At 46.8% G+C, this 1,148,333-nt stretch overlaps 3 protein-coding genes, 1 long non-coding RNA gene and 1 pseudogene across 10 annotated transcripts; 2 read left to right on the forward strand and 3 right to left on the reverse strand.

Annotated features, from left to right (window-relative positions):
* Positions 1 to 220: 220 nt before the first annotated feature.
* LOC147124064 (organic cation/carnitine transporter 2-like) lies at positions 221 to 123,975 on the reverse strand (annotated as a pseudogene).
* Positions 123,976 to 190,349: 66,374 nt separating this feature from the next.
* On the forward strand, positions 190,350 to 538,388 carry LOC147124065 (storkhead-box protein 2-like). Of its 6 annotated transcripts, none has more exons than XM_085980525.1 (5): positions 386,747 to 386,833; positions 395,369 to 395,520; positions 501,405 to 501,557; positions 531,767 to 534,017; positions 535,379 to 538,388. In XM_085980525.1, the coding sequence occupies exons 3-5, from the start codon at positions 501,425 to 501,427 to the stop codon at positions 535,566 to 535,568; spliced, it is 2,574 nt and encodes an 857-aa protein (XP_085836651.1). In that variant the 5' UTR covers positions 386,747 to 386,833; positions 395,369 to 395,520; positions 501,405 to 501,424; the 3' UTR covers positions 535,569 to 538,388. The 6 variants fall into 6 exon arrangements, with proteins under 6 accessions (XP_085836503.1, XP_085836519.1, XP_085836510.1 ...); XM_085980468.1 differs by lacking the exon at positions 395,369 to 395,520 and adding an exon at positions 431,304 to 431,361; XM_085980377.1 differs by lacking the exons at positions 386,747 to 386,833; positions 395,369 to 395,520 and adding an exon at positions 190,350 to 191,224.
* A 15,564-nt stretch (positions 538,389 to 553,952) lies between these two features.
* On the forward strand, positions 553,953 to 743,462 carry LOC147124066 (cadherin-related family member 2-like). Of its 2 annotated transcripts, none has more exons than XM_085980586.1 (32): positions 553,953 to 554,212; positions 554,589 to 554,738; positions 564,082 to 564,171; positions 569,905 to 570,047; positions 584,171 to 584,236; positions 589,026 to 589,115; positions 589,264 to 589,353; positions 589,485 to 589,601; positions 603,650 to 603,778; positions 603,887 to 603,962; positions 611,869 to 611,969; positions 612,637 to 612,840; positions 612,932 to 613,087; positions 635,088 to 635,252; positions 635,341 to 635,405; positions 641,817 to 642,063; positions 647,417 to 647,656; positions 660,900 to 660,969; positions 663,888 to 664,496; positions 665,377 to 665,448; positions 688,690 to 688,739; positions 690,050 to 690,210; positions 692,521 to 692,623; positions 698,907 to 698,995; positions 704,378 to 704,458; positions 708,553 to 708,618; positions 724,458 to 724,518; positions 724,636 to 724,763; positions 728,387 to 728,500; positions 739,303 to 739,383; positions 739,493 to 739,574; positions 742,779 to 743,462. In XM_085980586.1, exons 2-32 carry the CDS (start codon positions 554,675 to 554,677, stop codon positions 742,962 to 742,964), a joined length of 3,996 nt encoding a protein of 1,331 aa, XP_085836712.1. In that variant the 5' UTR covers positions 553,953 to 554,212; positions 554,589 to 554,674; the 3' UTR covers positions 742,965 to 743,462. The 2 variants fall into 2 exon arrangements, with proteins under 2 accessions (XP_085836712.1, XP_085836772.1); XM_085980646.1 differs by having other exon boundaries at positions 554,636 to 554,738.
* Positions 743,463 to 766,526: 23,064 nt separating this feature from the next.
* enpp6 (ectonucleotide pyrophosphatase/phosphodiesterase 6) lies at positions 766,527 to 860,540 on the reverse strand. The gene is made up of 8 exons (XM_085980704.1): positions 860,105 to 860,540; positions 840,434 to 840,613; positions 821,349 to 821,460; positions 805,220 to 805,361; positions 789,756 to 789,935; positions 786,496 to 786,633; positions 783,777 to 783,900; positions 766,527 to 772,059 (listed from the first exon to the last, which is right to left on the reverse strand). Exons 1-8 carry the CDS (start codon positions 860,346 to 860,348, stop codon positions 771,854 to 771,856), a joined length of 1,326 nt encoding a protein of 441 aa, XP_085836830.1. The 5' UTR covers positions 860,349 to 860,540; the 3' UTR covers positions 766,527 to 771,853.
* A 167,568-nt stretch (positions 860,541 to 1,028,108) lies between these two features.
* On the reverse strand, positions 1,028,109 to 1,030,014 carry LOC147124068 (uncharacterized). Its single transcript, XR_015079541.1, has 2 exons — positions 1,029,532 to 1,030,014; positions 1,028,109 to 1,028,258 (listed from the first exon to the last, which is right to left on the reverse strand). It is a non-coding gene; the product is annotated as an uncharacterized LOC147124068 (long non-coding RNA).
* Between the last annotated feature and the right edge of the window lie 118,319 nt (positions 1,030,015 to 1,148,333).

The raw sequence follows: 1,148,333 nt of genomic DNA on the forward strand, positions 1-1,148,333 counted from the left end.
ACTTCTCTAGTTAGCCATGGCTGTACCACTTTTCTAGTGGAGTATTTATTCCTCAAGGGAATGTATTTTCGTTGAGAATTATGAATTATTTCTTTAAATGTTTCGCTTATTGCTTATCTACCGTCATATCTTTATGTAATGGAGTGGGGTGGGGGTGGCGGTGGGGAGGAATAAAGAAAAACAAGAAAATTACCTACATTTGGTGAAGTAGATACCAATTTCATTGCATAATATCATCCGGCTGCGGAGATAGGTGAAGAAGAGGCATCACCCCGAGAGTGGTTGTCCTGCTGTGCAGTTGTCTCTGTGCAGTTGTCTCTGTGCAGTTGTCTGGAAGGATTGAGTGCCGCGGTGCAGTTTGACAGAGGTGCAGCAGCTTCAAAAAGGAAACAGTCTGAATATATTTTGCAGTTAAAATCTATTAATTCATGCCACACTGTAGGTTTGCTTTGACATTTTAAAGTTTTGTAGATCCATTAGATAATGTTACCAGACACCCACTTTTGTTTGCTTTTTTTCTTTGTCAATATATATTTTTAAAGACGACAGTTATGATGACAATCTATGTTATGTTTTAGTAATATACTTGAGCGTGGATCTTTCTCTGTTTAAATTCAGGTGTAAATGATATTCGTCTGTAATTTACCCCTCTCCATTTTATTTCTTCTTTTCCAGCTGAAGAATGTTTTGCTAAGTGTTTTATATCAGTAACTCCACCAGAAATAGTCACACGGTGACAAAGTTATCATCTAGGCAACCTTTTTACTTTTACAGTTTTGGTTTTGGTTTAATTTCATTAGCAATAAAATCATAAATTACAATTTTTAAGATCTCTTTTGGACATAATCCTTTATACTTTTAATAATGTGCTCCAAAATATGTACCATTCAGTTAGTTGTTATGGTATTGTGATTAATCCTTACAGATTGATTCATATTTTTTGTTGACGAATTGTGTGCTCATCAAGGCAAAAGCTGTTCCTACTGATGAAAGGGAACACTTTCCCATTTCAGGCACCCAGTGTGAGAACAAACACTTCCAGGTCAGCATTGCTCGGTAAAGGCCCAGCCTTGGAGGAACAGCCCCGACTGTGAGATCTCCACTTCCCACACCAGCCATCCTTGAATTCCAAGAGAGATTGTTCTTGTTTAAAAAAAAGTATCAGTTTCCATTATTGAAGCTTATTTACATAGAAATAAATTTACAATAAAAGTGATTTTGTTATGGACTAATTTCTACATTAACAAGGAACAGTAATCTATGTGTGTGTGTGTGCGTATAGGAAAATAGGAACAGGAGTAGGCCATTCAGCCCCTCGAGCCTGTATCTTTCTCTTCTTCCCCTTTCCTTTATTATTGCACTGATTTGTATATAGGCACAGAAACAGGCCATTCGGCCCATCTAGTGCTGGTATTTATACTCCACATGAGTCTCCTCCTATTCCATCTACCTCATCTCAGACTTTCAGCATATCTTTCTATTCCCTTTCTCTCATGTGCTCATCTAGTATCCTTTTGAAAGCATCTAAGCTATTTGCCTCAACCACTTCCTGTCTAAGTGAGTTCCACATTCTAACCACTCTCTCAGTAACGAAATTTCTTCTTATTTCCCTATTGGATTTATTAGTAACTATCTTGTATTTATGTCCCTAGTTTCGGATTCTCCCACAAGTGGAAACATTCTCTCCACATTTTCCCTTTCCAACCCATTCATAGTTTTAAAGACCTCTATTAGGCCTCCTCTAAGTTTTCTTTTCGAAAGAAAAAAGCCCCACTGTTCAATCTTTCCCAATAGCAGAAATCTCTCAGTTCTGGTACACAGTCTCAGGATATGGGGTAGGACATTTAGGACTGAGATGAGGAGAAATTTCTTCACTGAACCTGTGGAATTTTCTACCACAGAAGGCTGTGGAGGCCAAGTCACTGAATATATTTAAGAAGGAGATAGATAGATTTCTAGATGCAAAAGGCGTCAAGGAGTATGGGGAGAGAGCGGGAATATGGTATTGAGATAGAGGATCAGCCATGATCATATTGAATGGTGGGGCAAGCTCGAAGGGCCGAATGGCCTACTGCTCCTATTTTTCCATGTTTCTATAAGATCATAAGAAATAGGAGCAGGAGTCGGCCATTCGGCCCCTTGAGCCTGCTCTGCCATTCAATAAGATCATGGCTGATCTTCAACCTCATCTCCACTTTCCTGAACTATCCCTATATCCCTTGATTCCCTTAATATTCAAAAATCTATCGATCTCTGTCTTGAATATACTCAACGACCGAGCCTCCGCAGCCCTCTGGGGTAGAGAATTCCAAAGATTCACCTCCCAGGTTACCATCCTTGTAAATCTTTTTTGCAATTTCTCCAGTGCTTCTAAGTCCTTTTTATAGTATGGAGACCAGAACTATGCACAGTGCTCCAAGCATGGCCTGACCAGGGCCCTATACAAGCTATCTTTACTACCTTTGAATTCTATACCCCTAGAAATAAATCCCAGTGCTTTGTTAGTATTTTTAATTGCTTTGCTGACCAACAAAGCTGCTTTTAATGATTTGTTCACCTGTATTCCTAGATCCCTATGCTCTTGTGCCCCATTCAGTTTCTTATTTTCTACGGTGTAGGTGATGTTTCTATTTTTCTTACCAAAGTTCATCACCTCACATTTATCTATGTTAAAGTCCATTTGCCACTTAACTGCCCAGTCAGCAAGTTTTCTAATGTCTTCTTGTATTATGTTGTATTCTTCCTCTGTGTTAGCTATACCTCCCAGTTTGGTATCATCTGTACATTTATTCTTATTCCTAAATACAAATCATTAATGTAAATTATGAATAACAGTGGTCCTGGCACTGATCCTTGTGGAGCACTGCTTTCTATCTTCCTCCAATCTGAATAACTACCCTTTACTACTACTCTCTGCTTTCTATTTTTTAGCCAATTTACTATCCATTCAGCTATTGGTCCCCTGACTCTACATGCCCTAACCTTTGTCATAAGCCTACTGTGTGATACCTTATCAAAGGTCTTTTGAAAATCCAAGTATATGGCATCTTCTGCATTACCCTTGTCTACTCTTTCCATTATCTCTTCAAAGAATTCTATCAGGTTAGTTAAGCATGAATTAGCCTTTTGTAATCCATGCTGACTTTTTTTTAAATTATATTTTCTGTCTCTAGATGCTCTTCTATCACTTCTTTTCGTATAGATTCCAGTATCTACGCTATTCTACTCCTTTGTAAATGTTGTTCATCTGTAATTTCTTCCAGTTTTGATGAAGGGTTCATATCTGAAACATTAATTAAAAGCCTCTGACTTCATTTCAATGGAGCCGAAGTGGAATGTACAGCTGGTGAGCGAAGAGTAAACCAAGGTCGGGCCTGCGTCCCACTTGTGTACAGGGGCAACTGTCTCCAACCTGCCCAGATGTTCTGCTGGTCTTTTTCTCACTTGACTTGCCTAACCAGTTTATATTTTTTACCATTGCCTATTTTCATTATTCGCAAGGATATAGCTTCTTCTCCAGCCCATCTAAAAAGTCAGCACAATGGCTGTCAGGCCTAAACTTATCGAAACACCTATTCTTCACACCATAGACTTACCATCTCATTGGTTGCATTTGCTGAATTGTCTCTGGGAGAGGCAGGTCATGGGTTTCAGGCATAAATAAGCTAAATAATCCAGCTGTTACCATTAAAGTGCCCATTAAAATGAAGGCCAAAATATTACTGTACGCAACTAAAAACAGAAAGAGACAATATTAGAACTAAGGTGAAGCTTCAGTATGTTGTTTTCTGAATTCTGTTTTCTCAATCATAATATAACAAGTTCATGATATAATCACAGAAATTATAGCATAGAGGGAAATAAAATATTAGTCCTGATCTAACAGTGATCCATTCTGAAATAACTGTATAATAACAGGCACTTATAGATGAATGTAACCCACACAAAAATGATCTTATCATTTTTCTATTGGCTCAAGTCTGCTATCAATTGTAATGAAAATGGAAAGTGCCAACAACTGGCAATTCCTGTGCTGTTCAACAAAACTGGAAGGGCATATTTGGGACTTGGAAAGCGCACTATCCTGAGCTGCTGTCTAACCCAACAGGCTGTAGCAAGGACCCATCTGTATGAAGGTCAGAAAAACTGCTGGCGTGTACTGCACAGGTAGGAGGTTTTAATGAACAAGTTCAATGAAGAAATTGGACTCAGCACTGCATCGCCGAGTTACTCACAGGGAAGCAGGAATGGATGGTTCTGGCGCTGAATTCCTAAATGCTGCTGTAAGCGAGTAGAGGAAGAACATCAATGGTCTTGGTGAACAGTGCCAGGAACCACCATCCCATACTGGAGCTACCCTTGTGAAGGCAGCGAGTAGGATTCTCTTTGAGGTACGCATACCCTCGATGTTCCAGAGAACAATTGTGGAAGGGGGATCCTAGTGAGTGCGAAAACTATTGAGGCATCTCACTTGATATTTATAAAGTAGTTTATTGTCATGGCATATATAATCAAATGCTTTAGTAGCTGTAATGGAATCAAAAGGGATGTTATCTGAGGAAGGATGTTCTTGCCATGGAAGGAGTGCAGCGAAGATTCACCAGGCTGATACCTGGGATGGCAGGAATGACGTATGAAGAGAGATTGGGTCAATTGGGCTTATACTCGCTGGAGTTTAGAAGAATGAGAGGGGATCTCATTGAAACTTATAAAATTCTAACAGGACTAGACAGACTAGATGCAGGAAGGATGTTCCCGATGGCCGGGGAGTCCAGAACCAGGGGTCACAGTCTAAGGATAAGGGGTAAGCCATTTAGAACAGAGATGAGGAGGAATTTCTTCACCCAGAGAGTGGTGAACCTGTGGAATTCTCTACCACAGAAGGCAGTAGAGGCCAATTCATTAAATATGTTCAAGAAGGAGTTAGATATATTTCTTAAGGCTAAAGGGATCAAGGGATATGGAGAGAAGGCAGGGACAGGGTACTGAATTTGAATGATCAGCCATGATCTCATTGAATGGTGGAGCAGGCTCGAGGGGCTGAATGGCCTGCTCCTATCTTCTATGTTTCTATGAACAGACGGGATTCTCCTCTCATGAGAAATGTGAAGGATAATGTCACGTGCTGAGATTTTTACCGATTGGCCTTATGTTTTTCTTTTACGGTTAATTTTTATTATGATGTTGCTGTTAAGTTAAATTTGATTCACAAAGGGTTATTCACCAGAAACACACAAGCTATCTGGGATGGCGTTTAGAGCAGATTAACTGGAATACCAGCCATCTCAGAATGTGTCTGGTATATCTTATCGTTTGGAGATCATGGTGGAAAAGGTCATTAGCACATTCCATTGGTGTTTGCACCTTAATATCATATAGATTTGATTCATTGAACACAGCAAGAAGTCTAGCCAAAGACACAAGCCTAAAATTTGTGATTGGAGGCTTCCCGCGGGTGGATGCCTCCGACCTGTAAAAAATCTATGCATTTACCAGGTGGCCCGGGAGATATGGAGGCTTGCGATCCTGGGCCTCTCCGGATTCGTGCGGGTGGAGGTCAACGTATCCCGGGGCGCAGGCAGTTCGCAAGCGCCCCTGGGATCACGTGGGCTGGCCCAACCAATAAAAGGGAATCCCCATTCATACTTATGGGAGTTCCGTACGTACGTAAGTGTAGTAGCAAAGCACTTGGAAAACAGTGACAGGATCGGACAAAGTCAACGTGGATTTACAAAAGGTAAATCATGCTCGTCTATTCCACTGGAATTTTTTGAGGATGTAACTGGTAGAATAGATAAGGGAGAACCAGTGGATGTGGTGTATTTGGACTTTCAGAAGGCTTTCGATAAGGTCCCGCATAAGAGATTAGCGTGCAAAGTTAAAGCACATGGGATTGGGGGCAAGGTACTGACTTGGATAGAGAACTGGTTGGCAGACAGGAAGTGTAGTGTATGTAACCTGTACCACCTTAAGAGGATACCTTAAGGTGATGGACTACTTTTTGATGGCTCCTGTACATTGTAGTACCGGTGGTGACCACACCGGTATATAAACCCTGTGGAGCAAAGTGTATTCCAGTTCAGCCCTGACCCTCAGTTACTAAAGACCTGTTTAAGTATTTCTGTAGTCTGTGTCCAGTTATTCAGCATAACTACATTTGAAAGCACAGACTCAACAATGGCGACGAGTCTGATCTTACCTAGCGGCAGTTGCATCAAAGGAAGCTTCGCCTCTGAAACGGGCGTCGAACAAGGACATCCACCCTCAACATCCAGCTGGGCACTGCATAGCACGGGAGGCAATCGGGAACCCGGGTTGCGTTCTGGCCACGAAGTCTAACATCAGTGAACATCCCTTCGACGACAGCGGCGGGTAAGCCCGATCGAGCGGCACGGGGGGGAAGTTGGCCGAGTTGTCAGTAAGAGAAGGGGAGGGAAACGACGAAAAGGGCGGAGAACACGACCGCAGCCGGTGTCAGGGGCCGGACTGCAATCGGGGCAGAGACGCGCAGCAGCCAGAAAAGCGTTTATGTCCACAAGGACCGCGGGAGCGGCGGGGAACAAGAGCAGCAGCGTCGGGGAAAATAAAGGACCGCTGGGAGGCGAGAACGGCAACAGCGCAGTAATCGCCATTTTTAGTCGGCGGGGGAAGAAGACAAGCGCGGGAAAAGCCGCCAAGCGTGGGAAGCCGCCATTTTGAAAAATAAAATAAAATAATAATCATAATCCGAAGGAAAGGAAACTCAACAAGGATGCCAAAAACGGGTAACATCACTGCTTTTGATAGCGATGTGGAAGATTGGGCCACTTATGTGGAACGCGTTGAAGTTTATTGTACAGCGAATGAGGTACCGGTGGATAAGAAAGCACTAACCCTATTAAACTCGATGGGTGCGAAGACGTACGGGTTATTAAGGAACCTTGTAACACCAGATAAACTGGTAGGAAAGAGTTTCGCGGATATTGTTACTATCCTACAAGAGCATTTAAACCCCACGCCGCTGCTGATAGCGGAACGATTTAAATTCTACAAAAGAATTCAACTTAAAGAGGAAAGCAACGCTGAATTCTTAATCGAACTGCACAAGTTATCAAAGTACTGTCAGTTCGGTACAGGACTAGCAGACGCACTGAGAGATAAGTTTGTGTGTGGGCTACTAAGGGAAGGAACCCAGAAGCGACTGCTAGAGGAAAAGGATCTTACGCTGGACAAAGCTTTCAGCATTGCAGCATCGCACGAGGCAGCAGCATGAGGCACTGCAGAAATGCAGCAAAGGCCATTGGAATTCAGCACCAATGAAATGGCATTGGGCGCAGTAAAGTGCTATCGTTGCGGAAGGACAACGCATGACCAGAACCAGTGCTGGTTCAAAGATAAAGAATGCAGGCAATGTGGCAAACTTGGTCACATAGCGAGAGTATGCCAGTCAGGAAAGAAGACCAGCAGCAAAAAGTCGCCGCAGGAGAAGTACAAAAAAGTGCACAAGGTGACAGAGAACAGTTCGGATGAACAGAAGACGGATTCAGACTCCAGCAGTAAGGAACTGGGTTGTCTAAAAATACATAATGTGGGTAACACAGCAGACCACCAAACTATCTGGGTCATGCTTCGGATAGCAGGAGTCCAAGTGAAGATGGAATTGGACACTGGATCAGCATTGACGGTCATGAATAAGCAAGATTACAAAAGGTTATTCTCACACATTCCCCTGAGGGATACGGAGATTGTATTGAAAACATACACGGGGCAAAGAGTATACCCCATCATAAAGATAAAGGTAAATGTGGTCTACAATGGTAAAGAAAGTCAGGAAATGGACTTGTATGTGTTACCTGAGGGAGGTCCGCCACTACTGGGACGGGAATGGATCTGGAGAATAAATGTGGACTGGCATTCCATACAAGCACTAACTGTAGATTCCTGTAAAGAGGACGACGTCAAACCTAAACGACTGTCCAAAATATTGGACGATGCTAAGGAGGTGTTCCAACAGGGACTGGGAACACTGAAAGGAATTACGGCAAACATCAAGGTTGAAGAACATGCAAACCCAAAATTTTTCAAAGCCAGACCGGTACCTTATGCGATACGACCTGCTGTGGAAGCAGAGCTGGAAGGGCTAGAACATTCAGGAGTACTGTCAAAGGTGGACTGGAGCGAATGGGCCACACCCATTGTTCCAGTCATGAAGCGTTCGTTGAGCAACAAGCCGGGGGAACCTGGGAAGGTTCGCATCTGTGGCGATTTCAAGATCACTGTTAATCCGGTTCTTCACACGGTGCAATATCCGCTTCCGCGGATTGAAGATATCTTCGCTTCGCTGTCTGGCGGGAAACACTTCACCAAGATAGACCTGGCGCAGGCGTACCTACAGATGGAAGTTGATGAAGCATCACGCCAGTATCTCACGATCAACACACATAAGGGCTTATATCGGTATAACAGACTGGTTTTTGGAGTGGCATCAGCTCCAGCAATTTGGCAAAGGGCCATGGAGCAGGTATTGCAGGGAATTCCAGGCACACAATGCTACCTGGACGACATTCTGATTACAGGAGATGATGATAAGGAGCACCTCGCGAATTTGGAGCAGGTGCTCACCAGATTGAAAGAATATGGACTCAGAGTTAATCGCCAGAAATGTGAGTTCTTTCAAAAGCGAATCTCGTACTGCGGCCACGTCATTGACCAGGAGGGGCTCCATAAGTCACCTGACAAGATCGAAGCTGTTGTGAAAGCTCCCGCTCCGGAAAATGCATCCCAGTTGAGGTCGTTCCTTGGGTTGGTTAACTATTACCACAAGTTTCTTCCAAATTTATCCACGGTGTTACACCCGCTGAACACTCTTTTGCAAATGGGAGTACCATGGAAGTGGAGCGAGGATTGTAAGCGGGCTTTTCAAAAAAGCAAGGCACTGATCACCTCTAAGGAAGTGTTGGCTCACTTTAACCCAACGCTGCCTATTCGCTTAGCTTGTGATGCTTCTCCATATGGTATCGGGGCAGTGCTCTCACATAAGTTGCCAAATGGCTTGGAAAGGCCAGTCGCGTTCGCATCCAGATCATTGACCTCCGCAGAGCGCAACTATGCTCAGATAGATAGGGAGGCTCTCAGCCTCGTGTGGGGAGTTAAGAAATTTAACCATTACCTGCAAGGCCAAAAGTTTACGCTGCTGACAGATCACCAGCCGTTGGTTTCCATTTTTAACCCTAAGAAGGGTGTTCCGGTTATGACGGCGCAGAGGCTTCAGAGATGGTCCCTTTTCCTAGGGGCACATCAATATGATATCGAATTCAAAGGTACAAAGCAACATGGTAATGCTGATGGGCTGTCGCGCCTGCCACTACCTACAGCGGAAGAGGCACCGGCAGTTGACCCTGTCGAGATATTTCACTCGACCATCATCGAATGCTTACCAGTCACCAATGCGAGTATTGAGAGAGAGACCCGAAACGACCCGACACTGTCTCGGGTCTACGATTTGACAGTGAAGGGATGGCCAGCACATGGCAACCCACTGTTACCAGCATTCTCAGCCAGACGAGAACAGCTGTCCGTCTGTCAAGGAACATTGATGTATGGAACAAGGGTGATTATTCCTCCTAAATTAAGGGAGAGAGTTCTGAAGGAACTGCATGAAGGTCATCTGGGGGGAGTCAAGATGAAAAGCCTTGCTAGGGCTTATGTGTGGTGGCCAGGTATCAACAAACAAATAGAGGATCTGACTAAAAGCTGCTCAGGGTGCCAAAAAGTTCAAAACGCACCTCCAATTGCACCGCTGCATCCGTGGGAATGGCCTTCAACCCCATGGCAACGTGTGCATATCGACTTTGCAGGTCCATTCATGGATTCCATGTTTTTGATAGCGGTAGACGCACATTCTAAATGGCCAGAAGTGATTAAGATGTCGACCACTACCTCTGAAAAGACGATCGCAGTTCTAAGAACCATATTTGCAAGGAATGGGTTGCCGGAACAAATATGTTCAGACAACGGACCACAGTTCGTGTTAGAAGAATTCCAGAAATTCATGAAAAAGAATGGGGTGAAACACTATACATCTGCCCCATATCATCCAGCTACCAATGGGTTGGCCGAGAGATTTGTACAAACGTTCAAAAAGGCGATAAAGGCCATGAGCGAAGACCATATTCCACTACAACACAAGGTGGACAATTTCCTGATGGCATATCGAAACGCCACGCATGCAGTGACAAATCAAAGCCCTGCCATAATGTTCTATAACAGGAGGTTGCGGTCCCGGTTGGATTTGTTAAAACCCAATGTGCGTAGGGAAGTCGAAAACAAGCAATTCCAGCACGTAAATAACAAGGCCACTCGGAGTTTCGAAATAGGACAACCAGTGTTGGCCAGGGACTATAGGAATGATAAATGGCAATCCGGAACAATTCGTGCCCGACAAGGACCCTTGATGTACACGGTAGACGTTGGAGAGAACGTAATACGACATCATGCTGACCAACTTGTGGAATCGAGAACAAGGGTCGACCCCATGTCTACGGCAGAGACACCAGTTGAAGAAGTTATTGAGCCTGTAGCATCTACCTCAGACTCGAACGTACATGATGATGTTCAATCCATAGGAGATCAAATGGATGAGTCACCCCAGCAACGAGAACCAGAGACCCCTGAAAGGCGTTATCCGGCCCGGATCAGGAGGCCTCCTCAGAGACTGAATCTTTGAACAGTTTTGTGTGAAAGTTGTATATATGTTATCCATGTAATGTTTAAATTGGGGTGTACACTGTTAAGCTAAAAGGGGAGGAATTGTAGTGTATGTAACCTGTACCACCTTAAGAGGATACCTTAAGGTGATGGACTACTTTTTGATGGCTCCTGTACATTGTAGTACCAGTGGTGACCACACCGGTATATAAACCCTGTGGAGCAAAGTGTATTCCAGTTCAGCCCTAACCCTCAGTTACTAAAGACCTGTTTAAGTATTTCTGTAGTCTGTGTCCAGTTATTCAGCATAACTACATTTGAAAGCACAGACTCAACATGAAGCAAAGAGTTGGAATAAACTGGTCTTTTTCCGAGTGGCTGGCAGTGACTAGTGGGGTACCGCAGGGATCGGTGCTAGGACCCCAGCTATTCACAATATATATTAATGATCTAGACGAGTGAACTAGATGTAATATCTCCAAGTTTGCAGATGACACAAAGCTGGGTGGGCATGTGTGCTGTGAGGAGGATGCCGAGAAACTCCAGTATGATTTGGACAGGTTGGGTGATTGGGCAGATGCATGGCAGATGCAGTATAATGTGGATAAATGCGAGGTTATCCACTTTGGTGGCAAAAACTGGAAGGCAGATTATTATCTGAATGGCAATAGATTGGGAGAAGGGGAAGTGCAACAAGACCTGGGTATCCTGAAGGTAAGCATGCAGGTGCAGCAGGTAGTTAAGAAGGCAAATGGTATGTTGGCCTTCACAGCGAGAGGATTCGAGTACAGGAGCAAGGATGTCTTGCTGCAGTTGTACAGGGCCTTGGTGAGACCAAACCTTGGGTATTGTGTGCAGTTTTGTTCGTCTTATCTGAGGACGGATGTTCTTGCCATGGAGGGAGTGCAGCGAAGATTCACCAGACTGATACCTGGGATGGCAGGAATGTCATATGAGGAGAGATTGGGTCGATTGGGCTTGTATTCGCTGGAGTTTAGAAGAATGAGAGGGCATCTCATTGAAACTTATAAAATTCTAACAGGACTAGACAGACTAGATGCAGGAAGGATGTTCCCGATGGCGGGGGGAGTCCAGACCCAGGGGTCACAGACCAAAGATAAGGTGTAAGCCATTTAGGACAGAGATGAGGAGGAATTTCTTCACCCAGAGAGTGGTGAACCTGTGGAATTCTCTACCACAAAAGGCAGTTGAGGCCAATTCATTAAATATATTCAAGAAGGAGTTGGATATATTTCTTAAGGCTAAAGGGATCAAGGGATATGGGGAGAAGGCAGGGACAGGGTACTGAGTTTGGATGATCAGCCATGATCTCATTAAATGGCAGAGCAGGCTTGAGGGGCCAAATGGCCTACTCCTGCTCCTATCTTCTATGTTTCTATGAATGGGGATCACTTAAAAAATACACGAACACATGAAATATTTTTTTAAATTACATATTTAAAATTAATTAAAATGCCATTTAATTAAATATATTAAATGAAAATTTAATTTTTGGAAAAAATTTTATGGGGGAAAAATTCGGTTGCTTTGCGCCTCCTGGGGTGCAAAGCATCTAGTGCCCGGGCGCGGCGCCGCCAACGCCTTCCGCGAAATTCAGCGGGAGGTTAGCGGCTGCGGTAACCATTAGCGCCCCGCGCCACTGTGTCGCCGGCGATGATGTCATCGCCATGCGCAGCGCCCCGCTTGTGCCCTGGCTGCGATCTTTGGTAGCGCCCCCTGACTTACCGCCGGATGCTATGTCCGACGGGGTCAGGGGGGCCTACCTGCGGCCGGGGCGCGCTAATTAAAGGTGAGGTGCGGGCGGCCATTTTTGTTTCTGGCCGCCTGCCAGCACTTGCCCCCATTGCCGTCCCCGGCCTCCTGACCAGCCCCCCCACGGAGTGCTGGCTGTGCTCCGTGAGCCCAGCAACTGTGCCCCGGGTCGCGCTGCACAAGGCCCCACCCCTTTAAGAATGGGAGGAAGGCCTGCAGTACCGCGGCATGTAGCGGCGTGATATTCCCGCGCAGGGCATCAAGAGGAAAGGGGGGCACTTCCAGTAGTGTCCCGCTTCCCTCTTGTGGCGCTACCGGTGAATTTCGGCCGCGGGGGTGCTACTTTTTTTGGGGCTCTAAAAGTAGCGCCCCGGCGAAGTTAACGCCCCAAAGGGGGCACGACTCAATTTTTCCCCCTATATGTTTTAACGGGGCTAACAATAAACTTACTTTGTTGGACAGGGTTTTTAATGAGTCATAAAATTTTATTTTTCTATTTTTTTAAACTCTTATGCTGGTAAAAGCAGGCCTTACAACTGCTTTTACCAGGCGTAAGAAATTCACAGGCATTCAGCCGGCGGAAGTTGTGCAAATAGCGCAACTCTCCACCCGCAGAGGCCCATCTCCCGGGGATACACATTGTACGCACCCGTAGAGGTCGCAAAATACAGCCCACCATGTAGTTTCCAGGCCTCCCAGGGGAGTAGGTTCCATTGCCTGTTGCCCTTTGATCTCTCCCAATCCCTGGTCCCCCCCCTCCCTCCCGATTGCCGGTCGTGCTCCCACCACTTCAGCCCCATAATCTCTCCCTGCCCCCCTCCCTCGTGATTGCTGGTCTGACCCCCCCACCAACGCCTGATCTTTCCCTATCCTTCTACCGCCGGCTTTCCCGCCTTGTAGCAGGCCAGCCTGTCAATCTGGTCATCTGCCCGGCAGGATGTGGTGTAAAAAAAATTATAATGATGTCCTGCCGTTAAATTTGGCAGGGCCTCCGCATTCCCAGTATTTCCATGTTTCCCACTCGTAGCCATGCTCCCTGGCTCCCTCCCCATCTCCCTGTAAATATCGGGGCCTAAGTCTGTCTGTCTTTCTTTCTTTTATTTCTTTTCCATAATATTGAGAGGTGGTGCAAGCAGAGGCCATGTTTTCTCTTGCTGTAGTGTTCTGACAGATTGGTCAGGTTTGCAAAAGACATGTCTCTTCCTTGCCTGGGACCATCTGTTCTGCTTTTTCATTCCTCCCAGTGGCTAGGCCAATGCAGCAGGACAGGCCTCCCATTCACCTTTCTGGTTGAAGTAGGCATGTCGTCTGAGGAGGAGTAGTAAGGAGAGGAAACTGGGAGAAAAGATAGTGACGCACTATTGTAAGACTTCCATACTTCATTTTAAGTAAAAGCTTAGGGATTATCAATTTAAAAGAACATTTATGTCTTCTACATTTCTATTTTCACGAGAGAGAGGCTGATTCTATGCACTGTACATTGCGATTATCTATCATAGACTTTACTAGAAAGGTGTCAGCCTTGGTTCAGTGGTAGCTCTCTTGTCTCTGTGTCAGAAGGTTGTGAGTTTAAGTCCTACTCCAGAGACTTGAGCAGATAATCCAGGCAGACACTTCAGAGCCGTACTGAGGGAGTGCTGAACTATTGGAGGTGCCGTCTTTCAGATAAGACATTAAGCTGAGGCCCTGTCTGCCCTCTCAGTTGGATGTTAAAGATCCCATGGCAATAATCAAAGAGCAGTGAGCTTCTCCCCAATGTCTTGGCCAACATCTATCCCTCAACCAACATCACTAAAAAAATCAGATTATCTGGTCATTTATTGCTGTTTGTGGGACCTTTCTGCGCAGAATTTTTTTTTTCCATTCACGAGGATGCGCCCATCCCTAATTGTCCTCGAGAAGGTGGCGGTGAGCCACCTTCTTGACAACTGAGTAGCTTGCTAGGCCATTTCAGAGGAGCAGTTAAGAGTTAACCACATTGCTGTGGGTTTGGAGTCACATATTGGCCAGGCTGGGTAAGGATGACAGATTTCCTTCCCTAAAAGGCTTTAGTGAACCAGATGGGTTTTATGACAATCTGGTAGTTACATAGTCACCATTACTGACGCTACCATTTTATTCCAGATTTTTATTTAATTAATTGAATTCAAATTCCCTAGCTGCCGTGGTGAGATTTGAATGCATGTACGCCAGATCATTAATCCAGGTCTTTGGATTACTAGTCCAGCAACATAACCACTACGCTACCGTACCCTTGGCTGCTGTATTTCCTGTGTTGCAACAGTGACTACACTTCTAAAGTATTTCATTGGCTGTAAAACACTTTGGGGCGTCCTGAAGTTATGAAAGGCGCTGTATAAATACAAGTTCTTTTGTTCTTTCATTACTAAATTGTTTTTGATCTGTCGGAACTCTGTTTGCCAGCTTACAGTCATCTTAGACAGCTTTCCTGAACAGTCCTTTCTGATTACTTCCTGCAGTAAACTAATTTTGATATCCTGATATGCATCTGCTCTTTTGTTTGTGTTCAGATACTGTTGCATTTCGGGCAGCTCCATTGTAAAGAAAATAAGTTTATTATGGAAGGATTTAGTTGCCAAAGGCACATAATATGCAGGCAAACCAGTTCACCTAAACTGATTTAAGGAAACTCTCTACAATTAATATTATTATTTAGTTTATTCCTTCAAAAAATAGAATACATCCCACTATACTTGTCATTTTTAATGGGTGAATGTGAAAAATAAATATTTAAACATTAGTAATTCTAGAAGGATTATCTCTTCATCATTCAGTGAACCTTGTCAAATGAATAATAGGAACTAAGCCTGATTAATGACAGATGTGCTGTAGCACTCACCAAAAAGGTGGAAGTCCTTTGTTATGTATTACGCAACTAAAAGATAAGGGAAGAGATTGGGTAATTCAGGCCTCTCTTCATACTGTGCCACAATATTAAAACGATCCAATCATCAGGCCACTGGAGATAGAAGTGCAAGACTGTAGTGTCCGAGGATCAATAATACTCAGGCTGCAGGAGAACAATAAAACAGGTATTTACTGAACAGAGAGTAATTCAAGACTGAAGTACAGAAGCCTGCTATGGCTTTATAAACAGGGGTGGTCACTGCCGGTACTGCAGTATAGAATCAGTTCTTCTCTTAAAGGTACATACACAACAATTCCTCCCCTTTTAGATAAACAGTACATAACATTCATTTAACAACTAAATAATAACTAATTACAATTACAATTTTCTCTGTACTATATACATCAACTGAAATAATCATTTATAATTTCAGTCTTTGAGGAGGCTTCCTGATCCTGACTGGATAGCGCCTTTCTCGAGTATCCTGTTCTTGCGGCGGAGTTGATTCTGGCTCATTGTCATTGGTTGGTTCGTCAGCTTCCAATACCACTGCTTCTGAGGTAGACGCAATCTGTACTTCGGGTTCATTACCAGGTGCACGTGCTCGTGGTATGGGTTTGGCTTGTTCCTGTGACTCTAGAATCTGGTCAGCATGGCGTCTCACGATGCTCTCTCCAACGTCCACTGTGTACATTAGTGGTCCCTGCTGTGTGCATATCGTTCCTGGCTGCCATTTTTCTGTTCGGTAGTCGCGGGCCAAGACTGGTTGCCCTATCTTGAAGCTCCTGGTTGGCTTCTCATTTATGTGCTGGAATTGCTTATCCTCAACATCTCGTCTTATGTTTGGTTTGAGCAAATCCAGGCGACATCTTAGCCTTCGGTTGAAGAACATTATGGCTGGAGTTTGGTTGGTGACTGCATGTGTCGCATTCCGGTAAGCAAACAAGAAATTATCCACCTTGTGTTGTAGTGGTATGTCGTCATTATGCATTGTCTTTATTGCCTTTTTAAAGGTCTGAACAAACCTCTCAGCCAATCCATTTGTGGCTGGATGATATGGGGCAGATGTGTAATGTTTCACCCCATTATTCCTCAGAAACCTCCGGAAATCCTCGGACAGAAACTGTGGTCCATTTGTCAGAGCAAATCTGTCCTGGCAAGCCATTCCTGGCGAAGATGGTCCGTAGGACTGCAATAGTTTTCTCCGTGGTGGTGGAGGACATTTTGATGACCTCTGGCCATTTTGAATGGGCGTCCACAGCGATTAGGAACATTGAGTCGATAAATGGACCAGCAGAATCAATGTGTACCCGTTGCCATGGAGATGAGGGCCACTCCCATGGATGTAGCGGGGCCTGTGGTGGAGCGTTTTGGACCTTCTGGCATCCTGTGCACCTCTTGGTCGTATCCTCAATTTCTTTATCGATTCCCGGCCACCACACAAACGCCCTGGCTAGGCTGTTCATTTTTACCCTTCCCAGATGACCCTCATGAAGCTCATTGAGCATTCTATCTCTCAACTTGGGTGGAATTACCACTCGGGATCCACACATCAAGGTCCCCCGGCACACTGACAGCTGTTCTCTCCTTGGCGAGAATGCTGGCAACAGTGAGTCGCCATGTGCTGGCCATCCCTTCACCGTCAAATCATAGACCCGAGAGAGTGTCAGGTCATTTCGGGTTTCCTTCTCTATACTTGAGTTTGTAACAGGTAGACATTCGACTATGGTCGCATGGAATATCTCAACAGGGTCCACTGCAGGTGCTTCTTCTACCGTAGGCAACGGTAGGCGTGACAGCCCATCAGCGTTTCCATGCTGTTTCGTACCCTTGTACTCTATGTCGTACTGATGTGCCCCTAGAAAAAGTGACCATCTTTGCAGCCGTTGCGCCGTCATCACCGGAACGCCCTTCTTTGGGTTAAAAGTGGAGACCAGGGGCTGATGATCAGTCAGTAGGGTGAATTTCTGCCCGTGCAGATAGTGATTGAACTTCTTCACCCCCCACACCAGGCTGAGGGCCTCCCTGTCAATCTGGGCGTAGTTACGCTCGGCTAAGGTTAACGAGCGCGACGCAAAGGCTATTGGCCTCTCTGAACCGTCAAGGAATTTGTGTGACAGCACCGCTCCGATGCCGTAGGGCCGTAGGGAGACGCATCACATGCTAACCGAATCGGTAGTGTTGGATTGTAGTGGGCCAATACTTCTTTTGAAGTGATTAGGCATTTACATTTCTGAAAGGCACGCTTACACTCATCACTCCATTTCTATGTTACTCCAGTTTGCAGTAGGGCGTTCAGTGGGTGCAGAATTGTAGATAAATTCAGCAAGAACTTATGGTAGTAGTTCATCAACCCGAGGAACGACCTCAGTTGCGACACATTTTCCGGTGCTGGAGCCTTGACTACAGCCTCAATCTTGTCTGGCGACTTATGCAACCCTTCCTCATCAATCATGTGGCCACAATACGAGATTTGTCTCCTGAAGAACTCGCATTTGGGGCGGTTGGCTCGTAGCCCATATTCCTGTAATCTCGTGAGCACCTGCTCCAGGTTGGCAAGGTGTTCACTGTCATTTTCACCCGTAACCAGGATGTCGTCCAAATAACACTGGGTCCCCGGGATCCCTTGCAGGACTTGTTCCATCGCCCTCTGCCAGATAGCCCGAATACCAGTCGATTGTACTGGTAAAGGCCTTTGTGAGTGTTTATCGTGAGGTATTTCCTAGATGCTTCTTCCACCTCCATTTGTAGATACGCTTGGGCCAGATCAATCTTTGTAAAGCGTTTCCCTCCAGATAGTGAGGCGAAAATATCTTCTATCCGTGGAAGTGGATATTGTACTGTGTGCAGGACTGGGTTCACAGTTACCTTGAAGTCCCCACAGATGCAAACCTTCTTCGGTTCCCCAGGCGTGCTGCTCAATGATTTCTTCATTACAGGAACGATGGGTGTGGCCCACTTGCTCCAGTCCACCTTGGACAGCACACGAGAACACTCCAGACTCTCCAGCTCTGCTTCAACGGCTGGGCGGATCGCATAAGGTACCGGTCTGGCCTTAAAAAATTTTGGGTTTGCGTTATCTTTGATTTTTATCGTTGCCGTTACTCCTTTTAGAGTCCCAAGTCCTTGTTGGAACACCTCTTTCGCGTCAGTTAGAATTTTTGACAGTCGTCCAGGTGTGACGTCATCATCCTTTTTATCAGTCACAGTTAGCGCCTGAATGGAATGCCAATCCAATTGTATTTTTCAGATCCATTCACGTCCCAATAGTGGTGGTCCTCCATCTGGTAGTATATATAGATACAGTTTCTGTGTTCCCTTGCCGTTGTATTCAACTGACACCCTTATTTTTCCTCTGGGGTAGAGTTTTTGCCCCGTGTATGTCTTCAATACAATGGACGTGTCCTTCAAGGGTATGTGTGAGAATAACCGCTCATAGTCTCATCGATTCATGACAGTTAGGGCTGATCCTGTATCCAATTCCATCTTTACTTGGGACCCTGTTATCATGAGGGTGACCCAAATGGTTCGGTGATCCTCCTTTGCGATCATGTTGTGTAACTTTAGACAACTTAGTCTCCTGCTCCCGGAGTCATTATCACTCTCCTGACCTTCCGAACTACTGTCTGTCATTTTTTTTACTTTCTTGTACTTTTCCTTAGTAGTTCTTGTAGTGTTGGTTTTCTTTCCCGACCTGCAGACTCTTGCTATATGTCCCATTTTCCCGCATTGCCTGCATACTTTGTCCTTAAACCAGCAGTCCTTCTGATCATGGGTTGTTCTGCCGCAGCGATAGCACTTTTCTGCTCCATACGCCATTTCGTTAGCGCTGTATTCTTGTGGTTTCTGTTGTATTTCCGCAGCTCCCCATGCTGCTGCTTCATAGGATACTGCCACGCTGAAAGCCTGTTCTAGCTTCAGATCCTTTTCCGAAAGTAGTTGTTTCTGGGTTCCTTCACTCTGGAGCCCGCAGACAAACTTATCCCGCAAGGTGTCTGCCAGTCCTGCTCCGAACTGGCAGTGCTTCAATAACTTGCGTAGTCCCGTAAGATAGTCAGCATTGTTCTCATCTTTGTGCTGGTTTCTTTTATGGAACTTGAATCTTTCTGCTATCAGCAGCGGTGTAGGGTTTAGGTGTTCCTGTAAGATATTAGCATCTCTTCAAAACTTTTCTCCATTGGTTTAGCTGGGGTAATTAAATTCCGCAATAGGCCGTACGTTCTCGCGCCCATCAAATTTAATAATACCGACGCCTTCTTTCCATTGGCCACCTCATTGGCATTGCAGTACACTTCAATTCTTTCCACATACGTGGTCCAGTCTTCTACCTCGTTGTCGAAAGCAGTGATACTGCCACTCTTCGGCATCTTGGGTGATTTAAAATGGCGCCTCCCGTGCTTTTTCTTCTTCCCCAATGTAATAAAATGGCGCCTCCCGCGCTTTTCCCTCTTCCCCAATGGAATAAAATGGCGCCTCCCGCGCTTTTCCTTCTTCCCCTTGCTGCCACGCTGCTCCTAGCGTTCTACAGGGTAATGGCGGCGACCCGCGGCTTCGGCGCGTCTCACTTTTCCTTCCCCGCGTTCTATCCTCTCCACGCTGCCCTGTTCTTGAGCACCAACCGCGCCCTGTGCGCTCCATCCTCTCTCTCTCTCTCTTCCTCCCGATGACACTGCACGGCCCCTTTGCAGAGCCACTCGATCGAGCCCGAGCCCGCCGCAGTCCGGAAGAGTCAGCGCACTACCTGCTACCAGCACGACTTGCTGGAACACCTCGACTGGGGAGCCAGGCCCAGCTCTCCACAGCCTCCCCTGCAACTCTCCGATGGATCCCTGGGCGGTTGCCCGCGGTCGACGCCCGCCGTTCTGACTTCGACCTCCAAGAAGCTTCTCTTCAGGGAAAAGATCCCCGTGAGGTGATGCAGTACTGCAGGTGAGTTCAAACCTGCCCGTCACCAGTGTAGTGTCCGAGGATCAATAATACTCAGACTGCAGGAGAACAATAAAACAGGTATTTACTGAACAGAGAGTAATTCAAGACTGAAGTACAGAAGCCTGCTATGGCTTTATATACAGGGGTGGTCACTGCCGGTGCTGCAGTATAGAATCAGTTCTTCTCTTAAAGGTACATACACAACAAAGACCAGCTCCAAATTTCACAGTGCTCAGAGAGAATCCAAACAGGGGTACAGGCTACAAATTTAGAAGTATACACTTCTTCAAATGCTGACCCTCTCCACAGTGCTGACTAGTATACACATTTCCAGGGTGACCGGGGCTCCTCTGGTGCATTTAGAATTTTGACCTTAAAAATGGTGTATTCTGGTCAATTTTAAAACACTATTTAATTTCACAATTGATAGTGTAAGATTATCCTCCATCTCATCGGCAATGATCTGCCCACCGGAATTCAAATCCTTTACCGTGCTGATGGCCGACTTTTCAATCTCAACAGGCTTAAGGCCAAGAGCAAAGTTTCCATCACTACCATTATGGAGTTACAGTATGCAGATGATAACGTCATCACAGCTCTTTCCGAGCATGATCTACAAAACACCTTGAATGCTTTTTCCAGAGCCTACAAACTTCTGGGCCTCACCATGAATATAAAGAAAACCCAGGTGCTCCACCAGCCATCACCTAATCAGCTTGCAATTCCTCCCTCTATAAAGATTGATAATAACACCCTTGAAAATGTCAACACCTTTCCATATCTTGGTAGCCATTTATCCTCCAAAGCTGACATTGATTCTGAAATCCATCACCGCCTGAGTTGTGCAAGTGCAGTCTTTTCTAAACTGAGGAGGAGAGTCTTTGAAAATCATGACCTCCAAGTCCAAACTAAAATTCTTGTATACAAAGCCATCATCCTTCCCACCCTTTTATATGGAGCTGAAACTTGGACGACGTACAGTAGACATCTCAAAGCCTTAGAGCAATACCACCAATGCTCTCTACGCAAAATCTTGAGGGTCAGCTGGGAGGACAAGCGTACCAACTGGAGTATACTTGAAGAGGCCAATATCTACAGCATCACTACGCTCATCATGCAGCATCAACTCCGATGGATTGGACATGTCATTCGCATGTCAGACTCACGTCACCCAAAACAGGTTCTGTACTCCCAGTTGAAGGAAGGGCAGAGGTCTCCTGGTGGTCAAAAGAAGCGTTACAAAGATAACATCAAAGTAATCCTTAAAAAGTTCCATATCGATATTAATAACTGGGAGGAAATCGCACTGGACAGAGACAATTGGAGAAAATGCATCCACAACGGTGCCGCACTACATGAAAAGAATCTCCAGCGTGCCGCTGAGGATAAACGCCAGCGCCGTAAGGAGAGACAACTTAAGACCCCCCATACTCCAGTCACTACCAATAGTCTTACATGCCCACACTGTAGTAGAGTCTGTGGATCTCGGATTGGCCTCCACAGCCACCTGAAGACCCACAAGTAGATGACTGATGAAGGACATACCATACTCGAATTCGAGTGGTCGCCAATGATGATTCTGGATTAGTTGGTTTTGAGAATACTTGTTTTTTTATCTTATAATCATTAGTGATATAATCATCAGCGATGAATTTATAAATGTGTGTAAGAATTAAATGTAAAAGTCTGTAGTCATCAACTGTATGCAAAGGTAACCTGAATTATATTAGGCATGTAACCCTTTTGCTTATGATTAAAGTCTGTGAGTAAGCCGCAACCTAGACAGCCTGGGGGTGAGAAAGAGGACTGCTATAGTCGAATTGGGAAGCTGTTGGGTGAATTAAAGAAAGTTGGATTAGTAAGGATGAGTAAGGCCAACAGTAAGGATGAGTCATAGAGTGGAGCTAGCTGTGGGAATCAAGGTCAGCTGTGGTTGCAACCGTACAGGAATGTTATGATGTCTGGCAGTGAGCTAAAAGCATCGGCCTTTTCACAGGACCAGCAAGGGCACAATGACCTAGAAATTCGAGTGGGCCGGAAATAATAGCGCCGGCATCACCGGTATTTTGGTGCTGCCTGCTGATTAGCATTAGCGCAGCGCAAACCTGTAGTGCAACATTCTTTTTCTGGCAGCAGTTTCAGCAGGAGGCCCAATGTAGTGTGGCCGTAGCATCCCTGGAGCAAGACAGCACTCACTTAAAGCTAGCCTGTCATTTTAGAAAACGGTGTTGGTCCCTTAAAGGGGATCTGCCTTCCAAAATGAAAAAAATAAAAATTATTTTAAAATAAGCAGTTTTTAGCCCTTAGAGCTCAACTGCCTTCTGAAAAAAAAATTAAAAAGAATTCCCAAATGGCAGTCTTCAGCTCTTAAAGCTGAACTGCCTTCCGCACCTAAAAAAATGGGGAAAGCGCTTCAGCACCAACACAAATGGCTCAACAAGCCAGGGAAGGGGCACCCAGGGTCTCGCACATAGCACTCCAGCTTTGTGTAGGGGGTCAACTCTGCAAGAGAGGTCATCTACCCACAGGGGCCGGGAGGCCCTCCAAAAAGAATGATGTGAATCCAGATCACCGAGGCTGTCACTACCAGCAGTGTCACTCCCATGACCTGGGTGCAGTGCCCAAAGAAGCTTCATGTCCTCAGACCAGTGGTCATTGTCAGTGAATGCATCTTCAAAAGCCATCTCCTACCAACTGCACCACTAGCCTCACACACTGCTCATGGTACGAAACACACCCCCACCACCCCCACCCCCCCCCACCCCCACATCACTCACCTACCAAAAATCTGTACCAAACACGAGGCACACATCACATTCTTAACTTCACCTTACCCCCTTGGAGGAGAAGATGCTGGCCATTCTTAGCATGGGCATGGCTGAGGCCTTGGCCAGTGGCGTGGCTGAAAGGATACAAAATACTGGTATCCTTATACATTATCCTCCTTTTCACATCCTACTTCCCCCTCATCCCACAAGCTCTCTGATTTATAAGGTATGCATGGTGTAAGCATGCACCTCTTCCTTTCTCGCTCTCACCTCACCACAACTTTAACCTTGTGTCTTCCTGATTTCACACACCCAAAAAATTCAGCCTGCCCAACCAGTGGTTGACCTAGAAAAGGTGGAGAGAGAGAGCGAGGAGGAGGAGGGAGGAGGAGAAGAAGAAGAAACAACACCATCACTTGATTTGACACTCCCAGCCACCAGTTCATTGAAGTCGTCCTGCAAGACCATTTGCAGTGTTCCCCACTGAAAGTCAGCAGCCTTCCCCCAGCCATGCTGCAGCCAATGGGGTAGCACTGCGTGACATCACTAAGATAGGCAAAGGCAGGCGCAAGACAGTCACTAAGGGAATGCACAAGGGAGATTAGTTGATTTCTTGATGTCGCATTGGATGAATAGATATATAAAGTTGGGCTGGAAAGGTTGCTTTGTGGTGGCTTTTATTTCAGCATTGAGGACAAGAGGATGCTGTGATGGTCAGTAACAGAGGGAAGGTAAAGTGTGGGACAAATGTTGAAAGTGGAATTGGTGTCGTGGTCACTGGTACCACAGGTGGATGAGTCCATCCCAGATATCCTGGCCAGGAGGGGTCTGTCTGGGTTGCATCCTTCCTTCTGCTTCATCCTCTTCTGCTTCTTCCTCTTCTACATCTTCTTCTTCTGCGTTTTCCTCTTCTACTTTTTCCTCTTCTACTTTTTCTTCTTCCCTCTGCGAGCGGATGCTGGAAATCGGAAATAAAAGCAGAAAATGCTGGGAATAATCAGCAGGTCAGGAAGCATCTCGACCTGAAACGTTAACTCTGTTTCTCTCTCCATGGATGCTGCCTGACCTGCTGAGTATTTGCAGCATTTTCTGTCTTCTCAGCGGCCATCCTTTACCATACAAAGCCTTGCAAGCATCCAGCAGCACTCCCTGCACACTTTAAAAACTTTTAACATCTATTGCACCAAGCCACTACTTCAATAAAATATTTAAAAAAGTACAAAAGCTTAAATCCAAACTTACCTGAAAGATGTGTGTGTCCCTTTAAGAAGCGCTGAGAGCGTATCTGCAGGGCTGCTACACGCACACCTTTCTGTGCATGCTTAGGATCCAGCGTTATAGCATGCCAAAATGTCCAAGTTGTCAGCCGTGCCATCAAGTCAGGTGTGTCCCATTAAGAGGAGCAAACATCGCCACTGTAAGCCTGCTTGCAGGTTAACCTGGCGTGCTTGGGGCCCAGCGCTCAATTCAGTGCTGGGGTCGAAGTTTGTGCTTGTGACTTAAAGTTGGCGTTGCATGCCGATTTATGTCACAACATCATCATTTTTTTGGAGATGGCACTGCCAGTTACCAGCAGCACAAAGGTAGGGACCAAAACGGCGGCGGCCGCGGGATCCATGGGACCCGCCAGCAGCTGGTGAAAGAGCGGCGACCGCTGTTTTAGCACCATTTAATAGCACTACGGAGTGATGCTAAGGTCACAAATTTCTCGCCCCATAGATTTTGAATACCATCTACAAGGCACAAGTCAGGAGTGTGATGGAATACTCTCCACTTGCCTGGATGAGTGCAGCTCCAACAACACTCAAGAAGCTCGACACCATCCAGGACAAAGCTGCCCTCTTGATTGACACCCCACCCACCACCTTAAACATCCACTCCCTCCACCACCGGCGTACCGTGGCTGTAGTGTGTACCATCTACAAGATGCACTGCAGCAACTCGCCAAGGCTTCTTCGGCAGCACCTCCCAAACCTCTTCCACCTAGAAGGACAAGGGCAGCAGGCACATGGGAACCCCACCACCTCCAACTTCCCCTCCAAGTCACACACCATCCTGACTCAGAAGTATATCGGCGATCCTTCATCGCCACTGGGTCAAAATCCTGGAACTCCCTCCCTAACAGCTCTGTGGGAGTACCTTCACCACACGGACTGCAGCGGTTCAAGAAGGCGGCTCACCACCACCTTCTCAAGGGCAATTAGGGATGGGCAATAAATGCTGGCCTTGCCAGTGACGCCCACGTCCCATAAACGAATTTAATTTTTTTTTTTAAAGAATGGGAGTAAGTGTATAAGAAGAGGGTCTCGGTAGCCACAACGTGTAGAAGATTTCAGAAAGGGTAGAAGATTTCAGGAAGAATCCAGGGGACATCCGAGAGACAAATGAGAGATGAGAAACACAGGGTGCAACCTGCTCACAGTTGTGACTTTTACCCAGAGTATAACGGGGTAATATAAGTCTCAATTATATTCTGTAAACTGCTGCACGAATACTGTAATGTATTAAGTCTTGCTTATGCTGAATAAAGTTAAATTACTGTCACCAATACGGGTCAACCTCGAATCATTCGGAACCAGGGTCCCTCTGGGATCTTACAATAGGTATTTAGGGAGTGATTTTCCAAGTACATACTGGTAGCAGGAAACCTTGCCCATTGCCAGTGCACATGGGAAAATTATAGGTTTTTCCAATATGCATTGGCAGCTGCCAAGGTTCCTAGATATGACCTGGATATTGGGATACAAAGTAGAATTTCTAAATTTGCTGATGACGCCAAACTTGGGGGCGTGGCAAACAGTGAGGATGATACCAATCGACTGCAACAGGACATAGAAAGGCTAGCAGAATGGGCAGACAAGTGGCAGATGGAATTTAATACAGAGAAGTGTGAGGTGATGCATTTTGGCAGAAAGAACAGGGAGAGGTAATATACATTTAATGGCACAGTTTTAAAGAGTGTGCAGGGATAGGGGGACCTGGGAGTTAATGTGCATAGGTCCCTGAAGGTGGCAGGACATATTGCGAGAGTGGTTAGCAAAGCATATGGGGTCTTGGGTTTAATAAATAGAGGTATTGAGTACAAAAGTAGAGAAGTTATGCTGAATCTTTAGAAAAAGCTGGTTAGGCCACAACTGGAGTATTGTGTCCAGTTCTGGTCACCACACTTTAGGAAGGATGTGAAGGCTCTTGAGAGAGTGCAGAGGAGATTTAGCAGAATGGTTCCGGGGATGGGGGATCTTAGCTACAAGGACAGGTTGGAGAAGCTGGATTTGTTTTTATTAGAGCAAAGGAGGTTGAGGGGTGATTAGATAGAGGTGTACAAGATTATGATGGGTTTGGATAGGCTAAACGGGGAAAGGCTGTTCCCACTAGTTGATGGTACAAGGACTAGGGGACACAGATTTAAGGTTTTGGACAAGAGATACAGGGGGGAAATGAGGAAAAACTCTTTTACGCAGCGAGTGGTGAGGACCTGGAACTCGCTGCCGATGGAAGTGGTGGAAGCGGAGACACTCAGGCCTCGATTTTCTCCCAGCCATCGGGCGGGTTTTCAGGCGGGCGGGGGCCAAAAATCGCAGAAATAGGGGGTCGCGACCCCCCCCCCGCCCGATTCCCCGCCCTGCCCGACTTTTGCCCCCGTGTTTCAGCGGGACCCGAATCAGTCCCGCCCACCGCAGGCGGGAATGGTCGGCGGGAGCCTAATGACCAATTATTAGCATGGTTAAACCTATTTTCAGGGGCCCTTACAATTTTATGGCTTCCCCCACGTAAAACATGCCTGGTGGGAACACCGCTGATGAAACCTGGCGTGAAAAGAGTTGGCTTGCTTGCTTTCAGCTGCAGGTCAATCAGGACTGAAGAGATTTAATCAGACAGCATTTGCAGGCTGCAGGACCTTGTTCACAGAAATCACAGAAACCCCACAGTGCAGATAGAGGCCATTTCGGCCCATCGAGCCTGCACCGACACATATCCCACCCGATCCCCATAACCCCTACACCAACACATATCCCACCCGATCCCCGTAACCCCACGTATTTAATCCCCCTAACACTAAGGGTCAATTTATCATAGCCAATCAACCTAACCCGCACATCTTTGGACTGTGGGAGGAAACCGGAGCACCCGGAGAAAACCCACGCAAACACGGGGAAAATGTGCAAACTCCACACAGACAGTCGCCCGAGGCCGGATTCGAACCCGGGTCCCTGGCACTGTGAGGCAACAGTGCTAACCACTATGCCACCGTGCTGCCCTGTTGCTGAAGGCTTGGGGCAACTTTTTGAATGCTGAGGCACAGCTGTGGAAGGTTGGAGCCTCACACACTTCTCCAGTGTGAGCTCCTGGGAAGCCCCTCTCACCACCCTAACTCAGCGCCTCCTCAACGGAGGCATCTGCCAGACGCATGGGAGGCCTTTTGTTCCTTCCCTTCCTGGCATTAGAGGATCTCCAGCAACAGCATCACCAGCAACAACAGCAGGAGCGGCAGGCTGCAGCTCAGCGACCTGGGGCAGCACAGGCCAGAAGGGGCCAGTGCATGGAAGGCCGTCGGCGCAGGAGATACCCCCCAAACAGGGTCTACAGACACAGGGTCAGCTACCTCAACATGACTGAGCAGCAGTGCCAGAGGCGGCTCCGACTTTCACGAGAGGTTGTGACTGACATCTGCGCAATGCTGCAGCAAGACCTGGAGCCCAGAGCACCAGGTCCACACTACTTACCAGTGGCCATCAAAGTCACCACCGCACTCAACTTTTATGCTTCAGGCTCCTTCCAGGGATCAGCAGCAGACATCAGCGGCATCTCCCAGGCGGCCGCACACACTTGCATCATGCAGGTAACCGATGCCCTCTTTGCCCTCGTGCACAATCACATCCATTTCACCAGGGATCGCACAAGTGTGACGGCGCGAGCGCGTGGATTAGCTCAGCTGGCAGGCTTTCCAAGGGTGCAGGGCATAATTGACTGCACACATGTGGCCCTTAGGGCACCTCACCGCAATCCAGGAGTTTTTGTCAACCGCAAGGGCTTCCACTCCCTTAACGTTCAGCTGGTGTGTGACCACAAGAAGGTGATTTTGCATGTTTGTTTTTAAAAAAAATTTTTTATTCATTGATGGGATGTGAGCGTTGCTGGCTGGCTAGGCCTGCATTTAGTGCCCATCCCTAATTGCCCTTGAGAAGATGGTGGTGAGCCGCCTTCTTGAACCGCTGCAGTCCATATGGTGTAGGTACACCCACAATGCTGTTAGGAAGGGAGTTCCAGGATTTTGGCCCAGCGACAGTGAAGGAATGGCGATACAGGTCCAAGTCAGGATGGTGTGTGGCTTGGAGGGGAACTTGTAGGTGGTGATGTTCCCATGCGTCTGCTGCCCTTGTCCTTCTAAGTGGTAGAGGTCGCGGGTTTGGAAGGTGCTGTTGAAGGAGCTTTGGCGAGTTGCTGCAGTGTATCTTGTAGATGGTACACACTGCAGCCACAGTGCGCCGGTGGTGGAGGGAGTGAATGTTGAAGGTGGTGGATGGAGTGCCAATCAAGCCGGCTGCTTTATCCTGAATGGTGTCGAGCTTCATGAGTGTTGTTGGAGCTGCACTCATCCAGGCAAGTGGAGAGTATTCCATCACACTCCTGACTTGTGCCTTGCAGCTGCCATGACTCCTTTATACTGCGCCAGTCTACTGTGCCTCCGCTATTCAGTCCGCCAAACGAACTTCAAGGATGACTACTTGGAGACAAGGGATATCCCCTGCGCTCTTGGCTAATGACGCCATTGAGGAGACCAGCCAGCGAAGCTGAGGAGCGCTACAACTCCAGCCACATTACCACCAGATGCATTATCGAGCAAACCATCGGATTGCTGAAGATACGCTTCAGATGCCTCGATAGATCAGGTGGAGCCCTACAGTATTCATCAGCCAGGGTCTCCAAAATCGTCGTGGTATGCTGTGTGCTTCACAACATGGCACAGCATCGTGGCTTGCCGATTCCGCAGAACCAAGAGGCTCCTCACAGAGCCGCCTCGGATGAGGATGATGCTGAGGAGGAGGAGGAGTAGGACAGAAACGAGCATCCTGCAGAGGCCCGCCAACCAGCGGCACCAGTGCGCGAGAGCATTGCTGGGCGGAATGCAAGGAACGCACTCATCCTGGGTAGATTTGCGTAGCCTGGTACATCAAACACTGCAGCCTCACTGCTTCTTAACTGACCATGGACAGTGGCCCATGCCTACACTTTCCTACCTATTTGACCAGCTTGCTGATATCTGCAAGTTATCCTAAGGCCTCTATGTGATATCCCCATTCGCCAAATGACAGACGCCATAACTGCAGCAGCTGCCACCAGATTTTTTATGTACAGGAAAATGATGGCATTAAAACTATTTACAAGACTGGATGGTGGAATAGTTATGTGAATGTGAGCATAGAGAGATACGGAATGGGTAAGGATGCATGGATGTCACTGTGAAGTGGGATGTGGAGGAAGAGATTGCTGAAGCTGAGTGCTGTTGGGGAAAGGCAATGGGGATCAGGTTGAGGGTGATGGAAACTTCGTACTTGCTTTCCCTGTGCGGTGAAGGTCACGGAAGCGCTTCCTGCACTGCATCCAGGTGCGATGGGTGACTCCCTGAGAGTTTACCTCTGCTGCCACCTCCATCCAGGCAGCCCTGGACTCTTTGGGAGGCCTCTTCCTCCCTGAGTGAGGGTAGAGGACCTCCCAGTGGGCCCTTACCCCATCCACCAAGGTCTGCACTGACGTCTCGTTGAATTTGGCCGCAGCTCGGCCTCTGCCGCTGGCAGCAGCTGGTGCAGGCTCCTCTGCCATTGTGCAAGAGTGGTTGAGAAGCCTGCAGAGGTGGAGAAGCTTGCTGGACACTTTAAAAGCACCACGAATGATGACATCATACTGTGGGGCTTTCTGGCTGGAAATGGACACTTAGCAAGGCTGCCCACACGCTGGAACTTAATTGGCCACTTGAGGGAAAATTGCGTCCAGCTGGCTGACCCATTTTTTTTCGGGTCGGAACCCCACATTCGGGGAACCTGCACATTTCCCGCACGATCCAGAAAATTGGGCGCTCAATGTTTTCAAGGGGAGACTGGATAGGTACTTGAGGGAAATAAACTTGCAGGGCTATGGGGATAGAATGGGGGAATGGGACTGACTGGATTGCTCTGCAGAGAGCTGGCATGGACTCAATGGGCCGAATGGCCTCCTTCTGTGCCGTTATGACTCTATGACCAACCAGATCATTATTAGTTCTAATAAAGCAGCCACTCCCTCTTGTTTAGAGGTAGTCCCCTCCCTTCACAGAGGTTGTCTTCTCCGGTCACAGAGCAACTATTCTCTCGTCATGGAGGCACCCTCCCCCCCGCAACTCTCCTTCTACTTCAGAGGCATCTAAGCCCCCACAATTCAGAGGTACCCCCATCCAATTCCCTCCCAGTTCACTGAGGCTCTCCCCTTTAACCTCTTCCCATTTCACAGTGGCATTCTCCCCCTCAACCTCCTCCAAGTTCAGAAGTACACTCCCCCTCTAAGTTTCGCAGTTACCTGGGACACCCTCCTCCTATAACCTCCCCAGCTCACCATGGCAATCTACACGCACCACATCTCTGCACATAAAGCAGGCTTTCTGAACACGCTGCTGAAAGTCATCCAAATTCCAGATGCAAAAAATCCCATTGAAGTGCAGCAATCCAACCAACCACATCAAGAGCAAGAAAGTCAAACAACCCATTTGTAAGCTTGATGACGGGAAAGCTACTGGGCCTGATGACACGGTACTCTTGAGTGTTCTTTTGGGGAATTGATTGCTTTCCCAGCACACCTATTTCAGGAGAGGAGGGAGATAATTGACTGAGAAATTGGTATAAACATACGCAGCATTTCTTCTACTGGCTATTATATATAGGTAATTGAAAATAGTGAATGACAAAGTGTTACAACCTTTGAATTAACTCCAATCTGATCACTAATATCTCTTAACAGCAATATTGCTGGCCGGCCATCTTCCACCCTCCATAAAATTGAGCTCATCCAAAACTCTGCTGGACGTATTATAATTCGCACCAAGTCCCGTTCACCCATCAGCCCTGTTCTCGCTGACCCACATTGGATCCCAGTCCGGGAATGCCTTGATTTTTAAATTCACATCTTCGTGTTCAAATCACTCCATGGCCTTGCCCTTCCCTAGCTCTGTAACCTCCTCCAATCCTACAACCATCTGAGAAATCTGCGATCCTCCAACCCTGGCCTCTTATGCATCCTCCACTTCCTTCACCCCACCATTGGCGGCTGTGCCTTCAGCTGTCTAGGCCCTAAGCTCTGGAGTTCCCTCGCTAAACCTCTTGGCCCCTCCACCCCTCTCTCCTTCTTTAAGACGCTGTTTTAAATCTACGTCTTGCTAATGTCTCTTTCTTTGGCTCGGTGTCAATTTTTGTCCGATTACACTCTTGCGATGCACCTTAGAACGCCTTACTGCGTTAAATGTACATAAATGTAAGTTGTTTTTATTGTTGCATGCACTAGGTTATGATAAATCTTTGCAATGCCAATAAAATGCCTTCAGTTCTCCCATAAACGACCAGGGTTAATTTCATGAAACATCAATTGTTGTTACGATTCTCTCTGGGTGCACCCTATTAATATGGAGTTTAAAGTAATGCATAGAAAACATGAAATGATACACACTATAAAAGGGCAATAAAGAAAAGGATTTAGGTGTCATTATTGGTCATTTACTGAAAATATTTAGTCAAATGAATATTGATATGCTGGGATGTATTTTGAGGGTGTTTCATTATAAATTAAAACAAATTATTCCAGCCTGGCATAGATCATTGCTGAGGCCACATTTGGACTATTTTGTGCACTTTTTGGGTATCTTATTTTGAAAAGGACATCATTACACTGCAGAGAAGAGTAACAAAGCTGATTCCTAAATCATGAAGACTCAACAAAGTGAATTTGTTTTCATTTTGAGAGGAGGCATCATGCAGGTCTTTAAAATCCTGAGAAGTATGTAGAGGTATGCAGGGTATTTGATTCGGACTATGGAAAAATAAGTGTGCAGTTCTACTGCAGCTACTGATTTCAGATCGATAGCTACAGTATCCATTTTCAGCCAGCAGCCCCTTATAATGTCTGGCTGCAATTTGCACAGTCAGATCTAGCAGGGACCTCTGTGCACTCCTGCTTAAACATATGCATAGGGCTCCGCTCCTAGCTCTTAAATGTGTCGAGAGCACAGGTGAGAGCGCCAGCACTCTCAGTACATTTAAACAAGCCCTGGGTAGGGTGACAACGTGTTCGGCAAACCTTTTTAAACCAACTTTGATAGCACACTGCAGCTACACTCCATGCAATGACAAACCAAGTGGCGAGGCTGCCTCCTCGAAGGAGTCTCGCAGTGTTTCCGCCAAACTCAGATCAGGATCTGAATTGGGAGATACACTGCAACTTTTGTAGTAAACCAACTTCAAAATAGCACTAAATTTACAGTATAAACATACCCTGACCAGCCTCAAGCGAGACTCGTGATTGGAAGAAACTTTGGAGCAAATTCCGTGATCCCATGCTCCCAGTGGGAAGTCGGGATCACAGGAAACACAGGTCAGAGAATCGGAGCTACAATGTTCTCACCTTATTTCCAACTTACACGCCCTTTAACTGTCGCTTACCGGTTAATCAAACCTATTGGTTTATTACCTTGGAGTATTGGATAGGTGAAACAGAAGCCAAGCAAAAGCAATTCATGCCACACTGATTAATAATTGGTTAGGAATGGGATTTGGAGGCCAGGGTAGATTGTACATGGAAGCAAAGGACTTGATGGGATAAATACCACTTTCTTGTTCCAGGCTTGCTTATCTTAGAAGGTTTTCATTCCTTTCTAGGCCATATTACAGTCTACATAGAATTACATAGAATTTTACAGCACAGAAACAGGCCATTTGGCACAACAGTGCTACGCCAGTGTTTAAGATCCACACGAGCTTCATCCCACCTTACTTCATCTCATCCTATCAGCATATCCTTCTATTCCTTTCTCCCTCATATACTCACTAGCTTCCTGTTAACTAATGAATCCCTTTAAGTCTAACTAATAATTTAGCCTCAAACCTAAAATGCCTGAAGTTTCTTAATAGAAATAATTACTAAATTTTTCTGCAAAACTCTCATAAAGCTTGAATTTTTCACTTACCCAGATAAGCAAAATATAGGGAGATTATACTGCCGATATTGGATACCATAGAACATGCTCCAAGTCCCATATTCCTCACCACAGTTGGATACATTTCAGATGAGAAAATATAGATTATTGTGTAGGCTGCTGTCGCACCAGATTTACCAATCATCACCAATATAGTGATCACAATTTGAAGAGCTGTAGAAATTAAATTAATCAACAGTTAGTGTGCACTGAAAGGTAATTCAAAATTGTTTGATTGCATCAACTGTTTTGCAATTTCTTTTAGTTACAACCAAAATGAGCACCAAAAATAAACAGCTCCAATAGAGGGTAGAATTTCCTTCCTTTAAACTGGTGGGAATGAGTTCCGCCCTAAATTCCTGCCCTTCTCCACCCAGATTATAGTAATTCTGTGTCAAATTCAGCGTGCAATTTCTAGGCTTTTGAAATTACGCTGTGGAGCGCTATCATATTTTCGTGGAGACTTTATCCATTTATTTTAAACTAAATACCCCTGCACATGCTACCCCAAATTAGTCCTCCCTTCAACCCGCACACATTTGTGTAAATTACTCCTAAAATAATTTATATTGCTTATATCATGTATAAACAATGGGGAGCCAGAGAGCGGTTGCACAGGAACATTGGTAGCTGGTGAATGGGTTGCAGGGGGAGTGCAGGGGAATGGGAAATGGGCTGCACAGAAATTTAGTGGCCCAGAAATTGGATTTGGATCCGAAATGGGCAGCGTTAAGGCCCAATGGCCTAGAAATTCGTGACCGCCACAAAAGCTGCCGGTGTCACCACGGCCGAGTGTTAACGGCTGCTGAAAATGGTGGCGCTGGCAGGACCGAAAAATTGGCGTGGGGGACTAATTAACATTAGCCCAGCGTTTAACTCACTGTGCAATGCCGTCCTGGTGGCATTCACCCCAGCAGGAGGCCCCAATGTAGCGTGGATGAAGCGCCATTTCAGCTAGAACAGCCTTCTGTGAAAGCAAGGCTGTCATTTCAGAAAGTATTGGCCGTATTTTCCGATCGCAGGCCTCCCGTGGGCAGAGGCCTGCGATCTGGAAAAATCTATGCCCTTACCTGAGGGCTTCCGGGACGCACACACTTCCGATCCTGGGCCTCTCCAAACTCCAAGTGCGCAGGGCCCACGTATCCCAGAGGCGCATGTAGTTCGCAGCGTTCCTGGGATCACGTGGGCCATGGGGAGCCAATCAAAGAAGGGAATCTCCCTTCATACACTTGACAGGAAGACCTGCCAAATATATGAATGGAAATCATCCCAAAAACATAGTAAAACTTTAAATACATTTTTTTTAAAGTCAAATTTTTTAAATGACTTGAAATTCCAATAAAATAAATATTTAAAAAAAAAATTTAAATTTTTGAAAAAACAATTAAAGTTTTTTACGAGGTTAAAAATAAACTTATCTTTTTTTAAAGTATTTTTAAATGATAAATCAGTGAACATTTAAAAAAAAACTTTTTTCAACTCTTATCCTGGTAAAAGCAGGCCTTACGTCTGCTTTTACCAGGCATAAGAATTGTAAGGGTTTTCTGCGGGCGGAGGGTCTCCAAAAAGCAGAACTATCCGCCCGCAGAGGCCCTGCTTCAGGGCAGGCGGACAGCGTGAGAGTGTGTGAGACAGAGAGAGAGAGAGAGAGTGTGAGAGAGAGTGTGAGAGAGAGTGTGAGAGAAAGTGTGAGAGCGAGAGTGTGAGTGAGAGAGAGAGAGAGATTGAGTGAGCGTGAAAGAGAGTGAGAGATAGAGAGAGTGAGAGGGTGAGAGAGAGTGAGAGTGAGAGTGAGAGAGTGCGTGAGAGTGTGTGTGAGAGAGTGAGAGTGAGAGAGTGTGTGAGAGAGAGAGTGTGAGAGAGAGCGAGAGTGTGGGAGGGAGAGAGTGTGAGAGAGAGAGTGTGTGAGAGAGAGTGTGAGAGATCGGAAATGCCGGTATTCAGCGCATGCGCTGTGCATGCCTAAAACAGGCATTTCTGATGTCCCTACGGGTGGGTACACAGCGCGTACACACTCGTAGGGATTGGAATATCTGGGCCATTGTCGGCTTCTTAAAGGGGCAATGCCTTCGGAAATGAAAAAATAAAAATGATGTAAAAATTGGCAGTTTTTAGCCCTTACAGCTCAACTGCCTTCTGAAAAAAAATTAACATTAAAAAGAATTCCCAAATGGGAGTCTTCAGCTCTTAAAGCTAAATTCCCTCCTGCACCGAAACAAATGGGAAAACTACCTCAGCACTAACACATCAAACTCATCAAGCCAGGGAAGGGGCACCCAGGATCTCGCACGCAGCACTCCAGCTTTGTGCAGAGGGTCAACACTGCAAGAGAGGTCCTCTACCCACAGGAGCCAGGAGGCCCTCCAGAAAGAACGATGAGGGACCAGATCACTGAGGCTGTCACTGCCCGCAGTGTCGCCCCCCACCACCTGGCTCCAGTGCCCAAAGAAGCTTCATGTCCTCAGACCAGTGGTCAAGGTCAGTGAATGCATCTTCAAAAGCCATCTCCTACCAACTGTACCACTAGCCTCACACACCTCTCAAAGCTTGACTCCCCCCCCACCCCCTTGGAGGAGATGGTGCTGGCCATTCTTGGCAGGGGCATGGCTGAGCCCTTGGCCAGTGGCAGGGCTGAAAGTATACAAGATGCTGGTATCCTCATATGTTATCCTCCTTCGCGCATGCACCCCTTGCTTTCCCGCCCTCTGGGGAGCTGGTCCCTGAGTGTTGGGGGGGAGGGAGGAGGAAGGAGGAGGAGGAGGAGGAGGTGGAGGAGGAGAAGGATGATGATGAAGATGTTGCATGCCGATTGACGTCACCCACTCTTAATTTACATCTCCAGGACCATCGCTGCTAAGGCCCTCACCAAAATGGCGGGCGCCTAGTCCTGCGCCACAAAAGGGCACTAGAGTGGCGGCCGCCATTTTTTGCCATGATTGCAGCACGAATGGGTGGTGCTCAGGTAAAGAATTTCTAGCCCAACGATGTTAAGCTGCGCCACCTCAAAATGGACTAGGTAGCACGCAAAATTTGTGCTCAGTCCTCATTAACATGATTATAGTCTTAATTGCAGTGCTAAAACTGCTGCTCATTGGCTTAACGTTCGACAGATGGGCCAATATCGGGTCCAGTCTAATTCCCAGTCATGTTTGGCACAGGCTTTATTCAGTATGTAAAGGGGAGGTGCATTGATGCTACAGCATCTCATTGTCAAGCCATTCAGAACTGCAGCTGCAAGAAGAAGTCATGGCGGAGCATCCTCAAGGGAAAAAAACCCGCAGATATTCCGACACGGCTCTGGAGGCACTGGTCATGGCTGTGGAGAGGAGGCGGGCTGTCTTCTTCCCACAGGCTGGCAGGAAGCCGTCGCCACACACCTTGTGAAGACTGTGGCAGGAGATAGCCGCACATGTCACGGCCAGCACAGTGGTGCCAAGGTCAGCCATCCAGTGCCGAAAGAAGTTTGATGACCTCACATGGCAGGTCAAGGTGAGTGAAGGCTTCAGCAAATGCCATATCCCACCATCTTCACCACAAGCCTCACACACTACTCAATGCACCACACCCCCAGCACTCACCTACCAACAATCTCTACCTATCACCACTCACACCTCAAAATCAGAGCTTCACTTCACTCTCACGACCTTGCCACTGCTGCAACACTCACACCCACACCTCACACCTCACACACACTGACAGCTATTCAACTATGACAGGCACATCACCCAAACATTTTGCGCCAGACTCACTCACACATTCTCTTTCTCTTGCAGGCCAAAGTCGCACTTAACCTTCATCGTCGCTGGGTCAAGATCCTGGAACTCCCTACCTAACAGCACTGTGGGAGTACCTGCACCACACGGACTGCAGCGGTTCAAGAAGGCGGCTCACCACCACCTTCTCAAGGGCAATTAGGGATGGGCAATAAATGCTGGCCTTGCCAGCGACGCCCACATCCCGTGAACGAGTAAAAAATAAATAACCGGAGGGAGCAGCGGCAGACAGTCGGCGAGTAGGCTGACATCCATGACCTCAGCCAGCTGGAAGAGAGAGCGCTGGATATAATTGGGCAGCAGGTCATAAAGGCCGTGGCAACTGGTGAGATTGAACCCCTTGGGGACAACAACGAAATGCTCATTCCTAATCCTCCTTCTCACATCCCACTTCCCCCTCCTCCCACAATCTCGTCATCTCATCAAGCTGCTGATGCTGTATGCATGCGTATCTTGCTTCCCACCCTTCCCTCACCATAACCCGACTCTTGTGCCTTTCTGCTTTCAGACAATCACCAACAAGCACCAGAGCAGCCTGTCTCCGAGGCGATGCATGAGCGCGAGGGGGGAGAAGAGGAAGAAGAAGACACAGCGTCACTGCATCTGTCACTCGCAGACACCAGCTCAGAAACTGGCACTGCGCGTACTTTAGAGGCTAGTGTAGTAGTGGGATCTGCACAGGGTGAGGCACCGGGCATGAGTGGGCTGCAGCAAGGCCAGGGGGAAAGGTAGCTCGGGGTCTAGCTCCCCAGAGTGCGAGTTCGCACGCGAGTTTTGCTGCACACGACTCAGATGAAGGTCATGCACACCGAATTGCTAGGTGCAATGACAAGCCTGCCAGAGAGCCTCTTGGCAATGTCAAGGAGCATGGAGGAGTCCGCCTCCAACATTGCATGGGGCTCTGCGAAGAGCTAGGAGCCCAGGATTTCCAGGGTGGAAGTGATGGAAGACTCCCAAAGAGACAGTGTCGACCCAGACATGATGGTGTGTGTGGTGGACGATGTCGCGGCTGCCATTGCAGGACAGGCGGAAATGATCCACCGCCTTAGTGCTGCAGCGGAAGCACAGACCCCTTTTATGCAGTCTCAGCTTGATGCCGTCGAAACTCAGACCCCTCTCATGCAGTCTCAGCTTGATGCCACCCAAGCTCAGACTGCTGCCTTCGTGGCTGTGTTTACCAATGTCGACCAGGGCTTGCAGGGTGTTGCAGCAGCCCAGCAATCTGTGCTCCAACAGATTGCTAGGGATGCTGAGGTGCTGCCCCGGGGGAGTGGCAGTGGGTCAGTGGAGCAGGAACCTGCTGTCCTCTCTCAAGATGACAGCATTCCTGCTCCCACCACTGCCACTCCGCCATTGCCCTTGCTGCTGCCTGTCAGCCAGCCAGCCCAGACTACTGCCGCCCATGCCGAGGTGCTGCAGTCTGCAGCCGGGTCTTCTAGGGCCAGATCTGCTCAAGGTCATCCTGCAAGGCCATCTGAAGTCTTCCCCATGGAAACTCAGCAGCCTTCCACCAGCCATGCTGCAGCCACTGGTGGAGCACTTCGTAGGCACACTGGGACAGGAAAGGGCACCTGAATAACAGGCACTAAGGGATTGCATCAGGGTGATTAGTTCATATCGTTACTGTAAATATATGTGATTTGATTTTTGATAAATGTATTGGCCCAGAACTTGGTGTCGGGGGCTTGCCGCGCGTGCAAGCCCCCGATGTGCACTCACCCTGCGCGCCGACATCTGAAACCTGGCCCGCAGTGGATTTCCTGTCAGTGGCCCGGTTCTGATGTCGGCGCGCTGTGCTAACCTGACCCAGCGACGTAGTTAGTGCGATGTGCCGGCTGGGATCAGGTGAGCACTGTTCAGCCAATCAGGGGAGGGGAAACTTCATTCATAAGTTTGAGAGTAAGAACTGTCAAACTCATGAGAAGTACTGCACCCCAAAACACTACTTAAACTTTAAATAAAATTTTAAAAAACATCCCAATCATTTAATTAAGTATAAATAAGTTTTAAAAAATAATTTAAACAATAATTTTTTTTTTTGAAAAAAATAAATTTTTTATAAAAAGGGTCCAAAACTAAACTTACCTTATTGTAGATTCTTTAAAATAATAAACCTGTAGGAAAAAAAATTCTAAATTGCACTAAAACACCACTTACCCGTAAAAATAAATACTTACGTGTGCTTTTTACAAGCGTAAAGACTGGAGGCCTTTACACATGCGCAAATCCCCCAAAACAGAGGAAATCCAAGATGCACGCGCTGCCCCCTACAGCGCACGCGCTAGCCTCTTCAACTCTTGGGTTAGAGGAGAGGAAATGTCGGTTTTCAGCGCATGCGCTGTGCATGCTGAAAACCGGCATTTCCTCCGGCCAGATGCGTGAGTACCCCTTCCGTACTCACGCGTTTGGGGAGGAATTACTGCCCCATTAATTTCATTTGGAATCTTTTGTGGTGTCTCTCATTTCAGTTTTTTGCCCAGGAGGACCCTGTGATATTCCGTCACAGAGGGATGGTTGATGGTATGTGGTGAGCAACGGGGATCTGGGGTTTCATTCTTTTTTTTAAATTTGTTCCTGGGATGTGGGCATCACTGGCAAAGTCAGCATTTATTGCCCATCCCTAATTGCCCTTGAGAAGGTGGTGGTGAGCCACCTTCTTGAACCACTGCAGTCCGTGAGGTGAAGTTTCTCTCAGTGCGCTATTAGGGAGGGTGTTCCAGGATTTTGACCCAGCAACAATGGAGGAACGGCGATATATTTCCAAGTCAGGATGGTGTGTGACTTGGAGATTATGCTTTTCCCATGCACCTGCTGCCCTTGTCTTCTAGGTGATAGAGGTCGTAGGTTTGGGAGGTGCTGCCGAAGAAGCCTTGGCAAGTGGCTGCAGTGCATCTTGTAGATGGTACATACTGCCACGGTGCGCTGGTGGTGGAGGGAGTGAATGTTTAAGGTGGTGTATGGGGTACCAATCAAGCGGGCTGCTTTGTCCTGGAAGTTGTTGAGCTTCTTGAGTGTTGTTGGAGCTGCACTCATCCAGGCAAGTGGAGAGTATTCCATCACACTCCTTACTTGCGCCTTGTAGATGGTGGAAAGGCTTGGGGAGTCACTCGCCACAGAATACCTAGCCTCTAACCTGCTCTTGTAGCCACAATATTTATGTGGCTGGTCCAGTTAAGATTCTGGTCAATGGTAATGCCCAGGATGTTGATGGTGGGGGGTTCGGCGATGGTAATGCCGTTGAATGTCAAGGGGCGTTGGTTAGACTCTCGCTTGTTGGAAATAGTCATTGCCTGGCATTTGTGTGGCACGAATGTTACCTACTACTTATCAGCCCAAACGTTAATGTCGTCCAGATCTTGCTGCATGCGGGCATGGACTGCTTCATTATCTGAGGAGTTGTAAATAGAACTGAACACTGTGCAATCATCAGCAAACATCCCCACTTCTGACCTTATGATGGAGGGAAGGTCATTGATGAAGCAGCTGAAGATAGTTGGGCCTAGGTCACTGCCCTGAGGAACTCCTGCAGCGATGTCCTGGGGCTGAGATGATTGTCAAGGGCAGTCACTCTCACCTCACCTCTGGAATTCAGCTCTATTGTCCATGTTTGGACCAAGGCTGTAATGAGGTCTGGCGTTGAGTGGTCCTGGTGCAACCCAAACTGAGCATCGGTGAGCAGGTTAAATAGTGAGTAAGTGTCGCTTGATAACACTGTCAATGACACCTTCCATCACTTTGCTGATGATTGAGAGTAGACTGATGTGGCGGTAATTGGCCGGATTAATTTGTCCTGCTTTTTGTTGACAGGAAATACATGAGCAGTTTGGCTAGAGGCACGGCTAGTTCTGAAACACAAGTATTCAGAACGACAGCCAGGATGTTGTCGGGGCCCAAAGCCTTTGCTGTATCCAGCGCACTCAGCCATTTCTTGAAATCACATGGAGTGAATCAAATTCAAAGAATCATAGAATCATAGAAATTTACGGCACAGAAGAAGGCCATTCGACCCATCGTGTCTTTGCCGGCCAAAAAAGAGCTATCCAGCCTAATCCCACTTTCCAGCTCTCGGTCCATGGCCTTGTAGGTTACGGCACTTCAAGTGCATATCCAAGTACTTTTTAAATGCGATGAGCGTTTCTGCCTCTACCACCCTTTAAGACAGTGAGTTCCAGACCCCCACTGCCCTCTGGGGGAAAAAGTTCTCCTCAATTCCCTCCTAATCCTTCTACCAATTACTTTAAATCTATGCCTCCCAGTTATTAACCTCTCTGCTAGGGAAATAGGTCCTTCCTGTTCATTGTATCGAAGCCCCTTATAATTTTACACACCTCAATCAAGTCTCCCCTCAGCCTTCTCTGTTCCAAAGAAAACAACCCCAGCCTATCCAATCTTTCCTCGTAGCTAAAATTCTCCAGTCCTGGCAACATCCTCGTAAATCTCCTCTGCACCCTCTCTAGTGACATCACATCTTTCCTGTAATGTGGTGACCAGAACTGTACGCAGTACTCTAGCTGTGGGCTAACTAGTGTTTTATACAGTTCAAGCATAACCTCCCTGCTCTTATATTCTATGTCTCGGCTAATAAAGGCAAGTATCCCATATGCCTTCTTAACCACCTTATCTACCTGTCCTGCTACTTCAGGGATCTGTGGACATGCACTCCAAGGTCTGTCTGTTCCTCTACACTTCTCAGTATCCTACCATTTATTGTGTATTCCCTTGGCTTGTTAGCCCTCCACAAATGCATTACCTCACACTTCTCTGGATTGAATTCCATTTGCCACTTTTCTGCCCACCTGACCAGTCCATTGATATCTTCCTGGAGTCTACAGCTTTCTTCCTCACTATCAACCACACAGGCAACTTTTTTATCATCTGCAAACTTATTAATCAGGCCCCCAAACTGAAGTCTAAATCATTGATAAATACCACAAAAAGCAAGGGACCTAGTACTGAGCCCTGCGGAACCCCACTGGAAACAGCTTTCCAGTCACAAAAACATCCGTCGAACATTACCCTTTGCTTCCTGCCACTGAGCCAATTTTGCCTCCAATTGCACTTTCCCTTGGATCCCATGGGCTTTTACTTTTCTGACCAGCCTGCCATGTGGGACCTTGCCAAAAGCCTTGCTAAAATCCATGTAGACTACATCAAATGCACTACCCTCATCGACCCTCCTTGATGCCTGCTCAAATAATTCAATCAAGTTAGTCAGACACGACCTTTCCTTAACAAACCCATGCTGACTGTCCTTGATTAATACTGTCCCTCAGAATTTTTCCAACAATTTGCCCACCACGGAGGTTGTAAAATCTGTGTGTTATATTGCAAATTATTACACAGACTACCAGAGTAAACTTTAACAGGACTTTACTATTCGAAGGTCAGGGCGAATCTGCCCAATCACTCATTACACAGCACTTATATACCGGTGTGGTCACCACCGGTATTACAGTATACCGCAGCCAAGATAAAGTAGTGCAACACCTAAAATAGTTCTCTTAAAGGTGGACGGTTACATACAATAGTTCTCTTAAAGGTAGAACGGTTACATACACTACAATCCTCCCTTTTTAGCTTACAACATACTTATTCCCCATTAAACATAACATCATAACATATATCCAACTTCATGTAAAAACAGTTCACAGATGTAGTCTCTGCGGAAAACAGTTCACAGATTCAGTCTCTGCGGAAAACAGTTCACAGATTCAGTCTCTGTGGAAAACAGTTCACAGATTCAGTCTCTGTGGAGGCGCCCCCTGTGCTTCTTGACTCGGTCTGGACAACGCCTCGGTGGTGTAGCAGTTCCCTGCGGTGTAGTCGGTTCACTTTGCTGGGGTGACTCATCCAATAGTCCTTCCCTGGACTTAACAGTTTGAACTTCCATCACTTCTGAACCAGCATTGCTGACTTCTAAAAGCTTGAGTACCTTGGGAAGTTTTTCTACTTCCAAACTGATTTGGTTCCGTTCAGAGGGACCACGTGCGTGATCTGGTAGGGGTGATAATGGTTCAGATGGGTCATCTTCTTCTGTTTCGTCTTTTCCTTTCCTGCTTCTTGGAGACTCTCTGTGCTCCGCTGCCAGCCGCATGCACAGTTCCTCCTCCTCTTTCTCCTGTTGCCTTAGCAGCGCCACCATCTCCCGGTGTTTCTTAGACTTTTTGTGATTCTTCAGGGTTTTTGCACTTCGGAAGATTTCCCCACAAGCTGGGCAGAACAGGTCATCGTTATATTCGGTGTCGTTCAACAGGACGTGGTAATAATCGGTGTCATCCTGAGCTAGGCCAGCGAGAGGGTCTTTTATTTCCTCCATGCCCAGCTGGACGTTAGTCAGCTTTTGTTCCAATTCCAGACATCTCTCCTGAAGAGACTTCTTCATGTGCTCAGCTTCCTCCAGCTTTTCCAGGGCTTCCTGCAAGACTTTTACTAATGACCTCATTCGTGATTTCAATACTTCAACTTCATTCGGAGATTGATTGATCGTATTATTCAATCCCTCTACTGGAGCAGTTGTTTCAGCATTCTGTTGTTCAACATTGACGTGAGTCAGCGTACTTTTGGCATCCAAGGGTTGCTCTGCTGCCATCTTCTCAGTCTGTGTTGCAACATCAGCTATTTCAATAACTTTTGAGAGCTCCAAACCCCTCTCCTTTGAAGATTTAAGCTCATGTTCAAATTGTTCCCATTTCAGAGTCTTGTCCCTCAGCATATGAAGGAGTTGGCTGACCGTTAACTCTTCTGACATCATCCGTTTCCCAGTAGCTGCAGGGATGTTTATAACCTTGCCCTGGGGCTCCTTTGCTGTTTCTACTTCGCCATCATCTGCAGCCTCCACCATTCGAATTTCCACAAATGAATCGTCCGGTGATGCTGCACCCAACTTCAGTAGGAGCTCGGAATTCATGGCGACCAAATCAGCCTTTTCTGCCTGCAACCTGCTAACAAGCGCCTTCAGTTGCTGAACATCTTGCTCCACCAGATTAGAGCACGCACCTTCAGAAACCGAATCAGCTTTGATTCGTTTGGCCTCCTCGCGCAGACGGTTTGTGTGCTCCTGCTCCCTTTTCTCCATCAGCTGCTTCTGTTGTCTTCCCAGATTCTCCCACTCTGTGTCAAAGAACTTTTTCATTGCTTTCATCTCTTGCTCAAGACGGCAACTCAATTGTTCTAATTGCTGTTGTAATTTGAAATGGAGTTGAGTTCGAGCCCGGTGTTCCTCAGAATTGTGCATGTCTGTAAACTGGACAGACTCAGAATTCTCTGTCAAACTATGTTGTTGTTGTTCAGTGGAATTCTGTTCTGAAACTTTGTTCTCCTCTGAAGCATAAGCATTTATGCACTCCTTCGTTTTTGCAACCTTAGTCAGCAAGTCCATTTTAGACTTGTCTTTCGCACCTGGGCTGGTCTTATCGTCATCAGTTTCAGAGTCTGAGCTGATTGTCTTCACTGAGTTCTCACTCGTTATTGCTTTTAGGTAGTGCCATTCCATGTTTATTTCCCTGATCCACTCCCGTCCCAGAAGTGGTGGACCTCCCTCAGGTAGTACATATAAGTCCATTCCTTGGTGTTCTTTGCCCTTGTCTCTCACCTTGACTTTTATCTTTCCGATGGGGTATACTTTATGCCCCGTGTATGTCTGCAATACGATCTTGGTATCTCTCAAGGGTATATGTGAGAATAGCCGGTTGTAATCCCTTCGATTTATGACTGATAGGGCTGATCCTGTGTCCAATTCCATTTTTACTTGGACTCCGGCTATTTTTAGCATGACCCAGATAGTTTGTAGGTCAGCTTCCTTACTCACAGTGTGAATTCTCAGACTACCCAGTTCCTGGCCGTTTGGGTCTGAATCCGAATTCTGTTCATCCGAACTCTTCTCAGCCACCTTGTGTACCTTGCTGTACTTTTCCTGCGGTGACTTTTTTTTGTTGCTGGTCTTCTTTCCTGACCGGCATACTTTAGCTATGTGACCAAGCTTGCCACATTTTCTACATTCCTGGTTTTTAAACCAGCATTGGTTCTGGTCGTGTGTTGTCTTCCCACAACGATAACATTTCGTTGTACCCGAAGTCATTTGATCCACGCTGAGTACCGCTGCCTTCAGCTGCATTTCTGCAGTGCCTCTCGCTGCGGCTTCGTGCGATGCTGCAATAAGGATAGCCTTATCAAGTGTAAGATCGTTCTCTTCTAGCAGTCGCTTTTGTGTTCCTTCCTTCGACAACCCGCACACGAACTTGTCTCTCAATGCCTCTGTCAGATTTTCGCCAAACTGACAGTATTTCGCTAATCTACGCAGTTCAACCAAGTATTCCGCGTTGCTTTCCTCTTTCCGTTGCGTTCTCGCATAAAATTTGAATCGTTCCGCCAACATCAGCGGTGTGGGGTTCAAATGATCCTTCAGGACAGCAACAATATTAGCGAAAGTCTGATCCACCGGTTTAGCTGGTGATAGAAGATGCTTCAATAGCCCGTATGTCTTCGCCCCCATTGAGTTTAGTAAGGTTAGAGCTTTATCATCATCTGCTATTTTATTGGCCTCACAATATATCTCGATGCGTTCTACATACGTGGCCCAATCTTCCACCTCGGAATCGAAGTCGTTGATGTTACCATGCTTAGGCATCTTCACTATCTTTCTGAGAAACAACAACGAATTTGTTCGTTACTTTTTTTTTCCAAAAATGGTGGTTTCCCGCGCTTGTCTTCTTCCCCGCCCACTTTCAAAATGGCGGTTTCCCACTCCTGTCTTCTTCCCCGCCTACTGGCGGCTTCCCGCATTTCTTCCCCTGGCGGGAGGGGTAAGCTTTGCTCTCGGGCGACGACCGCTGGCTTTCGGGGTTCGCAGCCTGCGCGCCGGCTTCAGTGCGTTCTTTGTTCCCTTTTCTCGGCAGAGCAACCGGCGCTGGGGACAACCTGTTGGCGGCGAACAGTTCCAGCCACTGGGCGGAATCTCGCTCGGTCTCCCTCGCTCGGTCCCGTTCCCCCTCGCTCGGGCTCTGTCTCTCCCGCTCGCTCGGGCTCTGTCTCTCCCTCAGCGGCTTCCAATCGCGCCTCCCAGCCCTCTCGCAGTCCGGTCCTTTCCTCCCCCGGCTGCGGCTGAGTTCTCCGCGGTTTTATTTATTTATTATTTTTTTATTTCTTCCCGCGCCTTACGATCCCGGTCGCAGCGCCGCGCGGCCTCGGTAGCTGCCCGGCCTTTTTCGCCGGTCGCGGTCGAGCTGTCTCACGACGCTGTTGCGTCTCCCAGCCCGCTTGTAGCCCGGTCTCTCACACCGGCTGCGTTCCCGCTTGTAGCCCGGTCTCTCACACCGGCTGCGTTCCCGCTTGTACCGCGGCTTCCATGCCCTACGCTGCCCCAGTCTCAGCGTCTCTGGCCCCGACTTCTGTCCGGCTCCTTTCCCCCGACCGTGGTCGAGTTCACCGCCCTTATCCTCCGTTTCTTTTTATTTCCCCCCTACTCACAGTCAACGTGGCCGACTTGCTTCTCGTGGCTGATCGGCTCACTCACCACCGTGACAGAAGGGACGATCACTGCCTGTTGCTGATGGAAGGCTTCGTGTCTGAATTCTTCCTTCTTCCTTGCTCTGTAGACTTGAGCCTTCTCTCAGCAGAACGACGAGGGCGGATGCCTCTTCTCGACGCTCGTTAACTGCTTCGGATGTATCGCTGCCGCAGGGTAAGATCGAACTCGTCGCCACTGTAAAATCTGTGTGTTATATTGCAAATTATTACACAGACTACCAGAGTAAACTTTAACAGGACTTTACCATTCGAAGGTCAGGGCGAATCTGCCCAATCACTCATTACACAGCACTTATATACCTGTGTGGTCACCACCGGTATTACAGTATACCGCAGCCAAGATAAAGTAGTGCAACACCTAAAATAGTTCTCTTAAAGGTGGACGGTTACATACAATAGTTCTCTTAAAGGTAGAACGGTTACATACACTACAGAGGTTAGGCTGACTGGCCTGTAATTACTCGGTCTATGCCTTTCTCCCTTTTTAAACAATAGTACAATGTTAGCAGTCCTCCAGTCTTCCGGCACCACACCTGTAGCCAGAGAGGATTGAAAAATGATGGTCAGAGCTTTCCTCTCTTCCTTCTCTTAACGGCCTGAGATACATTTCATCTGGGCCTAGCGATTTATCTACTTTCAAAGATGCTAAACACCTTAATACTTCTTCTCTCACTATGTTTATCTCATGTAATATTTCACACTCCTCCTCCTTAACTACAATGTCTGCATCATCCCTCTCTTTTGTGAAGACAGACGCAAAGTATTCATTAAGAACCATACCCACATCTCCACCTCCACACACAGGTTACCTTTTTGGTCTATACTAGGCCCTACTCTTTATTTAGTTATCCTCTTGCTCTTTATGTATTTATTGCTCATTAGGAATGGGCAATAAATGCTGACTTTTCCAGCGACGCCCACATCCCATAAACACATTAAAAAAAAAATCTTTGGGTTTTCCTTGATTTTACTTGCCAATATTTTTCATGCCCTCTCTTTGTTTTCCTAATTTCCTTTTTAATTTCACCACTGCACTTTCTATACTCCTCTAGTCTCTCTGCAGTATTTAGCTCTCGGTATCTGACATAAACTTACCTTTTTTGCCTTATCCTACCCTGTATGCCTCTTGATATCAAGGGGGCTCTAGATTTGGGAGTCCCACCCTTTTTCTTTGTGAGAACATATTTGCTCTGAACCCTCACCATCTCCTCCTTTAATGCCTCCCTCTGCTCTGATGCTGATTTACCTTCAAGTAGCTGTTTCCAGTCCACTTTTGCTAAATCACATCTCAGCTTAGTAAAATTGGTCTTTCCCCAATCGAGAACTTTTACTCCTGATCTATCTTTGTCCTTTTCTATAACTATGCTAAATCTAACTGAAATATGATCACTACCACCAAAATTCTCCCCCACTGATACCCCTTCCACCTGCCCAGCTTCATTCCCTAAAACTGAGTCCAGAACCACCCCTCTATTGTTGGGCTTGCTACATACTGGCTAAAAAAGTTCTCCTGAATGCATTTGAAGAATTCTGCACCCTCTGTACCTTTTACACTGATTCTATCCCAGTTATTGTTCCAGAAGGCATTTGATAAAGTTCCACATAAGAGGCTGTTGACTAAGGTAGAAGCCCGTGGAATTGAAGGCAAATTATTGACCTGGTTAGGAAATTGGCTGAGTGGCAGGAGACAGAGAGTTGGGATAATGGGCAGGTCCTCTACTTGGCAGGAGGTGACTAGTGGTGTCCCATAGAGATCTGTGTTGGGGCCTCAACTATTCACAATATTTATTGACGACTTAGATGATGACATAGAGAGACATATATCCAAATTTGCCAAAGACACAAAGATAGGCGGCATTGTAGGCAGAGTAGATGAAAGCATAAAATTACAAAGTGATATCGATAGATTAAGTGAATGGGAAAAACTGTGGCAAATGGATTTTAATATAGGCAAATGTGAGGTCATCCACTTTGGACCTAAAAATGATAGAACAGGGTACTTTCTAAATGGTGAAAGGCTAAAAACAGTGGAGGTCCAAAGAGACTTGGGGGTCCAGGTACATAGATCATTAAAATGTCATGAACAGGTACAGAAAATAATCAGAAAGGCTAATGGAATGCTGGCCTTTATATCTAGAGGACTAGAATACAAGGGGGTAGAAGTTGTGCTGCAGCTGTACAAAGCCCTGGTTAGACCACACCTGGAGCACTGTGAGCAGTTCTGGGCACCACACCTGAGGAAAGATATATTGGCTTTGGAGGGAGTGCAGTGTAGGTTTACCAGAATGATACCCGGACTTCAAGGGTTAAGTTACGAGCAGAGATTACACAAATTAGGTTTGTATTCCCTGGAATTTAGAAGGTTAAGGGGTGATCTGATTGAAGTTTTCAAGTTATTAAGGGGAACAGATAGGGTAGATAAAGAGAAACTATTTTCACTGGTTGGGGATTCGAGGACTAGGGGGGCATAGGGCTAAAAATTCAGTGGCCTGCGCCACCAGTTTGCGCCCAAAGAGGGCTTTTGCGCCACTGTGCAAACCTACCGCCATATTTAGCGGGGCGCTAATGGCGGCGTTAGCCAGTAGCGCTGCGCCACCACCAATGACGTCATCGGTGTGCGCAGCGCCCCGCTATCGCCCTGCTGGCCATATTTGGTTGCTGCCGCCTCCCCCGCGCCGGCCACAAACAGCGACCGGTACACAGGGCCTACCTGTGCCGGTAGTGGGGCGAGTTAAGGTGGAGGTGCGGCCGGCCGCTTTTTCGTCGGCCGCCTGCCCGCACCTCCTTCCCCGGCCTCCTACACCCCCCGCCCCCCGCGGCATTGCCGGCTGTTTCCAGAGAGCCCGGCACTTCTCCTTGGTGCTGGGCTCATTTGCCGGCACTCGCGAGCGGGGATCGCGCTGTTGCAGGCACCTCCCCCTTAAGAATGAGAGGAAGGCCTGCAGTACCGCAGGCTGCCGTGCCGCAGCGGGTGGCGCTGCGGCACTTTACACGCCGATATTCAGTTTCAGCGCCCCAAGCGGGGCGCCGAAACCCTTGTTTAGCGGCCGGCTTCCACTTGGGGCGCTGAAACTGAATTTCCCGCTGGCGCAAGTGGCTCCGCGCGCAGCGGTAATTCTGGCGCCCAGACGAGCTGGGCGCCCCTAACTGAATTTCTAGGCCATAGTCTAAAAATTAGAGCCAGACCTTTCAGGAGTGAAATTAGGAAACACTTCTACACACAAAGGGTGGTAGAAGTTTGGAACTCTCTTCCGCAAATGGCAATTGATGCTAGATCAGTTGTTTATTTTAAATTGGAGATTGATAGCTTTTTGTTAACCAAAGGTATAAAGGGATATGGGCCAAAGGCAGGTATATGGAGTTAGATTGCAGATCAGCCATGATCTCATTGAATGGCGGAGCAGGCTCGAGGGGCTGAAAGGCCTCCTCCTGTTCCTATGTAATTACTCCTTTTTTGTTCTTCAGTTCAACCCATATGGCCTCATTTAATGATCCTCCTGACATATCATCCCTCCTCACAGCTGTAATTGTTTCTTTAACCAATATTGCGACCCCCCTCCTTTTCTATCCCTCTCTATAGAGTCATAGAGTTATAGAGTAATACAGCACGGATAGAGGCCCTTCGGCCCATCGTGTCCGCGCCGGCCATCAAGCCCTGCCTAATCTAATCCCATATTCCAGCATTTGGCCCGTAGCCTTGTATGCTATGGCATTTCAAGTGCGCATCCAAATGCTTCTTAAATGTTGTGAGGGTTTCTGCCTCCACAACCCTTTCAGGCAGTGAGTTCCAGACTCCAACCACCCTCTGGGTGAAAAAGTTCTTTCTCAGATCCCCTCTAAACCTCCCGCCCTTTACCTTGAATCTATGCCCCCTAGTTATTGACCCCTCTACTAAGGGAAAAAGCTCCTCAGCATCCATCCTATCTATGCCCCTCATAATTTTGTACACCTCAATCATGTCCCCCCTCAGCCTCCTCTGCTCCAAGGAAAACAAACCCAATCTGCCCAGTCTCTCTTCATAGCCGAAGCGCTCCAGCCCTGGTAACATCCTGGTGAACCTCCTCTGCACCCTCTCTAACGCGATCACATCCTTCCTGTAGCGTGGCGACCAGAACTGCACACAGTATTCCAGCTGTGGCCTAACTAGTGTTTTACACAGCTCCATCATAACCTCCTTGCTCTTATATTCAATGCCTCGGCTAATGAAGGCAAGTATCCCATATGCCTTTTTTACCACCTTATCCACCTGTTCCGCCGCCTTCAGGGATCTGTGTACTTGCACACCCAGATCCCTCTGACCCTCCGTCTTGCCTAGGGTCTTTCCATTCTATCTCGTCTGAGAACCCTGTAAGCAGGAATGTTGAGCTGCTGCTCATGCCCTTCTTTCAGCCATGTTTCAGTAATAGCTATATCATAGTTCCACATGTCTATCTGTGCCCTCAGCTCATGTCTTACTCACTAGTCTCCTTCATTTGAAGTATATACCGTTAAGCACTGCCAAACCCCTTTGTTGTCTGTTTTCTAGCCTTTGTTTCCTCTGCCTTCCAAACTCACTAACTAATTTACTGCCTTCCATTTCCAGCTTTGCTTCTCTCCCTTCTGAATCTACGCTCAGGTTCCTATCCCCCCTGCCAGGCTAGTTTAAACCCTCTCCGACAACACTAGCAAACCTCCCCACGAGGATTTGTGTCCCGGCCCTGTTGAAGTGCAACCCGTCTCAATGGCCTCAATGCCTGAGGAATCTGAAGCCCTCCCTCCTACACCATCTCTCCAGCCATGCATTCATCTGCTCTATCCTCCTATTCCTGTACTCACTAGCAAGTGGCACCGGGAGTAATCCGGAGATTACTACCTTTGAGGTCCTGCTTATTAATCTCTTTCCTAGCTGCCTAAAATCTGCCTGCAGGACCTCATCCCTCTTTCTACCCATGTCGTTGGTACCAATATGGACGACGACCTCTGGCTGTTCACCCTCCCCCGTCAGAATGTCCTGCAGCCGCTCAGTGACATCCTTGACCCTGGCACCAGGGAGGCAACATACCATCCTGGAGTCATGTCTGCGGCCGCAGAAATGCCTGTCTGTTCCCTTAACTATTGAATCTCCTGTCACTATTGCTTTTCTGACCTTCCTCCTCCCTCCCACCCCGTACAACTGAGCCACCTATGGTGCCATGGACTTGGCTCTGGCTGTACTCCCCAGAGGGACCATCGCCCTCACCAGAATTGGCTGAAGATTGTCTTCTGTGATGGTGGGGACCTCAGGAGGAGGCCAAGATGGATCATCCACTCATTGGAATCGCCCGGAAGGGGGATTGGCTGCTGGCCTCCTCCCTCCCTCCTTGTCCTCATCCTCTTGCTCCTCTTCCACTTCCTCCTCTTTCTCCTGGTCCCACAATCCCTGCTGGCAAGGGCTGTGCCCTCATGATGTCCAAGTTGTGAAGCATGCAGCAGACCACCACGAAATGAGACACCCGCTCCTGTGTGTATTGGAGGGCTTCTCCCGAGCGATCAAGGCAGTGGAACCATTGCTTCAGTAGCCCGATGGTTTGCTCGATGATGTTCCTGGTGCAAGCATGGCTCTCATTTTATGAGTGCTGGCCACAAGTGTTGAGGTTACAAAGGGGGGGGTCATGAGCCAGGTGCAGAACGGATAGCCCTGGTCTCCGAGCAGCCACCCTCGAGTTTGCTGTGGTGGCTGGAAGAGTGCTGGCACACCAGACTGACACAGGATGAAGGCATCATGACTGCTGCCATGATAGCAGGCATTGACCATCAGGAAGTGCTGGACGTGGTTGCACACCAACTGCAAATTAAGAGAGTGGTAGCCTTTGCGGTTACGGAAGATCTCAGGATTGTTATACAGCGCCCGCAAAGCCACATGGGTGCAGTCGATGGTGCCCTGCACCACAGAGAAGCCCGCTATCCTGGCAAGGCCACATGTGTGCTTGTCCTGCTTCCCTCTGCTCAGAGAGAAGACAACGTAGCCCCTTCTCCTGTTGTAGAGAGCCTCAGTGACCTCCCGGATGCAGCGATGGATGGTGAACTGCGAGATGTTAGCTATGTCTCCTGCTGCAGACTGGAAGGATCCGCTGGCGAAGAAACTGAAGGCCACGGTGACCTTGACTGCCACTGGGAGAGCCGTGTTTGCCCTGCTCTCAGGTTCCAGGTCTGGTTGCAGGGGGTGGCAGATTTCTGTGTTCCTTGGTGAAGTATAGCCTCCTAATACACTGCTCCTCGCTTAAATGGATATAAGAGAAGTGCTCTCAGAAGACCCTAGTTGGGTAAGGCCTCCTGTTGAGAGCCCTCCTGGCCCTCCTCCTCCTCCCTCTGTGCGCATCTTCTCCCCTTCTTTGCTGCCTCCGCTCCCTCTCCCAAAGATACTCGAGCACAAGCTGGACTGCCAGTACAGCCGCCATGATGGTGAGCAAATGTTGTGAGCAGAAACCTTTAAATAATAATGAAGGCGTTCTCCACTTGCAACAACACTCCCTGTTACCTTAGAACCTTGAAAGAAGTTTATAAAGCTGCTGAAGTTGTAGAAAGTTGCACAGAGCCAGTCAAACTGCAGAAACATGTCAGATGCAATTAGTTGCTGGTGATCCCTTTAAATACCATTGCTGGAGCTTCCTTCCTCCCAACGCTTGCTCAGCTCGTTGCACTTAAGGCACTTAAGTTGAACGGCGAACTCCAAACTCGCAGATCGGGAGGCAAGTGGCCATTGCATACTCACTGATGTCACGATCTGCACCATTTCTATGATTTTCATGATCGCTAATACCGGCAGTACTGCCGGCCATCTGAAAATGGCTGCCACCGCCGCTAGCTGGCAGAAGAGCCATCATTTTTTTGCCCGATTCTGGTGGCAATGGGTGGCGCTAAACCCCCCAATTTCTAGGCATATGGGTTGGCTGAATAGATACAGTGAGGATCTTGGGAATTGGTTGCTGGGATACAGTGAGGACCTAGGGAGTTAGTTGCAAAGATACAGTGAGGACCTAGGGAATTGGTTGCAGAGATACAGTGAAGACTTAGGGAGTTGGTTGTAGAGATAATGATAGGAGGTAGGGAGTCAGTTGCAGAGGATAAAGTGAGGAGCTAGGGAGTTTGTTGCAGCAGATACAGCGAGGATCGATGGAGTTTGTTATAGAGATACAGCAAGGACCTAATGAGTTGGTTGCACAGATACATTGGGGAGCTAGAGAGTTGGCCACAGATTGATAATGGTGCCCTAAGGACTTGGTTTCAGAGAGAGGCAGTGCAGAGCCAATGAGTAGGCTGCAAGGACTTTCAGAGCCCTCAGAGGGAAATTGAACACCTGTGTTTAAAATAAAATACATTATTTGAATTCTTACTTGAAGGAACAAAGTGGATCAGAAGCAGAACGCCACCACTAAGTAATAACATGGATGCAGTGATGATCCGTCGAGGTGAGACACGCATCAACCACCAGACTATAACATATACTATAATTTCACTAGCCGCAGAGACAGCACAGTTGATGTAGGGGTCTCCATGCATGTTGGGAGTGTTGAGGGATAATCCATAATAACCAATGGTGCAAATCAGCCTGCAAGAAAATAAATTTTATTGTTCATAATCCTTTAAATGTTCAATAAAGTAAGATCACTTATATACTGATGGCAGGTCAGTCATGGAAAACTAGTCAGGCCTGATGGGCACTAACTTTAAAGGAACTCTTTGATACATTCAGGGTGAAAAAAATTACATTAACAAACTTAGAATGGCTAATTAAAAATTAAAAGCACAAACAGATGGAAATCTCAATGATGGGGGGATTTCCCAACAAGTGTTTCCATCCTGATCTCATTGCTTTGGTAACTGGACTTATTAGGAGTGCAACATTTTATGGGCTCAAATTTCAAACAAGATCATGTATGACATACAAATAATTTTTTTTCAATACAGTTAAAGCTAGTAAGTTGTACTAATTAGCCTGGGTACTAGTGCAATCATACAAGGACAGACATATCAATCAACATTCTTCTGGTCTGCTTAGAATTACAGCTTATTTTTAATGTGCAACCTGAAAGGACTTTCTACTAAGTTACACCAATGTGGCTGTTTATATATCGCTCTCTTTGCAATTAATTTGTGTATTGAGCAAAGAACTGGATCCAAGACTAACCTCTGTATCAGGTGTTGACAACAACATATTGATATTGATTTCAGTAGTTTTATTATTTTTCATATAGTTACATTAAAGAGTATTTAATACAATGTGATTTCCAACATAATATATGGCCTAGAAATTCAGTGGGCCTTGTGCCCACTTAGCGCCTAAAGAGGTCTTTTGCGCTGGCGGGGTGGTAGCGCGGAAATTGAGTGCAGCGGTATTGGCGGCGGTAGCCGTTAGCGCTGCGCCGGGACCGATGATGTCATCGGTGTGCCCGGTGGTCCGTAACGCCCCGAAACCGCGCCGATCCCCATATTTATTTGCGCCTGCCTCCTCCGAAGCGGGCGCAAACAGCGAACAGAAAACGGGGCCGTCCTGCTGCCGTAGTGGGGCGCTTTAAAGCTGAAGGTGCGGCCGGCCGCTTTTTCGGCGGCCGCCTGCCCGCACCTCCTTCCCCGGCCTCCTCCACCCCCCCCCGCGGCATTGCCGGCTGGTTTCCGTGGAGCCCGGCACTTCTCCGTTGTGCCGGGCTCTTTTGCCGGCACTCGCGATCGGGGCTTCGGCCGTTGCAGGCACCTCCCCCTTAAGAGAAGGAGGAGGCCTGCAGTACCGCAGCCTGCCGCACCGCATCGGGTGGCGCTGCGGCAACTAGCGCGCCGATATTCAGTTGCAGCACCCCAAACGGAGGCGGGCACACCCTGGTATAGCGCCCGCTTCCGAATTGGGGCGCAGAAGACGAATATACGGCGTGCGCTAATGCCTCCCCGCCCAGCGCTAACTTTTGGGCGCGAGCGAGCTGCCCGCGCCCAAGTGAATTTCTAGGCCTATATGTTTAAACAACTCTGCTGGATTATGATTCATGATGAAGCAATAATTATATTATCCTTAAATTGCTGTTAAGCCCAATATGTGTAACACATGGGGTATGGTAGTATAGTGGTTATGTTACTGGACTAGTAATTCAGAGGCCCTGGACTAATGATCTGGAGACTAGGAGTTCAAATCCCAACCATGGCAGAGACTATTTAAATTCAGTTCATTAAATAAACCTGGAATTAAGAAGCTATTATCAGTAATAGTATCATTAAAAACCTATCTGCTTCACTAATGTGCTTTAGGGAAGGAAATCTGCTGTCTTTACCTGGTCTGGCCTATATGTGACTCCAGACCCACAGCAATGTGGTTGATTCTTAACTGCCCTCTGTGGTTCAAGAAGGTGGCTTGCCATCTTCTCAAAGGCAATAAATGCTGGCCTTGCCAGTGACGTCCACATGAACGAATGAAAAAAACATAGAACATTGTAAGTGTTCTGGAATGGATACTTTGGTAAAGTTTGCAATTGTGGAACAAATAAATTCTCTGGATATCAAACTAAGACCTGGAAGTTAAATGCCTAGAAATTCGTTACAGGCGGTGGCACAAAATAATTGGATTGGCTGCACGTTATGCACAGCGCCTGATATTCAGTTCCACTGCAGCCGATCCAATGCCACCGCCCAAAACGAATCGCTCCTCGACATACGAGCTTGTTGCTCATCCAGGCACCTCACACGGACTGATCCCACCCCGACTTAAAAACTAGGCCTATGTTTCAATTGGCAGATGCAGAGTCACCGTCTATGTCAGTGTATTAAAGAAAGCAGGATACAGAAGATAAAAGGGCACAAGAACATTCCAGAATTGAAAGAGTGGAAAGTGAACAATGTTTCAGGTTTTCAATCTGTATATGGAATGAATAAGGACAAATCTGTAACTACCACAGGAAGGAGCTTGAACGAGTTTAGGGAAGGGATAGTCTCTGGGCTGGGAAGATTTATTTCATTAAAAACCTTGGTTTGGAAACCTTTTAACATTTAAAAAAGATCATCTGCATGTGGAAGGGTTTTTTAAACCTCCCTTAAAATAGGTTCCTTTTGTCTGCATATTGTACTTGAACTGAGCGAGAGTGAAGAACTCGAGTCTTCCACTTTCATCCCGTTAAGTGACAGCAAAAAACCAAGTTGCTCTTTTATTGGAAGTATCTAAAATTGCTATTCATACAAATGTAAGGAGTGAAATACCTGAGGGAATTCTTATAACCTCTCAAGCTAGGTATGTCAGCTCTGCCCAGTTGTTAAAACCTTAATGTAGAACAACCCAGTACATTAAGTGAACTAGAGTGTGCAAGATTGAGGAATGCACTTCCAGTTAAGTGCCACTTAAATACTGGAGAAAATTTATCTTGTCCGATGACCCAAGCTTGTGATTTGTGATGTTTCCACTTGTGGGGGTGACCAAAACTAGATAGTCACTAACAAATCCAATAGGAAATTCAGGAGATACTTCTTTACCCAGAGAGTGGTGAGAATGTGGAAGTCGCTGCCAAAGGGAGTGGTTGAGGCGAATGGTATAGATGCATTTAGGGGGAGGCTAGATAAGCATATGAGAGAGAAGGCAATAGAGGGTTATGCTGATAGTGTTAGATGAGGAAGAATGGGAGGAGGCTCGAGTAGCGCATCAATGCCGGCATGGTTAGGCTGAATGGCCTGTTTCTATGTAAATCTACGTAATTCTTTACCCAGAGAGTGGTTAGAATATGGAACTCGCTGCCACAAGGAGCACTTGAGGCAAATAGCACAGATGCATTTAAGGCGAAGCTGGATAAACATATAAGGGAGAAAGGATTAGAAGGTTATGCTGATAGGTTTATATGAAGAGGGCTGGGAGGAGGCTCGTGTGGAGCATAAACACCGGCATGGACCAGTTGGGCCGAATGGCCTGTTTTCGTGCTTTACATTCTATATAATAGCTGAGAGACGGGAAGAAATAGAATTACGTAGGATTTACAGCACAGAAACAGGCCATTCAACCCAACAGGTTAATGTTGGTGTTTGTGCTCCACATGAGCCTTCTCCCACCCTACTTCATTTAACCCTATCAGCATATCCTTCTATTCCTTTCTCCCTCATGTACTTATCTGGCTTCCACTTAAAGGCATCTATGCTATTCACCTTAACTACTCCAAGTGGTAGCAAATTCAACATTCAAGTTAGTCTCTGGGTAAAGAACTTTCTCCTGAATTCCCTATTGGATTTATTAGTGACTATCTTACATTTATGGCCCCTGGTTTTGGACTCCCCCACAAGTGGAAACATCTTCTCTATGTCTAGCCTATCAAACCCCTTCATAATTTTAAATAGACAAAAAAATGATGCGAAGAAGCTATTTAGTCAAATGCCCTCATTAAATGTTGCAAGAAAACTATAAATCCTTCATGTTTACCAGCTATATTGACAATATGGATGTCAGTGTGCAGGCTGGACAGACACAGATGCACAATGATTTGGTTACTTTGAAGAATGTTAACATAGTTGGTCTGGGCACAGTTGATGAAGCAGATAATGTCCATTCATCACACTGGCATAAAATCTGTTTATTCCAATTGACCAACCTTAAATACATCAACGTAAATTTCATGGTGATTTGCATAGTGGTTAGCACTGTTGCCTCACAGCGCCAGGGACCCGGGTTCGAATCCGGCCTCGGGCGACTGTCTGTGTGGAGTTTGCACATTCTCCCCGTGTTTGCGTGGGTTTCCTCCGGGTGCTCCGGTTTCCTCCCACAGTCCAAAGATGTGCAGGTTAGGTTGATTGGCTATGATAAATTGACCCTTAGTGTTAGGGGGATTAAATACGTGGGGTTACAGGATAGGGTGGGATATGTGTTGGTGTAGGGGTTACGGGGATCGGGTGGGATATGTGTCGGTGCAGGCTCGATGGGCCGAAATGGCCTCTATCTGCACTGTGGGGTTTCTGTGATTCTGTGATTCTGTGATTACTGCTACTTGTAATTAAGGCAATTTGATACAACTTGCTTTTTTTTATTCATTTACAGGATGTGGGCATCGCTGGCAAGGCCAGCATTTATTGCCCATCCCTAATTGCACTTGAGAAGGTGGTGGTGAGCCGCCTTCTTGAACCGCTGCACTCCGTGTGGTGAAGGTACTCCCACAGTGCTGTTAGGGAGGGAGTTCCAGGAATTTGAACCAGCGATGATGAAGGAACGGCGATATATTTCTAAGTCAGGATGGTGTGTGACTTGGAGGAGAACTTAGAGGTGCTGGTGTTCCCATGTGCCTGCTGCCCTTGTCCTTCTAGATGGTTGAGATCGTGGGTTTGGGAGGTGCTGCTGAAGAAGCCTTGGCGAGTTACCGCAGTGCATCTTGTAGATGGTACAGACTGCAGCCACAGTGCGCAGGTGGTGGAGGGAGTGAATGTTTAAGGTGGTGGATGGGGTGTCAATCAAGCGGGCTGCTTTGTCCTGGATGGTGTCGAGCTTCTTGAGTGTTATTGGAGCTGCACTTATCTAGGCAAGTGGAAAATATTCCAGCACACTCCTGACTTCTGCCTTGTAGATGGTGGAAAGGCTTTGGAGTCAGAAGGTGAGTCACTCACCGCAGAATACCCAGCCTCTGACCTGCTCTTGTTGCCACAGTATTTATGTGGCTGGTCCAGTTAAGTTTCTGGTCAATGGTGGCCCCCAGGATGTTGATTGACCCTCTCCGGATGTTGATGGTGGGGGATTCGACGATGGTAATGCCATTGAATGTCATGGGGAGGTGGTTAGATTCTCTCTTGTTGGAGATAATCAATGTCTGGCACTTGTGTGGTGCTAATGTTACTTGCCACTTATCAGCCTAAGCCTGAATGTTGTCCAGGTCTTGCTGCATGCGGGCACGGACTGCTTCATTATCTGAGGAGTTGCGAATACAACTGAACACTGTGCAGTCATCAGTGAACATCCCCATTTCTGACCTTATGATGGAGGGAAGGTGATTGATGATGCGCCGAAGATGGTTGGGCATCGGTCACAGCCCTGAGGAACTCCTGCAGTGATGTCCTGGGGCTGATATGATTGGCCTCCAACAGCCACAACCATTTTCCTTTGTGCTAGGAATGACGTCAGCCAGCGGAGAGTTTTCCCCCGATTCCCATTTACTTCAATTTTACTAGAGTTCCTTGATGCCACACTCGGTCAAATGCAGTCACTCTCATCTCAGCTCTGAATTCAGCTCTTTTGTCCATGTTTGGACCAAGGCTGTAATGAGATTTGGAGCCGAGTGGTTCTGGCGGAACCCAAACTAAACATCGGCGAGCAGGTTATTGGTGAGTAAATACTGCTTGAGAGCACTGTCGATGACACCTTCCATCACTTTGCTTATGATTGAGGGTAGACTGATGTGGCAATAATTGGCTGGATTGGATTTGTCAGCTTTTTGTGGTCAGAACATACCTGGGCAGTTTTCCACATTGTCGGTAGATGCCAGTGTTGTAGCTCTACTGGAACAGTTGGCTAGAGGCGCGACTAGTTCTGGAGCACAAGTCTTCAACATAACAGCCAGGATGTTAATGATCTAGACGAGGGAACTAGATGTAATATCTCCAAGTTTGCAGATGACACAAAGCTGGGTGGGTGTGTGTGCTGTGAGGAGGATGCCGAGAAACTCCAGTATGATTTGGACAGGTTGGGTGATTGGGCAGAAGCATGGCAGATGCAATATAATGTGGATAAATGCGAGGTTATCCACTTTGGTGTCAAAAACAGGTAGGCAGATTATTATCTGAATGGCAATAGATTGGGAGAAGGGGAAGTGCAACGAGACCTGGATGTCCTTGTGCACCAGTCGCTGAAGATAAGCATGCAGGTGCAGCAGGCAGTTAAGAAGGCAAATGGTATGTTGGCCTTCGTAGCGAGAGGGATTGAGTACAGGAACAAGGGTGTCTTGCTGCAGTTGTACAGGGCCTTGGTGAGACCACTTCTTGAGTATTGTGTGCAGCTTTGGTCGCCTTATCTGAGGAAGGATGTTCTTGCCATGGGGGGAGTGCAGCGAAGATTCACCAGGCTGATACCTGGGATGGCAGGAATGACGTATAAGAAGAGATTGGGTCGATTGGGCTTATACTCGCTGGAGTTTAGAAGAATGATAGGGGATCTCATTGAAACTTATAAAATTCTAACAGGACTAGACAGACTAGATGCAGGAAGGATGTTCCCGATGGCCAGGGAGTCCAGAATCAGGGGTCACAGTCTAAGGCTAAGGGGTAAGCCATTTAGGACAGAGATGAGGAGGAATTTCTTCACCCAGAGAGTGGTGAACCTGTGGAATTTTCTACCACAGAAAGCAGCAGAGGCCAATTCATTAAATATATTCAAGAAGGATATATTTCTTAAGGCTAAAGGGATCAAGGGATATGGGGAGAAGGCAGGGACAGGGTACTGAATTTGGATGATCAGCCATGATCTCACTGAATGGCGGAGCAGGCTCGAGGGGCCGAATGGCCTACTCCTGCTCCTATCTTCTATGTTTCTATGTTGTCGGGGCCCATAGCCTTTGCTGTATCCAGTGCGCTCAGCCATTTCTTGATATCAAATGGAGTGTATCGAAATGGCTGAAGACTGGCTTCTGTAATGGTGGGGACCTCAGGAGGATGCTGAGATCCACTTGGCTCTTCTGGTTGAAGATGGTTGTGAATGCTTCAGCCTTGTCTTTTACACTCATGTACTGAGCTCCGCCATCATTGAGGATGGGGATATTCATGGAACCTCCTCCTCCTGTTAGTTGTTTAATGGTCCACCACCATTCATGACTGGATGTGGCAAGACTGGAAAGCTTTGATCTGATCCATTGGTTGTGGGATTGCTTAGCTCTATCTATAGCACGCTGCTTCTGCTTTTTAGCATGTATGTAGTCCTGTGCTGTAGCTTCACCAAGTTGGGACTTCATTTTTAGGTACAACATTAAGAGGTATTGGGGGAAAAATTAGCACCCCCCACAGCCGAAATTGAATGGTAGCGCCCAAAGAGGGAAGCGGGCCGCTACTGGAAGTGCCCTGCCTCCCTCTTTGGGTGCTGCGAGGGAATATCGCGGTGCTACGTGCCGCAGTACTGCAGGCCTTCCTCCCCTTCTTAAAGGGGATGGGCCTTGCGCAGCGCGGCCTGGGGCCCAGCTGGGCCACTGGGATTGGACTGCCGGCAAAAGAGCCCGGCACGCAAGAGAAGGGCACTAACGGGAGGCGCAAAGCAACCAAATTTTTCCCCCATTGGTTGCAAATTTCCAGGGAACTGGCGTAACTTTAACCGGCCAGGAGGAAATTCAGGCAGGCAGGCAAGTAGGGAAGGAAAATTGAACAGGGAGACATTTCATCAGCTCCCAGACACTAACAACCCTTCTGGCACTTTACGCCTGTTAGTAACATTGGCACATAGTATGCCTGCCCAAATAAGTGAGGGTGCGTTATAACCAGAGACAAATGAGGGAAATATGTTGTACAATTTTCCCTGCAACAACAACTTGCATTTATATAGCACCATTAATGTGGAAAGCATCTTGCCCTGACATTCTGCAGGGGTTCTCCTGGGCTCCTGCCATAACTTCAGTGGGTCATAAGTGAAACCCCCAGGAAAATGGTATCAATGGTCATTTTTAGTCATTTCCCCGGGGGTTCTGCTGGTTTCCCACTAAAGTTACAACAAGAAATTGGGAGATTCCCTGTGGAATTACAAGGGCCCTGCTTTTTTAGGCCTTGCAGTGCGGGAGTCAACTGTGCACTCTTGGCATCTAACATTGCAAGGGTTGGTGGAGAATTAATAGAGGTGTTTAAAATTATGAATTGATAGAGTAAATAAAAAGAAACTGTGTCCACTAGCAGCAGAGCTGGTTACCAGAGCACACATTTCTCTCCTCTCCATTCCATACCTCTCCTCTCCTTACCCCACCTCTCCATCCCTCCTCTCCTCTCACCATATCTCCTCTCCAGCCCCTACTCTCCTCTCCTGAGGAAATTGCGGAGGCATTGCCATAATCTTCCAATCCTCCTTAGATATGGAGGTGGTGCCAGAGGACTGGAGAATTGCAAATGTTACACTCTTGTTCAAAAAAGGGTGTAAGGATAAACCCAGCAACTACAGGCCAGTTAGGTTAACCTCGGTAGTGGGGAAGCTTTTAGAAATGATAACAGGGACAAAATTAACAGTCACTTGTACAAGTGTGGATTAATTAAAGAGAGCCAACACGGATTTGTTAAAGGCAAATCGTGTTTAACTAACTTGATTGAGTTTTTTGATGAGGTAACAGAGAGGGTTGATGAGCGCAATGCGGTTGATGTGGCGTACATGGACTTCCAAAAGGCATTTGATAAAGTGCCACTGAAATAAAGAATAGATTTGCCTTCCAAAGCTAGGCTTTATTAACTTTAAAATCAGCAGCATATCTTTCCACATCCAGTCCCAACTAAGCTAGAAAAGGACTGAATTTAAGGTAGCCACAACACATCATGTGATCATCAACTACCAATGAGATTACAACACATATCCCAAGGCAGTTCACAAACAATGAATCACAATGCTTTTACTAATCAAGGAATAATCACCACATTCACCCCTCCTTTTAAAATATACTCCAACCTAATAACTTTTACAATTTACAATTAATTATTTACAACTAAACTATGCACGAGAATAAAACTATTTACATAACACAATACTAAATGAACAACAACAAATAATAACATTACGCATAAGTATTAAGTATCTCTCAACTAAAACAATATACTATAATATTTCAACAATTTTTAAAACATTACTATCAATTTAAAAGTCCATTTTCAATCGGTCGACCGGATATCTTGTTCGTGTCGACCTTCTTAACCTTGGTGAAATTCCTTGCCCTCCCACGCCAGAAGGCACAGAAGTATCTTCAACAGGAAGGCTATCCATATCCCGATTCTCAACGGTTTCCGGATTAGAAATCCCATCAGAAGATGAACTAGGACGGTCATAAACATCTATCAAAGGCTGACTAATAGAAGTATGATTATCTGCAATCGGATTGGAAATATTCGTAGTATCTGTAACAGCATCCACATTATCCGAATCATGACCATTATTAATATTCTCAGAAGAGGGCTGGCCCCCACAAGGAGCCAAGTCTTTAATTGAAACAGTACTTTCTTTCCCATCTTGGAATCGAATATGAGCATATTGGGAATTTGCCTCCAACAGCTCCACCTCCTCCACCAAGGGGTCATATTTGGACAATCTAACATGACATCGAAGCAACACAGGTCCCTGCATAGTAAGCCATGAAGGTACCGAATATCCCGTAGTAGATCTCCGCGGATAGTTAAAGAGCCTTTCATGGGGGGTCACATTAGTAGCCGTTGAAAGCAATGATCTAATGGAATGCAGGGCATCAGGCAGCACCATTTCCCACTGTGTATTCTTAAGGTTCCGGGATGTCAACGCCAACATAACTGCCTTCCAGATCACCCCATTGTATCGTTCACACTGTCCATTACCCTGGGGATTATACGGGGTAGTTCTACTAGTAGAAATTCCCCGACTCTGAAGGTATTCCTTCAACTGGGAAGACATAAAAGAACTTCCCTGATCCGAATGGATATACGCAGGCATCCCAAAGATGACAAAAAGTTGAGTCAAACATTTAATAACTGTAGCAGCTGATACATCTGCACAAGGAAAAGCAAAAGGGAACCTTGAAAACTCGCCCACAACAGTAAATATATATTGGTTTTGAGTAGTTGAAGGAAGAGGTCCCTTAAAATCAACACTCAAACGTTCAAAAGGAGAAGTAGCCTTTATAAGATGAGCTCGTTGAGGCTTAAAGAAATTCGGTTTACACCGAGCACAGATAGAACATGATGAAGTCATCCGCTTGACGTCTTCAACTGAAAAAGGCAAGTTCTTACTGCGTACAAAGTGTATCATCCTCGTAACCCCAGGATGACATAAGGCATTGTGAAGATTAATAAGCGTATCTCCGTGAATCACAGAACAATAAGCCCTCGACAGTGCATCAGCAGCAACATTATCCTTCCCTGGACGATAAACTATGTCAAAATGGTAACATGCCAACTCAATCCTCCATCTCATTATTTTATCATTTTTAATCTTTCCAAAATGTTTAACATCAAACATAAAGGACACAGATTTTTGATCAGTTACCAACATGAAATGTCGCCCCGATAAATAATGTCTCCATTTACGCAATGCTTCTACTATTGCGTATGCCTCTTTTTCTATTGAGGAATGTCTTTTTTCACTATTATTCAAAGTACGTGAGAAAAAGGCCACAGGTCTTCCATTTTGGTTCAAAGTAGCCCCAATTGCAAAATCCGAAGCATCCGTCTCAATCACAAAGGGAACCTGCTCATCAATGGAATGCACAACTGCTCCTAAAATATCCTTTTTAAAATTCTCAAAACATGTCCTGGCCTCCCATGATAGAGGATATGTCGTAACCCGAATAAGAGGCCAGATCTTCTGTGAAAAATTTGCAATCCAATTAGAATAATAAGAAAACAGTCCAACAACTCGCTGCAAAGCCTTAGAATTAGTAGGACAAGGTAAATCGATCAATGGTCGCAGACGTTCTGGATCTGGTTTAGTCTTATTTCCCGAAATAATATACCCCAATAGATTTACCTCAGTAGTCGAAAAGATACATTTCTCTTTGTTAAAAGTTAAACCAACTTTTTCCGCAGCTTGAAGGAATCTTTTTAAATTAGAATCATGCTCCACCCTTGATTTGCCACACACTGTGATGTCATCTAAGTATGAAAAGGTGTCAGAGAGGGAGTTATCACTTATAAAAGCATCCATTGCCCGTTGAAAACAAGCAACACCATTAGTAACACCAAATGGTATTCGGCAAAACTGATACAGCTTTCCACCAGCCTCAAAGGCCGTATATGGTTGATCCTTCTTAACAATAGGAATCTGATGATAAGCACTCTTTAAATCAATAGTGCTAAAAACTTTATACTGAGATACTTTATTGATAAGCTCATCAATCTTAGGCAAAGGGTACGCGTCTAATTGAGTATACCTATTAATAGTTTGGGAATAGTCTATCACCATTCGTTTCTTGTGTCTCTCATTAGTCGTGACAACTACCTGTGCTCGCCAAGGCGAACAACTAGGTTCAATGATTCCTTCCAATAAGAGACGTTGAACTTCAGAATTAATAAATTCTCTATCCTGACTACTATATCTTCTTGACTTGGTAGCAATTGGCTTACAATCCGACATCAAATTGGAAAAAAGTGATAATGGAGGAATAGATAAAGAGGTTAATCCACAAATAGATAAAGGTGGCTTAGTCCCTCCAAATGAAAGTCTAAGAGACTCGTGTAACTGAAGCACATCATGTCCAATCAAAATATCCGCACAGAGATTAGGCAAAACAGATAGGCGTATATCAGTATACGTATTACCCAGAAGAACCATTTTCACAAAGCAACAACCAGCTATTTGTGAAGTAAGGGTCGTCTGAGCCATACACACCTGATACGTAACAGGCAAAATTTTCAAATGCTTCTCCTTCGCAAACTGAAGACTTATAAAACTCTCAGTACTGCCCGTATCTATAAGGGCCTTCACTTCCAACCCATTAACTTGAGCCGTAACTATAGTTTTGTTTAGGCCATGAGCAAATGCAGCAGAAATTGATGCAATAAACGCCCTATCTAAAGGCTGAATAGTCACAGAAGAGGTAGTGGAGGAAGACCCTCCCACACCAGGAGAAGGGAAGGTAATTGAACCTGATGATTTGCACACACGTGCATAATGACCTCTCTTGCCGCATTTACTACACACAGCCTCCCGAGCAGGACACTTCAGACGAGGGTGCCGGATATTCCCACAAAAATAACACTTCTGAATCCTAGAGGCAACGGCCGCCGAAGTAGAAACTGTTTCAAAATCTAGTAAACCACTCCCATTAAGTCCACATAATTCCTTTTCATCCGAAACTGCCGAAACCATAGTCGCAGGCCGATTAAAAAGAGCATAAGAATCCGAACTTCTCTGAGCCACATCCAATGTAGAAGCTTGCTCAAAAGCACTTTTAAAATCCAGAGTCTTATTTTCTAACAACCGCTGACGAATTGATCTAGACAGTAATCCATTAATAAAAGCATCCCGTACCGATTCGTCCTTATATTCTTCAGCCGTCACAGCCTTATAATTACAGTCAACACTAAGGCACCAAAGTGCTTGTAAATAAGTATCCAAAGATTCTCCCACCTGCTGCCTACGGGCAGATAGAAGATGACGTGCAAATACCTCATTCTTTGGTTTAACAAAAATCTTTTCCAATGTAGAAATAGCCTCTTCATAAGTTTTACAGTGCAAAATATATTTATATACATCCGGGTCAATGTAGTTGATCAGCATATTCAGCTTATTTAGAGCCTCTTGATCCAACACGCCCAAAAAGTTTTTAAATGTACAATACCAATGTTTCCATTTATCATCCACTCCAGCAGAATTGGGGTCAGCCTTGAATCGTTCTGGTTGAAGATATCGCTCCATTCTAACAAAAAGTTAATAAATTGAAATAAAGAATAGATTTGCCTTCCAAAGCTAGGCTTTATTAACTTTAAAATCAGCAGCATATCTTTCCACATCCAGTCCCAACTAAGCTAGAAAAGGACTGAATTTAAGGTAGCCACAACACATCATGTGATCATCAACTACCAATGAGATTACAACACATATCCCAAGGCAGTTAACAAACAACGAATCACAATACTTTTACTAATCAAGGAATAATCACCACAGCCACATAATAGGCTTGCCAGCAAAGTTGAAGCCCATGGAATAAAAGGGACAGTGGCAGCATGGATACGAAATTCACTAAGTGACAGGAAACAGAGAGTAGTGGTGAACGGTTGTTTAAATTAAAAATGTATTCATTCATGGGATGTGGGCATCGCTGACAAGGCCAGCATTTATTGCCCATGTCTTATTGCCCTTGAGAAGGTGGTGGTGAGCCACCTTTTTGAACTGCTGTTCTTATTAGCAGTTTGGTACAACTGAGTGTCTTGCTAGGCGATTTCAGGAGGCAGTTAGGAGTTACATAAGAACAGAAGAAATAGGAGCAGGAGCAGGAGTAGGCCATTCGGCCCTTTGAGCCTGCTCCGCCATTCAATGAGACCATGGCTGATCTGCTCTTGGCCTCAACTCCACTTTTCTGCCTGTTCCCCAAAACCCTCGACTCCCCTGTAGTTCAAAAATATGCCCATTTCAGCCTTGAATATATTCAATATCATACGAACATACGAATTAGGTGCAGGAGCAGGCCACTCGGCCCTTCGAGCCTGCTCCACCATTCAGTAAGATCATGGCTGTTCTGATTACTCCACATTCCCGCCTACCCCCGATAACTTTTCACCCCCATGCTTACCAAGAATCTATCTACCTCTGCCTTAAAAATATTCAAAGACTTTGCTTCCACCGCCCTCTGAGGAAGAGAGTTCCAAAGACTCACGACCCTCTGAGAAAAAATCTCGGTCTTAAATGGGCGACCCCTTGTTTTCAAACAGTGACCCCTAGTTCTAGATTCTCCCACAAGAGGAAACATCCACCCTGTCCAGACCCCTCAGGATCTTATATGTTTCAATCAAGTCACCTCTTACTCTTCTAAACTCCAGCGGATACAAGCCTAGCCTGTCCAACCTTTCCTCATAAGACAACCCACCCATTCCAGGTATTAGTCTAGTAAACCTTCTCTGAACTGCTTCCAATGCATTTACATCCTTCCTTAAACAAGGAGACCAATACTGTACACAGTACTCCAGATGTGGTCTCACCAATACCCTGTATAACTGAAGCATAACCTCCCTACTTTTGTATTCAATTCCCCTCGCAATAAATGATAACATTCTATTAGCTTTCCTAATTACTTGCTATACTTGCATAGTAACCTTTTGCGATTCATGCAGTAGGACACCCAGATCCCTCTGCATCTCAGAGCTCTGCAATCTCTCACCATTTAGATAATATGCTTCTTTTTTATTCTTCCTGCCAAAATGGACAACTTCACATTTTCCCACATTATACTCCATTTGCCAAAGCTTTCCCCACTCACTTAACCTATCTATATCCCTTTGTAGCCTCCTTATGTCCTCTTCACAATTTACTTTCCTACCTATCTTTGTGTCATCAGCAAATTTAGCAACCATACCTTCGGTCCCTTCATCCAAGTCATTTATATAAATTGTAAAAAGTTGAGGCCCCAGCACTGATCCCTGTGGCATACCACTCGTTACATCGTGCCAATCAGAAAATGACCCATTTATGCCTATTCTCTGTTTCCTGTTAGCTCGCCAATCTTCATACAGGCAGTTAATTGGCTGTAATCCCCTTCCCGCCTCAAGGAGCCGGGTCCCTGCGCGAGTCGGGGACCCACCTCCCAGGAAGATGGCATGGAGGCGGGTTGGGAGCGGGTTCGGCACACGCTCCTAGTTTCTGCCATTTTCCCAGCAGTCCTGCCACCATAACTGCCTCCCCAGGGCTGGCAAAATCCCCCCCCCCGCCCCCTTGTGTCCTCCTCACAACCTGCTTTTCCACCTATCTTTGTATCATCAGCAAATTTGGCTACAGTGCACTTGGTCCCTTCATCCAAGTTATTAATATAGATTGTAAATAGTTGAGGCCCCAGTACTGATCCCTGTGGCACCCCACTAGTTACAGTTTGCCAACCTGAAAATGACCCATTTATCCTGACTCTCTGTTTTCTGTTAGTTAACCAATCCTCTATCCATGCTAATATATTACCCGACACCATGAGCTTATATCTTGTGTAGTAACCTTTCATGTGGCACCTTATCGAATGCCTTTTGGAAATCCAAATACACTACATCTGCTGGTTCCCCTTTATCCACCCTGCTCGTTACATCCTCAAAGAACTCTAATAAATTTGTCAAACACAATTTCCCTTTCATGAAACCATGTTGACTCTGCTTGATTGTATTATGATTTTCTAAATGTCCTGCTATTACTTCCTTAATAATGGATTCCAGCATTTTCCCAATGACAGATGTTAGGCTAACTGGCCTATAGCTTCCTGCTTTCTATCTCTCTCCTTTCTTGACTAGGGACATTACATTTGTGGTTTTCCAATCTGCTGAGACCTTTCCAGAATCGAGGGAATTTTGGAAGATTACAACCAAGGTTTCCACTATCTCTGCAGCCACTTCTTTTAAGACCCTAGGATGCAGGCCATCAGGTCAGGGGATTTGTTAGCCCATTAGTTTGCCTAGTACTTTTTCTATAGTGATAGTGATTGTTTTAAGTTCCTCCCTCTCTTTTGCCCCTTGATTTTCCATTATTATTGGGGTGCTTTTAGTGTCTTCTACCGTGAAGACAGATACAAAATATTTGTTCAAAGTCTCTGCCATTTCCTTGTTTCCCATTATTAATTCCTCAGTCTCATCCTCGAAGGGGCCAACATTTACTTTAGCGACTCTCTTCCTTTTTATATACTTGTAGAAGCTCATTGCTGTGGGTCTGGAGTCACATATAGACCAGGCCTGGTAAGGACGGCAGATTTCCTTCCCTAAAGGACATTATTGAGCCAGATGGGTTTTTACGACAATCCGGTAGTTTCATGGTCACCATTACTGATATTAGCTTTTTATTCCAGATTTATTTAATTAACTGAATTTAAATTCCCTGGATGCTATGGTAGGATTTGAATTCATTTCCCTGGATTAGACCAGGCCTCTGGACTACTAAGTCCAGTAACATAGTCACTATGCTCCCCTCCCACTTGTCGGACTGGAGGAAGGCACACAGTGGTGCTCCCCCGGGGTCGGTACCAGGATCACTGATTTTCTTGATATATTTTAATGACTTAGACTTGTGTGTACAGGGCACAATTTCAAAATTTGTAGATGACACAAAACTTGGAAGTATAGTGAACAGTGAGGAGGAGAGTGATAGACTTCAAGAGGACATAGACAGGCTGGTGGAATGGGTGGACATGTGGCAGATGAAATTTAATGCAGAAAAGTGCAAAGTGATACATTTTGGTAGGAAGAACAAGGAGAGGCAATATAAAGTAAAGGGTAAAATTCTAAAGGAGGTGCAGGAACAGAGAGACCTGGGGGTATCTGTGCACAATTCATTGAAGGTGGCAGGGCAGGTTGAGAACGCGGTTAAAAATTCATATGGGATCCTGGGCTTCATAAATAGAGGCATAGAGTACAAAAGCAAGGAAGTTATGATGAACCTTTATAAAACATTGGTTCGGCCTCAACTGGAGTATTGTGTCTAATTCTGGGCACCACACTTTAGGAAGGATAGGAAGGCCATAGAGATGGTGCAGAAAAGATTTACAAGATTGGTTCCAGGTATGAAGGACTTCAGTTACGTGGCTAGACTGGAGAAGTTGGGGTTGTTCCCCTTAGAGCAGAGAAGGTTGAGAGGGGAATTGATAGAGGTGTTCAAAATCATGAGGGGTCTAGACAGAGTAGATGGAGAGAAACTGTTCCAATTGTTGGAAGGGTCGAGAACCAGAGGACACAGATTTAAGGTGATTGGCAGAAGAACCAAAGGCGACATGAGGAAAAACTTTATACAGCGAGTGGTTAGGATCTGGAATGCCATGCCTGAAAGAGTGGTGGAGGCAGAAACATAGAAACATAGAAGATAGGAGCAGGAGTAGGCCATTCGGCCCCTCGAGCCTACTCCGCCATTCAATGAGATCATGGCTGATCATCCAAATTCAGTACCCTGTCCCTGCTTTCTCCCCATATCCCTTGATCCCTTTAGCCTTAAGAAATATATCTAAGTCCTTCTTGCATATATTTCATGAATTGGCCTCAACTGCCTTCTGTGGTAGAGAATTCCACAGGTTCACCACTCTCTAGGTGAAGAAATTCCTCTTCATCTCTGTCCTAAATGGCTTACCCCTTATCCTTAGACTGTGACCCCTGGTCATAGAGTCATAGAGTCATAGAGTTTTACAGCACAGAAAGAGGCCCTTCGGCCCATCGTGTCCGCGCCGCCCATCCATCCCTGTCCTGTCTAATCCCTTTTTCCAGCATTTGGTCCATAGCCTTGTATGCAATGGCATTTCAAGTGCTCATCCAAATGCTTCTTGAATGTTGTGAGGGTTCCTGCCTCTACCACCCTTTCAGGCAGTGAGTTCCAGATTCCAACCACCCTCTGGGTGAAAAAGTTCCTCCTCAAATCCCCTCTAAATCTCCTGCCCCTTACCCTGAATCTATGCCCCCTTGTTATTGACCCCCCTACTAAGGGGAAAAGTTCCTCTTTATCTACCCTATCTATGCCCCTCATCATTTTGTACACCTCAATCAGGTCCCCCCTCAGCCTTCTTTGCTCCAAGGAAAACAACCCCAGCCTGTTTAGTCTTTCTTCATAGCTGAGGCGCTCCATCCCAGGTAACATCCTGGTGAATCTTCTCTGCACCCTCTCCAAAGCAATCACATCCTTCCTATAGTGAGGCGACCAGAACTGCACACAGTACTCCAGCTGTGGCCTCACCAGCGTTTTGTAGAGCTCCATCATAACCTCCCTGCTCTTATATTCTATGCCTCGGCTAATGAAGGCAAGTATCCCATATGCCTTTTTAACCACCTTATCTACCTGTTCCGCTGCCTTCAGAGATTTATGTACATGTACACCAAGGTCCCTCTGACCCTCTGTACTTCCTAGGGTCCTACCACTCATTGTGTATGCCCTTGCCTTATTTGTCCGTCCAAAATGCATCACCTCGCACTTTTCAAGGTTAAATTCCATTTGCCACTTTTCCGCCCATCTGACCAACCCGTTTATATCGTCCTGTAGCCTGAGGCTTTCCTCCTCACAATTTACCACCCCACCAATTTTCATGTCATCTGCGAACTTACTGATCATACCTTTTACATTCTCGTCCAAATCATTTATGTAGATCACAAACAACAAGGGACCCAGCACCGATCCCTGAGGTACCCCACTGGACACAGGCTTTCAGTCACAAAAGCATCCTTCGACCATCACCCTCTGCCTCCTGCCACTCAGCCAGTTTAGGATCCAACACGTCAAGGCACCCTGGATCCCATGGGCTCTTACCTTCTTGACCAGTCTCCTATGCGGGACTTTGTCAAAAGCTTTACTGAAGTCCATGTAAACCACATCCACAGCATTTCCCTCATCCACCCCACTAGTCACCCCCTCGAAAAATTCAATCAGATTTGTCAGACATGATTTACCCTTGACAAAGCCATGCTGACTATCCCCGATTAATCCTTGCCTCTCCAAGTGGAGACTAATTTTGTCCCTCAGAATTTTTTCCAATAATTTCCCTACCACAGATGTTAGGCTCACTGGCCTGTAATTCCCTGGTTTATCCCTGCTACCCTTCTTGTATAATGGTACTACATTAGCTGTTCTCCAGTCCTCTGGAACATCCCCTGTGGCCAGAGAGGTTCTGAAAATTTGTGTCAGAGCCCCTGCAATCTCCTCCTTTGCCTCCCACAGCAGCCTGGGATACATCTCGTCCGGGCCTGGGGATTTATCCACTTTTTGGCCTGCTAAAACCGCTAGCACCTCCTCCCTCTCGATGCTAATATGTTCAAGTATGTCACAGTCCCCTTGCCCAATTTCTATGTCTGCATCGTCTCTCTCCATAGTGAACACAGATGCAAAAAATTCATTTAAAACCCCGCCTACATCATCTGGCTCTACACACAGCTTGCCACTTTGGTCCCTAATGGGCCCTACCCTTTCCCTGGTTATCCTCTTGTCCTTAATATACTTATAAAACATCTTAGGATTTTCCTTTATTTTGCTCGCCAGTGTTATTTCATGGCCCCTCCTCGCCCTCCTAATTTCTTTTTTAAGTATGCCCCTGCACTTTTTATACTCCTCTAGGGCTTCTTCCGTCTTTAGTCTTTTGTAACTGCCAAAAGCCCCCCTTTTATTTCTAATGCATTTTTGTATATCCCTTGTCATCCAAGGTTCCCTTTGCTTGTTGGTCCCACCCTTGACCTTTACAGGAACATGTTGGCGTTGTACTCTCTCTATTTCCCTTCTGAAAGTCTCCCACTGTCTTGATGTGGATTTTCCTATAAGTAGCTGCTCCCAGTCCACTTTGGCCAGATCCTGCCTTATCATATTAAAATCGGCCTTCCCCCAATTTAGAACCCTTATTTCCGGGCCGTCTTTGTCTTTTTCCATGACCACCTTAAATCTCACCGAATTATGGTCACTGTCGCCAAAATGCTCTCCTACTGACACTTCCACCACTTGCCTGGCTACATTCCCCAGAATTAGGTCCAGTATCGCCCCCTCTCTTGTAGAACTTTCTACATGTTGGCTCAAAAAGCTCTCCTGGATGCACTTTAAGAATTCTGCACCCTCTAAGCCTTTCACACTCTGACTATCCCAATTTATATTGGGGAAGTTGAAATCCCCCACTATTATTACCCTATTATTTTTGCACTTTTCTGAGATTTGCCTACATATCTGTTCCTCTATCTCCCCCTGACTGTTTGGGGGCCTATAGTACACTCCCAGCAAAGTGCTTGCCCCCTTTTTGTTTTTAAGTTCTACCCATATGGCCTCGTTAGAGGAACCCGCTAATATATCATCCCTCCTTACAGCAGTAATTGACTCCTTAATTAATATTGCAACACCCCCTCCCCTTTTACACCCCCCTCTGTCTCGCCTGAAGATTCTATACCCCGGAATATTGAGCTGCCAGTCCTGACCCTCCCTCAACCATGTCTCCGTGATAGCAACAATATCGTACTCCCATGTGTTCAACAACAACTTCAGTTCGTCCACCTTATTTGCAAGACTCCTTGCATTAAAATAAATGCCTTCCAGCCCTGCCATATTCCCTTTTGCCTTCGCATATTTGCTCTGCCTTGTTTTTTTCTCTGTATTTGGCTGTAAATCACCCCCTGCTATAGCTCCACTCTGTACCCCATCCCCCTGCCAAGTTAGTTTAAACCCCCCCCCAGCAGTGCTAGCAAACCTCCCCGCAAGGATATTGGTTCCCCTCTGGTTCAGGTGTAAACCGTCCGACTTGTACAAGTCCCACCTTTCCCAGAAGCAGACCCAGTGATCCAGGAAACTAAAGCCCTCCCTCCTGCACCATCCCTTTAGCCACGCATTCATCTGTTCTATCTTCCCATTCCTATACTCACTAGCATGTGGCACCGGGAGTAATCCAGAGATTACAACCTTTGAGGTCCTGCTCTTTAATCCTTCACCTAGCTCCCTAAATTCTTGCTGCAGGACCTCATCCCTCTTTTTACCTATGTCGTTGGTACCAATGTGGACCACGACCTCTGGCTGTTCACCCTCCCCCTCCAGAATGCCCTGCAGCCGCTCAGTGATATCCTTGACCCTGGCACCAGGGAGGCAACAAACCATCCTGGATTCACGTCTACGGCCACAGAAACGCCTATCTGTTCCCCTTACTATAGAATCCCCTACCACTATTGCTCTCCCACTCTTTTTCCCCCCTTCCTGGGCAGCAGGAGCACCCCCAGTGCCAGGAAGTTGGCTGCTGCTGCCTTCCCCTGGTGAGTCATCCCCCTCAACAGTATCCAAAGTGGCATACCTGTTTGAGAGGGGAATGGTCATAGGGGTCCCCTGCACTACCTGCCTGCTTCTATTGCTCCTCCTGGTGGTCACCCATTTCCTATCTTCCTGTGCAGCCCTTCCCTGCGGTGTGACCAACTCACTAAACGTGTTATCCACGAACCTCTCAGCATCGTGAATGCTCAACAACCCATCCACCCGCAGCTCCAGCGCCTCAATGCGGTTTGCTAGTAGCTGCAGATGGATGCATCTCTGGCACACGTGGTCATCAGGGGCACCGGCAGTGTCCCTGAATTCCCACATAGAGCAAGAGGAGCATATCACGGGGCTGGGCTCACCTGGCATGACCTTCACTTTACTTAATTTAAATTAATTTACTATCACCAATTAAAAATATCTCTAAGGCGCTTGCATAGTCTACCAACAGTCCCTGCTACACCAGAAAAGACCCTAGTAACTATAAACTACAGAGTTTAAGTTTAAAAAAGAGAAATACTCACCAACCAATCACTTACCTGCTCCCTGGTGACGTCACACTCTGATTACTTTTTACCTCTCTCCTCTGCTGTTGATTTGGTGTGCCTCTGCTGAACCCGCCGGTTTTAAGTGCCGCCGGTCGCGCTGCTGCTCTCCCGCAGGTCCAAGCTCTCTGACCTCGCCTCTGCTGAACCCGCCGGTTTTAAGTGCCGCCGGTCACGCTGCTGCTCTCCCACAGGTCCAAGCTCTCCCACAGGTCCTGGACTCCCCCGCCATCAGGAACATCCTTCCTGCATCTAGTCTGTCTAGTCCTGTTAGAATTTTATAAATTTCAATGAGATGCCCTCTCATTCTTCTAAACTCCAGCGAGTATAAGCCCAATCGACCCAATCTCTCCTCATACGTCATTCCTGCTATCCCAGGTATCAGTCTGGTGAACCTTCGCTGCACTCCCTCCATGGCAAAAACATCCTTCCTCAGATAAGGCGACCAAAACTGCACACAATACTCAAGGTGTGGTCTCACCAAGGCCCTGTACAACTGCAGCAAGACATCCTTGTTCCTGTACTCGAACCCTCTCGCTACGAAGGCCAACATACCATTTGCCTTCTTAACCGCCTGCTGCACCTGCATGCTTACCTTCAGTGAATGGTGCACAAGGACACCCAGGTCTCATTGCACTTCCCCTTCTCCCAATCTATTGCCGTTCAGATAATAATCTGCCTTCCTGTTTTTGCCACCAAAGTGGATAACCTCGCATTTATCCACAGTATACTGCATCTGCCATGCATCTGCCCAATCACCCAACCTGTCCAAATCATACTGGAGTTTCTCGGTGATGGGCCTTCAATAACCACAAAACTAGAAGTTATAGACTTAAACAAGTTGGCTTTTAATCACTAAGATCAGAGCTAACATCTCAACACGCCGACTGGTTCACAGGAATGAGTCATACAGATCCTGGGATCTTTATGTCATAGAGTCATAGAGTCATAGAGTCATAGAGTCATAGAGTTTTACAGCACAGAAAGAGGCCCTTTGGCCCATCGTGTCTGCGCCGCCCATCCATCCCTGTCCAGTCTAATCCCATTTTCCAGCATTTGGTCCATAGCCTTGTATGCAATGGCATTTCAAGTGCTCATCCAAATGCTTCTTGAATGTTGTGAGGGTTCCTGCCTCTACCACCCTTTCAGGCATTGAATTCCACATTCCAACCACCCTCTGGGTGAAAAAGTTCCTCCTCAAATCCCCTCTAAATCTCCTGCCCCTTACCCTGAATCTATGCCCCCTTGTTATTGACCCCCCTACTAAGGGGAAAAGTTCCTCTTTGTCTACCCTATCTATGCCCCTCATCATTTTGTACACCTCAATCAGGTCCCCCCTCAGCCTTCTTTGCTCCAAGGAAAACAACCCCAGCCTGTCCAGCCTCTCTTCATAGCTGAGGCGCTCCATCCCAGGTAACATCCTGGTGAATCTTCTCTGCACCCTCTCCAAAGCAATCACATCCTTCCTATAGTGAGGCGACCAGAACTGCACACAGTACTCCAGCTGTGGCCTCACCAGCGTTTTGTAGAGCTCCATCATAACCTCCCTGCTCTTATATTCTATGTCTCGGCTAATGAAGGCAAGTATCCCATATGCCTTTTTAACCACCTTATCTACCTGTTCCGCTGCCTTCAGGGATCTATGTACATGTACACCAAGGTCCCTCTGACCCTCTGTACTTCCTAGGGTCCTACCACTCATTGTGTATTCCCTTGCCTTATTTGTCCGTCCAAAATGCATCACCTCGCACTTTTCAGGGTTAAATTCCATTTGCCACTTTTCCGCCCATCTGACCAACCCGTTTATATCGTCCTGTAGCCTGAGGCTTTCCTCCTCACAATTTACCACCCCACCAATTTTCGTGTCATCTGCGAACTTACTGATCATACCTTTTACATTCTCATCCAAATCATTTATGTAGATCACAAACAACAAGGGACCCAGCACCGATCCCTGAGGTACCCCACTGGACACAGGCTTCCAGTCACAAAAGCAACCTTCGACCATCACCCTCTGCCTCCTGCCACTCAGCCAGTTTAGGATCCAACGCGCCAAGGCACCCTGGATCCCATGGGCTCTTACCTCCTTGACCAGTCTCCTATGCGGGACTTTGTCAAAAGCTTTACTGAAGTCCATGTAAACCACATCCACAGCATTTCCCTCATCCACCCCCCTAGTCACCCCCTCGAAAAATTCAATCAGATTTGTCAGACATGATTTACCCTTGACAAAGCCATGCTGACTATCCCCGATTAATCCTTGCCTCTCCAAGTGGAGACTAATTTTGTCCCTCAGAATTTTTTCCAATAATTTCCCTACCACAGATGTTAGGCTCACTGGCCTGTAATTCCCTGGTTTATCCCTGCTACCCTTCTTGAATAATGGTACTACGTTAGCTGTTCTCCAGTCCTCTGGTACATCCCCTGTGGCCAGAGAGGTTCTGAAAATTTGTGTCAGAGCCCCTGCAATCTCCTCCTTTGCCTCCCACAGCAGCCTGGGATACATCTCGTCCGGGCCTGGGGATTTATCCACTTTTTGGCCTGCTAAAACCGCTAGCACCTCCTCCCTCTCGATGCTAATATGTTCAAGTATGTCACAGCCCCCTTGCCCGATTTCTATGTCTGCATCGTCTTTCTCCATAGTGAACACAGATGCAAAAAATTCATTTAAAACCCCGCCTACATCATCTGGCTCTACACACAGATTGCCACTTTGGTCCCTAATGGGCCCTACCCTTTCCCTGGTTATCCTCTTGCCCTTAATATACTTATAAAACATCTCAGGATTTTCCTTTATTTTGCTCACCAGTGTTATTTCATGGCCCCTCCTCGCCCTCCTAATTTCTTTTTTAAGTATGCCCCTGCATTTTTTATACTCCTCTAGGGCTTCTTCCGTCTTTAGTCTTTTGTAACTGCCAAAAGCCCCCCTTTTATTTCTAATGCATTTTTGTATATCCCTTGTCATCCAAGGTTCCCTTTGCTTGTTGGTCCCACCCTTGACCTTTACAGGAACATGTTGCCGTTGTACTCTCTCTATTTCCCTTCTGAAAGTCTCCCACTGTTTTGATGCGGATTTTCCTATAAGTAGCTGCTCCCAGTCCAATTTGGCCAGATCCTGCCTTATCATATTAAAATCGGCCTTCCCCCAATTTAGAACCCTTATTTCCGGGCCGTCTTTGTCTTTTTCCATGACCACCTTAAATCTCACCGAATTGTGGTCACTGTCGCCAAAATGCTCTCCTACTGACACTTCCACCACTTGCCCGGCTACATTCCCCAGAATTAGGTCCAGTACCGCCCCCTCTCTTGTAGGACTTTCTACATGTTGGCTCAAAAAGCTCTCCTGGATGCACTTTAAGAATTCTGCACCCTCTAAGCCTTTCACACTCTGACTATCCCAATTTATATTGGGGAAGTTGAAATCCCCCACTATTATTACCCTATTATTTTTGCACTTTTCTGAGATTTGCCTACATATCTGTTCCTCTATCTCCCCCTGACTGTTTGGGGGCCTATAGTACACTCCCAGCAAAGTGCTTGCCCCCTTTTTGTTTTTAAGTTCTACCCATATGGCCTCATTAGAGGAACCCGCTAATATATCATCCCTCCTTACAGCAGTAATTGACTCCTTAATTAATATTGCAACACCCCCTCCCCTTTTACACCCCCCTCTGTCTCGCCTGAAGATTCTATACCCCGGAATATTGAGCTGCCAGTCCTGACCCTCCCTCAACCATGTCTCCATGATAGCAACAATATCGTACTCCCATGTGTTCAACAACAACTTCAGTTCATCCACCTTATTTGCAAGACTCCTTGCATTAAAATAAATGCCTTCCAGCCCTGCCATATTCTCTTTTGCCTTCACATATTTGCTTTGCCTTCCCAGCTGACTTGTTTTTCCCTCTGTATTTGGCTGTAAATCACCCCCTACTATAGCTCCACTCTGTCCCCCATCCCCCTGCCAAGTTAGTTTAAACCCCCCCCAGCAGTGCTAGCAAACCTCCCCGCAAGGATATTGGTTCCCCTCTGGTTCAGGTGTAAACCGTCCGACTTGTACAAGTCCCACCTTTCCCAGAAGCAGACCCAGTGATCCAGGAAACTAAAGCCCTCCCGCTGCACCACCCCTTTAGCCACGCATTCATCTGTTCTATCTTCCTATTCCTATACTTACTAGCACGTGGCACCGGGAGTAATCCAGAGATTACAACCTTTGAGGTCCTGCTCTTTAATCCTTCACCTAGCTCCCTAAATTCTTGCTGTAAGAGAAGTCAGGGGCGGAGCCAAGAGCCAAGACCTGGAACCTCCCAGGTTAGTCGGGAAAGAGGAAGTGAAACTATACACAGTGGGGGAGGGTAATATACATGAGTGCAAAACGAATACAGGATCAAGACAAACAGATTTCATTACACTCGGCATCTTCCTCACAGCACACACGCCCACCCAGCTTTGTGTCGATTGCAAACTTGGAGATATTACATCTAGTTCCCTCGTCTAGATCATTAATATATATTGTGAATAGCTGGGGTACTAGCACCGATCCCTGCGGTACCCCACTAGTCACTGCCTGCCACTCGGAAAAAGACCCGTTTATTCCAACTCTTTGCCAACAGTTCTCTATCCAAGTCAGTACCTTGCCCTCAATCCCATGTGCCTTAACTTTACACGCTAATCTCTTATGCGGGACCTTATCGAAAGCCTTCTGAAAGTCCAAATACACCACATCCACTGGTTCTCCCTTATTTATTCTACCAGTTACATCCTCAAAAAATTCCAGTAGATTTACCTTTAGTAAATCCATGTTGACTTTGTCCGATCCTGTCACTGTTTTCCAAGTGCTCTGCTATTACATCTTTTATAATGGACTCTAGCATTTTCCCCACTACCGATGTCAGGCTTACTGGTCTATAATTCCCCATTTTCTCTCTACCACCTTTTTTGAATAGTGGGGTAACATTAGCTACCCTCCAATCCATGGGAACTGTTTCAGAGTCTATAGAATTTTGGAAGATGACCAGCAATGCATCTACTATTTCTAGGGCCACTTCCTTAAGTACCCTAGGATGTAGATTATCAGGCCCTGGGGATTTATCGGCCTTCAATCCCATCAATTTCCCTAACACCATTTCCCTACAAATACTGATTTCATTCAGTTCCTCCCTCTCATTAGACCCTATGTTCCCCGACATCTCTGGGAGGTTACTTGTGTCCTCTTTGTGAAGACAGAACCAAAGTATGTATTTAATTGGTCTGCCATTTCTTTGTTCCCCATTATAAATTCCCCTGATTCTGACTGCAGGGGACCTACGCTTGACTTCACCAATCTTTTTCTCTTTACATATCTATTGAAGCTTTTACAGTCAGTTTTTATGTTCCCTGCAAGCTTACTCTCATACTCTACTTTGCTGAATCCTAAAATGCTCCCAATCCTCAAGTTTACTACTTTTACAATTTATATGTCCTCTCCTTGGATCTTATGCTATCCCTAATTTCCCATGTTAGCCATGGTTGAGTCACCTTTTTTGTTTTATTTTTATGCCAAACAGGGACAAACAAATTCTATAGTTCATCCATGCGATCTTTAAATGTTTGCCATTGCCTATCCACCGTCAACCCTTTGAGTAACATTCCCCAATCAATCCTACCCAACTCGCGCCTCATACCATCATAGTTTCCTTTATTTAAATTCAGGACCCTAGTCTCTGAGTCAACTACTTCACTCTCCATCTTAATGAAGAATTCTATCATATTATGATCACTCCGCCCCAAGGGGCCTCGCACAAGATTGCTAATTATTCCTTTCTCATTACATAATACCCAGTCTAAGATGGCCCAATCTCTCGTTGGTTCCTCGACATATTGGTCCAGGAAACCATCCCGTATACATTCCAGGAATTCCTCCTGCACAGTATTGTTACTAATTTGATTCGCCCAGTCTATATGTAGATTAAAGTCACCCATGATAACTGCTGTGCTCTTATTGCACGTGTCTCTAATTTCCCGTTTAATGCCATCCCCAACCTCAGCATTACTGTTTGGGCGTCTGTATACAACTCCCACTAACGTTTTCTGCCCCTTGGTATTTCTCAGCTCTACCCATACAGATTCCACATCATCAGAGCTAATATCCTTCCTTACTATTGTGTTAATCTCCTCTTTAACCAGCAATGCTACCCCACTTCTTTTCCTTTTTGCCTGTCTTTACTGAATATTGAATACCCCTGGATGTTGAGTTCCCAGCCTTAGTCACCCTGGAGCCATGTTTCCCTAATTCTAATTATATCATATCCGTTTATATCTATTTGCGCAGCTAATTCATCCACCTTATTACGAATGCTCCTTGCATTAAGTCAAGCCTTCAGGCTTGCTTTTTTAACACTCTTAGGCCTTTTAGAATTATTATTTACTGTGGCCATGTTTGATTTAAACCCTTGATTTCTGTCACTGCCACTTTTGCTTTTCTTCTTCCTGTCTTTTGCTTCTATCCTTGTTTCCCTTTCCTCTGTCTCCTTGCACAGGTTCCCAAACCCCTGCCAATTTAGTTTAAACCCTCCCCTACAGCACTAGCAAACACTCCCCCTAGGACATCGGACCCGGTCCTGCCCAGGTGCAAACCGCCCAGTTTGTACTGGTCCCACCTCCCCCAGAACCGGTTCCAATGTCCCAGCAATTTGAATCCCTCCGCCTTGCACCATTCCTCTAGCCACGTATTCTTCTGAAATATCCTTCTATTTCTACTCTGACTAGCACGTGGCACTGGTAGCAATCCTGAGATTACTACCTTTGAGGTCCTATTTTTTAATTTACCTCCTAACTCCCTATATTCAGCTTTTAGGACCTCATCCCGGTTTCTAACCTATATCATTGGTACCTATATGCACCACGACAACTGGCTGTTCACCCTCCCCTTCCAAAATGCTCTGCAGCCGCTCTGAGACATCCTTGACCCTTGCACCAGGGAGGCAACATACCATCCTGGAGTCTCATTTGCGGCCGCAGAAATGCCCATCTCTTCCCCTTACAATAGAATCCCCTATTACTATAGCTCTCCCACTCTTTTTCCTCCCGTCCTGTGCAGCAGAACCACCCACAGTGCCAGGAAGTTGGCTGCTGCTGTCTTCCCCCGATAAGCCATCTCCCTCAACAATATCCAAAGCGGTATATCTGTTTGAGAGGGGGATGGCCACAGGGGACCCCTGCACTACCTGCCTGCGCCTACTACTCTGCCTGGCGGTCACCCATTCCCTTCCTGCCTGTGTAGCCTTTACCTGCAGTGTGACCAACTTATTAAACGTGCTATCCACAACGTCCTCAGCATCGCGAATGCTCCAGTATGTATCCATTCGCAGCTCCAGCGCTGCAATGCGGTCTGCCAGTAGCTGCAGCTGGATACACTTCCCGCACACATGGTCATCAGGGACACAGGAAGTGTCCCTGATTTCCCACATAGTGCAGGAGGAGCATACCACAGCGCCGAGCTGTACTGCCATGAATTACCCTTTAATTAATTCAAATTAAATTAAATCAAATCAATCCCACCAATTACACTACAATTAAATGATATACTCAAGGGCCCTTGTTTACCAGCAGTCCCCGCTACACAACAGAGACCTTAGCAACTATAAACCACAAAATTTAAGTTTGGAAAAAAGCGAGAAAGAGAGAAATACTCACCTACCAATCACTTACCTGCTTTCTGGTGACATCACACTTTGATTATTTTTTACTCCTCTCTCTCCTCTCGCTGACTCTGTGCCTCTCACAGGTCCGCCGCTCAGCTCCGGTCCCAGGCCTCCTTTCCGTGCTCTTTTTATCCTCCTCTCACTGACTCTGTGCCTCTCGCAGGTCCGCCGCTCAGCTCCGGTCCCAGGCCTCCTTTCCATGCTCTTTTTATCCTCCTCTCGCTGACTCTGTGCCTCTCGCAGGTCCGCCGCTCAGCTCCGGTCCCAGGCCTCCTCTCCAGATTCAATCGTGGCTTTCAAAAGGGAATTGGATAAGTATCTGAAGGAAAAATTTTTGCAGGGCTACGGAAAAAGGGCGGGGGAGTGGGACTAGCCGAAGTGATCTTGTGGAGAGCTGGCACGGGCTCGGTGGGCCGAATGGCCTCCTTCTGTGCTTAACCATTCTATGATTCTATGAAATCACAGGTTTAGAATCAGAATCTTATAGCACAGAAGGAGGCCATTTGGCCCATCGTGACTGTGGCGGCTCTTTGAAACAACTGTCCAATTTAGCTCCACACACCAGGTTTTTCCCCATAACCCTGCAAGTTAGTCCTCTTCAAGCACATGCCCAATTGCCTTTTGAAAGTTCCTATGGAATCTGATTCCACCACCCTATCAGGTCGTGCGTTCTCGATCTTAACAACTCTCTGTGTGAAAAAATGTCCCCTCATTTCTCCTCTAGTTCTTTTGCCAATTATTATAAATCTATGAACTCTGGTTGCCGACCCATTTGCCAGAGAAAACAGTTTCCCCCTACTTACTCTATCATGACCCCTCATAATTTTGAATACCTCTACTAGGTCTCCCCTTAAACTTCTCTGCTCTAAGGAGAACAATCCCAGCTTCTCCAATCTGTCCACATAACTGAAGTCCCTCATTCCTGGTATCATCCTGGTAAATCTCCACTGTACCCTCTCCAAGACCACTGAAGTGTGGTACCCAGAATTGTACACAATACAGAGCTGAGGCCTATCCAGAGATTTGAAACAGTTTAGCATGACTTCCTTGTTTTTGTATTCAATGTCCCTGTGTACAAAGCCAATTATCCCATATGCTTTCTTAACCGCTGTATCAACTTGCCCTGCCAACTTCAAAGATTTGTGAATATGCAGCCCCAGATCCCTCTGCTCTTGCATCCCCCTCAAAATAGTACCATCTAGATTATACTGCCTCTCCATATTGTTCCTCCCCAAAGTGCATCAGTTTGATCCACTGGAGCAAAAAAGTAGAAGAAGCCAACTTTAAAATCTCTTCCCTAGGGCACACCCAGAGACACTTTGGTTAACAATGGTTTGGGAACAGGCAATAGTACAATGCTTAATCTTTTCTGGGCATTCCTGCGCTGGGAAGCCCAGCAAAAGGGAAAATCAGAGAATGAGGTGTGAGGCAAGGAACACTCCCTTCTGGGGCATTTAAAAAATAGTGAAGGGCCTGTGTCAGCTGCGGGCTCAGACCAGGCTGCCTGCCCGCCTCTGTCATCTGCCCCCCGCACCGCCTCCCAGGAAAGGCTCAGAAATCCCAGAGTTATACTAAAGTGGTGGAGGTTGGCAATCCGGGTGTCCACCATGTTTTCTGGACTTTTGTGCCCGGGGGACTGAGCGTTCCCTGGGGGGCAAGGGCTAGGAAAATCAAGTCTTGTACCTTTTGCTCACAACATTACTTCAGTAAAGTTTACATAATTGCGAGAAGGGAAATTGTTTATTAGTTAATCATTTAGACTGAGAAATAGGCATCTTAGCCTGCAGCAAGGATCATTTCACAGCAGAAGTTAAACCATACAAGCCTGTTCTGAATTCAAACTATTAATCAGGATTTGTGAGCTAAAAGTCCCTCATTTAAATAAGATTAATGTAAAGTAGTCTCAACTTGACTTCTACACAGTAATAATTATATTACACGGAAATTTGAATTAAACAGTATTAGAAGTATTAGGATTGAAGAACACTTTTGGGAGCTTTGAGCTTTCACGTGAAATTCAAAAGAACTGCTAGCTGACTAAGCGCAATGGAAAAGGAACCAGTTAGCTTTAGTTTCAGTAAATTCAGGGAAAGCCTAATTACCTCCCCTTGATGGCATTACCATCGCTGAATCCTCCTCCATCAAAATCCTGAGGGTCACCATTCACCATAAACTTAACTGGATCAGCTGCATAAATACTGTGGCTACAAGAGCAGGTCAGAGGCTGGGTATTCTGCGGCGAGTGACTCACCTCCTAATTCCCCAAAGCCTTTCCGCACCTACAAGGCAAAAGTCAGGAGTGTGATGGAATACTCTCCACTTGCCTGGATGAGTGCAGCTATGACAGCACTCAAGAAGCTCGACACCATCCAGGACAAAGCAGCCCGCTTGATTGGCACCCCATCCACCACCTAAAACATTCACTCCCTCCACCACTGGTGCACTATGGCTGCAGTGTGTAACATCTACAAGATGCACTGCAGCAACTCGCCAAGGCTTCTTTGACAACCCCTCCCAAATCCGCAACCTCTACCACCTAGAAGGACAAGAGCAGCAAGTGCATGGGAACACCACCACCTCCAAGTTCCTCTCCAAGTCACACACCATCCTGATTTGGAAATATAGTGCCATTCCTTCACCGTCGCTGGGTCAAAATCCTGGAAATCCCTCCCTAACAGCACTGTGGGAGTAGCTTCACCACACGGACTGCAGTGAGTCAAGAAGGCAGCTCACCACCACCTTCTCAAGGCCAATTGGGGATGGACAATAAATGCTGGCCTTCTGCAAAAAAAATGTTATTAAAACAAATTGAAAATATTAATAAAACTATGAATGATAAATAAAGTTTTAAAAAATAGTTTTGAAGTAGTTTTAGAATTAGGCAGGATTTTCCCCTGACTTTCCAAAAGTTTACATGCAGACGAACATTTGAAAAAGGACAGGTAAAGACCAGCTGGTCCATCGAGTCTGTCCCATTCTGACACCATCACCTGCTTCCCCAACCCCCACCCCCAAAACTCCTGGAAGAGGCAAAAACCAGAGAAATTCATTTTAGGAAAAGCCTTAGGGAAATTCCTCTCTGACCCCGAAGGTGATCAAGCAAATTCCAAGAGACCATAGTAATTGAGTGACACAATCCCAATGACCTGCCTACTTTCTATAGGTTTGCCACTCTCAGGAACTTATCTAGCTTCCCTTTGAATACTTGCAGTGAATCGACACTCTGTTAATCCGCCCGTTATCGATTACCAACCTGAGCTGACAGCTATTGTCCAACTTCTCCTCCTCCCACTGCCTCTTCAATGTCTTTGCCCAGGAGTTGTATAGCTTCCTCCTCATGCTGACCTTAAGGCCCTAATGGCTGCCGTCCTTCCACTTGTGGCATTTTCTTCCTGCTGATTATGGGTGACCTTTTCCTTTGCAAAGAAAATAAAGACAGGCGCAGGATGTTCTTTGCGGGTTCTCCCAGTCGGCTGCCTTCCTCCAAATTCCCTGCACTATCCTTTTCTAGGGCTTCCTGTCTTCAGGTCCAAATAGGATTTCCCTCCTTGCCTTTAATCTCTAGTGACAAAGACTCCCTTCTATTACTCCTTCCAATGAAACTGCTGGGATGCATGGCTTTGAAATGTACAATTTCTGAGAATGCATTTTCGTTAGAGAAAAACATTCTTCATTAAAAGCGGAATTATAACAGGATAAAATTTTATTGTTCTTTCAGACTACACAAGTTTCCACTCTGCGTTCCGATGGAAGCTCTTTGCTAATGAAACCTCCACTCACCATATAAATAACGAAAGGATTGTGACGTTCCTTATGTTGGACGTGATAACCAAATCCAAATAATTGTGTGCATGTTTATTTCTATCCACAGGATCCTGGGGGGAAAAAGTATAGAAAACAAACGATTCAAAAAAGTGCGGATGTGTTTCACATACTAACAGCACAAACACAAGCTCGGTGGACCCTGATCTCCACCTCTGGATTTGTTTCATCCTCTTTTATTCTTTTTAGCTTTGGCAGCACTTGGTCTACGACCCTTGGTTTCTTAATTTAGTTATAAAATAATGTATTGTGACATAACATGTTGGAAAGACTAACGAATTTTAAACTCAGCATGAAGCAGTGACAAAGAAAATAAAGTAATGAATAAAAAAACAAAGAACACTTAGTTACCGTATTACTGCATGTGGTATCAAATATTGGCCCAAGATGTGTAATGCCATTTTTCCTAGCAGCAGCTTTCAATATTACTTCAGCTTGTTCCACTTTCCCTTGAGTGAGCAGCCACCTGGGAGATTCAGGTATATACCTACAATTTAAACCAAAACAACTTGGTGAGTTAGAAAACTGTCCTTTCACCTCTGCCAACTGGAATGAAACCTACTCATCCGGCTGTAAGGTGACATAAATGAAATAATTTTGGGGGGTTTGACCCTATTTCTTAGTAGGAAGCACCGAATTGCCTCTTGCGCATCCCTGATTTTAATCACTCCTCCATTGGCGACTGTGCCTTCAGCTGCCAAGGCCTTCTCTCCCTAAACATCTCCACCTCTTTACCACTCTTTCCTCCTTTAAGATGCTCCTTAAAACCTACCTCTTTGACTAAGTTTGTGGTCACCTCTCCTAACATATCCTTATGTGGCTCGGTGTCAAATTTTGTTTGATAACACTTCTGTGAAGCACTTTGGGAAATATTTCCTTTGTCTTGTTAACCATCCCCAAATGCATTACCTCACACTTCTCCAGATTGAATTCCATTTGCCACTTTTCTGCCCAACTGACCAGTCCATTGTTATCTTCCTGCAGCCTACAGCTTTCTTCCTCACTATCAACCGCACGGCCAATTTTTGTATCATCTGCAAACTTCTTAATCATACTCCCTACATTGAAGTCTAAATCATTGATATACACCACAAAAAGCAGGGGACCCAGTACTGAGCCCTGTGGAACCCCACTAGAAACAGCCTTCCAGTTACAAAAACACCCGGTGAACATTACCCTTTGCTTCCTGCCACTGAGCCAATTTTCACTCCAACTTGCCACTTTCCCTACTTTTTTGACCAGTCTGCCATGTGGGACATTGTCAAAAGCTTTGCTAAAATCCATGTAGGCTACATCAAATGCTTTACCTTCATCGACCCTCCTCGTTACCTCGTCAAAAAATTCAATCAAATTAGTCAGACATAACCTTCCTTTAACAAATCTAAGCTGAATGTCTTTGATTAATCTGTGACTTTCTAAATGATGATTTATACTGTCCCGCAGAATTTTTTCCAATAATTTACCCACCACCAAAGTTAGGCTGACTAGCCTGTAATTACTCGGTCTATCCCTTTCTCGCTTTTTAAACAATGGCACAACATTAGCAGTCGTCCAGTCCTCTGGCACCATGCCTGTAGCCAGAGAGGATTGGAAAATGATGCTCAGAGCCACTGCTATTTCCTCCCTTGCTTCTCTTAACAGCCTGGGTTACATTTAAGGTAGGGGGCACAGATTTAAGGTTTTGGGAAAGAGATACAAGGGGATGTGAGGAAAAACTTTTTACACAACGAGCGGTGATGACCTGGAATTCGCTGCCGATGGAAGTGGTGGAAGCGGAGACACTCAATGTTTTCAAGGGGAGACTGGATAGGCACTTGAGGGAAATAAACTTGCAGGGCTATGGGGATAGAGCAGGGGAATGGGACTGACTGGATTGCTCTACAGAGAGCCGACACGGACTCCATCGGCTGAATGGCCTCCTTCTGTGCCATTATGACTCTCTGGGGGCAATTTTGTTACTGGGGGCGCGTTGGAGGCAGGACTGCTGCTTGTCGGGTCGATGTCCCGCCTCCATCGATTTGTGGCCAACCCACGCTATTTTCCCTTGACTGACCTTGTTAAGCTCGCCCAGCAGGCTTAGCAGGCCAATCAAGGGAAAGTCGGTTGCAGAACACATCAACGTATGACATTTCATCTGTCAAAGATTTTTGGCAGATGAATTGTCATCGTTTGACAGCTCTGTGAGGTTGTCAAACAGTGACAATCTCTGCAGTTTGATGAGGTCTTGAATACAAGACCCCATCAAACTTCTTTCTTGAACAGAATTGAGATGGTTGTTGCATCTGAGAATGCAACGGCCACCTGTCAATCCCAACACGGAGGTCCGAGACTCTCCGCTTACAAGCCGACTGAAGCCTGCAGGCAGAAACAAAGGTAAGTACACTTTTAAAAACACTTAGCACTTAGCTCAGATACTCACCTCTACACTCTTGCACCCATCACTTACCTACACAGCGCACTTTTGCACCCCCCCGCCGACCCCCGCAGACCCAGTACTCGCCTCGCTGAGCTGGCGGGTTTTGGAGCCTTCGGGAAGCCTGCACTTGTGAGGGAAAAAAGGGGATAATCCTATTTTCTGCCTGTTAACTACCTGTTAATAAGCAGCTAATAGGCTTTAATCCCTTCCCGCCTCCAAGGAGACGGGTCTCGGTGCGGGACGGCTACCCGCCTCCTGGGATGATGGCATGGAGGCGGGTTGGGCACCCGCCCCCAAATTCTGCATTTTCCCGGCAGTCCCGCCTCCATACCCGCCTCCCCAGGGCTGGCAAAATCGCCCCCTATGACTCGATGACTCTATGGCATTTCATCTAGGCCTAGCAAACATTTCATCCGGGCCTGGCAATTTATCTACTTTCAAAGATGCTAAACCTCTTAAATACTTCCTCTCTCTCTACGTTTATCTGATCTAATATTTCACACTCCTCCTCCTTAACTACAATGTCTGCATCGTCCCTCTCTTCTGTGAAGATAGATGCAAAGTATTCATTAAGAACCATACCCACGTCTTCGGCTTCCACACACAGGTTACCTTTTTGGTCTCTAATAGGCCCGAATCTTTCCTTAGCTCTTTACAAAACATCTTTGGGTTTTCCTTGATTTTACTTGCCATCAAAGAAACAAGAGTGTGGGGTTTTACCCAAGGATGCAAATGACTCAGCTCACCAAGTTTGAGTGTTCTGAAGCCCGGACATTTCCCAGGCATGGGGTTGGATGAATATCGAGGTCTGCATTTAGCATATTAGCCTCAATTTTCCTCTGACTACCATCCAATCTTTGGGTAGTATTTGGGCGGGCAGAGACGGGGAATGAGGTACGGAGCCTTCATACTAGATTCCCACTCTGCTAAATTGCCCACCATCATTTCTGGAGTGCAGCAGAATCTAATTTTTGGGCAGGAGCATTCTAATGAGGTAGTTATACATGGCAATGGCCTAAGTCCCATTTCTTGTCATTCCCACCTCAATTGCGCCCAGCCGTGGACCCAATTGTATAAAATGGGCATCCAGGGTTGTTAGAAACTACAGAAAAAGCAAAAGTAGGTTTCAAGGGCTGAACAGCTACATTACAAGGCTTTGTCATAACCTTGGCCGCAATTTCCCCTACCTCAGCGGGTCTGTGGCGGGCGACATCGGTAGCGGGTCGCGGCTTCGCTGCTGTCTCGATCCTGGCCTCCAACATGACTTTCCCCTGATTGGGCTTGCTAAGCCCGCCCAGCGAGTTTCCCAGCCAATTGTAGGAAGCGGGTCTGATGATGTCATTTGAAGATGCATCATCAGCCAGTTTCCTTAAAGGGACCATGCGCAAATTTACTTTGACATTTGTGCTGTCAGTGTTCTACAGCATTGAGGTGCTGCAAACACTGACAAGCACTGCACAGGGTTGCACGGCGGCACATAGGCTTTCCCATGACTCCCTCCTGAAGCTTACGGAGGGAGTCACAGCACACAGGGAGGTTCTCTTCTCTTCCAATGGGCGGAAGAGACCTCCCCAGGAGACCAACGATGCCAGGTTGCACATTGCACAGGAGGGCACAAGCAGGGAGAGTCAAGAGGACCAGGCTGCAGTGGCACAAACCTTTCAATGATCTCAGTACATCATGAAATGCCACACTCAACCTCATCTTGCTGTGCCACTCATCACATCCCCATCACTCTGCCTTCCCTACCCTACTCCTGCACATCCTTACTCACGCCAACGTACCTTGCACCTCCATCCATCTCTCTCTATCTACATTATCACTTTCCCATCTCACTAGCCACCCCTCACACTCACCCTCATCCTAGTCCAATCATACCAACTAACAACACACAAGGGTAGGCACTTGTGTGTTTTAGCCAATGTTCATGTGAAGTTTCTGTTAATGTGGTGTCAAACATTGAAATCTTTATTTTCAACTTTGCGTTCTTAGACAGATTTGTGTGCACCTTTGGAAGTGGCTTAGTGAGCTGCAGTGAATGGTGAGACATAACAGTTCCCCCCACCCCCGCAATGCTGATGAGTGTGAAAGGAATGTCTTGGGCATTGTAGGAATGCTTTATGTTGTTGGTGTGGGGTGGCATATCATGTGGCAGCCAGGGTATGCAGTGTCAAGTGAAGTAAATGTGGCCATCGTGAGGCCATCCCTAGCGTCCTGGGCGGCAATGTGGTCGGGTGTTGATGCCCTCTGTCCTGCACAGCATCAGGTGATTGCGGAGAAGGTTGGTGTGGTTGTTGGTGCTGCTGGTGTGCCCGGTGATGCTGGTGTTGGGGCTGATCGTGCTGGGATTCTGAGGACCAAGGTGAGAGAGTATAAACCATAACCATGTTGATGGAACAGATCGCAAGTGAACTTGAGATGACAGAAGCAATCTGTCAATGGTGAGAGAACTTGTTCCAATGAGGTGACACAGGATAGAGAGTTTACTCCAAACACTTGCAACCTACATAAAGCTCAATCTGTCTTCCAAATGCAGTAAGCAACAGCTTCTGAGCTTGGAAAGTGAACAGCTGTGAGATGGGAGCTTTTATAGCATATTTCAAGCTGTCAAGTAATGAGATGATTCCATGGCCATTCAACTCCCACCCAGCTTAACAGACACGATCCCTGAGCAGCGTGGACTCCATGGGCGAGCTGGTAAATTCTAAAGGTGAGCTCCAATTTGTTGTTAACAAGGTCATAATGACTAGAATTGCCTCCCCCGCTGCTGCATGTCGGGTCTGGTCAGCGCTGACAGACCCGACATTTAGTAAAGGCGCGTGGCGGCAGGTTCACAGCGGGGTCCCGATCCGCTGGGGAAAAAAAACACTTAACCTCCCGCCCCGCCACTGATCGTACCCGCTGACCCCCTGGAAAATCCAGCCCCTTATTTCTCACAAATTTGGGTGATTAAATAAAAATCACTGCTGACAATTGCTAACCATTTAAGCACCCCATAGGCCTTTTGCTATGTGAAAAGGAAAAAATGGTAAATCAGAAAGTAGCGATTAGGCGACAGCAAGTTTGTAGGAGGACTGAAAAATAGAGGAACAGAGTTCCACAGTTTTGAGATTCTGAGATAGAATGAATTAAGTAGGGCATGCGACATATCTTGGGGCTAAATTTTCCTGGAGCCGTCAGGCGGGCTTTCAGGCATGTGGGGGGGGGGAAATCCCGAATTTGGGGGTCCCAACACCATCCCGCCCAAAACCCCGCCCCACGTAAGTTTCAGGGGCGGCGGGTACCCGCCCCGCACTGGGACCTGCCGAAACCAGGCGGGAAGGGATTAGTGCCAATTAACTGCCTGTTAACAGGTAGTTACAGGCAGTTTTTAGCCTAATCCCTATTTTGAGGGGTTTCGTGTGGGTTTCCCGACGGCTCCAAACCATGCCAGGCAGAGCAGGCGGGCCGTCGGGTTGAAGGAGTTGGAGGGGTCGCGATGTCAGTGCTCAGGTGAGTGATGGGTGCATGAGTGCAAAGGTAAGTGTGTTTGGTGTGTCTAAAGTGTGTAAAGAACTTTTACTTACCTGTACTTACCTTAACAGCCTTTCTTCCTGTAGGTGTCGGGAGCCCATCACTCAACCGGCACTTCAAGCTGAACGGCTGCGATCTGTGAAAAGTGACAGCCTTCAGCTTTGAGTGCTGCTGAGATTTCTAGCTGAGTCTGCGCAGAATGACTCATGTCAGAAATCAGACTGTCGGTGTTTCACAGCTTCAAACAGCTGTGAAACACTGATATTTCATCTGTCAAGAAATCTTGCAGTCTGTGACGTCACCTGTTGTCAGGTGGCCCTTGATTGGCCTGCTGAGCCCGCTGAGCGGGCTCAACAAGGTCAATCAAGGGAAAATTGTGCGAATTGGCCGGACGTCGATGTGGGCGGGTCAAGAACCCGAAAGTTGAAGTCCCGCCTTCTTTCCGACAGGTTCGGGAAAATTCAGCCCTTGATTTTAACACAGTGCAGATAAAAGGAGTAAGATGGTATGTTTGTAGTTCAGGTGGAACAAGAGAGGTAGGTTTAGGAGGGCACTGATCTTCGTAGCATCAATTAAATAGAGACAGAGAGACCAGAAAGATTGTTTGGGGAGAAAGGTTGGAGACTAGAAGCGATAAAGGTATTGGCTATCAGATGACAATCTTTTACTTGTATCCTGTTCAGGAATATCAGAGGTGTTAAAAGAATCTCCCCAGATTTGGAAGCAGTATTCAACTCGTGGCTGGACTTGGACTTTATAGAGTATTAAGGGAGCCGTTGAGAGGAAAATAAATGCTTGGTGTGTGTTGGAACATGTGACATGTTGGAACATAGAGAAGGAAGAGACAGAGAGGTTGATGGGAAATTAAGGCTAGCTTATGAGGCAAATAGCTTGGTGTTCAAATTAGTATTTCCTTACAGCTAAAATAGTCATAGAAACATAGAAGATAGTAGCAGGAGTAGGCCATTCGGCCCCTCGAGCCTGCTCCGCCATTCAATGCGATCATGGCTGATCATCCAAATTCAGTACCCTGTCCCTGCTTTCTCCCCATATCCCTTGATCCACTTAGCCTTAAGAAATATATCTAACTCCTTCTTGAATATACTTAATGAATTGGCCTCAACTGTCTTCTGTGGTAGAGAATTCCACAGGTTCACCACTCTCTGGGTGAAGAAATTCCTCCTCATCTCAGTCCTAAATGGCTTACCCCTTATCCTTAGACTATGGCCCCTGGTTCTGGACTCCCCTGCCATCGGGAACATCCTTCCTGCATCTAGTCTGTCTAGCCCTGTTAGAATTTTATCAGTTTCAATGAGATCCCCTCTCATTCTTCTAAACTCTAGTGAATATAAGCCTAATCGACCCAATCTCTCTTCATACGTCATTCCTGCCATCCCAGGTATCAGTCTGGTGAATCTTCGCTGCACTCCCTCCATGGCAAGAACATCATTCCTCAGATAAGGTGACCAAAACTGCACACAATACTCAAGGTGTGGTCTCACCAAGGCCCTGTACAACTGCAGCAAGACATCCTTGCTCCTGTACGCGAATCCTCTCGCTATGAAGGCCAGCATACCATTTGCCTTCTTAACCGCCTGCTGCACCTGAATGCTTACCTTCAGCGACTGGTGCACAAGGACACCCAGGTCTCGTTGCACTTCCCCTTCTCCCAATCTATTGCCATTCAGATAATAATCTGCCTTCCTGTTTCTGCCATCAAAGTGGATAACCTCGTATTTAGCCACATTAAACTGCATCTGCCATGCATCTGCCCAATCGCCCAACCTGTCCAAATCGTACTGGAGTTTCTCGGCATCCTCCTCACAGCACACACGCCCACCCAGCTTTGTGTCATCTGTAAACTTGGAGATATTACATCTAGTTCCCTCGTCTAGATCATCAATGTATATTGTGAATAACTGGGGTCCTAGCACCGATCCCTGCGGTATCCCTCTAGTCACTGCCTTCCACTCGGAAAAAGACCCGTTTATTCCAACTCTCTGCTTCCTGTCTGCCAACCAGTTTTCTATCCAAGTCAGTACCTTACCCCCAATCCCATGTGCTTCAACTTTGCATGCTAGTCTTTTATGCGGGACCTTATCGAAAGCTTTCTGAAAGTCCAAATACACAATATCCACTGTTTCTCCCTTATCTATTCTACCAGTTACATCCACAAAAAATTCTAGTAGATTAGTCAAGCATGATTTACCTTTTGTAAATCCATGTTGACTTTGTCCGATCCTGTTACTGTTTTCCAAGTGCTCTGCTATTACATCTTTTATAATGGACTCTAGCATTTTCCCCACTACCGATGTCAGGCTTACCGGTCTATAATTCCCCGTTTTTTCTCTACCGCCTTTTTTAAATAGTGGGGTTACATTAGCTACCCTCCAATCCATGGGAACTGTTCCAGAGTCTATAGAATTTTGGAAGATGACCAGCAATGCATCTACTATTTCTAGGGCCACTTCCTTAAGTACCCTAGGATGTAGATTATCAGGCCCTGGGGATTTATCGACCTTCAATCCCATCAATTTCCCTAACACCATTTCCCTACAAATACTGATTTCATTCAGTTCCTCCCTCTCATTAGACCCTATGTTCCCCGACATCTCTGGGAGTTTATTTGTGTCCTCCTTTGTGAAGACAGAACCAAAGTATGTATTTAATTGGTCTGCCATGTCTCTGTTCCCCATTATAAATTCCCCTGATTCTGACTGCAAGGGGCCTACGCTTGACTTCACCGTTCTTTTTCTCTTCACATATCTATAGAAGCTTTTCCAGTCAATTTTTATGTTCCCTGCAAGCTTACTCTCATACTCTATTTCCCCCCTCTTAATTAATCCCTTTGTCCTCCTTTGTATAATCCTAAACTGCTCCCAATCCTCAGGTTTGCTGCTTTTTCTGGCCAATTTATATGTCCTCTCCTTGGATCTTATGCTATCCCTAATTTCCCTTGTTAGCCAATGTTGAGTCACCATTTTTGTTTTATTTTTATGCCAAACAGGGATGAACAAATTCTGTAGTTCATCCATGCGATCTTTAAATGTCATTAGTTTCAAGGTCTCCATTAACTGTTGAATAAAGAAAGTTTGTAGGAAGCTAAAAACAAAGATAAGCGAAGACTCTGTCTAATTGATAGAGCTAGTCACAATAGTGTACCATCATAATAATGTGTGTGTGTGTAAGCTTGTTAGCAGAGTTAATTGAACAAAAGACATTGGGGTAAAAATTTTAGCGCCCCAGAAAAGTTAGCGCCCCCACAGCTGATTTTCCCAGGTAGCGCCCCGAGTGGGAGGAGGGGAGCTATTGGAAACGCCTCGCATCCCTCTTGGGGAGCTGCGAGGGCAAAACCACGGCGCCTGGTGCAGCGCGTCCTGGCGCCCAGCTGGGCCACCAGCGATCGGGAGTACCGGCAAATGAGCCCAGCACTCAAGAGGAGTGCCGGGCTCACGGAGAGCAGCCGGCACCCCGTGGGGGGGCTTCACCCGGGCCGGGGACAGCAACAGGGGCAGTTGCTGGCAGGCGGCCAGCAACAAAAATGGCCACCCGCCACCTCCCCTTTAACTAGCACCGCCCTGGCCGCAGGTAGGCCCCCCTGACCCTGGCAGACATAGCGTCCGGTGGTAAGTCGGGAGGCGCCACCCAATATTACAGCCGGGGTGCGAGCAGGGTACGAGCGGGGCGCTGCGCACGGTGATGACGTCATCGCCGGTGGCGCAGCGCCACACGGTGCTAATGGTTAGTGCCGTCACTAACCTCCCACTGAATTTCGCGGGAGGTGTTAGCAGCACCGCGCCCAGGCGCTAGTTGATTTGCGTCCTGTTAACACCCTCTTAGGGCGCTAACGGTAGGTGCAAATCAACCGAATTTAGCCCCCACTGTACCTGGACTTTAAAAAACTTGCCAAAGAGCTTTTTACTTACTTGCCTGGAACCAGATTGGGCATACAGCTGCAAGATGGTATAACAAGACAGATTCCCTTGTTCACAGAAAAGCAAGCCAATTAGGAGTTGGGAGCAGATGAGTTAAGGGCCATGTTACATGCCATGAAACTTAGGGCTAGAAATTCAGTATAGCCACTTTTGGGGCGGTAAAGTCGGGCGGCCGCTAAAGTTTGCGCCCGGCGCAAAGTCGAGGCCACTTCGCCGATATTCAGTAGCATCGCCCTAAGAGGTTGCTGCAGCGCTAAAACTGGCGATGCACGACTATCTTTAGGCGCTAAGCCGACGGTGCTGAGCGATACCGCCGAGGCCGGGCGCAGCGCAGGTGCGGTCATTTCTTGATTGACGGCAGACCCGCTGGCGCCGGCCATCTCTTAAAGGGGGAAGGGTCGAGTTGTTTGGCTGCCACGCCCTGGACACTGCAGCCCTCCAGCTAGGCCTGAGCACTGCTGCTGCACCTATTTAGCGACCAGGATGATGCAGAAGGCCCGGGAAAGAGTGCAGCGCTTTACTGAAGCTGACCTGAGGCTGCTGGTTCGCGCTGTGGAGCGAAGACGCCATATTTTGTTTCCAGACAGTGGCAAGAAGCCGGTGACCAGCGTCTTCCGCAAAGCCTGGAGGGATGTCTCCAACAGGGTGACATCCAACAGTGTGGTTGGCAGGACTCCTGTACAATGCAGGAAGAAGTTTAATGACCTCACTAGGATTGTCAGGGTGAGTACCCTTTCCAGTGTCCTCCTCATCCTTGCATGTGCACCTCACATTATGGGCAAAGGGACCTGAAAGGCCTAATGGCCAGCCCTGATCCAGCAGCTATGGGACTGGCATGACCATCAATTGCACATTCTGCACTTTACACACTGTCCAAGCTATTCCACCATAGGAGGCTGTGCAGACAAGATCAGGGCTACACACCGTACTTAGAGGCCATCCTTTCTCTTGCAGGCCAAGCTGGCTAACAACAAGCGTAGCCAGCTTGCGACCGGGGGAGGCGGGCCTCAGCACCAGGAGCTCACTGACCTAGACCAGCGCGTGGAGCGCATCATGAGAGTCCGTGTCATTGGCCCCGTTGCCACTGGAGATGCCGACCCTGTTCTGGGCACCAATGGTGAGGACATGACCTTTTGGACCTCTCTCGTTCCACTTGCGCATCAGATCAACATCCTTTGCCACTGTCCGACCAATGCGGTGAATGGCACCACTCATGCCTCCCTCGCTGACGCCCTGTCCTCACTCTAAAGCTACTGTTGTGCCTTCCTGCTTTTAGATGGTGAGGCGCCAGGTGAGGAGGAGGTCCCTGAAGCTGCCAGTATCAGCCCCTCGGAAGAGGAGGAGGAGGAGGAGGAAGAGGAAGGCGGCCCATCAGTGGCACCCTCAGCCGCGCCAACCCATGGCGATGTAGGGGACACGTCTTCCCTGGAGGGGAGCCTGGGGGAAGGGTCGGAGGGGAGTCCAGTTCCTGGGCCCAGCGGCCTGCAGCAACGCGGGAGGGGTGGGGAAGCTCGGCGGCCTTCTCCCCAGAAGGTGAGTGCGGCCTCCAGTCCGGCGACGGTCAGCGCAGAGGAGGTGCGCCTCCTCGAGGAAATGGCCGTCGACTCAGAGCGCAGGCACACGGAGCTCATGGGGGTAGTGGCACGGATGCCTGACGCCATAGAGTCATTGGCTAAGAGTGTCAAGGAATTCGGGGCATCACAGGCCAGAAGTCTGGAGGAAGTCGGTGCAGCTCAGGACAGGAGTCTGCAGCAATTCGGGGCAGCTCAGGACAGGAGTCTGGAGGAAGTCGGTGCAGCTCAGGCCAGGAGTCTGCAGGAAGTCGGTGCAGCTCAGGCAGCTAGTAGCCAAATGATCAGTGGTGCCACCCAGTCACTGGCTGGTCTGATGCGGTCACAGACCAGGGCAACACGGGCACTAACTGCTGCCACACTCGCTGCGTCAGCCAGGCATCGCCAGGGCACCCGCCGCGCTGCAGCAGCACAGCGGTCTGTCCTTCAGCAGATTGCTGCGCATGCTGCAGTGCTGGCCTGGGCGAGTGCCAGTGTCTCAGGCGACCAGCGAGCGCCTGCCATCCGCCAACTTGCTCCCATTCCTGCAGCCGCCACTGCCACTCCCCCAGTGGAGCTGCCACGAGCTGCTGGACAGACTGATGCTGCCCAGCCACAGCTGCAGCAGTCACCAGCCGGCCCCTCGAGGGCCAGAGCTCGTCTAGGCCGACCCCCAAGGGCATCTGCCGTCACGCCATGTGCCCCTCAGGAGCCTTCCCCCAGCCTTGCAGCATCCACTGGGCTCACTTTGAGGAGGAGCAGCAGGGCGGGCAGGGGCCACACAAAGATGCCCAAGGCATCGCCCTCGCGGGCCAAAAAGTAGAATGTGTGGGCAGTTGTGTTTGTTTTTTGAGGCCGAGAATTGGATGTTTGTTTTTTGAAGGCCGAGGATGTGATGTTTGTTTTTTACGAAGGCCGAGGATGACGGCCATTTTTGTTGCACTGTTTTGTTAATCCTCTCCAGGTTGTGGGAGCGAGTAATGTGTCTGACTGTTTTTTGGGGGTTTCTTCTGTTTTTGTTTTTCATGCGGGAAGGGCACTGAGTTTGTGGAATAAACCATTTTCTTTATTCAGATTGTCCATGTTTGAACTTTGAAGTTTTTGTTGCCTTAACCGGCTGAGGGCTTGCGGAGCGGCTGCATTCATGTTCTTTCATTGGCACAAGCCATTCCCTGACAGGGGGCCTAGAACCTACGTTCAATAAGCCGCCGACAGGTGGCCCTTGCACCTTGTGCCTCCCTCCTGGGCTGGTCCTCCTCCTCCTCCTCCTCCTGCTCCTCCTGCTCCTCCTCCTGAGGTGGTGCTCCAACCTGAAGTGGCAGTGCCTGAGTCCTGCAGATAGCCAGGTTGTGCAGTATGCAGCAAACGACCACGAAATGGGAGACTCGCTCCGGCGAATACTGCAGGGCTCCGCCAGAACGATCCAGGCAGCGGAACCGTTGCTTCAGGACGCCAATTGTTTGTTCGATGATGTTCCTGGTCGCTTGATGGCTCTCGTTGTATCGCTCTTCAGCAGGGGTCCTGGGCACGCGGAGCGGGGTCATGACCAGGTACACAAAGGATAGCCTTTGTCCCCGATAAGCCATCCTCTTGGGTGAGGCTGTGCCTGGAACATGTCAGCCACAGTTGTCTGTCGCAGGATAAAGGCATCATGGCTGCTGCCTGGAAAGCAGGCATTGACAGCTAGGATGCGCTGCCTGTGGTCACACACCAGCTGTACGTTGAGGGAATGGTAGCCCTTCCGGTGGCGGTAATCCTCGGCATTCTCCAGAGGTGCCCGCAAAGCCACATGCGTGCAGTCAATAGCGCCCTGCACCATGGGGAAGGCCGCTATTCTTGCAAATCCCATTGCACGTTGCTGCTGCTTCTCCAGGGTCATGGGGAAGGAGATGAATTGACGTCTCCTTCTGAAAAGGGCATAGGTCACCTGGCGGATGCAGCAATGCACGGTGAACTGGGAGATGTTAGCAATGTCCCCAGCAGCGGATTGGAAGGAGCCGGTGGCATAAAAGTTCAGAGCCACCGTCACCTTCACTGCCACCGACAGAGACGTCCTGCACCTTAGCTGTGGCTGCAGGTCTCTCTGAAGCAGCTGGCAGATCTCTGTGACCACCTCCCTTCTGAACCGCAGCCTCCTAACACACTGCTCGTCAGACATGTTGACATAGGAGAACTGCTGACGGTATACCCTGAGTGGGTAAGGCCTCCCTTGCCGACGCCTGTTGCCCCCTCTGCGTCTAGCCAGGGCTGCCACTCTCTCACGGTGTCTGTGAGCCCTTTGGACGTAATGCTGCAAGCCAGCGTTGACAGCCCCTATAATATGCTGGCAAATAATGAGATATCAATGAAGGCAAAGAGAATTGCAAAGCTGTGGCCTGAAGCCAGAAATACCTGTCCTAGTGTTGGGCCAAAGCAGTAAGCTCTCTACCTTGGTCTCTCTCCAAAAATCCGTCTCACAAGAGTGAGTGCTGCAAAATGGCTGCCCTTTATAGTGCAGGGGAAGTGCCCTTTAATTTGCGCTCCCCGCGGCCCGCATCGGCTGTGCACCGTTCCACTCCACAGTCGTTAGGGCCACCAGGCGCACAATGGGGCGGCGCGACTGAAGTTCCGGTTTGGGGCGCACAAAGGGCGTTGCACGAGGAAATGGCGTCATGATCTGCGCGTGCAGCTGAGCGCGCGCAAAGGCTTTGCGCCGGCGCTAAATGTCTACTGAAGTTGGGGCGAGGCGCAGATCGCGCTGCGCCCGGGCGCTAAGCGCCTAGCGCTCGAGATCTACTCCTCCTAAGGCGCTAACGGCTGGCGCAGCCAACTGAATTTCTAGGCCACAGTCTTTGGGCTAGGCTGCTGCAATGGAAATGTACTGGAGGGGCGTGGCCATGTTAAGTCAGGTGACAGAAGGAATCCAATCAAGGGAAAAGAGGCAGTTTCAAGTTCACTACAGGCACAGAATGATATAAAAACAGACATTTTGGGGGCAATATTCCCAGCCCTGAGGAGGCGGGTTTGGAAGCGGGACAGTTAGTAAAATTGCAAAAAGTGAGTGCGCGTTCGGAACCCGCCTCCAAGCAACTTTTCCAGAGGCAGGCTTCAGGATTGCGATTCAGTTGCATGCCGCTCCTAAATCACGCCAGCTAATCCTGGCGGGTTGACAAGTGGCCGGCCGCCTCACAGCTGCAGCTCCACCACACAAACGAGCTTTCAACAGGGATGAGTTGCAGGTGGCAGAACTTTTGTTGCACAAGTCTTTGAGCACTACTGAAGTCAGAGGTGGCGCAGCTGAGATCTATCTACTTTGGAACCTCCTGGGAAAACCCTCTCCCCACTTGGACTGAGCTCTTCCCCAACGGAGGTACCGACCAGCAGCATGGGAAACATTTATTTCCTTTCATAAAAAAATAAAACAAAAAGGGTGACTCAACCGTGGCTAACAAGGGAAATTAGGGATAGCGTAAGATCCAAGGAGAGGACATATAAATTGGCCAGAAAAAGCAGTAAACCTGAGGATTGGGAGCAGTTTAGGATTCAACAAAGGAGGACAAAGGGATTAATTAAGAGGAGGAAAATAGAGTATGAGAGTAAGCTTTCAGGGAACATAAAAACTGACTGTAAAAGCTTTTATAGATATGTGAAGAGAAAAAGATCGGTGAAGTCAAGAATCGCTTGCAGTCAGAATCAGGGGAATTTATAATGGGGAACAAAGAAATGGCAGACCAATTAAATACATACTTTGGTTCTGTCTTCACAAAGGAGGACACAAATAACCTCCCAGAGATGTCGGGGAACATAGGGTCTAATGAAAGGGAGGAACTGAATGAAATCAGTATTTGTAGGGAAATGGTGTTAGGGAAATTGATGGGATTGAAGGCCGATAAATCCCCAGGGCCTGATAATCTACATCCTAGGGTACTTAAGGAAGTGGCCCTAGAAATAGTAGATGCATTGCTGGTCATCTTCCAAAATTCTATAGACTCTGGAACAGTACCCATGGATTGGAGGGTAGCTAATGTTACCCCACTATTCAAAAAAGGTGGTAGAGAGAAAACAGGGAATTATAGACCAGTAAGCCTGACATCGGTAGTGGGGAAAATGCTAGAGTCCATTATAAAAGATGTAATAGCAGAGCACTTGGAAAACAGTGACAGGATCGGACAAAGTCAACATGGATTTACAAAAGGTAAATCGTGCTTGACTAATCTACTGGAATTTTTTGAGGATATAACTGGTAAAATAGATAAGGGAGAACCAGTGAATGTGGTGTATTTGGACTTTCAGAAGGCTTTCGATAAGGTCCCGTATAAGAGATTAGCGTGTAAAGTTAAGGCACATGGGACTGGGGGCAAGGTATTGACTTGGATAGAGAACTGATTGGCAGACAGAAAGCAAAGAGTTGGAATAAACGGGTCTTTTTCCGAGTGGCAGGCAGTGACTAGTGGGGTACCGCAGGGATCAGTCCTTGGACCCCAGCTATTCACAATATATATTAATGGTCTAGACGAGGAAACTAGATGTAACATCTCCAAATTTGCAGACGACACAAAGCTGGGTGGGCGTGTGTGCTGTGAGGAGGATGCCGAGAAACTCCAGTATGATTTGGACAGGTTGTGTGATTGGGCAGAAGCATGGCAGATGCAATATAACGTGGATAAATGCGAGGTTATCCAATTTGGTGTCAAAAACAGGAAGGCAGATTATTATCTGAATGGCAATAGATTGGGAGAAGGGGGAAGTGCAACAAGACCTGGGTGTCCTTGTGCACCAGTCGCTGAAGGTAAGCATGCAGGTGCAGCAGGCGGTTAAGAAGGCAAATGGTATGTTGGCCTTCGTAGCGAGAGGGTTCGAGTACAGGAACAAGGATGTCTTGCTGCAGTTGTACAGGGCCTTGGTGAGACCACATCTTGAGTATTGTGTGCAGTTTTGGTCGCCTTATCTGAGGAAGGATGTTCTTGCCATGGAGGGAGTGCAGCATAGATTCACCAGGCTGATACCTGGGATGGCAGGAATGACGTATGAGAAGAGATTGGGTCGATTGGGCTTGTACTCGCTGGAGTTTAGAAGAATGAGAGGGGATCTCATTGAAACTTATAAAATTCGAACAGGACTAGACAGACTAGATGCAGGAAGGATGTTCCCGATGGCCAGGGAGTCCAGAACCAGGGGTCACAGTCTAAGGATAAGGGGTAAGCCATTTAGGACAGAGATGAGGAGGAATTTCTTCACCCAGAGAGTGGTGAACCTGTGGAATTCTCTACCACAGAAGGCAGTAGAGGCCAATTCATTTAATATATTCAAGAAGGAGTTAGATATATTTCTTAAGGCTAAAGGGATCAAGGGATATGGAGAGAAGGCAGGGACAGGGTACTGAATTTGGATGATCAGCCATGATCTCATTGAATGGCGGAGCAGGCTCGAGGGGCTGAATGGCCTACTCCTGCTCCTATCTTCTATGTTTCTATGTTTCATCATGGACGTCAGATTCGGATGAGGAGCAGCCACAGCAGCAGCAGAACCAGGCAGAACAGCAGCAACAGTGACAACCTCCTGCTCACCCACCTGATGCTGCACAGGGCAGAAGGCGCCAGTGCATGGCAGCACATCGCCACAGGAGATACCCCCCTCTCAGGGTTTACAGACAGAGGATGAGCTTCCTCAACATGAGTGAGCAGCAGAGTCAAAGGAGGCTGAGACTTTCGCGAGAGGTTGTCGGAGATATCTGCGCAATGTTGCACCAACTCCTGGAGCCCAGAGGATCCGGTGGACACCCCTTACCAGTGGCTGCCAAAGTCACCACTGCACTCAACTTTTTGCTTCAGGCTCCTTCCAGGGATCATCAGCAGACATCAGCAGCATCTCCCAGTCAGCCACCCACAGTTGCATTCTGCAGTTTACCGATGCCCTTTTCGCAAAGGCACACAATTACATCAACTTTTCAACTGATCAAGCAAGTATAACCGCGCATGCGGTTGGATTCGCAAATATGGCAGGCTTGCCAATGGTGCAGGGTGTCATAGACTGCACACATGTGGCCCTGTGGGCATCCCATCACAACCCAGCTATTTTTGTCAACCGCAAAGGCTTCCACTCCCTCAATGTACAGCTGGTATGTAACCGCAAGACGGAGATTTTGCATGTTTGCGCCAAGTACTGTGGCAGTTGCCATGACTCGTTCATCCTGCGGCACTCTAGTGTGCGTCTTCTCTTCAAGTCCCCAAGCCACCTTAACGGATGGCTACTTGGAGACAAGGGCAATCCCCTGAAGACGTGGCTAATGGCACCGATCAGGAGGCCAGTGAACGAAGCTGAGGAGCGCTACAACTCCAGCCACATTTCAATCAGGTCCATCATCGAACAAACCATCGGCTTGCTGAAGATGCGATTCAGATGCCTTGACCGATCAGGTGGAGCCCTGCAGTACTCAGCAGCCAGGGCCTCCAGAATGGTTGTGGTCTGCTGTGAGCTGCACAACATCGCACAGCATCATGGCTTGCAAATTCCTGAGGAGCAAGTGGCTCAGTACATAGCCTCCTCAGATGAGGAGGAGGAGGAGGAGGAGGTGGAGCAGGAGAATGATGACCAAGCGGAGGCGCATCAACCAGTGGCGGCAGCAGCATGCGAGCACATTGCTGGCCGGAATGCAAGGGATGCACTTATCTTGGCCAGATTTGCTTAGGCTGCCCATTCTAGCACATGTGCTTGGCTCCTTCTTAGCACAAGATACACAATGGACATGACTCTCTGGCTCTCTCTCACTCGGACCACCAACCTGAGCAAGCAAGTCTCGCTGAGGCTGCAATGTGAAACTTCCAAAACCGAAATCACAGAGGCCATAAAGTCAACAGTTTGCCATAACCAGAGTTTAATACATTCACAAAGGGATGGCATTTAATTATTAAACACAAAAAAAATCCAAGTGACTGCCGTGTGACTATATTTGGATTTCCAAAAGGCATTCGATAAGGTACCACATAAAAGATTATTACACAAGATTAGGGCTCATGGGGTTGGGGGTAATATAGTAGCATGGATAGAGGATTGGTTAATTGACCGAAAACAGAGAGTAGGGAGTTCCAGGATTTTGACCCAGCAACAATGAAGGATCGGCGGTATACTTCTAAGTCAGGATGATGTGTGACTTGGAGAGGAACTTGGAGGTGGTGGTGTTCCCATGTGCCTGCTGCCCTTGTCCTTCTAGGTGGAAGAGGTCGCGGGTTTGGGAGGTGCTGCTGAAGAAGCCTTGGCAAGTTGCTGCAGTGCATCTTGTAGATGGTACACACTGCAGCCACGGTACGCCGGTGGTGGAGGGAGTGAATGTTTAAGGTGGTGGGTGGGGTGATAATCAAATGGACTGCTTTGTCCTGGATGGTGTCGAGCTTCTTGAGTGTTGTTGCAGCTGCACTCATCCAGGCAAGTTGAGAGTATTCCATCACACTCCTGACTTGTGCCTTGTAGATGGTGGAAAGGAGGTGAGATACTCGCCGTAGAATACCTAGCCTCTGACCTGCTCTTGTTGCCACAGTATTTATGTGGCTGGTTCAGTTAAGTTTCTGGTCAATAGTGACCCCCAGGATGTTGATGGTGGGGGATTCGGTGATAGTAATGCCGTTGAATGTCATGCGGAGGTGGTTAGACTCTCGCTTGTTGGAGATAGTCATTGCCTGGCACTTCTGTGGCGCGAATGTTACCTACCACTTCTCAGCCCAAGCCTGAACGTTGTCCAGGTCTTGTTGCACGTGGGCATGGACTGCTTCATTATCTGAGGAGTTGTGAATGGCACTGAACACTGTGCTGTCATCAGCGAACATCCCCATTGCCGACCTTATGTTAGAGAGAAGGTCATTGATGAAGCAGCTGAAGATGGTTGGGCCGAGGACACTCCCCTGAGGAACTCCTGCAGTGATGTCCTGGGGCTGTGATGATTGACCTTCAATCACTACAACCATCTTCCTTTGTGCTAGGTATGACTCCAGCCAGTAGAGTCCCATTGACTTCAATTTTACTAAGGCTCTTTGATGCCAGACTCGGTCAAATGTTGCCTTGATGTCAAAGGCAGTCACTCTCACCTCACCTCTGGAATTCAGCTCCTTTGTCCATGTTTGGACCAAGGCTGCAATGTGGTTGGAAGCTGAGTGGTCTTGGCAGAACCCAAACTGGGCATCAGTGAGCAGGTTATAGGTGAGTAAGTGCCGCTTGATAGCACTGTCGATGACACCTTCCATCACTTTGCTGATGACTGAGAGTAGACTGATAGGGCAGTAATTGGCCGGATTGGATTTGTCCTGCTTTTTGTGGACAGGACGTACCTGTTATGTTCATTAATAACTAGTCGTTTTTTATTAAGAACAGCTAGCTTTTGCTAGACACTTTATTGAGCACATGTGGACTAGGTACAGTATCTTTAGAGGCATCCATCTTGACTGCTGCCTTGTGGGTAGCCTGGTGCATCGTGGGTAGCCCACTCATATACATACAGCACCACCTAGTGTACCATTCCAGAATGACAAGTTACTGATCATCACATCCCCCTTTCTTTGAGGTTAAACAAAATCAGTATCAATCAATATCAATCAATCATAACAACATAAACATCTTCAACAGTCAATACATTTTCAATGTAGTTTTCTTTGTACTCAAAGATTAAGTCTATCAGGCTTTTTCACTTCACGTGTGGATCTTCTCAGCACAGGTAAGTCTGATGTGTTTTCATGAGAGCCTGTATGTGTATTTGTGTTAGATTGTTCTGGTGGTGATTGATAAGGTTCAGTTGCGGCATTGTTATCGATTTGCTCTTCGATAGTCTCTTGTGTTTTTAGGAGGGAATGGCGGTTCCTCCTGAGAATCTGTCCTTCTTCAGTTCTAACAGTGTATGACCTTGGTCCTACTTCCTCAAGAACTGTAGCTTTCCTGTTCCATGCATCTGGATCTTCAATCCTGACAACATCATCCCTTGTCAATGGTTTCAGAGTTTTGGATGACTTGTCATAGTATGATTTCTGTTTCAGCTTTAACAGTTGAAGTCTCTGTCTCAGTTCCTTACTCTGCTTTTCTTTTGCACAGCAGGGTAGTGTGGTACGCAACTTGCGACCCATTAGTAGTTCAGCAGGTGAAAAACCAGAGTCTAAAGGCGAGGCTCGGTAGCTCAGCAGGGCGAGATAAGGATCAGACTTGCTTTCTGTCGCTTTCTTCAGTAGCTGCTTGAGAACTTGAACACCTTTCTCTGCCTTACCATTCGACTGAGCATACAAAGGACTGGATGTGATGTGTTGAAAGTCATAATGTGCTGCAAACTGTTGCCACTCCTTACAGTTGAAGCACGGACCATTGTCGCTAACGGCAATCCTGGGCATTCCATGTCTAGCGAAGATGGATTTCACATGCATTATGACACTGTTTGCTGTGGTGCTTGAGAGCAGTGCCATCTCAGGATAGTTAGAACAGTAGTCAATCACTATTAGATAGTCTTTACCATTTAAATGAAAAAGGTCCATACCAACCTTTTGCCATGGTGCTGTTGGTATGTCAGCTACTATCATTGGTTCCTTTGCTTGTTTGTTTTGGTGTTTCTGACATGTCTCACATTTGCCTATCATGTTCTCAATGTCCTTATTTATGCCAGGCCAATAAACAGTGTCTCTTGCTCTCCTTTTGCATTTTTTAATTCCGAAGTGTCCCTCATGAATCCTTTTGAGCATGTCTTGACGTAGAGCCTGTGGAATGACTATTCTGTTCTGTTCTGTTTTAGTAATAGTCCACTTGCGACACTCAATTCTGACCTTATGTGAAAATATTTTGGACAGGTACCTTTTGGCCAGCCATGATGAATTTTCTCTATTACTGTTTGTAATACTGTATCTTTTACTGTTTCTTCTGCTATTTGCTTTGATTTTGTGTCTGACACGGGCAGCGCAGCAGTGACCATACTCACATGAACATCCACGTCTTCTTCAGTAGAGCTCACATGACTCATTGTGGGTGCTCGGGATAGTGCATCTGCTAACACTATGTATTTGCCTGGTGTGTAGATCAGTTCAAAGTCATATCTTTGCAGCTTCATCATGAGTCGTTGAATCCTTGGAGACATCTCATTCAGGTTCTTTTTTATGATGGCAACCAGTGGGCTGTGGTCTGTCTCAACTGTGAAGGTGGGAAGTCCATATATGTAGCCATGAAACTTTTCTAGTCCAACTACCAAGCCTAGACATTCCTTTTCAATCTGGGCGTATCGACACTCAGTATCAGTCATAGACCTGGAGGCATAGGCAACAGGCTTCCAATCTTCACCCTCTGCTTGTAGCAAGACCGCACCTAGGCCATCTTTTGATGCATCCGTTGACACTTTGATTCTTCTTGTTGGGTCAAAGAAGGTGAGTACAGGTGTGGTTGTCAGCACTGTTTTGAGGTTTATCCACTCTTGTTCATGTCTTTCTGTCCATGCGAACTCATTTGTTTTATGTAGCAGGTCTCGCAGACAGGCTGTCTTGGCTGACAAGTTAGGAATGAACTTTCCAATGAAGTTTATCATCTCCATGATGCGTAGCACTCCTTTTTTGTCAGTGGGTCGGGGCATGTTGAGTATGGCGTTTACTTTTTCCATATCTGGCTCTATTCCTTTACCAGATAGATCATCTCCTAGGAAAGTGACTTCCTGGACACCAAACTGACACTTGGCTTTGTTGAGCTTCAGTCCATTCCGGCGTATGCTCTGTAGCACTTTAGTCAGTCTCTCATTGTGTTCTTTCAGTGTGGAGCCCCAGATGATGATGTCATCAACATAGACCCGAACTCCTTCCAGACCTTCAATTATGTGTTCCATCGCTCTATGAAAGATTTCAGATGCAGATATTATCCCGAAAGGCATTCTGAGGAAACAATACCTGCCAAATGGTGTGTTGAAGGTGCAGTATTTGGTGCTCTCTTCATCCAGTTTTAGTTGCCAAAATCCTTGTGAGGCATCGAGCTTTGTAAAGTATCTGGCACCTGACATTTCACTGGTGATTTCTTCTCGCTTGGGAATCTGGTAGTGTTCACGTTTTATGTTTGCATTTAAGTCCTTTGGATCCATGCATATTCTTAGATCATTGTTCTTTTTCTTTACACATACCATGGAGTTAACCCAGTCTGTTGGCTCTTCAACTTTCCTGATGACTCCTAGTGTGGTCATTCTGTCCAGTTCTTTCTTGAGCTGGTCACGCAGGGGTGCTGGAACTCTTTGTGGAGCATGTACCACTGGCTGAGCATCCTCCTTTAGCTGGATCTTGTAAGTGAATGGTAGAACTCCAAATCCTTTGAACACATCCTGGAAATTACTCACTACAGAATCCACTGAGTCATCTGGTCTGCTTATGGCACAGTTTATACGGTAAACTCTCTTGACCAGTTCTAAGTCTTCACAAGCTTTGTCACCCAGTAGTGAATCAAGTCCTTCAGCCACAACAGAAAACATGAGATGATGCACTTTGTCTTTGACTGTCACTTTAAGTCTGCATACACCTAAGCTATCTATTTTCTGTCCATTATAGTCCTTCAGTAGTACTGACTTTTTCTGTATTTTGGGCTTTTCTTTCATGTTTTTAATGTCACTCATACTGATTAAGTTTGCTTTTGCCCCAGTATCTAGTTTCAATGTAACTAATGCTCCATTTACCTGCAGTGGGATCATCCATTTGTCCTCTTTTACTGCATTGATGTTATGTTCAGCATTGTTTATTCCTGAGGGCTGCACATTTTCTGTATCCTTTTCTATATTGTCACATGACACCATTCCTACAAAAAATGTCTCACTTAAATCAGTGTCCTCAATCACATTGACTTGTTGCCCTTTCTTTGTTTTTACTTTTGAAAAGCATTGTTTGGCAAAGTGATTCTTTCCATGACATTTTGTGCACATTTTTCCAAACGCTGGGCATTGTTTTAACTGGTGTTTGTAACCACAGCGTTTACAATTAAAAATTCCTTCCTCCGATTGCTTTTCATTTCTGTTCTGCCCATGTTGCTCCCCCTTGTAGAACACAGCACCGACAGCAGCACTTACTACAATCGCATCATTATTGATTTCACTGAAAGTCTTCGCGTGCTGTCGAGCTAGCTCACTGGCTTGGCATATATTCACAGCATTTTCCAATGTTAGTTCGGTTTCTCTCAACAGACGTTCCCTGACTTTTTTATCATGAATACCAAACACAATCTGGTCATGAATCATGGATGCTTTCAGCTCAGAGAAATTACATGTCTGTGCTTTCAGTTTCAGATCGGTCACAAAGCTATCAAAAGTCTCATTTTGCTGCTGTGTCCTTGAACAGAACACATATCTTTCATAGGTCTCATTCTTTTTGGGAGAACAATGTGTATCAAATTTCTTTAGCACATCGTCTAAATTTTCTCTGTTCTCCTCTGGATTAAATACAAATGTATTAAATACCTCTATCGCCTGTGGGCCTGCAACCGTGAGCAGCAACGCTATTTTCCTTGCGTCTGGCTTCGTACCGAACCCGATGGCAGCAATGTAGAGTTCGAATTGTTGTTTGAAAGTCCGCCAATTGTAGTCGACTTTTCCCGTGAGATTCAAAAACTCCGGTGGCTTCAAATTCTCCATGTCGCTTTTCACAATTTTCAGCAGATCTTTACCAATCCTGGTACCATGTTATGTTCATTAATAACTAGTCGTTTTTTTATTAAGAACAGCTAGCTTTTGCTAGACACTTTATTGAGCACATGTGGACTAGGTACAGTATCTGTAGAGGCATCCATCTTGACTGCTGCCTTGTGAGTAGCCTGGTGCATCGTGGGTAGCCCACTGTTATATACATACAGCACCACCTAGTGTACCATTCCAGAATGACAGGTTACTGATCATTACAGTACCTGGATAGATGCCAGTGTTGTAGCTGTACTGGAACAGCTTGGCTAGGGGCGCGACTAGTTCTGAAGCCTTTGCCAATTTGATTTGTCCAGTCTATATGAAGGTTAAAGTCCCCCAAGATTATTGCATTACCTTTGTTGCAAGCTCCTACTATTTTTTAATTAATATTCTGTCCAACGGTATAGCTACTGTTAGGGGGCCTATATACTACTCCTATCAGTGTTTTCTGCCCCTTGTTATTCCTTATCTCTACCCATACTGATTCTACTTCCTGATCTTCCGTGCCGAGATCCTTTCTCGCTACTGTCCTTATGTCATCCTTTATTATCAGGGCTACTCCAATTCCTTTTCCATTCTGCCTGTCTTTTTGAAACGTCAAGTACCCTGGAACATTTAGTTCCCAACCTTGGCCACCTTGCAACCACGTCTCTGTAATGGCTATTAGATCAAACCCATTTATCTCTATTTGTGCCATTAGTTCACCTATCTTGTTACGAATGCTTCATGCATTCAGATAAAGAGCCTTTAATTTAATTTTTTAACCATTATTCCCTGCTTTGACCGTATTCTCTGCTGCACTGCTCTCTCTCTTAGGCAGTCCCTCGGAACCGAGGATGACTTGCTTCCACATTAAAAATGAGTTCTCAGGTGACTGATGAGTCCAGTGCGGGACCTACAGTCTCTGTCACAGGTGAGGCAGACGGTGATTGAAGGGGGCGGGTGGGTGGGGTGCTTGGGTTGATGTACGCTCCTTCCGCTGTTTGCACTTGCCTTCCATTGGCTCCCGGCGAAGAGACTCGAGGTATTCGGCGCCTTCCTGGATGCTTCTCCTCCATTTTGTACGGTCTTGGGCCAGGGATTCCCCAGGTGTTCGTGGGGATGTTGCACTTTTTCAAGGCAGCTTTGAGGCTGTCCTTGAAGCGTTTCCCCTGTCCACATGGGGCTCTCTTGCCGTGTCAGAGCTCCAAGTAGAGCACTTGTTTTGGGAGTCTCGTATCGGGCTGATCAAGCGTGGTCAAAGCTTCGATGCTGGGAATGTTGGCCTGAGCGAGAACACTGATGTTGGTGTGCCTACCCTGCCAATGGATTTGCAGGATCTTGCGGAGGCAGCGTTGGTGGTACCTCTCCAGTGCTTTGAGGTGCCTGCTGTACATGGTCCATGTCTCTGAGGCATGCAGGAGGGCGGGTATTACTACTGCTCTGTAGACCATGAGCTTGGTGCCGGGTTTGAGGTCCTGGTCTTCAAACACTCTCTTCCTCAGGCGACCGAAGGCTGCACTGGCACACTGAAGGTGGTGTTGGACTTCGTCATCGACGTCTGCCCTTGTTGACAGTAGGCTCCCGAGGTATGGAAAGTGGTCCACGTTGTCCAAGGCCTTGTCATGGATTTTGATAATCGGGGGGCAGTACTGTGCGGCGGGGGCAGGTTGGTAGAGGACCTTTGTCTTACGAATGTTTAGTGTAAGGCCCATGCTCTCGTACGCTTCGGTGAAGGTGTTAATGATGGTTTGGAGTTCGGCCTCCGAGCGTGCACAGACGCAAGCGTCATCTGCATACTGTAATTCGACGACAGAGGAAGGGACGACCTTGGATCTGGACTGGAGGCGACGGAGGTTGAACCGTTTCCCATTTGTTTATCCAGCATCTGTTTAAACATGGAGCTGGCACCTCTCTAGTGAGCTCCTTTGCCATCCTTAGTCATCTGTTGCCATCCTTTGCTGCACTGCTATCATTAAACTCTCTGTCCCTTCCTGTCACTCTGCTTATTTATACCCATATCACTACACTGCTCTATTGCCTTGACCTTTCTCTTTAGATTTTTAAATTTCCACTCACCTGACCCCTCCCCCACTTTTTTTAGTTTATAGCCCGATCTACAGCCCTAGTTATTCGGTTCGCCAAAACGCTGGTCCCAGCCCGGTTTAAGTGGAGCCCGTCCCGACGGAACAGCTCCCTCTTTCCCCAGTACTGGTGCCAGTGCCCCATGTCTTTACTTTCACTACAAATTAACTTATAAAAATGAAGAATAAATTTACTCACCACCAGAGAGGCACATATAAAATTTCTGGGAGGATCAAAGTTAGCAGCAGCATCCTCCAATCTCGGATATAATACGCGAAAAGTGGCAGAAGAATGTAGCCTAAGCCAAAAATATGCAGACACCAAGCGTTGTGTAAGCAATCCTCTCAGATTTGCCGAGGAGTTCACTTCCTGTTCAGTGAGAAAAGCATGTAATTGAAGACAATTAAATCATGATTAACAAACAAAACATGACACCTGGCGTTTCCGTTCGATTGCACGATCTTTTGCACTAGTTTTAAAGACATTGGCCCAGAAATTCGGGTCGGAGGCTTCCCGCGGGTGCAAGCCTCCGACCTGCACTTACTTAGCGCGCCAGCCGTTGAGCTGTGGGCCCGCGTGGGATTCCGATCCTGGGCCTGCTCCAACTGCCGGCGCGCAGTGCTTGCGTATCCCAGGGGCGCAGTTAGTTTGATGCGTCCCCTGGGATCACGTGGGCCATGGGGAGCCAATCGGAGCAGGGAATGCTCCATTCATAAGATTGACAGGAAGCGCTGTCAAAACTTATAAATACTACGGCCCCAAACATCACAAAATCTTCAAATAATTTTTTTTAAAACATCACATTTTTTAAATAAACTATAAATTACATGAAATAACTATTTTAAACAATAATTTAAATTTTTGAAAAAAATAATTTTATTTTCTAACAGGGCTAAAAGTAAACTTACCTTGCTTTAAAAAGTATTTAAAAATAATAAACCTGTGGAAAAAATGTTTTAATTTTAATTAATTCACCACTTACCTTGTAAAAAGCAAGCCTTACACCTGCTTTTCAAATGTGTAACTTCTGGAGACTTACCCTCCCGGGAAAACCTGTAAAAAAAATGAAGTTCGATGCACACGCGCAGCCTCTCCTGTGCACGCATTCGACCTCTGAACCCCTTCGTTCAGGGGAACGGAAGTGCTGGTTTCCCGCGCATGCGCAGTGCATGCAGGAAACCGGCACTTCCATTGGGCTTACGGGTGAGTACCCCATGCGTACTCACCCGTGGAGACCCGAAGTTCTGGGAAAATGTGCTGGAAGCAGGCCCCTCCCACAAATTTGGCCACACCCCCCAGGGTGAATTAATCACCATCGGGAGTTTCCGCTAATTGTGCTCGTTCGCAGGCCTTCAGGGAGGCTCCAAAAATTAAGTTGGTTCTTTTGGGCACAAAAACACTAAAAGGTACATTTTAAAAGACTTTGAATGTGATTTATGTTTTAATTTACTAAGAGACTGACTAATGTTCCCTAATATAACTAGAAAATAGTTTTATATATTTTTTTTAAGTGAATTTCAGTAATTTAAAGTCAGGTTACTCAGAGGAGGTGGATTGACACTGTGATTAAAAATGCTTATTTTTTGTGATAAACCAATTTTCAGCTGTTTTAATCAAAGTTCACCAAGTTATCAATTTTAAATACAGTATATGAAGGAAAACTTTTCTAAGCAAAATTTTTTTCAACAACAACAACTTGTATTTATATAGCGCCTTAACATAGCAAAACGTCCCAAGGAGCATTATCAAACACAATTTGACACCAAGCCACATAAGGAGATATTAGGGCAGGTCAAAGAGTTAGGTTTTAAGGAGTGTCTTAAAGGGGGAATAATTGGTAGAGAGGTTTGGGAGGGAATTCCAAAGCTTAGGGCCTTGGTAGCTGAAGGCACGACTGCCAATGGTGGCGTGATTAAAATCGGGGATGCGCAAGAGGGCAGAATTAGAGGATGATATACCTATCAATCCATTCCATGAAAAGCGACGAGTTAAGATAGTAACTATAGGTTTTTATTGGCTAAATAACAGAGCCCACCCTCGTGGGTGATCGGTTCCAACAAGGAAGAATACTAGCCAAGCGGTCACCTTTATACCTGGGCAAGCAGGCGGAGCCATGGGCGGAGTCAGCTGAGGTATGCCTAGGTATAACAGCGTGCGTGGCAAGAGGTAACCTTGTGTGGTGATAACAACAGTGTAAACAGTGATAACAATAGTGAACGGTTGTGAACGATAACAGTGGTTTACCACATTGGTAGCGAGGTTCCCATAGTCGACTTCCTGGGGAAAACAAACATTCGCTCATGAGGGGTGGCGTTAATGGCGGTACAAAGCAGTGACCGGATGGAATGGAGCGCTGCCGGGAGGACCTCCTGCCAGCGAGAGGTTGGGAGGCCCTTAGACTTTAGGGCTAAGAGGACGGCCTTCCAGACTGTCGCGTTCTCTCTTTCCACCTGGCCGTTCCCCCGGGGGTTGTAGCTGGTGGTCCTGCTCGCAGCAATACCTCTCGCGAGCAGAAACTGGCGAAGTTCCTCGCTCATGAAGGATGAGCCCCGGTCGCTATGTATATAGTTCGGGAACCCGAACAAGGCGAAGAGGTCGTTCAGGCATTTGATGACCGTGGTACTGGTCATGTCTGGGCAGGGGATGGCAAAGGGGAAACGGGAGTACTCGTCAATAATGTTGACGAAGTACACATTACGGTCAGAGGACGGGAGGGGCTCCTTAAAATCGATGCTCAAGCGCTCGAAGGGGCGGGTGGCCTTGATCAGGCTTGCTCTGTCCGGCCTATAGAAATGCGGTTTGTATTCGGCACAGGCTTGGCAGTTCCTGGTCATGGTCCTGACCTCCTCGATGGAGTAGGGCAGGTTGCGGGCCTTAATGAAGTGGTAAAGTCTCGTGACCCCGGGGTGGCAGAGGTCGTTGTGGAGGGTCCGCAGTCTATCAACTTGCGCGTTGGCGCATGTACCTCGTGATAGAGCATCTGGGGGCTCGTTGAGTTTACCAGGCCGGTACAAGATATCGTAATCGTAGGTGGAGAGCTCAATTCTCCACCTCAAGACCTTGTCGTTCTTGATTTTGCCCCTCAGCTTGTTATTAAACATAAAAGCAACCGAACGCTGGTCGGTGAGGAGGGTAAATCGTTTGCCTGCCAGGTAATGCCTCCAGCGTCGTACCGCTTCCACAATCGCCTGGGCCTCCTTCTCGACAGAAGAGTGTCGGATCTCAGGGCCCTGGAGGGTCCTTGAGAAGAAGGCCACAGGTCTCCCCGCCTGGTTAAGGGTTGCAGCTAGGGCGAAGTCGGATGCATCGCTCTCCACTTGGAAAGGGATGGACTCATCCACTGCGTGCATTGTGGCCTTTGCAATGTCTCCTTTTATGAGGGAGAAGGCTGCGCATGCTTCTGCTGTCAGGGGGAAGGAGGTGGACTTCATGAGGGGTCTGGCTTTGTCCGCATAATTGGGCACCCATTGGGCATAGTAAGCGAAGAGCCCCAGGGTTCTCTTCAGTGCCTTTTGACAGTGGGGAAGGGGAAGCTCCATAAGGGGGTGCATTCTTTCGGAGTCGGGGCCGATGACTCCGTTCTCTACTACGCAGCCGAGGATGGCAAGGCGCGAGGTGTTAAACGTACATTTCTCCTTATTGTAAGTGAGATTCAGCCGTTGGGCCGTACGGAGGAATTTCTCCAGATTAACATCATGGTCCTGCTGGTCGTGGCCGCAGATGGTGACGTTATCTAGATAAGGAAATGTGGCCTGCAGCGCGTTCTGGTCAACCATCCGGTCCATCTCCCTTTGGAAGACTGAAACCCCGTTGGTGACGCCGAAGGGAACCCTAAGGAAGTGGTAGAGGCGGCCATTCGCCTCGAAGGCGGTATACTGGCGGTCCTCAGGGCGGATAGGGAGTTGGTGATAGGCCGACTTAAGGTCGATGGTGGAGAATACCCGGTACTGTGCAATCTGATTGACCATATCAGATATGCGGGGAAGGGGGTATGCGTCCAGCTGGGTGTACCGGTTTATGGTTTGGCTGTAGTCGATGACCAGGCGGTGTTTATTGCTGGTCTTAACGACTACGACCTGGGCACGCCAGGGGCTGGTGCTCCCCTCGATGATGCCCTCCTTCAGGAGTCGCTGCACCTCAGAGCTAATAAAAGCTCTGTCCCCGGCGCTGTACCGCCTGCTCTTGGTAGCGACCGGTTTACAGTCGCGGGTGAGGTTAGCGAACAAGGAGGGGGGCGGGACTTTGAGAGTGGAGAGGCCGCAGGTGGTACGCGGCGGGCGGTTTTAAAACTGCTGGTTGTAGACTGTGAGTGGGGGGAGGGGTCCACCGTATGCTAAAGTGACACTTTGAAGGTGGCATTGGAAATCCAGCCCTAGTAGGACGGCAGCGCAGAGCTGGGGCAGGACGAGAAGTTTAAAGTTTTTATATTCCGTGCCCCTAACCGACAGGGTCACCACACAGTAGCCGCTGACGTCTGTTGAATGGGACTTCGACGCCATCGAGATCCGATGGCGCGTTGGCCGGACAGTGAGGGAGTAGTAGCGCACCGTGTCTGGGTGAATAAAACTCTCCGTGCTCCCGCTGTCGATCAGGCAGGTCGTGGCGTGGCCGTTTACTTCGATGTCCATCATGGACCTGGACAGATGATGCGGGAGAGCTTGGTCAAGCGTGACGGAGGCCAGTGTATGGTTGAGTGAGCTGCTGTAGTCGGCAGGTGAGGCGGTGGTCGGGTCTGGAGACAAGATGGCGGCCGGGTGCGGCGAACAAAATGGCGGCGCCCATGATGCGGATCCCCACGAGGTCGAAGTAGAACAAAATGGCGGAGAAGATGGCCGCCCCCATGACTCACATGAGGCACTGCTGGCGTCTGTGGCCTTGATCAAAGATGGCCACCCCCACGACTCACACGAGGCACTGCTGGCGTCTGTGGCCTTGATCAAAGATGGCCGCCCCCACAACTCACATGAGGCACTGCTGGCGTCTGTGGCTTTCCCCCTGCAGGCGTTTGCGAAGTGGCCTTTTTTTCCGCACCTGGAGCAGGTCGCGTTCCTTGCAGGGCAGCGCGCCCTTTGATGTCTCGCCTGGCCACAGAAATAGCAGCTGGCGGGCCGATCGCGGGGCTCCGCTGCCGCAGCGGGTCCCGAGGGTGGCGGTCCCGATCGATTCCGGGACACCGACGCCATAGTAGGTCCCAGGGGCGGCGGTGCGAGGGGTATTGCGGCCGGAGTCGGGCCCGAGTCCCAGGGTCGCGCAGCGCTGTACCCGGAGTACGCCTCGAGGTCCCGATGGGCCACTTCCAGGGAGCGAGCGAGGGCTGCAGCTGCTTTCAAGCTGAGGTCCTTTGATTCGAGCAGTCTTTGCCGTGAGTAGTCGGACCGAAGGCCTTTCACGAAGGCATCACGGATATTTCCTTCAGCATGTTGTGCAGCCGATACAGCTTTAAAGTCACAGTCCCTGCCGAGTGTTTGTAGCGCCCGTAAAAATTCATCTACAGACTCTCCTGGCTGTTGCGAGCGGGATCTTAGGAGATGTCTGGCATACATTGAATTTACTGGGCTCCGGTACTGTTCTTTTAGCAGGTCGAGGGCCTCCTCGTATGTAGCAAGGTCCCGGATGAGTGCAAATACTTTAGGGCTCACCTGGGCGGTCAGAACTCTTAGATTGTCGGCTTCCAATGGCACGCCGGAGGCTACCAGGTAGGACTCAAAGCAGCTCAGCCAGTGATCGAAGTCAAGGGCTGAATTCGCTGCCTGTGGATTTAGATCCAGGTACGGCGGTCGGAGGGCTCGCAGCCAGGTCGGCTGCTGGGGCTGTTGTAGCTGGCCGTTTGGCTGGTCGTTTGGCTGCTCCGGTCCATACATTTCAAAATTTAGCCAATAAAATTGATATACCTATCAATTCATTCCATGAAAAGCAACGAGTTAAGATAGTAACTATAGGTTTTTATTGGCTAAATAACAGAGCCCACCCTCGTGGGTGATCGGTTCCAACAAGGAAGAATACTAGCCAAGCGGTCACCTTTATACCTGGGCAAGCAGGCGGAGCCGTGGGCGGAGTCAGCTGAGGTATGCCTAGGCATAACAGCGTGCGTGGCAAGAGGTAACCTTGTGTGGTGATAACAACAGTGTAAACAGTGATAACAACAGTGTAACAATAGTGAACGGTTGTGAACGATAACAGTGGTTTACCACATTGGTAGCGAGGTTCCCATAGTCGACTTCCTGGGGAAAACAAACATTCGCTCATGAGGGGTGGCGTTAATGGCGGTACAAAGCAGTGACCGGATGGAATGGAGCGCTGCCGGGAGGACCTCCTGCCAGCGAGAGGTTGGGAGGCCCTTAGACTTTAGGGCTAAGAGGACGGCCTTCCAGACTGTCGCGTTCTCTCTTTCCACCTGGCCGTTCCCCCGGGGGTTGTAGCTGGTGGTCCTGCTCGCAGCAATACCTCTCGCGAGCAGAAACTGGCGAAGTTCCTCGCTCATGAAGGATGAGCCCCGGTCGCTATGTATATAGTTCGGGAACCCGAACAAGGCGAAGAGGTCGTTCAGGCATTTGATGACCGTGGTACTGGTCATGTCTGGGCAGGGGATGGCAAAGGGGAAACGGGAGTACTCGTCAATAATGTTGAGGAAGTACACATTACGGTCAGAGGACGGGAGGGGCCCCTTAAAATCGATGCTCAAGCGCTCGAAGGGGCGGGTGGCCTTGATCAGGCTTGCTCTGTCCGGCCTATAGAAATGCGGTTTGTATTCGGCACAGGCTTGGCAGTTCCTGGTCATGGTCCTGACCTCCTCGATGGAGTAGGGCAGGTTGCGGGCCTTAATGAAGTGGTAAAGTCTCGTGACCCCGGGGTGGCAGAGGTCGTTGTGGAGGGTCCGCAGTCTATCAACTTGCGCGTTGGCGCATGTACCTCGTGATAGAGCATCTGGGGGCTCGTTGAGTTTACCAGGCCGGTACAAGATATCGTAATCGTAGGTGGAGAGCTCAATTCTCCACCTCAAGATCTTGTCGTTCTTGATTTTGCCCCTCAGCTTGTTATTAAACATAAAAGCAACCGAACGCTGGTCGGTGAGGAGGGTAAATCGTTTGCCTGCCAGGTAATGCCTCCAGCGTCGTACCGCTTCCACAATCGCCTGGGCCTCCTTCTCGACAGAAGAGTGTCGGATCTCAGGGCCCTGGAGGGTCCTTGAGAAGAAGGCCACAGGTCTCCCCGCCTGGTTAAGGGTTGCAGCTAGGGCGAAGTCGGATGCATCGCTCTCCACTTGGAAAGGGATGGACTCATCCACTGCGTGCATTGTGGCCTTTGCAATGTCTCCTTTTATGAGGGAGAAGGCTGCGCATGCTTCTGCTGTCAGGGGGAAGGAGGTGGACTTCATGAGGGGTCTGGCTTTGTCCGCATAATTGGGCACCCATTGGGCATAGTAAGCGAAGAGCCCCAGGGTTCTCTTCAGTGCCTTTTGACAGTGGGGAAGGGGAAGCTCCATAAGGGGGTGCATTCTTTCGGGGTCGGGGCCGATGACTCCGTTCTCTACTACGCAGCCGAGGATGGCAAGGCGCGAGGTGTTAAACGTACATTTCTCCTTATTGTAAGTGAGATTCAGCCGTTGGGCCGTACGGAGGAATTTCTCCAGATTAACATCATGGTCCTGCTGGTCGTGGCCGCAGATGGTGACGTTATCTAGATAAGGAAATGTGGCCTGCAGCGCGTTCTGGTCAACCATCCGGTCCATCTCCCTTTGGAAGACTGAAACCCCGTTGGTGACGCCGAAGGGAACCCTAAGGAAGTGGTAGAGGCGGCCATTCGCCTCGAAGGCGGTATACTGGCAGTCCTCAGGGCGGATAGGGAGTTGGTGATAGGCCGACTTAAGGTCGATGGTGGAGAATACCCGGTACTGTGCAATCTGATTGACCATATCAGATATGCGGGGAAGGGGGTATGCGTCCAGCTGGGTGTACCGGTTTATGGTTTGGCTGTAGTCGATGACCAGGCGGTGTTTATTGCTGGTCTTAACGACTACGACCTGGGCACGCCAGGGGCTGGTGCTCCCCTCGATGATGCCCTCCTTCAGGAGTCGCTGCACCTCAGAGCTAATAAAAGCTCTGTCCCCGGCGCTGTACCGCCTGCTCTTGGTAGCGACCGGTTTACAGTCGCGGGTGAGGTTAGCGAACAAGGAGGGGGGCGGGACTTTGAGAGTGGAGAGGCCGCAGGTGGTACGCGGCGGGCGGTTTTAAAACTGCTGGTTGTAGACTGTGAGTGGGGGGAGGGGTCCACCGTATGCTAAAGTGACACTTTGAAGGTGGCATTGGAAATCCAGCCCTAGTAGGACGGCAGCGCAGAGCTGGGGCAGGACGAGAAGTTTAAAGTTTTTATATTCCGTGCCCCTAACCGACAGGGTCACCACACAGTAGCCGCTGACGTCTGTTGAATGGGACTTCGACGCCATCGAGATCCGATGGCGCGTTGGCCGGACAGTGAGGGAGTAGTAGCGCACCGTGTCTGGGTGAATAAAACTCTCCGTGCTCCCGCTGTCGATCAGGCAGGTCGTGGCGTGGCCGTTTACTTCGATGTCCATCATGGACCTGGACAGATGATGCGGGAGAGCTTGGTCAAGCGTGACGGAGGCCAGTGTATGGTTGAGTGAGCTGCTGTAGTCGGCAGGTGAGGCGGTGGTCGGGTCTGGAGACAAGATGGCGGCCGGGTGCGGTGAACAAAATGGCGGCGCCCATGATGCGGATCCCCACGAGGTCGAAGTAGAACAAAATGGCGGAGAAGATGGCCGCCCCCATGACTCACATGAGGCACTGCTGGCGTCTGTGGCCTTGATCAAAGATGGCCGCCCCCACGACTCACACGAGGCACTGCTGGCGTCTGTGGCCTTGATCAAAGATGGCCGCCCCCACAACTCACATGAGGCACTGCTGGCGTCTGTGGCCTTTATCAAAGATGGCCGCCCCCACGACTCACATGATGCACTGCTGGCGTCTGTGGCTTTCCCCCTGCAGGCGTTTGCGAAGTGGCCTTTTTTTCCGCACCCGGAGCAGGTCGCGTTCCTTGCAGGGCAGCGCGCCCTTTGATGTCTCGCCTGGCCACAGAAATAGCAACTGGCGGGCCGATCGCGGGGCTCCGCTGCCGCAGCGGGTCCCGAGGGTGGCGGTCCCGATCGATTCCGGGACACCGACGCCATAGTAGGTCCCAGGGGCGGCGGTGCGAGGGGTATTGCGGCCGGAGTCGGGCCCGAGTCCCAGGGTCGCGCAGCGCTGTACCCGGAGTACGCCTCGAGGTCCCGATGGGCCACTTCCAGGGAGCGAGCGAGGGCTGCAGCTGCTTTCAAGCCGAGGTCCTTTGATTCGAGCAGTCTTTGCCGTGAGTAGTCGGACCGAAGGCCTTTCACGAAGGCATCACGGATATTTCCTTCAGCATGTTGTGCAGCCGATACAGCTTTAAAGTCACAGTCCCTGCCGAGTGTTTGTAGCGCCCGTAAAAATTCATCTACAGACTCTCCTGGCTGTTGCGAGCGGGATCTTAGGAGATGTCTGGCATACATTGAATTTACTGGGCTCCGGTACTGTTCTTTTAGCAGGTCGAGGGCCTCCTCGTATGTAGCAAGGTCCCGGATGAGTGCAAATACTTTAGGGCTCACCTGGGCGGTCAGAACTCTTAGATTGTCGGCTTCCAATGGCACGCCGGAGGCTACCAGGTAGGACTCAAAGCAGCTCAGCCAGTGATCGAAGTCAAGGGCTGAATTCGCTGCCTGTGGATTTAGATCCAGGTACGGCGGTCGGAGGGCTCGCAGCCAGGTCGGCTGCTGGGGCTGTTGTAGCTGGCCGTTTGGCTGGTCGTTTGGCTGCTCCGGTCCATACATTTCAAAATTTAGCCAATAAAATTGATATACCTATCAATTCATTCCATGAAAAGCAACGAGTTAAGATAGTAACTATAGGTTTTTATTGGCTAAATAACAGAGCCCACCCTCGTGGGTGATCGGTTCCAACAAGGAAGAATACTAGCCAAGCGGTCACCTTTATACCTGGGCAAGCAGGCGGAGCCGTGGGCGGAGTCAGCTGAGGTATGCCTAGGCATAACAGCGTGCGTGGCAAGAGGTAACCTTGTGTGGTGATAACAACAGTGTAAACAGTGATAACAACAGTGTAACAATAGTGAACGGTTGTGAACGATAACAGTGGTTTACCACAGAGGAGCGCAGAGATCTCGGAGGTTTGTAGGACTGGAGGAGATTACAGAGATAGGGAGGGGCGAAGCCATGGAGGGATTTGAAAACATGGACAAGAATATTAAAATCGAGGCGTTGTTTAACCGGGAGCCAATGTCGGTCAGCAAGCACAGGGGTGATTGGTGAACGGGGCTTGGTATAAGTTAGGACACGGGCAGCTCTAATGAAGCTGCACTGGCTTCCTTCATCCTTCTCTCTGGCCAGCTGTAATGGACTGTGCTGAGCCCATCAGGCAAGTTGAAGGCTTCAGACCGGACACGCCTGATTACATGAGGGGTGAGCACCTTATCACTTCTCTGTATCAGCTGTCTACCATCGCGTTTAATGGTAGCAGTGCAGTAGAGAATAAGGTCAAAGCAGGGAATAATACTTCATCTTGTGAAGCATTTTGCGATATTTTGATTTGATACATTTTCATAAAATTGCAAGTACCATCATCAGTGTTCTACCTGACACTTGGCTGGGAATTTCCTCGGAGTTGCTCTGCAGCAGTAACTTCGCCAGAAGTGCGGCGGAAACCTCATTTGTGCACGAAAACATAACCACACCTCAGGCAAAGTAATGGCGGCAGAGTGGAAACAGCGCCAAGGTAATTCCCAGCTATGGTAAAAAGGGCAAAGGGTTCTTTATATTTGTGCTCTGAGTGGGAAGGACTCAGGAGCTGAGCTGTAACTGACCTTACATTATTTCTTGTAAGTATTCAGAATGTTATCACACATCTTTGAAGGACCCCTCTGTCCTCGGCCTGCTACACTGTTCCAATGAAGCTCAACGCGAGCTCGAGGAACAGCACCTCATCTTTCGATTAGGCACTTCACAGCCTTCCGGCCTCAACATCGAGTTCAACAATTTCAGATCATAACCACTGCTCCCATTTTCTCAGGCAGCAGGTGCCGCTAATGGTTCTGCTGTAACCATTTACACCTCCGTTGGACCCATCTTTTGTTTCTTTATTGTCCCATTACCTTTTGCCTTGCACCATCGTCCCTTGTGTCATTCAATCACTCCTGCCCTCCACACTATCACAGTGTGTCTCTGTCTCTGTCTGTCTCTGTCTGTCTTTCTGCTATACACTCAAAAGTTATAGAGCGTACCTACACATATGTTATATCAAAAGAAAGGTTATGATCAGGGGAGTGTCATAGGTGTATTTACTTTTTGGTCAGACAAAAATTGTTCGGACAGTATACAAAAAACGTTCAAAAATCCGCTCATTAGTGGTTGACCAATCCTACCGCTCATTAGCGTTGAGTGACGTGATGGTTGACCAATCCTACAGTTCAGTGACCTGATGGTTGACCAATCGGTACGTCACGGGGGGCCTTTCATTCTGTGTGTGGACAGGCCTAATCCTGCAGCCTCCTGAAACATCGCCGCCATTTTTTTCATACCGACAGCGACAGCACCAGCACAACAAACCCCCACATTGCGGCTCCGGCACAATATCCCGCTCCCGGCCCGCCAGAGCAGGAGGTGAGTTCGCCTCACTCGGGCCGGGCCGGGCCTGACAACCGCTCGGCCCGAGACACAGAGCGGGGGAGCGGCAGCGGCCGGCCGTCAACCGCGCGGCCCTGTAAACTGCCGTTCCAAAAAAAGCCTAGGCAATGCCGGGCCCCCCCAGCTAGTTGCTTATAAACTGTTAAATCTCTAACTTCTTCCAATTCTGATGAAAGTTTATCAACCTGAAACGTTGGGCTGGATTTTACCAACCTCGGCAGGTCCCTGGTGGTGGGTCCCGGCCTTGTTGCCAGCTCCAGACCGCTGTCCAAAATGATTTTTCCCTGATTGGGCTTGTTAAGCCCGCCCAACGGATTTGCCGGCCAACTGAAGGAAGTGGGTCTGATGACATCATTTGATGACGCGTCATCAGCCAGTTTCCTTAAAGGGACCATGCGCAAATTTATGTTGACATTTGTGTTGTCAGTGTTCTACAGCATTGAGGTGCTGCAAACACTGCACACAGGTGCACGGCTGCACACAGGCTCTCCCATGACTCCCTTCATATGCTTATGGAGGCAGTCACAGCACGCAGGGAGGTTCTCTTCCCTTCCAATGGGTGGAAGAGACCTCCCCAGGACACCAACGCAGCCTGGTTGCACGTTGCACAGGAGGACACAAGCAGAGATGTCGTCAGGAGGACCAGGCTGCAGTGGTGGAATCCTTTCAATGATCTCAGTAGATCACAACATTTTGGTACAAAGCCACACTTAACCTCATCCAGCTGTGCCACTCATCACATCCGCATCACTCTGCCTTCTCTACCCTACTCCTGCACATTCTTACTCACACCAAATTACCTTGCACCTCCACCCATCCCTCTCTATCACTTCCCCATCTCACTAGGCACCCCTCACACTCACCCTCACCCTATTGCAATCATACCAACTAACAACACACAAGGGTATGCACTTGGGTGTTTTATGCAATGTTCATATAAAGTTTCTGTTAATGTGGTGTCAAACATTGAAACCTTTATTTTCAACACTTTGCGTTCTTCGACAGAGTTGTGCACACCTTAGTGAGTTGCAGTGAATGGTGATGAGTGTGAAAGGAATGACTTGAGCATTGTAATGATGCTTTATGGTGTTGGTTTGGGGTGGTGCCAACCTGCCGCATCATGTGGCAGCCAGGGTGTACAGCGTCAAGTGAAGTAAATCTGGCCATGGTGAGGCCATCCCTGGTGTCCCGGGCAGTAATGTGGTCGGGTGTTGATGCCCTGTGTCCTGTGCAGCATCAGTTGATTGCAGAGAAGGTTGGTGTTGCTGTTGGTGCTGCTGGTGTACCTGGTGATGCTGGTGTTGGGGCTGATCATGGTGGGATTCTGAGGACCAAGGTGAGACAATATAAACTGTACTCATTCTGATGTAATAGATGGCAGGTGAAATAGTGAAGTAACTGTTTGTAGTGTACATTAATGATTTAGATATGAATGTAGGAGGTATGATCACCAGGCTGATACCTGGGATGGCAGGAATGACGTACGAGGAGAGATTGTGTCGATTGGGCTTATACTCACTGGAGTTTAGAAGATTGAGAGGGGATCTCATCGAAACCTATAAAATTCTGTCAGGTCTGGACAGACTAGATGCAGGAAGGATGTTTCTGATGGCCGGGGAGTCCAAAACCAGGGGTCATAGTCTAAGGATAAGGGGTGAGCCATTTATGACTGAAATGAGGAGGAATTTCTTCACCCAGAGAGTGGTGAACCTGTGGAATTCTCTGCCACAGAGGGCGGTGGAGGCCAGTTCATTAAATATATTCAAGAAAGAGTTGGATATATTTCTTGAGGCTAAAGGGACCAAGGGATATGGGGAGAATGCAGGGACAGGGTACTGAGTTTGGATGATCAGCCATGATCTCATTGAATGGCGGAGCAGGCTCGAAGGGCCGAATGGCCTACTCCTGCTCCTATCTTCTATGTCTATGTTTCTATCTTTACCCCAGGCGGACCAAACCTTTGCTGTCGAGTCGGGCACATCGGCCCCAGCTCCGACCTTTCCTGCATTTGTTTGCCCACTTCTGAGTGCTGCCAAAACGAGTCAAAACCCGGCGCCACAGGTGGCGGTGGTGTGCATTCCTCCCTGTCTTCCCTACAGCTTGCTTGTCCCTCCCGCTGCCCAACCGAGTTGCTCCCCGGCGCCACAGGTGACGTCTGCACAGTTTCTACTTCTACTCCCAGGTCTACCCGGGCCGCACCCGGGCTTACTAGGCATACCATGCCCTTTGCCCTGGACAGAGCAAGTTTTAAACTCTCTATCTGCCTTTGACAGGGGCCGTGATTTCCCGCTTCAAAATCCCTAGTGCTTGCTACTTGATAAGCTGCCTTTATATTTCTGTACTGCTCCTCCTGTTCCCTTAACTGTCTGGTTAGGTGAGCGTTCTCCTCTTTCAGTACCAGCTCATTCCCTTTTGCCTCGGTGACTTGACACCGAAAATACTCCTGCCTGTTTCTGTGTTTCTCTACTAGCTGGCATTTCTCTTGATTTCGGGCTTGCAATTCCTGCAAGAGTTCCTCCCCTGCTAAAGCTCTTGCCTGAGACAGTTTGACTGCCTCCTGCAGCTCTGCTGTCAAAGTTTTACCCTGCTAATCTAAAAGCTGGATCTGTCATAGGGCACAGACCAACCAGATGGCCTTCTCTACCAACTTCTTATGATCCTTGCTCTCAGTCCATTTGGCTGCAGCGTCCAATGTCCAAAACCAGGGGTCACAGTCTAAGGATAAGGGGTAAGCCATTTAGGACAGAGATGAGGAGGAATTTCTTCACCCAGTGAGTGGTGAACCTGTGGAATTCTCTACCACAGAAGGCAGTAGAGGCCAATTCATTAAATATATTTAAGAAGGAGTTGGATATATTTCTTAAGGCTAAAGGGATCAAGGGGTATGGGGAGAAAGCAGGGACCGGGTACTGAAATTGAATGATCAGCCATGGTCGCATTGAATGGCAGAGCAGGCTCAAGGGGCCAAATGGCCTACTCTTGCTCCTATCTTCTATGTTTCTATGGGACGTCCAGCACACAACAGACTGGTCACCCACTTCTTTGTGATATTCACCTTCTCAAAAACGTAAGAGGAAATCCTCTCTTCCATCTTTGTTCTCTCATCAAACACAGGGTCTATTGCATTACTTCCCTTTTGCCAAAGCCCTGCCGCGGTCACCATGCTGTAAGGGGTGGTGTGTGGGTTGTTTGTCAGCTTCACCTCTGACTCATTTAAGTGGTTTGAATCGCTCCCACTCCCTTTCGTTCTAGACTTTGGACTTATTTCGGGGTTGTAATGAACTTGCAACAGACATCTGGGTTGGTCAAAAGAATTCAGATCTTTATTTTGAGACAGGAAAATACACAATACAATAAAACTTATACTCTAAAAGGGTGGGGAACACTCAGAATATGCGAGGGAGAATTACAGTAGACAAAATCCCTTACCCTCCCAACCCCACTATCCTAACTAGGTTGAAATCCAGAGGACCAGGAAATGCTCACCAAATGACTTTCTTGACAGATTGAAGAGGTTCACGATTTCGGGGTTCTCCTTATTTGTGGCGGTTGGGTCCTGCCATACCCCGGACATGGTAGAAGACTGCACCTGTGTTGGGTCTTCAGTTTTGGTTGGTCCGCTGATGCGGTTAGTCGCGCTGTTGGATGTATCGGGTAAGTACCCAATTTTCTTTGGTTAGGGCAAGTTTTAGGGTCATTTGTGTCGAAATCTTACCATGGGGTAAGTCAGACTAGCCTGTAGAGTGGAAACAAGTCTTTGTTTTTTGAGTTTTTCGGTGGTTGGTTTCTTGTTGGTCACGGTGGCCCAATATTACCTGATTGGTGGTAATATTGGTAGTTGTTGGTTTCTTCAGGCCTTCGGTTGCCGCGACTTTCATTCTCCTTCTGTTCCTTCAAATCTCCAATGATGATGATCCATTGAGCTGAACTGTGCTCTCGCTGACTGTCTGAACTTGCACTTCTTCTCTGCTGATGATGTCTCTGAACACTGAAAAAGCAGGCCTCAATTATACTAGGTTGAGGCCTGGCTTATCTGACCGCCAAATCTCGGGTTCCTTTGTTAAATTTGGCGGGCTTGTTATTTTTAATAGGTTTTAAAACTTTAATGAGCTTCGGGGATGGCCCATCTACTCTAAACGAGTTTCAGGGATGGTCCATCTAACTTTAATCGGCCTTTAACTGGTTTCAAGATTGCCTTGAAACTGGTTTAAAAATGCAAAATGTTTGTAAATCTCCTTGATTGGTTTTGGACTGCTGTTTGATTGTTGTTTCCTGTTGGGCTATGTTCTTTCCTTTGTGTTGCTGTGGGCATGTACTGTTTTATTCATGTACTTTGGCTCTGAGTTTCAGCGGGAAACAGGTTTTATTGTCTTTATGTAAAGGCTGAGGTGGCCCAGGACATTCCCAGGCTGTCCAATATCCAAACTCGGGGGCCCACCCCACCTTCCCTGTGTCACAGCTTTTCGCAAGTCTGAACATGCCTTTTAAACCAGCCAAATCTTCCTGGGGTTTTTAATTTTAAATCCCTTTGGCCCAATATTTTCCTCAAACAGACCAATATCTCTCCTTTCTTCCTTTGGGGGAAAATGTGTAATTTTGCGATCCTTACACATATTTGACCCTGAAATGAACTTCCAACCACATATTCGCAGTATAACTAAGAACGCCTATTTCCACCTCCGTAACATCACCTGCCTCCACCCTTGCGTCAGCTCATCCGCTGCTGAAACCCTCATCCATGCCTTTGTTACCTCTAGACTTGATTATTCCAACGCACTCCTGGCTGGCCTCCCACATTCTACCCTACGTAAACTTGAGGTCATCCAAAACTCGGCTGCCTGTGTTGTTCTGGACATTATGTGGACATTATGGACATTTTACATGCAGATAGCACCCTCTGGTGGTGGTTATTGTGTTAGCAGTGTGTTTGTATGAAACAGAGGTCATTTGGCCTTTGTTCCTTTCTTCCTGTGAGAGGTCATTTGACCTTCGTACCTTTCTTCCTGTGTAACCCAGGAAGTAGAATCCCAGGAAGTAGAATTCCAGGAAGAATCTGGCAGTAATGGAGGATTCTATGAGGGTTTCACAATCCAATGTAATCTGATTTCATATGTTAGGCCAAGTGCAATATCTGTGAGTATCTTTGTTTGTTAGCATAATAGCAACGTTGTCAGAGTAGTATTTTGACAATAATATGTTTATAAAAGGTTAATATTTGATAGTTACAGAAGTGAGTCCAAATGTTAGTTAGTTATACAATTAATCTATTCTACTGTTGTAAATATGTTTATATCTTATGTAATATCAAATGTATAGTACTCAGTTTATGTACAAAACATACTTTATCTTTGTTTACAGTTTCACAAAATTTGTTCAAGTAAAGCTTCAAAACAGCAAACGGCTTCACGAAGAATTATTTTGAATAAGTGTTTAACTTGCTGGATAACTAGATAGGAGCACGTCTAGCGCGGCCAGTACAGTGAAAAGATATCAGTGAAAAGATAGCAATACGGCTAGCTGTGAAGAGCGGAGCAGGAGGAACCCAGAGTAAGCCTTAACCTCGTAGAGCACATCTACCTCACATCAACATGTCAGAAGATAATAACGAAAATGCTTTGCAGTGAGGAGAAGACCTTAAACAGGCAGACGAAACTGTAGAAGGTGACAATCGGTCTATAAGCTCCGGTTACGTCAGATCGCAAGCTGGTTCACGGTCATCAGGTGGTTCTAGAATAAGCGTGACTATCGCCAGAGCACGGGCTAAGCTAGTGGCAGCTCAAGCCAGAGCTGCGCATGCGAACAGTGAAATAGAAATAAAAGTAAGACAGGCCCGTCTCCAAGCTGAACCCTAAGCTGAACAGGCCCGACTCCAAGCTGAATTCCAAGCAGAACAGGCCCGACTCCAAACTGAATTCCAAGCGGAACAGTCCCGTCACCAAGTGGAACGCCAGGCTGAACAGGCCCGTCTCCAAGCCACATTAGACGCTCTGCAGCAACAAAAAGAGATAGATGCTGCGTTAGCCGAGACACAAGTATTCGAGGCAATTTTGGAAGGAGCTGATCCCGAGACAGCTTACAAACCTTTAATTCCCGTTTCATGGCAGAGTCCACGACAGCGCACCATAGATTACGTGAGCGACCATGCCGACATACAGTTTACAGGAGAAAGGGATGAAGGCCCACACATCTCTACAGACGCAAGCACTTCGTATAACATGCCACAAGTTGCCAATCAAGGTCAAAGCAGACGGCGTGCCTCAAGCCGCAGAGTCTCCCCCAGCAAAACGGAAGACACGGTGCAGAGGAATAGGACGCCGAATAGAGAAAGTCAGCGGCAAATCCCCTCTCAGTTCCTTGAGACCCTCAACAGAGCCCCTAGCCAAGGCAACCCTGGCGCAGGTCCCAGCACCTACGACCTTGCCAAATACCTTGCACGCACCCAGCTGGTGACTTCGGGGTCAATCAAGTTTGATGACAGGCCTGAGAATTATCGGGCTTGGAAGTCCTGCTTCCACGATGCCATATCGAGCTTAGACCTGTCGGCAGGAGAAGAGCTCGGCCTCCTTATCAAATGGCTCGGCCCAGAGTCCGCCGGACAGGCCTGCAGGATAAAAGCGGCCAATGTGGGACAGCTGCCAGAGGGGTTGAAGAAGGCTTGGGCGAGGCTGGAAGAAAGCTACGGCTCGCCCGAAGCCATTGAAAGGGCTCTCTTTGACAGGTTGGAGAACTTTCCGAGGTTGACGAGTAAGGAACCCCAGAAGCTCCGCGACCTTGGAGATCTGCTGTCGGAACTCAAAGCCGCAAAGCAGGATGGCTACCTACCCGGTCTATCGTACTTAGACACTTCCAGAGGGGTAAGTCCCATCATTGAGAAGCTTCCATTTAACCTGCAGGAGAAGTGGATAACGTTTGGATCAAAGTTCCAAGCTAAAGCACAACGTGGCGTTCCCACCATTCTCTGCGTTCGTTAAATTCATCCGTAAAGAAGCCAAAGCCAGGAACGACCCCAGCTTCAACTTCTTCTCCACCCACCCAGCACTTGCCAGAAGAGACAAGTTCGACAGACATGGAAAGACACCAATATCTGTCCACAAAATGCAAGTGTCCTCAACTGAGCACACAAAGATTCAGAAGAAACCTGAGGATATGAGCAAACAATGCCCTATCCACAACAAGCCCCATCCTTTAAAGAAGGGCAGAAGCTTCAGGGAGATGTCCCTGGAAGATCGGAAACAATATCTTAAAGAGAACTCTATATGTTTCAAGTGCTGCTCTTCCACGAGCCATCTCGCCAAGAACTGCAAGGTAGATGCAAAATGCACTGAATGTGAAAGTGATCGGCACGTTTCAGCACTACACCCAGGCCCAGCTCCTTGGAAGTCGGAGACGCCTCCTCCCGCTTCAGAGCACGGTGGGGAGAGAGAGGGAGCTGCTGGTCCGGAGATTACATCCAGGTGCACCGAGGTGTGTGGAGAAGGAGTGAGCGCAAGAGCATGCTCCAAGATATGCCTCGTTAATGTGTACCCTGCAGGATGTCGTCAAGAATCTGAGAAGATGTATGCCATACGAGATGAACAAAGCAATCGTTCTCTAGCAAGATCCGAGTTCTTCAACATCTACATGGTCAAAGGAAGTCCGTCGCCTTACACGCTGAAGATATGTGCTGGACTTTGAGACAGCCGGCAGGAGGGCCTGTGGTTACGTTGTTGAGTCAGCCGACGGGAAGATTAGTCTCCCCCTTCCTACACTCATCGAATGTAATCAAGTCCCCGACAACCGTTCTGAGATTCCCACTCTGAATGCAGCTCATCATCACCGTCATCTGAGACGCATTGCAGACGAGATCCCACCTCTTGATCCAGATGCAAGCATACTTCTGTTGTTGGGAAGAGACATCCTGAGGGTACATAAGATAAGGGAACAGATCAACGGTCCACATGACGCCCCTTTCGCCCAAAGGCTAGACCTCGGCTGGGTCGTTGTTGGAGATGTGTGCCTCAAGGGCGCTCACAAGCCATCTCAGGTGAACACACTCAAGACTTCCATCTTGGAGAATGGTCGTCCAAGCTACCTTACCCCATGCAGTAGTCAGATCCGAGTGACAGAGAAGTTCAGTCATACGGCTCAGCCTCAGAAAACCCCAGCGCTGATCTCCGCAGACAGCATACAGATGATGCTCACTGGAGAGAACCCGGGTCAGTCAGTCTTCTGTCGCACCGCCAATGACCACAAACTTGCTCCATCGATCGACGACATGAGGTTCCTCCAGATTATGGACAATGAGGTCTCTCGTGACAGCTCTAACAGCTGGGTTGCACCCTTACCCTTCCGGAACCCCAGACGACGGCTGCCGAACAACAGGGGGTATGCCTATAATCGTCTTAACTCACTCCGTCGCACACTAGAGAAGAAGCCAAAGATGAAAGCACACTTCCTAGAATTTGTCAAGAAAATGCTTGTCAACGATCATGCAGAGATAGCTCCTCCACTCCAGGAAGGCCAAGAGTGTTGGTACCTCCCTTCCTTCGGAGTCTATCACCCCAAAAAGCCGGAACAGATCCGCGTGGTGTTTGACTCCAGTGCACCATTTCAGGGAGTCTCTCTCAACGACGTACTCCTCACAGGGCCCGATCTTAACAACAGCCTCTTGGGAGTGCTCATGAGATTCAGGAAAGAGCCCGTCGCCATCACTGCCGATATCCAGCACGTTTCATTGCTTCGTGGTGAGAGAAGACCACAGAGACTTCCTCTGCTTCCTGTGGTATCAGGACAATGACCCCAATAGAGACATTGTGGACTACAGAAAGCGTGTCCATGTCTTTGGGAATAGCCCATCCCCTGCTGTCGCCATATACGGACTAAGGAGGGCTGCCAAGGAAGAAGACGACGACTTTGGCAGTGATGTGAGAGGGTTCATCGAGCGAGAGTTCTATGTCGACGACGCACTGAAGTCATTCCCGGCCGAAGCAGAGGCCATCAGTACCCTCGGACGAGCCCAGGAACTACTTGCACTATCCAACCTCAGGCTGCATAAGATAGCCTCTAACAGACCAGCAGTGATGGAGGCATTCCCCCCTGAAGATCGTGCTAAGGACGTCAAAGACCTAGACCTCTTCACTGATGACCTCCCCCTACAGCGTAGCCTAGGGGTGTCGTGGAACATAGCAACAGACACGTTCACGTTCCAAATCCTAGACGCCAAGAAACCCTTCACACGTAGAGGAGTGCTCTCTACAGTCAACAGCCTATATGACCCTCTCGGCTTCTTAGCCCCTGTCACCATACAAGGCAGGCTGCTCCTCAGGGAGCTCTCCACATGTGCTGAAGAGTGGGATTCAACTCTCCCTGAAGAGATGGAAGCAGAGTGGGACAGATGGAGAGACTCACTCCAAGACTTACAGGAGCAGCACGGTGGCATAGTGGTTAGCACTGTTGCCTCACAGCGCCAGGGACCCGGGTTCGAATCCAGCCTCGGGCGACTGTCTGTGTGGAGTTTGCACATTCTCCCCGTGTTTGCGTGGGTTTACTCCGGGTGCTCCGGTTTCCTCCCACAGTCCAAAGATGTGTGGGTTAGGTTGATTGGCTATGATAAATTGACCCTTAGTGTTAGGGGGATTAAATACGTGGGGTTACGGGGATAGGGTGGGATATGTGTTGGTGTAGGGGTTACGGGGATCGGTTGGGATATGTGTCGGTGCAGGCTCGATGGGCCGAAATGGCTTCTATCTGCACTGTGTGGTTTCTGTGATTTCTGTGATTCTGAGATCCGAATACCTCACTGCTATTCGTCTTTCTCTCCCTTAAATGCCCAATTCAAAGAGCTTTGTGTCTTTGCAGACGCATCCGCTAAGCCCATTGCAAGTGTGGCTTATCTGAAGGTCACCACTCAAGATGGACAAAGCAAAATCGGCTTCGTCTTTGATAGAGGCAAGTTGGCGCCCCAGCCAGACCTCACCATACCCAGATTGGAACTGTGCGTAGCAGAACGCAACCTACCCCCTCACAGCAGTCTACGGAAGCATCCTATTGTCGACACCGACGGACTGTCTCTGAGGTGGTTCTTCTTTTGTCGCCAGAGGACTCCAGTGACAAGTAGAGTTCGGACTATGTGGAGTCGTTAATGACCCCAGACGGGGAGTGTTCTGGACATTATGTGGACATTATGGACATTTTACATGCAGATAGCACCCTCTGGTGGTGGTTATTGTGTTAGCAGTGTGTTTGTATGAAACAGAGGTCATTTGACCTTTGTTCCTTTCTTCCTGTGTGAGGTCATTTGACCTTTGTTCCTTTCTTCCTGTGAGAGGTCATTTGACCTTCGTACCTTTCTTCCTGTGTAACCCAGGAAGTAGAATCCCAGGAAGTAGAATTCCAGGAAGAACCTGGCAGTAATGAAGGATTCCATGAGGGTTTCACAATCCAATGTAATCTGATTTCATATGTTAGGCCAAGCGCAATATCTGTGAGTATCTTTGTTTGTTAGCATAATAGCAACGTTGTCAGAGTAGTATTTTGACAATAATATGTTTATAAAAGGTTAATATTTGATAGTTACAGAAGTGAGTCCAAATGTTAGTTAGTTATACAATTAATCTATTCTACTGTTGTAAATATGTTTATATCTTATGTAATATCGAATGTATAGTACTCAGTTTATGTACAAAACATACTTTATCTTTATTTACAGTTTCACAAAATTTGTTCAAGTAAAGCTTCAAAACAGCAAACGGCTTCACGAAGAATTATTTTGAATAAGTGTTTAACTTGCTGGATAACTAGATAGGAGCACGTCTAGCGCAGCCAGTACATGTGTCCTAACTCACACCAAGTCCCGTTCACCCATCACCCCTGTGCTCGCTGACCTACATTGGCTCCCGGTTAAGCAACACCTCGATTCAAAATTCTCATTCTTGATTTCAAATCCCTCGTGGCCTCGCCCCTCCCTATCTCTATAATCTCCTGCAGCCCCACAACCCCCCGAGATATGTGCGCTCGTCTAATTCTGCCCTCTTGAGCATCCCTGATTATAATCGCTCAACCATTGATGGCCATGTCTTCTGTTGCCTAGGCCCTAAGCTGTGGAATTCCCTGCTTTAACCTCTCCTTCCTCCTTTAAGACGCTCCTTAAAACCTCCCTCTTTGACCAAGCTTTTGGTCACCTGCCCTAATTTCTCCTTATGTGGCTCAGTGTCAAATTTGTTGTTTTTAAATACTCCTGTCAAACGCCGTGGGATGTTTTACTATGTTAAAGGCGCTATATAAATACAAGTTGTTGTTGTTGCTTCCAGACAAGCCTGAATTTTATATACAGGTAGACTATCCTTTATCCGAAAACCTCGGGACCAGCCGTGTTTCAGTTTTCGGAGAATTTCAGATTTCGGAAGGTGGGTCGGCGGGGGTCCGCGGGGGGGTTTGGCGAGGATCGGGGCCGGCGGGGGGGGGTCGGCGGGGGGTCGTGCGCACAACCTACGCTGACGCTCAGCGTAAGTCGGCGGGGGTCCGTGGGGGTCGGGGTCGGCGGGGGTCGGTTGTCCGCGGGGGGGTCCGCGGACCCCCCCGCGTGCGTGCGTTCAGCGTAAGTCGAGCGTGCGCACGACTTGCGCTGAATGAAAAAACCTACGGTTTTTAGAGGGTTTTGGTTTTCGGAAGTTCGGATAAAGGGTAGTCTACCTGTATATATTGGCACTAAATTTGCAGTTGGGTGCTTCCCACAGGGAAATGCCTCCGATCCGCAAATAAAATGCCCGCGTACCTGGTGGTCCGGGAGGTACGGAGACTCGAGCTCCTGGGCCATTACTTTTCACTGAGAATTAATAAGCAAGACAAAGCATAATAGCCCAGAAATTCAGGTCATGGGCTTCCCGCGGGTGCAAACCCCCAACCTGCACTTACCTAGCGCGCCGGCCGTTGAGCTGTGGGCCCGCATGGAATTCCGATCCTGGGTCTGCTCCAGCTGCCGGCGCGCAGTGCTTGCATATCCCAGGGGCGCAGTTAGTTTGATGCGTCCCCTGGGATCACGTGGGCCATGGGGAGCCAATCGGAGCAGGGAAATGCCCATTCATAAATTTGACAGGAAGAGCTGTCAAAACTTAGAAATACTACGGGCCCCAAAACATCACTAAATCTTCAAATAATTTTTTTTTAAATCACATTTTTTAAATAAACTATAAATTGCATGAAATAACTATTTTAAACAATAATTTAAATTTTTGAAAAAAAAATGTATTTTCTAACGGGGCTAAAAATAAACTTACCTTGCTTTAAAGTATTTAAAAATAATAAACCTGTGGAAAAAATGTTTTAATTTTAATTAATTCACCACTTACCTTGTAAAAAGCAGGCCTTACGCCTGCTTTTTAAATGTGTAACTTCTGCAGACTTACCCTCCCGGGAAAACCTACAAAAAAAATTCTAAGTTCGATGCGCACGCGCAGCCTCTCCTGCGCACGTGTTCGAACTCTGAACCCCTTCGTTCAGGGGAACGGAAGTGCCAGTTTCCCACGCATGCGCAGTGCATGCAGGAAACCGGCACTTCCATTGGGCCTACGGGTGAGTACCCCGTGCGTACTCACCCGTGGAGACCCGAATTTCTGGGCCAATGTGTGGCAAAAAATATGATTAATACTAAACAATGCAGATTATTCTAATGATGTTTGACACACAACAAAATGAACTTAGATTCAATTTGTACATCTAATTAAATCTTTTAGCACTTCAGGCCTAGAAATTGGCAGACTTACCGCTGGCAGTTAAGGCCCGTTTTGAAAAAAATAAATGGCGAACGCCTCACTACCACCTGCCTCACTACCGCCCGCCTCTGGAGCAGGACTCTGTAGCCGCCATTTTGGTAAGGGCCATAGCACTGCCATTAACAGTGTTTGCCCTAGAAATGTAAATCAGCAGAGCGCGACGTCAGTCGGCGTCCAACGCAGACTTGACGCCACATCTGCAAACTTCGACCTTTCCACTGACTTTAACGCTGGGTCCTAAGCATGCTTAGAATAGCGTGCCTGCAGCAGACTTACAGAGATGCTGTCCATGCTTCTTAAAGGGACACACACATCTTTCAGGTATTTTTGGATTTAAGCTTTTGGACTGGGTTTTCTTATATTTTATTGAAGTAGTGGCTTGGTGCAATAGATGTTAAAAGTTTTTAAAGTGCTCAGTGAGTGTAGGCAGTGCTGCTGGATGCTTGCAAGGCCTCAGATGGTAAAGGAAGGCCTCTGAGAAGTCAGAAAATGCTGGAGATACACAGCAGGTCTGCAGCATTCATGGAGAGAGAAACAGAGTTCACGTCTCAGGTCGAGATGCTGCCTGACCTACTGAGTATTGCCACCATTTTCTGCTTTTATTTCAGATTTCCGGCATCCGCTCACAGAGGGAAGAGAAAGGCGCAGAAGAGGAAGACTCAGAAGAGGAAGACTCAGAATAGGAAAAAGATGAAGAGGAGGATGCCAAAGGAAGGATGCAACCCAGACAGCCCCTTTCTGGCCAGGACATGCAGGATGGAATCATCTGCCCGTGGTACCAGTGACCACAACCCCAATTGCCCTTTCAACCTTACCTTCCCTCTGTTACTGACCATCATGGCGTCCTCTTGGCCACAATGCTGAAATAGCAGCCACCACAAAGCAAACTTTCCAATCCAACTTTATACATCTATCCATCCAATATGACATTAAGAAATCAACTAATCACCCTTGTGCATTCCCTTAGTGACTGTTTTGTGTGTGTCTTTGTCAATCCTACTGATGTCATGCAGAGCTAACCCAGTGGCTGCAGCATGGCTGGTGGAAGGCCGCAAATGGCCTTGCAGCACGATCTCTAGGAGCTGGTGGCTGGGAGTGTCAAATCAAGTGACGGTGTTTCTTCTTCTTCATCTTCTTCACTCTCCTCTTCCTATTCTTGGTCAACCACTGGCTGGGCAGGCTGGATTTCTTGGGTGTGTGAAATGAGGAAGGCACAAGGCTGGAGTTGTGAGGGGTGGAGGCGGGAAAGCAAGAGGTGCATGCGAGTAAGAGGATAATGCATGAGGCTACCAGCATCTTGTATCCTTTCAGCCCCGCCACTGAACAACACCTCAGCCATGCCCCTGCCAAGAATGGCCAGCACCTACCAACAATCTGTACCAATTATTCCTCCAAGGGGGTGAGGTGAAGCTAGAAATGGGAGGTGTGCAGATTGGTACAGGCTGTTGGTAGAAAGAAAAAAAAGACTTGCATTTATATAGTGCCTTTCATGACCACCGGACATCTCAAAGCACTTTACAGCCAATGAAGTACTTTTTGGAGTGTAGTCACTGTTGTAATGTTGGAAACACGGCAGCCTATTTGTGCTACCCACTGAGCCACGGTGAGTGACAGGAGCAGTCGTGCAATGTGCAGTGTGCGAGGCTAGTGGTGTAGTTGGTAGGAGATGGCTTTTGGAGATGCAATCACTGACCTTGGCCACTGGTCAGAGGTCATGAAGCTTCTTTGGGCACTGGAGCCAGGTCATGGGGGCAACACAGCTGGCAGTGATGGCCTCGGTGATCTGGTCCCACATTGTTCTTCCTGGAGGGCCTCCCAGCTCCTGTGGGTAGAGGACCTCTCTTGCAGTGTTGACGCCCTGCACAAAGCTAGAGTGCGGCGTGCGAGACCCTGGGTGCCCCTTCCCTTGCCATTTTTGTTAGTGCTGAAGCACTTTTTCCTGTTTTGTACATGTGGAAGACTGCCATTTGGGAATTATTTTTAATGGTTTTTTTTCAGAAGGTAGTTGAGTTCTAAGGGCTAAAAGCTGCCTATTTTTAAATGATTTAAATTTTTTTCATTTTAGAAGGCAGTTCCACTTTAAGGGACCGTCACTACATTCTAAAATAGAGCCTTGCTTTAAGACAACGCTGTTCTTGCTTCACAGTCCCTATGGCCACGCTACATTGGGCCTCCTGTGGAAACAGCCAGAGATCATCATCCATATCGTTTCCAATGACATAGGTAGAAAGAGGGATGAGGTCCTGCAGGCAGATTGTAGGGAGCTGGGAAAAAGATTAATAAGCAGGACCTCAAAGGTAGTAATCTCTGGATCACTCCCAGTGCCATACGCTAGTGAGTACAGAAAAAGGAGGAAAGAGCAGATGAATGCATGGCTGAAGAGATGGTGCAGGAGGGATGGCTTTAGATTCCTGTGGCATTGGGACCAGTTCTGGGGGAGGTGGGATCTGTATAAGTAGGATGGGTTGCACCTCAACAGGGCTGGGACCAATATCCTCACGGGGAGGTTTGCTAGTGCTGTTGGGGAAGGTTTAAGCTAGCCTGGCAGGGGGATGGGAACCTGAGCGTAGACTCAGAAGAGAGAGAAGCAAAGCTGGAAATGTATGGCAGTAAATTAGTAAATGAGTTTGGAAGGCAGAGGAAACAAAGGCTAGAAAATAGACAACAAAGGGGTTTGGCAGTGCTTAATACTTCAATGCAAGGAGTCTAGTAAATAAGGCAGGTGAGCTGATGGCACAGGTAGACACATGGAAATATGATATTATAGCTATTATTACTGAAACATGGCTGAAAGAAGAGCAGGAATGGCAGCTCAACATTCCTGGTTACAGGGCTTTCAGACGAGATAGAGAGGGGGATAAAAAAAAGGAGGGAATCACAATATAGGTTAGAGAAACAATTACAGCTGTGAGGAGGGATGATATGTTATAAGGATCATCAAATGAACCCATATGGGTTGAACTGAAAAACAGGAAAAGGGCAATCACACTGCTGGGAATGTACTATAGACCCCCAAATTGTCAGAGGGAGATAGAAGACCAAATATGTATGCAAATTTCAGAGAAGTGCAAAAACAATAGAGCATTAATAATATGGGATTTCAACTACCCTAATAGTAACTGGGATAAAATCAGTGTAAAAGGTATAGTGGGCACAGAATTCTTAAAATGCATTCAGGAGAACTTTTTTAGCCAGTACATAGCAAGTACATAGAGGGACGATGCAGACATTGTAGTTAAGGAGGAAGAGTGTGAAATAATAGATGAGATAAACATAGTGAGAGAGGAAATATTGAGGGGTTTAGCATCTTTGAACGTGGATAAATCGCCAGGCCCGGATGAAATGTATCCCAGGCTGTTAAGAGAAGCAAGGGAGGAAATAGCAGAGGCTTTAACCATCATTTTCCAATCCTCTCTGGCTACAGGTGTGGTGCCAGGGGACTGGAGGACTGCTAATAATGTACTGATGTTTAAAAAGGAAGAAAGAGATAAACCGAGTAATTACAGGCCAGTCAGCCTAACCGCAGTGGTGGGCAAATTATTGGAAAAAATTCTGAGGGTCAGTATTAATCGTCAATTAGAAAGGCACAGATTAATCAAAGACTGTCAGCATGGATTTGTTAAGGGAAGGGCATGTCTGCCTAACTTGATTCAATTTTTTGAGCAGGTAACAAGGAGGGTCGATGAGGGTGGCGCATTTGATGTAGTCCACATGGATTTTAGCAAGGCTCTTGACAAGGTCCTACATGACTGACTGGTCAGAAAAGTAAAATCCCATGGGATCCAAGGGAAAGTGGCAAGTTGAATCCAAAATTGGCTCAGTGGCAGGAAGCAAAGGGTAATGGTTGACGGATGTTTTTGTGATTGGAAGGCTGTTTCCAGTGGGGTTCCACAGGGCTCAGTACTAGGTCCCTTGCTTTTTGTGGTATATATCAATGATTTACACTTCAATGTAGAGGCATGATTAAGAAGTTTGCTGATGATACAAAATTGGCCATGTGGTTGATAGTGAGGAAGAAAGCTGTAGACTGCAGGAAGATATCGATGGGCTGGTCAGGTGGGCAGAAAAGCAACATCCTTGTAAATCTCCTCTGTACCCTCTCTAGTGCAATCACATCTTTCCTGTAATGTGGTGACCAGAACTGCACACAGTACTCTAGCTGAGGCCTAACTAGTGTTTTATACAGTTGAAGCATAACCCCCTTGCTCTTATATTCTATGCCACGGCTAATAAAGGCATTCCATATGCCTTCTTAGCCACCTTATCTACCTGGCCTGCTACCTTCAGGGATCTGTGGACATGCACTCCAAGGTCCCTTTGTTCCTCTACACTACTCAGTGTCCGACCATTTAATGTGTATTCCCTTTCCTCGTTAGCCCTCCCCAAATGTAACTTCCTCCAGCCCTCCAATCCCCTGAGATCTCTGCGCCCCTCCAATTCTTGGCCTCTTGAACATCCCTGATTTTAATCGCTCCACCATTGGTGGCCATGCCTTCAGCTGCCTAGGGCCTAAGCTCTGGAGTTCCCTCCCTAAACGTCTCTGCCTCTTAACCTCTCTTTCCTCCTTTAAGACGCTCCTTAAAAGCTACCTCTTTATCTGTCCTAAAATCTCCTTACGTGGCTCGGTGTCAAATTTTGTTTGATAACACTCCTGTGAAACACCTTGTGATGTTGTACTACATAAAAGGCACTATGTAAATGCAAGTTACTGTTGTTGGTGTTGCTGCTGATGAATTTTCCTGGTGCCCTCTGACCAAAGCACACCAGCAGAAACAATCGCAACATCTGGAAATCTTTCACACAAATCTTTCCCTCATACCTGACTGTACTCCTTCTCTGAGATCTGCCTGATCTTCTCTCAGACCTGACCCCTGGGGTCGGAATTCATCTGTGCACTGGTGACATGTTTCTCGGTGCACTATTTTAATAAAGTCATTAATGGGTTAAAAAATCCACTAAAAATAGCAGAGAGAAATTTCCACACCCGTGCTGCTCCCTACATGGGCGAAAGAGAATTGTGCAGCAAGTCCCATAGTAACCGGCACTGCACCTTGCTGGAAATATTCTCTAATCTTTGATCTAAGCTTTTGTGCAAATGCTCCACTGCCTGGTACATTTCCTGTTCATCCATTTAAACTTGTAATTCTGCAGACTTGCCAACTAATATCCCAAACCACGTCCTTACGCTCGTGCGATAACAGTTTGTGATTCTTGTAGTGATCAAATTTGTCGTCCTCAACTGATACTGAAGTTGAAGAGAGCAATGGGCAGGCGCGTGCAGTTTCAGTTATGGGCAGTGCAGATGTTGCTGGTGGTGGGAGATGCAGCTGTTACAGATGACACAGGTGTTGCCGAAGACATCTGACTGGTGACTGAGTGAGAAGCTCCAGATGGATCTGTGGTGGGAAAAAAATGAAGTTAAGAGTGATCATTTTAGCTTCAGAATCTTTACATCCGCACAATTATAATTGCATGTTACTCAACTAATTTTATCTCCACCGGATTCACTGCATTTGAGAAAGTAACATATATTGTAGAATATTGTTTAATATACGAAACATGATACATTTACTAATCTCTGGAGGTAATTCCTATAACAAAGTGACCAACCTTTTGCAGTTTTCATCAGAGAAAAGTTGCACAACTTCCCTGACTGCTATTGTTAGCATTTTTGGTTCTTCAACATCGCCATCAGACTCATTTGCTGAAGTTACTTTTTATATAGCTGCCCATTTAATATAATGAACTGTTTTTGAATTCCCTGCCAAGTTCTTTAGTTGCCTGGTACTTATTTCAGGTGCCTCCTTTCTAGAGTTGAGGTCCAGTGATTTTTTATACAAACCAGATTTTATTGTCCTTCTGGTCATCATTTCACCACTTGAGTTACTGCATTGTTTTGGGCATTTCCACCCAATTTTGCAATTGTATTTCTGGTGGAGAATCTGTGTGTGACAAAAGTGGAATATTTTTGTCCATAGTTTATAGGTTTCCTCTTTGTACTACATTTCTTAGCTTAAAATAGGCTCTTTAAGAAAGATAGCACCCTCAAAATGGCTTCTGCAACTGCACGCTGGCAGAATGGTATTTTCTTTTTGTACATAAAAACAGTTAATTACTCACAGACAGACATCTGGCAAAATAATCACCCAGTACACCCCAGTGCTAGAAACAATTGATGTGCATTACCAGTCTATTCATAGAGTCATAGAGTCATAGAGTTATACAGCATGGATAGAGGCCCTTCGGCCCATCGTGTCGGCGCCGGCCATCAAGCCCTGTCTAATCTAATCCCATATTCCAGCATTTGGTCCGTAGCCTTGTATGCTATGGCATTTCAAATGCTCATCCAAATGCTTCTTGAATGTTGTGAGGGTTCCAGCCTCCACAACCCTTTCAGGCAGTGAGTTCCAGACTCCAACCACCCTCTGGGTGAAAAAGTTCTTTCTCAAATCCCCTCTAAACCTCCCGCCCTTTACCTTGAATCTATGCCCCCTAGTTATTGACCCTTCTACTAAGGGAAAAAGCTCCTTAGTATCCATCCTATCTATGCCCCTCATAATTTTGTACACCTCAATCATGTCCCCCCTCAGCCTCCTCTGCTCCAAGGAAAACAAACCCAATCTGCCCAGTCTCTCTTCATAGCTGAAGCGCTCCAGCCCTGGTAACATCCTGGTGAATCTCCTCTGCACCCTCTCCAAAGCTATCACATCCTTCCTGTAGTGTGGCGACCAGAACTGCACACAGTATTCCAGCTGTGGCCTAACCAGTGTTTTATACAGCTCCATCATAACCTCCTTGCTCTTATATTCTATGCCTCGGCTAATGAAGGCAAGTATCCCATATGCCTTTTTTACCACCTTATCCACCTGTTCCGCCGCCTTCAGGGATCTGTGTACTTGCACACCCAGATCCCTCTGACCCTCCGTCTTGCCTAGGGTCTTACCATTCATTGTGTATTCCCTTGCCTTGTTAGTCCCCCCAAAGTGCATCACCTCGCACTTTTCCGGGTTAAATTCCATTTGCCACTGTTCCGCCCATCTGACCAACCCATCTATATCGTCCTGCAGACTGAGACTACCCTCCTCGCTATTTACCACCCTACCAATTTTTGTATCATCCGCGAACTTACTGATCATACCTTTTACATCAACAACATAATCTAACAAGGATGGCCCTAACATAGATAGCACTTGTCAGATGCCACAAGTAGCCATCGGCAAGCTTTTGCGCCTGTGTTACGGAGCTTGCTGTCCATTGTTCAAGTAAAATGCCTTTGTATTGGAGATTGATTTTTCAAGGGCAATATTGTATTCCAAAAGGTATTATGGGTATAGGAATGAGACACTTTAGATACACCAGTTTGTTATGAGTTTACCATATGGCTTGTTTTGGTACTTAAATATGCTTATTGCTGCAATTTTATCATTTGGGTGCTGATTATCTATCCCTTCCACCTGAAACTGCCTGTATTTCTGGGTTCAGGTGTGGGCCCAATGTTATCCTGCAGCAGAGGTGATGCCACTGGATTTGGGGCCTTCTAGCTACTGTTCAGAAACAGCAGCGAGAAGACCTCTACTTCCAGATGGCTGTCCCGCTGGCCATCTTAAAAGAATATGCACATCTTTTGGGATCCTCCATGTGCTTGCTGTCTGTCCCTCCCTTTCCTCCAAACTGAGCACCTCGACACAAGCAATACATAAGAACATAAGAAATAGGAGCAGGAGTAGGCCATTTGGCCCCTCGAGCTCTGCCATTCAGCAAGATCATGGCTGATCTTCTACCTCAACTCCACTTTCCTGCTCTATCTCCATATCTCTTGATTACCTTAATATCCAAAAATCTATCGATCTCTGTCTTGAATATACTCAATGACTGAGCCTCCACAGCCCTCTGGGGTAGAGAATTCCAAAGATTCACCACCCTCTGAGTGAAGAAATTTCTCCTCATCTCAGTCCTAATTGGCCGACCCCTTATTCTGAGACTGTGACTCCTGGTTCTAGACTCCCCAGCCAGGGGAAACATCCTCCCTGCATCTATCCTGTCAAGCCCTGTAAGAATTTTGTATGTTTCAATGAGATCACCTCTCATTCTTCTAAACTCTAGAGAATGTAGGCCTAGTCTACTTAATCTCTCCTCATAGCACAATCCCCCATCCCAGGAATCAGTCTAGTGAACCTTCATTGCACTCCCTCTATGGCAAGTATATCCTTCCTTAGGTAAGGAGACCAAGACTGTACACAATACTCCAGGTGTGGTCTCACTAGGGCTCTATATAATTGCAGTAAGATGTCTTTACTCTTATACTCAAATCTTTTGTAATAAAGGCCACCATACCATTTGCTTTCCTAATTGCTTGCTGTACCTGAATGTTAACTTTCAGTGATTCATGTACAAGGACTCCCAGGTCCCTCTGACCACCAATCTCTCACCATTTAAAAAATACTCTGCTTTTCTATTTTTCATACCAAAGTGGATAACTTCACATTTCTCCACATTATATTCCAGTTGCCATGTTCTTGCCCACTCACTTAGCCTGTCTATATCCCCTTGAAGCCTCCTTGCATCCTCCTCACAACTTACATTCCCACCCAACTCTGTATCATCAGCAAACTTGGATATATTACATTTGGTCCCCTCATCCAAATCATTGATATAGATTGTGAATAGCTGAGGCCCAAGCACTGATCCTTGTGGTACCCCACTAGTTACAGCCTGCCAACCCTAAAATGACCCGTTTATTCCAAATTTCTGTTTTCTGTCTGTTAACCAATCCTCAATCCATGTTAGTGTATTACCTCCAGTCCCATGAGCCCTAATTTTGTATAATAACCTCTTGTGTGGCACCTTATCGAATGCCTTCTGAAATTCCAAATACACCACATCCACTTGTTCCCCCTTATCTATTCTGCTAGTTACAACCTCAAAACTCTTAAAAGATTTGTTGAACACGACGTCCCTTTCATAAATCTGTGTTGACTCTGCCCAATCCTATTATTATTTTCTAAGTGCCCTGTTACCACGTCCTTAATAATAGATTCTAGCATTTTCCCTACTACTGATGTCAGGCTAACTGGTCTGTAGTTCCTCATTTTCTCTCTCCCTCCTTTCTTAAATAGTGGGGTTACATTTGCTACCTTCCAATCCACGGGAACCATTCTAGAATCTATGGAATTTTGGAAAATGACAACCAATGCAGCCACTATAGCCACCTCTTTCAAAACCCTAGGATGTAGGCCATCAGGTCCTGGGGATTTATCGGCTTTCAGTCCCATTAATTTCTCCAGTATACTTTTTTACTAATACTAATTTCTTTCAGTTCCTCATTCTCATTAGACCCTTGGTTCTCCATTATTTCCAGGACGTTTTTGTGTCTTCTTCCGCGAAGACAGACACAAAGTATTTGTTTAATTTCTCTGCCATTTCCTTATTCCTCATTATAATTTCTCCTGTCTCAGCCTGTAGAGGACCCACATTTACTTTCGCTAATCTTTTCCTTTTTACATACCTATAGAAACTTTTACAATCTGTTTTTATGTCTCTCACTAGTTTACTCTCATTCTATTTTCCCTTTCTTTATCAATTTCTTGGTCCTCCTTTACTGAATCCTAAAATCCTCCCAATCCTCAGGCTTACTATTCTTTTTGGCAACATTATAAGCCTCTTCCTTTGATCTAATACTATCTTTAACTTCTCTTGTTAGCCATGATTGGACCACTTTTCCTGTGGAGTTTTTGTGCCTTAAAGGAATGTATATTTGTTGTAAATTACGTATTAATTCTTCAAATGCTAGCCATTGCTTGTCTACCATCATACCTTTTAATGTAGTTTCCCAATCTACCTTAGCCAACTCGCCCCTCATACCTACTTAGTTTGCTTTGTTTAGGTTTAAGACCCTAGTTTTGGATTTAACTAAATCACTTTCAAACTCAGTATAAAATTCTATTAGGGTCACTCTTCCCTAAAGACCCCTTTGCTACAAAGTTATTAATTAACCCTTTCTCATTGCACAATGCTGGATCTAAAATAACCTGTTCCCTAGTTGGTTCCTCAACATACTGATCTAGAAAACTATCTTGCATACATTCCATGAATTCGCCCTCCAAACTATTACTGCAAATTTGGTTTGCTCAGTCTATATGTAGATTAAAGTCCCCCATGATTACTGTATTACCCTTGTTACATGCACCTCTAATTTCCTGATTTATACTCTGCCCTCATTACAATTATTGTTTGGGGGCTTATAAACAACTCCCACCAATGTTTTCTGCCCCTTGCTCTTTCTTAGCTCCACCCAAACTGGTTCTACTTCTTGATTTTCGGAGCCAAGATCCTTTCTCTCTACTGTCTTTATCCCATCCTTTATTAACAGGGCTACTCCTCCTCCTTTTAAATTTTGCTCATCCCTTCTAAAAGTTAAGTATCCTGGAATATTTATTTCCCAACCTTGGCCGCATTGCAACCACGTCTCCGTAATGGCTATTAATCAAACCTATTCATTTCTGTCTGCGCTATTAATTCATCTATTTTGTTGCGAATGCTTCGCGCATTCAGATATAGTGCCTTTAGCTTTGACTTATTTCTAGTTTTCCCTGATGTCACCTTAGTCACTGATGCCTTATTACCTTTGTTACTCTCTCTGTTCCTTCCTGACCCACACTGTTTATTTTTACTCAAAACACTACTCTGATCTAGAGCCTTGACATTTCTCTCGCTGCTTTTAAATTTACTCTTTCCTGAATCCTCCCATCTGCCCTTCATTAGTTTAAAGTCCTGTTGACTTGCTGCCTGACCAACTGAGTATTTGCAGCATCTTATGCTGTCATTTCACATTTACAGCATCCACTTGCAGAGGGAAGAGGAAGACACAGAAGAGCAGGACACAGAAGAGGAGGAATCAGATGGAAGGATGCATCCCAGACAGCACCTTTGTGGCCGGGATATCTAGAATGGAATCACACTGGCTGGGCAGGCTGCCTCTTCTTGTTGACCCACTGGCTGAGCAGGCTGCATTTCTTGGGTGTGTGAAATGAGGAACATAAGAACATAAGAAGTAGGAGCAGGAGTAGGCCATACGGCCATAAGACACAAGGGTGGAGTTGTGCTGACGGGAGGGCAGGAAACTGTAAGCGGTTTTGACCCTAGCCCAATTGCTAGACGGATGGTTCGAATCGCCCTCACCTTACGAAAGTTCTATACCCGGGAATTATTATTCAGAGTGTAAATGGAATAAGTCACGGACAGGAATGCTTCAGTGAAAAATCAGACTTATATTTATTTGGTCTAACATACACTGGCTAAAACATGCACTACTAAACGAAATCACTGTCTCTGTGGAGAATAAGATCCAGGTTACAATCAACATACATACAGTACACAACTGGGGACTATAACAAGCAGTAATTCCCTTGTTGCTATGGTGGACTCTAATTCCACCCCTACCAATGAATTACCCAGTCGCATAAACCCCTTCGCCTGGCTGAACCAAACGAAGCTCCCACCCTCGGAATAGCCCAAAAGCTTCACTTCTGAGGAAAACCCTGAGCCCTTACACCTCACCCAGCTTGCCTGGGATATCTGGTTACCGGCTTGGGACACTTGAGACCATGCTTACCACAGTCGGTCTCGATCGCTCCACTCAGCGGCTTCTTCCTCTGGTACTTCTTGTTAGGTTGATCTTGGTGGGGCGGGAGCAAGAGAGAGAAAGAATGGTGGAAAATAATCTATCTTTATAGGAATCTGGCTACCCCTATCTTTCCCGCCAATCTTTAAAATCCTTTTGTTTATAAGCACTCTGGTGCTTAATCAGTGATGCGTCATCATCGGACCCATGAGTATTCCGTGATTAGATTAATGGCCCTAAGTCTGGAACATATCTTTCGGTGTTTGTGTTGGGAAAAATTGGCTCCTCTTCAGCTGGCTGAGGCTAGTGGATTCATTGTTCTGCTTCTCTTCTGAGATGGAGGTGAGGAGTGCTTTTGCATATTAGAGTGGCTTTCTAAATGGTTCAAGTTCAACGGGTGCCTCAAGGTCCTCAGTCCCTTCGTCAATGGCCCCCTTCCTTTTTCCAGGACTGTCGGGTGAACCCATACATTCTGGATGACTGACAGTTCTTTTGTCACAGCCAACTGCCATGCGTTCTCTGGAGTTTTAACAAACCAGTATTTTTCACGTATCTGCACAGGGCGATCCCATCACAGGGAAAATGTCATAAAGTCTACAAAATATTCTCGAATGAGTCCATTCTTCAAACAGAGACTTTGCGATCAATTCAAAACCTAGAGGTGCATGCCAGATGGGGGATAACGTACAAGGATACCCGCATCTTGTATCCTTCCAGCCCCGCCGCTGGCCAAGGGCTCAGCCATGCCCCTGCCAAGAATGCCCTTCACCGTCTCCTCCAAGGGGGTTAGGTGATGCTGGGAATGGTAGATGTGCCTCGTCATTGGTGCAGATTTTTGGTAGGTGAGTGATTGGGTGGTCCTGCATTGAGGCTAGTGGTGCAGTTGGTAGGAGACGGCTTTTGAAAATGCATTCACTGACCTTGACTGAGGTCATGAAGCTTCTTTGGGCACTGGAGCCAGGTGGTGGGGGCAACACTGCTGGCAGTGATGGCCTTGGTAATGTACTCCCACATTGTTCATTCTGGAGGGCCTCCTGGCCCCTGTGGGTAGAGGGCCGCTCTTGCAGTGTTGACCCCTGCACAAAGCTGGAGTGCTGCGTGCGAGACCCTGGGTGCCCCTTCCCTGGCTTGCTGAGCCATTTGTGTTAGTGCTGAGGCTGTTTTCCCATTTGTTCAGTTTAGGAAGCTAATTCAGCTTTAAGAGCTAAATAATCACATTTGGAACTTCTTTTAAATATTGAATATTTGTAAAAAGACAGAAAGGGCTGAATAATGTATTGAGTCGGTGCATTTTATTTTGTCTTGCTTCAATGTGCAGGGCCTCTTTAAATTTCAGAGCACCTCACTGCCCACAATGCATTGCGAGCTTCGCAGCCTCGCACACAGACGCTTGGGGAAGCAGCATCGCCGCACCAGCTCTACAAATTGGACCCGGATCCCTCGTGCACCACCACCAGGACAGTGTTGCATCTAAGGTTAGCACTGCACCACCTACCACCATGTCCCCCACACCAATTTAGGTCGGTTAGTGCTGCGGCTATTTCGGGCGGCTGTTAACGGCAGTTGGCGGTGACACTCACTGCTTTGCTGGCGATCACCAATTTTTCCCCCTAAATGTTTAGAGGGACCAGATAGAGGTTTTCAAAACTTTGAAAGGTTTTCAGAAGGTAAATGTTGAAAAATTGTCTTCACAGTTGGTGCAATGGTAACAGGAGTGCATAGACAGAGAATTATCACTCAAAGAATGAAGAAGGAGGTTCGAAGAAATATATTTTACAAAGAGGGTTATTGGAACATGAATTTTGCAGCAAGTGATTATGGAGGAAGAGACTTAGGGGGGAAAATTCAGTTGGTTTGTGCCTCCCGTTAGCGCCTTAAGAGGGCGCTAATGGGGCGGAAAGCAACTAGCGCCCGGGCGCGGTGATACCTGTGCCACTCGCGAAATTGACCAGACATTTTGCGGTGGTGCTAAAGAATACCGCCCCGATCTCCTGCGCACGCAGATCTTGACGTCATTCGAGCGTGCAATGCCCTTGTGGCGCCCCGGACCGGATATTGAGCAACGACAGGTAGACTGGAACGTTTCCCAGTCGCTGTGGGGCTCGGGGGGGCGCTATTTAAAGGCAGCCGCTTTTTGCATCACTCGTTCTGACAGAGAGATTCTGAGAGAGAGGAGAGACTTCTGCATAGAGTCAACGCGGTGTGAAGTAGTTTTGGCTACTGAGCATCACGTTGCAGGTACTTTTGTTTTTGACCTTCATTACTTTGATTGCCAAGAGACTATGGGAGCTGTACTGACTCGGGGCGTCGTCCTACGCCTGCAGATTTGGAGGCCACAGAAACGCAGAGAGAGAGTGGCAATCATGGCCAGATGGAGGAGCGCCAACAGGCCTCTGTACAGGAGGCCTTACCCTCCCAGGGTATTTCGCCAACAATTCTCCTACATTAAAATGTCTGAGGAGCAATGTTTGCGAAGGCTGCTCTACAGCAAGGAGGTGGTCACTGAGCTCTGTCACCTGCTGCAGCCAGATCTGCAGCTTCTACTGAGGACCAGGACATCACTGATGGTGGCAATGAAGATCACAGTGGCTCTGGACTTTTATGCCACCGGCTCCTTTCAAGCAGCTACTGGGGACATCGCCAATATCTCCCAGTTCGCGGTCCATTGCTGCATCCGTCAGGTCACAAATGCCCTCTATAAAAGGAGACGACAGTACATCTCTTTCCCGATGACCCGGGCCAAACAGCATGAACGCGCATTGGGCTTTGCGAGGATCGCGGGCTTCCCCATGGTGCAGGGTGCCATTGACTGCACGCATATGGCATTGCGTGCACCGCATGAGAATGCAGAGGATTTCCGCAACCGAACGGGATTCCACTCCTTAAACGTCCAGTTGGTCTGTGACCACAGACAGCTGATACTCGCTGTCAATGCCCGCTATCCTGGCAGCAACCATGATGCATTCACCCTGCGCCAGACTGCCGTGGCAGAACTTTTCCAGGCACCGCATCAGCCAAGTGGTTGGCTCCTCGGGGACAAGGGTTATCCACTGTGCACCTGGCTGATGACACCGCTCTGTACTCCCAACACCCCTATTGAGCTGCGCTCCAACGAGAGCCATCTCGCCACCAGGAACATCAGTGAGCACACAATCGGCGTGCTTAAGCAACGGTTCCGTTGTCTGGACCACTCAGGAGGAGCCCTGCAGTACTCGCCTGAGCGAGTCTCCCTCTTCATAGTTGTGTGCTGCATGCTGCATAACCTGGCAATCCTCAGGACCCAGCCAATGCCACCAGGCCTTGGAGCACCACCGGAGGAGGAGGAGGAGGATGATCATCAGCAGCACCAAGGCGGGAGGGTGGCCCACAATGTTGAAATTGCAAGGGCCGTCCGTCAACGGCTGATAACAAGCCGCTTCTAGGCCCCTGCTGAGGAAATGGCTTCTGCCATTGAGAACAACATGAATGAAACCAACCCGCAACCCCTAAGCCAGCCAAGGCAGCAATGATTGCAAAGACCAAACATGTACATTTTGAATACAAAAACTTATTTATTTTACAAACTGTGTGTGTGTCATTCCTTCATGACAAACTAATAGAAAGAAACACAAAAAAACAGTCATTAACATAACTGGTTCTCACAATCTGGAGATAATGTCAAAAACACTAAACAAAAGTTTGAACACGAACCTCGGCCTTTAATAAAAAATTGACCAACATTTTGTCACACCTCCTACTTTTTACCCTTCGAGGGTGATCTCCTTCCCTTGCGCACTTCCCCCCCCCCTTCCCACCCTACAGCTCCTCCGTAATGGGGCCCCAGTGGCAGGCAAGTCTGGTGGAAGGCTGCTGATTGTTGTAATGATATCAGCAAATAGAGATGGTATTTGCCTGTTTGATTATGATGCCTTACCAGCATGTTTGCATGTATTGATTGCTTGTGCCTGACCAGCAGAGGGCATGTGACAGAGACAAGCAAGGCAGTTTAGTTTAGTTTCAGTTTCGTTCTAGATGCATCACTAGCATGATGTCTCCTGTAAATGCTGTATAAAGAGTTGAACAGACTTTAGATTAAAAGACATTCTCTTTCATAAATGTCTCGTCATTGAACCCACAAAGAAATCAATACATGGTGTCAGAAGTGATTGAAAGAGATGAAGAGAAAAAATCTGAAGTTAAATCAACTCCACAAATTAGCAAGCCAAAAGAGAACATCGTTGCTTACCATTGGAGAATAGCTAACAAAGTGAAAAAATGGAAGGTTTACACCCACTGGCGACGCTTCAGTTGACAGGTAATGTGGCTGAAAATTGGAGGAGGTTCAAACAATGTTTGGGGTTGTATTTATCAGCAATCGGAGCTGACGAGAAAGGTGATAAAATGAAAGCGTCACTGTTCTTACATGTCGTGGGTGATGAAGCGCTGGAGGTGTATAATAACTTCACATTCGCTGCTGATGGAGACAAACTGAAGCTAGATAAAATAATGGAACAGTTTGAGGCCTACTGCATACCTAAACATAACGTGACGTTTGAGAGGCACAGATTTTTCACATGTGTACAGAAAATGGGAGAGACTATTGATCAGTATGTGACTGAACTGAGAAACAGAAGCAAAACATGTGAATTTGGGGGACTGACAGACTCGCTGATAAAAGACAGACTGGTGTGTGGTATTCCAGATACTGGTCTAAGGGAAAGACTGCTAAGAGAGCAAGATCTAGACCTGGGAAAAGCCATAGCACTGTGTAGGGCTACAGAGACTGTGAAGTTGCAGGCAAAGGAGCTGTTCAGTGACAATAGCTGCAACGTGGATGCAGTGAGAAAGAACGAACACAAACCGTTTAACAAAACGAGCGCCAATATGAAAAAAGAGGCGTGGCCAGCGAACGAAAATGAAAGGGACAATCGAAAGTCATGTAGTCGATGCGGTACACAGCATCCACCAAGAAAGTGTTCAGCATATGGTAAAACATGCAATAGCTGCAACAAGAACAACCATTATGCCCGTTGCTGCAAGAACCAAGTGCAACAAAGCAAGGTCCATGCAGTAGATGAAAGCGACATAGAGGAGTTCTATGTAGATGTTGTGTCTGAAAACAAAAAAGAAGAAAGAGACTGGATGTTGACACTAAAAGTGAATGACATACGCATTCCATTTAAATTGGATACTGGAGCACAAGTTAATGTGATATCAGAGACTGATTTTAAGAAAATTAGACCCAGACCAAAGATACATGGATTCAAAGTGAAAGTGACAGGATACTCAGGTACTGAAATACCAGTGAAAGGAAGATGCATTGTCAAAGTGACACACAAGGACAGAGAGCACACGTTAGCATTAATCGTGGTGCCAAAGGAGGTGCAAGCCATACTAGGTTTAAAAGCCTGTGAGAGACTGAACCTGGTAAAGAGAGTCCTCGTTGTGGAAAGTGAAGGAGAGACAGTCTATGATGAACTCATGAAAGAGTACAAAGACCTATTTAAGGGTCTAGGCTGCATTCCAGGAGAACACACGATCAGAGTAGATAAAAGTATGACACCGGTCATACATCCATGCAGAAAAGTTCCGTTTGCTCTTCAAAAGCAACTGAAGGCAGAAATGGACAGGATGGAAAGCCTGAACATGATTCAGAAGATAGATGAGCCAACTGAGTGGGTGAGTTCCCTCGCCGTAGTGGACAAAAAGAATGGAAAGCTCAGAATTTGCCTGGATCCAAGAGATCTAAACAGAGCAATAAAGAGAGAGCACTTCAAGCTTCCTACACGTGAGGAAATCATGGCACAGTTTGCAAATGCAAAATATTTCAGCAAGTTAGATGCGTCCTCAGGATTTTGGCAGATGAAGCTGGATGAAGCAAGTTCAAGACTGTGCACGTTCAACAGTCCATTTGGCAGATACAGATTCCTAAGGTTACCATTTGGCATTGCCTCAGCTCCTGAAGTGTATCACAAGACTATCCATATGATCTATGAGCACCTGGAGGGAGTTGATACATCAATGGATGACATCATAGTATGGGGAACCACGAGAACTGAGCATGACGAGAGACTGAAAAGAGTGCTGGAAGCAACAAGGAAAACAAACCTGAAGCTGAATAGAGAGAAATGCCAGCTCAGGGTGACAGAACTGACATTCGTGGGAGATATCCTTAGCAGTGAGGGCATCAGACCAGATCCCAGAAAGGTGTCCGCCATTGAGAATATGCCAAAGCCACAATGCAAAAAGGACGTGCAGAGGTTTAATGGAATGATCAACTACATGGGGAAATTCATATCCAACCTCTCAGAAAAGATGGCGCCACTGAGAAGACTAACTGAAAAGAACATAGAATGGGAATGGAATCATGAGCATGAGAAGTCATGGAGCGATCTAAAGAAACTGCTCACAGAGGAACCAGTTCTGAGGTTTTATGACCCAGCGAGACCCATCAAGATATCATCAGATGCATCACAGAGTGGGCTCGGTGCCGTTCTTCTGCAAAAATATGACTACTGGCAACCTATTGCATATGCATCGCGCTCAATGACAGACGCGGAGACGCGATATGCTCAAATAGAAAAGGAGCTGCTCAGCATCACATACGCCTGTGAAAGATTTCACCAGTTTGTGGCAGGACAAGCAATCAGTGTAGAGACTGACCATAAGCCCTTGATTGCATTGTTCCAAAAGCCACTAAATAGCTGTCCGCTTAGAATACAAAAAATGATGATCAGGCTGCAACGCTATACACTGAATGTTGCGTACACACCGGGTAAGCTAATGTATACAGCAGACACGTTGTCCAGAGCTGTTGACCCAAGTGAGCCCGCAAACACCACAATGGATGAAGAAGTGAACGCCTACGTGGACATGATCACAAGTGCACTGCCCATAGCAGATGCAAAAATGGAGCTCATAAAGACTGAGACAAACAAAGATGAAACAATGAGACGACTGAGGAAAAGCATCTTGGATGGATGGCCCAACATGAAGCAAGACTGCTCACCTGACATGGCAGAGTACTGGAACTGCAGGGCGGAACTATCAGTGGTCGAAGACATCATCTACAAAGGAAGTAAAATAGTTATCCCAAAGAGTCTGAGAAAAGAGATGTTAAAAAAGATCCATGGAGGACATCTGGGAATCGAAAAGTGTAAGAAAAGAGCACGAGAGGTGATGTACTGGCCACGAATCAACCAAGATGTGACAAATGAGGTGTCAAACTGCACAATATGCCTGAAATATCGAGCAAGCAATCCGGTAGAACCACTACAGCCACACCCAGCACCAGACAGACCTTACCAGAAGGTAGGCGCTGACCTATTCGTATGTCAAGGGAAGGACTATCTTGTAGTCACAGACTATTACTCCCTGTATCCAGAGGTTTGTAGACTGCACACCACCACTGCAGATGCTGTGATAACATGTATGAAAGCCATATTCTCCAGACATGGCGTGGCAAGCGAGGTCTTCACAGACAACGGACCCCAGTTTTACAATGCAAGTTTCCGACACTTTGCCAAAGAGTGGGACTTTGTCCACACAACGTCAAGTCCTCACTATCCACAGTCCAATGGACTAGTGGAAAAATCGGTCCAGACAGTGAAAAGACTGATGTACAAGGCAAAAGACAGTGGAACTGACTTCTACCAGAGCATGCTTGTATACCGTACAACGCCGCTCGAGTGTGGTAAGTCACCAGCCCAACTCCTTATGGGACGTCGGCTAAGGTCAAACCTACCTATCCCGGAAAACCTCCTGAAAACAAAAGAGGGGGAGAAAGTGAGGAAGTTCAAAGAGCAACAGAAAGAAAAGCAAAAGTACTACTATGACAGAGGAACACAAAACCTACCTGAACTCCACACTGGTGACCAAGTAAGGTTCAAAGACAAAACAAACACATGGACTCAGAAGGGAACTGTCCTGAGTGAAGTTCAACCAAGATCATACACCATTCAGACAGATGAGGGTGCTGTTCTGAGAAGAAATCGTCAAGATCTTCTCATGGGACCAGCCACAGCAGGTCAAGAGACTGATACTGTTGAACAACCTGATCACACAGCTGAGAACACATCATCTGAGGCAACAACTCAGATTCAAGGACAATCAATCAGAAAATCCTCAAGACACTTGAAGCCTCCTGAGAGACTCATTGAGCAAATTTAAGGACTATTGTTATAGAAGGAAGTAATGTTATCTTATTCTTTCTTCAAGTTCTAGTGTATTGACATATTTCATGTGAACACACAAAGCAAGGTTAAAAAACCTTGATCATGATAATGATAACGTAAGTTCATTAAGTGTTACAGTTAAAATGCAGATTAATACAAAGAAAACATGTTGTTAGTTAAAAGTAAAATACTTTTGTTTTAAGAAAAGGAGATGTAATGATATCAGCAAATAGAGATGGTATTTGCCTGTTTGATTATGATGCCTTACCAGCATGTTTGCATGTATTGATTGCTTGTGCCTGACCAGCAGAGGGCATGTGACAGAGACAAGCAAGGCAGTTTAGTTTAGTTTCAGTTTCGTTCTAGATGCATCACTAGCATGATGTCTCCTGTAAATGCTGTATAAAGAGTTGAACAGACTTTAGATTAAAAGACATTCTCTTTCATAAATGTCTCGTCATTGAACCCACAAAGAAATCAATACAAGTTGAACAGACTTTAGATTAAAAGACATTGGGCTAGATTTTCAGTATAGACAGTTTTGGGGTGCTAACCTTAGCGCCCGCCCGAAGTTAGCGCCCGCCCCAAAGTAGCGCCCCGTTGCTGGAAATTCAGTGGCTTCGCCCTAAGAGGTTGGTGGAGCACTAAAAGAGGCGTTCCACTGCTATCTTTAGGCGCTAAGCCGGCGGTGCAGAGCGCAGCGCCCGAGCTCGGGCGCAGCGCACGGCAGACACTCTGGTGCAAGTGAGCTCTTAAAGGGGAAGGGTGCATGTGTTTTTTTCAAAGGCAGAGTCTGGGGGGGAAAGCAGCAGGAGGAGGAGGAGGAGGAGGAGGAGGAGGTTGTGGTTGTGGTGGTGGTGGTGGTGGTGGTGGTAAATACACCGTTGACAACAACACACTGGATCCTTCCACACAACACATGCAGATGGAGGAGGAGTGCCCTTTAATTTGCGCTCCCCAGGGTGTGTTGCGTTCCATTTTACAAACGTTCTGGACGCCAGCCGCACAATGGGGCGGTCCGACTGAAGTTTGGAATCGGGGCGGCCAAAGGGCGTTGCACGAGGATGTGACGTCATTTTCTGCGCGTGCATCCGGGCGGGCGCTAAACTTTGCGCCGGCGCTAACGGGCAACTTAATTTGGGGCGGGGCGCAAACTGCGCTGCGCACGGGCGCTACACGCATAGCGCCCAAAAATCACTTCTCTTAAGGCGCTAACTGCTGGCGCTATCAACTGAAAATCTAGCCCAATCTCTTTCATAAATGTCTCGTCATTGAACCCACAAAGAAATCAATACAATTGTCACAACCTGAGACTGCAGATGTAAGAAGTCACACAACACCAGGTTATAGTCCAACAGCTTTATTTGAAATCACAAGCTTTCGGAGCGCTGCTCCTTCTTCAGGTGAAGTGGAGAAATGCATAAAGACACAGCTTATATAGTCAGAGAATCATGTCAGATGTTTACAGGTAACCTTTCCAACTGCCATTTATCACACCTCGGCAGAGAGATAATCACAGCAGTCAAAGGTGTGAATGGTGTCCAAATAGGTCAGTCAGGGAAACATTACATCAAAGAACAATGAGGTGGGGTCACAAGGGGTCAAATATTGCAGATGCTGGGGTCTGTATGAAAAACAAAAAAACAGACAAAAAACATTTTTTTTGGCTGGAAATCACAGCAGGTCCGGCCGCATCTGTGTAGAGAGAACAAGCCAATGTCAACTCGAGTCTGGATGACCCTGCATCAGGTGGGGTTACATGTAGCGTGACATGAACCCAAGATCTCGGTTGAGGCCGTCCTCATGGGTGCGGAACTTGGCTATCAGTTTCTGCTCGACGATTTTGCGTTGTCGTGTGTCTCGAAGGCCACCTTGGAGAATGCTTACCCGAAGATCGGAGGCTGAATGTCCTTGACTGCTGAAGTGTTCCCCGACTGGGAGGGAACACTCCTGCCTGGTGATTGTTGCGCGGTGTCCGTTCATCCGTTGTCGCAGTGTCTGCATGGTCTCGCCGATGTACCATGCTCCGGGGCATCCTTTCCTGCAACGTATGAGGTAGACAACGTTGGCCGAGTCACATGAGTATGTACCATGTACCTGGTGGGTGGTGTCCTCACGTGTGATGATGGTATCTGTGTTGATGATCTGGCATGTCTTGCAGAGGTTGCTGTGGCAGGGTTGTGTGGTGTCGTGGTCGCTGTTCTCCTGAAAGCTGGGTAATTTGCTGCGAACGATGGTCTGTTTGAGGTTAGGTGGCTGTTTGAAAGCAAGTAGTGGAGGCGTGGGGATGGCCTTAGCGAGGTGTTCGCCGTCATCGATGACATGTTGAAGGCTGCGAAGAACATGGCGTAGTTTCTCCGCTCCGGGGAAGTACTGGACGACGAAGGGTACTCTGTTGGTTGTGTCCCGTGTTTGTCTTCTGAGGAGGTCTATGAGATTTTTCGCTGTGGCCCGTCGGAACTGTCGATCGACGAGTCGAGCGTCATATCCCGTTCTTACAAGGGCGTCTTTCAGTGTCTGTAGGTGTCCATCGCGTTCCTCCTCGTCTGAGCAGATCCTGTGTATTCGCAGGGCTTGTCCATAGGGGATGGCTTCTTTAACGTGGTTAGGGTGGAGGCTGGAGAAGTGAAGCATCGTGAGGTTGTCCATGGGCTTGCGGTAGAGTGAAGTGCTGAGGTGTCCATCTTTGATGGAGATTCGTGTGTCCAGGAATGAGACTGATTCTGAGGAGTAGTCCATGGTGAGTTTGATGGTGGGATGGAACTTGTTGATGTTATCGTGTAGTCTTTTCAGTGATTCTTCGCCGTGGGTCCATAGGAAGAAAATGTTGTCGATGTATCTGGTGTATAGCGTTGGTTGGAGATCCTGTGCAGCGAAGAAGTCTTGCTCGAACTTGTGCATGAAGATGTTTGCGTATTGGGGTGCGAATTTGGTCCCCATGGCTGTTCCGTGTGTTTGGGTAAAGAACTGGTTGTCGAAGGTGAAGACATTGTGGTCAAGGATGAAGCAGATGAGTTGTAGGATGGCGTCTGGAGATTGGCTGTTGTTGGTGTTGAGTACTGAGGCTGTCGCAGCGATGCCGTCATCGTGGGGGATACTGGTGTAGAGTGCCGAGACGTCCATCATGGCGAGGAGTGTTCCTGGTTCAACTGGTCCGTGGGTGCTGAGCTTCTGTAAGAAGTCTGTAGTGTCGCGACAGAAGCTGGGGGTTCCCTGTACGATGGGTTTCAGGATGCCCTCGACATTGTTCTTTGATGTAATGTTTCCCTGACTGACCTATTTGGACACCATTCACACCTTTGACTGCTGTGATTATCTCTCTGCCGAGGTGTGATAAATGGCAGTTGGAAAGGTTACCTGTAAACATCTGACATGATTCTCTGACTATATAAGCTGTGTCTTTATGCATTTCTCCACTTCACCTGAAGAAGGAGCAGCGCTCCGAAAGCTTGTGATTTCAAATAAAGCTGTTGGACTATAACCTGGTGTTGTGTGACTTCTTACATTTGTCCACCCCAGTCCAACTCCGGCATCTCCACACCATGAGACTGCAGATGCCCTTGAAGGACAGCCTTGACCAGCTCTGGGCCTGGAGGGCCCGGTTGCAGACTGCACCAACTCTGCATGGGCGGCAGCAGTCTGGCCTACAGGCGGTGGCAAGTGCAATGGGGAAGTGACAGTGGTGGCAGCAGGAATGCTGTCATCTTGAGAGAGGACAGCAACTCCCTGCTCGACCGACACACTGGCACTCCCACGGGGCAGCACTTCAGCATGCGGAGCAATCTGCTGGAGCACAGATTGCTGGCCTGCTGTGGCGCGGTGAGAGCCCTGGGGAAATGTGTCCGAACCAGCGACAATGGCAGCAGTCAGTGCTTGCGTAGCCTCAATCTGAGTCTGCATGAGACCAGTCTGAGATGGGGTCATGGCAGCCAGTGACTGAATTGCAGCACTAACCTTTAGCGTGGCATCTGCCTGTGCTACAGCGAAGTGATCCACACTCCTTGCCAGTGATTCAATACATTCGGGCACCCTTCCCACTGCACCCATGAGCTCAGTGTGCATGTCCACCGCCTGGGTGTTCATTTCAGCGATGAGCTGCTCCTCCTCTGCGTCCAGTGCAGCAGGACTCGCTGGCCTACCCTCCCTCCAAGGAAAAGGCCCCCAAGCTTCCCTACCCCCATCGCGTTGCTGCAGCCCGCTGGGTCCTGGAGCTTCACCCTCATCAGACCCTTCCCCTCTGCTCCCCTCTAGGGAAGGTGTGTTCCCAGTATGGGCATGGGCTTCCTCGGGAAAGGGTGGCATTGATGCTCCGGCTTCATCTTCCTCCTCGCCTGCAGCTTCACTCCCATTGGCAGCTTGAGGGCCCGTCTCCTCAGCTGGTGAATCACCATCTGCAAGCAGGGAGGTACAAGAGTGGCTTTAGCATGAGGACAGGGGGGCAGTAAGGGAGGAATGAGTGTAGCGATTTAGTAAGTTGGATTGAAAATGTCAAAGGCTGGTGTTGTGAGGGACAAGTGGAAGGAGAGAGGACAAAAAGGTCCATTGCTGTCCAGAACGGGTTCGGCCTCTCCAGGGGTGACGGGACTGATCACCTGGCTTGCCACAATCCTGTGGACGCGCGCCTTAAGACCGCTGAGGGGTTGCAGCTGAGGCCGCCCTCCACCCGTCCGTTGCTGCTGTCTCCTATTATGAGATAGCTTGGCCTGCAAGAAAAAGGAAGGTGTCTGAGTAAATATACAGCCATGGTCTTGCCTGATGTGCCTCCCATAATTGAATAGCCCTTACTGAATGCAGCCATGGTCTTGTCTGATGTGCCTCCCATAATTGAATAGCCCTTACTGTATGCAGCCATGGTCTTGCCTGACGTGCCTCCCATAGGTGAATAGCCTTTACTGTATGCAAAATGTGGAATGTGCATGTGTGTTTCATGAGAGGGCCATAGGTGTTGGATGAGTGTTGGGCATTGGGGTTTTAAGACCCTCTGGCCATAGAGTGAGGTTGAGATGGAGGGATGGAGAGGTATTGAAAAAAAGCCACTCACCCCGACGACCCGAGTGAGGTCGTTGAACTTTTTGTGATATTGAGTATGGGTCCTGGGCACCATGCTCCTGGTGGAGACGCTCTGAGCCACCTCCCTCCACGCTCTTCTGTACTCGCATGGCAAAGGTCTCCTGCCACTCTCAGGGAAGAGTACAGATATTCTGCGCTCCACCGCGCCAACCAGAGCATCCAAGGCCCGCTCGCTGAAGCGCTGAGCTCGTTCTCTCACCCTCTCCATAGTCCGTAGCTGGAAGATTTAGGCACAGGTCTCTCCAGGCCAAGATTCAAGGCTCCAATGAGCAGGGTGTGGCTGGAGAGCAAGATCGACCCTCCCCTTTAAGAGCTGTCTGGCACCAGTGTGTCTGTGTTACATGGCAAACTGACAGCACATGCGCTGCGCCCGCGCTCTGAGTTAGCGCCTCGCTCCTCGGCCTTTGCGCCTTAAAGCAGGTGTGAAGCGCCTGATTTAGCGCTCCAATCACCTCTAGGGGCGATAAAAGCCAAGTTTGCAGTCGGAGGTGATAATTAGCGCCAGGCGCCACACTTTGCGCACGGCCGATAATGGCGCCCCAAACAGGGGGATACTGAATTTTCCCCCCATAGAACATCATTTAAAAGGAGTGAAGTTGAATTTGCGCTTGCAGTTCATTCAATTTATTCTTTATACTCCGTGCGTTCTTCTTATTTATCTCTCCTGGTTTAATCACTTTACATCTGTTAGTTTTCCCTTTACCTGTAGTGCCTAAAGCACAATTTCTGATTGTTACTCTACTCTCTTCCCTTTCGTTTGTTTTTGATCTACTATGTGTACTACAATTCCCACTTGAGCCGCCACCACCCCCATTTACTAGTTTAAAGTCCTTGTGACTGCCCTATTTATCCTTTCCATTAGGACCCTGGTCCCAGACTGGTTCAGCTGGAGCCTGTCCCAACGGTACAGTTCCTTCCTGTCTCAATACTGGTGCCAATGTCCCATGAAATGGAACCCTTCTTTGCCACACCACTCCTTCAGCCACGTGTTCATCTCCCTAATCAGTTTATCTCTATGCCAATTTGCACGTGGCTCAGGTAATAATCCAGAGATTATAACCCTTGAGGTACTGTTCTTTAATTTAGCTCGTAGTTCCTGGTACTCCCCAACAGGACCTCTTGCCTACTCTTCCCTATGTTGTTAGTCCCAACATGGACCACTATGACTGGATCGTCCCCCTCCCTCTTCAGTATCCTTTCAAGCTGGTTCGAGATGCCCCTCACCCTGGCACCAGGTAGGCAACATACCATGTGGGGCTCTCGATCTTGCTTACAAAGGATGTTATCTGTCCCCCTAATTATTGAATCCCCTACAACTACCACATTATGGTTCCTCTCATCCTCCTCATCCCTTAGGACAGCCTTCTGCTCCAAAGTGCCATGCTCTGCATTCTGGCTGTCCTTCCGACAGTCTTTATCCTTATCCTCACAGGTAGTAAGTACAGTGTGCCTGTTGAATAGGATCAGTTTCTGTGGATCCTCGTTGTCTATCTCGCCTGCGCCCTCTGACGAGGACTCTCCACTGCTGTCCCTGTCTCCACCATCTGCTCTTGCTCACTTGTGATGTGTGACACACCGGGTGACAACACTACTCTCTCTCTTACAGGACCCACTGACATGCGATGGTGCTGGGTGTGCATGGGCCGTGTGATGGTTCACGCTCAGAGACTGTGGCTTCCTCCTCCGATTGGACAGTGGGGGGGGGGGGGCACTTGATGGACCTGTGAGAGAGCAAAGGCATGAATTAGAACTCTTATGGTAAGAATGTTGTAAGTTATCATTATGTACATGATTATATTTCACTGGCTGCTGATATGTCACCATCATTGAAACTTATAAAATTCTGACAGGACTGGACAGACTAGATGCAGGAAGGATGTTCCCGATGGTCGGGGAGTCCAGAACCAGGGGTCACAGTCTAAGGATAAGGGGTAAGCCATTTAGGACAGAGATGAGGAGGAATTTCTTCACCCAGAGAGTGGTGAACCTGTGGAATTCTCTACCACAGAAGGCAGTAGAGGCCAATTCATTAAGTATATTCAAGAAGGAGTTGGATATATTTCTTAAGGCTAAAGGGATCAAGGGGTATGAGGAGAAAGCAGGGACCGGGTACTGAATTTGGATGATCAGCCATGATCGCATTGAATGGCGGGGCAGGCTCGAGGGCCCAAATGGCCTACTCCTGCTCCTATCTTCTATGTTTCTATGTATGTCATGTGGCTGTATGATATTTAATTATGTCACCAGGTTGCTGGGAGGTCCCCCTCTCTCCCCCCACCTCCAGCAGCTCTGCAACTCCGCTTATGTCGAGCGCCGCCTCCTCTGATGGCGTCAATGCAGTGGTCCACCTCCGGTTCTCAGCCTCTGGTGTTCTGCGCTCTCTTCTCCTGCAAGGAGGGAAATGAGAACTTTGAGTGAGAGTGATAAATGTAAGGGATGGGATGGACTACATCTGTAACGGGTGACTATGAGGGAGTGGCGCAACATTGCCAAATGGCCTCCTTCTGTGGCGTTACTTTCCATAATTCTATGATTGCATTAGGATGAGGTGCGTGTCAGTGGTGGATAGTCAGATGGGGATGTGAGTAGGTGCATAGACAGTGAGGGATGGGTGTACCTGCAAGGTAGGTTGGTTTGAGAAATGAGTGCAGGAGTAGCTTGGGAAGGCAGAGTGATGGGGTTGGGTGACAAGCACATCAGGATGTAGTTGAATGTGGCATTTTACTCACCTTTCCTGACCTCATGGGGTCATTAAACCGCTTCCTGCACTGGATCCAGGAGTGGCCGACAACAATCCTGCTGCTCACTTCTTCGGCGACTTCCAGCCATGCCCTCTTTGTTTCAGCTGCTGGCCTCTTCCTCCCGTCACCAGGGAAGAGGACCTCCTTGCGGGCTCTCAATCCCTGGAGCAGGATTTCCAGGGAGGAATCACTAAACCTGATTGCAGCCTTTTGGCGGTGAGCCTGCATCTTTGCTTAGAAATGGTTAAACCTTCACAGTCAAACTAACTGGTCTATCACACAGCAACAGCTAACTCTCAGACCAATCGCTGGACCACCTCCAACAACTTTCAACTCTCATCTGTCCACTGCCCCTTTAAATAGGTGAGCTGAAGTCGAGTCATCCGTGATGGAGTCAGACCCACTCCAGTTAATTGGTCGGGAAACCCGCATGACTAACTCAATTGGAGTACTTAAGTTAAAAAGAAACTGCAGAGAGAGTGCTGATGGAATGATCGGGATAGCGACCCACTACACGGACCACCCCCCCCACTCCCCACCCGCCGCATCCAATCCGTTGCTAAGGTAAAAATTCAGCCCACAATGTAGCAAATTAGATTTAATTAGGGCTTAACATTAATTTTGTTCTTAGCACACATACCATTCGGGCAAAGTCGCAACTTGCCTCAACAGCATTAAAGGGGTAATTTATCAACTTTGAGTGACCACTAGAGAGCCTTGCCTACTGGCACGGTATATTTTCGGGTGCGTGTGGTGCATGATTTTCTGGCCATGACAGGCAATAAATCATGCACAACAAACACCCAAGTTTCTAATATAGGCTTCTGGCAGGCAAAGCAGTAACTGCAGAAGAAGCCAATAGAGCACAATAAAACATTCTGATGTTCATTCTGGTGCCCCGTAAACCTACACTGTTCACTGATACTGCAGCAAGATACTACAGTAAAATTCCTTCCCTGTGCAGGTGTGCTCACCTCCAAGCCTGATACTTGATCTGCACTCTTATCATCCAATACTCTGTGCCGGGAGCAGAGTCTTGCAGTTACATAAGAACATAAGAATTTTTTTTTTTTAATTTTTATTCATTGATGGGATGTGGGCGTTGCTGGCTGGCTACGCCTGCATTTCGTGCCAATCCCTAATTGCCCTTGAGAAGATGGTGGTGAGCCGCCTTCTTGAACCGCTGCAGTCCATATGGTGTAGGTACACCCACAATGCTGTTAGGAAGGGAGTTCCAGGATTTTGGCCCAGCGACAGTGAAGGAACGGCGATACAGGTCCAAGTCAGGATGGTGTGTGGCTTGGAGGGGAACTTGTAGGTGGTGATGTTCCCATTCGTCTGCTGCCCTTGTCCTTCTAAGTGGTAGAGGTCGCGGGTTTGGAAGGTGCTGTTGAAGGAGCTTTGGCGAGTTGCTGCAGTGCATCTTGTAGATTGTACACACTGCAGCCACAGTGCACCGGTGGTGGAGGGAGTGAATGTTGAATTTTGGTTGATGGAGTGCCATTCAAGCGGGCTGCTTTATCCTGAATGCTGTCGAGATTCTTGAGTGTTGGAGCTGCACTCATCCAGGCAAGTGGAGAGTATTCCATCACACTCCTGACTTGTGCCTTGTAGATGGTGGAAAGGCTTTGGGGAGTCAGGAGGTGAGACACTCGCCGCAGAATTCCCAGCCTCTGGCCTGCTCTTGTAGCCACAGTATTTATATGGCTGGTCCAGTTCAGTTTCTGATCAATGGTAACCCCCAGGGTGTTGATAGTGGGGGATTCAGCGATGGTAATGCCATTGAATGTCAAGGGGAGATGGTTAGAGTCTCGCTTGTTGGAGATGGTCATTGCCTGGCACTTGTGTGGTGCAAATGTTACTTGCCACTTGTCAGGAGCAGGAGTAGGCCATTCGGCCCCTCAAGCCTGCTCCGTCATTCAATAAGATCATGGCTGATCTGATCTTGGCCTCAACTCCACCTTCCTCCCCGCTCCCGATAACCCTTGACTCCCCTGTTTTTCAAAAATCTGTCTATTCTCCACCTTGAGTATATTCAATGACTCAGCCTCCACGGCTCTCTGGGGTAAAGAATTCCAAAGATTCATAACCCTCTGAGAGAAGAAATTCCTCCTCATCTCCGTCTTAAATGGGCGACCCCTTATTCTGAAACTATGCCCCCTAGTTCTAGATCCCCCCACGAGGGGAAACATCCTCTCAGCATCTACCTTGTCAAGCCCCTTCAGAATCTTATATGTTTCAATAAGATTCCCTCTCACTCTTCTAAACTCCAATGAGTATATGCGCAACCCTCTCAACCTTTCCTCATAAGACAACCCCTTCAACTCAGGAATCAACCTAGTGACCCTTCTCTGAACTGCCTCCAATGCAAGTATATCCCTCCTTAAATAAGGAGACCAAAACTGTACGCAGTACTCCAGGTGTGGCTCACCAACGCCCTGTACAGTTGTAGCAAGACTTCCCTACTTTTATACTCCATCCCCCTTGCAATAAAGGGCAACATTCCATTTGCCTTCCTAATTACTTGCTGTACCTGCATGCTAACTTTTTGTGTTTCATGTACGGGGACACCCAGATCCCTCTGTGCCGCAGCATTCTGTAGTCTCTCTCCATTTATATAATACTTTGCTTTTTTATTCTTCCTACCAAAGTAGATAACCTCACATTTTCCCACATTATATGCCATCTGCCAAATTTTTGCCCACTCACTTAACCTATCTATATCCCTTTGCAGACTTTTTGTGACCTCCTCACAACTTGCTTTCCCACCTATCTTTGTATCATCAGCAAATTTGGCTACATTACACTTGGTCCCTTCATCCAAGTCATTAATATAGATTGTAAATAGTTGAGGCCCCAGCACTGATCCCTGCGGCACCCCACTAGTTACAGTTTGCTGACCTGAAAATGATCCATTTATCCCGACTCTCTGTTTTCTGTTAGTTAGCCAATCCTCTATCCATGCTAATATATTACCCCCAACTCTGTGAGCTCTTATCTTGGATTGGTTGCCTTCTGGAAATCCAAATACACTACATCTACTGGTTCCCATTTATCCACCCTGCTCATCACATCCTCAAAGAACTCTAGGAAGTTTGTCAAACACGATTTCCCTTTCATAAAATCATGTTGACTCTGCTTGATTGTATTATGATTTTCTAAATGTCCTGCTACTACTTCCTTAATAATAGATTCCAGCATTTTCCCAATGACAGGTGTTAGGCTAACTGGTCTATAATTTTGTGCTTTCTGTCTCCCTCCTTTCTTGAATAGGGGCGTTACATTTGCAGTTTTCCAATCCGCTGGGACCTTTCCAGAATCCAGGGAATTTTGGTAGATTACTACCAATGCATCCACTATCTCTGCAGCCACTTCTTTTAAGACCCTAGGATGCAGGCCATCAGGTCCAGGGGACTTGTCAGCTTTTAGTCCCATTAGTTTGCGAAGTATTTTTTCTCTAGTGATAGTGATTGTTTTAAGTTCCTCCCTCCCTTTTGCACCTTGATTATCTACTATTATTGGGATGATTTTAGTGTCTTCTACCATGAAGACAGATACAAAATATTTGTTCAAAGTCTCTGCCATTTCCCTGTTTCCCATTATTAATTCCCCAGTCTCATCCTCTAAGGGACCAATGTTTACTTTAGCTACTCTCTTCCTTTTTGTATACCTGTAGAAGCTCTTACTGTCTTTTTTTTATATTTCTTGCTAGTTTACTCTCATAATTTATCTTCTCCCTCTTTATTATTTTTTAGTCATCCTTTGCTGGTTTCTAAAAATGTCCCAATCCTCTGGCCTACCACTAATCTTCATAGTGTTGTATGCCTTTTCTTTCAATTTGATACCATCCTTAACTTCCTTAGTTAGCCACGGATGGTTCATCCTTCTCATAGAGTCTTTCCTTCTCGCTGGAATATACCTTTGCTGAGAGTTATGAAATGTCTCCTTAAATGTCTGCCACTGCTTATCCAACGTCTTACCCATTAACCTATTTTCCCAGTCCACTTTAGCCAATTCTGTTTTCATACCTTTATAATTACCTTTATTTAAGTTTAAGACTCTAGTTTCAGACCCAAGTTTCTCACCCTCAAACTGAATTTGAAATTCTATCATGCTATGATCACTCTTCCCTAGAGGATCCATTACTATGAGATCATTAACTAATCCTGCCTCATTACACATTACCAGATCTAAAATAACCTGCTCCCTGGTTGGGTCCACAATGTATTGTTCTAAGAAACCATCCTGCATACATTCTATGAACTCGTCCTCAAGGCTACCTTTGCCAATTTGATTTGTCCAATCTATATGAAGATTAAAATTGTAATGTATATATAGAATGTATATACCTTTAAGGGGGGAACTACTTTTTACAGCTCATGTATACTGCAGTACCAGCAGTGACCACACCTGTATATAGCACTGAGTAGTAATCTGTACAGTTCAGTTCCAGAGTGAGCCACGTTGAGTAAACACCTGTTGTACCGTTCTCCTGCAGTCTTGTGTCTTATTACTGATGGACACAACATTGGCGACGAGAAAAATTCGATCCTACCTGCAACTCTGCATCACCTCCCAGGGATTCGTTCCTGGAGACCAGAAGATTGGAGGTCAAGGCCAGAGACACGGGCGTCGACCACAGGCAACCGCCCAGTCATCCATCAGAGCAACAGAGACCGCAAGAATATGGCACAAACGAAATGTCATACAGAACAGAGAAGTGCTATCGCTGCGGCAGAACAACACATGACCACAATGATTGCTGGTTCAAAGACAAAGTGTGCAGACAGTGTGGAAAAGTAGGACACATAGCACGAGTCTGCAGGTCAGGAAAGAAAACCAGCAATAAGAAATCTCCAAAAGAAAAGTACAAGAAGGTACATAAGGTGACGGAGAATAGTTCAGACAAACAAAAGAGTGATACCGACTCCGAAAGCAGGGAGCTGAGTTGTCTGAAACTACATAATGTGATCAAAATGGAGGATCACCGAACCATTTGGGTCACTCTCAAGATAGCAGGAGTCCAGGTAAAAATGGAATTGGACACAGGATCAGCCCTAACAGTCATAAACCGACGGGACTACGAGCAGCTATTCTCACACATACCCTTGAGAGACACAAAAATTATTTTGAAGACGTACACGGGGCAAAAAATCTACCCCAAAGGAAAAATAAGGGTGACCGTTATATATAACGGTAAGGAAACACCAAAACTAGACCTGTATGTATTGCAAGATGGAGGACCACCATTACTGGGACGTGAATGGATCCGGAAAATACAGCTAGATTGGCATTCCATACAAGCACTGACTGTGGCTGCCAAAAAGGATGACGACGTCACACCTGGGCGACTGTCAAAGATCCTAACCAACGCGCAAGAAGTGTTCCAGCAAGGACTCGGAACACTAAAAGGCATGACAGCAACAATTAAAATCGAAGAAAACGCAAGCCCAAAATTTTTTAAGGCCAGACCGGTACCTTATGCGATCCACCCAGCCGTCGAAGCAGAGCTGGAGAGTTTGGAACGTTCAGGAGTACTGTCCAAGGTAGACTGGAGCGAGTGGGCTACACCCATCGTCCCTGTGATGAAAAAGTCGTTGAGCAGCACGCCTGAGGAACCAAGGAAGGTTCACATCTGTGGGGACTTTAAGGTAACAGTGAACCCAATCCTTCACACCGTACAATATCCACTTCCGCGGATTGAAGATATTTTCGCCTCGCTATCTGGAGGGAAACGCTTCACTAAGATTGATCTGGCCCAGGCGTATCTGCAAATGGAGGTAGAAGAAGCATCATAAAAATACCTCACAATCAACACCCATAAAGGTCTCTACCAATACAACCGGCTGGTATTCGGGGTAGCATCAGCTCCGGCTATTTGTCAAAGGACAATGCAACAAGTCCTGCAAGGGATCCCAGGGACCCAGTGTTATTCGGACGACATCCTGGTCACGGGCAAAAATGACAGTGATCACCTCGCCAACCTGGAGCAGGTGCTCACTAGATTGAAGGAATATGGGCTCCGAGCTAACCGCCACAAATGCGAGTTTTTAAAAAAAACTGATCTCGTATTGTGGCCACGTTATCGATAAAGAGGGGTTACATAAGTCCCCAGAAAAGATTGAGGCAGCAGTCAAGGCTCCAGCACCGGAAAACGTGTCACAACTGAGGTCGTTCCTCGGGCTGATAAACTACTACCATAAGTTCTTGCCAAATTTGTCTACAATACTACACCCACTGAACACCCTACTGCAAACTGGGGTGCCATGGAAATGGAGTGACGAATGTAAACGAGCTTTCCAGAAGAGCAAAACACTAATCACATCGAAAGAGGTATTGGCCCATTTCAACCCAGCACTATCAATTCGGTTGGTGTGTGATGCGTCACCCTACGGCATTGGAGCGGTGCTGTCGCACAAATTCTTGGACGGCTCAGAGAGGCCAATAGCCTTTGCGTCATGATCACTAACCTCAGCCGAGCGTAACTACGCCCAGATTGACAGGGAGGCCCTCAGCCTAGTGTGGGGAGTGAAAAAGTTCAATCACTATCTGCACGGGCAGAAGTTCACCTTGCTGACTGACCACCAGCCCCTTATCTCCATTTTTAATCAGAAGAAGGGCGTTCCGGTGATGACTGCGCAACGACTACAAAGATGGTCACTCTTTCTAGGGGTGCACCACTATGAGATTGAATATAAGGGCACGAAACAGCATGGAAATGCTGATGGGCTATCACGCCTGCCACTGCCTACTGCGGAGGAAGCACCAGCAGTGGATCCTGTCGAAATATTTCATTCGACTATAGTTGAATACCTACCGGTAACTAACGCTCGTATAGAAAAGGAGACCCGAAATAACCCGACACTGTCTCGGGTATATGATTTGATGGGGAAGGGATGGCCAGCACATGGCGACTCACTGTTGCCAGCATTCTCGTCAAGAAGAGAACAGCTGTCAGTGTGCCGGGGGACCTTGATGTGTGGATCCCGAGTGGTAATTCCACCCAAGTTAAGGGATAGAGTGCTCAATGAGCTTCATGAGGGTCATCTGGGAGGGGTAAAAATGAAAAGCCTTGCCAGGGCTTATGTGTGGTGACCGGGAATTGATAAACAAATCGAGGACCTGACCAAGAGCTGCTCAGGATGCCAGAAAGTCCAAAATGCACCACCACATGCCCCTCTACACCCATGGGAGTGGCCCTCATCTCCATGGCAACGGGTGCATATTGATTTTGCTGGTCCATTCATGGACTCAATGTTTTTAATAGCCGTGGATGCACACTCAAAATGGCCTGAGGTCATCAAAATGTCTTCCACCACCACGGAGAAAACTATTGCAGTCCTACGGACCATTTTTGCCAGGAACGGCTTGCCAGAACAGATTTGCTCCGATAACGGACCACAGTTTGTGTCCGAAGAGTTCCAGAGGTTTATGAAGAAGAATGGGGTAAGGCATTACACATCTGCCCCATATCATCCAGCCACAAATGGATTGGCTGAGAGGTTCGTACAAACCTTTAAGAAGGCAATAAAGGCTATGTACAATGACAACATTCCGCTGCAGCATAAGGTGGACAATTTCCTGTTCGCCTACCGGAATGCGACACGTGCAGTCACCAACCAGGCCCCGGCCATGATGTTCTTTAACCGAAGGTTAAGATCTCGCCTGGATTTGCTCAGACCAAATGTACGAAGAGATGTTGAGAGTAAGCAATTCCAACACATCCATGAGAAGCCAACAAGGAGCTTCAGTGTAGGGCAACCAGTCTTGGCCCGCGACTACCGAACAGAAAAATGGCAGCCAGGAACGATATGCACACGGCAGGGCCCATTAATGTACACAGTGGACGTTGGGGAGAACATCGTGAGACGCCATGCTGACCAGATCCTAGAGTCACAGGAACAAGTCAACCCCATGTTTCGCCCATACGTACCTGGTGAGGAACCCGACGTACAGGTCGCATCTACCTCAGAAACAGTAGCATCGGAAGCTGATGACCCAACCGACGACAGGGTGCCAGAATCGCCTCCGCACCAAGAGTGAGACACTCGGTAAAGGCGTTATCCAGAAAGGATCAGGAAGCCTCCCCAAAGACTGAATATATAAATGGACTATTTTCAGATAACGTTGTATGTTAAAAGTGTTAATTGTAATTAGTTTGATATTTAATTGTTAAATGAGTGTTATGGTACTGTTAATCTAAAAGGGGAGGAATTGTAATGTATGTACCTTTAAGGGGGGAACTAATTTTTACAGCTCATGTATACTGCAGTACCGGCAGTGACCACACCTGTATATAGCACTGAGTAGTAATCTCTCCAGTTCAGTTCCAGAGTGAGCCACGTTGAGTAAACACGTGTTGTACCGTTCTCCTGCAGTCTTGTGTCTTATTACTGACGGACACAACAAAAATCACCCATGATTATTGCAGTACCCTTCTGACAAGCCCCCATTATTTCTTGATTTATACCCTGTCCTACTGTGTAGCTACTGTTAGGGGGCCTATAGAGTACTCCCACCAGTGACTTCTTTCCCTTCCCTTCTTATCTCCACCCAAATTGATTCTACATCTTGATCTTCCGAGCCAATATCATTTCTCACTACTGTACTGATCTCATCCTTTATTAACAGAGCTACCACACCTCCTTAATGCGAGGAGCATTTGTAATAAGGTGGATGAATTGGCTGCGCAAATAGAGGTAAACGAATATGATTTGGTTGGGATTACGGAAACGTGGCTCAAGGACGGCCAAGACTGGGAACTCAACATCCAGGGGTATTCGATATTCAGGAAAGATAGGCAAAAAGGAAAGGGAGGAGGGGTAGCATTACTGGTTAAAGAAGGGATTAACACAATTGTAATGAAGGATATTAGCTCTGATGAGGTGGAATCTGTATGGGTAGAATTGAGAAATACTAAGGGAAAAAAAACATTAGTGGGAGTGGTATATATATAGACCTCCAAACAGTAAGGCGGAGGTTGGGGATGGCATTAAAAGGGAAATTAAAGAAGCGTGCAATAAGGGCACAGCAGTCATCATGGGTGACTTTAATCTACATATAGATTGGGCCAACCAAATTAGTAACAATACTGTGGAGGAGGAATTCCTGGAGTGTTTACGGGATGGTTTCCTGGACCAATATGTTGAGGAACCAACCAGAGATCAGGCCATCTTAGACTGGGTATTATGTAACGAGAAAGGATTAATTAGCAATCTTGTTGTACGAGGCCCCTTGGGTCGGAGCGATCATAATATGATCGAATTCTTCATTAAGATGGAGAATGAAGTAGTTGACTCAGAGACAAGGGTCCTCAATTTAAATAAAGGAAACTACGATGGTCTGAGGAGCGAGTTGGGTAGGATTGATTGGGGAATGGCACTCAAAGGGTTGATGGTGGATAGGCAATGGCAAACATTCAAAGACCGAATGGATGAACTACAGAAGTTGTTCATCCCAGTTTGGCATAAAAATAAAACAAAAAAGGTGACTCAACCGTGGCTAACAAGGGAAATTAGGTATAGCATAAGATCCAAGGAGAGGACATACAAATTGGCCAGCAAAAGCAATAATCCTGAGGATTGGGAGCAGTTTAGGATTCAACAAAGGAGGACAAAGGGATTAATTAAGAAAGGGAAAATAGAATATGAGAGTAAGCTTGCAGGGAACATAAAAACTGACTGTAAAAGCTTTTATAGATATGTAAAGAGGAAAAGATTGGTGAAGTCAAGCATAGGTCCCTTGCAGTCAGAATCGGGGGAATTTATAATGGGGAGCAAAGAAATGGCAGACCAACTAAATACATATTTTGGTTCTGTCTTCACAAAGGAGGACATAAATAACCTCCTGTGGTGAAGCCACCAAGAGACACTGGGCAATCAGTAATCATTCCTTTAACTACCATGTAGTGCAGCTGTGGACTGCACCTTTAAACTGTATGTAGTTTCTTGCATTTTCGCGTGATGACGTCATGACGCCGATCACGTGACCCCCAGTTGGCACGGAGAGCGTGATGATGTCATGACGTCAGCTTCCAGTATTTAGTAGCAGTCTTAGAGAGGCTGTGAGGCTGCACAGACCTGTTTACATCTGCTCCTGTAGTTTTACCAGTTAAGTTGTTTGTTTATTAAACTTGGTTATTTTGTTTCACTGCGTCAAACTTCATTATTCGGATAGGAACTTCCGTTCCTACATTGGTGACCCCGATCTCGTCGGACAACTTTCGTCGAGATACTTATAATGAACACGAACGCCGTTGCCCTTAAATTGCCGCAGTTCGGGGAACAGCAACCAGCAGCATGGTTTTTCCAGGCAGAAGCCCAGTTTGCACTCCGGGACATTACAGCGGATTCAACCCGTTATTATTACGTGGTTTCCGCTCTCGACAGCGCCACGGCCTCGCGGGTCGTCAGCCTCCTGGGCAATCCACCGGCAGAGGGCAAGTATGAAGCTCTAAAAACTCGTTTACTACAGGTGTTTGGTTTAAATAAGTCAGAGCGTGCACGCAGGCTTATTGCTATGCCCGGTCTCGGGGACTCAAAACCATCGGAATTGATGAGCCAAATGCTCACGCTTTTGGGTTCGGAGCCCCAATGTTTTTTGTTTCGAGAACTCTTCCTCTGCCAGCTACCTGAGCCAGTTCAGGCAGCCTTGGCCAGTTCTACGATTACGGACTGTGCCGAGCTGGCTGCAGAGGCAGACAAGACTTTTACGGTCACACAGCAGAGTTGTGCAGCCACGAGGTGCCTTTCCCCTATGCGAGCAAAGTCCAGTCCTCCTCCAGCAGGCTGGTGTGTGTACCACGCCCGTTTTGGCACCAAGGCTCGACGCTGCCGTCCTCCCTGCAGTTTCGCTGAAAAAAAATCTCCAGCAGGCTCGCAAACTTCGATGAGGATGACAGGGTCTGACAAACACACCCAGTTAACCATGGCAGTCGGTTCAGCAGGAAAACTCCTCTACATTACTGATTCCAGGACAGGGCGACGATTCTTGTGTGACACTGGTTCTCAGTGCAGTATATTGCCAGTTTCAAAGCTAGATCTACAATCCGGCAGTCACGGCCCTTCCCTTGAGGCAGCCAATGGTGCGGCTATTCGCACGTTCGGTAAATGGACAGTTAATTTAACTCTTGGAGGTCAACGTTTTGTGTGGGAGTTTATAACGTCTAAAGTATCACAGGCCATCCTGGGGGCTGATTTTTTCTGTGCCTATGGTTTTCTGGTCGACGTCCAACATTGTCGACTCATTAATGCGTCTACTTTCCACGCGGTGCCTTGCCACCGCAGCACCGCTGTCTCCTGGTCGGTTGCCTGTACGGTTTCATCGCAGGAAGGGTTTAGGCGCCTACTCGGTGAGTTCCCGGGGCTCACCAGGCCTACATTCTCGGCAGCAGTCGTGAGGCACGGTGTGGTGCATCATATCACCACAACGGGATCGCCTGTTTACGCTCGGGCACGAAGATTGGAACCCGGAAAGCTTGCAGCCGCAAAGGCAGAGTTTCAGACCATGGAGCGCCTTGGGATTGTCCGACGCTCCGATAGTCCTTGGTCCTCCCCACTACACATTGTACCTAAACCAGGTGGCGGATGGAGGCCTTGCGGGGATTACAGACGCCTTAATGAAGCCACTATGCCGGATAGGTATCCAATACCGCATATACAAGGTTTTTCGGCTCATTTGGCTGGCAACTCAATATTTTCCAAAGTAGATCTCGTCCGTGGATATCACCAAGTTCCTGTGCACCCTCAAGATGTCCCCAAAACGGCGATCATCACACCGTTTGGCCTTTGAGTTCCTCCGCATGCCGTTTGGATTGAAAAATGCGGCTCAGGCCTTTCAGCGACTCATGGACTCTGTGTTACGGGACCTTCCCTTCATTTTCATTTACTTGGATGACATTCTCATCGCTAGTAAGGATAAGGAGGAGCACATGGCTCATTTACGTACACTCTTTGCCCGTCTCAGCCAACATGGCCTCATCATAAACCTAGCCAAATGCCAGTTTGGGTTAACCAGCATTGACTTTCTGGGGCATAGGATTACCTCAGAAGGCGCCGTCCCACTGGCCACCAAGGTAGAGGCAGTTACAGCATTCCCGCGGCCTCATACACTTAAATCTCTTCAGGAGTTCCTGGGGATGGTAAATTTTTATCATCGTTTTGTCCCCAAGGCAGCCCAATTGATGCAGCCGCTGTACGAAGCACTCAAAGGGAAGTCGGGTAAAGATGTTATCATTTGGACACCACAGATGGACCAGGCGTTCCTGGACACCAAGGCGGCATTGGCAGACGCAACTATGCTCGCACAGCCACTCCCGGGCACGACCATTGCCCTTACTACCGATGCCTCCAATTACGCCATCGGGGCAGTTCAGGAACAATGGGTTGACGGGACTTGGCAGCCATTGGCCTTTTTTAGCCGCCAACTGCGCAAGAATGAGCAAAAATATAGCACTTTTGACAGGGAGTTGCTGGCCCTGTTTTTGGCCATCCGGCATTTCCGTTTTCTCCTAGAAGGGCGCCCGTTCACTGTATTCGTGGACCATAAGCCGCTCACTTTCGCAATGGCAAAAATGGCGGAGTCGTGGTCAGCCTGGCAACAGCGCCACCTTACATTTATATCTGAATTTACAACGGATTTACGACATGTGTCCGGCAAAGATAATCTCGTGGCTGATTGCCTTTCGCGTGCCCCAGTCCAGGCAATTCACCTGGGAATCGATTTCGTCGGGTTGGCGGAAGAACAACTGGCAGATCCCGAAGTTCAGGCGTATCGGACCTTGCCCTCTAGCTTGCAGGTAGCCGATGTTATGTTCCAATCAGCAGGAACCACGCTCTTGTGTGACACATCCATGGGAGTGCCCCGGCCCATTGTGCCAGTCGAATGGCGTAAGAAGATTTTTCAGGTTATACATGGCTTATCACATCCGGGGATGCGAGCTTCACAACGACTTATGTCCCGCAAATTTGTTTGGAAGGGAATGCATTCAGACGTTCGGGACTGGACAAACAATTGCGTGGACTGTCAAAAATCAAAGGTCCATCGTCATGTTAAGGCTCCAGTGGCCATCTTCCCGGTGCCTGAACGCCGGTTCGATCACGTACACGTGGACTTAGTGGGTCCCCTCCCCACTTCGCGGGGTTTCATGCATCTCCTGACAATAGTGGACCGCACTACCAGGTGACCAGAGGCGATTCCCTTGGTCGCTACTACTACAGCGGACGTATCCAGGGCGTTTATTTTGTCGTGGGTGGCCCAGTTTGGGGTGCCATCTGACATCTCCTCTGACCGAGGTCCACAATTCACGTCAGAGTTGTGGAACGCAGTTGCACAGGGCTTGGGTACCAAGCTGCACCATACCACCGCTTACCATCCACAAGCGAACGGTCTATGTGAGAGGTTTCATCGGTCTCTAAAGGCGTCCCTCCGTGCCAGCTTGCGTGGTCCCAACTGGGTGGACAGACTCCCTTGGGTGATGCTAGGCCTCTGTATAGCCCCCAAGGATGACCTCCAGGCTTCATCGGCTGAGTTAGTCTACGGTCAAGCACTTCGAGTACCAGGGGATTTCCTCCCTCCACATACAGAACCGTGGTCGCCTGCTCAGCAGCTCCTTCAGCATCACGAGGTGGCAAAGAATTTCCTGCCTATTCCAACCTCACATCACAGCCTACAGAGGCCTCATGTTCTGGCAGAACTTATGAGTTCCGATTACGTTTTTATTCGGCAGGATGCTCATAGAGATACACTCAGACCACCTTATGCTGGACCGTTTCGTGTTATCTCAGCGGGAGAGAAATTTTTCACGGTCGAAGTGGGAGGTAAGTCCGATACCATCTCCATCGACTGACTTAAACCAGCCCATCTGGATCGGAGTGAACCAGTTGTTGCTGCCCAGCTACCTCGCCGTGGATGACCACCGTTGGCTGCTAGACCAGTTATGCAACAGCCTACCATTGAACTGCCTGCTTCTGCCTCATCCTTGCCTACACCTTCTGCTACTGTTTCCTCCACCCCAGATGCACCGCTTCAGACACAGCCAAGCACCGGCTTGTCTCCCAACGTTCCACCGTCTGAAGTTCGTAGTCATTCGGGCAGAATCATTAAACGTTCTGTTCGTTTGACGCTGTCTGTTAAAGAGAATTCTGGGGGGGCGCCTGTGGCGGAGCCACCAAGAGACACTGGGCAATCAGTAATCATTCCTTTAACTACCATGTAGTGCAGCTGTGGACTGCACCTTTAAACTGTATGTAGTTTCTTGCATTTTCGCGTGATGATGTCATGACGCCGATCACGTGACCCCCAGTTGGCGCGGAGAGCGTGATGATGTCATGACGTCAGCTTCCAGTATTTAGTAGCAGTCTTAGAGAGGCTGTGAGGCTGCACAGACCTGTTTACATCTGCTCCTGTAGTTTTACCAGTTGTTTGTTTATTAAACTTGGTTATTTTGTTTCACTGTGTCGAACTTCATTATTCGGATAGGAACTTCCGTTCCTACACTCCCAGAAATACCTCGGAACATAGGGTCTGATGAAAGGGTGGATCTAAAAGAAATCAGTATTTGTAGGGAAATGGTGTTAGGAAAATTGATGGGACTGAAGGCTGATAAATCCCCAGGGCCTGATAATCTACATCCCAGGGTACTTAAGGAAGTGTCTGGTCATCTTCCAGAACTCAATAGACTCTGGAACAGTACCCATGGATTGGAGGGTAGCTAATGTTACCCCACTATTCAAAAAAGGTGGCAGAGAAAAAGCAGGGAATTATAGACCGGTAAGCCTGACATCGGTAGTGGGGAAAATGCTAGATTCCATTATAAAAGATGTAATGGCAGAGCACTTGGAAAGCAGTGACAGGATCGGACAAAGTCAACATGGATTTACAAAAGGTAAATCGTGCTTGACTAATCTACTGGAATTTTTTGAGGATGTAACTGGTAAAATAGATAAGGGAGAACCAGTGGATGTGGTGTATTTGGACTTTCAGAAGGCTTTCGATAAGGTCCCGCATAAGAGGTTAGCGTGCAAAATTAAGGCACATGGGATTGGGGGCAAGGTATTGACTTGGATAGAGAACTGGTTGGCGGACAGAAAGCAAAGAGTTGGAATAAACGGGTCGTTTTCCAAGTGGCAGGCAGTGACTAGTAGGGTACCGCAAGGATCGGTCCTAGGGCCCCAGCTGTTCACAATATATATTAATGATCTGGACGAGGGAATTGGATGTAATATCTCCAAATTTGCAGACGACACAAAGCTGGGTGGGAGGGTATGCTGTGAGGAGGATGTCATGAAACTCCAGTACGATGTCATGAAACTCCAGTACGATTTGGACAGGTTGGGTGATTGGGCAGAAACATGGCAAATGCACTATAATGTGGATAAATGTGAGGTTATCCACTTTGGTGGCAAAAACAGGAAGGCAGATTATTATTTGAATGGCAATAGATTGGGAGAAGGGGAAGTGCAAAGAGACCTGGGTGTTCTTGTGCACCAGTCGCTGAAGGTAAGCATGCAGGTGCAGCAGGCGGTTAAGAAGGCAAATGGTATGTTGGCCTTTGTAGCAAGAGGGTTCGAGTACAAGAACAAGGATGTCTTGCTGCAGTTGTACAGGGCCTTGGTGAGACCGCACCTTGAGTATTGTGTGCAGTTTTTGTCACCTTACCTGAGGAAGGACGTTCTTGCCATGGAGGGAGTGCAGCGAAGATTCACCAGGCTGATACCTGGGATGGCAGGAATGACGTACGAGGAGAGATTGTGTCAATTGGGCTTATACTCACTGGAGTTTAGAAGATTGAGAGGGGATCTCATCGAAACCTATAAAATTCTGTCAGGTCTGGACAGACTAGATGCAGAAAGTATGTTTCTGATGGCCGGGGAGTCCAGAACCAGAGGTCATAGTCTAAGGATAAGGGGTAAGCCATTTAGGACTGAAATGAGGAGGAATTTTTTCACCCAGAGTGTGGTGAACCTGTGGAATTCTCTGCCACAGAGGGCGGTGGAGGCCAGTTCATTAAATATATTCAAGAAAGAGTTGGATATATTTCTTGAGGTTAAAGGGATCAAGGGATATGGGGAGAAGGCAGGGACAGGGTACTGAATTTGGATGATCAGCCATGATCTCATTGAATGGCGGAGCAGGCTCGAAGGGCCGAATGGCCTACTCCTGCTCCTATCTTCTATGTTTCTATGTTTACTTCCAAGGATGCTAAATCATTTAATACTTCCTCTCTTACTATGTTTATCCCGTCAATATTTAATTATCTTCCTCCTTAACTTCAACGTCGACATCGTCCCCCTCTTTTGTGAAGACAGCTGCAAAGTATTCATTAAGTACCTTACCCACATCCCCCGCCTCCACACAAAGATCCCCATTCTTTCTTCACTCAGCGGGTTCTGAATCTTTGGAAATCTCTACCTCAAAGGGCTGTGGATGCTGAATCGTTCAGTATATTCAAGGCTGAGATAGATAGATTTTTGGAGTCTAGATCAATCAAGGGATATAGGGATCCATCGGGAAAGTGGAGTTGAGGTGGAAGATCAGCCATGATCTTATTGAATGGCGGAGCGCCAAATGGCCTACTCCTGTTTCTAATTCTTAAGTTCTTCTATTGCACCGCATCATATTAACACCGTAATAAGGACAAGCAAATTTATGGGGAGTTCACAGGCGTTTAATCCAGCTCAAATAATCAGCATGCCGATGGCATTCATTTGGAGATATTTGGCGCGCACTCTGTGCGCCAGTCGGTGAAGTTCGCAGCTGAGCGCAGCCGCCGCTAATCGCGCTGCGCGCCAGTTCCCCCCTCACCGGGCGCGAGTGTGTGTGTGTGTGTGAGCATTGGTGGTCCAGGAGGGGAAAGTGTGTGTGAGTGTGAGCACTGGTGGCCCGAGAGGGACGAGTGTGTGAGCACTAGTGACCTGGGAGGGGCAAGTGTGTGGGCACTGGTGGCTCGGGAGGGGCGAGTGTGTGTGAGCACTGGTGACCTGGGAGAGGAGAGTGTGTGAGCACTGGTGACCTGGGAGGGGTGAGTGTGTGGGCACTAGTGTTCTGGGAGGGAAGAGTGTGTGAGCACCAGTGACCTGGGAGGGGAGAGTGTATGAGCACTGGTGATCTGGGAGGGGCAAGTGTGAGCGCACTGGTGACCTGGGAGGGGCGAGTGTGTGTGAACACTAGTGACCTGGGATGGGCGAGTATTTGTGAGCACTAGTGACCCGGGAGGGGTGAGTGTGTGCGAGCACTAGTGACCTGGGAGGGGCGAGTGTGTGTGAACAATGGTGACCCTGGAGGGGCGAGTGGGTGTGTGAGCACTGGTGACCTGGGATGGGCGAGTATTTGTGAGCACTAATGACCCGGGAGGGATGAGTGTGTGTGAGCACTAGTGACCTGGGAGGCGCGAGTATGTGTGAGCACTAGTGACCTGGGAGGGGCGAGTGTGTGAGCACTGGTGACCTGGGAGGGGAGAGTGTGTGAGCACTGGTGACCTGGGAGGGGCGAGTGTGTGAGCACTAGTGACCTGGGAGGGGTGAGTGTGTGAGCACTAGTGACCTGTGAGGGGAGAGTGTGTGAGCACTGGTGACCTGGGAGGGGTGAGTGTGTGAGCACTAGTGACCTGGGAGGGAAGAGTGTGTGAGCACTGGTGACCTGGGAGGGGAGAGTGTGTGAGCACTGGTGATCTGGGAGGGGCGAGTGTGAGCGCACTGGTGAACCGGGAGGGGCGAGTGTGTGAGCACTGGTGACCTGGGAGGGGCCAGAGTGTGTGAGCACTAGTGACCTGGGAGGGGCGAGTGTGTGTGAGCACTGGTGACCCAGGAGGGGCGAGAGGGTGTGTGAGCACTGGTGACCCAGGAGGGGCGATTGTGTGTGAGCACTAGTGACCTGGGAGGGGCGAGTGTGTGTGAGCACTGGTGACCCAGGAGGGGCGAGAGGGTGTGTGAGCACTGGTGACCCAGGAGGGGCGATTGTGTGTGAGCACTAGTGACCTGGGAGGGGCGAGTGTGTGTGAGCACTAGTGACCTGGGAGGGGCGAGTGTGTGAGCACTGGTGATCTGGGAGGGGCAAGTGTGTGAGCACTAATGACCTGGGAGGGGAGAGTGTGTGAGCACTGGTGACCTGGGAGGGGCGAGTGTGTGAGCACAGAGGAACCGGGAGCGGCGAGTGTGTGTGTGAGCATTGGTGACCCGGGAGGGGGGAGTGTGTGTGAGCGCTCGTGACCCGGGAGGGGCGAGTGTGTGTGAGCACTGGTGAACTGGGAGGGGTGAGTGTGTGTGAGCACTAGTGACCTGGGAGGGGCGAGTGTGTGTGAGCATTAGTAACCCGGGAGAGGCCAGAGTGTGTGAGCACTAGTGACGCAGGAGGGGCGAGTGTCTGTGAGCACTGGTAACCTGGGAAGGGCGAGTGTGTGTGAGCACTGGTGTCCCGGGAGGGGCGAGTGTGTGTGAGCACTAGTGACCTGGGAGGGGCGAGTGTGTGTGAGCACTGGTGGCCCGGGAGGGGCGAGAGTGTGTGTTAGCACTGGTGACCCGAGAGGGGCGAGTGCATGAGAGCACAAGTGACCCAGAAGGGGTGAGTGTGTGTGAGCACTAGTAACCCAGGAGGGGCAAGTGTGTGTGAGCACTGGTGACCTGGGAGGGGCAAGTGTGTGAGCACTAGTGACTTGGGAGGGGCGAGTGTGTGAGCACTGGTGGCCCGGGAGGGGTGAGTGTGAGAGAGCACTAGTGACCTGGGAGGGACGAGTGTGTGTGAGCACTGGTGAGCCAGGAGGTGTGAGTGTGTGTGTGAGCACTGGTGACCCGGGAGGGGTGAGTGCGTGTGAGCACTAGTGACCCGGGAGGGGCGAGTGTGTGTGAGCACTAGTGACCCGGGAGGGGCCAGTGTGTGTGAGCACTGGTGACCCGGGAGGGGCGAGTGTGTGTGAGCACTAGTGACCTGGGAGATGCCAGCGTGTGTGAGCACTGGTGACCTGGGAGGGACGAGTGTGTGAGCTCTGGTGACCTGGGAGGGGCCAGTGTGTGTGAGCAGTAGTGACCAGGGAGGGGCCAGTGTGTGAGAGCACTAGTGACCCGGGAGGGGTGAGTGTGTTTCAGCACTATTGACCCAGGAGGTGCCAGTGTGTGTGAGCACTAGTTAACTGGGAGGGGCGAGTGTGAGCGCACTGGTGAACCGGGAGGGCCGAGTGCGTGAGCACTGGTGACCTGGAAGGGTAGACTGTGTGAGCACTGGTGACCTGGGAGGGGCCAGTGTGTGTGAGCACTAGTGACCCGGGAGGGGCGAGTGTGTGTGAGCACTAGTGACCTGGGAGGGGCGAGTGTGTGTGCGCACTAGTGACCTGGGAGGGGCGAGTGTGTGTGAGCACTGGTGATCCGGGAGGGCTGAGTCTGTGTGAGCATTAGTGACCTGGGAGGGGTGAGTGTGTGTGAGCACTAGTGATCCGGGAGGGGCGAGTGTGTAGGAGCATTGGTGACCTGGGAGGGGTGAGTGTGTGTGAGCACCAGTGATCCGCGAGGGGTGAGTGTGAGAGAGCTCTGGTGACCCGGGAGGGACGAGTGTGTGAGCACTGGTGACCCAGGAGGGGCGAGTGTGTGAGCACTGGTGACACGGGAGGGGCGAGTGTGTGTGAGCACTGGTGACCCGGGAGGGGCGAGTGTGTGTGTGAGCACTGGTGACCTGGGAAGGGCGAGTGTGTGTGAGCACTGGTGACCTGGGAGAGGCCAGAGAGTGTGAGCACTAGTGACCCAGGAGGGGTGAGTGTGTGTGAGCACCAGTGACCTGGGAGGGGCCAGTGTGTGAGCACTGGTGACACGGGAGGGGCGAGTGTGTGTGAGCACTGGTGACCCGGGAGGGGCGAGTGTGTGTGTGAGCACTGGTGACCTGGGAAGGGCGAGTGTGTGTGAGCACTGGTGACCTGGGAGAGGCCAGAGAGTGTGAGCACTAGTGACCCAGGAGGGGTGAGTGTGTGTGAGCACCAGTGACCTGGGAGGGGCGAGTGTGTGTGAGCACTGGTGATCTGGGAGGGGCGAGTGTGTGAGCACCAGTGACCCGGGAGGGGCGAGTGTGTGTGAGCACTGGTGACCTGGGAGGGGCGAGTGTGTGTGAGCACTAGTGACCTGGCAGAGGCCAGAGAGTGTGAGCTCTAGTGACCCGGGAGTGGCCAGTGTGCGTGAGCACTAGTGACCCAGGAGGGGTGAGTGTGTGTGAGCACCAGTGACCTGGGAGGGGCGAGTGTGTGTGAGCACTGGTGATCTTGGAGGGGCGAGTGTGTGAGCACCAGTGACCCTGGAGGGGCGAGTGTGTGTGAGCACTGGTGACCCTGGAGGGGCGAGTGTGTGTGAGCACTGGTGACCCAGGAGGGGCGAGTGTGTGTGAGCATTGGTGACCCGGGAGGGGTGAGTGTGAGAGAGCACTAGTGACCTGGGAGGGGCGAGTGTGTGTGAGCACTGGTGGCCCAGGAGGGACGAGTGTGTGAGCACTGCTGACCTGGGAGGGGCGAGTGTGTGTGAGCACTAGTGACCTGGGAGAGGCCAGAGTGTGTGAGCACTAGTGACCCGGGAGGGGCCAGTGTGTGTGAGCACTAGTTACCTGGGAGGGGCCAGTGTGTGTGAGCACTAGTGACTCAGGAGGGGCCAGAGTGTGCGAGCACTAGTGACCCGGGAGGGGCGAGTGTGTGTGAGCACTAGTGACCGAGGAGGGGTGAGTGTGTGTGAGCACCAGTGACCTGGGAGGGGCGAGTGTGTGAGCACTGCTAGCCCGGGAGTGATGAGTGTGTGTGAGCACTAGTGACCTGGGAGGGGCGAGTGTGTGAGCACTGGTAGCCCGGGAGGGGCGAGTATGTGAGCACTAGTGACCCTGGAGGGGCGATTGTGTGTGAGCACTGGTGGCCCGGAAGGGGCGAGTGTGTGTCAGCACTAGTGACCTGGGAGGGGCGAGTGTGTGAGCGCTGGTGGCCCGGGAGCGGCGAGTGTGTGTGAGCACTAGTGACCTGGGAGGGGCGAGTGTGTGAGCACTGGTGACCTGGGAGGGGCGAGTGTGGGAGAGCACTAGTGACCCGGGAGGGGCGAGTGTGTGAGCACTGGTGACCTGGGAGGGGCGAGTGTGGGAGAGCACTAGTGACCCGGGAGGGGCGAGTGTGTGTGAGCACTGGTGACCCAGCAGGGGCGAGTGTGTGTGAGCACTGGTGACCCGGGAGGGGCGAGTGCGTGTGAGCACTGGTGACCCGGGAGGGGCGTGTGTGTGAGCACTGGTGACCTGGGAGGGGTGAGTGTGTGAGCACTGGTGACCCGGGAGAGGTGAGTGTGTGAGCGCACTGGTGACCTGGGAGGGGCGAGTGCGAGAGCTCTGGTGACCTGGGAGGGTTGAGTTTGTGAGCACTAGTGACCTGGGAGGGGCGAGTATGTGTGAGCACTAGTGACCCGGGAGGTGCGAGTGTGTGTGAGCACTAGTGACCCGGGAGGGTCGAATGAGTGAGCACTGGTGGCCCGGGAGGGGCCAGTGTGTCTGAGCACTAGTGACCCGTGATGGGCCAGTGTGTGAGAGCACTAGTGACCCGGGAGGGGCCAGTGTGTGTGAGCACTAGTGACCCGGAAGGGGCGAGTGTGTCTGAGCACTAGTGACCCGGGAGGGGCCAGTGTGAGAGAGCACTAGTGACACGGGAGGGGCGAGTGTGTGAGCACTAGTGACCCGGGAGGGGCGGCTGTGTGAGCACTGGTGACCCGGGAGGGGCGAGTGTGTGTGAGCACTGGTGACCCGGGAGGGGCGAGTGTGTGAGCACTGGTGACCCGGGAGGGGCGAGTGAGAGTGCACTGGTGACCCGGGAGGGGCGAGTGTGTGTGAGCACTAGTGACCGGGGAGGGGCGAGTGTGTGTGAGCACTGGTGACCCGGAAGGGGCGAGTGTGTGTGAGCACTGGTGACCCGGGAGGGGCGAGTGTGTGTGAGCACTGGTGACCTGGGAGGGGTGAGTGTGTGTGAGCACTGGTGACCCGGGAGGGGCGTGTGTGAGAGCACTGGTGACCCGGGAGGGGCGAGTGTGTGAGCACTGGTGACCTGGGAGGGGCGTGTTTGTGAGCACTGGTGACCCGGGAGGGGCGAGTGTGAGAGCACTGGTGACTTGGGAGGGGCGAGTGTGTGTGAGCACTGGTGACCCGGGAGGGACTAGTGTGTGAGCACTGGTGACCCGGGAGGGGCGAGTGTGTGAGGACTGGTGACTTGGGAGGGGCGAGTGTGTGAGCACTAGTGACCCGGAAGGGGCGAGTGTGTGAGCGCACTGGTGACCCGGGAGGGGCCAGTGTGTCTGAGCACTAGTGACCCGGGAGGGGCCAGTGTGAGAGAGCACTAGTGACCCGGAAGGGGCGAGTGTGTGAGCACTGGTGACCCGGAAGGGGCGAGTGTGTGAGCACTGGTGACCCGGGAGGGGCGAGTGTGTGTGAGCACTGGTGACCCGGGAGGGACTAGAGTGTGAGCACTGGTGACCTGGGAGGGGCGAGTGTGTGAGCACTGGTGACCTGGGAGGGGCTAGTGTGTGAGCACTGGTGACCCGGGAGGGGCGAGTGTGTGAGCACTGGTGACTCGGGAGGGGCGAGTGTGTGAGCACTGGTGACTCGGGAGGGGCGAGTGTGTGAGCACTGGTGACCCGGGAGGGGCGAGTGTGTGAGCACTGGTGACCCGGGAGGGGCGAGTGTGTGAGCACTGGTGACTCGGGAGGGGCGAGTGTATGAGCACTGGTGACCTGGGAGGGGTGAGTGTGTGAGCACTGGTGACCCGGGAGAGGTGAGTGTGTGAGCGAACTGGTGACCTGGGAGGGGCGAGTGTGAGAGCTCTGGTGACCTGGGAGGATTGAGTTTGTGAGCACTAGTGACCCGGGAGGTGCGAGTGTGTGTGAGCACTAGTGACCCGGAAGGGGCGAGTGTGTGTGAGCACTGGTGACCCGGGAGGGGCCAGTGTGTGTGAGCACTAGTGACCCGGGAGGGGCGAGTGTGTGTGAGCACTGGTGACCCGGGAGGGACTAGAGTGTGAGCACTGGTGACCTGGGAGGGGCTAGTGTGTGAGCACTGGTGACCCGGGAGGGGCGAGTGTGTGAGCACTGGTGACCCGGGAGGGGCGAGTGTGTGAGCACTGGTGACCTGGGAGGGGCGAGTGTGTGTGAGCACTGGTGACCCGGGAGGGACTAGAGTGTGAGCACTGGTGACCTGGGAGGGGCGAGTGTGTGAGAGCACTGGTGACCCGGGAGGGGCGAGTGTGTGTGAGCACTGGTGACCCGGGAGGGACTAGAGTGTGAGCACTGGTGACCTGGGAGGGGCTAGTGTGTGAGCACTGGTGACCCGGGAGGGGCGAGTGTGTGAGCACTGGTGACCCGGGAGGGGCGAGTGTGTGAGAGCACTGGTGACCCGGGAGGGGCGAGCGTGTGTGAGCACTGGTGACCCGGGAGGGACTAGAGTGTGAGCACTGGTGACCTGGGAGGGGCTAGTGTGTGAGCACTGGTGACCCGGGAGGGGCGAGTGTGTGAGCACTGGTGACTCGGGAGGGGCGAGTGAGAGCGCACTGGTGACCCGGGAGGGGCGAGTGTCTGTGAGCACTGGTGACCCGGGAGGGGCGAGTGTGTGTGAGCACTGGTGACCCGGGAGGGGCGAGTGTGTGAGCACTGGTGACCCGGGAGGGGCGAGTGAGAGCGCACTGGTGACCCGGGAGGGGCGAGTGTGTGTGAGCACTAGTGACCGGGGAGGGGCGAGTGTGTGTGAGCACTGGTGACCCGGAAGGGGCGAGTGTGTGTGAGCACTGGTGACCCGGGAGGGGCGAGTGTGTGAGCACTGGTGACCTGGGAGGGGCGTGTGTGTGAGCACTGGTGACCCGGGAGGGGCGAGTGTGTGTGAGCACTGGTGACCCGGGAGGGACTAGTGTGTGAGCACTGGTGACCCGGGAGGGGCGAGTGCGTGAGGACTGGTGACTTGGGAGGGGCGAGTGTGTGAGAGCACTGGTGACCCGGGAGGGGCGAGTGCGTGAGCACTAGTGACCCGGAAGGGGCGAGTGTGTGAGCGCACTGGTGACCCGGGAGGGGCCAGTGTGTCTGAGCACTAGTGACCCGGGAGGGGCCAGTGTGAGAGAGCACTAGTGACCCGGAAGGGGCGAGTGTGAGCGCACTGGTGTCCCGGGAGGGGCGAGTGTGTGAGAGCACTGGTGACCCGGGAGGGGCGAGTGTCTGTGAGCACTGGTGACCCGGGAGGGGCGAGTGTGTGAGCACTGGTGACCCGGGAGGGGCGAGTGTGTGTGAGCACTGGTGACCCGGGAGGGGCGAGTGCGTGAGAGCACTGGTGACCCGGAAGGGGCGAGTGTGTGTGAGCACTGGTGACCCGGGAGGGGCGAGTGTGTGAGCACTGGTGACCCGGAAGGGGCGAGTGCGTGAGAGCACTGGTGACCCGGAAGGGGCGAGTGTCTGTGAGCACTGGTGACCCGGGAGGGGTGAGTGTGTGAGCACTGGTGACTCGGGAGGGGTGAGTGTGTGAGCACTGGTGACTCGGGAAGGGCGAGTGAGAGCGCACTGGTGACCCGGGAGGGGCGAGTGTGTGTGAGCACTGGTGACCCGGGAGGGGCGAGTGTGTGAGCACTGGTGACCCGGGAGGGGCGAGTGTGTGTGAGCACTGGTGACCCGGGAGGGGCGAGTGTGTGAGCACTGGTGACTTGGGAGGGGCGAGTGTGTGAGCACTGGTAACTTGGGAGGGGCGAGTGTGTGTGAGCACTGGTGACCCGGGAGGGACGAGTGTGTGAGCACTGGTGACCCAAGTGGGGCGAGTGTGTGTGAGCACTGGTGACCCGGGAGGGACGAGTGTGTGAGCACTGGTGACCCAAGTGGGGCGAGTGTGTGTGAGCACTGGTGACCCGGGAGGGACTAGTGTGAGCGCACTGGTGACCCGGGAGGGGCGAGTGTGTGAGCACTGGTGACCCGGGAGGGACGAGTGTGTGAGCACTGGTGACCCAAGTGGGGCGAGTGTGTGTGAGCACTGGTGACCCAAGTGGGGCGAGTGTGGCGTTGGGTAGCTGCGGGTTGGGAGTGTGTCAGTGGGGAGCTGCGGGTTGGGAGCTGTCAGCAGGAGAGAGAGAGACTGGAGCCCTGAGCTCCGGAGACAGCAGACCAGGGGCTGGCAGTGGGAGCAGGAGGTGTTGGTGGGGCGGGGAAAGAGCGCGGTACCAGTTCGACTGGACACGGTGCTCGCAGGGAAGCGTTGCGAGGACATGCGGCCGCAGCAGGAGACTGCCTGAGACTAGAGGGTCCGCACAACGGGGCTGGGCTCCGGGGCGACTTGCCTGCTGACCGCGGGACGCATTGGAAAGAGCCAAAGCCCCCCGTTTGCCGGCAGCTCCTTCGCATATTGAGTTGTTCGGCGGTGAGAGAGATTGAGCGGCAGGGACTGGGACTGCGCCTGCTGGCCGCTGCTCCAAGTCAGGCGCTGCTCACCTGCCCGGCGGAGCCACTTGTTCTTTTCCAGCAGCTCCGGACAGCAATCGATCCGATCAGTGCAAAGAAATGCAAAGCGCAGCGATACCCGCGGGGGTTCATTGCGGAGGGTTCTCGCATTCTGCAAACACTTTCAGTCTTCGACCCGACGCGTAAATTGCACAGTATCGATCTTTTGTTTTTCTGACAATGCCACAGAAAATGGAGAAGTTTTTGCAGATCGCCCCGCACTCGCTGGCGGTGGTGCTGTCCCGGAGCGGCACGGCCTGGGCTGTGGCGGTGAGTGAGAAGATTCAGCACCACCGCGCCGGCTACGAGATCTTCGCCGATTTCAAAGCGGAGAACATGCAGCATTTCTGGAACAAGCGAGTGACCGATGCCATCTCGGAGGCGTTCTTCCTCGGCTGGATCGACGAGCACGTCCTGCTGATCCAGGGCAAGGAGTCGCATTTGGAAGTGCTGCGGGAAGCTTGGGTGAGGAGGTCGCTGAAAGCTCCCCGGGGATTCGACATCAAGTATCTGGGTGAGTCTGAGCGCTGCTCGGCCATGACTGTGGACCCTGAGTGCGGTGTGTCACAGTCTGGTTTCTCTAGGTATTTCCTGGACAGTGCGCCCTACCAACATAGGGAATCTACTTTGACAAAAGCACCATACTGCGGATGTGGGAAATCTAAAATAAAAATTAATTGCAAGCTTTTTTCAGTGACTTAAATATAACATGAGATTTCATCTCATTGAAACTTATAAAATTCTAACAGGACTAGACAGACTAGATGCAGGAAGGATTTTCCCGATGGCCAGTGAGTCCAGAACCAGGGGTCACAGCCTAAGGATAAGGGGTAAGCCATTTAGGACGGATAAGGAGGAATTTCTTCACCCAGAGAGTGGTGAACCTGTGGAATTCTCTACCTCACAAGGCAGTAGAGGCCAATTCATTAACTATATTCAAGAGGGAGTTAGATATATTTCTTGAGGCTAAAGGGATCAAGGGATATGGGGAGAAGGCAGGGACAGGGTACTGAATTTGGATGATCAACCATGATCTCATTGAATGGCGGAGCAGGCTCGAAGGGCCGAATGGCCTACTCCTGCTCCTATCTTCTATGTTTCTGTGGAACTCACCCTTTAGGTTGCTCATCCAATACTATAACCATCAGTCTAATCACCTTTGTGATCTATCTTACCTTAGTTTAGAATTGCTGGTGGCAATCAACTATTTGTTACAGTAACTATTTGTTACAATAACATTTAGGCTACTTCCAAAAGGAAAGGATAAAAAGGGAACCAAAAAAACTTGCACAGATTCAAGAAAATGTTTTAAATAGTTATGCATTTGCTTGATGCTTCTATCAGACCCATACAAATAGCATGGGAAGTTTTAAATGCCCTCACAAACGATGGACTGAACATTGCAAATACTTGTGTGATAATGACATGCCGCCCCTGGCTTGGTGAATCAAAACATGTCATTCAGGTTTCTGATGTTGAACCCTGACACAAAACTTGACAGCGCGCAATATCAGCCTGCTATTTACGCTCGATGTATTTAAATATTTGCAGCTTCGTTCATTGCAGACGCCGTATTTCTCTGGTAGAACAGCGGTCGTGCAAATTCATTCTAGCATTGCAAAACCGTCCCCGAGCCAAAGCATTAGTGTTTGCAAAGGCTATTTACCCAGTGGAGATGATCTAGCAAAGAGGTAACTAAGTGTTGTGTGAAATGCGGCCATGCAGTCAGACTATTGAATTCCCACTCTTTAGACATATAATTATGCGATGAAAGCACCCAGATATAATGAAGGATTATTTGAGAAGATTGTAGTACTTTAGACACAGTACTGGTTAGCACAGAACATCCACATATTTGTCAGGTGTTGATTAATTGAAAAGTTTTAATAAACTCTGTTAGGATTCCTTTTCTGATTTTTAGAATTGTAGACTGAACAATCAATATTTGCTGTATTAAAATCTGCAGGCACAAGATGGATTACAATTATGGTACTGTATGAAGCTACCTTAATGTAATGTCACACTTACAGCTAGCTGGCTAAATGGGTGGTACTCTGTAACTTTATATGTTTCTGAAAGCAACTCCAATGATGCATACAACCCAGCACGGTAACCCAGATTACACGCTCTTAGTCGCTGTGCCACATGCCTGTGGAGAACCCATGTTAGAAAATGAATACCTGTCAGCTATAATGAAAAGACTAAAAGAAAGGTTCAATAATCTGTATGTGGAAGTTGTACTGTATCTAGCCATGAAATTCACATTAAATTACACATTTTATTTTGTAGAAGCAGTATATATTGGAGGTAAATTGAATGGTCATAGTTTGGAATGGAACTGGAAACTTCTGTGTGAAAATGTGGCAGCGTTTTTTAAAAAAAAGCACACAATATAGTTGTAGGCCCAAATGAAAGGTGCACCTGTGGTCTGTGCTTGCTTTTAGCACTGAATATTGTACTAAGTAGCCGGTGTTCACTACAGTCACCAATTGAGAACTGTGCAAGAAGTGCTGTAAGAATCTCGATTGCACAGATATGGGGTTGAGGCCGTTGATTGACAAAGGATTCCTTAAAGAGCACATGTAGTCTTTTTTAAGCCCCCTAATAAATGTGACAAATGTAATTTCATGGTACATCTCTAGAAGGTCATTTAATTAATAGATTTTCAAACTGAGGTCACTGGACTCACGGGATGCACCAGGGGTTTCCAGGAGGTTCCCAAGATCGTCAGATTTCTGTCTGTCACCAAATTTCAATATTTATCTGTATGAGTTTACTTAATAACAATTTAGTTGTTGCTGTATTTATGAATTAAGAAAGTTTTCTGCCATAATAACACTGTTTTCCTTTCAGCAGCTGATACTAATTTCTGATTAGTGTTTTCAGGTGTCCCCACAGAGAAAAGTTGGAAAAACATTGATGTATTTAATAAGATATTTGTTAGAAATTATTATTAAAATAAAGATCTGCACTAAAGCATGCATTTTAATTACTCGTTAGGGCATACCCCTCAACCTGCAATGTAGAGAGAGTGTAATTTGGACAGGCACTTGGGTCGATCTGCAGAAGCAGCGAATCAGTTGATTTGGTAGCTGAGATCTTGTCTGCCATTGCGGTTTTTCTCTGGCACTGTTTAATGTTTGGATGATCTTGTTAAAACAAGACAATTGAGAGATATGCTTTAGGAGGCAGTTTGCATTAATGGTTTCCCAATCCACGAAGAATGCTGATAAATAACTTTTACAAGTTGCCAACAATCATTTGCAAAGATTGCATTCTTTAGCTTTTATTTAAGAACCGATGAGATATCAGTGTTGTGTCTCATGATGGTATGGCATTTCCAAAATGTTAAAAGGTTCGATCAGTTGTGAAGATTATTGCATGTTTGATTTAATGCCTTCAAGAAAAAGATAAAATCTGAACCCTTAGAACTTTTCCCAAATAATATGTGACTGCTTTGTTAATCTTAAAACCCGCATTATAGCATTCAGGCGAGGGAAATGTTGCTTTTTCTTCAGTTGTTTCTGCCTGCCTTTATACTCGGCTCAACATTACAAAATGTGGATTTAGACTATTTACCGTACTGAATGTGAGTGTGTTATACAAGTACAATACTGCTATCTCCCTGTCTTTGGGAGACCTAGTGAGTATATTTTTATTGTATGTAGCAGCTATATTTCACATCATGTGTCATTGGATAAATTTAGTTTAAAAAAAGTTCATCATGAACTAATAACTAGATACCCAGTTTTTTTTAAGCCAATGGAATTGATGCTTTTAGCTGGGGAAGGTTTATCAAAAAATGGAAGCCAGTTGTTAAAAAATGGATACAAATTGTCCCACAGTGCATTTAACCACATCGTCTTGTGTTAGAAATTATAACAGCTAAGTGCAAACCTCAAAGGCGAGGAAGCTGCAATGTTATATCTACATGTACGTGACCCCATATTTTTAAGAATTAGAAATTGTGTAGATGAAGAGTTGAGTTTTTCCAAGTCTAATGTTAGTCCACTTGAATTAATATTAGGGTAGTTTTTATGGGTTGATAAGACTTTAAAGCCTCGCTCTTTCAGCTAGCATCAACTTTGGTAACTGTCCTAATGTCCTCATAATTATGTATCAGTCAACTTAACATCAGTTGTAAAGTCTTTGAGATGATTTTCAAAGTTCCAGTGGCTGAACACTTGGCCAAGGACACTGATTCAGAAAAGGGAGGTCATGCTTAACTAACCTTTTGGGGTTTTCAAAGACATTGCTGACAAGTTGGACAGAGGAAATTAAGTTAATATTTTATCATTTGATTTTCAGAAAACTTTTTCAAAGTTCTGCATTGATGAATAATTGAATAATGGCTAGAAAAAAAATGGAAACTTGCATTTGTGTCTGAACTTTATAAGATCATAAGGCTGAAATTAAGTCTTGGGCCATAGTGCAAAATGGGCAATAAAGAATTGGCAGCCCATTTTACACCCCGCCCAATTTTGCTTTTCATTGACTTTAACTCAAAGAATTTGTATGTTTTCTGCTGGCAAGTAGGCGTTTATGAGCCTTTGTGATCATGGAATCATACAGCGCAGAAGGAGACCTTTCGGCCCATCGTGCCTGTGCCGTCTCTTTGAAAGAGCTCTCCAATTAGTCTCACTCCCCTGCTCTTTCCCTATAGCCCTGCAAAATCTCCTTTAGTAATTGCTGTACATTTTTTCCAGCCCAATTCGTGCCACCAGTGAATTTCCCAGTGGGATTGCTCCTATAGCTGAGCTTTTTAGAGGAGAAAGAGGAAGATTAGCGAATGGTTGCCAGGCAGGTCAGGATGCACCAGAAGTGTTCTGTCCCCACCCACTGGCACCGTCACACCCATATCTACAGACAAAACTGCCCATACCTCACTATGGCAGAGGTTTAGTGCAGCCGGCCTGATGGCATAGATACATTTGAAGGCCTGACTTACCATTGTACTGCATCCCAATCACAGCAGGACATGCTTTTAGTGGCTCAGAAAGAGAGCAAGCTACAGTGACCATCACTCTGGAAAGCCTGACTGGCCGCACCCGCCAAGATGTTGCCAACCATATTTGCAGTCATTGCTGCAACAAGTCCGTCTTATGGTCTGGGTCGATACTGAGCTGTGCCATTTGCTTTTCGGAGACCTGCAGCTACCATGCAGCATGCTGATTTGACTCCCAGATTACATTAACACTTTTCCATTGATATGAAACTGCTTTGCAGTAATGTGGAAACAGCTATATAATCACATCATTAGTCATCCCATGTTACATGGCTTGATGCAGACACTTTGTAATACTGTATTATGAAGTTCTGCTGTAGTCACATCATAAATGCAGGCACTGTTCCCATTTGCTCTGTTACTAGAGTAGAGTGCTATGATGTTGCACGGGGTGAATACTGTACTGTACAAAGTGTCTGCTCCTACAGAGTTTAACCAATAGTTTCAAGGCTCAAAGTATGGAACACAAACAATGCTCACATGCTCCACATCACAACCCCATAGAGGAAGGAGCAGGATAATATGAGAGGGAAGATGGGAATACACCACCAGTCAGACCACGTGTCACAAGAATCCGTAGTATGAGTAGATTTTCAGCTGCTTACCAGTCTATTGATTCACAAGGGTTATCTCTCCTGATAACCCCTCTACTGGCTGATAATTAATACCAGTCCATAGTGAGGTGTCTTCCATCGAGTGAGGCAAGCCATGAAAAAATAAAATGCTGGGATGGTTTTCAATTAGCTTCAGGAAAGAGTTTAAATCACACTCCCTTTTTAGCCCAATTCCTCTCAAAAGGGTACGTATGACTAGATGGGTGAATTTAGTCGCCAGAATGTGGATTATTTTGGGGGTTGAGAAATTATTGCCAAAATCCTAGCCTATAATGTGAACGCGTGGAGGAGATTTTCATGTTCCTATTGCCCCATTTGTGCTTAAAAACGGGGTGAGACCAAAATAACAACGGATGTTCCTGCCCGTGTCAGTCTTTGGGCGGAACCCGATCCAGGCAGCCAGAGCTCACACCAGAAATGGGCAGGATTGATATATTCTAATCGGTTTAGTTCTGATCTCTAATGCCATTTTTTTTTCTCGGCTCACAACGCTGCAGCTAGCTCCTGCTCCCACTCTCAAGCCATGGACAGTACATGTCAAGAGGCGGCCATTTCCAACGATATTTAAAAGGAATCCTCTGCTGCTCTTGAATCGGGAGACATTTTGGTTGCATTAAATAGTGAATTTTTGCTCTTTAGATGATTTCAATGTACTTTATTTGCTGTTTTGTCTGTAACTGCCTACAACCCTCCCAGATCTCTGCGTTCCTCCAATTCTGGCCTCTTGCGCAACCCTGATTTTTATCGCTCCACCGTTGGTGGCCGTGCCTTCAGCTGCCTAGGCCCTAAGCTGTAGAATTCCCTCACTAAACCTCTCTACCTCTCCTCCTTTAAGATGTTCCTTAAAATCTACCTCTTTGACCAAGCTTTTGGTGACCTGTCCCATTGGCTCCTTATGTCAAATTTTGTTTGCTAATGCTCCTGTGAAGTGCCTTGGGACGTTTTACTATGTCAGAGGCGCTTTATAAATGCAGGTTGTTGTTGAATGTTCTGAACTGTTAAGGGGCTTCTGACATTATACTTATTTCTTCATGGAGGTCCTTATAGGAATCCTATTGTGGCAAGAGGAGGAGGGGGGAGCAGGTGCAACAACTGGAGGGTGACTGAATAGGAGGAGGTGTGTTCACAGGGATACTTACCAACAGAGTTTGTAGGCCCAGGGCAACATGTGCGCAGTTCTCTGAGGAGTAGTGCATAAGGGGGTTCACTTCACTCGGGAGGCTGTGATAGAGTTGTGTTGCCTCCTGTAAGAAAACCGACAACAAACTGTCAATTGTCTGTTGCAGTCAGGGCCACTAGAGTCTGAACTTCTTTGCCTCTAGCTCCTTCCAAACTTGGGGTGGGTTCCCTCGCCACCTGCAGTCCGCCGGATTGGGGCAGGAAAGGAGTGGATAAGTCCTCCATGCCATTTTAATGGCTTCCCCACAAGGGTAGTTAAAATCGACCCCCAGATGTCTGCAACAAGAGGAAAAAACATAGACCATTATGATCCATTAGACCATTGTGTCAGCTGTGGCTCAGTTGGTACCACTCTTGCCTCTGAGTCAGAAGGTTGTGGGCTCATAGTCCCACTCCAGAGACTTGAGCACAAAAATCTAGGCTGACACTCCAGTGCAGTACTGAGGGGGTGCTGCCTTTCAGATGAGACATTAAACCGAGGCCCCGTCTGCGCTCTCGGGTGGACGTAAAAGATGCCATGGCACTATTTCGAAGAAGAGCAGGTGAGTTATCCCTGATATCCTGGCCAATATTTATCCCTTAATAAACATCACTTTAAAAAAAAATTATCTGGTCATTCACATTGCTGTTTGTGGGAGCTTGCTGTGTGCAAATTGGCACCTTTCCATTGCATTTAAGTGATTTGAAGAAGGACTTGCCGTCAAGTGGACATGTAGCTTTTTTTAACTGTTTAATTTGTTTTCGTTAAATTTTATACTCGTGTATATAAAGTTGAGGGACGACAATGATGAAGTTAAACATTTCCCCGCTTTTGATCTGCACAGTCACTGTTTGGCATGCCCAAGCAAATTGTCATAAGACCACATGCAGAACAAAGCTCCTTTACTCTGTATTAACGATGATAACTCCAATCTCAGAAAAGTACCTCATACTGCCCCAGTGTAAACTTTTCAAATTCCCACAACTGCCAGCATCAATGCCTTTGAGTGACTTTGCCAGTCTGATGTCAATTTGTGCCTGATTGTTGGCTGTTTTATCATTGTATACTTACCCACCAAGAACTTGCTGAAACTCATTTCACAAAGGACCCTTACAGATAGAAGAAAGAGGAGACATTCATCAGTCTTGGGTGGATGTTAATCTGGGTTCCATAGATGAAAGGACAGTGTTCTGATTCGCCCCAGTTTTCTTAGACAAGTACAGTTTATTATTAAAAAATAAGCTTCATTTTAATATGCCAAGTATAAAAGCCTAATCAAGTTGAGTCCTGCTAAATCAGTTAAGTGCATGGTGGGACTTGACAGAAGGGCAATAAGCAGGTGGACTATTAGTGGGGATGTTAACTCATGGTCATAAAGAAAGAAAGAACTTGCTTTACGTAGCTTCTTTCAAATCCTTTAGGACATCTGAAAGTGCTTAACAGCCAATGAACTAGCTTTAAAGTGTAGTGTTATGTAGGCAAACTCAGTTTAGGTTTTGCACACAGCAGTGTCCCACAGACAGCTATAAAATGGCCAGTTAATCTGTTTTGGATTTGGTGGTTCAGGGATAAATGTTGGCAAGGACACTAGGGGAACGCCCCTGCTCTTCAAATCGTGCCATGCAATCTTTTACATCCACCTGACCAGGCAGATGGGCCCTTAGTTTAATGTCTCGCCTGAAAGACAGCACCTCTGATGATGCATAGATTTAATTGTGGCATACGCTAGTCTTTAGAGTATTCGGAACCCTAGGATTAATTCTCAATGCTCAATGCTCAATTATTGTGATATTTCCAGTGGCGAATGTGATTTGACTCACCCTCTTTTATTAATTGATTTGGTTCCCACTTACTGCCATATACAAGGTATTGGGGAATTCAGATATTAAGGATTATACTGCATAAAGTAATCAATCCAAACTTATTGATAAAGGAAAAGTCCTTGCATCTTCATGTATATTGAAGGATCCCTGTTCCACTGTAGTAAATGGGTAAGTGCAGGTTTTGCTTATGCACATATTTGTTCAATTGATTTCTATGGAATAAAATGTCTTTTATTTCATAGTGTCCACTTGGCTCAGTTGGTAGTAATCACCTCTGAGTCGTGGGTTCAAGACCTATTCCAGCAGGGTATGGTGGTGTAGTGGTTAAATTAAAGTGTTAGCTGTGGCTCTTGCCTCTGAGTCAGAAGGTTGTGGGTTCAAGTCCCACTCTAGGGACTTGAGCATATAAATCTAGGCTGACACTCCAGTGCAGTACTGAAAGAGTGCCGTCTTTCGGATGAGATGTTAAACCGAGGCCCCGTCTGCTCTTTCAGGTGGACGTAAAAGATCCCATGGCACTATTTTGAAGAAGAGCAAGTGAGTTATTACCATGAAGCTTCGGATTGTCCGGTGAACCAGTTGGGTTTTTATATGTCCTGGTATAACTGACTACTGATGTAAAGTGACAGCTCACCTTCTTCTCACCCTTTTGTTAACCTATTAAAAGACTGAAGCCTTTGTTATGCATCAATGGGTGAATGATTAGTGGGGGAGGCTACAGGGAAAAAAGGTTGGAAGGTCACTTGGGTGTACCTGACTGACTTGAAAAATGTTGATATACAGCATATTTTTAATAGGAATTCAGTGGCATAGAAAGTAATGGGAAATTGGAAAGGGAATCCGACTTGTTAAGCACAACTTGATCTTATTCAATCTGCTGTTAAAGGAGCTTCTGCCATTTTAGCTGAATAAGCTTAAAAAAGACATTATTTAAAAAAAAAAGTACAATGGTTGCCTGCAGGCCTTTTCCCCGCCACACATGAAGGTTGCTTTTTAAATATTAACATTTTTTGGCAGTGTTCTCCAAAATAGTTAGCTCTGTCGGCCCCAAAGTTGTCTGAAGTCAAGTCCAAGGTTAGATGCAACAGAGAGCATATTCCATCTGACTGCACCAGGCGCTGCCAGGAAAATTGGGGTCAGGATGCAGGCAGGTGGGAATCTACAGCTGCAGCTTCCTGAACTATAGCAGCTTCAAGATCAAAGGCTTAGCGGCACAGGGAGAAATAACGCTTCTCATTTCACTTTTTGTTGTTGCTCATGGTAGTAGTAATAGTAAAAGGAAATTGTGAACTTTTACTCCATATACCTAGAAAGGCAAAAGCTTGGGGCAAAATTTTATGTAATATTACGAGAGTGAACTTCGACTTGGGCAGGGCAGCGCAGTCGCCTCTGAGTCAGAAGGTTGTGGGTTCAAGTCCCACTCCAGGAACTTGAGCACATAAAGCTAGGCTGACACTCCAGTGCAGTGCTGAGGGAGTGCTGCACTGTCTGAGCTGCAGTCTTTTGGATGAGACGTTAAACCGAGGCCCCGTCTGCCCTCTCAGGTGGATGTAAAAGATCCCATGGCACTATTTCGAAGAAGAGCAGGGGCGTTATCCCCGGTGTCCTGGCCAATATTTATCCCTCAACCAACATAACAAAAACAGATTATCTGGTCATTTTCACATTGCTGTTTGTGGGAGCTTGCTGTGCGCAAATTGGCTGCTGCGTTTCCCACATTACAACAGTGACTACACTTCAAAAGTACTTCATTGGCTGTAAAGCGCTTTGAGACGTCCGGTGGTCGTGAAAGGTGCTATATAAATGCAAGTCTTTTTCTTTCAGTGAGGCAAAATGGGCGATATCGCATCTGCCGTCAGTTATACCCCCCGCCCAATATTCAGTTCCATACAAGTCAATGGAACTGAATATTCAGCGGGGCGTATAACTGGCGGTAGCTGCGATATCAGCCGTTTTGCATTCCCGCCCATGTCGAATTTCACTCTTGTGATTTCACAAAAATGTATTTGTATTGTACTTTGCAAAAGAAACACCTTCTGGCACGTCATAAATCATGGTCTTATTCCTCTTTCTCCTCCCCCCCCCCCCCCCCCCCCTCCAAATCCTGCATTAATTTTTGTATCCTACGCCTGTCTCAAAGACAATGATGTGCAGTGATTTGCCTCCAACTGCAATATAAGTGGCACAAAATTTGACAGTTCCACTGCTTGGTGACTCAACAAAATGTCAAGACTTGTACAAATTAGCTTGTATCTATTTGATGGTATTTCTTCCTAAGAAGTTCCAGCCAAGGGCCAGCTGTGGCTCAGTGGGTAGCACTCTCGCCTCTGAGTCAGAAGGTTGTGGGTTCATAGTCCCACTCCAGAGACTTGAGCTCAAAAATCTAGCTTGACACTCCAGTGCTGTGTTGAGGGAGTGCTGCACTGTCGGAGGTGCCGTCTTTCGGATGAGATGTTAAACCGAGGCCCCGTCTGCTCTCTCAGGTGGATGTTAAAGATCCCATGGCACTATTTCGTAGAGCAGGGGGGCTATCCCCAGTGTCCTGGCCAATATTTATCCCTCAATCAACATCACTGAAACATTATCTGGTCATTAGCACATTGCTGTTTTTGGGAGCTTGTGCCACATTTCCTACATTACAGCAGTGACTATAGTTCAAAACTACTTAATTGGCTATAAAGTGCTTTGGGATGTCTGGTGGTCATGAAAGGCGCTATATAAATGCAAGTCTTTTTTTCTTTCAATCCATAAAAAAGTGTGTTAATGTAGGTATAGGTGTACAAATTTTAAGGACTCTTTTGTAATGAATCACAAAATACATTAAGAATCAATTGAACAGGAGGAACATTAGCCATCTTCTCTGAATTACAAAATGCAAGCCTCTCCTGATTCATATTTTTGCAGATCTGATTCACCCAATGGGAAAAATCCCACCATGGCCTTTTCATTTGATGCTGAGAAGGCACTCGGTAGAATAGAGTGGAGGAGAAATTCACCTATCTTATTGCTACAGGTTGATGGGAACTTTTGTACATGGCTGTTCTAGCTTCAGTTACATCAATTGTATTATCTCCCCTTTGTTTGAGTTGGCTAGGGGCACAAGGCACAGGTGTTCTCCCCATACTATCTGTACAGCAGCCTTGTAACTTCTAGCAGTTGCCAACAGAGCTCAATTTCCAAGGCATAGAATTAAGGAGTAAAGAATACAAGATTTGTTTATAAGCAGACAACATACTATTTCAAATAGCGTATCCATAATCCTCCTGTCTGCAACGGATCACATTAATGTATATGGCTGAATTTCAGGATACAAAGTTAATTAGAGTAAATCTGAACCCTTCCATTAAATGGCAGTGGCTTTCACAGTAAAGTTGTGAGATAATACCTCGTCTCCTAAAGTGATGGTCCACTTGTGCTTAATCATTGCCCAAGCTAATATTGATTACTAGAGGTTAACATGTCCAGGTTATTGTCTGGTATTAGGAAAGACCCTCCGAGATGGAAGGTTCTCTGTCATTATCTGGTGATCCCTTTCAAATTGAACATGTCACCAATGTTTAACTACAGGGCTGATTCCTTAATTGAGCGCTCCCAGCAAGAAGCGATGCACACAGGGGGCATGGGCTGGGAAACTGTGGGCCTGCAGCTGTGATTTTGTGTGCAATAAAATGAATGGATGAAAAATTACAGGCTATGGGCCCACAATTTACTGATCTGTACTCTCTGCAAACACCCGATTGTGGAATTATCCCATATATTTTGAATATCATTCCTTGGAGGTGCAGGCATACTAATTCAGGACAATTAGACGAATGTTCCTGACCAAAAAAAATCACTATCTGGTCATTTTTCAATTGCTGGTTGTGGGACCTTGCTGTGGACAATTTGGTTGCCACATTTCCCTACATTACAACAGTGATTACACTTCAAATAAGTACTTCACTGGCTGTAAAGTGCTTTGGGACACCGAGTGTGTGAGGTGCTCTATAAATTCAAGTTTGTTGTTCTTTCTTTTCTTTGAAATTCCTTTGGGAGTGGAAACCAGCAGGATAAGGCAAAAGGATGGGTTAGGCCCTTCCAGGCCCAAAATTCTACGATTGGGCAGTCAAATGTCTATCCATAGAAGAGTGGAATTGTCCAGAGGCAGAAGCTGTGCGCTGACTGGAGCTAGAGAAGAGTGCAATAGCTGAAGTCATATCTATTAACAATTTATTTTATGCTCCCTCCAATACCTACATCTCCATATATTGCTCTTGCACACAATGCTTGAGACCTTAAGTGTCAGCTGTGGCTCGCCTCTGCGTCAGAAGGTTGTGGGTTCAAGTCCCACTCCAAAGACGCTAAACCGAGGCCCCGTCTGCTCCCTCAGGTGGACGTAAAAGATCCCATGGCACTATTTCGAAGAAGAGCAGGGGAGTTAACCCCAGTGTCCTGGCCAATATTTATCCCTCAACCAACATAACAAAAAACAGATTATCAGGTCATTATCACATTGCTGTTTGTGGGACCTTGCTGTGCTCAAATTGACTGCTGCGTTTCCCACATTACAACAGTGACTCCACTTCAAAAAGTACTTCATTGGTTGTAAATCGCTTTGAGACGTCTGGTGGTCATGAAAGGTGCTATATAAATGCAAGTCTTTTCTTTCTTAATGAAGCTTATAAATGAGGACCTTCCCTGTAAATGGCTGTTGTAGTCCTTTACATAGCTGCAGCAGCACAGGAATTTTGTTCCCTCACTATGTGAGTCCCCAGCAGTAAGTGTATTTCTTGTTGGGCTCTTACTGAATATCTAATTAATCCGACCTAGCGGAGCTGGCTGTGCAGATCGCTAGCAGGCGTACCTTGTACCTTCTACCTTAGTGCCAGCACCAGAGAATCATCTGTATATATTACTGTGTATATGATCCAGATTACAAGATGATTAGTATCCAATCGCATTTTTCCCAGTTGAAGGTAAGCATGGGTTCATTGATGAAGTGATCCCAGATGATCCTGACCAGTAACCTCCCAATCCATGTCACTCGGGGCAATTTAAACCTAACCCATCTGGTGGGAGACTGATGGGATGGGATTGGCCACCTGTTTTACACCCCACCCTTCACTTCAATGGAAAATAAAATCGGGAAGGGTATAAAACCAGCAGCCGAACTGATTCTGTCAATTCCCATCAGATGCTTTAGGTTAAAATGATCCCTCAAGTCCAGTATAGTAATGCTGCTATTTACCATTGTTATAAGCCACTGTTAGAGAATTGACAGTCTATTTTTAACCTGTCCTATTTCATAGAAGCATCATCAACAACAACTTGTATAGTGCCTTTAATGTAGTAAAATGTCCCAAGACACTTTACAAGGGCGTTATCAAATAAAATTTGACACCGAACCACATAAGGAGATAATTAGGACAGGTGACCAAAAACCTGGTGAAAGAGGTAGGTTTTAAGGAGCATCTTAAAGCAGGGGAGAGAGGTCGAGAGGTTTGGGGAGGAAATCATCGAAATTTCAGCACAAACAAATGTCATTCAACTGAGTATTCCTGTGGTGGTACTCTGAACCCACAGCCCTGCTCTTTCCACACACCCTTCATTATTTTTCTTCAAATGTTTATCTAATTCTTTCTTAAATGTTGTGTATGACACAGCTTCAATGGCCACTTGTGGGAATGCATTCCCTATTCTAATAAGCCTTTGTCCAAAAATAATTATTTTAAACACCCCCTTTGAGTTTCTTGCCAAGCCACCTTTTAACTAGCTCAACATGTTTTTTTAATAATAGGAAGGCATCAGCCCAACCCTAAATGTTTGAGCAGATATTGTTTTCAGAGATGGACCGCAAAACAATAATTAACTGATACGATAGCAAAATACTGCAGATGCTGGAAATCCGAAATAACAACAGAAATTGCTGGAAAAACTCAGCAGGTCAGGCAACATCCGTGGAGAGAAATTTGAGTTGACGTTTCGGGTCGAACTGATGATCAATACTAGAAACATCTACTGCTTTCTGACTATAACTCACCATCTGTACCAAATGTATTTTATTTGGGGATTTTCTCCAGTTAAACATCAAATAATTTTTAGCAAGTGAATATTTGTACCACAGTGCTGTTTTAAATGTACAACCTCTGTTTTAAATACATGAAATTGGTGCAGAAAACTAATAAGGAACACATGAATACAAAAAATCATTGTCCTTTATTGACATGATGATCAGCATATTTCATTGATATTCTTTTGTTTTTAATTGTCTTTTATTACTTTAGTTTTACTACAATTGATTTTGTTCTCAAAGTTCCATTTAGTTCTTTCGAGTAAACCTGTATTTATCTTGAAAGGAAACTGGCTGGTGTGACTGTGTCAATGTGAACACTCATCTTATCCTGCGACTGTTTTAACGCTGCTTTGAACTTGCAAAACCTTTTTGTTAAAATCCATGAGCTTTTGAGTTATATAAAAACCCTGAGCCCCTAGAAGACAGCATTGCTACAGTATTTTTTTGTCTTCTATTCAGTATTCCATGCAGAGCTGAAAGATAGGTGGTGTAGCGAAATGTGGTAAAATCAGGTTACAGGTACGTATTTATTCAAGCCCCATTTTCTTTGCATCATTGTCACCCCAAATCTTTATAATTTGTTAGCCAATTATGAACGAAGATGAAGCTTTAGAGATGTGGATATTCATAAGCTTTTATTTTTCTTGACCTACAAGGATTTTCTAACAGAACTTTCCCATGCATGGATATCATGTTTCGCGATAATAAAACATCCCAAGAAGTGTGTGCCACACTCCTGTACACCTTTGTATGACCTTACTTATTACCATGGTTACTGTCTTAGCAACAAGCTATATAGTTAACCTGCACCTCTACAGCGATTCAGGGCATTACTTTTGTTCTAAAATTAAATCCGTTGTGTATGTTCACATTATTTGGCTTTAGTTGGCTGTACTTGCCTGGATTGCACTAAAATACAGGGCTTTTGATCTAAGGCTCGAGCCTCAATGGTTACTTTAAGTTCCTGCTTCCATTCCTGTAGACAAAAGGGCAAAGTCACTGTGTGCTTCTGATTAAAGTACCTGCTTCGGTGTGCACTTAGAGCTATAAGCCACACTTTCCAGAGTGAAGCCTTCAAGATAGCCATTCCAAAGTAAACGACTTCCAGGCAACAAACAATTTACTTATTTGGATTTTGCAGTACCCATAACAACTTAATACAGTGCTCCCCCCTAGCTCTACTGGGTTAATCAGTGAGTAGCTGAGCCATGCAGACGCGAAAGATCCCAGTTTTGATCCCTGGTCTATGCTGCATTTGTTGATCGCAGCTGAACTAGCAGCAGGGCGCGACAATTTGCCTCAACACCCGTAGGCTACGGAGAGAAAATCAGACCCCTGATCACAAGATCGCTGTCCCGTGACCCCTGCTGGGAACTACAGGTGAGGACAGGATCAACACACACTGCTGACGCTCACATATGAATAATGGTCATTTGAGTTAGGGTCGCTCATAGAATCATAAAAGTTTACGGCACAGAAGGAGGCCATTCGTCACTGTGCAACTATACCTCATCAAGAATCAAGAGAGTAGACTTTCAAATCATTCACATCTAACTGGCTGGTATAACCGATCAGAAAAATATGTGGCGACCATTACACCAGATTTCGTTCATTTAGTGCCTCATCACATTTTTTGGTTGGGTTTTGTACCAGTGTTAGAAGCGACCACTAGTTTGTATTTGATTATATTCATATTGGGTCCCAATGATGTTGTTTAAACTTCCACAGTTTCTTGGTGTTTACACCAGAATAGCATTAATAACGCTTATTTGTCTACCCACCCATATAAAATGGGCATCCAGTTCTGCTGGGGTGTGCTGTTTACGGAAATGCATTTAAAAGAGTTGTATTTTTAGCAGCATGTTGAGACTACTTCTGAACATTTTTCTTCCCTTTCTATTATTTTCCTGTTTCCAATTAGTTGGTCAGGTAGCCTTAAGCCCAAAAATTCTGACGCTGCCATTTATTCGTTCACCCGCAATATTAGGATAATAATGGTTTCCCAGTATCCATTAACCTTTGATTTTATTCATATGTGAGGAAGAGGAGGAGGAGCAATGGAGGGATACCAAGCAGGTCAGGATGCATCAGAGGCCGTCTGTATCCAACTGCCAGTAGCCTGACCTGCACATCACCAACAGTGGTCCACCCACCTGCCAATGGTCGTGCCCAACTGGCTGCAGAGGTCCTGGGTCTGCAGACTGTCAGATGCAGAGCTGTGCCATCTGCTGCAAGGACACCTGCAGCTCGTATCATATGGTTGGCACTCCCACTGACCGCAATGGGTCAGTTGAACTCTCAAGTCCTCAATCTGTGCCTTTTTGCAGGCATGTGCAATGTAATCTTATGGGGAGGGTGCTCTGGGGTGGCACACAGGGCCACCCTGATTGCTCTCACCTTATTCTGCACCACCACAGCCATCTGACTAGTCATCAAACAGAGGTTGTAGTGTGGCGCTGTGCCATTACTTGGCCATAGTCGATTTTCAGCCTCCACATTTATTATATGAGCCAAAATCAGGATTGGAGAGTGGCGAGAATCTAATTAGTAAACCAAAGAACAGAATGAATGCGAAATGGCTTAAGCAAGCCTTTCTACCATCAGAAATGCCGATTATTAAGCAGTAAACCAGTAACATTGCTATACTTTCTAGTTCCCTTAATTCACAGTCATTATTAATTTTGAGGTGTTTAGCATTAAATACTCCACTGTATTATTTACATTTCTTAATTCAAATTATTGAAATTTTAGAAAAAAATGCAACTTCAAATTATTCGGAGTAGACTATACGATATCAACATGAAAAACATACAGTAACGTGCAACAAAATTAACAATAACAATGCTAGCACTTCTCACCTGATGGGTTTTTCTCACTTTGTTTGCCTTTATAGATGTTGCCTCACTTTACTTCCTGTATCTAGCGTCATGTTCTGCTGCTAAAACATGGCAATGACAACAAAATATTATTAATTAAAATAGCAAAACTTGGCAGCTGTAATGGATAATGTTGGATTCTAATATCTTTCTTAACTGATTGTTCTTGTAGATTACAAACTCCTTGGGTGTGTTACATCTGTGTAATGCTTCGAGCCACTTGTTCTTTCACTATATGTGCAATTAATTAATTAATCTATCTTTAATGGAAAAAAACTATTTTGGTAGACACTGGTATTACATGAACTTTCTGGAATCTAACCTCAAAACCACATAATTCAACACAATGAATATATCAGTTCCTAGCTTAGCTACTACTGGAGCTAGTGGGCTGGATTTTGTGAATGGAGGTGAGTTGGAGGCAGGACAGCTGCTTGTGTCAATGTCCCGCCTAGCCTGACCAACCAGAGGGATTTTCCCCTGATTCAGCTTGTTCAGCCCGCCCTGTGGGCTCGGCAGGCCAATTAGGGAGGAAGTCATGGACAGATCACGTCAACGTCAGATGTGCTATCTGTCAAGACTTCTTGAAAGAAGAAATGTCAGCGTTTGACAGCTCTGTGAAGCTGTCAAACACTAACATTCTTCTTAGTTTAATGAGTCCTTGTGTTCAGGACTCATCAAACCTTTCAAATTTGTAAATTTCACATGGCTATTGGAACGGAGGTCGTGACGTCAGTTGAGCATGCAGCGCCCCGGAGCGAATATTGAGTTGTGCCCCCTGTCTTGGCACCTGCAGCTAGGAACGACGGTTAGAGGGGAACGTTTTCAAGTTGGGAAGGGGCTTGGGGAGCGCTATTTAAAAGTGGGCGCTTCCTGCCTTTTCTTGTCAGCAAAATTTTTGGTACATGTAGGTTGAGAGGGAGAGAGATGTCTGGCGAGATTTAATGCTGTCCTAAGGAGTTTTGACCCTCAGCACCACTTTTGAGGTTTCTAAGCGCTGAGCTTTTTTCCTGGGCCTATTCATTAGTGCTTCCAACACAATTGCTTTAGAGGTCTCTCCAGGCCGAGATTCAAGGCTGCAATGAGTAGGGTGCAGCTGGCCAGCAAGATGGCCCCTCCCCTTTAAGAACTGGACAGCGCCAGTCTGTCTGGCTTCCATGGTAACTGACATCGCCTGAGCTTCGGTAGCGTTCTGAGGTAGCGCCTCGCTCCCTGACATTTGCGCCTTAAGAGAGGTGTGTAGCGCTTGATTTAGCGCTCAAATCACCTCCAGGGGCGATAGAGGCGAATTTTGCAGTCGGAGGCGATCATTAGTGCCCCAAAATGGGCAATACCCAATTTTTCCTCCCTTTTCATTATTAAAGACGAAAACAGTTAGAAAATTCAGAAGCTTGTTCTCAGAGTTTGCCCAATGCTGTTGGAAGAATATACTAAGACTAGCTCTAAGCCCAGAATTCCCTGGATCTCACACACGCAGAAATTATGCAGAAATGTACGCCAATCTTGTCGACGGGAACATGCACCTCAATTTCTTGCTGAGCTCATTTGCCTACTCCGGAATGTAAAAACCGCCGTAAGACAAGCGCAAGTACAGCGCTACCAATAGGGATATTCGTGAATGGACTGCTGTCTACTGCAATGGCGCCTCACCTTCGGAGCCTGTGGCCATTGCTGCTCCTCCATTTCTTCCATTATTATGCAGGTCAGTGGTGTGCCCATTGGGAAAGTCAGTCTAGCTGTTTAGTCCCACTGAATGTATGTGGGGGGAGGCAGGGGGCAGGAGTCTGAAAAATTTGGGGAGTACTGATACTGACAGCACTTTAGTTAAGTATAGTGGACGTCTCGGTAAGCATTTCTTTTTTTTACAAAAACCCCGAGGAAAAATTGCTTTGAAACTCCAGAAATCTCAATTATGCCAATAGAGCTGTACTGCGTCTAAATTTTGGGGCGTAAATCTATGCCAGCACAGTACTGTCATAAATGCAGGAAACTCGCGTAAGCAACAAAGTTTTGGTGGACGTATCTTAGAAGCGTCACCAACAATTGGAGAAATTTACACATACCAATGTTTCAGCGTAAAACCAGTTAGTGACGCATGAATTTCCTTGGTCAGAAACGGGCACAACACCGCTCATATGCCATAGTTGCACCGAAAACTTCCAGGAAATTCCAGGCCATTGAGTTCAACAAACTTTATTTTATACATCCCTTTTTTAATGGTGAATCAGACAGTGAGATGCCGTTTTCGAGAAGCTACCGGCGGAGTGGCACAGCTCGGACAGCAACTCTTGGATATGCCTCTAACCTCACATCTGCCCTTTGCCCGAAGTTGCTGTGGCATTTGCGCATAAATAACAGCGAGTGCCATTAGCCTCACTGTCATTTTGACAGCAAATTCTGGCCCAATGTCATGAAGACCAGAAGCTTTGTGCTGAATTATCTTTGGATGTTGCAGCAAGTGTGGTACTGCAGTTTGCCTCAATGCCCCTTGGCTAGGGAAGGGCAACATCAGCCAGGGTTAACGCTCCTGATCAATATCCAGTGACCCGTGCTGAAAAGTTCATGTGTGTAGATATTGGGTAAAAACAAGCTTGTCTGTGACATCCTACAAAAACAATATACTGTACTTCATGACTCTGAAGAATGCAAACAAATATACATCAAAGGGGTTATTTACCAAGGTTGCGTTGCCCACTAGGTACTTCGCCCACCGCTGGCATATATCAGAAAATCTTGGCTAGTGCGCTCTTGATTTTCTGATATGCATGGCTGACGGGAAATGTTCCCCGCCAAAAGTGCAAACTCGGAAAATTACTTCCCAGATTTTTTTTAGAAATGTTATTACAATAGCCTACTGACACTTGCTGTTTAGATTCAAACATGATGAACAGCCATTTTGGGCAAGATACTGCCAGTATCCATGGGAGCAAGTGAGAAAAAGAGGAGAAAGTTGAGGAAATTTTATTTTACTGTATTGACTGCACAGGCTATAGTTTAAAAACAAAAACCCACTGAAAATGAATTAAAAAGATAAATTTAGAGTTTGCACTGAATTAACCAGCTTCATCTGAGGTAGAGGAAGTACAGGAACTATAGAACAACTACTGTTTTCAATGTCTTTACTTAACCTTATGAATCATCTTTGACAGTTGCTTCATCACAGTAGAAACATGTTTATGATTAGGAGTGACTGTGGTGGGAAGACACTCATTAGACAGAAATAATATTTGAACTACTGCCCATTGGCATCATTCACTTTGCTTACCTTTTTGGGAAAAGCTGAATCTTATTCTTTTTCTGATTGAACCTGGCTTTCTTTTCCATAAAATGACAATGAAGAATTATGAAGTGATTGCTTCCTTTTTGATTATATTTTTATGTAAGAACCATTGCAAAATGACTCATGCATTTATTTAGGTATTATATCTGACTAATTACATCTGAAGTGATTGATCAATATTGATGATGACTGATTGAGGCAGAGCTCCAGCATGCCACAAATAGGAACATTTCTCTTTTTTTACTTGACCGAATATTTAAGAATATAGTTACCCAGAACCAGTCTGATTTAAAGACTGTTTTTCGGTAGCTGTATTCTTAAATAAATTCTTTGTCTTTGTTTTTATTGCTTTGGGATACTTAACGTAGTAATCAAATATTATACTACTGAGTTATTGTTGTATGTTTATGCTTCAGTGTAATTGGCCTGTCTGTAAATTGTTCGATTTTTAATTTTAGCCTGAACACAATGGTCTAACAAGTTTGGTAATTCCTGCCTTTTGAAGTGGACAGGCAGCCCACATAATCTCTGGTACATCATACCATGGTAGATGGGTAACTGTAGCATGCTATCCTATTCACATCATGTCTAAGATTCCAGCTTTAAGTTCATAGGATGTGGGTCTAACACTCTGGAACATGAGTTAAGAACATTGGGAGCAAGTTTGAATTGTAACAATATTGTGACACTAAATTAATCCAATTGGGCAGAATATTGTAATGTGAATCTCCTGTAGATTTCTTGTTCAATGGCTTTATGTTTTTTGAAATAATCTGTGTATATTAAAATTATTAATCTACGCTAAAATCTCGATGCAATATCTAATCATTTAACTTCCTAGTGGTTTCTTATTACTTAGATTCAGTAGAAAATTTGTTTAACATGCTTGTTAGTAAGACTATTAGTTAATGGCTGCCTAAAGGTTTGTGTTTGACAGATCAAAGGGGTTTCTGTTTCCGCCACCGTATTGCAAGCCTAGCCATTTACAGGGCTTATGAAGACTTTGTAGGTATAGTTATCCTTACAAGACATGTTGTTAAAATGGAAGGAGTAACATTTAATGGGCATATATTGTAATTAAAAGAATACTTCAGGACAATGACGTATAAACATTGACAATTTATTCAAAAATATTCCTTATATTTTATATGTAGGGGATACTGTATATGGAATTGTCGAACATTATATTATTAGAGAAGGAGATTACACAACTGAGCAAAAAGCAGCAAGTAATTATAGTAATTGATTTCTGAAGTGAAATACACATCGATTGGAATTTTCTGGGGTCCATGCAGGCACGATCGGAAGCGGGTCGGGTGGGAAATTTGAAAAAAGCCGGAGCGGGTCGGGAACCCGCTGTCATCCTGGCCCCCCACGCGCCTTTCCCTCGGGTGTGTTTGCCAGTGCGATAGCGACCTGACCGGCAGAGGCGGGCGACCTAATTGAAATCATTATCAGCTTGTTGTCAGACACTTAAGCGTCTTTTTACCCCTACCGTTCAAATTTCCCTGGCTGCCCACAGGATTCACGCAGCTCGGGAACCACTTCTGTCAACCTGAGGTGGGAGTTGAGTGGCCATTGCTCCAGCTGATTACTTGAGAGCATGAAATGTACTATAAAAGCTCCGACCTCACAGCTGATCACTTTCCTCAGGCAGAAGCTGTTGCTGATTACATCGCCAGCACAGATTTAACTTTCTGCAGGCTGCAATTGTTCCAGCAAAGTCTCCATCCAGTGTCGGCTCATTGGAAGAGCCTCTCACATCATTGACACAATGTTTCTGTCAACTCTACTTCACCTGCCATCTATTCCATCAGCATGGGTGCACTTTATACTCTCTCACCTTGGTCCTCAGAATCTGACCACGATGATCCCCAATACCAGCAACACCACCACCTGCACAGGACAGAGGGCATCAGCATCGAGCACATTGCTGCCTGGGAGGCCAGGGATAGCCTCCTCATGGCCCGATTTACTTAACTTTATGCTGTACACCCATATGGCTGCCACATGCTGCGCCAGGTTGGCACCATCCCACAGCAGCACCATAAATCATCCCCACAATGACCAAGCTATTGCTTTCACACTGATCACCATTGATGGAGGTACCATTATGTCTCGCTATTTACTGCAACTCAGTAAGCCACTTCCAAAGGTGCACACAAATTTCTCCAAGACCGGAAAGTGGTGAAAATAAAGATTTTTATGGTTGAGATCTCATTAATGGAAACTTGACATTAACATTGAATAAAAAGGGTAGTGGCTACCCTTGTGAATGTACTTGTGTGTCATCTTTCTCTTATGCGTGCTTCTACGAGGTGCTATCCCAGTGGCTTCAGCAGAGGCAGAGGCAGCCCGCTCACTTCCCTGCTGCGACTGCTTAGATACTCTTGGTGGACGTCCTATGGGTTTTGGAGCCTCTGATGGCCCCGCCAAAGTCTGCTCCTCCTGCGACTGTGTAGGGGAGACTCGGCCATCGCGATCCGAGGAGCCATCTGGGGCTCTGACTGAGGGAGTGGCAACGGGGGAGAAATGTAAGCACTTTGAGGGGAGCCCACACTTCCATGTCCCCTCTCACCATCATCTCATGGGCCACCCGCACTTCCCTGCTAGCAAGGAGCTGGAGAGCACCTTGCTGCACATCAGTGGGGCCATGAGGACCCACGTCTACGCTGACATCCCTCCTAGATAGAAGGTCTATGAGCCTCTGCCATCTATGCTCCATAGATAGCATATGCTCATGTGAATGGCACATCAGCTGCTCCATGCAGGTGGCCATCCTGTCCATGGAAGAGCCTACAGTCGCCATCACCTGCAACATGGTGGTGCTCATGTTGGAGATGGACTCTTCCATTCTCTGAACATTTGCAGACATCGCAGCTGCAAAACCTGTTGGAGCCTCCTGCACGTCTTCCTGCACCTCCAGGATCGCCCTCTTTCTGGATGGCCCCCGAGCAGAGCTGGGAGAGTCCTGCACCCTCCGTCGAGGAGTCTCCACTGCTGTCCCTGTCTCCACCATCTGCTCATGCTCACTTGTGAGTTGTGAGACACCAGGTGACAACACTACTCTAAAACACATGGGACCCACCGAGGTTTGCGTATCTGCGCTGGTGCTGGATGTGCTTACGTCTGATGATGGTGCACCCTCTGAGGAGTCGTCTTCCTCTTCCTTCTGTAGAGTGGGTGGGGGGGTGCTCTTGATGGACCTGTGGGAGAGTAAAGAGATGAGTTAGATATGCCATCTGAATAATGGGTACAGATACCATTATGCATATGATGACCATTCAGTGGCTGATGACATCAGTGTCCATATGAGTGACTGATTTACGCCATGTAGCTGTATGATATGTAATTCTGTCAACAGGTTGCTGAGATGTCTCCGTCTCCCACCTCGAGCTGCTCGGCAAATCCTGATACTTCTAACGCAGCCTCCTCTGCTGTCGTGAGGGTGGCAAATGATGGCATTCCACCTCCCAGTTCTCTCCCTCTCCCTCTTATTGTGGGCTCTCTTTTCCTGCAAGGAGGGAAAGAAGAGAAGGTTGAGTGAGAGTGATGGAATGAATTTATGGAATGGATGGGTTACATCGTTAAGAGGGAGACTATGAGGGAGTATGGTGCCAATGCCAAATGGCCTCCTTGCGCGTTGTTAGTTGGTATGATTTCATTAGGAGGAGGGTGAGTGTGAGCGGTGGTTAGTAAGATGGGGATATGATAATATTTCGAGAGAGCGAGGGATGGGTGGACATGCAAACTAAGAAAAGAGTATATATAAACAATGCGAATGTATATTTATACACTCGGATATACCTGTTTATACACTGTATGAATAGAACTGCGTTTATATGTTCAACCATAAATGTATTTTGATGCTTTGGCAACATAAGATGTATACTATCATGCCAATAAAGCGATTTGAATTGTGAATTGTGAATTGAGTAAGGATGTGCAGGGGTAGGGTTGGGAAGGCAGAGTGATGGGGATGTGATGAGAGGCACAGCAGGATGAAGTTGAGTGTGGCTTTGTACTCATCTTTCCTGATCTAATGAGAACATTAAAATGTTTCCAGCACTGCACCCAGGTCCTCCTGACCACATCCCTGCTGTTGACCTCCTCTGCAATTTTGAGCCAGGCTCTCTTGTTTCCTGGGGAGGTCTCTTCCGCCCTTCGGAAGGGGAGAGGACCTCCCTGCGCACTCTGACTCCTTTCACAAGCATATGGAGGGCGTCATGGGAGAGCCTGGGTGCAGCCCTCTGCTTCTGTGCAGTCATGTTTCCAAGTGTTTGGAACAATCAAAAGCTCCAGTGCAGTGACTGCACTCTCCTAGATGAACCTTCAAATGCAATGTGGCCATGGCTCCTTTAAATCTACCGGCTGAATTTGCGTCTTGGATGACCTCATCAGACCTGCACCATTTAATTGGGCCGGGTAACGCACTGGGCAGGCTTAATAGGGCCCATTACCGCAAAGTCAATTTCTGGAGTGGGCTGGAAGCTGCAACAGAGGTCGCGACCCGCCAGGCTGACCTCCCGCACCTGGCCCGCCCAGGTAAAGAAAATTCCGGCCATCATATTCAATAACTTCATTAAAAAAAAATTCTATCATTCGGTGCGTGCAACATTGGTAATTTACTTAAAAATTAAAGAATAGTTTTGTGTGATTAGTGGAGCTTTGGCCCAATATGCTACGGTTTTTATTACATGGTGCAGGGGAGGTGCCTAGTAGCTCCCCAGAATGTTTAGGGGTCTTCATCACTTTGCTCATGAGGGTAGGTTTTACTTCTGCTGTGGAGCTTCAGCCTTCGGGAGCGCATATTGGGAACAAAGATATGGAGATCAGTGTGACTTGTAGGATTTTCCATCCATTAAGTGAATGGGCAGAAGAATCCTGTGTGGCCCGCTGACTTCCATGCATGAATTCTTAATATGCAACCGTCTGCGTCCGCGATGCAGATACGTAAAAATTAACCCAGTGATGTCATCACAGATCACTTGGTTGCCGAAGACGCTGCAATGAAATTGTGTGTGTGCTCACGTGCCTGAAGATGTGCAGGTTATAGCCTTGGTGGGAGGGTTTGTTTGGTAATTTTACTTAATTGATGTTGGTGTAAGTTTGATGTAGGTTATATCACTTCTGGGTGGGGGGGAGGCGGGGGCGCGCGGTTCAGCTTTAAACTTATAAGAACATAACATAAGAAATAGGAGCAGGAGTAGGCCAATCGGCCCCTCGAGCCTGCTCCGCCATTCAATAAGATCATGGCTAATCTGATCCTAACCGCCAATCCACTATCACAGAACCATCTCCTGAATCTAACAGAATTAGACACACAAAATAGGAGCAGGATCAGGCTACACGGTCCCTGGGCCCGCTCCGCTACCCACAGGGCTATGACCGATCCGAACCTAGACTCATGTCCAAATTCCTGCCCGCTCCCCATAACCCTTAATTCCCTTTACTTCTAGGAAACTGTCGATTTCTGTTTTAAATTTATTTAATGATGTAGCTTCTACAGCTTTTTGGGGCAGCATATTCCATGGACCTACCACCCTCTGAGTGAAGTAGTTCCTCCTCATCTCAGTTTTGAAAGAGCAGCCCCTTATTCTAAGACTATGCCCCCTAGTTCTAGTTTCACCCATCATCGGGAACATCCCGCATCCACCCGATCCAACCCCTTCACAATCTTATATGTTTCAATAAGATCGCCTCTCATTCTTCTGAACTCCAATGAGTAGAGTCCCAATCTACTCAACCTCTCCTCATATGTCCATCCCCTCATCCCCGGGATTAACTGAGTGAACCTTCTTTGTACTGACTCGAGAGCAAGTATGTCCTTTCTTAAGTATGGACACCAAAACTGTACGTAGTATTCCAGGTGCGGTCTCACCAATACCTTGTACAACTGAAGCAATACCTCCCTATTTTTATATTCTATCCCCCTAGCAATGAAAGCCAACATTCCATTGGCCTTCTTAATCACTTGCTGCACCTGCATACTAACCTTTTGAGTTTCGTGCCCCAGGACCCCCAGATCCCTTTGTACTTCAGTACTTTCCAGTTTCTTGCCATTAAGATAATAACTTGCTCTACGATTTTTCCTGCCAAAGTGCATAACCTCACACTTTCCAGTATTGTATTCCATCTGCCAAATCTCTGCCCACTTACTTAGCCTGTCTATGTCCCCTTGCAGGTTTTTTATGTCCTCCTCACTCACTACTTTCCCTTCCATCTTAGTATCATCTGCAAACTTTGATATGTTACACTCAGTCCCCTCCTCCAAATCATTAATATAGATTGTAAAGAGTTGGGGACCCCGCACTGACCCCTGTGGAACACCACTAGTTACTGATTGCCAGTCTGAGAATGAACCATTTATCCCAACTCTCTGCCTTCTGTTAGATAGCCAAGCCTCTATCCATGCCAGAATATTACCCCCAATCCCGTGATTTTTTATCTTAAGCAATAATCTTCTGTGTGGCACCTTGTCAAATGCCTTTTGGAAGTCTAAATACACTACGTCCACTAGTTCCCCTTTATCCACCCTGTATGTTACTTCCTCAAAGAACTCCAGCAAATTTGTCAAACATGACTTCCCCTTCATAAAACCATGCTGACTTTGTCCTATTAAATTATGATTATCCAAATGTCCTGTTACTGTCTCCTTAATAATGGACTCCAAAATTTTACCTACCACAGATGTTAGGCTAACCGGTCTATAGTTTCCAGCCTTCTGTCTACTGCCCTTTTTAAATAAGGGTGTTACATTAGCAGTTTTCCAGTCTGCCGGGACCTTTGCCGAGTCCAGGGAGTTTTGGAAAATTATTACCAATGCATCCACAATCCCTACCACCACTTCCCTCAAGACCCTAGGATGTAAGCCATCAGGTCCAGGTGATTTATCCGCCTTGAGTCCCATTATTTTACCGAGTACCACTTCCTTAGTGATTTTGATCGTGTTTAGCTCCTCCCCCCTCCCCTTTAGCCCCCTGTTTGTCCAGTGTTGGGATATTCTTAGTGTCTTCTACTGTAAAGACTGATACAAAATATTCTTTCAGTGTTTTTGCCATCTCCATATTTCCCACCATTAATTTCCCGGTCTCATCCTCTAAGGGACCAACATTTACTTTAGCCACCCTTTTTCTTTTTATATAACTATAAAAACTCTTACTATCTGTTTTTACATTTTTTGCTAATTTACTTTCATAATCTATCTTCCCTTTCTTAATCAATCTTTTTGTTATTTTTTGCTGTCTTTTAAAGTTTTCCTAATCCTCTATCCTCCCACTAGATTTGGCTACCTTATATGCCCTTGTTTTTAGTCGAATACTATCCTTAATTTCTTTACTTAGCCACGGATTGCTGTCTTGTCTTTTCTTTTACACCCTTTTCTTCTCAGTGGAATATATATTTTTTGGAAGTTGTAAAATAACTCCCTAAATGTACACCACTGATCATGTATCGTCTTACCCTTTAATCTATTTTCCCAATCCACTCTACTCAATTCCGCTCTCATACCTTCATAGTCTCCTTTATTCAAGCTTAGCACGCTTGTTTGAGATCCAACCTTCTCACCCTCTAATTGAATATGGAATTCAACCACGTTATGGTCACTCATTCCAAGGGGATCCTTTACTAGGACATTTTTAATTAATCTTGTCTCGTTACACAGGACCAGATCCAAGGTTGCCTGCCCCCTGGTCGGTTCAGTTACATACTGCTCAAGAAACCCATCCCTAATACACTCAATGAACTCATCCTCAAGGCAGCCCTGCCCAATTTGATTTGTCCAATTAATATGATAGTTAAAATCCCCCATAATTATAGATGTTCCCTTATTACAAGCCTCAACTATTTCCTGATTGATACTCCGTCCAACAGAGTTGCCACTGTTCGGAGGCCTATAGACTACGCCCACTTGTGTTTTTTTCCCCTTATTATTCCTTATCTCCACCCAAACTGTTTCATTATCCTGATCTTTTGACCCAATATCATTTCTCTGTATTACAGTGATTCCTTCCTTTATTAACATAGCCACCCCACCTCCCCTTCCTTCCTGCCTGTCCTTCCTGATCGTTAAATAACCTGGTATGTTTAATTCCCAGGCATTGTCACCCTGCAGCCATGTTTCTGTAATGGCCACCAGATCATACCCATATGTAGTTATTTGTGCCATTAACTCGTCTATTTTGTTACGAATGCTACGTGCATTCAGATAGAGAACTTTCAAAGATGTTTTGTGACACTTAGTTCCTGCTTTTGCCCTTTTTATTACTTTACCTTTTACTCCATACCTTCTGCCCCTTCCTGACACGCTCTGGTTTTCAATTTCCCCACCGCTACCTAAGTCTATGACCTTCTCTGTTGTCATTTTTATTATTTGCTCTCTAGGAACCTCCCCCCCACTAGTTAGTTTAAAGCCCTCTCTACAGCCCTAGTTATATGATCCGCCAGGACTCTAGTCCCAGCACTGGCCAAGTGAAGCCCGTCCCAACGGAACAGCTCCCTCCTGCCCCAGTACTGGTGCCAGTGTCCCAGGAAGCAAAACCCATTTCTCCCACACCAGTCTTTGAGCCACGCATTTAACTCTCTAATTTTATTTGTCCTAGCCAAATTCGGTCCTAACTTCCAATGTATTATGTTTTGAACACCTCATCCTCCAGAATGGTAATGGAGAGTCATGCTGAAAACTGCTGTCAGTACAGATAGCACTCGTCATTAGTTGGAATAAGTGCACAGATGTTCAATGTATTTTTATTCGTGTGGAATTAAATATCATATTCCATGCACATAAAATAACATGCACTGCTGGGTCACATACAATCTCTTAATTATATTTTAATTTTATAAGCAAGAAATGCAGTGTGTTAACAGCTAAAACTGCCTCAAGAGTTTGGCAACTTATTTTTGTACCTGCATTTCTTCCCCCTCTCAGTGTGGTATATTTTCCAGGTAAGAAGAAAATTCCTATAGGTGCAATTCATGTAGCGGGGCGGGGGGGACTGGGAAATCTCGAATCCTGCTACGTGTATACAGTATTTTGGATTGGGTTTAATGCCTGCCTCGATTGCTCTTTCCCTGAACCTCAAAACTGCACCGCTCCTTACCTCCCTCAGTCTTTCCTTCTTTCCACATACTACAAGCTTTTAAAACTCAAGCTTAGAATTACCTAATCAGTACTTAATTGTCCATCTCACTCATTTGAAGCTTGGTTTTGCCACGCACTATGACCTTTGACCAAGATCTAAAAAAAAGTGCTGCTTTTGTTCTAACATTTTTATAGGTTCATTGCCATTGTACGTGTATGTTAACAGGAAAACCGTCTGAACTTGACGGGAGGACAAACAAAAATGAACTTGGTCAGATTATGAAAATGTTTTTGGATAATCTTTTTAAAGGTGTGATATGAACTATCTTGCATTTTCAAACCTTGAATGGGATTAAGTTTGATTTAGGTTATATCGCTTTTGGGTGGGTGGGTGGGTTTGGGGGGGCTTTAAACTTCCAATGAATTATATCCCTGAATGTGATTTTAAAATTCTTATGAAGGCAATACTTGTGAGCTGATGACCTTAAAAGGGATTGTTTTGTATCTAAAGAAACCAGGTGTAAAGATAATTGTACTTTATTATCCCATATGTTGTTAGTGGCATCAATCACTACATAGCGCCTTTAATGTAGAAAAACATCGCAAGGGCTTCACAGAGGCATAATCAGACAAAATTATATGCCAGTCCAAAGAAGGAGATATTAGGAGGGTTGATCAAAGAGGTGGATTTTAAGGACGATCTTAAAGGAGCAGATGGAGAGGGGGAGAGTTTTAGAAAGGGAGTTCCATAGCATAGGGTGGAAGGCATGGCCACCAATGGTGGAGCAAAAGGAGGGCTGATTCACAAAAGGCCAGAGTCAGAGGAACAGGGAATTTCAAGAAGGCGGGAGGGCTGACATAGGTTATAAGGATAGGGAGGGACAAGTCCGTGAAGGAATTTAACATTGGTGCTGTTGGGGAACTGGGAGCTAATGTAAATCAGTCAGCAAGACCAGGTGTGATAGGTGGGCGCTGTTTCCAGAATAGTTTACAGGCAGAATAGTTTTGGATGAGCTGAAGTTTAAAAAAGGTGGAGGCTGAGAGGCTGGCCAGGAACAGTTGAGTCTGCAGGGGAAAGAGGGATGGATGAAAGTATCAACAGCAGGTGAGCTGAGGCAGGGGCATAGGTGGGCAATGTTACGGAGGTGGCAGTGATGGGGTCGATGGTGGGTCTGAAATAAGAAAATATTGCAGGTGGAACAGCTCAATCCAGTCGGCATTGGGTTATTCTCTGTAGGATCTTTAAAGTGGATGAGGAAAGTAAGTTGCGGGTTTCTCCGTCACCAGATAATATGAGCAAAGCAATTGTAGAGGATGTTGTCACTGGCTGAAACAGGAAATGGGATTATTGTGAAATTACAAGTGTGCACCCAATAGATAGCCATTAATACTCTTACTTTGTATTTCTGTATACGTTCTTTTTAAATCACTACTTGACACTGAAAATAATTGTTTTCATCTAATGAATGCAGTCCCATTTACACTGGATCCTGGGATAATCCACTAGTTTCTCCTAGAATGTTCGTAAACAAAACAAAAACATATTTAATATAAGTATGTACACCTGTTGAAGAACATCATTTTTTTTAAACTAAGCTTTTTTTAACATAACTGCCAGTCACTGGTCAGTTTCCAGAGTCATCCACTACCCAACCACTCTGTATAGCTCACTCACAGTCACACATTTTAATTTCAACTTATTTTATGGGTTTTTTTGTATGAAAATGGAGCGATATTATTAAGGTTTAAGACAGAATTATATACAGCAACGTTCAGCAGTAGGTCTCTGCCAACAAAACCCCCTTTTCAGTCCCTTGCTGCAAGACAGGATGACACTGCTTGCCTAATTAACACATTGCCAGATGCTGATTGTTTAATTTACATACTCAGTGTATATAATATATCAATACGAATCACTGATTTGAGTTCCCTCTCAGAAATCTTGTAGTCATGTAATAGAAAGAAAGACAAACTTTCATTTATATAGCGCCTTTCATGACCACCAGATGTCCCAAAGCGCTTTACAGCCAATGAAGTACAGTACTTTTTGAAGTGCAGTCACTGTTGTAATATGGGAAATGCGGTAGCCAATACCCACAAACAGCAATGTAATAAAGACCAGATATTCTGTTTAAGTGATGTTGGTTGAGGGATAAATATTGGCCAGGACACCACCTAGGTAATCTCCTAGGATAGGTAAATAGCCAAATGGGGGGGAAAAAAACAGGCCAATTCAGGGGGGAAAAAATCTGGGAAATTCCTCTCCTCCGACCCCTGAACTGGGTCCCAGGAGATCAAGTGGTCTTGAGCAACATACCCAACATGCCATCTACCTTTACACGAAGAGAGGTTATATAAAGAAACATGAGTCAAGGTGGAAAGTTTCGCAGGATTTACTGAAAAGTGATTCATCAGTAATATATTTTAATTAGGCCCGGATTCTCCGGTGGGTATGATGGCGTACTTTCAGAGTACACTGTCATACCACCTTCGAAATCCACCGCAAGTTCGCGAAATCCCGAGCTTGCGGTCTGTCAGCGTACGCGTTGACAGACCGTCCGCACTGCCACCAAAAACCTAATTGCTGGCGCAGAGTTGGGCTAAGTACCCAACAATTACGTACGGAAATTTTACGGCTGGTGGAAACGAGTGCAGGGCCTCTTTCCACAGCGTATGGGGATACCCGAAATGAAAAAACAAAATGTTTTTTAATTAAATGACAGCCAGGAACATTAAAAGCTTTAATGAGAAGCAACCCTAGTGTATGTTGAAGCAGGTTTTTTTTTAATAAATTTTTTTCATAACTTTCTGCACAGTGTTTGTTTAGAAGTGGGAATTATGATTAATGAATTGGATTCCCACGGTAAAAGCTAAATCTATAATGTATCTTAAAGACTGTACTGTAGTAATGAAGTAATATAGTCATTTAAATGAATGAAAGACAATCTGATTTCTGACCAGGCCCACCTGATCCCAAGTACGCTTCCACACGCTGCGTCCCTGGGATCCGTGGGCCATTACGCAGCCCTTCTACTCACAGCGTCAGAGGGCAAGTTGACGAAGGACGGCCGCTATCAGGTAGGTGTGTATTCAGTCGCGGGCTGCAATTTTTGGGCCTATATATTTTAGAAAAATAGGAGCAGGAGTAGGCCATTCGGCCCTTCGAGCCTGCTCCGCCATTCAATATGATCATGGCTGATCTTCTATCTCAATACCATATTCCCGCTCTCTCCCCATACCCCTTGATGCCTTTTGTGTCTAGAAATCTATCTATCTCCTTCTTAAATATATTCAGTGACTTGGCCTTCACAGCCTGCTGTGGTAGAGAATTCCACAGGTTCGCCACCCTCTGAGTGAAGAAATTTCTCCACATCTCAGTCCTAAATGTCCTACCCCGTATCCTGAGACTGTGACCCCCCCCTCGTTCTAGACCCCCCAGCCAGGGGAAACATCCTCCCTGCATCCAGTCTGTCTAGCCGTATCAGAATTTTATACATTTCAGTGAGATCCCCTCTCATTCTTCTAAACTATAGTGAATACAGGCCTAGTCGACCCAATCTCTCCCCATATGACAGGCCTGCCATCCCAGGAATCAAAATTTTATTAGTGGAAACAAATTAGTTCAAGATAGACTGGAATTTAATTACCCAGTCTTTTAGCAAATAATAGCAATAATTAGACAACCTAATTGGGTCTGTCAAATGGAAATAAAATGAACAATATACTGAAGTATTTCAAGTCTGATTTTCATTATGTTGCCATCTAATGAGATTCATTAATTAATTGATTGCCCCTTTCCATTCTACACCACTTATAATCCCAATGTAAGGATTTCTGAGGTTTTAAGGCTTTAAGGAATATTCTTTTTGAAATTAGTAATGCAAATAGCAGAACTGGCTGGTTAAATGTAGATTTAGATATTTTTCGCTGCAGTATTAATGTCACCTCAAATAAAGCCAAGTTCATTCAGCCAAAATCTTTGTTAATTGCCCTGCCAATAACTTATGATCAAAAATACTTGTTTCTTTTGTTGCCATGGCTGACATTATGGGGGAGAAATTAAACTCACGGCTGCTTATTTTGCGCTTGGAAAAACTGGCGGCCAGTAGTTGAAAATCGCGGGCTGCTCACCCATTTACAGGTCTGCCTGAATATTGCGTCAAATGGGCCTTGGGCATCAAAGGGAAGGCTGAGCAGCCCCCCAATTTTCAACTATTGCCCGCCCATTTTTCAGCCGCAAAATGGTGAGTTGCGAGTCGAATTTTCCCTCGCGTGTTGGCATGCCATTTGACTGAGGAGGGCATCGCAGCTGATGCTGATCTTGACCCAATGGGAGGAATTTTTCAGGGGGTCAGTGGGTGCGTTTGGTGGTGGGTCGCCTGGAAAAAAAAAAAAAAATTTGACAGTGGGTAGGGAACCCGTTGTCAACCCGCCTCAACGATAGTCTCCCACATATCGGGTCTGTCATCGCTGAACAGACCCGACACCAAGCGGCGGAGGAGGCAATTTCCTTCATGAGAGATTGTTAAGAGACAATTAAATAGTATTTTAAGCTCAACTTTAGATTTTTAGAGTTCGCCAACGGCTTCCCCGCTGCTCAGGGATCACGTCAGGTAAGGAGGTCGGGTGTTGTGTCAGCATGGGATGATTTCTTTACTTGACAGCTGCAGATGGTCTGTAAAAGCTCCCATTTCATAGCTGTTCACTTTCCAAGGTTAAAAGCTGTTGCTTACTGCATTTGGAAGACAGATTGAGCTTTATGCAGCTAGCAAGTGTTTGGAGCAAACTCTCCATCCAGTCACCTCATTGGGACAACCTCTCTCACCATTGACAGATCGCTTTTGTCATCTCAACCTCACCTGCCATCCATTCCATCAGCATCATTGCCCTTGAAAATATCTCACCTTGGTCCTCAGAATCCCACCACGATTAGCCCCAACACCAGCAGTACCAGGCACACCAGCAGCAGTAACAACAACACCAACCTTCTCCACAATCAGCTGGAATATGGGATTAGATTAGACAGGGCTTGATGGCCGGCGCGGACACGATGGGCCGAAGGGCCTCTATCCGTGCTGTATTACTCTATGACTCTATGACTCTATGACACAGGGCATCAACACCCGACCACATTGCTGCCCGGGACGTCAGGGATAGCCTCACCATGGCCATATTTACTTCAATTGACGCCGTACACCCTGGCTGCCACATGATGCGCCAGGTTAACACCACCCCACACCATCACCATAAAGCATCCCACACCATCACCATAAAGCATCCCTACAATGCCCAAGCCATTCCTTTCGCACTCATCGCCATTGCAGGGTACCATTATATATCACCATTCATTGCAACTCACTAAGCCACTTCCAAAGGTGCACACAGATCTGTCTAAGAACACAAAGTGTTGAAAATAAAGATTTCAATGTTTGACAGCACATTAACAGAAACTTCACATGAACATTGGCTAAAACTCCCAAGTGCCTACCCTTGTGTGTTGGTTGATATGATTGGACTAGGATGAGGGTGAGTGTGAGGGGTGGCTAGTGAGATAGGGAAGCGATAATGTAGATAGAGAGAGATGGGTGGAGGTGCAAGGTAAGTTGGTACAAGTAAGGATGTGCAGGAGTAGGGTAGGGAAGGCAGAGTGATGGGGATGTGATGAGTGGCACAGCCGGATGAGGTTGAGTGTGGCTTGGCAATAACGTTTCGTATCTGCTCAGATCATTGAAAGGTTGGCACAACTGTAGCCTGGTCCTCCTCACCACATCCCTGCTTGTGTCCTCCTGTGCAATCAGGCTGTGTTGATCGCCTGGGGAGGCCTCTGCCGCCCATGGGAAGGGAAGAGGACCTCCCTGCGTGGTGTGACTCCCTCCATAAGCATATGGAGGGAGTCATGGGAGAGCCTGGGTGCAGCCATGCACCATTGTGCAGTGCTTGTCATTGTTTGCAGCACCTCAATGCTGTAGAACACTGACAGCACAACTGTCAATTTGCTCATGGTCCCTTTAAGGAAACCGGCTGATGATGTGTCAAGTGACATGATCGGACCCGCTTCCTTCAATTGGCTGGGAAACGTGCTGGGTGGGGTTAACAAGCCCAATCAGCATAAAATTCTTTTCACAGAGTGGGATGGAACCAGTAGCGGGGTTGCACCCCGCCACCGACCCTGGCTGCCCCGGACCCGCCTCGGTAGGCGAAATCGCGGCCAATGTCCAAAATCGCTGCCTTTCTTTGAGGAGGTCACTGAGCAGCAATCAGAACTGTGATCCGTGGCTGATATTTTTTCATTATCTGTGATGGAATTGTATGTCAAAGTCTGGAGTCTCTTAATAAAAAATTGTTACAGCGCTCTTTTATGGTAAGCTCAGGAACTAAAAAATATGAAATGTCTTGGATGAATTCAAGTTAATGCCAGTTGCATTTTTCTTTTTCAGATAGAATCACAATTCTCCTACAGTTTAACTTTTGGAAGAGTTGTAGTTGAAGTCACAAATACTTGAGATTTGAAAGAGGCTCCATTTGTATCCACTCCCTTGTACTCCTTTCTAGCCTTCTATTCATTTTTGTACAAACATTGTATAGCTGCTGTGGTTCAGCAAAAGCAGCGTTTCAAGAATGTTATCCAGCACTAAAATACCTAAATGGGAATTTAAGCTGAAAATGTGCAATAGCCTAAATAATCTCTTTTTTTTTAGCTGAAAAGGAGCCCCATAAGCATTTACATAGGTAGCTTTACACAACTGCATGTAAACGTTCTTCATAAGAGCAAGTAACCTTTTTTTTGTTGACTCATAAGGACAATGTTCATTTTCAGTAAACCAAATTTCCACAACTTGCGTATACTTCCAAAACATTCGACTCGGCCTACTGCACTGTTTTAATCAGTATTCAAGGGAGGACAACAGTTGAAGGAGTAACAAAAATGTCTGGAATCCAACACTAACCTGTTTGTTCAGCACAGGAGAGATTTCTTTAAAACCTCATCATTCTTTGTTCTATTTTAAGAGTCTAGTTTTAGAATTCATATTTTTGAAAGGCGTTATAACTCTTGAATATCTTGTGAATTTTTTTTGCTATAAAAAGACGAATTAGTTTGTAGGCTAGATTTTGAGCTAGAGTCTATTACATTATTCTTCTTGTCCTTGAAGGCGTAACAAGTATGTCCTAATATTTAGAATTCAAGTTGTATAATAAGTAACAGTGAATGAGCTACTTCTCATTAATACATTTTATACCTGCTTTGGGCTTTATAAATAATAACATTCACTGGCAAGAACTGTGCTGATTGAGAGATCGCAGCGAACTGGCTGAGAGAAATACTTGGGAGTTGATTTTAACCCTAACCACCCGGCCAGTTTAAAAAAAAACTAGCAAGTTATTTACCTGCTCGTAACCTAACCCTATTGCACCATTTCAAACTTTAACCTGCAGGGCACTGTAGCCCACCTGAAGCAGATGGAGACCCTCGTGAATTTATGCAAATCTGGGTCCTATTAACAGGACGCTGATAGCATTTTAACTGGAGCCTCAGTAGAGAAGCTGCTGTGGCTTTCCCACCAGGCTGAAGCAAGTCTGTTAGCTGATCTGTCGACAAGAGGCCCTCCTCAACTGTGTAAAATTGTCCTTTGTGGGTCAGGAGGAGTGTGAGGGCTTCTCCTAGCTCACAAGGAAAGCCACAGCCTCCCCTGCCCCGGACTCTTCCCGGGAGAGCACGTTGGTCAGCCGCCAATTTCGGCGTCTGTGATTTTGAGGCTCCAGCCTCATTTACCCTCGCCAGATACACTGGGTCCCACTCCAGGCTAATGAGTGGGAACCCCATAGGGAGTCCTTGTCTCCTGGCTATCATTTGTTTTATAGGCGGTAGACTAAGAGATTCGATCTCTTATAAGGCAACCAGAAAACTCTTATTTATGTTCTATTCCTCCAAAATGGGAAAGATCCCACAATCTGAACTATCATTAATGATAGTTGCATGACTTGGGGGTGGGGGGGTGCGGGAATGTAAGCCAGCTTACTAGAGAAAATGCTTTCAATGATAATTGATAAGGACCAGGTGACATTTATGAAGAGCAGGTGCATATCTGAATATGAGGAAGTTGCTGACTATCCCAATAAATGAACTGAGCATTATTTCGGTAATGTTTCTTCCACCTTTTCAAAATTTGTTCAACATTCAGAGTACGAGTAGAGCTTTCTTCAGGTTACAATGAGACAATTTGGATTCGGGCCATTTGGTAGATTAAGGCACTTAATAGCAAGTCTTGTGATAGATTGCTGTCATTTCTGTTTAGAGTAGAAAGAAAAGCAGATAGCCTTAAGAGAATGTGACCTAGACCTAGGATATGTCATTTTATCAAACGCCTGGAAATATCTCCCGAGAGGGGGAAAGTGACAAAGCTGACACCAAATGTTTGGTTACAAATCATTTACTTAAAAGACATCAGGATAATCTAGTACATGTTGGATAGACTCCTATCTATAAAGCTTGGCTCAAATAGATATTAGAGCTGCATTAAATCACACTTTTACATTTAATGTGGGAGCACCTAATGAGGCAGAAGTTCTGAGATCAAATTATTAAAATAATCATCCCCTCTGAATCCAGGACTTTGCAATTCTTTAACCTTAAATGCAGTTTTGTTTTCGAGTGCACTATGAGGCAGTTCCACTCTACTTACAAAAGATAACAATCTTTGTTTCTCTAAGTTTCAGGTTACACTCATTGAACTGTTTAATGAATTGACCTGATAAACTTAATAAAAAGCACAAACTTAGGATTCTGATGGTCGTACAGTAAGCTCGAGTAAGAACTACTTTAGTTTCTCTCAGGAATTATTACTAGTTCAACAATAGTGAGGGTATGACCAGAAGTCCTCATGTTTTCACTTATCGCGCCCTCCCTCTCTTTGAAGATATGGTTCAGGAAGTTTCAGCTCTGCAGTGGTTTCCCATTTCACTGTTATTTGCTGCCAACATTTAAAGCTTATAACAAAGGTATTTCAACGCAGAGTTTGTTTTTTCTCACCAATTTACACAACCTGTTAAACCCCGCCCTTTCTCTTGTGATGGGTGTTAATTGTTTGCTGGGACACCCATTGGACATTATCCAAGTGGCCTTTATTGATGTGTGAGCTTTGACGGTGAATGTCAGTAGGGCTATTCCACCATGGGAGCATCACAGCTGAGCCGAATTGACTTCTTACCTGATGCCCATATGCACACTTCCAACAGGGTTGCTGGATAGTGATTGGGAATGGGAAAACATGGTTGGATTTTTTCCTTCCTGACACCAAGGTACCGAGGCCCCTACCCCTGCCGTGGGTGAGATCAGATAAAGAGGCTTTTACATCACGTGGGTAGATTTTCATCATTGCATTTGGGTATAAAGCATTGCCTGGATGCAACATGCAGAAGAAATCGGGTGAGGGGGATCATATTTGTCCGTGTGATCTCCTGGACTGGTTTTGATTGCCTGAGGGGGTCGGAGAGGAATTTTCCAGATTATTTTTGTTTCCCCTTATTGGCCCTGAGTTTTTTCTCTGCTTTTTTTCCACTCCCAGGAGATTCTATGGCTGTATCGGGGAGGGGTGGGGGGCGGTGGCAAGAGTGTCTAGTCATGATGCTCCAGCCATCTTGGTGTGTGGGGCAGGCTTGATGGCCCAGCTGGTCATTTCCTGCCTGTCACTGTTGTATGTTCGTATGCCCATAATGGAGCGAATCTAATTTTTTGCCAGTAATTTAAATTGATGGAAAATTGGACAGACTCCGTTACGGATTTGCAGTCTTTCCTGCTTGAGTTTCCTCTTTGCGTTATGTTTAGGTGATACTTTATGCCAAGCACAGTGAGAACATTATTTTCAACAGAGGGGAGTGTCTTTATGAAACTTTCTGTAGGGTGAAAAATAAAGATTTTTTTATCTTTAATTTATTTTTTCCCCATTATTGAATTTCATGGAGGCGTGTTGGAGGCAGGACTGCTGCTTGTGTTGGGTCGATGTCCCACCTCCATCGATTTGTTGCCAACACATGCTATTTTCCCTTGATTGACCTTGTTAAGCCCGCCAATTAAGGGAAAGCCGGTTACAGAGCAGTTAACAGGCAGTTAATAGGCTTTAATCCCTTCCCGCCTCCAAGGAGACGGGACCTAGCGTGAGACGGCTACCCACCTCCTGGGACGATGGCATGGAGGCCCGCCCCCATATTCTGCCATTTTCCCGACAGTCCTGCCTCCATACCCACCTCCCCAGGGCTAGCAAAATCGCCCCCATATGTTTGTGATCTTGATGGTGAGATTGGGAAGTGTCACTTGATCCAACGTCGGAAAACATTCATTGACTCTTGACGTGGCGCCTGAATGCACCACCCTCATTATTTTCTGCCTTAAAAAAAAATTCACAAAATCATCCAAACATATTTTTATATTAAACTTCTTTTGATACATCTGATGTGTTAAAATTCCCTGTAGTGTCCCACCGAGAAATCCAAGGTCAAATTCATTCTGACGCCGCCACCTAGGGAGACTGACGCTGCTAGGGCCAAATGCAGAAGGAGGGGTGGGGAACTGATGTTGCTCTCCCAAAACAGCAACTCAAAAAATCCATAAAGAAGTGCCTTTGCTTAGCATAAAGTATCAAACCGGAAACCTTCCTGGTCCTTATGACTTAATTTCTCACTGGATAAACTGGTTCAACTATCAGGGGAGCCAGAGCTATTGGGCTTAATTTGGACTAAGAAAATAACTACCAGATTTTCAAGGTTTGAAAGCTCTTGTCACTTCTAAAAGATAAACTTCTAAAATATGCTTTCAGTGTAGAATAGAAATGACAAGATTTTGACACAATCTTTTCTGTGCTGAGTAAACAAGTTGATGTTGGATTCCAGACATTCTCAGCTACTCCTTCAGCTGTTGCCCTCCCATGAATATATTGATTAAACCATCAGTGCACTAGGATTACTTGAATACTTTAGAAAGATTAAGCTGTGGAAATTAATTTGTTGAAGAAGAATTTGGCCCAGTTATACCTGTGAGTCAAGAGGAAGAAAGGATAATTGTTCATATAATCAAAGTTACTTCCAATTGTGAAAGTTGACCACATGTGTGCCGGCCTCCTTTCAATTCTCGAAATATTTGTGGCACTTTCACTAACTTGATGTTATCGGCAACTTTGAAGTGTTTTAGTGTTGGAAAGATATGCTCGACTTCCAGCAGGGGTCACTGGATAGCAACCAAGAGTGGAAATTGGCCAATTTTTGTCTCGCGAATCCAGGGGTGCTGAGTTTAACAAACTCGGCAAATACTGGGGATGAAATTTGGGACTTTCCTGGTTTTATATGGCTCAGCTACACACTGGAAAAACGATCTGATCTATCAGGCAGCCCACAGAAGTATTTTTTTAAATTAACCTAAAAAAAGAAAGTTATAGAACAGCTAATATTTTTAAGCAAGACCTGTTAATACTTTAAAAGGATATGAACTATTCTAGTTAATAATGTGGAACTTGCTACCTTAGATAACTCGCTAAATAGCTTAGATGCTTTCAAAAGGAAACTAGATGAGTACATGAGAGAAAAGGGAATAGAAAGATATGCTGAAAGGCTGAGATGAGGAGGAATGGGAGGAGATTTGTGGGAGTATAAACACCAGCACAGGCTAGTTGGGTCGAATTACCTGTTTCTGTGCTGTGTATTCTATGTAATTATGAATAAAATAGAATTACATCCAGCACATTTCTTTCTCGAAAGCAAAATACTGCAGATTCTTGAAATCTGAAAATACTGTAAACACTCAGGTCAATTAGCATCTGTGGAGAGATAAACAGAGTTAACGTTTCAGGTCGATGACCTTTCATCAGAACTGGAAGACGTTAGAGATGAACAGTTTTTAAGCATATACAGAGCTGTGGAAAAGAGGGCAGGAAAAGAACAAAAGGGAGAGGTCAGTGATACAGTGGAGGGCACTCTTTTATTTGGACCCAAAAAAAACCCAATTGGACTGTAAATAAACAAAAGTTCAACTAAAACTTAACAAATCAAATTAAAATTTGGTTTTCCAGGTTGATAATGCACTCCAGTCCCCGCAGCGCCCACCGGTCGCGGAAATACTCAAGCGCGCCGGCGGACACCGCGTGCTCCATCTCCAGGGCCACCCGGGCACGAACATGATACAGTGGAGGGCAGGAGTGGTTAAATGACAAAAGTGAGGGTGCAAGGCAAAAGGAGGTGATAATGAGACAAGTAAAAAAACAAAAAATGGGTCCAGAGGAAACGTAAACGGTTATAGCAGTGGGGTGGGGGAGGGAAGCATGGAAAATCTAGCAAAGAGAAGGCTCACGTGGCGCAGGAATGTGGCGGAAGAAAGGAAGGTAGGCTTCAGGGATGCAGACCACCCTACTGGCCGTGTAGGGGATCCCCACTCCCAAGCATCATTCCACATCTCCCCCACTCCCAGTGGCACGCTGGTGCAGTCGTCCAACACCTGCTAGCCAAGAGAAAATGGGAGCGGTGTTTTTCTTTTTTTGACTGTTTTGCCGACTTTGAGTGGACATCGGGTGGCGGGTAGTACAATTGCATCGCCCGCCCAATGTCCTCGTCGAGAGGCCGGAGCTATTTTGATGGCCAGGCCTCGTCTGCCAAATGCTGGCAAGCTGCGAGCGTTGAACTCCGAGTTCATTGGCAGCTCGTCAGTTGGAGTGGGCGGGAAAGCCAGCGGCCCCTCCACAGAGCCAAGCTGGAGGTTCAGTGTGAGGAACAATTGAGGAGGCAATTGCAGCAGGCCAGCAACAAGCCGGAAGATTTTTGTGGGGCCAAGAGTGAGCAAAAATAAACCTGGAGACTTCAGTGATAAAGCCTCTACTTTAGAACATAGTTTTGTAGCACAGCAGATAAATGTGATTGATTTTAGAGCAGCCACTGGCATTTCACATTGGTTCAGGGTCCTATGTTTGTCATAGGACCCCAATTTGCATATTTCAGGCCTACTAAAACAGACAGGGACCTGGGTCATCCACGAAAATGCCAGCAAGCAGATTGGGAGCAGCGACCGGATGGTAGGTTTGGCCCCATGATTATTGGAGCGCTCCCACCCAGCAGAGGTTGTAAAAAAAAAATTGGCCCGCCATTTCTTTTTTTCCCCCCTGCGTTTGCCAATACTATTAGCAGCAACATCATGAAAGCTTGCAGCTGATTTAATCTCTGCCGTGGTAGGGACTTAGCTCTGACTGCTTCACTTCAGCCATTGTTTTAAAACCTATTAATTAAAAAAGAAGTAAAACGACACTAGTTTAAAAAAAAAACAGCCCACGCACTACTCAAGTAGCTTATCTGCACGAGCAGGAGTTAAGTAAAATGGCAGGAGCATTGCATAAAGTCCATTAGGTAAATGTTTATAATTGGTGTCTTTGTGAAAATTGCAGTTTTGGCCAGTAATGGTTTTTTTTTACCATTACCATTTGGCAAGGGGGCCGTGAGGTGGTGGGGGTGAAAAATGTCTTTGTTATAAAAAGAGAAATAACACTTTTAGTAGAAAGCCACCTGGAAGCTCGAGGAGCGGACCACTTGACTTCCAGCTAGAAGTTTGCAAGTTCAAGCCCTGGGACTGTATAAACGCTCATTAAGTTGTCCCTGTTGGATATATTTGGATTACACTCCGTCAGATTTTTAGGTGAAGTACGATGTCAGTAAAATAAGAAGATCCTGAAATACCGCTACTTAAATCAAGCATTTATAAGCCAATCGTTGATGGCGGCCGTAAGGAAGTCAGTAGCCTAGACTGCTGCACACTGTTAGCTGGATGAGTGCAGGTAACCCTATCGGCAATAACTCACTGCAAATATTTTTAAACAAGTCAAGATTTTTTTGGTAGATAACTTCAATGATAAAGCCTCTACTTTAGAACATAGTTTTGTAGCACAGCAGATAAATGTGATTGATTACTAATCAGGAGGTTGTACTGTATGTAGTTGCCAAGAGGCAGTTGTGGTGTGGAAAAACTAGAATAAAAAGAGAATATTACAACTTTAGAGTCCAAATGTTTCTAAACTTCTCTTATTTTATATGTTGTGAATTTTGTGCAAATGTATCACATGATGTGAGCTATCCAGACATCAAAGATCCAGGTTCACAATCACTATTGTTATCTGTCCCTAGGGAACACCATTGGTCACATCCCACCAGTCAGAGAACAAACCCTTACGATAGCAAAATACTGCGGATGCGGGAAATCCGAAATAACAACAGAAAACGCTGGAAAAACTCAGCAGGCCAGGGCAGCATCTGTGGAGAGAGAAACAGAGTTAACGGCCCAGTAATTCCGCTCCAAACGCGTGAGTACGGTCGGGGTACTCACGCGTCTGGCCGGAGGAAATGCCGGTTTTCAGCATGCACAGCGCATGCGGAGAAAACCGGCATTTCCTGTCCTCTGAACGAAGGGGTTCAGAGGCACAGCGCGTGCGACTGCACAGGCAGCGCGTGCGCAGTGAACTTCGTCGATTTCATTCATGGATTCAGTGAGGTTAAGTCCTTACAACTTACACATGAAAAAAGCATGTGTAAAGTTGCTCCAGAGGCTGCGGAGGAAGATATATTTTATCGTGGAGCTTCTGAAAGGCAATATTTTTGTTTGGGAAAGGGAGGAAAGTTATTTTAAGAAATGCTGAGGTAAGTTTTAAAGTTTAATTTTTTTTTAAACGGGTTTTCAGTACTGTAGGTAGAAGGAGCAATTGTGGCTATGTGAATTGAATTTGCTGTGTTTATTAAATGTGAAAATGACTCCTTTTAAGAAAGAAACTTTTCATCAGTAATATATTCTTTTAAGTAATTATGTATGTATGTCTGTATATATTCCTTTGCGTATATGTATGTATATATTCCTTTACTTATGTGTATGAATGTATGTATTTAATTATGATTTTCCAATAAGTTACTTTCTCTGAAAGTCATAATTAAATACATACATTCATACACATAAGTAAAGGAATATATACATACATATACACAAAGGAATATATACAGACATACATACATAATTACTTAAAAGAATATATTACTGATGAAAAGTTTCTTTCTTAAAAATGTTGGAGTCATTTTCACATTTAATAAACACAGCAAATTCAATTCACATAGCCACAATTGCTCCTTCTACCTACAGTACTGAAAACCCGTTTAAAAAAAAATTAAACTTTAAAACTTACCTCATCATTTCTTAAAATAACTTTCCTCCCTTTCCCAAACAAAAATATTGCCTTTCAGAAGCTCCACGATAAAATATATCTTCCTCCGCAGTCTCTGGAGCAACTGTACTCATGCTTTTTTCATGTGTAAGTTGTAAGGACTTAACCTCACTGAAAGCATGAATGAAACCGGCGAATTTTACTGCGCACGCGCTGCCTGTGCAGTCGCACGCATTCTGCCTCTGAACCCCTTCGTTCAGAGGACAGGAAATGCCGGTTTTCCCCGCATGCGCTGTGCATGCTGAAAACCGGCATTTCCTCCGGCCAGACGCGTGAGTAACCCGACCGTACTCACGCGTTTGGAATGGAATTACTGGGCCAACATTTTACATGTCAATAAAATGAAAAATTTAACAATTGCATGATTTTCCCCCTCGCATCTGCGACTGAGGGTCCAAGGAGGTGCATTGTGCAAGAGGTCATCGTCGTACGTATCCTCACACTGTTCCCTTTCGGAAACTGTATGAAGTGGTGGAAGGATTTCTGGCCACGTTAACGCTCCTTCCATGACCATAACCATCTTCATACCAGCCATTAGGGTGGTTAGTCCTATGGCGTGAGGGTTTTACGGGCTCCCGCAACCCATCTGAGGGGGGGGCCACCCACACCCGCGGACGCAAGTATCCCGCTGGATGTCCACCCAGAATTTATAGTTGGAGCTCCAACTCCACTTGCCGGGACTGTCTGGAGCGGGGCTCGAAACCCTACTCCTTCTGGCCCAGCGGCGGGGATGCTTACCGCTACGCAAAAGGCCCACTCCGCGCAAAAGGTGACACCCATACGTTTCCTGCGCCTTTTCCCTCCCCGTGACTGGAGCCCTATGCTACCACTTGAAAGACCAAGCTATCATCTGTCCTTTTTGCGGCACCTTGGACTTCTCATTACCAATGATGAGCAGGCGCTGCGCCTCCACCTCGTTGAGGAGATTGCTGAGGTCATCATCAGTTCAATTGTGAGTTCTTTTAATGCCGTGAATTGTGCTCATTCCAGCCATTTCATGTTGCTAATCTGAGTGGGCCTTTGGCGTAGCGGTAGCATCCCCGCCGCTGGGCCACACGGCGTAGGGTTTCTAACCCCGCTCCAGACAGTCCCGGCAAGTGGAGTCGGAGCTCCGGCTCTAAATTCTGGGTAGACATCCAGTGGGATATTTGTGGGTGTGGGTGGCACCCCCCCCCCCCCCCCCTCGTATAGGTTGTGGGAGCCCGTAAAACCCTCCCGCCATAGGACTAACCACCCGAATGGCTGGTACAAAGATGGTTACGGTCACGGAAGGAGCGTTAATCACGGCCAGAAATCCTTCCACCACTTCATACAGTTCCCCAAAGGGAACAGTGTGAAGACACGTACGATGATGACGTTGCTAATTAAATAAATGGAATGGAAAAAAATGCTTTCAGGGCTTTTAAAAGTCTTTAAACCGCTTTAATTCTGTTTAAAACTACTTCAGATTCTTCAAAATAATGTAAACGTTTTTAAAAGTTTATAAAAGTTACCAAAAGCTTCTTAAAAATACCAAAAACCTATTTAAAATGCTGCTCTACATGTAAAAATGCTTTGCAGCTTGTGAGAAACATTGGGGGCGTGTCCTTTTAAAATGAGACCTCAAGGGGCGTGTCTCACTTGCACTGCGCGCTCCAGGCTTCGCGCTGGCTGCACTCCTGGGCGGCGTGACGTCAGATGCTGCCCGGGAGTCAACATTTTAAAACAGGAATTCCAGGCGTCCCTGAAGCTCAACGGCTGGCGCGTCGGGTAAGTGCAGATCGGGGGCTTGCACGCGCGGCAAGCCCCCGACCCGAATTTCTGCCCCGTTTCAGGTCGATGACCTTTCGTCAGAACTGGAAAAAAGCAGGAAAGGGAATAGATTTTAAAACAAGTTTAGGGGCTGGGAAATGGGGGAGGGGATGAAAGAACAAAAGGGAAGGTCTGTGATAGGATGGAAGGCAGGAGAGATAAAGAGACATTGAGAGACATGAAGAGATATTCAAGGCAAGAGGAGATGGTAATGGGACAGGTTAAGGAACAAAGGATGGCTTTCGATGGAGTGTGAATTGGGCTGGCAGAATGAAGGACAGCTGCCATGTGGGAGGGAAGAAAAAAGGCCAAACAAAAGTGTGGATAAAAAAATTAAAAATGTGTGTATATATATATATATATGTGATAGGGGCCGAGGTTATGATCTGAAATTGTTGAACTCTATGTTGAGTCCAGAGGGCTGTAGAGTGCCTAATCAAAAGATGAGGTGCTGTTCCTCGAGCTTACGCTGAGCTTCCGTGGAACAATGCAAGAGTCTGAGGACGGTGAGGTCTGAGTGGGAATGGAGCGGTGAATTAAAGTGACAGGCCTTTATCCCTAATCTCTGTCTCCGACCTCCCAACCAATTGCCAACCCCGCACTGAAATGTCAGTTTAGATTATGTGCTCGTGCCTCTGGAGTGGGGCTTGAATCCATGACCTTCTGACTCAAAAGCAAGATTGCTCCCAACTGAGCCACAGCCGACACCTACAAGAATTAATAAATAAAAGGTTGTGTTTTTTAGAACAAAACTGGGGCAAGTGATAAAGAAATTACCATATCAGGTGGGCAAGGTGGAAACATCGCTTAGAATTTTCGCAAGTTACAAAATTGAAATCAATAAATCAGGTAATTTGTGGGCCAGCATCAGAAAATGACCTTTGAAAACTGTTAAATTGTTGTAAAAACCTAATTGGTTCATTCCTGACCTTCAGAGAAAGGAGCCTACCAGCCCTACCTGGTCGAGGCTACATGTATCTCCAGTCTCAAACCCTCTGAGGTGACCCAGCAAGACATTTAGTTGTAACAGAAGCCGGCCCATCATTTTCTCAGGGGAGCTAAGGGCGGGCAATAAACGTGGCCTTGCCAGAGTACCCACATCCCAGGAACAAGTGCAAGTAATGTAGTAACATTTCAGAACACCAATTACATCACATGTTGACAAATAGAGGAAATAGAAAAGTTTCCCAACACACTTTTTTTCTTGGTGACAGTAGAATGAAAGTATGCAGAATGTAATTTAAATTTCTAGAATGCTTATAATCCAGCCTGTCAGTTATCACATCTCTGCCTTGAAGATCAGGACTAAGATCATATTTTTCTAATGCTACCGAGCTGGAGGGGATGGCAGTTTTTTTCCTGTGATCTCTGTGGGTGGGACTAAGTAGGGAGTGAATGACTTGTTTCAGAGAAAAGAGACTAAATGAATGCCATTGTGAATTATTATTACAAATCATTTGGGTTGTATTATAAGATTATTTAAGTGTGAATTTGCATTAATCTATTTCAGTATTTATTAGTAATTTCAAACTAATTGTTGGGTGTCATGTAATTTTCATAAATTCACCCATCCATTTCAAAGCAAAGGCATTCACTGGTGTAGTTTAGAGTAACGAGTACAATGTCATACTGCTGTTAATTTTCATACAGGAAGGAACAGAGCATTAATTGTCGGAAGGCTCTGTTGTCAAGGGAAAGTAAAATTCAACATTTCACATAATTTACAGGAAGGGGTGTGAAATTTGAATATAATTGAAGGAAACAACAGACATTTTCTGGCAATGTTAAACACTTCAGAAGAATTGTACTCACCAAGCAAAAATAGTGATTGGGGGTCAGTCCGTGCACTGTGTGGCCATGTGAAACTGGTAATTGAGCTATGCTAGCTCGAATTCAAACCAATGGAGGAGGTTGTACGAGTTCTTAATGTTTGCTATCCAAACAATCTTGGATATGGGTGGAGCAATATTAATCCCGCCAGAACAAATGCTATTTGTAAGTCATAAAATTATGTTTTTGAGTAAGCGTATTTATTTTTAGTAGCCTAACTTTTGCTTATGTGACGGCGTTTTGGCTCTGCATGGATGCAATCTGTGTAATATAATTCAGGTGTGAAGTTACCTCAACCATATCAAAGTGTGAGGTGTAAGTTTATGTCCAGGAGGTAGCTTCCCATCACTTAGGTTCCACACACTGGTTGCATCACAACTAAAATTTGAAGTAAAGTAAAGTTTAAAATATTTCAACTTCATTTTAGAAGTAGAAGCGGGCAGCACGGTGGCATAGTGGTTAGCACTGTTGCCTCACAGCGCCAGGGACCCGGGTTCGAATCCGGCCTCGGGTGACTGTCTGTGTGGAGTTTGCACATTCTCCCCGTGTTTGCGTGGGTTTCCTCCGGGTGCTCCGGTTTCCTCCCACAGTCCAAAGATGTGCAGGTTAGGATGATTGGCTATGATAAATTGACCCTTAGTGTTAGGGGGATTAAATACGTGGGGTTACGGGGATCGGATGGGATATGTGTCGGTGCAGGCTCGATGGGCCGAAATGGCCTCTATCTGCACTGTGGGGTTTCTGTGTTTCTGTGTAAGATCATTGGCAAATGAACCGGGGGGGGGGGGGGGGGATGAGAATTTTTATGCAGCAGGTTGTTATGATAAGAACATAAGAAATAGGAGCAGGAGTCGGCCATTCGGCCCATCGAGCCTGCTCCACCATTCACTAAGATCATGGTTGATCTTCTACCTCAACTCTACTTTCCTGCACTATCCCCATATCCCTTGATTCTCTTAATATTAAAAAATCTATCGATCTATATATCAATATACTCAATGACTGAGCCTCCACAGCCCTCTGGGGTAGAAAAATCCAAAGATTCACCACCCTCTGAGTGAAGAAATTTCTCCTCATCTCAGTCCTAAATGGCCGACCCCTTATTCTGAGACTGTGACCCCTGGTTCTAGACTCCGCAGCCAGGGGAAACATCCTCCCAGCATCTACCCTGTCAAGCCCTGTAAGAATTTTGTATGTTTCAATAATATCACCTCCAGAGAATACAGATCTGGAATGCATGACCTGAAAGGGTGGTGGAAGCAGATTCAGTAGCAACTTTCAAAAGGGAATTGGGTAGATACTTGAAAAGGAAAAATTTACAGGGCTATGGGGAAAGTGCAGGGGAATGGAACGGACAGAAGAGGAGGACCAGGCAGGTAGTGCAGGAGTCCCCTGAGTGCATTTCGCTCTCCAACCAGTATTCGGTTCTGAGTACTAGTGAGGGCGATGGTTTTTCTGGGGGGTGTAGCCAGAGCCAAGCCTGCGGCACCATGGGTGGCTCAGCTGTATAAGGGAGGAGGAAGAAGAGTGGGAGAGCAATAGTGATAGGAGATTCGATAGTTAGGGGAGCAGACAGGCGTTTCTGCAGCCGCAAACGTGACTCCAGGATGGTATGTTGCCTCCCTGGTGCCAGGGTTAAGGATGTCTCTGAATGGCTGCAGAACATTCTGAGGGGGGAGGGTGAACATCCAGAGGCCGTGGTCCATATTGGCACCAATGACGTAAGTGGAAAGAGGGAAGAGGTCCTGCAGGCAGATTTTAGGGAGCTAGGAAAGAGATGAAAAAGCAGGACCTCAAAGGTCGTAATCTCCGGATTACTCCTGGTGCCACGCGCGAGTGAGTATAGAAATAGGAGGATAGAGCAGATGAATGCGTGGCTGGAGAGATGTTGCAGGAGGGAGGGCTTCAGATTCCTGGGGCATTGGGACCGGTTCTGGGGGAGGTGGGACCTGTACAGGCCGGACGGGTTGCACCTCGACAGGGACGGAACCAATATCCTTGCGGGAAGGTTTGCTAGTGCTGTTGGGGAGGGTTTAAATTAATTTTGCTGGGGGATGGGCACCAGGATGTAACATTAGAAAGGAGAAATAAAGTGCTCAAAGGATTGGGAGAGGTAGAGAGCACTAAAGTAAGAAATAGTAACGGATTAGGTGGGGTCAAACTAAGAGAGAACACAGGATGGTCTAAGATGGGTTTACAGTGTATGTATGTGAACACACGAAGCGTAGTAAACAAGGTAAGTGAGCTGCAGGCACAATTAGCCACATGGAAAGATAGGGAAGGAAAGATAGGAGGTGGTGTGGCAGTATAGATTAAGGAGATTATTACAGTGCTGGAGAGGGAGGATGTCCTGGAGGGGTCAAGGACAGAATCTATATGGCTAGAGTTAAGAAATAATAGAGGTGCCATTACACTACTAGGTGTTTTCTATAGATCACCAAATAATGGGAAAGATATGGAGGAGCAAATTTGCAGATAAAATACAGAGAGGTGCAAGAACTATAGAGTAGTAATAATGCGGCGGGGGGGGGTGGCGGCTTCAACTATCCTAATATAGACTTGGATCATAATAGTGTAAAGGGCAGAGAAGGGGAAGAATTTCTGAAGTGTTCAGGAGAACTTTCTTGATCAGTATGTTTCCGGCCCGATGAGGGAGGAGGCATTGCTGGATCTGGTTCTGGGGAATGAGGTAGGTCAAATGGACCAAGTGTCAGTAGGTGAACATTTAGGGAACAGTGATCATGGTATCATTAGGTTTAGATTGGCTATGGAAAAGGACAGGGAGCAATCTAGAGTAAAAATGTTTAATTGGAGGAAGGCCAATATCAGTGGGATGAGAACGGATCTGGCCCAGGTAAACTGGAATCAAAGATTGGCAGGCAAAACTGTAGTGCAATAATGGGCTGCCTTTAAAGAGGAAATAGTTCATGTACAGTTGAGGTACATTCCCATTAGGGGAAAAGGCAGGGCAACCAAAGTCAGGGCTCCCTGGATGACGAAAGAGATAGAGAATATGAAGAAGCAGAAAAAGAGCGCATATGACAGATGTCAGGTTGCAAATACATCTGAGAATCAGGCGATATATAGAAAGGTCAGAGAAGAAGTGAAAAAGCAAATAAGAGGGGCAAAGAGAGAGTATGAGGATAGAATAGCAACCAACATAAAAGGTAATCCAAAAGTCTTCTATAGGCATGTAAATAGTAAAAGGGTAGTAAGTGGAGAGGTGGGGCTGATTAGGGACCAAAAAGGAGGCCTATGCATGGAGGCAGAGGGTATGGTACTAAATGAGTACTTTGCATCTGTCTTCACCAAGGAAGAGGATGCTGCCATAGACATCACAAGCTTTCGGAGCGCTGCTCCTTCTTCAGGTGAAGTGGAGAAATGCATAAAGACACAGCTTATATAGTCAGAGAATCATGTCAGATGTTTACAGGTAACCTTTCCAACTGCCATTTATCACACCTCGGCAGAGAGATAATCACAGCAGTCAAAGGTGTGAATGGTGTCCACCATTCCCACCTTTGACTGCTGTGATTATCTCTCTGCCGAGGTGTGATAAATGGCAGTTGGAAAGGTTACCTGTAAACATCTGACATGATTCTCTGACTATATAAGCTGTGTCTTTATGCATTTCTCCACTTCACCTGAAGAAGGAGCAGCGCTCCGAAAGCTTGTGATTTCAAATAAAGCTGTTGGACTATAACCTGGTGTTGTGTGGCTTCTTACATTTGTCCACCCCAGTCCAACTCCGGCATCTCCACACCATGGCCATAGACATAGTGAAGGAAGAGGTAGTGGAGACACTTGATAGGATAAAAATTGATAAGGAAGAGGTATTCGAAAGGCTGGCTGTACTTAAAGTAGATAAATCACCAGGAGTGGATGGGATGCATCCTAGGATACTGAGGGAATTGAGAGCGGAAATTGCAGAGGTACTGGCCATAATATTCCAATCCTCCATAGATACGGGGGTGGTGCTAGATGACTGGAGAATTGCAAATGTTACACCATTGTTCAAAAAAGGGTGTAAAGATAAACCCAGCAACTACAGGCCAGTCAGTTTAACCTTGGTAGTGGGGAAGCTTTTATCAGGGACAAAGTTAACAGTCACTTGGATAGGTGTAGACTAATTAAGGAAAGCCAGCATGGATTTGTTAAAGGCAAATCGTGTTTAACCAACTTGATTGAGTTTTTTGATGAGGTAACAGAGAGGGTTGATGAGGACAATACGGTTGACGCCGTGTACATGGATTTCCAAAAGGCGTTCGACAAAGTGCCACATAATAGGCTTGCCAGCAAAGTTGAAGCCCATGAAATAAAAGGGACAGTGGCAGCATGGTTACGGAATTGGCTAAGTGATAGAAAACAGAGAGTAGTGGTGAATGGTTATTTTTCAGACTGGAGGAAGGTATATTGTGTTCCCCAGGGCTCAGTTCTAGGATCACTGCTTTTCTTGATATAAATGACTTAGACTTGGATGTACAGGGCACAAGTTCAAAATTTGCAGATGACACAAAACTTGGAAGTATAGTGAACAGTGAGGAGAGTGATAGACTTCAGGAAGACATGGGCAGGCTGGTGGAATGGGCGGTCACGTGGCAGATGAAATTTAATGTAGAAAAGTGTGAGGTGATACATTTTGGTAGAAAGAATGAGGAGAGGCAATGGGCTGGATTTTCATTGAGGAGGCGGGTAGGAGGTGGGACTACAACTTTCGGGGTTGTAGTCCTGCCTCCATTGAGTTGTAGCCAACCCACGCGATTTTGACTTGATTTACTTTGTTGAGCCCGCCCAGCGGGCTCAGCAGGCCAATTAAGGGGCAACAGGTGACGTCACAGATTGATATTTCATCTGTGAAGACCTTTTGACAGATGAAATATCAGCATTTCACAGCTGTTTGAAGCTGTCAAACACTGACAATCTGTACTCCAGGTTAATTCCTTCCTCTCGGGATGATTTAGAGATCTCTCCGGAACAGAAAGCTGAATGCTGCAATTTTTGACAGATCACGGCCATTCTGCTTTCTGTGCCAATGAGATGAGGGACTCCCGAGACCTGAAGGAAGGAAGGCTGTAAAGGTAAGTAAAACTTCTTTAAACACTACACACACCAAACACACTTACCTCTTCACTCATGCACCCATCACTCACCTGAACACCGGACATCTCGACACCTCCAAGCCCTTCAGCCCGACGGCCCGCCTCGCTAACTTGGCATGGTTTGGAGCCGTCGGGAATCCCACACTTCAAGAATGAAAATAGGGATTAGGCTAGAAACTGCCCGTTAACTACCTGTTAACAGGCAGTTAATTGGCACTAATCTCCTTCCCGCCTCAGGGAGGCGGGTCCCAGAGCGGGTCGGGTACCCGCCTCCTTTGAAACTGGCATGGAGGCGGGTTGGGGGCGGGATGGGTTTGTGCACTCCGATTTTGGGATTTTAACCCCCCACATGCCTCCAATCCTGCCTCCACGGCCCAATGAAAATCCTGTCCAATATAAGCTAAAGGGTACAATCCTAAAGCGGGTGCATGAACCGAGAGACCTGGAGGTATGTGTGCACAAATCGTTGAAGGTGGCAGGGCAGGTTGACAAAGCAGTTACAGTGGCTTAGAGGATCCTGGGCTTCATAAATTGAGGTATAGAATACAAAAGTGTAGAAATTATGATCAACCTGTATAAAACACTGGTTTGGCCCCAACTGGAGTACTGTGTCCAATTCTGGGCACCACACTTTAGGAAGGATGTGAAGGCCTTCGAGAAGGTGCAGAAAAGATTTATGAGAATGATTCCAGGAATGAGAGACTTCAGTTACGTTGATAGACTGGAGAAGCTGGGGTTGTTCTCCTTGGAGCAGAGAAGATTGAGAGGAGATTTGATAGAGGTGCTCAAAATCATGAGGGGTCTGGACAGAGCAGATAGAGAGAAACTGTTCCCATTGGCAGAAGGGTCGAGAACAAGAGGACACAGATTTAAGGTGATTGGCAAAAGAACCAAAGGCGACATGAGGAAAAACTTTTTTACGCAGCGAGTGGTTAATATCTGGAATGCACTGCCTGAGAGGGTGGTGGAAGCAGACTCAATCTTATCTTTCAAAAGGGAGTTGGATAAGTATCTGAAGGAAAAACATTTGCAGGGCTATGGGGAAAGGGCGGGGGAGTGGGACTAGCTGAGAGTCGGCACAGGCTCGATGGGCTGAATGGCCGCCTTCCGTGCTGTATGATTCTATGACTTTTAATGTTAATTTAGAACCTGAAGTCCTGTTGCCCCTGACCAACAAGCAAGAGAGATGCAGAAATATACAGTGCAACTCGGTTGTGTTCGCCCCATGTTGCTTTATTGAGGTACTATGTAACAATAGACTAAATTATTCACAAGTTGCTAAAGTGAGTTGAAAATAGTCAGGGTTGAAGGAAAGGCTGTTGAAAGTACAGTATTCTGTGCGTCTACCTCTTTTATATTGCTGTTCACTTCTGATGCTGTTTGTGAATGGCGCCACCAGTTATCGTAATCATGTTTTGGAGATCAGTCATGAAGATGTAGAGGGGATATGAACAATGCCACCCTCCGTCAAAGTTATGTCAGGAGATAGGGCGAAGCCTCATGGAAATTCTGCCCCAGTGTATTTTTTACTGGAAGTGTCACTGGACCAGTCCAAAGCCTTAATGGTAGTTGGGCCAGGTGGGCAGAGGAAACGCTTCAAGGACACCCTCAAAGCCTCCTTGAAAAAGTGCAACATCCCCACTGACACCTGGGAATCCCTGGCCCAAGACCACACAAAGTGGAGGAGAAGCATCTGGGAAGGCGCCGAACACCTCGAGTCTCTTCGCCGGGAGCAAGCGGAAGCCAAGCACAGGCAGCGCAAGGAGCGTACGTCAACCCAAGCACCCTATCCATCCGCCCCTTCAACCACCGTCTGCCCCACCTGTGACAGAGACTGTAGGTCCCGCATTGGACTCATCAGTCACCTGAGAACTCATTTTTAATGTGAAAGCAAGTCATCCTCGGTTCCGAGGGACTGCCTAAGAAGAAGAAGTTGGGCATTTGTTTTGCTACCATTTTAGTGACATTGTAAAAAAAAGTCTCAGCAACATTTTGCCATGGTAGTAAGTAGTTGATGTTTTAAGGCAGAGAGCTGCTGAGCCACACCTGTTCTGAGAAACCGCTTTTTTCTACACTGCCCTCTTGGCACAACATAAGAGCATGTTAATGGAGTCCCATAGCTCCAATCAGTGCGTCACGGGCGGGACCTAATCCTGCAGCCTCCCGAAACTTCTCCGCCATTTTTTTCATCCCCACAGCCACAGCACCAGCCAAACAAACCCCCACATTGCGGCTCCGGGAGCGGGAGGTGAGTTGCAGTCACTCGGGCCGGGCCTCACAACCGCTCGGCCTGAGACACAGAGCGGGCGGGGGAGCGTCAGCGGCCGGCCGTAAACCGCGCGACCCATGGCGCTGCGCCCGGCCGCACCGGGAGCTCAGCTAGGGTCCGTCTCGGCCCCAGAGCCCGGCCGGGCCTGAACCGCTAGGCCCCGCACGGCCACCGTGGCCGGGCTCAATTTTCAAAGCCCTTCCCCGGGTGCCAAAATAGGGGGAGGGAGGGAGAGGAGAGGTGGAGAGGCAGAGAGGGGACAGACAGGGGCAGGGAGAGAGAGAGGGGGCAAGGAGAGAGGGGGCAGGGAGAGAGAGGGGGAGGGACAGAGAGAGGGGCAGGGAGGGAAAGAGTGACACAGAGCGCGGGAGCGGCACCGCCCAGCCGTAAACCGCGCGGCCCAAAAAAGCCCTGGCAACGCCGGGCCCCCCCAGCTAGTTAGGAATAAATTCAGATGGTCAAAACCCACAAGTAGTAACATTTGCAGAAAAAAAAGTTCCACAAGTAGTCCCGAGGAGTCAGAGATCCTTTGAATATTGGGAACTTTATACTTAGAGGATGTAGGCCATGTAAATTCATGAGATAGTATCAATATGTAGATCTGCATCATAAATTAAGAATGTACTGTGCAATAGATAAAGCGCTTGCTTCCTAAAATTAATTCTTGCTTCAAGTCCCAGTAGTAACTGAAAATGGTATCCACGAGCCACATGGATGATGAGTTCTGATGGTTGTCAGCTGGGATTAGGTTGAATAGCACAATAGGGATATGAACTATGCCATTTGTTCTTCAGCTCTTTGGAAGTCTTCTAATGCAGCTGTTGTGAAAACCGGTATGTTTATGGAAAAGAGCATCCAAATGGTATTATGTTAGTACGATAGCAAAATACTGCAGATGCTGGAAATCCGAAATAACAACAGAAAATGCTGGAAAAACTCAGCAGGCCAGGCAACATCCGTGGAGAGAGAAAATAGAGTCGACGTTTCGGGTCAAACCCTTTTTCAAAACTGGAAAGGAAATGGAATAGATCGAAAGGCAGGGCTGCGAGAGAACAAAAGAAATGAAGAGACATTAAGAGGTATTCAAAACGAGATGAGATGGTGATAGGACTAGTGGAGACAAAAGACGGCTCAGATTAGGTGTGAAATGTTCTGGCAGAATGAGAGACAGCTGCCATGTGGGAGAGAGAAAAAAAAGGAAAGCGGGGGGGGAAACAAAACAAAGGGGTGGATAAAAAATATAAGTAATCTGAAATTGTTGAACTCGATATTGAGTCCGGAAGGCTGTAAAGTGCCTAATCGGAAGATGAGGTGCTGTTCCTCGAGTTTACGTTGAGCTTCCGTGGAACAATGCAAGAGGCCAAGGACGGTGAGGTCCGAGTGGGAATGGAGCGGTGAATTAAAATGATAGGCGACCGGAAGCTCAGGGTCACCCTTACGGACTGAACGGAGGTGTTCCGCAAAGCGGTCACCCAATCTGCGTTTGGTCTCCCCAATGTAGAGGAGACCACATCGTGAGCAGCGAATACAGTACACTAGATTGCAAGAAGTACAAGTAAATCGCTGTTGCACCTGGAAGGGGTGTTTGAGGCCCTGGACAGTGGGAAGGGGGGAGGTATAAGGGCATGCGTTGCATCTCCTGCGCTTGCACGGGAAGGTGCCAGGGGAAGCGGTGCTGGGGGTGATAGAGGAGTGGACTAGGGTGTCTCGGAGGGAGCGGCCCCTTCGGAATGCTGAAAGGGGAGGGGAGGGGAAGATGCATTTGGTGGTGGGATCACTTTGGAGGTAGCGGAAATGGCAGAGGATGATCCGTTGAATGTGGAGGCTGGTGGGGTGAAAGGTGAGGACAAGGGGAACCCTATCGTGATTCCAGGAGGGAGGGGCAGGGGTGAGGGCAGAAGTGCGGGAGATAGAACGGACACGGTCGAGGGGAATCCTCGGTTGAGGAAAAGGGAAGACATGTCGGAAGCACTGGTGTGGAAGGTGGCATCGTCGGAGTAGATGCGGCGGAGACGGAGAAACTGGGAGAATGGAATAGAGTCCTTACAGGAGGCGGGGTGGGAGGAAGTGTAGTCCAGGTAGCTGTGGGAGTCAGTGGGCTTGTAGTGAATATTGGTCAATAACCTATCCCCAGAGATGGAGACGGCGAAGTCGAGGAAGGGAAGGGAAGAGTCAGAGATGGACCATGTGAAGATGAGGGAAGGGTGGAAATTGGAGGCAAAGTGAATGAAATTGTCTAGTTCAGGGCGAGAGCTGGGAACGGCACTGATACAGTCATCAGTGTACCGGAAAAAGAGGTGAGGGAGGGGTCCTGAGTAGGACTGGAACAAAGATTGTTCCACATATCCCACGAAAAGGCAGGCACAGCTAGGACCCATGCGGGTATTATGTTAGTGTTGATTGACTGCTTTTTAGAAACATTTAACATAAAAGTTATTTGGCAGATGCAGGAATCCCGCCCCAACCGTGGTTTTGCCATACGCGGATTTCAAGTATACACGGTTTCCCCTCTCTGACAACTTTTGCCAACCGCGGCAGTGAATTTTGCGTATACGCGGTTTTAAATTTAGGATTAAGGTAAATAACGTGATTTTATTGCTTTTACTATATATTCTTTTTTATTGTGTTATTTGAACATTTATACTGTATTTGCCAACCGCGGTTTTACTAACCACGGGGGTTTTCAGGGACGTCTCCCCCGCGGTTGGGGCGGGATTACTGTACTCTTAAACTTTCTTTCAGAATGTGTGTGTTTTTTTAAGCAGTTTTCTACCCTCCCCTTCTGAAGGTACAGAGATGCTGGGGTACAGGTCCATGGATGTTTGTGGCCCTCCAGTACTTTGCTCAACTAATCATTCTTGATGTGTGAAATGAAACAGTTAGTGCCACCAGATTATTTTTGAGAGAGGATATCATAGCCAAGCCAATCATATTTTCACTCCATGTCCACAAGTGTACACTTTCCAACCAGCTGATTCGGAGAAGAAATCCTGGTTGATTTCCGCCCCCCCACCCCCGAACTCTGCCTCAAGGATGCTGAGACCAACTCGTGAACTGCTGTCACAACTAAGATCAGACTAGAAATCAACAACCGCGTCTTGTATTTATGTAGCACACTTCTAACTCCACAAAATGTACCATTTTGAGGAGAAATCAGACCAGAGCAGGAATAAGAGGGTAATTAGGGGAAGTGGCCAAAAGCGTGATCAAAGGAGTAGCTTTTGAAGGTGGGGAACAGGGTGCAATCCCAGACAGTGGGAGCAGAGTAGCTGAAGATTCTGTCACTGATGGTAGAGCTGAGGGAAGGGGAAAGTGAAATAGAGTAGAGTTGAAAGAGCAGACGTTGTGAGCAGAGATGTCAGGCTGGAGATGCTTGCCAAGGTAAGGTGGAGGGAGGGTTTGGAGGGATCTTTTAAATGTGAATAAAGATTTTGATGTCATTGTGCTGAGAGGCGCTGAGCCAATGATGGTGTGATAGATGAGTGAGACTTTGTCCAGGATAGGTTGGGGGCAGTGGAGTTCTGAATCAGTTTTGTTTTTGTAGGGTGGACCTGGGGAGATTGTCAAAAAGTAAAACCTGGTACCTAAGAACAGAAAAACCTAAGAACTAGGAGCATGAGTAGGCCATTCGGTCCTTCGAGCCTGCTCCGCCATTCAGTAAGATCTTCTACCTCAACTCCACTTCCCGCACTATCCCCATAACCTTTGATTCCCTTAATATCCAAAAATCTATCAATCTCTGTCTTGAATATACTCAATGACTAAACATCCACAGCACTTTGGGGTAGAGAATTCCAAAGATTCACAACCCTTTGAGCGAATAAATTTCTCCTAATCTCAGTCCTGAATGGCCGACCCTTTATTCTGAAACTGTGCCCCCTAGTTCTAGACTCCCCATCCAGGGGAAACATCCTCCCAACATCAACCTACATGTAATGCGATAGCAAAATACTGCGGATGCTGTAAATCCGAAATAACAGCAGAAAATGCTGGAAAAATTCAGCAGGCTAGGCAACATCCGTGGAGAGAGAAATAGAGTCAACGTTTCAGGTCGAAACCCTTCGTCAGGACTGAAAAAACACAGGAAATGAAACAGATTAAAAGGCCAGTTTCGGGGCTGGGAAATGGGGATGAGAGAACAAAAGTGAAGTGAAGAGACATTAAGAGGTATTCAAAACGAGACGAGATGGTGATAGGATTAGTAAAGAGACAAAAGGCGGCTCTAGATTAGGTGTGAAATGCGCTGGCAGAATGGGAGACAGCTGCCATGTGGGAGAGAAAAAGGGGGAAGGGCACAAATCAAAGGTGTGGATAAAAAATAAATGTAAAAATGTAATGGGGGCCGAGGTTATGATCTGAAATTGTTGAACTCGATATTGAGTCCGGAAGGCTGTAAAGTGCCTAATCGGAAGATGAGGTGCTGTTCCTCGAGCTTACGCTGGGTTTCCGTGGAACAATGCAAGAGCCCGAGTACGGTGAGGTCTGAGTGGGAATGGGGCGGTGAATTAAAATGACAGGCGACCGGAAGCTCGGGGTCATCCTTACGGACTGAACGGAGGTGTTCCGCAAAGCGGTCACCCAATCTGCATTTGGTCTCCTCAATGTAGAGGAGACCACATCGTGAGCAGCGAATACAGTATACCAGATTGCAAGAAGTACAAGTAAATCGCTGTTTCACCTGGAAGGGGTGTTTAGGGCCCTGGACAGTGGGAAGGGGGGAGGTATAAGGGCAGGTGTTGTATCTCCTGCGCTTGCACGGGAAGGTGCCGGGCGAAGGGGAAGGGGTGCTGGGGGTGATAGAGGAGTGGACTAGGGTGTCTCGGAGGGAGCGGTCGCTACGGAATGCTGAAAGGGGAGGTGAGGGGAAGATGTGGTTGGAGGTGGCGGAAATGGCGGAGGATGATCCGTTGAATGTGGAGGCTGGTGAGGTGAAAGGTGAGGACAAGGGGAACCCTATCGTGGTTCCGGGAGGGAGGGGCTGGGGTGAGGGCAGAAGTGCGGGAGATAGAATGGACACGGTCGAGGGCTGTGTCAACCACGGTGGAGGGGAATCCTTGGTTGAGGTACATGTAATGCTTTGTAACCTACATGTAATGCTTTGGTGAATAAGTGTTGGCTTAACTCAGGGGTAGCACTCTTGCCTTTGAGTCAAGCTGTTGTGGGGTCAAGCCCCACTCTGGGACTTAAGCACATGCTCTACAGAATGCTGATTTGTCAGAGGGTCTGTTTTTCAGATGGAACCTCAAACTAAGGCTCCATCTGCTTATTCAGGTGGTTATAAAAGATCTCATGGCACTATTTGAAGATGAGCAGGGGAGCTCTTCTGGTGTCCTGATTAACATTTGTCCCTCAACCAACACCACCAAAGATAGATTAACTGGTCACAAAGCTACATTTTTATTTGCCTATCTATCAATGGTAGCTGCACTTCAAAATAATTCATTGTCTGTGAAGCACTTTGGGATTTTCTGAGGTTATGAAAGATTCTGTATAAATGCAAATTTGTTCTTTACTACAACGCGTGGTGCTTTTAACCTCTAGGTCATTAGGGGAGTCACTTTTAGTCTTCGTAATCATTATTATTTTTTGGTTTTAAAGTATAATAATACTATGTAGGTAGCAGTTTCAAAAGAAAAAAAATACAAATCCAGTAATTCATTTTGGCAACTTTTAAAACCGGACAGAGGTAAAACCTTTACCATTTGGTTCTTAGTAATGCAGTAAAATCCATTGAGCAGAATAAATTAGAAGTCTCACACACAACAGATATAACTTGAGAAAGAAATTAAAACATTTTCCATTTTTTAACGCCATTGAAGTAAACCAACAAAAAGCTCGGTAAAGCCAACTCAGTGGTGTGGTAAATTATCAGCAGGTCGCAATAATTAATGAAATCCTTTGGTAGATGAGAGCTTTATTTAACACACACAGCTGTTTTTAACATTTTTTTCACAGCTGTATATTAAAGGATCACTCCATGAATTTTTTTTTTTTAAAGCCCTCTCTCTGTTTCCAATCATTGCACACAATGGCGCAAATCAGGTTGAAACATGTTGTTGCATTGGGAAGATATAATTGTGTCATACGTCTGTAATGTCAGTGAAAGTGATGCAGGGCTGTTCCTTTGTTGTTCCCTTATAGGCATAAAGGTGTAGCCTCGTCAAAAGCAGTTTTTGAAAGATTCAAGTCATGTAAAATGACATGTTGATCTTCTGTCATTAATAGGTGCAGTGACTGACAGTTTCTTAGACCGTTTTGTGTGTATGTCAGACTTAAGGTCATACTTTTTACTACATGAAGCTGTGCTGCCTTAAAAGGGGAAAAAATGCAAAGGAATTTATCAAAGGTCTTTACTGTTAAAACAAAATAGTAAATTATTAAGATTGGTTTGTAGTTTAGTGCAGTATTTACCATCAACTTCATTCATGTGCAAATTACTAATCTATGAAAATACTTACCGATTACATTAAATATACACAATTAAAACTTCAAATGTACTACAGGAAACTCTTTTTTATCTGGCACCGGCGTGGTCCCGGTTGATCAAAAAGCCCGGATTACAAAGAGGTATACTTACTAAGGCCTCGTACATGGCCACAGATCCAGGCGTCCTTGTTGCATGGCAACAGGTGCAGGAACCCCGGTTACACGGCCACAGATCCAGGCGTCCCTGTTGCATGGCAACAGGTGCAGGAACCCCGGTTACACGGCCACAGATCCAGGAACCCTGGTTACACGGCCACTAATATGAAGTAAAACTTACCTGAACCTACTCCTGAATTTTGCCGGTTAAGAGAGATTTCCGGTTATTTAGGTGCTGGTAAAAAGAAAGTTTCCTGTATATTGGCAGTAAAGCACTTTGTGAGTCCAGTGGTTGTGAAAGGCACTTTATAGACATTAAACCGAGGCTCTGTCTGCCCTCCCAGGTGGATGTAAAAGATCCCAAGGCACCATTTTGAAGAAGAGCAGGGGAGTTCTCCCCAGTGTCTTGGCCAATATTTATCCCTCAACCAACATCACTAAAAAAACAAATTATCTGGTCATTATCACATTGCTGTTTGTGGGAGCTTGCTGTGTGCAAACTGGCTGCTGCATTTCCTCCATTACAACAGTGACCACACTTCAAAAAGTACTTCATTGGCTGTAAAGGGCTTTGGGACGTCCTGAGGTCATGAAAGGCGCTCTATAAATGCAAGTCTTTCTTTTCTTTTATAGATGCAAGTTTTCTCTTTTTTTCTCAAATTGAGGCGTTTAAAATGATGACGGGATTCGCTAGAGTAGCTACAAAGCCACTATTTCCTCTGGTGGGGACCATCCAGAACAAGGGGGCACAATCTTAAAATTAGAAATAGGCCATTTAGGAGTGAAATCAGGAAGCACCCTTTCACAGAATGGGTAGTGGAAATCTAGACCCAAAAGGCTGTGGATGCTGGGACAATTGGAGCTTTCAAGACTGAGATTGATAGATTTTTTGTTAGCCATGATCTATTTGAACGGTGGAACAGGCTTGAGGATCTAAATGGCCTACTCCTGTTTCTACGTTCCCATGTAATGCAAAGAAAGAAAAGAAACACTTGCATTTACATAGCACCTTTCACGACCACTGGACGTCTCAAAGCGCTTTACGGTCAATGAAGTACTTTTGGAGTGTCGTCACTGTTGTAATGTGGGAAAGGCCTAGTGCAATGGGCCTCCGCCCCTTTGTGCCTCTGCTTTGCACCCAGGAACTGGCATTCCTTGGGTGCAGAGTGGAGGAAAATTGATCCCAATGTGTTTTTAAGATCGCACTTTAGTTGTTAGGGAGTGAGGGCATAATTGCAGGAGTGGCCGTTTTTGATGAGCACGTGAGAAATGTCAGGCATAGCCCTAAATTCATGAAGACTACATGTTACCATTTTATTCTGTCCATGGGCAGGCTGATCTCTTAGCTCTGTAGAGGCAAGGCTTTTGAGGTGTTGCCCTGTCAGAATCTTCCCCTGATATTGGAAAAGATTGGTGGCCAGAATGTTAAAGTTGCGATGTGATTTGAAAGTTAGGGTCAATATTGTGGCTATTGAGCATTGCACATACAGGAAACTCTTTGGTATCCGGCACCGACGGGACCGGTGTGGTGCCGGTTTATCAAAAAGTCCGGATTACAGAGAGGTATCGATAAAAGGTACGAGAGCTCCGTACACAGCAACAATCCAGGCTTCCCTGTTGCTTAGCAACATGTGCAGGAACTCCGGCCGCAGACCAAGCGTCCCTGTTGCTTAGCAACAAGTGTAGGAGCCCCAGTTACACAGCCACAGATCCCGGAACTGCCAGTAATATGAAGTAAAACTTACCTGAACCTACTCCTGAATTTTGCCGGTTAACAGAGATTTCCGGTTATTTACATGCCGGTAAATTGAGAGTTTCCTGTATATGGTTTTACACATGATAGCTGCTTCAGTGTTGGCACCAGTGCTCTGAATTCCACGCTACAGTATAAACAAACAAATTTAGAGTACCAGCATCTTTAACATATTGCGCAGTATAAAAATAGCAGGGCACTTGGAAAACAGTGACGGGATCGGACAAAGTCAACATGCATTTACAAAAGGTAAATCGTGCTTGACTAATCTACTTGAATTTTTTGAGGATGCAACTGGTAGAATAGATAAGGGAGAACCAGTGGATGTGGTGTATTTGGACTTTCAGAAGGCTTTCGATAAGGTCCCGCATAAGAGATTAGCGTGTAAAGTTAAGGCACATGGGATTGGGGGTAAGGTACTGACTTGGATAGAGAACTGGTTGGCAGACAGGAAGCAAAGAGTTGGAATAAACAGGTCTTTTTCTGAGTGGCAGGCAGTGACTAGTGGGGTACCGTAGAGATCGGTGCTAGGTCCCCAGCTATTCACAATATATATTAATGATCTAGACGATGTAATATCTCCAAGTTTGCAGATGACACAAAGCTGGGTGGGCGTGTGTGCTGTGAGGAGGATGCCGAGAAACTCCAGTATGATTTGGACAGGTTGGGTGATTGGGCAGATGCATGGCAGATGCAGTATAATGTGGATAAATGCGAGGTTATCCACTTTGGTGGCAAAACAGCAAGGCAGATTATTATCTGAACGGCAATAGATTGGGAAACGGGGAAGTGCAACGAGACCTGGGCGTCCTTGTGCACCAGTCGCTGAAGGTAAGCATGCAGGTGCAGCAGGTGGTTAAGAAGGCAAATGGTATGCTGGCCGTCATAGCGAGAGGATTCGAGTACAGGAGCAAGGATGTCTTGCTGCAGTTGTACAGGGCCTTGGTGAGCCCACACCTTGAGTATTGTGTGTAGTTTTGGTCGCCTTATCTGAGGAAGGATGTTCTTGCCATGGAGGGAGTGCAGCGAAGATTCACCAGACTGATACCTGGGATGGCAGGAATGACATATGAGGAGAGATTGGGTCGATTGGGCTTATATTTGCTGGAGTTTAGAAGAATGAGAGGGGATCTAATTGAAACTTATAAAATTCTAACAGGACTAGACAGACTAGATGCAGGAAGGATGTTCCCGATGGCCGGGGAGTCCAGAACCAGGGGTCACAGTCTAAGGATAAGGGGTAAGCCATTTAGGACTGAGATGAGGAGGAATTTCTTCACCCAGAGAGTGGTGAACCTGTGGAATTCTCTACCACAAAAGGCAGTTGAGGCCAATTCATTAAATATATTCAAGAAGGAGTTAGATATATTTCTTAAGGCTAAAGGGATCAAGGGATATGGGGAGAAAGCAGGGACAGGGTACTGAATTTGGATGATCAGTCATGATCTCATTGAATGGCGGAGCAGGCTCGAGGGGCCGAATGGCCTATTCCTGCTCCTATCTTCTATGTTTCTATGTTTCTATTAGATTCCTAAGAACTGATATCATCTTTGTTGCCAGAGCATTGATATTTTTCCTTTGGTATGGTGACCAGATGGGTTGTCACTAGTACTTTGTAATAACTTCACCTCTTTTGATTTGTGTTCTGTCCTTCTGCTGATACAATCCAATATCAGCACCTTGTTTGTCTTTTTCACTACAATCATGGCTGGACTGATGGATTCAATGTTTACCTCCCAAATTAATTTTTTGCAAAGTCGCTAAAATAGAAACATAGAAACATAGAAGATAGGAGCAGGAGTAGGCCATTCGGCCCCTCAAGCCTGCTCCGCCATTCAATGTGGTCATGGCTGATCATCCAAATTCAGTACCCTGTCCCTGCTTTCTCCCCATATCCCTTGATCCCTTTAGCCTTAAGAAATATATCTAATTCTTTCTTGAATATATTTAATGAATTGGCCTCAACTGTCTTCTATGATAGAGAATTCCACAGGTTCACCACTCTCTGGGTGAAGAATTTCCTCCTCATCTCAGTCCTAAATGGCTCACCCCATATCCTTAGACTGTGACCCCTGGTTCTGGACTCCGCCGCCATTGGGAACATCCTTCCTGCATCTAGTCTGTCTAGTCCTGTTAGAATGTTCTAAGTTTCAATAAGATCCCATCTCATTCTTCTAAACTCTAGCGAATATAAGCCTAATCGACCCAATCTCTCCTCATACATCATTCCTGCCATCCCAGGTATCAGTCTGGTGAATCTTCGCTGCACTCCCTCCATGGCAAGAACATCCTTCCTCAGATAAGGCGACCAAAACTGCACACAATACTCAAGGTGTGATCTCACCACGGCACTGTACAACTGCAGCAAGACATCCTTGCTCCTGTACGCGAATCCTCTCGCTATGAAGGCCAGCATACCATTTGCCTTCTTAACCGCCTGCTGCACCTGCATGCTTACCTTCAGCGACTGGTGCACAAGGACACCCAGGTCTCGTTGCACTTCCCCTTTTCCCAATCTATTGCCGTTCAGATAATAATCTGCCTTGCTATTTTGCCACCAAAGTGGATAACCTCACATTTATCCACATTATACTGCATCTGCCATATCGCCCAACCTGTCCAAATCGTACTGGAGTTTCCCTGCATCCTCCTCACAGCACACACGCCCACCCAGCTTTGTGTCGTCTGCAAACTTGGAGATATTACATCTAGTTCCCTCGTCTGGATCATTAATATATATTGTGAATAACTGGGGTCCTAGCATCGATCACTGCCTTCCGCTTGGAAAAAGACCCATTTATTCCAACTCTTTGCTTCCTGTCTGCCAACCCGTTCTCTATCCAAGTCAGTACCTATACCCCAATCCCATGTGCTTTAACTTTACACGCTAATCTCTTATGCGGGACCTTATCGAAAGCCTTCTAAAAGTCCAAATACACCACAGCCACTGATTCTCCCTTATCTATTCTACCAGTTACATCCTGAAATTCCAGTAGATTAGTCAAGCATGATTTACCTTTTGTAAATCCATGTTGATTTTGTCCGATCCTGTCACTGTTTTCCAAGTGCTCTGCTATTACATCTTTTATAATGGACTCTAGCATCTTCCCCACTACCGATGTCAGGCTTACCGGTCTATAATTCCCCGTTTTCTCTCTACCACCTTTTTTAAATAGTGGGGTTACATTAGCTACCCTCCAATCCATGGGGACTCTTCCAGAGTCTATAGAATTTTGGAAGATGACCAGCAATGCATCTACTATTTCTTGGGCCACTTCCTTAAGTACCCTAGGATGTAGATTATCAGGACCTGGGGATTTATCGGTCTTCAATCCCGTCAATTTCCCTAACACCATTTCCCTACAAATATTGATTTCATTCAGCTCCTCCCTCTCATTAGACCTTATGTTCCCCGACATCTCTGGGAGGTTATTTGTGTCCTCCTTTGTGAAGACCGAACCAAAGTATGTATTTAATTGGTCTGCCATTTCTCTGTTCCCCATTATAAATTCCCCTGATTCTGACTGCAAGGGACCTACGCTTGACTTCACCATTCTTTTTCTCTTCACATATGTATAGAAGCTTTTACAGTCAATTTTTATGTTCCCTGCAAGCTTACTCTCATACTCTATTTCCCCCCTCTTAATTAATCCCTTTGTCCTCCTTTGCTGAATCCTAAACTGCTCCCAATCCTCAGGTTTGCTGCTTTTTCTGGCCAATTTATATGACCTCTCCTTGGATCTTATGCTATCCCTAATTTCCCTTGTTAGCCCATGTTGAGTCACCTTTTTTGTTTTATTTTTATGCCCAATGTATTATGTTTAATTAGACTGAATTTTATAAATTGGTATACATACTGCAATCAAAACTACAAAATTATTTACTGAGGGAGGGGGAAAACACCTCCTGTTACAGTACAGTATATGGAAAAAGTGCTTTTTTTCCCCAGGTACTTTGTAGACTTTTCTTTTAAGAAACAAGTGACTTTGAACAACAAAGCTCTATCAGATAAGATTGTTTTAAGTGATTAGAAAGTTGACAGTGATTGAATGGAGCAGTATTAAGTGACAAACAATTTACACAATATATTAACAATTCAAATTTCCAAGTAATATCTTTTAGCTTAGAGTAAAGTTCAGCAAATTTCTCTGTATATGTTGAGCTTGGTTTTCTTTTGGTGAATACAGGATATTAAGAAAAGCAATTGAAAGTTGCTCGCATGCCATAAACAAAATAATGGTGACAGTAAAATTGTAACAAGAACATGTAATTACCACATCAGCTGTGTTCGAAATTTCAACAAGCCTGCATTAAAATATGTTTTAAGCTTGTGCTTTGATGTGTTGATCGCATCAAGGCATGTGGCCAGGCAGAATATCGGCACCAAAATAAAAACATATAAATAGATTGGACTGCATATATTGTACTGATCTCCTCCGGCTACGGATACTTATTTGTTCTGTTTTCTAAATAGGTTCAATAAGGTGAAAGTGAATACAGAATTATTCAAGATTGACTTGTTTACCATTCTAGGCTTTGTGCGTCAGCTTAACAATCAGGATTTTGTGTTTGACATGCCTGATTGCCTGCAGGAACAAGGAAAGCCTCCAGAATGTGCAAGGTATAAAGACTGATTTGTCTGTCACTCACTATCCGTTGTCAGGACCGAGACAGCCCAGCTGTATCACCTTGGGTCAATATGAACAGCGGTATTACAGTACTGGAAATGTCTGTTACACCAAGTAAATGCTCCAGGCTAGAACCTGTAGGAATGTTTTTCTTGTCCTAGAAAGTGATATTTTGAAACATATTTTTGATGCATTGCATATATATTTATTCTTATTCTTGCAAAATGTAATTTATATTTTAAAAAGTCTGTCTTTTGTGCTCTTTGAATTAAGATATCAGGGGCGGAGGTAATGGTTCATGCAGGCAATTGTTTTGAACATAGGAACAGGAGTAGGCCATTCGGCTCCTCTAGCCTGTTTCGTCATTCTGTTAGATTATGGCTGATCTGAACTTCAACTCTATTTACCTGCCTTAGCTCCATATTCCTTGGTACTCTTAGCTAACAAAAATCTATCGATGTCCATCTTAAAAATCTCTATTGGCCCAGCATCCACAGCCATTTGGAGGCGAGAGTTCCAGATTTTCACCTACGCCATAGCATGGCATTCTCGTCAAAAGATTGGATATGGATGGAGTCCAGGTCTGAGTCATGTATGCATTTGCTTAGGTTTCTCCACTTCTTCTGCCCACACTTAACAGGATTGTACACCCTCAACGGGTTATCTCTCTCTCCATCCACCACAAGGTATCTCTCCTTCCCTTTTCTTGCCTCCTGCTCAATAGGATCTCTCTCTTCTCCTCCAGCTCTTTCCACCATTTCACTGGGTGATGCTGTCTCTCTCTCTTTTCTTGCTGGGTCACCAAAGGGGTTCTTTCACTCCTGTCACCAAAGGGGCTCTTTCACTCCTTCTCTTCCCTCAAAAATATGCCACTCCTCCCAACAAAGGCTGTATCTCCACTGCCGTCTGTTTTCGGTCCTATAAATATACATTGCATTTTTTGTTAATGTTACCCCCCCCCCCCCCCCCCCAAAAGAATCAAACCCTAGTTACTATATTTCTATGGGTACCTTGCACATTCTTTGTGTGAAGAACCTTAGCTTACTTTTTGCACTCCGAAGCTAATTGTAGCATCATCACTGAGATTAATTAACTTGGCATATACCAAGCATTGACCTGGAACTTATGGCTGAATTACATACTGGCTTTACCATCTGAGCTGTTTCGTGAACTGGTGCTGTACTATAAAAGAGCTATGACTGATCCAGAAAGGGACTTTTGGGATGAAAACGCTTCTTGCAGAGGGGATTGAATTGGGTCGAGTTGGACAATGTACAACATTACTTTATTATTGCATTCATAGCTACACAACAGTAACTGGAACCTCCCATAGTTCTGCAAAGTGTGCTTTGAAAGTGTGAACATTTCTGTGAATAGCTTTTGATGCTAACTTTCTATGACACAGCCCCAATCATAAATTCTGCCATCCTCCTGATGTACGATTGGGTAGTCTACTGCATTCACAAAACAGCAGCATTAGGATGGAAGAACATCAAAAGCCACATTATTCATATATTCCCATATTTATAGTAATGTGTTTAAAATAATATTGTTGCACTTGAGCACAAGAAGAAATCGTTATCATTAAATAGTAGTGCTAGTATGAATAGTGGAAAAAAAAATCAGTGCCCCTTGCTTTCATCCCATATTCAGGAGTGGAATGTAAAGCAAGCAGAAATTCCATGAATTGAAAACTGTAGAAATGATTGCAAATTATCAAAATTATCACTTTTTTTGTGGCATTCCTAATTTGTATATCAAAACCATCAGTCTTTTGGGGAGCGGGCAGGGAAGTGGCTTTGAGCCCAAGATCAGCCATGATCTAATTGAATGGCGGAGCAGGCTCGAGTGGCCAAGTGGCCTATTCCTGCTCCTATTTCTTATGTTCTTATGTTTTAAAATACCGTGTCCATTCTATCTCCCGCACTTCTGCCCTCACCCCTGCCCCTCCCTCCCGGAACCACGATAGGGTTCCTCTTGTCCTCACCTTTCACCCCACCAGCCTCCACATTCAACGGATCATCCTCTGCCATTTCCGCTACCTCCAAAGTGATCCCACCACCAAACGCATCTTCCCCTCCCCTCCCCTTTCAGCATTCCATAGGGACCGCTCCCTCCGAGACACCCTAGTCCACTCCTCTATCACCCCCAGCACCCCTTCCCCTTCGCCTGGCACCTTCCCGTGCAAGCGCAGGAGATGTAACCCCTGCCCCTATACCTCCCCCCTTCCCACTGTCCAGGGCCCCAAACACCCCTTCCAGGTGAAACAGCGATTTACTTGTACTTCTTGCAATCTAGTATACTGTATTCGCTGCTCACGATGCGGTCTCCTCTACATTGGGGAGACCAAACGCAGATTGGGTGACCGCTTTGCAGAACACCCCTGTTCAGTCCGTAAGGGTGACCCCGAGCTTCCGGTCGCCTGTCATTTTAATTCACTGCTCCATTCCCACTCGGACCTCCATCGTCCTTGGCCTCTTGCATTGTTCCACGGAAGCTCAACGTAAACTCGAGGAACAGCACCTCATCTTCCGATTAGGCACTTTGCAGCCTTCCGGACTCAATATCGAGTTCAACAATTTCAGATCATAACCTCGGCCCCTATTACATTTTTACTTATTTTTTATCCACCCCTTTGTTTTTGTTCTTCCCCCCGCCCCCCCCTTTCCTTTTTTTTCTCTCTCCCACATGGCAGCTGTCTCCCATTCTGCCAGCACATTTCGCACCTAATCTGAACCGTCTTTTGTCTCCACTAGTCCTATCACCATCTCGTCTCGTTTTGAATACCTCTTAATGTCTCTTCACTTCTTTTGTTCTATCGCAGCCCTGCCTTTCGATCTATTTCATTTCCTTTCCAGTTTTGAAAAAGGGTTAGACCCGAAACATCGACTCTAATTTCTCTCCACGGATGTTGCCTGGCCTGCTGAGTTTTTCCAGCATTTTCTGTTGTTTTTAAAATAGAGTACTTGTTCAGAAAAGATTTTGATTGATTGTGTGTTCCATTGATTATAAGTGTTCAGTTTTTCAACCTAGTTCAAATCCCTCACCTCCAAGAATGTTCCTACACAAGTAATCTCCTTAAATATCCTGAAGGCAACACCTGTTTATTACAATATAAAGTAGACCATTGTTATTGGTTAACTTTTATCTGAGGCTTCAGTCCCAACCAATGTCTTACTTGAAGGCTGTTCTTGGGAACCTGCTGCATTGGATGCGGATCTGTGCCTACGATTACCCTTACGGTAAACTCCTGATTTCAATCATGCTACAGTGGGCAACAGCCAAAGGGTCCCTGATACTTCTCAACAGGAAGAAAATAAAATGGTCAACAGTTCCATTAAATAGTTCTATTTTAATAATGTCCTTTCACTAGCTGTCCAAGATTTGGGAATAGATATGACTTCTAAAAGCATTCCCATACTATCTGAATCCCAACTTGATCAATGTGCGTGGAAACCCAGGAGCACATGGAGCAGCAGGTCTGCACAAGGTCACAGGTAAACGGGAGGCAAGATGCAAATGCCTCCATCCCCATCCCGTTTCTAGGCCATGTTATGATAGGGGATGTTGAGTCTGTGTGTCCCAGTTATGTTTAGGATCAATCACTGGACACAGACAACAAGAATAACTTTTAACAGGTCTTTACTATTCGGAGGTCAGGGCTGAACTGCCCAGCAAATCCTTACACAACACTTATATACCGATGTGGTCACCACCGGTATTACAGTATACAGCAGCCAAGAGAAAGTAGTACATCTCTTAAAGTAGTTCTCTTAAGGTGGAACAGGTTACATACACCACAGGGGAAAGAGCCATAAAAGTAAAATTAACTCAATCCTATCACAATATTTTTAATGATTGAGAAAATCAGTACTGACTACTGAGTACTTTGTTTTTATTCCATTTTGAAGGAAAGCAAGTTTCTTAATAGTAATTGTACTGTATCAGAAAATAGAAGCAGTAAATTGCGAGTAACAAAAGCACTTAGTGTTCAATCCAGGGGCATTCATTATGTAGCAAAGTACAGGAACAAAGCAACACTGTTGCTAATTAAATGCTTCAGTAAGATTAATCACTGGTTTAGCAGTAAAGAATGTTTTCTGATCAGCAAACCTTAACCACCTTAACGCACCTAAATTCCTTACTGACTATTTGGAGATGATACATTATGATGTGGACTGGTATGGGCAGGTTCTGGTTTATGTCTGGTATCTTCTAGAGAAAGATTTGGGATATAAATGATCGTAACTTTACAGGATTGTTACATTTTGTAGCTTAATACATAGTTAGAAATTGTATGAACTAAGTTGATATAAGGTATAATCCGAACTATTAATATATGCTGTAGAGATTAATCACAGAGAAATTAAGAGAGAGTTTACATTTATATAACACTTTATCATGCCCTCAGGGTGTCTGAGAGTGTGTTACGACCATGATTACTTTAAAAATGCAATAACTGTTGTTCTGCAGGAAAATATATCAGCCAACTGCACACAGCAAACGAGTTGAATGGGTAGCTAATCTGTGTTGAATTTTTTTAAATTCGTTTATGGGATGTGGGCATCGCTGACAAGGCCAGCATTTATTGCCCATCCCTAATTGCCCTTGAAAAGGTGGTGGTGGTGAGCTGCCGCCTTGAACCGCTGCAGTCCGTGTGGTGAAGGTACTCCCACAGTGCTGTTAGGTAGGGAGTTCCAGGATTTTGACCCAGCGACAATGAAGGATCGGCGCTATATTTCCAAGTCAGGATGGTGTGTGTGACTTGGAGGGGAACTTGGAGGTTGTGGTGTTCCCATGCGTATGCTGTCCTTGTCCTTCTAGGTGGAAGAGGTCGTGGGTTTGGGAGGTGCTGCAGTGCATCTTGTAGATGGTACACACTGCAGTCATGGTGCGCCGGTGGTGGAGGAAGTGAATGTTTAAGGTGGTGGATGGGGTGCCAATCAAGCGGTCTGCTTTGTCCTGGATGGTGTCGAGCTTCTTGAGTGTTGTTGGAGCTGCACTCATCCAGGCAAGTGGAGAGTATTCCATCACACTCCTGACTTGTGCCTTGTAGATGAGGGAGCAATGTTAGCCAGGATATCGAGGAAGCTTCCCTGTTCTTGAAATAGTATTGTGGGGTTGTTTACATTCATCTGAACAGGCAGACATAGCCTGTGCTTAGCTCTCATTCATAAAGGTGACTCGGATTCATAGACAATTATTGCTGAATTTTGATCACAAAATCTGATTAATAACCGTCTATTAATCTGATTCATCTTCATGATGCTCTTTCATAATTCAGCAGTGCTGCTACATTAAAAAAAAAACTGAGGTCGACCATAATTGATACCAAGGTCATGCATCTGGGTTTCTTTATAAAAAATCAAGCATGGATACAATCAATAATGCCCAGAATTAGATGAGTGCACCTTAGGGCAGAAATCCAAATGGACAGAAACAAATGAGTATTCTGTCCAGGAATTTCCGTGGAGCTGCTCCCGCCCCACCGCTGTAGGATTTAGGACAGAAATTAGGAGGAATTTCTTCACCCAGAGAGTGGTAAACCTGTGGAATTCTCTACCACAGAACGCAGTAGAGGCCAATACATTAAATATATTCAAGAAGGAGTTGGATATATTTCTTAAGGCTAAAGGGATCAGGGGATATGGGGAGAAAGCAGGGACCGGGTACTGAGTTTGGATGATCAGCCATGATCGCATTGAATGGCGGAGCAGGCTCGAGGGGCCGAATGGCCTACTCCTGCTCCTATTTTCTATGTAACTTAGCCGCAAGTGCGGCACATCATAAATGGGGATTCCACCGCACTTCTAATGAAGTTGCAGCGGCAGAACAGGAGTAGCTCTCAGGAAATTAAAGCCTGTCTCTAGGGATCACTCTAGTTTATCCAATGAATAAATGAGCCATATAGCTCAGAGAGGTCCAACTCCTGGCCTGTGATGAGCTAGATGACATAGGCTGGGGCAGCAGTAGTACAGCTACACTTAGCTCTAGTGCCAGGATTCCCAATCCTAATTGTTACCTAGTGGTCCCTGCTAGAATTTCACTTGTGTGGACATCTGATGAGGATCGGATTGGACTCAGATGCAATGTGATGCACTCTGAGGTTGAATAGTGTGCTGCCAATCACTGTAAAGGCTCAAACATGAAGAATGGTCACTAGGGCAAAGTACCACGGGATGCCTGATGCCCATGGAGCACAGAAGGGTAAGGAATCAACACCTTCAGGAGACAAGGGAAGCAAAAAGAACTGGCAAACAAAAAAGGCCTTTCTGACAAAAGGTCATCGACCTGAAACGTTAACTCTGTTTCTCTCTCCACAGATGCTGCCTGACCTGCTGAGTGTTTCCAGCATTTTCTGTTTTGATTTTTTCTTTAAAGGCATAGTATTGTTTCAGGTCAAGGGTCAAGTGTTGGCAGGAAATGTCTCACAGACAAGAATCAGGGTCCAGCTTGTCTTATCTTTCACAGTCACTCCCTGCAAACACTTGATACTTTTCTTCTCTTGTCAACCAATTCTCTTCACAAATACTTCAAGATAAGTGGTTACATCAATTCGCTCTTCAACCACATTCCATTTCCCAAGCCTGAACACCTACTCTTCTCTCAACTCCACCAGGAATTACCAACTGTTGAGAATGTACCAATGGCCTGTCGACTCTTCCTTCTGCCAGACTAGCTCTTCACTGTTGAATAAGTATCTGGTTAAGAATGAGATTGTTGGTTATAGTGATGAGGCAAACGTCATTGTACAATTGGGATGATGGAAACCTCCTCAGTGGCAAGCTACTGGCGAGTTTTGAATAATAGATGGTGTATTTAATCTGAGCTTTATCATAATAATGTGGCTAGCTTGCTTCTTCTGTAGCTCTACAAAAACATCTCAAAGCAACATCAAAGGTCACAGACCTGAAACGTTAAATCTGTTTCTCCCTCCGCAGATGTTGCTTCACCTACTGAGTATTTCCAACATTTTCTGTTTCCTTTTTGTGATTTCCAGCATCCGCAGTAGGTTGATTTTATGATATTTATTTCTTTTAAGAGCAGTCCCTTACATGTATCCTGCTCAATATCTAAAGCATCTCACTCACAATATCTGAGGTTAATCACAGATCCTGGTCAAGGGATATACGGTTACTGTGGCTATCAAACTTCAAAATATGTTAGTGCTTGCTGAAGGCTTACTGATAGAAGGAGCCTGAATGAAATCAATTATATCTTCAGACTTCAATCACGCTAATATATGTACAATTTTCAAGTGGTGAAGCATTCAAGCCAAAAGAGTTAGGGGGCTAAATTAGGTTGATTTGCGCCTCCCGTTACCGCCCTCAGTAGTGCTAACGGGGTGCAAATCAACTAGCGCCTGGGTGCGGCGCCGCTAACGCCTCCTGCGAAATTCAGCGAGAGGTTAGTGGCGGTGCTAACCATTAGCGCTGCGCTGCCAGCGATGACATCATTGCCGTGCGCCACGCCCTGCTCGCAACCCGGCTGTAATATTGGGTGGCGCCCCCTGACTTATTGCCGGACGCTATGTCCGACGGGGTCAGGGGGGCCTACCTGCGGCCGGGGCGGCGCTTGTTAAAGGGGAGGTGGCAGGCGGCCATTTTTGTTGCTGGCTGCCTGCCAGCACCTGCCCCCGTTGTTGTCCCCGGCCCCCGTGAAGCCCCCCCACGGGGTGCTGGCTGCTCACCATGAGCCCGGCACTCCTCTTAAGTGCCGGGCTCGTTTGCCGGCACTCCCGATCCCTGGTGGCCCAGCTGGGCGCCGGGACATGCTGCGCCAGGCCCCTCCCCTTTAATAAGCGCCCCTCCTCCCTCTCGGGACGCTACCTGGGAAAATCGGTCGCGGAGGCGCTAACTTTTTCGAGGCACTAAAATTAGGGGCGCTACCCAATTTTTACCCCTTAGTTCTTCTCAGGTTAAATGACGAAATCGGCATAACGTGGATCAATGGGACAGGAACCCCTTACACATGATCCCCACCTCTTGCGATTGTTAAAAATTCCAATTGAAATGGGAGCAAGCGCATAATATACCCTCCATGCAAATGAGTGAGTCCACCTGAGGCGAGAGCCCTATAAGCATTTGTGATGGTGCCAACACCTGTCCAAAATATTTAAATGCCCCTGACCGTGGGAAATTGGCCAGGGTGGGAGTCATGGTTAGGCAGAAGTTCAATGGTGCACCAGATCCACCCCTACAATAGTTCCCGTGGAATTTCAGTCCCAGTATCTTTATCTCTTTGTTTCTTTTACACCCACTCAGATTTACTTTCCATTGTTTTGTATCAGCAAAGTATTTTCCAGTCCGACAGATCTTGGAGATAAGAGAGGTTTCGTCCTGAATCATGTGCACAGCTATTTACACTTTTTTTTTGATGTTCTGAAGCTTTGCTGTAATTGGTCTTTTAAAGCAGTTTCACTCATTTCACCTGGTGTTGATAGTGATGAGTCTGAATCTGTTTGTTCTTGTACAGAATCCAGAGATGAGGGTGGAGCTGTCATCGGAATCTGTTTTTTATTTTGAGTAGCTTTCAGTGCGTTCTAAAATAAAAATTATTAAAAACATCCTTTTGATTTTAACTTTACTTTTCCGAAGATAAATGAAGACATCTTAACAAAATAATGCAATCAAGGAAGATTAAAGGGACAGATGTGGATTGAGCAATACATTCTTTGAATGCATTGCTCCATTCCAGTCTGCATAATCTACTCTTGAAATAACAACTGAAAAATGCTGAAAAAACTCAGCAGGCCAGGCAACATCCGTGGAGAGAGAAATAGAGTCAACGTTTCGGGTCGAAACTGTAGTGTCCGTGTGTTAATAAAGACACTGAAGACAGGAGTTGGTTCATAGGTATTTACTAAGCAAAGTCTGGGGGGGGGGGGGTGGGGTTCTAACGGATATACACAATATACAGGCTTATATAGCCCGAGTGGCAATTACCGGCATTACAGCACACCTGGGGCTCTTAAAGGCACATACACCACAATTCCTCCCCTTTTAGCCAACCAGTACATCATATTTTAAGTAATTATTAATTACATGTTATAAGCAAAATAATATACATTGCTGTAGTTAATTAATTATAAGTTAGTCTCTCAGGAGGCTTCCTGACTCGGTCCGGATAACGCCTCGGGGGTGTAGTAGTTTCTGGTGGTGTAGTAGGTTCTTCTGGCAAGGCTGATTCGGCTTGAATGCCAGTGTCGGGTTCATCGGGTTCCAGTATCACCGGATCGGAGGTAGATATGGGTATCTCTACTTCATCGTTAGACGTATAGAGTTGTGGTGTAGGTTGTCCCTTTTCGGATGACTTTATGATTTGGTCAGCATGGCGCCTTATTATGCTTTCTCCGATGTCCACGGTATACATCAGTGGTCCTAGTCGTGTGCAGCTAGTTCCAGGCTGCCATTTCTCAGTACGGTAGTCCCGGGCCAAAACTTGCTGACCTATCTGGAAGGTTCTAGTTGGCCTTTCATTCATGCCTTGAAACTGCCGGTTCTCCACGTCCCTTCTGATGTTGGGCTTGACCAAATCCAGCCGGCATCTTAGGTTTCTATTGAAGAACATCATGGCGGGAGTTTGGTTGGTAACCATATGTGTTGCATTCCTGTATGCGAATAAGAAGTTATCCACCTTGTGCTGAAGTTTTATGTCTTCATTACCCATGGCCTTTATGGCCTTCTTGAAGGTCTGGACAAACCTTTCAGCCAATCCATTGGTGGCGGGATGGTATGGGGCGGACGTGTAGTGCTTAACCCCATTGTTTTTTAAGAACTTTCTGAATTCTTCGGACACAAATTGCGGTCCATTATCAGAACAGATCTGTTCCGGCAGCCCATTCCTGGCAAATATGGTCCTTAATACTGTGATGGTTTTTTCCGTGGTGGTGGAGGACATCTTTATTACCTCCGGCTACTTGGAGTGTGCATCAACCGCGATTAAGAACATTGAGTCCATAAATGGACCAGCAAAGTCGATGTGCACCCTTTGCCAGGGAGATGAGGGCCACTCCCATGGATGTAAAGGGGCTTGTGGTGGAGCATTTTGGACCTTCTGGCATCCTAGGCAGCTCTTGGTCATTTCTTCGATGTCTCCATCGATACCTGGCCACCATACAAATGCCCTAGCTAGGTTCTTCATTTTCACTCCACCCAGATGCCCCTCGTGAAGCTCCTTTAGCACTTTATCCTGGAGTTCGGGTGGAATCACCACTCTGGATCCACACATCAAGGTTCCTCGGCACACTGACAGCTGTTCTCTTCTTTGCGAGAATGCTGGCAACAGTGGTTCGCCATGTGCTGGCCATCCCTTCACTGTTAAATCGTAGACCCGTGAGAGAGTCGGGTCATTTCTCGTCTCCCTTTCAATGGCAGAATTTGTCACTGGTAGACATTCCACTATGGTAGAGTGGAACATCTCTACTGGGTCTACTATAGGTGCCTCTTCTACCGTTGACAACGGTAGGTGCGATAAACCGTCAGCATTCCCATGCTGTTTTGACCCTTTGTTGTATTGGTGTGCCCCTAGAAAAAGGGACCACCTCTGTAGCCTTTGCGCTGTCATAATGGGAACACCTTTTTTAGGGTTGAATATGGAGATGAGGGGTTGATGGTCAGTCAACAAGGTAAATTTTTGTCCGTGTAGGTAATGGTTGAATTTCTTCACTCCCCATACCAGGCTGAGTGCTTCCCTGTCGATTTGGGCATAGTTACGCTCAGCTGAGTTTAATGAGCGTGACGCAAAAGCTATCGGCCATTCTGAGCCATCAGGGAATTTATGGGATAATACTGCTCCTATGCCATAAGGGGATGCATCGCACGCCAGTCTGATTGGCAGTGATGGGTTATACTGAGCCAAAACTTCTTTGGATGTGATTAAGTCTTTGCATTTATGGAAGGCACGTTTACAGTCTTCGTTCCATTTCCAAATCACTCCTGTTTGTAGAAGTTCATTAAGAGGGTGTAGGAGAGTTGATAAGTTCGGTAAAAATTTATGATAGTAATTTATTAATCCCAGGAACGACCTTAATTGTGAAACATTTTCAGGTGCTGGGGCTTTTATAACCGCTTCAATTTTTTCAGGTGACTTATGCAACCCTTCATTATTAATTATGTGGCCACAATATGATATCTGATTTTGGAAAAATTCGCACTTGGGGCGATTCGCTCGTAGGCCCCGTTCTTTCAGCCTAGTGAGCACCTGCTCCAAATTGGCAAGGTGCTCATTGTCGTTTTCTCCTGTTACAGGGATGTCGCCTAGGTAGCATTGAGTCCCCGGAATCCCTTGCAGGACTTGCTCCATAGCTCTTTGCCAGATAGCTGGAGCTGATGCTACTCCAAAAACCAGTCGATTGTACTGGTACAGGCCTTTGTGTGTGTTTATCGTGAGATACTTTTTAGAGGCCTCCTCAACCTCCATCTGTAGATATGCCTGTGCCAAGTCAATTTTGGTGAAACGTTTTCCTCTGGATAGTGAGGCGAAAATATTTTCTATCCCCGGAAGAGGATACTGTACTGTGTGAAGGACCGGGTTTACAGTCACCTTGAAGTCACCACAGATGCGAATTTTTCTCTGTTCTTCAGAATTATCTTTATTCAATGCTTTTTTTCAATGACTGGAACGATGGGTGTTGCCCATTCGCTCCAATCTATTTTGGATAATACGCCTGCTTTTTCCAAATTCTCCAGCTCTGCCTCGACTGCTGGACGTATTGCGTATGGCACCGGTCTTGCCTTAAAAAATTTGGGAATTGCTGCATCTTCCACTTTTATTGAGGCGGTGATGCCTTTCAAGGTTCCTAGTTTCTCTTGAAACACTTCTTTGGCGTTGGCCAAGATGTCTTTTAATCGTTCAGGTATGATGTCATCATTGTTTTTTTTCCTTACTGGTCACCGTCAGTGCCTGAATGGAGTGCCAGTCTAAACGTATCTTCCTGATCCATTCACGTCCCAACAACGGTGGACCACCATCTTGTAGAATGTATAAATACAACTTTTGTATTTCTTTGCCGTTGTATACAACAGGCACCCTTATTTTTCCTTTGGGGTATACTTTTTGCCCCGTATATGTTTTTAAGATAATGGATGTGTCTTTTAGAGGTATATGCGAAAATAGCCTCTCGTAATCCCGTCGATTTATTACGGTTAGAGCTGATCCTGTATCTAGCTCCATTTTAACTGGGGACCCTGCTATTGTGAGGGTAACCCAAATGGTTTGGTAATCATCTTTGGCAAGTACATTATGTAATTTGAGACAGCTTAGTCTCTTGTTTTCGAAGTCGCTATCGCTCTTCTGGTCTTCGGAGCTACTGTCCGTCATCACTTGTACCTTCCTGTACTTTTCTTTATTGATTTTTTTTTTCTGTCAGTGGATTTATTTTGTCCAGATCGGCATACCCGTGCAATGTGTCCAATCTTTCCGCATTGCCTGCATGCTTTGTCCTTGAACCAGCAGTCCCTCTGGTTATGGGTGGATCTGCTGCAGCGATAACATCTTTCGAAACCCTGTGTCATTTCATGGGTGCCGAAGTCCTGTGTCTTTTGTTGTATCTCTGCAGCTCCTTTTGCTGCTGCTTCGTATGATACAGCCATACTGAAAGCTTTGTCCAATGTTAAATCTTTTTCAGAAAGCAGTCTTTTTTGTGTTCCTTCACTTAAGAGACCGCAAACGAATTTGTCTCGAAGATAATCTGATAGTCCTGCCCCGAATTGGCAGTACTTTGATAGCTTTCTTAATTCGGTTAGGTAATCAGCGTTACTTTCATTCTTGTGTTGATTTCTCTTGAAGAACTTGAATCGTTCCGCTATCAGCAGCGGTGTTGGGTTTAAGTGCTCCTGCAGGGTATCAACAATTTCTTTAAAATTCTTGTCCTTTGGTTTGGCTGGAGTGATTAAATTTCGTAACAGCCCGTATGTCTTTGCGCCCATTAAGTTCAGAAGTACTGAAGCTTTTTTTTCATCTTCTATTCCATTTGCAGTGCAATATACCTCTACTCTTTCCACGTATGTGGTCCAATCCTCTATTTCGCTATCAAAAGCATCAATATTGCCAGACTTAGGCATTTCAGAAAAGATATGGCGGTTCCCGCGCTTTTTTTTTTCTTTTCTGTAGCAAAGATATGGCGCTTCCCACGCTTTCCCGCCGCTGCTGCCGATAACAACGCTGTTTACTGCGGTTTCCGTTCTCTTTTTTTAAATTTACTATTGGAGACTCATTCCCGCCGGAGGTCTGGACCTCCGGCATCGGCCGTCTCCCGAGTGCTCCCTCCCAGTCCGTTATTGATTGCCTCCGATTTCGCTGCCTGTCTCAGCTGTAGAGCCAGCCGCTGGAGCCCCAGCCTGACGCCCAGGAAGGATTAGCGCAGTACCTGCCACCAGCTTGGCCAGCTGGTGAAACCACAGCTTCTCTCACTTCCTTGAGTCTTCAGGACGCCCGAGGAATCGATGTCCTTGAGGTGCTGCCAAATTGCAGGTAAGTCCGTTTCCACTTCGTCACCACTGTAGTGTCCGTGTGTTAATAAAGACACTGAAGACAGGAGTTGGTTCATAGGTATTTACTAAGCAAAGTCTGGGGGGGGTTCTAACGGATATACACAATATACAGGCTTATATAGCCCGAGTGGCAATTACCGGCATTACAGCACAACTGGGGCTCTTAAAGGCACATACACCACAGAAACCCTTCTACAGAACTTCTTTACCTATCCTATTACTATCTCGTCTCACCTTGAATATCTCTTAATGTCTCTTCTTTCATCCCCTCCCCCAAACTGCCTTTTGCTTCATTTCCTGCCCTCTCTCTCAGTTCTGTAGAAGGGTTTCGACCCGAAACGTTAACTCTGTTTCTCTCTCCACGGATGTTGCCTGGCCTGCTGAGTTTTTCCAGCATTTTCTGTTGTTGTTTCGGATTTCCAGCATCCGCAGTATTTTGCTATCGTAATCTACTCATGAGCCTCACTAAAGCCCGATGAAGTTCACCAACAGCACATTGAGCTCAGCTGGTATTTCCTCAGGATGCTCCTCCACATTCTGGTGTTTGCACTTTCTCTGTCATTTTTGTCATTGTTATTTAATGATTAGGAATGTATTTCCTTTTAAGATATGTAATCAGGAATTCCCTGATTGCTTTGTTGTGCACTGTCCAGCGCACTGCAATATCATACAGAACAGGAGCCTCCCAGATTTGATCCCGGTCTGTGCTGACTATGCTGACAGAGGGAAAAATAGAACTGATACCATTTGGCTCGAGCTAAGGAGGGGAAAAATCAGCCAGGGTCTCGGCTCTGATTGCTGTACAGTGACACCTGATGGAAAGTGTCTGTTTGTGTGGACAGGATTGAGGTCTCCTGCTATTCCACAGATTCAGTGGTTTGCTGACAGTTACTGGGCCTACATGAAGAACGGGTACTCGGTTGAAGTACCAGGTGGTTGCCAGAATCTGTGGAACTGAACCTCAGCAGTTTAGCACCCGAGTCTGCACCTTTTAGGAGGGGAGAAATTGGAAAAACAACATTTAAAAAATGTACGATAGCAAAATACTGCGGATGCTGGAAATCTGAAATAACAACAGAAGACGCTGGAAAAACTCAGCAGGCCAGGGCAGCATCCGTGGAGAGAGAAATAGAGTCAACGTTTCAGGTCGAAAGAAGGGTTTCAACCTGAAACGTTGACTCTATTTCTCTCTCCATGGATGTTGCCTGGCCTGCTGAGTTTTTCCAGTGTCTTCTGTTGTTATTTTAAAAATGTAATTCACACTTATCACCACAACTCTAATCAGTTATGGATAATGCCGGGCAAATGGATTTCAGGTACAGATCAGCCATGATTTAATAGAATGGTAGAACATGCTCGAGGGGCTGACTGTTCTACGCCTATTCCTATGTTCCTTGCTGATATGAATATATGACTTCATCAGAGGATGTAAATGAAAGTTCATCTACATACTGCAGCACCGAGCGAGATATCCCACAGAAACATGCTTAGCTGCACTTTGATTTGCCTTCATTAACGGTCAGGTAGATCTCATCCAAAATTACATTGGAGCTTCCCCATTGGCTTAGCAAATTGAGCAACTGAGCCATAATAGAGTTCTTTAAGAATATGAAAGGGTTTGATCGGGCAGACGTAGAGAGGATGTTTCCACTTGCGATCAAGACAAGAACCAGGGCCATAAATGTAAGATAGTCACAAATAAATCCAGTAGGGGATTGAGGAGAAACTTCTTTACCCAGAGAGTTGTTAGAATGCGGAACTCGCTACAAGGAATAGTTGAGACGCATAACATAAATGTGTTTAAGGGGAAGCTAGATAAACACATGAGGGAGAAAGAAAAAGGGATATGTTGATGGGGTTAAATGAAGAAGGGTGGGAGGAGGCTCATGTGGAGCATAAATCTGTGTGGGACATATTTGCGCCATCACTGAGATGGCCTATTTCCACCACCGTAACATCGCCCGACTCCGCCCTTGCCTCAGCTCATCTGCTGCTGAAACTCATAGAAACATAGACGATAGGAGCAGGAGTAGGCCATTCGGGCCCTCGAGCCCGCTCCGCCATTTAATGAGATCATGGCTGATCATCCAAATTCAGTACCCTGTCCCTGCTTTCTCCCCATATCCCTTGATCCCTTTAGCCTCAAGAAATATATCCAACTCCTTCTTGAATATATTTAATGAATTGGCCTCAACTGCCCTGTGTGGTAGAGAATTCCACAGGTTCACCACTCTGGGTGAAGAAATTCCTCCTCATCTCAGTCCCAAATGGCTTACCCCTTATCCTTAGACTATGACCCCTGGTTCTGGACTCCCCCGCCATCGGAAACATCCTTCCTGCATCCAGTCTGTCCAGTCCTGTTAGAATTTTATAAGTTTCAATGAGATCCCCTCTCATTCTTCTAAACTCCAGCGAGTATAAGCCCAATTGACCCAATCTCTCCTCATATGTCTTTCCTGCCATCCCAGGTATCAGTCTGGTGAATCTTCTTGCCATGGAGAAAGTGCAGCGAACATCCTTCCTCTGATAAGGCGACCAAAACTGCACACAATACACAAGGTGTGGTCTCACCAAGGCCCTGTACAACTGCAGCAAGACATCCTTGCTCCTGTACTCAAATCCTCTCGCTATGAAGGCCAACATACCATTTGCCTTCTTAACCGCCTGCTGCACCAGCATGCTTACCTTCAGTGACTGGTGCACAAGGACACCCAGGTCTCGTTGCACTTTCCCTTTTCCCAATCTATTGCCATTCAGATAATAATCTACCTTCCTGTTTTTGCCACCAAAGTGGATAACCTTGCATTTATCCACATTATACTGCAACTGCCCAATCACCCAACCTGTCCAAATCATACTGGAGTTTCTCTGCATCCTCCTCTCAGCACACATGCCCACCCAGCTTTGTGTCATCTGCAAACTTGGAGATATTACATCTAGTTCCCTCGTCTAGATCATTTATATATATAATAACTCTCATCCATGCCTTTGTTAGTTCTAGACTTGACTCTTCCAATGCACTCCTGGCTGGCCTCCCATCTTCCACCCTTCGTAAACTTGAGGTCATCCAAATCTCTGCTGCCCGTGTCCTAACTTGCACCATGTCCTGTTCACCCATCACCCCTGTGCTCGCTGACCTACATTGGCGCCCGGTTAAGCAATGCCACAATTTTAAAATTTTCATCCTTGTTTTCAATTCCCTCCATGGCCTCACCCCTCCCTATCTCTGTAACCTCCTCCAACCCTATGCCCCTCTAATTCTGGCCTCTTACGCATCCCCAATTTTAACTGCTCCACCACTGGTGGCCATGCCTTCAGCTGCCTAGGCCCTGAGCTTTGGAATTCCCTCCCTAAACCTCGTTTCCTCTTTGAAGGTGCTCCTTAATACCTACCTCTTTGACCAAGCTTTTGGTCATCAGCCCTAATATCCCCTTATGTGGCTCAGTGCCAAATTTTTTTGATAACGCTCCTGTGAAGCCCTTGGAACGTTTTACTATGTTGAAGGTGCTATATAAGCACAAGTTGTTGTTGTTGTTGGCATGGACCTGTTGGGTCAAATGGCCTGTTTCTGTTCTGTAAATACTATATAACTATGTAGTACTATGTAAGGTGGAGTGGCATGCTAGACAGTAAGCCTCAATAGTCCTAAGTTGGGAAGGAGAAAATCAGCCAGAACTTCCATTCCTGATTGGTTTCCAGTGATCTCTGTGAAGTACATATCTTGTTAGCAGAGTTATTTCAGGGCGGGGTAAAGAACTAAGTGGGGTGCTCCAAGGGTTGGTGGTGGGACTAGATGTGTTTCTAATTTACATCAATGACCTGAGAGACTGAAATCCAATGAAAATTGGTCAACTGATACCAAAGTAAGAGGGACAGTAAAATTAGAGGAGGCCTTACGGCCTTCCTCGTTTGTAATTATCTCCTGATCTCATGACATCAGGCTAAGACAGTATCAGGCGGAATATGATTCCTCTGTGGTTGAATAGCTTGCTAGACATTCATTGTTCTGGCTTACATTTGAATAATGCCCACTTTGACCAGGTACTTAATGGACAATCACCATCCATGGAACAATACCCCAACAAGGAGTCAATTGGACCAGTTTTCATGGTCCCCCCCCCGCCTCAGCACTAAACAGGGAACAGCACAACTGACACTTGATTCACCTGTCCAGCCATGGGATCACCTGGATTTCCTGTCTGGAGCCATTTAATTGGCCTGGGGTTGCACTGGCATAGGCCTGTTTCCTCGAAGGGCACAGCTTTGCCAGTAGAGCCTGGAAAATGAGGCACAGCTGCAGGCTTCTCGGGGCCCAAGAATTGCTGGCACTTCAGTCGGACATCCATATTTATGACAAAAATACAAAACCTGCTGCAGCTGCATCTGTACCTTAAGCAATTCAAAAACTCTGACTGAATACCAGTGGAAGTGACGAGAAAGAAAGAAGAAGTAATTTGCATTTATATAGTGGGCCCGAAATTCGGGTTGGAGGCGTCCAACCTGCACTTACCTAGTGCGTCTGCCGTTGTGCTATGGGCCCGCGTGGGATTCCGATCCTGGGCCTCCTTCAGCTGCCTGTGCGCAGTGCTCGCGTATCCCAGGGGCGCAGTTAGTTCGAAGCGTCCCCTGGGATCACGTGGGCCATGGAGAGCCAATCGTAGCAGGAAATCTTTATTCATAGGTTTGACATCTATGAATAGAGATCGGCCCCAAAACCTAACTAAAACTTCAAATAATTTTTTTTTAAAACATCACATTTTTAAAATAACTATTAATTATATAAAATAACTATTTTAAACAATTTAAATTTTTGAAAAAATTAATTACAGTTTTTAACGGGGCTAAAAATAAACTTACCTTTCTTTAAAGTATTTAAAAATAATAAACCTGTGGAAAAAATGTTTTAATTTTACTTAATTCACCACTTACCTTGTTAAAAGCAGGCCTTGCGACTGCTTTTTAAAAGCGTAGCTGCTGGAGACTTACCCTCCTGGAGAAACCTGTAAAAAAAAAAAAAACGGACGTTCCAGGTGTACGCGCTGCCTCTCCGGTGCACGCGTTCGACCTGTGAACCCCTTCCTTCAAGAGAACGGAAGTTCCGGTTTCCAGCGCATGCACAGTGCATGCACGAAACTGGCACTTTCGTTGGCCCTACTCGTGAGTACCCAGCGCGTACTCGCCCGTGGGGACCCGAATTTCTGGCCCAGTGTCTTTTTCACAACCTCAGGATGTCTCGAGGCAATTCACAGGCAATGCATTACTTTTGAACTGTTGTAATGTAGGGAAGTGCAGCAGCCAATTTGTGCACAGCTAGTTCCCACAAAGAGTACTGAGACTAATGACCAGCAAGGTTTTATAGATTTATTTCTCTTGGCCATGAATCTCCCAACACTGTAATCATGTGGAATCTGTATGGGTAGAACTGAGAAATACCAAGGGGCAGAAAACGTTAGTGGGACTGGTATATAGACCTCCAAACAGTAATGCGGAGGTTGGGGATGGCATTAAAAGGGAAATTAGAGAAGCGTGCAATAAGGGCACAGCAGTCATCATGGGTGAATTCAATCTACATATAGATTGGGCTAACCAAATTAGTAACAATACTGTGGAGGAGGAATTCCTGGAGTGTTTACGGGATGGTTTCCTGGACCAATATGTCGAGGAACCAACCAGAGATCAGGCCATCTTAGACTGGGTCTTATGTAATGAGAAAGGGTTAATTAGCAATCTTGTTGTACGAGGCCCCTTGGGTTGGAGCGATCATAATACAGGAAACTTTGGTTTATCCGGAGGTTGTATGTCCGGAAACCTCGATCTAACGGCAGAAATCAGTAGCCGTTTTGTTAGGTTTTTTTTCTTTTTTTTTCTTCTCCTAGCATTTTTTTAAACAGTCAGTCTCTGGAAAGCCTCTCTGAAGCTGTTGCTAAGCTACAGAGACGCTTCCAAGGTACTGGCCGACTGTTTACAAGCTGTTGCTAAGCAACAGTGTTTGTTGTCAGAAACGGAGATGAAAACCTCCGTATCCTTCAACATTAGCGCTGGTCTGTCCGGAAGTTTTCATAGATTGGCATCACGCCGGTCCCGTCGGTGCCGGATATCGCGACGTTTCCTGCATGATCGAATTCTTCATTAAGATGGAGAATAAAGTAGTTGACTCAGAGACTAGGGTCCTGAATTTAAATAAAGGAAACTACGATGATATGAGGCGCGAGTTGGGTAGGATTGATTGGGGAATGTCACTCAAAGGGTTGACGGTGGATAGGCAATGGCAAACATTCAAAGACCGCATGGATGAAATACAGAATTTGTTCATCCCAGTTTGGCATAAAAATAAAACAAAAAAGGTGACTCAACCGTGGCTAACAAGGGAAATTAGCGATAGCATAAGATCCAAGGAGAGGACATATAAATTGGCCAGAAAAAGCAGTAAACCTGAGGATTGGGAGCAGTTTAGGATTCAACAAAGGAGGACAAAGGGATTAATTAAGAAGGGTAAAATAGAATATGAGAGTAAGCTTGCAGGGAACATAAAAACTGACTGTAAAAGCTTTTATAGATATGTGAAAAGAAAAAGATTGGTGAAGTCAAGCATAGGTCCCTTGCAGTCAGAATCAGGAGAATTTATAATGGGGAACAAAGAAATGGCAGACAAATTAAATACATATTTTGGTTCTGTCTTCATAAAGGAGGACACAAATAACCTCCCAGAGATGTCGGGGAACATAGGGTCTGATGAAAGGGAGGAACTGAAAGAAATCAGTATTTGTAGGGAAATGGTGTTAGGGAAATTGACGGGATTGAAGGCCGATAAATCCCCAGGGCCTGATAATCTCCATCCTAGGGTACTTAAGGAAGTGGCCCTAGAAATAGTAGATGCTTTGCTGATCATCTTCCAACATTTGATGGAATCTGGAACAGTACCCATGGATTGGAGGGTAGCTAATGCTACCCCACTATTCAAATTGGGTGGTAGAGAGAAAACGGGGAATTATAGACCGGTAAGCCTGACATCGGTAGTGGGGGAAATGCTAGAGTCCATTATAAAAGATGTAATAGCAGAGCACTTGGAAAACAGTGACAGGATCGGACAAAGTCAACATGGATTTACAAAAGGTAAATTATGCTTGACTAATCTACTGGAATTTTTTGAGGATGTAACTGGTAAGATAGATAAGGGAGAACCAGTGGATGTGGTGTATTTGGACTTTCAAAAGGCTTTCGATAAGGTCCCGATAAGAGATTAGCGTGTAAAGTTAAGGCACATGGGATTGGGGGCAAAGGTATTGAGTTGGATAGAGAACTGGTTGGCAGACAGAAAGCAAAGAGTTGGAATAAACAGGTCTTTTTCCGAGTGGCAGGCAGTGACTCGTGGGGTACCGCAGGGATCGGTCCTTGGACCCCAGCTATTCACAATATATATTAATGATCTAGACAAGGGAACTAGATGTAATATCTCCAAGTTTGCAGACGACACAAAGCTGGGTGGGCGTGTGTGCTGTGAGGAGGATGCTGAGAAACTCCAGGATGATTTGGACAGGTTGGATGGTTGGGCAGAAGCATGGCAGATGCAATATAACGTGGATAAATGCGAGGTTATCCACTTTGGTGTCAAAAACAGGAAGGCAGATTATTATCTGAATGGCAATAGATTGGGAAAAGGGGAAGTGCAACGAGACCTGGGTGTCCTTGTGCACCAGTCGCTGAAGGTAAGCATGCAGGTGCAGCAGGCGGTTAAGAAGGCAAATGGTATGTTGGCCTTCGTAGCGAGAGGGTTTGAGTACAGGAACAAGGATGTCTTGCTGCACTTGTACAGTGCCGTGGTGAGATCACACCTTGAGTATTGTGTGCAGTTTTGGTCGCCTTATCTGAGGAAGGATGTTCTTGCCATGGAAGGAGTTCAGCGAAGATTCACCAGGCTGATACCTGGGATGGCAGGAATGGCGTATGAGGAAAGATTGGGTCGATTGGGCTTATACTCACTGGAGTTTAGAAGAATGAGAGGGGATCTCATTGAAACTTATAAAATTCTGACAGGACTGGACAGACTAGATGCAGGAAGGATGTTCCCGATGGTCGGGGAGTCCAGAACGAGGGGTCACAGTCTAAGGATAAGGGGTAAGCCATTTAGGACAGAAATGAGGAGGAATTTCTTCACCCAGAGAGTGGTGAACCTGTGGAATTCTCTACCACAGAAGGCAGTTGAGGCCAATACATTAAATATATTCAAGAAGGAGTTGGATATATTTCTTAAGGCTAAAGGGATCAAGGGATATGGGGAGAAAGCAGGGACAGGGTACTGAAGTTGGATGATCTGCCATGATCGCATTGAATGGCGGAGCAGGCTCGAGGGGCCGAATGGCCTACTCCTGCTCCTATCTTCTATGTTTCTATGTATATCATTATATGTGGAAATTGCCATATTTGGTTTCCAGATAATGTGCGTCAGCCATGACTCAGTGGGTACCACTCTTGCCTCTGAGTCAGAAGGCTGTGGGTTCAGGTCCCACTCCAGAGACGTGAGCACAAAAATCTAGGCTGACAGTCCAGTGCAGTGCTGAGAGAATGCAGAACTGTCTTTCGAATGAGACGTTAAACCGAGGCCCCATCTGCCCTCTTGGGTGGAAGTAAAAGCTCCCACGGCACTATTTGAAAGAAGAGCAGGGGAGTTATCCCCGGTGTCCTGGCAATCAACATAACAAAAACAGATTATCTGGTCATTATCACATTGCTCTTTGTGGGAGCTTGCTGTGCACAAATTGGCTGCTACAATTCCTACATTACAGCGTAAAAGTACTTCATTAGCTGTAAAGCGCTTTGGAACGTCCTGAGATTGTGAAAGGCGCGATATAAATGCAAGTCTTTCTGAAAATCTTGTGGGCTGTAAATCCTGGCTTTAATTGCTGGGATCCATTCACTGGTGACCTCTGGTAAAGTCATGCAATTTAAGTAACTCTGGCGGACTTCTGCGCCATTAGGGGAACATCTCAACTGTTTGTCAGAGGCAAGCTGCTTAATGCAGCAGAAATGCCGCTCCACAGGGTTGGTGAGGGGGCAGTGCTGGGCCCTTCCTCTGTTGCTGCTCCCATCTCCCCCCCCCGCCCGCCTCCCCCCCCCAACAGCAAGATGGCAGAAGCGTGCTGAATTTTTTTAAGTCTTTGTGAGTAAAGGTCACGACCCAGGACTGGACCTACAGCTGGGTCCCACTTTCGCTGGACAACAGGTCTGCATACTTGCTCTCACATAATGTACCAGCCCACAGTGCCATGGAATAGGAAACACCCCCCTAATATGGAATTTCTTTCCTCTGGTCATGCTCTAATTTCTCTAATTCCTCTAATGCCACTGACCAACAAAAGTCTCACGGAAAAACTGGGACCCAGGCTGTAGATATTTAGCCACAGTATCTTTCAGCCGATGTCTTTCAAGATTCAGAGTTTCTTCATCCACTGTGGAGCAGATCTCTACCTTTTAGTAAGGTAGAAGGACCTATGTAGAGTAGCTTGCAACCTGCCAGTCACACTGATATTATAGATATCCATTTTCAGTGCGATTTACCAGATATTCACCAACTGCTTAATCCATGTCCTCAGATGAGAGGGGGTTTTGGCAAAAAACCTGCCCACCATGAGGCTGACTCGCCCACGAGGATACTGCTTGACAGGTTGACGTAGGCTTGAAACTACTTCCCCATTTTGCTATAAATCCAGTTCACAACTTGGGATCCTTGATTTTAAAATTCTCATCCTTGTGTTCAAATCCTTCCATGGCCTCACCCTTTTCTATCTCTGCAACCTCTTCCAGCCCTACAACACTCTGAGATCTCTGTGCTTCCCCAATTCTGGACTCTTGCGCATTATCGATTTTCATTACTCCACCATTGGTGGCTGTGCCTTCAGCTGCCTAGGCCCTAAGCTCTAGAATTCCCTCCCTAAACCCCTCTACCTCTTTTAAGACGCTCCTTAAAAACTGCCTTACCTGTCCTAATATTTCTTTGTGGCTCGCTGTCAAATTTTGTTTGATAATGCTTCTGTGAAGCGTCTTGGGACATTTTTATTACAGTAAAGGCACTACATAAATGTAAGTTGTTGTTCAATCCTGCACATGGGCCAAAAGTAGCCTTTCCATTGCATGCCTAAGAGTTCTGAGCCATAAAGGAAACCATGTCTTACATGGCATAAAGCTTCACTGGAACGTTAATGTCATTGAAGAAAAATGAGAAAGATGATAAAAGCCGAAGTGCCCTTTGCTTCTTATGAGCCCAGTCTGAAGGACTGCTTAGGCTGAAGTTATCCGCCAGGACCCCGGGTACCATTACAAGCTATCAGTCGGGGCAGGTGCCCCATATATTAAAGAAAGAACTTGCATTTATATAGTGTCCTTCACAACCTCAGGATGTCCCAAAGCACTTTACAGCTAATTAAGTACTTTTGAAGTGTAACATAGGAAACGCAGCAATCAATTTGCACACAGCAATCTCCCACAAATAGCAATGAGATAATGATCATGTAATCTGATTTAGTGGTGTTGGTTGAGAGATAAATATTGGCCAGGACACCGGAGAGAACGCCCCTGCTCTTCACCTAAGAGGGCAGACGGGGCCTCTGTTTAAAGTCCCGTGCAAAAGATGGCCCTTCCAACAGCGCAGCACTCCCTTAGTACTGCAGTGGGGTGTCGGTCATGATTTTGTGCTCGAGTCTCAAGTGGGACTTGAACCCACAACCTTCTGACACTGAGGCGAGAGTGCTACCACAGCAGAAATACAACATATATCTTCCAGTCCTCCTCCTTTAGCTGTGCAAAATTGTAATACAGGTAGACTATCCTTTATCCGAACTTCTGAAAACCGAAACCCTCTAAAAACCGAAGGTTTTTTCGTTCAGCGTAAGTCGTGCGCACGACATGACCAGAGTGGTGCACGACTTACGCTGAGCAGGGCAGAGGGTCACTGAGTTCCCTCCTGGGTAGGAGATTGCAGGCCGAGCCGGGCAGTTGTGAAGGAGGTATACCGGGAGAGTGAACCCAACAATACAGCGGCCTGTCCAATATTCTTTTCTCCCCCCCGCCGACCCCCACCCTTTCGGATAAGGGATAGTGTATCCTTTATCCGCACTTCCGAAAACCGAAATCCTCTGAAAACCGAAAGTGTTTTCGTTCAGCGTAAGTCGTGCGCACGACCCCGACCCCCCGCCGACCCCCACCCCCGACAAATTTCCCAGTCTTATAAAATACCTTCTGAAATCCGAAATTTTCCGAAAACGGCTGGTCCCGAGGTTTTCGGATAAAGGATAGTCTACCTGTACTGCACATGAGGACACCCACTACTTTATGCCACTGGTTTGCCCATTATTCGCAATGGTGACTCAGACAGCAACAAAATATCATCTGTGAAACCTGGTTGAGGGTTACTGCAGAGGTGAATGAGAAATCATTGAAACTTATAAAATTCTAACAGGACTAGACAGACTAAATGCAGGAAGGATGTTCCCGATGGCCGGGGAGTCCAGAACCAGGGGTCACAGTCTAAGGATAAGGGGTAAGCCATTTAGGACAGAGATGAGGAGGAATTTCTTCACCCAGAGAGTGGTGAAGCTGTGGAATTCTCTACCACAGAAGGCTGTTGAGGCCAATTCATTAAATATATTCAAGAAGGAGTTGGATATATTTCTTAAGGCTAAAGGGATCAAGGGATATGGGGAGAAGGCAGGGACAGGGTACTGAATTTGGATGATCAGCCATGATCTCATTGAATGGCGGAGCGGGCTCGAGGGGCCGAATGGCCTACTCCTGCTCCTATCTTCCATGTTTCTATGTATCTATCACAAGTATCTGACCCGAGGCCCAAACTGACGCAAAGGAACTTGTGGCGGTCACGATGCCTACAATTGTGTGGTACAGACTGAGGAACAAACTAGGACCTTATTGATCTGTTTGGATCAGTTCCATACTCGTAAATGTACCAGTCGAATTATTAAAAAGAAGCTTAGCTTCTTGATTTCTAACTTGCTTCCCCTGATATTTGTGGCATGAATTTCAATTATCACTTCCAACAAAGTGCCAAGTAAGTTCAATGCTTAAACGTGTTAGTGTTACTGCAAGATTACATCCTAGCTAAAATATACCATCATACTGGAATTTAGTACAAGTTTTAACACAGTTCTTGGCTTAAATGGAGTTTTTTTGTTGTGATTTATGACTTAGATTTATAACTAATAAGCACATAACAAAAAAAATTGAAGTAGACATTAAATTCAGTAATAAATTAGCCAAAGGTCAAAATCAAATGCTATAACATGTCCTGTGGTTTATTTATACAGCAGTCACAGACTCTAGAAGCAAATTACACAAAGAAGAGTGCCATATATTGTTCTTCTGGTTGTATCGAATAAACAACGTTCAGGGACTCTGTAGAGCCTATTTTGCTAAATAATTTATTTTCAAGTTCAGTTTCAGCAACATTTTGCAAGTTTATCAGGGCTTCTACAACTGCCCAAAGTATTATATGTGCAGATAATCTATGAGAAGCCAACTGTGCAGGCAGGTGGTTGTTCCAGTGTGGTGGTGCAGTGAATCATGCAAGGTAGGACTCAAATTCTCCCTCAGCATTCCCGTGTGGTGAGTTCCTGCTCTAAGCATGGAAGGTGAATGAAAGTAACCCAAGAGGAGGAAGGGAAACTAGTAAAATGTTATACAAAGATGTCAAAGTTTAGCGGCACTGCATTACCTCTAACCTAGAAATTATTGTTGGCATTAACAGCAGATGCTTGTTTAATGCTTTCTTGTGACCTCCTTTGCTGTCCATTTTGGCTGAAGGGTAACCCATGTGGGCAAAGCAAAGTGTGGGTACACACAATCCCGGCTTGGGCATATATCGTCGTTCCTTCCTGGTCGCTGGGTCAAAGTCCTGGAACTCCCTCCCCAACATACTGTGGGAGCACCTTGATCGCATACACTGCAGCGGTTCAAGAAGGCGGCTCACCACCACCTTCTCAAGGGCAACGCGGGATGGGCAATAAATGCTGGCCTTGCCAGCGACGCCCATATCGGCAGAATTAATAAATAGTCATACAAATTTATTAAAATTCATCTGCCAATATCGGCAACAATAATATCGAGGCTCACTTTCTATTGGCAGTTTTGAATCCTGCTTAATGCTTGGCTCAGTGGTAGCACTCTAGCCTCTTAGTCAGAAGTTACAGGTTCTACGTCCCAGTCCGAAGACTTGAGCGCATAATCTAGATTGATATTTCAGTGCAGTACTGAGGGAGTGTTCCATTGTTGGAGGTGCCGTCTTTCGGATGAGAAGTTAAACCAAGGCCCCATCTCCCCATTCGGGTGGACACAAAAGAAGGGCAGGGAGTTCTCCTGGTGTCCAAGCCATCATGCAAATGTAACACCCCTATTTAAGAAAGGAGGGAGACCGAAAGCAGGAAACTATAGACCAGTTAGCCTAACATCTGTTGTTGGGAAAATGCTGGAGTCCTTCGTTAAGGAAGCAGTAGCAGGGCATTTGGAAAATCATAATGCAGACAAGCAGAGTCAGCATGGTTTTATGAAATGGAAATCAAGTTTAACAAATTTGCTGGAGTTCTTTGTCCACCCTGCTCGTTACCTCCTCAAAGGTGAGCCAGTGGATGTGGTGTATTTGGATTTCCAGAAGGCATTCAATAAGGTGCCACATAAAAGGTTACTGCACAAGATAAGAGCTCACTGAGTTAGGGGTAATATATTAGCATGGATAGAGAATTGGCTAACTAACAGAAAGCAGAGTCTCGGGATAAATGGGTCATTTTCTTGTTGGCAAACGGTTACTAGTGGGGTGCCACAGGGATTGGTGCTGGGGCCTCAACTATTTACAATCTACATTAATGACTTGGATGAAGGGACCGAGTGTAATGTAGCCAAGTTTGCAGATGATACAAAGATGGGTGGGAAAGCAAGTTGTGCAGAGGACTCAAAGAACCTGCAATGGGATATAGACAGGCTAAGTGAAACTGGAAACTGTTCAACCTCCGTCGCCTCCAGTGCAGATCCAAGGTCATCCCATCCTCTGTCGTCGAATTACAGTATGCAGGCGATGCTTGCGTCTGCGCTCACTCGGAGGTCGAACTTGAAAACATCGTCAGCACCTTCACCGAAGCGTACGAGAGCATGGGCCTTACACTAAACATCCGTAAGACAAAGGTCCTCTACCAAACTGCCCCCGCCACACAGTGCTGCCCCCCGATTATCAAAATCCACGACAAGGCCTTGGACAACGTGGACCACTTTCCATACCTCGGGAGCCTACTGTCAACAAGGGCAGACGTCGACGACGAAGTCCAACACCGCCTTCAGTGTGCCAGTGCAACCTTCGGTCGCCTGAGGAAGAGAGTGTTTGAAGACCAGGACCTCAAACCCGGCACTAAGCTCGTGGTATACAGGGCAGCAGTGATACCCGCCCTGCTGTATGCCTCAGAGACATGGACCATGTACAGCAGGCACCTCAAAGCACTGGAGAGGTACCACCAACGCTGCCTCCGCAAGATCCTGCAAATCCATTGGCAGGATAGGCGCACCAATGCTCAGGCCAACATCCCCAGCATCAAAGCTTTGACCACGCTCAATCAGCTCCGATGGACGGGTCACATTGTCTGCATGCCCGATACGAGACTCCCAAAACAAACGCTCTACTCGGAGCTCCGGCACGGCAAGAGAGCCCCAGGTGGGCAGAGGAAACGCTTCAAGGACACCCTCAAAGCCTCCTTGAAAAAGTGTAACATCCCCAGCGACACCTGGGAATCCCTGGCTCAAGACCACAGAAAGTGGAGGAGAAGCATCCGGGAAGGTGCCGAACACCTCGAGTCTCTTCGTCGGGAGCAAGCAGAAGCCAAGCGCAAGGAGCGCACGTCAACCCAAGCACCTCACCCACCCGCCCCTTCAACCACCGTCTGTCCCACCTGTGACAGAGACTGTAGGTCCCGCATTGGACTCATCAGTCACCTGCGAACTCATTTTTAATGTGGAAGCAAGTCATCCTCGGTTCCGAGGGACTGCCTAAGAAGAAGGAGTGGGCAAACATTTGGCAGATGGATTATAATGTAGGAAAGTGCGAGGTTATCCACTTTGGCAGCAAGAATAAACAAATTATTATTTAAATGGAGAGAGATTACAAAATGCTACAGTTCAGAGGGACCTGGGGGTCCTTGTGCATGAAACACAAAAAGTTAGCATGCAGGTACAGCAAGTAATCAAAAAGGCAAATGGAATGTTGGCCTTTATTGCAAAGGGGTTGGAGTATAAAAGCAGGGAAGTCCTGCTACAACTGTACAGGGTATTGGTGAGACTACACCTTAAATACTGCGTACAATTTTGGTCTCCTTATTTAAGGAAGAATATACTTGCATTGGAGGCAGTTCAGAGACGATTCACTAGGTTAATTCCAGAGATGAGGGGGTTGACTTATGAGGAAAGGTTGAGCAGGCTGGGCCTATACTCATTGGAATTTAGAAGAATGAGAGGTGATCTTATTGAAACATATAAGATACTGAGGGGGCTTGACAGGGTAGATGCAGAGAGGATGTTTCCCCTCGTGGTGAAATCTAGAACTAGGGGGCATAGTTTCAGAATAAAGGGTCGCCCTTTTAGAACTGAGATGAGAAGGAATTTCTTCTCACAGAGGGTCGTAAATCTGTCCCAGAGAGCCGTGGAGGCTGAGTCATTAAATACATTTAAGGTGGAGATAAACAGATTTTTGCAAGATAAGGGAGTGAAGGGTTATGGGGAGCGGGCAGGGAAGTGGCTTTGAGCCCAAGATCAGCCATGATCTTATTGAATGGCGGAGCAGGCTCGAGGGGCCAAGTGGCCTACTCCTGCTCCTATTTCTTATGTTCTTATGTATCACTCAATCAACACCACTACAGATTATTTGATCATTGCTGCTTTTGTAACCTTGCATATTGTCAGCCGCTTTTTCCTTCATTATGACGGTGACTACATTTCAAAAGTACTTAATTTCTTGTGAAATACTTTGTGATGTCCTAAGGATGTGAAAGGCTCTATATAAATGGAAGTCCTTTTCCTCTTAAGAACTGGAGCCTCTTAAGCACCAAGGAACTGCAATTTGTCTCTTTAATGATGTCTGATATATAAAAAAAAATGTTTTATTCGTTCATGTGATGTGGGTGTTGCTGGCAATGGCAGCATTTATTGCCCATCCCTAATTGCCCTTGAGAAGGTGGTGGTTGTAATGTATGTACCTTTAAGGGGGAGAACTACTTTTTACAGCTCCTGTATCCTGTAGTACCGGCAGTGACCACACCTGTATATAAACCCTGAGTAGTGATCTGTACAGTCAGTTGCAGTTTGAACCTTCATTCAGTAAACACCTGTTGATCGTTCCCTGCAGTCTGTTGTCTGATTATTGAAGGACACAACATTAAGATACACGGATATAACAGTGGTGAGCCGCCTTCTTGAGCCGCTGCAGTCCGTGTGGTGAAGGTACTCCCATAGTGCTGTTAGGTAGGGAGTTCCAGCGACAATGAAGGAACGGCGATATACTTCCAAGTCAGGATGGTGTGTGACCTGGAGGGGAACTTAGAGGTGGTGGTGTTCCCATGCGCCTGCTGCCCTTGTCCTTCTAGGTGGAAGAGGTCGCGGGTTTGGGAGGTGCTGCCGAAGAAGCCTTGGCGAGTTGCTACAGTGCATCTTGTAGATGGTACACACTGCAGCCACGGTATGCCGGTGGTGGAGGGAGTGAATGTTTAAGGTGGTGGATGGGGTGCCAATCAAGCAGGCAGCTTTGTCCTGGATGGTGTCGAGCTTCTTGAGTGTTGTTGGAGCTGCACTCATCCAGGCAAGTGGAGAGTATTCCATCACACTCTTTACTTGTGCCTTGTAGATGGTGGAAAGGCTTTGGGGAGTCGGGGAGGTGAGACACTTGCCACAGAATACCCAGCCTCTGACCTACTCTTGCTGCCACAGTATTTATGTGGCTGGTCCAGTTAAGTTTTTGGTCAAGGGTGACCCCCAGGAGGTTGATGGTGGGGATTCGGCGATGGTAATCCCATTGAATGTCAATTCAATTGATGTTAGTAGGTAAATAATGGCCCAGAAATTCGGGTCTCCACGGGTGAGTACGCACGGGGTACTCACCCGTAAACCCAATGGAAGTGCCGGTTTCCTGCATGCGCGGGAAACCGGCCCTTCTGTTCCCCTGAACGAAGGGGTTCAGAGTTCGAACGCGTGCGCAGGAGAGGCTGCGCGTGCGCATCGAACTTAGGGTTTTTTTGCATGTTTTCCTGGGAGGGTAAGTCTCCAGAAGTTACACATTTAAAAAGCAGTCATAAGGTCTGCTTTTTACAAGGTAAGTGGTGAATTAATTAAAAGTAAAACATTTTTTCCACAGGTTTATTATTTTTAAATACTTTAAAGAAAGGTAAGTTTATTTTTAGCCCCGTTAGAAAATAACATTATTTTTTTCAAAAATTTAAGTTGTTGTTTAAAATAGTTATTTCGTGTAATTTATAGTTTATTTAAAAAATGTGTTTTTAAAAAATTTATTTGAAGATTTTGTGATGTTTTGGGGCCGTAGTATTTATAAGTTTTGACAGCTCTTCCTGTCAAACTTATGAATGGAGCATTCCCTGCTCCGATTGGCTCGCCATGGCCCACGTGATCCCAAGGGACGCATCGAACTAACTGCGCCCCTGGGATACGCGAGCACTGCGCGCCGGCAGTTGGAGCAGGCCCAGGATCGGAATTCCACGCGGGCCCACAGCTCAACGGCCGGCGCGCAAGGTAAGCGCAGGTCGGGGGCTTACACCCACGGGAAGCCCCCGACCTGAATTTCTGGGCCAGTGATGCTTTCGTTGAATAAAGGGAACCAAGAAAATCCTGTCAAGCTGTTCTTAAGCAATGATCAGAAACTGAAGCCAATTTGTATTTGCATTGTACGATGTTTGCTAAGGAACAACTCTGCCACCCTGTGTCAGCATCCAGTTACTGCATGTGCACGCTGATATTTTGTGTGTATAGATAGATAGATACATACGTTTATCGACATAACCTTATAAGATATTTTCAGAAATCAACTCAGTTGAGCAGTTTACAATAAATTAGAGAAGTGTAACTACAGTTATTTCACTGTGCTGAGTTATACCGAAGCTGCATTTCTGGGCCATTTGTAGTTTTTTTTAATCCACATCCTCAGAAAAGTAAAGTGCTGGGTAGGCTAATTGATTCTGCTAATCCTGTAACAGTATTCTGTGGCTGTCTGTCTTGCACTTCACTCATTTAATCTTAAAAGCAGTGTGCTTGGTATATATACATGCTGCACCAGATTGAGACCCTAAAGTGACCTGAACTGGCTCATTTTGGTCTTGCTGAGAAAGAAAGTTTCTGAGACAAAGGATATAGTGCTATATAAATGCAAATTAAAAAAAATGTTTTTGTTCATAAATCTGCCCTAAAACAAAACAGGCGGGCCATTCCACCTTTGTAATCCTCTCCATTTGCCTCAAAACTTAAGCAATCACTAAGCATTGAATATTTGGGCATTGACACTTTAATGCCCAAGTATTTGATGTCTCCTGACCATTTAAAAGAAAGACTTGCATTTATATAGCACCTTTTACAACCACCGGACGTCTCAAAGCACTTTACAGCCAATGAAGTACTTTTGAAGAGTAGTCACTGTTGCATTGTGGGAAACGTGGCGGCTAATTTGTGCACAGCAAGCTCCCACAAACAGCAATGTGATAATGACCAGATAATCTGTTTTTTTTTGTTATGTAGGTTGAGGGATAAATATTGGCCAGGACACCAGGGATAACTCCCCTGCTCTTCTTCGAAATAGTGCCATGGGATCTTTTACGTCCACCTGAGAGAGCAGACGGGGCCTCGGTTTAACGGCACCGCCGACAGTGCAGCACTCCCTCAGCACTGTACTGGAGTGTCAGCCTAGCTTTATGTGCTCAAGTCCCTGGAGTGGGACTTGAACCCACAACCTTCTGACTCAGAGGCGAGGGTGCTACCAACTGAGCCACAGCTGACACAAAAGGCGAGCTTGCTTGATGACTTGTTACATAGAATTTACAGCATAGAAACAGGCCATTCGGCCCAGCTAGTCTGTGCTGGTGTGTATACTCCACACCAGTCTCCTCCCATTTCTTCTACCTCATCTCAGTTTTTAAGAATATCTTTCTATTCCTTTTTCTCCCTTGTACTCGTCGAGCTTCCTTTTGAAAGCATCAAAGCTATTTGTCTCAACCACTTCCTGTGAGAGCACGTTCCACATTCTAACCACTCTCTGAATAAAGAAATGTCTCCTTATTTCCCTATTGGATTTATTAGTAACTATTGTGGTAAACCACTTTTATCGTTACACTATAGTTATCACTGTTGTATTGTTATCACCGTTATCACTGTTGTATCACGATACGAGGTCGCCTCTTGTCGCGCTGTTATACCTGGGCTGACCACCTCCGACTCCGCCCATGGCTCCACCTACCTGCCCAGGTATAAAGGTAGTCGACTGGCTGGTATTCCTCCTTGTTGGACCCGATCACCCACGAGGGTGGGCTCTGTTATTTAGTCAATAAAAACCTTTAGTTACGTTCCTAACTCGTCGCTTTTTATTGGACGAATTGATAGGTATATCAACTATCTTGTATTTATGGTTCTAGTTTTGGATTCTCCCACAAGTGAAAACATTCTCTCCACATCTACCCTGTCCAACCCATTCATAATTTTAAAGACCCCTATCAGGTCGCCTCTAAGCCTTCTCTTTTCTAAAGAAAAAAGCCCCAACCTGTTCAGTCTTTCCCGATAGCTATAAACTCTCAGTTCTGGTACCATCCTTGTAAATATTTTTTGCACTTTCTCCAGTGCTTCTATGTCCTTTTTATAGTATGGAGACCAGAACTATGCACAGTGCTCCAAGTGCGGCCTGACCAGGGTCCTATACAAGTTTAACATAACTTCACTACTTTTGAATTCTGTACCCCTTGAAATAATAAATCCCAATATTTTAATTGCTTTGCTGACCTGCGATGCTGCTTTTAATGATTTGTTCACCTGTATCCCTAGATCCCTTTGACCTTCTACCCCATTCTGTTTCTTATTTTCTAAGGTGTAGGTGATGTTTCTGTTTTTCCTACCAAAATTCATCACCTCACATCCAAGAATATGATATCTATGTTAAAGTCCTTTTGCCACTTAACTGGCCAGTCTGCAAGTTTTCTAATGTCTTCTTGTATTATGTTGTTTTCTTCCTCTGTGTTAGCTATACCTCCCAGTTTGGCATCATCTGCAAATTTTGATACTGAGTTACTGTACTTATTCCTAAGAAAGAAATCATTAATGTAAATTATGAATGGACCCGGCACTGATCCTTGTGGAACACTGCTTTCTACCTTCCTCCAATCTGAATAACTACCCTTTACCGCTACTCTCTGCTTTCTATTTTTTAGCCAATTTGCTATCCATTCAGCTATTTTTCCCCTGACTCCACACGCCCTAACCTTTGTCATGAGCCTGCCATGTGGTAGTTTATCATAGGCCTTTTGGAAATCCAAGAATATGACATCTTCTGCATTAACTTTCCGTTACCTCTTCAAGAATTCTATCAGGTTAGGCAAGCATGACTTAGCCTTTCGGAATCCATGCTGACATTTTTATTAGATTTTCTGCCTCTAGATGCTCTTCTAGCACCTTTTAAGTATTGATTCCCGTATCTTTCCTATCATTGACGTTAAGCTAACTGGTCTCTAGTTCACAGGTTTTGTTCTATCTCCCGGGATTTTGTATATACAAACAACATTAGCTGTCCGCCAGTCCTCTGGCACTACCCACTCTTATATGAAACTTTTGTGTATATATAAACTAGTAACTCTGCTATCTCCTCCCTAGTTTCCTTAAGTATGCATGGGTGTTGTTCTGATAATGCATCTGTTAAAATAGCAGGACAGAGGAATCTTAATAAGCATTTGTTAGCTAATAGGGTAGCTTTATTTCACAAGTTGCATCGGCAGAGTTAATTTAAGCTGGGAGTAGAAAATCAGGCTTCCCGCCCAATAAAATGCACAAACTAATTTGCAGACAGAAAAAATTGTGAGCCTCATTAAGGAGAACAGAATTATTTAATTGGACCGAAGCTGGGATTTCCCAGCTTTTTCACTGGGACTGTGCTGTTTGCTTTCTAGCCCTTCTGGAAGCCCATGTCAAAGGACAGTTTAACACTATGGGAAGGAGCCACAATGGCAGCGGAGTTTGTGGTGGGTGGGGCTTCTGCCCGCCCGTGCCTGTGTCCCTGACCCCGCCCGTTTATCTAGGGTCAGGGTAACTATAATAATTGTGGGCAGGTGGCAGAGCCATTTATGCTACTGCTGGATTGCCAACCTTGGGGTGGGTGAAGGGGAATTACTGTAGTACCAATGTTCCCTTTAAGCTGGCCACGCAGCACTCCAGGGAACCCGCGCAGCACTAAAGAGGCCGCGCAGGGCCAAAACAAACTTACAGGGAATATTGTGTGGCACCATGCTGCAATGCTAAAAGAGCAGGGGATGTGTTCTGGTTAACGTTTATCATTCAACCAATGCCACCAAAACAGATGAACTGGTTGTTCATCTCATTGATGTATGCAGTTTGGATGCTGTGTTTGCCTACAAATCAGCAGTGGCTACATTTCAAAAGCAATTCATTGGCGTGAAGCACTTTAGAACATCCAGAAGATGTGAAAGATGCGATATAAATACAAGTTTGTTCTTTTCCTTCTGTGGAGATGCCGGTGTTGGACTGGGGTGGACAAATGTCAGAAGTCACACAACACCAGGTTATAGTCGAACAGTTTATTTGAAATCACAAGCTTTCGGAGCACTGCTTTGGGATGTCCTGGATGTGATAATGAGATGCTATATAAATTAAATTTCTCTCTCTTTCAATTCTCCGTTGAACCACTAGATGGTGGCAACCCCTTTTATTGCATTTGATTCATTTCAGTTTTGTTTCCTGCTGGCTGTGAACTGCACTATAGTTCATCGTTCATTCTTCCAACATGGCTCTATCTGGAAGTATCCAAGATTGAACACCTCAGGGTGCACGATGATTACAAAGCCTGATACCAATAGTTATCAAGTTGCTGAGTGGTGGCAGTATTTCTGAGGCAGCAGGGACTACATATCTGCTCTTTAACAGTTGCTTGCTACAGACATCCTCCAGTAGTGTGGGAGAGGTTGCAGTCTAAGAGATAATGGCCTAGAAATTGCGGTCGGAGGCGTACCTCCGGAGTACGCCTCTGACCCGGCAAACATTTCCAAACCTACCTCCGGGCTCCCAGGCTGCGGAAAGTTCGGGTCTCTGGCCTCCAGGCGTACGACTGCGTAAAGGCTCATGGATCCCAGGGACGCAGGCGGTTCGGAAGAGTCCCTGGGATCTCACGGGCCTGGTCCTCCAATTACAAAGGAGGATTCCATTGCAGTCATTTCCGAACGGAATCCCCTAATGACATGCAGTGGAATCCCCAAATAATTAAACAATTTACACAATTCTAATAAATATAAATGTTCTGAATTTCAATTTTATTCATAAGTCCCTTCATTACACCAAATACAATAAAAATTTAATTTTTTGAAAAATAATTTTTAACATCTTAATCTGAGCCAATACTTGCATAAACTAATTTAAAGTGTTTGTGCATCATTTTTTTATTTTTAAATGTTTAACTTAAGATTTATAATAACCCTTATGCTGATGAAAGCAGGCCCTATGCCTGTTTTTACCAACCAAAATAGTTTCATGGGTAATTGCTGGGCAGTTGTTGGGCAAATAGCCCAACTCTGCGGCAGCAATACTGATTTTACTTTCAGTTGGGTGGGTAGATCTGTCAAGGCGTTCCGGGTTTCGCGCATCTGCAGTTTCAGGGCCAATATGTGTGGTCGAGCAGCTGGGACTTGTATTCAATCCGAAAAAAATCCAGACTGAGGAAGGTGGAGCAGAAAAAGGGATGGTTTCTTCAGAAGACGTAGAACAAGAGGAGGTCATTCAACCCATTAAGCCCTCTCCTTCAATACACCATGTAGAATCTATGCTAAGACTGGCTGCTGCTGGTGCAATTGAAGTTTTTATGTTCCTTTGCTGGAGCAAAACTGGCCAGCAGTACAGTGAGCTGTGCACCCCAATTCTCCAATGCCATTCATTTGATTCAGGGAGCAAGCCTAATGGATGGAACTGAAAATTTGGCCGGGAGGTCCAAATTAAAGGGATGTGTGCAAGTGACATGCCTGTTTCATGGATGGCTAAAAGGGCATGCAGCTCCATGGGGTAGGTGTGAGGCAGTATTTAACAATCAAGGGCACCCTCCCCAAAGACAGCAGTGCAGCAGGTGGTAACCAGACTCCGCACTGTGTACACTACCTGTGGAACCTCTGAACCGTTAAAGGAATCTGGCAAGGGAAGCCTACCCAACAGTATGGTGCAAAGATTGCACGCCGCAAAGTATAACTGTTCCACATGTACTCATCACCCAGGCTAAGTCCTCACACAACCTTACATTTCTTTTGCTGCATCTCATGCATACTGATTCCTCAGGAGGGCACACCTTCAAAATGCAATGTAGTACTGCCCCCTCAAGTCATTTGAAACTTAGTGACACCCAGGTTGACTGGCAGATGGCGCACATGTCTGTCACTGTGCATGTCCCCCTATAACTTCCAACCTCTCAAGACAACTGTTTCGCTGTTACAAGACGATGGCACCCCAAGGGCACAATTCCAACCTGGAGAAAAGGCCTATCTGGTTAAGTGGCTCGTTTAAGCACATTTCCACTGACCAGCTCAAGAAGCTCTGGGAGGGGTTCTGGATCCCCTTACATGGGTAAAGGTCGGTCTGTGCAACTTGCCTTGGGTAAGGGCAGACCTCCTCTGATCATTCTTCTATAACTCTCTCTTGTCCTCTAGCTCCCCAAGGGAAGGGACATTTCCACCCTAATATTGGGGATTGTTGCAAGTCAGAATGAAACCAGTAGATGGCGAAAAGAGACAGAAGTATTGAGCAGTGCTTTATCGGTGTCTTTAGTTCACTTGGCTTCTACCCCCAATTTTCAGACTACTTGTCTACTGCTTGCTTGTGCACCTGGTTCTCGGGAGCAGCTATTTCCCCTTTAAGGTCCTGAGGGAAAGCTCAACCGCACGTTGAATTTATATATTGCCTTCAGCATACAAAACATCCCAAGGCCCTTTACGGTGGGCAAAAATATATTTTTTTAAGCCAATAGCTAACTGTGATGGGACAGTTAGAAGAGATGACAGAAAATGTGATCCAAAAGATGAGTTTTGATATGTATTGTACTTGCATATTGTTAATTGAACACTAGAAAGCCTCCTTATGGGAGTAAGCATATTGTAGCAGTTACATTCCAGGGTCTCCTCTTGGATTGAATATTATATCTGGAGAAATTGTTTGAGAGAAGCTGGATGAAGGCTTTGCTACTGATGGTGAAGCAAAGGGAGGAGAGATTCATAGAAGGCCAGATCCTGGGACATAAGGTTGGAGGCAGGGTGGGGCGTGGAGACTTCAAAGATTGAATACAAAATCTAGGCTGACACTCCAGTGCAGTACTGAGGGAGTGCTGCACTGTTGGAGGGGCCGCCTTTCGGAGGAGAGGTGAAAATGAGGCCCCATCTGCCCTCTCAAGTGGATATAAAAGATCCCATGGCACTATTTGAAGAAGAGCAGGAGAGTTCTCCCCAGTGTCCTGGCCAATATTTATCCCTCAACCAACATTGCAAAAACAGATTATTTGGCCATTGTCACATTGCTGTTTGTGGGAGCTTGCTGTGTGCAAATTGGCTGCCGTGTTGTCAACATTACAACAGTGACTGCACTTCAGAAGTACTTCATTGGCTGTGAAGCGTTTTGGGATTTCCTGAGGTTGGGAACGGCGCTATATAAATGCAAATCTTTCTTTCTTCATGTTTGGTTTGATATTTCCACTGATCAGGCTGATTTTAATCCACTTGTGTCATTCTGTATAATTACAAGTCTTTTTCTTTATGGAGGGATTTAAAGATGGGATCGAGGATTTTCATTTCAATGTGTTGTGGGGCAGGGAGACTGTGTAAGGAGTGATCAGGGAGACTGTGTAAGGAGTGATCAGGGAGACTGTGTAAGGAATGATGGAAGGACAGCGTTCTTTTCTACATTTGATCCATTCTGGACATCAGAGACACTTGATAAAGATGGGCCTCAAGGGCACCACCCATACCAAGAGAAAATTGAGATTTTGATGAAGCAGCAAAGATAGGACTTGTTCTTATTGATCTCCTGGTATGGGAAGTTCCTATGTGCCTTCTTTCCATTTCTTCTAACAGCAAATATCACATGATTTAGGGAGAAATAAACAAGTCACCCACTCCTATTGGGTAAGCAAGTCTTGCTTCTTGAATCTTCTGTCTCTCCAAATTTATTGATCCTTCATGGGAACAGGAGTAGGCCATTCAGCCCCTCGAGCCTGTTCCGCCGTTCAATTATACCATGGCTGATCTGTATTTTCAGTTATCTTCAGATTCCTTACAGGCGGGATCATCAGACTCCGATGGAGTAAGAAGACTCAGTCTGGCACAGTGACTGTAGGAGCATCCAATTGATGCTTCTCAGAGAGCTAGTTTAATAAGAGTTTTCAGCAATCAGTTGTGACAACATCCTTCATGTAGAAAAACCTTCAGACTCAGAAGAAAGTTTCATTTATAGTTCATGCTAAAACCATAATTACAATCCATTGGACAGTCTTAGATCATCTTCTATAGGTATGTTCTTTATTAAAAGAAATTCAACTTCCACATACAAAGAGGCACTTTAGCCTATGTTGCCGTTTTTGTCCGTTTTCTCTGCTGTGGAAGTCGGCCGCCGCTATTTTGGTGAGGGCCTTCGCGCTGCCAATACCAACACTGACCCTTGAACTGTAAATGAAGAGAGGGTGACGCTGGTCACCATGCAACCCGAACTTCGACCTTAGTGCTGAGTTCAGCGCTGGAACCGAAGCTCGCCATGAAATCCAGCTTTCAGCAGACTGATGGAGTCGCTGTCAGAACCTCTTAAAGCTACACACATATCATTCAGGTAAGTTTCCATTTAAGCTTTTGGACTGGATTTTTTTATTTTATTGAAGTAGTGGCTTGGTGCAATACATATTAAAAGTTTTTTTTAAGTGTGCAGGGAGTGCTGCTGGATGCTTGCAAGGCCTCAGATGTTAAAGGAAGGCCAGTGAGAAGACAGAAAATGCTGGAAATACTCAGCAGGTCAGACATACCCAATTCCCCTTTGAACATTTGTCCTGCGCCTTACCGTCCCTCCGTTACTGACCATCACAGCGACCTCTTGGCCACAATGCTGAAATAAAAGCCACCACAAAGCAAACTTGCCAATGCAACTTTATGCATCTATCCACCCAATATGGCATCAAGAAATCAACTCATCACCCTTATGCATTCTCTTGCACGTGCCTTTGCCTATCCTACTGATGTCACGCGATGCTACCCCAGTGGCTGCAGCATAGCTGGTGGAAGGCTACTGACTTTCAGTGGGGGAGACTGCAAATGGCCTTGCTGGTCGACCTCGAAGAACTGGTGGCTGGGAGTGTGAAATCGAGTGAATTCTTCTTCCTCCACCACCACCGCTACCACCTGGGCAGGCTGCATTTCTTGGGTGTGAGGAAAGCACAAGGGTGGAGTTGTGGTGAGGGGAGGGCGGGAAAGCAAGAGGTGCATGAGAGAAGGAGGATAATATGAGAATACCAGCATCTTGCATCCTTTCAGCCCCACCACTGGCCAAGGGCTCAGCCACGCCCCTTCCAAGACTGGCCAACATCATCTCCTTTAAGGGGGTGAGGTGAAGCTAGGAATGGGAGGTGTGCCTCGTGTTGGTACAGATTGTTGGTATGTGAGTGATTGTGCGGGGGTGGGTGTGGTGAGAGTCATGCATTGAGAAGTATGTGAGGCTAGTGGTGCAGTTGGTAGGAGACGGCTTTTGAAGATGCATTCACTAACCTTGACCACTGGTCTGAGGTCATGAAGATTCTTTGGGCACTGGAGCCAGGTCGTGGGGCCGACACTGCTGACAGTTACGGCCTCGGTGATGTGGTCCCATATCATTCTTTCTGGAAGGCCTCTTGGTCCCTGTGGGTAGAGGGCCTATCTTGCAGTGTTGACTCCCTGCACAAAGCTGAAGTGCTGCGTGCGAGACCCTGGGTGCCCCTTCCCTGGCTTGATGAGCCATTTGTGTTAGTGCTGAAGCATTTTTCCCATTCCTTTTAGGTGTGAAAGGGAATTTCAGCTTGAAGAGCTGAAGACTCCCATTTGGGAATTCTTTTTAGTGTTAATTTTTTTTCAGAAGGCAGTTGATCTGTAAGGGCTAAAAACTGTCTATTTTTACATCATTTTTATTTTTTTCATTTCAGAAGGCTTTGCTCCTTTAACGAACCGACAATACTTTCTGAAATGACAGCCTCACTTTCAGAGAGGCTGTTGTAGCTGTAATGACATTGGGGCCTCCTACTGGGACCAACGCCACCAGGAGGGCGTTGCATGGTGAGTTAAGCGCTGGACTAATGTTAATTAGTCCCTAGCGCCAATTTTTCGGTCCTGCCAGGGCCACCATTTTGGACGGCAGTTAACACCCAACACGGTGGCACCGGCAGCTTATGTGACGGTCACAAATTTCTAGGCCAGAATACTTTGTCACAGGGAATGGTTGAGGCAAAGACCATTGCATCTTTTAAAGAAAAATTAGATACATATTTAAAGCAGGGCAGATGGATTCGTTTTAGATAGCAAAGAGCCCGGGCATACAGGATGGGTCAAGTGGCCCCCTTCTGTGCTGCAAACCTTTCTGGTTCTATGGTTCTAACTGTATCACTTTGCTGTGATGCAAAATGGCTATGCATTGGCTTATATAACAGCAGCTGGCCCCAGCTGGAGTATTGTGTCCAAGTCTGGGCACCACACTTGCTGGAGGACATGAAGGCTTTGGAAAGGGTACAGAAGAGATTTAAGAAAAAAAGAAAGACTTGCATTTATATAGCACCTTTCACGACCTCAGGACATCCCGAAGTGCTTTACAGCCAATGACTTACTTTTTGACGTGTAGTCACTGTTGTAATTTACTAGAATGGTTCCAGGGATGAGGGATTACAGTTAGGTGGATAGACTGGAGAAGCTGAGGTGGTTCTCCTTAGAGCAGAGAAGGCTAAGAGGAGATTTGATAGAGGTGTTTAAAATCATGAAGGGTTTAGATAGAGTAAATAAAGAGAAAGTGTTTCCAATGGCTGAAGGGTCAATAACCAGGGGGCACGAACAAGAAGTGACATGAATAAAAACTTTTTTACGCAGCGATTGGTTAGGATTTAGAATGCACTGCCTGATAGGGTGGTGGATACAGATTCAATAGTAGCCTTAAAAAGGGAATTGAATAAATACTTGAAGGAGAAAAAATTGCAGGGATATGAGGAAAGAGCGGGGGAGTGGGACTAACTGGAGTGCTCTTTCAAAGAGGTGGCGCAAACTTGATGGGCCGAATGGCCTCCTCCTGTGCTGTACTATTCTACGATAACAGTCGCTGTACTTCAAAGTAATTTATTGCATGTGAAGTGCTTTTAGGTGTTTTGCAGAGATGTGGAAAGAGCCTATAAAAGCAAGTTTTTCCTTTATTGTTTTACTTTCATTGTTATCCTCAAAGTCTCAATCTTGTTTTCTCCAGTCAGAGAACTAAGGATGTTTCAGAACAAGAAGTTAAATACATTGGTGCAGGGAAGGGTTTACTGTGATGGCGATGTAGCCTGAATTTCTTAAAGGACAGTGGCCCTTGATAATTTTCCCCGTGGGATGACCTCAATATCTTTTTTGTACATACAGTTGAACATCTTTCAAATAATGAAAAAAAAACATACATTTAGGAGATAGTCTAACATCATCTCCACTCCCATTATGTACAACGGCAACTGAGTTCATGGGGTTGATCATCACTGTTCCCACCGAGCAGTAGTGGGTTGGCTGCCCATTTTATACCCTGGCCGATTTTCCTTTCCATTGGATTTGGTGCCAGAGCAATGGGATATAATGGCCCAGATTTTCCGATCGCAGACCTCCACGGGCAGAGGGCCGCAATCTGGAAAAATCTGCGCCTTTACCTGAGGGCTCCCAGGAGGCAGACAGTTCCGCTGCTGGGCCTCTCCAAACTGCTGGTGCACAGGGCCCACGTATCCCAGAGGCGCAGGCTTTTACCAGGCGTAAGAATTGTAAGGGTTTTCTGCAGGCAGAGGGTCTCCAAAAAGTGGAACTCTCCGCCCACAGAGGCCCTGCTCCAGGGCAGCCACAGCATCTGTCAATGACAGATCGGAAATGCCTCTTTCCAGCGCATGCGCAGTGCATGCCTAAAACCGGCATTTCCGATGTCCCTACGGGTGGGTACACAGTGCGTACACGCCCATAGGGATCGGAATATCCGGCCCATTGTTGAGCTGAAAGCAGCAAAAAGCTGACGCGTTCAAAATATGTAAAAAAAACATTTCAGACCTCTGTTCAGAAGGGCTAAATCTTTCATCATTTAATTTTTAATTATTTCCCATTCTTATTCCCACCTAAACTGGTTGAGAATACGGCCGTAATTTTCCGGTGTGGTAGCAGGTCAGGTGGGAAAGTTGTCATTTCACTCCCACGCGCCTTTCCCCCAGGCAAGTCTGTCATTGTGGAGTCAACCCGACTGCCAGCGGCGGGTGACCCAATTGAGATGATCATCAGGTAGTTTACAGGCACTTAAGAGCCTTTTTTCACTTACTTTTTAAATTTCCCTGCATGGCCACAGGATTCACGTAGCTTGGGAACCACGCCTGTCAACCTGAGGCGGGAGTTCAGTGGCCAGTGCTCCAGCTGATTACTTGACAGCAAGAAATGTACAGTGAAAGCTCCCACCTGACAGATGATCACATTCCTCAGGCAGAAGCTGTTGCTCAGTCCATTTCCAGCACAGATTCTGCAGGCTGCAAGTGTTTCCAGCAAAGTCTCCATCCAGTGTCACCTCATTGGAAGAACTCTCTCACCATTGATAGATTGATTCTGTTATCTCTACTTCACCTGCCATCTATTCCATCAACATGGGTGCTGTTTATACTCTCTCACCTTGGTCCTCAGAATTGGACCACGATCAGCCCCAACACCAGCAGCAACAACAACAACAACACCAACCTTCTCCGCAACCACCTGATGCTGCACAGGACAGAGGGCATCAGCACCCGAGCACGTTGCTGCCCGGGAGGCCAGGAATGGCCTCATCGTGGCCAGATTTAGTTAACTTTATGCTGTACACCCATATGGCTGCCACATGATGCGCCAGGTTGGCACCACCTCACACCAACACCATAAAGCATTCCTACAATGCCCAAGCCATTCCTTTCACACTCATCACCATTGCAAGGGGTACCGTTGCATCTCACCATTCACTGCAACTCACTAAGCCAATTGCAAAGGTGCACACACATCTGTCCAAGTGAAAATGTTGAAAATAAAGATTTTTTATGTTTGACTTCACGTTAACAGAAACTTTATGTAAACATTGGCTAAACAACCCTTGTGTGTTGTTAGTTGGTATGAGTGCACTGTGATGAGGGTTTGTGTGAGGGGTGGCTAGTGAAATGGGGAAGTGAGAATGTAGATAGAGAGGGATGGGTGGAGGTGCAAGGTAAGTTGGTGTGAGTAAGGATGTGCAGGAGTAGGGTAGGGAAGGCAGTGTGATGGAGATGTGATGAGAGGCACAGCAGGATGCGGTTGAGTGTGGCTTTGTACTAATGTTTCGTGATCTAATGAGATAATTGAAACGTTTGCGGCACTGCACCTAGGTCCTCCTGACCACATCCCTGCTGGTGACCTACTCTGCAATCTGCAACCAGGCTGTCTTGGTCTCCTGGGGAGGCCTCTTCCGCCCATTGGAAGGGAAGAGGACCTTCCTACCTGCTCTGACTCCCTCCAGAAGCATATGGAGGGAGTCACTGGCGAACCTGGGTGCAGCCCTCTGCCTCTGTGCAGTCACTATCAGTGTTTGCAGCACTCCAATGCTGTAGTGCACTGACAGCACTATGTTAGATTAAACTTCAAATTTAATGTAGCCAAGGTCCCTTTAAAGATCCCGGCTGAAAAGCTTCATGAATGACGTCACCAGACATGCTCCCTCTCATTGGGCCGGGTAATGCGCTGGGCGGGCTTAATAGGCCCCATTAAGGTAAGTTCATTTCCAGCAGCGAGGTCGCGACCTGACCTGGCCACCGCCCGCACCAGGCCCCCCCTAGGTAAAGAAAATTCTGGCCTACAAGTGAGAACCAGGCTGAATATAGAAAGTTCAGAGGGGAAGTGAAAAAGGAAATAAGAGGGGCAAAGAGAGAGTATGCGAATAGATTGGCAGCTACCATAAAAGGGAATCCAAAAGTCTTCTATAGGCATATAAATAGTAAACGGGTAGTAAGAGGAGAGTTGGGGCCCATTAGGGACCAAAATGGAGATCTACGCACGGAGGCAGAGGGCATGGCTGAGGTACTAAATGAGTACTTTGCATCTGTCTTTACCAAGGAAGAGGATGCTGCCAAAGTCATAGTGAAAGCGGAGGTAGTTGAGATACTGGATGGGATAAAAATTGATAGAGGAGGTACTAGAAAAGCTGGCTGTACTTAAGGAGGAAGGAGGAGGAATTTCTTCTCTCAGGGTCGTGAATCTTTGGAATTCTCTACCCCAGAGAGCTGTGGAGGCCGAGTCAGTGAATATATTCAAGGCAGAGATAGAGAGATATTTGAGCTACAGGGGAGTCGAGGGTTATGGGGAAAAGGCAGGACAGTGGAGTTGAGGCCAAGATCAGATCAGCCATGATCTTATTGAATGGTGGAGCAGGCTCGAGGGGCTGAATGGCCTACTCCTGCTCCTATTTCTTATATAAAGTAGATAAGTCACCAGGGCCGGATGGGATGCATCCTAGGATGCTGAGGGAAGTAAAGGTGGAAATTGTGGAGGTACTGGCTGTAATCTTCCAACCTTCCTTAGATACAGGTGCACTGCCAGAGGACTGGAGAATTGCAAATGTTACACCCTTGTTCAAAAAAGGATGTAAAGATAAACTCAGCAACTACAGGCCAGTCAGTTTAACCTCGGTAGTGGGGAAGCTTTTAAAAACGATAATCCGGGACAAAATTAACAGTCACTTGGACAAGTGTGGATTAATTATAGAAAACCAGCTCAGATTTGTTAAAGGCAAATTGTGTTTAACTAACTTGATTGAGTTTTTTGATGAGGTAACAGAGAGGGTTGATGAGGGCAATGCGGTTGATGTGGTGTACATGGACTTCCAAAAGGCATTTGATAAAGTGCCACATAACAGGCTTGCCAGCAAAGTTGAAGCCCATGGAATAAAAGGGACAGTGGAAGCATAGATACGAAATTGGCTAAGTGACAGGAAACAGAGAGTAGTGGTGAACGGTTGTTTATTGGACTGGAGGAAGGTACACAGTGGTGTTCCCCAGGGGTCGGTACTAGGACCACTGCTTTTCTTAATATATATTAATGACTTGGATGTGGGTGTACAGGGCACAATGTCAAAATTTGCAGATGACACAAAACTTGGAAGTATAGTGAACAGTGAGGAGGATAGTGATAGACTTCAAGAGAATATAGACAGGCTGGTGGAATGGGCGGACACGTGGCAGATGAAATTTAACGCAGAAAAGTGCGAAGTGATACATTTTGGTAGGAAGAACAAGGAGAAGCAATATAAACTAAAGGGTATAATTCTAAAGGGGGTGCATGAACAGAGAGACCTGGGGGTATATGTGCACAAATCGTTGAAGGTGGCAGAGCAGGTTGAGAAAGCGGTTAAAAAAGCATACGGGATCCTGGGCTTCATAACGAGAGGCATAGAGTACAAAAGCAAGGAAGTTATGATGCAACTTTATAAAACACTGGTTTGCCCTCAACTGGAGTATTGTTTCCAATTCTGGGCACCGCACTTTAGGAAGGATGTGAAGGCCTTAGAGAAGGTGCAGAAAAGATTTACAAGAATGATTCCAGGGATGAGGGACTTCAGTTATGTGGATAGACTGGAGATGTTGGGGTTGTTCTCCTTAGAGTAGAGAAGATTGAGAGGAGATTTGATAGAGGTGTTCAAAATCACGAGGGGTCTAGACAGAGTAGATAGAGAGAAACTGTTCCCATTGGCAGAAGGGTCAAGAACCAGAGGACACATATTTAAGATGATTGGCAGAAGAACCATGAGGAAAAACTTTTTTACACGGCGAGTGATTAGGATCTGGAATGCACTGCCTGAAAGGGTGGTGGAGGCAGATTCAATTGTGGCTTTCAAAAGGGAGTTGGATAAGTACCTGAAGGACAAACATTTGCAGGGCTACGGGGAAAGGGCAGGGGAGTGGGGCTAGCTGATGTGCTTTTGCAGAGAGCCAGCACGGGCTTGACAGGCTGAAGGGCCTCCTTCTGTGCTCTAACCATTCTATGATCCTAAACTCGCAACATTCCCCAAATAAGAGGATGTTCCGAGCTTCCAGGCTTCCGACAGGACCTCATTTGAATCAGCCTTTAGGAAAGGGGTGAAATTATCTCACAATTGGTTTTCTATCTTTGAGGAAACATGTGGTCTCCACCTTGTTCTGGCAGCATCACAGAGATTGGGAATTTTCTGTATGGGGAATCACGATTGCAAATCCCCATCCTACTGTTACATGGTTCTGCTCTTTGGACCCACAGTGGCCTGGAGCACTGTGTTGTTTCTTCATTATTTGTTAAATGAAACACTTCTTGCTTTTACCTAAGTGACCATAAATTCCTCCACGTGTTGCATTTATTCTACAGGCAAAATCAAGTGTACATCACAAACTTGCCCGTAGGGTAAATGTAATGTGTGGAGGGATTTCTAGCCACTAGTTTTCCTTTTTGTTCAGTTAATTCTTTCATAATTGCCTAGTAGGCAAGATCAAGGCACCTAGCCATTAAATTACTGCTTTGGTCATATTTATGTAATGCAGATTTTGATACGCTTCTTGGGAACTTGCAGCTCATTACTTTTTCAACAGTTTCAAGCACCTATAGCCAGTGGCACCTTGTTTAATATGTATAATGTTATAAATCAAGTCATGTTATCTACTATTAAAGCTTAAAGAAAATAAATATTTAATGTGGGTGAAGGATCAAATACAGTCTATTGCAACGATTTACCAAAAGTAGATTTTTTAAGCCAGTAATATGTCATAAAAGTCAAGGCACACTGCTGCAATCATTTTCTTCCCATTTCTCTCCTCCTGAAGGTGGTTTCTGATGGTTCCTATGGTATCATCCGCATTATGGTACCTCACTATTGAGTAGTCAATCTTCATCAGACAGGGCGTGTCAGCGGGCTATTGACAATGATCGGCCTATCACAGACCAATTGTGTCCTCATCCTATGTCCACAGGTGTGAATTTCCAGCCGAAGTCACTAGACAGCAAACACGAATGGGGACTTTGCTGATGTTCCCCTTCTGAGTCTGTTGTACGTTGGGCCAGTTGTAGTGCCCTGATAAAGACAAGGAGGATTGAATCTGGGATCTTCCCTGCCTGTGGCTCAGTAGCACACCATCAGTGCATTTTACCATTGGAGCAGCCCCTGCAATCCATTCGTTTCATCTGAATTTAGCGGCGGGTTGCTGTCATATTAATTATTAGAATCATTTTCTTAGCCACGGGTTATAAGTAGTAATGACTTAGTGAGGTGAACAATGGAGCAATGATTGATTTTTATCTTCTTAAACAAATTTATTTTTAAAACAAAATGTGTAGCTGAATGATCCGATTTATTGAAATTCAGCTGCTGTTAATTTTTTTTTTTTTTTTAAAGTAGAACTGTCTAATAAAATCGAAAATATTTGTTAATGACATGCCATCTGGTCATTTTTATTTTTGAGAATATCTTCCTGTCTAGTTCTGCCTCCACTTTCTCCAACTCTGGTCTTCCTAGGTCACCCATCCTACAGAGGGGTGAACACTGCAAATGGACGATCCACTCCCAAGCCTCTGCCTATGCAGCTTTCGAGCCAGCTGCTAAGAGACGTGTAAAAACAGCCCATTGATGACTGTTCCCTGAGATTCTGCCTCCATCCTTGTGGCAAGTTACCAAACCGCTGAGAATTGGGTACTCCTCAGAGAGCAGGAATGAACGTGCATCGCGTTACTCTGCACATTTGGTGCTGCAACGCATTGTGCAACCGTGCAACCTCTGCTTCTCACTTGCCCATGAATAGAGATGACAAACCCAGCTTTGTCGCAATAGCCATCGCAATCTCTCTGTGACCAATTGTGATTACTGACCGTGCTCTTCACAGATTTTACATTGACTAATACAGAAGCAGCCTAGAATCAGGCACACTTTTTTGTTGAGTTTTCCTAAAAATGTGAAACCTTTCTGGAGTTAAAGAGTTAAAGAGAAAATTATTTTTTTGGAAAGAAGTTTGTGTAGAGCCAAGAAAACCAAACGATGAGTCCAGGCATGCCTAAAATTACAACAAAAAAAAGAAGCCCTTGGGTAAAATTACAATTACCAATACTTATTGTAGCGCCTAACAATAATACAGCTTTAGGTAATTTTGTACCAATGAATTCATGGACGGGTGGAGGGTGGGGGTGTTGTAATTTTAGCTATCAGGCAGCCGGCCAGCTGAGCGGGTGGGCTGGCAACCGGATACTCGCAGTAGGAAGCCCGGTGAATTTTCAGGGCCGGGCCTCATTAACCTACATCTAGTGAACTGCACGCCACAAATGAGCACCCGCTGCAGCTCGCCAACACCAGGCCAACCGCAAGATCGGGTGACCCAGCTGGCTGAAAGCTAGGTCCGGGGTTGTGGGGGTTGCGATCATAGAGAGGGGCGAGCCCGAGGCAGCAGCAGCCCACATTATTCTTGTGGAGCCCGGAGGCTAGTCGTGTTTCTCCTGGCCTCGCAAGAATGATTTCAATACTTCAGCTTAGCAGGCCGGCCAGGTTTTACTGAGGGGAGTGTTCATGGCACATGCCCTGTCCAGTAGGCCATTAAAATTGCATTGGGATCCGATGCACGTCATAGGGCCCCAATTTGCACAATTCATGAGACTCCTCCCACCTGATTCAGGTGAAGACGAGGCCACCAGCAGAAAGCTTTAGGAAAAAAGGCGGCAGAGCGAGAACCACGATTTTAACACCAATATTGTCCTGTTTCCACTGGGTGCCGGGAGTTGAAATCGTCCCATGTGTATTTTTGAACTTTATTGGGCAAAGATTTAGCTTACCAGAAATTGAGCATATTACTAAATGATACTTTAAATTGTAGAGCTTTTATCTTGATGCTAAAATGAAATCTCTTTTCAGTAAAGCAGTGCTGCGCTGACTTAGCAGTGCCACTTTCCCTGTTTAATTTCTCACCTGGTGCTGTTGTGCTTAAGAAATCAATTGCGAATTCAGAAACTCAACTTTTCTATATACAGTCATGGTAATGATGCCATTGCCAGTCTCCATTTTAATGTGAATTTTTATCAGGCAGTTGTAATGCTACTTACCGGAATGGGGGGACTTTTTTGGGGCGTCGGTTCGGTGGCAGGTCGGGTGGGAAAATTTTATTTTGGCAGCGGATCGGGACCCCGCTGTCAATCTGCCGCCACACGACTTTCCCAGATGTTGGGTCTGTCAGGGCTGAACAGACCCGTCACGCAGCGGCGGGGGAGGCAATTCAGGTCATTATGAGGATGATAGCAAAATACTGCAGATGCTGGAAATCCGAAATAACAACAGAAAATGCTGGAAAAACTCAGCAGGTCAGGCAACATCCGTGGAGAGAAATTTGAGTTGACGTTTCGGGTCAAAACCCTTCTTCAAAACTGGAAAGAAAAGAAAATAGATCGAAGGCAAGACTACGATCGAACAAAAGAAGAAAAAGAGACAATAAAAGGTATTCGAAGCCAGACGAGATGGTAATAGGCCCGTGGAGACAAAAGGCAGCTGAGATTAGGTGTGAAGTGTACTGGCAGGCAAGAGACAGCTGCCAGGTGAGAGAGAGAAACAAAAGGAAAGGAGGGGGGGGGCGGAAAGAGGACCCAAAACAAAGGAGTGGAAAAAATTATAAGTAAAAAAGTAATAGGGGCCGAGGTTATGATCTGAAATTGTTGAACTCGATATTGAGTCCGGAAGGCTGCAAAGTGCCTAATCGGAAGATGAGTTGCTGTTCCTCGAGTTTACATTGAGCTTCCGTGGAACAATACAAGAGGCCAAGGACGGTGAGGTCCGAGTGGGAATGGAGCGGTGAATTAAAATGACAGGCGACCGGAAGCTCGGGGTCACCCTTATGGACTGAACGGAGGTGTTCCGCAAAGCGGTCACCCAATCTGCGTTTGGTCTCCCCAATGTAGAGGAGACCGCATCGTGAGCAGCGAATACAGTATACTAGATTGCAAGAAGTACAAGTAAATTGCTGTTTCACCAGGAAGGGGTGTTTGGGGCCCTGGACAGTGGGAAGGGGGGAGGTATAGGGGCAGGTCTTACAACTCCTGCGCTTGCACGGGAAGGTGCCAGGCGAAGGGGAAGGGCTGTTTGGGGTGATAGAGGAGTGGACTAGGATGTCTCAGGGGGAGCGGTCCCTACGGAATGCTGAAAGGGGAGGGGAGGGGAAGATGTGTTTGGTGGTGGGATCACTTTGGAGGTAGCGGAAATGGCGGAGGATGATCCGTTGAATGTGGAGGCTGGTGGGGTGAAAGTTGAGGACTAGGGAACCCTATCGTGGTTCCGGGAGGGAGGGGCAGGGGTGAGGGCAGAAGTGCGGGAGATAGAACGGACACAGTCGAGGGCCGCGTCGACCACGGTAGAGGAGAATCCTCGGTTGTGGAAAAAGGAAGACATGTCGGAAGCACTGGTGTGGAAGGTGGCATCGTCGGAGCAGATACGGCGGAGACGGAGAAACTGGGAGAATGGAATAGAGTCCTTACAGGAGGCGAGGTGGGAGGAAGTGTAGTCCAGGTAGCTGTGGGAGTCAGTGGGCTTGTAGTGAATATTGGTCGATAACCTATCCCCAGAGATGGAGACGGAGAAGTCGAGGAAGGGAAGGGAAGAGTCAGAGATGGACCATGTGAAGGTGAGGGAAGGGTGGAAATTGGAGGCAAAGTGAATGAAATTGTCTAGTTTGGGGCGAGAGCAGGAAACGGCACCGATACAGTCATCAATGTATCGGAAAAAGAGGTGAGGGAGGGGACCTGAGTAGGACTGGAACAAAGATTGTTCCACATAGCCCACGAAAAGGCAGGCATAGCTAGGACCCATGCGGGTACCCATAGCAACAGCTTTGATTTGGAGGAAATGAGTGGAGTTAAAGGAGAAGTTGTTCAATGTGAGAACAAGTTCAGCCAGGCGGAGGAGGGTGGTGGTGGATGGGGACTGGTCGGGCCTCTGTTCAAGGAAGAAGCGGAGCGCCCTCAGGCCATCCTGCTGGGGGATGGAGGTGTAGAGGGATTGTACGTCCATGGTGAAAAGGACCTTGTTTAACAGCCCATTGAAAAGTATTTTGAGTTCACCTTTACATTTTACGAGGTCGCCCATGGGGTGCACACTGCTCGGGATCACGACAGGTAAGCAGTTCGGGAGTTGTATCACCATGGGATCATCTCATTACTTGACAGCTGCAAATGTGCTCTAAAAGCCCCCATCTCACAGATGTTCACTTTCCAAGCTCAGAAGCTGTTGCTTACTGCATTTGGAAGACAGATTGAGCTTTAGGCAGATTGCAAGTGTTTGGACCAAACTCTCTATCCAGTGTCACCTCATTGGAACAACCTCCCTCACCATTGACACATCGCTTCTGTCATCTCAACCTCACCTGCCATCTATTACATCAGCATCGGTGCCCTTGAAACTATCTCACCTAGGTCCCCAGAACCCCACCACGATCAGCCTCAACACCAGCAGCACCAACCTTCTCCGCAGTCAGCTGATGCTGCACAGGACAGAGGGCATCCGCACCCGACTGCATTGCTGCCCGGGAGGCCAGGAATGGCCTCACCATGGCCCAATTTATTTTACTTGACGCTGTACACCCTGGCTGCCACATGATGCGCCAGGTTGGCACCACCCCACACCAACACCATAAAGCATCCCTACAATGCCCAAGCCATTCCTTTCACACTCCTCACCATTGCGGGGGTACCGTTATGTCTCACCATTCACTGCAACTCACTAAGCCACTTCCAAAGGTTCACACAAATCTGTCCAAGAACGCAAAGTGTTGAAAATAAAGGTTTCCATGTTTGACATTAACAGAAACTTTACATGAACATTGCATAAAACACCCAAGTGGCTACCATTGTGTGTTGTTAGTTGGTATGACTAGGATGAGGGTGAGTGTGAGGAGTGGCTAATGAGATGGGGAAGTGATAATGTAGATAGAGAGGGATGGGTGGAGATGCAAGGTAAGTTGATGTGAGTAAGGATGTGCAGGAGTAGGGTAGGGAAGGGGATGTGATGAGTGGCACAGCAGGATGAGGTTGAGTGTGGCTTTGCAGTAACGTTTTGTGATCTACTGAAATCATTGAAAGGTTTGCGCCACTGCAGCCTGGTCCTCCTGACGACATCCCTGCTTGTGTTCTCCTGTGCAATGTGCAACCAGGCTGCGTTGGTCTCCTGAGGAGGTCTCTTCCGCCCATTGGAAGGGAAGAGAACCTCCCTGCGTGTTGTGACTCCCTCCGTAAACAAATGGAGGGAGTCATGGGTGAGCCTGGGTGCAGCCGTGCACCTCTGTGCAGTGCTTGTCAGTACATCCAGCACCTCAATGCTGTAGAACACTGACAGCACAACTGTCAAAATCAATTGACGCATGGTCCCTTTAAGGAAACCGGTTGATGAGTGACGTCATCAGACCCGCTTCCTTCATTTGGCCGGCAAACACGCTGGGCAGGCTTAACAAGCCCAATCAGCGTAAAATCATTCTGCAGAGCGGGCTGAAGCAAGCAGCGTGACGGGACCCACCACCGACGTCGCCTGCCACGGACCCCTCCCCCCCCGAGGTCGGGGAAATCACGGCTGATGACACTGTCATCAGAATCACTAAACCGTCTGTTTGATTAGCAGACTAGAAGTAGCACCAATGGATCTAGCAGCAGCTCAGAAAACATTTAAAAAAGTGGGTCTTTGCTGCTGCCCGAGTGAGGTAATTCAGGTCCTTAATATTTCTAAGTACAGCCAATGGTGGAAGAATTGCGAATTTGCCGTTGTTTCACATTTACTAACGTAATGGCACTTTTCGTGTCAGATACCGGAGGATAGCTTTAACTAGAAGATCTAATTAGGCTACTGTTAATTAGCTGTTCATTTCAATTTGTTCCGTATTTTTCCTGATCTTTTCTCCAAATGTATTGTGCTCAATACAGATCTTGATTCCCTACTCCCGCAAGGAAAATTAAAGGAGGGGTTGTAAAATTAACCACCAAAGAACCCTGAAACACCCACCTCCCAACTATACTGCTAGAGAAAACTGACATATGCTTGCCATTTCACTAATAGGGAATTGGATGCCTCCACTATTATTCAAATACTAGATTGGAAGAGAAAACAGGCAAACTTTGCATTAGACCACCAGGGATCTGACAGCCCCGGCAAACTGTCGGATTGAATATCTCCCACTCGAGTAAGTAATTCTAGCATTTTCCTTTCATAGTTTACAAAAACACAGCACCCACCAACCACATCATATAGTAGAGAATAAAACTAAATCTGGATTCTATATAATAGTGTTAAAGCATGAACCTGGGTAAAATTTTAGTACTTGAATACTAATGAAAAACAGCCCAGTTTAAGAAGGAAAAAGAAAGACTTACATTTATATCGCATCTTTCATGGCCTCAGGATGTCCCAACGCGCTTTACCACCAATTAAGTACGTTTGTAGTGTAGTCACTGTTGTGATTTAGGAAATGCAGCAGCCCATTTATGCACAGCAAGCTCCCACAAACAGCAATGTGATAATGGACAGATCTGTTTTTTTAGTGATGTTGGTTGAGGGATAAACATTGGCTACGACACCGGGGAGAACTCCCCTGCTCTTCTTCAAAATAGTACCATGCGATCTTTTACATCCACCTGAGAGGTTTAACGTCTCATCCGCAAGATATTCAGGATATGGATTGGTTTGGCTCTTACTTTTTGTGGTAAACCACTGTTATTGTTGTTGTTGTTGCACACTGTTGTACCTTTGCATGCCTCAGCATGTCTCTGCTGGCTCCGCCCCTGGCTCCACCCACAGGCCCAGGTATAAAGGTGACCGCTCTGCAGCCCCCTGCCTTCTTGGAACCCAGTCAACCACGAGAGACATGCTCTGTTCTTTGCTAATAAAAGCCTTTAGTTACTCTCCTAACTCTCCGTCTTTTATGAGTAATTGATAGCGCATCACTTTTGTCTTGTGCATACTAAATATACAGTTTATATACTGTATGGGTTTTCGGATTCTTGCAATGTGAACTCTTTTTTGGTACTTAATATGAAATTATCTTATTTTGCCTGTTATCAGATATTGTGGTGTAATTTCATGGCTAATTTCTCCAAGAGTTTGCTATGAGAACTTGCTGGAAAAAAAGTTACCATCATCTTAAAATAGGAAAAAGGCATAATTGAAAACACAAATATAAGAGCATTACAACTACCTACCACTGAATAATGTACAGTATACTTGAAGTAGCACGAGAACTTTTGAGTTAAAGCTAAATGTACGAACTTCACAGTCTAGTGCATAATGGCAGTGCAGTACGTAAGGTATTTAACTAAGCCATATGGACAAGGTCTTTGGTTTGATTTCTGATCTGTGCTGTGTTAAATGATCTCAGCTGGGGTTCCACAGTTGACTTGAGAGTCCCTTTATAGTGGGAAAAATATCAGCCAGGCGTCTTGTTTCTTATTGATACCCAGTGATCTCTATGTGCTTCTGTAGATGTCAGGTGAGGATTAAGCTCAGCTGTGATTCATGTTCAAATAGCCTGGGTTCACACAAGAAGGAAGGCGAACTTGAGTGCAACAGCGGAGGACTACCACAGCTTGAGGAACTGTACTCCAACAAAAGTCAGTCCCTTCAAGGAGAAAGAGAGAGGAAAAAGTAAATGAAAGGAGATTGCGAACAGCTGCCTCCAAAGCAAGAAGTTGTATGTATGAGTTAGGAATGAGAACGTCGGTATCAAAGCTCAAGTTTATTTTCTTTAGTGCAGATTACAGTTTTCATGAGTTATAAATATAAGCCTAAATTTTCCAAATCTGCACTAGTGTTCACTTCCCCCTCCTCCACCAATGCATATCCCTGATTTTTTTGATATGCGCTGGTGGTGGTCATAGTACCTCACCATTGGTGGGTACTTGGAAAATTTACCACCTAATCTTATCTTTCAAAGCAGTAACATAGCACAGAAGTACTTTGTCCAAGTGGCCTTCCCTCACGTGCAGTGAGAACTCAGCTGTGGGATCAGTTAACCGAACCCAAAAGGTCCCAAATGCTGTAGGAAGAGCAGGGATTCTTCCCAATGTTCTGACTGATGCTCTCCCCTCAAGTAACACTGTCAAATTGAGATTACCAGGTCATTCATCCCATTTGCTGTTTGTAGGATCTTGCAGTTACCAGGATCAATTACCAGCAGGACTTACAACCCTGTCAAATTTCTCTTTGCTACTAGCCATTCATTCATAAGAACATAAGGAAAGTCAAGATTGAGAAGAAGCTATTTGGAATTGTTTAAGAAACAGATGGATGTTGTGGGGGGGGTGGGTGAACTGTAGGTTCTTTCTGAATGGATGGTGTCAGATGAGCAAGATGAGTTTCCTTTATCCATAATAAATCTTGTTATTGAAGCATACCCCTCCAGCAACCTAACTGTCTCAATACATTATCCAGCTATATTTTAACAACTGGTTTTGTCTGAACTGCCCTGCCTACTGAATGATCCCATTTCTTATCAGTCTTAGAGTAAAATAAGTTTTCTTCCTGATATTTCAATTTATTTTTTTACTAATTTAATATTGTCTTTCCTGGCCCCTCTTCCAGTGATATCCTGGGTTTCCTTTATTTCTATATCATTTAATATTTAGTAAACTTCAATCTTACCACCTCTTAATGCAAACAGAATTACACAGATGAAATAAGAAAATTACAGGGTTTTTTTTAAAGGCCCAAAAGTAATTACTGGAACGACCCACCAGTGAGAATATATTTCTGTCGATTTGGAAGTCAAACCTAGATTAAAGTCCCAGGTCTCCGAACAAACAGACAAGAAAGAGACAAAGTTGGTATTGTTGCCAAACTCACACATTACAAAACCAAACCAAGGATGGTAGAACATTCAGAAGAGTATATTTTCTGTTGACTGTCTCCAGATGAAGGAGTATTGCTGCCTTTATATTACATTACTATCACCACTGATGGATCTCCTTTTGGCAATGGTAAAAGTAATATAAATGGCAGCATAAATTACCATCTTAGAGATTGTTTTTTTTTACTTTGCCAGAACAGTGGAATGGCTGACATTTATTTCTGGCTGCAAGTTCCCTGAACATTCAAGCAGCCTGTACAGGCCAGCAGTACAGTTTTCGCATGGCTCGTCTTTACAGACCTTCTCCCCAACACTCCCCCCCCCCCCCCCCCACCCCCAACACCACAGCCACAAAGCACTCGGTGCTTGGAAATCTTCCCTGCAGTGTAAACAGCATGAATTCTGGAGCACCAGGAACCAAAAATAAAACCGAACCCATTCCAAGTGAAGCAGTTTTGTGTAGTGTGGAAGTGCCACCAATGGAAGGAAATAAACTCTTGGGGGGGGGGGGGGGGGGGGGAAATTGGTGCGCACCCCCTTTGGGGCGATAACTTTGCCGGGGCGCTACTCTTGGCGCCTCTCAAAAGTTAGCGCCCCCGCGCCTGAAATTCAATGGTAGCGCCCCAAGCAGGAGGCGGGGCGCTACTGGAAGCGCTCCCCCTCCCTCTTGGGGTGCTCCCATTGAAAATCGGGGTGCTCCGTGCAGCAAGCGCCACGGTACTACAGGCCTCCCTCTCCTGATTAAAGGGGAGGGGCCCAGCGCAGCGCACACCAGAGCCCTGTTGGACCACCGGGGAGCGGGGTGCCAGCAAAAGAGCCCGGCACTCGAGGAGTGCCGGGCTGCCCGATCGCGGCCGGCACCCCGCAGCAGGAGGCCAGAGGAAGTGGGTGCTGGCAGGTGGCCCAAAAAAAAGGCTGCCTGGCACCTGCCCTTTAATTTGCGCCGCCCTGGCCACGAAAATGCCTCCCTGACCCTGTTGGAATTTCACGGGAGGCGTTAGCGACCCCACACCCACCCCCTCTAACAGGAGGCGCAAAGCAACCGAATTTTTCCCCCTTATGCTTTTACTTGGCAATGATGCTTTGTGCATGTTACTACATATATTTGGCTATTTTGTGTAATGATTCAACCTATGCAATTTAATACAAATTTCTTATGCATGTCAGCTATTGCAAGTGTGTCTTTGTTTTAAGAAGGCGTATTGTGACAAAGATGAAAGTGTTGGGAATTATTTTGCAGTAAAATTTTAATGAAAAGTGCTAGGAGTAAGTTCCTTTTAGAATATAATTAAAAAGCTCCAGGCTCAGATACGTGCTGACAGTTCCATTTCTAAGTGAAAGACTACAATCAACATTCAATACACTATGGCCTAGAAATTGGGTAGCCCCGCTTGAGGCGTTAGAACTGGCGCTGCGCAAAGTTTATAGCCAGACGCAACTTATCGCCACCTGGCGCGATATTGGGTTGCATCGCCCCTAAAGGTGATTGAGGCGCGAATTCAGGCATTGCATGGGACTCCTAAGGCGCTAAACTTCCGGCGCAACCCAATATCGGCGCGGACGGGCGCAGCGCAGGTGCTCTCAATTACCGATAACCGCGAGACTTCCAGGCGCCGGCCGGCTCTTAAAGGGGTGGGTCAGTCAGCCTCAGCTTCCACACTCAGCGCCTTGTAGGTCTCAGAATCGGCGCAGGCCCTTCTCTGTCGCTAAAAACTTGGACCAAATGGAGAAGGTGAGACAGAGAGCAGAGCGCTTCAGCAATGAGGCTCTGGAGCAATTGGTGGCCGCAGTGGAGCGCCGTCGAGATGTTCTGTACCCAGACAATGGCAGGAGGCCGAATCATAAGGAGTAGCGCCGAGCTTGGAGGGATGTATGCTAGAGGGTCAACTCCAGCAACATGGTGACCAGGAGCCCTGTCCAATGCAGAAAGAAATTCAACGACCTCACTCGGGTCGTCAGGGTGAGTGTTGTTTCTGCAAACTTCTGCATCCCTTCATTTGCACCTGTCTTTATGGCTACAGGGTAGGCTGTGCTCCATTGCCCATCTGCCAGCAAGCACCGATGGCCCATTCTGGGCACACACATCCACATTTGACTCAGGGCATCATGTAAGGGCTTGTGCACTATGGGGGGCATGAGATGCTCACTCAGGGCATCATGTAAGGGCTCTTGCACCATGGGGGGCATGAGATGACCACTCAGGGCATCATGTAACATAACTTCCCCTCCTTTCCCCTGCAGTCCAAGCTGGCGAAAATTCGCAAAGACCAGCTTCGAACCGGTGGAGGACCTCCACAAGTGGTCACTCTCACAGATCTCGAGGAGAGAGTGCACCAGATTCTTGGAGGACGTCTGAGTGGTCCTGTTACCACTGCAGCTGCCGACCCCATTGTTGACAGCGATGGTAAGGTTCTCACCTTTTACAACTGTCTCCTTCCACTTGTTCCCCCCGCCAGCATGCTTTCTCACTGTGGACCCATGTCATAGCCTTGCCGCAATCTGGCATCCCTTGCTGCCAAGCTGTCCTTTTGCTAAAGCCACTCTTCCACCTCCCTGCTTTCAGATGCTGCATCACCAGCTCGGGAGCCGGGCCCTGAAGCTGCCAGTGCCAGTGCCTCTGGAGGCGAGGATCAGGAGGAAGCCGGACCATCCGTTCCAGCCTCAAGGGAGCCTACACATCTGCAGACTGGGGATAGTAGTTCCCTGGAGGGGAGGGGGGGGGGGGCTCTGATGAGCCAGTTGCCGGAACAAGCGGCCTGCAGCAACGCGAGGGGGGTAGGCAAGTTCGGGGACCGGCTCCCCGGAGGGCAAGGCAGGGCACGATGACTGCTGCACAGAGTGCAGAGGAGGTGCGTAGCCTTGCCGAAATGAGCACCCAGGCCCGGCTCAGGCACACTGAGCTTATGGCTGCAGTGGGGAGGATGCCTCAGTCGATCGACACACTGGCAAAGAGTGTGCTGGACTTTGGGGCAGCAATGGAGAGGACTGTCCAGGGCTTCGGGGCAGCAATGGAGAGGACTGTCCAGGGCTTCGGGGCAGCAATGGAGAGGACTGTCCAAAGCTTTGGGGCAGCAATGGAGAGGACTGTCCAGGGCTTCGAGGCCGCTATGGAAAGGACTGTTCAGAGCTTCGGACAATCCCTGGAAAGGTCTGTCCAGGGCTTGTCCGAGGCAGTGGAACGGACTGCTCCGGCCTTGTCCGAAGCAATGGAAAGAACTGTCCAGGGCTTCTCCAAAGCACTGGCACCTGCCACACAGGTCCTCGCTGCTGCCACGCAGTCACTTGCTGGCCTCGTCCACACCCAGATTGAGGCAACGTGAACTCTCACTGCTGCCACCCTATCCGCATCAGCCAGGATCACCCCGGGCCCTTCCAGTACCACAGGAGGCCATGAATCAGTGGAGCAGTCGATTAACATAGAAACATAGAAGATAGGAGCAGGAGTAGGCCATTCGGCCATTCGAGCCTGCTCCGCCATTCAATGAGATCATGGCTGATCATTAAAATTCAGTACCCTGTCCCTGCCTTCTCCCCATATCCCTTGATCCCTTTAGCCTCAAGAAATATATCCAACTCTTTCTTGAATATATTTAATGAACTGGCCTCCACTGCCCTCTGTGGCAGAGAATTCCACAGGTTCACCACTCTCTGGGTGAAGAAATTCCTCCTCATTTCAGTCCTAAATGGCTTGCCCCTTATCCTTAGACTATGACCCCTGGTTCTGGACTCCCCAGCCATCAGAAACATCCTTTCTGCATCTAGTCTGTCCAGGCCTGACAGAATTTTATAGGTTTCGATGAGATCCCCTCTCAATCTTCTAAACTCCAGTGAGTATAAATCAACACAATCTCTCCTCATAGGTCATTCCTGCCATCCCAGGTATCAGCCTGGTGAATCTTCGCTGCACTCCTTCCATGGCAAGAACGTCCTTCCTCAGGTAAGGTGACGAAAACTGCACACAATACTCAAGGTGCGGTCTCACCAAGGCCCTGTACAACTGTAGCAAGACATCCTTGTTCCTGTACTCGAACCCTCTTGCTACGAAGGCCAACATACCAGTTGCCTTCTTAACCGCCTGCTGCACCTGCATGCTTACCTTCAGCGACTGGTGCACAAGAACACCCAGGTCTCTTTGCACTTCCCCTTCTCCCAATCTATTGCCATTCAAATAATAATCTGCCTTCCTGTTTTTGCCACCAAAGTGGATAACCTCACATTTATCCACATTATAGTGCATTTGCCATGTTTCTGCCCAATCACCCAACCTGTCCAAATCATACTGGAGTTTCATGACATCCTCCTCACAGCTTACCCTCCCACCCAGCTTTGTGTCGTCTGCAAATTTGGAGATATTGCATCCAATTCCCTCGTCTAGATCATTGATATATATTGTGAACAGCTGGGGTCCTAGGACCGATCCTTGCGGTACCCCACTAGTCACTGCCTGCCACTCGGTAAACGACCCGTTTATTCCAACTCTTTGCTTTCTGTCCGCCAACCAGTTCTCTATCCAAGTCAATACCTTGCCCCCAATCCCATGTGCCTTAATTTTGCACGCTAATCTCTTATGTGGGACCTTATCGAAAGCCTTCTGAAAGTCCAAATACACCACATGCACTGATTCTCCCTTATCTATTTTACCAGTTACATCCTCAAAAAATTCCAGTAGATTAGTCAAGCATGATTTACTTTTGTAAATCCATGTTGACTTTGTCCGATCCTGTCACTGCTTTCCAAGTGCTCTGCTATTACATCTTTTATAATAGACTCTAGCATTTTCCCCACTACCGATGTCAGGCTTACCGGTCTATAATTCCCCGCTTTTTCTCTGCCACCTTTTTTGAATAGTGGGGTAACATTAGCTACCCTCCAATCCATGGGTACTGTTCCAGAGTCTATCGAGTTCTGGAAGATGACCAGCAATGCATCTACTATCTCTAGGGCCACTTCCTTAAGTACCCTGGGATGTAGACCATCGGCCTTCAGTCCCATCAATTTCCCTAACACCATTTCCCTACAAATGCTGATTTCTTTCAGTTCCTCCCTTTCATCAGACCCTATGTTCCCCGGCATCTCTGGGAGGTTATTTGTGTCCTCCTTTGTGAAGACAGAACCAAAGTATGTATTTAGTTGGTCTGCCATTTCCTTGTTTCCCATTATAATTTCCCCTGATTCTGACTGTAAGGGACCTACGCTTGACTTCACCAATCTTTTTCTCTTCACATATCTATAAAAGCTTTTACAGTCAGTTTTTATGTTCCCTGAAAGCTTACTCTCATATTCTGTTTTCCCTTTCTTAATTAATCCCTTTGTCCTCCTTTGTTGACTCCTAAACTGCTCCCAATCCTCAGGATTATTGCTTTTTCTAGCCAATTTATATGTCCTCTCCTTGGATCTTATGCTATCCCTAATTTCCCTTGTTAGCCACGGTTGAGCCACCTTTTTTGTTTTATTTTTATGCCAAACTGGGATGAACAAATTCTGTAGCTCATCCATTCGGTCTTTGAATGTTTGCCATTGCCTATCCACTGTCAACCCTTTGAGTGCCATTCCCCAATCAATCCTACCCAACTCGCTCCTCAGACCATCGTAGTTTCCTTTATTTAAATTGAGGACCCTTGTCTCTGAGTCAACTACTTCATTCTCCATCTTAATGAAGAATTCGATCATATTATGATCGCTCCGACCCAAGGGGCCTCGTACAACAAGATTGCTAATTAATCCTTTCTCGTTACATAATACCCAGTCTAAGATGGCCTGATCTCTGGTTGGTTCCTCGACATATTGGTCAGTCATAGAGTCATAGAGTTTTACAGCACAGAAAGAGGCCCTTCGGCCCATCGTGTCTGCGCCGTCCATCAATCCCTGTCCAGTCTAATCCCATTTTCCAGCATTTGGTCCATAGCCTTGTATGCAATGGCATTTCAAGTGCTCATCCAAATGCTTCTTGAATGTTGTGAGGGTTCCTGCCTCTACCACCCTTTCAGGCAGTGAGTTCCAGATTCCAACCACCCTCTGGGTGAAAAAGTTCCTCCTCAAGTCCCCTCTAAATCTCCTGCCCCTTACCCTGAATCTATGCCCCCTTGTTATTGACCCCCCTACTAAGGGGAAAAGTTCCTCTTTATCTACCCTATCTATGCCCCTCATCATTTTGTACACCTCAATCAGGTACCCCCTCAGCCTTCTTTGCTCCAAGGAAAACAACCCCAGCCTGTTTAGCCTTTCTTCATAGCTGAGGCGCTCCATCCCAGGTAACATCCTGGTGAATCTTCTCTGCACCCTCTCCAAAGCAATCACATCCTTCCTATAGTGAGGCGACCAGAACTGCACACAGTACTCCAGCTGTGGCCTCACCAGCGTTTTGTACAGCTCCATCACAACCTCCCTGCTCTTATATTCTATGCCTCGGCTAATGAAGGCAAGTATCCCATATGCCTTTTTAACCACCTTATCTACCTGTTCCGCTGCCAGGAAACCATCCCGTAAACACTCCAGGAATTCCTCCTCCACAGTGTTGTTACTAATTTGGTTGGCCCAATCTATATGTAGATTAAAGTCACCCATGATGATTGCTGTGCCCTTATTGCACGCTTCTTTAATTTCCCTTTTAATGCCATCCCCAACCTCTGTCTTACTGTTTGGAGGTCTATATACCACTCCCACTAATGTTTTTTTCCCCTTAGTATTTCTCAATTCTACCCATACAGATTCCACATCATCAGAGCTAATATCCTTCATTACAATTGTATTAATCCCTTCTTTAACCAGTAATGCTACCCCCACCTCCCTTTCCTTTTTGCCTATCTTTCCTGAATATCGAATACCCCTGGATGTTGAGTTCCCAGTCTTGGCCATCCTTGAGCCACCTTTCCGTAATCCCAACCAAATCATATTCGTTTACTTCTATTTGTGCAGCCAATCCGTCCACCTTATTACAAATGCTCCTCGCATTAAGACACAAAGCCTTCAGGCTTGTTTTTTTAACGCTCTTAGACCTATTAGAATTATTATTTACTGTGGCCACGTTTGATTTAAACCGTTGATTTCTCTGACTGCCGCTTTTGGTTTTTCTCCTTCCTATCTTTTGCTTTTATCCCTGTTTTCCTTTCCTCTCTCTCCCTGCTCAGGTTCCCAACCCCCTGCCATTTTAGTTTAAACCCCCCCCGAACAGCACTAGCAAACACTCCCCCAGGACATCGGTCCCGGCCCTGCCCAGGTGCAAACCGTCCCGTTTGTACTGGTCCCACCTCTCCCAGAACCGGTTCCAATGTCCAAGGAATTTGAATCCCTCCTCCTTGCACCATTCCTCTAGCCACGTATTCATTTGAAATATCCTCCTATTTCTACTCTGACTAGCACGTGGCACTGGTAGCAATCCTGAGATTACTACCTTTGAGGTCCTATTTTTTAATTTACCTCCTAACTCCCTATATTCTACTTTTAGGACCTCATCCCATTTTTTACCTATATCGTTGGTGCCTATGTGCACCACGACAACTGGCTGTTCGCCCTCCCCCTCCAAAATGTTCTGCAGCCGCTCCGAGACGTCCTTGACCCTTGCACCAGGGAGGCAACACACCACCCTGGAGTTTCGATTGCGGCCGCAAAAACGCCTATCTATTCCCCTTACAATTGAGTCCCCTATCACTGTAGCTCTTCCACTCTTTTTCCTCCCATCCTGTGCAGCAGAGCCACCCATGGTGCCAGGACGTTGGCTGCTGCTGCCTTTCCCTGATGAGTCATCCCCCCCAACAGTATTCAAAGTGGTATATCTGTTGGAGAGGGGGATGGCCGCAGGGGATTCCTGCACTACCTGCCTGCGCCTCTTACTCTGCCTGCTGGTCACCCATTCCCTTCCTGCCTGTATACCCTTTACCTGCGGTGTGACCAACTCACTAAATGTGATATTCACGACGTCCTCAACATCGCGAATGCTCCAAAATGAATCCATCCGCAGCTCCAGTGCCGCAATGCGGCCTGTCAGTAGCTGCAGCTGGACACACTTCCCGCACACATGGTCGTCAGGGATGCAGGAAGCATCCCTGATTTCCCACATAGAGCAGGAGGAGCACTCTACGGGGCTGGGCTGTCCTGCCATAACTTACCCTTTAACTAATTAATTAAAATTAAATGAATCCCACCAATTTCACTACAGTTAAATGATATATTTAAGGGCCCTGGTTTACAAACTGTCCCCGCTACACCACAGAGACCTTAAAAACTATAAACCACAGACTTAAAGTTTTAAAACGAGAGAAATACTCCAACCAATCACCTACCTGTTTTGTGGTGACGTCACACCTCGAATACTTTTTACCTCTCTCCTTCCCTGAGATTGGAGATTGGTACGCCTACCTGAGCCTCTGGGGCCTTTTGTAGTCGCTCTGCCGCTCTGCTCTGCCTGCCGCCACTGCCGATGCCGCACTGAGGCCTACCTGAGCCTCTGGGGCCTTTTGTAGTCGCTCTGCTCCGCCTGCCGCCGCTGCCGATGCCGCACTGAGGCCTACCTGAGCCTCTGGGGCCTTTTGTAGTCGCTCTGCTCCGCCTGCCGCCGCTGCCGATGCCGCACTGAGGCCTACCTGAGCCTCTGGGGCCTTTTGTGGCGGATGATCCGAACCGGTCCCCTCAGAGAGCCAGTGTGTCGTCCGACCATGGTGCAGGTGTCCTCTCTCAGCAGGTGAGCATTGCTCATGCCACCGCTGGAACGTCTGCAGTGCAGCTGCCACCACCTGCAGTGCACACTGCTTTCAGCCATGCCCAGTTGAAGCAGCCAGCTTCCGCCCCCTCCAAGCCCAGAGGTCGTCCAGGCCGTCCCTCAGGGGCTTCTGCGCTTGCAGACACTCAGCAGGCGTCCCCCAGCCTTGACGCCGCCACTGGGGTTCAATTACGTAGGAGCTGCAGGGAGGGAAGGGGCCGAACGCGAAAGAGAAGTCGGTCTCCATCAAGGGGCCAGCAGTAGAGGGAGGTGCTGAGACGTATCTTTCTCCAAATTCAAGGACGCCCTCACCTGTTGTGATTGTTTGTGATGACTTGTTTAGTTTCGCGGCTTTGCCAGAGAGTTATCTGTTATTTTGTTAGTTATGGTTTCTGTTGACATGACGTTGTAATGCTGGAAGAAAGCACTTTTTTGACAAAGAATTTTTTTTATTTACAATCATGGTGGCCTTCATGGGCTTTGTGCGAACCGAAGTGCGCGGTACGAATGACACCCATCATTCCATCAGAGGGGCCTAGAACCGAGTCCTTATGAGCCTCTGACGGACGGCCCTTCCAGTTTCAGGAGCCCTCCCATCTTCCTCCTCCTCATCCGCATGCTCCTCCTCCTCCTCGTCCGCCTGCTCTTCCTCCTCCTCGTCCGCCTGCTCTGCTGGACCTTGAGGGTCGACTGGCATTGGCTGGGTTCGTCGAATGGCCAAGCTGTGGAGCATGCAGCAGACGACGACGATGCGACCCACTTGCTCCGGCGAGTACCGCAGGGCTCCCCCTGAATGGTTTAGACAGCGGAAACGCTGTTTGAGCACACCAATAGTGTGCTCCACAATGTTCCTGATGGCTGCTGTTGTAAAGCTCTTCTGCCGGGGTGGCGGGCAAATGGAGTGGGGTCATGAGCCATGGGCAGAGAGGATAGCCCTTGTCGCCAAGAAGCCAGCCTCGTGGGTGAGCCGGGCCCTCAAAAAGGTCAGAAACTGAGGTCTGCCGCAGGATGAACGCATCGTGGCTGCTCCCAGGGAATTGTGCGTTGACTGCCATGATCATCTGCCGGTGGTCACAGACCAGCTGGACATTGAGGGATTGGAACCCCTTGCGGTTGCGGAACTCCTCAGGATTCTGTAATGGCGCCCGCAAAGCCACGTGTGTGCAATCAATGGCCCCCTGCACCATGGGGAAGTCCGCAATAACAGCGAAGCCCTGCGCGCGCGCTCCCCCTGCTTCTCCAGGGTCACAGGGAAGGTGATGAATTCACGCCTCCTTCTATAGAGGGCAGCTGTCACTTGCCGGATGCAACAATGCACTGCAAATTGTGATATATTCGCGATGTCCCCAGAGGCTGACTGAAAGGATCTGCTGGCGTAAAAGTTGAGGGCAACAGTCACTTTGACGGCCACCGACAGAGAGGTCCTGCACCGTAGACGCGGCTGCAGATCTTCAGCAAGCAGGTGGCACAGCTCAGTCACAACCTCCTTACCAAATCTGAGCCTTCGCAGACACTGCTCCTCCGACATGGTAATGTATGACACCTGCTGCCTGAAAACCCTCTCAGCGTATCGTCGGATTGGGCGACCTCCATTGCCCCTCCTCCTTCTGGCCAATCCCGGCCCTCCCGCCGTCTCTGTGCCCCTGCCAAATGTCCGGCCATGAGGACGTTCCCCTCCGAAGCAGCTCCCATTGCTATGCCAGACGGGCAAGACACAGTTAAGTCTAGCGCTCCAACTGCTCCGGACAGGGCTGCAGGTCCCAAGTCTCCGAAGGCTAAATCAGAAAATTACTGTGCAACAGAAGGTCAGCAACTCTCTCCAGCAATGATCAGAATGAACAGGCCAAGTGGCTGCAGCTTTTATACTAGAGCTGTCCCCTTTAAATAGCGCCCCCCGACTCCGAGAAGGGCCTGGGAACGTTCCACCCAACTGTCACTAATAGCGCCAGGCGGAAAGGTTGCGGGCGCCACCGAATATCTGGTCCGGGGCGCCAAAAAGGCGTTGCACACTGAAATGACGTCATAATCTGCCTGCGCACGCGGGCGCGCGCAAAGAGTTAGCGCAGGCGCTAAAAGGATACTCAATATGGGAGGTGGCGCTATCTTCATTGCGCCCAGCCGAACATTGGGTAACGCCCCAATTCTCGGGCTCTTTAGGCGCTAATCGCTGGCGCAACCAACTGAATTTCTAGGCCTATGAATCTAATTTGGCCGGTACTAAATCTGAAATATGACATAAAAGAAAACTCATACGTACAGATTTATTTATGAAAAGCAGAATGCAATTTTCGCAGAGCCAAAGGACTCTGATTGCAGTAATATGTTTGAGTTGATGTTTGAAAAATCTGTATCATTTAATAATTGCAGCAAAATGTAAAATCCATTGTATTTTAGAAGTTGATTTATCTTGTAAAATAAAACTATAGGATTCTTCAGCTGTAAGATATTAAATATAAAAAGTTGTTTCAGATGTATATGAGAAAAGGGAATAAAAGCTGCTTGAGTGCCACATGTATGAGTGGGCTGCAAGGGAAAACCTGTTGGAAGGGCGGGTAAAGCCGTTATGGGAGAGAAGGAAACAGGCCATAGCTGCTGGCCAAGTTTGATCATCTTAGTTTGTGAAATAGCAGGTCTTATTGTGTCCAGATTGTAGCTCCAGGTCTCACTAGTACAATAAAATAAATAAAAGAAAGAACAGACATTTATATAGTGCCTTTCGCAACCTCAACACGTCCCAAAGCACTTCACAGCCAATGAAGTGTACTCACTGTCAGTATGGCTATTTGCGATGAATGGAACTCTGATGGAGAAATATGTTGAGGAGCGTAGGTGAAAATCTTCCAGTGGCTCAGTTAGTTAAAGTAATGTGTAATGGAGCCATACATAATAGAAGGCCTTGAGCTCAATTTCTGTGCCTTTGCTGAGTTGGCTGATCTGAGCTAAGGTGGCAGTTGGAGTGCTCCAATTGGTCTCAGTGACCCTGGGCTAGAGAAGGGGAAACCATTTAAGGTCCACGCTCCTTGACGTTATTGGAGTTGTCTGTGATGTCCAATAATACACTAACGGTTGACTCACACATGAAGAATGTCACTAGGGTAAAGTACTGTGGAACCATACCCATCATAAGTCACTGCTTTCAGAAGAGGGAGCCAAAAAAAAACATAGATAAGAGCCCGGAATTTGCGGTCAGCAGTGAAGCGAAGTCATTTGTTGCTGGCCCTGAAGTGCATTTCGCACAAGGATCTCGCAAATCCCTGTGTCGAGAACTTAGTGTTTTCCAACCATCAATTCAATTCAATGGACTCTAGTGGGGATTCCCTTGTTCGAACTGCTGTGACGTCAACAGACAATCAAAAGGCGGAATTCTCTCAGACCACGAACAAGGAAGTGAGCTCTTAAAATTCTAACATTTTTAAATAGTTAGAGAGAGCAAAAGAAAGACTGGGGAAAAGGCAAACCTGAAATAAAATGGACAAACTTAAGAAAATTTTCAACTTTTTTTTTAATTTAAATTTTTATTAAAATGGACACATTTCACACTGCACAAAATTAATTTTCCAGGCCCTTAACATTTGATTAGGAGTCATCCGAAAGACAGCACCTCCGACAGTGCCGCACTCCCTCAGCACTGCACTGGAGTGTCAGCCTAGCTTTATGTGTTCAAGCCCCTGGAGTGGGACTTGAACCCACAACCTTCTAACTCAGAGGCGAGTGTGCTACCAACTGAGTCACAGCTGACACTGTGTAGGCAGAAGATTTATTTTGTATGAGGTCTGGGGACATGTCGCCCCCTCAAACATTTTGCTTTTTGACACTTTGTCCGCGATTTTCTCGATCGATGCGGCTTGGGAGCGAGTCAGGTGGCTTCCCGGTTCCAGTCCCACCCCCAACTTCATCCGGCCCACAGACATGATTTTATGTTAATTGGCCTTGTTAAGCACGCCCTGCGGGCTTCCTGGCCAATTAAGAAGAAGCCGGTCAGATGATGTCATTTGATGACATGTCATCTGCCAGTTTTCTTAAAGGGACTACGCACAATTTTTCTTTGACAGCTCATTTCTCAGTGTTTGACAGTATTGTGGTTCTGCAAACACTGACAATAACTGTTCACAGGTGAGTTCTTGCACCCAAACTCTCCAGTGACCCCCTCCTTAGGGTAGAACAGATGGCAGCTGCAGGTGAGGTTACAGAAGCGATCTGTCACTGGTGAGAGAGGTTCTCCCAATGAGGTGGGACTAGACATACAATTCAAAACTTGTTACCTAAAAGTCTAAATGCATTAAAAATGAATTTCCCAACATTTTCTTACCTCTGAAACTCACCAGTACACCATTGGATCCTTCACACCACTTCTGCAGCTGTCATCAATGCAGAAACATTACAGCAGACTCACAACACGCCAAACTTACCTGGCATGGTGTCCGGACGTCCGGAAGCCCGAAGTAGAAGTGTCAAAATTGAAAAAGTGCCTGTTAACAACCTTTAACCGGCAGTTAAGTAGCTATAATCCTCTTCCCGCCGCTAGGTGTCGGGTCCATGCGCAAATCGGGGAAGATTGATTGGAGGCGGGTTGACAGCGGGTTTCCTGCCCGCTGTCAATCTTTGCGATTTTGCCAGAGGTCCTGCCTCCAAACCCGCCCCCTGAGCGCCTGCAAAATTCCGGCCTTTGTCCCTGATATTTGCAGGGCTCGTGCACGGTAGCGTGTGGAAAACCCAGCAAGGCGGGGGCAGGGAGGTCTTGCTCCTCCTGGCCCACTAGGCGTGCTGTAAAAGGCACCTTCTTCAGCTGGCAGCTCCCGCCTTCCGTTCACTGCCGGGTTTCCTGAGCCCTAGGAAATCCACGTGACAACTGTTAAATTTAAATCAGGCTCCCAATCGTACTGTGGGAGCTTGGTTTAAATATGTTTATGAAGCGTCGCATCTCTCTGTGGCAGGACACTCGCACACCACTAAATCCGCCACCATGAAAATGGCGGCAGGCACGTATGCGGCGAGTTGGGGACGCGTTCCTCGTTTTTTTCCATTTTTAAGCACCCCTGCCCAATTAAAGATGTGGTGAAAAATGCTCAAAACAGACCAATGGAGAATCTGTGTATTTAGCCTAATCTGAAGAATAAATTCTGCACATCACAGGCTTTAGTTATGGTAGGCAATCATAACCGAACTGACTCCTAATTAGATTGGTTTCACACACTAATCATTTGCTAAAATTACAGATTTCAATACGGCTAAATCTAAGGTGGACAATTCAGACTTCAGGATGATCAGCTGAAACTCATTAAACTGCCCTATTTACAATGGGCTGCCTAATGAAAAATGGATAGGACTTTTATTAATATCTAGGAGATCCTCCCCATTGTGTAAACATGAACAATTTTCTCTCAAATTTAGATGTATGCTAATTGACATCTCAGTGATGCGTAACAACATGAAAGTGGTTGTGTAACTTGAGAATCAGATCATGAGCTGACTCCCGAGGCCAGGTCGCATTGGTTGCGGTTCTCACTGGGTACAGTATAACTGCCATTAATCTACCTCTTCCCACATTCTAAACCCCATACAACTTCAAGTTGCATTATGCTACCCGATTTTTATAACTGTCATCAAAGCAAAAGCAATCATTCTAGCAAGTACAAAATGCATTGCTCTTTTTAAACATGAACAGAAGATGCAAGCTCAGAGAAGGGAGGTACTTTGGAGAAGGCTATACCCAGATGGAAAGCTGTGCGAGTCAAAGAATTAATTATCAAGTACTGTCTAAACATTCTGTAAGGAGGTAAAGGCTAAGTAATGAAGTGATCACAGAGTTAAGTCAAATGCTATCTCCAGATTGAGGGAATGCCTCAGTGGCTCCGACTGTTCTGCCCTGTAGCTGTATAAGTCACAGCAGTCGTTTTTTTTAATATACATTGCTACAGGATCTTCTCAGGCACCTGGGGATTAGAGTGGTATTGTTCAAAGTTACATTCAGAAGGTGACTGACATACTGCTCTGGAGGATTGACAGGTTCTCCAAAAGTGGGGAAAAGTTTGACAAACAGCAAATATTTAATGCTGTTGGAAACTTTCCCTGATTGCTGGATGTAGTAAATAGTAATCAATTACTGTTGGGGTATGGACACTGTTAGTCAAACCCTGATCCCAAAACCTGATTATTCGGGTGACTACAAGATTCTCGGCTCGATTTTGCCATTGGGGCGGGCTGGGGGCGTGTCAGGTGTTTTTCGAGTCCTGAACCTGACTCTAGTGTGATGTGGGAAAAAAGTGCGATATTCCCCTAATTGGGCAATTGATTTCCAGCGTGTGGGAACCCCTGGCCCAATTAGTCTTTCCATCCTGAAAGTCGCCTCCGATGATGTCATCAATGCTGCTGGATTTAAGGCCTGCAAGCAGCCTTGCTTCTTCTGGAGACTGCAAACTTTATGCCCATTGCTGTGATCGCTTCATTCAGCAACTATGTCCAGCAGTAGGCCAAAGTGTGCTCCACGGTTTGATGATGCCACCCTGCAAGCTCTGGTGGAGGGAGCAAGAGGAAATAAGGAGGTGCTCTTCCCTTCCTCAGGGAGGAAGAAGCCTCCCCAACAGACTAAAGCTGTGGCCCAGGAGGTCAACTCTATGTCTATGTGCCGCAGAACCTGGCTACAGTGCAGGAAGAGGTTTCATGACCTTCTGCGCACAGGAAAAGTGAGTTTGACTTTCCCATCACCCTCAATCTGATCCTCATCGCCTCTCCTCACCAGCACTCTGCCAACCTCTTCCTCCACATCCTACTTGACACTTACATCCCTGCACCCATACCCATTCCCTCTCTATGGTCACATTCACTTAACTATTCGACCATGCAGCCCTCACACTCTCTATCACTGTGATGCAATGACAACTTACAACATACAGGGAGGGCCCTTTGTCTCCTTCTAAGCATCTATGCTATGGAATCTCTACACTCACTCCTTCATTCTCACTCAAACTCCACTTGTGTCCCTCATTGCAGGAAAAGAGAGCCCACAATAAGAGGGAAATTGCAAGGACAGGAGGAGGGCCACCCTCAGTAGCCCAGATCACCACCTCGGTGGAGTCGGCCCTGGAAATTGCCGGGATCGAGGAGGATTCCCAAGTGGGGACGGACAGGCAGGCGCATCACAGCAAGCTGGTGACAGAATAGTTTGGCATCTCTCTCATTGACATTGCATGAGTCACTGATAATTAATCTGATGCTCTAACAGATTGATTTATGATCATCTGCACTATTCAATGTGCATGCAACCTTTACCTCACATCTCTAACTCTTTCCTTCCATCGACAGCCCCCGTCCCCACTGTCCAGGAGGAAGAGCCTGAGCTTCCAGACTCCTCAGAGGAAGCTGAAACCTTTGAGGGTGCTGCGTCAGCAGAATTAAGCGCACACATCACCAGCGCAGACACTCTCACCTCGGTGGGACATAGAGTAGAGTTGTCACCTGGTTGATTGGCTATGATAAATTGACCCTTAGTGTTAGGGGGATTAAATACATGGGGTTACCGGGATAGGGTGGGATATGTGCTGGTGTAGGGGTTACGGGGATCGGGTGGGATATGTGTCGGTGCAGGCTCGATGGGCCGAAATGGCCCCTATCTGCACTGTGGGGTTTCTGTGATTCTGTATTACAGCTCACAAGTGAGCATAAGAAGATGGTGGAGACAGGGACAGCAGTGGAGAGTCCAAGTCGGAGGGCGCAGGTGGCTCCCAGCTCGGCTCCGCTGCATGTCGACCCTGTGCCTCCGGGTCCATCCAGAAGGAGAGCATTGCTGGAACTCCAGGAACAGGTGCAGGAGTTCCTGGCAGGTTTTGTCTCCAGGGTCGCTGCGAGTGTGGAGCGAATGGAGGAGTCCATCGCTAACATGAGCAAAACCTTTGTGGAGGCATTGGCGCATGAACGCATCACCACGGAAAGGATGGCAACCTCCGTGAAAAGGATGGCTACCTTCATGGTAAGGCTGGCTACCGTAGAGGAAAGGATGGCTACGTCCATGGAGGAGCTTAGTCGCCAGGGTATGGAAAACATGGTAATTGTTCAGAATAGACTGACATCTCTTGAGGAGCGCTGGTCAGCTATTGAGAAAACAAACCAGACCTTCATGCAAGTCCTCGGGAGTAGGACTTCCAGTACAGAAACGGATCCTCGTGGCCCCCCTGAAGTGCAGCAAGGTGCTGTCAAGCCACTTGCTAGCTCTGAAGTGGGGCTGACCCATGAGAGGGATGTTGGTGGCAGACAACAAGTAAGTGGGGGCTCCTCTCCAAGCGCTCACATGACCATGCCACTGCAAAGCCCTCGGTCAGAGCCCCACCAGAGTCCCCACCCAACTGAGATCGGCTTCTCGACCCCTGCACAGCCGCAGGAGCAGCAGACTGTTGCCGAGCCCTCACAGGCTCGCAACCCCAGAGGACGCCCGCCAAAGGTGTCGAGACAGGAGCAGCAAGAAAGTGATTAAGGGGCCTCCACATCTGCTGAAGCCACAGGGGAAGCACCACGTAGGAGCACGCGTAAGAGGAAGATACTGCACAAGTAGTCACAAGGGTAGTCACTTGGGTGTAATGTTATGTTTAATTTTGAAAAGCCATCAGTTGGTTATTATCATTAAAAATTCTGATGGCAAACTGTTGCAGTTGTGGCATGTGTCATTTCGCTAATGGGACTTCCACATTGAGGGCTTAGGATGACTTGCAATTGTCAGTATGGTGGTCAGAGTGATAGGAATCCGCAGGTTCTTGGCCATTGTCGATGGTCTGATAAGAAGGTGCGAGGCAAAAGTGTTTGATTGTGCAGGCTAAGCAAATCTGGCCAAGATGAGTGCGTGCCCTGCATCCCAGGCAGCAATGTGCTCGCATGCTGCTGCCGCTGGTTGACGCGCCTCTGCAAGCTGTTCATTGTCACTCTCCTCCTCATCTGAGGAGGCTATGTGATGAGCCACTTGTTCCTCAGGCATCTGCAAGCCACGATGCTGTGCCATGTTGTGAAGTGCACAGCAAACCACGACCATTCTGGAGACCCTGGCTGCTGAGTACTGCAGGGCTCCACCTGATCTATCAAGGCATCTGAAGCGCATCTTCAGCAAGCCGATGGTTTGCTCGATTATGGATCTGGTGGAAATGTGGCTGGAGTTGTAGCGCTCCTCAGCTTCGGTGGATGGGCTCCTCAACGGCATCATTAGCCACATCTTCAGGGGATAGCCCTTGTCTCCAAGTAGCCATCCATTAAGTTGGTCTGGCGGACTGAAGAGCGGAGGCACACTAGACTGGCGCAGTATGAAGGAGTCATGGCAACTGCCAGGGTACTTGGCACAAACATGCAAAATTTCCTTCTTGTGGTCACACACCAGCTGTACGTTGAGGGAGTGGAAGCCCTTGTGGTTGACAAAAATACCTGGATTGTGATGGGGTGCCTTAAGGGCCACGTGTGCAGTCACCGACGCCCTGCACCCTTGGAAAGCCTGCCAGATTGTCGAACCCAACCGCACGTGCAGTTACACTGGCTTGATCCTTGGCGAAATTGATGTAATTGTGCGCGATGGCAAAGAGGGCATCGGTTACCTGCGTGATGCAAGTGTGTGCGGCCGCCTGGGAGATGCCGCTGATGTCTGCTGCTGATCCCTGGAATGAGCCTGAAGCAAAAAAGTTGAGTGCGGTGGTGACTTTGACGGCCACTGGTAAGGGGTGTCCACCAACTCCTCTGGGCTCCAGGTCTTGCTTAGGCATTGCGCAGATGTCACCCACTACCTCTCGCGAAAGTCACAGCCTCCTTTGGCACTGCTGCTCAGTCATGTTGAGGTAGCTGATCCTCTGTCTGTAGACCCTGCTTTGGGGGTATCACCTGCGCCGACGTGCTTCCATGCGCTGGCCCCTTCTGGCCTGTGCAGTTTCAGGTGGGTGAGCAGCGGCTTGGAGCTCCTGCTGTTGCTCCTGCAGTTGGTGCTGCTGTTGTTCAGCGTTCTGCTGCTGCCGCAGCTGGTCTTCGTCCGAATCTGATGTCCAGGAGGAAAGGAAATAAATAGTTCCCATTCTTCTGGTATATACCTCAGTTGAGGAAGCGCTCATTCAAGATGGGCAGAGGGGTTTCCCAGGAGGTCACACTGGAGATGGGTGTCAGGCTCCAAACTTCCACAACAATGAGTAGGCCTGCTAAAAGTTCCTCCAGACCTGAGACAACAAAGTTCTGCCACCTGCAAATGATGATTGCTGAAAACTCCTTTATAATGGTGGAGCTGCAGCTGTTAGTAAGCAATCCGCTTGTGATGCCGCCAGGATTACCTGGCGTGTTCCAGAGGAGGCATGCACCACGTGGGAAAAGTGGGAAAATCAGAAAGGCCTCTCAAAATGGGATTATAGAGGCAATTAAGTGGTTGTTAAGGGCGTTAAGGGCCTATCCTGCCTCTTGGAGGTGGGATGGAAACGGGGTCAGAAAACTTGCATGTGGGAAAATTACATGGAGGCGGGATTGGGTCCGCATGCTATTTTTTGTGATTTGACCACCTCACACGCCTCCAATCCCGCCTCCTCGGGCCTGGCAAAATCGAGCCCTCAGTGTCAACACATGATCTGTTTATCCTTGAGCCAATATTTCATGCCTGGTTTACTTCAGGAGCATAACTGACTTTAAGGGGGCTCAATTTTGTCAATGGGGAGCTTTTGGAGGCGGGACTCCCACTTGTCGGGTTTCAGTCCCGCCTCCATCGACTTGTGGCCAACCCACGCTATTTTCCCTTGATTGACCTTGTTAAGCCCGCCCAGCGGGCTTAGGCCAATTAAGGGACACCTGGTTACTGGTGACGTCAGCGATTGACATTTCATCTGTCAAGAGCTTTTGACAATCTGTCTTCTAACTTGAGTCCTTCTACTCAGACTCAGTTAGAGAGCTCTCCAGGCCAGAAAGCAGAGGCTGCAGCTTTTGACAGTTCAGCGACCATTCTGCTTTCTGTGCCGGTGAGCTGAGGGACTCCCGAGACCTGAAGGCAGGAAGCCTGCAGGAAAAAGTAAAGGGAAGTAAAACTTATTAAAACACTTTACACTTTCCTCACAACTTACCTCTGCACACATGCACCCATCACTCACCTGCACAATGGACATCTCAACCCCTCCAACCCCTGCAGACCGACGGTCCGCCTCGCTAACTTGGCGTGGTTCGGAGCCGTCGGACAGCCCACACTTCAGGGCTAAAAATAGGGATTAGGCAAAAAACTGCCTGTTAACTACCTGTTAACAGGCAGTTAATTGGCACTAATCCCCTTCCCGCCTCGAGGAGGCGGCTCCCAGCACAGGTCGGGTACCCGCCTCCTGGGACATTGGCACGGAGGCGGGATGGGTTCCTGCCCCCCGATTCTGCAATTTTCCCACCACTCCCGCCTTCAAACCTGCCTCCTCGGGGCTTGGAAAATCGAGCCCTAAGGCTAGGTTTGGAGAAGGCGTGCAGAGTTAAACTATCCAAATAATGAAAATGAATACTATGGGACTAGACAGAAATGTCTGGAGCCACATAACTGAACTAGAAGTAGGTTGAGCAGACTAGAAAGATGAATGAGCAAAAAGGCAGATGGTTTTCATCTGAAATATTCAAAGGATATCACAGTTAGAATGATAAGCATTTAGAAAATGGATTGTGCAGTCTTATAACCTTAATTAAGATTTATTATCTACAGAAGAATAAACACAAAAGTGAATGCTGTAACTTTTGTGAAGCTGAAACAACTGTAGTCGCTGCTAACAGTATCCTAAATAAAGGAATAGTTGCTAAAAGGCTCTCCCATAGCATGGTGGGTAAATGTCCTACCCAATGTGAAACTGGGTCATACAGAACAGGGCCATGCCAGGTTCATCCCCTAATCTCTGAGTTTTAACACCGCATCGCTATCCAGTGATCCTTGCTAGAAAGTGCACGTATGTGGGCACTGGGACATCAAATGAGGGCAGGATCAGGCATGGTTATGATGCCTCTCATGAAAGAATAGCCTGTTGCTAACCTCTCGAAAGAGGTACCAGAGTGTCGCCGATACCTATGAAACTGAGGGCATTAGACACCTAATGAAAGGGGGCACAGATTTAAAGTAATTGGTCGGAGGTTTAAAGGGGATTTGAGGAAAAAAAATTTCACCCAGAGGGGTGGTGGGGGATCTGGAACTCACTGCCTGAAAGGGTGGTAGAGGCAGAGACCCTCATCACATTTAAAAAGTACTTGGATATGCACTTGATGTGCCGTAACCTACAAAGATACGGACCAAGTGCCGGAAAGTGGGATTAGGGTGGATTGCTCTTTGTCGGCCGGCACGGACAAGATGGGCTGAATGGCCTCCTTCTGTGCTGTAAATTTCTATGATTCTATGAAACAATATGAGTCAGCGCCCTCACCAACATGAGCCATACAATCTGCATTCACTCAGTTAATTATCAGGCAGCTCAGCAGAAGGGTAGCTACAATTGATCTGAGCAACTCTGGGTTAAGAAGAGGAAAAATCAGACTTTGGCTAAGCCTTTTGAATTTTATTTTGTTACTTGAATTTTTGCAATGCATGTTAATTGCTGACTTTGGAAAAGCCTCATGGATCATTAGCTAATTGGGTTTAAATGAATTCAAATTCTGCATCGAATGTTGCTGAATCCTTTTGTGTAACTGAATTACATTATTAGACCACCCAATAGGTGGGTCTTGGGGCATTTATTGTTACAGACTCAACTATTTAATTTTAATTGCTCGCTAAAAGCTTTCATGAGAATAAATTCTCAGCAGAAGCATTACTTTGATGTAAGCAGAGCAGAGCATTTTAAATCTTTGAAGACCTCATCCAAAAAGTAATTGGTGGTATTCCTTCATTCAGAATTAGGCATCTTTGAGCATGAACTTTTAAACCATCATAATACATCATCCAAGCAGATGGTTTCTTTTGAGTGTAGTGACAATGTAACAAAGTAAACAGAAATCAGGTTTCACTGGTGTTTTATGGAGGAAATGTGGATGTTTCATTTTCATGCAAGATGCTTCTCTTCAGTATTATGTTAAAATGCAAAGCTCTGCTGCCCTACATCAGAATGATAAAGAACAGAATGAGTTATCTTAATGCCAACTTCAGCAGAGTATCTCAGTGCAAGGTAGTGATTATTTTTCTGCTGTCCTTTTGGTCACTATGAATGAGATGCCCAGTTTAGTGTCAATTTTGTGTTGATATATGCAGAAGGGGGTTTAGACAGTAAACCCACAAAAATCTGGCTTAAGACCTACCAATCTCATTCTTGCAATGGACCTTTACAGCGAGCCCAGAGGCGAAAGAACAGTGTGCTCACCCATTGCCTTACCCTGGAAACCGTTTCTCTTCCACTTGATGGCTACTTCTTTCTGCTCACCTGAGATCAGTAAGTTACTGTGAGGAAACACAGACACCAACTCATATTCTGGTACTGCATGCTGTAATTATAACAGTTATATCGTGATGTCATTGTTGCCATGGGCACCGCAGGTTAGGGGTAGCCAGCTCTGATCAGACGTACTGGAGGTTTCATCACGTGATCTCCCATCACCAACCATTCAAACAGTCCTTTTTCCACCATCGCTAAAATTTTTATAATTAACAAGTGTGGGGAAAAAAAAAACACACTTTTTAAAATTCCCCTGTGATTTTTCTCTGGGGTTGCTTAGAGCAGTGCATGGAGATTAACCTATAATTCTTGGAGACTCCAGGACAAACCTGGAGGAAATAAAAACAGAAAATGCTGGAAATACTCAGCAGGTCAGGCAGCATCTGTGGAGAGAGAAACGGAGTTAACGTTTCAGGTCGATGACCCTTCGTCAGAACTGGAAAAAGTTAGAGATGTAACAAGTTTTTAACAAGGTAAAAGAGAAAAACGGAAATCCCGTCGGAGAGAAGAGCAGAACTACTTATAGAAACATAGGAGCAGAAGTAAGCCATTCGTCTCTTCGAGCCTGCTCCGCCATTCAATATGATCATGGCTGATCCTCTATCTCAATACAGGAAACGCTTTGGTATCCGGCACCGACGGGACCGGGATGGTGCCGGTTGATTAAAAATTCCGGATGACGGAGAGGGTTATCTACCGAGGCTATTTTTAACAAACAAAAATTTAAAAAATCAAGAAATGTGCAGTATACAGTAATTGGGTACTCCCGGCAGCGCGGGAGAGTCAGACTCCTGTTATTGAGGTGTTCGGACTTCCGACAGCGCCAAGAAGCCGAGTAGTGGCAGTTTGGAGAACTACCCCCACTGACTAACTCGGCCACCGCGGAAGACTCAGACTCACATTCGGCAACATTTCCAGTTATTGAGGTGTTGTTTTCGGAGTATGAATTTTGCCGGTTAATAGAGAATTCCGGATATTTAGGTGGCGTTTAAGCGAGAGTTCCCTGTACCATATTTCCGCCCTTCCCCCCCATACCCCTTGATGCCTTTTGTGTCTCGAAAGATGGGCATTCCTAGAAGAGAAGTGGCAGTGAATTAAACACTAATACAATAGCAAAATACTGCAGATGCTGGAAACCTGAAATAAAAACAGAAAATGCTGGAAACACTCAGCAGGTCAGGCGGGTTGGCTATCCTATCCCAAGTAGGTATTAAACCCTATTGTTATATAAACAGGGAAAGTTTACTGGTGATTCATGTAGGTGTGGATTTGCTTGTGGATTTAATTTGATGGTTAGTGTTTTTGTTTGGCCGAATTCACCTGTCATTTGTAAATGATGCACTCCACTGGGGGCGATTTTCTGACGTCGGAGGAGGCGGGAAAGGTGGGAAAATCAGATTCAACGAGGTCGGGTTTGGAACCCGCCTCCGAGGGATTTTGCCGGTGCCAGTTTTGGAGGTCGGGAAACGGTCCCACCTCCAGCTGGCCATAGCGATACTTGTCATCATTAAATGCTCGTTAAGAGCCTCTCTAAGCCTATTTTGAGAGGCCCTCGTGATTTTTCGACGATTTCGGCATGATCCACGCACCTCCTGAACCACGACCTGGCGGGTTGACTCGTGGGTGGCCTCCTCACAGCTGCAGGTCTAACGAGACATTGTTTATTGCAGCAAGGATTACTTGCAGGTGCCAGACCTTGGCTTTAAAAGGTCTCTGAGCACTTTTCGAAGGCCTTCCGAAGTTGGAGGTACTGCAGCTTGACTCCATCAACTGCGGGACCTCCTTGGAAGACCCTCTCCCCGCTTGCAATGAGTACTTCCCCAAAGGAGGCATCTGCAAGCAGCATGGGAACCATTCGTTTTCTTTCTGCATGGACCTCAGATGAGGAGGAGGAGGATCTGGAGGAGCAGCAGCAGGAGGTCAGAGCGCCGGTGTATCGACCAGCGGCAGCACGCGAGCACATGGCTGCCCGGGATGCAAGGGACGAACTTATCCTGGCCAGATTTGCATAGGTTGCCCAAGTTGGCATATGTCCTTGGCTCCAGCCTAGGACATCATTGACAATGGACATGACTCTCTGGCCTCCTTTCACTCAGGCCACCAACCTGACAACGCAAGTGTGGCGGTGCCCACAATGTGGAGCTGCCTAAGGCGAAAGAACAGATGCCATAATGCCAATATTTTGGCTTCAAATCATTTTAATGCTTTCCAACAGGGATGGCAATTCATCAATACACAAACATTCTCCCAATCTGCACACAGATCTGGAGATTATATCCCTTGCCAGCTGTACCCACAGAGGTTTCTTTGGCAGGTCTCTTCCTCCCAGATGAGTGGAAGAGCACCTCCATGCTAGCTGTGACCCCTCAAACAACTTCTGCAGCGCCTCATCCAACAACCTCGGGGAGGCCCTTGCCTTGGAATTGGACATAGTGGTTTCTCAGAATATGTTGCAGGAGGTGTAGGATATGCAGAAATCCTGTGGAATGAGCCAAGGGAGCAAGAAGCCATAAAATCAGACTGGAAAAGTGCTGTCAACAGAGGCGAGTTTCAGTCCCAAAACACTAACTGACCAAGGGCATCCCACACCTCTGAAATCAAGTGGCCAATCAGGGGAAAATGCAAATATTTGAAAAACTATCAGTGGAGGCGGGTTTCAAACCCATCCAAACCGAAACCTGCCTCCAGTGAGAAAATCGCCCCCACTGTGGTTGCACAATGTCTGTGCAGTATATTTTATAAGAAATCACACTTTTTCACGAAAGTTAACCTGGGATTTTTGGGAACTGGGGTCTTTTTTTAATAGAAAAGCCCAGCAGGCTGATGGCTCTTCTTTTCATGTGGATAACCTAGCATTTGTGTTGGCGTGGTGTGGGTATGGGAGGTCTGACTGCCCTTAGAATGATCTATGTGTTTGGGAGAAGGAAAGGCCTCACTGCACCGGGATCTGTGTGTGCAGATACACAGAGGAAGAGGGCCTACTGTCTTGGGGACTGTTTATCAGAGGAAGTGGTCTCAATTTTTTCTATGTGTAGTTCCACCCTTCAACATTAAAGTAACCGAAAGGGTCAGCTAAATAAATAGTTTTACAAAAGTTGGTATTTCGCAGCAAGAGGGTTTTACATTCTGTCAAATGCTAATTTCCTTTCTAAAGCTACTAGCTGATACTATGAACCATTACCGGTTCGATCCCCAGTCAGTGCTGAACTAGTTTATCTCATCCAGAGCAGTGGTATGAGTGGGGCGGTGGTGGGGTTTGCGGGGGTGCTGGGATGGCGTTGAATTGGCATGAGTATCCTTGGGTTAAGGAGAGGAAAAGCTTACAGGGTTCCTAGTCCTGATATTTATCCAGTGACCCCTGATGGAGGTGTATGTGCACAGATATTAGAGTCATAGAGTTATACAGCACGGATAGAGGCCCTTCGGCCCATCGTGTCCGTGCCGGCCATCAAGCCCTGTCTAATCTAATCCCATATTCCAGCATTTGGTCCGTAGCCTTGTATGTTATGGCATTTCAAGTGCTCATCCAAATGCTTCTTAAATGTTGTGAGGGTTCCTGCCTCCACAACCCTTTCAGGCAGCGAGTTCCAGACTCCAACCACCCTCTGGGTGAAAAAGTTCTTTCTCAAATCCCCTCTAAACCTCCCGCCCTTTACCTTGAATCTATGCCCCCTAGTTATTCACCCTTCTACGAAGGGAAAAAGCTCCTCAGTATCCATCCTATCTATGCCCCTCATAATTTTGTACACCTCAATCATGTCCCCCCTCAGCCTCCTCTGCTCCAAGGAAAACAAACCCAATCTGCCCAGTCTTTCTTCATAGCTGAAGCGCTCCAGCCCTGGTAACATCCTGGTGAATCTCCTCTGCACCCTCTCCAAAGCGATCACATCCTTCCTGTAGTGTGGCGACCAGAACTGCACACAGTATTCCAGCTGTGGCCTAACCAGTGTTTTATACAGCTCCATCATAACCTCCTTGCTCTTATATTCTATGCCTCGGCTAATGAAGGCAAGTATCCTATATGCCTTTTTTACCACCTTATCCACCTGTTCTGCCGCCTTCAGGGATCTGTGTACTTGCACACCCAGATCCCTCTGCCCCTCCGTCTTGCCTAGGGTCTTACCATTCATTGTTTATTCCCTTGCCTTGTTAGTCCCCCCAAAGTGCATCACCTCGCACTTTTCCGGGTTAAATTCCATTTGCCACTGTTCCGCCCATCTGACCAACCCATCTATATCGTCCTGCAGACTGAGGCTACCCTCCTCGCTATTTACCACCCTACCAATTTTTGTATCATCCGCGAACTTACTGATCATACCTTTTACATTCATATCCAAGTCATTAATGTAGACCACAAACAGCAAGGGACCCAGCACCGATCCCTGTGGCACCCCACTGGCCACAGGCTTCCAGTCACAAAAACAACCTTCGACCATCACCCTCTGCCTTCTGCCACTAAGCCAGTTTTGTATCCAATGTGCCAAGGCACCCTGGATTCCATGGGCTCTTACCTTCTTGACCAGTCTCCTGTGCGGGACTTTATCGAAGGCCTTACTGAAATCCATGTATACCACATCCACTGCGTTACCCTCATCCACACACCTAGTCACCCCCTCAAAAAATTCAATCAAATTAGTCAGACATGATCTTCCCTTGACAAAGCCATGTTGACTATCCCTGATTAATCCTTGTCTCTCCAAGTGGAGACTAATTTTGTCCCTCAGAATTTTTTCCAATAATTTTCCTACCACTGATGTTAGGCTCACTGGCCTGTAGTTCCCCGGTTTTTCCCTACTTCCCTTCTTGAATAATGGTACTACATTAGCGATTCTCCAGTCCTCTGGCACATCCCCTGTGGCCAGAGAGGTCCTGAATATATGTGTTAGAGCCCCCGCAATCTCTTCCTTTGCCTCACACAGCAGCCTGGGATACATTTCATCCGGGCCTGGGGATTTATCCATTTTTAGGCCTGCTAAAACCGCCAATACCTCCTCCCTCTCGATGTTAATATGTTCGAGCATATCACAGTCCCCCCGCCCTATTTCTATGTCTACATCGTCCTCCTCCATAGTGAAAACAGATGCAAAAAATTCATTTAGAACCCCTCCTACATCTTCCGGCTCCACACACAGATTGCCACTTTTGTCCCTAATGGGCCCTATTTTTTCCCTAGTTATCCTCTTACCCTTAATATACTTATAAAACATCTTAGGATTTTCCTTTATTTTGCTCGCCAGTGTTATTTCATGGCCCCTCCTTGATCTCCTAATTTCTTTTTTAAGTATCCCCCTGCACTTTTTGTACTCCTCTAGGGCTTCCTCCGTCTTTAGCCTTTTGTATCTGCCAAAAGCCCTCCTTTTTTTCCTAATCCATTCTCGTATATCCCCTGACATCCAAGGTTCCCTGTGGTTTTTGGAACCACCCTTGACCTTTACGGGAACATGTTGCCATTGTATGATCTCAATCTCCCTTCTGAAAGCCTCCCATTGCTCCAATGCGGATTTTCCTACAAGTAGCTGATCCCAGTCCATTTTGGCCAGATCCTGCCTTATCCTATTAAAATCGGCCTTCCCCCAATTTAGAACCTTTATTTCCAGCCCATCCCTGTCCTTTTCCATGACCACCTTAAATCTCACCATATTATGGTCACTGTCACCAAAGTGCTCACCTACTAGCACTTTTTCCACTTGGCCGGCCACATTCCCTAGAATTAGGTCCAGTACCGCCCCCTCTCTTGTAGGACTTTCTACATGCTGGCTCAAAAAGCTCTCCTGGATGCACTTTAAGAATTCTACACCCTCTGAGCCTTTCACACTCTGACTGTCCCAGTTAATATTGGGGAAGTTGAAATCCCCCATTATTATTACCCTATTATTTGCACATTTCTCTGAGATTTGCCTACATATCTGTTCCTCTATCTCCCCCTGACTGTTTGGAGGCCTATAGTACACTCCCAGCAAAGTGCTTGCCCCCTTTTTGTTTTTAAGCTCCACCCATATGGCCTCATTAGAGGAACCTGCTAATATATCATCCCTCCTTACTGCAGTAATTGACTCCTTAATTAATATTGCGACACCCCCTCTTTTACCTCCCCCTCTGTCTCGCCTGAAGATTCTGTACCCCGGAATATTGAGCTGCCAGTCTTGCCCCTCCCTCAACCATGTCTCCATGATAGCAACAATATCATACTCCCATGTGTTTATCAACACCTTCAGTTCATCCACCTTATTTGCAAGACTCCTTGCATTAAAATAGATGCCATCCAGCCTTGCCCTTATATATTTGCCCTGTCTACCAAGCTGACTTGTTTTTTTCTCTATAATTGGCAGCACATCACCCCCTATTTCAGCTCCCCTCTGTATCCCATCCCCCTGCCAAGTTAGTTTAAACGCCCCCCAACAGTGCTAGCAAACCTCCCCGCAAGGATATTTGTCCCGCTCTGGTTCAGGTGCAACCCGTCCGACTTGTACAAGTCCCACCTTTCCCAGAAGCAGGCCCAGTGATCCAGGAAACTAAAACCCTCCCTCCTACACCAACTCTTTAGCCACGCATTCATCTGCACTATCCTCCTATTCCTATACTCACTAGCACGTGGCACTGGGAGTAATCCAGAGATTACAACCTTTGAGGTCCTGCCCTTTAATCTGTTACCTAGCTCCCTAAATTCTTGATGCAGGACCTCATCCCCCTTCCTTCCTATGTCGTTGGTCCCAATGTGGACCACGACCTCTGCCTGCTCACCCTCCCCCTTAAGAGGAGGAGACCTGCTGATGCTCACTGTCGAGGCTCACACGTGAATAATGGCCACTTGGACGAGGTATCGGACGGTGACCATGGTCCATGGAAGCATACCCCAGAAAGGAATAAACGCCTTCAGGAGACAATAGAACAAGGAGAAAATTGGCAAGGAAGAAAGAGCGAAAAATCCATCTGATGGCTATTGGCTAACCCGGTGCATTGTGCAAATACAAGGTGACCTTCAGGCATCTAAATAACAAACTTTTCTAACGGCTTCCCACATTGCACCGAGGTGGTTTTTGTGCACTGAAGCATGGCTTAATTTCACTGAGCTAGGGGTGCTTCGTTACAGAGGTGCCATGGTCTGACACGGCCTCTTGGCTTTCTCGCCAACTTGAAAGAACAGATGTTGCATTAGTAATTTATATAAAAAAACACAGGAAACCTGAATGTTTTATTCATTTGCAGCCTGTGTGGATCACAGACGTTGCACGTAAGATATTCGAAGCAGCATGCTGGTGTGACACGTGTTAGTCGCAGGCTGTGTGGAATAAAAAGCATCAACAAGACTATGAACTGTTAGTGACAGACCTTGAAAATTCAATTTCTGCATCCTAAGGTAAGTAGATGCCAAACTTGGGAACATGTTAGTGCTTGCTTTCTCTACAAGAAGTGGCTCAGCTAAACTGTAGAAATGACAGCCTAACAATATTTACTTTAATTCATCCTGCGTAAGGTTGTCTGTCCTGATGCCCTCCCAAAGAAAATCACTAATAGAAATGCACGGAGCATTCATTTGATATACATGGAAAATATAGAAAGCTTTGTTGTTTTATATGTTAAGGGAAGTGTAAAGAAGTTAAAATTCTGGAATTACTACTCTGTTCAGTCATGTATATTTCTCTATAAAATAAACCAGCTCCTTGGTTTTATATTACCTCATCTCACCAAGAGTGTTCATCAGTTCCACATCAGTGAAGATTGGAGAAGCATACATGCCAACATACAAAAATCAGAAAAGCTGATCAACAGTATCAAAAAAAGTTAACAAGTCAAAAAAAAACATACAACAAAGAAAAACAGTCTTGAATAAAAATCCATGACCATGGCCACTGCTTCAAGGTATCTGAATAAGTTAAGTTCTTTTTTTATTATGTTGGATTTCAAGAATTTTCTTTGTGTTTTGGAATCACATTTTGCATTTCAGTTTGTTTCTCCATGAAAACTGAAACCCAATGGCCTGGCATATGCCATATAGAAAATAGTTACATTGGGATTGCATTGGGACATGAAGTTGTCGTGACTTAAGCTACAGCTATACCCATGGTTCTAATTGTTGTATTCATAGTTGCCAACTGTCCACTTGTTGGTTGTCAGATTTTGACACAATTGTGAGACCTTGATCTAAGGTGTCAGCTGTGGCTCAGTGGGTGGCACTCTTACCTCTGAGCCACAAGGCTGTGGGTTCAAGTCCCACTTCAGAAACTTGGGGGGGGGCATTCAGTTGTTCGTGCCTCCCGTTAGCGCCTTAATGGGGCGCAAAGCAACTAGCGCCCGGGCGCGGCGATGTTTGCACCGCTCGCGAAATTAACTAGACATTTTGCGGCGGCGCTAAACACTACCGCCACAATCTCCTGCGCCAGCAGATTGTGACATCAGTCGAGTGCGCAACGTCCTGTTAGCGCCCTGGACCGGATATTGAGTGGCGCCCCCTGCCTTACCGCCTGTCGCTAGCAACAGCAGGTTGAGGGGAGCGTTTTGCAGTCAGAAAGGGACTGGGGGAGCGCTATTTAAAGGCGACCACTTCCTGCCTTTTTTTGTCGGTGACATTTTTGCAACACGCATTCTGAGAGAGAGAGAGAGACTTCTGGAGAGATTCAACGCTGTGTGAAGGAGTTTTGAGTACTGAGCAGCACTTTGCAGGTTTATTTTGATGTGCCCTTCCTTGCTTCGCCAGCGCTCTGAGGTAGCGCCTCGCTCCTCGGCCTTTGCGCCTTAAGACAGGTGTGAAGCGCCTGATTTAGCGCTCCAATCACCTCCAGGGGCGATAGAAGCTAAGTTTGCTGTCGGAGGTGATAATTAGCGCCAGGCGCTAAACTTTGCGCACGGCCGATAATGGCGCCCCAAATGGGGCGATACTGAATTTTTCCCCCTTGAGCACATAGTCCAGGCTGATACCCCAGTGCAGTGCTGAGGGAGTGCTGCAGTCAGGTGGGGCATTAAACCGAGGCACTATTCAAAGACGAGCAGGGGCGTTATCCCCGGTGTCCTGGCCATTATTTATCACTCAACCAACATCACTAAAAAACAAATTATCTGGTCATTATCTCATTGCTGTTTGTGGGAGCTTGCTGTGCGCAAATTGGCTGCTGCATTTTCTACATTACAACAGTGACTACACTCCAAAAGTACTTAATTGGCTGTAAAGTGCTTTGGATGTCCTGAGTTCATAAATGCTAGTCTTTCCAATTTTTTTTAATGTTTTTTTTCTAAATGACATTTGTGATTGATCTGTGTTAATTATCCCTTTGATCAAACACTGGGTGTAACTTTGGCCTTCACAGTGACTGCAGGTGATATTGCCCTGGCATCAGTGATAAAGTTATGTAAATAGCAAGCTGTTAAATGTCACATTTACAAGTACCAGCATTAAGTGCTACTATCTGAAGAAAGTGATGATCAATAATGTGCCCTATCTAGCTTTCTCTCTTGTGCTGGTCTGTGTTCACCACGGTAGCTACTTTCTGTCTCGAAGAGAGAGAGATACTTTCTGTCTCTGACTGAGCAGAGGATGTTGCATAGCATGAGGTTGGAGGGGAACCAGTTAAAAGTGGGAAGGAAATATCTTTTTTTAAATTTGGGACAAGATTTTTCACTTCTATTGCTGTTTTTTTTTAATTATCTTTACTGTCACAAAAGGTTTGGCAGTCAAATCTGTTACTCTAGAACAAGGAAAGTCTTTTGGTTTTTCAGTACATCAGAAATATTTTCCTACTGTATGTCAAAAGGTTAAAGATTGACGGGAACGTCAGGAAAACAGTGACATTTCAAATCCCTGTCAAACTATCAGTTCTCTTATTTGCAGTGATTTTCCGCTGGGGTCACAGCCCTGTATTAGTTTGTTTTGTGCAGATCCAGTGTTTGGACAGTAAATTATCTCTGGTCTCATCCAGCTCACCTGTTAATTCAAATAATACATTTATATTATCGAGCTGTCACTTAGGGAACAAATAAGCTAACCGTGCAGGGTTAGGCAAAAGGGAAGTAAAGTTCAATAACGATCAGCAGCATAAATGGCAGGTAAAAAGGAAGACTTGTGACAAAAGTAACCGATACGGATTAGAGAACAGGTAGGGCTGATGCATGGAAAAAGTAAATGCAGAGAATGAGGGGAATTTTAAACAGATGGGTTTGGGTCGGGCGGGATGTAAAAAAAAATGTAAATCTCAAACCCAAGCCCAACCCATCCACTTCCGGTTTTAATAGAGGCGGGAGGGGGGGGCAGGCAACCGACCTGTTCCCAGGAGGCGGGTGTAATGATCAGTAACATGTCATTCTAGAATGGTACACTAGGTGGAGCTGTATGTTTAGTAAGGGAGTACCCACAAGGCAGTAGTCAAGATGGATGCCTGTACACTAGTCCACATGGCTGAATAAATGACTAGCTCAAGCTAGCTGTTCATAATGAAAACGTCTATTTATTTATGAACATAACAGCGGGTTGATCATTTAAGTATCCTAATGAGGCTGCATGTCTCACAATTTAACTCCATTTAAAATTTAACCCTGGCCGGTAAGTGCCTTTCCCACACTGCTTGTGGGCCAGGAGGAGCAGGAGTGCTTCCTCCGAGCCCTCCAAGCTAACCTGCTTCCTTTCCCGCGATCGGAAACCTACCCCCGCAATCTATCCGATCACCCGCCGACTCTCCAAACCACTCTCTACCACCGCCCCCCCACAATCACGATCTCTACCCCAGCAGCAGGAAACCTACCTGCTCCTGTATGCAGCCTCAGGTACAACGTTCCCCGCCCGACAGGGAGCTAAGCTTGTCAATCAGGCTGGCTTCCAGGCGGGGACTGTAGTGTATGTAACTGTTCTACCTTTAAGAGAACTATTGTATGTAACCGTCCACCTTTAAGAGAACTATTTTAGGTGTGGCACTACTTTATCCTGGCTGCTGTATAATGTAATACCGACGGTGACCACACCGGTATATAAGTGCTGTGGCAGAATTTATTGGGCAGATTCGCCCTGACCTTCGAATAGTAAAGTCCTGTTTAAGTTACTCTTGTAGCCTGTGTATTACTTCGCTATACAACCCACAGACTTTACAGTGGCGACGAGTTCGATCTTACCCTGCGGCAACAATACTTCTGAAGAAGTAAACGAGCGTCGAGAAGAGGCACCCGCCCTCGTCGTTTTGCTGAGAGAAAACTCGAGTCTGCAGACCAAGAAAGGAGGAAGATTTCAAACACGAAGTCTTCCATCAGCAACAGGCACGGATTGTCCCTTCTGCCACGGTGGTGAGTGAGCCGATCAACACGAGAAGCAAGTCGGCCACGGTGACTGTGAGTAAAGGGAAAATAGAAACAAATAAACGGAGGATAAGGGCGGTGCACTCGACCACGGTCGAGGGGGAAAGGAGCTGGACAGAAGTCGGGCCCAGAGGCGCCGAGACTGGGGCAGCGTGGAGCAGAAGCCGCGGTACAAGCGGGCTGGGGAGCGTCGTGAGACGACTAGACCGCGACGGCGAAAAAGGCCGGACAAATACCGCGACCACGAGGCGCTGTGACCGGGATCGTAAGGCGCAGGAAGATATAAACATAAATAAGCCACGGAGAACGCAGCCACAGCCGGGGAGGAAAGCACCGGACTGCGAGAGGCTGGGAGGAGCGATTGGGTGAAAAAGGTCGGACAGTGACCGAGGCCACGAAGCGCTGCGACCGGGATCGTAAGGCGTGGGAAGAGATAAAATAAATAAATCGCGGAGAACTCAGCCGCAGCCGGGGAGGGAAGCACCGGACTGCGAGAGGGCTGGGAGGCGCGATTGAGAGCCGCACGAGCGGGAGAGACAGAGCCCGAGCGAGGGCCGCGCGAACGGGAGAGACAGAGCCCTAGAGAGAGCGAGCGAGAGAGACAGAGCCCGAGGAAGACTGAGCGAGATCCAGCCCAGCGGCTGAGACCGTTCGCCGTCAACGGGTTGTACCCAGAGCCGGTTGCCCGGCCGAGAGAAGGGAACGCGCTGAAGCCGAAGCGCAGGCTGCGAACCCCGAAAGCCAGCGACCGTCGCCCGAGGGAAAAGCTTACCCCTCCCGCCAGGGGAAGAAAAGCGGGAACCGCCATCTAGAAAGTGGGCGGGGAAAGAAGATAAGCGCGGGAAACCGCGGGAAGCCGCCAGTAGGCGGAGAAAAAGACAGAAGCGGGAACCGCCATTTTGAAAGGGGCGGGGAAAGAAGATAAGCGCGGGGAAACCGCCATCTTGGAAAAAAAAAGAGTTAAAGAAATATTTCGTTGTTGTTTATCAGGGAGGTGAAGATGCCTAAGCGTGGTAACATCAACGATTTCGATTCCGAGTTAGAAGATTGGGCCACGTATGTAGAACGCATTGAGATATATTGTGAGGCCAATAAAATAGAGGATGATGATAAAGCTATAACCTTGCTAAACTCGATGGGGGCGAAGACATACGGGCTATTGAAGCATCTTCTAGCACCAGTTAAACCGGCGGATCAAACCTTCGATAATATTGTTGCTGTTCTGAAGGATCACTTGAACCCCACACCGCTGATGTTGGCGGAACGATTCAAATTTTATGCGAGAACGCAACGGAAAGAGGAAAGCAACGCGGAATACTTGGTCGAACTGCGTAGGCTAGCGAAATACTGCCAGTTTGGAGGAAATCTGACAGAGGCATTGCGAGACAAGTTCGTGTGCGGGTTGTCGAAGGACGGAACGCAAAAGCGACTGCTCGAAGAGAACGACCTTACACTGGATAGGGCTGTCCTTATTGCAGCATCACACGAAGCCGCAGCGAAAGGAACTGCGGAAATGCAGCTGAAGGCAGCGGTCCTCAGTGTGGATCAAATTACTTCGGGTGCAACGAAATGTTATCGTTGTGGGAAGACAACACACGACCAGAACCAATGCTGGTTTAAAAACCAGGACTGTAGGAAATGTGGCAAACTGGGTCACATAGCCAAAGTATGCCGGTCAGGGAAGAAGACCAACAACCAAAAAAAAAAGCCATCACAGGAAAAGTACAACAAAGTACACAAGGTGGTTGAGAAGAGTTCAGATGAACAGAATTCGGATTCAGACCCAAGCGGCCAGGAACTGGGTAGTCTGAGAATTCATAATGTGAGTAAGGAAGCTGACCTACAAACTATCTGGGTCATGCTAAAAATAGCCGGAGTCCAAGTGAGAATGGAATTGGACACTGGATCAGCCCTATCAGTCATAAATCGAAGGGATTACAACCGGCTATTCTCACATATACCCTTGAGAGATACCAAGTTCGTATTGCAGACATACACGGGGCATAAAGTATACCCCATGGGAAAGATAAGAGTCAAGGTGAGAGACAGGGGCAAAGAACACCCCGGAATGGACTTATACGTACTGCCTGAGGGAGGACCACCACTTCTGGGACGGGAGTGGATCAAGAAAATAGACATGGAATGGCACTACCTCAAAGCAATAACGAGTGAGGACTCGGGGCAGACAATCAGCTCAGACTCTGAAACGGATGACGATAAGACCAGCCCAAGCATGAAAGACAAGTCTAAAATGAACTTGCTGACTAAGGTTGGTAGAACGAATGTGGGCATAAAGGCTTATGCTCCAGAGGAGAACAAAGCTTCAGAACAGAATTCCTCTGAACAACAACAGCATAGCTTGACAGAGAATTCTGAGTCTGTTCAAGTTACAGACATATATATTACTGAGGAACATCGAGCTCGAACGCAAACTTATTTCAGATTACGACAGCAATTAGAACAATTGAATTGCCGTCTCGAGCAAGAGATGAAAGCAATGAAAAAGTTCTATGATACCGAATGGGAGAATCTGGAAAGACAACAGAAGCAGCTGGGGAAGAAAAGGGAGCAGGAGCACACAAACCGTCTGCACGAGGAGGCCAAACGAATCAAAGCTGACTCGGCTTCTGAAGGGGCGTGCTCCAATCCGGTGGAACAAGATGTGCCACAACTGAAGCCGCTGGTTAGCAGGTTGCAGGCAGAAAAAGCTGAGTTGGTCGACATGACTTCCGAGCTCCTACTGAAGTTGGGTGCAGCATCACCGGACGATTCATTTGTGGAAATTCGAATGATGGGGGCTGCGGATGATGGCGAAGTAGAAGCAGCAAAGGAGCCCCAGGACAAGGTTCTAAACAGCCCTGCAGCTAATGGAAAAGGGATGAGGACAGAAGAGTTAACAGTCAGCCAACTCCTCCAGGGCAAGGTTATAAACAGCCCTGTAGTTAATGGAAAAGGGACGATGGCAGAAGAGTTAACAGTCAGCCAACTCATTCATATGCTGAGGGATAAAACTCTAAAATGGGAAAAACTTAAATACGAGCCTCAATCTTCAAAGGGAAGGGAGCTCTCAAAAGTCATTGGAAGAGCTGAGGTGGCAACCCAGACTGAGGAGTCTGCAGCAGAACAGCCCTTGGATGCCAAAAGTACGCTGACGCACAGCAATGTAGAACAACAGAATACTGAAACAGCTACTTCAGTAGAGGGATTGAATAGTCCGATCAATCAATCTCCGAATGAAGTTGAAGTATTGAAATCACAAATGAGGTCATTAGTAAAAGACTTGCAGGAAGCCCAGAAAAAGCGGGATGAATCTGAACGCATGATGAAGTCTCTTCAGGACAGATGTCGGGATTTGGAACAAAAGTCGGCTAACATCCAGCTGGGTAAGGAGGAAATAGAAGACCCTCTCGCTGGCCTAGCTCAGGACGACACCGAATATTACCATGATCTCTTGAGTGACACTGAATATTACGAGGACCTGGTCTGCCCAGCTTGTGCCGAGAACTCCCAAAGTGCCGAAATCAGGATGAATCACTTAAAGTCTAAGGAACATAGGGAGATGGTGACGTTACAGCTGGCAGCTGACAATGGAGCTCTGAGAGTCTCCAAGAAGCAAAAAAGGAAAAGACGAAGCAGAAGATGATAACCATCTGAACCATTATTACCTCTACCCGATCACACACGTGGTCCCCCGAACGGAGCCAAATCAGTTGGAAAGTAGGAAAATTTCCCAAGGCAATCCAACTGTTTTTTGTTTGTTTTAAAAAAGTCAGCAATGCTGGTTCAGAAGTGATGGAAGTAAAGCTGTTAAGTCTAGGGAAGGACTATGGGATGAGTCCCTCTAGCAAGGTGACCCGACTACACCACGGAGGCGTGGTCCGGACCGAGTCAAGAAGATCAGAGACTGAATCTGTGAACTGTTTCCCGCAGAGACTGAATCTGTGAACTGTTTCCGCAGAGACTACCTCTGTGAACTGTTGTAACATGAAGTTGGATATGTTATGATGTTATGTTAATGGGGAATAAGTATGTTGTAAGCTAAAAAGGGAGGATTGTAGTGTATGTGACTGTTCTACCTTTAAGAGAACTATTGTATGTAACCGTCCGCCTTTTAAGAGAACTATTTTAGGTGTGGCACTACTTTATCCTGGCTGCTGTATACTGTAATACCGACGGTGACCACACCGGTATATAAGTGCTGTGGCAGAATTTATTGGGCAGATTCGCCCTGACCTTCGAATAGTAAAGTCCTGTTTAAGTTACTCTTGTAGTCTGTGTATTACTTCGCTATACAACCCACAGACTTTACAGGGACCCTGTTTTTTTTTTAAAACATGCATGCCGTGGAGGTAAAGCTCCACAGCGTTTGGGGAAACCCGGGCTTCCAATCTTTACGATCAGAACTCCACCCCCACCCCCCTCCCCAACACCCCCGCCGGCTTGAAAATCACGCCCCAGTAAAGATTGGGGCCAAATACGTCCATAATAAACTCAAAACAGCTGAGCTGCTGCATTGCTGCAACACAAGATGGAAATGAAAAGAAGTAAAATGATTATAAATAAGCAAAACCAACAGAAAATCTACAGAAAAATCTAAAACAAATAGCAATAACAGGAAACAATAATACATTAGACATAAAAAGGGCAAACGAAAAGATTATGGTGTTGTTTAAAAAAAATAGCATAACAAAAAAGTGATGATCCTTACAATCTGTTTAAAACTGGGAAAACAGCTCATTTTAATTAGACCAGACTGCAGTTTCTTTTGATCCATTTCCATTCACCCAGCTCTGACCCCACACCACCGCTGCCCTCCCCTCCCTGAGACTCTTTTTGTTTATTGCTACAATCCCAAACAAAGCTCATCAGAATTTTAAAAGTATCAACAACTTAGCTTATTTTTGAGCCATCTATCCACCCACAAGTCTATGACTTAAAACAGTTTTGTGTACCCACTCATGTTTAATTAAAATAAAACACTCTGCTTGTCTAAACTAATCTCCTTTGCTCACACATGTGCCAGATGCCACGGCACCTGTCAGAGAATAAGGAAGAGAGGAACGATAAATGCATTTATACAAGTTGTTTTGATATCTTCAGTGGGGTCGGTCTTGGTTTTATTCGGTCCTGGGAGTCACCGGCAAGGCCAGCATTTATTGCCCATCCCTAAATTGGCCTCGAGAAGGTGGTGGTGCGCCTCCTTCTTGAACTGCTGCAGTCCGTGTGGTGAAGGTACTCCCACAGTGCTGTTAGGGAGGGAGTTCCAGGATTTTGGCCCAGGCTGATGTTTTATTTTTCATTTTCATTTTCCTCTCCCTCTCCTCAAGGCGCTACTGACTCATACTGAGGGGCGTGGTTCCATAGTCCTGGCAGCCCTCGAGTGCCTTGTCCAGATTCATGTGTGTTCCCATACAGCGAGCATGAGCAGGCTATTCAAATGGAGAGAGCTTCATAGCCAAGCCCGATCCTATTCTTTATCAAGGTCCAAATGCTTGCACTTTCAAGCAGGGGGTCATGCAACAGAGATCGGACACCATGTCTGATTTATCCAACTACATTGACCCTTACCACTGTACTAGTTAAGATTAACTAACACAGGGTTTGAACTTGACACTTTTCTTGTCTGTATAGCTAAGTACCATACCACATGTGCATTTATCCACTGAGCCACCAGGGAAGTTGAATGGTGGTCACGTATTATGGCATGAAAGGTATTTGAGAGCAATGCAACTGTCACTGTTTTTTCCTTTTCTTCACTCAACTGCTGTAAATCTGTGTTCAACCATTACAGCAGCCTGCTGTATGAAACTCAAGCCCCGTCTAGTTTTTCTGCACAGCCGCTAGTTGTAAATACAGGTTTCTTAATCTTCTTTTCTCCTTGGAATCATAGGGCGCGATCTTGCCAGCCCTGGGGAGGCGGGTATGGAGGCGGGACTGCCGGGAAAATGGCAGAATTTGGGGGCGGGTGCCCAACCCGCTTCCATGCCATCTTGCCAGGAGGCGGATAGCCGACCCGCGCCGGGTCCCGTCTCCTTGGAGGCGGGAAGGGGATTACAACCACTTAACTGCCTGTTAACAGGCAGACAAGAGGATTATCCCCATTTTACCCACACAAGTGCAGGCTTCCCGAAGGCTGCGAACCCCGCCAGGGTCAGCGAGGCGAGCAGTGGGTCTGCAGGGGTCGGAGGGGTGCAAAAGTGCACTATGAAAGTAAGTGATGGGTGCAAGTGTGGAGAGGTGAGTATGTGAGGTAAGTGGAAAGTGTTAGAAAAAGTTTACTTCCTGCAGGCTTCAAGAGTTGGGGATGCGGAGAGTCTCGCACCTCCGCGGCAGAGATGACAGATGGTTGCTGCATTCTCCAATGCAACAACCATCTAATTTCTGCTAAAGAAAGAGGTTTGTTGAGTCTTGAATTCAAGAACACATCAAACTACAGAGAATGTCGGTGTTTGACAGCTTCACAGAGCTGTCAAACAATGACAATTCATCTGTCAAAAGTTTTTGACAGATGAAACGTCATATGCTGACGTTCTCTGTAACCGGCTTTCCCTTAATTGGCCTGCTAAGCCCGCTGGGCAGGCTTAAGAAGGTCAATCAAGGGAAAATAGCGTGGGTTGGCCATAAATCGATGGAGGCGGGACATTGACCCGACAAGCAGCAGTCCCACCTCCAACGTGCCCCCTTTGGCGAAATCGCCCCCATAGAGTTAAATATTCTTATAACCTTCTCACTCCCTGGTAAAAGCAGGAGCCTTTGGGTTTGAGACACTCTGAATTTAGTACTTAAACCTTTATTATGGGATGATAAAAATAGTGACTAATCGGCTATGGAAAGTGGTAACAGATAGTTCACATGACTTAAAGAATAAAGGTAAGTTCCCATTATAGTTGTAATGGTTCATGTTAAAAAGATATAAAATATAAATAACCTTAAATTCATTGCTTGATTAACTTTACAAATCCCTATGCAATTGTGTGAACACAGAAGGAATGGTGAAATACCTCATTTATTTTGATGCTTCACATTGTTTATCCTCTACTTAAACTAGGACGGAGAAAACTGAAATACTAATAGTTATGGCTAATAATTTGTCACGGGAAATTTATCCAAAAGGACAAGAGTAGCAATATCATGACAACACTAACATCTCCATAAAGTCACATATCATCCTGAGTTGGACATATATCCTTCATTGTCATCAAAATCCTGGAATTCCCAACCTAGCACCATCCTGGTTGGCCTAAGACGTCAATATTCTTTCTTCTTCAACCCTTTCTTCGACAGCACCTCCCAAACCCGCGACCTCTACCACCTAGAAGGACAAGGGAAGCAGGTGCATGGAAACACCACCTCCAACAAGTTCCCCTCCAAGTCACACACCATCCTGACTTGGAAGTATATTGTGGATCCTTCATCGTCACTGGGTCAAAATCCTGGAACTCCCTCCCTAACAGCACTACCTTCACCACACAGACTGCAGTGGTTTAAGAAGGCGGCTCACCACCACCTTCTCAAGGGCAATTAGGGATGGGCAATAAATGCTGGCCTTGCCAGTGATGGCAACATCCAATGAATGAATAAAAGCATTTTTTTTTAATTATAGTCCTTTTGGTGATGCTGCTTCAACAATGGTGGTTCATGGGGAATTCCAGGACAATAACCCGATGACAATGAAATAATGATATGTGTCTGACGTGATGTGTGTGCCTTGGAGGGGATGGTGTTCCCCTCCAAGGCACACACATTCTGACTTGGCTTTGTCGGTGGTAGAGGTTGTGGGGGTGGAAGGTGCTGTCACAGTAACCTTGCTGAATTGCTTTGGTGCATTCTGTAGATCGTACATACTGCAGCCACGGTACACTGATTCATTGGGCCAAAGGGCCTCTTTCTTTGTTGTTATTTCCATGTAAATTTCAAAGAGTCTGTGCACAGCTTCATATCGAAGCAAACTGTAAATTTCAACCATCATCAAAGAAACTATCATGATTCACACACAGCTGTTGAAATCACGTTTGACAGTATCACCCACCTCCCAGCATACCTTCTTTGAAGACTGTTAATTCAAAAGCTGTATGGTATAACTGGCCTCTTCGACACAAAAGTAATTTTCTTACTGATACTGGCACAATATGCTAAAAGGCTTCTATATGTGGCAATGTTTTTATTCTATGACTCATCATGCTCAGAATTTCCCTCATAAATTGATGTGCTGAGACGGTGATTTGGTTTATCATTGATGACTGGTAAGATGCAGGTCCACTCTGGTGAGTCTTCCTGGTCCCAGGCTTAGCTGTATTGTTGAGGGAAGATGAGTGTGTGAAAGCTATCCACAGTTAGGGAAAATTAGAGGTAGTGTTGACTGCTCTAATGCAGTAGACTCCAGTTCTAAAGTAATGGCCCAGAAATTCAGGTCGGAGGCTTCCCGCGGGTGCAAGCCCCCGACCTGCACTTACCTAGTGCGCCGGCCGTTGTGCTGTGGGCCCGCGTGGGACTCATTTCCTGGGCCTCCTCCAACTGCTGGCGCACAGTGCTTGCGTATCCCAGGGGCGCAGTTAGTTCGAAGCGTCCCCTGGGATCACGTGGGCCATGGAGAGCCAATGGTAGCAGGGAATGCCCATTCATAAATTTGACAGGAAGACCTGTCAAAACTATAAATACAAAATCAGCCCCAAAACATAACTAAAACTTCAAATATTTTTTTTTTAAATCACATTTTTTAAATAACTATAAATTACATAAATTTAAATTATTGTTTAAAATAGTTATTTTTTGAAAAAATTTATTACAGTTTCTAACGGGGCTAAAAATAAACTTACCTTTCCATAAAGTATTTAAAAATAATAAACCTGTGGAAAAAATGTTTTAATTTTACTTAATTCACCACTTCTTGTTAAAAGCAGGCCTTGCGACTGCTTTTTAAAAATGTAAATCCTGGAGACTTACCCTCCCGGAGAAACCTACAAAAAAAACGGACGTTCCAGGCGTACGAGCTGCCTCCCCGGTGCACGCGTTCGACCCGTGAACCCCTTCTTTTAAGGGAATGGAAGTTTCGGTTTCCCGCGCATGCGCAGTGCATGCACGAAACCGGCACATTCGTTGGGCCTACGCGTGAGTATCCAGCGCGTACTCACCCGTGGGGACCCGAATTTCTGGGCCAATATTGGATCAAATCTGGGAAGAAATTGCCTAGACTGAGGTATGGTATCGGACCTAAAAAGTTTCAAGTATCTGTTTATTTCTAATTTGTTTCAAATTCTCTTTGTTACTTTTCTTCCTTATTTCCTTTCCTTCCCCTCCCCCATGTCTGAGATCACTCTCTGACAACACACACTACAGACCAGTCCTGTCCCACCAGTTTTATCGCCCTGCATGCAAAACTGTCAACTGGAAGTAGGAGCATAAAGTGCTTTAATACCAAGGAATGTTGCTTTGGTGTCTTTGCACTGTGTTTCTGATGCTACGGGTTTTCTTTGTGCTAACACCACTGATTATAATAGCAAGTGGCAAGTTCAGTAGCTATTCCCACTGGAAAAATAAAACATAAGAGAAGGGATTCAGTAATTCAAGAGTGAACACAAAGCAAGAACTGATTTTTTAAAAATAGAAGTCGTACCCATAGCACATTGTGTACTGGGCTAGAAAAACCTAAATTATCTTGACTGTAACTGGCATTAAAAACGATTTAGAGAAGCTCACTAGACCTATACAGCTGATGTTCAATGAGCAGTAATATTTTTTAAATCCTTTGTAATCCTGGCTACACTTAAGATAATTTAGACTTTTTGAAGCTTTTCTAGTCCAGAAGTATTTCTGACTGCATCACTAATTTAATTTCTTTTCAATTTGCATTCCTATTTACTGATGTATGAACAGAAATAGAGCTGTGCTCTGATTTCCAATCCCCTACCCATACAGAGACCCTTATTTTTTCCCTCCCAAATTTGATCCTCCAGTTTTCTTCCCTCCCACGTTCTCCTGAAGGGGGTGATTCTCTTCTGGAGTATAATTACATGGATGTTGATTAGACTCTGGCATATTGCCCAAATGACCATCATTCATGTTACTGAACATCAGCAGGCTATTCAGTCATGAAGGGACATCGCAGTTGAATCTGATCCTTCCCTCATCTGACCTTCCCACATGCATTTTCAGCAACAATCATGAATCGTTACCAGGAGCAGAGACCTTGGTCGATTTTTTTTTCCCCGTCGCTTATCTATGGAACCTGAGGCCAATTGTAGTGTTCCTACTGTCACCCTAACTGAGGTCAGCCAATGTAGCACAGACCGGGGATTGAATGTTTCTGGTCTGTACACTACAGCTCAGCGACTGACTAGCTAAACTCTCTGAGCCATTGGAAGAGCTGAGCCTCGATTTTAAAAAGTATTTCACCAGAAGCTTGTGGCTCACCATTTTGATTGATAGTTTTAGCACGGATAGAAAGGCCTGACAACTGCTAAAGTGAAAGAAAGGGAACAGCGGCAGCGTTTCCTTGGCAACACTACGCCTTTCAGATCCTTGTGCAGTGAGGCCGTTTTCGTGCAGCAGAGGCTGCCAAGGGGCCCAGTGTCTTCAGTTTGAAAAGCACTAAAAAAAGACAGCATGATGACTCTGGCTATACAATTTGCCCATGAAATGAACACCCATTCTCCTAATGATAGTTTAATTTGACAGGTAATCATTGAGCGCAGATCCAAAAGACGCTAACCCAGATCTGTATCAAGGTTCTGTAATCCCAATACTGGTAGCAGTCGTTCTTGAATGATAATAACAATCTTTAGCAGTCCATATTTTCTTTTTTAACTTGGATAATAAGTGAGCAAAGAGCTCTGCCAGCATGGTGAAAATGTTTCAAATGAGATTTATGGTCATAATCACTGACCTAGGCTACCAACCCCTTCAAACAAATAGTGCTGTGTTTACTTTCAAAACTGACCAGTGGATCTCCTGTGGAGTTACAGAGTAGTGTAAATTTGTACTTCTCAAAGGCAACAGTTACATAAAAAAAAAATCTAAGCATGTAGATGTAGCGGTTAAATAAGTAAGTGTGTGTTAGTCACATATCGCAGTTGGATGAATAAATTAACCTTCTGATATGAAGCCTAGCCCACCAGCACAGCATACCTGTAATTCCCAATCAGCAACCTTGGCAGGCAAGGCTCCACAGCAGGAGTGCACTATACAAAATTACCCCACAATCAATTAGAGATAGAATGCATGAGAAACGTACCAGATGCACAATCTATAACATTACGTCTAAATAGCATACATATTTTTTATTTTTTCGTTCACAGGATGTGGGCCGCCATTTATTGCCCTTGAGAAAGTGGTGGTGAGCCACTTTCTTGAACCGCTGCAGTCCGTGTGGTGAAGGTACTCCCACAGTGCTAACTTTGTTGTAGCGGTTTGGTACAACTGAGCCGCTTGCTAGGCCATGTCAGAGGGGCAGTTAAGAGTCAACCACATTGCTGTGGGTCTGGTGTCACGTATAGGCCAGACCAGGTAAGGACGGCAGATTTCCTTCCCTAAAGGACATTAGTGAACCAGATGGGTTTTCACAACAATCCAGTAGTTTCATGGTCACCATTACTGATACTGGCTTTTTATTCCAGATTTATTTAATTAACTGAATTTGATTCCCTAGCTGCCGTGGTGGGATTTGAACTCACGTCTCTGGATTATTAGTCCAGGCCTCTGGATTACTAGCCCAGTAACATTACCACTATGCTACCAATATGTAAATGTGTGTAAATCTAAGTACAAAATTATCTTATTTTATCAAAATACATAAATAATACATATGTTATTAAACATAAATATATTAATGCAAAATTCCACAGATGCTCCATAGGTCTCCCACCACAAATCTGGTGTGAACGGCCATTCACTGCTGCTTATGCCATTGCTTATGTTGATCACCTGAATTTCAGGGCCCAAATATACATCAAATTATTAATATACCCAATTATAAATCTAATTGTAATTATAAATATTGTAATTTATAGTAAATATAAATATTTTAATTTGTAAATAGAAGCGTATTAAATATTTACATTTAAAAACAGACAGAATTCGTGTTTTTTCAGTAAATTCTGATTTTCCAGCTTTTTAAACAACTAGCTGCAGCTTCAGGTATAGAACCTGTAGCACATAATATTGTAATTTCCTTCACTTTGCTGCAGCAAAATAATATTTTATGTTTTATTTGGCTAATGGCTTGGTACCATTCAGTGCACTGAGAGCAAAGTTCTGATTGCTTGAATGCATGCCAGGGTTTTAATCAATATCAGATTAAGGACACTCTGTGTACTTCCAACATTATGGAAGGATTTAGCACAGAACAGCTTAAATGCTTCACTGAGCTTTAGCCTCTAGCAGGATTTACCAGTATTTTTTTCTGTTGTGAGTGTTGGGAGGTGGTGGGAACGAGTAACCATGTAATACTCTGAGACACATTTTCCTTTGTGTGTAAAGGTGAAGAAAAATTACTTTACTAAACTCTCAATTGAAACCAGTGGCATTTTATTAGAAGATTTGTTTATTTAGCTTTACGCCCAGCAGAAAATATACCTCATTGGGCCGGATTTTGCGACCCCCTACGGGTTGTGTACGCGCCCGTAGGGGCGGCGCAAGTGCCGGGTTTAGGCATGCGAAGTGCACGCGCTGAAACTTGGCACTTGCAATCTGTCAAGAATTCTCTTGACAGATCCTCCACATGCCCAAAAAAAGTGCCTCCGCGGGTGGAGAGTTGCGCTCTTTGCACAACTTTCGCCCGCTGAAAGCCTGCCAAATCCTTACACCTGCTTTTACCAGCATTAGAGTTTTAAAAACATAGAAAAATAAAATGTTATCACTCATTTATAAGTTAAAAATATTCTACAAAAGTTTATTTTTAGCCCTGTAAAAATATTTTTTTTAAATGTCAAAACATTAAATTTTTGTTTAAAATATTTAATTAAATGACATTCTAATTAATTTTAAATATGTTATTTTTTTTAATGTATTTAATGTGTTGGTGTATTTTTTAAGTGATCCCCATTCATACTTTTCTGTATGTACGGACCTGTCAAAAGTATGAATGGGGATTCTCTTCTTTTATTGGTTGGGCCGGCCCACGTGATCCCCGGAGTGCCTACGAACCGCTTGCGCCCCTGGGATACGTGGGGCTCTGCCTGCGCGGACCCGGAGAGGTCCAGGATCACAAGCTGCCATTCTTCCCGGGCCACCAGGTAAATTCATAGACATTTTGCAGGTCGGAGGCGTCCGCTCGCGGGAAGCCTCCGATCGCAAGTGTTGGCCCAATGTCTTCTAGCTTTCAGCATTTTTCACTTGTAAAACTTACAACTCTTGCTTCATGAGCAGCGTTGCTTCAGTTTTTAGGTCAGGGTGCAATTTATTTGTTTTATCCACATGGGATAGAATTCTTTTGATAGTATTGAAATAAATATATTATTTTAGCACACAACATATTTTTGTATTTAGTAAATGCTACTGTGAAAAGCAATTAGCGGAACTCAACAACAACAGCAACTTGCATTTATACAGCGCATTTAATGTAGTAAAACTTCCCAAGGCGCGTCACAGGAGCAATTATCAAACAAAATCAAGGCAGATTAGTTACTAGGCCCTGTTGCCATGAATCAGACCTTTCAGGAATGAAATCAGGAAACGCTTCTACACACAAAGGATGGTAGAAGTTTGGAACTCTCTTCCGCAAACGGCAATTGGTGCTAGATCAATTGTTAATTTTAAATCTGAGATTGATAGCTTTTTCTGAACCAAAGGTATTAAGGGATATGGGCCAAAGGCGGGTGTATGGAGTTAGGTCAAAAGATCAGCCATGATCTCATTGAATGGCGGAACAGGCTCGAGGGGCTGAATGGTCTCCACCTGTTCCTATATTCCTAACCGTAGGCTGTTGAAAGAGGTCAGAGAGGAAATAACAGAGCCTTTGTCCAAAATTTTTGAATGCTCCTTAAATATGCAAATTATGCCACGAGTCTGGGGAGTAGCTAATCTAACACCCTTGTTCAAGCAGGAAGCACGGGATAAAGTGGATAACTAGATACCAGTTAGACTAACATCAGTTGTAGACAAACTCTTAGAAACCATAATATGAAATGAGTGAGCATTTAGAAAAACGTAGGCCGGACTTTTGTCTATCTGGGCAGAGTTGGGTGCAGGCAGTCGGCATGGCGAGTCGTGGCCCCATTCCTCATTTCATGCTGCTCCTCAGAGTGACTTTCCCTTAATGGCGCCTATTAAGGCAGCCCTGCACATTACCCGGCCCCATTAAATGGTGCGGGTCTGATGACGTCATCGATGACTCATTTTCAGCCGGGATATTTAAAGGAGCTTTGGCCAAATTGCTTTTGAAGGTTCTTCTAGGATTGTGTAGGCGCTGCTTTGGAGCACTTGAGTGTTCCTAAGCCTTGCCAACACTACTGCACGGAGGCAGAGGGTCGCACCCAGGTTCTCCGATGACTCCTTCCTTGTGGCGGGAGTGAGAGCATGCAGGGAGGTCCTCTTGCCTTCTGATGGGCAGAAGAGACCTCCCCAGAAGATAAACCGAGCCTGGTTGGAGATATCAGAGGAGGTGAATAGCAAGGATGTGGTCAGGAGGACCTGGGTGCAGTGCCGGAAATGCTTCAATGATCTCATGAGATCAGGAAAGGGGAGAACAAAGCCACACTCAACTTCATCCTGCTGGCCTCTCCTCACATTACCATCACTCTGCCTTCCCAAGCCTACTCCTGCACATCATTACTCACACCAACATACCTTGCACGCCCACCCACCCCTCTCTCTCTATCTACACACTCACATCCCCCTCTGACTAACCACTCCTCACACTCACCCTCATCCTGATGCAATCATACCAACTGACAACACACAAGGAGGCCATTTGGCACTGGCACTTTGGCATTGGCACCACACTCCCTCATAGTCATCCTCTCGAGATGTAACCCATCCCATTCCTTATACTCATCCCATCACTCTCACTCAAACTTCTCTTCTTTCCCTCCTTGCAGGAGAAGAGAGCCCACAATAAGAGAGAGAGGGAGAGAACCGGAGGTGACCCTCCATCATTGCCGACGTTAACTGCAGCAGAGGAGGTCTCCCTGGAAGTATCGGGAGTTGCAGAGGAGCTGGTGGTGGGAGACAGAGAGAGGGGGACATCTCAGCAACCTGGTGACAGAATTATATCTCATACAGCCACATGGCATACAGCAGTCATTCATGGGGGCTGATGTCAGCAGCCAGTGAATGTTCATCATGTGCATAATGGTATCGTTACCCATTCTTGATATGACATTTCTGAATCATCTCGTGACTCTCCCATAGGTCCATCAAGAGCCCCCCACCACTGTCCAGGAGGAAGAGGAAGATGACTCCTCAGAAAAGCCTCCAGCCTCTGAGGGTGCACCGTCAGCAGACATAAGCGCACCCAGCACCAGTGCAGATAAGCACATCTTGGTAGGTCCCACGCGAGGTAGAGTACTGTTGTCACCTGGTGTCTCAAGTCACAAGTGAGCAAGAGCAGATGGTGAAGACAGGGACAGCAGTGGAGAGTCCGGAGGGCGCGGGATTCTCCCAGCTCTGCTCAGCTGCCTGCAGACGCTGAGCCTCGGGCCATCCAAAAAGAGGGCGATCCGGGAGGTGCAGCAAGAAGTGCAGGAGGCTTCAATGATCTCATGCGATCAGGAAAGGGGAGTACAAAGCCACACTCAACTTCATCCTGCAATGTCTGCAGATGTGTAGAGAATGGAGGAGTCCATCTCCAACATGAGCACCACTGTGTCGCAGGCGATGGCGACTGTAGGCTCTTCCATGGAAAGGATGGTCACCTGCATGGAGCAGCTGATGTGTCACTCACATCAGCACATGCTATCTATGGAGAATAGATGGCAGAGGCTCATAGACCTCCTCTCTAGGAGGGATGTCAGCGTAAACTTGGATCCTCATGACCCCTCTGCTGTGCAGCAAGGGGCTCTCCAGCCCCTTGCTAGCAGGGAAGTGTGGGTGGTCCATGAGAGGGATGATGGTGAGAGGGGACATGGCAGTGGCAGCTTCTCTCAAAGCGCTCACACTTCTCCCCCGTTGCATCCCCCTCAGTCAGAGCCCTGCATGCCTCCTGGGATCACGATGGCCGAGTCTCCCCTGCACAGTTGCAGGAGGAGCAGACTTTGGCGGGGCCATCACAGGCTCCAAAACCCAGAGGACGTCCGCCAAAAGTGTCTGTGCAGTCGCAGCAGGGAAGTGAGCAGGCTGCCTCTACCTCTGCTGAAGCCACAGGGGTAGCACCTCGCAGAAGCACGCGTAAAAGAAAGATGACACACAAGTAGTTGCACAAGGGTAAACACTTAGGTGTTTTAATAACTGTTTGTGTTAAGCTTCCGTTACTCTGATGTCACATATTAAACTATTTATTTTCACCACTTTCCGGTCATGGCCAATTTTGTCTGCAACTTTGAAAGAGGCTTAGTGTGTTGGAGTGAATAGTGAGACATAACGTTACCTCCAGCAACGGTGGTCACTGTGAAAGGAAAGGCTTGGTCATTGTAGGGATACTTTGTGGTGTTGCTGTGGGGTGGTGGGAACCTGGCGCAGCATGTGGCAGCCATATGGGTGTAATGCAGGAATTTAAGTGAATCTGGCCATGATGAGCCCATCTCTGGTCAGCAGGGCAGCAATGTGCTCAGGTGCTGGTAGGAACTGGACTGCAGGTTCCTCCTGTTCCTCCTCCTCGTCTTCCAGCTGATGCTCCTCCTCCTCCTCTGAAGAGGCTGTGCGCTCAGTGCCTTGCTCCTCATGCAGCACTAATCCTCGCTGCTGCACTGTGTTGTGCAGGGCGCAACAGACCATGACGATTCTGGAGACCCTGGGAGGTGCGTACTGAAGGACTCCTCCAGATCTGTCAAAGCATCTGAAGTGCATTTTCAGCATGCCTATTGTCTGCTCTATGACACACCTGATGGAAATGTGGCTTTCAATGTTTCTCTCCTGGGCCTCAATACTTGGCCTCCTCATGAGCCACGTCTTCAATGGATAGCCCTTGACTCCAAGCAGCCAGCCGGAAAGTCTATTTGGAGGTGTGAAGAGCTGAGGGAGGGTGGACTGGCGCAGGGTGAAGGAGCTGTGGCAGCTGCCAGGGAATTTGGTGCACACGTGCATGATGATCTTCCTATGGTTGCAGACCAGCTGCACATTGAGAGAGTGGAAGCCCTTGCGGTTGACAAACACTCCTCGGTGATGATGGGGTGCCCTGATGGCCACATGTGTGCAGTCGATGACGCCCAGCACCTGTGGGAAGCCAGCCAGAGTGGCAAAGCCGAGCGCCCGCTCAGTAACACTGGCGTCATCAGTGGCAAAGTTGAGATAATTGGCTGACTTATCAAACAGGGCATCGGTCACCTGTGTGATGCATTTGTGGGCGGCCGCCTGAGAGATGCTGCAAATGTCTGCTGCAGATCCCTGGAAGGAGCCTGAGATGAAGAAGTTGAGGGCGGTGGTGACTTTGACAGTCACTGGTAAGGCATGTCCACCAGGTCCTCTGGGCAGCAGGTCTTGCTCCAACAAGCTGCAAATGTCTGCGATGAACCAGCGCAATAGCCTGAGCCTCCTTAGGCACTGCTGCTCAGTCAAGTTGAGGAAGCTCATCCTCTGCCTGTATAGCCTGTGTTGGGGGGTATCGCCTCCGGCAGGGTGCAGCCCTGCGCTGATGCCCTCTGTCCTGTGCAGCATCAGGTCATTGAGGAGAAGGTTGGTAGTGGTGCTGCTGGGGCTCATCGTGGTCCGATTCTGCGGGCCAAGGTGAGGCAGTAAAAAAGGCACCCATGCTGATGTAGTAGATGCAGGTCAAGTAGTGATGAGAGAAGCAATCTGTCAATGGTGCGATAGGTTGTACCAATGAGGTGACAGTGGTTCCTGAATTTCCTGATAACACTAGCAACCTCTAGAAAGCTAAATCTGTGATGACAATGCACTTAGCAACAGCATCTGCTTTAGGAAAGTAACCAGGTGCCAGGTGGGATTATTTATTGTGCTTGTCATGCTGTGGAGTAATGAGTTCCATCAATGGCCACTGAACTCCCACCTCAGGTTCACAGACGTGGTTCCTGAGCTGCGTGATTCCCGTGGTCATGCAGTGAAATTTGGAAAGGTAGGGTTAAAAAGACGCTTAAGGGTCTGACAACTACCTAATAATTATCTAAATTAGGTTGGCCGCCTCTGCCGTTCGGGTCACGACCGCGCTGGCAAACGCGCCTGAGTGAAAGACGCGAGGAGGTGGGATGACAGCGGGTTCCCGACCGGCTCCAATTTATTTCAACTTTCACTCCCGACACGCCTCCAATCCTGCACGCATGCCAGCGGTGTAGTGTATGTGCCTTTAAGAGCCCCAGGTGTGCTGTGGTGCCGGTGATTGCCACTCGGGCTATATAAGCCTGTGTATTGTGTATATCTGTTAGAACCCCCCCCAGACTTTGCTTAGTAAATACCTATGAACCAACTCCTGTCTTCAGTGTCTTTATCAACACACGGACACTACAGTAGCGACGAAGTGGAAACGAACTTACCTGCAATTCGGCAGCACCTCAAGGACATCGATTCCTCGGGCGTCCTGAAGACTCAAGGAAGTGAGAGAAGCTGTGGTTTCACCAGCTGGCCAAGCTGGTGGCAGGTACTGCGCTAAATCCTTCCTGGGCGTCAGGCTGGGGCTCCAGCGGCTGGCTCTACAGCTGAGACAGGCAGCGAAATCGGAGGCAAGCAATAACGGACTGGGAGGGAGCACTCGGGAGACGGCCAGCGCGGCAAGCAGGTCAGCGTTCAGACCTGGACAAACACTCCGGCGGGAACGAGTCTCCAACAGTAAATAAAAAAATAAAACAAACGCAAACCGCAGTAAACAGCGTTGTCATCGGCAGCAGCGGCGGGAAAGCGTGGGAAGCGCCATATCTTTTCTACAGAAAAGAAAGAAAAGCGCGGGAAGCGCCATATCTTTTCTAAGATGCCTAATTCTGGCAATATTGATGTTTTTGATAACGAGATAGAGGATTGGACCACATATGTGGAAAGAGTGGAGGTATATTGCACCGCAAATGGAATAGAAGATGAAAAAAAAGCTTCAGTGCTTCTGGATCTAATGGGCGCAAAGACATACAAGCTGTTACGAAACTTAATCACTCCAGCCGAACCGATGGACAAGAATTTTGAGGAGATTGTTGATACCCTACACTGCCAATTCGAGGCAGGACTGGCAGATTCTCTGCGAGACAAATTCATCTGCGATTCCCTAAGTGTAGAAACACAAAAAAAGCTATCTTCTGAGAAAAATTTAACACTGGGCAAGGCTTTCAGTGCAATAGGAGCTGCAGAGATACAGCAAAGGCCACAGGACTTCGGCACCCATGAAATGACACGGGGTTTCGAGAGATGTTATCGCTGCGGCAGATCCACCCATGACCAGAGGGACTGCTGGTTCAAGGAAAAAGCATGCAGGCAATGCGGAAAGATGGGACACATTCCACGTGTGTGCCGATCTGGAAACAAAAAATCCACTAACAGGAAAAGAATCAATAAGGAAAAGCACAGAAAGGTACAAATGATGACGGACAGTAGCTCTGAAGACCAGAAGAGCGATAGCGACTCCGGGAACAAGAGACTAAGCTCTCTCAAATTACATAATGTAATTGCCAAAGAAGATTACCAGACCATTTGTGTTACCCTCACAATAGCAGGGTCCCCAGTTAAAATGGAGCTAGATACAGGATCAGCTCTGACCGTCATAAATCGACGGGATTACGAGCGGCTATTTCCGCATATACCTTTAAAAGACACATCCATTATCTTGAAAACATATACGGGGCAGAAAGTATACCCCAAAGGAAAAATAAGGGTGCCTGTTGTATACAACGGCAAGGAAATACAGAAGTTGTATTTATACGTTCTACAAGATGGTGGTCCACCGCTGTTGGGACGTGAATGGATCAGAAAAATATGTTTAGACTAGCACTCCATTCAGGCACTGACGGTGACCAGTAAGGAAAAAAATGATGATGACGTCATACCTGAACGATTAAAAGACATCTTGGCCAACGCCAAGGAAGTGTTTCAAGAGAAACTAGGAACCTTGAAAGGCATCACCGCCTCAATAAAAGTGGAAGATGCAGCAATTCCCAAGTTTTTTAAGGCAAGACCGGTGCCATACGCAATTCGTCCAGCAGTCGAGGCAGAGCTGGAGAATTTGGAAAAGGCAGGCGTATTATCTAAAATAGATTGGAGCGAGTGGGCAACACCCATCGTCCTAGTCATGAAGAAAGCATTGAAGAATGATAAATCTGAAGAACAGAGAAAAATTCGCATCTGTGGAGACTTCAAGGTGACTGTAAACCCGGTCCTTCACACGGTACAGTATCCTCTTCCGAGGATAGAAGATATTTTCGCCTCACTATCCGGAGGGAAACGTTTCACCAAAATTGACTTGGCACAGGCATATCTACAGATGGAGGTTGAAGAGGCCTCTAAAAAGTATCTCACGATAAATACACACAAAGGTCTGTACCAGTACAATCGACTGGTTTTCGGAGTAGCATCGGCTCCAGCTATCTGGCAAAGAGCTATGGAGCAAGTCCTCCAAGGGATTCCGGGGACTCAATGCTACCTAGACGACATCCTTGTAACAGGAGAAAACGACAACGAGCACCGTGCCAATTTAGAGCAGGTGCTCACTAGGCTGAGAGAACGGGGCCTACGAGCAAATCGCCCCAAGTGCGAATTTTTCCGAAATCAAATATCATATTGTGGCCACATAATAAATAAGGAAGGGTTGCATAAGTCACCTGAAAAAATTGAAGCAGTCATAAAAGCCCCAGCACCTGAAAATGTTTCACAATTAAGGTCGTTCCTGGGATTAATAAATTACTATCATAAATTTTTACCGAACTTATCAACTCTTCTACACCCTCTTAATGAACTGCTACAAACAGGAGTAATTTGGAAATGGAACGAAGACTGCAAAAGTGCCTTCCATAAATGCAAAGACTTAATCACGTCCAAAGAAGTTTTGGCTCATTACAACCCATCACTGCCAATCAGACTGGCGTGTGATGCATCCCCTTACGGCATAGGAGCAGTATTATCGCATAAATTCCCTGATGGCTCGGAACGGCCGATAGCTTTTGCGTCACGCTCATTGAACTCAGCTGAGCGTAACTATGCCCAAATCGACAGGGAAGCACTCAGCCTGGTATGGGGAGTGAAGAAATTCAACCATTACCTACACGGACAAAAATTTACCTTGTTTTATGATTAAATGGCCCTTTATCAGGTTACAGATATGCTCTGATTTTATAGTTTTAAAATCTGGTCACACTAATGTACACATTAAAGCACATTTCTAGCAAACGTTTTCATCTCGCAGGCAGCAACTATTAACTACTGCAGACACATTAACAGTCTTTTGTAATAACAACAGAAAATGATGGAAAAACTCAGCAGGCCAGGCAACATCCGTGGAGAGAAACTAGAGTTGACGTTTCGGGTCGAAACCCTTTTTCAGTCTTTTGTCACTGGAAGATGTCAGTTTGCTACCTGCTACAATACATCTGTGGAGGGAGTGATGTAAAATCATTGATTGTCAGGAACTACATATCAGATGTGCTTTATACCTCATTCACTGCACAAGAAGAATGTTGAATTTTTGTTTAAATTTGGATCATGGCCAGAAACAAATGGACAAAATCTGCTTTGCCACAAAATTCTAGAGGTGGGGCTCTGTGTCACTCGTGCATTGACACCACCTCATTTATGTCATAGCACCAAGCCAAAAGCTGGTGGTATTGCTGCAAGGTACAGGAAACTCTTTGGTATCCGGCACCGACGGGACCGGGATGGTGCCGGTTGATAAAAAAATTCTGGATAACGGAGAGGGTTATCTACCGAGGCTATTTTTAACAAACAAAAATTTAAAAATCAAGAAATGTGCAGTATACAGTAATTGGGTACTCACCTACAGAATGTTGTGTTAAATGGATGGTGGAAGATGCTTGATTAAGTACAGTACTGCCAGTTGAGGGTAATCCATAACTCTTTAATTACTTAACAGTAAAACAAAACTTATAAACGACTGTATACTGTAGTTTTCGGAGTGAGAATTGTGCTGGTTATTAGAGAATTCCGGATATTTAGGTGCCGGTTAAACAAAAGTTTCCTGTAAAGAGGTAGTAACATTTTAGTGTCTACAGGTGAGCACTCTTTTAACCACAAAGGGTTAAAAGTAGAGCCTAATACAAGTCGTCACAATATCTTGGAAGCAATCTTCAATCCTGCACGTGCTACTAGTAACTGCAAAACTAAAACACATTGAAATGTTAAACAGCCATGCCTCATTTTGGAGAGGAGGAAATTAAAGGCCTCTCATCATCAGCATATACTATGATTCTTGTCAGTGAAACTTTTACTCTTAATATTTTACCCAAGTTGGTAGGTCTCTTTGAAAGCTTGACAACGGGCCTGTTTACTTGATGGCAGTGAGTGTTGCAGGTTTTTGTTAATCTGGCTGCTGTTTCGTGTATTACATCAATTCAGCTATCACAGTCTGATCACAATGACATAGTAGTCACTTTGACTGTTGCATTGGAGCTTATATGTAACAGAAGAATAAATAGAGATGAAATATGTCTGATATTAATGCCATTTCTTTTATTATTTGTAAGCTTAGAACTTTTAGATTTCAATAAATCCAGTGGAAAACTTGTAAATAGGAACATAGAAACATAGAAGATAGGAGCAGGAGTAGGCCATTCGGCCCCTCGAGCCTGTTCCGCCATTTAATAAGATCATGGCTCATCGTCCAAATTCAGTACCCTGTCCCTGCTTTCTCCCCATATCCCTTGGCCCCTTTAGCCTTAAGAAATATATCTAACTCCTTCTTGAATATATTTAATGAATTGGCCTCAACTGCCTTTTGAGGTAGAGAATTCCACAGGTTCACCACTCTCTGGGTGAAGAAATTCCTCCTCATCTCTGTCCTAAATGGCTTACCTCTTATCCTTAGACTGTGACCCCTGGTTCTGGACTCCCCCGCCATCGGGAACATCCTTCCTGCATCTAGTCTGTCTAGAATGTGCAGAATTTTGCAGAATCAATTAAAATTCTGATCTTGGTTTTAACCCTACCTTTTTAACATGCAGACAGAAACGTTCCTGTAAAGCAAACAAAAAGTGGTTGAGCGAAATATAAGAGCCAATACTGTATTATACTTATTACGACATTCAGTGTAATTATTAAGACAGTAACATCATTGTAAAGTGGGTTATAAGCTGCCAAAAGAAATAGCCAAGTGTGACTAAATGTACCTTTTCATGTTAGAAGATATTGTTAATGATTGACCAGTAAAATACCAGCTCTGCACCAGTGCTAATATTGTATTACTAGAAATACTTTACCATGCATGTGCCAACCATTTGGATCCTTTAGTCCCAAATTAAGTTCTCTTGAGTGCGAAGTGTAAAAAAATGAAGAACTTTGCAAATCATGCAAGAGGTACACTGTTCTACAAAATATTCGGAGTTGGCAGGAGAAAAGGAACAGCATTATGCTCATTAGCTCATCTGCGGTAGATCAGTCTAAGGAAACCAAAATAGAAGAATCAGCATTCTCAAAAAGTTAACCTACAAAGCAAATGTTGGATAATTCCTTGCCGTGCCCTCAGCAGAATATTTAACTACTGCCACGACTTAAAGGGGAGCTGCATCAAGGGCCTTTTATAGAAAGTCAAATCAGCTAGATGTAGACATGCAATAGACAGTCGACATTTCATAGAGCAGGGATGGACAAATTTTTGGAGTTGGAAGCCAGATACACATATCAAAATCAATGATTGGGCCGCATTTGATTATGCAAAAATGTGTGTCCCCCCGTGCACAAAAAATGCAAGAACTCCCATACACAAACATTCCTTTAAAACTTGGAAATTTCAACCCTTTCATTTCCTGGACCTTCCTGATTGGTGCAATAAGGCTGCTCCAAGTTGATCCATCAATCACGAGGTTGACTTTTCCAACTCTAGGTCCAGGAGATTTGAAGAACTGACGTCAAAATCAGGAACAGATTGTAAAGCTCACGGGCTACATTTGACCTTGGGTACCCCCGACATAGAGGATAGCAGATACCTCTTAATGAATCATTTGATAGCAATGCGAATGCAGCATTCAGGTGACATTTATGCCGCATTTGCATTACAACATTGCGCCGTTGTCGACTGTAGGAAGGGATTTTAGCTCCCTCCATCTTTCGGGAAAAGGATGGAATGGGAGGTAAACTGAAAGAGGTACACTTACCACAGTTTCCGCCCAGCAACCTTTTTTAAACCACTGTTTTCCTGTACAGTTGAGTCGACTCAGGTGTTCGCCTCATAAATATTTGCGAATTTGGCCCATGGTGTTAATCAGACAGATAATCTGGCCATTTATCTTGATGCTGTTGGCGGGACCTTGCTGTGCACAAATTGGCTGCTGCGTTTTCCTACTCTACAGCAGTAACTGTGCTTCAAAAGTACTTTGTTGGCTGTGAAGCACTTTGGGACATCCTGAGTTCCTGTAAGGCGCTATATAAATGCAGGTTTGTTTGTTTGTTCGCTCGCTGAGGGAATTAAGGGGGTATGTGAGTAAATGGCATTTTGCACAGTAATTTGGTTTCCAGTTCTAAAAAAAATTCCTCATGTAAAAAGCTTTTGAAAATACCTTTTTAACTGTTGATATATATAGTAAAAATAGCAACAGGCTCCATGTCTGCCACCACCTATGAGAGTGTTTGAATCATTGAAATCTGGTAATTCTTGACAACAATGGCCTTTCTGTTGGTAAGCAATATGATATTTATAAGATGGATTTTCCTGTAATATGCTGTCAGAAATAATTTGGTAATTCCTCAGGCCTGATGTCACAAACTCGGTGTTCTTACAGATCCTGTGTCACAAAATTAATAATCCTTGAGCTTTTGTATCATGTGCAACTTGAAACAGAAGCACAATTTGACAAAAGATCTATGAATCAATTGGGGGGGTTGGGAGGAAGAATTTCTGTACATGCGCTAGCATCCAGTAAGTGTATACGGTGCATATATCTGCTGCTTTATAAAAAATATTTTCCCCTACTTTTGATTAATTTTTCCACGTGTAGAAGAACTACAGATAGTGTAAGCCCTAAGGTTGACTAGATAGAAGCGGAGGACGGGTGGGCTAGTGGCCAGCTCAGTATGTTTTTCCTCCCTCCTGTTAATGAAACAAGCCTGCGATATTAACACGACAGTTCACCAACAGAAATTAGACTCCCCAAATGCTAAGAGCTACAGTCTGATTTAGAGGCATATTAGGGCCAAATTCTGATTCCTGCAAAGCAACCTTAATCGGCCCAGTCCAGATTAGCATTTTTGAGCCAATGCTTGTCCCATTTCACTTATTTGTTTGTTTCGTTGTTAATCCCTTTCTAACATGTTTACCAGGTTTTCTGTCAGCATGCTTATTTAGCGTAGGAATATCTTACAGAAGTTGCTGAACGCAGAATAAACAGCTCGATTTAAAAAATGTTTGTGTCCAGTGAGGAAAAATCTACTTTCCAAGAGATACATTTCCAAATATTGCAAAGCATTTCCAAATCCTTTCTTTCTGACAGTTAGTGGAATTGGAACCTAACAAGTTAATCTCTAAATTCCTTGATAAGCCATTTTTGTGTTGAAGGGTCGAGAATTAGGCTGGGACCAAGATTCACAGGGACTCGGCTTTCTCCACCAGTTTCCACAGGGCATTGTTTTGGATAGAACCTCTGCCTGTCCCCAGCAAGGTCACCTGTGTTATAGAGGGCCATGGTGGAAGCAGAGGTTCTCTCCCAGCTCTGCTGAGCAGGACAGAGATGAGGACTCCTGTGGCACAGCCATGAAAAGCAAACTACTTGCCTCGCACAAACAGTTGCCAGAGATAATAGATGGCCTGCCAAGGCGTTTCAGCATTATAGCTGAGCTGATGGAGGAATCCACTTCCAGCCTGTGTGGAGTCGTTTCGCATGGCATCAGCACTCTGCAGTCTGTGCTGGACAGTGTGGTCACAAAGGGAGTCAGTGTTACCCACCTTGGCAGCTTTAGTGGGAGCTCAAATAACTACCACGCAGGCTCTGGGCTCCACCTGGGAGAGCTACCTGTCCATCTAGGACAGATTGGTGGACCGATAAGATACCGGGCTTGGAAGGAATCACTCATCTTCTGCAGACTACTCTCTCGTAGATCGGTGGAAGTGATGAGCTGCAGCTTCACGGGGGTGGCAGTGGCGCTGTGTACATGTTGATTTCTCTCAACACAGCTGCTCCTTTGTCACCCCTTCAATCCATACCCGCCTTGGTGCCAGTATGTCAGCTGCACCAGACCGCCCCGGCAGCAGCTGAGCTGAAGCAGTCTGCAGCCGGCCCTGCACTTGTTGCGGAATGGAGCACATAATCTAGGCTGACACTCCAGTGCAGTACTGAGGGAGTGCAGCACTGTCGGAGGTGCCGTCTTTCGGATGAGACGTTAATCTGAGATCCTGCCTGCCCTCTGAGGTGGGCATAAATGATCCTATGACACTATTTGAAGAAGAATGGGGAAGTTTTCCCTGGTGTCCTGACTAATACTTATCCCTCAACCAACATCACTTTAAAAAAAAAAAACACATTATCCGGTCATTATCACATTGCTCTTTGTGGGATCTTGCTGTGTCAAAATTGGCTGCCACGTTTCCTACATTACAACAGTGACTACACTTCAAAAGTACTTAATTGGCTGTAGGGACTTGAACATGTAAATCTAGGCTGACGCTCCAGTGCAGTGCTGAGGGAGTGCTGCACTGTCGGAGGTGCCGTCATTTGGATGAGACGTTAAACCGAGGCCCCGTCTGCGCTCTCAGGTGGACGTAAAAGATCCCATGGCACCATTTCGACGAAGAGCAGGGGAGTTATCCCCGGTGTCCTGGCCAATATTTATCCCTCAATCAACATAACAAAAACAGATTATCTGGTCATTATCACATTGCTGTTTGTGGGAGCTTGCTGTGTGCAAATTGGCTGCCGCATTTCCCACATCACAACAGTGACTATGCTTCAAAAGCACTTTATCGGCTGTAAAGCGCTTTGAGACGTCCGGTGGTCGTGAAAGCAATGCAAGTCTTCTTTCTTTCTTTCATGGCACTATTCAAAAGAAGAGCAGGGGAGTTCTCCTGGTGTCCTGGCCAAATTTCTCCTTCAATCAACACCAACAGAACAGATCAACTGGTCATTTAATCTCATTGCTGTTTGTGGGGCTTTGCTGTGCACAAAATAATTGCCACATTTTCCTACATAACAATAGTGACCACGCTTCAAAAAGTAATTCATTTGCTGAAAGCGCTTTGAGATGTCCCGAGAACCCTTCAAGGTCAACCTGAGGCTAATTGGTGTTGCTGAGAGAGGTTTGTGGATTGGCAGCTGCTTGCAAAAAAAACCTCGCTCCAGGTTAGAAGAAACCACCAGGAAATGAGTGGCTTCCTTCCTACTGTTTTTAAAGATGCTACTTGTTCATTGCTGAGATTGCTATCTGTTCAATTGTGACGTGTTGCTGTTTTGTCAATATGATATTTGAATCTACCAAGAGCAAGTATGATCACTTCAAGTATGACATTTTCAAGCCTGATGGACTTACTAGATGCTGGATTTTTATGTATACCAACGGATCTCCGATGGCATTGCTAACAGTAACCACCAGATGTTGTTTTGTAATGACAGGAGCATTATACCATGAAAAGCAAAATGTTTTATCATAGTTATGGCAAGTGATTTGATGTTGTACAGTTTCCCCCCCCCCTTCCCCGACAAATCCCGTGATTTTCAGCCTGGAGCACAACATTCCTGTCAGTTTCCTTACTCGCCATCACTTTATTAATCAGCAGTATGTTTTAAAGTGTTGCCGTTCTTTCTCTCTCAACCTGCCTAAGGATGAAGGAAATTTTCAGCTGGTCACGGTAACAGCTGCTGTACAGTAAGCACGCGTGTTATTCACTGACAATTTAATCCAAACTCTAATTTTAAACAGTGCTGAGTGCTTGCTGACTGTATGGCCAGCTGTTAAAGTAACTAGTTGCAAATTTTCTGCAATATTCGGAGGACTAAGAGAAGCAGAAAAAGGCACTTTGAACGTTACATTGAATAAAATTGAAGTGCTGGTGAGGGCTGCAACTAACTGCGATTTTAGCCATTTTCCCCACAGTTGTCTCGATTTCCAACAGTTTCCCCACAGTTTCTTTCTTTCGCACGCAAGCATGGATTTTTCTTGTGTTATTTAGAACTAAACAGTAACCCAGTTAAAAACAAATGGATTACCAATGCCATTAAAATAATGCCAATTGAAAAATGCAGACTACATCACTCTAGCTCACAGCCTCTCTCGCACACAGGGCTGGATTCTCCTCCGCAATGACAGCTGAAATTGGACGTACTGTAATTTGCATCTTATCGTTTAGAGGTCCTCAAGATTATGAAGGACTGGGATGAGGTAAATAGCATTGGATTGCTTCCACTGGTTAGTGAAACGGTAACTAGAGGGCATAAATTAATAATTGGAAAGGAATTAAAAGGGAGATATAAAAAAAATAGTTATGCAGAGAGTTGGAATGTGGAATTCTCTGCCGCAATCTGCTGTTAAAGCAGAGCCTGTAAGTAATGGAATTAGAGAGTTACTTGAAAACCGAGAATATTAAATTGTGAGAAAGCAGTAAGATTGGCCGAGTTAGCTCGTGGATCAGAACAACAGCACAGACTTGATGGGATAAATGACCCGTTGCTATGCTGTAACATTCTATGATTCTGTGTGCCAGTCACAGGACTTTTTATATTTCTCGCATATATATAAAAAAGAGAGGTTCAATTCTACAGACCGGCAATGTTCCCACGGTACAAGGAGCAATTGACAGATCGCATAGAATTACACAGACATCAAAACACAGAAACATGCAATTCGGCCCAACCAATCCGTGCTGGTGTTCATCTGCCACGGGAGCAATAGTCCTAATGCCATGCCACTGTGCTGTTCCCATATCCCTATATTCCACTTTACTTCGTCCACCTGTAAGGGTAGACAGAGGTTGCAGCCCTTGTCTACCAGGAATGACAGTTCTAGAAGCAGGAGTCAAAACACTTACAAGTTTCTTTCTTCTCTTAGGCAGTCCCTCGGAACCGAGGATGATTTGCTTCCACGTTAAAAATGAGTTGGCAGGTGACTGATGAGCCCAGTGCGGGACCTACAGTCTCTGTCACAGGTGGGGCAGATGGTGGTTGAAGGGGCGGGTGGGTGGGGTGCTTGGGTTGACGTGCGCTGCCTGCGCTTGGCTTCCAGCTTGCTCCCGGTGAAGAGACTCGAGGTGTTCGGCGCCTTCCCAGATGCTTCTCCTCCACTTTGTGCAGTCTTGGGCCAGGGATTCCCAGGTGTCGGTGGGGGTGTTACACTTTTTCAAGGAGGCTTTGAGGGTGTCCTTGAAGCGTTTCCTCTGCCCACCTGGGGCTCTCTTGCCGTGCTGGAGTTCCGAGTAGAACGCTTGTTTTGGGAGTCTCGTATTGGGCATGCGGACAATGTGACCCGTCCATCGGAGCTGATCGAGCGTGGTCAAAGCTTCGATGCTGGGGATGTTGGCCTGAGCGAGAACACTGACGTTGGTGCGCCTATCCTGCCAATAAGTTTAATAAGCGTTAAAGGAGCGTACTCACAGACAACAGTCTGGAACACAAGGCAATGCCTTGCAGTAGACGATCCAGCGTTGCCGTCGGTGAGCTCAACTTTTTCGATTATTCTTCTAACTTCATGGTACAATCCTGTCCATTTTATACCTTTCTAACTACATTACTTCATGTACATTGCATGGCCTTTGTGCAGTTTGCACCAGCTCATACCAGTCTTTATCAAGAGGTTTCAGTCCCTCTAAACATGTCATCCGTGGTCCGAGGGCCCAGCAGGAGTTTAGGTTAAGTGGCGGTGGCAATTAAAATTTCATACAGGCAAGCGGGAAATTAAAAGGGTGGCATAGGTGCTCCATGAATGGTGCTGAAATAGCCAAGGATAAAGTTGAAAGAGAGGTTTCACTAGACTCGATGCCCACTGAATACTACTAAACAACAAAGTAAATAGGTTGCTGGACTTTATAACCGAAACAGTAGAATACAGTTTAGTGCACTGGTCAGATCCTGCATTGAGTGTTGTATCCAGTCAGAAATCACCCCTCTAGTCACAAAGACACAAGGGAGACATTCAATCCCGGGAGACTGTTCAGAGAAGAGCCATGAGACTGATCCCTGGCATCAAAGAACTAAGTAAAAACTGTGTGCTCATTTGTATAGATGGGCCGAATGGTCAATCTTATTTACATTTATCTTGTGATCATCTGGCAGTGTGGCATTTTGGTTGTCGGGGTAGTGGAGGATGGTGGAATAATCAATAGCATTCTGTTATTTTCTACTCTGTAATCATACCCACGGTTTATCCAATGCATCAAGACAAGGAAAGTCTTAAAATTAGGCTTTGTAAGGATGTGTAACTCAGGCTGAACAACACCAGCCACATTGCTGATTTGAAACCCATGTCCTGCCTTAGCATATCCCAAGTTTTGCATAATAGTGTTTTGAAGAAGCTCAGTGCAGCCATATACCTGGTCAAAATTGGATTAAAGGCATCCCTTTCCTTACAGATGACCCTATCTGCCTCAAGATTCTAGCAGGCATGCCCTCAGAAGGGTTTGAGGGGTTGACTGTATGGAAACCATAATCAGGGCAGTTTGCAATTCTTGCCTTTTTGTTGCTGAAATCACAAATCACTGAGGATTCTACTGTAATCGCCAAGTCAAACGACATTCACTTTAGCATTTTATAGTCAAGCACAGCATGTATCTCAGAGATTGAGGGGTATAAATTCGTCTTGAGCAGTGAGAGCGAATAGGCCGCCTGTTAAACTCCACGGCCGATATTCAGCTCCATTGACATGAATAGAACTGAATGTTAAATGGGGCGTATAACAGGCGGCAAATGCGATACCATCCATTTAGCTCTGCCGCCCATGCTGAATTTCTACCCCTGAATCTTATGAGAGTCTTCACCCTCTAATGCCTTGTATTCTGAAACTGAACACTGGCATTGTGCATTTCTTACTGCTGCTCCAAAACACCTTGGGGGGGAAAATTCGGTGTCGCCCCATTATTGGCGGTGCGCAAAGTTTAGCGCCTGGCACTAATTTTTGGTGTCCATATTTAAGAAAAGACATACTTGCTCTCGAGTCAGTACAAAGAAGGTTCACTCGGTTAATCCCGGGGATGAGGGGGTGGACATATGAGGAGAGGTTGAGTAGACTGGGACTCTACTCATTGGAGTTCAGAAGAATGAGAGGCGATCTTATTGAAACATATAAGATTGTGAGGGGGCTTGATCGGGTGGATGCGGTGAGGATGTTCCCAATGATGGCTGAAACTAGAACTAGGGGGCATAATCTTAGAATAAGGGGCTGCTCTTTCAAAACTGAGATGAGGAGAAACTTCTTCACTCAGAGGGTAGTAGGCCTGTGGAATTTGCTGCCCCAGAAAGCTGTGGAAGCTACATCATTAAATAAATTTAAAACAGAAATAGACAGTTTCTTAGAAGTAAAGGGAATTAGGGGTTACGGGGAGCGGGCAGGAAATTGGACATGAGTCTATGGCCTAGAAATTCAGCCGCGTTTGCGCCCACTTATTGGCTATAAAGTGGTTTGCACCGGAAGTTTTTTAGCGCCCGAAATTGAGTTGGTCCCTAACATCGGCGTTAGCCGGTAGCGCTGCGCCGGCACCGATGACGTCATCGGTGTGCGCAGCGCCCCGGTTCCAATGGTAATCCGTCCCGATGGCCAAATTCAGTTGCGGCCGCCTCGCCCGTCGCGGCCGCAAACAGCGTTTGCAAAACGGTGCCTTACAGCTCCGAAAGGCCGGCGCATAAAGGTGGAGGGGCAGCCGGCCGCTTTCCCGGCGGCCGCGTGGCCGCACCTCCCTCCCCGGACTCCTGCACCACCCCCCCGCAGCATTGGTGTGTGACTCCCGCGAGCCCGGCACTCCTCCGTGGTGCCGGGCACATTTGACGGGGGAATCCAGCGGCGATCTCACGGTTGCAGGCAGCTCCTCCTTAAGAGAAGGAGGAGGCCTGCAGTACCCCAGCCTGCCGCACCGCATCGGTTGCCGCAGCGGCAGCTGGGCGCCGGAAACTGACATTCTTTGCCCCAAACGAGGCGGCCAAACCCTCCAATAGCGCCCGCCTCCGTCTTGGGGTGGCGCTACTGAATTTCAGGCGGGCGCTAGGGGAATCCGGCCCAGCGCTAAATTTCGGGCACTAAAGACCTGGCGCGGCGATACCAAATTTTTAGCCCTATGTTCGGAACGGTCATGGCCCGGTGGGTAGCGGAGCGGGCCCAGGGGCCGTGTAGCCTGGTTTTGCTCCTACTTCTTGTGTTCTAATTCTGTGTTAGATTTCAGGAGATGGTTCTATTCCTGTTCCTGGCTGGGGTGGAGATCACCTTTTACAGAAGGTAAGTACTGTAGAAAATATAGGGACAGAGTGATCTCCTGGACGAGTTTCGATCGCCCAGATGGGTCGGAGAGGAATTTCCCAGATTTTTTCTCCCAAATTGGCCATTGGGTTTTTTTACCTGGTTTTTTGCCTCTCCCAGGCGATCACATGGGTTCGGGTGGGATGTAGAGTGATAGTAGATTTGAGGTTAGGATCAGATCAGCCATGATCTTATTGAATGGTGGAGTAGGCTCGAGGGGCCGATTGGCCTACTCCTGCTCCTATTTCTTATGTTCTTATGTTATCGCCTCCGACAGCAAACTTGGCTTTTATCGCCCCTGGAGGTGATTGGAGCGCTAAATCAGGCGCTTCACACCTCTCTTAAGGCGCAAAGGCTGAGGAGCGAGGCACTACCTCAGAGCGCTGGCGAAGCTCATGTGATGTCAGTCAGCAATGGAACACAGACACAACGGCACCGGCCAGTTCTTAAAGGGGTGGGTTGATCTTGCTCTCCATCCACATCCTGCTCATTGCAGCCTTGAATCTCGGCCTGGAGAGACCTGTACATCAAATCTGCTGGAAAGAACAATGGAGAGGCCCAGGGAAAAAGCTCACAGTGCAGCCCCCACAGTCTCTTCTAAATCGATACAAGGAAGGGCAAATCAAAATGAATCTGCAAAGTGCTGTTCAGTACCCTAAACTCCTTTACACAGTGTTGAATCTCTCCAGAAGTCTCTCTCTCTCTCAGAATGCGTGGTGCAAAAATGTCACCAACAAAAAAAGGCAGGAAGTGGTCGCCTTTAAATAGCGCTCCACCAGTCCCTTCCCGACTGCGAAACGCTCCCCTCAACCTGTCGTTGCTAGCAGTAAGACAGGGGGCGCCACTCAATATCCGGTCCGGGGCGCTACCGGGGCGTTACGCACTCAACTGACGTCACGATCTGCTGGCGCAGGAGATCGTGGCGGTAGTGTTTAGCGCCGCCGCAAAATGTCTACTTAATTTTGCGAGAGGCGCAGATATCGCCGCGCCCGGGCGCTAGTTGTTTTGCGCCCCACTTGGCACCCTCTTAAGGCGCTAACAGGAGGCGCAACCAACTGAATTTTTCCCCCCTTTTAAGGTGCCTGCACTCACTTGCAGCTCCACATGTGCGCGAGACCGATAAGATTTCTAACCTAGTGTTACTCTCTTCCGTTACCTCCCTGCGCTGGTAGTGCTACACGTTTCTGTGATGTCGTTGCCCCTCAGTCTCTGTGCTGGGGTTTGCTGAATTAGCACATGTACTTTGTGTTGTTTGGTGTGCTGCTTTTCCTTTGACTAGGTGGTTCTTGTTCATCATGGAAAATCATAAATCGGGGTGTGTCACAACAGCTCCATAATCACATCAGCAAATACTATGTACACATTGCGTATATATGTGTGCGGATGCAGTTTCAGACTATAATATGTAGTCGTCATTCAAGCAAGAGATTAAATCTACATTCATAATATTTTACCTTTCTATTAAAGTAGTAGATTCCAATATTATGCAGTACAACCATAAGAAATATTTAGGTTAAGAAGCTCCTTGCTAGAATCGGTAGTGGAGGCTGCTGCAGATCATTTCAAGCTGAAGAGATGCAGCACCCTCTTCTGAATTACAGAAAGCACTTTGAGCCCCCGGGGCCCTGTTTGGTGTAGCTATCTTGGCTTGGCAATGGAACACTATCTTTGGTGGTTTCTCTGACATAATTGAATCCTGTGTAGATTTGATGCCAGGTCCATTTAAATTTTTGGAGTTTCAGCACAGCCATCATGCAGTCACCGCCCTGCCCGCCCTCCCGTAGTAAACTGATAAATCATTGCCAGTTCATTTCCAGAAAAAAATGGAAAATGGGATCTACATTTTTTTTTTTTTAAAAAGCAGGAAGCTACATTTTCCAAATTTCCACAACCAGATCCACATCTCGTTGGGAAAATCTCACTTCCTGCTTTTTTTAAAAATAAAACAAATTCCATTTTCTGATGATTTCTGTTGGCACTGTCACTGTGCAGCAGGTCAAGGGCCTCATTTCTGGGACTTTTCTTTAACCGGGAGGTAGCTGTGATTTTTGTTGCTGTCTTTAGCCATCAGCATATAAAGTTAAAGGGCGGTCGGCGAGTCGGAATATTCGCTGTCCCAGACGTACCGCCAGAAAATTGTCGATGAAAATGCCTGCCCTAAATTAAAACAATACATTTTATAAAAATTATACTCGCCATTTAACGGGATACCAGCCTTGCAGCATGAATGGAAGCATGCCAAACGCGCGCCCCCGCCCCCCACTCCACAGAATGATTTCCCTATCCTGCTCCTTAGACTAAATCTCAACAGAAAAGTAAAGTCTTCCCACCCACCCCCATTTCCTTCTCTTTCTCAAGAAGACGCATTTAACGAATTTAAAATCTGTTCATTTTACCATTGTTTATTTTTATATTCGCTGTATAGGAGCCATCACGCTTCCAGTCAGGTTCCTCCTGTTCACTCTTTGTGCGTTTTTTTTTTTCCCTCTCTGTGTCTAATAAATTTGCAGGAAAACACTCAATTATAATTAATATGTCACGCTATTTTTCACATTGCAGTAGATGGACTAACTATGATTGATTAATTTTTCACAAGAGACTTGCTACATAGTGCAGTGCAAAGGATAGAATTGCATCTGTTCCAACTTTCCCCCTTGTGTTCCATTATCTTATAGCGCTGAATGATTTTCTGTGCCGGAAAACAGCTGAACTGAAACTGAGAGCTTTTGGATATTGCAAACTTTCGGGGAGTTGTGTCAGTTGTTAACAGCCAGCACGTTGTTATTGCTTCTATTTCTGCTGCTATTACAGATGAATTTAATTACTTTCCAGTGTCAGGAGTCTATTACAGCTGTTACATGAGCTGACCCCCTGCCTTCCACGTCTTGACAGACTTTTTAAAAAAAAGCTGATTAGAAAGGCAGACTACCAGCAGTGCTTGAGCATAGAAAAGCAAATTACAGCTCTGTTTACGATGCACGTTGGGCCACCCTAAGATATCCAGTTTTATGTGTAAATACACTAATTCTGATTATAACTCTTGGATTCTGGCCAGGTTAGCAGCGGGCCTGAGGGTTGTACATTAAAACTGCGGGGCTTGACGGAATCAGTGCGTCTGACATAAGACAGCTCCTTGATTAGCATGGGACTGGATGGCTGACTCGTTTCCTGCCCTTCAATAGCTGTTCACTGTATTCAGAAGCAGGGAGCCATTCATCAGCAAAGCAGTCACAGCAACAGAGCAGACTCGACTCTACGCCTGGCGAAATTGAAAGCTAAACATTGGGAACTGCTTGCAGTCTAGCCTTTCTCGTCCAAGCCGAAGTGGAAGCCAGTCTCTCTGAAAATTGTGAGGAGAGTGAAAGAAAATACAGCAGTGACGTCGGGCTTTCATTATTTGTCTATCTCCCAGGAATAGATTGCTTCACAGATACCTGCAGGAACTGTGTTCCTCAGCTGCACACACTCGCACTCGCACACACGACCTCTCCGTGTGGAAGCAGCTGCAGGGTTTTTGAATTGAAGATTGATTTCTGATTTATGTATTCTGCTCATCCTTTCTCATTGATTGGATTTTGCTATCTGTGGAAAACCACTTTCGCTGTCATCAAAGCATTATTCTAATCCTGTGACAGCGGGGATTGACGTTGCATCCTTCAGTTCCTGGGTGTACTGCTTGGGTCAAAACCCAAGGCTGGGTTTCTAATTTGTTTGGGCCTTTTGTGTTCTGGCTCACAGTTCGCCAAGTACTCTTATGCTGAATCGAGCTATTGTCTGGGATCCCGGGGCTTTCACGCTGCAAATCGCTGCCTGTTCTCTGGCTGAGAAGCCACATTATGTGCCTTTTTTTTTTCTTATGTGAAGCTGGAAACTATAAGCAGTGGCGATTTTTAAATGAAGTGTAATGCATTGTGGGATGTGTGTAAAATTGGATCAGTCAAGGCATAGGAGCAGACCTGCAGTTCGCTATGTGGAGGAGGCAGTGCCAGAATGTTTGCTAATTCTTTCAGCACGTTGGCTTATTTCTAATCGAATAGAGCCCAGCAAGAGATATGGAGCCCGACTCGCAGTGCTAGAGGATTAAGACTGCATGTAGCCTCCAAATGAAGAAAACACGGAGTACAACCTTACGGCGGGCTTGGCCTAGCTCGGATTTTTCAGACCGGGCCTCCGACCGCATCAGGTCCCGCAGCGAGAAGGACTACCGCTTGCACAAGCATTTCCCACCGGCTTTTATTTCTTCTGCATCACGGGGATACCTGACTTCAGGTTAGTGGGATATTTTGCTGCTTTTTGGGTGGGAGCAGTAGGGGTTTGTCACGATGCTTTTGTTACTCGATGAGGTGTATTGGCATGCATGAGTGATAACATAAATGAATCTGATTAACGTTAGAAAAAGCATATAACCTCCATTTTGACTTCTAGCAAGATGCACATTGGAACCTTCCAAAATAAGTACAGTTGCACATTAGTCCAAATGTAGCAATAGATTATGGATGTATTGATTTTACAGAGATGTAATGAGATCCTGAAATTTGTTGCCATGGCAACACGTCTGTGCTCTGTGGATTTTGAGGATTTCGCATTAATTGTGTATTAACAAAGGCTTCAGTTTCTTTGTCATTCTAAGAATGAATGAAAATCCTACTGAAGGGTGCCGATCGTAGCCCCCTCCCACCCTTCATTCATGTGTTTTTCTGCGAGGAGGTTTCACACAGCATCCACAGTACATTTGATACTTTAGTTTAGAATTACAGATTCTGGAACTGATCTGTCAGCGACTGAAAATCCTTTATTTTGAAACAGTAGGCACACGTAAGGGAATTATGGGCTAGAAGTTGATGCTGTTGAACTGTTTACGTTTTTGATTTATAAAACTACTGTAGCTTCAGCAAATCAGAACGTAAATGGCTACCAAATGCAACTATCCTTTACGGTGCCATGCATCTCTTTGAACCGTTGAATTTAAACCTTGCAGCTGAGGGTGCATTCACATGACAACTGTGGTGTCAGCGTACAGCGGTTTCGGTTTACGGCAGCTCTGCAGTCGTAGTGCAAGTGCAGCCTGAATCTGGAGTCAGTGCCTGACCTGACACTCGAACGAATGGCACTGCGGCTCTGCAGAGGAGAGCATCTCGCTCTGCTTCACTTTGGAATCAGTTCAAGCCCTCGCACCCGATTTACACTGCGCAAGTTTAACGTCGTGCAAAGCTGAACCCGCTTCGCACCGATGCTAAATTTGTAGCGTGAATTGTAAACCCACGGATATAGAAAACATGAAAAATCTTGTGAAGCTACATTTAATAGTTAACGTGATTTGCACTTGGTGAAAAACTTAATTGTAGATCGAAGTCCAGTTTATAAAATATGTCCCCTTGTGTTCAGCTGAAATTTGTAGATGAATAAGAATTTCCTTTTATCTTCATGGTAAGATTGATGTACAACCTTCGTAGAGTAACTTTTTGCCATTTAAGATCGGCATAGAGGATAACTCTCAGACCACTGCCAGATAATCCCACTGTATAGCCAGCTAGTGGAAGGTGAATGAGAACAGCCTGGGTGTTCTGACTTCCCCTCTCTCCATGTGGAGAAATAGTCAGCCTCCATTCATTAACTCCTCATGGAAGTACGGTTGAGATCAGGAACTAGCTCTACAGGGAATTGTGGAGTTGGCCTTGATGCTAAGACGTCATGGTGCAGTGTACTGGAACTCCAGTTTGTTACTCAAACATGCTGATCCTGGATAAACACAAATTTCTATTACGTGTACAGTGCCAATGGTAACGATATTTTGTACTGGCAGGCTCTACACTTTTACTTAGAAAATTGGACAGAGCTTTTGGCTCACATAGAAGAGCAGCATCTTAAAAAATAACTCCCATTGCTTAGTTTGAGTTGACCCAATTTCACATCAAAAAACATAAGCCTGTGACTAAAACGAATACTAGTGTGTGAATCTACTTTTATGAAGGTGGTGAGCCTGGTTTGGCGGAACATTTCTGCTTTAGTATTTGGGCTTCTCCAATGTCCAGGGAGCAAGTGCCAAGTATTTTCAAAGGAAGTGGCAAATGTAATTGATGGTTTTGGCAGCTGCAGGAAACCTATATTTGCGTTTTGCTTCTGTTGCTATAGTGGTCACACAGGAATGTTTTTAGAAAATCCCCCAGAATTTTGCCCGCATGCATGATTTGATCTGAAATAATAACACGCATAAGTGCTTTATTCATGGCATGTGTGTTTGCTTGCTGCACATATTTAAAATTGGAATCTAGGTAGTGCAATAATTTTCAATTACATTTCCTTTAATAATTATATACCATTAACCAAGAATACATTCTGCCCATATTTCTGCTCTGAAAAAATGTACTTGTGTAATATTCAGCAGGGAAAAACAGTATACAAAGGGCTCTATTTTTCTCTCTTGATTGCTTTCATAAGTTCTGAAGAAAAAGTTCAGCTCAATGTCACCCAGTTTGTATCCAAGAGCAATTCCGACATTTTCACTTCACGTGCCATTCTGGCCCGTGTTAATATTCAAATTAGAGCATAATGAGGACGAGGTGCAGCATGGCCTCAGTTATGGCTATATTCTCCTTGTCCATGAGAGTAAATATGTGCAGGATCCTTCTTTGAGATAAATATTTTTTCCCTTATTTGCATTTATCACTATTGCTCTACTGAAATTGTGTGGATAACTGTTGTCCTAGGAACATAAGAACATAAGAAGTAAGAGCAGGAGTAGGCCAGACGGCCCCTCGAACCTGCTCCACCATTCAATAAGATCATGGCTGATCATCGACCTCAACTCCACTTTCCTGCCCGATCTCCATATCCCTTTATTCCCCTAGAGTCCAAAAATCTATCTATCTCAGCCTTGAATATACTCAAAGACTCAGCATCCACCGCCCTCTGGGGCAGAGAATTCCAAAGATTCACAACCCTCTGAGTGAAGAAATTCCTCCTCATCTCAGTCTTAAATGGTCTACCCCTTATCCTGAGACTGTGACCCCCGAGTTCTCGACACTCCAGCCAGGGGAAACAGCCTCTCAGCATCTACCTTGTCAATCCCCTTCAGAATCTTGTATGTTTCAATAGGGGTAAAACTTGAAAGTAACAAATTCTGCATGTATAGGTCTATCTCTGTCTTATGGGTCTGCATTTACTTATATCATAGCCCACGGTTAGTAGCTGGTTGTTTTTCATTTATTTCACCAACTGTGGTAAACCACTGTTGTTGTTGTTGTTGTTGTTGATACACACTGTTGTACCTATGCATGCCTCAACATGTCTCGGCTGGCTCCACCCACACAGGCCCAGGTATAAAGGTGATTGACCTGCAGCCCCCTGCCTTCTTGGAACCCAGTCAACCACGAGAGGCATGCTCTGTTCTTTGCTAATAAAAGCCTTTAGTTACTCTCTTAACTCTCAGTCTTTTATGAGTAATTGATAGCGCATCACCAACGTACCCCCTTTTTTTTTTATCTTGCTGCTGCTGCATTCCCTCCCACAAACCATCGCAATGCTGTGCACGATAACATGGACTGGAGAAAGAAAAGGGTAACTTTAACCAGACGTTCTAGCAGATACAAATGACCAATTTGCCTCTTCATCTAGGATAAGATCACTTTATGGCAATACAGACAGCACCCAGCACCAATGCCCAAACGCAAAGGGAAAAATGGGCCCAGGCTGTTTATTTTCACAGTTTTAACCTCTGACCCTCGCCATCCTGAACCACCGCTGCAACAAGCAATGAGAAAACAGAGCACTAAGGGCAGAGGGTTAATTGCTTCACGTTGTACTTACTATGAAACGCACTTCATTGAGCAGCTGGCATTTTTACCTAATGATCAATATTCTTGCCATAAAAATATGAATGTACTCAGGCATGGCTAAGTAATCATTGTTTCATTTCCTTAAGGAAGCTACTTTCTTCACAGGAAACCTATAGGAAGTGATCTTGTTAAAAAGCCTGCTGTGATTTAAGATAAATATGTTCTTTGTCACACACGACCTAGTACGTGGGAGGACCCTGAAGTGAGTAAGTTGTTTTCTTGTTTGTGCAATTCATTTCAGTTTAATTACTTTTAACATTGTCAGAATCTTTTTAAAGTTAGAATGTATTGGAAAGAGAAGACTGCTGTTCAGTCATGAGTGATTGAGTCAGCTGGTGGATTGATAAGGCAGGTAACAGAATGCAAGCTGTCAGCTGCCATTAATCTTTGGTGTATTTTAGAGCACTAACTATCCTAGAGCAAGTCTGTGGATATACAGGTGAACTATGCTCAGGATAGTATTAATGTTGTACATGCTTTGGTTAAGGCTTGAAAATTCCTAGACTGGTGGATATTACTCTGTGTAATGTTCCAGCCAACGCTTGACCTCTTAAAGGTTTTTAGTGACAAATGCATTCCGAAATCATATGAAGTGTATGTTGCTAATGATGGATATTAATCTCATTTTAAAACATCTCTCTGTATGAGATTTTTTTATTATACAGTAGTACTATGTTTAAAATGCGGCTGAATCTCAAGATGGCTTTAATGCTCCTGCACATAACAAGAAACTGTTCTGATGAAGGGTCATCGACCTGAAACGTTAACTCTGTTTCTCGCTCCACAGGTGCTGCCTGACCTGCTGAGTATTGCCGGCATTTTCTGTTTTTATTTCCGATTTCCAGCATCCGCAGTATTTGGCTTTTGTAAGAAACTGTCCAGCATCATTAGATCCCAAGATTCACAATGCAGTGTATTTAAATATAAATTTTAATTAATTCCCCCCACACACACAATTACTCATAATTGGGAGAGAAAAAATTGCACCAGGTTTCTTCCAGCACCATATAATCTGGCTGTGCATAAACAGTTTCCATAGTGAGAAAAAAGCAACTGATGATCCCTTCATTTAACACAATTTGCCAAATGGTTTTGATTGCAATGAACTAACAATTTATTCTAGTTGGCTTTTCCAAAACAAAATAAAAATCCCCTCAATTTTCATTCCTCCTCTCCTGAAGGCGCTGAATCAGGTGCAGCTCCCTGCTCCATTTCCCAAGGAACCATTTTCCATAGTTATGCTTCAGTTATACAGGGTATTGGTGAGACCACATCTGGAGTACTGTGTACAGTATTGGTCTCCTTATTTAAGGAAGGATGTAAATGTGTTGGAAGCAGTTCAGAGAAGGTTTACTAGACTAATACCTGGAATGGGCGGGTTGTCTTATGAGGAAAGGTTGGACAGGCTAGGCTTGTATCCGCTGGAGTTTAGAAGAGTAAGAGGTGACTTGATTGAAACATATAAGATCCTGAGGGGTCTGGACAGGGTGGATGTGGAGAGGATGTTTCCTCTTGTGGGAGAATCTAGAACTAGGGGTCACTGTTTAAAAATAAGGGGTCACCCATTTAAGACAGAGATGAGGAGAATTGTTTTCTCACAGAGGGTCGTGAGTCTTTGGAACGCTCTTAAGGCAGAGGTAGATAGATTCTTGATAAGCAAGAGGGTGAAAGGTTATCGGGGTAGGCAGGAATGTGGAGTAATTAAATCAGTCATGATCTTATTGAATGGCGGAGCAGGCTCGAGTGGCCTACTCCTGCTCCTAATTCGTATGTATGTTCGTATATAGAAGTGATTCTGTGATCCTGCGCACTCAGTGGGGAGCACCAGATCATGGAATCATTCTGTGTGGTTTCTGGAATGTCCGAGGGCTATTTTATCATAGGCCTATCACAACACAGCCCAATCCTGTTCTCACCCAATGCGCATATAACATATACAAAAGCAAAATACTGCGAATGCTGGAAATCTGAAATAAAAACAGAAAATGCTGGGAATACTCAGCAGGTCAGGCAGCATCTGTGGAGAGAGAAACAGAGTTAACGTTTCAGGTCGATGACCCTTCGTCAAAACTGGAAAATACTGGAGATGGAACAGGTTTTTAAGCAAGTGCAGGGGCAGGGAGAGGGGGAGGGGAGGAAAGAACAAAAGGGAAGGTCTGTGATAGGATGGAAGGCCGGAGAGATTAAGAGATAGAAGGGATGATGGGGCAAGGTAATAGGGGGTGGTAATGGGACAAGTTAAGAAATAAAAGATGGCTCTAGATGAAGTGTAAATGGCAGAATGAAAGACAGCTGCCATGTGGGAGAGAGAAAAAAATATATAATAAACAAAATAAATGGAATAAAAAAAGATAGGAGCAGAGGTTATAGTCTGAAATTGTTGAACTCTATGTTGAATCCAGAAGGCTGTAAAGTGCCTAATCGAAAGATGAGATGCTGTTCCTTGAACTTACGTTGAGCTTCCGTGGAACAATGCAAGAGGCCGAGGACGGTGAGGTCCGAGTGGGAGTGGAGTGGAGAATTAAAGTGACAGGCGACCGGAAGCTCGGGGTCCCCCTTACGGACTGAACGGAGGTGTTCCGTAAAGCGGTCACCCAATCTGCGTTTGGTCTCCCCAATGCAGAGGAGACCGCATTGTGAGCAGCGAATACAGTATACTAGATTGCAAGAAGTACAAGTAAATTGCTGTTTCACCTGGAAGGGGTGTTTGGGGCCCTGGACAGTGGGAAGAGGGGGAGGTATAGGGGCAGGTGTTGCATCTCCTGCGCTTGCACGGGAAGGTGCCGGGCGAAGGGGAAGGGGTGTTGGGGGTGATAGATGAGTGGACTAGGGTGTCGCGGAGGGAGAGGTCCCTTTGGAATGCTGAAAGGGGAGGTGAGGGGAAGATGTGTTTGGTGGTGGGATCACGTTGGAGGTGGCGGAAATGGCGGAGGATGATCAGTTGAATGTGGAGGCTGGTGGGGTGAAAGGTGAGGACAAGGGGAACCCTATCGTGATTCCGGGAGGGAGGGGCAGGGGTGAGAGCAGAAGTGCAGGAAATAGAATGGACACGGTCGAGGGCCATGTCAACCACTGTAGAGGGGAATCCTCGGTTGAGGAAAAAGGAAGATATGTTGGAAGCACTGGTATGGAAGGTGGCATCGTAAGAACAGATGCAGCGGAGACGGAGAAACTGGGAGAATGGAATAGAGTCCTTACAGGAAGCGGGGTGGGAGAAAGTGTAGTCCAGGTAGCTGTGGGAATCAGTGGGCTTGTAGTGAATGTTTGTCAATAGCAATTTAATTCTCCGCTTCACTCCCACTCTGACCTCTCTTGTCCTCGGCTTCTTACACTGCTCCAATGAAGCTCAATGTAAGCTCAAGGAACAGCACCTCATCTTTCGATTAGGCACTTTACAACCTTCTGGACTCAAAATAGAGTTCAACAATTTCAGATCATAACCTCTACCCCATTCTCTTTTTTCCATTTATTTTATTTATTATATATTTTTTTCGCTTTCCCACATGGCAGCTGTCTTTCATTCTGCCATTTACACTTCATCTAGAGCCATCTTCTGTTTCTTAGCTTGTCCCATTACCATCTCCTTTTGCCTTGCACCATCCCTTATGTCTCTTGATCTCCCCTGCCTTCCACCCTATCACAGACCTTCCCTTTTGTTCTTTCCTCCCCTCCCCCTTTTCCCTGCCCCTGCACTTGCTTAAAAACCTGTTCCATCTCCAGCTTTTTCCAGTTCTGACGAAGGGTCATCGACCTGAAACGTTAACTCTGTTTCTCTCTCCACAGATGCTGCCTGACCTGCTGAGTATTTCCAGTATTTTCTGTTTTTATTGCATATATAACATCAAATCAAATCAACTTTTATTGTCATTGTTAGTGCACAAGTGCAGTACAACGAAATGTATATATTGGAAACAAATATAACTTTCCAATCAGGAGCCCAGATGGATTTCCCTAGCCCAGAGTACTGAAGCCATTTCACCAACCTGTCCTGTCTAACAGCACTGACTGAGGATCGACTCTATGATATACTGATCTGTATGCATTACTGCTGCACTGTTTGGTGCATTTGCCCACCAGGCTATCAAGGAGCTCAACTATCTAATTTACTTTGATGTTAGAACATTTTCCAGAATAATGTTTAATCAGTGGCATGTCTAAATATTCAAGTTCAGTCCTGAAGCACTTGTATACAAGATGGCAGCTAATAGTTACTTCCAAGATATTGTATTTATTAAACTTGTACGGCGGGAATTTCTTTGGGGGTTTCTGCTAATCAGCTGCCATAACTTTGGCGGAAGAGCAGCGGAAACTCCATTTACGCGGCGTATCCCGGGTTTCCACTGATCAATCAATGACGTTACGGTGGCCATTCGGGAGATCCCCAATTAAATTCCCGATGTTAGTATTTAAGCAGTTGCATTGCCTTATATAAGCATCTTGAAAAATGAAAATTCCCAGAACCAAATCAGGGGCATTGAATGGTATAACATTAGCAGTGATGGTTTTGAATAACTTCAAATACAACAACAACTTGCCTTTATATAGTGCCTTTAATAAGAGCATTAACAAACAAAATTTGCCACCGAGCCACGTAAAGAGATATTAGGACAGGTGACCAAAAGCTTGGTCAAAGAGGTGGTTTTTAAGGAGCATCTTAAAGGAGGTGAGAGAGATAGAGAGGCGGAGAGGTTTAGGGAGGGAATTCTAGAGCTTAGGGCCTAGACAGCTGGAGGTACAGCCACCAATCGTGGGGCAATGGAAATCGGGGATGCGCAACAGGCCAGAGTTGGAGGAGCACAGATATCTCAAGAGTGTTGTATGGCTGGAGGAGGTTACAGAGATAGAGATATGTGTTACAAACATAGAAGTATATTCTCCTTTGTTTAGTAATTTTAGTGAAAAACTAGATGCAAGTAGAAAACTGTATTCCTCATTCTGTACTCATTTACTTTTTCACCAAAACTATTAGATCTTCTATGGTGTTCTACATGGATAGCCTGGGATATGGCAGCTAGTGGATTAGTTTGTGATGAGAAAACATGAAATTTGAGCCAATCAGCATGCTTCACTGCCTGTGAACACATCATCACACTTTTAACGAGAGAGTTGAGGAGTTAGAAGGTAAGCCACTCACTGCAGAATATCCAGTCTCTGACCTGCTCTAGTAGCCACAGCATTTATGTGGCTGGTCCAGTTCAATTTCTAGTCAATGGTAACTCCCAGGATGCTTATGGTGGGGGACCCGGTGACAGTAATGCCATTGAATGTCATGAGGAGGTGGTTATGCTATCACTTCTTGGAGATCATTTGACAAGGTGCCACACAAAAGATTATTGCTTAAGATAAAAAATCACAGGATTGAGGGTAATATTCTGGCATGGATAGAGGATTGGCTATCTAACAGAAGGCAGAGAGTTGGGATAAATGGTTCATTCTCAGACTGGCAATCAGTAACTAGTGGTGTTCCGCAGGAGTCAGTGCTGGGTCCCCAACTCTTTACAATCTATATTAACGATTTGGAGGAGGGGACCGAGTGTAACATATCAAAGTTTGCAGATGATACTAAGATGGGAAGGAAAGTAGTGAGTGAGGAGGACATAAAAAACCTGCAAGGGGACATAGACAGGCTAAGTAAATGGGCAGAGATTTGGCAGATGGAATACAATACTGGAAAGTGTGAGGTTATGCACTTTGGCAGGAAAAATCATAGAGCAAATTATTATCTTAATGGCACGAAACTGGAAAGTACTGAAGTACAAAGGGATCTGGGGGTCCTGGTGCACGAAACTCAAAAGGTTAGTATGCAGGTGCAGCAAGTGATTAAGAAGGCCAATGGAATGTTGGCTTTCATTGCTAGGGGGATAGAATATAAAAATAGGGAGGTATTGCTTCAGTTGTACAAGGTATTGGTGAGACCGCACCTGGAATACTGCATACAGTTTTGGTGTCCATACTTAAGAAAAGACATACTTGCTCTCGAGTCAGTACAAAAAAGGTTCACTCAGTTAATCCCGGGGATGAGGGGATGGACATATGAGGAGAGGTTGAGTAGATTGGGACTCTACTCATTGGAGTTCAGAAGAATGAGAGGCGATCTTATTGAAACATATAAGATTGTGAAGGGGTTGGATCGGGTGGATGCGGGGAGGATGTTCCCGATGATGGGTGAAACTAGAACTAGGGGGCATAGTCTTAGAATAAGGGGCTGCTCTTTCAAAACTGAGATGAGGAGGAACTACTTCACTCAGAGGGTGGTAGGTCCATGGAATATGCTGCCCCAAAAAGCTGTAGAAGCTACATCATTACATAAATTTAAAACAGAAATAGACAGTTTCCTAGAAGTAAAGGGAATTAAGGGTTACGGGGAGCGGGCAGGAATTTGGACATGAGTCTAGGTTCGGATCGGTCATGGCCCTGTGGGTAGCAGAGCGGGCCCAGGGGCCGTGTAGCCTGATCCTGCTCCTATTTCATGTGTCTAATTTTGTTAGATTCAGGAGATAGTTCTGTGATAGTAGATTGGCAGTTAGGATCAGATCAGCCATGATCTTATTGAATGGCGGAGCAGGCTCGAGGGGCCGATTGGCCTACTCCTGCTCCTATTTCTTATGTTCTTATAGTTGGGCCTAGGATGCTGCCCTGAGGAACTCCTGCAGCGATGTCCTGGTGCTGAGATGATGGGCCTCCAACGACCACAACCACCTTCCTTTGTGCCAGCCACTGGAGGGTTTTCCCCCTATTCTCCATTGACTTTAGTTTTACTAGGCCTCCTTGTTGCCATATTCAGTTAAATGCTGACTTGATGTCAGCGGAAAATCACTCTCACCTCATCTCTGGAATTCAGCTCTTGTATCCATGTTTGGATGAAGGCTGTAATGAGGTCTGGAGCTGAGTGGCTGTGGTGGAACCCAAACTGAGCATCGGTGAGCAGGCTATTGGTAAGTGTCGCTTGATAGCACTGTTGACGACTCCTAACATCACTTTTGCTGATGATTGGGAATAGGCTGATAGGGCAGCAATGACATATATAATAGATTTTAAACAGGCAAGGGAGGGTTGTAGCATTTAGCAATGCGCTATGAATACACAACAACAAGTTGATGCAAACATTCAACGAAAAACGTTAAAGGAAACAATATTTCAGAGAGCGACTGGTCAATCTATGGAACAGACTCCATGGGGAGACAGTGGAAGCAGTTAGTATCCATTCATTCATTCAAATACAAATTAGGTGGATTAGATTTCTTAGATTTTGGGATACAGTATATGTGTAATTTGAGACATCACGTGGTAAGTGTAGTCTATTTGCAAGGAAACTTTGGAGAAAACTTTAGGCATATGGCTCCCAAAGCTTTCCATCACTGGGGTTTATCTTGTGTAATTTCTGAGTCTGTTGTACGTTAATTGATAGAGATTGATTGCTATGGTTAGTCATTATTGGGGTATCATGCGAACTTGATGGACCTTGGTCTTTTTTGTCCAGCAATTCCTATGTTCAAACAACAAGATCCAGAATTTAGTTTCAATTTTTGAGGTATAATGTATTATTAAAATATAGGCAGCGATTTTGCCGGCGCTCAGAGAGGCGGGTCAGAGGTTAAAGTCCTTTTGATTGACAGCGGGTCCCGAACCTGCTGTCAACCCGCCTCCAATCAACCTTCCCAAGTGTCGCATCCCCGATTTGCGAATGGACCCGACACCTAGCGGTGGGAAACGGATTAAAGGCAATTACCTGCCTATTAACAGGTACTTGTCAGCAGTTTTCAGCCTGCTTTTAGATTTTCGCGACGTCCAAACAACACGCCAGGTAAGTGTGGCATGTTGTGAGTCTGCTGTAATGTTTGTGAAAAGATGACAGCTGCAGAAGTGGTGTGAAGGATGCAATGTTGCACATGGTGAGTTTCACAGCAAAGAAAATGTTGGTTACTGCATTTTTAAAACATATACAGATTTCTTTAGCTTACAAGTTTTTAAATCCAACTATATGTCCTGTGCCACCTCATTGGGAGAACCTCTCTCACCAGTGACAGATCGCTTCTGTCATCTCACCTGCAGCTGCAACTATTCCAGCATATGGAGGGAGTCATTGGAGAGCCTGGGTGCAAGAGTTCACCATTGTGCAGCGATTGTCAGTGTTTTTAGCACCTCAATGCTGTCAAACACTGAGAAATCAACTGTCAAAATAAAATTGTGCATGGCCCCTTTAAGGAAACCAGCAGATGATGCGTCATCAAATGACATCATCAGACCCGCTTCCTGTTAGGCCAATCAAGGGAAAATCACATCTGTTGAGCGGAGGCAGCTGGGGGCGGGACCGGCACCTGGAAACCAGCTGACCCGCACCCATCCCAACACCGAACAGAAAATTGCGGCCAAAATGTCTGGAACTGGAGAGGTTCAGTGTTTCCCCGGTTCATGTCCTGTTACCATTGACTGTTTGATGCTCCAATCTAGAAACTCCATAAATTTGAAACTTATCCAGAATCCTTTGATACTACTCTTCTCCACAGCCCCGATACCAGTTTTGTTTCATAGAAAAAGAAAAATGATCTGAGTAATTTAAATTTTAGTATAAGAGCACAAGGTAATTATGGAGGAGGAAGGCCATTCCTCCCACCTTAGTTTCTCAGAAAGATCCTAGAGTTCCCTTATTGCATCATCCAATTGCTTCTTGTATGATTCCAGGGTTTTCACCTCACCACTTTGTCGGGGAGTCCATTCGATATATTGATCATTCTTTGTGTTAAGAATAATATCCTGATATCCATCTTAAATATGCCCCTTTAACACCTTCAAGAAAGATGGGAAGATAATTGAAGAGGAGTCGACATACCAGAGGGCTGTCAGTATTGATAGAAGTATGCCCTAGGAAGAGTCATCACATTCAGTATAGAGGAGGGGGCGAAGATCTATAGTCGCCACACACACAACAGAGCTTGTACTCGGCTGGGTGCAACTAATTCTTGTGTGAAAATTGAACAGCATTTTCACTTCAATTTTAAATGCAAATCAGGCCAGCTGCAGTAAAGTGATTATGTTTTGCCCAATATATTATCTATTGAGACTTAACATGGAATTGCTTTTATGAGAATAGCTAAGCCTTGTGCTAATAAAGAAATAATAGGCTTTCAAAATTTATACCTATTGATTAAATGTCAGTCTGGTAAAGATCCAGTTTACTATGGCACACTACTGGGGGAAAAAGGGAAACACAAAAGCAGTAACCACTTCCCTGACTGCTGTTCAGGGTAGAAAATAACAGGCCTGAAATTTGTTTTCATATTATATTGTACAGTAAATTGTAGCATTATTGTCTGGACATGTTGCAGAGAGCTTGGGCAGTGAAGTTACCAAATCTAAATGCTTTTGTATTCTTCTGCTTAAGGCTGAAGGATTAAGACAAATAATTCTGGTTTCCAAGGGCAACAGTACGTCTACACAGTCAGTCACATTGTGCAATTCTGAGCTCAGTGGTACGTCTAAACACTAAATTAGCAAAATGTTATTCAGAATGCTTTGGAATGATGAGTTAAAAAGTTTTTATATCATGGATGTATATTTCCCCTCTCCTTCTTTCTCCCTCACCATATATAATTCATTTTACATAATATATGGTCTACTCCGCTCACTTTGAAACCAATTTTTCACTTTTTTTTAACGTTGCCAATTTAATTAGTCATGGAATTTAACAGCACAGAAGGAGGCATTCAACCCATCAGTACTGGCTCTCTGAAGGAGGTGCCCACTTAATTCCTTTTCCCTTTCCTTTCCTTATACCCTTTTAAGTTTTTCTTTTTCAAATATTTATCCACTTTTCTTTTAAAAGATTATTATATATTCTGCTTCCACCACGATGGGTACTTCCCCGTTTAATTTATGAAGAATTTTAGGCATTTGTGACTGCCGAGTAGGACAAATTCACGAAACAGGAATTGTTCACTAGCTGCAAGAAGTTTTTCCTTTTGCCTTCAGTTGACATAAATTCAAGTATATCTTTTGTAATTATTTAGGTAAGGTTATTTCAATACAAAAGAGGCATGAGAACAAAAGTTTGGTTTTAAAGAATAAGATAGAATTTACAAAGCAAGCTGTTTATTTAACTCGTTAACTGCATATGCTGAATAGAAAGAACTTGCATTTCTATAGCACCTTTCATGACCTCAGGACATCTCAAAGCACTTTACAGCCAACAAAGTACTTTTCAGGTGTAGTCACTGTTGTAATGTAAGAATAAAGCTGAATAAATAGACATTGGCTGATCTGTGTTCATGCACTGGGGTTCATTTCTAGAGGAATAGAATTCAAAAGTAGAGAAGCTATGTTAAGCTTCTATCGAACCTTGGTTAGACCATACAGAGTGCTGTGCACAGTTCTGGTCTCCATATTACAAAAAGGATATAGAAGCACTGGAGAAAATGCAAAAAAGATTTACAAGGATGATACCAGAACTAAGAGGGTACAATACGATAGCAAAATACTGCAGATGCTGGAAATCCGAAATAACAACAGAAAATGCTGGAAAAACTCAGCAGGCCAGGCAACATCCGTGGAGAGAAATTAGAGTCAACGTTTCGGGTCAAACCCTTTGTCAAGACTGGAAAGGCACAGGAAATGAAATAGATTGAAAGGCCAGGCTGGGAGACGGTACAATTATCAGGAAATACTGAACCGGCTGAGGCTCTTTTCTCCAGAAAAGAGAAGGCCGAGAGATGACCTGATAGAGCTCTTTAAAATGATGAAGGGATTTGATAGGGTAGATGTTGAGGATGTTTCCACTTGTGGGGAGTCCAAAACTAAAGAAAGAAAGACTTGCATTTCTATAGCGCCTTTCACGACCACCGGACGTCTCCAAGCGCTTTACAGCCAATGAAGTACTTTTGAAGTGGAGTCACTGTTGTAATGTGGGAAACGCGGCAGCCAATTTGCGCACAGCAAGCTCCCACAAACAGCAATGTGATAATGACCAGATAATCTTTTTAACTAGGGGCCATAACTACAAGATACTCACTAATAAATCCAATAAGGAATTCAGGAGAAACGTCTTTACTCAGAGAGTGGTGGGAATGTTGAACTCACTACCACATGGAGTGGTTGAGGCGAATAACATAGATGCATTTAAGGGGAAGCTAGATAAGTACATGATGGAGAAAGGAAGAGAAGGATATGTTGATAGTGAGATGAAGTAAGGTGGGAGGAGACTCGTGGAGCATTAACAGCGACATGGACCTGTTGTACCTGTGCCGGAAAATTCTATGTAATTATATGTAATACAGTATTGTGAAACCTTGGGTATAAGCAGCAGACCCATTTAAAGTACAGCTGTTAATCCAGATTTGCACCAAATCTTCAGTTTGTAGTTTGGAGCTAAAACTCCCATCTCTTGATACCAGATTTAAAATCAGTTGTGTGCATCCTGGAGATTATCATTAGGCTGGGTAAATGCCTAATCCAAAATCTCCTGTGATTTTTAATGGAAAATAAGTGCCTGTGTTGTGTTAGTAATTTAATACCATGCACGACCATGGCATTTATATTGGTTTTCAGCTGCTGGCTCCGACAGAGTGGGTTTTTGCACAACCAATGGCAACGTCAAGATAAACTTCCGCAGAACAGCGAGCCCCACAGTGCAACCAGTTTACAGGAAGATCTGCTGCACATCATATTAAATGTTAGGACAGCCATGCAGTCAGCTTGCTCTCCCAAGACCCAGGCTGCTATGATTGTGGCCGAGGGATCTATAAAAGCCGTAATCGCGCAGTGTAAATGGATTTTCGTTCTCCAGTATGCTGCATACTGTGGAACTCTGTGCTGCTGACTTGTTTTTGTGCAAGTGCAGAATGCCTATGACATTTTGGCCGGTGTGCATGTGAGACGTAGTGACCTTATGACACTCTGTCATTACTTCATTGCCCAAGCATGCTGCTGCCCCAGGAACTAAGAAAGACTAACGGCATTCAGGAAGACATTGAAAAGAATAGGACCGAGTCTTAGAAATAGTCTTAAAATAAAAAAATCTGGCAAGTTTTTCTTACATTACAACAGTGACTACACTTCAAAAAAAAAGTTATTTCATTGGCTGTAAAGCACTTTGGGACGTCCTAAGGTTGTGAAAGGCGCTATCAAAATGCAAGTCTTTCATTTTTTTTTATAGAAAAGAAATGAATGTGCAAAGCAGAATCAGTGTACGTAAGGCAAAATCTGCTTTGCGTGTTCCTTAGCAGAATGCTCTCAGAAGACCAATATCTAAGTATTTACAGTAATAACTACAACAAAAAGGTATTTTACACATGGGAACCTGAAACATAAATACAAATTGCAACACTACAAAATGGTTTCACTTTCGAGCCGTAGATAGAAGACCAATGGAATTGATGAACCCCAGTCTACGCTGCAGTTAACCGGAGTAACATTACATCATTTTTCAGTACTCATGGCTACCTTTCTGGTACATTCTCACATTTTCACACTCAAGTCTGAGGGCCCGAGGCTCAAGCACACCTGACACATGACTGCTCTTGCCATCTACCAACAGGTGTGGCTTGACTACCTCAAGCTACGCCATGGCTTGCGTGCTTTGGAAAAGCTTCTTCCTCCGGGATTCCCTTAGGGAAGGCTTTTGCCGGACAACAGCGTGAAGAATCAAGGAAAATGGGGCAGGGAGGCCTTCTGCTGAATCCCCTCTGCTTCCGATGATAGCTGCCCACCTATTGCCCGTCTCACTGCATGTAAATATCAGGAGGTGTGCACAGGACTCGAGCAGACTTCTGCCTGTATCACCTCTGCACTGCTCATGGAAGGGTAAGATGGAATGGAAGAGGCAGTAGGGGGACTGTGGCAGTTGAATCCAGTTAGCATTAATAGTGAGGCCAGCAGGATTGCTCTTTACCACTTTAATTGAAGGCTTAGAATTCACTCTGGTTCCTTTGTGCTAGTTTCTTGAAGTTGCTGCAGTCAGGAACGTCGTACAGCAGCACAATATTTCCCCCACCCACAGTGTTGGACTCCCAATGCAGCGTTGAGATAACTACTGGGAGCCTGCTCTGCATAGTTGATTGACCCAGGAAATGGATTGGGGTAAAACCGATGAGCAAAAGTACTTCTCCAACCCACTTCTGGAACTGACCCAGGAAGATCTGTCAGGAGCAGCACAGTTAGGTACAAAATTTGCCCCATCAATCGGGTGGGATTTCTGCCAGACCAGAAAATGTAGCCCATTAATTCTAAATCAGTCTGAATTAGGCAATTCAGAATTATTCAGAAATTACAATTGTGACATAATTCAATGATTAAAATTTGTATTCCCGTTCAAGAAAGTGATGGCAGTGAGGAAAGTGCCCATTATGTAAATAGACAATTTTTGTGGTCATTTGCCACAAATCTTTGCAGTGTAAAGAATTGTTTACTCTGATACATGTCAGTTTGGCTCAGTTCACAGAATCACAGAAACCCCACAGTGCAGATAGAGGCCATTTCGGCCCATCGAGCCTGCACCGACACATATCCCACCCAATCCCCGTAACCCCTACACCAACACATATCCCACCCTATCCCTGTAACCCCACGTATTTAATCCCCCTAACACTAAGGGTCAATTTATCATAGCCAATCAACCTAACCCGCACATCTTTGGACTGTGGGAGGAAACCGGAGCACCCGGAGGAAACCCACGCAAACACGGGGAGAATGTGCAAACTCCACACAGACAGTCACCCGAGGCCGGATTTGAACCCGGGTCCCTGGCGCTGTGAGGCAACAGTGCTAACCACTATGCCACCGTGTTGTTGGTATTTTTTTGTCTCCGAGTCACAAGGTTACTGGGTCTAAGCCTCACCCCAGGATTAGAGCACATAACCAAGTCTGACATTTCAGCATGGTCACACGGGAGTGCTGCACTGTTGAAGAAGCCACCATTCACATGAGATGTTAAACTGAGGCTGCACCTTCCTGGCCAAGTGAATATTAAATATACCATGGCACCACTTAAAGAAGATGTGGCGTTCTTCTGGTGTTCTAGCTCAGTCGACACACTGGTCTTTCGTCATTGCTATTTGTGGGATTGTGCTGTGTGCAATATTGCTGTCATGCTTGCTGCCTTCATAGCAACTTAACTTCAAAATAATTTGTTGTGCGTGAAGTGCCTTGGGATGTCCTGAGATGTGACAAAATATTCTATGAATGCAAAATTAAGCAAATGTTCAAAATTTGCTGGTACATATTTTTATCGACTGCATGCAATGTGTGCACGGAATTTATTTCCCTTGTGATGTGGGGGATGGTAGAAATCCAAGGGATCTGTTTTAACGTGGCTTAAGGGGTCTGTTTATGCCATCCATGTTCCTGGTGGTCTGGGGAGGGATAGGCTGTCGTACTTTCCACAGTTGTCAAGCAGATCTGAATTCAGCTAAACTGCATTTTGTTTGCTCAAAATTCCATCCTGAAACTCGAATCATTACAAATGATCTAGACTCCATTCCAAAGTAAAGTTGGCGGCATAAACCACCGAATGTAATATAATTGGCTGTATTTTTCATGCTGATATGATGCCTGTATCTTAGCAGTGTAAACAGGAACACAAATATGGGCACCTTAGTGCTGGTGCTTATTTAGGGCAGATTCCTGGAAACCAGTGTCCATAAGCCAGCTCCTGGCGCTTACAGCATGAATTTGGCTCCCTTAACCAGGCGGCAGAATTGTAGAATAAAACAAAAAACAAAATGCTGGAAAACTAAAACAGAAAATGCCAGAAATACTCAGCAGGTCAGTCAGCATCTGTGGAGAGAGTGAACAGACGAGTTAACACTTCAAGTATAGACCATTAATTGGGACACGGGCAAGAGAATACAATTCTGTACGTATAGGACTGGATTTTGTCCATGGGAAGTTTTTGGAGGCGGGACTGCTGCTTGCCGGCTTTCAATCCCGCCTCCATCAGCTTCTGGCCAGCCAGCGGGATTTTCCCCTGATTGACCTCAGCGGGCTCAGCAGGCCAATTAGGTGGAAGTCAGTGTCAGAGGATGTCAACGTATGACGTCTCATCTGTCAAGATTTTTTGAAAGAAGAAATGTCAGCATTTGACAGCTCTGTGAAGCTGTCAATCACTGACATTCTGTGTAGTTTGATGAGTCCTTCTGTTCAGGACTCATCAAACCTTTCAACTTTGCAGAAATCACCTGGCTGTTGGATCAGAGGATCCAACAGCCAGTCTGTGATATCTACAATGGAGATGTCGGGACTCTGGCTCCACAGCGGCTGAAGGCTGTAGGCAGAAACAAAGGTAAGTGAACATTTTCTAACACTTTACACTCACCTTACATACTTACCGCTCCACACTTGCACCCATCACTCACCTCTACATTGCACTTTCAGGCCCCTCTGACCCTCGCAGACCTCCTACTCGTCTCCTACACCCTGGCGAGGTTCCTCGAGGTCGGGAAGCCTGCACGTCAAAACGAAAAATGGGGATAATCCTATTTTCTGCCTGTTAACTACCTGTTAACAGGCCGTTAATAGGCTTTAATCCCTTTCCCGCCTCGATGAGACGGGACCCGGGGCAGGACGGCTTCGCGCCTCCTGGCAAGAGGGCACGGAGGCGGGATGGGGGCGGGTGAAAATTCTGCAACTTTACCGGCAGTCCCTCCTACGTACCCGCCTCCTCGGGGCTGACAAAATCCAGCCCATAGTGTTCTTTGAATTTGGACCCTGGGGAGCCCAGCATTCGTGAGCCAGCTTCCAGTATTTTTGCTGTTAAATCCATTTTTTGTAGCCTGTCAGCAGACTCGGTCCACGCACCTGGTGCAGTCTTTGGAAAACAGGTTCAACAGCACCGACGCTGGGAGCCAGCTCATGGATGCTGGGCTCCCACAATTCTAACCAAACAAACATAAAAGCAGTTTAAAATGCTTGCCATTGACCACGCTCCTTCAGTGTAAAAGTGCCTAAAATTAGCCTATGATCTCCAGACAACAAAGGACACCGGGGAAGTTACTTGCCATGTGTTTAATATTCCAGAAAGCGCAGCATTCATATGCAAACTAGACAAAAACAGTGTGTTTTGGGAATACCAATGACCACTTTATAATAAACCAGTCCTGCAGTATGCTGGGGTCCTGGTGCTCTGCAACTTACACTAGTAACATTGCAGAATTTACATCGCAGCACAGGCAACAACAAAAAAAGACAATTTTATAAGAATGCAGAAGATAGCAAACATAGGGGGGGGGAAATTCAGTTGTTTGCGCCTCCCGTTAGCGCCTTAAGAGGGCGCTAATGGGGCGCAAAGCAACTAGCGCCCGGGCGCAGCGATGTTTGCGCCGCTCGCGAAATTAACTAGACATTTTGCGGCGGCGCTAAACACTACCGCCACGATCTCCTGCGCCGGCAGATTGTGACGTCAGTTGAGTGCGCAACGCCTCGTTAGCACCCCAGACCGGAAATTGAGTGGCGCCGCCTGTCGCTAGCAACAGCAGGTTGAGGGGAGCGTTATGCTGTCAGAAAGGGACTAGGGGAGCGCTATTTAAAGGCGACGGCTTCCTGCCTTTTTTTGTCGGTGACATTTTTACACCACGCAGTCAGAGAGAGAGAGAGAGAGACTTCTGGAGAGATTCAACGCTGTGTGAAGGAGTTTTGAGTACTGAGCAGCACTTTGCAGGTTTATTTTGATATGCCCTTCCTTGCTTCGCCAGCGCTCTGAGGTAGCGCCTCGCTCCTCGGCCTTTGCGCCTTAAGACAGGTGTGAAGCGCCTGATTTAGCACTCCAATCACCTCCAGGGGCGATAAAAGCCAAGTTTGCTGTCGGAGGCGATAATTAGCGCCAGGCGCTAAACTTTGCGGTGTCAGCCACCTCAAAAATTGTCCAGTTAAAATGCTCAGAAGACCAACAATGACATCCTAAAGCTGGGCGCATGCACCGAAAATGGTTCTCTGTATTACCAATCAGTATTACATGGACCTACAGAGCGCAGCACTAGGAGGTAGCAGGAGTAGGGTACAACCCTTGAAACTGGACAGCTAATTAAAAGCTGCTGAAGTTTCATTTTGTTGCTATGTCCTGTTGGTCCGTACCAGGCAAATGAGCAGTCAGAAAATGTGGCACCCATTGGAACTCTCATCATTGGAGGTGGCTATTTATGTTTGCCACTGACATAATTATGCCTCTCTCAGTGCAGGCAGAAAGCACAGCGCAGAACTTTCCTTAGGAGACAATTTGAGCCTTTGAGTCCTGACCCTGCTGCAGTTTATGACATCAGTGGATGGGTAGCTGATTAGCACAGACAGGTGGGTGCAAGCGCCGCTCTGGGCATATCTCTGGTCAATCTGGGTTCCACCACAACGCCATCTGAATTCTGCCACCCAGGGGAGCTAGAATGTCCACACCCATGTCTTTTAATAATGTAGCAAAGCGCAGCCTTGTCTATTGTACCGGCCTCTTTAAAATGATACAAAATGTTCTGCGGATTTCCACAATTTCCAAACTCTATGGATGCATTGTAGCTCAGAAGCTGCAAGGCATAAGTCTATAAATACAGCCAATTGCACTGTTTACACAATATCCTTTGTGCCATATAAATATCTAAAATGTTAAAATCACAGTTGAGCGTTCAGCTACCAGTTATTCTGTAGCTTATATGATCGTACACTACAATGAAGTAAACCTGTGGTGGTAGAATTTTTGCCAAGAAGTACAGGGCAGTACTGGAACTATTCCCCTTTTGAGACCAAGGGCCCAATAATAACTGCGAGGTGGGAAGGGAGCGGGAGGGAGATTTGACAGCCGGGAAACCCGGTAGTATGGGTTTCCCGGAGGTCCTGCCAAATTTTGGCGAGTGAGTTGGAGATCGGATATCGCATGGTGGGGAGTCGGACATCGAGGGTCTGATTGCTGGGGTGGGGGCGGCGGTGAGGGTCGGCCGATCATGGGGGTCTGATTACGGGGAGGGAAGAAACTAAGCTGGGGGGCCGGGGTGAAGCACTCCTGCTCCTCCTGGCCCACGAGCAGTGCTGTAAAGGCACTTACCCGATGGGTCCGACCTTCTCGCCTCCCTTCAGCTGCCGGGTTTTCCAAAGCCTGGGAAACCCGGCCTGCAGGCATTAAAAGTCATGCTCTTGTTAAATTTGAGGCAAACTGCTCCATTAAAATATTTTAGTGACTGAGCCATCTCCTGAGGTCAAGTTAGTCACCAACCCCCCAAACAGTATTTACACAGTTAAATCTAAATCCCTTACGGCAGAATCATAGATCCCTGGAAAACTATTGGCCTGCAACCTGAAAGTAAGTTTACTACAGTTTTCTAAGGCCAACAGCCAGGGTATGGCCACCTTAGTAAGTCCTGGCAAATTTACTTTTGGCTTCTTGATAGCTGCGTGAGACCTGTGTATTGGGAGCAACATCACGGGTAATAAACGTAAAAGTAGCTAAAAGTCTACATGTCTCCTACCGAGATATGGGATCTATATTTAGCTGTGTAAATGCTGGGACTTGTCTCATAGATACGGGTCTCACAAAATCTAAATTATAATAAAGCCAATATAAAACCAGTCCTGGACGACTGTACTGCCTGGTTTTGTTAGCAACCACCTTGGCTGGAATTTTGCGGGGGGGTCAGTGGGCACGATCGGTGGCGAGTAGGGTTGGAAAGTGTTTTTTTTCCACAGCGGGTTGGTACCCCGCTATGAATCCACCACCACGCGCCTTTCCCAATGTCGGGTGTGTCAGCGCTGAACAGACCCGACACACAGGTAATTAGTGGCTTGTTTACAGTTGCCCTTTTGCATTTGACAGGTCGCCCATGGGGTCCACGCTGGTCATGGACCACGTCTGTGAAGCTGAGGCAGGAGTTCAGTGGCCATTGAAAATCTGCTGTTGAGTTGACAGCTTCAAATGGAAAATAAAAGCTCCCACCTTAGAGATACCTTCCCTCAGCCACAAGCTCTTCGTCACTGCATTTCCACAACAGATTCATCATGCTGCAAGTCTTTACACAAGTCTCCATCTAGTCTTACCTCATTACCTCTCTCACCATTGACAGATTGCTTCTGTCATCTCTACTTCACCTGCCATCTATTCGATCAGCATGAGTGCCCTTTATACTCTCTCACCTTGGTCCTCAGAATCCCACCATCATCAGCCCCAACACCAGCAGCACCAGGCACACCAGCAGCACCAACAACAACGCCAACCTTTTCCACAATCAACTGATGCTGCACAGGACAGAGGGCATCAGCACCCTACCACATTGCTGTCTGCGAAGCCAGGGATGGCCTCACCATGGCCAGAATTACTTCACTTGACGCTGTACACCCTGGCTGCCACATGATGTGCCAGGTTGGCACCATCCCACATCAGCACCATAAAGCATCCCTACAATGCCCAAGCCATTCCTTTCACACTCATGACCTTTGCAGGGGGTACAGTTATGTCTCACCATTCACTGCAACTCACTAAGCCACTTCCAAAGGTGCACACAAATCTGTCCAAGAACGCAAAGTGTTGAAAATAAAGGTTTCAATGTTTGACACCACATTAACAGAAACCTTACATGAACATTGCATAAAACACCCAAGTGCCTGCCCTTATGTGGTTAGTTGGTATGATTGCACTAGGATGAGGGTGAGTGTGAGGGGTGGCTAGTGAGATGGGGAAGTGATAATGTAGATAGAGAGGGATGGGTGGAGGTGCAAGGTAAGTTGGTGTGAGTAAGGATGTGCAGGAGTAGGGTAGGGAAGGCAGAGTGATGGGGATGTGATGAGAGGCACAGCAGGATGAAGTTGAGTGTGACTTTCTACTAACGTTTCGTGATCTACTGAACTCATTAAAACATTTGCGGCACTGCGCCCAGGCTCCCCTGACCACATCCCTGCTTGTGCCCTCCTCTGCAATGTGCAACCAGGATGTGTTGATCTCCTGGGGAGGTCTCTTCCGCACATGGGAAGGGAAGAGGACCTCCCTGTGTGCTGTGACTCCCTCCATATATGGAGGGAGTAATGGGAGAGCCTGGGTGCAGCCCTGTGCCTTTGTGCAGTCATGTCAGTGTTTGCAGCACCTCAATGCTGTAGAACACTGACAGCACAAATGTCAAAATAAATTTAGACATGGTCCCTTTAAGGAAACCGCTGATGACGTGTCATCGAATGATGTCACCAGACCCGCTTCCTCTAATTGGCCGGGAAACGCGCTGGGCGTTCTTAACAAGCCCAATCAAGGGAAATTCATTTCACAGAGCAGGATGGAGCCAGCAGTGGGGTCGGGACCCACCACCGACATCACCCACCATGGACCCACCGAGGTCAGCAAAATCGCGGCCTTAGTGTCCTGATAAATTCGAGAAATCAGTTTTAATTCAGATCCAAAATCCTTCAAGCGTTGGTTGTTTTTAGTCTTGCAATTTCAACATTGTCGTTTTTCTCTGAAAATAAACAGATCCAAGTCCCTGTTAGACTCTCAAAATACAGTTTTGCCTCCCCTCTTGTCCTGAGAGTGTTGACTTTTGCTGGGATATGGCTCCACACGCAGCAGCACTCCAGCCCTCCAGTATTGTATATTTGCTGCGAGTGTCAGCTTGGTTCAGTGGCATGACTCTAATGTCTGAATCAGGAGGTTCTGAATTCAAAACCTACTCCAGGATTTGAGCACATAATCCAGCCCGGCACTGAGGGAGTGCTGCGTTTTAGGAAGTGCTGTCTTTCAGATGGGATGTTAAACCAAAGCCCCATCTGCCTGTCTAAAAGATCCCATGGCACGAGCAATGGCACTCTCCTGGTGTCCTGGCCGACATTTATCCCTCAACGAACATCACCAAAAAGAGATTAACTGATCATTTAGCTCATTTGCTGTTTTTATGAAACCTTGCTGTGAAATTGGCTGCTATATTTGCCTGCATAACAACAGTGACTTCATTTCAAATCATTTGTGGCTGTGAGGCACTTTGGACCTGCTGAGAACTTCAAAGGCGCTATAGAAATGCTGCAACTTTTCTCCTCACCCAACTATTTAGTATCATAACTATTTAACTGTTATTGGGGGGGGGGCGGTGGGGTCAGGGGAAATCACAGCTAAGCCCTATCCTATTCTTACTTGCACGCTTCCAGCAGGGGTCACTGGATAGTGGTCTGAAGCTGGAGTCCTGGCTGAATTTCCCCTCCCCTAATCCGGGAGTACCACCCGACCACCAACCTGGCTAAGATCAGCTAACTGAGCACAGGCCAGGAATGGAACATGGGACCTTGCGGGTCTGTATAGCTTAGATACTTACTAGACAAACTTGCCAAGCCATTGTGGGAGTAGATATGCTTGGGGAGTGGAGAGGACCTGAGCCAAGGGAGAGCAGAAACAGAACTGAGCACAAGAGACAGGTAGGGGAACAGTTTGGAGTGCACAACTCATATGAAACGGGTGGCACAAGGAGGATAAACTGCGAAGAGCCCAGAGTTTCAAAGGGGGGAAAATTTGTTAGCGACCATTTTGGGTCGCTAACATCGCCTGGGCACTAAGTTTAGTGTCCGGCGAAAAATAACACCGGCGATCGCTAACTTCAGTTTCAGCGCCCCAAGAGGGAGGTGGAGCGCTAATTCAAGTGCTCCACTTCCTTCTTAGAGCGCTAACCCCAAATATCGGGGCGGTGCATTCTGCTGCGCTACGCACTGGGCCAGGTAGTGTTGCCGCATGGAAGGGCTCTTCCCCTCATTAAAGGGGAGGGCCCAAGCCCACAACTCTGCGGCGCCCTAGCTAGACCACCGGGGAGCGGGGTGCCATGCCAACAGCCCGGCACTCAAGATGAGTGCCGGGCTGCCAGATCGCAGCACGGACCCCGTGTTCAAAGACGCAACAGGCTGCAAAAAGTAAATCAGACGATTTTTTTTTTTCCTGCCCGCCACCTCCCCTTTACTTAGCGCACATCGCGTCTCCTGCCGCTCCATTCCTGCCCCCTGAATCGGTCGCTGTCATTGTCCAGCGCAGATTCATGGGGGGGCGGGCCAATTTTGCAGGTGAGGCGAAAACGGGGCGCTGGGCAAAAGCCTGCACAGCAGAACGGGACACTACCGGTTACCGCCACCGCTAAACCCCCACGCGAAAAGTCGTTTGCGCCCCGTTAGTGCCCCCCAGAGGCACTAACAAGAGGCGCAAATGCACTGAATTTCTAGCCCAAAATGTTAAATCTTGAGAAGTTTCAAAATCACAAAGCTTTCGGAAAATATTGCAAGTAGTTAATGTCACAAACCTGTGATAAAATGGGATTAGCAATTAAAAATAAGATGGTCAGAATTATTAGAACTGTTATTTAAGGATCGTTCATTGTGTGCCATATCACTTGCCACGTCAAAAACAAAAATGTTAATTCATATGTGCAATGGCACTTAAAGCTGTACTAACACATATAACAACGTTTCAGAGAAACATAATGAAGGAAGTCTGCTGTACCTGCCAAAAAAATGTTAAAATCAGACTCATTTTTAAGGTATTTTATTTTCTGTGGTGGGGATTGAAAGTGGGGAAAGTGTTTTTCATCTACAAGTGGTTCTGATTTCTACTCTGCTCAACTAACTTTAGGCTCTATGTCTGTGATTGGCAGTAACTAGCCGAGCAGAGCAGACCAGAGGTCAGAGTCATTTCTAAATTTAAAAAAAACACCATTGCCACTCTCACTTCCCACTACCGAAAACAAATATGCTGCAAATGGATTTCTGGAAGCTCGCCATACTCGATCATGAGAAAAATCAAATTGTGAGGAAATCTGCTTTAACAGTTGCCACCATGGTTAAGGATTAAGTTATGGTTTCTAGAAATTTTGTGTCATGGAGATTTTCCGATAAATTGTGTGGTTTTACTTCCACCAGGCATCGCAATTATTTAACTCTAACTGTTGTGTATAAGACCAAGTTTTGTTCTGCTTTATACTTTCTCCTTTTCCCCACCCTCCATCTCTCTAAGCATTTCACATTCCCCTTTTCTTGCTTTCCAATTTTACCCTGCTCTTGACCAACCATTTTTTATTTGTACCATTGCTCTCCAGTGAGAGGACGATGGGAGATGAATCGGTTTGCACCCGTTTTTCACACTGAACGGGCCAGTAGAGGTCAGCCAGACGACCACCTGAAATTGGTCCTTTAGAAGCACCTTAATATTTCGGATGAACTGCTGGGCCCTGTAGCTGCTCCAGAGGCAGCTCGCCAATCTGGTGCACTTTGACCTCGGGTCGCCTGCCTCTCCGGCAGCTGCCCCAAGGGATGTCCTGGGTGGAGTAGGCAGGGAAGGAGAATGGGAGGGAGGGGGGCTGAGCGTGGGACAGCAGCTGCCCCCAGTATTGCTAAGGAGTCCTCCTGGTGCCACATTAAGGTAATTCATTTTTATAGACATTGGGCAGGATTTTCAATGGGCCGTGGAGGCGGGATTGGAGGTGTGTGGGGGGTTAAAATCTCGAAATCGGGGGGCACGAACCCAACCCGCCCTTAACCCGCTTCCATGCCTGTTTCAAAGGAGGCGGATACCCGACCTGTGCTGGGACACGCCTCCCCGAGGCGGATGGGGGATTAGTGCCAATTAACTGCCTGTTAACAGGTAGTTAATAGGCAGTTTTTAGCCTATTCCCTATTTTTATTGCTGAAGTGTGGGATTCCCGACAGCTCCAAACCATGCCAAGTTAGCGAGGCGGGCTGAAGGGCTTGGAGGGTTCGAGATGTCAGTGTTCAGGTGAGTGATGGGTGCATGAGTGAAGAGGTAAGTGTGTTTGGTGTGTGTAAAGTGTTTAAAGAAGTTTTACTAACCTTTACTTACCTTTACAGCCTTCCTTCCTTCAGGTCTCGAGAGTCCCTCATCTCACCGGCACAGAAAGCAGAATGGCCGTGAGCTGTCAAAATCTGCAGCATTCAGCTTTCTGTTCTGGAGAGATCTCTAAATCAGCCTGAGAGGAAGGAATTAACTTGGTGTACAGACTCAGTGTTTGACAGCTTCAAACAGCTGTCAAACACTGATATTTCATCTGTCAAAAGCTTTTGACAGATGAAATATCAATCTGTGATGTCACCTGTTGCCGGGTGGCCCTTAATTGGCCTGCTGAGCCCGCTGGGCGGGTTCAACAAGGTCAAGCAAGTGAAAATCGCGTGGGTTGGCCACAACTCGATGGAGGCGGGACTACAACCCCGAAAGTTGTAGTCTTGCCTCCTACACGCCTCCTCAGTGAAAATCCAGCCCATTATCTTTTTAGTGGTAGCCCCTAGCGGTCATATTAAGAGCTGCAGAATAGACCTCATGTAGACCAGGTAATCTTCAAAGGGTCTAAGGCCTGTTTACGCAGTCGCCAGGGATGCCTCTACAATGCCCGAACAATATGGTGTCAGACGCGTTTTCGACGCTGTTTAGGTGTTTGAGGTTGGCCCCTTAAATTTGACCTCCGGTGCATCTGTTTAACACCAGGAAAGCGGGTGCAATGAGGTGCAATTTCACCCCCTGTAGGCCCTGCAGTTTCAAAGAGAGCACTTTCATTGACACCATGAACAAGGACAGCCCTGCCTTCCAGCGAATTCTCTCGCTGGAGAGCAGCGAGAGAAACAAAGAGGAAAAAGTCTGACTGCAAATCCAGAAATTATTGGTGCAGTCTGAGCAGGCAGAACAAGTGGGTTTTTTTTAACCCTGGCACCGGATCATCCTGAATAATCAGGATGGTTGGAATGTGAAACTCACTACCAGATGGAGTGGTTGAGGCGACTAGCATAGATCCATTTAAGGGGAAGCTAGATAAACACACGGGGGAGAAAGGAATAGAAGGATATGTCAAAAGCAAAATACCACGGATGCTGGAAATCTGGAAAAAAAACAGAAAATGCTGGAAATACTCAGCAGGTCAAGCAGTATCTGTAGAGAGAGAAACAGAGTTAACGTTTCAGTTCGATGATATGTCAATAGGGTTAGATGAAGTAAATACAGTAGGAGAAGGCTCATGGGGACCATAAATACCAGCTTAGGGCCTAAAAGGCCTCCTTTCTGTGCTGCAAATTCTATATCATTCTATGTAATCAGGATGCTCAAGAAGTTTGGGACTGGTCGGATGGACCATAATAGTTTTGTCCAATCCTGTATATTCCAATGTTCCTAAGTATTAGAACATAAGAACATAAGAAATAGGAGCAGGAGTAGGCCAATCGGCCCCTCGAGCCTGCTCCGCCATTCAATAAGATCATGGCTGATCTGATCCTAACCGCCAATCCACTATCACAGAACCATCTCCTGAATCTAACAGAATTAGACACACGAAATAGGAGCAGGATCAGGCTACACGGCCCCTGGGCCCGCTCCGCTACCCACAGGGCCATGACCGATCCGAACCTAGACTCATGTCCAAATTCCTGCCTGCTCCCCATAACCCTTAATTCCCTTTACTTCTAGGAAACTGTCTATTTCTGTTTTAAATTTATGTAATGATGTAGCTTCTACAGCTTTTTGGGGCAGCATATTCCATGGACCTACCACCCTCTGAGTGAAGTAGTTCCTCCTCATCTCAGTTTTGAAAGAGCAGCCCCTTATTCTAAGACTATGCCCCCTAGTTCTAGTTTCACCCATCATCGGGAACATCTTCCTCGCATCCACCCGATCCAACCCCTTCACAATCTTATATGTTTCAATAAGATCGCCTCTCATTCTTCTGAACTCCAATGAGTAGAGTCCCAATCTACTCAACCTCTCCTCATATGTCCATCCTCTCATCCCCGGGATTAACCGAGTGAACCTTCTTTGTACTGACTCGAGAGCAAGTATGTCCTTTCTTAAGTAGGGACACCAAAACTGTATGCAGTATTCCAGGTGCGGTCTCACCAATACCTTGTACAACTGAAGCAATACCTCCCTATTTTTATATTCTATCCCCCTAGCAATGAAAGCCAACATTCCATTGGCCTTCTTAATCACTTGCTGCACCTGCATACTAACCTTTTGAGTTTCGTGCACCAGGACCCCCAGATCCCTTTGTACTTCAGTACTTTCCAGTTTCTTGCCATTCAACGCCACATTACAAGTGGTGCACATACCTGCTGAACCATCGGAGAGGCATACATCCTGACATCAACAGGCAGCAGTATTTACCAGAAAACAGCAGCCCTGTGAACTACGCATGTTGTCGATTGTAACAAACGGCACCAGTAACTATAAAGATGTTTTGTGTATCGAACGCTTCTGCTCACTCTGCAGGAAAGCCTTGCTGCCGTTTCGTGCTGTGGTTTGATGGGGCGAGGAATATAATTTCTGTAAATGAAAGTGGTCATTTCCTTGAGCTGTTTGCAGTTTGATGGGAAAGCACCCACAATGGAGCTGAGCGCATTTCCGAAAAAGAGGGAATTTAACTTTTCGTTTAGTACTATATTACTCGGTTGTAAACATCCCATTTGCCTTGTTTAGTTTTACAGCTTTCACATAATAGTGTAATTTGTGGTTGGGAATGACCTTGTCAGTTTCGTAATAACACACTGTTGAAAGCTGTTGCCTGGCAAAATAATCTGACCATTCATGAAGTTTGTATACTGAAAATCTTGATTCTCAGACACCCCTCCCCCACCTATTGATAATCTGCCTTTAAGAGATCATTCCCCCACACCCGCCCTCCAAGTACATACACTTTGACCAACCCCCCACAAAGATGAGACAGTCAATACAAAGGAACAAAGACGCTTAAAGCTCTTCATTCCCAGACTTTCCCTCTCTGCCCTGTCCCCTTTTCCTATCTCTCTCTCTCTCTCACCCTCAAATTCAGGCAGCCTGAGCAGCCTAATTACCACCCCCCGCCCCTGCCGACAGCCAAAACGATGACACAATGCCTTGATACAAGAGGCTGGCTCTTGAATCCATTGACTTGGTGTGAAATAACAACAGAAAATGCTGGAAATACTCAGCAGGCCAGGCAGCATCCGTGGAGAGAGAAACAGAGTTAACGTTTCAGGTCTGGGACCCTTCATCAGAACTGGAAAAAACTGGATATGTAACATATTAAGCAGGTGCAAAGACAGGGGGGCGGGGGTGGGGGCAGGAAGGAATTGAAGGAATATACTGTGCTTTTGTAAGAGGCAGGAAAGATAAAGGCCCAGTAATTCCTCTCTGAACGCGTGAGTACGGTCGGGGTACTCGCGCGTCTGGCCGGAGGAAATGCCGGCGTTCAGCATGCACAGCGCATGCGGAGAAAACCGGCATTTCCAGTCCTCTGAACGAAGGGGTTCAGAGGCACAGCGCGTGCGACTGCACAGGCAGCGCTTGCGCAGTGAACTTCGTCGATTTCACTCATGGATTCAGTGAGGGTAAGTCTTTACAAGTTACACTTGAAAAAAGCATGTGTAAAGTTGCTCCAAGGCTGCGAAGGAAGATATATTTTATCGTGGAGCTTCTGAAAGGCAATATTTTTGTTTGGGAAAGGGAGGAAAGTTATTTTAAGAAATGCTGAGGTAAGTTTTAAAGTTTAAATTTTTTTTTTTTTAAACGGGTTTTCAGTACGGTAGGTAGAAGGAGCAATTGTGGCTGTGTGAATTGAATGTGAAAATGAGTGTTCTAAAATGAGTAATGTAACATTTCCAACACTTTTAAGAAAGAAACTTTTCATCAGTAATAAGTAATTATGTATGTATGTCCGCATATATTCCTTTACGTATATGTATGTATGTTTTATATTCCTTTACTTATGTGTATGAATGTATAATTTTAATTATGATTTTCCAATAAGTTACTTTCTCTGAAAGTCATAATTAAATACATACATTCATACACATAAGTAAAGGAATATATACATATACACAAAGGAATATATACAGACATACATACATAATTACTTAAAAGAATATATTACTGATGAAAAGTTTCTTTCTTAAAAATGTTGGAGTCATTTTTACATTTAATAAACATAGCAAATTCAATTCACATAGCCACAATTGATCCTTCTACCTACAGTACTGAAAACCCGTTTTAAAAAACAAAAATAAACTTTAAAACTTACCTCAGCATTTCTTAAAATAACTTTCCTCCCTTTCCCAAACAAAAATATTGCCTTTCAGAAGCTCCACGATAAGAAATATCTTCCTCCGCAGCCTCTGGAGCAACTGTACTCATGCTTTTTTCATGTGTAAGTTGTAAGGACTTGACCTCACTGAAAGCATGAATGAAAGCGGCGAATTTTACTGTGCACGCGCTGCCTGTACAGTCGCACGCGTTCTGCCTCTGAACCCCTTCGTTCAGAGGACAGGAAATGCCGGTTTTCCCCGCATGCGCTGTGCATGCTGAAAACCGGCATTTCCTCCGGCCAGACGCGTAAGTAACCCGACCGTACTCGCGCGTTTGGAAGGGAATTACTGGGCCAACATTTTACATGTCAATAAAATGAAAAATTTAACAATTGCACGATTTGCCCCCTCGCATCTGCGACTGAGGGTCCAAGGAGGTGCATTGCGCAAGAGGTCATCGTCGTACGTATCCTCACACTGTTCCCTTTCGGGAACTGTATGAAGTGGTGGAAGGATTTCTGGCCACGTTAACACTCCTTCCGTGACCATAACCATCTTCATACCAGCCATTAGGGTGGTTAGTCCTATGGCGTGAGGGTTTTACGGGCTCCCACAACCCATCTGAGGGGGGGGTGCCACCCACACCCGCGGACGCAAGTATCCCGCTGGATGTCCACCCAGAATTTATAGTTGGAGCTCCGACTCCACTTGCCGGGACTGTCTGGAGCGGGGTTCGAAACCCTACTCCTTCTGGCCCAGCGGCGGGGATGCTTACCGCTACGCAAAAGGCCCACTCCGCGCAAAAGGTGACACCCATACGTTTCCTGTGCCTTTTCCCTCCCCGTGACTGGAGCCCTATGCTGCCACTTGAAAGACCAAGCTATCATCTGTCCTTTTTGCGGCGCCTTTGACTTCTCATTACCAATGATGAGCAGGCGCTGCGCCTCCACCCCGTTGAGGAGATTGCTGAGGTCATCATCAGTTCAATTGTGAGTTCTTTTAATGCCGTGAATTGTGCTCATTCCAGCCATTTCACGTTGCTAATCGGATTGGGCCTTTGGCGTAGCGGTAGGATCCCCGCCGCTGGGCCAGACGGGGTAGGGTTTCGAACCCCGCTCCAGACAGTCCCGGCAAGTGGAGTCGGAGCTCCGGCTCTAAATTCTGGGTTGACATCCAGCGGGATATTTGCGTCCGTGGGTGTGGGTGGCCCCCCTCCTTGTATAGCTTGTGGGAGCCCGTAAAACCCTCCCGCCATAGGACTAACCACCCTAATGGCTGGTTCAAAGATGGTTACGGTCACGGAATGAGCGTTAATCACGGCCATAAATCCTTCCACCACTTCATACAGTTCCCCAAAGGGAACAGTGTGAAGACACGTATGACGACGACATTGCTAAATAAATAAATGGAATAAAAAAAATTCTTTTAGGGCTTTTAAAAGTCTTTAAATTGCTTTAATTCTGTTTAAAACTACTTCAGATTCTTCAAAATAATGTAAACGTTTTTAAAATTTTATAAAAGTTCACAAAACATTCATAAAATAGCAGATAACTTACTTTCCCTGCAGCTGTGTAACTACAAAGTCCTCTGCAGCTGCTTGGAGAGATTGGGGGCGTGTCCTACTACAATGAGACCTTAAGGGGCGTGTCTCACTTGCACAGTGCGCTCCAGGCTTCGCGCTGGCTGCACTCCTGGGCGGCGTGACGTCAAACGCTGCCCGGGATTCTTCTGTTTCAAAATGGAATTCCAGGCGTCCCTGGAGGTGAACGGCAGGCGCGTCCGGTAAGTGCATATCGGGGGCTTGCACGCGCGGCAAGCCACCGACCCGAATTACTGCCCCATTATGTTGCAAATGGGAATGGCAAAATCATACAGCATGAAAAATGGGGTCGGGGGTTATAGTTTGAAATTGTTGAACTCAATGTTGAGGCCAGAAGGCTTAAGTGCCTAATCGAAAGATGAGGTGCTGTTCCTCGAGCTTACGTTGAGCTACATTGGAACAATGTAATAGGCCGAGGACAGAGAGATCAGAGTGGGAGTGAAGCGGTGAATTAAAGTGACAGGCGGCCGGAAGCTCAGGGTCACCCTTACGGACTGAAGGGAGGTGTTCCACAAAGCGGTCGCCCAATCTGCGTTTGATCTCCCCAATGTAGAGGAGACCGCATCGTGAGCAGCGAATACATTATACTAAATTGCAAGAAGTACAAGTAAATCGCTGTTTCACCTGGTTGGGGTGTTTGGGGCCCTGGACAGTGGGAAGGGGGGAGGTTGCACGGGAAGGTGCCAGGTGAAGGGGAAGGGCGGTTAGGGGTGATTGAGGAGTGGACCAGGGTGTCGCGGAGGGAGCGGTCCCTTCGGAATGCTGAAAGGGGAGGTGAGGGGAAGATGCGTTTGGTGGTGGCGGAAATGGCGGAGGATGATCCGTTGAATGTGGAGGCTGGTGGGGTGAAAGGTGAGGACAAGGGGAACCCTATCATGGTTCTGGGAGGGAGGGGAAGGAGTGAGAGCAGAAGTGTGGGAAATGGAACGGACACAGTCAAGGGCCGTGTCAATCACAGTAGAGGGGAATCCTCGGTTGAGGAAAAAGGAAGACATGTCGGAAGCACTGGTATGGAAGGTGGCATCGTCAGAACAGACGCGGCGGAGATGGAGAAACTGGGAAAATGGAATAGAGTCCTTACAGGAAGCGAGGTGGGAGGAAGTGTAGTCCAGGTAGTTGTGGGAGTCAGTGGGCTTGTGGATGTTTGTCGAAAGCCAATCGCCAGAAATGGAGACGGAGAAGTCAAGGAAGGGAAGAGAGGAGTCGGAGATGGACCATGTGAAGGTGAGGGATGTGTGGGAATTGGAAGTAAAGTGAATGAACTTATCAAGTTCAGGGCGAGAGCAGGGGATGGCACCGATACAGTCATCAGTGTATTGGAAAAAGAGGTGAGGGAGGGGACCTGAGTAGGACTGGAACAAAGATTGTTCCACATATCCCATGAAAAGGCAGGCATAGCTTGGTGTGCCTGGACTCGCAGTCGTGCCTTACGGCAGCCACCGCCAGCGGTAGAGCGGGTCAGAAACAACAAATAATGGAGTGAGCTGAGATCAGAGCAAGACACTGGGAGAGAAAGGACTGTAAACCATTACTGCTGGGACTCGCCTCCCCTGTCCCCAGCCACCAATGTGTGTCTGCGTGTGCCTATCTCTTGTGCTCGCTCTCTCTCGTGTCCTCTCTACTCGGCTAGAGACCGACCCCTGTCAGCTCAGGTGCGGGAACTCCGGGCGACTTCTAACAGGAGTCAGTTTGCAGCCTGGAACGTGTTGATATAAATGGAGTGAAAGTAGAACGGAGGCAGAAGCAGAGCAGCAGCAATGCGGAAAAGCAGAGATTAAACATTGGACAGTTTTACAGAGCCAGCACGTGGGGTGACGAATCCCAGTGGTGATGTTTTATGTACCTGTCCTCTGCAGTGTGTTCTGAGGGCTGCTTGCACAGTTTGGTGTTACTTGTACTGCGCTGTCCCTTTGTGTGTGTGTGTGTGTGTGTGTGTGGGCTTCTGCTCAGTGTTAAATTTTCAGCATCTCATCTCTCTGATGGTGGCAGCTTCATCCCCTTGACCTCTCTTCCCTCCCTCCCTCCCTCCTTTCTCTGTCAGCCCTGTTGTGGTTTATGGCTTTAAAAGAAAAATATGTATATGCTTTGCTCCTCCGTAGAGTTTTCTAGATTTTTGTCAACTCCTCCCCCAACCACCTCCGTACATATTTAACAGTTAGCCTGATAAACCACTGACTTCTTCACAACACTTAGCTAAGTTCTGGAGAAAACAAGTCCCAACATTTCAGTAATCAGCAGCAGAGCCACCAGTCTGTCTCTGAAAATCAAAAGAAAGGAAGCAGCCAGAGTGCCATTGCTAAAACTAGCAAAAGCCTAGTCGTGCAATGCTTTACTTTTAGTAGTTTGTGTATTTGTGTAAAAACAATGAAAGGAAGTATGTCTTTATTGGTAAGACTCTTAACAAAGTGAAGGAATAGAGAGATCTAGAGGTGCAGATGCATAGATCTTTAAACATGGGGGTGTAAATAGAAAAAGCCATTAAAAAAAAGGCAGAGATGAAGAAAAATACAAGAAATTGATATTCAATTTTTACAGACTGGTTAGGCCACAACATTTCAATGCACTAGTTGACGAATTGCATACAAGTCAAGATACCCCATTGTAGGAAGGTTATTAAGCCATGGGAAAGGTTAAAGCATAGATTCACTAGAATGATAGCCAATGAAAGGTTGTGAAGACTCAGATAGTTGTTTTTTTTTTCATGAAAGCAAAGAAAGGCAGGCTGGATGGACCAGAGGGTCTTTACTTGTCCGTCATTGTTCCTATGAATTTGAAGACACTTACAAAATTGTGAAAGAGTTTGAGGGGATAAATAGTGGAAAATTGGCCATGAATTTCCTCAGGGCCAATGACATACCTGAAGCTCCTGACATGGTGGGAGAGAAAAATGGAACGGGAGCCAGTAATGCTCTGTCCAGTGGATGCATTGGTTGTCATCTTCCAAAATTCCATAGATTCTGGAACGGTTCCCGCAGATTGGAAGGTAGCAAATGTAACCCCACTGTCTAAGAAAGGAGGGAGGGAGACAACAGGGAACTACAGACCAGTTAGCCTGACATCAATGGTAAGGAAAATGCTAGAATCTATTATTAAGGACATGGTAACAGGGCACTTAGAAAATAATAATAGGATTGGGCAGAGTCAACATGGATTTATTAAAAGGAAATCATGTTTGACAAATCTGTTAGGGTTTTTTGAGGTTGTAACTAGCAGAATAGATAATGGGGAACCAGTGGATGTGGTGTATTTGGATTTTCAGAAAGCATTTGATAAGGTGCCACACAAGAGGTTATTAAACAAAATTAGGGCTCATGGGATTGGGGGTAATATACTAGCATGGATTCAGGATTGGTTAACGGACAGAAAACAGAGTAGGAATAAATGGGTCATTTTCGGGTTGGCAGATTGTAACTAGTGGGGTACCGCAAGGATCAGTGCTTGGGCCTCAGCTATTCACAATCTATATCAATGATTTGGATGAGGGTGCCAAATGTAATATATCCAAGTTTGCTGATGATACAAAGCTGGGTGGGAATGTATTACAAGCCAAATGAATGTTGAATGTTTAAATGTCTTAATCTAAATGTACACTCTCGGGAGCCGCAAGCCTACATTTCGTTGTACTGCACTTGTGCACTAACAATGACAATAAAGTTGATTATTATTATTATTATTATTATTATTATATTAAGTTGTGAGGAGGATGCAAAGAGGCTTCAAGGGGATATAGACAGGCTAAGTGAGTGGGCAAGAACATGGCAAATGGAATATAATGTGGAGAAATGTGAAGTTATCCACTTTGGTAGGAAAAATAGAAAAGCAGAGAATTTTTTTAATGGTGAGAGATTGGGAAATGTTGGTGTTCAGAGGGACCTGGGTGTCCTTGTACACGAATCACTGAAAGTTAACATGCAGGTACAGCAAGCAATTAGGAAAGCAAATGCTATGTTGGCCTTTATTACAAGAGGATTTGAGTATAAGAGTAAAGACGTCTTGCTGCAGTTATATAGGGCCCTGGTGAGACCACACCTGGAGTATTGTGTACAGTTTTGGTCTCCTTACCTAAGGAAGGATATACTTGCCATAGAGGGAGTGCAACGAAGGTTCACCAGACTGATTCCTGGGATAGGGGATTGTGCTATGAGGAGAGATTGTGTAGACTAGGCCTATATTCTCTAGAGTTTAGAAGAATGAGAGGTGATCTCATTGAAACATACAAAATTCTTACAGGGCTTGACAGGGTAGATGCAGGGAGGATGTTTCCCCTGGCTGAGGAGTCCAGAACCAGGGGTCACAGTCTCATAATAAGGGGTCAGCCATTTAGGACTAAGATGAGGAGAAATTTCTTCACTCAGAGGGTGGTGAATCTTTGGAATTCTCTACCCCAGAGGGCTGTGGATGCTCAGTCGTTGAGTATATTCAAGACAAAGATCAATAGATTTTTGGATATTAAGGGAATCAAGGGATATGGGGATAGTGCAGGAAAGTGGAGATGAGGTAGAAGATCAGCCATGATCTGATTGAATGGCGGAGCAGGCTCGAGGGGCCGAATGGCCTACTCCTGCTCCTATTTCTTATGTTCTTGGATCACGATTGTGGGGAAGGAGCAGGCAGAGTTCCTTCTACCCCATGAAGGCCTGGCGTTGTAAAAGGTAGTAGGACCAGCAGGGTAGTATCATCCACCGCTTATCCTGCTGCTCCTGCCTCCTGAGCCCCGATTGTATGCAAGATACCAGCATCTCTTACTATGTAGGTTTTTCAATCCTGATAGATTGTAGCTGGAAGCTTTTAAGTCACCCTTCTGCTAAAAGGGTCCAATTTTAAAGTCTCTGTTTTATTTTAACCAGTCGTGTGGGTTTTCACCTGTTTGTGGCATTCTCGTCCATATTTTGCCTTCTCCCTCCACCGATACTGGTGCAGGCATCCACCTATTTTATGTTAATGGCTTGACCCCGGAAACTTTGGCAGGGTCAGGCTCTCTCCACACCAATGAATCGAGATCAAGTTTGCAGATGACACAAAGCTGGGTGGGCGTGTGTGCTGTGAGGAAGATGCAAAGAAACTCCAGTACGATTTGGACGATTGGGCAGATGCATGGCAGATGCAGTATAATGTGGATAAATGTGAGGTTATCCACTTTGGTGGCAATAACAGGAAGGCAGATTATTATATGAACGGCAATAGATTGGGAAAAGGGGAAGTGCAACGAGACCTGGGTGTCCTTGTGCACCAGTCGCTGAAGGTAAGCATGCAGGTGCATCAGGCAGTTAAGAAGGCAAATGGTATGCTGGCCTTCATAGCGAGAGGATTCGAGTACAGGAGCAAGGATGTCTTGCTGCAGTTGTACAGGGCCTTGGTGAGACCACACCTTGAGTATTGTGTGCAGTTTTGGTCACCTTATCTGAGGAAGGATGTTCTTGCCATGGAGGGAGTGCAGCGAAGATTCACCAGACTGATACCTGGGAAGACAGGAATGACGTATGAAGAGAGATTGGGTCGATTAGGCTTATATTCGCTAGAGTTTAGAAGAATGAGAGGGGATCTCATTGAAACTTATAAAATTCTAACAGGACTAGACAGACTAGATGCAGGAAGGATGTTCCCGATGGCGAGGGAGTCCAGAACCAGGGGTCACAGTCTAAGGATAAGGGGTAAGCCATTTAGGACTGAGATGAGGAGGAATTTCTTCACCTAGAGAGTGGTGAATCTGTGGAATTCTCTACCACAGAAGGCAGTTGAGGCCAATTCATTAAATATATTCAAGAAGGAGTTAGATATATTTCTTAAGGCTAAAGGGATCAAGGGATATGGGGAGAAAGCAGGGACAGGGTACTGAGTTTGGATGATCAGCCGTGATCGCATTGAATGGCGGAGCAGGCTCGAGGGGCTGAATGGCCTACTCCTGCTCCTATCTTCTTTGTTTCTATATGAGATTCACGTTATAGTGGAGGAGCGGGATTGCAGGTATTCGGGGCCTATTGTTTCCATTTTTTGGTCACCACATGGACTGCAGCGGTTCAAGAAGGCGGCTCACCACCACCTTCTCAAGGGCAATCAGGGATTGGCAATAAATGCTGGCCTTGCCAGCGTCGCCCACATCTGATAAACAAATTTTTAAAAAGCATCAAGGGGATAAAGACTGAGGATTGTCACTGACCTATTTTAACATGGATTACTTTACCACAAATGTCAGCGGCAGCACTCTTGCCTCTGACGGGGAAGATCGTGGGTTCAAATACCCGCTCCAGAAATTTGACACTTCAGTGCAGCACTGAGGGAGTGCTGCACTGTCGGAGGCGCCGTCTTTCGGATGAGATGTTAAATTGAGGCCCTGTCTGCCCTCTTGGGTGGACGTAAAAGATCCCATGGCACTATTCAAAGCAGAGTAGGGGAGTTCTTCTGGCCAATATTAATTCCTTAAGCAACATCACTGAAGCATATTATTTGGTGATTTATCTCATTGCTGTTTGTGGAACTTTGCAAATTGGCTGCCGCGTTCTACAACAGTGACTACATTTCAAAAGTACTTAATTGGCTGTAAAGCGCTTTGGGACGCCCTGAGGTCATCAAATGTGCTACATAAATGCAAGTTCTTTCTTTTTTACAAGCGGACACGAGGCAGAGACTATTAGCAGTGATTTTGCTGAATTTGCACTCCTGGAGTGGAGCGATTTTTTTTAATTTGTTAATTTTAATGAGAAGGGGATTTGAGCAGACAGCTCCAGATCAAGAACAAGCACGGCACAGGTGGGATGAGTTGAATGGCCTCTTTCTGTATTGTAATTTCTGTGATTCTAGATAAATCTTCTGTGTGAATTAGTTCTAATGATAATCGCTAGAGTTCAGTGACCATTAAACATGAGGGGGCAGAATTTCCTGTATGCTTCCTGTGTGGGCAGGTGGAAGAAGAAAACCGGGAAGGCAGCCGTTCCATCGGCATATTATAATGAGAGACAAATGACAGGAATACATCGTACAGCGTATTTCCAGCAATTGCTAGCCTGTTTGTCCCTGGTATCTAGAGTTACTAAAGACCTGGGGGAAGGGAGGGATTAATTTTAAAATGCAGCTGATTGCAGAACAATTGACTGCATTAAAAACGTTCTACTTATTAAAAAAAAAAAAAAAATTTTAAATGATGATCGCAAGGCATCGCAACAATTTCCCTTTTCCCTACCTGAGGCGGGTACCCCAATGAGGTCATTAGGCCTGCAACCGGCCTAATTATGATAATGACACTGATCTCCGGAATTGGGCCTGCGTAAGGGTCACAACTGGCGCTGGCCGGAAGTTCCGCCCCACTGCACTTCCACTGGAGGAGCAGGACCACGGTAAATTCAAGGCCTGACTCTTTTGAAAACTATAATTTAACTGTGACACTATTTGTAAATTGACATTAAATTGTATGGCGTTGAAAGTCCATCTTCATTACTCCAGAAATTTTAATGATCCGCTGCAGCATCTTGGGGATCACCATTGACCAGAAACTTAACTGGACCAGCCACATAAATACTGTGGCTACAAGAGCAGGTCAGGAGGCTGGGTATTCTGCGGCGAGTGTCTCACCTCCTGACTCCCCAAAGCCTTTCCACCATCTACAAGGCACAAGTCAGGGGTGTGATGGAATACTCTCCACTTGCCTGGATGCGTGCAGCTGCAACAACACTCAAGAAGCTCGACACCATCCAGGACAAAGCAGCCCGCTTGATTGGCACCCCATCCACCACCTTAAACATTCACGCCCTGCACCACCGGTGTTCCCTGGCTGCACTGTGTACCATCTACAAGATGCACTGCAGCAACTCGCCAAGGCTTCTTCGGCAGCACCTCCCAACCCCGTGACCTCTACCACCTAGAAGCACTAGGGCAGGATTTCCAAGTCAGGATGGTGTACTACTTGGAGGGGAACACCACCACCTCCACAAAATCCTGGAACTCCCTACCCAACAGCACTGTGGAAGTACCTTCACCACACGGACTGCAGCGGTTGAAGAAGGCGGCTCACCACCACCTTTTTAAGGGCAGTTAGGGATGGGCAATAAATCTGGCCTTGCCAACGACGCCCACATCCTGCACATTAATTTTTTTTATAAAGAACCCCCCGCCCCCCCCCCCCCACTAAAGTACCTATTAAAAAAAAATCCAGATGGCCTGGTCATTATGAAGTTGCTGTTTGTGGGACCTTGCTGTGTGCAAATTGGCTGCCAGCTTTTCCACGTTACAACAGTGACTACACTTCCGAAAGTACTTCGTTGGCTGTAAAGCGCTTTGGTATGTCCTGAGGTCGTGAAAGACGCTGTATAAATGCAACTCCTTCTTTCCTTCTACCTTTATGCATTCTCCAAAGGGCCCGTTGTGATACCTAAATCTGCCTCCTTACAAGCAGCAACTATAACTGCTGCATTCTCCTCACTCAGCAACTGCCCCGCCAGCATGCTCACTGGGGCCAACATTTCCAACCTCCTCCGGCATTTTCTCAATTTTTGTGGAGCAATTTAACATAATTTATTGCACAAGCTAAAGATAGATCAACAAACCTTCTGCCATTTATTCCTATTAAGTGACTTGTTGGCTGCTTGAGAAATGTTAACCTGTCATTATTACAGGTGCAGTGGATTTTCAGATTGCTTTTGTTCCCATTAACAAAACTGCATTCTTAGGAAGTACACTTTTCAAAACATTCCCGCAATTTTCTTAGCGTTAATTACAGGTTTCACATCCAGTCATGCAATAATGGTTGTTCCACACAAAGTTGTTTCAAGAAGAAAAAAAAGGCTTTTTCTCCCATTTTATTTTTTACCAAACATAAGAAAAAAAATGAGTCCTTCATCTCCGAACCAGTTAAAAAATGTTCTCGGCTCCAAGATGTAAATGAAAAGAAAAGGTTGCCTGACCTAAAATTCACAAATTGTTTATCTGGCTGCAAACATTCATAGGGATGGAGACTGAATTCCAGGACAAAAAGTGCTCACATTTAGCCAGTTTGAGTTAATTCACTAAAAAAACAAAATTCAACTCGACGCGGCACTAAGCTCATTCATATGCAATTACATGTTTCCTAAATTACAACAGTGACTACACTTCAAAAGTACTTCAGTGCTTTGGGACGTCCTGAGGCCTTGAACGGTGCTATATAAATGCAAGTCTCTTTCAATTATAACTTGAGGAATGAACCTGTTTAACGTAAGCACACTGTACTTTTACAATCTTTACAGGGTTTTCAGGTCAGGCTAGCATGTACGTTTTCTCTTTCAAGAGAAACACCTTTCCCCTCACCTCCTAAGTATGTAGGAGAAACATTCTGTTGCAAGTTTCTCTAGCGTTATGCAGAGGAGAAGGCGATGGTCATCTGTTTCTGGAGCCACAGCAGCGGTGGCTTCCTAATAAAGAAATCCTTACTTGACTTGTACCTGGTGGAGGAACCGGGATTCAATTTTTAGCCGTGTTGGTCAAGTTGGATGTACCAACCCTGTTTTTATGTTAGTTTTTTTTTAAACTTTTTAATTATTTTTCCCCTTCAAGTGGGAAGCAGGTTATGTAGATAGATGGTGGTAGTCTATTGGGAAGGAAGCCCTTTGTGTGTGTGTGTGGTCTTGTGGTACTGAGGTGCTTGTCCAATCCCTAGTAGTATTAGTTAGTGGTAGCAGAAGGGCAGCCTCATTTAGTTGTTCGCATGATACCTGAGTCAAACTTTCAGCACTTCTTACCCACACCTGATCGTGTAAGTCAAGTCTCTGCAGCACACGATCCAATTATTGCAGTTGAACTCCACCCTGTTAGCAGCAGCAGACTTCTCCACACTGTGACGGACGAGGCAGGAGCAGGAAAATCCCTATTAATTTGACACCGCATAAATTGCCAGGTAATTTAAAGATAGTGTTTCCAGCATTTTTTGTTGTAATTTAAAGAGAAAGTTGGCTGTCGTATGGGCCTCGGAGCAGTCCAGCTGACAATAAGAACATAAGAACATAAGAAATAGGAGCAGGAGTAGGCCAATCGGCCCCTCGAGCCCGCTCCACCACCCAATAAGATCATGGCTGATCTGATCCTAACCTCAAATCTTCTATCACTCTCCATCCACCCGAACCCATGTGATCTCCCGGGAGAGGCAAAAAACCAGATAAAAAACCCAATGCCCAATTTGGGAGAAAAAATCTGGGAAATTCCTCTCCGACCCATCTAGGCGATCGAAACTCGTCCAGGAGATCACTCTGTCCCTATATTTTCTACAGTACTTACCTTCTGTAAAGGCGATCTCCACCCCAGCCAGGAACAGGAATAAAACCATCTCCTGAAATCTAACACAGAATTAGAACACAAGAAGTAGGAGCAGAACCAGGCTACACGGCCCCTGGGCCCGCTCCACTACCCACAGGGCCATGACCATTCCGAACCTAGACTCATGTCCAATTTCCTGCCCGCTCCCCGTAACCCTTAATTCCCTTTACTTCTAGGAAACTATATTTCTGTTTTAAATTTATTTAATGATGTAGCTTCCACAGCTTTCTGGGGCAGCAAATTCCACAAACCTACCACCCTCTGAATGAAGAAGTTTCTCCTCATCTCAGTTTTGAAAGAGCAGCCCCTTATTCTAAGATTATGCCCCCTAGTTCTAGTTTCATCCATCATTGGATTGGTATAGCAGTAACATTATACATATATATATATATATCTTTATGAGAGAGAGAGAGATATATATAATATATACTTTAGAATTTACCAGCCTATGACGCCAATAGATCAGGCTGCAGATTTTGAATGCTCTTACCGCTATTACAGTGAGCAACCAATCAATCTGAGTCCAAATTGGGATATGTAAATATTGAGGCTCCAGTATTCCGCTCTCTTGAAACTGCTGCTGTCTAAAATTTCAAAGGGGTACCTAATCCTGAGAATAGTAATTATTAACTAGTTTACCCAAATAAGCTGTTGCTGAGACTGGAGTGATTGATGAGTCCCACAGTCTTGTGAAGCCATTGAAATACAGTCCTCCTTTGTTAAAGCGCTGTCATTTTGATGCAGTTTTGTTTATAATGTGGTAGTTTGCCCATCAAGTTTTGACTTCCCCGGTCAAAATCAGGAGAAGTAGACAGTAAAAATGTTAATTGCACTTGGAAGACTTCTGCAAAATCATTCAGTTTAACAGTGTGTTGATTGTTTCAGACATCCGATATGTCCAGCAGTTAACAAGTTAATGATGTGTAGATTACCTCTAGCCCTTCCTATGCTTTTACAGTATATGAAAACAGACTAAACAAAAATCCACACCCACTGAATGGGTGTTTAGTTAATTTAACAGTGAGTTCAAACAAATTGACAGGCGATTGTAATTCCTCTGCTCTAGCCTGAAACAAGTCTATCCAGAGTTACCGAAGAAACTCAAGACTGAAGAAGGCAGATGTGTAAGTATTGTCAGGATCCTTTGAATTAGGCAGCATGCTTCTAGATAATGGAACATGTCTGATGCCCCCTTACTGCTGCAGGGATGCCTCTGATGTCAAGTATTTGGGGTCTGGCTCCCCGTGCAGGCCAGCTATGTCCCTTTGCCATCATTGGCTGTGGGGACCTTCTATTAACATTGGGGAAGGTCTCAGCCAGACTACCAAAGATGCAAGTGTTACTTATTGCTACCTGCGCATGCGTTGGATTTGAATCTTGTACAGATGTTTTCCTGTTGCCAATTCCGCCCCATAATATAAATGATGCGGTTCAACAATGCAGTGGAGTGGTTCATTAACATAAAAGGATATGTGTGGCTGCTTTTCTCGAATAAGTCTAAGATTCATGACCGAACCACTTGAGTGCTTATTGTCAAGTCAGAGTTGAGAGGCCATCGCCTCCCACTTTCGTGCTCGTCTCTCCCAAAACACCCTGTTTGAACTCGTCCAGTCTGGTTTTCTCCTTTCTCAGAACTGAAAGGAAGCTAAAATCCCAGCTGACATTCTTTGTGACTGTGATCCTGCATTATCACTCGTCGTCCTCATCAGCCACTCCGTCGCATGCAGTACAGCTGACTAAAAGGCTCTTTTTGATCATTGATGCCCTCCCACAGTTGTTTACCATCTCCTGTGACAATTCCCCCGCCCCCGCCAGTATTCTAGCTGCTGTGCGGGGAATAGCTGAAGTAATAAAAAATGAAAAAGAATTGCTGCATGTCTGAAAGCAATGATTTGTACACGGAGCCATTCATTTACTTTGTAACAAATGGGGCGGCGATGAAGCAGGTGTGATGGTGCACAGTGGACAATGTATTATCATTCTGCTTTGCGATGTAATGCAATCATTTAATAAGGTTTCAGAAATGGCAGAAACCTGCCTTATGTGATAATTTTATACTTTTGTGCTACTTCTGCAACCCTGAATTCTATTTACAGTGATTGTTCAGGCGAGGTAATAAATCACCTGTCGTATGATTTAATCCCCCCTTTGATTAGCATGTGACAGAGGATCGTTCGCAGTTCATTCTTTCACGCCAGTTACCTTCTCTTGCTTATTGTTCCTGCCTCACCTGCTGTTTCCTAGCATTTCTTCTGCATGACACACGTCTCATAGATTTGACCTTAAAGGTCACCAAAAGCATGGAAAGTTTTGAAGCAGTTGTATTGGAGTGCGCGTTGGAAAGGCTAGTGATTTCACATGGCCTAATGCACAGATGTCCAATTTTTTGGAACTGGAATAGCCAGGTACATATATTCAAATATGATTACAGAGAACTTTCAAGTCCTCGTACAAAAGAAAATGCAACTCCGCCTGTATGCAAAAAAATGAAGCCCTCCTTGTTTCTTCCTCCTCCTACTTCAAAGCTAGAAAACTTGGAAGCTTCAGTCTCAGCACTTTAAACTTCCTGTGCCTGGAGGATCGGGAAAGACTGGTCGAAAAAGGCTGCTAATTAATCTAAATTCACAAATCAGGGAGCACTGTTTTGCACCGTCCAAGCCTGGGAAGTTTAAAAAGCTGAGCCGAAGTCAAAATCCACATTGTGCCCAAGTGCAAAAAGATGAAAGGAACTGGCAGTGGCTTTGAGGGCAGGTTAAAAAGAGTTGGCCACCCCTGACCTAATGCATGCTCCAGCAGTCCCGGTTCAGCGAAAGCCCTTTTATGCTCTAAAAGTGCAGCCAATGATGCATTTGCCCTCCCCCCTCAGCTGCCTGCAATATAGAAAATATAAATGCATAGACTTAACCTGTTACGGGGGTGGCGGGCCTTATTTCATTGGTCTTGTGAACTGCCGTTGGATTTGCCAGCTCTTTTTCTGCCAAGCATCTGATGGAGAAATGGAAACTGGACCAGTGGAGCATCATAATCTGCAATACCACTGGGATGGCACGTGGAGCTTGGTGGCAAAATCTGAACATTTAACTGCAAATTAAAAGTGCCTCAAATAATGGCAAAGCTTCAGGGAACAACACTGTCAACAACTTGAATTTATATAGCGCCATTCACATGATAAAACATCCCAAGGAGATTCACAGGAGTGTTGTCGGGCAAAATTTGATACCGAGCCACATAAAGAGGTATTAGGACAGGTGACCCAAAGCTTGGTCAGAGGTAGGTAGGTTTTAAGGAACATCTCATAGAAACAGAGAAGGTAGGAGCAGGAGTAGGCCATTCGGCCCCTCGAGCCTGCTCCGCCATTTAATGAGATCATGGCTGATCATCCAAATTCAGTACCCGGTCCCTGCCTTCTCCCCATATCCCTTGATCCCTTTAGCCTTGAGAAATATATCCAACTCTTTTTTGAATATATTTAATGAACTGGCCTCCACCGCCCTCTGTGGCAGAGAATTCCACAGGTTCACCACTCTCTGGGTGAAGAAATTCCTCCTCATTTCAGTCCTAAATGGCTTACCCCTTATCCTTAGACTATGACCCCTGGTTCTGGACTCCCCGGCCATCAGAAACATCCTTCCTGCATCTAGTCTGTCCAGGCCTGACAGAATTTTATAGGTTTCGATGAGGAGGAGAAAGAAAGAAAGACTATCGGATGTCTCAAAGTGCTTTACAGCCAATGAAGTACTTTTGAAGTGGAGTCACTGTTGTGATGTGGGAAACGCGGCAGCCAATTTGCGCACAGCAAGGTCCCACAAACAGCAATGTGATAATGACCAGATGATCTGTTTTTGTTATGTTGGCTTGAGGGATCAATATTGGCCAGGACACCGGGGATACCTCCCCTGCTCTTCTTCGAAATAGTGCCATGGGATCTTTTGCATCCACCTGAGAGAGCAGACGGGGCCTCGGTTTAACGTCTCATCCAAAAGACGGCACCTCCGACAGTGCAGCACTCCCTCAGCACCGCACTGAGTGTCTGCCTAGCTTTTTATGCGCTCCAGTCCCTGGAGTGGGACTTGCCTCTGAGTCAGAAGGTTGTGGGTTCAAGTGTGCTGCCAATTGAGTCACAGCTGAGCGAGAGGTGGAGAGGTTTATGGAGAGAATCCTAGAGTTCAGGGCTAAAGGAAGTCGGGGATGCACAAGTGAGTCAGTGAGACAGTTGGAAATGCAAAAAAAACAGCAGGGCTAATTTTAACATTTGGCACAAAATGGGTGGTCATCAGGCAGAGCAGAACCATTGCCCTCCCATTCTTGTTCCTATGGGAACCAAATCAATAGTTGAATGGAGACCACAGGAAGGCAAAAAAAATTGATAAAAATAATAAGAAAACAAATAAGCACAAGATAAACCTTCCAGGTGGTCAGCCACCCCCACAACAAGGAGCTACAGTTCAAGCATGATTTGACATACAAAGAGGAGTTTGGGATAATCAAAGCTGAATGTTGGATGAAGTGTCTCGACAAAAATCTTGGGGAAAAAATTTGGTTGCTTTGCACCTCCCGTTAGCACCCTAAGAGGGCGCTAATGGGACACAAAGCAACTAGCGTCTGGGTACAGTGTCGCCACCGCCTCCCGCTAAATTCAGCAGCTGGTTAGCGGCGGCGGTAACCGTTAGCGCCCCACGGCACTGCGCCGCCGGCGATGGCATCATCACCGTGCGCAGCGCCCCGCTCGCGCCCTGGCCGCGATCATCGGTAGTGCCCCCTGACTTACTGCCGGACACTATGTCCGACGGGGTCAGGGGGGCCTACCTGTTGCCGGGGTGGCGCTATTTAAAGGTGAGGTGCCAGGCGGCCATTTTTGTTGCTGGCCGCCTGCCAGCACCTGCCTCCGCTTCCGTCCCCGGCCTCCTGACCCGCCCCTCCCCCGCGGAGTGCCGGCTACGCTCCAACTGGGCCCCGGGTCGCGCTGCGCAAGCCCCCTCCCCTTTAAGAAGGGGAGGAAGGCCTGCAATACCGCGGCGCGACGTGCGCTGCGGCACATAGCACCACAATATTCCCTCGCAATGCCCCAAGAGGGAGGTGGGGCACGTCTAGTAGCGCCCCGCTTCCCTCTTGGGGCGTTACCACTCAATTTTGGCCACGGGAGGGGCGCTAATTTTTTTGGGGCGTTAAAAGTAGCGCTCCGGCGAAGTTACCTTTTCAATTTTTCCCCCTTGATATGGTATCATTCTTAGTTTCAAAGACAAGTAGGAAGGTAAGATGTGAGGTGGGAGGGAAAGGTACATAGAGACAATGGGCAGTCAGAAAGACCTGGGGCTGGATTTTCTCAATGGAGATGTGCTGGAGGCGGGACTTCTAGTTTCCAGGTTTCAGTCCCGCCCCCAGCGACATCTGACCAACCCACGCTATTTTCCCTTGATTGGTCTTGTTAAGCCCACCCTGTGTATGACACTTCATCTGTCGAAAAATTTTTGACAGATGAATTGTCAGCGTTTGTCAGCTTTGAGAAGCTGTCAAACACTGACAATCTCTGTTCTAAGGTGAGCCCTTGCACACAGGCTCACCAAGACCTCTCTCCGCAGCAGAAAGCAGATGGCTGCTGCATCTGAGAATGCAGCAGCCATTCTGTCATCTCTACCGTTGAGGTGAGGCACCTCTAGAATCTCAAAGGTTGAAGCCTGCAGGAAGAAGCAAAGGTAAGGAAACTTTTTCCAACACCTTACACTCGCCTCTCATACTTACCTCTGCACATTTGCACCCATCACTCACCTCTACAGCTGACATTTCGACCCCTCTCACCCCCGCAGACCCACTGCCAGCCTCGCTGACCCTGGCGAGGTTCGCAGCCGTGGGGAAGCCTGCAATTGCAGGCCTAAAATGGGGAAAAGCCTCAAAACTGCCTGTTAACTAGCTGTTAACAGGCAGTTAATTGGCTCTAATCCCCTTCCCGCCCCGAGGAGACGGGTCCCTGCGCGAGAAGATGGCACGGAGGCAGGTTGGGAGCGGGGTCAATACCCGCTCCCAGTTTCTGCCATTTTCCCGGCAGTCCCGCCTCCATACCCGCCTCCCCAGGGCTGGGAAAATTCCCCCCCTGGAAACAAGAGGGAGATCCAATAAATGTGGAAAATCTAGGTTGATTGTGCCAAACTCAATTGTAGGTAGATCTGTGCTTTAATAGTGGAAGGCTTATGCTAAGATAATGAAAATAGTTTCAATGAGAAATAATTCAAGTGTGATTAAACAATCTGTTATGTTCCCTTCTGTTACGTCAACCCAAGCACCCCACCCACCCGCCCCTTCAACCACCGTCTGGCCCACCTGTGACAGAGACTGTAGGTCCCGCATTGGACTCATCACCTGAGAACTCATTTTTAATGTGGAAACAAGTCATCCTCGGTTCCGAGGGACTGCCTAAGAAGAAGAAGATGTTCCCTTGATGGCTCACTGCATGGTGGCCGATTACCTTTTTTGAAAGGTGAGGCACACGCTATACATGGCCACATAAGTTAATATGACAAAATTGGATTTCCAATCCCTGAAGTTGCATACTTCCTCCTTCGGCAATCTATGGGCTGGATTTTGTCAATGTGGGCGGGCTGGGGCGTGTCAGGTGGAAATCGTGTCAGGACCCCGACTCCTAAGTGAAGTGTTGAAAAAGTGGGATTTTCCCCTAATTGGGCAATTGATTTCCTGCGTGTGGGAACCACTGGCCTAATGAGTCTTTTCATACAGAAAGTCGCCTTTGATGATGTCATCAATGCTGTTGGATTTAAGGCCTCCAAGCAGCCTTGATTCTTCTGGAGACTGCAAAGGCTCTGCAATTTATATGAAGGAGTTGAATTGTGGAAAATGTCAACAATCAAGCAAAAGTGTGCACCTCAGTTTGATGAGCCCTCGCTCCAAGCTCTGGTGTACGGAGCCAGCTGTAATAAGGAGGTGCTGTTCCCTTCCTCAGGGAGAAAAAAGCCACCCCCAGCAGACAAAAGCTGTGTGGCTGCAAGTGGCCCAGGAGGTCAACTCCATTTTGCTGAGCCGCAGAACCTGGCTGCAATGCAGGAAGAGGTTTCATGATCTTCTCCGCACAGGAAAAGTGAGTATGACTTTCCCATCACCCTCAATCTGATCCCCATTGCCTCTCCTCACCAGCACTCTGCTTTGCCAACCTCTTCCTCCACATCCCACTTGACACTTGCATCCCTGCACCCTTACCCATTCCCCCTCTCTCTATGGTCACATTCACTTAACTATTCGACCATGCAGCCCTCACACTCCTTATCACTGTGATGCCATGACAACAACAACTTTCAACACACAGGGAGGGTCCTTTGTATCCTTCTCTACACTCACTCTTTCATTCAAACTCCACTTGTGTCCCTCATTGCAGGAAAAGAGAGCCCACAATAAGAGGGAAAGAGCCATGACAGTAGGAGGGCTACCCTCAGTAGCCCAGCTCACCCCCTGGGAGGAGCCTGCCCTGGAAATTGCTGGGATCGAGGAGGATATCCAAGTGGGGGACAGACAGACAGGCGCATCACAGCAAGCTGGTGACAGAATAGTTTGGAATCTCTCTCATTGACGTAGCATGAGTCACTGATAATGATTCTGATGCTCTAACAGATTGACTTATGATCATCTGCAATATTCAATGTGCATGTAACCTTGGCCTCACATCTCTGACTCTTTCCTTTACTCCCCCACAGGACCATCGAAAGCCCCCGTCCCCACTATCCAGGAGGAACAGCCTGAGCCTCCAGACTCCTCAGAGGAAGCTGCAATCTCTGAGGGCACAGCATCAGCAGAATTCAGCGCACCCAGCACCAGCGCAGACACTCACATCTTGGTGGGATATTCGTGAGATAGAGTAGTGTTGTCACCTGGTGTATCACAGCTCACAAGTGAGGCATCAGCAGATGGTGGAGACAGGGACAGCAGTGGAGAGTCCTCGTCGGAGGGCGCAGGACTCTGCCAGCTTGGCTCCGCTGCATGTCGACCCTGTGACTCCAGGTCCATCCAGAAGGAGAGCGGTGCTGGAACTCCAGGGACAGGTGCAGGAGTCTGTGGCAGGTTTTGTCTCCGGGGTCGCGGCGAGTGTGGAGCGAATGAAGGAGTCCATCGCGAACATGAGCAGAGCCTTTGTGGAGGCATTGGCGCATGAGCGCATCACCGCGGAAAGGATGGCAACCTGTGTGGAAAGGATGGCTACCTCCATGGTAAGGCTGGCTACCGTAGAGGAGAGGATGGCTACGACCATGGAGGAGCTTAGTCGCCAGGGTATTGAAAACATGGTCATTGTTCAGAATAGAATGACATCTCTTGAGGAGCGATGGTCAGCTATTGAGCAAACAAACCAGACCTTCATGCAAGTCCTCTGGAGTAGCACTTCCAGTGCAGAAATGAGTCCTCATGGCCCCCCTGCAGTGCAGCAAGGTGCTGCCAAGCCACTTGCTAGCTCTGACGTGGGGCTGACCCATGAGAGGGATGTTAGTGGCAGAGAACAAGGAAGTGGGGGCTCCTCTCCAAGCGCTCACACGACCATGCCACAGCAAAGCCCTCAGTCAGAGCCCCACCAGAGTCCTCACCCAACTGAAATGGGCATCTCAGCCCCTGCACAGCCGCAGGAGCAGCAGACTGTTGGCGAGCCCGCACAGGTTCGCCACCCCAGAGGATGCCCGCCAAAGGCATCGAGACAAGAGCAGCAAGAGAGTGAGCAAGGGCCTCCACATCTGCTGAAGCCACAGGGGAAGCACCACGTAGGAGTACGCATAAGAGGAAGATAAAGCACAAGTCGTCACCAGGGTAGTCATTTGGGTGCTGTGTTGTTTTGTTTTTGGACCAGCCATCATTGTGAATGTACTATAAAGTGTTTTGATGGCAAACTGTTGAAGTTGTGGCCTGTGTCATTTCGCAAATGGGACTTTCACATTGAGTGCTTACGGCGCCTTGTGATTGTCAGAATGGTGGTCAGAGTGATAGGATTCCACAGGTTCTTGTCCATTGTCGATGCTCTGGTAAGAAGAAGCGAGACTAAAGTGTTTGATTGTGCAGGCTAAGCAAATCTGGCCAGGATGAGTGCGCCCCTTGCATCCCGGGCAGCAATGTTGTTGCGCGCTAGTGCCTTCTGGCCTGTGCATCTTCAGGTGGGTGACTAGCAGCTTGGCGCTCCTGTTGATGTTCCTGCTGTGGGTGCTCCTGTTGCTCATGGTTCTGCTGCTGCCGTGGCTGCTCTGCGTCTGAATCTGATGTCCAGGAGAAAAGGAATTAAATGGTCGCCATGCTTCTGGTCAAGGTGGGGAGAGGGGTTTCCCAGGAGGTCACACTGCAGATGGGTGTCAGGCTCCAAACTTCCACAACACTGAGTATGCCTGTTAAAAGTTTCCCCAGACCTGAAACAACAAAGTTCTGCCACCTGCAAATGATCATTGGTGAAAACTCCTTTGTAATGGTGGAGCTGCAGCTGTGAGTAAGCAATCCACTTGTGAGGCTGCCAGCATTACCTGGCGTGTTCCAGAGGAGGCGTGTAGGATGGGGGAATGTCTAAAAATCAGAAAGGCCTCAAAATGAGATTATAGAGGCAATTAAGTGGTTGTTAAGGGCCTTAAGGGCCTATCCCATCTCTTGGAGGCGGGATGGAAAGGGGGTCAGAAAACACGCATTTGGGAAAATTTCTCGGAGGCGGGATCGGGCCCACCCGCCATTTTTGGCGATTTTAACAATTCACATGTCTCCAATTCCGCTTCCTCGGGCCTGTCAAAAATCGAGCCCTAGGAGTTTGCCTAACCAAGCTATCTTGGCAGTGGCTCTTCTCATGAGCGCCATATATTTAGTTTGAACAGAAAATGCTGAAAATACTCAGCAGGCCTGTTATTTCAGATTTCCAGCATCCGCAGTATTTTGCAATTAAATTTAGTTTGAACGCACTGCTTGTTTCCTTATGTAGAAATATTAACTCATGATTTGAACGTTAATTAATTAATGTTTTATTATATCCTCACTGTTTATTATTAATAAAACTTAACTAATTTAAAAAACCAGTTGGTTAAAGTGTGTGGATTAGGGAAGTCTGTGACAGTTCTAGGTGTGGAGCTGCCAGTGGCTCATAAGATTTACACAGTGAGTAGCTGAATCATACAAGGAAGGTTCCAGGATTGAGCCCTGGTCTATGCTGAGTTAGTTGATTTTAGTCAGGGCAGCATTAGAGACCTCCGTACCCTATGGGAAAGGGGAGAGTGCAATAAATATTTCTCGAACAGTAACAGTGGAGGATTGAATATTTAATTTTGTCTCTGCTTCTTGATTTATGGAACTGTTTCAGACTTTAAATGAGCTAGGTCAATGAAACTAGAGTCAGCTAATTGAAAATAGACATTGTATTTGTCCCTATTACAGCTAGATCTAATGTGGGGTTTGTAGGGTAAATGAGGGTATATCTCTCACAGTACTGTAATGGTTCCTGAATTTGCCTTTCAGATATTGATGATTTACCCTATTAATACTATATTCACTATCCAATAAGACACTTCAAAACAACCTCTGCTGATTGCCATGGCCTTGTACTAGCTGGAATTGTGTGTCAGGCTCTATTGAAATTCATCGTCAAACTGAGTTAATGTTTAAAAGTCAGATTGGCAGGAAGCTAACATTATTACCAGATGATAAATGGCCGGCACTGATGCACCATTTTCTCGCTGGTATCCATGAGATTTAATATTACAGTGAGCTTTTTATTTAGGTTGCATATCTCGGTTCTCCATGATAAAAACTGCTTCAAGTAGAAGCAGTTCAGTAATAATACCCAGTGTTGTGACCCCGCCTTCATTTACACTGCGGAACACCGTTGGCAGCAACAAAGAATTGCACCTGTACAGTTGTTTCGAAGTTGTGAATCACAATTTTCATTTCTTGCCACATACTTTTTTGGGGGAAAATGTATGTAACCAAGCAAGTGGAAAACTGCATTGTTGGCATATTCCAGGTCCCTTTCAAGTCTCTCTTCCATTCATGTTGAACTTAATGACCCACATTTTTCTCCCAACATGTAATAATGCTTTATATATTTGATTACTCATCTGAAATCTATTGAACATTCTAAACTGCACCCTGTAGGCTCTACTGCACTCCTTATTTTGATAATGTCTGAAAATTAAATGAACTTCTAACTGGTTTCTGCATCCAGGTTGTTTATGTAGCTTAGAAATATTAGGCATCCAAACACTCAATGGGGGGAAAATTGGCTCGCGCCCCCTTTGGGGCAACAACTTCGCCGGGGCGCTACTTTTAGCGCCCTGAGCCCGAAATTCAATAGTAGCACCCCAAGCAGGAGGCAGGGCGCTACTAGAAGCGCTCCCCCTCCCTCTTGGGGCGCTCCCGTTGAATATCGCGCCGCTACTGGCAGCCGCGCTGGCACATAATGCCGCGGTACTGCAGCCCTCCCTCCCCTGATTAAAGGGGAGGTGCCGAGCGCAGCACTCACCAGGGCCCTGCTGGACCATCGGGGAGCAGGGTGCCAGCAAACGAGCCGGGCTGACGGATCGCGGCCGGCACCCCGCAGCAGGAGGCCAGAGGGGGCAGGTGCTGGCAGACAGCCCCAAAAGAAATGGCCGCCCGGCCCCTGCCCTTTAATTATCATCGCCCCGGCCGCTGAAACGCCACCCTGACCCTGTCGGACATAGCGTCTGGCGGTAGGTCAGGGGGCGTGAGCCAAGTTTGCGGCCGGGGCGTGAGCGGGGCGCTGCGCAGGGCGATGATGTCATCGCCGGAGGGGGCGCTACCGGCTACTGCCACCACTAACCTCCCGCTGAATTCCACGGGAGGCGTTGGGGCGCCGCACCCAGGCGCTAGTTGCTATGCGTCCTGTTAGCGCCCCCTCGGAGCGCTAGCGGGAGGCGCAAAGCAACCAAATTTTTCCCCCAACATTTCTTTCCAGTCGGACATTATACCTTTCACTAGAGCTCTCTACTTCCCATTCTTTAAAAAAGCACTTATCCAGGTTCTACTCCTACTTTCTAAGCTATATCCATTATCGACTTTATTTGTAATCTCCTTAAAGAGGTGCAGGATTTTGTTTTTTGGCAAGTTCTTAGCCTTTTAAATGCAGCTGTCTCTTTAAAATATTGCTACATAAGTGTTCCTCCAGCCTAATCCTTATAATGATTTCCATTATTTTACCTGATACTGATGTTGGGTTAATGGACCTGTAATTGCCTGGGTCAGATTGGTCTCCCTTTTGAAGTACAGGTGCAACATTATTAAATATTGACCACTCTAGATGGAGGCTGTGCAGACAACTTCTTGAGGTGGTTCTCCGCCACTCGGGTGGGAACAGCACCACCTCACTCACTTATATTACAATGCAGCCGCTAAAATCAGAGTTGCTATCAGCCACAGTACAGTAATTTAAAGGGGCCATTAGTTTCAGAATGGTGTAGAGGCACATTACAGAAAAGAGACTTGCATTTATATAGCATTTTTCATGTCCTCAGGACGTCCCAAAACTTTTAACAGCCAATGAGGTACTTTTTGAACTGTTGCAATGCAGGCAACTTGTGCACAGCAAGGTCCCACAAACAGAAGTGAGATAAATGTCCAGATAGTCTGTTGAAGTTAAACAACAATTTATTACTTTTTAAGTACTGCATTGAAGTTACAGCCTACATTGTGTGATCAGGCCTTTTGAGCGGGGCTTAAATCCACAACCTTCTGCCTCATAGGCGAGATTGCTACCCATTGAGCTGAGGCTGACACCTCAATTAGAACCAGGCCGAAAGACTGCTCCAAAACTGTACATTGCTTTTTAATTTAAAAAAATTGGATCCAGTTTCACTAATGGCTTAATGGAAAAGTACACTGTCCAATGTAGCACAGGAAACTCTTTTTTATCCGGCACCGACGGGACCGGCGTGGTGCCGGTTGATCAAAAAGTCCGGAGTTTTTACCAAGTACTTACCAAGGTACGAGAGCCCCGTACACGGCCACAGGTGCAGGAACCCCTGGTTACACGGCCACAGGTGCAGGAACCCCTGGTTACACGGCCACAGATCCAGGAACCCCGGTTACACGGCCACTAATATACAGTAAAACTTACCTGAACCTACTCCCGAATTTTGCCGGTTAAGAGAGTTATACAGACCAGAAAGGTCCCCGGTTCATTTTATTGGTATGCACTGAAGTAGCTCATTTCTGCAGAGATGACAGCAGAGATGTTACAATTTGCCCCTGGGCGAGGAGGGGGTGACGGTGGGGTGCGGGGGAGAGAAAGCAGCCAGTGACCTGAAGTTCAGAGCTCTACCATATTAACAGAAAATGTATTTACTTTTATAATGTACACAATAAAAACAATTATGTAGATTTTGTTAAAGTATGTGAAAAATGCTGTTTCAAATATCCACCCCATGCTCCACCAAGTCTCCGTGAATTTATCCAGTGAATAGCTGAGCCACATTGGACAAGAAAGGTGACAGGATAGATCTTTGGGGAGCTAACTTCGGCTGATTTGCGCTTCCCGTTAGCGCTAACGGGGCGCAAATCAACTAGCGCTTGGGCGTGGCGCCGCTAACGCCTCCTGCGAAATTCAGCAGGAGGTTAGCGTCGGCGCTAACCGTTAGCGCCGCGTGGCGCTGCGCCGCCAGCGATGACGTCATCGCCGTGTGCAGTGCCCCGCTCCGCCCTGGCTGTAATATTGGGTAGCGCACCCGATTTACCGCCGAACGCCATGTCCAATGGGGTCAGGGGGGGGCCTACCTGCGGCCGGGCGGCGCTAGTTAAAGGGGAGGTGGCGGGTCGCCATTTTTGTTGCTGGCCGCCTGCCAGCACCTGCCCCCGTGAAGCCCCCCCCCCCGCGGGGTGCCAGCTGCTCTCTGTGAGCCCGGCACTCCTCTTGAGTGCCGGGCTCGTTTGCCAGCACTCCCGATCTCTGGTGGCCCAGCTGAGCGCCGGGACGTGCTGCACCAGGCCCCTCCCCTTTAATAAGGTGAGGAAGCTCTACAGTACCGCGGCACGTAGCACCGCGATATTGGCTCGCAGCGCCCCAAGAGGGACGCGGGGCGCTTCCAGTAGCGCCCCTCCTCATTTTCGGGGCGCTACCTGGGAAAATCAGCCACGTGGCGCTAACTTTTTTGGGGCACTAAAGCTAGCGAAGGTAGCGTCCCAAGCGCTACCCAATTTTTACCCCTTGGTCTCTATTAAGTTAACTGATCTCAACCAAATGGTGGTAGAGGCAGTACAATTGGCCTGAGCACCCCTGGATTAGGGATAAGAAAATTGGCCTCTGTTCCCATTCCTGATTTCCATACAGTGACTCCAGCTGGAGGTGCGTGTGCACGAATATCAAGTGAGAATAGGATTAAGTTCAGCCACAATGCTCCTGTAGTTGAACAGGCTGCCAAAACTGAGAGTTGTGTATGGAAATATAGTGGTGATGCTACTGGACTAGCAACCCAAAGGTCATGAGTTCAGGTCCCACCATGGCTGGTTATGAAATGTGAATTCAATAAATCTGGTCATTTGTGGGCTGGCACTAGAAAAATTACCATGTACCACCTTCTTGAACTGCTGCAATGCGTGCAGTGAAGGTACCCCCACATTGCTATTAGATAGGGGCTACCAGGATTTTGACCCAGTGATTATGAAGGAACAGCAGGCAATATATGTCCAAGTCAGGATGGTGTGCAACTTGTAAGGAAACTTGGAGGTGGTGATGTACCTATGCATCTGCTGCCCTTGTCCTTCTAGGTGGTGTAGGTTTCGGGTTTGGGAGGTGCTGCTGAAGAAGCCTTGGGGAGTTGCTGCAGTGCATCTTGTACATAGTACGCAGTGTAGCCACGGTATGCTCGTGGTGGAGGGGATGAACATTGAGACTAGAGGATGAGGTGGACGTCTTTGTCCTGGATGGTGTCGAGCTTCTTGAGTGTTGTTGCAACTGCACCCATTAAAGTAGGTGGAGAGTATTCCGTCACACTTTCTGATTTGTTCCTGCTCTAGTAGGCATGGCATTTATGTGCCTGGTCCAGTTGAGCTTCTTGTCATTGGTGACCCCAGATGGGGTCTCCGAGATGGTAATGCCATTGAATGTCACTTGCTGGAGATGGTCATTGCCTGTCACTTGTGTGGTGTGAATGTTACTTGCCACTTATCAGTCCAAGTCTGTATGTTGTCCAAGTTTTGCTGCATGTGGGCACGGATTGCTTTATTATCTTGAGGAATTATGAATGGAGTTGGACACTATGCAATCACCAGTGAAGGTTATTCCCTCATGTTAGTTCTCTCGCCTCCAGCCATAAACCCAGTCTGGCAGCTCGGTCAGTGGTGGTACTACTGTGCCCTTGATGCCCTCAATGCATACCTCAAATGTTGTTCAACAAGGTGGAGTTTATTTTTAATTATTTCTCAGTATTTGGGTGTACCTGGCATGGCCAGCATTTATTGCCCATCCCTAGTTGCCCTGAGAAGGTGGTGATGGGCCTTCCTGATCCATTGCATTTGTCGGCAGGCACCAGAAAAATGACCATGTACCACTTTCTTGAACTGCTGCAGTCCATGTAGTGAAGGTACTCCCCCAATGCAATGAGGTAGGGACTTCCAGGACTTTGACGGTGAAGGTGTTATTCTATGTCGTGGTTTGATAGGCCACTTCAGATCGCAGTTAAGAGACAACCACATTGGTGTCGGACTGGTGTAACTCATAAGCCAGACTGAGTTAGGATGGCAGGCTTCCTTCCCTAACGGACATTAGTGAGCCAGTTGGGTGTTTATGGTCACTTTCTTTTTACTGATACCAGCTTTTTATTTCCAAATAATATTAAAACACACGGATGAGAATTTTAAATTTGGGGATCAGGAACCAATGTAGCAGGTTACTTCTTTGTAATATTTGATGAAATAAAACTCATATCGGTGAAGTTTTATTCATATAGTAAAGCAGCAATCAAAACCCCATGATTCAATTTCAGAAACATGCCGACCACTGGTTCCGATGAACTCTGGAGAGAGAGCAGGAGGATTTGTTTAGGATTTCTCCAGCAAGACACAATTGGCCAAATGGCATCATTCTGTGCTGTATACTTCTACAGTTTTATGGTTCACACTGATGGGCGGAAAATGTCCTTTCTTCTGGCTGAAAGGGCCCTGTGTGAAGTCAGATTGGGCAGACTCAATACAGTTGCTGGTGGATGTGGAGCCCGAGGGGGTAATTTTGCGAGGGTCTGCTCTCGGTGCTGAGTCTCATTAGCGGCGAGTGCAAGCTGGAAAATTGGGGCCACATTGCTGTAGCCGTGTCTCCACTATCACTTTTACAGGGTGTGGAGCTTTGCAAAATTACCCCCAGATTAAAGGCTGACCCTAATTTGACACCAAATGGCTGTAAACCAGAAATCCCACTCAGAGAAGAAGTTATCAGGACATTTGTTGTAGGAAATGAAAATGTCACACAGATAGAGTAAGAGGAGCTCTTCTAAGGTTTGGACAAAGACATATTGTTGGGGCTGTGGAAGATTGCTCTACTTTGCTTTGAGGAGGGCTGGTAACCAGAGGACACAGATTTAAGGTAATTGGGGTGGGGGGCGGGGGGTAGCGATGAGCAATGTTCCTGTTAAGCCACGCAGCTGTCTGGAGGCCCTGCGCAGGCCGATCACCGGCTTTTCAATGAGACATTTTGCGTACATGTGAAATTTTGAATGGGCTGCGCAGTTCGCTAAATGGACCATGCACCCAAAAAAATTAGGGGGAACATTAGTGATGAGTAGAATTGTTTTTTACGCGGAGAGTTATGATCTGGAATGCACTGCCTGAAAGGATGCAGATTCAATAGTATCTTTCAAAAGGGAATTGGATGAATACATGAAAAGAAAAAATTGGCAGGGCTATGGGGAAAACGCCAGGGGAGTTGACTAATTGACTAGCTCTTTCAAAGAGCTGGCACAGGCACGATGGGCCAAATGGCCTCCTTCTATGCGGTATGATTCTATGATTTGCTGCCAGGTAGTGTACTTGAACTGGGAGTGCTTGGTGCTGGTACTAGGTCCCTGAAATTAGGAGGTTCTGTTTTCCGAAACTAGTGTGCCTCACCTTGATGAGGTAGCACTCTCGCCTCCGAGTCAGAAGGTTGTGGGTTCAAGTCCCACTCCAGGGACTTGAGCACAAAAATCTAGGCTGACACTCCAGTGCAGTGCTGAGGGAGTGCTGCACTGTCGGAAGTGACGTCTTTCGGATGAAACGCTAAACCGAGGCCCTGTCCGTCATAGAAACATAGAAGATAGGAGCAGGAGTAGGCCATTCGGCCCCTCAAGCCTGCTCCGCCATTCAATGCGATCATGGCTGATCATCCAAATTCAGTACCCTGTCCCTGCCTTCTCCCCATATCCCTTGATTCCTTTAGCCTTAAGAAATATATCCAACTCCTTCTTGAATATATTTAATGAATTGGCTTCTACTGCCTTCTGTGGTAGAGAATTCCACAGGTTCACCACTCTCTGGGTGAAGAAATTCCTCCTCATTTCTGTCCTAAATGGCCTACCCCTTATCCTTAGATTGTGACCCTTGGTTCTGGACTCCCCGACCATCGGGAACATCCTTCCTGCATCTAGTCTGTCCAGTCCTGTCAGAATTTTATAAGTTTCAATGAGATCCCCTCTCATTCTTCTAAACTCCAGCGAGTACAAGCCCAATCATCCCAATCTCTCCTCATATGTCATTCCTGCCATCCCAGGTATCAGCCTAGTGAATCTTCGCTGAACTCCTTCCATGGCAAGAACATCCTTCCTCAGATAAGGCGACCAAAACTGCACACAATACTCAAGATGTGGTCTCACCAAGGCCCTGTACAACTGCAGCAAGACATCCTTGTTCCTGTACTCAAACCCTCTCGCTACGAAGGCCAACATACCATTTGCCTTCTTGACCGCCTGCTGCACCTGCATGCTTACCTTCAGCGACTGGTGCACAAGGACACCCAGGTCTCGTTGCACTTCCCCTTCTCCCAATCTATTGCCATTCAGATAATAATCTGCCTTCCTGTTCTTGCCACCAAAGTGGATAACCTCACATTTATCCACGTTATATTGCATCTGCCATGCTTTTGCCCAATCACCCAACCTGCCCTCTCAGGTGGACGTAAAAGAAGAGCAGGGAAGTTATCCCCGGTGTCCTGGCCAATATTTATCCCTCAATCAACATGACTACAACAGATTATCTGGTCGTTATCACATTGCTGTTTGTGGGAGCTTGCTGTGCGCAAATTGGCTGCCACGTTTCCTACATTACAATAGTGACCACACTTCAAAAGTACTTCATTGGCTGTAAAGCGCTTTGGGACGTCCTGAGGATGTGAAAGACGCTACATAAATGCAAGTCTTTTTTTATTTTTCAAAAATGCAGAAAACAGAATGACCGACCCCTAGAAACTCTGTACATATTTAACGCATTGAGAGGATATTAAAATATTCACCCTGATCTCTATGTTTACGGCATTAAACCTGACTGCCAAAAAAGCTACTGACTTTCAACTGGCAGCTTATGTGTTACATGAGTGGTATGGAAACACAATAATGAGGTTGTGAGTTCAAATGCGTGGCGGGACTTCAGCTCATAATCTCGGCTGACATCCCCGGCAATACTGAGTGAATGCTGCATTGTTGAAGGTGCTGGCCTTCAGATGAGATTTTAAACTGGGTTATTTTAAATGGTTTCATGCTTGCCTAAAAATAATGCACAGAAGAGTAAGGGAATGCTAAATCTTCATACCTAAATTTAGTTTATTGGAAACTATACTTTCCAATACGTAAGGTTTGTTATATAGAAACATAGAAGATAGGAGCAGGAGTAGGCCATTCGGCCCTTCGAGCCTGCTCCGCCATTCAATGAGATCATGGCTGATCATCCAAACTCAGTACCCTGTCCCTGCCTTCTCCCCATATCCCTTGATTCCTTTAGCCTTAAGAAATATATCTCATAGAGTTATACAGCACAGAAAGAGGCCCTTCGGCCCATCGCGTCCGCGCCGGCCATCAAGCCCTGTCTAATCTAATCCCATTTTCCAGCATTTGGTCCGTAGCCTTGTACGCTATGGCATTTCAAGTGCTCATCCAAATGCTTCTTGAATGTTGTGAGGGTTCCTGCCTCTACCACCCTTTCAGGCAGTGAGTTCCAGATTCCAACCACCCTCTGGGTGAAAAAGTTCTTCCTGAAATCCCCTCTAAACCTCCTGCCCCTTACCTTGAATCTATGCCCCCTTGTTATTGACCCCTCTACTAAGGGAAAAAGTTCCTTTCTATCTACCCTATCTATGCCCCTCATAATTTTGTACACCTCAATCAGGTCCCCCCTCAGCCTTCTCTGCTCCAAGGAAAACAACCCCAGCCTGTCCAGTCTTTCTTCATAGCTGAAGCGCTCCAGCCCAGGTAACATCCTGGTGAATCTCCTCTGCACCCTCTCCAAAGCAATCACATCCTTCCTATAGTGTGGCGACCAGAACTGCACACAGTATTCCAGCTGTGGCCTAACCAGCGTTTTGTACAGCTCCATCATAACCTCCCTGCTCTTATATTCTATGCCTCGGCTAATGAAGGCAAGTATCCCATATGCCTTTTTAACCACGTTATCCACCTGTTCTGCTGCCTTCAGGGATCTATGTACATTCACACCAAGGTCCCTCTGATCCTCTGTCTTTCCTAGGGTCTTACCATTCATTGTGTATTCCCTTGCCTTGTTAGTCCCTCCAAAATGCATCACCTCACACTTTTCAGGGTTAAATTCCATTAGCCACTGTTCCGCCCATCTGACCAACCCATCTATATCGTCCTGCAGACTGAGGCTACCCTCCTCGCTATTTACCACCCCACCAATTTTCGTGTCATCTGCAAACTTACTGATCATACCTTTTACATTCACATCCAAATCATTAATGTAGACCACAAACAGCAAGGGACCCAGCACCGATCCCTGCGGTACCCCACTGGACACAGGCTTCCAGTCACAAAAACAACCTTCGACCATCACCCTCTGCCTTCTGCCACTAAGCCAGTTTTGGATCCAATGTGCCAAGGCACCCTGGATCCCATGAGCTCTTACCTTCTTGACCAGTCTCCTGTGCGGGACTTTATCGAAAGCCTTACTGAAATCCATGTATACCACATCCACTGCACTATCCTCATCCACACACCTAATCACCCCCTTGAAAAATTCAATCAAATTAGTCAGACATGATCTTCCCTTGACAAAGCCATGCTGACTATCCCTGATTAATCCTTGCCTCTCCAAGTGGAGACTAATTCTGTCCCTCAGAATTTTTTCCAATAATTTTCCTACCACTGATGTTAGGCTCACTGGCCTGTAATTCCCTGGTTTATCCCTACTACTCTTCTTGAATAATGGTACTACGTTAGCTGTTCTCCAGTCCTCTGGCAAATCCTCGGTGGCCAGAGAGGTTTTGAAAATTTGTGTCAGAGCCCCTGCAATCTCCTCCTTTGCCTCACACAGCAGCCTGGGATACATCTCGTCCGGGCCTGGGGATTTATCCACTTTTAAGCCTGCTAAAACCGCTAGTACCTCCTCCCTCTCAATGCTAATATGTTCAAGTATATCACAGTCCCCCTGCCCGATTTCTATGTCTACATCGTCCTTCTCCATAGTGAACACAGATGCAAAAAATTCATTTAAACCCCACCTACATCTTCTGGCTCCACACACAGATTGCCACTTTGGTCCCTAATGGGCCCTACTCTTTCCCTAGTTATCCTCTTGCCCTTAATATACTTATAAAACACCTTAGGATTTTCCTTTATTTTGCTCGCCAGTGTTATTTCATGGCCCCTCCTCGCTCTCCTAATTTCTTTTTTAAGTATCCCCCTGCACTTTTTATACTCCTCTAGGGCTTCCTCTGTCTTTAGTCCTTTGTATCTGCCAAAAGCCCCCCTTTTTTTCCTAATCCATTCTCATATATCCCTTGACATCCAAGGTTCCCTGGGCTTGTTGGTCCCACCCTTGACCTTTACGGGAACATGTTGCCATTGTACTCTCTCAATTTCCTTCCTGAAAGACTCCCATTGCTCCGATGTGGATTTTCCTACAGGTAGCTGATCCCAGTCCACTTTGGCCAGATCCTACCTCATCATATTAAAATCGGCCTTCCCCCAATTTAGAACCTTTATTTCCGGTCCATCTCTGTCCTTTTCCATGACTACCTTAAATCTCACCGAATTATGGTCACTGTCACCAAAGTGCTCACCTACTAACACTTCTACCACTTGCCCGGCCACATTCCCTAGAATTAGGTCCAGTACCGCCCCCTCTCTTGTAGGACTTTCTACATGCTGGCTCAAAAAGCTCTCCTGGTTGCACTTTAAGAATTCTGCACCCTCTAAGCCTTTCACACTCTGACTATCCCAGTTAATATTGGGGAAGTTGAAATCCCCTACTATTATTACCTTATTATTTGCACATTTCTGTGAGATTTGCATACATATCTGTTCCTCTATCTCCCCCTGACTGTTTGGGGGCCTATAGTACACTCCCAGCAAAGTGCTTGCCCCCTTTTTGTTTTTAAGTTCTACCCATATGGCCTCATTAGATGAACCTGTTAATATATCCTCCCTCCTTACAGCAGTAATTGACTCCTTAATTAATATTGCGACACCCCCTCCTCGTTTACCCCCCCCTCTGTCTCGCCTGAAGATTCTATACCCCAGAATATTGAGCTGCCAGTCTTGCCCCTCTCTCAACCATGTCTCCGTAATAGCAACAATATCATACTCCCATGTGTTTATCAACACCTTCAGTTCATCCACCTTATTCGCAAGACTCCTTGCATTAAAATAAATGCCATCCAGCCTTGCCCTACTCCCTTGTGCCGTTACATATTTGCTCTGCCTTCCAAGCTGACTTGTTTTTTCCTCTATATTTGGCTGTACATCACCCCCTATTATAGCTCCACTCTATCCCATCCCCCTGCCAAGTTAGTTTAACCCCCCCCCCCCCAACAGTGCTAGCAAACCTCCCCGCAAGGATATTTGTCCCATTCTGGTTCAGGTGCAACCCGTCCGACTTGTACAAGTCCCACCTTCCCCAGAAGCAGATCCAGTGATCCAGGAAACTAAAGCCCTCCCTCCTGCACCAACTCTTTAGCCACGCATTCATCTGCTCTATCCTCCTATTCCTATACTCACTAGCACGTGGCACCGGGAGTAATCCAGAGATTACAACCTTGAGGTCCTGCTCTTTAATCTGCTACCTAGCTCCCTAAATTCTTGCTGCAGGACCTCATCCCTCTTCCTACCCATGTCGTTGGTCCCAATGTGAACCACGACCTCTGACTGTTCACCCTCCCCCTTCAGAATGCCCTGCAGCTGTTCAGTGACATCCTTGACCCTGGCACCAGGGAGGCAACAAACCATCCTGGAGTCATGTCTACGGCCACAGAAACGCCTATCTGTTCCCCTTATGATAGAATCCCCTACCACTATTGCTCTACCAATCTTTTTCCTCCCTTCCTGAGCAGCAGAAGCACCCCTGGTGCCAGGAAGTTGGCTGCTGCTGCCTTCCCCTGGTAAGTCATCCCCCTCAACAGTATCCAAATCGGTATACCTATTTGAGAGGGGGATGACCACAGGGGTCCCCTGCACTACCCGCCTGCTTCTACTGCTCCACCTGATGGTCACCCATTTCCCTTCTGCCTGTGCAGCCCTTACCTGCGGTGTGACCAACTCACTAAACGTGTTATCCACGACCCTCTCAGCATCGCGAATGCTCCAAAACTCATCCATCCGCAGCTCCAGCGCCTCAATGTGGTCTGCTAGTAGCTGCAGCTGGATACATTTCCGGCACACATGGTCGTCAGGGACACCAGCAGTGTCCCTGAATTCCCACATAGCGCAGGTGGAGCATAACACGGGGCTGGGCTGTCCTGGCGTGACTTACCCTTTAATTAATTTAAATTAATTCAATACCACCAATTAAAGATATACTCTAGGGCGCTTGTATGGCAGACGTCCCCGCTACACCAGAGAGACCCTAGAAAATATAAACCGCAGAATTGAAGTTACCTTACAGCTAAATGATATATTTAAGGGCTCTGGTTTACAAACAAACTAGATGATGAATATCACACCTTAGAAACTATAAACCACAGAGTTTAAGTTTAAAAAGAGAGAAATACTCACCAACCAATCACTTACCTGCTTTCTGGTGATGCCACACTTCGATTTCTTTTTACCTCTCTCCTTCCCTTTGAGTTCCGAGTTCGGAGATTAGTACGCCTTACCTGGTCTCTGGAGCCTTTTATAGCCCTGCTGCTGCCGCTCGAGTTTCCCGCCGACGCTCTGAGGCCTTACCTGGTCTCTGGAGCCTTTTATAGCCCCGCTGCTGCCGCTCGAGTTTCCCGCCGACGCTCTGAGGCCTTACCTGGTCTTTGGAGCCTTTTATAGCCCCGCTGCTGCCGCTCGAGTTTACCGCCGACGCTCTGAGGCCTTACCTGGTCTCTGGAGCCTTTTATAGCCCCGCTGCCGCTGCTCGAGTTTCCTGCCGCCACTCGAGTTTCCCGCCAACGCTCTTTGACTCCTTCTTGAATATATTTAATGAATTGGCCTCTACTGCCTTCTGTGGTAGAGAATTCCACAGGTTCACCACTCTCTGGGTGAAGAAATTCCTCCTCCTCTCTGTCCTAAATGGCTTACCCCTTATCTTTAGACTGTGACCCCTGGTTCTGGACTCCCCCGTCAACGGGAACATCCTTCCTGCATCTAGTCTGTCTAGTCCTGTTAGAATTTTATAAGTTTCAATGAGTTCCCCTCTCATTCTTCTAAACTCCAGCGAGTATAAGCTCAATCGACCCAATCTCTCCTCATACGTCATTCCTGCCATCCCAGGTATCAGTCTGGTGAATCTTTGCTGCACTCCCTCCATGGCAAGAACATCCTTCCTCAGATAAGGCGACCAAAGCTGCACACAATACTCAAGGTGTGGTCTCACCAAGGCCCTGTACAACTGCAGCAAGACATCTTTGTTCCTGTACTCGAACCCTCTCGCTACGAAGGCCAACATACCATTTGCCTTCTTAACCGCCTGCTGCACCTGCATGCTTACCTTCAGCGACTGGTGCACAAGGACACCCAGGTCTCGTTGCACTTCCCCTTCTCCCAGTCTATTGTCATTCAGATGTTTTTGCCACCAAAGTGGATAGCCTCGCATTTATCCACATTATACTGCATCTGCCATGCATCTGCCCAATCACCCAACCTGTCCAAATCATACTGGAGTTTCTCGGCATCCTCCTCACAGCACACACGCCCACCCAGCTTTGTGTCGCCTGCAAACTTGAGTATAACGTGAGTATAATTATAATACAATTTTCAATTTTATTCCCACCCACCCCCCCGCCACCGATTTATCCTTAAGGTATTGAGTACAGTTTCACGGTCAGCATCAGCCCTCCAGGATTTTGCTCAAGTGGCTGTTCTTCATGTGCAAGAATAACAACAGCAACAACAACTTGTATTTATATAGTGCCTTTAACGTAGTACAATGTCAGCTGTGGCTCAGTCGGTAGCACACTCACCTCTGAGTCAGAAGGTTGTGGGTTCAGAGTGAGTCCCACTTGAGCACATTAAGCTAGGCTGACACTCCAGTGCCTTCTCCTCTTCTTAGGCCGTCCCTCGGAACCGAGGATGACTTGCTTCCACACTAAAAATGAGTTCTCAGGTGACTGATGAGTCCAATGCGGGACCTACAGTCTCTGTCACAGGTGGGGCATTTGTATAGCACCGTTCACGACCTCAGGACGTCCCAAAGCGCTTTACAGCCAATGAATTGCTTTTGAAGCGTAGTCACTGTTGTAATGTAGGAAACCTGGCAGCTAATTTGCGCACAGCAAGCTCCCACAAACAGCAATGAGATAATGGCCAGATAATCTGTTTTAGTGGTGTTGTTAGGGCTAAGTATTGGCCAGGACGCTTCGGAGAGCTCCCCTGTTCTGCTTTGAATAATGGCAATCTTATGTTAACCTGAGAGGACAGATGGGGGCCTCGGTTTAACGCCTCATCCGAAAGTCAGCACCTCCCTCAGTACTGCACTGGCGTGTCAGCCTTGGTTTTACACTCAAGTCTCCTGAGTGAGACTTGAACCCACAACCTTCTGTTAAGTCTGTGTGTTATATTGCGAATTACTACACAGACCACAAGAGTAAACTTTAACAGGACTTTACTGGTTGAAGGTCAGGGCGGAACTGCCCAATAAATCCTTACACAGCACTTATATATCGGTGTGGTCACCACCGGTATTACAGTATACAGCAGCCAAGATAAAGTAGTGCAACCCTTAAAATAGTTCTCTTAAAGGTGGAACGTTACATACACTACAATCCTCCCTTTTTAGGTTAACAGTATATATTCCCATTAAACATAACATCATAACATATATACACAACTTCATGTAAAAACAGTTCACAGATTCAGTCTCTCTGGAGGCGCCTCCTGCGCTTCCTGACTCGGTCCGGATAACGCCTCGGTGGTGTAGTAGTTCTCGGTGGTGTAGTAGGTTCACGTTGCTGGGGTGACTCATCCAATAGTCCTTCACTGGACTTAACAGCTTGAACTTTCATAACTTCAGAACCAGCCTTTCTGACTTCTAAAGGCTCAAGTACCTTGGGAAGTTTTCCTACTTCCAGACTGATTTGGCTCAGTTCAGAGGGATCACGTGCGTGACCTGGAAGGGGTGATAATGGTTCAGATGAGTCATCTTCATCATCACGGGACAACTCACATGAATATACTAGATTGCTGTCCTCCTCAGTATCTACGTCCTCCAAATGGTTTATTATTTCTATTTTTGGAGCTCCAACCGTGAGTGTGGCTGCGGTCTGTGCATTACTTGATTTGTAGCTATATTCACCAGAGTCTTTGGGGGTGATATTTGTAATGGTAAGTTCTATCACATTCTTATTTTGTTTAAATTTGTAACGGTCAGAAGATTCGATTAAGCTCTGGTCTTTGTACCATCTGACCATCTTAGGAGTAAGTGTAAACTCACAGTTCAAAGTAGCAGAATGCTTCTCTTCCACTGTAATGTTCTGTAGTTCTTTGACTACCTTTGACGGAGGCTCTTTAATAGTCAGCCTTGCCTCAGATTTTGATTTCCCTGCAATAAACTGCAGCAAGCCGGTCATCTTACAAGTTGTTTTTTTTCAGAGTGAGACGATGAATAATGCCACGATGTTCAATGTCCACATCTTCAGAAGCATGAAGAATTTCACCATTTAGTATCCATTTTGGAGACTTCACGTCAGCAACTGAAAGCTCACACTCAAAAATGGCGTCACTTGGCTCTGACACTTCCACATCACATATGGGTTTAATGATGGCAATTGATTGCTCTTCTACATATAACTTTGCTGTGCTTTGGTCATCTATGGCGTCGCACATGTAGTTGCCTTCATCTTCAAAAGCGACATTATTAATAACGAGCATCCTGTACACATCTTCACTCACAATCTCATATTTATTACTGGGATGAATCTCTTTGTCTTTGTAATACCACTTGACAGCAGCATTTGACCTGGAAACCTTGCATTCGAAAATGACACGATGTTTCTCCATGTCAATCTTCTCTCTCAAGGGTTTCACAATTTTAACTGGCAATTCTTTAATTCGAAGCAAAGCTCTGGAAGTAGCGCTTTCAGCAACAAACTTGATCTCTGCAGCATCTTCAGTTTTTGCCTCTGCCCCCAATTCCCTGAGTGGCTTATTACTGCTGACACTGCTCACAAAAGGGTGCTCTTTCCTCTTAGCTTTCAACTGATCGATGAATTCGACATATTCCCTTTCTTGCTCAGCTTTGATTCGTTTGGCCTCCTCGCGCAGATGGTTTGTGTGTTCCTGCTCCATTTTCTCAATCAGCTGCTTCAGCTGTCTTTCCAGATTCTCCCACTCTGTGTCAAAGAACTTTTTCTTCGCATTCATCTCTTGCTCAAAATGGCGAATCATTTGTTCCAATTGCTGTTGTAGTTTGAAATTGAGTTGAGTTCGAGCCCGGTGTTCCTCAGAATTGTGCATGTCTGTAGACTGGACAGACTCAGAATTCTCTGTCAAACTATGTTGTTGTTGTTCAGTGGAAATCTGTTCTGATACTTTGTTCTCTTCTGAAGCATTTATGCACTCCTTCGTTTTTCCATCATTAGTCTGCAAGTCCATTTTAGACTTGTCTTTTGCACATGGGCTGGTCTTACCATCATCAGTTCCAGAGTCTGAGCTGATTGTCTTCACCGAGTTCTCACTCTCTGCTTTGTCACGGTCACTGTTGCATATGTCCTCATTCAATATTCTGGACAATCGTGCAGGTTTGACATTTTTCTTTCCAGAATCTGCCGTTATTGCTTTTAGGGAGTGCCAGTCCATATTGATTTTCCTGATCCACTCCCGTCCCAGAAGTGGTGGACCTCCCTCAGGTAGTACATATAAGTCCATTCCTTGGTGTTCTTTGCCCTTGTGTCTCACCTTGACTTTTATCTTTCCGATGGGGTATACTCTTTGCCCCGTGTATGTTTGCAATACTATCTTCGTATCCCGTAGGGGAATATGTGTGAATAACTTTTTGTAATCTTGTTTATTCATGACCGTCAACGCCGATCCGGTGCCCAAGTCCATCTTCACGTGGACTCCTGCTATCTGCAGTGCGACCCAGATAGTTTGTCGGTCAGCTTCCTTACTCACATTGTGAATTCTCAGACTACCCAGCTCCTTGCTGTTGGAGTCTGAATCCGAATTCTGTTCATCCGAACTCTTCTCAGCCACCTTGTGTACCTTGCTGTACTTTTCCTGCGGTGACTTTTTTTTGTTGCTGGTCTTCTTTCCTGACCGGCATACTTTAGCTATGTTACCAAGCTTGCCACATTTTCTACATTCCTGGTTTTTAAACCAGCATTGGTTCTGATCGTGTGTTGTCTTCCCACAACGATAACATTTCATTGTACCCGAAGCCATTTGATCCACGCTGAGTACCGCTGCCTTCAGCTGCATTTCCGCAGTGCCTCTCGCTGCGGCTTCGTGCGATGCTGCAATAAGGACAGCCTTATCAAGTGTAAGATCGTTCTCTTCGAGCAGTCGCTTTTGTGTTCCTTCCTTCGACAACCCACACACGAACTTGTCTCTCAGTGCCTCTGTCAGATTTTCCCCAAACTGACAGTATTTCGCTAGTCTACGCAGTTCAACCAAGTACTCCGCGTTGCTTTCCTCTTTCAGTTGCGTTCTCGCATAAAATTTAAATCGTTCCGCTAACATCAGCGGTGTGGGGTTCAAATGATCCTTCAGGACAGCAACAATATTAGCGAAAGTCTGATCCGCCGGTTTAGCTGGTGATAGAAGATGCTTCAATAGCCCGTATGTCTTTGCACCCATTGAGTTTAGTAAGGTTAGTGCTTTATCATCATTTGATATTTTATTTGCCTTACAATATATCTCTATGCGTTCTACATATGTGGCCCAATCTTCCACATCGGGATCGAAATCGTTGATGTTACCACGCTTAGGCATCTTCGCAATCTTTTTGAGAAACAACAACGAATTTTTTTTTTTTTTTCTTTTTTTTTCAAAAATGGCGGTTTCCCGCGCTTGTCTTCTTCCCCGCCTACTTTCAAAATGGCGGTTTCCCGCGCTTGTCTTCTTCCCCGCCTACTTTCAAAATGGCGGTTTCCCGCGCTTGTCTTCTTCCCCGCCTACTTTCAAAATGGCGGTTTCCCGCGCTTGGCTTCTTCCCCGCCTCCGAAAATGGCGGTTCCCCGCGCTCGGTCTCCCTCGCCCGGTCTCGTTCTCCCTCGCTCGCTCGGTCTCGTTCTCCCTCGCTCGCTCGGTCTCCCTCGCTCTCCCGCTCGCTCGGGCTCTGTCTCTCCCTCAGCGGTTTTCAATCGTGCCTCCCAGCCCTTCTCGCAGTCCGGTCCTTTCCCTCCCCCGGCTGCGGCTGAGTCCTCTGCGGTTTTTTTTTTTTTATGTCCTCCCGCGCCTTACGATCCCGGTCGCAGCGCCTCGCAGCCTCGGTAGCTGCCCGGCCTTTTTCACCGGTCGCGGTCGAGCTGTCTCTCGACGCTGTTGCGTCTCCCAGCCCGCTTGTAGCCCGGTCTCTCACACCGGCTGCGTTCCCGCTTGTAGCCCGGTCTCTCACACCGGCTGCGTTCCCGCTTGTAGCCCGGTCTCTCACACCGGCTGCGTTCCCGCTTGTAGCCCGGTCTCTCTCACCGGCTGCGTTCCCGCTTGTACCGCGGCTTCCGTGCCCTACGCTGCCCCAGTCTCAGCGCCTCTGACCCCGACTTCTGTCCGGCTCCTTTCCCCGGCCGTGGTCGAGTTCTCCGCCCTTATATCCTCCGTTTTTTTTTTATTTTCTCCCCTACTCACAGTCAACGTGGCCGACTTGCTTTTCGTCGCTGATCGGCTCACTCACCACCGTGATAGAAGGGACGATCACTGCCTGTTGCTGATGGAAGGCTTCGTGTCAGAATTCTTCCTTCTTCCTTGCTCTGCAGACTCGAGTCTTCTCTCAGCAGAATGACGAGGGCGGATGCCTCTTCTCGACGACCGTTAACTGCCTTGGATGTATCTCTGCCGCAGGGTAAGATCGAACTCGTCGCCACTGTTAAGTCTGTGTGTTATATTGCGAATTACTACACAGACCACAAGAGTAAACTTTAACAGGACTTTACTGGTTGAAGGTCAGGGCGGAACTGCCCAATAAATCCTTACACAGCACTTATATACCGGTGTGGTCACCACCGGTATTACAGTATACAGCAGCCAAGATAAAGTAGTGCAACCCTTAAAATAGTTCTCTTAAAGGTGGAACGTTACATACACTACACCTTCTGACTCAGAGGCAAGAATACTGACATTCAAATGCAAGTACCCTCCACAGGATAGACTTAAATGAACGTTATTTTCTTTACATCATAGCATCATGGATAAAAAACAGAATCAAAAACTAATTACAATCACGTGTTAATCACACATATTTTCTGCAAATCCTATTCAGAAAAATGCAGACCTGCACAGCTTTCGTGCATTATTTGTTGGTCAAGGGAAATAGCATTTTTCTGGAGTATCCCTTGGCCTTGCTCAACCGCTGTTCTTTTAATGATTAATATAAAGTACTCGAGACTAAAACAGTCAGGCTGCTTGCTTGTCGAGAAAAACGTTGGCATAGACAGCAGCAGCTTATTCAGCCTGTCTGGTTTATTTTCATCCTTTATGCAAAACTCGGGGTGTTAAATTTTTAATTGCCTGTAACTGTGTGACAGAGGAAAGTGCTAAGACTCGGTTAAAGAGCAGCCAGGCCTTGTTGCCATGCCAACAGGTGCAGCAGGCCGCCCACTAGCGTGTCAATGGCCATTATTGGAAGGAGTTTTCAAACATTTGCCTACCAGATCACAATGCAAATGGTCACACCTCTATTGTCTTTATATGGCCGGGGCATGCTGGGTAAGAACACACACTGAATACACCAGAAGGCTGCATTGAAGAAATGCCTCGGACTCTTTTGGGGATTAAACTGCCTGTGGAAAGCAAAAGATATGACGGATTTTGTTTCCCTTGCTGCATTTAACTGCTAAATGTGGCTGTGCTTGAGAGCTGCACGAGGATTTCAGACCGAGTGGAAATGCTGGAAGGCCAGGACAGAAGAGGTGAACTGTTTAAGCTGTAACAACAGATAAAAATTGAGTGATGATGTCATGTGTTTAACAGCTGCTCGTGGCTGTGGGGGTTGAAAGCCTGAAAGAAACGCGTGCAAATTGCAGCTCTTTTAGCAGATAGAAGAAATACCTAAACATTCATGCTCTGGATCCACAGAACCAGCTTGCATCATGTAGAATATTTTTTGTGTGTTGAGTGTGGATGCGTGTTTTGAGTATTTTTTTTCTGCATTCTCATGCTGTCGCTTCCAGCATTTTCCATGTGTCACTGCAGGGATCCCTTTTTGCCTTTCAGAAGATTTGCAAACAAAATGTGCAGCCGTTTGCTTGATGGGAATTAATTGAGTAACAATCCAGGCGAGAGCAGCAGCTTTTATACATTTACCGTATGTTAAAGCCCATCAAGATTTAGTGAAAATGTAGATGATACATTCAATGGCTATGTTCCTCACTTTAATGCAGTATTTGATTACTGCACCTAGAATTCTCATAGCTGCAGAATTCAGCGTTCGTTAACAGATACTGATTTATCCAGCTTACAAAGACCAGCATTTGTCGAGACGACGGTTGCCATAATCAACAATCTTGTGTTTAGTTCTGAACATTTAAAAGGCTAAGCATTTATTCTGTGAATTGTGTGGTTTTCAAGTTTATACTAATGGAGGAATACTGTAATTAAAAGGAACAGGTCTGTACACGCTACTCAAACACTCCTAATTGTAGCCTGCCTTCCAGACTGTTTTTCAAGGTTTAAGGGCCCAGTTTGTACATCTCAGTGGCTCAGCATATGCAAAAAAATTTTTTACATGTTGAAGATTTTTTTGGGCACAGGTCAAGCAATTACCACGTATTATGCCAAAGAAATTGTGTAAGAATATTTGAGACTGGGGGGCCCCTGCTGTATAGAATTCAAAGAAAACATGCACAAATCAGATAAATTTAAAGTGAACTTTGCCGATAAGATGTTGTCTCGTGGTTACATCTACTTGAGGTACGTCATACATTTATATAACATCGGTCTAGAATTTGTTCTGTACGGATGGCAATAGGTGGCGGTAAATCTGTCCTTAGCTATTTCCCTCTCCCGAGAATCCCTGGAACACTAGGATACATATCAGTGTCCGCCTGATGCTATTTTGACAATGTATGTTCGTTTTTTACCATCACTGCCAGCAAAAGACTGAGGATGTGATGTCTGCCTGAGCTGTAGGCTGGTTACAGTATGTCCACCATCAAATGCATTGTCAGAGAGTTGAAGGGTCTTTATTATGTAATTGAATTGAATTCTCAAAAAAGTACAATCACATTATAGTTCATGAACAACAATTTACATTTATATGGCACCTTTAACGTAGTGAAACATCCCAAGGCGCTTCACAGGAGCAATTGTCAAACAAAGTTTGACATCGCACCACAAAAGGAGCTATTCGGACAGGCAACCAAAAGCTTGGTCAAAGAGGTAGGTTTTAAAGAGCGTCTTAAAGGAAGAGAGAGTAGGAGACAGGCGGAAGGAGGGGGAATTCCAGAGCTTCAGCTGAAGGCACAGCCGTCAGCGGTGGAGTGATGAAAAATCGGGGATGTGCAAGAGGCCAGAATTGGAGGAACGCAGAGATCTTGGAGCGGTGTAGGGCTGGAGGAGGTGACAGAGATAAGGAGGGGGCAGGCTATGGCGGGATTTGAAAACAAGGATGAGAATTTAAAAATTGAGGCGATGCCGGACCAGGAGCCAAGCGAGTGTTGGGTGATGGCTGAATGGGACTTGGTGCAACCTCATTGTACAATTTTACAAAAGCAAAATACTGCGGATGCTGGAAATCTGAAATAAAAACAGAAAATGCTGGAAAGGCAGCATCTGTGGAGCGAGAAACAGAGTTAACGTTTCAGGTCGTGACCTTTTGTCAGAACTGTATGGCGGGGGGCCTCAGTTCCCGTGTGTTGCATGGCCTGCAGCATGTGGGAATTCCTAGACACTTCTTGCAGTCAGGATGACCCCATGTGCAGTAAGTGCCAACGGTTTGGCCAACTTGAGATCCGGTTTTCGGAGCTCGAGCGTCAGCTGGAGGCACAGCGGTGTATCCGCGAGGCTGAGAGTTACGGGGGTAGCACGTTTTTAGCCGTGGTCACCCCGCAGCTTAACAAAGTGCAGTCAGAGAGGGAGTGGGTGACCACCAGTCAGAAGAAGGGGGGCAGGCAGGTAGTCAGGGAAGCCCCAGAGTGCATCTCACTCGACAACCGTTTTTCTGTGTTGGAAAACGGTGGAAGTGACGGTTCCTCTGGGGAGTGCAGCCAGAGCCAAGTTCACGGCACTGTGGGTGGCTCAGCTGCACAAGGCGGAACGAGGGGGAAGGGCAATAGTGATAGGAGACTCAATAGTGAGAGGTGCAGACAGGCGTTTCTGTGGCCACAGACGTGACTCCAGGATGGTATGTTGCCTCCCTGGTGCCAGGGTCAAGGATGTCACTGAACGGCTGCAGGGCATTCTGAAGGGGGAGGGTGAACAGTCAGAGGTCGTGGTTCACATTGGTACCAACGACATGGGTAGAAAGAGGGATGAGGTCCTGCAACAAGAATTTAGGGAGCTAGGTGGCAGATTAAAAAGCAGGACCTCAAAGGTTGTAATCTCTGGATTATTCCGGGTGCCACGTGCTTGCGAGTATAGGAATAGGAGGATAGAGCAGATGAATGTGTGGCTAAAGAGTTGGTGCAGGAGGGAGGGCTTTAGTTTCCTGGATCACTGGGTCTGTTTCTGGGGAAGGTGGGACCTGTACAAGTCGGACGGGTTGCACCTGAACTGGAACGGGACCAACATCCTTGCGGGGAGGTTTGCTAGTGCTGTTGGGGGAGGTTTAAACTAACTTGGCAGGGGGATGGGATACGGAGTGGAGCTATGATAGGGGGTGATGCACAGCCAAATATAGAGGAAAAAACAAGTCAGCTTGGAAGGCAGAGCAAATATGTAACGGCACAAGGGAGTAGGGCAAGGCTGGATGGCATTTATTTTAATGCAAGGAGTCTTACTAGTAAAGCAGATGAATTGAAGGTGTTGATGAACACATGGGAGTATGATATTGGGCCAGAAATTCAGATCGGGGGCTTGCCGCGCGTGCAAGCCCCTGATATGCACTTACCCGACGCGCTGGCCGTTGACCTCCAGGGACGCCTGGAATTCGATTTTGAAAAAGAAGAATCCCGGGCAGCGTATGACGTCACGCCGCCCAGGAGTGCAGCCAGCGCGAAGCCTGTAGCGCGCTGTGCAACTGAGACACGCCCCTTGAGGTCTCAGTTTAACAGGACACGCCCCCAATGTTTCTGCCAAGCTGCTAAGCATTTTTACATGCAAAGCAGCAGTTTAAATAGGTTTTTGGAAGTTTTTTGAAGATTTTGGTAACTTTTATAAACTTTTAAAAACGTTTACATTATTTTGAAGAATCTGAAGTAGTTTTAAACAGAATTAAAGCAATTTAAAGACTTTTAAAAGCCCTAAAAGAATGTTTTAAATTCCATTTATTTATTTAGCAATGTCGTCGTCATACGTGTCTTCACACTGTTCCCTTTGGGGAACTGTATGAAGTGGTGGAAGGATTTATGGCTATGATTAACGCTCATTCCGTGACCGTAACCATCTTTGAACCAGCCATTAGGGCGGTTAGTCCTATGGCGGGAGGGTTTTACGGGCTCCCACAAGCTATACAAGGAGGGGGGGCCACCCACACCCACGGACGCAAATATCCCACTGGATGTCAACCCAGAATTTAGAGCCGGAGCTCCGACTCCACTTGCCGGGACTGTCTGGAGCGGGGTTCGAAACCCTACCCTGATCTGGCCCAGCGGCGGGGATCCTACCGCTATGCCAAAGGCCCAATCCGATTAGCAAAGTGAAATGGCTGGAATGAGCACAATTCACGGCATTAAAAGAACTCACAATTGAACTGATGATGACCTCAGCAATCTCCTCAAGGAGGTGTGGCGCAGCGCCTGCTCATCATTGGTAATGAGAAGTCAAAGGCGCCGCAAAAAGGGCAGATGATAGCTTGGTCTTTCAAGTGGCAGCATAGGGCTCCAGTCACGGGGAGGGAAAAGGCGCAGGAAACGTATGGGTGTCACCTTTTGTGCGGAGTGGGCCTTTTGCGTAGCAGTAAGCATCCCTGCCGCTGGGCCAGAAGGAGTAGGGTTTCGAACCCCACTCCAGACAGTCCCGGCAAGTGGAGTCGGAGCTCCAACTATAAATTCTGGGTGGACATCCAGCGGGATACTTGCGTCCGTGGGTGTGGGTGGCCCCCCCCCTCAGATGGGTTGTGGGAGCCCGTAAAACCTTCACGCCATAGGACTAACCACCCTAATGGCTGGTTCAAAGATGGTTACAGTCACGGAATGAGCGTTAATCACGGCCATAAATCCTTCCACCACTTCATACAGTTCCCGAAAGGGAACAGTGTGAGGATACGTACGACGATGACCTCTTGCGCAATGCACCTCCTTGGACCCTCAGTCGCAGATGCGAGGGGGCAAATCGTGCAATTGTTAAATTTTTCATTTTATTGACATGTAAAATGTTGGCCCAGTAATTCCCTTCCAAATGCGCGAGTACGGTCGGGGTACTTACGCGTCTGGCCGGAGGAAATGCCGGTTTTCAGCATGCACAGTGCATGTGGGGAAAACCGACATTTCCTGTCCTCTGAACGAAGGGGTTCAGAGGCAGAACGCGTGCGACTGCACAGGCAGCGCGTGCGCAGTAAAATTCACCGCTTTCATTCATGCTTTCAGTGAGGTCAAGTCCTTACAGCTTACACATGAAAAAAGCATGGGTACAGTTGCTCCAGAGGCTGCGGAGGAAGATATTTCTTATCGTGGAGCTTCTGAAAGTATGTATGTCTGTATATATTCCTTTGCGTGTTATGTATATATTCCTTTACTTATGTGTATGAATGTATTATTTAATTATGACTTTCAGAGAAAGTAACTTATTGGAAAATCATAATTAAAAACATACATTCATACACATAAGTAAAGGAATATAAAACATACATATACGTAAAGGAATATATGCGGACATACATACATAATTACTTATTACTGATGAAAAGTTTCTTTCTTAAAAGTGCTGGAAATGTTGCATTACTCATTTTAGAACACTCATTTTCACATTCCATTCACACAGCCACAATTGCTCCTTCTACCTACCGTTCTGAAAACCCGTTTAAAAAAAAAATTTAAACTTTAAAACTTACTTAAAATTTCTTAAAATAACTTCCCTCCCTTTCCCAAACAAAAATATTGCCTTTCAGAAGCTCCACGATAAAATATATCTTCCTCCGCAGCCTTGGAACAACTTTACACATGCTTTTTTCAAGTGTAACTTGTAAGGACTTACCCTCACTGAATCCATGAATGAAATCGACGAAGTTCACTGCGCAAGCGCTGCCTGTGCAGTCGCACGCGCTGTGCCTCTGAACCCCTTCGTTCAGAGGACTGGAAATGCCGGCGTTCCCCACATGCGCTGTGCATGCTGAACGCCGGCATTTCCACCGGCTAGATGCGTGAGTACCCAGACCGTACTCACGCATTTGGACCCGAATTTCTGGCCCATTGTTGCTATCACAGAGACATGGTTGAGGGAGGGGCAGGACTGGCAGTGAGTGGGCAGAGATTTGGCAGATGCAATATAATGTTGGAAAGTGTGAGGTTATGCACTTTGGCAGAAAAAATCAAAGAGCAAGTTATTATCTAAATGGAGAGAAACTGCAAAGTGCTGCAGTACAAAGGGATCTGGGAGTCCTGGTGCATGAAACACAAAAATTTAGTATGCAGGTGCAGCAGGTGATCAGGAAGGCCAATGGAATCTTGGCTTTTATTGCAAGGGGGATGGAGTATAAAAACAGGGAAGTCTTGCTGCAGTTATACAGGGTATTGGTGAGGCCACACCTGGACTACTGCGTGCAGTTTTGGTTTCCATATTTAAGAAAAGATATACTTGCTCTCGAGGCGGTTCAGAGAAGGTTCACTCGGTTGATTCCAGAGATGAGGGGGTTGACGTATGAGGAAAGGTTGAGTAGGTTGGGACTCTACTCATTGGAGTTCAGAAGAATGAGAGGCGATCTTATCGAAACATATAAGATTGTGAGGGGGCTTGATCGGGTGGATGCGGTGAGGATGTTTCCACTGATGGATGAGACTAGAACTAGGGGGCATAATCTTAGAATAAGGGGCTACCCTTTCAAAACTGAAATGAGGAGAAACTTCTTCACTCGGAGGGTAGTAAATCTATGGAATTTGCTACCCCAGAGAGCTGTGGAAGCTGCAACATTAAATAAATTTAAAATGGAGATAGACATTTTCCGAGCAGATAAGGGAATTAGGGGTTACGGGGAGAGGGCAGGGAAGTGGACGTGAGTCTAGATTCAGATCAGCCATGATCCTATTGAATGGCGGAGCAGGCCCGAGGGGCCGTATCACAGAATCACAGAAACCCCACAGTGCAGATAGAGGCCATTTCAGCCCATCGAGCCTGCACCGACACATATCCCACCCGATCCCCGTAACCCCTACACCAACACATATCCCACCCTATCCCCGTATTTAATCCCCCTAACACTAAGGGTCAATTTATCATAGCCAATCGTCCTAACCCGCACATCTTTGGACTGTGGGAGGAAACCGGAGCACCCGGAGAAAACCCACGCAAACACGGGGAGAATGTGCAAACTCCACACAGACAGTCACCCGAGGCCGGTGGCCTACTCCTGCTCCTATTTCTTATGTTCTCAATATTCCAGGGTATAGAATCTTCAGGCGAGACAGAGGGGGTTGTAAAAGAGGAGGGGGTGTCGCAATATTCATCAAGGTGTCAATTACTGCAGTAAGGAGGGATAATATCTTAGCAGGTTCCTCTAATGAGGCCATATGGGTAGAACTTAAAAACAAAAAGGGGGCAAGCACTTTGCTGAGAGTGTACTATAGGCCCCCAAACAGTCAGGGGGAGATAGAAGAACAGATATGTAGGCAAATCTCAGAGAAGTGTAGAAATAATAGGGTTACAATAGTAGGGGATTTCAACTTCCCCAATATTAACTGGGATAGTCAGAGTGTGAAAGCCTTAGAGGGTGCGGAATTCTTAAAGTGCATCCGGGAGAGCTTTTTGAGCCAGCATGTAGAAAGTCCTATAAGAGAGGGGGCAGTACTGGACCTAATTCTAGGGAATGTAGCCAGGCAAGTGGTAGAAGTGTCAGTAGGAGAGCATTTTGTTGACAGTGACCATAATTCGGTGAGATTTAAGGTAGTCATGGAAAAGGACAAAGATGGACCGGCAATAAAGGTTCTAAATTGGGGGAAGGCTGACTTTAATATGATAAGGCAGGATCTGGCCAAACTGGACTGGGATCAGCTACTTGTAGGAAAATCCACATCAGAGCAGTGGGAGTCATTCAGAAAGGAAATAGAGAGAGTACAGCGCCAACATGTTCCCATAAAGGCCAAGGGTGGAACCAACAAGTCCAGGGAACCCTGGATGTCAAGGGATATACAAGAATGGATTAGGAGAAAAGGGAGGCTTTTGGCAGATAGAAAGGACTAAAAACAGTGGAAACCCTAGAGGAGTATAGAAAGTGCAGGGGGGTACTTAAAAAAGAAATTAGGAGAGTGAAGAGGGGGCATGAAAAAACACTGGCGGGCAAAATAAAGGAAAATCCCAAGGTGTTTTATAAGTATATTAAGGGCAAGAGGATAAGCAGGGAAAGAGTAGGGCCCATTAGGGACCAAAGTGACAATCTGTGTGTAGAGCCAGAAGATGTAGGTGAGGTTTTAAATGAATATTTTGCATCTGTATTCACTATGGAGAAGGACGATGTAGGCATAGAAATCGGGCAGGGGGATTGTGATATACAGGAAACTTTGGTTTATCCGGAGGTTAACTGTCCGGAATGCTCAAGCCACCGGCAAAAATCAGGAGCCATTTCGTTAGGTTTTTTTTCTTTTCGTTGCTTTTTTTTCACCAGTCAGACTCTGCAAGGTCTCGCTGAAGCTGTTGCTAAGCTACAGAGACGCTTGCAAGGTACGGCCGACTGTTTAGAAGCTGTGGGTTTGTTGCCAGATACGGGGCTCAAAATCTCCATATGTTTCAACATTAGCGCTGGTTTGTCCGGCAGTTTTGATGGGACGGCAACAGCTCGGTCCCATCAGTGCCGGATAGCACAAAGTTTCCTGTACTTGAACAAATTAGCATTGAGAGGGAGGAGGTACTAGTGGTTTTAGCGGGCTTAAAAGTGGATAAATCCCCAGGCCCAGACGAGATGTATCCCAGGCTGCTGTGTGAGGCAAGGGAGGAGATTGCAGGGGCTCTGACACAAATTTTCAGAACCTCTCTGGCCACAGGGGAGGTGCCAGAGGACTGTAGGACAGCTAACGTAGTACCATTATTCAAGAAGGGTAGTAGGGATAAACCAGGGAATTACAGGCCAATGAGCCTAACATCAGTGGTAGAGAAATTATTGGAAAAAATTCTGAGGGACAGAATTAGTCTCCACTTGGAGAGGCAAGGATTAATCAAGGATAGTCAACATGGCTTTGTCAGGGGGAGATCATGTCTAACCAATTTGATTGAATTTTTCGAGGGGGTGACTAGGTGTATGGATGAGGGTAGTGCAGTTATGTAGTCTACATGGACGTCAGTAAGGCTTCTGACAAAGTCCCGCATGGGAGACTGGTCAAGAAGGTAAGAGCCCATGGGATCCAGGGCAATTTGGCACATTGGATGCAAAATTGGCTTAGTGGCAGGAGGCAGAGGGTGATGGTCAAAGGTTGTTTTTGTGACTGGAAGCCTGTGTCCAGTGGTGTACCGCAGGGATCGGTGCTGGGTCCCTTGCTGTTTGTAGTGTACATTCATGATTTAGATATGAATGTAGGAGGTATGATCAGTAAGTTCGCAGATGACACGAAAATTGGTGGAGTGGTAAATAGCGAGGAGGGAAGCCTCAGGCTACAGGATGATATAAATGGGTTGATCAGATGGGCAGAACAGTGGCAAATGGAATTTAACCCTGAAAAGTGTGAGGTGATGCATTTTGGGAGGACTAACAAGGCAAGGGAATACACAATAAATGGTAGGACCCTAGGAAGGACAGAGGATCAGAGGGACCTTGGTGTGCATGTACATAGATCCCTGAAGGCAGCAGGACAGGTAGATAAGGTGGTTAAGAAGGCATATGTGATACTTGCCTTCATTAGCGGAGGCATAGAATATAAGAGCAGGGAGGTTATGATGGAGCTGTACAAAACGCTAGTTAGGCCACAGCTGGAATACTATGTGCAGTTCTGGTCGCCACACTATAGGAAGGATGTGATTGCATTAGAGAGGGTGCAGAGGATGTTACCTGGGCTGGAGCGTTTCAGCTATGAAGAAAGACTGGACAGGCTGGGGTTGTTTTCATTAGAGCAGAGAAGGCTGAGGGGGGACCTGATTGAGGTGTACAAAATTATGAGGGGCATAGATAGGGTAGATAGAAAGGAACTTTTCCCCTTAGTAGAGGGGTCAATAACCAGGGCGCATAGTTTCAAGGTAAGGGGCAGGAGGTTTAGAGGGATTTGAGGAAAAGCTTTTTCACCCAGAGGGTGGTTGGAATCTGGAACTCACTGCCTGAAAGGGTGGTAGAGGCAGGAACCCTCACAACATTCAAGAAGCATTTGGATGAGCACTTGAAATGCCATAGCGTACAAGGCTATGGACCAAGTGCTGGAAAATGGGATTAGAATAGACAGGGCTTGATGGCTGGTGTGGACACGATGGGCCGAAGGGCCTCTTTCTGTATTGTATGACTCTATGACTCTAACTGGAAAAAGTTAGAGATGTAACGGATTTTAAGCAAGTGCAGGGGCAGGGGAGGAAAGAACAAAAGGGAAGGTCCGTGATAGAGTGGAAGGCAGGAGAGATTAAATGACAAAAGGTATAGCACAAAGCAAATTGTACATTTTGTTTGCACGATGTTTGTGGGAGAAGTACTTCATGGGTTCTTCACATGACTGTGCATGTGCTGGGAGAAATGTCAAGGGATTTATGCAGCTTAAATGGGCTAGTTTCTGGGTATTAGGACATCAGACAAGAGATGGTGTAGGGTAGGTGGACTCTACTTATTAGTGGTCACGTTGGTTGGACTGTTGCCCTTCACGGTCAATGGGTGGGTTGTTATGCTGGGGGTGAAGAGCAGTTTGTGTTGAGTGAGCTTCCATGAAAAAAGCCCAGACTGATTTTTATTTTTCTAGTTCCATGCAGAGGACCTTTACATCAGATGGGCCTTTTGGGGAAGAAAATGCTGCTGTAAATAAGGCCAGCCTAAAGCTCAACTCATCTCCCTACTCATTTTAAAAAGGAAAAGTTGCAAGATTCTATAATGTCACAAAATCTTCCCCAGTTGAAATGTGATATTTTGACTTAGTTGGTCACATTCCTGTCTCTGAGTCAGAAGATGTGGGCTCAAACCCTTCACTTCACTTTTGGGCACACAAACTAGGATGATAAGAATTAAGAGCAGGAGTGGGCCATACGGCCCCTCGAGCCTGCTTCGCCATTCAATAAGATCATGGCTGATCTTCGACCTCAACTCCACTTTCCCGCCCAATCCACATATCCCTTGATTCCCCATGAGTCCAAAAATCTATCTATCTCAGCCATGAATATACTCAACGACTCAGCACCCACAGCCCTATAAGAGAATTCCAAATATTCACAACCCTCTGTGAAGAAATTCCTCCTCATATCAGTCTTAAATGGCCGACCCCTTATCCTGAGACTGCCGCTTAGTTCTAAAACTATTTGAGGAAGGATGATCTTGCCATGGAAGGAGTTCAGCGAAGATTTACCAGGCTGATACCTGGAATGGCAGGAATGATGTATGAGGAGAGATTGGGTCGATTGGGCTTGTACTCGCTGGAGTTTAGAAGAATGAGAGGGGATCTCATTGAAACTTATAAAATTCTGACAGGACTGGACAGACTAGATGCAGGAAGGATGTTCCCGATGGTCGGGGAGCCCAGAACCAGGGGTCACAATCTAAGGATAAAGGGTAGGCCATTTAGGACAGAAATGAGGAGGAATTTCTTCACCCAGATAGTGGTGAACCTGTGGAATTCTCTACCACAGAAGGCAGTAGAGGCCTATTCATTAAATATATTCAAGAAGGAGTTGGATATATTTCTTAAGGCTAAAGGGATCAAGGGATATGGGGAGAAAGCAGGGACCGGGTACTGAATTTGGATGATCAGCCATGATCGCATTGAATGGCGGAGCAGGCTCGAGGGGCCGAATGGCCTACTCCTGCTCCTATCTTCTATGTTTCTATGTAAACTCTCCAGCCAGGGGAAACAACCTCTCAGCATCTGCCCTGTCAATCGTATATGTTTCAATGAGACCACCTCTCACTCTTCTAAACTCCAGAGAGTATAAGCTCACTCTCTCCTCGTAGGACAACTCTCTTATCCAAGGGATCAATCTAGTGAACCTTTGTTGCACTGCCTCTAAGGCAAGTATGTCCTTTCTCAGATAAGGAGACCAAAACTGTGCACAGTACTCCAGGTGCGATCTCACCAAAGCCCTGTACAATTGTAGTAAGACTTCCTTACTCTTGTACTCCAAACCCCTTTCAATAAAGGTCAACATGCTGTTTGCCTTCCTAATTGCTTGTTGTACCTGCATGCCAACTCTCTGTGTTTCCTGTACGAGGACACCTTAATCTCTCTGAACACCAACATTTAATAGTTTCTCACCATTCAAAAAATATTCTGTTTTTCGATTCTTCCTATCAAAGTGAATAACCTCACATTTCCTCACATTATACTCGATCTACCACCTTATTGCCCACTCATTTAGCCTGTCTATATCCCTTTGCAGGCTCTTTGTGTCCTCCTCACAGCTTACTTTCCCACCTAACTTTGTATTGTCAGCAAACTTGGGTACATTGCACTCGGCCCCTTCATCTAAGTCATTAATATAGATTATAAATAGCTGAGGCCCAAGCACTGATCCTTAAGACACCCCACTAGTTACGGCCTTCCAACCGGAAAATGACCTATTTATCCCTACTATCTGTTTTCTGTCCGTTAACTAATCCTCTCTCCATGCTAATATATTACCCCAACCCTATGAGCCCTTATCTTGCATAGCAGCCTTTTATGTGGCACCTTATCAAATGCCTTTTGGAAATCCAAATACGATACATCCACTGGTTCCCTTTATCTACCCTGCTAGTTACATCCTCAAAAAACTCTAATAAATTTGTTAAACACGATTTCCCTTTCATAAAACCATGTTGACTCTGCCTAATCATGCTATGATTTTCTAAGTGCCCTGATACCACTTCCTTAACAATGGATTCCAGCATTTTCCCGACGACTGATGTCAGGCTAACTGGCCTGTAGTTTCCTGTTTTCTCTCTTCCCTCCTTTCTTGAATGATATTCCAAAAGAAAGAAAGAAATAACTTGCAGCACAAAATTTCGGCTGACACCTGTGCAGTACGCTGACCATTTTCATGGAGAAGTCCTGAAACAGGTGCTAGGCCCCTCATTAACGTATGCGAAGGGCATAATGCTTGTTTTAAGTGGCCGCTAGGAACACCTGAATATCACCTGATCCAATATGGTCATGGACGTATTTCAGACACCCTTGGGAACAGCACTGGGAAATCGGTGCTTTTTGCTCCTGTTCTACTCCTGAAAAGCGGGATCAAATTTCTACCCCATTCATTCAATGTTGACATATGAATTGTATGGACGTGTCCTGCACTTAATAAATTCTGTAGATCGCAGTCAATGGTACAATAAATTTTGTATTCAACACTTTATCGATGAGTGTCCCATTTATTTATGTCCTTCAGATGAGATGCTAAACCACAGACCAGTCTGTTATCCTGGTTATTTAGGTTGATGTTAAAGATCCCACAGCACTATTCCACCTCTCTCTAGAAATTTTTCTCCAGCAACTTCAAACTGTTGTCCTTGTGCTCAAAAGTTTAAATATTTATGGACATGTATAGTTCCATAAATCTGATAATTTAACGACCTAGCATGAAGCTAGTTTATGGCTTCATGTCTTTTTAGCACTTTAAAAGTGAAGAATATGCATACATAGCCTCCCAAAGGCTCAATGTATTATACTTGGAGTTTCACAGACCAGGAAATTCCAGGCTCGATCACTTATCTCTGCTGGGTTGGCTGATCTCAACATTCTATTGTTCAGCACTTGGCTCCCTTCCTCCTCAGGGGTCACATTCTAAGGATAAGGGGTAAGCCATTCCAGAGAGTGGTGAACCTGTGGAATTCTCTACCACAGAAGGCAGTAGAGGCCAGTTCATTAAATATATTCAAGAAGGAGTTGGATATATTTCTTAAGGCTAAAGGGATCAAGGGATATGGGGAGAAAGCAGGGACCGGGTACTGAATTTGGTTGATCAGCCATGATCGCATTGAATGGCGGAGCAGGCTCAAGGGGCCGAATGGCCTACTCCTGCTCCTATCTTCTATGTTTCTATGTTTCCTGCTGCTGAAGCCTTAAAGCTTCAAGGCTCAACCTCACTAATGTGTCTTTTAGCCAGACTCTGCCATGTAGAAACCACAATACATTCAGAATATGATAGCCCACATCCTCACCAATACAGAGTTGTTCAATCCCAGCATTCCTATCCTTGCCAAGCTGCACTATCCCAACAAATTGAGTTTAACATCACCATCCTTGCTTTCAAATCTCTTCAAGGGCCTTGCCCCTGCTCTATTTCAGCGATGTGGACCCGCTTCTCCTCTGATACCAGATGACTTTTGACTCTTACTCCCTCTGCTCCACCATTGGTGGCTGCTCCTTCAGCCACTGGACCCCTGTCCTCTGGACCTTTCTTCATGAATCCTTCTGCTTTATCAACTCTCATTATTATCCTAAACTTCCTAAGAACCTTTCTCATCTTTGCTTTGATGCTTGCAATGACGAACAAGCACTGATATACGGTGTCCAGTTTCACACAAGAGTGACCCATCTGGTTGAGGCACCAGAAGGATCCCAATTCCTGTGAAGCTGTGCTCCAACATCAGTTACTGCCTTCATGGAAGGAGGGAGATAGATAAGAAAATTGGGGAGGAAAAAGAACTCTTTATAGAAAAATACAATTAACTATAATTCATTAGTTCTGAAATGTGGTTATCCTACTAACAACCAGTAACAAGGATGGATTCCTTCCTTCCGAAACTGCCAATTTAATCATATATTTATATTTACAGTTTACCATGGAGATAGAAATTTAGGCTAGCACCATAACAAAATTATTGAAGCAAATTATCTTTAGAACATGAACTTAGGTACTTCCGGGACTCAGTGGAATGGCAGATTAATCTCAGACCCAACACGTGAATAAATTATGCAAAACAGGCACTATTGAATGACAAAAATTTACTCAGAGCTCCAAGCCCCCCATGAGTGTTATAAATCGCACTTGCATAAATTTGAACATCAGTAAACTAGCCAGATTTGGTTTTCCCATGTATGTGCTGCAGAATTTTGCCCTGCTGAAAGTAGGGATGCATTATGCTGCAGTTAAAGCTCCTGAACCACGCAGTACTGGAGGTGTCCAGTACTATGAGAAACTGGAACATAAATATTGATACAGCTATATTTGGTACGTGAAGGTGTAAATAAATGGATGATGTATTTTACGATTCGTTAAAGTTGACTTGTTTATTATTATTTCATTGCAGAAAGGCTATCAGGAAAGGTATTGTTATGCATACTGTGCATATTTACATTTTAAGCAGAATCTGTCAGACTTGAGGCATCAAACTTGCAAACTATCCCAGTATAAATTAAATGAAAGCTTGTCTGCACAAAATGCTTTTCGCATTCGCAGAGTCGCAGTTAAAGAGAAAAGAAAGAACTTGCAGACAAATATAGAGCCTTGTACGCCTTCAGGAAGTCGCAATTAATCCCATTGGAAGTGCTGTTACACTGCTACAACTGTGGCAGCACTTGTGCACAGCAAAATCCCACAAACAGTAAATAAATAACCAGATAGTCTGCTTTTGGTTGAGGGGAAAATGTTAGCCAAGCACCAGGGGAACATGTGCTTTTCTTCAAAAACTTTAAGATGTGTTCATTTCAAATTATCATTTCATTGCAAATGCAAAAGCCAAAATATGCCCCTCGCCAGAGTTCAAATTGACTATTCTGGGAATTCTCCCATGACATTGCTCAGGGGTCAAGGTTAACCCCATGTCTGGTGGAGCACAAGAAATTGTTTTTGAAATGAGTGAATTGAATACATCTATTTTTTTGATGAACTGGGTTTGTAGAGTTATGTAGGACCAGGTCTCTAAAAGAGATGGAATTCGATTTTTTTTAATCTCACTCAGACCCTCCTTAAAACCTACCTCTCTGACCAAGCTTTTAGTCACCCCTCCTAATAGCTCCTCCTTTGGCTCAGTATCAACTTTTGTCTGATTACTTCAAAAGCTCTTCTGTGAATTGCCATGTGATCTTTTCCTACACTATAGGTGCTATATCAATATACGTTGTTGACCTGAATTGTATGCATTTGAGTGTATAGTTCTTTCTTCAAAATGAATGTATTTCTGGCTGAAATCTGTTGGTTGCTTGCTGTGGGAAGTGGGGCTGTGATGGTGGCTGAAAATCTTTTTTTGGTACCCACTCCACCCATTCACATTGGTTGAGCCCTTGTGACATTTTCTATTTCACTGGTGCACGTCGCTGTTAATGAAGTAAGTTGGATCAATTAGAAAGCTCAGATATTGGTTGCGTCTCTGTTGCAACCTCAACTAATTGGTGACAGCCTCAACTAATTGGTTGACAGCCCTGTTGATGAAACAGCTTAAGTACCACATTCACTTCTGGTCATAAAGAAACATTCAATTGCTACAAGTGCTGCAAAGAAGGACTGGAAGGTTGTTCCCCAGTGTCCGAGGACCAAATTGTGATGTTAGACTAGAAAATCTTGGACTCTTCAGCCTTGAAAGGAAGTGAAAGAGAAAGGACCTTATAGAGGTATAGAAGAAAGAAAAACCTTGTCGAACGGAAAAGGTAAATCTGAAGCTCTTTTATGTTTAACCTGAAGGATGGGGGATGTAAGTAGAAAGTAGCAAAAGGCAAGTTTGGGACTGAAAATTGAGAAGCACTTCTTGTTGCAAGACTTTATCAATACCTGAAATGGCCTTCCAAGCACAGTAGTGGAGGAACATTGCAACAGGGGTAGGCCATTCAGCCTTCGAGCCTGTTCCACCGTTCAATCAGATAATGGGTGCCCTGTAATAACCACAGAAAATGCTGGAAAAACTCAGCAGGCCAGGCAACATCCATGGAGAGAAATTAAAGTCGACGTTTCAGGTCTAACCCTTTTTCAAAACTGGAAAGGAAATGAAATAGATCGAAGGCAGGGCTGCGATAGAACAAAAGAAGTGAAGAGACATTAAGAGGTATTCAAAACCAGACGAGATGGTATTTACATTTTTACTTACATTTTTTTCCACCCCTTTGTTTTGGGTTTTCCCTCCCACCCCCCCCCCCTTTCCTTTTTTTTCTCTCTCCCACATGGCAGCTGTCTCCCATCCTGCCAGTACACTTCACACCTAATCTGAGCCGTCTTTTGTCTCCACTGTCCTATCACCATCTCGTCTGGTCTTCTGCCTTCGATCTATTTCATTTCCTTTCCAGTTTTGAAAAAGGGTTAGACCCGAAACATCGACTCTAATTTCTCTCCACGGATGTTGCCCGGCCTGCTGAGTCTTTCCAGCATTTTCTGTTGTTATTTCGGATTTCCAGCATCTACAGTATTTTGCTATCGTAATGGGTGCCCTGTATCTCAGTTCCATATACCCGCCTTTGATCCATATCTTTTGATACCCTTACCTAACAAAAATCTATCAATCTCAGTCTTGCAAATTTCAATTGACCCAGTATCCACAGCCTTTTAGGGGAGAGAAATCCAAATTTCCACTACCCTTCGTGTGAAAAGTTTTTCCTGATTTCACTCCTAAATGGCCTAGCTGTAACGTTAAGATTGTGCTCCCTTGTTCTGGATTCCCTTATCAGAGGAAATCGTTTCTCTGTATTTACCTTGTCGAATCCCTTTATCATTTTAAACACCTTAGTTAGATCACCTTCTAAACTCAAGGGAACACAGACCTATCTATTTCAGCAAAAACTTTGAAATCATTCAAGAGGCAGTTAGACTTGGGATCAATCGGAGCTCTACTCAGAGCTCCAACATGGCAAGAGAGCCCCAGGTGGGCAGAGGAAACGCTTCAAGGACACCCTCAAAGCCTCCTTGGAAAAAGTGCAACATCCCCACTGACACCTGGGAATCCCTGGCCCAAGACCGCACAAAGTGGAGGAGAAGCATCCGAGGAAGGCGCCGAACACCTGGAGTCTCTTCGCCAGGAGCAAGCGGAAAGAGCGCACGTCGACCCAAGCACCCCGCCCCTTCAACCACCGTCTGCCCCACCTGTGACAGAGACTGTAGGTCCCGCATTGGACTCATCAGTCACCTGAGAACTCATTTTTAGTGTGGAAGCAAGTCATCCTCGGTTCCGAGGGACTGCCTAAGGAGGAGGAAGGAGACTTGGGATGGGGGGGCGGTGAGCTAAATAGACCAAATGGCCTCCTTTATAAGTGATCTTTGTGAGCACATCAAACTAAGTTACCCTACAGATGCATAATCACGTGTCCGTTGGAAATGCTAACAAACAAAAAAAATACTATATGACTTGATGTACTTATTGAGCAGAAATCTCAGGTAGCAAACCTTTGCAGACGTTAGACTACAACAACAACAACAACAACTTGTATTTATACAGTGCCTTTAATGTAGTAAAACGTCCCAAGGCGCTGCACAGGAGTATTTTAAGACAAAAAAATTGACACCGATCCACATATGGATAAATTAGGGCAGGTGACCAAAAGCTTGGTCAAAGAGGTAGGTTTTAAGGAGTGTCTTAAAGGAGGAAAGAGAGGTAGCGAGGCGGAGAGGTTTAGGCAGGGAATTCCAGAGCTTCGGGCCTAGGCAACAGAAGGCACGGCCACCAAAGGTTGAGCGATTATAATCAGGGATCCTCAAGAGGACAGAATTAGAGGAGTGCAGATATCTCGGTAGGTTGTGGGGCTGAAGGAGATTACAGAGGTGGGGAGGGGCGAGGCCATAGAGGGATTTGAAAACAAGGATGAGAATTTTGAAATCGCGGCGCTGCTTAACCAGGAGCCAATGTAGGTCAGAGAGCACAGGGGTGATGGTTGAACGGGACTTGGTGCGAGTTAGGACACGGGCAGCCGAGTTTTGGATGACCTCAAGTTTACGTAGGGTGGAATGTGGGAGGCTGGCCAGGAGTGCGTTGGAATAGTCAAGTCTAGAGGTAACAAAGGCATGCATGAGGGTTTCAGCAGTAGATGAGCTGAGGCAGGGGCTGAGGCGGGCGATGTTGCGGAGGTGGAAATAGGCGGTCTTTGCTATGCTGCGGATATGTGGACTAGGATTGTTGTGCTGCATTTATGCTTGTAACAGTGCCTAGGAGGCATTACAAATTTCTAAACTGCTGAATCCTATATCGTGACCACATAATGCCTTTTGGGCTAGTGTTTCACTTCCCCCACTGTTGTTTATTTTACAGTAATTTAAACTCGGAAGGGTTTGGAATTGTAATTTCATATCATTAATATGCTGTTTTTAATTGTAGCAAGACATCCCAATACCCAGACAGAGAGGTTTCATTCAACTGAACATGCAGTGGTTCACTGCCTTGTACTTTGTGACTGTGTCATACGGCCAATCCTCAGTCGGAGCTGGCAACAAACAGTGTGCCGATATTAACAATAAGCTTTTCTTAACCAATTTGTCATAAACTGGTACCTTTGTCAGTGGGGACGGGAAGGCTCTCTGAATGCCTCTGTGAATCGACACTGAAATCGAGCAGCCTGTTTTGCAGTGCACTGAATTAAGAGGAAGCAGAAGGTTGTGATGACGGGGGGCCTTACGTTTATATAGTGCCTTTCATGTCCTCAGGATGTCCTAAAGCAGTTCACAACCATATTTTTGAAGTGCAATCATTCTTATTACGTAGGCAACACAACAGCCAATTTGCACACAGCATGATCCCAAAAACAACATATGAAATGAAGAAGCAGCTAATTTGTTTTTGATGGTGTTGGTTGAGTGAGGAATTTTGGTTAAGGACACCACCAGAACTTATCCTCTTATTTGAATAATATTTTACTTAAACCGGCGAATGCGGACTTAATTTTACAGCTCATCGGCGTACTGCGAACTGTGAGATGTTGCTGATGTCACCTGTTGCCGCTTGAAAGGAGCCCGTGGCATAAAAGCTAAGGGCGATGGTGATCTTGACGGTCAAAGGCAGTGCTGTCCATGCCCTAGTTTGAGACTGTAGTTTGTAGCTGCAACAGCTGACATAGCTTGGTAACAACAACCTCAGTAAAGCAAAGGCACCTAGTACATTGGTCCTCAGTCAAGTTGAGGTCGGAGAATTGCTCCCTGAAGACCTTCTGTGGATATGGCCTCCTGTCAAGTGCCCTCCTCCTCCTCCTCCCCCTCTCTTGTCCGGCAGCTTGTCCTGCTCTGTAGTGCCTTCCTTGCTGTTCCCAATCGTGCTGTATTCCCAAAGGCAGCCCTACCAGACCACCCATGTTTGGAGCCAGGCAATTTGTGGGGCAACAACAAATGCAGCCAAACCTCTCTCTCTGCAGACCGTGAACTCTGAAGAGTGCTAGAGCTCCGAAAAGAACAGTAGCCAGAAGTAGTAAATGTCACCTGTAAGCACTGCATGTTCTCCTTTTTAAATAGCACTGGCGAGGTTGCCTTCATGCTGGTTGGCATCATGTTGTGCTGAGCGAGGTGAGCATGTAGCGGCCGAAATGCTGGGGCGTCTTGCACACAGCACAAGACCCTCATTTACATAATTTCCTAGCTGCTTTAAATCCTGCCGGTGCACACTCCTAATGCGAGCGCTATACGGCTGCACCAAAATAGCGGGCTGCGCACTTCCACTCGGAAGTATGCTCGTGAATCCTGCCCACCATTTTGAGTCCTTGGGAGCGCCTGAAAAATGGAAGGTAGACGGCGGAATTTCTAGGCCGATAAATGTAAACGCATCTTAACACAAGAATGGAAAATCCACAGAAATGTCACTTTGACTTCACATTATAAATTCCTGCACAGCTGTAAAACAGTACATTGTGGTGGCTATTGTATTGAGATCAGAAATAAAAAAGTTAGCTAAGTATCAATCCAAGCATAAAATCAAGTGAACATTGCAGAAAGTAGGGATGCTTTTAGATGACAATTGTGGGCTCGAGACCCATACTTGGGTTTAAATTCATAATCCAGGCTATGCACCAATAAAGAAAGAAAAGAAAGACTTGCATTTATATAGTACCTTTCACGACCACCGGATGTCTCCAAGCGCTTTACAGCCAATGAAGTACTATTTGAAGTGGAGACACTGTTGAAATGTGGGAAACGCAGCAGCCAATTTGTGCACAGCAAGGTCCCACAAACAGCAATGTGATAATGACCGGATAATCTGTTTTTGTTATGTTGGTTGAGGGATAAATATTGGCCAGGACACCGGGGATAACTCCCCTGCTCCTCTTCTAAATAGTGCCATGGGATCTTTTACGTCCACCTGGAAGAACAGACGGGGCCTCGGTTTAACGTCTCAACCTAAAGACGGCACCTCCGACAGTGCAGCACTCCCTCAGCACTGTACTGGAGTGTCAGTCTAGTTTTATGTGCTCAAGTCTTTGGCGTGGGACTTGAACACACAACCTTCTGACTCAGATCAGTACTGAGGGAGACATATGGTTCTCCTTTAGTGTAAATGATCTGGTATTCAGGGAAACAACAGCGTTGTGGGCCCATGAAAATATGGGACCGCAAATCTGCAATTGCTTGCGTCTGTAAAGTAAAAGCAGAAAGCTCGTCCTCTGTGTTTGCAAGTAGTAATCAGGTCTCTGTGTCACACAGTAGAGCCTAGAAGTCATAGAGTCATAGGGTTTGTTAGAGACTGGCACATGGCTGAAAATGTTAGAACAGGGGGATCATGCTTCACAGCACACTCTGTCAACAACAACAGTTTTGTACCTTGAGTCGATATTTTTCTCATAGCAGAGTAACGCCTTAGGCAGAAGAAGGCCGTTGGTCCATCTAACCTACCCGTCCAAGCCTGCCATCAGGTTCCTTACCATAACCATGTATCCCTTTTACAAACAAGAATTCATCACATTGTAGGAGTCTCTGCACTCCTAACAAAGAATCTATAACTTACTGGAAGTTAACAAACTGAATTTATTATCTAAGAACTTTACAAAACAAGAAACTACAGGAGAAGCTCAGAACAGGTCTTTTCTCTTTCAATCCACACGAGGACTGGCTGGTCCCACCCTCTACCTCTGACGTCATCACGTTTCCCGCCGAAGGGGACGTCACGTGACCCACATGATGACGTCATCGCGTCAGATCGCGATGCTGTCGATCTAACTCTGTTTAACCAGAGCCAACTTGAAAGGTAATAACATTGGTTACAGACAATTAATGCTAGAGGTAATAACATTGGTTACAGACAATTATGTAAGTCACTTAGTGGTTTTGCCACATACGCCCCCCCAGAATTGCCTTTAACGAAAAGAGTCAATCGCTGAGGAGGTCGGACAAGTCTGTTGGACCGACTCCAAAATTCCCGGAGGGGAAAACGCTGAGCAGGCGGCGAACTGGTAGGCGGTGTGGTAGTGGCCGGCCGCGACGCGGGGGCTGCACCAGCTCGATCGGTCGTTCGAGGTCCAGGTGCGCAGGCTTGAGGCGATCGACAGAGATGTGATCCGGTTTGCCCCCGGCGTCAATCACGAAACTCTTGTGCCCTGCCTGCAAAACCTTGAAGGGTCCGGCATACGGCGGTGCGAGCAGGGTACGATGGCCGTCCTGGCGCACAAACACGAACTTGGCTTTCGACAACTCCTCCGGGACGTTGGACGAAAGCAAACCATGCCGTGAGGTCGGAACTGGACGGAAACAGCGGGCCGCATCCCGGAGGGTCTCTTTTTGTGTGGCCGCGGACCATGGTCGCGTAGGTAACGGCAGGAATTCACCTGGGACTCAAAGCGGTTGTCCGTAAACCATCTTCGCCGCCGACGACTGGAGATCTTCCTTCGGGGCCGTGCGGAGTCCTAACATCACCCACGGTAGTTTGTCGACCCAGGATGCATCCAGCAGGCTGGCCCTGAGCGACGCCTTCAAGGAGCAGTGGAACTGCTCGCACAAGCCGTTCGCCTGTGGGTGATAGGCCGTAGTGCGGTGGAGTTTAACGCCCAACACGGAAATCACCTCGTTCCACAGTTCGGACGAAAATTGCGGCCCCCGATCCGACGAAATGTCCGCAGGGACACCAAAACGGGCTACCCAGGACGAAACGAAAGCTCGAGCAACGTCCACAGATGTGGTGGACGTCAGGGGAACTGCCTCCGGCCACCTCGTGGTGCGATCCATCATTGTCAAAAGGTACGTAAAGCCCCGGGAAGGTGGGAGTGGTCCCACTAAGTCGATGTGAATATGGTAAAATCGCCGTTCCGGGACCTCGAAGGTGGCGAGCGGGGCTCTGACATGGCGCTGCACCTTGGACCGTTGGCAAACAACACAAGTGTTCGCCCAGTCCCTGACGTCCTTGCGTATTCCCCTCCATACGAATTTGGAGACCAGCAGTTTTTGCGATGCCCGCACCCCAGGGTGCGATAGGCCGTGTAAGGCATCGAAAATCATACGACGCCATTTAGACGGGACGATCGGACGGGGTGCACCCAGCGAAACGTCGCAGAGCAGAGTGGTACCTGCGGAATGGAAAGGCACATCCCTCGGCTGGAGGCTGTTTGGAACCGAACGAAAACTCTGGGTCTCCGGGTCGTCCGCTTGGTCAACCGCCATCTGTGCGTAGTCAATGCCCAATTGGACGGCCTGGACGGCGGCGCGGGATAGGCAATCGGCGACGACGTTGTCCTTACCGGCCACGTGTCGGATGTCGGTGGTGAACTCCGATATGCACGTCAGCTGCCGTTGCTGCCGAGCCGACCATGGTTCCGCAGACTTGGCCATTGCGAACAGCAATGGCTTGTGGTCGACAAACACGATGAAGCGTCATCCTTCGAGGAGGAAACAGAAATGGCGGATGGCCAAAAACAAAGCCAACAGCTCTCGGTCAAAAGTACTGTACCGGCGTTCATGCCGTTGTAGCTGGCGGCTAAAAAAGGCCAGGGGCTGCCACGCGCCGTCGACCCACTGCTCCTGGACGGCCCCCACCGCATAGTCCGACGCATCCGTCGTGAGAGCGATGGTGGCTCCCGGCAGGGGGTGTGCTAACATGGTCGCATTGGCAAGTGCGGCTTTCGTCTCCTCGAAAGCACGATCCATGTCCTGTGACCATTCCACAGGGTCCTTTCCCGTCGAGCCTCTGAGGGCCTCATATAGAGGACGCATGAGCTGTGCAGCCCTGGGGATGAAACGATGATAGAAGTTCACCATCCCCAGGAACTCCTGTAAAGCTTTCACGGATTTCGGTTTCAGGAACGCCGCAATTGCCTCCACCTTGACCCGAAGTGGCGTTGCCCCCGTGGGGGTTATGCGGTGGCCCAGGAAATCCAGTTGCGATAGGCCGAAACGGCATTTGTCTGAGTTAACGATGAGGCCGTGCTGCTGAAGCCATCTGAAAAGGACCCGAAGGTGCTCGAGGTGTTCCTCCTTGGAAGTGCTGGCAACCAGAATATCGTCCAAATAAACAAAGAGAAAATCAAGGTCCCGCAGGACTGAATCCATGAGGTGCTGAAACGCCTGTGCCGCATTCTTAAGCCCAAAGGGCATTCGCAGGAATTCAAAGAGTCCAAAGGGGGTAATTACCGCTGTCTTTTCGACATCCTGAGGGTGCACCGGCACCTGATGGTAACCACGGACGAGGTCGATTTTGGAGAAGATGGACATCCCTGCCAAATGTGCTGAGAAGTCCTGTATATGGGGAATGGGGTAGCGGTCGGGTGTCGTTATGTCGTTGAGGTGGCGATAATCCCCACAGGGCCGCCATCCCCCGCCAGGCTTGGGGACGATGTGGAGCGGGGAGGACCAGGGGCTACTGGACCGACGGATGATCCCCATTTTTTCCATCACGGCGAACTCCGCCTTTGCTGCCGCTAGCTTACTGGGCTCTAAACGTCGCGCCCTGGCGTAAATGGGTGAGCCGGTAGTCGAAATATGGTGCTCCACCCTATGCTTGACGGTCAGAGCCGAAAAGTTGGGCTTCGTCAGCTCGGGGAAATCCTCGAGGAGCCGGGCGAAATCGTCGGGCTGCGGCCGCGCACATGAAATCGTGTGTGACGCAGCCGTGCTGCGCGTCCCCGAAATATCATCGAGCGTGGCGGCGCGGACGAGGCGTCGGTTTTTCACGTCCACCAACAGGCCATTGGCGCCTAAAAAGGTCAGCACCCAACAGGGCCTGTGAGATTTGAGCGGTGATGAAATTCCAGCTGAAAAACTGTCCACCGCAACATACTCGGACGAGGCACTTCCCGCAAGTGCGGATCGAACCCCCGTTGGCCGCTTGCATAGGGGGACCACGGCTGCCGGAGCGAAGGTCTATGACCGAGGCGGGCAGTATGCTGCATTGCGCCCCCGTGTTGCATAGAAAACAATGGCCGGAGATGGAGTCGGTTATGTAGGTGAGATTCCTGGAAGCACCGATCACCATCGCGGCAGCGGGGGAAGTACTGGGACCGGCGTGCATGACTCGCGGCGGTCTATTCGATGGTCTGGTAACGAAAGTGCACGGCGAGCGGCAGCAGCGGGCCTTCGGGCCGAAACGAGCGTGGTAATAGCAGAAACCGGTCGTCGGAGGCGCCTTTGTCGGAGCCGGGGCCGGGCTCTTCGTGGCGGGGCGTTGCGCGAGGGCGCAGTATTGTTGCCGGACCGCGTAAATCTTATCCGCCTCTTCGGCGAGCGCGACGCAGTCTGCGGTTTCTGCTCGGGCGAGGGACGCCTGTACTTGCTCAGGAAGTTGAGTAAGGAACAGTTGGCGAAACAGAAAGCACTGGGGCTCGGACCCCAGGAGAGTCAGCATATGACTCATCATTTCCGAGGGTTTGGAGTCTCCTAACTCTGGTAGAGTCAGTAAACGGCGAGCGCGCTCCGCTTTGGTGAGACCAAATACCTGCAGCAATCGTGTCTTGATGGCGACATACTTGTCAGCAGTCGGAGGACTCTCCAGCAGGCTGATGATTCTCGACGCCGTCGAGCTCTCGAGGGCGGAGACCACGTGGAGATATCTGGTCTGATCCTGAACGATGTTGCGGAGCTCAAATTGCGCCTCGGCTTGCACAAACCAAGAGGCTGCCTGTTGTTCCCAGAATTGGGGGAGCTTCAAGGCCACTGCGTTGGCCTCCATCACTGGCCTGTGTTCGGCGTTCACCGCGAAAAACGATCGCGAGGAAACGGGGTCACCAATGTAGGAGTCTCTGCACTCCTAACAAAGAATCTATAACTTACTGGAAGATAACAAACTGAATTTATTATCTAAGAACTTTACAAAACAAGAAACTACAGGAGAAGCTCAGAACAGGTCTTTTCTCTTTCAATCCACACGAGGACTGGCTGGTCCCGCCCTCTACCTCTGACGTCATGACGTCATCACATTTCCCGCCAAAGGGGACGTCACGTGACCCACGTGATGACGTCATCGCATCAGATCGCGATGCTGTCGATCTAGCTCTGTTTAACCAGAGCCAACTTGAAAGGTAATAACATTGGTTACAGACAATTATGTAAGTCACTTAGTGGTTTTGCCACATCTTTTTTAAAACATACCGGCCTAGAAATTCATTAAGGCGCTGCCAGCTTTGCGCCCAGTTAACGCCTAAAGAGTGATTTTTGCGCCAGAAATGAGTTTGCGCAGATATTCAGCGCAGCGGTATTGGCGGCGGTAGCCGTTAGCGCTGCGCCGGCACCGATGACGTCATCGGTGTGCGCAGTGCCCTGGTTCCGCCCCGAAACCGGCCCGATCCCCATATTTAGTTGCGGCCGCCTCCTCCGAAGCGGCTGCAAACAGCGACCAGAAAACGGTCTGCTGCCTTAGTGGGGCGCTTTAAAGCGGAAGGTGCGAAAAAGCGTCCGCCTGCCCGCACCTCCTTCCCCGGCCTCCTCCACCCCCCCCCCCTCCGTGGTGCCGGGCTCATTTGCCGGCACTATCCAGCGGCGATCTCCCCGTTGCAGGCAGCTCCCCCTTAAGAGAAGGAGGAGGCCTGCAGTACCGCAGCCTGCCGCTCCGCAGCGGCTGGCGCAGCGACGCCAAGAGCGCTGATATTCAGTGTCAGCGCCCCAAGCGGAGGCGGGCACACCCTGGTATAGCGCCCGTTTCCGAATTGGGGCGCTAACAATGAATATCTGACGATCGCCATAGGCTTCCCGCCCAGCACTAACTTTTGGGCGCTAGCCAGCTGGCGGGGCCATAGTGAATTTCTAGGCCACCATGGTTTATTTGTTCCATCACCCCCTCCTGATGCACAATTCTATCGGCCTCTTATTAAAAACGTGTTGGCTATTTTCCTTTTTCATCCTTTAAACTGTATCTCTTAGTCCTTGAATCCTACACCCAACAAAAAGAACATGCCTACAGCCAAATTCTCCATGCCCGAGAAAATCGTGCAGCTCCCCTAAAGTTCGTGGGGCTCAGTTTGAAAACCTTTCGAGAATTAAAGGATTAGATTAGCAATTTGAGAAATTTTGCCATTCCTGCACTGAGAATTTTTTTTTTTGTTAATTTCATTTCATCATCAAATACTATCAGTTAAGAAATATGGCCCAAGAAATTGATCGACTCTGCACCTGCGTTACAGGCAAAGGATGGGTGCAAAGCAGCCAACATGGCGGGCGGCTTGCACGCACACACAGCGCGCCAGAAGTGCGCTGCCCACCATTTGGTAAAGGCAGAAACTAAGGAACCCAGGGCCCTTGCTTGAAACAGGCAATATGCGATTTGTATACCCTTAGACCACTTTTGCAAAATTGGTCTGCCCAGAACACAGCCAGCACCAGACCGGCGGCACATGGTCTATGTGCGGCCTAGCCAGGGGTCCTTTAGGGGACCGCTAGAGGCCACCATCAAAAAGGTAAGTTTGATTTTTTTTTAAAAACTTAGCTGAATGTGGAGCCAAAGACCATTCATTGCTGGCTATCGCTCGGCCCCCTCCCGATCACCTTCTCTGACCTCCCCCCCCCCCCCCCCCCCTCCGCCCTGCTTTCCAGAATGCTTCCCCCCCATCAATCGCCTCCCTACCCTCCCAGGACTACCCGAGGGCCACTGTCAGCATTGCAGTGGCCCTGAAATCCAATGCCGATTCGCTGGTGAGCTGCATGGGGATGCCCAGCAAGTGTGTGCAGCTCACTGGTTTCATTTAAATGAGGCCCCAGGCCCAATATCGGGCCATTCACACTTCATCTAGAGCCATCCTTTGTTCCTTGAATATTGCTTAATGTCTCTTAATCTCTCCTGCTTTCTATGACCTTCCCTTTTGTTCTTTCATCCCCTCCCCCTTTTCCCAGCCCCCACTTGCTTTAAAATCTATCCCTTTTCCTGCTTTTTTTCCTGTTCTGATGAAGGGTCTTTGACCTGAAACGTTAACTCCGTTTCTCGCTCCACGGATGCTGCCCTGGCCTGCTGGGTTTTTCCAGCGTTTTCTGTTGTTATTTTGGATTTCCAGCATCCGCAGTATTTTGCTATCGTACCAATATCGGATGTGCCTTGGGCCTACCTCTTCCGGTGCGGGGATTGCCCCCTGCGCCCAGCTTGCTCTAGCCTGCCAGAGAACAATAATTTCTAGACATAACAACAGAAAATGCTGGAAAAACTCAGCAGGTCAGGCAACACCTGTGGAGAGAAATTTGAGTTGACGTTTCTACATACAGTAATACAATTAAGCATTAGATAGTAAAACCATTATTGGTGTTTCGTGCACTAAGTATACTCCATCTCTTGCGAAATGCTGACTGAATTTACACACAGCACCAAAGAAAAACAAGGGTTATTTTTCCAAATGAGGAACAGATGAAAATCGTGAACAGAAAAAAAAAATCTGCCAAAGTCTGATCTAAACTTTCATCACCAAGATTATAAAATGTTCATAAGGAAACATTTCTGAGCCAGGAAATCATGAGATAAATCACGATAAACTGCAATGAAATGCTTTAGTAAAACTGTGGGGGCCCCAAGCCATGATCCCCAGCGTCACCTGAATGCTCCTGTCGCCTTCTCTTTCAGAGATGAAGTGAGGTGTCTTGTTACATTTGTAAATAGCTTCATTGTCATTCAAGACAGATGGCCACAATTTTACCTGCTGTGATGCAAATGATTCACCTAATCTACTCAACCCTCCAAAAGAAGGGGGTGCATTCCTTACTAATGCAGTGCTCCGGCATCAGTATACTGCAAAGTGATCACTTTACGCAGCTGGCTTTAAATCAAGATAGGCTTTTTCTTATATTTTGGCGCTTATCCAGTTCAGATTGCAGGTTATCTATGCTTACATTTCTAAAACTGGCTCCCTTATCCTGACAGAAGAATCGCACATCCATTTTATCCGCGGTCTATAATTCTGTTATGGAATATTAGCAACACATGATCTGATTTTGAAAAATATGTCTTTCATCACAATTAGGAAATAACTAGTCATTTATGCTGCACCACAGAACACTGTCTCCCCCCTGAGACCTCAGCAGAGTTCTGTCATCATCACATTGCCACTGGTAAATCAGATAAATGGGGCAGCGACAATGCTGCAGCACAATAATAAGCTTCAGGAAAGGGATTAACAAAGCTGCGATGTACAGAACACTTCAAAAGTTATAAAAAGTCAGGCAACACTTAAAGGAAATGCACCATCTTTATCCGAGAACAGGATTTGTTAACTCCTAATTGTATAACGGGTAAAGTTGATAAAAAATTACCATTAAACATTTGTTTATATTTACAGTGCAATGTTACCTTGGATAAACATTTAGGCTGAGCCAGGACCTGCATATGAGCCTGAGATAGGTCTGTGGGCTGAGTGGAGTGGAAGAAATTAGGCCCAGAGAGGTTTACAGTACAGAAGGCGGCCATTCAGCCCATTGCCCTGGTCTGTCCTATTACCCTGTATTTTTTGGTGAAGGATTGGTGAATAAATAACTGTATTTTCAGTGGTCTGTAGTCCCTGTACACTGGGGAGATCGAACGCAGATTGGGTGACCGCTTTGCGGAATACCTCCACTCAGTCCGTAAGGGGGACCCCGAGCTGCCGGTCGCCTGTCACTTTAATTCTCCGCTCCGCTCCCACTCAGACCTCACCGTCCTCACCTGCATTGTTCCACTGAAGCTCAGCGGAAGCTCGAGGAACAGCACCTCATCTTTCGATTAGGCACTTTACAACCTTCTGGACTCAACATCGAGTTCAACAATTTCAGATTATAACCTCGGCCCCTATCATATATATATTTTTCATCCACATTTTTTGTCTGTGTCTTTTGTTCTTCTCTCCCACAGGGCAGCTGTCCTTCGTTCTGCCAGCGCAATTCACACTTCATCTAGAGCCATCCTTTGTTTCTTAACCTGTCCCATTACCATCTCCTTTTGCCTTGAATATCTCTCAATGTCTCTTAACTTCTCCCGCCTTCTATCCTATCACAGACCTTCCCTTTTGTTCTTTCATCCCCTCCCCCCTTTCCCAGCCCCTGCACTTGCTTAAAAATCTGTTCCATTTCCTGCTTTTTTCCAGTTCTGACAAAACGTCATCGACCTGAAACGTTAACTTTGTTTCTCTCTTCACAGATGCTGCCTGACCTGCTGAGTATCTCCAACATTTTCTGTTTTTATTTCAGGTTTCCAGCATCTGCCATATTTTCTTTTTGTACCCTGTATTTTCCTCTGCTTCAACTATGTATCCAATGATGCAAAGTTCTCTTCCTCAATTAATCCCTGTAACAAAACATTTTGGGCTAAAAATTGAGTAGCGCCCCGGAAAAATTAGCGCCCCCGCGCCGGAAATTGAGTGGTTGCGCCCCAAGAGGAAAGCGGGGCGCTACTGGAAGCGCCCTGCATCCCTCTTGGGGCACTGTGAGTCAATATTGCGTCGTTATGCTGCGGCACGTCACGTCGGTATTGCAGGCCTTCCTCCCCTTTTTAAAGGGGAGGGGCCTTGTGCAGCGCAACCTGGGGCCCAGCTGGGCCCCCGGGGATCGGGAGTGCAGGCAAAAGAGCCCGGCACCCAAGAGAAGTGCCGGGCTCTTGGAGCACAGCCGGCACTCCGCGGAGGGGGGGTTCAGGAGACCGGGGACGGGAGCGCAGGCAGGTGCTGGCAGGCAGCCAGCAACAAAAATGGCCGCCCCGCACCTCGCCTTTAAATTGCGCCTCCCCGGCCGCAGGTATGCCCCCCTGACCCTGGCGGATATAGCGTCCGGCGGTAAATCAGGGGGCGCTCCCGAAGATCGCGAGCGGGGCGCTGCGCACACCAATGACGTCATCGCCAGCGGTGCAATGCCGCAGGGCACTACCGGTTAGCGCCACCACTAACCTCCTGCTGAACTTTGCGGGAGGTGTGGGCAGTGTCGCGCCCGGGCGTTAGTTGGTTTGCGCCCCACTTAGCGCCCTCTTAAGGCGCTAACGGATGGCGCTACCAACTGAATTTTTCCCCCTTCATGTTGTAACAGCCCTCAGTGAAAACAAATTTCTCCTCACCCCTCTATTCACTGGTTTAGTGACCGTTTTCATATGTGAATAAATTGTGGAAATAAGAATTGGTGAATAAATAACCGTATTTTCTGTGGTCTGTAGTCCCACGCTAGTTCCTTCAGCCGTCTAGGCCCCATGCTTTGGAGTTCACAGAATCACAGAAACCCCACAGTGCAGATAGAGGCCATTTCGGCCCATCGAGCCTGCACCGACACATATCCCACCCGATCCCGTAACCCCTACACCAACACGTATCCCACCCTATCCCCGTAACCCCACGTATTTAATCCCCCTAACACTAAGGGTCAATTTATCATAGCCAATCAACCTAACCCGCAGTTCTTTCCCTAAACCCCACCACCTTTTCACTTCCCTCTTCTCCTTTAAGATACTCTCTAAAAGCCACTTCTATGAGGTTCTTGGTTGCCTCCCCGCCCCCACCCCCCCCATCTCTCTCTTTGGCTCAACACCCATTTTTGTCAGATTATGCCTCTGTGAAATACCTTGGGATAATTTTGCTACCTTAAAGGCTCTCTATAAATAGAAGCTGCTGCTTTTGCAGCAGTGTAAGTTGAACCTTCCAATATGATATTTTTGGTCCCCTAGTACTTCTTTTCCAGTTATTGTTTGATTTTACTTAAAAAGCTAGATGTAGAGATGAGCAAACCCGATAACGTTCAGTGGCTTAGCTGTACTCTGTTAATATTAATTTCCTAATTTAAATGTATTTTTGATATGATTTTGCGCCAATACCGACGCCGCAAATAATAGCAGGAAAACCCCTCAAAATCAACCTGGCTGTGCCTCTGGCATTTACGTAGTGTTAAATACATTTCTCTTTGTTAATTTTAGAGCCTGTCATTCCTCCAGTATTTTGCTGGATTCTGTGGAATTTCAACTTCTCCTCCCAATTTTGAACATTGGAGACAGGACCTCCATTATGTTAAAACTTTTGCCAACTGCAAAAGGTAAACAAAGAAGGGGAAAACTCTAATTAACACTGCCCTGACTTTTTTCCGGTGAGGCTGTCTCCTCACTATGCTGTAACATTGTAACTCTATACACTATAATAAGCATGAAAATGTCCTCCAAATGTAACATTGTGCCCGTGCAAAGAACCACAGTGCTAATCCCCAACTCGCTTGGTGATTTAAGTGCATATGGTTAGGTTTCCAGCATTTTATTGCACAACAGCCGACAAGTAGACTGTATCTTTTTGGGTATAAATTAAAATGTCACAAACTTGCTATCTGTGCAACAATATATAACAAATGTGATGCACCGTAAAACAGGTGAAATTATATATAAATGTCAGGGTAGTGAAAAGTGTGAATTAAGTACAGCACACTTAATAGTGAATAACAAGTATGTACAGCTTCTGGGTGGGTGTGTGCAGTTCTCAGCTAGTTTTGTATAAATGGTGAACCTGTTCGTGCATATATAAATGAGAGACTGTAATATTTGCATATTGATTTATCATTGGCCCGCAGGCATCTGTAAGGAATACGTATTATATTCACATGTGATCACATGCTGAGTTGTCATTGGCCTGCAGGCATCTGTAAGGACTGCTATTGTTTTGGAGGACCCAGGGTCCGGACTCCATTTTGTCCACACGGTGCTGTACTGCTGTGAGTCAGATCAGACCTGATGCTTCATTGAAAGAGTTTAAATTGTAATACTCCGTTGTCCTGCAATTTATTATTTTTGTACAAAGTGTGCAAAACAAGACAGAGACTAAAGCTTATCTATAATTTGGAACGGTTTGTCGGTGTGCATTTGTCTACCTTTTGCCTTATTTCTGCCATGGGAAACCAACGGCCGTATGTCAGATTGAGCTGGTGCCAGAGGTTGTCTGTAATGAAGAATAATAGCGTCTCGGTGCACAAGAGAACGAAACCGTCCTGACATCAGAGGTGCAAATTTATAGTTTGAGCTCCACGTTCCAATGTCACAACATGCAGATTACAGCGGTATATCATCGCAGGGGCGTGGCGGCAACTTCTATGACAATTTAAAAGAAGACTTGTGTTTATATAGCACCTTTCGCAACCACCGGCCGTCTCAAAGCGCTTTACAGCCAATGAAGTACTTTTGGAGTGTAGTCACTGTTGTAATGTGGGAAACGCGGCAGCCAATTTGCGCACTGCAAACTCCCACAAACAGCAATGTAATAATGACCTGATAATCTGTTTTTGTTATGTTGGTTGAGGGATAAATACTGGTCAGGACACCGGGGACAAGTCCCCTGCTCTTCTTCGAAATAATGCCTTGGGATCTTTTACGTCCACCTGGAAGAGCAGACAGGGCCTCGGTTTAACGTCTCAACCAAAAGACGGCACCTCCGACAGTGCAGCACTCCCTCAGCACTGCACTGGAGTGTCAGCCTAGTTTTATGTGCTCAAGTCTCTGGAGTGGGACTTGAACCCACAACCTTCTGACTCAGAGGCGATGTGCTACCCGCTGAGCCACAGCTGACACAAAATAAAGCATATATGTTTGTGTTTTGTCAATCCTGAGGTACAGCAATAAAACGGGTTGCTTCAGCTGGCCTTTCTGATAGCAATCACAGAAAGGGGCTTGGATCACTTAAACATATTTTTGTAATCCTGTTCGGTGCCTAGCTCTGTCAGTAGCCACATGTTACCAATAAAAAAAAAATTAGCAAGAACATCTGATTTATAATTGAAATTTATTCTTCTGAACTGCTCCAGAGACGCGCTACACTCTTTCCCCGCTCCCCCCCCCCCCCCCCCAACTCCACCCCACCTTTACTCCAATACCCCTCCTCTGTTGAAGACAATGATTCATGCTAGGGTACTACTCCAATGGTAGAGGCAGACATCAGCCCAGCAGACATCTTGCTCAAGTTGGTCATTATTCATGTGTGGACTTGCTCAGTGGTAGCAGCAGTGTATCCAACTGTAGAGAAATCACAACTGAGCCTGATCCTGCCTTAGTCCGGCATCTAGGTGCATACACTTGCAGCAGAGGCTGCTGGATGGCAATTGGTAGTGAGAACGCTAACTGATTTTTTTTTTCTTCTTACTCCCCCAGCCCAGCCAAGGCTGCCAAGACCTCTTGTGGCAAAATCAGTTTGCTTAGCACAGTGGTTCTCAAACTGCTTTGGTTGAAGGATCCCTTTTCAAATCGATTAATAATCACAGACCCCCAGCTAAATTATAGTACTCATAATATGAAAATGCGGCCCCACTCCAATGTTATAAACATTCCACGGACCCCCTGTAACACAACACAAGTATTTTTTCTGTATAAAAATGAGTTATGCAATTAAACATATATATTTATTATTACTTTTGTTTTACTTATATCCCGGACCATCCCTTGTATTATTACCCGGTTCAGTCCATTCCTCAGGAGCTGATGCTGACCGTAATCTCCCCTGTCAGTCCCGGTATAATAAACTCATTGGCCTCCCGTGAAACTGAAGGTAAATGATTGTAGAGCCTGGAACAGGAACACAGATGGTAAAGTAGGGCTGATGAGTGAACATTAAATGGTCAGACGGCTCCAATCTACACCCTGCAGAGCTCAATCCCGCTCTCTGCTGAGTTACAAACCGTTACTGTTACACTTTAAAGTCACTCCCTGTGTTATATAAAGTATTAGAACTGTCAGAGCCATGTCACGAATAGAGCGGAGTTCACTCAGTAACGGAGTAATTATCCTGTTTCTTACATAAGAAACATAAGAAATAGGAGCAGGAATAGGCCACTTGGCCCCTCAAGCCTGCTCCACCATTCAATAAGACCATGGCTGATCTTGGGCTCAAAGCCACTTCCCCGCCTGCTCCCCATAACCCTTCACTCCATTATCTTGCAAAAATCTGTCTATCTCCACCTTAAATGTATTTAATGACCCAGCCTCCACAGCTCTGAGGCAGAGAATTCCACAGATTTACGACCCTCTGAGAGAATAAATTCCTCCTCATCTCAGTTCTAAAAGGGCGACCCTTTATTCTAAAACTGTGCCCCCGCGTTCAATGCAAGTATACCCTTCCTTAAATAAGGAGACCAAAACTGTACGCAGTATTCAAGGTGTTGTCTCACCAATACCCTGTACAGTTGTAGCAGGACTTTCCTGCTTTTATACAACAACCCCCTTGCAATAAAGGCCAACATTCCATTTGCCTTTTTGATTACTTGCTGTACCTCCATGCTAACTTTTTGTGTTTCATGCATAAGGATCCCCAGGTCCCTCTGAACTGTAGCATTTTGTAATCTCTCTCCATTTAAATAATTTGCTTTTTTATTTTTCCTGCCAAAGTGTATAACCTCGCAGTTTCCCACATTATACTCCATCTACCAAATGTTTGCCCACTCACTTAGCCTGTCCGTATCCCTTTGCAGGTTCTTCGAGTCCTCTGCACAAATTGCTTTCCCACCCATCTTTGTATCATCTGCAAACTTGGCTACATTACATTCGGTCCCTTCATCCAAGTCATTAATCTAGATTGTAAATAGTTGAGGCCTCAGCACCGATCCCTGTGGCACCCCACTAGTTACCGTTTGCCAACCGGAAAATTTATCCCGACTCTGCTTTCTGTTAGTTAACCAATTTTCTATCCATGCTAATATATTACCCCCAATTCCGTGAGCTCTTATTTTATGCAGTAACCTTTTATGTGGCACCTTATCGAATGCCTTTTGGAAATCCAAATACACCACATCCACTGGCTCACCTTTGTCCACCCTGCTCATTACCTCCTCAAAGAACTCCAGCAAGTTTGTTAAACATGATTTCCCTTTCATAAAACCATGCTGACTTCCCACTGTCCAGGGCCCCAAACACCCCTTCCAGGTGAAACAGCGATTTACTTGTACTTCTCGCAATCTAGTATACTGTATTCGCTGCTCACGATGCGGTCTTCTCTACATTGGGGAGACCAAACGCAGATTGGGTGACCGCTTTGCGGAACACCTCCGTTCAGTCCGTAAGGGTGACCCCGAGCTTCCGGTCGCCTGTCATTTTAGTTCACCGCTCCATTCCCACTCGGACCTCACCATCCTTGGCCTCTTGTATTGTTCCACGGAAGCTCAACGTAAACTCGAGGAACAGCACCTCATCTTCCAATTAGGCACTCTACAGCCTTCCGGACTCAATATCGAGTTCAACAATTTCAGATCATAACCTCGGCCCCTATTACATTTTTTCTTGTAATTTTTCCGCTCCTTTCCCCCCCCCCCCCCCTTTCCTTTTGTTTCTCTCTTACACCTGGCAGCTATCTCTTGCCCTGCCAGTACACTTTACACCTAAACTCAGCCTATTACCATCTCGTCTAGCTTCTAATACCTTTTATTGTCTCTTTTACTTCTTTTGTTTCTTTCACTTCTTTTGTCCGATCGCAGCCCTGCCTTCGATCTATTTTCTTTTCTTTCCAGTTTTGAAGAAGAGTTCGACCCGAAACGTCAACTCAAATTTCTCTCCACGGATGTTGCCTGACCTGCTGAGTTTTTTCCAGCATTTTCTGTTGTTATTTCTGACTCTGCTTGACTGCATTATGATTTTCCAAATGCCCTGCTACTGCTTCCTTAATGAAGGACTCCAGCATTTTCCCAATGACAGATGTTAGGCTAACTGGTCTATAGTTTCCTGCTTTCTGTCTCCCTCCTTTCTTAAATAGGGGCATTACATTTGTGGTTTTCCAATCCGCTGGGACCTCTCCAGTGTCCAGGGAATTTTGGTATATTGAAACCAATGCATCCACTATCTCTGCAGCCACTTATTTTAAGACCCTAGGATGCAGGCCATCTGGTCCAGGGGACTTGTCATATTATAGTCCCATTATTTTGCCAAGTACTATTTCCTTAGTGCTAGTGATTGTCTTTAGTTCCCCCCTCCCTGTGGCCCCTCGATTATCCATTGCTAGTTGCTAGTGTCTTCTACCATGAAGACAGATACAAAATATTCCCCATTATCAATTCCCCAGTCTCATCCTCTAAGGGACCAACGTTTACTTTAGCTACCCTCTTCCTTTTTATATACCTGTAGAAGCTCTTACTTTCTGTTTTAATGTTTCTTGCCAGTTTACTCTCATAATTGATCTTCTCTCTCTTTATTTTTTTTTAGTCATCCTTTGGTGTCCCAATCCTCTGGTCTCCCACCAATCTTGGCAACATTGTATGCCTTCGTTTTCAATTTGATACCATCCTTTACTTCTTTAGTTAGCCACGGACGGTGCTCTCTTCTCTTAAAATCTTTTTCTCACTGGAATATATTTTTGTTGAGAATTATGAAATATCTCCTTAAATGTCCGCCACTGCATTTCAACTGTCTTACCCTTTAATTTATATTTCCAGTCCACTTTAGCCAGTTTTGCCCTCATGCCATTGTAATTGCCTTTGTTTAAAATTAGGACACTGCTTTGAGATACAACTTTCTCACCCTCCAACTGAATTTGAAATTCGTCACTCACAGATCGGCCCGCGCCGCCCGTCACAAGATGCAAACTGACCCGCCACTGGGAATCCCTGGATTAATGTCAGTGATTGGAAGGAACGTGAACATGATCACTCTGGTCCCGCCTCGTCCCCCAAACTCACTGGTTAATTTTTACGTCTGCAATTTTTCGGAGATCTTTTCCAACAAATAATTGATCAATGTTTCACAGATCCTCTGGAACATCTCTGCGGACCCGAGTTTGAGAACCACTGGCTTAGCACAGTAACAACAACTTGTATTTATATAGCACCTTTAATGGAGTAAAACGTCCCAGGAGCATTATAAAATGGGAGCAGCCAGGGTGAGAGAGAGTAATGTGCTACCAACTGAACCACAGTGTCAGCCATGGCTCAGTTGGTAGCACACTCGCCTTTGAGTCAGAAGGTCATGAGAAAACGGGGAACTACAAACCTGTTAGCCTCACATCAGTAGTTGGGGAAAATGCTGGAATCTGTTACAAAGGATGCAATAACTGGGCACTTAGAAACTAATAGTAAGATTGGGCAGAGTCAACATGGATTTATGAAAGGGAAATCCTGTTTGACAAACCTATTGGAGTTCTTTGAGGATGTAACTAGTGGAGTAAACAAAGGGGAACCGGTAGATGTGGTGTATCTGGATTTTTGAAGGCCTTCGATAGGGTCCCACACAAGAGGCTGGTGAACAAAATTAGGGCACGTGGAATTGGGGGTACATAAGAACATAAGAAATAGGAGCAGGAGTAGGCCAATCAGCCCCTCGAGCCTGCTCCACCATTCAATAAGATCATGGCTGATCTGATCCTAACCTCAAATCTTCTATCACTCTCCATCCACCCGAACCCATGTGATCTCCCGGGAGAGGCGAAAAACCAGATAAAAGACCCAATATACTAGCGTGGATTGAGAATTGGTTAACAGACAGAAAACAAAGAGTAGGGATAAATGGGTCTTTTTCAGGATGGCAGGCTGTGACTAGTGGAGTACCGCAAGGATCGGTGCTTGGGCCCCAGCTATTCACAATCTATATCAATGATTTGGATGAGGGGACTAAATGTAACATTTCCAAATTTGCTGATGATACCAAGCTAGGTGGCAGTGTCAGTTGTGAAGAGGATGTGAAGAGGCTTCAAGGGGATCTCGACAGGCTCAGTGAGTGGGCGAGAACATGACAGATGGAATATAATGTGGATAAATGTGAAGTTATCCACTTTGGTAGAAAAAACAGAAAGGCAGAGTATTTCCTAAATGGTGAAAGATTGGGGAATGCAGATGCTCAAAGGGACCTGGGTGTCCTTGTACATGAGTCACTGAAAGTGAATGTGCAGGTGCAGCAAGCCATTAGGAAGGCAAATGGTATGCTGGCCTTCATTACAAGAGAATGTGAGTACAGGAGTAAAGGGGGGAGAAATTCAGTAGGTTGTACCACCCGTTAGTGCCTTAAGAGGGCGCTAAGTGGGTCGCAAGCCAACTGGCACCCGGGTGCGGCACTGCCCACGCCTCCCGCTAAATTCCGCGGGACATTAGTGGTGGCGCTAACCATTAGCACTGCGCCGATGACGTCGTCGGTGTGTGCAGCGCCCCGCTGATGCCCCGGCTGCGATATTTGGCAGCGCCCCCTGATTTACCGCCGGACGCTATGTCCGACCGGTTCAGGGGGGCCTACCTGCGGCCGGGGAGGCGCAAATTAAAGGCGAGGTGCGGAGCGGCCATTTTTGTTGTTGGCCGCCTGCCAGCACCTGCCTGCGCTCCCATCCCCGGCCTCCTGAACCCCCCCCCCCCAGCGGAATGCCGGCTGCGCTCCAAGAGCCCGGCACTCCTCCTCGGTGCCGGGCTCTTTTGCCTGCACTCCCGATCCTCGGGGGCCCAGCTGGGCCCCAGATCGCGCTGCACAAGGCCCCTCCCCTTTAAGAAGGGGAGGAAGGCCTGCAATACTGCAGCGCGACGTGCCACAGCGTGTGGTGCTGCGGCACATAGCTCCACGATATTCACTCGCAGCACCCCAAGAGGGATGCGGGGCGCCTCCAGTAGCGCCGCGCTTCCCTTTGGGGCGCAACAACTCAATTTCCGGTGCACGGGCGCGAATGTTTCCGGGGCGCTACTTTTAGCGCCCTGGCGAGGCTGGCGCCCCAAACGGGGCTATACTCTATTTCTCCCCCAAGAAGTCTTACTTCAATTATATAGGGCCTTGGTGAGACCACACCTGGAGTACTGTGTACAATTTTGGTTTCCTTACCTAAGGAAGGATATACTGTACTTACCATAGAGGGAGTGCAACGAAAGTTTACAAGATTGATTCCTGGGATTGCAGGACTGTTGTATGAGAAGAGATTGAGTAAACTAGGCCTGTATTCTCTTGAATTCAGAAGAATGAGAGGGGATCTCATTGAAGCATACAAAATTATTACAGGGCTTGATAGGGTGGATGCTGGGAGAATGTTTCCCTTGGCTGGGGAGTCCAGAACCAGGGGCCACAGCCTCAGGATAAAGGGTAGGTCATTCAGGACTGAGATGAGAAGAAATTTCTTCACACAGAGGGTGGTGAATCTTTGGAATTCTCTACCCCACAGGGCTGTGGAGGCTCAGTCATTGGGTGTATTCAAAACAGAAGTCGATAGATTTCTGACTAGTAAAGGCATCGAGGGATATGGCGAGAGGGCCGGTGAATGGAGTTGAGGCAGAAGATCAGCCATGATCTCATTGAATGGCGGAGCAGGCTTGAAGGGCTGAATGGCCTACTCCTGCTCCTAGTTCGTATGTTCTTATGTAAGTTTTTCTTTCTTTAATGGGGACTAGGGCATCAAAGAAAGAAAAACTGAGGGTGTGGTTGAGCAGATCGGTAGCTGCAGAAATGTCGTGGTGAATGGAGGGCCAAAGGCTGGGACAGTTGCGATTTTGAAAGTGAATTGTAAGGAAGTAAGTTGTAGCACAGACCACAGAGATTGAATTTGGGAATGCTGCTGCTCTGTATGAATATTATTCTGGTTCTGGTTTAGTTGCACTGCTTTTATTGATCTCATTGAGAGCAGAGAGATTGAAAATAGGTATATGGGATTAATTTGCTAGCTTTTCTTATGTCAGATTTATGTGCCAGTTTTCCAACATTTATCTTTACTTTCCACGTGCGATTCATTTTGATGCAAATACCTCAGTTTATATTTACACTGCTTGACCAATGTTGATTCCTTTCATGAAGTATTTGTTTGAGCTGTGGATACTGTACTTAGCTGTGCGTCTTTTAAAGAGAATAAATACAGTTTGTGTTTTATACAATAAATCTAATTGGGTTTATTTCTCTATCTGATCCCTAGGTGATGTGTCACCAATCAGTATGTCCCCCATCAGCCAGTCACAGTTTATTCCACTTGGGGAAATTCTTTGCTTGGCCATCTCCGCAATGAATGCTTCAAGGAAACCGGTCACGCAGGAGGCACTCATGGAGCACTTAGCTACCTGCTTTCCAGGTATGTTTTTAGCCAAAAATATTTTTGCAGATTGTATTGAGGTTGGTACAAATTCTGCATTTAACAATCCTGTTGTTTTCTTATGATGTCTAAAGACATTTAAAGTGGCATAGCCCCACTAATATTGTAGTTAAAGCTGGATGTCTGGGCGGTGAATCAGTATGCGTTTGTCTGCATCACTTCGAATACAGGAAAGGCTGATGAGGTGAAAATCTCATCTCTCTGCTCCCTTCTAAGAATCTTGTGTAAACCAGAACAGATAATACTGGAAATGCACAGTAGGTCGTCATCTGTAAATAAAACAGACAGGTTAGCATTTCGGGTACGATGCGTCTTCTTACAGATGCTGACTGACTTGCTGTGTATTCCCAGAACTTTCTATTGTTTTTGATTCAGATTTCGAGATTTTGTTTTAATTTGCAGAGTCTTGTGTGAAACATGTTTGGGCAGTCCCACAGTGAGCATGCTAAGTTGCTTATATTAAAATGCAAAGTAGCTCTTTGGTATGACCTGCACATTTAATGTGCTCTTGTGTGTATTCTTTGCTGGCTGACAAATAATTAGTGTCAAGAAACATTGTCACGATCTGTGCTCATCATGGGCAAAGCCCAATTATTAATCGCACAGCTTTACGTGGGTATGTTTGACCTTTGTAATTGAACTACCATGTTACCAGTGATGGAGGAAAAAAAGACAATCCAGCCAATGATTTCAGATGTGCTGGCAGCATCTGGTGGTAGAAATTCAGCAGTCAGCTACTTATTATAAGAGAATTGCAAACAAATAGAAACATAGAAGATAGGAGCAGGAGTAGGCCATTCGGCCCCTCGAGCCTGCTCCGCCATTCAATGTGATCATGGCTGATCATCCAAACTCAGTACCCTGTCCCTGCTTTCTCCCCATATCCCTTGATCCCTTTAGCCTTAAGAAATATATCCAACTCCTTCTTGAATATATTTAATGAATTGGCCTCTACTGCCTTCTGTGGTAGATAATTCCACAAGTTCACCACTCTCTGGGTGAAGAAATTCCTCCTCATTTCTGTCCTAAATGGCCTACCCTTTATCCTTAGACTGTGACCCCTGGTTCTGGACTCCCCGACCATCGGGAACATCCTTCCTGCATCTAGTCTGTCCAGTCCTGTCAGAATTTTATAAGTTTCAATGAGATCCCCTCTCATTCTTCTAAACTCCAGCGAGTACAAGCCCAATCGACCCAATCTCTCCTCATACGTCATTCCTGCCATCCCAGGAATCAGCCTGGTGAATCTTCGCTGCACTCCCTCCATGGCAAGAATATCCTTCCTCAGATAAGGCGACCAAAACTGCACACAGTACTCAAGATGTGGTCTCACCAAGGCCCTGTATAACTGCAGCAAGACATCCTTGTTCCTGTATTCAAACCCTCTCGCTACGAAGGCCAACATACCATTTGCCTTCTTAACCGCCTGCTGCGCCTGCATGCTTACCTTCAGCGACTGGTGCACAAGGACACCCAGGCCTCGTTGCACTTCCCCTTCTCCCAATCTATTGCCATTCAAATAATAATCTGCCTTCCTGTTTTTGCCACCAAAGTGGATAACCTCACATTTATCCACGTTATATTGCATCTGCCATGCTTTTGCCCAATCACCCAACCTGTCCAAATCATCCTGGAGTTTCTCGGCATCCTCTTCACAGCACACACGCCTACCCAGCTTTGTGTCGTCTGCAAATTTGGAGATATTACATCTAGTTCCCTTGTCTAGATCATTAATATATATTGTGAATAGCTGGGGTCCAAGGACTGATCCCTGCGGTACCCCACTAGTCACTGCTTGCCACTCGGAAAAAGACCTGTTTATTCCAACTTGTTAAGTCCGTGAATGATTGAGACACGGACTAGCAGGAGAGAAACAAACAAGTCTTTACTGGTGAAAGGCATAAACGAATCTAAACAACAGAGGCTCTCTAGCGCCTTTTATACAGGGGTGGTCACTGCCGGTACTGCAGTCTGAGACCAGTTATTCTCTTAAAGGTACATACACAACAATTCCTCCCCTTTTAGATAAACAGTACATAACATTCATTTAACAACTAATAACGAATTACAATCACAATTACTGTTGCTAGATACATTGGTTAGGTTTAAGCAATTATAAGTTCAGTCTTTGAGGAGGCTTCCTGATTCTGTCTGGATAACGCCTCTTTGGGGTATCAGGTTCTTCTGGCAATGTTGAGTCGGAATCAATGTCGTTGTTTGGTTCATCTGCTTCCAATATTACCGGTTCTGCGGTAGCTGCAATTGGAACGTCGATTTCATTACCAGGTGTATCAGATCGTGGTGTGGAGTTGATGTTTTCCAGTGACTCTAGAATCTGGTCAGCATGGCGTCTTACAATGCTCTCCCCAACGTCCACGGTATACATGAGAGGTCCTTGTCGTGTACAAATCGTTCCTGGCTGCCATTTCTCAGTGCGGTAGTCCCGGGCCAAAACTGGTTGACCTATCTTAAAACTCCTGGTCGGCCTTTCATTCATATTCTAAAACTGCCTGTTCTCCACATCTCTTCGGACGTTTGGCTTAACCAAATCCAAGCGGCATCGTAGCCTTCGATTGAAGAACATCATGGCTGGAGTTTGGTTGGCAACCGCATGTGTCGCATTCCGGTAGGCAAACAAGAAGTTGTCCACCTTGTGTTGTAGGGGTATGTCTTCATTACACATTGCCTTGATAGCCTTCTTGAATGTTTGGACAAACCTCTCGGCCAATCCATTAGTGGCTGGATGATATGGTGCAGATGTGTAATGCTTAACACCATTGTTCTTTAAGAACCTCCGGAACTCTTCAGACACAAACTGTGGGCCATTGTCAGAGCAAATCTGTTCAGGCAGCCCATTCCTGGTGAATATGGTTCGTAAAACTGTGATAGTTTTTTCCGTGGTGGTTGAGGACATTTTTATTACCTCTGGCCACTTTGAATGTGCATCCACCGCAATTAAAAACATCGAGTCCATGAAGGGACCAGCAAAATCAATGTGCACCCTTTGCCATGGAGATGAGGGCCACTCCCATGGATGCAGAGGAGCTTGTGGTGGGGCGTTTTGGACCTTCTGGCATCCTGCACAGCTCTTGGTCATCTCTTCGATTTCTCTATCGATTCCCGGCCACCACACAAACGCTCTGGCTAAGCTCTTCATTTTTACCCCACCCAGATGACCCTCATGAAGCTCATTGAGCACTCTATCTGTCAACTTAGGTGGAATTACTACTCTGGATCCACACATCAAGGTTCCTCTGCACACTGACAGCTGTTCTCTTCTTGGCGAAAATGCTGGCAGCAGTGGTTCGCCATGTGCTGGCCATCCCTTCACCGTTAAATCATAGACCCGTGATAGTGTCGGGTCATTCCGTGTTTCCTTTTCTATGTTTGCATTCGTCACAGGGAGACATTCGACTATGGTCGAGTGGAATAACTCCATTGGATCCACTGCAAGGTCTTCTTCTTCCACCGTCGGCAACGGTAGACGTGACAATCCATCAGCATTTCCATGCTGTTTAGTTCCTTTGTACTCGATGTCATATTGGTGTGCCCCTAGGAAAAGGGACCATCTCTGCAGCCGTTGTGCTGTCATTATCGGTACGCCCTTCTGAGGGTTGAAAATGGAGACAAGAGGTTGATGATCGGTTAGTAGAGTAAATTTCTGACCGTGCAGGTAGTGATTGAACTTATTCACCCCCCACACTAGGCTGAGGGCCTCTCTGTCAATCTGGGCGTAGTTACGCTCGGCAGAAGTTAACGAGCGTGACGCAAAAGCTATCGGCCTCTCCAAACCATCAAGGAATTTATGTGACAGTACCGCCCCAATGCCGTAGGGAGACGCATCACACGCCAGCCTGATTGGCAGTGCTGGGTTGTAGTGAGCCAATACTTCCTTCGAAGTAATTAAGTCCGTGAATGATTGAGACACGGACTAGCAGGAGAGAAACAAACAAGTCTTTACTGGTGAAAGGCATAAACGAATCTAAACAACAGAGGCTCTCTAGCGCCTTTTATACAGGGGTGGTCACTGCCGGTACTGCAGTCTGAGACCAGTTATTCTCTTAAAGGTACATACACAACACAACTCTTTGCTTTCTGTCTGCCAACCAGTTCTCTATCCAAGTCAGTACCTTACCCCCAATCCCATGTGCCGTAACTTTACACGCTAATCTCTTATGCGGGACCTTATCGAAAGCCTTCTGAAAGTCAAAATACACCACATCCACTGGTTCTCCCTCATCTATTTTACCAGTTACATCCTCAAAAAATTCCAGTAGATTAGTCAAGCATGATTTACCTTTTGTAAATCCATGTTGACTTTGTCCGATCCTGTCACTGTTTTCCAAGTGCTCTGCTATTACATCTTTTATAATAGACTCTAGCATTTTCCCCACTATCGCTGTCAGGCTTACCGGTCTGTAATTCCCCGTTTTCTCTACCACCTTTTTTGAATAGTGGGGTAACATTAGCTACCCTCCAATCCATGGGCACTGTTCCAGATTCCATCGAATGCTGGAAGATGATCAGCAATGCATCTACTATTTCTAGGGCCACTTCCTTAAGTACCCTAGGATGTAGATTATCAGGCCCTGGGGATTTATCGGCCTTCAAACCCATCAATTTCCCTAACACCATTTCCCTACAAATACTGATTTCTTTCAGTTCCTCCCTTTCATCAGACCCTATGTTCCCCGACATCTCTGGGAGGTTATTTGTGTCCTCCTTTGTGAAGACAGAACCAAAGTATGTATTTAATTGGTCTGCCATTTCTTTGTTCCCCATTATAAATTCCCCTGATTCTGACTGCAAGGGACCTACGCTTGACTTAACCAATCTTTTTTTCTTCACACATATCTATAAAAGCTTTTACAGTCAGTTTTTATGTTCCCTTTATAGCACCCATCCCTTTATATAATTACAGCATGTAGTAAGTTCACTGATTGAATCATTCATTTTAACAATTTGTTCAATATTCTATAAAACATCAGGGGAAAATTCCTGTTCGCCAGCAAAGTTGCCAGTGTCATAGAGTCATAGAGTCATAGAGTAATACAGCACGGATAGAGGCCCTTCGGCCCATCGTGTCCATGCCGGCCATCAAGCCCTGTCTAATCTAATCCCATATTCCAGCATTTGGCCCGTAGCCTTCTATGCTATGGCATTTCAAATGCTCATCCAAATGCTTCTTAAATGTTGTGAGGGTTTCTGCCTCCACAACCCTTTCAGGCAGTGAGTTCCAGACTCCAACCACCCTCTGGGTGAAAAAGTTCTTTCTCAAATCCCCTCTAAACCTCCCGCCCTTTACCTTGAATCTATGCCCCCTAGTTATTGACCCCTCTACTAAGGGGAAAAGCTCCTCAGCATCCATCCTATCTATGCCCCTCACAATTTTGTACACCTCAATCATGTCCCCCCTCAGCCTCCTCTGCTCCAAGGAAAACAAACCCAATCTGCCCAGTCTCTCTTCATAGCTGAAGCGCTCCAGCCCTGGTAACATCCTGGTGAACCTCCTCTGCACCCTCTCTAACGCGATCACATCTTTCCTGTAGTGTGGCGACCAGAACTGCACACAGTATTCCAGCTGTGGCCTAACCAGTGTTTTATACAGCTCCATCATAACCTCCTTGCTCTTATATTCAATGCCTCGGCTAATGAAGGCAAGTATCCCATATGCCTTTTTTACCACCTTATCCACCTGTTCCGCCGCCTTCAGGGATCTGTGTACCTGCACACCCAGATCCCTCTGACCCTCCGTCTTGCCTAGGGTCTTTCCCTTCATTGTGTATTCCCTTGCCTTGTTAGACCCCCCAAAGTGCATCACCTCGCACTTTTCCGGGTTAAATTCCATTTGCCACTGTTCCGCCCATCTGACCAACCCATCTATATCGTTCTGCAGACTGAGGCTACCCTCCTCGCTATTTACCACCCTACCAATTTTAGTATCATCCGCGAATTTACTGATCATACCCTTTACATTCATATCCAAGTCATTAATGTAGACCACAAACAGCAAGGGACCCAGCACCGATCCCTGTGGTACCCCACTGGCCACAGGTTTCCAGTCACAAAAACAACCTTCGACCATCACCCTCTGCCTTCTGCCACTAAGCCAGTTTTGTATCCAATGTGCCAAGGCACCCTGGATTCCATGGGCTCTTACCTTCTTGACCAGTCTCCTGTGCGGGACTTTATCGAAGGCCTTACTGAAATCCATGTATACCACATCCACTGCGTTACCCTCATCCACACACCTAGTCACCCCCTCAAAAAATTCAATCAAATTAGTCAGACATGATCTTCCCTTGACAAAGCCATGTTGACTATCCCTGATTAATCCTTGCCTCTCCAAGTGGAGACAAATTTTGTCCCTCAGGATTTTTTCCAGTAATTTTCCTACCACTGATGTTAGGCTCACTGGCCTGTAGTTCCCCGGTTTTTCCCTACTACCCTTCTTGAATAATGGTACTACATTAGCGGTTCTCCAGTCCTCTGGCACATCCCCTGTGGCCAGAGAGGTCCTGAATATATGTGTTAGAGCCCCCGCAATCTCCTCCTTTGCCTCACACAGCAGCCTGGGGTACATTTCATCCGGGCCTGGGGATTTATCCATTTTTAGGCCAGCTATAACCGCCAATACCTCCTCCCTCTCGATGTTAATATGTTCGAGCATATCACAGTCCCCCCGCCCTATTTCTATGTCTACATCGTCCTTCTCCATAGTGAAAACAGATGCAAAAAATTCATTTAGAACCCCTCCTACATCTTCCGGCTCCACACACAGATTGCCACTTTTGTCCCTAATGGGCCCTATTTTTTCCCTAGTTATCCTTTTACCCTTAATATACTTATAAAACATCTTCGGATTTTCCTTTATTTTGCTCGCCAGTGTTATTTCATGGCCCCTCCTTGATCTCCTAATTTCTTTTTTAAGTATCCCCCTGCACTTTTTGTACTCCTCTAGGGCTTCCTCCGTCTTTAGCCTTTTGTATCTACCAAAAGCCCTCCTTTTTTTCCTAATCCATTCCCGTATATCCCCTGACATCCACGGTTCCCTGTGGTTTTTGGAACCACTCTTGACATTTATGGGAACATGTTGCCCTTGTATGATCTCAATCTCCCTTCTGAAAGCCTCCCATTGCTCCGATGCGGATTTTCCTACAAGTAGCTGATCCCAGTCCATTTTGGCCAGATCCTGCCTTATCCTATTAAAATCGGCCTTCCCCCAATTTAGAACCTTTATTTCCGGCCCATCCCTGTCCTTTTCCATGACCACCTTAAATCTTACCATATTATGGTCACTATCACCAAAGTGCTCACCTACTAGCACTTTTTCCACTTGGCCGGCCACATTCCCTAGAATTAGGTCCAGTATCGCCCCCTCTCTTGTAGGACTTTCTACATGCTGGCTCAAAAAGCTCTCCTGGATGCACTTTAAGAATTCTACACCCTCTGAGCCTTTCACACTTTGACTATCCCAGTTAATATTGGGGAAGTTGAAATCCCCCATTATTATTACCCTATTATTTGCACATTTCTCTGAGATTTGCCTACATATCTGTTCCTCTATTTCCCCCTGACTGTTTGGAGGCCTATAGTACACTCCCAGCAAAGTGCTTGCCCCCTTTTTGTTTTTAAGCTCCACCCATATGGCCTCATTAGAGGACCCTGCTAATATATCATCCCTCCTTACTGCAGTAATTGACTCCTTAATTAATATTGCGACATCCCCTCCTCTTATACCTCCCCCTCTGTCTCGCCTGAAGATTCTGTACCCCGGAATATTGAGCTGCCAGTCTTGCCCCTCCCTCAACCATGTCTCCGTGATAGCAACAATATCACCGCCGGCAACTGCAGTTAACGGTTGCTGGAAATGGCTGTAATGCTAACCGAGTGAAATTGGTCTTGCGGGGGGGTGTGGGGGGGCATGGAGGTAGGTGGTGCAGCGCTCACCTTCGCGCAACGCCATCCTGGTGGCATTGCTGGAGGGATCCGGGATGAAGTTCCTGTCCAGGTCCGGCATTCCAGTTTCCCACAGCCTCTGGGAGCGAAGCTGTGGAGCTCGCAGGGAATTGTGGGCAATGAAGATGTCTGAGAATTAAAGGGGCCATACACACTGAAGCAGTACAAAATAAAATGCAGTGAATCAATACATTTTTCAGCCCTTTCTGCCATTTAAGAAATATTCAATATTTAAAAGAAGTTCAAAATGTGAATGTTCAGCTGTTCAAGCTGAAATACCTTCCTAACCTCAACAAATGGGAAAATTGCCTCAGCACTAACACAAGTGGCTCATCAAGCCAGGAAAGGGGCACTGAGGGTCTCGCACGCAGCATTCCAGCTTTGGGCAGAGGGTCAACACTGCAAGAGTGGCCCTCTACCCACAGGGGCCAGGAGGCCCTCCAGAAAGAACAATGTTGGAGTACATCACCGAGGCCGTCACTACCGGCAGGGTCGCCCCCACCACCTGGCTCCAGTGCCCAAAGAAACTTCATGACCTCAGACCACTGGTCAAGGTCCGTGAATCCATCTTCAAAAGCCGACTCCTACCAATTGCACCACTAGCCTCACACACTGCTCAATGCATGACTCCATCCCGAATATCCTGGCCACCAAGGGGCTGTCTGGGATGCATCCATCCATCTGATTCCTCCTCTTCTGTGTCCTCCTCTTCCCTCTGCATGCCTCTCGCCCCCCCCCCCCCCACTCCATGATTCACTCACCTACCAACAATCTGCACCAATGACGAGGCACATCTCCCATTCCTAGCTTCGCCTCACCCCCTGGGTGGAGACTGCAGGCCATTCTTGGCAGGGGCATGGTTGAGCCCTTGGCCAGCGGCAGGGCTGAAAGGATACAAGATGCTGGTATCCTCGTACGTTATCCTCCTCCTGGCATGCACCTCTTGCTTTCCCGCCCTCCCATCAGCACAACTTCACCCTTGTGCCTTCCTCATTTCACACACCCAAGAAATGCAGCCTGCCCAACCAGTGGGTCAACAAGAAGAGGCAGCATGCCCAGCCAGTGGGACCGCAGGCGGATGATTCCAACCTGGATATCCTGGCCACCAAGGGGCTGTCTGGGATGCATCCTTCTGTCTGATTCCTCCTCTTCAGCTTCCTTCTCATCTGTGTCTTCCTCTTCTGTGTCTTTCTCGTCCCTCTGCAAGTGAATGCCGTAAATGGTAAATGACAGCATAAAATGCTGGAAATACTCATGTCGACCTGAGACGTGAACTCTGTTTTTGTCTCCACGGATGATGTGTGACCTGCTGAGTATTCGCAGCATGTTCTGTCTTCTCAAAGGCCTTCATTTACCATCCGAGCCCTTGCAAGCATCCAGCAGCGCTCCCTACACACTTAAAAAACCTTTTCACATCTATTGCAGCAAGCCAGCACTTCAATAAAAAATTTTAAAAGTCCAAACCCTTAAATTCAAGCTTACCTGAATGATGTGTGTGTCCCTTTAAGCTGCAGACATCGCCACTGTCAGCCTGTTCTGGCATGCTTAGGACCCAGCACTGAATTCAGCGCTAGGGTTGAAGTTCACATTGGTGACGTTAAGTTGGCGTTGCACGCCAATGGACATCACCACGCCACCATTTTTTTCCAGGACGCTGCCAGTTACCGGCAGCGCAAAGGGGGAGAGGAATATGGCGGCTGCCGCGGGACCCGCCACCAGCTGGCAAAAGAGAGGCAGCTGCCATTTTATCGCCATTTTATGGCGCTACAGAGTGGTGCTCACCAAATGAGCTTCTAGCACTTTATCTTTGTTGTAAATATAAATAATGGAGATTTCTTTTTGTGTGTCTCAGCAGTTTATTTGATAGTGCTTCTCATAAAAATAAAAACTATTTGGGTTTGAAATTCCAATGAGCGGGAAGGACAGAGAGCGGGTACAATGCCCACCGGAACCAGAATTTGTTGTGGTACCCGGATACGATGGGTTTCTGCCTCGATTAACTTATGCTCCAAATTCTAGTCCGGCAGGGGGTGGGGTGATAAAGGAAGCCGATAAGTCTTCTGCCTTCCCCCCGCCCCCAATGTACTGGAAGCTTATCTGAGGGAATTCCAACATTAAGGCCATTAGGCACAACGGAACTTACACCATCTAAGAGCTGGCATGAGTGTCGGCTTGTTAAAGGCCTCAGACTGCTCTAGCAAAAGATAATCAATCCTCGAGGAGATCGATTATCACTCCGAAAATGCCCATATGCTCCTATAGGAGCAGTTTAAAAAGGTTAATGCTGTTCCACTTTGGTCCTTCTGTGCCTTTCGTCCCCCCTCAGTGTGTCATGGCGCCACTTCAGTTTTCCTCCTGGCTGCTGGAATGGGATACTCTGACGTGCCCTTAAAGGTGCAGACCATCCACCCCAATTATGTTAATGAACTAGTCCTGGCAATTTGGGATAGGGTGTACAGGTTTTTCCATGGATGCGTGGGAGTTCTCTTCTCCCAGTGGAGATTGGGCTCTGGAATATCGTGGTTTTTATCCTTAATTAAATTAAGACTGCTAAGTTCTCTGGATAGTTTGTCAACTGTGGCATTTTTCTTTTTAAATAGCGTTTTAGATCCACCACATATTGATGGTCCATCTCTTTCGGTACTGCTTAAAATGGCTGTCTGTCAGTCCCCATCCACCACTCCATTGGCAGCACTGCCTTCAGCCACCAGACCCTACACTCTGGAACTCTCTTCATAAAACCCAACTACCTTGCCACATCCTTTCCGCTATTGGTAGCCACTCCTAACCTTCTTTTCCCATATGCTGCTTGGTGTCCCTCAGCTCTGCCTGTATCCTATTCTGCACCAAGAAATACTCGCCCCTCATGCCTGTCCTTGCTATCCCACATTGGCTCCCAGTCCTCCAACACCATAAATTGAGAATTTGCATCCTCGTGTTTAAATCATTCCATGGCCTCGGAGGCTCCCTATCTCTGTAACCTCATTCAGTGCTGCAACTCCCACCTGAACTCTCCAGTACACTGACTCCAGCCTGTTGTGTATCCCCGCCTTCACCCCAGCTTTGGTGACAATGCCTCCAGCCACCTAGGCTCATGAACTGCTTCCCTAAACCCCTTTGCCTCTCCGCTCCCCTATCTTCATTTAAGACCTTTCCTAAATCCCATGTCTTTGATCAAGCTTTGGTCATCCCTCTGATATCTTCTTCCTTGACTCAGTAGAAATTTTCCCATCATGTCTCTGTGAAGTGCCTTGTGACATTTTGCTATGATAACGGCAGTATCTAAATGCAAAGTGATGTATGTTGTAAACACGGTCAGGTGAGGGCAAGATCAAGCTTAGCTGTGATGCTTAACTCTTTCCCACCCTCACGTGGTCGAATAGCCTGCTAATACTCATTGTCTAGGCTCATGCATAGAGGCTGGCGACTTGGGAAGGAACTGAAGGGCTTCAGGTGCCCATAGAAACTGGAAGTCATAGAGTCATAGAGTTTTACAGCACAGAAAGAGGCCCTTCGGCCCATCGTGTCCAGTCTAATCCCATTTTCCAGCATTTGGTCCATAGCCTTGTATGCAATGGCATTTCAAGTGCTCATCCAAATGCTTCTTGAATGTTGTGAGGGTTCCTGCCTCTACCACCCTTTCAGGCATTGAGTTCCACATTCCAACCACCCTCTGGGTGAAAAAGTTCCTCCTCAAATCCCCTCTAAATCTCCTGCCCCTTACCCTGAATCTATGCCCCCTTGTTATTGACCCCCCTACTAAGGGGAAAAGTTCCTTTCTATCTACCCTATCTATGCCCCTCATCATTTTGTACACCTCAATCAGGTCCCCCCTCAGCCTTCTTTGCTCCAAGGAAAACAACCCCAGCCTGTCCAGCCTCTCTTCATAGCTGAGGCGCTCCATCCCAGGTAACATCCTGGTGAATCTTCTCTGCACCCTCTCCAAAGCAATCACATCCTTCCTATAGTGAGGCGACCAGAACTGCACACAGTACTCCAGCTGTGGCCTCACCTGCGTTTTGTACAGCTCCATCATAACCTCCCTGCTCTTATATTCTATGCCTCGGCTAATGAAGGCAAGTATCCCATATGCCTTTTTAACCACCTTATCTACCTGTTCCGCTGCCTTCAGGGATCTATGTACATGTACACCAAGGTCCCTCTGACCCTCTGTACTTCCTAGGGTCCTACCACTCATTGTGTATTCCCTTGCCTTATTTGTCCGTCCAAAATGCACCACCTCGCACTTTTCAGGGTTAAATTCCATTTGCCACTTTTCCGCCCATCTGACCAACCCGTTTATATCGTCCTGTAGCCTGAGGCTTTCCTCCTCACAATTTACCACCCCACCAATTTTCGTGTCATCTGCGAACTTACTGATCATACCTTTTACATTCTCATCCAAATCATTTATGTAGATCACAAACAACAAGGGACCCAGCACCGATCCCTGAGGTACCCCACTGGACACAGGCTTCCAGTCACAAAAGCAACCTTCGACCATCACCCTCTGCCTCCTGCCACTCAGCCAGTTTAGGATCCAACGCGCCAAGGCACCCTGGATCCCATGGGCTCTTACCTTCTTGACCAGTCTCCTATGCGGGACTTTGTCAAAAGCTTTACTGAAGTCCATGTAAACCACATCCACAGCATTTCCCTCATCCACCCCCCTAGTCACCCCCTCGAAAAATTCAATCAGATTTGTCAGACATGATTTACCCTTGACAAAGCCATGCTGACTATCCCCGATTAATCCTTGCCTCTCCAAGTGGAGACTAATTTTGTCCCTCAGAATTTTTTCCAATAATTTCCCTACCACAGATGTTAGGCTCACTGGCCTGTAATTCCCTGGTTTATCCCTGCTACCCTTCTTGAATAATGGTACTACGTTAGCTGTTCTCCAGTCCTCTGGTACATCCCCTGTGGCCAGAGAGGTTCTGAAAATTTGTGTCAGAGCCCCTGCAATCTCCTCCTTTGCCTCCCACAGCAGCCTGGGATACATCTCGTCCGGGCCTGGGGATTTATCCACTTTTTGGCCTGCTAAAACCGCTAGCACCTCCTCCCTCTCAATGCTAATATGTTCAAGTATGTCACAGCCCCCTTGCCCGATTTCTATGTCTGCATCGTCTTTCTCCATAGTGAACACAGATGCAAAAAATTCATTTAAAACCCCGCCTACATCATCTGGCTCTACACACAGATTGCCACTTTGGTCCCTAATGGGCCCTACCCTTTCCCTGGTTATCCTCTTGCCCTTAATATACTTATAAAACATCTTAGGATTTTCCTTTATTTTGCTCGCCGGTGTTATTTCATGGCCCCTCCTCGCCCTCCTAATTTCTTTTTTAAGTATGCCCCTGCATTTTTTATACTCCTCTAGGGCTTCTTTAGTCTTTTGTAACTGCCAAAAGCCCCCCTTTTATTTCTAATGCATTTTTGTATATCCCTTGTCATCCAAGGTTCCCTTTGCTTGTTGGTCCCACCCTTGACCTTTACAGGAACATGTTGGCGTTGTACTCTCTCTATTTCCCTTCTGAAAGTCTCCCACTGTTTTGATGCGGATTTTCCTATAAGTAGCTGCTCCCAGTCCAATTTGGCCAGATCCTGCCTTATCATATTAAAATCGGCCTTCCCCCAATTTAGAACCCTTATTTCCGGGCCGTCTTTGTCTTTTTCCATGACCACCTTAAATCTCACCGAATTGTGGTCACTGTCGCCAAAATGCTCTCCTACTGACACTTCCACCACTTGCCCGGCTACATTCCCCAGAATTAGGTCCAGTACCGCCCCCTCTCTTGTAGGACTTTCTACATGTTGGCTCAAAAAGCTCTCCTGGATGCACTTTAAGAATTCTGCACCCTCTAAGCCTTTCACACTCTGACTATCCCAATTTATATTGGGGAAGTTGAAATCCCCCACTATTATTACCCTATTATTTTCGCACTTTTCTGAGATTTGCCTACATATCTGTTCCTCTATCTCCCCCTGACTGTTTGGGGGCCTGTACCCAGCAAGGAGTCAACACCTTCAGGGCAAGAGAAGGGGGAGAAACAAACAACCCAAGTCAAATGCACTTGACCTTCAGTTCGCTCAAATGTTGCTCTGGCTTCTGAACAAATTTAGGCTTTAGTCCAGAGTAAACTGTGTCTAAAACATGCCTCACTCCCCCAACACATTTCCCAGGATAAGCAGGAGAAAGATTTTGACCAGCAGCGTAAGCCATGTACAGGAAGATGAGAATGGGCAGAGGAGGCCACCACTATGTTTTCTCTTTCTATAGTTTTCAGTAAACCACCTGCGAAAAAGCCATATTTTGAGCTGGCAGGCGCAAGAACATTGAATTCCGGATCCTCCTCCTGTAATACCTGTTTAACAATTTATTATGTATTATTTTGTAGCACTTCACAAAAGCAACAGAGATGCCATATGTGATTTGATGTTACATGAAAGGCCTGTTTACTTAACAGCTGTTAACACAAATTAACTCTATAATTAATAGCCAATGCAAGTCAATGGAACAGCATTATGTAAACTGTGGAAAATTGTGAATGAGCATAAATTGGAATAAATCCAAATTAAAAAATGCAATTTTCAAGATTTATTGCAAACTCCAGTTGATTTTTTTTTTTCATTTTATGGTCAACTGAGACCATTTGTAATGTCGTCTTATATTGCCAGCATTGTTCGTATCGGGTGGATGTGGTGCAATAACAGATGCCTAGTGTACATATATTGGGTGAGCCTTTCTTTTTCACACAAACGTGGGATTGCAGCCAAGTGGAGAAAGCAAACTTGGCAGTGGTAGATTGCGTTTAACAGAGTTCCATTATTTTATGGAACTGAGATTGCAGGCCATTAACAGTAGCACTTCAAAGTCTGTTTCACCAAGTCTGCGATTACCATGACGTGTATCAGGCTCAAAGAATGAATCAGCTGGCAAGGGTTTCATGCATCTTCAGACGTAACCAAACATTTAGCTTAATGTTTATCATGACATAGTGGAGTTTATGGCATGATTGTGGTCACTCACATGGAAAGCTTTTACGGTGTAGTCTTTAAAAGAGAGATCATTCCTTTTGTGATAATGTATCAAATGAATGACAATAAACTTTAACTCTGTTTTCTTTTCATGCCATATTTACTTTACACTACGTGCCAACAGCATCCCCCCGACCTGACCGCCGGGATGGTTTTTATTTGCACCTTTAGAGGCAGCAGCGCCCCTGACAACAATGTAAACAATCCCAGCAAAGGCGGCCATCTTTTATGGCTGCTCATACAGGCCAGTCAGTCATGGACCTTTGTGCTCCCTCACCTGTAAGTACCTTCCCCAGCCATTGGGGAAGGCAGCATCCATCAGGACAAGGTTAAAAACTGTGCAGGCTTGTTTTTCTACAGCACCAGGTCCCTTAGGCGATACTGCAGACCTGCATTTTGAAGCAATTCTGCAATATAAATACACTGCTGCTTAGGTTCAGAAGATTTGCAGTAGATTTACTTCAATTCTAAGATTATAGGATCAATTTTTGTTTAGCTACGGATTTAAAATACTGTACAGAACATTAATATTCATAATGTTTCTCTTTGGGGCCAATTCAGTATATTTTATTCGTTCCTGGGATGTGGGTGTCGCTGGCAAGGCCAGCATTCATTGCCCATCCCTGATTGCCCTTGAGAAGGTGGTGGTGAGCCTCCTTCTTGAACCGCTGCAGTTCGTGAGGTGAAGGTACTCCCACAGTGCTGTTAGGGAGGGAGTTCCAGGATTTTGACCCAGCGACGATGAAGGAACGGCGATATATTTCCAAGTCAGGATAATTTATTAAAGCATATTATTATTTATATATAAAATTGATGGGTGCCATTTAAAAAAAAAATCTCCTCCTGCTCACTGGCCACGTGAGGCCCGCCCAACTTAAGTTTTGAGCGGGTATTGGAATGGGTGGGCAGTGCTCCCGCCAGAAACAGCTGGGAGGCTTATTGAAATCAGGGTCTTACGCCGCTCTGAAAATGGCAGAAAACTCAGTGCCACTGACTTTTGTGGGGATGCTCATCATGGCCCAATTAAAAATCTTCCCACCCCCTGCTGGCTGCTCGGTCTTCCAACCCACCCCCCCACCCCGCCCCGATTGCCCCCCCACCACCTCTTTAAGATTAAACTACAAAAATTCTATACAGACTTTGTAACAGTTGCACTTTCATTAAGTAAACTTCAATACTGAAACAAATCTGGTGATAGATGTTCCTCTGTGTGTAAAGTCAAAGACACATTCTTTTACTAAACTGCTATTAGTTTATAATGACAATTTGGTCATTGTTCCAAAATAAAAAATTAAATGATAAGAATCTTGAAGATTCTCAGGTCTAATTTCAGTTTCCTATGTTCCAGCTTCTGAATTATTAAAACTCTTCAGAGGGATACACTTTAATATCTCTATTTATTATATCCTCAGATGGAAACACTAAATGTGATTGATGAAAGAGTCATTTTAGATGACATCATTGGGCAATAGATTACAGACTAATATGGAGTACAGATTATAACCTATGCAAAATGAGCAGAAATATCCCTTGTTTTTAAGATTAAGTTTCATTCTGTTTTGATTTTCCTTGTACCCAGGGGTGGGGAGAGAGAGACTGGGGAAAGAGAGAGAGACTGGGGGAAAGGGAGAGAGATTGGGGGAGAGAGAGAGAGACTGGGAGAGAGAGAGAGAGACTGGGAGAGAGAGAGAGAGACTGGGGGAGAGAGAGAGAGACTGGGGGGGAGAGAGAGCGAGAGACTGGGGGTGAGAGAGCGAGAGACTGGGGGTGAGAGAGCAAGAGACTGGGGGAGAGAGAGAGAGAGACTGGGGGAGAGAGAGAGAGAGACTGGGGGAGAGAGAGAGAGAGAGAGACTGGGGGAGAGAGAGAGAGAGAGACTGGGGGAGAGAGAGAGAGACTGGGGGAGAGAGAGAGAGACTGAGGGAGAGAGAGAGAGAGACTGGGGGGGAGAGAGACTGGGGGAGAGAGAGACTGGGGGAGAGAGAGAGAGACTGGGGGAGAGAGAGAGAGACTGGGGGAGAGAGAGAGAGACTGGGGGTGAGAGAGCGAGAGACTGGGGGAGAGAGAGAGAGAGACTGGGGGAGAGAGAGAGAGAGACTGGGGGAGAGAGAGAGAGGACTGGGGGAGAGAGAGAGACTGGGGGAGAGAGAGAGAGAGAGAGACTGGGGGGGAGAGAGACTGGGGGAGAGAGAGAGAGACTGGGGGGGAGAGAGAGAGAGACTGGGGGAGAGAGAGAGAGACTGGGGGTGAGAGGGAGAGACTGGGGGCGAGAGGGAGAGAGAGAGAGAGACTGGGGGTGAGAGACTGGGGGTGAGAGAGCGAGAGACTGGGGGAGAGAGCGAGAGACTGGGGGAGAGAGCGAGAGACTGGGGGAGAGAGCGAGAGACTGGGGGAGAGAGCGAGAGACTGGGGGGGAGAGAGAGAGAGAATGGGGGGGAGAGAGAGAGAGACTGGGGGGGAGAGAGAGAGACTGGGGGGGAGAGAGAGAGAGACTGGGGGAGAGAGAGAGAGACTGGGGAGAGAGAGAGACTGGGGGAGAGAGAGACTGGGGGAGAGAGAGAGAGACTGAGGGGGAGAGAGAGAGAGAGACTGAGGGAGAGAGAGAGAGAGACTGGGGGGGAGAGAGACTGGGGGAGAGAGAGAGAGACTGGGGGAGAGAGAGAGAGACTGGGGGAGAGAGCGAGAGACTGGGGGAGAGAGAGAGAGAGACTGGGGGAGAGAGAGAGAGAGAGAGAGAGAGAGACTGGGGGAGAGAGAGAGACTGGGGGAGAGAGAGAGACTGGGGGAGAGAGAGAGAGACTGGGGGGGAGAGAGAGAGAGACTGGGGGAGAGAGAGAGAGACTGGGGGGGGAGAGAGCGAGAGACTGGGGGTGAGAGGGAGAGACTGGGGGCGAGAGGGAGAGAGAGAGAGACTGGGGGCGAGAGACTGGGGGTGAGAGAGCGAGAGACTGGGGGAGAGAGCGAGAGACTGGGGGAGAGAGCGAGAGACTGGGGGAGAGAGCGAGAGACTGGGGGGGAGAGAGAGAGAGACTGGGGGGGAGAGAGAGAGAGACTGGGGGGGGAGAGAGAGAGACTGGGGGGGAGAGAGAGAGACTGGGGGGGGGAGAGAGAGAGCGAGAGACTGGGGGGGAGAGAGAGAGACTGGGGGAGAGAGGAGAGAGACTGGGGAGGGAGAGAGAGACTGGGGAGGGAGAGAGAGACTGGGGGAGAGAGAGAGAGACTGGGGGCGAGAGGGAGAGAGAGAGACTGGGGGGGAGAGAGAGAGAGACTGGGGGAGAGAGAGAGAGACTGGGGGAGAGAGACTGGGGGGAGAGAGAGAGAGAGACTGGGGGAGAGAGGAGAGAGACTGGGGGGGAGAGAGAGACTGGGGAGGGAGAGAGAGACTGGGGAGGGAGAGAGAGACTGGGGGAGAGAGAGACTGGGGGGGAGAGAGAGAGAGACTGGGGGGGGAGAGAGAGAGAGACTGGGGGGGAGAGAGACAGAGAGGCTGGGGGAAAGATAGAGGCTGGGGGAAAGAGAGAGAGGCTGGGGGAAAGAGAGAGACTAGGAGAGAGAGACTGGGGAGAGAAAGAGCGAGACTGGGGGGAGAGAGATGGGGGAGAGAGTGGGTGGGACTGGGGAGAGAGAGAGAGAGACTGGGGGGAGAGAGAGAGAGAAAGAGAATGGGGAAGAGAGTGAGAGAGACTGACTGGGGAAGAGAGAGTGAGAGACACTGGGGGAAAGAGAGAGAGACTGGGGGGGAGAGAGACGGAGAAACTGGGGGAGAGAGAGTGAGAGAGAGACGGGGTGAGAGAGAGAGAGAGACTGAGGAAGAGAGATTCCCTGCGCTTCTTACAATAGTGGTAAAAAAATCTTGAACATCCACCAACAGGGCCTCATTTAATTGTTTCTCCTAAAACCTGCAGGCAGTTATCGCTCAGGATTAACATTGAACTGAGACACTAAGGGCTTTCAATTACTTGCAAACAGGTTAGTGGAGCTGGTGTCTGATATGAGCACCTTCATTATCACAAAAGCCCAAATTGGAAAGCATTGTCAAGAAGTGTTTTCCCTAAGAGGGAAAGAAATCTTATTTTTCAACATTGACTGGATTTCAAATGTTTAAAAAAATGGGAGTAAAGCTCTCTCCTGAATTGACACGGATTCTCTGCTTCTCCTTTTGCTCCGATGTTCTTTACAGAGAGAGACAGCAAAACAGAGAGACATGGGGGGAAGTTTTTGGGAGGTCAGCGGGCACGTTCGGTGGCGAGTCAGGTGGGAAACCCCACTGTCAACCTGCCACCACGCGACTTTCCCAGATGTCGGGTCTGTCAGGGCCTGACAGACCCGACACGCAGCGTCAAGGGAGGCAATTCAGGTCATTATGACCTTGTTAACAGCCCATTAAACAGTATTTTGAGCTCACCTTACCATTTTACGAGGTTGCCCATGGGGTCCACACTGCTCAGGGATCACGTCAGGTAAGCAGGTCGGGAGTTGTATGTCCATGGGATCATCTCATTAATTGACAGCTGCAAATGTGGTATAACAGCCCCCATCTCACAGCTGTTCACATTCCAAGCTCAGAAGCTGTTGCTTATTGCATTTGGAAGACAGATTGAGCTTTATGCAGGTTGCAAGTGTTTGGAGTAAACTCTGTATCCAGTGTCATCTCAAGTTCACCTGCCATCAATTACATCCGCATCAGTGCCCTTGAAACTATCTCACCTAGGTCCTCAATCCCAGCATGATCAGCCCAACACGAGCAGCACCAGGCACACCAGCAACACCAACAACAACACCAACCTTCTCTGCAATCAACTGATGCTGCACAGGACAGGGGGCATCAGCACCTGACCATATTGCAGCCCAGGACACCAGGGATGGCCTCACCATGGCCACATGTACTTCACTTCATGCTGTACACCCTGGCTGCCACATGATGCACCAGGTTGGCACCGTCCCACACCAACACCATAAAGCGTCCCTACAATGCCCAAGCCATTTCTTTCACACTCCTTGCCATTGCGGGGGGGGGGGGTACCATTATGTCTCCACATTCACTGCAACTCACTAAGCTACTTCCAAAGGTTCACACAAATCTGTCCAAGAATGCAAAGTGTTGAAAATAAAGATTTCAATGTTTGACAGCACATTAACAGAAACTTCACATGAACATTGCCTAAAACACCCAAGTGGCTACCCTTGTGTGTTGTTAGTTGGTATGATTGCACTAGGATGAGGTTGAGTGTGAGGGGTGGCTAGTGAGATGGGGAAGTGATAATGGAAATAGAGAGGGATGGGTGGAGGTGCAAGGGAAGTTGGTGTGAGTAAGGATGTGCAGGAGTAGGATAGGGAAGGCAGAGTGATGGGGATGTGATGGGTGGCACAGTAGGATGAGGTTGAGCGTGGCTTTGCAGTAACGTTTCGTGATCTACTGAGATCATTGAAAGGATTCCATCACTGCAGCCTGGTCCTCCTGACGACATCCCTGCTTGTGTCCTCCTGTGCAGTGAGGAACCAGGCTGCGTTGGTGTCCTGGGGAGGTCTCTTCCGCCCATTGGAAGGGAAGAGGACCTCCACTGCGTGCTGTGACTCCCTCATGGGAGAGCCTGGGTGCAGCCGTGCACCCCTGTGCAGTGCTTGTCAGTGTTTCCAGCACTTCAATGCTGCAGAACACTGACAGATCAACTGTTAAGCTAAATTTGCACATGGTCCCTTTAAGGAAATCGGCTGATGACGCGTAATCAAATGACGTCATCAGACCCGCTTCCTTCAGTTGGCCGGCAAACGCGCTGGGCGGGCTTAACAAGTCCAATCGGTGTAAAATCATTCTGCACAGCGGGCTGGAGCCAGCAACGGGGTCAGGACTCGCCGCCGAGGTCGGGAAATCGCGGCCATAGAGAGAGAGGGACAGGGACAGAGAGAGAGGGACTGAGAGAGAGGAGGACAGGGACGGAGAGAGAGAGAGAGAGGGACAGAGAGAGAGACAGACAGAGAGAGAGAGAGGGACAGAGAGAGAGAGAGAGAGAGACAGAGGGGGGCAAGTGCCCAGACGTAGTCCGTTCCCGGGGACTGGGCGGCGGCCACACTTTGGAACACAGGTGGAGCTGCAGCACATGTACAATGGCTGCTGGAGGGAGGCTAAAGCAAACAAGTTTTAGACCCACGGTTACATTTTTTTGGAAAAAATCTGAAAATTGTTTAAAGCCGGAAAACAATTTTGGAAAGTAAGTTCCAGTTAAATTTTGCCAGGTGTTGTCCCCTTTTTGAAAGTGTCTATCAGGGTTATTTAAATCATGTTATGAGAGAGGGGAAAAAGTTTGTGCCCTTGTTTGTACCTCAGAGTCTGTGAGAGACGGAGGGAATGGCAGCAGAAAAAGAGGAAACAACTTCTCCAAAACTGATCCCAACTCATCGCCAAGGCTGGGGATTGATAACCTCACCGCCTTCTTAGGAAGTTTAACCACATTATTCACTTCTTATTTGAGCTTCATTTGGAATTAGAGTTTATTTTATTGTTTTTTTGTTGTATGTTTAATGACAGCATTAAAGAGGGAAAGAGAATCTTGGAGCAACTTCTGTCAAAGCTGCAATAAGACTTGAAAGAATTTAGATTTTTAATGAACTTTTCCCAAAAAATGAGTGTCAAAAAACCCCCTAAGTTTCGAATATGATTTTGGAAGAAACAAGCAAAATTCAATTTTCCCCTCATCTAAACAAGTTTACATAAAAACATAAGGAATAGGAGCAGGAATAGGCCACTTGGCCCCTCGAGCCTGCTCCGCCATTCAATAAGATCATGGCTGATCTTGGGCTCAAAGTCACTTCTTGGCCCGCTCCCCATAACCCTTCACTCCCTTATCTTGCAAAAATTTGTCTATCTCCGCTTTAAATGTATTTAATGACCCAGCCTCCACGGCTCTCTGGGGCAGAGAATTCCACAGATTTACGACCCTCTGAGAGAAGAAATTCCTCCTCATCTCAGTTCTAAAAGGACGACCCTTTATTCTAAGACTGTGCCCCCGAGTTCCAGATTTCCCCATGAGGGGAAACATCCTCTCTGCATCTACCCTGTCGAGCCCCCTCAGTAGCTTATATTTCAGTTTCAACCAGGTCTTGAAGTTTTAAAGAGGCTCTGAAATGCTTAAAACGTTTTAAAATTGAAATGTCTCCATATTTGATTTTGAACGATCGACTGAAGTGAAGTAGCTTTACACAAACATGCAACCATGCTGTTGTGGAGGGGGAGGGCAGGGGAGGATTTGTAGGGGCTACATTTTACTTTTTATTGACTTTTTAAAATATATATCATTAAGACGTTTAGGAAGAGAACTAAAAAAGGGGAAAAACACAAACCATTTTATTTTGTCTGTCGTTCTATAGTCCGAACAAGTCTCAGGAATAATGGGCCGGATTTTCCGATCCTCCACGGGTGTGTACGCGCCCGTAGGGGCCGCGCAAGTGCCGGTTTCAGGCATGCGAAGCCCATGCTCTAAAACCCGGCACTTGCAATCTGTCAAGAATTTTCTTGACAGATCCTCCGCCTGCCCAGGAGAAGTGGGATTCCCTTCTTTGATTGGTTCCCCATGGTCCACGTGATCCCAGGGACGCTTGCGAACCGCATGCGCCCCTGGGATACCTGGACCTCTGCGCATTTCGTAGAGCAGAGGCCCAGGATCAGAAGTCTCGGGACCTACGGAACCAGCAGGTAAGTGGCAGAGAGTTCCGCTTTCTGCAGAACCTCCGCCTGCTGAAAACCTTTAAAATCTTACGCCTGGTAAAAGCATGCGTACGGCCTGCTTTTACCAGCATAAGAGTTTTAAAAACATTTTTTCGCTCATTTATAATTTTAAAATAGTTTTAAAAAAGGTAAGTTTATTTTTAGCCCCGTAAAAAACTTGAATTATTTTTTCAAAAAATTAAATTTTTGTTTAAAATATTAAATTTAATGTAATTTTAACTAATTTTAAATGTGATTTAAAAAAAAATTATTTAATATTTAACTTTTTTAAGTGATCCCCATTCATACTTTTGACAGATCTGTGCGTAGACCTGTCAAAAGTGTGAAGGGGGATTCTCTTCTTTGATTCCCCATGGCCCACGCGATCCCAGGGATGCTTGCGAACCGCCTGCGCCCCTGCGATACCTGAGCCTCTGCGCATTTCGAAGAGGAGAGGCCCAGGATCACAAGTCTCGGGGTCTGCGGAGCCAGAAGGTAAGTGGGTAGATTTTTTCCGACCGGAGGCATCTGCACGCAGGAAGCCTCCGATCGGAAATTCAGGGCCGATGTAAATACAGATTTCCTCTTAAACGTTTAGTGGAGTGTTAATAGAAACAAGAGTTATGTAATGATGTATAAAAATTGCAGGAAGCTACTTTAGAAGAAACCACTATTTGTTTATTGAGAAAGACACAGAAAATACTTCGATTAAACTGATAATGTACAATTTCAATCTGGTATAAATGTTTGAAATAGGTGATTAAAAATTAAGAGTACAATAGAGTTTGTTTCCCACTATTTAATTGCAAAGTACCTAAAATAATTCAACACTTTTTGTGATAAGAGCAGGGATTAATATTGTGGAGAATGTTTGAGAGAAAAACATTAGAAGCAAAATTCATAAATTAACATTTTTACGTCCACGTATTAGTAAACATTTCCAAGTCAGTCTGATTGGTTTTCCTGTCCAGGAAGAAAGATGAATGTTTATTTTTGTTAAATCAGAGCTTTTCCTGCTTTTTGTTTTTAATTCGGTGATGCAAATTGTGTATGTGTTTTTCTGCACTTGTGAATAAGTGCTGCATTTCTGACATGTTACATGGGGGGTGCTGGTTCAAGAAGACCACGTTTATTAATGGAAGCGATTGAAGTTGGAAACACGGATACCCGTTTTTGTTCAATTCTTTTTATTACTGTGAAATAAAGAACTTCTGCACTTTATATTTGTTGGTTGTCTGGTTGCATTGTGATTAATATTCTAATTACTATCTGGACATACAGCACCATAGGAAAGCTGCTGCTCCTGCTGCTTGTGCAGCCATTGCCATAGTGACACGAGGGATGGGTTAATACGTTGAAAACTTTAAAATTAATACACATTGCACGAATAGATATGCCTCTTTCAGCTCACCTTGGGCTTTTGGATTGTTTGTCGATGCATAACTGTGTAACTGAGTGACGTTTCTGAAGTGTTAATGCATTATTATGCAGTTCTTTTATATCCCAGTCATTTCTGACAAGTAATTTGTTTTAAAAGAGAGTTTGTATGTGACGAACTAAAAGCTTTTAATTAATTCTACCGTAAACAAACTTGCAGAATGGGCATGTAAATGACAAATGAATTTCAACATGGGTAAGTGTGAGGTGGTGCATTTGGGTAGGAGGAATAAGGAGACGACCTACTCCTTGGAAAATAAGAGTCTAAATGGGGTAGAGGTGTAAAGGGATCTCGGGGTATAGATTCACAAATCATTAAAAGTAGCAACGCAGGTTAAAAAAGCCATGAAAGTGCAAATAAAGCACAGGGGTTCATTTCTAGGGGAATAGAATTCAAAAGCATAGAAGTTATGTTAAACTTGTATAGAACCTTGACTGATTGTCTCATGATTTGAGACGGTGGAGTGGCAATATGGCATTACTGTGTACAGGAAACTTTTTTTTAATCCGGGACCGACGTGGTGCCGGTTCATCAAAAATTCCGGATAACCGAGCACTATAGTAAAAGATACGAGAGCTGAGAGCTCCGTATAAAGCAACAAACCCTGTTGCTTAGCAACAGGTTCAGAACAATGGCCACCAGTTACAAGCGTCTCTGTAGCTTAGCAACAGCTGCAGCCACACCCTTGCACAGTAACAGATGGAGGAAGGCAAGTAATATGAAGTATGAACCTACTCCTGAATTTTGCCGGTTAACCGAGATTTCCGGTTATTTAGGTGCCGGTAAATCGAAAGTTTCCTGTATATGCTTTTAAGTGGTTGCTGTTGTTGCTGTTGTAAAAGTTGCCCGTGGAAGAAAAGGTCACGCTCAAAGGAGTTCATGGCCTGCTCAGTACAAAAAAATATCAATGAAGATTACCCGGGGATACATTTGGGTCCTCACTCCGCTTTCCATCAACGGTTACTGGATAGAGAAGAGGAACCCTGGATAATTTCCCCATTCCCCAAATTGTTGGCCTGCTGAGATCGCTTTACTAACCACAGTCTTTATTGAACCCGAAGCTGTTTCTACATTGTGCAAGGCCAGTGCTGGCAGTGCAGCATCCCGATGCACGGGTCTCCTGCAGCTGAAAGGTGAACTTGCTGGATTCGCTAAAACCAGCCCAGTGAAGAAATGGCCGTTGCGAGTCCCACCTACCAACGTGCAGCCAGCTGCGTGAGACCCTATGTGTCGGGAACCAGCGGTGCTAGCACGCAGTCTCGCCTTTTTACGCAGTGAGTTCGTGTGATCTGGAATGCACTGTCTGAAAGGGCGGTGGAAGCAGATTCAATAATAACTTTCAAAAGGGAATTGGATAAGTACTTGAAGGTGAAGAATTTGTAGGACTATGGGGAAAGGATAGGAGAATGGGACTATTTGGATAGCTCTTTCAATGAGCTGGCAGAGGCACAATGGGCCAAATGGCCTCCTTCTGTGCTGTATCATGCTATTATTCTATAATACAAAAGCATGTTGGAACCTCTCATTCATATGGCTGTTACAACAACAACGACTTGCATTTAAATATAAAATTCTGACAGGACTGGACAGACTAGATGCAGGAAGGATGTTCCCGATGGTCAGGGAGTCCAGAACCAGGGCTCATAGTCTAAGGATAAGGGGTAAGCCATTTAGGACAGAAATGAGGAGGAATTTCTTCACCCAGAGAGTGGTGAACCTGTTGAATTTTCTACCACAGAAGGCAGTAGAGGCCAATTCATTAAATATATTCAAGAAGGAGTTAGATATATTTCTTAAGGCTAAACGGATCAAGCGATATGGGGAGAAAGCATGGACCAGGTACTGATTTTGGATGATCAGCCATGATCGCATTGAATGGCGGAGCAGGTTTGAGGGGCTGAATGGCCTACTCCTGCTCCTATCTTCTATGTTTCTATGTAAATAGTGCCTTTAACGTAGTAAAATGTTCCACAGCGCTTTTTACAGGAGCATTATCAAACAAACCGATTTTACCCTGATCTGACTATTTTAAAACTAGGCACAAGGTTATTACTGGTTGAACGGCAAGAGCAAATGTCTGATCCAGCAGACAGTGCTCCATTCATATTACAGTGCTGCCATTGGAGGAAGCCCCACCACCGTTTCAATATCAATGAGGCAATGCTAGTGCCTCCAGTGGCACAGGTTCCCACCTCAACAGCTGCTGCAGGCCATCATTTTGTTCTTGGGTAGGGAAAAGGATGCTGAACACTCAAAGAAGAAGACAAAACTTGCATTTATATAGCGCCTTTCACAACCACAGGTCCCAAACTGATTTATGGTCACTTAAATACTTTTTGAAGCTGTAGTGTATGTGCCTTTAAGAGCCCCATGTGTACTGTAATGCCGGTAATGGCCACTCGGGCTATATAAGCCTGTATATGGTGTTGTATCCGTTAGTTCCCCTCCAGACTTTGTTTAGTAAACACCTATGAAACCAACTCCTGTCTTCAGTGTCTCTATCAACACACAGACACAACAGAAGCATAGACACTATTGTAATTTAGGAAACACGGCAGCCAATTTGCACATAGGAAGCTCCCACAAACAGCATTGTGCTAATGACCAGATCATCTGTTTTAGCTATGTTGGTTGAAGGATAATTATTGGCCAGGATACCAGGGAAAACTCCCCTGCTCTTCTTCAAATAGTGCCATGGGATCTTATGTCCACCTGAGAAGACAGACGGAGCCTCGGTTTAACGTCTCATCCGAAAGACAGCACCTCCGACAGTGCAGCACTCCCTCAGCACTGCACTGGAGCACCAGCCTGGATTATGTGCTAAAGTCTCTGGAGTGGGACTTGAACCCACAGCCTTCTGACTCAGAGGTGAGAGTGCTCCCAGCCAGCAATGTGGTTTTTGCATTTTAAGCCTGTGCAAACTTCACCTGACACTGGGGAAGATTAATTGCCAGAAACCTTGTGAAACTGCGCCTCTGTGCAGCACACACATTTACTAAAGGCCATCGGGTTTTAAATTATAATAGTGCTCCCCATGCCATTGGAATAATAAAGCAAAAATTTGAAATTTTGGCACCGATTTTAACTCCAGATGGATTCCCCGCTCAGGCCTGAGTTAAAATTACAGTCGGGTCTCAATGATGTCATTGGGCCACAACATGCATATGTAAAGAAGGACCCTCTTGGCTCCGAGCGTGTGTCCTTGCTGCCTGCTCAGGAGAGCAGGTTAAAATTGCAGATGTTGCGATCCTGGGGGCTTTCAGACAGGTAAGAGCCAGGGCGATTTTAACTGCCCACTCGCCAGGTTTCTGCTGAGCGAGTAGGGTTAAAATCGCCCCTTGTTTCCATTTTCTCCTGAGGGTAGTGACTCATGTTAGATACACGGCTACTGATCGTTCCTGATTCCTCGCCAAAGTGGCTATTCTTGATATGTGAGTCTTTGATAATGACTACTGGACATTGAAATAGCCTAATCCTTTCCTCAGCCAAGGTCCATATACACTCATTTTTGCAGATAATATTTAAGAGTGAGAGCCCTGGCTGATTTCTTTTTAATATATTTCTCCCTAACATGGATCACTGAGTCCAGTTGTAATGACCATATCTTTACCCTGGATGAGATCAGCTATCTCAGCTCAGACCAACAATTGAAAATGAACCTTTTTGATCTGTATGAATCAACGCCACCGTGGGGAGGGAGGATAGGGTGAGATTTTGCAATGTGCTTGATAAAATCATAAATGTATTTTTGTAAACACATTCATAATTTTACTACATAGAAGGGATTATATTGCAAGGTTCCATTCATGGTACGAGCATGAGCACAGGTCAGAACACTTGTAAGGCCACATCTGCAGCCCATGCTCCTGTCTAAGCTTGGATCCTCGCCTCACACAATTCCCTTATGGTACACAGAGGAAATCTCCCTCTGTGGTGCATTTACCCAGTAACCCATTGGGACAGCCCCCCCCCCCCCCCGCCGCATATTTGTTTTTAATTTACTTTAATTTTTCTGCTCTCTCTCCGTTTCCCTGGACCGCGCACACCACTCCCTAACCTGCTCCCATTGCCAGTTCTTGAGCCAGCCACCAGACATATAAGAGCAACTTGGGGTGACTGATCTTTTCTCTCGGCTTTCTCTCCCTCCTCGTCAGGAAGCGCTTGGCCTTTGCTCAATGACAGGTCAAAAGTTGGAACGTCCATCCTGAGAAATTCCACGCAGAAACCCAACGACCCGACAACCTTGCGCCAACACACACCAATTCTTTGAGCTCTGACGAAGGGTCATCGACCTGAAACGTTGACTCTGTTTCTCTCTCCACAGACACTGTCTGACCTGCTGAGTGTTTTTCTGTTTTTACACCAATTCTTGTGCCACTCTTTATCAAAAATGATTTTAATATTCCTTCACTTAAAATTCTTACCTTTTTAACCTTTATCCTTACTCAGCAAAACCCAGTCTCACAACATACAATTCCTGCAAATGGAAGACAACGCAGTTAGAATATGATTATCTCTGAGTTTTCCATTATCATAATGTAACATATTGTAGCTCAGTCGGCAGGAGGCACTCTTACCTCAGGGCAAGACAGATGGAGTGTCCGTTTTCGACTGTGCTGCAGCATCCCAATGGCCTGACTGAAAAAGGAAGTAACTAATTTTATGTATAGTTAGCATATTCGCTACCAGGCACAACCACTGCAGGGATTCAGAGTCCGTCTTGGATATGTAGTGAAAGCAATAGCTTCTATTTTACCAAGCCAGCATTCTGTGATTGTTCTCTAATTATTTTAATGAATCTCCTGAAGCTTTTGTACTGAACAGTTATATTCACTATACACCTAGAATGATATTAATCATTTAAATAATACTGAGCCTTAATGTGCTTATAGTGGAATTTAAGGTATAAGAAAGTTCTGATTAATAACTAAAATGCAGATGCAAATAAACGGGTCATTTTCCGAGTGGCAGGCAGTGACTAGTGGGGTACCGCAAGGATCAGTCCTAGGACCCCAGCTGTTCACAATATATATTAATGATCTGGACGAGGGAATTTGATGTAATATCTCCAAATTTGCAGACGACACAAAGCTGGGTGGGAGGGTAAGCTGTGAGGAGGATGTCGTGAAACTCCAGTACGATTTGGACAGGTTGGGTGATTGGGCAGAAACATGGCAAATGCACTATAATGTGGATAAATGTGAGGTTATCCACTTTGGTGGCAAAAACAGGAAGGCAGATTATTATTTGAATGGCAATAGATTGGGAGAAGGGGAAGTGCAAAGAGACCTGGGTGTTCTTGTGCACCAGTCGCTGAAGGTAAGCATGCAGTTGCAGCAGGCGGTTAAGAAGGCAAATGGTATGTTGGCCTTCGTAGCAAGAGGGTTCGAGTACAAGAACAAGGATGTCTTGCTGCAGTTGTACAGGGCCTTGGTGAGACCACACCTTGAGTATTGTGTGCAGTTTTGGTCACCTTACCTGAGGAAGGACGTTCTTGCCATGGAGGGAGTGCAGCGAAGATTCACCAGGCTGATACCTGGGATGGCAGGAATGACGTATGAGGAGAGATTGTGTCGATTGGGCTTATACTCACTGGAGTTTAGAAGATTGAGAGGGGATCTCATCGAAACCTATAAAATTCTGTCAGGTCTGGACAGACTAGATGCAGAAAGGATGTTTCTGATGGCCGGGGAGTCCAGAACCAGGGGTCATAGTCTAAGGATAAGGGGTAAGCCATTTAGGACTGAAATGAGGAGGAATTTCTTCACCCAGAGAGTGGTGAACCTGTGGAATTCTCTGCCACAGAGGGCGGTGGAGGCCAATTCATTAAATATATTCAAGAAAGAGTTGGATATATTTCTTAAGGCTAAAGGGATCAAGGGATATGGGGAGAAGGCAGGGACAGGGTACTGAATTTGGATGATCAGCCATGATCTCATTGAATGGCGGAGCAGGCTCGAAGGGCCGAATGGCCTACTCCTGCTCCTATCTTCTATGTTTCTATGTACACTTAATTAGTCTTGCGTAACTTCTTTTTCTTTATTTTTATAGGAGTCCCCACGCCTAGTCAAGAAATTCTTCGCCATACTTTGAACATGCTCGTAAGAGAACGGAAAATTTACCCAACTCCTGATGGATATTTCATTGTAACTCCACAGACTTATTTTATTACCCCTTCTCTCATAAGAACAAATAGCAAATGGTACCATCTGGACGAAAGGATACCTGACCGGTCTCGATGTACTTCACCACAACCAGGGACTATAACTCCATCCAACTCTGGCTGCCTCCGAGACAGAGCCCACCACAGAAACCACTGTGATTCTTGCAACTGCTTTAGAGAGGAATTTCATAATCATTCATCCACTCTTCAGAAAAAATCAATAAAGGAATGCAAGGATTCCTATTGCCCTCCTTCTTTCAGCCAGATGCCAATAACCCACACTGAGAAAAGTAAGAGTACTGTTCACTGTTCATATAAAACTGAAACATTGCCAAAACCCAAGGATGGAGAAAAGCAACCTAAAAAATTTGGTCTGAAATTGTTCAGATTGAGCTTTAAAAAGGACAAGTCAAAACAGTTGGTGAATTTTTCAGCCCAGTTTCCTCCAGAGGAATGGCCTCTGCGTGACGAAGATAATCCGACCTCTATACCAAGGGAGGTAGAACAGGAGATAATTAAACGTATTAATCCAGACCTGACAATGGAAAATGTCATGAAGCACACAGCGCTAATGAAGAAACTTGAAGAAGATAAGGCCCATAGAAATAAGCCAGGCTCATCTGCCCAGCACAGTGGCAAGAGCAAAAAAAGCAGAAGTCACAAAAAGTCCCACGGTAAATCCCGATCACACAGCAAGTCTAGGGTTCCTAAGGGGGAGCAATCAGAAGATACCCACTTGGATGTAGCAGAATCCAGAGAATATGAGTTTTACGATCCAATTACCAGATCCCCATGTGATAAAAGTACCGCTTTAGAAATAAAGTGTGATAATGGCTTTCTTACACATGATAAAATAAACATGGTTGAATCTCATTTTCCTGTGACCCCAGAGTGGGATGTGTCAGGTGATCTTTACAAGAGAAGGATGGAGAGTCGATTTCATGAACATTCTAGGGAAAGTTTACAATCCAAGGTTCATCGGAGCCACAGCCATACTCAAGACAGAAAATCAAGAAATGATAGGACCAGCAAAGCCAAGGAGAGGTCTAGATCAATGGATAATTCTAATAGACCTCTTGGCACTACTTTGTCAGGCACAGCAGAAGAGATGCAAGGATGCAGCATGGATGAAAGCCACTCAAATAATGACAAATTACGTTCTTCCAAATTACATCACAGACCGGGACTGTCATCACATTCAAATCATATTACTGAGCCTAGCATACCTGAATGTGTTGATATTGATAATTCGGCAGCTCTTAGTGATGCCTGCAATCCACTGGAACACACGACAGCTGGAGAAGGTTTGCCCAAATACAGTGATCCTAATTGTTGTGCTACAGACGCAAAAGCTGATGACTACTTTCAGTGTAATGCATCTAAGGAGACTATTCGGACTGTGTCTTCGCCATCAGCTAAATGTAATGATGAGCATCTGTTCAAAGATTATGATACTTTGACCTTGTCAGATGGAGTTAAGAAGCTGTCCCCTTTGGATAGATTCTCGAAACAGCCACCTATTGAAGAAAACATGAACGGACAGCTTGAACAGTTGTCGCTGCAGCAGAAGCATTATCCTGAAAAGATAGATATGAACAGCATTCATTTGCCTGTAGCTGGGCAGGCATCTGCACTGTCATTGCCAAATGGACAAGTGTTTAAATCACAGTCTGAAACTCAGACTGTAAATCGTGTGGAGAATAGTTACCAGGAACCCACCGGTATTTCTTTATATGAATCGCAACACCAGAAACCGTCGGAGGTGCTTCATACAAACTGTGAGAACCTTGTTGGCCTAACCAGTGTGGCACAATCACTGCCTGTTCTACCGGGGCACGGAGAGATAACAGGACATCAGGAGTCTTCCTTCGACTATTATAATGTGTCCGACGATGACTCAGAAGATGGAACCAACAAGAACCAGGAGGAGGGTAAAAGCCGAGAAGATGGTGGGACTGTGCAGTGGTTGCTCGAACGAGAGAAAGAGAAAGGTCTCCAGAGAAAGTTTGAGAAGAACCTAACTCTCCTGAGTCCAAAGGAAAGTGATAACAGCGCCTGCCAGAAAGCTTCGCATTCTGCTCGACTAGATAGTATGGACAGCAGCAGTATAACAGTAGACAGTGGATTTAATTCTCCACGGTAAGCGAGCAAATGGTAAATCCAGCACAATCATTCATTTGAGACCCTTATTTTAGTGTGGTAGAATATTTCACGGTATTAGACATCAAAATTAGCCAACGCAACAGACGTAAGGTAAAACTAGTAGAATTTAGAAATAAGAATGGCGTATTGTGTGTTTCGGTCTAGCATAAAATATAATTTGCCATAGCAATACAATCCATGCATTATATATTTTCCTTAATACAAAAGCAAAATACTGCGGATGCTGGAAATCTGAAATAAAAACAGAAAATGCTGGAAATACTCAGCAGGTCAGGCAGCATCTGTGGAGAGAGAAACAGAGTTAACGTTTCAGGTCGATGACCCTTCGTCAGAAACAGCAACCAGCTTTTTAAAATATTTTTTTAACTAAAGATTTTCCTATAGTTAGATCCAACAAAGAGTTGGAAAATTACCCTTAGATTATTCTTATGGATCGTCTAAGTGAGAATGCCAGATTATGGGCCGTTTTATGTTTTGAATACATGCCCATCGGCAACTGTATACATTAGGAGAGAGAGAGAGAGAAAAGACTCTCATCCTGCCAGTATGAGCTGGATTTACCCCAGGTCAGTGAAAAGACAGCTCTAACCCATTGTATCAGCCGGTCCTACATCACTGAAACATGTAGCAGGAAGGAACAGAGACAGTGCACATGTATTCGATTTTACGTCACTGATATATTAACATAATAATATTCCCTCTTTCAGTCTGACCGGCTGCCTAAAGCTAATGTGCAGCTTCTTGCACCATGTCTGTTTTGTTTTGTTTCGGTGTCTCCTTCCTGCTTTATTTTCCTCCTAATTCCTCTCCAAGCCACTCTTAATTTTCTTTTTATTTCACAATAAGTGGATGTTACTATTTCAGCAACAGTTAGGAGTTGAGAAGGTTAAAGGTTACATTTTTTCATTAAAAAGACAATTATTGTCATTTATGAAGTAGATAAATACAAGTGTGAAAGATGTACAATCTGTGGAAAAATGAGTGTGCACTGATGAAGGATCGCAGTACAGTACTGGGTATTCTCATTGCACCAAGTAACAGCAGCAAATTCTGATATCTGGGCAGGTGGAATGCCGAAATCTCTTTGCATTGTCCTGAGTATGTGTCTCCACCCCTCCCTCCACATTTCCCCTCCCCCCCCACCCCTTCCCTCGCCACCAAACCCTCAGAAGAGCAACTTCTATTGCACTACGGTGATACTTATATTTCCTACACTGTCTATGCTTCTGGCCTCTTTGAGTAGTGTTGCCCAATTAGGCCAAAAGTTGTGAAGGATTAAATGTTGTGGCATTAGTGTTTGGAAGCATTAATGTTTTTCCATCCATGGTGTCTTTCAGTACTCGTGAAAGTCTGGCCTCTAACACCTCAAGCATATTAGAAAGCAACAGGCGTCAGAACCCCGCTCTTAGTCCGGGACATGGAGGCACGTCAGCATTCAGTTTCCGAGCAACTACAGATCCTGCACCAAGTGAGCCTGAAAAACTGCAGAAGCCCATGAAGTGTCTAGCTTCTGTTACCAGTGTTTGAGCGCAGTCAGCAGTAGCTGTCAGCGACAGATTCTGTATATCACCCTCGGCAGTCACACACTTGCACCTCAGCTGTCACTCGAAAAAAAACAATGACGCCATCAGGCATGCTCGTACATAAACGGGAGGTGCCAACTAAATATAGAATGTCATCTCTATGACTTGGAGCTTTTTTTTTGTTTCCCATGAGCACTTATTAATTTTACTTCTTCATCCTTTAGGTATTGAGTGGGTAATGCAGCTTACTGCATGGCATTCGCCTACATCATACTGCATGAAACGTCCATTGTGGTTTTGGTACAGAAGAGAAAAAAAAGCACAAACTGTTTGCACTTCATGGCTTTGGTTTCTTGATGATATTCTATCAAAACTTCATGTTTAGAAATAATCTTCTTTAGAACATTATCAAGCCAGCAAAATGCCCCCTCAGTGATTTTGCGAAACCAGTGCATGTGTTAAATCTGGACGAGCACATATGTGACGGTCTTAAACACTGAAGATATTATCTTCAACTCTATGGTTAGTTATTTCCAATAAGCATTGTTGTTAATAATAGTTATGTGGTACCAACAGATATATGTTGCACTATTAAAAGGTAAAATAATGTCTGACTTTTTTTATTGTACAAGATTATACATCAGGCTGTGTTATTGTACATATAAATCACTATTGAAGTTGCCGAAAGCAAACCATATAGAAAAACAGCAAAATTGCTACAAGTTTTACAGTTGCTGTAAATCTTATACCAATATAATATGTGAATTTGATGTGCATTGTTTTCTTGTACAAATAAATATGCTTCAGAGCAAAATGCTGTGGAATAAGCAGCTCAAGAGTAAATAAATAATATTTTTTGCATGTATGAAGAGAGTTACAAAGCAGTACAATTGAGGCATTTCGATCACTGCAAAGGGTCAAAATTTGAGCAACTTGCACCTCACCTGGGTCCCGTTAATATGTTGCTACCATTAGCTCCCTCCTAACTGTTTTAATTATTTTCCATACTGTAGTGTATATATTAGCTTTATAGGTGGAAGCGTAGCATTCTTGGCTGATAGTCTCAGACCTGCCACAGTTTATTGTCATGTAATATCGATGAGCGTGTATTACAAACATTTGTGAAGCAATCAATTGCCTGATGCCACATTATGTTACTGATAGAAAGGTACTAGAGGTTATTTGTCACATACAGTGATGTTTGCAGCCTGATTCTATGTTTGCTCTTAACACCAATACTAGCACAGCACCAGGTCCTTTTTACATTTTAAATGTAATCTTTGTTTTATGCCCATTACTGCCTTTGTGTTCTGCGATGCCGTTAAAAGATTTAAATTACTTCATATTGTGGCTTTTGTTACACTGGAGCTTCTGATGATGCCCCAGTTTCGCAGATTGGAAAGGACGTTTCAACTTGAAGCCAGTTCCTCTAGTTTTGTACCTCCATATAAAACTGGGTTGGTTATCGCCTTCTTTTCTGTAAGCCTTGTCCCACAACAGGTGAGAGATCTTTTATAAAAGAATCTTTTAACATTTCTTAATCACTATTTGGAAACGTGCAGCTATTACTACTGCACCAAAACCCTGTTATATCTGTGATATTGTAAACATAAGTATCAGGCACAAAGATGTTCATGGCAGTAATAGTACTGGGACACCCTGTAGCTACCCTCACTCTAATTTGGTTTGACTGAAAACTACGACCACAAAAAGGAACATGAAATTTGTTTTTAAACTGACGATATAAATACAACTCTGCAGAAAAAGCAGTTTTTATTAAAAAAAAACTAATAAAATGTATATATGTTAATAAAAGATAAGTGTGCCTGATCTGTTACAATCCGCAATAGGATCTTAATAAAACATTGCAGCTGAGATACGTTAACCTTATACGGCAGTGGTAGATCTGAAATGACCTTCAATGTACGTAACACAAACATTTTTTTTCACTGTAGTTAAGATATTGTTCATTGTTGCACATAACTACCTCCACAGCTTTTATGAAATGGTAGCAGAGACTGCAATGTAGCATGATTTTCCTCTCTCTGTGTCTTCCCTCTCGCTCCCTCTCTCTTTCTATCTCTGTTACCGTCTCATAAATAAGCTTTCACCAGACAATTGCTTCTGAATTTTTACGCTGGTGCTTTAACTCCTTGAAGCGTGGTTTTCCAAACTAACTTCCCTATAATGTTCATTTAAGTTCATGTTTTGTTTTGAAATGTGTCAAAGCATTAAAAGAATAGATATCTTAATGAGGAGATTGCATCAAAAGTTGGTCTATTTTTAAAGACTACATTCAAAGGAATAAAGATTTTTTTTTGTGGATGAATGTTACTATTGTATGAACTTAATGAGTACAAATGCAAACAGTTTTTTTTCTTCAAGCAGAAGGGAGTAGAGCAGCCGAGACTGCCTTGTATAAATACGTTTGCACTGATTAAAAATAACAACAAGAAAAACATTTTAAAAAAATGTGTCTCTCTGGTTGCTGTTAGTCATCCAGATAGATGTGTTTATATATTGTAAAACAATTTCTTACCAAACTTTGGTTCATGGAATGTCTTCCCTAACGTTACTGGATTATGTTATAGCACATTATAACAAGCTTGTTTTTGTAAGTATTATATTGTAAAATGACGTGTTTAGTTGTCATGCTTAGTACAATAACTTGAAAAACTGTAAACAGGGATTTTTTTTAATGTTCCTTATTTAAAAGTCCCTTTGTGTGAAATGTGTTTCTGTTGTTACTATTGTAGCTTGTGTGGATCTCCCCTTTGGGATTGTGTTATTTACTTTAAAGCCATTAAATAACATGTTTCTTTAACATTTTGGGATTTTTGCCTTTTTCAAAAAACATATATGCATAGTTGGTGTCCTACAATCTATAATACACTAAAAGTCTTACATTTGAGTACTTCTTTCACGGAAAACCTTACTTCCTGTTGTCATATATTTGTGCACTTTTGTGTCAGTTTTCCCCCACTATAAATGTTTTTGTCTGTGTGAACTTGTCATGCTGTAATTACATCCTCCTGTCAGTGTAAAACATAGGTGAGTTAATCAGTTGGCTTCAAAATTCAACTAGTGTTTTTGCTTGACAATGTGTGAAGGGGTAGATTTTCAACTTGCCGCCTGAACATAAAACTCACAGATTGGCGATAATAGTATCTGCCTGATTTTCATTGAATGGTGGTTTCTATAATGGGCAGCCAATCCATAATGCCAATTTCACTTCTGGGCAGTAAGTTGAAAATCTACCCTGAACTCTTTCTGTCTCTGGCCCTCTCTCCTCCATCAACCCTTTTCTGAAGCTCCAGTCTCCCTCTCCACTCAGCTTAATGCAATTTCTAAATTTTTACAGAGAACAAAAACAAAAGCCACGACAAGAGTGTAATCAAAACTATAATTTCTTTTCATTTTCTCTCTCGGTCTCACACACGCAGCCTCTCCTTTTATTAAAAAAAAACCCACAATATAAATGTTACTTCAATAAAGCTTTGAAATGTGTCCTCTTGGTTTTTTAAAATAACTTTTTTTTAAAGTTACTGAGTAGAAAGTGGTAGAAGCTGAAGGAAAGTATTCCATCAGTACAGGTGATTGAACAGTATTGATGTATCCTGGGATATTCGGCACATGCTGAGACTACACAATCCAAATTCAGCTCACAGCCCCATTGCTTTAGATTTAAAGAATCGAGTTTAAGTCCAAGCTTTTGGAAGAGGCTGAGGCCTTCAAGTAAAGGCATTAAAATATACAAAAGGCAATTCAGTGGATAAATTTATTCATGTTACAAAATATGTATTTTTCATTTTTTATATATCGTTAAAACCGCTATTTTAGATATTAGAAAGTCCAGTTAGAAAAAATTGGTGATGAAAAAATTTCAGAAATCATTTTGAGAAATGTATGAGAGTCTGCTGGCCAGATTGTGAAATCACAAGGTGATGTATTCTAACTACAAAATAGCAGCTGTTGTGTGCTAAACAACGCAATGTAGGAACACAGGAACAGGAGTAGACCATTCAGCCCCTCGAGCCTGTTCCGCCATTCAATGAGATCATGGCTGATCTGTGATCTAACGCCATATACACACCTTTGGCCCATATCCCTTAATACCTTTGGTTTACAAAAAGCTATCAATGTAATTTAAAATTAACAATTGATCTAGCATCAATTGCCGTTTGCGGAAGAGAGTTCCAAACTTCTGCCACCCTTTGTGTGTAGAAGTGTTTCCTAATTTAACTCCTGAAAGGTCTGGTTCTAATTTTTAGACTATGCCCCCTAGTCCTCGAATCCCCAACAGTGGAAATAGTTTCTCTCTATCTACCCTATCTGTTCCCTTTAATATTCTGAACACTTCGATCAGATCACCCCTTAACCTTCTAAATTCTAGGGAATACAACCCTAATTTGTGTAATCTCTCCTTGTAACAACCCTTGAAGTCCAGGTATCATTCTGGTAAACCTATGCTGCACTCCCTCCAAGGCCAATATATCCTTCCTAAGACGTGGTGCCCAGAACTGCTCACAGTGCTCCAGGTGTGGTCTAACCAGGGTTTTGTACAGCTGCAGCATAACTTCTGCCCCCTTGTACTCTAGTCCTCTAGATATAAAGGCCAGCATTCCAATAGCCTTTTTGATTATTTTCTGTACCTGTTCATGACATTTTAATGATCTATGTAGCTGAACCCCCAAGTCTCTTTGGACATCCACTGTTTTTAACTTTTTACCATTTAGAAAATAACCTGTTCTATCCTTTTTAGGCCCAAAGTGGATGACCTCGTATTTGCTTACATTGAAATCTATTTGCCACAGTTTTGACCATTCACTTAATCTATCAATATCACTTTGTAATTTTATGCTTTCATCTACACAGCCTACAATGTGTCTTTGTGTCATCGGCAAATTTGGCTATATGACTTTCTATGCCATCATCTAAGCCGGTTTGGCATAAAAATAAAACAAAAAAGGTGACTCAACCGTGGCTAACAAGGGAGATTAGGGATAGCATAAGATCCAAGGAGAGGACATATAAATTGGCCAGAAAGAAAAAGCAGTAAACCTGAGGATTCGGAGCAGTTTAGGATTCAACAAAGGAGGACAAAGGGATTAATTAAGAGGGGGGAAATAGAGTATGAGAGTAAGCTTGCAGGGAACATAAAAACTGACTGTAAAAGCTTTTATAGATATGTGAAGAGAAAAAGATTGGTGAAGTCAAGCGTAGGTCCCTTGCAGTCAGAATCAGGGGAATTTATAATGGGGAACAAAGAAATGGCAGACCAATTAAATACATATTTTGGTTCTGTCTTCACAAAGGAGGACACAAATAACCTCCCAGCGATGTCGGGGAACATAGGGTCTAATGAAACGGAGGAACTGAAAGAAATCAGTATTTGTAGGGAAATTGTGTTAGGGAAATTGACGGGATTGAAGACCGATAAATCCCCAGGGCCTGATAATCTACATCCTAGGGTACTTAAGGAAGTGGCCCTAGAAATAGTAGATGCATTGCTGGTCATCTTCCAAAATTCGGTAGACTCTGGAACAGTACCCATGGATTGGAGGGTAGCTAATGTTACCCCACTATTCAAAAAAGGTGGTAGAGAGAAAACATGGAATTACAGACTGGTAAGCCTGACATCGGTAGTGGGGAAAATGCTAGAGTCCATTATAAAAGATGTAGTAGCAGAGCACTTGGAAAACAGTGACAGGATTGGACAAAGTCAACATGGATTTACTAAAGGTAAATCATGCTTGACTAATCTGGAATTTTTTGAGGAAGTAACTGGTAAAATAGATAAGGGAGAACCAGTGGATGTGTATTTGGACTTTCAAAAGGCTTTCGATAAGGTCCCGCATAAGAGATCAGCGTGTAAAGTTAAGGCACATGGGATTGGGGGCAAGGTATTGATTTGACTAGAGAACTGATTGGCAGACAGAAAGCAAAGAGTTGGAATAAACAGGTCTTTTTCCGAGTGGCAGGCAGTGACTAGTGGGGTACTGCAGGGAGCGGTCCTTGGACCCCAGCTATTCACAATACATATTAATGATCTAGACGAGGGAACTAGATGTAATATCTCCAAGTTTGGAGACGACACAAAGCTGGGTGGGCGTGTGTGCTGTGAGGAGGATGCTGAGAAACTCCAGTATGATTTGGACAGGTTGGGTGATTGGGCAGAAGCATGCCAGATGCAATAAAACGTGGATAAATGCGAGGTTATCCACTTTGGTGTCAAAAACAGGAAGGCAGATTATTACCTGAATGGCAATAGATTTGGAGAAGGGGAAGTGCAACGAGACCTGGGCGTCCTTGTGCACCAGTTGCTGAAGGTAAGCATGCAGGTGCAGCAGGCGGTTAAGAAGGCAAATGGTATGTTGGCCTTCATAGCGAGAAGATTCGAGTACAGGAGCAAGGATGCCTTGCTGCAGTTGTACAGGGCCTTGGTGAGGCCACATCTTGAGTATTGTGTGCAGTTTTGGTCGCCTTATCTGAGGAAGGATGTCCTTGCCATGGAGGGAGTGCAGTGAAGATTCACCAGGCTGATACCTGGGATGGCAGGAATGACGTATGAGGAGAGATTGGGTCGATTGGGCTTATACTCGCTGGAGTTTAGAAGAATGAGAGGGAATCTAATTGAAACTTATAAAATTCTAACAGGACTAGACAGACTAGATGCAGGAAGGATGTTCCCGATGGTCGGGGAGTCCAGAACCAGGGGTCACAGTCTAAGGATAAGGGGTAAGCCACTTAGGACAGAGATGAGGAGGAATTTCTTCACCCAGAGAGTGGTGAACCTGTGGAATCCTCTACCACAGAAGGCAGTAGAGGCCAATTCATTAAATATATTCAAGAAGGGGTTAGATATATTTCTTAAGGCTAAGGGGATCAAGGGATATGGGGAGAAGGCAGGGACAGGGTACTGAATTTGGATGATCAGCCATGATCTCATTGAATGGCGGAGCAGGCTCGAGGGGCCGAATGGCCTACTCCTGCTCCTATCTTCTATGTTAATAAATACTGTGAATAGTGGATGCCCCAACACAGATCCCTAAGGGACACCACTAGTCATATCCCGCCAATTTGAGTACCTGCCAATTTGAGTACCTGCCCATCATCCCTACTCTCTGTCACCTGCCGCTCAGCCAATTTCCTAACCAGGTCAATAATTTCCCCTGAACTCCGTGGGCTTCTACCTTAGATAACAGTCTCTTATGTGGGACTTTATCAAATGCCTTCTGAAAGTCCATATAAATAACATCCATAGACATTCCCCTGTCCACTACTTTAGTCACCGCCTCAAAAAATTCAATCAGGTTTGTCAGGCATGACCTACCTTTCACAAATCCAGGCTGGCTCTCTCTGATCAACTGATAATTTTTGAGATGTTCAGTCACCCTATCCTTAATTACAGACTCTAGCAATTTACCCACAACAGAGGTTCAGCTAATTGGTCTATAATTCCCTGGTTTTCTCCTCTCACCATTCTTAAAAAGCCAAGTGAGATGCGCAATTTTCCAATCTAAAAGGGACGGTTTCTGAATCTAGAGAAATTTGGAAGATTATAGTTAAGGCATCTGCAATGTGCACACCTACTTCTGTTAAAACCCTGGGGTGGAAACCATCTGGCCCTGGGGATATGTCACTCTTTAGTGCCATTATTTTCTTTATTACTATTATTTTACCGACGTTAATTTTATTGAGTCCCTGTCCCCAATTAAGTATTAGTTTCTTTGGGATTTCCGGCATGCTATCCACTTGTACTGTAAATTCTGACGCAAAGTAATTATTCAACATGTCTGCCATTTCCCCATTGTCATTGACAATATCAGCACTTTTAACATTCAAAAGGCCTATCACAAGAGATGCCTACAAGAGTAACAGGTACTTGTAATGAGCTTTCAATGAAATGTGTGCACCTCATACCAAAATTAAGATATGACTGATGGACTTCCAGTAGAGCAGAAACTGATATCCAAGTTCCGCACTCATGAGGACGGCCTCAACCGGGATCTTGGGTTCATGTCACGCTACATGTAACCCCACCTGACGTAGGGTCATCCAGACTCGAGTCGTCATTGGCTTGTTCTCTCTACACAGATGCGGCCGGACCTGCTGTGATTTCCAGCAAAGAAAATGATTTTTGTCTTTTTTTGTTTTTCATACAGACCCCAGCATCTGCAACATTTTACCCCTTGTGACCCCACCTCATTGTTCTTTGATGTAATGTTTTCCTGACTGACCTGTTTGGACACCATTCACACCTTTGATTGCTGTGATTATCTCTCTGCCGAGGTGTGATAAATGGCAGTTAGAAAGATTACCTGTAATCATCTGGCATTATTCTCTGACTATATAATCTGTGTCTATAGGAATCTCTCCACTTCACCTGACGAAGGAGCAGCGCTCCGAAAGCTTGTGATTTCAAATAAAACTGTTGGACTATAACCTGGTGTTGTGTGACTTCTTACATTTGTCCACCCCAGTCCAACACCGGCATCTCCACACCATGACTCTTTTACCTGTCACTGATGTAGTTGTGTTGCTAATTCTGTTTCCTCTTCTGCTTGTACATGGCCTTGGCGAGACCACATCTTGAGTATTGTGTGCAGTTTTGGTCGCCTTATCTGAGGAAGGATGTTCTTGCCATGGAGGAAGTGCAGCGAAGATTCACCAGACTGATACCTGGGCTGGAAGGAATGACGTATGAGGAGAGATTGGGTTGACTGGGCTTATACTCGCTGGAGTTTAGAAGAATGGGAGGGGATCTCATTGAAACTTATAAAATTCTAACAGGACTAGACAGACTAGATGCAGGAAGGATGTTCCCGATGGCCGGGGAGTCCAGAACCAGGGGTCACAGTCTAAGGATAAGGGGTAAGCCATTTAGGACAGAGATGAGGAGGAATTTCTTCACCCAGAGAGTGGTGAACCTGTGGAATTCTCTACCACAGAAGGCAGTTGAGGCCAATTCATTAAATATATTCAAGAAGGAGTTGGATATATTTCTTAAGGCTAAAGGGATCAAGGGATATGGGGAGAAGGCAGGGACAGGGTACTGAATTTGGGTGATCAGCCGTGATCTCATTGAATGGCGGAGCAGGTTCGAGGGGCTGAATGGCCTACTCCTGCTCCTATCATCTATGTTTCTGCCTGTCTATTTTTTTCTCCTCTTCTGCTTTTCTGCCTTAACTTTTTTTTGCTTGTCTCTGTCTTTTTGTTTCCTTCCAGGTGGGAGGTGGTGGGTGATGTGGCATGGTGTGGCCGGTGAAAGGAACTTCGAATGACCATGGGCTGCATTTGTGTTTACCTTTAAACCCAGACACCAAAACAAAAGACCTGTTTTTAAAAAAAAATACAGCGGAGATCCATTTTAAATTCACAATATTTCGGCTCATCTAATATGTCATGCGAAATAGATACAATACAAAGATATAACGGTTTGAAACAAAATAGGGCTCTGCTTCCATCAGTCACTTAGGCCTAAATTGTAGCAGGGCTTAGAAATAACAAAGAAGGTGCGTTGTCAGCACCTCATATAAGGAAACCAATGACCAGTTATGATTTGTAGTGATGCTCCTTGAGTGCTCCTTGGAAATTCTGATGTCCTGAAATTTCACTCCGATACAAATATGGAACACTTATTTAAGAAAACAATAATCTTTTTCAAGTATTGGAACTGGGGAATGCTGAATCAGGATTGTCAATTTATACACCTATGCAGAAAGACAGTATTTGCACTGTGAAAAAAATTGAGCTTGATAAAATGGAGGATTTGACAGATAATAAAAAAAGAAAATAGATGAATCAACTGAAATAGGAGACACTTCCAGCTTCCAACTCACAAGGAAATTACGGTATAGTTCACTATTGCAAAATATTTTAGCAAGTTAGATACATTCTTAAATTTCTGGCAACTACAATTGGTTGAAGCAAGATCCATGTTATAAGAACATAAGAAATAGGAGCAGGAGTAGGCCATTTGGCCCTTCAAGCCTGCTCTGCCATTTAATAAGATCATGGCTGATCTACCTCAACTTCACTTTCCTACACTATCCTCACATCCTTTGATTCCCTTAATATTCAAAAATTTATCGATCTCTGTCTTGAATATACTCAACAACTAAGCCTCCACAGCCCTCTGGGGTAGAGAATTCCAAAGATTCACCACCTTCTGAGTGAAGACATTTCTCCTCATCTCAATCCTAAATGGCCGACCCCTTATTCTGAGACTGTGACCCCCGGCTCTAGACTCCCCAGCCAAGAGAACCATCCGCCCTGCATCTACCCTGTCAAGTCCTGTAAGAATTTTGTATATTTCAATGAGATCACCTCTCATTCTTCTAAACTCTAGAGAATATAGGCCGAGTCTACTCAATCTCTCCTCATAGGACAATTCCCCCATCCCAGGAACCAGGCTGGTGAACCTTCGTTGCACTCCCTCTATAGCAAGTATATCCTTCCTTAGGTAAGGAGACCAAAACTGTACAAATACTCCAGGTGTGGTCTCACCAGGGCCATATATAATTGCAGTAAGATGTCTTTACTCTTATACTCAAATCCTCTTGTAATAAAGGCCAACATAGCATTTGCTTTCCTAATTATTTGCTGTAACTGCATGTTAAAGGGTTTCCAGCAAGCCCTGCCGAATTTAACGGCAGGGCCTGATTAACATTTCAGCGCTCTGTTTCCCACCTGGCTGGCGTTTGGCTGCGGGCAGGTAGGCCTGCGGCACTAGGCTGCACAGAGGAAGGAAGGAGGGATTGCGGGGGGGGGGGGCGTTGAATCGAGGTCGGAGGATGATTGGGGATGTGGTCAGAGCCAGTGGACGATTTGGGTGGGGGCGGGTGCGCAACATTGCTCCCTTTAATTTTTTTGGGGTGCACGACCCCTTTAAGGGGCTGCGCAGCCCATTCGAAATACCAGGCATGCGCGTTTTTTTCTATTTAAAAGCCGGTGAGCCGGCTGCACGGGAGCTGCAGAGCGCTGTGCAGCCCCACAGCTTAAAGGGAACATTGGTGGTCAGGGGCTGGAGCGGGAAGGCAATCGGGGACCGGACGGGGGATCGGAGGCCTTGTGGGGTGGGGGCTGGTGGTGGTGGTGAGGCAGGGACGCTGCATCCAGCAGGTAAGTGTAAAAGCCTTCCTTTAGCTGGCGGGTTCCCCCGAGGCCTGGGAAACCTGGTCATCCGGAGTTAAATTTGTAATGGTAGGTCACCATGAGGCGCACCAGCCTCATTATAATATTTAAATAGGCGACCCGCTTCTTGGCAGCAGGTTGGCTACCCACCCCATCCTGCTTCTGTTAACACTAGAAGTGGGCGGGTTGGGGCCGGGATTCTGTTTTTTAATTCTTTAACCTCCCACCCGCCCCCAACCCACCCGTTTTTGGGAGGTTAAAATTCCCCCCTCTGACTCCGACGACTTGTGCTTCTCCCCCTCCTTTCACCCCATCGTTGTGCTTCCAGCAGATAGGCCCCACGTTCTGAAATTCTTTTCCTCAACCCCTCTGGATCCCTCTCCTTTATGACCCTCCTTAAAATCCACCTCTTTGACTATGCTTTTGGTCTCCCCTCTCCAGGGGCATTACTCTTGGCTCTGAATCAGAAGGTTTGGGCTCAAGTCCCACGTCAGAGACTTAAGCACATAATCCAGGTTGACACTTCAGTGCGGTACTGAGGGAGTGCGGCACTGTTTGAGTTACCATCCTTCAGATGAGAAGTTAAACAGATTCCGTCTCCCCTCTCAGGTTGGTGTAAAGGATCCCATGCCACTATTCAAAGAAGAGCGGGCGAGTTCTCCTTGTGTCCTGGCTAACATTTATTCCTCAACCTGCATCATTAAAATAGATTATCTGGTCATTATCTCATTGGTGTGAGACCTTGCTGTGTGCAAATTGGCTGCTGTTTCCCTACATTGCAATTGAGACTACATTTCAAAAGCACTTAGTTGACTGAAGAACTTTGGGACATGCTGAGGTTTTGAAAGGCGCTATATCATTGCACCTTCTTTCTGTAATATCTTTCACATGGCGTACATTTTTTTTCTTATCATGTTTCTGTAAGGTAATTGGGGACATTTTTGGACAGTAAGTGAGCTATATAAATGCAAGTTGTTGTTATCACATACAAAGTATTTTATAACAAGGTCCCAAAATCAATAATGAATGAATGACCAGATAGTCTGTTTTTGGTGGGTTGAGGGAGTATGATGGCATCTTTTAAACCGACAAACTGGCCCCAGTTTAATATAAGAACATAAGAAATAGGAGCAGGGGCAGACCATTCGGCCCCTCGAGACTGCTCCGCCATTTAATGAGATCATGGCTGATCTGATTTTGGCCTCAACTCCACTTTCCTACCCGCTCCCTTGACACCAGTTTTTCAAAAATCTGTCTATCTCAGCCTTGAACATATTCAATGACTCTGCTTCCACAGCTCTCTGGGGTAAAGAATTCCACAGATTCACGACCCTCTGAGAGAAGCAATTCCTCCTCATCTCCATCTTAAATGGGCGACCCCTTATTCTGAGACTACGCTGTATAGTTCTAGATTCCCCATGAGGGGAAACATCCTCTCAGCATCTACCCTGTCCAACACCCTCAGAATCTTATGTTTCAATAAGATCACCTCTCATTCTTTTAAATTCCAATGAGTATAGGCTCAACCTTTCCTCATAAGACAACCCTTCCATCCCAGGAAGCAACCTAGTGAACCTTCTCTGAACTGCCTCCAATGTAAGTATATCCCTCCTTAAATAAGGTTACCAAAACTGTACACAGTACACTAGGTGTGGTCTCACCAGCGCCTGTACAGTTGTAACAAGACTTCCCCCTTGAAATAAAGGCCAACATTCCATTTGCCTTCCTAATTACTTGCTGCACCTGCATGTTAACTTTTTGTGTTTCATGTACAAGGACACCCAAATCCTTCTGTACTGCCACATTCTGTAGTCTTCAGTTAAATAATATTTTTCTTTTCCTACCAAAGTAGATAACTTTACATTTTCCCACATTATACTCCAGCTGCCAAATTCTTGCCCACTCACTTAACCTATCTATATCCCTTTGCATTCTCAGATGCAGCAGCCATCTGATTTCTGCTGAGGAAAGAGGTTTTGGTAAGTCTGTGCAAGGGCTCACCTTAGAACAGAGATTGGCAGTGTTTGACAGCTTCTTAAAGCTGTCAAACGCTGACAAATCATCTGTCAAAAATTTTCATAAAACCAAGCTGATTCTGATTGATTGTATTATGATTTTCTAAATGCCCTGCTACTACTTCCTTAATAATGGATTCGAGCATTTTGCCAATGACAGGTGTTAGGCTAACTGGCCTATAGTTTCTGGCTTTCTGTCTCCCTCCTTTTTTGAATAAGGGCGTTACATTTGTGGTTTTCCAATCCACTGGGACTTTTCCAGAGTCAAGGGAATTTTGGAAGATTACAACCAATGCATCCATTATCTCTGTAGCCACTCCTTTTAAGACCCTAGGATATAGGCCATCAGGTCTAGGGGACTGGTCAGCCTTTAGACCCATAAGTTTGCCAAGCACTTTTTCTCTAGTGATAGTGATTGTTTTAAGTTCCTCCCTCCCTTTTGCCCCTTGATTTTCTTCTATTACTGGGATTTTTTAGTGTCCTCTACTGTGATGACAGATACAAAATATTTGTTCAATGCCTCTGCCATTTCCTTGTTTCCCATTATTATTTCCCCAGTCTCATCCTCTAAGGGACCAACATTTACTTTAGCTACTATCTTCCTTTTTGTATACTTGTAGAGCTCTTACTGTCAGTTTTTATATTTCTTGCTAGTTTACTCTCAAGCTATTTTCTCCCGTTTTATTATTTTTTTAGTCATCCTTTGTTGGTTTCTAAAAATGTTCCCAATCTTCTGGCCTACCACTAATCTTTGGAACATTGTATGCCTTTTCTTTCAATTTGATACCATCGTTAACTTCCTTGGTTAGCCATGGTTGGTTCATCCTTCTCTTCGAGTCTTTCTCACTGAAATATATCTTTGTTGAGAGTCATGAAATATCTCTTTAAATGTCTGCCACTGCTTTTCTACCATCTTACCTTCTAATCTATTTTCCCAGTCCACTTTAGCCAACTCTCTTCTCATACATTTCTAATTGCCTTTATTTAAGTTTAATACTCTAGTTTCAGACCCAAGTTTCTCACCTTCAAACTGAATGTGGAATTCTATCATGTTATGATCACTCTTTGCTAGAGGATCCTTTACTATGAGATCATTAATTAATCCTGTTTCATTACACATTACCAGATCTAAAATAGCCTGTTCCCTGGTCGGTTCCACAACGTATTGTTCCAAGAAACTGTCCCGAAAACACTCTATGAACTCGTCCTCAAGGCTGCTTTTGCCAATTTGATTTGTCCAATCTATATGAAGATTAAGATCGCCCATGGTTATTGCAGTACCTTTCTTACAAGCCTGCATTATTTCTTGATTTATACTCTGTCCTATAGTGTAGCTACTGTTAGAGGGCCTATAGACTACTCCCACCAGTGCCTTCTTTCCCTTACTATTTTTTACAAATTGATTTTACATCTGGAACTTCTGAACTAAGATCATTTTTCACTATTGTACTGATCTCTTCCTTTATTAACAGAGCTACCCCACTATCTTTTCCTTTCTGTCTACCCTTCCGAAATGTCAAGTACAGCTGAGTATTCAGTTCCCAGCCTTGGTCACATTGCAACCACGTCTCTGTGATGGCTATTCAATCATACCCATTTATTTCATCCAAAAGACAGCACTTCAATAGTACAGCATGTATTGAGCACGTATCCTAGCCTATCCTATCAACATCTTGGGGGTTACCATTGATCAGAAACTGAACTGGACCAGCCATATAAATACTGTGGCTACAAGAGCAGGCCAGAGGCTGGGAATTCTGCAGCGAGTGTCTCACCTCCTGACTCCCCAAAGCCTTTCCACCATCTACAAGGCACAAGTCAGGAGTGTGATGGAATACTCTCCACTTGCCTGGATGAGTGCAGCTCCAACAACACTCAAGAAGCTCGATACCATTCAGGATAAAGCAGCCCGCTTGATTGGCACTCCATCCACCACCTTCAACATTCACTCCCTCCACCACCGGCGCACTGTGGCTGCAGTGTGTACCATCTACAAGATGCACTGCAGCAACTCGCCAAAGCTCCTTCAACAGCACCTTCCAAACCCGCGACCTCTACCACTTAGAAGGACAAGGGCAGCAGACGCATGGGAACATCACCACCTACAAGTTCCCCTCCAAGCCACACACCATCCTGACTTGGACCTGTATCGCCGTTCCTTCACTGTCACTGGGCCAAAATCCTGGAACTCCCTTCCTAACAGCATTGTGGGTGTACCTACACCATATGGACTGCAGCGGTTCAAGAAGGCGGCTCACCACCATCTTCTCGAGGGCAATTAGGGATGGGCACTAAATGCAGGCCGAGCCAGCCAGCGACACCCACATCCCATCAATGAATAATAAATAAATAAATAAATAAATAATGGGGCTGGAATCCACAATCTTCTTAGGCAAGAGTGCTATCACCTAAGCTAATCTTGTACTGGAGTATTGTGCTGGCATTGTATTGTAGCCTACTACTTGCAACATTTAATAAACAACATGGTCAGCACTTTGATACAGCAGGTCAGAGGCTGGGTATGCTGCGGCGAGTGTCTCACCTCCTGACTCCCCAAAGCCTTTCCACCATCTACAAGACACAAGTCAGGAGTGTGATGGAATACTCTCCACTTGCCTGGATGAGTGCAGCTCCAACAACACTCAAGAGGCTCGATACCATCCAAGACAAAGCAGCCTGCTTGATTGGCACCCCATCCACCACCTTAAGCATTCACTCCCTTCACCACCGGTGCACCATGGCTGCAGTGATCCTGACCAACAGTTCCACCACAGACCCAATTCACATACGGACCGGGGTCAAGCAAGACTGTGTCATCGCACCAACGCTCTTCTCGAACTTCCTTGCTGCAATGCTCCATCTCACCCTCAGTAAGCTCCCCGCTGGAGTGGAGCTAACAAATGGGAAACGGTTCAACCTCTGTTGCCTCCAGTCCAGATCCAAGATCGTCCCATCCTCTGTCGTCGAATTACAGTATGCAAACGACGCTTGCGTCTGCGCTCACTCGGAGGTCGAACTCCAAACCATCGTCAGCACCTTCACCGAAGCGTACGAGAGCATGGGCCTTACACTAAACATCCGTAAGACAAAGGTCCTCTACCAACCTGCCCCGCCACACAGTACTGCCCCCCCGATTATCAAAATCCACAACAAGGCCTTGGACAACGTGGACCACTTTCCATACCTCGGGAGCCTACTGTCAACAAAAGCAGACGTCGATGACAAAGTCCAACACCACCTTCAGTGTGCCAGTGCAGCCTTCGGTCGCCTGAGGAAGAGAGTGTTTGAAGACCAGGATCTCAAACCCGGCACTAAGCTCATGGTCTACAGAGCAGCAGTGATACCCGCCCTGCTGTATGCCTCAGAGACATGGACCATGTACAGCAGGCACCTCAAAGCACTGCAGAGGTACCACCAATGCTGCCTCTGCAAGATCCTGCAAATCCATTGGCAGGATAGGCGCACCAACGTCAGTGTTCTCAGTCAGGCCAACATCCCCAGCATCGAAGCTCTGACCACACTCGATCAGCTCCGATGGACGGGTCACATTGTCCGCATTCCCGATACGAGACTCCCAAAACAAGCGCTCTACTCGGAGCTCCGACACGGCAAGAGAGCCCCAGGTGGGCAGAGGAAATGCTTCAAGGACACCCTCAAAGCCTCCTTGAAAAAGTGCAACATCCCCACTGACACCTGGGAATCCCTGGCCCAAGACCCCACAAAGTGGAGGAGAAGCATCCCAGAAGGCACCGAACACCTCGAGTCTCTTCGCCGGGTAAGCCAAGCGCAAGGAGCGCACGTCAACCCAAGCACCCCACCCACCCGCCCCTTCAGCCACTGTCTGCCCCACCTGTGACAGAGACTGTAGGTCCCGCATTGGACTAATCAGTCACCTGAGAACTCGTTTTTAATGTGGAGGCAAGTCATCCTCGATTCCGAGGGACTGCCTAAGAAAAGTGTGTACCATCTACAAGATGCACTGCAGCAACTCACCAAGGCTTCTTCGGCAGCACCTCCCAAACCCGTGACCTCTTCCACCTAGAAGGCAGCAGGCGCATGGAAACACCACCAGCTCCAAGTTCCCATCCAAGTCACACACCATCTTGACTTAAAATATATCGCCGTTCCTTCATCGTCGCTGAGTCAAAATCCTGGAACTCCCTGCCTAACAGCACGGTGGGAGTACCTTCACCACACGGACTGCAGCGGTTCAAGATGGCGGCTCACCACCACCTTCTCAAGGGCAATTAGGGATGGGCAATAAATGCTGGCCTTGCCAGCGACGCCCACATCCCATAAAAATTGATTTTTAAAAAATACTAATATTTAAGAGCAATGGTGTGGCAGGCTGGGCAATCCCGCAGCGGGATTCCAGGGCAGATAGGACGGGACCTTGCACAGAAGAATTTCCACGACCCTGCCTGCCTGATTCTGCTAGCTGGGAAATACACCACGTATGTGTCTCCCAAACCTCACTTCAGTTATCCCTGAATTACTTTTGCCCTCATCCACTTTTTTCAATTTCCTGTGCCTTTTGAAGCAATTCTCATTAGCCTACATGTCACTCCTGATCTTTTAAGAGAATTTATATTCCTCTTCCAATAACAGATTGATTTCCTCTGCAAATGTTTGAATCCGTTAATCTTTTCCATCAGAGACATCTGGTAACACAGCAGGCACTTGCTTTGATATCAGTACTGGAGACAAAAAATAAATGGACTATCTGACGATTACAGATCATTTTTGTTCAAATCCTGACAGCTCCACGGGTATTACAGTACTGCTATGGTAAATAAATCATTTAAGATGGAAATATGTAAGGACCATATTCAATCACGGAGCTGGAAAATATCACTTGACCTTAGATGGCTGCCTATTTGGTTCAAGAAAGACGTCTCTCAGGAAATACACATTTTTGTTCCAGTTTCAAAACTATATAGCTAGCATTCCGTCATGTTTGTACCCTTATTTTGTTGCCAAAAGAACCCCTGTCCCGTGCCATTATTTTTTTAAATAAACCTTTTAATTTGTTAGGCTGGAACATATATTTCTTGGTATTAAATCTATGTTTTGTGAGAATAATTTGCTTTTGTATTTTACACGACCGGCTGCCCTCGTGTTGCCTCTTGATGAAGATCGATTGTGATGTGCTGGAGTTCCCAATTGGTTTCAGCCTAGTTTTAATGGGTACTAAGAGCTTCTGTTGCTATGGCGATTCGAAGTTGAGTTTAGCTGCCAGAAGTTACTCCAGACTGCCTCAGTGCTGCACGTTGTTGCTGCTTGGCTGATTTATGTAATAAGCGGCACAGAATATTCCCTGGGAAACGTGCTGAGTCAGGATAATATGGACAGAAAGGTTTGAAGAAGTTTAATAGAATGTGAAAGTGTTTTTCCAGGTATTGGGCTGTCGGACCAGGGAGAAATGACGGGAGATCAGAAATGCCGCAGCAATTTGGATGCTATTTACTTGCTTTCTAATTAAGTGTTTAACCTAAAGGTAAGGTTTTAACTGTAGTGTTGACCTTAAATGAGAGAAAATACAGGTTTACAAAGTTGATGTGAATGAATGGACCAGGAACCAAGAATCCAGACAACATTTTTTCAAATGAACTACAGCTCAAAGTGGGTTGATTCATAATGTAGCCTATAAACACACGTTTTTCTTTTCATTCGTTTTAAATACATGCTTTTGAATACCGTATTAATATTCACGGAAATAACTGCTTCATCCCTCAGAGTTTTGGGCATGTTCAGAGTATTTGTGGCTTCTCTAGAAGCTGCCCTGCTAATAACTCTTGTTTATCAACAGTAAGAAATGTGGAGGAAAACGCAAATGGAAAAAAAACTTAGTGTTTTCATATCATATTTGGCAGGTATATTTGACATCAATATTGAACACTGTGCCTGTCATACTTCACAGGCATTCACGTTTTATATACATTTCAAAGGAGTTGCAGAAATGGTGGCTGAGCAAATGAAAATTCTTCAATGTTTATGTGCAATCTGCATCATTCTTATTTCAGGTAAGTGATTTTCACCTCCAGACTCAATGATACTAACAATTAGTTGCTTAAACCATCAATCACAAATTCAGTGTGATATCCCACATATAAGAAGTTGTGTGTGGATGTGACTTTGTTATATAGATGTATATTATGAAAGAAAGACTTGCATTTATATAGCGCCTTTCACGACCACTGGATGTCTCAAAGCGCTTTACAGCTAATGAAGTACTTTTGAAGTGTAGTCACTGTTGTAATGTGGGAAACGCGGGAGCCAGTTTGCACACAGCAAGCTCCCACAAACAGCAATGAGATAATGACCAGATAATCTGTTTTTGTTATGTTGGTTGAGGGAAAAATATTGGCCAGGACACCGGGGATACCTCCCCTGCTCTTCTTCGAAATAGTGCCATGGGATCTTTTATATCCACCTGAGAGAGCAGATACTAATGTCTCATCCAAAAGACAGCACCTCCGACAGTGCAGCACTCCCTCAGCACTCAGCCTAGCTTTATGTGCTCAAGTCCCTGGAGTGGGAATTGAACCCACAACCTTCTGATTCAGAGGCAAGTGTGCTACCAATTGAGCCACAGCTGCCTGTGTCAGTTGAGAGGCAGACAGAGAAGGCTGGATTTTCCTCCTTCCACCAGAGGAGGGTTGAGGTGTGATTTCCACCAGCTGCCTCGACACTACGGCAACCCCGACCCATTTTCCTGGGTTGGAGCTCATTATCTCTAAGTCAGGCTCCAAGCAAGATCGCCGCCATCAAGAGGGAGCCCACCACTAATGGGCCCTCTCCCTTCAAAAAGGGCCATCATTAGCTCTTTCAGGAGGTAAGTACTGACTTGAATAGAGAACTGGTTGGCAGACAGAAAGCAAAGAGTTGGAATAAACGGGTCTTTTTCCGAGTGGCAGGCAGTGACTAGTGGGGTACCGCAGGGATCGGTGCTAGGACCCCAGCTATTCACAATGCATATTAATGATCTAGACGAGGGAACTAGATGTAATATCTCCAAGTTTGCAGACGACACAAAGCTGGGTGGGCGTGTGTGCTGTGAGTGTTGTGTATGTACCTTTAAGAGAGAACTGCTTTTATACTGTAGTACTGGCAGTGACCACACCTGTATATAAAGCCGTAGCAGGCTTCTGTACTTTCAGTTCCAGCATACCCTCTGTTCAGTAAACACCTGTTATTACCGTTCTTCTGCAGTCCGTGTGTTATTGCTACGCGGACACTACAGTGGCGACGAGCAGGTTCGAACTCACCTGCAGTACTGCATCCCCTCACGGGGATCCATCCCTGAAAAGAAGCTTCTTGGAGGTCGAAGCCAGAGCAACGGGCGCGACCGTGGGCAACCGCCCAGTGATCCATCGGAGTTCAGTGAATCACAGGGGAAGCTGTGGAGAGCTGGGCTTGGCTCCCCAGTCAAGGTGTTCCAGCAAATCGTGCTGGTAGCAGGTAGTGCGCTGACCCTTCCGGACTGCGGCGGGCTTGAGCTCGATCGAGCGGCTCTGCAAGGGGGCCGTGCAACGTCGTCGGGAAGGAAAAGAGAGAGAGAGAGGGTGGAGCGCACAGGGCGCGGTCGGTGCTCAAGAGCCGGGCAGCGTTAGAGAAAATAAAAAGAAGGGAAGGAAAAGAGACGCGCAGTGGACAGAAGAAGAATAAAACTAAGGAATTTAACTAACAAAAGAGAGACGCGCCGAAGCCGCGGGGCGCCGCCATTACTATTTAGAACGCTAGGAGCAGCATTGGCAGCAAGGGGAAGAAGGAAAAGCGCGGGAGGCACCATTTTAATCCATTGGGGAAGAAGGAAAAGCGCGGGAGGCGCCATTTTAAACCACCCAAGATGCCGAAGAGTGGCAGTATCACTGCTTTCGCCAACGAAATAGAAGACTGGACCACGTATGTGGAAAGAATTGAAGTGTACTGCAAGGCAAATGGGGTGGCCAATGAAAAGAAGGCGTCGGTATTATTAAATTTGATGGGCGCGAGAACGTACGGCCTATTGCGGAATTTAATTACCCCAGCTAAACCAATGGAGAAAAGCTTTGAAGAGATTGTCAATATCTTACAGGAACATCTAAACCCTACACCGCTGCTGATAGCAGAAAGATTCAAGTTCCATAAAAGAAACCAGCACAAAGGTGAGAGTAATGCTGACTATCTTACGGAACTACGCAAGTTATCGGAGCACTGCCAGTTCGGAGCAGGACTGGCAGATACCTTAAGGGATAAGTTTGTCTGCGGGCTCCAGAGTGAAGGAACCCAGAAACGACTACTTTCGGAAAAGGACCTTACACTAGAAAAGGCTTTCAGCGTGGCAGTATCCTACGAAGCAGCAGCACGGGGAGCTGCAGAAATACAACAGAAACCGCAAGAATATAGCACCAACGAAATGGCATATGGAGCAGAAAAGTGCTATCGCTGCGGCAGAACAACCCATGACCAGAAGGACTGCTGGTTTAAGGACAAAGTATGCAGGCAATGTGGAAAAGTGGGGCACATAGCACGAGTCTCCAGGTCGGGAAAGAAAACCAACACTAAAAGAACTACTAAGGAAAAGTACAAGAAAGTAAAAAAAAATGACAGACAGTAGTTCAGAAGATCAGGAGAGTGATAATGACTCCGGGAGCAGGAGACTAAGTTGTCTAAAGTTACACAACGTGATCGCAAAGGAGGATCACCGAACCATTTGGGTCACCCTCATGATAGCAGGGTCCCAAGTAAAGATGGAATTGGACACAGGATCAGCCCTAACAGTCATAAATTGATGAGACTATGAGCGGCTATTCTCACACATACCCTTGAAGGACACGTCCATTGTATTGAAGACATATACGGGGCAAAAAGTCTACCCCAGAGGAAAAATAAGGGTGCCCGTTAAATACAACGGCAAGGAAACACAGAAACTGTATCTATATATACTACAAGATGGAGGACCACCATTATTGGGACGTGAATGGATCCGAAAAATACAATTGGATTGGCATTCCATTCAGGCGCTAACTGTGGCTGACAAAAAGGATGACGACGTCACACCTGGACGACTGTCAAAAATTCTAACTGACGCGAAAGATGTGTTCCAGCAAGGACTTGGGACTCTAAAAGGAGTAACGGCAACGATAAAAATTGAAAACGCAAACCCAAAATTTTTTAAGGCCAGACCGGTACCGTACGCGATCCGCCCAGCCGTCGAAGCAGAGCTGGAGAGTCTGGAGCGTTCGGGTGTGCTGTCCAAGGTGGACTGGAGCGAGTGGGCCACACCCATCATTCCTGTAATGAAGAAATCATTGAGCAGCACGCCTGGGGAGCCGAAGAAGGCTCGCATCTGTGGGGACTTCAAGGTAACTGTGAACCCAGTCCTGCACACAGTACAATATCCACTTCTGTGGATAGAAGATATTTTCGCCTCACTATCTGGAGGGAAATGCTTTACGAAGATTGATCTGGCCCAAGCGTATCTACAAATGGAGGTAGAAGAAGCATCTAGAAAATACCTCACGATAAACACTCACAAAGGTCTTTACGAGTACAACCGACTGGTATTCGGGGTAGCATCAGCTCCGGCTATTTGGCAGAGAGCGATGGAACAAGTCCTGCAAGGGATCTCGGGGACCCAGTGTTATTTGGATGACATCCTGGTTACGGGCGGAAATGACAGTGAACACCTTGCCAACCTGGAGCAGGTGCTCACTAGATTACAAGAACATGGGCTACGAGCCAACCGCCCCAAATGCGAGTTTTTCAGGAAACAAATCTCGTATTGTGGCCACGTGATTGATGACGAGGGGTTACATAAGTCCCCAGACAAGATTGAGGCAGTAGTCAAGGCTCCAGCACCGGAAAATGTGTCACAACTGAGGTCGTTCCTCAGGTTGGTGAACTACTACCATAAGTTCTTGCCAAATTTGTCTACAATTCTGCACCCGCTGAATGCCCTGCTGCAAACTGGAGTAGCATGAAAATGGAGTGATGAGTGTAAGCGTGCCTTTCAGAAATGTAAATGCCTAATCACTTCAAAAGAAGTATTGGCCCACTACAATCCAACACTACCGATTCGGTTGGCATGTGATGCGTCTCCCTACGGCATTGGAGCGGTGCTGTCACACAAATTCCTTGACGGTTCAGAGAGGCCAATAGCCTTTGCGTCGCGCTCGTTAACCTCAGCCGAGCGTAACTACGCCCAGATTGACAGGGATGCCCTCAGCCTGGTGTGGGGGGTGAAGAAGTTCAATCACTATCTGCACGGGCAGAAATTCACCCTACTGACTGATCACCAGCCCCTGGTCTCCATTTTTAACCCAAAGAAGGGCGTTCCGGTGATGACGGCACAACGGCTGCAAAGATGGTCCCTTTTTCTAGGGGCACATCAATACGACATAGAGTACAAGGGTACGAAACAGCATGGCAACGCTGATGGGCTGTCGCGCCTGCCGTTGCCTATGGTGGAGGAAGCACCTGCAGTGGACCCTGTTGAGATATTCCATTCGACCATAGTCGAATGTCTACCTGTTACAAACTCAGGTACAGAGAAGGAAACCCGAAATGACCCGACACACACTCTGGTCTATGATTTGATGGTGAAGGGATGGCCAGCACATGGCGACTCACTGTTCTCTCCTTGGCGAGAATGCTGGCAACAGCTGTCAGTGTGCCGGGGGACCTTGATGTGTGGATCCCGAGTGGTAATTCCACCCAAGTTGAGAGATAGAGTGCTCAATGAGCTTCATGAGGGTCATCTGGGAGGGGTAAAAATGAAGAGCCTAGCCAGGGCGTTTGTGTGGTGGCCGGGAATCGATAGAGAAATTGAGGATATGACCAAGAGATGCACAGGATGCCAGAAAGTCCAAAACGCTCCACCACAGGCCCCGCTACACCCATGGGAGTGGCCCTCATCTCCATGGCAACGGGTACACATTGATTTTGCTGATCCATTTATGGACTCAATGTTTTTAATCGCCGTGGATGCACATTCGAAATGGCCAGAGGTCATCAAAATGTCCTCCACCACCACGGAGAAAACTATTGCAGTCCTACGGACCATCTGCGCCAGGAATGGCTTGCCAGAACAGATTTGCTCCGACAATGGACCGCAGTTTGTGTCCGAGGATTTCCGGAGGTTTTTGAGGAATAATGGGGTAAAACATTACACATCTGCCCCATATCATCCAGCCACAAATGGATTGGCTGAGAGGTTTGTTCAGACCTTTAAAAAAGCAATAAAGGTGATGTATAACGACAACATACCACTACAACACAAGGTGGATAATTTCTTGTTTGCTTACCGGAATGCGACACATGCAGTCACCAACCAAGCTCCAGCCATAATGTTCTTCAACCGAAGGCTAAGATGTCGCCTGGATTTGCTCAAACCAAACATAAGACGAGATGTTGAGGATAAGCAATTCCAGCACATCAATGAGAAGCCAACCAGGAGCTTCAAGATAGGGCAACCAATCTTGGCCCGCGACTACCGAACAGAAAAATGGCAGCCAGGAACGATATGCACACAGCAGGGACCACTAATGTACACAGTGGACGTTGGAGAGAGCATCGTGAGACGCCATGCTGACCAGATTCTAGAGTCACAGGAACAAGTCAAACCCATTCCACGAGCATGTGCACCTGGTGATGAACCCGAAGTACAGATTGCGTCTACCTCAGAATCAGTGGTATTGGAAGCTGACGAACCAACCAATGACAATGAGCCAGAATCGACTCCGCCGCAAGAACAGGATACTCGAGAAAGACGCTATCCAGACAGGATCAGGAAGCCTCCTCAAAGACTGAATTTATAAATGATTACTTCAGTTGATGTATATAGTACAGAGAAAATTGTAATTGTAATTAGTTATTTAATTGTTAAATGAATGTTATGTACTGTTTATCTAAAAAGGGAGGAATTGTTGTGTATGTACCTTTTAAGAGAGAACTGCTTTTATACTGTAGTACCGGCAGTTACCACACCTGTATATAAAGCCGTAGCAGGCTTCTCTACTTTCAGTTCCAGCATACCCTCTGTTCAGTAAACACCTGTTATTACCGTTCTCCTGCAGTCCGTGTGTTATTGATACGCGGACACTACAGTGAGGAGGATGCCGAGAAACTCCAGTATGATTTGGACAGGTTGGGTGATTGGGCAGATGCACTATAATGGATAAATGCGAGGTTATCCACTTTGGTGGTAAACACAGGAAGACAGATTATTATCTGAACGGCAATAGAATGCGAAAAGGGGAAGTGCAACGAGACCTGGGTGTCCTTGTGCACCAGTCGCTGAAGGTAAGCATGCAGGTGCAGCAGGCGGTTAAGAAGGCAAATGGTATGTTGGCCTTAATAGCGAGAGGATTCGAGTACAGGAGCAAGGATGTCTTGCTGCAGTTGTACAGGGCTTTGGTGAGACCACACCTTCAGTATTGTGTGCAGTTTTGGTCGCCTTATCTGAGGAAGGATGTTCTTGCCATGGAGGGAGTGCAGCGAAGATTCACCAGACTGATACCTGGGATGGCAGGAATGACGTATGAAGAGAGATTGAGTCGATTAGGCTTATAATCGCTAGAGTTTAGAAGAATGAGAGGGGATCTCATTGAAACTTATAAAATTCTAACAGAACTAGACAGACTAGATGCAGGAAGGATATTCCCGATGGCGGGGGAGTCCAGAACCAGGGATCACAGTCTTGGGATAAGGGGTAAGCCATTTACGACAGAGATGAGGAGGAATTTCTTCACCTGGAGAGTGGTGAACCTGTGGAATTCTCTACCACAGAAGGCAGTTGAGGCCAACTTATTAAATATATTCAAAAAGGCGTTAGATATATTTCTTAAGGCTAAAGGGATCAAGGGATATGGGGAGAAGGCAGGGACAGGGTACTGAATTTGGATGATCAGCCATGATCTCATTAAATGGCGGAACAGGCTCGAGGGGCCGAATGGCCTACTCCTGCTCCTATCTTCTATGTTTCTATGTTTCACCACTGTGCCAGCTAACCCTTTCCTGGTGGTCCCTGGGTTTGGTGATGCCAGCGGCAGGAAAATTGGCCAGGTAACTGGGTACTGCCTCCCTCTGACATTTACTTGCAGTGGGACAGTGGAGAGATGGCTGACAGCCTTCAATGCTGGGGCAGAGGGAGGAAAATTTGGGAGGAGCTGAGGGGTTAGGTCTCCTTTTCTGATTTTTCCTAACTATACTACCTGGTTTTGGGCAGTGCAGCAGAGGAAATTCCAGGTGTTAAATCACGTGGGGGATGAGGAAAACAAGTCCATTGTTGAAGAACGTATAGTATTCTCAGCTTGCTCAGCGAGTAACCAAGCCATACAGAACAGTAAGGTTCCACGTTTGCTGTTAGCTGATCTCAGCTGAGGCACAGTAGGGGCATTTCAATTGGTGCTTAATTCACCTTGGTTTGGTGTGATAAATCCATGTAGTGGAACAAGAACTCAGAGGCGATATCTTAGAATTAGCACAAGTACTTTATTAACAACTGTGTAGCAAACTAAACAGGCCTGCATCCTGGCATTCCACCTTAGCTGACCTTAACAGGAAGCAAACCCCTGACCTTAGCAGCAGCATTGGCTACAGCACCATCTGGTGGATAACCTTAATCATAACAGCCCAGATTACTATATTTGGGAAGAGAAAATCAACTAAGCTCCCGCTCCTGGGCTAAACAGCAACCCTGATTGAAGTGCATGTGATTTGATATCAATTGAGGACAGGTTTGGGCTCTTTGCCTCAGTAGTGGAAAAGAACAACATGAATAATAGTTATTTGAGTGGGGTGCAAGTGGGAGCCTGGCAATGTATAGCTGTACCCCAGCAAGGAGTCAACACCTTCAGGCAGGCGAGGGGAAAGGAAATTAGGAATTGCTAGATGAAACAAGATCATTGTCCGTCTAGTTTGCCTCCTACTATTTTAAATATTACAATGATGATGGACTTGTTGACGAATCATGGCAATCCGTCTCTATCAATGAGTCTACAACAGACCCAGACATGGGTCTGTGAATCATAGACCCAAAGTCACCTGTTCCTCCCAAGCATAGAAACATAGAAACATAGAAGATAGGAGCAGGAGTAGGCCATTCGGCCCCTCGATCCTGCTTTGCCATTCAATGCGATCATGGCTGATCATCCAAATTCAGTCCCCGGTCCCTGCTTTCTCCCCATACCCCTTGATCCCTTTAGCCTTAAGAAATATATCCAACTCCTTCTTGAATATATTTAATGAATTGGCCTCTACTGCCTTCTGTGGTAGAGAATTCCACAGGTTCACCACTCTCTGGGTGAAGAAATTCCTCCTCATTTCTGTCATAAATGGCCTACCCCTTATCCTTAGACTGTGACCCCTGGTTCTGGACTCCCCGACCATCGGGAACATCCTTCCTGCATCTAGTCTGTCCAGTCCTGTCAGAATTTTATACGTTTCAATGAGATCCCCTCTCATTCTTCTAAACTCCAGCGAGTACAAGCCAAATTGACCCAATCTCTCCTCATACATCATTCCTGCCATCCCAGGTATCAGCCTGGTGAATCTTCGCTGAACTCCTTCCATGGCAAGAACGTCCTTCCTCAGATAAGGCGACCAAAACTGCACACAATACTCAAGGTGTGGTCTCACCAAGGCCCTGTACAACTGCAGCAAGACATCCTTGTTCCTGTACTCAAACCCTCTCGCTACGAAGGCCAACATACCATTTGCCTTCTTAATCGCCTGCTGCACCTGCATGCTTACCTTCAGCGACTGGCGCACAAGGACGCCCAGGTCTCGTTGCACTTCCCCTTCTCCCAATCTATTGCCATTCAGATAATAATCTGCCTTCCTGTTTTTGCCACCAGAGTGGATAACCTCAGATTTATCCACGTTATATTGCATCTGCCATGCTTCTGCCCAGTCACCCAACCTGTCCAAATCATCCTGGAGTTTCTCGGCATCCTCCTCACCGCACACACGCCCACCCAGCTTTGTGTCGTCTGCAAATTTGGAGATATTACATCTAGTTCCCTTGTCTAGATCATTAATATATATTGTGAATAGCTGGAGTCCAAGGACCGATCCCTGCGGTACCCAGTAGTCACTGCCTGCCACTCGGAAAAAGCTACATGCTTGGGAAGGGAATAAATTGCTGAGTAAAAAAAAATGCGAATTGATTTGCATAGTGCAAGCACTTCAGCTTTAGACTATTTCCATGTTTAAAAATGTGCAACCTGACAGTGTCAGGTGGGTAGTTAGCCATTCAGAAGGCTCACATACAGTACATTAATCTTCAACTGAAGTCATTCAACACAGTCCATGGGATAACTTCGTGGTATGCCGAAGTGGAATAAATTAGTTTTAAATATTAATTGCTTTTCTATTTTACAGAAAAGTCTACATTTATTTGGTCACAAAATCTGGCTCCAACATTTACGACAAATATGACCGTTGTACACGTAACTGAAAATGCACCAAGAGGTAAACCAATATAAATCTATATAATTTAAACATGAGCGATGTTGTAAATATTCTCTTTCCAATATTATTTATTTTAACCTCGATGTCTCATTCAGAGCAACAAAACTGAAACCAAATGAAAGATTGTCCTGACAGGTTATTTTTGACCCATTTGATAAAGCTGTAATGGCTGATGTCGCGCTCGGAGAGCAGTGCCTCAGTGGCAGTGTGTGAAACCTGCGGCATTGAGCTGGTGGGCCTAAGAGCATCTGGTGCTCAAATGCCGATGCTGCAGGAGAAGTTTGGAGAATTTTTTAGGCTGATCTCCATGAGTCTGCTGGCCTCGTTAGCCCCATGAAAGTGATTCAAATGAATTACAATGGGTCCCATGGTCAATTTCCTGCGCTCTGCAACCGCAGGCCTCATCTTTCGCTGAGCGCCCGTACGAACTGGGCACGGGGAGTCCTCCAGTTTGTTTCATGAACAATTCCCACGAGCTAAAGCTAAGTTACCTGACCCCTCACCCCTGCCCCTCCCTCCCGGAACCACGATAGGGTTCCCCTTGTCCTCACCTTTCACCCCACCAGCCTCCACATTCAACGGATCATCCTCTGCCATTTCCGCCACCTCCAAAGTGATCTCACCACCAAATGCATTTTCCCCTCCCCTTTCAGCATTCCGTAGGGACCGCTCTGAGACACCCTAGTCCACTCCTCTCACCCCCAGCACCCCTTCCCCTTCGCCTGGCACCTTCCCGTGCAAGCGCAGGAGATGTAACACCTGCCCTTATACCTCCCCCCTTCCCACTGTCCAGGGCCCCAAACACCCCTTCCAGGTGAAACAGCGATTTACTTGTACTTCTTGCAATTTAGTATACTGTATTCGTTGCTCACGATGTGGCCTCCTCTACATTGAGGAGACCAAACGCAGATTGGGTGGCCGCTTTGCGGAACACCTCCGTTCAGTCCGTAAGGGTGACCCCGAGCTTCCGGTTGCCTGTCATTTTAATTCACCGTTCCATTCCCATCCGTCCTCGGCCTCTTGCATTGTTCCACGGAAGCTCACCGTAAACTCGAGGAACAGCACCTCATCTTCCGATTAGGCACTTTACAGCCTTCCGGACTCAATATCGAGTTCAACAATTTCAGATCATAACCTCGGCCCCTATTACATTTTTACTTATATTTTTTATCCATACCTTTGTTTAGGCCCTTCCCCCCCACCCCCTTTTTTTTTCTCTCTCCCACATGACAGCTGTCTCCCATTCTGCCAGCACATTTCGCACCTAATCTAACGCTGTCTTTTGTCTCCACTAGTCCTATCACCATCTCGTCTCATTTTGAATACCTCTTAATGTCTCTTCATTTCTCTTTTGTTCTCTCCCAGCCTGGCCTCTTAATCCATTTCATTTCCTGTGCTTTAGTCTTGACAAAGGGTTTACCCGACACGTTTACTCTATTTTCTCTCCACGGATGTTGCCTGGCCTGCTGAGTTTTTCCAGCATTTTCTGTTGCTAATTTACCTGAGTTTGGAGAGTTGCATTTTTCCTGTTGCTTTGACTTGCCAAAATGAAATTTGTGCCTGATAGTTGGTTCCTTTGCTGCTTGCTGTTATTTTTCTGCAATTCAACATTCCTGTAGTGCACACCTCTGGCAGCAGAATGCTTGCTGCCACCCGTCACCAGTGTAGCCCTATGGCTCAGCCTACAATCCACCCGGAGTGAAAGGAGTAGAGAGGATGCAAGCAGTTTGAGGAGCCATAGTGAGTGGTGTGAGATTATGAAATGTATACCTGTATTAAGATTTGAGAACCTTGCTCTTGTGAGATTATACAATGAATTAAGCTTTATGATTATAAAATTACTTTATGAGCATTCCTTTTCCTTGTTAAATCGCTCTTACTGCTGGTGAGACATGACTGTTGGCGGTTACCAGCCTGTCTCCTCTGCGAGTAAGACAACCGCCGGACCGGATTAAAGAAACAATGGAGACATCGCACACTGCAATGTCCAGTGATCGAATTTGGTAATATCCTTCGGAACCGTAAATTACTGTCAGTTAATATTAGTCTTTGGCGGCTGTATTGACTTCTGCTGTATACCAATAAAACATCTACCGTGCCAATATGGAGTCACGTCCGAATCATTAAGTTTGAGGTGTAAAACCTCTTAGTGGCTGAGAAAACATGCAACACTATGTGAGTGAAAGGAAACCTTGGCCTTTGACTGCCACCAAGTTGGAGCTGCGGCTTTGCTGACATGATATCGAGGGGCTGTTATGTGGGTTCAGTGTTTTGCAGATGGCATTGCTGATGTGGCATCATGCTGTGGGCAGAGTACAGGCATTTCTTTCCTTTCAGTCAGCCTGCTACACGCATGCTCTAAGTTGGATAGCCCCCCGAAAATGGCATGGGGAATCGCAATGCACGATTACCCCGCTCTCATTCAATGTAACGCAGGCAGCACGCCATCTTTGTGCTGCCTGCTCATTATCATGATTTCTGTATGCAGCCAGCGCTAATCGTGCTGTTCATTGATTACACGCATCAGCAAGGAGCCCAATATCGGTACTTGCTGGCGCTACTTAAAGCTAGCCTGCACCTCTTAAAGGGAAGGTTCATTGTAACTGCTGGAGGTGCTGACATTATTTGGAATGCTGCTGTACCACAAAGAACAATGGCTGATCATGGGAGAGAGCGTGGACCAAGGTTTTCCTACACTGCACTGGAGGTCTTGGTGGTGGAGGAGGTGGAAAGGAGGAGAGATGTCCTATATTCTCAGGGGGGCAGGAGGCCCTCCAGACACAGGATGAGAAGGCAGTGGGAACAGATAGGTTAATGTCAGGAGTGCAGCCCCAAGGATCTGGATGCAGTGTTGCAAGAAGTTTAATGACCTCACACAAGTGGTCAAGGTCATCTTCAAATGCCATATCCTACCAACTGCACCATCAGCCTTAGCCACTGCTTCAATTCACCACACCCCCATCACTCACCTACCAACAATCTCTATCGATCAGGATTCATACCTAATTCATATGCTTCACCTCCCCCACACACTGTTGCAAGCCTCACACCCACATCTCACCGCTTGCACACACAGCCAGCTATTCAACCATGACAGCCACATCACCCAAACATATTGCACGACGCTCACTGACACACTTCCCTCTCTCTTGCAGGAGAAGCTGGCGTACAACCGGAGGCAGCAGGAACTAACCGGAGGGGGACAGGCATGGCTGCCTGCATCTTCTAACCCCCCATGGAGGAGATGGTGCTGGCCATTATCAGAAGGGCCATTGCTGAGGCCGTGGCCAGCGGCGGGGCTGAATCCATTGAAGATGACGGTATCCTCATACCTAATCCTGCTTCTCACAACCCACTTCCCCCTCATCCCACAATCTCTTCTGACTTACAAGCTGCAGATGGTATAAGCACGCACTTCTTACTTTCCCCTGTCCTCTCACCACAACCTTACCCTTGTCCCTTTTTTCTTTCAGATACCCAAGAACTGCAACCTGGCCAGGCAGTGGAGGGAGACCAAGAAGACAGTGATGATGAAGACACACCATCACTTGATTTCACACCTAGTGCCCAAAAAACAGGCATTACTGAGCCCAATTTTTCCCCTCTTTTAGCCCCAAAGTGAAGCCATCCTGGATTGACCACAGTGCTTTCACTTACCTTGGCCACCCTAGCGAGGTCATTAAACATCTTCCTGCACTATGTGGCTGTTCTGGGAATGGTGGTGGTTACATTGTCTGCTTCCTTTTCTCAGTCCCCAACAGTTGATCCTTTTGATTCCTTAATTCAGCCGGTAGCACCTCCACAGTGGATTAGAGAATTGACTGCTCTTCCTCCTGCTGTTTCTCTCACCAGGGACGGAGTGCCTGTGTACTTGGACAAGCTTGAACTGATCCGTCAGCCTGGATTTGTGAAGGGCAGGGATGCCTGACTAACCTAGCTGATTATTTTGAGCAGGTCACTAACATGGTGTATAGGGGATGTTGTCTATATAGACGCCCAGAAGGCATTTAATAAGATTCTGCACAAGAGGTTATTAGCAACAATAAAAGCGCACGGAATTGGAGGTAACCATCTGACATGGGTTGATAATTGGTTGGGAGGTAGGAGACAGAGAGTAGAGAAAATGGCCTAGAAATTCAGTGGGCTGCGCCACCAGTTAGCGCCCAAAGAGGGCACTCAGTGGCTTTAGCGCCACTGGCCACACCTCCCACGATATTTAGCGGGGCGCTAATGGCGGCGTTAGCCTGTAGCGCTGCGCTGCCACCGATGATGTCATCGGTGTGCGCAGCGCCCCGCTCCCGCCCCGATCACCATACTTGGTCGCGCCCGCCTCTTTAACGCCGGTCGCAAATCGCGACCGGTTCACAGGGCCTACCTGTGGCGGTAGTGGCGCAAGTTAAGGTGGAGGTGCGGGGCGGCCGCCTGCCGGCACCTCCGTCCCCGGCCTCCTAAACCCGCCCCCCCGCGGCATTGCCGGCTGTTTCCCGAAAGCCCGGCACTTCTCCTTGGTGCCGGGCTCATTTGCCGGCACTCGCGAGCGGGGATTGCGCTGTTGCAGGCACCCCCCCCCCTTAACAGTGGGAGGAAGGCCTGCAGTACCGCAGCGTGCCGTGCCGCAGCGTGTGGCGCTGTGGCCCTTAGCGCGGCGATATTCAGGGTGAGCGCCCCAAGCGGGGCGCGGGGAGCCTCGAGTAGCGGCCCGCTTCCATTTGGGGCGCAGAAACTGAATACCGGGATGGCGCAAGTGGCTCCGCTCGCAGCGGTAATTCCGGCGCCCAGGCGAGCTTGGCGCCCCAAACGGCGCCCAACTGAATTTCTAGGCCAATGTGTACACACTCTGATTGGCAGGATGTGACAAGTGTTGTTCCTCAAGGATCTGTCCTGTGGCCTCAACTTTTCAGCATATGATTAGGTGAAGGAATAGAGCATTGTTTATCCAAGTTTGCAGATGGCACTAAGTTAGGAGGCACAGTAAGCTGTGTAGATGGGTGCAGAAGTTGCAATGGGACATAAACAGATGTTGAATGGTGGAACAGGCTCAAGGGGCTGAATGGCCTACTCCTGTTCCTACATTCCTATGTCCTCACCTCCCCCGCCCCCCCCCCCCCCGGCCCCGCCACCCCCGAAGGCTGCTGCTGCATCAGACATCTTGCTCTTGCACTTCCTGTCATCCAAAAACGTCAAGTCCCCCTTGACCTAGTTGCAGCAATTTATTATTTATTATTTAAGGCAATTTATTTCCCTCCCTCCTAGCAGCAGTAACCAAAAGAGAAATAGTATTACTGCTCCTAAGTGTGTAATTAGGGCCCTGGAAGGAAATATCACCAGGTTAGTGGAAGAGTCATGTGGACCATCGGAAGTCCCGCCTCACTACTAATCCATCAATGAGAGGAAAATTCAACCTACTTTATACAGCATTTTGCAGCATTACCTTTCTCACTCTCTTAACATTCTACACTTGGAATAGTTTTACTGATATCACTATTATTGTTTCATACTGGTATAAAATTGGACAAGTAAACAACATGTAAGCAAAAAGAACCCTTATAATGTCCAAGTTTCTCAATTATCCTTTCCTATTAATTTCTGTTCTTTCTCATATCTATCATTATTCCTCTTTTCCTTTGATCACCTTATCATTTTTTGTACTGGTTTAGATAGTTACTATTTTCTTCATCTTCCATTTCTACTTCCGTATTGACCATCTCCTTTATATTTCTCTACTTCCTCCAGGTGCATCTGTTTTTCGGATAGCAGCTGAAGATAAAGATGGTGATTCACTCTCGTATGGGTTGGAGGGAGAATTAGCATCGGTTTACTTCACAGTGAACAGCAGCAGTGGTGATGTAACTGTTAAAGAAGCTGTTGACCGAGAGGTTTGAGTGTACCTTTTATTAATTTACTGATGTTTCATTTATTTGCATGCAGCAACAGTGTGGCGATGGAGATAACTGTAATGAGGGCAGATGTTTTGCACATTGGACCTAGTTGATTGCTGAGAGTACAGTTCATTCACCACATGGAAGACAGTTTCATTCTGGCTTGGAGATCCTGGGGTGAAATTGGTCTTCAGCAGTAGCACAGAATGGGCAATAATGAATCGGTAGCGTGTTTGACTTCAATAGAAAATATAAATGGGCAGGGTGCCAATTCACTATCGCCTGTTTTGCTCTACTTTTGAAGATCAATTTCACCCCTTCTCCCTCTCTGTTAGCTTGCTTTGGATTAAAGGAACACTGGGAACTATGCTACCAGTTGGATTTCAGATTTCCCAGCCTATTGCATGGATAATTGGGTTTCTTAAAAAAAACTACTTAGACTGCTCTTTTCTTTCCATTTGTTTCTGCCTATCAAGGAGCTGGGTAATGGAACTCTTCTCATTTCAGGCACACATCAAGCATTCCCAGGTCAGGTATAGCACACTCAAATGCCAAGTAAACTCCTCAATAATAGAAAAGCACCCCTTTACTGCACCAACGTGACATTTGTTTTTTGTTTCTTACCAACCATCCAAATTAGACACAGTTTTCTGCTCTATCACTTAGCACGATGGTAGTGTTACACTACACGATGGAGGATGTCCTTACTATGAAGATGAGACTTAATTTTCACAAGGACTGTGTGGTGGACACTCCTGCTACAATGCTATTGTAGATAGATGTGTCTCTGGCAGGTTGGCGAGGATGAGGTCAAGGAGGTCACTCCTTCGTGTTGGTTCCTTTAGCACCTGAGGCAGACCAAGTCTGGCAGCTATGTTCTTCAGTAGTCAGCCAGCTTGGTCAGTGGTGTTAATACCGAGCCACTTTTGGTGGTGGATATTGAAGTCCATTGCCCAGAGTGCATTCTGTGCCCTTTATTCCCTCAGTGCTTTCTCCAAGTAGTGTTCAACTTGGAAGACCACTGAATTGTGAATTAAGAGGGGATTACAGTCAATGTTCCCTCTAATTTTTGTGTTGTGCGCAGTCCCTTTAACTGGCTGCGTGGCTCATTCAAATGTGCGGTTATTTCCATTGAAAAGCTGGTGAGCGGCCACGCAGCTTAGTGGAAATATTGTTTACAGTAGGTGGTAATCAGCAGGAGATTTCCTTGATCTTATTTGATCTGAAGCCATGAGACTTTATATGGTTCAAAGTAAATGTTAAGGACAGGATCGGACAAAGTCAACATGGATTTACAAAAGGTAAATCATGCTTGACTAATCTACTGGAATTTTTTGAGGATGTAACTGGTAAAATAGATAAGGGAGAACCAGTGGATGTGGTGTATTTGGACTTTCAGAAGGCTTTCGATAAGGTCCCGCATAAGAGATTAGCGTGCAAAATTAAGGCACATGGGATTGGGGCAAGGTATAGAGAATTGGTTGGCGGACAGAAAGCAAAGAGTTGGAATAAACGGGTCGTTTTCCGGGTGGCAGGCGGTGACTAGTGGGGTACCGCAGGGATCGGACCTAGGACCCCAGCTGTTCACAATATATATTAATGATCTGGACAAGGGAATTTGATGTAATATCTCCAAATTTGCAGACGACACAAAGCTGGGTGGGAGGGTATGCTGTGAGGAGGATGTCGTGAAACTCCAGTACGATTTGGACAGGTTGGGTGATTGGGCAGAAACATGGCAAATGCATTATAATGTGGATAAATGTGAGGTTATCCACTTTGGTGGCAAAAACAGGAAGGCAGATTATTATTTGAATGGCAATAGATTGGGAGAAGGGGAAGTGCAAAGAGACCTGGGTGTTCTTGTGCACCAGTCGCTGAAGGTAAGCATGCAGGTGCAGCAGGTGGTTAAGAAGGCAAATGGTATGTTGGCCTTCGTAGCAAGAGGGTTTGAGTACAGGAACAAGGATGTCTTGCTACAGTTGTACAGGGCCTTGGTGAGACCGCACCTTGAATATTGTGTGCAATTTTGGTCGCCTTACCTGAGGAAGGACGTTCTTGCCATGGAAGGAGTGCAGCGAAGATTCACCAGGCTGATACCTGGGATGGCAGGAATGACGTATGAGGAGAGATTGTGTCGATTGGGCTTATACTCACTGGAGTTTAGAAGATTGAGAGGGGATCTCATCGAAACCTATAAAATTCTGTCAGGCCTGGACAGACTAGATGCAGGAAGGATGTTTCTGATGGCCGGGGAGTCCAGAACCAGGGGTCATTGTCTAAGGATAAGGGGTAAGCCATTTAGGACAGAGATGAGGAGGAATTTCTTCACCCAGAGAGTGGTGAACCTGTGGAATTCTCTGCCACAGAGGGCGGTGGAGGCCAGTTCAATAAATATATTCAAAAAAGAGTTAGATATATTTCTTAAGGCTAAAGGGATCAAGGGATATGGGGAGAAGGCAGGGACAGGGTACTGAATTTGGATGATCAGCCATGATCTCATTGAATGGCGGAGCAGGCTCAAAGGGCCGAATGGCCTACTCCTGCTCCTATCTTCTATGTTTCTATGACACTCCGGGCCAAGTTGATTTGACTATATAGCATTGAGCCCCCACTGCTATCCTGACAATGGAATAGGGCATCCTCAGGATTGCAGTGGAGGATTCTGGGATGTTGGTTGATATGATTCTGTGAATGTAACTATGTCAGACTATTGATTAACCAATCTGTAGGAAAGATCTCCCAGCTTGTTAGTGTCCCCAGATGGTAGTGAGGAGAACATTGCAGTGCTTGCTGAGATGGGATTGTTGAGTATTGTCCTGATTTGATTGCTGACAACTCAATTTGATATTTCTCTTACGATTGTGATCTATAGGGCCCGATTTTCTGCCAGCCGTCGGGCGGCTTTTCAGGCGGCCGGGTGCCGAAAATCACCGAAAAAGTGGGTCGCGACCCCCCCCCCCCCCACCCACCTGATTTCCCGCCCCGTCTGACTTTCGGACCGCCGTTTCTCCGCGACCTGATTCAGTCCCGCCCGCCGCTGGCGGGACTGGCCGTCGGAACACTAATTACCAATGATTACCTTGTTTAAGCCGATTTTGAGGGGCCGTTGCGATTTTGTGGCTTTCCCCACGTAAAACACGCCTGGTGGGCACACCGCTGATGAGACCTGGCGTGTAAACAGTTGGCTTGCTTGCTTTCAGCTGCAGGTCAATGAGGACTGAAGAGATTTAAAGAGGCAGCATTTACAGGCTGCAGGACCTTGTTGATGAAGGCTTGGGGGGAATTTTGAAAGCTTAGGCACAGCTGTAGAAAGTTGGAGCCTCACACACTTCTCCAGTGTAAGCTCCTGGGAAGCCCCTCTCGCCACCCTCACTCAGCACTTCCTCAGCAGAGGCATCTACGAGAAGCATGGGACGCCTTTTTTTCCTTCCCTTCTTGCCATTAGAGGATCTCCAGCAGCAGAGGCGGCAGCAGCAGAACCAGGAACAGCAGGATGAGCACCAGGAGCACCAGGCTGCTGCTCACTCACCTGAAGCTGCACAGGCCAGAAGGGGCCAGCGCTTGGAAGTGGCTTGAGAGCACCTTGCTGCACTTTAGGGGGCCATGGGGACCCATTTCTGCACTGGCAGTCCTACTCAGAAGGACTTCCATGAAGGTCTGGTTTCTCTGTTCAATAGATGGCCAACGCTCCTCGAGATGTCATTCTCTTATGAGCACTCACCATGTTTTCCGTACCCTGGCGAGTTATCTCCTCCATGGAGGTTGCCAACCTTTCCATGGTGATGCGTTCATGCGCCAATGACTCCACAAAGGCTCTGCTCATGGTCGCTATGGACTCCTCCATTCGCTCCACACTCGCAGCGACCCTGGAGACAAAACCTGCCAGAGACTCCTGCATCTGTGCATGGAGATCCATCACTTCTCCTCTTGTGGATGGACCCAGAGGCAGGGGGTCGACATGCAGCGCAGCTGAGCTGAGCTGGCAGAGTCCTGCGCCCTCCGACGAGGACTCTCCACTGCTGTCCCTGTCTCCAGAATCTGCTGAGGCTCACTTGTGAGCTGTGAAACACCAGGTGACAACACTACTCTATGTCCCGAAGGTCCCCCCGAGGTGTGAGTGTCTGCGCTGGTGCTGGGTGCGCTTACTTCTGCTGACGCTGCGCCCTCAGAGGTTGGAGCTTCCTCTGAGGAGTCTGGCTGCACAGCCTCTTCCTCCTCCACAGTGGGGACGGGGGCTCTGGATGGTCCTGTGGGGGAGTAGAGGAAGGAGTTAGAGATGTGATGCCAAGGTTACATGCACATTCGTGTTGACACCTGCATCCATGCAGCCTTGGTCTCAGTGGGAGGCCTCTTCCTGCCTGACCTAGGGAAGAGGACCTCCCTGTGGGCCCTAACCCCATCCAATAATGCCTGCAGTGAAGCTTCGTCGAATTTGGAGGCAGCTCGGGGTCTGGCACTGGCCACAGCTGCTGCAGGCTCCTCTGCCATCCTGTATGGTTCGTGTGGAAGCCAACAGAGGAAGCAATGCTTGCTGTGGACCTTGAAAGTACCACGAATGATGACATCATACTGTCCACACGCAAGGCTGTCCACACGCTGGAAATTAATTGGCCACTTGAGGGAAAATTGCGTGCAGCTGGCTGACATTTTTTTGTGGGTCAGAACCCCACATTCGGGGAATCCGACCATTTCCCACACAATCCACAAAATCGGGCCCATTAACTCTGTTTCTCTCTCCACAGATGCTGCCTGACCTGCTGAGTATTTCCAGCATTTTCTGTTTTTATCGCCTATTGTGGGACTGGTGTAACATCTAGGTCAGACTAGATAGGGGTGACAGGGTCCTTTCCCTGAAGGATATTAGTGAACCATTTGGGTTTTTACAACAATCCAGCAGCTTTGATGATTATTTTTCCTGGTGCTCGCCCATAAGTTACCAGATTTAATGAATTCAGTTCCACAACATTCCATGGTAGGATTTCAATTCACGACCTCTGGATTCTTGGTCCAGCACCTTAACACTAGGCTAATGTATGCCTAAACTACCAGAACAGACTCAGTTTAGCATCATTTGAACAATAAGGGAGTGATGGGTTATGGGGAGTGGGCAGGGAAATGGAGCTGAGCCCAAGATCAGATTAGCCATGATCTCATTAAATGGCGGAGCAGGCTCGAGAGGCCAAATGGCCTACTCCTGCTCCTATTTCTTATGTTCTTATCTCACTCCCTTAGTACTGCACTGTACTGGAGTGTCAATTTAGATCATGAGCCCAAATCCTGATTCAAATCTTCATCCTTCTGCTCCTAAGCCGTAAATGCTATCAACTGAGCCAAGGTGAATCACATGGGAAAAGCTGACACGTGGCAATCTAGTTTAGAGTGGTATAACAGGTCTGAGGTGCACTAAACACAGGGAAAATATTCATTCACACTTTGAACTTCTACATTTTACTCATGTTTACTTTATCATCAAAATGAGCAAAGTGAATATTTTTATCCCAATGTTGGGCAAATGGAGAGTGAGCCGTACGTACCTTCCATTCCTGCTCCTTCTGGCCCACAAGAAAATGACAAATAATGAACAATTATTGCTGGGCCACTTCTGACCTTGAATCACCTAATAAATGCTGGATAGGCAATAAATGCCCGCCTTGACAGCGACGCCCACATCCCATGAACGAATAAAAAAAACCTCCCAACTGGTTTGGCCGCCAGAGCTTCCCAGCTTAGGCCCCAGGTTAAGAGTGCCCTGATGACATAATTGGAGCCAATCTGCATATTGAAATAAGGACCCCGCTGGCTTCGGGGGAGTTGTGGGAGCGTCCTTGGCGCCAGCAATTTAAAATTGCAGTTGGCAGGATCAGGGTGGGAAGCCAGCGGGTAAGTCTCCTGCTCTATTTTAACTGCCTCCCATCCCCACCTAGTTTCCGTCGAGGGAGGGAAGTTAAAATTCTCCCCGATTGTCCTGGGTAATGGTGCCAGTGTCTGTCTTTAATACACATTCATCAAATGCCTGCAGTCTGTGGCTTTCCTTTTTAAACCTGCACAAATCCATTTTGCTTTTAAAACCCAACACTTAAAAGTAGATGGTTGTGCTTTATTACCAATAATATTTACATTCATGATGATTAAAAAACACAGTTTCTATAGCTAGTCTTTAACGATGATAATACTAACACATGCAAGAACTATTTACATAGAGATGTTGCATTTAATTTCTGTAGAAGGGTTTTGACCCGAAACGTTGACTCTATTTCTCTCTCCACGGATGTTGCCTGGCCTGCTGAGTTTTTCCAGCATTTTCTGTTGTTATTACTTAAAAGTAACTTCTTTCCAAATCATTCCTGTGGGCAAATGGTCAACAAATTCTGAAATGTGACATCTCTCATAATTTTGTATAACTCTATCAGATCTTCTCTTAACCTTCTTTGATCTACTGAAAACAGCCCCAGTTTCATTCATCTTGGCTCATAACTAAAACCTTTCGTGCCTGGTAGCATCTTAAAATAATTATCTTGAAATAATTTTGAGTTAAAAATTAAATTATCTCGTAGATATATCGTTTGTGTTGGCAGGACATGAAACCTTGATAAATTCGCCGGCTAACAAAAATGTTAAGAAACATGCCATAGCAAAGGTTTTGATCTTAATGCAGGATTGTAACAGAGCACATATGGTAAAGTGTCCCAGGCAAGAAATATTAAGTTCTGGGACTTGTTCAGCTTATCAGAACAGCTGGTCCATTCAACTTTTATAACTTGGCCATCACGCCAACACCCCAAAAGTTAAATAAAGAGAATATGTTCACTCAGTATTGTCAGTTCTGTGTATTTAAGACAAATAAGGGCTGGGTTTAACATTCGCTGTTGGCGGAAAATGGGTGCTGGTGGATGAAGTCAATGGAAAGGAAAATCAGGCTGGGTGTATAACGGGAGGTCGATCCGCCACTACCGAATGTTAAAATCAGCCCTATCTTCTCTAAATTACAAATACAAGCAGAAAGTGCTGGAAATACTCAGCATCTGTGAAGAGAGAAACATTATCGTTTTAGGTCTGTGATCCTTCGACAGAACTGGAAAATGTTAGAGATGTACCAGGTTTTAAGCAAGTACAGGTGCAGGGAAAGGGCGGAGGGGAGGAAAGAAGAAATGGGAAGGTCTGTGATAGGGTGGAAGGCAGGAGTGATTAAATGACAGAAGGGATGATGGGGCAAGGTAATAGGGGTGGTAATGGGGCAAGTGAAGAAACACAGAAAGCTAGCATGCAGGTACAGCAAGCAATAAGGAAGACAAATGGCATGTTGGTCTTTATTGCAAGGGGGTTGGAGTATAAGAGTAAGGAAGTCTTGCTACAATTGTACAGGGCCTTGGTGAGACCACACCTGGAGTACTGTGCACAATTTTGGTCTCCTTATCTAAGGAAGGATATACTTGCCTTAGAGGCGGTGCAACGAAGGTTCACTAGATTGATTCCTGGGATGAGAGGGCTGTCCTGTGATGAGAGATTGTATAGAATGGGCCTATACTCTCTGGAGTTTAGAAGAATGAGAGGTGATCTCATTGAAACATACAAGATTCGTAAGGGGATTGACAGGGTAGATGCTGAGAGGTTTCCCCTGGCTGGAGTGTCTAGAACTAGGGGGTCACAGTCTCAGGATAAGGGGTAGGCCATTTAAGACTGAGATGAGGAGGAATTTCTTCACTGAGTTGTGAATCTCAGATTATTATTTGAATGGCAATAGATTGGGAGAAGGGGAAGTGCAAGGAGGCCTGGGTGTTCTTGTGCACCAGTCACTGAAGGTAAGCATGCAGGTGCAGCAGGCGGTTAAGAAGGCAAATGGTATGTTGGCCTGATATACCTATCAATTCATTCCATGAAAAGCGACGAGTTAAGATTGTAACTATAGGTTTTTATTGGCTAAATAACAGAGCCCACCCTCGTGGGTGATCGGTTCCAACAAGGAGGAATACCAGCCAGTCGATCACCTTTATACCTGGGCAAGCAGGCGGAGCCATGGGCGGAGTCAGCTGAGGTCAGCCCAGGTATAACAGCGTGGCAAGAGGTAACCTTGTGTAGTGATACAACAGTGTAAACAGTGATAACCATAGTGTAACGATATAAACAGTGATAACCTTAGTGTAACGATAGTGAACGATAACAGTGGTTTACCACATTCACCCCTTGTTTAAATTTGAGTCCGGCGGGGTGAAGTGTACTACCAGTTCGGGTATGTCAGTCTATCCGGAGGCCTCGTAAGCCTTTCTGATCGGCGCAGCAGCGGCGGCGGAGGTGCAGTATTCGAAGTTAAGGCTGGTGTCTGCGTGGTCGGCGAAGGCTCATGGGGTTCCGGCATGCCGTCTACCGGGGCTGGATTTGGGGGAGTGGTGGGGGGTAACGGTGGTGTCTCGGGTGCCCGAGGGTGCGAGGTCTCGCAAGGAGACTGTGTCCTCCCGCCCGCCTGGGTATGCCACATAGGTGTACTGGGGGTTGGCGTGCAGGAGGTCCACCCTCTCGACCAGGGGGTCCATTTTATGGGTCCTCACGTGCTTCCGCAGCAGGACGGGCCCCGGAAAAGTCAGCCATGTTGGTAGCGAAGTTCCCGTAGTCGACTTCCTGGGGAAAACAAACATTTGCTCATGGGGGGTGGCGTTAATGGCAGTGCAAAGCAGTGACTGGATGGAATGCAGCGCTGCCGGGAGGACTTCCTGCCAGCGAGAGGTTGGGAGGCCCTTAGACTTTAAGGCAAAGAGAACGGCCTTCCAGACTGTCGCGTTCTCTCTTTCCACCTGGCCGTTCCCTCGGGGGTTGTAGCTGGTGGTCCTGCTTGCAGCAATACCTCTCGCTAGTAGGAACTGGCGAAGTTCCTCGCTTATGAAGGATGAGCCCCGGTCGCTATGTATATAGTTCGGGAACCTGAACAAGGCGAAGAGGTCGTTCAGGCATTTGATGACCGTGGTACTGGTCATGTCTGGGCAGGGGAAGGCAAAGGGGAAATGGGAGTACTCGTCAATAATGTTGAGGAAGTACACATTACGGTCAGAGGACAGGAGGGGCCCCTTAAAATCGATGCTCAAGCGCTCGAAGGGGCGGGTGGCCTTGATCAGGCTTGCTCTGTCCGGCCTATAGAAATGCGGTTTGCATTCGGCACAGGTTTGGCAGTTCCTGGTCATGGTCCTGACCTCCTCGATGGAGTAGGGCAGGTTGCGGGCCTTAATGAAGTGGTAAAGTCTGGTGACCCCGGGGTGGCAGAGGTCATTGTGGAGGGTCTGCAGTCTATCAACTTGCGCGTTGGCGCATGTCCTTCGTGATAGAGCATCTGGAGGTTCGTTCAGTTTACCAGGCCGGTACAAGATGTCGTAATCGTAGGTGGAGAGCTCAATTCTCCACCTCAAGATCTTGTCGTTCTTGATTTTGCCCCTCAGCTTGTTATTAAACATAAAAGCGACCGAACGCTGGTCGGTGAGGAGGGTAAATCGTTTGCCTGCCAGGTAATGCCTCCAGCGTCGTACTGCCTCCACGATCGCCTGGGCCTCCTTCTCGGCAGAAGAGTGTTGGATCTCAGGGCCCTGGAGGGTCCTTGAGAAGAAGGCCACAGGTCTCCCCGCCTGGTTAAGGTTTGCAGCTAGGGCGAAGTCGGATGCATCGCTCTCCACTTGGAAAGGGATAGACTCATCCACCGCGTGCATTGTGGCCTTAGCAATGTCTCCTTTTATGAGGGAGAAGGCTGCGCATGCTTCTGCTGTCAGGGGGAAGGAGGTGGACTTCATGAGGGGTCTGGCTTTGTCCGCATAATTGGGCACCCATTGGGCATAGTAAGCGAAGAGCCCCAGGGTTCTCTTCAGTGCCTTTTGACAGAGGAGAAGGGGAAGCTCCATGAGGGGGCGCATTCTTTCGGGGTCGGGGCTGATGACTCCGTTCTCTACTACGCAGCCGAGGATGGCAAGGCGCGGGGTGTTAAACACACATTTCTCCTTATTGTAGGTGAGGTTCAGCCGTTGGGCCGTACGGAGGAATTTCTCCAGATTAACATCATGGTCCTGCTGGTCGTGGCCGCAGATGGTGACGTTATCTAGATAAGGGAACGTGGCATGCAGCGCGTTCTGGTCAACCATCCAGTCCATCTCACTTTGGAAGACCGAAACCCCGTTGGTGACGCCGAAGGGAACCCTAAGGAAGTGGTAGAGGCGGCCATTTGCCTCGAAAGCGGTATACTGGCGGTCCTCAGGGCGGATAGGGAGTTGGTGATAGGCAGACTTAAGGTCGATGGTAGAGAATACCCGGTACTATGCAATCTGATTGACCATATCAGCTATGCGGGGAAGGGGGTATGCGTCCAGCTGGGTGTACCGGTTTATGGTTTGGCTGTAGTCGATGACTAGGCGGTGTTTATCGCCGGTCTTAACGACTACGACCTGGGCACGCCAGGGGCTGTTGCTCCCCTCGATGATGCCCTCCTTCAGGAGTCGCTGCACCTCGGAGCTAATAAAAGCTCTGTCCCCGGCGCTGTACCGCCTGCTCTTGGTAGCGACGGGTTTACAGTCGCGGGTGAGGTTAGCGAACAAGGAGGGGGGTGGGACTTTGAGAGTGGAGAGGCCGCAGGTGGTATGTGGCGGGCGGTTTAAAACCTGCTGGTTGTAGACTGTGAGTGGGGGAAGGGGTCCACCGTATGCCAGGGTGACACTTTGGCGGTGGCATTGGAAATCCAGCCCTAGTAGGACGGCAGCGCAGAGCTGGGGCAGGACGAGAAGTTTAAAGTTTTTATATTTCGTGCCCCTAACCGACAGGGTCACCACGCAGTAGTCGCTGGCGTCAGTTGAATGTGACTTCGACGCCATCGAGATCCGCTGGCGCGTTGGCCGGACAGTGAGGGAGTAGTAGCTCACCGTGTCTGGGTGAATAAAACTCTCCGTGCTTCCGCTGTCGAACAGGCAGGTCGTGGCGTGGCCGTTTACTCCGATGTCCATCATAGACTTGGACAGATGATGCGGGAGGGCTTGGTCAAGCGTGACGGAGGCTAGTGTATGGCTGAGCGAGCTGCTGTAGTCTGCAGGCGGGGCGGTGGTCGGGTCTGGAGACAAGGTGGCGGTCGAGTGCGGTGAACAAAATGGCGGCGCCCACGAAGTTGAACAAAATGGCGGAGAAGATGGCCGCCCCCACAACTCACATGAGGCACTGCTGGCGTCGGTGGCCTTGATCAAAGATGGCCGCCCCACGACTCGCACGCATCTGTTGCCTTGATTAAAGATGGCCGCCCCCACAACTCGCATGAGGCACTGCTGGCGTCAGTGGCTTTCCCCCTGCAGGCCTTCGCGAAGTGGCCTTTCTTTTGGCAGTCGGAGCAGGTCGCGTTCCTTGCAGGGCAGCGCGCCCTCGGGTGTTTCGCCTGGCCACAGAAGAAGCAGCAGGCGGCCCGATCGCGGGGCTCCGCTGCCGCAGCCGGTCCCGGGGGTGGCGGTCCCGATCGATTCCGGGACACCGACGCTGTGGTAGGTCCCAGGGGCGGCGGTGCGAGGGGTATTGCGGCCGGAGTTGGGCCCGAGTCCCAGGGTCGCGCAGCACTGTACCTGGAGTACGCCTCGAGGTGCCGATGGGCCACTTCCAAGGAGCGAGCGAGGATAGCAGCTGTTTTCAGGTCGAGGTCCTTTGATTCCAGCAGTCTTTGCCGTGAGTAGTCTGACCGAAGGCCTTTCACGAAGGCATCGCGGATATTTCCATCGGTATGTTCTGCAGCTGTTACGGCTTTAAAGTCACAGTCCCTGCCGAGTATTTGTAGCGCCCGTAAGAAATCATCAACCGACTCTCCTGGCTGTTGCGAGCGGGATCTTAGGAGATGCCTGGCGTACATTGAGTTTACTGGGCTCCGGTACTGCTCTTTTAGCAGGTCGAGGGCCTCCTCGTATCTAGCAATGTCCCGGATGAGTGCAAATACTTTAGGGCTCACCTGGGCGGTCAGAACTCTTAGTTTAGCTTCCGAGGGCACGCCGGAGGCTGCCAGGTAGGATTCAAAACAGCTCAGCCAGTGATCGAAGTCTAGGGCTGAATTCGCAGCCTGTGGGTTTAGATCCAGGTACGGCGGTCGGAGGGCTCGCAGCCAGGTTGGTTGTGGCTGGCCGTTTGGCTGTGGCTGTTGTGGTTGGTCGTTTGGATCCATTTCAAAATTTAGCCAATAAAATTGATATACCTATCAATTCATTCCATGAAAAGCGACGAGTTAAGATTGTAACTATAGGTTTTTATTGGCTAAATAACAAAGCCCACCCTCGTGGGTGATCGGTTCCAACAAGGAGGAATACCAGCCAGTCGATCACCTTTATACCTGGGCAAGCAGGCGGAGCCATGGGCGGAGTCAGCTGAGGTCAGCCCAGGTATAACAGCGTGGCAAGAGGTAACCTTGTGTAGTGATACAACAGTGTAAACAGTGATAACCATAGTGTAACGATACACTAAGGTTATCACTATTTATATCGTTACACTAAGGTTATCACTGTTTATAACGATAGTGAACGATAACAGTGGTTTACCACATGGCCTTAATAGCGAGAGGATTCGAGTACAGGAGCAAGGATGTCTTGCTGCAGTTGTACAGGGCCTTGGTGAGACCACACCTTGAGTATTGTGTGCAGTTTTGGTCGCCTTATCTGAGGAAGGATGTTCTTGCCATGGAGGGAGTGCAGCGAAGATTCACCAGACTGATATCTGGGATGGCAGGAATGATGTATGAAGAGAGATTGAGTCGATTGGGCTTATATTCGCTGGAGTTTCTCATTGAAACTTATAAAATTCTAACAGGACTAGACAGACGAGATGCAGGAAGGATGTTCCCGATGGCGGGGTAGTCCAGAACCAGGGGTCACAGTCTAAGGATAAGGGGTAAGCCATTTAGGACTGAGATGAGGAGGAATTTCTTCACCCAGAGAGTGATGAACCTGTGGAATTCTCTACCACACAAGGCAGTTGAGGTCAATTCATTAAATATATTCAAGAAGGAGTTGGATATATTTCTTAAGGCTAAAGGGATCAAGGGATATGGGGAGAAAGCAGGGACAGGGTACTGAATTTGGATGATCATCCATGATCTCATTAAATGGCGAAGCAGTCTCGACGCCTGGAACTTGTGGCTGGGGTTCCTGCACCTGTTGCTAAGCAACAGGGAAGCCTGGATCTGTTGCTGTGTATGGGGCTCTCGTACCTTTTACTATACCTCTCTGTAATCCAGACTTTTTGATAAACTGGCACCACGCCGGCCCCGTCGGTGCCGGATAAAGAAGTGTTTCCTGTATGAAGAATTTTAAGTATTAGGAGAGTGGTGATTAGTATTGGAGTTTTCCAGCTATGAGCCTGGCTGTAGTGCCAATTGCTGGGAATACCGTGGTGGAGATGGAGGAGAGATCTGGCTCTGCTGCACTGGAGTCAGCTAACTCGGGATGCAGAGGAAAGTTACCTGTACAATCACCAGAGAGCTTGTGACTCTGAAGTGGACCTCAAATCTTTTTCAAAAATATTTCACATGCAGCCCCTTACAAATGACTAATGAGAGCAGCTGATGGCTCTTTCTCGGGGAGGTGGGGGGGGCCTGGAACCCTCCCCTTCCCCAGGTAGACAATCTTTGGCCAGATTTCCGACCTCACTAATATGGCCGGCGCCCTAGATGCACCTCAGCTAGTGGGGACATCCGCCATTGCCATGCAAAGCAGGTCATCTCCCGCTGGCCTCACGAACATTGGTGGGGTCGGGGCGGAGGTCCCGGGTGGCCGCATTTCGGCACTTAAGTGGATTGGCTTGGCCACCATTTTGAGATGAATAAAAAAAAAGCTGCAAATGGGATGAGAATTGGGCGAGTTCTACAATGGGCAAGCGATCCGTTCTGCCAGGTTGTTTTCCAGGGGGCGAAGTTGAAAATGACCAACTGTGCGATATTTGTAACGCAGCGCATAACACGTTTGTATGAAATTCCTCCGTTCACAATTTAATGGGGTTAGCAGCTGCACCAAACCAGCAAGCGGAGGAAATACACAAATTTGCTAGCCAATCCATTGCAAATATTCCACAGTAGAACTTACTCTAAGTATTTTACAACTCTAATCTGGAGATTAGACATAACTGCCGTCTTTTTGCAGGCCTATGCAAATAGCAATGATCACTTTGGAATAATCATTACAGTGGACGATGGGATAAACGCATCGGTAAGTAACATCAACAATCAATTATGTTTTGTTCGCATTTACCTTTCATTCTGGTCTGGGGCTCTCAAAACTTTCATTCCGAGTCTCTCTTGAGCGTTATTTGAGTTCAGTGATTTCTGTGATGTGTTTAAGATGAATGTGCAAGCAATTAAGCGAAGCTTCCCGTAACCAAAATTCCAACACGACAGATTGCTCAGATGCTCTGAAGAGAGATCCCCGAATGGTCATTCATGAGATACCCAATCATCTTGGCTTGCTTCTTCTAAGATACACGCTAATCACATAAGAGATTAACGTGTAAAGTTAAGGCACATGGGATTGGAGGCAAGGTATTGACTTGGATAGAGAACTGGTTGGCAGATAGAAAGCAAAAAGAGTTGGAATAAACGGGTCTTTTTCTGAGTGGCAGGCAGTGACTAGTGGGGTACCGCAGGGATCGGTCCTTGGACCCCAGCTATTCACAATATATATTAATGATCTAGACAAGGGAACTAGATGTAATATCTCCAAATTTGCAGATGACACAAAGCTGGGTGGGCGTGTGTGCTGTGAGGAGGATGCCGAGAAACTACAGGATGATTTGGACAGGTTGGGTGATTGGGCAGAAGCAAGGCATATGCAATATAACGTGGATAAATGTGAGGCAGATTATTATCTGAATGGCAATAGATTGGGAGAAGGGAAAGTGCAACGAGACCTGGGTGTCCTTGTACACCAGTCGCTGAAGGTAAGCATGCAGGTGCAGCAGGCAGTTAAGAAGACAAATGGTACGTTGGCCTTCATAGCGAGAGGGTTTGAGTACAGGAACAAGGGTGTCTTGCTGCAGTTGTACAGGGCCTTGGTGAGACCACACCTTGAGTATTGTGTGCAGTTTTGGTCGCCTTATCTGAGGAAGGACGTTCTTGCCATGGAAGGAGTTCAGCGAAGATTCACCAGGCTGATACCTGGGATGGCAGGAATGACGTATGAGGAGAGATTGGGACGATTGGGCTTGTACTCGCTGGAGTTTAGAAGAATGAGAGGGGATCTCATTGAAACTTATAAAATTCTGGCAGGACTGGACAGACTAGATGCAGGGAGGATGTTCCCGATGGTCGGGGAGTCCAGAACCAGGGGTCACAGTCTAAGGATAAGGGGTAGGCCTTTTAGGACAGAAATTAGGAGGAATTTCTTCACCCAGAGAGTGGTGGACCTGTGGAATTCTCTACCACAGAAGGCAGTAGAAGTCAATACATTAAATATATTCAAGAAGGAGTTGGATATATTTCTTAAGGCTAAAGGGATCAAGGGGTATGGGGAGAAAGCAGGGACTGGGTACTGAACTTGGATGATCAGCCATGATCGCATTGAATGGCGGAGCAGGCTCGAGGGGCCGAATGGCCTACTCCTGCTCCTATCATAGAGTCATAGAGTTATACAGCACAGAAAGAGGCCCTTCAGCCCATCGTGTCTGCGCCGTCCATCAAGCCCTGTCCAATCTAATCCCATTTTCCAGCATTTGGTCCATAGCCTTGTATGCAATGGCATTTCAAGTGCTCATCCACATGCTTCTTGAATGTTGTGAGGGTTCCTGCCTCTACCACCCTTTCAGGCAGTGAGTTCCAGACTCCAACCACCCTCTGGGTGAAAAAGTTCCTCCTCAAATCCCCTCTAAACCTCCTGCCCCTTACCTTGAATCTCTGCCCCCTTGTTTTTGACCCCCCTACTAAGGGGAAAAGTTCCTCTTTATCTACCCTATCTATGCCCCTCATCATTTTGTACACCTCAATCAGGTCCCCCCTCAGCCTTCTTTGCTCCAAGGAAAACAACCCCAGCCTATTTAGTCTTTCTTCATAGCTGAGGCGCTCCATCCCAGGTAACATCCTGGTGAATCTTCTCTGCACCCTCTCCAAAGCAATAACATCCTTCCTATAGTGAGGTGACCAGAACTGCACACAGTACTCCAGCTGTGGCCTTACCAGCGTTTTGTACAGCTCCATCATAACCTCCCTGCTCTTATATTCTATGCCTCAGCTAATGAAGGCAAGTATCCCATATGCCTTTTTTAACCACCTTATCTACCTGTTCCGCTGCCTTCAGGGATCTATGTACATGTACACCAAGGTCCCTCTGACCCTCTGTACTTCCTAGGGTCCTACCACTCATTGTGTATTCCCTTGCCTTATTTGTCCGTCTAAAATGCATCACCTCACACTTTTCAGGGTTAAATTCCATTTGCCACTTTTCCGCCCATCTGACCAACCCGTTTATATCGTCCTGTAGCCTGAGGCTTTCCTCCTCGCAATTTACCACCCCACCAATTTTCGTGTCATCTGCGAACTTACTGATCATACCTTCTACATAAATGATTTGGATGAGAATGTAAATCACAAACAGCAAGGGACCCAGCACCGATCCCTGAGGTACCCCACTGGACACAGGCTTCCAGTCACAAAAGCAACCTTCGACCATCACCCTCTGCCTCCTGCCACTCAGCCAGTTTAGGATCCAACGTGCCAAGGCACCCTGGATCCCATGGGCTCTTACCTTCTTGACCAGTCTCCTATGCGGTACTTTGTCAAAAGCCTTACTGAAGTCCATGTATACCACATCCACAGCATTTCCCTCATCCACAGCATTTCCCTCATCCACACACCTAGTCACCCCCTCGAAAAATTCAATCAGATTGGTCAGACATGATTTACCCTTGACAAAGCCATGCTGACTATCCCCGATTAATCCTTGCCTCTCCAAGTGGAGACTAATTTTGTCCCTCAGAATTTTTTCCAATAATTTCCCTACCACTGATGTTAGGCTCACTGGCCTGTAATTCCCTGGTTTATCCCTACTACCCTTCTTGTATAATGGTACTACGTTAGCTGTTCTCCAGTCCTCTGGTACATCCCCCGTGGCCAGAGAGGTTCTGAAAATTTGTGTCAGAGCCCCTGCAATCTCCTCCTTTGCCTCACACAGCAGCCTGGGATACATCTCGTCCGGGCCTGGGGATTTATCCACTTTTTGGCCTGCTAAAACCGCGAGCACCTCCTCCCTCTCGATGCTAATATGTTCAAGTATGTCACAGTCCCCTTGCCCGATTTCTATGTCTACATCGTCTTTCTCCATAGTGAGCACAGATGCAAAAAATTCATTTAAAACCCCACCTACATCATCTGGCTCTACACACAGATTGCCACTTTGGTCCCTAATGGGCCCTACCCTTTCCCTGGTTATCCTCTTGCCCTTAATATACTTATAAAACATCTTAGGATTTTCCTTTATTTTGCTCGCCAGTGTTATTTCATGGCCCCTCCTCGCTCTCCTAATTTCTTTTTTAAGTATGCCCCTGCACTTTTTATACTCCTCTAGGGCTTCCTCCGTCTTTAGTCTTTTGTAACTGCCAAAAGCCCCCCTTTTTTTCCTAATGCATTTTTGTATATCCCTTGTCATCCAAGGTTCCCTTTGCTTGTTGGTCCCACCCTTGACCTTTACGGGAACATGTTGGCGTTGTACTCTCTCTATTTCCCTTCTGAAAGTCTCCCACTGCTTTGGTGTGGATTTTCCTATAAGTAGCTGCTCTTCTATGTTTCTATGTGGTTTCTGGGTGCAACTCTGAGAAACTGGCTGTGGAAGAACCGCCTGTAGGGATATGGAAGAATAGTTACATCGTTTCACTTTGAGTATTATGCAAGAACCAAGATGACAAGCAATTAGGGAGAAAAGATTTTATACATGTGAAGGCTCTTGAGAGGGTGCAGAGGAGATTTACCAGAATGGTTCTGGGAATGGGGGATCTTAGCTACAAGGACAGGTTGGAGAAGCTGGATTTGTTTTCATTAGAGCAAAGGAGGTTGAGGGGTGATTTGATAGAGGTGTACAAGATTATGACGGGTTTGGATAGGCTAGGCGGGGAAAGGCTGTTCCCACTAGTTGATGGTGCAGGTAGACTATCCTTTATCCGAAAACCTCGGGACCAGCCGAGTTTCGGATAAAGGAGAATTTCGGATTTCGGAAGGTGGGTCGGCGGGGGTCGGCGGAGGTCCGCGGGGGGGTCGGCGGGGGTCGTGCGCACGACTTACGCTGACGCTCAGCGTAAGTCAGTCGGGGTCGGCGGGGGTCGGGGCCGGCGGGGTACGCGGCGGGGGGGGGTCGGCGGTTGTCGGGGCCGGCGGGGTCCGCGGGGGGGTCGGCGGTTGTCGGGGCCGGCGGGGTCCGCGGGGGGGTCGGCGGTTGTCGGGGTCCGCGGGGGGGTCGGCGGTTGTCGGGGCCGGCGGGGGGTCGTGCGCACGACTTACCCTTTATCCGAACTTCCAAAACTGGAACCCTCTAAAAACCGAAGGTTTTTTCGTTCGTACGCACGACTTACGCTGAACGAAAAAACCTTCGGTTTTTAGAGGGTTTCGGTTTTCGGAAGTCCGGATAAAGGGTAGTCTACCTGTACAAGGACCAGGGGACACAGATTGAAGGTTTTAGGCAAGAGATACAGGGGGGACGTGAGGAAAACCTTTTTTACACAGCGAGTGGTGAGGACCTGGAACTCGCTGCTGACAGAAGTGGTGGAAGCGGAGACACTCGATGTTTTCAAGGGGAGACTGGATAGGCACTTGAGGGAAATAAACTAGCAGGGGAATGGGACTGACTGGATTGCTCTACAGAGAGCCGGCACGGACTCGACGGGCCGAATGGCCTCCTTCTGTGCCGTATGACTCTGTGACTCTATGTGATGTTCAAGACTTTGCTAAATCTGTTGTGTTTTTTGTTGTTTCACTGACTTTCCCTGTTTAATTATGGGACCTCTTTCTGTACTGTGTAGGTGAAAAAGACATTGCATATTTACATCGAAGATGTTAATGACAATGCACCAACATTTAAAGGGTTACCGTATCAAGCAGATGTAGCCGAGGTAACCAGTTTCTCATGTCGAACTGTGTCCCTTTAAGCATGCAGCTTTAAATTATGGTCAATTATATGTTGTCAAAAATGACTTAATAATTGCAAAATTGCTTCGAAGAACTCATCATTAAGAACACCCTTATTTACTTTTGGAGCAGAATGAGAAAGTGGGAACGGAAATATTCAAAGTATTTGCCAGAGACACCGATAGAGGCAATAATGGTTCTGTAACATATGAAATTCTAGAGGTAATTATTATCCTTTCCTTTCTTTTATCCTTTAATATTCATTTTTCTAATATATCTAAGGTAGTACTTTATTTAGATTGTATATATGAAATATATTTGGTGGATGTATCCGCTTAACATTTTTTGCTCAGCTTATACCCTCAGATTCTACTGGATTATTTGAAATATCCAGAACTGGCAGTGTTTACCTGAAAGGTCAGCTGGACTTCTCTATAAGCAGCATTTATCAGGTTCTTGTCAAAGCAGTGGTAAGTAATAATAGGCTAGATCACTCCAATAAATAAACCAAGCTTCATTTTTAAAGTGTATTTACGTTTTTATAAAAATGTGCTACAACAGGCTTGGTTAAAGTGAATGTAATAGGCGAGGTTTCTTTAAATGATTAGCAACAGGGAGCAGATAGAACAGCTTGTCACTGGGCAGATACCCCAATATCTAAATCGGATAAGAGACAATGCCCAGTAATGTGTTGCTTCAGCAGTCAGGCCAATCAAAAGCAAGATAAACAAATATTTATGTGTGTACTCCATAGAGAAATCCAAACTGTTGGATGCTGGGTGAACTTTAGCTATTTCCTACTTTAATTCGTTCTTTCCTAGGGCTCAATATTGTGCCCTAGGAAATATATTTCTTAAGGCTAAAGGGATCAAGGGATATGGGGAGTAGGCAGGGACAGGGTACTGAATTTGGATGATCAGCCATGATCTCATTGAATGGCGGAGCAGGCTCGAGGGGCCGAATGACCTACTCCTGCTCCTATCTTCTATGTTTCTATGTCCCTCAGTCTCTGCCTTCTACAATTCACAGGGTTTTAAAAACCCAAGTTTGCTGTCACCTAAACATCTCGTTTGCCTTATCTTCCCTCCCCTATTGTAACCTTGCCTCTATCCTGCGCTACGAGCCTTAGCTCTTTGCCCAGGTTTCTCAATAAGTGAAAAAAACAAAGGGGGAGAAATTCGGTTGGTTGCGCCAGCGATTAGCGCCTAAAGAGGCCGAGAAGTGGGGATTTGCCAATTTTCGCCCGGGCGCAGTGAACCCAGCGCCTCTTGCTAGATTGAATGAGTTTTAGCGCCGGCGCTAAATCTTAGCGCCCGCTCGCGGGTGCAGGCAGATCATGACGTCATTTCAGTGTGCAACGCCTTTTTGACGCCCCGGACCGGAAATTCAGTGGTGCGCCCCTTCATTCCGCTTGGCGCTAATAAGGACTGCTTACCTGGAACGTTCCCCAGTCGCTCTCGGGCTGGGGGGGTGCTCTTTAAAGGGGACTGCACTGGTATAAAAGCGGCAGCCATTTTGGGAGCACAACTTCCTCGAGACTTTCACAGAGTTGCTGAGCTGCACTCTGAGAGCCATTGCACCAGTGAGCCAGTGCTGGCCAGAGGAACTTCAGCCTTCTGACCTTCACCTTGCTGCTGGTGAGCATTTACTATGCTTTCAATTCCTTGTGCGCTGTTATTATGGGGGCTGCATTGGAGGGGAACGTCCTGCTGCTGAGCCATTTGGAAAGGGCACAGGGAGAGAGGGGCAGGAATGGCCAGACGGAGGAGGGCCAACAGACGTCGCCACACCAGACCTTACGCTGCCAGGGTTTTCAGACAGCAGTTCTCTTACCTGAACATGTCAGAGGAGCAGTGTCTTAGAAGGCTGCGCTTCAGAAAGGAGGTGGTGACTGAGCTGTGCCACCTGCTTCAGCCAGATCTGCAGCCTCAGATAAGGTGCAGGACCTCTCTGTCGGTGGCTGTCAAGATGACTGTTGCCCTGAATTTCTATGCGACCGGCTCCTTTCAGGCCGCAACTGGGGACATTGCGAACATATCGCAGTTTGCGGTGCATTGCTGCATCCGTCAAGTAACAAATGCCCTATTTAAAAGGAGGCGGCAGTATATCTCCTTCCCTGTGACACTGGAGAAGCAGCGGGAGCGCGCAGAGGGCTTCGCAGCAATAGCGGACTTCCCCATGGTGCAGGGCGCCATTGACTGCACGCACGTGGCTTTGCGGGCGCCTGTTTTGAATCCGGAGGAGTTCTGCAACCGCAAGGGGTTCCATTCCTTGAATGTTCAGCTGGTCTGTAACCACCGACAGCTGATCCTCGCAGTCAATGCACAGTTCCCTGGCAGCAGCCACAACACCTTCATCCTGCGCCAGACTTCAGTTGCAGACCTCTTTGAGGCCCCGGCTCACCCAGCAGGCTGGCTTCTCGGTGACAAGGGCTATCCTCTGTGCCCATGGCTGATGACCCCACTCCGTTCGCCCAGCACGCCTGCTGAAGAGCGCTTCAATGTGAGCCATCAGGTGACAAGGAACATTGTGGAGCACACAATCGGTGTGTTGAAGCAGCGGTTCCGCTGTCTGGACCATTCCGGACGCGCCTTGCAGTACTCACCAGAGCGAGTCTCCCACTTCGTCGTTGTCTGCTGCATGTTGCATAACCTCGCCATCCTACACACACAGCCAATGCCACCAGACTTGGCGGAGGAGGAAGAGGAGCAAGACGGGAGGAAGGAACAAACTGGAAGGGCCGTCTGTCAGAGGCTGATAACAGGCTGCTTCTAGGCCCCTCTGACGGAATGCTTGGTGCCATTCGAGGAGCACAAAGGGAACCGGTCAGATAACCCAAAGCCTATGAAAGGCAGTATGAATGTAAATAGCAGACATGGGCAATGTAAATTTAAAAAGTTGTTTATTTGGCAAAAAGTGCTTCCTTCCAACATGACAAAGCAATGGCTACAGAAAGCAAAAGTAACACACTAACACATAAGTACCTCGCACACCCGGGAGACTATCCAAAACAGAACTAACATTCAGACCAGGTGACTCGCATACCCGGGAGACATAAGAACATAAGAAATAGGAGCAGGAGTAGGCCAATCGGCTCCTCGAGCCTGCTCCGCCATTCAATAAGATCATGGCTGATCTGATCCTAACCGCCAATCTACTATCACAGAACCATCTCCTGAATCTAACAGAATTAGACACACGAAATAGGAGCAGGATCAGGCTACACGGCCCCTGGGCCCGCTCCGCTACCCACAGGGCCATGTCCGATCCGAACCTAGACTCATGTCCAAATTCCTGCCCGCTCCCCTTAACCCTTAATTCCCTTTACTTCTAGGAAACTGTCTATTTCTGTTTTAAATTTATGTAATGATGTAGCTTCTACAGCTTTTTGGGGCAGCATATTCCATGGACCTACCACCCTCTGAGTGAAGTAGTTCCTCCTCATCTCAGTTTTGAAAGAGCAGCCCCTTATTGTAAGACTATGCCCCCTAGTTCTAGTTTCACCCATCATCGGGAACATCCTCCCCGCATCCACCCGATCCAACCCCTTCACAATCTTTTATGTTTCAATAAGATCGCCTCTCATTCTTCTGAACTCCAATGAGTAGAGTCCCAATCTACTCAACCTCTCCTCATATGTCCATCCCCTCATCCCCGGGATTAACCAAGTGAACCTTCTTTGTACTGACTCGAGAGCAAGTATGTCCTTTCTTAAGTATGGACACCAAAACTGTATGCAGTATTCCAGGTGCGGTCTCACCAATACCTTGTACAACTGAAGCAATACCTCCCTATTTTTATATTCTATCCCCCTAGCAATGAAAGCCAACATTCCATTGGCCTTCTTAATCACTTGCTGCACCTGCATACTAACCTTTTGAGTTTCGTGCACCAGGACCCCCAGATCCCTTTGTACTTTCCAGTTTCTTGCCATTAAGATAATAACTTGCTCTACGATTTTTCCTGCCAAAGTGCATAACCTCACGCTTTCCAGTATTGTATTCCATCTGCCAAATCTCTGCCCACTTACTTAGCCTGTCTATGTCCCCTTGCAGGTTTTTTATGTCCTCCTCACTCACTACTTTCCCTCCCATCTTAGTATCATCTGCAAACTTTGATATGTTACACTTGGTCCCCTCCTCCAAATCGTTAATATAGATTGTAAAGAGTTGGGAACCCAGCACTGACCCCTGCGGAACACCACTAGTTACTGATTGCCAGTCTGAAAATGAACCATTTATCCCAACTCTCTGCCTTCTGTTAGATAGCCAATCCTCTATCCATGCCAGAATATTACCCCCAATCCCATGATTTTTTATCTTAAGCAATAATCTTTTGTGTGGCACCTTGTCAAATGCCTTTTGGAAGTCTAAATACACTACGTCCACTGGTTCCCCTTTATCCACCCTGTATGTTACTTCCTCAAAGAACTCCAGCAAATTTGTCAAATATGACTTCCCCTTCATAAAACCATGCTGACTTTGTCCTATTAAATTATGATTATCCAAATGTCCTGTTACTGTCTCCTTAATAATGGACTCCAAAATTTTACCTACCGGTCTATAGTTTCCAGCCTTCTGTCTACTGCCCTTTTTAAATAAGTGTGTTACATTAGCAGTTTTCCAGTCTGCCGGGACCTTTGCTGAGTCAAGGGAGTTTTGGAAAATTATTACCAATGCATCCACAATCCCTACCGCCACTTCCCTCAAGACCCTAGGATGTAAGCCATCAGGTCCAGGTGATTTATCCGCCTTGAGTCCCATTATTTTACCGAGTACCACTTCCTTAGTGATTTTGATCGTGTTTAGCTCCTCCCCCCCCCCTTTAGCCCCCTGTTTGTCCAGTGTTGGGATATTCTTAGTGTCCTCTACTGTAAAGACTGATACAAAATATTCATTCAGTGTTTTTGCCATCTTCATATTTCCCACCATTAATTTCCCGGTCTCATCCTCTAAGGGACCAACATTTACTTTAGCCACCCTTTTTCTTTTTATATAACTATAAAAACTCTTACTATCTGTTTTTATATTTTTTGCTAATTTACTTTCATAATGTATCTTCCCTTTCTTAATCAATCTTTTTGTTATTTTTTGCTGTCTTTTAAAGTTTTCCCAATCCTCTATCCTCCCACTAGATTTGGCTACCTTATATGCCCTTGTTTTTAGTCGAATACTATCTTTAATTTCTTTACTTAGCCACGGATGGCTGTCTTTTCTTTTACACCCTTTTCTTCTCAGTGGAATATATATTTTTTGGAAGTTGTAAAATAACTCCTTAAATGTACACCACTGATCATGTATCGTCTTACCCTTTAATCTATTTTCCCAATCCACTCTACTCAATTCCGCTCTCGTACCTTCATAGTCTCCTTTATTCAAGCTTAGCATGCTTGTTTGAGATCCAACCTTCTCACCCTCTAATTGAATATGGAATTCAACCATGTTATGGTCACTCATTCCAAGGGGATCCTTTACTAGGACATTTTTTATTAATCCTGTCTCGTTACACAGGACCAGATCTAAGGTTGCTTGCCCCCTGGTCGGTTCAGTTACATACTGCTCAAGAAATCCATCCCTAATACACTCAATGAACTCATCCTCAAGGCAGCCCTGCCCAATTTGATTTGTCCAATTAATATGATAGTTAAAATCCCCCATAATTATAGATGTTCCCTTATTACAAGCCTCAACTATTTCCTGATTGATACTCCGTCCAACAGAGTTGCAACTGTTCGGAGGCCTATAGACTACGCCCACTAGTGTTTTTTTCCCCTTATTATTCCTTACCTCCACCCAAACTGTTTCATTATCCTAATCTTTTGACCCAATATCATTTCTCTGTATTACAGTGATTCCTTCCTTTATTAACATAGCCACCCCACCTCCCCTTCCTTCCTTCCTGATCGTTAAATAACCTGGTATGTTTAATTCCCAGGCATTGTCACCCTGCAGCCATGTTTCTGTAATGGCCACAAGATCATACCCATATGTAGTTATTTGTGCCATTAACTCGTCTATTTTGTTACGAATGCTACGTGCATTCAGATAGAGAACTTTCAAATATGTTTTGTGACACTTAGTTCCTGCTTTTGCCCTTGTTATTACTTTACCTTTTACTCCATACCTTCTGCCCCTTCCTGACACGCTCTGGTTTTTAATTTCCCCACTGCTACCTAAGTCTATGACCTTCTCTGTTGTCATTTTTATTATTTGCTCTCTAGGAACCTCCCCCCCCCACTAGTTAGTTTAAAGCCCTCTCTACAGCCCTAGTTATATGATCCGCCAGGACTCTAGTCCCAGCACTGGCCAAGTGAAGCCCGTCCCAACGGAACAGCTCCCTCCTGCCCTAGTACTGGTGCCAGTGTCCCAGGAAGCAAAACCCATTTCTCCCACACCAGTCTTTGAGCCACGCATTTAACTCTCTAATTTTATTTGTCCTAGCCAAATTTGCTCGTGGCTCAGGTAATAATCCAGAGATTATTACCCTTGAGGTTCTGTTTTTTAATTTGACCCTAGCTGCTCATACTCCTTTAACAGAACCGGCTTCCTAGTCCTATCTATGTCGTTTGTACCAACATGGACCACGACAACTGGATCCACCCCCTCCCACTGCAAGTTTCTTTCCAGCCCAGAGGAGATGTCCTTAACCCTGGCACTGGGTAGGCAACACAGCCTTCAGGACTCTCGCTCTCGGCTGCAGAGAACTCTATCTATCCCCCTAATAATACTATCCCCTACCACTACAACATTTCTATTTACTCCCCCTCTTGACTGGCCCCCCATTCCACGGTGCTGTGGCCAGGTTGCTCATCCTCCCTGCAGTCCCTGCTCCTGTCCCCACAGGGAGTAAGAACCTCGAACCTGTTGGACAATAGCAAGGGCTGCGGCTCCTCCAGCTCTACCTCCTGGATCCCCGTACCTGCCTCACTCATAGTCACACCATCCTGTCCCTGACCATGGGCTACATCTGAATTAATTAACTTCATAGGTGTGACCACCTCCTGATACAGAGTCCAGGTACTTCTCCCCCTCCCTGATGTGTCGCAGTGTCTGAAGCTCAGACTCCAGCTCTTCAACATGGAGCTGGAGTTCCTGTAGCAGCAGACACTTGTCACAGACATAATCATTGTGAGCCTCAATGGGGTTCACCGGCTCCCACATCTCGCAACAGTAACACATCACCTGCTCCATTCTATGTAATTAATTAAATTTTTTATTGTTAGTTATGGACACCCTCTGCCTGATTTTAGATGCTAGCAGCCCCTTTAATTAATTGGATTTAAATTAAATCAATCCCTCTAGTTACACCAGTTAAATGGTTTGCCAACAGTCACTCTGCACCAGAAAGGCCTTATTAACTACAACCCACAGAGTTAAAGTTTGAAAAGAGCACCTAACGCCCCACTTGCCCTAACTCACACTTACCCAAACTCACAGCACTCTTTGATGACTCGCACTCAGTGCTTGCTCACACTAGGACTGGTCTTTTTATACTGTTTGTCTGTTTACAGCCAAATGAGTCACCCCTGCTGATTGGTTAGAAAACTGGTTTCCACTGCCTGCTGTGCCAATTTACTCCTACTGCAGTGTAACCTTGTTTTACTCTTCTTAAACCAACAGAATCCCAAATATTTAACTTTTCCCCTTTACTTAAACTGCATAAGTAATCTTATCAAGAATGATTTAAAGAGAAATAACAATTAAAGAACTCTCACACTTGCCCAAACTCACAGCACTCTTTGATGACTTGCACTCAGACTATCCATAACAGAACTAACATTCAGACCAGGTGGCTCGCACACCCAGGAGACTATCCAAAACAGAACTAACATTCAGACCAGCAACCACGGCCTTGATTTCTACAAATAAGACGTCTCAGCAGCACCTTCTACTCTCCCCCTTGATGGTGATCTACTTCTCTTGCGCAATCGGCCCCTTCCCTCCCTGCAGCTCCTCCGTAATGGGAGCACAGTGGCTGCATCAAGGCTGGGGGAGGCCTGCTGGCTGTTCGAAAGCGCAGATGCCCTGAGGGACGTCCTGGACGACCTCTGGCCTTGGAGGGCCCGGATGCTGACTGCTCCAACTGTGCATGGGTGGAAGCAGTCTGTCCTGCAGGTGGTGGCAGCTGCAGTGGAGACGTGCCAGCAGTGGCATCAGGAATGCTGACATCCTGAGAGTGGACAGCAGCTCCCTGGTTGACCGACACACTGGCACTCTGACGGGGCAGCACTGCAGCATGCGCACCAATCGGCTGGTCCACAGATTGATGCCCTGCGGTGGTGCTGCATGGGCCCTGGGTAATACCGCCTGATCCATCGAGGGTGGCAGCAGTCATTGGTCACATGGCATCAATATGCGTCTGCATGAGACCGGCGAGTGACTGCGTGGCAGCACTCAGCACTTGCGTGGCAGGTGCAAGTGCTTCGGTGAAGCCCTGGACAGTCCTTCCCAGTGATGACCCGATGCCCTGGACAGTCCTTTCCAGTGCTGCCCCGAAGTCCTTGACAGTCCTTTCCAGTGCTGCCCCAAAGTCCTGCACACTCCTTTCCCGTGCTGCCCCGAAGCCTTGGACACTCCTTGCCAGTGTCTCGATGGAGTCAGGCATCCTTGCCACTGCAGCCATGAGCTCAGTGTGCCTGAGCCGAGCCTGGGAGGGAACGCACCTCTTCTGCGCTCTGTGCAGCAGTACTCGCGGTCTGACTCGCCCTCCGGGGAGACGGTCCCCAAACTTCCCTACCCCCCTTGCGTTGCTGCAGCCCGCTGGTTCCTGGAACTGGTTCCTCCTCAGAGCATTCCCCCCCGCTCCCCTCCAGGAAGTGGTCTCCCCAGTCTGCAGAGGGGCTGGCTCGCCTGAGGGTGGTAGGGATGGTCCGGCTTCCTCCTGCTCGTTGCCTCCAGAGTCAGTGGCAGTGGCAGCTTGAGGGCCTGGCTCCCGAGCTGGTGATGCAGCATCTGAAAGCAGGGAGGTTGAAGAGTGGTTTTAGCAAAAGGACAGGGTAGCAGCAAGGGATGCATGAGTGCATCAATGCTCTGACATGGGTCCAGAATGAAAAAGCATGCTGTGCACAATGGGGTCGGCAGCTCCAGTGGTGACAGGAGCAGTCATCCGGCCTCCAACAATCTGGTGGACTCGTTCCTCCAGGGCCTTCAGTGTCAGCAGCTGAGGAGGGCCTCCACCGGTACGATGCTGCTCCCTCCGGTTCCTGGCCAGCTTGGCCTGCAGGAGAAAGGACGGGAAGTGATGAAACATGCAGGGCTGAGCTGACATCACATGCCCCCCATGGTAGAATAGCCCTTCCATTGTGCATTGAGCTGACATCACATGCCCCCCATGGTAGAATAGCCCTTCCATTATGCATTGAGCTGACATCACATGCCCCCCATCATAACCTCCTTGCTCTTATATTCTATGCCTCGGCTAATGAAGGCAAGTATCCCATATGCCTTTTTTACCACCTTATCCACCTGTTCCGCCGCCTTCAGGGATCTGTGTACTTGCACACCCAGATCCCTCTGCCCCTCCGTCTTGCCTAGGGTCTTACCATTCATTGTGTATTCCCTTGCCTTGTTAGTCCCCCCAAAGTGCATCACCTCGCACTTTTCCGGGTTAAATTCCATTTGCCACTGTTCCGCCCATCTGACCAACCCATCTATATCGTCCTGCAGACTGAGGCTACCCTCCTCGCTATTTACCACCCTACCAATTTTTGTATCATCCGCGAACTTACTGATCATACCTTTTACATTCATATCCAAGTCATTAATGTAGACCACAAACAGCAAGGGACCCAGCACCGATCCCTGTGGCACCCCACTGGCCACAGGCTTCCAGTCACAAAAACAACCTTCAGCCATCACCCTCTGCCTTCTGCCACTAAGCCAGTTTTGTATCCAATGTGCCAAGGCACCCTGGATTCCATGGGCTCTTACCTTCTTGACCAGTCTCCTGTGCGGGACTTTATCGAAGGCCTTACTGAAATCCATGTATACCACATCCACTGCGTTACCCTCATCCACACACCTAGTCACCCCCTCAAAAAATTCAATCAAATTAGTCAGACATGATCTTCCCTTGACAAAGCCATGTTGACTATCCCTGATTAATCCTTGCCTCTCCAAGTGGAGACAAATTTTGTCCCTCAGAATTTTTTCCAATAATTTTCCTACCACTGATGTTAGGCTCACTGGCCTGTAGTTCCCCGGTTTTTCCCTACTTCCCTTCTTGAATAATGGTACTACATTAGCAGTTCTCCAGTCCTCTGGCACATCCCCTGTGGCCAGAGAGGTCCTGAATATATGTGTTAGAGCCCCCGCAATCTCTTCCCTTGCCTCACACAGCAGCCTGGGATACATTTCGTCTGGGCCTGGGGATTTATCCATTTTTAGGCCTGCTAAAACCGCCAATACCTCCTCCCTCTCGATGTTAATATGTTCGAGCAGATCACAGTCCCCCCGCCCTATTTCTATGTCTACATCGTCCTCCTCCATAGTGAAAACAGATGCAAAAAATTCATTTAGAACCCCTCCTACATCTTCCGGCTCCACACACAGATTGCCACTTTTGTCCCTAATGGGCCCTATTTTTTCCCTAGTTATCCTCTTACCCTTAATATACTTATAAAACATCTTAGGATTTTCCTTTATTTTGCTCGCCAGTGTTATTTCATGGCCCCTCCTTGATCTCCTGATTTCTTTTTTTAGTATCCCCCTGCACTTTTTGTACTCCTTTAGGGCTTCCTCCGTCTTTAGCCTTTTGTATCTGCCAAAAGCCCTCCTTTTTTTCCTAATCCATTCTCGTATATCCCCTGACATCCAAGGTTCCCTGTGGTTTTTGGAACCACCCTTGACCTTTACAGGAACATGTTGTCATTGTATGATCTCAATCTCCCTTCTGAAAGCCTCCCATTGCTCCGATGCGGATTTTCCTACAAGTAGCTGACCCCAGTCCATTTTGGCCAGATCCTGCCTTATCCTATTAAAATCGGCCTTCCCCCAATTTAGAACCTTTATTTCCGGCCCATCCCTGTCCTTTTCCATGACCACCTTAAATCTCACCATATTATGGTCACTGTCACCAAAGTGCTCACCTACTAGCACTTTTTCCACTTGGCCGGCCACATTCCCTAGAATTAGGTCCAGCACCGCCCCCTCTCTTGTAGGACTTTCTACATGCTGGCTCAAAAAGCTCTCCTGGATGCACTTTAAGAATTCTACACCCTCTGAGCCTTTCACACTCTGACTATCCCAGTTAATATTGGGGAAGTTGAAATCCCCCATTATTATTACCCTATTATTTGCACATTCCTCTGAGATTTGCCTACATATCTGTTCCTCTATCTCCCCCTGACTGTTTGGAGGCCTATAGTACACTCCCAGCAAAGTGCTTGCCCCCTTTTTGTTTTTAAGCTCCACCCATATGGCCTCATTAGAGGAACCTGCTAATATATCATCCCTCCTTACTGCAGTAATTGACTCCTTAATTAATATTGCGACACCCCCTCCTCTTTTACCTCCCCCTTTGTCTCGCCTGAAGATTCTGTACCCCGGAATATTGAGCTGCCAGTCTTGCCCCTCCCTCAACCATGTCTCCGTGATAGCAACAATATCATACTCCCATGTGTTTATCAACACCTTCAGTTCATCCACCTTATTTGCAAGACTCCTTGCATTAAAATAGATGCCATCCAGCCTTGCCCTTATATATTTGCCCTGTCTACCAAGCTGACTTGTTTTTTTCTCTATAATTGGCAGCACATCACCCCCTATTTCAGCTCCCCTCTGTATCCCATCCCCCTGCCAAGTTAGTTTAAACCCCCCCCACCCCAATAGTGCTAGCAAACCTCCCCGCAAGGATATTTGTCCCGTTCTGGTTCAGGTGCAACCCGTCCGACTTGTACAAGTCCCACCTTTCCCAGAAGCAGGCCCAGTGATCCAGGAAACTAAAACCATCCCTCCTACACCAACTCTTTAGCCACGCATTCATCTGCACTATCCTCCTATTCCTATACTCACTAGCACGTGGCACTGGGAGTAATCCAGAGATTACAACCTTTGAGGTCCTGCTCTTTAATCTGTTACCTAGCTCCCTAAATTCTTGATGCAGGACCTCATCCCCCTTCCTACCTATGTCGTTGGTCCCAATGTGGACCACGACCTCTGCCTGCTCCCCCTCCCCCTTAAGAATGCCCTGTAGCCGCTCAGTGACACCCATGACCCTGGCCCCAGGCAGGCAACAAACCATCCTGGAGTCACGTTTGCGGCCACAGAAACGCCTATCTGTTCCCCTTACGATAGAATCCCCTACCACTATTGCTCTCGCACTCTTTTTCCTCCCTTCCTGAGCAGCAGAAGCGTCCCTGGTGCCAGGAAGCTGGCTGCTGCTGCCTTCCCCTGGTGAGTCATCCCCCTCAACAGTATCCAACTTGGTATACCTGTTTGAAAGGGGGATGTCCGCAGGGGTTCCCTGCACTTCCTGCCTGCCTCTGTTGCTCCGCCTGATGGTCACCCACTTTCTTTCTGCCTGTGCAGCCCTACCCTGAGGCGTGAACAACTCGCTAAACGTGCTATCCACGACCCTCTCAGCATCGCGCATGCTCCAAAATTCATCCACCCGCAGCTCGAGTGCCGCAATGCGGTCTACAAGTAGCTGCAGCTGGATGCATTTCCCACACACATGGTCGTCAGGGACACTGGCAGCGTCCCTGACTTCCCACATGGAGCAAGAGGAGCAGAACACGGGGCTGAGCTCTCCTGCCATGACTTGCTCCTTTAATTAATTAAAAAATTTATTCAATACCCCAGTTACAGGTATACTCTAGGGCACTTTATTTACCAACTGTCCCCACTACACCACAGAGACCCTAGAAATTTAACACCACAGAATTCAAGCTTGTATTGAAAAGAGAGAAATACTCACCAACCAATCACTTACCTGCTTCCTGCTGACGTCACACCCCGATTACTTTTTACCTCTCTCCTTCCCTCTGAGCTCACTAGTTAGGCCACAGCTGGAATACTGTGTGCAGTTCTGGTCGCCACACTACAGGAAGGATGTGATCGCTTTGGAGAGGGTGCAGTGGAGATTCACCAGGAAGTTACCAGGGCTGGAGCGCTTCAGCTATAAAGAAAGACTGGGCAGATTGGGTTTGTTTTCCTTGGAGCAGAGGAGGCTGAGGGGGGACATGATTGAGGTGTACAAAATTATGAGGGGCATAGATAGGATGGATACTGAAGAGCTTTTTCCCTTAGTAGAAGGGTCAATAACTAGGGGGCATAGATTCAAGGTAAAGGGTGGGAGGTTTAGAGGGGATTTGAGAAAGAACTTTTTCACCCAGAGGGTGGTTGGAGTCTGGAACTCACTGCCTGAAAGGTTTGTGGAGGCAGGAACCCTCACAACATTTAAGGAGCATTTGGATGAGCACTTGAAATGCCATAACATACAAGGCTACGGACCAAATGCTGGAATATGGGATTAGATTAGACAGGGCTTGATGGCCGGCGCGGACACGATGGGCCGAAGGGCCTCTATCCGTGCTGTATAACTCTATGACTCTATGACTCTAATAGCCCTTCCATTATGCATTGAGCTGACATCACATGCCCCCCATGGTAGAATAGCCCTTCCATTATGCATTGAGCAGAATGTGCGTGTGTGTTTCCAGAAAGGGCCATGGGTGCTGGCTGACAGATGGCCATTGGGGCTTCGAGCACCCTCTGACCAAATGTAAGGTGCAGATGGAGGGATGAAGAAGATGGTGAAAAAGGCACTCACCCTAATGACCTGAGTGAGGTCGTTGAACTTCTTCCTGCATTGCACAGGAGTCCTGGCCACCACGCTGCTTGAGGTGACTCTTTGACAAACTTCCCTCCAAGCCCTGTGGTACTCGCTCTGATGAGGCCTCCTGCCATTGTCGGGGTACAGCACAGCTCGCCGGCGCTCCACTTCGCCAACCAAAGCATCCAATGCCCCATCAGTAAAGCACTCCGCTCTCTGCCTCACCCTCTCCATATCCTCAAAGTTTGTAACGCCACAGAAAGCACAGCGCTGATTTTGAGGCCTACAAGGCGCAGAGTGTGTGTGCTGATCCTAATTGACCCGCCCCTTTAAGAGCTGGCCGGCGCCAGCATGTCTCGGGTTAATCGATTATTGACAGCACCTGCGCTGCGCCCGGACACCGCCATATTGAGTAGTGCCGCCGGGTTAGCGCCTTAAGACTCCCGTGCAGCGCCTGAATCAACGCCGCAATCACCTTCAGGGGCGCAGCAACCCAATATCGCTCGAGGTGGCGATAAGTTGCACCTGGCGATAAAATTTGCGCATCGCAAATTCTAGCGCCCCGAGCGGGGCTATACCCAATTTCTCCCCCAAAGGGTTTTATATTCAAGGGCAAAGTTGGTCAAGGTTATCCCAGGATTTATTGGAAGGGAAAACAAGAACCCACTGTAAGGCATAATACTTCATGTACAATAGTCAGCATAGCATGCTGTAAGTTGAAAGTTTGAACACATTCTTTTAACAGGATCAAGGAGAACCAGATGCAAAATATTCGACTACAAGACTGATCATAAATGTGATTGACATACCAAATAAACCACCAGAGTACTTAAGTCCTTTTTACCATGTTCGAATTCCAGAGAATTTACCTGTGGTACGTTTGGTAGGAAATGAATCAGTTTAACACACTATTTGTAAATTGTATTATTATATGTGAACTCTAATTTAACTGATTAATAAAATATAAATATTATTTGTTTAGAATACAGGTATCATCACTGTAATGGCAATTGATGGAGACAGAGGTATTAACAACCCAGTCAGGTATAGCATTAATGGTACGTGCTACAACATTGATGTGAGATGCTAACTGTGTAAAAAATATTTATTGTATAAGAACCAAAAAGGAGATTTTAATTTTATTTATGAACAAATTGCTGGTAGTTATGAACTTGCTGATACCAGTTTGTCATTTACACTAGGGAGTAATTAGCACTGGGACTCCCCACTCTGCAAAGGGTAGCTCCTGTGGTATCGAGCAACACTGACCACATCTGCAAAAGGTTCTTAGTCCAGATTGCTCCATTCACTCAGCTATTGTGGAGGAGGTGGGAAATGAAGAAGTTACAGATGGCATTGGGGTAGAAATTGGACCTTGTTGCACCCGCTTTACTCAATTCTGGGGCCCAACGTTCTGCCCCTCAAGGACACCTGAGAAACGTCTGACCCAAAATTGGATCGGACCATTTTTGAGGCGTCCAAAGTGGCCACCTAAAACAGGTGTTAAACCACTTGCATACGCCAGTGGGGGGGCCTAACGTCTGTTTAAGGCTTGCTCTGCCAAATTGGGTTTCCCCGAATGGAGCAGGCTTCGGGCCTTCTCCGCTCAGGCTTTCTGGACGTGGATGCGGCTTAGCTAGTGGCCACCACCAAAAAGGCAAGTGTTATTTTTTAAGTAAGTTTTTGACAAATTACTTTAGGAGGAGCAGGAGTGCTCCTCCCGGCTCCACAGAACTCCTGCTGCCCACGATCGCTGCCCTTGCCCCTCCTCACCTTTTCCGGGACTTACCTGAGGGCTGCTGCCAACGAGGCAGGCAGCCCGAAATAAGATTGTTCAGTCGGGCCAGCTGCCTGCGGCGAGCGGCGGCGGCAACAGTTCGCCGTGATTATTTAGACGAGGCTCGAGGACCAATTTGTCGCGATCCTGGGGCCTCCGTCTTCAGAGGCAGGGATCGATCTGCAGCAGTCATCAGGAGTACCGAGGAGCCGGCAGGAGCACTCCTGCTCCTCCTTGCTTCGCATGAAAGTAAGTTTAAAAAAAAAAAAAAACGTGCCTGTTTGTTGGCAGCCGCTGGTTAGCCCACGGCAAACTCCTGAAAAATTCAGCGGAGCAGCAGGCCCCGGTGCCTACACAGCTCAGGTGCTGACTAATTTCTCCACGCGGACCTTGTTCAAGGGCCCAATGCTTGTTCTAATGGGCTTCACAAATTTAGCAGTGAGATCAACGCCTGAGCTAGTTGGGCGCAGGCCGTCACACTGCTAAATTGGTATGTTCTGTGCCCGTTTTACTCCTGAAAAATGGGTGCCACGTATACCAATTTCTACCCAATGAGTTTAAAGCCAGACAGTATAAAAACATACCCATGTTCCAGCCAAGTTCAACACATATGTTGCAAGGACATTTCAAATTATTTTTTGAACTGTAATTTGAAAGAAGGGACCAAGTTACTTTTGAACAAGCACAGACTGTTATTTCAGTTAAATGTATGGCAGCCAAAAGAAAAGAAACCTGGTGTACTTAAAAAGTTATTTACAAAAGCTTAAGGTCCGATTTTAACCCTGCCTGCCTGATGGGAACGGGGGCGGGTGGATGGTTAAAATGGTGGTTGGCCACATCACGCCGCATTCCCGGGCCGCTGCCATTTTAACTGCGCTGATTTTGGTGTTGGTAAAGCCGCCCATCACAGGAAAGTGGAGGTGTCATTATAATGTAAAAGTCTCGGTCCGATGATGTTATTCGGACCCCAACGTGATTTTAACTCAAAATCGTGGGAGTCCTGCCTAGTGCCCAGCCCGCCAGTAAAACCTGGTGGGATTGGTGTGTCAGAGCCCCTGATGCTGCATATAACAACAAAAACAACAACTTGTATTTACATAGCGCCTTTAACATAGTAAAACGTCCCAAGGCGCTTCACAGGAGTATTAAAAGACTAAAAAAAAATTGACACCGAACCACATAAGGAGAAATTAGGGCAGGTGACCAAAAGCTTGGTCAAAGAGATAGGTTTTAAGGAGCGTCTTAAAGAAAGAAAGAGAGCCTTATGTTCATTAATAAATAGACATTCTTATTATGAACACAGCTAGCTTTTGCTAGTTTATTGAGCACATGTGAACTAGGTACAGTATCTGTAGAGGCTTCCAGCTTGACTGCTGCCTTCTGGGTAGCCTAGTGCCTCATGGGTAATGTAGTCTTAATATACATACAGCTGGGTAGTGTAGTCTTATACATACAGCTTTACACAGCTCTACGGCTCCACCTAGTGTCCACTATAGAATGACATGTTATTGATCATTACATCCCCGTTTGAGGTTGAACAAAATCAATATCAATCAACTTTCAAGAAAACAATAAAGATAATATCAGTAACACTTTTGTTAGTGCTCTATAAACATAAACATTTTCAAAACAGTCAACACATTTTCAAAGCTTTACATTGTACTCGATTAAGTCTATCAGGCTCTTTTACTTCACGTGTGGATCTTCTCAACACTGGTAAGTCTGATGTGTCTTCATGAGATTGTTCTGGCGGTGAATGACAAGATGCAGTTGCGGCATTGTCATCAATCTGCTCTTGTATAGTCTCTTGTGTTTTTAGGAGGGAACGGCAGTTCCTCCTGAGAATCTGTCCTTCCTCAGTTCTAACAGTGTATGACCTTCGTCCTACTTCCTCAAGAACTGTAGCTTTCCTGTTCCATGCATCTGGATCCTCAATCCTGACATCATCCCTTGTCAATGGTTTTAGAGTTTTGGATGACTTGTCATAGTATGATTTCTGTTTCAGCTTTAACAGTTGAAGTCTCTGTCTCAGTTCCTCACTTTGCTGTTCTTTTGCACAGCAGGGTAGCGTGGTGCGCAACTTGCGACCCATTAGTAGTTCAGCAGGTGAAGAACCACAGTCTAAAGGTGAGGCTCGGTAGCTCAGCAGGGCGAGATAAGGATCAGACTTGCTTTCTGTCACTTTCTTTAGTAGCTGCTTGAGAACTTGAACACCTTTCTCTGCCTTACCATTTGACTGAGCATACAAAGGACTGGATGTGATGTGCTGAAAGTCATAATGTGCTGCAAACTGTTGCCACTCCTTACAGTTGAAGCACGGACCATTGTCGCTAATGGCAATCCTGGGAATTCCATGTCTGGCGAAGATGGATGTCACATGCATTATGACACTGCTTGCTGTGGTGCTTGAGAGCAGCGCCATCTCAGGATAGTTAGAATAGTAGTCAATCACTATTAGATAGTCTTTACCATTTAAATGAAAAAGGTCCATACCAACCTTTTGCCATGGTGCTGTTGGTATGTCAGCTACTATCATTGGTTCCTTTGCTTGTTTGTTTTGGTGTTTCTAACATGTCTCAAATTTGCCTATCATGTTCTTAATGTCCTTATTTATGCCAGGCCAATAAACAGTGTCTCTTGCCCTCCTTTTGCATTTTTCAATTCCGAGGTGTCCCTCATGAATCCTTTTGAGCATGTCTTGACGTAGAGCCTGTGGAATGACTATTCTGTTCTGTTTTAGTAATAGTCCACTTGCGACACTCAATTCTGACCTTATGTGAAAATATTTTGGACAGGAACCTTTTGGCCAACCATGATGAATGTTCTCTATTACTGTTTGTAATACTGTATCTTTTACTGTTTCTTCTGCTATTTGCTTTGATTTTGTGTCTGACACGGGCAGCGCAGCAGTGACCATACTCACATGAACATCCACGTCTTCTTCAGTAGAGCTCACATGACTCATTGTGGGTGCTCGGGATAGTGCATCTGCTAACACTATGTATTTGCCCCACTCCTGGTACCATTTTATGTTCATTAATAAATAGACATTCTTATTATGAACACAGCTAGCTTTTGCTAGTTACTTTATTGAGCACGTGTGGACTAGGTACAGTATCTGTAGAGGCTTCCATCTTGACTGCTGCCTTCTGGGTAGCCTAGTGCCTCATGCGTAATGTAGTCTTAATATACATACAGCTGGGTAGTGTAGTCTTAATATATACAGCTCTACACAGCTCTACGGCTCCACCTAGTGTCCACTATAGAATGACATGTTATCATTGCAGAGATGTAGCGAGGCGGACAGATTTAGGCAGGGAATTCCAGAGCTTAGGGCCTAGGCAACAGAAGGCACGGCCACCAATGTATTGTCAGAAGCTCATTTCAGGGTCAAATATGACACCAAGGTTGCAAGCAGTGTGATTCACCCTCCGACAGATGTTAGGGAGAGGGATGGAGTCAGTGGCTCAGGAACGGAGTTTGTGGCGGGGACCGAAAACAACGGCTTCGGTCTTCCCGATGTTTAATGGGAGAAAATTTCCGCTCATGCAGAATTGGATGTTGGACAAGCAGTCTGACAATTTAGAGACCGTGGAGGAGCGTTCAATGAATCATCAGATCATTTTGCTGTCTGCTTTTCCAGGAGAGTTTCCAGCTTCCAGATCTCTTCTTTCCCACTTTTGTAGCTTTACCCTCAGTAAGTCAATGGCTGTCAAAGTCACCACAACCCTTAACTTCTTCGTCACTGGCTCTTTCCAGTCCACTACAGGGGACATCAGCCACATATCCCACCCACTCTGTAGGACACAGCTGCATTAAGCAAGCCACCGACACCCTGTGGGATTTGCAGCAGTAGCTGATTTCCCCCCTGCCTAGGGCATCATTCACTGCACACACGCTCTTCTTCAAGTAGAATCCTTAACATCCACCCAAGAAGGCAGTCGGAGCCTTGATTTAATGTCTCATCCAAAAGACGACCACTCAAATCAAATCAACTTTATTGTCATTGTTAGTGCACAAGTGCAGTACAACGAAATGTAGGCTTGCGGCTCCCGAGAGTGTACATTTAGATTAAGACATTTAAACATTCAACATACATTTGGCTTGTAATACATTAACATAAACATAACCATAATAAAGTGCATTGGCAGATGTGCAGGCTTTAGAGTTTATTTGTGGAGTTCAGTAGGATGACAGCCCTGGGAAAGAAGCTGTTCCTAAATCTGGTCGTACGGGTGCGAATGCATCTGTAGCGTCTCCCAGATGGCAGGAGGGCGAACAGACTGTGGCTGGGGTGGGTAGGGTCTTTGATGATGGACCGTGACCTCCGTAAACAGCGTTTCTGGTATATGTGCTCTATGGTCGGTAGCCGGGTGCCGGTAATGCGTTGGGCAGTTTTGACTACCCACTGCAGGGCTTTCCAGTCATAGTAGCTACAGCTGCCATACCATACGGTGATACAGTTCGTCAGGATGCTCTCTATTGTGCAGTGGTAAAAGTTAGAGAGGATCAGGGGTGACAGGTTACATCCCTTCAGCCTCCTTAGGAAATATAGGTGCTGCTGGGCCTTCTTCACCAGAGAGGAGGTATTGAGGGACCAGGAGAGGTCTTCCGTGATGTGGACTCCGAGGAACTTAAAGCTGTGCAGCACCCCCTCGGCCTGTGACTATTATTCGTTACCCTGGTTTTTTTCTTTCAGGAAAGCCAGGCTCAGCTTAAGCACACAGAGCCTTTCTTTAACCATGAAACATCCTTCACTTTATATCAGGAGAGTTATAAAATGTTCTCTGTCTATAAAATACCTCAGGTGAATAAAGATTCCATAACATACAAACAGACAGCAAACACTTGTTACTTAAAAAATAATTAATTTGTTATGAGCTTCAGAAATGGGACACACAATGGAAAATAATACACCGACCTATGTTATATCACCCCGAGAAAATTTATGAAGGCCTTCCTTATGAGTCATATGAACCAGTCCCCACTGTGTATTCGATAACAACATCTTGCTAATGCAGTGTTGAAAATATTTAATCTTCCTTTATGTTTGCTTGATTAGAAACACTGACACTTTTGAATCAATGTAGTAAATACCCTGGAAATGGAATTCACCCACAGATTGTATTCCTCGTGTATATTATTACATTTTAACAAATAACTGAAAGTATTTGTAATAATGAACATCGGCAATGGGACTAAAATTGAGATGCAAGTGACCTGATGTAAACATGGCTAATTATGCTGGTCCCTGCTTTTAAAGCCTTCCTCTGCTAATGTCTGTCAATGCTATTCAGTCTTCCTGTTCAAACATAGGGGGTGAAACTGGTCTTCGGTTGTGAATCTTTGGAATTCTCTACCCCAGAGGGCTGTGGATGCTCAGTCATTGAGTATATTCAAGGCTGAGCTAGACAGATTTTTGGACTCCTGGGGAATCAAGGGATATGGGGATTGGACGGGAGTTGCGGTCAAAGATCAGCCATGATCTTATTGAATGGCGGAGCAGGCTCGAGGGGCCGTATGGCCTACTCCTGCTCCTAATCCTTATGTTCTTATGTTCTTTTGATAGAGAATTGGCGGCCCCTTAGATTGACTTCAATGGAAAATAAGCTCGGGCGAGGCTGGCAGTTCGCGAGCGCCCGTTTTGAGCTGCCGTCAAAGATCAATTTCACCCTCATAATATCCATCGTGTTGCATTATGACTGCAATTTCAACAAGTATAAATTTAAATATAAATACACACTTTACCATTCCCTAATGCCAAAGTGTGGGACTGAGACACACAAAGTAGGAAGATCTCCAGATCAATCCTGAATTTATTAGTCAATCTCTCCCAGGCAGTGGTAAGAGTCCCTACACTTGTTCTCAGCAACTTGGGGCCAGGGAGGGGAAAGTTCAGCCAGAATTTCTGTTCCTGATTGCCATCCAGTGACCTACGCCACAAAGTGCTATGTGCGGGGTGGGTAAAAGATTGGACGCAGTTATAATGCCCCCTACGGTCAAATGGTCTGCTGGCAATAAGGAAGTCATTTTCCAGTTTAAGAATGCCAGAATGGATGGGTGGGAAACCATGGGACGGTGTGCCTATCATTTCCCAATATACATGGCTGACGGGCGAGGTTCCTCAATGGCAGTGTGAACTCTGCAAATCAATTGTTAACTGTCTATGGTCATAAATGAAGAATGGCCACTTGACCCGTGTAAAGGGGTGAGGTGGGGGGGGGGCGCGCTGACACCTTTGAAATAGATACGTGAATCAGCACCTTCAGGAGAGGAAGAAAATTCTAAAATAAACACATTTTATTACATTGCAAACTTATGCCACTAGTGAAATGAATATATCAATATATCTTTAAGTTGAGTGTGCTTTAATTACAGTTTCAAGTCCCAGTTACAGATGCAGTATTAATGGCTTTTCGCCCAGCAGATCCCAAGCTGGGGCTGAAGGAACTAATGGTGTGGGAGTTTCCTGCTTCGGGCCTTGCCTCCTCTGACACAGGGCACCGTGTTTGGAAATGAGGAAATACAAATATAAAGAAAGATTGGAAAAATTGGAGCTGTTTTCATTCGAGGAGTTTAGGGGATGATTTGATAGAAGTGTTTAAAATTATGAGGAAATGGAACAAAGTAGCTAGAAACAGACTGTTCCCATGGTTGAGGGGTCGAGAACAAGGGGATATAGACATAAGGTTAAATGTAAAAGATTTAGGACAGAGAGCAGGAGAAACGTTTTCACACAGAGGGTTGTGAGGCTGTGGAATGCACTACCAGAGTTAGCGATCGAAGCAGAGACCATGTCAAACAATGTTCCCTCTAAGCTGTGTGTCTGCGCAGCTCTCTGCCGTTCCCACACAGCCCGGGACCGGATTTTTCAATGTTAAGTTTCGCGCAACTGTAAATGGGCCATGCAGCACCTTAAAGGGGCTGCGCACCCAAAACAAAATTAGGGGAACATTGATGTCAACATTTAAAAATAGCTTAGATAGGTGGCTAAAGGAAAGGGGATTAAAGGGATATGGGAACAGGGTGAGCACATGGGATTAAGACTACTGTTCATGTGGAGGATAAAGACCAACACGGACTGGTTGGGTTGAATAGCCTATTTTCATGTTATAATTACTACGTAATTTTATGTAATGACATTAGGGACAACAACAACAACTTGTTTGTTCATTTTCTCATTTTAGGTACAAGCGCATTTAATGTGGATAAATTAACTGGTGAAATCACTGTTGTCTCTTTGCTGGACAGAGAAGATATGAGAGAACTCATTACAATCAACATCACTGTAAGTCATGGCTCAACTGTGAAACTTTGGCATAATGATTTAAAAATATTTCTTTGCATTAACAGTTATTAAAAATCATTACAGAAGTATAGTTTACCAGTTTGCGTCCACAGTCTTAAATTTCGGTGCAAGTATCAGTGTTTCAGTCATCCTTTCTGACTCAATTTCATACTTTAAAAGCGCTGGCCAGACACAGTCTGAGGGTAGCTATCTTGTGTAGAACTCTCCTGTTGTTTCATTCCATTGACGTGAGTGAGAACAGCAGATTGTGGGCAGTGGGCACCCCTCCACGTTAGCTCCCTTTGTAACATGTGGGATTAGGAGGCAATTCAATACATGCACTCCCCCTTTTAGTCTTCATACACTAGTTTTGCACTCAAACCTGCAATATCTGCTGTGGAAGCAAAACATGGCATTCATTTTGAAATGCTGATGTCAGATACAGGGCGTGCTCAGTTTAAAAAAGAACTTGAGTTACACAAGATTAGGCTTTGCGCATGTTTGGATGATTTTTGAAAACAGGAAAAAGTAGGTCATCAAAATTGGGGGGGGGGATTATGCTGAATTTTATGCTGTTTAGTGCAGCTTTGTTGCATTGCTTGTACAGTTTAACACAGACACTGAAGTTAATCACAATGAAGTATAAAAAAAAATGTTTTTGTTTCAGGCTTTTGAACTTGTCAATGGTGTTAAAAACCTATCTGCCACAACAACAACAGCAGTTACAATATTAATACTTGATGTGAATGACAATAAACCAATATTTTACTCAGAGCACAGAGTAGCTGCTGACACATTTCACGTGACCGTGCCTGAGGAGACCGCAAATGGCATGCCCATTCTTCACATCTTTGTACAAGACCTGGATCAAGTCAGTTCCTTTCATTTTAATTTGATGTTTTCCCATCAAAAACGCCTTTCTGATATCGGAGTTCAATGACCTTTTTGCCCCTCCCCAACAGGGTAACAATGGAACATTTGAAGTGTTTCTTAGTGGAGCAGAATCTACGGCTTTTGGCTTGAATCAAAATATCGTTTATAATGAGGGAATATTAACACTCCAAGTGGCAAACTCTGAGGCACTAGACTTTGAGAAGAACCACCTCTTACAGTTTCAGGTACGTTCAACCAGATATCTTTTCATTAAATATACCAGCCGCTCTACCATGACATTGCTAATGATGAGTTGGAGAAATATTGCCACTGAGAGGATTCGGAACATTTGTGAATGATATGTTTAAAGAGAGCAAAGTAAATGTTTTTGATTGGTTCATAGAAAGTTAATAAATATTGTTTGCCTCATCTGTAATAGGAGAGAGATAAATAGATAGCTTTGTTCCCCTCACATATCTTAATTACATAAAGACATTTCTAAATTCACAGAATCACAGAATCTACAGTGCAGATAGAGGCCATTTCGGCCCATCGAGCCTGCACCGACACATATCCCACCCTATCCCCATAACCCCACGTATTTAATCCCCTAACACTAAGGGTCAATTTATCATAGCCAAATCAACCTAACCTGCACATCTTTGGACTGTGGGAGGAAACCGGAGCACCCGGAGGAAACCCACGCAGACACAGGGAGAATGTGCAAACTCCACACAGACAGTCGCCCGAGGCCAGATTTGAACCCGGGTGTGCACATGTCACGAGCAACGTTCCCGCTAAACTGTGCATGGCTACGCAACGGTCTGGTGGTCCCACGCAGGGCGCTCACCGGCTTTTACATGGAAGACACCGCGCATGCGCGAAAATTTGAATGGGCCGCACAGCCAGTTAAAGGGACTGCGCACGCAAAAAATATAACTAGAGGGAACATTGGTCACGAGTAGCTTTTTATCTTGGAAATTAAATAGGCAGATTGAGTACAGGTTTTTATAGTGAGAGGCAAGAAATATAATATTTAAAATTTTTTTAACTCTTTTGTGCTTTACCAAATATCTCCACAATAGTACTTACTGCCATTAAAGCATTCCAGTTATAAAATCTTGTTTAAATTCAGTTTTTTTTTTAGGATCTCCCTCCAAACTTGACTATTAGTACAACCCTTCCAGAACTAGCTGCTTATATTAACCCTTTTGCTTAAATGAATTGTTTCTCAGCCACACGTAAATAAAAGAAATGCAGCTTCTGTCACCATTTAGAATACATTACAAAATATAACTGAAATTGAACAATGGCAAAATGTCAATATGTCAAGCTTCATGCAACATGCTGCGATTTGTCAAATAAAGAACCCTTGAATGTAGTCATTTATAATTTATCTAACAAAGTTACCTCAGAAAAAGTTGAAATGTTCATGGTTTTACCTTGTTTTGATGTCTTTATACAAAAAATACAAGTTGCATTTACTTTAACTGCTCCTAAAAATGGTTTCCTTGGCTTTCAGTCTTGTCAATGTTTTTCCATCAATACGTTAGAGTGGGAAGGGAAAAGAGTGGGACTTAAAAACAGTCAGTCCTGGCACATACTGTGAATGGTCAGTTTGTTGTCAACCTTAAAAAAAAATTGGGAGTTGTAGTCAATGTGCCCTCTTTTTTGGGGCCGCGTGGCCCCTTTAACGGGCGCATGCGTGGTTTTTGCATTTAAAATTCGATGAGCTGGTTACGCAGGAGCTCCAGAGCGTTGCACGGCCACGCAGCTTAAAGGAACATTGGTTGTAGTCACAGATGCCTACTTGGGAGTCGTGGCAGTGTAGTATACCTTATCGAGTTTCTCTATAGAGCGGATAGTGGTTTTTGGGAAGCCCTATGAATAATCTTCTGCTTAGCAGAGGGGCTCAGGCATTTTTAATTCATAGCTTTTGCTGATTGGTCCTTGTTGCTTGGTTATTTTTTTATACCTTTAGTAGTGTTTCACTGGAAGATCATACTCACTTTTGATATATTGCTAGTTTTGATTGACCAATGTTTTCTGATTACAAAATCTCTGCAAATCAAATGCAAGTGTGACACAAATTTGCAAGAGTAACATAGTGTGACACTGACAAAACACACCTTTAACATAAGATTTGGGTAGATAGATACATAGATAACAGATACATATGACTCCTACTGGAAAGAGCATACATTGCAGCAATTCAGCATTTTACTTTGACCACTTCTCCCCTTTGCTGTCTTTATCACCGCCCAATTTACCTCCAACTCACACACCATCACTGTTCCTTCATCGTCGCTGAGTCAATATCTTGGGTTATGTGACCAACACTATTGTGAGAGCACCATCACCACAAGGACTACTGTGTTCAAGGAGAAGGCCCACCACGGAAACTAGGGATGGGCAATAAATGCAGCTTTGCCAGTATTGCCTGCATCTCAAGAGAAAACAATGATAAACATAGTTTTGTATGGGTCAACGTAGTTCTAAAGGGATAACAGATGTGAATGAGAGTTTGTTTTAGTTCACCCATTCAGAGCAGTGCAGCAGTGCACCCATCAACAACTTGCAATTTATAAAGTTTCCTTTAAGATGAAGAGATGCTTTACATAGACATAAGGAAAATGGATATCAATCGCTGAAAGGAGAGATTGGTAAGAATGCCCAAGAGTATGGTAGGGTATATAGGTCTGGAGGAATTTTTTAAAATTGGAGACATTCAGGGAGGGATTTCAAGACTCTGCCACCAATGGTGGGATGAAGTCAGTGGTGAAGCACAGAATGTCAGAGTCAGAGGGATGGAGTGTTTGGCAGTGGATAAAGGACTGGAGGAGATGACAGAAATAGGATTGGGCAAGGTCATGGAGGGATTTATATATGAGGATTTTGAAATTCATACATTGGAGAACAGGGAACCAGGGTAGGTCAATGAGAACGTGATTGCTGGCCGAGAAGGATGTAGTGTGGGAGAGTTTTGCTGAAGTAGCGGTGGAGATGGGCAATGTTGCAATGGTGGAAATTAAGTAATCTTTGTGAAGGATAGGCTAGGGGGCCTTGAGACCCAGCTTAAGGTTGAACAGGATGCCAAGACTATGAATGGTTTGAGTCAATCAGAGAGAATGGCTGAGGACAACAATACAGGGGAATGGGATTTGTGGCGGGCTTTGTTCTTCTTGATATTAAGCTGAAGGAATTTGTAAATCACTGATGATTGAAGATTTGATGTCAGATAAACAGTTTGACAGCATGGAGGCAATCAAGGGGTTGAGGGAAATGGTGGACAGGTAGAGCTGGGCATCAATAGCATACATGTGAAACCTCACCCCCTGCCTGTGTGATGATGCAGACGCATCATGCAGATAAGGGAAGAAAAGCAACTGTTTTTTAAACAATGGCCCAGAAATTCCAGAACGGGGCTTGCAGCGCGTGCAAGCCCCGTATTTGCACTTACCCCGCGCTCGTGCCGATCAGCTTCTGGGACGCCTGAACTTGCAGAAATAGAAAGCACATTCCCGGGCAGCGTATGACGTCACGCCGCCCAGGAGTGCAGCCAGCGCGAAGCCAGGAGCGTGCAGTGTAAGTGAGACACGCCCCTTGAGGTCTCAGTTTCACTGGACACGCCCCCAATGTTTCTGTCAAGCTGCTAAGGATTTTTACATGCAAAGCAGCAGTTTAAATAGGTTTTTGGAAGTTTTTTGAAGATTTTGGTAACTTTTATAAACTTTTTAAAATGTTTACATTATTTTGAGTAATCTGAAGTAGTTTTAAAGAGAATTAAAGCAATTTAAAGACTTTTAAAAGCCCTAAAAGAATTTTTTAAATTCCATTTATTTATTTAGCAATGTCGTCGTCATACGTGTCTTCGCACTGTTCCCTTTGGGGAACTGTATGAAGTGGTGGAAGGATTTATGGCCATGATTAACGCTCATTCCGTGACCGTAACCATCTTTGAACCAGCCATTAGGGCGGTTAGTCCTATGGCGGGAGGGTTTTACGGGCTCCCACAAGCTATACAAGGAGGGGGGGCCACCCACACCCACGGACGCAAATATCCCACTGGATGTCAACCCAGAATTTAGAGCCGGAGCTCCGACTCCACTTGCCGGGACTGTCTGGAGCGGGGTTCGAAACCCTACCCTGATCTGGCCCAGCGGCGGGGATCCTACCGCTATGACAAAGGCCCAATCCGATTAGCAACGTGAAATGGCAGCATAGGGCTCCAGTCACGGGGAGGGAAAAGGCGCAGGAAACGTATGGGTGTCACCTTTTGTGCGGAGTGGGCCTTTTGCGTAGCAGTAAGCATCCCCGCCGCTGGGCCAGAAGAAGTAGGGTTTTGAACCCCACTCCAGACAGTCCCGGCAAGTGGAGTCGGAGCTCCAACTTTAAATTCTGGGTGGACATCCAGCGGGATGCTTGCGTCCGTGGGTGTTGGTGGCCCCCCCCCCCTCAGATGGGTTGTGGGAGCCTGTAAAACCCGCCCGCCATAGGACTAACCACCCTAATGGCTGGTTCAAAGATGGTTACGGTCACGGAATGAGCGTTAATCACGGCCATAAATCCTTCCACCACTTCATACAGTTCCCCAAAGGGAACAGTGTGAGGATACGTACGATGATGACCTCTTGCGCAATGCACCTCCTTGGACCCTCAGTCGCAGATGCGAGGGGGCAAGTTGTGCAATTGTTAAATTTTTTATTTTATTGACATGTAAAATGTTGGCCCAGTAATTCCCTTCCAAATGCGCTAGTACGGTCGGGGTACTTACGCATCTGGCTGGATGAAATGCCGGTTTTCAGCAGGCACAGTGCATGTGGGGAAAACCGGCATTTCCTGTCCTCTGAACGAAGGGGTTCAGAGGCAGAACGCGTGCGACTGCACAGGCAGCGCGTGCGCAGTATAATTCGCCGCTTTCATTAATGCTTTAAGTGAGGTCCAGTCATTACAACTTACACATGAAAAAAGCATGGGTACAGTTGCTCCAGAGGCTGCGGAGGAAGATATTTCTTATCGTGGAGCTTCTGAAAGTATGTATGTCTGTATATATTCCTTTGCGTGTTATGTATATATTCCTTTACTTATGTGTATGAATGTATTATTTAATTATGACTTTCAGAGAAAGTAACTTATTGGAAAATCATAATTAAAAACATACATTCATACACATAAGTAAAGGAATATAAAACATACATACATATACGTAAAGGAATATATGTGGACATACATACATAACTCATTCTCACATTCCATTCACACAGCCACAATTGCTCCTTCTACCTACCGTTCTGAAAACCCGTTTAAAAAAAAAAAATTAAAGTTTAAAACTTAGTTAAAATTTCTTAAAATAACTTCCCTCCCTTTCCCAAACCTAAATATTGCATTTCATAAGCTCCTCCATAAAATATATCTCCTTCCCCAGCCAATGAACAACTTTACACTTGCTTTTTTCAAGTGCAAGTTCTAGGGACTTACCCTCACTGAATCCATCAGTGAAATCTACAAAGTTCACTGCGCAAGCACTGCCTGTGCAGTCGCACGCGCTGTGAATAGACCTCGGGTCTGGAAATGCCGGCGTTCCCCGCATGCGCTGTTCCTGCTGAACGCCGGCATTTCCAATGGCCAGATGCGTGAGTAACCCGACCGTACTCACGCTTCTGGCCTGGAATTTCTGGCCCAATATCGTCTTCACCCTACCCAGAAGTCCGACAATGTGGAAAACTGCCCAGGTATGTCCTGTCCACAAAATGCAGGACAAATCCAATCTGGCCAATTACCGCCCCACCAGTCTACTTTCAATCATCAGCAAAGTGATGGAAGGTGACATCAACAGTGCTATCAAGTGGCACTTACTCACCAATAACCTGCTCACTGATGCCCAGTTTGGGTGCTGCCAAGACCACTCAGCTCCCAACCTCATTACAGCCTTGGTCCAAACATGGACAAAGGAGTTGGATTCCAGAGGTGAGGTGAGAGTGACTGCCCTTCACATCAAGGCAGCATTTGACCGAGTGTGGCATCAAGGAGCCCTAGTAAAACTGAAGTCAATGGGAATCAGGGGGAAAACGCTCCACTAGCTGGAGTCGTACCTAGCACAAAGGAAGATGGTTGTGGTGGTTGACGGTCAATCATCACAGCCCCAGGACATCGCTGCAGGAGTTCCTCAGGGCAGTGTCCTGCCCAACTATCTTCAGCTGCTTCATCAATGACCTTCCCTCCAACATAAGGTCAGAAATGGGGATGTTCGCTGATGATTGCAGTGTTCAGCACCATTCACAACTCCTCAGATAATGAAACAGTCCATGCCCGCATGCAGCAAGGCCTGGATAACGTTCAGGCTTGGGCTGATAAGTAGCAGGTAACATTCGCACCACAGAAGCGCCAGGCAATGACTATCTCCAACAAGCGAGAGTCTAACCACCGCCCCTTGACATTCAACGGCATTACCATCGCCGAATCCTCCACCATCAACATCCTCCACACAGCACTAAAGAGGCAAGTCTGCCCGGACAGGTTTATGATTTCATTAGAAATACCAAACAGAGGAAATCTTCACAAATGCACTTAGGCCAGAAACTTAACTGGACCAGTCACATAAATACTGTGACAACAAGAGCAGGTCAGAGGCTAGGTATTCTGCGGCGAGTGTCTCACCTCCTGACTCCCCAAAGCCTTTCCACCATCTACAAGGCACAAGTAAGGAGTGTGATGGAATACTCTCCACTTGCCTGGATGAGTGCAGCTCCAACAACACTCAAGAAGCTCGACACCATCCAAGACAAAGCAGCCCACTTGATTGGCACCCCATCCACCACCTTAAATATTCACTCCCTCCACCATCGGTGTACCCTGGCTGCAGTGTGTACCATCTACAAGATGCACTGCAGCAACTCGCCAAGGCTTCTTCAGCAGCACCTCCCAAACCCGCGACCTCTTCCACCTAGAAGGACAAGGGCAGCAGGTGCATGGGAACACCACCGCCTCCAAGTTCCCCTCCAAGTCGCACACCATCCTGACTTAGAAGTATATCGCCGATTCTTCTTCGTTGCTGGGTCAAAATCCTGGAACTCCCTCCCTGACAGCACTGTGGGAGTACCTTCACCACACGGACTGCGGCGGTTCAAGAAGGCGGCTCACCACCACCATCTCAAGGGCAACTAGGGATGGGCAATAAATGCTGGCCTTGCCAGCGACACCCCATAAATGAATTAAAAACAAAATTCTATACGATGGTCATTCTTTGCGTGAAGAACTTCCTGAGATCAAACCTTTCATGTGTTTGAGCCTATGCTCCTTGTCCTACCACCACTGTTTATCTCGACATAGTGAATGGATGGAAGATGAGGCGGGCTGGATTATGGGTATGCGTTCCTCCATTTCCCTCTATGCGCTCCACCGCACACAGCACTAAAGAGGCAAGTCTGCCCGGACAGGTTTATGATTTCATTAGAAATACCAAACAGAGGAAATCTTCACAAATGCACTTAGGCCAGAGGAATTCTTATTCCTTCATCTTTAGCTCAGTGGACAATGCTAGCAGACTAACTGCTCATGAACAAGTAATTGCACGCAGAATACTGCCACTGAGTTTGAAGGCTTAATTTTCCTTCGGGCTTTGAAAAGCCAGGACTGTTTGACCTTTACTATTGTTGAAGTAACTTGAGAAATAGTCCTAGACAATATAAATATTTCCGAGAAGATTGCTGAGGCAATACTGCAATAAAATATAGAGTAAGCTAAGATGGAGGTATTTAACAGCATATACCTGTACACACACTGTTATAAATAGTACAGTGAATTATTGAGTGATGTGACAATACATTGCACAGTTAGATAATAAAAGGCTGAATGGCTGATACATTTTAGCTCCAGTTGTTTTACATGCACACAATGCTAGCAAGGCTCTGTACCCTATGTGGAGCCTCAGAGAATTGTAAGGGTAAAATTCAACTTTGGCAGGAGCACAGAATGTGCGGTAGGGGATCAGGTCATAATCATGTTGCCCATCCCTAGTTGGCAGTCAACCACAAGTTGTGGACAGGAACCAGCCCGGGTACGGGTGACAGCTTCCCTTCACTCAAGGACATTAGTGAACCAATTCGGTTTTTACAGCCATCCAGAAGCTTTCATGGTCATTTTCTTTTGCTGGTTCTGGCCCACAAGTTACCAGATCTATTGAATTCAATTTCCCAAATTACTATGAATCCATGACCTCTGGGTTGCTAGTCCAGTGTCATAACCTCTAGGCTGTTGTACCCAATTACATGATTGTTTGTGTGGGTCGGGGGGTGGGTGGGGGGGGGTGCGCTTGAGGTGAGCGGTGTGCTGCTCCCTTCCCCCAATTTTTGCTCCTCTCTTTCATTATTTTTCTTCTGATTCTTTTTCCGCAAAGTCTTCCTTTCATTTCTTAAGCTTTGCTCTTTTTCTTTCTCTCCCTTCTTGATTGCCCAAGTTTTAGCTGAGGATTTGTGGTGGGGCCTAGTATGGGGCAGGGTGCGGAGAAAAATCATAAGCTTAGGTCAGGGACTAGAAATGTATAGGCAAGCGCACAGGAAATACTAAAGATTGGGGCCAAGATCTTTTGCCAACTTGTAGAAATTGAAGGAGAAGCCACTACAGAGCCAGCCCTAACAGTAATGGAGGGGAGAGCAGTAATATATGGGAGAGAGCCAAAGGACTGTCTCACCCGTGCAGCTCTGCAGACCACAATTACAGAAATCTGCTCAACCACAAATCCCCAAAGTACTGCTCCATCCTTTACACTTAATGCAACTCTCCAAATAGCTGGAAACAGTTCATAGAGTTCGACCACAGGCCAAATATTATTTTCTTCTAAAACATGAGCCTGGCTTTTCTGTTTTTCTCGTGCCACAGAAGAAGCAGAGGTGGGACAGGAAAATAAGAAAGAACTTGCATTTGTGTCGCGCCTTTCACGACCTCAGGGTGTCCCAAAGTGCTTTGCAGCCAATGAAGTACTTTTGACGCGTGGTCATTTGCAGGAGATGCGCCAGCCAAATTGCGCACAGCAAGGTTCCACAAACAGCAGTGTGACGATGACCAGAAAATCTGTTTTTTGATGTTTGCTGAGGGTTAAGCATTGGCCAGGACACTAGGGAGAACTCCCCTGTTCTTCTTCAAAATCGTGCCATGGGATCTTTTACGTCCACGTGAAGAGAGCAGACGGGGCCTCAGTTTAATGCCTCGTGCAAAAGGTGGCACCTCCGACAGTGCAGCACTCCTTCAGCATTGCACTGGAACGTCAATCTAGATTTTGTGCTCTAGGAACTTGAACCCACAACCTTCTGACTCAGAGACAAGAGTGTTACCACTTAGGCTGACACAGGAAGGTGTGAAAATTAGCACAGGTTCGTGTAGCGCTGGAGAAGCAGCCCAGAATGCATCACAGAAGATCTCCATTCTGTCAAATATGAATAGAAACAGATTCCACCCAATCAACATTCAACTTGTCTGAGTCCATCAGCACCACATTGTAGTGTATGTACCTTTAAGAGAGAACTACTTTTACAGCTCCTGTATACTGTAGTACCGGCAGTGACCACACCTGTATATAAGCCTTGAGCATGCCTCTGTACCCCAGTCTTGAGACTACCCTACTCCAGTAAATACCTGTTGATTGTTAAGTTACAGCATCCGTGTGGTTATTGAAAAACATCATACTCTCAGAATCACGGATCTAACACACATCATGTCTGTTACTGCCCATTTCTCTAGCAATTCCCATGGTGCATTTGTTCTAAAGTGGGCCAGCCATATTTCAGGATACTGTTGGCTGTTGGGGCATCAGGACAAAATTGTCCATAATCTGGCACAAAATGCCAAAGAGGGCTGGTATGGGAAGTGGAAATATGTAATGTGTGCGTTCTAAAGTTTTGGTATATGGTACATTGTTGGCGCAGTGCAAAGGGAACATTTCTCTGTAGCAACAGAAATTGCTGGAAACACTCAGCAGGTCAGGCAGCATCGTGGAGAGAGAAACAGAGAAACGTTAGCTCTGTTTCTCTCAGTCATTGACCTGAAACGTTAACTCTGTTTCTCTCTCTATGATGCTGCCTGACCTGCTGAGTGTTTCCAGCATTTTCTGTTGATGTTTCAGATTTCCAGCATCCGCAGTATTTTGCTATTGGAACATTTCTCTGTACCTAGCCATGCTGCACTCTGAGCTGTGGCTGATGATTCCGGTGTGTTTTCCATGGAACAATGCTTCTACAAGAGTCATAATTGATCACATCATTGGGATTCTCAACAGCAGCCAGCTTGCTGTCAGGTGTGAATAGATGCAGCGCGCTTCAAGTGTGCTGATCCTCCTCCATGCCAGGTAGACTAGGAAAATCATGCCCTCAACTCTAGTGAGAAAGCCCTCAATTCTCAACTCTCTCTCCTCATCCATGGTAACATCCAAATTAATCTCTCCTATCCATTGCTATTATATCCATTGTTATTATATGTTCTATATAATTCAGTGCCAAAAGCTGCACGCAATAACTCAACTGTGACCCAACTAATATCTTGTACAAGTTCAGCATTACTTCCACCAGCATTTTCTATTTTTATTTCACATTTTTATTTTTTATTTTACTGCACTAAGCATTTCTGCCACTACTAATCACCAATCCCTCACTATGTGGAAGAGCTTCAACAGCTTGCCATTAATGCCCTGGAGGTACTGCACTCCCAGCCTTCACCTGCAAGTGTAGCTTCACTCACAGCCTTTATATACATGTAATTGCTTGTTTCATCAAGGCCATTACTGTCTGCCTGCGAACACCTGGCTTTAGCTGCCTCTCATGACAATCAGACGGCATTCTCACTTATTACATTCTTCTTAAAGGAGAAAAAAGCTCATAACAGCCCATGATACGCAACTCGGAAATATAGTAAACAATGAGGAGGATAGAAACAGACTTCTGGAGGACATGGACAGACTGGTGAATTGGGCAGACACATGGCAGATGAAATTTAATGCAGAGAAGTGTGAAGTGATACGTTTTGGTAGGAAGAATGAGGAGAGGCAATATAAACTAAATGATACAATTGTAAAGAGGGTGCAGGAACAGAGAGACCTGGGGGTGTATGGACACAAATCTTTGAAGGTAGCAGGACAAGCTGAGAAGGCTGTTAAGAAAAGCATGTGGGATCCTTAGATTTATTAATAGAGGCACAGGGCTGGATTTTGTGAATGGAGGTGAGTTGGAGGCGGGACTGCTGCTTGTCGTGTCAATGTCCCGCCTCCATCCTCGCCTGACCAACCAGAGGGATTTTCACCTGATTGAGCTTGTTAAGCCCGCCCTGCGGGCTCAGCAGGCCAATTAGGGAGGAAGTCACTGACAGAGCACGTCAACATCAGACGTGCTATCTGTCAAGACTTCTTGAAAGAAGAAATGTCAGTGTTTGACAGCTCTGTGAAGCTGTCAAACACAGACATTCTCTTTAGTTTGATGAGTCCTTGTGTTCAGAACTCATCAAACCTTTCAAATTTGTAAATTTCACATGGATGTTGGATCGGAGGTTCCAACAGCCAGTCTGTGAAATTGACAAGGAGGATGTCGGCTCTCCCGATCCACCGCGGCTGAAGACTGTAGGAAGAAAACAAGGTAAGTGAACACTTTTTAAAACTTATCACTCACCTTACATACTTACCACTCCACACTTGCACTCATCACTCACCTCTACATCTTACTTCCAGGTGCCTCCGACCGCCGCAGACCTCCTCCACGTCTCCTCCAACCCGGTGGGGTTCTCCGAGTTTGGGAAGCCTTCAGCTGTGAAGGTAAAATGGCACTAATCCTTTTTTCTGCCTGTTAACTATCTGTTAACAGGCAGTTAAAAGGATTAAATACCTTTCCCACCTCCAGCAGACAGGACCCGAAGCTGCACATCTTCCCGCCTCCTGGCAAAAGGGCACGGAGGCGGGATGGGGGCGGGTTTGCCATCCGCCCCCACTTTCTCCAAATTTACCGGCTGTCCCGCCACCATGCCCGCCTCCTCGGGGCTTGGAAAATCCAGCCCCATAGAGTACAAAAGCAAGAAAGTTATGCTAAACCTTTATAAAACACTGGTTAGACCCCAGCTGGAGTATTGTGTTCAATTCTGGGCACCACACTTTAGGAAGGATGTCAAGGCCTTAGAGAGGGTGTAGAAGAGATTTACTAGAATGGTACCAGGGGTGAAGAAATGCACTTGAGGAGAGACTGAAGAAGCTGGGGTTGTTCTCCTTAGAGCAGAGAAGGTTAAGGGGAGATTTGATATAGGTGTTCAAAATCATGAAGCATTTTGATAGAGTAAATAAGGAGAAACTGTTTCCAGTGACAGAAGGGCCAGTAACCAGAGGAGACAGATTTAAAGTGATTGGCAAAAGAACCAAAGGCGACGTGAGGAAACATTTTTTTACACAGCGAGTTATTGTGATCTGGATACACTGCCTGAAAAGGTGGCGGAAGCAAATTCAATAGTAACTTTCAAAAGGGAATTAACATAGAAACATAGAAGATAGGAGCAGGAGTAGGCCATTCGGCCCCTCGAGCCTGCTCCGCCATTCAATGAGATCATGGCTGATCATCCAAACTCAGTACCCTGTCCCTGCTTTCTCCCCATTGGATAAATACTTGAAGGGGAAAAAAATGACAGGGCCATGGGGAAAGGGCAGGGGAGTGGAACTAATTAGAAAGTTCTACCAAAGAGGCAGGCACGATGGGCAGAATGGCCTCCTTCTGTGCTGTATCTTTCTATGATTCTTTGATTCTAACATGAGCGAGTGGTCTCCCCAACCTTCAACCTCTCAGCTGTGTCAGACGTGGCTTAGTGGGTAGCACTCTCTCCTCTGAGTCAGAAGGTTGTGCGTTCGAGAACCCACTCCAGGGACTTGAGCACATAATTTAGGTTGACACCGCAGTGCTGTACTGAGGGACCTTGCTGTGCACAAATTGGCTGCTGCATTTCCTACATTACAACAGTAACAACACTTCAAAAGGTACTTCAAAATTGGCTGTAAAGCACTTTGGGATGTCCTGAGCTCATTGAGGTTTCAGGTGTGGCTCAGTGGTAGTAATCTTGCTTCTAAGTTAGAAGGTTGTCGGTTCAAGTCCCACTCCAGTGATTTGAGTACAAAATCCTGATATTCCAGTGCAATACTGATGAAGGGATAATTACTAGTCCTAGCCCAATTTGGACTACCCCAGACCAGGCATATTCCCCAGATGTTCACCTTCAACTAAAGTTAGAGACAGCTGAATTCTATAAGACGCTTAATTGGGTCTAAAGGTCCAGGCTATCTCTCTCTAAAGGAAAGGAACGACGTAAAGATGTTACCATCCTCCAGATAGCACTTTTAATAAGTTTAACTAGACTGTAACCTTCCGGATATTATGAAGATCCGGAACCCCTCCCCCCCCCCCCAGAATTCTGCAACTCCTTACAAAAGAGTGTACAGAAATTGAGTTTGTGAGTTTGATACAGAAATACTACTTGAGACAATTCTAAAAATATATAGATTTATTTTAGAGCTGACATACAGTTAACAGCTGTTGAGTCAATCGCAACTTTAACAGTTCGAAATACAAATAGCTTACACTTCTTATTCTCGGAGATCCTTATTCTCAATCTTAACTTCGTACATTTTTACATTTCTTAATCCAGAATATCCACCAAAATCAAATAAGAGTACCTTTTTGATCCCCGAGACTCAAAGAATTAAAAACTTAGAGCATGCCGCTGAAGTTGAGAATCGCTTGCCCTTTCCAGCGACTTCTGACTTTCCATCTGAAAAGTTCTATTTTTATATATTTTTTTTAGTGGTTTATTCTTTGAAGTTTTCTGCTGATGTAAGCTAATTATCTCTACTCATTCTTTATTGAATTCTTTTCTATTCTTACTGTCAATTTAGCTGTTGACTCTCAGAATCCTGTCTGCTGTATAGGTGTTTCAAAACTTATCATAAAAAACAATATGACAGTAGTATTTAAGAACATAAGAACATAAGAAATAGGAGCAGGAGTAGGCCAATCGGCCCCTCGAGCCTGCTCCATCATTCAATAAGATCATGGCTGATCTGATCCTAACCTCAAATCTTCTATCACTCTGCATCCACCCGAACCCATGTGATCTCCCGGGAGAGGCGAAAAACCAGATAAAGACCCAATGGCCAATTTGGGAGAAAAAAATCTGGGAAATTCCTCTCCGACCCATCTAGGCGATCGAAATTCTTCCAGGAGATCACTCTGTCCCTATATTTTCTGCAGTACTTACCTTCTGTAAAGGCGATCTCCACCCCAGCCAGGAACAGGAATAAAACCATCTCCTGAAATCTAACAGAATTAGAACACAGTAGGAGCAGAACAAGGCTACACGGCCCCTGGGCCCGCTCCACTACCCACAGGGCCATGACCATTCCGAACCCAGACTCATGTCCAATTTCCTGCCCGCTCCCCGTAACCCTTTATTCTCTTTACTTCTAGGAAACTATCTATTTCTGTTTTAAATTTATTTAATGATGTAGCTTCCACAGCTTTCTGGGGCAGCAAATTCCACAAACCTACCACCCTCTGAGTGAAGAAGTTTCTCCTCATCTCAGTTTTGAATGAGCAGCCCCTTATTTTAAGATTATGCCCCCTAGTTCTAGTTTCACCCATCATTGGGAACATCCTCACCGCATCCACCCGATCAAGCCCCTTCACAATCTTATATGTTTCAATAAGATCGCCTCTCATTCTTCTGAACTCCAATGAGTAGAGTCCCAATCTACTCAACCTCTCCTCATATGACCACCCCCTCATCCCCGGGATTAACCGAGTGAACCTTCTTTGTACTGACTCGAGAGCAAGTATGTCTTTTCTTAAGTATGGACACCAAAACTGTATGCAGTATTCCAGGTGCGGCCTCACCAATACCTTGTACAACTGCAGCAATACCTCCCTGTTTTTATATTCCAACCCCCTAGCAATAAAAGCCAACATTCCATTGGCCTTCTTGATCACTTGCTGCACCTGCATACTAACTTTTTGAGTTTCGTGCACCAGGACCCCCAGATCCCTTTGTACTACAGTACTTTCCAGTTTCTTGCCATTAAGATAATAACTTGCTCTATGATTTTTCCTGCCAAAGTGCATAACCTCACACTTTCCAGTATTGTATTCCATCTGCCAAATCTCTGCCCACTTACTTAGCCTGTCTATGTCCCTTTGCAGGTTTTTTATGTCCTCCTCACTCACTACTTTCCGTCCCATCTTTGTATCATCTGCAAACTTTGATATGTTACACTCGGTCCCCTCCTCCAAATCGTTAATGTAGATTGTAAAGAGTTGGGGACCCAGCATTGACCCCTGCGGAACACCACTAGTTACTGGTTGCCAATCTGAGAATGAACCATTTATCCCAACTCTCTGCTTTCTGTTAGAGAGCCAATCCTCCACCCATGCCAGAATATTACCCCCAATCCCGTGATTTTTTATCTTGAGCAATAATCTTTTGTGTGGCACCTTGTCAAATGCCTTTTGGAAGTCTAAATACACTACGTCCACTGGTTCCCCTTTATCCACCCTGTATGTTACTTCCTCAAAAAACTCAAGCAAATTTGTTAAACATGATTTCCCCTTCATGAAACCATGCTGAGTTTGCCCTATTAAATTATGTTTATCCAAATGTCCCGTTACTATCTCCTTAATAATGGACTCTAACATTTTACCAACCACAGATGTTAGGCTAACAGGTCTATAGTTTCCAGCCTTCTGCCTACTACCCTTTTTAAATAAGGGTGTTACATTAGCAGTTTTCCAATCTGCCGGGACCTTTGCTGAGTCCAGTGAGTTTTGGAAAATTATTACCAATGCATCCACAATCCCTACCGCTACTTCCCTCAAGACCCTGGGATGCAAGCCATCAGGTCCAGGGGATTTATCCGCCTTGAGTCCCATTATTTTACCAAGTACCACTTCCTTAGTGATTTTAATTGTATTTAGTTCCTCCCCCCCTAGAGCCCCCTGTTTGTCCAGTGTTGGGATATTCTTAGTGTCCTCTACTGTAAAGACTGATACAAAATAATTGTTCAGTGTTTTTGCCATCTCCATGTTTCCCACCATTAATTTCCCGGTCTCATCCTCTAAGGGACCAACATTTACTTTAGCCACCCTTTTTCTTTTTATATAACTATAGAAACTTTTACTGTCTGTTTTTATATTTTTTGCTAATTTACTTTCATAATCTATCTTCCCTTTCTTAATCAATCTTTTTGTTATTTTTTGCTGTCTTTTAAAGACTTCCCAATCTTCCATCCTCCCACTAGATTTGGCTACCTTATATGCCCTTGTTTTTAGTCGGATACTATCCTTAATTACTTTACTTAGCCACGGATGGCTATCTTTTCTTTTACACCCTTTTTTCCTCAGTGGAATATATTTTTCTTGGAAGTTGTAAAATAACTCCTTAAATGTACACCACTGGTCATGTACCGTCTTACCCTTTAATCTATTTTCCCAGTCCACTCTAATTAATTCCGCTCTCATACCTTCATAGTCTCCTTTATTTAAGCTCAGCACGCTTGTTTGAGATCCAACCTTCTCACCCTCTAATTGAATATGGAACTCAACCATGTTATGGTCACTCATTCCAAGGGGATCCTTTACTAGGACATTTTTAATTAATCCTGTGTCATTACACAGGACCAAATCTAAGGTTGCTTGCCCCCTGGTCGGTTCAGTTACATACTGCTCAAGAAACCCATCCCTAATACACTCAATGAACTCTTCCTCAAGGCTGCTCTGCCCAATTTGATTTGTCCAGTTAATATGATAATTAAAATCCCCCATAATTATAGCTGTTCCCTTATTACAAGCCTCAACTATTTCCTGATTAATACTCCGTCCAACAGAGTTGCAACTGTTCGGAGGCCTATAGACTACACCCACTAGTGTTTTTTCCCCTTATTATTCCTTACCTCCACCCAAACTGTTTCACTATCCTGCTCCTTTGACCCAATATCATTTCTCTTTATTATAGTGATTCCTTCCTTTATTTGATGTCATTCTTATCGAAGGTCTTCCATTCAATTCTAAAATCACCTAGCTGTTTGGAAGCAGTCATCGTGACTCCTATGTGTTCCAAGTTCAACACAAACACAATGTGATTGCTTGGTGTCATCTATTGAAGTCATATTTTCAAAGTGTTCTGTTGGTACCTTTTACAATATGTAAATCAAAGACACTTCAACTAGGGTGTTTGTTGCATTTCTTAGCTACTTCAATTGGTTGCAAATATAATCGTGTTTCCTGTTTCATTTGATGTTACTTTTATAAAGACACATGATTTTTTAATATTCTGTGATTCTGTTCGGAGTGTTAATTTTTAACCCTTTACTTGGGCATAGCTATTGTGTTGGTTCCAATGTTCAGACATAGAGGAACCTCCAGCCTGCTGTTTCAACAGGGCTATTGTCTCAGTATTAACAATCAATTTCCATTTCAAAAGCTTGTGTGTTGTTTACAACTTTTGTGTTAACACTTCATCATATCTCAAAAGCCTGTGTTCTGTTTGCAACCTGTGTCGTCGAGGCTTTCCAGACTTTTAAACCCAGTTTTCATGTTTTAATAAAGTCAAAATTCCATTCATAGGATGGTGTATCTCTTGGAATATGGCGATTTCCTTTACACTGAGAGAGTGTTGCACTGTTAGAGGTGCCATCTTTCAGATGAGACCTGTCTGCTAAAACTACTTAATTAGCTGTAAAGTGCTTTGGGATGTGAAAGGGGCTATATAAATGCAAGTCTTCTTTATATAGATGCAAGGCTTTCTTTTTCCCACTCCCTGTAGGGAGGAAATGACGTTAAGGTGCCTAACAGAGGCAGCTGCAGGTTTGTCATGACATTCTGCTTCTTTCATTTCTCATCCTGGTAATAGTAATCAAGACTTACTGTTTCCATACAAATATGTACATGCCGTGGGATTTAAGTCTGAAAATATTGGTAACCCTCTCAATTACACAATTTGACTTACTTGATCATTATAAATCAATGGCCCTGGTAATATACTGTACGTTACATGGGATAAGGCAGTTTATTCTCCGACACACCATAGGTAACACCATGGGAGACTCAATGGGTCATAGAGTATATTAAAATTCTTGCACCTAGCGTGCAGACATGGGGCATGAGCAAATTGCCCTTCACACATCCAAAGCGTCTGTCACATTTGTAAAGTTGCAATCAGATAATCGTCATTTAATGAGTGCATCAAACATTCTCAAAGTGCTTCACAGCTAAGGGATTCCTTTGGAGCTATATTCACTATAAGGGAAAACCATGACATCTATTGTCCACAATTGAAGCCTTTTTTGGTTAGTTTTTTTAATGCAAAATTCTAGCCAAATAATTTTGTTCTTGATGTAAATTGTTGCTGTTGTTTCACGCTTGGTGCTTTCTGGCTGTTTCTTTACATTGGATCTTGATTGTATGTGCGCAGCCTCCGACGCCCCCCCCCCCCCCCCCACCCACCAATCTGCACACGTGTAATTGGATCCACCATGAAAAATGTCACAAGATCTGCTAGCAGGGGTAAAAATGGTATGTCACCTGTGTGCATTGAAAACTCATGACGCGTGCTTACTACACTAGCTCGGAATTTCCTCACAGCTCTTCCTTCTCCGGCGCTGTAACTTTGCCAGAAGTGTGTCGGAAGTTCCGTTTACAGAGTAAACCGGGGCCCAGTGATTTGATGACGGCCGTTTTGCAGGCGTAAACCTGGCGTCAAAGCATCCAACATGGCGGGCGGCGTGCACGCGCATATTCCATGGCTGAAGTGCATCACTGCCATATTGGTGTAGGCATCAAAAGAGGTGTCTAAGGCCCACCCCTGAAACAGTTGTTGGCCCTTTGCCGATGCAAATAAGGGGCCTAACATCTGCCTGCTGCCTCCTTTATCCAATTGCTCTGCGTTGGACGCTGCCGGCTGGCTGCATTCAGGAGAATCAGGTCTACATGCAGCCTAGCCAGTGGTCCTTGCAGGCCGCCACCAATAAGTACTTACCTGAATGTGGAGCCAGGAGGTGCAGGAAACCATAAGAGCATGAGGCCTAGATGACTGACTGCCAATGGTGGGGCGAAGAGAGGGGGGATACACAAGGGATCAGAGTATGGGAGGGGGTTTGGGGCTAAAGGAAGATACAGAGATAGGGAATGGTGAGGAAAAGAGGAGAGTTAAACGTGAGGATCAGAAATTTAAAGCTGAGCTGTTGGGCGACTGGGAGATTGAAATAGATTAGCGAGGATAGGTGTGATGGGCGAGTGGGGCTCAGTGCGGTAAAGGGTACGGGCAGTAAAACTTTGGATGAGCTGAACTTTTCGGAGGGTGGAGGAGGGAATGGTGTCCAGGAGAGCATTGGAATAGTTGAGTCCTGAGGTGACAAAGGCATGGATGAGGGTTTCAGTGGCAGGTAGACTGAGGTAAGGGTGGAGGCAGGTGATGCTACAGAGTAGTAGGCGGTCTTTGTGATAGAGAGAATATGGTTGGAAGCTTAGCTCATGATAAAATCGTATGTTGAGATTGTGAACAGTCTGGTTCTGTCTGAGTCAGTGTCCAGGGAGGGGGATGGAATCGGTGGGTAGGGAACAGAATTTATGGCAGGAGCCAAAGACAATGGCTGGATGTCAGTCACGCAGTCTGACAACACAGAGGCAGTGGAGAGGTCGCAACAGGTGGTGCAGGGTGTCGTCTGTATGCATGTAGAAGCCGACCCTATGTCTGCAGATGATGTCAGCAAAGGGTAGATGAGAAAGAGTAGAGGGCCAAAGTTAGATCCTTGGGGGACTCTAGAGGTAATGGTTTGGGGGCTGGAAGAGAAGACATTGCTGGAGAAAATCTGGCGACGATTGGATAGGTAAGACTGGAACAAGGTGAGGACAGTCCCAAGGTGCTGGACAATGGAGAGGTATGTTCAACCGTGTCAAAGACCACAGAGAGGTTGAGGTGGGTGAGGAGGGATAGTTCACCATGGTTACAGCCACAGGGGCTGTCATTTGTGACTTTGGTTCGGGCCGTTTCGGTGCTGTGGCAAGAGCAGAATCCTGATTGGAGATTGAAATATGGCATTGTGGAAAGATGGGCAGAGATGGGAGATGATAACACGCTCCAAAACCTTGGAGAGGAGAGGGAGAATGGTGATGGGGTAATAGTTTGCGGAGAATTTTCAATACTGTCTATTGTGAAGATGCACGTACAGCCATTATGTAGGATTTAATGTGTGTGCAGCAAACATTATGCCAAGAGTTCTTAAACTGCCATGATTTTTTTAATGCTAACCTCTAAAGATACTGAACCTTCTCAATTGGTATAGTTAGCAATAACTGGCAAGATTTAAATAACCTTTGCATCTTTGGTATTTACCGACAGTTCTAAAACCGCATTGAAGTGCCATTTTCTGAACTCTTTCAGAACAGAGATAGGGCTGCTCCGCATTGCCTTCTCATGAATCGTTCCCTTCACTGATGTTTGGCCACATCAGATTTGATCCGATTGAATGATTTTATTTACGTTCAGCAAAGTGGAGCGGGCTGTTTACAATGGATGCCTGTTTTGTTGCTCATGCAAATATTTTCAGTACAGTAGCATGCCTTTTAAGCTTGATGTTGTTCCAACAAAAGCCGATTATATTGATTTTAGTTAATTTCATTGGTTCACTTCAGTTAAAAAAAACAATAAATGTGACGAATTAGATTACTGAGGTTTTGTGTTTGTAATTAATTGTTAAGTTGCCAAATTTCTGATGTAATTGAAATGATTATATTATACTGAATAACATATAATAGATGTAATGTTGAGTTTATTTAGCTCAGACTTCAACCAGCAATGTCCTTGGGGGTGAATTTCCTTGTTCTTTCTGGTACACTTACTATGCAAGAACAGCATTGGATACTATTTTGCAAGGAAATTCAGCTGGAAGTTGTTTCCGCCTGATTTCCGCTTCTCCTGGGTTTTCTCGCGCTGCTGCAGCTCTCCCGCGACCCGCCCATCAAGTCACCATTAGCCTCACCTGAATAGGTCAAAGTGAGAGCCAGTGGCGAAGCAGCTCTGAGCTTCCTCCATTTGGACCACTGCTGCACGCTGATTCTGCCTCCCATCCCCCACACTCTCCACTTGCCTGGATGAGTGCAGCTCCAACAACCCTCGAGAAGCTCGACACCATCCAAGACAAAGCAGCCCACTTGAGTTGCACCCCATCCACCACCTTAAACATTCACTCCCTGCACCACCAGCGCACCGTGGCAGCAGTGTGTACCATCTACAAGATGCACTGCAGCAACTCGCCAAGGCTTCTTCGGCAGCACCTCCCAAACCCGCGACCTCTTCCACCTAGGACAAGGGCAGCAGGTGCATGGGAACACCACCACCTTCAAGTTACCCTCCAAGTCACACACCATCCTGACTTAGAAGTATATCGCCGATTCTTCATCGTCGCTGGGTCAAAATCCTGGAACTCCCTCCCAAACAGCACTGTGGGAGTACCTTCACCACAGGGACAGCAGCAGTTCAAGGCGGCGGCTCACCACCACCTTCTCAAGGGCAATTAGGGATGGGCAATAAATGCTGGCCTTGGCAGCGATACCCACATCCAATAAAAAATGAATTAAAAAAAACACTCTGCAAACTTCAGCTCATCCAAAACTCTGCGGCCTGTATCCCACCCCGCGCGGGATCGCACTCACCCATCAGCCTTGTCCTCACCCGCCTACACTGGACCCCCAATGCCTCACATTTAAAATTTAAAATTCTCATCCTCGTGTTCAAATCCCTTCATGGCGTCACCCCTCCCTATCTTTGTAACCTCCCTCAGTCCTATGTCCTCCCACCAAATGCAACGTTCCTTTCACTGGCCTTCTGTGTATTCCGTTCCTCACTTCGCCTCACTACTCGTGACTGTACCTTCAGCCACCTGGTCCCTATGTTCTAATATTGTCTCCCTAAACCCTTGCACACTTCCACCTCCCTCTCCTCTTTTAAGACTCTCTTCCCATCTCTTTGACCAAGGTGCCCTCCGACTATCTCCTTGGCTTGGTTTCCATGTTCTTTCTTTCACACTTCAATGGAAAACTTTGGGGCTTTTTTCTACATTAAAGGTATAAATGTAAGTTGTCGTCATTGTTTTATTTTCGTTAACTGCTCACCACCCTTTGGTATGATTTTTTTTCAGACTGCTTAATTGGAATGACAGTTTCTCAAAGTACACAATTTTCATTCTTTCAGCTTTTTGCTGTTGAATTGGAGACCCAAGAAATGTTCAGTTCAGTTGCAATCGTACGTGTTGATATAACAGACAGAAACGACAACAGCCCTGTGTTTAACCAGGATTATTTTATACTGGAGGTCCCAGAAGATAGTGCAAATGGCTACAATGTGACTTCCATTACCGTAAGAAACTGCAGTGAGATATTATCGAAAGATATTTTAAAATTGTTTGTGTACAACATGTTCATCCATCTTTTTTATGTTTCCAAAGGCTACAGATGCTGATAGCGCAAATTTTAGCAAGATAACCTATCAACTGCTCGGATCTGAGAGCGTGTAAGTTTCCTAACCTTTAGATGTAGCTGTTCATGGTGACACTGGCCAGTCCAACTCCAATGTCAAATCACCGATGTTGGCAACTTTGTTGCATCCAAAGTGAGGTAAAGTTAATGTAGTGTGAGTATATTGTCATCTCGACATAGTGACCACTTGTTTATGGACAGAGAACCATTTAATAGTCCCAGCAGCTTTGTTATGATTATAAATGTAGCATTATTATTTATATGAATCATCTGCCTACCAAGGCCTGAGCCACCTTTAAATTGTCACCAAATTGTCCATCATTGGATGGTTTGATGGTTTTACCAAACAATGGACTGGGAAATTCCTCGGTGCTGCTCCTGCTCCGCCGCCATTACTTCAACAGGAGAGATGTATAGCAGGCTGCCGATTCGCTGTCACCCGTTTTACATTAACGCACGAGTGTTATTGAGACTGGAGAAGGGTTGGAAGTGGTGTACCATAGTAGGGGTCAGTGCTGAGGTCACTTTTTTTCTCAGCTATTCTAGATGATTTGGTCTTGGACGTAGGGAGCACAATCTTGAGAACTGCTGATGCAGACCCCATCGCTTATAGCGGCACGTTGGTGTTACCGTGATTTGTCCGCTATAAGCGGTGGACGGTAAAACCCTAATAGGATGGCCGAACGTATTGCCCACCACTGATGAAGCCTCTTCACTACTTGATATACCTTAAATAGCTACAGAGACTGGTAGTAATAACTCAAACAGTTGGCTTTTAATAGCTTAGAACTGGACAGAACAGAACACACATGTTAGCCTTCTGACCAGCTTCTCAGAAGTGAACTAGGAGGCGGAGCCAGGGGCGAAGTAACAGATCAGGACAATCAATGGCACAGCAGAGTGGTATACAGTACATCAGCATTCCTGGCCAACCAAGAAAACAGCAGGGTTACAATAGATTACAATAGGAAACTATACACAGGTAGAATAAGGTATATACTTATAAGACTTATTTCACCACATTCACCCCTCCTATAAGTTAAGTCTGACCGGGGGTTTTACAGTTCGTAGTGAGCGACGTAGCGTCGGCCGAGGAACCTCTTGAGGGACTTGCTCAGGTTCCTCCGCCGTCCCGGCGTCTGCTGGGTTTTCCAAAATGACGTTTTGTACGTCTTGTACCTCCGGGCATCCCACCCCCACAGGCGGCGCATCACGGTGCTCCACACCCGCATCTTCGCTAGCAGCATCGCTCTCTCTTCTCCTGCCGGAGCCAGGTCCTTTATTGAAACAGTATCCTCACGTCCATCAGGGTATTGGATATATGCGTACTGAGGATTGGCGTGGAGGAGCTGTACTTCCTCCACTAGGGATCAGTCTTATGACCTCTCACATGTTTTCGTAGCAGTACAGTGTCCGGGGACATCAACCACCCGGGTAGTGAAATACCTGAGGAAGATTTCCTGGGGAAACCGAACATCCTCTCATGAGGAGTAGCATTTGTTGCGGTGCACAGCAGAGACCTTATGGAATGCAGTACATCGGGAAGAACTTCCTGCCAGCGAGAGGTCGGTAGGCCTTTTGATTTTAAAGACAGAACGACTGCCTTCCACACTGTCGCATTCTCCCTCTCAACCTGCCCATTGCCCCAGGGGTTGTAGCTAGTGGTTCTACTAGTAGCAATCCCTTTTGATAGTAAGAACCGGCGTAACTCATCACTCATAAACGATGTCCCTCTGTCGCTATGGATATAGTTGGGCATACCGAACAGACAGAATAAGTTGCAGAGGCTTTTGATTACCGTAGCACTGGTCATGTCCGGGCAGGGAATGGCAAAGGGGAAACGAGAGTATTCGTCTATAACGTTGAGGAAATAGACATTACGATCAACCGATGGGAGAGGACCTTTGAAATGAAGGCTTAGGCGCTCGAATGGCCGAGTTGCCTTGATGAGGTGAGCTTGTTCGGGCCTGTAGAAGCGGGGTTTGCATTCCGCACAAACGCGGCAGGCTCTGGTCATCGTTCGGACCTCCTCAATGGAGTAGGGTAAGTTGCGAGACTTGATGAAGTGATTCAATCGGGTGATTCCTGGGTGGCAGAGTGCGTCGTGGAGACTTTGGAGCTTGTCAGTACTAAGGCTGGCACATACCCCTCGAGATAGGGCATCGGGTGGCTCGTTGAGTGCTCCTGGCCTGTACATAATATCGCAGTCGTAAGTGGACAGTTCTATCCGCCATCTTAGGATCTTGTCATTTTTTATCTTGCCTCTCTGCTTCGTGTTAAACATGAAGGCCACAGACCGCTGGTCAGTGAGGAGTGTGAAACGTTTGCCGGCGAGATAATGTCTCCAATGTCTGACCGCCTCGATAATTGCTTGTGCTTCCTTCTCAGCAGAAGAATGCCTGACTTCAGGACCCTGTAGTGTACGGGAAAAGAAGGCTACCGGTCTCCCGGCCTGGTTGAGGGTTGCAGCCTTCTGACCAGCTTATATACTTATAAGACTTATTTCACCACACTACTGTAAAGAAGTAATGATAAATTTGTACAAAACATTGGTTAGACCACAGTTACAGCACTGTGTGCAGTTTGGGGCACCTCTTTATAGAAAGGACATTAAAGCCATAGAGAGAGTACAAAGTAAATTTATCAGGATGATGCCAGTGATAAGGAGAGACTTGAGCCTTTGGGACTATTTCCACTGGAAGCTGAGAAGGCTAAGAGGAAATTTGATAGAGGCTTTTAAAATTATGCAAGGTTTTGAAAGAGTGAAGCCGGAAGGACTATTTCCTCTGGTTGGGGCGTGAGCATTGAGGGTTTAGTTGCCATTAAGAAAGTGAGGAAAAGGGTTAGAAATTTTTTTTAATGGAGGTTTTTTTAAGCATGGCATACTTTGCCACAGGGAATGGTTGAGGCAGAGACTATTGTATCTTTTAAGGAGAAACTTGGATCAATGTTTGAAGCAGAGGAAGATATAGGACAATGGGGAAATTACAGGGCAACAGGATTAGTTTTGGATTGGTCCAGCAAAGAGCTGAAGCAGACATGATGGGCCAAATGGTCTGTGCTGATGGTTATATTCCACACGAGACTCCTCCCACTCTTAATTGCTTCTTGCCACCCTGCCCCCTATTCCTCTATATCCTTCTCCCTCGTGTGCATGAAACCGCCCCTTAAATGTGTCCATACTCTCTGCTTCAAGCACTCCATGTGACAGCGAGTTTCACATTCTCACCACTCTCTGTGTAAAGAATTTTGTCCTAAGTTCTTTACTTAATCTGTTAGTGGCCATCTTATGTTTATCTGTCGAGGCATCTGATGCACTGCTTCACAAACCTTATGGCATGCTCTATAATGATCCTTGTAGTTCCATGGACATCACTGCATGTGAACTGTACTTCTGTCCATGCCTGGCATAAGAGTGTCATTAGCCAGGGCCAAAAAGGGTAGCATTGGTCTTTGAGGAGTAATCTTTACAGGCTGTTTTCACCTTCAAATAAGGGTGGCACAGATTCTTAGAATGAAAGCATTGTGACTGCTGCCTGGGAAGCAAACATGCACCTGCATGACCCAGAGGTCCTGGTAACCCTGACCAACTGCACCCTTTTCAGTTCAAGTAGGCCCTGGCGTTATGTCTTTGGGCCTAGATGGTTAAATGGGTGCCATCAATTACGCCCCCCCCCCCCCCATGACTTTGTGGAATGTAGCACTGTGATGGAATTGGACAGCGTTGTCATACTGCTGTTGCTAATCAGTGGGAAAGGAGATGAAGATGTTGACCTTGCTGGCCAAAGCAACAGTTACCTGTTTGAAATGTCTATGGACAACAAATTGTCTGACACGGCATAGGTGCATTTAAGGGGAAGCTAGCTATGTACACGATAGGGTTAGATGAAGTAAGGTGGGAGGAGGCTCGTGTGGAGCATAAACGCCAGCATAGAACAGCTGGGCCGAATGGCCTGTTTCTGTGCAATAAATTCTATGTAATTTTATATAATTCTGTTACTGCCTCTATGCTGATCCGCAGCCTACGGGGAGCAGTTCTGCCAGAGCCTGCAAATAGAGTTAGGAACATAATGCTGGGTGTGGCCAATCTCGCTCTGGTGCCAACTGATCTCCCTGGCCTGCATTTTTTGATCTGATATTACTTCAAGCACTAAATTCTGTGGTTGCGTTCTTTAAAAGTCTTCCCAACATGCAAATACAGCTTGTCTTTAATGTTCACATTGTATTGGCAGACTTATTACTGGCCATAATATCCATCCAAACATTGTAAAGTAGAAGGTTTGAATATCAATGTTCTAATTTAAATACATTAAGCATGTATAATGAATATATAGGGTAGAAGTTAGTTATTGTTGCGCTCGTTTTCTGGGTAAAATACAGGGGCAAGAATGACCAATATCGTAAGGGCTATGCCCCGAGCCCCAAGGGCGCCTGCCAAACATCCAACGCCATATTGGCCTTGGATGATTTTCAGGCATCGGGGCGGACACCCAAAACAGGCATTAGGCCCCTTGCCTACGGTAATGAGGGATGTAACGCTTTTTTAGGACCCCTTCGGAAAATCGGGCTGCCCTGAGCGGAGCCGGCGCTGGGCCAGCTCCGCTCCGTTCAGGTTTTGCTGGTGTGGATGCGGCCTAGCGAGCAATCGCCACCAAAAAAGGAAGTAAAGATTCTTTTAATTGTGTAGCCTGGAGGAGCAGGGGTAAGAACATCAGAACATAAGAAATAGGAACAGGAGCAGGCCATTCGGCCCCTCGAGCCTGCTCCGCCATTTAATAAGATCATGGCTGGTCCGATTTTGTCCTCAACTCCACTTTCCTGCACACTCCCCATAACCCTTGACTCCCCTGTTGCTCAAAAATCTGTCTATCTCCGCCTTGAATATATTCAATGACTCAGCCTCCACAGCTCTCTGGGGTAACTTGGAAAACAGTGACAGGATCGGACAAAGTCAACATGGATTTACAAAAGGTAAATCTCCAAGTTTGCAGGCGACACAAAGCTGGGTGGGCATGTGTGCTGTGAGGAGGATGCCGAGAAACTCCAGTATGATTTGGACAGGTTGGGTGATTGGGCAGATGCATGGCAGCTGCAGCATAATGTGGATAAATGTGAGGTTATCCACTTTGGTGGCAAAAACAGGAAGGCAGATTATTATCTGAATGGCAATAGATTGGGAGAAGGGGAAGTGCAATGAGACCTGGGTGTCCTTGTGCACCAGTCGTTGAAGGTAAGTATGCAGGTGCAGCAGGCGGTTAAGAAGGCAAATGGTATGTTGGCCTTCATAGCGAGAGGATTCGAGTACAGGAGCAAGGATGTCTTGCTGCAGTTGTACAGGGCCTTGGTGAGACCACACCTTCAGTATTGTGTGCAGTTTTGGTCGCCTTATCTGAGGAAGGATGTTCTTGCCATGGAGGGAGTGCAGCGAAGATTCACCAAACTGATACTTAGGATGGCAGGAATGACGTATGAGGAGAGATTGAGTCGATTGGGCTTATATTCGCTGGAGTTTCTCATTGAAACTTATAAAATTCTAACAGGACTAGACAGACGAGATGCAGGAAGGATGTTCCCGATGGCGGGGGAGTCCAGAACCAGGGGTCACAGTCTAAGGATAAGGGGTAAGCCATTTAGGACAGAGATGAGGAGGAATTTCTTCACCCAGAGAGTGGTGAACCTGTGGAATTCTCTACCACAGAAGGCAGTTGAGGCCAATTCATTAAATATATTCAAGAAGGAGTTAGATATATTTCTTAAGGCTAAAGGGATCAAGGGATATGGGGAGAAAGCAGGGACAGGGTACTGAATTTGGATGATCAGCCATGATCTCATTGAATGGTGGAGCAGGCTCGAGGGGCCGAATGGCCTACTCCTCCTATGTTCTATGTTTCTATGTAAAGAATTCCAAAGATTCACGACCCTGTGAGAGAAGAAATTCCTCCTCATCTCCGTCTTAAATGCTGTTCCCAGTTCCATAGTGCTCCGACCGGCCATCTTGGTTCGGGCACATGTGTCCAAGCTGTGCCAAGTCTGGACCCACTAACTGGCCCAGACGAATTTCTGTCCAATAACGTTAACACAGGTAGGATCCCAAGTTGCAAAATGGTTCCTTGCACAAAAAGAATGGGAATCCAGCGAGATTAATAATTACTGATTTCAGCCACATCATTTATGTTATTGGAGCTTTTCTCATGCATCAAAATTTGTACCTTACAACAAATTCTGCTAAAATAATTATTTTATGTACAATGGAATAGTTGAATCTGATAAATCTGTCGTTCCAAAAAAAAATCATATATATTGGACAAGAAGTTGAAATTTATTTAATATGTTTTTCTTTTCAAAGCTAATATTCAAAATTTAAACACCAGGAAAAAGTGCTGGGCAATAAATCATAAATCACTTGAGTCAGATAATGATTTATATTTTGCTTTGGTCATGACAGATTGCAGACGTTTGATGTGGACCCACTACTTGGAACGTTCTTTGTGAAAAATAGAACATTCTTGGACAGAGAGAAGAGACAGCAGTTTTTTGTCACACTGCAAGCTCGAGATGGCGGAGGACTTGCAACCAATGTACAGATAGAAGTTTCCATCTCTGATGCAAATGACGAAGTACCTGTTTTCCAAAGAAATGCTTACACTGGATTTATTAAGGAAAATGTCGTTAAGAATATTGTCCAGGTTCAGGTATAAAGAAAATGTTATGAAAAATTTCTATTTTTGTATGGGTCATGATGGGTTTGTGATGGGCAGAATATTTGGAATATTGCAGAACTCTAAATAGTGTCAGTACACTAATGTATGGCACGGACATTTATTACATAGAATATACAGCACAGAAACAGGCCATTTGGCCCAACCAGTCCATGATGGCGTTTATGCTCCACTCGAGCCTCCTCCCATCTTTCCTCATCTAAATCTATCAGCATAACCCTCGATTCCCTTCTCCCTCCTATGCTTATCCAGCCTCCCCTGAACTACATCTATACTATTCGCTTCAACCACTCCCTGTGGTAGCGAGTTCCACATTCTCACCACTCTCTGGGTAAAGAAATTTCTTCTGAATTCCCTATTGGATTTCTTGGTGGCTATCTTATATCAATGGCCTCTAGTTATGCTCTTCCCCACAAGTGGAAACACGCTCTCTGTGTCCACTCTATCAAAACCTTTCATAATTTAAAATACCTCTATTAGGTCACCCCTCAGCCTTCTCTTTTCAAGAGAAAAGAGACCCAGCCTGTTCATCCTTTCCTGAAAGGTATATCCTCGCATTTCTGGTATCATCCTTGTAAATATTTTTTGCATCCTCTCCAGTGCCTCTATATCCTCTTTTATAATATGGTGACCAGAATTGTAGACAGTTCTCCAACAATCTAACCAAAGTTCGATACAAGTTTAGCATAATTTCTCTACTTTTCAATTCTATCCTTCTAGAAATAAATCCTAGTGCTTGTTTTTTTTTATGACCTTATTGACCTGCGTCGCTACTTTTAGTGATTTGTGTATTTGTACTCCAAGATCCCTTTGCTCTTCTACCCCATTTAGATTCTTATCTTCCAAGTAACACGCGACCTCCCTATTTTTGTTATCAAAATGTAATGGCCCAGAAATTCGGGTCGGGGGCTTCCCGCGGGTGCAAGCCCCCGACCTGCACTTACCTACCGCGCCAGCCGTTGAGCTGTGGGCCCCCGTGGAATTGCGATCCTGGGCCTCCTCCAACTGCCGGCGCGCAGTGCTTGCGTATCCCAGGGGCGCAGTTAGTTCGATGCGTCCCCTGGGATCACGTGGGCCATGGAGAGCCAATGGTAGCAGGGAATGCTTCATTCATAAGTTTAACAGGAAGACCTGTCAAACCTATAAATACAATAAGCCCCAAAACATCACTAAATCTTCAAATAATTTTTTTTTTAAATCACATTTTTAAAATAAACTATAAATTACATGAAATAACTATTTTAAACAATAATTTAAATTTTTGAAAAAAGTAATTTTATTTTCTAACGGGGCTAAAAATAAACTTACCTTTAAAGTATTTAAAAATAATAAACCTGCAGAAAAAATGTTTTAAATTAATTCACCACTTACCTTGTTAAAAGCAGGCCTTGCGACTGCTTTTTGCATGTCTAACTTCTGGAGACTTACCTTCCCGGGAAAACCTGCAAAAAAAAACGTAAGTTCGATGCGCACGCGCTGCCTCTCCTGCGCAGGCGTTCCACCTCTTAACCCCTTCTTTCAGGGGAACGGAAGTGCCGGTTTACCGCGCATGCGCAGTGCATGCATGAGACCGGCACTTCCATTGGGCTTACAGATGAGTACCCCATGCGTACTCACCCGTGGAGACCCGAATTTCTGGGCCATCACCTCACATTTATCTATGTTGAAATTAATTTGCCAATTATATGCCCATTCTGCAAGTTTATTAATATCTTCTTGTAATTTGTTGCAGTCCTCCACAGTATTGACTATCCCCCCAATTTGGTGTCATCTGCAAATTTAGAAATTGTGTTTTTGATTCCAAAGTCTAAATCATTAATATAAATTGTGAACAACAGTGGTCCCAGCACTGACCCACGTGGAACACAAGGAGGACACAAATAACCTCCCAAAGATGCCAGGGAACATAGGGTCTGATGAAAGGGTGGAACTGAAAGAAATCAGTATTTGTAGGGAAATGGTGTTAGGAAAATTGATGGGATTGAAGGCCGATAAATCCCCAGGGCCTGATAATCTACATCCCAGGGTACTTAAGGAAGTGGCCCTAGAAATAGTAGATGCATTGCTGGTCATCTTCCAGAACTCGATAGACTCTGGAACAGTACCCATGGATTGGAGGGTAGCTAATGTTACCCCACTATTCAAAAAAGGTGGTAGAGAAAAAGCAGGGAATTATTGGAAGCCTGACATTGGTAGTGGGGAAAATGCTAGAGCCTATTATAAAAGATGTAATAGCAGAGCACTTGGAAAACAGTGACAGGATCAGACAAAGTCAACATGGATTTACAAAAGGTAAATCATGCTTGACTAATCTACTGGAATTTTTTGAGGATGTAACTGGTAAAATAGATAAGGGAGAACCAGTGGATGTGGTGTATTTGGACTTTCAGAAGGCTTTCGATAAGGTCCCACATAAGAGATTAGTGTGCAAAATTAAGGCACATGGGATTGGGGGCAAGGTATTGACTTGGATAGAGAACTGGTTGGCGGGCAGAAAGCAAAGAGTTGGAATAAATGGGTCGTTTTCTGAGTGGCAGGCAGTGACTAGTGGGGTACCGCAAGGATCGGTCCTAGGACCCCAGCTGTTCACAATATATATTAATGATCTGGACGAGGGAATTGGATGTAATATCTCCAAATTTGCAGACGACACAAAGCTGGGTGGGAGGGTAAGCTGTGAGGAGGATGTCGTGAAACTCCAGTACGATTTGGACAGGTTGGGTGATTGGGCAGAAACATGGCAAATGCACTATAATGTGGATAAATGTGAGGTTATCCACTTTGGTGGCAAAAACAGGAAGACAGATTATTATTTGAATGGCAATAGATTGGGAGAAGGGGAAGTGCAAAGAGACCTGGGTGTTCTTGTGCACCAGTCGCTGAAGTTAAGCATGCAGGTGCAGCAGGCGGTTAAGAAGGCAAATGGTATGTTGGCCTTCGTAGCAAGAGGGTTCGAGTACAGGAACAAGGATGTCTTGCTACAGTTGTACAGGACCTTGGTGAGACCACACCTTGAGTATTGTGTGCAGTTTTGGTTGCCTTACCTGAGGAAGGACGTTCTTGCCATGGAAGGAGTGCAGCGAAGATTCACCAGGCTGATACCTGGGATGGCAGGAATGACGTATGAGGAGAGATTGTGTCGATTGGGCTTATACTCACTGGAGTTTAGAAGATTGAGAGGGGATCTCATCAAAACCTATAAAATTCTGTCAGGCCTGGACAGACTAGATGCAGGATGGATGTTTCTGATGGCCGGGGAGTCCAGAACCAGGGGTCATAGTCTAAGGATAAGGGGTAAGCCATTTAGGACTGAAATGAGGAGGAATTTCTTCACCCAGAGAGTGGTGAACCTGTGGAATTCTCTGCCACAGAGGGCGGTGGAGGCCAGTTCATTAAATATATTCAAGAAAGAGTTGGATATAATTCTTAAGGCTAAAGGGATCAAGGGATATGGTGAGAAGGCAGGGACCGGGTACTGAATTTGGATGATCAGCCATGATCTCATTGAATGGCGGAGCAGGCTCGAAGGGCCGAATGGCCTACTCCTGCTCCTATCTTCTATGTTTCTATGTAACACCACTACCCACCTTCTGCCACTCTGAATAGCTACCCTTTACTCCTACTCTCTGCTTCCTTTCTTGAAAGCCAGCTAGATATCCATTCTGCTACTTGTCCCCTGACTGCATTCTCTAACCTTATTCTTTAGTCTATTATGTGGTACCTTATCAAAAACCTTTTGAAAATCTAGATAAATTACATCTACATTACCCTTGTCTATTCTCTATGTTACCTCTTCAAATAATTCAACGAGGTTGGTCAAGCAAGACTTTCCCTTTTGAAATCCATGCTGACTATTCATTATTATATTTTTGGTTTCTAGATGCTCTTCTATATACTCCTTTAGTAGGGATTTCATACATATTTCCTACCACCGACATTAAGCTGACTGGTCTATAGTTCCCTGGACATTTTCTATCTCTTCTTAAATATAGGTATCATATTATTGAAAGCCTGGAAGCTTGCAAACATAGCTTTGCATTCGATTTCCAAACTCTGCCAAAGAGTTTTTATTACATGACACTATGGCGAGGACACAGGCAAATCCCATTACTGCTCTGGAGCAAGTGCTGCCTAGAATTTTATTTATTTATTTAACTGGGGCCAGGGTTCTTGGGCTGGCCGTACTTGAAGATGGTGCAGCTTGGCTGGAATGCCACCAGACCTTTTGTCTGAACAGCCTTTGCATCATTTTGCTCCTTTTAGCTGCATAATGGGATTTGTGGTCATTGCTCTCTCATACTACAGGAAAAACATGGATATGCTAAACAACATCAATAACAAGATTCCTCTCTTAAATATCCTTTGTACTAACCAGGGTGGACAACCTAGTCCCAACCCTCTCCAAGTGCATGCTGTTGAACATCAAATGTACTATAACCTATTTATACTAGAGAATGATTTATGGTTGAGTTAGCTCAGAGCCTTGGGGTGCAATGACCCATGCAATCTACTTCATCAGCACTACAGGCCTTTCAATTCAACTTTATTCACAATAATCTGGACCATAGATAGGTGCGGTTTGGCATACCCCCAGCTCACTCTTCTTGGACAGAGAACTCAGGAACAAACAACAGACATTTCTATGGAAACTGTGTTCTGTCTAATCCATTAAAGATTTCTCCTCTATGTCTTCCTTAAATAAAAAAAATACAAGAATCAACCAGCAGGAAATATTTGAGATGCCAACCATGCTTCTTTGGAAGTAGTAAAAAATTAGTTAACACTTCTGTTAAAATAATCGTAGAAGGAGTTTCACACGAACACAATAATATCCATACATTATGAACCACCCCACAAGGTTAATTTAGGATTTTCTCATTCCCTAAGGGTTGAAATTGGTTTTGGGTAGTTGTGCAAAATTAGTGATAGCAAATCAGCTTTTACACCCCATCTGATTTCTTATCCATTGCATTCCATTATATGCATTGTGTAGGCTGATGTTAACTGTACAGAAACAGGAGGGGTTGGGCTCTTTTATACTGCAGGCACCAGTTTGGGCCTGGTACTGTTCTAGTGCAATGCGAGCTGTCAACATAATGACACTTCTCTATTCTCAGGCAAGGTGAAGCTGCAGAGTACACTCAGATCCAATAACACTTAGCCACTAAATCATCCGGCGAGCCATTAGCCTCCAGTTATACTGCAGCTTCGTCCTCAACCTTTTGACGCAAAACTGATTAGCTAATCAACTTTCATCTTCCAGTAAATATGATTTACAACTGAAGTGCTGCAACTGGTTGACGTTCTTGTGCATTATCATTCCCAGGCTTTTGACCGGGACCAAGAGGACTCCCCAAACAGTAAAATTACGTACAAAATCATTGAAGGAGATCCAGTTAAACATTTTATCATCAATAGTTCCACTGGAGTAATATCTGCGGTCAAACCACTGGACAGGGAGTCCATGGATGCTTCTTTGAATGGAATTATCAATCTGACCATCCAAGCCAAAGACTGTGGTAATCCTGCACGCAGCTCTACAACGCATGTTGCCATCACAGTGGAGGTACGACACGAAACAATAATATTGTTCTCTCTTTTCTAGTAGTGTCATTTTTACGCAGCTTACAAGTGGAATTCCAGTGGCAATGCTCATGGGTAGTCTGGTACATAGAAACATAGAAGGAAGGAGCAGGAGTAGGCCATTCGGCCCCTCCAGCCTGCTCCACCATTCAATGAGATCATGGCTGATCTTCCAAATTCAGTACCCTGTCCCTGCCTTCTCCCCATTTCCCTTGATCCCTTTAGCCTTAAGAAATATATCTAACTCCTTCTTGAATATATTTAATGAATTGGCCTCCACTGCTTTCTGTGGTAGAGAATTCCACAGGTTCACCACTCTCTGGGTGAAGAAATTCCTCCTCATCTCTGTCCTAAATGGCTTACCCCTTATCCTTAGACTGTGACCCCTGGTTCTGGACTCCCCAGCCATCGGGAACATCCTTCCTGCATCTAGTCTGTCTAGTCCTGTTAGAATTTTATAAGTTTCAATGAGATCCCCTCTTATTCTTCTAAACTCCAGTGAGTATAAGCCCAATCGACCCAATCTCTCCTCATACGTCATTCCTGCCATCCCAGGTACCAGTCTGGTGAATCTTCGCTGCACTCCCTCCATGGCAAGAACATCCTTCCTCAGATAAGGCGACCAAAACTGCACACAATACTCAAGATGTGGTCTCACCAAGGCCCTGTACAACTGCAGCAAGACATCCTTGTTCCTGTACTCAAACCCTCTCGCTACGAAGGCCAACATACCATTTGCCTTCTTAACCGCCTGCTGCACCTGCATGCTTACCTTCAGCGACTGGTGCACAAGAACACCCAGGTCTCGTTGCACTTCCCCTTCTCCCAATCTATTGCCGTTCAGATAATATTCTGCCTTCCTGTTTTTGCCACCAAAGTGGATAACCTCACATTTATCCACATTATACTGCATCTGCCATGCTTCTGCCCAATCACCCAACCTGTCCAAATCATACTGGAGTTTCTCGGCATCCTCCTCACAGCACACACGCCCACCCAGCTCTGTGTCGTCTGCAAACTTGGAAATATTACATCCAGTTCCCTCGTCTAGATCATTTATATATATTGTGAATAGCTGGGGTCCTAGGACCGATCCCTGCAGTACCCCACGAGTCACTGCCTGCCACTCAGAAAAAGGCCCGTTTATTCCAACTCTTTGCTTCCTGTCTGCCAACCAGTTCTCTATCCAAGTCAGTACCTTGCCCCCAATCCCATGTGCCTTAACTTTACACGCTAATCTCTTATGCAGGACCTTATCGAAAGCCTTCTGAAAGTCCAAATACACCACATCCACTGGTTCTCCCTTATCTATTCTACCAGTTACATCCTCAAAAAATTCCAGTAGATTAGTCAAGCATGATTTACCTTTTGTAAATCCATGTTGACTTTGTCTGATCCTGTCACTGTTTTCCAAGTGCTCTGCTATTACATCTTTTACAATGGACTCTAGCATTTTCCCCAGTACCGATGTCAGGCTTACCGGTCTGTAATTCCCCATTTTCTCTCTACCACCTTTTTTGAATAGTGGGGTACCTGGAGCACAGTTGTGACATTTAACTGCTAACCTTTGAGGCTGCTGCTCCACTGCCCCTCTGTTCAAATCCAGGTCATTGTAAGTGCTTTTAAATTCCTCAGGTCAATTAACGTTCAGCAAATTTCAGGCTCCGAGATTAAACGAATGGCTTTCTTTCAAGGCTGATTTGCATCTGTAAGAATTTGAAAAATTTTTTTTTTTTTTTTTTTTTTTTTGAAGAGATCTCCCCGGAGACAGTAGAGAAAGTGTTTTTTGATTGGTTCCTGGAAAATAATATGGGCCTTAAATTCCATTTCGGGCCAGGGGCAGAGGAGAGTGGTCAGGTCATTCATGGAAGAAGGAATTTTGGAGAGGAAACAGGTTCCCACTGGGATTCTGCCCCTTTTATGTAGATCATAATTTTCCAGTGAGGAGGAACAGGGCGATGTCTCCGCTGCTCCCTCGCCCTCGCATCGTGGGTGCATGTCTCAGGGAGGTCCCAGGCTTCTCTGGGAATTTCGCCTATTCTGCCATTATAAACCCTGTGGTAAACCACTGTTATACCTGCCTGTGTGGGTGTTTGTATTCCACTGTGTACATGTCTGTACATGCCTCGGCTGACTCCTCCCACGAGTCCAGGTATAAAGGTGACTGCTCCACAGTCCCTCTGTATTCTGGACTGGTCGACCACTCGAGGCACACCTTCATTCTCTTGTTAATAAAAGCCTGTTAGTTACTCGCTTAACCTCAGTCTTTTGAGTAATTGATAGCGCATCAATTTTATTAACAAGAGAATGAAGGTGTGCCTCGAGTGGTCGACCAGTCCATCAAACCCTCAATAGAACGAACTCTCATCATTCATCAGGTATGCGTTGCCGGCACCCGCCATGGTTCCTGCCACCGAGTGCGAGCCCGCTGTTGCCCAGCCATAAAATCCCAGCAATGCAGTAGTGTGACTGCAACTGCAGCACCTGAAGAGACAACTGGGCAGTTAAAGAGGCAGAAGCACCCTGGAGATCTGCACTGCAGCTGCCTTGCAGACACCGAGGGCTACAAGATAATCGGGGACAGAATAAAGGAAGGTGAGGCTGCTACAAGGCCCTCTTTATCCGTTGGGGAACCTCAGGGCCATTCCTGTAGCTTCCCAGGGCCTACCGCTTCCTTCCCCATGCTGGCCCCTGGGAGTGGGGGGGTAACTCAGGTGTTTGTAAGGAAAATTTGTCGAGGATCCACTCCACGCTCCTCTGCTGCCAGTTAAATGTGGCAGGCAGGGAAAGAGCAGCCAGCAGTTTCCCAGTGGGGACAGGAGGAGGGAAATGCAGGTCGGGATAGTGAGGCGGTGACCTCACAAGTTGTCCATCATTTTCTGCTGCTATCCCGCTCAATTTCAGGCATGATTGGGAGGAAAATCTAGGCCACTGAAATTCTCTCTCACTCACACACTGTCTCTCTGACTCTGTGTGTGGCTCTCTGCCCTCTGTATCTCCCGTTTGTCTGTCTTTCTTTCTCCATCCCTCGCCTATCTTTCCCTCTCAGCCAGCTTCTCTTGCAGTCAATCTCTCTCGGCCTCGCTTTTTGAAGTAAAATTAAGAATTTTCTTTTTACTGCCGATATATATATCTCAAGAAAGGTTTTAAAGTTTGACGCTTGAGCTTGTTTGGAAATCGTTTGGAAAAACAAACTCACAATTACTGTTACAGGCTGAAGAAAATTGTTATAGGTCCAAGGCCCAATATTAGGTGCGCTTCAGGTCATACCTTCAGGCACAGGGATTGTTTCCTGCATCCATTGCACTCCCGCTTTTTGAGCGCAAATGAAGTTTTCCCCCATGGAGTGTCAAGTCTACAAAATCCCCTAGACGTCCGTCAACTTCATCATCAGCTATTCCCGGAGCACATTCATGGAGAACATTGTTATATCTTTGGTTTCTTTACGCTAGAAATTTGTGGCTCTCATGTTTCAGACTGCTCTCGTAGATGATCATCAGCATCTTATGTTTTCACTTGTCCAGATATATATTAACTGCCAAACAAATGTATTAATCAATAAAAGAACAAATGAATTGTAACAGTGGTGCAACATATATTTTTACAGTAGCTGTTAAGCTGTGCTAGCTGCTCATGTATCTTAGCATCATAGAAATTTACGGCACTGAAGGAGGCCATTCGGCCCATCGTGTATGCGTCGGCCGAAAAAGAGCTACCCTATCTAATCCCACTTTCCAGCTCTTGGTCTGTAGCCTTGTAAGTTATGGCACATCAAGTGCACATCCAAGCACTTTTTAAATGTGATGAGGGTTTCTGCCTCTACCACCTTTTCAGGCAGTGAGTTCCACACCCCCACCACCCTCTGGGTGAAAAAAGTTTTCCTCAACTCACCTCTAATCCTTCTACCAATCCTTCTGACCTCTCTGCTAAGGGCAATAAGTCCTTCCTGTCCACTCTATCTAGGCCTCTCATTATACACCTCAATTAAGTCTCCCCTCAGCCTCCTCTGTTCCAAAGAGAGCAACCCCAGCCTTCCAATCTTTCCTCATAGCTAGAATTCTCCAGTCTTGGTAACATCCTCACTGGAGTTTAGAAGATTGAGAGGGGATCTCATCGAAACCTATAAAATTCTGTCAGGCCTGGACAGACTAGATGCAGGAAGGATGTTTCTGATGGCCGGGGAGTCCAGAACCAGGGGTCATAGTCTAAGGATAAGGGGTAAGCCATTTAGGACTGAAATGAGGAGGAATTTCTTCACCCAGAGAGTGGTGAACCTGTGGAATTCTCTGCCACAGAGGGCGGTGGAGGCCAGTTCATTAAATATATTCAAAAAAGAGTTAGATATATTTCTTAAGGCTAAAGGGATCAAGGGATATGGGGAGAAGGCAGGGACAGGGTACTGAATTTGGATGATCAGCCATGATCTCATTGAATGGCGGAGCAGGCTCGAAGGGCTGAATGGCCTACTCCTGCTCCTATCTTCTATGTTTCTAACCTCCTCTGTACCCTCTCTAGTGCAATCACATCTTTCCTGTAGCGTGGTGATCAGAACTATACGCAGTACTCTAGCTGTGGCCTAACTAGTGTTTTATACAGTTCAAGCATAACCTTCCTGCTCTTATACTCTATGCCTCTGCTAATAAAGGGAAGTATCCCGTGTGCAGGAAAGTATGCAGGAATGTAGTAGAAAATAATAATAGTTTCCAACTGCTGTGCAAAATTATGATATTAATATCCTGTGTGGAGGGCCTTTTCCTTTGCTCACTCTCGACTCTATCTGGCCTGGCTATCTCTCTTTGAAGACTATAGACAGACTTTCTGATTTGAACAAAACAGGTTGATAAATGCCTTCAAAAAACTTTCTGTGGTCAAACAGATTTAAATAACCGTTCAATACAAAAAATGGTTGGGAATCGAAATACATATTATAAAAAAAAACACAAGATGCTTGTACTTAAACTGAATAGCTTGGCTCTTCCTGAATCATGGGAGTGTAATGGTTATGGACTAACAACCTTAAGGGTTGTAGTTCAAATCTCACCATGGCAAGGTATAAAATTGATTCCAATTATTCTAGTTATTTGTGATCAAGTACATGAAAACCAGCGCTGCCTGCATCCTGAGAACAGATTGAAAAAAAATGTCAGACACAGACAAACCAAATATGCGCTCTAACTATTGTAGTGAGTTAAGGTGGGTTATGATTTCCGTGAGCGAAATCATTTTTTAACCTCTATCATGACAGAATTAAAGAAGATTTATGCTAAATCTTAGACAAAAATGCTTCATTTTGTCACATGTAGGTCACCCATTTTTTCAACCTATGTGGAATACTTTAAACTTGTTCTTATTTCATCTGCCATTCTGCTGTCCACTTACATATCTTGTCTAACTAAGTACTTGAGCTGTCTCAGATTCAATTGTCCCTCTTCGTTTGGTAGCTGCAAATGTGACCAGTTTTCATTGAGGTTCTGAATTCAAGTTAGTAACGCCAAGTAGAAACAGTTAGGGTCCTGGCACCAATCTTTGGGCACCATCCCAACAAAACTCCTAACAAATACCTGTTGCTTCCTATTCACCAACCAGTTTGTTATCTCTTCCTACATCCTTTCCTACATTACAACAGTGACAAAACTTCAAAAAGTACTTCATTGGCAATAAAGCACTTTGGGACGTCCGGTGGTCGTGAAAGGCGCTATATAAATGCAAGTCTTTCTTTAAGAGCATAAGAAATAGGAGCAGGTATAGGCCACTTGGCCCCTCAAGCCTGCTCTGCCATTCAATAAGGTCATGGCTGATTTTGGGCTCAAAGCCACTTCCCCGCCCGCTCCCCATAACCCTTCACTCCCTTATCTTGCAAAAATCTGTCTATCTCCACATAAAATGTATTTAATGACCCAGCCTCCACAGCTCTCTGGGGCAGAGAATTCCACAGATTTACGACCCTCAGAGAAGAAATTCCTCCTCATCTCAGTTCAAAAAGGGTGACACTTTATTCTAAAACTGTGCCCCCACGTTCTAGATTTCCCCACGAGGGGAAACATCCTCTCTGCATCTACCTTGTCGAGCCCCCTCAGTATCTTATGTTTCAATAAGATCACCTCTCATTCTTCTAAATTCCAATGAGTATAGGCCCAACCTGCTCAACCTTTCCTCATAAGTCAACCCCCTCATCTCTGGAATTAACCTAGTGAATCGTCTCTGAACTGCCTCCAATGCAAGTATATCCTTCCTTAAATAAGGAGACCAAAACTGTACGCAGTACTCAAGGTGTGGTCTCACCAATACCCTGTACAGTTGTAGCAGGACTTCCCTGCTTTTATACTCCAACCCCTTTGAAATAAAGGCCAACATTCCAGTTGCCTTTTTGATTACTTGCTGTACCTGCATGTTAACTTTTTGTGTTTCATGCACAAGGACCCCCAGGTCCCTCTGAACTGTAGCATTTTGTAATCTCATTTAAATAATAATTTGCTTTTTTATTTTTCCTGTCAAGGTGTATAACCTTGCACTTTCCCACATTATACTCCATCTGCCAAATGTTTGCCCACTCACTTAGCCTGTCTATATCCCTTTGCAGGTTCTTTGAGTCCTCTGCACAACTTGCTTTCCCACCCATCTTTGTATCATCCGCAAACTTGGCTACATTACACTCAGTCCCTTCATCCAAGTCATTAATGTAGATTGTAAATAGTTGAGGCCCGAGCACCGATCCCTGTGGCACCCCACTAGTTACCTTTTGCCAACCGGAAAATTACCCATTTATCCCGACTCTCTGCTTTCTGTTAGTTAGCCAATTCTCTATCCATGCTAAAATATTACCCCCAATTCCGTGAGCTCTTATCTTATGCAGTAACCTTTTATGTGGCACCTTATCGAATGCCCTCTGGAAATCCAAATACACCACATCCATTGGTTCCCCTTTGTCCACCCTGCTTGTTACCTCTTCAAAGAACTCCAGCAAATTTGTTAAACACGATTTCCCTTTCATAAAACCATGCTGACTCTGCTTGACTGCATTATGATTTTCCAAATGCCCTGCTACTGCTTCCTTAATGAAGGACTCCAGCATTTTCCCAACAACAGATGTTAGGCTAACTGGTCTATAGTTTCCTGCTTTCTGTCTCCCTCCTTTCTTAAATAGGGATGTTGCATTTGCGGTTTTCCAATCCGCTGGGACCTTTCCAGAGTTCAGGAAATTTTGGTATAATGCAACCAACGCATCCACTATCTCTGCAGCCACTTCTTTTAAGACTCTGGGATGCAGGCCATCTGGCCCAGGGGACTTGTCATCTTTTAGTCCCATTATTTTACCAAGTACTATTTCCTTAGTGAAAGTGATTGTCTTTAGTTCCCCCCTCCCTGTGGCCCCTTGATTATCCATTATTGGGATGTTTTTAGTGTCTTCTACCGTGAAGACAGATACAAAATATTTGTTCAGAGTCTCTGCCATTTCCCCGTTCCCCATTATTAATTTCCCAGTCTCATCCTCTAAGGGACCAAAGTTTACTTTAGCTACTTGCTTCCTTTTTATATACCTGTAGAAACTCTAACTATCTGTTTTAATGTTTCTTGCCAGTTTGCTGTCACAATTCATCTTCTCCCTCTATTATTTTTTTAGTCATCCTTTGCTGGTTTTTAAAAATTTCCCAATCCTCTGGTCTCCCACCAATCTTTCTTTCTTTTATTCCCAGATTTTAAGCTGGATCCCCACTTTAAACTTTAGCTTTTCACGCAGAGGTTTGTCAAACACCTTTTGAAAGTCACGAAAGTATATCGTGCAGCTTTCACAGTTCATTTGGGATGCCAGTTCCTCAAAAAAAAATCAAGTCGATTAGTTAGCCAAGTTCTGCCCCTTCTGAATTCATGTTGGATGCTGTTTCTTGGGATATTATTGTACAGGTATATTAACAATCATCAATTATTTTACACAATTTGCATGTTTCATTTTGTCTTTAACACGCATCTTGAAGTATATTTTTTGCTGCTAACACACATGGCGATGGACTGAGAAAGAAGAGTAGCAGCACCTGTTGCCAGTATTACTGCTAGTGCCTGCTTTTACCCTGTCATAACAGTACTGGTTTACAGTAATGCTCTGACATTACACCAGCACTCGCTGCCTATTAAGGCCAATTAAGGGGTGTTAATGACTTGTCACCCTGACAGGTGCTATAATTTTGCTGAAGGGAAGTAAATACTTGTATCGTGTGCCGTGCTCACCAATTCAACTGGAGTTATCCTTTTGCTAAAGTACCTTTGAACAGGGAGATGGATCAAGTGGCAGATTCAGGCAGGCTATGAGGGGGTGTAAGGTAACGGTAGCATTGTGGGTTATGTTACTGGACTAGTAATCAGAGGCCTGGACTAATAATCTGGAGACAAGAGTTCACAATCCCACCAAGGCAGCTGGGGAATTTAAATTCAGTTAATTCAATAAATCCGGAATAAAGAGCTAGTATCAGTAATGGTAACCATGAAACTATTGAATTGTCGTAAAAGCCCATCTGGTTCACGAATGTCCTTCAGGGAAGGAAATCTGCTGTTCTTACCTGGTCTGGCCTATATGTGACTCCAGTCCCACAGCAACGTGGTTGACTCTTAACTGCCCTTTGAAATGGGCAAGCCACTCGGTTGCAACAAACCACTAGCAGAAACAATAATAAGAATAAAACCGGACAGACCACCCAACATCAGCCTTGGCACCGGCTTCGGACATGGCAATGGCACACCCAGCCCAATCGACCCTGCAAGCAGAGTGCCGGGCTGATCGATCACAGGCAGAAACCCGCGAAAAAAACACCAACACCAACAGGAAAAGTAAGGGTTTTTTTAACTTACCTCGGCCACCTCGCCTTTAATTATTGCCCCTGAAGCGGCCGGCCACCCAATGCACACCTCCTGTAGCTGTCGGTGTTTTCGACTGGCGCTACTGCAGGGGTCGAAAGTTAATTTCGGGTCCGGGGCGCTACCGGGGCGATGCACACGGCGATGACAGGGCGCATCGCCGTAGCGCCACCACAAAACTCCTACCAAATATGGCGGGAGCCGATGTCAGCGCCGCGCCCGGTTACAAAGCCATTTGCACCCCGTTAGCGCCCCCGGAGGCGGTAACTGGAGTCGCAAAAGCACCCAATTTCTCCCCCTAACCTGCAAAGGGATATAGGTTAGGTGAATCGGCAATAAGGTGGCAGATGGGGTACAATGTGGGGAAATGTGAGGTTATTCACTTTGGTAGGAAGAATAGAAAAACCGAATATTTTTTAAATAGTGAGAAACTATTAAATGTTGGTGTTCAAAGAGATTTAGGTGTCCTCATACAGGAACCACAGAAAATTATCATGCAGTTACAGCAAGCAATTAGGAAGGCAAATGACATGCTGGCCTTTATTGCAAGGGGGTTGCAGTACAAGAGTAGGGGGGAAAAATTCATCCCATTAGCTCCTCCCATTAGCGCCAGCAGATAGCGCTAATGGTACTAGAGCATTATCACTGGGGTGAGGTGAATCCCATGCCACACACCAAATCCCACCCCCTGGTAGCGCCACCGGTAACAATTATCGCCGGGAGCCTCAACACCAGGTAGATCGTGACGTCAGTGAGTGTGCAATGCTCACTGACCGCCCGATCTACGAAATTGATTGTTGCCACCTACCTTAGCACCTGGAGTAACAGCAACAGGGAGAGCTGGCATGAAGCAGCAGGAAGCCGGCTCCAGGGACGTTATTTAAAGGGATCATCAGTAATAACTCGCAGCTGTCAGGTTAGTGGAGTTTCAGTGGTTTCTTGTCAGTTTCACATAGTCCCAACAGTGTCATTCAGTAATTTCAAGGTTATTTTGTATGAGGAGTGTTGTGGCAACTAAAAGGTAGCTACATTTATTCTTAAAAAAATCAAACTGCTACACGTGGGTACATTAATGATAGCTGTACTGGCAGTCAATCTCGCCCTCCAGGATCTTCGGTGGAGGGAGCGGAGGCAACACGAAAGACTGGAACATGTGACCAGAGGGAGGAAGAGGGCCATCAGGGCTCTCAACAAGAGGCCTTTCCCTCCAAGGGTATTCTGAGAGCACTTCTCCTACCTCCAATTAAGCAAGAAGCAATGTATATCTGCTTCACCAAGGAAGTGGTCACAGAACTCTGTCATCTCCTGCCACCAGACCGCCAGCCTCAGATCAGGGTGACCACGGCTGTCTCAGTGGCAGTCAAGTTCACCGTCACCCTCAATTTCTTCACCAGTGGATCCTTCCAGTCTGCAACAGGAGACATAGCTAACACCTCACAGTTCGCCATCCATCGCTGCATCCGGGAGGTCACAGAGGCTCTCTACGGTAGGGGAAGGGACTTCATTTCCTTCCAGATCAACAGAGAGAAGCAGGATGAGCGTGCTTGTGGCTTTGCCAGGATAGCTGGATTCCCCATGGTGCAGGGCGCCATTGACTGCACCCACGTCATTTTGCGGGCACCTCATAACAATCCTGAGATTTTCTGTAACCGCAAAGGCTACCACTCATTTAATGTGCAGTTGGTGTGCAACCACAGACAGCGAATCCTCAATGTCAATGCCCGCTATCCTGGCAGCAGCCACAATGTCTTCATCCTGTGCCAGACCACTGTGCCAGCACTCTTCCAGCCACCACATCAAGCTCACGACTGGTTGGTCGGAAACAAGGGCTATCCGCTCTCCACCTGGCTCATGACTCCCCTCCGCAACCTCAACACTCCTGCCCAGCACTCATGTAATGACAGCCATGCTGCCACCAGGAACATCATTGAGCAGACCATTGGGGTGCTCAAGCAATGGTTCCACTGCCTTGATCACTCTGGAGGAGCCCTCCAGTATTCGGCTGAGCGGGTGTCCCATTTAGTGGTGGTCTGCTGCATGCTCCACAATCTGGCCATCATGAGGGCCCAGCCCTTGCCAGCAGGGATTGCAGGACCACCTCAAGAGGAGGAAGGAGAGGAGGAGGAGGACAAGAACGAGGAGGAAGAGGAAGATGAGAAAGATGACGAGGAGGAGGAATAGGAATGAGGGAGGAGGCAGCCACTCCATTGTCCTTCCGGAAGGGCGGTTCGTGATCGCCTCATCAGACTGCAGATCGAATGAATTAAACCCCAGATCTTTAACAAACGCACCACATTACAACGTAAGCAAATAAGATGAGTAAAAGAAAACTTTTTCTCTTTGCGATTAATTATTTAAGAAGATTTAAATAGAAATGACAAATTTCCAAGAGGGTCTTTTAGGCTTTATTAGTAGTGGTCTCACCTCTGAGTCAGAGGTTGTGGATTCAAGCTCCAGGACTTGAGCTCATAATTTAGGCGACACTTCAGTGTAGTACTGAGGACGATTTGCAGTGTCCAAGGTGGTCTTATGGGTTAAAAGTTAAACTGAGGTTCTGGCTGCCTGTTCAGGCAGATGCAAAACATCCCATGACACTGCTTGAAGAAGAGAAGCGAATTCTCTTGATGTCTTAACCAATATAGGAACAGGAGAAGGCCATTCTGCCCCTCGAGCCTGTTCTGCCATTCTATTAGATCTTTTCTATTCGGATCTTCAGGTGGTCTCCACATCCACCCCTCGGTCGGACAGTTGCCTGCTCCCATTGAAGGCCTTATAATGGGTGGGTGGAGGCTGCGTCTCTACAAGGCCATCCCACAAAGTTATTCTGGGACTTAAACAGAATGGACTGCAGTTTCTGTGTTGCTATAACACTCCCAGTGGCTCTGTCAGATTCACAATACAATACTTGTGTCAAAACCCTCTAGAAACTGTAAGTCACTGCTCCAATAAAATCAACGTGTCCTTCGGGGAGTGTTTTAATAATTCAAAAAGACATAGAAACAAAGTAGATCTATTTTCTCTTTTATGTATTTTTGATAGTTGGTCAAGTAAGGAAGAATGAAGCTCTGTAAAAAAAAAAAAATAGAAGGATCAATTATTCATAGACACTGTCTTATCGAGGCAGTCCGATCGGTTCTGAATATTGAGTTCTGCCTGACACAGTAACATTGCTAGTGGCAAGTTTTGTAAGAAAGCTCAGCTTTTCCATATCTGTTTAAATATTCTTAGTTCGGCTTATTTTGACCTTTTAAAATATGTTGAAAACTTGCCTTTTGTTAAAATTTGACTTCTACTTACTACTGTTGAATATCTGATCTAAAATACCTGATTGCCTCTATGTTGTCTGCAAGGAGGGAGGCATTTTTATATCAAATGTGACGAAGTGATGCTTCAGTAGAGCCTTGGTCAGACCTGATCTGGAGTATTGTGTTCCATTCTGGGCACCGCAGCTCAGGAAGGTTATATTGGGCTCGCAAGGGTTGCAGCGCAGATTCACCAGAATGATACCGGGGCTTAAAGGATTAAATTATGAGCCCGGGTTGCATAAACTTGGGTTGTGTTCCCTTGAGTTTAGAAGATTGAGGGGTGATCTAATCGAGGTGTTTTAAAACAACAAAGGGATTCGATAAGTTAGATACAGAGAAACTATCTCCTCTGGTGGGGAAATCTAGAACAAAGGGGTCAAAATCCTGGAACTCCCTCCCTAACAGCACTGTGGGAGTACCTTCACCACACGGACTGCAGCGGTTCAAGGCAGCGGCTCACCACCACCTTCTCGAGGACAATTAGGGATGGGCAATAAATGCTGGCCTTGCCAGCGATGCCCACATCCCAGGAACGAATTTAAAAAAAAAACACCTTATAATTAGTGCTAGGTCAGTTAGAAGTGAAATCAGAAAACATTTTTCATACAAAATGTAGTAGAAACCTGGAACTGTCCCCAAAAGGCTGTGGATGCTGGGACAATTGAAGTTTTCAAGACTGAGACCAATAGATTTTTGTTAGGTAAGGGTATCAAGGGAACATCAGAATTAGGAGCAGGAGTAGGCCACACGGCCCCTGGAGCTTGCTCCGAATAGGGGGATATGGCACAAAGGAGGGAAAATGGAATTAGGGTACAGATTAGCCATGATCTAATAGAATGGCAGAATGGGCTCGAGGGGCTGAATGGCCTACTTCCATTCCTATGTTCCTGAAACATCTTAAAAGGTTATTTTACACTGTTGTACAACTTACTGTTTACTTTTATTGATAATGTGATGATGAAAAAGGACGGAGGATGTGAAATAAAATCGAATATTGCAGTAGAATAACAATTACTGCCTAGGCAGTATATTTTCCTCAAATGAATAAACCATTGTTAATATCTTATATTGTAGGATGTGAATGACAATGAGCCAGTTTTTAACCAAAGCACCTTTTTTGTTGCTGTGCCAGAAGACCAGCTAGGTAAGTGCTAAGTTTATCAGATGGATAAGAAATTAAATTCCAATTGTCTTATGCAAATAGTACAGTAACTGACAGAAATTTACAATAAATTGTAAATTTCCATGAGCAGCATGCAATCCGACAAATGCTTCTGCCGTGTTGTGAAAGTAACAAGCTTTTTGTCTTCAGGAACTGACGTTTTTTTCACACAGTGGAATTGTAGCAACAATCATTCACAGAAATAACAACTGGGGAACCTCCAGGATGTGATACCATATAAGGGCCTGGAGTTTCCTTCGCATTTGCGCCGACAGACACCTGTGGTCTGGGCGCATACCAATTACGCGGCTAAAAAGATTGCGAAATCTGGGGCGTAGTGAGTTACCCGCGTAACTGCAATACGCCCAAGTCGCCTCGATCTTTCACGTCCGTTCAACAAGCCCCTCCGTCCGAACGAATCTCTGCTTACAAAGCTGACCACGCCCCTCCGACTCTTTAAATACGACGATCCACCAATTGCGTTTGATCGGGGGTGGGGGGGGGTTCTCTCAACATTGTGTCCAGATTTTCAGGCACAGCAGGAAACAAAGACATTTTCTGGTCATTTAGTGCAATTTTCTTGGAGTGTTTTAAAAAATGTATCCTCACTGAGTCCGGCTCTGTGTTATCTATTTCTTTAAATAGATCTTTATGGCATCAGTCTGAGTCACATTAAAAATTGAAAAGCTTCCCCGATTGCAGGTTATTAAACCTGCGGTGCCTGATGGACATGAATGATGGTTAAATGAGTGAAACGTCAAATGTTAAGACACAAGTAAGAGATATACTCGTGGGTTTGACGTTTCCTTGGGTCTCGATTGTTTACGCTGATTTAGGCCCATTTACACCCATATTTTCAAATCTCTCCATGGCCTCGCCTCTTCCTATCTCTGTAATCTCCTTCAGCCCCACAACCCCCCGAGATACCTGCGCTCCTCTAATTCTGCCCTCTTGAGCATTCCTGATTATAATCGCTCAATCTTTGGTGGTCGTGCCTTCTTTTGCCTAGGCCCTAAGCTTTGGAATTCCCTCCCTAAACCTCTCCGCCTCTCCACTTCACTTTCCTCCTTTAAGACGCTCCTTAAAACCTACCTCTTTGACCAAGCTTTTGGTCACCTGCCCTAATTTATCCTTATGTGGATCGGTGTCAAATTTGTTGTCTTAAAATACTCCTGTGAAGCGCCTTGGGACGTTTTACTACGTTAAAGGCACTATATAAATACAAGTTGTTGTTGTTTTAAATGCGGGCTTTATTCTAATGAGATTGGGCATAATTTGACATCAGCAAAATGGGCATAGCTTTGTGTGCCATTTCGTGTGCAACTTCCGACCCTCGGTACTGCATTGGAGTTCACTCTGCCCAGGGAGGAAACTCCAGGCCTAGGATTTGCTGACAGCCACATTGAGGATTAATTACTGTTGAGAAAGCAATTGTCTTATTTATATAGGGGCTAATTGGGCGAGGAGGGAGTGCATCCCAGCTTGAATCCCTGGATGAGCCTGCCTGGGACCTCTAAGTTTGGCTAAATCCAATCATGAAAAGCTCTTGCATACATTACACTGATTGGAAGAAAATTGGAATGGGATATTCAATTCCACATCAGACCTAAAGCTAAGAAGCTTAATGGAGATTAAGGTGTCACAACAGAAGCGACAGGGCTGAATGGTGCAAAAGAGTCCCTGCCTTCAAATTGGTGCCATGGGATCTGAGAGGGCAGACGGGGCCCACCCTAAACATTTAAATGACCCCTGACCCCGGGATTTCAAATGGGAACAGGAGCTTGGCCAGAGGGTAGACAGATGTTGAACTCTGCCCCAGATCCATCCCAGGAGCTTCAGGGCCTGAATTTGTGTGTCTATATTAAAGTTGTTGGATAGTCATAAAAACCCAATTGGTCCTTTAGGGAAGGAAACCTGCCGTCCTTACTCGGTCTGGCCTATATGTGACTCCAGTCCCACACCAACGTGGTTGTCTCTCAACTGCCCCTCTGAAATGACTTAACAAACCACTCAGTTGTGTCAAACCGCTACAAAAAGCAAACCACATGGACTGTAGCGGTTCAAGATGCGGCCGGACCTGCTGTGATTTCCAGCAAAAAAAATGTTTTTTGTCTTTTTTTGTTTTTCACACAGACCCCAGCATCTGCAACATTTGACCCCTTGTGACCCCACCTCATTGTTCTTTGATGTAATGTTTTCCTGACTGACCTGTTTGGATACCATTCACACCTTTGATTGCTGTGATTATCTCTCTGCCGAGGTGTGATAAATGGCAGTTAGAAAGATTACCTGTAAACATCTGACATTATTCTCTGACTATATAAGCTGTGTCTTTATGCATCTCTCCACTTCACCTGACGAAGGAGCAGCGCTCCGAAAGCTTGTGACTTCAAATAAAGCTGTTGGACTATAACCTGGTGTTGTGTGACTTCTTACAGCGGTTCAAGAAGAAAGCCCACCACCACCTTCTCAGGACAACTAGCGATGGGCAATAAATGCCGGCCTTGCCAGAGAAGCCCACGTCCGAGAATTAATTTTTAAAAAGTGTTTTACATTTTGGAACAGGTTGATAACCATTCAGTACGAAACTGCGTCGGCCAGTTTTGTTACTTGTTGCGATTTAGGGTGATTCTGTACATTCTCACCACCGAAAGTGGCACTCATATTACACCCAGCAGAAATTAAATAACGTTTACAATGTATAATGTTGCGACATTTTAAATTCTATATAGATTCAGCAAATCTTGCACCTAAAACAGAGTTTCAATTTAAATCAAACATCGAGCATTTACATATTGCAGGCTTCATGACATGGATATTAAAATTCACGGTTCGCCAACAGAATGACGCTTTATTTTTGATAATATATTGAAATAAATCCACTTAATATTTTATTCCAGGTCAGTGTGTGTTTTCGATACGAGCCTCAGACAGGGATGTAACTGATCCAAACCGTTTAATGATCTACAGAATTAAAGATGGGGCCAGGGGGCAGTTTATTATCAGTACTGAGAAAGGAGGCCTGTATCAATCTGCTGCCTGCATCCGTGTAAATCCAGAGTCCAAGCTTGATTATGACGGCGGGCCACGCAAGTATAAACTGACTGTAACTGCCATTGATTTTGGGTTTGATCCCAACACCGGATACACAACGGTTGAAGTGGATATATTAGACGTAAATGACGAAGCTCCTGTTCTAATTGGAAGTTCGCTCGCCGATGTGTTTGCAAGTGAAAATGGAAGTGTCAATACAACAGTCGCTGCACTCCAGGCCTTTGATCCAGACACAGACGCAGAATTACACTTCTTTATCAGAGGAACTGAGTGTCTTGATGAGAAGGAGAAAAGGCTGAGCAGTTCACTCTGTAGAAATTGGTTTCAGGTGATGGAGCGGTCTGGGTCTTTGTTTTACAGTGGTCTTGTTGACCATGAAAGTGTTCAGGCTGTCCGGCTAAGATTGCAAGTGGTGGACTACAACACTGTTCGATCTTCAAATATGAGTGAAGAAGGTCAGCTCTACTTGAACAGTGATTTGGAAACTATTTAAGTGCTTTTTCCACAAGTAGGGGTAGAAATTTGTACACATTGCTCGTATTTTTTTGAGCGTAAAATGGGCAAACCCCCCCCCCCCCCCCCCAATTTAGCAGTGGGACAGCCTGCACCCAATCTGCACAGGCGTTAGTCCCACTACTAAATTTGTGGGGCCCATCTTTTAGGCGTCCCAGGCGGACACCTAAAATGCAAATTAGGGGCCAAATGCCTGTTAAAGGGCCCCTATTGAAAATTCATCAGCGATGGGCGGGTCAGGCATTGGTCCTGCCCTGCACAGAAATTTTCATTGGCCCCAGTGGCCACAAACGAGAGGCAACGAGTGCTGTTCCCAGCTACACACCACTCCCGAAGACCGTTGCTAGCCCCACTCCAATCGCATACCCTCACCTCTACCAATCGCCTCCCCCAATCACCTCCCCGGAATTACCTGAAGGCCACTGCCGGAGTCGCAACTGCCCAAAATTGATGGGGCCTGAGCCCCAATTTCGATCGAGCCTCGGGCCTACCTGTTCCAACCAATGAATCATTCCTAGGCCCAGTTCGCGCCAGCAGTCCGGCACTATGCAATTTCCAGCCCATATTCTCGTGCATACATTATAAAGAAATTGTAGTTGATTTTTTGTGGGTTATTTTGTAAAGAGGTGATAATTTCTTGTTAATTTTATCAGTATTTCAGTCAATTATAACCCCTCATAATCCAGTGGCCAAGTTTCACGGCAATCCAGTAGCACAAATCTACCAACTGAACTCTGCAGAGCTTTTTCTCACCATCTCCCACAACATTTGTTAAGAGTTTGCCATTATTAATGTCAATAATTATTAACTCCTGTTTTTCAGGACATATTAAAATTATCATTGCTGATGAAAATGACAATGCACCTACATTTACCAGAACAGAAAATAAAAATGGTGAGTGATGATTATCAGCTGTAAGGCAAGAAACACTTTTACGCTCATTGATGTTGCAGCATAGTGTGATTCCCATTGACGTATCATACTAGAATTGACCAATTTGGCTTTGTACTTGAGAATGAAAGATGCCAACGGTTCCAACAACACCGTCTCAACTCCACTGTAACAAAGTTTTGGTTTGGTGGTTGCCTCTTTTACATTGAATTACATAGAATTTACAGCACAGAAACAGGCCATTCAGCCCAACTGGTCCATGCCAGTGTTTATGCGCCACACGAGCCTCCTCCACCCTGCTTCAGTATATCATAATTAAAACTCATTCATTGTGCACAGGGGGGGTTAAAACCATCTAAAGCCAAAGGCTTGCACCAAGCCAATCCTGATACAGACATTGGGCCCCTGATTTCCAGAAGATGGTTGTGCCTGGATTCAACATGCTGGTGACAGCCATTTTGCAAGTCTTTTCTACCTTCAATGCTGCCAAGAGGCCTGCTTTCAGCAGATCACTGGACATACTGAGGCAGCAATCAGCAGCAGTGACACAGCTGCAGCAAGCATGGATCGGGCTTGCTGTTTGCCTGGGCAACAACCTATCCACCCCATCCAGCCACACCAGTAAAAGGACTAGATGCACCAGAAAGTTGGTGGGACCAGGCAGTTAATACATAAGAAATAGGAGCAGGAATAGGCCACTTGGCACCTCGACCCTGCTCCGCCATTCAATAAGATCATGGCTGATCTTGGGCTCAAAGCCACTTCCCTGCCCACTCCCCATACCCCTTCACTCCCTTATCTTGCAAAAATCTGTCTATACAAGCAACGTATACGGTGAAGTCCTGCAGGGCCAGTACAAGGACGCAGAGGTTCACTTCAATCCTACTAACACCCAGCGGCCAGCCAACCCTACATACTCCTGCCACTTGGAGAGCTCGTAGAAGGAGCAGAAGGTTAGGTTCTAGAGTGAACAAGATGTACCCTGCAACCAAAGGGGAATCACCAGGGCAAAAAACACTAGCCACATGAACTAAGCACTCTTAGGTATTCAAAATCTATAAAAAATGTACTCCCAAACCCAATATGTATTGTAAATAACAATACTATTGGTGACATTTAAACACTGACTTCCTGTCAGAGCAGAATAGGAACATAGGAATTGCTAGACGCAAAAAGACCAAAGCCCATCTTGTTCACCTTCTACCATCCTGGTAGCCGCATGATACAATGATAATGGCATTGTTGACTAATCATGGCAATCCATCTCTGTCAATTAGTCTACAGCAGAGCTAGACATAAGGTGAGGAAAACTCCCAATGGTGGAGAGCTTTGGGTACCATGGGCTAGAAATTCAGTGGGCTTTGCGCCCAGTTACCGCCCAAATAGGGTTTCTGCGCCAGTGTAAGAGGGTGCGCTGATATTCAGCGCTGCGGCAATGGCGGCGGTAGCCGGTAGCGCTGCGCCGACACCGATGACGTCATCGGTGTGCGCAGTGCCCCGGTTCCGCCCCGCTTCCGGCCCAAACCCCATATTTAGTTGCAGCCGCCTCTTCTGCAGCGGCCGCAAACAGCGATTGAAAAACGGGGCCGTACTGCTGCGCTACTGGGGCGCTTTAAGGTGGAGGTGCGGCCGGCCGCTTTTTCGGCAGCCGCCTGCCCGCACCTCCTTCCCCGGCCTCCTCCACCCCCTCCCTGCGGCATTGCCGGCTGCTTTCCGCGAGCCCGGCACTTCTCCGTGGTGCCGGGCTCATTTGCCGGCACAATCCAGCGGCGATCTCCCCGTTGCAGGCACCTCCACCTTAAGAGAAGGAGGAGACCTGCAGTACCGCAGCCTGCCGCACCGCATCGGGTGGCGCAGCGGCACTTAGAGCGCTGAAATTCAGTTTCAGCGCCCCAAGCGGGGGCGGGCACACCCTGGAATAGCGGCCGGTTCCGACTTGGGGCGCAAAAAGTGAATATCGGACGGTCGCACATGGCTCCGCGCTCAGCGCTAACTTTTGGCCGTTAGCCAGCTGGCGGGGCCATAGTGAATTTCTAGGCCCATAAGTCCAAAGTCACCTGTTCTTCCCGAGCACGCTGCATTTACTATTTGTCACGTCCCAGATTACTCATATACTGTATCCCAAAATATTATTTCTGAAAGAATTCTATCTGATTTGCATTCCTTTACCCCCTCCCCCCAGAGTTAGGGGGAAAAATTTGGTTGCTTTGCACCTCCCGTTAGCGGCCTAAGAGGGTGCTAACGGGGTGCAAAGCAACTAGCGCCCAGGCGTGGCGCCGCCTATGCCTCCCGCAAAATTCAGCGGGAGGTTAGCGGCGGCGGTAACCGTTAACGCCCCGCGGCGCTGCGCCGCCTGCGATGACGTCATCACTGTGTGCAGCGCCCCGGCCGCGATCTTCGGTATCGGCCCCCTGACTTACCACCGGACGCTATGTCCGACGGGCTCAGGGGGGCCTATCTGTGGCCGGGGCAGCGCTAATTAAAGGCGAGGTGCCGGGCAGCCATTTTTGTTGCTGGCCGCCTGCCAGCACCTGCCCCCGTTGCCGACCCCGGCCTTCTCAGCAGCCCCCCCGCGGAGTGCAGGCTACGCTCCGTGAGCCCGGCTCTTTTGCCAGCACTTCGATCCCTGGGCCCCGGGTCACACTGCACTAGGCCCCTCCCCTTTAAGAAGGGGAGGAAGGCCTGCAGTACCACGGCGAGACGTGCCGCAGAACGTGGTGCTGTGACATGTAGCGCCGCGGTATTCCCTCGCAGTGCCCCAAGAGGGAGGTGGGGCGCTTCCAGTAGTGCCCCGCTTCTCACTTGGGGCGCTACTGATGAATTTTGGCCGTGGGGGGGGGCGCTAATTTTTTCGGGGCGCGACTCAATTTTTCCCCCTTGCTTAGGGAGGTTGTCTGAGGTTGCACTGTCTAATGATTAGGGTGAGCAAGCATAGGTGAGTCTGATGTTATTTTCTTGCCCTTCTTTACACATTTTCATACAGTTTGTGAAGTTTTCTGCTTACCAAATATTTGAATACTTACTAGATGTATCTACCTTTTCTAAATAAGTCTGTTCTACCTGGAATTTCCAGTTTCATAACTCAGCTCACTCAACTAAAACCTGATTCCTTTGTATTTATCAAGTTTAGATGGACGTTAGCATCAAATAAGTTCTGTGTATCTATTCAGTACAATGTACACTTTATAGGGTGTTACACCACTACATCTGCCGCTGACTAGTGGTTAAAATAGAATTTATTATGAAGGAGTATTGCGTGACCCCTTGCCCCTGTGCTTAATGCAACCTTTGACCCAATTCCCATAACCTTTGAAACTAGGTGGGCAGAGATTTGGCAGATGGAATACAATACTGGAAAGTGTGAGGTTATGCACTTTGGCAGGAAAAATCGTAGAGCAAGTTATTATCTTAATGGCAAGAAACTGGAAAGTACTGAAGTACAAAGGGATCTGGGGGTCCTGGTGCACGAAACTCAAAAGGTTAGTTTGCAGGTGCAGCAAGTGATTAAGAAGGCCAATGGAATGTTGGCTTTCATTGCTAGGGGGATAGAATATAAAAATAGGGAGGTATTGCTTCAGTTGTACAAGGTATTGGTGAGACCGCACCTGGAATACTGCATACAGTTTTGGTGTCCATACTTAAGAAAGGACATACTTGCTCTCGAGTCAGTACAAAGAAGGTTCACTCGATTAATCCCGGGGATGAGGGGATGGACATATGAGGAGAGGTTGAGTAGATTGGGACTCTACTCATTGGAGTTCAGAAGAATGAGAGGCGATCTTATTGAAACATATAAGATTATGAAGGGGTTGGATCGGGTGGATGCAGGGAGGATGTTCCAGATGATGGGTGAAACTAGAACTAGGGGGCATAGTCTTAGAATAAGGGGCTGCTCTTTCAAAACTGAGATGAGGAGGAACTACTTCACTCAGAGGGTGGTAGGTCCATGGAATATGCTGCCCCAAAAAGCTGTCGAAGCTACATCATTACATAAATTTAAAACAGAAATAGACAGTTTCCTAGTAGAAAAGGGAATTAAGGGTTATGGGGAGCGGGCAGGAATTTGGACATGAGTCTAGGTTCGGATAAGTCATGGCCCTGTGGGTAGCGGAGCGGGCCCAGGGGCCGTGTAGCCTGATCCTGCTCCTGTTTTCGTGTGTCTAATGCTGTTAGATTCAGGCGATAGTCCTGTCATAGTGGATTGGCGGTTAGGATCAGATCAGCCATGATCTTATTGAATGGCGGAGCAGGCTCGAGGGGCCAATTGGCCTACTCCTGCTCCTATTTCTTATGTTCTTATGTTCTTATGTACCTGCAAGAATATTTACCTATTCAATCATTTTCAAATGTCATCATACATAATTGATGCATGTAGTTTGAAGTAATAATTACATCTTTCTTTAAGATAAAATTCTCGTGTGTTTGCAATTCTTAATCAATATTCAGCATGTAAATCTGCATCGGTGGCTAGATGCGGTCTGAACCAATAGCGAATGAGAGTAGCAAGGTTATGGGTACCAAGCTACGTATCTGAGTCTGTGAGAACAGGGAAAGTAAGGGAGGTAAGGAGCCTCAGAACCCGGCAGCGCTGCATGGCCCATTGTGCAGCGCTGCACAACTACCGCCCCGCCTGCGCCCTTTAGCGCTCCAGGAAGGAAGTGGAGCGCTTGATTTAGCACTCCACTTCCTTCCTGGGGCACTAAACCCAATTTCTCAAAAGCTGGGAATCATTAGTGCCTGGTGCTAATTTTCCCAGCTTTCAAAAGTTACCGCCCCCCCAAACGGGGTGATAATGAATTTCTCTCCCTTTGATTATTCACAGCATTTTGCAATTGTACATTTATACCTTCTTAACTTTACATTCTTAACTTCATAATCCTTAACTTTTCTTAATTATCAAACCAATTGATGCTATTATTTTTCATTCAAAGTGTGTTAAACTTCAGGATGAAACCATTAATCTAAAATTCCCCGACTTTGTGGTACATTAAAGAAGTAGTTTACCCCCATTCAGCTTAGCTTTCATGTCAGCTATTCAGGCCAAGCTGTCTACATGAACCCCAGCACTTGGCACTATTAATGGACTTATCAACTTGTGTTCCCACTTTTAGTGATTTATGTATCTGTATTCCCAGATCTCTTTGTTCCTTTGCCCCATTTACTTTCTTACCTTCCAAGCAGGGAGGTAATGGCCCAGAACTTCAGGTCTCCACGGGTGAGTACGCACGGGGTACTCACCCGTAGGCCCAATGGAAGTGCTGGTTTCCTGCATGCACTGCGCATGTGCGGGAAACCGGCACTTCCGTTCCCCTGAAAGAAGGGGTTCAGAGTTCGAACGCGTGCGCAGGAGAGGCTGTGTGTGCGCATCGAACTTCGGTTTTTTTGCAGGCTTCTCCGGGAGGGTAAGTCTCCAAAAGTTACACATATAAAAAGCAGGCGTAAGGCCTGCCTTTTACAAGGTAAGTGGTGAATTAATTAAAATTAAAACATTTTTTCCACAGGTTTATTATTTTTAAATACTTTAAAGCAAGGTAAGTTTATTTTTAGCCCTGTTAGAAAATAAAATTATTTTTTTCAAAAATTTAAATTATTGTTTAAAATAGTTATTTCATGTAATTTATAGTTTATTTAAAAAATGTGATTTAAAAAAAATGTATTTGAAGATTTAGTGATGTTTTGGGGCCCGTAATATTTATACGTTCCTGTCAAACTTATGAATGAAGCATTTCCCTGCTCCGATTGGCTCCCCATGGCCCACGTGATCCCAGGGGACGCATCGAACTAACTGCGCCCCTGGGATACGCAAGCACTGCACGCCGGCAGTTGGAGCAGGCCCCGGATCGGTATTCCACACGGGCCCACAGCTCAACGGCCGGCGCGCTAGGTAAGTGCAGGTCGGGGGCTTGCACCCGCGGGAAGCCCCCGACCCGAATTTCTGGGCCAATGTTATATTATATCTCTTTTACTTCTTTTGTTCGATCGCAGCCCTGCCTTCGATCTATTTTCTTTTCTTTCCAGTTTTGAAAAAGGGTTTCGACCCGAAACATCAACTCAAATTTCTCTCCACGGATGTTGCCTGACCTGCTGAGTTTTTCCAGCATTTTCTGTTATTTTATATTATATAGAACCTTGGTTAGACCACACTTGGAGTTAAATAAATTTAAAATGGAGATAGACAGTTTCCTAGCAGATAAGGGAATTAGGGGTTACGGGGAGCGGGCAGGGAAGTGGACGTGAGTCTAGATTCGGATCAGCCATGATCCTATTGAATGGCGGAGCAGGCCCGAGGGGCCGTATGGCCTACTCCTGTTCCTATTTCTTATGTTCTTATGTTCTACTGTCGGCAGTTCTGGGTTCCATACTATAAAAAGGATATTGAAGCAGTGGAGAAAGTGCAGAAAAACTTACAAGGATGTTACCAGAATTGATAAGATGCAACTATCATGAAAGTTTGAGCAGACTGGGGCTCTTTTCTCTGGAAAGGAGAAGAGAAAAGGAGACCTGATACAGGTCTTAGAATCATACAGCACAGAAGGAGGCTATTCAGTCCATCATGCCTGTACCGGCTCTTTCAGCCCACTTCCCTGCTCTTTCCGCATAGCCCTGCAAATTTTTCCTTGCCAATTAAGAAGGTCTAGCTGGCTGCGGGCGGGAAACCGAGGCCTCACATGCAAATCAGGCCCTGCCGTTAAAGTCAGCAGGGCCTGCGGGAGGGGTTCCCTGCCCACCTCAGAGGTCCCTCGCCCCCCACCCGCCTACCTCCAGAAAATTCCTGCCATAGTTTCTGCTTGTGGGTGACGCATCACAGGAGCAGTTCATTAAATGTCAATATTATTAAAATTCTGCTTTACTTGTTCTGAAAGGCATCTACACCCATGTTCATTTGGTTTAAAAAAATTCTGCTGCAAGTTGTCTTTGTTTTCTGCAGAAACTGTTTCTTTTAAGGTACATAATTGCCAAGGGGGACATAAATCTAAGGTAGCCACTAACAGATCAGATCAAAAGTTAGAAGGAGTTTCTTTACCCAGAGAGTGTGGAATCTGCGGCCACATGGAGCGGTTGAAGCAGATTGCACTGATGTATTTAAGGGGAGGTTTGATGCACACATGCGGAGAAGGGAATACAGGGATATGGGGGCAGGGTGGGAAGCTGTAATTAGAGTAGGGGAGACTCATGTGGAGTATAAATGCGGGCATAGACCAGTTGGGCTGAATGGCAGGTTTCTACGCTGTAGATTCTGTGTAATTCTATGTTAATCCCCTAACCCTCCCATCCCCTCACTAGAGAATGTCCCCTTGTTCCCTTTGTCAGGATCCCTTCATTCTGTGGTACAATAGCCACCCAGTCTCGCAGCCAGACAGTCAACTCCGCCGTCGCGCCTGCTGTATCAACACCAGAGTCACTCGGCATCCATCACGTCTCACAAATTAAAATAAAATTGCGTGCAGCCTGTTTCGGCCTTTCTGGCCTCAAAGGTAAAGAAAAATCATTAAAACTTACCGCAAAGGTGATTGATTGTGGTCAGTGCCACCCCTGGGCCTATTAATGTGCCGTGACTGGTATGTACTCAGATCTTGGGAAATACTTGAGGAATACATATGACAAATGTGTAAATGGTGGGGAACAGATTTAATACTGTAAGTAATCATAGGGGACCCTTAAAAATGAAGCCATGTTACTAGGATTTATATGTAGGTTGCCAGCTTCACAGACTTGCATGTCTCTGACAGTTCTGTTAAAGAAACTCAATATTAATTAGTTTGAGCTAAAATGTTGGTGGAGTTTTTACACTTAATAGAATTAGTGATAGGAACATAGGAATGGGAGTAGGCCATTCAACTCCTTGAGCAGGATTTTCATTGGGTTGGGGAGGTGGGATTGGAGGCGTGTGGGGGGTTAAAATCGCGAAATGGGGGGGCACAAACCCATCCCGCCCCCAATCCGCCTCCATGCCAGTTTCAAAGGAGGCGGATACCCGACCCGAGCTGGGACCTGCCTCCCCGAGGCGGGAAGGGGATTAGTGCCAATTAACTGCCTGTTAACAGGTAGTGAACAGGCAGTTTTTAGCGTAATCCCTATTTTTATTCCTGAAGTGTGGGATTCCCGACGGCTCCAAACCATGCTAAGTTAGCGAGGCGGACCGTCGGGCTTGGAGGGTTCGAGATGTCCGGTATTGAGGTGAGTGATGGGTGCATGAGTGCAGAGGTAAGTGTGTTTGTTGTGTGTAAAGTGTTTAAAGAAGCTTAATTAACTTAGAGTACAGATTGTCAGTGTTTGACAGGTTCAAAAGCTCTTGACAGATGAAATGTCAATCTGTGACGTCACCTGTTGCCGGGTGGCCCTTAATTGGCCTGCTGAGCCCACTAGGCGGGCTCAACAAGGTCAATCAAGAGAAAATCGAGTGGGTTGGCCACAACTCGATGGAGGCGGGACTACAACCCCAAAAGTTGTAGTCCCGCCTCCTACACGCCTCCAGTATCAAAATCCAGCCCTATGAGTCTGTTCCACCATTCAGTTAGATCATGGCTGATCTGTACCTCTACTTCATTTACCCGCCAAATCTCCATAGCCCTTGATACACTTACCTGACAGAATTCTATCGATCTCAATCTTGAAAATTTCAATTGACCCAGCATCCACAGCCTTTTGGGGGAAGGGAGTTCTAGATTTCTACTCTCCATTGTGTGCACACTGGCTTGTGCAAGCTCTTATAGCAACAAGCACATTGTTCATTTTCCTAAAAAGATAAACTCCAAGATAAGCAGTACCATGTAACGGAATGAACAACCTACCTGTTAATGTACTTGGCAATTATGTATCTTAAAAGAAACAGTTTCTGCAGAAAAAGATGGAAAAAAATGATTTGAAGACAACTTGCAGCAGAATTTTTTTAAACCAAATGAACACGGGTGTACATGCCTTACAGAACAAGTAAAACCGAATTTTAATAATATGGAAATTTAATGAACTGCTCCTGTAAGAACATAAGAACATAAGAAATAGGAGCAGGAGTAGGCCAATTGGCCCCTCGAGCCTGCTCCGCCATTCAATAAGATCATGGTTTATCTGATCCTAACCTCAAATCTACTTTCACTCTCCATCCCACCCGAACCCATGTGATCTCCCGGGAGAGGCGAAAAATCAGATAAAAAAACCCAATGGCCAATTTAGGAGAAAAAATCTGGGAAATTCCTCTCCGACCCATCTAGGCGATCGAAACTCGTCCAGGAGATCACTCTGTCCCTGTATTTCCTGCAGTACTTACCTTCTGTAAGAGGTGATCTCCACCCCAGCCAGGAACAGGCCCAATTTACTCTTGAAGGACTCCTAGCTGGCAGCCTGTTCCCGAGGTCTCCACTAATCCCTGTGAATAGAACCATCTCCTGAAATCTAACACAGAATTAGAACACAAGAAGTAGGAGCAGGACCAGGCTACACGGCCCCTGGGCCCGCTCCGCCACCCACTGGGCCATGACCGATCCGAACCTAGCCTCATGTCCGATTTCCTATCCGCTCCCCGTAACCCCTAAAACCCCTTACTTCTAAGAAACTGTCTATTTCTGTTTTAAATTTATTTAATGGTGTAGCTTCCACAGCTCTCTGGGGCAGCAAATTCCACAGACCTACCACCCTCTGAGTGAAGAAGTTTCTCCTCATCTCAGTTTTGAAAGAGCAGCCCCTTATTTTAAGATTATGCCCCCTAGTTCTAGTTTCACCCATCATTGGGAACATCCTCACCGCATCCACCCGATCAAGCCCCTTCACAATCTTATATGTTTCAATAAGATCGCCTCTTATTCTTCTGAACTCCGATGAGTAGAGTCCCAATCTACTCAACCTCTCCTCATATGCCAACCCTCTCATCCCTGGGATTAACCGAGTGAACCTTCTTTGTACTGCCTTGAGAGCAAGTATGTCTTTTCTTATGGACACCAAAACTGTATGCAGTATTCCAGGTGTGGTCTCACCTATACCTTGTACAACTGCAGCAATACCTCCCTGTTTTTATATTCCATCCCCCTAGCAATAAAAGCCAACATTCCATTGGCCTTCTTGATCACCTGCTGCACCTGCATACTAACTTTTTGTGTTTCATGCACCAGGACCCCCAGATCCCTTTGTACTGCGGTACTTTCCAGTTTCTTGCCATTAAGATAATAACTTGCTCTATGATTTTTCCTGCCAAAGTGCATAACCTCACACTTTCCAGTATTATATTCCATCTGCCAAATCCCTGCCCACTTACTTAGCCTATCTATGTCCCTTTGCAGGTTTTTTATGTCCTCCTCACTCACTACTTTCCCTCCCATCTTTGTATCATCTGCAAACTTTGATATGTTACACTTGGTCCCTTCCTCCAAATCGTTAATATAGATTGTAAAAAGTTGGGGTCCCAGCACTGACCCCTGCGGAACACCACTAGTTATTGATTGCCAGTCTGAGAATGAACCATTTATCCCAACTCTCTGCTTTCTGTTAGATAGCCAATCCTCCACCCATGCCAGAATATTACCCCCAATCCCGTGATTTTTTATCTTGAGCAATAATCTTTTATGTGGCACCTTGTCAAATGCCTTTTGGAAGTCTAAATGCACTACGTCCACTAGTTCCCCTTTATCCACCCTGTATGTTACGTCCTCAAAGAACTCAAGCAAATTTGTCAAACATGACTTCCCCTTCGTAAAACCATGCTGACTTTGTCCTATTAAATTATGTTTATCCAAATGTCCCGTTACTGTCTCCTTAATAATGGACTCTAAAATTTTACCAACCACAGATGTTGGGCTAACTGGTCTATAGTTTCCAGCCTTCTGTCTACTGCCCTTTTTAAATAAGGGTGTTACATTAGCAGTTTTCCAATCTGCCGGGGCCTTTGCTGAGTCCAGGGAGTTTTAGAAAATTATTACCAATGCATCCACAATCCCTACTGCCACTTCCCTGTAATGTGTCTAAATAGAAGGAATGCAAAATTTTGGGGCAGGTTTTTAAATATTCATTCTCAGGATATGGGCATCACTGGCATGGCCAGCATTTATTGCCCATCCCATATTGCTAATTGTGCTTGTAGCTCACCAACCTTATTCACCACACTTTGTGCGTTTACATACATGCATTCTAAACCCATTTTTGAATTTTTCGGAGTCTTTCTTAGTCTGCTCCTATCTAATATGGTACTACTTCTGCCTCTAGTACTATCTTCTCTAGTACTATCCAACACACTCACTCTTTTATGCACCCTATTCCGCTTTTCTACTCCTATATGCTGGTGCCCATCCCCCTGCCAAGCTAGTTTAAACCCTCTCCAATAGCACCAACAAATGTGATGTTATTTCTATAACCTGATGTCATTTCTACAACATGCCTAGGCATGATGGGCCGAATGGCCTCCTTCTGTGCTGTATGATTCTATGATGCTATTTCTACATCATAAATGCCATTAGCATATTATGGTGCCATTTTATAACGAGATACCATTTCGGAAACAAGATTCTATTCTGATCATGTGACGTCATTTCAAAAAATGATGCCATTTTTGTAACTGATTTCTCTGATAACAATTCCAATAACTTAAATTAGAATTAAAAATGGGTAACGTAATGCTTATGTTAGTGGACTAGTAATGCAGGGGCCTGGACTTATAATCTGGATAACTTGAGTTCAAATCCCAACAAGGCAGTTTGATAATCTCAGTAAATTTTTAAAAATCTGGAAATAAAAAGCTGCTATGAGTAAAAGTGACCATGAATCCGTCAGATTGTCATAAAAACCCAGCCGGTTCACGAATGTCTTTTAGGGAAGGAAGCCTGTCTGGTCTATTTGTGACTCCTGTCCCGCACCAAATGAGGTTGACTCTTAAATGCCCTCTGAAGTGGCCCGGCAAGCCACTCTGTTGTATAAAATTGCTATCGGCGGTTCAAGAAGAAGGTTCCAGGGATGGGGGATCTTAACTACAAGGACAGGTTGGAGAAGCTGGATTTGTTTTCATTAGAGCAAAGAAGGTTGAGGGGTGATTTGATAGAGGTGTACAAGATTATGACAGGTTTAGATAGGCTAGACGGGGAAAGACTGTTCCCACTAGTTGATGGTACAAGGACTAGGGGACACAGATTTAAGATTTTGGGCAAGAGATACAGGGGGGATGTGAGGAAGAACTTTTTTACACAACGAGTGGTGAGAACCTGGAACTCGCTGCTGACGGAAGTGGTGGAAGCGGAGACACTCAATGTTTTCAAGGGTAGGTTGGATAGGCACTTGAGGGAAATAAACTTGCAGGGCTACAGGGATAGAGCAGGGGAATGGGACTGACTGGATTGCTCTGCAGAGAGCCGGCACGGACTCGATGGGCCGAATGGCCTCTTTCTGTGCCGTTATGACTGTATGACATTATAATAAATAACACCACATTTTAGAAACAGCATCATGTCATAGAAATGGTATTATGTTCTGGACATGATGAGGCTGAATTTCTGAGGGAGTAATACAGATTGCCCAGGAGGAACAGGAGAGGTCCCCCTGACCCAACTGGGAAACATTGGGCCTACTCCGCCCCGGGCTTTACCCCTGACCTCCTGCAGCTGTGATCGGCCGGTTTACCTTACCCAGGGTGGGGGGGGGGAGGGAGGGGGGTGGCTGTCTGTTTCCTTCGGTCCCCTGGCGGTGTCTCGCTGCTGCCCCCATTCTCACTCCCGTTCACCAGCCAAGACGTCACTCCTGCCGGTTTTGGGTGGGAGGCAGAGCTGAACTATTAAAATGAGACCCTGAGGTTAAAAATAGCCCGGGCTTCATACTAAGGAGTCTGTGGGGGTTTTTCCTTCCACCCAGCAGCCCTGGTTTCCCGGCTGGTACACTGACAATAGTTTGTTATCTGAACTTCAGTACTTGGTGCTTACTTTACCTGATGAATAATGAATGCATGGGCTAACCCCATGGGTCTTATAAGGAATAATGCTGCTGCTGTTATTGCTGCTCAATATTTATTGAGCTGTATAAACTACAGTTGAGATATACAGTATATGTCAATGATTTTAATGTACAGCCACCACACCATGTGGATGAATTATATAGAAATCACAAGACTGAAACAGGCCATTTGGCCCAACCAGCAATTGTTGATGTCATCCTCCACACGACGGTAGTCCGAATCCTATTTGCCTGCCCTGTTACTGCATCCCCTCCTTCCCCTTTCCTTCAACCATCCATATAATCCATTCTCAAGTCCACATAGGCAGCACGGTATGGCTGTTTGTTTGTAATGTCAGTTTGCATTTTCTGGCTCAGTTTAGTAAAAGAAAGAAAGACTTGCCTTTCTATAGCGCTTTTCACGACTACAGGACGCATCAAAGCGCTTTACAGTCAATGAGGTACTTTTGGAGTGTTGTCGCTGTTGTAATGTAGGAAACGTGGCAGCCAATTGGCGCACAGCAAGCTCCCACTAACAGCAATATGATAATGACCAGATAATCTGTTTTTGGTTATGTTGGTTGAGGGAGAAATATTGGCCAAGACACCGGGGATAACTCCCCTACTCTTCTTCAAAATAGTGCCATGGGATCTTTTACGTCCACCTGAGAGGGCAGACGGGGCCTCAGTTTAACGTCTCATTAGAAAGACGGATATAGCGGTAACATCAGCCAAAATCGCGGGGTAAATCCAATTGATTTTAATCAGGCAGCAATTCCTGAATTATTATGTGTCTGATTTACTTGGGTATTATTTTTCACATTCTAACCAGGTCTTAGTGTAATGGCTACCAGTGTAATTAGTTGGTTTAATTTTGTTTACATTACAATATCAAAAATATGCAACCTTGTTAGATAGCCGCATGGGGATATATTGTACACACTCAGTTTGCTTCACATTACAGTAGTGAGATATAATGAATGCATAATTAATGGATGATTATGTGCACAACTTTTGTGTGGAGATAAAATTATGCTTTTGCAACTGGCAATGGATAGGACACCTGCCAAATGAATTTTGTAATGCCATCAGGTCCCTAAGAAACACCAAATCAGACAGAACATTTCAGAAGCTGTTCTAAGTCTACCCATGAGGTTGACAGATAGCGAGAACTTGCAATTATATAACAACAACTTGCATTTAATGTAGTAAACCGTCCCAAGGCGCTTCACAGCTGCGATTATTAAACAAAATTTGACACCGAGCTGTATAAGGAGATATTAGGGCAGGTGACCAAAAGCTTGGTCAAAGAGGTAGGTTTTAAGGAGCACTTACAGGAGGAGGGAGAGGTAGAGAGGCGGAGATGTTTAGGGAGGGAATTCCAGAGCTTAGGGCCCAGGCAGCTGAAGGCACGGCTGCCAATGGAAGGGCAATTAAAATTGGGGATGCGCAAGAGGCCAGAATTGGAGGAGTGCAGAGATCTCGGAGGATTATAGGGCTGCAGGAGGTTACAGTGATAGGGAGGGGCGAGGCACGGAGGGATTTGAACACAAGGATGAGAATTTTAATATCGAGTCGTTGCCAGAGCGGGAGCCAGTGTAGGTCAGGGACCACTCGGGTGCAGGGTAAACGCGACTTGGTGCAAGTTAGGATACGGGCAGCAGATTTTTGGTTGAGCCCAGATTTATGGAGGGTGGAAAATGGGAGGCCAGCCAGCAGAGCACTGGAAACTCAAGTCTAGAGGAAACAGAGGCATATATAGCGCCTTTCACATCTGCAGAATGTCTGAAAATGCTTCACAGCCAATGAATTACTTTTGAAGTGTAGTTACCCTTAATAATAATAATAATAATAATAATCAACTTTATTGTCATTGTTAGTGCACAAGTGCAGTACAACGAAATGTAGGCTTGTGACTCCCGAGAGTGTACATTTAGATTAAGACATTTAAACATTCAACATTCATTTGGCTTGTAATACATTAACATAAACATAATAAAGTGCATTGGCAGATGTGCAGGCTTTAGAGTTTATTTGTGGAGTTCAGTAGGATGACAGCCCTGGGAAAGAAGCTGTTCCTAAATCTGGTCGTTCGGGTGCGAATGCATCTGTAGCGTCTCCCAGATGGCAGGAGGGTGAACAGACTGTGGCTGGGGTGGGTAGGGTCTTTAATGATGGTCCGTGACCTCCGTAAACAGCGTTTCTGATATATGTGCTCTATGGTCGGTAGCCGGGTGCTGGTAATGCGTTGGGCAGTTTTGACTACCCGCTGCAGGGCTTTCCGGTCATAGTAGCTACAGCTGCCATACCATACTGTGATACAGTTCGTCAGGATGCTCTCTATTGTGCAGCGGTAAAAGTTAGAGAGGATCAGGGGTGACAGGCTACATCCCTTCAGCCTCCTTAGGAAATATAGGCGCTGCTGGGCCTTCTTCACCAGAGAGGAGGTATTGAGGGACCAGGAGAGGTCTTCCGTGATGTGGACTCCGAGGAACCCTTGGAACCCTTGGTACGTCCATGAATGTGCCAGCCAAATTGCACACGTCAAGGTCCCACAAACAGCAAATAAATGAATCTGTTTTTGGTAATGTTGGTTAAGGAATAGAACATTATTCACAACACCAGGAAAACTCCCAGCTTTTCTTCAAATAGTGTATGAGATTTTTTTTACATCAACCTGAGAGGGCAGGCAGACAGGTCTTCAGTTTAACATCTCATCCAAAAGACAATACTGCCACCACATTGAAAGGTCCACTCCACCCACAAACGGGGATTAAAGGCCTGACATGGAGGAGGAAAGAGAAGACATAAACAGGGGAACTCTGGCTCCTCCGAAAGGGTGCGGGATTCTTTGGGATCGCATGGAAAAGTGGGGTACCGTTAGTACAGTGCTATCGGACCAGTCATAGAAGCACTCAGGAAATCTCCTGATTTTCCATAGGGCCAGTCTTCCCCTGGACATAAGTGAGAAGAATAAACATCTTTTATACTGCAGTAACGGAAAAAGTATTATCATCAGGTAAAGAAGGAAAGACTTATAAATCACCTTTCACGATCTCTGGAGGTTCCAAAGCACTTTACAGTCAATGAATTATTTTTGAAGTGTAGTCACTGTTGTAATTTAGGAAATGTGATAAATGACCAGATAATCTTTTTTTAAATTGAGGGATAAATATTGGCCAGGACACCAGGGAAAACTCCTCTGCTCTTCTTCGAAATAGTGCCATAGGATCTTTTACGTCCACCTGGGAAAGCAGACGGGGCCTCGGTTTAACGTCTCATCTGAAAGACGGCGCCTCTGACAGTGTAGCATTCCCTTAGTACTGCACTAGATTTGTTGTGCTAAAGTCTCTGGAGTGAGGACTTGAACCCACAACCTTCTGACTCAGAGTGCTGCCAACCAAGCCATGGCTGACACTAAATGAAATAGCTTTAGTCTGCATAAAAGTAATCTACATGTAACTGTAATTATCCTCATTCATCTGAGGGAGTTTATTCAACTGAATAAATCATATGTATATAAGCCTTAAATACATAACTCAGTACAATGTATGCCATCAAGTTGCATTTTACGGGAAGAATTCTGTTCAAGTTATTGTAAAATATTAACGCTTCCCAAATGGTAATAATCCCTATATTACAATATAAGGTGCAAGTGCTTGCAGGAAACACTGACATATGGAATCTCTTTTATGTTTTCTAAAAGTCAGAAAGGCTGGTTGCCAGGCTTTGGATGGACCAGTCATAGGCCTAGAAATTCAGTGGGCTGCGCCACCAGTTAGCGCCCAAAGAGGGCACTCAGTGGCTTTAGCGCCACTGGCCATGCCTCCCGCGATATTTAGCGGGGCGCTAATGGCAGCGTTAGCTTGTAGCGCTGCGCCGCCACCGATGACATCATTGGTGTGCGCAGCACCCCGCTACCGCCCCGATCGCGATATTTGGTCGCGCCCGCCTCTGTAACGCCGGTCGCAAATCGCGACCGGTTCACAGGGCCTACCTGTGGCGGTAGTGGCGCAAATTAAGGTGGAGGTGCGGGGCGGCCATTTTTTCCGGTGGCCGCCTGCCAGCACCTCCTCGCGCCGCCCTCCCCAGCCTCCTGATCCACCCCCCGGGCAGTGCTGGCTGTGTCCCAAAAACCCGGCACTTCTCCTCGGTGTCGGGCTCTTTTGCTGGCACTCGCGATCGGTGATCGCGCTGGTGCAGGCCCCTCCCCCTTAAGAAGGGGAGGAAGGCCTGCAGTACAGCAGCGCGCCGTGCCACAGCATGTGGCGCTGTGGCACGTAGCGCGGCGATATTCAGTTTGAGCGCCCCAAGCGGGACGCGGGGAGCCTCGAGCAGCGCCCTGAGTCCCTCTTGGGGCACTCCAACTGAATATCGGGAGGGCGCAAGCGGCTCTGGCCGGAGCGCAAATTCCGGCGCCCAGGCGAGCTTGGCGCCCCAAACGCGGCGCCACCGAATTTTTAGCCCATAGAGTCATACAGCACAGAAAGAGGCCCTTCGGCCCATCGTGTTCACGCCAGCCATCAAGCCCTGTCTATTCTAACCCAATTTCCCAGCACTTGGTCCGTAACCTTGTATGCTATGGTATTTCAAGTGCTCATCCAAATGCTTCTTGAATGTTGTGAGGGTTCCTGCCTCTACCAGCCTTTCAGGCAGTGAGTTCCAGATTTCAACCACCCTCTGGGTGAAAAAGTTTTCCCTCAAATCCCCTCTAAACCTTCTGCCCCTTACCTTGAAACTATGCCCCCTGGTTATTGACCCCTCTACTAAGGGGAAAAGTTCCTTTCTATCTACCCTATCTGTGTCCCTCATAATTTTGTACATGTCAATCAGGTCCCCCCTCAGCCTTTTCTGCTCTAAGGAAAACAACCCCAGCCTATCCAGTCTCTCTTCATAGCTGAAGCGCTCCAGCCCAGGTAACATCCTGGTGAATCTCCTCTGCACCCTCTCCAATGCAATCACATCCTTCCTATAGTGTGGTGACCAGAACTGCACACAGTATTCCAGCTGTGGCCTAACTAGTGTTTTGTACAGCTCCATCATAACCTCCCTGTTCTTATATTCTATGCCTTGGCTAATGAAGGCAAGTATCCCATATGCCTTTTTAACCACCTTATCTACCTGTCCTGCTGCCTTCAGGGATCTATGTACATGCACACCAAGGTCCCGCTAATCCTCTGTCCTTCCTAGGGTCCTACCATTCATTGTGTATTCCCTTGCCTTGTTAGTCCTCCCAAAATGCATCACCTCACACTTTTCAGGGTTAAATTCCATTTGCCACTGTTCTGCCCATCTAACCATCCCGTCTATATCGTCCTGTAGCCTGAGGCTTCCCTCCTCACTATTTACCACTCCACCAATTTTTGTGACATCTGCGAACTTACTGATCATACCTCCTATATTCATATCTAAATCATTAATGTACACTATAAACAGCAAAGGACCCAGCACCGATCCCTGCGGTACACCACTGGACACAGGCTTCCAGTCACACAAACAACCTTCGACCATCACCCTCTGCCTCCTGCCACTAAGCCAATTTTGGATCCAATGTGCCAAATTGCCCTGGAACCCATGGGCTCTTACCTTCTTGACCAGTCTCCCATGTGGACTTTGTCAAAAGCCTTACTGAAGTCCATGTAGGCTACATCAACTGCACTACCCTCATCCACATACCTAGTCACCCCCTCTCAAAATTCAATCAAATTGGTCAGACATGACCTCCCCCTGACAAAGCCATGCTGACTATCCCTGATTAATCCCTGCCTCTCCGAGTGGAGACTAATTCTGTCCCTCAGAATTTTTCCAATAATTTCCCTACCACTGATGTTAGGCTCACTGGCCTGTAATTCCCTGGTTTATCCCTACTACCCTTCTTGAACAATGGTACTACATTAGCTGTTCTCCAGTCCTCTGGCACCTCCCCTGTGGCCAGAAAGGTTCTGAAAATTTGTGTCAGAGCCCCTGCAATCTCCTCCCTTGCCTCACACAGCAGCCTGAGATACATCCCGTCAGGGCTTGGGGATTTATCCACTTGCAAGCCCGCTAAAACCGCTAGTACCTCCTCCCTCTCAATACTAATTTGTTCAAGTATATTACAATCCCCCTGCCTGATTTGTATGCCTACATCGTCCTTCTCCATAGTGAACACAGATGCAAAATATTCATTTAAAACCTCACCTACATCTTCTGGCTCTACACACAGATTGCCACTTTGGTCCTTAATGGGCCCTACCCTTTCCCTGGTTATCCTCTTACCCTTAATATACTTATAAAACACCTTGGGATTTTCCTTTATTTTGCCCGCCAGTGTTTTTTCATGCCCCCTCTTCGCTCTCCTAATTTCTTTTTTAAGTACCCCCCTGCAATTTCTATACTCCTCTAGGGCTTCCACTGTTTTTAGTCCTTTGTATCTGCTAAAAGCCTCCCTTTTTTTCCTAATCCATTCTTGTATATCCCTAGACATCCAGAGTTCCCTGGACTTGTTGGTTCCACCTTTGACCTTTATGGGAACATGTTGGCGCTGTACTCTATTTCCTTTCTGAATGACTCCCACTGCTCTGATGTGGATTTTCCTAGAAGTAGCTGATCCCAGTCCACTTTGGCCAGACCCTGCCTTATCATATTAAAATCAGCCTTCCCCCAATTTAGAACCTTTATTTCCGGTCCATCTTTGTCCTTTTCCATGACTACCTTAAATCTCACTGAATTATGGTCACTGTCACCAAAATGCTCTCCTGCTGACACTTCTACCACTTGCCTGGCTACATTCCCTAGAATTAGTTCCAGTACCGCCCCCTCTCTTGTAGGACTTTTTACATGCTGGCTCAAAAAGCTCCCCTGGATGCACTTTAAGAATTCCGCACCCTCTATGCCTTTCACACTCTGACTATCCCAGTTAATATTGGGGAAGTTGAAATCCCCTACTATTATTACCCTATTATTTCTACACTTCTCTGAGATTTGCCTACATATCTGTTCCTCTATCTCCCCCTGACTGTTTGGGGGCCTATAGTACACTCCCAGCAAAGTGCTTGCCCCTTTTTGTTTTTAAGTTCTACCCATATGGCCCCAACCCGTCCAACTTGTACAGATCCGTGGGGCAGCACGGTGGCATAGTGGTTAGCACTGTTGCCTCACAGCGCCAGGGACCCGGGTTCGAATCCGGCCTCGGGTGACTGTCTGTGTGGAGTTTGCACATTCTCCCCGTGTTTCCGTGGGTTTCCTCCGGGTGCTCCGGTTTCCTCCCACAGTCCAAAGATGTGCGGGTTAGGTTGATTGGCTATGATAAATTGACACTTAGTGTTAGGGGGATTAAATACGTGGGGTTACGGGGATAGGGTGGGATATGTGTTGGTATAGGGGTTACGGGGATCGGGTGGGATATGTGTTGGTGTAGGCTCGATGGGCCGAAATGGCCTCTCTCTGCACTGTGGGGTTTCTGTGATTCTGTGATTCTGTGATCCCACCTTCCCCAGAAGCCGATCCAGGAAACTAAAGCCCTCCCTCCTGCACCAACTCTTTAGCCACGCATTCATCTGCTCTATCCTCCTATTCCTATACTCACTAGCATGTGGCACCGGGAGTAATCCAGTAATTACAAGCTTTGAGGTCCTGCTTTTTAATCTGCTACCTAGCTCCCTAAATTTTTGTTGCAGGACCTCATCCCTCTTTCTACCCATGTCGTTGGTACCAATGTGAACCACGACCTCTGACTGTTCACCCTCCCCCTTCAGAATGCCCTGCAGCCGTTCGGTGACATCCTTGACCCTGGCACCAGGGAGGCAACATACCATCCTGGAGTCACATCTGTGGCCACAGAAACGTCTATCTGTTCCCCTTACGATAGAATCCCCTATCACTATTGCTCTCCCACTCTTTTTCCTCCCCTCCTGTGCAGCTGGGCCACTCGTAGTACCACAGACTTGGTTCTTGCTGCATTCCCCTGAGAAACCATCTCCCCCATCAGTATCCAAAACAGAAAATCTGTTGGAGAGGGAGATGGACCCAGAGGACTCCTGCACTACCTTCCTAGTTCTTTTACTCTGTCTGGCGGTCACCCATTTCCTGTCTGCCTGTGCACTCTTTACCTGCGGTGTGACCACCTCGTTAAACGTGCTATCCACGAAGATCTCAGCTTTGCGGATGCTCCACAGTGACTCCAGCTGCAGCTCCAGCTCCAGAACGCGGATTTCGAGTAGCTGCAGCTGGAGACACTTCCTGCACATGTGTTCGCCCTGGACACCTAAAGTGTCCCTCACTTCCCACATAGCACAGGAGGAGCAGTCCACGCATCCGAGCTGCCCTGCCATGTCCTACCCTTAATTTACTCCCTTTACTTCCTTTAAATTAAAGAATATTAAATACACTATGGACCTTACTTCCCTTTAAACACTACTTTCTCTAAACTAGAGACCTTACTTTGACTTTAACGACTGGACTGTAGAAATACTCAGTCATGATATAACACGGGAAGGGAGAGGGTCACCTCGGTGACAAGTGAAATGTACACTTGCCCCCTGCCAACCCCCACCCCCCACCCACCCCCCTCAACCACCCACAGCACCATTTCTGCTCTGTAGAAAGACATTCAAAAGCTTCTATAGAGGGAGTTCTGAATAGCTAATTGCATCCTGGAGCTCCAGGGAGGAAGGGGGAGATTACTAGTTATGTAGTGGTATGGTGTGAAGGTTGACCAAAGAGCCCTTCTATTCTGCCAACTGTGCCCAGCCTGACTCTGATATTACATTGACACACCATAGTAGTGTGCATCGCATTGTTAATAAATTGCTCACTGGCATGAATACTATTCAATGCCTGCTTCAGCAGAGACATACCTCTTCTGCAAGGTTCTGGGATGTTGAGGGAGGGTTTAAGAAGAATGACTTCTCCCTCTTGTGGTTGACCTGTTCCCTTGTCATTGTGCAGGCTGCTAATCTTATTGAATGTAAGAAGTCACACAACACCAGGTTATAGTCCAACATACAGACAGATGCATTGGCAGCAGCTTGCAAAATCTGGTGAAGTGCGACCAAGAACAACTATATACTGGATTATTTCCATATGCATTAGTCAGTTTTTGGCATACACTACATTTATGTAGAGTGCTTTTTAAACTACTTTCACAATACCGAGAGATTGCAAGGAAAGGCAGACTTTAATCTAAATTTATCAGACATCAGAGATTGGGGGACTAAAGAGAAAATGACTGGAAACACTCAGCAAGTCAGTCAGCATTTACTGGAAAGAAGAGATGAGTTAATGTTTTGGATGTAGACCCTTTCCCAGAACTGGAAGAAATTACAGATGAGAAGGATTTAGAAAGGAACAGAACAAAAGGAAAGGCAAAGGAAAACACACACACAGAAATAGAATGATCTGGAAGCTGCTTAAATGGAAAACAGGAGATGGTTAAATGGCTGAAGTGATATCCAGGATTCTGGGGGTGGTTGTTCCTGTTCAATGGTATGAGTTAGACTTTTCTTTGTGATCTTTTGACATTGCATTGGAGGTTTTTTTCAGGCCATTGATTCTTTTCTGACAACCTTCTACATTTAAAGGAAGCTCACGCATTCAGTGTTTGCCTTGCTGCCATTGTCTATGTGCAAGCACCTCCTTTGGGTGTTGGTAGCAACACCGCTGTTCCCACGAAAGCATATTGATATTTGGCAAAATGTTTGAGTCATTTATTCAGGTCAGATTGGCAGAATCTTTTTGCTTTTTGTCTCTTTCAGGACACCATTTTGTGCCTTTATTATCAGCAGCAGACGATGTCAGATTCATTTGCATTTGTTAGCATATATTGTAATACACAAAGCAGCTCATTGGGGCAGTAGATTTGCATAATGGGAACTAGCTTGTCTTAATTTTCTGCTGCCAGTAATTTAAGGAACAAATTTACATAAATGACTGCCTTTATACATCTGCAGTATCTGTAGCCGTTAGTGCCTGAACAATATATAAGGGACTATAGCAGTATTTTAGTATAATATTTTAGTAAAAAATGGCATCGGTTTAAGAAGGATTCCTAATATAAAATGGAAAATATATAATTCAGTCTATCATTATCAATTTGCTTTGTTGTTCAATTTTTCACTTGATTTTCCAGCTGTCATTCATCAAATTTAGAGCATTGGTCCTACATTAAGGAAATTCTAATTTGCTAAACTGAATGCAGTATTTCTTTAAAATATATATATTAATCATTAACTGTTTCTTGGCTGCTAGCTTTATAATTTATAATTACACTTGTGTTTCTTTAAAGTGATTTAATCAAACCGTTGCTAAAAATCAAAGTCTATCATTCACTAGGGAATTTAATGCCTGATTTTGTTTTCACTTCAGTTGTTGTATCTGAATTTATCACCGAGGGGCTAGAGGTCACAGTGTTTGAGGTAAGATACTTCAACTCGCTTTAATGTTTAATTTTATTGGCTTTGCACATTTTGATTGAGCCTAGGCCTACATGATAGGGCCTAGCCGCACACTCCCAGCATAAACCTTCCAGGACTTCGGCGGAGGTGGCTAGAAATTGGCCAGGATCCAGATATTACAGGCCTTGGCCTATGCTGCAAATTCTTGGCAAGGCCTGTTTGGTGCACAAACTCACCCATGCCACCGGAGGGCATAGGGCTGGCAGAACACTGGGAATTTCCTCATCCATTGCCTCCTTCTTGCTGAGCCCCCTCTAGACTGGGATGAACCCATTGAACTGGCACTCGGGATGGCGGTGGTGGAACCCACCTAGGGATCCAGACGTGGGTCCTGGTCGGACCTCCCACCCCGAAGTTGCCTACATCGCAGTTACTTTGGTCCCTTTCAACCCTGTTTGGAAGTCTAGGCACTAGGTGAAATTGGGCTTGAGCGCAAAACAGGCGGAATCAGATTTGCTGCCCGTTATACAGCACACCCGATATTCAGTTCTATTGAATAACAGGCAACTGATGCCTCTCTTGCCTCTCCCCTCAAAAAAAAATCATGACAAGAGTTGACAGATTTTTTTTGCGCCCCTGCCCACGTCATAATTTCACCTGCGCCAGGTTTTCCACAGTGCATTTAGGATGCTCTTAAAAAAAGTCAAGGAGGCCGGTCAAGCAGGGCACCACTAGAAAGCAGTTATGTTATTTGCCTATGAGTGCCTTGGTTGATGACAATTCTCTTCTCACTGTTCGTCATGTGAAAGAGATCAGATGGAGGCGTGATGGGATTCAGGTCCAAACTGAAGAGGGCTCCTTACATGTTGCATTTTAATAATTTAGCATTTGGAGTCAATTTAGCAATTCCTCATTCAGATCTTATAGCCAAGACAAAATTGACCCATTGGCTCCATTTGATCCACTTCGGCGTAAACCTGTGGGTTTATTAGCATTTCATGAAATATGCACATATCATGTTGCATTATTCAAATAGAAATCAGGTAGTGGCCCTGGAAGTGAACAATATAGATTTATGTTTTTAATAAAAGTACAATAAAGACCACTTGTAAATGATTAATATTTGAGAGTCTTTGCTGCATGCAAGTTTCCCTTTGTCCCAGTAATGTGCATCCAACCCTTTTATGTGTATGCTTGGATATATTGGACTTCGATGTCTAGCTTGCCACTGCACATACTAAGGTTTAACTGTAGTAAATTGAACATATAGATTTCAATCATTTGGAGCATGATTAACTGGGCAATTTTAATATTTCTATATGCATGTTTAGGCCACTGACTGTGATGCTGGAAAGAATGGCATTATTACATTTTGCATCGCAGAAGTCACTTTTTCTACAGCAGATGCACTGCCAATCAACAAAACAGCAACAGAATCTTTTTATATTCAAACATCTTTAAACAGCAAGTATAGATGGGAGGGCAGATTACGGTAGGTAACATCTAACTCAGATTTCTGGTAGTATTAATTTTTAATAATATTTCAGAATAAGGGGGCACACATTTAAAACGGAAATGAGAAGGAATTTCTTCTCTCAGAGGGTCGTGAATCTTTGGAATTCTCTTCCCCAGAGAGCTGTGGAGGCGGGGTCATTGAATATATTTAAAGGTGGAGATAGACAGATCTTTGAATGGTAAGTTAGCCAAGGGTTATGGGAAGCGGGCAGGGAGGTGGAGTTGAGGCCAAGATCAGATCAGCCATGATCTTATTGAATGGCGGAGCAGGCTCGAGGGGCCAAATGACCTACTCCTGCTCCTACGCCTTATGTTCTTATGAAACTCATGAAGGGTGAAATTGCAGTCTGTGATAATAGTGCACGAACACTTCAGCCCTGATCTTAACCCTTCCCCACCCACCACGTGCCCGATGAGAACGGGGTGGGCAGGCGGCTTAAAATAGTGGCAGCATGGCACGCACTGGAACCACGCAGCTGTGCACACGCCCCTCGCCATTTTAACAGGCGTGTTTTGGGCAGCCTCATTCAGATTCAAACACCGAGGCCTGATGACATCATTCAGGGAAACCAGGCTCTGAGGATCAGCAGGCCCAGAAGAGGTTCAAACAGGTTAGTTAACTTTTTTTATTCCTCTAATAGTTTCCTTGGGGGCCAGGAGGAGCAGGAGTGCTTCTCCGAGCTGCACAAGGACTCCATGGGCCTCTCCTGACTGCAGTCACATTGCACCCTCTCTTTCGCTTACTTTCCCGGGGATTGTTCCCGCAGGCCCCCGACTTCCTGTTGGTTTTCTGCCGGCACTCAACCGACTCTCGACCTCACTGAAGTTGGGTTTGTGGGGTGGGGGGTCAGTCAGCCCTGCTCTATTTAAATAAGGCCCAAAAATTTAAATGGCCTGGGCCTCGCATCACCGCTTGCCCCGAGCTACAATCGGGGCTTTAATGAGTTTGTAAGAAATTTCTTTGTTCTCTCTTTTAATTGGGTCAGGCGTACACCCCCGTTAGAAAAGCAGACAAAGAAATTTCATTAGAGAGCATTAATCGTTGCTACGCTGACATCGCACAGTCCAACATTGTGCAATTGGACTATTGTGCTGAAGACTTGTGCTCCAGAATTAACCAAGCCTTTAGCCAAGCTGTTCCAGCACAGCTACAACACTGGCATCTATCCGACAATGTGGAAAACTGCCCAGGTGTGTCCTGTCCACAAAAAGCAGGCCAAATCCAATCCAGCCAATTACCGCCCCAACAGTCTACTCTCAATCATCAGCAAAGTGATGGAAGGTGTCGTCGACAGTGCTATCAAGCGGCACTTACTCACCAATAGCCTGCTCACTGATGCTCAGTTTGGGTTCCGCCAAGACCACTTGGCTGCTGACCTCATTACAGCCTTGGTCCAAACATGGACAAAGGAGCTGAATTCCAGAGGTGAGGTGAGAGTGACTGCCCTTGACATCAAGGCAGCATTTGATCAAGTGTGGCATGAAGGAGCCCTAGTAAAACTGAAGTCAATGGAAATCGGGGGGTGGGGGGAAACTCTCCACTGGCTGGAGTCATACCTAGCACAAAGGAAGATGGTTGTGGTGATTGAAGATCAAGTACAACAACAACTTGCATTTATATAGCACCTTTACATCGAACTACATAGAATATAGAGCACAGAAACAGGCCATTCAGCCCAGCTAGCCTGTGCTGGTGTCTATACTCCACACGAGTCTCCTCCCATTCCACCTACCTCATCTCAGCCTTTCAGCATATCTTTCTATTCCCTTTTTTCTCATGTACTCATCTAGTTTCCTTTTGAAAGCATCTAAGCTATTTGCCTCAACCACTTCTTGTGGTAGCGAGTTTCACCTTCTAACTACACTCTGAGTGAAGATATTTCTCCTTATTTCCCTATTGGATTTATCAGTAACTGTCTTGTATTTATGGCCTTTAACGTAGCACAATGTCCCAAGGTGCTTCACAGGAGCGTTATCAGACAAAATTTGACACCAAGCCACATAAGGAGACATTAAGACAGGTGACCAAAAGCTTGGTCAAAGAGTTAGGTTTTAAGGAGTGTCATAAAGGAGGATAGAGAGATAGCGAGATGGAGAGGTTTAGGCAGGAAATTCCAGAGCTTAGTGCCTAGGCAGCTGAAGGCACGGCCGACAGTGATGGAGCAAAGGGGAGTCGAGGATGAGCAAGAGGCCAGAAGGGGAGTAACTGTAAGAACAGATCAAGTGTATCTGACAAATAATCAGAACACAGTCTTAGCAAATACGTCTGTCATTATTTTATTTTAAGAATAAGAAATCATTTGGATTTTACACTGAAGGGAAGTTGGAAGATAAAAGTGGCGGCCACAGATGGCGGACTACCCAGTAATACCGTTCATCACCTATTGGAAGTAAGTTTCCATTTCACTGCAATACCAAGCACTCTTTATGTATGTTGCATTTTGTATTTTAGATTTGAAAACATGGTAGAGCAGGGGATGTGGGTTCAGAATGATGGGGAAAATTTCTTTGGCGGCTTTTTGTGACGATATTGTCAGTATGTTCACAAAGATTTCTTCTGCTTGGTATTTCTACCAAAATCGTAAATGCGTTCTTTTACAATACTAACTTGCATTTATATCAGGGGACTGAAAATCCACGGCCCCAGCATCCCGGCATAAATTATATTTTAGCAATGATCCCCACCCCCCACTCCCCCAAAGTGTGCTCACGGAATTTGAATAATCCAGGAGGCTGCCCGCATAACTAGGGGCACATCTCAGGCACCCACATAAAAACCGTTACCCCAAGGATCTATCCTTTGCCCCCTCCTATTTCTCATCTACATGCTTCCCCTCGGCGACATCATCCGAAAACACGACGTCAGGTTCCACATGTACGCTGATGACACCGCAGCTCTACCTCACCACCACCTCTCGCAATCCCTCCACTCTCTCTGATTTGTCACGCTGCTTGTCCAACATTCAGTTCTGGATGAACAGAAATTTCCTCTATAAATATTGGGAAGGCCGAATCCATTGTCTTCCGTCCCCGCCACAAACTCCGTTCCCTAGCCACCGACTCCATCCCCCCCCCATCTCCTTGTAACGTCGTCTGTCTCCCCCCCTTCCTCAGCTCATCTGCTGCTGAAATCATCATCCATGCCTTTGTTACCTCCAGACTTGACTCTCCCAATGCTCTCCTGGCCGGCCTCCCATCTTTCACCCTCTATAAACTTGAATTCATTCAAAACTTTGATGCCTGTATCCTAACTCGCACTAAGTCCCGTTCACCCATCACCCAGTGCTCGCTGACCTACATTGGCTCCAGGTCCGACATCGCCTCAATTTTAACGTTCTCATCGTTGTTTTCAAATGCCTCCATGGCCTCACGCCCTCCCTAACTTTGTAACCTCGTCCCCGGTACCTAGTCCCTTTAGAATCCTAAAAACAGCTATCTCCATTGAGCACCTCTCAACCTTCTCTTTTCCAGTGAGAACATGCCCAATTTACATCATCAACATGACCGAGGTGGCCAGGAATCTCGACCAGGAAGTGGGTATTGGAGCCTTCCCCAGAAAGGAGTCAGAGGTGCCCCCTTGACCTCCTTTGTAAGAGGGCTAAAATGTTGCTGTCATAAATCTCATCATCGAGAAACTACCTATGAAATAACACTGGACGGCCAGCTAGTGGCACCGTCCAAGGAGTATAAATACTTGGGCGTTGGCCCCAGCTTGCCAGGGACATTTTGTAAGACAGGAACTAGTGAAGTACAACTAGACCTCCATATGCTCAAACCAAGTGCGTAGTGAGTTTTATTACGTCAGTTGTCAGAAATTATCTTCGTTCTTCAGGATCCAAGCAACGTTACAGGCCTGGATCCCCAGTTGGGCCCCACATCTACCATTCAGTGGGCCAATACATCTGTTCTCATTCGCTGTACTTCCAGGCCAGGACCAGGGGCCTTCTGGCCTCAGAGTGCCTGCCCCTAGTCACTTCTCCTCGTAGGCCTTGTTTGGAGCGGGTGAAGGCTCCGTCCCTTACAAGGATCTGCAGAAACACATGAATAAAGATTTTGCTGTGTATAGTGCAGAAGAAATATTCCCCAATATCTATTCAAAAAAATCTTAGTTTCCATTCAGTTCTCAAATAGTAAAATTAGGACAGGACTCCTACATGGAATCTATGTTTAAATAATGGGCAGGATTTTAACTCGGGTGCGGGATGGTGTCGTGTTATCCGCATTTCGTGTTATCCACCCGAATCTAAATGGATGTGGGAGATTGATGCAATTTTAACTTAAATGTCCAATTGATTTCCAACGTGTGGGAACCCTTGGCAAATGGGTTTTTCATGACTGAAAGTCGCCTCCGATGACGTCATCATTACTGCTGCATTTAAGGTCTACAGCAAACCTTGCTTCTTCTGCAGGCTTCCAAGCTTTTTCCATTTGGTGTGAGAGGGACCTGCAGGAAACATGACAAGGGGGAGGCCCAGATCAGCTCCTCATTTCGACGAGGTGGCCCTGCAGCCATTGGTGGATGGGGCTAGGGCCAACAGGGAGATGCTTTTCCCTTCCTCAGGGAGGAAGAGGCCTCCCAAGCAGACTAAGGCAGTGTGGATGCAGGTGGCTGAGGAGGTCAACTCCTTGGGAGTCACATGACGAACCTGGATTCAGTGCCGGAAAAGATTTCATGACCTTCAGCGCACTGGAAAAGTGAGTGTGAATTTCCCATCACCCTCAATCTGACCCCCATTGCCTTTCCTCACCAGCACTCAGCTTTAGCAATCTCTTCCTCCACATCCCACTTGACACTGACATCCACGCACCCATACCCATTCCCTCTCTATGCTCACATTCACATAACTATTCGACTATGCAGCCCTCACACTCCCTATCACTCTGATGCTATGAAAACAACTGACAACACACAGGGAGAGCCCTTGGTCTTGCCACCTCACTCCATCTTTGTCTCCTTCTAAGTATCTATGCTATGCAATCTCTACACTCACTCCTTCATTCTCACCCAACCTCCACTTGTCTCCCTCATTGCAGGAAAAGAGAGCTCACAACAAAAGAGAGCGAGCAAGGACAGGAGGAGGGACAGCCTCAATAGTCCACCTGACCCCCTGGGAGGAGGCCGTCCTGGAAATTATGGGCATTGAGGATGATTCGCGCGTGGGGGACGGACAGGTGGGTGTAACACAGCAAGCTGGTGACGGAAAAGTTTCCCATCTCTCTCTTTGACATTGCATGAGTCGCTGATAATGATTGTGAAGCTGTAACAGATGGACTTATGAGCATCTGCAAAAAGCAATGTGCATGTAGCCTTGGCATCACATCTCTGACTCTTTCCTTTACTCCCCCACAGGACCATCAAAGGCATCCGTCCCCCCTAGCCAGGAAGAAGAGGCTGAGCAGCCAGACTCCTCAGAGGAAGCTGCAACTTCTGAGGGCGCAGCGTCACCAGAAATCTGTGCACCCAGCACCAGCGTAGACACTCACACCTCGGTGGGACCTTCGGGACATAGAGTAGTGTTGTCACTTGGTGTATCACAGCTCACAAGTGAGCATCAGCAGATTGTGGAGACAGGGACAGCAGTGGAGAGTCCTAGTCGGAGGGCGCAGGACTCTGCCAGCTCGGCTCAGCAGCATATCGACCCTCTGCCTCTGGGTCCATCCATGGGATCAGCGGTGAAGGAACTCCAGGCACAGATGCAGGAGTTTCTGGCAGGTTTTGTCTGTAGGGTCACTGCGAGTGTGGAGCGAATGGAGGAGTCCATAGCAAACATGACCAGAGCCTTTGTGGAGTCATTGGCGCATGAACGCCTCACCATGAAAAGGATGGCAACCTCCGTGGAAAGGATGGCTACCGTAGAGGAGAGGATGGCTACGGTAGAGGAGAGGATGGCTACGGCCATGGATGAGCTTAGTCGCCAGGGTATGGAATACATAGTCATTGTTCAGAATAGAATGACACCTCTTGAGGAGCGATGGGCATCTATTGAACAGAGAAACCAGACCTTCATGGAAGTCCTTCTGAGTAGGACTGCCATTGCAGATACGGGTCCCCATGGCCCCCCTGATGTGCAGCAAGGTGCTCTCCAGCCACTTGCAGGCGCTGAGGGGGACCTGGCCCATGAGAGGGAGGTTGGTGGCAGACCTCAGGGAAGTGGGGGCTCCTCTCCAAGCGCTCACACTTCCATGCCACTGCAGAGCCCTCGGTCAGAGCCCCACCGGAGTCCACACCCAAGTGAGATAGGCGTCTCAACCTCTGCACAGCCGCAGGAGCAGCAGACTGTTGATGAGCCCTCACAGGCTCGCCACCCCAGAGGACGCCCGCCAAAGGTGTTGAGACAGGAGCAGCAGCAAAGTGAGCAAGGGGCCTCCACATCTGTTGAAGCCACAGGGGAGGCACCACGGAGGAGCACGCATAAGAGGAAAATTCTGCACAATTAGTCACAAGGGTAGTCACAAAGGTAGTCACTTGGGTGCAATTTTGTGTTTACTGTAAAAATGCCATCACTTCGTTATTATGCATACAATTTCTGATGGCAAATGTTGCAGTTGTATTGTCTGTTATTTCGCTATTGGGGGCTTAGGCATACTTGCAACTGTCAGTATGGTGGTCAGAGTGCTAGGAATCCTCTGGTTCTTGGCCATTGTCAATGCTCTGGTAAGAAGCTGCGAGGCAAAAGTATTTGATTGACTAGGCTAAGCAAGTCTGGCCAGGATGAGTACGTTCCTTGCATCCCGGGCAGCAATGTTCTCGCGTAATGCTGCCGCTGGTTGATGGGCCTCTGCAGGATGTTCGTTTTTGCCTTCCTCCTCCTCCTCCTCCTCCTCCTCATCTGAGAAGGATATGTGAGGAGCCACTTGGTCCTCAGGCATCTGCAAGCCACGACGCTGTGCCATGTTGTGAAGTGCACAGCAAACCACGACGATTCTGGAGACCCTGGCTGCTGAGTACTGCAGGGCTCCACCTGATCTATCCAGGCATCTGAAGCACACCTTCAGCAAACCGATGGTTTGCTTGATTATGGATCTGGTGGAAATGTGGCTGGAGTTGTCACTCTCCTCAGCTTCATTGGATGGTCTCCTCAACGGCGTCATTAGCCATGTCCTCAGGGGATAGCCCTTGTCTCCAAGTAGCCATCCGTTAATTTGGTCTAGCAGACTGAAGAGCGGAGGCACACTAGACAGGTGCAGTATGAAGGAGTCATGGCAACTGCTAGGGTACTTGGCACAAACATGCAAAGCTTCCTTCTTGTGGACACACACCAGCTGAACGTTAAGGGAGTGGAAGCCCTTGCGGTTGACAAAAATACCTGGATTGCGATGGGGTGCCTTAAGGGCCACGTGTGCAGTCAACGATGCCCTGTACCCTTGGAAAGCCTGCCAAAGGAGCTAATCCAACTGCTCGCACCGTGACACTTGCTCGATCCTTGGTGAAATGGATGTGATTGTGCGCGATGGCAAAGAGGGCATCAGTTACCTGCGTGATGCAAGTGTGTGCGGCCGCCTGGGAGATGCCGCTGATGTCTGCTGCTGATCCCTGGAATGAGCCTGAGGCAAAAAAGTTGAGTGCGGTGGTGACTTTGACGGCCACTGGTAATGCTTGTCCACCTGGTCCTCTGGGCAGCAGGTCTTGCTGTAGCATTGCGCAGATGTCACTCACTACCTCTTGCGAAAGTCGGAGCCGCTTTTGGCACTGCTGCTCAGACATGTTGAGATAGCTGACCCTGTGTCTGTAGACCCTGTTTGGGGGGTATCTCCTGCACCGACTGGCTTCCAGGCGCTGTCCCCTTCTGGCCTGTGCAGCCTCAGGTGGGTGAGCAGCAGCCTGGCGCTCCTGCTGCTGTTGGTGCTGCTGTTGTTCCTGGTTCTGCTGGTGCCGCGGCTGGTGCTCGAAGTCCTCTAATGCCCAGATGGGAAGGAAATAGATGGCTCCCATGCTTCTGGTATATGCCTCAGTTGAGGAAGGGCTGAGGGAAGGTGGTGAGAGGGGTTTCCCAGGAGGTCACACTGGAGATGGGTGTCAGGCTCCAACCTTCCAGAGGTATGGTTAAGCCTTCTAAAAGTTGCCCCAGACCTGAGACCACTAAGTCCTGCCACCTGCAAATGATGGCTGATCAAATCTCCTCTTTAATGGTTGACCTGCAGTTGATAGTCAGCAATCCAATAGTGCTCCCGCCAGGTTTCACCGTCGTGTTTCCCACCAGGCGTGTTTCACATGGGAAAAGGGTTAAAATCGCAAGGGCCTTTTAAAATAGGATTATAGAGGCCATTTAGTGCTTGTTAAGGGCCTTAACGACCAGTCCCGCCTGTTGGATGCGGGACGGAGTCGGGACCATCAGACACGCCTGAGTTAAAATTGCTCGGAGTCGGGAACCAGGCGGTGGGGGTCCTGCGCGCCAGTTTTTGTGATTTTAACCCCCCACATGCCTCCAATCCCGCCTCCATGGCTCAATGAAAATCCTGCCCAATGTATTTAAATAAAAACTTTGGTACAATTGATGTAGAGATTTGGCCTGGACTTAACCGATGCTTTTTGTGGCCATATATCTATAGTTTCCTGCCACTTTAACAGTACCCTAAAGATTCTAATAACTCTACCCATGTATATTGGTCAAATAAATATCAATGGAAAAGTATCATTTACCACATGTAACTAATACAGATTTTTCTCTTCAGGTCTTTATCGTTGATGGGAGCAGTAAACTACAATTAGTTTTAGACAGGCCGCCAGGAAGTGTGCTCCTCAATGAGAAACAAATACTGAGGTAGAGTTACTAGACCTGTATACCAAAAGTGTTTAATAACTTGTAGCATCTACAGGAGGGGCACTGATTTATCAGTTGAGAGCGGTATGGTAGGCAGTTATCAGCAAGAGGTTTCCTTGGCCTTGCTTGACCTGAACTCATGAGACTTCATGGGGTATGGAATTAATGTTGAGCACTCCCAGGGCCACTCCCACCTGATTACTGAGCCCACGCCTCATGGGTTTATTCTGCCGCTGGGATAGGACAAACACAGGGATGTTGATGGAGGAGCCTGGAAGCAGACGAGGAAAACATTGAAGAAGTTGACTCTGGAGGTGATTGATGTGCCTCAATAATTCCGAGACTCGATGTTAGCGAAAGAAAACAAGGCTTTTATTAACTTAGAAGGTAACACGTAGTGGAGAGAGGTATCTTCCATCCGGAGGGCTGCAGTACTGGATATGAGGCCAGACTGAGCTTGCTTACATAGGGGCCAGGTATGGGCGGAGCCCTACACACAACACATTCCAATATACAATACAATGGTGAGGAAACGGAACTGGGGGAAGGGAAATGAAACTGAAACCGACCACAGTCACAGGCAGTGATGAATGGAATATTTCATCACATTCACCCCTTCTATAGATTTAGTCTGTTCGGGGGTTTGATAGTCCTCTGCGACCGACGTGGCTGTTGCGGTGCCGCGGGTGTCGGCTGGGTGTCCCCGGTAGCCTCCTGGGTCTCTGCCGGGGGTGCCGCCAGGGTTGTTGAAGGGGTAGTTGGTGGGGGTGCCGTTGGTCGATGTTCTTCCGGGGGTGATGAAAGAATAGTGGGTGGGTAAGAGTTGCTGCGATCGTTGTCGCTGCTATCGCCGTGGTTGTTGTCGTTACCGGCTGGGGCGACGTCTTTTATGGACACGGTGTCCTCCCTTCCGTCGGCGTGCCGGACATATGCGTATTGGGGGTTGGCGTGGAGTAGGTACACTGGCTCCACGAGAGGGTCCGTCTTGTGGCCCCTCACATGCCTTCGCACGAATACCGGACCTGGGGTGGAGAGCCATGACGGCATGGATACGCCGGAGGTGGATTTCCGGGGAAAGACAAACATTCGTTCATGAGGCGTGGCATTAGTGGCAGTACACAATAGCGACCGTATCGAATGGAGCACATCCGAGAGGACTTCCTGCCAGCGGGAGATAGGGAGGCCCTTGGTCCTTAGAGCTAGAGTGACTGCTTTCCATACTTTCCCGTTCTCTCGCTCCACTTGGCCGTTACCCCGGGGGTTGTAGCTGGTGGTACGGCTCGTGGCGATCCCCCTGGACAGCATGTACTGGCGTAGCTCTTCACTCATGAAGGACGCCCCCCTATCCGTATGGATGTAGCTTGGCATACCGAACAGGCAGAACAGGCTGTTGAGGCATTTAATGACCGTGGCGCTGGTCATGTCTGGGCAGGGGAAGGCGAATGGGAACCGGGAGTATTCGTCCACAATGTTCAGGAAGTAAACATTGCGGTCGACGGACGGGAGGGGGCCCTTGAAATCTAAGCTGAGCCGCTCAAAGGGCCGTGTAGCTTTGATTAAGTGAGCTCTATCTGGGCGGTAGAACCGAGGCTTGCACTCAGCGCAAGTGCGGCAGTTCCTGGTCAGAGACCGAACTTCCTCAATCGAGTAGGGTAAGTTACGGGACTTTATGAAGTGGAACAGCCGCGTGACCCCTGGGTGGCAGAGGTCGTTGTGGAGGGTCTGTAGCCGATCCCCGGTGGCGCTGGCACACATCCCTCGTGAGAGGGCGTCAGGGGATTCGTTAAGGGCCCCTGGCCGGTAAATGATGTCATACTCGAAGGTGGAGAGCTCGATCCGCCACCTAAGAATCTTATCATTTTTAATCTTCCCCCTCTGTTTATTATTGAACATAAACGCTACCGACCGCTGGTCGGTAAGTAGGGTGAAGCGTTTGCCGGCTAGGTAGTGGCACCAGTGGCGCACTGCCTCCACGATGGCTTGGGCCTCCTTTTCCACGGAGGAGTGTCTGATCTCGGGCCCTTGGAGGGTCCTCGAGAAGAAAGCTACGGGCCGCCCCGCCTGGTTGAGGGTGGCCGCCAAGGCGAAGTCAGACGCATCACTTTCCACTTGAAATGGAGTGTTCTCGTCCACTGCCTGTAGCGTGGCCCGCTCAATATCCTGCTTAATGCTTTTGAAGGCGGCGTGGGCCTCAGCAGAGAGCGGAAAAGAGGATGCTTTCAAGAGGGGGCGGGCTTTGTCGGAGTAGTTGGGGACCCATTGGGAATAATAAGAAAATAACCCCAGGCACCTTTTCAGGGCTTTGGGAGTGTTGGGCAGGGGCAGCTCCCGTAGGGGGCGCAATCGGTCGGGGTCTGGTCCGATTTCCCCATTCTCCACCACGCTGCCTAGTATGCAGAGGCGCATGGTGTTGAAAACGCACTTGTCCTCGTTGTAGGTGAGGTTGAGTTTTTGTGCGGTTTCCAGGAACCTCTCGAGGTTCGAGTCGTGATCCTGCTGGTTGTGACCGCAGATGGTGACGTTGTCGAGGTAGGGGAAGGTTGCCTGCAAGTGGTGGTCATCGACCATGCAGTCCATCTCCCTCTGGAAGACCGAGACCCCATTCGTCACCCCAAAGGGGACTCTGAGGAATTGGTAGAGGCGTCCGTTCGCCTCGAAGGCGGTGTACGGGCGGTCCTCTGGTCTGATAGGGAGCTGGTGGTATGCTGACTTAAGGTCAATGGTGGAGAACACCCGGTATTGGGCGATTTGGTTCACCATTTCTGATATGCGGGGTAGCGGGTAGGCGTCTAGTTGGGTGTACCTGTTGATCGTTTGGCTATAGTCGATCACCATCCGTTTCTTCTCGCTACCCCTTACCACTACCACTTGGGCGCGCCACGGGCTGTTGCTGCGTTCAATAATGCGCTCTTTCAGGAGCCTGTCTACCTCGGTCGCGATAAACCGCCTGTCCTCCCAGCTGTACCTCCTGCTTTTGGTCGCTATTGGCCGGCAGTTAGGGGTAAGGTTCGCGAATAGCGAAGGCGGCTTTACCTTCAGGGTAGCCAGACCGCACACTGTGAGGGGCGGCTGGGACCCACCGTACTTGAGCGTGATGCTTTGGTGGTTGCACTGGAAATCCAGGCCCAAGATCACGCTCGCACATAGATTCTTCATGATTAATACTTTAAAATTATCATATACAGTTCCGTTAACGGACAATTGTACCGTGCAGTAACCCAGAATGGTCGATGTCTGGGTTTTATCAGCCATAGAGATGGTACCCTGAGTAGGGACCACCTTTAGGGAGAGTTGTTGTGCCAGTTCAGGGTGGATAAAACTCTCCGTGCTTCCACTGTCAATTAAACATTTAACCCTGCACCCGTTTACCTCGATGTCCACCATTGATTTTGATAGCGGGTGCGGCCTGGTCTGGTCCACTGTGACCGATGCCACTGTAGGGCCCTGATCGAGACAAGATGGCGTCCACGCTGTCTGCTCATAAGATGGCGGACCCCACGAGGTCGGGCAAGATGGCGTCCAAGATGGCCGCGCACGCGGCGGTGGCGGGTTTTCCGGCGGTTGGTTTTCCGGCGGGGTTCCCTCTGCACACCTTCCCGAAGTGCCCCTTCTTACCGCGCTTAAAGCAGGTGGTGCCTTTCGCCGGGCACAGGTTTCTGGTGTGCTTTGGCTGCCCGCAGAAGTAGCAGTTGGGTCCCCGACGCGTCGCGGCTGTCGTAGGGCTTCTGGGGGGAGAGCGGGGCCCCGACGGTGTCGGACTGCCGGGCGGGGAAGATGCCTTCCAAGATGGCGGCGCCCTTGGTGCACACGTGGCGGCGTGGACGGCGCGGGCTGAAGAGTAGGCGTCCGAGTTTCTCTGGGCCACATCCAGGGATCGTGCGGTGTCCGCAGCCTGTTTCAGGTCCAATCCCGTTTTTTCCAGCAGTCTTTGCCGGATGTAAGTGGAGCTGAGGCCTGTGATAAAGGCATCGCGAACAAGCTCGTCAGTGTACACTGCGGCTTTTACATCTCGGCACTTGCAGTCTTTGCCAAGCATTTTCAGGGTGCCTAGGAACTCCTCCACCGATTCCCCAGGTCGCTGTGCGCGAGTAGCGAGCAGATGCCTAGCATACACCTCATTCGTAGGCTGCTGGTAATGCGCCTTTAAGATGTCGCAGGCGGCCAGGTACGTGTCGGCGTCTTGGATGAGGGGGTAAACCCGGTGGCTTACCCAATTCCGCAGAATTCCGAGTTTCATACTCGCAGCGTCCGTAGCGTCTTTGACGGCTGCGGAATTGTCCAGGAAGAATTCCATACACATAAACCAGTGTCCGAAGCGTGCTGATGCGTCCGGAGCATGCTGATCCAAATCCAAACGTTCGGGTTTCAGGAGTTGATCCATTGTGTTGAAAAATAAGTTAATAAAATTGATGTGCCTCAATAATTCCGAGACTCGATGTTAGCGAAAGAAAACAAGGCTTTTATTAACTTAGAAGGTAACACGTAGTGGAGAGAGGTATCTTCCATCCGGAAGGCTGCAGTACTGGATATGAGGCCAGACTGAGCTTGCTTACATAGGGGCCAGGTATGGGCGGAGCCCTACACACAACACATTCCAATATACAATGGTGAGGAAACGGAACTGGGGGAAGGGAAATGAAACTGAAACCGACCACAGTCACAGGCAGTGATGAATGGAATATTTCATCACAGTGATTAAAGCATGAATAAAGATTTCTGGAGTTCTGGGGTAAAGTAAGGGTGGGCACTCTTGACTCTAAGGCTGAAAGTTGTTGGTTCAAGTCTCATCCTGGATTTGAGCCGATGCTCCAGACTGACACTTCCGTGCAGTACTAAGGAAGTGCGGCTTTTTTGGAAGTATCATCTTTCAGATGAGATGTTGAATGGTGGCCCTGTCTGCCTATTCAGTTTTTTTTAAAGAAGAGCATGGAGCTCTCCTGATATACCATCCAACAATCATCCTTCAACCAACACCAACTAAACAGATTAACTGGGCATTTATTTCATTGCTGTTTGTAGGACTTTGCTGTGTGCAAATTGGCTGTTGTGTTTGCCTAGACAGTGACAGTGACTCCTTGACTGTGAAACACTTTGAGACATCCCATGGATGGGACAGGCACTATATAAATACATATTCTTTCTCACATAGTGTTTGTAAGTGATTTATACCTGTGTTTCTACAAGTAATTGTATTTAATTGAAATGTGTATTGTAACTCCTTTGATTGTTCTGTAATTTAATCTTCTACATGTCCGTTTAATCATTTCTTTGTTGTTACAGACTACATGGCGTTTCTCATTATAAAGTCACAAAAATATAACCCATTATAGTACAACATTAGTGTTTCCCCCATAGATCTGAACAATGTTTGTTCCATTGCAGCATTTTAGAAGAAACTGTGCCAGGAGCCAATGTGATTGTATCAAAAATTTCACCAGCCAGCAAGAACACTCACTTAAAAAGGTAGGTAGATTATAAAGAAAAGTTTCTAAAATACGTCAAGAATGTTGTTGCTTTCTTCCTGTGCAGGACGAAAAGTCTGCATCAATTTGAATTGGGATACTTTTAATAAAAATTCAAATCCAGTCTGGATTAGGTGAATTTGGGAAATGCCCGTCCCTTAAAAATATTGGCATGAGTAAGTTACGTGCTCGCAGTTTACCAGAACTTTAGACTTTGGCGCCAGGAATTTCCTTGGGGCTGCTCCTGCCCTGTTTCTGCAGAACATCCATCAAAGTGAATGGCTTTCTAGTACACAGCTTTTGAATTAATTCAAAATGTGCACTATTTAAATATTTATTGTGTTTGACAGCCTATATATGAAACAGGACCAGTATACTGTCAAATGTTACAATAATGTCATGTCAAGATGAATTACACAGAATTGGTGAACCTATAAAAATAGAGATCATCAGTATAATAATAGGGCTGACATTCCTTTGTCTGGCTCCCAGATAGCTCCTGAAAAATGGTAGCAATGCACCGTCAAAGTAACCCTTTGCTCCCATTTTCCTCCTGAAAGTACTGCATGCAAATTTCTTCTACGGCTTTTCTGGTGTCAACCTCAAGAGGGCACAGCAATGTAAGCTACATGTAAATGAACGTCAGAGGTCTTTGCACAGAGGTTTCTCTGAATAGCACGAGGTACAGATCAGGGGCAAACCGCACCCAGTTAAAAACTGGCACGGCTGATTCCAGGGCTGCCGTTTTTGGTGCTATCTGTCTCGAGCAAGAGGCTGGTATTGTCAAGAAATGTCTTTATTTTTAGCTTTTTCAATTAAAAAAGTGGCCTTGCTGTTGCTGTACTTGTTGCAAAATGCTGCTAGTATTTAAACTAAGGCCCTGCTCAGTACTGTGTTAGCCATCCCCGCCCTTTTACGGTATTTTTAAAAATGTGTTCATGGGATGTGGGCGTCGCTGGCAAGGCCAGCATTTATTGCCCATCCCTAGTTGCCCTTGAGAAGGTGGTGGTGAGCCGCCGCCTTGAACCGCTGCAGTCTGTATGGTGAAGGTACCCCCACAGTGCTGTTAAGGAGGGAGTTCCAGGATTTTGACCCAGCGACGATGAAAGAACAGCGAGATATTTCCAAGTCAGGATGGTGTGCGACTTGGAGGGGAACTTGGAGGTGGTGGTGTTCCCATGCGCCTGTTGCCCTTGTCCTTCTAGGTGGTAGAGGTCGCGGGTTTGGGAGGTGCTGTCGAAGAAGCCTTGGCGAGTTGCTGCAGTGCATCTTGTAGATGATATGGCTTATTTAAAGGTGGCCAAGGGAAACCACCGCAGCCTCCTCCTTGCCAGCTGCTGCAATCATTCACCTGGACCTCTCCTGAGCCACTAGCAATGGTTTCCCCGTCATGGAGTAGGAACTACCCTCTCCCTCTGACCGTACGCCGGCTCCACGCCACCTCGAATAAAAAGAGAAGCCTTTCACTTTAACCTGGGGTTGCCAACTCTGGTTGGGCATATTCCCGGAGGCGTCATCACATGACCTCTGGCCTCCAACCACCCCACCCCCACTCTCCTGCCCTTGGTCACCCAACACACTCATACTTGCGGTGCGCCGCCATCCCACACCGATTGGAAAGCGAATGGACACTTCTTTACCTAATGGATGATTCGTGACTGTCAGTCAAACAGCCATTTTTCCCATGTCTGATATTTTTGTGACTACTAAAAGTGTTCAAAGAAAATTTTAATGGCCCCTATAATTTCCCCCCTGGGTTTGCTGGCAGCATTGTCCTGGAGATTAATCTTTAATTCCTGGAGACGGTGGCATAGTGGTTAGCAATGTTGCCTCACAGCGCCAGGGACCCGGGTTCAAATCCGGCCTCGGGCGACTGTCTGTGTGGAGTTTGCACATTCTCCCCGTGTTTGCGTGGGTTTACTCCGGGTGCTCCGGTTTCCTCCCACAGTCCAAAGATGTGCGGGTTAGGTTGATTGGCTATGATAAATTGACCCTTAGTGTTAGGGGGATTAAATACGTGGGGTTACGGGGATAGGGTGGGATATGTGTTGGTGTAGGGGTTACGGGGATCAGGTGGGATATGTGTCGGTGCAGGCTCGATGGGCCGAAATGACCTCTACCTGCACTGTGGGGTTTCTGTGATTCTGTGAGACTCCAGGGCAATCCTGGCGGGTCAGCCACCCTAGCCTAACCGGCACACTCCTCCTTTTCACCCTCCATCATTCTTCGTTCCACTGTTGCCCCACCTACTGCTTGGCACCATGTTACGGCCCTCTTACTAGCATCCTTCCAGAGGCACCCAGACTTCTGTGTGGGGTGCCCAGCCTGATACAGCACCACGGACATGGTGACAGGGGAAGGTACAGTAAAATAAACAAGAGAAAGAGGCACAAGCACAGTTTAGCTTCTTGTCTTTTTTTTTTGGATTCCACCTCTGATAAGCAAAGAAGAAAATGACTCTCAGGTGCAGCAATGCACTGATCAGAAAAACATTTCCAGTCATCATATCGATGGATTGCTATTAATCTCATTACTCAGTGAAATATAGAGTCCCTCGTTTCTTTTATTCTAATGTGAGTCAAGCAATGTTCTCTGTAATTTTTTTGTTGTTGCACGGGCCCTTTAACTGGCTACACGGCCCATTCAATTTTCGCGTATGCGGGGTTATTTACATTGAAAAGCCGGTGAGCGGCCTGCACGGGACCTCCAGTCCACTGCGCCTTAGCTGCACGGGCCTGTATGCTGGGATTCTGTTTTCATAGCATGGATTATTTTCAAATACCTGTACTTCAAATCAATACTCCCATTACCAACCTTCACAATTTTCAAAACACTTTCACATTTCTACTACTCACAGCTATTCCGCCCACACCTGCTTTAGGATCCCAGGGCAGGCTGGACATCCTGTTCCCTTTGGCCTGTGGCCCATAACCACCTCCCCCGTGTGCCTGGTACACGCTGGTAGTATTTACGTTATGCCGAACAGGAAATTCAGGCTGTGTGGTCATGCTCCACGGGCAGCACACTTCTGGTGCACTGCGCTCGTTGCCCCTTGTCAGTGCCAGGAGAGGAAGATCGACCCGAATTGGACATAAAAGTCAATTTCATCTTTCCTACAAAACAGAGCGTAGAAAAATTACACTGTCACGTGCATAGATTATAGAACGTTTGTTTTATATCAGATCTATGACAAAATACGGGTCTGTCTGGGTCACGGCTTGCAATTTCAGGGTCTCTGTGTGCAAATCACACCGGAGTTTTACCGTGCACATTAATTAGTAAGACAGATGTTTCAGGCAAAGAATGATCCATTGAGAGATACTTAATCCACGTAACTTTCTTATTAGTGAAGCTTTCCATGAGTCACATTATGATACAATCAAACATGCTGTAAAACTGCCTCTTGTTTTGTGTTAAAAACTCCAATGAATTGAAGCATGCTTCCTGCTTTTTATGTATAAAATGAGACATGACCAGATCTATTCTGTGAACTAAAATGAAAAACAGATGTGTTTCTGATTAAACCGGCAATAAAAGATCTGTATCATGGCAGTGTGGATGCATGTGTCTCATGTCTTTATTATCATGTTTGATAACTTGTAACCTCTTTTTGTACTGTTCTTCCCTCTTTCCCCCAATATTGTGTCAGCTGTGGCTCAGTTGGTAGTATTCTTACCTGTGGGTCAGAAGGCTGTGGGTTCAAGTCCCACTCCAGAGCACATAATCTAGGCATTTTTTTTGATACTCCAGTGCAGTGCTGAGGGAGTGCTGCACTGCCGGAGGTGCCGTCTTTTGGATGAGACATTAAACCGAGGCCCCGTCTGCTCCCTCAGGTGGATGTAAAAGATCCCATGGCTCTATTCTGAAGAAGAGCAGGGGAGTTATCCCCGGTGTTCAGGCCGATAGTTATCGCTCAATAAACATTAAAACAGATTATCTGGTCATGATCACATTGCTGTTTGTGCTGTGCGTAAATTGGCTGCCGCATTTCATACAATGACTACACTTCAAGAGTACGTCATTGGCTGTAAAGCACTTTGGGATGTCCAGTGGTTGTGAAAGGCACGATATAAATGCAAGTCTTTCTTTCTTAAGGACGGTTATGGATGTGTATTTCATCTATGGCAATGGCACTGCAGTAGATCCGGATGTAGTTAGAGGGTAAGTTTTACATTTGAAACTTAGAATTACTTTTCTTGAAATTAAACTGAACTTCATATGCAATGGAGCTCTTTGAAGGAGACTAGCCAGCAAGAGTTTTGGGATTCATAAATTCCCTTTAGGATTACGGCTGGTTAGGTACGTGCTTAAATCTGAGTCATAAAATCAGTTGAACTGGGCAGAAAAGTCCAAAGATGTGCGGGTTAGGTTGATTGGCTATGATAAATTGACCCTTAGTGTTAGGGGGATTAAATATGTGGGGTTATGGGGATAGGGTGGGATATGTGTTGGTGTAGGGGTTACGGGGATCGGATGGGATATGTGTCGGTGCAGGCTCGATGGGCCGAAATGGCCTCTATCTGCACTGTGGGGTTTCTGTGATTCTGTGAAATCAAGCTTTAGCTTTTTGGTGAAATCGAGGGACTAATTGACCAAACGTTAAGCACTTGTTTCATCACCATGTGCCATCAAGTAATACCAGGACAGCATTTGGCACGCCTTGTACTTGGGGTGACAAGCAAATAAAGCTCGTGTTCAATAGTTGGACAGCGTGGTTTTACTTAGTGTGAATCTTTACATTGTTAGTCATGCCAATGATATAGAAACATAGAAACATAGAGATAGGAACAGGAGTAGGCCATTCGGCCCTTCGAGCCTGCTCCGCCATTCAATGAGATCATGGCTGATCTTCGTCTGAGATCATAGCTGATCTTACCAGTTCAGTACCCCGTCCCCGCCTTTTCTCCGTAACCCTTAATCCCCTTAGCCTTCAGAAATATATCCAATTCTCTCTTGAAAATATTTATTGAATTAGCCTTCACAGCCCTCTGTGGCAGGGAATTCCACAGGCTCACCACTCTTTGAGTGAAGAAATTCTTCCTCATCTCTGTTTTAAATGATTTGCCCGCTATTTTTAGACTGTGGCCCCTGGTTCTGTGCTCCCCGGCCATTGGAAACATTCTCTCTGAATTCAGCCTGTCCAGGCCTGCCATAATTTTATATGTTTCGATGAGATCCCCTCTCAATCTTCTAAACTCCAGTGAGTACAAGCCCAAACTATTTAATCTCTCTTCGTAGGTCATTCCCGCCATTCCAGGTATCAGCCTGGTGAATCGCCGTTGCACTCTTTCCATGGCAAGAACATCCTTCCGCAGATGGGGCGACCAAAACTGTACACAATACTCCAGATGCGGTCTCACCAGCACCTTGTACAGCTGTAGTAAGGTATCCCTATTCCTATACTCGAACCCCCTTGATATGAAGGCCAACATACCATTTGCCTTCTTAATCGCCTGTTGCACCTGCATGCTCTCCTTCAGTGACTGGTGCACAAGAACACCCAGGTCCCTCTGCACTTCCCCATCTCCCAATCTATTGCCATTTAGATAATAATCTACCCTCCTGTTTTTACCCCCAAAGTGGATAACCTCGCATTTATCCACATTATAGTGCATCTGCCACGTATCCGCCCATTCCCCCAACCTGTCCAAATCGCACTGTAGCCTCCTGACATCCTCATCAGAGCCCACCCCTCCTCCTAGTTTAGTGTCGTCAGCGAATTTGGAAATATTGCATCCAATTCCCTGATCCAGATCATTTATATATATATTGTGAACAGCTGGGGTCCCAGGACAGATCCTTGCGGCACCCCGCTGGTCACTGCCTGCCACTCCGAAAACGAGCCGTTTATTCCAACTCTCTGTTTTCTATCCGCCAGCCAGTTCTCTATCCACGTTAATACTTTGCCCCCAATCCCATGAGCCTTAATTTTGCATGATAATCTTTTGTGTGGAACCTTATCGAAGGCTTTCTGGAAGTCAAGGTACACCACATCCACTGGCTCTCCCCCATCTATTTTACCAGTTACTTCCTCAAAAAATTCCAGCAGATTAGTCAAACACGATTTACCCTTTGTAAATCCATGTTGACTCTGTCCGATCCTTTCCCCATTTGTCAAGTGCTCCGCTATTTTATCCTTAATAATGGACTCTAGCATTTTGCCCACAACCGATGTAAGGCTTACTGGTCTATAATTCCCTGCTTTCTCTCTACCCCCCTTTTTAAATATTGGGGTAACATTAGCTACCCTCCAATCCACGGGTACTGTTCCCGAGTCAATGGAGTTCCGGAAGATGATCCTTAGAGCATCTGCTATCTCCAGGGTCACCTCCTTAAGTACCCTAGGATGTAGTTTATCAGGCCCCGGGGAATTGTCGGCCCTCAGTCCCCTCAACCTACCCAACACCATATCCCTAGAGAAACTAATTTCTGTCAGCTCCTCCCTCTCATTAGTCCCTATGTTTGCCGATATTCCTGGGAGGTTATTTGTGTCCTCCTTTGTGAATACAGAACCAAAGTATGAGTTTAATTGGTCAGCCATTTCCTTATTCTCCATTATATATTCTCCCGAATCGGACTGCAAGGGACCGACTTGGGATTTTACCAGTCTTTTCCTCCTGATATACCGATAAAAGCTTTTGCAGTCTGTCTTTATGTTTGCTGCAAGTTTACTTTCGTATTCTATTTTCCCCTTCCTGATTAATCCCTTTGTCCTCTTTTGCTGTATCCTGTACTGCCCCCAATCTTCCGGTCTGGTGCTTTTTTTTGCCAGTTGATATGCCCTTTTTTTTGATTTTATGCTGTCCCTAATTTCCCTCGTTATCCACGGTTGAGTCACCTTTTTAGGTTTATTTTTATGCCAAACCGGTATAAACATGTTCTGGAATTCTTCCATTCTATCTTTGAATGCTTGCCATTGTCTATCCACTGTCAATCCCCCCAGAAACACCACCCAATCAATCTTACCCAATTCCCGTCTCATACCCTCGTAATTCCCTTTATTTAAGTTCTGGACCTTAGTCTCTGATTCAATTTCCTCACTCTCCATCTCGACTGAGAGCTCGATCATATTATGATCGCTCTGACCCAAGGGGCCTCGTACAAGAAGATTGCTGATAAGTCCCTTCTCATTGCACAATACCCAGTCTAAAATGGCCTGATCTCGAGTCGGCTCCTCGACATATTGGTCCAGATAACCGTCCCGAAAACATTCCAGGAATTCCTCCTCCTCAGAATTTTTACTAATTTGGGTAGTCCAATCAATATGTAAATTAAAGTCACCCATGATGACAGCTGTGCTCTTATCGCACGCTTCTCTAATTTCCCTTTTTATGCCTTCCCTCACCTCCATATTACTATTTGGAGGCCTATATATCACACCCACTAACGTTTTCCTCCCCTTGCTATTTCTCATTTCTACCCATACAGATTCCGTTTCATCCGAGTTAATATCCTTCCTTTCCATTGCATTAATCCCCTCCTTTACCAGCAATGCTACCCCACCTCCCCTACCTTTTTGCCGATCCTTCCTAAATATTGTATATCCCTGGATGTTAAGTTCCCAGCCTTGCCCACCCTGCAGCCACGTTTCTGTAATCCCAATCAAATCATACTTGTTTACCTCTATTTCCACAACTAATTCATCCACCTTGTTCCTAATGCTTCTAGCATTAAGATACAAAGCCTTCAGGCTTGCTTTTTTCACACTCTCATTATGAATTAGTTTGGCCCTTTGTGTTTCTCTCCTTTGCGTATTGCTTCTCACCTTTCTACCATCTATTTCTGACTTCATATGACTTCCCTCTTTTCCACTACCTAGGTTCCCATCCCCCTGCCAAATTAGTTTAAATCCTCCCGAACCGCCCTAGAAAATATTACCCCGAGGACATCGGCTCCCTCACAGTTCAGGTGTAGACATATGATTATGTTCTTCTGAGAAAAAGCAGTAATCAACATCAAATTGTAACAAAAAGCAGGATTAGGCAGCTTTGATCTTGATTCTGTTTTGAAGCCTATAATTCTATGATAGGTAGGCCTTAGTTGGAAAGCTATTATTTGATGAGAAAGCCTGGTCAAGTGAAGCTGCGGGGGAAGGGGGAAAAAAACAGTTAAAGGACATTGTAGGTGGTGAGAATATCATGTGTTTGAAGAGAACTTCTGGAGAACCCATTGGTAGAGTAAGGTTTGCAAAGGAAACTGTTGGGGCTGAGAGGAGATGAGAAATTGTGCTCAAGATAAACTACGAACAGCTGAACTTTGGAAATTGGACATGGTAAGTTCTTTGTATTGGACTAATGTTAGAGAATGGGCCTGTAGGTTAAATGCTCATCAATGTTACTAGTAATTACATGAGGAGACTAAGGGGGAAAAATTGGGTTGCTTTGTGTCTCCCGTTAGCGTCCCCAGGGGGCGCAAAGCCCCTAGCGCCTGGGTGCGGCGCCGCTAACGCCTCCCGCAAAATTCAGCGGGAGGTTAGCGGCGGCAGTAGCCGGTAGCGCCCCACGGCACTGCACCTCCGGCGATGACATAATCCGCCATGCGCGGCGCCCCGCTCGCGCCCCGGCCACAAACTTCGGTCGCGCCCCCTGACCTACTGTCGGACGATATGTCCGACAGGGTCAGGGTGCCGTGTTTGCGGTCGGGGCGGCACAAATTAAAGGGCAGGTGCCGGACGGCCTTTTTTTTGGGTCGCCTGCCAGCACCTGCCCCCTTCCACTTCTTCATGCGGAGTGCCGGCACCCCACTCCCCGGTGGTCCAGCAGGGCCCCGGTGCACACTGTGCTAGGCCCCTCCCCTTTAATCAAGGATGGGAGGCTTGTAATACTGCGGCGCTATGTGCTGATGCGTGTGGCGCTGTTGCGCGTAGCGCCGCGATATTGAATGGTTGCACCCCAGGAAGGAGGGGGAAAGCTTCCAGTAGCGCCCCGCCTCCTGCTTGGGGTGCTCCCACTCAATTTAAGGCACAGGGGTGCTAACTATTTCAGGGCGCCCCGGCAAAGTTAGCGCCCAAAATGGGGCACGACTGAATATTTCCCCCTAAGAATTCTTCTAGTCACTTATGTGTTTCAATATTATAAATGTAATTATGCAGCTTCCTCTGTTGCCAATTTTAAGTGAAACTGTAGACACTCTAAAAGAATGGGTTTACAATTTCTCTCGAAGAATGTTGAGAGGAAAACTTCACTGACATGTTTATGATTTTGCTACACACAGTGACCAGAGGAATTCCTATTCCCAAGATTTTGCATAGTAATAGAAATAGAGGTGAGGGAGTGGAAGATTCGGCCCAGTGTTGGCGCTGTTCAGTGGGCTCTGGTTGCTTTGAAATAGAACTATGGTACTGGCTCCTACTGTGACCTTGAAGTCCAAAGCAAAATTAATTAAAAATAGCAAAGGATATGGACTTGGAAAAACTCCTAGGGTGTTTAGCAGGTTGATGATGGGGTTGAGTTGGCCGAGTATTTTGGGCTGTGTTTGTGAAGGTGGAGCTGGGGAGATAATGGGGAAGAATTTCCTTGGGGCTTCTTCCATTCCACCATTGTAACTTCAGTGGATGTTCAACGTAAACCCCGTTTTCAGTCATTGCAGTGCCCTCGTAATGTCATCTGCAAAACAAGTTGACTTGAGCATGGTAGTGCAGCAATGATTGTTCTGGATTATTAAATCTTATCATAGAAAGTTCTGAGATTAAATTCCATACATCAGAATCTGTGGGCTGGCACCAGAAAAATGACCGCAAAAGCTGCTGTTTTGTTATAAAACCCCAGTTGGTTCACCAATGTCCTTCAGGGGAGTGAATCTACCACCCCTACCCAGACTGACCTACACATGACTCCAGCCCTATTGCATGGGTGATCTTAATGCCCTCTGAAGTGGCTGAGCAAGCCACTTAGAAACATAGAAACATAGAAGATAGGAGCAGGAGTAGGCCATTCGGCCCCTCGAGCCTGCTCCGCCATTTAATTAAATCATGGCTGATCATCCAAATTCAGTACCCTGTCCCTGCTTTCTCCCCATATCCCTTGATCCCTTTAGCCTTAAGAAATATATCTAACTCCTTGAGTATATTTAATGAATTGGCCTCCACTGCCTTCTGTGGTAGAGAATTCCACAGGTTCACCACTCTCTGGGTGAAGAAAGTTGTAAAAACAATGGCCTAGAATTTCCTCAAAGTGAGTTATGCCACTGTTGCCCCTTTAAGAAGAGGTGTTCTCTAGAGGGAGTTGCAGGGTGTTTCCTGGGTATGCTCATGTGCATTCCTATTGGTGCAAGTATTGGGGTAAAACAGGTGTGAGCAGCAGAACTATCTGGCCACTTCTATTCAGCCTTTAAAGGTGCAGTTCAGCCCACACACTAAACTGGGGGACAAACAAGTAAGAGGGTAACAGTGCTTGGCTCTTTCACCTCACTCTACTAACGTCACTGCATGTTTCAGCAATATTTTTTTATAATACTTGTACAGAATTATGACTTTGTAGACACGACCTGAACCCAGAGGGCAGCAGAGCATGGCGCCAAGCCAGAGAAGAGCACAGAACTTCACTGAATCAGACCGCCAAGCCCTCCTGGAGGAGACTAAAACCAGGAGGGTATAGGTATGGTGGGTATGGGTGCTACCATGCCAACCAGAAATGTAACTTGGCACTGAGTGTCAAGTTCCTCACCCCTAGGGCTGCAGACCAGTGCCTGGAAAGGTTCCATACCGTTACCAGGGCTGGCAAGGCAGCACAGCGGGCAATCTCTCTCTTCTTCCTTTAAAAGCATCAATTCCACAGGTATCCCTTCACTAGGCACTCTGATTAAGGGCTGTTCTAACTCTGAATCCTGTACTATGGCTACATAGCTTCTCTGATACCAAATATTTGCATGCACAACCCAAAAACCCTTTATCCACTTTCACAGCCTAGACCACCATCTCTCTTACTTCACCTCTCTCATGCCACTTGGGACACACTCAACTGCTAGACTTACCCTCATTTACTCTACCTTCTTGCAGGGCAAATTGGCAGACAATGCCCACCACTGGCAGGCCACCGATGGGGGCATCCCACCATCCAAATTTCCTCACTAAAAAACAAAAGCAAAATACTGTTGTGGATGCTGGAAATTTGAAATAAAAACAGAAAATGCTGGAAATACTCAGCAGGTCAGGCAGCACCTGTGGAGCGAGAAACAGAGTTAACGTTTCAGGTCGATGACCCTTTGTCGTTAACTCTGTTTGTTTCTCTCTCCACAGATGCAAAGTACTTATTGAGGTTTCATCTTACCTGTGTTTGACCTCTTCCACTTTCACTCCTGCAAAACAAGTTTCTAGAGCAACCTGTTATTTTCCATTTTACAGTTCTGCACTTACTGGAGCCTTCCTTGGAAACTGTGATGGTGCTAGTCTGTGAATGCCAAAAAAAATCATTGCTCTGCAATTTGTTATGACTGGGCTAAAACTCATTAAAGTCATGTGGTGAAACTGGTTAATCTGTTAAAATAAAGATCTGTCATAATGAAGTGTACAGTTAGCAAGAGATTTTCAAAGCTGGATCAAGCGCTGTTCGGTTTGTAACATTAGGTTGATACTTTTTTGTGTGCAATTTTTAAAAAATGAGTAGATTTGTTTCCATATGGTTACAAGGTGTCTGTCAGCAATGTTTTGACAAAGATTTGGACTGTGATAAAGTCATACCTGCTTCAGTATCTGGCATGAAATCAGGAGCCGTCTTCCATCTATGACCTAGCACAAATAGCAATTTGATTTGATGTAGACTTCAGCTTCATTATTGGCTTCTGAGATCCTAAAAAAATATATACTAGGGCTGGGAAGGTAGCGACAAGTAAACTGAGGTTCTGCAAAAGGTATTTTTTTTGTAATGAATCAAAGTAAGTGTTCTGCCAGTGATGCCAAGCTGGATCGGGGCAGCCGGTTCCATTCCCTGAAGTGAGCCAGCTGGGTTTCCATGACAATCAGGCAGCTTGCATGATCATTTTCTCTGCTGTGAGTCCCCTCCACCAATTATCAGATTGAATTAATTCAGTTTTGCCACCTTGCAAGAACATTGGGGGAAAAATTCGGTGGCGCCCCCCTTTGGGGCGCTAACTTCGCTGGGGCGCTACTTTTACCATCCCAAAAAAGTTAGCGCCCCTGCGCCGTAAATTCAGTGATAGCGCTCCCCCTCCTTCCTGGGGCGCCACCAGTGAATATCGCGGTGCTACATGCAACAGCGACGCGCGCGTCGATACGTAGTACCGTGGTATCGCAGGCCTCCCTCCCCTGATTAAAGGGGAGGGGCCTAGCGCTGTGCGCACCAGGGCCCTGCTGGACCACCAGGGAGCAGGGTGTGCCAGGAAAACAGCCTGCCGCTCAAGAGGAGTGCCGGGGCTGTGCGATCGCGGCCAGCACCCTGAATATAAGAGGAGAAGGGGGCAGGTACTGGCAGGTGGCCAGAAAAAAAAAATGGCCACCCGACACCTGCCCCTTTAATTACCGCCGCCGCGGCTGCAAAAACACCACCCTGACCCTGTCAGACATATCGTCCGGCGATAGGTCAGGGGGCGCAGCCGAAGATTGCGGCCGGGGCGCGAGCGGGGCGCTGCGCATGGCGATGACGTCAACTCTGGAGGTGCAGCACCACGGGGCGCTACCGTCTACCGCTGCTGCTAGCCTCCCGCTGAATGTGGCGCGAGGCGTTAGTGGCGCTGCGCCCGGGTGCTAGGGGCTTTGTGCAAAGCAACCCAATTTTCCCCTCATTGGGTTTTGGTATTCCTACAAATTTATGCCAAGGAACCAGCCAAATCCTTAGCACCCTTGCTTAACTCCTCACTAGAAACCAGCTGAATTTACCTCCTAAGTGTAGGTATGGGAGCAAATGACGCTTAGGTGACGCTCGCCGAACTGCCTTACATTTAATGCTTGGATTGAATTTGAAGTTATCTTCCCAACCCTTGATCAGGATACCCACAAGCTACTGAGTGAATGAATTAATCCATTCATCAAAGAAAAGCCAGACAATGAATCGTGCTCTAACAGCTATTTATTGACTAAAAGATCACATCTTAAAGTTAAACTTTGAGACCTGGTATATCCAAATCGCAAACCAAATTACGTGGCTGAAAAATTTGGGTGTAAGTGAGTTATGCGCATAATTACAATGCGCCCGTGTCACCTCAGTCTTTTACAGTCGTCCATCAGACCCTCTTTCCAAACAATTCTCCTTCCACAAAACTGGCCACACCCCCCCCACCCCCACCCCCCACCCCACAACCAACTCTCAAATGCGCGTATCCTCCAAATGCACTTGTTCGGGGAGCCTCCTCACTTTATGACCAAGTTTTCAGGTGCAGCAAGATAGGAAGTAATTCTTCTGGTCTTTTATTGCCCTTTTTTTGAGCGCTTTAAAAATGTTATCCTTACTGAGACCTGCTCTGTACTTTCTGTTTCTTTTAATGCGTAAGTCACATAAAAAATGAAAAGCCTGTTAAACATGCTGTGCCTAATCCAAATGAATGAGTTGAAATTTAGGTTTCATAATTAAAGAAATATATGTGAGTTCGGCACTTTTCCTGGGCCCAGATTATTTACACTGATTTACACCCATTTAAGTTTTGGCATATTCTAATAAGATTGGAAGGAATATTGGGCGTAACTTGGCGTCGGCGACATTGGAATTGGGTGCATTTTTGAGTGCAACTTCTGGGTAGGAAACCCCAGGCCCCAGTGTATGAGCAATCAATAGATCCCAATGGACTTGGTCAAAGACATCTAGCAGTTTTAATAACAATTCATTAATGGGCAATTACTTAATAAATGGGTAACAGAGTTTACACAGGCAATTCGCTGTATCACTGTAAATCAGCATTAATGGACACTAAGTATTAGTGATAGCAGCAATTACAGTCTGAGCTTGTTGCAATTTGTGAGGTTATTTTTGGGTTAAATCCCTAGATAACTGACAAGTTAACAGCATTAGGTAGACAGTCTATCAAATAGCTCAGTGTCTGTGTGCACGATTAGCAAGGGTCCAAAGCTTATACAACCTTACTAGTCATGGCTCAGTGGTAGCACTCTTGCCATTGAGTCAAAAAGTTGTGGATTCAAGTCCCACTCCAGCGACTTGAGCGTATAATCTAGGCTAACACTTCAGTGCAGTACTGAGGGAGTGTGGCACTGTCGGAGGTGCCGTCTGTCAGATGAAGCATTAAACCAAGGTCCCGTCTGCCCTCTCAGGTGGATGTAAAAGATCCCATGGCACTATTCAAAGAAGAGCTGGGGAATGCTCCCTGGCCAATATTTATCCCTCAATCAACATCACTAAAGCAGATTATCTGGTCATTATTTCACTGCTGCCTGTGGGTTATGGCTGCGCGCATATTGGCTGCTGCATTTACTACATTACACCAGTGACTACACTTCAAAAAGTACTTAATTGGCCATGAAGTGCTTTGGGAAGTCCTGCGATCGTGAAAGGTGCTATATAAATGCAAGTCTTTTTTTATCCGTACGAAGAAAGAAAGTCAATCACCTTCTTTCCCTGGGCTGCAGAACTTTGCTTCTGGAGTGTCAACTTGACGTACTCCCTTAGGTGGAAGGGTTATTTGTTTCACTTGTATCTTTGGTCCGAGCTGAACCCACCTTATGCACGAGCAACGATATCTGAGCTGTCTTGCCTCTCATCTTCCTTGATCTGAAACACTAGTACAGTTAATTAACACACTTATCTGGCGAGTGTAGCTACACTTTAAATTCTAATCTCTGACTATCTGTCCTTAAGGTACCTTGTACAGGCAAAGGTACCTTTCTCATCTGCTCGGCAAAGATTCTTCCAGAGGAAGACAGAGAGAATCTTTTTCCAACTTCCTAGAGAAGCTAAGACAGTCCAAGTCTGTTTCTATTACTACTTCTACAAGAAACTACTTCTAACAAAGACCAAGAGCATCTCCTTCTAATGACTGGAGGGGTGCAAAGCCCTCTGTCTTTATACATTAATTTCAAATAGGAACCAATTCCATTCAAGTAACCAATCTGTGACGCACCTATCAGAGGAGCTCACCCCTTTTCTGTGAATCAGCCCCTGTAGTCCGAGTGACACATTTGTCAAAAGAGAAGGGTTCAACTTGGTGTCAAAACCAATTTAATAAATATCCTAGAGTCCTGCGGACATCTTTGAGGGTTTTGGGACTTTGTGTCTCATTCCCAGAGTATCCATTAAGGTGTCTCACACAAATATGAAGGGATGTGACATGTTTATGTCTCACTCAAAGCTTCTATTGAGGTCTGGCAGAATGGCTTCTTATGCTATTAAGGAATGTCTGTTATATAAACACGCCTTCATAGAGTAACTAATTAGAAGCTCTGCATCTGCTCCGACGATGCCACCTTCCACACCAGTGCTTCCGACATGTCTTCCTTTTTCCGCAACCGAGGATTCCCCTCTACTGTGGTTGACACAGCCCTCGACCGTGTCCGTTCTATCTCCCGCACTTCTGCCCTCACCCCTGCCCCTCCCTCCCGGAACCACGATAGGGTTCCCCTTGTCCTCACCTTTCACCTCACCAGCCTCCACATTCAACGGATCATCCTCCGCCATTTCCGCCACCTCCAACCACATCTTCCCCTCACCTCCCCTTTCAGCATTCCGTAGCGACCGCTCCCTCCGAGACACCCTAGTCCACTCCTCTATCACACCCAGCACCCCTTCCCCTTCGCCCGGCACCTTCCCGTGCAAGCGCAGGAGATACAACACCTGCCCTTATACCTCCCCCCTTCCCACTGTCCAGGGCCCCAAACACCCCTTCCAGGTGAAACAGCGATTTACTTGTACTTCTTGCAATCTAGTATACTGTATTCGCTGCTCACGATGTGGTCTCCTCTACATTGGGGAGACCAAACGCAGATTGGGTGATCGCTTTGCGGAACACCTCCGTTCAGTCCGTAAGGGTGACCCCGAGCTTCCGGTCGCCTGTCACTTTAATTCACCGTCCCATTCCCACTCAGACCTCACCGTCCTTGGCCTCTTGCATTGTTCCACGGAAGCTCAACGTAAACTCGAGGAACAGCACCTCATCTTCCGATTAGGCACTTTACAGCCTTCCGGACTCAATACCGAGTTCAACAATTTCAGATCATAACCTCGGCCCCCATTACATTTTCGCTTATATTTTATCCACATCTTTGTTTTGGCCCTTTCCCCCCGCCCCCCTTTTTTTTCTCTCTCCCACATGGCAGCTGTGTCTCATTCTGCCAGAACATTTCACACCTAATCTAGAGCCATCTTTTGTCTCCACTAGTCCTATCACCACCTCGTCTCGTTTTGAATACCTCTTAATGTCTCCTCACTTCTTTTGTTCTCTCCCAGCCCTGCCTTTCGATCTATTTCATTTCCTTTCCAGTTTTGAAAAAGGGTTAGACCCGAAACGTCGACTCTATTTTCTCTTCACGGATGTTGCCTGGCCTGCTGAGTTTTTCCAGCATTTTCTGTTGTTATTTCGGATTTCCAGCATCTGCAGTATTTTGCTATCGTAACTTAGAAGCTCTATGGCTTAATTGTTTAAAAGCCTGTGCACCAGTACAGTACATAAAAAGACAGAAGAAATCATATATCCTTGGCTCATTCCATATTTTTTTATCTGAAAATCATTAACTGAAATTTTTATTTTAGTCTTTACTAATGGCAGAGACTTTAAACAAATATTTTGTATCTGTCTTCACAGTAGAAGACACAAAAAGCATAGCTAAAATAGTGGGGAACCAAGGGGCTAATAAGAGTGAGGAACTATATTAATGACTTAGATGAAGGGATTGAGTGCAATATATCCAAGTTTGCTGATGATACAAAGCTAGGTGGAAAAGTAAGCTGTGAGGAGGACACAAAGAGCCTGCAAAGGGATATAGACAGGTTAAGTGAGTGGGCAATAAGGTGGCAGATGGAGCATAATGTGGGGAAATGTGAGGTTATTCAATTTGGTAGGAAGAATAGAAAAACAGAGGCCGGAATTTTCCGGGGTGTCAGCGGGTGGGATCGGTGGCGGGTCGGGTGGGAAAGTAAGTTTTTTTGACAGCGGGTCGGGAACCCGCCGCAACATGCCTTTTATAATGTTGGGTCTGTCAGTGCTGAACAGACCCTTAACAGGCTTTTTTAACTTTAACTTTAACTTCATGGCCATGGGAACCACGCTGTTTGGGGACCATGTCTGTCAATCAGAGGCGGGAGTTCAGTGGCCATTGCTCTAGCTGATTCCTTGATAGCTTTAAATGTACAGTAAAAGCTCCCACCTGACAGATCATCACTTTCCTCCGCCACAGCTGTTTCTCAGTCCATGTCCAGCACAGATTCTGCAGGCTTTTCACTTTCCACTCTCCATCCACTCTCACCTCATTGGAAGAACTCTCTCACCATTGACAGAATGGTTTTGTCATCTCTACTTCACCTGCCATCTATTCCATCAGCATAGGTGCCATTTATACAGTCTCACCTTGGTCCTCAGAATCCAACCACGATCAGCCCCAACACCAGCAGCACCAGGCACACCAGCAGCACCAACAACAACTCCAACCTTCTCCGCAATCAACTGAGGCTGCACAGGACAGAGGGCATCAGCACCCAAGCACATTGCTGCCCGAGACGCCAGGGATGGCCTCACCAAGGCCAGATTTACTTCACTTGGCGCTGTACACCCTGGCTGCCACATGATGCGCCAGGTTGGCATCATTCCACACCAACACCATAAAGCATTCCTACAATGCCCAAGCCATTCCTTTCACACTCACCACCATTGCGGGGGTTACTGTTATGTCTCACCATTCACTGCATCTCACTAAGCCACTTCCAAAGGTGCACACAAATCTGTCCAAGAACACAAAGGTTTCAATGTTTGACACCACATTAACAGAAGCTTTACATGAACAGTGTATAAAACACCCAAGTGGCTACCCTTGTGTGTTGTTAGTTGGTATGATTGCACTAGGATGAGGGTGAGTGTGAGGAGTGGCTAGTGAGATGGGGAAGTGATAATGTAGATAGAGCGGGATGGGTGGAGGTGCAAGGTAAGCTGGTGGGAGCAAGCATGTGTGGGAGTAGGGTAGGGAAGGCAGAATGATGGGGATGTGATGAGAGGCACAGGAGGATGAAGGTGAGTGTGGCTTTGTACTAATGTTTCCTGATCTAATGAGATCATTGAAAAGTTTGCGGCACTACATCCAGGTCCTCCTGATGACATCCCTGCTTGTGACCTCCTGTGCAATGTGCAACCAGGCTGTGTTGGTCTTCTGGGGTGGTCTCTTCTGCCCATGGGAAGGGAAGGGGACCTCCCTGCAAGCTGTGACTCCCTCCATAAGCATATGGAGGGAGTCATGGGAGAACCTGCACCTCTGTGTAGTGATTGTCAGTGTTTGCAGCACTTCAATGCTGTAGAACACTGACAGCACAAATGTCAAATGTAAGGGGGCTATGGTCCCTTTAAGGAAACCGGTGATGACTCGTCATGAATGATGTCACCAGACCCGCGTCCTCTAATTGGACCGGGAAACACGCTGGGCGGGCTCAACAAGCCCCGTCAATGTAAATTAATTTTAGGCAGTGGGATGGAGCTAGCAGGGGGGTCGCGACCCGCCACCGACATCGCTCGCACTGGACCCGCCGAGGTGAGCAAAATCCCCGCCAGAATATTTGTTAAATGGTGAGAAACTATTAAGTGTTGGTGTTCAGAGATTTAGGTGTCCTCGTACAGGAAACACAGAGAGTCAGCCTGCAGGTACAGCAAGCAATTAGGAAGGCAAATGACATGTTGGCCTTTATTGCAAAGGGGTTGGAGTAAACATAGAAACATAGAAGATAGGAGCCTGCTCTGCCATTCAATGATATCATGGCTGATCATCCAAATTCAGTACCCTGTCCCTGCCTTCTCCCCATATCCCTTGACCCCTTTAGCCCTAAGAAATATATCTAACTCCTTCTTGAATATATTTAATGAATTGGCCTCCACTGCCTTCTGTGGTAGAGAATTCCACAGGTTCACCACTCTCTGGGTGAAGAAATTCCTCCTCATCTCAGTCCTAAATGGCTTACCCCTTATCCTTAGACTATGACCCCTGGTTCTGAACTCCCCGCCCATCGGGAACATCCTTCCTGCATCTAGTCTGTCCAGTCCTGTTAGAATTTTATAAGTTTCAATGAGATCCCCTCTCATTCTTCTAAACTCCAGCGAGTATAAGCCCAATCGACCCAATCTCTCCTCATACGTCATTCCTGCCATCCCAGGTATCAGTCTGGTGAATCTTCGCTGCACTCCCTCCATGGCAAGAACATCCTTCCTCAAGAGTAATGAAGTCTAACTACAACTGTACAGGGCTTTGCTGAGACCACACCTGGAGTACTGTGCACAGTTTGGTCTCCTTATCTGAGGAAGGACGTTCTTTGGAGGCGGTGGACCAAAGGTTCAATAGATTGATCCCTGGGATGAGAGGGTTGTTCTATGAGGAGAGATTGAGTAGAATGGGCCTATACTCTCTGGAGTTTAGAAGAATGAGAGGTGATCTCATTGAAACATATAGAATTCTGAGGGGGATTGACAGGATAGATGCTGAGAGGCTGTTTTCCCTGGCTGGAGAGTCTAGAACTAGGGGGCATAGTCTCAGGATAAGGGGTCGGCTGTTTAAGACCGAGATGAGGACGTATTTCTTCACTCAGAGGGTTGTGAATCTTTGGAATTCTCTGCCCCAGAGGGCTGTGAATGCTGAGTCTTTGAGTATATTCAAGACTGAGATAGATAGATTTTTGGACTCTAGGAGAATCAAGGAATATGGGGATCGGGCGGGAAAGTGGAGTTGAGGTCGATGATCAGCCATGATCTTATTGAATGGTGGAGCAGGCACGGAGGGCCGTATGACCTAGTCCTGCTCCTAATTCTTGTGTTCTTACAACCACTGTTAAATTTTGTTAAATAGCAAAAATTTGTCTAAATCAACAGGATATATTCCATGTTCTTGAGAATAACCAAAGTATCTTCATTTTTAGAGAGATAGAACAAAATGTTTCTGCTCTTTCCAGACTTATTGACATAGGTTTGACAGCTGTGGTAAGTGAATTTATGTTTTAATTGGTCTTAATTTCTCATTATTCTACATTGTTAACTATTGCATTTCTAGGACTGCTAATCGAATTGGAGAATAATTTGGTTCCTCTTTCATTCCAGGGTTCTCTCTCCTCTCATCTGCAATCTGACAACAAAGGTGTCTTGCACAGAGTGATCTTTGTATTAGTGGCTGCCAACATTATTTCAATTGGTTTGGCTGCATTTGTCCCTATGTGTATTAGACAAAGGTAAGTTACTACTCGTGGGTTTGGGGAGGTTAGTGAACTGGAATAAATTATAGCCTGGAAATGGCAATGAGCGACGTCGTCCTATGAATGTTTAACTCCTTCCTACGAAAATGCTTTCTTCCATTTTAATGGAGGTATTACTCATTTCACATCACCAGCGGCGTGAGAAATTTGATCTGGATGACTCAAGCGTTCATACAATAACATTGCTCGCAGTACTTTCCAAGCCTGTGCTTTATAAAAGGGGGAGGGGCACACAATTGTGATTACTTTAAGTGTAGTTATCCTTCAGTTTACTCCCTCCTCTCGTTGAGTTGTTGTGTTGAGTCAAGTTGGGATATGGTTCCACTGGCACTGGCTGCCAACTTTATGTGTGACCCTAGACAGTGAGAGGGGGAGAAATTCAACATCGTTGCGCCTGATTTTTTTTTTGGACGTAACATTGATGTTGAGGGGACCAATATCTAGTTGCAATGTCCCGAGCCCGATCTTCCCCGGAAGTGCGCCGGCTGCCAAATTGGAAGCCGGTAACTTTTAGGTGTGCAGGGCGCCCGCCCGTTAGGTGTCTTGCATGTGCAAATCGCGGTCCTAATGCCTTCAATGGAAATAAAAATCATGAGAGATGTAAAATGGACTGCCAATTTGCTAATACCTGTTTTACAGTGTTGCACAAAGTCAGAATGGCCTCCTTAGTTTATCAGCTGCAAAATTGACCAGTTTGCATTAGGTTTCTGAGCCCAAATCACTGAAGTAAATTATAAACAGTAGTGACGCCAACAATGAGTCCTGGGGCATTCCACTCAGCACCCCTTACCACCCGATGTAACTCCTTTAATAAGTGCCTGTTGTTTTCTAACTTTCAGCCGATTCATTATCTGGACCCAGTAATTACACTGAATCCCCACAACTTTAGTTTAAATCTTTCAGCCTTTCATGTAGAACTTTATCAAAAGCATCTGGCAGTCGAGGTAGAACACGTTGAAGGGTTTTCCAAAGTCCACTTGAGATGCCATTTTCTGTAGCTGTACGTTATTCCAGGTCTCTCTTTGCCCCTCTGACCACTCTTTTAAAACCTGTTTCCTCAGTCGGCCGAGACTGTCACGAGCTCTAGGAATTGGGGCACAGTCTCAAGCTTAAACAAGGAAAGTTACACAAACAAGTTACACATGTATAATGGACTGCCCCGAGAGGCAGTGGTAGTCTGGGCTGGAATTATCCAGGAAGCCTTTCAAAGCTGCACTGTAATCTGCCTGCAGGGGGCGTTATTTCAGCATTCTGGGCTGAATTTTGCCGGCGCTCAGAGGGCGGGTTTGGAGGCGGGTCAGCTGCCAAAGTAGCAAAGATTGACAGTGGGTAGGGGACCCGCTGTCAACCCGCCTCCACGTGAGTCTGGAGGCCGAGTCAGTGAATATATTCAAGGCGGAGATGGACAGATTTTTGAAAAACAGGGGAATCAAGGGTTGTGGGGAGCGGGCAGGAAAGTGGAGTTGAGGCCAAGATCAGATCAGCCATGATCTTGTTGAATGGCGGAGAAGGCTCGGGGGGCTAAATGGCTTACTCCTGCTCCTATTTCTTATGTTCTTATGTTATTATGAATCTCCTAGGTGTCGAGTCTGTCAGCGCTGAACAGACCCGACACCAAGCGGTGGGGGAGGCAATTCACATCATTAAAAGGGTTGTTAACATCTAAATAACTGTTATTTTAAGCCTACATTTCAATTTTACGTGCTCCCCCACAGGTTACCCGCTGCTCGGGGAACCCATCAGCGCAGCATGTCGTGAGTGCATTCAACATTGAATGACCTGACAACTGCCAAAGTTGTATAAAAGATCCCATGTTACAGCTGTTCACTTTCAAAGCTCAGAAACTATTGGTTACTGCATTTGGATGACATATTGAGCTTTCTGCAGCTTGCAAGTGTTTGGAGCCAACTCTCTATCCAGTGCCACCTCATTGGAACAACCTCTCTCACCATTGACCGATCGCTTCTGTCATCTCAACCGCACCTGCCATCTATTCCATCAGCATCGTTGCCCTTGAAAATATCTCACCTTGATCCTCAGAATCCCACCAAATCAGCCCCAACACCAGCATCACCGGGCACACCAGCAGCAACAGCAACAACACCAGACTTCTCCGCAATCAGCTGATGCTGCACAGAACACAGGGCATCAGCACCCGACCATATTGCTGCCCGGGACACCAGGGATGGCCTCACCATGGCCAGATTTACTTCACTTGACGCTGTATACCCGGATGCCACATGATGCACCAGGTTAACACCACCACACACCAACACCATAAACCATCCCTACAATGCCCAAGCCATTCCTTTCATACTTGTCACCATTGCGGTGGCGGTGGGGGGGGAGGTGGGTGCGGGATACCCTTACGTCTCACCATTCACTACAACTCACTAAGCCACTTACAAAGGTGCACACAAATCTGTCCAAGAACGTAAAGTACTGAAAATAAAGGTTTCAATGTTTGACGGCATATTACCAGAAACTTCACATGAACATTGGCTAAACCACCCAAGTGCCTACCATATGTGTTGTTAGTTGGTATGCTTGCAGTAGGATGAGGGTGAATGTGAGGTGTGGCTAGTGAGATGGGGAAGTGATAATGTAGATAGAGAGGAATGGGTGGAGGTGCAAGATAAGTTGGTGTGAGTAAGGATGTGCAGGAGTAGGGTAGGGAAGGCAGAGTGATGTGGATGTGATGAGAGGCACAGCAGGATGAGGTTAAGTGTGACTTTGCAGTAACATTTCGTGATCTACTGAGATCATTGAAAGGTTTGTGCCACTGCAGCCTGGTCCTCCTGACGACATTCCTGCTTGTGTCCTCCTGTGCAATGTGCAACCAGGCTGCATTGATCTCCTGGGGAGATCTCTTCCACCCATGGGAAGGGAAGAGAACCTCCCTGCATGCTGTGACTCAATCCATAAGCATATGGAGGGAGTCATGGAAGAGCCTGGGTGCAGCCCTGAACCTCTGTGCAGTGTTTGTCAGTGTTTGCAGCACCTCAATGCTGTAGAACACTGACAGCACAACTGTCAAAATGAATACGGCCATGGCCCCTTTAAAGAAACCGGCCAATGACGCGTCATCAGACCCACTTCCTATTAATTGGCCGCGAACCTCTCAGGGCGGGCTTAACAAGCCCTATTAACGGAAAATCACTTGGAGATTGTGGGCTGCGGCAGGCAGCGGGCTGGGACCGCGACACCGACCCCGGCCGCCCCGGACCCGCCTCAGTCGGCAAAATCGCGGCCTCTGATTTCGGCGGAATTTTATCACCGATTTTTGGCAATCCATCTAACAGCTTGACTGGCAGCTAAGAAAATAACCCAAATAGGCTGGAGACTGACTGGCAGGCAGCCACTGTGTGAATATTTATTGCACTTGAAAATGAGCTCATTATCATACTGGCTGCGTATGTTAAATATTATAAAACCATGCTGTTTTACCAAAAATAATATGAATGCAATTGGATTCAAAATCAGAACTAAAATAAATCGTTCTGCAGCTATTCAGAAGCCTCATGAGGACCAGTTATAGATGGTTAACAAAGTAAATTACACATCTGCAAAAACGTAATTTCAGCATTTTTTTTCTCTAGGTATCAACGCATATTGAAAGCAGCTTCAGCAATGAATGTCACAGTTCTGGCCTCTGTGAAAAGTAATCCCATGATTTTAGAGATACCTGGAACAAACAAGCACACCGCTGAAGGGTAAAGTAAAAAATTAATTTCACTGATTTTACGGGCAAAATATTCAGAGAAGCCATACCATTGGCAAATCCTTGCAAGCAGGGAACAGCTTAATAGGCCAGATTTTGCTGAATAAATAATGATGCCTGAATGATGCACAAATTGGCCAGCAACCTGTGGCGAGGGACACAAGGCCGCAACTGAGTGGAGCAGGTAGGTGTAGTGGGGGGGCCGGTCCCGATCGTGGGGGGGCAGTCCGATGGTAGTCGGGGGGGTGGGGGGGAGCAGATGGTGGTCAAGTGGTCTGATGGTGTGGGTGGGAGGGGAGCAGACAGATGGCGCGGGGGTGGGTGTTTACTGGATAGCTTGTTGAGCCTGGAGGAAGCACTCCTGCTCCTCCTGGCCCATAAGCAATGCTGTAAAGGCACTCACCTCATGGATTCAACCCTTCTTGCTTCCTTGCACCCGCCGGGTTTCCCGAGGCCTAGGTTGACATGAGTTAAAAATAGAATGACTGTTAAAATCATAGTATCATAAGGTTTAGATTAGCTATAGAAAAGGACAGGGTGCAATCTAGAGTAAAAATACTTAATTGGAGGAAGGCCAATTTCGGTGGGTTGAGAACTGATCTGGCCCAGGTAAACTGGAATCAAAGACTGGCAGGCAAAATTGTAACCGAACAATGGGCTGCCTTTAAAGAGGAGATGGTTTGGGTGCAGTCGAGGTACATTGCCACAAGGGGGAAAGGTAGGACAACCAAAGTCAGAGCTACCTGGATGACGAAAGAGATAGAGAGCAAGATGAAACAGGAAAAGAGCGTGTATGACAGATGTCAGGTTGAGAATACAAGTGAGAATCAGGATGTATATAGAAAGATCAGAGGGGAAGTAAAAAAGAAAATAAGAGGGGCAAAGAGAGAGTATGAGAATAGATTGGCAGCTAACATAAAAGGGAATTCAAAAGTCTTCTATAGGCATATAAATAGTAAACAGGTAGGAAGAGGAGGGGTGGGGCCGATTCAGGACCAAAATGGAGACCAATGCACGGAGGCAGAAGGCATGGCTGAGGTACTAAATGAGTACTTTGCATCTGTCTTCATCACGGAAGAAAATGATGCCAAAGTCATAGTGACGGAGGAAGTAGTGTGGATAAAAATTGATAAGGAGGAGGTACTAGAAAGGCTGGCTGTAGTTAAAGTAGATAAGTCACCAGGACCAGATGGGATGCATCCTAGAATGCTGAGAGAAGTTAAGGTGGAAATCGCAGAGGTACTGGCCTTAATCTTTCAATCCTCCTTAGATACAGGAGTGGTGCCAGAGGACTGGAGAATTGCAAGGATAAACCCAGCAAGTACAGGCCAGTCAGTACAACCTCGGTGGTGGGGAAGCTTTTAGAAACGATAATCAGGGACAAAATTAACAATCACTTGAACAAGTGTGGATTAATTAAGGAAAACCAGCACGGATTTGTTAAAGTCAAATCGTGTTTAACTAACTTGATTTATTTTATAGATGAGGTAACAGAAAGGGTTCATGAGGGCAATGCGGTTGATGTGGTGTACATGGACTTCCAAAAGGCGTTTGATAATGTGCCACATAATAGGCTTGCCAGCAAAGTTGAAGCCCATGGAATAAAAGGGACAGTGGCAGTATGGATATGAAATTGGCTAAGTGACAGGAAACACAGAATAGTGTGTTAGATCCGTGTGTTAATGGAGACACGGAATGCAGGAGTTGAATTAACAAGTGTTTACTGAACAAAGTCTGGAGGTGAACTAACAACACAAGACGCTACACAGGCTTATATACCCGAGTGGTCACTACTGATACTACAGTATACAGGGGCTTCAAAAACATAGTTCCTCTTAAAGGTACATACACTACAATTCCTCCCCTTTTAGATAAATAGTACATAACATTTTAAGTAATCATTAAATAACATTTTTACAAGAACACTAATATACACATTTGCTGAAGTTAATCAATTACAAATTCAGTCTCTCTGGAGGCTTCCTGACTCGGTCCGGATAACGCCTCGGTGGTGTAGTAGGTTCTTTTGGCAAGGTCGATTCGGCTTCAATGCTAGTGTTGGGTTCATCTGGTTCCAGTATCACCGGATCGGAGGTAGATACTATGGGTATCTCTGCTTCATCACTAGGCGTATAGAGTTGTGGTGTAGGTTGTCCTTTTTCGGATGACTCTATGATCTGGTCAGCATGGCGCCTTATTATGCTTTCTCCAATGTCCACGGTATACATCAGCGGTCCTAGTCGTGTGCAAATAGTTCCAGGCTGCCATTTCTCGGTACGGTAGTCCCGGGCCAAAACTGGCTGACCTATCTGGAAGGTTCTAGGTGGCCTTTCATTCATGCTTTGAAATTGCCGGTTCTCTACGTCCCTTCTGACGTTTGGCTTGACCAAATCCAGCCGGCATCTTAGTCTTCTATTGAAAAACATCATGGCGGGGGTTTGGTTTGTAACCACATGTGTTGCATTCCTGTACGCAAACAAGAAGTTATCTACCTTATGTTGTAGATTTATGTCTTCATTACCCATGGCCTTTATGGCCTTCTTGAAGGTCTGGACAAACCTTTCAGCCAATCCATCGGTGGCGGGATGGTATGGGGCGGACGTGTAGTGCTTAACCCCATTGTTTTTTAAGAACTTCCTGAATTCTTCGGATACAAATTGCGGTCCATTATCAGAACAGATCTGTTCAGGCAGCCCATTCCTGGCGAATATGGTCCTTAATACTGTGATGGTTTTTTCCGTGGTGGTGGAGGACATCTTTATTACCTCTGGCCACTTGGAGTGTGCATCCACCGCGATTAAGAACATTGAGTCCATAAATGGACCAGCAAAGTCGATATGTACCCTTTGCCATGGAGATGAGGGCCACTCCCATGGATGTAGAGGGGCTTGTGGCGGGGCGTTTTGGACCTTCTGGCATCCTAGACAGCTCTTGGTCATTTCTTCGATGTCTCCATCGATACCTGGCCACCACACAAACGCTCTGGCTAAGTTCTTCATTTCCACTCCACCCAGATGCCCCTCGTGAAGCTCCTTTAGCACTCTATCCTTGAGTTTGGGTGGAATCACCACTCTGGATCCACACATCAAGGTTCCTCGGCACACTGACAGCTGTTCTCTTCTTTGCAAGAATGCTGGCAACAGTGGTTCGCCATGTGCTGGCCATCCCTTCACCATTAAATCGTAGACTCGTGAGAGAGTCGGGTCATTTCGCGTTTCCTTTTCAATGGTAGAATTTGTCACCGGTAGACATTCCACTATGGTCGAGTGGAATATCTCCACTGGGTCCACCATAGGCACCTCTTCCACCGTTGGCAATGGTAGGCGCGATAACCCGTCAGCATTCCCATCCTGTTTTGTTCCTTTGTACTCTATGTCATATTGGTGTGCCCCTAGGAAAAGGGACCACCTCTGTAGCCTTTGCGCTGTCATAATGGGAACGCCCTTTTTAGGGTTGAATATGGAGACGAGGGGTTGATGGTCAGTCAACAAGGTAAACTTTTGTCCGTGTAGGTAATGGTTGAATTTCTTCACCCCCCACACCAGGCTGAGTGCCTCCCTGTCGATCTGGGCATAGTTACGCTCAGCTGAGTTCAATGAGCGCGACGCAAAAGCTATCGGCCGCTCCGAGCCATCAGGGAATCTATGCGATAATACTGCTCCCACGCCGTAAGGGGATGCATCGCACGCCAGTCTGATTGGCAGTGATGGGTTGTAATGAGCCAACACTTCCCTGGACGTGATCAAGCCTTTGCATTTATGGAAGGCACGTTTACAGTCTTCGCTCCATTTCCAAACTACTCCCGTTTGTAGCAGTGCGTTAAGCGGGTGCAGAACCGTCGACAAGCTTGGTAAAAATTTATGATAGTAATTTACTAATCCCAGGAACGACCTTAATTGTGAGACATTTTCAGGCGCTGGGGCCTTTACGACCGCTTCAATTTTTTCAGGTGACTTATGCAACCCTTCTTCGTTAATGACATGGCCACAATATGATATTTGTTTCTGGAAAAATTCGCATTTGGGGCAATTTGCTCATAGGCCCCGTTCTCTCAGCCTCGTGAGCACCTGCTCCAAGTTGGCAAGGTGCTCGTTGTCGTTTTCTCCTGTTACAAGGATGTCGTCTAGGTAGCATTGAGTCCCCGGAATCCCTTGCAGGACTTGCTCCATAGCTCTTTGCCAGATAGCCGGAGCTGATGCCACTCCGAAAACCAGTCGATTGTACTGGTATAGGCCTTTGCGTGTGTTTATCGTGAGATACGTTTTAGAGGCCTCCTCAACCTCCATCTGTAGATATGCCTGTGCTAAGTCAATTTTGGTGAAACGTTTCCCTCCGGATAGTGAGGCGAAAATATCTTCTATCCTTGGAAGAGGATACTGTACTGTGTGAAGAACCGGGTTTACAGTCACCTTGAAGTCCCCACAGATGCGAACTTTTCTCTGTTCTTCAGATTTATCATTATTTAACGTTTTCTTCATGACCGGGACGATGGGTGTTGCCCACTCGCTCCAATCTACCCTGGATAACACGCCTGCTTTTTCCAAATTCTCCAGCTCTGCCTCGACGGCTGGACGAATTGCGTATGGCACCGGCCTTGCCTTAAAAAACTTGGGAATTGCCGCATCTTCCACTTTTTTTGAGGCGGTGGCGCCTTTCAGGGTTCCTAGTTCCTGTTGAAACACTTCTTTGGCGTTAGCCAAGATTTCTTTTAATCGTCCAGGTATGACGTCATCATCGTTTTTTTTTCTTACTGGTCACCGTCAGTGCCTGAATGGAGTGCCAGTCTAAACGTATCTTTCTGATCCATTCACGTCCCAACAACGGTGGACCACCATCTTGCAGAACGTATAAATACAACTTCTGTATTTTCTTGCCGTTGTATACAACAGGCACCCTTATTTTCCCTCTGGGGTATACTTTCTGCCCCGTATATGTCTTCAAGACAATGGATGTGTCTTTCAAAGGTATATGCGGAAGTAGCCGCTCGTAATCCCGTCGACTCATGACGGTCAGAGCTGATCCTGTATCTAGCTCCATTTTGACTGGAGACCCCGCTATCGTGAGGGTAACCCAAATGGTCTGGTAATCTTCTTTGGCAATTACATTATGTAATTTGAGACAGCTTAGTCTCTTGTTTCTGGAGTCGCTATTGCTCTTCTGGTCTTCGGAGCTACTGTCCGTCATCATTTGTACCTTTCTGTACTTTTCCTTATTAACCTTTTTACTGTCAGCGGATTTCTTTCCAGATCTGCATACACGTGCAATGTGTCCCATCTTTCCGCATTGCCTGCATGCTTTGTCCTTGAACCAGCAGTCCTTCTGGTCATGGGTGGATCTGCCGCAGCGATAACATCTCTCGAAACCCCGTGTCATTTCATGGGTGCCAAAGTCCTGTGGCTTTTGCTGTATCTCTGCAGCTCCTCTTGCTGCTGCTTCGTATGATACAGCCACACTGAAAGCCTTGTCCAGTGTCAAATCTTTCTCAGAAAGTAGTCTTTTCTGTGTTCCTTCGCTTAGGAGACCGCAGACGAATTTGTCTCGTAGAGAATCTGCCAGTCCTGCCCCGAATTGGCAGTGCTTTGACAGCTTTCGTAATTCGGTGAGGTAATCAGCGTTACTTTCATTCTTGTGCTGATTCCTCCTGAAGAATTTGAATCGTTCCGCTATCAGCAGCGGTGTTGGGTTTAAGTGCTCCTGTAAGGTATCAACAATCTCCTTAAAATTCTTGTCCATCGGTTTGGCTGGAGTGATCAAGTTTCGTAACAGCCCATATGTCCTTGCGCCCATCAGATTTAGAAGTACCGATGCCTTTTTATCATCCGCTACTTCATTCGCCTTGCAATATACCTCCACTCTTTCCACATATGTGGTCCAATCTTCTATATCACTATCGAAAGCAGTAATATTGTCAGTCTTCGGCATCTTGAAAATCTAAAATGGCGCTTCCCGCGCTTTTCTTTCTTCCCCGCCGAGTTAAGATGGCGCCTCCCGCGCTTTCCCGCCGCTGCCGCTGCTGCCAACGCTGTTGTTGGCGATTCCCGTTGCGACCTGCAGCTTTTCGCGGTATTTCTATTTTTTTTTATATATCGCTTCAATAGTTTCTCTGTTACTTGGAGAACCGTTCCCGTTGTGGAGCGGACCCTCTGGGACTTTCCCCTCCCTCTGCTCGGCCCGAACGCCGACCTGCTTTGCAGCACCGGCTGCGCCCTGAGTGCTCCACCCTCTCTCTCTCTTTGCTTCTGCTTCCCGACTCGCTGCCCGGCCCCGTTGCAGAGCCAGCCGATCGAGCTCTAGCCTGCCGCAGCCCAGGAAGGATCAGTGCACTACCTGCCACCAGCCCGTTTAGCTGGGGAAACCACAGACTGGAGACCAAGCCTGGCCCTCGTTTTCGAGTTTCTTCGAGTTATTTTTTTTCTTGCTTATAGCTTCGACCTTCGTCTGAGGAATCGATCCCCTTGAGGTGCTGCCGAATTGCAGGTAAGTTCGTTTCTAACTCGTCGCCACTGTTAGGTCCGTGTGTTAATGGAGACACGGAATGCAGGAGTTGATTTAACAAGTGTTTACTGAACAAAGTCTGGAGGTGAACTAACAACACAAGACGCTACACAGGCTTATATACCCGAGTGGTCACTACTGGTACTACAGTATACAGGGGCTTCAAAAACATAGTTCCTCTTAAAGGTACATACACTACATAGTGGTGAACGGTTGTTTTTCAGACTGGAGGAAGGTATACAGTGGTGTTCCCCAGGGGTCGGTATTAGGATCACTGCTTTTCTTGATATATATTAATGACTTGGACTTGGGTGTACAGGGCACAATTTCAAAATTTGCAGATGACACAGAACCTGGAAGTATAGTGAACAGTGAGGAGGATAGTGATAGACTTCAAGAAGACATAGACAAGCTGGTGGAATGGGCGGACACATGGCCGATGAAATTTAATGCAGAAAAGTGCGAAGTGATATATTTCGGTAGGAAGAACGAGGAGAGGCAATATAAACTAAAGGGTACAATTCTAAAGGGGGTACATGAACAGAGAGACCTGGGGGTATATGTGCACAAATCGTTGAAGGTGGCAGGGCAGGTTGAGAAAGCGGTTAAAAAAGCTTACGGGATCCTGGGCTTCATAAATAGAGCGGATTGGTCTCCCGGTCTTCGACCCGCCTCCGTTAAAACCGGAAGTGGGCGGGTTCGATGCGGGTTGTGTTTCTGTTTCAGATTTTTTGTATTTTAACCTCTGACCTGACCCCCAACCCACCCATTTTGGGGCGTTAAGATTCACCCCTTTATTTCTGTTTCTGTACCTGATTTGACATTGAATTCATCCACTCTAATTCACCCTCCTTCCCAGTCCTTCCTCTGCATATTTCCCAACCCTTAAATCTCATTTGATTAAGGAAATATGTTATTTACGGGGATGCAGGGGGGGGGGTGGTGGGGGAGGCGGGAGTGGGCAGGTGGGGGCAGTTTAGCGGCCGGGAAACCTGGACAAACCCCCACACTGTATGTACGGTAACGGGACATGCTGCAAGATGGCCCACTCCAGCTAAATGTGGCTCATTGTAAAACTACAGGTAGACTGATCATGATTTTCCTTCCATAGGTTAATAGACAAAAATAGTAGGCATGTGCTGTTGGAAAATTTCACAATATATAAATAGCTATATATATATATATCTCTAATGCAAAACTGAAATCAAGACTCATCACACAATTGCTCATTTTATATTTCCCAGTGCCTCAAAACTGTGAAACTTCTTACTTCCCTCAACTTTCCTTTCCTCCTACATTTTACAAGTTTTGTATTGCCTGATCACTACTTCTTGATTTATCTTGTCTTCAATCCTACTCTCTTTAACTTTGGTGCTATCCTGCACAATAAGTCCCAAGATCTGTACGAGGGTGGGTAGCCCATTGGAGTGCAGTAGATCCCCAGGTGAGTCCATGAGCCACACAATGGCCTACAAATTGAGCCATGTAGCATCCATTTTTCAGGCACTACGTGGCCTCCTAAGTCCCAAAACTGGTGGGCAGGAAGCCCGTGGACACTTTCGACCAGAAGTGCACCGCCGCCATATTGGGTAAGGACAAGCAAGAGCTGTCCTTTACCCACCCCTGAAGCAAATAAGGGCCCAATGCCTGCTTGAGGTCCCCACTGCAAGATTGGTTAGCCCTGAGGCAGCCAGCGGCATCATGGGCTGCACTCGGAAAGCAGCCCTGCAGAATGCCTGCAACAAAATAATAGCAGGAGTGCTCCTCCCGATCCCACATTAAACCACCCTCCCGATTGCCGCCACTCCTGCCTCCCCCACCCGGCCCCAACCCCCGATCTCCTTCCTCATGGCCCCGAGATCCCCAAACCCTGACTGCCAGGCTCCCCGATCCCTGATCTCCCTCCCCCCCACCAACCTTGACCTCCAGGTTCCCCAATCTCCCTCCCCCCAAGGCCCACGATTCCCCCTGCCAAGTCCCACGATCCCCCCCTCCCCCAAGGCCATCACTTACCCGTAGGCCACTGTGGCACTAACAGCTGCCCAAACTTCCAACACTTGCTGTTGTGGCCTCCACCCACAGTGTCATTCACATGGGAATGAGGTCCAAGGCCCAATATTCGGGGCACTCACGAATTTCTGGGCCACTATCTCCTAGCTGGTTTTCCTTGCCACCAGGAATCTATTTGAAATAAAACAAGAGGAAATAATTTCACCAGACTGGTTCCTGGGATGGGGGGATTGTCCTATGAGGAGAGATTGAGTAGACTAGGCCTATATTCCCTAGAGTTTAGAAGAATGAGAGGTGATCTCATTGAAACATACAAAATTCTTACAGGGCTTGATCGGGTAGATGCAGGGAGGATGTTTCCCCTGGCTGGGGAGTCTAGAACCAGGGGTCACAGTCTCAGAATAAGGGGTCGGCCATTTAGGACTGAGATGAGCAGAAATGTCTTCACACAGAGGGTGGTGAATCTTTGGAAACCTCTACCCCAGAGGACTGTGGAGGCTCAGTCTTTGAGCATATTCAAGACAGAGATTGATAGATTTTTGGATATTAAGGGAATCATAGAAACATAGAAACATAGAAGATAGGAGCAGGAGTGGGCCATTCGGCCCCTCGAGCCTGCTCCGCCATTCAATGCGATCATGGCTGATCATCCAAATTCAGTACCCGGTCCCTACTTTCTCCCCATACCTCTTGATCCCTTTAGCCTTAAGAAATATATCCAACTCCTTCTTGAATATATTTATTGAATTGGCCTCCACTCCCTTCTGTGGTAGAGAGTTCCACAGGTTCACCACTCTCTGGGCGAAGAAATTCCTCCTCATTTCTGTCCTAAATGGCTTACCCCTTATCCTTAGACTGTGACCCCTGGTTCTGGACTCCCCGGCCATCAGAAACATCCTTCCTGCATCTAGTCTGTCCAGTCCTGTCAGAATTTTATAAGTTTCAATGAGATCCCCTCTCATTCTTCTAAACTCCAGCGAGTACAAGCCCAATTGACCCAATCTCTCCTCATACGTCATTCCTGCCATCCCAGATATCAGCCTGGTGAATCTTCGCTGAACTCCTTCCATGGCAAGAACATCCTTCCTCAGATAAGGCGACCAAAACTGCACACAATACTCAAGATGTGGTCTCACCAAGGCCCTGTACAACTGCAGCAAGACATCCTTGTTCCTGTACTCAAACCCTCTCGCTACGAAGGCCAACATACCATTTGCCTTCTTAACCGCCTGCTGCACCTGCATGCTTACCTTCAGCGACTGGTGCACAAGGACACCCAGGTCTCGTTGCACTTCCCCTTCTCCCAATCTATTGCCATTTAGATAATAATCTGCCTTCCTGTTTTTGCCACCAAAGTGGACAACCTCACATTTATCCACGTTCTGTTGCATCTGCCATGTTTCTGCCCAATCACCCAACATGTCCAAATCATACTGGAGTTTTTCGACATCCTCCTCACAGCACACACGCCCACCTAGCTTTGTGTCATCTGCAAATTTGGAGATATTACATCTAGTTCCCTTGTCTAGATCATTAATATATATTGTGAATAGCTGGGGTCCAAGGACCGATCCCTGCGGTACCCCACTGGTCACTGCCTGCCACTCGGAAAAAGACCCGTTTATTCCAACTCTTTGCTTTCTGTCTGCCAACCAGTTCTCTATCCAAGTCAATACCTTGCCCCCAATCCCATGTGCCTTAACTTTACATGCTAATCTCTTATGCGGGACCTTATCGAAGGCCTTCTGAAAGTCCAGATACACCACATCCACTGGTTCTCCCTTATCTATTTTACCAGTTACACCCTCAAAAAATTCCAGTGGATTAGTCAAGCATGATTTACCTTTTGTGAATCCATGTTGACTTCAAGGGATATGGGGATAGTGCAGGAAAGTGAAGATGAGGTAGAAGATCAGCCATGATCTCATTGAATGGTGGAGCAGGCTCGAGGGGCTGAATGACCTACTCTTGCTCCTATTTCTTTTGTTCTTATGAAAACCAGCAGTGAGTCCACCGTTTCAATTTTAACTCCTGTACCACCTAGTTTCCAGCAGGTGGAAATGAAACCCCTTCCTCTCGTGTTCATGGAAGAGTTCATCTGTTCGACATTTCTAGAGAAATCTCACTTCAGTGGAAGTGCTGAACAGAGGGAATCTTCACTAACACATTTACAATGCAGCTACACATTGCCACCAGAGGAATCGCTGCACTATAGTTACGATACTGCCCCACCTTTCAACTGTTGGTTGATTTAATAAGGAAGTCATTCTTTTATATATTTTTCTTCAGATCCAACCCAATTTGGAATAAAGCTCTGTTCAGTGAAGCAACCTCCTGTTTTAATGATGAAGCTTGTATGGATCAGAAAAGGTTTGCATTCTCACTCCTTTGAAATTCAGAAATTGAAACCTAGCCTTAAAACAACTTCATTTATTACATTGACAAAACTAACAGTGATGTAATATGTTATGAAATACAGTTTGAACTCTCTTGATGATAATGCCATTGCTGAAGAGAAGGATTACTTTAATATTCGGAAACCTGGCACCTACAAATATCAGGTAATTTAGAAAATCGTTGAAAGTATTATTATTAGGTTGAAATAACACAGTGTGATATTAGTGGCAAACACATCAACATGTTGAAATGTAATTTCTTTCTCTCTACTATTTTAAAGGCATTAGCGCATTTAAAAAACACAACTTAAAACTTACAACAGAATAGCAGAGTAAGGAATTTTAAACAAACAGGTTACTATGTGCAATACACAGCCCAACTTCCACCTGTATGTCTTTCAATTAGGATAGATTTCATGCAGTTTTACAAGTAGAACTGGAAACAATTTTACATCTTATCGACCAGCAATCAGGTTGGAGGTGCTCTTCCAGACCAACTTAGATTTTAAAGACTGAAATATGATAGCATATCAATTCTTATGCTCTCCTCCAAAAAAGGGGATTTAAACATTAATGTGGAAGCAAATAAATGTGTTTACTATATTATCAAGTAAATTCAACTGTCCTACGCTCCTATCAATGAGTTGTGCTCTTGAAAGGAACGTTGATCAGAGTTAGAGCTCCAACACTGTAATTCTCCGATCTGTGTTTTCTTTGAGTAGGGCTCAACACTTGGAGCACTGAAGTGCTGGATTTACTATTATGACCAAACTGCAGTCCTTCACCGCATTTTCCTTTTAATACATTTTCTACTTTCCTTGGCTACACTGTACATTTGACACCTTCACAGGATGCTAAGCATCACGCAACTCTTCAAGCCACAATTGATGGGCTAATGTAGAGCAGGACATCCAAATGGCAGCCTTTGAGCCAAGTGTGAACTCCAAGCCCTGGCAATCGCGCCCTTGAAAACCAAGCAAATCAGCCTGATTTGTGCTTATTTTCTTATTTGCTGGTTTGTCCTGTTTTAATTTTGTAGCCCTGGAGGTTTGGAAAGGGCTGTTTGTTGCATTGTCCCAAATCACAATGCTACCAACTTGAGATATATCTAAATTAAAGGGAATATTGATTTAAATTTTACGCGATAGGAATTGTGATCAATAAAGTTCATCTAGGAATGTTGAACATGTTCTCATTACATTTGTGTGTGTGCTGTCTTTATGCAGATGTTAATCCAAACATTGTGAACAGAGGATGTAGGTACGAGTCTGTTAAGCGTTTGTGCATGAACTTGGCCGATTCGAATTTCTACCCTTATAGGTGGTCACCGAGCCTCCACACTACATAATTACACAGCCCATAAAAGCAGAAGGGTTAGTCAGCCCTAGTCAAGGTCACAGACTTATTGACCTGTGTGATCAATACCACTCTAACTACTGCTGGTATCAGGCACAATTCAAGCAAAACAAATACAATACTGTAATATAATTTCCCTTCCTCTCCTTCATCATAAATGGTTTGTTGGACATCCTGCTGGGTCCGGTGGTCTGGTGAACTTATGAGACTCACTCAACAAGGGAAAGTTGCATCTATGATGGAGCTAACATCCCTATTTTATTAGATGCCATTTCCATATGGGGGACTAAGTAAGCGGCTGCCACAACTACACGGAAATGTTATTAATGCAAGGACCCCAAAAGGGTAACTTAGATTCAGGTAAAATTACTCATTGAATGGGTGGAATTTTACAAGGCTCCACTTCACTGGCAGGTCCTCATGTGCAGGATCATAGAATGGTTACAGCACAGAAGGAGGCCATTCCGCCCGTTGAACCCATGCCGGCTCTCTGCAAGAGCACTTCAGCTAGTCCCACTCCCCCATCCTTTCCCCTGCAATTTTTTTTCCTTCAGATGCTTATCCAATTCCCTTTTGAAAGCCACAATTGAGTCCGCCTCCACCACCCTTTCGGGCAGTGCATTCCAGATCCTAACCACTCGCTGCGTAAAAAAGTCTTTCCTCATGTCACCTGTGGTTCTTTTGCCAATCACCTTAAATCTGCGTCCTCTGGTTCGCGACCCTTCCACCAATGGCAACAGTTTCTCTCTATCTACTCTGTCTAGAACCATCATGATTTTGAACACCTCTATCAGATCACCTCTTAACCCTCTCTGCTCCAAGAAGAACAACCCCAGCTTCTCTAGTCTATCCACGTAACTGAAGTCCCTCATCCCTGGAATCATTCTCGTAAATCTTTTCTGCACCCTCTCTAAGGCCTTCACCTCCTTCCTAAAGTGCGGTGCCCAGAATTGGACACAATACTCCAGTTGAGGCCGAACCAGTGTTTTATAAAGGTTCATCATAACTTCCTTGCTTTTGTACTCTATGCCTCTATTTATGAAGCCCAAGATCCCGTACGCTTTTTTAACCGCTTTCTCAACCTGTCCTGCCACCTTCAACAATTTGTGCACATATACCCCCAGGTCTCTCTGTTCATGCACCCCCTTTAGAATTGTACCCTTTAGTTTATATTGCCTGTCCTTGTTCTTCCTACCAAAATGTATCACTTCGCACTTTTCTGCATTAAATTTCATCTGCCACGTGTCTGCCCATTTCATCAGCCTGTCTATGTCTTCTTGATGTCTATCATTATCCTCCTCACTGTTCACTATACTTCCAAGTTTTGTGTCATCTACAAATTTTGAAATTGTGCCCTGTACACCCAAGTCCAAGTCATTAATATATATCAAGAAAAGCAGTGGTCCTAGTACCGACCCCGGGGAACACCACTGTATATCTTCCTCCAATCCGAAAAACAACCATTCACCACTGCTCTCTGCTTCCTGTCACTTAGCCAATTTCGTATCCATGCTGCCACTGTCCCTTTTATTCCATGGGCTTCAACTTTGCTGTCAAGCCTATTATGTGGCACTTTATCAAACGCCTTTTGGAAGTCCATGTACACCACATCAACTGCATTGCCCTCATCAACCCTCTCTGTTACCTCATCAAAAAACTCGACCAAGTTAGTAAGATGCAGCGGGCACCTTATCCAACAATCGAGGATGCCTTGCCCACAGTTTTCCTCCCGTTAATGTCAATGGACTGAAAATTGCAGGCAAAACATCTCCAATTTTCTGATAGGCCACCCACTGTGTACAAGGCCCCACCAATGGTGTGGTGGTTCGGAAAATTCCGCTCAGTAGCCTTACGAATATAGATCGAAGAATATTTTTAATGTTCAGCCTGATAGCGTTTATAGAATTTTCAACGAAGATCCTTTTGAATCCAATTCTTGTGTTTAATTGCATCGTGTGAGTTTTCACCTTGTGCCAGTAACCATTTTCCTCCTTGCATTGTAACTCCAAACAGGAAAAAAGAAGCAATATATTTTTGAAAAATGCTCAAAAAAGGGAAGTGGAAAATTCACCCGAGGTGGCAGATCAAGACTTTCTTACAATGGCTCTGGCATCACGTGAAGAAAGTATGGAAAAGCGGAAATCTGGGAAAACGGTGTACTTGTTCAGTAATGACGGACTGAAATGTACTGATCTGTAAATGAAGGTGAAAGAAAGTTACACTGTTACAAATTGAGCGGCTTTCTGGGTTGATATAGAATCTTAACCGTAGCTGTACAAATTGGAATATTTAACCTTAGCATTTGGGTTAACAACTTGGGTGATTATTTTCATTTTTTAAATTTCAAGTGACATTTCCTTAAATTTATGTTCAGGCTGATATCCAGCTTCCTATTGTTTGTTATTAATAGACACATTTTCAAGCAGATACTTTATAGCAATCAGTGACTGTGCTCTTCCCTAGCCCAGGAGAAGTGAAGCCAATGGCAACACTCCAGTTGCTGCCGTGACTGAGCTTGGCTCACTCAGCTTGTAACCTGGGCTGGAACCATGGGCTCTATGGGTTGTTTGGTTCAGTTTCATACCAGGCTGCACTAGCCACCATGAAGGGGCTCTTTTGATATATTTTAATTAGATTATTAGGGACAGCCCTGTTCACAGAAAGAATTAAAACAGTCAAAATATACATCTGGCTTCATAAGTAGTTTATGTTTGGAATGTGGGCATCGCTGGCAACAACAACTTGCATTTATATAGCGCCTTTAACATAGTAAAGCATCTCAAAGACGCTTCACAGGAGCGATTATCAGACAAAATTTGACACCGAGCCACATAAGGAGATATCAGGACAGGGGACCTTGGTCAAAGAGGTAGGTTGTAAGGAGCTTCTCAAAGGAGGAGAGAGAGGAGCAAGGCAGAGAGGTTTAGGGAGGGTATTCCAGAGCTTATGGCTAAGGCAGCTGAAGGCATGGCCGCCAATGGTGGAGCGATGAAAATTGGGACTGCACAAGAGTATCCCAGCTTTGGAGGAGCGCAGAGATTTCGGAGGGTTGTAGGTCTGGAGGAGATTACAGAGATAGGAAGGGGCAAGGCCATGGAGGGATCTGAAAACAAGGCAAGAGCAGCATTTATTGCCCATCCCTAGTTGCCCTGAGTAGGTGGCAATACAACTGAGTGGCTTGCTAGGCCACTTCAGAGGGCAGTTAATAGCAAGCCCCTTTGGTGTGGGACTGGAGTCACATATAGGCCAAACTGGGTAAGGACGGCAGGTTTCCTTACCTGGAAGACATTAATGAACCATTTTCATTTTTATGCCAATCTGACAGCTTCATTTTTTACTGATTTTTTTATTTCAAGTTTTTTTAAACTGAATTCAAATTCTCAAACTGCCATGATGGGATTTGAACTCGCATTGTTGGAATCTCACCCACCAGCAGCCACACAATCCCCTGTGAGAGACAAAAAAAATCAAAGAATAAGGGGGGCACAGTGGCATAGTGGTTAGCACTGTTGCCTCACAGCGCCAGGGACTCGGGTTCAAATCTGGCCTCGGGCGACTGTCTGTGTGGAGTTTGCACATTCTCCCTGTGTCTGCGTGGGTTTCCTCCGGGTACTCCGGTTTCCTCCCACAGTCCAAAGATGTGCGGGTTAGGTTGATTTGGCTATGATAAATTGACCCTTAGTGTTAGGGGATTAAATACGTGGGGTTACAGGGATAGGGTGGGATATGTGTCGGTGCAGGCTCGATGGGCCGAAATGGCCTCTATCTGCACTGTGGGGATTCTGTGATTCTGTGATTCTGTGAATAAATGAAGGAGAAATGATTGCAGGGCTATGGGGACTAGGCAGGGGAATGGGACTAATTGGATAGCTCTTTCAAAGAGCTGTCAGGCGCATGATGGGCCAAATTACTTCCCTTTGGGCTGTAATGATTCTATGAAAGCCCTAGGCCAATTCAGGCCAAAAAAAAATCTGGGAGATGCATCTCTGGCTGCCGAAGGCAATCAAAACAAGGTCCAGGAGACCAGGGCCTAGAAATTCGGTGGCGCCGGAAGTACCACCCCGGAAGGAGTCGCGAGCGCCCGCCGGAAATTCAGTTTGAGTGCCCCAAACGGAAGCGCGGTGCTACTCGAGGCGCCCCGCATCCGTCTTGGGGTGCTGCAACTGAAAATCGCAGCGCAACGTGCCGCAGCATGCGCTGCAGTACTGCAGGCCTTCCTCCTCTTCTTAAAGGGGAGGGGCCTGCTGCAGCACGATCTGAGATCGCGAGTGCCGGCAAAAGAGCCCGGCACCGAGGAGAAGTGCCGGGCTCTTGGGAGGCAGCCGGCACAACACCGGGGGGGGGCCGGGGACGGCTGCACGAAGAGGTGCTGTCAGGCGGCCAGCAAAAAAAATGGCCGCCCCGCACCTCCGCGCCTCTACCGCCGCAGGTAGGCCCCCCTGATCCAGTCGCAAATTGCGACCAACGTTACAGCGGGGGGCGCTACCAAATTTGGCGATCGGGGCGGTAGCGGAGCGCTGCGCACACCGATGATGTCATCGGTGGCGGCGCAGCGCTACCAGCTAATGCCGCCATTAGCGCCCCACTAAATTTCGCGGGAGGCATGGCCAGTGGCGCTAAACCCATTAAGTGCCCTCTTTGGACGCTAACTGGTGGCGCAGCCCACTGAATTTCTAGGCCCAGTAACCGTGAGACACATTGACCAATGTCCTAACTATGTTTCTTAAGCTGCAATATCATAACTCGTCCAGAACACTTGCAGCAAGTCCATACTCATTGCACTAGCCAACAATGGAAAAGGCAAATCTGGGATATTTCATAAATTAAGTTGTAAGAGAGGACCAGGAGACAACTTCAAACTACTAAAAATCTTGCTGGGACAAAAGTCACGAAAAATAAACGGAAACACAAACCCAAAATTAAAGCGCATTTTCATCCAAGTCTCCTTTAAACCACTGAACACGCCTGGTGGGAATAGGGACGGTTGGGTGGTTAAAATGGCAGTCAGGGCGCTGTGTTCCTGACATATTCGCACCCGTTGCCATTTTCACTGTTGGGTTTCAGGAGGCAGGTAGAGGCCTCAGTAATATATAAATGTCGGCGTCTGTTTCAGACCCTGACGATTTTAATTACCGATCGCAGCAGTGACGTACATGCTGGAGCTGCCAGTTAAAACTGGCGGCAAGAAGAATCAAGGCCAGAAGAGGCCCAGCTGAATTGAATTTTTTTTATAAAGTTTTCTTGAGGGCCACGAGGAGCAGGAGGAGGAGTGCTGGTCCAAGATCCACATGGAAACCTTGGGCCTTCCCTCATCATTTAGAGCCAGGAACCGTTACCTCAGGTCTCCAGCAGCAGCCTCCTGCCGCCCGATATCCCGCTCGTGCTCGTCGGCCTGCTTGTCATTCCCACCAGTATTGGACAGGAGCCTGAATTAGATCATTTAAATGAGGCTAGGAGTTAAAATCTCCCGGGGCTCACACTGCGGTGGAGGGGTGGGGTTGCGGGGGGACGGTGGGGCAGACGGTTTGCAACCTGGCTTGGCACCCACACGCTGCACTTATGCCCCAAGATAAAATCGAGCCTTTCCTTCCTTTCAGTCAAGAACATGGTAACCTGATCTGCTGTTAAGTTAGGACCGATACCAAGAAATGTTAATTCTCATGAAGAGTGATCAACACTTGGAATGGACTTTTTTTTTAATTTGTTCGTGGGATGTGGGCATCGCTGGCAAGGCCAGCATTTTTTTGCCCATCCCTAATTGCCCTTGAGAAGGTGGTAGTGAGCTGCCTTCTTGAACCGCTGCAGTCCGTGTGGTGAAGGCACTCCCACAGTGCTGTTAGGGAGGGAGTTCCAGGATTTTGACCCAGCGACGATGAAGGATCGGCGATATCCTTCCAAGTCAGGATGCTGTGTAATTTGGAAGGGAACTTGGAGGTGGTGGTGTTCCCATGCGCCTGCTGCCCTTGTCCTTCTAGGTGGAAGAGGTCGCGGGTTTGAGAGGTGCTGCCGAAGAAGCCTTGGCGAGTTGCTGCAGTGCATCTTCTAGATGGTACACACTGCAGCCACGGTACGCCGGTGGTGGAGGGAGTGAATGTTGAAGGTGGTGGACGGGGTGCCAATCAAGCAGGCTGCTTTGTCCTGGATGGTGTCGAGTTTCTTGAGTGTTGTTGGAGCTGCACTCATCCAGGCATGTGGAGAGTATTCCACCACACTCCTTACTTGTGCCTTCTAGATAGAGCAGTGGAAGCAAAAACCTTGGATTCATTTAAGAAACAATTCGATGCTGTGAAGGGTAACTTTAGAATCTGAATGAATGAATTTAGATGGACCAAATGACCTTCCTCATCCATAACTATCTTGTGATGGTGTCAGAGTGAAACAGATCATCCGGGGCTGCAAAATTGGGTATTAGCTTCATTATATATACTAATGCATAGCAATGAAATGGAAATGAGCGCAAAATAATGATTTTCTCACGGGGAATATGCTGTTCGCCTATAACAGCTGATCAGGGTCAGCAGAGTCTTGGCTAACAGGAAGTCAGTGTTTTTAAGGCGAGCAGCTGTACTTTTATTTTGAACATGGATGAAAGTGAACTTTATGCATTGGGTTTGTGAGAGCTGAAGATTTAGTGTGTTTTTTTGGCAGTTTGTTTATTTTTCATGGTTTGTGTTCCAGATTTTTGGCAGGAAGAGTTAAAAATGTATACATGGGAATTCCAGTGGTTATTACCCTCTTCTTGTGAGAGTAGAGCAAGACACTGCCGATCACCTAGAAAATAGCCCTGCTGAAACATCGCTGCATTTAGCAAGAGTCACACAGCAGGCTCACATAAACAAGACATTCAAATACAGTAAATGCCAGATCCGGCAACACGTGGAATGGACTTCCAGATACAATAGAGGTGAAAACCCTGGAATCATTTAAAAAACAATAAGATGCTGCAATGGGTGGATGGATGTGCTCCAGACATGCGGAACGCAAAGACCTAATACATCTTCAACAACATTGGCCAATGCACGTACCCAATTACCACGGATGAGCATAGAAACATAGAAGATAGGAGCAGGAGTAGGCCATTCGGCCCCTCGAGCCTGCTCCGCCATTCAATGAGATCATGGCTGATCATCCAAATTCAGTACCCTGTCCCTGCCTTCTCCCCATATCCCTTGATCCCTTTAGCCTTAAGAAATATATCCAACTCTTTCTTGAATATATTTAATGAACTGGCCTCCACTGCCCTCTGTGGCAGAGAATTCCACAGGTTCACCACTCTCTGGGTGAAGAAATTCCTCCTAATTTCTGTCCTAAATGGCTTACCCCTTTATCCTTAGACTATGACCCCTGGTTCTGGACTCCCCGGCCATCAGAAATCCTCTGATCCACAAATAACTTATTCTACACCCTCAGAAGAAATAACTCAGATGCAATTAAAGTAAAGAACAACCAAATTTAATTCCCTAAAAATGAATTCTGTATGTGTTAGTGTTTTTTTGCCCAGGTGCTTCCCTTTGGTTACAGTGTATGTATTGTGTGCTCTAGAACATAACCTCGTGTTCCTTCTAAGTTCTTTTTATTAGTTTATGGGATGTGGGCATCACTGGCAAGTCCAGCATTTATTGCCCATCCCTAATTGCCCTTGAGAAGGTGGTGGTGAGCCACCTTCTTGAACCGCTGCAGTCCATGTGGTGAAGCTACTCCCACAGTGCTGTTAGGGAGGGATTTCCAGGATTTTGACCCAGCGACAACGAAGGATGGTGTGTGACTTGGAGGGGAACTTGGAGGTGATGGTGTTCCCATGCGCCTGCTGCCCTTGTCCTTCTAGGTGGTAGAGGTCGTGGGTTTGGGAGGTGCTGCCGAAGAAGCCTTGGCGAGTTGCTGCAATGCATCTTGTAGTGCTTCCCCAGTGACAGGAGCAAGTGAGGTAGCTGGCTGCTGGGTGTCAGTGGGAGGCTCTTGGGATGGAGTTGACCTTCTGTCTCTTTGGGCCGGATCACGAGATGGTCCAGCAGCTGCTTCTGCCACATCTTCTTCTGTGCGGTGGCTGCCTTGTCCTGCCCACTCTCTGACACATCTACAGTCATGTGAGTGTGGTGCTGAGTCCATGGCTCTGGTGCCATCCAGCGACATGCGTGACTGCAGACCTCCAGGCAACAGCTCTCCACCTCGCCCTTCAGCACACTGAAGCTGGGTATAGCAGTCTTCTGGAGATGGGCGCACAATGCCTCCATAGCAGAGTTTTCTTAAACTAATCATCGGACCGTGGACGTCACTGGGAAGACCGTCATTTATTAGCCCTGGTTGCACTGAGAAGCTGGTGGATCTTCTTCTTGAACTGCTGCAGTCTGTGAGTCTGGTTTTATTCTTGTTATTCTTTGTAGCTATCTCTGTAACCTCCTCCAGCCCTAACACCCTCCGAAGTCTCTGTGCTCCTCCAATTCTGGCCTCTTGTGCATTTCCCAATTATCATTGCTCTACCATCGAGGGCCGTGCCTTCAGCTGCCTAGGAATTCCCTTCCTAAATGTTTTCACCTCTTTACCTCTCTCACCTTCTTTAAGATAATCCTTAAGACCTACCTCAGTGACCTGTCCTAATATCTCCTTAAGTGACTCTGTATCACATTTTGTTTGATAATGCACTTGTGAAGTGTGATAAATCCAGAAAGTGGAACAAGGAACTCAAGAGGCTAGATGTTAGAATTAACACGAGTACTTTATTAACAACTGGGAAACACATTTACAGACAGCCTGCATCAGCATCCTGGCATTCCACCTTGTGCTGACCTATACAGGAAGCGTAACCCCTGACCTTAACAGGAAGCAAACCTCTGACCTTAGCAGCAGCATTGGCTACAGCACCACCTGGTGGATAACCTTAATCATAACATCCCAGATTACTATATCCCTCCCCCCTTAAGATTTCAGTTTGAATTTCTTAACAAACAACCATTCCTGAGGGTCACATAAGGAGTCTCCATTCATCATGTTCCATACTTGATGAATCTAACAGTTCAGTATCAATCTCTCTGGTGGCTTGTGAGCCCTTTGTGAATGTCTAACAGTAAAGTCCCTGATTGTTTGTGGTGAAGCCACCAGCTGCTCCTGAGCAGTGCTCAGAATATCTGACTCTGCAACGAAGGTTTCCTCTTGACGAATAGGTTCCTGTGGAATTGTCTCTGTCCCTGGTGGTGGCACCACAGATGCACTTGGATAACTGGGGGCAACCCTGTCTTCAGTCATTGCATCTGGAACCTTCATTTCAATTTCCCCTTGTCTGGGAAGTATCTGATCTACATGTCTGCGTACTACCCTACCATCTCCCATATTTAAGAAAAGATATACTTGCTCTCGAGGCGGTTCAGAGAAGGTTCACTCGGTTGATTCCAGAGATGAGGGGGTTGACGTATGAGGAAAGGTTGAGTAGGTTGGGACTCTACTCATTGGAGTTCAGAAGAATGAGAGGCGATCTTATCGAAACATATAAGATTGTGAGGGGGCTTGATCGGGTGGATGCGGGGAGAATGTTTCCACTGATGGGTGAGACTAGAACTAGGGGGCATAATCTAAGAATAAGGGGCTGCCCTTTCAAAACTGAGATGAGGAGAAACTTCTTCACTCAGAGGGTAGTAAATCTATGGAATTTGCTACCCAGAGAGCTGTGGAAGCTGCAACATTAAATAAATTTAAAATGGAGATAGACAGTTTCCTAGCAGATAAGGGAATTAGGGGTTACGGGGAGAGGGCAGGGAAGTGGACGTGAGTCTAGATTCGGATCAGCCATGATCCTATTGAATGGCGGAGCAGGCCCGAGGAGCCGTATGGCCTACTCCTGCTCCTACTTCTTATGTTCTTATGTTCTTATTAACATGACCTTGCATGATACTGGACCTGTCATTGAGTCGATGAAGCCAGGAATCCACTTTGGTCCATAACTGAAATTCCTGGTAAGGACTGCATCTCCTGCTCCAAAGCTTCGGCTCTTTGTTCTTTTGTCATGGTTCTCTTTTTGTTTCTTTTGTCTGTTTTCCATTTTCCTTTTTAGGTCTGGGTGGGCAAGGTCAAGAGTGGAGCGTAGTCTACGACCTAATAACATCTCAGCAGGAGAGAGTCCTGTGGTGGATTGAGGTGTTATTCTGTAGCTGAACAGAACCCGTGACACTTTGGCTGCTAAACTCCCTTCTGCACTTTTTTTCATCATCTCCTTAAATGTTTGTATGGCTCTCTCCACAAGTCCATTCGAGGACGGATGATATGGAGCCGAGGTTGCCTGCACTATGCCATTTTTTCTCAAGAACTCTTTTGTCTCTGTACTCACAAAACAAGTGGCATTGTCACTCACCACGATCTCCGGTAGCCCTTGATTACTGAAGCTCCGATGCAGGCAGTCTATAGTAGTAGTGGCGGAAGCAGAATTTACAGGATAAACATCCATCCATTTGGAATGTGCATCAATGATTATGAGGAACATCTTCCCCATGAATGGACCCACATAATCTAAGTGCAATCTTCTCCATGGTTTATCCGGCCACTCCCAGGGGTGGAGAGGAGCCGCTGCTGGTGCCTTCCGGTGTTCCTGACAAGTGCTGCATGTCTTGACTAGATTTTCTATCTCCTCATCTAGCTTTGGCCACCACAAGTAACTCCTAGCCAAGGCTTTCATATGCGAGACCCCAGGATGACACTGATATAGTTGCTCTAGGATAGACTGTCGTGCTGGCTGTGGAATAATCACTCATGCTCCCCACAACACGCAACCATCCTGCACACTCAGCTCTGTTTTCCTGACACTGTAGGGTGTGAAGTCAGCCCCTTCCGGATGCTGTGGCCATCCCCTCACCACATATTCTCTAACTCTAGACAGTACTGGATCTTTACCTGTCCATGTTCTTACTTGCTCTGCAGTCACAAGTGCCGTGTCAGTGTCCTCCAACATCAAAACTCTGTCCTCTGGAGCTGCACGGATAAGTGTGCCTGGCAGTGGAAGACGGCTGAAGGCATCTGCGTTCCCATGGTACTTGCCTGCCTTGTAGACGATGACATACTCATATGTCCTCAACGTCACTGCCCACATCTGGATCTGGGGTGACACCATCTGTGGAACTGCTTTCATTTCATTGAAAAGAGAGAGAAGAGATTTATGATCGGTGCATATGGTGAACTTCCTGTCATATATGCACTTGTGGAACCTCTGTAACCCAAACATTACTGCTAACCCCTCTTTGTCTAACTGGGAATAGTTTTTTCCGCTGGTGTTAGAGTTCGGGGCATAACCCCTATTGGTCTTTCAGTTCCATCTTCCATGCAGTGTGAAAGAACTGCCCCCACCCCGTAAGGTGAAGTGTCACAAGAGAGAATGATGTCTTTCTCTGCATTGTAGTGAACCAGCACATCCGACGACAGCATCAGTTTCTTGGACTGTTCAAATGAAACCCCCTGCTCCTCTCTCCACTGCCACTGTGTCTCCTTGCGCAGTAGTTTGTGAAGAGGTGCTAACACAGTTGACAAGTTTGGTAAAAACCTGTTATAATAGTTCAGCAGTCCCAGGTAAGCTATTAACTCAGCCACATTTGTAGGAGCAGGGGCGTCCTGCAGTGCTTGTACCTTCTCCTTGAGTGGATGGAGCCCGGTGGTGTCCACTCTGTGTCCCAGGAACACTGCCTCATTCCCCAGGAAAGTGCACTTACTCCTCTTGAGCCAGAACCCTGCCCTCTCCAATCTCTGTAGTACATCTCTCGGAGTGCTCAGATGCTCCTGGTCGGTTCTTCCTGTCACCAGAATGTCATCCAGATAGATGGAAACATGTGGAATCCCTTGCAGTACACCTTCGATTGTCCTCTGGAAGATAGCTGGACTAGATGAGACACCAAACGGTAAGCGGTTATATGTAAACAAGCCCTTGTGTGTATTTATGGTGACATACTTCTTTGATTCGTCATCCAGTGTAATCTGCAAGTAGGCATGACTCATATCCAACTTTGTGAATTTCTTTCCTCCAGCCAGGTTTGCAAAGAGATCCTCTGTTTTGGGAATTGGATACTGCTCTAGTTTGGACACCCGATTGACTGTCAATTTATAGTCTCCACAGAGTCTTACCGAATTGTCTGGTTTTAAAACAGGTACTATGGGAGCTGCCCATTCCGAACATTTCACTGGCTCCAGTATGTTCTCTCTCAATAGACGGTCCAGCTCAGCCTCTACCTTTGGCTTCATGGCATAACACACAGGTCGTTGTTTAAAAAACCTTGGCGGTGCCTCCTTGTCTACATAAATCTTAGCTGGGGGGCCATTAAATGTGCCAAGTTCCTCCTTGAACACATTCTCATGTTCACTCAACACTTCTTGCAAAGTCAACTGTTTGCCCGCATCTATTTGATGTACTGCTCCCCAGTCTAATTTAAGTTCTTTTATCCAGCCCCGACCTAACAGGTTTGGTCCGGTACCCGATACTATAACTACAGGTAGCTGTTCCACTGTGTCCCTGTGTTGCACAGTTACATTAGCTGTACCTAATGTCACTACTCGTTCACCTGTATATGTTTTAAGATGCAGGGAGCAAGGCTTTAACTCTGGAACTTTTGCACGGTTCCACAATTTTGAGTACTCTGCCTTGTTCATTATGGTCACGCCGCACCCTGTATCCACTTCAAAGTTCACCTTAGAGTAATTTACTGTCAGTTGCAATGTGATAGGAGCCACTTTTGGAATGTCCTCTAACATGCTATACATTATGAACATGTCCTCTTCTTCCTCAGCTTCCCCGCTGATGTGGTGTGCTCCATGTTTTTTCACTTCTCTCCCTTGGTTTTGCTGTCCTCCCCCTTTTGGTTTGGATTCCTCCACAGGTGATTTTGCCCTGCAAGCTCGTTTTATGTGTCCTTGTTTCCCACACTTGTAGCACTTTTCCTCCAGAAACCGGCATTCACTCGCCAGGTAATCACCCTTGCATCTATAACATGCCTTCACATGCTCACGTTGTGGTTTCTGATGCATGTTCAACTTGTGCCCAACAACCTGACCTGCAACTTGCGTAGCATTAGCTCTGTCTGAACCCTGTATTTCTTTTACATCTCGGTTCGCTATCTCTATGGCTTGAGCAAGTTCCAATGCTTTTTCATAAGTAAGCCCAGTCTCGGATAATAATCTACGCTGCATTCGGTCGTCCATAATTCCGCAAACTAGCCTATCTCGCAGCATTTCCTTCAGGTTGTTCCCATAATTGCTATCTTGTGCTAATTTACGCAACACCGCTACATAGTCCATTACACTCTCTTCCTCTTTCCTGTTCCTTGAATTAAACTTGAACCGCTGTACAATCTCACTAGGCTTAGGGTTGAAATGTTCTTTTGGCAAAGCCACTAATTCAACAAATGATTTGTCTCCAGGCTTTTCAGGACTGAGCAGATTCTTCATCAAACTGTAGGTTTGGCTTCCCACTGAACTAAGCAGTATGGCTTTCCTTTTTCCAGCATCATTTATTTCATTTGCTTTGAAAAAATAACCCAACACTTCACAGTATTCCTCCCAGGTTTGTGCTTGACTATCAAAAGCGGAAACCGTTCCTACCGTGGCAGCCATGCTCTCTTCCAGCTTGTAGCTAACTTTAGCTTGTGATTTTGTTGTTTAAACGTCCCAGCAGACTTTTCTTCTTTATGCAGGGTCCTTTAGTTGCCTCGTCGCCAAATGTGATAAATCCAGAAAGTGGAACAAGGAACTCAAGAGGCTAGATGTTAGAATTAACACGAGTACTTTATTAACAACTGGGAAACACATTTACAGACAGCCTGCATCAGCATCCTGGCATTGCACCTTGTGCTGACCTATACAGGAAGCGAAACCCCTGACCTTAACAGGAAGCAAACCTCTGACCTTAGCAGCAGCATTGGCTACAGCACCACCTGGTGGATAACCTTAATCATAACATCCCAGATTACCATATGAAGTGCTTTGGGATTTATTTTTTAATTCATTCCTGGGATGTGCGCGTTGCTGACAAGGCCAGCATTTATTGCCCATCCCTAATAGCCCTTGAGAGGATGGTGGTGAGCTGCCTTCTTGACCCACTGCAGTCCTTGTGGTTAAGGTGCCCCCACAGTGTTGTTAGGGAGGGAGTTCCAGGATTTTGACTCAACGACGATGAAGGAACGTGATATACTTCGAAGTCAAGATGGTGTGTGACTTGGAGGGGATCTTGCAAGTGGTGGTGTTCCCATGTGCCTGCTGCCCTTGTCCTTCTAGGTGGTAGAGGTCATGGGTTTGGGAGGTGCAGCTGAAGAAGCCTTGGTGAGTTGCTGCAGTGCATCTTGTAGATGGCACACACTGCAGCCACGGTATGCCAGTGGTGGAGGGAGTGAATGTTTAAGGTGGTGGATGGCATGCCAATCAAGCGGGCTGCTTTGCCCTGGATGGTGTTGAGCTTCTTGAGTGTTGTTGGAGCTGCACTCATCCAGGCAAGTGGATAGTATTCCATAACACTCCTGACTCGTGCCTTGTAGATGGTGGAAAGGATTTGAGGAGTCAGGAGGTGAGACACTTACCGCAGAATACCCACCTCTGACCAGCTCTTGCTGCTACAGTATTTATGTGGCTGGTCAATAGTGACCCCCCAGAATGTTGATGGTGGGGGATTCTGCAACGGTCATACCATTGAATGTCAAGGGGCGGTGGTTTGACTCTCGCTTGTTGGGGATAGTCATTGCCTGGCACTTGTGTGGCACGAATGTCACTTGCCACTTATCAGCCCAAGCCTGAATGTCATCCATGTCTTGTTGCACTTGGGCATGGACTGCTTCATTATCTGAGGAGTTGCGAATGGAACTGAACACTGTGCAATCATCAGCGAACATCCCCACTTCTGACCTTATGATGGAGCGAAGGTCATTGATGAAGCAGCTGAAGATGGTTGGGCCTAGGACACTGCCCCGATGTCCTGGGGCTGAGATGATTGACCTCCAACAGCCACAACCATCTTCCTTTGTGCTAAGTATGACTCCAGCCAGTGGAGACTTTTCCCCCTGATTCCCATTGACTTCAATTTTACTAGGGCTCCTTGATGCCACACTAGGTCAATTGATGCCTTGATGTCGAGGTCAGTCACTCTCACCTCACCACTGGAATTCAGCTCTTTTGTCCATGTTTGGACCAAGGCTGTAATGAGGTCTGAAGCTGAGTGTTCCTGGCGGAAACCAAACTGAGCATCAGTGAGCAGGTTATTGGTGAGTAAGTGCCGCTTGATGGCACTGTCGACGACACCTTCCATCACTTTGCTGATGATTGAGAGTGGACTGATGGAGCGGTAAATGACCGGATTGGATTTGTCCTACTTTTTGTGGACAGGACATACAGCTTTCCACATTGTCGGGTAGATGCCAGTGTTGTAGCTGTACTGGAACAGCGCGGCTAGATGTGCGGCTAGTCCTGGAGCACAAGTCTTCAGCACAGCAGCTGGGATGTTGTCGGGGCCCATAGCCTTTGCTGTATCTAGTGCGCTCAGCCGTTTCTTGATATCACGTGGAGTGAATCAAATTGGCTGACGACCGGCTTCTATGATATTTTTTATTCGTACTTATGATGTGGGCGTAGCTGGCAAGGGCAACATTTATTGCCCATCCCTGATTGCGCTTGAGAAGGTGCTGGTGAGCCGCCACTTCAGAGGGCAGTTAAAAGTCAACCATGTTGCTGTGGGTCTGGAATCACATATAGGCCAGACCAGGTGAGGACGGCAGATTTCCTTCCCTAAAGGGCAGTGGTGATCCAGAAGGGTTTTTATGACAATCCAGGAGTTTCATGGTCACTATTACTGATATTAGCTTTTTATTCCAGATTTTTATTTAATTAACTGAATTTAAATTCCCCAGCTGCCATGGTGGGATTTGAACTCATGTCTCCGGATAATCAGTCCATGGACCATGTACAGCAGGCACCTCAAAGCACTGGAGAGGTACCACCAACGCTGCCTCCGCAAGATCCTGCAAATCCATTGGTAGGATAGGCGCACCAACGTCAGTGTTCTTGCTCAGGCCAACATCCCCAACATCGAAGCTTTGACAACGCTTAATCAGCTCCGATGGACTGGTCACATTGTCCGCATGCCCGATACGAGACTCCCAAAACAAGCGCTCTACTCAGAGCTCCGACACGGCAAGAGAGCCCCAGGTGGGCAGAGGAAATGCTTCAAGGACACCCTCAAAGCCTCCTTGAAAAAGTGTAACATCCCCACCGACACCTGGGAATCCCTGGCCCAAGACCGCACAAAGTGGAGGAGAAGCATCCGGGAAGGCGCCGAACACCTTGAGTCTCTTTGACGGGAGCAAGTGGAAGCCAAGCGCAGGCAGCACAAGGAGCGCACGTCAACCCAAGCACCCCACCCACCCGCCCCTTCAACCACCGTCTGCCCCACCTGAGACAGAGACTGTAGGTTTCGCATTGGACTCATCAGTCACCTGCGAACTAATTTTTAATGTGGAAGCAAGTCATCCTTGGTTCTGAGAGACTGCCTAAGAAGAAGAAGTACCATAACCACTATGCTACTGTACCTCATGAATGATGGGGATGTGATGTGATAGTGGGAGGCCGATATGGATCATCCACTCGGCACTTCTGGCTGAATATAGTTACAAACGCTTCAGCCTTGTCTTTTGCACTCGCATGCTGGGCTCTGCCATCATTGAAGATGGGGATATTCATGAAGCCTCCTCCTCCCATTAGTTATTTAATTGTCCACCACCATTCACAACTGGATGTGGCAGGACTGCAAAATTTTGCTCTGATATGTTGATTGTGGGATCGCTTAGCTCTGTCTATAGCATGCTGCTTCCACTGTTTAGCATGTATGTAGTCCTGTGTTGCAGCTTCCCCAGGTTGGCAACTTGTTTTTAGGTATGCCTGGTGCTGTTCCTGGCATGCTCGTCTGCACTCCTCATTGAACCAGGATTGGTCCACTGGCTTGATGGTAATAGTAGAGTGAGGGATATGCCGAGCCATGAGGTTACAAATTGTGGTGGAATACAATTCTTCTGCTGCTGATGGCCCACAGCGCCTCATGGATGCCCAGTTTTGAACTGCTAGATCTGTTCTGAATCTATCCAATTTAGCACGGTGGAAGTGCCACACAACACAATGGAGGGTGTCCTCAGTGTGAAGACGGGACTTCGTCTCCACAATGACTGTGCTGTGGTCACTGCTATCAATACTGTCATGGACAGATGCATCTGTGCCAGGCAGATTGGTGGGGATGAGGTCAAGTAGGTTTTTCCCTCGTGTTGGTTCTTTCACCAACTGCCGCAGCCCAGTCTGGCAGCTATGTCCTTCAGTACTCAGCCAACTCGGTCAGTAGTGGTGTTACCGAGCCACTCTTGGTGATGGACATTGAAGTTCCCCACCCAGAGAATATTCTTTGCCTTTGCTACCCTCAGTGCTTCTTCCAAGTGGTGTTCAACATGGAGGAGTACTGATTCATCAGCTGAAGGAGGGCGGTAGGTGGTAATCAGCAGGCGGTTACCTTGCCCATGTTTGACCTGAAGCCATGAGACTGGAGTCAATGTTGAGGACTCCCAGGGCCACTCCCTCCCGACTGTATACCACAGTGCCGCTACCCCTGGTGGGTCTGACCTGCCGCTGAAACAGGACATACCCAGGGATGGTGATGGAGGAGTTTGGGACATTGGCTGAAAGGTATGATTCTGTGAGTATGACTATGTCAGGCTGTTGCTTGACTAGTCTGTGGGACAGCTCTCCCAATTTTGGCACAAGTCCCCAGATGTTAGTGAGGAGGACTTTGCAGGGTCGACTGGGCTGGGTGTGCCGTTGTTATGTCTGAAGCCGGTCCCTAGGTCGATTTCATCAGAGGAAGTGGACTTCAGACTGCACTGCCTACCCAATGGTTTAGGGTTTGAGGTAGCGAGCAGTTGAAGAGTTCTGTGTGTTTTGGTGCTCGCTCAGAAGGGAAGCTGGGCCAGACTGATGCTCGAGCAAGTAAACTTCATTTTAAAGTCCTGGGGGATGAAATTCAACTCACGGCCATCTGTTTTGCTCCTCAAAAAATGGAAAGCCACGAAGTGAATACCTGGGGGGCATCTCTGCCACCACATTGATGTCCAAGCCCCGCCTGATGCCATATTCAGGCACAAGTGGGCAGAGCTTGCATCATGCTAGTTGTACCAGATCAAGTGGCCCAACCAGTGGATCTTAAAGAGACCACTGGAAGCCGCTCAAGAAACGACCACAAAACTTTTAAAAGAAATATTTTTGTGGAGCTAGAAGGAGCAGGAACACTCCTCCTGATTTTTTAAATATACATTCCTGTGATGTGGGCATCGCTGGCAAGGCCAGCATTTATTGCCCATCCCTAATTGCCCTTGAGAAGGTGGTGGTGAGCCGCCTTCTTGAAGCGCTGCATTCCTTGTGGTGAAGGTACTCCCACAGTGCTGTTAGGGAGGGTGTTCCAGGATTTTGACCCAGCGACAATGAAGGATCGGTGATATATTTCCAAGTCAAGTTGGTGTGTAGCTTGGAGGGGAACTTGCAGATGATGGTGTTCCAATGCGCCTGCTGCCCTTGTCCTTCTAGGTGGAAGAGGTCGTGGGTTTGGGAGGTGCTGTTGAAAAAGCATTGGCGAGTTCCTGCAGTGCATCTTATAGATGGTACACACTGCAGCCACGGTGCGCCGGTGGTGGAGGCTGTGAATGTTTAAGGTGGTGGATGGGGAGCCAATCAAGCGGGCTGCTTTGTCCTGGATGGTGTCGAGCTTCTTGAGTGTTGTTGGAGCTGAACTCATCCAGGCAAGTGGAGAGTATTCCATCACACTCCTTACTTGTGTCTTGTAGATGGTGGAAAGGCTTTGGGGAGTCAGGAGGTGAGACACTCGCCGCAGAATACCCAGCCTCTGACCTGCTCTTGTTGCCACAGTATTTATGTGGCTGGTCCAGTTAAGTTTCCAGTCAGACTCCGAGGATGTTGATGGTGAGGGATTTGGCGATGGTAATGCCGTTGAATGTCAAGGGGCAGTGGTTAGACTGAACTCTTGTCGGAGATATTCATGAACTGGCACTTGTGTGGCGCGAATGTTACTTGCCGCATCAGCCAAAGCACAAAAATATTTGCACAAAAATTGCACAAAACTACTAGCGGCTGCTGTCGTACCGTGCTCGCCCTCTTGCCTCTACCCAGGACCTACGGGCATCAGTGCCGGCCGGACTTCGTCAGGCTCCTACAGCTTGCCACACCCATCCCAGTGAGGCTCGTTCCTGAATCTGGCTCGGGTCTCAGGCTGGCGCCAGTACGTTCAGCAGTTGCGTTCAGCAGTTGCTCCACCAACTTCCCACCCATTTTGGGCGCAAGTTAAATTTCTCCCTCTGTTGTAAAAGCGACTGCTGTCTGTATTATTGTATGTATCGGGGAAGGTGGTGGATGTTTGATTCACTGTTTCATATCATATACTGTTCATTCATCTGTTTCATTTAAATAAAACCATTTGTTGGTTCAGAGCTTGTGTCTCAGTTTGGTAAGAGTGTATGTTCAATGTAAATTTTCGAAAAGGGGTAAATCAAGTGACAACAGAGTAAGGGTTTTTTGTTATAATCCCTGGGTCTCTATTGTTTTTCTATATACTGTGCAGAAGAAAGTGTACACCAGATATTAGGAGACGCCAGGTTCCATTATGGGAGTGGTAATGACGCTGAATCCAAGAACGTGTGGGCGAAATTCAACTTGGGCGATGGCGCAAAACAGCCATTGCCGCATCAGCTGCCTGTTATACTCCCCGCCCGATATTCAGTTCCATTGACGTCAATGGCAGCCGATGCGATACCACCCATTTTGCACTACTCCCCAAATGGAATTTCTACCCCCATATGTAGTACAACAATCCAAAAAATGTGTCAGTGCCCGAGTGCCAAACAGGGCATATCTCCTGGCACCCACCTCATGCAGCAACACCTCCATTAAATTGGGGTGGTCCATTATTTGCCCACAGAGTCCATTGCCTGCCTCGACACTTGTTTGGCTATGTACTGGTTTTTGCCAGACACTTGTTTTGCCCTATATAAACATTCTAAAAGGTTGGCCCACAAACTTAAATTCCTGTCAACCATTGGAAATGTGTATCCCCATATATGACCATTTAACTTTAAGAGGTTGCAGTCCTTTAATTTAGGCCCGCATCCCTTTAATGGCCAATGAAATGCTGAATTTTTCACCACCCTTGTATGGCGAGCTCCCACCTGCTCATCCAATCCAGGCCGGAGCTTGATCTGCATACAAACTGAGAATGGCCCAGGAAGATCCCCGATAGGATCAGTCCTTTGCGACTTCTGCGAATGAAAAGCTTGCAGTGTGCCTCTCCCACCGATCTCAGCATCAAAACTAAGAAATCTGTCCTGGAGGTTACTAGATGAATGATTCCATAATCCCATGCTCCAATTCTCCGACCTGGATTTTCATCAAGTGCAGCTCTCCCTTGGTAGAACAGGGCCATGGAATCACCCCTTGGAGGAATTCTTGTCCCCATGGTTCCTGTGACAAAGGAAATGTTGCCTGTGGAAAGTAGACAGGGTTAATGTAGTGTATGTGCCTTTAAGAGCCCCATGTGTGCTGTAATGCCGGTAATGGCCACTCAGGCTATATAAGCCTGTATGTTGTGTTATATCCGTTAGTACCCCCCCGCAGACTTTGCTTAGTAAACACCTATGAACCAACTCCTGTCTTCAGTGTCTCTATCAACACGCGGACACTACAGTGGCGACAAAGTGGAAACGGACTTACCTGCAATTCGGCAGCACCTCAAGGACATCGATTCCTCGGGCGTTCAGAAGACTCAAGAAAGTGAAAGAAGCTGTGGTTTCACCAGCTGGCCAAGCTGGTGGCAGGTACTGCGCTAATCCTTCCTGGGCGTCAGGCTGGGGCTCCAGCGGCTGGCTCTACAGCTGGGACAAGCAGCGAAATCGGAGGCAAGCAATAACAAACGGGGAGGGAGCACTCAGGAGACGGCCGGCGCTGCAAGCAGGTCGGCGTTCAGACCTAGAGAGAAAGTCCGGCAGGAACGAGTCTCCAACTGTAAATAAATAAATAAATATTTAAAAAAAGAACGGAAACCGCGGGAAACAGCGTTGTCATCGGCAGCAGCAGCGGGAAAGTGCAGGAAGCGCCATATCTTTTCTGCAGAAAAGAAAGAAAAGCGCGGGAAGCGCCATATCTTTTCTAAAATGCCTAAGTCTGGCAATATTGATGCTTTTGATAGCGAAATAGAGGATTGGACCACATATGTGGAAAGAGTAGAGGTATATTGCACTGCAAATGGAATAGAAGATGAGAAAAAAGCTACAGTACTGCTGAATCTAATGGGCGCAAAGGCATACGGGCTGTTACGAAATTTAATCAATCCAGCCAAACCAAAGGACAAGGATTTTAAAGAAATTGTTGATACCCTGCAGGAGCACTTAAACCCAACACCGCTGCTGATAGCGAAACGATTCAAATTCTTCAAGAGAAATCAACACAAGAATGAAAGTAACGCTGATTACCTCACCGAATTAAGAAAGCTATCAAAATACTGCCAATTCAGGGCAGGACTAGCAGATTATCTTCGAGACAAATTCGTCTGCGGTCTCTTAAGTGAAGGAACACAAAAAAGGCTGCTTTCTGAAAAAGATTTAACACTGGACAAGGCTTTCAGTATGGCTGTATCATACGAAGCAGCAGCAAAAGGAGCTGCAGAGATACAACAAAAGACACAGGACTTCGGCACCCATGAAATGACACAGGGTTTCGAAAGATGTTATCGCTGCGGCAGATCCACCCATAACCAGAGGGACTGCTGGTTCAAGGACAAAACATGCAGGCAATGCGGAAAGATTGGACACATTGCACGGGTATGCCGATCTGGACAAAATAAATCCACAGACAGGAAAAAAAAAATCAATAAAGAAAAGTACAGAAAGGTACAAATGATGACGGACAGTAGCTCCGAAGACCAGAAGAGCGATAGCGACTCCGAAAACAAGAGACTAAGCTGTCTCAAATTACATAATGTACTTGCCAAAGATGATTACCAGACCATTTGGGTTACCCTCACGATAGCAGGGTCCCCAGTTAAAATGGAGCTCGATACAGGATCAGCTCTGACCGTAATAAATCGATGGGATTACAAGAGGCTATTTCCGCATATTCCTTTAAAAGACACATCCATTATCTTAAAAACATATACGGGGCAGAACGTATACCCCAAAGGAAAAATAAGGGTGCCTGTTGTATACAACGGCAAGGAAATACAAAAGTTGTATTTATACATTCTACAAGATGGTGGCCCACTGCTGTTAGGACGTGAATGGATCAGGAAAATACGTTTAGACTGGCACTCCATTCAGGCACTAACGGTGACCAGTAAGAAAAAAAATGATGACATCATACCTGAACGATTAAAAGACATCTTGGCCAACGCCAAAGAAGTGTTTCAAGAGAAACTAGGAACTTTGAAAGGCATCACCGCCTCAATAGAAGTGGAAGATGCAGCAATTCCCAAGTTTTTTAAAGCAAGACCAGTGCCATACGCAATTCGTCCAGCAGTCAAGGCAGAGCTGGAGAATTTGGAAAATGCAGGCGTATTATCCAAAATAGATTGGAGCGAGTGGGCAACACCCATCGTTCCAGTCATGAAGAAAGCATTGAAGAAGAATAAATCTGAAGAACAGAGAAAAATTTGCATCTGTGGAGACTTCAAGGTGACTGTAAACCCGGTCCTTCACACGGTACAGTATCCTCTTCCGAGGATAGAAGATATTTTCGCCTCACTATCTGGAGGGAAACGTTTCACAAAAATTGACTTGGCACAGGCATATCTACAGATGGAGGTTGAAGAGGCCTCTAAAAAGTATCTCACGATAAATACACACAAAGGTCTGTACCAGTACAATCGACTGGTTTTCGGAATAGCATCCGCTCCAGCTATCTGGCAAAGAGCTATGGAGCAAGTCCTCCAAGGGATTCCGGGGACTCAATGCTACCCAGACGACATCCTTGTAACAGGAGAAAATGACAACAAGCACCTTGCCAATTTGGAGCAGGTGCTCACTAGGCTGAGAGAACGGGGCCTACGAGCAAATTGCCCCAAGTGCGAATTTTTCCGAAATCAAATATCATATTGTGGCCACATAATAAATAAGGATGGGTTGCATAAGTCACCTGAAAAAATTGAAGCGATCATAAAAGCCCCAGCACCTGAAAATGTTTCACAATTAAGGTAGTTCCTGGGATTAATAAATTACTATCATAAATTTTTACCGAACTTATCAACTCTTCTACACCCTCTTAATGAACTGCTACAAACAGGAGTAATTTGGAAATGGAACGAAGACTGTAAACGTGCCTTCCATAAATGCAAAGACTTAATCACGTCCAAAGAAGTTTTGGCTCATTACAACCCATCACTGCCAATCAGACTGGTGTGCGATGCATCCCCTTACGGCATAGGAGCAGTATTATCGCATAAATTCCCTGATGGCTCGGAACGGCCGATAGCTTTTGCGTCACGCTCATTGAACTCAGCTGAGCGTAACTATGCCCAAATCGACAGGGAAGCACTCAGCCTGGTATGGGGAGTGAAGAAATTCAACCATTACCTACACGGACAAAAATTTACCTTGTTGACTGACCATCAACCCCTCATCTCCATATTCAACCCTAAAAAGGGTGTTCCCATTATGACAGCGCAAAGGCTACAGAGGTGGTCCCTTTTTCTAGGGGCACACCAATACAACATAGAATACAAAGGATCAAAACAGCATGGGAATGCTGACGGGTTATCGCGCCTACCGTTGCCAACGGTAGAAGAAGCACCTACAGTAGACCCAGTGGAGATGTTCCACTCTACCATAGTGGAATGTCTACCAGTAACAAATTCTGCCATTGAAACGGAGACGAGAAATGACCCGACTCTCTCACGGGTCTACGATTTAACAGTGAAGGGATGGCCAGCACATGGCGAACCACTGTTGCCAGCATTCTCGCAAAGAAGAGAACAGCTGTCAGTGTGCCGAGGAACCTTGATGTGTGGATCCAGAGTGGTGATTCCACCCAAACTCCAGGATAAAGTGCTAAAGGAGCTTCACGAGGGGCATCTGGGTGGAGTGGAAATGAAGAACCTAGCCAGGGCGTTTGTATGGTGGCCAGGTATCGATGGAGACATCGAAGAAATGACCAAGAGCTTCCTAGGATGCCAGAAGGTCCAAAACGCTCCAGCACAAGCCCCTCTACATCCATGGGAGTGGCCCTCATCTCCCTGGCAAAGGGTACATATCGACTTTGCTGGTCCATTTATGGACTCAATGTTCTTAATCGTGGTTGATGCACACTCCAAGTGGCCGGAGGTAATAAAGATGTCCTCCACCACCACGGAAAAAACCATCACAGTATTAAGCACCATATTTGCCAGGAATGGGCTGCCGGAACAGATCTGTTCGGATAATGGACCGCAATTTGTGTCCGAAGAATTCAGGAAGTTCTTAAAAAAACAATGGGGTTAAGCACTACACGTCCGCCCCATACCATCCCGCCACCAATGGATTGGCTGAAAGGTTTGTCCAGACCTTCAAGAAGGCCGTAAAGGCCATGGGTAATGAAGACATAAAACTTCAGCACAAGGTGGATAACTTCTTGTTCGCATACAGGAATGCAACACATATGGTTACCAACCAAACTCCCGCCATGATGTTCTTCAATAGAAACCTAAGATGCCGGCTGGATTTGGTCAAGCCCAACATCAGAAGAGACGTGGAGAACCGGCAGTTTCAAGGCATGAATGAAAGGCCAACTAGAACCTTCCAGATAGGTCAACAAGTTTTGGCCCGGGACTACCGTACCGAGAAATGGCAGCCTGGAACTATCTGCACACGACTAGGACCACTGATGTATACCGTGGACATCGGAGAAAGCATAATAAGGCGCCATGCTGACCAAATCATAAAGTCATCCGAAAAGGGACAACCTACACCACAACTCTATACGCCTAATGATGAAGTAGAGATACCCATATCTACCTCCGATCCGGTGATACTGGAACCCGATGAACCTGACACTGGCATTCAAGCCGAATCAGCCTTGCCAAAAGAACCTACTACACCACCAGAAACTACTACACCACCGAGGCGTTATCCGGACCGAGTCAGGAAGCCTCCTGAGAGACTGACTTATAATTAATTAACTACAGCAATGTGTATATTATTTTTCTTATAACATGTAATTAATAATTACTTAAAATATGATGTACTGGTTAGCTAAAAGGGGAGGAATTGTAGTGTATGTGCCTTTAAGAGCCCCATGTGTGCTGTAATGCCGGTAATGGCCACTCGGGCTATATAAGCCTGTATGTTGTGTTATATCCGTTAGTACCCCCCCAGACCTTGCTTAGTAAACACCTATGAACCAACTCCTGTCTTCAGTGTCTCTATCAACACACGGACACTACAATTAAGTCATGGAGACATGAGATGGATGGGTAGATTGGAATTTCAGCTGACAGCCTTTGGGCCAGCAGATTATATAGGTGGGGTATAATTCATGATAGAATAGAACATGCTCTGTGAAAGGTGCAGCCATTACTGGCTTTATATATTCTGTTCTTTCTCATATTGATAAGAAGTGGGAAAAAGTAAAATCAATTCACCAACATAAGCAGATTAACTCATTGCTATAAATGTAACGAAATGCATTTACTTTTTGTACAATGAATCAAGCATTTTTGCAATAAATTCTCTGACAAATTATCCATTATTTTCATTGACTTCTTTTTAATAAAGAAAAACATTTTTTTCCAAGAAGCTAATATTACAAACCAACAGCGTATAAATTTAAACAGTAAAACAGACAAACTTTTAACAATTAACAATGCAGAGAGAAAAACTGGTTTTCACATTGATATAATAGCCACATATATTCTTAACATGACAATTACATTAGTGAAAATTGTACATGTTTGGAGAGTGGTTTAACCCACTTCAGGTCTGGTGTGGACATCGGGTGGGAGCGGCACAGTGGACAACGTGTACAGGGGCTACCCCATCTTTCCTTGGGGTGTTTTTCCCAATTCCAGGCAAAATCCATCCATTAAGTGCTATGGTTAGCACCTATCCCACAGGTACCTAGTCCACGTGTGTGCTGGAAGGGGCAGGGTTTCACTACAGCAGGGAAGACCTCCCCTTGTCACTAGCAGTGAAAGTTGTGCTCGTCTTTACATTTCAGATGTACCGCGCATCCCTGGGACAGGCCCAGCACACGGGGAAGTGGATCTGGTGTGCCGCCTATGGCCTTTGTGGCAATCCCTGATTACTTCCCAAAGTGGTTGGATTTGAAATTGAACCAGAGGTGAGTTTGTTTTGAGTGGTATCATTCAGGCCACATTCTCCTCAGCATTCATCTGACAGAGAGGGGCAGAATCTATGAAGTTTATGAGTTTATGTTGACCTCTCTTGCATTTTATGCATGTGGTGGTTGTGAGGGTTTGTCGGCAGATTCTCCTCCATTTTGTTATTTGATGACATAGACCTTACTCCCAAGCTCCTTTTAGCGTGACTGTGGGTTCTATTAAGAGGGGATGAGTGCAAAGTAAAAGGCACAAGTAGATTAATAGGTGGCTAGGGCCTGAGAACTAGTAGCTGTATAGAGGATGGTTCTCAGTGAAGTTAGCAGTGTCATTGGCTCCTGGAGGAAGCGTTTGATTTGGAGGTGTGTGAACATATCCAACAGAGTGAGTTTTGCCATTAATTACTAAAGGGACAGGATGTTACTTTTGTGAAGAGGCTGGCTCAACCGGTTGATGCTCTTCCCACACCAGGTTCTTTATTGCACCAGATTGGGGAGAGGGCTGACAGACCTACTGGAATCTGTAGTTGTGTGCCGGCCTCCTTCCAGATGGATAGCATTACTGTAGCTACGGGCATTGTGCGAGGGGCAGGTTAAACAAGGTTGGGAAGTTACAGATCCATACCCATGGGATTGGTGATGAGGCTGCATTCCAAGCCACAATAACCAAGAGCTGGGCCACTCAGAAGTAGCATTTAAGGTTTGGTAGGTCCAGTCCGTCTTGGAATGTAGGCATCCCAGGCTTGTTTGTGGTCATCTGGAACAATTAGATGAGCTGAAGCAGAACATTCATCTTTATTATTCTTGCCCACCTGAGAAGTGATAGTAAACTGTCCGCTTTGTCCAGGTCAAGTGAATATGATTGCTATGCGTGGAGAATAATTTCACTTGTTCAAGGTTGAAAATGTCAGAGGTTACTGTTAGACTTGGGGGGGGGGGAAATTCGGTTGGTTAGCGCCTCCGGGGGGGCGCTAACGGGGCGTTAGGAACTTAGGTCTAGAAATTCAGTGGGCTGCGCCACCCGTTAGCGCCTTAAGAGGGCGCTAAGTGGGTCGCAAGCCACTGGCCACACCTCCCGCTAAATTCAGCGGGACGCGAGTGGTGGCGCTAGCCATTAGCGCTGTGCCGCTACCGATGACGTCATCGGTGTGCGCAGCGCCCCACTGACGCCCCGGCCACGATATTTAGAAGCGCCCCCTGATTTAACGCCGGACACTATGTGCGACCGGTTCAGGGGGGGGCCCACCTGCAGCGGTAGAGGCGCAAATTAAAGGAGGTGCGGGGCGGCCATTTTTGTTACTGGCCGCCTGCCAGCACCTCTCCGCGCTGCCGTCCCTGGCCTCCTGAACCCCCCCCCGCGGAGTGCCAGCTGCATTCCAAGAGCCCGGCACTTCTCCTCGGTGCCGGGCTCTTTTCCCGGCACTCGCGATCCTCGGGGGCCCAGCTGGGCCCCAGATCGCAGTGAACAAGGCCCCTCCCCTTTAAGTAGGGGAGGAAGGCCTGCAGTACCGCAGCGCGACGTTGCACAGCGATATTCAGTTGCAGCGCCCCAAGAGGGATGCGGGGCGCCTCCAATAGCGCCGCGCTTCCCTCTGGGGCGCTCCAACTGAATTTCCGGCGGGCAGCCGCGATTGGTTCCGGGGCGCTACTTTTAGCGCCCTGGCGAGGCTGGCGCCCCAAACGGGGCTATAGTGAATTTCTAGGCCTTAGTGCCCGAGCGCGGCAATTTTAGCGTCGCTCGCGAAATTGACCAGTTGTTTTGCGGTGGCACTAAACACTACCGCCACGATCTCCTGCACCTGCAGATCATGACTTCAGTCAAGCGTGCAACACCCCGGTAGCGCCCTGGACCAGATATTGAGTCGTGCCCCCTGCCTTAGCGCCTGCCGCTAGGAATGACAGGTAGAGGGGAGCGTTTTCAAGTTGGGAAGGAGCTGGGGGAGCGCTATTTAAAGGCGGGCGCTTCCTGCCTTTTCTTGTCGGCAAAATTTTTGGTTTTAAAGCTGTCCTAAGGAGTTTTGACCCTCAGTACCACTTTTGAGGTTCCTAAGTGCCGAGCTCTTTCCCTGGGCCTATCCATTAGGGCTTCCAACACAATTGCTTTTGAGGTCTCTCCAGGCCGAAATTCAAGGCTGCGATGAGCAGGGTGTGGCTGGGCAGCAAGATGGCCCCTCCCCTTTAAGAACTGGACGGCACCAGTCTGTTTGGCTTCCATGGTAACTGACATCGCCAGAGCCTCAGTAGCGTTCTGAGGTAGCGCCTCGCTCCGTGACGTTTGCGCCTTAAGAGAGGTGTGTAGCACCTGATTTAGCGCTCAAATCACCTCCAGGGGCAATAGAGGTGAATTTTGCAGTCGGAAGCGATAATTAGCGCCGAGCGCTAAACTTTGCGCCCAGACGATATTAGCGCCCCAAAATGGGCGATACCCAATTTTTCCCCCAGGATCTCTAACCATGGAAAGGTGTAGGATTCCCATATTTATGTCAAAACGCCTTGTGTGGGGGATATGCCCGCCATTTTGGCATAATTAAGTTAGTAACCTGGAAATTGGCCAAAGTCCTTGACTTGGAAGATGACGGGTATTGAGGTAATGGATCTGTCACATGTAGTAATAGGCCATCAAGGTGCAGCATTATTCTATGTTCAATCCTACCAGCATGAATATCTGACTTAATTCTTACATCTGTTGCCAATGTCTCTATTGGAGAAAAGAAGAGCCGAGAATGAGCATCCCTATCTGGTCACTCATTAGAGAGAGAATGTAGGGGTGGTGCAACTGTTAGTATATAGTGTGGACGTGCAGTGTGAATAGAGGGTCCTGATCCAGCTTCTGATTCCCTTGCTAAATGGTATTCTCTCAAATAAAGAGAGACAGAAGATCCACTTTCTGGGTGAACTACATTGGGAGCTATCGTGTCCAGTCAGGAGGCCAGGAATTTGGTTAGTATTTTACGCACAGGGATATGAGCCTGTAGTGAGATGAGATCAACAATTTGCATTTATATAGTGGCTTTAACATAGATAAACATCCCAAGGTGCTTCATAGAGACGTAATCAGACAAAAATGAACACTAAGCCAAAGAGGGAGAAATTAGGGGGAGTGACCAAAAGCTTGTTCAAAAAAAATGTGTTTTAAGGAGGATCTTAAAGGAGGAGAGGGAGATGATGAGGCAAAAGGGTCTAGGAAGAAAATTCCAGACCATGGGGCCTAGATGGCAAAAGGAACTCTTGCCAAAGACAGGAAGGGATGCACAAAGGCCAGAATCAGAAGACCAAAGTAGCAGCACGATTGTCACTTCTGAGTGTACTTGGGAGGGTGCTCAAGTATTGTGTAGAGTGGAATCGTTTCAGCAACACCGACAGTAAGCTCGGAAAGAATAACTTGATAGCATTCAGCAGGGTATCCATTAGGCCCTGGTGCTTTGACAGAGTGTAGCCCATTTATTGCTGCCTAGATCTCTGAAGTCTGAATTGGATAGTCCAGTCACTAGGTATCCTCTGGGTGACAGATGAGGAAGGGTGATGTTGGCCAGGTAGCCTTTGGCTTCCTGCTGAGTGGCCTGATATCTGAGGTATTCATAGAATCATAGAATGGTTACAGCACAGAAGGAGGTAATTTGGCCCATCGAGCCCGTGCTGGCTCTCTGCAAGTGCACTTTAGCTAGTATTCAGTGGAGTATAAAATTCTGCAAACTCCTGTTGATTTCATTAGGATTAGAGGTGAGGTTGCTATTTGTTTTTCTAATATACAGAACAGATTTATTATGAAGAGTATACATTAGAAGCTTTCCAGGTTTGTCACCTTGTTGATAATACTTTGCCATGGTGACAGGAATAGGCTTCTCTACACCAATGGACAACAGATTGTTTAACTAGACTGTATCAGGGCCCTTTCTGTGCTATGTTTCTATCTGACCTTTGTCTTGGGTCCATAGTCCCACTATTCTGCACTCAACTTCTCTGGTTCTGGAGAATTTTGTGCTTTTTGGCTGAGGTGTCCCCAAGGAGAGCCTCAGTGTTTTCCCACAGAAGCATTGGGGACACTTCTGAACCATCCTTCTCTAAAAGTGAACAAGTTCACACTCACAGCTAAGTTAGGAATGCTACATCACCAAGAAAGGCAGCATTGAGGTGCTAGCACTAGGGCTGGGCTGGAAAGCTGCAATGTGACTGGTGTACAATCTGAGATGATTATAAGCCCTATTTTGCAACTGTAAACCCTAGAGAGGTGGGCTTTCTTCATGAAGAAGGAATCTCTTCTAGGGCATGGCTTAATTGGAATCGAATAAAAGGCCAAGGTCTACATTGTGCCATGGTTGTCACCCTGTGTCTTGTCTCGTCTTGTCTTGTGGGAGAAGCATGCAACTTGGGTCCCCACCCATTATCACTATGAATCCCATATGGGCTGTGAATCATAGGAAAGTTGTAGGGAACATGACAATATCTGTATTTGGGGGCACAGAAGTATAACATAAATCTTCTCCCCTGATATGGGACCTCTCCTGTAAGCAACTAAATTAGTATTATCATTTAAGCCATTTTCATTAATGCAGCTTAAGCAGTCAATATATTGAAATTCAAAGTATTAGGATATATCCCTGCCCATGAAAAATATAATTTAGAAGAAACATTTAGTTACAAATGTTATTAGCACCTCAAAATAATCAACTACAATAATCTTGCCAAAAATCACACATTTGAATTGAAATTTAAAAAATTGGAATGAAAGGGTTAACGGTGCATTAGGACAATACCCAGGCCAGTGTTAATGTCAATATGGTGACGCTAACTTTTGCACTGCGAGCCAAGATGGCATTGTTATTCAGCATCGACTTCACCTGGGACCAGGAACCATTGTTTGGCAATGGGTTTATTCCAGTAACATGACACATGACGTTGTATACATCAACCACCCTAATTGGATCTGCCTTGTAGTTTGTTCTGAAATCTGAACAGAACAAAAAACAGAATTAGTTGTGAAATTGCCTTACATATTTTAATGTTCTGACCACTGTATTAAAACTGTACCATATAAAGATGATCATCTTATGTTATTGAAATTTAAGATATGTTCTGGTGAAAGCTTAGTCCTTATGCATATGCAAAGAATTGTTTTGGCAGATGTTGATCTGTGTGATATTTACCAAGGCCGTTACTTTGCTTTCATATTAGTTATAAACATGCTGTTTTATTGGCCCAGCAATGATGAAGGAATGATGATATATAGCCAAGTCAGGATACTGTGTGACTTGGAGGGGAAGTTGGAGGTTATGGTGTTCCCACAGCATTCTGCTCATTCTTCTTGATGGTAGAATATAAGAACAAAAGAAATAGGAGCAGGAATAGGCCATTTGGCCCTTTGACTCTGCTCCGCCATTCAGTAAGATCGTGGCTGATCTTCTACCTCAACTCCACTTTCCCGCCCTATCCCCATACCCCTTGATTCCCTTAGTGTCCAAAAATCTATCGATCTCTGTCTTGAATATACTCAATGACTGAGCATCCACAGCCCTCTGGGGTAGAGAATTCCAAAGATTCACCACCCTCTGAGTGAAGAAATTTCTCCTCATCTCAGTCCTAAATGGCCGAGCCCTTATTCTGAGATTGTGACCCCTAGTTCTAGACTCCCCAGCCAGGGGAAACAGCCTCCCAGCATCAACCCTGTCAAGCTCTGTACGAATTTTATATGTTTCAATAAGATTAACTCTCATTCTTCTAAACTCTAGGAAATATAGACCAAGTCTACTCAATATCTCCTCATAGGGCAATCCCCCTGTCCCAGAGATCAGTATAGTGAACATTCGTTGCACTCCCTCTAAGACAAGTATATCCTTCCTTAGGACCAAAACTGTACACAGTACTCCAGGTGTGGTCTCACCAAGGCCCGAAATAATTTCAGTAAGACTTCTTTTCTCTTATACTCCAATCCCTTTGTAATAAAGGCTAACATACCATTCTCTACTCAATCTAGTATACTGTATTCGCTGCTCACGATGCGGTCTCCTCTACATTGGGGAGACCAAACGCAGATTGGGTGACCGCTTTGCGGAACACCTCCGTTCAGTCCATAAGGGTGACCCCCGAGCTTCCGGTCGCCTGTCATTTTAATTCACCGCTCCATTCCCACTCGGACCTCACCGTCCTTGGCCTCTTGCATTGTTCCACGGAAGCTCAACGTAAATTCGAGGAACAGCACCTCATCTTCCGATTAGGCACTTTGCAGCCTTCCGGACTCAATATCGAGTTCAACAATTTCAGATCATAACCTCGGCCCCTATTACATTTTTACTTATAATTTTTTTTCCACCCCTTTGTTTTGGGTTTTCCCTTCCCCCACCTCCTTTCCTTTTTTTTCTCCCTCCCACATGCCAGCTATCTCTCATCCTGCCAGTACACTTCACACCTAATCTGAGCCGTCTTTTGTCTCCACTGTCCTATTACCATCTCGTCTGGTTTTGAATACCCCTTAATGTCTCTTTACTTCTTTTGTTCTATCGCAGCCCTGCCTTCGATCTATTTCATTCCCTTTCCAGTTTTGAAAAAGGGTTCACCCGAAACATCGACTCTAATTTCCCTTCACGGATGTTGCCTGGCCTGCTGAGTTTTTCCAGCATTTTCTGTTGTTATTTCGGATTTCCAGCATCTACAGTATTTTGCTATCATACCATTTTCTTTCCTGATTGCTTGCTGTATATAGAAACATAGAAGATAGGAGCAGGAGTCGGCCATTCGGCCCCTCGAGCCTGCTCCGCCATTCAATGTGATCATGGCTGATCATCCAAATTCAGTACCCGGTCCCTGCTTTCTCCCCATACCCCTTGATCCCTTTAGCCTTAAGAAATATATCCAACTCCTTCTTGAATATATTTAATGAATTGGCCTCTACTGCCTTCTGTGGTAGAGAATTCCACAGGTTCACCACTCTCTGGGTGAAGAAATTCCTCCTCATTTCTGTCCTAAATGGCATACTCTTTATCCTTAGACTGTGACCCCTGGTTCTGGACACCCCGGCCATCAGGAACATCCTTCCTGCATCTAGTCTGTCCAGTCCTGTCAGAATTTTATAAGTTTCAATGAGATCCCCTCTCATTCTTCTAAACTCCATCGAGTAGAAGCCCAATCGACCCAATCTCTCCTCATACGTCATTCCTGCCATCCCAGGTATCAGCTTGGTGAATCTTCACTGAACTCCTTCCATGGCAAGAACATCCTTCCTCAGATAAGGCGACCAAAACTGCACACAATACTCAAGATGTGGTCTCACCAAGGCCCTGTACAACTGCAGCAAGACATCCTTGTTCTTGTACTCAAAGCCTCTCGCTACGAAGGCCAACATACCATTTGCCACCTGCTACACCTGCATGCTTACCTTCAGCGACTGGTGCACAAGGACACCCAGGTCTCGTTGAACTTCCCCTTCGCCCAATCTATTGTCATTCAGATAATAATCTGCCTTCCTGTTTTTGCCACCAAAGTGGATAACTTCACATTTATCCACGTTATATTGCATCTGCCATGCTTCTGCCCAATCACCCAACCTGTCCAAATCATCCTGGGATTTCTCGGCATCCTCCTCACAGCACACACGCCCACCTAGCTTTGTGTCATCTGCAAATTTGGAGATATTACATCTAGTTCCCTTGTCTAGATCATTAACATATATTGTGAATAGCTGGGGTCCAAGGACCAATCCCTGCGGTACCCCACTAGTCACTGCCTGCCACTCGGAAAAAGACCCGTTTATTCCAACTCTTTGCTTTCTGTCTGCCAACCAGTTTTCTATCCAAGTCAATACCTTGCCCCCAACCCCATGTGCCTTAACTTTATACGCTAACCTCTTGTGCGGGACCTTATCGAAAGCCTTCTGAAAGTCCAAATATACCACATCCACTGGTTCTCCCTTATCTATTTTACCAGTTACATCCTCAAAAAATTCCAATAGATTAGTCAAGCACGATTTACCTTTTGTAAATCCATGTTGACTTTGTCCGATCCTGTCACTGTTTCCCAAGTGCTCAGCTATTACATCTTTTATAATGGACTCTAGCATTTTTCCCACTACCGATGTCAGGCTTACCGGTCTGTAATTCCCCGTTTTCTCCCTACCACCTTTTTTGAATACCTGCATGTTAACGTTCAGTGATTCTTGTACAATGACATCCAGGTCCCTCTGAACACCAACATCTCCCAGTCTCTCACCTTTTAAAAAGTATTCTGCTTTTCTATTTTTCCTACCAAAGTGGATAACTTTAGAGGTCGCAGGAAAGAATTACTGCAATGCTGAGTTGCTGCATTGCATCCTGTAGATCATACATACTGCAGCCACAGGATGCCGGTGGTGTAAGGAATGGATATTGATTCAATGACAGGGGCACCGATTAACCAAACCACTGTGTCCTGGATGGAGTCAAGCATCTTGAGTGTTGTTGCAGCTGCACCAGATGGGCAATGGGTGAGTCTTCCATCACACTCCTGATGAGCCTTGTAGATGGTGGAGAGGCTCTGTGGCATCAGGAAGTGAGCCACTCATCGCAGAGTACCCAGCCTCTGCCCTGCCTTTGTAGCCACAGTGTTGATAAGCTTCCGGTCAATGCTGACCCCCCAAGATGCTGATGGTGAAGGACTCCATTGAAGGTCAAAGGAAGCTGGCTGGGCTGTCCCTTGTTCAAGATGATCATTACCGGGCACTTGCCTGGCACGAATGTTCCCTGCCACTTGTCAGCCGAAGCCTGGATATTACAGTATACTAGATTGCAAGAAGTACAAGTAAATCGCTGTTTCACCTGGAAGGAGTATTTGGGGCCCTGGACAGTGGGAAGGGAGGAGGTAAAAGGGCAGGTGTTGCATCTCCTGCGCTTGTACTACACTTCATCTAGAGTCATCTTTTCTTTCTTAACTTGTCCCATTACCATCTCCTTTTGCCTTGCACCATCATCCCTTTTGTCTCTTAATCTCTCCTGCCTTCCATCCTATCACAAACCTTCCCTTTTGTTCTTTCCTCCCCTCCCCCCTTTCCCTGCCCCTACTTGCTTAAAAACCTGTTCCATCGCCAGCTTTTTCCAGTTCTGAAGAAGGGTCATCGACCTGAAACGTTAAATCTGTTTCTCTCTCCACAGATGCTGCCTGACCTGCTTGAGTATTTCCAGCATTTTCTGTTTTTATTTCGTGTTTAACTAACTTGATTGAATTTTTTGATGAGGTAACAAAGAGGGTTGATGAGTGCAATGCGGTTGATGTGATGTACATGGACTTCCAAAAGGCATTTGATAAAGTGCCACATAATAGGCTTGCCAGCAAAGCTGAAGCCCAAGGTCCCCGATGGTCAGGGAGTCCAGAACCAGGGGTAAGCCATTTAGGACAGAGATAAGGAGGAATTTCTTCACCCAGAGAGTGGTGAACCTGTGGAATTCTCTACCACAGAAGGCAGTAGAGGCCAATTCATTAAATATATTCAAGAAGGAGTTGGATATATTTCTTAAGGCTAAAGGGATCAAGGGATATGGGGAGAAAGCAGGGACAGGGTACTGAGTTTGGATGATCAGCCATGATCTCATTGAATGGCGGAGCAGGCTCGAGGGGCCGAATGGCCTACTCCTGCTCCTATCCTCTATGTTTCTATGTCTATGGAATTAAAGGGGCAGTGGCAGCATGGATACAAAATTGGCTAAGTGACAGGAAACAGAAAGTAGTGGTGAACGGTTGTTTTTCAGACTGGAGGAAGGTATACAGTGGTGTTCCCAGGGGTCGGTTCTAGGACCACTGCTTTTCTTGACATATATATTAATGATTTGGACTTAGGTGTACAGGGCACTATTTCAAAATTTGCAGATGACACAAAACTTGGATGTATAGTGAACAGTGAGGGATAGGGATAGACTTCAAGAAGACATAGACAGGCTGGTGGAATGGGCGGACACGTGGCAGATGAAATTTAATGCAGAAAAGTGCGAAATGATACATTTTGGTAGGAAAAACGAGGAGGGGTGATATAAACTAAAGGAGACAATTCTAAAAGGGGTGCATGAACAAAGAGACCTGGGGGTGTATGTGCACAAATCTTTGAGGGTGGCAGGACAGCTTGAGAAAGCGGTTAAAAAAGCTTACAGGATCCTGGGCTTTATAAATAGAGCACAGAGTACAAAAGTAAGGAAGTTATGCTGAAACTTTATAAAACACTGGTTCGGCCACAACTGGAATAGTGTGTTCAATTCTGGGCACTGCACTTTAGGAAGGATGTGAAGGCTTTAGAGAGGGTGCAGAAAAGATTTACAAGAATGGTTCCAGGGATGAGGGACTTCAGTTACATGGATAGACTGGAGAAGCTGAGGTTGTTCTCCTTAAAGCAAAGAAGATTGAGAGGAGATTTGATCGAGGTGTTTGAAATCATGAGCGGACTAGACAGAGTAGACAGAGAGAAACTGTTCCCATTGGTGGAAGGTTCGAGAACCAGAGGACACAGATTTAATGTGATTGGCAGAAGAACCAGAGGCGACATGAGGAAAAACTTTTTTACGCAGCGAGTGGTTAGGATCTGGAATGCACTGCCTGAAAGGGTGGTGGAGGCAGATTCAATCATGGCTTTCAAAAGGGAGTTGGATAAGTACCTGAAGGACAAAAATTTGCAGGGCTATGGGGAAAGGGCGGGGAGTGGGACTAGCTGATGTGTTCTTGCAGAGAGCTGGCATGGGTTCGACGGGCTGAATGGCCTCCTTCTGTGCTGTAACCATTCTATGATTCTAAGGCACGTCACAGGAGGGTAATCTGACTAAAATTGACACCGAGCCAAAGAAGGAGCTATTCGGACAGCTGACTAAAAACTTGGTCAAAGAGGCAGGATTTAAGCAGGGGCTTAAAGGACGAGAGGGAGGTGGAGAGGTGGAGATGTTTAGGGAGGGAATTCTTGAACATAGGGCCTAGATTACTGAAGACACGGCTGCCAATGGTTTGGTGAGGAAATGGGGGATACACAAGAGGTCAGAGTTGGAGGAATGCAGAGTTCTTGAAGTATTGTAAGGCTGAAGGGGATTAGATCGAGTTGCTGGTGGACCAGGAGCTAGTGTAGTCAGCAAGCACAGGAGTGATGGGTGAGCGCAACTTGGCGTGAGTTAAGATACGGGCAGCAAAGTTTTGGATGAGCTCAAGTTTATGGAGGGTGGAAGATGGGAGGTCAACCAGAAGAGCATTGGAATAGTTGAGTCTGGATATAAAGAAGCATGGATCCAGGTTTCAGCAGCAGATGGGCCAAGGCAGGGGTGGAGACGGGTCATATTATGTAGGGGGAAGTAGGTGGACTTTATGATGGAGAGGATATAGGATCAGAAGTTCAGCTTAGGCTCAAATAGGACACTGAGGCTGTGAATAGTCTGGTTCAGCCTGAGACAGTGGCCAGGGAAGGGGATGGAATTGGTAGCTTCGGAACGGTGTTTATGGTGAGGACTGAAGATAATGGCTTTAGTCTTCACAATGTTTAATTGGAGGTTATTTTGACTCATCCAGGACTCGGTGTCGGATCAGCAAACTGACAACACAAAGGCAGTGGAGGGTTAAGAGAGCTATTGAGTGGTGAGGTAGAGCGAGTTGTCGTCAGTGTACATGTGAAATCTCACATTGTGTGTTCAGATGACGTCGCCGATGGGCAGCATGTAGATGAGAAATAGGAGGGGTCCAAGGCTAGATCCTTGGGGGACTCCAGAGGTAATGGTGCGGGGCAGGAGGAGAAGGCATTGTAGGAGATTCTCTGGCTATGACTGAACAGGTAAGAGTGGAACCAGGCGAGGGAAGTTCCACTCAGCCTGACATCGGAGGAGAGGCATTGGAGAAGGATGGTGTGGTCAACAGTGTCAAAGGCTGCAGACAGGTCGAGAAGGATGAGAGGGGATTGGTTCACGGTCACAGTCACTGGAAGCCATTTGTTACTTTGATTAGGACCTTTTCAGTGCTGTGGCAGGGGCAGTAAATTCCCATGGATTGGAGGGTAGCTAATGTAACCCCACTATTCAAAAAAGGTGGTAGAGAGAAAATGGGGAATTATAGACCGGTAAGCCTGACATCGGTAGTGGGGAAAATGCTAGAGTCCATTATAAAAGATGTAATAGCAGAGCACTTGGAAAACAGTGACAGGATCGGACAAAGTCAACATGGATTTACAAAAGGTAAATCTTGCTTGACTAATCTACTGGAATTTTTTGAGGATGTAACTGGTAGAATAGATAAGGGAGAACCAGTGGATGTGGTGTATTTGGTCTTTCAGAAGGCGTTCGATAAGGTCCCGCCTAAGAGATTAGCATGTAAAGTTAAAGCACATGGGCCTAGAAATTCAGTAGTGCCCGGTTTGGGGCGCCAGCCTCGCCAGGGCGCTAAAAGGAGCGCCCCGGAAGTAGTCGCGGCTGCCCGCCGGAAATTCACTTTGCGCGCTCCAGAGGGAAGCGCGGCGCTACTGGAGGCGCCTCGCATCCCTCTTGGGGCGCTGCAGCTGAAGATCACTGTGCAACGTGCCACAGTGCCACACGCTGCGGCACGGCACGCTGCGGTACTGCAGGCCTTCCTCCCCTTCTTAAAGGGGAGAGGCCTTGTGCAGCGCGATCGAGGATCACGAGTGCCGGCAAAAGAGCCCGGCACCGAGGAAAAGTGCCGGGCTCTTGGAACGCAGTCGGCACTCCGCGGGGGGGGGGGGGGGGCGCTCAGGAGGCCGGGGACGGCACCGCGGAGAGGTGCTGGCAGGCGGCCAGCAAAAAAAATGGCCGCCCCGCACCTCTCCTTTAATTAGCGCCTCTACCGCCGCAGGTAGGCCCCCCTGAACCGGTCGCAAATAATGTCCGGCGTTAAAGCAGGGGGCACAACTAAATATCGTGATCGAGGCGGTAGCGGGGTGCAGCGCACACCGATGACATCATCGGTAGCGGCGCAGTGCTAATGGCTAGCGCCGCCATTAGCGTCCCGCTAAATTTAGCGGGAGGCGTGGCCAGTGGCTTCCGACCCACTTAGCGCCCTCTTAAGGCGCTAACGGGTGGTGCAGCCCACTGAATTTCTATGCCATGGGATTGGGGGTAAGGTACTGACTTGGATAGAGAACTGGTTGGCAGACAGGAAGCAAAGAGTTGGAATAAACGGGTCTTTTTCCGAGTGGCAGGCAGTGACTAGTGGGGTACCGCAGGGATCGGTGCTAGGACCCCAGCTATTCACAATATATATTAATGATCTAGACGAGGGAACTAGATGTAATATCTCCAAGTTTGCAGACGACACAAAGCTGGGTGGGCGTGTGTGCTGTGAGGAGGATGCAGAGAAACTCCAGTATGATTTGGACAGGTTGGGTGATTGGGCAGATGCATGGCAGATGCAGTATAATGTGGATAAATGCGAGGTTATCCACTTTGGTGGCAAAAACAGGAAGGCGGATTATTATTTGAACGGCAATAGAAGGGGAAGTGCAACGAGACCTGGGTGTCCTTGTGCACCAGTCGCTGAAGGTAAGCATGCAGGTGCAGCAGGCAGTTAAGAGGGTTAATGGTATGTTGGCCTTCATAGCGAGAGGATTCGAGTACAGGAGCAAGGATGTCTTGCTGCAGTTGTACAGGGCCTTGGTGAGACCACACCTTGAGGATTGTGTGCAGTTTTGGTCGCCTTATCTGAGGAAGGATGTTCTTGCCATGGAGGGAGTGCAGCGAAGATTCACCAGACTGATACCTGGGATGGCAGGAATGACGTATGAGGAGAAATTGGGTCGATTGGGCTTATATTCGCTGGAGTTTAGAAGAATGAGAGGTGATCTCATTGAAACTTATAACATTCTAACAGGACTAGACAGACAGATGCAGGAAGGATGTTCCCGATGGCGGGGGAGTCCAGAACCAGGGGTCACAGTCTAAGGATAAGGTGTAAACCATTTAGGACAGAGATGAGGAGGAATTTCTTCACCCAGAGTGGTGAACCTGTGGAATTCTCTACCACAAAAGGCAGTTGAGACCAATTCATTAAATATATTCAAGAAGGAGTTAGATATATTTCTTAAGGCTAAAGGGATCAAGGGATATGGGTATAAAGCAGGGACAGGGTACTGAGTTTGGATGATCAGCCATGATCTCATTAAATGGCGGAGCAGGCTCGAGGGGCCGAATGGCCTACTCCTGCTCCTATCTTCTATGTTTCTATGTAAACCGTTTGGAGAGTTGCGGGAAAGATGGATATGGATTTGGGAGGCAAGAATACGTTCAAGGACTTTGGAGAGAAAACGGATGTTGGAGATGGGTGGTAGTTTGCATGGACAGAGGGATCAAGGGTGGGTTCTTTGAGGAGCAGGGTGATGAAGGCAGCACTGTGGGAGTACCCTCACCGCACAGACTGCAGCGGTTCAAGAAGGCGGCTCACCAGCACCTTCTCAAGGGCAATTCGGGATGGGAAATAAATGTTGGCCTTGCCAGTGACGCCCACATCCCATAAACAATTTTTTTTTTAAAGATTTGAACGGGTGGGGGACAGTACCTCAGGAGAGGGAACCGTTTACAATTTCAGCAAGCATGGGAGCCAGGAAGGGAAGTTGAGAGGTCAGCAGTTTAGCGGGAATAGGGTCAAGAGAGCAGGAGGTGGGTCTCATGAACCAGATGAGCTCGGAGAGGGCATGAGGGGAGGTAGGAGAGAAACTAGAGAAAGATACGAGCTCAGGGCTAGGGCAGGGAGGAATCTTGTGAGAAATTTGGCCCAGTGGGCTAGGAGAAGGGAGGGAAGTGGCAGAGGCAGCTGATCAGGTCTCAATTTTAGTGACAAAGAAGTCCATGAGCTCCTCGCACTTGTTGGAGGTGAGGGCGGAGAAGGCAGAAGAGAGGGATTATGATATAATTGGGATTACAGAGACATGGCTCCAGGGTGACCAAGACTGGGAATTCAACATCCAGGGCTATTCAATATTCAGGAAGGACAGGAAAAAAGGAAAAGGAGGTGGGGTAGCATTGCTGGTTAAAGAGGAGATTAACACAATAGTAAGGAAGGATATTAGCTCTGATGATGTGGAATCTGTATGGGCAGAGCTGAGAAATACCAAGGGGCAGAAAACGTTAGTGGGAGTGGTATACAGACCCCCAAACAGTAATGCTGAGGTTGGGGATGGCATTAAACGGGAAATTAGAGACGCGTGAAGTAAGGGCGCAGCAGTTATCATGGGTGACTTTAATCTAAATATAGATTGGGCTAACCAAATTAGTAACAATACTGTGGAGGAGGAATTCCTAGAGTGTATATGGGATGGTTTCCTGGACCAATATGTCGAGGAACCAACTAGAGATCAGGCCATCTTAGACTGGGTATTATGTAATGAGAAAGGATTAATTAGAAATCTTGTTGTGTGAGGCCCCTTGGGGAGGAGTGATCATAATATGATAGAATTCTTCATTAAGATGGAGAGTGAAGTAGTTGACTCAGAGACTAGGGTCCTGAATTTAAATAAAGGAAACTACGATGGTATGAGGCACGAGTTGGCTAGGATGGATTGGGGAACGTTACTTAAAGGGTTGATGGTGGGCAGGCAATAGCAAACATTTAAAGATCGCATGGATGAACTACAGAATTTGTTCATCCCTGTTTGGCATAAAAATAAAACAAAAAAGGTGACTCAACCATGGCTAACAAGGGAAATTAGGGATAGCATAAGATCCAAGGAGAGAACATGTAATTTGGCCAGAAAAAGCAGCAAACCTGAAGATTGGGAGCAGTTTAGGATTCAGCAAAGGAGGACAAAGGGATTAATTAAGAGGGGGAAAATAGATTATGAGAGTAAGCTTTCAGGGAACATAAAAACTGACTGTAAAAGCTTCTATACATATGTGAAGAGAAAAAGATTGGTGAAGTCAAGCGTAGGTCCCTTGCAGTCAGAATCAGGGGAATTTATAATGGGGAACAAAGAAATGGCAGACCAATTAAATACATACTTTGGTTCTGTCTTCACAAAGGTGGACACAAATAATCTCCCAGAGATGTCGGGGAACATAGGGTCTTATGAGAGGGAAGAATTGAATGAAATCAGTATTTGTAGGGACTTCACCAATCTTTTTCTCTTCACATATGTATAGAAGCTTTTACAGTCAGTTTTTATGTTCCCTGAAAGCTTACTCTCATAATCTATTTTCCCCCTCTTAATTAATCCCTTTGTTCTCCTTTGCTGAATCCTAAACTGCTCCCAATCTTCAGGTTCTACCAAGGGGAACGGCCAGGGTGGGAGAGTTTAAGGGTTTCAATGGGGACAAGGGCATCAAAAGTGGAGGCGAGGGTGTGAGCAGATTGGTAGCTGCAGAAGTATTACGGCAAATGGTTGGACAGTTGGCAGTTTGAAAGTATCGCTGTAAGTGACTTGGGCTACTTAATCTTTCAGGAGCTACACCCTAGCCCTGTAGAATTCCCTTCCAAATCTCCTTTGCCTTGCTACCTCTCTCCAAGTTTTCAAAGCCTGCTAAAAGCCCATCTCTTTGACCATTGCCTTCAATTTTCCTCCCCTAATTCCGTCACATCTCGTTCAATGTCCACCCCCTTCTAAAACAGTGTGTGTTCTTAAAATACATAATTTATCATGTAAGAAACTGTATAAATTTAAGTTGTTTTGTTATATTTGAATGTTGTATTGTAGAATTCTGTTTTGAAAGTCGGATTACAAAGTAGAGAACTGTATATAATGGTTACCTGGTCCATATGCCAGAAAGAATCCCCTCATATCCATCAAATCATTGTCATAGCCGTGCCATCCATGCTGCCAACCCTTTTTGCTCTCGGTTTCATTGGCCCAGTAAGGCAACTTCTGTCTATTCTGAAAGAAGAACATCTGTGACCTTGAGCTGCTAGAGAATAGTTAGAAGATGAAAGTTTTACAGTGATTCTCATCGTAAAAATACATGGGAAGAAGTATAACCAAAGCTCTATTCATTTCAGCAGATCTGTAAGCTTTGTGAAGTTGTATTTTCTTCCCCAGGAAAACTCTGTTTCCAAAAGTCTGATTTTGGCCACACTGTTGGATAGTCATTTGTTTTAGCAGCTATTGGGAATAATAGACGTGTCTTATGGGAAGCAAATGAAGAAAGAGAATAAATTAATAGGAACAACTGAATGTTATTTTGAACAGATCCATCTGGATTTTGAGTGCATGGCTGATGACTTCTAAAATAGACACTGGACAACAAAAGTCTGTTTTTAAAGTAAAAGTTTAAACAGCGGCTTAATTGTTTTTTCTTTCAATATCCCAGACTGGTTTAACAGACTATTTCCGTAGCGAGGAAAATTCAGATTTTACATCTGCGTAAATTTAGTTACCTTTAACTGTAAAAAGCGATCTTTTTGAAAGAGTATTAGGTGACACTAATCAAGATTTAGCTTTATGATTAGGGGTGAATAGCGATGCCTTCTCCCAGAAAATAATGGGACAGATTTTACTGTTCCTGCGCCTACACGTATAAGCTAATAGAGGAAAATCAGGCGAGGAGGATTGCACGCCACTAATGAAGCCCCACCCCCACCCCCTGATTTTCATTACATAGTACTTACAGCACGGAAACAGGCCATTCGGCCCAACAGGTCTGTGCTGGTGTTTATGCTCCACATGAGCCTCCTTCCTCTATTTAAATAAATGGAGTGAAAATCAGGTGGGTTTCTTTAAAGACGTGCTACCCTCCTCGCCCAATTTTCCTCTCTGTGTTGCGCACAGGAACAGGAAAATCTGCTCCGCTATAGTAAAAATAACATCCCCACCAACGATTAACGTGAGAATCATGCGGCACTATGAAGAGTTACTTTTAACACCTAACTTGCTTGATGTGGTCCTAACAACCACCTACTTTAACTCCATGTTTACCTCCATGAGCAGAATAATGATCTCAGAACTTCAGAATTATGGTCATTCAGCAGTAGTTGACATCAGCTTAACATAACAGGTCAAAATCCACTTGCAGTGCACAGTTAAATTTCTGCAATCTGCACAGCAAGACTGTCACCATTCCATGCAGCATAATTCTACAATCTAGATGACAGTAAAAAACCTACAGCCTCTTTAATCAGAGCACACATCAGTCATTGTCACAGCCTAGATACTGCCAAGACAATGACAGATAGTCTGTTGTCTGATTTAGCGCTCTTGCACAAGTGTCCACTGGGAGGTTATAAACCGAGTACTCACTACATTGATACTTGAGAGCCCAAAGTGCGACTGATAGTTTATAACCATCTTTCACATGGTGCACCCATCTATCCAAAGTAGTCTATTTGTCTGGAGCTCCACAAGTCTTTCTCATATAACTTTCATGCTCATTAGTCCTTTGTACTTCCAGATTAGAATGAACAGTGTTCAATCTTAAATATGTTAAGCCAGTACAACTGAAATGTTACAATAGAAAAGCTGACTGTAATTGCATAGAATTTACAGCACAGAAACAGGCCATTCGGCCCAACAGGTCTCTGCTGGTGTTTATGCTGCACACGAGCCTCCTCCCTCCATTTAAATAAATGTGTGAAAATCAGGTGGGCTTCTTTACGGACATGCTACCCTCTTTGCCCAATTTTCTGCGTTGCGCCAAGGCGATGGAACAGGAAAATCTGCTCCAAAGACTATAGTAAAAATAACGTCCCCGCCAGCGATTAATGTGAGAATCAGAAATGCCTCTGCTTACATTTCTGATTAAGCGATGCAACCATGTCCGAGAAGTCCAATGAACTTTAACAATATAAATTCCTCCCTTTTGCACGTTCAAGTCTGAGAATATTAGCAGGGCTGCATTCTACTGCTGATAATTCTTGACATGAATCAGTCATTCATGAAAGAAAGACTTAGGAAATAATACTGAGCGGCCTGCGGGTGGCGCTGTCCAGGGAGAGTATAAATACTCGGGCATGGGCCCAGCTTGCGCAGGACATTCTTAACAGGAACTAGTGAAGGACACAACTAGACCTCCATGTTGTAAAACAGTTGATTAAAGCTTTGTTTAATGCTTAGACTAAGTGCCTAGTAGTTTTCTTATGTCAATTCTGTTTAAAGAATTGGATTGTACAATGTTAGCAGCCACCGATATCAAGGAAAAAAAAATTCTTTTTGTCTCAGTTACATCGACACTTCTGGTAATATAACTGCAGTGCTGTTTCACATGGCAGTGTCAATATCAATTGAAGGAATTTGAAACAACTGACGAATAAGCCGAATACTTCATACGTTGATGAATTCTCCTACGTCTTAATCTCAAACGCTAGATCTGTCAGATAAAACAAATCAGCTGATTTATAAAAAGCAACATTTTATGACTTCCTAGTGATGTGAATGTCGGAAATGCAATGCACAAACTGAATACAAACCTGTCAGTTCATGAAGTAAATACAATAGTAAAGATTTTATGGCTTACAAAATTAATTTATTTCATTGTACCTCGATAATGAACCACCCTTGTTGAGCAATCAGAGTAAGTGGTGCTACAAACTTGCCACCTTTATAATGATATCGGTCTGGAATTTCATCTTTCTTGTACACGCTCATCTCCTTCACTTTTTTCAAGCTGCTGTACAGCTGGTGAAATCAAAGAGATCATATTGATAATATACAGTTGAATGACCTCATTTGAAATATCTTCATCGAACTGAAGTTCCTACCATTGTTAAAAACAGCATTATTAATGAATTACAAAACAGAATCATACAATCATAGCATGGTTACAGCGCAGAAGGAGGCCATTCGGCCCGTCGAGCCCGTGCCGGCTCTCTGCAAGAGCACTTCAGCTAGTCCCACTCCCCGTCCTTTCCCCGTAGCCCTGCAATTTTTTTTTCCTTCAGGTACTTATCCAATTCCCTTTTGAAAGGCACGATTGAATCTGCCTCCACCACCCTCTCAGGCAGGGCATTCCAGATCTTAACCACTTGCTGCGTAAAGAAGTTTTTTCTTTTGCTAATCACCTTAAATCTGTGTCCTCTGGTTCTTGACCTTTCCACCAATGGGAACAGTTTCTCTCTATCTACTCTGTCTAGACCCCTCATGATTTTGAACACCTCTATCAAATCTCCTCTGTATCTTCTCTGCTCTAAGGAGAACAACCCCAGCTTCTCCAGTCTATCCACATAACTGAAGTCCCTCATCCCTGGAACCATTCTTGTAAATCTTTTCTGCACCCTCTCCAAGGCCTTCAAATCCTTCCTAAAGTGCGGTGTTTTTGTGTGAATTGGACACAATGGGCCATATTATGCGACCCCCTACGGGTGGGTATGAGGTGCGCATGTGCCCGTAGGGGCCGCGCAAGTTACGGGTTTAGGCATGCGAAGCGCCTGCGCGAGAACCCGGCACTTGCGATCTGTCAAGAGTCATCCTCCGCATCCCCAGGAGATGGGCCTCTGCGGGTGGAGAGTTGCGATGTTTGCAAAACTTCCGCCCGCTGAATGCCTGTCAAATTCTTACACATGGTAAAAGCAGGAGTTTTAAAAAATAGGAAAATAAAATGTTATCACTCATTTATAAATTAAAAATACTCTTCAATGAGGTAAGTTTATTTTTAGCCCCGTAAAAACATATTTTAAACAAAAATTTTATTTTTGGAAAAAAATTATATTTAATTAAATGGCATTTAAATTCATTTTAAATATGTAATTTAAATAAAAAATTATTTCATGTGTTGGTGTATTTTTTTTAAGTGATCACCATTCATACTTATTGGAGTTCCGTACATACGGAATTCCCTTCTTTTATTGGTTGGGCCGGCCCACGTGATCCCAGGGGCGCCTACGAACCGTCTGCACCCCTGGGATACGGGGACCTCTGCCTGCGCGGACCCGGAGAGGCCCAGGATCGCAAGCCTCCGTATCTCCCGGGCCGCCAGGTACATTCGTAGAATTTTTGCAGTCGGAGGCATCCGCCCACGGGAAGCCTCCGATCGCAAATGTTAGCCCAGTACTCCAATTGAGGTCAGACCAGTTTTTTTAAATTTTTTTTATAAGGGTTCATCATAACGTCCCTGTTTTTGTACTCTAAGACGCTTTCAATTCAGAACAGTTATAATTGTAGGGTAATCCTTTTTGTTTCCGCACACGATTCAGTCCTGCAATAAAAACTAGAGAAGAAATGTGGTCAACAATCTGGGTTATGTGACAAGTCAACAGTAAATTCCAAACAGCTGCTAGCTGTTTTTGTAAGAGTGGGGAGCTGACTTTGAAGGGACTTTAAATCTTCTTTATTCTTTGTGCACAAATAAATGAGAAATTGAATGTAAAACTGGCTGACATTTTAATATTTACATTGAAAAAAAGTTTGATTTGGCCAAAAAGGCATGGTCGCTGCTAACAAAGATATGCAGCATTATGCTGATCTGATCTCAAGAGGCTACAGTTTTTGTACTCACACGATACATATTTCTTTCTTCTGTCAAGAAAATCACGTTAAAATCTTCACACATTTCACCCCCCAATGGCTTAATGTGCTGGCTGTTGTGATACTGAGTTATACAGACCAGAAAGGTTGCAGGTTTAATTCTTGGTCTGCACTGAGTTAGCTGATCACAGTTAATGTGGTAAGATCATAAGAACACAAGATTTAGGAGCAGGAATAGGTCATACGGTCCCACGAGCCTGATCCGCCATTCAATAAGATCATGGCTGATCTTCAACATCAACTCCGCTTTCCAGCCCAATCCCCAAAGAGTCCAAACATCTCTCGATCTCAGCCTTGAATCTACTCAATGACTGAGCATCCACAGCCCTCTGGGGCAGAGAATTCCAAAGACTCACAACCCTCTGAGTGAAGAAATTCCTCCTCATCTCAGTCCTAAATGGCTGACCCCTTATCGTGAGACTGTGACCCCTGGTTCTAGACTCTCCAGCCAGGGGAAACAACCTCTCAGCATCTACCCTTTCAAGCCCTCTCAGAATTTTATGTTTCAATGAGGTCACCTCTCATTCTTCTAAACTCCAGAGAGTATCGGCCCATTCTACTCAATCTCTCCTCATAGGAAAACCCTCTCATCCCAGGAATCGATCTAGTGGACCTTTGTTGCGCCGCCTCTAAGGCAAGTATATCCTTCCTTACGTACGGAGACCAAAACTGTGCACAGTACTCCAGGTGTGGTCTCACCAAGGCCCTGTACAATTGCAGTAAGACTTCCTTACTCTTGTACTACAACCCCCTTGCAATAAAGGCCAAAATACCATTTGCCTGCTGTACCTGCATGTTAATGTCATAGGTAGTAGGGAGGCTACAAGTAGAATCATGGAGAAGGAAGTGAAGTACCAGGCACTTCAGGCACCCATTGAACCATACTGCAGCACCAGGCAGCACCTTCATGTGGTGTAGACAATTTTTTTTTAAATTGCAAACTTACCTGACCAATCCCACTTGATCATTTCTGTTCATATAACATGGTCACATTTTGAATTTAGAAAAAAAGATCATTGTAAATTAACTTTGCCAATAGTTTTCTCAAACCTATGTAATATCGCCAATCCTGCACCCCTAACAAGGAGCTGCGCTTAAAGGGGGCATGGGTCAAAGAATTGGCTCCACAATATTGTAGCCCTGCATACTCTTCCAGTACGCTTCCCCACTGACAGCATAGGATTGGCAAATTTATCCAACACAGATCAAATTGACTAATTTTAGAATCTATCCTTCGATACCTTGTGGTTATACACTGCAATGACTTTATTGCCTACCTCATTCAGTTTCCCTTCTTTAGGCCATAGGCTCACCAGAGGCCCTCGATCCAACATGTTTAATACATCCGTCATGTTTATATGCTTATCGAGTTCAATGACCTTCTCCATCCAGAAAATGTCAGTCATTCCGTGGTCCGAAAACAGAATAACATTCAAGTCATTCTGAAGACCTATCGCCTGTGAAAGTATAAAAGAGTAAGTTCTGGGTTTTTTTTAACTTTCCACAGCAATTTTACTGCCTCTTGTAGAACCGTATCCAAAAATAATAGGGCGAAAATCATTGTGAACATTTAGAATTTAGGCTCCTTTTCTCCGTTTATTTCTGATGTGCATCATCTTAAAGTGCCGCATATCATGCAGCTGGACCTGATACGTGCTGGAGACGAGTGAGGTTTCGCGCTGCTGCGTATACTCAGAAAATGTATGCTCTGGTGCAAGCCATGCTCCAGTTCTACTGCATGCCGACTGAAAATCTTTCTCAGGACCCTGACGTACAACCTGCCAATCTGGCATTTCAATTGCATTTGCAAGACTACCTGAGAAAGGCTGCCCAGTGCCACTCACCATGCTGCAGCTGGTCTTTTTTCAAACTTCCAATTTTAAAGTTTGGAAAAACATCGGGGGTGGGGGGGGGGGGGGAAAGAGGGCAGCCACTGCGCTGCTTTCCCACACGTGCATTTTTCAGTATGGATGCGCAGAGTACTGGTTTTCCCTCACGCAACTGCGATACAAGCAAGCAGTGTAACGATGGCTGGTGGTTCACATTGCTGCTCAACAGAAACCTGCGTCACTTCAAATGGAAGCAGTTTGGCAATACAGTGGGCCTCAATGCCTTGGAATCTGCACATTCATTGCATATTGTAAGCTCCGAGAGATGTAAAAAAGCAACCGGTTTTAATCTGTCAGCATTTGTTATGGTCTGGTCCAGCTGTCACTAATAGCAAACCATTTCTCTAATCAAAACAAGCAGCACAATTTAATTTAACCGGGTTTGTTCCATCCAATAATTGGCTCAATAGGTATTATTAGTCCACAAGCAAAAAATTAGCACCAGGTTGAACCTACATTGGAATATGTGAACTGACATTGTTAACAGCAACTTGTAATGTGAAACAAGTCCCAAGGTGCTTCACAAATATGCATAATAAAGCAGATACCGAGCCAGGAAGGAAGAGATGAGGAAGGCTTGTAGTGTATGTACCCGTCTACCTTTAAGGGAACTATTGAATGTAACCGTTCACCTTTAAGAGGACTACTTTCGGTGTGGCACTATTTGTTTGGCTTCTGTATACTGTAATACCGATAGTGACCACACCAGTATATAAGTGTTGTGGCAGGATTGCTGGGGCAGATTCGCCCTGACCTTCGAATAGTAAAGACCTGTTTGTTTGTTACTTCAGAAGTCTGTGTATTTATTAACTGCACAACCCACAGACTTTACAGTGGCGACGAGTCCGATCGTACCCTGCGGCAAGACTACCAAAGCAACGAAGAGCGTCGATGAGAGGCAACCGCCCTCGTCGTGCTGCTGAAAGAAAACACGAGGCTGCAGCAGGAGGAAGGAGGAAGACTTTAGCAACAAAAGCTTCCGTCTGCAACAGGCACTGACTACCCTTCTACCACGGTGCGGAGTGAGCCGATCAGCTGGAAACAAGGCGGCCGCGGAGACTGTGAGTAGGGGAAGGTGTAGAGAATATCCGGAGGATAAGGGCTGTGCACTCGACCACGGTCGAGGGGGAACGGAGCCGGTCAGAAAGTCGGGTCCAACGGCGTCGTGAGACAGTCGGACCTCGATCGGCGGGAAAAGCCGGGCAGCGACCGCAGCCACGAAGCGCTGAGACTGGGAGTAGGCGCGGGAAGAGAAACCCAGCTGCAGCCGGGGAGGGAAACACCGGTCTGCGTGAGGGCTGGGAGGCGAACAGGAACCGTGCGGGTGGGAGAGAGAGACAGAGCCGAGCAAGGGGAGAGAGACTGTGCGAGAGCCAGTCCAGCGGCTGAACTGTTCTCCACCAACGGGGTACCCAGGGCCGGTAGAACCGAACGTGCGGGAGAGAGAGCGACACAGCCGGGTACGGAGAGAGAGACTGCGCGAGAGCCAGTCCAGCGGCTGAACTGTTCTCCGTGAACGGGGTACCCAGCGCCGGTAGAGCGTGCAGGCGGGAGGAAAAGACAGAGCCGAGTAAGGGGAGCTGTGCGAAAGCCAGCCCAGTGGCTGAACCTGTCCGCTGTGGGGAAAGCGTACCCCTTCCACCAGGGAAGAAACGCGGGAAGCCGCCATTAGGCGGAGAAGACGACAGAAGCGGGAAACCGCCATTGAAGTGGGCGGGGCGAGAAGGAAAGAGCGGGAAACCGCCATTTTCGCGGGAAAACCGCCATCTTAGAAATAAACAAATAAATAAGAATACTTGAAGAAATATTTGTGTTGTACCCAAGGGAAGGAAGATGCCTAAGCGGGCGGACATCAACGAGTTCAATTCGGAGATAGAAGACTGGGCCACGTACGTAGAACGTATTGAGATACATTGTAAGGCTAACAAAATAGCTAAGGAGGAAAAAGCTTTAACCTTACTTAACATGATGGGTGCGAAAACATTCGGGTTGTTGAAGCATCTTCTCTCACCAGCTAAACCGGCAGATCAGACTTTCGATGATATTGTAACAGTGCTGAAGGACCACTTGAACCCCACACCGTTGATGCTGGCTGAATGATTCAAATTCTACGCAAGAACGCAGAGGAAAGACGAAAGCTATGCGGAATACTTGGTCGAACTGCGTAGGCTAGCGAAATACTGCCAGTTTGGAGGGAATCTGACAGAGGCACTGCGTGACAAGTTCGTATGCGGATTGTCCAAAGAAGGAACGCAGAAGCGACTACTGGAAGAAAATGACCTCACACTGGACAGGGCTCTCCTCATAGCTGCATCGCACGAAGCCGCAGCGAAAGGAACGGCGGAAATGCAGCTAAAGGCGGCGGCACTAGGGGTGGACCAAATTACTTCGAGCGCAACAAAATGCTACCGTTGTGGGAAGACAACACACGACCAGAATCAATGCTGGGTTAAAAACCAAGAATGCAGGAAATGTGGCAAGATCGGGCACATAGCTAAGGTATGCCGGTCAGGAGCAACGTACAACAATAAGGAGTCACCACAAAAATGGTACGGAAAGGTACAAGAGGTGACTAAGAAGAGTCTGAGGGAACAGAAGTTGGTCTCACACTCCAAATGCAAAGGACTGGACAGTCTGAGAATTCACAACGTGAGCAATGAAGCTGACCGACAAACTATCTGGATAACGCTACAGATTGCAAAGGTCCAAGTAAAAATGGAAGTGGACACCGGATCGGCGTTGACGGTCATGAATAAGCATGACTATAAAAAAAATTTCAAGCATATTCCACTACGGGATACGGAACTAGTACTACAGACATACACGGGGCACAAAGTATTCCCCATCGGAAAGATAGAAGTCAAGGTGAGATACAAGGATAAAGATCATCACCGGTTGGACCTGTATGTATTGCCTGAGGGAGGACCACCACTTCTGGGACGGGAGTGGATCCGAAAAATAAAGTTGGACTGGCAGTCACTAAACACCATGACGGTGGATTCCGAAAAAGAGGATGTCAAACCTGAACGGTTGTCCAGAATATTGGACGAAGCTAAGGAGGTATTCCAGCAAGGACTGGGAACACTGCGAGGTATTAAAGCAAAGGTTAAGATTGCAGAAAATGCAAGCCCAAAGTTTTTTAAGGCCAGATCGGTACCTTACGCAATACGACCAGCTGTGGAGGCAGAACTGGAAGAACTTGAACGATCAGGGGTTCTGTCAAAAGTGGACTGGAGTGAGTGGGCCACGCCCATTGTTCCCGTCATGAAGTCCTCACCAAGTAATAAGCCAGGGGGACCGGGGAAGGTCCGTATCTGCGGAGATTTCAAGATTACTGTGAATCCGGTGCTTCACACGGTACAATACCCGCTTCCGCGGATTGAAGATATCTTTGCTTCGTTGGCTGGAGGGAAGCATTTCACGAAAATAGATCTGGCTCAAGCATATCTACAGATGGAGGTCGAGGAAGAGTCACGCCAGTACCTCACCATCAACACTCACAGAGGCTTGTATCGCTACAATAGACTGGTCTTTGGGGTAGCTTCGGCGCCAGCAATTTGGCAGAGGGCCATGGAACAGGTGTTACAAGGAATTCCAAGCACGCAGTGCTACTTAGATGACATTTTAATCACGGGAAAAGATGAGGAAGAACACCTCACGAATTTAAAACTGGTACTCACCAGGTTGAAGGAGTATGGCCTTCGGGTTAATCGCAAGAAGTGTGAGTTCTTCCAAAAACGGATCTCATACTGCGGTCATGTCATTGACCGAGAGGGACTGCATAAGTCACCTGAAAAGATAGAAGCGGTCGTGAAGGCCCCCGCTCCAGGAAACGTATCACAGTTAAGATCATTCTTGGGGTTGATTAATTACTATCACAAGTTTCTGCCCAATTTATCCACGGTGCTGCATCCGCTGAATGACCTGTTGCGGAAAGAAACACCATGGAAGTGGAGTGAAGAATGCAAAAAGGCTTTTCGCAGAAGCAAGGAGTTGATTACCTCTGAAGAAGTGTTGGCTCATTTCAACCCAGCATTACCCCTTCGTCTAGCTTGCGATGCTTCCCCGTACAGAATTGGGGCAGTACTCTCGCACAGGCTACCAAATGGCTCGGAAAGGCCAGTGGCTTTCGCGTCCCGATCATTGACACCCGCGGAGCGAAATTACGCCCAAATAGATAGGGAGGCCCTCAGTCTTGTGTGGGGCGTGAAGAAATTCAACCATTACCTACAATGTAAAAAGTTCACATTGCTGACAGACCACCAGCCGTTGGTGTCCATATTCAACCCAAATAAGGCTGTTTCCACCATGACAGCACAAAGGTTACAAAGGTGGTCCGTGTTACTTGGGGCACGCCAATACGAAATTGAGTACAAAAGGTCTAAACAGCATGGAAATGCTGATGGGTTGTCACGCTTGCCATTGCCGATGGTAGAAGAAGCGAGTATAGTGGACCCAGTAGAGTTGTTCCACTCATCCATAGTGGAGTGTCTACCGATAACAAACTCAATGATTGAGAATGAGACAAGGAATGACCCGACTCTTTCACGAGTCTATGATGTAATGGTGGAGGGATGGCCAGCACAGAGCGAACCAACACTGCAAGCATTTGCACAGAGGAAAGAACAACTGTCAGTGTGTCGAGGAACCCTGATGTGTGGATCTAGAGTGGTGATTCCACCCAAACTCCAAAAGAAGGTGCTAAAGGAGCTGCACGAAGGACATCTGGGTGGAGTAAAGATGAAGAATCTAGCAAGAGCGTTTGTGTGGTGGCCAGGCATTGATGGAGACATAGAGGAGATCACGAAGAACTGCCTAGGATGTCAGAAGGTTCAGAACGCGCCACCCCAGGCTCCTCTGCATCCATGGGAGTGGCCCTCATCGCCTTGGCAAAGAGTACACATCGACTTTGCTGGTCCATTTATGGACTCGATGTTTCTAATAGCGGTGGATGCCCACTCCAAGTGGCCGGAAGTAATTAAGATGACCACCACCACGACGGAAAAAACCATCACAGTGTTAAGGACTATGTTTGCTCGGAATGGCCTGCCGGAACAGATCTGTTCTGATAATGGACCACAATTTGTGTCCGAAGAATTCAAGAAATTCTTAAAGAGCAATGGGGTTAAACATTACACGTCAGCCCCATACCATCCCGCCTCCAATGGATTGGCTGAAAGGTTTGTCCAGACCTTCAAGAAGGCCGTAAAGGCCATGAGTAATGAAAACATAAGTCTGCAACATAAGGTGGATAGCTTTTTGTTGGCATACCGAAATGCGACACATGCGGTCACAAATCAAACTCCCGCAATGATGTTCTGTAATAGACGCCTAAGATGCCGGCTGGATTTACTAAAACCAAACGTCAGAAGAGACGTAGAGAACCGGCAATTCCAGGGCATGAACGACAGGGTCACTAGATCTTTCCAGATCGGTCAACGAGTTTTGGCCCGGGACTACCGTACTGAGAAATGGCAGCCTGGAACTATTGGGAAAAGGCTGGGGCCGTTGATGTACACCGTGGACATTGGAGACAATATAATAAGGCGCCATGTTGACCAAATCATAGGGTCCGCCACAAATGGGCAACCGACTTCACCACCTTATCCGGGTAATGTTGAGACTGAGATACCCAGAACACCTACTTCCGATCTAGTGATACTGGAGTCAGCTGAACCTGACACGGCTTTTCAAGCCGAATCGACCTTGCCAGAAGCACCTCCTAGCCCGCCTGAAATGACGACACCACTGCGGCGTTATCCGGACAGAATCCGGAAACCCCCGGAAAGACTGAATCTATGAACTGTCTTACATAAACCTGTATATATGTTAGAATGTATGTTCACTATGGACTTAGTAAGTAATAAGCTAAAAAGGGAGGATTGTAGTGTATGTACCCGTCTACCTTTAAGGGAACTATTGAATGTAACCGTTCACCTTTAAGAGGACTACTTTCGGTGTGGCACTATTTGTTTGGCTTCTGTATACTGTAATACCGATAGTGACCACACCAGTATATAAGTGTTGTGGCAGGATTGCTGGGGCAGATTCGCCCTGACCTTCGAATAGTAAAGACCTGTTTGTTTGTTACTTCAGAAGTCTGTGTATTTATTAACTGCACAACCCACAGACTTTACAAGGCTGATTGAAAGTTAGGTCAAAGAGGTGGGTTTTCAGAAGGTTTTTAAGGTCAAGAGAAAGGTGGAATTTGGGGAGGGAATTCCAAAGAGTCGGGATGAGGCAGCTCTGCCACCAAGTTTGGGGCAGAGAGAGTGAAGGGATGTACAGTAGGCTAGAGCCATAGAGTAGTGTTTGAGAGGAGATAGAGAGCTGAAGGAGATGGCAGAGATAGATGGGACAAGGCCACAGAGGGATTTATGGACAAGAACAAGGATTCTGAACTGAATGTGTTAGAGGCAGGGAGCCAGTGTAGGTCAGGGAAAGGGTGTACTTAATGGAGGACAGAATATGTGCACCAGAGTTTTGACCAAGTTGGAGTTTATAGAGAGGGGAGGATATGAGATCAGCAAGGAGAGCATTAGAGTAGTTGGCCTAGAAATTCGGTATAGCTGCATTTGTGGCGCTGGTCCTGGCGATGCGCAAAGTTTAGAGCCAGGCGCAATTTAGCGCCACCTAGCGCAATATTGGGTTGCAGCGCCCCTAAAGGTGATTGCGGCGCTAAATCAGGCGCTGCACGCTACTCTTAAGGCGCTAACCCGGCGGCGCAACCCAATTTCGCGGTGGCGGGGTGCAGCGAGGGTGCTGTCAATAATCACTTTCCCTGAGACACACTGGCGCCAGCCAGCTCTTAAAGGGGCAGGTCAATTGGCATCACCAGACACACTCACTGCCTTGTAGGCCTTCAAAGCGGTGAGAGCCTACCTGTGGCGCACCAGCCTAGCAAGACATGGAAAGGGTGAGGCAGAGGGCGGAACGCCTCACTGATGGGGCATTGGATGCTTTGGTTGGCGCAGTGGAATCAAGGCCAAGGAAGATGGTCGGAATGTGATTTATGTTTTGGACAGTCTCCCGGGTGTGAGAGGCAGTTATGTGTCAGTGTATTAGTTTTGCTTTCTGTTGCCATAGCTTTCTCATGTTTGAAGGAACCACATTTTGTGTAATGAAACACTTTCTTCATTTACAATGGCCATGCGTGCTATTTACATGCATCTTGCCCTTCACAGGCTTGGGGGTATCAGACCGGTTCCATTCCTGTTCTTGGAATGGCAGCAAGCATTCCATGAGAGGGGCCTAGAAGCTACTTCTGATCAGCCTCTGATGCGCAGCCTGAGAAGAGCCGCTCGCGTAGAAGTTCAGGCCAGCAGCCATCTTCTTAGCCGCCAACAGAGATGTCCTGCACCTTATCTGAGGCTGCAGATCTGGCTGAAGCAGCTGGCACAGCTCAGTCACCACCTCCTTTCTAAATTGCAGCCTTCTGACACACTGCTCCTCCGGCATGTTCATGTAGGAAAACTGCTGTCGGATAACCCTGCCAGCGTAAGGTCTGCTGTGGCGACGTCTGTTGGCCCTCCTCCGTCTGGCTATGCCCGCCCCCCTCTCCCAGCGTCTCAGTGCCCTTTCCAGATGATTCAGCAGCAGGACGTTCCCCTCCAATGCAGCCCCCATAATAAGTGCCCACAGGAAGGTTCCCCGTTGTCAAGGCTCACCAACAGCAAGATGATGGTCAGAAGGCTAAAGATCGTCTGCCTGCGCTGGCTCAGTGGTCAAATGGCTCTCAGTGTGCAGCTCAGCAACTCTTTGTAGCTCTCGAGGAAGTTGTGATCCAAAAATGGCTGCCACTTTTAAACCACACCAGTCCCCTTTAAATAACGCTCCTCCAGCCCGAGAGCGACTTGGTAAGGCCCAGGTAAGCTGTCACTATTAGCGCCAAGCGCTACGGAGGGGGGCGCCACTGAATTTCCAGTCCGGGGCGCCCAAAAGGCGTTGCACACTCAAATGACATCATAATCAGCCTGCGCCCATGAGCGGGCGCTAAGATTTAGCGCCGGCGCTAAATGCATGCTCAATATGGGGCGAGGCGCTAGGTGCCTTGTGCCCGCCCGGAAGTTGGCTAACGCCCCACTTCTCGGCCTCTTTAGGCGTTAATCGGTGGCGCAACCAACCGAATTTCTCCCCCGTTGAGTTTGGAGATGAAGAAGGAACGTGTAACCCTTTTACCAGGACCTCTACCAACCTGCCCCCACCACACAGTACTGCCCCCCGATTATCAAAATCCACGACAGGGCCTTGGACAACGTGGACCACTTTCCATACCTCGGGAGCCTACTGTCAACAAGGGCAGACGTCGACGACGAAGTCCAACACTGCCTTCAGTGTGTCAGTGCAGCCTTCGGTCGCCTGGGGAAGAGAGTGTTTGAAGACCAGGACCTCAAACCTGGCACTAAGCTCATGGTCTACAGAGCAGCAGTGATACCTGCCCTGCTGTATGCCTCAGAGACATGGACCATGTACAGCAGGCACCTCAAAGCACTGGAGAGGTACCACCAACGCTGCCTCCGCAAGATCCTGCAAATCCATTGGCAGGATAGGCGCATCAATGTCAGTGTTCTTACTTAGGCCAACATCCCCAGCATCGAAGCTTCGACCACGCTCAATCAGCTCCAATGGACGGGTCACATCGTCCGCATGCCTGACGCGAGACTCCCAAAACAAACGCTCTACTCAGAACTCCAGCACGGCAAGAGAGCCCCAGGTGGGCAGAGGAAACGCTTCAAGGACACCCTCAAAGCCTCCTTGAAAAAGTGCAACATCACCACTGACACCTGAGAATCCCTGGCCCAAGACCGCACAACGTGGAGGAAAAGCATCCGGGAAGGCGCCGAACACCTCGAGTCTCTTCGCCGGGAGCAAGCGGAAGCCAAGCGCAGGCAGCACAAGGAGTGCACGTCAACCCAAGCACCCCACCCACCCGCCCCTTCAAACACCGTCTGCCCCACCTGTGACAGAGACTGTAGGTCCCGCATTGGACTCATCAGTCACCTGAGAACTCATTTTTAATGTGGAAGCAAGTCATCCTCGGTTCCGAGGAACTGCCTAAGAAGAAGAAGAAAGGTTTAAGACAGAGGTGAAAGAGAACAACTGTGCGAAGGTGGAAGTAAGCGTTCCGGGTGACGGTTAGGATCTGGGGTTTAAAGCTCAGCTCAAGTCAAAAAGGATGCCAAGATTGCAAGTGAAATAGCACCTAAAGTAGCCTTATTTTCTGGACTGCCATTTTCTGCATGGCAGTAAATAGGGTTAAATAAGTTTTATTCTAAGACAAAATAAGATTTAGCTATCCCTGATGAGAGGGTGGTGTGGATCAGGGACAGGTCTGTGTAGGTTCGCAATAATGAGATGGAGATTTACCATTGCTGCCTATTTTCTCAAATTCACTGTCCAAATTAATATTAATCAGGTGACTGAACTCTGGCAATCTACCAAAGTACAACAATTCACAAATGACTCTACGAATTGCAACAGCCTCAAAAGCACATGCACAACATGTCAGTTTTACATCGAACACTAAGGAATGACATTGTTAAACTGACGGCACATTGTATTTAGCAAAGCAGTGGGAGACCACATTGAGAGGCCAGTCTCGCACTGCTTCAACTCGGGGCTGGCAGCAGTACAATTGCAAATGGTACAAAGCAAATTTTAAACAATTCACCTTCAGCTCATCGCTGGCATTAAAAATGTAATTAGCATTTGGACTCATGTACAGAGCTCTACTTGCTTGACCAAAGGGTGATGTGGCACTGACAATACTGGGGTCTGCTGGCTCCACATCTCTTTAAGGAGGTATTTTCAAAACAATACCGGCCGTATAACAGCAGCATTATAAAGTTTTACATCATCATTTCATTCCCAAGTTATCTATTGTGTATTTTTCTTGTTCCCAATAACCAATTTTACTGCAATTCAATATCTAATTAATCACAAATTTATAATTAGTCATTAATGTAAAATAGGTTGACAGCTGAGGAATTAACATAAGAACATAAGAATTAGGAGCAGGAGTAGGCCATACGGCCCCTCGAGCCTGCTCCACCATTCAATAACATCATGGATGATCTTCAACCTCAACTCCACTTTCTCTCCCGATCCCCATATCCCTTGATTCCCCTAGAGTCCAAAAATCTATCTGTCTCAGCCTTGAATATACTCAATGACTCTGGCCCCGATTTTCAGCTTGTGTGGGGAATGGTCGGATTTCCCCGAATGTGGGGATTCTGACACACGTAAAAAAGTGTCAGCCAGCTCCACGCAATTTTCCCTCAAGTGGCCAATTAATTCCCAGCATGTGGGAAGCCTTGCTAATTGTCCAATTCGAGTCAGAAATCCCCACAGTATGATGTCATCATTCATGGTGCTTTCAAGGTCCATGGCAAGCACTGCATCCTCTGAAGGCTTCCAAACGAACCATACAGGATGGCAGAGGAGCCTGCAGCAGCTGTGGGCAGTGCCAGACCCCGAGCTGCCTCCAAATTCGACGAGGCTTCACTGCAGGCATTATTGGATGGGGTTAGGGCCCACAGGGAGGTCCTCTTCCCTAGGTCAGGGAGGAAGAGGCCTCCCACTGAGACCAATGCTGCATGGGTGCAGGTGTCAGCAGATGCCAACTCACTGGGAGTCACCAGAAGAACCTTGGCATTACATCTCTAACTCCTTCCTTAACTCCCCTCCAGTACCATCCAGAGCCCCCATCCTCACTGTGGAGGAGGAAGAGGCTGTGCAGCCAGACTCCTCAGAGGAAGCTCCAACCTCTGAGGGCACAGCGTCAGCAGAAGTAAGCGCACCCAGCACCAGCGCAGACACTCACACCTCGGGGGGACCTTCGGGACATAGAGTAGTGTTGTCACCTGGTGTTTCACAGCTCACAAGTGAGCCTCAGCAGATTCTGGAGACAGGGACAGCAGTGGAGAGTCCTCGTCAGAGGGCGCAGGGCTCTGCCAGCTCAGCTCAGCTGCGCTGCATGTTGACCCTCTGCCTCTGGGTCCTTCCGCAAGAGAAGAGGTGATGGATCTCCATGCACAGATGCAGGAGTCTCTGGCAGGTTTTGTCTCCAGGGTCGCTGCGAGTGTGGAGCGAATGGAGGAGTCCATAGCGACCATGAGCAGAGCCTTTGTGGAGTCATTGGCGCATGAACGCATCACCGTGGAAAGGTTGGCAACTTCCATGGGGGAGATAACTCGCCAGGGTATGGAAATCATGGTGAGTGCTCATAAGAGAATGACATCTCTTGAGGGGCGTTGGCCATCAGTTGAACAGAGAAACCAGATCTTCATGGAAGTCCTTCTGAGTAGGACTGCCAGTGCGGAAACGGGTCCCCATGGCCCCCTAAAGCGCAGCAAGGTGCTCTCAAGCCACTTCCAAGCGCTGGCCCCTTCTGGCCTGTGCAGCTTCAGGTGAGTGAGCAGCAGCCTGGTGCTCCTGGTGTTCATCCTGCTGTTCCTGGTTCTACTGCTGCCGCCTCTGCTGCTGGAGATCCTCTAATGGCAAGAAGGGAAGGAAAAAAAGGCGTCCCATGCTTCTCGTAGATGCCTCCGCTGAGGAAGCGCTGAGTGAGGGTGGCGAGAGGGGCTTCCCAGGAGATCACATTGGAGAAGTGTGTGAGGCTCCAACCTTCCACAGCTGTGCCTAAGCCTTGAAGAATTAGCCCCAAGCCTTCAGCAACAAGATCCTTCAACATACAAGTGCTGTCCCTTTAAATCGCAGCTTCTCCATTGACCTGCAGCTGACAGCTAGCAAGCCGGCAAGCTTCACGCCAGCTCTCAGCAGCGGGGTTCACTGCAGGTGGGTTTCATGTGGGGAAAGCCCCAAAGTCGCAACGGCCCCAGAAAATCTACCTCAACGAGGTAATTATTGGTAATTAGTGTGCCGACGACCAGTCCTGCCAGCAGCAGCCGGGACTGAAGCGGGGTGCGGGGAAACGGCGGTCCGAAAGTCGGACGGGGCGGGGAATCAGGTGGGGGGGGGGTCCCGACCCGCTTTTTCGCCGATTTTCGGCCCCCGGCCGCATGAAAAGTCGCCTGACGGCGGCCAGAAAATCGGGGCCTCAGTATCCACAGCCCTTTGGGGCAGAGAATTCCAAAGATTCACAACCCTCTGAGTGAAGAAATTCCTCCTCATCTCAGTCTTAAATGGCTGACCCCTTATCCTGAGGCTATCGGCTCGATTTTCCAAGCCCCGAGGAAGCGGGCATGGAGGCGGGACAGCACGTAAAATCAGAGAAATTGGGGGCGGGTGGCAAACCTGCCCCCATCCCGCCTCCGTACCCTTTTGCCAGGAGGCGGGAGGATGTGCAGCTTCAGGTCCCGTCTCCTGGAGGTGGGAAAGGCTTTTAATCCTTTTAACTGCCTGTTAACAGGTAGTTAACAGGCAGAAAAAGGGATTAGTGCCATTTTACCTTCACAGGTGAAGGCTTCCCGACCTCGGAGAACCCCGCCGGGTTGGAGGAGACGTGGAGGAGGTCTGTGGTGGTCGGAGGCACCTGGAAGTAAGGTGTAGAGGTGAGTGATGGGTGCAAGTGTGGAGTGGTAAGTATGCAAGGTTGGTGATAAGTTTAAAAAAGTGTTCACTTGCCTTTTTTTACTTCTGTAGCCTTTAGCCGTGTTGGATCGGGAGAGCGGACATCCACCTCGTCAATTTCAGGTAATGGCTGATGGACACTCCGATCCATCAGACATCTGAAATTTACTTTTTTACAATGCTTTTTCAGTCCTCACCACAAAAACTTATCAAACTCAAGAGAATGTCAGTGTTTGACAGCTTCACAGAGCTGTCAAATGCTGTCATTTCTTCTTTCAAGAAGTCTTGACAGATAGCACGTCTGACGTTGACGTGATCTGTTAGTGACTTCCTCCCTAATTGGCTTGCTGAGCCTGCAGGGCGGGCTTAACAAACTCAATCAGGGGAAAATCCCTTTGAATGATCAGGCTGGGATAGAGGCGGGACATTGGCATGACAAGCAGCAGTCTCGCCTCCAAGTCGCCTCCATTGACAAAATCCAGCCCAATGCCTCCTAGTTCTAGACACTCCAGCCGGGGGAAACAGCCTCTCAGTATCTACCCTGTCAATCCCCTTCAGAATCTTGTATATTTCAATGAGATCACCTTTCATTCTTCTAAACCCCAGAAAGTATAGGCCCAGTCTACACAATCTCTCCTCATAGGACAACCCTCTCATCCCAGGAATCAATCTAGTGAACCTTCATTGCACTGCCTCTAAGGCAAATATATCCTTCCTCAGATATGGAGACTAAAATTGTGCACAGTGCTCCAGGTGTGGTCTCACCAAAGGCCTGTACAATTGTAACAAGCCTTCCTTACTCTTGTATTCCAACCCCCCTTGCAATAAAGGCCAACATGCCATTTGCCTTCCTAATTGCTTGCTGTACCTCTATGCTAATTCTCTGGGGGTGATTTTCTCAATGGGGAGCTTTTGGAGGCGGGACTCCCACTTGTCGGGTTTCAGTCCCGCCTCCATCAACTTCTGGCCAACCCACGCTATTTTCCCTTGATTGACCTTGTTAAGCCCGCCCAGCAGGCTTAGCGGGCCAACTAAGGTTGCAGAGAACGTCAGCGTATGATGTTTCATCTGTCAAAAATGAATTGTCATCGTTTGACAGCTCTGTGAAGCTGTTAAGCACTGACATTCTCTGTAGTTTGATGAGTTCCTGAATTCAAGACCTCATCAAACTTCTTTCTTTTACAGAAATGAGATGGTTGTTGCATCTGAGAATGCAATGGCCATTTGTCATCTGCAACACAGAGGTCCGAGACTCTCCGCATACAAACCGTCTGAAGCCTGCAGGAAGAAACAAAGGTAAGTACACTTTTAAAAACACTTTGCACTTACCTCAGATACTCACCTCTCCACTCTTGCACCCATCACTCACCTTCACACCACACTTTTGCACCCCCCCGACCCCCGCAGACCCAGTACTCGCCTCGCTGACCTGGCGGGTTTCGGAGCCTTCAGGAAGCCCACACTTGAGGGCAAAAAGGGGATAATCCTATTTTCTGCCTGTTAACTACCTGTTAATCCCTTCCCGCCTCCAAGGAGACGGGAACCGTTGCGGGACGGCTACCTGACTCCTAGGAAGGTGGCATGGAGGCGGGTTGGGGTGTGTTGGGCACCAGCCCCCAAATTCTGCCATTTTCCCGGCAGTCCCGCCTCTATACCCGCCTCCCCAGGGCTGGCAAAATCACCCCCTCTGTGTTCCCTGTACAAAGACACCTAAATCTCTCTGAACACCAACATTTAATAGTTTCTCACCATTTAAAAAATATTTTGTTTTGATTCTTCCTACCAAATTGAATAACCTCATATTTGCCCACATTATACTCCATCTGCCATCTTATTGCCTACTCACTTAACCTGTCTATATCCCTTTGTAGGCTCTTTATGTCCTCCTCACAGCTTATTTTCCCACCTAGCTTTGTATCGCCAGCAAATTTGAATACATTACACTCGGTTCCTTCATCTAAGTCATTAATATAAATTGTAAATAGCTGAGGCCCAAGCACTGATCCTTGCAGCATCCCAATTGGAAACAAAACCCTGGTAAGTAAAGGGATGAGCATAAGGGGGGTAATTTTGATTTTCTGCGATGGTGTAAAATGGGTGACTTGAATGAAACATTGACTTCAATGGAAATAAAAACGGGGCGAGATGTAAAACGGGCTGCCGACTCGTCATCACCCATTTTACACTATCGCACAAAGTCAACATTACCCTCAAGGAGTCCAAAACCGTGCTGGTGCTTCCACTGATTGAAAAAAAGAGTCTTCTGAAAAGTACAACTTTGTTAACGGAGCATATATACCGACAGCTCGCACTTTTCTGACCTTAATTTTCAGGTACATTTTTCTTAAAGTCTCGTCCAATATTTTGGTGGCTTCCTTCCTCTGCTTTGACCAAGGGCCAAAGTGATGGCCTTCAACATCATTGCGCTCGTAGTAGACTGCGGCCATGTCTGCTTTCCCCTGCCTGATCAGAAAACAAGACATTGTTAAAAAATGGCAGCCCCTTCTTTAATAGGTACAATTTGAGTTCCCATTCATAAATTTGTGTCATTTTTTGGCACAGTTGCAATGTTTGAAATGATTTGATTTTAGCAATTCTTGAAGAATGTTGGAAGGGGCCAGCTCCTGCTTATACATTTAAAGACAATTGCAGCTGTGCAACAATCAGTATGGGAATTCTACAACGCACAAAAAAAGGCAGAGACCTGTTGTAACCATGACCACTTTGGAATTGTGATACCAAAAGAGTGAAATACTAAAATGACATCTGAATGACGGAGATCTATAAAGGGATAAAGCCAAGAGAAAACCTTTATATAAATTTGGCATAATTCATTGAACTTGGGTTATTGTGATAACTTGCAATTCATTGTTACCTGATTTGGAATTATTAAATCCCTTAATAATTCATATCCTGATTACATGAGCCCTGAAGTTCCTGTGGCAGCCTCTTGGGGACAGACCGGGATTTTAACCAGCCGCATGGACACGCCCTGAGCCTATCTCAAATCCCGCTGTGCCATTTTCAGTGCTACTGGGTTGCCCAGCTCAGTGGGTGGGGTGTGGGAGGAGGAATATCAGTGGGGCACCTTACTATAGTCTAAGTGGGACAGATGGAATGGACACAAATGAGAAGAAGCATTTCACTAAGGCCTCCAAATTCAAATTTCCCAATGCCAATCAATCACGCCACAGGATAACCAGCCTTTGGGCCCCACTTCTGCTAGGATCAGGTTCTTCTACGCTAGCAGACCTGCTTCACAGCATTGGGGGAGGGGGCAGGAGGTGTTACCAGCGGGATCTCGGATGGATGATGTCATCCCACCATTCCTACCTCCATCAGGTCCACATGGAAGGGTGGCTGCAAGAGCCGTCCACAAGTTCTGCCACAAATCAATCTATGAACATTTTACCCCCACTTCTGGTGAAATTTAATCTTGCTAAGTGATATACCTATCAATTCCTCCAATAAAAGGCGAAGAGTTACGAAGGTGACTAAAGGTTTTTATTGACTAAATAACAGAGCCCACTCTCGTGGGTGATCCGATCCAAGCAGGAGGAATACCAGCCAGTCGCTCACCTTTATACCTGGCCTGGTGGGTGGAGCCAAGGCGGAGTCGGCAGTGGTCATCCCAGGTATAGCAGTGTGGCAAGAGGCGACCTCGTACCGTGATACAATAGTGGTCAGTGATACAGTTATAACGAACAGTGGTGAACAGTGCTAACTACTAACAGTGATACGATAGTGAACGTGGTTTACCACATTCACCCCTTGTTTAGAATTAAGTCCGGCGGGGTGAAGTGTACTACCAATTCTGGTAGGTCAGTCTGTCCGGAGGCTTCGTAAGCCTCTCCGATCGCCGCAGCGGTGGTGTTGCCTTATCCGGTGCTGGTGCCTTATCCGGTGTTGATGCTGGTGTTTGCGTGGTCGGCGAGGGCTCGTGGGGTTCCGGCATGCCGTCTACCTGGACTGAGGTTGGGGGGGGTGGTGGCGGTGTTTCCGGATCGGCTGAGGGTGCGAGGTCTCGTAGGGAGACAGTGTCCTCCCGCCCGTCTGGGTACGCCACGTAGGCGTACTGGGGGTTGGCGTGCAGGAGGTTCACCCTCTCGACCAGGGGGTCCGTTTTATGGGTCCTCACGTGTTTCCGCAGCCAGACCGGCCCCGGGGCGGTCAGCCAGGTTGGTAGAGTGGTTCCCGTAGTCGACTTCCTGGGGAAAACGAACATTCGTTCATGGGGGGTGGTGTTAGTGGCCGTGCAAAGTAATGACCGGATGGAGTGCAGCGCTGTCGGGAGGACTTCTTGCCAGCGGGAGGTTGGGAGGCCCTTAGACTTTAAGGCTAAGAGGACGGCCTTCCATACCGTCGCGTTCTCTCTTTCCACCTGACCGTTACCTCTGGGGTTGTAGCTGGTGGTCCTGCTTGCTGCAATACCTCTCTCTAGGAGGAATTGCCGGAGTTCCTCGCTCATGAAGGAGGAGCCCCGGTCGCTGTGTATATAGTTCGGGAACCCGAACAAGGCGAAGAGGGCATTCAGGCACTTAATGACCGTGCTACTGGTCATGTCGGGGCAGGGGAAGGCAAAGGGGAAACGGGAGTACTCATCAACGATGTTGAGGAAGTACACATTACGGTCAGAGGACGGGAGGGGCCCCTTAAAGTCGATGCTCAGGCGCTCGAAGGGGCGGGTGGCCTTGATCAGGCTTGCTCGGTCCGGCCTATAGAAGTGCGGTTTGCACTCCGCACAGGTCTGGCAGTTCCTGGTCATGGTCCTGACCTCCTCGATGGAGTAGGTCAGGTTGCGGGCCTTAATGAAATGGTAGAGTCTGGTGACTCCGGGGTGGCAGAGCTGGTCGTGGAGGGTCTGAAGCCTATCGATATGCGCGCTGGCGCATGTCATTCGTGAAAGGGCATCAGGGGATTCGTTCAGCTTGCCTGGCCGGTACAAGATCTCATAATCGTAGGTGGAGAGCTCGATTCTCCATCTCAAAATCTTGTCATTCTTGATTTTGCCCTTCAGCTTGTTATTAAACATGAAAGCCACCGAACGCTGGTCGGTGAGGAGGGTAAATCGTTTGCCTGCCAGGTAGTGCCTCCAGCGCCGTACTGCCTCCACGATCGCCTGGGCCTCTTTCTCGACCGACGAATGTCGGATCTCGGGGCCCTGTAGGGTCCTTGAGAAGAAGGCCACTGGCCTCCCCTCCTGGTTTAGGGTGGCGGCTAAGGCGAAGTCGGATGCGTCGCTCTCCACCTGAAAGGGGATGGACTCGTCCACTGCGTGCATCGTGGCCTTGGCTATGTCTCCCTTAATGAGGGAGAAGGCCGCGCACGCCTCCTCCGTGAGGGGGAAGGAAGTGGCTTTCAGGAGGGGTCTGGCTTTGTCCGCGTAATTGGGTACCCATTGGGCATAGTAGGCGAAAAGCCCCAGGGTTCTCCTAAGTGCTTTAGGGCAGTGGGGGAGGGGTAGCTCCATGAGGGGGCGCATTCTTTCTGGGTCGGGGCCGATGATTCCGTTCTCCACTACGCAGCCGAGGATGGCAAGGCGCGTGGTGTTAAACACGCATTTCTCCTTATTGTAGGTGAGGTTCAGCCGTTGGGCCGTACGGAGGAATTTCTCCAGATTCGCGTCATGTTCCTGCCGGTCGCGGCCGCAGATAGTGACGTTATCTAGGTAGGGGAATGTAGCCTGCAGTTCGTTCTGGTCAACCATCTGGTCCATCTCCCTTTGGAAGACCGAGACCCCATTAGTGACACCGAAGGGGACCCTAAGGAAGTGGTATAGGCGCCCATTCGCCTCGAAGGCGGTATACTGGCGGTCCTCAGGGTGGATAGGGAGTTGGTGGTAGGCCGACTTCAGGTCGATGGTCGAGAATACTTTATACTGCGCAATCTGATTGACCATGTCAGATATGCGGGGGAGGGGGTATGCGTCCAGCTGGGTATATCTGTTTATGGTCTGGCTGTAGTCGATGACCAGGCGGTTTTTATCGCCGGTCTTTACGACTACGACCTGGGCACGCCAGGGGCTGCTGCTCCCCTCGATAATGCCCTCTTTCAGGAGGCGCCGCACCTCAGAGCTAATGAAGGCTCTGTCCCCGGCGCTATACCGCCTGCTCTTGGTAGCGACGGGTTTGCAGTCAGGGGTAAGGTTAGCAAACAGAGAGGGTGGCGGGACCTTGAGGGTGGAGAGGCTGCAGGTGTTACGCGGTGGGCGGTTTAACGTTTGCTGGTTGTTGACTGTGAGTGGGGGGAGGGGTCCACCGTATGCTAGGGTTACGCTTTGGAGGTGGGATTGGAAGTCCAGCCCTAGTAGGACGGCAGCGCAGAGATGGGGGAGGACGAGGAGTTTAAAGTTTTTATACTCCGTGCCCTTAACCGACAGGGTCACGACACAGTAGCCGCTGATGTCCGTGGCGTGGGACCTCGATGCCATCGAGATTCGGCTGCGCGTTGGTAGGACAGAGAGGGAGTAGTGGCTCACCGTGTCTGGGTGGATGAAGCTCTCCGTGCTTCCGCTGTCGAACAGGCAGGTCGTGGCGTGGCCGTTCACTTTGATGTCCATCATTGACTTGGACAGATGGTGCGGGCGGGCTTGGTCCAGGGTGACGGAAGCTAGTGTGTAGCTGAGCGAGTCGTTGTCATCTGCGGGCGAGGCGGTCGGGCGTGGTGAGTAAAATGGCGTCTCCACGAGGTAGGGCCCCATGAGGCACTATTGGGGTCGGTTGCCTTAATCAAAGATGGCCACCCCCATGACTCATGTGTGGGGATGCTGGCCTCAGTTGCCCTAAACAAAGATGGCCGCCCCCATGACTCATGTGTGGGGATGCTGGCCTCAGTTGCCCTAAACGAAGATGGCCGCCCCCATAGTTCGCATGCGGCACTGCTGGCCTCTGAGGATCCGCTCCTGCAGGCCTTGGAGAAGTGGCCTTTCTTCAGGCAGGTTTTACATATGGAGTTCTTGGCTGGGCAGCGCGACCTCGGGTGCTTCTCCTGGCCACAAAAAAAACAGCCGGCGGCCCGATCGCTGATGCCAGATGTCGGGGCCGGTGCCGGGGGTGGCGGGGCCGGTCGGGTCCGGGACGCCGACGCAGAGGTAGGTCCCGGGGGCGGCGCTGGGAAGGGTGCTGTGGTAGGGGTCGGGCCCGAGTCCCAGGGTCGCGAGCAGTACCTGGTGAATGCTTCCTGATCTTGGTGGGCCACTTCCAGGGAGATAGCGAGGGCTTCAGCTTTTTCCATGCTGAGGTCTTTAGCTTCCAGCAGTCTTTGCCGTGAGTACTCGGACCGTAGGCCTTTCAGGAATGCGTCGCGGATATTATCTTCAGTATTTTCGGCTGCCGACACCGATTTAAAGTCACAGTTCCTGGCGAGTGCATATAGCGCCTGTGAGAATTCGGCTACTGATTCTCCTGGCTGTTGCGGCCGTGATCTTAGGAGGTGCCTAGCGTACATGTAGTTTACCGGGGTCCGGTACTTCTGTTTCAGCAGGTTGATGGCGGTCTCGTAGGTAGTCATGTCCTCGATGAGAGTGTATACTCTCGGGCTCAGTTGTGCCTGCAGGACACTTAGTTTGGATGCCTGAGGGACGCTGGATTCTCTCAGGTATGATTCGAAGCAGACCAGCCAGTGTTTAAAGTCTGCGGCTGAGTTTGCTGCTCGTGGGTTCAGGTCCAGGTACGGCGGTCTGAGGGCTCGCAGCCAAGCTGGCTGGTGTGGCTGTGCTCCTGGGAGCTGCGCTGGTGGCTCCTCCGCCGGTTGTGACTCGTTGTCGGACATCATTAAATTTAGTCAATAAAATTGATATACCTATCAATTCCTCCAATAAAAGGCGAAGAGTTACGAAGGTGACTAAAGGTTTTTATTGACTAAATAACAGAGCCCACTCTCGTGGGTGATCCGATCCAAGCAGGAGGAATACCAGCCAGTCGCTCACCTTTATACCTGGCCTGGTGGGTGGAGCCAAGGCGGAGTCGGCAGTGGTCATCCCAGGTATAGCAGTGTGGCAAGAGGCGACCTCGTACCGTGATACAATAGTGGTCAGTGATACAGTTATAACGAACAGTGGTGAACAGTGCTAACTACTAACAGTGATACGATAGTGAACGTGGTTTACCACACTAAGTTGCTGTAAAAGAACTGCCCCAACTGAGTCAATGCTGGGCTAAGTTTTGGAAAGCAAATGCACTGATAGCTAAGAGTTGTTACTTGTCATGGTTCAGAAACTGTACAGAATAACATTACAGTAAAATCTCTACGAATGAAGAGTTATGGTGGGAAGTCGGCTAACCCCCCGAGGAAATTCAGGGACAATATACCCATTGACTCTGTTCCCCTGTGCAATCAAGAGGCTCACCCCAAATAATCTTTTTTTTTAACTAATTTTCTTCCTATGTAGGCCAGTCGTGGCTTCTGCAATGAGCTGAGTGGCATTTGCACAATCCCTGTGGTATACTTGACAAAGACTAGTCTTCTTGTGGTATTCTAGACCAAAAGAAACAATGATTTCCATAAAGTTGCAGAATTTAGAAAATCAGCAGAAATGCCATGCAAACGGCTACTACTTGCTGTGAGCTAACACTTACCAGCTGAGAAAAGAAACATACAAAAAAAGGTCGATACCTCCGTCAGAATTGTTGGGTTTTGGAGTCTTGCAATGCGAGCCAATACTCATTAGCTTTGCTTGAACTAACATTTCCAAGGGTGTTTGGCAGAGAAATGCCTAAAAGAATCTCTTTCAAAACAAAACCAATACTTAACTTGTATGCATTACGGTTGAGAAAACTATCAATTTTAGCTGGACGATCATTTTGAAAAATCATACAGTAGAAAACTACAAAGGCATGGATTCCACTGAAGTAAATGAGAGCACAGTCAGATCAATTTGACATGAAAAGCATCAAGGACTTCTCTCAGAAAAAAAGGCATTAGCAATCCACATGGGATCCAGTGATATAAGACAATCTTTGTTTATTCCTGTGCTCCTGAAGCAGTGACTCATGCTAGGATAGAGTTCTCTCTCTTAGGCAGTCCCTTGGAACCGAGGATGACTTGCTTCCACACTAAAAATGAGTTCTCAGGTGACTGATGAGTCCAATGTGGGACCTACAGTCTCTGTCACAGGTGGGGCAGACGGTGGTTGAAGGGGTGGGTGGGGTGTTTGGGTTGACGTGCGCTCCTTCCACTGTATGCGCTTGACTTCCGCTTGCTTCCGGCGAAGAGACTCAAGGTGTTCGGCGCCTTCCCAGATGCTTCTCCTTCACTTTGTGCGGTCTTGGCCCAGGGATTCCCAGGTGTTGGTGGTTACATAGGATAGAATTACATATGCAGTGGCAACTCCAGCATCGAAAGTGCAGGGGTGAAATTAAAAAGGAAATTAGGAAAGCAAAGAGAGGGCATGAAAAAATATTGGCAAGTAAAATCAAGGAAAACCCAAAGATGGTTTATAAATACATAAAGAGCAATAGAATAACTAAGGAAAGAGTAGGGCCTATTAGAGACCAAAAAGGTAACCCATGTGTGGAGGCGGAAGACGTAGGTGTGGTTCTTAATGAATACTTTGCGTCTATTTTCATAGAAGAGAGGGATGATGCTGACATTGTAGTTAAGGAGGAGGAGTATGAAATATTAGATTAGATAAACATAGAGAAAGAGGATGTATCAAGAGGTTTAGCATCTTTGGAAGTAGATAAATTGCCAGGCCCGGATGAAATGTATCCCAGACTGTTAAGAGAGCCAAGTGAGGAAAGAGCGAGGCTCTGACCATCATTTTCCAATCCTCTCTGGCTACAGGCGTGATGCCAGAGGACTGGAGGACTGCTAACGTTGTGCCATTGTTTAAAAACGGAGAAAGTGATAGACTGAGTTATTGCAGGCCGGTCAGCTTAACCTCAGTGGTGGGAAAATTATTGGAAAAAATTCTGAGTGACAGTATAAATCATCATTTAGAAAGTCACAGATTAACTAAGGACAGTCAGCATAGATTTGTCTGACGAACTTGATTAAATTTTTTGAGGAGGTAATGAGGAGGGTCGATGAGGGTAGTGCATTTGATGTAGTCTACATGGATTTTAGCAAGGCCTGTGACAAGGTCCCACATGGCAGGTTGGTCAAAAAAGTAAAAAGCCCATGGGATCCAAGGGAAAGTGGCAAGGTGGATCCAAAATTGGCTCAGTGGCAGAAAGCAAAGGGTATTGGTCAATGGGTGTTTTTGTAACTGGAAGGCTGTTTCCAGTGGGGTTCCACGGGGCTCAGTACTAGGTCCCTTGCTTTTTGTGGTATATATCAATGATTTAGACTTCAATGTAGGGGGCATGATTAAGAAGTTTGCAGATGATACAAAAATTGGCCATGTGGTTGATAGTGAGGAAGATAGCTGTAGACTGCAGGAAGATATCAATGGACTGGTCAGGTGGGCAGTGTAGTGGCAAATGGAAATCAATCCAGAGAAGAGTGAGGTAATGCATTTGGGGAGGGCTAACAAAGTAAGGGAATGAACAATAAATGGTAGGACACGGAGAAACGTAGAGGAACAGAGGGACCTTGGAGTGCATGTCCACAGATCCTTGAAGGTAGCAGGACAGGTAGAGAAGGTGGTTAAGAAGACATACGGGATACTTTTCTTTATTAGCCGAGGCATGGAATATAAGAGCAGGGAGGTTATGCTTGAACTGTATAAAACACTAGTTAGGCCACAGCTAGCGTACTGTGTTACAGTTCTGGTCACCACACTACAGGAAAGATGTGATTGCACTAGAGAGGGTACAGGGGAGATTTACAAGGATATTGCCAGAACTGGAGAATTTTAGCTATGAGGAAAGATTGGATAGGCTAAGGTTGTTTTCTTTGGAACAGAGGAGGCTGAGGGGAGACTTAATTGAGGTGTATAAAATTATGAGGGGCCTAGATAGAGTGGATAGGAAGGACCTATTTCCCTTAGCAGAGAGGTCGATAACCAGGGAGCATAGATTTAAAGTAATTGGTAGAAGGATTAGGGGAGAGTTGAAGAGAACTTTTTCACCCAGAGGGTGGTGGGGGTCTGGAACTCACTGCCTGAAAGGGTGGTAGAGGCAGAGACACTCGTCACATTTAAAAAGTGCTTGGATATGCACTTAAGGTGCCATAAACTGTAAGGCTACAGATCAAGAGCTGGAAAGTGGGATTAGGCTGGATAGCTCTTTTTCGACTAGCGCAGACATGATGGGTCGAATGGCCTCCTTCTGTGCCGTAAATTTTATGATTCTATCTTACTCAATTGTCCATTCTTCACGAATGCACCTAGACAGTGACTCTGTCCTCACTTGACACCCATGCAAACACAGTTTCTACTGAGGATCATTGGATAATGAATAGGAGCAGGAATCCTGATTAATTTTCCACTCACTTGCCTAGGAAAGCTGAGGCAGATTATCATATTCCTGCCACTGTCCTTAGCCAGGGTAAATCTGAGAAGCTTGATTTGTATGAAGCAATGCCACACAATGAGATACATTCACCCAATAGGCTATGGAAAGTCCCCAGGAAACAATCTAATTCAGAAAGTCAACTGGACCAGCTATATAAATGTTGTGGTTACTAGAGCAGGTCAGAGGCTGGGTAGTCTGTGGCGAGTGTCTCACCTCCTGACGCCCCAAAACCTCTTCACCACCGACAAGGCACAAGTCAGGAGTATAATGGGATACTTTCCATTTGCCTGGATAGGTACAGCTGCAACAACACTCAAGAAGCTCAACACCATCCAGGACAAAATAGACTGGCACCCCATCCACCAGCTTAAACACCCACTCCCTCCACCAGCGGTGTACTGTGGCAGCAGTGTGTATTATCTACAGGATGCGCTGTAGCAAGTCACCAAGGCTCCTTTGGCAGCATCTCCCAAACCCGCAGCCTCCACCGTCTAGAAGGCCAAGGGCAAAAGAGGCATGGGAAAACCATCACCTCCAAGTTATCCTTCAAGTCACGCACTATTCCGACTTGAACATATATCTCCGTTCTTTAATCATTGCTGGGTCTAAATTGAGGAACTCCCTGCTTCACAGCATTATGGAGTACCTTCACCACAAGGTCTGCAGTGGTTCAAGAAGAAGGCCTACCACCACCTTCTCAAGGCCAACTAGGGATGGACAATAAATGCCGGCTTTGCCATTGATGCCCATATCCCGATTAAAGAGATACTTTGAACATTGCTGAAAACAAAAGACATTTAAAGGGGACGGTACTCTAATTGAATACTTTTACTCTAAAGTATTCACACATGCTCATAACAGCAGTCAGAAAATACAGTAGAGAATGTTGCCCCCTGTCAGTAAAATGGCACCTCAAGGAAACCTGCCATGTTGGGATCTCCTTGACGGAAAAGAGATGCTCAGATAGTGTATCTAGGAAGTCTGACTCCATCTGGCAGGCATTAAGGTTTCTGGAGCAGCATCCTTCTTACTCCTGGATGCCAATCCCAGTAGTCAAATGCAATCAGATCTTCAATATGTGAACATCCAAATCTAGGACTACTGACGTTGAAGCTAAATCCCAAAGAAAACTGAGCTCTCCGAATTTAATATCAATGCTAGTAAGAATGCAGCAGGTTAAGCTCCAGTACTTATATGTGAAATATAGCCCAATTTTCCATCTTTTCTTGGAAAATAATCACTATTTCTCCAGCTGTTTTAGATTGTAGTCAAACAAAACTCGATCTTGGTTAATTGAGCTGAGTTACCCAAGTCTTGAAGCATGCAAGTCCCAAACTAGGTCATCACACAACACTAAATTAATCATCTGCACAATGTACAGATGTTTCCAAGACGTTATGTAATTTCCCTGATGGCTTCTTCTAATTACTATTTATGCCTTATATTTATAACATCTGATTTGCACAGCCTATCATTTTTTTTTGATATGATAAAAAAATCTCTGACTCCATTTGTGATTTAACTGCTTCCATCGTGCAGCCACTTCGGTGGTGTACAAACATAACCATCTCAAAAGGAGTTTTGACTAAACTCAGGGTGGAAAGTGTTAACATTTTCAATTTCACAATGAGGTTACAATGTTCCTCCTCCTCTCCCCTTCACCCCACCTCACCCCCATTTTAAAAAGTTGTATAATTAGTATGGTCATTAGATTGCCACAAGTTAAGACCCTTCAACTCGCAAGAATTCAATTTGCATCCACTATTCAGAAACCATCTTCCTGTTAGATATTTTTACGTTTCTGCTGGGACTATTAGAAACATAGAAGATAGGAGCAGGAGTAGGCCATTCGGCCCCTCGAGCCTGTTCCGCCATTTAATGAGATCATGGCTGATCATCCAAATTCAGTACCCTGTCCCTGCTTTATCCCCATATCCCTTGATCCCTTTAGCCTCAAGAAATATATCCAACTCCTTCTTGAATATATTTAATGAATTGGCCTCAACTGCCCTGTGTGGTAGAGAATTCCACAGGTTCACCACTCTCTGGGTGAAGAAATTCCTCCTCATCTCTGTCCTAAATGGCTTACCCCTTATCCTTAAACTGTGACCCCTGGTTCTGAACTCCCCCGCCATTGGGAACATCCTTCCTGCATCTAGTCTGTCTAGTCCTGTTAGAATTTTATAAGTTGCTCATTGCTCATTATACAGTGTATTTTTACTCCCATCTTCTTGTGTGTCCCTATGCAACGCACCATCTGCCTGTTCATCTGTGTCTGCCGATGCTGCTGTGAAACTGGGAGGTGTGAGGACAAAGCTCTGATTTGTCCTTCCTTCCTCTATGGTAAGAGCCGAGCCTATGCCTGGTATGTTCCCCTCTCACCTCCGCCGAGATCAGCAAGGTTGAATCTGCACCTCACTATTCTGTGGCGCAGGGTGTGATGCTCCAGTGCACTGCTAGATCTTTTTTTTTTTTTAAGAAGAGCTGTTGTGCTTCTCTTCCTCTTGCATCAGACAGTTATCTGCAAGAAGGCACTGAAATATTTGTAGATAAGCGCCAATACACACACAAATTCACAAGAAACCACAAGGGCTGATTTTCGAATGTGGTTTTAGCACTCCGCACAGGAGCTCACGCTCATCAAGATAGAACGTCTGCTTGATGGCGAAGCAGGAGAATTTATACCAGCTTTAAAATGTTCAGTTTGTTCTATATTACCAATAAGTGAAACATTAACCGGGTTACGCACAGTAACAGAGTAAATTCACATGGTATAGAATATCCTGCGACAGGAATTCCTACAGCAATGTGCCTTCATTGACATCTATTGTTTCTCTACTAGGAAACTCCCACACCGCAGCATGCCGTGTGTCGCCCCCACTCGAAGAAAACCCAGCTAAGAGAAGCATATGCAACTCAAGGTCATAGAACTGAGGTAGAGGACGGGATGCAGACCAATTGTTTCTGAGCAGAGATCCAGCACTTTCACTGGCTGTGTAGCATTGCTTCAGGATTCAGACCTCCTAATGGCTAGCTAAAGAAAGAAAAAAAGAAAGACTTGCATTTATATAGCGTTTTCACGACCACCGGACGTCCCGCAATGTGGGAAACGCGGCAGCTACAAACAGCAATGTGATGATGACCAGATAAACTGTTTTAGTGATGTTGGTTGAGGGAAAAATATTAGCCAGGACACTGGGGATAACTCATAAGAACATAAGAACATAAGAAATAGGAGCAGGAGTAGGCCAATCGGCCCCTCGAGCCTGCTCCACCATTCAATAAGATCATGGCTGATCTGATCCTAACCTCAAATCTTCTATCACTCTGCATCCACCCGAGCCCATGTGATCTCCCGGGAGAGGCGAAAAACCAGATAAAGACCCAATGGCCAATTTGGGAGAAAAAAATCTGGGAAATTCCTCTCCGACCCATCTAGGCGATCGAAATTCTTCCAGGAGATCACACTGTCCCTATATTTTCTACAGTACTTACCTTCTGTAAAGGCGATCTCCACCCCAGCCAGGAACAGGAATAAAACCATCTCCTGAAATCTAACACAGAATTAGAACACAGTAGGAGCAGAACCAGGCTACACGGCCCCTGGGCCCACTCCACTACCCACAGGGCCATGACCATTCCGAACCCAGACTCATGTCCAATTTCCTGCCCGCTCCCCGTAACCCTTAATTCCCTTTACTTCTAGGAAACTATCTATTTCTGTTTTAAATTTATTTAATGATGTAGCTTCCACAGCTTTCTGGGGCAGCAAATTCCACAAACCTACCACCCTCTGAGTGAAGAAGTTTCTCCTCATCTCAGTTTTGAATGAGCAGCCCCTTATTTTAAGATTATGCCCTCTAGTTCTAGTTTCACCCATCATTGGGAACATCCTCACCGCATCCACCCGATCCAACCCCTTCACAATCTTATATGTTTCAATAAGATCGCCTCTCATTCTTCTGAACGCCAATGAGTAGAGTCCCAATCTACTCAACCTCTCCTCATATGTCCACCCCCTCATCCCCGGGATTAACTCCCCTGCTCTTCTTTGAAATAGTGCCATGGGATCTTTTATGTCCACCTGAGAGAACAGGTATAAATTCTCCTGCTTCGCCATCAAGCAGACGTTCTATCTTGATGAGCGTGAGCTCCTGTACGGAGTGCTAAAACCACATTCGAAAATCAGACCTTGGGGTTTCTTTTTAATTTGTGTGTGTATGGAGGCTTATCTACAAATATTTCAGTACCTTCTTGCAAATTAACTGTCTGATGCAAGAGGAAAAGGAACACAACAGCTCTTCTTAAAAAAAACTTATAAAATTCTAATAGGACTAGACAGACTAAATGCAGGAAGGCTGTTCCCGATGGCCGGGGAGTCCAGAACCAGGGGTCACAGTCTAAGGATAAGGGGTAAGTCAGTTAGGACAGAGATGAGGAGGAATTTCTTCACCCAGAGAGTGGTGAACCTGTGGAATTCTCTACCACAGAAGGCAGTTGAGGCCAACTTAAGAAATATATCTAACTCTTTCTTGAATATATTTAATAAGGCTAAAGGGATCAAGGGATATGGGGAGAAAGCAGGGACAGGGTACTAAATTTGGATGATCAGCCATGATCTCATTAAATGGCAGAACAAGCTCGAGGGGCCGAATGGCCTACTCCTGCTCCTATCTTCTATGTTTCTACGGACATAACGCCTCATCCAAAAGATGGCACCTCTGACAGTGCAGCACTCCCTCAGCACTGCACTGGAGTGTCAGCCTAGATTTTTGTGCTCAAGTCTCTGGAGAGGAACTTGAACCCACAAAAATCTGACTCAGAGGCCAGAGTGCTACCAACTGAGACGCAGCTGACACTTTTATGCTGCTACAGAGGGAAGTTTATCTGTACTGCTGTCTGCCATATAGCGTGAACAGCACAACTGTTATCTGCAGTACTCTAGCAATGCAGGCCCTGGAGGGAGAGGGAGCATCTGTCATGAATAGGCAAACTGCTGCATTTGAGGCCATCAGGTCCAAACTCTGGGAAGTAACAGTGGTTGAATTCTCATCTCTTGGGAACAGCTATAGAGGGTAGGATTTTAAGATCTCGTGGCAGACCACCAGTCTGTTCGCACAGATCAGTGTGTGCCTTGAAGAGCGGCGGATGTCCAGTATCCAAGGAACAAGCTTTCAAATGATAAAATGCCTGGCCAGCTCATGCTTTTGGACATCCTCCCAGCACAACAGGGCAAAAACTGCCAGAACTTCACACAGATCCACAACTCTCTGGGTCAGTAGCATGTTGAGGTCATGGATACACTCCTTCCCTGAATCTCAAGAAGATTCCTTGGACATTTTCTCCTTCCATCAGGAATGCACTTAAGTATTGTTCACAGGGCACATCACACCATAAAAGTTAACCATGCACATCACAGAACCCACATTGACTACAAGTGCCATAAACTAATGTACCCAGTCTAGTCTGCATGTGACTCCAGTCCCACACTACATGGTTGGTTTTTAATGCCCTCTGAAGTGGTCTAGCAAGCCACCCAGTTGTAAACAATTGCCATGAAGATCAGTAATAAAAAGTAATTTGTAGAAGGATTTGAGGGGAGTCGAGGAGAACTTTTTACACCCAGGGGGCGGTGGGGGTCTGGAACTCATTGCCAAATGGGTGGTAGAGGCAGAAACCCTCATCACATTTAAAAAGTACTTGGGTAGGCACTTGAAGTGCTGTAACCTACAGGACTACGGACCATGAGCTTGAAAGTGGGATTAGGCTGGATAGCTCTTTTTCAGCCAGCACAGACATGTTGGGCCGAATGGCCTCCTTCTGCACAATAAGCTTCTATGATTCTATGATTGATTCAAGCAGGCATTCGGGTAAATTCCTGTTTCAGGCGTGGGTAAAGGACACCTCTTGTTCGTCCTTACCCAATATGGCGGGCATTGCACTTATGGCCAGAAATGTGTGCATGCATCCTGCCTGCCATATTGGGGCCTTAGTAGTCCAAGCAGGGTCTGAAAAACAGGCCAATTTCTAGGCCATTGCAATTTAATCACAAAAATGGAGTCCTTAGCATAAGATTGAACCTGAACACAAGCTCACTTGGTATAGCTTCCCGAACAAGTACCATTAGCACAAGGACTGTAACAGTTCAAGGAAAAGGCTCACCACCCCCTACTCAGGGCAAGATTCAAAAGTGAGCTCGGAGTACTCCCAGTGTAGGTACCTGAATTTTGGTTAAAGTCAGGATTGATTGCCATTTAAGAGATTTTGCAAGCACTATTGTGATTAACCTAGAATCCTCCCCATAATTACTCCACATAATCTGGAGGAATTTTGAAGTGCGTGCAAGGCACAGAAAAACGGGCCAAGATTGTCCTCCCATCGGCGATGTACCGGCAGTGGAGGACTTTTGCCCGTCCGCTCTAACCCTGGACTCAGGGCTCATCTAATGTGCATGGTGTGCTCCTGGAGGGACCCTCGCTGCCAAGAGGAAGACGGCCCTTGCCCAGCTGAAAAATTCCAATGGTACTTTAACACCAGAGGAGGAAGCTGGGCAGATAGATGAGCAAATGTTATGGGGTTATTAGAATATTTTTAGGCAGGCTCCCATTTTACTACATAAATGCAAGTTGTTATTGTTGTCATCATGGAATGGGAAAGGGAGCACAAGTGGAAGACCCAGAACTAAAAGAGACAGACATTGAAGCATTAGTCAGTGGTAAAAAAAGAAAAATAGCTTTGATGAACGATGCAACAATGAAGGTTTTAGCCAACTCTTCCCCTGCCATCTGTGGCCCCTTTAAATTGACTTCTGCCTCTTCTAGCCCCTAGCAACTCTGAAAACCTGTTTATGCAGATGTCAGTAACGTCCAGCATGAGTAAAGCTGAAATGTCAAAACATATGCCTCAGTGACACATCTGGCGTAGTTGACATCAGAAAATACAGCAGATGGAAAAACAGGGGAGGGGAGATTTTCTAACCCCATTCGCCGGAAGACCACCCAAAATTGGGCAGTGAAATAGTAGACTCCCAATGTAGTATTTCGAAATGTCCTACCCCAAAACGTCAATGGCATCTGAAACGGCAGTTGTAAAGTTTCTGTCTGATGGAGAGTAGTAGTATGGTCGACAGTATGTAGGCCTCACCCTCCGAATCTCAACCTCACAACCTGATGCCAAAAAAAATCAACAGTAATTCAGTAGGTTTATTTTTTGTTTAAAGCAAAAGTAGCTCCTTACAAAATCCATTATATTCACCAATCCTGCACTCCCAGCAGAGACACACAGGCTGGAGACAGGGCTACAGCCCTATAGCACTGATTCTCTGAGGTGCCCTCCCACTGAGAGCCCAGGATCGGCTGATTCAATGAGCATCTTAATACAAATACAAAAATGAAAAAAGAATGGACGAGAAATTAGATTGTTATTTTACATGCTCGCGTTAAATGTATGTTCACAAAACAATAGATGACCTGTCTCATGAAACAGATCAAAATAATAGATTCCAATGAGGCACATAAAAATTATTTTTCTTCAGGGAGAAGAGATTTGTATTTCTGGAAAGGAAATATTCTTCATAGAGTGATAGGATGAGATGAAATGGGGTGGGAGGAGGCTCGTGTGGACCATAAACGGCAGCACGGACCAGTTGGGCCAAGTGGCCTGTTTCTGTGCTGTAAATTCGATGTAATTCACAAACCGCTGCTGTTACCATGCACCACCAGGGCCACTGGGCTCGGGTAAAGTTACTGCTTTACAAGAGGAAAATTCGAGGCCCTAAAATTACGTGGGGAAGATATAAACATGCGCTTAAATTCATTTGTTTGAGATTTCCCTCTGTTATTTTAACAGAGATGTTAACCCATTTATTTTAAATGGATTAATGTCCCCAATAAACCAGCAGAAAGAAAATTCAAATAATCGCATTGTTTGTAAATAAATATATCCCCCTCGGGTAATTTCAGGGCCTTAGAGTATTATTGGACTTCCTTCACTCTTCCAAAAGAAAGAAAAGTAAGGAACTTTCATTTAGGTAGCACCTCTCACACCGCCAGGATGTCCCAAAGCCCAAATTATGACTGAAGTATGGTCACTGTTGTGTAGTAGGCAAACATGGCAGCCAACCTGCACACAGAAAGATCCCACAAACAGCAATGAGGTGAATGACCAATTCATCATTAAGCGGTTAAGAAGGCAAATGGTATGTTGGCCTTCGTAGTGAGAGGGTTCGAGTATAGGAGCAAGGATGTCTTGCTGCAGTTGTACAGGGCCTTGGTGAGACCACACCTTGAGTATTGTGTGCAGTTTTGGTCGCCTTATCTGAGGAAGGATGTTCTTGCCATGGAAGGAGTTCAGCGAAGATTCACCAGACTGATACCTGGGATGGCAGGAATGACGTATGAGGAGAGATTGGGTCGATTGGGCTTATACTCACTGGAGTTTAGAAGAATGAGAGGGGATCTCATTGAAACTTATAAAATTCTAAAAGGACTAGACAGACTAGATGCGGGAAGGATGTTCCCGATGGTCGGGGAGTCCAGAACCAGGAGTCACAGTCTAAGGATAGGCCATATAGGACAGAGATGAGGAGGAATTTCTTCACCCAGAGAGTGGTGAACCTGTAGAATTCTCTACCACAGAAGGCTGTAGAGGCCAATTCATTAAATATATTCAAGAAGGAATTAGACATATTTCTTAAGGCTAAAGGGATCAAGGGATATGGGGAGAAGGCAGGGACAGGGTACTGAATTTGGATGATCAGCCATGATCTCATCGAATGGCGGAGCAGGCTCGAGGGGCCGAATGGCCTACTCCTGCTCCTATCTTCTATGTTTCTATGTTTCTATGTAAATCTGTATGGTGAGGTTGGTCGTCGTTGTACGTGTCTTCAGACTGTTCCCTTTGGGGAACTGTATGAAGTGGTGGAAGGATTTCTGGCCGCGATTAACGCTCCTTCTGTGACCGTAACCATCTTCGTACCAGCCATTACGGTGGTTAGTCCTATGGCGGGAGGGTTTTACGGGCTCCCACAACCCATACGAGGGGGGGGCCACCCACACCCACGGACGCAAGTATCCCGCTGGATGTCAACCCAGAATTTAGAGCCGGAGCTCCGACTCCACTTGCTGGGACTGTCTGGAGCGGGGTTCGAAACCCTACACCTTCTGGCCCAGCAGCGGGGATGCTACCGCTATGCCAAAGGCCCACTCCGTGAGGTTGGTAAAGGATGAACACATTAGAATTTCCTATGGGCAGTGTGGGTACCAGCTTTTGAACTGGCTAGCTTGCGTATTTCTCATGTTCCTTTAATACAAATGAAATAATCAGCCTCTTTGGACAGAAATGGTGTCGGCACAATGCATCCTCAGACAGGGAGAATAAGGTATCATGTAAGAGGTTAGTGAGTGTGTGCTGATATTAAACACGTTGCCGGTGGACTAACATCTGCAGACAGTTCCATATAGAAATATTTCTTACCCAGCCAGCTCTTGGATGCTGAGGTTTTTCCTTATTAGCTGCACTTATTTTTAGAAACTTAAAATGTACCAATCAATCACCAGTGGCATTGCTCACAGGTGAAAAGGGACTTGGGGGCAGTCACTGCCAGAGGATGAGAGAGCACCAATGGTTTTGGATGCCTTCAAGCAACGTACAAATCATCCCTGTTCCCTGCTAAGAAACCTATGAGCAGGTGATCCAAGCACGAGGTGCAAGAGTCAGAATAGGAGTGGCAGAATCAACCTGATTACAATGGTGCAAGCTGGTATTAACTCTTTTAATTCAGTCAAAGTACGTAAATTAAAAACCAGCTTCATTAACAGAAATTATAGGGGGGAATTTTCCCAGCCCCGAGGAGGCAGGTATGGAGGCGGGACTGCCGGGAAAATGGCAGAAACTGGGAGCAGGTACCGAACCTGCTCCCAACCCGCCTCCGTGCCATCTTCCCGGGAGGCAGGTCCCCGTCCCGCGCAGGGACTCGTCTCCTCGAGGCGGGATGGGGATTACAGCCAATTAACTGCCCATTAACAGGTAGTTAACAGGCAGTTAAGAGGCTTATCCCCATTTTACCCACACAAGTGCGGGCTTCTCGACGGTTGCGAACCTCACCAAGGTCAGCGAGGCGAGCAGTGGGTCTGCGGGGGTGAGAGGGATCGAAAAGTCCACTGTGGAGGTGAGTGATGGGTGCAAGTGTGGAGAGGTAAGTATGAGAGGTGAGTGTAAAGTGTTAGAAAAAGTTTACTTACCTTTGCTTCTTCCTGCAGGCTTCAACCTTTGGGGATCTGGAGGCTCCTCATCTCAACTGCACAGATGACAGAATGGCTGCTGCATTCTCCGATGTAGCAGCCATCTGATTTCTGCTCAGGAAAGAGGTTTGGTGAGCCTTCAGTACAAGGAGTCACCTTAGAACAGAGATTGTTAATGTTTGACAGCTTCTCAAAGCTGTCAAACACTGACAATTCATCTGTTAAAAAATTTTCAACAGATGAAACGTCATACGCTAACGTGCTCTGTCATCGGCTTTCCCTTAATTGGCCGGCAATTAAGGGAAAATAGTGTGGGTTGGCCGGACATCATTGGGGGCGGGACTAAAACCCGACAACCAGCAGTTCAGCCCCCTTTGACAAAATCCAGACCTATGTTTCAGCTTAACTCGACACCAAGTTTCAACAACTGGTCAGTTTTCTCCAGGCAGTTTGCTTGAGGGAGGAACCAAGCCACACAATTCGAAAACAAACATGTTGTGTGATAGGTTCAGATTTGTGTCGGCTCATCGTCTCCTTTTGAATTTAGCAGACAGTTATTTAAATTTGCAAACCCCAGTTCTGGAGGGGCTAGCATGCTGCAATAACTACTGTGAGGCTATGGCCGGGAATTTCGTCAGAGCCGGTCACGCACTGCCGGAAATGTGGCGGATGCTGTGTTTATGCACGTAAATGGGGTTTTCGCCACACTTCCACTAAATTACAGCAGCGGAGTGGGACCAACTCTGAGGAAATTATTGGCGTATATGTTCAGTTTTTACTATTTATTTGCTTGTTTATTTATGGTTCAATAAATTTGTTTGGTCTAATGCAATGTCATTCTGTCATTTCTCAAAGATGAAGAGGACCCTGTGGAGGCACAAACAACTAAAGTCATCAGAAGAAGGGTTTTCTGTATATTATTATGAGCATGATATCAAACTTAACTGGCTATCAGTCCAAGTGTAAATATTAAAAGGACATAGGAAGCAGGGGCTTACCTACAAGAGTAGTCTGAAACACCATAGCCAAAAATATCCATAGCAAATAAAGGCTAAAAAGACCCAAAAAACGTAGCAGTAACATCAAGACCATGGCACTGAATAGATAATGGTTCGATTTGTAAGATGCACGCATGGAGGCGGATTAGAATTACATTGGGGTTAGGATCAGGACAGGGTGGCCACAGTATCCTTTGTAGATAAGGTTAAGGGCATATTCACATACTTTGTTAAGCAGGTTCCCTCAGACACACACCCTTGATATAATGGGGCAAAGGAAAGATTCACCACCACCACAATTTCTCATAAGGGCACAAACTGGGTGGAACCCTGGCACAACTAGAGTCTGCATTGTCTGATGAGTCTGTTGCATTGTTTTTAATGTGGTGTTGGAATGTGATCTTATGCCTTGGAGAATTTCAAACTGGGTGGAACCCTGGCACAACTAGAGTCTGCCCCAGCTTGCGATCCCACAGCCAAGGATTTACACCTTAGCTCGGACCAGAAATCCAGGCCCTGTATCCTTCAAATTGTTAGGTAGTTTGGTCTTGGCTGAGTTGCTAATTAACAATAAGTTCTCTCTTCTTTGAGCTTAGGCAGAATAATAAAACTTCAGAAATCCATTTGGTAAATAATTTTACAGGTCATTTTGATCAGAGCCCTTGAGAAGAGGTTCATTATTTTAATATTACTTTACCAAGGCATTTCTCATGGACTGCTAACTTATACCATTAATCAGCCACTTCTTTCCTCAGAGACGTTAATCTCTGCATTTAAGGAGATTAAACAGTCCTCATCCTCAAAAATTCTTTTTGACATTTTTCTGGAACATTAAGCTAAGCTTAACATTAATCTGATGCATTGTTTTTAATGTGCTGTTGAAAGGTGATCTTATGCCTCTCAGTTTTCTTTGTCTGAATTTCTCAGAGCAAACTGGCGGGCTTTGGCCATGTGGGAAATTTCGGCTTTCTTTTTCCAGATTTACTGACTTGGTGAATTTGAAAATGGCTGGTGAGTCTCAATACTTCTTCCCCTGTCATTTTATCAGGTCAAAAGGTGAGTCTTACTGGGTATGTTTTAACAAAAGGAAAACTGGAATGCAAGCTTACCATCTTTACTGTTCACACTCAAGAGGAACGCGCGGTGCACTATTAGTGTAACCCGTAACTATAACCGTCCCAACCCCTGCCTCAGCTCATCTGCTGCCGAAAACCTCATCCATGCCTTTTTTACCTCCAGACTTGACTAATCTAATGCTCTCCTGGCCAGCCTCCCACTTTCCACCCTCCAAAAGCTTGAGCTCACCCAAAATTCTGCTGCCCATATATTACCTTGCGCCAAGTTCCTGTGCCCACTGACATACATTGGCTCCCAGTCCGGCAATGCCTCGATTTAAAAATTCTCAGTCTTGTGTTCAAATCCCTTCATGGCCTTGCCCCTCCCCATCCCTGTAACCTCCTCTAGCCCTATAAGCAATGTTCCCTCGAATTTTTATTTTAGGTGCACGGTCCCTTTAAATTTGCGCGGCACTGTGCGGCCACGCATGTGCGGTAACTTTTCCAGCATTGCAGCTGGTGAGTGGCCTGCGCGGGACCTCCCGATCGTTGATTGGCTACGTGGCCATGCAGCTTAGGAGGAATATTACTTACAACCCTCCGAGATCTTTGCGCTCTTGATATTTTAGCCTCTTGCGCATCCCCTATTTTAATCGCGCCACCATTGGCAGCCGTGCCTTCAGCTTCTTAGGCCCTAAGCCCTGGAATTCCTTCCCTAAACCTTTCCGCCTCTCTACCTCTCTTAACTCCTTTAAAGATGGTCCTTAAAACCTGCCTTTTTGACCAAGCTTTTGGTCACCTGTCCTAATGGCCCAGATTTTGCAGTCACTGGCGAAGGAATGGTGCTTGCCTTTCACCTCGCTGACAACTGCCCACAAAGTTTTCGCGGGCTTCAGAGCGGAGACTTGCTCTAATCCGGCATCTGAAGCAGCGCCGTGCCCTCTACAGGGCATCTGTGAGCAGGTCAAGAAACAGCAAGACTCTTCATCCAATCAGGTTGAAGAATCCTCACTGAGACATGCAACGTCTAAACCAGGAATTAGAACGCAGGAAATATAAATTAGATTTAAATCACGTAGAGAAAGCAAAATACAGCTGGGATTAAGAGAGAGAGATAAAAGGGGCAGACATAAAAAGTTTTTAAAAATTAATTTAATTTTTTTTTAAAGTCTCCAACACTAATTAAATTCTGAAGGAATGAGACTCCACACTTGTAAAATTATATTTTCAGGGCCAGAGAGGTTGTTTGGCAGTAATTATCATTTATCAAGCCGTTAAAAAGTCACTTACTCCTGAATGCACCATCCCTAACTTTTTCTGGTGTCTTTAGTGGGTAACTAGTGGGCAACTCTCGCAACTTCGTGCAATTGCATTGATTTCAGTGCCAAGTCTATCGGCGAGGACCGTTACTGCACACCCTGTGGAGGAGCGGGGTAACGCTGACAGCAACGTCTGGATTTCTGTGTTTAACTGCGCATGTGCAGATGCTGGAAGATGCTGTCTAACTTATAACACTTAGCGCTGACAGCCTCACTATTATTCCTATTGCAAAATCCAGACCATTATCTCATTATATGGCTTGGTGTCAAATTCTGTTTGATAAAGCTCCTGTGAAGCGCCTTGGGACGTTTTACCATGTTAAAGGTGCTATATAAATGCAAGTTGTTGTTGTTATAAAAATTAAAGCCAAGCCCAAAAATATGTTCAATAACCAGAGCAGAACAAGTCATTTAATGTTTCAATTGTGATTCTTCCATTTTAAAACTAGCTCAGCAGGTAACAATATTTTCTATTCATTTTGAGTTAAAAGGACACAGAGTTATTATTATTTTCAAGATTGATTTCTAACGTGCTTAATGGCGAAATCCTGAATCTACATCCTGCAGTACTTATTGGACCATAAATTGCTGCAAACGTAATGGCGGGTTCATGGCGCCTGCCATTATTAATGCGTAAAAAACATGGTGTGGAGATGCCAGTGTTGGACTGGGGTGGACAAATGTAAGAAGTCACACAACACCAGGTTATAGTCCAACAGTTTTATTTGAAATCACAAGCTTTCGGAGCGCTGCTCCTTCGTCGGGTGAAGTGGAGAGATGCATATAGGCACAGCATATATAGTCAGAGAATAATGCCAGATGATTACAGGTAATCTATCTAACTGCCCTTTATCACACCTCGGCAGAGATAATCACAGCAATCAAAGGTGTGAATGGTGTCCAAACAGGTCAGTCAGGAAAACATTACATCAAAGAACAATGAGGTGGGGTCACAAGGGATCAAATGTTGCAGATGCTGGGGTCTGTATGAAAAACAAAAAACAGACAAAAAAACATTTTTTTTTGCTGGAAATCACAGCCGGTCCAGCCACATCTGTGTAGAGAGAACAAGCCAACAACGACTCGAGTCTGGATGACCCTACGTCAGGTGGGGTTACATGTAGCGTGACATGAACCCAAGATCCCAGTTGAGGCCGTCCTCATGGGTGCGGAACTTGGCTATCAGTTTCTGCTCGACGATTTTGCGTTGTCGTGTGTCTCGAAGGCCGCCTTGGAGAATGCTTACCCGAAGATCGGAGGCTGAATGTCCTTGACTGCTGAAGTGTTCCCTGACTGGAAGTGAACACTCCTGCCTGGCGATTGTTGTGTGGTGTCTATTCATCCGTTGTCGCAGTGTCTGCATGGTCTTGCTGATGTACCATGCTCCGGGGCATCCTTTCCTGCAGCGTATGAGGTAGACAACGTTGGCCGAGTCACATGAGTATGTACCATGTACCTGGTGGGTGGTGTCCTCACGTGTGATGATGGTATCTGTGTTGATGATCTGGCATGTCTTGCAGAGGTTGCCATGGCATGGTTGTGTGGTGTCGTGGTCGCTGTTCTCCTGAAAGCTGGGTAATTTGCTGCGAACGATGGTCTATTTGAGGTTAGGCGGCTGTTTGAAGGCGAGTAGTGGAGGCGTGGGGATGGCCTTAGCGAGGTGTTCGTCGTCATCGATGACATGTTGAAGGCTGCGAAGAACATGGCGTAGTTTCTCCGCTCCGGGGAAGTACTGGACAAACCCTGCGAATACACAGGATCTGCTCAGACGAGGAATGCGATGGACACCTACAGACGCTGAAAGACACCCTTGTAAGAACGGGATAGGACGCTCGACTTGTCGATCGACAGTTCCGATGGGTCACAGCAAAAAATCGCATAGACCTCCTCAGAAGACAAACACGGGACACAACCAACAGAGTACTCTTCGTCGTCCAGTACTTCCCCGGAGCGGAGAAACTACGCCATGTTCTTCGCAGCCTTCAACATGTCATCGATGACGACGAACACCTCGCTAAGGCCATCCCCACGCCTCCACTACTCGCCTTCAAACAGCCGCCTAACCTCAAACAGACCATCGTTCGCAGCAAATTACCCAGCTTTCAGGAGAACAGCGACCACGACACCCCACAACCATGCCATGGCAACCTCTGCAAGACATGCCAGATCATCAACACAGATACCATCATCACACGTGAGGACACCACCCACCAGGTACATGGTACATACTCATGTGACTCGGCCAACGTTGTCTACCTCATACGTTGCAGGAAAGGATGCCCCGGAGCATGGTACATCGGCGAGACCATGCAGACACTGCGGCAACGGATGAATGGACACCGCGCAACAATCGCCAGGCAGGAGTGTTCCCTTCCAGTCGGGGAACATTTCAGCAGTCAAGGACATTCAGCCTCCGATCTTCGGGTAAGCATTTTCCAAGGTGGCCTTCGAGACACACGACAACGCAAAATCGTAGAGCAGAAACTGATAGCCAAGTTCCGCACTCATGAGGATGGCCTCAACCGGGATCTTGGGTTCCTGTCACGCTACATGTAACCCCACCTGACATAGGGTCATCCAGACTTGAGTCGTCATTGGCTTGTTCTCTCTACACAGATGCGGCCGGACCTGCTGTGATTTCCAGCAAAAAAAATGTTTTTTTGTCTGTTTTTTGTTTTTCATACAGACCCCAGCATCTGCAACATTTGATCCCTTGTGACCCCACCTCATTGTTCTTTGATGTAATGTTTTCCTGACTGACCTGTTTGGACACCATTCACACCTTTGGTTGCTGTGATTATCTCTCTGCCGAGGTGTGATAAAGGGCAGTTAGAAAGATTACCTGTAATCATCTGACATTATTCTCTGACTATATAAGTTGTGTCTTTATGCATCTCTCCACTTCACCTGATGAAGGAGCAGCGCTCCGAAAGCTTGTGATTTCAAATAAAACTGTTGGACTATAACCTGGTGTTGTGTGACTTCTTACATTTGTAAAAAACATAGCAACATGTGGTGAAGAAGAGACACGTCATGAGTTGCGAATCACCACAAGTTGCAGGACTATTTGCGCCACTCCACCGTTAACCTCGCAGAAAAGGCAGCTTGCCGTAAATATGAATGAATCTCGCCGCAGACATTTAGGGTTGGTATTTCGTGCCGTAAAGACCCTGTTGATTACGTCATTTGTGGTCCTGATGTGAAACTCAAACTTGGAGGCCCAAAAAGGGAACAATTGAAATTGTGGTGTCTCATTCCTGCAGGTAGTAAATTATTCCTAGAAGCTTTTAAAAGTTTAAATTTTAAGTTGTTTTTCTTACTTTTTCTTTCAGTCTCTTTTTTCTCTCTCTAAATTGAATTTTCTTTCCCTCTCTTTATTTCTCTTTCTGCATCTAATTTGACTCTAATTCGCTGCATTTCCTTCTCCGTTGTTCCCTCTGTTTCTTTCTCTATCTTAAATTTCATTGGATAAGGAGAAAGACCATTGGACCCGACATTCAGGAGGTCCCAGATGCCTCGTTGACCTCAACGCGCTGTTATCAGCTTACACTTCCAGCAAATTGTGGCACAAAATTAATACGGTCTGAAGAGTGAGGGAAAAAATTCAATTTACTGTGAGATGCCCCGCTCCAGCAATCTCTGGGCTATTGTTTATTCCGTCATGGCTCCCCAACTATATTTACTAATTGGGTGAAGTACATAATTCAGTTTCTTTGTTAATACAAGACCTTCCAATCTTTGCAAGACGATATCTGAATTATCAAATTAGCTAACCTTTGTACCTTGTAATTATAAAATTAGAATTATAAAAGAAAGCTGCTATCATCAGTGACTCTGAGGATTGCATCATTAATGAACTCATTACCTTTGGCTAATATTTAGACGCTGCATTTATAGTTGACAGCCTCACCCCAACTGAAACCGTTGTTGTTAAGTCTGTGTGTTCCAGTTGTATTAAGATTAATTACTGACACAGACTACAAGAATAAAGTTCAACAGGTCTTTACTAGTTGGAGGTCAGGACTATACTAAATACAATATCACTACACAGTGCTTATATACCGGTGGTCACCACCGGTATTACGTATACAGCAGCCAGAGAAAGTAGTACATCTCTTAAGGTGGAACAGGTTACATACACCACAATCCTCCCTTTTTAGCTTAACAGTCATATCCCAATTTAACATAACATATATACATATATAACTTCAGGTATAAACAGTTCAAAGGTTCAGTCTCTCAGGAGGCCTTCTGATTCGGTTTGGATAACGCCTTTCAGTGGTCTCTGATTCTTGTTGCTGAGGTGACTCTTCTTGTTGGTTTCCTATGTATTGGACGTCATCATCAGGTACAGTCCCTGCCGAGGTAGATGCTTCAGGTTCATTAACGTCTTCCACAGTTGTCGCTGTCGCAACCATGTGTTCGACCCTTGCTCTTGATTCTACCAGTTGATCCGCATGACGCCTTATCACATTGTTACCAATATCTACTGTGTACATCAGAGGTCCTTGTCTGGCCCGAATTGTTCCGGACTGCCATTTTTCGTTTCCATAGCCCCTTGCCAACACTGGTTGTCCTACATCGAAACTTCAAGTGGACTTGTTATTAATATGCCGGAACTGTTTGTTTTCCACTTCCCTCCGCACATTTGGTTTTAACAAGTCCAACCTGGACCACAACCTCCTGTTATAAAACATCATGGCAGGACTTTGGTTAGTCACTGCATGAGCGGCGTTTCGATATGCCATTAGGAAATTGTCCACCTTGTGTTGTAACGGAATCTGATCATCGTTCATGGCCTTTATTGCCTTTTTGAATGTTTGGACAAATCTCTCGGCCAACCCGTTTGTCGCCGGATGATATGGGGCAGAGGTATAATGTTTCACCCCATTCTTCTTTAAGAATTTTTGGAATTCTTCCGACACGAACTGTGGTCCGTTGTCCGAACAGATCTGTTCTGGCAATCCGTTCCTTGCGAATATTGTTCTTAACACCGCAATTGTCTTTTCTGAAGTAGTGGTATTCATCTTGATCACTTCTGGCCATTTGGAATGTGCGTCCACCGCAATTAGGAACATGGAGTCCATGAATGGACCAGCAAAGTCAATATGTACGCGTTGCCATGGGGCTGAAGGCCATTCCCATGGGTGTAGCGGTGCGATCGGAGGTGCATTTTGCACTTTTTGGCACCCAGCGCAGCTTTTTGTCAACTCCTCTATCTGTTGGTCAATGCCCGGCCACCATACATAAGCCCCAGCAAGACTTTTCATCTTAACTCCCCCCAGATGACCTTCATGCAGTTCCTTTAGAACTCTTTCCCGTAACTTGGGAGGAATAATCACTCTTGTCCCGTACATCAAAGTACCATGGCAGACGGACAGCTGGTCTCGCCTTGCCGAGAATGCCGGTAACAGAGGATCACCATGTGTTGGCCATCCCTTCACTGTCACCTCGTAAACTCGGGATAGTGTCGGGTCGTTCCTGGTTTCTCTTTCAATACTTGCATTGGTGACTGGTAAACACTCGATGATGGTCGAATGAAATAACTCAACAGGGTCAACTTTCGTCGTCTCTTCTGCTTCAGGTAGTGGCAGGCGCGACAGCCCATCAGCATTGCCATGCTGCTTTGTACCTTTGAATTCTATTTGATATTGATGTGCCCCTAGGAAAAGGGACCATCTCTGGAGTCGCTGTGCTGTCATCACCGAAACACCCTTCTTAGGGTTAAAAATGGATACCAACGACTGATGGTTTGTCAGAAGTGTGAATTTTTGGCCCTGCAGGTAATGATTAAACTTCTTCACTCCCCATACAAGGCTGAGAGCCTCCCTATCGATCTGCGCATAGTTGCGCTCAGCGGAGGTCAATGATCTGGATGCAAACGCGACTGGCCTTTCCGTGCCATTTGGCAACTTGTGTGAGAGTACTGCCCCAATACCATATGGAGAAGCATCACATGCCAACCGAATAGGCAGTGTCGGGTTGAAGTGAGCCAACACTTCCGGAGGTGATCAATTCTTTGCTTTTGCGAAATGCCTTCTTACAGTTTTCGCTCCATTCCCATGGTACCCCCTTCTGTAAAAGAGCATTCAGCGGGTGCAGTACTGTGGATAGATTCGGTAGAAACTTATGGTAATAGTTAATCAATCCTAGAAACGACCTCAACTGAGAGACATTATCCGGAGCGGGAGCCTTTACAACTGCCTCTATCTTGTCAGGAGACTTATGAAGCCCCTCCCGGTCAATGACATGACCACAGTAAGAGATCCGCTTCTGAAAGAACTCACATTTCTGCCGATTAACTCTAAGTCCATACTCTTTCAGTCTGTTGAGCACCAGTTCCAAGTTTGCAAGGTGTTCTTCATCACCATCACCTGTAATCAGAATATCGTCCAGGTAACATTGTGTGCCTGGAATTCCCTGTAATACCTGCTCCATGGCCCTCTGCCAAATTGCCGGAGCCGATGCCACTCCAAAAACCAGCCTATTATACCGGTACAAACCTCTATGCGTGTTGATCGTGAGGTACTGGCGTGACTCTTCTTCAACCTCCATCTGCAAGTACGCCTGCGCCAGGTCTATGTTGGTGAAGTGTTTCCCGCCAGACAACGAAGCAAAAATATCCTCAATCCGCGGAAGCGGATACTGCACCGTGTGAAGCACCAGATTAACGGTGATCTTGAAATCTCCACAGATGCGAACCTTCCCTGGTTCTCCTGGCTTGTTGCTCGAAGGGCAAACATAGGGACTAATGAGAGGGAGGAGCTGACAGAAATTAGTATCTCTAGGGATATGGTGTTGGGTAAGTTGAGGGGACTGAAGGCCGACAAATCCCCGGGGCCTGATAAACTACATCCTAGGGTACTTAAGGAGGTGGCCCTGGAGATAGCAGATGCTCTAAGGATCATCTTCCGGAACTCCATTGACTCGGGAACAGTACCCGTGGATTGGAGGGTAGCTAATGTTACCCCAATATTTAAAAAGGGGGGTAGAGAGAAAGCAGGGAATTATAGACCAGTAAGCCTTACATCGGTTGTGGGCAAAATGCTAGAGTCCATTATTAAGGATAAAATAGCGGAGCACTTGACAAATGGGGAAAGGATCGGACAGAGTCAACATGGATTTACAAAGGGTAAATCGTGTTTGACTAATCTGCTGGAATTTTTTGAGGAAGTAACTGGTAAAATAGATGGGGGAGAGCCAGTGGATGTGGTGTACCTTGACTTCCAGAAAGCCTTCGATAAGGTTCCACACAAAAGATTATCATGCAAAATTAAGGCTCATGGGATTGGGGGCAAAGTATTAACGTGGATAGAGAACTGGCTGGCGGATAGAAAACAGAGAGTTGGAATAAACGGCTCGTTTTCGGAGTGGCAGGCAGTGACCAGCGGGGTGCCGCAAGGATCTGTCCTGGGACCCCAGCTGTTCACAATATATATAAATGATCTGGATCAGGGAATTGGATGCAATATTTCCAAATTCGCTGACGACACTAAACTAGGAGGAGGGGTGGGCTCTGATGAGGATGTCAGGAGGCTACAGTGCGATTTGGACAGGTTGGGGGAATGGGCGGATACGTGGCAGATGCACTATAATGTGGATAAATGCGAGGTTATCCACTTTGGGGGTAAAAACAGGAGGGTAGATTATTATCTAAATGGCAATAGATTGGGAGATGGGGAAGTGCAGAGGGACCTGGGTGTTCTTGTGCACCAGTCACTGAAGGAGAGCATGCAGGTGCAACAGGCGATTAAGAAGGCAAATGGTATGTTGGCCTTCATATCAAGGGGGTTCGAGTATAGGAATAGGGATACCTTACTACAGCTGTACAAGGTGCTGGTGAGACCGCATCTGGAGTATTGTGTACAGTTTTGGTCGCCCCATCTGCGGAAGGATGTTCTTGCCATGGAAAGAGTGCAGCGGCGATTCACCAGGCTGATACCTGGAATGGCGGGAATGACCTACGAGGAGAGATTGAATAGTTTGGGCTTGTACTCACTGGAGTTTAGAAGATTGAGAGGGGATCTCATCGAAACATATAAAATTATGGCAGGCCTGGACAGGCTGAATTCAGAGAGAATGTTTCCAATGGCAGGGGAGCACAGAACCAGGGGCCACAGTCTAAAAATAGCGGGCAAATCATTTAAAACAGAGATGAGGAAGAATTTCTTCACTCAGAGTGGTGAGCCTGTGGAATTCCCTGCCACAGAGGGCTGTGAAGGCTAATTCAATAAATATTTTCAAGAGAGAATTGGATATATTTCTGAAGGCTAAGGGGATTAAGGGTTACGGAGAAAAGGCGGGGACGGGGTACTGAACTGGTAAGATCAGCTAAGATCTCAGACGAAGATCAGCCATGATCTCATTGAATGGCGGAGCAGGCTCGAAGGGCCGAATGGCCTACTCCTGTTCCTATCTCTATGTTTCTATGTTTCATAATGGAAACAATGGGCGTAGCCCACTCACTCCAATCTACCTTAGACAGTGCACCTGAACGTTCTAGCACTTCCAGTTCCGCTTCTACAGTAGGTCGCATTGCATAGGGTACCAGTCTGGCTTTGAAAAATTTTGGTTGTGCATGTTCATCAATCTTGATGTTTGCCGTAATTCCTTTCAGTGTTCCCAGTCCTTGCTGGAACACCTCTTTAGCATCATCCAATATTTTGGACAATCGTTTAGGTTTGACATCTGTTTCCCCGGAATCTACCGTTAGTGCTTTTAAGGAGTGCCAGTCCATATTCATTTTCCTAATCCACTCCCGTCCCAGTAGTGGTGGACCTCCTTCAGGTAGCACATATAAGTCCATTACTTGGCTTTCTTCGCCCTTGTGGACCACTTTTACCTCTATCTTTCCGATGGGGTACACTCTTTGCCCCGTGTATGTTTTCAATATAATCGCCGTATCCCGTAGGGGAATATGTTGGAATAACCTTTTGTAATCTTTCTTATTCATGACCGTCAATGCCGATCCAGTGTCCAATTCCATCTTTACTTGGACTCCTGCTATCTGAAGAGTGACCCAAATTGTCTGGAGATCTGCATCCTTACCAACGTTGTGTACTCTTAAGCTACCCAGTTCATTACTGCTAGCGTCTGAATCTGACTTCTGTTCGTTCGAACGGGTCTTTGTCACGTATTTTCCTTGCGGTGACTTTTTGTTGCTGGTCTTCTTTCCTGACCGGAATACTTTAGCTATGTGGCCAAGCCTGCCACACGTTCTGCATTCTTGGTTTTTAAACCAACACTGGTTCTGATCGTGTATTGTCTTTCCACAACGATAACATTTTACAGTACTCAAACCCAATTTATTTGTACTGTGTTCCGGTGACCGTAGCTGCATTACTGCCGTGCCTCTCGCTGCGGCTTCGTGTGCTGCTGCCATAGTGACCGCTTTCTCAAGCGTCAGCTCATTCTCCTCGAACAGTCGCTTTTGTGTATCTTCTTTTAATAATCCACACACAAATTTATCTCTTAGCGCGTCTGTTAGTCCCGTTCCAAACTGACAGTACTTTGCTAGCTTACGCAATTCCATTAAATATTCAGCATTGCTTTCATCCTTCAGCTGCCTTCTGCTGTAAAATTTAAATCGTTCCGCTAGCATCAGCGGCGTGGGGTTTAGATGATTTTTCAGGACAGTAACAATCTCCTCGAACGTCTTATCCGCCGGTTCATCTGGTGATAAAAGGTGTTTCAATTGCCCGTATGTCTTCGCACCCATTAAGTTCAATAAAGTTAGTGCTTTCTCTGCATCTGGGATTTTATTTGCTTTACAATAATTTTGTATGCGTTCTACATACATGGCCCAATCTTCGATGTCGCCATCAAAGGTATCAATGTTCCCATGTTTAGGCATCGTTGCAATTTATTTTATCCCAAGATGGCAGCTTCCTGCTCGTCTTCGTCCTCCGCCTACAAAATGGCGGTTTTCCCGCACTTGGCGGTCTTCACCCACTGGCTGCAATGGCGTTTGGCGTGCCGCTGCTGCTCCCCTTTCCCAGCGGTTAGTAACTCCCCCGACGCTGTCTCTGCTTCACCGCGGCTCCCTCGGGCATTCGCGCTTCCCCGATGTCGCGCCTCGCAGCCCTTCTTGCAGCCCGGTTATTAGCACCGGCTGCGTTCGCCTTCACCGCGGCTCTCGCGCCTTCAGTCGCCCCAGACGCTGCGCCTTTTTGGCCCGAAAGCGGCCCGGCCCTTATCACCAGCCGCGATCGATGTCCCCGCCCTTATTCCTCCGTCTTCCTCCCCCCGTCTGTACAGCCAATGTGGCCGACTTTCTGCTCGCGTCGCTGACCGGCTTACCCACCACCGAGGTAGAAAGAAGATAGCTGACTGCCGCTGATGGAGGCTTCGAGTTCAGGATGTCTTCTGCACTCCGGGTTCTCGATGCCTGCCGCGCGACGTGTCTTCCAGCAGGGTGATGAGGGTGGATGCCTCTCTTCGACGCCCGTTCTGTGGACGAAGCCGCCGTGGATATAAACTGCCGCAGGGTAAGAATCGGACTCGTCGCCACTGTTAAGTCTGTGTGTTCCAGTTGTATTAAGATTAATTACTGACACAGACTACAAGAATAAAGTTCAACAGGTCTTTACTAGTTGGAGGTCAGGACTATACTAAATACAATATCACTACACAGTACTTATATACCAGTGGTCACCACCGGTATTACGTATACAGCAGCCAGAGAAAGTAGTACATCTCTTAAGGTGGAACAGGCTTAAGTTCTCTTAAGGTGGAACAGGTTACATACACCACAGTTGTGGACGCCTCAACTGTCTGTGTTGTGGAACCTGCCCCGTAGACATTGCGGGGTGGATTCCACTGACCAAGTGGAATAAGTCTGTGGCATTAGCCGTGTTGAAGAGAGTAGACGAGTAAAACATAAATAGGAAGTAGTGATCAGATGACCTCGAGCTTTATTTTAAAAGCCTGAATCCTGATGATCACAGGAGGAGATGGTGTGATAAGTCTTGTTTCCAACACATCGAGGATACGGGGAGGAGAAAGTGTATGTAGGGCAGCATATTTGGAGTTTAGGAGATACAAAGGAGGAAGAATGATCAGCGTACTGTCAACATTTCTTCTCTTTCACTATTTTATTGTGATGACATCAACAACAACAATTTACATTTATATAGCACCTTTAACACAGTAAAACATCCTAAAGGCACTTCACAGGAGCGTTAACAAATTTTAACACCGAGCCACATATGATGATATTAGGACAGGTGACCAAAAGCTTGGTCAAAGAGGTAGGTTTTAAGGAGCATCTTAAAGGAGAGAGAGTAGGGTAGCAAGGCAGAGAGGTTTAGGGAGAGAATTTCACAGCTGAGGGTTAGGGCTGAAGAGGGAATGAGGCAACAGATAAGAGAAGGATCCTACCGAAGAATACAAGAAGGACAGAAGGGCAAGAAGAGCTTCTCCAGATAGGTGAGCAGTATTCCAAGTCTTGGATGGACTAGGGTTTCATATCGTGGAAATAATGAAGCCAAGAATACTGATAAAGAAGGATGAACCATCAAAGGTAGCCACTGTTGGTTGGGCTTGCAAAGAAACTCAGAACTGAAAGAAATAAGCTTTAAATGCTCACCAAAGTGCATGGAGGAGACAAGATTTAGTGAATGAACCACTGCAGAGTGACGGATGCAGCTGGTGTAAATGCTCAACAAAGTGCATGCAGGAGACAAGAAAAAAGTTGCATGCTCGTCCAAGTTCCCAGCACATTTTCGTGTAGGTATAGAACTGATTCACAAAGGATTTACTCTGCCTGCAACTCCCTGAATCTACTTGCATCCTGTTTTAGGGGAAACAAGACTCTGTTTCTCGAAAACTACTCCCTGATATTGTATGTCAGCCGTGGCCCAGTTGGTAGCACTCTTGTCTACGTGAGTCAGAAGGTTGTGGGTTCAAAATCCCTCTCCAGAGACTTGAGCATAAAAATCTAGACTGTCACTTCAGTGCAGTACTGAAGGAGTGCTGCACTGTCGGAGGTGCTGTCTTTTGGATGAGATGTTAAACCGAGGCCCTATCTGCTCTCTCAGGTGGATGTAACAAATCCCATGGCACTATTTCAAAGAAGAGCAGGGGAGTTATCCCCGGTGTCCTGGCCAATATTTATCCCTCAATCAACATCACTGAATCAGATTATTTGGTCATTGTCACATTGATTTTGTGGGAGCTTGCTGTGCACAAATTAGCTGCCGCATTTCCTACAGTGACTACACTTCAAAAGTACTTCATTGTGCTTTGGAAGGTCATGAAAGGCGCTATATAAATACAAATCTTTCTTTCTTCTTTCTTTACATGGCTCAAAAGTCTTGAGCAAGAGATTGAAAAGCAAGGCCAAAGGGAGCGGTGGGGGGCAGGGTCAAAGGAAGTCAGCCTGAGTTTGCTTAATTGTATCCCAGCTGTACTCATTCATTGCTGTCGCTGTCACTGTCAGTTGCTGAAACAATTCAGTGTTATGTGGCTATGTTAAAGTAGTCATGAAGGCGGTAGTGGAAAGGCTCATGCAATGCCAAATACTAACCAGGCCAGTAATACATATAAACCTTTCGCTTATTCTTTATCATGGTAACCCAGATCGGTTCTGATGCATCCCACCACATAGGGAGTCGGCTGTCCTCGTTCTCACCAATCAGGAATGACTTGTTTGTTTTCTCATCCCACATATAATTTCCAACCATCTGGTGCACATCGCAATGGTGTCCTGTAAGAGACACAGAGACCATAATAAACATGAGACCACTCTTCACATACACTTCACTCTTTCATCTATCAAACTTCTATCAAGCAATTTGTTCTTGTTTGTTATAATTCACCAATTAAGTATAAAATATCATTGGTGATGAGACTTTAATTTTATTTTTATACCTAATCTAACCTAAACCCCTTTATTAACTTTTAAATTGAAGTTAGCCTTTTAGCCAATTAATTCAATTTATGATGTGTAAAAACTTAAAGGGGCTCCGTCATTTAAGTATACTGATCAGTGACCCTGAAGTCTAACCGAGCCCAGACAAGTAAATTGATCCACTGCCTGTGAGGGTTAGCACACTGAAAAAGATTATTCAGAAGTGGCTTCTCTAATTAAACATTTGCTGAACTCACTGACTTTTGTTGAGGTCAATTGTAGAACTTCACCATGGCCCTAAGATCAGCTAACTCAGCACAGTTCAGGAATCAAACCTGTGGGAAGTCTGAAAAAACATCAAACCAAGCATTACTAATTTCCTCCTTTAATCCCAGTAGCTTTGTAGATATTTAATCTTTTTAGTTTTTGCGTAACCCATTCTTCATTCATTTCCACTTAGGGCATGGTTCAGTTAACCTATTGACCTTGACCAGAATTTGTCTCCTTAATGAAAACCAATGAAAAGAATCCATAGAATATATCTGCAACTTCAGACTTTAGCTATCTCTCCGATCTTCTTAGAGGTAGGGGTCGCTGGAAATGGGTCCATCAGCACCCGAGGGAAAGGGAAGCAGGTTGATACAGTTCTGATTGGGAGGCGACGGTCTGTGTCTAGATGTTACCCTGGTTTTTCCCTTTTCAGATGCTGGTAGGCTTGCTGTTCACTTCCAGCATATTTTGTTATTATTTAAGTCTTCAGGGTTCTTTTCCATTTTCTTTTAGCTGATTTTATATTGGTGTTAGAAGCTGGCAACAGGCCCGACAAGCACTTGCTGTGTTCACTGTGGCTGTCTACCAGCAGCACCAGATGATTTTACAAACCCTGCCCAGTGGCTGGCCGTGATCGCACCAGCAGGTTTCTTTTGAGAGAGGGGGCATATGGTCTACTCCTGATCCTATCTTTTATGTTCTTATGTACTGATGTAGAAACAGTTTTTCTGTGTATCTGAAATAAAAACAGAAAATGCTGGAAAACACTCAGCAGGTCAGGCAGCATCTGTGGAGAGAGAAACAGAGTTAACGTTTCAGGTCAATGATCTTTCATCAGAATTTTTCTGCGCTTCTATCCAGTGACTTCTCGCCACCTTGCTTAGCTACATTCACACCCTTTTGATGCCTTTTCATTGTCTCATTGAAATAATCATTATATATTATCCATCAGTTTTCACCTCTTTCCATCTTTTCAAAGCTGTTTTCTAAGCATTCCACCAATTATTTCCTCTCTGTAACAGGAGTCAGCATTCCCGATTCATAACTCCTATCTGTCACTTTATCCCCTTCAATCAGTCCCATTCACAGGCTTGCTTATCTTCCCGTTCCCAGTTCTGATGAAGGATCGACAACCAATCGTTAATCTATTAATTGCTATTAAGCCTTCAAGTCCCTGTATATTACTCATTTACTTTGTTAGTATTTATGCTGGCTCTCTGATAAAAGTAAAGTCGAAAAGTAACACATTACAAGGGGTAAAAATTGGTATGTGTTGTGCTGTTTTGTCGTTTTGTCAGGTGTTAAACGGTGCTGACCAATAAAGCAGCAGGATAGGATAGCATTTGGTCCACTGCTCAATTTGTCGGGCCCATTTTTTAGGCGTTCTGGGCAGCTGCCTAAAACAGGGTTAGGCCCCTTGTAGATATTAATTAGGGGCCTACCACCCACTGAAGGATCTCTGTGTCGTACTGGGCTGCCCTGAGCGAAGCAGGCGCCGGAGCCAGCTCCATTCAGGTTTTCCAGACATCCAAGTGGCCTAGCAAGAGAGACCATCGAAAAAGTAAGCAAAGAAAACAGTTTTGTTTTCTCCATTCGATGGCTAGTTAAAATAAAGTTTTCTCACTCTGTACATGAAAATCTTTGGAGGTTCTAGAACACATATCCCCGATCTTTTAACAACAATGTTTTGACTTTTTTTTCCCCCCATATGCCTTTTAACAGCCTTCTCAACTTGTCCTGCCACCTTCAAAGACTTGAGTACGTACACCCCCAGGTCTTTCTGTTTCTACACCCCCTTTAAAATTGTACCACTTATATTGCCTCTCCTCATTCTTCCTATCAAAATGAATCACTTCTCTGCATTAAATTTTATCTGCCAGGTGTCTGCCCATTTCACCACTCTATCCATGTCCCCCTGAAGTCTGTTACTATGTCAGCTGTGGCTGAGTTGGTAGCACACTCACCTCGGAGTCAGAAGGTTGTGGGTTCAAAGTCCCACTCCAGGGACTTGAGCACATAAAGCTAGGCTGACACTCCAGTGCAGTGCTGAGGGAGTGCTGCGCTGTCGGAGGTACTGTCTTTTGGATGAAACGTTAAACCGAGGCCCCGTCTGCTCTCTCAGGTGGATGTAAAAGATCCCATGGCACTATTTCGAAGAGGAGCAGGGGAGTTCTTTCCCAGTGTCCTGGCTAATATTTATCCCTCAACCAACATAACAAAAACAGATTATCTGGCCATTAGCACATTGCTGTTTGTGGGAGCTTGCTGTGTGCAAATTGGCTGCTGTGTTTCCCACATTACAACAGTGACTACACTTCAAAAGTCCTTCATTGGCTGTAAAGCGCTTTGAGGTGGTCGTGAAAGGCGCTATATAAATGCAAGCCTTTCTTTTCTTTTACTATCCTCCTCACTGATTACTACATTTCTCGGTTTCGTGTCATCTGCGAACTTTGAAATTATGCCCACATCATTATTACACCTTCTGGAACCTTTGATAGAGATTATGTGGCACACCTATATAATCTGATTTGTTGCACTGATTGTAACATAATTATTAAAATATGCAATAAAAATGTGAGCTTTGATCTTAATATTGCATGGAAATTTCCAAAGGCAATGCTTGCAAAGTTAAGATTGGTTGTTGTGCGAGAGATAAGAAATTACTTAGAATAAGATGGTCAGTATAATCTCCATTTATTTAGATGAGTTGCAAAAAATTCACCTTTTGCATTGAAAGATATGCCTATACCCAGGGAATGTGACAGCTTTGTGTGCTTAACTCTTTTCTATCAGACAGCCATAATTTGAAGTAAACTCTTCATTGTAGCTCAACTGGCTTATGCTCTGACTCCCAAACAGACACCACTGGTGCGAGCACCGCTGCTGCCTGGTACTGGTATCAGCGGGTGAGTTATGCCACTTCTGGGCTCAGACACTTGGCCTAGAAATTGGCATGCGTTGGCAGGCTGAACTCAGGGCAGGGATCGATGCCTGCGCTGAAAAAGGGTAGGCCTGATATTGAGCCTCGGGCCTTACTTACATCAGACCAAGCTGTGGACACCTGCTGAACATCCCTAGGCAGCTCGTCAGCAAAGAATGACACACGGCCCTCAAGTACGTCCTGGGACAAGAGAGGAGAGGGAATGATCGGGGGATTCGCGAGCGAGAGGGGGATCGAGGCGGTGATCATGACCGTGGGTGGGAGGGCGAGGCGGCGATCTAGAGGGGGGCGGGGGGGAGTGGGGGTAAGCGGTGGCTGGCAGCCACTCCTGTGCCAGCTGGCTCCACATTCAGGTAAGTATTTTTTTTTAATTTTTTTACAAACTTTACTTTTTTGGTGGTGGCCGGATGGTCCTTAGTTAGGCCTTGTGTAGACCTGGTAATCCTCGGCGCCAGCTACATTCAGGGCAAACCAATTTGGTAAAGGAGGCATCACAAAGGCTTAGGCCCCTTATCTGAACATGCACAGGGTCGAACGCCTGTTTCAGGCCTGGGCCCCGAGACTCCTCTTTGATGCCCATACCAATATGGCAGGTGATGCACTTTCGGCCACCATATTGGGTGCTTTGGCGCCAAGTTCGCGCCTGTAAAACGGGCACGTTATCGGATTTCTAGGCAATTCGGTTTTAGTTCCCCACTGGAGAGGATATAAAAACTGTCTTAGTGCCTCAGCCTTATCTCAACTTTGTACCTCCATCCCCCACAACCACCTTCATCACAAACAGCAGAATTAACTAGATAGGCACCAATGTCTCTGGAATTAACTGCCCCTACCTGTGGCTAAAGATAACTAATGGGGAAGTGATAAAAGGTAAGGTTTAGCGGATTTTAAAGCATGCAATAACTAACTAGGATGTATTTCTGTATTGCACATATAGCTGCAATACTATATTCTCTGTTAAGCCAAGCATGGCTATTTGTAATCATTTAACAAAGTCATATGTATAACACAATTTTTATTGCTGTGATCAGGATCAATATTTCACAATTTTTATCTATCAGCTGATAAAACACATACTCCTCCATGTTGAACACCACCTGGAAGAAGCACTGAAAGTGGCAAGGGCACAGAATGTACTCTGGGTGGGGGACTTCAATGTCCATCACCAAGAGTGGCTCGGTAGCACCACTACTGACCGAGCTGTCCTCAAGTAGAGTGCCGGGCTGATCGATCGCAGGCAGGAACCCGCAAAAAAAACAGCAACAAGAAAGGTAAGTTTTTTTCCCCCACTTACCTTGGCCACCTCGCCTTTAATCATCGCCCCCAAAGTGGCCGCCCGCCCGATGCACGCCTCCTGCAGCTGTCAGTGTTTTAGACCGGCGCTGCTGTAGGGGGCGGAAGTCAATTTCGGGTCCGGGGCGCTACCGGAGCGATGCGCACGGCGATGATGTCACGATCTCCGGGCGAAGGAGATTCGGGTACAACGCCGGAGCACCGCCGCAAAACTCCCGCCGCATATGGCGGGAGTCGATGTCAGCTCCGCGCCCGGTCGCAAAGCCATTTGCGCCCCGTTAGCTCCCCCCGGGGGTGCTAACAGGAGGCGCAAAGGCACTCAATTTCACCCCCATGAACTCCGAAACACAATGCTAATTGTTCAAATTTGCATATAATGCCAAACTAAGAGTGGAATTGGAAGAGAAAGCTCAAAAATTACAGAATAAGCTGGTCGGAACTATGGCAGATGGAATTTAACACACTCTATGAATGGTGCTAAAATAGCTAGCAATGAAGTTGAAAGTGACCGAGGAGTCTTAGTAGACTTGACACTCATCATGTCCAATCAAATAGAATGTTGGACTATATCGCTGAAACAGCAGAATACAAACCAGAGGAAGTCCTGATTAATCTCCACAATGCTCTGGTAAGACCATGCTTTGAGTATTACATCCAGCCTCGTTGCTAAAACATAATGGACAGATTCAAGCACTGGATACAGTGCAGAGTAGAGCCACATGTGTCACAGAACTGAGTTATGAGGAAAGACTGGGGAAACTTGGGTTTTTCAGCCTAGAAAGGTAGGTGTCTGAGAGGTGACTTTGCAGAAGTATACAAGATGGTAAATGGTATGGAAAAGGTAAGTCTGGAAAATGAAATGGCATTGCAAGAGTAGGACAAGGGGACATAGGTACACAGGTAATGTTATCAGATAGCCCACCGACTCCGAAACTGAGTCTTCCGCCCCGAAGCAATAAATACTTACAAGGGGAGTCTCTCAATATTACATGCACTTCTCCTGTTCAATATCCCGATCTGATTATGTATCTGTATAAAGATGACAGGCTCAACGATGAAGCTTTCAACTTTGCTTTTGCAAGCAATGGGAGCACAACCTTCACTCTCCTGGAGTTAAACAGAACCCACCAAGGGAATTACACCTGCATTTATCAACTAGAATTATCGGGCAAAGTCTTCACATCAGCACCGAGTGAGGCACAGGCAATCACTGTGAGAGGCGAGTTGGATACTTGTGCTGCCTGGGTACAAATAGGGTAGAATTTCGGGCTGGGCAGGGCAAGAACGTACGGCCCAGGATGAACATCCACCCCAAATATGTTTCCAGGTCCAACATTAAAATTTGAAAGCAGCATAATGTCGCGTAGGCAAATGGTATATTGGCCTTCACAGCAAGAGGGTTCGAGTACAGGAGCAAGGATGTCTTGCTGCAGTTGTACAGGGCCTTGGTGAGACCACACCTTGAGTATTATGTGCAGTTTTGGTCGCCTTATCTGAGGAAGGATGTTCTTGCCATGGAGGGAGTGCAGCGAAGATTCACCAGACTGATACCTGGAGTGGCAGGAATGACGTATGAGGAGAGATTGGGTCGATTGGGCTTATATTCGCTGGATTGTAGAAGAATGAGAGGGGATCTCATTGAAACTTATAAAATTCTAACAGGACTGGACAGACTAGATGCAGGGACGATGTTCCCGATGGCGGGGGAGTCCAGAACCACGGGTCACAGTCTAAGGATAAGGGGTAAGCCATTTAGGACTGAGATGAGGAGGAATTTCTTCACCCATAGAGTGGTGAACCTGTGGAATTCTCTGCCACAGAAGGCAGTAGAGACCAATTCATTAAATATATTCAAGAAGGAGTTAGATATATTTCTTAAGGCTAAAGGGAGCAAGGGATATGGGGAGAAAGCAGGGACAGGGTACTGAATTTGGATGATCATCCATGATCTCATTAAATGGCGAAGCAGGCTCGAGGGGCCGAATGGCCTACTCCTGCTCCTATCTTCTATGTAAACCAGTAGAAGGCAAATTTAGGATCACTATCGAGGTTCATCTTTACAGAATGAGTGATCTACATGGAACAAATTCCCAGATAGAGTAATGGGAGTGAAGCTTTTGGAATTAATTTGGATGCTGCAATGAGGGGAATATCATCAGAGACTCCAAGATTTCATTGCTGATTTAAATTTAATATCAGCTATTTGTAATTGAAAAGAAAGAAATTTGCATTTAAGTAGCACCTTTCACGTCCTCGGGTCATCCCAAAGGGCTTCACAGCAAAAAGAAATAATATAGGAAATGTGGCAGTCAAATTGTGCACAGCAAGGTCCCATTTCATAACTCTCAGCAAAGATATATTCCAGTGAGAAAGAAAGACTCTAAGAGAAGGATGAATCTTCTGTGGCGAACTAAGGAAGTAAAGGATGGTATAAAATTGAAAACAAAAGCATACAATATTGTGAACAATAGTGAAAGGCCAGAGGATTGGGAAATTTTTAAAAACCAGCAAAGGACGACTAAAAAAATGATAACGAGAGAGAAGATAGCTTATGAGTGTAAGCTAGCAAGAAATATAAAAACAGACAGTGAGAGCTTCTACAGGTAGATAAAAAGGAAGAGAGTTACCTAATGTAAACGTTGGTCCCCTAGAGGATGTGTCTGGGGAATTAATAATGGGAAACGGCGGAGACTTTGAACAAATATTTTGTATCGGGTTTCACGGTAGAAGACACTAAAAGCATCCCAATAATGGATAATCAAGGAGCTATTGGGGTGGGGTGGGGGGGGGGGGGGGACGTAAAACAATCACTATCATTAGAGAAAAAGTACTAGGCAAACAAATGGGACTAAAGGTGGACACGTCCCCATGACCCGATGGCCTGCATCCTAGAGTCTTAAAAGAGGTGGCTGCAGAGATAGTGGATGCATTGGTTCTAATCTACAAAAATTCCCTGGATTCTGGAGAGGTCCCAGCAGACTGGAAAACCGCAAATGTATCGCCCCTATTTAAGAAAGGAGGGAGACAGAAAGCAGGCAACTATAGACCAGTTAGCCTAACATTTGTCATTGGGAAAATGCTGGAGTCCATCATTAAGGAAGTGGTAACAGGACATTTAGAAAATCATAATATAGTCAAGCAGAATTAGCATGGTTTTATGAAAAGGAAATCATGTTTGACAAATTTGCTGGAGTTCTTTGAGGATGTAATGAGCAGGGTGGATAAAGGGGAACCAGTAGATGTCGTGTATTTGGATTTCCAGAAGGCATTCAATAAGGTGCCACATAAAAGGTTACTGCACAAGATAAGAGCTCACAGGGTTGGGGGTAATATATTAGCATGGATAGAGGATTGGCTAACTAATAGAAAGCAGAGAGTCGGGATAAATGGGTGTATTTCAGGTTGGCAAATTGTAACTAGTGGGGTGCCGCAGGTATCAGTGCTGGGGCCTTAACTATTTACAATCTATATTAATGACTTGGATTAAGGGACTGAGTGTAATGTAGCCAAATTTGCTGATGATACAAAGATAGGTGGGAAAGCAAATTTTGTGGAGGATGCAAAGAATCTCCATAGGGATATAGATAGACTAAGTGAGTAGTCAAGAGGGTCGGCGTTGACCTCTGCAAAAAACCTGGCTATCCCCAAAGTCTGCTTCCAATGGACTGTAGTACTCCTCAAGAAGAGCAAACTTCAAGGGGGAAAAATTTGGTGGCGCCCCCTTTGGGGCACTAACGTTGCCGGGCGCTAATTTTAGCGCCCTTGCACCATAAATTCAGTAGTAGCCCCTCTTTCTTGGGGCACTACCAGAGAATTTCACGGCACTACGTGCAACAGCGCCATGCGTGTCGGCACGTAGCGCCACGTAATTGCAGGCCTCCCTCTCCTGATTAAAGGGGAGGGGCCTAGCGCTGCGCGCACCGAGGCCCTGCTGGACCACTGGGGAGTGCGGTGCCGGAAAAACAGCCCATCACTCAAGAGAAGTGCCAGGCTGCGTGATCGCGGCCGGCACCCTGAAGAAAAATGGGGAAGGGGGCAGGTGCTGGCAGTCGACCAAAAGAAAAATGGCCACCCGACACCTACCATTAAGTAGCGCCGCTGTGGCTGCAAAAACACCACCATGACCCTGTCAGACATATCGTCCAGCGATAGGTCAGGGGGCGCAACCCAAATTTGCGGCCGGGGTGTTGCGCACGGTTATGACATAATTGCCGGCGGCGCAGCACCATGGGGTGCTACCAGCTACCGCCGCCGCTAACCTCCCGCTGAATTTCACGGTAGGTGTTAGCAGCGCTGTGGCCGGGTGCTAGGGGATTTGCTCCCCGTGGGGCACAAAGCAACCAATTTTTCCCAAGTTTCAAGAGCAATTTCCCAAACACATGCACAGCACTCAGAATCCTGTTAACTATGCCCATATCGGTGACAAGCAGCAAATGAAGCTTCTCGAAGTCGAAGCTCATAAAAACATATTTGTGATCGACCATGGAAGATGGCAGGCTGTCTTCGCTGGCCATCGTATCTATCGAGAATGATGTGGTTCAAATTATCTTGGTGAACGTTTTTTATTTGTTATTGTTATTTATTAGTTTTGTGTTTAATTTCATGTTTAGTTTACTTATCACTTATCTATAATGTTATTTTGATGAGTTATGTGATTTATTATTTAAATTATAAAAACCTTTGAGATTACAGCTTTATTTCTGAAACTTTCGCTAATACTACTACATATACTTGAACTCAAAGAAAGGGCACCAACATACAAGTTCACACAGGCCTCTATTTTCCCTAAGACCGGCCCTCAATGAGACCCACCTCCTGATCCCTTGACCCCACTCCCAGTAAACTGCTGACCACCCAACTTCCTTCCTTGCACCCCATGCTAGCTGATATTGTAAACGGTTCCCTGTCCACAGGTACTGTGCCCCTCCCTAATTAAAGTTATAAGTTACCTCCTCTGTGACTTATTCCTCCTCATCCTTCTTGACCTCTCTGCTGCCTTTGACATGGTCGACCCCACCATCCCCCTCCAACCCCCCTGTTCCATCATGCGGGTAGGTGGGACAGCCCTCACTTGGTCCCACTTTTACCTATCCAAATAATAGCCAGTGTATCTCCAGAAATGCCTTTTCTTCCCATTATCCCTGGAGCCCCCAAGGATTTGACCTTGGCTCCCTCTTCTTCCTCATCTACATGCTGCTCCTTTGCGACACTATCCAAAGAAATGGGTTCAGCTTCCATTGACGACATCCATCTCTACTTCACCACCTCTCTCAACCCATCTATGTCTCTATGCTGTCAGACTATTGTCCAACGTTCAGTCCTGGATGAGCTGCAATTTTCTCCAGCCATTATCTTCAGCCCTCACCACGAATTTCATCCCCCTCGCAGGCCAATGTCTCAGGTTAAATTGTACTGTTCCAACCTTGGAATTCTATTTGATCCCAAGTGAGCTTCCGACCCCATATCCTCTCCATCGCACAGACCGTCTACTTCCGCCCCTGCCTCACCCCATCTGCTGCTGAAACTCTCATCCTAGCCTTTGTCACCTCCAACACACCTATTCCAGTGCTTCCCTGGCCAGCCTCCCATCTTCCACCCTCCATAAAGCAGCTCATCCAAAACTTGGCTGCCAGCACTCTATCCCACACAAAGTCCTGCTCCCCTATCACCCCTGAGCTTGCTGACCTACACTGGCACACTTATGTTTAAATTCCATCATGGCCTTGGCCCTCCCCATCTCTGTAACCTCCTCCAGCCCTACAACCCTGCAAGAAATCTGCATTGCTGACTCTGGCCTCTTGTGTGTCCCCCATTGCCTTTGCCACCATTTCCAGCTATGCTTTCAACTTTTCAGGCTGGCCGCTCTGGAATTCCCTCCCAAAACCTCTCCGCCTCTCCTGCCTCAAGACCCTCCTTAAAAACTATGGGGTCGATTTTCCTGAAGCTGTCGGAAAGAAGGCGGGACTACAATTCGGGTTTTAGACCCGCCTACTTCGATGTCCAGCCAATCCGCGCGATTTTCCCTTGATTGACCTTGTTGAGCCCGCCCAGCAAGCTCAGCAGGTCAATTAAGGGCCACCCGGCAACAGGTGACGTCACAGACTGCAATTTCATCTGTCAAGAATTCTTGACAGATGAAATATCAGTGTCTCACAGCTGTTTGAAGCTGTCAAACACTGACAGTCTGAGTTCTAACATGAGTCCTTCTGCACAGACTCAGTTAGAACTCTCAGCAGCACTCAAAGCTGAAGGCTGTCACTTTTCACAGATCGCAGCCGTTCAGCTTTAAGTGCTGGCTGAGTGATGGGCTCCCGACGGCTACAGGAAGAAAGGCTGTTAAGGTAAGTACAGGTAAGTAAAAGTTCTTTACACACTTTAGACACACCAAACACACTTACCTTTGCACTCATGCGCCCATCACTCACCTGAGCACCGACATCGCGACCCCTCCAACTCCTTCAACCCGACGGCCAGCCTGCTCTAACCTGGCGTGGTTTGGAGCCATCAGGAATCCCACACGAAACCCCTCAAAATAGGGATTAGGCTAAAAACTGTCTGTTAACTACCTGTTAGCAGGCAGTTAATTGGCACTAATCCCTTCCCGCCTGGTTTCGGCGGGTCCCAGTGCGGGGCGGGTACCCGCCGCCCCTGAAACTTGCGTGGGGCGGGGTTTTGGGCGGGATGGTGTTGGGACCCCCAAATTCGGGATTTTCCCCCCCCACACGCCTGAAACCCCGCCTGACGGCTCCAGGAAAATCGACCCCTACATCTTTGACCAAGCTTTTAGTCACCACTTCTAATATCTCCTTCTTCAGCTAGTGCAAATCTGGAACTCTCACCACCTCCCCCCCCCCCCCAAAAAAAGCTGCTGAGGCAATTGAAAGCAGGCTAAAGGGGACCAATGGCCTATTCCTGTTCCTATATTCCCATGTCCGATTAAGCTTCGGTGAAGCACCTTGGGACGTTTGCTTTGTCAAATTAAAAGCACTGTATAAAGGCAAGTCATTGTTTTTATTGGCCCGGATTTTGCGGTGGTAATGAAGGTGAAACGGTCAGCGTCCGCTGTCATTACCCCTCGGAAACTGACCGTAACTTCAGGATTTAGCGCATGTGCAGATAAAGGCAGAAAGCCTGAAGTTGCAGTCAGTCATTCCCTGCTCCGCCACAGGCTGCACTGCGGAACTCCCCATAGCCGACAATCAGTGAAATCACTTGAACTGATGAAAACTTACCCTTTTCCATTCTAATATCGCTGTTTAACACCCCATAAAAAGTTAAGTCGCATTCAATGAAGCGTAACTAGGGTTTTATCAGCATAGTGACTGCTGAACAACTGTTCTGGCGCTGAAAAAATAATTTTATAGTTGTGGAATGTCAAATTTCTGCATTATGATATTACTAGATTTTTAAAATAATATGTAATTTTTAAATCCAGCATCTGCAGTATTTTGCTATTATATATTTTTTATGTTTGTTTATAATATTTCAGCTTCTACCTTAACCGCATGCATATGTCCCAATCTTTATTTCGCTCTCAGTAAAAATTTTTACAAAATGATTGATAATCAGTGCTTTTTATTTCTGGGTTTGCTGCCTGAGAATTCTTCAATGCGATTGGCTGCTTAGACAGCTGCTGCTGTATGCTGGAGATCCCCTTTTGACAGCACTACAATCAAATTAAACATAGAAACATAGAAGATAGGAGCAGGAGTAGGCCATTCGGCCCCTCGAGCCTGCTCCGCCATTCAATGCGATCATGGCTGATCATCCAAGTTCAGTACCCAGTCCCTGCTTTCTCCCCATACCCCTTGATCCCTTTAGCCTTAAGAAATATATTCACCACCTTCTTGAATATATTTAATATATTGGCCGCTACTGTCTTCTGTGGTAGAGAATTCCACAGGTTCACCACTCTCTGGGTGAAGAAATTCCTCCTCATTTCTGTCCTAAATGGCCTACCCCTTATCCTTAGATTGTGACCCCTGGTTCTGGACTCCCCGACCATTGGGAATATCCTCCCTGCATCTAGTCTGTCCAGTCCTGCCAGAATGTTATAAGTTTCAATGAGATCCCCTCTCATTCTTCTAAACTCCAGCGAGTACAAGCCCAAACGTCCCAATCTCTCCTCATACGTCATTCTTGCCATCCCAGGTATCAGCCTGGTGAATCTTCACTGAACTCCTTTCATGGCAAGAATATCCTTCCTCAGATAAGGCGACCAAAGCTGCACACAATACTCAAGATGTGGTCTCACCAAGGCCCTGTACAACTGCAGCAAGACATCCTTGTTCCTGTACTCAAACCCTCTCGCTATGAAGGCCAACATACCATTTGCCTTCTTAACCGTCTGCTGCACCTGCATGCTTACCTTCAGCGACTGGTGCACAAGGACACCCAGGTCTCGTTGCACTTCCCCTTCTCCCAATCTATTGCCATTCAGATAATAATCTGCCTTCCTGTTTTTGACACCAAAGTGGATAACCTTGCATTTATCCATGTTATATTGCATCTGCCATGCTTCTGCCCAATCACCCAACCTGTCCAAATCATACTGGAGTTTCTCAGCATCCTCCTCACAGCACACACGCCCACCCAGCTTTGTGTCATCTGCAAACTTGGAGATATTACATCTAGTTCCCTCGTCTAGATCATTTATATATATTGTGAATAGCTGGGGTCCAAGGACCGATCTCTGCAGTACCCCACTAGTCACTGCCTGCCACTCGGAAAAAGACCCATTTATTCCAACTCTTTGCTTTCTATCTGCCAACCAGTTCTCTATCCAAGTTAATACCTTGCCCCCAATCCCATGTGCCTTAACTTTACACGCTAATCTCTTATGTGGGATCTTATCGAAAGCCTTCTGAAAGTCCAAATACACCACATCCACTAGTTCTCCCTCATCTATTTTACTAGTTACATCCTCAAAAAATTCCAGTAGATTAGTCAAGCACGGTTTACCTTTTGTAAATCCATGTTGACTTTGTCCGATCCTGTCACTGTTTTCTAAGTGCTCTGCTATTACATCTTTTATAATGGACTCTAGCATTTTCCCCACTACCGATGTCAGGCTTACCGGTCTGTAATTCACCGTTTTCTCTCTACTACCTTTTTTGAATAGTGGGGTAACATTAGCTACCCTCCAATTCATGGGTAATGTTCCAGATTCCATCGAATGTTGCAAGATGATCAGCAATGCATCTACTATTTCTAGGGCCATTTCCTTAAGTACCCTAGGATGTAGACTATCAGGCCCTGGGGATTTATCGGCCTTCAATTCCATCAATTTCCCTAACACCATTTCCCTACAAATGCTGATTTCTTTCAGTTCCTCCCTTTCATCAGACCCTATGATCCCCGACATCTCCGGGAGGTTATTTGTGCCCTTCTTTATGAAGACAGATCCAAAGTATGTATTTAATTAGTCAGCCATTTCTTTGTTCCCCATTATAAATTCCCCTGATTCTGACTGCAAGGGACCTACGCTTGACTTCACCAATCTTTTTCTCTTCACATATCTATAAAAGCTTTTACAATTAGTTTTTATGTTCCCTGCAAGCTTACTCTCATTCTATTTTCCCTTTCTTAATTAATCCCTTTGTTGAATCCCAAACTGCTCCCAATCCTCTGGATTACTGCTTTTTCTGGCCAATTTATATGTCCTTGGATCTTATGCCATCCCTAATTTCCCTCGTTAGCCATGGTTGAGTCACCTTTTTTGTTTTATTTTCATGCCAACCTGGGTGAACAAATTCTGTAGTTCATCCATGCGGTCTTTGAATGTTTGCCATTGCCTATCCACCATTAACCCTTTGAGTGACATTCCCCAATCAATCCTACCCAACTCGCGCCTCAGACCATCGTAGTTTCCTTTATTTAAATTCAGGACCCAAGTCTCTGAGTCAATTACTTCATTCTCCATCTTAATGAAGAATTCGATCATATTATGATCGCTCCGACCCAAGGGGCCTCGTACAACAAGATTGCTAATTAATCCTTTCTCATTACATAATACCCAATCTAAAATGGCCTGATCTCTGGTTGGTTCCTCGACATATTGGTCCAGGAAACCATCCCGTAAACACTCCAGGAATTCCTCCTCCACAGTATTGTACCAATTTGGTTAGCCCCATCTATATGTAGATTAAAGTCACCCATGATGAATGCTGTGCCCTTATCGCACGCTTCTCTAATTTCCCTTTTAATGCCATCCCCAACCTCCGCATTACTGTTTGGAGGTCTATATACCACTCCCACTAATGTTTTCTGCCCCTTGGTATTTCTCAGTTCTACCCATACAGATTCCACATCATCAGAGCTAATATCCTTCCTTACAATTGTGTTAATCCCTTCTTTAACCAGCAATGCTACCCCACCTTCCTTTCCTTATTGCCTATCTTTCCTGAATATTGAATACCCCTGGATGTTGAGTTCCCAGCCTTGGCCACCCTGGAGCCATGTTTCTGTAATCCCAATCAAATCATATTCGTTTACCTCTTTGTGCAGCTAATTTATCCACCTTATTACGAATGCTCCTCGCATTAAGACACAAAGCCTTCAGGCTTGCTTTTTTAACGCTTTTAGACCTCTTAGAATTATTATTTACTGTGGCCATTTTGATTTAAACCATTGATTTCTCTGACTGCCACTTTTGTTTTTCTCCTTCCTATCTTTTGCTTTTATCCTTGTTTCCCTTTCCTCTATCCGCCTGCTCAGGTTCCCAACCCCCTGCCATTTTAGTTTAAACCCTCCCCCAGAGCACTAGCAAACACTCCCCCTGCCCAGGTGCAAACCGTCCGGTTTGAACTGGTCCCACCTCCCCCAGAACCGGTTCCAATGTCCCAGGAATTTGAATCCCTCCCCCTGGCACCATTCCTCTAGCCGCGTATTCATCAGAAATATCGTTCTATTTCTACTCTGACTAGCACGTGGCAGTGGTAGCAATCCTGAGATTACTACCTTTGAGGTCCTATTTTTTAAATTTACCTCCTAACTCCCTATATTCAGCTTTTAGGACCTCATCCCATTTTTTACCTATATCGTTGGTAACGTCGAGAAAGCTAAAGTTTTCACCACAGAGATGGCGAGATCTTTGTGGGCAGCTTTCTTAGAGATCAGCGGCGAGCGCTGTCCCTTCGCCACTGACTGCAAATTCTGGGCCATTAATTAAGACTGCAGTTGTACACACCGCCAAACAAACAAGGCAACGGAACTACGCTACCTACATGCACACCAAGAACAGGAAGCTTGAGAAACTTGGCATCACCAGCAGCAGCAACCAAGCCTCCCCCGGTACCACGGTTGAAACCACAGGGAAATCCATCGTCAACCTGTCCGACCACACCCTTCAACCAGACGAAATTGAAGTTCTCAGCCGAGGGCTCAATTTCTGCCCCACCACCAAAATGGACCCCATCGGTCTCGCGGCAGACACAGAGGAATTCATCAGGAGAATGAGGCTCCGGGAATTCTTCCACAAATCCCAAGATGTCAGCAGCGAACCCAATGAGACAATCAATGATCCGGAACAGCAGACAGAGGGATCCGCAGTGCAGCTACCGAAGAAGAGAGTCAAATTGGACCCCTCCGGAGGGTCGCTGCCCTAAGCTTGACATGTATGCTCAAGCTGTCAGGAGATGCATCAATGCCAGATTCATCAGCCGCACTCACAAGACAGTCCAGAATGTCACCCGAGCACAACGCAACGCCATCCACGCTCTCAAGACCAACCGCAACATCGTCATCAAACCAGCAGACAAAGGAGGTGCCATCGTCATACAGAACAGAACGGACTATTGCAAAGAAGTATACCGACAACTGGACAACCAGGAACACTACAGACAGTTACCCGCAGATCCGACCAAAGAACACACCCGCCAACTCAACAGACTGATCAAAACCTTCGATCCAGACCTTCAAAGCATCCTACATGCTCTCATCCCACGTACTCCCCGCGTGGGAGACTTCTACTGCCTCCCAAAGATACACAAAGCCAACACACCTGGACGTCCTATCACATCAGGCAACGGAACCCTGTGTGAGAACCTCTCTGGATATGTCGAGGGCATCCTGAAACCCATCGTACAGGGAACCCCCAGCTTCTGTCACGACACTACAGACTTCTTACAGAAACTCAGCACCCACGGACCAGTTGAACCAGGAACACTCCTCGCCACGATGGACGTCTCGGCACTCTACACCAGTATCCCCCACGATGACGGCATCGCTGCGACAGCCTCAGTACTCAACACCAACAACAGCCAATCTCCAGACGCCATCCTACAACTCATCCGCTTCATCCTTGACCACAATGTCTTCACCTTCGACAACCAGTTCTTTACCCAAACACACGGAACAGCCATGGGGACCAAATTCGCACCCCAATACGCAAACATCTTCATGCACAAGTTCGAGCAAGACTTCTTCGCTGCACAGGATCTCCAACCAACGCTATACACCAGATACATCGACGACATTTTCTTCCTATGGACCCACGGCGAAGAATCACTGAAAAGACTACACGATAACATCAACAAGTTTCATCCCACCATCAAACTCACCATGGACTACTCCTCAGAATCAGTCTCATTCCTGGACACACGAATCTCCATCAAAGACGGACACCTCAGCACTTCACTCTACCGCAAGCCCACGGACAACCTCACGATGCTTCACTTCTCCAGCTTCCACCCTAACCACGTTAAAGAAGCCATCCCCTATGGACAAGCCCTGCGAATACACAGGATCTGCTCAGACGAGGAGGAACGCGATGGACACCTACAGACACTGAAAGACGCCCTTGTAAGAACGGGATATGACGCTCGACTCGTCGATCGACAGTTCCGACGGGCCACAGCGAAAAATCGCATAGACCTCCTCAGAAGACAAACACGGGACACAACCAACAGAGTACCCTTCATCGTCCAGTACTTCCCCGGAGCGGAGAAACTACGCCATGTTCTTCGCAGCCTTCAACATGTCATCAATGATGACGAACACCTCGCTAAGGCCATCCCCACGCCTCCACTACTCGCTTTCAAACAGCCGCCTAACCTCAAACAGACCATCGTTCGCAGCAAATTACCCAGCTTTCAGGAGAACAGCGACCACGACACCACACAACCCTGCCACAGCAACCTCTGCAAGACATGCCAGATCATCAACACAGATACCATCATCACACGTGAGGACACCACCCACCAGGTACATGGTACATACTCATGTGACTCGGCCAACGTTGTCTACCTCATACGTTGCAGGAAAGGATGCCCCGGAGCATGGTACATCGGCGAGACCATGCAGACACTGCGACAACGGATGAACGGACACCGCGCAACAATCACCAGGCAGGAGTGTTCCCTCCCAGTCGGGGAACACTTCAGCAGTCAAGGACATTCAGCCTCCGATCTTCGGGTAAGCATTCTCCAAGGCGGCCTTCGAGACACACAACGCAAAATCGTCGAGCAGAAACTGATAGCCAAGTTCCGCACCCATGAGGACGGCCTCAACAGAGATCTTGGGTTCATGTCACGCTACATGTAACCCCACCTGACGCAGGGTCATCCAGACTCGAGTCGACATTGGCTTGTTCTCTCTACACAGATGCGGCCGGACCTGCTGTGATTTCCAGCCAAAAAAAATGTTTTTTGTCTGTTTTTTTGTTTTTCATACAGACCCCAGCATCTGCAATATTTGACCCCTTGTGACCCCACCTCATTGTTCTTTGATGTAATGTTTCCCTGACTGACCTGTTTGGACACCATTCACACCTTTGACTGCTGTGATTATCTCTCTGCCGAGGTGTGATAAATGGCAGTTGGAAAGGTTACCGGTAAACATCTGACATGATTCTCTGACTATATAAGCTGTGTCTTTATGCATTTCTCCACTTCACCTGAAGAAGGAGCAGTGCTCCGAAAGCTTGTGATTTCAAATAAAGCTGTTGGACTATAACCTGGTGTTGTGTGACTTCTTACATTTGTCCACCCCAGTCCAACTCCGGCATCTCCACACCATGACATTCTCCTAGCAGCTTTTTTTAAGCAATAAAAGCTGGCAGAAGCCACTTTCTCAGTATTTCTTTTTTTTTAAATCAACACTTAGTTTGTAGAATGTCCAGATCTACCTGAGCGACTGGGAACATTTAAAGCTGGGCTGCACACCACACAGGAATTACTTTGCGCCCACTGCCATGCTCAAGCAGTGTGCGAGGAAGCTCCCGGAAAATCCGGCGCGCTGCCAACCGCTCACAATAACCTCCACTCCGCAACGAGAGCGGAGCCTCGCAAAACTGTGCGCTATTATAAAGGGGGACTACCTGCAACAAAGAACCAGCATTCACAATTCGTGGAGAGCTAACTCATCACTTGCTTGCTGGGCCAATATTTTAATCGGCCTGGTCAGCCGTTTATTTTATGGTCTCATCAAAATAAGCTGCCAATGTAGCAGGAACGCGCGCACAGTAACCGCAACGAGCAAAGCTGTAATCCTTACATATATTCACTTAAATATGATTAAGGCGGTCCTTTTATTTTTTAGCAAGTTGGTACCAATGCTACATGTTAAAATAATTCGTTTTTATTTTGTTTTTAATCTGAATATTTGGCTTTCTAAATGCAAGTTAGCATCCGCAGTATTTTGCTTTTTAATTTATAGTTACATTTATCAAAATCCCTGTTCTTCACAATGGAATCATCCAGTAACAGATTAAACGGTGATCAGTCAGGACGTAAAGTCCATTTAATATTTTGTAAATTGAGATATTTCACCGCTTTTAATGCCCCGTGTGTGTTTCACTGGGCAGAATTCAACATCGCCTCCTTTTTGGGGGCAAATCTACTTACCAGTCATCAGGGAGTAATAATTGGGATATGAAAGGCTGGGAAAATCCGGTGTCACGTACTCGGGTTTAACGCCCATTTCCACGATCTCCTTGAGACCCGGCAGGTTCTGCAACTCCTCTTCCTTGATGTAATCAAAGCGAAAGCCATCTATCAGGAAAACTAACAGTTTTCGGTTTGCAAGGCACGGGATTGAGAGAAAGGGAATCAGAATGATCAAGGCACCGAGAGCCGTGAGCCTGGCCATGCTAATCCCTGGCCGTGCTGCGGCAGTGTTGACACTGGGAAGGTGCTGGCTACTGACGTGAAACCAGGCGTCAGCTGAAGTAATTGTAAAGGGCGGCTAAGTCAAAGTATCAGAGGTGTTGGCCCCAGAAATAAAAAGACACAGACCTAGAAATTGGATGAGGCGGTGGCACCAGCCAGCGCTACTTGCATGCTAAGTGGTGCAGGCAGCACGCAAATTCGCTCATTAACATGATTGCAGTTAAATATGCTGCTGATTGGCTTAGCGCTCAACGGGGTGGGGGGCACTATCAGGTGCAGTCTAATGATAAAGTTTGACCTAAGCTCTCTCCACTACTTAAGGGGAGGTGCTTTGTAGCAGAAGCATTTCATTGTCAGTCTGGAGATGCAATGGGCCAACAACCCAGAGAGCCAGCCAGACGATTTTCAGATGCTGCACTGGAGGTCTTGGTCCTGGTGGCCCACAGGGAAGCAAGAGGCCATCCAAGATCATTTTGAAGAGGGTTATGGGAAGAGATTGTATAATCCGTCACGGCCACCAGTGTTGTCCCAAGGACCTGGATCCAGTGCCGCAAAAAGTTTAATGACCTCACATGGCTGGTCAAGGTGAGTGAAGGCTTCAGCAAATGTCAAATCCTACCATCTGTACCACAAGCTTCGCACACTGCTCAATGCACCACACTCCCATCACCCGCCTACCAACAATCTCTAGCTATCACCACTCATACCTCACAATCAGAGCTTCACTTAACCCTCACACACTTACCAATGCTGCAACACTCACACCTACATCTCACATCTTGCACACACTGCCAGCTATTCAACCGTGGCAGGCACATCCCCAAACACATTGCACCGCACTCACACACTCACTCACACACTTCCCTTTCTCTTGCAGGAAAAAGTGGCTCACAACCGCCATGAGCAACAGCAGACCGGACACGGCCAAACCACAATTGAGAACCTGATGGACCTCGAGGAATCCGTCCTTGAAATTATTGGAGGGGCAGAGACAGAATGTGTGGCCAGCGGAGAAGTTGAAACCATTGCTGATGATGACGGTATGGTCATACCTAATCCTTTTTCTTACATCTCACTTCCACCTCATCCCACAATCTCTTCTCACTTACAAGCTGCTGATGGTGTAAGCATGGACATCTTGCTTTCCCCCCTCCCCTCCCCTCACCACAACCCAACCCTTGTGCCTTTCTGCTTTCAGATGCACAAGAAGTGCCACCAGCACAGCCTGTCCCTTATCAGCAACAAACTGACAGAGGAGACGAAGAAGAGACACCAGCAGTGCATCTGACACTCGCAGACACTAGCTCAGAAAATGGCACTGCACATACGTAGGTAGTATAGAGGCAGGATCTGCACATGATGAGTCACTGGGCACGAGTGGGCTGGAGCCAGGCCTTTGGGGAAAGGATAGCTCGGGTGCCACCTCCCTGATGGGTGAGTTCGCACAAGTTCTGCTCCACAGGACTCAGACGATGGGGCGGCCTTCAGAAGAAGGGTGATGGGCATACACACGGAAATGCTAGGTGCAATGGCAAGCCTGCCAGAGAGCCTCTTGTCAGTGTCAAGGAGCATGGAGGATGGAAATGATGGACAACTCCAGGAGAGGCCTCGTGGATCCACAGATGATGCTGAGTGTGATGGGCGATCTTGCAGCTTCCATTGCAGCACAGCTGGAAGGGACCCAATGTCTCACCGCTGCAGTGGAAGCGTAGAGGGCTCTCCAGCAAGCTTAGCTTGCTTCCACGAAAGCTCAGACTGCTGCCAGCGTTGCCGGGTTTACAAGTGTCGAAAGGGGCTTGCAGGGTGTCACAGCGAGCCAGTAATCTGTCCTCCAACAGATTGCTAGGATTATTGTGGAGCAAGAACCCGCTGTCCTCTCTCAGAATTACAGCATTCCTACTCCTACCACTGCCACTCTGCTATTGCCCTTGCCGATGGTCTGCTCGATGACATTCCTGGTGGCAGCGTGGCTGTCATTATATGAGTGCTGGCCTCGAGTGGTGTGGCTGCGGAGGGGAGTCGTCAACCAGGTGCAGAGCGGATAGCCCTAGTTTCCGAGCAACCACCCTCTGGTTTGGCGTGGTGGCTGGAAGATTGCTGGCAAACCGGACTGGCACAGGATGAAGGCAACATGGATACCTGCTCTTCTTCAAAATAGTGTCATGGGATTTTTTATGTCCATTTTAAATAAATCTGAAATAAAAAGCTAGTATCAATAATGGTAACTATGAAACTATCGGATTGTCGTAAAATCCCATCTGGTTCACTAATGTCCCTTTAGGGAAGGAAATCTACTGTCTTTACCCGATCTGGCCGATATGTGACTCCAGACCCACAGCAATGTGGTTGACTCTTAACTGCCCTCGAAATGGCCTAGCAAGCCACCCAAACCGCTATGAAATAAAATAATAAAAATGAAACTGGATGGACCAGCCGGCATCGACCTCGGCACCGGCTACGGACACAGCAACGACACTCCCAGCCCAATCAATCCTGCAAAGTCCTCCTAGGGACTTGTGCCAAAATTGGGAGAGCTGTCCCACAGACTAGTCAAGCAACAGTCTGACATAGTCATACTCACAGAATCATACCTTTCAGCCAATATCCCAAACTCCTCCATCACCATCCCTGGGTATGTCCTGTCCCACCGGTAGGACAGACCCACCTGGCAATAAAGTCGGGAAGGAGTGGCCCTGGGAGTCCTCAAGATTGACTCCGGACCCCATGAAGTCTCATGCCTTCAGGTCAAGCATAGGCAAGGAAACCTCCTGCTGATTACCACCTACCGCACTCTCTCAGCTGATGAATCAGTACTCCGCCATGTTGACCACCACTTGGAAGAAGCACTGAGAATAGTAAGGGCACAGAATGTACTCTGGGTGGGGGACTTCAATGACCATTCCGAGCCTAGACTCATGTCCAATTTCCTGCCCACTCCCCGTAACCCTTAATTCCCTTTACTTCTAGGAAACTGTCTATTTCTGTTTTAAATTTATGTAATGATGTAGCTTCTACAGCTTTTTGCGGCAGCATATTCCATGGACCTACCACCCTCTGAGTGAAGTAGTTCCTCCTCATCTCAGTTTTGAAAGAGCAGCCCCTTATTCTAAGACTATGCCCCCTAGTTCTAGTTTCACCCATCATCGGGAACATCTTCCCCGCATCCACCCGATCCAACCCCTTCACAATCTTATATGTTTCAATAAGATCGCCTCTCATTCTTCTGAACTCCAATGAGTAGAGTCCCAATCTACTCAACCTCTCCTCATATGTCCATCCCCTCATCCCCGGGATTAACCGAGTGAACCTTCTTTGTACTGACTCGAGAGCAAGTATGTCCTTTCTTAAGTATGGACACCAAAACTGTACGCAATATTCCAGGTGCGGTCTCACCAATACCTTGTACAACTGAAGCAATACCTCCCTATTTTTATATTCTATCCCCCTAGCAATGAAAGCCAACATTCCATTGGCCTTCTTAATCACTTGCTGCACCTGCATACTAACCTTTTGAGTTTCGTGCACCAGGACCCCCAGATCCCTTTGTACTTCAGTACTTTCCAGTTTCTTGCCATTAAGATAATAACTTGCTCTACGATTTTTCCTGCCAAAGTGCATAACCTCACACTTTCCATTATTGTATTCCATCTGCCAAATCTCTGCCCACTTACTTAGCCTGTCTATGTCCCCTTGCAGGTTTTTTATGTCCTCCTCACTCACTACTTTCCCTCCCATCTTAGTATCATCTGCAAACTTTGATATGTTACACTCGGTCCCCTCCTCCAAATCGTTAATATAGATTGTAAAGAGTTGGGGACCCAGCACTAACCACTAGTTACTGATTGCCAGTCTGAGAATGAACCATTTATTCCAACTCTCTGCCTTCTGTTAGATAGCCAATCCTCTATCCATGCCAGAATATTACCCCCAATCCCGTGATTTTTTATCTTAAGCAATAATCTTTTGTGTGGCACCTTGTCAAATGCCTTTTGGAAGTCTAAATACACTACGTCCACTGGTTCCCCTTTATCCACCCTATATGTTACTTCCTCAAAGAACTCCAGCAAATTTGTCAAACATGACTTCCCCTTCATAAAACCATGCTGACTTTGTTCTATTAAATTATGATTATCCAAATGTCCTGTTACTCTCTCCTTAAATGGTATGTTGGCCTTCATATCAAGGGGGTTCGAGTATAGGAATAGGGATACCTTACTACAGCTGTACAAGGTGCTGGTGAGACCGCATCTGGAGTATTGTGTACAGTTTTGGTCGCCCCATCTGCGGAAGGATGTTCTTGCCATGGAAAGAGTGCAGCGGCGATTCACCAGGCTGATACCTGGAATGGCGGGAATGACCTACGAAGAGAGATTAAATAGTTTGGGCTTGTACTCACTGGAGTTTAGAAGATTGAGAGGGGATCTCATCGAAACATATAAAATTATGGCAGGCCTGGACAGGCTGAATTCAGAGAGAATGTTTCCAATGGCCGGGGAGCACAGAACCAGGGGCCACAGTCTAAAAATAGCGGGCAAATCATTTAAAACAGAGATGAGGAAGAATTTCTTCACTCAAAGAGTGGCGAGCCTGTGGAATTCCCTGCCACAGAGGGCTGTGAAGGCTAATTCAATAAATATTTTCAAGAGAGAATTGGATATATTTCTGAAGGCTAAGGGGATTAAGGGTTACGGAGAAAAGGCGGGGACGGGGTATTGAACTGGTAAGATCAGCTATGATCTCAGACGAAGATCAGCCATGATCTCATTGAATGGCGGAGCAGGCTCGAAGGGCCGAATGGCCTACTCCTGTTCCTATCTCTATGTTTCTATGTTTCTATGTTTAATAATGGACTCCAAAATTTTACCTACCACAGATGTTAGGCTAACCGGTCTATAGTTTCCAGCCTTCTGTCTACTGCCCTTTTTAAATAAGGGTGTTACATTAGCAGTTTTCCAGTCTGCCGGGACCTTTGCCGAGTCCAGGGAGTTTTGGAAAATTATTACCAATGCATCCACAATCCCTACCTTTGCTTTTTAATCTGCTTTTTAATTTAGTCCCTAGCTGCTCAAGCTCTCTCAGCAGAACCTCTTTCTTAGTCCTACCTATGTCGTTGGTACCTACATGGACCACGACAACTGGATCCTCTCCCTCCCACTCCAAGTTCTTCTCCAGCCCGGAGGAGATGTCATTTACCCTGGCACCAGGTATGGAAACATAGCCTTCGGAACTCACGCTCCTGACTGCAGAGAACAGTGTCTATCCCCCTAACTATACTGTCGCCTACTACAACCACCTTCCTTTTTACTCCACCGCACTTGAACGGCTTCCTGTACCACGGTGCCGTGGTCAGTTTGCTTGTCCTTCCCGCAGTCCCCGCACTTGTCCTCGAGAACTTGCAAGAACCTCGAATCTATTGGACAAGTGCAGGGACTCAGGCTCCTGCAATACTGCCTCTTGGATCCCCGTACCTGCCTCACTCGCAGTCACACCCTCCTGTCGCTGACCACGTGTCAATTCTAAAGTATTTAATCTAAGGGGTGTGGCTGCCTCCTGGAGCAAAAGGTCCAGGTAACTTTCTCCCTCCCTGATGTCTCGTAATGTCTGCAGTTCGGACTCCAGCTCCTCAACTCGGAGCCAAAGCTCCTCGAGCCGCAGACACTTACCACAGATGTAGTCACCCTGGACAAAAATGTCCACAAGCTCCCACATATTGCAGCAGCAACACCTCCTGTTCTCCCATTATTTTATTTATTTATTTTATTAATTTAGTGTTAATCAAATTATTTACCTCGTTTAGTTTATTAAATTAAGTTTATTTTTTAAAATTTAGTTATATGTTAACTTGAAACTTAGCCCACTGTCACTACCAATCACGTACCTGCCTTACCTGTGACATCACACTGTAGTTTTCTCTTGTAGTTGCAGGTTTGCTGCTGCTTTTATCCCCGCTCTCGGGCCTCGGTCTGCTCCCACTCAGGTCTGCCGCCACTCTGCGGGAGAAGTTAGCAAAAGCAAGCACCTCCTGCCCCCACTTCACCAAACTCCCAAGTTGTTCACTCTGTTCCAGCTGCACTCCTTGACAAACTGCACTCCAACCTCCATTGTTTATACTGCTGAGATTTATGAGTCAGCACTCTGGCAGTTGCAGAACCAGATTAGACCAGTTAATTAACTACCTAGCCCCACCCACTCTCCAGTACAAAACTTGCTTAGTCCTGCCCAAGTCTGGAAGAAAATTAAAACTTAAAACAGTAAATTTAAATTAAATGCTAATTGCAAGCACACAAGACTAGATGTTATCAAGCAGAGATTAACCCTTAAGATTCACTCCCACACTTACCAAACTCTCAAGTTGTTCACTCTGTTCCAGCTGCAAAGTTTGCTGATGATACAAAGCTAGGTGGGAATGGAAGTTGTGAGGAAGATGCAAAGAGTCTTCAAGGGGATATAGACAGGCTAAGTGAGTGGGCAAGAACATGTCAAATGGAATATAATGTGGAGAAATTTGAAGTTATCCACTTTGGTAGGAAAAATAGAAAAGCAGATTATTTTTTAAATGGTGAGTGATTAGGAAATGGTGGTGTTCAGAGGGACCTGGGTGTCCTTGTACATAAATCACTGAAAGTTAGCATGCAGGTACAGCAAGCAATTAGGAAAGCAAATGGTATGTTGGCCTTTATTACAAGAAGATTTGAGTATAAGAGTAAAGATGTCTTACTGCAATTATATAGGGCCCTGGTGAGACCGCACCTGGAGTATTGTGTACAGTTTTGGTCTCTTTTCCTAAGGAAGCATATACCTGCCATACAGGGAAAGCAACAAAGGGTCACCAGACTGATTCCTGGGATGGGGAGATTGTCCAATGAGGAGAGATTTGAGTAGACTAGGCCTATATTCTCTAGAGTTTAGAAGAATGAGAGGTGATCTCATTGAAACATACAGGGGGGAAAATGTGGTTGATTAGCACCTCCCATTTGCGCCCTAAGAGGGCGCTAACAGGCGCATAGTAACTAGCACCCGGGCACGGCGATGTTTGCGCCGCTCGCGAAATTGACCAGAGTTTTTGCGGCGGCACTAAACTCTACCGCCATGATCTCCTGAGCAAGCAGATCGTGACGTCAGTCGAGCATGCAACACCCCGGTGGCGTCCCAGACCGGATATTGAGTGGCGCCCCCTTCCTTTCCACCTGCCGCTAGCAACGACAGGTTGAGGGGAACGTTTTGCAGTCGGGAAGGGGCTGGGGGAGCGTTATTTAAAGTCGCTTCTTTTTGCCTTTTTTGTGTGAGACATTTTTGCACCACTCATTCTGAGAGAGAGAGAGAGAGATTCTGAGAGAGAGGGAGACTTCTGGAGAGATTCAACGCTGTGTGAAGTAGTTCTGGCTACTGAGCAGCACTTTGCAGGTACTTTTGGATTTGACCTTTATTGCTTCGATTGTCAAGAGACAATGGGGGCTGCACTGATTCAGCACGTCGTCCTGCGCCTGCAGAATCGGAGGCATCAGAGACACAGAGAGTGGCAATCATGGCCAGAGGGAGGAGGGCCAACAGGCCTCTGCACAGGAGACCTTACCCTCCCAGGGTATTCCGGGAACAATTCTCCTACATTCATTTGTCTGAGGAGCAGTGTTTGCGCAGGCTGCGCTTCAGCAAGGAGGTGGTCACTGAGCTCTGCCACCTGCTGTAACCAGCTCTGCAGCCTCAACTGAGGACCAGGATATCTTTGTCGGCAGCAGTGAAGGTGACAGTGGCTCTGAATTTTTATGCCACCTGCTCTGTTGAGTCTGTGTTTACAAGTGCAGTTATTATGAATAACACGACACAGACAACAGAGAGTAACTAAACAGGTCTTTAGTGATTGAGGGTCAGAGCGGGAACTGAGATACATATTACTCCACAGGGTTTATATACCGGTGTGGTCACTACCGGTACTACAATGTACAGGAGCTGTTAAAAGTAGTCCTTCACCTTAAGGTATCCTCTTAAGGTAGTACAGGTTACATACACTACAGGCTCCTTTCAAGCAGCTACTGGGGACATCGCCAATATCTCCCAGTTTGCGGTCCATTGCTGTATCCGGGAGGTGACAAATGCCCTGTATAAAAGGAGACGCCAGTACATCTCTTTCCCGATGACCTGGGCCAAACAACATGAATGTGCATTTGGCTTTGCGAGGATAGCAGGCTTCCCCATGGTGCAGGGCAGCATTGATTGCACGCATGTGACATTGTGGGCACCGCATGAGAATGCAGAGGTTTCCTGAAACTGCAAAGGCTACCACTCCTTAAATGTCCAGTTGGTCTGTAACCACAGACAGCTCATACTCGCCGTCAATGCTTGCTATCCTGGCAGCAGCCACGATGCTTTCATTCTGTGCCAGACTGGTGCGCCAGAACTTTTCCAGGCACCGCATCAGCCAAGTGGTTGGCTCCTCGGGGACAAGGGTTATCTACTCTGCACCTGGCTAATGACACCACTCCGTAACCCCAACACCCCTGCCGAGCTGCGGTATAATGAGAGCCATATCACTACCAAGAACATAATTGAGCAGACGATCGGCGTGCTCAAGCAACGGTTCCACTGTCTGGATCACTCGGGAGGAGCCCTGCAGTACTCTCCTGAGCGAGCCTCCCTCTACATAGTTGTGTGCTGCATTCTTCATAACCTGGCAATCCTCAGGATCCAGTCAATGCCACCAGGGATTGGTGCACCACTGGAGGAGGAGGAAGAGGAGGAGGAAGAGGAGGAGGAGGAAGAGGAGGAGGATGATCAGCAGCTGCACCAAGGCGGGAGGGAGGCCCACAATGTTGCCACTGCAAGTGCCATCCATCAACGGCTGATAACAAGCCGCTTCTAGGCCCCTACTCAGAAGATGGCTTCTGGCATGGAGAACAACATGATGGAAAGCAACCTGCAACCCCTATAGCCAGCCAAGGCAGCAATGATTCCAAAGGCCAAACATGTACATTTTGAATACAGCAACTTTTTTATTTTACAAACTCTGTGTGTGTCATTTATTCATGACAAAATAATAGAAACAAACACAACAAATCATTAATTAACATAACTGGTTCTCACAACCTGGAGATAATGTCCAAAACACTAAACAAAAGTTATCAGATGAACCTCGGCCTTTAATAAAAACATTCCCAACATTTCTTGAGACCTCCTACTTTTTGCCCTTCGAGGGTGATCTCCATGCCTTGCGCACTTCCCCCCTTCCCACCATACTGCTCCTCTGTAATGGGGCCCCAGTGGCTGCAGCAATGCTGGTGGAAAGCTGCTAAATATCAGATCCTGAGACTACAGATGCCCTTGAAGGATGCCCTCGACCAGCTCTGGGCCTGGAGGGCCCGGCTGCAGACTGCACCAACTCTGCACGGGCGGGAGCAGTCTGGGCTGGCTGTGTTGCAGGCGGTGGCAAGTGCAATGGGGTAGTGACAGTGGTGGGAGCAGGAATGCTGTCATCCTGAGAGAGGACAGCACCTTACTGCTCGACCGACACACTGGCACTCCCACGGGGCAGCACCTCAGCATCCAGAGCAATCTGCTGGAGCACAGATTGCTGGCCAGCTGCAGCGCCGTGAGAGCCCCAGGGCAATGTGGCTGAACCTGCGATGATGGCAGCAGTCAGTGCTTGCGTTGCCTCAATCTGAGACAGCATGAGAGATTAGCGTGTAAAGTTTAGGCACATGGTGTAATGATCAATAATATGTCATTCTATAGTGGACACTAGGTGGAGCCGTAGAGCTGTATATAGCTGTATGTATAAGACTACACTACCCAGCTACATATATATTAAGACTACATTACCCATGAGGCTAGGCTACCCACAAGGCAGCAGTCAAGATGGAAGCCTCTACAGATACAGTACCTAGTCCACATGTGCTCAATAAAGTAACTAGCAAAAGCTAGCTGTGCTCATAATAAGAATGTCTATTTATTAATGAACATAAGACATGGGATTGGGGGCAAGGTATTGACTTGGATAGAGAACTGGTTGGCAGACAGAAAGCAAAGAGTTGGAATAAACGGGTCTTTTTCTGAGTGGCAGGCAGTGACTAGTGGGGTACCGCAGGGATCGGTCCTTGGACCCCAGTTATTCACAATATATATTAATGATCTAGACAAGGGAACTAGATGTAATATCTCCAAATTTGCAGATGACACAAAGCTGGGTGGGCGTGTGTGCTGTGAGGAGAATGCCGAGAAACTCCAGGATGATTTGGACAGGTTGGGTGATTAGGCAGAAGCATGGCAGATGCAATATAACGTGGATAAATGCGAGGTTATCCACTTTGGTGGCAAAAACAGGAAGGCAGATTATTATCTGAATGTCAATAGATTGGAGAAGGGGAAGTGCAACGAGACCTGGGCATCCTTGTGCACCAGTCGTTGAAGGTAAGCATGCAGGTGCAGCAGGCGGTTAAGGAGGCAAATGGTATGTTGGCCTTCGTAGCAAGAGGGTTTGAGTACAGGAACAAGGATGTCTTGCTGCAGTTGTACAGGGCCTTGGTGAGACCACATCTTGAGTATTGTGTGCAGTTTTGGTCACCTTATCTGAGGAAGGATGTTCTTGCCATGGAAGGAGTTCAGCGAAGATTCACCAGGCTGATACCTGGGATGGCAGGAATGACGTATGAGGAGAGATTGGGTCGATTGGGCTTGTACTCGCTGGAGTTTAGAAGAATGAAAGGGGATCTCATTGAAACTTATAAAATTCTGACAGGACTGGACAGACTAGATGCATGTGATATCCGAGTGGTAAGGTCAGAAACTGAGAGAAGCGAGATATTAGGAACAAAACCCAACTGTTTATTTACACGGTGTAGCAGAGAGACATAGCTCTTACAAGCTGGATACCAGGCACACAATTCTTATTGCACGAGCCAAGATGGAGGATGAACCTCTGAGTCATACCCATAATGCAATGCCACATTAACGTATAAACTGGTGTACCAGGACATTGAATACATGACCCATTACCTTAAATACTGGTGAATGTGAACCCTTAATATTTGGCTCCATCTGGTGGATAACTTAAACATTACATCCCAGATTACTATATCCCTCCCCTCTTAAGTTGAACATTAATTTCTTAACAACATTCTTAAAAAGTCCCATAAGGAAACTCCTTTAACAATAGTCCATACTGAACGAATCTAGCAGGTCGTTATCAATCTCTCTGGCAGCTTGTGTGACCTTGGTGAACGTCTTACAGTCAAGTCCCTGCTTGGTTGTGGTAGAGCCACCTGCTGCTCCTGAGCAGTACTCAGAGTATCTGACTCTGCTACGATGGTTTCCTCTTGATGAAGGGATCCAGGTGGAACTGGCTCTGTTCGTGGTGGTGGTACCACTGATGCATTTGGATAAATGGGGGCCAACTTGTCCTCCGACATCTCCTCTGGAATCTCCAGTTTGATTTCCCCTTGTCTGGTCAGTATCTGATCTACATGTCTGCGTGCTACCTGACCAGTTCCGACCATGACCGTATATGATACTGGACCGGTCATTGAGTCTATGACACCAGGAATCCATTTTGGACCATAACTGAAATTTCTGGTAAGGACCGCATCTCCTTCTCCAAAACTGCGGCTCTTTGTCCTTCTGTCATGGTTCTCCTTTTGTTTGATTTGTTTGTTTTCCACCTTCCTTTTAGGTCTGGGTGAACCAGGTCAAGAGTGGAGCGTAGTCGACATCCTAACAACAGCTCAGCAGGAGAGACTCCTGTGGTAGATTGAGGTGTTATTCTGTAGCTGAACAGAACTCGTGACACCTTGGCTGCCAAACTCCCTTCCGCACTTTTTTTCATCATCTCCTTAAATGTTTGTACGGCTCTCTCCGCAAGTCCATTTGAAGATGGATGATATGGAGCTGAGGTCATGTGCACTATGCCATTGTTTCTCCTGAACTCTTTTGTTTCTGTACTCACAAAACACGTGGCATTGTCGCTTACTACGATCTCCGGTAGCCCTTGATTACTAAAACTCCTACGCAGGCAGTCTATAGTAACAGTAGATGAAGCAGAATTTACAGGATAAACATCCATCCATTTGGAATGGGCATCAATGATTATGAGGAACATCTTTCCCATGAATGGACCCGCATAATCTACATGTAGTCTTCTCCATGGTTTATCCGGCCACTCCCAGGGGTGGAGAGGAGTTGTTGTTGGTGCCTTCCTGTGTACTTGACAAGTGCTGCATGTCTTGACTAGACTTTCTATCTCCTCATCTAGCTTTGGCCACCACAAGTAACTCATTCCCAAGGCTTTCATACGCGAGACCCCAGGATGACACTGATGTAGTTGCTCTAGGATAGACTGTCGTGCTGGCTGTGGAATAATCACTCATGCTCCCCACAACACGCAACCATCCTGCACACTCAGCTCTGTTTTCCTGACACGGTAAGGTATGAAATCAGTCCCTTCCGGATGCTGTGGCCAACCCCTCATCACATATTCTCGGACTCTAGACAGTACTGGATCTTTACCGGTCCATGTCCTTACTTGTTCTGCGGTCACAATTGCCATGTTCGTGTCCTCCAACATTAAAACTCTGTCCTCTGGAGCTGCACGGATAGGTGTACCTGGCAGTGGAAGACGGCTCAAGGCATCTGCGTTCCCATGGTACTTGCCCGCCTTGTAAACGATGACATACTCATAGGCCCTCAACGTCACTGCCCACCTCTGGATCCGGGGTGACACCATCTGTGGTACTGCTTTCATTTCATTAAAAAGAGATAGAAGAGGTTTATGATTGGTGCATATGGTGAATTTCCTGCCATATATGTACTTGTGAAACCTCTGTAACCCAAACATTACTGCTAACCCCTCTTTATCTAACTGGGAATAGTTTTTTTCCGTCAGTGTCAGAGTTCGAGACATAAATCCTATTGGTCTTTCTGTTCCATCTTCCAAGCTGTGTGAAAGAACCGCCCCCACCCCGTAAGGTGAAGCATCACAAGAGAGAATGATGTCTTTCTCTGCATTGTAGTGAACCAGCACATCCAAGGACAGCATCAGTTTCTTGGACTGTTCAAATGAAACCCTCTGTTCCTCTTTCCACTGCCACTGTGTCTCCTTGCGCAGAAGTTTGTGAAGAGGTGCTAACACTGTTGCCAAGTTTGGTAAAAATCTGTTATAATAGTTTAGCAGTCCCAGGTAAGCTTCTAACTCAGTCACATTGGTAGGAGCTGGGGCCTCCTGCAGTGCTTGTACCTTCTCCTTGATTGGATGGAGCCCGGTGGCATCCACTCTGTGTCCCAGGAACACGGCCTCATTCCCCAGGAAAGTGCACTTGCTACTCTTGAGCCGTAACCCAGCTTTATCCAATCTTTGTAGTACTTCTCTCAGAGTGCTCAGATGCTCCTGGTCGGTTTTTCCCATCACCAGAATATCATCCAGATAGATTGAAACATGTGGGATCCCTTGCAGTACACCCTCGATAGTCCTCTGGAAAATAGCTGGACTAGATGAGACACCAAATGGTAAGCGGTTATAGGTAAACAAACCCTTGTGTGTATTTATAGTTACATACTTCTTGGATTCCTCATCTAGTGTAATCTGCAAGTATGCATGACTCATATCCAGCTTCGTGAATTTTTTCCCTCCAGCCAGGTTTGCAAAGAGATCCTCTGTTTTGGGAATAGGATACTGTTCTAGATTAGACACCCTATTTACTGTAAATTTATAATCTCCACAGAGTCTTACCGAATTGTCCGGTTTTAAAACAGGTACAATGGGAGCTGCCCATTCTGAACATTTCACGGGTTCCAGAATGTTCTCTCTCAAAAGACGATCAAGCTCAACCTCTACCTTCGGTTTCATGGCATACGGCACAGGTCTATCACCAAGACCGCCTACTTCTACCTCTGTAACACTGCCCATCTCTGCCCCTGCCTCTGCCCCTGCCTCTGCTCTGAAAGCCTCATCCCTGCCTTTGTTCCCTCTAGACTCGACTATTCCAATGTTCTCCTGGCTGGCCGCCCACCTTGCACCCTCCGTAAACTTGATCTTATCCAAAACTCTGCTGCCCGTATCCTAACTCGCACCAAGTCCCGTTCACCCATTGCCTTTATGCTCATGACCTACATTGGCTCCCGGTCCGTCAACGCCTTGATTTTAAAATTCTTATCCTTGGTTTCAAATCCCTGCATGGCCTCGCCTTTCCCTATCTCTGTAACCTCCTCCAGCCATACAATCTCTTGTGCATGCCCGAGTTCCATTGCTCCATCATTGGCAGCCATGCCTTCAGCTGCCTGGGACCTAATCTCTGGAATTCCCACCCTAAACCTCTCCGCCTCTCTACCTCTCCCTCCTCCATTAAGACACTCCTTAAAACCTACCTCTTTGACCAAGCTTTTGGTCACCTATTCTAGTATCTCCTTATGTGGCTCAGTGCTAAATTTTGTTTGCTAACGTTCCTGTGAAGTGCCATGCGACATTTTACTATGTTAAAGGCGCTATATAAATGCAAGTTTTTGTTGTTGTTGTTGTAGCTCACATGTTGACCATGGTTGCTTGACTGCACAAGTGGAATTTTTGCTCTTTAGGGGTATGCATTGGTATTGTATTGTACTAAATACTTCTGTAGGTTTACCTGTTAAGAGCTCAGCCCAGTTTAATGTGTTCATTGCTTCCGCCTCATTGCTTCGAAGTCAGTCCTATTTAATTTTAAAACCTTGGTTAATGTGGGATCATTCTTCTCAAACGGAATGTGAAACTCTTATCACATTATGGTCACTGTTTGCAAGATGCCCTTTTACTGTCGGATTATTAATTGATTCTGGCCCGTTACTCATTACAACCTCTCGTAGGGCCTGTTCCCTTGTCGGTTCTAAAGCCTAGAATTTGCTGGGAAAATAACAGTGAGTTTAATATGAGGTGCGAATCGCCACAAATTGCTGGACGATTTGCGCTGCTCCGCCTTTGGCCTTGTGAAAATGGGAGCTCGCCATCAACTTCCCCGTGTGGTTCCAGTGTTTTTATTGCTGTTTAAAGCTGGGTTTTGGGGATGAGTTGGTGGAAGTGAAAACCTGCCGTGGATGGAGGGCGGGTTGGTTTTCTGGAAGGAGCAAATCAACTGGGCCGAAAAATCAGCTCCAGACAAATTCACCAAAATATTTCCCACCTCACTACTGCACAACGGCAAGTACTGCTCGACTCTATCATATAAACCCAACTAGTGCCCCCTCAATTCAACAACCTTCGCCAGTGTCCCCATTATTATACAACCTCAGGTGTGCCTGTACGGAGTGTGAGTCTTTGACTGTGGGTTTTATAAAACAGCAGCCGCCAGTCCTCTTGTGTCACACTAAGTAAAACGAGATGTCATAAATATAAGATCCTCAATAATAAATCCAGTAGGGAATTCAGGAAAAACTTGTTTATGCAAAGAGTGGTTGGAATGTGGAACGCGATACCACAGGTACCAGATATCAGTGAGGGGAGCAGAGCAATTTCAGCCGTCAATTGGCTCCGTGACTTAGCTGGTCAAAGCGTCTGTCTAGTATACAGGAGAGCCTGGGTTCAATTCCCAGCGGGAAATTTTTTAAAGAACAAAATATTCTCTTATGATCCCACAGAAGTTGGTTGCTTCTTGTCTGAACGGTAATAGATTGGGAGAAGGGGAAGTGCAATGAGACTTGGGTGTCCTTGTGCACCAGTCGCTGAAGGTAAGCATGCAGTTGCAGCAGGCGGTTAAGAAGGCAAATGGTATGTTGGCCTTCGTAGCAAGAGGGTTCGAGTACAGGAACAAGGATGTCTTGCTGCAGTTGTACAGGGCCTTGGTGAGACCACACCTCAAGTATTGTGTGCAGTTTTGGTCGCCTTATCTGAGGAAGGATGTTCTTGCCATGGAGGGAGTGCAGCGAAGATTCACCAGGCTGATACCTGGGATGGCAGGAATGATGTATGAGGAGAGATTGGGTCTGTTGTGTCGGTACCTTTCTACCTAAACACAATTTATGACTCAGAACTCAGAGATTCAAACATGAAGTGCTTTATTGGAAGGAAAGGAAGTTCTGGAAAGTTCCGAACCAAGAGAGCTAAACTTAACATAGAACACCCAACCATTTATCTCCTGTGACAGCGCCACCACAGGTGGGAGGAGAACACACAGTAGAACACACAATACATAACATTTCCTCCCCTCTTAAATGGAAGGTCCACATTATTCCTCAACAGGTAAGTTACTTTCAATGCACTCAATGAACCTAGGGTAGAGGTAGACTGCCTCAACCCCTGACTTTACCCTGGGGTTTATTCTGCGCCAGTCTTGTGGGTAAGTCACTAAGCCTACAGATCCAAGCGTCTTGGAGGCCGCCGCTCTCTGACAAGATACCGGCGGTCATCGCTGGCTTCCACAGCAGTAGGCATTGACACAGGCCTGGATGGAGAAGGTGCCTGTGTCAGTCAAAAGTCAGGAGTTTGCACAGGTGGAACAGTCTCTTTGACTTCCTGTGTTGGAGAAGAGCACTGTGGCAAAGGATGCTGGTTTGCGGTATCATCCAGAAACAGTTCAGGCCAACCAGCCGTTGGAGCCTCTGTGGCTGTCTCTGCTCCTAGCAACAGTTGATCTGTGTGTCTTCTCCAGACGACGTCCTCAGCAGTCTCAACCGTGTAAGACACAGGGCCCGTCTGCGCGATCACTGTAGCAGGAACCCATTTCGGTCCAGTGTTGTAGTTTCGAGCTAGGACGTGCTCTCCAGGGTGAAACCGTCTCTCCTTGGCTCTTTTCTCTCTCTTTTCAACTTGAGCTTGTTGTTGACAATGGACAACCTGTTCTGCCCTTGGAGGTTTGAGTAAGTCAAAACTTGTCCGCAACTGCCTCTTCATCATGAGCGAAGCAGGGGAAGTTTTGGTTGTGGCATGCGGCTCGTTCCTGTAGGACAACAGGAAGCTGTTCAGACGTTGGTGGATTGAGCCCTGACCTTGCGATGCCTTCAAGGCGTGCTTCAAAGTTTGCACAAACCTTTCTGCCTGGCCGTTAGTAGAGGGATGATAGGGCGCAGACCTGATGTGTTGGACACCATTCACATGCAGGAAGGTTGCAAACTCCTGTGATACAAATTGTGGACCGTTGTCACTTACGAGTTATTCCGGTGAGCCATAACGGCTGAACATCTCACCAAGTTTCTCAATTGTTTTCTCTGCCGTGGTAGATCTCATCACAGCGACCTCCGGCCACTTGCTACGAGCGTCCACAACCACCATAAACATCTTCTCTTCGAAAGGACCGGCGAAGTCCACATGTACTCGCTGCCACACTTCTGCAGGCCAATCCCAGGGGTGTAGGGTTGCCAGCTGTGGAACATTCCGGACCCTTTGACATGGGGAACATGTTTTGGCTTTCTCCTCAATATTCCCATCGAGACCTGGCCACCAGAAGTAGCTTCTTGCCATTTCCTTCATCCGAACCATCCCACTGTGGCCTGTATGAAGTTGTTGCAGTATAGGTTCCCTCAGAGGTGGTGGAATGATGACACGGCGTCCCCAAAGAAGACAACCTGCCTGGACGGAGAGCTCATTTCTTTTTGAAACGTAAGGTTTCAAACTAGGAGAATCTCCTATAGCTCTCCCTCGAATGACATCGTCCATTACCTCAGACAGGACTGGATCGTTGTGGGTGTACCTTCGCACCTGAACTGCAGTGACAGGTGCTCCCTCCACTTGTCTAAAGTAGAAGATGTCTATCTGACGAGGCTCTGGGGGAGTAACAGGCAAGGGTAGCCTCGAGAGACCGTCTGCGTTGCCGTGCAAGTCTGATTTGCGATATTTCATGTCGTATGTGTGTCCTGACAACAGTAAAGCCCACCTTTGCATCCTGCTTGCAGCGAGAGACGGAATTCCGGTGTGGGGCCCGAAGATTGAAGTCAATGGACGGTGGTCCGTCAGGAGTGTGAACCTTCTCCCAAACAGGTACTGATGAAATTTTCGAATTCCAAAAACGATTCCCAAGGCCTCGCGCTCGATCTGCGCATAGTTACTCTCGGCCTTGTTCAAGGTGCGTGATGCGAAGGCGATAGGTTTCTCTTCACCCGAAGGCATGATGTGGGATATGACTGCTCCCACACCATATGGTGATGCATCACATGCTAGCTGCACGGGTAGCTTTGGGTCGAAGTGTGTCAGGACCTCCGATTTCAGCAATGCTTTCTTTGCTTGGGCGAAAGCTTCGTTGCACAGTTCAGTCCATTTCCATGTTTTGCCTTGACATAGCAACTGACGTAACGGCTTCAGCAATGTTGCTAAGTCTGGAATAAACTTCCCATAGTAGTTAAGTAGCCCCAGAAATGAACGTAACTGACTCACATTCTGGGGTGCTGGGGCCTCCACGATCGCCTTGACCTTTGACGGCGCCTTATGCAGGCCAGTAGCGTCAATCACATGCCCCAGGTACTCAACTGAAGACTGAAAGAATTCACATTTGTCTTTACGAACTCTGAGTCCGTACTCTTTCAGTCGTTGTAGTGTCGCATCCAAGTTCAGAAGATGATCCTCATTTGTCCCAGTGACAAGCATGTCATCCAGGTAGCACTGGACTCCTGGCAGTCCACTCAAAATCTGATCCATTGCCCTTTGGAATAGAGCAGGGGCCAACATAATTCCAAACGGAAGGCGGCAGTACCTGTATAGCCCCTTGTGTGTCATAATTGTCAGCAGCTCCTTTGATTTGTCATCGACATGCATTTGTAGATAAGCCTGGCATAAGTCTATTTTGCTGAACTTTTGCCTTCCGGCCAGGCCCGTAAAACGATCATCAATGAGGGGAAGAGGGTACTGTTCCGCAGACAGCACCGGGTTAATAGTCACTTTAAAATCCCAGCAGATTCGAACAGATCCATCCTTTTTCAGGACAGGAACAATGGGTGTGGCCCATTTGCTCACGCTCACAGGCTCCAGGACTCCATTCTCGACTAACGCCTCCAAGTTAGCCTCAACTTTTGGCCTAACTGCATAGGGTACAGGTCAGGCTTTGTGAAACTTCGGCTTGCTGTCAGGTTTAATGTCCAGTCTCACGCTGATCTTTTTCATGCTCCCAAGTTCCCCATTGAAGAGTTCTGCATGTTTGTTTAACACTGCAGTCAGACCTGACTCCCCTTTTGACATCATGCAGCCCAGCGTGATTTTCTCTAGCCACGCACGTCCCAGTAGCGATGGGTAATTTCCCTTTACCACATATAGTGGCAGTTTTGCAGTCTGTCCGTTCAATTTAACTGTCACCTCAATGACGCCTCTCATGGCCACAGGTTCGCCGGTATACGTCTTTAGCACAATGTTTGTTGGCTGAAGGGTAAGATGCTTTAGCATTTTCTTGTAGACAGTGTCTGAAACAAGGGACACAGCCGCGCCTGTGTCCACCTCCATCCGCACTGATTGTCCCTCCACCAGTGGTGACACCCATTAGCCATTTGAATCACCTGCAACCGTCAGTATGTGCACCTCTTCCTCCTCAGAGGTGTCGCTCCCCTCTGTTTTGCTTGTTCCATCAAACTGCACTGAATGGACACTCTTTTTCCTCTCTTGTCCAAATACAGACATTTTGCTTCCATGCTTCCCAGCTCTGTCTGTTCTTTTTTTACCTCTACAGGCGCGTTCAATGTGACCCTTTTTGCCACAATTTCGGCATTCCAGCTCCGTACACCAGCAGTCATTAGCGTGATGGCCCATTTTCCCACAACGGTAACATGTGCCGTTCCGCGCACCTTTAGGCTCAGACGACACCTTGTGAACTCTCCCTGTTGAACTCAACTGGTGAGCCTCCTTTTCCACCATCTCCATGGAGACACTAACTTCAATGGCCTTTTCAAGAGTAAGGTTGTCCTCAGTAAGAAGGCGCTTCTGTGTGGCTGCATTTTGCAGACCACACACAAGTCTGTCTCTAATGGTGTCATTCAGCACCTCCTTGAACTGGCAGTGTTCCGACAACCTTTTTAAAGCAGCAATAAACATCATCACTGATTCCCCCTCCTCTTGATTCCATTTGTGAAATCTAAATCTCTCAGCAATAACCAGAGGCTTTGGTGAAAAATGTGCTCCAAGAATTTCCACTAGTTGCTTATATGTTTTAGTTCCTGGCTTATCTGGCTGCACGAGGCTGCGAAGTAAATTGAATGTCTTCGGCCCGATTACACTCAAAAAGGTAGGCACGACCTTTTCATTTGCCACCGCATTCGCCAATACAAAATAGTCAAAACGTTCCGTATATGCGCTCTATTGCTCCACATTTTCATCAAAATCACCAATGTTTCCTAATATAGTAGCCATCTCACGTTTCAAATTAAATTTTCTGTTTACTCACTGCACCCGTAACGTATGCAGATTCATCCGCTCCTCGTTGCCACTTGTTGTGTCGGTACCTTTCTACCTAGACACAATTTAGGACTCAGAACTCAGAGATTCAAACATGAAGTGCTTTATTGGAAGGAAAGGAAGTTCTGGAAAGTTCCGAACCAAGAGAGCTAAACTTAACAGAGAACACCCAACCATTTGTCTCCTGTGACAGTGCCACCACAGGTGGGAGGAGAACACACAATAGAACACACAATACATAACAGGGTCGATTGGGCTTATACTCGCTGGAGTTTAGAAGAATGAGAGGGGATCTCATTGAAACTTATAAAATTCTAATAGGACTAGACAGACTAGATGCAGGAAGGATGTTCCCGATGGTCGTGGATTCCAGAACCAGGGGTCACAGTCTAAGGATAAGGGGTAAGCCATTTAGGACAGAGATGAGGAGGAATTTCTTCACCCAGAGAGTGGTGAACCTGTGGAATTCTCTACCACAGAAGACAGTTGAGGCAAATTCATTAAATATATTCGAGAAGTAGTTAGATATATTTCTTAAGGCTAAAGGGATTAAGGGATATGGGGAGAAGGCAGGGACAGGCTACTGAATTTGGATGATCAGCCATGATCTCATTGAATGGTGGAGCAGGCTCGAGGGGCCGAATTGCCTACTCCTGCTCCTATCTTCTATGTTTCTTATGTTTCTATGTTTGAAAGTGCTGAAATCCTTTGGGATGGGAACGCATAAAGGCTTAGCACACGCACATCACAAATACATATTAAAGTCTGACTGTCATTCTGCCAACGTGCTAACATTTCCTCCAGTCTGCAACAGAAAGTTATCGGTTTATTAATGGCGATTAAAACAATTATTCATCGTGATACTGCCTTTAATTATATGTTCGTGTAATTGATTTAATAAACTGCACAACTGTTTTATAAAAATCAGACCGGAAATTAAACCCGTGCTCTGGCTGCACCGAATTCCAACCCCTGGCCCACCAGGGAACGCTCCACCCAGCGGCTGTGAGAGCTGTAAATATACTGGGTGCACCCCCGCCAGATACAAATGTATTCCTGACAAGTGTTTGATGTAAATGTTTATTATCTCTGCAAGTTACAAGTGTCTGTAAATCTATCTGAATTGATTATTCATTTATTGGGACGCATCTGTTTAATTGTGAATGGAGGCAGTGCATTCCCGATCCCAACAACTCCCAGTGTAAAAAAAAAATGGTTCCTAATGTCTCCTCGGATTCTTCTGCCAATCACCTTCAATCTGTGTCCTCTGGTCACCGACTCTTTAACCACTGGGAAACTGTTTCTCCTCATTTACAATATCAAACCCATTCATGAATTTAAACACCTGTCAAAACCTCTGCTCTAAGGAGAACAACCCCAGCTTCTCCAGTCCCCCACATCCTGAAGTCCCTCATCCCAAGTACCTTTCCAGTAAATCACTTCTGTTCATTTCTTCCTTCCTTCTAATAAATAACTATAGTGAAACGCTTATACGAAAAAGCACGAACAGAATAAAAAAAGAGGGAAATAAATACTGAGCAAAATGGATGTGAATGTTTAAGGACATAAGAAATAGGAGCAGGAGTAGGCCATTCGGCCCCTCGAGCCCGCTCCGCCATTCAATGGGATCATGGCTGATCTTAGAAGGTGAAATAACAGATGATCTGGGTTTTATGAAAGGTCAGTGAGAGGAATCCATCTTTCAATCAGGCTTTGGCTGTTCGATTTACTGATAAAGACAGACAGAGAGAACTGTTGCAGATAGGACCGGCTAGCTCAGTCGGTAGAATATGAGACTCTTAATCTTAGGGTCGTGAGTTCGAGCCCCATGTTGACCGATTATTTTTACTGCTGATTTTACAGGCTGATCCCCAGCTCTGAATTCTCTGACAGAGAGTCCAAGGAGTGTTTGATGTAAATGAGATTCAACAACAATATCAGAAAACCTCTCCATGATTCTGGACTCTTATCTCTCTCTCATTGAACTTCATATCATTTCACCTGCAGCTCGGCGTCAGTGCGGCTCAGAGGGAGCTCGGGCCAGTCTCCCCCTTCACAACGCATCAGTGCCTGGAAAACAACGGGGAATTTTACACATGTTCTGCTCTGTAGCTTCTTATAAAAACTTCAGTATACTTCACTCCTTGTCCAACCCTGTGAGGTCTCCCCTGGTGTGTCAGCTTGAGATGTTTATAAACACGTCAGCAGAATATTAACATAACCTGAGCTCCGAGATCTGGTCGGGTCCCATTCCCCCGAAGTGATTAATGAGCAGGAGGGATTAAAGTTTCCTTAAAAGAATGACACGAAAATTGTTGTGTATGTACCTTTAAGGGAATAACTGGTCTTAGACTGCAGTACCGGCAGTGACCACCCCTGTATAAAAGGCCCTAGCAGGCTTCTGTAGTTTCAGTTTCAAGCTGCCTCTTGTTCAGTAAAGTACCTGTTAAACTGTTCTCCCGAAGTCCGTGTATTATTGAGGCGCGGACTTTACAGTGGCGACGAGTAAGTTCGAACTCACCTGCAGTGTGGCATCATCTCACGGGGATCTCGCCTGAAAGGAAGGTCCTGGAAGGTCGTAGTCTGAGCAACGGGCGTCGACCGAGGGCAACCGCCCAAAGAATCCATCGGTGTTTGGAGAATTGCGGGAGAGACTGTGGTTCCAGCGAATCATGCTGGTAGCAGGTAGCGCGCTGACCCTTCCGGACTGCGGCGGGCTCAAGCTCGATCGAGCGGCTCTACAAATCGGGCCGCGCAGCGTCGCCGGGAAAAGAAAACAAGAGAGAGAGGGTGGAGTGCACAGGGCACGGTCGGTGCTCGAGAACAGGACAGCGGAGAGAAACTAAACGGGGGGGAAGGAAAGCGAGACGCGCCGAAGCTGCGGGTCGCCGCCATTACCCCGTAGAACGCTAGGAGCAGCGTGGCAGTAAGGGGAAGAAGCAGAAGCGCGGGAGGCGCCATTTTATCCCGTTGGGGAAAAAGCAAAAGCGCGGGAGGCGCCATTTTATTCCATTGGGGAAGAAGCAAAAGCGCAGGAGGCGCCATTTTAAATCACCCAAGATGCCGAAAAGTGGCAGTATCACTGCTTTCGACAACGAGGTAGAAGACTGGACCACGTATGTGGAAAGAATTGAAGTGTACTGCAAGGCAAATGAGGTGGCTGATGGAAAGAGGGCGTCGGTATTATTAAATCTGATGGGTGCGAGTACGTACGGCCTATTGCGGAATTTAATTACCCCAGCTAAACCAATGGAGAAAAGTTTTGAGGAGATTGTTCATATCTTACAGGAACATCTAAGCCCTACACCACTGCTGATAGCAGAAAGATTCAAGTTTCATAAAAGAAACCAGCACAAAGATGAGAGCAATGCTGACTATCTTACGGAACTACGCAAGTTATCGAAGCACTGCCAGTTCGGAACAGGACTGGCAGACACCTTATGGGATAAGTTTGTCTGCAGGCTCCAGAGTGAAGGAACCCAGAAACGACTACTTTCAAAAAAGGACCTGACGCTAGAACAGGCTTTCAGCGTGGCAGTATCCTACGAAGCAGCAGCACGGGGAGTTGCGGAAATACAACAGAAACCACAAGAATACAGCGCTAACAAAATGGCGTATGGAGCCGAAAAGTGCTATCGCTGCGGCAGAACAACCCATGAGCAGAAGGACTGCTGGTTTAAAGACAAAATATGCAGGCAATGTGGGAAAATGGGACATATAGCAAGAGTCTGCAGGTCGGGAAAGAAGACCAACACGGCAAGAACTACTAAGGAACAGTACAGGAAAGTAAAGAAACTGACAGATAGTAGTTCAGAAGATCAGGAGAGTGATAAGGACTCCGGGAGCAGGCGACTAAGTTGTTTAAAGTTACACAACGTGATCGCAAAAGAAGATCACCGAACCATTTGGGTCACCCTCATGATAGCAGGGTCCCCAGTGAAGATGGAATTGGACACAGGATCAGCCCTAACTGTCATGAATCGATGAGACTATGAGCGGCTATTCTCACACATACCCTTAAAGGACACGTCCATTGTATTGTAGACATACACGGGGCAAAAGGTCTACCCCAGAGGAAAAATAAGGGTGCCAGTTGAATATAACGGAAAGGAAACACAGAAACTATACATGTATATACTACGAGATGGAGGACCACCATTATTGGGACGTGAATGGATCCGAAGACTACAATTGGATTGGCATTCCATTCTGGCACTAACTGTGACTGACAAAAAAGATGATGACGTCGCACCTGGATGTCTGTCACCAATTCTATCTGACGCGGAAGAGGTGTTCCAACAAGGACTTGGGACTCTAAAAGGAGTAAAGGCAACCATAAAGATTGAGGATAACGCAACCCCAAAATTCTTCAAGGCCAGACCGGTGCCATACACGATACGCCCAGCCGTGGAAGCTGAACTGGAGAGTCTGGAGCGTTCGGGGGTGCTGTCTAAGGTGGACTGGAGCGAGTGGGCCACACCCATCGTTCCTGTAATGAAGAAAGCATTGAGCAGCACACCTGGGGAGCCAAGGAAGGTTCGCATCTGTGGGGACTTCAAGGTGACTGTGAACCCAGTCCTGCACACAGTACAGTATCCACTTCCGCGGATAGAAGATATTTTCGCCTCACTATCTGGAGGGAAACATTTTACAAAGATTGACCTGGCTCAAGTGTATCTACAAATGGAGGTGGAAGAAGCATCTAGGAAATACCTCACGATAAACACTCACAAAGGCCTTTACCAGTACAATCGACTGGTATTTGGGGTAGCATCGGCCCCGGCTATGTGGCAGAGGGCAATGGAACAAGTCCTGCAAGGGATCCCGGGGACCCAGTGTTATTTGGACGACATCCTGGTTACGGGCGAAAATGACAATGAACACCTTGCCAACCTGAAACAGGTGCTCACGAGATTGCAGGAATATGGGCTACGGGCCAACCGTCCCAAATGCGAGTTCTTCAGGAGACAAATCTCGTATTGTGGCCACATGATTGATGAGGAAAGGTTGCATAAGTCGCCGGACAAGATTGAGGCTGTAGTCAAGGCTCCAGCACCACAAAATGTGTCGTAACTGAGGTCGTTCCTCGGGTTGGTGAACTACTACCATAAGTTCTTGCCGAATTTATCTACAATTCTGCACCCACTGAATGCCCTCCTTCAAACTGGTGTAACATGGAAGTGGAGTGATGAGTGTAAGCGTGCCTTTCAGGAATGTAAATGCCAAATCACTTCAAAAGAAGTATTGGCCCACTACAACCCAACACTACCGATTCGGTTGGCATGTGATGCGTCACCTTACAGCATTGGAGCGGTGCTGTCACACAAATTCCGTGACGGTTCGGAGAGGTCAATAGCCTTTGCATCACGCTCGCTAACCTCAGCCGAGCGTAACTATGCCCAGATTGACAGGGAGGCCCTCAGCCTGGTGTGGGGGGTGAAGAATCACAGAATCACAGAAACCCCACAGTGCAGATAGAGGCCATTTCGGCCCATCGAGTCTGCACTGACACATATCCCACCCGATTCCCGTAACCCCTACACCAACACATATCCCACCCTATCCCCGTAACCCCACGTATTTAATCCCCCTAACACTAAGGGTCAATTTATCATAGCCAATCAACCTAACTCGTACATCTTTGGGCTGTGGGAGGAAACTGGAGCACCCAGAGAAAACCCACGCAAACACGGGGAGAATGTGCAAACTCCACACAGACAGTCATCCGAGGCCGGATTCGAACCCGGGTCCCTGGCGCTGTGAGGCAACAGTGCTAACCACTATGCCACCGTGCTGCCACTATCTGCACGGGCAGAAATTCACCCTACTGACTGATCATCAACCTCTGGTCTCAATTTTTAACCCAAAGAAGGGCGTTCCGGTGATGACGGCGCAACGGCTGCAAAGATGGTCAGTGTTTCTAGGGGCACATCAGTATGACATAGAGTACAAAGGTACGAAACAACATGGAAACGCTGATGGGCTGTCGCGCCTATCGTTGCCTACGGTGGAAGAAGCACCTGCAGTGGACCCTGTGGAGATATTCCATGCGACCATAGTCGAATGTTTGCCTGTTACAAACGCAAGTATTGAGAAGGAAACCCGAAATGACCCAACACTCTCTCAGGTCTATGATTTGACGGTGAAGGGATGGCCAGCATATGGCGACTCACTGTTGCCAGCATTCTCGCCAAGGAGGGAACAGCTGTCAGTGTGTCGGGGAACCTTGATGTGTGGATCCCGAGTGGTAATTCCACCCAAGTTGAGAGATAGAGTACTCAATGAGCTTCACGAGGGTCATCTGGGAGGGGTAAAAATGAAGAGCCTAGCCAGGGCGTTTGTGTGGTGGCCGGGAATCGATAAAGAAATCGAGGATATGACCAAGAGATGCACAGGATGCCAGAAGGTCCAAAACGCTCCACCACAGGCCCCGCTACATCCATGGGAGTGGCCCTCATCTCCATGGCAATGGGTACACATTGATTTCGCTGGTCCATTTATGGACTCAATGTTTCTAATCGCTGTGGACGCCCATTCGAAATGGCCAGAGGTCATTAAAATGTCCTCCACCACCACGGAGAAAACTATTGCGGTCCTACAGACCATCTTCGCCAGGAATGGGTTGCCAGAACAGATCTGTTCCGACAATGGCCCACAGTTTGTGTCTGAGGATTTCCAGAGGTTCCTGAAGAATAATGGGGTGAAACATTACACATCTGCCCCATATCATCCAGCCACAAATGGATTGGCTGAGAGGTTTGTTCAGACCTTTAAAAAGGCCATAAAGGCAATGTATAATGATGACATACCACTGCAACACAAGGTGGATAACTTCCTGTTTGCTTACCGGAATGCGACACATGCAGTAACCAACCAAACTCCAGCCGTACTGTTTTTCAACCGGAGACTAAGATGTCGCTTGGATTTGCTCAAACCAAACATAAGACGAGATGTTGAGGATAAGCAGTTCCAGCACATAAATGAGAAGCCAACCAGGAGCTTCAAGATAGGGCAACCAGTCTTGGCCCGCGACTACCGAACAGAAAAATGGCAGCCAGGCACGATATGCACACAGCAGGGACCACTAATGTACACAGTGGATGTTGGAGAGAGCATCGTGAGACGCCATGCTGACCAGATTCTAGAGTCACAGGAACAAGCCAAACCTGTACCACAAGCATATGCACCTGATAATGAGCCCGAAGTACAGATTGCGTCTACCTCAGAAGCAGGGGTATTGGAAGCTGATGAACCAACCAATGACAATGAGCCAGAATTGACTCCACCACCAGAACAGGATACTCAAGAAAGGCGCTATCCAGTCCGAATCAGGAAGCCTCCTCAAAGACTGAACTTATAAATGACTATTCCAGTTAATGTGTATATTACTGAGAAAATTGTAATTGTAATTAGTTATTATTTAGTTGTTAAATGAATGTTATGTACTGTTTATCTAAAAGGGGAGGAATTGTTGTGTATGTACCTTTAAGGGAATAACTGGTCTTAGACTGCAGTACTGGCAGTGACCACCCCTGTATAAAAGGCCCTAGCAGGCTTCTGTACTTTCAGTTTCAAGCTGCCTCTTGTTCAGTAAAGTACCTGTTAAACTGTTCTCCCGAAGTCCGTGTATTATTGAGGCGCGGACTTTACAAAAATCATTTTGATGTGAGGCTGAAATAGCTCAGTTGGGATTCGGCAGCTTTTAGACATTTTGTGTCTCTTTCTTTGGGTCCTTTTCTCGATCTTACCAATTTAAACTGAAGTCTTTTATCCGCCACTGAAGGGTTGGGTTTGAATAGAGAGAGACATCAAGGATGGAAACTATTTCTATTGGCTGTATTTAGCTTTTATTTCTCTATGTCCTTCTGCCCCTTTCTCTGGTTTTCTTCTCTCTCGGTGCCGGTTGAACATTTGATTTGATGCATTTGTCCTAAACTGATGCCTTTTACACATCTCGGGGCGGTCAGACACGCTCAGTCTGTCCGTTACTGCATGTGACCATTAACGGGAACAGGCCGCGAGTTAAACGTTTATCAGCAAACCAAAGACAAATAAACAGAAAGATGCGTTGCTCAGCCCAGTGCAAAGATGTGATTGAAAATAATTTCCCCCTGACAGTTTGTGTAGATTTTTTTTTAAGTCTGGATTTTCAAATTCATGAGAAACCGAAAAAGTAAGAAATAAACTGCTGATGACCCGTACAGGGATTAAATCCATGCCCTTAGCGATATTAGCACCACGCTCCAAACAGCTGTGAGGCTTGTAATAAGGGAACATCTATAATTATGGGGGATTTTAACTATCATATTAATTGGACAAATCAAATTGGGCAGGGCTGCCTTGAGGATGAGTTCATTGAGTGTGTTAGGGATGGGTTTCTTGAGCAGTATGTAACGGAACCGACCAGGGGGCAAGCAACCTTAGATCTGGTCCTGTGTAACGAGACAGGATTAATTAAAAATGTCCTAGTAAAGGATCCCCTTGGAATGAGTGACCATAACATGGTTGAATTCCATATTCAATTAGAGGGTGAGGAGGTTGGATCTCAAACAAGCATGCTAAGCTTGAATAAAGGAGACTATGAAGGTATGAGAGCGGAATTGAGTAAAGTGGATTGGGAAAATAGATTAAAGGGTAAGACGATACATGATCAGTGGTGTACATTTAAGGAGTTATTTTACAACTTCCAAAAAAAGTATATTCCACTGAGAAAAAAAGGGTGTAAAAGAAAAGACAGCCATCCGTGGCTAAGTAAAGAAATTAAGGAGAGTATTCGACTAAAAACAAGGGCATATAAGGTAGCCAAATCTAGTGGGAGGATAGAGGATTGGGAAAACTTTAAAAGACAGCAAAAAATAACAAAAAGATTGATTAAGAAAGGGAAGATAGACTATGAAAGTAAATTAGCAAAAAATATAAAGACAGATAGTAAGAGTTTTTATAGTTATATAAAAAGAAAAAGGGTGGCTAAAGTAAATGTTGGTCCCTTAGAGGATGAGACCGGGAAATTAATGGTGGGAAATATGGAGATGGCAAAAACACTGAATGAATATTTTGTATCAGTCTTTACAGTAGAGGACACCAAGAATATCCCAACACTGGACAAGCAGGGGGCTATAGGGGGGGAGGAGATAAACACGATCAAAATCACTAAGGAAGTGGTACTCGGTAAAATAATGGGACTCAAGGCGGATAAATCGCCTGGACCTGATGGCTTACATCCTAGGGTCTTGAGGGAAGTGGCGGTAGGGATTGTGGATGCATTGGTAATAATCTTCCAAAACTCCCTGGACTCAGCAAAGGTCCCGGCAGACTGGAAAACTGCTAATGTAACACACTTATTTAAAAAGGGCAGTTGACAGAAGGCTGGAAACTATAGACCGGTTAGCCTAACATCTGTGGTAGGTAAAATTTTGGAGTCCATTATTAAGGAGACAGTAACAGGACATTTGGATAATCATAATTTAATAGGACAAAGTCAGCATGGTTTTATGAAGGGGAAGTCATGTTTGACAAATTTGCTGGAGTTCTTTGAGGAAGTAACATATAGGGTGGATAAAGGGGAACCAGTGGACGTAGTGTATTTAGACTTCCAAAAGGCATTTGACAAGGTGCCACACAAAAGATTATTGCTTAAGATAAAAAATCACGGGATTGGGGGTAATATTCTGGCATGGATAGAGGATTGGCTATCTAACAGAAGGCAGAGAGTTGGGATAAATTGTTCATTCTCAGACTGGCAATCAGTAACCAGTGGTGTTCCGCAGGGGTCAGTGCTGGGTCCCCAACTCTTTACAATCTATATTAACGATTTGGAGGAGGGGACCGAGTGTAACACATCAAAGTTTGCAGATGATACTAAGATGGGAGGGAAAGTAGTGAGTGAGGAGGACATAAAAAACCTGCAAGGGGACATAGACAGGCTAAGTAAGTGGGCAGAGATTTGGCAGATGGAATACAATACTGGAAAGTGTGAGGTTATGCACTTTGGCAGGAAAAATCGTAGAGCAAGTTATTATCTTAATGGCAAGAAACTGGAAAGTACTGAAGTACAAAGGGATCTGGGGGTCCTGGTGCACGAAACTCAAAAGGTTAGTATGCAGGTGCAGCAAGTGATTAAGAAGGCCAATGGAATGTTGGCTTTCATTGCTAGGGGGATAGAATATAAAAATAGGGAGGTATTGCTTCAGTTGTACAAGGTATTGGTGAGACCGCACCTGGAATACTGCATACAGTTTTGGTGTCCGTACTTAAGAAAAGACATACTTGCTCTCGAGTCAGTACAAAGAAGGTTCACTCGGTTAATCCCGGGGATGAGGGGATGGACATATGAGGAGAGGTTGAGTAGATTGGGACTCTACTCATTGGAGTTCAGAAGAATGAGAGGCGATCTTATTGAAACATATAAGATTGTAAAGGGGTTGGATCGGGTGGATGCAGGGAGGATGTTTCAGATGATGGGTGAAACTAGAACTAGGGGGCATAGTCTTAGAATAAGGGGCTGCTCTTTCAAAACTGAGATGAGGAGGAACTACTTCACTCAGAGGGTGGTAGGTCCATGGAATATGCTGCCCCAAAAAGCTGTCGAAGCTACATCATTACATAAATTTAAAACAGAAATAGAGTTTCCTAGAAGAAAAGGGAATTAAGGGTTACGGGGAGCAGGCAGGAATTTGGACATGAGTCTAGGTTTGGATTGGTCATGGCCCTATGGGTAGCGGAGCGGCCCCAGGGGCTGTGTAGCCTGATCCTGCTCCTGTTTCGTGTGTCTAATTCTGTTAGATTCAGGAGATAGTCCTGTCATAGTGGATTGGCGGTTAGGATCAGATCAGCCATGATCTTATTGAATGGCGGAGCAGGCTCGAGGGGCCAATTGGCCTACTCCTGCTCCTATTTCTTATGTTCTTATGTTAAAAGCTGTCCGGAGTGTTCGAGCCCCACGCTGGGCGGTTTGTGTTTTCCTTCTCACACTGGGTCACAGAGTTATTGTACAGACAATGAACACACCACATCCCTTAAACATTATTCCGATATAAAATAATCACTGTTCGATAAAAAACAAGTATGTAAATCGAACAGAAAAAGAGCAATTAATTGTGAAAAGAATGATTGCACCAACAGTGAAGGGGAAATTTGCCAGCCTCCGCCATTCTAATCCTGTGACTGTGGGAGTTTGGTTCGGGCAGAGGTTTAACCGTGAAGACATGAACAGCACCACCCCCCCCGCCCCCGACCACCCCACCATCCATGTTAAACCTGAAAAGTGTCTGGCAAAAATTCAGAACAGGCGGTGAGGAAGTAACCCTTCGGAGAGGTTTGTGTTTCTGAATCCCTAACTCTTCTGGCTCATTTTGACATGTCCCCATTCAATGTACAGACCCTCTCCTCAGTCTGCCCCTCGAAACCCATCACCTCACATTTCTCTCCGCTAATTTCTAAACATGTTTTACACACCCCGCCAGGATTGTCCTGGAGTCCCCAATACTGTGTCAATTGTAGCACTTTCTGAAATACTACCCGTGTCATGTGTTAGTCAAGAGAGGCAGAGGGGAATTAGGCAGACCAAGCGTCGCTGAGCCTTTGCTGTAGTGAAACAGGGGTTCGCCTCAGCTGCATATCGACCCTGTGCTTCCGGGTCCATCCAGAAGGAGAGCGGTGCTGGAACTCCAGGAACAGGTGCAGGAGTCTCTGGCAGGTTTTGTCTCCAGGGTCGCTGTGAGTGTGGAGTGAATGGAGGAGTCCATCGCGAACATGAGCAGAGCTTTTGTGGAGGCATTGGCGCAAGAACGCATCACCATGGAAAGGATGGCAACCTCCGTGGAAAGGCTGGTTACCTCCATGGTAAGGCTGGCTACCGTAGAGGAGAGGATGGCTATGGTAGAGGAGAGGATGGCTATGGCCATGGAGGAGCTTAGTCGCCAGGGTATTGAAAACATGGTCATTGTTCAGAATAGACTGACATCTCTTGAGGAGCGATGGTCAGCTATTGAGCATAGAAACATAGGACTTCCACTGCAGAAACGGGTCCTCATGGCCCCCCTGAAGTGCAACAAGGTGCTGTCAAGCCACTTCCTAGCTCTGATGGGGGGCTGACCCATGAGAGGGATGTTGGTGGCAGAGAACAAGAAAGTGGGGGCTCCTCTCCAAGCGCTCACATGACCATGCCACTGTAAAGCACTCAGTCAGAGCCCCACCAGAGCCCTCACACAACTGAGATGGTCGTCTCAACCCCTGCACAGCCGCAGGAGCAGCAGACAGTTGCCGAGCCCTCACAGGCTCGCAACCCCAGAGGACGCCCGCCAAAGATGTCGAGACAGGAGCAGCAAGAAAGTGAGCAAGGGGCCTCTACATCTGCTGAAACCACAGGGGAAGCACCATGTAGGAGCATGCATAAGAGGAAGATAAAGCACAAGTAGTCACAGGGGTAGTCACTTGGGTGTTCTGTTGTGTTTATTTTTGAAAAGCCATCCATGAATTGTGATGATAAACAAATTTGATGGCAAACTGTTGAAGTTGTGGCCTGTGTCATTTCAAAAATGGGACTTCCACATTGAGGCCTTAGGGCGACTTGCAATTGTCAGTATGGAGGTCAGAGTGATAGGAATCCGCAGGTTCTGGTCCATTGTCAATGCTCAGGTAAGAAGGTGCGATGCAAACGTGTTTGATTGTGCAGTCTAAGCAAATCTGGCCAAGATGAGTGCGTCCATTGCATCCTGGGCAGCAATGTGCTCGCATGCTGGTGCCGCTGGTTGATGCACCTCCACAACCTGTTCGTTGTCGGTCTCCTCCTCCTCCTCCTCATCTGAGGAGGCTATGCGATCAGCCACTTGTGTCTCAGACAACTGCAAGCCACGATGCTGTGCCATGTTGTGAAGTGCACAGCAGACCACGACGATTCTGGAGACCCTGGCTGCTGAGTACTGCAGGGCTCCACCTGATCTATCAAGGCATCTGAATCGCATCTTCAGCAAGCCAATGGTTTGCTCGATTATGGATCTGGTAGAAATGTGGCTGGAGTTGTAACGCTCCTCAGCGTCGTTAATGGCGTCATTAGCCACGTCTTCAGGGGATAGCCCTCGTCTCCAAGTAGCCATCCGAAAAGTTGGTCTGGCGGACTGAAGAGCAGAGGCACACTAGACTGGCGCAGGATGAAGGAGTCATGGCAACTGCCAGCGTACTTGGCACAAACATGCAAAATTTCCTTCTTGTGGTCACACACCAGCTGCACGTTGAGGGAGTGGAAGCCCTTGCAGTTGACAAAAATACCTGGATTGTGATGGGGTGCCTTAAAGGCCACATGTGTGCAGTCAACGATGCCCTGCACCCTTGGAAAGCCTGCCAAATTGGCAAACCCAAACGCACGCACGGTTACACTTGCTTGATCCTTGGAGAAATTGATGTAATTGTGCGCGATGGCAAAGAGGGCATCAGTTACCTACGTGATGCAAGTGTGTGCGGCCGCCTGGGAGACGCTGCTGATGTCTACTGCTGAACTCTGGAATGAGCCTGAAGCAAAAAAGTTGCGTGCGGTGGTAACTTTGACGGCCACTGGTAAGGGGTGTCCACCCGCTCCTCTGGGCTCCAGGTCTTGCTGCATCATTGCGCAGATGTCACCCACTACCTCTCGCGAAAGTCTGAGCCTCCTTTGGCACTGCTGCTCAGTCATGTTGAGGTAGCTCATCCTCTGTCTGTAGACCCTGTTTTGGGGGTATCTCCTGCGCCGACGTGCTTCCATGCGCTGGCGCCTTCTGGCCTGTGCAGCTTCAGGTGGGTGAGCAGCAGCTTGGCGTTCCTGTTGTTGCTCCTGCTGTTGGTGCTGCTGTTGTTCAGGGTTCTGCTGCTGGCATGGCTGGTCTTCGTCCGAATCTGATGTCCAGGAGGAAAGGAAATAAATGGTTCCCATGCTTCTGGTATATACCTCAGTTGAGGAAGCGCTCAGTCAATGTGGGGAGAGGGGTTTCCCAGGAGGTCACACTGGAGATTGGTGTCAGGCTCCCAACTTCCACAACAATGAGTAGGCCTGCTAAAAGTTCCCCCAGACCTGAGACGACAAAGTTCTGCCACCTGCAAATGATCATCGGTGAAAACTCCTTTTTAGAAACATAGAAACATAGAAGATAGGAGCAGGAGTAGGCCATTCGGCCCTTCGAGCCTGCTCCGCCATTTAATGAGATCATGGCTGATCATCCAAATTCAGTACCCTGTCCCTGCCTTCTCCCCATATCCCTTGATCCCTTTAGCCTTAAGAAATATATCCAACTCCTTTTTCAATATATTTAATGAACTGGCCTCCACCGCCCTCTGTGGCAGAGAATTCCACAGGTTCACCACTCTCTGGGTGAAGAAATTCCTCCTCATTTCAGTCCTAAATGGCTTACCCCTTATCCTTAGACTATGACCCCTGGTTCTCATAGAGTCATAGAGTTATACAGCACGGGTAGAGGCCCTTCGGCCCATCGTGTCCGCGCCGGCCATCAAGCCCTGTCTGATCTAATCCCATATTCCAGCATTTGGTCCGTAGCCTTGTATGCTATGGCATTTCAAGTGCTCATCCAAATGCTTCTTAAATGTTGTGAGGGTTCCTGCCTCCACAACCCTTTCAGGCAGTGAGTTCCAGACTCCAACCACCCTCTGGGTGAAAAAGTTCTTCCTCAAATCCCCTCTAAACCTCCCGCCCTTTACCTTGAATCTATGCCCCCTAGTTATTGACCCCTCTACTAAGGGAAAAAGCTCCTCAGCATCCATCCTATCTATGCCCCTCATAATTTTGTACACCTCAATCATGTCCCCCCTCAGCCTCCTCTGCTCCAAGGAAAACAAACCCAATCTGCCCAGTCTCTCTTCATAGCTGAAGCGCTCCAGCCCCGGTAACATCCTGGTGAACCTCCTCTGCACCCTCTCCAACGCGATCACATCCTTCCTGTAGTGTGGCGACCAGAACTGCACACAGTACTCCAGCTGTGGCCTAACCAGTGTTTTATACAGTTCCATCATAACCTCCTTGCTCTTATATTCAATGCCTCGGCTAATGAAGGCAAGTATCCCATATGCCTTTTTTACCACCTTATCCACCTGTTCCGCCGCCTTCAGGGATCTGTGTACTTGCACACCCAGATCCCTCTGACCCTCCGTCTTGCCTAGGGTCTTACCATTCATTGTGTATTCCCTTGCCTTGTTAGTCCCCCCAAAGTGCATCACCTCGCACTTTTCCGGGTTAAATTCCATTTGCCACTGTTCCGCCCATCTGACCAACCCATCTATATCGTCCTGCAGACTGAGGCTACCCTCCTCGCTATTTACCACCCTACCAATTTTTGTATCATCCGCGAACTTACTGATCATACCTTTTACATTCATATCCAAGTCATTAATGTAGACCACAAACAGCAAGGGACCCAGCACCGATCCCTGTGGTACCCCACTGGCCACAGGCTTCCAGTCACAAAAACAACCTTCGACCATCACCCTCTGCCTTCTGTCACTAAGCCTGTTTTGTATCCAATGTGCCAAGGCACCCTGGATTCCATGGGCTCTTACCTTCTTGACCAGTCTCCTGTGCGGGACTTTATCGAAGGCCTTACTGAAATCCATATATACCACATCCACTGCGTTACCCTCATCCACACACCTAGTCACCCCCTCAAAAAATTCAATCAAATTAGTCAGACATGATTTTCCCTTGACAAAGCCATGTTGACTATCCCTGATTAAAGATTGCCTCTCCAAGTGGAGACAAATTTTGTCCCTCAGAATTTTTTCCAATAATTTTCCTACCACTGATGTTAGGCTCACTGGCCTGTAGTTCCCTGGTTTTTCCCTACTTCCCTTCTTGAATAATGGTACTACATTAGCGGTTCTCCAGTCCTCTGGCACATCCCCTGTGGCCAGAGAGGTCCTGAATATATGTGTTAGAGCCCCCGCAATCTCTTCCTTTGCCTCACACAGCAGCCTGGGATACATTTCATCCGGGCCTGGGGATTTATCCATTTTTAGGCCAGCTAAAACCGCCAATACCTCCTCCCTCTCGATGTGAATATGTTCAAGCATATCACAGTCCCCCCGCCCTATTTCTATGTCTACATCGTCCTTCCCCATAGTGAAAACAGATGCAAAAAATTCATTTAGAACCCCTCCTACATCTTCCGGCTCCACACACAGATTGCCACTTTTGTCCCTAATGGGCCCTATTTTTTCCCTAGTTATCCTCTTACCCTTAATATACTTATAAAACATCTTAGGATTTTCCTTTATTTTGCTCGCCAGTGTTATTTCATGGCCCCTCCTTGATCTCCTAATTTCTTTTTTAAGTATCCCCCTGCACTTTTTGTACTCCTCTAGGGCTTCCTCCGTCTTTAGCCTTTTGTATCTGCCAAAAGCCCTCCTTTTTTTCCTAATCCATTCTCGTATATCCCCTGACATCCAAGGTTCCCTGTGGCTTTTGGAACCACCCTTGACCTTTACGGGAACATGTTGCCATTGTATGATCCCAATCTCCCTTCTGAAAGCCTCCCATTGCTCTGATGCGGATTTTCCTACAAGTAGCTGATCCCAGTCCATTTTGGCCAGATCCTGCCTTATCCTATTAAAATCAGCCTTCCCCCAATTTAGAACCTTTATTTCCGGCCCATCCCTGTCCTTTTCCATGACCACCTTAAATCTTACCATATTATGGTCACTGTCACCAAAGTGCTCACCTACTAGCACTTTTTCCACTTGGCCGGCCACATTCCCTAGAATTAGGTCCAGTACCGCCCCCTCTCTTGTAGGACTTTCTACATGCTGGCTCAAAAAGCTCTCCTGGATGCACTTTAAGAATTCTACACCCTCTGAGCCTTTCACACTCTGACTATCCCAGTTAATATTGGGGAAGTTGAAATCCCCCATTATTATTACCCTATTATTTGCACATTCCTCTGAGATTTGCCTACATACTTGTTCCTCTATCTCCCCCTGACTGTTTGGAGGCCTATAGTACACTCCCATCAAAGTGCTTGCCCCCTTTTTGTTTTTAAGCTCCACCCATATGGCCTCATTAGAGGAACCTGCTAATATATCATCCCTCCTTACTGCAGTAATTGACTCCTTAATTAATATTGCGACACCCCCTCCTCTTATACCTCCCCCTCTGTCTCGCCTGAAGATTCTGTACCCCGGAATATTGAGCTGCCAGTCTTGCCCCTCCCTCAACCATGTCTCCGTGATAGCAACAATATCATACTCCCATGTGTTTATCAACACCTTCAGTTCATCCACCTTACTTGCAAGACTCCTTGCATTAAAATAGATGCCATCCAGCCTTGCCCTTATATATTTGCCCTGTCTACCAAGCTGACTTGTTTTTTTCTCTATAATTGGCAGCACATCACCCCCTATTTCAGCTCCCCTCTGTATCCCATCCCCCTGCCAAGTTAGTTTAAACCCCCCCCAACAGTGCTAGCAAACCTCCCCGCAAGGATATTTGTCCCGCTCTGGTTCAGGTGCAACCCATCCGACTTGTACAAGTCCCACCTTTCCCAGAAGCAGGCCCAGTGATCCAGGAAAGTAAAACCCTCCCCCCTACACCAACTCTTTAGCCACGCATTCATCTGCTCTATCCTCCCATTCCTATTCTCACTAGCACATGGCACTGGGAGTAATCCAGAGATTACAACCTTTGAGGTCCTGCTCTTTAATCTGTTACCTAGCTCCCTAAATTCTTGATGCAGGACCTCATCCCCCTTCCTACCTATGTCGTTGGTCCCAATGTGGACCACGACCTCTACCTGCTCACCCTCCCCCTTAAGAATGCCCTGTAGCCGCTCAGTGACATCCCTGATCCTGGCTCCAGGGAGGCAACAAACCATCCTGGAGTCACGTTTGCGGCCACAGAAACGCCTATCTGTTCCCCTTACGATAGAATCCCCTACCACTATTGCTCTCCCACTCTTTTTCCTCCCTTCCTGAGCAGCAGAAGCGTCCCTGGTGCCAGGAAGCTGGCTGCTGCTGCCTTCCCCTGGTGAGTCATCCCCCTCAACAGGGGGGAGCTGTTCCGTTGGGACGGGCTTCACTTGGCCAGTGCTGGGACTAGAGTCCTGGCGGATCATATAACTAGGGCTGTAGAGAGGGCTTTAAACTAACTAGTGGGGGGGAGGTTCCTAGAGAGCAAATAATAAAAATGACAACAGAGAAGGTCAAAGACTTAGGTAGCAGTGGGGAAATTAAAAACCAGAGCATGTCAGGAAGGGGTAGAAGGTGTGGAGTAAAAGGTAAAGTAATAAAAAGGGCAATAGCAGGAACTAAGTGTCACAAAACATATTTGAAAGTTCTCTATCTGAATGCACGTAGCATTCGTAACAAAATAGACGAGTTAAAGGCACAAATAGCTACATATGGGTATGATCTTGTGGCCATTACAGAAACATGGCTGCAGGGTGACAATGCCTGGGAATTAAACATACCAGGTTATTTAACAATCAGGAAGGACAGGCAGGAAGGAAGGGGAGGTGGGGTGGCTATGTTAATAAAGGAAGGAATCACTGTAATACAGAGAAATGATATTGGGTCAAAGGATCAGGATAATGAAACAGTTTGGGTGGAGATAAGGAATAATAAGGGGAAAAAAACACTAGTGGGTGTAGTATATAGGCCTCCGAACAGTCGCAACTCGGTTGGACGGAGTATCAATCAGGAAATAGTTGAGGCTTGTAATAAGGGAACATCTATAATTATGGGGGATTTTAACTATCATATAAATTGGACGAATCAAATTGGGCAGGGCTGCCTTGAGGATGAGTTCATTGAGTGTATTAAGGATGGGTTTCTTGAGCAGTATGTAACTGAACCAACCAGGGGGCAAGCAACCTTAGATCTGGTCCTGTGTAACGAGACAGGATTGATTAAAAATGTCCTAGTAAAGGATCCCCTTGGAATGAGTGACCATAACATGGTTGAATTCCATATTCAGTTAGAGGGTGAGGAGGCTGTATCTCAAACAAGCGTGCTAAGCTTGAATAAAGGAGACTATGAAGGTATGAGAGCGGAATTGAGTAAAGTGGATTGGGAAAATAGGTTAAAGGATAAGACGATACATGATCAGTGGTGTACATTTAAGGAGTTATTTTACAAATTCCAAAAAAAGTAGATTCCACTGAGAAAAAAAGGGTGTAAAAGAAAAGACAGCCATCCGTGGCTAAGTAAAGAAATTAAGGATAGTATTCGACTAAAAACAAGGGCATATAAGGTAGCCAAATCTAGTGGGAGGATAGAGGATTGGGAAAACTTTAAAAGGCAGCAAAAAATAACAAAAAGATTGATTAAGAAAGGGAAGATAGATTATGAAAGTAAATTAGCAAAAAATATAAAGACAGATAGTAAGAGTTTTTATAGTTATATAAAAAGAAAAAGGGTGGCTAAAGTAAATGTTGGTCCCTTAGAGGATGAGACCGGGAAATTAATGGTGGGAAATATGGAGATGGCAAAAACACTGAATGAATATTTTGTATCAGTCTTTACAGTAGAGGACACCAAGAATATCCCAACACTTGACAAGCAGGGGGCTATAGGGGGGGAGGAGCTAAATACGATTAAAATCACTAAGGAAGTAGTACTTGGTAAAATAATGGGACTCAAGGCGGATAAATCACCTGGACCTGATGGCTTACATCCCAGGGTTTTGAGGGAAGTGGCGGTAGGGATTGTGGATGCATTGGTAATAATCTTCCAAAACTCCCTGGACTCAGCAAAGGTCCCAGCAGACTGGAAAACTGCTAATGTAACACCCTTATTCAAAAAGGGCAGTAGACAGAAGGCTGGAAACTATAGACCGGTTAGCCTAACATCTGTGGTAGGTAAAATTTTGGAGTCCATTATTAAGGAGACAGTAACAGGACATTTGGATAATCATAATTTAATAAGACAAAGTCAGCATGGTTTTATGAAGGGGAAGTCATGTTTGACAAATTTGCTGGAGTTCTTTGAGGAAGTAACATATAGGGTGGATAAAGGTGAACCAGTGGACGTAGTGTATTTAGACTTCCAAAAGGCATTTGACAAAGTGCCACACAAAAGATTATTGCTTAAGATAAAAAATCAGGGGATTGGGGGTAATATTCTGGCATGGATAGAGGATTGGCTATCTAACAGAAGGCAGAGAGTTGGGATAAATGGTTCATATTCAGACTGGCAATCAGTAACCAGTGGTGTTCTGCAGGGGTCAGTGCTGGGTCCCCAACTCTTTACAATCTATATTAACGATTTGGAGGAGGGGACCGAGTGTAACATATCAAAGTTTGCAGATGATACTAAGATGGGAGGGAAAGTAGTGAGTAAGGAGGACATAAAAAACCTGCAAGGGGACATAGACAGGCTAAGTAAGTGGGCAGAGATTTGGCAGATGGAATACAATACTGGAAAGTGTGAGGTTATGCACTTTGGCAGGAAAAATCGTAGAGCAAGTTATTATCTTAATGGCAAGAAACTTGAAAGTACTGAAGTACAAAGGGATCTGGGGGTCCTGGTGCACGAAACTCAAAAGGTTAGTATGCAGGTGCAGCAAGTGATTAAGAAGGCCAATGGAATGTTGGCTTTCATTGCTAGGGGGATAGAATATAAAAATAGGGAGGTATTGCTTCAGTTGTACAAGGTATTGGTGAGACCGCACCTGGAATACTGCATACAGTTTTGGTGTCCATACTTAAGAAAGGACATACTTGCTCTCGAGTCAGTACAAAGAAGGTTCACTCGATTAATCCCGGGGATGAGGGGATGGACATATGAGGAGAGGTTGAGTAGATTGGGACTCTACTCATTGGAGTTCAGAAGAATGAGAGGCGATCTTATTGAAACATATAAGATTATGAAGGGGTTGGATCGGGTGGATGCAGGGAGGATGTTCCAGATGATGGGAGAAACTAGAACTCGGGGGCATAGTCTTAGAATAAGGGGCTGCTCTTTCAAAACTGAGATGAGGAGGAACTACTTCACTCAGAGGGTGGTAGGTCCATGGAATATGCTGCCCCAAAAAGCTGTCGAAGCTACATCATTACATAAATTTAAAACAGAAATAGACAGTGTCCTAGTAGAAAAGGGAATTAAGGGTTACGGGGAGCGGGCAGGAATTTGGACATGAGTCTAGGTTTGGATAGGTCATGGCCCTGTGGGTAGCGGAGCGGGCCCAGGGGCTGTGTAGCCTGATCCTGCTCCTGTTTTCGTGTGTCTAATGCTGTTAGATTCAGGAGATAGTCCTGTCATAGTGGATTGGCGGTTAGGATCAGATCAGCCATGATCTTATTGAATGGCGGATCAGGCTCCAGGGGCCAATTGGCCTACTCCTGCTCCTATTTCTTATGTTCTTATGTTCTTATAACAGTATCCAACTTGGTATACCTGTTTGAAAGGGGGATGTCCGCAGGGGTTCCCTGCACTACCTGCCTGCCTTTGTTGCTCCGCCTGATGGTCACCCCCTGTGCTGCCCTACCCTGAGGCTCTGGACTCCCCGGCCATCATAAACATCCTTCCTGCATCTAGTCTGTCCAGGCTTGACAGAATTTTATAGGTTTCGATGAGATCCTCTCTCAATCTTCTAAACTCCAGTGAGTATAAGCCCAATCGACACAATCTCTCCTCATACGTCATTCCTGCCATCCCAGGTATCAGCCTGGTGAATCTTCGCTGTACTCCTTCCATGGCAAGAACGTCCTTCCTCAGGTAAGGCGACCAAAACTGCACACAATACTCAAGGTGCGGTCTCACCAAGGCCCTGTACAGCTGTAGCAAGACATCCTTGTTCCTGTACTCGAACCCTCTCGCTACGAAGGCCAACATACCATTTGCCTTCTTAACCGCCTGCTGCACCTGCATGCTTACCTTCAGTGACTGGTGCACAAGAACATCCAGGTCTCTTTGCACTTCCCCTTCTCCCAATCTATTGCCATTCAAATAATAATCTGCCTTCCTGTTTTTGCCACCAAAGTGGATAACCTCACATTTATCCACATTATAGTGCATTTGCCATGTTTCTGCCCAATCACCCAATCTGTCCAAATCGTACTGGAGTTTCTGGACATCCTCCTCACAGCTTACCCTCCCACCCAGCTTTGTGTCGTCTGCAAATTTGGAGATATTACATCCAATTCCCTCGTCCAGATCATTAATATATATTGTGAACAGCTGGGGTCCTAGGACCGATTCTTGCGGTACCCCACTAGTCACTGCCTGCCACTCGGAAAACGACCCGTTTATTCCAACTCTCTGCCTTCTGTCCGCCAACCAGTTCTCTATCCAAGTCAATACTGTTGTGTATGTACCTTTAAGAGAGAACTGCTTTTATACTGTAGTACCGGCAGTGACCACACCTGTATATAAAGCCGTAGCAGGCTTCTGTACTTTCAGTTCCAGCATACCCTCTGTTCAGTAAACACCTCTTATTACCGTTCTCCTGCAGTCCGTATGTTGTTGATACGCGGACACTACAGTGGCGACGAGCAGGTTCAAACTCACCTGCAGTACTGCATCACCTCACGGGGATCCATCCCTGAAAAGAAGCTTCTTGGAGGTCGAAGCCAGAGGAACGGCCGTCGACCGTGGGCAACCGCCCAGTGATCCATCGGAGTTCAGAGAATCGCAGGGGAAGCTGTGGAGAGCTGGGCCTGGTTCTCCAGTCAAGGTGTCCCAGCAAATCAGGCTGGTAGCAGGTAGTGCGCTGACCCTTCCCGGACTGCGGCGGGCTGGAGCTCGATCGAGCGGCTCTGTAAGGGGGACGAGCAGCGTCGTCGGGAAGAAAAAGAGAGAGAGAGAGGGTGGAGCGCACAGGGCGCGGCCGGTGCTCAAGAGTCGGGCAGCGTTGGAAAAAAAAATTAAAAGGGGAAGGAAAAGAGATGCGCAGAAAGCCGCGGGGCGCTGCCATTACCTATTAGAACGCTAGGAGCAGCATTGGCAGCAGGGGGAAGAAGGAAAAGCGCGGGAGGCGCCATTTTAATCCATTGGGGAAGAAGGAAAAGCACGGGAGGCACCATTTTAAACCACCCAAGATGCCGAAGAGTGGCAGCATCACTGCTTTCGATAACGAAATAGAAGACTGGACCACGTATGTGGAAAGAATTGAAGTGTACTGCAAGGCAAATGAGGTGGCCGCTGAAAAGAAGGCGTCGGTATTATTGAATTTGATGGGCGCGAGAACGTACGGCCTATTGTAGAATTTAATTACCCCAGCTAAACCAATGGAGAAAAGCTTTGAAGAGATTGTCAACATCTTGCAGGAACATCTAAACCCTACACCACTGCTGAGAGCAGAAAGATTCAAGTTCCATAAACGAAACCAGCACAAAGACAAGAGTAATGCTGAATATCTTACGGGACTACGCAAGTTATCGAAACACTGCCAGTTCGGAGCAGGACTGGCAGATACCTTAAGGGATAAGTTTGTCTGCGGGCTCCAGAGTGAAGGAACCCAGAAATGACTACTTTCAGAAAAGGACCTTACGCTAGAAAAGGCTTTCAGCGTTGCAGTATCCTACGAAGCAGCAGCACGGGGAGCTGTGGAAATACAACAGAAACCGCAAGAATATAGCACCAATGAAATGGCATATGGAGCAGAAAAGTGCTATCGCTGCGGCAGAACAACCCATGACCAGAAGGATTGCTGGTTTAAGGACAAAGTATGCAGGCAATGTGGAAAAGTGGGACACATAGCACGAGTCTGCAGGTCAGGAAAGAAAACCAACACTAAAAGAACTACTAAGGAAAAGTACAAGAAAGTACAAAAGATGACGGACAGTAGTTCAGAAGACCAGAAGAGTGATAATGACTCCGGGAGCAGGAGACTAAGTTGTCTAAAGTTACACAACATGATCGCAAAGGAAGATCACCGAACCATTTGGGTCACCCTCATGATAGCAGGGTCCCAAGTAAAGATGGAATTGGACACAGGATCAGCCCTAACAGTCATGAATCGACGAGACTACGAGCGGCTATTCTCACACATTCCCTTGAAGGATACGTCCATTGCCTTGAAGACATATACGGGGCAAAAAGTCTACCCCAGAGGAAAAATAAGGGTGCCCGTTAAATACAACGGCAAGGAAACACAGGAACTGTATCTATATATACTACAAGATGGAGGACCACCATTATTGGGACTTGAATGGATCCGAAAAATACAATTGGATTGGCATTCCATTCAGGCGCTAGCTGTGGTTGACAAAAAGGATGACGACGCCACACCTGGACGACTGTCAAAAATTCTAACTGACGTGAAAGAGGTGTTCCAGCAAGGACTTGGGACTCTAAAAGGCGTAACGGCAATGATAAAAATTGAAGATAACGCAAACCCAAATTTTTTTAAGGCCAGACCGGTACCGTATGCGATCCACCCAGCCGTCGAAGCAGAGCTGGAGAGTCTGGAGCATTCGGGTGTGCTGTCCAAGGTGGACTGGAGCGAGTGGGCCACACCCATCGTTCCTGTAATGAAGAAATCATTGAGCAGCACGCCTGGGGAACCGAAGAAGGTTCGCATCCGTGGGGACTTTAAGGTAACTGTGAACCCAGTCCTTCACACAGTACAATATCCACTTCCGCGGATAGAAGATATTTTCGCCTCACTATCTGGAGGGAAACGCTTTACGAAGATTGATCTGGCCCAAGCGTATCTACAAATGGAGGTAGATGAATCATCTAGAAAATACCTCACGATAAACACTCACAAAGGTCTTTACGAGTACAACCGACTGGTATTCGGGGTAGCATCAGCTCCGGCTATTTGGCAGAGAGCGATGGAACAAGTCCTGCAAGGGATCTCGGGGACCCAGTGCTATTTGGATGACATCCTGGTTACGGGCGGAAATGACAGTGAACACCTTGCCAACCTGGAGCAGGTGCTCACTAGATTACAAGAATATGGGCTACGAGCCAACCGCCCCAAATGCGAGTTTTTCAGGAAACAAATCTCGTATTGTGGCCACGTGATTGATGAAGAGGGGTTACATAAGTCCCCAGACAAGATTGAGGCAGTAGTCAAGGCTCCAGCACTGGAAAATGTGTCACAACTGAGGTCGTTCCTCGGGTTGGTGAACTACTACCATAAGTTCTTGCCAAATTTGTCTACAATTCTGCACCCGCTGAATGCCCTGCTGCAAACTGGAGTAGCATGAAAATGGAGTGATGAGTGTAAGCGTGCCTTTCAGAAATGTAAATGCCTAATCACTTCAAAAGAAGTATTGGCCCACTACAATCCAACACTACCGATTCGGTTGGCATGTGATGCGTCTCCCTACGGCATTGGAGCGGTGCTGTCACACAAATTCCTTGACGGTTCAGAGAGGCCAATAGCCTTTGCGTCGCGCTCGTTAACCTCAGCCGAGCGTAACTACGCCCAGATTGACAGGGATGCCCTCAGCCTGGTGTGGGGGGTGAAGAAGTTCAATCACTATCTGCACGGGCAGAAATTCACCCTACTGACTGATCACCAGCCCCTGGTCTCCATTTTTAACCCAAAGAAGGGCGTTCCGGTGATGACGGCACAACGGCTGCAAAGATGGTCCCTTTTTCTAGGGGCACATCAATACGACATAGAGTACAAGGGTACGAAACAGCATGGCAACGCTGATGGGCTGTCGCGCCTGCCGTTGCCTATGGTGGAGGAAGCACCTGCAGTGGACCCTGTTGAGATATTCCATTCGACCATAGTCGAATGTCTACCTGTTACAAACTCAGGTACAGAGAAGGAAACCCGAAATGACCCGACACACACTCTGGTCTATGATTTGATGGTGAAGGGATGGCCAGCACATGGCGACTCACTGTTCTCTCCTTGGCGAGAATGCTGGCAACAGCTGTCAGTGTGCCGGGGGACCTTGATGTGTGGATCCCGAGTGGTAATTCCACCCAAGTTGAGAGATAGAGTGCTCAATGAGCTTCATGAGGGTCATCTGGGAGGGGTAAAAATGAAGAGCCTAGCCAGGGCGTTTGTGTGGTGGCCGGGAATCGATAGAGAAATTGAGGATATGACCAAGAGATGCACAGGATGCCAGAAAGTCCAAAACGCTCCACCACAGGCCCCGCTACACCCATGGGAGTGGCCCTCATCTCCATGGCAACGGGTACACATTGATTTTGCTGATCCATTTATGGACTCAATGTTTTTAATCGCCGTGGATGCACATTCGAAATGGCCAGAGGTCATCAAAATGTCCTCCACCACCACGGAGAAAACTATTGCAGTCCTACGGACCATCTGCGCCAGGAATGGCTTGCCAGAACAGATTTGCTCCGACAATGGACCGCAGTTTGTGTCCGAGGATTTCCGGAGGTTTTTGAGGAATAATGGGGTAAAACATTACACATCTGCCCCATATCATCCAGCCACAAATGGATTGGCTGAGAGGTTTGTTCAGACCTTTAAAAAAGCAATAAAGGTGATGTATAACGACAACATACCACTACAACACAAGGTGGATAATTTCTTGTTTGCTTACCGGAATGCGACACATGCAGTCACCAACCAAGCTCCAGCCATAATGTTCTTCAACCGAAGGCTAAGATGTCGCCTGGATTTGCTCAAACCAAACATAAGACGAGATGTTGAGGATAAGCAATTCCAGCACATCAATGAGAAGCCAACCAGGAGCTTCAAGATAGGGCAACCAATCTTGGCCCGCGACTACCGAACAGAAAAATGGCAGCCAGGAACGATATGCACACAGCAGGGACCACTAATGTACACAGTGGACGTTGGAGAGAGCATCGTGAGACGCCATGCTGACCAGATTCTAGAGTCACAGGAACAAGTCAAACCCATTCCACGAGCATGTGCACCTGGTGATGAACCCGAAGTACAGATTGCGTCTACCTCAGAATCAGTGGTATTGGAAGCTGATGAACCAACCAATGACAATGAGCCAGAATCGACTCCGCCGCAAGAACAGGATACTCGAGAAAGGCGCTATCCAGACAGGATCGGGAAGCCTCCTCAAAGACTGAATTTATAAATGATTACTTTCAGCTGATGTATATAGTACAAAGAAAATTGTAATTGTAATTAGTTATTATTCAATTGTTAAATGAATGTTATGTACTGTTTATCTAAAAGGGGAGGAATTGTTGTGTATGTACCTTTAAGAGAGAACTGCTTTTATACTGTAGTACCGGCAGTGACCACACCTGTAGATAAAGCCGTAGCAGGCTTCTGTACTTTCAGTTCCAGCATACCCTCTGTTCAGTAAACACCTCTTATTACTGTTCTCCTGCAGTCCGTGTGTTATTGATACACGGACACTACAAATACCTTGCCCCCAATCCCATGTGCCTTAATTTTGCACGCTAATCTCTTATGTGGGACCTTATCGAAAGCCTTCTGAAAGTCCAAATACACCACATTCACTGGTTCTCCCTTATCTATGAGCTGCAGCTGTTAGTAAGCAATCCTCTTGTGAGGTCGCCAGGATTAACTGGCGTGTTCCAGTGGAGACGTGCAGCACGGGGGAAATGTGTTAAATTCAGAAAGGCCTCTCAAAATGGGATTATAGAGGCAATTAACTGATAGTTAAGGGCCTTAAAGGCCTATCCCACCTCTTGGAGGTGGGATGGAAATAGGGTCAGAAACCACGAATGTGGGAAAATTGCTCAGAGGCGGGATGGAGGCAGGATTGGAGCCGCCCGCCATTTTTTGCGAGTTTTACAACTCACACGCCTCCAATCCTGCCTTCTCGGGCCTGGCAAATTTGAGCCCATAGAGTCATAGGGGGAGAAATTCAGTTGTTAGCGCCAGTCGTTAGCGCCTTAAGAGGGTGATAAGTGGGGTGCGAAGCGGCTAGCACCCGGGCGCGGTGAGGCCTGCGCCTCTCGCGAAATTGAGTGGACATTTAGCGGTGGAGCAAAACCGCAACGCCCGCTCAGCTGCGCGCGCAGATCCTTACGTCATTTCATGGTGCAACGCCCTTGGTGCGCCCTGAACCAGAGCTTCAGTGGCGCCCCCCTTCTTTCCGCCTGGCGCTCCCAGCGACTGGTTGAGTGGAACGCTTCCCAGTCGCTGTGGGGTTGGGGTGGCGCTATTTAAAGAGGGCTCTTCCTGGCTTCTCAGTGGTAGCCATTTTTGGACCACTCCTTCTGTGTGAGAGACAGAGATTTTCAGAGAGACAAAGGGAGAGAGCTTTCTGCATTGAGTCAGCGCTCGCAGAGGTACTTTTGGCTTCGGCCCAGAACTTTGCAGTTGGATTGATTTTTCAGTGCCATAGCCTTGAGTGGCCACATATTATGGGGGCTGCAATGGGTGGAAACGTTGGGTTTCTCCATTGCATTGAGAGGGCTCAGAGACGCTGAGAGAGAGTGCCAATCATGGCCAGACAGAGGAGGGCCAACAGGCGTCGGCACAGGAGGCCTTACCCTCCCAGGGTGTACCGCCAGCAGTTCTCCTACCTCAACATGTCTGAGGAGCAGTGTATTCGGAGGCTTCGATTCAGAAGGGAGGTGGTCACTGAGCTCTACCACCTGCTTCAGACAGGTCTGCAGCCTCAGCTGAGGAGCAGGATGTCTCTGTCGGTGGCAGTGAAGGTGACAGTGGCTCTCAACTTCTATGCCACCGGCTCCTTCCAATCCGCTACTGGGGACATTGCCAATGTCTCCCAGTTTGCGGTGCATTGCTGCATCCGCCAAGTCACGAATGCCCTCTTCAAAAGGAGACGTCAGTACATTTCCTTCCCCATGACCCTGGACAAGCAGCAAGAGCACGCAATGGGATTTGCAAGAATAGCGGGCTTCCCCATGGTCCAGGGCACCATTGACTGCACGCATGTGGCTTTGCGGGTGCCTCAAGAGAATGCCGAGGATTACCGCAACCGGAATGGGTTCCATTCGTTGAACGTGCAGTTGGTGTGTGACCACAGACAGCTGATACTAGCTGTCAATGCCCGCTTTCCAGGCAGCAGCCACGACGCCTTCATCCTGCGCCAGACTTCTGTGGCAGACCTTTTCAAAGCCCCGGCTCACCCAGGAGGCTGGCTTCTCGGGGACAAGGGCTATCCTTTGTGCACCTGGCTGATGACCCCGCTCGTGCGCCCAGCACCCCTGCTGAAGAACGATACAATGACAGCCATCAAGCGACCAGGAACATCATTGAGCACACAATCGGCGTGCTAAAGCAACGGTTCCGCTATCTGGACCATTCCGGGGGAGCCCTTCAGTACTCGCCTGAGCGAGTCTCCCATTTTGTTGTAGTGTGCTGCATGCTGCATAATCTGGCTATCCTCAGGACTCAGCCACTGCCAGCAGACATTGGAGCACCACCAGAGAAGGAGGAAGAGGAGGAGGAGCACCAAGATGGGAGGGAGGCACAAAGTGCAAGGGCCGTCTGTCAGCGGCTTATTGCAAGTCGGTTCTAGGCCCCCTCTGAGGGAATGGCTTGTGCCATTGAAAGAACATGAATGGAACCATTCCACAAACCCTGAGCCGGTCAAGGCAACAAATAGTTCAAAGGGCAAACATGCACAATCTGAATAAAGACAATTATTTATTTAACAAATTCTGTGCCCTTCCCGCATGACAAACAAATACAGAGGCAGCACGGTGGCATAGTGGTTAGCACTATTGCCTCACAGCGCCAGAGACCCGGGTTCGAATCCGACCTCGGGCGACTGTCTGTGTGGAGTTTGCACATTCTCCCCGTGTTTGCGTGGGTTTTCTCCGGGTGCTCCGGTTTCCTCCCACAGTCCAAAGATGTGCGGGTTAGGTTGATTGGCTATGATAAATTGACCCTTAGTGTTAGGGGGATTAAATACGTGGGGTTACAGGGATAGGGTGGGATATGTGTTGGTGTAGGGGTTACGGGGATCGGGTGGGATATGTGTCGGTGCAGGCTCGATGGGCCGAAATGGCCTCTATCTGCACTGTGGGGTTTCAGTGATTCTGTGAGGAAACCCCCCCAAAAACACAGTCAGACACATAACTGGCTCTCACAACCTGGAGACAATGAACAAAAGAGTTAACCAAAAATGACCATGATCCTCGGCCTTCACTAAAAAAATTAACAGCATTTTGCCACACCTCCTACTTTTTGGCCTGCGAGGGTGATCTGCTTCGCTTGCGAGATTGGCCCTTCCCACCCTGCAGCTCCTCCGCAATGGGACCCCAGTGGCTGTAGCAAGGCTGGGGGAAGGCTGCTGAGTGTCAGAAAGTGAGTTGGCAGATGCCCTTGGGGGACGGCCTGGACCAGCTCTGGGCCTGGAGGGCCCAGCTGCTGACTGCTCCCACTCTGCATAGGCGGCAGCAGTCTGTCCTACGGATGGTGACAGCTGTAGTGGAGGAGTGACAGTGTTGGCAGCAGGAATGCTGCCATCCTGACAGAGCACAGGCACTCTCTGTTCAGACGGCACGCTGGCACTCCCACGGGGCAGCACTGCAGCATGCGCAGCAATCTGCTGAAGCACAGACTGCTGGCCTGCTGCGGCACAACGAGGGCCCCGGCGAATCCTGCCCGATCCAGCGAGGGTGGCAGCAGTCTCTGTGTCTGCATCAAACCAGCCACTGACTGCATGGCACCACTAAGCACTTGCGTGGAAGCCGCCTGTGCTGCCTGTGCTGCACCGAAGTCCTGCAGACTCCTTGCCTGTGCTGCACCGAAGTCCTGCAGACTCCTTGCCAGTGATACGCCGAAGTCCTGGACACTCCTTGCCAGTGACTCAATGGATTCGGGCATCCTTGCCACTGCAGCCGTGAGCTCAGTGTGCCTGTGCTCCGCCTGGGCGCCCATTTCAGCGAGGAGCCGCACCTCTTCTACGCTCACTGTAGCAGGACTGGAGGCCAGACTCTCCCTCCGGGGAGAAGGCCGCCGAGCTTCCCTACCCCCCCCGCGTTGCTGCAGCCCGCTGGGCCCCGGAGCTTCACCCTCCTCAGACCCTTCCCCCCTACTCCTCTCCAGGGAAGACGTGTCCCCATTATGGCCATGGGCTGCCTCGGCTGAGGGTGGCACTGATGGTCCGGCTTCCTCTTCCTCCTCGCCTTCAGAATCACTCACAGTGGCAGCTTGAGGGCCCGCCTCCTCACCTGGTGAATCAGCATCTGAAAGCAGGGAGGTACAAAAGTTGCTTTAGCGTGAGGACAGGGCGGCAGCGAGGGAGGCATGAGTGCTGCAATGCACTGTATTGGTTCGATAGTGGCAAAGGATGCTGGTGTGAGGCACAAGTGGAAGGAGAGAGGTCAAAAAGGTGATGACCTTACCATTGCTGTCCAGAACAGGGTCGGCATCTCCAGTGGCGACAGGGCCAATCATCCGGCCTGCCATAATCCGCTCCACATGCTGCTCCAGATCACTGAGGTCTTTAAGGTCAGGACGGCCTCCCCCGGTCCATTGCTGCTGCCTCCTATTGTGCGCTAGCTTGCCCTGCAAGAGAAAGGATGGGCTCTGAGTACAGTGTGAAGCCCTGATCTTGGCTGCACTGCCTCCCATGGTCGAACAGCCCTTACAGTGTGAAGCCCTGATCTTGGCTGCACTGCCTCCCATGGTGGAAAAGCCCTTACCGTGTGAAGCCCTGATCTTGGCTGCACTACCTCCCATGGTCGAATAGCCCTTACAGTGTATAAAGTGGTGAATGTGCATGTGAGTTTCATGAAAGGCCCATAGGTGTTGGATGAGGGCTGGGCATTGGGGCTTTCAGGACCCTTTGGCCATAAAGTGAGGTGCGCATGCAGGGATGAAGAGGATAATGGAAAGGGTACTCACCCTGACAACCCGAGTGAGGTCATTGAACTTCTTCCTGCATTGCACAGGGGTCCTAGGTACCATGCTGCTGGAGGTCACTCTGTGTGCCACCTCCCTCCAAGCTTTTCGATATTTGTTGGGCAGCGGCCTCCTGCCACCGTCCGGAAACAGGATAGATCGCCTGCGCTCCACTGCGCCAACCAGAACCTTCAGGGCCCCCTCACTGAACTGCTGCGCTCGCTCCCTGGCCCTCTCCATGGTCCTAGGCGTTAGAATGAGGCAGCAGGTCTGTCCAGGCTGAGAATCAGGGCTCCAATGTGCAGGGCATGGCTGCAAGCCAAATCGACCCTCCCCCTTTAAGAGGTGACCGGCGCCAGCGTCTGCCTGCAGTCGCTAACTGGCCGCACCTGCGCTGCGCCCGCCCTCGGTGGTAGCACCTCGCCTCTCTGGCTTAGCGCCTTAGGACAGTCATGCAGCGCCTGCTTTAGCGCACCAAGCACCTCTTGGGGCGAAGCAAGTCAATTTCGCTGAAGGTGGCGATAATTTGCGCCAGGCGCTAAATTTAGCGACCGCTCGACTATAACACCCCAAACGTGGCAATACTGAATTTCTAGGCCATAGAGTCATAACGGCACAGAAGGAGGCCAGTCAGCCCATCTAGTTCGTGCCAGTTCTCCATCGAGCAATCCAGTCAGTCTCATTCCCCCACTCTATCCCCTTAACCCTGCAAGTTTATTTCCCTCAAGTGCCTATCCAGTCTCCCCTTGAAAACATTGAGGCCTAGAAATTCAGTTGTTTGCGCCAGCCGCTAGCGCCTTAGGAGGAGGAGATGTTGGGCGCTAGGCGGCTAGCGGCCGGGCGCAGCGCGATCTGCGCCTCTCCCCAACTTCACTAAAGATTTAGCGCCGGCGCAAAGCCTTTGCGCGCGCTCAGCTGCGCGCGCAGATCCTGACGTCATTTCATCTTGCAACGCCCTTTGTTCGCCCCAAACCGGAAATTCAGTGGCGCCGCCCTATTGTGCGCCTGGCGCCCCTAGCGACTGGTAGAGGGGAACGGTTCTCAGTCGATGCGGGGCGCGGGGGACGCAAATTAAAGGGCACTCCTCCTGCAGTAGAAAAGGCAGCCATTTTGCAGCACTCCTTCTTTTTGAGAGACGGATCTTTGCAGAGAGACAAAGGTAGAGAGCTTTCTGCTTTGGCTCAACACTCGCACAGGTACTTGTGGCTTCAGGCCACAGCTTTCCACTTGTCTTTACCTTCAGTGCCATATCATTGATTGCAAACATATAATGGGGGCTGCAATGGGTGCAAACGTTGGCCTTCTCCATTGCATTCAAAGGGCTCACAGACGCCGTGAGAGGGTGGCAGTCATGGCCAGACGGAGAGGAGGCAACAGGCTTCGGCAAAGGAGGCCTTACCCACCCAGGGTATACCACCAGCAGTTCTCATATCTGAACATGTCTGACGAGCAGTGTGTTCGGAGGCTGCGATTCCGAAGGGCGGTGGTCACTGAGATCTGCCACCTGCTTGGCGGCGATCTGCAGCCACATCTGAGGAGCAGGACGTCTCTGTCGGTGGCAGTGAAGGTGACGGTGGCTCTCAACTTCTATGCCACCGGCTCCTTCCAATCCGCTACTGGGGACATTTCCAACATCTCCCAGTTCGCCGTGCATTGCTGCATCCGCCAGATGACCAATGCCCTTTTCAGAAGGAGACGTCAGTTCATCTCCTTCTCCATGGCCCTTGTCAAGCAGCAACAGCGTGCAATGGGCTTTGCAGCATTAGCGGGCTTCCCCATGGTGCAGGGCGCCATTGACTGCACGCATGTGGCTTTGCGGGCACCTCTGGAGAATGCTGAGGATTACCGCAACCGGAAGGGCTACCATTCGCTCAACGTTCAGCTGGTGTGTGACCACAGGCAGCTCATCCTAGCTGTCAATGCCCGCTTTCCAGGCAGCAGCCACGATGCCTTCATCCTGCGCCAGACTTCTGTGGCAGACATGTTCCAGGCCCAGCCTCACCCACGAGGATGGCTTCTCGGGGACAAAGGCTATCCTTTGTGCACCTGGCTGATGACCCCGCTCCGTGCGCCTAGCACCCCTGCTGAAGAGGGATACAATGACAGCCATCAAGCAACCAGGAACATCATTGAGCAAACAATCGGCGTCCTGAAGCAACGGTTCCACTGTCTGGATCGTTCCGGAGGAGCCCTACAATATTCGCCGGAGCGAGTCTCCCATTTCGTGGTCGTGTGCTGCATGCTGTACAACCTGGCTATCCGCAGGACTCAGCCACTGCCACCAGAGATTGGAGGACCACCTGAGGAGGAGGAGGAGGAGGAGGAGGAGGAGGACCAGCACAGGAGGGAGGCAGAAAGTGCAAGGCCCGCCCGTCGGCGGCTTATTGAACGTCGGTTCTAGGCCCCCTCTCAGGGAATGTCTTGTGCCAATGTCACCAGATGAATGTAGCCACTCCACAAGCCCTCAGCCAAGCAGGGCAACCAGGACTTGCAAAATAAAGCATGGGCAGTGCGATTTAAGAACATTTATTACTTGGAAACCTCTGCCCTTCCCACATTACAAACTAATGGAGAGAAGCCCCCTCAAAAAACACAAAACAAACAGTCTCGGCCTTTCAAAAAACACAAAACGAACAGTCTCGGCCTTTCAAAAAACACAAAACGACCAGTCTCGGCCTTTCAAAAAACACAAAACGAATAGTCTCGGCCTTTCAAAAAAAAGAAATACACCAGTCTCGGCCTTTCCAAAAACACAGCTACACCAGTCTCGGTCTTTCAACAAACACAAAGCATTTGGCCAGACCTTCTACTTTTTGCCCTGCGAGGGTGATGCCTTTCGCATCCGTGACTGGCCCCTGCCAGCCCTGCAGCTCCTCCTCAATGGGACCCCAGTGGCTGCAGCAAGGCTGGGGGAAGGCTGCTGAGGGTCAGATGGCGAGACGGCAGATGCCCTTGGGGGTCGGCCTGGACCAGCTCTGGCCCTGGAGGGGCCGGCTGCTGACTGCTCCAACTCTGCTTGGGCGGCAGCAGTCTGTCCAGCGGCTGGTGGCAGCTGCAATGGAGGAGTGGCAGTGTCGGCTGCAGGAATGGTGCCAACCTGACAGATCACAGGTACTCCCTGGTCGCCTGAGACATTGGCACTCGCACGGGCCAGCACTGCAGCATGCGCAGCAAACTGCTGAAGAACAGACTGCTGGGCTGCTGCTGCGTGGCGAGTGCCCTGGCGATGCCTGGCCGATCCAGCGAGGGTGGCAGCAGTTAGTGCCCGTGTGGCCCTGGTCTGTGTCCGCATGACACCAGCCAGTGAATGGACGGCACGACTGAGCACTTGGCTAGAAGCCGCCTGTGCTGCCGCGAAGTCCTGCAGACTCCTGGCCTGTGCTGCTCCGAATTCCTGCACACTCCTTAACAGAGACTCTATGGAGCCAGGCATCCTTGCCACTGCAGCCATGAGCTCAGTGTGCCTGCGCTCAGCCTGGACGGCCATTTCCTCTAGGAGCCGCACCTCCTCTGCGCTCACCGTCGCAGGACTGGAGGCCGCACTCACCCTCTGGGGAGAAGTCCGCCGAGCTTCCCCACCCCTCCCGCATTGCTGCAGGCCGCTGGGCCCCGGAGCTTCACTCTCCTCCGACCCTTCCCCCCGGCTCCCCTCCAGGGAAGACGTGTCCCCTTCATTGCCATGGGCTGCCTCGGCTGAGGGTGGCACTGATGGGCCGGCGTCCTCTTCCTCCTCCTCGAATTCTGAATCACCGACAGTGGCAGCTTGAGGGCCCGCCTCCTCACCTGGCGATTCACCATCTGAAAGCAGGGAGGCACAAGAGTTGCTTTAGAGTGAGGACAGGGCGGCAGCGAGGGAGGCATGAGTGCTGCCATGCACTGCATTGGTCGGACAGTGGCAAAGGATGCTGTTCTGAGGTGCAAGTGGAAAGAGAGAGGTCAAAAAGGTGATGCCCTTACCATTGAGGCCCAGAACAGGGTCGGCATCTCCACTGGCGACGGGGCCAATCAGCCGGCCTGCCATAATGCGCTCCACATGCTGGTCGAGGTCGGAGAGCTCTTTGAGGTCAGGACGGCCTCCCCCGGTCTCACGCTGCTTCCTCCGGTTGTGCGCCACCTTGGCCTGCAAGAGAAAGGACGGCCTCTAAGTACAGTGTGAAGCCCTGATCTTGTCTGCACTGCCTCCCATGGTGGACTGGCCCTGACAGTGTGAAGCCCTGATCTTGTCTGCACTGCCTCCCATGGTGGACTAGCCCTGACAGTGTGAAGCCCTGATCTTGTCTGCACTGCCTCCCATGGTGGACTGGCCCTGACAGTGTGAAGCCCTGATCTTGGCTGTACTGCCTCCCATGGTCGAATAGCTTGTACAGTGTGTAAAGTGCTGAACGTGCAAGTGATTTTCATGACAGTCCCATAGCTGCTGGATGAGGGCTGGCCATTAGGGCTTTCAGGTCCCTTTGCCCATAAACTGAGGTGCACATGCAGGGATGAGGAGGACACTGGAAAGGGTACTCACCCTGACAACCCGAGTGAGGTCGTTGAACTTTTTCCGGCATTGCACAGGAGTCCTGGCAACCACGCTGTTGGAGGTCACCCTGTTTGACACCTCCCTCCAGGCTTTCCGATAGGCGCTGGGCAGCGGCCTCCTGCCACCTTCAGGGAACAGAACATGGCGCCTGCGCTCCACTCCGCCAACCAGCACCCTCAGGTCGCCGTCGCTGAAGCGCTGCGCTCTCTCCCTGGCCTTCTCCATAGCCCTGGGCGTTGCACAGATGAAGCAGAAGTGGTCAGGCCTAGCTTCAGGGCTGCAGTGTGCAGGGCGTGGCAGGCAAACAAATCCACCCTCCCCCTTTAAGAGCTGACCGGCACCAGAGTGTCTGCCGTCAATCAGCAACTCGCCGCACCTGCATTGCGCCCGCCCTCGGGGGTATCGCCCCGGGCTGCCGGCTTAGTGCCTAATGATAGTCGTGCATCGCCTGTTTTAGCGCAGCAGCAACCTCTTGGGGTGATGCCACTGAATATCGGCGAAGGTGGCGCGAACTTGCGCCGGGCGCAAACTTTAGCGGCCGCCCGACTGTAGCGCCCCAAACGTGGCTATACTGAATTTCTAGGCCTGAGTGTCTCCGCTTCCACCACTTCCATCAGCAACGAGTGCCAGGTCCTCACCAGTCGCTGTGTAAAAAAGTTTTTCCTCACGTCCCCCCTGTATCTCTTGCCCAAAACCTTAAATCTGTGTCCCCTAGTCCTTGTGCCATTAAATAGTGGGAACAGCCTTTCCCCGTCTAGCCTATCCAAACCCGTCATAATCTTGTACACATCTATCAAATCACCCCACAACCTCCTTTGCTCTAATGAAAACAAATCCAGCTTTTCCAACCTGTCCTTGTAGCAAAGATCCCCCATCCCCGGAACCATTCTGGTAAATCTCCTCTGCACCCTCTCAAGGGCCTTCACATCCTTCCTAAAGTGTGGTGACCAGAACTGGATGCAATACTCCAGTTGTGGCCTAACCAACGCTTTATAAAGGTTCAGCATAACTTCTCTACTTTTGTACTCAATACCTCTATTTATGAAGCCCAAGATCCCATATGCTTTGTTAATCACTCTCTCAATATGTCCTGCCACCTTCAGGGACCTATGCACATTAACTCCCAGGTCCCTCTGTCCCTGCACACTCTTTAAAACTGTGCCATTAAGTGCATATTGCCTCTCCCTGTTCCTTCTGCCAAAATGCATCACCTCACACTTCTCTGATTTAAATTTCACCTGCCACTTGTCTGCCCATTCTGCTAGCCTTTCTATGTCCTGTTGCAGTCGATTGATATCAACATCACTGTTTGCCACACCCCCAAGTTTGGTGTCATCGGCAAATTTAGAAATTCTACTTTGCATTCCAATATCCAGGTCATTTATATATATCAAAAAAAGCACTGATCCTTGGGGAACACCAGTGTCTACCATCCTCCAGTCTGAAAAACAGCCATTTACCACAACTCGCTGTTTTCTGTCCTTAAGCCAATTCCTTATCCAAGCTGCCACTGACCCACCTATTCCATGAGCCTCAATTTTGTTAACCAGCCTTCTATGTGGTACTTTGTCAAACGCCTTCCAAAAATCCATGTAGACAACATCAATTGCATTCCCTTCATCAATCCTCTGTTTCTTCATCAAAAATTCAATTAAATTTGTCAAACACAATCTTCCATTTACAAACCCATGTTGGCTCTCCTTAATTAGCTTAAACCTCTCCAAATGCCCGTTAATTTTTTCCTTGATTATTGTTTCTAAAACTTTACCCACTACTGATGTTAAACTGACTGGCCTGTAGTTACTAGGATTGTCCTTTCACCCTTTCTTGAACTATGGTGTCACATTTGCCACTTTCCAATCCTCAGGCACCTCCCCTGCATCTAAGGAAGATTGGAAAATTATGGCAAGCCCTTCTGTGATCTCCTCCCCCAATTTCCTTAGCAACCTGGGATGCAAGCCATCTGGACCAGGCGACTTGTCCACTCTAAGCATAACCAGCCTTTCTAGTACATCCTGTCTATCAATTTTCACCCCTTCCATTGCTTCTACCTTTTCCACTTCTACTGATATTTTGTCAGCATCCACCTCCTTAGTAAACACCGATACAAAGTACTCATTGAGTATTCTAGCCTTGCCCTGCGTCTCTAAGCATATATCACCTTCTTTGTCCCTAATAGGCCCCACACCACCTCTTACTACCCATTACTGTTTACATGCCGGTAGAAGATTTTGGGTTCCCTTTTATGTTAACCGCCATTCTACTCTCATATTCTCTCTTTGCCAATCTTATTTTCATCTTCACATCCCCTCTCAATTTATTGTATTTGGTCTGGTTCTCCATTGAAGAATTCACCTGACATGCATCATACACCCTCTTTTTTAGTTTCATCAGCTTCTCTCTCTCCCTCGTCATCCAAGGAGCCCTTGCTTTGGTTCATTTACCCTTCCCTCTTGTTGGAATGTACCTAGCCTGTACTTGGAACATCTCCTCCTTAAAGATCACCCATTGTTCCGTTACAGTTTTTCCTGTCAGTCTTTGATTCCATTTCACCCTGGCGAGATCCTTTCGCATCCCATTGAAGTTAGCCCTATTCCAGTTTAGAAGTTCCACTCTAGATTGTTCCTTGCTCCTCTCCATTGCTAATCTAAATCTTATGATACGATGATCACTCGTACCCAAGTGTTCTCCCACAGACACTTGGTCGACCTGGCCCACCTCATTCCCCAGCACCAGATCCAGCAATGCCTCCTTCCTAGTTGGGCCAAGAACATATTGGTCAAGGATATTCTCTTGAACACATTTAAGAAACTCCTCCCCCTCCTTTCCCTTTACCCTAGCATTATTCCAATTGATATTTGGGTAATTAAAGTCCCCCAATATCACCACTCTAAAGCTCTTGCATATCTCTCCGATTTCCCTGCAGATTTGCTCCTCTACCTCCCTCTCACTATTTGGAGGCCTATAGAATACCCCCCAATAGCATGATCATACCCTTTTTGTTCCTCAACTCTAACCAAATGGATTCTGTCCTTGTCCCCTCAAGAACATCCTCCCTTTCCAACACTACAATGTCTTCCTTAATCAGCACTGCCACCCCACCTCCCTTTTTTCCTTCCCTATCTTTTCTGAACACCTTGTACCATTGAATATTTTGTGCCCAGTCATCACCGTTTTTAAGCCACATTTCCGTTGTTGCCACAACATACTATTATCACACAGCTAATTGTGCTTGTAGCTCACCAACCTTATTCACCACACTTTGTGCGTTTACGTACATGCATTCTAAACCCATTTTTGAATTTTTGATAGTCTTTCTTAGTCTGCACCTATCTAATATGGTATTACTACCGTCTCTTGTATTATCTTCTCTCGTACTATCCAACACACTCACTCTTTTATGCACCTTATTCCTCTTTTCTACTCCTATATGCTGGTGCCCATCCCCCTGCCAAGTTAGTTTAAACCCTCCCCAACAGTGCTATCAAACCTCCCCACGATAATATTGGTCCCGGCTCTGTTGAGGTGTAACCCATCCGGCTTGTACAGGTCCCACGTTCCCCAGAAATGGTCCCAATGCCTCAGGAATCTAAAGCCCTCCCTCCTACACCATCTCTCCAACCACACATTCATCTGTTCTATCCTTCTATTCCTGTACTCACTAGCACGTGGCACCGGGATTAATCCAGAGATTACTACCTTTCAGGTCCTGCTTTTTAATCTCTCTCCTAGCTCCCTAAACTCTGCCTGCAGGACCTCATCCCTCTTTCTACCTATGTCATTGGTACCGATATGGACAACGACTTTTGGCTGTTCACCCTCCCCCCTCAGAATGTCCTGCAGCCGTTCAGTAACACCCTTGACCCTGGCACCAGGGAGGCAACATACCATCCTGGAGCCATGTCTATGGCCGCAGAAACACCTGTCTGCTCCCCTAACTATCGAATCCCCTACCACTATTGCTCTTCCATTCTTTTTCCTCCCCCCTGTGCAGCTGAGCCACCCATGGTGCTGTGGACTTGACTCTGGCTGCACTCCCCAAAGGAACCATCGCCCTCACCAGTACGCAGAACAGAATACTTGTTGGAGAGCGCAATGCACTCCGGGGACTCCTGCACTACATGCCTGGTCCTCCTCTTCTGTCTGGCGGTCACCCATTCCCTCTCTGCCTGCACACTCTTAAGCTGCGGGGTGACCACCTCTAGAAATGTGCTATCCACGTAACTCTCAGCCTCGCAGATGCACTGCAGTGACTCCAGCTGCCGTTCAAGCTCCGAAACCTGGAGCTCGAGTTGCTGTAGCTGGTGACACTTCCCACACATGTAGTCATCCAGTCTATGTGAAGTGTCCAGGACTTCCCAAATGGCACAGGATGTGCACTCCATGGGACTGAGCTGCCCTGCCATGCCTCTATTTAATAGACTAAGAACTAACCCAACAGAAATAAACTTAAAACTTAACAAAAAACACTCCCCAGCTACTCACCAATCAGCTCTTTCCCTCTATTTAATAGGCTATTAACTAACTTAGCAGAAATAAATTCATAAACTTAAAAAAAATACACTCACCAGCTACTCATCAATCAGCTCCTTCACTTGTGCCGATGTCAATTTTTTTACGCTGACATCACTTTTTCAAAAACTGCCTCTGTTGGGTTGCTGACGCTCCTTTTAACTGCTCCGCTCTCCCTGTGCTCCCTCCAGGTGCGCTCCTTCCGGAACGCATTTTCTTTATTTAACATTAGGCGGTGCATTACTAGTCGACAGCGCCATCCCAAACTGAAGCAGTTGTGGACGTCTCGACTCTGTTTGTGGAACCTGCCCCGTAGACACTCAGTCTGTGGCACTAGCTGTGTTGAAGAGAGTAGAAAAGAATAAATCTGTAAGTAGTGATCAGATGCCCTAAAGCTTTGATTTTACAAGCGTGAGGAAGGTAGAAGGGAAGAAAGGCTGAGCAAGGTCAAAAGTTCCACAATTTTGAGGACATGGGAAAGGATGATCACAGGAGGAGATGGTGTGATAAGTCTTGATTTCAACACAGCAAGGATATTCTTGGATGGTGTCGAGCTTCTTGAGTGTTGTTGGAGCTGCACTCGTCCAGGCAAGTGGAGAGTATTCCATCACACTCCTGACTTGTGCCTTGTAGGTGGTGGAAAAGCTTCGGGGAGTCAGGAGGTGAGACACTTGCCACAGAATACCCCGCCTCTGACCTGCTCTTGTTGTGTAAGGCTCGCAAAATTATACAAATTCCCCCAAAGTAAAAAAGAAGAGATATTGGACTGTTTGAAATAATATTGGGCCAAAGAGGCTTAAAATCAAAACCCCAGGAAGATTTGGCTAGTTTTAAAAGGCATGTTCAGGCTTGTGGAAAACTGTGACAAAGGGAGGTGGGATGGGCCCCCGAAACACAGACAGTTTGAGTATTGGATCATCTGGGAATGTTCTGGGCCACCCCAACCTTTCTACATAAAGACAATAAAAACTGTTCCTGCCGAAACTCACAAGGCCACCAAGAACATGAATAAAACAATACATGCCAACAGTCAACAAAAGAGAACCTGGCCCCAGCAGGAAAAGACAATCAAACAGCAGTTTAAAACCAATCAGAAAGATTTCTAAAACACTTTACACATTTTAAACTGATTTCAAGGCAATGCCAAAACAAGTTAAAAGTCAATTAAAAATAGATGGACCATCCCCGAAGCTCGTTGAGAGTTTAAAACATATTAAAAATAACGAGCCCGCCAAAATTAACAAAAGATCCAGAGATTTGGTGGTCAGATAAACCAGGCCTCAAAACAGTATAATTGAAGCCTGCTAGTTCAGTGAAACAGTTCAGCAGTGAGAGAGCACAGTGAGACAAGACAGCAAGGTAACATCCAGGAGAGACCAACATCATTGCTGCGTTCGAAAGACAGTACAGTTCAATCGGAGAGTTGAAGAAAGAACGAAACAGAAGGAAAAGGAAATCACGGCAACCAAAGGCCTCAAGAAACCAACAACTACCAATATTACCACCAACCAGGTAATAGTGGGCCACCGCAACCAACAAGAAACCAACCACCAGGAAATCGAAAAATCACAAACTTGTTTCCACTCTATAGGCTAGTCTGACTTACCCCGGGTAAGATTTGACACAAAAGACCCTAAAAGCTTAACCTAACCAAAGGAAATTGGGTACTTACCCGATAAATCCAACCACGCAGCTAACCGCATCAGCGGATTGGCGAAGACTGAAAACCCAATGCAGGTGCAGTCTTCCACCACGTCCGGGGTACGGCAGGCTCCAACCACCACAACTAAAGAGAACCCTGAAATCGCAAACCTCTACAATCTGTCAAGTCGTTTGGTGAGCATTTCCTGGTCCTCTGGTTTTCAACCTAGTTAGGATAGTGGGGTTGCGAGGGTAAGGGATTTTGTCTATTGTAATTCTCCCTCGCATATTCCGAGTGTTCCCCCTTTTTAGAGTATAAGATTTATTGTATTGTATATTTTCCTGTCTCAAAATAAAATCTCAATTCTTTTGACCAACTCAGGTGTCTGTTGCAATTTCATTACAACTCCCAAATAAGTCCAAAGTCTAGAACCAAAGGAGTGGGAGTGATTCGAACCGCTCAGGGAGTCAGATATAAAGCTGACCACACACACCACCCCTTACAGTTGCCACAGTATTTATGTGGCTGGTCCAGTTAAGTTTCTCGTTAATGGTGACCCCCAGGATATTGATGGTGGGGGATTCGGCGATGTTAATGCCATTGAATGCCAAGGAGCGGTAGTTAGATGCTCACTTGTTGGAGATAGTCATTGCCTGGCACTTGTCTGGCGCAAATGTTACCTGCCACTTATCAGCCTAAGTCTGAATGTCATCCAAGTCTTGTGCATGCGGGCATGAACTGCTTCATTATATAAGGAGTTGTGATTGGCATTGAACACTGTGCAGTCATCAGTGAACATCCCCACTTCTGAACTTATGATTGAGGGAAGGTCATTGATGAAGCAGATGAAGATGGTTGGGTCTAGGACACTGCCCTGAGGAATTCCTGCAGCGATGTCCTGGGGCAGTGATGATTGACCTCCAACCACTACAACCATGTTCCTTTGTGCTAGGTATGACTCCAGCCAGTGGAGAGTTTTCCCCCCGATTCACATTGACTTCAGTTTTACTGGGGCTCCTTGATGCCACACTCAGTCAAATGGTGCCTTGATGTCAAGGGCAGTCCCTCACACCTCACCTCTGGAATTCAGCTCTTTTGTCCATGTTTGGTCCATGGCGGAACCCAAACTGGGCATCAGTGAGCAGGTTATTAGTGAGTAAGTGCTGCTTGATATCAGTGTCGATGACACATTCCATCAATTTGCTGATGATTGAGAGTAGACTGATGGGGCAGTAATTCGACTTATCCTGCTTTTTGTGGACAGGACATACCTGGGCCGTTTTCCACATTGTCGGGTAGATGCCAGTGTTGTAGCTGTACTGCAACAGCTTGGCTAGAGGGGCGGCTAGTTCTGGAGCACAAGTCTTCAGCACAACAGCCGGGATTTTGTCGGAGCCCATAGCCTTTGCTGTATCCAGTGCGTTCAGCCGTTTCATGATATCACGTGGAGTGAATTGAATTGGCTGAAGACTGGCTCCTGTGGTGGTGGGGACTTCAGGAGGAGGCCGATATGGATCATCCACTTGGTACTTCTGGCTGAAGGTGGTTGCAAACGCTTCAGCCTTGTCTTGTGCTGGGCTCCACCATCATTGAGGATGGAGATATTCATGGAGCCTCCTCCTCCTGTTAGTTCTTTAATGGTCCACCACCATTCACGACTGGATGTGGCAGGACTGCAGAGCTTGAACTGATCTGTTGATTGTGGGATCGCTTAGCTCTGTCTATAGCATGCTGCTTCTGCTTTTTAGCATGTATGTAGTCCTGTGTTGCAGCTTCCTCAGGTTAGCACTGAATTTTTAGGTATGCCTGGTGCTGCTCCTGGCATGCTCGTCTACACTCCTTCTTGAACCAGGGTTGGTTCCCTGGCTTGATGGTAATTGTAGAGTGAGGGATATGCCAGGCCATGAGGTTACAGATTGCGGTGGAATACAGCTGCTGCTGATGGCCCACAGCGCCTCATGGATGCCCAGTTTTGAGCTGCTAGATCTGTTCTGAATCTATTCCATATAGCACGGTGGTAGTGCCACACAACACGATGGACAAGGGATTGAAGGCAAAAGATGCGAGAAGGATTCAGATACGAGAGCAGTATTCAAGTCTTGGGTGGACTAAGGTTTCAAATCATGGAAATAATGAAGCCAAGAATACTGATAGCTAAAGAAAGTAGAAACATCAAATGTGGCCACTGTTGGTTGGGCTTGCAAAGAAACATAGAAACATGGAAACATAGAAACATAGAAGATAGGAGCAGCAGTAGGCCATTCGGCCCCTCGAGCCTGCTCCGCCATTCAATGAGATCACGGCTGATCGTCCAAATTCAGTACCCTGTCCCTGCCTTCTCTCCATATCCCTTGATCCCTTTAGCCTTAAGAAATATATCCAACTCCTTCTTGAATATATTTAATGAATTGGCCTCTACTGCCTTCTTTGGTAGAGAATTCCACAGGTTCACCACTCTCTGGGTGAAGAAATTCCTCCTCATTTCTGTCCTAAACGGCTTACCGCTTATCCTTAGATTGTGACCCCTGGTTCTGAACTCCCCGACCATCGGGAACATCCTTCCAGCATCTAGTCTGTCTAGTCCTGTTAGAATTTTGTAAGTTTCGATGAGATCCCCTCTCATTCTTCTAAACTCCAGTGAGTATAAGCCCAATCGACTCAATCTCTCCTCATACGTCATTCCTGCCATCCCAGGTATCAGCCTGGTGAATCTTCGCTGCACTCCTTCTATGGCAAGGACATCCTTCCTCAGATAAGGCGACCAAAACTGCACACAATACTCCAGATGTGGTCTCACCAAGGCCCTGTACAACTGCAGCAAGACATCCTTGTTCCTGTACTCAAACCATCTCGCTACGAAGGCCGACACCATTTGCCTTCTTAACCGCCTGCTGCACCTGCATGCTTACTTTCAGCGACTGGTGCACAAGGATGCCCAGGTCTCGTTGCACTTCCCCTTCTCCCAATCTATTGCCATTCAAATAATAATCTGCCTTCCTGTTTTTGACACCAAAGTGGATAACCTTGCATTTATCCACATTATATTGCATCTGCCATGCATCTGCCCAATCGCCCAACCTCTCCAAATCATACTGGAGTTTCTCGGTATCCTCCTCACAGCACACACGCCCACCCAGCTTTGTGGAGTCTGCAAATTTGGAGATATTACATCTAGTTCCCTCATCCAGATCATTAATATATATTGTGAATAGCTGGGGTCCAAGGACCGATCCCTGCGGTACCCCACTAGTCACTGCCTGCTAGTCGGAAAAAGAGCCGTTTATTCCAACTCTTTGCTTTCTGTCTGCCAACCAGTTCTCTATCCAAGTCAATACCTTGCCCCCAATCCCATGTGCCTTAATATTACACGCTAATCTCTTATGCGGGACCTTATTGAAAGCCTTTTGAAAATCCAAATATACCACAACCACTGGTTCTCCCTTATCTATTTTACCAGTTACATCCTCAAAAAATTTCAGTAGATTAGTCAAGCACGATTTACCTTTTGTAAATCCATGTTGACTTTGTCCGATCTGGTCACTTTTTTCCAAGTGCTGTGCTATTACATCCTTTATAATGGACTCTAGCATTTTCCCTACTACCGATCCAGGTTTACCGGTCTGTAATTCCCCATTTTCTCTCTACCACCCTTTTTGAACAGTGGGGTAACATTAGCTACCCGCCAATCCATGGGTACTGTTCCAGAGTCTATCGAATTTTGGAAGATGACCAGCAATGCATCTACTATTTCTAGGGCCACTTCCTTAATTACGCTAGGATGTAGATTATCAGGCCCTGGGGATTTATCAGCCCTCAATCCCATCAATTTCCCTAACACCATATCCCTACAAATACTGATTTCTATCAGTTCCTCCCTGTCATTAGACCCTATGTTCCCCGACATCTCTGGGGGGTTATTTGTGTCCTCCTTTGTGAAGACAGAACCAAAGTATGTATTTAATTGGTCTGCCATTTCTTTGTTCCCCATTATAAATTCCCCTGATTCTGACTGCAAGGGACCTACACTTGACTTCACCAATCTTTTTCTCTTCACATATCTATAAAAGCTTTTACAGTCAGTTTTTATGTTCCCTGAAAGTTTACTCTCATACTCTATTTTCCCCCTCTTAATTAATCCCTTTGTCCTCCTTTGTTGAATCCTAAACTGCTCCCAATCCTCAGGTTTACTGCTTTTTCTGGCCAATTTATATGTCCTCTCCTTGGATCTTATGCTATCCCTAATTTCCCTTGTTAGCCACGGTTGAGTCATCTTTTTTGTTTTATTTTTATGCCAAATTGGGATTAACAAATTCTGTAGTTCATCCATGCGATCTTTGAATGTTTGCCATTGCCTATCCACCGTCAACCCTTTGAGTGACATTCCCCAATCAATCCTACCCAACTCGCACCTCATACCATCGTAGTCCCCTTTATTTAAATTCAGGACCCTAGTCTCCGAGTCAACTATTTCACTCTCCATCTTAATGAAGAATTCAATCATATTATGATCGCTCTGACCCAAGGGGCCTCGCACAACAAGATTGCTAATTAATCCTTTCTCATTACATAATACCCAGTCTAAGATGGCCTGATCTCCAGTTGGTTCCTCGACATATTGGTCCAGGAAACCATCCCATATACACTCCAGGAATTCCTCCTCCACAGTATTGTTACTAATTTGGTTAGCCCAATCTATATGTAGATTAAAGTCACCCATGATAACTGCTGTGCCCTTATTGCACGCTTCTCTAATTTCCCGTTTAATGCCATCCCCGACCTCCGCATTACTGTTTGGAGGTCTATATACCACTCCCACTAACGTTTTCTGCCCCATGGTATTTCTCAGTTCTAACCATACAGATTCTACATCATCAGAGCTGATATCCTTCCTTTCAATTATGTTAATCCCCTCTTTAACCAGCAATGCTACCCCACCTCCTTTTCCTTTTTGCCTATCTTTCCTGAATATTGAATACCCCTGGATATTGAGTTCCCAGCCTTGGCCACCCTGGAGCCATGTTTCCGTAATCCCAATCATATAATATTTGTTTACTTCTATTTGCGCAGCTAATTCATTCACCTTATTACGAATGCTCCTTGCATTAAGACATAAAGCCTTCAGGCTTGTTTTTTTAACACTCTTAGATCTTTTAGAATTATTATTTACTGTGGTCATGTTTGATTTAAACCCTTGATTTCTCTGCCTGCCACTTTTGTTTTTCTCCTTCCTGTCCTTTGCTTTTATCCTTGTTTCCGTTTCCTCTGTCTCTCTGCTCAGGTTCCCAACCCCCTGCCATTTTAGTTTAAACCCTCCTCCAGAGCACTAGCAAACACTCCCCCTAGGACATCGGTCCCGGCCCTGCCCAGGTGCAAACCATCTGTTTTGTACTGGTCCCACCTCCCCCAGAACCGGTTCCAATGTCCCAGGAATTTGAATACCTCCCCCTTGCACCATTCCTCTAGCCACGTATTCATTTGAAATATCCTTCTATTTCTATTCTGACTAGCACGTGGCACTGGTAGCAAACCTGAGATTACTACCTTTGAGGTCCTATTTTTTAATTTACCTCCTAACTCCCTATATTCAGCTTTTAGGACCTCATCCCGGTTTTTACCTATATCGTTGGTACCTATATGCACCACGACAACTGGCTGTTCACCCTCCCCTTCCAAAATGTTCTGCAGCCGCTCTGAGACATCCTTGACCCTTGCACCAGGGAGGCAACACACCATCCTGGAGTCTCGTTTGCGGCCGCAGAAACGCCTATCTATTCCCCTTACAATAGAATCCCCTATCACTATAGCTCTCCCAGTCTTTTTCCTCCCGTCCTGTGCAGCAGAACCACCCCTGGTGCCAGGAAGTTGGCTGCTGCTGCCTTCCCCTGGTAAGCCATCCCCCCCATCAGTATCCAAAGCGGTATATCTGTTTGAGAGGGGGATGGCCACAGGGGACCCCTGCACTACCTGCCTGCGCCTACTACTCTGCCTGTTGGTCACCCGTTCCCTCTCTGCCTGTGCCACCTTTACCTGCGGTGTGACCAACTGATTGACCAAAGAAACTAAGAACTGAAAGAAATAAGCTTTAAATGCTCACCGAAGTGCATGGAGGAGACAAAATTTAGTTAATGAACCATTGCAGAGTGACGGGTGTAGCTGGTGTGCACTGAGAGTGTGTAATCTGAAGGAAATTGATGAATGGAGAATGGAATCATCACCAAGGTTAGATAGAGTTGGATGAAGTGTCAAGGAGTCATTGAAGCAACAGATTGGGAGACAAAAATACATGGAACCATAGATTGACCGTTTTAAATGACCACACTTTTACTTACATTTGGTTCCGGGGATCGGGGCATGGGCCGAGGGGGCCCAGGAATCACAGGGGCTGACCGGGGTCGGGAGAGGAGGCTGGGGGTCAGGAGAGGCCAGCGGATGGGAAGGGAGGCCATGGCTGGGGGGTGGCAATCAGGGGTCGGGAGAGGAGGCCGGGGGTCGGGGGAGTAGGTTAGGCGTACCGATCGAAGGTCAGGAGAAGAGGCTGAGGGCTTATCGGTGGTTGGGAGAGCTGGTCGGGGGGGTGGGGGGGCAGGGTGAAGGGTTAGCGATCGGGGGTTGTGAGTGGTGACGATCCGGAGGGTGTTAAATGTGGAGTCGGGAGCAGCCGGAATGCTGACATTCAAGTAAGCTACTTACCTTCTTTGTTGCAGCGAATCCCTAGGGCCGGTTTCCCTGAGTGCAGCCCGTGATGCTGCAGGCTGTCGTAATGCTGCCCAATGTCTATGCCATTTTTTTGAAAGAAAAACTAGTGTATTAAAGCACAAATTAGCGGGGGGGTTTTTTCCTCTTGAGTTCACCACCTTTAATATTTCCATCTCCCACTACTTTATCTGAAAGGGGTGACCCATTCTCAAATGTGATGGCAAGACTCATATCTGGCTCAATTAGCCATTCTTAATCTTGGACATTGATTTCTGGCTTGTGATCAGCAAGAATCCTGATTAATTTGTGTTCTTTATCCTGGCCTGGGGATACTAAGGTGAAATCTGGTACCCTAAACACTGGCCAATTGAAATCAACTAATTCAGCACAAACCAGATATCAAATCTAGGACCTTCTTGCTCTGTATGGTCGTCCTGGTGCACGAAACTCAAAAAGTTAGTATGCAGGTGCAGCAAGTGATTAAGAAGGCCAATGGAATGTTGGCTTTCATTGCTAGGGGGTTGGAATATAAAAACAGGGAGGTATTGCTGCAGTTGTACAAGGTATTGGTGAGGCCGCACCTGGAATACTGCATACAGTTTTGGTGTCCATACTTAAGAAAAGACATACTTGCTCTCGAGTCAGTACAAAGAAGGTTCACTCGGTTAATCCCGGGGATGAGGGGGTGGTCATATGAGGAGAGGTTGAGTAGATTGGGACTCTACTCATTGGAGTTCAGAAGAATGAGAGGCGATCTTATTGAAACATATAAGATTGTGAAGGGGCTTGATCGGGTGGATGCAGTGAGGATGTTCCCAATGATGGGTGAAACTAGAACTAGGGGGCATAATCTTAAAATAAGGGGCTGCTCATTCAAAACTGAGATGAGGAGAAACTTCTTCACTCAGAGGGTGGTAGGTTTGTGGAATTTGCTGCCCCAGAAAGCTGTGGAAGCTACATCATTAAATAAATTTAAAACAGAAATAGATAGTTTCCTAGAAGTAAAGGGAATTAAGGGTTACGGGGAGCGGGCAGGAAATTGGACATGAGTCTGGGTTCGGAATGGTCATGGCCCTGTGGGTAGTAGAGCGGGCCCAGGGGCCGTGTAGCCTTGTTCTGCTCCTACTGTGTTCTAATTCTGTTAGATTTCAGGAGATGGTTTTATTCCTGTTCCTGGCTGGGGTGGAGATCGCCTTTACAGAAGGTAAGTACTGTAGAAAATATAGGGACAGAGTGATCTCCTGGAAGAATTTCGATCGCCTAGATGGGTCGGAGAGGAATTTCCCAGATTTTTTTCTCCCAAATTGGCCATTGGGTCTTTATCTGGTTTTTCGCCTCTCCCGGGAGATCACATGGGTTCGGGTGGATGCAGAGTGATAGAAGATTTGAGGTTAGGATCAGATCAGCCATGATCTTATTGAATGGTGGAGCAGGCTCGAGGGGCCGATTGGCCTACTCCTGCTCCTATTTCTTATGTTCTTATGTTCTTATGTATGGTTCATACCACAGCACGCAAGACATTTACTCTCTGAGCTGTTGGGGCGTTTTTCGCAACTTTGGTGTCATATTTGACCCTGAAATGAGCTTCCAACCACATATCCGTGGCATAACTTAGACCGCCTATTTCCACCTCCGTAACATCGCCCATCTCCACCCTTGACTCAGCTCATCCGCTGCTGAAACCCTCATCCATGCCCTTGTTACCTCTAGGCTTGACTATTCCAACATACTCCTGGCTGGCCTCCCACATTCTACCCTACGTAAAGTTGAGATCATCCAAAACTCAGCTGCCCGTGTCCTCACTCGCACCAAGTCTCGTTCACCCATCTTTGTTCCCCATTATAAATTCCCCTGATTCTGACTGCAAGGGACCTACACTTGACTTCACCAATCTTTTTCTCTTCACATATCTATAAAAGCTTTTACAGTCAGTTTTTATGTTCCCTGAAAGTTTACTCTCATACTCTATTTTCCCCCTCTTAATTAATCCCTTTGTCCTCCTTTGTTGAATCCTAAACTGCTCCCAATCCTCAGGTTTACTGCTTTTTCTGGCCAATTTATATGTCCTCTCCTTGGATCTTATGCTATCCCTAATTTCCCTTGTTAGCCACGGTTGAGTCATCTTTTTTGTTTTATTTTTATGCCAAATTGGGATTAACAAATTCTGTAGTTCATCCATGCGATCTTTGAATGTTTGCCATTGCCTATCCACCGTCAACCCTTTGAGTGACATTCCCCAATCAATCCTACCCAACTCGCACCTCATACCATCGTAGTCCCCTTTATTTAAATTCAGGACCCTAGTCTCCGAGTCAACTATTTCACTCTCCATCTTAATGAAGAATTCAATCATATTATGATCGCTCTGACCCAAGGGGCCTCGCACAACAAGATTGCTAATTAATCCTTTCTCATTACATAATACCCAGTCTAAGATGGCCTGATCTCCAGTTGGTTCCTCGACATATTGGTCCAGGAAACCATCCCATATACACTCCAGGAATTCCTCCTCCACAGTATTGTTACTAATTTGGTTAGCCCAATCTATATGTAGATTAAAGTCACCCATGATAACTGCTGTGCCCTTATTGCACGCTTCTCTAATTTCCCGTTTAATGCCATCCCCGACCTCCGCATTACTGTTTGGAGGTCTATATACCACTCCCACTAACGTTTTCTGCCCCATGGTATTTCTCAGTTCTAACCATACAGATTCTACATCATCAGAGCTGATATCCTTCCTTTCAATTATGTTAATCCCCTCTTTAACCAGCAATGCTACCCCACCTCCTTTTCCTTTTTGCCTATCTTTCCTGAATATTGAATACCCCTGGATATTGAGTTCCCAGCCTTGGCCACCCTGGAGCCATGTTTCCGTAATCCCAATCATATAATATTTGTTTACTTCTATTTGCGCAGCTAATTCATTCACCTTATTACGAATGCTCCTTGCATTAAGACATAAAGCCTTCAGGCTTGTTTTTTTAACACTCTTAGATCTTTTAGAATTATTATTTACTGTGGTCATGTTTGATTTAAACCCTTGATTTCTCTGCCTGCCACTTTTGTTTTTCTCCTTCCTGTCCTTTGCTTTTATCCTTGTTTCCGTTTCCTCTGTCTCTCTGCTCAGGTTCCCAACCCCCTGCCATTTTAGTTTAAACCCTCCTCCAGAGCACTAGCAAACACTCCCCCTAGGACATCGGTCCCGGCCCTGCCCAGGTGCAAACCATCTGTTTTGTACTGGTCCCACCTCCCCCAGAACCGGTTCCAATGTCCCAGGAATTTGAATACCTCCCCCTTGCACCATTCCTCTAGCCACGTATTCATCTGAAATATCCTTCTATTTCTATTCTGACTAGCACGTGGCACTGGTAGCAAACCTGAGATTACTACCTTTGAGGTCCTATTTTTTAATTTACCTCCTAACTCCCTATATTCAGCTTTTAGGACCTCATCCCGGTTTTTACCTATATCGTTGGTACCTATATGCACCACGACAACTGGCTGTTCACCCTCCCCTTCCAAAATGTTCTGCAGCCGCTCTGAGACATCCTTGACCCTTGCACCAGGGAGGCAACACACCATCCTGGAGTCTCGTTTGCGGCCGCAGAAACGCCTATCTATTCCCCTTACAATAGAATCCCCTATCACTATAGCTCTCCCAGTCTTTTTCCTCCCGTCCTGTGCAGCAGAACCACCCCTGGTGCCAGGAAGTTGGCTGCTGCTGCCTTCCCCTGGTAAGCCATCCCCCCCATCAGTATCCAAAGCGGTATATCTGTTTGAGAGGGGGATGGCCACAGGGGACCCCTGCACTACCTGCCTGCGCCTACTACTCTGCCTGTTGGTCACCCGTTCCCTCTCTGCCTGTGCCACCTTTACCTGCGGTGTGACCAACTGATTGACCAAAGAAACTAAGAACTGAAAGAAATAAGCTTTAAATGCTCACCGAAGTGCATGGAGGAGACAAAATTTAGTTAATGAACCATTGCAGAGTGACGGGTGTAGCTGGTGTGCACTGAGAGTGTGTAATCTGAAGGAAATTGATGAATGGAGAATGGAATCATCACCAAGGTTAGATAGAGTTGGATGAAGTGTCAAGGAGTCATTGAAGCAACAGATTGGGAGACAAAAATACATGGAACCATAGATTGACCGTTTTAAATGACCACACTTTTACTTACATTTGGTTCCGGGGATCGGGGCATGGGCCGAGGGGGCCCAGGAATCACAGGGGCTGACCGGGGTCGGGAGAGGAGGCTGGGGGTCAGGAGAGGCCAGCGGATGGGAAGGGAGGCCATGGCTGGGGGGTGGCAATCAGGGGTCGGGAGAGGAGGCCGGGGGTCGGGGGAGTAGGTTAGGCGTACCGATCGAAGGTCAGGAGAAGAGGCTGAGGGCTTATCGGTGGTTGGGAGAGCTGGTCGGGGGGGTGGGGGGGCAGGGTGAAGGGTTAGCGATCGGGGGTTGTGAGTGGTGACGATCCGGAGGGTGTTAAATGTGGAGTCGGGAGCAGCCGGAATGCTGACATTCAAGTAAGCTACTTACCTTCTTTGTTGCAGCGAATCCCTAGGGCCGGTTTCCCTGAGTGCAGCCCGTGATGCTGCAGGCTGTCGTAATGCTGCCCAATGTCTATGCCATTTTTTTGAAAGAAAAACTAGTGTATTAAAGCACAAATTAGCGGGGGGGTTTTTTCCTCTTGAGTTCACCACCTTTAATATTTCCATCTCCCACTACTTTATCTGAAAGGGGTGACCCATTCTCAAATGTGATGGCAAGACTCATATCTGGCTCAATTAGCCATTCTTAATCTTGGACATTGATTTCTGGCTTGTGATCAGCAAGAATCCTGATTAATTTGTGTTCTTTATCCTGGCCTGGGGATACTAAGGTGAAATCTGGTACCCTAAACACTGGCCAATTGAAATCAACTAATTCAGCACAAACCAGATATCAAATCTAGGACCTTCTTGCTCTGTATGGTCGTCCTGGTGCACGAAACTCAAAAAGTTAGTATGCAGGTGCAGCAAGTGATTAAGAAGGCCAATGGAATGTTGGCTTTCATTGCTAGGGGGTTGGAATATAAAAACAGGGAGGTATTGCTGCAGTTGTACAAGGTATTGGTGAGGCCGCACCTGGAATACTGCATACAGTTTTGGTGTCCATACTTAAGAAAAGACATACTTGCTCTCGAGTCAGTACAAAGAAGGTTCACTCGGTTAATCCCGGGGATGAGGGGGTGGTCATATGAGGAGAGGTTGAGTAGATTGGGACTCTACTCATTGGAGTTCAGAAGAATGAGAGGCGATCTTATTGAAACATATAAGATTGTGAAGGGGCTTGATCGGGTGGATGCAGTGAGGATGTTCCCAATGATGGGTGAAACTAGAACTAGGGGGCATAATCTTAAAATAAGGGGCTGCTCATTCAAAACTGAGATGAGGAGAAACTTCTTCACTCAGAGGGTGGTAGGTTTGTGGAATTTGCTGCCCCAGAAAGCTGTGGAAGCTACATCATTAAATAAATTTAAAACAGAAATAGATAGTTTCCTAGAAGTAAAGGGAATTAAGGGTTACGGGGAGCGGGCAGGAAATTGGACATGAGTCTGGGTTCGGAATGGTCATGGCCCTGTGGGTAGTAGAGCGGGCCCAGGGGCCGTGTAGCCTTGTTCTGCTCCTACTGTGTTCTAATTCTGTTAGATTTCAGGAGATGGTTTTATTCCTGTTCCTGGCTGGGGTGGAGATCGCCTTTACAGAAGGTAAGTACTGTAGAAAATATAGGGACAGAGTGATCTCCTGGAAGAATTTCGATCGCCTAGATGGGTCGGAGAGGAATTTCCCAGATTTTTTTCTCCCAAATTGGCCATTGGGTCTTTATCTGGTTTTTCGCCTCTCCCGGGAGATCACATGGGTTCGGGTGGATGCAGAGTGATAGAAGATTTGAGGTTAGGATCAGATCAGCCATGATCTTATTGAATGGTGGAGCAGGCTCGAGGGGCCGATTGGCCTACTCCTGCTCCTATTTCTTATGTTCTTATGTTCTTATGTATGGTTCATACCACAGCACGCAAGACATTTACTCTCTGAGCTGTTGGGGCGTTTTTCGCAACTTTGGTGTCATATTTGACCCTGAAATGAGCTTCCAACCACATATCCGTGGCATAACTTAGACCGCCTATTTCCACCTCCGTAACATCGCCCATCTCCACCCTTGACTCAGCTCATCCGCTGCTGAAACCCTCATCCATGCCCTTGTTACCTCTAGGCTTGACTATTCCAACATACTCCTGGCTGGCCTCCCACATTCTACCCTACGTAAAGTTGAGATCATCCAAAACTCAGCTGCCCGTGTCCTCACTCGCACCAAGTCTCGTTCACCCATCTTTGTTCCCCATTATAAATTCCCCTGATTCTGACTGCAAGGGACCTACACTTGACTTCACCAATCTTTTTCTCTTCACATATCTATAAAAGCTTTTACAGTCAGTTTTTATGTTCCCTGAAAGTTTACTCTCATACTCTATTTTCCCCCTCTTAATTAATCCCTTTGTCCTCCTTTGTTGAATCCTAAACTGCTCCCAATCCTCAGGTTTACTGCTTTTTCTGGCCAATTTATATGTCCTCTCCTTGGATCTTATGCTATCCCTAATTTCCCTTGTTAGCCACGGTTGAGTCATCTTTTTTGTTTTATTTTTATGCCAAATTGGGATTAACAAATTCTGTAGTTCATCCATGCGATCTTTGAATGTTTGCCATTGCCTATCCACCGTCAACCCTTTGAGTGACATTCCCCAATCAATCCTACCCAACTCGCACCTCATACCATCGTAGTCCCCTTTATTTAAATTCAGGACCCTAGTCTCCGAGTCAACTATTTCACTCTCCATCTTAATGAAGAATTCAATCATATTATGATCGCTCTGACCCAAGGGGCCTCGCACAACAAGATTGCTAATTAATCCTTTCTCATTACATAATACCCAGTCTAAGATGGCCTGATCTCCAGTTGGTTCCTCGACATATTGGTCCAGGAAACCATCCCATATACACTCCAGGAATTCCTCCTCCACAGTATTGTTACTAATTTGGTTAGCCCAATCTATATGTAGATTAAAGTCACCCATGATAACTGCTGTGCCCTTATTGCACGCTTCTCTAATTTCCCGTTTAATGCCATCCCCGACCTCCGCATTACTGTTTGGAGGTCTATATACCACTCCCACTAACGTTTTCTGCCCCATGGTATTTCTCAGTTCTAACCATACAGATTCTACATCATCAGAGCTGATATCCTTCCTTTCAATTATGTTAATCCCCTCTTTAACCAGCAATGCTACCCCACCTCCTTTTCCTTTTTGCCTATCTTTCCTGAATATTGAATACCCCTGGATATTGAGTTCCCAGCCTTGGCCACCCTGGAGCCATGTTTCCGTAATCCCAATCATATAATATTTGTTTACTTCTATTTGCGCAGCTAATTCATTCACCTTATTACGAATGCTCCTTGCATTAAGACATAAAGCCTTCAGGCTTGTTTTTTTAACACTCTTAGATCTTTTAGAATTATTATTTACTGTGGTCATGTTTGATTTAAACCCTTGATTTCTCTGCCTGCCACTTTTGTTTTTCTCCTTCCTGTCCTTTGCTTTTATCCTTGTTTCCGTTTCCTCTGTCTCTCTGCTCAGGTTCCCAACCCCCTGCCATTTTAGTTTAAACCCTCCTCCAGAGCACTAGCAAACACTCCCCCTAGGACATCGGTCCCGGCCCTGCCCAGGTGCAAACCATCTGTTTTGTACTGGTCCCACCTCCCCCAGAACCGGTTCCAATGTCCCAGGAATTTGAATACCTCCCCCTTGCACCATTCCTCTAGCCACGTATTCATCTGAAATATCCTTCTATTTCTATTCTGACTAGCACGTGGCACTGGTAGCAAACCTGAGATTACTACCTTTGAGGTCCTATTTTTTAATTTACCTCCTAACTCCCTATATTCAGCTTTTAGGACCTCATCCCGGTTTTTACCTATATCGTTGGTACCTATATGCACCACGACAACTGGCTGTTCACCCTCCCCTTCCAAAATGTTCTGCAGCCGCTCTGAGACATCCTTGACCCTTGCACCAGGGAGGCAACACACCATCCTGGAGTCTCGTTTGCGGCCGCAGAAACGCCTATCTATTCCCCTTACAATAGAATCCCCTATCACTATAGCTCTCCCAGTCTTTTTCCTCCCGTCCTGTGCAGCAGAACCACCCCTGGTGCCAGGAAGTTGGCTGCTGCTGCCTTCCCCTGGTAAGCCATCCCCCCCATCAGTATCCAAAGCGGTATATCTGTTTGAGAGGGGGATGGCCACAGGGGACCCCTGCACTACCTGCCTGCGCCTACTACTCTGCCTGTTGGTCACCCGTTCCCTCTCTGCCTGTGCCACCTTTACCTGCGGTGTGACCAACTGATTGACCAAAGAAACTAAGAACTGAAAGAAATAAGCTTTAAATGCTCACCGAAGTGCATGGAGGAGACAAAATTTAGTTAATGAACCATTGCAGAGTGACGGGTGTAGCTGGTGTGCACTGAGAGTGTGTAATCTGAAGGAAATTGATGAATGGAGAATGGAATCATCACCAAGGTTAGATAGAGTTGGATGAAGTGTCAAGGAGTCATTGAAGCAACAGATTGGGAGACAAAAATACATGGAACCATAGATTGACCGTTTTAAATGACCACACTTTTACTTACATTTGGTTCCGGGGATCGGGGCATGGGCCGAGGGGGCCCAGGAATCACAGGGGCTGACCGGGGTCGGGAGAGGAGGCTGGGGGTCAGGAGAGGCCAGCGGATGGGAAGGGAGGCCATGGCTGGGGGGTGGCAATCAGGGGTCGGGAGAGGAGGCCGGGGGTCGGGGGAGTAGGTTAGGCGTACCGATCGAAGGTCAGGAGAAGAGGCTGAGGGCTTATCGGTGGTTGGGAGAGCTGGTCGGGGGGGTGGGGGGGCAGGGTGAAGGGTTAGCGATCGGGGGTTGTGAGTGGTGACGATCCGGAGGGTGTTAAATGTGGAGTCGGGAGCAGCCGGAATGCTGACATTCAAGTAAGCTACTTACCTTCTTTGTTGCAGCGAATCCCTAGGGCCGGTTTCCCTGAGTGCAGCCCGTGATGCTGCAGGCTGTCGTAATGCTGCCCAATGTCTATGCCATTTTTTTGAAAGAAAAACTAGTGTATTAAAGCACAAATTAGCGGGGGGGTTTTTTCCTCTTGAGTTCACCACCTTTAATATTTCCATCTCCCACTACTTTATCTGAAAGGGGTGACCCATTCTCAAATGTGATGGCAAGACTCATATCTGGCTCAATTAGCCATTCTTAATCTTGGACATTGATTTCTGGCTTGTGATCAGCAAGAATCCTGATTAATTTGTGTTCTTTATCCTGGCCTGGGGATACTAAGGTGAAATCTGGTACCCTAAACACTGGCCAATTGAAATCAACTAATTCAGCACAAACCAGATATCAAATCTAGGACCTTCTTGCTCTGTATGGTCGTCCTGGTGCACGAAACTCAAAAAGTTAGTATGCAGGTGCAGCAAGTGATTAAGAAGGCCAATGGAATGTTGGCTTTCATTGCTAGGGGGTTGGAATATAAAAACAGGGAGGTATTGCTGCAGTTGTACAAGGTGTTGGTGAGGCCGCACCTGGAATACTGCATACAGTTTTGGTGTCCATACTTAAGAAAAGACATACTTGCTCTCGAGTCAGTACAAAGAAGGTTCACTCGGTTAATCCCGGGGATGAGGGGGTGGTCATATGAGGAGAGGTTGAGTAGATTGGGACTCTACTCATTGGAGTTCAGAAGAATGAGAGGCGATCTTATTGAAACATATAAGATTGTGAAGGGGCTTGATCGGGTGGATGCAGTGAGGATGTTCCCAATGATGGGTGAAACTAGAACTAGGGGGCATAATCTTAAAATAAGGGGCTGCTCATTCAAAACTGAGATGAGGAGAAACTTCTTCACTCAGAGGGTGGTAGGTTTGTGGAATTTGCTGCCCCAGAAAGCTGTGGAAGCTACATCATTAAATAAATTTAAAACAGAAATAGATAGTTTCCTAGAAGTAAAGGGAATTAAGGGTTACGGGGAGCGGGCAGGAAATTGGACATGAGTCTGGGTTCGGAATGGTCATGGCCCTGTGGGTAGTAGAGCGGGCCCAGGGGCCGTGTAGCCTTGTTCTGCTCCTACTGTGTTCTAATTCTGTTAGATTTCAGGAGATGGTTTTATTCCTGTTCCTGGCTGGGGTGGAGATCGCCTTTACAGAAGGTAAGTACTGTAGAAAATATAGGGACAGAGTGATCTCCTGGAAGAATTTCGATCGCCTAGATGGGTCGGAGAGGAATTTCCCAGATTTTTTTCTCCCAAATTGGCCATTGGGTCTTTATCTGGTTTTTCGCCTCTCCCGGGAGATCACATGGGTTCGGGTGGATGCAGAGTGATAGAAGATTTGAGGTTAGGATCAGATCAGCCATGATCTTATTGAATGGTGGAGCAGGCTCGAGGGGCCGATTGGCCTACTCCTGCTCCTATTTCTTATGTTCTTATGTTCTTATGTATGGTTCATACCACAGCACGCAAGACATTTACTCTCTGAGCTGTTGGGGCGTTTTTCGCAACTTTGGTGTCATATTTGACCCTGAAATGAGCTTCCAACCACATATCCGTGGCATAACTTAGACCGCCTATTTCCACCTCCGTAACATCGCCCATCTCCACCCTTGACTCAGCTCATCCGCTGCTGAAACCCTCATCCATGCCCTTGTTACCTCTAGGCTTGACTATTCCAACATACTCCTGGCTGGCCTCCCACATTCTACCCTACGTAAAGTTGAGATCATCCAAAACTCAGCTGCCCGTGTCCTCACTCGCACCAAGTCTCGTTCACCCATCAACCCTGTGCTTGCTGACCTACATTGGCTCCCGGTTAAGCAATGCCTCAAATTCAAAATTCTCATCCTTGTTTTCAAATCCCTCCATGGCCTTGCCACTCCCTATCTCTGTAATCTCCTTCAGTCCCACAACCCCCAAGATATCTGCGCTCATCTAATTCTGCCCTCTTGAGCATTCCTGATTATAACACTGGCGAGCAAAATAAAGGAAAATCCTAAGGTGTTTTATAAGTATATTAAGGGCAAGAGGATAACTAGGGAAAGAGTAGGGCCCATTAGGGACCAAAGTGGCAAACTGTGTGTAGAGCCAGAGGATGTAGGTTGGGTTTTAAATGAATTTTTTGCATCTGTGTTCACTATGGAGAAGGACGATGTGGACATAGAAATCGGGCAGGGGGACTGTGATATACTTGAACATATTAGCATAGAGAGGGAGGAGGTACTAGCGGTTTTAGCAGGCTTAAAAGTGGATAAATCCCCAGGCCCGGACGAGATGTATCCCAGGCTACTATGTGAGGCAAAGGAGGAGATTGCAGGGGCTCTGACACAAATTTTCAGAACCTCTCTGGCCACAGGGGATGTGCCAGAGGACTGGAAAACAGCTAACATAGTACCATTATTCAAGAAGGGTAGTAGGGATAAACCAGGGAATTACAGGCCAGTGAGCCTAACATCAGTGGTAGGGAAATTATTGGAAACAATTCTGAGGGACAGAATTAGTCTCCACTTGGAGAGGCAAGGATTAATTAGGGATAGCCAGCATGGCTCTGTCAAGGGAAGATCATGTCTGACCAATTTGATTGAATTTTTCGAGGGGGTGACTAGGTGTGTGGATGAGGGTAGTGCAGTGGATGTGGTTTACATGGATTTCAGTAAGGCTTTTGATAAAGTCCCGCATAGGAGACTGGTCAGGAAGGTAAGAGCCCATGGGATCCAGGGTGCCTTGGCACATTAGATCCAAAACTGGCTTAGTGGCAGAAGGCAGAGGGTGATGGTGGAAGGTTGTTTTTGTGACTGGAAGCCTGTGTCCAGTGGGGTACCGCAGGGATCGGTGCTGGGTCCCTTGCTGTTTGTGGTCTACATTAATGATTTGGATGTGAATGTAAAAGGTATGATCAGTAAGTTCGCAGATGACACGAAAATTGGTGGAGTGGTAAATAGCGAGGAGGGAAGCCTCAGGCTACAGGACGATATAGATGAGTTGGTCAGATGGGCGGGACAGTGGCAAATGGAATTTAACCCTGAAAAGTGTGAGGTGATGCATTTTGGACGGACTAACAAGGCAAGGGAATACACAATGAATAGTAAGACCCTAGGAAAGACAGAGGATCAGAGGGACCTTGGTGTGCATGTACATAGATCCCTGAAGGCAGCAGAACAGGTGGATAAGGTGGTTAAAAAGGCATATGGGATACTTGCCTTCATTAGCCGAGGCATAGAATATAAGAGCAGGGAGGTTATGATGGAGCTGTACAAAACGCTGGTAAGGCCACAGCTGGAGTGCTGTGTGCAGTTCTGGTCGCCACACTATAGGGAGGATGTGATTGCTTTGGAGAGGGTGCAGAGGAGATTTACCAGGATGTTACCTGGGCAGGAGCGCTTCAGCTATGAAGAGAGACTGGACAGGCTGGGGTTGTTTTCCTTGGAGCAGAGAAGGCTGAGGGGGGACCTGATTGAGGAATACAAAATTATGAGAGGCATAGATAGGGTGGATAGAAAGGAACTTTTCCCCTTAGTAGAGGGGTCAATAACAAGGGGGCATAGATTCAAGGTAAGGGGCAGGAGGTTTAGAGGGGTTTTGAGGAAAATCTTTTTCACCCAGAGGGTGGTTGGAATCTGGAACTCACTGCCTGAAAGGGTGGTAGAGGCTGGAACCCTCACAACATTCAAGAAGCATTTGGATGAGCACTTGAAATGCCATAGCATACAAGGCTACGGACCAAATGCTGGAAAATGGGATTAGATTAGACAGGGCTTGAGGGCTGGCGCGGACGCGATGGGCCGAAGGGCCTCTTTCTGTGCTGTATAACTCTATGACTCTATGACTCTATATTTGCTCAACCATTGGTGGCCCTGCCTCCTGTTGCCTAGGCCCTAAGCTCTGGAATTCCCTGCCTAAACCTCTCCACCTTGCTACCTCACTTTCCTCCTTTAAGACGCTCGTTAAAACCTACCACTTTGACCAAGGCTGCCCTAATTTCTCCTTATGTGGCTTGGAGTCAAATTTTTAATTTTATACTACTCCTGCGAAGCGCCGTGGGACGTTTTACTACGTTAAAGGTGCTATATAAATACAAGTTATTGTTGTTGTTGTTTTTGGCAGAAGCCGGTTTCCCCACCACCTCGTGGTAACTAGGCAAATATTTGAATTCATCAACTCCCGAAGCTATACATTTTGCAGAGCATCTATTGACACCCCTGTTTCAGCCACTGAGTTGGAGGCAGGGCAGGACTGATGGCAGGACTCAACTATCTCCATCCTGGCCAGGAATAGTGGTGTCACTATAAGCAGCCCCCGATAAACATGGCAAGATGTCTCCAGAAAAATGCAGTGAGTGAAGGATAGTTACGTACAAAATATCTGCATAAAATCAATCCCAGTCACTTACAGCAGTGATTGACGGGGGAATTGCCCAACCTCCTCCATTCTGGCCGGGAATCATGGTGTTACTCTATGCAGACTACGTTTTGCCTCCGTACGCCACCATTTTAGGGTGTTTTTCTGTTCATGAAGCATGTCCTGGTACGCCGTTGTAACAAAGCCCCAGCATCCTCAGAAATGTCTTTGTTGGTTTTGTTGATTATGCTTCCGTAAAACACTTTGGGGCATTTTTCTTTGTAAAAGATGCTAAAAAAAGCAAAATGTTGTTGTTGTTATGATGAAGCTCTTGGCTTGGATACAGGAGCCTGTTAATAACAGCAAATTATTCGGGTGTTCAGATCAAGCCAGCTGAGATTTTATAGAGTTCATAGAGTTATACAGCACGGATAGAGGCCCTTCGGCCCATCGTGTCTGCGCCGGCCATCAAGCCCTGTCTGATCTAATCCCATATTCCAGCATTTGGTCCGTAGCCTTGTATGCTATGGCATTTCAAGTGCTCATCCAAATGCTTCTTAAATATTGTGAGGGTTCCTGCCTCCACAACCCTTTCAGGCAGTGAGTTCCAGACTCCAACCACCCTCTGGGTGAAAAAGTTCTTTCTCAAATCCCCTCTAAACCTCCCGCCCTTTACCTTGAATCTATGCCCCCTAGTTATTGACCCCTCTACTAAGGGAAAAAGCTCCTCAGCATCCATCCTATCTATGCCCCTCATAATTTTGTACACCTCAATCATGTCCCCCCTCAGCCTCCTCTGCTCCAAGGAAAACAAACCCAATCTGCCCAGTCTCTCTTCATAGCTGAAGCGCTCCAGCCCCGGTAACATCCTTGTGAGCCTCCTCTGCACCCTCTCCAACGCGATCACATCCTTCCTGTAGTGTGGCGACCAGAACTGCACACAGTATTCCAGCTGTGGCCTAACCAGTGTTTTATACAGTTCCATCATAACCTCCTTGCTCTTACATTCAATGCCTCGGCTAATGAAGGCAAGTATCCCATATGCCTTTTTTACCACCTTATCCACCTGTTCCGCCGCCTTCAGGGATCTGTGTACTTGCACACCCAGATCCCTCTGACCCTCCGTCTTGCCTAGGGTCTTACCATTCATTGTGTATTCCCTTGCCTTGTTAGTCCCCCCAAAGTGCATCACCTCGCACTTTTCCGGGTTAAATTCCATTTGCCACTGTTCCGCCCATCTGACCAACCCATCTATATCGTCCTGCAGACTGAGGCTACCCTCCTCGCTATTTACCACCCTACCAATTTTTGTATCATCCGCGAACTTGCTGATCATACCTTTTACATTCATATCCAAGTCATTAATGTAGACCACAAACAGCAAGGGACCCAGCACCGATCCCTGTGGTACCCCACTGACCACAGGCTTCCAGTCACAAAAACAACCTTCGACCATCACCCTCTGCCTTCTGTCACTAAGCCAGTTTTGTATCCAATGTGCCAAGGCACCCTGGATTCCATGGGCTCTTACCTTCTTGACCAGTCTCCTGTGCGGGACTTTATCGAAGGCCTTACTGAAATCCATATATACCACATCCACTGCGTTACCCTCATCCACACACCTAGTCACCCCCTCAAAAAATTCAATCAAATTAGTCAGACATGATCTTCCCTTGACAAAGCCATGTTGACTATCCCTGATTAATCCTTGCCTCTCCAAGTGGAGACAAATTTTGTCCCTCAGAATTTTTTCCAATAATTTTCCTACCACTGATGTTAGGCTCACTGGCCTGTAGTTCCCCGGTTTTTCCCTACTTCCCTTCTTGAATAATGGTACTACATTAGCGACTCTCCAGTCCTCTGGCACATCCCCTGTGGCCAGAGAGGTCCTGAATATATGTGTTAGAGCCCCCGCAATCTCTTCCTTTGCCTCACACAGCAGCCTGGGATACATTTCATCCGGGCCTGGGGATTTATCCATTTTTAGGCCAGCTAAAACCGCCAATACCTCCTCCCTCTCGATGTGAATATGTTCAAGCATATCACAGTCCACCCGCCCTATTTCTATGTCTACATCGTCCTTCTCCATAGTGAAAACAGATGCAAAAAATTCATTTAGAACCCCTCCTACATCTTCCGGCTCCACACACAGATTGCCACTTTTGTCCCTAATGGGCCCCATTTTTTCCCTAGTTATCCTCATACCCTTAATATACTTATAAAACATCTTAGGATTTTCCTTTATTTTGCTTGCCAGTGTTATTTCATGGCCCCTCCTTGATCTCCTAATTTCTTTTTTAAGTATCCCCCTGCACTTTTTGTACTCCTCTAGGGCTTCCTCCGTCTTTAGCCTTTTGTATCTGCCAAAAGCCCTCCTTTTTTTCCTAATCCATTCTCGTATATCCCCTGACATCCAAGGTTCCCTGTGGTTTTTGGAACCACCCTTGACCTTTACGGGAACATGTTGCCATTGTATGATCTCAATCTCCCTTCTGAAAGCCTCCCATTGCTCTGATGCGGATTTTCCTACAAGTAGCTGATCCCAGTCCATTTTGGCCAGATCCTGCCTTATCCTATTAAAATTGGCCTTCCCCCAATTTAGAACCTTTATTTCCGGCCCATCCCTGTCCTTTTCCATGACCACCTTAAATCTTACCATATTATGGTCACTGTCACCAAAGTGCTCACCTACTAGCACTTTTTCCACTTGGCCGGCCACATTCCCTAGAATTAGGTCCAGTACCGCCCCCTCTCTTGTAGGACTTTCTACATGCTGGCTCAAAAAGCTCTCCTGGATGCACCTTAAGAATTCTACACCCTCCGAGCCTTTCACACTCTGACTATCCCAGTTAATATTGGGGAAGTTGAAATCCCCCATTATTATTACCCTATTATTTGCACATTTCTCTGAGATTTGCCTACATATCTGTTCCTCTATCTCCCCCTGACTGTTTGGAGGCCTATAGTACACTCCCATCAAAGTGCTTGCCCCCTTTTTGTTTTTAAGCTCCACCCATATGGCCTCATTAGAGGAACCTGCTAATATATCATCCCTCCTTACTGCAGTAATTGACTCCTTAATTAATATTGCGACACCCCCTCCTCTTATACCTCCCCCCCCGTCTCGCCTGAAGATTCTGTACCCCGGAATATTGAGCTGCCAGTCTTGCCCCTCCCTCAACCATGTTTCCGTGATAGCAACATAGAAACATAGAAACATAGAAGACAGGAGCAGGCGTAGGCCATTCGGCCCCTCGAGCCTGTTCCGCCATTTAATGAGATCATGGATGATCATCCAAATTCAGTACCCTGTCCCTGCTTTCTCCCCATATCCCTTGATCCCTTTAGCCTTAAGAAATATATCTAACTCCTTCTTGAATATATTTAATGAATTGGCCTCAACGGCCTTCTGTGGTAGAGAATTCCACAGGTTCACCACTCTCTGGGTGAAGAAATTCCTCCTCATCTCAGTCCTAAATGGCTTACCCCTTATCCTTAGACTGTGACCCCTGATTCTGGACTCCCCCGCCATTGGGAACGTCCTTCCTGCATCTAGTCTGTCTAGTCCTGCCAGAATTTTATAAGTTTCAATGAGATCCCTCGCATTCTTCTAAACTCTAGTGAATATAAGCCTAATCGACCCAATCTCTCCTCATACGTTATTCCTGCCATCCCAGGTATCAGCCTGGTGAATCTTCGCTGCACTCCCTCCATGGCAAGAACATCCTTCCTCAGATAAGGCGACCAAAACTGCACACAATACTCAAGGTGTGGTCTCACCAAGGCCCTGTACAACTGCAGCAAGACATCCTTGCTCCTGTACTCGAAACCTCTCGCTATGAAGGCCAACATACCATTTGCCTTCTTAACCGCCTGCTGCACCTGCATGCTTACCTTCAGCGACTGGTGTACAAGGACACCCAGGTCTCGTTGCACTTCCCCTTTTCCAAATCTATTGCTTTCAATAGTAAAATTCTCATTCATTATTGGCTTTTAGCACATTACATAGGATATACAGCACAGAAACAGGCCATTCGGCCCAACCAGTCTATGCCGGCGTTTATGCTCTACTCATCCCGTCTTTCCTCATCTAACTCTATCAGCATAACCCTCTATTCCCTTCTCCCTCATATGCTTATCTAACCGCCCCTTAAATGCATCTATACTATTCGCCTCAACCGCTCCCTGTGGTAGCGAGTTCCACATTCTCACCACTCTCTGGGTAAAGAAATTTCTTCTGAATTCACTATTTGATTTCTTGGTGACTATCTTATATTGATGGCCTCTAATTTTGCTCTTCCCCACAAGTGGAAACACTCTCTCTCTAGCTACTCTATCAAAACCTTTCATAATTTTAAAGACCTCGATTAAGTCACCCCTCAGCCTTCAGAGAAAAGAGACCCAGCCTGTTCAACCTTTCCTTTTGGGTATAACCTCACATTTCTGGTATCATCCTTGTAAATCTTCTCTGCACCCTCTCCAGTGCCTCTATATCCTTTCTATAATATGGCGACCGGAACTGCACGCAGTACTCCAAGTGTGGTCTAACCAAGGTTCGATACAAGTTTAGCAGAACTTCACTACTTTTCAATTCTATCCCTCTAGAAATAAACCCTAGTGCTTGGTTTGCTTTTTTTTAGGGCCTTGTTAACCTGTGTCGATACTTTCAGTGATTTGTGTATTTGTACTCTGAAATTCCTTTGCTCCTCTACCCCATTTAGATTCGTATTTTCCAAGTAATATGTGACCTCCCTTTACCAACATGTAATATCTCACATTTATCTGTGTTGAAATTCATTTGCCAGTTATATGCCCATTCTGCAAGTTTATTAATGTCTTCCTGTAATTAGTTGCAGTCCTCCTCAGTATTGACTATCCCCCCCAATTTGGTGTCATCCGCAAATTTAGAAATTGTGTTTTTGATTCCAAGGTCTAAAGCGTTAACATAAATTGTGAACAACAGTGGTCCCAGCACTGATCCTTGTGGAACACCACATACCACCTTCTGCCACTCTGAATAGCTACCCTTTACCCCTGCTCTCTGCTTTCTGTCTTGAAGCCAGCTAGCTATCCATTCTGCTACTTTTCCCCTGACTCCGCATTCTCTGACCTTATTCATTAGTCTATTATGTGGTACCTATCGAAGGCCTTTTGAAAATCTAGATAAATTACATCTACTGCATTACCCTTGTCTGCTCTCCCTGTTACCTCTTCAAAAAATTTAATGAGGTTGGTCAAGCAAGACTTTCCCTTTTGAAATCCATGCTGACTATTCATTATTATATTTTTGGTTTCTATTTTCTCATTTAGTAGGGATTCCATTATTTTTCCTACCACCGATGTTAAGCTGACTGGTCTATAGTTCCCTGGACATGTTCTATCTCCCTTCTTAAATATAGGTAATGAATTATTATATATGTGTAGTAATACCTCTGCTATCTCTTCCCTAGATTATTTTAAAATGTGCGGATCTAATCCATCTGGCCCAGGGGTTTTATCCTCTTTGAGTTTGATCACACACCATCCTGACCTGGAAGTTCATCGTCGCTGGGTCAAAATCGTGGAACTCCCTACCTAACAGCACTGTGGGAGTACTATCACCACACAGACTGCAGCGGTTCAAGAAGTCGGCTCACCACCACCTTCTCAAGGGCAATTAGGGATGGGCAATAAATGCTGGCCTTGCCAGCGATGCCAACATCCTATAATCGAATTTTTAAAATATTAGATCAACAGACTCCATTTTTGTCTAAATTCCCTGCCCTTACTGTAAGTAATTTCCTCCCCCGGTAACAATCTTTGTCTCAACATCAGTGCGATAATTAACAACAGATCTAATGTATGTGGTGTCATGATCAAAAGTAGATGAGTGCGCAGGAAAGATATTTGTTGGAAACTGATCACAAAGCTGAAGATTGAGGTTTAAATCGGAATAGCTGATGTTGGAAAAATGAAGGGAATATCTGACTATCTCACTCAATCTGTCAATATCTTATATACTAATAAAGTGAAGAGAAACACATAACAAGGTCCTCAGGCTGTGTTTACTAATGTCTTTTAGAGAAGGAAATCTGCTGTTCTTACCTGGCCTGGCCTATATGTGACTCCAAACCCACAGCAATGTGGTTGACTCTTAACTGCCCTCTAAAATGGCCTAGCAAGCCACTCAGTTGTACACAACCACAATAAAAAACAATGATAAGAATAAAAGCGTACGAACAACCAGCATCAACTCCAGCACTGGCTTCGGACACAACAACAACACACCCAGCCCAGTCGACCCTGCAAAGTCCTCCTCGCTAACATCTGAGGACTTCTGCCAAAATTGGGAGAGCTGCCCCACAGACTAGTCAAACAACAGCCTGACATAGTCATACTCACAGAATCATACCTTTCAGCCAATGCCCCAGATTCCTCCATCACTATCCCTGAGTATGCCCTGTCCCACCGGCAGGACAGGCCCACCAGAGATGGTGGCACAGTGGTATACAGTTGGGAGGAGTGGCCCTGGAAGTCCTCAACATTGACTCCGGACCCCATGAAGTCTCATGGCTTCAGGTCAAGCATGGGCAAGGAAACCTCCTGCTGATTACCACCTACCGCCCTCCCTCAGCTGATGAGTCAGTACTCCTCCAAGTTGAACACCACTTGAAAGAAGCACTGAGAGTAGCAAAGGCACGGAATGTACTCTGGGTGGGGGACTTCAATGTCCATCACCAAGAGTGGCTTGGTAGCACCATTATTGACCAAGCTGGCTGAGTCCTGAAGGACATAACTGCCAGACTGAGCCTGCATCAGATAGTGAAAGAACCAACATGAGTGAAAAATCTACTTGACCTCGACCTCACCAATCTACCAGTCGCAGATGCATCTGTCAATGACAGCATTAGATGAAATCCTGTCTTCACACTGAGGACACCCTCCATTGTGTTGTGTGGCACTACCACCGTGCTATATGGGATAGATTCAGAACATATCTAGCAGCTCAAAACTGGGCATCTATGAGGCGCTGTGGACCATCAGCAGCTGCAGAATTGTATTCCACCACAATCTGTAACCTCTGTAACCTCTGCAACCGCATATCCCTCACTCTACCATTACCATCAAGCTGGGGACCAACCCTGGTTCAATGAAAAAGTGCAGAAGAGCATGCCAGGAGCAGCACCAGGCATACCTAAAAATGCGGTGCCAACCTGGGGAAGCTGCAGCACAGGACTACATGCATGCTAAACAGTGGAAGCAGCATGCTATAGACAGGGCTAAGCGATCCCACAATCAACAGATCTGATCAAAGCTCTGCAGTCCTGCCACATCCAGTCATGAATGGTGGTGGACAATTAAACAACTAACGGGAAGAGGAGGCTCCATAAATATACCCATCCTCAATGATGGTGGAGCCCTGCATGCGAGTGCAAAAGACAAGGCTGAAGCGTTTGTAACTATGTTCAGCCAGAAGTGTCGAGTGGATGATCCAAATCTGCCTCCTCCTTGTGGTAAACCACTGTTAACCTGTACATGCCTGTGTGGTAAACCACTGTTAACCCTGTACAAGTCCAGGCATGTCTCAGCCCCTGGCTCCACCCCTAAGCCTGGGTATAAAGGTGACTCACCACCCTTCCCCCGGGAGCTCTTAGGATGGATTCACTAGCAGAGGCATGCTCTAGTTCTTAGTCAATAAAAGCCTACTTCATTTAAGTCCATCTCGTAGTCTTTGGTATTGTTGATAGCGCATCACTCCTGAGGTCCCCACCATCACAGAAGCCAGTCTTCAGCCAATTCGAATCACTCCACGTGATATCAAGAAACGGCTGAGCACACTGGATACAGCAAAGGCTGTGGGCCCTGACAACATCCCGGCTGTCGTGCTGAAGACTTGTGCTCCAGAACTAACCGCGCCTCTAGCCAAGCTGTTCCAGTACAGCTACAACACTGGCATTTACCTGACAATGTGGAAAACTGCCCAGCTATGTCCTGTCCATAAAAAGCAGGACAAATCCAAACCAGCCAATTACCGCCCCATCAGTCTACTCTCAATCATCAGCAAAGTGATGGAAGGAGTAATTGACAGTGCTATCAAGTGACACTTACTCACCAATAACCTGCTCACTGATGCTCAGTTTGGATTCCAGCAGGACCACAAGGTTCCTGACCTCATTACAGCCTTGGTCCAAACATGGAAAAAAGAGCTGAATTGCAGAGGTGAGGTGAGAGTGACTGCCCTTAACATCAAGGCAGCATTTGACTGAGTGTAACATCAAGGAGCCCTAGTCAAACTGAAATTAATGGGAATCGGGGGGGGGGAAACTCTCCACTGGCTGGAGTCATACCTAGCAGAAAGGAAGATAGTTGTGGTTGTTGGAGGTCAATCACCTCAGCCCCAGGACATCGCTGCAGGAGTTCCTCAGGGCAGTGTCCTAGTCCCAACGATCTTCAGCTGCTTTATCAATGACCTTCCCTCCATCATAAGGTCAGAAGTGGGGATGTTCACTGATGATTGCACAGTGTTCAGTTCCATTCACAACTCCTTAGATAATGAAGCAGTACATGCCCGAATGTAGCAAGACCTGGATGACATTCAGGCTTGGGCTGATAAGTGGCAAGTAACATTTGCGCCACACAAGTGCCAGGCTATGACTATGTCCAATAACAACAGAAAATGCTGGAAACACTCAGCAGGCCAGGCAGCATCCGTGACTATCTCCAACAAGCGAGAGTCTAACCACCGTCCCTTGACATTCAACGGCATTATCATCACTGAATCCTCCAACATCAACATCCTGGGAATCACCATTGACCACAAATTTAACTGGACCAGCCACATAAATACTGTGGCTGCAAGAGCAGGTCAAAGGCTGGGAATTCTGAGGCGAGTGTCTCACCTCCTGCCTCCCCGAAGCCTTTCCATCATCTACAAGGCACAAGTCAAGAGTGTGATGGAATACTCTCCACTTGCCTGGATGAGTGCAGCTCCAACAACACTCAAGAAACTTGACACCATCCAGGACAAAACAGCCCGCTTGATTGGCACCCCATCCACCACCTTAAACATTCACTCACTCCGCCACCAGCGCACCATGGCTGCAGTGTGTACCATCTACAAGATGCACTGCAGCAACTCGCCAAGGGTTCTCCGGCAGCACCTCCCAAACCCGCAACCTCTTCCACCTAGAAGGACAAGGGCAGCAGGTACATGTGAACACCACCACCTGCAAGTTCCCCTCCAAGTTACACACCATCCTGGCTTGCAAGTATATCGCCGTTCCTTCATCGTCGCTGGGTCAAAATCCTGGAACTCCCTACCTAACAGCACTGTGGGAGTACCATCACCATAAGGACTGTATGGGTTCAAGAAGGCGGCTTATCACCACCTTCTCAAGGGCAATTAGGAATTGGCAATAAATGCTGGCCTTGTCAGCAACGCCCACATCCCAGGAATGAGTTAAAAAAAAGGCTGTACATAGTATGTTTATCGATAACCTGTTGGGCTGTGTTTACACGAATGATATGATTCCTATCTCTATATTTTCCACCTTATCAAATCTGAGGAACTTCTTTGAAATTTAAATACAGGTACAAGATTTGATGTAACTGTCCACTATATCCCCTTTATAAATGCATTTATTAAGGGCATGATTATGTCTATATTACACAAATTTCCAGTCCTGTTCTGTGGGCTAATTGTAGATGGTAAGAACTAGTAAGAACAATCGGGTTTGAATACAAAGAACACCGCGAACACCGAAGAATGGAACAAGGAGCAAAGTTTTATTTCTTTACTATGACGTAGGAAAAACAGAATGAAGGTGTAGGAGGAGGAAGAGATATCCTTGTGCTCAGGTATGAACAGCTACAATTATCTCTTCCCAGCCTAATGAACATAGAGGGGTGAGATTCAACTTGTACGGTACCGCAAAGTGGGTGATTGCAAATTGGCAACCTATTTTACAGCCCGTCCGATTTTCTTTTTCATCTCAATCCCACCCCTCGAAACCCCCCCGCTCACACCCCTGATCACCACCTCGATCATCCCCCCGATCGCCCCCCCGATCGCCCCGCGATCACCCCCTTGATCACCCCCTCGACCCCCCGATCGCCCCCCCGATCGCCCCCCCGCCGATCGCCCCCCGATCGCCCCCCCGATCGCCCCTCGATCGTCCCCCTCGATCGTCCCCCCCGATCGCCCCCCCCCGATCGCCCCCCCCGATCGCCCCCCCCGATCGCCCCCTCGATCACCCCCTCGACCCCCCGATCACCCCCCCCGATCACCCCCCGATCACCCCCTCGATCATCCCCCCGATCACCCCCCCGATCACGCCCCCCCGATCGCCCCCTCGATCGCCCCCCGATTGCCCCCCCGATCGCCCCCCCGATCGCCCCCGATCACCCCCGATCACCCCCTCGATCACCCCCCCCCCCGATCGCCCCCCGATCACCTCCCAATCACCCCTCGATCACCCGATCACCCCCCGATCACCCACTCGATCACCCCCCGATCACCTGATCACCCCCCGCGATCACCCCCCAATCACACCCTCGATCACCCCCTCGACCCCCCGATCACCCCCTCGACCCCTCCCCATCACCCCCCTCGACCACCCCGGTTACCCCCTCGCGATCGCCCTTTCGACCCTAACCTTCCGATCACTCATTCGTCCCCCCTCCCGATCGCTGCCTCAACTCTTCCTCCTGATCACCCCTCAAACCCTCTGATCATCCCACCCGACCCCGTCCGGTTCGCCCCTTGACCCCCTCCCAGTCACCGCACCCTCGCGATTGCTTCCTTAACCCTCCCTCAAACTATCTGATTGTCCCACTCAAACTATCTGATTGTCCCACTCGACTCCCTCCGATCGCCCCCTTGACCCCGTCCCGATCACCCTGCCCCTCCTGATTGCAGTCCCTCTCCCAGTCACACCCTCTCACAATCGCCCCCCTCATCCTGATCATTCCACCACCCCCCCCGCCTCCCAGTTGCCCCTTCCCCTTCTGATCACTCCTCCCTCTTGTAAGACCTGCCTGAGGGTATTAGGACCAGAGGAGCAGGAGTAGGCCATTCGGCCCCTCGAGCCTGTTCCGCCATTCAATGAGATCATGGCTGATCTGTATCTTAACTCCATCCATCCACCTTGGCTCCATATCCCTGTAAACCCTTGGCTAGCAATAATCTATCAATCTTAGATTTAAATTTATTAATTGAACTAACATTTCTGCTTTTTGTGAGAGAGTGCCACAATTCTACCACCCTTTGTGTGAAGGAGCATTTCCTAACTTCTCTCCTGAATGGCCTGGCTCTGATTTAAGGTTATGTTCCCTTGTCCTAGACTCCCCACCAGCAGAAAGTTTCTCCCTATCTACCCTATCAATTCCTTTCAAAATCCTAAAAACCTCAAACAAATATCCCCTTAACCTTCTATATTCCAGGGAATACAAACCTAGTTTATGTAATCTCTTTTCATAATCTAACCCTTGGGGCTCTGCACTCCTTCCAAGGCTAATATATCCTTTCTAAGGTGTGGTGCCCAGAACTGTACACAATACTCCAGATGTGGTCTAACCAGGGCTTTGTATCGCTGTAGCAAATCTCCCCTTTATATTCTAGCCCTCCAGTTATAAAGGCCAACATTCCATTAGCCTTTTTGATTATTTTTTGTACCTGACTACTACATTTTAGTGAAGTGTGTACACGGGCCCCTAAATCTCTTTGGACCTCCACTGTTCCAAGCTTTTCACCATTGATATAATTCTCGGATCTATACTTTTTTGGTCCAAAATGGATAACCTCACACTTACCTGCGTTGAAATCCATCTGCCACAGTTTCACCCAGTCACTTAATCTATCAATGCCTCTTTGTAATTTTATGCTCCTGTCTAACTATACCACCAATCTTTGTGTCATCGGCAAACTTGGATATATGGCCCTCTATTGTGTTGTCTAAGTCATTAATAAATATAGTGAATAGTTGAGGCCCCAGCACAGATCCTTGTGGGACAGCACTAGTCACTTCCTTCCAATTCGAGTACATATCCATTATACCTACTCTGTCTTCAACCGCCTAACCAATCTCCGAAGCAGGTCAATAATTTGCCTTCAATTCCCTGAGCTTTCATTTTAGCTAACAGCCTCTTATGTATGCTTTTTTGAGGGCAGAGGTCCAAAATTTATATAGTCTTTGCTGGCGAATTGCCTGTGGATCCCAGCAGGCGTCCTTGCTTATAACAACAGAAAATGCTGGAAATACTCAGCAGGCCAAGCAGCATCCGTGGAGAGAGAAACAGAGTTAACGTTTCGGGTCTGGGACCATTCCAGCATCCGCAGTATTTTGCTATTATATAGGCGTCTTTGCTTGCTGGTCTGATGTAAATGAAGTCATGGGTCAATATGGGGTGAGCCTACCTGTTCCGGTACAGAGATCGATCCCTGCGCCCAGTTTGGGCCGGCCTGTAGCTTGAAAAGTAGTCTGCGTCTGATAAAACATTCTTATCTCATTCCTCATGTGTCTGCTCATGCGCTATCATAACACATAAGCAGGCCATTTTCTCTTTTGGTTTGTTATGCACAAGTGACTGGACTGAAACCCTGGACGATCTCATGATTTGAATGCTGCATACCTGCAGATGAAAATGGCAATGAGGTGTACCATGCTATGAGGAGCACTATGGTGCGCAATATCGATATATTTAAGATGAAGATTCACTGTCTTAAAGGGGTGCCATCTTCATCAAGAAATGTTTGCCACGGTTTAGCTTAGGAACAGTGATGTAAATTGCACAAAAAGGCATCGTCACGTTGTTTATTAAAAATGGTTCTTCCTGCTAATCTTCCTCCCAAACAAAAATAAATGATCAAGTATATTTTTTTTGTTAAAGCTCAAAGGGTTATAAATCATTGGAATTCTCTACCCCGGGGGCTGTGGTTGCTCAGTCGTTGAGTACATTCAAGACAGATATCGATAGATTTTTGGATACTAAGGGAACCAAGGGATTTGGGGATAGTGCGGGGAGGTGGAGATGAGGTAGAAGATCTTATTGAAGGGCGGAGCAGGCTCGAAGGGCCGAATGGCCTACTCCTGCTCCTAGTTCTTAAAGCTGATGCCACTTTATTAGGTCAGGCGGTTCTCTACAATACACTGTTGGAATGTATGCCACTTCTGTGACTTGTTGTGTCCTGTTTTGTGGAACTGTGGTTCTTGGTGTATATGTCTTCACACAGGAGGAGCAGCTGGTAAATGTTTTCAAGCAAGCAGCTGTCACCGCTGCCTCTGGTTGAGCCAAGAACAGCAGGGCCCGTGTAACTGAAACAATATTTTCCTTAACTTTAACCAGCTTATTCGTATTTTATTCCCTTAATGAAAACTCTACAGTTTTGTGTCATCCTTCAAACATCCTTTGTACAGATAAAGCATTATCCACTTTGTCAAAATGTCTTTTTTGATAAATGGTTGAATTGAATGCCTGACTATTAAAACCACATGACGTAAAAGGATTTTTAAAAACAGGCATTTGTTCTTTGTTATTTACAATGAAAAAGCTTTCTTATTGTGATGAAATATTCCATTCATCACTGCCTGTGACTGTGGTTGGTTTCAGTTTCATTTCCCTTACCTCTGTTCCGTTTCCTCACCATTGTATTGTACTATGTGTAGGGCTCCGCCCATACCTGGCCCCTATGTAAGCTGGCCCAGCCTGCAGCACATCCAGTACAGCAGAGATCTGGATGGAAGATACCTCTCTCCTGTGTGTTACCTTCTAAATCAATAAAAGCCTTGTTTTGTTTCGCTAACATCGAGTCTCGGATTTATTGAGGCACATCAATTTTATTGACTTAATTTTCAACACAATGGATCAACTCTTGAAACCCGAACGTTTGGATTTGGACCAGCATGCTTCGGACGCATCGGCACACTTCGGACACTGGTTTATGTGTATGGAATTCTTCCTGGACAATTCCGCAGCCGTCAAAGGCGCTACGGACGCTGCGAGTATGAAACTCGGAATTCTGCGGAATTGGGTAAGCCACCGGGTTTACCCCCTCATCCAAGACGCCGACACGTACCCGGCCGCCTGCGACATCTTAAAGGCGCATTACCAGCAGCCTACAAATGAGGTGTATGCTAGGCATCTGCTCGCTACTCGCGCACAGCGACCTGGGGAATCGGTGGAGGAGTTCCTAGGCACCCTGAAAACGCTTGGCAAAGACTGCAAGTGCCAAGATGTAAAAGCCGCAGTGTACACTGACGAGCTTGTTCGCGATGCCTTTATCACAGGCCTCAGCTCCACTTACATCCGGCAAAGACTGCTGGAAAAAACGGGATTGGACCTGAAACAGGCTGTGGACACAGCGCGATCCCTGGATGTGGCCCAGAGAAACTCGGACGCCTACTCTTCAGCCCGCGCCGTCCACGCCGCCACGTGCGCACCAAGGGTGCCGCCATCTTGGAAGGCAGCTTCCCCGCCCGGCAGCCCGACACCGTCGGGGCCCCGCTCTCCCCCCAGAAGCCCTACGACAGCCGCGACGCATCGGGGACCCAACTGCTACTTCTGCAGGCAGCCGAAGCACACCAGAAACCTGTGCCCGGCGAAAGGCACCACCTGCTTTAAGTGCGGTAAGAAGGGGCACTTCGGGAAGGTGTGCAGAGGGAACCCCGCTGGAAAACCCGCCACCGCCGCGTGTGCGCCGTGGGAGCGGCCATCTTGGACGCCATCTTGCCCGACCTCGTGGGGTCCGCCATCTTATGAGCAGACAGCGTGGACGCCATCTTGTCTCGATCAGGGCCCTACAGTGGCATCGGTCACAGTGGACCAGACCAGGCCGCACCCGCTATCCAAATCAATGGTGGACATCGAGGTAAACGGGTGCGGGGTTAAATGTTTAATTGACAGTGGAAGCACGGAGAGTTTTATCCACCCTGAACTGGCACAACAACTCTCCCTAAAGGTGGTCCCTACTCAGGGTACCATCTCTATGGCTGATAAAACCCAGACATCGACCATTATGGGTTACTGCACGGTACAATTGTCCGTTAACGGAACTGTATATGATAATTTTAAAGTATTAATCATGAAGAATCTATGTGCGAGCGTGATCTTGGGCCTGGATTTCCAGTGCAACCACCAAAGCATCACGCTCAAGTACGGTGGGTCCCAGCCGCCCCTCACAGTGTGCCGTCTGGCTACCCCGAAGGAGCATTTAAACTAGTATGGCAGGGGGCTAGAAACCTATGTAGTGAAATAGAGGAAAGTGAAAGGCAGACAGAAATAAATGATAAAAGGGTGAGGAACAAAAAACAAAGGGCCAAACTAATTCATAAAAAATGTGAGCATAAAAAAAGCCTGAGGGTTTTATACCTTAATGCGAGAAGCATCAGGAACAAGGTAGATGAATTAGCTGTGGAAATAGAGGTTAATAATTATGACCTAATTGGGATTACGGAAACATGGTTGCAGGGTGAGCAGGGCTGAGAGCTTAACATACAGGGGTATTCAGTATTTAGGAAGGATCGACAAAAAAGAAAGGGAGGAGGGGTAGCATTGCTAGTAAAAGAGGGGATAAATGCAATTGAAAGGAAGGATATTAACTCAGTTAATACAGAATCTATATGGGTGGAGCTAAGAAATAGCGAGGGGCGAAAAACATTAATAGGAGTGGTATATAGGCCTCCAAATAGTAAAATAGAGGTTAGGGAGGGCATCACGAGGGAAATTAGAGAAGCGTGCAATAAGAGCACAGCTGTCATCATAGGTGACTTTAACTTACATATAGATTGGACTAGCCTAATCAGTAAAAATAATGAGGAGGAGGAATTCCTTGAGTGTTTGAGGGATGGTTATCTGGATCAATATGTCGAGGAACCAACTCGGGAACAGGCTATATTGGACTGGGTACTGTGCAATGAGAAGGGACTAATCAGTAATCTTGTTGTACGGGGACCCTTGGGTCAGAGCGATCATAACATGATCGATTTCTCACTCGAAATGGAGAGCGAAGAAATTGACTCAGAGACTAAGGTCCTGAATTTAAACAAGGGGAATTATGATGCCATGAGACGGGAACTGAGTAGGTCTGATTGGACAACGTTCCTGGGAGGACTGGAGGTAGATAAACAATGGCAAACATTTAAAGATAGAATGACAAAATTGCAAAAATTGTTTATACCAATCTGGCATAAAAGGAAATCTAAAAAGGTGACTCAACCGTGGATAACAGGGGAAATTAGAGACAGCATAAAATCCAAAGATAGGGCGTATAAAATAGCCAAAAAAAGCGCCAGAGCGGAAGATTGGGAACAGTTTAAGATAGAGCAAAGGAGGGCAAAGGGCATAATCAAGAGGGGCAAAATAGCTTACGAAAACAAGCTGGCGGAAAATATAAAAACTAACTCCAAAAGCTTTTATAAGTATATCAAAAGGAAAAGACTGGTGAAAACCAAAGTTGGTCCATTGCAGTCAGATACGGGGGAATATATAATGGGAAATAAGGAAATGGCAGATCAACTAAATGCATACTTTGGGTCAGTCTTTACGAAGGAAGACACAAAAAACCTCCCTGGGATATCGGGAAAAATAGGGACATTGGCAAAGGAGGAACTGACGCAAATCAATATCTCTAAGGATATGGTGTTAAGGAAGCTAAAGGGATTGAAGGTGGACAAATCCCCAGGGCCTGATAACATGCATCCTAGGGTACTGAAGGAGGTGGCCCTAGAGATAGCGGATGCACTAAGGATGATTTTTCAGAATTCATTAGACTCGGGAACAGTGCCGATGGATTGGAGGGTAGCTAACGTTACCCCACTATTCAAAAAGGGGGGTAGGGAAAAAGCAGGTAATTACAGACCTGTAAGCCTTACATCAGTTGTGGGCAAAATGCTGGAGTCCATCATTAAGGATGAAATAGCGGAGCACTTAGCAAATGGGGACAGGATAGGACAGAGTCAACATGGATTTACAAAGGGTAAATCGTGCTTGACTAATCTATTGGAATTTTTTGAGGGAGTAACTGGTAGAATAGATGGGGGAGAGCCAGTAGATGTGGTGTACCTGGACTTCCAAAAGGCCTTCGATAAGGTCCCACATAAAAGATTAGCATGGAAAATTGAGGCTCATGGGATAAAGGGGAAAGTTTTGGCGTGGATAGGGAACTGGCTGTCAGATAGAAAACAGAGAGTTGGAATAAACGGCTCATTTTCTGAATGGCAGGCAGTAACAAGTGGGGTACCACAGGGATCTGTCCTGGGCCCCCAGCTGTTCACAATTTACATTAATGACCTGGATCAGGGAGTCGGATGCAGCATTTCCAAATTTGCAGACGACACTAAACTAGGAGGGGGGGTGGGCTCAGAGGAAGAGACCAGGAAGCTCCAGAGCGATTTGGACAGACTGGGCGATTGGGCGGATAAATGGCAGATGCACTATAATGTGGACAAGTGCGAAGTTATCCACCTTGGGTGCAGGAACGGGAGGGCAAATTATTATTTAAATGGCAATAGATTGGGAGAGGGGGAAGTACAGAGAGACCTGGGTGTTCTTGTACACCAGTCACTGAAGGCGAGCATGCAGGTGCAACAGGCGGTCAAGAAGGCAAACGGTATGCTGGCCTTCATAGCAAAAGGGTTAGAATACAGGAACAGGGATACCTTGCTGCAGCTGTACAGGGCACTGGTGAGACCACACCTCGAGTACTGTGTACAGTTTTGGTCGCCTCATCTGAGGAAGGATGTTCTTGCCATGGAGGGGGTGCAGCGGCGATTCACCAGGCTGATACCAGGAATGGCGGGAATGACCTATGAGGAGAGACTATGTAGTTTAGGGATGTACACACTGGAGTTTAGAAGATTGAGAGGGGACCTCATAGAAGTGTATAAAATTCTGACAGGTCTAGACAGACTGGATGCAGAAGGAATGTTTCCCTTGGCGGGTGAGAACAGAACTAGAGGACATAATTTAAGGATAAGGGCTAAACCATTTAGGACAGAGATGAGGGGGAATTTCTTCACTCAGAGAGTGGTGAACCTGTGGAACTCATTGCCACAGAGGGCAGTGTACGCCAGCTCATTAAATATATTTAAGAGGGAATTAGATATATTTCTACGGGCAAAAGGGGTTAAGGGTTACGGAGAGAAGGCGGGGACGGGATACTGAATTAAAGGATCAGCCATGATCTCATCGAATGGCGGAGCAGGCACGAAGGGCCGAATGGCCTACTCCTGCTCCTATCTTCTATGTAAAGCCGCCTTCGCTATTCACGAACCTTACCCCTAACTGCCGGCCAATAGCGACCAAAAGCAGGAGGTACAGCTGGGAGGACAGGCGGTTTATCGCGACCAAGGTAGACAGGTTCCTGAAAGAGCGCATTATTGAACGCAGCAACAGCCCGTGGCGCGCCCAAGTGGTAGTGGTAAGGGGTAGCGAGAAGAAACGGATGGTGATCGACTATAGCCAAACGATCAACAGGTACACCCAACTAGACGCCTACCCGCTACCCCGCATATCAGAAATGGTGAACCAAATCGCCCAATACCGGGTGTTCTCCACCATCGACCTCAAGTCAGCGTACCACCAGCTCCCTATCAGACCAGAGGACCGCCCGTACACCGCCTTCGAGGCGAACGGACGCCTCTACCAATTCCTCAGAGTCCCCTTTGGGGTGACGAATGGGGTCTCGGTCTTCCAGAGGGAGATGGACCGCATGGTCAATGACCACCACTTGCAGGCAACCTTCCCCTACCTCGACAACGTCACCATCTGCGGTCACAACCAGCAGGATCACGACTCGAACCTCGAGAGGTTCCCGGAAACCGCACAAAAGCTCAACCTCACCTACAACGAGGACAAGTGCGTTTTCAACACCACGCACCTCTGCATACTAGGCAGCGTGGTGGAGAATGGGGAAATTGGACCAGACCCCGACCGATTGCGCCCCCTACGGGAGCTGCCCCTGCCCAACACTCCCAAAGCCCTGAAAAGGTGCCTGGGGTTATTTTCTTATTATTCCCAATGGGTCCCCAACTACTCCGACAAAGCCCGCCCCCTCTTGAAAGCATCCTCTTTTCCGCTCTCTGCTGAGGCCCACGCCGCCTTCAAAAGCATTAAGCAGGATATTGAGCGGGCCACGCTACAGGCAGTGGACGAGAACACTCCATTTCAAGTGGAAAGTGATGCATCTGACTTTGCCTTGGCGGCCACCCTCAACCAGGCGGGGTGGCCCGTAGCTTTCTTCTCGAGGACCCTCCAAGGGCCCGAGATCAGACACTCCTCCGTGGAAAAGGAGGCCCAAGCCATCGTGGAGGCAGTGCGCCACTGGCGTCACTACCTAGCCGGCAAACGCTTCACCCTACTTACCGACCAGCGGTCGGTAGCGTTTATGTTCAATAATAAACAGAGGGGGAAGATCAAAAATGATAAGATTCTTAGGTGGCGGATCGAGCTCTCCACCTTCGAGTATGACATCATTTACCGGCCAGGGGCCCTTAACGAATCCCCTGACGCCCTCTCACGAGGGATGTGTGCCAGCGCCACCGGGGATCGGCTACAGACCCTCCACAACGACCTCTGCCACCCAGGGGCCACGCGGCTGTTCCACTTCATAAAGTCCCGCAACTTACCCTACTCGATTGAGGAAGCTCGGCCTCTGACCAGGAACTGCCGCACTTGCGCTGAGTGCAAGCCTCGGTTCTACCGCCCAGATAGAGCCCACTTAATCAAAGCTACACCGCCCTTTGAGCGGCTCAGCTTAGATTTCAAGGGCCCCCTCCCGTCCATCGACCGCAATGTTTACTTCCTGAACATTGTGGACGAATACTCCCGGTTCCCATTCGCCTTCCCCTGCCCAGACATGACCAGCGCCACGGTCATTAAATGCCTCAACAGCCTGTTCTGCCTGTTCGGTATGCCGAGCTACATCCATACGGATAGGGGGGCGTCCTTCATGAGTGAAGAGCTACGCCAGTACATGCTGTCCAGGGGGATCGCCATGAGCCGTACCACCAGCTACAACCCCCGGGGTAACGGTCAAGTGGAGCGAGAGAACGGGACAGTATGGAAAGCAGTCACTCTAGCTCTAAGGACCAAGGGCCTCCCTATCTCCCGCTGGCAGGAAGTCCTCCCAGATGTGCTCCATTCGATACGGTCGCTATTGTGTACTGCCACTAATGCCACGCCTCATGAACGAATGTTTGTCTTTCCCCGGAAATCCACCTCAGGCGTATCCATGCCGTCATGGCTCTCCACCCCAGGTCCAGTATTCGTGCGAAGGCATGTGAGGGGCCACAAGACGGACCCTCTCGTGGAGCCAGTGCACCTACTCCACGCCAACCCCCAATATGCATATGTCCGGCACGCCGACGGAAGGGAGGACACCGTGTCCATAAAAGACGTCGCCCCAGCCGGTAACGACAACAACCACGACAATAGCAGCAACTCTTACCCACCCACTACTCTTTCATCACCCCGGAAGAACATCGACCAACGGCACCCCCACCAACTACCCCTTCAACAACCCTGGCGGCACCCCCGGCAGAGACCCAGGAGGCCACCGGGGACACCCAGCCGACACCCGCGGCACCACAACAGCCACGTCGGTCGCAGAGGACTATCAAAGCCCTGAACAGACTAAATCTATAGAAGGGGTGAATGTGATGAAATATTCCATTCATCACTGCCTGTGACTGTGGTTGGTTTCAGTTTCATTTCCCTTACTTCTGTTCCGTTTCCTCACCATTGTATTGTACTATGTGTAGGGCTCCGCCCATACCTGGCCCATTGTATTGTACTATGTGTAGGGCTCCGCCCATACCTGGCCCCTATGTAAGCTGGCCCAGCCTGCAGCACATCCAGTATGGCAGAGCTCTGGATGGAAGATACCTCTCTCCTGTGTGTTACCTTCTAAGTCAATAAAAGCCTTGTTTTGTTTCGCTAACATCGAGTCTCGGATTTATTGAGGCACATCACTTATGTTTAGATTAACTTTTTCTACATTTGACCCTTCTAAATGGTACACACCTTGTTTAACAACTATAAGTGGTTTTCTCAGGCGCACCGAAAAAACACCTCTTACTACAAGTTCTGAACGATAGGGATTAGATGGACAGATCAGACTCGGACACCCGTTTGAGCTCAATCGTATTGTGTTTAATAGGATTAACAATAACACTCGTAACAGTACAAAACAATACAACCCTGCTAAATTACCACGGTCTAATAAAAGAACCCTCCTGTGAAATAAACTAACACAGGACCCCAGCACTAAACCCCTCTAAGGTTTGGTTGGGACTGACAATCACCCCCTCACACAGCTAAGTGGTCTTGTGGATGAGTAGGCGCAGGCAATATGCTCACCCCGATTGCCCGTTGTCTTGCTTGCAGCTTCTCCCTGTACGTTTCGCTCCTGGTTCCATACCGCCGACGTGATATCCAAGTTCCCGTTTGAGTCGAGGTCCGTTGATGAGGGATGAAGAGCAGCGCTCAGCTTCTGGCGGTGTTCCATCGAGCCGAGCCCCACTCGGGAGACTCACTGTAGATTGATGCCGAGGAGAAGAGAGAGCAGCCCCCGAACGGCTCCTGATGTACCCAAAACCCATCGCCTTTTCCTCCCGCCAATACTGATCGATGTATTGACTCAGGTGATCTGTCTGGACCCACCTATGGCCTGGAGTGACTCATGACCTTTGAAATCTTTGTGAAAAATTATATTCCGTTTCCCCGCTCCCAGGCCTGGCACCTGGAGAGACAATGAGTGCTGATTACTGGATGTCTGTCATTTCCTGAGTTGATGGCCCCCATTAGCAGGTAATGGGTTTCAGCCTCAAACCGAATTTGCTTAACTGGCTTATCTCCTGGAAGACAATGGCCTGGCCATCTCCTGCCTTCCACCAGTTTCGGTTGGGACTGTGTTTTATTGATAGTGTCTCTGAGTTACCTCTCGGGATATTGTTCCCAGTAATCATGTTAGATGGTGATGACGTCAATCGGCCTGGGTTCCCTGCCACCCAGCCTGTCAGTGTGAGATGGCCGTTTGCATATGAATGCACCTTTGTCAGGTTAGCCTGGCTTGCAATCCGATTCCCTAAGCCACTCCCACAAGCTTGCCCAACAGTATAGTTCTTTCTTGGGGTTTTGGATATAAAATATGATTCATAAAAATGGCCAGAAAGCTGGTGCTACACAACTAACCTCGCTGTCTGATTTGATCTTGTCATTGACACCCTGTCAATAGATTTCTCCATCTGAGAGGTAAGAGGTTTCTGAAACCATATCCAGGTAGGTGAGATATTCAATGTAAATTTTTATGGTACTTTAAAAGAATATTTCAAGGCTCTATCCTACAATTAACTTAAGCCTGGAATTTCCTTGATGGGATTTACACTGCTATTGCCCCGATAAGAAAATCGTTACGCCCACCCATGGCTTGCAGAGGGAGTTAGATGCAAGTTTCCTGGGTATGCTCAATTGCATACTCACTGGTGTAGACATTGGTGTAAAACCTGCGTAAAATGGGTGTAAGCGGCTGGACCACAAGGAAGCTTATGTGCACCTTTTAAACGCACTGTTCAGCCTGTGCTCTTCAGCATATTTACATCTACATAGAAGTTACAACATGGAAACAGGCCATTCGGCCCAACCAGTCTCCAAGTGAACAAATAGTCCTGATCACATTTACCCAGCTAGTTCCTATATCTTAAATAATATATTTAACATATCTTAAATAATGTGATCATAGCACCACTCTGGAAGACAAGCAGGTAAGACAGGAACAGCTCTTTCATTTCTCTCAACTAGCAATCCCCACCACTTATACCGTCAAGCTTATCATAGGCAGCTGACTATATCAGACAAATAACGCCGGCCATTTGTCATTTCCACTGAAACAATTACAAAGGCACCGCATACGACGGATTGCACACACCGACATAGTCAAGCAGACATAGTCATGGAATCCTTACTTTGAACAGATTTTGCTGCTTCAATAACTGCGGGTTCTCGTCCCTTATCCATTTCTTGTCTTCCCGGCAGCTGCTTGAGAGTTTGTTGTTTTCTTCTCCCACTTTCCTTTCTTGCTGCACTCTCTCGTTCGTTGGGATAGCAGGTCAGTGCTACCGTCCCGCGAAGCCGCACGGATTCACAGGGTAGCTATGCTTCTGACATGTTCAAAGGGCAAAAATGCAGAGGATGTTTTTTACATTTTAAATCTATGCCATTTGTTGGACCTGCCTTCTGCCTTCTGCCTTCCTGCTACTCATTTTACCATCGAACACGTATAATGGGCAAATCCTGCTAACACCAATGCAGCCGTTAGAGGCGGTGGGGACTATACTTCACTGCATGTCTTAACAAGGTTTTGATACATGGATATAATTACACAGTATTACATAGTATTTACGGTGCAGAAACAGGCCATTCGGCCCAACAGTTCCATGCCGGTGTATACGCGCCACACGAGACCAATGTTCCCTGTAATTCTTTTTGGTGCGCGGGCCCTTTAACTGGTTGCGCGGCTCATTCAATTTTCCGCGCGTGCGCGGTTATTTCCATTGTAAAGCCGGTGAGTGGCCTGCGCGGGACCACCAGACCAACTGAGCAGCCACGCGCAGCTTAGCGGGAACGTTGCACGAGACTCCTCTCACCCTTCTTTATCTATCCTTCTATTCATTTCGCCCTCATGTGTTTATCTAGCTTCTCCTTAAATTCATCTATTCTATTCGCCTCAACTACTCCTTGTGGTAGCAAGTTCCACATTCTAACATTCTCTGTGTAAAGAAGTTTCTCCTGAATTCCCTATTGGATTTATTATTAGTGGCTATCTTAAATTTGTGGCCCCTCGTTCTGGTCTCGCCCCAGAGAGTAAAATATAGGTGTCTAAATGGGGTAGAGGAATAGAGGAATCTCATGGTGCAGATACAAAAGTCACTGAAAGTAGCGACGCAGGCTAATGGGGCCATCAAAAAAGCAAACAAAGCACTGGGCTTCATTGCAAGAGCGATAGAATTGAAAGCAGAGAAGTTATGTTAAACTTGTATAGAAACTTGGTTAGACCACAGTTCTGTGAACAGTTCTGGTTTCCATATTACAAAAAGGATATAGAGGCACGGGAGAAGGCGCAAAACAGATTTACTAGAATGATACCAGAACTATGAAGTTGTACCTATCAGGAAAGAATGAACAGACTGGGGCTCTTTTCTCGAGAAAAGAGAAGACTGAGGAATGACCTGATACAGGTCTTTAAGATTATGAAAGGGATTGATAGGGTAGACATAGAGACGACGTTTCCACTTGCAGGGAGTCCAAAATTAGAGGCCATGAATATAAGGTAATCACGAATAAATCCAAGTGAAATTTCAGGAGAAACTTCTTTAACCAGAGAGTGGTTAGTTAGAATGGGGAACTCGCTACCACAAATAGTAGTTGAGGCAAGTAGCATAAATGCATTTAAGGGAAAGCTAGCTAAACACATGAGGGAGAAAGGAATAAAAGGTTATGCTGATATGTTTAGATGAAGAGGGGCGGGAGGAGGTTCGTGTGGCGCATAAACACTGGCACGGACCAGTTGGGCCAAATGGGCGGTTTCTGTGGTAAAAATTCTATGGCCTAGAAATTGGGTTGGGGCGCCAAAGTGGCGCAAAAGTCGCCTGAGCGCAGGATATAGCGCAGCGTTCAAGGCTTCAGCGATCGTCAGATATTCAGTTTCATTGCCCCTCAAGGGACACAGGGCGAGGCTCGAGGCGCTCCGCGTCCCTCTTAGGGCGCTGAAACTGAATATCGCAGCGCAATGTGCCGCAGCGCCACACGCTGCGGCACGGCACGCTGCGGTACTGCAGGCCTTCCTCCCACTGTTAAGGGGGAGGTGCCTGCAACAGCGCGATCCCCGCTCGCGAGTGCCGGCAAACAAGCCCGGCACCAAGGAGAAGTGCCGGGCTCTCGGGAAACAGCCGGCAATGCCGCGGGGGGGGGGGAGGTTAGGAGGCCGGGGACGGAGGTGCTGGCAGGCGGCCGCCGAAAAAGGCGGCCGCCCCGCACCTCCACCTTAACTTGCGCCGCTGCCGGCAGAGTAAGGCCCCGTGAACCGGGCGCGGATAGCGAACGGCGCAACTGCGGAGTTCGCTACCAAATATCGCGAACGGGGCGCGAATGGGGCGCTGCGCACACCGATGACGTCATCGGTGGCGGTGCAGCGCAAAAGGCTAACGCCACCATTATCGCCCCAACTCAATATCGCGGGAGGCGCAGCCAGTGGCGCTACAGCCACTGCCTGCCTCTTTAGGCACCAACAAGTGGCGCTGCTCACCCAATCTCTCCCCCTATGTAACTTGTATTTAGAGTAGATATTTGTGTTCTCCAGCACCCTCTAGTGAGGACATGCAAACATTTAGCAGTGTAACGCGGTAGGATCAATTGTTGATGTTTATTTGCAATGGTTTGAAGTTTAATTCGGATATTCACATTGCTCACAGTGAGTTGGAGGTTTTGCTGTTGCAATGGGGGAGGGTATTGGAGTGGGGAGGGGTGCACATTGCCACTGAAAGGATTTTGGAAGGTAGTCTCTGAAAGATATGTCCAGTGATAGTAAAATAAATATTTTCTGATTTGGTTCCTGGGAAGAAATAAATAGCAGTAACTTTACTCATTGCAGGTAGATAACCAAAGAAATAAACTTGTTCACCTCACATACCCCAGTTACATAAATAAATCTTCGTGCATAACATGGGGAAAGTGGCAATTAAGGGGGTGCGTGGGCAGAAGGGCGGTTGCATAGTTCTATGACCACAGAGTGGTGTGGATTGTGGGAGCAAAGCAGCATTGCATTCAGTTGCTGATCAGCTAAGTAAAAATGCACGGCGTCCAAAGGACCCAGCCATCTAAACCCTGAGCTGCACATTGGGAATAAAGCCAAGCCAGAGAAGTCTTCCTGAGAAGGAGCAAGTAGAGAGACTGGGGAGAGAAAGGAGTCTGTTCCGGGAATAAACTCATGGCTGCCTTAATAATAAACATAAATTGCCCAAATAAATAATCCTAGTTTATACATTACTTTTCCGGACAAAAGTTACCTCAAACAAAAACATTTTTTTTTAATTCATACTTTATGCTTATACTGATTGTGGATTCCCTGCATCATGTTAATAGAATTTCTACATTATATTCTTTCATTTAAATTGTAGCTGGGTCACAGTCCTGAGATTTTAAAACAACAGTCATGGCGACTATTTCTTCCACATTCGCCTGTGTTTTGTTTTCACTTGTAGGTGGAGCAAATTTGTCGGCGGCATTACAGTGAATAGTGCTGAAATACTCTGTGGTCGGTGTGATATTAGCTGGCTTTCCAGACACGCTCCACCCCTTGATTGGGATGCATCTCCAGCTGGGCGGGACATCCAACCGTCACCAAGATGCCCTCCTGACCTCACTGTATTTTCAGCTCTGAGTTCATTTACACAGTGGAGGGAGCCTTTGCTGGAGTGTCACACCAACTGGGGGTGAGGGGGGCGGGGTGGGAGAGGGGGGCTGGGCGTAGACTTGCTGTGGTAAGTCTCAGAGGCCTGAGATAGATAGATTTTTGTTGGGTAATCGGTATTGAGGGATATGGAGCAAAGGTGGGTAAATGGAGTTGAGATACAGATCAGCTATGATCGAATTGAATTGAGGAACAGGCTCGAGGGACTGAATGGCCTACTCCTGTTCCTATGTTCCTGCCACAGTGGTAGCAATAGGTGGTTGGCAAGCTACCTATTAAAAAATATATATTTTGAAGAAAATGTGCTCTATGGATGATGGCACCTGCCCATGGCCACAGCCAGCGAGCACTTGCTCAGGACCCTCATCTCTTTTTTGCCCTCCACCAACCTTTGAATGTTGGATTTCCAGACAGGCTGCCTCCGTATCCAGAGGTTGAAGAGTGTAACTGTCTTACTAGCAGTTAACGTACTCCCATCCACGTAGATGCTTTAATGGGCCTGGTCACTGGAAAATGGCGCAAGGCAAGTATGCAGCAGAGCGTATCCCCAAGAGGTTTACCATCACTGCCCGTCCGAGATCTACCAAACAATCAGTAGGGGGAGGGTAAACAGCCCATTTCACAAAGTGGATAGCCTGCCCAGACACGAAATGTTATTGGCTTATGTCTCTGTTTTAACACAATTAACAACTCGTCAGGAGTTGTTTTTCACTTCTCAACGCCCAGAGTAATAGAAATAATTAATATTGGTTACAGCACTATTGAGAAAGATTTTGGGGGTTTACCTTCAAAGACATTTGCCTGTTGCCTTTCACCTGAGGTGTCGGAAACTGCCTGGATCAGGTATATTTACTGCAACCTTTTGGAAAATCTTCAGTTTGCTTAGTCAAACCAAAGTTGCATAACAGCAGTGAGGCAAAAATTTCTTGCCGCTTTTTTTGTTATTCATTCGTTCCTGGGATGTGGGCGTCGCTGGCAAGGCCAGCATTTATTGCCCATCCCTAATTGCCCTTGAGAAGGTGGTGGTGAGCCGCCTTCTTGAACCGCTGCAGTCCGTGTGGTGAAGGTACTCCCACAGTGCTGTTAGGGAGGGAGTTCCAGGTTTTTGACCCAGCGACGATAAAGGAACGGTGATATATTTCCAAGTCATAGAATCTTTGGGCTAGAAATTCATGTGGTTTGCGCCACACGTTGGCGCCACAAGATGGCTCTAAAACGCCGTTGACAGCTGTAACGACAGCTGATGCCGGTTCCAGCGCTGCACGCCGTATTGGTGTTGCTGGTAGCGCTGCTGGAAAACTTGATCGCCAGGGATTTCACCATCATGGAGATCGTGATGTCAGTGAGTGCGCAACGCTCACTGGACATCCGATCTCCAACATTGGATTTAGCCACTTACCTTAACGGCAGCGCAGAACAACGACAGGGAGAGCTGGCGTCTACCAGCAGGAAGCAGGCTGCAGCAGTGATGTTTAAAGGCTCCATCCCCAATCAGCTGTACCTGACAGGGTTTTGCAGTTTCAGTGCCTCTTTGCTACTTCCTGCAACTGAAACAGCTCTCTTTAGTTATTTCAAGGCTTTTTGGTGACAGGGGGTGTTGATTCACGTGCAGAAGTCACTCATTATTTGTTAAAGGCTTTTGCTCACAACAGTTCCTCACAGTCATGGGATTGCGGGAATACCTCAGGAGGACGATGAGGCAGAGGAGGATGAGGAAGAAGAGGAGGAGGAGGATGAGGAGCAGGAGGAACAGGAGGGAAGGCAGAGGCAGCAAGGCAATTGGCCTTCTGGATGGGCTGTCCGTGACCTGCTCATCAGACTCCAATTCACATGAATGAAAGCCCAGATCCCCGTAGCTCAACACACCCCCATCATACAATCCCTGTCTCATGCAGTATCACAGCGTCCTCCTGGGCGCAAAGGTGAAATAAGAGAGACCACAAAATATTCCAAACACACCTAATAAATTTATCTATAAACATATCACACATATCACATGAATTCTAATAACTAATCATCATTGTGCCTGCCATAGTTGAATAGCGGTCATTGCATGCAAGGTGTGAGATGTGGGTGTGAGTGTTGCTAGGTAGAGATTGTTGGTGGGTGAGTTCTGAGGGTGTGGAGCATTGAGCAGTGTGTGAAGCTTATGGTACAGATGGTGGTATGTAGCATTTGTTGAAGACTTCACTCACCCTGAACACCTGTGTGAGGTCATTAAACTTCATCCTGCACTGGGTGTGGGTCCTGGGAACACAGTGCTGCCTGTGATGTGGTGTGCCACCTCCCGCCACATAGTCTGGCAGACTTGTGGTGAGGGCCTCCTGCCAGTACAGGACCGCCCGGCTTCTCTCCACCGCTAAAACCAATGCCTCCAAAGCTTCATTGGAAAACCTCCGGGCTCTCTCCCTGGGGCGGCGATCTGCCATCAGGATTTGTAAATAAGTGCTCCTTCTCCTTGTCCTTCTTCTTATGGTTGTAGAGGCAGCTGCATACCCAACAATGCTGAGAATGAAGTGCTGCAGCATCAATGAACCTCCCCTTTAAGCAGTGAAAAATGCCGGTGGCAATCATTACTTGAGTTTAGACTACACCTGATATTGGTCCATCTTTTCAGTGTAATGCCAATGAGCTTGGGTTTTTAGACGAGAACCATGACTGCAATTATTTTAATGAGGAGTAAGGATGAATTTTCGTGAAGTCTAGACAATTTTCACCCGGCGCTACTTAACCATTTTTAGCCCAAACACTGCCCATTCCTTGGCTATAATGAATTCCTAGCCCATAGAATCATAGAAATTTACAGCACAGAAGGTGGAAATTTGGCCCATTGTGTCTGTGCCAGCCAAAAATGAGCTATCCAGCCTAATCCCACTTTCCAGCTCTTGGTCCGTAGCCTTGTAGGTTACGGCACTTCAAGTGCATATCCAAGTACTTTTTAAATGCGACGAGGGTTTCTGCTTCTCCCACCCTTTCAGGCAGTGAGTTCCAGACCCCCACCACCCCCTAGGTGAAAAAAGTTCTCCTCAACTCCACTCTAATCCTTCTACCAATTACTTTAAATCTATGCCCCCTGGTTATTGGCCTCTCTGCTAAGGGAAATAGGTCCTTCCTATCCACTCTATCTAGGCCCCTCATAATTTTATACACCTCAATTAAGTCTCCTCTCAGCCTCCTCTGTTCCAAAGAAAACAACCCCAGCCTATCCAATCGTTCCTCATAGCTAAAATTCTTCAGTCCTGACAATATCCTTGTAAATCTCCTCTGTACCCTCTCTAGTACATCCTTCCTGTAATGTGGTGACCAGAACTCTAGCTGTGGCCTAACTAGTGTTTTATACAGTTCAAGCATAACCTCTCTGCTCTTATATTCTATGCCTCGGCTAATAAAGGAAAGTATCCCATATGCCTTCTTAACCACCTTATCTACCTTTCCTGCTACCTTCAGGGATCTGTGGACATGCACTCCAAGGTCCCTCTGTTCCTATGCACTTCTCACTTTCCTACCATTTAATGTGTATTCCCTTGCCTTGTTAGCCCTCCCCAAATGCATTACCTCACACTTCTCCAGATTGAATTCCATTTGCCACTTTTCTGCCCATCTGACCACTCCATTGATACCTTCCTGCAGTCTACAGCTTTCTTCCTCACTATCAACCACACAGCCAATTTTTGTATTATCTGCAAATTTCTTAAACATTAAGTCTAAATCATTGATATATCCTCCTTCTCCTTAGGCAGTCCCTCGGAACCGAGGATGACTTGCTTCCACACTAAAAATGAGTTCTCAGGTGACTGATGAGTCCAATGCAGGACCTACAGTCTCTGTCACAGGTGGGGCAGACGGTGGTTGAAGGGGCAGGTGGGTGGGGTGCTTGCGTTGACGTGCGCTCCTTGCGCTGCCTGCGCTTGGCTTCCGCTTGCTCCCGGCGAAGAGACTCGAGGTGTTCGGCGCCTTCCCGGATGCTTCTCCTCCACTTTGTGCGGTCTTGGGCCAGGGATTCCCAGGTGTCGGTGGGGATGTTACACTTTTTCAAGGAGGCTTTGAGGGTGTCCTTGAAGCGTTTCCTCTGCCCACCTGGGGCTCTCTTGCCGTGCCGGAGCTCCGAGTAGAGCGCTTGTTTTGGGAGTCTCGTATCGGGCATGCGGACAATGTGACCCGTCCATCGGAGCTGATTGAGCATGGTCAGCGCTTCGATGCTGGGGGTGTTGGCCTGAGCAAGAACACATATACCACAAAAAGCAAGGGATCTACTACTGAGCCCTACTGAACCCCACTGGAAACAGCCTTCCAGTCACAAAAACGCCCGTCGACCATTACCCTCTGCTTCCTGCTGTTAGAAATCAGGGGGTCCAAAATGTATATGGTTATGCGGATAAAACTGTGACGCAAGTAATGCTGTATTTACATGATTACATTAGAACTAGAGACAGTCTCTCAGGCTAGTATTAGAATAATTAGATAGATGCTTAGAATCTGCCTGTGTTTTGGTTCCCTGCAGATGTTATAGCATTCTGTAGTGTGACGGTCATGAATAATCTTGTTTCCAAGTTAGGATTTTAACCTTGTTTATGTTTCTCTAATTGGACTAACTAAGGCTCAATGCTTATGTTTCTTCTATTATTACCATGATATAATGCTACGGTAGGAATTGGTGTTAGCTTAACAAAACTGCTTGTAAGGATAATTAAAAGTTAATTAGGAAAAGACACCCTGCTCATTGCAGCCTTGGTCTGTGTTTCATTGCTAACTGACATCAGCTGAGCTTCGCCAGCTAATTGATGTACAGGTCTCTCCAGGCCGAGATTCAAGGCTGCAATGAGCAGCTGGAGAGCAAGATCGACCCTCCCTTTAAGAACTGGCCTGGAGAGACCTGTACATCAATTCTGCTGGCCCAGGGAAAGAGCTCAACGCTTCAGCGACTGGGCCTTGCTGGCTCTGGTTGGCGCTGTGGAGCGGCAAAGGGCAGTGCTCTACCCACAGAGTGGCAGGAGGCCATTGCCCTGCGAATACAGAAGAGTCTGGAGGGAGGTGGCTCAGCACATCTCCTCCAGGAGCATGGTGCCCAGGACCCACACCCAATGTCGGAAGAAGTTCAACGACAACACTCGGGTGGTCAGGGTGAGTGGCTGCTTTTCAATACCTCTACATCCCTCCATCTCAACTTCACTCTGTGCCCAGAGGGTTTAAAAACCCCAAATGCCCAACACTCATCCAAGACCTATGGCCATCTCATAAAACACACACGCACATTCCACACCTTGCATACATTAAAGGCTATTTAACTATGGGAGGCACATCAGGCAAGCACATGGCTGCACATTTACTCAGATACCGTCCTTTTTCTTGCAGGCCAAGCTATCTCATAATAGGCGCCAGCAGCAATGCATGGGAGGAGGATTGGCTTAGCTACACACCCTCAGCGATTTGGAGGCGTGCGTGCACAAGATTGTTGCCAGCCAGGTGATAGGTGCCATGGTTGCTGGAGAGGTTGACCCCCTTGGGGACAGCAATGGTATGTTCATCAGCTTTCTCTCCTCTCTCATTCCACTTGCCCCTCACAACACCATGCTTTTACACTTTCAATCCAACTTACTAAATGTCTCCAGTCCTTGATCCCTTACTGCCCCCCTGTCCTGACGCTAAAGCCACTCTTGTACCTCCCTGCTTTCAGATAGTGAATGACCAGCTGACCAGCCTGTCCCTCAACCAACCAGTGGCAGCGACGCCCCAGGCGAGGAGGAAGAGGAAGCCAGAGCCTCACCGCCTGCGTCTCCCGAGGGAGCCCTTGCCCACACTGGGACCAAGCCTTCCCTGGAGGGGAGCAGGTGGGTAGGGCCTGATGAGGGTGAAGTTCCGGGACCCAGCGGGCTGCAGCAACGCCATGGGGGTAGGGAAGCTCAGGGGCCATCTCCCCAGAGGGCGAGTACGCAAGCGAGTCCTGCTACACTGGACGCAGAGGAGGAACACGTCATCGTGGCCATGAATAACCAGGCCTTGAGCATGCACACTGAGCTCATGGGTGCAATGGCAAGGGTGCCCGAAAGCATTGATGGACTGGCAAGGAGTGTGGAGCACTCCGCTGCAGCACAGGCTGACGCAACGCAATGGCTTAGTGCTGCAATTCAGTCACTGGCTGCAGCCATCCAGTCTCAGACTACTCTCGTGCAGTCTCAGATTGATGTCACGCAAGCATTGACTGTTGCCATCGTCGCTGGGTCGGCCACATTGCCCCAGGGCTCTCACGGTGCCGCAGCAGGCCAGCAATCTGTGCTCGAGCAGATTGCTCCGGATGCTGAGGTACTGCCCCGCGGGAGTGCCGGTGTGTCGGTCGAGCAGGAAGGCGTTGTCCTCTCTCAGGATGACAGCATTCCTGCTCCCACCACTGGCACTTCCCCATTGCACTTGCCACCGCCTGCAACACAGCCAGCCCAGACTGCTGCCGCCCACGCAGAGTTGGTGCAGCCTGCAGCCAGAGCCTCCAGGCCCAGAGCTGGGCGAGGGCGTCCTTCAAAGGCATCTGTAGTCTCAGCATCTGACATTCAGCAGCCTTCCACCAGCCTTGCTGCAGTCACTGGGGCCCCATTACGGAGGAGCAGTAGGGTGGGAAGGGGGGAAGTGTGCAGGGGATGGAGATCACCCTCGAAGGGCAAACAGTAGGAGGTCTAAATAAATGGTGGGAATGTTTGTAGTAAAGGTCGAGGTTCATGTGATTACATGTGTTTACTGTTTTGGTGTTTATCTCCAGCTTGTGAGAACCAGTTCTGTTAATTCATGATTTGTTGTGTTTGTTTCTAATTGTTTGTCCTGAATAAATGACACACACAGAGTTTGTTAAAGAAAAAAGTTGTTATATTCAAAATTTACATTTTTGGCCTTTGGAATCATTCCAGATTTGGACAGCATTAGCGGGTGCGGGTTGCTTTCCATGATGTTGATCTCCATGCCAGAAGCCATCTTCTGAGTAGGGGCTTAGAAGCGGCTTGTTATCAACCGTTGACAGACGGCTCTTGCACTGGCAACATTGTGGGCCTCCCTTCCACGTTGGTGCTGCTGCTGATCATCCTCCTCATCCTCCTTCTCCTCTTCCTCCTCCTCTTCCTCCTCCTCCTCAGGTTGTGCACCAATCCCTGGTGGCATTGTCTGGGTCCTCAGGATTGCCAGGTTATGAAGCATGCAGCACACAACTATGAAGAGGGAGACTCGCTCAGGAGAGTACTGCAGGACTCCTTTTGAGTGATCCAGACAGCGGGACCGTTGCTGGAGCACGCCGATCGTCTGCTCAATTATGTTCCTGGTGGCGATATGGCTCTCATTATACCGCAGCTCGGCAGGGGTGTTAGGGTTACGGAGCGGTGTCATCAGCCAGGTGCAGAGTGGATAACCCTTGTCCCCGAGGAGCCATCCACTTGGGTGATGCGGTGCCTGGAAAAGGTCTGGCACGCCAGTCTGGCACAGGATGAAAGCATCGTGGCTGCTGCCAGGATAGCAGGCATTGTCAGCGAGTATCAGCTGTCTGTGGTCACAGACCAACTGGACATTTAAGGAGTGGTAGCCTTTGCGGTTTCAGAATACCTCTGCATTTTCATGCGGTGCCCGTAATGCCACATGTGTGCAGTCAATGGCACCCTGCACCATGGGGATGCCCGCTATCCTAGCAAAGCCACATGCGCATTCATGCTGTTTGGCCCGGGTCATGGGGAAAGAGATGTACTCGTGTCTCCTTTTATACAGGGCATTTGTCACCTCCCGGATACAGTAATGGACAGTGAACTGGGAGATATTGGCGATGTCCCCAGTAGATGCTTGAAAAGAGCCGCTGGCATAAAAATTCAGAGCCACCGTCACCTTCACTGCCACCGACAGAGACGTCCTGGTCCTCAGTAGAGGCTGCAGATCTGGTTGCAGCAGGTGGCAGAGCTCAGTGACCACCTCCTTGCTGAAGCGCAGCCTGCGCAAACACTGCTCCTCAGACAAATGAATGTAGTAGAATTGCTCCTGGAATACCCTGGGAGGGTAAGGTCTCCTGTGCAGAGGCCTGTTGGCCCTCCTCCCTCTGGCCATGTTTGCCACTCTCTCTCTGCGTCTCTGATGCCTCCGATTCCGCAGGTGCAGGACGTTGCCCCAAATCAGTGCAGCCCCCATAGTCTCTTCTAAATCGATGCAAGGAAGGGCAAATCGAAATGAACCTGCAAACTGCTGCTCAGTACCCAAAACTCCTTCACACAGCATTGAATTTCTCCAGAAGTCAGTCTCTCTCTCTCTCTCTCTCTCTCAGAATGTGTAGTACAAAAATGTCACCGACAAAAAAAGGCAGGAAGCTTTTAAATAGCGCTCCCCCAGTCCAATCCCGACTGCAAAACGCTCCCCTCTACCTGTCATTGCTAGCGGAAGGTGGAAAGGCAGGGGGCGCCACTCAATATCCGGTCCGGGGCACTACCGAGGCATTGCACGCTCGACTGATGTCACGATCTGCGAGCGCAGGAGATCGTGGCGGTAGTGTTTAGTGCCGCCGCAAAATGTCTGGTCAATTTTGCGAGCGGTGCAAACATCACCGCGCTCAGGCACTAGTTGTTTTGCGCCCCGTTAGCGCCCTCTTAGGACGCTAACAGGAGGCGCTAATCAACCGATTTTTTCCCCCCAAAGAATCTGATGCCCCATTGGGTGATGAGGTTTTAGGGGAACCTCTATAGGTTAAATGGTTGTGTCAATAACTGAGCCTCAGGCCCACCCCTAAAAAGAGAATAAAAGTAACAATCTGAGTGCTTGCCCACACAGACGGTGGAGGGGAGAGCCGAACAGAAGTTGGGCTGGTCGAACGCTCTTTTATGAGTGATCCCACGCTCACCATCGGAGGCTCTAGAGAGAGAGAGGGAGAGAGAGAGAGAGAGAGGCCGGAAGCCAGAGAACTGTTCACGCACGCCAGCCGTCTGTCTGATCAGGACCGGTACCAGCTGTTTGTCACGGTCATATGTTTTTGCTGTATAACTAGCATGTTATATTCCATCTTAAGCTCTGATTAAACACAATATACCCACCATGTTGGTTTGCAGTCGATCCTGACTATTTGAAAGACTAGAGATAAGCTACTAATTGGTCTAATCTCTACACTGCCACTGAGCTAACTTTGAGTCCAACTTGCCACTTTCCTTTGGATCCCATGGGCTTTTACTTTTCTGACCAGCCTGCCATGTGGGACCTCGTCAAAAGTCTTGCTAAAATCCATGTAGACTACATCAAACGTGCTACCCTCATCAACCCTCCTTGATACCTGCTCAAAAAATTCAATCGAGTTAGTCAGACATGACCTTCCCTTAACAAATCCATGCTGACTGTCCTTGATTGATCTGTGCCTTTCTAATAGACGGTTAATACTGTCACTCTGAATTTTGTCCAATAATTTGCCCACCACCGAGGTTAAGCTGACTGGCCTGTAATTACTCGGTCTATCTCTTTCTCCTTTTTTAAACAATGGTACACGCTAGCAGGCCTCCAGTCCTCTGGCACCACACCTGTAGCCAGAGGGGATTGAAAAATGATGGTCAGAGCCTCCGCTGTTTTCTCCCTTACTTCTCTTATCAGCCTGGGATACATTTCATCCGGGCCTAGCGACTTATCTACTTTCAAAGATGCTAAACCCCTTAATACTTCCTCTCTCACTATGTTTATCTCATCTAATATTTCACACTCCTTCTCTTTAACTACAATGTCTGCATTGTCCCTCTCTTTTGTGAAGACAGACGCAAAGTATTCATTAAGAGCTATACCCACGTCTTCCGCCTCCACACACAGGTTGCTTTTTTGGTCTCTAATAGGCCCTACTCTTTCTTTCGTTATCCTCTTGCTTTTTATGTATTTATAAAACATCTTTGGGTTGTCCTTGATGTTACTTTCCAATATTTTTTCATGCCCGCTTTGCTTTCCTAATTTCCTTTTTAATTTCACCCCTGCACTTTCTATACTCCTCTATGGTTTCTGCAGTATTTAGCTCTCGTTATCTGACACAAGCTTCCCTTTTTTGCCTTATCCTCCCCTGTATGCCCCTTGACATCCAGGGAGCTCAAGATTTGGAAGTCCCACCCTTTTTTTTGTGGGAACATATTTCCTCTGAACCCTCACTATCTCCTCCTTGAATGCCTCCCTCTGCTCTGACACTGGTCTAGCTTCAAGTAGCTGCTTCCAGTCCACTTTTGCTAAATCATATCTAAGCTTAGTAAAATTGGCCTTTCCCCAATCGAGAACTTTTACTCCTGGTCTATCTTTGTCCTATTCCATAACTATGCTAAATCTAACTGAATTATGATCACTACACTAAAATGGTCTCCCACTGATATCCCTTCCACCAGCCCAGCTTCATTCCCTAAAACTAAGTCCAGAACCAACCCCTCTCTTGTTGGACTTGCTACGTACTGACTAAAAAAGTTCTCCTGAATGCATTTTAAGAATTCTGTGCCCTCTATACCTTTTACACTGATTCTATCCCAGTTAATATTAGGGTAATTGAAATCCCCTACTATTACTGCCCTATTGTTCTTGCAGTTCTCAGAAATTTGCCTACATATTTGCTCTTCTATCTCTCTCTGACTATTTGGGGGTCTATAGTACACTCATTTGGGGGTCTATAGTACACTCAAAGTCAGGATGGTGTGTGACTTGGAAGGAAATTTGGAGGTGGTGGTGTTCCCAACTGCCTGCCACCCTTGTCCTTCTAGGTGGTAGAGGTCGCGGGTTTGGGAGGTGCTGTCGCAGAAGCCTTGGTGAGTTGCTGCAGTGCATCTTGTAGATGGTACACACTGCAGCCATAGTGCACCAGAGGGAGTGAATGAAACACCCGTGTTATCCTAATGCAGCAATCTAGTTAAAGGTCAGAATCGGGCCAAGTGACTTTCGGTGGGCAACAAAATGGGGAGGAAACTGTTTCCACTGGCATATTCCCAACCGCCCCCCCCCCCCAAAACTCGCTCCCCCTGAATTTCCTTGCTCTTCTTGGCTTTTCCCGTAGTCCACGCGCTGGGTACTGAGTGACTTTGTTTAAATAGCGTGGGCTGGGTGGCGCCGCAGCAACAACTTTCCTGCCTTTACACTTGAGAAGCACTCGGGGTAACTTAGACTGAGAGTTATTAGGCACAGCCGTGGCTGGGATCAGGCGGAAGCGAGGAGTCTCTAAGCCTGAAGAGGCCAGAGAGTTTCAGTCGCGATTTATGCAGCTGGGAACAGCTATTTACAATTCATTTATTTGTTTTGGCCACTCTACCTAAACAGGCCTGAACTCGATTCTCACCGCTTCTGACTGTGTGAGGCCACTGGGAGATTCTCAGCTCCCCCACCCACAGTGAAGGCTTCTCAGGAGTTGGTATGGTATTCCCGATGAGCAGATCCTTACATACCGTTATCATGGAGGAGCAGCACAGAATGGAGCACAGGCGAGTCAGGCAGCACTTAAGGTACATGAACCCCATCAGTTATTAATCCCCGCTCCCCCCAATAGAAGATACAGGTCTGTGGTCCTAGTAATGGCTGGTTTACTGGCAGCAATCAGATCCTGAAAGCCCCGAGACAACAGCCTGTCTTGTGGCCACCATGGGCTTGAAGCCAATATGCCGTGTGCTGCCTATTCTTTTCCTGATTGCCGGCAGAGCTTCAGTCTGTGTTTCCATGGGGGCACCTGGCTGCTTCTTGGGAGAGGGTCCGCTGCAAATTCCAGTGAGGCCGCCATACACTCCGTTGGTACCTGCGATGAAGAGAAGGCTCCCTTGATGTAGCTGCAAATGAGAGCTGTGGGTTGAAGGGTCACACCGGTCAGTTGCCGCACATCCTCAGAGACAGGCTTCAGAGCCTGGACCTAGTTGTGACGTTCCTTGAACATCCTTTTTTGCCCAAGCGAGTACCCATGAGGTATGAATTGCATTCCCTGTAATATCGCTCTTTGTTTTTAAAATATTTTAATAATTTCATCAATAGTCCAGCACCATGTGAATCCACAGGCTGTGATCCCAGTAGTTTGGCAGGGATTGTGCCCACTGGTGCCTGCAGCGTTGACCCACCAACGATTGTGGGGTCAATAAGAGGGCATCCCATTTAAATGGGGACACCAGGTGTCTGCGTCACCTCGGGCACATTTCCCGTGCCCACTTGCCCCATGCAACCAGATAATTCGGCACTTGCTGCTGTCAGGGCATGGTGTCCAAACCCCTACCTCAAAACCCTATGGAGCCGCACCCCCACCTGAACCCTGGGTAACGGATCTGATTACAAACATTTCAATGGCCTATTCTTTAGGGATCCATGCCACTTCCCTCACCTGAAGCATCCCCCCCCCCTCCCCGCGCACACACATACACGCACACACTTGAGCCCTTCTGGAGGCTCGTGTGCCTCATTCCTCTCAGTGTAACAGCTCCCAGTGTTACACCGGGTCTCTTCTGAGCTGGGAGAGCGTAGGGAGTCCCTGCCTCATGCTCCATTCCCATCTGGACATTGTTGGCCTTGTAAGGGGGTGGGGGGGGCGGAGGTTCTGGTCCTTACAAGGCCAACCTGGAACTCCCAGTGCCCGGGTCCCCGCCCTTTTCTGGAGAAGATTTGGGGCCCCGATATTTAACATGATATGACGTGCCACAATGGTGCAGACATCGCCAAAACACACTGCTGCACTGAAAGAATATCATTGCATCACTTGATCTGATTTCTATCTGTTCTCCCCGCCATATCCTGGAGAGAGAGAGAGAGAGAGAGAGCAAGACGCCATCCATTAGTTTGCTCTGTTAATTCTACTATTTATGCGGAATTCCGCATCGTTCGAGTACTGTTTATAACTAGAAGCAACAATTGGGCAAATTTTGCTTTCCACTTTTACTCAGTTTAAACAATATGCACAGGTTAAGAGTGTGCTGCCTTTACGATAAACTTGGCTTTCATTTCTTTGCAAACACACAGAGCAATTGTGTAAATTCTATAAACGGCATCATTTTGTTATGTGATGCACTCATAACAAAGGCAGTGTACAGCTTTTCTAGCTCTGCTCCCTCACTAGACCCCTCCACAAAAGTTGGTCGAACACTTTTTCCTTGAATATGGAGTCTCTTTAAATGCACAGATATTCCTGGATGGGGATGTGCTACCGTTGCCAAAATCCTTTTTTCTATCTCGAGGTAATGGGTACTAATATACAGTAGGTGGTGCTCTCACATTAGATGACCAAAGCTTTCATGCTTTTCAGACCGAGAGCCCGCTTTCTGACATTCGGCCATCTTCTTGGTGAACTAGCACACACAGGGTGACCAGTTGTAGGTTGTCATCAACTCCCCATTCGCCTTGATGCCACCTCGCTCCGTGAGCATCATCAACCTTCCCGTTCATGAAGACTTGTAAAACCCACCACGAAGGTGCTTAAAATCGCGCCGGCCAATCTGGGGAGCAGCAGCCAATATTAAGCACAGCTGGTATCGACTCACTATCCAGATGGACGGAATCGTGGGGCGCACGCAACATAAAGAACCAACACCTCATCACTGACCCAACAGCAGAGGTCCCTGGCTCCGACATCCCTCGAAGACAGTGGACGGCGCTCAACCCAATCCGGACAGGGCGAGGACGACGCGGCCACCTGCTCCACAAGTGGAAGATGAGGGACGACCCGAAGTGTGACTGTGGCCATGTGTCTCAGACCATGGAACACATCACATCAACCTGCCCACTAAGATAAGGGGTAGGCCATTTAGGACAGAAATGAGGAGGAATTTCTTCACCCAGAGAGTGGTGAACCTGTGGAATTCTCTACCACAGAAGGCAGTAGGGGCCAATTCATTAAATATATTCAAGAAGGAGTTGGAATACATTTCTTAAGGCTAAAGGGATCAAGGGGTATGGGGAGAAAGCAGGGACCGGGTACTAAAATTGAATGATCAGCCATGATCGCATTGAATGGTGGAGCAGGCTCGAGGGGCCGAATGGCCTACTCCTGCTCCTATCTTCTATGTTTCTATGTAAAATCTGCTGCGGGAGGCGCATCATTTCTCCACTCAGCATCTCAGGAGGCCATCGAATGGAGAGCCAAACTAGACACCCCATAATAAGCTTTGCCCATCATACGAAACAACAACAACCAAGGCTAAACTAGACTCGGGGAAAGCAAATTCCTTCTTGCAATGCGAAGCGGGTAAATTTGGGAAAGAAAGTTGCTGAATTTCGAAGCGAAAGATCTTCGTCTGTGTGTCGTTGTGGTGAGGTAGAATGACACTGTTGTACACTTTCCTTGGATTTGTTCCCGCGCCCCATCCCCACTTCCTTAAGTCACCCCTTAAAACATATATCTGGTAATCACACACTTAGAAAATCCTCAGTTTAGGTGTGTGGGGAAAACACAAAACTTTGTCTACTTCTAACTGAGCTGTTACTGGCATGGGAGGTCATTTTCCACAGTTAGAAAGCCTTTTAAGAGATTACGGTTACAGTTTTTACTGCTGATGCTGGATAAAGCAAATAATGAAGAGGGAGGGGGGTTACTTTTTGATTACTTTTGGAACAAAAGGGGCTACTTTCTAATATTCAGAATTAGATAAATGCTTGAAAAAGGCAAGTACTAAGGTCAATGGGGAGCAAGCAGGAGAGTGAATTAGAGTGTGTGGGTCACCTGCACATGCCTGATAGGCCAAGCATTGGGAATTGGGGGGGGGGTGGAATGGGCTGTTAAAATCCCCCAGGGCCCTGGAGCCGCTGAAAGCTGACCCGCCAGGATTTTCACCACAACCGGCAGGGTCCTTTTTACCATGTCGGGTCTCAAAGATCTCATCGGGACCCAACTGCAATTTTTATTAGTAGGACTAAGCAGGAAATGGCAGTCAGTTTCCCGTCACGTCAACCCAGCGAGGGATCGGATCGGGGCCAGAAAAGGCTCTGAAAAGGCGCTCCTCAAGGCCCCACGAAGAAACCTTAGGTCGCCCCTGCTATGCGGGCACCCCTGGCACGGGGTCCCCCTGTGGGACTCCCCGGCAGCCGATGCCGCGGACTTACCTGATGTTGGCGGGCAGCCTTTGGACCGCGCAAATCTGCGCCACTTCCTGCCAACATCCCTCCTCCTCCAATGAGTTAAAAATACCCCGGGCCTCATTTTTACTGCAGCGCTATCAAAACAAAATTTGACAGCGAACCACATAAGGAGATATTAGGAGAGGTGGCCAAAAGCTTGGACAAAGAGGTAGGTTTTAAGGAGCGTCTTAAAGGAGGAGAGAGAGGCGGAGCGATTAAAATTGGGGATATACAAGAGGCCATGATTGGAGGAGTGCAGAGATCTTAAAATCAGGACCTATAGCCCTGTGGGCTACTACAACTTTAAGGGTCCTCCAAACATTCTCCCTTTCAAGCACATCAACTTATTTATAGGGATGGAATAAGATGTTGCAGGGAACACAGCCAAAGAAAGGAGTTTGTTACACATACCTATATAACAGTCTATAGTGTCAGCTGTGGCTCAGTGGGTAGCACACTTGCCTCTGAGTCAGAAGGTTGTGGGTTCAAGTCGCACTCCAGGGACTCGAGCACATAAAGCTAGGCTGACACTCCAGTGCAGTACTGAGGGAGTGCTGCACTGTCAGAGGTGCCGACTTTCGGATGAGACGTTAAACCGAGGCCCAATCTGAGCTCTCAGGTGGATGTAAAAGGTATCATGGCACTATTTCAAAGAAGAGCAGGGGAGTTATCCCCGGTGTCCTGGCCAATATTTATCCCTCAACCAACATAACTAAAATAGATTATCTGGTCATTATCACATTGCTGTTTGTGGGACCTTGCTGTGTGCAAATTGGCTGCCATTACACAGTGACTCCACTTCAAAACGTACTTCATTGGCTGTAAAGCGCTTTTAGACGTCTGGTGGTCGTGAAAGGTGCTATATAAATGCAAATCTTTCTTTATGAAAAGGTGGCAGAGCCAATCGTTAAAACACATCATAAATATTCCTCAGTTCTAAAATTTGTGTGTGCAATACGCGATGCTCATATATAACTGAAATAATTTTTTAGTGCATCAACCTATAAAATACATGTTTGCTGGAATGAAGCCAGCATATTAAAGTTCCTAAGAACTGGGATCAGAGCCTTGTGCATAGAGAAACTGAAAGTAGCTGTTGGATCCAAAATAGTCCAATTACTGTTCAGCAATGGCAAAGATTAAGCTGCCTCAGTTATTTTCTGACTGACTGAGGGATATGTGTGTGTGTATAAATAGTTGGGAGGCTGAGGGGTTGAATTCATGTGCAGTTGACAATGACAGTATTATGAGAAATGCCAGGAGTGTCCCTGGGCTGTCACATGGGAGCTCTGTGAGCAGGAGGGTCTCACTCAATGTTCTGTACCCGCTACCACTTAAATATTTCCAGCCGGTTACTCGGCTATTCTATTGCAGATTTCACACTTTTCCAACAGGATTGCAAACTCCAGTAGAGAAATATAGAAAATAGCTCTGTGTACGTGCATCTCATGGCCCTGTTGTCCATTGAAAAATGGCATGCAGCGGAAAAATCTGACGCATCTTCCAATTCAATAGAGAAAGCCAAAAAATCTGAAGATGGTGTCCAGTTGTTTTGTGTGTGTGTGTAGTAGAGTAGAAGAGGTTAACATGAATCAGGGTTTGAGCACAAAATAAACTATCCCATAAGCCTTGGAGCTTTTATTTAATTTTTTTTTTTGGTAAGTTATTTTATTTTTCTCCCAACCTTTTTTCTCTCTTGGACTTCCTGTATCATGTCCTTTCTCTTCTCTTCAGTACTATTAACCCACAAACGTTGGTGGGTAAATGCTGCTGTGAGGTCCACGGTGAGGGTGGGGGGGCAGTGGGGGGTGGTGGGGGTGGGGGGCGCGATGGTGGAGGTGGGGGGCAGGAACTCATTGCCTGAAAGGGTGGTAGAGGCAGGAACCCTCACAACATTCAAGAAGCATTTAGATGAGCACTTGAAACGCCATAGCATACAAGGCTAAGGACCAAGTGCTGGAAAATGGGATTAGAATAGACGGGGCTTGATGGCCGGCGCAGACACGATGGGCCGAAGGGCCTCTTTCTGTGCTGTATAACTCTATGGGCAGGATTTTCATTGGGCCGTGGAGGCTGGATTGGAGGCGTGTGGGGGGTTAAAATCCCGAAATCGGGGGTGCACGAACCCATCCCGCTCCCAACCCACCTCCATGCCAGTTTCAAAGGAGGTGGGTAACCGACCCGCACTGGGACCTGCCTCCCCGAGGCGGGAAGAGGATTAGTGCCAATTAACTGCCTGTTAACAGGTAGGTAACAGGCAGTTTTTAGCCTAATCCCTATTTTCATTCTTGAAGTGTGGGATTCCCGACGGCTCAAAACCACGCCAAGTTAGCGAGGCGGGCCGTCGGGCTGAAGGGCTTGGAGGGGCCGAGATGTCCGGTGTTCAGGTGAGTGATGGGTGCATGAGTGAAGAGGTAAGTGTGTTTGGTGTGTTTAAAGTGTTTACAGGAGTTTTACTTACCTTTACAGCCTTCCTTCCTTCAGGTCTCGGGAGTTCCTCATCTCACTGGCACAGAAAGCAGAATGGCCGCGATCTGTCAAAAATTGCAGCATTCAGCTTTCTGTTCCGGAGAGATCTCTAAATCATCCTGAGAAGAAGGAAGTAACTTAGAGTACAGATTGTCAGTGTTTGACAGCTTCAAACAGCTGTCGAACGCTGATATTTCATCTGTCAAAAGGTCTTGACAGATGAAATATCAATCTGTGACGTCACCTGTTGCCGGGTGGCCCTTAATTGGCCTGCTGAGCCTGCTGGGTGGGCTCAACAAGGTCAATCAAGTCAAAATCGAGTGGGTTGGCTACAACTCAATGGAGGCGGGACTACAACCCCAAAAGTTGTAGTCCCGCCCCCTCAATGAAAATCCAGCCCTGTGACTCTATGAAACGTGGTCTAAAAAGTAGTCTTTTAAACCACACTGCTGAATTCTGTGCAAGCTGAAAGGGTTAATTCTGGAAGATTGACCCAAGACCCCCAGGGAGATGGGACAAACAAAGGACCCTTGGAACTAGCAGCTGTTTCCAGTTAGAAGTTGGTGTGGGCTTCTCGTGGCTACCAGAATGAATGAGCTACACTATCTCAATAGACAACGAGTACTTAGGAGTAAGCCAAAGAAGACCATTTTATCTGGTTTGCTGTCTTGCTATCATAATGTAAGGCTGAGAAATGAAAAGTTTAGCATCTCACAAGCTGCCAGGTCTTCAATGGCTAATTAAGTGCTGATTGTAAACTCCCTGACATGAGCCTGTTTAAACTGGATAACACCCAAGATCAAATCCGTGTGACAGAATGGATCACCTTGGTTGAGTGAAATGGAAGGGTTGGAAAAATGAGTCTTACTTTCTGAAATTCAGGCCCAGAATTCCACAGGGATTCTCCCGGTCATTTGGAGTGATTCAGGTTGGAGACAGGTGCAGGTCCCATGGGAGAGGTGTAAACAGCTGAAGACGGCTGTTTATACCATTTCCTTGGGGGCTCTGCTGGTCTCCTGCTAGAGTTATGGCGGGGGACCAGCAGAACCCCTGTGGAAAATCAGTACCTAAATGTACAAAAGATTTCACTTTTGACAATCAAGTCAGGAGGCTTTTGAAGGGTGTAGCAAGCCTGGGAAAGTTTAGGAAAATCTTCAGAAGTAGGTTTTCTAAGCTGAGAAAGTGTAAGAGTGAAAATTGGCAAGTTGACAAAAGTTAAGTGTTAATCTGACAGAGGTGAACTTGTAAAGCGTATTACACTGTAATGCAACGGCTCAAGTTTCTGAAAGCAGAGAAATAGAAAGGTTACTTTATACCAAAGAAAGAACTTTCAGTCATATAGCACCCTTCAAATCCTCGAGATTTCTGAAAGTGCTTTACAGCCAATTAATTACTCTTGCAGCAAGGTCATTGTTTTTGTAGGTCAACATGGCAGCAAATTGCACGCAGATAAATGACCAGTTATCACTGTTTTGGTGGTTTTGGTTGAGGAGTAAATATTGGTCATGGCATTTGCCCTGCTCTTCTTCAAATGGCATTGTGGAATCTTTTATATCTCCCTGAACAGGCAGATAGGGCCTCAGTTTAATGTCTCATCCAAAAGACAGCACCTCCACCAATCCAGTACTCCTTCAGTGCCACACTAAAGTGCCAATCTACATTATGTGCTCAAGTCCTGGAATGGGGCTTGAATCCATAACCTTCTGACTCAAGAGGCAAGAGTGCTACCACTGAACCAAGGCTGGTGCTTCGAAATGGGCTCGAAATTGGGTATCGCCCCGGTGGGGGCGCTAACTTTTGAAAAGTAAGAAAAGTAGCGCCAGGCGCTAATGATTCTCTCCTGATGGGAAATTCACCTTTAGCGCTCAAAGAGGGAAGTGGAGCGTTAAATCAAGTGCTAACCACTCCTAGGGCGGTAAAGTCTGCGAGCGGTAGCGGCGGAGCGCTGAACAATTTGGAGCACATCAGTCTACTCTCAATCATCAGCAAAGTGATGGAAGGTGTCATCGACAGTGGTATCAAGCGGCACTTACTCACCAATAACCTGCTCACTGGTGCTCAGTTTGGGTTCCGCCAAGACCACTCGGCTCCTGACCTCATTACAGCCTTGGTCCAAACATGGACAAAGGAGCTGAATTCCAGAGGTGAGGTGAGAGTGACTGCCCTTGACATCAAGGCAGCATTTGACCGAGTGTGGCATGAAGGAGCCCTAGTAAAACTGATGTCAATAGGAATCAGGGGGGAAAACTCTCCACTGGCACAAAGGAAGATGGTTGTGGTGGTTGAAGGTCAATCATCACAGCCCCAGGACATCACTGCAGGTGTTCCTCAGGGCAGTGTCCTGGGCCCAACCATCTTCAGCTGCTTCATCAATGACCTTCCCTCCAACATAAGGTCAGAAATGGGGATATTCGCTGATGACTGTGCAGTGTTCAGTGCCATTCACAACTCCACAGATAATGAAGCAGTCCATGTCCGCATGCAACAAGGCATGGATGACATTCAGGCTTGGGCTGATAAGTGGCAGGTAACATTCGCACCACAGAAGTGCCAGGCAATGACTATCTCCAACAAGCGAGAGTCTAAACACCACCCCTTAACATTCAATGGCATTACCATCACCGAATCCCCCACCATCAACTTCCTGGACCAGCCACATAAATCCTGTGGCAACAAGAGTAGGTCAGAGGCTGGGTATTCTGCGGTGAATGTCTCACCTCCTGACTCCCCAAAGCCTTTCCACCATCTACAAGGCACAAGTAAGGAGTGTGATGGAATACTCTCCACTTGCCTGGATGAGTGCTGCTCTAACAACACTCAAGTAGCTCGACACCATCCAGGACAAAGCAGCCCGCTTGATTGGCGCCCCCTCTACCACCTTAAACATTCACTCCCTCCACCACCGGCGTACCGTGGCTGCAGTGTGTACCATCTACAAGATGCACTGCAGCAACTCGCCAAGGCTTCTTCGGCAGCACCTCCCAAACCCACGACCTCTTCCACCTAGAAGGACAAGGGCAGCAGGTGCATGGGAACACCACCACCTCAAAGTCACACACCATCCTGACTTAGGAGTATGTCGCCGATCCTTCATCGTCGCTGGGTCAAAATCCTGGAACTGTGGGAGTGCCTTCACCACATGGACTGCAGCGGTTCAAGAAGGCAGCTCACCACCACCTTCTCAAGGGCAATTAGGGATGGGCAATGCCAGCGACGCCCAGATCCCATAAAAAACAAATTTTAAAAAAACATTGCTAACGGCATCAGAGGCTGCTTCCCTCGCTTAAAGGGAAGGGTCAGTGATGCTTCACAACCCACTTTTCGGCATTTGGCGTTGCAAGGCGACCTGTGCGACTGCCATTACAGCCCCAAACACTTTACAAAGTGGAGGGCTTGGACATTTTGCACCAATGAAGCAACCAAACATTTCAGCAGGAACCAAACTGGTGGAAATATTAGAGGTTGGCCTACCTGAAAACCCTTCCCTTTAAATAGCGCTCCCCAAGCAGCCAGCCGAGTTGACAACGACTCCTCTTCTTGCCGTTGTTCACGGCCGGCGATACAGCAGGGGGGCGGAAGCCAATTTCACATCCCGGGCGGTAACGGGGCGCTGCGCATTTGATGACGTCACGATCTGCGAGGCACTCGAGGCCCAGGCCGTAAGAGGTAGTGCCCGTGCTAAACCGGAACTGAATTTCGCGGGCGTTGCTGCATTCGCCGCGCCCGGTCGCTTACCCCTTAGCGCCCCCATCAGGCGCTAACAGGAGGCGCAAACCAACCAAATTTCTCCCCCTTTGTCTGTGTTCTTAGCCAAGGTATAGCCTCATTGTTTGAAGCTGGCAGGTTACCAGTAAAATAACTGTTAACCCTTTCTAAACTGTATGGTGATCTCGGACACTGGGCATAATAAATGTTATAAAGCAAAGCCCATCTAACATTGAAATATAATGATATGTTCCAACTATGTTTGTGCTTGCAATGCTTTTAGATTAGTTAATGTTATCTACCCAAGTACTTTGTGGACTCTTCAGTGCTTAACTTTACACTGATATTAATTATTTTATCATCAATGTGTTAATAAAGTAATAGTAGCTCATGTATTTCTGTGTTCAACCTCATGATGCTGGTGAGGAATTAACTAATTCACTCAGTAGTTCACTGTCTTCCTGCTGTGATTAATTTGGTTTGCATAACTGTTAATATACTTTGGATTGGATAATGTAAGACAGCTCAAGGGCAAGCTCACTTTGAGGCATCTTATAACCATAGCTGTGGATAGTAAATCTCCAGTTCAGTTCTCTGATGTGGAATTGAAGTAAAAGGATAAAAGATTCAACTGATACCCTTTGATTGATATATCTTATATGGTTTATGGATTTACCTTCCCAGCATTCTTACAAGCTTCTTTGTAAAATCATAATTATAGGGAAGATTGATTTGGGATTTATGCCTAAAGTTAAGCATTAAGTAGCCCAACATAAAAAACGACTAAGATTTGATGAAAGATGATAGTCAGTGATTCTTAAAAGTACAATACAGCCCAGATAACAATCACCAACTTTCTCTTGTCTGGTTCCTCCCCTGCTGACTCTTAGAACGGTCTCATTCTTCGAGCACAGATAGCCCTCTGGTTCCTCATCCAAGTGACTCATCAACTGAGAAGCTAGACGGTGAATGTCCGTGGGCAATTCCATCATGGAGGGCATCACCGATTAGCCCAATCCTGACCTCACCGTTCCAGCAGGGGATACTGGATAGCGATCAGGAGCAGAAACCATGATTAATTTTCCTCTCCTTAGCCCAGGAGTGCTGAGGCCAATTGTAGTGCCCATAACTGCAGTCCCAGGTGAGATCTATTATGTTCCTCTTGTCTTACATCAAAGATAACATGTACTGCTAAAGAAAGGTAATCAATTTTGTATAAGAAATATTATGATGGAGTGAAGTTATAGATATGATTCATATTAACATAATGTTAGCATAGGAAACATATCCAACTTCTCTAATTACAGCAGTACAGTTCCAGATGTGACTAATACTAGCAACAAGACCCAACTTGATAAATTAAAATGGTACAAACACAGATGTTTTTAATTTTCGAATAACCATCTTAATCCAAGTGGTGCTAGAATAAAGCATATAATCGTCCAATCTAATTTCACTTTGTTACTGTTTCTTTGACGATTGCTTTGTTTATATTAGTCAAAGATTACTTTTAATGGGCCGTGAAGTACAGAGCCATATGAATCTTCTGCATATCTGTATGTCTCTACAGCTCCCAGACGAGCTCGCTTATCACACACCTTCCTGAGAGCTGCTTGATTTAAGAACCTCGCCTATGTCTAGTGCTATCACTATTAACCCCTACTATGCTGCTGCAAATCAAGCCCTATTTCCTTTCAGTTATCCATTAAGGCAACATAGAAACATAGAAGATAGGAGCAGGAGTAGGCGATTCGGCCCCTCGAGCCTGCTCTGCCATTCAATGAGATCATGGCTGATCATCCAAACTCAGTACCCTGTCCCTGCTTTCTCCCCATACCCCTTGATCCCTTTAGCCTTAAGAAATATATCTAACTCCTTCTTGATTATATTTAATGAATTGGCCTCAACTGCCTTCTGTGGTAGAGAATTCCACAGGTTCACCACTCTCTGGGTGAAGAAATTCCTCCTCATCTCTGTCCTAAATGGCTTACCCCTTATCCTTAGACTGTGACCCCTGGTTCTGGACTCCCCCGCCATCGGGAACATCCTTCCTACATCTAGTCTGTCTAGTCCTGTTAGAACTGTGATGAAATATTCCATTCATCACTGCCTGTGACTGTGGTCGGTTTCAGTGTCATTTCCCTTCCCCCAGTCCTCATTGTATTGTTTATTGGAATGTGCTGGAATGTGCTGTGTGTGTAGGGCTCCGCCCATACCTGGCCCCTTTTGTAAGCTAGCTCAGTCTGGCCTCAGTCTCCAGAAGGAAGATACCTCTCTCTCTTACGTGTTACTTTCTAAGTTAATAAAAGCCTTGTTTTGTTTCGCTAACATCGAGTCTCGGAATTATTGAGGCACATCAATTTTATTAACTTATTTTTCAACACTATGGATCAACTCCTGAAACCCGAACGTTTGGATTTGGATCAACATGCTCCGGACGCATCAGCACGCTTCGGACACTGGTTTGAGTGTATGGAATTCTTCCTGGACAATTCCGCAGCCGTCAAAGACGCTACGGACGCTGCGAGGATGAGACTCGGAATCCTGCGGAATTGGGTAAGCCACCGGGTTTACCCCCTCATCCAAGACGCCGATACGTACCTGGCCGCCTGCGACATCTTAAAGGCGCATTACCAGCAGCCTACGAATGAGGTGTATGCTAGGCATCTGCTCGCTACTCGTGCACAGCAACCTGGGGAATCGGTGGAGGAGTTCCTAAGCACCCTGAAAATGCTTGGCAAAGACTGCAAGTGCCGAGATGTAAAAGCCGCAGTGTACACTGACGAGCTTGTTCGCGATGCCTTTATCACAGGCCTCAGCTCCACTTACATCCGGCAAAGACTGCTGGAAAAAACGGGGTTGGACCTGAAACAGGCTGCGGACACCGCGCGATCCCTGGATGTGGCCCAGAGAAACTCGGACGCCTACTCTTCCGCCCGCGCCGTCCACGCCGCCACGTGTGCACCGAGGGCGCCGCCATCTTGGAAGGCATCTTCCCCGCCCGGCAGCCCGACACCGGCGGGGCCCCGCTCTCCCCCCAGAAGCCCTACGACAGCCGCGACGCGTCAGGGACCCAACTGCTACTTCTGCGGGCAGCCAAAACACACCAGAAACCTGTGCCCGGCGAAAGGCACCACCTGCTTTAAGTGCGGTAAGAAGGGGCACTTCGGGAAGGTGTGCAGAGGGAACCCCGCCGGAAAACCAACCACCGGAAAACCCGCCACCGCCGCGTGTGCGCCGTGGGAGCGGCCATCTTGGACGCCATCTTGCCCGACCTCGTGGGGTCCGCCATCTTATGAGCAGACAGCGTGGACGCCATCTTGTATCGATCAGGGCCCTACAGTGGCATCGGTCACAGTGGACCAGACCAGGCCGCACCCGCTATCCAAATCAATGGTGGACATCGAGGTAAACGGGTGCCGGGTTAAATGTTTAATTGACAGTGGAAGCACGGAGAGTTTTATCCACCCTGAACTGGCACAGCAACTCTCCCTAAAGGTGGTCCCTGCTCAGGGTACCATCTCTATGGCTGATAAAACCCAGACATCGACCATTCTGGGTTACTGCACGGTACAATTGGGCGTTAACGGAACTGTATACGATAATTTTAAAGTATTAATCATGAAGAACCTATGTGCGAGCGTGATCTTGGGCCTAGATTTCCAGTGCAACCACCAAAGCATCACGCTCAAGTACGGTGGGTCCCAGCCGCCCCTCACAGTGTGCGGTCTGGCTACCCTGAAGGTAAAGCCGCCTTCGCTATTCGCGAACCTTACCCCTAACTGCCGGCCAATAGCGACTAAAAGCAGGAGGTACAGCTGGGAGGACAGGCGGTTTATCGCGACCGAGGTAGACAGGCTCCTGAAAGAGCGCACTATTGAACGCAGCAACAGCCCGTGGCGCGCCCAAGTGGTAGTGGTAAGGGGTAGCGAGAAGAAACGGATGGTGATCGACTATAGTCAAACGATCAACAGGTACACCCAACTAGACGCCTACCCGCTACCCCGCATATCAGAAATGGTGAACCAAATCGCCCAATACCGGGTGTTCTCCACCATCGACCTCAAGTCAGCGTACCACCAGCTCCCTATCAGACCAGAGGACCGCCCGTACACCGCCTTCGAGGCGAACGGACGCCTCTACCAATTCCTCAGAGTCCCCTTTGGGGTGACGAATGGGGTCTCGGTTTTTCAGAGGGAGATGGACTGCATGGTCGATGACCACCACTTGCAGGCAACCTTCCCCTACCTCGACAACGTCACCATCTGCGGCCACAATCAGCAGGATCACGACTCGAACCTCGAGAGGTTCCTGGAAACCGCACAAAAACTCAACCTCACCTACAACGAGGACAAGTGCGTTTTCAACACCACGCGCCTCTGCATACTAGGCAGCGTGGTGGAGAATGGGGAAATCGGACCAGACCCCGACCGATTGCGCCCCCTACGGGAGCTGCCCCTGCCCAACACTCCCAAAGCCCTGAAAAGGTGCCTGGGGTTATTTTCTTATTATTCCCAATGGGTCCCCAACTACTCCGACAAAGCCCGCCCCCTCTTGAAAGCATCCTCTTTTCCGCTCTCTGCTGAGGCCCACGCCGCCTTCAAAAGCATTAAGCAGGATATTGAGCGGGCCACGCTACAGGCAGTGGACGAGAACACTCCATTTCAAGTGGAAAGTGATGCGTCTGACTTCGCCTTGGCGGCCACCCTCAACCAGGCGGGGCGGCCCATAGCTTTCTTCTCGAGGACCCTCCAAGGGCCCGAGATCAGACACTCCTCCGTGGAAAAGGAGGCCCAAGCCATCGTGGAGGCAGTGCGCCACTGGCGCCACTACCTAGCCGGCAAACGCTTCACCCTACTTACCGACCAGCGGTCGGTAGCGTTTATGTTCAATAATAAACAGAGGGGGAAGATTAAAAATGATAAGATTCTTAGGTGGCGGATCGAGCTTTCCACCTTCGAGTACGACATCATTTACCGGCCAGGGGCCCTTAACGAATCCCCTGACGCCCTCTCACGAGGGATGTGTGCCAGCGCCACCGGGGATCGGCTACAGACCCTCCACAACGACCTCTGCCACCCAGGGGTCACGCGGCTGTTCCACTTCATAAAGTCCCGTAACTTACCCTACTCGATTGAGGAAGTTCGGTCTCTGACCAGGAACTGCCGCACTTGCGCTGAGTGCAAGCCTCGGTTCTACCGCCCAGATAGAGCCCACTTAATCAAAGCTACACGGCCCTTTGAGCGGCTCAGCTTAGATTTCAAGGGCCCCCTCCCGTCCGTCGACCGCAATGTTTACTTCCTGAACATTGTGGACGAATACTCCCGGTTCCCATTCGCCTTCCCCTGCCCAGACATGACCAGCGCCACGGTCATTAAATGCCTCAACAGCCTGTTCTGCCTGTTCGGTATGCCGAGCTACATCCATACGGATAGGGGGGCGTCCTTCATGAGTGAAGAGCTACGCCAGTACATGCTGTCCAAGGGGATCGCCACGAGCCGTACCACCAGCTACAACCCCCGGGGTAACGGCCAAGTGGAGCGAGAGAACGGGACAGTATGGAAAGCAGTCACTCTAGCTCTAAGGACCAAGGGCCTCCCTATCTCCCGCTGGCAGGAAGTCCTCTCGGATGTGCTCCATTCAATACGGTCGCTATTGTGTACTGCCACTAATGCCACGCCTCATGAACGAATGTTTGTCTTTCCCCGGAAATCCACCTCAGGCGTATCCATGCCGTCATGGCTCTCCACCCCAGGTCCGGTACTCGTGCGAAGGCATGTGAGGGGCCACAAGATGGACCCTCTCGTGGAGCCAGTACACCTACTCCACGCCAACCCCCAATACGCATATGTCCGGCACGCCGACGGAAGGGAGGACACCGTGTCCATAAAAGACGTCGCCCCAGCCGGCATCGACAACAACCACGGCAATAGCAGCAACAACGATCACAGCAACTCTTACCCACCCACTACTCTTTCATCACCCCCGGAAGAACATCGACCAACGGCACCCCCACCAACTACCCCTTCAACAACCCTGGCGGCACCCCCGGCAGAGACCCAGGAGACTACCGGGGACACCCAGCCGACACCCGCGGCACCACAACAGCCACGTCGGTCGCAGAGGACTATCAAACCCCCGAGCAGACTAAATCTATAGAAGGGGTGAATGTGATGAAATATTCCATTCATCACTGCCTGTGACTGTGGTCGGTTTCAGTGTCATTTCCCTTCCCCCAGTCCTCATTGTATTGTTTATTGGAATGTGCTGGAATGTGCTGTGTGTGTAGGGCTCCGCCCATACCTGGCCCCTTTTGTAAGCTAGCTCAGTCTGGCCTCAGTCTCCAGAAGGAAGATACCTCTCTCTCTTACGTGTTACTTTCTAAGTTAATAAAAGCCTTGTTTTGTTTCGCTAACATCGAGTCTCGGAATTATTGAGGCACATCAAGAACTTTATAAGTTTCAATGAGATCCCCTCTCATTCTTCTAAACTCCAGCGAGTATAAGCCCAATCGACCCAATCTCTCCTCATACGTCATTCCTGCCATCCCAGGTATCAGTCTGGTGAATCTTCGCTGCACTCCCTCCATGGCAAGAACATCCTTCCTCAGATAAGGCGACCAAAACTGCACACAATACTCAAGATGTGGTCTCACCAAGGCCCTGTACAACTGCAGCAAGACATCTTTGTTCCTGTACTCAAACCCTCTCGCTACGAAGTTCAACATATCATTTGCCTTCTTAACCGCCTGCTGCACCTGCATGCTTACCTTCAGCGGCTGGTGCACAAGGACACCCAGGTCTCATTGCACTTCCCCTTCTCCCAATCTATTACCGTTCAGATAATAATCTGCCTTCCTGTTTTTGCCACCAAAGTGGATAACCTCGCATTTATCCACATTATACTGCATCTGCCATGCATCTGCCCAATCACCCAACCTGTCCAAATCATACTGGAGTTTCTCAGCATCTTCCTCACAGCACACACGCCCACCCAGCTTTGTGTCGTCTGCAACTACCCCTGTATTACAGTATTTCTTAGGTAACTCTGTGCATTTTTTTTTAATGTGCTATTTATTCTGTACTGACTTGCCTGTCACTTGGACCAGCCGTTGTGTATAAGCAACTTGGAAGATGATTTTTCTGTTGCCTGAGGCTGGGAAGGAAAGGGAGGTCAGAAGGGGAAGTGTTGCCTGTGGAATGTAGCAAGCCAGGACTGAACTGTGTTGATGGATGACTATTTGCCATCGCTTTGACCTGGCTGCAACCCCATCCCATATCCCAGGGACAGGGTAATTTAAATAACTGAGGTGACCACCTCTGTTGCGGTGCTACAGGTGTGCGCCCCACCCCACAGAGCCAATCTTAAAGTCAATGTGCTGGAGCAAGGAGGGTCCATGAAGCTTGATAAGGACATGGGTGTTTGGAATGAGGGACTTTGTGCAGGCAAGGACGTACACTGTGGCGTTCTGGGTGAATTATAGCTTGTGGGAGAGGCAGGCCGAGCAGTGGAGAAGTCAAGCCTCGAGATGATAGAGGCATGTAGTAGAATTTAATCAGCAATGGGGGGAGATATCAGAGGCGGAAAAAGACAATCTTAGATCAGATGTGGAGAGGGACTCTCAGCTCTGTATTGTAAAGTACATTGAGGTTACACACCATGATGGTTGTGGTAGTTGAAGGTCAATCATCACAGCCCCAGGATATCGCTGCAGGAGCTCCTCAGGGCAGTGTCCTAGGTCCAGCCATCTTCAGCTGCTTCATCGGTGACCTTCCCTCCAACATAAGGTCAGAAATGGGGATGTTCGCTGATGACTGCACAGTGTTCCGTGCCATTCGCAACTCCACAGATAATGAAGCAGTCCATGCCCACATGCAACAAGACCTGGACGATGTTCAGGCTTGGGCTGATAAGTGGCAGGTAACATTCGCGCCACACAAGTGCCAGACAATGACTATCTCCAACAAGCGAGAGTCTAACCACCTCCCCTTGACATTCAACGGCATTACCATTGCCGAATCCCCCACCATCAACATCCTGGGGGTCACCATTGACCAGAAAATTAACTGGACCAGCCACATAAATACTGTGGCAACAAGAGCAAGTCAGAGGCTAGGTATTCTGTGGCGAGTGTCTCACCTCCTGACTCCCCGAAGTCTTTCCACCATCTACAAGGCACAAGTAAGAAGTGTGATGGAATACTCTCCACTTGCCTGGATGAGTGCAGCTCCAACAACACTCAAGAAGCTCGACACCATCCAGGACAAAGCAGCCCGCTTGATTGGCACCCCATCCACCACCTTAAACATTCACTCCCTCCACCACCTGCGTACCGTAGCTGCAGTGTGTATCATCTACAAGATGCACTGCAGCAACTCACCAAGGCTTCTTCGGCAGCACCTCCCAAACCCATGACCTCTTCCACCTAGAAGGACAAGGGCAGCAGGCGCATGGGAACACCACATCCAATTTCCTCTCCAAGTCACACACCGTCCTGACTTAGAAGTATATCACCAATCCTTCATCGTCGGTGGGTCAAAATCCTGGAACTCCCTACCTAACAGCACTGTGGGATGCAGTGGTTCAAGAAGGTGGCTCACCACCACCTTCTCATGGGCAATTAGGGATGGGCAATAAATGCTGGTCACGCCAGCGATGCCCACATCCCAGGAACGAATATTTTTTTTAAATCTGGACTTAGCATGTAGTAGCCGCAGTGGGGATTGATGGAGTCCAGGCCAGAGTTATGCAAGTGCTGATGGGAGCCAAAGAAGGTGGCCTGGCTTTGACAACATGAAGCTAGAGGATTTTTTGGTTCCTCCAAGTCTTAATGTTGAACAAACAGTTGGAGTGTAACACAGCCTTGGGAGCAATGGAAGGGGTAGAGAGGTAAATCTGGTTGTTGTCAGAATACATGTGGATGATGCTCCCTCATGCTTCTTGATGATATGCTGAGGAGTAGCATCTATCTATATATATATATAAAAGGATAGTTCTGTCTGTCTGTCTGTCTGTCTGGGCATCACTCAAAAGTTATAGAGCGTACCTACACATGTTATATCAAAAGAAAGCTTATGATTAGGGGAGTCTACTAGGCGTCTTTACTTTTTGGTCAGACAAAAATTGTTCAGACAGTAGACAAAAAACGTTCAAAAAATGGAAAAAATCCGCTCATTAGCGGTTGACCAATCCTACCGCTCATTAGCGTTGAGTGACGTGATGGTTGACCAATCCTACAGTTCAGTGACCTGATGGTTGACCAATCAGTGCGTCACGGGGGGCGTTTCATGGTGTTTGTGGGCGAGGCCTAATCCTTCAAACTGCCGTTACTGAGGTGAGTGGCGGCCATTACAGACCGGCCGGGCCTGAAGCTTAAAAAATTTCTCTCTCTCTCTCTCTCTCCTTCCCCCCCCCCTCTCTCTCCCTCCTCTTCCCTCTCTTCTTCCCTCTCTCTCTCTCTCTCCTTCCCCCTCTCTCTCTTGCTGTGAGTGCGGGACTGGGAAAACCGGGGCTTTCACACGAGCCGTCCCCGACCGATATCGGACACGGGAGTCCGGAGCGAAAGGCATTCCACTGCCGCCCGGCCAACCGGGTCCAAAGTCCCGCCGCGTTAACCATGAGGAACCCCGGGCTCGCTTCGGAGCGATGGGCACCCGGACTCCCGGTGTCGGATATACTCCGTTCTGCTACCGTGGTGAGTCAGAGGGAGAGCAGAGGGAGAGAGAGGGAGAGGGGAGGGAGGGAGGGAGAGAGAGGGAGGGGCAGAGAGCGGGGAGGGAGGGGGAGAGAGAGAGGGGCAGGGAGAGAGAGGGGCAGGGAGAGAGAGGGGCAGGGAGAGAGAGGGGCGGGGAGAGAGAGAGGGGAGAGACGGGCAGGGAGAGAGAGGGGGCGGGAGGGGGAGGGAGAGGGAGAGGGTGAGGGAACTTCCCGCCGACCTCACAAAATGGCGGCCGCCCTTCTTCACCCGCAGTCTCTCTCTCTCTCTCCCTCCCTCCCGCAGTCTCCCTCTCTCTCTCCCCCCAGTCTCTCTCTTCTTCCCCCAGTCTCTCTCTCTCTCTTCCCCCAGTCTCTCTCTCTCCCCCAGTCTCTCGCTCTCTCTCTCCCCCCCCAGTCGCTCTCTCCCCCCCAGTCTCTCTCTCCCCCCCGTCTCTCTCTTCTCCCCCCAGTCTCTCTCTCGATCCCCGGGCCTCTCTCCTCCCCCAGTCTCTCTCTCTCTCTTTCCCTCTCTCTCTCGCTCTCCTTCCCACACAGACAGACAGACAGACAAACTCATTTATATATATAAAAATTATTTCTACTTTTTTCATAACAACATGCCCTCAAAAAACCCTCGGCACCGCCGGGCACTCCAGCTAGTAAATGATAAAGCAGAGCAGACCAAGAATAGAGCCCTGGGATATACCAAAGGTGACCATGTAGGCACAGGAGGTAAAACCACTGAGGAAGATGTCATATATGACAAATGTGAGTGGAACCATGAGAGATCAGTGCCATGCAGCCGGACTGTGGAGAAGAGGCATTCGAGGCTTAATAGACAGCATGAGTTTGATGAGGAGAAATGGAGGAGAAATTGAAGAGTTTGGAGGGTCATGGTTCAGTCAGTAGTAAGAGGCAGGAAAGAGGATTATGAATCACGGGAACTAGGGGATCTGAGGAGGCAGAGGCCTTTGCATGGATGATCATGGTTTTAGACATGAGGGAGTCCATGAGTTCCTCACATTAGATGGCAAATGTTATGAATTTGTGCTCTTGGTGTGGAATTCTCCTGCTGAGGCACATATTGGGAATTTAGGTCCAGAGCTCAGCAAGTCCCACACATTTTCCATTCATTAATGATGGAAATCTTACAGGGCCCAATGGCCTGTATATCTATCTAATCTATAACCTACAATATTCTGCTGATTTGTGCAGATGACATGTCCTGGCTGCACAAAAATGATTATGGCACATTCAGTCCACATTTATCTCTCTCCACATTTACTCGTGTGTCCCTCAGTCCCATTGCTATCCAGAGACTTTTTTTTGAAGGGGTTACCAATATAACATTAACGACAGCACAATCGGAGAAATGTTTCTAACTGAAAGGCCCAGAAGGGAGTTGGAGCGGCAGGGAGGAGGCCGATCGAGATACCGTGGAGCCGGGAAGCAATCCGGCTTCTCCTGGCTCCCCAGGAATGATTCTGAAAAGTTGTTTTTTAAAATAACTTGGGGGAGAAATTCGGTATCGCCCCGTTTGGGGCGCAATTATCGGCCGGACGCAAAGTTTAGCGCCTGGCGCTAATTATCGCCCCCGACTGCAAACTTGGCTTCTATCATCCCTGGAGTTGATTGGAGCGCTAAATCAGGCGCTGCACACCTTAAGACGCAAAGGCCGAGGAGCGAGGTGCTAACTCAGAGCGCGGGTGCAGCGCAGGTGATGTCAGTTAGCGATGGAACACAGACACACTGGCGCCGGCCAGTTCTTAAAGGGGAGGGTCGATCTTGTTCTCCAGCCACACCCTGCTCATTGGAGCCTTGAATCTCAGCCTGGAGAGACCTGTGACTACATTTTCCAGCCAAGGACTATGGAGAGGGTGAGAGAACGAGCTGAGCGCTTCAGCGAGCGGGCCTTGGAGGCTCTGGTTGGCGCGGTGGAGCGCAGAAGATCTATACTGTACCCAGAGAGTGGCAGGAGGCCTTTGCCGCGCGACTACAGAAGAGTGTGGAGGGAGGTGGCTCAGAGCATCCCCTCCAGGAGCATGGTGCCCAGGACCCATACTCAATGTCGCAAAAAGTTCAACAACCTCACTCGGGTCGTCAGGGTGAGTGGCTTTTTTTCAATACCTCTCTATCTCTTCATTTCAACCTCACTCTATGGCCAGCGGGTCTTAAAACCCCAATGTCCAACACTCATCCAATACCTATGACCCTCTCATGAAACACAGACGCACATTCCACACCTTGCATACAGTAAGGGCTATTCAACTATGGGAGGCACATCAGGCAAGGCCATGGCTGTATATTTACTCAGACGCCGTCCTTTTTCTTGCAGGCCAAGCTATCTCATAATCGGAGACAGCAGCAACGGACGGGTGGAGGGCGGCCTCAGCTGCAGCCCCTCAGCAATCTTGAGGCGCGCGTCCACAAGATTGCGGCAAGCCAGGTGATCGGTCCCGTCGCCCCGGAGAGGTCAACCCCGTTCGGGACAGCAATGGTAAGGTCATCAGCTTTCTCTCCTCTCTCATTCCACTAGTCCCTCACAACACCAGCAATTGACACTTTCAATCCAACTTACTAAACCGCTGCACTCCTTCCTCCTTTACTGCCCCCCTGTCCTCAAGCTAAAGCCACTCTTGTACCTCCCTGCTTTCAGATGGTGATTCACCAGCTGAGGAGATGGGCCCTGAAGCTGCCAGTGGGAGCGAAGCCGCAGGCGAGGAGAAAGAGGAAGCTGGAGCATCAGCGCCACCCTCTCCCGAGGAAGCCCATGCCCACACTGGGACCGCGTCTTCCCTGGAGGGGAGCAGGGGGGAAGGGCCTGATGAGGGTGAAGCTCTGGGACCCAGCGAGCTGCAGCAACGCGATGTGGCTAGGGAAGCTCGGGGGCCTTCTCCCCGGAGGGAGAGTAGGCCAGCGAGTCCTGCTGCACTGGATGCAGAGGAGGAGCAGCTCATCACTGAAATGAACACCCAGGCGGTGGACATGCACACTGAGCTCATGGGTGCAGTGGGAAGGGTGCCTGATTGCATTCATGCACTGGCAAGGAGTGTGGAGCACTACACTGTAGCACAGGCGGATGCCACGCAAATGCTTAGTGCTGCAATTCAGCCACTGGCTGCCATGATCCTATCTCAGACTGGTCTCATGCAGACTCAGATTGAGGCTACGCAAACACTGACTGCTGCCATTGTCGCTGGTTCGGACACATTTCCCCAGGGCTCGCACCGCACCGCACCGCAGCAGGCCAGCAATCTGTGCTCTAGCAGATTGCTCCGGATGATGAGGTGCTGCCCCGTGGGAGTGTCAGTGTGTCGGTCGAGCAGGGAGTTGCTGTCCTCTCTCAAGACGACAGCATTCCTGCCGCCACCACTGTCACTTCCCCATTGCACTTGCCACCACCTGTAGCCCAGACTGCTGCTGCCCATGCAGAGTTGGTGCAGTCTGCAGCCGGGCCCTCCAGGCCCGGAGCTGGTCGAGGCCGTCCATCTGTAGTCTCAGGTTCTGACAATCAGCAGCCTTCCACCAGGCTTGCTGCAGCCACTGGGGCCCCATTACGGAGGAGCAGTAGGGTGGGAAGGGGGGAAGTGCGCAAGGGAAGATCACCCTCGAAGGGCAAAAAAGTAGGAGGTGTGACAAAATGTTGGTCAATTTTTTATTAAAGGCCGAGGTTCATGTTCAGACTTTTGTTTAGTGTTTTGGACATTATCTCCAGGTTGTGAGAACCAGTTATATTAATGAATAATTTTTGTGTTTGTTTCTATTAGTTTGTCATGAAGAAATGACACATACAGAGTTTGTAAAATAAAAAAGTTTTTGTATTCAAAATGTACAGGTTTGGCCTTTGGAATCATTGCTGCCTTGGCCGGCTTTGGGGTTGCGGGTTGCTTTCATTCATGTTGTTCTCCATGCCAGAAGCCATCTTCTGAGTAGGGGCCTAGAAGCGGCTTGTTATCAACCGTTGACGGACGGCCCTTGCAGTTTCAACATTGTGGGCCTCCCTCCCTCCTTGGTGCTGCTGCTGATCATCCTCCTCCTCTTCCTCCTCCTCCTCCTCCGGTGGTGCTCCAAGGCCTGGTGGCATTGGCTGGGTCCTGAGGTTTGCCAGGTTATGAAGCATGCAGCACACAACTATGAAGAGGGAGACTCGCTCAGGCGAGTACTGCAGGGCTCCTCCTGAGTGGTCCAGACAGTGGATTGTCTGCTCAGTGATGTTCCTGGTGGCGAGATGGCTCTCATTGAATCACAGCTCAGCAAGGGTGTTGGGGTTACGGAGCGGTGTCATCAGCCAGGTGCACAGTGGATAACCCTTGTCCCTGAGGAGCCAACCACTTGGCTGATGCGGTGCCTGGAAAAGTTCTGGCACAGCAGTCTGGCGCAGGATGAAAGCATCGTGGCTGTTGCCAGGATAGCAGGCATTGACAGCGAGTATCAGCTGTCTGTGGTCACAGACCAACTGGACGTTTAAGGAGTGGAACCCCTTGCGGTTTCAGAAAACCTCTGCATTCTCATGCGGTGCCTGCAATGCCACATGGGTGCAGTTAATGGCGCCCTGCACCATGGGGAAGCCCGTTATCCTCGCAAAGCCCAATGCGCGTTCATGCTGTTTGGCCCGGGTCATTGGGAAAGAGATGTACTGGCGTCTCCCTTTATAGAGGGCATTTGTGATCTGACGAATAAAGCAATGGACAGTGAACTGGGAGATATTGGTGATGTCCCCAGTGAGTCAATAAAATTGATATACCTATCAATTCGTCCAATAAAAAGCGACGAGTTAGGAACGTAACTAAAGGTTTTTATTGACTAAATAACAGAGCCCACCCTCGTGGGTGATCGGGTCCAACAAGGAGGAATACCAGCCAGTCGACTACCTTTATACCTGGGCAGGTAGGTGGAGCCATGGGCGGAGTCGGAGGTGGTCAGCCCAGGTATAACAGCGCGACAAGAGGCGACCTCGTATCGTGATACAACAGTGATAACGGTGATAACAATACAACAGTGATAACTATAGTGTAACGATAAAAGTGGTTTACCACACCCAGTAGCTGCTTGAAAGGAGCCAGTGGCATAAAAATTCAGAGCCACTGTCACCTTCACTGCCACCGCCAGAGACGTCCTGGTCCTCAGTTGAGGCTGCAGATCTGGCTGCAGCAGGTGGCAGAGCTCAGTGACCACCTCCTTGCTGAAGCGCAGCCTGCGCAAACACTGCTCCTCAGACAAATTAATGTAGGAAAATTGTTCCCGGAATACACTGGGAGGGTAAGGTCTCCTGTGCAGAGGCCTGTTGGCCCTCCTCCATCTGGCCATGATTGCCACTCTCTCTCTGCGTCTCTGTTGTCTCCGATTCTGCAGGCGCAGGACAACACCCCGAATCAGTGCAGCCCCCATTGTCTCTTGGCAATCGAAGTAATGAAGGTCAGATCCAAAAGTACCTGCAAAGTGATGCTCAGTAGCCAAAACTACTTCACACAGCGTTGACTCTATGCAGAAGTCTCTCTATCTCTCTCTCAGAATCTCTCTCTGTCAGAATGAGTGGTGCAAAAATGTCTACCACAGAAAAAGCCAGGAAGAGGCTGCCTTTAAATAGTGCCCCCTCAGCCCCTCACTGACTGGGAAACATTGCAGTCTCCCTGTCGTTGCTTGCGCCAGGCGGAAAGGAGGGGGGTGCCACTCAATATCCGGTCCAGGGCGTCACCAGGGCATTGCACGCTCGACTGATGTCACGATCTGCGGGCGCAGGAGATCGGAGCGGTAAACCTTTGCACCACTGCAAAAACTCTAGTCAATTTCACGAGCGGCGCAGACATCGCCACGCCCGGGCGCTTGTTGCTTTGCGCCCCATTAGCGCCCTCTTAGGGTGCTAACGGAAGGCGCAAGCCAACTGAACTTTTCCCCCCTTATCTTTTGTTGACGGCCAAAGCAGTCGCTGAAGAACCTTAGCAAAACAGACCCGGCTCCTGCCCTGCTCTGCTCACCCCAAAGCAGTTTCTGCCAGGGGCTTAAATCAGGCTAGGTCCCTCATTTAAGGGGCCTAAAATGGCTCAACACAATTCCAGGTTGGATGTTTTCCAGATATTCTTAGGCAACAGGATGTTGATCCCCGGAATTGGGCCTCGTTGCACCTGTTTTATGCCCATAACGTAGGTGCAGTAAAGTCCAATTACACTATAGGGATTACAGGACAATAATCATGCTGGATAGGTTAAAGTCTCATAGGCAGAGGTTGTCATTAATGGAGGTAGATCTGATGCCTCATCGCAGGTTGTGTTCCACAAGGTTTCATGTCGCAACCATTGTACATCATTTTCGTTAAGGATTTAGATGAAGGCTTTGATGGAACCATTTGGAAATTTGTAGTTGGCACGAAAAGGTGCACAGGGCTCAGTAATTTAGACCAAATTCATAGATCGCAGACTGATTTAGGTAAGATGGGGGAATGAGCCTATGTGTGGAGAAGTGTAGTGTTATACATTTGGGATGGGGAAACTCCAGGCATATTTATACCAGGCAAGGTCACCTGCTAAATGTTACCCATCAAGAGAGAGATCGAGACAACTTGTTAAAAGTGCACAAGAAGTATGAGGTGGAAATAGGAAAGGCAAACAAGGTTTTAGGATGTATTAGAGGACCATTGAGCATAAAGCAAAGAATTCTATACTTCGGCCAGGACACCAGGGAGAATTCCCCTGCTCTTCTTCAAAATAGTGCCATGGGATCTTTTACATCCACTTGAAAGGGCAGACAGGGCCTTGGTTTAGCGTCTCATCTGAAAGACAGCACCTCCAGCAGTATAGCACTACGCTGAAGTGTCAGCCTAGATTTTGTGCTCAAGTCTCTGGAGTGGAACTTGAACCCACAACCTTGTGACTCAGAGGCAAGAGTGCTACCCACTGAGCCACAGATGACATGCACATACTTGAAGTATTCTGTCTAGTTTTAGAACCCGCACACAGCAAAGGATATTGATAGTCTGAAGAAGCTGCAGATGAGGGTTGCCAGAATGATACCTAACCTTAGGGCTCTTAGTTACCAGGATAAGCTGCAAGAGTTAGGGCTGTTTACTTTCAAGGAGATCTGATTTGTGGTTTTTAAAATGAAGGAAGGATTACATTCAGACCTTTTGGATAGTTTATTTGAGACGGTTTGAGATGGCGAGACATTGACAGACAGTAATCAGAAAACATAAATTACTGCAGTTTACCATGCAGAAAAACAATCTAGGACTAGAAGATGTGGTGCAGATCAACTATATAACAAACTTCTGTCACGAGACACATAGGATATGATTTTAAAACAAAATTGCATATTTGTAGCTTTAAGATGGCAAAGGATTTGATCTGAGTAAAATGAACAGTAGAATATAATTATTATTTTCTATAACGCTGATAGAAAATTTTGAACTTGGGGATCTTGAACTTACATAACGAGTAGCTTATTTTCACATTCCGTTATATTCCAATGTGATATGTATTGAATACAGATATCAAAATTTGGCCTCTGTGCCAGGGTGAACAAAAAAAGCTATTAGTAAAGCAGGCAAGGACAGGTTGTGTAAAATAGCAGTGTTTGCTGTTTCTGACTGGGCAAGGAGCCCAGAACTGCAAACCAGAGCTATTTTGGCAGTGGGACGGATAAAGCAATTTCCCTTTCCTCTCCAGTTAAGGAAGTTCCCACGCCTAATTTTCCTTGCGGTTTCACTTTAGTTTTCAAGGTTCCTCAGTTTGCCATGGAGGAAAAAACAAACAGAAATAACCAGGAATTCTCCTTCCTGCAGATGAAGCTTTCTGAAATTTGCATTCCCGGTGGGGAGGATAATGGTTTGAGTCCACCAAGAGAAAATAAATTGTGGCCCTTGGGCATCTCTTTTTCTTGTATCTATTTGATTCCTTCAGTTTGAAAATTCAGACATCTTAAGCACACTGAGGCAGATCTCGACTTTGTGTGATAGTGTCAAATGAGTCGGCAGCCCATTTTATATCTCTCCTGTTGACTCGAATGGAAATAAAAATCAGGAGAGATGTGACGTGCTGCCAATTCACTATCACCTTTTTTACGTCATTGCAGTCAAGATCAACCCCACTATCTACATAAAACAGACTTATGTAAATCTTCAGTACTGGATTTTATAAACTAGAATTTTATAAGCTGCAACAGCCTGCAGAATTATTGATTTATTCATTTATAGGATTATTTGAATTAATGTTTTGTGCTTTTTAAATTTCGGCTCAGAAATGCTGTATTGTCTTCAAATTGCTACTGAAGAGGTATTAAGACATCGCCCATGTTAGTTCAGTTGGATATAATCTTTACGATGCCGATTTCTACCAATATCATAATTAGGCTTCATGAAAATTTGAAAAATTATGATACAAAATGAATTATTTAATGGCCCAGAAATTCGGGTCTTCACGGGTGAGTACACGCTGGGTACTCGCCCGTAGGCCCAACGAAAGTGCCGGTTTCGTGCATGCACTGCGCATGGGGTTCAGAGGTCTAACACGTGCGCCGGAGAGGCAGCGCGTGCGCCTGGAACTTACGATTTTTTTGCAGGTTTCTCCGGGAGGGTAAGGCTCCAGGAGTTACATTTTTAAAAAGCAGGCGCAAGGCCTGCTTTTAACAAGGTAAGTGGTGAATTAATTCAAATTAAAACATTTTTTCCACAGGTTTATTATTTTTAAATACTTTAAAGAAAGGTAAGTTTATTTTTAGCCCCGTTAAAAAATGTAATTAATTTTATTTTTAATTTAAATTATTGTTTAAAATAGTTATTTTATGTAATTTATAGTTATTTTAAAAATGTGATTTAAAAAAAATGTATTTGAAGATTTAGTTATGTTTTGGGGCTTATAGTATTTATAGTTTTGACAACTCTTCCTGTCAATTTTATGAATGGGCATTCCCTGCTACCATTGGCTCTCCATGGCCCACGTGATCCCAGGGGACGCTTCGAACTAACTGCGCCCCTGGGATACGCAAGCACTGCGCGCCGGCAGTTGGACGAGGCCCAGGATCGGAATCCCACGCGGGCCCACAGCTCAACGGCCGGCGCGCAAGGTAAGTGCAGGTCGGAGGCTTGCACCCGCGGGAAGCCCCTGACCCGAATTTCTGGGCCAATAATTTATAGATAGTTGCAGATCTCCTGTGACTTTGCTTGTATTTTACAGCACAGTTTTGTGCCGGCCTGTAAACTAATATCCACTGTGAAATTCACCTGTAATTCTTAAAAATCAAACATCATTGTGGTGAGGCCTTCCATTCCTTTGCTTATTCTAGATTGAATGTAAGGCTTAGGGGGAAAAATTGGGCGCAGCGCCACTAACTCCTCCCGCGAAATTCAGCAGGAGGTTAGCGGCGGCAGTAGCCAGTAACGCCCCGCGGTGCTGCGCACGGCAATGACATCATCACCGTGCGCAGCGCCCTGTTCGTGCCCCAGCCACAACCTTGGGTTACGCCCCCTGACCTATCGCCGGATGATATGTCCGACAGGATCAGGGGGCGTTTTTGCAACCGCAGTGGCGCTACTTAAAGGGCAGCTGTTGGGCAGCCATTTTTTTTTCTGGCCAACTGCCAGCACCTGCCCCCTTCTCCTCTTGAGTGACAGGCTGTTTTCCCGGCACCCCACTCCCCGGTGGTCCGGCAGGGCCCGTGACAGGCTGTTTTCCTGGCACCCCACTCCCCGGTGGTCCGGCAGGGCCCCGGTGCATGCAGCGCTAGGCCCCTCCCCTTTAATCAGGGGAGGGAGGCCTGCAATGACGCGGCGCTACGTGCCGACGTGTTGTACATAGCACTGCGAATTTCACTGGTAGTGCCCCAAGAAGGAGGGGGAGCACTTCCAGTAGCACCCCACCTCCTGCTTGGGGCGCTACTACTGAATTTACAGTGCAGGGGCGCTAACTTTTTTGGGGCGCTAAAATTAGCGCCCCAGCAATGTTAGCCCCTCAAAGGGGACACCACTGAAATTTTCCCCCTTAGTGCTTTACATACCTCCACTATTTTTAGTGCTGAAGAATAACCTGTTGTGTGAGTAGTGGCTGGCTCATCCTATGTAAGAGAGAACAATTGATAGCATGACAATGACATTCAATTGATGTAACCATTGAAAGGCACCACAACAGCAGGCCTAGGGAGAAAAATAAACTGTGACTTGTACTAGAGTACATTCAACCACTGCAGGTATCTGCAGAATGGGCATTCTGGTCAACTCCAGGGACTTGTGTACATAAAGCTCGGCTGACACTCCAGTACAGTGCTGAGGGAGTGCTGCACTGTCAGAGGTGCCGTCTTTCGGATGAGACGTTAAACCGAGGCCCTGTCTGCTCTCTCAGGTGGGCGTAAAAGATCCCACAGCACTATTCCGAAGAGCAGGGGCGTTATCCCCGGTGTCCTGGCCAATACTTATCCCTCAATCCATATAACAAAAGCAGATTATCTGGTCATTATCACATTGCTGTTTGTGGGAGCTTGCTGTGCGCAAATTGGCTGCCGCGTTTCCCACATCACAACAGTGACTGCACTCCAAAAGTACTTCAATAGCTGTAAAGCGCTTTGAGACGTCCTGCGTTCATGAAAGGCGCTATATAAATGTAAGTCTTTCTTTTTAACTTTATTTAAAAAGTAGCTTTTTGCAGTTTGGGTACATTTTGCTTTAATCATAGACAGCAAAGTAGCAAGTATAGTTGATTTGAGTTAGGGTTTCTCTGCCAACGTAAACATTCTTGACAGCAATTATGGAGAAAAGTGCAGTAGGAATGTTCTTTGTAAAATGCAAGCTGGATGGTAAACAGCCCCTTATACTTCTTCTCGTATGCAGATGGAAGAAAGTTAACAGGTCATTTGCTTGGAAATTGGGGGAATGGCCATATTGTTGCAGCAATATTATTGATGGGCGCAGCTCCAACAACATTCAAGAAGCTCGACACCATCCAGGACAAAGCAACAGCAACCTGCTTGATTGGCACCCCATCCACCACCCTAAACATTCACTCCCTCCACCACCGGCGTACTGTGGCTGCAGTGAGTACCATCTACAAGATGCACTGCAGCAACTCGCCAAGGCTTCTTTGGCAGCACCTCCCAAACCGTGACCTCTACCACCTAGAAGGACAAGGGCAGCAGGTACATGGGAACACCATCACCTGCAAGTTCCCCTCCAAGTCACACACCATCCTGATTTGGAAATATATCGCCGATCCTTCATCGTCGCTGGGTCAAAATCCTGGAACTCTCTACCTAACAGCACTGTGGGAGTATCTTCACCACACAGACTGCAGCGGTTCAAGAAGGCAGCTCACCACCACCTTCTCAAGGGCAGTTAGGGATGGACAATAAATGTTGGCCTTGCCAGCGACATCCAAATCCCATGAACAATTAAAAAAAAACTCCTGAAGCTCTGCAGACAGTGATATATATATTGTATTTTCTTAAGGCTACCTTTGCTCAGGGTTCGCTCTTACAGTGTGTTTATGCTTGACAATAAATGAATTTCTGTGAAACATGCATAGCTAGCTGAAGTGGAGGCCTTTTGTTCAGAAATGGATGAGAACTCAGAGGCTGACCACAGTAATCATATTTAAAGGTTGTCACCTTTAAATCAGAAGTGGAATGTAGGCTTATGATTATCCAAAAAAAACAGAACTGGGAGCGTTTAAACCATTTAGTGTGTTTGGCTTCTGTAGGAACAATCCACAGCCAGACTTTCACCTGCTTGTTTCCTAATAAGTCTTATTTATTTATTTTTTTTAATTAATTTTTTATGGGATGTGGGCATTGTTGGATTTATTGCCCATCCCTAATTGCCCTTGAGAAGGTGGTGGTGAGCCGCCTTCTTGAACCGCTGCAGTCCGTGTGGTGAAGGTACTCCCACAGTGCTGTTAGGGAGAGAGTTCCAGGATTTTGACCCAGCGACGATGAAGGATCGGCGATATACTTCTAAGTCAGGATGCTGTGTAATTTGGAGGGGAACTTGGAGGTGATGGTGTTCCCATGCGCCTGCTGCCCTTGTCCTTCTAGGTGGAAGAGGTCGCGGGTTTGAGAGGTGCTGCCGAAGAAGCCTTGGCGAGTTGCTGCAGTGCATCTTGTAGATGGTGCACACTGCAGCCACAGTACGCCAGTGGTGGAGGGAGTGAATGTTTAAGGTGGTGGATAGGGTGCCAATCAAGCGGGCTGCTTTGTCCTGGATGGTGTCGAGCTTCTTGAGTGTTGTTGGAGCTGCACTCATCCAGGCATGTGGAGAGTGTTCCATCACACTCCTGACTTGTGCCTTGTAGATGGTAGAACAACAGCTTTTGATTACCGCAATAATCAGGAGTGCAATTACGATTAAAATGTTCAAATTCGCAAACATATGAATTTGCAACACAATACCCATGCTTCGCCTTGGTAATGTTTACTAGTCGAGGGTAGGGGGAGAAGAGTGGAGGGGGAGGAGGGGGAAGGAAGGGCAGAGGAGATGGGGGGAAGAAGTGGACAGGAGGGGCAGATATATGCAAATAATGGGGTTTAGTATAGGTTGAAGTCAAGCATCCTAAATTCTATGGTTTGCAGCTTCCCGTGCCCCCTTCTGATTGTGTGCCATTATATAACAGGCTCGGTTGCCAGGATCGGCTCATCAAGGCAGAATTATTTGTTTAAATAGAGGCTGCTGCAGGTTAGATTACTTTTGCAGACTTTTGGCTATTTCTTGGGATTGAGCAGAGCTATTTGAAAAAAAATTGTTGTACTCAGGAAGTCTTCAATGCCCACAGAGAGCCTTGTCGTTAAAGGGAATTAGGGGGCAGCTTTCTGAAGGATGCAAAATGGGCTTCCCATTGGGAATCGCGCTTTACACGATATACCTTTTGGAGGAAGAGGGGCAGTAGGAGACTGAAAGGGAAGGCAGATTAATCAGGCAGCTCCAGAGGAGCGCCAAATCGTCCTGGGGGTCCCCATCCAGCAGGGTGTATCAACTCAAACACACTTTCGAACATCTCTCACATAAGCTGTCGATCAGGAGGCTGCTATTCACGCATGAATCTTTGAAAGAGCTCCATTCATTGGTGCAGGCAGATCTTCAACCAAGATCCACAGCCCGGACAGCACTGACTGGGGCAGAGCAAGTGACCACAGTCCGGACAGCACTGACTGGGGCAGAGCAAGTGACCACAGTCCGGACAGCACTGACTCGGGCAGAGCAAGTGACCACAGCCCGGACAGCACTGACTCGGGCAGAGCAAGTGGCCACAGCCCGGACAGCACTGACTCGGGCAGAGCAAGTAACCACAGCCCGGACAGCACTGACTCAGGCAGGGCAAGTGACCACAGCCCGGACAGCACTGACTCAGGCAGAGCTATGGGCCACAGTCCGGACAGCACTGACTCGGGCAGAGCAAGTGACCACAGCCCGGACAGCACTGACTCGGGCAGAGCTATGGGCCACAGCCCGGACAGCACTGACTCGGGCAGAGCAAGTGACCACAGCCCGGACAGCACTGACTCGGGCAGAGCTATGGGCCACAGTCCGGACAGCACTGACTCGGGCAGAGCAAGTGACCACAGCCCGGACAGCACTGACTCGGGCAGAGCTATGGGCCACAGTCCGGACAGCACTGACTCGGGCAGAGCAAGTGACCACAGCCCGGACAGCATTGACTCGGGCAGAGCAAGTGACCACAGCTCTCAACTTTTATGCAACAAGACTTTTGCCAGATCAATCAATTTGCTGTACATTCCTGTATAAGGCAAGTCACCAATGTCCTCTTTGCCAGGGCGGCTCAGTTTATACACCTCAAATAAAATTAGAGAGTTAAATGCGTGGCTCAAAGACTGGTGTGGGTGAAATGGGTTTTGCTTCCTGGGACACTGGCACCAGTACTGGGGCAGGAGGGAGCTGTTCCGTTGGGACGGGCTTCACTTGGCCAGTGCTGGGACTAGAGTCCTGGCGAATCATATAACTAGGGCTGTAGAGAGGGCTTTAAACTAACTAGTGGGGGGGAGGTTCCTAGAGAGCAAATAATAAAAATGACAACAGAGAAGGTCATAGACTTAGGTAGCAGTGGGGAAATTAAAAACCAGAGCGTGTCAGGAAGGGGCAGAAGGTATGGAGTAAAAGGTAAAGTCATAAAAAGGGTAAAAGCAGGAACTAAGGCCTAGAAATTAGGTATAGCCCCGCCAGGTCTTTAGCGCCCGAAATTTAGCGCTCGGCCGGATTCCCGTAGCGCCCGCCTGAAATTCAGTTGCACCGCCCCAACACGGAGGCGGGCGCAATTGGAGGGTTTGGCCGCCTTGTTTGGGGCGAAGAATGTCAGTTTCAGGCGTCCAGCTGCCGCTGCGGCACCCGATGCGGTGCGGCAGGCTGGGGTACTGCAGGCCTCCTCCTTCTCTTAAGGAGGAGCTGCCTGCAGCCGTGAGATCGCCGCTGGATTCCCCCGGCAAATGAGCCCGGCACCACGGAGAAGTGCCGGGCTCGCGGGAGTGACACACCAATGCCGCGGGGGGGTGGTGCAGGAGTCCAGGGAGGGAGGTGCGGCCAGGCGGCCACCGGGAAAGCGGCCGGCCGCCCCTCCACCTTTATGCGCCGGCCTCTCGGAGCTGCAAGGCACCGTTTTGCAAACGCTGTTTGCGGCCGCCACGGGAGAGGCGGCCGCAACTGAATTTGGCAGTCGGACCGGAATTGCATTGGAACCGGGGCGCTGCGCACACCGATGACGTCATCGGTGCTGGCGCAGCGCTACCGGCTAACGTCGATGTTACGGACCAACTGAATTTCGGGCGCGAAAAACTTCCAGCGCAAACCACTCTATAGCCCATAAGTGGGCGCAAACGCGACTGAATTTCTAGGCCTAAGTGTCACAAAACATATTTGAAAGTTCTCTATCTGAATGCACGTAGCATTCATAACAAAATAGACGAGTTAATGGCACAAATAATTACATATGGGTATGATCTTGTGGCCATTACAGAAACATGGCTGCAGGGTGACAATGCCTGGGAATTAAACATACTAGGTTATTTAACGATCAGGAAGGACAGGCAGGAAGGAAGGGGAGGTGGGGTGGCTATGTTAATAAAGGAAGGAATCACTGTAATACAGAGAAATGATATTGGGTCAAAAGATTAGGATAATGAAACAGTTTGGGTGGAGATAAGGAATAATAAGGGGAAAAAAACACTAGTGGGCGTAGTCTATAGGCCTCCGAACAGTTGCAACTCTGTTGGATGGAGTATCAATCAGGAAATAGTTGAGGCTTGTAATAAGGGAACATCTATAATTATGGGGGATTTTAACTATCATATTAATTGGACAAATCAAATTGGGCAGGGCTGCCTTGAGGATGAGTTAATTGAGTGTATTAGGGATGGGTTTCTTGAGCAGTATGTAACTGAACCGACCAGGGGGCAAGCAACCTTAGATCTGGTCCTGTGTAACGAGACAGGATTAATTAAAAATGTCCTAGTAAAGGATCCCCTTGGAATGAGTGATCATAACATGGTTGAATTCCATATTCAATTAGAGGGTGAGAAGGTTGGATCTCAAACAAGCATGCTAAGCTTGAATAAAGGAGGCTATGAAGGTATGAGAGCGGAATTGAGTAGAGTGGATTGGGAAAATAGATTAAAGGGTAAGACGATACATGATCAGTGGTGTACATTGAAGGAGTTATTTTACAACTTCCAAAAAAAATATATTCCACTGAGAAGAAAAGGGTGTAAAAGAAAAGACAGTCATCCGTGGCTAAGTAAAGAAATTAAGGATAGTATTCGACTAAAAACAAGGGCATATAAGGTAGCCAAATCTAGTGGGTGGATAGAGGATTGGGAAAACTTTAAAAGACAGCAAAAAATAACAAAAAGATTGATTAAGAAAGGGAAGATAGATTATGAAAATAAATTAGCAAAAAATATAAAAACAGATAGTAAGAGTTTTTATAGTTATATAAAAAGAAAAAGGGTGGCTAAAGTAAATGTTGGTCCCTTAGAGGATGAGACTGGGAAATTAATGGTGGGAAATATGGAGATGGCAAAAACACTGAATTAATATTTTGTATCAGTCTTTACAGTAGAAGACACTAAAAATATCACAACACTGGACAAACAGGGGGCTATGGGGGGGAGGAGCTAAACACGATCAAAATCACTAAGGAAGTGGTACTCGGTAAAATAATAATAATAATAATTCAACTTTATTGTCATTGTACAATGCACAAGTACATGAACAACGAAATGTGATCTTGCAAGCTCCCATGAGTCCAGTACAAATAACATTAACATTAAACGTAAATAGCACCGTCCTGGGAGAAGCAAAGCCGCTGCGTCTGTGCGCGCCGCCATTCCATTTCCACCATTCCTCCTGTCCGACAATCTTCAGCCCAACGCCCGGGCCTGCTCACCAGCTAATGGGACTCAAGGCGGATAAATCACCTGGACCTGATGGCTTACATCCTAGGGTCTTGAGGGAAGTGGCGGTAGGGATTATGGATGCATTGGTAATAAATTTCCAAAACACCCTGGACTCAGCAAAGGTCCTGGCAGACTGGAAAACTGCTAATGTAACACCCTTATTTAAAAAGGGCAGTAGTCAGAAGGCTGGAAACTATAGACCGGTTAGCCTAACATCTGTGGTAGGTAAAATTTTGGAGTCCATTATTAAGGAGACAGTAACAGGACATTTGGATAATCATAATTTAATAGGACAAATTCAGCATGGTTTTATGAAGGGGAAGTCATGTTTGACAAATTTGCTTGAGTTCTTTGAGGAAGTAACATATAGGGTGGATAAAGGGGAACCAGTGGACGTAGTGTATTTAGACTTCCAAAAGGCATTTGACAAGGTGCCACACAAAAGATTATTGCTTAAGATAAAAAGTCACGGGATTGGGGGTAATATTCTGGCATGGATAGAGGATTGGCTATCTAACAGAAGGCAGAGAGTTGGGATAAATGGTTCATTCTCAGACTGGCAATCAGTAACTAGTGGTGTTCCGCAGGGGTCAGTGCTGGGTCCCCAACTATATTAACGATTTGGAGGAGGGGACCGAGTGTAACATATCAAAGTTTGCAGATGATACTAAGATGGGAGGGAAAGTAGTGAGTGAGGAGGACATAAAAAACCTGCAAGGGGGCATAGACAGGTTAAGTAAGTGGGCAGAGATTTGGCAGATGGAATACAATACTGGAAAGTGTGAGGTTATGCACTTTGGCAGGAAAAATCGTAGAGCAAGTTATTATCTTAATGGCAAGAAACTGGAAAGTACTGAAGTACAAAGGGATCTGGGGGTCCTGGTGCACGAAACTCAAAAGGTTAGTATGCAGGTGCAGCAAGTGATTAAGAAGGCCAATGGAATGTTGGCTTTCATTGCTAGGGGGATAGAATATAAAAATGGGGAGGTATTGCTTCAGTTGTACAAGGTATTGGTGAGACCGCACCTGGAATATTGCATACAGTTTTGGTGTCCATACTTAAGAAAAGACATACTTGCTCTCGAGTCAGTACAAAGAAGGTTCACTTGGTTAATCCCGGGGATGAGGGGATGGACATATGAGGAGAGGTTGAGTAGATTGGGACTCTACTCATTGGAGTTCAGAAGAATGAGAGGCGATCTTATTGAAACATATAAGATTGTGAAGGGATTGGATCGGGTGGATGCGGGGAGGATGTTCCCGATGATGGGTGAAACTAGAACTAGGGGGCATAGTCTTAGAATAAGGGGCTGCTCTTTCAAAACTGAGATGAGGAGGAACTACTTCACTCAGAGGGTGGTAGGTCCATGGAATATGCTGCCCCAAAAAGCTGTAGAAGCTGCATCATTACATAAATTTAAAACAGAAATAGACAGTTTCCTAGAAGTAAAGGGAATTAAGGGTTACGGGGAGCGGGCAGGAATTTGAACATGAGTCTAGGTTCGGATCGGACATGGCCCTGTGGGTAGCGGAGCGGGCCCAGGGGCCATGTAGCCTGATCCTGCTCCTATTTCGTGTGTCTAATTCTGTTAGATTCAGGAGATGGTTCTGTGATAGTAGATTGGCGGTTAGGATCAGATCAGCCATGATCTTATTGAATGGCGGAGCAGGCTCGAGGGGCCGATTGGCCTACTCCTGCTCCTATTTCTTATGTTCTTATGTCAGTGGCTCCTGGCAGATGACTGAGAGATTTGCCAGAGAGGGCAATATATTTTTTACAAAATCGCCAGATTCCCGGGGATCTGGGGGCTATTGGTTGTACCCATGTGGCTTTGCAGACCCCAAATGTTAACCCAATATTTATATCAACCGCAAAAGCTTTCATTCCCTAAATGTACACTATGACAGCATAATGACAGGTCCCGGCATATTGGGAATACATGTGCATGAAGCTGTGTGCATTATTTGCATTGGCTCACACAGTTTCCTGCACATGAATTCCAGATACACTGGGACCCGTCTGATGCTTTATCTACTTCGCCAGTCCAGTGACGCAGCTCTCTTTCTTGCAGTAGGGGCAAAGGGCAGGATGGCTTCTGGGGGACGAAGGATGCCCGCTGTGCCCATGGCTTATGACGTCACTTCACAGGACCACCAGTGCTGCAGAGGAACATTAAAATGAAGCATGCAATCAGACAAGGAGGAGAATTGAGCAAGCCATTGGGATGCTTAAAGGAAGTTGCAGGTGCCTGGATAGGCTCGTGGGTGCCCTGCAGCATGCGCCAGGCACGCTCTCGTGAATTGTGGTAGCATTGTGTGATTCGTCACTTTGCTATCAGGGAGGGACTGATGTTCGATGTTCTGGAGGAGTCTAAGGGGTCAACGCCAAAGGGGACACTGCCGATGCCAAAGACCAGCCCCGTGAAGAACATGACGCAGGTACAGTGGCAAGTGCTGCTAGAAAACGGTGTCAATTCCTCGTCTGCGCTACGGCTGCGAAATTGTTCAGAGCTGCTTCCGCCCTGTCGCTGTAACTTTGCGGGAAGTGCAGCGGCAACCCCGTTCACATGTGTTTAGACTTCCGGGATGTGGAATTTCCCGGCCTATCTGTAACCCTCTCCGTCTCTGGGCTGCTGAGTGCGATGGAGAAGATCAACGACAAACATAGAAACATAGAAGATAGGAGCAGGAGTAGGCCATTCGGCCCCTCGAGCCTGCTCCGCCATTCAATGAGATCGTGGCTGATCATCCAATTTCAGTACCCTGTCCCTGCCTTCTCCCCATATCCCTTGATCCCTTTAGCCTCAAGAAATATATCCAACTCCTTCTTGAATATATTTAATGAACTGGCCTCCACTGCCCTCTGTGGCAGAGAATTCCACAGGTTCACCACTCTCTGGGTGAAGAAATTCCTCCTCATTTCAGTTCTAAATGGCTTACCCCTTATCCTTAGACTATGACCCCTGGTTCTGGACTCCCCGGCCATCAGAAACATCTTTCCTGCATCTAGTCTGTCCAGGGCTGACAGAATTTTATAGGTTTCGATGAGATCCCCTCTCAATCTTCTAAACTCCAGTGAGCATAAGCCCAATCGACCCAATCTCTCCTCATACGTCATTCCTGCCATCCCAGGTATCAGCCTGGTGAATCTTCGCTGCACTCCCTCCATGGCAAGAACGTCCTTCCTCAGGTAAGGTGACCAAAACTGCACACAATACTCAAGGTGCGGTCTCACCAAGGCCCTGTACAACTGCAGCAAGACATCCTTGCTCCTGTACTCAAACCCTCTTGCTACGAAGGCCAATATACCATTTGCCTTCTTAACCGCCTGCTGCACCTGCATGCTTACCTTCAGCGACTGGTGCACAATAACACCCAGGTCTCTTTGCACTTCCCCTTCTCTCAATCTATTGCCATTCAAATACTAAGGTGGGTGAGGGGCCACCAGTGCCACCAGACGTAGCGGGGACTGCAATCTCTTGGTCATCAGCACCATCCTTCACTACTGTCTCCCTGCTGGCAGTCGCCAGAAGAAAAGAACAGTTCTGTGAACTTGGGTTTGCATCACAAGCAGTCTGTCTTAAACAGCTGCAGTACTTTGTGGATCTTTATGAGGAATCTGGTAACTGGTGGAGAGATTGCAGAATACATTGAAACATTATAAAACTACTGCAGGCACATTGACTGCCAACTGCCAGACTTGATTGCAATGATTACCAGTCCTTCTCCTTCATGCTGACTTAATGTAGGATGTCTGCACTTTCTCACCCAGTGGCCTGCTATTCCCTGCAGGAAGAATGTCTTGTGTTATTGGGCGGCAATGTGCAGTCCTCCAGCATTCATGGAATGGATTATAATAATAGTAAGTACATAAGAACATAAGAAATAGGAGCAGGAGTAGGCCATTTGGCCCCTCGAGCCTGCTCCGCCATTCAGTAAGATCATGGCTGATCTTCTGCCTCATCTCCACTTTCCTGCACTATCCCCATATCCACATATCCCCTGAATATCCAAAAATCTATCGATCTCTGTCTTGAATATGCTCAACGACTGAACCTCCACAGCCCTCTGGGGAAGAGAATTCCAAAGAGTCACCACTCTCTGAGTGAAGACATTTCTTCTCATCTCAGTCCTAAATAATCGACCCCTTACTCTGAGACTGTGACCCCTGGTTTTAGACACCCCAGTCAGGGGAAACATCCTCCCTGCATCTACCCTGTCAAGCACTGTAAGAATTTTGCATGTTTCAATAAGATCACCTCTCATCCTTCTAAACTCTAGAGAATATAGGCCTAGTCTACTCAATCTCTCCTCATAGGACAATCCCTCCATCCCAGGAACCAGTCTGGTGAACCTTTGTTGCACTCCCTCTATGGAAAGTAAATACTTCCTTAGGTAAGGAGACCAAAACTGTACACAATACCCCAGGTGTGGTCTCACCAGGGCCCCATATAATTGCAGGTAGAAGGGAATAAAGACCTAGGCAGTGAGACTTCCACATGTTAGCATGCATTACATGACATGAGACAACAGGCCTGAGTGATATAGGTTACAGTGCATCTAAAGTGAGGAACAAATCAACAACAACGATTTTTTCATGGGGCAGATGCAGAAGGAAGTGGAGTTGGAAGGGGGTAGGGGATGTAGCTAGTAAGGAAATGCCATAGTCTATGATCAAGATCATGAGATCAGCGAGGCCACAGGAGGTGGCAAGATCAAAGGAGGGCCATAAGTATAGGTAGAAGAATTTATTTGGAGGGAGAGGTTTGGCACAACAGGAGGGCAGTGAATTCAGAGGGGAGAGGACAAGGGGAGCTGAGATGGAGATTGAAATCACCGAGGATGAGGAGTTGCTCAGTGCAGAGGCTGAGGAAGGAGAGGAGGGCGGATATGTTGGTGAGAAACTCGGGGTGGAGCTTGGGGGAGGGGAGCGTTAGACAATGAGGATTTTTATGGAGAAGTGAGAGGGATGATACACAAATAAGTAAAAGGTACAGAAGAGTAAGGAGAAAAGACTAAGGCACAATTGGATGATAAGGGCCACACCACTACTGCAGTGGTTTCGGCAGGGTGGGTGTGGAAAGTATAGCCAGGTGGGGAGGCTTTAATAACATGTAAGGTGTCATCACTTGTGAGCCATGTTTCCATCAAAGCCATGTGTCAAAGCAATCATCCACAATAAGCTCGTGAATTGCAAGGGCCTTGTTTGCAAATAAATGGACTTTCGGGAGGGATAATCAGAGAGAGGTAGTAATTGCTGATCCACTGGCAATGGTGGGTGTGGTGAAAAGACAAAAGCAGGTGGATGAGGTTAGCTTCCAGCAGGCGCGCTGGGTGGGAAGGGTGATGAGAGAGAAGGATGGGGCAGTTAGGGTTGCTGCTCATAAGGAGGTGGTGATGGGTGCCTTGATGGGCCCTTTAGGGAATACCAAGAGAGGCCCAGAAGTATCTGTGGGCTTATACAATGGTGATTCAAGCCTTGGATAGTAGCAGGAGTGTAGAAAGGTAGATGAGTACTGATGCATTGGGATAGGGATTGGGAATGTGCAAAATATCCAAGAGGGGAGAAATGTAAGGTGGAATGACTGGATAACAAGAAGGGGAGGAGACAGGAAAGGAAGGCCCAAGAGAGGGCAAGGGAAAAAGAAATAGGAGATAGACTCAGACTTGAGTCCAGGGTGACAACCAAAATGCACCTGCGAATGGACACAGAGGTATTTTAGGTTACAAAGGCAAGGTAGAACATAAGAAATAGGAGCAGGAGTAGGCCATTCAGCCCCTCGAGCCTCCTCCGCCATTCAATAAGATCATGGCTGACCTGATCTTGGCCTCAACTCCACTTCCCTGCCCGCTCCCCATAACCCTTAATTCCCTTATCGTTCAAAAATCTGTCTATCTCCACCTTAAATATATTCAATGACCCAGCCTGACAGGATATCAGCAGGAAGAATCCTGCCCTGCCGCGCTTCTGTGTGTACATCGACGGCCCAGACATTTTGGGGCCTATGCCTTTTAAAGCCGGAGTGGGGTGAGGGGGGAAGGGAGACGCATATTCATCCAATTAATATAAGGGAAAGCAGTATCTTGTTCTCAAGCAATCAAAAATGAATGTGTGTGATCAAATACATCTGTTCCAGGGGCCATGTACAATGGCTCATTCGTTGCACCTGTCCCTAACACTCAGCCAGTCTGAACAGATTGTGATTTGGGCCAGTGGTTTAAACAAGCGTTTCAGAGAACTCTAGTGTTGCAGTTCAGGGAAGGAATATCGCCAAAAGCATATATATATATCCAGTCTCACAGTGAAGCTCCTATCAGCTGATGAAGGGAAGTATTGATGGAGACTGGGAATGCATCCATGCCCCAAACTGTGCTGCATTCTTGGTTGGCACAGTAAAGGTGGAAAAGCTGATAAAAATGGGAGAAAAGCAAACAATAAAAGTGTTTACAAAATTACACTGCAAATACATTTACCACTAGGAGTCAGACCTCACCATGCTGTTTTAAGCTTTACCCCCTGGGTTTATTTCTAAATTTATATGCAAATCCGTAGTGCTATCAGTCTGGTTAGTCATGCTTACGTGCGGTTGAATCTGTCCAATGATTTAAGACAAGCGCTCATCCAAAAGGTGAAAAAGGAAGCATTACGCCTACATGCAAGGCAGCCTGGTCGGACTGGTTTCAACAAACTAGGTTGGATCAAATTACATTGAACGTAAACAAACCGAACCATGGCAATGATTTACAGCCAGGGCTTATTAACTGTGAAATAAGATACTGTGTACAGTAATGTACAACAGGTAGAAACAAAGGAGGCAAATTTCCTCAGGGCTTCTCCTGTTCTGCCACTGTAACCTCGGTGGAGGGTCGACTGAAACCCCGTTTATGTGTATCAATGAGGTTTTCACCGAAGTTACGCCGGCGGAGCAGGGGAAGCTCCAAGGAAATTCTTGGTGTATGAATCATAGAAATTTACGGCACAGAAGGAGGCCATTCGGCCCATTGTGTCTGTGCCAGCCGAAAAAGAGCCCTCATAATTTTATACACTTCAATTAAGTTTCCCCTCAGCCTCCTCTATTCCAAAGAATACAACCCCAGCCTGTCCAATCTTTCCTCATAGCTAAAATTCTCCAGCCCTGGCAACATCCTCATAAATCTCCTCTGTACCCTCTCTAGAGTAATCACATCTTTCCTGTAACATGGTAACCAGAACTGCATGCAGTACTCTAGCTGAGGCTTAACTATGCAGTTCAAGCATAACCTCTCTGCTCTTATATTCTATGCCTTGGCTAATAAAGGAAAGTATCCCGTATGTCTTCTTAACCACTTTATCTACCTGTCCTGCTACCTTCAGGGATCTGTGGACATGCACTCCAAGGTTCCTCTGTTCCGCTACAGTTCTCAGTTCTACCATTTATTGTGTATTCTACCATTTCTTGTGTATTCCCTTGGCTTGTTACACCTCACACTTGCACTACCTCACATTTCTCCGGATTGAATTCCATTTGCCGTTTTTCTGCCCACCTGACCAGTCCATTGATATCTTCCTGCAGTCTACAGCTTTCTGCCTCACTATCAACCGCACGGCTAATTTTTGTATCATCTGCAAACTTCCTAATCATGCCCCCTACATTAAAGTCTAAATCATTGATATAGACCACGAAAAGAGACTTGCCAGTCAGAATTTCCTGTAAACGAAAGAGCTCATTCGTGAGAAAACAATGATGGCCGTGAATGGATTTGCTAGTCTGCTGTTCCATTTTATTTTTAATTAAAATGTAATGTTATTGGTGAGCATTGTTCCAAGGTAAACAGTTACATTGGGCTTCTTTCTCATGTAAACCCATTCCTTATACGTTCCATACAGACACCTGAAGGCCAAGCCCCTTTAGTATATGAACACACATATATATTGCATCTTTCGAACCGGAACAATGAAGCTATAGTGTGTTGTGCATCTGTTTTGATACTTGGAGCATACATAGAGTCATAGGGCTAGATTTTCAGGGAGCCGTCAGGCAGGGTTTCAGGCGTGTGGGGGGGGGAAATCCCGAATTTGGGGGTCCCGCCACCATCCTGCCCAAAACCCCGCCCCACGTAAGTTTCACGGGCGGCGGGTACCTGCCCCGCACTGGGACCCGCCGAAACCAGGCGGGAAGGGATTAGTGCCAATTAACTGCCTGTTAACAGGTAGTTAACAGGCAGTTTTTAGCCTAATCCCTATTTTGAGGGGTTTCGTGTGGGTTTCCCGACGGCTCCAAACCACGGCAGGTTGGAGCAGTGGGCCGTCGGGTTGAAGGAGTTGGAGGGGTCGCGATGTCGGCGCTCAGGTGAGTGGTGGGCGCATGAGTGTAAAGGTAAGTGTGTTTGATGTGTCTAAAGTGTGTAAAGAACTTTTACTTACCTGTACTTACCTTAACAGCCTTTCTTCCTGTAGCCGTCGGGAGCTGCATCACTCATCCGGCACTTAAAGCTGAACGGCTGCGATCTGTGAAAAGTGACAGCCTTCAGCTTTGAGTGCTGCTGAGAGTTCTAACCGAGTCTGTGCAGAATGACTCATGTCAGAACTCAAGAGTGTCAGTGTTTGACAGCTTCAAACAGCTGTGAGACACTGATATTTCATCTGCCAAGGTCTCTTGACAGATGAAATTGCAGTCTGTGACGTCACCTGTTGCCGGGTGGCCCTTAATTGGCCTGCTGAGCCCGCTGGGCGGGCTTAACAAGGTCAATCAAGGGAAAATCGCGCGAATTGGCCGGACGTCGAAGTAGGCGGGTCAAAAACCCGAAAGGGGAAGTCCCGCCTTCTTCCCGACAGGTTCGGCAAAATCTACCCCATAGAGTCATAACGGCACAGAAGGAGGCCATTCGGCCCATCGAGTCCATGCCAGCTCTCTGCAGAGCAATCCAGTCAGTCCCATTCCCCCGCTCTATCCCTGTAGCCCTGCAAGTTTATTTCCCTCAAGTGCCTATCGAGCTTCCCCTTGAAAATACTGAGTGTGTCCGCTTCCACCACTTCCGTCGGCAGCGAGTTCCAGGTCCTCACCAGTTGCTACGTAAAAAAGATTTTTCTCACATCCCCCCTGTATCTCTTGCCCAAAACCTTAAATCTGTGTCCCCTAGTCCTTGGACCATCAACTAGTGAGAACAACCTTTTCCCGTCTAGCCTATCCAACCCATCATAATCTTGTACACCTCTATCAAATCACCCCTCAACCTCCTTTGCTCTAATGAAAACAAATCCAGCTTCTCCAACCTGTCCTTGTAGCTAAGATCCCCCATCCCTGGAAACATTCTGGTAAATTTCCTCTGCACCCTCTCAAGGGCCTTCACATCCTTCCTAAAGTGTGGTGACCAGAACTGGACGCAATACTCCAGTTGTGGCCGAACCAGCGCTTTATAAAGATTCAGCATAACTTCTCTACTTTTGTACTCTATTTATGAAGCCCAAGATCCCATATGCTTTGTTAATCACTCTCTCAATATGTCCGGCCACCTTCAGGGACCTATGCACATTAACTCCCAGGTCCCTCTGTCCCTGCACACTCTTTAAAACTGTGCCATTAAGTGTATATTGCCTCTCCCTGTTCCTTCTGCCAAAATGCATCATCTCACACTTCTTTGTATTAAATTCCATCTGCCACTTGTCTGCCCATTCTGCTAGCCTTTCTATGTCCTGTTGCAGTCAATTGGTATCACCCTCACTGTTTGCCACACCCCCAAGTTTGGTGTCATCGGCAAATTTAGAAATTTTACTTTGTATTCCAATATCCAGGTCATTTATATATATGATGAAAAAAAGCAGTGGCCCCAGCACTGACCCTTGGGAAACACCACTGTCTACCATCCTCCAGTCTGAAAAACAGCCATTTACCACAACTCGCTGTTTTCTGTCCTTAAGCCAATTCCTTATCCAAGCTGCCACTGACCTACCTATTTCATGAGCCTCAATTTTGTTAACCAGCCTTCTATGTGGTGCTTTGTCAAAAGCCTTCCTAAAATCCAGGTAAACAACATCCATTGCATTCCCTTCATCGATCCCCCCTGTTACTTCATCAAAAAATTCAATTAGATTAGTCAAACACGATCTTCCTTTTACAAATCTGTGTTGGCTCTCCTTAATTAGCTGTTGGATTTGTGCCAGATAATGCTGAACATCAGGATATTTTTGTTCTCTGCACTGTGTGCTGGGAAGTGGTTGCCTGAAATAATTCCTTTATATTGATTTTATATTTCAATTAAAGGGCAATGAGGTAATTAAAATGCAAAATACTCCACCTTTGTACACATTAACAATATTTTTAGTTAATATTCTAAATGTTAAGCAGAAATGTTATTTTTCTGGATTGCATCTCTTCAGCGAGAAAAATGAACATGTCTGGATAGTTGGGGTGTGATGTTAGCATTAAATACTGGCATCTGCACCAACTCAGTGGGAGCAGGGTCCCCAGATGCCAAGCTGAAAAGTATACCCATTAAACACCTTAATATCGCCAGAGTATTGCTGGGTTCAAGCAGGGGTTTCCCTGACTAAATCTGTTGTTGAGGTCATCCGACCTGAAAAATCAGGTCATGACATTTTGTGGAAACCCCCCAGGGTAATAGTTCTGGCTGATGGAATCGGATTCATCGGTGTTACGTGGGTGATTGTGGCCCACGATTTTGGGGAGCCAATGGAATCACCAGGCCTCCCCTCCAATACATATCGCTGGCAATTGGGAACCTCACATCAGTGTTTTATTATGTTTAAACACCAGTGTATGTTGTTGGTTATCCGCCAGCGTTCCTTGCTCTTACTCAGAATGCGCGCGAACCTCATTAGACAGCTTTAACTATGCAAATGAAGGTCTGTCTAATTGGCCAATGTGCAAAATACCAGTGTTTCTGATGTAGCTCAGCACCCCACTAAAAAGGTAAATTTAAACTTTCCGTTGTGAGAGTCAGGCAGGGTATATAACAGGGTCAGCTACCGCCCGTTTCCTGCCACTGCCGAAAGTTAAGATCAATCCTTGTATGTTAAAGACCGGTTACATTCTGGCCTGGATGCAAGGATTTTCTTAAAGCTGGACTTACTCCAAACTATTGAATGTCAATTGAATTTAAAATCGTGAAAAATGAATTCAGTGCTCCCCTCTTACTAGATTTGATAGAAGGGGATAAAAAAGTGATGCGAAAGAGTTCAGAGTGCCTTGCATTAAGCAGGTTTTATTAAGTGTCATTCTCAGAATATGGGTGTCACTGGCAAGGCCGGCATTTATTGCCCATCCCTAGTTGCCCTTGAGAAACTGGTGGTGGGGCTTCTTCTTGAACCGCTGCAGTCCATCTCTATGTATTCCTGCAATGAAATAAATGACAATAACAGCACCAATTTCTAACAAAAGGTCATCGACCTGAAACGTTGGTCTGGGTTTTAGACCCGGAGACACGCGGCGTGCGAGGGGGCTGTTTTGAGGGCAGGAAACACAGATGAATGGGTTTTCCAAATGTCCTGCAGTTTTTAATTGCAGGGCTCATTTAATTTTTTTCTGTTGGTTTCCCACCCACAGGCAGCCTGATTGACAGGCCACAGGGCTGTCGGGCAAAGAAGCCTGCAGCAGAAGGCCTCAGCCAAAGAGAGCAGGTAGGTCTTGTGGGGGGGGGGGGTGGGGGGAGTCCCGATGGCGGAGGGGGTCACAATCACAGGGGCGGGTCCCCATCGTGGGGGGGCGGGGTGGCAGGTGGTAGTCAGGGGGTCCAATGCTGGTCGGGTGGGTCCGATGGTGATCGGTGGTGGGGGTTCCAATAGTGGTCGGGGGGTCCAGATTGCATGGGTGGGGGGGCTCCAATGGTGGTCGGAGGCTCCTTTGGTGGTTGGGGGGAAGCAGAAAGATTATGGGGGGGCGTGTACTGGGTAGCTTGTTGGGCCTTTAGGAATCACTCCTGCTGCTCCTGGCCCACAAGTAGTGCTGTAAAGGCCCTTCCTTCCTCCTTTCAGCTGTCGAGTCTCCCGAGGCCTGGGCCACCTGTGGAATGACTGTTAAAATTAAGGCAGGCAGCCTCATTATAATATTTAAAGGAGCAACCCGCCTCCCGCAAGCTGATTGGTCGCCTGTCCCTCCTCTCGCCTCCGTTAAAACCAGACGTGGGCGGGTTTGAGGCGGTTTGGGTTCCTGTTTCAGATTTTTTGAATTTTTAACCTTTGACACGCATTGTCCCCCGTAATTTATTTTTGGGCCGCGCGGCCCCTTTAACGGGCTGCGTGGCCCAGTCAAAAGTCCGCGCATGTGCGTTTTTTTCAATTTAAAAGCCGGCTCTCTGGCTGCGCGGGGCCCCTGGAGCGCTGCACGGCCGCGCAGCTTAAAGTGAACATTGCTGGCATGACCCCAATCCACCCGTTTTGGGGCGTTAAGATTCAGCCCGTTAACTCTGTTTCTCTCTCCGTAGATGCTGCCAGACCTGCTGAGTATTTTCTGTTTTTATTACAAATTTCTATTGTTTTCTGGTGGTCCTTACATTTTATTTCCAAAACAATGAAACTTTTGTTATCAAATCCTATGCGGTTTCTACATAAATTTCCTTACAGTCCAGATAATGGTAAATGTTTCTGTTAAATTTAAAATTATACTCACCAGCCTTTCTGTCTCTCACGAGCCAGAGCTGTTTTTTCTCCATTTTCTGCTTCTGTGAGTACAGTTCCCTGTTCTTGCAGTTCCTCAGTTCAGCCTGCTCTAGGGTGTTATTACTCACTCTCAGGAAACTGTCCGCTTGGCCCAGTGAGCTTTAGAGAAAAGATTGTCCGCTTCTAAAGGTCTTAATCCTTGCACAATGTAAAATGGCAAATCTCCAGCATCATTCTCGGAAAAGGCATGTCACGGGGTTTAAGATGTCACAAGTGAATGCATCATTGCTTATTAGTCTCGCAATTCCCCGATCCCAAATGCAATCACTTAATCAGACCTGTTTACACCTGGGTATATGGAGCTTTATCTGATATTTTATCAACCATGATCTCAGGTGGGAGAAAATAGCTCTAAGTAAGACCTCACAGCAGAAACATCACTTCCCAGTCGTAATATGCAAAATATTGTCTAAATATATTTACACACCACATCTGACACACTCCATGGCAAGCAGGTAAATCTCTGCTCTGCTATTAACATAACGCGCACACAGTCTAACAATCTAGTCAGCCTCACTTCTTAGGCCTGAAACACTAAACTTCAACTGAGACCTGAGAGATCTGGATGGAAAGACTGTCCTTGAACTATGACGAAAATAATTTAGAAATAGGTTCACAAATTGTTATCCAACTGTTCTCCCTAGCCATCTAGTTAAAGCTTTTTAAAACAATACGTTTTTAAGGACTTACTTTTCAAAAAACAAATACGCAAACAGCTACATGGGGCTTTTTTAAGCAACCAACAACAACAGCAACTTGTATTTATATAGCGCCTTTAACGTAGTAAAACGTCCCAAAGCGCTTCACAGGTGTGTTAGAAAACAAAATTTGACACCGAGCCACATAAAGTGAAATTAGGGCAGATGAGTGGTAGGTTTTAAAGAGCGTCTTAGAGGAAAGAGAGGTAGAGAGGCAGACAGGGAATTCCAGAGCTCAGGGACAAAGCAGCTGAGGGCACGGCCGCCAATCAAAGAGCAAGTTATTATCTAAATGGAGAGAAACTGCAAAGTGCTACAGTACAAAGGGATCTGGGGGTCCTGGTGCATGAAACACAGGTTAGTATGCAGGTGCAGCAGGTGATCAGGAAGGCCAATGGAATCTTGGCTTTTATTGCAAGGGGGATGGAGTATAAAAACAGGGAAGTCTTGCTGCAGTTATACAGGATATTGGTGAGGCCACACCTGGTATACTGCGTGCAGTTTTGGTTTCCGTATTTAAGAAAAGATATACTTGCTCTCGAGGCGGTTCAGAGAAGGTTGATTCTGGAGATGAGGGGGTTGACGTATGAGGAAAGGTTGAGTAGGTTGGGACTCTACTCATTGGAGTTCAGAAGAATGAGAGCCAATCTTATCGAAACATATAAGATTGTGAGGGGGCTTGATCGGGTGGATGCGGGGAGGATGTTTCCACTGATGGGTGAGACTAGAACTAGGGGGCATAATCTAAGAATAAGGGGCTGCGCTTTCAAAACTGAGATGAGAAACTTCTTCACTCAGAGGGTAGTAAATCTATGGAATTTGCTACCCCAGAGAGCTGTGGAAGCTGCAACATTAAATAAATTTAAAATGGAGATAGAGTTTCCTAGCAGATAAGGGAATTAGGGGTTACGGGGAGCGGGCAGGGAAATGGACGTGAGTCTAGATTCGGATCAGCCAGGATCCTATTGAATGGCGGAGCAGGCCCGAGGGGCTGTATGGCCTACTCCTGCTCCTACTTCTTATGTTCTTATAATGGTGTAGCAATTAAAACCAGGGCTGCTCAAGAGGCCAGAATTAGAGGAGCGCAGATATCTCGAGGGGTGGTGGGGCTGGAGGAAGTTACAGAGATAGGGAGGGGCGAGGCCATGGAGGGATTTGAAAACAGGGATGAAAATTTTAAAATCGAGGTGTTGCTTAACTGGGAGCCAATGTAGGCCAGCGAGCACAGGAGTGATGGGTGAACGGGACTTGGTGCGAGTTAGGACACAGGCAGCAGAGTTTTGGATGACCTCAAGTTAACGTAGGGTAGAATGTGGGAGGCCAGCCAGGCGTGCATTGGAATAGTCAAGTCTAGAGGTAACAAAGGCATGGATGAGGGTTTCAGCAGCAGATGAGCTGAGGCAGGGGCGGAGACGGGCGATGTTACTGAGGTGGAAATAGGCGGTCTTAGTTATGCTGTGGATGTGTGGTCGGAAGCTCATTTCGGGGTCAAATATGACACCAAGGTTGCGAACAATCTGGTTCAGCCTCAGACAGATGTTAGGGAGAGGGGTGGAGTCGGTGGCTAGGGAACAGTGTTTGTGGCAGGGACCAAAGACAATGCCTTCGGTCTTCCCAATATTTAGTTAAAGGAAATTTCTGCTCATCCAATACTGGATGTCAAGCAGTCTGACAATTTAGAGACCATGGAGGGGTTGAGAGATGGTGGTGAGGTAGAGCTGGGTGTCGTCAGCGTACATGTGGAAACTGACGCTGTGTTTTTGGATGATGTCACTGAGGGGCAGCATGTAGATGAGAAATAGGAGGGGGCCAAGGATAGATCCTTGGGGGACACCAGTGGTAACGATGCTGGAGCAGGAAGAGAAGCCGTTGCAGAATTTGTACATGGATTTACTTTTGGAACTGTGCCAATGTTTGGATAAAATACTAATGATAATAAACTATATTTTAGATTTTGAAAAATGGGATTTTACATGAGATCAGGTCTATCTTACAATTTTGAACTGCTTGCAAGAGACCTTGAGGTCAACTGACTTTCTGCTTGTCACTAAACATGCCTTTGGGGGAAGAGAGTTCCAGATTTCGACTACCCTTTGTGTGAAAAAAGTGCTTCCTGACCTCGATCCTGAATGGCCTAGCTCCGATTTTAAGATTACGTCCCCTTGTTCTTGATTCCCCCACCAAAGGAAATGGTTTCTCCGTATTTACCCTATCGAATCCTTTAAATATTTTAAACACCTTGATTAGATCTTCTATACTCAAGGGAATACAAGCTAAGTTTATGCAATCTGTCCTTATAATTTAACCCTGGTATCATTCTGGTGAACCTGCGCTGCACCTCCTCCGAGGACAATATATCCTTCCTGAGGTGCCCAAAACTGAACGCAGTTAAAAAGTAGGCCACTCATGGAAAAATAGCACCGGGTAAATTCACAATACTGTGGCTTTTACTTTGACTAGCACTCCCTTTGAGTACAGCTCCCCACTAGAGCACAGAATTGGTGAATATATCTTTATATTTTAAAGCCAAAATGTGTTTTGATTCCAAAGTAGATGTGCAGCTAATTTTGGTGTTTAAGCTGAGAGCTGCTTGGATCCAATCATGGTTCTGATAGCCCACCATAGCAGATGTTATACTTGGCACAGCATCATCGTGACTGCCACTTTCACTGATACTGGAGACCTTTCAGCTGTTGCTAACTCAGTCATTTGCCTTGTTCAGTTGAAGCTTTAAGTGCAATCCAAGTATTGAAAGGAAGCCACAACTACATCAAATCCCTCATGACAACACAATGGGGTAGAAAATGGGGGCAATTTTGGCGGCCAACTTCTTGCGTCCCAAGATGCCTGAAAGATGTCCAACCTGATATTGGGTTGTAAGGGTTTTTTTCCGATACACAGTTCTTGGACGTCAGGATTTATAAGAACAAAATACTCACGGCACAGGGTTTTGGCTCAACCTTTGATTCGTTCGTTTATTGAATACACACACACACACAATTACTTCCCCAGTATAAATCCCTACAATTTATATCAGGCTTAACAACCCCAAAATACAAACCCCTACGCAAGGGTCATTTGCATCAACACAAAATAACACAGTATAACACCCGTCCTCGATTTGACTGTTACATATAAAGTTACCCAGACTCGATCACAAAGCCCTTATTGTGATCTGACTGAAACTCACAAACTTACTCAGACTCAATCATAAAAGCCCCCACTATGATTTGACTGAAACATACAATCACCACTCCCGATCGGCCGTCTCTTGGAGTTGATTGTAGGCCCCAATCTTTCTGTTCACTGTTCTGCCGCCGGCTTCCCCCACACTGTCTTCGAAGCGATCTTACTTTAAACCAAAACCAACTTGCAGTATTTCCTGGCCCCCTCCTGAGCATACGATGGCCACATCAAAATGTGTGAATTGTCCCTGGTATTGTCCATTGATTTGAGATATCTTTTTGACAATGCAACCTTCCCAAAGCGACTGCATGTGCAAAGTTGTTGGTTTCTGTTAGCATTCGTATTCAAAAGGTAGGAGGCCCGGCCCATTGTCTAGGCCTGCTCTGAATCTCGTTATTCGGGGGCCATGGTCTAACGTGGACAATGTAACCCTTTAAGGTACATGAATATGCGAATGTTCTTGTATCTTCCCTTTAGATTCGCATATTAGATTGTCTGTGATCCAGTCTCTTGAAGGTTCGTAGTTTCGGCTGCAATGTTTGAATTAACCCTTTATTGCCCAGCTCTTTTTGCGTGCTGTGCACTTCTGGGTTTTTATCTTTCATAGTCCAATATTTTTACTGTTGGGGGCGGGGGGGGGGGGGGGAGGAATCGATCCTACATCTCTCCCCTTTAATATCTCTTACATTAGAGATGTTACTTCCGTCCATTCTTCTGCCGTGGAGGGTGCATTGTCGGTCCCAGCCAAATCTCACATTTTTTTTACAGTCTATACATTTGATTCTATAATCCCAAATCCCCTTTATACAGTCTTTCCTGTTTTTCCCTTTGTTTCGTTTTACACGATAACCTGAACAGAGAGAATACCATCATTAATTGCACAATTATCAATACATGTGAGACAATTGGATCCAGGGAGGAATTTCAATATTAAACCCACCAACGTCCCATCAAGTTGGGGTGGTCATTTTCCTGATACCCTCTCGCGTTTCTCTGTTTTCCTGCTGGAGAGTGTAGTAATGTTTCTGGGAAAGCTCCACATCCTTTACCAGTTTTGACAAATGCTCAGGTAATGGCAGGATATCATACCCAAAATGTGATATATAATCTTCTCGTAATTCCTGTCCCTCAATCTCATTACCCTCCCCCAGTATCCTCTTTAGCTGATCCCATAAGATATTGACCTGCGTTTGCAGCTGTGCATTATCTATACTATTGACTAGTGACGTCCCCGTATTAAACACCGTGGTCGCATCATTGCTCAATCCCCTCTTCCGTCTCCCCAAGCCGGTGTGACCATTGTCAGTTCGTTTATACAAATCCTTCCGACTTTCTTCCCCATAGTTCAACTCGTAGAATTGCTGGAACATTTCTTTTAATAGTTTCTCGTACAATTTTTCCGTTTCACCGGGGTAGCCCATACCTTTGTCAAATTAAGGATAACAGATGCTACCTCGTAATGCACGTCATGGTACAACATCTCATCTGAAGCCCGCATCGCCTTGTGGAAAGACCGGCTCGCCAGTCTTGAACAACCCCCAGCGATGGAAATTTTACCTGATGAAAGCCTTCCCCCAGGAGCTAATTGCAACTGGGCAATCTGGAAGTGCCTTAACAGACTTAGGACCAGTGTAGGTTGCTCAAAGGTGTCACTAAACAAATGGGGATATTCAACCAGCCTGACAACTTGTGAATGTGGAACTGAGGCACAGACTATGCAACATCTCCTGCAATGCCCATCGTTAGAGGAACCCTGCACTGTTGCAGATCTTGCCGAATCCAACAACAAGGCGCAAAAATGTGTACAGTTCTGGCTGGGCTATGTATAGACTGTCCGTGGACACGATAAGAAGAATCTTCCCTGTTGGAATCAGTACTAACCCATTCCTAGGTCCAGGTGTCATTATGGGGCACTTAACCTCTTTATCCTGTGTCTTTGGGGCTGATGTTAGGGGCTTCTTATCGTGCGCTACTAGTTGGGTAGCATTGACTGCGTTTGGAGGATCTGGGACCACACACGAATCGAAACTCTAAGTCCAGCCTATTCCAGACCCGAAATCTTGCTATTGCCATTTAAAAGTGATGGACACCCACTTCTGGCATTTACGTTCCGATCCTCCCACACACACATAAACCCCTTGTTCCTCCTTCCACCACTTGTCCCAACATAATTTTACACCCCCCTTTGTCCCCACAATCAATTTGTACGAGTCGTTCCCCAATCTTTCCCAATCCGTGGATTCATTACCCTTTGCCTTGTCTGTTTTCCGTAGCCACCACCACAGAGATACTTCCCCAGCATTCTAGGCACACTTGCCTTCCCTCGTTCATCAGTCTTTTTGGTGGTGATATTTAATTTGGGGCAGGGCACTGATGCTTCACCCAATTTGTATCCCGTCAGTGCCCCGTGCTCTACCTCCCTGTATTATGGTGGGCCCGGCTCCTCCCATATACCCGTAAGTAAACGACATCTCGATGTTGCCTCGCTCCATCTGTCCTGATCTGATCAGGATTACCAACAGGCCCAGCCACAGAGTGCATTCCATCCTGCGTCCTCTGTTCGACTCGCCTCTGCAAATAAAAGAAAAGAAAAATAGCAACGCTCTGTGAGAGGTCTTCCCTCCACAGGTCAAAGTTAGGTTATATACGTATTATACATGCTGTGATTGCTGCAATCACCGCGTCCCTTTTTCCTTATTGTCCGGTTGGGACCGCTTGCGGCTCGGGGTCGGTGTGCGAGGAGGCGTCCAAGGCACCCTAGGTCTGGGTGTTCGACTACTCCTTCTCACCGCTCCGCTCTCTGGGTTTTAGTCATCATCCCACAACATGGGAGAAAAGCTTACATTGGTCAAGCTCATGATCGTTCCCTGGGCTCTGGTTCGTTTTATTCCCCTCTTCCCAGGGTCATAGCGCTTACATTGATTGATGTGGAGCCACTTTGTCCATTTTGGCAGCTGCACTGTGTAAACCATAGGGCTTGCCTTGTCCACTATACTGTACGGCCTCATGTACAGTGGCTCGAAAGCCCCTACCCGGGCATAATTTCTCACCATGACCTGGTCCTCTACCTTCCACTCCTGTACTTTCTGTGGCTCTAACAGCATTCTATTCTTCTGGTGCTGGCATCCCATGTTATTTGCAGCTTCCCATTGTACTTTCCTCAAGGTCTCATACAGGCCTTTTACGAACCTGTCCCGATTGACCTCCCTCTTTTGAGCTTCGGTCAGGACCAGTACCAACACGTGAGTCAGGGTCCTTATCGCCCTACCGGTCATCAGCTCATACAGAGAGGCTGGCCCTGATATTCATGAGAACTAGAAGCAGGACCTCATCCCATTTCTTTGGGTACCCCCCATCTCCTTCCTAAGCCATTCTTTAAGGTTCGGTTCATCCTTTCCACTATTCCCAATGATTGGGGGTTGTGGGCCACATGAAATTTTCCCTGTATCCCTAAAAGTTTCAGGGTGGTCTGCATGACTTGTCCTGTGAAACAGCTCCACTGATCTGATTCCACTACCTGGGGCAATCCCCATCGGGAGAACACATCCCTTACTAGGATCTTAGCCGTGTTTAACGCTGTGGCTGTTCGACAAGGGAAGGCCTCAACCCACTTAGAGAAAACGTCCACCAACACCAGACAATACTTGTTGCCTACTTTTCTGGTGGGCAGGGGCCCAATGAAGTCTTATTTGTGTAGAACGCCATGGTCCCTCTACCCTCCTAACATGTCCCAATGGTGCCTTTCTACGGTGGGGGTTTCGATTATTCGCAGTGCACACTAGGCACTCACTGCAATATTCCTTCACCTCTTCCCTGAGATGAGGCCACCAACCCACCTCCTCCACTTTCTTCTAGGTAGTTTCCGGCCCCTGGATGTCCAGCTCCCGGACCCCCGTGAGCTAGCTGCATAAATTCCTCTCGGTACTGTGTGGGCACGATCCACCTTTCCCCTTTAAACAGCATCCCCTCTTTGACCACATTATCTGCTGCTCCAAAAGGAGCCTCCATTGGTTCCCCTTCTACCCTTTTCTTAATCACGGTTTTTAAAACCGTATCTTGTGCTTGAACCTGGGTCAGGTCTGGGGGCAACTTCACCTCCTGTGGGCCCTCCATATCCCTTATGACCGCGATCTGTCCAGATCGGTACGGGTCCCAAAGTACTCCCTCCCTGGCCCCCCTTTTTGCCAACTCGTTGGCCTTCTGGTTACCTTTCCATTTAGGCTCGGTTTTTGAGTGCCTTTACTTTTTGAATGTAATACTCCCCTTTATTGCCCGTAATGCCCAGGATTGTGTTCAGCAGTGGGGCGATTACTAACGGTTTCCCGTCGGCGGACTTGAATCCTCGTCTAGCCCATATTGCCAGATATTCAGTGCAAGAATTGCACGTGAACATCGAGTCTGAGCATATTGTGTAGGGGGTTGGGAATTCCTCGAGATGCGTGACCACATAAGCTACAACCGCCAGCTCGGCCTGCTGTGCGCTCAGTGTGCTGGAGAGTTTGATGGCTTTCTCTATCCCAGCCCCTGTGTCATAAATTCCACACCCTGTCCTGCACGCTCCATTTATCACCAAGCTGGACCCATCTATATATATATATATAAATATATATCCCTATTGGATGTTGCCCAGCCCGGAATCCCACGTCTACATCCCATAACTCCCTTCTACCGTGCACATGTGATTCGTCCCTGGATAAATCATGTTCAAGGTCAGTTTAGGTTCTGCCAATCTTTCCACCCTCAGGTTCATCTGGGAGAGTAGCAATGTCCAGCGGGCAATATGACTGCTACTCACTGTCCCATCTTTTATCCTCCCGTCCAGTAGCATTTGTGTCGGGGTATGACATGTCAGTAAGGTTATTAAAGATGACCCCGTAAATAATTGGAAACATTTGATGACCCAATAGCTCGCCAAAAAGTGTCTCTCTCACAGTTCGAGTAACCCCTCTCTACATCTGTCAGGGCTCGGGAGGCATAAGCCACTGGCCTCAACTTGTCATGCCGTTCTTGGAGCAACACTGCACTCAAACTATCCCCAGTAGCTGCTACCTCCAGATAAAAATCTTTGTTCCTGTTTATTGCTCCTAGTGCGGGTGTAGTTTGTAAATTTTCCTTTAGGCAAGTAAATGCCTCCTTACAAATCTCATCCCATTCCCATCCTACTCCTTTCCTAAGGAGTCTAAGCAAAGGGGCTGCATAGCCTTCAATAAAATCCCTGCAATACCCTGTCATACCAAGAAAAGATCTCACCCCAGTTACACTCTTTGGAGTGGGTAGTTCCTGTACTGCTCTCCTCTTTGCCTTGTCTATAGCCCTTTCCCCTGCCCTAATCGTCAATCCTAAGAATTTCACCTTCTCCTGTCCTATTTGGGCTTTCTTGGGGTTTGCCTTAAACCCCGCCTCCCCCAACAGCTTTAGTAGCTCGTCCAGTAGTGGCCCGTGGCCCTCTGCACTTTCTGAGAATAATAATAGGTTATCCACGTACTGGATCAACTGGCTAGGCTGACTGAAATTCTTTAAAGCATTAGCCATACACTGATGGAAAATCGAGGGACTATTATGAAACCCTTGCGGGAGGCACGTCCATGTATACTGTTGCCCTTTGAATGTAAAGGCAAATTTATACTGATCCTCCCGTCTTACTGGGATAGACCAGAACCCGTTAGCTATGTCCAATACAGTGAACGTCGTTGCCTCCGCAGGGATATTCCCTATTAGATCGGCAACTGCTGCTACCGTGGGCGCGCATGCTGGAATACCTTTATTGAGAACCCGGTAGTCTACCGTGGCTCTCCATGACTGATCGGGCTTCTTAACTGCCCATGGGGTGAATTTACGTGGGTTGCTATCGGCCTCAGTACCCCTTGTTCCATGAGGGAGCTCAGTGCAGTTTCCATGTCCTTCTCTGCCTCCCGGGAAAAACGATAACGGTTTCCGAGGTCGCGACATTGGGTCCCCGTGTACCTCCACCTCTACCCCCGTTACCCTACCACAGTCATGTCGGTGAGTGGCGAGATTATTTTTCACATACCCCTGATACCTTTCCAGGATGCTACGGACCAATTGTTCCCAAGTCATAGCTACCCTTCGGTTTCATAGTACAGGCGCTGCCTTTCACGTTCTCCGCCTTGGGGAGAACTAGAACTTCCTCAGGTTTATCTGAACCAACCGCCCCCCATAGACAGTGGTTTCTCATATCCACAATCACATAGTGGGCCAGCATAAAATCAGCTCCGAGGACCCCCGCGCCGGGCTGATCCCATTGCATCAGTACGCATTCACTGCAGGAGTTAAATGTATTTCTTAAGGCTAAAGGAATCAAGGGATATGGGGAGAAGGCAGGGACAGGGTACTGAGTTTGGATGATCAGCCATGATCTCATTGAATGGCGGAGCAGGCTCGAGGGGCCAAATGGCCTACTCCTGCTCCTATCTTCTATGTTTCTATTCTCACTTAGTGTCAAGGGGTCCTAACCCTATAGACAAAGGTTTCGATACCGCCCCAGCCTGCTCGTTCAACATGAAACCCACTAACTTAAACGGGACCCTGCTCGACCATGGAGAAGTGGTCGGGTTTGGTGAGTAAACCACTGTACTGGAAGCTCTGGTGTCCACTAGATACTTCCCCGAACGGCCTCTACCCTGACCTCTACACAAGGTCTGCCCCACTCATTCGATGGAATCTGGAACAGTACCCATGGATCGGAGGGTAGCTAATGTTACCCCGCTATTCAAAAAAGGTGGTAGAGAGAAAACGGGGAATTACAGACCGGTAAGCTTGACATCGGTAGTGGGGAAAATGCTAGAGTCCATTATAAAAGATGTAATAGCAGAGCACTTGGAAAACAGCGACAGGATCGGACAAAGTCAACATGGATTTACAAAAGGTAAATCATGCTTGACTAATCTACTGGAATTTTTTGAGGATGTAACTGGTAAAATAGATAAGGGAGAACCAGTGGATGTGGTGTATTTGGACTTTGAAAAGGCTTTCGATAAGGTCCCGCATAAGAGATTAGCGTGTAAAGTTAAGGCACATGGGATTGGGGGCAAGGTATTGACTTGGATAGAGAACTGGTTGGCAGACAGAAAGCAAAGAGTTGGAATAAACTGCTCTTTTTCCGAGTGGCAGGCAGTGACTAGTGGGATTCCGCAGGGATCGGTCCTTGGACCCCAGCTATTCACAATATATATTAATGATCTAGACAAGGGAACTAGATGTAATATCTCCAAGTTTGCAGACGACACAAAGCTGGGTGGGCGTGTGTGCTGTGAGGAGGATGCCGAGAAACTCCAGGATGATTTGTCCAAAGATGTGCCGGTTAGGATGATTGGCTATGATAAATTGACCCTTAGTGTTAGGGGGATTAAATACGTGAGGTTACAGGGATAGGGTGGGATATGTGTTGGTGTAGGGGTTATGGTGATCGGGTGGGATATGTGTCAGTGCAGGCTCGATGGGCCGAAATGGCCTGTATCTGCACTGTGGGGTTTCTGTGATCTGTGATTTGGACAGGTTGGGTGATTGGGCAGAAGCATGGCAGATGCAGTATAATGTGGATAAATGCGAGGTTATCCACTTTGGTGGCAAAAACAGGAAGGCAGATTATTATCTGAATGGCAATCGATTGGGAGAAGGGGAAGTGCAACGAGACCTGGGTGTCCTTGTGCACCAGTCGCTGAAGGTAAGCATGCAGGTGCAGCAGACAGTTAAGAAGGCAAATGGTATGTTGGCCTTCGTAGCGAGAGGGTTTGAGTACAGGAACAAGGATGTCTTGCTGCAGTTGTACAGGGCCTTGGTGAGACCACATCTTGAGTATTGTGTGCAGTTTTGGTTGCCTTATCTGAGGAAGGGTGTTCTTGCTATGGAGGGAGTTCAGCGAAGATTCACCAGGCTGATACCTGGGATGGCAGGAATGACGTATGAGGAGCGATTGGGTCGATTGGGCTTATACTCACTGGAGTTTAGAAGAATGAGAGGGGATCTCATTAAAACATATAAAATTCTGACAGGACTGGACAGACTAGATGCAGGAAGGATGTTCCCGATGGTCGGGGAGTCCAGAACCAGGGGTCACAGTCTAAGGATAAGGGGTAAGCCATTTAGGACAGAAATGAGGAGGAATTTCTTCACCCAGAGAGTGGTGAACCTGTGGAATCCTCTACCACAGAAGGCAGTAGTCATAGAGTCATAGAGTAATACAGCACGGATAGAGGCCCTTCGGCCCATCGTATCCGCGCCGGCCATCAAGCCCTGTCTAATCTAATCCCATATTCCAGCATTTGGCCCGTAGCCTTGTATGCTATGGCATTTCAAGTGCACATCCAAATGCTTCTTAAATGTTGTGAGGGTTTCTGCCTCCACAACCCTTTCAGGCAGTGAGTTCCAGACTCCAACCACCCTCTGGGTGAAAAAGTTCTTCCTCAAATCCCCTCTAAACCTCCCGCCCTTTACCTTGAATCTATGCCCCCTAGTTATTGACCCCTCTACTAAGGGAAAAAGCTCCTCAGCATCCATCCTATCTATGCCCCTCATAATTTTGTATACCTCAATCATGTCCCCCCTCAGCCTCCTCTGCTCCAAGGAAAACAAACCCAATCTGCCCAGTCTCTCTTCATAGCTGAAGCGCTCCAGCCCTGGTAACATCCTGGTGAACCTCCTCTGCACCCTCTCCAACGCGATCACATCCTTCCTGTAGTGTGGCGACCAGAACTGCACACAGTATTCCAGCTGTGGCCTAACCAGTGTTTTATACAGCTCCATCATAACCTCCTTGCTCTTATATTCAATGCCTCGGCTAATGAAGGCAAGTATCCCATATGCCTTTTTTAACACCTTATCCACCTGTTCCGCCGCCTTCAGGGATCTGTGTACTTGCACACCCAGGTCCCTCTGACCCTCCGTCTTGCCTAGGGTCTTTCCATTCATTGTTTATTCCTTTGCCTTGTTAGTCCCCCCAAAGTGCATCACCTCGCACTTTTCCGGGTTAAATTCCATTTGCCACTGTTCCGCCCATCTGACCAACCCATCTATATCGTCCTGCAGACTGAGGCTACCCTCCTCGCTATTTACCACCCTACCAATTTTTGTATCATCCGCGAACTTACTGATCATACCCTTTACATTCATATCCAAGTCATTAATGTAGACCACAAACAGCGAGGGACCCAGCACCGATCCCTGTGGTACCCCACTGGCCACAGGCTTCCAGTCACAAAAACAACCTTCGACCATCACCCTCTGCCTTCTGCCACTAAGCCAGTTTTGTATCCAATGTGCCAAGGCACCCTGGATTCCATGGGCTCTTACCTTCTTGACCAGTCTCCTGTGCGGGACTTTATCGAAGGCCTTACTGAAATCCATGTATACCACATCCACTGCGTTACCCTCATCCACACACCTAGTCACCCCCTCAAAAAATTCAATCAAATTAGTCAGACATGATCTTCCCTTGACAAAGCCATGTTGACTATCCCTGATTAATCCTTGCCTCTCCAAGTGGAGACAAATTTTGTCCCTCAGGATTTTTTCCAATAATTTTCCTACCACTGATGTTAGGCTCACTGGCCTGCAGTTCCCCGGTTTTTCCCTACTACCCTTCTTGAATAATGGTACTACATTAGCGGTTCTCCAGTCCTCTGGCACATCCCCTGTGGCCAGAGAGGTCCTGAATATATGCGTTAGAGCCCCTGCAATCTCCTCCTTTGCCTCACACAGCAGCCTGGGATACATTTCATCCGGGCCTGGGGATTTATCCATTTTTAGGCCAGCTAAAACCGCCAATACCTCCTCCCTCTCAATGTTAATATGTTCGAGCATATCACAGTCCCCCCGCCCTATTTCTATGTCTACATCGTCCTTCTCCATAGTGAAAACAGATACAAAAAATTCATTTAGAACCCCTCCTACATCTTCCGGCTCCACACACAGATTGCCACTTTTGTCCCTAATGGGCCCTATTTTTTCCCTGGTTATCCTCTTACCCTTAATATACTTATAAAACATCTTCGGATTTTCCTTTATTTTGCTCGCCAGTGTTATTTCATGGCCCCTCCTTGATCTCCTAATTTCTTTTTTAAGTATCCCCCTGCACTTTTTGTACTCCTCTAGGGCTTCCTCCGTCTTTAGCCTTTTGTATCTACCAAAAGCCCTCCTTTTTTTCCTAATCCATTCTCGTATATCCCCTGACATCCAAGGTTCCCTGTGGTTTTTGGAACCACCCTTGACCTTTACGGGAACATGTTGCCATTGTATGATCTCAATCTCCCTTCTGAAAGAGAGAGGCCAATTCATTAAATATATTCAAGAAGGAGTTGGATATATTTCTTAAGGCTAAAGGGATAAAGGGATATGGGGAGAAAGCAGGGACAGGGTACTAAATTTGGATGATCAGCCATGATCGCATTGAATGGTGGAGCAGGCTCGAGGGGCCGAATGGCCTACTCCTGCTCCTATCTTCTATGTTTCTATGTTCCCGGAGAGCAGCTGGGCTTTTCACTGCATAAGGCAGCGTCCAGCTTTCCCTGGTCTTTGCCCATAACCTGCTGTAACGCGGTCACTAGAAGTTCCACCAGGTCTTCTACGCTCTCCTTCTCTGCCTCTACTACAGCGGTTTTGACCCTGAGGGACCCCCCGTATCCTGGTTTTTCCCTTTTTGGGAACTTGCACTCCCTGTTCCAGTGTCTCGTTCTTCCACAGTTAAAGCACGCCTGGGATCTGTCCACCTTACCCCCCTTCTGCTTCCATTCTTTTCTACCATCTACGCTTCCCTTCATCTTGTGTACTTTTCCCTTTTGTTTATTCTCCTCCCCTCGGTCGGATTTAAAAGCCAGAGTCAGTTTCCTTAACACGCTTGGCTCTGTATTATTAACATCCTCGGAGTCGAACCATGACTCCGCCCTAGCCCTGATCCGCGGCAGGCTGTTAGTCACTAGGGTCCTCAACCAATGCTTCCTGGGAGCCCCTAACAACTGTGCTCGGGCTAGACTTCCCCCCGTCGCTTTCAGATACACGGGCCACAATCTGTCTGCGAATGCATCCGGTGCCTCGCCAGCCAGCTGTCTGGTCTGCTCGACCTGCAAGAATGGGCTGACCTGGCTATGTCCCAGCACCATTAAAATGTCGTCCTTTACCCCGTCCAGGGTGCCCCCTCCTAACTTGGTGTCTGCCGACAAACCCTGGTACAGCTTCCCATCTAGAGAGAACAGGAGCAGCCTTTTCCGTTCGTCAGCGTCACAATTGCTGATCACTGCTATCTGCTCTACATTGGCAAAATGAACAGAGGCATCGCCTCCGTGCTTCAGCTTCGGCACACCGGCCAGCATTGCCTGCAACTGAAGGGAGGTATAGCGAAGCACACAATCACTCTGCAATGGCCTCTCACCACCGCCTTGTGGGGGTGGACCGAACTTGTGCTGTGGCGGGGACACATCGGTCGGTCCCGGTGGTCCCTGTGCTTCGGGAGCCGGTCGAACCTCTCTATACTGGATCCCATCATCGGGCTCCTTTTCCTCCTCATTCCAGTCTACCCTCAACCCCGGTGCTATGAGATAAACCATCCCCCTGGCCCTGGATAATGCTAGGGTCAACTTACGGATTTTTTCATTACAGGGCCCGTGAGCGGCCTCTTCATGTACCCAGTTTTTGGCTACACTGTATGTCATCTTTATATCTTTTAACTGCTCCTCAGCCTTGTCGGCTCTCCCTGAGTTCTTATGACCTTCCTCACGCTGAGCCTGACACTGCCTTCTACTTTCGGTGACCTGACCTTGCAGGTACTCCAACGTGTTTCTGGCTGTTTCTTCCTGCGCTTCTCTCTTCTGCCTTTCAAAGCTCAAGTCTTCAGTCAGCCGGTTCACCGCGGCCTCTCTCTCTGCTGCCCTACTTTCTGATTCCTGTTTCTCTTTTCCCAAACGCTCAACTTTCTCCGTCAGCATCTGAATTTCTTCTATTAGCCAAATCGCCTCGTCCTTCGATTTCTTATGTGTACTACTACACGTGCACGCTACCGCTTTCTCATACGGACTGTCAGAGTGTAACACTGTCCGCACCCGGTGCTTGGAAATGTTTACTTTCCCAAACACACACGAGGATATCCTATCCTCCATCGGGGCTTTCTTGCACTTAACCATGTCCGTAATTTTGTTCTAAACCTTGACGTCCTGCCGCTGGTCGCCAGATTCTGTCAGGGGTTTCCTCCGATACCCGGTCCCCCGTTACACACAGTTCTTGGACGTCAGGATTTATCAGAACAAAATACTCAGGGCACAGGGTTTTGGCTCAACCTTTGATTTGTTCGTTTATTGAACACACAAACACACTCAATTACTTCCCCAGTATAAATCCCTACGATTTATATCAGGCTAACCACAAAACCCTTATTGTGATCTGACTGAAACTCACAAACTTACTCAGACTCAATCATAAAAGCCCCCACTATGATTTGACTGAAACATACAATCACCACTCCCGATCGGCCGTCTCTTGGAGTTGATTGTAGGCCCCAATCTTTCTGTTCACTGTTCTGCCGCCGGCTTCCCCCACACTGTCTTCGAAGCGATCTTACTTTAAACCAAAACCAACTCGCAGTATTTCCTGGCCCCCTCCTGAGCATACGATGGCCACATCAAAATGTGTGAATTGTCCCTGGTATTGTCCATTGATTTGAGATATCTTTTTGACAATGCAACCCTCCCAAAGTGACTGCATGTGCAAAGTTGTTAGTTTCTGTTAGCATTCGTATTCAAAAGGTAGGAGGCCCAGCCCATTGTCTAGGCCTGCTCTGAATCTCGTTATTCGGGGGCCATGGTCTAACGTGGACAATGTAACCCCTTAAGGCACATGAATATGCGAATGTTCTTGTATCTTCCCTTTAGATTCGTATATTAGATTGTCTGTGATCCAGTCTCTTGAAGGTTCGTAGTTTCGGCTGCAATGTTTGAATTAACCCTTTATTGCCCAGCTCTTTTTGCGTGCTGTGCACTTCTGGGTTTTTATCTTTCATAGTCCAATATTTTTACCGTTGGGGGGGGGGAGGAATCGATCCTACAGGTCGAGCCATTTTTCAGGTGTCTGGGGCGGCTGAAATAGAAGATGGTGAGGACGACAATCTTGAAAGGTTGATGGGTGAAAGGATGGAGCCTGAGGAAGAAGAGCCATTGACGAATCAGTGAGCCAGGGAAAGGTAGTTGTCTGAAAAGGGTGCTGGGCTCGGCATGATGCTGAGCTCTTTTTCCGCCGCCTTCGTCTCCGTGCCCACTTCTTTGGCCAGGAGTCTTACCCCCGCACGGCTGACCTTATCTCCCACTTTCAGAATTCTCGTTCTACCTGGACCCCTCCCTCTGGCCTCTTACCCTCTTTAGATCTTTTCATTGCAAACTGCCGGCATGACATCGGCCGTCTCCATTTCTCTGCTCCCCTCACTCACTCCAACGTACCTCCCTCTGAACTTGCAGCACTCCATTCTCTCAGATACAACCCCGACATTGTCATTAAACCTGCTGACAAGGGTGTGCTGTTGTTGTTTGGCGAACCGACCTCTACCTAGTGGAAGCTGAACGCCAACTCTCCGACACCACCACCTACCTCCACCTGGACCATGACCCCACTACCGAACATCAAGCCACCGTTTCCAAGACTGTCACTGACCTCATCTCCTCTGGAGATCTTCCCCCCGCTGCCACCAACCTCGTAGTTCCCCAACCCCGCACAGCCCACTTCTACCTCCTTCCCAAGATCCACAAACAGGACTGCCCTGGTAGACCCATCATTTCAGCCTGTTCTTGCCTCACGGAACTTATCTCTTCCTATCTCAACTCTATTTTTGCTCCCCTTGTCCAGTCTCTCCCCACCTACATCCGCGACTCTTCCGACGCCCTCCGCCACTTTAACAGTTTTCAGTTTCCTGGCCCCAACCGTCTCCTTTTCACCATGGACGTACAATCCCTCCACACCTCCATCCCCCATCAGGATGGTCTGAGGGCGCTCCACTTCTTCCTTGAACAGAGGCCCAACCAGTCCCCATCCACCACCACCCTCCTCCGCTTGGCTGAACTTGTTCTCATTTTGAACAACTTCTCCTTTGACTCCACTCACTTCCTCCAAATCAAAGGTGTTGCTATGGGTACCCGCATGGGTCCTAGCTATGCCTGCCTTTTTGTGGGATATGTGGAACACTCTCTGTTCCAGTACTACTCAGGTCCCCTCCCTCACCTCTTTTTCCGGTACATTGTATCGGTGCCGTTTCCTGCTCTCGCCCTGAACTAGATAATTTCATTCACTTTGCTTCCAATTTCCACCCTTCCCTCACCTTCACATGGTCCATCTCCGACTTTTCCCTTCCCTCCCTCGACTTCTCCGTCTCCATCTCTGGGGATAGGTTATTGACAAACATTCACTACAAGCCCATTGACTCCCACAGCTACCTGGACTAAACTTCCTCCCACCTCACCTCCTGTAAGGACTCTATTCCATTTTCCCAGTTTCTCCATCTCCACCGCATCTGCTCCGACGATGCCACCTTCCACACCAGTGCTTCCTACATGTCTTCCTTTTTCCTCAACCGAGGATTCCCCTCTACCGTGGTTGACACGGCCCGCGACCCTGTCTGTTCTATTTCCCGCACTTCTGCCCTCACCTGTGCCCCTCCCTCCTGGAACCACGATAGGGTTCCCCTTATCCTCACCTTTCACCCCACCAGCCTCCACATTCAATGGATCATCCTCCGCCATTTCTGCCACCTCCAGCGTGATCCCACCACCAAACGCATCTTCCCCTCACCTCCCCTTTCAGCATTCCGTAGGGACCGCCTCCACGACACCCTGGTCCACTCCTCTATCACCCCCAGCACCCCTTCCCCTTCGCACGGCACCTTCCCGTGCAAGCGCAGGAGATGCAACGCATGCCCTTATACCTCCCCCCTTCCCACTGTCCAGGGCCCCAAATACCCCTTCCAGGTGAAACAGCAATTTACTTGTACTTCTTGCAATTTAGTATACTGTATTCACTGCTCACGATGTGGTCTCCTCTACATTGGGGAGACCAAACGCAGATTGGGTGACCGCTTTGCAGAACACCTCCGTTCAGTCCGTAAGGGGGACCCTGAGCTTCTGGTTGCCTGTCACTTTAATTCACCGCTCCACTCCCACTCAGACCTCACCATCCTCGGCCTCCTGCATTGTTCCACGGAAGCTCAGCATAAGCTCGAGGAACAGCACCTCATCTTCCGATTAGGCACTTTACAGCCTTCTGGACTCAACTTAGAGTTCAACAATTTTAGATCATAGCCTGGCCCCTATCATGTATATATTTTTTATCCACACCTTTTGTTTGTGCCTTTTGTTCTTCTCTCCCACAGGGCAGCTGTCTTTCATTCTGCCAGCGCAATTCACACTTCATCTAGAGCCATCCTTTGTTTCTTAACCTGTCCCATTACCATCTCCTTTTGCCTTGAATATCTCTTAATGTCTCTTAACAGCCTTCTATCCTATCACAGACCTTCCTTTTTGTTCTTTCATCCCCTCCCCTATTTCCCAGCCCCTAAACTTGCTTAAAAATCTGTTCCATTTCCTGCTTTTTTCCAGATCTGACGAAAGGTCATCGACCTGAAACGTTAATTCTGTTTCTCTCTTCACAGATGCTGCCTGACCTGCTGAGTATCTCCAGCATTTTCTGTTTTTATTTGTCTGAAAAGGAGTTGGATTGGGAGGGGATCGAGGGTTCAGGGACTGTGCCTTAAATTTTCTCCCAAAAAATTAACCTTCTTCAGAATAGGACCTCCATTGATGTTGAGTAGTCGCCTATCAACTTAATCGTAATCAATGGTAGAAATGGCAGATTAGGACGTTTAAGTAAATGGAACAAAAGGAAAATTGTGCTTGACTAATCTACTGGAATTTTTTGAGGATGTAACTGGTAAAATAGATAAGGGAGAACCAGTGGATGTGTTGTATTTGGACTTTCAGAAGGCTTTCAATAAGATCCCGCATAAGAGATTAGCGTGTAAAGTTAAGACACATGGGATTGGGGGCAAGGTACTGACTTGGATAAAGAACAGGTTGGCAGACAGGAAGCAAAGAGTTGGAATAAACGGGTCTTTTTCCGAGTGGCAGGCAATGACTAGTGGGGTACCGCAGGGATCGGTCCTAGGACCCTAGCTATTCACAATATATATAAATGATCTAGACGAGGGAACTAGATGTAATATCTCCAAGTTTGCAGATGACACAAAGCTGGGTGGGCGTGTGTGCTGTGAGGAGGATGCCGAGAAACTCCAGTATGATTTGGACAGGTTGGGTGATTGGGCAGAAGCATGGCAGATGCAGTATAATGTGGATAAATGCAAGGTTATCCACTTTGGTGGCAAAAACAGGAAGGCAGACTGTTATCTGAACGGCAATAGATTGGGAGAAGGGGAAGTGCAACGAGACCTGGGCGTCCTTGTGCACCAGTCGCTGAAGGTAAACATGCAGGTGCAGCAGGCGGTTAAGGCGGCAAATGGTATGTCGGCCTTCGTAGCGAGAGGGTTCGAGTACAGGAACAAGGATGTCTTGCTGCAGTTGTACAGGGCCTTGGTGAGACCACACCTTGAGTATTGTGTGCAGTTTTGTCGTATTATCTGAGGAAGGATGTTCTTGCCATGGAGGGCGTGCAGCGAAGATTCACCAGACTGATACCTGGGATGGCAGGAATGACGTATGAGGAGAGATTGGGTCGATTGGGCTTATACTCGCTGGAGTTTAGAAGAATGAGAGGGGATCTCATTGAAACTTATAAAATTCTAACAGGACTAGACAGACTAGATGCAGGATGTTCCCGATGGCCGGGGAGTCCAGAACCAGGGGTCACAGTCTAAGGATAAGGGGTAAGCCATTTAGGACAGAGATGAGAAGGAATTTCTTCACCCAGAGAGTGGTGAACCTGTGGAATTCTCTACCACAGAAGGCAGTAGAGGCCAAGTCTTTAAATATATTCAAGATGGAGTTAGATATATTTCTTAAGGCTAAAGGGATCAAGGGATATGGGGAGAAGGCAGGGACAGGGTACTGAATTTGGATGATCAGCCATGATCTCATTGAATGGCAGAGCAGGCTCGAGGGGTCGAATGGCCTACTCCTGCTCCTATCTTCTATGTTTCTATGGAACCAGCAGCTGGATTAAGCAGACAAAAGAAAGTCAGAATAAATGTTTAAGATTCTCACTGTGATTAGGGACAGGATTCTTTTGTAAAATTGAACAGCCACCTGTTCTTTTGTCCCGAATATGATTCCTGGAAGAGGAAGGTTAATGGAAGGTGAGATATTGTTGATGGAAGGAACTTACTGATTTGTACCTGTTTATTTCAGTGTTTTGTTACTCTTGCACCAGTGCAGGCTTTCCCCTAGAAACAGTTGCTCTGTATTTTACATAACAAAGTGGAGCCTGACATCACACATCCCTTGCCCCAGTTCTATGGATCTCCCTTTTTCACTATAAATTATTATACATTGAGTTTTGCTGGATTATCCAGTAACATTGGTTTAAATGCAACGGTGAATGTTGGATCAGCATAACGAAATTGTACCAGTGCCCAGAGATTACGCCATTGGATACCAGCAGACGAACATTTAATGAATATATCTAAAATTTCTCTCTCTACTATTTAGCGGAGGCATTAGCCCATTAAATGGACTAATGGTGCTGCTTAATTAATAGGGACAGGAAGTTCAGATGAACATGAGAAGGGTCCTTACGCTAATATCCCAAGAGGTCATTTCAAAGCAGAGGCGCAAGGACTTACTTTTTATTGCAAGTAATTTCCTCTCCCACCACTAATATTCCCATTCAATGCAGGTTCAATTGTATCTTTCTTCCAGATAACGACCTCAATATTAATCCCGACTCCTGATGGGTGGGGGGGAGGCGGGTGGTCACCGCGCAAGCGTCTGCTGCCATTATTACAGCGGCGGGTTTCAAGGCGTCCGGGTGTCCCGCCATGGACAGGCAGGGCACTTCATTAACACACTCAATTTGGGCTCCCACCGGGCAATTGGGAGCCCAATTTAAATGTAACAGTTGCTGCAAGGGTTTCCCAGGGGTCGTGAAAGCCGACAGCGAAACATAGAAACATAGAAGATAGGAGCAGGAGTAGGCCATTTGGCCCTTCGAGCCTGCTCCGCCATTCAACGAGATCATGGCTGATCATCCAAACCCTAGCACCCGGTCCCTACACCGACAGCCATCCCACACAAGCCCTATCCCCATAACCCCGTAACCCCACGTATTTAATCCCCCCTAACACTAAGGGTCAATTTTTATCATGGCCAATCAACCTAACCCGCACATCTTTGGACTGTGGGAGGAAACCGGAGCACCCGGAGGAAAACCACGCAAACACGGGGAGAATGTGCAAACTCCACACAGACAGTCACCCGAGGCCGGATTTGAACCTGGGTCCCTGGCGCTGTGAGGCAACAGTGCTAATCACTATGTCACCGTGCTGCCCATCAGGGAGACGGGAGCTGCCAGCTCCATGAGCTTAACCGCCTTGCACAGCAGGACTGCTCCCCAAGGAAGCCTTGGGCCTCCCCTCTGCCGATCGCGGCCTCCCGCCTCACCCCTCTCTCCATGTGGCGATCGCAAACAGCCTCCACCAAGCCCCGACCTTCTCCCCCCTCCCCTCTCTCCGACCGACCTCCCTCCCCGCTCTCCCTCCCCTCCCCCCCTCTCTCTCTCCCCCCCTCCCCTCTCTCCCTTCCCCCCTCCCTCCCCTCTCTCCCTCCTCCCCCCTCCCCTTTCTCCCTCCCCCTCTCCCCCTCCTCCCTCACTCCTCCCCCACACTCTCCCTCCCTCTCCCCATCCCCCCTCCCTCCCCTCTCTCCCCCCCCTCTCTCCCTCCCCCCCTCCCTCCCCTCCTCCCCTCTCTCCCTCCCCCCTCCCTCCCCTCCTCCTCTCCCACCCCTCTCTCTCTCCCCTCTCTCTCTCCCCTCCCTCACCACTCTCACTCCCCTCCCTCCCCTCTCTCTCACCCCTCCCTCCCCTCTCTCTCTCCCCTCCCTCCCCTCTCTCTCTCTCTCCCCTCCCTCACCTCTCTCTCTCCCCTCCCTCCCCTCTCTCTCTCTCCCCCTCTCTCTCTCTCTCCCCTCCCTCCCCTCTCTCTCTTTCTCTCTCCCCCCTCCCTCCCCTCCTCTCTCTCTCTCTCTCCCCCCCTCCCTCCCTCCCCTCTCTCTACCCCCTCCCTCCCCTCCCCTCTCTCTCTCCCTCCTCCCCTCCCCTCCCCTCTCTCTCTCCCTCCTCCCTCCCCTCCCCTCTCTCTCTCCCTCCTCCCTCCTCTCCCCCTCTCCCCCCCTCCCCCTCTCTCTACCCCCTCCCTCCCTCCCCTCTCTCTCTCTCCCTCCTCCCTCCCCTCCCCTCTCTCTCTCCCTCCTCCCTCCCCTCCCCTCTCTCTCTCTCCCCCCCTCCCCTCTCTCTCTCCCTCCTCCCTCCCCTCCCCTCTCTCTCCCCCCCTCCCCTCTCTCTCTCCCCCCTCCCTCCCCTCCCCTCTCTCTCTCCCCCCTCCCTCCCCCCCTCTCTCTCTCCCCTCCCTCCCCTCTCTCTCTCCCCCCTCCCTCCCCTCTCTCTCTCTCCCCTCTCTCCCCTCCCCTCTCTCTCTCCCCTCCCTCCCCTCTCTCTCTCTCTCCCCTCCCTCACCTCTCTCTCTCTCCCCTCCCTCCCCTCTCTCTCTCTCCCCTCCCTCCCCTCTCTCTCTCTCTCCCCTCCCTCCCCTCTCTCTCTTTCTCTCTCCCCCTCCCTCCCCTCCTCTCTCTCTCTCTCCCCCTCCCTCCCCTCCCCTCTCTCTCTCTACCCCCTCCCTCCCCTCCCCTCTCTCTCTCCCTCCTCCCTCCCCTCCCCTCTCTCTCTCCCTCCTCCCTCCCCTCCCCCTCTCCCCCCCTCCCCTCCCCCTCTCCCCCCCTCCCCTCTCTCTCTACCCCCTCCCTCCCTCCCCTCTCTCTCTCTCCCCCCTCCCTCCCCTCCCCTCTCTCTCTCCCCCCTCCCCTCTCTCTCTCCCCCTCCCTCCCCTCCCCTCGCTTTCCCCCCCTCGCTCTCCCCCCCTCGCTCTCCCCCTCGCTCTCCCCCCCCCTCACTCTCCCCCCCTCCCCTCGCTCTCCCCCCTCACTCTCCCTCGCTCTCCCACCTCCCTCTACCCCCCCTCCCCTCGCTCTCCCCCCTCCCTCCCCCCCTCCCCCTCCCCTCACTCTCCCCCCTCCCTCCCCCCCTCGCTCTCCCCCCTCCCCCCCTCCCCTCGCTCTCCCCCCTCCCCCCTCCCTCCCCTCGCTCTCCCCCCCTCCCCCTCCCTCCCCTCGCTCTCCCCCCTCCCCCTCCCTCCCCTCGCTCTCCCCCCTCCCCCCTCCCTCCCCTCGCTCTCCCCCCCCTCCCCTCGCTCTCCCCCCCTCCCCTCGCGCTCCCCTCGCTCTCCCCCCTCGCTCTCCCCCCCCTCCCCTCGCTCTCCCCCCTCCCTCCCCTCGCTCTCCCCCCCCTCCCTCCCCTCGCTCTCCCCCTCCCTCCCCTCGCTCTCCCCCCTCCCCTCCTCGCTCTCCCCCCTCCCCTCCTCGCTCTCCCCCCTCCCCCCTCGCTCTCCCCCCCCTCCCTCCCCTCGCTCTCCCCCCCTCCTTCCCCTCGCTCTCCCCCCTCCCTCCCCTCGCTCTCCCCCCTCCCTCCCCTCGCTCTCCCCCCTCCCTCCCCTCGCTCTCCCCCCTCCCTCCCCTCGCTCTCCCCCCCTCCCTCCCCTCGCTCTCCCCCCCCTCCCCTCCTCGCTCTCCCCCCTCCCCCCTCGCTCTCCCCCCCTCCCTCCCCTCGCTCTCCCCCCCTCCCTCCCCTCGCTCTCCCCCCCTCCTTCCCCTCGCTCTCCCCCCCTCCCTCCCCTCGCTCTCCCCCTCCTCCCCTCGCGCTCCCCCCTCCCTCCCCTCGCGTTCCCCCCCTCCCTCCCCTCGCTCTCCCCCCCCTCCCTCCCCTCGCTCTCCCCCCCCTCCCTCCCCTCGCTCTCCCCCCCTCCCTCCCCTCGCTCTCCCCCCCTCCCTCCCCTCGCTCTCCCCCCTCCCTCCCATCGCTCTCCCCCCCTCCCTCCCATCGCTCTCCCTCCCTCCCTCCCCTCGCTCTCCCCCCCTCCCTCCCCTCGCTCTCCCTCCCTCCCTCCCCTCGCTCTTCCCTCGCTCCCCTCGCTCTTCCCTCCCTCCTCCCCTCGCTCTTCCCTCCCTCCCCTCGCTCTCTCCCCTCCCCCCTCTCCTCTCTCCCCTCCTCCTCTCTCCCCTCCCCTCTCTCTCCTCTCTCCCCTCCTCCTCTCTCCCCTCCCCCTCTCTCTCTCCTCTCTCTCCTCCCCCCTCTCCCTCGCCTCCCCCCTCTCCCCCCCCTCTCCCCCCTCCCCTCTCCTCCCCCCCTCCCCTCCCCCCTCTCCCCTCCCCTCCCCTCCCCCCCTCTCTCCTCCCCCCCTCCCCCCCTCTCTCTCCCCTCTCTCTCTTCCCGACCGACCTCCCTCTCCCCCCCTCCCACCCTCTCCCCCCTCTCTCCCTCCCTCTCTCCCCTCCCTCTTGTTAGATCCGTGATTCTGAGAGTATGATGTTTTTCAATAACCACACAGATGCTGTAACTTAACAATCAACAGGTATTTACTGGAGTAGGGTAGTCTCAAGACTGGGGTACAGAGGCATGCTCAAGGCTTATATACAGGTGCGGTCACTGCCGGTACTACAGTATACAGGAGCTGTAAAAGTAATTCTCTCTTAAAGGTACATACACTACACCTCTCCCCTCTCTCCCTCCCTCTCCCCGACCGACCTCCCTCCCTCTCCCCTCCCTCCCACCCTCTCCCCAACCTCCCTCTCCCCGACCTCCCTCCCTCTCCCCAACCTCCTTCCCTCTCCCCGACCGACCTCCCTTCCTCTCTCCCTCCCTCTCTCCCTCCCCCTCCCTCCCCCTCCCTCTCTCCCTCCCCCTCCCTCCCTCTCTCTCCCCCTCCCTCTCTCCCTCCCCCTCCCTCTCTCCCTCCCCCTCTTCTCCCCCCTCCTCCTGCTGAATTTAACGGCGGGACTTCATGATCACCGCGCCCCCTGGCCCTGCCGGGAGCTTTGGCTGTTCTTGGCCTCTGCTGTCCCCTCCCCCACCTCCTCCGAAATATCGGGGTGTGCCCAAAAATATGATGCCTCTAATGCATAGCTACCTCTTTGTTGTACACTCTCCCTTTTATTCCTGTTGCTAAATGAACTATTGAGCAGTGACAACTGATGAATATTGACCAACAGGCTAAAATTTGCACTTTGCTAAATTTCTCCCATAGCATGCAGGAAAAATTGGAAAAGGTTGCATTTTTCCTTCAATTCCCATTTTTGCATGGTCTAAAGGACTTGAGGAAAGTCATGAAAATTAATCATAATGTTGTGCTATTGCAGACCAATGAAGCATTCAACCTTTTAAAGGAAGGTGTATCTGTTTTGGAAGGAGTACAGCATTAAATGCTTGAGATAATCTGCCGCAAGGCAAATTTCTCTGAGAAAGAAACAAACAACCTCATTGTAAAGGTAGCAGGAAAAAGAAAAGCAGAACAACTGTTCCCCCGGAGCAAATAATAAAATATGCCGTGTAACTACCCGTCAAGCAATTGCTGTATCCAAACAATCGCACAGGAGCTCAAAAAGAGGTGTAGAACTCTGATTTTAGAGACAGGGAATCGGACCAAAGATTGACAGAGACATTGAGGGGTGGGAGGAGGGAGTCAAATCAGTCACTTCCTGACATTCCTGACCCGGTCAAAGACTAGGATCTCGATATTAGCTCGGAGGCGGGGAGGGAGCGATGGCGGGGGGACTGTTTTGAGGTCGAGAAATCTGGCAGAACGGGTTTCCCTCAGGTCCTGCCAAATTTAACGGCAAGACCTGATTAACATTTTTTTATCTCCATTTCCCAGCCATAGCCAGCCAGGTTGAGAGGCCGGCTGACTCGGGCGGGTAGGCCTTTGGCACCAGGCCGTAGCTGGGGAACTGAGAGGAAGGAGTAAGGGATCAGAAGCCTCAGGGGGAGATCGGAAGAGTCGGGGGGAGATCGGAAGAGTCAGGGTGTGGGGTGGGGGGGGGAGATTGGAAGAGTCGGTTTTCTTCGAGGATATCCAAGACTGGATATCGGACAAACAGGCTGATAACACAAAGGTAGCAGAGGGGTCGAGAGAGATGGCAGAGGGCTAGAGCTGGGTATAGTATGCAGCCACATGCCTTCGGATGATGTCACTAAGGATCAGCATGAAGATGAGGAAAAGTAGGGGGCCAATGATAGATCCTTGGGTGACTCCAGAGGTAGCAATGCAGGGTGGTAGAGAAGCCATTGGTGGAGATGCTCTAGCTGCAATTGGACGGGAAAAAGTGGAACCAAGGGACAGTATTTATTTCTCACACTGAATCTATTCGTTAACAGACATAAACTTTGTGGCGGGGACCAAAAACAATGGCTTTGGCCTTCCCTCCCAATATTTAATTGGAGAACATTTTCTGCTCATCCAGAACTGGATGTCGGACAAGCAGTCTGACAATTTAGAGGCCGTGGAGGGGTCGAGAGAAGTGGTGGTGAGGTAGAGCTGGGTGTCGTCAGCATTCATGTGGAAACTGATGCTGTGTTTTTGGATGATGTCGCCAAGGGGCAGCATGTAGATGAAAGAAAGAAAATTTATATAGCGCCTTTCACGACCACTGGACATCTCAAAGTGCTTTACAGCCAATGAAATACTTTTTGCAGTGTAGTCACTGTTGTAATGTAGGAGATGAGAAATAGGAAGGGGCCAAAGATAGATCCTTGGGGGACACCAGAGGTAACGATGCGGGAGCGGGAAGAGAAGTTGTTGCAGGTGATTCTCTGGCTACGATTAGATAGATAAGAATGGAACCAGGCGAGTGCAGTCAAACCCAGCTCGATGACGGTGGAGAGGCGTTGGAGGATGATGGAGTGGTCAACCATGTCAAAGGCTGCAGACAAGTCAAGAAGGGCGAGGAGGGATAGTTTACCTTTGTCACAGTCACAAAGGATATAATTTGTGACTTTGATGAGAGCCGTTTCGGTACTTTTGTTGTGTCTCAAGGGGTTTTATACCCTTACCTATATAACAATTATTAAGAAGGACTCCGGGGTGGAGAGTTTAGTTAATGGCCATTTTATTTACAATGTGCTTCTTCACTCAATGCACTACATTTCCCATAGTGCATTGCAAATCACCACTACGGTATCCCATGTGGGACAATTCTAATACACATTCAAGATACACAACATATTTCCTCCCCCTTAAAATAGAATGTCCACAAAACAGAATAACTGAAAATGACTATAACTTTGGAAGAGAGGGTAGACTGCCTTTACATTCCGCTAACCCTGGGGATTATTCTGCCCCATGCACACAGGTTAGCACTAACTGTAACTAAGGCGCTCTGGAGGCTGCCTTTCTCTTTGGGGGTAATGCCTAGTATCAGGAGCAGGCTCTGGCTGGCTCTCCCGTGACCCTGCAGGCGTGGCTTCCTTGATGGCACAAGAGTGGATGGTGCCACCATCTCAGGGTCAGATGACCAGTCCCTGCTGGAGCCCCCAGCAGGTCCTTGATCCTTTGTTTCTTGGGTTACCTGTGGCGACTGTCTTCCTGTTCTTGTTTCACCATGTGTAGGTTTTTCTTTCTAGAACGCCAGTTGGATGTGTTTCCTTGTTTGTTTTTGTGTGTCTCTGTGTAGGATTGTTTGCTTTGCCCTTTACACACACGTTCAATGTGTCCTTTCTTTTCACATTTCCGACAGGTCAGGTCTTTACACCAGCAGTCAGATGGCTGATGACCTGACCTTCCACATCTGTAACACTCTCTGGCGCCCCTTGCATGCTTATCCGGTGTAACTGCTACCCTGTGCACGCTTGTTGCAGCCCCCAACAGCTGTGCATCTTTAGCTGCTAACTCCATAGACACAGCGAGCTCCACTGCTGATTTAAGCGTCAGCTTGTCAGTCGTGAGCAAGCGCTTCTGTGTTGCTTCACATCTTAATCCACACACAAACCTATCACGGACAGTGTCATTTAGAGTTTCACCAAACTCACAATGCTCAGTTAGCTTCTTTAGCACTGCAACATATTCGGCTATGGACTCACCCTCCCCTTGGTTTCGTTTGTGAAACCTGAACCTCTCGGCAATCAGCAGCGGCTTGGGTGCGAAATGTGTTTCCAAAACTTCCACAATCTGATCATATGTCTTAGCGCTGGGCTTATCCGGGTGCATCAAACTCCGTAACAAGCTAAATGTTTTTGCTCCGATCACACTGAGGAACGTCGGCACTTTCACGTCATCTTTAATGCCATTTGCAGTCACGAAAAATCCGAAACGCTCTGTATAAGCACTCCATTGCTCCGCCATTTCATCAAATGGTCCAAACGCTCCGGTTAGCATAGCCATTTTGTTATTTTAAAAAAATCTTTACAGTCCTTTTCCTCCACTTCATTTCACTGTATCATTACTCTCCCCCTTCTTATTTGTGCAACACATGAACTGCCACCTTTACGAGGCGATTGCATCAGCACTAAACTGCGGGCGCGCCATTAAGAAAAGACAGGAACTTCTTACTTTAAACATCGCCGATTCCAGTGCAAAGTGATGCGCAAGTCCGTCGTCCTCGTCGCCAGTTTTGTTGTGTCTCAAGGGGTTTTATACCCTTACCTATATAACAATTAAGAAGGACTCCGGGGTGGAGAGTTTAGTTAACAGCCATTTTATTTACAATGTGCTTCTTCACTCAATGCACTACATTTCCCATAGTGCATTGCAAATCACCACTACGGTATCCCATGTGGGACAATTCTAATACACATCAAGATACACAACAACTTTATTGCAAGAAAGTTGGAGTATAAGTGAAGGAAGTCTTGCTACAATTGTACAGGGCCTTGGTGAGACCACACCTGGAGTACGGTGCACAGTTTTGGTCTCCTTATCTAAGGAAGGATATATTTGCCTTGGAGGCAGTGCAACAAAGGTTCACTAGATTGATTCCTGGGATGAGAGGGCTGTCCTATGATGAGAGATTGTGTAGAATGGGCCTATACTCTCTGGAGTTCAGAAGAATGAGATGTGATCATCGCCCTCAACTCCACTTTCCCACCCGATCTGCATATCCCTTGAGATGTGATCTCATTGAAACATACAAGATTCTGAAGGGGATTGACAGGGTAGATGCTGAGAGGTTGTTTCCCCTGGCTGGAGTGTCTAGAACTAGGAGGCACAGTCTCAGGATAAGGGGTGGTCCATTTAAGACCAAGATGAGGAGGAATTTCTTCACTCAGAGGGTTGTGAATCTTTGGAATTCTCTGCTGGCTGTGGATACTGAATCGTTGAGTATATTCAAGGCTGAGATAGATAGATTTTTGGACTCGAGAGGAATCAAGGGATATGGAGATCGGGTGGGAAAGTGGAGTTGAGGGCGATGATCAGCCATGATCTTATTGAATGGTGGAGCAGGCTCGAGGGGCCTACTCCTGCTTCTATTTCTTATGTTCTTATTGTGGCAGGGGCGGAAACCTGATTGGAGGGATTCAAACATGGAGTTGCAGAAAAGATGAGCATGAATTTGGAAGGCGACAACACATTCAAGGACTTTGGCAAGGAAAGCGAGGTTGGAGATGGGGCGGTAGTTTGCAAGGACGGAGCGGTCAACGGTTGGTTTTTTGAGGAGGCTTGATGACGGCAGATTTGAAAGAGAGGGGAACAGTACCTGGGGAGACAGAACCGTTAACAATGTCAGCTAACATGGGAGCCAGAAAATGAAGTTGGATTGTCAGCAGTTTGGTGGGAATAGGGTCAAGGGAACAGAAAGTTGACCAGATAATCTGTTTTTGTGATGTTGATTGAGGGATAAATACTGGTCAGGACACCGGAGATAACTCCCCTACTCTTCTTCGAAATAGTGCATGGGATCTTTTATATCCACCCTTAGAAAGCAGAGAGGGGCTCAGTTTAACGTTTCATCCAAAAGACAGCACCTCCGACAGTGCAGCACTCCCTCAGTTCTGTACTGGAGTATCAGCCTAGATTTTTGTGCTCAAGTCTCTGGAGTGAGATCTGAACCCACAACCTTGTGACTAAGAGGCGAGAGTGCGACCTACTGAGCCACAGCTAGCTCCAGAAGGCATTCGATAAAGCCCCTCATAAGAGGCCATTAGCTAATGATGAAGCTCATGGAATTGAGGGCAAATTATTGTCCTGGTTAGGAGAGTGGCTGAGCGGCAGGCGACAGAGAGCAGGGATAATGGGCAGGTACTCTAATTGGCAGGATGTGACAAGTGGTGTCCCGCAGGGATCTCTGTTGGGACCTCAACTATTCACTGTATTTATTGATGACTTAGATGACGGGATAGGGAGTCACATATCCAAATTTGCTGATGAAACAGATAGGCGGCATTGTAAGCAGTGTAGATGGAAGTATAAAATTACAAAGCGATATTAATAGATTAAGTGAATGGGCAAAACTGTGGCAAATGGATTTCAATGTAGGCAAGTGTGAGGTCATTTACTTTGGACCTAAAAAAGGATAGAACAGAGTACTTTCTAAATGGTGAGAAGCTAGAAGCAGTGGCAGTCCAAAGAGACTTAGGTGTCCATGTACATAGATCATTAAAATGTCATGAACAGGTACAGAAAATAATCAAAAAGGCTAATGGAATGCTGGCCTTTATATCTAGAGGACTAGAATACAAGGTTATGCTGTAGCTATACAAATCTCTGGTTAGACCACACCTGGAGTATTGTGAGCAGTTCTGGGCACCACACCTTATTAAGGATATATTGGCCTTGGAGGGAGTGCAGTGTAGATTTACTTGAATGATACCTGGACTCCAAGGGTTAAATTACGAGAAGAGATTACACAAACTAGGGTTATATTCCCTGGAATTCAGAAGTTTAAGGGGTGATTTGATCGAAGTTTTCAAGATATTAAGGGGAACAGATGGGGTAGATAGAGAGAAACTATTTCTGCTGGTTGGGGATTCTTGGGGACATAAAATAAAAATGAGAGCCCGGCCTTTCAGGAGTGAAATTAGGAAACATTTCTACACACAAAGGGTGGTAGAAGTTTGGAACTCTCTTCCGCAAATGGTCAATTGTTAATTTTAAATCTGAGATTAATAGCTTTCTGTTAACCAGAGGTATTAAGGGATATGGAGCAAAGGCAGGTATATGGAGTTAGGTCGCAGATCAGCCATGATCTCATTGAATGGCAGAACAGGCTTGAGGAGCTAAATGGCCTACTCCAGTTCCTATGTCCTATGTTCCTATCAATGGATTGTGTGATTTTAACATGATTATGTGTTTAGAACGTAGTGAAACAGATTTGAATTTGTAGTCACTAAGTGCAAGCATAAAACTGCAGCCCTGTACTTTGGGCTGGAATGTGAATATGCAAAGCCAAAATGGGTGCCATGAATAATTCTATCTAAAGCTCTTTATGATACAGAAGAACAGAACACTACAGTCCATTTAAGTTCCTCGGAGTCCACATCACGGAAGACCTCTCCTGGTCCCTCAATACCTCCTCTCTGGTGAAGAAGGCCCAGCAGCGCCTATATTTCCTAAGGAGGCTGAAGGGATGTAACCTGTCACCCCTGATCCTCTCTAACTTTTACCGCTGCACAATAGAGAGCATCCTGACGAACTATATCACAGTATGGTATGGCAGCTGTAGCTCCTATGACCGGAAAGCCCTGCAGCGGGTAGTCAAAACTGCCCAACGCATTACTGGCACCCGGCTACCGACCATAGAGCACATATACCAGAAACGCTATTTACGGAGGTCACTGACCATCATCAAAGACCCTACCCACCCCAGCCACAGTCTGTTCGCCCTCCTGCCATCTGGGAGACGCTACAGATGCATTCGCACCCGAACGACCAGATTTAGGAACAGCTTCTTTCCCAGGGCTGTCATCCTACTGAACTCCACAAATAAACTCTAAAGCCTGCACATCTGCCAATGCACTTTATTATGTTTATGTTAATGTTAATGTATTACAAGCCAAATGAATGTTGAATGTTTAAATGTCTTAATCTAAATGTACACTCTCGGGAGCCGCAAGCCTACATTTCGTTGTACTGCACTTGTGCACTAACAATGACAATAAAGTTGATTATTATTATTATTATTATTATTTTAACCCCGAGCAGATTTCAGGCGGGCAGTTGGAGGGGCGAGTGCGCAATGCGCTGGCTGGGAAAGTTTGAGCCCGGGAGTATTTTAACTCCGGGGTCACAACTACATGCTGCTGGTCAGCCTGAAACAGCCAGAAAGCGACACTTGGCCGATGGGCGGGTGGGAAAGTTTGGGTGGCCAGGGCTTTTTAGCTGCCTGCCTGAGTTTCTGCCAAGGGGTAGGGTTAAAATTGACCCCGCTGTCACTATTGTAGGACTTACTGCACAAGCTGTCTAATCATTTACACACAATTACAACATTACTTCTCACATCTGATGCTACATTAGCATTTAGAAGCAATATAAACCAATTGAATTGGGTAATGTAGTTCATGCTGCAAGCAGAAAGCATTCAACTGAAATCTGAGCAGCGCACTCAACTTGCTAACTGGTGTCTGTATAATATAGGGGGTTTGAAAAACTGATCCAACCTGCTAGCTGTAAGTGAGCTGTTAATAGCAAACTGAACAGATAAGAGCAGCAGGTTTGTAAAATCAACAGTACGATAGCAAAATACTGCGGATGTTGGAAATCCAAAATAACAACAGAAAATGGAAAAACTCAGCAGATCAGGCAACATCCGTGGAGAGAAATTTGAGTTGACGTTTCGGGTCGAACCCTGAAACGTCAACTCAAATTTCTCTCCATGGATGTTGCCTGACCTGCTGAGTTTTTCCACCATTTTCTGTTGTTATTTTGTAAAATCAACAGGGGAGTCAGGCTAAAGCAGGATAGCACTTCAGTGTGCACTGCCATAGAATGAATCATAGAATCTTACAGGACAGAAGGAGGCCATTCGACCCATCGTGCCTATGCCGGCTCTTTGAAAGAGTTATCCTATTAGCCCCACTCCCCTGCTCTTTCCCCATAGCCATGCAAATGTTTCCTTTTTAAGTATTTATCCAATTCCCTTTTGAAAGTTACTATTGAATCTGCTTCCACCACCCTTTCAGCCAGTGCATTCCAGATTATAACAACTTGTGTAAAAAACATTCTCCTCATCTTCCCCCTGGCTTTTTACCAATTATCTTTAATCTGTGTCCTCTGGCTACTGACCCTCCTGCCAGTGGAAACTGTTTCTCCCTATGTACTCTATCAAAACCCCTCATAATTTTGAACATCTCTATTAAATCTCCCCTTAACCTTCTTATCACCATGCATTATCAACATCTCCCTCTTCTCTAGTGCAATCCCTACCCCTTTCAAAACGTGTTGACTTCCCATCTTTAACCCCACACCTACAGTTTCTGTAAGTAAACCAAAGGGTAAGTTGACCAATCTCATGCTCCCAATAGGGAGCCACATTCAAAAGAAGTAGGAGTTGGAGAATCTGGACCACAGTGTTTCCAACCCATCTCTCTCCAACTGCACAATATCCCACAGAACAAAGAATAGTTTCACAAAGTAATGTTGGACTGACATAGTCTATTCCCTCCACAGTGAGTGAGTGTAAAGGCTCAGTGCCAACATAAAATAAACAATTATAAACAGTGTTAAGAAAATATTTGTTGCTCAGAAGTTATTTGTTGCAACACACTATGTACAATCTCAAGCCAAAGTCTGTAAACAGTGAGCAGCAGGAGGTGTACGACTGGACAGTATGGAACAATGACTTGGAATTTGCGTTCGCTGGTGGCCTCGAAGTATGCTCCACACAGGGATCTAGCAGTCCCTGAAAGAAAGAAAGACTTGCATTTATATAGCACCTTTCACGACCACCGGACGTCTCAAAGCGCTTTACAGCCAATGAAGTACTTTTGCAGTGGAGTCACTGTTGCAATGTGGGAAACGCAGCAGCCAATTTGCGCACAGCAAACTCCCACAAACAGCAATGTGAAAATGACCGGATAATCTGTTTTTGTTATGTTGATTGAGGGAGAAATATTGGCCAGGACACCAGGGATAATAGTGCCATGGGATCTTTTATGTCCACCTGAGAGAGCAGATGGGGCCTCGGTTTAACATCTCACCCAAAAGACAGCACCTCCAACAGTACCGCACTCCCTCAGCACTGCACTGTAGTATCAGCCTAGCTTTATGTGCTCAAGTTCCTGGAGTGGGACTTGAACCTACAACCTTCTGACCCAGAAGTGAGTGTGCTACCCACTGAGCCACAGCTGACTCAGGAACTCAGTGTCAAGAACTTCGGGTTTTCTGACCTTCAATTCAATTCAATGGAATGTAATGGGGATCCCCTTGTTCGAACTGCTGTGACGTCAACAGGCTGTCTTAGCAGCCAATCAAAAGGCAGAATTCTCACAGACAGCGAACAAGGAAGTGAGTAAGCTCTTAAAATTCTAACTTTTAAAAATAGTTAGCGAGAGCAAAAGAAAGATTGGGGTTCTCACATGGGGAAAAGGCAAACCTAAAATAATGATGCACGAACTTAAAAAATAATGTAAACATTTTTTTTGGAAAGTTTCTGGACAAATTTCACACTGCACAAAATTAAAATTAGTTTTCCAGGCCATTAACATTTGTTTAGCAATCAATATGCTGTTAAAACCCCAGTTACTCCTAATCCCTTTGGGTCCAACTTTTAGTGGGGAATCTAACAGCGTAATTACTGCGGAAGAGATGAAGATTTCATCAGTTTCAATGATTTACGAGATTTCACTGATTGCCGGCTCTGTGGGTGGGCACAGCGCAGCCAGTTTCGGAGAATACTGAGAGTAGGCGGTCATACCAACCGCAAATTCAGGGCCATTAGTTTAGCATCTTTATCAGTCGTGTTAAGTAAAAGTATGATACTGTATTGGATTTGAACAAAATGAATGTAGACAATGTCCCAAAGCATTTCACATAAGTATAATCAGACAAAAATTGGCACTGAGCCAAAGAAGGAGATACTAGAAGGATGGCTAAAACTTGTCAAAGAGGTAGATTTTTTGCAGGGTCTTAAAGCAGGAGAGGAAAGTGGAGGGACGGAGAGGTTTAGGGAGGGAAATTCCAGATCTTAGGGCCCAGACGGCTGAAGGCACGGTCACAGATGGAGGGGTGTAAAGATTTCAGGATGGACAAGAGGCCTGATTTGGATGAACACAGAGTTCTTGGAGGGTTGTAGGGCTGGAGGAGGTCACAGATAGGTAGGGGCGAGGCCATGAAGGGGTTTGAACACAAGGATAAGAATTTTAATTTGGAGGCTTTGGATTTGAGGACCGAGTGCCAATGTAGATCAAGCAAAGCAAGCTCTCTACTCGGAGCTCCGACATGGCAAGAGAGTCCCAGGTAGGCAGAGGAAAAGCTTCAAGGACACCCTCAAAGCCTCCTTGAAAAAGTGCAACATCCCCACCGACAACTGGGAATCCCTGGCCCAAGACCGCACAAAGTGGAGGAGAAGCATCCAGGAAGGCACCGAACACCTCGAGTCTCTTCACCGGGAGCAAGCGGAAGCCAAGCTCAAACAGCAGAAGGAGCGCACGTCAACCCAAGCACCCCACCCACCTGCCCCTTCAAACACCGTCTGCCCCACCTGTGACAGAGACTGTAGGTCCCACATTGGACTCATCAGTCACCTGAGAACTCATTTTTAGTGTGGAAGCAAGTCATCCTCGGTTCCGAGGGACTGCCTAAAGAAGAAGAAGAACCCTTTAAAAATGGCAGTAGCTGGTGTTAACGGGGCAGTAAGACCACAGAAAATATTTTGAGGCCGTTAGCGCCTCATTAAAAACAATATAAAACCTACCCCAATGTGTTGAATAGCTTAGTTCTGTGCTGCAATTCCTGTGAATCCTGAGGTGACACAATACAGCCAGTAACAGTTGCTGGACCTTTGCCCAGCAACAGTTTGAGATTTTGTTGCCAACAGCACTTGCCCCGTGTTCCCTCTTCTACCTCAGATACAAGACTTTCCTGTATATGGATCACTGAGGTGATGCCAGCTCCGAATGGCATTGATGCAGGGTTCCGTAATATGGGAGCTTTCTGGGAGGGTGAAGCCTTTATTTCTGTGAAAAGAAAAGATATGGCATTTTAAGTACGTTGGCTCAGCAATCCTGCTTGCGACTGCACGGGCAGGGCATGTTGCACCATGTGAAGTTGTCTGTTGCTGTGTATATTCAGGTTAATGTTCTACCTATTGGCAACATTGCAAGAACTGAGTGTATTAGTATAAACTTTGACCTGGTACACCTCCTCCTACTTTGCCATTCACCATGGCCTCTGAAGCCTCTTGGCCTACAATGTCCATCATGACCATCTCAAATGGGATAAGGTCTCCAAACTAGTCGGTGGAATTCATTGAAAAAGCCTTTGTCATGTTGATGCAGCACTTGCGAGCCTGTACTGTGTTTTCTTGTAATAACAACAGAAAATGCTGGAAAAACTCAGCAGGTCAGGCAACATCCGTGGAGAGAAATTTGAGTTGACATTTCGGGTCGAACCCTTCTTCAAAACTGGAAAGAAAATAGATCAAAGGCAGGGCTGCGATCGGACAAAAGAATTAAAAGAAACAAAAGAAGTAAAAGAGACAATAAAAGGTATTCGAAGCTAGACGAGATGGTAATAGGCTGAGATTAGGTGTGAAGTGTACTGGCAGGGCAAGAGATAGCTGCCAGGTGTGAGAGAGAAACAAAAGGAAAGGGGGGGGGGGAAAGGAGTGGAAAAATTACAAGAAAAAATGTAATAGGGGCCGAGGTTATGATCTGAAATTGTTGAACTCGATATTGAGTCCGGAAGGCTGCAGACTGCCTAATCGGAAGATGAGGTGCTGTTCCTCGAGTTTACGTTGAGCTTCCGTGGAACAATAATGCAAGAGGCCAAGGACGTTGAGGTCCGAGTGGGAATGGAGCGGTGAATTAAAATGACAGGCGACCGGAAGCTCGGGGTCACCCTTACGGACTGAACGGAGGTGTTCCGCAAAGCGGTCACCCAATCTGCGTTTGGTCTCCCCAATGTAGAGGAGACTGCATCGTGAGCAGCGAATACAGTATATTAGATTACGAGAAGTACAAGTAAATCACTGTTTCACCTGGAAGGGGTGTTTGGGGCCCTGGACAGTGGGAAGGGGGGAGGTATAGGGGCAGGTGTTACATCTCCTCCGCTTGCACGGGAAGGTGCCAGGCGAAGGGAAGGGCTGTTTGGGGTGATAGAGGAGTGGACGAGGGTGTCTCAGAGGGAGCGGTCCCTACGGAATGCTGAAAGGGGAGGGGAGGGGAAGATACTTTTGGTGGTGGGATCACTTTGGAGGTAGCGGAAATGCCGGAGGGTGATCTGTTGAATGTGGAGGCTGGTGGGGTGAAAGGTGAGGACAAGGGGAACCCTATCGTGGTTCCGGGAGGGAGGGGCAGGGGTGAGGGGCAGAAGTGCGGGAGGTAGAACTGACACGGTCGAGGGCAGTGTCAACCACGGTAGAGGGGAATCCTCGGTTGCGGAAAAAGGAAGACATGTCTGAAGCACTGGTGTGGAAGGTGGCATCGTCGGAGCAGATACGGCGGAGACGGAGAAACTGGGAGAATGGAATAGAGTCCTTACAGGAAGCGGGGTGGGAGGAAGTGTAGTCCAGGTAGCTGTGGGAGTCAGTGGGCTTGTAGTGAATATTGGTCGATAACCTATCCCCAGAGATGGAGACGGAGAAGTCGAGGAAGGGAAGGGAAGAGTCAGAGATGGACCATGTGAAGGTGAGGGAAGGGTGGAAATTGGAGGCAAAGTGAATGAAATTGTCAAGTTCGGGGCGAGAGCAGGAAACAGCACCGATACAGTCATCAATGTATCGGAAAAAGAGGTGAGGGAGGGGACCCAAGTATGTTCATTGTACATGGGTGACACTGGCAAAGCCACAATTGTTATCCATTCCCAGTTGTCCTCCTTGGTGGTAGAGCTTGCATGGGCACAAGGTGCTGTTGAAGTAATCTGGGTGCAGTACACCCTGTGGATAGTACATACTGCAACTGCAATGCGCCGGCAGTGGAGGGATCCAGTGGCAAGGGCATCGATCAAGCAGATTGCTTTGTCTTGGATGGTGTCGAGCCTCTTGAGTGTTGTTGTGGCTGTTCCAGGTGAATGGTGAGTATTCCATCGAATACTGTGCCCAATTCATTTATAGATGAAATAGTAAAATGTCCCTAGATTTAGTGTCTACTACCATGATGCTTCCCCTTCCTATGAGTTGGTGTGTGCTATGCCTGACTACACTGTTCTTGTACGGAGATGGCCCTAAAAACAAAACACCTTTCTTTGCAGGACCTCTTTCAGCAGTTGTTTAAAAAGGGAGAAAGGAATAGACCGAGTAATTACAGGCCAGTCAGCCTAACCTCAGTGGTGGGAAAATTATTGGAAAAAATTCTGAGGGACAGGATAAATCTTCATTTAGAAAGACACAGATTAATCAGAAACAGTCAGCATGGATTTGTTAAGGGAAGGTCATGTCTGATTAACTTGATTGAATTTTTTGAGGATGTAACAAGGAGGGTCGATGAGGGTAGTGCATTTTGTTAAGTCTGTGTGTTCCAGTTGTATTAAGATTAATTACTGACACAGACTACAAGAATAAAGTTCAACAGGTCTTTACTAGTTGGAGGTCAGGACTATACTAAATACAATATCACTACACAGTACTTATATACCGGTGGTCACCACCGGTATTACGTATACAGCAGCCAGAGAAAGTAGTACATCTCTTAAGGTGGAACAGGTTACATACACCACAATCCTCCCTTTTTAGCTTAACAGTCATATCCCCATTTAACATAACATATATACATATATAACTTCAGGTATAAACAGTTCAAAGGTTCAGTCTCTCAGGAGGCCTTCTGATTTGGTTTGGATAACGCCTTTCAGTGGTCTCTGATTCTTGTTGCTGAGGTGACTCTTCTTGTTGGTTTCCTATGTATTGGACGTCATCATCAGGTACAGTCCCTGCCGAGGTAGATGCTTCAGGTTCATTAACGTCTTCCACAGTTGTCGCTGTCGCAACCATGGGTTCGACCCTTGCTCTTGATTCTACCAGTTGATCCGCATGACGCCTTATCACATTGTTACCAATATCTACTGTGTACATCAGAGGTCCTTGTCTGGCCCGAATTGTTCCGGACTGCCATTTTTCGTTTCCATAGCCCTTTGCCAACACTGGTTGTCCTACGTCGAAACTTCGAGTGGACTTGTTATTAATATGCCGGAACTGTTTGTTTTCCACTTCCCTCCGCACATTTGGTTTTAACAAGTCCAACCTGGACCACAACCTCCTGTTATAAAACATCATGGCAGGACTTTGGTTAGTCACTGCATGAGCGGCGTTTCGATATGCCATTAGGAAATTGTCCACCTTGTGTTGTAACGGAATCTGATCATCGTTCATGGCCTTTATTGCCTTTTTGAATGTTTGGACAAATCTCTCGGCCAACCCGTTTGTCGCCGGATGATATGGGGCAGAGGTATAATGTTTCACCCCATTCTTCTTTAAGAATTTTTGGAATTCTTCCGACACGAACTGTGGTCCGTTGTCCGAACAGATCTGTTCTGGCAATCCGTTCCTTGCGAATATTGTTCTTAACACCGCAATTGTCTTTTCTGAAGTAGTGGTATTCATCTTGATCACTTCTGGCCATTTGGAATGTGCGTCCACCGCAATTAGGAACATGGAGTCCATGAATGGACCAGCAAAGTCAATATGTACGCGTTGCCATGGGGCTGAAGGCCATTCCCATGGGTGTAGCGGTGCGATCGGAGGTGCATTTTGCACTTTTTGGCACCCAGCGCAGCTTTTTGTCAACTCCTCTATCTGTTGGTCAATGCCCGGCCACCATACATAAGCCCTAGCAAGACTTTTCATCTTAACTCCCCCCAGATGACCTTCATGCAGTTCCTTTAGAACTCTTTCCCGTAACTTGGGAGGAATAATCACTCTTGTCCCGTACATCAAAGTACCATGGCAGACGGACAGCTGGTCTCGCCTTGCCGAGAATGCCGGTAACAGAGGATCACCATGTGTTGGCCATCCCTTCACTGTCACCTCGTAAACTCGGGATAGTGTCGGGTCGTTCCTGGTTTCTCTTTCAATACTTGCATTGGTGACTGGTAAACACTCGATGATGGTCGAATGAAATAACTCAACAGGGTCAACTTTCGTCGTCTCTTCTGCTTCAGGTAGTGGCAGGCGCGACAGCCCATCAGCATTGCCATGCTGCTTTGTACCTTTGAATTCTATTTGATATTGATGTGCCCCTAGGAAAAGGGACCATCTCTGGAGTCGCTGTGCTGTCATCACTGAAACACCCTTCTTAGGGTTAAAAATGGATACCAACGGCTGATGGTCTGTCAGAAGTGTGAATTTTTGGCCCTGCAGGTAATGATTAAACTTCTTCACTCCCCATACAAGGCTGAGAGCCTCCCTATCGATCTGCGCATAGTTGCGCTCAGCGGAGGTCAATGATCTGGATGCAAACGCGACTGGCCTTTCCGTGCCATTTGGCAACTTGTGTGAGAGTACTGCCCCAATACCATATAGAGAAGCATCACAAGCCAACCGAATAGGCAGTGTCGGGTTGAAGTGAGCCAACACTTCCTCTGAGGTGATCAATTCTTTGCTTTTGCGAAATGCCTTCTTACAGTTTTCGCTCCATTCCCATGATACCCCCTTCTGTAAAAGAGCGTTCAGCGGGTGCAGTACCGTGGATAGATTCGGTAGAAACTTATGGTAATAGTTAATCAATCCCAGAAACGACCTCAACTGAGAGACATTATCCGGAGCGGGAGCCTTTACAACTGCCCCTATCTTGTCAGGAGACTTATGAAGCCCCTCCCGGTCAATGACATGACCACAGTACGAGATCCGCTTCAGAAAGAACTCACATTTCTGCCGATTAACTCTAAGTCCATACTCTTTCAGTCTGTTGAGCACCAGTTCCAAGTTTGCGAGGTGTTCTTCATCACCATCACCTGTAATCAGAATATCGTCCAGGTAACATTGTGTGCCTGGAATTCCCTGTAATACCTGCTCCATGGCCCTCTGCCAAATTGCCGGAGCCGATGCCACTCCAAAAACCAGCCTATTATACCGGTACAACCCTCTATGCGTGTTGATCGTGAGGTACTGGCGTGACTCTTCATCAACCTCCATCTGCAAGTACGCCTGCGCCAGGTCTATCTTGGTGAAGTGTTTCCCGCCAGACAACGAAGCAAAAATATCCTCAATCCGCGGAAGCGGATACTGCACCGTGTGAAGCACCGGATTAACGGTGATCTTGAAATCTCTACAGATGCGAACCTTCCCTGGTTCTCCTGGCTTGTTGCTCGAAGGACGTTTCATAACGGGAACAATGGGCGTAGCCCACTCACTCCAATCTACCTTAGACAGTACACCTGAACGTTCTAGCGCTTCCAGTTCCGCTTCTACAGTAGGTCGTATTGCATAGGGTACCGGTCTGGCTTTGAAAAATTTTGGTTGTGCATGTTCATCAATCTTGATGTTTGCCGTAATTCCTTTCAGTGTTCCCAGTCCTTGCTGGAACACCTCTTTAGCATCATCCAATATTTTGGACAATCGTTTAGGTTTGACATCTGTTTCCCCGGAATCTACCGTTAGTGCTTTTAAGGAGTGCCAGTCCATATTCATTTTCCTAATCCACTCCCGTCCCAGTAGTGGTGGACCTCCTTCAGGTAGCACATATAAGTCCATTACTTGGCTTTCTTCGCCCTTGTGGACCACTTTTACCTCTATCTTTCCGATGGGGTACACTCTTTGCCCCGTGTATGTTTTCAATATAATCTCCGTATCCCGTAGGGGAATATGTTGGAATAACCTTTTGTAATCTTTCTTATTCATGACCGTCAATGCCGATCCAGTGTCCAATTCCATCTTCACTTGGACTCCTGCTATCTGAAGAGTGACCCAAATTGTCTGGAGATCTGCATCCTTACCAACGTTGTGTACTCTTAAGCTACCCAGTTCATTACTGCTAGCGTCTGAATCTGACTTCTGTTCGTTCGAACTGGTCTTTGTCACCTTGTGCACCTTTATGTATTTTCCTTGCGGTGACTTTTTGTTGCTGGTCTTCTTTCCTGACCGGCATACCTTAGCTATGTGGCCAAGCCTGCCACACGTTCTGCATTCTTGGTTTTTAAACCAACACTGGTTCTGATCGTGTGTTGTCTTTCCACAACGATAACATTTTACAGTACTCAAACCCAATTTATTTGTACTGTGTTCCGGTGACCGTAGCTGCATTACTGCCGTGCCTCTCGCTGCGGCTTCGTGTGCTGCTGCCATAGTGACCGCTTTCTCAAGCGTCAGCTCATTCTCCTCGAGCAGTCACTTTTGTGTATCTTCTTTTAATAATCCACACACAAATTTATCTCTTAGCGCGTCTGTTAGTCCCGTTCCAAACTGACAGTACTTTGCTAGCTTACGCAATTCCATTAAATATTCAGCATTGCTTTCATCCTTCAGCTGCCTTCTGCTGTAAAATTTAAATCGTTCCGCTAGCATCAGCGGCGTGGGGTTTAGATGATTTTTCAGGACAGTAACAATCTCCTCGAACGTCTTATCCGCCGGTTCATCTGGTGATAAAAGGTGTTTCAATTGCCCATATGTCTTCGCACCCATTAAGTTCAATAACGTTAGTGCTTTCTCTGCATCTGGGATTTTATTTGCTTTACAATAATTTTGTATGCGTTCTACATACATGGCCCAATCTTCGATGACGCCATCAAAGGTATCAATGTTCCCATGTTTAGGCATCGTTGCAATTTATTTTATCCCAAGATGGCGGCTTCCCGCTCTTGTCTTCGTCCTCCGCCTACAAAATGGCGGTTTTCCCACGCTTGGCGGTCTTCACCCACTGGCTGCAATGGCGTTTGGCGTGCTGCTGCTGCTCCCCTTTCCCAGCGGTTAGTAACTCCCCCGACGCTGTCGCCGCTTCACCGCGGCTCCCTCGGGCATTCGCGCTTCCCCGATGTCGCGCCTCGCAGCCCTTCTTGCAGCCCGGTTATTAGCACCGGCTGCGTTCGCCTTCACCACGGCTCTCGCGCCTTCAGTCGCCCCAGACGCTGCGCCTTTTTGGCCCAAAAGCGGCCCGGCCCTTATCACCAGCCGCGATCGATGTCCCCGCGCTGCGCCTTTCGGCCCGGCCCTTATCTCCGGTCGCGATCGATCTCACCGCCCTTATTCCTCCGTCTTCCTCCCCCCGTCTGTACAGCCAACGCGGCCGACTTTCTGCTCGCGTCGCTGACCGGCTTACCCACCACCGAGGTAGAAAGAAGATAGCTGACTGCCGCTGATGGAGGCTTCGAGTTCAGGATGTCTTCTGCACTCCGGGTTCTCGATGCCTGCCGCGCGACGTGTCTTCCAGCAGGGTGATGAAGGTGGATGCCTCTCTTCGACGCCCGTTCTGTGGACGAAGCCGCCGTGGATATAAACTGCCGCAGGGTAAGAATCGGACTCGTCGCCACTGTTAAGTCTGTGTGTTCCAGTTGTATTATGATTAATTACTGACACAGACTACAAGAATAAAGTTCAACAGGTCTTTACTAGTTGGAGGTCAGGACTTGAAATAAAGAATAGATTTGCCTTTCTAATCTAGGCTTTATTAACTTAAAAATCCTGTAGCACATCTTCAACACCCAGTCCCAACTAAAGGCTGGAAAGAACTGAATTTAAGATGGCCACCACAAATCACATGACATCAACTACCAATGAGATTACAGCATATATCCCAAGGCAGGAAACAAACAACCAATCACAATACTTCTTACTAAACATAAAGAATAATCACCACATTCACCCCTCCTTTTAAAATATACTCCAACCTAAATAACCTTTACAATTTATAATTAATTATTTACAACTAAAACTATGCACAGACAAAATAAAACTATTCAACATGACACAATACTAAGTGAGCAACAACAAATAGTAACATTGCACATAAGTATTAAGTATCTCTCAACTAAAACAATATAATATAATATTTCAACAATTTTAAAACATTACTATCAATTTAAAAGTCCATTTTCAATCGGTCGACCGGATATCTTGTTCGTGTCGACCTTCTTAACCTTGGTGAAATTCCTTGCCCTCCCACACCAGGAGACACAGAAGTATCTTCTGCAGGAAGGCTATCCATATCCCGATCTTCAACGGTTTCCGGATTGGAAATCCCATCAGGAGGTAAACTGGGACGGTCATGAACATCCATCGAGGGCTGACTAATAGAAGTATAATTATCTGCAGTCAGATTGGAAATATTCGTAGTATCTGTAACAGCATCCACATTATCTGAATCATGACTATTGTTAATATCCTCAGAAGAGGGCTGGCCACCACAAGGAGCCAAGTCTTTAATTGAAACGGTACTTTCTTTCCCATCTTGGAATCGAATATGAGCATATTGGGAATTTGCCTCCAACAGCTCCACCTCCTCCACTAAAGGATCATATTTTGACAATCTAACATGGCGTCGAAGCAGCACAGGTCCCTGCATAGTAAGCCATGAAGGTACCGAATATCCCGTAGTAGATCTCCGCGGATAGTTAAAGAGCCTTTCATGGGGGGGTCACATTAGTAGCCGTTGAAAGCAATGATCTAATGGAATGCAGGGCATCAGGCAGTACCATTTCCCACTGTGTATTCTTAAGGTTCCGGGATGTCAAAGCCAACATAACTGCCTTCCAGATCACCCCATTGTATCGTTCGCACTGTCCATTACCCTGGGGATTATACGGGGTAGTTCTGCTAGTAGAAATTCCCCGACTCTGAAGGTATTCCTTCAACTGGGAAGACATAAAAGAACTTCCCTGATCTGAATGGATATACGCAGGCATCCCAAAGATGACAAAAAGTTGAGTCAGACATTTGATAACTGTAGCAGCTGATACATCTGCGCAAGGAAAAGCAAAAGGGAACCTTGAAAACTCATCCACAACAGTAAATATATATCGGTTTTGAGTAGTTGAAGGAAGAGGCCCCTTAAAATCGACGCTCAAACGTTCAAAAGGAGAAGTAGCCTTTATAAGATGAGCTCGTTGAGGCTTAAAGAAATTCGGTTTACACCGAGCACAGAAAGAACATGATGAAGTCATCCGCTTGACGTCTTCAACTGAAAAGGGCAAATTCTTACTGCGTACGAAGTGTATCATCCTCGTAGCCCCAGGATGGCATAAAGCATTGTGAAGATTAATAAGCGTATCTCCGTGAATCACAGAACAATAAGCCCTCAACAGCGCATCAGCAGCAACATTATCCTTCCCCGGACGATAAACTATATCAAAATGATAACATGCCAACTCAATCCTCCACCTCATTATTTTATCATTCTTAATCTTTCCAAAATGTTTGACATCAAACATAAAGGACACAGACTTTTGATCAGTTACCAACGTAAAATGTCACCCCGATAAATAATGTCTCCATTTATGCAGTGCTTCTACTATTGCATACGCCTCTTTCTCTATTGAAGAATGCTTTTTTTCACTATTGTTCAAGGTACGTGAGAAAAAGGCCACAGGTCTTCCATTTTGGTTCAGAGTAGCCCCAATTGCAAAATCAGAAGCGTCCGTCTCAATCACAAAAGGAACCTGCTCATCAATAGAATGCACAACTGCTCCAAGGATATCCTTTTTAAAATTATCAAAACATGTCCTGGCCTCCCATGATAGAGGATATGTCGTAACCCGAATAAGAGGCCAGATCTTCTGTGAAAAATTTGCAATCCAATTAGAATAGTAAGAAAACAGTCCAACAACTCGTTGCAAAGCCTTAGAATTAGTAGGACAAGGTAAATCAATCAATGGTCGCAGACGTTCTGGGTCTGGTTTAATCTTGTTTCCCGAGATAATGTACCCCAGTAGATTTACCTCAGTGGTCAAAAAGGTACACTTCTCTTTATTGAAAGTTAAACCAACTTTTTCCGCAGCTTGAAGGAATCTTTCTAAATTAGAATCATGCTCCCCCCTTGATTTGCCACACACCGTGATGTCATCTAAGTATGAAAAGGTGTCAGAGAGAGAGTTATCACTTATAAAAGCATCCATTGCCCGTTGAAAACAAGCAACACCATTAGTAACACCAAATGGTATTCGGCAAAACTGATACAGCTTTCCACCAGCCTCAAAGGCCGTATATGGTTGGTCCTTCTTAACAATAGGAATCTGATAATAAGCACTCTTTAGGTCAATAGTGCTAAAAACCTTATACTGAGATACTTTATTGATAAGCTCATCAATCTTAGGCAAAGGGTACGCATCTAATTGAGTATACCTATTAATAGTTTGGGAATAGTCTATCACCATTCGTTTCTTATGTCTCTCGTTAGTCGTGACAACTACCTGTGCCCGCCAAGGCGAACAACTAGGTTCAATGATTCCTTCCAATAAGAGACGTTGAACTTCAGAATTAATAAATTCTCTATCCTGACTGCTATACCTTCTTGACTTGGTAGCAATTGGCTTACAATCCGGCATCAAATTGGAAAAAAGTGATAATAGAGAAATGGATAAAGAGGTTAATCCACAAATAGATAAAGGTGGCTTAGTCCCTCCAAATGAAAGACTAAGAGACTCGTGTAACTGAAGCACATCATGACCAATCAAAATATCCGCACAGAGATTAGGCAAAACAGATAGGCGTATATCAGTATACGTATTACCTAGAAAAATCAATTTCACAAGGCAACAACCAGCTACTTGTGAAGTGAGAGTCGTCTGAGCCATACACACCTGATAGGAAACAGGCGAAATTTTCAAATGCTTCTCCTTTGCAAACTGAAGACTTATAAAACTCTCGGTACTGCCCGTATCTATAAGGGCCTTCACTTCCAACCCATTAACTTGGGCTGTAACTATAGCTTTGTTTAGGCCATGAGCAAATGCAGCAGAAATTGATGCAATAAACGCCCTATCTAAAGGTTGAATAGTCACAGAGGAGGTAATTGAACCTGATGATTTACACACACGTGCGTAATGACCTCTCTTGCCGCATTTACTACACACAGCCTCCCGAGCAGGACACTTCAGATGAGGGTGCCGGACGTTCCCACAAAAATAACACTTCTTAATCCTAGAGGCAACAGCCGCTGAAGTAGAAACTGTTTCAGAATCTAGTAAACCACTCCTATTAAGTCCACATAATTCCTTTTCATCCGGAACTGCCGAAACCACAGTCACAGGCCGATTAAAAAGAGCATAAGAATCCGAACTTCTCTGAGCCACATCCAATGTAGAAGCTTGCTCAAAAGCACTCTTAAGATCCAAAGTCTTATTTTCTAACAACCGCTGATGAATTGATCTAGACAGTAATCCATTAATAAAAGCATCCCGTACCGATTCTTCCTTATATTCTTCAGCCGTCACGGCCTTATAATTACAGTTAACACTAAGGCACCGAAGTGCTTGTAAATAAGTATCCAAAGATTCTCTCACCTGCTGCCTATGGGCAGATAGAAGGTGACGTGCAAATACTTCATTCTTTGGTTTAACAAAAATCTTTTCCAATGTAGAAATAGCCACTTCGTAAGTTTTACAGTCCAAAATATACTTATACACATCCGGAGCAATGTAGTTGATCAACATATTCAGCTTATTTAGAGACTCTTGATCCAACACGCCCAAAAAGTTTTTAAATGTACAATACCAGTGTTTCCATTTATCATCCACTCCTGCAGAATTAGGGTCAGCATTAAATCGTTCTGGTTGAAGATATTGCTCCATTCTGACATAAAGTTAATAAATTGAAATAAAGAATAGATTTGCCTTTCTAATCTAGGCTTTATTAACTTAAAAATCCTGTAGCACATCTTCAACACCCAGTCCCAACTAAAGGCTGGAAAGAACTGAATTTAAGATGGCCACCACAAATCACATGACATCAACTACCAATGAGATTACAGCATATATCCCAAGGCAGGAAACAAACAACCAATCACAATACTTCTTACTAAACATAAAGAATAATCACCACAGGACTATACTAAATACAATATCACTACACAGTACTTATATACCGGTGGTCACCACTGGTATTACGTATACAGCAGCCAGAGAAAGTAGTACATCTCTTAAGGTGGAACAGGCTTAAGTTCTCTTAAGGTGGAACAGGTTACATACACCACACATTTGATGTAGTCTATATGGATTTTAGCAAGGCTTTTGATAAGGTCCCGCATGGCAGACTGGTTACGAAAGTAAAAGCCCATGGGATCCAAGGCAAAGTGGCAAGTTGGATCCAAAATTGGCTCAGAGGTAGGAAACAAAGGGTAATGGTTGGAGGGTGTTTTTGTGACTGGAAGGCTGTTTTCAGTGGGGTTCGGCAGGATTCAGCACTGGGCCCTTTGCTTTTTGTGGTATTATATCAATTATTTGGACTTGAATGTAGGAAGTATGATTAAGAAGTTTGCAGATGATACAAAAATTGGCCATGTGGTTGATAATGAAGAAGAATGCTGCAGACTGCAGGGAGATATCAATGGACTAGTCAGGTGTGCAGAACAGTGGCAAATAGAATTCAATCTGGAGAAGTGTGAGGTAATGCATTTGGGGAGGGCTAACAAGGCAAGGAATACACTATAAATGGTAGGACACTGAGAAGTGCAGAAGATCAGAGGGACCTTGGAGTGCATGTCCACAAATCCCTGAAGGTAGCAGGACAGGTAGATAAGGTGGTTAAGAAGGCATACGGGATACTTGCCTTTATTAGCCGAGGCATAGAATATAAGAACAGGGAGGTTATGCTTGAACTGTATAAAACACTAGTTAGGTCGCAGCTAGAATAGTATGTGCAGTTCTGGTCACCACATTACAGGAAGGATGTGATTGCACTAGAGGGGGTGCAGAGGAGATTTACGAGGATGTTGCCTGGGCTGGGGAATTTTAGCCATGAGGAAAGATTGGATAGGCTGGGGTTGTTTTCTTTGGAACAGAGGAGGCTGAGGGGAGACTTAATTGAGGTGTATAAAATTATGAGGGGCCTAGATAGAGTGGATAGGAAGGACCTATTTCCCTTAGCAGAAGGGTCAATAACCAGGGGTCATAGATTTAAAGAAATTGGTCAGAGGTTTAGAGAGAAATAAGATTGTGAGGGGGCTTGATCAGGTGGATGCGGTGAGGATGTTTCCACTGATGGGTGAGATTAGAACTAGGGGGCATAATCTTAGAATAAGGGGCTGCCCTTTCAAAACTGAGATGAGGAGAAACTTCTTCATTCAGAGGGTAGTAAATCTATGGAATTTGCTAGCCCAGAGAGCTGTGGAAGCTGCAACATTATATAGATTTTGTGGTGTATGTAACCTGTTCCACCTTAAGAGAACTACCTTAAGAGATGTACTACTTTCTCTTGGCTGCTGTATACTGTAATACCGGTGGTGACCACACCGGTATATAAACATTGTGCAGTGATTTGTTAGGCAGTTCAGCCCTGAACTCCGAATAGTAAAGACCTGTTAAAGTTATTCTTGTTGTCTGTGTCCAGTGATTTATAATAAGCATAACTGGGACACACAGACTCAACAGTGGCGACGAGTCCGATCTTACCCTGCGGCAGTTTTACATCCAAGGCAGCTTCGTCCTCAGAATGGGCGTCGAGAAGGGGCATCCGCCCTCATCATCCTGCTGAGCACCACATCGCACGGGAGGCATCGAGAACCCGGGTTAAAAAGAAAAATTCTGACCACGAAGCCCTCCATCAGCGACAGGCAGTGATCATCCCTTCTACCACGGTGGTGGGTAAGCCGATCAGCGACACGAGCAGAAAGTCGGCCGCGTTGGCTGTGGAGTAGGGGAGGGAAAACGGAGGAAAAAGGGCGGAGAACTCGACCGCGGCCGGTGAAAAGGGCCGGGCTGCAATCGGGGCCGAGAGGCGCAGCGACTGGGGCAGCGTTAAGGCCACGAGAACCGCGGAGAACTCAACCGCAGCCGGTGTAAAGGGCCGGCCTGCAAGCGGGGCTGAGAGGCGCAACAGCAGGGGAAGCGTGAATGCCCACGGGAACCGCGGGGGAGCAAAAGCAGCGTCGGGGAATTGAGAACCGCTGGGGAGGAGAGAGCGGCAGCAGCACGGCAATCGCCATTGCAGCCAGCGGGGGAAGAAGGCAAACGCGGGAAGCCGCCATTGTAGTCGGCGGGGGAAGAAGACGAGCGCGGGAAAAACCGCCAAGCGCGGGAAGCCGCCATTTTAGTAGGCAGGGGAAGAAGACAAGCGCGGGAAGCTGCCATTTTGGGAAAAAGAAAATTTAAAGAAACTTGCAAGGATGCCTAAACATGGTAACATCAATGCTTTTGATAGCGATGTCGAAGATTGGGTCACGTATGTAGAACGCATGGAAGTTTATTGTAAAGCAAATGAGGTACCAGATGATAAGAAAGCACTAACCTTATTAAACTCAATGGGTGCGAAGACGTACGGGCTATTGAAGCACCTTGTATCACCAGATAAACTGGCGGATCAGACTTTCGCGAATATTGTTACTGTCCTGAAAAATCATTTAAACCCCACGCCGCTGCTGATAGCGGAACGATTTAAATTTTACAGAAGAACGCAGCTGAAAGAAGAAAGCAACGCTGAATTCTTAATTGAACTGCGTAAGCTATCAAAGTACTGTCAGTTTGGAACAGGACTAGCAGATGCGCTGAGAGATAAATTTGTGTGTGGATTGTTAAAAGAAGGAACACAAAAGCGACTGCTAGAGGAGAATGATTTTACGCTTGATAAAGCTGTCACTATTGCAGCATCGCACGAAGCCGCAGCGAGAGGCACTGCGGAAATGCAGCTAAGGCCATCGGAACTCAGCACCAATCAAATGGCCTTGGGTGCAGTAAAGTGTTATCGTTGTGGAAAGACAACGCACGATCAGAACCAGTGCTGGTTCAAAAATCAGGAATGCAGAAAATGTGGCAGGCTTGGTCACATAGCTAAAGTATGCCGGTCAGGAAAGAAGACCAGCAACAAAAAGTCACCGCAGGAAAAGTGCAGAAAAGGTACACAAGGTGACAGAGAACAGTTCGGATGAACAGAAGTCAGATTCAGACTCCAGCAGTAAGGAACTGGGTTGTCTAAGAATACACAATGTGGGTATTGAAGCAGACCTCCAAACTATCTGGGTCACACTTCAGATAGCAGGAGTCCAAGTGAAGATGGAATTGGACACTGGATCGGCATTGACGGTCATGAATAAGCAAGATTACAAAAGGTTATTCCCACATATTCCCCTACGGGATACGGAGATTGTATTGAAAACATACACGGGGCAAAGAGTATACCCCATCGGAAAGATAAAGGTAAAGGTGGTCCACAAGGGCAAAGAAAGCCGAGGAATGGACTTATATGTGCTACCTGAGGGAGGTCCACCACTACTGGGACGGGAGTGGATCAGGAGAATAAATATGGACTGGCATTCCTTAAAAGCACTAACGGTAGATTCCGGTAAAAAAGATGTCAAACCTAAACGATTGTCCAGAATATTGGACGATGCTAAAGAGGTGTTCCAACAGGGACTGGGAACACTGAGAGGAATTACGGCAAACATCAAGGTTGAAGAACATGCAAACCCGAAATTTTTCAAAGCCAGACCGGTTCCTTATGCGATACGACCTGCTGTGGAAGCTGAGCTGGAAGGGCTAGAACGTTCAGGAGTACTGTCTAAGGTGGACTGGAGTGAGTGGGCCACGCCCATTGTTCCCGTCATGAAGCGTTCATCGAGCAACAAGCGGGGGGAACCGGGGAAGGTTCACATCTGTGGAGATTTCAAGATCACTGTTAATCCGGTGCTTCACACGGTGCAATATCCGCTTCCGCGGATTGAGGATATCTTCGCTTCGTTCTCTGGCGGGAAACACTTCACCAAGATAGACCTGGCGCAGGCGTACTTACAGATGGAAGTTGAGGAAGAGTCACGCCAGTATCTCACGATCAACACGCATAGAGGCTTGTATCGGTATAATAGACTGGTTTTTGGAGTGGCATCGGCTCCAGCAATTTGGCAGAGGGCCATGGAGCAGGTATTACAGGGAATTCCAGGCACACAATGTTACCTGGACGATATTCTGATTACAGGAGATGATGATGAGGAACACCTTGCAAATTTGGAACTGGTGCTCACCAGATTGAAAGAATGTGGACTTCGAGTTAATCGCCAGAAATGTGAGTTCTTTCAGAAGCGGATCTCGTACTGTGGTCATGTCATTGACCAGGAGGGGCTTCATAAGTCTCCTGACAAGATCGAAGCTGTTGTGAAGGCTCCCGCTCCGGATAATGTATCCCAGTTGAGGTCGTTCCTAGGGTTGATTAACTATTACCATAAATTTCTGCCAAATTTATCCACGGTGCTGCACCCGCTGAACGCTCTTTTGCAGAAGGGAGTACCATGGAAGTGGAGCGAGGACTGTAAGAGGGCCTTTCGCAAAAGCAAGGCATTGATCACCTCAGAGGAAGTGTTGGCTCACTTCAACCCAACGCTGCCTATTCGTTTGGCTTGTGATGCTTCTCCATATGGTATTGGGGCAGTACTCTCACACAAGTTGCCAAATGGCTTGGAGAGGCCAGTCGCGTTCGCATCCAGATCATTGACCTCCGCTGAGTGCAACTATGCTCAGATAGATAGGGAGGCTCTCAGCCTTGTGTGGGGAGTAAAGAAGTTTAATCATTACCTGCAGGGCCAAAAGTTTATGCTACTGACAGACCACCAGCCGTTGGTATCCATTTTTAACCCTAAGAAGGGTGTTTCAGTGATGACAGCACAGAGGCTCCAGAGATGGTCCCTTTTCCTAGGGGCACATCAATATCAGATCGAATTCAAAGGTACAAAGCAGCATGGTAATGCTGATGGGCTGTCGCGCCTGCCACTACCTACAGTGGAGGAGGCACCGACGGTTGACCCTGTTGAGTTATTTCACTCGACCATCATCGAATGTTTACCAGTCACCAATGCAAGTATTGAAAGAGAAACCAGGAACGACCCGACACTGTCCCGGGTCTACGAATTGACAGTGAAGGGATGGCCAGCACATGGTGATCCACTGTTACCGGCATTCTCAGCAAGACGAGAACAGCTGTCCGTCTGTCAAGGAACATTGATGTATGGAACAAGGGTGATTATTCCTCCTAAGTTAAGAGAGAGAGTTCTAAAGGAACTGCATGAAGGTCATCTGGGGGGAGTCAAGATGAAAAGCCTTGCTAGGGCTTATGTGTGGTGGCCGGGTATCGACCAACAGATAGAGGATCCGACGAAAAGCTGCTCAGGGTGCCAAAAAGTTCAAAATGCACCTCCGATTGCACCGCTGCATCCATGGGAACGGCCTTCAACCCCATGGCAACGTGTACATATTGACTTTGCTGGTCCATTCATGGACTCCATGGCCTAGAAATTCAGTGGGCCTTGCGCCCACTTAGCGCCTAAAGAGGTCTTTTGCGCCGGCGGGGTGGTAGCGCGGAAATTGAGTATAGCGGTATTGGCGGCGGTAGCCGTTAGCACTGCGCCGGGACCGATGACGTCATCGGTGTGCGCGGTGGCCCGTAACGCCCCGAAACCGCGCCGATCCCCATATTTATTTGCGGCCGCCTCCTCCGAAGCGGGCGCAAACAGCGACCAGAAAACGGGGCCGTCCTGCTGCCATAGTGGGGCGCTTTAAAGCGGAAGGTGCGGCCGGCCGCTTTTTCGGCGGCCGCCTGCCCGCACCTCCTTCCCCGGCCTCCTCCACCCCCCCCCCGCGGCATTGCCGGCTGGTTTCCGTGGAGCCCGGCACTTCTCCGTTGTGCCCGGCTCTTTTGCCGGCACTCGCGATCGGGGCTCCGGCCGTTGTAGGCACCTCCCCCTTAAGAGAAGGAGGAGGCCTGCAGTACCGCAGCCTGCCGCACTGCATCGGGTGGCGCTGCAGCAACTAGCGCGCTGATATTCAGTTGCAGCGCCCCAAACGGAGGCGGGCACACCCTGGTATAGTGCCCGCTTCTGAATTGGGGCGCAGAAGACGAATATACGGCGTGCGCTAATGCCTCCCCGCCCAGCGCTAACTTTTGGGCGCGAGCGAGCTGCCCGCGCCCAAGTGAATTTCTAGGCCCATGTTTTTAATTGCGGTGGACGCACATTCTAAATGACCAGAAGCGATTAAGATGACTACCACTACCTCGGAAAAGACGATCGCGGTGCTAAGAACGATATTTGCAAGAAATGGATTGCCAGAACAAATATGTTCAGACAACGGACCGCAGTTCGTGTCAGAAGAATTCCAGAAATTCACGAAGAAGAATGGGGTGAAACATTATACCTCTGCCCCATATCATCCGGCTACAAACGGGTTGGCCGAGAGATTTGTACAAACGTTCAAAAAAGCAATAAAGGCCATGAGCGAAGATCAGATTCCACTACAACACAAGGTGGACAATTTCCTACTGGCATATCGAAACGCCACTCATGCAGTGACAAACCAAAGTCCTGCCATGATGTTCTATAACAGAAGGTTGCGGTCCAGGTTGGACTTGTTAAAACCAAATGTGCGGAGGGAAGTCGAAAACAAGCAGTTCCAGCATATAAACAACAAGACCACTCGGAGTTTCGAAATAGGACAACCAGTGTTAGCCCGGGACTATAAAAATGAGAAATGGCAATCTGGAACAATTCGGGCCAGACAAGGACCCCTGATGGACACGGTAGATATTGGTGAAAATGTAATACGACGTCATGCTGACCAACTGGTAGAATCGAGAACAAGGGTCGAACCCATGATTACGGCAGAGACAACCGTGGAAGAAGTTAGTGAACCTGAAGCATCTACCTCAGAAGTGAATGTACCTGATGATGATGTCCAATCCATAAGAGATCAACTAGATGAGTCACCCCATCAACGAGAATCAGAGACCCCTGAAAGGCGTTATCCAACTCGGATCAGGAGGCCTCCTCAGAGACTGAATCTTTGAACTGTTTTGCATGAAGTTGTATATATATGTTATTATGTTATGTTAAATGGGAGGATTGTGGTGTATGTAACCTGTTCCGCCTTAAGAGAACTACCTTAAGAGATGTACTACTTTCTCTTGGCTGCTGTATACTGTAATACCGGTGGTGACCACACCGGTATATAAACATTGTGTAGTGATTTGCTGGGCAGTTCAGCCCTGACCTCCGAATAGTAAAGACCTGTTAAAGTTATTCTTGTTGTCTGTGTCCAGTGATTTATAATAAGCATAACTGGGACACACAGACTCAACAGATTTAAAACGGAGATAGACATTTTCCTAGCAGATAAGGGAATTAGGGGTTACGGGGAGCGGGCAGGGAAGTGGACGTGAGTCTAGATTCAGATCAGCCATGATCCTATTGAATGGCGGAGCAGGCCCGAGGGGCCGTATGGCCTACTCCTGCTCCTACTTCTTATGTTCTTATGTAATTTGAGGAGAAATGTTTTCACCCAGAGGGTGGTGGGGGTCTGGAACTCACTGCCTGAAAGGGTGGTAGAGGCAGAGACCTTCATCACATTTAAAAAGTGCTTGGATGTGCACTTGAAGTGCCGTAACCTACAGGGCTATGGACCAAGAGCTGGAAAGTGGGATTAGGCTGGATAGCTCTTTGTCGGCTGGCACGGACAAGATGGGCCGAATGGACTCCTTTTGTGCTGTAAATTTCTATCGCTCTATGATTCTATGAGCAGCATCTCATTAACCAAGACTATGCTTGCATATGTGCTTCCTGCATCATTTCGCCCCCTGGGACGGAGCAGGACAGCTTTCAGAGCAACCAGCATCCCTTTAAGAGCTGCTGACGCTGGATTACGCGCCCCTTAGCGGCAGGGTACTATCAGCATATCACGCACTATGTGTTAGAAGTGCCACAAATTTGTTTAAATGAGCTGGCCTTCCATTATAGAATGTGGTCAGATCTCTGCACTGCACATGTGCACAGAACTCGAGGAGTCCAAGTGCCTTTGCGCTGGGACCACGTTATCTAATCATGCGTTTATAACATGACAATCTAAAGATGTTAGTCGAGGCTTAGTTGGTAGCATTCTCGCCTCTGAGTCAGAAGTTTGTGGGTTTAAGTCCCGCTCCAGAGACTTGAGCAAAAAATCCAGGCCGACACTCCAGTGCAGCACTGAGGTTGCGCTGCGCTGTGCAAGGTGCCACCTTTTGGATGAGACGTTAAACAGAGGCCCCGTCTGCTTTCTAGGATAGACATAAAAGATCCCATGGCACTATTTGAAGGAAGAGCAGGAGAGATCTCCCCCTATGTCCTGGCCAATACTGGTGTACCGGGGTCAACCAACACCGCTGAAACCGATTATCTGGTCATTATCACAGTGCTGTTTGTGGGACCCTGCGGAGTGCAAATTGGCTGCCGCGTTTCCTGCATTACAACAGTGACTACGCGTCAAAAGTAGTTCATTGGCTGTAAAGCGCTTTGGGGCATCTTGAGGTCGTGAAAGACGTTATATAAATGCAATTCTTTCTTTTCTTTACCAAGAAGTAATAGTATAGATATTATAACTGATTAATTATTGATATTATAACTGATTAATTATAAATGATAATCAAAAGAAATAAAGTAGCTGCTTGTGTGACTTGTCATTAGGCCAGCTGTATAGTCACTGAACAGTGCTCTGCATACATTCAATGCTTAGCTCCTATTCTATGAAGATGCGTCAATGAAAGCACGGCAATGAATGTTAGCAGGAGCAATTGAACTGAACCTGCTGAGATTAGTTCCACATGGTTTAACACATTACTGTGCAAGGCCCAGATTAGTGTATAGAGATATTCAGTTTCAGTCATCCTCAGAAAATGTGGTTCACAAAACAGTGGCGTTAGAAGCGGTATCCTTTCATTGTGTAATACAGTGCAAGAAGACCTATGGATTCAAACCATTCACCATTACGCAAGCCAAGTTCACAGATGCTTGGCTTATTAAAAAGATCATATAAGGTGAAACTATTTTTGTTTTGTTTTTTTTGTCCAGTACTTCATGCTCGGTTAATGATCTCAGCTGCGTGCACTGAGGTTTCATCCTAGATTATGCGCTCAAGGCCTAGGCTGGGGGCTTGAACTCACTGACTCGGAGCCACTGAGCCACAGATGTACAGCAGGTGGAAAGATTAAAGTGGTTCACAGATGATGCCAATATTAAAGTGCTAACAAGACCTAAGTATAACCTTCAAACAACAGCTTAACGGGTTTAACATACAAGATGGTTTATTGTACCATCCTGAATTAATGCCATAGTCTATTGTTTTTTATGTTTCATCAATCAATTCCACCTCAAGATTCAAATGAAGACTCTTGTTAAAGTGTCAGGCGACCTACCACAATTCATTATCTATAGTTACAAGAAAAAAGGAAAATAAATGCAGATTGTGGCTTTCCATTGAGGCAGTTTGTGTACCCAAGATTATGTTGTGGAGATGCCGGTGTTGGACTGGGGTGGACAAATGTAAATCAAATCAAATCAAATCAAATCAACTTTTTATTGTCATTGTTAGTGCACAAGTGCAGTACAACGAAATGTAGGCTTACATAAGAACATAAGAAATAGGAGCAGGAGTAGGCCAATTGGCCCCTCGAGCCTGCTCCGCCATTCAATAAGATCATGGCTGATCTGATCCTAACCGCCAATCCACTATGACAGGACTATCTCCTGAATCTAACAGAATTAGACACACAAAACAGGAGCAGGATCAGGCTACACGGCCCCTGGGCCCGCTCCGCTACCCACAGGGCCATGACCGATCCGCACCTAAACTCATGTCCAAATTCCTGCCCGCTCCCCGTAACCCTTAATTCCCTTTTCTTCTAGGAAACTGTCTATTTCTGTTTTAAATTTATGTAATGATGTAGCTTCGACAGCTTTTTGGGGCAGCATATTCCATGGACCTACCACCCTCTGAGTGAAGTAGTTCCTCCTCATCTCAGTTTTGAAAGAGCAGCCCCTTATTCTAAGACTATGCCCCCTAGTTCTAGTTTCACCCATCATCTGGAACATCCTCCCCGCATCCACCCGATCCAACCCCTTCACAATCTTATATGTTTCAATAAGATCGCCTCTCATTCTTCTGAACTCCAATGAGTAGAGTCCCAATCTACTCAACCTCTCCTCATATGACCACCCCCTCATCCCCGGGATTAACCGAGTGAACCTTCTTTGTACTGACTCGAGAGCAAGTATGTCTTTTCTTAAGTATGGACACCAAAACTGTATGCAGTATTCCAGGTGCGGTCTCACCAATACCTTGTACAACTGAAGCAATACCTCCCTATTTTTATATTCTATCCCCCTAGCAATGAAAGCCAACATTCCATTGGCCTTCTTAATCACTTGCTGCACCTGCAAACTAACCTTTTGAGTTTCGTGCGGCTCCCGAGAGTGTACATTTAGATTAAGACATTTAAACATTCAACATACTTTTGGCTTGTAATACATTAACATAAGCATAACCATAATAAAGTGCATTGGCAGGTGTGCAGGCTTTAGAGTTTATTTGGGGAGTTCAGTAGGATGACAGCCCTGGGAAAGAAGCTGTTCCTAAATCTGGTCGTACGGGTGCGAATGCATCTGTAGCGTCTCCCAGATGGCAGGAGGGCGAACAGGCTGTGGCTGGGGTGGGTAGGGTCTTTGATGATGGACCGTGACCTCCGTAAACAGCGTTTCTGGTATATGTGCTCTATGGTCGGTAGCCGGGTGCCGGTAATACGTTGGGTAGTTTTGACTACCCGCTGCAGGGCTTTCCGGTCATAGTAGCTACAGCTGCCATACCATACTGTGATACAGTTTGTCAGGATGCTCTCTATTGTGCAGCGGTAAAAGTTAGAGAGGATCAGGGGTGACAGGTTACATCCCTTCAGCCTCCTTAGGAAATATAGGCGCTGCTGGGCCTTCTTCACCAGAGAGGAGGTATTGAGGGACCAGGAGAGGTCTTCCGTGATGTGGACTCCGAGGAACTTAAAGCTGTCCACCCTTTCCACCACAGCCCCATTGATGTGGATGGGGGTGTGACTTCCGCCTTTAGACTTCCTGAAGTCCACAATGATTTCTTTGGTTTTCTTGATGTTCAGGGCCAGGTTGTTATCGGCGCACCACTTCACGAGATGCTGGACCTCCCCCCTGTAGACGAAGGAGCAGCGCTCCAAAAGCTTGTGATTTCAAATAAAGCTGTTGGACTATAACCTGGTGTTGTGTGATTTCTTACAAGATTATGTTGTTACACGAGGCAGAGATGAGTTGAAGCAGGCAGGTAGAGCACGTCCTCAAAGTTAGTATTTCTCTAGTGTGCCTGTCAGCCTGGTCACTATTAATGGAACAGTTGTTTTCTGACATTGTGCTCTTTTTGCCATATATGAATCCCTTGGTACCTTTAGTCCCACTCCTGCCATTGTGCCCCTTAAGCCGCAGTTTAAATACTACAGGTACTTTGCTTTGTTTCACTTTATTCAGATGTTTACTGTATTGGGCCATGTATATTTCTTCACAAAATCTCAAAAACAGAGGAAATGGTGAGAGCGAATAAGTGACAGATGTAAGATGGGGAGAGACAGAGTGTGTAAGAGCGTTGTAAAATGACAGGTACCTGTCTCAGACCAGTAACTGTAGGGTGTAATGTGCTGCTGGAAGTCCCAAGTTATACTGCTGGCCACACCTTGCACTCTGCTCAGTGGCAAAGGAGCTGTGTTCAAGTGGACATGTGCAGAGTTTTGTTCACCAACCAGTTAAATTTTAACATTAGAAAAATTCATCAGGTACAATAAAGTATAAGATACATGTTTTCATTCAGCCAGTATGAAGCAATTTTAACCATGGCATCACACTGGACTGAAGTTATACTGCGCATGGTGTAAAGCCCAGGCACTGTAAGACTAGCTCCTGGAGATAGTTTCACATCTCTTGACTTTCCTACATTCAGGACTCAGACTACCACTCTTGCATTGATGCATATCTAAAACTGCTTTGTCTCAACACAAATGGGATAGTATAGCGACAGAATGAGATAGGAAATGAAGAGACAGTCTGGCGATGCAGAACCAGGCTGATACCTGGGATGGCAGGAATGACGTATGAGGAGAGATTGTGTCGATTGGGCTTATACTCACTGGAGTTTAGAAGATTGAGAGGGGATCTCATCAAAACCTATAAAATTCTGTCAGGCCTGGACAGACTAGATGCAGGAAGGATGTTTCTGATGGCCGGGAGTCCAGAACCAGGGGTCATAGTCTAAGGATAAGGGGTAAGCCATTTAGGACTGAAATGAGGAGGAATTTCTTCACCCAGAGAGTGGTGAACCTGTGGAATTCTCTGCCACAGAGGGCGGTGGAGGCCAGTTCATTAAATATATTCAAAAAAGAGTTGGATATATTTCTTAAGGCTAAAGGGATCAAGGGATATGGGGAGAAGGCAGGGACAGGGTACTGAATTTGGATGATCAGCCATGATCTCATTGAATGGCAGAGCAGGCTCGAAGGGCCGAATGGCCTACTCCTGCTCCTATCTTCTATGTTTCTATGTTTCTATGAAAATATTATGGTCTGAACTGAACAGCTGCTGTTTTCTAGTTACACCAAGGAGTGTCATTTTAACATTATTATTGCATTTTACTTCACTCAGTGTCAGACGTGGCTCAGTGGGTAGCACTCTCACCTCTGGGTCAGAAGGTTGTGGGTTCAGGTCCCACTCTGGAGACTTGAGCACAGAGATCTAGGCTGACACTCCAGTGCTGCACTGAGGGAGTGCTCCACTGTCGGAGGTGCCGTCTTTTGGATGAGATGTTAAACTGAGGCCCCATCTGCCCTCTCAGGTGGACTTAAAAGATCCCACAGCACCATTTCAAAGAAGAGCAGGACAGTTATCCCCGGTGTCCTGGCCAATATTTATCCCTCAATCAACATCACAAAAAAATAGATTATCTGGTCCTTATCACATTGCTGTTTATGCAAACTTGTGTGCAAATTGACTGCTGCATGTCTTACATTACAACAGTGACTACAATTTTTTTTAAAGCAATTCGTTGGCTGTAAAGCACTTTGGGACATCCTGAGGTCGTGAAAGGCGCTATAGAAATGCAAATCTTTCTTTCTTATTCAATTTCGAGTCTGCACTCTTTTGTTTCCTTCCAGTAAAATGGGACTTATGATCACCAGAAACAATTTATTTAACATCTACTGGCTGAAGGAAATCATATTTCTTATACTTTATTGTGCCTGAATGCTAAATTATTTTCAGCTCATACCCTGTGATACCGAAACAAATCCTAATATTATCAACTTAAAACAACTCGAATTTGAGGGGAGAAAATTGTAGAGCTATGGGGAAAGAGCGGGGGAGTGGGACTAATTGGAGAGCTCTTTCAAAGAGCCGACAAAGGCACGATGGGCCCAATTGCCTCCTTCTGTGCTGTATGTTTCAATGATAGTTTTGTTATAATAATTACAATATATTCTCACGCATAAAATTAGGAAGATTCTGTTGTCCATTAATGTGTCTGTAACTGACAATTTTAAATAAAGTTGCAAATAATTGATGAAGTGGTTTTAAAGATTTTTTGACAATTGAGGAATGTAATTGCTGTAGATATTTTCATACATGTTGCAGGATATGATGAGGCTGAAGTGCAGTGAATCCGATTTTTTTTAAAAACTATAGTTAGTTTAAGTTATTAAACTTTCCTATCTTTGTTGTTTTAGTCTGATCAGAGTACAGCTTTAATCAGCCTCCTTCAGATGTTTTAAAAACAGCAATTCACACTGTTTGTCAAGCAGTGCCAGCCACACCTCTGATAAAACTTGGTAAAAAGCCAACATTACTTTTAACTTTATTCTCACTGATGGTTTTAACCCTTTTAAAGCATTTGCAACAACAACAACTTGCATTTATATAGCGCCTTTTATGTAGTAAACCGTCCCAAGGTGCTTCACAGGAGCGATTATCAATCAAAATTTGACACCGAGCTGCATAAGGAGATATTAGGGCAGGTGAGCAAAAGCTTGGTCAAAGAGGTAGGTTTTAAGGAGTGTCTAAAAGCAGGGGAGAGAGGTAGAGAGGTTTAGGAAAAGAATCATAGAAATTTCAGCACAAACAAATGTCATTCAACTGATTATTCCTGTGGTGGTATTCTGAACCCAGGCAGCTGAAACCACCGCCGCCAATGGTGCAGCGATTAAAATACGGGATGCGCAAGAGGCCAGAGTTGGAGGCGTGCAGAGATCTCGAAGGGTTGTAGGGCTGGAGGAGGTTACAGAAATCGGGAGGGGCGAGGCCATGGAGGAAGTGCAGAGGACAATTTATGAATCATAGGAACAGGAGTAGTCCATTCAGCCCCTCAAGCTCATTCAGTTAGACCATGGCTGATCTGTATCACAACTCCATTTACCTACCTTTGCTCCATATCCTTTGATACCCTTACCTAACAAAAATCAGTTTTGAACATTTCAATTGGCCCAGCATCCACAGTCTTTGGAGAAGAGAGTTCCACATTTCCACTACCCTTTAGGTGAAAAAGTGCTTCCTGATTTCGCTCCCAAATGGCCCAGATCCAGGGCGATTTTAACCCTACTCGCTCAGCAGAAACCTGGCGGGTGGGCAGTTAAAATCGCCCTGGCTCTTACCTGTCCGAAAGCTGCCATGATTACAACATCTGCAATTTTAACCTGCTCTCCTGAGCAGGCAGCAAGGTCACGCACCCGGAGCCAACAGGGTCCTTCTTTACATATGCACGTTGCGGCCCAATGACATCATTGAGACCCGACTGTAATTATATCTCAGGCCTGAGCGGGGAATCCACCTGGAGTTAAAATCGGGGCCTCCTTGTCCTTAATTCCCCACCAGAGGAAATAGTTTCTCTGCAACAACCCTACCAAATCACTTATTTAAGAAAAGATATACTTGCTCTCGAGGCGGTTCAGAGAAGGGTCACTCGGTTGATTCCGGAGATGAGGGGGTTGACTTATGAGGAAAGGTTGAGTAGGTTGGGCCTCTACTCATTGGAATTCAGAAGAATGAGAGGCGATCTTATCGAAACATATAAGATTGTGAGGGGGCTTGATCGGGTGGATGCGGGGAGGATGTTTCCACTGATGGGTGAGACTAGAACTAGGGGGCATAATCTTAGAATAAGGGGCTGCCCTTTCAAAACTGAGATGAGGAGAAACTTCTTCACTCAGAGGGTAGTAAATCTGTGGAATTTGCTACCTCAGAGAGCTGTGGAAGCTGCGACATTAAATAAATTTAAAATGGAGATAGACAGTTTCCTATCTGATAAGAGAATTAGGGGTTACGGGGAGCGGGCAGGGAAGTGGACGTGAGTCTAAGTTCGGATCAGCCATGATCCTATTGAATGGCGGAGCAGGCCCGAGGGGCCGTATGGCCTACTCCTGCTCCTACTTCTTATGTTCTTATGTTCTTTATCGTTTTAAAGACCTCGATTCGATCACCCCTCAACTTCCAAAGCCCAAGGGAATACCCAAACCAAGTTTATGCCCTCATAATGTAACCCTTTAAGCCCTGGTATCATTCTGGTGAATCTGCGTTGTATCCCCTCTAAGGCCAATATACCTTTCCTGAGGATCGGTGCACAAAACCGAACGCAGTACTCCAGAGAGGGTCTGACCAAGGTTATGTGTAACTAAGTTCAACCCAGGCTGCTTCAGTCCCTGCTTACTGAACTTGACCACAGCCCTGGTCAAAGGTACAATTAAATTCTTGGTTTTGCGCAAAGCTTTCCATCAAGTTGGTGTTTGTACTTCCCATCAAGCCATTAGTAGAAGGCAAGTGAAGGCAAGATACTTAGAGAGTTGCTAAAATGCAAAAGTGAATCATCTTGTTTTACATACCTCCTATAGCCAGTTACAGAGTGATACTATCGGATGTCTGGGTGTAGATTGACTCACAGCAGATGAATGAAACATGAAGCAAGAACCTAAAGGAGGAGGAGGGAAAATAGCAATATGCAGACTTGGAGGCCAGAAAGCCATCTTCCATTGGTTTCCCGTCACTGGGAGGAATGCAGCTCTGGTGCAGCCTTTCAAGGGCTGTAGCCAGTTAAAGGGCAACATAACTTTTCAGCAAGATGGCAGAAGGAGCCTGGGGGTTGTCAGTAAACTGGAAGCATCCCCAGATTTTAAGATACAGCTGCGGAGGTGCTGCTGGCAGAAGCAACGGCCATGAGGGACCGTGTGAAGGGCACTAAGGGCAGGACGCCGCATGGAAGAGTGTTGCAGACTGCAAATAGACAATCTTTTTATCTTCATAAATACATTTAAAGCTACTTTGAAAATAAATGACTGGGCTCAGTGCTTGCTTCGTGTGGGAACTATATGTTATGGTAGAAAATGGAGTTACGAATGTAAAGAGGGTTGGAGTATAGGAGTAAGGAAGTCTTGCTACAGTTGTACAGGGCTTTGGTGAGACCACACCTGGAGTACTGTGCACAGTTTTGGTCTCCTTGTCTGAGGAAGGATATACTTGCCTTAGAGGGGGTACAGTGAAGGTTCACTAGATTGATCCCTGGGATGAGAGGCTTGTCCTCTGAGGAGCGATTGAGTAGATTGGGCCTATACTTTCTGGAGTTTAGAAGAATGAGAGGTGATCTCATTGACTCTGAGGGGGATTGACAGGGTAGATGCTGAGAGGTTGTTTCCCCTGACCGGAGAGTCTAGAACTAGGGGGCATAGTCTCAAGATAAGGGGTCGGCCATTTAAGACTGAGAAGAGGAAGAATTTCTTCACTCAGAGGTTTGTGAATCTTTGGAGTTCTCTACCCCAAAGGGCTGTGAATGCTGAGTCGTTGAGTATATTCAAGGTCGAGATAGATAGATTTTTGGACTCTAGGGGAATCAAGGGATATGGGGATTGGGCGGGAAAGTGGAGTTGAGGTCGAAGATCAGCCACGATCTTATTGAATGGCGGAGCAGGCTCGAAGGGCCGTATGGCCTACTCCTGCTCCTAATTCTTATGTTCTTATGATAATACTGCGTTGCTTGGTAAAAAAAAGTGTTGTGAACTGTTTTGACCCATCTTCTGGCTGCAGAGAAGCCTTGTCGTACAATGCGGAGCATCAGAATGCCAATGATAATGACTCCGTCTCCTGTTGGCTCCTACAGACAATGTAAGAAAGTCCCTCCTCCAACCTGTAACATTCCTGTCATTCCTCAGAGCAGGGTTTTCAAGTTATCTATGTGGAACAGCCAACCTCAGAACGTGGATGGGAGTCAGAACGGTAACAAGAGCAGAACGTTCAATCTATCTCCAGAACTGCCCCATTCAATAGACCAAGTTATTCAGCTGCTAAATACCCTAGGGCCTGGGGCACAGCCCATTCTGGACCGAGTTTGGACACGAGGTCTATTCCTGACTGGATAGTTTCTGCCGTCTGGACTATTTTCTCAGTCAGTTGGGGATATCCCTGGTGGTCTGGAAGCAGGCCTTTGTCACTGAAGGGTATAGTTTCCTTTGCTATCATGTTAATTATGTAAAATTAAGTAATTTTAAGTCATTACGTAAAATTACTTTGTCCTCTATTTCAACACAGTCTTCAGTACAATGATTTTAAATGGGTTAACAACAGGGTTAAAATGGTGCACAAAGGAATGCAACGTAACCATTCTCCCCCAGCATGTAGTTCTTCAGTGAAGTACTTTCCACCACACATATCTTTGTCTTGTCTTTTTTCTGTTAAGGGGAGTGTATTTAAAGGTCTTGTACCTAATCAAGTGTTAATATAGGAGGTGGAGTAGAATTCCATCAGAGAAATCAGCTGGAACCACTCCTCCAACATGTCCATCCCCCTTTATACTCTGAAAGTTCACCGGGCTCTGCGGAGATAAGGGGAAGCTTAATGAGAGGAACTCACTCCTCTTTAATTGGAAAAAAATGCTTGAGAGTGAAGGGGCCCATGGAAAGTGGGGGTGGGGGGTTGACATTTAGCTGACAGTTTTCCAGAGTGCAGGACAATAAATATCCCAAAGTAAACACTTGGGAAACATGAATATTATTCTACAACAGTCATCAGTGCTGTGAAATTAATCTTTTTACATCATAAATATTTCACAAAACCAACACTTTGGCCTCTTTTCATACAAAGGTGGTGTATAATTCATCGGGGCACATTACTGATGGATCGTTGTGAAAAATCACTCGGAGTAGTGAACAAACTTTTGTGGCAGTTGGACAAAATTGGAAATAGAGGAGGAGAAATTTATAATTAGCATAAAATTATCTCAGTTTACAATATTTCATGCCATAGCTCTTAATGAATTATCGAATCCCCCGCCATCAATAACCTTGGGGGGTCACCATTGACCAGAAGCTTAACTGGACCAGCCACATAAATACTGTGGCAACAAGAGCAGATCAGAGGCTGGGTATTCTGTGGTGAGTGTCTCACCTCCTGACTCCCCAAAGCCTTTCCACCATCTACAAGGCACAAGTAAGGAGTGTGATGGAATACTCTCCACTTGCCTGGATGAGTGCAGCTCCAACAACACTCAAGAAGCTCGACACCATCCAAGACAAAGCAGCCTGCTTGATTGGCACCCCATCCACCACTTTAAACATTCACTCCCTCCACCACCGGCACACCGTGGCTGCAGTGTGTACCATCTACAAGATGCACTGCAGCAACTCGCCAAGGCTTCTTCGGCAGCACCTCCCAAACCTGCAACCTCTACCACCTAGAAGGACAAAGGCAGCAGGCGCATGGGAACACCACCACCTCCAAGTTCCCCTCCAAGTCACACACCATCCAGACTTGGAAGTATATCGCCATTCATTGTCGCTGGGTCAAAATCCTGGAACTCCCTCCCTAACAGCTCTGTGGGAGTACCTTCACCACAAGGAATGCAGCGGTTCAAGAAGGCGGCTCACCACCACCTTCTCAAGGGCAATTAGGGATGGGCAATAAATGCTGGCCTTGCCAGAGACGCCCACATCACAGGAACGAATAAAAAAAATATATTTGTATTGAATGTCGGTGTTTAATGATTAAACACATTACAGTACTTTATTGATTGTTAGGTTGCAAAACCCTGCAGTATCAAAGGTCAGGCTATTGTTCAGTATTGTGCATATCTTTATTAACGGCTATTCACCATAACCTTTCTCATCAGTAACAATGCACACATTCATGTTAAATTGATTCTTAAGGGCACTGATAATACCACATGCTCCAGTTTATTACAAGGCAAAATTCAGGGGGTTTCTTGCCACATGTTGTTACAGTGTCTTTATCAATTAAATCTAACAGCTAGAAGCAAAAAGATATCCATTGTAATATTTTATGTAAAGTAATCTAACATTGATTAATACAACAAAAAAAGCACTAACCTCAAATGAAAATGCTAGCAGCACAACCAGAGGAACAGCTTAATCAGCCCAAGCTGCTCCGATACATTCCAACACATCCTACTGTGGCGTTACCACATTGGGGAAACACTGTGTGTATGCAGATAAACCTGTATAATCCCCTTTTAACTGCTGTATTCCCCTCTCCCCGCAAGACAGTTGCAAGCTGAGAGGAATAAGGCATGTTCAAACTTGCCTGCTGCTGAGAGAAGGAAAACCAATCAGGTTCCAGCAGGTGACCAATCCGTGAGTCATCACAGGTTCGCGGTCTTTACAAATTCAGTACTGTATTGTGAGAGTTGGAGTAAAGGCCTATTTCTTGTAGCTTGCTGTGTTGCCTATTTCTTTACGCGGGAGACTGTAGTCTCCCACATTGGTGACCCCGAATGTCGGCGGCCGAAGCCCCCGACTCACGTAGCCCTACAGAAGCCAGCAACGACCTGACGGCAACCAGCAGCAGCCCAATGTCGGCTGGCGCCGCATCCTTGAAGCTCCCCACCTTCTGGGAACACCAAGCACCAGCTTGGTTCGCGCACACGGAGGCCCAATTCACCCTTCGCAGGGTTCAAGACGATGAAGAAAGGTACCTCCACGTAGTCTCAGCACTAGCAAGCTCCACCGCCGCCGAAGTTCTCGACCTGCTGGGGAACCCACCACAGACCGACAAGTACTCAACCATTAAGGGCCGCTTGCTGCAGGCTTATGGCCTGTCCGGGGAGGAGAGGGCCCGTAGGCTTCTTTCACTACCAGGCCTCGGCGACTCTACCCCGACCCAGTTGATGAGCCGGATGCTTGCACTCCTGGGCTCTGAACCGCAGTGCTTCTTGTTTCGGGCCCTTTTCCTCAGCCTGCTTCCTCAGCAGGTACAGACAGCCCTCGCAGGGTCCCCGATCACGGACTGCGTACAACTGGCAGCCGCCGTGGACAAAGTCTTCGCAGTCGCCCAACTCGGCTGTGCAGCCGCGAGGCTCCCCGACACCACCGAGCACGCGCCGCCACGCCAGGCCGCAGAACTATGCTACTACCACGCACGTTTCGGCCACAAGGCCCAACGCTGCAGAGCAGCCTGCTCTTTCGATCAAACCAAGATGGCCGCCCGGCCCAACGCGCCAGCCCCGCGCCGCCGTCTAGGCCCGCTCGACCGCACCCCCACCGCCACGATGGCCATCAGCACCGCAGGTAAACTGCTGTACATAACCGACTCCCTTTCAGGGCGCAGATTCCTTTGCGACACCGGAGCCCAATGCAGCATAATTCCTGCCTCCCAGCTCGACATCCAGGCAGGCTGCAGCGGCCCACCCCTCGTGGCGGCAAATGGCGCAGCCATCGCTACTTTTGGAAAGCGACGGGCCGAGGTTTGTTTCAACGGCCAGCGATTTACGTGGGATTTCGTGACGGCCTCGGTGGCACATCCCTTGCTGGGCGCCGATTTTCTTTGCGCCCACGGACTCCTGGTTGACGTCCGCGACAGGCGCCTGATCGACGCAGCAACTTTCACTTCACAGGCCCGCCAGCAGAGCAACAGCCCGGCCCTCGTCGGGTCCTGCTCTGCCCCGGCGGATGACGACTACGCCCGCCTACTCGCAGATTTCCCGAGGCTCACACAACCGACCTTCTCAGCCACAGCAGCCAAGCATGGTGTCGAACACCACATCGCCACTACGGGACCACCAGTGTTTGCCCGAGCCAGACGCCTGGACCCAGCCAAGATGGCGGTGGCCAAGGAAGAATTCGCCACGATGGAGAAACTGGGCATCATCCGCCACTTGAACAGCCCCTGGTCATCCCCCCCCCACATTGTGCCCAAGCCGGGCGGTGGCTGGCAGCCCTGCGGCGACTACAGACGGCTCAACGACGCCACCACGCCCGATAAATACCCCATTCCGCACATCCAAGACTTCTCGGCACACCTAGCAGGAAAGTCCGTCTTTTCCAAGGTCGACCTGATTCGCGGCTACCATCAGGTCCCCATCCACCACGCAGACGTCCAGAAGATGGCGGTCATCACCCCCTTCGGACTGTTCGAATTCCTGCGCATGCCCTTCGGGCTCAAGAACGCCGCACAGGCCTTCCAACGGCTCATGGATTCCGTCCTACGGGACCCGAGCTTCCTGTTCGTCTATCTGGACGATATCCTTGTGGCCAGCACCAGCAAGGCCGAGCACATCGCGCATTTGCGCTCTCTTTTCCAGCGCCTCAGCCAACACGGGCTAATCGTCAACCCGGCCAAATGCCAGTTCGGAGCAGCCCAAATTGACTTTCTCGGCCACAGAATCTCGCCAAGGGGAGCCATTCCCCTACCTTCCAAGGTGCAGGCGGTGGCGGACTTTCCCCAGCCCACCTCGGTCAAGGCGCTGCAGGAATTTTTGGGGATGGTCAATTTCTATCACCGTTTCGTGCCCAAGGCCGCCTCACTCATGCGCCCCCTCTACGAAGCCACCAGGGGCAAAGCGGGCAAAGAGCAACTCACCTGGTCCAGCGAGATGGCGACAGCCTTCCACCAGACCAAAAGCGCCTTGGCCAACGCCACACTACTGGCCCACCCCATCCCGGGCGCCAAGACCGCCCTCACCACGGACGCCTCGGATTACGCCGTCGGCGCTGTCCAGCAACAGTGGGTCGAAGGTGCGTGGCAGCCACTGGCATTTTTCAGCCAACAGCTGCGCAAGAACGAGCAGGCCTACAGCACGTTCGACAGAGAGCTCCTGGCCCTGTTCCTGGCAATCCGGCACTTCCGTTTCCTCCTGGAAGGCCGGACGTTCATGGCATTCGTGGACCACAAGCCGCTCACTTTCGCCATGGCCAAAGTAACCGAACCCTGGTCCGCGCGCCAACAGCACCAACTCAACTTCATCTCAGAGTTCACCACAGACATCCGCCACGTCGCCGGCAAGGACAATTTGGTGGCCGACTGCCTCTCAAGACCCTCGCTCCACGCAGTGCACCTGGGCGTCGACTACGCCAGCATGGCGAGAGACCAGGCCGCCGACGCGGAGATCCAGACCCTCAGGACGTCAACCACCAGCCTCACTCTGGCCGACATCCACTTCCACGCAGCCGGCACAACCCTCCTGTGCGACGTCTCAGTCCCCTCGCCTAGGCCGGTCGTCCCATCCGCCTGGCGCAAGCGAGTTTTCGACATCATCCACGGCCTCTCACATCCAGGGATGCATGCGTCTCAGAAACTCATGCCCGCCAAGTTCGTCTGGCCTGGACTCCACAAGGATGTGAGAGACTGGACCAACACATGCGTGGCGTGTCAGCGCGCTAAGGTCCAGCAGCACACCAAGGCGCCATTGGAGTGTTTCCCGGTGGCGTTTCGACCACGTCCACGTCGATCTGGTAGGCCCCTTGCTGCCGTCGCACGGTTTCACACACCTGCTCACGATCGTCGACCACACCACCAGATGGCCCGAGGCGGTTCCCCTCGCCTCCACCACCACGACCGACGTCGCGCGAGCATTCATCTCGACATGGGTGGCCCGGTTTGGCGTGCTGACCGACATATCCTCGGACAGAGGCCCCCAGTTCACCTCCCACTTGTGGAATGCCATCACCGCCGGCCTCGGCACCAAGTTGCACAGGACAACAGCCTACCACCCGCAGGCCAACGGGCTCTGCGAGCGCTTTCATCGTTCCTTGAAAGCCTCCCTCCACGCCAGCCTGGCCGACACCAGCTGGATCGACAAACTACCCTGGGTCCTCCTGGGATTGCGCACCACGTCCAAAGAGGGCCTCCGTGGCCGCGATGGTCTACGGCCAACTGCTCAGAGTACCAGGCGACTTCCTCCCCCTGACAACGGAGCCGTGGTCGGCTGCCAGACAGCTTTCCCTGCACCAGGACGCGGCCCAGCAATTCCGTCCAGTGCCCACTTCGCAACACGGCCCGCAGCTGTCCTATGTGCCTCGGGACTTACGACATGCAGAGTTCGTCTTCGTGCGCCGGGACGCGCACAGAGGCCCGCTGCAGGCACCATACACCGGCCCCTTCTCAGTATTGGAGACGGGGGACAAAGCTTTTCTTATCGACGTCGGCGGGAAGCCGGACCTTATTTCAGTAGACCGCCTCAAACCGGCGCACCTGGACCTCAGCTTCCCGTTTCGTCCGGCTCTTCCCCCACGGCGGGGCAGACCTCCCGCGTTGGCGGCGGCCCCACAAGAGGACCAAGACACGCCAGAACCTTACTTCCCGGCCGCTGCCCCACCTTCGCCGGCAGCCCGTCCAGCCAGCCCACCGGCAGACCAGCCGCCAGACCAGCCGACGAACCAACCAGCCGACCTCCCAGACAGCCCTCCTCACACGCCAGATGGCTACTACAGCCGCTACGGCTGTTTGGTCAAACCTCCACAGAGACTGACTTTTACAGTTAACGAGGATTCTGGGGGGGCGTATGTGGCGTTACCACATTGGGGAAACACTGTGTGTATGTAGATAAACCTGTATAATCCCCTTTTAACTGCTGTATTCCCCTCCCCCCGCAAGACAGTTGCAAGCTGAGAGGAATAAGGCATGTTCAGACTTGCCTGCTGCTGAGAGAAGGAAAACCAATCAGGTTCCAGCAGGTGACCAATCCGTGAGTCATCACAGGTTCGCGGTCTTTACGAATTCAGTACTGTATTGTGAGAGTTGGAGTAAAGACCTATTTCTTGTAGCTCGCTGTGTTGCCTATTTCTTTACGCGGGAGACTGTAGTCTCCCACACTACTGTGCCCACACACCACTGCTCAATCCCTTACTGTTGCTTCCCATCCTAACATCATTGCAAACATGGCCAGATGAGTTTTGAGCTGTTGATTTCAGAAAGACTGGAGGTGCTTTTCCACCTTCTGTTGACTTGCTGCCATGTGGGAGGTGGTAGTCGAGGTGGCAATTATAGAAACGCCATTTACTTCAACAGCTCAAAAAAATATTACAAGTAAATGAAATCTCAATATTTATCCTAAAAGTAATGCATGAAAAACTGTACTTACCTCCACTAGAATCTCGGGTAGTTCTGAGCAATGACTGATGCTGATGTGTACAGAACAGGTATATATATATACAGTATATATATCTGTGCAGTGTTTGCAAACTAGAATTTATGCTTTGGCAAACATTGCAGGTAGAGTTTTATATCTTGTAAATATCATCTAGTCATTTCAAGCTATTTCCTCAGATTGTAGTAGCGGGGGTAAAGTTTCCGTTAGGTTCCGCTGGTATTCACTCGAAATCAGCCAAACCAGTGCAAAAAGATCGCGGAATTTCAAGCGCAAGTTACGCCCAGCGAAAATCGAGTATCTGCGATCTTAAAAAGCAACCGCCAGAAGCCAGCCCCACCCCACAAAACTGGCCACTCCCCCAGATTGAATTTATCAGCATGGCATGTTTTCGTTAACTGAGGCCATTTGTGGGCCTTCGAGAAGGCTCTTATAATTAATCTGTTTTTTTTTAGATGCAAGGGCACTGTTAGGCACCTTTTCAAAGGTTTTAAATCTTTAAAAAAATTTAAGATACTAAGAAACCGACGAGTGTACACCAATGAAACTAGTAAATGGTTCAGTATAGTTTTCTAACATTCATTTTTCAGTTATTTAACATCGGGTTACTCACACGTTGTAGACAAGACACTCTGATTAAAAATGCTTATTTTTTGTGATAAACCCATTTTCAGCTGTATTAATCAAACTAAAGGTTACCACTCTTAAATACATCAAGGAATATTTTTAATGCAAAATATGTTTTTTAAATTACAGTCTCGATCTTCCACACGTGTGTAGTTAATGCTGTGCTATGCCTCAGAAGAAAATAATTTATCAGAAGAACAAGCTAATGGTACAAAATAATGGCTTCGGAAGACATTTAACAAGGGTTATCCAACTTCCAAAATTCGATTAGTTTTACCACTCATATTTGTCATAATGCTTGAAAGATGATGTGCCCTATCATTACTAAGTTAGACTCATTCTTCAGCTCTAATTCGATGTTAAAAGAAACAGATACAGAAATCCCTGTTCTATGCGGACGACCTGGTTCTGCTGTCTCCCACAGAACAGGGATTACAGCAACAACTAGACCTACTCGACAAATACTGCCAAAATTGGGCTCTAACAGTAAATCTAAAGAAAACCAACATCATGATTTTTCAAAAAAGGCCCAGATGTCAGGAAAACAAATACCAGTTTACCCTCAGTGATATCACTATAGGACACACTATGAGCTACACCTACCTTGGTCTAACTATTACAGCATCAGGGAGCTTCAGCATAGCAGTGAATGCACTAAAAGAAAAAGCCCGAAGAGCCCTATATGCAATAAAAAGAAAATTCTACAACATCCAAATCCCAATCAAAATCTGGCTCAAAATATTTGACAGCATAATCCTGCCCATTGCACTGTACGGTAGTGAAGTATGGGGCCCGCTAAATCACCAAAGCTACACTAAATGGGAAAAACATACAATAGAAGCCCTACATGCAGAATTCTGCCGAAGCATCCTTCGCACCCAAAGAAAAACGCCAACAAATGCATGCAGAGCCGAACTAGGCAGATACCCACTGATAATAAACATCCAAAAACGAGCACTAAACTTCCTAAATCACCTCAAATCTAGCTCCCCAGACACCCTTCATTTCAAAGCCTTTCAGACCCAAGAGCTAAACCCAGAAAAGAGTCCCCTGAGTCAGCTGCTACGGAAACTAAGTACTCAGCCGGACCCTGACCAGCCCCAGACCAACACAGCCGTCCAAACACCAATCCGAGTGAACCAAATCATTAAAAAATGCAAAGAAACCTACCTGGAACATTGGAACAAAATAACCGAAAGCCAAAGCAGATTAGAATGTTACCGGGCCCTAAAAAGAGAATATAAACTGGCAGACTACCTCACGACCATCAGAGACACAAAACAGAGACAGACCCTCACCAGGTACAGACTAAGCGACCACCAACTGGAAATTGAAAAAGGCAGATACAAGAAATCCTGGCAGCCTAGAGAGAATAGAATATGCGATCAATGTCTGGCTGGCGAGGTTGAAACAGAAATGCATTTCCTCCTAAAATGCGAAAAATTCAACACATCAAGAAACATATTATTCAACAAGCTAAGCCAAACAACCCCAGATTTCAAGGAATTGGATGATCTGTCAAAATTGAGATTAGTCCTAGGAGAAGGAGACAGACCATACCTTGGGGCCAAATATGTAACAACATGTCACAACCTGAGGACTGTTTAAAATTAAGACTGTTTAAAATTAATATTGAACGTACCAAATGAAGTACAAAGACTGTTTAAAATTAATATTGTTTAAAAGTAATATTGTATGTACCCAACAAATGTCAAATCGATTGACACCTACAGAATGTTGGAAAACTGTACCTTTTTGCTATGTAAGCTTTGGCAATATGGTTCTCTGTAAACTTTCATGCCAATAAAGCATTTTAATTGGAAAATTGGAAAAATTGGAATTGGATATTAAACTAAAGATCTAAAAGAGGTTCTTCAGGTCGTGCACATACCATAGAATCATACGACACAGAAGGAGGTAATTCAGCCCATCGTGCCTGTGCCTGCTTTTTGAGAGAGCTATCTAATTACTCCCACTCCCCTGCTCTTTCCCCACAGCCCTGCAAATGTTTCCTCTTCAAGAAAAATTATATTTAATAGAAATATCAAGGTTCAGAATTTGTGGTAAAGCAACATCTAATCATGGTCAGCGCGCAGGTAAGTACAAAAACCGCTCGAGTCTAAAGTTCAACTTCATATACAGTACTGATATTTGCAAATGGATATTTGCATGTGTCATGTATGTGCATGTTTTTACAGCCCTTTGTTGCACTTGAGACTCATACTACAATGATTATTTAAAGTATTTAGTTACACTTGAGGGCCACAGTCTTTTCTCTTTATACCTGGCAATCCTTCAATGTAAGCCTTTCAAACACCGGTCTGTACTGTACTGTACAGTCATATTATTTTTACATTCACTGTCAGCTAGACATTGTAAAGTCACACTTAAACCCAACATCCACTAGCCCTCTCATTAGTAATCCAGAAGCTCTCCGGGTGCAACACAATGTTTTATTAACTATGAAGTTACCTTTGAATCTTTTTGATGGTTAATTATTTTAAGCTGAGTTACATCTGGCTTACATTTACTTCATTCACAGAATGTGTGAAATTTTACTTTATAAATCAAATAGTAAAGCAGAACAATCAAGGACGAGAAAGGGCCATTCAGCCCATCCCTCCAATATCATACAATAGCAAAATACTGCGGATGCTGGAAATCTGAAATAGCAACAGAAAATGCTGGAAACACTCAGCGGGCCAGGCAGCATCCGTGGAGAGAGAAACAGAGTTAACGTTTCAGGTCTGGGACCCTTCATCAGAACTGGAAAAAGCTGGAGATGTAACAGATATTAAGCAGGTGCAGAGACAGGGACGTTGGGGGGGGTGGTGGTGGTGGTGAGGGGAGAGGGGAGGAAGGAATTGAAGAAACATTCTGTGCTAAGGTAAGAGGCAGGAAAGAAAATGTTACAAATGGGGTTGGCAAAAATCATACATCCTGAAGAATGGGGGCAGGGGTTACAGTCTGAAATTGTTGAACTCAATGTTGAGTCCAGAAGGCTGTAAAGTGCCTAATTGAAAGATCATAACTTTCCAAGCTAACATAGAACTGCATTTTGAATGTTCCTAAAGTCTTTCAAGAGTTATTTTGACTTTGGGTCAAGCTCTCCTGATTTTCATTCCCATTGAAGTCAGTGGAAATGAAAACACGTTCTCATGTGAAAATTGGCTGCCATGTTTCCCACACAGTGACTACACGCCAAAAGTATTTCATTGGCTGGAAAACACTTTGGGTTCATGAAAGGCACTATATAAATGCAAGTTCTTTCGTTTTTTCTTTCTAATTAGCTGTAAAGTACCTTGGGTTGTCCTGAGCACAAGAAACGTGATTATATATATGTGCCCTTTCTTTCTTTAATGATGTCCCACACTGTGGACTTGACTCTTCACCTAGGCATCTCAGTGGAAATACGTGTGTTAACCACCAGAGCAAAAATCCAAGCATTTCTCTTTACACTAACAGTAAAGCTCTGACCAATTTTGGAGCTCAGGCTGTAGTTGTCTAGCCAGATGCTAGACAGATGCTGACAACTTTCTTTTAAAAAAGAGTGCTTTTGATGTGCGCTTAAATTCTCTTTTATCGTTCATAAATAAAAGTCTTTGTTACACATGTGCTGCCAATATGTCACAAAGGAGTGGAGTAATGTATTGCATGGTGTGTACGTTAGGAGCAGCACCTGAAGATGAATAAAATTCAGGTATGGTGGACAATAGGATACAGGCCCACAGGGCTGAGTTCTAGGCCTCAGCTGTATGACTGTGGGGGAGGGGCTAAGTGGAGGCCAGGCACTGTCCCACAACAAAGAAAGAAAGGCCTGCATTTATATAGCGCCTTTCACGAACACCATACGTCCCAAAGCGCTTTACAGCCAATGACGTATAGTCACTGTTGTAATGTAGGAAATGCAGCAGCCAATTTGTGCACAGCAAGCTCTCAAAAAAAGCAATGTCATCATGACCAGATAATCTGTTTTTGTGATGTTGATTGAGGGATAAATATTGGCCAGGACACCAGGGATAACTCCCCTGCTCTTCTTCGAAATGCCTTGGGATCTTTTACGTCCACCTGAGAGAGCAGACAGGGCCTCAGTTTAACGTCTCATCCAAAAGGCAGCATCTCCGACAGTGCCGCACTCCCTCAGCACTGCATTGCAGTGTCAGCCTAGATTTTTATGCTCAAGTCCCTGGAGTGGGACCTGAACCCACAACCTTCTGACTCAGAGGCAAGGGTGCTACCCACTGAGCTACAGCTGACGAGGAATACCCTATAGTGTACTGTTTTATGAAGGGAGCTTGGAAGGTACCCTCTTCCCTCTGCAGGTTGTCTCAGCGTAGGGCTTGAATCTTTTTCTGAATAAGTTGATGTCCAAACCTTTTGAACCTATTAGCAAGCAGAGTCAGTGTACTCCATGCATTGGATTGTCCTGGAGTCTCCAGAAATTAAAATTTAATCTCCTGGACACTGCTGTGAACAACCTGAGGGAAAAATCATTAAAAACGGTGTGGTATTTTTCTCTATTTTCTTTGAACACTTTTGTTTATCAGATATAAATGTATTGGAAATGGAGAAAAAGACTGTCTGAGTGGGTGAGGCCAGTGGTCATACAATGTAACCTCCAGGAATACATCCACCCAGAGTTGGCAACCCTAAGAATAGTGCATTTTGCAAGGAAAGCCAATAAACAATAAAGGAGGAAGCATTTAAAAGAGGAAGTCTAACTTTCACTGCCTAAATACATTCAGCAGCTGGTGGCTGAAAAGTGTATTTATCTTGTCTCCACTTCCCTCACGGCAAAGGGTGGTGTGCTGCAGCAGATGGAGGGATGAGAAAGCAGTCACTTTGAGGGGAATTTTAACCCCCAAAAACAGGAGGGTTTGGATCAGGTGGGATGTAAAAATTTTTTAAATCTCAAACCTGATATACCTATCAATTCGTCCAATAAAAGGCGACGAGTTAAGAACGTAACTAAAGGTTTTTATTGACTAAATAACAGAGCCCACCCTCGTGGGTGATCGGGTCCAACAAGGAGGAATACCAGCCAGTCGACTACCTTTATACCTGGGCAGGTAGGTGGAGCCATGGGCGGAGTCGGAGGTGGTCAGCCCAGGTATAACAGCGCGACAAGAGGCGACCTCGTATCGTGATACAACGGTGATAACAATACAACAGTGATAACTATAGTGTAACGATAAAGTGGTTTACCACATTCACCCCTTGTTTAGATTTGAGTCCGGCGGGGTGAAGTGTACTACCAGTTCTGGTATGTCAGTCTGTCCGGAGGCCTCGTAAGCCTCTCCGATCGTCGCAGCGGCGGTGCTGCATTATCCGGTGTTAGTGCTGGTGTCTGCGTGGTCGGCGAAGGCTCGTGGGGTTCCGGCATGCCGTCTACCTGGGCTGGAATTGGGGGGGTGGTGGGGGGGGGTAAAGGTGGTGTCTCCGGAGTGCCCGAGGGTGCGAGGTCTCGTAAGGAGACAGTGTCCTCCCGCCCGTCTGGGTAAGCCACGTAGGCGTACTGGGGGTTGGCGTGCAGGAGGTTCACCCTTTCGACCAGGGGGTCTGTTTTATGGGCCCTCACGTGCTTTCGCAGCAAGACGGGCCCCGGAGAGGTCAGCCAGGTTGGTAGAGTGGTTCCCGTAGTCGACTTCCTGGGGAAAACAAACATTCGTTCATGGGGGGTGGCGTTAACGGCAGTGCAAAGTAGTGACCGGATGGAGTGCAGCGCTGTCGGGAGGACTTCCTGCCAGCGGGAGGTTGGGAGGCCCTTAGACTTTAAGGCTAAGAGGACGGCCTTCCATACCGTCGCGTTCTCTCTTTCCACCTGGCCGTTCCCTTGGGGGTTGTAGCTGGTGGTCCTACTTGCTGCAATACCTCTCGCTAGTAGGAACTGACGGAGTTCCTCGCTCATGAAAGAGGAGCCCCGGTCACTATGTATATAGTTTGGGAACCCGAACAAGGCGAAGAGGTCGTTCAGGCATTTAATGACCGTGGTACTGGTCATGTCTGGGCAGGGGAAGGCAAAGGGGAAACGGGAGTACTCATCAACAACGTTGAGGAAGTACACATTACGGTCAGAGGACGGGAGGGGCCCCTTAAAGTCGATGCTCAGGCGCTCGAAGGGGCGGGTGGCCTTGATCAGGCTTGCTCTGTCCGGCCTAAAGAAGTGCGGTTTGCACTCGGCGCAGGTCTGGCAGTTCCTGGTTATGGTCCTGACCTCCTCGATGGAGTAGGGCAGGTTGCGGGCCTTAATGAAGTGGTAAAGTCTGGTGACCCCGGGGTGGCAGAGGTCGTTGTGGAGGGTCTGAAGTCTATCACTTTGCGCGCTGGCGCATGTAATTCGTGACAGAGCATCGGGGGGTTCGTTCAGCTTACCTGGCCGGTACAAGATATCATAATCGTAGGTGGAGAGCTCGATTCTCCACCTCAAGATCTTGTCATTCTTGATTTTGCCCCTCAGCTTGTTATTAAACATAAAAGCGACCGAACGTTGGTCGGTAAGGAGGGTAAATCGTTTGCCTGCCAGGTAGTGCCTCCAGCGTCGTACCGCCTCCACAATCGCCTGGGCCTCCTTCTCGACCGACGAGTGTCGGATCTCAGGGCCCTGTAGGGTCCTTGAGAAGAAGGCCACCGGTCTCCCCTCCTGGTTAAGGGTGGCGGCTAGGGCGAAGTCGGATGCATCGCTCTCGACTTGGAAGGGGATGGACTCATCCACTGCGTGCATAGTGGCCTTGGCAATGTCTCCCTTAATGAGGGAGAAGGCTGCGCACGCTTCCTCCGTAAGGGGGAAGGATGTGGACTTCATGAGGGGTCTGGCTTTGTCCGCATAATTGGGCACCCATTGGGCATAGTAGGCGAAGAGCCCCAGGGTTCTCTTAAGTGCCTTAGGGCAGTGGGGGAGGGGTAGCTCCATGAGGGGGCGCATTCTTTCGGGGTCGGGGCCGATGAGTCCGTTCTCTACTACACAGCCAAGGATGGCAAGGCGCGAGGTGTTAAACACACATTTCTCCTTATTGTAGGTGAGGTTCAGCCGTTGGGCTGTACGGAGGAATTTCTCCAGATTCACGTCGTGGTCCTGCCGGTCGCGGCCGCAGATGGTGACGTTATCTAGGTAGGGGAATGTGGCCTGCAGTCCGTTCTGGTCAACCATCCGGTCCATCTCCCTTTGGAAGACCGAGACCCCGTTGGTGACACCGAAGGGGACCCTAAGGAAGTGGTATAGGCGCCCATTCGCCTCGAAGGCGGTGTACTGGCGGTCCTCGGGGTGGATAGGGAGTTGGTGGTAGGCCGACTTAAGGTCGATGGTCGAGAATATGCGGTATTGTGCAATCTGATTGACCATGTCAGATATGCGGGGAAGGGGGTATGCGTCCAGCTGGGTGTATCTGTTTATGGTCTGGCTGTAGTCGATGACCAGGCGATTTTTATCGCCGGTCTTAACGACCACGACCTGGGCACGCCAGGGGCTGTTGCTCCCCTCGATGATGCCCTCCTTCAGGAGACGCTGCACCTCAGAGCAAATGAAAGCTCTGTCCCCAGCGCTGTACCGCCTGCTCTTGGTAGCGACGGGTTTGCAGTCGGGGGTGAGGTTAGCGAACAGGGAAGGTGGCGGCACCTTGAGGGTGGATAGGCTGCAGGTGTTACGCGGTGGGCGGTTTAACCTTCGCTGGTTGTCGACTGTGAGTGGGGGGAGGGGTCCACCGTATGCTAGGGTTACACTTTGGAGGTGGGATTGGAAGTCCAGCCCTAGTAGGACGGCAGCGCAGAGCTGGGGGAGGACGAGGAGTTTAAAGTTTTTATACTCTGTACCCTTAACCGACAAGGTCACAGCACAGTAGCCGCTAATGTCCGTGGCGTGGGACCTCGATGCCATCGAGATTCGGTTGCGCGTTGGCAGGACAGGGAGGGAGTAGTGGCTCACCGTGTCTGGGTGGATGAAGCTCTCCGTGCTTCCGCTGTCGAACAGGCAGGTCGTGGCGTGGCCGTTTACTTTGATGTCCATCATCGACTTGGACAGGTGGTGTGGGCGGGCTTGATCCAGAGTGACGGAGGCTAGCGTGTAGGTAAGCGAGTCGTTGTCGTCTGCGGGCGAGGCGGTCGTCGGGTCCGGGGGCCCGGTGGCAGTCGGGCGTGGTGGGTAAAATGGCATCTCCCACGAGGTAGGACAAAATGGCGGAGAAGATGGCTGCCCCCATAACTCACATGAGGCACTATTGGGGTCGGTTGCCTTGATCAAAGATGGCCGCCCCCATGACTCACGTGTGGGGATACTGGCCTCAGTTGCCGTGAAAGAAGATGGCCGCCCCCACAGTTCGCATGAGGCACTGCTGGCCTCTGAAGATCCGCTCCTGCAGGCCTTAGAGAAATGGCCTTTCTTCCTGCAGGTTGTGCAGGTAGAGTTCCTGGCTGGGCAGCGCGACCTCGGGTGCTTCTCCTGGCCGCAAAAGAAGCAGCCGGCGGCCCGATCGCGGGTGCCCGATGTCGGAGCCGGTACCGGGGGTGGCGGGCCCGGTCGGGTCCGGGACGCCGACGCTGAGGTAGGTCCCGGGGGCGGCGCTGCGAAGGGTATTGCGGTAGGGGTCGGGCCCGAGTCCCAGGGTCGCGAGCAGTACCTGGAAAACGCCTCCTGGTCCTGATGGGCCACCTCCAGGGAGAGAGCGAGGGCTTCAGCTTTGTCCAGGTCGAGGTCTTTAGCTTCAAGCAGTCTTTGCCGTGAGTAGTCGGACCGTAGGCCTTTCACAAAGGCATCGCGGATATTATCTTCCGTATTTTCAACAGCCGTCACCGCTTTAAAGTCACAGTTCCTGCCGAGTGCTCTTAGCGCCCGTAAAAATTCAGCTACAGACTCTCCTGGCTGTTGCGGGCGGGATCTTAGGAGGTGCCTGGTGTACATGTAATTTACCGGGCTGCGGTACTGCTGTTTCAGTAGGTTGATAGCGGCCTCGTACGTAGTCGTGTCCTGTATGAGTGCGTATACTCTCGGGCTCGCTTGGGCGTTCAGAAGTCTTAGTTTGGATCTCTGCGGGGCGCCGGATTCTTCCAGGTAGGATTCGAAGCAGTCCAGCCAGTGTTTGAAGTTGAGGGCTGCGTTTGCTGCCTGTGGGTTTAGATCCAGGTACGGTGGTTTGAGGGCTTGCAGCCAAGCCGGCTGGTGTGGCTGTGCTTCTGGGAGGGCTTCTGGCTGGCCAGTAGTAGACATCTTTAAAATTTAGTCAATAAAATTGATATACCTATCAATTCGTCCAATAAAAGGCGACGAGTTAAGAACGTAACTAAAGGTTTTTATTGACTAAATAACAGAGCCCACCCTCGTGGGTGATCGGGTCCAACAAGGAGGAATACCAGCCAGTCGACTACCTTTATACCTGGGCAGGTAGGTGGAGCCATGGGCGGAGTCGGAGGTGGTCAGCCCAGGTATAACAGCGCGACAAGAGGCGACCTCGTATCGTGATACAACGGTGATAACAATACAACAGTGATAACTATAGTGTAACGATAAAGTGGTTTACCACAAAACCCAAACCCAACGCCCCTCGAACCCACGCACTTCCCGTTTTAACAGAGGCGGGAAACCAACCGGCTCCCAGGAGGCGGGTTGGTCATTTAAATATTTTAATGAGGCTGCCTGCCTCAGATTTAAGCTCCATTTTAAATTGAACACTGGCAGCTAAAGGGAGATGAGGACTACTGCGTGGATGAGGTAAGGGCCTTTCCAGCACTGCTTGTGGGCCAGGAGGAGCACGAGTGCTGACTCCCAGCCCCCCAAGTTAACATGTTTCCCTCCCCGCGCCCGGACCGCCCCCCCCCTGTGATCGGACCCCCCGCCCCACAATATCACCGACACCCCTCACCACGATTGCCCCTCCCCCGCGATCACAGAAACCTCCCCCACGATCAGACACCCCCCCGCCATCACCGACCCCCCATCTCTGCCCCCGATCTCTCTCCGACCACACACGATCACCCTCTGACCCTACAAGCCACTCTGTACCCACCCTCACGATCTTTACCCCAGCAGCAGGAAACCTACCTGCTTCTGGACTGCGGCCTCTTCTGGAGCGTTCCCCACCTGACAGGGATCCAAGTCTGTCAATCAGGCTGGCTTCCGGGCGGGGATCATGTTTTTAAAAAACCACGCATGGTTTCCCGACCAAAACTCCTTCCCGCCGCTTCGAAATCCCACCCCGGTTAAATATCAGAGCCCTTATTTGCATTGCAACAAAATGTGTTTGCATTGGTTAATGTGGTGCAAAATGCACTTTGCATCTGATGTCTTCATGCTTTCAGATCTCCTACAACCACAAACTGGTTGGAGGCCCCTAAAACTGTCCCAAGAATTTATAACAACAACAACTTGTATTTATATAGCACCTTTAACGTAGTAAATCATCCCAAGACGCTTCACAGGAGTATTAGAAGACAAAAAATTTGACTCTGAGCCACATAAGGAGAAATTAGGGCAGGTGACCAAAAGCTTGGTCAAAGAGGTAGGTTTTAAGGAGCGTCTTAAAAGAGGAAAGAGAGGTAGCGAGGCGGAGAGGTTTAGGCAGGGAATTCCAGAGCTTCGGGCCTAGGCAACAGAAGGCACGGCCACCAAAGGTTGAGCGATTATAATCAGGGATGTTCAAGAGGGCAGAATTAGAGGAGTGCAGATATCTCAGGGGGTTGTGGGGCTGATGGAGATTACAGAGATAGGGAGGGGCGAGGCCATGGAGGGATTTGAAAACAAAGATGAGAATTTTGAAATCGAGGCGCTGCTTAACCGGGAGCCAATGTAGGCCAGTGAGCACAGGATAACATGTATGTACTTCTGAGAAGACATGCCTCGAAGTAGGTTTTGACAATACAAAGTGTTTCAAGATGTGTGATCAAAGTTTGTTTTCTCTCAGGGACAGGAATGAGAGTTCAGAGAATGGGAGACAGCTTTTCAGCCTAAATAAATAATTTTCGTCGTGCTATTGCTTTCACATTTGATTTTCCTGTTGACTTCACTGGGGCACTAATGGTCCCTACTGAAGCTCCCAGCTAGGTGGTGATGTGACACTATTCTTTCCTGATAGCCATCGACTCCATCCCTCTCCCTGGCAACTGTCTGAGGCTGAACCAGATCGTTCGCAACCTTGGTGTCGTATTTGACCCTGAGGTGAGCTGCCGACCACACATCCACTCCATCAACAAGACTGCCTACTTCCACCTCCAAAACATTGCCCGACTCTGCCTCTGCCTCAACTCATCTGCTGCTGAAACCCTCATCCATGCCTTTGTTACCTCTAAACTTGACTATTCCAACGCTCTCCTGGCCAGCCTCCCATCTTCCACCCTCCATAAACCTGAGCTCATCCAAAACTCTGCTGTCCATATCCTAACTCGCACCAAGTCCCGTTCACCCATCACCCTTGTGCTCACTGACCTATATTGGCTCCCGGTCCAGCAATGCCTCAATTTTAAAATTGTCACCCTTGTTTTCAAATCCCTCCATGGCCTCGCCCCTCCCTATCTCTGTAATCTCCTCCACCCCTACAACCTTCCGAGATATCTGCGCTCCTCTAATTCTGCCCTCTTGAGCATCTCTGATTATAATCACTCAACCATTGGTGGCCGTGCCTTCTGTTGCCTAGGCCCTAAGCTCTGGAATTCCCACCCTAAACCCTCTGCCTCTCTTTCCTCCTTTAAGACACTCCTTAAAACCTACCTCTTTGACCAAGCTTTTGGTCACCTGCCCTAATTTCTCCTTATATGACTCGGTGCCAATTTTTTTGTCTCATAACACTCCTGTGCGGCGCCTTAGGACATTTTACTACGTTAAAGGCACTATATAAATGCAAGTTGTTGTTCATACCTATAACTGACTGGGTGAAGATGATCATATGGTGTCAACCTCCTAGCTGTGATTCCCAGGTCTGTTAGACCCTCATTTCTGGCTAACTTCTCTCCTCCCACCACACCACACCCCCCCCCAACCTCCTCCATCCCCTGCGCTCTCTTTTTTTGGGCACACTCGAATTTGGAAAATTCACTCATGTTTTAAACTTTTGATGCCGTGCAATGAAAAATGTGTCTGAATTTTAACAGCTCAAGTCCATGCTCTGTTTTTAAAGGGTTAATGAGTCAATTAAAAACATATTTTCTTTAAGGCTTCGGAAGTCAATGGGTTCTGCTAACAAATGATCTGCTAGCATCAATACTGTACTGCACATAACCTTATTATTCATTAATGTATACACATTTGGACCCTCCTTTCTGCACTTTCAACTGATAGCTAACTGATTGGCAAGTTGCCATTTTGTAATTATGGCATCTTACAAGTCAGATACAGCTTGTTTGAACTGTCAAAAACAATGTTCTGCTATGTAGACAAAGGTGATGCACTGCAAGCTACGAAGTTCATTTCGTGTTACTTTGAACCACAGTCTTCTAACTCAAAGATCAGAGTGTTACCAACTGAGCTAAACTGACACATGCAACAATCACCTGAGGATGATTCTTCCTCCAATTCATCCCCCCACCCACCCTGCCCCCCTTCCTGTGGAGAAATGCTTTGCTTCCAATGAGTAGGAACAACTTGCACTTATATAGCGCCTGTAACATAGGAAGAAGTCCCAAGGTGCTTCACAGGACCGTAATCAGACAAGGATTGACACTGAGCCAATGAAGGAGAAATTAGGTGGGGTGACTAAAAGATTGGCCCAAGAGGTAGGATTTAAGGAGGGTGTTGAAACGGAGAGAGAGATGGAGAGGCAGGGTCGTTTCGGGAAGAAATTCCAGAGCATAGGGCCTAGACGGCTGAAGGCACGGTCACCAATGGTGGGCGAAGGGAATGGGGGATCAGTAAAGAGGCCAGAGTTGGAGGAACACGGAGTTCTTGGAGGGCTGGAGAAGGGAGGGGCAAGGCAATAGAGGGTTTTGAACACGGGGATGAGAATTCTAAATTTGAGGCGTTGGTGAACCGGAAGCCAACATAGGTCAGAGAGCACGGGGTGACGGGTGAGCGGCTCTTTAGGTCAGTACATCTGAGGTCAGGAACTTAACATTGAGGTAATTATAGATACAAGCCTACATCCCTCAACTATATGGTGCAGTAACTTCAACACAAGATCTCAAATTCCAAATGTTCCTGATGCTTGAAACTATTATTCATTATGAACATGGACCATTTGGAAATGGGTGCACACAGATCATGGTTTTTATTTTATATCCAACAATGATTCTAGAATAGACACAATGGCCCAAAAATTCGGGTCTCCACGGGTGAGTACGCACGGGGTACTCACCTGTAGGCCCAATGGAAGTGCTGGTTTCATGCAATCACTGTGCATGCGCGGGAAACCGGAACTTCCGTTCCCTTAAAGGAAGGGGTTAAGAGGTGGAACGCGTGAACCGCAGAGGCAGCGCGAGCGCATCAAACTTATGTTTTTTTTCCAGGTTTTTCCAGGAGGGTAAGTCTCCAGGAGTTACACTTTTAAAAAGCAGTCGCAAGGCCTGCTTTTAACAAGGTAAGTGGTGAATTAATTAAAATTAAAACATTTTTTCCACAGGTTTATTATTTTTAAATACTTTAAAGAAAGGTAAGTTTATTTTTAGCCCCGTTAGAAAATGTAATTAATTTTTTCAAAAATTTAAATTATTGTTTAAAATAGTTATTTTATATAATTTATAGTTATTTTAAAAATGTGATTAAAAAAAAAATTATTTGAAGTTTTAGTGATATTTTGGGGCTTATAGTATTTATAGTTTTGACAGCTCTTCCTGTCAATTTTATGAATGGGCATTCCCTGCTACCATTGGCTCTCCATGGCCCACGTGATCCCAGGGGACGCTTCGAACTAACTGCGCCCCTGGGATATGCAAGCACTGCGCACCGGCAGTTGGAGGAGGCCCAGGATTGGAATCCCACATGGGCCCACAGCTCAATGGCCAGTGCGCAAGGTCAGTGCAGGTCGGGGGCTTGCACCCGCGGGAAGCCTCCGACCCGAATTTCTGGGCCAATACATGATAAACTAGCTCATATGCTTTTGGAATTATTTTTAATTCATCTAATTTTAACTTGAATACACCCGTTTCCTGTGTTGGTGGATGGGCTCATTCAGCTCTTGAATAATCAATCAGTTTGGAGCCCAGAAAAGGGGCAAACAGAGAGAACCATTGCTGCTAATGCCAAGTGCAAACATCTTCAGAGCTGATGGCATCTGCAGCAGAAAAGGAGTTTAATGGCATTACCTGGAATGGAGGTATAGGTCAGGTCATTAAGATGGAGAATGAAGTAGTTGACTCAGAGACAAGGGTCCTCAATTTAAATAAAGGAAACTACGATGGTCTGAGGAGCGACTTGGGTAGGATTGATTGGGGAATGGCACTCAAAGGGTTGACAGTGGATAGGCAATGGCAAACATTCAAAGACCGAATGGATGAGCTACAGAATTTGTTCATCCCAGTTTGGCATAAAAATAAAACAAAAAAGGTGACTCAACCGTGGCTAACAAGGGAAATTAGGGATAGCATAAGATCCAAGGAGAGGACATATAAATTGGCTAGAAAAAGCAATAATCCTGAGGATTGGGAGCAGTTTTGGAGTCAACAAAGGGGGACAAAGGGATTAATTAGAAAGGGGAAAATCGAATATGAGAGTAAGCTTGCAGGGAACATAAAAACTGACTGTAAAAGCTTTTATAGATATGTAAAGAGAAAAAGATTGGTGAAGTCAAGCGTAGGTCCCTTACAGTCAAAATCAGGGGAATTTATAATGGGAAACAAGGAAATGGAAGACCAACTAAATACATACTTTGGTTCTGTCTTCACAAAGGAGGACACAAATAACCTCCCAGAGATGTCGGGGAACATAGGGTCTGATGAAAGGGAGGAACTGAAAGAAATCAGTATTTGTAGGGAAATGGTGTTAGGAAAATTGATGGGACTGAAGGCCGATAAATCCCCAGGGCCTGATGGTCTACATCCCAGGGTACTTAAGGAAGTGGCCCTAGAGATAGTGGATGCATTGCTGGTCATCTTCCAGAACTCAATAGACTCTGGAACAGTACCCATGGATTGGAGGGTAGCTAATGTTACCCCACTATTCAAAAAAGATGGTAGAGAAAAAGCGGGGAAAACCGGTAAGCCTGGCATCGGTGGTGGGGAAAATGCTGGAGTCTATTATAAAAGATGTAATAGCACTTGGAAAGCAGTGACAGGATCGGACGAAATCAACATGGATTTGCAGAAGGTAAATCATGCTTGACTAATCTACTGGAATTTTTTGAAGATGTAACTTGTGGTGTATGTGCCTTTAAGAGCAATTATGGTGTATGTGCCTTTAAGAGCCCCAGGTGTGCGTAATGCCGGTAATTGCCACTTGGGCTATATAAGTCTGTGTATTGTGTATATCCTTTAGAAACCCCCCCCCAGACTTGCTTAGTAAATACCTATGAACCAACTCCTGTCTTCAGTGTCTTTATCTACACACGGACACTACAGTGGCGACGAAGTGGAAACGGACTTACCTGCAATTCGGCAGCACCTCAAGGACATCGATTCCTCCAGCGTCCAGAAGACTCAAGGAAGTAAGAGAAACTGTGGTTTCACCAGCTGGCCAAGCTGGTGACAGGTACTGCGCTAATCCTTCCTGGGCGTCAGGCTGGAGCTCCAGCGGCGGGCTCTACAGCTGAGACAGGCAGCGAAAGCGGAGGCAAGCAATAACGGACTGGGAGGGTGCACTCGAGAGACGGCCGGCGCGGCAAGCAGGTCAGCGTTTAGACCTCCGTCGGGAACGAGTCTCCAACAGTGAATAAACAGCGTTGTTATCGGTAGCAGTGGCGGGAAGGCGCGGGAAGCGCCATATCGTTGCTACAGAGAGAAAAAAAAAAAGCGCGGGAAGCGCCATATCTTTTCTGAAATGCCTAAATCTGGTAATATTGAGGCTTTTGATGGCGAAATAGAAGATTGGACCACATACGTGGAAAGAGTAGAGGTTTATTGCGCTGCAAATGGAATAACAGATGAAAAAAAAGCTTCAGTACTTCTGAACTTAATGGGCGCGAAGACACACGGGCTGTTACGAAATTTAATCACTCCAGCCAAACCAAAGGACAAGACTTTTAAAGAAATTGTTGATACCCTGCAGGAGCATTTAAACCCAACACCGCTGCTGATAGCGGAACGATTCAAGTTCTTCAAGAGAAATCAACACAAGAATGAAAGTAACGCTGATTACCTAACCGAATTAAGAAAGCTATCAAAGTACTGCCAATTCGGAGCAGGACTATCGGATTATCTTCGAGACAAATTTGTTTGCGGTCTCTTAAGTGAAGGAACACAAAAAAGACTGCTTTCTGAAAAAGATTTAACATTGGACAAAGCTTTCAGTATGGCTGTATCATACGAAGCAGCAGCAAAAGGAGCTGCAGAGATACAACAAGAGACACAGGACTTCGGCACCCATAAAATGACACAGGAGTTCGGAAGATGTTATCGCTACGGCAGATCCACCCATAACCAGAGGGACTGCTGGTTCAAGGGCAAAGCATGCAGGCAATGTGGTAAGATTGGACACATTGCACGGGTATGCCAATCTGGACAAAATAAATCCACTGACAGAAAACAAAAAATCAATAAAGAAAAGTACAGGAAGGTACAAATGATGGCGGACAGTAGCTCCGAAGACCAGAATAGCGATAGCGACTCCGGAAACAAGAGACTAAGCTGTCTCAAATTACATAATGTACTTGCCAAAGAGGATTACCAAACCATTTGGGTTACCCTCACAATAGCAGGGTCCCCAGTTAAAATGGAGATAGATACAGGATCAGCTCTAACCGTAATAAATCGACGAGATTACGAGAGGCTATTTTCGCATATACCTCTAAAAGACACATCCATTATCTTAAAAACATATACGGGGCAGAAAGTCTACCCCAAAGGAAAAATAAGGGTGCCTGTGGTATACAACGGCAAAGAAATACAAAAGTTGTATTTATACATTCTACAAGATGGTGGTCCACCGTTGTTGGGACGTGAATGGATAAGGAAGATACGTTTAGACTGGCACTCCATTCAGGCACTGACGGTGACCAGTAAGGAAAAAAACAATGATGACATCATACCTGAACGATTAAAAGACATCTTGGCCAACGCCAAAGAAGTGTTTCAAGAGAAACTAGGAACCTTGAAAGGCATCACCGCCTCAATAAAAGTGGAAGATACAGCAATTCCAAAAATTTTTAAGGCAAGACCGGTGCCATACGCAATACGTCCGGCAGTCGAGGCAGAGCTGAAGAATTTGGAAAAGGCAGGCGTATTATCCAAAATAGATTGGAGCGAATGGGCAACACCCATCGTTCCAGTCATGAAAAAAACATTGAAAAATAACTCTGAGGAACAGAAAAAAATTCGCATCTGTGGGGACTTTAAGGTGACTGTAAACCCGGTCCTTCACACGGTACAGTATCCTCTTCCGAGGATAGAAGATATTTTCGCCTCACTATCCAGAGGGAAACGTTTCACAAAAATTGACTTGGCACAGGCATATCTACAGATGGAGGTTGAGGAGACCTCTAAAAAGTATCTCACAATAAACACACACAAAGGCCTGTACCAGTACAATCGACTGGTTTTTGGAATAGCATCAGCTCCAGCTATCTGGCAAAGAGCTATGGAGCAAGTCCTGCAAGGGATTCCGGGGACTCAATGCTACCTAGACGACATCCTTATAACAGGAGAAAACGACAACGAGCACCTTGCCAATTTGGAGCAGGTGCTCACTAGGCTGAAAGAACGGGGCCTACGAGCAAATCGCCCCAAGTGCGAATTTTTCCAAAATCAGATATCATATTGTGGCCACATAATTAATAAGGAAGGGTTGCATAAGTCACCTGAAAAAATTGAAGCAGTTATAAAAGCCCCAGCACCTGAAAATGTTTCACAATTAAGGTCATTCCTGGGATTAATAAATTACTATCATAAATTTTTACCGAACTTATCAACTATTCTACACCCTCTTAATGATCTTCTACAGACAGGAGTGATTTGGAAATGGAACGAAGACTGTAAACGTGCCTTCCATAAATGTAAAGACTTAATCACATCCGAGAAAATTTTGGCTCATTACAACCCATCACTACCAATCAGACTGGCGTGCGATGCATCCCCTTACGGCATAGGAGCGGTATTGTCCCATAGATTCCCCGATGGCTCGGAACGGCCGATAGCTTTTGCGTCACGCTCATTGAACTCAGCTGAGCGTAACTATGCCCAGATAGACAGGGAAGCACTCAGCCTGGTATGGGGAGTGAAGAAATTCAACCATTACCTACACGGACAAAAATTTACCTTGCTGACTGACCATCAACCCCTCATCTCCATATTCAACCCTAAAAAAGGTGTCCCCATTATGACGGCACAAAGACTACAGAGGTGGTCCCTTTTTCTAGGGGCACACCAATACAACATTGAATACAAAGGGTCAAAACAGCATGGAAATGCTGACGGTTTATCACGCCTACCGTTGCCAACGATAGAAGAGGCACCTACAGTAGACCCAGTAGAGATATTTCACTCTACCATAGTGGAATGTCTACCGGTGACAAATTCTGCCATTGAAAGGGAGACAAGAAATGACCCTACTCTCTCACGGGTCTACGATTTAACAGTGAAGGGATGGCCAGCACATGGCGAACCACTGTTGCCAGCATTCTCGCAAAGAAGAGAACAGCTGTCAGTGTGCCGAGGAACCTTGATGTGTGGATCCAGAGTGGTGATTCCACCCAAACTCCAGGATAAAGTGCTAAAGGAGCTTCACGAGGGGCATCTGGGTGGAGTGAAAATGAAGAACCTAGCTAGGGCGCTTGTATGGTGGCCAGGTATCGATGGAGACATCAAAGACATGACCAAGAGCTGCCTAGGATGCCAGAAGGTCCAAAATGCTCCGCCACAGGCCCCTCTACATCCATGGGAGTGGCCCTCATCTCCCTGGCAAAGGGTGCACATCGACTTTGCTGGTCCATTTATGGACTCAATGTTCTTAATCGCAGTTGATGCACACTCCAAGTGGCCGGAGGTAATAAAGATGTCCTCCACCACCACGGAAAAAACCATCACAGTATTAAGGACCATATTTGCCAGGAATGGGCTGCCGGAGCAGATATGTTCTGATAATGGACCGCAATTTATGTCCGAAGAATTCAGAAAGTTCTTAAAGAACAATGGGGTAAAGCACTACACGTCCGCCCCATACCATCCCGCCACCAATGGATTGGCTGAAAGGTTTGTCCAGACCTTCAAGAAGGCCATCAAGGCCATGGGTAATGAAGACATAAAACTTCAGCACAAGGTGGATAACTTCTTATTTGCATATAGGAATGCAACGCATATGGTTACTAACCAAACTCCCGCCATGATGTTCTACAATAGGAACCTAAGATGCCGGCTGGATTTGGTCAAGCCCAACATCCGAAGGGACGTGGAGAACCGGCAGTTTCAGGACATGAATGAAAGGCCAACTATGGCCTTCCAGATAGGCCAACCGGTTTTGGCCCGGGACTACCGTACCGAGAAATGGCAGCCTGGAACTATCTGCACACGATTAGGACCACTGATGTATACCGTGGACATCGGAGACAGCATAATAAGGCGCCATGCTGACCAAATCATCAAGTCATCCGAAAAGGGACAACCTACACCACCACTCTATACATCTAACGATGAAGTAGAGATACCCATATCTACCTCCGATCCGGTGATACTGGAGCCCGATGAACCCGACACTGGCCTTCAAGCCGAATCAGCCTTGCCAGAAGAACCTACTACACCACCAGAAACTACTACACCCCCGAGGCGTTATCCGGACCGAGTCAGGAAGCCTCCTGAGAGACTAACTTATAGTTAATTAATACAGCAATGTATATTATTTTGCATATAACATGTAATTAATAATTACTTAAAATATGATGTACTAGTTAGCTAGAAGGGGAGGAATTGTGGTGTATGTGCCTTTAAGAGCCCCAGGTGTGCGTAATGCCGGTAATTGCCACTTGGGCTATATAAGCCTGTGTATTGTGTATATCCTTTAGAAACCCCCCCCCAGACTTGCTTAGTAAATACCTATGAACCAACTCCTGTCTTCAGTGTCTTTATCTACACACGGACACTACATAACTGGTAAAATAGATAAGGGAGAACCAGTGGATGTGGTGTATTTGGACTTTCAGAAGGCTTTCGATAAGGTCCCACATAAGAGATTAGCGTGCAAAATTAAGGCACATGGGATTGGGGGTAAGGTATTGACTTGGATAGAGAACTGGTTGGCAGACAGAAAGCAAAGAGTTGGAATAAACGGGTCGGTTTCCGAGTGGCAGGCAGTGACTAGTGGGGTACCGCAAGGATCGGTCCTAGGACCCCAGCTGTTCACAATATATATTAATGATCTGGACGAGGGAATTGGATGTAATATCTCCAAATTTGCAGACGACACAAAGCTGGGTGGGAGGGTAAGCTGTGAGGAGGATGTCGTGAAACTCCAGTACGATTTGGACAGGTTGGGTGATTGGGCAGAAACATGGCAAATGCACTATAATGTGGATAAATGTGAGGTTATCCACTTTGGTGGCAAAAACAGGAAGGCAGATTATTATTTGAATGGCAATAGATTGGGAGAAGGGGAAGTGCAAAGAGACCTGGGTGTTATTGTGCACCAGTCGCTGAAGGTAAGCATGCAGGTGCAGCAGGCAGTTAAGAAGGCAAATGGTATGTTGGCCTTCGTAGCAAGAGGGTTCGAGTACAGGAACAAGGATGTCTTGCTACAGTTGTACAGGGCCTTGGTGAGACCGCACCTTGAGTATTGTGTGCAGTTTTGGTCACCTTACCTGAGGAAGGACGTTCTTGCCATGGAGGGAGTGCAGCGAAGATTCACCAGGCTGATACCTGGGATGGCAGGAATGACATATGAGGAGCGATTGTGTCGATTGGGCTTATACTCACTGGAGTTTAGAAGATTGAGAGGGGATCTCATCGAAACCTATAAAATTCTGTCAGGTCTGGACAGACTAGATGCAGGAAGGATGTTCATGATGGCCGGGGAGTCCAGAACCAGGGGTCATAGTCTAAGGATAAGGGGTAAGCCATTTAGGACTGAAATGAGGAGGAACTTCTTCACCCAGAGAGTGGTGAACCTGTGGAATTCTCTGCCACAGAGGGCGGTGGAGGCCAGTTCATTAAATATATTCAAGAAAGAGTTGAATATATTTCTTGAGGCTAAGGGGATCAAGGGATATGGGGAGAAGGCAGGGACAGGGTACTGAATTTGAATGATCAGCCATGATCTCATTGAATGGCGGAGCAGGCTCGAAGGGCCGAATGGCCTACTCCTGCTCCTATCTTCTATGTTTCTGAGACAAAAGGGCAGCTGCTGGTAACTGTGTGAGGGGAGAGGAATGAGAGACTGGGGAGAGGAGAGCACAGAAATAAAAAAAAAGGAATAAAAGAAAGAGAAAAAGGACATGTAAGATAGAGACAGGGATAGAAAGAAAGACTTGCATTTATATAGCACCTTTCACAACCACCGGATGTCTCAAAGTGCTTTACAACCAATGAAGTACTTTTTTGGAGTGTAGTCACTGTTGGAATGTGGGAAATGCGGCAGCCAATTTGTACACAGCAAGCTCCCACAAACAGCAATGAGATAATGACCAGATAATCTGTGTTTGTTATGTTGATTGAGAGATAAATATTGGCCAGGACACCAGAGATAACTCCCCTGCTCTTCATCAAAATACCGTAGTGCCTTGGGATCTTTTATGTCCACCTGAGAGATCAGACGGGGCCTCGGTTTAACGTCTCATCCGAATGACAGCACCTCCGACAGTGCAGCCCTCCCTCAGCACTGCACTGGAGTGTCAGCCTAGCTTTATGTGCTGAAGTCCCTGGAGTGGGATTTGAACCCACAACCTTCTGATGCAGAGGCAAGTGTGCTATCCACTGAGCCACAGCTGACAGTCGGTAGAGGGAAAAAGAGAGATGAAGAATTAATGGAGAGGAAAACAGAAGATGAGAAAAACAAGGCAACAGCAAAGGAGAGAAAAGAAATGAGAAAAGCGGAAGCGGGAAGGAACAAGGTAATGAACGAGAGAATGGAGAGAGTGAGGGAATGAGACAGAAAGAAAGGGGGAACAAGAGATACTAGGACAGAGGGAATGAAAGAACGACTGAGAGAATGATAAAGACAATGAGGGAAAGATGGAGTTTATGAAAGAGATGATGAGAGACAGAGGGGCTGGGAGAGAATAGGAATGAGGTATGGGAAAGAAGGGTTGGAAGACAGGAGTGAGTATGGGAGAGAGAGAAAGAAAAAGTTCAATCCAGAACTGAAGTGAAATGCTGAAAAAAACCTACAAAATGTCACATTGATAGGCAAGGTTCCAAAGTTTCTTGCATAACATTCTTGTCGTTGCATTGAGAATATCAATGAGCTTGCCAGTGGACTATATTTAAAAGTTGTGTCTCTTTGTCAGTTTACAGTTTCTTTTACTGGCTCTTGGGCTTTGAAAGGTTGGCCACCCCTGTCCTACACCAAAGGGAAAGCCCCACGCACCAGTTCCATTTTGTCTTCCTGTTGTTTGCCAAGGCTAATCATTGAAACCAACAGTATTAAATAGGTGGGACATTTTGCTGGTTATTTATAAACATTTTTGCAGTTCCTTAGCTATCAAGCATTAAGATGTTAGTAAACCGAAGTGTGGCGGGGGGGGTGGTGCGGGGGTGAAAGTGAGATAAATTTAGTCAGTTCTACACTGCACTTCTGTAGCATTTTAAGACACTCTAAATTATTCACAGCCTGATTTTAATTTCATTTTCCAAAGATCTAATGTTAATAACTGAATTTGTTTGAAATGTTTTTGTAAATTACTAGTTTGCAATGTTCATAGTAAAAAATCACAAATCAAATATCAGGCTTATTGATACCATTCTGAGAACATAAACAGTGGAACATCTAATATCCAAACTCCTGTTATCATCACCTCAATTATCCACTTGTATTTTCACAGTACAAAGCCTTGTATAAGATTTTGTCTCATTGCTCGACCTTTTTTTAAATCTGTATTTCATCTCCTTTTCTTAGTGAATAAAACTTCATAGGGAAAGAATTGCTCTGGTCACTGAATGTAGCAACATTATGAATGCATTTTAAAAGAACATTTTTTTGATTTTACAGTGAGCATAAAGACCTTTACAATGTTTCTTTAGTTAATTGTATTGTACGTGCATTTGAAGGGATAATTACTAGTCCTAGCCCCTTTAGGGCTACCCCAGATCAGGCGTATTCCTCAGACATTCACTTTCAACTAAAGTTTGAGATAGCCGAATCCTAAAGACACTTAAGGTCCGGACTATCTCTCCCTAAAGGAAAGGAACAACCTGAAAATGTTACCATCCTCCAGATAGCACTTTTAATAAGTTTAGCTAGACTGTAACATTCCGAATATTATGAGGGTCCGGCAAACTCCCCCAGAATTCTGCAACTCCTCACCAAAGAGTGTACAGAAATTGAGTTCGCGAGTTTGATACAGAAGTCTTATGTGAGACAATTCTAAAAATATATAGATTTATTGAAGAACCGACATGCAGTTTACAATTGGTGAGTCAATCGCAACATTAACAGTTCCAATCGGAGATCCTTGCTCTCAAATCTTAACTTCGCTACAGTTTTACAGTTCTTAGTTTTCTACAGGATATCCACCAAAATCAAATACCTTTGATCCCCGAGGTACAAAGAGTTGGAGAGCCGCCTCTGAAGCCGAGAATCACTTTGCCCCTTTAAAGCGAGTCTACTATCCCATTTGAGAGTTCAATATTTATACCCTTTTCCAGTGGTATTTCCTTTAAGGTTTTCTGCTGATGAAAGCTAATTATCTCTTGTCATTTTTCTGCTGACCCCTGCAATTCTTACAGTCACCTCAGCTGGCAGCATTACAGAATTATGTCTCTTCTCTAGGTGTTCTAAGTTTACCATAAAAAACGGTGTAACGGCAGGTGTGTTTTACTTGATGTCATTTTTACGAAGGCAGATGTTTGTGCTTCTTTACGAGGTGTAAATTAGAACACCTTGTCCAGGGTGAACCATTGTTTTGTTCCCAAAGGTCAGCCTGTTGGGAGCCTTTAACCTTCTGTTTCAATAAGGTTATTGATTCAGTGTCAACAACTTATCTTATCTCTATGGCCAGAATACTTTCACAGCTTTTTCATCGTTCGGTTTCTCGATTTCCAGACCCAGTTTGTCATGTTTTAATAAGGCCAGAATTCTTTCATAGAATGGTGTCTTTTTCTGAATAGGTATATGGCTCATTCCTTCACACGTTCATGCCCAATGCGATGACGTTGCTGTTTCATACATACAAGGGAGCAAGTATTGGCTCATTTGTAGCGTTCCCACCTCGGAGTCAGGAGATCATGGGGTCGATTTTCCCGCAGGTGCGGGGAATTGTCGGGTTCCCCGAATGTCGGGGTTCCCACATGAATGTAAATGGGTCTGCCAGATTGATGCAATTTTCCCTCAATTGGCCAATTCATTTCCAGCGTGTGGGAACCCTTGCTAATTGACTATTTCCAGTCAGAAAGCCCCACAGTATGATGTCATCATTCGTGGTGCTTTTAAAGTCGATAGCAAGCATTGCAACCTCGGCAGGCTTCCATACGAACCACACAGGATGGCAGAGGAGCCTGCAGCAGCTGTGACCAGTGCCAGGCCCCGAGCTGGCAGTAAATTCGACGAGGCTTCACTGCAGGCATTATTGGATGGGGTGAGGGCCCACAGGGAGGTCCTCTCCCCTAGGTCAGGGAGGAAGAGGCCTCCCACTGAGACCAAGGCTGCATGGATGCAGGTGGCAGCAGATGTCAACTCGCTGGGAGTCACCAGAAGAACCTGGATACAGTGTCGGAAGCGATTCCATGACCTTCACCGTACAGGAAAAGTAAGTATGAAGTTTCCATCACCCTCAAACTGATCCCCATTGCCTTTCCCCACCAGCACTCAGCTTTAGCACTCTCTTCCTCCACATCCCACTTCACAGTCACATACATGCACCCTTACCCATTCCCTCTCCCTCTATGCTCACGTTCACATAACTATTCTACCATGCAGCCCTCACACTCCCTCTCAATCTGATGCTTTGAGCACAACTGACAACACACAGGGAGGGCCCTTAGTCTTGCAGCCTCACACCATCTTTGTCTCCCTCTAAGTATCTATGCTATGCAATCTCTACACTCACTCCTTCATTCTCACTCAAACTCCACTTGTCTCACTCATTGCAGGAAAAGAGAGCTCACAACAACAGAGAGCGAGCCAGGACTGGAGGAGGCCCACCCTCAGTAGCCCACCTGACCCCCTGGGAGGAAGGAGTCCTGGAAATTGTCGGGGCTGATGTGGCTGCGGAAGCTAGGAAAGGAGAGACAGGGGCAGGCCCGCAAGCTGGTGACAGAATAGTTTTCCATCTCTCTCATTGACATAGCATGATTCTAAAGCTACATCATTTGGACTTATGAACATCTGCAAAATCCAATGTGCATGTAACCTTGGCATCACATCTCTAACTCTTTCCTTTACTCCCCCACAGGACCATCCGAAGCCCCCATCCCCACAGCGGAGGAGGAAGAGGCTGAGCAGCCAGACGCCTCAGAGGAAGCTCCCACCTCTGAGGGCGCAGCGTCAGCAGAATTCAGCGCACCCAGCACCAGCGCAGACACTCACACCTCAGTGGGACTTTCGCTAGATAGAGTAGTGTTGTCACCTGGTATATCACAGCTCACAAGTGAGCATCAGCAGATTGTGGAGACAGGGACAGCAGTGGAGAGTCCTTGTCGGAGGGCACAGGACTCTGCCAGCTCAGCTCTGCTGCATGTCGACCCTCTGCCTCTGGATCCATCCGCAAGAGAAGAGGTGATGGATCTCCATGCACAGATGCAGGAGTCTCTGGCAGGTTTTGTCTCCAGGGTCGCTGCAAGTGTGGAGCAAATGGAGGAGTCCATAGCAAACATGAGCAGAGCCTTTGTGGAGTAATTGGCGCATGAACGCATCACCACGGAAAGGAAGCCAACCTCCACGGAAAGGATGGCTACAGTAGAGGAGAGGATGGCTACGGCCATGGAGGAGCTAAGTCGCCAGAGTGTTGAAAACATGGTGAGTATTCAGAATAGACTGACATCTCTGGAGGAGCGATGGTCAGCTATTGAGCAGAGAAACCAGACCTTCATGGCAGGCCCTCTGAGTGACTGCCATTGTAGAAACGGGTCCCCATGGCCCCCCTGATGTGCAGCAAGCTGCTCTCAAGCCACTTGCAGGCACTGAGGGGGACCTGACCCATGAGAGGGAGGTTGGTGGCAGACCTCAAAGAAGTGGGGGCTCCTCTCCAAGCGCTCACACGTCCATGTCACTGCAGAGCCCTCGGTCAGAGCCCCGCCGGAGTCCACACCCAACGGAGATAGATGTCTCAACTCCTGCACAGCCACAGGAGCAGCAGACTGCTGGCGAGTCCTCACAGGCTTGCCACCCCAGAGAACGCCCGCCAAAGGTGTCGAGACAGGAGCAGCAGGAAAGTGAGCAAGGGGCCTCCACATCTGCTGAAGCCACAGTGGAACCACTACGTAGGAGCACGCGTAAGAGAAAAATAAAGCACCACTAATCACAAGGGTAGTCACTTGGGTGAAATGTGTTTATTTAAAAAATGCCATCAGTTGGTTATTGTAAATAAAATTTCAGATGGCAACTTCTGCAGTTGTGGCATCTGTCATTTCGCGATTGGGGCTGGAGGTCCTCTAATGCCAAGAGGGGAAGGAAAAAAAGGCCTCCCATGCTTCTGGCAGGTGCCTCAGTTGAGGAAGCGCTGAGTGAGGGTGGCGAGAGGGGCTTCCCAGGAGCTCACACTGGAGAAGTGTGTGAGGCTCCAACCTTCCACAGCTGTGCCTAAGCCTTGAACAAGTTGCCCCAAGCCTGAAACAACAAGGTCCTGCAACCTACAAATGCTGTCTGATTAAATCTCTTCTTTCCTGATTGACCTGCAGCTGAAAGTAAGCAAGCCGACATTGTTCCCGACAGGTTTCATCAGCGGGGTTCCCACCAGGCGTGTTTAGCGTGGGAAAAGGCTGAAAATAGCAAGGGCCCCTTAAAATGGCATTATAGATGCCAATTATTGGTGATTAGGCTCCCAACGTCCATGTCCCACCAGCTGCGGGCGGGACTGATTCAGGTCGGATTGAAATGCCGGGGTGAAAGTCGGACGGGGCGGGGAATCAGGCGGGGGGGGGGGGCCGCGACCCCCTATTTTTGCAATTTTCCCCCCCCCCCACACGCCTGAAACCCCGCCTGACGGCTCCAGGAAAATCGACCCCCATGTGTTTGAGCCCCACTCCAAACAGTCCCAGCAAGTGGAAACAAGAGTTCTGGTCTCTGGGTTGACACCCAGCAGGGTACTTGTGTCCAATGGGAGTGAAGTGCACCCCAACCGCCACCCCTCCCACCTCCCCTACACCTGGCAAGCAGGAGATCAGAGCTCTGGCCTCTGAATACTGGGTTGACACCCAGCAGGGTAGTCGCATCTGATGGGAGTGGAGTGGTGTCCCCCATTGCACCTAGCCGGTGTTCCTGGTAAGGAGTTATGAGTCAGACTAACAATCTGTCCATGTGAAAAGGGGCTTCATCATGGAAACAAACCAGAGCACAATCTGCTGGATGTAAAAGCAGTGGAAGAAATGGGCTGCCTCGTGTGCAGTGAGGCACAGAAAAGAAAGAAAAAGAAAAGACTTGCATTTATGTAGCGCCTTTCACAATCTCAGGATGTCCTAAAGCGCTGTACAACCAATGAAGTACTTTTGAAGTGTAGTCACTGTTGAAATGTTGGAAACTTGGCAACGATACAAGACCTCACAAACAGCAACATGACAATTACCAGACAATCTAGTTCAGGTGTTGATTGAGGGGTAAATATTGGCCAGGACACTGGGGAGCACTCCCCTGCTCTTCTTCGAAATAGTGCCATGGGATCTTTTACATCCACCCGAGAGGGCAGACAGGGCCTCAATTTAACATCTCTTCCAAAAGACAGCACCTCTGACAGTGCAGCACTCCCTCAGTACTGCACCAGAATGTCAACCTAGATTTTTGTGCTCAAGTCTCTGGAGTGCGGACTTGAACCCACAATCTACTGACTCAGAGGTGAGGGTGCTTTCCACAAGTCCAACCCTTGAATATGTTTGATTATCTACTAATTTCCATCAGGGTGTTCCCTCCTTTATGTAGCTTCCACTGTAATTAATTTGGATAAGCAGAGCATTTCAGAACATTTCTGAAAATTACAGCCCACTTAGCATCAAATAACAAACTTAGCAATCCATAAGAAAACCGATTGAACCTTTTGAAGTTACCTGTATCCAAAAAGACAATGCTGATTGGATACAGGTAACTTCAAAAGGTTCAGTCAAAGAGACAATGCTGATTGACATCAGCTGTAAAGCATTGAAGTTCTGTAGGAATAAAGTAGGTCACTTTTGCCCAAACTGCACTGTCTTTTGTTGATGCAAGTTTCAGGTTTCAAATGTGAAACCAATTCTTAAAAAAAACTAACATTGGGCATTCTTTTTAAGCAGGATCACCGCCTTTAACCTTGTAATCACCCTCATATTATTAAAGCATGGAGACGGGAGTGACTGTTTATAGGTGCTGTGCCTTGGTGAAGAATGATAGATTACTTACCATAGGTATAACCTTCCTCATTCTTGACGGAAGATCTGTAGTCACAAAGTATACGCAAGTTGAGAGAGAAAAGCACCTGCGGTCCTGCGATGGAGCTGGCAGAGCATAGGAATTGCTGTCTGACCTGTTGGGGAGCTTGTGAGCAGCAGATGTTGAGCTGGTAGTGGAGAGTGGAGGCAAAGGTTGAGTGATCGTTGAGGAGTGAACCACCGGCAGGGAAGGGAAATGGCGAGGATGAGGTTGGCAGAAGCCAAGGGTTGGAGAAAGGTGGCTCAGATAGCAAAATGAGTAGAGTGGGTGGCTGGAATTGAGGTGGCCAGGATTCCAGGCATGCCTGGTGGTGAGACCGTGGTGTGGAGATGCCGGAGTTGGACTGGGGTGGACAAATGTAAGAAGTCACACAACACCAGGTTATAGTCTAACAGCTTTATTTGAAATCACAAGCTTTTGGAGCGCTGCTCCTTCTTCAGGTGATGAGAAGTCAACTTGCCCCCATTATCCCCCTTGAGGCTTGAACACCGGAAGATTCCACTCTTTAAAGTTCTTGAGGCCAGGAGGTCTGGTAAAGGCTGATTCCTGATTGGTGCAGGAAGGTTCTTTCCTGATTGGAGGATTGTGACCAATCAGGGAACAGCCATTTCCAGTCTCCCAGGCTCAGGAACTTTAAAGAGTTGAAGTCACAAAGAAATAAGTTGGCTGGGGCTCTGTCCATGTGTCTCATCTTGGACGCCCTAGAACTTGTGGACATCATTTAAAATTAAATGTGTCAAAAGAAAATAAGAAATGTAAGCAACTTGTTTTCCAGTAAGAGGGTAATAGAAATGTAGAACAAATTACCAGTGGAGATGATAAAATAGAAAACCATGTCAAATCTTAAAATGGACCAGGATGAGCTCCTGTTTGTAAAGGGAATTCAGGGCTATTGGTTCTTCCAAGAGTGTACCTTCCAAGCTCCCTTCATAAAACACTACACTATAGGGTATCCCTTTCTCACCACGTCCAAGTCAAAAGTAGAAATAGCAGCTGTATGAACCTACAGGGCTACTGACAAAGCCCGCATCTACAGCATTTGAAACTATGAACGTACTGCTGCCACATCACTGCACACAGAATGGATTTCCAAACAAAGTGCTGAGGCAAACAGCCTGGAATTATTTACAAAACAATTAGCTGCTGCAATGGGGAGAGGTGGATTTAGAGTCTTTCTGAATGGATGATCTAAGATGGGCCAAATGGTCTTCTTCATCCATAAGTATCCAGAGATCCCAGAAGATTAAAGTGATACTTGTGACACCAGTACAGAAACATTTTTTCATTTGACATTGTAAGTTTTCAAAGTCCAGTTTTCTGGGAACCCAGAAATGCTTTCTGTTCCCAGTGTCAAGGGTTGTGACCGTTCCAGGTCTCGCAATTATCACCTGTAACAGTATATCCCAATATGACATTGTGATAGACACTTTTCGTGTCCATAACTATTTTCCATAGCTGAATATTAACTTACGCGCCAAACGGTTACAGCTCTGAAATTGTACCATTGCACAGTAATGTACGAACATTTAACACATTGATTTGAAATTCTTCTCCACTATTTTAGTGATGGTGTTAACCCATTACAGGAAACTCTCTTTTAACCGGCACCCAAATATCCAGAAATCTCTCTTAACCGGCAAAATTCAGAAGTAGGTTCAGGTAAGTTTTACTATATATTAGTGGCCGTGTAACCGGGGTTCTTGGATCTGTGGCCGTGTAACAGGGGATCCTGCATCTGTGGCCGTGCAACAGGGACCCCTGGATCTGTGGCCGTGTAACCGGGGTTCCTGCACCTGTGGCGTGCAACAGGGACTCCTGGATCTATGGCCGTGTAACTGGGACTCCTGCACAAGTGCCGTGTAACCGGGGCTCCTGCACCTGTGGCCGTGTACGGGGCTCTCGTACCTTGGTAAGTATACCTCTCTGTAATCCGGACTTTTTGATCAACTGGCACCACGCCGGTCCCGTCGGTGCCGGGTAAAAAAGAGTTTCCTGTATTTTATTTTAATGCCTGTGCTAAAATCATAGAGCCTAATTTCAAAGAAATGCATTTGGTGCTAATACGTTGATATCCCCCAGAATAATCTCAGGGCCGAGATAGCTACAACGGAGGTGCCGGATAATGTGAACCCAAGAAAAATAACAGCCAGGTCATGGCATAGCACAATGAAGTTTGTTACCATTTTGTGACAACATACGAACACCTCTCTTTATTAACAACTGCATCTTCAAGAAAAAAGGACTGGAAATTTCCAATGTCGCAGAAAACCACATTGGCAGTGCAACCTTCTATGAAATCAACAAAAGAGGATGATTGGCTATACGTGGGGTTACGGGGATAGGGTGGGATATGTGTTGGTGTAGGGGTTACGGGGATCGGGTGGGATATGTGTCGGTGCAGGCTCGATGGGCCGAAATGGCCTCTATCTGCATTGTGGGGTTTCTGTGATTCTGTGATTCTGTGATTGTAGCAGATTGTAAAAAAACAATTCAGAACGAGCATTGGCAAGCAGATTGCTCAATTCACAAAATCACACTGACTGACGGCATGAGGGTCCTGCTGGTAGGAGAATAACTTCAGGTAAGGACAGAATTGGGCTCAGATGTGATGTCGTTGTCAAGATCAAATCACTGTGAAGGTTCATACATTAATAATGGGGATTCCGATGAGAAGCCAGAGGGAACCCAATGCCCGTGAAGCTCGATTCACAGCCACCATGCTGGTTTGACGTGTACAATTATATGTAGCTATAAAGTTTTAAAGCTGCCTTTTAAAGTTGATTTTTAGCCGATGTAAACCCAGTTTTTAAGTCTTGCTCCTGTCTCCAAAACAGACAATGGGAGCCAGGGGGAGAAATTAGAAAACAAAATAAGTTTTAAGTTATTTTTAGGTAAGCAACAGTTAAGGAAGACAGGTTAGATTATGTGGCAAGAAATTAAGATTAAGGTAAAATAAATAAAAATATGATAGAGAATGGGGGAGATGAATAAACATCTCTTGATGTTTGAGTAGCTTTATTGCCATAATAATATTAGTGTATTTTTAATATCACTGTATGTGACCTGAAAACAAACAACACTGGTCAGAAAGGAATTTCTCTGGACCTGTCTTGCAGTCTAAGAGTTGAGGGTATTTTTAGCCCAAGAAAATTGGAGTCACATTGATGTTATATGCAGAATTCTTTTAAATATCCAGTTACAGAAAATGCAATCACTAACTGGCTGCCTTTTTCGTGCTTAGTTAATTATTTTAGTTACTTGGCTTGAAGTTTGTGCTTGCCCCAGACAAACTACAGTGAATAAAGATTGTAAGCTTTGTACGTTGATAATGAAGAAAAAAACCCACAGAAACAGCACAGATGAAAGTACTATTTAAATCAGCAGATTACAAGGCCTCAGTCACCAGTGCCTTTGACAAAATAAATATCCAAAACACTGGGCACATGGGAATAATACACTACTGGTAGGAGTGTGTGTGTATGTATCTGTCAGTGTGCCAGTCATCCACTCTAGTTATGTATATTTAAAAGCATTTCTTTTCCAAATGACAGCTGCTATAGTTTTGCTTTCAATGCCCCAGTAATTACAATGGTAAAAATAATGTGTTCATGTGTCATTCTCTTCTCCTTCTTCTTAGGCAGTCCCTCGGAATCGAGGATGACTTGCTTCCACATTAAAAAATGAGTTCTCAGGTGACTGATAAGTCCAATGCGGGACCTACAGATAAGGGAGAACCAGTGGATGTGGTGTATTTGGACTTTCAGAAGGCTTTCGATAAGGTCCCGCATAAGAGATTAGCGTGCAAAATTAAGGCACATGGGATTGGGGGCAAGGTATTGACTTGGATAGAGAACTGGTTGGCGGACAGAAAGCAAAGAGTTGGAATAAACGGGTCGCTTTCCGAGTGGCAGGCAGTGACTAGTGGGGTACCGCAAGGATCGGTCCTAGGACCCCAGCTGTTCACAATATATATTAATGATCTGGACGAGGGAATTGGATGTAATATCTCCAAATTTGCAGACGACACAAAGCTGGGTGGGAGGGTATGCTGTGAGGAGGATGTCGTGAAACTCCAGCACGATTTGGACAGGTTGGGTGATTGGGCAGAAACATGGCAAATGCACTATAATGTGGATAAATGTGAGGTTATCCACTTTGGTGGCAAAAACAGGAAGGCAGATTATTATTTGAATGGCAATAGATTGGGAGAAGGGGAAGTGCAAAGAGACCTGGGTGTTCTTGTACACCAGTCGTTGAAGGTAAGCATGCAGGTGCAGCAGGCAGTTAAGAAGGCAAATGGTATGTTGGCCTTCGTAGCAAGAGGGTTCGAGTACAAGAACAAGGATGTCTTGCTGCAGTTGTACAGGGCCTTGGTGAGACCACACCTTGAGTATTGTGTGCAGTTTTGGTCGCCTTACCTGAGGAAGGACGTTCTTGCCATGGAAGGAGTGCAGCGAAGATTCACCAGGCTGATACCTGGGATGGCAAGAATGACGTATGAGGAGAGATTGTGTCGATTGGGCTTATACTCACTGGAGTTTAGAAGATTGAGAGGGGATCTCATCGAAACCTATAAAATTCTGTCAGGCCTGGACAGACTAGATGCAGGAAGGATGTTTCTGATGGCCGGGGAGTCCAGAACCAGGGGTCATAGTCTAAGGATAAGGGGTAAGCCATTTAGGACTGAAATGAGGAGGAATTTCTTCACCCAGAGAGTGGTGAACCTGTGGAATTCTCTGCCACAGAGGGCGGTGGGGGCCAGTTCATTAAGTATATTCAAGAAAGAGTTGGATATATTTCTTAAGGCTAAAGGGATCAAGGGATATGGGGGGAAGGCAGGGACCGGGTACTGAATTTGGATGATCAGCCATGATCTCATTGAATGGCGGAACAGGCTCGAAGGGCCGAATGGCCTACTCCTGCTCCTATCTTCTATGTTTCTATGTCACAGGTGGGGCAGACGGTGGTTCAAGGGGCGGGTGGGTGGGGTGCCTGGGTTGACGTGCGCTCCTTGCGCTGCTTGCGCTTGGCTTCCGCTTGCTCCCAGCAAAGAGATTCGAGGTGTTCGGCGCCTTCCCGGATGTTTCTCCTCCACCTTGTGCAGTGTTTGCTAGTGCTCTGGGGGAGGGTTTAAACTAAAATGGCAGGGGGTTGGGAACCTGAGCAGGGGGACAGAGGAAAGGGAAACAAGTATAAAAGCAAAAGAAACGAAGGAGGAAAAACAAAAGTGGCAGTCAGAGAAATCAACGGTTTAAATCAAACATGGCCACAGTAAATAATAATTCTAATAGGTCTGAGCGTTAAAAAAACAAGCCTGAAGGCCTTGTGTCTTAATGCGAGGAGCATTCGTAATAAGGTGGATGAATTAGCTGCGCAAATAGAGGTAAACGAATATGATTTGATTGGGATGATGGAAACATGGCTCCAGGGTGGCCAAGGCTGGGAACTCAACATCCAGGGGTATTCAATATTCAGGAAAGATAGGCAAAAAGGAAAGGGAGGTGGGGTAGCATTGCTGGTTAAAGAAGGGATTAACACAATTGTAAGGAAGGATATTAGCTCTGATGATGTGGAATCTGTATGGGTAGAACTGAGAAATACCATGGGGCAGAAAACATTAGTGGGAGTGGTATATAGACCTCCAAACAGTAATGCGGAGGTTGGGGATGGCATTAAGAGGGAAATTAGAGAAGCGTGCAATAAGGGCACAGCAGTCATCATGGGTGACTTTAATCTACATATAGATTGGGCTAACCAAATTAGTAACAATACTGTGGAGGAGGAATTCCTGGAGTGTTTACGGGATGGTTTCCTGGACCAATATGTCGAGGAACCAACCAGAGATCAGGCCATCTTAGACTGGGTATTATGTAATGAGAAAGGATTAATTAGCAATCTTGTTGTACGAGGCCCCTTGGGTCAGAGCGATCATAATATGATAGAATTCTTCATTAAGATGGAGAATGAAGTAGTTGACTCAGAGACAAGGGTCCTCAATTTAAATAAAGGAAACTATGATGGTCTGAGGCGCGAGTTGGGTAGGATTGATTAGGGAATGTCACTCAAAGGGTTGATGGTGGATAGGCAATGGCAAACATTCAAAGGCCACATGGATGAGCTACAGAATTTGTTCATCCCAGTTTGGCATAAAAATAAAACAAAAAAGGTGACTCAACCATGGCTAACAAGGGAAATTAGGGATAGCATATGATCCAAGGAGAGGACATATAAATTGGCCAGAAAAAGCAGTAACCCTGAGGATTGGGAGCAGTTTAGGATTCAACAAAGGAGGACAAAGGGATTAATTAAGAAGGGGAAAATTGAATATGAGAGTAAGCTTGCAGGGAACATAAAAACTGACTGTAAAAGCTTTTATAGATATGTGAAGAGAAAAAGATTGGTGAAGTCAAGCATAGGTCCCTTGCAGTCAGAATCAGGGGAATTTATAATGGGGAACAAAGAAATGACAGACCAATTAAATACACATTTTGGTTCTGTCTTCACAAAAGAGGACACAAATAACCTCCCAGAGATGTCAGGGAACATAGGGTCTGATGAAAGGGAGAAACTGAAAGAAATCAGTATTTGTAGGGAAATGGTGTTAGGGAAATTGATGGGATTGAAGGCCGATAAATCCCCAGGGCCTGATAATCTATATCCTAGGGTACTTAAGGAAGTGGCCCTAGAAATAGGAGATGCATTGCTGATCATCTTCCAACATTCGATGGAATCTGGAACAGTACCCATGGATTGGAGGGTAGCTAATGTTACCCCACTATTCAAAAAAGGTGGTAGAGAGAAAACGGGGGAATTACAGACTGGTAAGCCTGACAGCGATAGTGGGGAAAATGCTAGAGTCCATTATAAAAGATGTAATAGCAGAGCACTTGGAAAACAGTAACAGGATCGGACAAAGTCAACATGGATTTACAAAAGGTAAATCGTGCTTGACTAATCTACTGGAATTTTTTGAGGATGTAACTGGTAAAATAGATAAGGGAGAACCAGTGGATGTGGTGTATTTGGACTTTCAGAAGGCTTTCGATAAGGTCCCACATAAGAGATTAGCGTGTAAAGTTAAAGCACATGGGATTGGGGGCAAGGTATTGACTTGGATAGAGAACTGGTTGGCAGACAGAAAGCAAAGAGTTGGAATAAACAGGTCTTTTTCCGAGTGGCAGGCAGTGACTAGTGGGGTACCGCAGGGATTGGTCCTTGGACCCCAGCTATTCACAATATATATTAATGATCTGGACAAGGGAACTAGATGTAATATCTCCAAATTTGCAGATGACACAAAGCCGGGTGGGCGTGTATGTTGTGAGGAGGATGCCGAGAAAGTCCAGGATGATTTGGACAGGTTGGGTGATTGGGCAAAAGCATGGTAGATGCAATATAACGTGGATAAATGTGAGGTTATCCACTTTGGTGGCAAAAACAGGAAGGCAGATTATTATCTGAATGGTAATAGATTGGGAGAAGGGGAAGTGCAATGAGACCTGGGTGTCCTTGTGCACCAGTCGCTGAAGGTAAGCATGCAGGTGCAGCAGGCGGTTAAGAAGGCAAATGGTATGTTGGCCTTCGTAGCGAGAGGGTTTGAGTACAGGAACAAGGATGTCTTGCTGCAGTTGTACAGGGCCTTGGTGAGACCACATCTTGAGTATTGAGTGCAGTTTTGGTCGCCTTATCTGAGGAAGGATGTTCTTGCCATGGAAGAAGTTCAGCGAAGATTCACCAGGCTGATACCTAGGATGGCAGAAATGACGTATGAGGAGAGATTGGGACGATTGGGCTTGTACTCGCTGGAGTTTAGAAGAATGAGAGGGGATCTCATTGAAACTTATAAAATTCTGACAGGACTGGACAGACTAGATGCTGGAAGGATGTTCCCGATGGTCGGGGAGTCCAGAACCAGGGGTCACAGTCTAACGATAAGGGGTAGGTCATTTAGGACAGAAATGAGGAGGAATTTCTTCACCCAGAGAGTGGTGAACCTGTGGAATTCTCTACCACAGAAGGCAGTAGAGGCCAATGCATTGAATATATTCAAGAAGGAGTTGGATATATTTCTTAAGGCTAAAGGGATCAAGGGGTATGGGGAGAAAGCAAGGACCAGGAACTGAATTTGGATGATCAGCCATGATCGCACTGAATGGTGGAGCAGGCTCGAGGAGCCGAATGGCCTACTCCTGCTCCTATCTTCTGTGTTTCTATGTCTTGGGCCAGGGATTCCCAGGTGTCAGTGGGGATGTTGCACTTTTTCAAGGAGGCTTTGAAGGTGTCCTTGAAGCATTTCCTCTGCCCACCTGGGGCTCTCTTGCCGTGTCGGAGCTCTGAATACAGCGCTTGTTTTGGGAGTCTCGTATCGTGCATGCGGACGATGTGACCCATCCATCGGAGCTGATCAAGCGTGGTCAAAGCTTCAATGCTGGGGATGTTGGCCTGAGCGAGAACACTGACGTTGGTGCGCCTATCCTGCCAATGGATTTGCAGGATCTTGCGGAGGCAGCGTTGGTGGTACCTCTCCAGTGCTTTGAGGTGGCTGCTGTACATGGTCCATGTCTCTGAGGCATACAGCAGGGCGGGTATCGCTGCTGCTCTGTAGACCATGAGCTTAGTGCCGGGTTTGAGGTCCTGGTCTTCAAATAATCTTTTTTTCAGGCGACCGAAGGTTGCACTGGCACACTGAAGGCGGTATTGGACTTCGTCGTCGACGTCTGCCCTTGTTGACAGTAGGCTCCCGGGGTATGGAAAGTGGTCCACGTTGTCCAAGGCCTTGTCATGGAATTTGATAATCGGGGGGCAGGACTGTGTGGCCGGGGCAGGTTGGTAAAGGACCTTTGTCTTACGCATGTTTAGTGTAAGGCCCATAATAAGAATAAGCAAGCCATTCCTCCATTTCTACCACTTTCTTTTAAGTATCATTGCATTCTTTTGCTAGTGTCAGCTGTGGCTCTGGGTAACACACTTGCCTCCTGAGGCATGAATGGTTGCAATTTCAAGTCCCACTCCAGGGACTTGAGCACCGAAATCTAGGCTGACACTCCCAGTTCAGTGCTGAGGGAGTGCTGCACTGTCGGAGGTGCCGTCTTTCGGATGAGACGTTAATCTGAGGCCCTGTCTGCTCTCTCAGGTGGATGTAAAAGATCCCATGGCACTATTTTGAAGAAGAGCAGGGGAGTTGTCCCCGGTGTCCTGGCCAATATCTAGTCATTATCACATTGCTGTTTGTGGGACCTTGCTGTGCGCAAATTGGCTGCCACATTTCCCACTTTACAACAGTGATTCCACTTCAAAAAAGTACTTCATTGACTAAAGCGCTTTGAGACGTCCGGTGGTTGTGAAAGGCGCTGTATAAATGCAAGACTTTCTTAGTGACTTTTACAGACAATTTTACCTCTCTATACACCTACTGACAATCCACCCAAAATGGCACCCAAAGCTGTGTCAATTTTGCCAATGTCGAAAAACACCCAAGTATCCTCCCAATCTCATTGGAAAACCCCCGAACTCAAAATGGGCATAAATGGGCATGAATCAGCATAATCAGGACCCAATAAAATGCCGATATCATGCCAGTGTGTTCTTTGAGTCTTAAAATTTAGCTTCAACTCATTTAACCATCATCATGCACATCAGGCACCGCATGTTTAAGAACCTACCCCAGAAGGCTGTGGAGGCTCAGTTGTTGAGTATATTCAATACAGAGATCGATACATTTTTGGATATTAAGGGAATCAAGGGATATGGGGATAGTGCAGGAAGGTGGAGTTGAGGTAGAAGATCAGCCATGATCTTGTTGAATGATGGAAAAGGCTCGAGGGGCCGAATGGCCTACTCCTGCTCCTATTTCTTATGTTCTTATGTTCTAACCTGTAATTGGGGAAGCTTTTCAATTTTTAATGCAAATTATACTTGGCCATAAAAATGCATTAAAAGAAACAGATAATACAGAGCAGGTCTCAGTGAGGATAAATGGAAAAAAAACACTCCAACAAGTGCCACACAAAAGATTACTGATCAAGATAAAAAATCACGGGATTGGGGGTAATATACTGGCATGGGTGGAAGATTGGCTATCTAACAGAAAACAAAGAGTTGGGATAAATGGTTCGTTCTCGGGCTGGCAATCAGTAACTAGTGGTGTTCCACAGGGGTCAGTGCTGGGACCCCAACTCTTTACAATCTATATTAACGATTTGGAGGAAGGGACCGAGTGCAACATATCCAAGTTTGCCGACGATACAAAGATGGGAGGGAAAGCAGTGAGTGAGGAGGACATAAAAAACCTGCAAAAGGACATAGACAGGCTAAGTGAGTGGGCAGAGATTTGGCAGATGAAATATAATATTGGAAAGTGTGAGGTTGTGCATTTTGGCAGAAAAAATCAAAGAGCAAGTTATTATCTAAATGGAGAGAAACTGCAAAGTGCTACAGTACAAAGGGATCTGGGGGTCCTGGTGCATGAAACACAAAAAGTTAGTATGCAGGTGCAGCAGGTGATCAGGAAGGCCAATGGAATCTTGGCCTTTATTGCAAGGGGGATGGAGTATAAAAACAGGGAAGTCTTGCTGCAGTTATACAGGGTATTGGTGAGGCCACACCTGGAATACTGCGTGCAGTTTTGGTTTCCATATTTAAGAAAAGATATACTTGCTCTCGAGGCGGTTCAGAGAAGGTTCACTCGATTGATTCCGGAGATGAGGGGGTTGGCGTATGAGGAAAGGTTGAGTAGGTTGGGCCTCGACTCATTGGAGTTCAGAAGAATGAGAGGTGATCTTATCGAAACATATAAGATTGAGGGGGCTTGATCGGGTGGATGTGGTGAGGATGTTTCCACTGATGGGTGAGACCAGAACTAGGGGGCATAATCTTAGAATAAGGGACTGCCCTTTCAAAACTGAGATGAGCAGACACTTCTTCACTCAGAGGGTAGTTAATCTATGGAATTTGCTACCCCAAAGAGCTGTGGAAGCTGCAACATTAAATAAATTTAAATCAGAGATAGACAGTTTCCTAGCAGATAAGGGAATTAGGGGTTACGGGGAGAGGGCAGGGAAGTGGACGTGAGTCTAGGTTCGGATCAGCCATGATCCTATTGAATGGCGGAGCAGGCCCGAGGGGCCGTATGGCCTACTCCTGCTCCTACTTCTTATGTTCTTATGCAATTAAAAGACCAGAAAAATGTTTTTGTTTCCTGCAGTGCCTGAAAATCTGGACACAATGGCCGGAATTTTCCCCTAAAAAATACAGGTGGGTTTGGAGCATTGGGGGCAGTTAAAGTGTTAAAAATGGGATTCTTGACCTGATCGCGCCTCCAACCCGCCCACTTCCGGTTTTGCAGGGGGTTGGTGACCAACCTGCTCCCAGGGAGTGTTACCTTAATTTAAATACTGTAATGAGGCTGGAGGCCTCTTTTTCCCGTCCATTTTGTGTTTATCTGCCTGTGGACAGGGTTCACACAATTCATGAAACTCGGCAGCTAAACAGAGTTGGGACCGCTGCATCCATGAGATAAATGGCTTTTTACCTACCTTCTGGATCCAGGGTCCTGACCATACCCACCCCCCGCGATCGGAGGCCCCCCCACGAGGCCTCCGATCGCCTCCCCCCCACGCACCCAGGCCTATCCCCCCCAGGCCTCCACGCACCCCACCCCCCCACACGCCATGATGATGATGAGGCCAGCCACGATCCTCTCTTCCCCCTCTGTGGATCCCCGGCCGACCCACCTACCCCCGCGATCCCCTACCCCTGCTGACCCTCCCCCCCACCCAATCCCTGCCGATCCTCCCCCCACCCGATTCCTGACCCCTGCCAATCCTCCCCCCACCCAATCCCTGACGATCCTCCCCCTCCCAATCTGACCCCTGACCCCTGCCGATCCTCCCCCCTCCTGACCCCCTCCCGATCCCTGACCCCTGCCGATCTTCCCCCCCGATCCCCGACCCCAGCCGATCTTCCCCCCCTCCCGATCCCTGCCGATCTTCCCCCCCGATCCCCGACCCCAGCCGATCTTCCCCCCTCCTGATCCCTGAACCCTGCCGATCCTTTAAGCCATGTAATTGGTGGCGGCTGTCTTTGGGCGCAAATGAGGAGGAAACTCTAGGCCTCAATGTTTATAACATAGAAACATAGAAAAATAGGAGCAGGAGTAGGCCATTCGGCCCTTCGAGCCTGCTCCGCCATTCAATATGATCATGGCTGATCCTCTATCTCAATACCATATTTCCGCTCTCTCCCCATACCCCTTTAAGCTTTTTATGTCTAGAAATCTATCTATCTTCTTCTTAAATATATTCAGTGACTTGGCCTCCACAGCCTTCTATGGTAGAGAATTCCACAGGTTCACCACCCTCTGAGTGAAGACATTTCTCCTCATCTCAGTCCTAAATGTCCTAACCCGTATCCTGAGACTGTGACCCCTCGTTCTAGATCCCCCCAGCAGGGGGAAACATCCTCCCTGCATCCAGTCTGTCTAGCCCTGTCAGAATTTTATATGTTTCAATGAGATCCCCTCTCATTCTTCTAAACTCTAGTGATTACAGGCTGAGTCGACCCAATCTCTCATCATACCAGGTAATAACATTATAGGAGACTTTTGTTTATCCGAAGGTTGTATGTCCAGAAACCTCGATCTACCGGCAGAAATCAGGAGCCGTTTTGTTTGCACATTCTCCCCGTGTTTGCTTGGGTTTCCTCCGGGTGCTCCGGTTTCCTCCCACAGTCCAAAGATGTGCGGGTTAGGTTGATTGGCCATGATAAAAAATTGGCCCTTAGTGTTAGGGGGGATTAAATACGTGGGGTTACGGGGTTACTGGGATAGGGCTTGGGTGGGATGGCTGTCGGTGTAGGGACCGGATGCCAGGGTTTGGATGATCAGCCATGATCTCGTTGAATGGCGGAGCAGGCTCGAAGGGCCGAATGGCCTACTCCTGCTCCTATCTTCTATGTTAGGTTTTTTTTCTTCTCTTGTTTTTTTTCCCAACAGTCAGGCTCTGGAAAGTCTCTCTGAGGCTGTTGCTAAGCTGCAGAGACGCTTCCAAGGTACAGGCCGACTGTTTGAAGCTGTTGCTAAGCAACAGTGTTTGTTGTCAGATACGGAAATGAAAACCTCCGTATGCTTCAACATTAACTTTGTATGTCCGGCAGTTTTGATAGATCGGCAACAGCTCGGTCCCGTCGGTGCCAGATATAACAAAGTTTCCTGTACCTGGTCGCCACAATCTTCCAAACCTACCACTGGGCAACCAGAGCACTCACCTGGGTCAGGCAGTGGTCTCTTTTAATGTGCAAATCTGGGTCCGGTTGAGTACATAGGACCCCGTTTGCCATTTTAAGACAGTACCGGGCAGAGTGTGCACCCAGGATCAGCTGACGGTCCAACCGAGGAGCCCACAATTTTACGGTTGGACCGGGAGCAGGAGTACTCCTCTGAGCTTCACAAAACCAACCTGGGCCGCTCCCACTCCCGCTCCAGGTCCCCTTCCCGCTCCAGAGATTGGACTCCCTCCTCCACCTTGTTTTGGCCAGAGGCCAGTCAGGGCCGCCCGGAGCCAGCAGGATGCTAATGGTCCTGGCCTCCTGCTGGGACTAATAGGTGGCCGCAGGCCGCCCAAAGTCCACAACAGGGGAAATTCTACCCCTTACAGTTTTGAGGTTGTCATAACGAATGAGCTAGAGTAGAAGACAGTGCAATAAACCTTGATTTTAACATGGTGAGGACTGTGTACACAGAATGTTGCCAGGTTGTCTCTAAACTGCAGTTTTAAAAACATAAAACATGGTAAAATGGGGTGACTTAGGATGACTGTTAACAATGAGGGTTGAACGGTGATACAGAAACATGTACGTTCCCCCTTATAAAGCAACATTTGTTAGCAAACACATAGAATAAAGAGAATAATCGGAATCATGATAATTAACAGTTGTGGAAATAAGAAATGATAACTTACTGCGGGACTTAGCAATTCATATTAAACACATTCCCAAATATATTTTTTAAAATTTTATCTGGAACAGAATTACTGACAGGAAGTAAACACAGTTTTATAAAAAGACAATCAAAAATTTACATGTGCCTGAATGAGCTATTTTTTGGGGGGTGTGGGGGCCGGGTGGTCTAGAGGGAGAGGGAGTGAAATTGAAATTTCACCATTTTATGTTGGGAATGTGATAACTCTCATGATTCTGCAATTGGGGGCTCCAGACGGGGAGTGGTGGTCACACAGAGCGCATGGCAAGAAATTTCTGTTGATAATGGACAACAAATCACAGGCTATGAGCCCATGATTTCCCGACCTGCACTCCCTGCGAGTGCTGGATTACAAACTCACTCTGCAGAGTCTTGAAATAAGTGCACTGCTGAGGGAGTGTAGCACTGTTGGAGGTGCCGTCTTTCGGATGAAACGTTAAACCAAGGCCCCGTCTGCTCTCTCAGGTGTACGTAAAAGATCCCGTGGCACTATTTCGAAGAAGAGCAGGGGAGTTATCCCCAGTGTCCTGGCCAATATTTATCCCTCAACCAACATAACAAAAACAGATTATTTGGTCATTATCACATTGCTGTTTATGGGAACTTGCGGCGCGCAAATTGGCTGCTGCATTCCCACATTACAACAATGACTACACTTCAAAGGTACTTAATTGGCTGTAAAGCGCTTTGAGACGTCTGGTGGTCATGAAAGGCGCTATATAAATGAACCCCCTCCAAGGCCAAAATATCCATCCTGAGGTCCGGTGCCCAAAATTGAACGCAGTACCCCAGCTGGGATCTGACCAAGGTTCCACAAACAATTTTCCATTCATTAAAATTAATGAAACTGTGCAGGATGCAAATCGGGCATGTGATCGCTGCAGGCAAATACCCCATTGAGATCCCCAGTGAGCAATGGCTCTCCAGTGGGAGGAAGCACACCCCATTGTCTTTAGGAAGGTGTGACAGGGGCTCCAGGGAGTTTGTCAATATTTGCAAGAAGTCCCCGGGAACCTCTCAGCAATCGCAACAGGTCCCTTGGCATCTGTGAATATTTTCCCAGAGTCCCCAGAAGTGTGTCGATATTTGCACAAGGTCCCTGGGAGCGTGTCGATATTTGCACGAGGTCCCTGGGAGCGTGTCGATATTTGCAGGTCCCTGGGAGTCTGTCAATATTTGTAGAAGATCCTTGAAAGTGTGTTGATATTTGCACAAGATTCCTGAGTGTCGATATTTGCACGCGGTCCCTGGGAACGTGTCGATATTTGCACGAGGTCCCTGGGAACGTGTCGATATTTGCAGGAGGTCCCTGAGAGCGTGTCGATATTTGCAGGAGGTCCCTGGGAGTGTGTTGATATTTGCACAAGATCCCTGGGAGCTTGTCGATATTTGCAGGAGGTCCCTGGGAACGTGTCGATATTTGCAGGAGGTCCCTGGGAACGTGTCGATATTTGCAGGCGGTCCCTGGGAGCGTGTCGATATTTGCAGGTCCCTGGGAACGTGTCGATATTTGCAGGAGATCCCTGGGAGTGTGTCGATATTTGCACGAGGTCCTTGAGAGCATGTCGATATTTGCAGGAGGTCCCTGGGAGCATGTCGATATTTGCAGGAGGTCCCTGGGAGCATGCCGATATTTGCAGGAGGTCCCTGGGAGCGTGTCGATATTTGCAGGAGGTCCCTGGGAACGTGTCAATATTTGCAGGCGGTCCCTGGGAGCGTGTCGATATTTGCAGGTCCCTGGGAATGTGTTGATATTTGCAGGAGATCCCTGGGAGTGTGTCGATATTTGCACGAGGTCCTTGAGAGCATGTCGATATTTGCAGGAGGTCCCTGGGAGCATGTCGATATTTGCAGGAGGTCCCTGGGAGCATGCCGATATTTGCAGGAGGTCCCTGGGAGCGTGTCGATATTTGCAGGAGGTCCCTGGGAACGTGTCGATATTTGCAGGAGGTCCCTGGGAACATGTCGATATTTGCAGGAGGCCCCCGAGAGCATGTCGATATTTGCAGGAGGTCCCTGGGAGCATGTCGATATTTGCAGGAGGTCCCTGGGAGCGTGTCGGTATTTGCAGGAGGTCCCTGAGAGCATGTCGATATTTGTAGGAGGTCCCTGGGAGCGT

This window comes from Somniosus microcephalus, chromosome 1, assembly GCF_052327205.1.
Source record: "Somniosus microcephalus isolate GS21.2 chromosome 1, FLI_Smic_1.0, whole genome shotgun sequence".
In the NCBI taxonomy this organism is placed as follows: Eukaryota; Metazoa; Chordata; class Chondrichthyes; order Squaliformes; family Somniosidae; genus Somniosus; species Somniosus microcephalus.

Excerpts from the sequence above, each read along its gene's own strand:
- enpp6 (XM_085980704.1), bottom strand. The coding sequence starts at position 860,348 with ATGGCCAGGCTCACGGCTCTCGGTGCCTTGATCATTCTGATTCCCTTT. Across the intron at positions 840,614-860,104 it reads TTATTACTCCCTGATGACTG|GACACCATTGCGATGTGCAC; the intron begins GTAAGTAGATTT and ends TGTCTCTTACAG. Across the intron at positions 783,901-786,495 it reads AAGGGTGGTTCATTATCGAG|AATAGACAGAAGTTGCCTTA; the intron begins GTACAATGAAAT and ends TTCTTCTTTCAG.
- LOC147124065 (XM_085980377.1), top strand. The coding sequence starts at position 190,891 with ATGCCACAGAAAATGGAGAAGTTTTTGCAGATCGCCCCGCACTCGCTG. Across the intron at positions 191,225-501,404 it reads ATTCGACATCAAGTATCTGG|GTGATGTGTCACCAATCAGT; the intron begins GTGAGTCTGAGC and ends TCTGATCCCTAG. Across the intron at positions 501,558-531,766 it reads CTTAGCTACCTGCTTTCCAG|GAGTCCCCACGCCTAGTCAA; the intron begins GTATGTTTTTAG and ends TTATTTTTATAG.
- LOC147124066 (XM_085980586.1), top strand. The coding sequence starts at position 554,675 with ATGGTGGCTGAGCAAATGAAAATTCTTCAATGTTTATGTGCAATCTGC. Across the intron at positions 564,172-569,904 it reads AACTGAAAATGCACCAAGAG|GTGCATCTGTTTTTCGGATA; the intron begins GTAAACCAATAT and ends TACTTCCTCCAG. Across the intron at positions 724,764-728,386 it reads CCTATGTGTATTAGACAAAG|GTATCAACGCATATTGAAAG; the intron begins GTAAGTTACTAC and ends TTTTTTCTCTAG.